This window comes from Typopeltis vanoorti, chromosome 8 (assembly GCF_054136105.1).
Source record: "Typopeltis vanoorti isolate ZY-2024b chromosome 8, IOZ_Tvanoo_1.0, whole genome shotgun sequence".
NCBI lineage: Eukaryota > Metazoa > Arthropoda > Arachnida > Uropygi > Thelyphonidae > Typopeltis > Typopeltis vanoorti.
Window position 1 is genome coordinate 78,222,480 of NC_143556.1, and position 1,153,433 is coordinate 79,375,912.

Below are 1,153,433 nucleotides of genomic sequence, written 5' to 3' on the forward strand. Positions count from 1 at the left end.
TTGCCATAAGGTGCTTTGACTTAATTAAATAAAATCTCAGGATGAGTGCCTGGAGTAGCACTACCATGAGTTGCTTCAGACTTGCACTACCATGAGTTGCTTCAGACTTGCACTACGTGCAGGCGCAAACTTGACTTACTTGTCTGTTTGCTCACTTGGGAAATAGGATTAAAAACCAAATTTATACCTTGAAATAACGGAAAGGTGAAAACAGGACGGAAAGATCAAAACGGTGAATGGATGTTGTAAGCGATTATATCCATCAAAATACTAACAACCAGCAACAGAGAATGACAGCAAACAGAACAACACGAAGAAAAGTTATTTGTAGGGAGTTCGCTATTTATATGGGGAAAACATCAAACACCCATGATATTGATTTAAGTATTATATAAATCTAGATATCTAGATATCTTCAGACCATTTATATATTGAAAACAACTATCGGTCTAGAAATGACTTATAATCCAATCTGCAATTTGCACGCACACACACACACACACACACACACACACACACACACACACACACACACACACACACACACACACACACACACACACACACACACACACACACACACACACACACACACACAGAGAGAGAGAGAGAGAGGGAGAGAGAGAGAGAGGTGAGGGTCAGAAAGTCAGATGTTTTGAAATTAATTGTAATAAATTTTATTTCAGACATCAGTTTAATCCCAAATATATCACTAAAGCAAAAGTTATTCGCAGACACCTGCAGTTTCGATTCTATATGATATTGCATCACCGATAACCTAAAACAACAACAAAAACCATATACATTTACGTCGACTAGAATGAAGTAATTAGGTTTTTCTGATTGGTTCATCAAATTTACTTTACACGAATATGGATATATATATAGACAAGTAGGTAAGCAAGAATTCATTCTTCTTCTTCAAGAAACTCAGAAGGGAGTCAGAGGGTAGGGAGGCTCTTAGACCTTAGTTCTTTTTTTTTTCCAGGTACTACTTCCTATCTTGTTTTGATGCGCTGAAAATAGAAAATGGAGGTGAGTTAAAAATCATTATATTTAAGACGATTGTTATGGGTTAGACTGGAATATAATGAAATATTTGATAGTCAGTTATACCAATTTTTTATATTGATTTGCATGTGTGAGATAAATCTGTACTTTTTTTAATATATATATATATATAATAATCAGCAATGCTTTTTGGTCAGCAGTTCAGCACAGGTTTTATTTCGTACTCTCTCTTTGTGTTTCTTCCTAGTGTGCGGGCGCGCGCACACACGCAAGTCCACGATTTCATGAGCTCCTTTGTAAGAAGTAGAGAGGATATCATAATCAACTAGAGTTAGTAGACAACAACAGAGGTTGTTGCCTTATCGATAGAAGGAGTACAAACTGCAACCTCTGTAGTCCTTTTCTGTAATAATGAGCTTTATAGTCTGTTAATCAACCTGATAATCATAGGAAGCTTGTATCACACAGCTAGGGAAACAAAAGACACACACACACACACACACACACACACACACACACACACACACACACACACACACACACACACACACACACACACACACACACACACACACACACACACACACACACACACACACACAGAGTATATATGGTCTGGAGTTGATACTCATTGAAGAGCATTGATGCATTGTCTTCTTTATATTTTTATGTTTGAATGGAAGAAATATAAAGCAGAAATATAAAGATTATAAAAAATCATGTCGAACTTATTCAAAAGTTAAAACGTCCAATAGTCTTTTGGCTGTCGTGAGACCTTCGCCATCGCTCATTTAATGTGATTTCTAGACGTATTCATAGATTAAAAAAAAAAAAAAAAAATGCTGACATCTTGTCTCCTTAACCCTAACTAGTATATTAATGTGTGAAATTTGCGACTTCCATGGTCGGATGTTCTGAGTTTCAGAGTTATAAATCCAAGTTAATGGGACACACAGTCCTCCATAACTGGGTAAAAAATGACTAACTCGAGATCCAGCTCAAATAACTAAAAAAAAAAAAAAAAAAATAGGAAGAGATATTTCTCGGTGAGCGGAGTCGAACATGTAACAGTTTAACAGTTTTGCTTCTCCTAGTTTAGCATCATTGAATTTGCAGTGCTTTGTTTTTAAAATAAAATGTTTTATTAAAAAGAGAAAACATTCACTTGGGTATAATTTCGTGCTCTTTAAACTTCTTTTAGAAGATTGCCTATACCATTGGTTCCAAACCGGTGGTACTTGTACCCCCCCCCGGGGGGGGACGTGCTGGGCCGTTCAGGGGTACACGAAAAATAATCAGTAATGGGGGAAAAACAAGTCAAGTAAACAAAATGTAAAACGTTAGTTATGGAACAATACATGTCAGTATTTAAAAACAGCTAATTTAAAAAGAAGAGGTACAATTTATAGAAATGGGTTTAAAAGGGGTACACAAGTGGAAAAAGGTTGGGAACCACTGGCCTAAACATTCAGTTAGTAGTATAGACGCTTGACACCTTGCAATTCCTTGAACTGTAACGTTCATAATTGTTTTTATATTGAACGAAAACATCTGAGCACGTGTACTTTCTTATATTGCTCCATTCTTATCATTATTGCCGTGATAGGATGTAAATACACTCTTTAATAGCATATCTACTCTATTTAACTTCTGAAGAAATCGCTTTTCTAATAAAATCGTTTTTGTAATAAAACGTATTAAAAATTATCTATATAATTACTGCTAATATGGCAGTTGCTTCGTTAGTGCGATATAATCTGCAGTATAAGCTGTCTTATTATGGCACTAATTAAATGTTACTGACCCGTAAGGAGGGAGCCTAATTAGAATCCAATAACACTTAGGATTGCAGAGAGCTAGTGAGTCCAAACTTTGTACAATAAAATACAGGTACTTTAAATGCGTCAACAAATACCGATGTTTTTAGTTAAACAAGTTAGATGCGTATCTTGGCCTGTTCTTGTAGTGAAGTCACATTTCATTTGTACTCTTTACCTTTACAAATCCTAGAATAATGAAATCTGTGTATAAAACTGATCTAGAAGGCTGCCAAAAAAAGTGTGTATGTGTGCGCGCGCGCGCGCACACACACACACACACACACACACACACACACACACACACACACACACACACACACACACACACACACACACACACATCCTGCTACCTCCATACGAGACAAACTATTTACCAGAAAAACGATCGTTATAAAAGTTCTTCACATTTCTAATGTGATTCGTTTTATAGTCAAAAGGTACACCATCGTTTGTGAATTGAAGAGTTCGTAAATTGCCTTTTCATTATATTAGTATCTTTTTATCGCCAAAGAATTCTTTTTAGGCTTTTTTGACTATGTGGTGTTCATATATGATGAGAATAACTCGTGTTTTAAATTTCTGATTACAAATATCATCGAAGTGTAATCGTGAGAATGATGCGGCGCATTCCCTTTTAGCTAAAAATGACTGAAGTCGAATCCCGTTAAAGGTGATAGGAACCTTTATAAGAGCTTTTCAACCGAAGGTGAGTTATTCTATCTCATACGTAAGTGAAAGGGTTTTTTTCCTATCAGAAACTTTGGTTTTAATCTCGAAAACAGCCGGAGAATACACACTGTTGATAGACATACCCAATTAATGTCCTTAGCTGCTTCAGCCATAAGTTTTAATAAAACCAAACCAGATTTTTGTGGAAGACCAATCTGTTTGAAATAAAGCCGTTAGATGATCATGTTAGATGTTAAGTGGAAAAGAGGATGGATACCTTCAAGTTAGTTAAGGGATTCTACCAAATTCACACAGAAGGATTATAAAAAGAGTGGACGCTAAGATGGGGGAAGAATGAGAGGCAATCCCTGGAAGTTGTATAAAGATGTGGTGAAGATAGGTGTGAGGAGTAGGTTTTTAAAGTTGTTGATGAATGGAATGCATTCATTCACCAACAACTGTAGACTCATTCACCAAAATTTGTTGTGAATGTAGGGAGTATAAATAACTTCAAAGTTCATTATGGTAGGGATGTTGCTGGCTGAGTGGGCCTCTCACGATGAGTCTGTTGACTTCGTGCGGTTACCCAAATAATAACAAAATAATAAAATTATCATCATCAGTTTTCTTATATGTACCCTCAAGGGGTGTTCATTTTACTATAACAGGACTACATGATTAAGTCTGCATTATTATTAATCTCCTATCAACAATTTTCCATAAAATTAGTCGATTACTTGTCAGTACTGCAATATTGCATATCTATCTAACATTAAGTTCTTCGCAGGGAATCAATCCACTGAGAATTTGGTCTTTCTCTGAATCTCTTTCCTTCCATCTTGGCATCAAATCCTGTTTTCGTAATCTTTTCTCTCCTATTCCGTTCAATTGCCCACACGATCTTAGATCACCTCTGCTCACACATCCTTGAATGTTTATAATGTCAAGTTTCTTTCTGATATCTTCATTTTTAATATGATTCTGCCACTGATGCCATTGGTTCAGGCCTCTAATTTTTCTCAGATCTGTAATATCCGTGGTCTCCAACAACTCTCAGAGCCATTACTTAAAACTGGTTTAAACATTCTTGGATACTGCTAGTTTGGTGTACTGGCTAATTTCTCTCTTATACTGTACATTTATTCTGTTGTCTATTTTCAAATTTAATTTGCCATCCTCACTAAAAGCTGTGCCCAAATAGCTGAAAAATATTATTTGCTCTCCATTGAGAATGCAGTGAAAAAAAAAGCAATAAAAAAACCTATTGTCATAGTTTTGGTTTTTATTGATAATTTTCATGCCAAATTTATTACAGTTCTTATGCTTTCTAATCAGAGAATGTCCTAAACACCTGATGTGTTTAGGAGTACTTCATCTGCATAAAGCGGAGGGCTGTTTGATATATCCAATTTCAATATCACGTGAAATGTCACTTTCTTTCATAATGCGATTCATGTAGATGAAGAATAAGAGTTGTGATATGCATCCTTGTCTTATCCCTGACTTACATCAAACGATCATCTTCCTATTTCTTTTAATTTTAACTGCTAATTTACAACATAAATATAGACTATATATTGCTCTGTATAATGCTCCATTTACCCCATATAATTGTAGTGTTTTGAAAAGCTTTCCTCTAGACACCTTGTCATATTCCCATGATTTCTCTATTATTTGTCGTAAAGTGAGCATCTGATCTTGACAAACTTTATTTGGCCTGAACTCAGCTTGTTCTTCTCCAACTTTCTCTTCCACAATTTTTCTCAGACTCTTTTCGAGTATGTTTTCATAAATCTTATCTGAGATACTTAGTATTCCTCTGTAATTCTTACATTCAGCTTTTTTTTTGCCTTTCTTTATAGATGTTAACTATAAGCTCCACTCCAATAATCTGTAATTCAATAGTCTGACCAGGCCTTCTGAATTATGCAGTAGCCACTGCAAAATATTTATGATCCATATTTTAGCATTCCTAGTTGAATATCACTACACGAGCTGCCTTTCCACAATTGAAGTGTTTGATTTCGTTTTCTACCTCAGGCGTCGTTTTTACTACTGCTATTGCATTTGAATTCCACTTCAGAATTTTCTAGTTCTATTGTTCTCTCACTGTTTGTTTGATTTAACAGTCCCTCAAAGAGTTTTGTGATTTATGCCAACAGAAATCACAATTTGTAGGCTAAAGTTCAAAATTGCCAACCCTTCTCCTTTCGTTCAGTACTCAGTGGATACTTACTAGCGGGACGTACCTCAAGGTGAGATTTAGACATTAGGTCAGAAGCTCCAGTCAGTTTTGGGCATTCGTTAAAGGTGATATGTAAGGCTCCTCGCAGCTATTCGGGTTTGACACTGAATCGACGCTGGTGATTTTAGAGCGATGGAATTTCATTTAAAAACTGTAATAAAGGACGATTTAAGGACTATTTGAACTTTGTGAATTTTAGGTAGCAGGACAATGAATCGGCTTATTATTATTTTTATTATTATTAATTTTACATGACATCTCCATATAGATGTCATGTAATATTGTCAAGTCTACACTTGACGGTCTACCGTCTGTATTATATAAAACAACTTTCATTCTTCGATTGGAGTAAAAAATGTATTGATTAAACTGATTAAATTACGTTTTATGCATCTTTTCTATTTTTACATTTAGTAAAATTGGTATATACGAAATTTGTTTAATCTTATATTAATAAATTATCTCTTTTGACTTTCATCCCTATCTAACGCTTTAAGACTGAGTGAACAGTCTCCACCCATAGCCAATGAGAGATAGCTGATCCAAGACTGTCACTAATTATAAGCGGTATCCGATGAAGAAACTACTGATAAGTGTCGCCATCTCGTAGTTCTTAGCACAATAGGTTATTATAATGCTATAATGTGTGATCTAGTTGATTTTGGGGGGTTTACGTGAGGTAAAATCCGAATTTCTGGGGGAAAAACCGTACTTGTCAGTTCCAGGGATCTGCTAACTTGGAAACATGCCAAAGAAATGTTTAGAAAAAGTTCATCTATATACCTATATAGATATATCCGTTCATGAAATCCAATTTACATGTATAGAATCAAACGAGTCAGTATGAAAGCACGATGATCAGATCGGGACAATGGCAAAATAATTTCTCTATCTTTAGAGAATTTTTTTCTATTGAAGATCGCTATGTGTGAAATGAGTGATTCATACATTTTAACAATTTTTATATACTTTGGTGAATTTTACAAAATTAGAGCAGCACATTTTTTATCTATGGGCTAAATATGGTTTAATAAAATCCAAAGATAATTAAAATTTTCAGCAGAATATCTTTGAAAAGGCAGTGTGTTTCTTAATGATGCTTTTACTTTTGTTTTTAAATTTTAATATATACAATTCCATTTCAGGTTGTGGAGAGGAACTGGAAGAAGAGACGCAAGCACCGCTCTGCGATGAGTACAGGCTTTAATACTGTACTCTGTAAGTATGGATATCACTATATTTCTTTCAGTGTTTATAAAATGTTTATATTTCTCTTAATGCGAAGACTTTTTTTTTTATTCACAGAAGAAGCAATTACAGTACATCTAAATTGTTCCCTGTTTATTTAGCACGATAACAAATGACATAGACATGGTTTGGGGATCATCTTAAAATGTCATTTTTTTTTTTTTTGAAAAAACAACAACAAAACTAAATAACAATAAGAGTTGCCATAAATTCTTAGAAAAGTTTTTTTGTAACTTCGGCGAATTCTAGAATTATTGGCGTTAAAGCAATCAGGTTTTGGTTGTATTCATATTTCCTTATTTTGATGATTTTTAAGTAATATAAATTACGATAAGTTGTCATATTTCTAATCTAAAAATTCAAATGAAATTTATCTTAGAAAATGCTTTATATTTTATTACCCCCTCATATTGCAGTGGCACACTTGCCCAAATCTGTCATCTCTCTCTCTCTGAAGTGTAATATCTCATACTGACAACCTGTTAGTTTCTTACTGATAATAGGACTATCTATTTTGGAGTTATGGTCTAAAGAAACGGAAGCTATCTGGTTAGTGTCATGTCTATTAAACGCATGCGTTCTTGTGGTCGGTTTGTCTTATTATTGGATGAATAGTCAGAGCTTCTAAGATGAAAAACCTCGACTTCCTTATAAGACATTCAGTTGAAAAGCAGGTTTAAAGGTTCATCACATCCTATACGGGATTCAAATCCAAACCTTTCCAACCAAAAGGCATCATTGCTACAAGCTACGGAAGTTCGGTGCTAGTAATTTACTTTACAAGTCGAAAACAACATCTTAAATCTCGTGCACTCTTTTGGATTCATGAATGGAATTAATTCTACAACTGAAATCCCTCAAATTCATCGTATATCAATACATCAACGTTGCGATCTATCCACAAATTTACTTTCTGCAAAATTGATGTTATTTTAAAGAAAATAAGGCCTCAAGGAGAGCCTGTGTTACTCAGTGGATGTGGCGTTTGCACACCACGGGACTTGACCGCACGAAGGAAGACTTGGGTTCAAATCCTAGTCAGCGATTAGATTTGAATTAGAGGAAATTTTCTAAGCCTTTTTTCGACCGGTTTCCCAGTTAGTCGATCTCTGGCATGGTCAAGCAGGTTTTTTCTCCCCAAAACTGGATTTTTCATCCCGTAAACTCAAGAAAATCGACCGCAGAACTCACACTTTCAGATATTAAATATATTGTGTTAGGGTTAGGGACCACGAGATGGCGGCACTTGTTGAGCCGTCACTTCACTGCATGCTGCTTAATTAGTGATAGCCTTGGGCCAGCTATCTTTGATTGGGTACCAGTGGAGATTGAACTGCCCATTCAGTCTCCAAAAGTTAGGGCTAAAACGGAATGGCCTACTCCCTATACGGGAACAAAAAGCGTTAGCTAATTTTTTTTTATATATATATTTTTTATAAGCTTTAAGGAAAAATAGCAAATTAGCGAATAGATAAACTGGATAAAACCATTTTGTAGACACATTAGATACTAGATAGTTTAATTATGATGCTTTATAATAGAATTCGATTATGACAAATATTCAAGATACATGCAAATTTATGCCATTATAATCGAGTAGTGTGAACTTTTAAAAAATGACAGAGCAGATTATAAAACTACATTAAAATAGCATTAAAATACGAAATGCTACAAGCTGGATCTTTCAGCACATATTTTATATGATTTACATATATATTAAATTTCTCAAAAAGAATGTGAACGGTGTTATATAATTATATACCTAATGTTTAATTACTATTATTAAATTTAATAATGGTTTCATTTAATATAATTAACTTAATATATTTGGCCAGTAATTTTTTCCTTTCAAGGACCACCACTGATGTGCATTAAAAAGTTAGTTTTTCTTGTTAGGGAAGCTAATTTTCCATTTCTCCTACACTGCATAGCTGTCACTGCCGTGTTGCTTCCTCTCTCTCTCTCTCTCTCTCTCTCGATGCCACATCGGTTCCTTATTAATTTAATGATATCATAAAAAATAAAAATATGTATATAACAAATCAGCTAACTCCTTTTTTCGCCTACTTCCTATTCGGGAATAGGAAGTAGGAGAAGTAGTTTTAGCTGCATGTAACTTTTGGAGACTGAGTGGGCAATTCAATTTCCACTGGTAGCCAATCAGAGATAGCTGACCCAAGGCTATCACTAAGTTAATCGTCACGCAGTGAAGAAAGGGTTATTAAGTGACACCATCTCATGATACCTAATACCATAACACAATATTTTGAATGTCTGAAAATAGTGTGGGTTCTACAGTCGATTTTCTTGAGTTTACGGGACAAAAAACTTGAGTTTCTGGAAGAAAAAAAACACTTGCCAAAATCGACTAACTCGGAAACCAGTTGAACAATGCGTCACGAGTTCGACTGGAATCGAACTCGTAACGCTCTTCCTTCGGGCCGTTGAACCCCGAGGGGTGTACTTTATTACCTCTCCTGCCAGACAAGATTATTCTTATTGAACTCTGTTTTTATCACATAAAGTGACAAAAACAGAGCTTTTTATCTTTTCGTTTGAGTCTTTCCATGGCAACTTATCTTGGGAAATTTAATTCACTAGTTTCCCCCACTGCTTTCTTCATTGCAGTATTTTTACCAAGTTGTCATTAATTCCTGACACTGCTCAAGATAATCTTCTTCACAACCAACTCAAATAGAGTTCCACTTATCAGTACTGACGGTTACTCGTATCTTCCATCAAAGATATTTATCAACTTCCCAATCCAGATCCAAGTTTTACAAGCCCAGGGTCACCTCATGGGGACATGGTTTTTTACTAGTCGTGGAAGTTCTTGGTAAGGGAAAGACTGAGCCTCAGTTCTGAGATCTTATAAGGCATTTCAGTGTGACTTTATGAGGTCTTAGAAGAGAGATAGAGAAAGGTGGCATTATGTTTGCTAGAGATATATAGATATATGATGTAGAAGTAATGCATTTGTACCAGGTGCTACCGCTATAGAAATTCTTATCGCTATAAATGTATAGACCATGAAATGTCATTCTTCTTGTTATTATTATTATACACATTTTATTCAATAACAGAAAAGAAATATTGGTAATATATTAATCTAATAACCAGTCTCTCTATTATGTCATTTTATGTTGCGGTTTTAAATTATTAATAGCATTTCACATTAATATTTGGAGCATATCTAATTGAACTTTTTTTTTTATTTCAGGAACGTCTGTGCTGAGCAGAAAAAAGTTGCATAGATCTATTGTTGGTTAATGGATTTTGGATTTGGTCTCCTTGCAACTCATGAAATAAAATTTTTCAACTTGCTGATTTTGTGTGTTTTATTCATACATCTATTAGGCTTAAGTCACCTAAATATTTATAGAAAACACAGCAGTTAAGGCAATAATAAAGTCATTTAAGTGACAACATACAACAAATAAACTTATTTATTTATCTTTACATTTCTTCCAGAGCCTGTGTAGCTCAGTGGATGTGGCGTTTCACACCACCGCGCTTGGCCGCACGAAGGAAGGCTTGGTTTCGAGTCTAGTCGGCGACTAGAGGAAATTTTTCTAAGCCTTTTTTCGACCGGTTCCCGAGATAGTCGATCTCTGGCACGGGCAAGCAGGTTTTTCCTCCCGAAACTCGGGTTTTTCGTCCTGTAAACTCAAGAAAATCGACCGTAGAACCCACATTATTTCAGACATTAAATATATTGTGTTAGGGCTAGGGACCACGAGATGGCAGCAGATTTGAGCCGTCTCTCCTCACTGCGTACCGCTTAATTAGTGATAGCCTTGGGCCATCTGTCTCTGATTGGGTACCAGTGGAGATTGAACTGCCCACTCAGTCTCCAAAAGTTAGATAGGGCTAAATGGCCTCGCCTACTCCCGTATACGGGAATAAAAAGGCGTTAGCTGATTTTTTTTTTTTTTTTTACATTTCTTCCATACCAGAAATGTATAAAACCTAATAAGGTTTTTCAGGATAATCGAAAAAGAAGTTTTGTTCTTGACCACTTAGATTAACTAATTTAGTGTCATTAAATGTGTAACGTCAAAGTGGGCCAAAATCACAACCTGTGAAAGAAAGAGGAAGAAAAAAATTGTTCATCGTGATGTAAGAAACGGTCATAAATATTTACATTTTCATGAGTTACTCATGAATTATTTGCTACAGAACACCGTTAACAGGTTATAAACTATCTCTAGTATTCAAATGTTTTATGTGATCTATGATTTAAAATCGATGGCTGTTATATATTATGTCAATGGATATCGCTATTTTCTTTTTAAAAAAACAAACAAAAAATCATCTTCTCTCTAGGGATAAAACCGCCTCGCATACCCCCCATATGGGAATAAAAAGCATTGAGACGGTCCCTACAGTATTTTATTTCCCAAAGAGAGTGGGCAAAGCTTCTTTAGCCCCAATTAATTTTTTTAGAGAGAAGGCAACCAGTCTCCATCCATCAGCTTTCTGTGATAGTTAAGCGCAGCTATCAATGAATCAAAGATTATCAAGAGAGAGAGAGAGAGAGAGAAAGGGCTTACAAGATGAAGGTGAGTAAACCGGTCTCATACGGAAAAAGCAAGGAATATTACTTCAGAATTCTGGGTGTTTTTAACCCTCATTACCCACACTGCAGCAGACATAGAAGACAATAGGAATAAGGGATGGTCATCCTTTATATCAGATTTGGTTTTCATTGTCGTCATGGTATAATGGACCTGTGTGTAAGTGCAAGCAATGGTGATGATAAGATAAAAAACTAATTTGTGTGTGTGTGTGTGTGAGAGAGAGAGAGAGAGAGAGAGAGAGAGAGAGAGAGAGAGAGAGAGCAGATTAATTTTTATAATCAAAAAATCATTTACATTGGACTACTTTAACTATAATCATATAGTATATTAAACATGACTATAATATTCAAAGATAACTAACCAAAAGTGCATACCTTGGGAAAATGAAAATCAATGGAAATTAATTAGCGAAAAACCGAAAATAATTACTTCTAAAAAGGAGATATCTTAAAATAAGTTTCAATTTTTTTTTAATCTATTTCCAGTTACGAAATAAGCCACTTGACCCACTCATGTGCTCAGGTACGAATGTACCTGAGCACACGAGTGGGTCAAGGATGTTTTTTTCTCTATTTTTTTTATTCAATATATATATATATATATATATATATATATATATATATATATATGACTATAATATTATAATATTATAATATATAATATTATATATTTATTAATTGACAAATTTGTCAATTAATAAATTAAATTCTAATTCTTGTAATCAGAATTTTCAATAAACATCAGTGACAAATTTGATAGTCAATCTTGCCCCAATGAATTTCTTAAATAATTCTTGACACTCTTAAGGACGGAAAAAGATCTTTCTGCAGAAGCATTATAAATAGGCATTGTTAAATTTTTTTTTTAGTATTGTTTCTGCATTTGGAAAAGTTGATTGCAATCCGTTAATGATTGTTTTGTACATTTGAAATGGACATGTGATTTTTTCTTCTTTTATGTATTTTAAGAAATGATGTACTTCGTCATTGAAATAGCTAATTTCAATATCATTCTTATATATATTTCCCAATTTAGAAATGCAATCGTTTAAGTTGTCTTTACTCACATCGTGATCAAAAAATAATTGAAAATGACTTAACACATCAGGATACATATTAATTTTGGTGGAAATTTTGGTACTCAATCTATCACAAATCATATTATGAGTTTCTACGATGAACAATTCGCGACCTGTTAGAATTATCTCGTTCGTGTTATTTGATGCTGTATTTAATTCATCAAAATGCCTTTTTTGTTTCTTTATCAGGTTTATTTCATAATTTGTTTCATCACTTAGTAGATTTGCTTGTCGTTCCATGGTTTCAAAATCATTTCGTACATCCATTATAAAATTATGCAAAGATTTTAAAAGTTTTATACAGTGCAACAAATGTGTTTGAACTTCTTGAAGCGAAAGATTTGTGTTATTTATTCTTTGCAATAATCTAGCCCATAATATTGTTAACACTGCAATGTCGTATTTATCGAAATATTTTGACAATGTTTTGGCTTGAAATCTATTATCTGGTTTTTTCAAGTTCATTTTTGCCTATTTTAATAAGAACAGTTTTAATATGTTTATAATTTAATCGCAAAGCAGATACGGCATTAGCTCGTGATGATCATCTTGTGTCGCTGATTCTTTTAATATGTTTGAAATTTGTATTGGCAAAACTGTCTGTGAGTAAATTCCATCGTTGAGTAGATTTAGAAAAAAAATTATATACGTTCTGTACGAAATCGAAATATAAACAGCCGTTGAACAAGCTTCTGCAGCAGAGTTTCCAATAATGTTAAGTGTGTGAGTGTAACAGGGAATAAAAATTGCAAATTCGTTCAACATCTTAATTCTTGCTTGTAGACCATTATATTTGCTAGCCATATTTGCCGCATCGTCGTATGTTTGGCCACGACAATTTTTTATATCTAAAGATAGAGCATTTAAATTGTTAAAAACGAGTTCCTCTAAATTTTTTGCGTAATGGTTATTTAATTCCAGAAAACCAAAAAACCGTTCCAGCACATCTTCTTTACTATTTACATATCTCAATATAAAAGTTAACTGGTCTATATCAGTGCTTCCCAAACTTCTGGATGTCAGGGCTCCCTTTGCAAAAATTAAAATATTTCACGCTCCCCTCCCTCGAAAAAAATCGTAATAGAGAGATATATTATTATAATATTTATTGTATTTATATTCAATACAAAACATACACAGCGAATATTGCAAAAATCAAATGCATATATTACAATTTTTGCCTCTTACCGTTTGGTTCTGAAGACGATGCGGGCTATTCTAGTAAAATATGAAATACTGTCCTTTTTTTTTTTTTTTTGAGTCTGTTTCTGCTTCTTCTGATTGTTCGCGGGAATTTTTTTTAATTTGTTATCAGCCACTTATCCATCTCAGGGTTAAATTTTTTAACGTAGAATAGATCAAATAATATCACCACTTACCGATACTGGCACACCACAGACTGATTAAATGAAATTAGTGAATATTACCTGAATAAGGGAATCCCCATACCAGGAACATTTTTCTCTTTTGTGACTTTTCTCCCTTTAAGGTAATTAAGCTTAACGCGAAACAGACAGCAACGGCAGGTTATTAAAACGTGCAATATGATTGGCGCGGTATTAACAAAAGATCGCGCAACCGAAAGATAAAAGCATGGCTGACAATTGAGTTGAAATGCTAACTCTCTTCAACCGAATTCCATATGTGAAACTGCCATAACATTCATTATATATATATATATATATATATATATATATATATATTACTTAGTTTTAACACTTTTACGAATTTTAACACGTTCGGTTGAATTTTATTCCTGCCTTGGGAAATCGAACTCACTCCCATCTAATTAATAACAATCGTTTTTAGTTAGATACTGTGTTTGCACATGCAACATATGGTTTTGTTTCAGTCTATAGCATAGTTTCTGCATGAGGGGACATGTGATTCATTAATTGTGTGTTTTTATCCCAGTTGTCTCTAATTGCACTATTTGTTGAGAAATATATTACACAGACTCCTCATACCTTATTCACTGGCATAATAAAAGTACTTGTTTTTCTTGCCTCTGCAGTATAGTGGCTGTTAGGGAGGGCTTGTTGTTTACCACTGCAAGCAGTTACTATCTCCCCACATGAACTTGTTTAAGCTTTTTTTTATGTGTGAAGTATATGCGAAACTTTTATTGGTAACAGAAAACTAGCTCGGATGACAGTGATAATATAAAACGAGTTTTGATGTGTATATAAAGTCAATATCAACAGTCCCTGATTACTGATGAAAGGGCCAGGAAGATTTGGAGCTTCCCTGGAGAGCATTCGAAGTAAATACAATTAACCACTGCTTTGAAATGAAACATATGGATAAGCAATATTTACTAATATTCATTAAGCGCCGAAAATACGCAGGAAGCAAAGTTTGTGAACCAACACCAATGTGTGAATTTTTCCATTAAAATATAAAAAATAACAAAAAAGAAATAATAAATAATAAAAGTTAAATACGTTTCTTTTAAAATAAAAAATCTACTTAGTCTTAAAACATTTTAAATTTGTTTTCATTATTTCACGGCCCCCCCTCAACAAAACCTACGGCCCCCAAGGGGGCCGCGGTCCACAGTTTGGGAAGTGCTGATCTATATGGCTCACATCGGGTGTGGAATCGACGATCAATGAATAATTCAGAGCTTCTCTAACTTCCAAAATTAATTTCTCCTTAACTTCAGTCCCCATTAAAGCAATAACTTCATCACATATCGTATGAGATAAGTAATTAACCTTCCCGCTTCCGATATTATCATATCTTATTAAATGATTTCTAATAAACTCATCAAACTGTGATAAATATTCTATACAAGTTATAAAATTTCCTCTTTTGTTAACACCACCAACACTTTCATCTTCCCAATGCCCCCGAAATCCTAAACCCAAACTTGCTAACAACTTTACTGTGGCTACAATTCTTTTAAAACATCTCGCCAATATTTTTGTTCAATATTAATCTGATTAATCAAATGAGAATCAATACGTCCAGTTATCAACAATCTTTTTTTTTTAAATCAGCATTGAGGAAATATGTTCTTTAGAGCATTCATGTTCTTACCATGCGCGTTTAAGATTTTTCCAATCATTGTATCCTGTACTAAATTTAGTACTGGTAAAAAGTTTGCAAACATAGCAGTAAATCGTTTTGCTACTTTCTGAAAAAATAAGCCATTATATTCTTTTGTGCCATTTGCTTTTTCACAGTAAAAATGAACACTTGAAATATTTCTGTAGTACGTCTGATTTCTGTCATTCTATTCAACTTTTAAAGATGTTATGTCTCCGATATTGCACGGTTTATTATTTATAAAGTAATTTACCATTTTCTCCGATATTTTGCGCCCATAAAGCGATATCTTTTGGAAAATTATCGGAGTCTGGTTGTTTATGTTGCTCTGCATCAGCACCTCATACTTTTTCTTCTTTGGCATTTTCCTTGTCTTGCACATTGCGTTCAAGTTCAGCATTGTCGGTTGTTTCATCATATTTGGCACCTTCTTCCTTCGCAGAATTTTCTTCATTTCGTTCAGCGTTTTCTATTATGTTATCATTTTTTAGACTATCTTCTTCTTTTTCGTCTCGTTCATCACGTGTTGGTTGACGATCTTCGTTGTTCTGAAATTTAGATGAAGATGAAGTCAAAAAACCTCCAAGGAGTTTTTTTGAGAGAGCGATAATTTTCTTTTTCCTTTCGTCGTTTTCTTTTTTCTTCCCCGGACAAGTACGTTCGTTTCATGGCTAAAATATTAAATATGCATATATATATTCAAAACAATTATTTTATAAAAACAATTATTTTATAATTACAATTAGAACAACCGAACCACAACAAAGGATAAAGGATACTGAAGGTTACAAGAATTTCATTGGTTCCTTAACCGTTTATACCACCTTTATTTGAAGCGGTCGATTTGGAAAACAAAAATGAAAATAGAATTTATTTTATTATATAGTTACAATTAAACAACAGTACAGCAGTAGTTCCAAGAATTAACACAAAATTGAAACAAAACGGAATACTAGTTTTTCAAATTTTCACTAAAAAATATACATATAGTGCGTCCCGGGAACCCCTAGTCTTGAGGGGCTAGAGGCAGCCGCCTCCTCCGCCTGTGCCTAAATCCGCCACCGTTAGGGTTCGGTACCAAGAGATGGCAGACTTGTTTGCTAGCCTCTTCATCGGTGGCTGTTATAATTAATGATAGACATGGACCAGCTATCTCTAATTGGCCACCAGTGGAGACTGAACTGCCTACTCAGCTACGTAGGGTATAAAGGCCTCGCCTACTCCCTATAAGGGAATAAAAGGCGTTAGTAGATTTATTTTATTTTTTATTAAATAAAATAAATATAAACAACGATCCAATTGAATGTTGTCAACTCATGACAACATTCAATTGGAATGGTTGACACAATAACCAATCACAGCCTCTAGGTGCTGAGTGAGCTCAAAATTTGAGCCCACCTAGTCACGCCTTCTCAGCGGTTTAAAAATAATACAACACTAAGAATTTGACATGCTGCGCCCTCTTTACATCTTTTCGAATGGCTCCAAAGGTTTTCTATTTTGAAAATACACCCGGGCTATTAACGCGAATGTGAAGCTATTTACGCGGCGAAAAGCGCCTTCTTCATGAAGCACTAATACTTCATTATCCTCGTGAAGAGTACAATGGAACATTAGTACAGTATATTGTTCAATTTTAGGAATCGCTCGCGAAGTCTGCAAACAATTGGGTGAGTCTTTAACGGGAATAAATGCAAAAATATAATAATAATAATAATAATAATAATAATATATATATATATATATATATATATATATGTAATAAATTTTTTAACTTGGGGATATTGTATATTAGGATAACCAAGTTATTTTATAAACTTGGTTATTTTAACTCCTAATCCCAAGTATGCAAACAATTAAGTTTGCGCCTGAAACAAAGTTCAAGTCTAAAGATGGTACAACACCAGGGCAACTTGGTTATCCTAATATACAATATCCCCAAGTTAAAAAAATTATTACATCTATATCTCCTCCAGAGATTTTTATTAAAAATAAAAACACCTTGTTGCAACTTCTATAGGCAAAGTTGATAAGGCTCCGTATTACTATAACCTTGGTATTTAGGGTTTAGCTACTCACTGAGGAGACCTCAAAAAAGGTTGAAACAGGTCTAGGTAGTGACCCCGCCCATAATGCATTGCGGTATACATCTTCTAGTGAGATGTGCTTTACATTATGGGAAAATACTAAGAATAGTGATCAGATCTTTACCCACCTTTACAATGAGTTGCCTTGGTGTTGCACCATCTTTAGACTTGAACTTTGTTTCAGGCTAATCCCAAGTATGCAAACTTAATTGTTTGCATACTTGGGATTAGGAGTTAAAATAACCAAGTTTATAAAATAACTTGGTTATCCTAATATATATATACAGGGTGTTCGGGATAAATTTGACAGTTTCGTAAGGAAAAAGAAAATCTTCTTTGTATCTATTAAATTTAATGAATTGACAAAAAAACATTACAGGCAGAGTTAATTACAATACTATCAACAAGATTTACTCAAAATAACCACCATTAGCATCGATCACAGCTTCAATTCTGCTTCGGAACCTCGAACAAGCTGATGCTACAGTCTCCCTGGGAAGGGCCGCAAAAACTGTTTTAATTTTATCCATTAACTGGGCTTTTGTATTACTGGAAGTGCGATTGGTGTCTTTTTCAACTGCGCCCCATACAAAATAATCCATGGGGTTAAGGTCTGGGCAGTTTGGAGGCCAAACATTTGGACTGGTGAAGTCGTAGAAATTTTCAGACAACCATTTTTGACTTTTCCCAGAGGTGTGGCAAGGGGCCGAATCCTGCTGCCATACATACGGCCTACCATTGGCTACCCTTGTTATCCAGGGCTTGACTACAGTTAGCAACTCCACGAACAAAGCCCGAATTCCAATGCCAGGGTTCTTCAATACCTGTTCCTGCAGATTTGCGAGGAATTCTGCTGTACGAACGCAATCAGATCGTCTGCTAGGGATCTTTCTTCTTGCTACATCCTCGTAGTCACCATTGCAAGTCTCTAGTTCATGCCTGATTGTTTTTACTGTATTCAGGAAGCATTGGGCAGCAGTCGTAATATCCTTATTTTGATGGCGGGCACGAATCATCATGATACAAGTTATTCTCTTCCATGATTCAGGTGGGTTCCAGCTATCCATCCTTTCTGACATCTTGTATATGAATGAAGAAGGGTCCAAACTTTTAAATGAAGAGAAGTGTGTGTTAATACATGTAACTTACGGAAAAATATAATTAATTATAAATATGTCAAATTTATCCCGAACACCCTGTATATGTGTGTGTGTGTGTGTGTGTGTGTGTGTGTGTGTGTGTGTGTTAATATGTTCATTGCCAAACACGCGATATCACGCGATGCGAGTCCTCACCAAACGGCCGATCACGCGTTATCGCGTGGACGTCGTTAACTAAATAAAAAATAATAAAAAGTTGTCCACCACACGAAATTCCAATTTTCAGCTTGGCAATGAACGATATCGCGCGATCACGCGACGCGAGTTCTCACTAAACGGCCGATCACGCGTTATCGCGTGGACGTCGCTAACTAAATAAAAAAATTAAAAAAATTTGGCCACCACACGAAATTCCAATTTTCAGCTTGGCAATCAAGAAATTTTATATACCTGGTTTTAATCCTTTTTTTTCCCAAGTAAAATTTCTTGGTATCTTTAACGAACTGTACACACAAGGTAAAAAAACTTCCTACATATGTTTGCTTACTTGGGAAGAAGGATTAAAACCAAGTTTATAAAATTTTTTGGTATGGTATTTTTAACATGTATATATATATATGTGTGTGTGTGTGTGTGTGTGTGGTCTTGAGCTTCTACTCAGTTGTTATGGTACATTTTAAAAGTAGATATTTAATGACTTTAAACCGAGATAAAATATTAAGTTTTAATGAAAATGATACAACTAGTTTCAGCCTTTTACAGCCTTCATCAGGTATCCACTAAAGGTAGAACACAATAACAAAAATCGAAGTTACAAAAAACTGAGAATTACAGGCAAAAATGCAATACATAATTGACATAAAAAAATGTATTTTTTAAGCTGTTCTATCCAACGCGCCATTGTTTGTTGTGTGAGTGCTTGTAAGTTCTCGTGAACTCCAGTATTGAACAACTGCAGCATGGCTCAGGGATGTTGCAACTTAAATTGCTGTTCAAATGTTCAGGATTAAAGAGGATTTCCCTGGATTCCACAATTTTCCTTTCAAATTCATCGCTGCAGCGAAAAATGTTTTCGAATTTATCCCAGCAAACTGAGTGACTTTGTAGATCATCATGAGAATTGTTTGAGAAAAGAACATGATTAGATAGCGCAGATGCATGTGATCTTTTATAGGATATGTCTCGCTTATGTTCTTCTATACGTAGTTCAATAGATTTGTTAGGCTGTCCAAAATAAGGAATATTACAATCGCACCATAATTTATATACACCTGGATATTTTAAGTTGTGATGAATAGGCTTCGGATGGCTTATAAGAGAACGGATTTTAGGAAGTGTAGTGAAAGACGTCCCGATGTTGTATTTTTTAAGGACTTTAGCCAATTTATTGGAGACTAAACTAATGTATGGGATGGAGATGCTACCTTTAAAATTAGTAGTTTCTGTAGTATACTGCCTAGAGGATCCAGAAGAAATTTCTTAACCGTTTTTTCAGAATATCCATTTTGTTTAAAGATAAGAGAAAGGTGATTAATTTCTTTTTGGAGCTCATCTGGTTCATTTAAAAGAGAGCTTGCTCTGTGTCCTAAGGTAGAAATAGTTCTGTGCTTTTGTGGTGGAAAGTGATGAGATTGACACTGTAGATATCTATTACTATGAGTGGGTTTTCTGTATATAGAGATTTTAAATCTATCAGGGCATCGTGTAAGAATTACATCCAGGAACAGAAGGCAGTTATTTCGTTCTAGTTCGGCAGTGAATTTTATATTAGAATGCTGGTTTGTTAAGACTGTCAATTTTTTTAAAACTTTTTTAAAACTTACTTAAAACTTAGTATTTCATAGGCTCCCACTGACGAGATCTCAATAAAGGTCGAAACCGATCTGGGTAGTGGCCTCTTGCCTTTAATACATAGCATCACACATCTCCTCCAGGAGATATGCTTTGCATTAAGGGTAAATATTAAGAATAGTGATCAGAGCTTATTCTACCTTTACCACGAGTTGCCTTGATTTGCACTACGTGCAAGGTCAGCTAGACTTGCACACTTGCAGGCGCAAACTTGACTGACTTGTCTGTTTGCTTACTTGGGAAATAGAGTAAATAATCAGGTTTATATTTAAAATTACTTAGTATCTTTAACGTATATTATACCCAAGGTAAAAAACTGTCTACATCTATCTCTCATCCTGAGATTTTTATTTAATAAGGTCAAAGCACTTTATGGTAACTTGTTTTGGTAAAATACTTATAAGCTCTGTATTACTTAAAACTAAGTATTTCTTAGCCTGGCTCCCCTGACGAGACCTCAATAAAGGTCGAAACCGGTCTGGGTAGTGGCCCCTTGCCTTTAATACATAGCATCATACATCTCCTCCAGGAGATGTGCTTTGTATTAAGGGTAAATATTAAGAATAGTGATTAGAGTTTATTCTACCTTTACCACGAGTTGCCTTGACTTGTACTGCGTGCAGGGTCAAGACTTGCAGGCGCAAAGTTGACTGACGTCTGTTTGCTTACTTGGGAAATGGAGTAAATAACCAGGTTTATATTTAAAATAACTTGGTATCTACCAAGTAATTTTATAAATTTGGTTTTTTACTCCTTCTCCCACGTAAGCAAAACAGTTAAGTTTGCGCCTGAACGTAGTTCAAGTCTAAAGGTAGTGCAACTCGTTGTAAAGGTGGCTAAAGTTCTGATCACTATTCTTAGTATTTCGCATAATGTAAAACACATCTCACTAAGAGATTATGGGAAATACTAAGAATAGTGATCACAACTTTATCCACCTTTACAACGAGTTTCCCTGGTTGCACTACCTTTAGACTTGAACTACGTTGAGGCGCAAACTTAACTGATTTGCTTACTTGGGAGAAGGAGTAAAAAACCAAATTTATAAAATTACTTGGTATCCTTAATATATATTATCCCCGAGGTAAAAAACTTTTCATATATATATATATATATATATTCAAAAAACTTTAATGACTGTTACCGAGAGATAAAAGGTTGACATGGTATATTTAAAATGATACTACTAGTTAACAAGTTTCGTTGAATAGATCAACATCTTCAGGTATCACAATCAAAGAAATATATATAGAATTACAGTGACTTAAAATTTTAATAACAGAATAAGTACATAAAGACAGTAGCCTGTTTGAAAACAAAATGCGAGCTCTTTAGTTCCAAACAAACGTATACTACGCGCTGTCGCGAGTGCGCCAATACTGAACAGAGGCAACGTGTGCATCAGAGAGATTGAAACTTAGGCTGTTGTTGATATGAGAAGAATCTAGAGAAAGTTCTCTAGATTCGACAATCTTTCTTTCGAGCTCATCATAGCACACATTATTGGCCTTCAAAACAATCGCCATCCTTCACAACACACTTTTGGCAACGTTCATAAAGATTGCGGAAACTGTCAGCAAAGTCCTCTTTAAGAATCGATCGCAGAACCGCTGTCACACGTTCTTGCATTGCCGCCACGTCAGCAAAACGTTAAGCTATCAACATTGTCTTCACCTTGGACTTTTGAAGGCGACTCTTTTTGGGTCGTGGGGAAGACGGTGAACGCCATTTTATCGATTACCGCTTAGATTCTGAATCGAACTGGTAGCACCAGGTCTCATCTCCTGTGACGATGGTTCGCAGAAAGGATGGATCCTGGTCACACGTGGCAATGAAATCTCCAGAGGTTTCCATCCGTTTTGCTTTCCGTTCGTCTGTCAACTTGTGTGGCACAAACCGGGAACAGATCTTTCACTTACCCAAATCTTTGCTGACGATAGTGCACACCGTGTTCTTGCTAATGCCCAATTCCTCCACTAGCAATTGTAGAGTTAGTCGCCGATCTTGTGCCAGCGTTTGTCGCACTCGCTCTATCATGTCTCGGGTTTCTGCTTGTCGACGGCCGACCCAAACATGGCTCATCCTCAGTCGTTTCGTTTCGGTCGCGAAAGCGTTTGAACCAGTCGCAAACACAGTTTCTGCTCACGGCTTCAGTCCCGTACACTTGCACCAACATTTCATGCGTCTCCGTCGCCGTTCTCCCCAATTTGTAGCTGAACTTCTTGATGTTCACTCGTTGCTCCTCTGACACTGACTACGTTCGATTGCCTGCAGCGGGTTTACCCTGACGGTCACGTGTACTCCACGCTAGGTGCGGACCATTCACCGAACTTTTCAGACTGCCCTCATATATATATATATATATATTATATGTCGACTTGGGGAAGCAGGGCGCCCCAAACCGAAACTGAGGACACAGAGGGATTCCTACTGGGAGCGATGGTACTCTATATGAGCAGCTTCTAAACTAAGTCATCGACCCTAGTGGAATGAACTGGAAATAGCTGATTATAGAGCCAACTTAGTTCATTCGAATATGTTCGAAGTCAGGGAGGTGTAGGCTGGAGCAGGTTACCTATCTACTCAGATGCCATGATTGATAATATCAATGATATTATAATTCTTGCATTCCACAGCTGTAGTTATATGGGCTACTGCCGAACCTCTCTCAAGCCAATTCTCGTCTTCGAAGAACAACCCCCATTAAAACCATGCTTTTTTTTTTTTGTCTGATCCACACACAAGAAAGGCCAAGAGATCTGTAGCATATTAGTGCTATGTGTGGGCAAGAGGAATCGAAGAAAGAAGAAATGGCTTCACATTTTGCTTGAATAGCTGAGGGTTTTAATCTTTGGGGATGGTAGTGCAGGGAAAACTTTTCCAATGGACAAACGTAGATGGCATGAAAGAGGAGGCAGTGAAGTTGGTCGTGTGAGTTTCAAGATGGACTGTAAAAGAATGCTGGTTAGCAGCAGCTCTTGTTGTAATGATTTTGAAGGAAAGTGGAGGAATAATAGTGGCCAATTCATCAGAGCACTGTATATGAAAGAATCTATAGAAGACGCACACGTAGAAACTAAACGCATGTGTGTGTGTGTGTGTGTGTGTGTGTGTGTGTGTGTGAGTGAGAGAGGGAGAGTGCAGGATCATTAATTAGCCAGCTTTCCCTCTTCTGGATAGAATCGAGCAATCTTAAAGAGGATTTTGATGCACCACCCCAAATATGGGAGTAATATTTCATGGCTGGGCAGATTTGGGCTTTGTATGAAGTTGGCAGTTGTGGAGGTGTGAAGTAGTGTTTTTTACGAAAAAGTACAGCAAGTTATTTGGTGGCTGCAGTCTGCAGAAGCTATAGTTGCAATGTGGTTGAGCCAGGAAAGATTGGAGGCACAGGTCAATCCGAGAAGAGAAATCTGATCCTTGAAAAATTCCACATTTAATGCTAATATCTCCGAGTCGTTCATTATTGACTATTAAAGTTGTTTACCATGATTTCATATCAGAGCCAGAAACGAACATATGCTTTTGCTAATTCCAAATATCTGTAGTGGTGATTTTAGAATATAGGAATGTGGGAGGGAATCGAATGCTTTCTTATAGTCTATCCATGTCTTGTTTCAGTAAGTTTTTTGTCTTTTTGAATTTCTGAGGCTCATTTTATCAATAAGGATCTGCTCTCATGTTCCTCTAGATTTTTAAAAATTGCCTTTTTGTTCATTCAGATAAAAGTCATTATCTGATAAGTAGTGTTATATAGAATTTGCTATGATTGCAATGAACAGCTTAAGCATAGTGTAGGCATGATATTGGCAATAGTTACTTCGGTCCGTACCCTTATCCTTATCTTTCATTAAGAGTAAAGTACACCCAGATATCACTTGCTCTTCCTCTGAGCCTGACTGCAACAAATAATTAAATTGTTCTGCCATTCGACCATGTAGACTGGTTAGATGTTTTAATCCAAATCAATGTACTTCGTCTTTGCCATGTTTGTTTTTAATTTTTCTAAATTATCTATCTTGTGGACTGATCATTTCTTTAGTAATAATGACATTTTTTGTTTCATTTCTCATTCTATTTCCTTATTCCATGTGGATTCTTGATTATATTCAATAGGATTATTCCAGACTAACTACCAAAGTTCGAGTGTTTCTTCTTTTTCTGGTGAATCATTGTTTGCATTTGTATTTTTCTGGAGAGAGACTGAAAGAAGTGACATTGCTTCAGTCAAAATTGCATATTTTGTACATATTAGTCGATTCTTGCTTCATATCTTTGATTTAACTTGCTCAGATCAGCTGAAGTTTGTTGACTTTTCGTTCTAACCGGATTTTCAATTGTGCAGATTTTTTTATCTTGGCTTTTGTTCTTGCAGGTTGCGACCATGTTTCATTGTTATGACATACGCAGTGCTGTATACGAGCTGATTTGTTTCCTTTATACTGTTGGTTGTGATGGGGTTTTTTATCATAAGATTTACGTCTAAGATTTCAGCTTCGATTTATATAAGGTTTTAATGTTGATAGTCTTATACGGTCATTTATGGAGTTCATATGTTCCAATATCCCTGACTTCATTTTACACTGTACTTATGTCAAAACATTCTGAGTATGTCGTCAGCTCGCTGTGTTGAATGTCGAAGATAGATACAACTACTTTCTGAAGATTTGTTGTTATTGAAGCTCTTGGTTTATTGAATAACTCTTGCAGCTCAAATTCAATAACTATTTTGTTGTAGAAAATGAAATTCTTTTGTTCCATAAGTCTTTATTTTGTTATTGCAGACTCTGGAAATTTTTGTTTTCAAATCATGTGCACATTACTAAAACCCCGGATTTTGGTGTTGATCCACGCAATCATTTCATAAATTCTTTGTTTGTTTCTACAGTCCACATTTTAAATTTGGTTTCTCCCAGTCGCTTTTTAGCATCCTGCCATGGTTGAAGGCAAGGAAAGCTGGGTCCTGTAGCCACTTATCACCTGATGCCCAGGATCCCCATCTGATGCAGTGTTTGATGACCCTGGCGTTAACTGATCCAGTATGGATTTCTTCTTGCTTTTCATCATTAAAATGGAAGTAGTTGAGACCTGTCTGACAGGGAAGACCGAGGCCCTGCTGCTAGCTATTCTGCTGCCAGCATTGCTCTCAACACCATTGAGGTACGCAAGCCCCATCGCCACGTGAAGGCAGTGTTCCTTGGTGGTGGGGGGAAGAAAGTACTGCAAATTGATAGGATATCCAAATCAGGATCAGAACTCTCTAATACAATCGATCGTCATAACAATCGGTGTACGTCACAATATTGCCTTCGTAAATCGAAGACCGCAATGAAAAAAAAAAGAAGAGAACCACCAGTGAACACACGCTTCATCAGTAAAAGCCTGACAGATTGCATCCTAGCTGCAAGCAAGAAAGCAAAGCCAACAACGTCAATCCTTAATAATAGGCAACCCTCAACTCCAATCTATATAACAGAGCACGCGATCCCATATTTCAAAAACCGATTGTACCAAGCATGGAGAACAAAATGAGGAAAAAAACTATAAGTTTCTATTGACTAAGGATTCCCAGGTCTTTATGCGAAAAATATACACTCATTCATGTAATTTTATGTGAATCTGATTTAACCTTCTCCCAGTATAGTGCTTAACTCCTCCGTGCCTATCTTACAGAGACCAAGAGATATACACCATTTCTCACTCTAACATGGCTAAAATAAATCCTGCTGAACATATTCAGAAGGAAAATGTTAACTGTCTTATTTTCGAATCTTTAAAAAACTGGGGAGACAATTTGCACACAAATTCTGAACTCACCATGCTACACACTAACCAATGAAACAAAAAGATTACCCTGTTAAGACTGTTCAATAACATCCTGACAGATATCGATGTTCTAATCTTTATCGAGGTTGTTTTCTATATGTGATACAGAAGTGTTTGCATATAAAATAAACAATTACAGTGCTACACCATATGTAGACTTTCTCTTTTGAGTGCCATAATCGTGTTTATAAATGAAAACCACAGTATATAGTATATGACCGAAACCATAATCAAATTCGAACATACAGAAACTTTACTCTTGGATATCCTGGCTAACGACAAGCACAACTACAAATACACGAGAAACACAATATACAGACAACAGATAGAAACCCATTCAGCTTCCTTCAAGAATTAGAAATATAGCTACCTAACATCAACAAGCGGATAATAATAATAATAATAATAATAATAATAATAATAATAATAATAATAATAATACTATTATTATTTTTTTTTTATTGTTTTTTCAAATATTTACATATGTACAATGATCATCTATTCAGTATATTATTTTACAAGGTTCAGCACTTTGTGCTACATATAATGAGATTTAAATAGTAATGATGATAACAGTTTTTTTATATATATATATATAACAATCATAATAATAATTTACAATTATATTGTTCAGAGTTACATAAGTTGTATAATATTACATGTTGTGGTTTACTATTTTTTTTTTTCAAGTTTGAAAAGGTGTGATTATACAACAGTATTTACACATATGCAATCTAAATATTATGTGTCCTTATTTTCACAAACATACAGTGTAAACTCATGATTTACTTTTAAAATATATATATATTTTTTTTTACATTGCATACATTTGTAACAGTTATTATATACATTACATACATTTGTTACAATTATTATATACATTACATTCATTTGTTTACATATGATACATTACTTACGTTTGTTTACATGTGATATTTACATTACGTACATTGGTTTACATATAATACATACATTGGTTTTCATGTGATACGTACATTTAATGCGTTTGGTTACATATGATACATCTTGGATGAGAACTATTTTTTTTTTTCCTATCATCCTCGAAGCTTATATGTAAGCTTATCTGAGGATGACACCAGTTGGTTATTATGTATTGTTTTTTTTTTTTTTTTTGCTGTGATAGGATGCTACGAAATCTATGATTGAGAAATTCGCACGCGCGCACACACGCGAACACGCACGCACGAACGCACGCACGCACGAACGAACGCGCACACACACACACACACACACACACACACACACACACACACACACACACACACACACACACACACACACACACACACACACACACACACACACACACGCACGCACGCACGCACGCACGCACGCACGCACGCGCGCACGCGCGCACACGCACACACGCACACACACACACACACACACACACACACACACACACACACACACACACACACACACACACACACACACACGCACGCACGCACGCACGCACGCACGCACACGCACGCACGCACGCACGCACACGCACGCACGCACACAGAAACTTGGAATGTATTGATGCACCGCTGAACTGGAAGCCTGAGCGAATATATTGTGTTTCATAATTTTGTATGGTATTTTGGGTGCATGTTTCTTGTTCGTAGAATGTCCTTAGAGCTCTTTTCAGGCTATTGTAGTTTGTAAGGTTTCTGTATTCAAAAGGTAATTTGTTAATCATGTCTGGGATGTAGAAGTTTCGCGTGGCCTTTCCATAGTGATTATTGTATTTATATGTGATATAATTAGTAGTCTGAGGTCTTGTTACATGGTATGTATTACTCTGTCCTGTAGTTGGCATCGAAATAGTGTTTCAGCAAGGCTGCATAGTGACAAATGTTTTGCTGTCAGTATTTTGTGTTCTGCCATTGCAATGTTTATAAGGTCGTGATTTTCTCTTTGTTCCCAAAAGATCAGTTTTGTCATTTTGTACTGTAGCGACATTAATATATTTAATTTGTAAGGTGCACAGAAAGCATACGTTGTTATAGCGTATCTTAATATATTTTGGCATAGTGCTTTGTATATTAGTGTTTATAGGCGTATGGGAATTATGTCTTTTAATCTGTAGGTAAATTCCAAGGTATCGTATTGTTTCAACCTGAGTGAGTGAGTGATTGTAGTGGTTTTGCTGTTCTGTGTGTTTTTTGTGTTGGAAAGTGGATGTTGGATGGTTATATATTTGTTATCAACTGGTCGGGTCAGTGGATTTCTGAATATCATTAGTTTTGTCTTTTCTGAGTTTAGGTGTATGGAGTTTTTCGTGAGCCAGTCGATGATCAGATTTATATCATGTTGCATATTTGTTCGGGTTATGCTTGCGTTATTATGGATGGATATTATTGCTGTATCGTCTGCGCATTGGAATATGTTACCTTTGAGTGGTAACCGATTAATATAGTGCGTGTAAATGTTGAATAGAGTCGGGGAGAGTACAGCTCCTTGTGGTACACCACAGGTTACTGGTAGCTCTCTGCTTCGGTTTGATCCGATACGTGTGACATGCTTTCTTTTTTTTTTTGGAGGTAGTTTGTAAACCACCTGTGAAGAGGCCTGTCTATTCCAACATGCCTCAGCTTTTCTAACAAGGTTTGATGTGTAAGTGTATCGAATGCTTTGGTTAGATCTATAAAGACTACCGTGGCTATTTTGTTTTTGTCTAAGGCGGTAATAATTACGTCTGTAAAGTCTTCCAGGAGAGATGTTGTTCCCTTATTTTCCTGAAAACCATATTATGTTTTGGGGATAATATGAAAGATCTCAGTGTATGCTGTGAGTTTCTTCAGTATAATCCGCTCCATAATTTGATTGATAATTGGTATATGGTATATGGTATATACCATATGGTATATGGTAATTGGTATATGTTGCTATGGGTCTGTAATTGCTGATTAAATTTCTTTTTCCATGTTTGTATATGGGTATAATTATGGCGGTCTTTAGCATACTTGGTATCTGTCCTGTTTTAAATATTTTATTTATTAGTTTTAGTAGGATAGGACTTAAACTAGTTGCATGTTGCTTTATATCTTTAGGTCTGATACCATCTATTCCTGGGCCTTTGTTTGGTTTGATTTGATGTATTGCTGAGAGAAGTTCTGCTTCTTTTATGGTTGGGAACCATAATGTCTGTTTTGATCGCGGTCCAAGTGGAGGGTCTCGTTTTGTGATTGGGGGAATATTTCTGTGAAGTTCTTGGATGGAGTCTGCAAAGTATTGGTTAAAGTTATTTGCTAGTTGTTGGATAGGTTTTGCGTCTTTCATGAAGCTGTGTTTTATGGTTTCGGAGGCAGTGGTGTTGGGAACAGAATCTAGCATCTCATTAATCAGATGCCAGGTTTGTTTCATGTTGTTTTGTGCGGAGTTTAGTTTGCCTCTGTAGTAGCTTCTTTTTGCATTTCTGATTTGTGTTGTAAGGCGATTCCTTGTTATCTTATATTCAGTTTTTAAAGTTGCGTTATTTGGATATCACTTTAATTCTTTCCATAAAGCGTCCTTTCTGTGTATTTCTAGGATTAAGTTTTGTGTTATTTTTGATCGAATTCGGACTTTCTTTGTAGCTTTCTAATATATTTCCTCCAGTGTGAGTTTAATGTTGTTGTATAAGATATCTGCTGAATCTGATGCCAGGTGTTCCCAGTCTGTTTTTCTTATTTCGTGGTTGATTATTTCTTCGTCTATTATTGTTTTCTGTCGTTTTTCTTCTGTGGGACATTGCATGGGTATTGTCTTGGTGTGCAGGTTTAGAGCGGTGAAGTAATGGTCTGCTACTTTGCACTTTATGACTGATGCAGTGTAACTATTTGGTGATGCGCGGACGTTTATATGGTATAGACAGGAGGCAGTGATAGTATTTCCGAATATTTCTTCTCTAGTACATGATGTTATTGTTGGTATTAGATTGTACATGGATAGTGTGTCTAGGTATTGTACAGTGTTGTTCTGGTTTTCATTTGCAATATTTATGTTTATGTCGCCAATTATCATTAGGTGTTCGGTTGAGCATATTTCTTGGCTTGAAAGACAGCAATTGAGTTCGTGTAAGAATTTTATCATGTTTAGGTTTGGTGGCCTGTAAATAGCATTTAATATTATGGGATGCTGTGTATTCGTGCTATTAATGATTTCGAGGCAGAGGGTTTCAGCATGCTCAAATTGATAGGCCATTTCTTTTGCTATTAATTTTTGTTTCATAAATTAAGAGCCTGTGTAGCTCAGTGGATGTGGCGTTTGCACACCACCGCGCTTGGCCGCACGTAGGAAGACTTGGTTTCGAGTCTAGTCGGTGACTAGAGGAAATTTTTCTAAGCCTTTTTTCGACCGGTTCCCGAGTTAGTCGATCGCTGGCACGGGCAAGCAGGTTTTCCCTCCCGGAAACTCGGATTTTTCGTCCTGTAAACTCAAGAAAATCGACCGTAGAACACACATTATTTCAGACATTAAATATATTGTGTTAGGGTTAGGGACCACGAGATGGGGGCACATTTCAGCCGTCTCTCTTCACTGCGTACCGCTTAATTAGTGATAGCCTTGGGACATCTGGCTCTGATTGGGTACCAGTGGAGATTGAACTGCCCACTCAGTCTCCAAAAGTTAGATAGGGCTAAATGGCCTCGCCTGCTCCCGTATACGGGAATAAAAAGGCGTTAGCTGAAATATTAATATTCCACCCCTCTTCTTTTTTGGCGACATGATCTATGTTGTTGGAAGCCTGGAATTTGGAAAGTAGTCGCTTCGTCATTAGTTATGGATACTTCTGTAAGAATCAATATATCAATAATATCAGTGTAATTCCTCAGATAAGCCTGCAATAATAACCAATGTTTTCGGATGCTTCTGATGTTAATACGCAGGATTGAGAGATCTGTCGCTTGTACTGTGTTTTGTTTCCATGCATCAAGAGATTCGAAAGTACAATTACTGATGTATTCTTTTGTAATTACATCTATCTGATGGTTCACATTCATTTTTGTTGTGTTGAGATCTTCTTATTGAACTAAGTTGGAGTCTTTTGTTTCACTCTGGCAACCTGTCTATATCTTCCGAGCTTTTTATTTGTATAGACTTTGAAGTCTGTGACTTTCTCAAGAATATTTTGCCGTCTTTGATCCATAAAAATTTATACTTTTTTTCTGTTTTTTCCTTTCTTGCTTTGTAGAAAAGATTCTGATTGAAAGGTGTTAAATACTCAGATAGAAAGATTGGTGTATTGTCTTGCGATGCATTTAAATCCTTGACTACTGGTTTTTTCAGTCTGCTGGCTTTTATGAGATTGTCTCTTGTAGCCTTGCTTGTCAGACGAACTATGACTGGTGCCGGTCGTGGCGAACCTTGTTTTCTGTTCTTCCTGGGGAACCGATTTATGGTCTGAATATCATTATGCTGTAGCGGGATGTCAATTGCATGGCCTAACTTTAGAACTACGTCTCTGAGATTTTCTGTGGATTCGGTTTCTGAAAGACCGTTTATAACAGGTCTTCTTTATGCTGTTGCTGGTTTAAAACTTTTTTTTTATTATTATTATTTCCGGCGACTCCAGGAGTCCTTAGACTCATCGAGGGAGGCCCTAAACATCATGTCCACACAACTATGCGATTACATTCTCACAGTATTTATCATACCTTGTCTTGAACTCGTTCACCGTCATAGCACCCACAACAGACTCTGGCAGCTTATTCCACTCATTTACCACTCTAAAAGTAAAGAACCCAGCTCTAAAACCCCTGCTAACCACACTCTTGCCCAGCTTCCATAGGTGTCCCCTAGTTCTCCTACCACCAGTCCTGATCTCAAAAATATCCTCTGAATTAATCCTATAGAATCCCTTTAGCAATTTGAATGTCTCAATCATATCTCCCCTTTTCCACCTATCAACTAGTTTCTGCAACCCACAAATCTTCAACCTGTTCTCATATGGTTCATTCCATAGGCCTGTTATCTTCTTAGTCACTCGCCTCTGGATCCTCTCCACCTCCTCCCCATCAAGAAGGAACCGAGGTGACCAAATCTAGGCACAGTAATCGAGATGAGGTCTTATCAGGGCTCGGTACAGAGGTACAATAACTTGCTTGTCTCTGCTCGTCAAGGTATTTTTCAACAACCAAGTGAGTTGATGAGGTGATTTAGCTACTTTAGCAGTGTGTCCCCTAAACTTCATCTCCTTATCCACCAACACTCCCAAGTCCCTGGCCTCATCAATCTCTTGGAGTACAGTTCCACCAATGTGGTATACTGCTGCTAATCTTTTCACCCCAAAATGCATAACCTTACATTTTGTCACATTAAATTGACATCCATTCTCCTTAGCCCAGAACTCCAATCTATCTAAGTCATCCTGCAAGACTTTGACATCTTCTGCATTCACTCTTCGTACTGTTGTTTCAGGGAATTAAATTCTTGACGGAGTTCCGATGTGTCTTTTATCAATTTGTGCTGACTCTCAGTTAATGCGTTAATGCTGGTTTTAATGTCTTTTACTGTTTGTAAGACTTCTTCGACTTTTGAATTATTAAATTGAACAAACTCTTCATATTCGCTAATTTTTTTGTTATTTCTTTATTCTGTTTATCAAATAGTTCTTGGACAAGATGTACCAAGCTGGCTTTTATATTTTCTAAACCTTTTTCTAGTAATAAATTAACGGAACTCAAATTATAAGACTCACCGGTGTTTTGTTGTCTGTTCAGTTCATCGATCCGATTCTGCCTCCGGCGTAATCAGTTGCGTCGTGGGTAGTGGCGTTTCTTTGTTCTCTCTACAGTTTAGGCACTTCCATTTTTCTCGTTTGGCATTGGATTTGCGTTGCCAGGTTGTTTCAGAAAGTCCAGAACATGTAAAGTGAAGATTCCTATGGCATTTCCTGCAGGTTATGTAATATCCGTCGGACGGCAATTCCTTCTGACACTTGTTGCACTTCATGACTCTCCTTTCTTCCTTTGGACAGCTGCAAAGATGGCGACGTCCTTTGTTCTGTACTCGTTAGCAACCACGGTGTGTGCTTCAATTTTTAGCACACTCATATTTTGGATTCCACTTGGCCGATTCCGATGAATTACATGTCACTGTCTTCAGTGTGACAAGTAGAGTTTCTTTTTGACACTTTTAAATTAAAAACAGGAGTTAGAACCACATTAAAACTATAAAAACGGGACCAGCGATACGACCATGCAACCGTTCGTATGCCTACACAGCGCCCTCTCAATAATAATAATAATAATAATAATAATAATAATAATAATAATAATAATAATAATAATAATAATAATAATAATAATAATAATCTTTTTTTTCCTTATAGGGAGTAGGCGAGGCCTTTTAACCCTACTAGCATTTGAAGATTGAGTGGGCAGTTCAATCTCCATCAGTCGCCAATCAGAGATTGCTGGCCCGTTCACTATAATTATTTATTAGCAGTCGCCGATTAAGAGACCGGCAAGCAAGTGCTGCCATCTCTTGGTACTTGCCCTAATAGGATGTTACTGTCTGAAATAATGTGGGTTCTACAAAAGATTTTCTTTGGTTTACAGGATGAAATTACGAGTTTCCGGGAGAAAAAACCCGCTTACCCCTGCCGGAGATCTCGGAAACCGGTCGAAGAAGGCATAGAAAAAGTTCCTCCAGTCGGCTGCTAGACTCGAACTTATAAGTCTATCTGTGGCCTAGCACAGAGGATGCAAGCGTCACTTCCACTGAATTTGTGACATTCACATAAATATCCTTGACTTTGGCTCTTCAACTACTAACACATATCTTGATATATTAAGCCGGTATAACATAAACTTTACCATAAACTCCCCAGCAAGAGAAGAAATACATGACGACTCAATAACACATTCATGCATAGACCACATCAACATACGGGCTCCTATCAACACATCCATCTCATTATCAATCGCCACTAAAATCGCTGATCACTACTTCATCGCAACTTCATTCCACAGTTCCGCCTTTACATTCCCAACCTACTGTAAATCCCCCACCCCAAAGTAACTTCGCTCTATTATCACAGTAAGAAGCATCGCTGATAACCTTATAAAAAACACACTGTATACCTAACTGTATACACAAACGGGAACAGACTACTCATCAATAACGTTATGTGACAGCCTGAAATCCCTGTTAACAGGAACAAAAAGAAAGGCAACAAAACACGCAAGAAACAGGAGACAAGTACTAAATAATCCATCGATAAATGAAGACATCCTTAATAGTATTGTAATAAGAGACATAATGTGGTATAGAGTAAAAAAAAGTCACCCAACAACATTCACCTACAAACATTATACAAAAACACAAGAAATCAACTAACAACTAAAATTAGGAGCGCATAAAGACACTACTACTTTTAGAAATTCGCGGAATACAGTGTCAACATGAGGCAAACATGGTCTACACTTAATGAACTATTAAGCCGAAAAAGGAAAACCGCCCACAAGATTTTATCACTAAAAACTTCAGTCAAGAGAAGAACCACAATGATCTCACAGAATCATTTAACTATGCCTTCACAATAGAATAGATACAGTAAACAACAGCACAAAACTATTAACGCAAAGTCAGCAGTAGACAAGGTACTTTCCTCCCATATCCAAAAATTATAAATGAAAGATGCTCTCTCACAACTAAATTGAAGGACGAGTCCGGGAATAAATCCCGTAATTCGGAAACTTTTGAACATGATATTCGACACCTGCGATGAACCTAGACAACTATAGTTACACCGCGATAGTTATACTTGTTTACAAACAGGAAAAAGAAGTGACGTTCAGAACTACAAACCTATAGCTAATATGCCTGTCTGTACACTTCTTGTAAAAGTAATACACACAAGACTACAAAACTGCTTACAGAAATATAACATCATCTCACAAAAGCAATACGGTTCCTAGAAAATGAAAAGCACAACTATGTTATTAGAGGACATTACGAACAAATTAAATAAAACTCTTGATACAAATAAATTTTCTATCCTCATACTTCTTGACCTAACCAAAGCATTTGACACACTTGATCATGAAATATTACTCACCAAGTTGTACTCAATTGGAATAAGAGGAACACTGCATACCTGGTTTAGGAATTATTTCACAGACATAATGCAAGTAACAAAAACAGGCACACATCACATTACATCGTATCCAGGGAATAGATACAGCACGGAGTCTCTCAAGGAGCAATATTATCACCCATTCTGTTCAACACATACATTCCATTCAAAACCTGGCCGTACAAAGTCAAATGTATCAATACGCAGATGATACAGCACTACTAACAGTCTACACAGACATTAACACTGCTCTCTCTCTCTCTCTCTATTATATAATACCTTCATGACGAACTACGCATTATTTCTGCAAAATTCTACCAAGCAAAAGACATGATGCAACCAACATAAAAAACTCATGTATCACGGAATATATGAAACAATACTAAGGTACAGTATAACTGTATACGGAAACGCAGCAAACAGTCACTTATCGAATTTAGAATTGTTCCAAGGTTCTTTGGAGACTTATTACACACCAGACAATAACCGAATCCCTAATTATGGTCATGTACTCTCACTAAGATATTATTTCAATTACCATAATACTGCCATATCATCTAAAACAGTGCTTCCCAACGTTCTGGATGTCAGGGCCCCCTTTGCACAAATTAAAATATTTCATGGCCCTCCTCGAAAAAAAATCGTAATAGAGACATATATTATTATAATATTTATTGTAGTTATATTCAATACAAAACATACACAGCGAATATTGCAAAAATCAAATGCATATATTACATTTTTGCCTCTTACCGTTTGGTCTGAAGACGATGTGGGCTGTTCTGGTAAAATATGAAATACTGTCATTTTTTTTTTAGTCTGTTTCTGCTTCTTCTGATTGTTCGCGGGATTTTTTTTTTTTTTTTTTTTTTTTTTAATCAGCCACTTATCCATCTCAGGGTTAAATATTTTTAACGTAGAATAGATCAAATAATAGCACCACTTACCGATACAGGCACACCACAGACTAACAACATGAAATTATTGAATATTACCTGAATAAGGGAATCCTCGGAGCAGGAACATTTTTCTCTTTTGTGACTTTTCTCCCTTTACGGTAATTAAGCCTAACGCGAAACAGACAGCAATGATATTAAGAAGTGCATATGATTGGTGCGGTATTAACAAAAGATCGCGCAACCGAAAGATAAAAGCATAGCTGACAATTGAGTTGAAATGCTAACTCTCTTCAACCGAATTCCATATGTGAAACTGCCATAACATTCATTATATATATATATATATATATATTACTTAGTTTTAACACTTTTACGAATTTTAACACGTTCCATTGAATTTTATTGCTGCCTTGGGAAATCGAACTCACACACATCTAATTAATAACAATAGTTTTTAGTTAGATACTGTGTTTGCCCATGCAACATATGGTTTTGTTTCAGTCTATACAGCATAGTTTCTGCATGAGAGGACATGTGATTCATTAATTAGTGTGTTTTTATCCCAGTTGTCTCTAATTGCACTATTTGTTGAGAAATATATTACGCAGACTCCTCATACCTTATTCACTGGCATAATAAAAGTACTTGTTTTTATTGCCTCTGCAGTATAGTGGCTGTTAGGGAGGGTGTGTTGTTTACCACTGCAAGCTAGTTACTATCTTCTCACATGAACTTGTTTAAGCTTTTTTTATGCGTGAAGTATATGCGAAACTTTTATTGGTAACAGAAAACTAGCTTGGATGACAGTGATAACATGAAACGAGATTTGATATGTACATAAAGTCAATATCAACAGTCCCTGATTAGAAGATTTGGAGCTTCCCTGGAGAGCATTCGAAGTAAATACAATTAACCACTGCTTTGAAATGAAACATGTGAATAAGCAATATTTACTAATATTCATTAAGCACCGAACTATGCAGAAAGCAAAGTTTGTGAACCAACACGAATGTGTGAATTTTTCCATTAAAATATAAAAAATAACAAAAAAGAAATAATAAATAATAAAAGTTAAATACGTTTCTTTTAAAATAAAAAAATCTACTTAGTCTTAAAATATTTAAAATTTGTTTTCATTATTTCACGGTCCCCTCAACAACCTACATCCCCAAGAAGGCCGCAGCCCACAGTTTGGGAAGATCTAAACATCTAAACAGTTACAGAACATTGAAACACAAACTGTGGAAATCGTATCGGCACATTTAGTACTGTAAAAGTTGCCATTCGGATTACATAAGACCTGGTAACCACAGCAACAAACGTTAAAAAAGTTAAGTTAAATCTAGCTTCGAAGTTGCTGGGATTATTGTGCCCCTTCATCCTTTTATTACTAATATTAGCACATAACTCATTTTCATAAATATATCATATCCGTTCCTTTACTACATCCTATGCATTGTTAAACACACACCCACCCACCCACCCACCCACCCACCCACCCACCCACCCACCCACCCACCCACCCACCCACCCACCCACCCACCCACACCCACCCACCCACCCACCCACACCCACACCCACACCCACAGACACACACCCACCCACCCACCCACCCACACACACACACACACACACAAATTTAATTATTTAAATGAAATTCTTTTATAAAGATGGATGTCAATTTAATATGGCAGAGTGTAAGGTTATGCATTTTGGAGTGGAAAGATTACCATCTGTGTACCTGATTGATGGGACTGTACTCCAGGCATTTGATAAAGCCAAGGATTTGGAGTGTGTGATTACGGTAAAGTTGAAATTCAGAGCATATAGCAAAAGTGGCTAAAACAGCTCATAGGATTACATAGTTATTGAAGAAGACTCTAATTGGAATAAAAACCCCTTCTTATCACGCAGTGATAAGAAGGAGTTTTATTCAAATTTATAAGGCATTGATAATATCTGGATTATTGTGCACAGATCTGGTTATCTGGATTTCTTGAAGATGTGGATGAGATGGAACAGATTCAGAGGAGAGTAACTAAGATGGTGGCAAGACGATGTGATGCTCCATATGAAAAGAAATTAAAGATTTGTGGGTTACAGAAGTTGGTTGATCGGCGGATAAAGGGCGGAAATGATAGAGATATATAAGTTGCTTAGTGCGATTTATAGGATTGATGTGGATGAAATATTTCAGCACTTGAAAAATGTGAGGAAAAGTGGAGGTCATCCATGGAAATTGAGTATGGTTGTGGTTAGTAAGGAGTGAGGGCTAGATTTTTTTGCTTGGAGAGTGATGCAGTGGAATAGATTGTCAGAGTCAGTTGTGTGTGTTTTGTCGCTGAATGATTTTAAGGAAATATGACAGATATTGTACAAGTATTGATGATTTGAGTATTTTTTTTAAGTGGGCTTTCCGCGATTGATGCACGAACGCAATTAAATTAATAATAACATTAAAATTACTGAATGTAATGTGTATTAATATTACTATGCATACTGTAAGAATGTAATATTGTCACTATGCGATATATGAATATTACTATGTAAAATGTAATAATATTACTATATAATATATGAATATAAGTATAACGTAATATTTAAAAAAAAAACATTTTTATTTAAAAAAAAATGGTAGTAGTAGTAATAGCAGAATCTCAAGAATCTTGGCGAGCTTTCTTTCCTTTCATTGCTCTATTTGTTTTTGAAGGAATGACGTGATGTAATTTTTTTATTATTATTTTATTGTATTCTACATATTCATTCCAAATTTTAGTCCTTTTCTTTATATATATATGTATATATATATTTTTAAAAATTTTTTTTTCTTTCTAGGTACTTCAGAGGCTACCTTATGAATTACATTTATTAAAGTTTTCTATTCTTCTTCTATATTTTCATTAATTTTGCATCTTTTAGGTATACTATTAATCGTGATTGAGACAGATTCGCTTATCCGTATGGAACATTTCATAAGGACGGCGGACGTCAAGATAGATATAATGAGTGTCGTTCTCTGGCTAATGCAATTAAAGCACTAAGAAAAGTTACTAAGTTTCGTTCAACCAAGTGCAACTAAGAATTTTATTCGTTCTCTTGTACTGTTGAAATATTGTTATATTTCAATATCTAAAATGCGATCTGAATATTATTTGTTCACTATCAACACAGAAAAGCAACAGTTGTAGAAAGGTTTTTTTCACTTGGTTGCAAATGAAATTAAACTTTCAAAGAAATATTCTTGTTTTATTCTCTAGCAAATTAAAGCAAAGTTTGCGCGTGAAGTATCTTCACGACTTACATTTCGATAAAGGATAAAACATTAATATAATTTCTTAGCATGTTTAATTTAAGTAAGAATTGTGTTATCGGTTTTGTTTCCAGGAAATGCATATATTAATTATTGCTGTAAACTTCGTGAGACAGTAATATATCAAAACTCGCAGATTTCTAGAAACACTGCTTTTTAATTCCCCTCCTCCGTTTACATAGAAATATCAATAATTTTGGTCATATTTATTTAATTTCATTCAAAAACAGAAGTATTTCCATGTCAAACGCCCTAGCCTGACTACTTTTAGTTGATTAATCGTCTCTTCCACTGTAAAAAAAAAAAAAAGAAAAAGAAAAAAAAAAGACGGTTTTGTCTGCGAAGGCCAGAGATACGGTGGTCAACGTAGTTTAATATATAGATTCTTCCTGAATTAGTTCGCCATTTCCTGAGGGATTTAATGGCGGGATTTCAATAACAGCTGCATAACGAATGCATCGAACTGCTATTCACGGATGTTGCGACATCTAGTGAGGATAAAATGAACGATGCATACTGATTCATTGAAAGGAGAGTTAAGTTTAAGATTGTTGGGTGTATCTGAGAAAGCTTTACTGTTATGTTGTTTTCTTTAGTATTATTCCCTAAAAACATTAACCATTAAATGATTCAGTTATCTGAATACAACGATTTACAAGCAATGGACAATAAGTGTGTTGAGTTTCGCTTAAGAAAAGGTTAAGGTAAGATCGTCGCATTTTTTATTTTTATTTTTACTGTTAATTGGCTGATCGTATTGATCCTATCAATTGAATGGCAATAATAAAGATAAGCCTGCTAACTATTAAAGAACATTTTAATTCATTTTTTATTTTATTTAAATATTTAAACTCACTATACATTCAGTATTGGAAATTTAGTATCGTGAAATATTTTTAACAACACCTGCAGCATTCCAGCACTATATGTCTGTAGCTTATGTTATTTACTTCTGCGAAGAAGCTATTTTTATTAAGCATCACATACAATTGCAAATCTAATTTTGTTTAAATTGACATTTAACTCTTGTGACAATTAAGCAAACCTATTTTATTTTTATTTTAAGCTGTAATTTTTAATATTGTTATTCTAGTTCGTACGTCGGTTATGTAAAAGTCGCATTTGTATTTTTATGTTATTCTGTTTGGATAATGGTTCTTCATGAAATCAGAGCTTCAACTCGTACTCAACATTTGTGTCATACATTCCCTTAAATTTACTGATAGAAATATGATATTCAGTCGTATCAAAAAATAATGAATTTCAGAAATTCCTTCCTGACCTCTTATGATGATCATCCCTTACCCTTTGTGATGTAAAAAATCCCCATGCCTCCTATATAGGACTCTTGCAACAGTTTGTCTTCTTTTCTTTCAATTTACAAAACTATAACATTCATTACTCCAGTCTATCATTAATCAGAATTCCTTAATAATTATTATCACATCAATCACCATGGAGTCAGCAGACCCATTATGGGAGGTCCACTTATCTTATAATGTACTTATCATACTAAGCCTTAAACTCCTAGCATTCTGTGCCTTACATCTACACCTTGACAGAACTTCTGGGAATGGTCTCTCACCTCCCCCCCATATTAATCCAGTAAAATACCCTCACTAACTTAAACATCTCTATCATATTACCTCTTTTTCTACCTATCCACCAAGCTCTACAACTTACATTCCCTCAACCTTTTTACACAACTGAAGATCTCCCATTCAATCAATTCACATGAAATATCATTAATAAATAAATTAAAGAGCAGTGGTCCAAGAGCAGAACACTGTGGCACACCACTAGTTAAACAGCATCACTGTATATGAATTTCTGTCATCCAATACATTCATCACTTTATCATGAAATGCAAGTAGATCGCTAATACAAAACCACCCTTGACGAAACATGATGACCATCATAAGGAATCCTATGTCCATCACCACAGTCCTGTATTCTATTCCTAACGAATGTCTTCTATACTGCTACAGGTGCATGTATACAGACTGGTCTATAACTGTAAATTTCTAGCCTAGAACCATACTTGTGGAGTGGTAATATTTAGCCTTATTTCCACTCCTAAGGAACCTTTTCTTTAGCAAGACTTTCATCAAATAATGAATTCTGTAACCTCTGCATGAATAGCTGACAAACCAATTGAAAAATCTCAGATTCTTTTGTTATAATGAGAATTGAACCTGTAATAGTTTTCAGAGGATACAAGTCATAATAATAATAATTATTATTATTATTTTAATGGTGTCTTCATGAAATCAGAAGACTCATGGGAAACCCTACATTGACACACACTAACCATTATTCACACAATATCTATCATACTTCTCCTTAAATTCATTCACAGACGAAGCACTCACAACCACCCTCTTATGCAATTTCCAGGGATAACCCCTCATTTCTTTTTCTCTCTCTCTCTCTCCCCCTCCCTCCCTGCACTGTCTGTACAGGAAAAAAAAAGTTATCAATATCAATCCTATAAAACCCTTAAGAGGAAACATTCCTCATAGGAAACATTGCACAGATCTGCAGCAGTCTTTGTCACTTGCTTCTTCCAGCTGTACCACAAAAGTGCCATTATTTTGATTATCTACCTCTGAATCTTCTTCATCCTGATCTCCCAAAAATCCAGGTGCTTTGCACAGTGGTAGAGATATAGCCAGGTCAAAATTTACTAATAAGGAAACTCCTAACTTGTCATTGTCTTTTCACTTTTGCAACAGCTTTCTGTCATCTTCTCTCTGTGTTTTCTGAATTTTAGTATCTTTTATTGTTACCCAAATCACTTATCTTCCACTTGCTGTGCTGATATTGTAGAATTAAAAATTCAGGTTTTTAATTGTGCAACTCAAGAAACTCAGCTGTAGAACTCAAGTCATTACAGACAACAATACAACTGTTATGGTCATGAGATGGCAGTACTTGTCTGCATTAATCTCATCCTGATGTCTTAAGAATCATTGATAACTCTGAACTCAGCTATTCCTTTGGAGGAGGGGGGGGCATTAGTGGATAGTGATAGGTTTCAAAAATCATGATTATCATCATAACTGAATTTTTTATCAGTTTTCTTCAAGGAAACAATTAGAAAGTAATGAAGAAAAATGTATTCAGATAAATGTATAATGGGAAGTTTGTCCAGTTAATCTCACACATTATTAACAGATTGTTATGGTATTTCTCTCCTGAAATATTTATTATTATTATTAATCCAGACCTTCATGGAGTTATAAGACTCACTGTTGTAGATTTGCCTCAACTAAAACAGCAGTTCATATTACTCTAAACTCTTTTATTGCACTCACCACTCTTCAGCAGTGGATTCCATACTCTTAACAACTCATGCAAAAGAAACTTTTTACTGTCTTACTACTTCTGTTTACATCTTCCAGAAATATTTTTCTAAAAACATTTTAGAATAAAAAATAATCTTCCAAATGTTTGTCGATTTTGTACATCTTATATTTGTGTCATACCATGTAAAATCATCAGGGCCAAAGCTGCATAATTTTTGATTTTGATGAGAGTGAGTTATTTTGTTGCCTTATCCTCTAGATAGAAGAAAGTTTTAGATTTTTCTAAAATTATATCCAATTAATTATAAGGTAGTGGCCATTTTTATTTGGTGGATCAACAGAATTTTCGTGATTTCAGAGAGTTTTAAAGTTAATCACAGTTTATTTCTATATTGTCCAGTTTTTGGTTTTTTTTACTGTCACTTGAATGCTCAGAGTATGCACATTTTGATTTTTTTATTTGCATTTTTCAGACAAACAATTTTTTTTTTTTGAGATGGCAGCCACCTGCTTTGGATTTTCCAAGTGCTCTTTTTTCCCATTTTGTACTCTACCCTGTTGACCTTAGGTTTAATCCAAGTCAGATTTTTTGCATTTTCCATTTATACATGTAGTGGGATATGTATGTCCCAAACCACCTTGACTGAAGCCCTTTCTTCTGCGAGAAAAATTGAAAATGGCCAACTTTGAAACCTAGAAAAGTTATGCCAGGGATCAAATAAAAATTTGAAATTTTTATGGGAGGTGAGTCTTGATAGGTGTCTATAAAGCAGAATTAGTTCCATTCTGTCATTTTCATTCCTTCAGCCTTCTTATTGTGCTATCTTCTATCGAAGGTCAGCGACCATCTTGGCGAACAAACTACGGTCTTGTGCTAATCTGAGCAGTTGTACACTGCTCTTTCCTGTCCACGTCTTGATGTTGTCAAACCATGATATTCTTTTTCTTCCTCTAGTTCCTTTGCCATCAATTCTTCCTACCAAAATAGTTTGTAGAAGTTGGTATTTGCTGTTTCTCATGATGTGGCCAAGATATGATGTTTTTCGTTTCTTGATTATTTGTACAAGATGTTTAGCTTTGCCAATGGATTTTAAGACCTCTTCATTGGTAATTTTTTCTGTCCATGATATCTTTAGCATTCTTCTGTATAGCCACATCTCAAAGGCTTCGATTTTCTTGATGGTTGTCGCCTTCAATGTCCATGTTTCAACTCCATAGAGCAGAATAGACCACACGTAACATTTCAGCATTCGGCATCTGACTTCCATGTTTAGGTCTTTATTGCAGAATAGTGTTCTCATTTTCATGAAGGACTGCTGTGCAACTTCAGTCCTTGTCTTTATATCTATTTCTGGATCCCACCATTCATTAAGCCAACAACCAAGATATTTATATCTTGACACTTGATCAATATTTTTCTCATTGAGTGTCAGTTTCATTGATGAGGCTGGATGTTTGCTGATGATCATGTATTTTGTCTTGTTGATGTTTATATTTATTCCCATTCTTTGGCTTTCTATGTATACTCTGTCAATGAGTTTTTGGAGATCCATAATGTTATCTGCAATTAGCACGGTATCATCTGCATATCGTAGGTTGTTAACAATCTTTCCATTTATTGTGATTCCCTCTGGACATTCTTCTAATGCTTTTTTAAAGATTACCTCTGTGTATATGTTGAACAGGAGTGGTGAGAGCACACATCCTTGTCTCACTCCTCTTTTGATGTTAATATCATTGGTGGTAATGTTGTCTAATTGAATGGTAGCTGACTGATTCCAATACAGATTTGTTATTAGTCTTATGTCTTGTTCGTCTAGCCTTATTTGTTGAAGGACTTCTATTAAGTTAGTGTGTCCGACTTTGTTGAATGCTTTTTCAAAATCTATGAAACACATAAAGACAGACAGAAAAGGGCCTCTCTAGTACCAAAACCATTCCGAAAGCCGAATTGTGTTTCACTTAGAGTTTCTTCACTTTTTCTATAAATGCGATTCTGAATTACTTTCAAAAATATTTTTAATGTTTGGCTCATTAGACTAATAAGTCGGAAGTCACCACAGGAATTCGCTTTGGGTTTCTTTGGGATAGTGATAAATGTAGATTTGAGCCAATCTGATGGAAATTCATCACTTTCATATATTTCATTAAATAGTTTTTCAAGAAGTTTGATGTTATCTGGTTCTATTAATTTTAAAAATTCTGTTTGCACACCATCTGGTCCACTGGCTTTTCCTGTTTTACTTGTTCGTATAGCATTCTCTATTTCGCATTTCATGATTGCTGGTCCTTGAATGTTATCTTTTATATTTATAGGCTTCTGTCTAGTATCATTGAAAAGTTCTGTTACATATTTTATCCAAATCTGTGCTTTATTCTCTTCTTCTAGAACTATTTTTCCATTTTCGTCTCATAGAGACACTATTTGCTTTTTCCTCAGTTTTCCGGAAATTTCGTTGATTTTCTTATACAACCCTTCTTATTTAACCCTTCAGCCTAGATAGCTTTTTAAAAGTGAAGAAAATCATGATTTTTTTTGTTGCATTTTTCCTTGCATTTAGTATATTCACTTATCAAGCCATCACTTTTTAGGGTGCCTGAGCAGTTTGAAGGGTAAATTACATGTTCAGTTTTTATGTCACCAACATTAATGTAAAAGTAGAATAAAACTTGAAATAAATATGGTTTTTCTTTTATGACCAGTAACTAATGCAATGCAGGCAATGTAATTTGTTATTGCTAGTGTTTGCCAAAAGCAGGTACAGTGCAGTTTGAAGCTTATAAAATTTTTGTTGTACTTTAACCAATCTTACTTAGCTAGGTAATAAAAAAAATAAAATAAACAAAGCTCTTTTGAAGCAGAGATTGCAATATTTTCCTCATCAACAACGTAGCTGTGATACATTTTTGTGTTGATTTTCTTTGCTTTTTGAAATCTTTTTTTCTTTTAGCATCTTGCCTTATTGTTTTCACTGGAATCAAAAATAATTTTATACAAGATTGTTGCTAGAATAGAAGTTGAACATGGTTTGAGGTTACAATATGGTGATTTTATTATTATTATTATAACCCCAAGACCTCATGGAGTCAGACTCATCTGGGAGGTCCTTTTATAACACACACGTCTCATCATACCGAGCCGTAAACACACTTAAGCTCCTTGCAGACACCACACTCTTAGGCAAGGCATTCCAATCATTCACAACTCTGCACGAAAAAACCTGTCTCTCACTCCCCTACTCACACCCTCTTTATACAGTTTCCAGGGATGACCTCTGGTTCTCCCCTGATCTCCCACTATTCTCTGTAGAACTTCTTCACCATTGATCTTGTAACAACCCCTTACCAAATTGTAGGTCTCTATCATATCTCCCCTCTTCCTCCTCTCCACCAGACTCTGCAAATTACATCTTCTCAATCTTTCCTCATACTCAACATTCCAGAGGTCAGAAACTACCTTAGTCAGTCGCCTTTGGACCCTTTCCAACATCTCTTCATCCTTTTGATAACCTGGTGACCAAATCTGGGCACAATAGTCCATGCGTGGCCTAATCAAAGCCTTATACAACGGAATAAGAATCTCCTTACTTCTACACGTCAGTGTCCTCCACATCATTCCCAGAAGCCTTTGTGTTGTCTTCACAATTTTGGCAATGTGTCCCCTAAATTTTAGATGCTTATCCACTATCACCCTAAGATCTCTTATTTCCTCTACCTCCAACAATATATTCTCACCTAGCATAAATTCTGCATCCCATCTTTGTTTTCCAAATTTTAAAACCTTACATTTTGCAACATTGAACTCACATCCCCATTTCCTTGCCCAATCACTCAATTTATTCAAGTCCTCTTGCAAAGCCACAACATCTTCACCATTCTTTATGGTTTGTCCCAACTTTGCATCATCTGCAAACAACTGAATATCTCCATCCAAATCTTTGCCAATATCATTAATATATAAGTTAAATAGTAATGGCCCTAGAACAGACCCCTGAGGCACTCCACTAGTGACTTTCCTTTCCCTGGATATCGCACCCCCATACACAACTTGTTGATACCTATCAGATAGCCAGTCTCTGATCCAATGCACTAATCTAATATCCAACCCCATCTGCTCTAGTTTGACTGTCAACTTATCATGAGGTGCTCTATCAAAAGCTTTTGCAAAAGTTGTTTGCAAGCTTGCCTTTGTGACCAACTGTTTAATGGTTCTCCCAGTACCATCACATAGCACATGTCCAAAAAAAAAAAAAAAAGTTAACGTTCTTTCAAATGGTTTATCAAACTCTATCAAAGCATGAACTGCTACCGTTTTGTGCATCAGATTTTCACAATCATTTTGTTTTAGATACACTACAAATAGATACAGTGTGGCTTGTGCATTTACCTGAAATGATCACACACTATCTTGCATCATAAAGGCAGTTGTCTGAAAACTCCTGTAAAACTATAAACTCAGAAGAAGTGGTCTCTATTAGTTTTTAAATGCTCAAAGTGGATTTTTGCAATGAAATTATGGGCTTTTAATTTAGTAAATTTTTCCTTGAAATTAACCAAAAGACTCCTTCATAGTTTTTTCCACCACCATCTTATCTTCATCACAAATTTATCAATCTATGACTGACCCTAGTGATTCCTGTAGTTTGAAAGCATGCAACTTTCCTTCTAGTCACCAGAAAGAATAATCTTAATAAAAGATTTGTAAGACATTTTACTATTGACACTTGCCAACATTAGCTTTATATTTTGATGTACTGGGTGTGGACACACACACAGCGAGAGAGAGAGAGAGTACCAATAACACCTGGTAAGAACAGTTTTTCAGTCTAAATGTGACAAATTCAGAAAAAAATTATTCTTATCTGGATAGGTTCCTTTGAACATCAAATCCGCTGCCTCATTCAAATTGAGAAGTACTAGATGCATTTCCTCCTTTGATTTTACTCAATTTGGAGATGTTAGTGACAGGCATAACTCTTCATACTTCATCACTCAAATAGAAGTCTACCCCAAACTTATGTCATCCATTTTTCTTGAAGTCTTCAGCAAGGCTTAAAATTTTCTAGTTCAAATGTGAACTAGCTTTCTGAATATATAAATTCAAGATACACACATAAATTATAAATTTGTTCTCTTAATGATTTTGAAACAATTTTTGTATGTACAGCAAATGAGTCAACATTTAATACCACATGAATGAAAAAAAAATTTCCACATCTTTTAATGACATGTATGCATATTTACAACACTATCTACATCTAATCTAGGTTTTACTAATGCTTTAATATTAGTTGCCACTTAAGTTACTCTCCACTATTAATTGGAGTGATCTTGAATAAACAAGTTTATTATTATTCTTGGCTTCCTGTATTAGGTAATTGTTTGCTTGTAACGTTTTCAAGGGTTTAAAAAATATTCTTCCCATCTTCTCCTCTTGATCTGAGTCCCTTTGGTTTATATTTCAAGGCAATATTTGGTCATCTATCCTCATTCATTCTTTCTACATGGTTTTTCCAGTTCTTTCTATAGTTTGTGATGTCTTCTGTTATGTTAATTATGGATAATTGTTTTCTTATTTCTTCATTTGTTATCTTGTCTATTTTATATCCAGCGAGCTGTCTTAAGAACTTCATTTCTGCAGCCTTCCCCCCCCCCTCCCCCAAGTTGGTGCCATATTTCAGAATTGGTTTGGCTATTGTTTTATATAGTTTTATTTGGGTTGTTCTAGACATCTGTTTATTGAAGTGTCTGTTCAAAGTTCCAATGACTGCTAGTAATTTTTGCTTTTTTATATGCAATGTCAATTTCTCCATTGGGGCTTATGTAATTTCATAGATATTTAAATTTGTTCACTTGTTCTATTACTTTGTTATGTATGACTAGTTTGCATTTTTAATTTCTTTACCTTGAAATCCTATTGATTTTGTTTTATTTATTGAGATTTTCATGCCATACTGTTCTGTTGTTTTGTTCAATTGTGTAGATTTTTCTGTAATTAGTCTTCATTTTCAGCAAAAATAACTTGATCATCAGCATACAAAATTCTGTTTAATTTTTTATTTCCTATTTTAATTCCTATGATTTTGTTTTTCCTCCACTCTTGAAATTTTTTCCATATATGTGTGTCAGTGTGAGGCCTGGTTGGCCGAGTGGTTAGTGTGTCTGCTATCCAGCCAAGAGGCCACAGGTTCGAATCCTGCCATGGTCATGGATGTTTGTGATTGTCCTACAAATTTGTGTGGAATGAACTCTACCACTTATTCTAACAGAAGACATCATTGCCAAAACCATGTGAGGTATGGCAGTGACCATACAGTGTCTGTCAAATGTGAAAAATCTTTTTTTTTTTTTTGAAGAATATTGGTGATAATCCACTTCCTTGAATGAGACCTCTATTGATTTTAATTTTTTCAGTTGTTTCATTATTAATTTTAATATAGCTGTCTTCCATTATATTTGCTATTGCTTTGGTGGTTTGAAGTGGAGCTTTCAATTCACACAGTATATTAATTAATTTATTATTATTATTATTTGACACCTCCAGGGAGTCCAAAGACTCATTGAGGGAGAGTGTGCCAACAGCATCGAATGATAGGTCCCCTTCCAACTACTAACCGCGCTCAAACTTACTTAACTGAGCCATTAGTAGCAGAGGCTCTACCAATCAACCAACCTTTGCCAGCTATTTTGATCTGTTATTTGATCATATGCTTTCTCATAATCCAGGAAGGCCATATATGTTGGCAGATTAAATTCTGTTCTATTTCTATAGTTTGTGTGAGTGTAAATGTAAGATCTGTGCAGGATCTTCCTTTCCTAAAGTTGCGTTGTTCTTTCCAATAATTTCCTCGGCCTATGATGTTAATTTACTTTTATTTATATCTAGGTATATTTTATAACACATGTTTAATATGGATATTCCTCTGTAGTTTCCGCAATCCTTTCTGTTTCCTTTTTTGAAACAGAAAGGATTGCGGAAATGACTATTGCTGTCTTCCATTCTTGTGGGATGTTTCTTTCTTCCCATATTCTGTTTAGGAATTTAATTAATCATAATTGAAATGATTTAAAGCTGTATTTATATAGTTCTAAATTTATTCCATCTTCTTCTTCTGTAGCTTTTCTATTTTTTCGTTTTTCCAATATTTTCTTTAGATCATTAAACTGTATTGGTTCTTCATTTGTTCCTTGACTTATTACTTGTTTTATTTCAATTTGATTATTATGTTTAGAAGTTGGGTGTAGTGATTGATCCATTATTTTAGGAAGGGCCTTTAACTGCAGATTATCCTTTGTTTCTTGAGTCCTTTTTTTATGATTTTATAGCTCTTTAATTGAGGTTCATTTATGTCATGTTCTAATCTTGATACAAATTTTTCTCAGTCTTGTCTTTTGGTTTTTTTGGTTTCTCTGCTTGTTATTGCTCTGATTCTTTTATATTCTATTTCATTTCCTATGGTTCTGTTGTGTAACCATTTGAGGTACATTTCTTTTTTCTTTCTTATTAAGGATTCTATTTATGGGTTCCAGGTTCTGAGTCCTTTCCTTTTTCTTTGCAGTTTTGTTCCTATGGCTTCATATGCTGCTTGTTTTACTATTAATTTTCTATATCTGTATCTTCATTTATTTTCTTTGTATGGTTTGCAAGTTCTCTGATACTATCTTGCTGTAAAAGTTCTATCTAAAGCTCCTGCTTTTGTTTTTGTGCTCTTGTATTATTTCTGTTTCTCAGGTTTGGGATCTGAATAGCTGATTAATAAATAATGGTCTGAGTCAACATTGCATTCTCTGAATACTCTACAATTTCATACCATCTTCTTTAGTTTTTTTGCCCACTATTATATAGTCACTGATGCTTTGATATTATTATTTGACATCTCCAGGAAGTCTAAGGATTCATCCTCTGGCTTCCATGTATAGTTATGCATATTTTTATGTTTAAAGAAGCTGTTGGTGATTTTCAAACAATTATAGGCCATAAATTCCCTGAGTTCTCCTCCATTATTATTTATGGTGTTTTCTCCTCGATTACCTATTAAATGTTTAAATGTATTTGATCCAATTCTAGCATTGAAATCGCCTGCAATGATTAAATAATCTTGTTTATTTATGTTCTGAATTACGTTTTGGAGATTATTATCATCATCATCAGATCACCATGGAGTTAAAAGACTCATCATGGGGATTCCCAAACTCACACAGGTCATCATCCTATGACTTATATACATTCACTATACTTTCAGGCAATGCATTCTAATGACCTAGAATGCATTCTCTCACTGCACAGAAAAACCTACTTCTCACCCCTTTACTCTCATTCTCTTCATACAGCTTGCAGGGATGAACTTTCTACAAAAATCTCATCCACATTAATCCTGTGATAACTCTTTACCAACTGATATGTCATGATCGTGTCTCCTCCACTTCTCCACTAGACAATGAGAAAATTGCATTTTCTCATTCTTACTTTATACTCAACATTCCAGAGACAAGAAACCACCTTAGTGAACTGTTTCTGAACCTATTTAAGTTAAGGGATATTACATCTCATATTGTTTCTTAGCCGAATAAGAAACTCGAAGAGTTTCACCCAGGTGGCGGCGTGTTAGTTAATGTCGGATAATTTTCAGTTCTCGTGTTTACATTATTAGTTTGTGCAGAAGTTCAATTATATTGATGGTATATGTGTAATCAGACATCCCTAGAATAAATGAGGTCATTAATGTGGTGAATAAAGTCAGTAATCCAGTGTCATTTTTCACTGATTGGAGTTTCGCGCGCGTCGAGTTAGGCCTAATTTATGCGTGTATGAACCATTGTATTGCTGGTAAAGATATAACAATTTAGGTGCTAGTTTCATTTTTACAACTTGTTATTGGTTATCTTAAAAAAGAAAAAAAAATTGTTACTAGATTATGAAGATGGAGGCTCAGCAGATCTGTTTAAGAAGGAATAATCACCATGTCACTGTACTAACTACTTTTAATGAGTTACTGTTTACTGAAACTTTTGTAGATGTGACTTTAGTATGTGAAGGTAAGAGACTTAAAGCACACAAAATAGTGTTGTCTGCCTGCAGTTCTTTCTTTCATGGCATATTTCTTGAAAACTTGTAAACATCCAGTTGTTATTCTCAAAGATATAAAATACACAGATTTAAAAATGATAATAGATTTTATGTACAAGGGTGAAGTGATCATTTCGCAGGAACAACTTGCCACGCTGCTTAGTGCCTCTAAAAGTTTGAATGTTGAGATCTGTACAGAAGTTGCACACAGGGATACTTCCAGTATTGATATTCAGGAGAAGAGTGAACATGACTCAAGTAACCAGGCCTTGTTACTTGCTGAGGTGCAACAGAAAAAACGCAGCACAGAATTGCCACCAGTAATTAAGAAGAAAAGAGGAAGACCTCAAAGTAGATATCTTCATGGTTCTAACAGTAAAGGCATGAAGGCCAATGTGTCATCAAAAGTAAATGAATTAGACACACCAGAAGATACCAAATCATAAAATAAAGTCGTTCACAAGTGAAGGAAGGTTAGAACTGTCAGGAACTGACTATCTATTAAATGAGATTTCTGTTTCTAATTCAAATATATATCCTAGTCTAACTCAGAACTCATTTCCATCTATACAGAGTTCAGTGTTGGTAAAAGGATCACAACAAAGTGAAGATACAATAATAGAAATTGAGGAATCACAGGTGTTGGCATCTTTTGACAGTTTGCTCCAAGATCCATTGTCAATCCCAGTAATGAATACGATGCCTATTCTTAATACTGTTGAGTTAATTGAAACTCACTCAAATAACATAGAATCAGGGCTAAGTACAGATAGCCAAATATTAGTTCCTTGTTCTGTATCACCTCAATTATCTACTTCTCTTCAAGTTGCACAAAGTATGATAAAAGATATCGAACCTGGTGTCTCACTCTTATTACCTGGAGCTGCAGTTTCACCTTGTGCCAGTTCTTCACATCAAGACGGTAGATCCATGATGATGATGATGTCTTGGGATACATCCAGGCCTACTGCTGTTATGCCAAACATTCCTAAAATACATGATCAGCAGCTTCCATTACAGGATCAAAATGTTGCTCAAGAGAAGGAAAATGGGTCAGTTAATTATCCTTGGATATCCTCGCCAGAACATCATTGTGAGGATTGCTATAGATGCTGCGCAACCCAAAATATCCAAAGACATAATATTAAACTACATGAAAATGACAGACAGGAATATATATTGGATGTGGACATGAAAGCAGAGTTGATGATGATGAAGCAAGATATGAACTGCACGAGAAATGAGATGAAAAGAATTAGAGACATACATGGAAGAGCGAATAAGAACAGAAGGAAAGATGGGCATGCAAAAGATATATCGAATGATTCGAGAGTGGTTCTCTATGGAGATTCCATTATTAGAGGTGTGGTGAATGGGAAGATGCACAAGATTTGTTTTCCTGGTGGTAGAATGGAGAGAGTGATTGAAGCGTTGGACATGAGGAGTAAGAGAGCACAAGAGTTGGTGGTTGTAGTAGGAACAAATGATTTGGATGGGAACAAGGAAAATGCCAGATTGGATATAAGGAGATTATTAAGGAGAGTAAAAGATAACAGTGTGGTAGGAAAGGTAGTCAGTGTGTTACCAAGGTATGATAGTGATGAATTGAGGAGGCGGGCAAAGATTATGAATGATATGTTAGCGCAGTTATGTGAGGAGAATGGAGTGCATTTTGTGAATGTGTGGGAGGAATTTGAGGGACGGATGGAATTGTATAAAGAAGATGGGCTGCATTTAAATGGTTTTGGTGTGAGTCTGCTGGAGAGATTGTTACTGGCAGGAGAAGTAATGACTGTAATGAATATATCTGAGGTGGTGGGAAGTGATATGAAAGAGCAAAAAAGTAAGGTAGGGAGAGGTATTTGTTCAGTTGCAATTGGGGAAGTGAGTATTATGAATGAAGTAAATGAGAGAGTGGAGGTACAACACGAACAGGGAAACGGGGGGAGTCGGGGGTGGACGGGGAGAAACTTTATGAAACGTGGGTGTTGAATTCAGAAGTGAATGTGTAAGTGGACAAACACAAATTGAGATGGCCCGGGATGGATGGAAAGAGTTTAGGTATGAAGAAAGTTATAGAATTGGTGGTAATATAGAGGAAGTGACAGGGGAAGGTATTGAAGAGTCACATCGCAGGAGTGATGTTCTTAGGACTTGTAGAAGCAGTAATGATTTATTATGTTTATTCACTAATGCTAGAAGTATTCGAAATAAGGGGAACGAAATTGTTGCTTTGCTCGAGTCTGTTTGCCCCAAAATTGTTGTTCTAGTAGTAAGACTTATACATTGGTTAGACATAACTGGTAATTAGTTTACGGAATTAACAACGCATATAAAGTATATTAATTAAAGGTAACTTTAATGAATAACTTCTATATTTCGTCAATGTCACATTGCCATCTTCAGGAACATAAAGATATGGTATGTGCACTCAGGAACTAACACAAAGCAAATGAGGAAGAAAGCAAGAAACTAATATTGTTCCTAAAGTCCTAATGGTGCCCTCTTGCAGGCTGATTTGGTAGTCTTGGCAGTTGGGCTGAAGTTCTCATAATGAAAGTCTCCCAAATTTGGGGCAGTTTCATGCACCCAAATTTGTTGAGGTTAGGAACGTTTTTTAGAGCTGCTGAAGATTCTTTGAATAATCTTTCGTATTTAAACTTGCTGCGATGAATTATTTTTGTTTTCTTCCAACGAATTTTATGGTGGGTATCCAAGGCATGGTCTGCCAGCCCAGAGCGGCTGTACTGGTGAAACCGGATGTAGTCTTGGTGTTCTGAAATCCTGATATTTGTTGTTCTGCCTGTTTGGCCAAAGTAGGACAATTTGCAGCTGCAAGGGACCTGGTATACACCAGGTAGGTCTAGGGGAAGTGGTTGGTCTTTGGTAGAGCGGATAAGGGATGCCAACTTTTTATATGGTCTGTAACAGGAAGTAAGGTCATATTTTTTGAGGATATTGGTTATTTTCTCAGAGGTGCCCTGGATGTAGGGGATGGTGATAGACTTGGTGTAATCTTTATTGTGGAGGGGGGGTTGTGGTTTACAGTTTTAGTATTTTTTGGATTTTTTTGGGGTTATAGCCATTGGCTAAGAAAGTGTTGAGGATGTGGTTTAGTTCAATAGTCAGGGCCTTGTCATCTGAGCAGATTAATTTTGCCCTGTTATATAGTGTTTTTATCACCCCATATTGTTGTGAGGGGGGGGATTGCTGGTGAATGTATCTGCCAGTGGGGGGGGGGTTTCTGTAAACAGAGAAAACCAAAGATCCATCAAGCTGGCGGGTGATTAAAGTGTCTAGGAAGGGGAGGGTGTTGTTTTCCTCTTTTTCTAAGGTGAACTGGACTCTGGGGTGTTGGTTGTTTAAGTGTGTTAGGAAGGAGTGGATTGTGTCTGAGCCATGTGGCCAAATAGCAAATACATCATCCACATAACGAAACCAAATAGTGGGTTTTTGTGGGGCGGAGTTTAAGGCTTTCTCTTCAAATGTCTCCATAAAGGAGAACAAGAGGTCATTCCTGGAAGCTGTATAAGGAGGGTGTGAGCAAGGGAGTGAGGAGCAGGTTTTTTGCATGGAGAGTGGTGAGTGATTGGAATGCTTTACTCGAGAGTGTGGTGTGTGCAGAGACAGTGAATATATTTAAGGCAGAGTATGATAAACTGTGTGTATAACAGTGGACCTCCTACGATGAGTCTTTGACTCCATGGAGGTTTTTATAATAATAATATATAGAGTTCAGCAATTCCAAGCATAAGCAAATACCTGGATAGTGCAGCACCTGACCCATTTGGTAGTGCAAACTGAGGCAACTCATAGTAAGGGTGGAGCAAGGTCCAATCAGTATTCTTGGTATTTACCCATAATGTGAACTTAGCTCCTAGGAGCTGTATTACTGTTCTACATTATGTGAGAAGGTCACTACCCAGACCGGTTTCAACCTTTATTGAGGTCTCATCAGTGAGTAGGTAGACCTAGTTAATACCAAGTTTGTAGCAAACAGAACTTACATCCCTTCTATGAGAATTCCCAAGAAGGTGTCCTAATAAATTACTAATTATATGAAGAGCCAAAGGCTTCAATTCGGCGACATGAACTTATTTAAGTTAAGGAATATTACATTCCATATTGTTTCTTAGCCGAATAAGAAACTCAAAGAGTTTCATGCCGAATATAATCGCCAAATATAAAGTTTGGCGATTCCGAGTAACCAAATACCTGGATAGTGCAACACCTAACCCATTTGGTAGTGCAAACTGAGGCAACTCATAGCAAGGGTGGAGCAAGCTCCGATCGCTATTCTTGGTATTTGTTCTATTTCTCATAGAAGGGATGTAACTTCTGTTCGCTACAAGCTTGGTATTTAACTAGGTCTACTTACTCACTGATGAGACCTCAATAAAGGTTGAAACCGGTCTGGGTAGTGACCTTCTCTCATAATGTAGAACAGTAATACAGCTCCTAGGAGCTAAGTTCACATTATGGGAAAATACCAAGAATAGTTACAAAGCCGCATATGCGCCAGGGGGAGGAACCCCGCTTTCGAGTTTTCAAAATTCGAGTCATCAGAATTCAAGGAGAGCTGGCCTACAAGTCTGGAACTCGGGGGGGGGAAGCGTTGGGCGCCGTAGGCGTCGGGGGGGGGGGAAGAATCCCTCCGTTTGAGTCTTCAAAATTCGAGTCATAAGAATTCAAGGAGAACCGGCCTACCAGTCCTGAACTCAGGGAGCGAAGGTTGGGTGTTGTAGGCATCAGCCCCCCCCCCCCCAGTATTCAATAAAAAAAAAAGTAGGCAGTGTGTCTTCATGATGGAGCCAGATAGCAAAAACATCATCTATATAACAAACCCAAAATGAAGGATGAGGGTGTATGGATGAGAAAAGGATGTCTTCTAAATGTTCTAAATAAAAGTTAATAAGTTTGGGGGAGAGTGGACTTCTCATTGCAGTTCCTTCAACTTGATTATATTTTATTCTGACAAATAAAATATCCAGAGTTCGTAACAAAGTTGAATCGTTTCACTATATCCTATGGAAGTACTTCTGAACTCAAGAGGAATATTTGTGAAGAGAGATTCTATATCAAAGCTAACCATTATATCAGTGAGTTGTTTGGGAAACATTCTTAACTATAGTTAGAAAATCAGAAGAATTTTTTTTTTTTTTTTTACTATATAATAGCTTTCGATAAGTGCTCTAAAAATTTGGCTACTCGATAAGTAGGCAGTCGACAATTGGACAAAGAGGAATGTCTTTCTTTTATCTTGGTTAAACCATAAAAATCTAGGTGATCTAGCAAAAAATACCATAGAAAAATTTAGGAGTTATTTTTCTAGAACTTCTAGGTTTTATGGTTTACCCAGAAACAGCTTCTTCTGTTGGTCATAAGTGGCAACAATGCTAAAATAACAGCAACAAAAGTAGTAAATTTAAGAATTTGTAAACTTTGTATTCATTTGTTTGAATAATAGTGTTTAATTTTGCCATTTCCTGTATAACTGAAGTTGATGTTTGTTTGAAAAAAGAAATGTTAGAAATTATTAATTAAATAAAATATTTTAAAATAAAAAAGCAAATAAATTATGTAATTTTATTGGGAGCAGTATTAAAACTAACTGTTGTGATCCCTATGTACTGTAAATCATTTCAAATTTTCCCAGAATTTTTTTCTTCTTATTGCAAAAACAATGAGCAGTTTCTTCAAACAAAATTCAAAACATTAAAAACGTTTCCTATTTTTAAGCTGCAGCCTACTGAAAATGTGCAATGGAAAGGTTTGAAGAAAAGGCTTTTGTTACAGCATCCATGGAACCATGAATGCTGTAACTTATAGAGATGAGGTCCTGCATTCCTATGTACATTTGTATGTGGGTGTAACAGGGGATACTTTCATTCTACAAGATGATAATGCTCATCCTCATTGAGCAAAACTCGTGTACCAATATCTTTAAGAAGCGACTATCGTGTATGGACTGACCAGCCAGGTCTCTTGACTTACTCCTATACATGCTGCTCTCAAATCCCTCCCCCCTTCCCCAAAACCTTGATAGACTTAGGAGAGCTTTTTCAGAAGTGTTGTTTGTTAACTAAGAACACTTCTGGATTTATATATAAACATTATGAAACATTATGAAAATGTGAGTGCTGAATTGCTGTGAGGGATACCCATATTCCTTCTTGAGGCACTTTGACAATCTCATTTTGACCTCTTGTTTTTGACCATTGTCTTACTTTTTTTTTCTTTTGTTTGATTATCTTAATTTTGTTATCTTAATTTTTCTCTTTTATTACTCCCACTTTTTGGGAAACAGTTTATGGAAACCAGCATATTTTGACTAATTTTGCAATCTGTCCTCTGAACTTCAAATTTCTATCCACTACCATCCTCAAATCCCTAGCCTCATGATGAATTTCCAGCTCATTTCTATCCATGTATTACACATCTCGTAGTCTTTTCATTCTCAACTGGATAGCTTAGATTTCATCATGTTAAACTGGCATCTGTGCTCTTTTACCTATCCTATTAGCTTATTTAAATCATCCTGCAGGAGCTTGCATCACCTTTATTAACTGTTGTGTGCTCCTTAGTGTAGCTTTACTGGTAAACAGGTGGATATTTTCATCTCCCCTATCAAGGAACTCCACTATCATTAATGTACAATTCGTACAAATTAAACAGCAGTAGCAGCCTAAGTACAGTGCTCTGTGACCACTTCTGGTCACCTACCTTCTCTTTGATTTCATCTCTGTCATATAACTCACTGTCTATCCATCAACCATCCTGACATTAGACAGACCAGTCTGTTGTCACTGAAATTCCATTTCACTGAAACCTATGGGTAACAATGGACAGTGTAGACAAATTCTTTTGTTATTATCTGTAAACCAAGACATAATAATAATGAAATCGGATAAAGGCAATGCCACTGTCTTCCTTGACAGGTCAACATACATACTTCAGATGAATCAACCGATAACAACACATAAGCTGGTAAATTATAACCCAACAAACAGGATAAAGGATAAAACAGAGAAACTACTCAAGTCCGTCACTTCTTGGCCACCAGACACGGTTCAAAAACTCAAACCCCACTATGCCCCCCCCCCCAGAATATATGGGGTTCCGAAAATACACAAACAAAATGTGCCACTTGGACCAATTGTGGAAGGAATAGACAGCCCCAATTACCACTTAGCCAAGAAATTAGCGTCAACACTGAAGGAGTTGGTAGGTCATTCCCCCTCCTACATAAAGAACACACAACACTTTATAATAAATTTAGTTTAATCCTTTATCCAAGTGTGAGCAAACAAAGTTTGTGCCTGAAAGTATCTTCAGGACTGGGGTAAGGTGGTACAACACCAGGGCAAATCCTTTATCCAAGTGTGAGGTTTGCTCACACTTGGATAAAGGATTAAACTAAATTTATTATACTCTAACCAAGTGAAAAATAAACTTTCAACATCTTTCTCTAAATCCAGAGTAATTTATTAAAAAAGGGTGGCACACCATTTGGCAATTCCTATAGGTAGAGATGACCTGCTAATGCTTCTGCCTGGTATCTCCACTTGGGCCTGGCTCCCACTGAAGAGACCTCAATAAAGGTCGAAACTAGTCTGGGTAGTGAGTGAGGTTTGCTCACACTTGGATAAAGGATTAAACTAAATTTATTATACTCTAACCAAGTGAAAAATAAACTTTCAACATCTTTCTCTAAATCCAGAGTAATTTATTAAAAAAGGGTGGCACACCATTTGGCAATTCCTATAGGTAGAGATGACCTGCTAATGCTTCTGCCTGGTATCTCCACTTGGGCCTGGCTCCCACTGAAGAGACCTCAATAAAGGTCGAAACTAGTCTGGGTAGTGAGTGAGGTTTGCTCACACTTGGATAAAGGATTAAACTAAATTTATTATACTCTAACCAAGTGAAAAATAAACTTTCAACATCTTTCTCTAAATCCAGAGTAATTTATTAAAAAAGGGTGGCACACCATTTGGCAATTCCTATAGGTAGAGATGACCTGCTAATGCTTCTGCCTGGCTCCCACTGAAGAGACCTCAATAAAGGTCGAAACTAGTCTGGGTAGTGGCCCTTCCCTTAATGCATAACATTAGACATATCCGCAAGGAGATGTGTTTTACATTATAGGAGATACTGAGATAAGAGTGTTGGTATCTTGCTCCACCTTTGCAACGAGTTGCCCTGGTGTTGTACCACCTTACCCCAGTCCTGAAGATACTTTCAGGCGCAAACTTTGTTTGCTCACACTTGGATAAAGGATTAAACTAAATTTATTATACTCTAACCAAGTGAAATCAACACAACACTTTATAAACAAAATTAAAAACATAACACTCGACAAAGATGACTTATTAGTCAGTTTCGACGTTTCTGCCCTTTTCACAAATGTCCCCATCAATGACACAATTCTCCTACTACAGAACAAATTTCCGTCCGACATTACGGCCCTCTTTGCCCACGTACTGCAGTCCGGTTACTTCGTGTGGCAAAACAAATTTTACTTACAAAAAGAAGATGCAGCCATGGGCTCACCACTATCCCCCTCAATCGCTAACTTCTATAGAAACTTTTGAGCAATGGGCTCTTGATTCCGCCATGCTAAGACTGACAGTCTGGCTTAGATACGTTGACGACGTGTTCGCGATCTGGCCGCACGGGCAACAAGCGCCAAACACATTCCTTAGCCACCTAAACAAACAACATGAATGCATACAATTTACCATCGAAATCGAAAATCAAAACTCGCTCCCGTTCCTAGACACACTAGTCGCATGTCTTCCTTCAGGCAGTCTATCCTTCATGGTCTACCGAAAACTAACACACACGGGCCAATACATACACGCTAATTCATACCATCATCCATCACAAAAATATGGAGTCATTAACACTTTTAAAAACAGAGCTACAACAATTTACTCTAACCAGCAAGCCCTGAAACAAGAACTAAAAATCATCAGCGACACATTCATAAATAATGGCTATAACAAAAATACTATTAATAAAATACTCCATAAAACAACAACAAAAATGAATCTAGATTACAGTAAAACCATAGCCATCCCATACATCAAAGGGTTATCAGAAAAAATCATCAGAATCCTACAACATTATAACCTCAATGCCACCCACTAAACTTAACCATATTCAGCTCCTCTAAGGATCCTCTCCTCCCATTCGCACATCCTGGAGTCTATTGCATCTGCTGTACCTGTTACTTACCGTATATTGGTGAAACAGGACGGACAATCCCTATACGTAAGAAAGAACACATTAAATATAACCATTGTGGTGAAGCAGGCCTCTCAGATCACGTGCTCAACACCGTACACCAAATCAACTGGAAAAGCACCTGCTCTTTACACCATACAAAAACCTGGTATGAAAGGAAATTTAAGGAAGCCTGCGAAATCCTGATAAACTACCCAAATATCAACAACAAAGATGGCATGAAAATTCCAAGGATCTGGATGGCACACATTCAGACTACCTAATATATATAAGATCCAGCATAAGTCAGGACTAGCCAATCTTCAGCTAGTATGAGAAACCATTCCACCAACTGGCTGGAATGTGCATGTATAATCATGATGTTAATATATCTATATAGATACGTCTTGTTGTTGCACCCAATGTATTTCTACAACCAACAGATAACACTAATAATAGGACTCTAGCGTTGATGTATAATTTTTTTTTTATTTTTCACCAGAGGGCCAACAATTGTTGTAGTGGTTGGTCCGTAACTTTAACATACCAGTTTGATTGTAGTGTAGCTTGTTTTCTGTATATAGTGTGTTTGCTCCAGAAGATGACCTAGACATAAAGGTCGAAACGTCGAACGTAGATTTTAGTTATATTAAACTCAAGTTTTTATTCAAACATGGTAGTTGTCTCCATAATTTTCAAAAATGTATTCGAGCTTAAAAGAAAGGATTATTATTTGTAAGTTTCAGTGATGGGAAAAAATCTGTCAACATTTTTAGCAAATTTCTTTAGGTAATCTCAGAACAGTGATTGAACTAAGACCAGATGCTATTTGGGCATTCCACTTTTTTTATTCTTCTTAATTTGTTAAAAATATATATTTGGCACTAGTTTTGCTAAAACAAGAAATCTGTTAATTAACATTTATTCAACCATGGATACATGTTTAACTAAACAGTTATTCCTGAAATCTCATAAGCCCCCCATCCCCGAGTAATAATTTTTAGGCCATGTTATTGCTACACTAAGCAAGCAAAATGGTTATCTGCTGAAATCTTTTTCTTTGTTGCATTTTGTGCCATAAGTACTGTGGTGCCATGGCATCCTCCATCTGGATATATGTTTCATTTTAATGACATTTAAAGCACAGTCTATAAGGATTATCAGACTCATAATAAACATCTATAAATGGATTATTACTGAATCATCGTTGAATACCTTTGATGCTTTTCCTTCATAAGGTGTGAATGAATTTTAGTGACTTTCTCATTTATGAAACATCTGAAAATAAATATTTTCTGTCAGACTTTCAAAAATGACTGTCACATATTTATGAATATTCTCTGCATCCAGAAAAGTATTTATATCCCTTGAGATATTTTTTTAATTTTTGGAATAGAAAGAAAAATCACAGGTTCAGTGAATATAGCGGATAATCTAGAACAGGCATGGCCAACTTCATTCTATACGAGGGCCAATATATGATCAGTGGTAGAGTCATGGGCCGCACGCTTTTAGACGAACTTAAATAAAAATAAACTCTGCATTTTTTCAAGGCAATAGTTATATGTATTGAATTACTATATTTGTTAAATCATTTTACTACTGGGAGAACAATATAAAATACTTGATTGATTTAAATGTAAGTTGTTAAATTAAATTTAATTACATATTTCTCTGGATTTTTTACATGTAATACAACTTAATAAGAACACTGTGGGCGTTCATGTGCAGCAACAAGTTCATCAAAGTCAATTTTTAACGATGATGACAATATTCGTAACAAATCCTGAAGGTGGTCATCAGTCAATCGGCTTCTTTGTGACGATTTAACCGCAAAATGATTTTAACATAAACCTGCACCAATGTGCGATTTTTTTCCATTAAAATATAAAAAATAACAAAAAAGAAATAATAAATAAAAATTAAATACGTTTATTTTAAGATAAAAAATCAACTTAGTCTTAAAATATTTTAAATTTGTTTTCATTATTTCACGGCCCCCCCTCAACAAAACCTATGGCCTCCAAGTGGGGGGGGGGCACAGTTTGGGAAGTGCTGATCTAGAACAAAGTAAAGAGAATTTGACAAAATCTCTTTATTTTTGTCAACAAATTACTTTATCCCCCCCCCACACACACACGAGGGGTCACTTGATCTATGACACAACGGTAACATGTGGATAAGCAGTTAAAGAGAAAAAAAAAAGAAAATCTATTAACAAGTTCTTGATAGGCTAAGGTTGTATCTATTAGTAAAAATGGTGTGGGAAAGGCTGTTCCAAAGAACAGGTAGATAGAATGAAGGAAGATGATGAGACATTGGTTTGATATGTTTGGAGTTGGACTGTATATGGATATTAACCAGTGGCTGCTCTAGTTCCTACATGATTAGAGAAAGTGGATGAATGGTAGTGGCCTGTTCAGTGGAGCAATGTCCATGAAAATACTTACAAAAAATGAGCAATGACTTCTTGAAGGATCACTGTTGGGCAGATTTTCCTCTTCTGTGTACAGTACAATCAAGAATAAGAGATTTTGGGTGCACCACCCCAAATGTGAGAACAGTATTTATGGTTGGTTGGATTTGGGATTTATAGTGTTAGGAGTTGAGCATTAGCAAAGTAGTGTTTTGAATGAAAAGAATACCAAGTTTATTTGGAAAGGATGGAAGCAGTTTTTTTTTTTTTTCATTAAGACAGGATTATGTTTTGATAGCATTGAAATTTGTTAATTATCTTTATCCTACTTGAGAATTACGAGGAGATCAGTCAGTGTTTAAGACATTGATTATGGAAATATAGAAGCTTTAATCATTTGAGTACTAGATTTTTCAAATGTCATCAGTAAAACTATGAATAGAATGTGAAGCTAGAAATCATCGACATATAGGAGAAAGAGTATGGCAGGTGTGAAGACAGATCCTTGGTGTACGTGTGATTAGAGAAATCTGATGAGACAAAGCCATCTGCCATAACCTGGATTGAATAACTAGAGAATATGATTACAATCCAGTCAAAAAGGGGCAGAAGAAAGATCTTAAGAGTAACTTGTTGAGAATGTCATAATGTCATACACAATCAAATGGTTTGGAAATATAAAGAATTACTACATGAGTTTAACCAGATCTTTTCATGTATTCAAAGGTGGGCAAGGTTGATAGAATCTGTATTGGTGATCACTAATTAACTGATGGGTCTCTAAGTAGTGAAGAAGTTGATTGTGATTATCATCTCCATCACCTTTGAGAATATTAATGTGAAGGTAAGATGATAGCTGATTTTCATCTCATTTTTTTTAGGGATAAGTTTAATAAATGTTTGCTTCCATGCTGTTGGTAGATGCCATGAGTACAACTTCTTATGTAGGCGATATGGAATGAGTGTTAATTCTGGAGCACAAAGCTGGAGGAATACCATCTGGACCACAAGACATATTAGTATAAAGATTAATAAGGATTTTTCTGATGTCCTTATGGCAAAAGATCAGAGGAGATATTCTGTGAGCAGTTTGTGATCTTGTAGGAAGTTATTTGCCTTGTCTTTTGGTGATGTTACCATCAGGATGTAAAAGAGGTAGTCATAAGGAAGGAAGAAGTTATGTCCAACAACCTTGGTGAGGGAGATCGGAATGCTTGACTGGCAGACACAGGAGGCAAGCTAATGGTATTTGGTTGTTATGATGTCAACTTTAGATTTATTGATAATTTTCCTATATTTGTTTTGGGCTGTAATGTAAGCAACGAGAAGCTGTAGATTTTGACTTGAGTATTGAATATATGATGTACTTTGATTATTGATTGCAGAGACACATTTTTTAGAGAACTAACCAAGATCAGGAGAACAGAAAGTTATCAGACCAAGAAATCCATGGAGGTCATCCCATTTAGCCATTGCTGTAGAAATTTTTTTCACATGGTGTCACAAAGTAAATTATACTTGACAAGAAATTATATTTTTGTTTAATGCTTTATCCAATTGTAAGTAAACAAAGTTTTGCACATGAAGTATCTTCATAATTAGGTTACTTTTCCATTTACATTTAAGTTAGTGAGAGGATTTTATTCGATTAATCCAGAGGGGATTATAAAAAGAGTAGAATATGTGAGGGGAAGAACCAAAGACCATCCCTGGAAGTTGTAAGAGTGCAGTGAAGAAGGGTGTGAGGAGTAGATTTTTTACATGGAGAATTGTGACTGAGGTGGTGCTTAAGGGTCAAAGCTGTATAACTGAGAGGAGACCTCCACATAGCCTTTAAAGGAATGCGGAGAACCGACCAGGGCTTCTGACCTAATGTCCAATCCTCATCTTCAAATTTCATGCTGGCTGGGGCGTCGCCCGGTTAAACAAGGCCCCTGTCGTTTTTGCCAGGGAACCAGGGCTAACAGCGAAAAGTCAGCTACTGTAACAAATCTGAAAGCACACCCCAACTCAACATCACCAGAGTTAAAGATTGGTACTATCAACATAAAAAGCCTGAATGGCAAAGAAATGGAGCTGGCTGAGGAATTAGATAAGTACCAGATCGACATATTATTATTATTATTATTGTTCCGGGAAACTCCAAGGAGTCGACAGACTCATCGAGGGAGGCCCTAACATCATGTCTGGAACAACTATTCAACATTCACACAGTATCTATCATATCTTGCCTTGAACTCATTCACGGTCGTAGCACCCATAACAGACTCTGGAAGCTTATTCCACTCATTCACCACTCTCCAAGTAAAAAACCTAGCTCTAACACCCTTGTCAACCATGCTCTTGCCCAGCTTCCATGCATGGCCCCTAGTCCTCCCACCACCAGTCATATTTTCAAAAATATCTTCTGGATCAATCTTATAAAAACCCTTCAGTAATTTGAATGTCTCAATCATATCACCCCTCCTTTGCCTATCGTCCAATTTCTGCAACCCACTAATCCTCAACCTATTCTCATAAGGTTCATTCCACAGACCTGCTATCATCTTGGTCACTCGTCTCTGGACCCTCTCCACTTCCTCCCCATCACAAAGAAACCCTGGTGCCCATAACTGGGCACAGAAGTCCAGATAGGGTCTTATCAAGGCTCGATACAGAGGAACAACAACTTGTTTGTCTCTGCATGTTAAAGTATTTTTCATAAGCCAAGTGATTTGGTGAGCTGTTTTAGTCACTTTTGCAATGTGCCCCCTAAACTTCAACTCCCTATCCACCAGCACTCCCAAATCCCTGGCCTCATCAATCTCCTGGAGTACGGTTCCACCAATGCGATATACTGCTGCTGTTCTTTTCACCCCAAAGTGCATAACCTTACACTTTGCCACATTAAACTGACATCCATTTTTCCTAGCCCAGTCCTCCAAACTATCCAAATAGGAGTGACTAAAATACACAAAGATTATTGAAGAAAAAATGAAAGAGTTTGAGAACAGGAACCAAACCTTGGAGATTCACTGGCAAGCCTTGAAGAAAACCCTGATTGATTGAGCCAGAGAGGCATGTGGTGAGGTTGTCTCCAAGGATAGAAAAATCAGAACTCCATGGTGGACACAGGAAGTTAAAGAAGTAGTGAAGGAAAAGAAGAAAGCATATCAAAAGTTCCTGGCAAATAAGTCAGCTTTTGTTCTTAGAGAATACAGAGACAAATGTAAGAAAGCGAAACACTGTGTAAAACTAGCTAAACAAAAGTCATGGGAGGACTTTGGCAAGAACATAGAAAATAAATATCAAGAAGGTGGTAAGATATTCTGGAGGTTGTTGAAGAAGCTTAGAAATGGAAGAAAGAGTGCTGTAAAAGGAGTTAGAGATGATAAAGGTGACATGAAAACGGGAGAAAAAGATATCCTTGAAGTATAGAGTAATTACTTCGAAAAATTGCTAAATGAAACAAACAGTGATAGCATAGTGGTAAAAAACACTCAACAGGCATACAGTCAGGAATACATATCCATACTTGAAGTAGAAAAAAGCCATCAACGGCTTGAAATGTGGAAAGGCAGCAGGAGTAGATGATATTCGACCAGAAATGCTCAAGTATGGTGGTATAAAAGTCTTACAGTGGCTGCACTGCTAGTTCAGAAAGCGTGGACAGAGGGACGAATTTCCGATGATTGGAGTAGAGCTCTAATAGTACCCATATATAAAAAGGGAAATAAAACTGAATGTGAGAATTACAGTGGTATTTCCCTGCTGAGTGTTCCTGACAAGATCTATGCAAGTATACTTGAGAAATGTTGAGAAGAATTGTGGAAGAAAAGCTTAGTGAAGAACAAGCTGGATTCAGGCCAAATAGAGGCTGTCAGGATCAGATCTTCACTTTACGACAAATAGTCAAGAAAGCATGGGAATATAACAAAGATCAGTATTTAAGTTTTGTCGATCTGGAAAAGGCATATGACAAAGTGTCAAGAGAGAAGCTATTCAATATGCTACAGTTATATGGTGTCAATGGGACATTATATCAAGCAATACTTAGTCTTTATTTGAGTTGTAAGTCTGCATTTAGAATTGAAGGAAGTATAGGAAGATGGTTTAATGTTAAATCTGGTGTGAGACAAGGATGTACATTATTCCCTCTGTTATTCATTACCTATATGGATCACATTATGAAGGAAAGTGGTATTAAACATGATATCAGAATTGGAGATGTTAATGTCAACTCTTTGCTTTATGTGGACGATGTTATATTTCTAAATAAATCCACTACAAGTCTGCAAGATTCCCTGACTAAATTGAATAACTGTTGTAATAGATATGATATGAAGGTCAGCAATAAAAAGACAAGGACAATGAAAGTAGGTAGAATTGTTGAAAATGTCAACCGTGTTGTGAACGGGGAACTTGTGGAACAAGTAAAACATTTCAGCAACTTGGGCACGATTTTTAGTGAAGATGGTAAATTAAATATGGAAATAGACAACAGAATCAACAAAGTTGGTATGGTAGGAAGTCAATTGAATAAATTCATATGGAATAAGAGAGAAATTAGTCGGAACACTAAATTAGCTGTATACAAGACTGTGTTCAAATCAGTTTTAACTTATGGATCTAAGAGCTGGGTCAGAAGCAAAACACTTGACCAAAGACTGAGACCGCAGATATGAGAGTCCTGAGAAAGATTAGAGGCATGAACAGATGGCATCAATGCAATGTCATATTAAAAACGAGGATATTAGGAAAGAACTTGACATTGTCAGCATCCAGAAATGCGTTAGCAGAGCTAATCTCAGGTGGTGTGGTCACTTAAACAGAATGGGTGAGGAAAGATTAGCAAAACAAGTGTTCTCTGCCAGGTTGGCAGGAAAACAACCCAGAGGAAGACCAAGATATAGGTGGGTTGATACGACACAAAGTGCCTTAGATGATAGAAATATAAGATCTAATAATGTTGGAGTCTTGACAAGTAACAGACTGATTTGGAGGAAAATTGTAGATGGGAAGTTAGTAATGATGTAAATTTTTCATGTAGTACTGTCATATCCTGCAAACCCCTTGAGGCTACATGTCAGGAAATTGACGATGATTTGTCACTGAATGGATTGCATTACCAGAATATGTTCTTATTGCAGGGATATTAAGGATTTTAAGATTCAGCATGATAGATGTGTTGTCAGTTGAATGAACCTCCAAGATGATTCTGCCAACTCCAAGGAAGGTATAATAATAATAATATAGAGGCTGTTGACTTCATATCAGTTGCCTTAGTATCTAATAATGCAAAACACACTCCTTTTGGATGTGTATATTGCTATGCATTATGGGAAGGATCACTACCTAGACTTGTTTCGACCTTTATTGAGGTCTTAGTGGGAGCCAGATCCTGGATCTGGCTCCCACTAAGATATATCAGGGTTACCAGGGTTGAATTAATGCATTAGTCATATTTTCCATACATAGGTAGTAAGTAAGGTGTATCACTATATTATTAAAATACTTAAATTTAAATATAAGTAAATCTAACTCTAGGCTCATTATCAGGGTATGAAGTGACAGCAAGAATTAGTTTCTTTAAAAATTAGTGCATTACATCCTGCTTAGTCTCCACAGGTTTCCTTTTCTTTTCTGAATAAATTTCTATGTAGGAAACAGTTGCAGTTTGCATCATTTTTTCCTCTCTTCTGCAACTTTGTGTTTCTAGTTCTATAAGGTCTTTGTTTTAGATATCTTCTTCCACAGCATCTAACAAATGCTGTACAGTTTTATTGCTAACATCCAGCTCTTTAGCTAGTAGCACTGTCTTGTAACCAATCTCTTGCAGTTTTTCTTTGTTGAATCCTGTGAATGTATGTATATTTTCAGCAGCATCAAACACCATCCATTCTGCTGTCACTACACTTCATGTTGCATCCACAAGACATATTCCTTCCAAGTTTCTAATGGCTTTCTCACTCTCGGTGGCAACAGTAGTGTGAATCAAGTTATTTTTTAAATAATGTCTTCAAGACATTATTCAGGGTGTTATTACTGATTCATGGGTTACAGGGCAGGAATGAGGCAGTATTTGGTAAATATGTTAATAGGATAGTCAAGGACTGATTGTATGCTATAAATGATACATAAAAATGAATATAGTGATATTATATTTTAAACTTATGAATTTAAATATTTTATAGTGGTTGGTGTCACCACTTTGTATTTGGCAATGTATAGGCTGTCAAAGAAAATTGAATATATTATTGTTTATTATTATCAGATCTCTGTGGAGTCAAAAGACTTCATAGGAGGTCTCACTGTCACACAAAAAGTTCATCATACTGTATTTTAAATACATTCACTGTCTCCATAGTCATCACACTCTCGAGCAATGCATTCCAATCACCCACCACTTTCCATACAAACAAACTGCTCCTCATCCCTTGTTCACTTGCCTTATACAGTTTCCAGGGATGACTTCTTGTTCTCCTCCATTCTGTGTAAAACCTTCTCCACATTAAACTGTTAATAACCCCTTAGCAACTTATGTCTCAGTCATACTCCTCCTATCTACCAGTCTCTGTAAGTTACATTCCCTCAATGCCTTCATGCTCAACATTTGAGAGACCAGAAGCCACCTTAGTCAAACATCTCCAATCCCTTTTCAGTATCTCTTCATCCTTTTGAAGACCAGGTGACCAAATTTACACACAGTAATTTGTATGTAGCCTGATCAAACTTCAAACAATGAAACCATCACATCAGTGGCATACCCAGAAGGGGAGGGCAAGGGGCCCTATCCCCCGCCAAAGAAAAAGGGAAAAAAACAGTAGAAAATTTTCTAAAAATCTTTTCCTAATTAATAAAATTCATTTTTTTAAATTTATGTTGTGCCATGTCTTCTATTTCTATACTATTTATGAATTAGTGATCATTGCAGATGCTTAGTCATAGGTTGTATGCGATGCGTAGTGTGTATTCTCAAATCATCTACTCAACTCCCCCCCCTCCAGATTAAACTCTAAGTGCACTACTGCATTACATCCTGACATCATCGGCATGTCAGTGTCCTCTGCATCATTGCCATAATCTACTGTGCTTTCCTCACAATTTTAGTAATGCTGCCCCCAAAATTTCAGTTCCTTGTTTACAGTCACTCTTAGATCCCTCATCTCCTCCACTCCTCTAAGATATTTCCCACCAGTTGTATTCTCTGCATCCCTCTGCTTCCCAAATTTTCAAACCTCACATTTTTTGCATCACTGATCTGGCAACCCCACTCACTTACTTGCTCATTTAGCCAGTGCATTTAAGTCCTACTGTAAATCCACAACATCTGCTATCCCTAACTTTGCATCATTGCCAATATCATTAACATACACGTTAAACAGCAACGCTCCTAAAACGGACACACCATCAGACTTTCCTTTCTAGGCTATCACTCCTCCGTATGCAACTTGCCCATACTATCAGCAAATTTCCAATGCAGCATACTAATCTGCTATCTGAATCAATTTCTTCCAATTACTAGCTTGTCATGTAGCAATCTATCAAATCTAAATGTTTGTGCGTGTGAAATATCTCACACACAAACGTTGCACATTGGACAGAAACAAAAATTGCTATAAAACACGCAGTTAACAGATAAAGCGACGAGTTCTTGGAAGTGTCACGTAATAATAGCAATGTTTTGACTAATGTAACTTTCATCCATATTAATTTCTTATTCTGTATTGATTATTGTAGTCCCAAAAATGGGAATTTTCATTAGCATGCTCATTTAAAAAAATCTCCTTATCTGGATCATGTTTGGTACGAGAGAATAGTCAGGTTCATGATGAGTTATTTTAGATTATAAATTGAAAATATATTAAACTGTCTGAAAAAGAAAACTGTTCATGCAGATGACAAAATAACGCAGTTCTGTATTGATATGTGTACAGGTTTTTATCGGTTATAATGTCAAAATATACCAATATTTTGTCCCTTCCCCTCTGGGATTATGGGAAAGGTTTTAACTAATACCAGCGACCCTAATTACGACCGCAATGTGCAGCATGACGTAAAATTACATCACTCGTCGTAGGCGTTGTCACCCAGGCAACTTTTTCAGTTGAATAAATTCTATTGGAAATTACTGCGCGTGATTTGGTAATTGTGTAGATGTTCATGTAGATGTATCCATTTAATTTAATCAGTTACTGTCAGAACGATGGAGTCGTCGGTGATTTTAAAGAATTACTGCTGCAATAAACTAATATTACTGCACCCCCCCCCCCTTTTGGGTGTCGTATTTCAATCTGGACGAACATATTTATTTTCATACTGTATATTCATTTTCCAAAATGGAAGTAATCCCTATTAGTGGGAGGCGGATTAAGTAGTGTAAAGGGTGGCGGGGGGGGGTATGATAAATGCCTTCCCGTGATGAGTTCTTTGCTTCACCCATCCTGCAAGTAGCGTTTTACGTTCTTGGACTATATGGAGGTGTCATACAATAATAGGAGTACATAATTAGCGCGCTATAAAATGAACAAATATCCATATAAATGAGCGATTATATGCATACCGTTTATTCATTTTATAACAAGAAAAGTAATGCCACTATAATTATGAAACTTTAAAACAGAATTTGTTTTATAAGGCCAGATATGAGTTTTCCCATCTAACAGATTCTTCTACTAAATAGGCTACAGATAACTTCGATATTTTCTTAGCGACGGCGCCAGGCACAATCAAAATAGACTCCACCTAGTGAATATGGCGCCAGTTTGGCGGCAGGTGTTTCTGTAGTTGCCATGACGATGTGTGAAGTTTGGTAAATCAGACAAGATGAAGTGCAGATATTTTACTTGGATAACTCGGAAATTTTGCTGCCCATATATCGATTCGCTTACGGTATAATTGCAGTGTGAACTAAATGAATCCATCTCTGATTCCCTGGAGATCTCTTGTAATAATAATAAACGCAGATGAAATAAACACAATGAAGCTTTTTTTAATTCCAAAGGACGAAGAACAGATTCATAATAACATGAATCTGTTTAATACTTTTAGTTTATACCTTACTGTTTTAATAACTCATTTAACCTCTACAGATTTAAGTATTACTCTATTGCCAGCAAAGGTTGGTGGATTGGTCTCTGCTATCAATGGCTCAAGCAAAAAGTTAAGGAAGTTTGAGCGCGGTTAGTAGTTGGAAGGGGATCAATCGTTTGATGCTGTTGGCACACTTTCCCCATGATAAGTCTTTGGACTTCCTGGAGGTGTGACATAATAATTAAATGAAGTGACGCTTTCAGGATAGAGAGTAAAATGTGATATGGCTTAATGAAGGAGATGAGTAATTCATATGTTTGTGGATTTCTGGAACATATTCCATATCAGGATTGTCTGCATTTAGTTATGCATATCCATTAATTTTTCTTTCTGAAATTGCATTAAAGAATAGTATATTATTCTTCCTACAAATTTCACTTTATCCATCTGGTTCATAGTCTTTTGTATTCGTTTAGTTAATTACTAAATATATGAAGAGCCAAAGGCTTCAATTTGGCGACATATAACTTGTTTAAGTTAAGGGATATGGGATGTAATATCCCTTAACTTAAATAACGTTTAGTTAATGTTTTAGAGACTCCTAGTTAGAGTCATCTTTATGAAAGAAAAATAGACAGGTCATGCCTCAGTCACTACATTAATGAAAAGACACATGAAGTTGGAGCTTTATTCTTCTCCCAAGCTGGCATAACCTTAGATTAGCAACTTTTATAGATAACTCAATAGTAAAGTTAGAAGAATGGAATGTGCATTTGGTTTTAAATTCTGGGATTCAAGTCTAAGATACAGAGAATCATAGTGATGGTTTTCACCTGAGAGTGAGTTAGCTACTCTGATAAGGCAATGGCGGTGTTTTTTCTTCTGGAAACTTTCATTTTTTTTTTTTTCTCTCTCTGCAAAATATACAGACTAGCTGTTGAAGATAAAATTAATGAACCATATCTATATGTTTGAGTCCTTAACTGCCTCAACATTAAATATAAATAACCACAGTTGACTTATGAAAGGGTGTTTATACAAATCCATATAAAAAATATGGTGTTTACTATTGAATGTATTTTCTGAAATTCATAACGCTCCTAAATTTGTTTAACTTCTCTACTGGCCGTGGTGGATGAAAGTGAGACCAATTTGCACTTCTTATCCATGTTATTCAATAAGTGTTATAGAATCATATTCCAGATTTTGCTGGATGTGTATAGACGTCATGGCCAGTTGGGGTGTTAATGCTATTTACTTCCGCATAAGTTACTTTTAGCATTTTGGCAGTGGAGCAGTCTGTTTATTTTTATAACTAGGCATAGAGAGAAAATTAAATTAAGTTTTTTAATTATGATGGCTTTTCACCTAGAGTCAGTTAGCTAGTCTGATATGACAGTGGCAGAGTTTTTATTCTGGAAACTTGCGTTTCACACATGTATGCCAAATATTAATTTTACATTCTTGCATGAAATATTTGAAGATAAAGATGGTGAATAACTTGATATAAGACTTGATCAGAGCTGAGCCAGTATATTATTAAAAGTGCTGAGCATAAGGTACTGATAACAAGGTAGAGGAGCCAGTATTATTTAGGCTTTGGTGCTCATTTACATTCATGCTACATGTTAATGGAATAATTTGCAACACAAAGAGAAATAAATAAACAATAGGTTTAATCCTTTCAGTATTTCATCTTTGTCACATCATCACAAGAAACAATAATTGGAAGAAATGGGATTAGAATAAATTAAGACTAAAGTCCTATGAGGGGTGCTCTATGGGTATTGTTAGCTAGCCTTAGATGTTGGGTGGGAGGTCTAAAAATTAAAGTTTAATACAACCACATTTATTAAAATGAGGCTGTTTTTTTTAAGTCTGCTACTGAATCTAAAAAGTCGTTTTTTCAAGTTTGTATTTGCTGTGATGGATCATTGCTGTTTCCATCTGATTCTGTGCAAGGTATCCAAGCTATCAAAGACTTTTGTGTTCTTCTAGGCAGATGTTAACAGATCTGGGGCACTTCAGAAAAAATTGCCACAACATTTAAAGAAATGTAATCTCTGCACTGCTTTCAAACCTCATTTGAAGCTGGCTTATCTTCTCTGCTCTCCGAAGGATCCACATCCTCCTTTCTCTATTCCAGGTGTTCACAAGGTTCCTTGTTCTTGCAACTTATCATATTATGGTCAGACTGGGAGATCTGCTAACATCTATGTATTAGAACTCAAAAACTACATCAACCTCCACAACTATGATCAGTCAGGTCTAGTAGACCATCTAACTTTTAGATTCTTATTTCAGGCAAAAGATAACTATATGTCTATTCCACAGATTGCATAGTATGGATAGATTTGAAACATAGCAGAAGACATTAGAATAACAATAAATAAATACAGATGTCACATTATTGTATTATTTATTTTTGTAGAATTTTCGGCAACGTTTCATAGCCATTTTGGAAAGTTCTAAATAATACTTCTCACTCACGTATTTCATAAAAAAAAAAAATTGTAATTAATTATTTAAATTTAAAATTTTATTTTATTCTCCTATTCTAATAATGTAGATGAAGTTATTCTCCTGCAGTTTATAGCAGATATAATGTCACGCACTCTTAATTTTTGAGTGTTGTTCGTTTTTATGTTTATTTCATCCTCCTGTATTGAAAATAGTTATGAAATATTATTATTATATTATATTATTATTACGTAACACCTCCAAGGAGTCCAAAGAGACTCATCGAGGGAGGGCACCTTACTCTACAACTCTCGGTCTCCACCACTTACTCAATCCACCAACTACAACGAATCGCAACTACACCAACAGCATCTACCACCCACTAGCAACACTTTCACAGACAATCACAAACATCCATGCCCACGGCGGGATTCGAACCCGCAGCCTTCAGGCTCTATAGCGGATATGCTAACCACTCTGGCCAACCAAAATAAATGATAAAATAATGGGGGACATCTGTATTTATTTATTTATTCTATTACACAACATGAGTTCAAGGGGGATGAAATCTCTCTCTTACTCATGTTAAATTCATTTCAGAGGGATTTTTGTAAAAAAAAAAAAAAAAAAAAAAAAAAACAGAACAGTCAGCCAAAAGTTTTCTAATTTTACTTGACTGTTCAGAACCTTCTTTGCAGCATTTTATCTTTACTGTTTTCTTTTTATTTCTATTTTGTACCTATTCAATCTGTGAAATTCCTTATTTCACAATAAAAAAAAAGTTGAAGATGTCACTTTACTGTTATGCTTACATATATCTTCTAGTAGATTAGTTTGAAAAACATATTTAATTGCTTGATGTCTGCATGAAGATAATCATTCTGATAATAGGAGTACAACATTGAGTTGTTCCAAAAGCAATTCCAAGGAAAAATATAGATATACGCAGGCTTGATACATTGTATCATCATTCTTCCTTACAAAGTAGATAAAGATCCATATAAAATATTTTCTGGGATTACAGAATTTGACTCAGTAGGTTTTTCCTTTCTGCTTAAGAAAGGAAAATCTATTGAGCATTCCTGTTGCCATGTGACAACTTTTCCAAAGCTCATAACTACTATGAGCTTCAGAAAAAAAATTTTCCGAAAGATTAAAAAAAATAAAATTTCAAAGCGAAATATAAATGACATCATGGCTACTGTTAACATAGTGATTCCATGTTATAATGTTGTATGGCATACGTAAACTACTGTAAATATGCAAAGTATATATATATACATATACTAAAGTAAACAAATTGATTATTTAAATGTTTTGCCACTGCTTTACCACATGGCAGTTCTGGTAATACTAAGGCATTATTCTTTAATAAATGCGAACAAATAGGTTTAAAAAAAAGTTTTTATCATACAACAAAACTGTTGTTTTTATCAGTAATAATAAACATAAGCAAATCATATTTATTTGAGATTTTCAGTCTCTTTAGATTGAGAGTTTTACTCAAGGTAAACAGACTAGGTTGTCGCCAAACATATGGAAGAACTATGAAGAAAATTAATTATTGTGCAGGAGTAGGAAAGACTCACCAGGAAATAAAATCAAAAGTGCTGATCTTACCCCCCCCCCCAACTGGCAATGGCATCTATAGATTTCTAGCTAAATCTGGATACGATTCTACAACACCTATTGAATAACATGGATAAGAAGTGCAATTTGGTCTCACTATTTCATCCACTTCAGCCAGTAGGGAAATCTCCCTACTGTTTAATCAAACAAATGCATAAAAATGATAGTTCAAAAAAATGGTGAAATGTTAACTCTTCATTAAAGAGATGCCTTGTAAAACAATACTAACTTAAAAATAGCAAAGGAGGGATGAATACTGTCAGATGGATCAACTACAAACAACAGAGATAACCCAACCAACTTCCTTGTGCTACCACAGACCATCCAGTGTCATACTGAATAATACAGGAAGTGTCCTAGAGCTGATAAATGGCACAGAAATTGAAACAGCCCTACATGAAATAAAAAAAACGCTCTAGCTGAAGATGAGATAAGTGTTAAACTGTAAAATTTGGACTAGAACAGTTGTTGCATATTCTGGTGAATCTCTACAATGTTATTTTTAGAGAATCCATCCCAGACAAGTGGCTAAAATCAAAGTTAATTCTTTTAAACAAGAAAACCTGTGAATCATATATTATTATTATTCAGGCATCTCCAGACTGGAGCCGAGATTCATTGCAGGAGATCCATTATTCACACAATACCTATCATACTGTCCCTTAAACTCATTCACTGATGATACACTCACAACCACCACCTCCAAGCAAAAAATCTTCTAACACCCTTGCTAACCACACTCAATTTCCACTGAAGACCCATTGTTCCCCCCTTTTCTGTCATGTACCAAAAAAAGTCTGATGTCAATCCTGTAAATAAAACCCTCTTTAATAACTTATATGCTTGTAGAAATCATATCTCCTCTTTTTTGTCTATCAGCCAATTTTTGAAGCCTTGTCAAGCTATTTTCATAGGGAGCATTCCATAGGCCTGCCACAATCTTTGTCAATTGGCTCTGGATCCTCTCCACCATCCCCACAGAATCCAGGTGTCCAGTTCAGTATGCAGTAGTCTGGATGTAGCCTTATTAAAGCATTATATAGGGAAATAATAACTTATCTATCCCTGCTTGTTAGTGTGTTCTTCTACAACGACATAATCTAATGTGCTATTTTGGTTGCTTTTTCAATATGCCATATAAACTTCATCCCCTTGTCCACAGTCACCCCAAGTCCCTGGCCTCATCATTTTCTTGCATTTCAGTTCCATCAATATAGTACACAGCTTGTGATCTCTTCCCAAACTCCATCACTTTACACTTGGCCACATTAAACTGTCAACCATTTACCACTGTCCATAATGCTACCCTATTTAAGTCTTCCTGCAGGATCCCTACATCACCTTCATTTACCACTCTTCCAAATTGCCATCAGCAAACAACTGAATATTTCCTGTATCATTGATATACAAATTAAACAACATAGGACCAAGTACTAAGCCCTGTGGTACACCACTGGTCACTTGCCTTCTCTTGGACTCAACTCATCCATAAACCACTCTTTGATATCTGCTCATTAGCCACACTGTAATCCAAATCACTAGATTCATATCAATCCCCATTTGCTCCAATTTATGGAATATAGTTCTTTGTAGAATCTTGTTAAATGCCCTTGCAAAGTCTACCAGTATCATTTGAGTAGCCATTTCCCTCATTCACCCCTATTGTAACTTTATTATGAAAAGTAACAACAGAATTGAATTATTAAGGCAAGACTTACCCATGTTGTCCTCTTATAGTGTCATATTACTACCCCTCTGAGTCCTGAAATCTGTCTTCTACCAAAGTTCTCAGATACCTTAACCACCACACCACTTCTGAGATAATGATTGACCTATATTTTGCTACTTCTGTGTTGGGGCCTCCTTTATGCAGTGAGGCTATTTTGACCTCTTTCCACTTTTAGCACCTTTCCAGTACTGAGGCTTAAAAGGCTTGGTCAGATGAGGTGATCATTCCCTTGCACGTTCTCGTAATATATGACCAGTATGCCATCTATTCCCATGGCTTTGTTCACATTGAGGTTCTGTATACTCTCTCATCAATCAGTGTCGTATCTGACATTGCAACATCACCACATAGATGGTACACAACTGCATTATGCTCACTTAGTAATTCAACTGCTTGGTTTGGTTATGTTACCTCCCTCCCATCTGCACTTTTTTTTTAAAGTCATCTTTACATAGTCATTTTTCCTTTTACTTGCCACATAGCAAAATAACTCTATAGGATTTCTTTTGGCCTCATCAGCTAGCTTTCACTGATAATTAACTTTGGCCTTCCTTATCATATATGTCACCCTTCTTGCTTGTTTGTTGTGCTGCTCATGGACATGCTGATCACGTTTTCTTTATAGTCCCCCCCCCCCAATAACCTTTTCTTTGCATGCAACTCTTGCTTAATGAAGCTATTCATCTGTCTACCTCCTATCTGATTTATCCTTCTGACTCTAGGTATACTTTCTAATTCTGTTTTCTTCAAACACCCCTTGACCACCTCGCATGCATCACAAACATCTCTCCCTCTTCAAATTTGTATGCCATGACACACTGCTGAAAGCTCACCTACTCAGCTTATTGTAATCACCTGATTTGTAATTCTACATATATGCCTTCTTAACAGAAAATTTTGCATGTCTGGCACCTTCCACTATTCTGTTTGGTCAAGACTATATGATCACTTACTCCAAGTAGAAGCAGCATAGCTAAACTGGTTATTGTTAAGTTCTCTGATGCTATGATCAAATCGAGCGCTCTCGAACTTTGTGTTCCCTACATCTCTGAGCAGCTGTATAAATTCCAGTTACTTCCCTGTCTGTGATCATTCCTCTTCCTCCTCCTATATATATCCCTAAAGTTGAAATCCCCATAATAATTACTACCTGTACTCATCATGCTAATTTACAAATATGTGTTATCTACATTCTCCTTTATACTCAAAGGATTATGGCAGCAACTAATTATATATTTCATCCTGTTGGCCTCTATCTCACACCAGATGATTTAAGTGAATTATGGTCTTAAGTGAATTTCGCTCTGAATCCCTGTTTTCTGATATACAGTATGGTGACAAAAAAAAAGCAGTACTGAACTTCGACATGACATAAACTTCAGTACATGCGCTGTGAGTTATACCGTTTCAACATGCACATTAATAGAAGAGCTAAATGTAATGGTCTACATCATTATATTTAGCTGTAGCATTGATGTTGGCATTGAAAGAAAAGACGTTTATTGCTGAACATTATTTTCATTCATACAGAGTTGGTAGAACAAATGGTCCAAGCCTATGACATGTTTGTGAGCAGTTTGTTTGTCATAAGCATTCCCCCAAGCAATAGTGTCATCATTGCCTTAATGATGAAGAGGTTCTACTGTACCAGGAGTGTTCTGCTGAAATGCAAAGGGCATTTGGGGGAGACAACAAATTGTTAATACAAATGAGAATCATGGGCATGTGTTGGAGTAAGTGTCACAGTCTCTGAAACACAGTCAATGCCGAACAACGGTAAAACGTGGGATACCTAGGCAGCCACTACAGAGAATCCTTAAGGATCTAGGTGCCTTTTTATACGTCATTCAGTTAGGTCAGTGTTTGCAGCATAATCAGCAGCAGCGGATTATGCTGCACAATGGGAATACTGTGCATGCATGCTGGCCAATGTCTATGAAGATCCATCCTTCCTCCATAATGTCTGGTTCTCGGATGAAGCACATTTCCATCTAATTGGTTGTAAATAGATGAACCTACTGGTTTCTTGATTTCTCGAGACCTGAATTTGTCTAAGAGAAACCTCTTCATAGCAAGAAGATCATCTCATGGTGTGTGTGTGTGGGTTCTGGCCAAGGCATAATTGAGCCCTATTTCAATGAAGAGGGTGGTGTAATTGTGACCTTGATGTAGCAAACACTACATCAAGAATGTGTTTGGTTCTGTTCACCTAGGATTTACATAGGATGTGTCGTGCAAAAAAACATTCCATTTAATGCACAGGTATTCCAACAGGATGGCGCAACCTCTCACACATTGCATGGTTCTAGATCCTGTTTATCAGACCACTTCCCTGGGAGGCTCATTTGAGGTTCACAGAATGCTCATACCCTTCACGTTCTCCTGATCTTACATCACTTGATGCCTTTGTTTGGGGTATGTTGAAGGAATGGGTATTCCACCATGACTCACCTTCAAATCTTTATGAACTAAGGGATAAAATTACATATGTCCAGCAGATGTCCCAACCCTTGTTCTCCAAGATGACAGAACCTTCACATGCGTTATGAAACCTGCCTTGAATAACAAGATGCCCATTTTGAGCACATAATCTACTGTCATTAATGCTTTATTCGACCAAGATTCCACTGATAGTTGTAGATGTACACATCATGTGTAAACATATATTTCTTTGTTAATAAACCCATTTACTTCATATCATATATTGTAGTTATTTAGTACTTTTTTTTGCACCATACTGTACTACTGCTATGCTACTCTTTTTGGATTCAGTTCCTCTGCTATTATTAGTACCCCCCCCCCCTCATGTTCCTTCTGTAAACTTCTATAAACAGAAGAACAGCAGAAAAATACTGAATAGTCTTGATGCTGGCTAAGTCCTCCAGCCCAAATGGTGTCTGTCCAGTTGCACTATTAGCTTGTGCTCTAGTATTATCATCCATCCTATCTCGCCTTTATAAGCTGTCCTGCAAGATTTTCACCCAGCCTGTTTCTAAAAAACCGATCTCTCTCTCAGCTCAGTATTCTTAAAAGTGATAGAGAAGGTTAACAACTAGCTTCTTTACTACCTAGAGACCTATCAGTTAATTAGCAACCACCAATATGTATTTGAACATTCTCATTTTGCAGAAGACCTCCTTGCTAACCTTGCCCATGTTTGGAGACACACAACCATAGAAAGATTAGGAGAATCTCATGTGGTCACTCTAGAACATTTCATTGTGACTGGCAGCATATTCTTTCAAGTTACCCTCTTATGATTTCCCTCCTACCCTTTGTGATTGGATTGCAAGTTTTCTCTCTAGTATTCATTTCTTCTCGTCTGAATTTTCAATACTGGATTACTCCAAAACTCTGTATACCCTTTCTCCTCCACATTAATGATCTTCTCTAATGCCCAATCCTATTTATAGCTTTGCTGATCACAGTACATTTTTGTCATTCACTAAACTTGTAGTACCAAGGTGATTTAAGCTTCAAAATCTTTTATGGCCAGTCTTAAACATTAGTCTTCTAGCCATTCTCAAGTGGGATGAAGAGACTTTAGTAAATTTTACTGCTACTAAAATCTAAAATACACTGCTAACTAACCAGCCAAAATCAGTTTTCTCTTCTTAGGCTGACTTTCACATCTCTCCTATTATTATTATTATTGTTGTTCCGGGCAACTCCAAGGAGTCAACAGACTCATCGAGGGAGGCCCTAACATCATGTCAAGAACAACTATTTGACATTGACACAGTATCATACTTTGCCTTGAACTCATTCATGGTCGTAGCACCCACAACAGACTCTGGAAGCTTATTCCACTCATTCACCACTCTCCAAGTAATAAACCTAGCTCTAACTCCCTTGTCAACCACGCTCTTGCCCAGCTTCCATGCATGGCCCCTAGTCCTCCCACCACCAGTCATATTTTCAAAAATATCTTCTGGATCAATCTTATAGAAACCCTTCAGTAATTTGAATGTCTCAATCATATCACCCCTCCTTCGCCTATCGTCCAATCTCTGCAACCCACAAATCTTCAACCTATTCTCATAAGGTTCATTCCACAGACCTTCTATCATCTTGGTCACTCGTCTCTGGATCCTCTCCACTTCCTCCCCTTCATGAAGAAACCCTGGTGCCCATAACTGGGCACAGTAGTCCAGATGGGGTCTTATATCAAGGCTCGATACAGAGGAACAACAACTTGTTTGTCTCTGCATGTTAAAATATTTTTCAGAAGCCAAGTGATTTGATGAGCTGATTTAGTCACTTTTGCAATGTGCCACCCCCTAAACTTCAATTCCCTATCCACCAACACTCCCAAATCCCTGGCTCCATCAATCTCCTGGAGTACGGTTCCACCAATGCGATATACTGCTGCTATTTGCGACTGTGTTTTGATACCGTTGAAATTCACATCACTTGAGAATGGTGAGATCAGTGTTAAGATATTGGTTATGGAAGATCTTGAAGCTTCCGTAATTTGAGCGCCACAGGATTTCTCAAATGAAGAAGAGGAATAATGTATTGTCATCATCAAATATGATTTGAAGTTAGAGACATTGTTGATGTATAGTCAAAAGTGTGGGAAGAGTACAGAACCATGGATACTTTGGCATTAATTAGGAAATCTGATCAGAGGAAGCCATCCACCATGACACTCATTGAAATACCAGATAGGAAGTTGACAATCCAGAGGTTAAGAGGGAGACCATAAGATGGTCGCTTGTTGAAGTCTTGATGCTAGACATGGTCAAATACATTTAGAAATATCCAAGAGCACCACCCATATGAATTTCATATTTTTTCATGGGTTGTGTTCAGAAGTGGGTTCGCTGTAAAACGAGAATAGTAGTATCCATATTGGTAACAGTTAATTAATTGAAGAGTCTCCAGATAGTGAAGAAGCTGGTTGTTGGTGATCTTCATCGCTTTCGAGGTGATTGAGGTGAAAGCAAATGGGACGATAGCTTAAAAACTGACTTATCTTCCCTTTTTAGAAATGGGCTTTCAATGCTGTTGGTTAGATGAGTGTGGCAGCTTATATAGGCGATATAAGATGGATGTTAATTCTGCATCACATGCTTTTAGTACAATTGTAGGGATTCCCTCTGGCTCAGTAGACTTTTTAGTATGAAGATTAATGAGGGCTTTCTGATGCCAAGCAATCCACCTTATCTTTGAGTAATAATACCACCGGTGTGCTAAAGAGGTAGAAACAAGGAAATGCAGCTGTGTAAGAAAAAAGTTTATCCATAATGTATCTTCACGACTACTATACTTGTATATTGAGACAATTGATATCACTTCAATTGTCTTATCTCATAATGCAAAACATTTCCTTTGACCTGTATATTACTGTGTCTTATCCAGACTAGTTTTGACCTTTATTGGGGTCTCATCAGTGGGAGCCATACCTAAGAAGATACCAAGTTTGAATGAATTATAGAAGTCATATTTTTCATATACAAGTAAAGCAATATATCATTATATTATTAAAATACTCTGAATCAGATAAGGTTTAGGAAGTTTTTTTCACTTTGTTATAAAGTATATTGTACTTGACATGAAAGTTTATTTTTGTTTCAATCCTTACCCATGTGTAAGCAAACAAAGTTTTTGCATGAAGTACCTTCGTGTGCAAACTATTTGCATACACTTGAGTAAGAATTAGAGCAAGAATATAGTTTTTTTGTGAATATTATTAAGACTTCTAGGAAGGCCATATATAACCTATACCAGCTGTCATACCTTTTCTTAAACTCATTCACACTGGATATACTCACGACTTCAACAGGAAAACTGCTTCACTCACTTTTCTCTCAGAGAAAAATCTACCTCTCAGTCCCTTTTTTTTTAACAACACACACACTTCCATGGATTCCTTGATGTACTCTCACCTTCCATATAACAGAAAATTTCATCAGACAGTATAACATCCATTCAATAGGTTTAGAGACCTCCATTATATCACTCATCTTTCCCGCACTTACCCATGTTTACATTCAACTTACTCTCAATCTTTCCTCATAACGTACATTATACAGGGTGTTCGGGATAAATTTGACATATTTATAATTAATTATATTTTTCCGTAAGTTACATGTATTAACACACACTTCTCTTCATTTAAAAGTTTGGACCCTTCTTCATTCACATACAAGATGTCAGAAAGGATGGATAGCTGGAATCCACCTGAATCATGGAAGAGAATAACTTGTATCATGATGATTCGTGCCCGCCATCAAAATAAGGATATTACGACTGCTGCCCAATGCTCCCTGAATACAGTAAAAACAATCAGGCATGAACTAGAGACTTGCAATGGTGACTACGAGGATGTAGCAAGAAGAAAGATCCCTAGCAGACGATCTGATTGCGTTCGTACAGCAGAATTCCTCGCAAATCTGCAGGAACAGGTGTTGAAGAACCCTGGCATTGGGATTCGGGCTTTGTTCGTGGAGTTGCTAACTGTAGTCAAGCCCTGGATAACAAGGGTAGCCAATGGTAGGCCGTATGTATGGCAGCAGGATTCGGCCGTTTGCCACACCTCTGGGAAAAGTCAAAAATGGTTGTCTGAAAATTTCTACGACTTCACCAGTCCAAATGTTTGGCCTCCAAACTCCCCAGACCTTAACCCCATGGATTATTTTGTATGGGGCGCAGTTGAAAAAGACACCAATCGCACTTCCAGTAATACAAAAGCCCAGTTAATGGATAAAATTAAAACAGTTTTTGCGGCCCTTCCCAGGGAGACTGTAGCATCAGCTTGTTCGAGGTTCCGAAGCAGAATTGAAGCTGTGATCGATGCTAATGGTGGTTATTTTGAGTAAATCTTGTTGATAGTATTGTAATTAACTCTGCCTGTAATGTTTTTTTGTCAATTCATTAAATTTAATAGATACAAAGAAGATTTTCTTTTTCCTTACGAAACTGTCAAATTTATCCCGAACACCCTGTATATTCCAGATATGATCTTTGCTGTTTCTTTGCATCATTTCCACAACTTCTTTATCCCTTCTGATCCCAGGAGACCAAACCTATCCAGGTATTGTTTAAGGCCTTGTAAAGAGGCAGCCTGGTTGACCGAGTGGTTAGCATAACCACTCTCCAACCAACAGATCGCTGGTTTGAATCCCTCCATGGGCATGAATATCTGTGATTGTCTTTAGGTGGGAGATGAATTTCATCGCCCGGTGTGAGGCCACCTCCCCGCTTATTGGAAGCCTGAAGTGGCTTGAAAAAGTTTCATGCTTAGTCTCTGGAGCACGGTTTCCGAACTATGTAAAAATAAAAAATTACCAAAAATATATATAAAATTGATAAAAATCGAAAAAAAAAAATCCTTGCCCACAACAGTACAAATATACTATAGGTTTACTAATAACCTTTCGCGAGCGGGAACTACATAAAAAAAGAAAAGAAACAAAATGATCCTTATCCTTACATGTCAGTTATAGTGTTCGTTTCAGCACTGTAATTATTTTCAGGATTGTATTTGCTGTTTTTTGGCATGTGAACTTTGACCTTCAAATTCCCGTCTACCATTACTGCAGGATCCCTAGCTTCATCAGTTTCTTTAGCATAATCCCACCAATCTTTGTATATCTCATTACACCGAAGTGCATAACTTTACATATTAGCATTGAATGGATACCCATATTATTTGCCCACATTTCCAGCGCATTTATGTAATTCTTTAAGTGCTGACATCATCATCCCTGATTGCCCTGGCCATCTTTTCGTCATCGGCAATCATTCGACTGTTTCCTGTCAGATTCTTTCCAACATTAATGTATCGGTCCTAGTTCAGTTTTCTCTTAGCATAATCCCACCAATCTTCGTGTATCTCATTACACTGAAGTGCATAACTTTACATATACTAACATTGAATGAATACCCATTATCATTTCCCCACATTTCCAGCACATTCAAATCATTCTATAAGTGCTGGACATCATCATCATTTACATTCCTGATTGCCCTGCCTATCTTTGCGTCATCAGCAAACATTTGACTGTTTCCTATCAGATCCTTTCCAATATCATTAATGTATAGATTGAACAACAATAGTCCAAGGACTGACCCCCTCGGGCACTCCACTGGGTCATCTTAATTCTGGGAGATTAACACCGGTGGTACCGGTCCGTCAACTATCCACTTATGCAAGTCAACAGTTTATACAAACCAGCCTTTCATGCGGTATTTTATGAAATGCCTTGCAAACTCCAACACTATTATAGTGTATCTATTCCCTTTATCGAACTCAGCTGTAACATTATTATAAATATGAACAAATTGCTAAAACATATAATGCAACGTATAATTTATTAAACTTCACACTGAGAGTGCAGTATTACACTTATAAATCTTACTAGGCCGAAGCCTTTACAAGAGATTATCCGATTCCGGCACGAGGCATCCTAACGATCATACGCTGTTGGCAGCGCCAAGCCACCAGTGTGCCCTGCAGAGCACGCAGAGACAGAATTTTAGTCTCCATATGACACTCCTAATAAAGAGAGGTCTTTATAACTAGCGAAGCACCAAACCCCGCAAAAAGAAATAGTAGCACTGGTAAAGTGAGGAGTTGCTCCAAACTCCTATTGTATTAGTCTTACAAGGTCTTGGTTCTGAAACATATAATGTATAAAGCAAGGCAGAAGTTATGCACAACAGCCTTAGTTATGGGATCAGAAGGATCTATTGTTAGTTTAACATGAGGTAAGCTTATTACTTTGGCCTTTACTATGTTAGTTTTGAATTTTATGATTATCTTGTACTTGTTTGGACGGAAGTATATATTGAATGGGAAACTGGAGTTTTTGCCTTAACTATTGAAGATGTCTATTTTTAGAGGACTAGGATTTTGATAGCGATTGTTGCTTTGCAGTGAAGTAGGAAATGTAAACCCCTCATTCCGGTAACATTTATTTCATTTATTTGATCAAAACTGGTGTTTGGGTCAAAGAATGGAAACGGTAATCAGACTATGCAAAGAGGCGTAGAAATTTCGGAGGTCATCTTAGTTGGTATACTTTTGTGGTTGCCATAGGATACGAGGCTGAGATTGGTTAGTAGAACAACTCTTAAAAAGAAGACGTGGATAAGGTTATCTGTCTACAGTATATTTAGAGTGAGAGCTGATTAAGTAAAGGCGCAGAGTGTTGGAAGAATGGTGAAGATTATCCAGTGTTCTAGTTGACCTGTTAACAACTTGCGTTGGATCATAATAGAGCAAATGATTGAGCTACCCTTGGGGTATGATCTGTGAAGGTTAGAGATGGGGAACACGTTTGTGTTATTAACGTTAAAATCTCCTAGGGAGATAAACTCAGGTTCTCTAGTTAGACTATATGAGATAAGCTTTTAGAGCTAGTAGTCAAATAGGGTAGTATGGTGTCTGAATTAGGAGCGCGGTAAAGGCACAAATAACTATAAATTACAAGAAAATCTTGAGCCAGAGCAGATATCTTAGTGGGATTTCAAGTTTTGATAGTCTTTGACATTATTGATAGCACCATGAAAGATGTTAAGATACTTGATGTGGACCGTAGTCGTGGATACCGTTGATTCGGTTAAGAATAGTAGATCGGGGTGTACGTAATTAATATTTGTATCGATTTCCCAGATGTTGGCAAAATGGATGCGAAAGTGCTTTTTACTAGGTGAAATTTTGGTGCTGTTTTTTTTTCTTCTGTTTTTGCAATTTTTGTTCCACTTTTCATTATATTGGTATTTTTTAAATTTATATAACCGCAGTGGCATTAGTATTTGGTTGTCTTAGTCGAGTTAGTGCGGGAAACTTATAAAGTAAGTGCATACAGTAGAGTTGAGCGACTTCTCATGACTTCCACACAAGTGGTGCCCAGATTCCAATACAAGCTTGACCTCGCTAATGTTTCCTTCACACTACTATACCCCCCGCCCCCCCCTCTAGGCACTATCTGGTACAGTCTTAATCAGTAGCCGGATTATTAGCCAGCTGACCTTTAATTCTCCATACGCTTTATACTATCGAGCTTTGTCCCAAGTACTATATAGCAGCCGTGTGCCGAAACTGCTTTAATGTTTGTACCCTCAAATGCTATTAATGAATTAGGAAAAGTGTTCTCTAATTTATTAAATCAAAGCAACAGCTTTACAGTTAAGGCCAAAGAGTTAAACATTACTACCAAATGAAAACATAGTAGAATTATGGAAAAAACAAAATTTGATAAGATCAGAAATGAGGAGATATAGAAAAAGTATGCATTACAACCAGTAAATGAATGGTTAGCAAACAGAAAAAAAATGAATAACAAAAGGATGTTAACATGCTTTACCGCCTATTGACCAAGTGTTTTAGCGTATCTACTCTCCAGCCAAGAGGCTACGGGTTCGAATTAAGCCGTGTGCATGGATGTTTGTGATTGTCCTTAGATGGCAGATGAATTACATTTTCCCGTGTGAAACCACCTCCCCGCTTATTGGAGGCCTAAAGTATCTTGAAAAAAAGTTTCAAGTTTGGTTTCCGGAACAAGGTAAAAAACAAATAGAAAATAAAATTTAAAAAGTAATAGAAATATACACATCTTAATCCACCCACGGTATAATGGACTATTGATGTACAATCTTTTGTGGGCGGGAGTTACCTAGAAAATTAGAAACTGAGTACTTTAAAAGATCAAGTAAAACTGTGGAAGGAAGACAGATCATTGAAAATTGTTGAAGCAGGTTTAAGACTCATGGTGGGCGGGAAGAGGAGAACGACAGTTTTTTTTTTATGTTGCTCCCATCTGTGAAAGATTATTTGCAAACTTATAGTACATTTTGGACTGTGGATGGATTTTTGGCAATTATATTATACAGTATATATATATATATATATATATATATATATATATATTTATATATTGTACGTTTTAATTTATTTTTTACATAGTCCGGAAACCTACTCTAAAGACCAAACATGGAACTTTTTCAAGGCACTTCAGGCCTCCAATAAGCGGGGAGGTGGCCTCACTCCGGGCAATAAAATTCATCTACCACCCAAAGACAATCACAAACGTAGCCTGTTGGTTGAAGACCGGGTACGCTAATCATTCGGTCGGCAAAGACATTAAATTTGCTTAGTGTGAAATGGGCATAATTTGTGTATAAATTTTACACATTTTACAAATTTATATTATACATAACCCTTTTGTTAATCACAAATTACCACATGTTATTATTGTTGTTATTTATTTTTATTTTATTTATTTTAACTCCAGTTGTCAAACTTTCAGCCGGAGTGTGAGTCAGTAACATTTAATCATTGACATTAGGTCACAGACTGGTATACTTTCTAAGGAATATGTAAAAAAGTAAAAGATTCCATGATTACTAGGAAAGTTCCGTGTATTGTGTTGTCTTGCCCTTGCTCCATTTGGAGAGTTTACAAAAATATTGCGGTGGAGTAGTGAGTAATATATATATATATATATATATATAATTTTTTTTGCATCAATATATGCATATCTTTGTTATGATGTAAACAGCTGTAAATTGCACTTAAGAAGATTACTATTATTACTTCAATTTCTTTTCTAGTGTTGTTAGTATGCACTAACAAAGTTAATTACTCGTGTAATTAAGTGTTCGGTTTTATTGAATATTTCTAACAGTTTTCATCAGCACATATTCTCCTCGCTCTTAGATAGGCAACAATTGAATCATGTGATCATTTCCTTAGTCACTGGAATCCAAAAGATTGAAATTGTTTTCCAGAACCTGAGAACATCGTTTTGTAATGCTTTGTTACTATTCTGAGCCTCAGAGAAATCATGCTTTTCAGACTTCGAAATATCGTTCAGAGAATTGGGCAGATAGCGATAGATCGTTATCTCCCCAATGTTCAAGTAAACAGGTATCGAAGCAGTCACTACAAATAATAGAGAGAGAGAAAGAAAAAGCGAGAGAGTAAAGGCAGTTATTATTGTTGTTGGATTACTTTTAGAACTGGAGCAAGCAATAAACGACAAAGCTTTCGAAAGAAAGCCGGTAGTTCTTATTTAGAACTGCTAAGTAGCATCTTTTCCTTCACTTGGCTTGCTACCATTAATGATTATTCCAGTTTCCACTTCCCAAGCTGACGATAAAAGTAACTGCATTTTATTGAATTTTTTTCCATTGTGTGTATGCTCGCGCGCGCGCACGTGTGTATAGATTTATAAAAATTAGAATATTTTATTATATATAAGGAAACTTCTATATATATTTATTTAATACTTACCCCAAGCAGAAGAGGTCCAAAGACCTATAATACAACATTGCTATTTGGGATAAACAGTTAAGGAGAATGAAGAAATGATAGGTTTCTTAAAAAGCTGGAAGTTGTAGTCGTTGGAAAAAAACTATGGGGGGAAAGCTGTATCCAGTGGTAGATGAAATGAAGGAAAAAGACGTTGATTTGATATGTTTGGATATGGACTGGGTAAGCATGTTAATCAGTGGTTGCTCTAGTCTTACATGGTAAGTGGAAAGAAATGATAATGGTCATTTCAGTGGAGCTACATTCATGAAAGCGCCTATTACAAAAAGCATAATGCAATGGAGTCTGTGTGAGAGAGTGGTCACATGTTAGCGGATTGCCCTTCTTTTTTACACTTAAGAATTTTTAGGAAGATTTTAGGTGCATCGCCCCAAATATCAGTATAAGGTTTGTCGAATTTTTGATTTATAAAATGTTAAGAGCATGAAAGAAGTACTGTTTTGAACGGGAAAGAATACCAAGTTTTCATAAACTGCGGAAGAAATGGATATAATATATTTATGGAGGATAAAGTAGATATGAAAATCAACCTAAGAAGGGAAAACTGCCCTTGAAAGGAAATCAGAACATTATCAAAAGTAAGATGGAGTGAATTTAGAATCTTTCCGACTTTTCGTAGTACTGAAATTCGTTAAGTGATCTAAGTAGTTTAAGGAGGGAGTATGTCCAGAGGCGTTATTTCACATTTGACATTCCCCCACCAGGTGGCACTCGTGTCACGGTGAAGGTCAGTGTATATATGATACTGGAGGTGTGGTGTGTGAGGCATACTGTTCATTCGAAGTTGCTAATTGACATTGAGGGAAAAGGCATCATAGGGATAGAGGTATTACTGTTGATACGGTGAAATGAGGGCAGTATCCAAGAAATTGCCAGTATTGTCGGCTGTTCCGAGCTGTGGTTAAAGTATTTCTATAGTGGAAGAATACTGGACAGAACAGTTATCGAGCAGTGTTCGGCAACCATGTCTCATTGATGTTCGTGGCGAACGCTGATTATCCCGCCTTATTCTAAACCAGTGGTCTCCAAACTTTTGGCCGCGAGTGCCACATTGGGTACTTCAGCGGGCCGTAGTAAAAAAAACAAAAAAAAAACTAGAACTAGATATATGAGTTTTATTGAAAGCAGATAAAAACTGATTACAGAGTATGTGAGAGTAAATTATCGTATATTAATGACAACGAACACTATCAGCAAATTCTCATATTTTTATCACAAATTATAATAAAACCATTAATGTGAATGTTGTAACTGTGTTTGTGTTTTTAACATCTTATTAAACTCAGGTTCAAATTTTGAAGTGGTAATTACAAGTAGCGATTTCAAATGTTCATCAGAAAATTTGCCCTGTATTTTGACTTGATATATTTCATTCGGGAAAAAGCTTGTTCGCAAAGATACATTGTCCCAAAAATAGAGGTAAATTTCCAAGCAAATTTCTTCAAATTTGCTTGTAAAATTTTGTAAAATTCAAATTTTTTTTTCTTCGTTAGTCCGTTTTAACCGATCTTTTACAGTCAGAAAGATCGTAACTTGGACTACGGTTACTTTTTGCTATTTGGGAATATATTTTGAATACAATTCTAATTAATGCATTTGAAATCTATTAACACCCCGTGTTTTTGCGGATTCTTATTGAAAAATTAGTCCAATTGGCGGGCAGGATAAAATCATATCGCGGGCCGTAGTTTGGAGACCCCTGTTCTAAACCATAGACAAAAACTATGGTAGGGCTGACCGTGGAATTTAAGCACCGGACAAATTACGAGTTTCCCCCAGTCCAAAGCTCCATTTTCTGTTCACGTAGTTGAGAGTACCCATGCATAATGCATTAATTATCAACGACTATTTGCAGTTGGCATCTGAGAATCATCCTTGAAGTCTGGAAAAAAGTTGCTGTCTCGGATGGGTCTCGTCTACGCCTGTGGACGGTAAACTCGGGAAGAAGAAACACCCCGATGCGTTCTAGCAGGAGTTGACATCTTTATAGTATTTTTAAATAAAATCGCAGTGCGACAGTAAAAATTAATTTTTTATTAATTCTATTAAAACATCATCACTGTGAGGCAGAAGAACAGTAATAGTAATTTGAATACAGTAGAATAAAAAAAAAATGGGAACGATAATAATCCTTTTATTTATTTAAGTATAAAGAGCTAATAAGCTTCATTTCGGCAATGAAAACATTACTTAAATTAAGGGGATATTAAATCCCGTATAGTTTTAAAACCGAATAAGAAACTCAAAGATCGGAATCAGAGAGTTTCTTGCCGAATTATAGTAAACTATAAAGTATCGGCGACACTAGCGTGTTTTTACATTATGGAAAATACCTAAGAATAGCGATCTGAACTTCCTCCACTTCTGCCACGAGTTGCCCGGTACTGTACTACGTACTAGGATCACTTGCATTGGCTAACGCTAGTGTCGCCGATACTTTATAGTTTACTATAATTCGGCAAGAAACTCTCTGATTCCGATCTTTGAGTTTCTTATTCGGTTTTAAAACTATGCGGGATTTAATATCCCCTTAATTTAAGTAGCCTTTTATTTATTTTTTTAAGAATCAAACGCGAATTTGATGGATCGCATTCAATTTCTGTCTACCATAAGCCAACTTTTACCGCTCGCTATATTCCCTGTTTCATCTGCACATCATTCACTTCATAAATATTGAATTATCAAACCTTGGTATCTAGAGCACATAAAATTTGCTTTGCGAAAGTAACTTTTCAACAGGAATTGGAAACTATCAAGTCTTATTAAATGGTTATAATCCAGAATAACATAATATCATTGACACTGTTCCTTCAACATCTCGAAGAAAAGAAGTAGCAGAATTATTATTCATGTTCAAGGTATTTCTGAACTTAGGGGAAAGGTTTTGAAGAAATTCCAATTCATCACTGCCTTTAAAGCTATCAACCAAATCTGCAATCCCTTCCTTCTCCAAAGCATAAGACTATCACTATTACTAATACTACCCGAGGTTTACCAATTTTATCATGTTCTTGCAACTTGTGTAATTTTGTTGTCAAATGGGAAGTCAAACGACATATTTCAGAACACCAGAACGATATCCATTTTATATCAAGCCTCATGAAGCTGATTCGGTTCAACTTGCTGTTAACAACACTAGCCACGATTCATTGGGATAATACCAAATTTTTTTACATAACATACAAATTACAAACCTGTTTACACATGTAGAATGATTGTTAAGGTTTTAGAGGGATTGGTATGAATAGGATACGGGATTGAGTAGATAAGGAAGCGATTATGTGTAGAGGTGAACATGGGTTTGAAGGGAGGTCTTGTTTTTATAATTAACTTATATTTTATAATAATGTGACGACAATTGCGGACAGGGAGCAATCCATGATATAGTGATATTTCTGGATTTTTGTGAAGGCATTTAACAGACTACCATGTAATGAATTGCTGTCTAAGTTACGGCGAATGGATTTGGATAATCCGTTGTTGATTGGATTAGAAACTGGCTCTCTAATAGATATCAAAGGTTTCTGAAGAGTAGCTGTCTCAGAGGAGTAGAGTCTACAGGAATTCTGTCCTGGGACCACTGCTTTTTAATCTTTGCATTATCTGCGAATATTCAACTATTCGCAGATAATGCAAAGTTTGGAAACTTTTAGGAATGGTGTGGCTGTACTGGTGCTTCAGAGCGATTTCAACAGACTGCCTATGTAGACAGACAAGTGGGATATGTCTATTCAATAGTAAATGTTAGGTTTTGCACTTTGGAACGCGGAAATGTAACGCTGTGTATCACACCGCAGACTTGTTACAAGAGGTTGAGGAATCGAGAAATCTTAGGACAGTGGTGGGTAAAGAATTGAAGTTCAGTTCTTTACCCAGGACATATTGCAAAAGTGATAAAGACAGCACAAAGAAATGCCACTATAGTAAGAACATTGATAGCAGAGATAAGTGTGTGTATTGGTCATTCCAGTGTACAAAGCTTTGATTATGCCACATCCGGACCACTGCGCACAGATTTGGTTACCTGGATTTCTAGGAGAGAAGCAAGTTCTGGAAAAGGTTCAGAGGTGGATAACAAAAGCGATACCAGGTTTGTAGAATATTGACTATGAAGGCAAGTTGAGGGATTGTAATTTGCAGAATTTAGTAAGTAGTAAATTTGAACGTTTATTTAAAGAAGGTGCTGAACCTTATACCATCTTAAATCACAATTCCAGTCTTTTTTCTATTGTTATTCTTTATATTCTAAAAGTTTGGGAAATTGTTATCCTGAGTATTATTTAAATATGTTATTATTAGATCACATCTCAGGAAAAGTGATATGCACATAAATTTTGAAGATATGCTTACCAAGCAGGTACCCAGGATATTTTATCAAATGGTTGACGGAGGAAAGGGGATGGGGAAATTGTATCACGATGTGGTGCATGAGAGAGAGGTATTTTTTTTTTTGCACGAGTGGAATGCTTTGCCGGATAAGGTGGTAAGTGCACAAATTTAATCATTTTAAGGATATGATAGATACCTCTGTTCGATTGCATGGTACTATTGCCTTTCTGGATGAACCGTAACTCCAGACGACGTATTACAAAGAGGTGGAGGAGGCGAGAGATCTTGGGATATTGGCGGATAGAGAATTGAAGTTCAAAGGACATATTGCAAAAGTGATAAAGATAGCACAAAGAAATGCCACTATAGTAATACTAGAACATTCACATGTAGAGATGAATGTGTATGTGTGGTCATTCCAGTATTTGCGTACAGATTTTGTTACCCGGATTTCTAGGAGGGAAACAAGTTCCGGAAAAGCGGGAGGAGATAACAAAAGCGGTATCGGATATGTGGAATATTGACTATGAAGGAAATTTGAGGGATTGTAATTTGTAGAGTTTAGTATATTGGCGGAGGAAGGGTTATTTGATTCAGACGTGAATTGTGAAGAGGAACTTACCAAGATAGGTACCCAGAATATTTTTCAAAGGGTTGAAGGAAAAAAGGAGATGGGTCATTCTTGGAAATTGTATAAAGATGTGGTGCATAAGAGAGTGAGGTATGAATTAAAAAAAAAAATTTTTTTTAACAAGTGGAATGCTTTGTCGAATGAGATGATAAGTGCACAAATTCAATCAGTTTTAAGGGTATGATAGATATCTGTTGGATTGCATCCTACTATTACATCGATGGATCGTGACTCCAGAGGGTGTTTGTATAATAACAATAATAACTAGTTTTAAATTTGAACGTTTATAGAAGGTGCAGCTTTATATCATCTTAAATCAGTCTTTTTTCTATTATTATTCTTTATATTCTAATAGTTTGGGAAATTGTTATCCTCAGTATTATTTAAATATGTTATTATTAGATCACATCCCAGATAGTGCGTTATCGTAGTTGAAACTACATGAAGAGAAAGATTCTGTTGTAACCTCATTTTTGTGTTCTTTTATTTTATATTCAAATTTTATTATTATTCTTAGATCACACTGATGATTTACGATAAGCAAGCTGAAATTATTTTTACTCTGGCTTATGTATTTTTGTTTAAAATTATAGCTTAGTTGTATTCTTTATATGAGAAATGTTTTGAAACCCTGATACCTGTAGACCGTACTTCGAATGTTACAAAATATTTATCTTACAAAAGATTCTGTTGTAACCTCATTTTTGTGTTCTTTTATTTTATATTCAAATTTTATTATTATTCTTAGATCACACTGATGATTTACGATAAGCAAGCTGAAATTATTTTTACTCTGGCTTATGTATTTTTGTTTAAAATTATAGCTTAGTTGTATTCTTTATATGAGAAATGTTTTGAAACCCTGATACCTGTAGACCGTACTTCGAATGTTACAAAATATTTATCAGTTGTGGCTGATCAAGTACGGCCATCTATGATGGATGTCTTTACAGATGGACGTGTGTTCCAGCAGGATAATACGCCATGCCACGTTGCAGATATCGTTCGAGAGTTCTTCGCCGAACCAAACAAACTTTCAAATGTAATCATGACCGCCGAATTTGAATGCCAATAGAACATCCCCCATATTACGTGGATATATAATAATTATTCGCGGTACTGTAAGAAAGGCTTTTAAGATCCACGACGGCAGAGATTGGCTTTCGTAACCATAATTTTAGGATAAGATGGGCTAGTCTTATGCTAAGATAATATTAGTATGAATAATAACTTGGAAGTACTTTCATACTAGTTTGTATTATTGTCAAATTAATCAACGGTCCAAATCATCAACTCTGTTTTCATTTCTGCAGGTTCAAAAGTTGTCATCTGACAAGCTTGGTCTAGCAAAAAATATGGGCGATAGCCTTGACATAGGTATGATATTTAATATGTGATGTTTTACGAGATTAAAAGTTCCTTGAAATTTTATTGTACTAATTTGTACGGCTTATGGTATTTATTAGTTAATAGGTATACCCCTCCCCCTCCTTGTCTCCGATATTTATGTAATTGATAATTTCACCTACAAAAGTCTTAAGCTTATAGTACATTGCATGTCATGGGGTGGGCTAAAGAGACGAGGGGGTGGCTCCTTCATTATGCAGGGAACAAATTGTATTTCAAATTTGGTCGAAATTGGTTGGGGTGTAAAGGTGTGCGGAGGATGAGATGATAAAAGGACTTTTTGACGTTTTAGTATATAATACTTCGAATCCAACAGGTTTTGCCTTGTTTAATATCATATGAAGTAAGAGTGGTAGAGCTTTATTTAATAGAATTTTGCCTCTTATGATTCTTTCAATAGGAATCGTTTGAAGTTTTATATAGGTTTGGTGTCTCTGGCGTGATCATTGGCACTGTTTGAGGTCGGTGAGAGTTGAATTTTGGATTGTCTATTACCATTATTTTCACAGGGAGTGTTATGAAGTGTGATAAATTTACATTATTCAAAGAATTTTATCGAATGTGCGTACTTTTTTATATATAAAAATGTATGTGAAAAGTTATTAAATTCCATGAGGCATTGCGTCACCAGGTCAGTTTTACCAGATGAAACCAAAATTAAACGACATGGACATAATTTAGTTCTTATTTAAGATTCAGTCGAAGCAACTAATGCTGTGAGGCCATTGTATTAATCTGTTAATTACGTCTATTTTTCTGGCTGTTTTGCGGGATGAAATCTCGAGTGTTTTCAGGAAGAAAAAAAAAACCTGCCTCATTTTAAAAGATCTATGATTTGAACTCGAGTGGTTTCAATTATAGGGCATTATCGATACCGGTTGAACTACGGTGGTTTCGCCAGGTTGTGGAGGATCAAAGCAGGCACCCGGGCAGGTCGTGGCGTCTGCAGAGGAATCCACGTCTAATCTTCCATTCATTTTATCCTGATTAAGCCGAATTTCTTAAGCGACTTTAAGCAAACTTAAGAAACAATTTTATCCCACCAGATTTGGTTCGAAATCGGTTCAGTAGTGCTATCTCTGAGTGTTTTTTTTTTTTTTTTAATCAAGGCGACGTTTAGGGCTGTTTTTATAGTTCCCCACGTCTTTAATTGAGTGGATTTAATGTTTAAAATATCAACAGTCCATGGAATAGATGAGTTCGCGATATTAATATTCATCTTATTCGATAATATTCAATTTAGAACCGAGATTATTACAAATGAAAATTTGAGTGTAATGTTTCTTGTAATAAGAGTAGGCAGTGACTCACCAGAGCATTTTCATTCACTGTTTTCCTTGCCTAAGAATCTCTGCCATGACCTATTGTAGTATTTGGTCCATGCCATCTTTGTGTGTTAACTCTGTTCCAGTTGAAAAGCCATAGAAAATGTTCCTAACCTGCTTGACAGAATTTTTAACCCGAATCAGACCAACCAAAAACATGCGTGTCTTTGAATGAGAAACAAAGGCTTCTATTTCTGTAGGAAGATCTTTTTTACCGTAATTTGATTCAGTTCAAATGCTGTGCATGTATGATTTTTTTTTTTTTAAATTTGAAATCTATAATATATTCTAGATTGTGGAGGAATAGTGCGAGCTCGGAGTTTTTTTTTTTTGTGTGTGTGGGCGCGACGTTTAGGGTTATTTTTAGGGCCGGCCTGGTTGGCCGAGTGGTAGCGTATCTGCTCTTCACCCAAAGGGCTGCGGGTTCGAATCCCGCGTGGGCACGGATGTTTGCGATTGTCTGTGAAAATACTAGTGTGGTGGTGGTCGGCGGTAGATGGCGTTGGTCTAGATGATGAAAGTAGTTTTGGTTCGTTGTGGTTGGGAGATTGAGTGGTAGAGACGGAGAGTTGTGGAGTAGGTGTCCTCCCTCGATGAGTCTTTGGACTCCCTGGAGTTGTCACGCAATAATAATAATATTTATGGATGGATCAAGAATGGTTTTCGAATAGATGAACGTCTACTTCGACCTATTTATTATTATTAAGAACAAGGTAGAAACCTTTTTACAAACATCAGTATCATGACAATCCCTTGGTAACAAAATAAGTAAACCCTTCATATTGATGATCATATATGTTGTAAGTTGGAAATTAAAACCATTAATCAATGTAATCACAGTATTAGGATAAAGACTGGAAGAAAATCTGGTTTTCCAGAAGGTATCTGTTAGTCAGAATTTTCCAAACTGTTATTGGGGAATACACGCAATAATTCTTGAAGAACGTAATGAATGCACACTGTAACGCCAACATATTGATATTTTTTCTGCAATTTCAGAAGTTTTCCAAATATTAATGGCACATGAAACGTTCAATAACTGCTTTATGAACAACCTAGAGAAGTTTAATTTTACCGTTATAACAAGTAACACTTTAATTTTTTTTTTTTTATTAATAATGATAAATGACGATTTAGAATTAATATACATAACTGTCAATTTCAGAGTAGTTTCCGCAGTTTCCCTTCTTACTACTTAAGATGGAATAAACTAGCATATATCATAAGCTTTTAACAGTTACCATGAATATAATATACTGGGGAAATCAGTGTAATCACATTTCTCTTTAACGGTTAAAAATTTGGTTGTGGTCGTTATTAGTACAAACATGTTATATATGTATTTTCATCTGTCTTAATATTCTACTGTTCTCTCCGCTTACGATGCTACTTCTCACCAGTGCTTACTTAATACAAATGTACAATACATTCCTACCTTAGAATACTACTTATGCATTAGAGGTTCACCGAAAACCTTTTTAAGGTTTTCGGTGAACCAGAAACGGGTAGTTCAGCTAATTGATCACTGCTCTTAAGATTCACTCTCTGATATAGACTGATGGCGAGTTTTACCCTGTGCTGTTTCTGTAGATATGAGGTTTTTCCGGGAAATTTCCGAACTTTTTAAATATTTTTTTTTCCTGTCTGACTTAGAAGCTATTCGGCCTTGTCGCCTTCGAAGTACTCTCCTCCACTGTATACACTGCTGCCAGCGTTCTTCCATTCTTTGAAAACATTTCCGGAACGCTTCTTTCGGGATACTGCGCAGTTCCGCTAGCGATTTTTTCTTTACTGAGTCAATCGACTCAAAACATCGGTCTTTCAACGTCAATTTCAATTTGGGGAATAAAAAAAAAGTCTGCTGGTGTGAGGTTAGGCGAATAAGCAGCTGTGGAACGACTGTTGTTTCGTGTTTCGCCCAAAATTGAAAGATTAGCAATGATGTGTGTGTGGGTGTGTGTGCGTGTGCAGGCGCATTATCATGATGAACCATCCATCGGTTTTCCCTGCAAGCATCAGGCTTTTTTTTTTCTCTTTTTTTTCCTTCCTGATAGCCTCACGAAGACGTTGCATTACCTCAAGATAATACTCCTTGTTCACTGTCTTATCTTTGGAAGAAATTCATGGTGAACAATGCCTTCAGAATCCAAAAAAAAAAAAAAAAACTGTCATCATCACTCTGACGTTTGACCGCACAATTGACAGTCGTCCTGAACGGGGATCATCGTCGACTGAATTTCGCCATCTTTGAAACGTTTCCACCACTCGTACGTTTGGGTCCAGCCCAAACCCTCATTCCCAAGTGATGTTTTTAACATTTCAAATGTCTCCGTGAAGGATTATTATTATTACGTGAAACCTCCAAGGAGTCCAAAGACTGATCGAGGAAGGGGCACCTACTCGACAACTGTCTCCACCACTCAATCCTCCAACTACACCAAAGTCATCTGCCGCCCACCACTACTAGTATTTTCCACAGATAATCACAAACATCCATGCCCAAAGCGGGATTCGTACCCGCAGCCTTTTGGCTGGAGAGCGGATACACTAACCACTCGGCCAACCAGGCTGGCGATTTTCCCAATTTGACGCAAAACTTACACAAATTCGTTGATCATGAAGATATTTCATTTTAAACACAACAAAAAATCACTCAATACGTGCTGACACAAACAGACGTAGTACAACAACTAAGCAAAATATCATGTTGCGGTTTTCGCTATTCAGTGTTGCTGCTAGATTGTAGCATATGCAGCTAGTAGCGCTTGTTGGCGCGATAATTCAAAAGTTCGGGAATTTCCCGGAGAAACATCGTACTTACATGGGCGTTGTGCAACCTCAGATTGCACCCATCATTGAATTAAACAAAACAAATGCCATTGTTTCGGAATCACACAGAAATTGTTCTCAGCTCAGTACTCTTTAATGTTAATCTCATCTACATGTGTTTCACAAAAAAAAAAAAAAAAAAAAAGTATCGTGTTGTACACGATGTTTAGCTTTCTGTCGAAAAATGACGAGACCTAATCTTTTTTACAAAATGTTTAGAATAAGGGTGACGATTTAACTTGCCAGGCCTTGTGTTGTCAACTCACGGTATGTCAACACTTATCACACAATGAGGTCGTTCCAAATTACCGTAACTTATGATATTCAGCTTATTTTCTTGATTTTGATGTGCGTGTGTGTGTTATTTTAAACACAGTTTTATATTGCGCAACATTTAGCTGAAACATTTCATTTTTTCCCCTTCAGGCAAGGATCATTTTAAACTGGTGTAAGTAAGTGGGTATTGACTTATAATTTTTACGAATTCAAAAAAAGCAGCGACTTTTCCTAAGCGTCAAGCGGCTATCCTTTTCACGCTAATTTTGCGGCTTCAAATTTTGGGATCTTCATTGCACATTTTGTATTTCACTATGCATTTGCGCTTTATAATCTTTATGTAATAATTGAACATGAATCATTTTTTGACATATAATTTAAATGAAAACCAGCACTTAAGGAATATAACGAATCCATGTGACTTTTATATCTTTATTGTGTATGAGCTAGTTTTTTTTGCCATGAATTTTAGTCTTATTTACTGATGCTGCAAGAAGCAGCAAAATCGCTCAAGTACTAATTACCGTTATTCAGCGCAACCGATTTATATTCTTGCGTGTGATTTCACACGTGTTGGTTATCACCATTTCTTTTAGTGCACACCAGATGGATGTCTTCTCACAACTCATTGACTGAAAAAGGTTATTTAATGTTCCTAGCTGCATTAAACTCTCAGGTAATTAACTACAAATAATTATGAATGTACAATAAATAGTCATTATAATAGTTCTTTCGCTAGTTATTTCATAGTTTTTTGGCAATATCTCTTTAAAGGAGAAAAATTGTTAAAATATGAGATGAGAAATGAGCTGACAAAGAACCATACTAGATCCGAATTTCTGAAATGCAATAATGCACTCTAGTTTTATTTTGTCTTCGATTATGGCGATGTTCTTCTACTCCATCACCTCTGCTCACGGTTATCATATTTCTGTTATATTACATGAATTTCCTTACGCAAACAGACACTTTTCCTATAATGTAAATCTTATAGTTTTATTTACATGGTGGTGATTGTACCTACACATGAGCTTCAAGTGACATTTCAGATAATTTGAAATCGTTTCAAGTGGATGTTGATCATATGCAACGAAAAAAAAATTTTTTTCCTTTAATCACTTTCTGATTCTAGAAAGTGATTCTTCGAAAGATACTTGATCAATCCCGTTATTCGAGTAATACAGAGCAGTCCATCTTCGCGATAATTCAGTTAATAATCTGGGTATATACTGTTGATTGGATTGGCTGTGTGGTCTGAAATTTGGAGCTGTAACTGAGCCAGGAAAATCTGTGACCTGTTAATTTTTTTCCCCATTTTATGTTATATGAAACTTTATTCGAACCATTATTTATCCAAACTCGCGAAATACACGTGAAAACACATAATGCATTTTCAAAGTTTCGAACCTCTTTGCTTTAATTCTTCCTTTCATTATGGAGTATATGTTGTATTGTTGTTGGTTATGATTAGTGGGCATCTCAATTTTTTAAACAAGCATTTCATGGAGAGGAGGAGAAGATTGGCCCCTTCTCCCGAAGACGAAAGACGTATTCTGTACAGGAAAGATGTAGTAAGGAGAGGGGAGTGGGTGGTTGTGAGAGAACATTCTCGGAGCTTCAGAATGTTTCTGTTTCGTCCTAAGTGCCAAGATTCCTTCCTGGTCTTTGCTAGTTTTTCGGTTTTTTCTTTCATGTTTCATCATCCGATTCGGAAATTTGAATCAAATTAATACGGCGTTCTTCCACGCTATTGTTTCCCGAATATCATTTTTTTAGCCTTCTGATGTTCATCCTTAAATTTGGCATGATTCACTCTTAAAAAAAAAAAAAAAAAAAAAAAACTTCAGCTCCTTTTCTGCCTGTTATTAGTGCGGTAATACACAAATCTTGAAACGATGCATACATCTTAAAGACAGTTTCATCTACTTCTTTGTCATACCAGTTTACTGCGCTATTGGCTTTAAAGTATTTTGCATGTTAAACATTTTTTTTTTCTCCTATTGTACTAATAATCATTGCTTAAAGATGCCTGTAACCACGACTGCCCTTTTAAATGTTTTCCAGATACTCAAAAATGTTGTATAAGATCTTTTGATACACCGTATTGATAGCGCTGCGCTTACATCCGCGAGGAAGAGTTCTTCCTGATTAACTTACGAAAAAGTAAATATTGTTGTACTGACATTGTATTGTACTGACAGTGTTGTACTGATATTATTACTCTACCAATACAAAACTGTTTGATTTGTCAGATAGCCAGTTCCAATCCAGTACAAGCGATTTGATATCGGAACTATTCGTTGCAAGATTAATATCATATGTTACCGAGCAATTTGTCAAATACTTTTTCAAATTTCAAAAAAAAATCGCATTCTCCTCATTACCACCTTGTAGCTATTATAAAATCTAAACAAGTTACTAAATTAACACTATTCGCCATTGATCTCCATAAACGATCTCATTCTTATTCACCCAATTTTGCATACGAAAGTCCTGGGATCGAATACTTTGAAGGACGCGAAGAACCTTTTTCAGTCACTGGTAAGTTACCAGCCTCATATGCAAGTGGCAGGAGTTTGTGTCCATAAACTTGGTCTTTCTTTCTTTTTTTTTTTCCAGACGACAATGGCCAGAGAACACAAACACACAATTAACAAATATAATATATCACCCTCATTAGCCTTAGTTGCTTCGTCGTAATTCTAATACACACACATATCATTTGTGTACGAACACTAATTTTTCCAAAATATTAACTGTCACCAAGAGAATGCAAACTTTTCTAGATGATGTTTTTCATTTCACTGCCTACCTTCTTTATGCAGCGGCACTGTCTTCTTTCCACTCTTTTGGACTCTCCAGTTGGCAGGACTTTAATCATGTCACTGGTTGCAATCTCCTCACTCGGTCGGACGAAGATGAAGAGGTAATTTTATAGGAGGGGCTCTTTCTTCTCAGAGACCTGTATGTTTCATCATTCAACTGATTTCCACCAAATCTGGAACATAATTCCTTGCTTACTTCTTGAAGCCTTTAGAGGTTTCCAGAAAAGGTCGGCCTAATAGGATTAAAATGAGGACCGGAGAGTACAGTTCTCTGCAGACATCTCTTCAATGTTTCACACAATTGGACTATTCAACCGATTTAGAGAATTTATCCTTCGACCTTTTTTTTTTTTTAAATTTCATCTTAAAAAGTAAGTGATACTTCCCAAAGCACACATCTTCTTCTTCTGCAGCTTCCCCCACTTAAGTTGGATCACTGTTGATGATGAGTCTCCTCCACATCCTCCTGTCTTGGGCTGTCACCACATCCAAGTTCTTCATCCTCAAGTCCTCTTCTACCAGCTCAAGACAGGAGGATGTGGAGGAGACTCATCATCAACAGTGACCCCACTTAAGTGGGGGAAGGCTGCAGAAGAAGATGTGTGCTTTAGGAAGTATCACTTACTTTCTAAACCTTTCCACGCTTCCGCCTTCCTTCCAAATCCATCTGCATGACCCTTCTTCCCACATATTCGTCCTCCCTCCTCATCACATGACCAAACCATCTCAACCTTGCCTCCTGTATCTTCGCTCCTAAGTTCGTAACTTTCACTGTTCCCCTCACATAGTCATTTCTCAGACGATCCTTTCTGGTCACACCGCACATCCACCTAAGCATTCTCATCTCTGCTACTTCCATCCTGCTGATGTTATTTTTCCTCAGGGCCACAGTTTCTATAGCATACGTCATAGCTGGCCTCACTACTGTCCTATAGATTTTGCCTTTCAGATTGATCGGCACCCTGTTATCGCATAACACTCCAGCCATCTCCCTCCAGTTCCTCCAACCCGCTTGTATCCTGCATCCCACTTCCTTCTCAGCTCCTCCATCTTCTTCCACTGTTGAACCTAAGTATCTAAAGTCACTCACCTTCCTGATGACATTTCCTTCCAGCTCCAGATCTGTCTCCTGGCCTCCGCCCACTGTGCAACACATATACTCTGTCTTACTTCTGCTCAGTCTCATACCTCTCTCTTCCAGTACTTTTCTCCATCTTTCCAGTTTAGTTCCCGCTTCTTCTCTTGAATCTGCATACATTGTCCAAGGCGAATCTTCTCTCACCTCCTCCGTCATCACCTCCATCACAATGTTAAACAGAAACGGACTTAATGCTGACCCTTGATGCAAGCCAACTGTTACTTGAAAACTTTCTGTCTGTCTCAGACAGGTCCGAACACTTGTCTTCACATTTCTGTACATCACCCGCACCGCATCATATTTCTCCGGAACTTTCTTCTCCCTCAGACACCTCCAGACTTCTTGCCTTGGCAGTCTATCGTATGCTTTCTCCAGATCAATAAATGCCAGATGTAGCTAACGTTGTTTCTCTCGAAACTTTTCCATCATCTGCTGTAACCCAAAGATAGCGTCTGTTGTTGATCTACCAGGCATGAAGCCAAATTGTTCCTTTGCAATCTCCACCTCATCCTTCAATCTTCCATCAAGAACCCTTTCTAGGGTTTTCATTGTGTGGGGACATCAACTTTATTCCTCTGTAATTTTTACAGTCTTGTGCATCCCTTTACCCTTACAGATGGGGACATGAGTACTCTCCCTCCATTCCTTGGGTATATTTTCCTGTTGGCAAACTTTCATGAACAGGTCCCACAGCAGGTCAATTCCCTCTTCTCCCAGTGCCTTCCATGCCTCCACTGGAATCCTGTCGGGGCCCACCGATTTTCCATTCCTCATCCTCTTCATGGCCTCCGTCACTTCCACTCTACAGATGTTCTGCACCATCCCCTCAGAAGGCTGCCCATCTTCTCTGTGAGTCCTTGCATTTTCCTCATTCAAAAGTCCCTCAAAGTATATTCTTCATCTGTTCCTTATGTTCACATCCCTCCGTAATACTCTTCCTTCAGCGTCTTTGATCTGCCTCACATGTAAGAATGTAGAATTCTCACGAAATTTTATATTCGTTAAGTTCTAATAATAATATAGCAAAAAACAACAAGAATGAACGTCTAGTCTTTGTTCTCCAACGTACTGAATCTAGGTTTTTGATCCCACTGTGGCATGGATGCAAAAGTTTTTGGGCGATAGACGATTTTAGTTGCCCTGCTAATAGAAGTCCTAAAGTGGCTTGAAAAAGTATCATGTTTAGTCTTTCTGGATTATCTCATTCTCAACCCATCCAAGGTACATAAAAATGTACAGTAGGTTTAAAACCGTTTGTAGGTTGATTCACGTAACGCACAAAATAAATAAACAAAAATATTCCTAGTAATTAAAAATGTCTGTAAAATTGCAGTCCACTTCTTGTGTCCTTAATATTTGGTTCACTTATTTTCTTATTAAATGCATTTTTATGCAATTATGAACAGCAAATGTCATTACTTCGAGAAAGTAAGTCAAATTCAAACTGTTTTGTGCACGTTGGAATTGCTTAGCTTTTGTATGTGGTCTCGCTGTAGTTGAATATATTTGAGTAACAGTTTGGTGGGTTGTAACTGAGTTTTGCATTCAAATAGCTATGGTTGAACATAGTTTCTGTAGTTTCAAATAACTTTCATTTGGTCTCGTGATAATAGTGTTAGATGTTGGGATACATATGATGGCAATTGGCATGTAAATATCTTTGTGAGTTAGTCTTCTGTATATTGTAATTTCGCGTGATTTCACCGATTTCGTATAGTTCAATTACTGCTTTGGTCCCTTTGTGTTAAAAAGGGTGGAGGGAAAGAAAGATTCCATATGTAAATGATGTGACCCATCTGTAAGACATTAAGTTAGGTGGAATACCTCAGAGATTTTATACTAGTGTTATCACGAGAATGTAAGAAAGGTATTTCAGTCTAGTGAAATCATGCTGAACCCTAGCCATTGAATGGAAATCCTAATTGTAAGCTGTCGGAGCTTGTACCTAGCAATTACTGTGATTTCTTACGCAGTAGCAAGATTACACAGTCGAGCTCAACAATGCGAGCATGTATAAAAGCGATAAATCATTTACTATATGTGATCCTTGTAGGAGGGCATTTCGTTTTGCTATATTTTAGAAAGAATTACTTTACCGACATTAGTGGTTTGTTGCTGTTCCGATATTCCTCGAATTTCTCGGAAAAATTTGCATTCTCAACACTTAAAACTATACCACGAGCTTGAGTAGTCTCTTCTGAATTGTCAGCCTTCCGCTATCTCATTTTTTCAGAACTTTTCAGAGCATTTAAATAATAATGTTGAACGATTCGAAGTGCGGAAGAAGTGAAGCCTTCCATTCTTTATTTCATTGTAGTTCAAGTGGTCTGAACTTTCCAGATGACCTTAAGCGATGTCAGAAACAGCTACATTGCGAAATGTTCAACCGATTTCGACAACCACTAGTTCCCCTTAGTTTAGTTCTGTTAGTCGGCATTTCTCAGAGGACATTCAGCAATTCAAAAAAGAAACAACTATTTCAGATTTCATCGAAATTAGTTGAACAGTACAACCTATAGCGTTATAGCGACTGCACATCTTTATACAGTACTTATCAGTGTTTCGTTCATTTGATTACACGAGCCTGTACAGTCACCACATACTGTTTTGCTAGCAAAGTATGTTTAATGCATTTCTTTTGCTTGTATATACACTGCTTGGAAATAAGTTAATGGAATAGGTGAAGAAGAAAAACAATGCTTTTCTGCTATCAGAATGCTTTGATTTATTATTATTGTATTTAATGATACAATAGAATATTTATTATTGTTTAATGCTTCAAATTAGATAGACTATGGACTGTTTATCTCTCTCTTGAATGAAACTATCACATCGATCATATTCTCTTTAGAAGTTAACTGGTAGAATTTGGGCATGATTCATGTAAAGGAATAGTTATTTCCGTTTTTCTGAGTTGTTCCCTATCTGTATACTGTAATTGACGTAGTCCCTTTTATAGAATTAAGAAACTTGTGATATTGAATTAATGATATAGTTTATTTCTGTTAGTTTCTTTTGCAGTTAATTACCCATATACACAAAATTCACTTTAAACCCCCCCCCCTTGCCAAAAACAGCTTGCATTAATACAGAGGCACACTGCGTTGAAGTAACCAAAAGTATTGGGAGTACTTATTTTAGAATGAACCGATTTATTCCTGTTTTCACTCATGCCCTATCTTGCTGTATACAGCAAAGCGTATACACTGCACAGCTTTATACAATACTTATCAGTGTTTCGTTCATTTGATTACACAAGTCTGCACAGTCACCACATACTGTTTTGCTAGCAAGTATGTTTAATGCATTTCTTTTGCTTGCATATACACTGCTTGGAAAGAAGTCAGTGGACACCATAATATGAGGAACAAACAGCCATGGCGCTTTAATAAGATGTAGGATCTCCTTTCGCTGAGATGACTACAGCTATCCTACGGGGCATAGTTTCCACAAGCATACGATAGCGATCAATGGGAATTTTGGACCATTCTTCCTGTAGGCATGTAATGAGGTCCTGGACTGTTGTGGGGCAGACATCCCTTGACCTCACCCGACGCTCCATTTCATCCCACAGATGTTCAGTAGGGTTGAGATCAGGGCTGTGTGGAGGCCAATCCAGTGTGGTGACATTCATGTCTACAAACCACGCAGTTACTGCTGTATACCTTATGGCACGGTGAATTGTCTTGCTGAAAGAAACAATGGTCAGTTCCGTAGAAACGCTACAAAGTAGGAAGCATTTCATTATCTTCAGAATGTTCAGATACCTGTCGGAGTTCAGTGTTCGTGGCACCACAAACAAATGTTTGTGATGTCACGAACCACAAAAACCAGGAAAACAGGATCATACCATCACACCGCCACCTCTGAATTTCATAGTTGGAGTCACTCAGTCTTGTAAGAGATGGTTACCGAACATCCGCCACATTAACACCCGGCGATCTGCTTGGTACAAGGTGTAGCGTGATTCGTCGCTTCATAACACAGTTTTCCAAGCTTCCGCATATTTCCACGTTTTTGCACCACTGAAGACATGTTGATTCAGGTAATGTAGGGCTTGAATATTGCGATCCTACAATGTAAACCCGTGTTGTGAGCCTTGGTTCTAAATGTTTTTGCGCAGATTCGTGTTCGAGTCGATGCCCGGAACTCAGCATTCGACGAGTCGGCCGACGAATAGTGGTTTTGACATATTGCCTTCGTAGTACCCGACGATCATGTTCGAATTGTCTACTGCGGGTAACACTTGCAGTTGACTCCCTGCGATTCCATCTCAGTATTGTATCGCTGTTGGTTGACCTAGGATGGTCCAATTTGTGAACAAAGGCCTGCAACATGGCATCCTATCACAACGCTTTTTTCAAATTCCGTCAGTTTCCTTCTCGCATCGATTTCACCCAGGTTGCACTGACGTGGCAGCATTATATTTCTCTAATTTCTGCCGGCTTCAAACACGAGTTATTTTATGGTATGATGCATCTTCCCGATGGGGGTGTGTCCGTCGAAATCTTGGAAAGATTTCGACGGACATAAAAATGCAATACATAAAAATACAAGCAATGTATTTTCATGTGTTACAAAATTTGGTAGGTTCTGTCTAATTATTAATAAACAGTTTCTTCCCTGGAATTGACTTTTAATGGTGATTTCCTTTATTAAAATTTCATTTGTTTTAACGGATAACACCATCTTCAGATCAGGTGCTTTCTACGTTCAACATAAAGTTGAACGTAGAAATTCATGTTTGTTACTTTGTGGTTGACTAAGAGTACAAATTCTTTTCTGTTTATTTTGAATTCACAAGTTAACGCGATAAGAAGAGAATGATGTGCATCGTTGTTTTCATGAACAGAAATATTTATACTGTATGCATCTTCTTTCACTAATTGATTATTTTTACGAAACTACCAGAAACTTCACCCCCCCCCCCCCCCGATAAAATTGAAGTAACTTAGAAATTTACATAACAGCCACTGAATTAGAAACTTTTATTTTACTTATAGGCATGAGACTGCCAATACTGATCCTCTTCAATTTCCTGCACATAGTTCGGTGCGATATGGGTCGGGAACAGCCTTCATTGAATGTTTCCGTCAATTGTGCACACACACAGGAAGTTCTGTTTGTAGAAGGCTTCACGACTGTGATCTGTTTCCTGATAGACTATCTTAGGACCACAATTACGCCTTTTTAGACAAGCATTGTGGATTATTTTTTTACTGATTAAACACCTGGAATATCTCACCTTTTGAGAAACCAATCAATTCTGCTGTTTCAAAATCGTGGCTCCAGCTAGACTGGGTACACACAATAAGCCCTTTATCGAATTCCGAAAGATTTTTTGTTTTTCTCATTGTGATCGACACTATTGACGAGTACTGACCAGCAGCATTCTTAAATAATTGCCTAGAATGCACGTGACCAGATATTTTGCATATACACTGCCTAAGTTTTGTTTGCATATATCTGCATAAAGGTTTAATTCAGTGACTGGCACGTGTATAAGAACTTATGTTATAACTCTTTCCGTTCATATCCTAGAAGCTAACCTTCGCTTTTCCATCGACAGGGTGTGTGCTTTTATTCTAACGAAGCATAGATATCTGTAAAAACGTTTCTATTTTGAAATTTTATTATGGTAATGTACCTTCCACACGCACACAAATGATAGATGAGTTTCATTGCCAACTGTAATGCTACCATAATCACACGAGGACTGAAACGAAATTTGGTTTCCAGAGCGGAGTTCTTGCCTAACTTATTCGACTGCGTTTGGTGCTAGTATTTTACGGTTTGCAACCTTTCATGGACGAGGTTCACATACAAAATATTCCAGTTGTCGCCAGATCTAGTGAGATCTAAATTGTTGTATTCACTTAGATTCGTGCAACCTTCCATTATTTCATTTTCTACATTCATCCCAATTTATATTCAGAAAAAATTAAAAAGAAATCTGGGTGATGATTTAATTTTCTTTCTTTATTATTTCCATATTATTCTCCATGTGCGGACAGCACTGAAAAATGTTATAAATTATGGTTATATTCTTTAAAATGAGCAGAGAACATTTCAGTACGTTGGTTCACAGTAATTACCAGATTTTCAGACACTGCTGGAAGAAAAATCAATAGTGACAGACTGCCAGTCACAAAGGCCATTGCACTCGGAACGGAAAACAGAATTTTGATAACTTTATGTTTAAGATATTTTTGAATCTTTTGACGAACAACTAATTGTCTTCATCACAAAAAAAATATAATAAATTTCATAGTATAATGATTATGATAATATTTGATTTTGGTTATGATTATTAGGCATTTGACAGGATAGCACATGAAAGGATGTTGCATAAATTAGAGATGTAGAATTGGAATATAAACCGTTACTTTGAATAAGCTGGTGGCTGAAGAAGGTATCACAAAGTGGCATATGGTGAGGGATGAGTCTGCGAGATTTAAGATGACCAGTGGTATTTCCTAGGAATCATTAATGATATTGAGTCAACTGTTTGCTGATGATACAAAGATAGGAAGAGCAATTAACCAGGAAGATGCTACTAAATATGCAGCATTTACAGAATGACTTGAATAGCCAGGAAGTGAGCAAATAATAATTGATGTCCTTTTATTGTTAGTAAGTGTCGAGTTATGCTCTTTGGTGTAATACGATTTTAGCAGCATATTATATTGAGATTACGCTTATAGAAACTGATGAAAGCTAGGAATGTCGGAGTTATTGTGAATAAGAAGTTTAAGTTCAAAGGTCAAACTAGTAAATAAAGATTGCAAATACAGTTCAGAAAGTAATCGCAATTCTGAAACGAACATTGACGTGTAAGGATAAAGAAGTCATTTCTTTAATAATGATTTCTTGGTCTTGGTCTTGTTTCGTGGACTTGATTATGAAAGGAGTTCGGATACCATTGAAATCTTGACATTATCAGATAATCAGTCAATGGTGTTAGCATGGCTGTTACGTGGCCAAACTCTTGAGATATAGTAAGTAAAGTAGGATTTTCGTAGAATTTGGAAAAAGAAAATTTAAAATTTTCATTTATAATTTGGTTGCGAGATTTCATACATTGGTTGTAACTGATGTGGTGAACATCCTATTATTAATTTAATTTAATTAATTTTTTTCATTTGGAATAACTTGCGGTATTCAGCTAACATGATTTCCTTTCTTTTTTTGTTTCTCTTTATATTAGAGATGAAGAAGAGAGATTAAAGAGAGAAGAAAATTTGTATTTCTTGTATATTATACAGGAAAATTCGTTTTGTTTTCAAGCGAAAATGGCCGGTAATTTTTTCTTTATTTTCGTAAAAATAAAATTGCATCTTAAGATCTGCGTTCGGTACAGTATCGTACATAAAGCTGTAGGTTTTCATTTTGAGTCTTTGCTCTCTTTGGTATAAACTGTATTTCATATTAAATCAATGCTTAATAGGCGAATTTTTAAGAATGTGTATGAATTATTGGATTTTATTTTGTGATATCAAATGCTTCTTAGAACGATTTTTTTTTTTTTTGGCATATTAAGTAATTATGTATTTGGTGTCGACATATGCAGGGCGTAAAGACTTTAAAGTGAAGATAAATATGCATTCAATTGATAATAAATTATTTAATGCGGTAAAGACTTCATTAAATAATTTTTTACCTCTGTAATATTACAGCTAGTTCCTTGATTATTATTATTATATAAACATGATATTCCCTACTTGATATATTTATGGTATATTATTTTCTCTAAAATGTTACAAACACTATAATTCGAAATTATTTAATTTGAATAAATATTATTACTTTATGATTTCTTAACTAATGTTTCTTTTAACTACCCTCAACAGCGGAAAAAGTGGTCGTCTAAAGGCAGTGCAAATGCTGATTACCTTTTCATTTGATAATCAAATGAAAAGGTCATTTTCATTTTGATAATTAACAATTATGAAAATCATTATTTCTAAAAATTTTGAAATTTTAGTCCTATTAAATCCCATGGACCCCAAATCATTTTTTTTAAACTTAACAAATTAGTAAATTATATGAAAATTTGTTTGTGTTTTTATGATTCGCCTTCTCCAAGGTTGTTTGTGGAATCAAATCCTGTAGTATCATCTGACCATGGCTAGCGATATATTTTCTTCCAATGTATACAGGGCCATATTTATTCACAGGCGCACGATGCTCCATCTGGGGATCACCAAAATTGGGACCAGTTTATGGGACCCAAATAATGAAGGTGTCCTCCCGAGCAGTCTAGTGCCTGGGACCCCACTCAGGAAAAGTGTAAGCACGACCCTGAATGTATAATAATTATAAGCAAAGTTTATTTGTGGTTTACTCACAGAATTTGAACCACCTTCGTTAACTTTTTAAATTAATTTGGAAAAGCAGTTTTACAAATAATAAATACTACTAAATAAGTAACATAATGAGATATATAGGTGTGATATATATCATTTTGTGAATAACGAGAGAAATGCGAAACACTTTATTTTATTTTTGTAGCTGCTGCTACCGGTGAAGAAGAAACTATTATTAAACACGTGCTGAATTTTTTTTTTTTAGTAATTTGATATGTCTTAGAACATTTTATTGCATTTATAATGACGTTTTCAAGTAAAAGTTTTAATATACAGATCTTATCACATATATGCTATTTTTTACAATAATATTCCACAAAGTAAAGTTTTTACTTGTGGCTTACGTTATATTCTTATAGTTATATTGAAAAGTGGTATCAGCATAGATTGGGTACTAGTTGACATTCATTATGCGTGAAAAAAGTAATGCAACTTTTCATCTGAGTTCTGGATGACTTGGCTGGTCTTATACGGAAGTGGAAAGGTTTTTCTTCCCAGAAAATATGAATTTTCATCCCACAAAACAGGCAAGCCGGTCAAAAGAGGACGTTATTAGCATGCTGGCCTCATAGCCTAAGAAGTAGCTTCGACTGTTATACACCGAAACCAATTTCACATTCTTCCTGACAGTGTCCCGATAATTAATTGCGGGAAAATTCTTCGCAAGAAAATTTGAAATCCTGTTGTCATGTCATTCCCATATATATATATATATATATATATATATATTAAAAAAAAAAAGAAGAAAAGAAATATTTTATGTATTATTTATTATTCCGATTGTATTTATCGTTCTCAAATTTTTTTTATTCTGTATGAAGTTATTCATATTCTTTCTTACTTTCTAAGCAAGAAAAAATACTACAGACTCTGTAGGTGAATATTAATTTTTACAAAACTGGGATAGGGTGGTTAGGGAGAAAGAGCACCATATTTAAGAATATTTAGCGATAATAAATCCAACTAATATTTATAGTTAACTATTAACATATTCCTATTAACTATTCTAACTATTTATAGTTAGAATAGTTAGGGAGAAAGGGCACAATATTTAAGAATATTTATTCTTCTAACCGTTCACTATTTTTCTGTTCTTCGCATGTAGCACTCATCCAAGTGTGATATATTTTTTTATCTGAACTAATTTAGAAGGTGAGGTGTTTCAGTTATTGAATACACGTGCATTTTGAAACTTTTCCAGCATAGTAATACATCTTGTACGCTGCTATCGTTTGCAGAGCTAGTTTAAGATCATAGGTGCACATCTGAGTAATTATATTAAAGAAAATGATAATAAAAATTACATAAATCCTATCATCATTATGTAAATCAGCATAAGCTAAATTGCCATCTGCGGCTACATTATTTGTCTTTACCTTTTCCTCCAATACTAATATTTTATGACACCAAGAAATTTAAAATTTTATATTTAGTCTTCTTTACTGAAAAAAAAAAAAAAATACACACACACACACACACACATATATATATATATATATATATATATATATATATATATATATATATATATATATATATATATATATATATGTGTGTGTGTGTGTGTGTAGATGCATGCTCCCAAAGTGAAATACGTAATTAATTATTTCTTCTAAACCGTTCAAAAATGAACTGCAATCAGAAATATCATGTTACCAATCGACTAGATACCGTACCCTCTCCCACCAATCAGCTGTGAATTCGAAACTTGCAATGAGCAAGGATGTTTGTAATCGTTTTTAGGTGAGAGATGAATTTCGTCGTCTGATGTGAGACCACAGCACTGCTTATTAAATCCTTGAAGTGGCTTGAGTGGTTTTCCAAGTTTGGTCTCTAGAGGTTTCCGGACCAGGTTAAAATGAATAAAAATTACAACGAAAAGTAAATAAAATAACAAAAATGCTAAAAAAAAAAATATTCCCCTAGCCAGTCCATTGTTGTTCAGTTATAGCACATGTCGGTAGTAGCCATAAAAATATATACCACTTCCCCCCAAAAAAATAGTTGAATAAACTTGCAACATAGCTGCGGTTTGTTTTTCTTCCCAAAAGGTGATTGATTCATCATATTAAAGGTACAAAGCAACTGTTTCAGATAATTTATAAGTTTTCGATAATAAGAAAAGTGATTATTTTGAATCAGAAATTTTGAAGTTTGGGATAATTAGGCGGAATTAAGCATTTTTGTTTAGAATTATTCAAAAGAATGGAACACTGGAAAATTTTGACTTCAACTAGTTATTACTTGCGGCTCTTTGCTGTGACTTCTGAGAATTGCATCATCTTAAAGATCACAATCGTGACGAATAATCTCATGTAGCTTTCAGCCTGATGATTGTTAGGATGATCTTCTAGCATATCGAAGGATTACTGTCTAGTAACAAGAAAGGATTATTATATATATATTATTAAAGATTTCAGAAATGGCAACAATCAGCAGTTGTAATAATAGACTTATTTTTAGCAGGTAAAAGAACACCGTAAACGATATTATATATGAAAAAATAACATGAAATCTATTTTTATTTATTTTGCGTTGTAATTTTTATTCGTTTTAACCTGGTCCAAAAATCCTGCTCTAGAGACCAAAGATGGAAACCACTCAGCCACTTCAGGCCTTCAATAAGCAGTGCTGACATCAGACGACGAAATTCATCTCTCACTAAGAACAATTACAAACATCCGTGCCCATTGCGAGTTTCGAATCCACAGATCATTGGTGGGAGAGGGTACGCTATCTAGTCGGTTAACGATTTGATATTTCTGATTGCAGTTTATTTCTGAAAGGTTCACAAGAGAAGAAATTAATTATATTTCACTTTGGGAGAATGCATCTATCCATATATATATGTGTGTGTGTGTGTGTGTGTGCACATATATATATATATATATATATATATTTAGTAAAGAGGACTAAATATAAAATTTAAAATTCCTTAGTGTTATAAAATACTAGTATTGGAGGAAAAGGTAAAGGCTAGTATTGCAGCCGCAGATGGCAATTTAGCTTATTCTGACATTATTATTATAGCATTTACGTAATTTTATTACCATTTTCTTTAATATAATTGCTCAAAAGTGCGCCTATGATTTTAAACTAGCTCTGTAAACGATAACAGCGTACAACATATCTTTCCTATTCTGGTAAAATGGAGTCATTTTCAAAATATACGTGTATTCAATAACTGAAACACCTCATATTCTGAATTAGTTCAGATAAAATGTGTATACGAATATATATATATATATCACATCTGGATGGGTGTCTAAGTACGCAGAAAAATAGTTAATGGTTCGCAGAATAAATATTCTGAAATATGGTGCCTTTTCTCCCTAAACTCCACCCTATTCTAGTTTTGTAAATATTAATATTCCATTAACAGTACCTGTAGTATCTAAGTATGAAAGAATATTTACAGCGTTTTAAGACGAAACAGAAATTAGGAAACTCACCGATCAATAAAATATTACTTTTACTTTATAAGAAGAAAATATTATATAAATCTAAATAAATAAAAGATAAATACATAAAGAAAATTATATTTATTATTTGAAATATATCTTGCACTGCATTTACTTTTCATATATCGGTATTAATGCAGTATTGTTTCAGTTTTCTAGCAAATAACGTTTTCAGCGAATTTTTTCCGCGATGAATTGTCCGTGAATCCTTCTGATTAGCGTTTTGAAGACGGATCTTATATAAAGAGAAATGTCCATACTAGATTTCATCAGTCATTTCATTGAATGAGATGCAGGATTACTATAAATAGTTTTCACGACTGTCTTAAACCATGTTAGGTTTCCAGACTTTGTTTTTTGATAATCCTGCCGGATGAACAATTACAAAATTTTCGAATGCTAGATAAATTTTAGGTTAAATAAGTTACCCATTGAAATTATTTGTGTGTGTGGAATTAAAGGAAAAATTAACTTTTTTAGCTTGTTACTATGAAAAATAAAATGGTGAACGGCTTCGAATCTGTATTTTCCCTTGGCTGTAGTCTGATGACGTCCGCGCGGTTAGCCTAGTGGCTTTGCGCTTCGCAACCATATGCCTGGGGAAGGAGTGTCCTAGGTTCGATTCCCGTCGGAGACGTGAGGAGCTGAAGGATCTTCCTCAGCCATAGCCAAGTTAGCCGGTCTTGGGCGCGGGCAGTAGGGTTTTTTCCGCCAGTTTATCTGGTGTTTTTCATCCCGCAAGCAGGCAAACCGGCCCCGTGAACACACAGGGATACAGCCAAGAATACCTTGAGGCATAGGAGTGACCATTCTATCCTCGTATTTCGGTTAAGAAATCCAAGCATGCTTGGAAGGTTGTGGGCCTTAAAGGCCTGTTAAAGCCATTGGGATAGATAGATGTAGTCTGATGACCACAGATCTTAAATGTAATGCTCTCTCTCTCCTCTCTCTCTCTCTCTCACACACACACACGCGCGCGCGCACACACAGGGGAGAGCGAAAATGGAGGTGTTGATAGTCTGTCTCTATCCATTAAAACGCACCAGGATAGAGTCCAGAAGTGATCGAATTCATCCAGATGGATTCTGCACTGCATTCCCAATAGTATATGATACATTCATATAAGTATTGGGACTACTGTTGATGCCTCCAGAAAAGTACACAACAGGCTCACTTGGCGTGGCACTTAAGCATATGATGATGTCTATTGAATGGATAGGCTGATGGATAGATGGATAATACTGTAATTCAGAGAATTAGAAATTACATCTACCTTTGGGCCTGATCACACTTTTCACCACTCTAGGCAGTTCATCACATTTGAACAACACGAGTCGGGTATGAAGAATAGTCTCACATAATTTATATGCCGTCATTAGATGCACTGGTCTGGCCTCGTCCGACTTTGACTATGTGTAGGGTCCATTTCATATTTTTCTCAAGCCATATCGCAAAAGCATTTGCAATACAACATAGTGACTTATGCATTAAATAGACATGGATTTGTTGTGTTCGTTGAAACTGCCACAGTATCATAAGTGTGGCATATCCGTTGAAGTTCATCCTTCCAGGAATGACAGCCAAACGTCCAATACGCGAATTGGCTCGAGCAACATTCACATTTGTCCATCGGATCGGAAAAGGCTGTAGCATGATTCGTCGCTTCATCCTAGGACTTTCAATGTTCTACGGACACGGACCAGCGACGATGTTCTTTACACAGTGTAGCCTGCTGTTAATTGCCATGGTAGAAGCTTAGACTATATACGAGCCCTGACTGGTAGTTTTCACATCGGACGCCACAGTTTCCGTTTCAATCCTCCGAACATCCTGTAATATATTGGTTAATATTAACATCCTTGGGCTTTTTGTGCTTTTCCTGACTTAGTTGGCGCCTCAACATTTCTGTTGGCTAATAAATAATATTGCTTTCCCGTTGATTTTGGTTGATAGTCTTCCAACGCTGTCACGAACAGATAGTAATGTATCATCGGATGATACTTCTGAATGAGTGGAATGGTTTGCCAGGGTCAATTGTGAGTGCTTTTTCTGTTAATAGGTTCAAGGAGAGGTTGTGTGGGTAGATTTGGTCTCCTGCGATCAGTCTTCGGACTCCCATTAACAGAAAAAGCACTCGCAACTGACTCTGGCAAACCATTCCACTCATTCACCACTCTCCGAACAAAAAATATAGTAGTCCTCTCACCCCTACTGACCACATCTTTATTCAACTTCCAGGGATGACCCCTTGTTTTGGTCCCTCTAGTCAAGTTCTGAAACATTTCCCCTGCATCTATCCTATAAAATCCTTTAAACAACTTTAATCCCCTCTTTTCTCCTATTAACCAACTTCTGGAATCCACACACCTTCAATTTATCCTCATAGGGAACATTCCACTGGCCACTCACCATCTTGGTCACTCGCCTCTGAATCCTCTCCACTGCTTCATCCCCAAAATATCCAGGATACCAGACTTGAGCACAGTAATCCAGATGTGGGCGTATCAAGTGGGGTGCTCGTATTATAATAATAATACCATAAATATATTCCAAACATACATTTGGAGGGCACTGATTTAATAAATCTTCTTGTGGTTTGTCTTGGATGCAATACATTTTTTTTTAGGCAGAATAGTTTTTATTGTTGTGGATGATTGTTGCATTTAGTTTCGTATAATACTTTTATTGAGAAGAGTGTGTATGAGACCATCAAGGATATTTTACTCTTGAGGATTCTGTTTATATTCCTGACTCGATACTATATAAGCTTTGTTTCCTTGCATTGAATTTAATACTAATTGGCTATGATTATTGGGTGGCATTGATGGGTGTTCTGAGACCTTCCGTGTGATACAAATATGTATGAGCTAACATAACATACAAATATGTTAGTATGAGGGTGGATGGAGAAGAGATCTGTGCTAAATTAAAGCTCTTCCATTATAGGGAGACTTAGAAGCATTTTATTTCTATAGAAGACAATAATAGCTGTGTTCTGTTTGATGTCTACACTTCGCATTGCCAGTTTGTGTTAGATTTGGTTGGAATTGCAGCCGAAAACTGAGGCCATCGGATAATGTCTCTCATTTTGTACGAACAAATCAGTTTGTATGTTTTGCAGGACGAAAATTCTGAGCTTCTAAGTGGAGAAAACCTTCATATCTCCGTGTGAGATTGGTTAAGTCACTTTTATTTGAAAATCCATTATAAAAAGGTTCCTCTCGTCCTAGAGGAACATTCAAACCTAGGTTTTTCCAAAGATTCTAGTTGGAAGGACCTAAACTCGAATCTCGTCTAACACCTTTATGAGAGTTTTTCATCCGAAGGTGAGTTAACCAATTTCATGCAGGGATGGCAGAAAAGGATCTTTTTCATACCCCAAACACACACACACAGTTGATAGACATACATTGGCCTCATAGCCTTAGTTGCTTTGGCCGTAACTCCAAATGGCTCAGTCAATGGGTAAATGTTGTGATCCTCACGACTGTGCTGTGATGGTACTGTACCGATAGGTAACTGCATGTTTTATATTTCTTCATATAGTTTAGATGCTGTAATCGGTTGAATGCGCTTTTTCTTTTTTTTTTTTTATGTTGCATGAGTAGTTGTAGGACATGCCGTTGTTTCACTATTCATTATGTTTTATGAAACTTAACGCTTAGTATATGCTCTGCTTATATTTGTGTGTATGGATTGGTTAGTACTAGATTGTGTTCATGTGTTTGTTTGACGGTCGGATTAATAGCCTTGCGTACTGACCATTTCGCGGTTGGCACTATCGCTTTTTTTTTTTTTTTTCTTTTTCTTTCACGCTTGTTACTATGAATTTTATGGAATGATAATTTCAGCGGCATCCAGTTTCACATTCAAAAATCGCAGATGTCGTGACAACTACGATTTTTATTGAAACTGTCTATTTTAACTCAGTTTACATAAATGAAAAAAAAAAAAAGAATAAAAAATATGGTTATGATCAGTTGTAGAAGACGAAAGGATAAACGCTATGAATAGCACTGTACTAAAGAACAAGTTCGGAAGTCGTTAACTGAAATGATTTAATACCAATTAATAATGAAACGCAATAACATTTAATGGAGCTAATCTAATAATAGAGAAACTGAAGCGTTAAAAGTTAAGATCGTAAAGGATATACATTTTTTAAAGGTATTCTACCTAAAAAAAAAAAAAAAGTAGTGTGGGCAAACAAATAAGCCCACAGAGAGATAACCGATAGATGTGAAAGTCTTCCAATCCAACAATCCAAGAAGGGTGTGTGTTTGGCGGGGCGGGGGGGGGTACAGATTGCAGCACGCACATTATTCCTTGAAATAGAACTTTTATAAAGGTACGCATGTATCTGGATTCTGACCATCCACGACGGCCTCTTTATTCCTGCTGCAACTTATGCAGAGCAGGGATAAAAGAATACACATCCAATATAAAGGATATATCGAGAACTATTATTAGTTCATGCATGTACCTACTTGTTTCAAGTTTTGTTCGATCAATTACAGAGCTCCAGTACGCTAATAAAAAGCTATGGAGAAAAACAGCTTTTATACATGCAAGTTCACTTCGACACAATCTAGTCCAAGTGCTAGACAGTTACCGCTGACTCATATCACAGTCGGTTTTAACATTTCATCCACAGTAATCTTAACAAGGTTACTTCGATTGTTTTGAACCTTCGCAACCTCACGCAAGCAACTGTCTTAGCTGTTTTAAAAGTTCTCGCGTAGACCTGATACTTTAACTAGATAATTTTTTATCAATAAGGTGTAGGCCCACTTCGGGCTGTTAGGACACCATGAATTCGACGTGGAATAGACTGATAATACAGGCCATGTACATAAGATAATGGAATTTAGGACCATTCTTCCTGCAAATATGATCGAACCTTGGAGAATCGATTGAAGACAACGCCCTATCCATTTCCATACCTTGTCATAATCTTCGATACTGTGGCTCGTGATACACCTACGATTTCTGCTGTTATGGTTAAGGCGGCTCCTGCAAGCTGCACTCCTGTGATCATATCTTTTTAGAGGTCACTAAGGTCTGACATTTTGCACACTAGCTAATTCAACATCGATGGCTCTATGTGATAGCCGATATCATACTGCACTGTCACATCGCGGATTACGTGTCTCTGTTGTTGTGCAGTTAGTGTGTAAAATGTCAGACCTCAGTGACATTCTGAAAAGTATGATCATTAGAGTGCAGCTTGCAGGAGCCGCCTTAACCATAGCAGCAGAAATCGTAGGTATATCACGAGCCACAGTATCAAAGATTATGACAAGGCATTGTCTCCAATCAGTTCTCCAGGGTTCGATCACATTTTCAGCCTGCAACATCACTGGCATAGTAGGAACATCTTTTGCAGGAAGAATGGTTCCAAATCCCATTATGTGCATGACTTCTATCAGTTATTCCACGTTGAATTCATGGTGTTCTAACAGTCCGAGGTAGGTCTACAGCTTATTAATAAAATAATTCTCCAAAAATTTGTAGGTGTTTCCATTATATTTTCCATCATCTTATTAAAGTTGAAAATACTAATCGATAACCTCAGTATAGTTGAGGGATATCTTGTACCATGTTTTTCTCCCAGCTCGAACCTTTTTCAAAAGACATTAAGAAAAACAGATTTTGAAATTTTAGGACATTTTATTGTTCTCCCTCAGGTAAGCTTGTTCATGTTTCACTAAAGAAAAGCATCGCTTTCGTGACGTGGTCGAATTTCATGTTTGTAAAGACGGCTTCAAATTACTGAAATCTAGCAACTTTTTATAAGACATTTTTTCTTCTTTAAATGCAACATAGTTAGTCTCTCAGGGGGAGATATTTTATTTATTTTTCTCTTCCGACAACAGACAAAACGTCTCAAGCCGACTTGATCTTATTTACCTTCTTACTAACGTTATTTCCAATCACATTTAATGTGTAGTTGGAAAGAAGTTAATTAAAATAAAAGTGTGGTATTTCTCCATGTTGACATCAAATTCTTCGAATCTTTTCCAATTTCGCTAGCTCACACTCCATTCAAGCATTACCTGACAAAGTGCTATTGTTTGTCGAGAGACTAGAGTTGACTTAATTCATTCAGGTCAAGTGTTTTAGCAGGGTTCAGCGAGGATTACCTTCGACCTCCTTTTATCTAGTGGCGTATGTGCGGTTTTGGTATTACATTGTATTTATAAAATGGAAGTAATTTTCTCTCGATGTGAATAAATGATCCAAAGCAAAAAAAAAAAAAAGGTGCGACGGGAATTTTTGCACCTTCTTCCGCAAGGCAGATATAGTTACCCCGCTTTCTAACTTCAGTTATGAATCTTCATTAAGGAAAGTCGTAATGGTCACACTGCATAATAAAAATATTTCTCTCCTTAAAATCGTCATGGAAAAAAAACAAAAAAAAAAAACAGGTCTTCTGGCTACAGTCTCGTTAGATGATTCAAATACAGTTTATATTATCTCTTGAATAATCTAATCTATGTCACATCTCGATCGCTGCCAGTGCCTATTCGTGTCTGGATGGTCTCTTGTAACATGCTGGACATTGAGAGTTTTGCTTGTCTCTTCTGAAGATTAATGGCTAACATTCTGCCTTATGTAAGTGTCCGAACAGGTGAGAAAACAGACTTTATATAAAGTAATTAATTTTTTTTTATTTTTTAAACAGACTGTTTAATTCCTAAACAGCCTAACTTTGAGGGTGTACCTGAAGTTACTAAATATGCCTCTCTTTGTGTAAGATATAATCAGCATTTCTTTAATATATATATATATATATATATATATATATATATATATATATATATATATATATTAACCCTCATAAACTTACTGGACTAAGCAGAATTTCATGATAAATAACTTATCCATGCCAGGCGTCTTAACATTAGTGGAAGAAACAAGTGTAAGCTGAATAACATGACGTGCTCTTTGGTTAGAAAATATCTCCTTTCGATTCCTGTCTCGGACGTGAGGAATTTCATCCTTGAAATAAAAGAACCTTTTCAACTAACTGATTCATACAGAGGAGATAAGGTTTTCATCCAGTAAACAGAGAAACTCGGTAAGTGGGTTAGGAACCGTGATAAAAACCCAAGTAAAGGTATTGCTTGGATAACCGAGCGTGTGGGCGATCCAAGGACTGTTCACTAGATCCTCTCCCTCCCTCCCTCCCGCCCGTACAATAACCAACCAAACCAAACTGTTGCTGACGTTCATTGTTTTAGATTCCAAATGGTATTCTTATTATTTTTTTCTTTGCTTTTAAAGCTGAACAAATTTTCTTTAAATAACCAGATGTCTTCAGTGGGATGTATTATTGAATTAATTTTGCCTTAACCTATACAGATTTTTATTCTTTTAGATTGTCTATTTCTTTCAAGTTGCACTTGTTACTACGCTCGCTGCATAAATTGATAAATGAGAAAAGCGATTCGTTTTGTCTTGCTTGTATAAACTTTATGCGTTACTTCGGTTTATATGAAATTTAGAATAAATTATTGATGAGTGTCCTAAAAGCAGATACAGTTCTCTATTAATGAAACGGATGTTAGTCTCCAAAAATATTTCTTTATTAATTTTCTTAATGTGTTTAGCCTTTAAAGTTGAGCTGCCAGAGTGCATACGTATCTCATATGAATAAATGCCTTTCCGGAAAGATTAGTTTGAGTTAAAATACTTCCAAACCTATACGAAGAAGCAAGTTCGGAATCGAAAATTGCCCATCGTTTAGTATTGACCAGTTTTCCGTTTTCAATTCCCGAGTCAGTCATTGGCTTGACTTAGAATTAAACGCGATTTAAGAAGACCACGTAAAATATTTCCATTCCCACTTATGCAGATCATATTATGAAGACATTATTCCAAGTTGACTTTTTAATCTCATAAAGCGACAGAAATTTATAATGTATGTAATAACGTATTGATCCTAAAAATGACAGTAGGAAGCACGCAGTTCTTGGTGACTTTTGTTAATTTTCGATATTAGATAGACTCGGTGGCAGCTGTTTACTGTGTTCGTGTTACACACACACACACAACAAAAGTGGTAATCCTGATACTTCTTTATTATACCATTCGGCGAGTGGCTCATTTTATTTAGCATGTGGCACTGCTCCCACGCCACCAGTGACTCGAACGCCGAATGAAATACATACCAAGTGGGAAACGGCCACTCTGTTGGTTAGTATCGATCGTCTGCTGCAGTCTCGCTACTACCGTTACTGACCTGTTTTTCTGCATTTTAGTGTTGTGCGGTAGTTGAGTACCTTCTATCCTAATATTTGGTTTTGCTGAAACATTAGTAGGGATAATTAAAACAAGATATAGTCATAGATTTTTTTTAGAACGCACTCTGGTGTCTTTGAGGAGAAAAGAGTTATTCCAGTAGCATGGAATAAGCTTATTTTGCTCTTTTATTTTGTTATCATGTTTAGTTAAAATAGATATATATCGAAATGAATTCTCCCGCACTATATTGTCAATAAAAATAAGTAAATAATATAGTAAGAAGTAATGAATATTTGCAGTCGTATTCTTCCTTCTTCAAATGTTCGATAATAGTGAGACTTCATTCCTTTTTTAATGGACGGATTTTATATAAGGCTTTAGTGTATTGTGGTCTTTCATTTTATTTCGCATCTTTATTTCAGAACTTCTACGTCGTGTTTTCTCTGCATTTTTTTAAAGTCGGTTCGAGATATCGACAATCCAATTTTACAAGAATAGCCTTCCTAAATGAAAAGTTCAAAAATATAAGTGAAAGTTATATAATGGCTTATTTTATGTTTCATATTTATTTATATAGTGCTTCGTCTCGGCATTTCAGACAACTGCTTGTAGTTGTGCTATTATGATTAAGCTTAGGTCTCGATAAACATACCGCACATTGATTGATGACGGCATTTTCTCGTAATACACGTAAAGTATCTTCCATCACTCTGATTGTGGCCGTCATCTCCCACATCACCGCAGCCGTGATACATAGGGCTTCGTGCAAATCTTGCGACGCCCAGTTTCTCCGCTGAGACTATACCAATGACGTTAGAAGCATGATGTCATTCATATGGCCGACTATTGGTTCGGTTTGGTCACCTGATCATTGATATTACAAACTACCGAAAGAGGTAGCGTGGGTACGTACTAACTGTTAGCCCATACTCCGTTTGTGTGCATCTGTCAATATAGTGCTCAGTATTGCTACTGCTGTGTAATTGCTGATCAGTTACTCTTTCATTAATGCATTTCTCAACGCATTAGACGATTTCTGGAATTTTAGTGGTATTTGGAATACAATCCTGGTACGGAGAATGGTTCGACTCCGTAAGTTCTTACTTTAGTGCTTTGGTATTTGTATAGCTGCGCAACCTGTTATTTGAGAAATACAGTTAATCATACTATAATTCTTGACCTTGTGCTAATTCTAGATTTCGTTTTTCATTTCCTGTAAAGACGGCTCTACTGGATAATTACGTGCGCAAGCAGAGAAACGCTAATTCAAGCTGTGAGCTTATATTATTTGAAGAAGAAAAAAAACAAAACAAAAAACATAAAAATTGACTTACTTTATATATAAGTAAAATATTTATTTTATGTCGCAACAGTTGCTTTTTTATTACTGTTTTTTGTAATTTTTCCTTCGTTAGCTCTGTTATTTAATTAATGTAGACTTCACTTTCTATAATCAGTTGTTATAGAAGTAGATATTTTTGAAGCTGTGCTGTTCTGTGTCCTACAGAATTTATCATATTAAAAATAAAAATATGGCGTATTATCATAAGCAAAACTGTCGTTCGGATTTCCAATCACTTACTGAAATAAGTCTGTATCTAGTGTGTACTTCGCAATGGTTGTTTCAAAGCTTGAGAATTAAATATCTGTCCACTATCGCACATAATGAGCAGTCAGGCCCACTTGTAGAGGACAGATAAGAAAAAAATCTAGTTCAAATGCTTTATGTCAAGCTCATTCAGCCCTCAAGAGCTTGACTTTGATTTTCTAAATTTTTCCATCGTTTGTTCACCTATTTCAAAAGGATTAAATTTTTATGACTAAGTGTTGATTTCCGAATACACTTGTGTATTTTATGAATAAATAGTTAAAGGACGGCATTTTCATTTATTGAGTATATCTCAAGTTCATAGTTTCATTAATAATAAAAGTTTTCTCTTACTTTCCTTGAAGAGTTTATTATCTTATTAAAATGCTTTGTTTAAATATATCATTTAACAGAGCACAAGGTTCAATTAGTTTAAAATTTTCGGTCGAAGGTTCTACTTAACCAATTATAAAAGATTAGATAAAATATTAAAACCACTGAATAGAAATGCAAAAATATGGATGTAAAATAAACTAGGATATAGATTGGTAATTTGGAATGCGCTACACTATTCATATTTATTTTTATAAGTCTTGAAGCATTTATATTTGATATATCCAGCATGAAGTTAGTATAATTAAATGATTTCTTGTTATTACGGAGAATTATAAAAAATACCATTCCGCTTTTGTCTTTTTTAATTTATCATAAAGAAATTACATAGTAAATGTAGATTTTTTTTTTGTATAATTTGAGTTATAATAATAGTTTTTAAAGTTCATTATTTACACACGATTTAGTGTACTTTTTTCTTGCATTTGTTCAAAATTTTGGAACTAAAATTCATTGCAGTTCAGTGACTATACCATAACGTTTTAACATGTTTAGCCTCGATTATTAAAAGAAAAATAAAGCTGATGTAAAGAAATAGCGATTTTTTACCCTTTAAGAGTAAGCGAGGCTGGAATAAACGAGCAGGGAGTTTAAAATAGAAACCCCGTCCAAAATCATACAAATCTCCACTACCATACTGTTGCCAGTTATTTTCTCATATATGTTGGTTGCTATGTAAATACTTCCTTGCACAATAAAATAATTGAATAATGTATGTTATCTTAACGTTCTTAAAAAAGGATTATATTTTTTTGCATTTATTTTCGTTAGTTTAATATTTTTCACAACGAAACACAAATTTAAATGTTTTTATTTTTACATTATTTTATCGACAGTAATGCACATGTATGTTTTTGTTTATTGAAATAAAGGATAATAAATATCCGTCATTATTTTATAGTCAGGTAAAAAAGCACCTGTCTCTCTCTCTCACTGAAATTTCAAGATAAGTGTTGATATTCATTGCTTCCGCAACACATTCACGACATCTGTCCCTTTGGAAAGATCCGAGTTCGAATTCTGTCTAGGACACGAGGTACTTTCATAAAACTTTTTTCAGCCCAAAGTAAGCTAATCTCATACTGAAATAGTAAATTTTTTCCTTCTCCTACAAAGCAGCCAGAAGAACTCTCGATTAATAACAATAATACACTGACCTCACAGCTTTAGTTGCTTCGGCTATAATTCATACTCAGAATTTACTCAGAAGCATCTATATACATTTGCTTTCTATTAATAAGAACCATCAGCTCGAAACTCTTATTTAAAAAAGCTTTGGGAATTATTTCAGAACCGAAAGAACTTGCGAGTTAATTTGTTTCCATGTAAACATGTTACAAAGTGATATAATGTTGACTCTGGCATTTTCCGCATCATGCATCTGTGAGATTAAACACCTTTATATCCTACAGAGCTAAGGGTACACTAATCAACAAAGCTTAGCAGTATATCCCCTCTGTTCTGGGATATAGTCTGCTCGTTTCCATAGTCCATAATAGGACCGTTGAGCAGATATCAGGAAATATTGCTTATATGACTAAGCCAGATGAGTTCTTTCCCTCGAATCTTATGTTTTCTCTCGGAGCGATGAAAGAATCCTTTTCCTTAAGAATTTGTGATGAAATAAAGTGTTGGATCTATAGGAGACGTGTAGCACCTCATTTTAAATGCTAGCAACTTGTTTTAATGTTTTAAAAGGCCCAAGTTTTACTTCCATATAGGAGTACTGAATTAACTGGTGTGTGTGTCACTAAGACGTAATCTGTCTATAATTATAAGCTTACTTCTCCATACTGGTTTTAGTTTTTAGAGTGCTGTTGTTGCTTTGCAATGTTTGTTGTAATATCCTGTCTTGATCTTCCATATGTACTACTAAGCATTATATTCTACTAGTAGTATGTAAGTATTAAGTAGTGAAATACTACCATTCTTGTCTTCTGAATACTAGTAGTAGTAGTATTCATTCCTAGACAGGACATTTAGTGGAATCCTACTTAACCTATCGTTATTAATAAGCATCTTTTCGCTAAAATAGTTTCTTGAAAAGATTTTTTCCCCTAAAACAGTAGGATATGATTTCTAAATTCCAGTTCATCGCATGCAACTTTTCCTTTAGTGCAACGCTCTGCTATATGCTATTTATTTATATATATATATATATATATTTTTTTTTTTTTTTTCGAAACAAACTCAAATCCCTGTCTTGTTTGACTAAAATATGGAATGCGACACACACAGGATGTGAAAGCTTTGGGAATCGAAGGATTGCTTTTATTAGGTTAACATGTTCGCATGTTAATATTCAGACCATTTGAATGTTAATAATCAAACCTTTGGTATTTAGAATATTTACTAAAATTCATAATTTTATTTCCTCTTTGACTTCTTTCGAACTATTTTTAGTGGTATTATTAGACTAAACGATGCAAAAGTGTATATGAGACAGCAATTGAGCTCTCTATACTACATCAACTCTGTTTATTTACTATACATATAAACATTATTATAATATATATATATATATATATATATATATATATATATATATATATATATATATATATATATATATATATATATATATATATATATTTCCGAATAGAATTCAGAGCCATTTTTGGTTGAAAACTTCACCCATAGTTTTTTTTTTCTCTCTCTCTCTCTCTCTCTCTCTCTCTCTCTCCCTTGCTCAAACCCTTCGACTTTGTCTATCCAAACTTCTAGATAAATTACAAGAATGTAGTAACTTAAATCCCTAGCATTTCATAGGCATCTCTAAAAATGCTAGAGTTAGTTTTAAAATGAAAGGCAAATAGGTACAATGTTTGCATTTTGTAACTTGAAAAGTAAAGTTTCGATATGGTATCGCGAGCTTGCGAAGTTATGACCATTTAATATGCGCTGCCTTAGTAGCGCATTACCTACAAGACACGATCTCCGTTCAAAAAAAGTCAGTAATTCGCCTTTTATTGGTGCTTTTAATTAAACGTTTCACTAGCCTGATCACTGTTCCAAACTAAGGTTTCGTCTCAGACCAGATTGAAAACGAAAAATATCGCAATTTATTCTCGGGCACTTTCAACCACAATTTATGAGTGGTGGTTGAAAAAGAAAGTTTTCGCGAATATTCTATTCACTTTTTTTTTAAAAAAGTGAATAGAATTTTTAGAAAAAAATCGCATGAAATAATTTTTTTTAGTTTATAAACAAAGAGTTTTAATATCGGAAAATTTGGATTGCATATTTGATAAGTTTTGTAACCTTTTTACCCATAATGGTAACATTTCTGTTCATTCCAAGGCATTTAACTATTTAAAACAATGAGACACTGCAAAATACAAATTTTCAGTAACCAGAATTAAATGCAGTGTGAACTAATATGGAGTTTAAGACAAACCTGTATAAAACCAAAAGAAAATTGGCAGATACGGATATTCTTATTTGTTGAAACTAGGCTTATATATACAGTGTTTGTTGTGTTATACTCATCGTCACAGACTATTAGTAATTCAATTGGGATTATCGTACTCGTAAAAAAGTGTCTTCTTAAAATCAAATTAATGACAAGATGGGTTAACATCGAAATGTTTTTTCAAAATGTGAAACAAATTGTGTTAGTTTTTTATTATGCTTCTTTAACTATTACCATATCTTAGGTAACTAAGCACAATAATGCTTAGTTACCAAATATATTTTGAAATAATTAATGTAATTCAAGATCCATAATTGGATTTAATTTGTCTTTAATTGTCTAATATCTTAACCAAGTTTCAAATGAAAAATATGTGCGCGCGCGCCCTCTCGTAACAATCTCTTGGTATTTTAATGATCTTGCATTTTGTCTGCGGAGCAGACTTGGCTTTCATGTTGGATTTAATTAAAATTAGTAGAATTTATTAGGGCAAAATATATTTTACATTCCATTATCGAGTTTGAATATGCCTTAACGCACGTACATATTTCCGTATATGCTAGCAGAAACACATTTGTGTTATAATAAACAGTTTGTATCATTATGTGAAAGACAAGGTAATTTATTATAAGATCATTTGAGTTGCATAAAAATAACTCCATGTTCGCAGTTCTGAAAACCGCTGCATATACTCTGTTCAGCTCTTATTGACATTAAAGAAAATCTGATTACACTCTGTTTGAAGAGTTAATAAATTCTTTAAAAAGAACAGCAGATTCCGATGGGTATTGCTAGCATAATACAATTCATAGATATGAGAATAAGCTGATAAATATTATCTCAGAATTTACAGTTACAACTCTTCCAGTATTTTCCATAAATTTTTAAGTGTTCATCAGTATTGGGAAGAATTAATCTTTTTAAGATCTCGAATATAAACATAAAGATATCAGCTCAGCTGATGTACCGGTGGTACACCAGTATATCTCAGCAAGATCTATAATAATAAATTGTGGCATTTTCTTGCCCTCAAGGCCCACGACCTGCCAGACTGGCCTTAATTATAATTAACCACAATTTTTTAGAATAAGGTGATTAGTCTTATGCCTGAATATACAGTGTGTGTGTGTGTGTGTGTGTGTGTGTGTGTGTGTGTGTGTGTGTGTGTGTGTGTGTGTGTGTGTTCTCCTCATAGGTTTGTATGGCCGCAGGATTAAAATCCCTAGGTTACCGGAAAGGAAAACCCTGCTACTCTCTGCAAGATCTATATTAATATCTTTATTATCACTCTCTGTATGAGACTGGCTAATTCGCCTTCAGAGGGTTTTGTCGAAACTGAGTGAGCTACGGTCTGCAAGATCTATACACTTAGATCATTAGCAGAACATACCTTTTGTTTGTTTGCTTGTTGTCATTGTGCAACAATTTCAGGCAGCGTAGAAATAATACTGTACACTATTTGTACAAGACTAAATTAATTCATTTAATTCATACGTTAATTTTTCTTTGTCTATTTGGTGGTCTTGCTAACACTGTGGGGGGGGGAGAGAAAGACAGAAAAAAATAGAAAATGTTTAGAAAGGCGCCTGTTGGAGGTTAGCAAGATAGTGGAAGGATCGGGAAGGGTTGCTCGTTGAAAAGAAAGTGGCTTTTTCGCACTTTTTTTTTTATGTTGCCGAACCACATGGAAAGATTGAAATAAAGAATTATTAAAAAAAAAAAAGTGAGCCTTTTTCGCGGACGATACTATATTCCCAACTTGCTTTAGCTCACACCCAGAATTTCAAATTCTGGTCAAATGATACATGTTATAACGATGCCAATGGATCATCTACGAGATCCATGGGCATCGTTAGAAAGGCAGCAAATAAATATTTGCGATAAACAAGTATTTTGTAATTCAGGCAGTTACTTTCTGTTTACTAATGCATCGCAATACTACCTAAACTGCCATTTCATTTATCAAACGAAAATCAAGTTTGTTAAGATCCTTTCATTTCAGAAAGTAAGTTAACATTTCAAGCCGTAATGCAGAAATGTGGGATAATATAGATCAATCTTTATTTCATAACCGAATGTATAGAACCTTGGAAAGTTTCAAAAACAGATTAGAGAACTTATGAGACACGGGCTCTGTCCGGAATCTGTATATTCGCGTTTTATTGGTCCTTCCTCCCCTCATCCACTGGCCTGACAGCTGTTTCGAACAGTTGATTCTCATTGGACACCGGGCAGAAACCTAACCCTCTGTTCGATACTGTAGCAGTCCTGTGTCAAAGACTTGTATTTTTTTTTATAAATAAACTCGGTAGGTGCGTAATTTGTAATTATTAGAGTGGAACCTAAATAGCTTTATTTCGGCGACGTAAACTAATAGAAATAGGGATATTATATGTTCAACCTTTTTTCATAGCCGAATGTGTAGAAACTTGGAAAGTTTCGTAAATAGACCATAGAACTTATGGGAATAAAAACTCTCGACATCGGAGTTGCCTTGACATTTCACTACTTAAAAGACAGACTCTGCCCAGGAGTCCGCTTACAGGCGAATTTCTACTTACGAACCTTCAAGAAACGAACAGTTTGTATTTACGAACATTGCATGGACTGATGAATTGCAACCCGTAATTCACTTAACGAACATGTTAGAACCAATTCTTGATAAATGTTATAACCTCCACTTTATTTCGCGAAGTTCACCAATACAATTCTGTATTTTACTATGCTCAGCGAAAAATGTTTAGTTTCTCAAATCGCTGTTCTCCGACATATCCAGTATTATTTCAGTCAAGAAGATTGAATGTCATCGGTTTTTACAGTTAAACTTCTTGTCAATTTTTTAAATGAAATTGAAGGAGCTTAAAAGGCACTGAAGAAATGACCCAGATATCGAAATAAGTTGTAATCTGCAAAGATGATAACAGAGTGGTCTGTTACAAAGAAGGTGTATAAAGAAATGGGGGTGGGGGAATGTTGTGCGTAGCTTTTCTCTTCAGGTAGGTTGTTTTTTTACCCGGAAACTCGGGTTTTTCGTTCCCCAGAACAATCAAACCAGCCCCGTGAATACACGCATGTACAGCCATAAAAATTGTCTCCTCCCCAACGCCATACAAGCCGGTTGGGGTTTCCCACAGTCGTATAATCATAGTGAACCCTGCACCAAGCAGTCTATAAAGAAGATAATCTGGGACTTATTTCTGCACAGTTGTACATGATATGTCTGTATGTATTAAAAATGTTGGAGTCTTTTTAGAATAAATTTAATTTTTTTCAAATTATGTATTTTTACAGTAAACTTTTAAAATGAATTAATTCCTTTCTTATTATGTATTTTTTATTGTATGCAGTTAATTTATTTCAGAAAATCATTTGTTAATGATTTTCTGAAATAAATAAAACGAGGAAAAAAAATAAATGCATGTTACATTCACTTTTCAAGAAAGAAATAAGTTGGGGGGTTCGCCTTTTACTAGTGTTTTTTTTTGTTTTTTTGTTTTTTGTTTTGTTTCAATGGCTTGACATTCTTCCTCAATATTTTTTTTTTTTTTGTATTTCGCATAACGCCTCCATTAAGTATATTATTTTTAATATCGAAAAGACACAAACCGGCCTCGAAATACGATAGTTTGCTGCCTGTTAATATCATAAATTTAGATTAACTGCATTTATACTCTGGAAATTACACCATTTTATGTTTATTTTTCCCCCCTCGTTAAACAGATTATGAATTATAAATTACCATTTGTAAATTATTTTTTATTAATAGTGTTTCCACATTTTAATCCTGTATAGAGAAGATTAATTATTCGCAGACGAAAACTACATCTGTCATATATATATATATATATATATATATAAAGATAGCAATGATTTGCTGCCCTTATCCAAAATTAATGTTACTGTCTTTTAGTGAAGGCACTATATAGTGCTTTCATTCCTACCTCGTTCCCATCTCTTCTTCATGGTATCGCAACAGTATCTTAAAAAATGCTAGATTATTACTTTTTCTCCTACTCCTACATTGAAAATATAGTCAGATACCTTTCTTACACCATATCATTTCCCCAGTGTCTTTCTTGCTTTATTTATTTATTTCCAACAGATTAGAAAAAATTAGGATTCTTCACACAGAAATCGTATTGTCAACATATACAGGGTGTTTCAAAAAGAATGACCCGATTTCAAATAATTATATTTAATAATGAAAATGTAGTACAGTTACAAAATAAATTACTGGTCTCAATAAATTATCAAACCCTGGGCCAAGGCCGTTCACATGGTACAAGTCGCATTCACTTGTGGTTCGTGGTTGCAGAGATATATAATTTTCAATCGGGACATTCTTTTTGAAACACCCTGTATATTGACAGATTCATCTGTCCATATCGTTTTTAATTTCTAGTGAAAGTATTTCTGTCGTTTATGACAGGGATATTACACTACTTTCTCGCACTCGCTGTTTATTTTTGTTCCAACTTAAATTACATATTGCTGTCATGATTTTGAGAAATAGTATGATATGATTGCAGTAAGAGTATATGCGTTTGTTTTCGGACTCGGAAATTCTGCGGTTTCCTTACGTATTTTCCCCCATTATTTTTTGGAAAAATTCCAAGAAAATGTGTACAGATGTAAATATATTTTAATTTTGACAACAGGCCAAAACTTTTAAACAATGCATGGTTCCGTTTTCGCACGTCTCCAAAAGCTGTCGGGGTCTTTGTATACACGCATGCGAACATACGCACGCACGCAAACACAAAGACAATTGCTGATTGAACTTATGAATAAATTTCTCGTTTCACTTAGTTAAGTATCTAATTGAATGGTGTCTAAAAGGTATATTTTGAGAGTTTTTTTATTTGAAGGGGATTTTAAAACACGACTTTAACTATGTATTAAGATTTATTTATTTATTTTTCTTTTATCAGGATAACACAACAATAATTATTATAATAATAATCGCAAAATTCTCTAAACGAAAATCTATAATCTTATTTCTGTGTTGTTGCAAAAAATGTAATTTAAAAATTTTAAATATTCATCTGAATTTCTTTCAATAAACTTTTGTAATTTCTTCATTGTAAGAAAAAATCTTGGTTATAACCAAAACCACCAGTTTTAACCAAGACGCTCTCGTGGTTAGAACTGTTAATTTAGGAATAAAGCCGTAACTTTCAACTCGTTCATTATGAGCTGTATTTTTGCAGCGTGTATGTATTAATTATGTGCGCACCAGACTGTTGTTGTCGTGTGGGGTTCCCCCAATTTTCCTCATCCGTCCCCTAGGGCTGGCTGAGACCTGCAATGAGGGATTTTAAGTATCTATTTTTGACTGTAGATCCGTGTGTGTGTGTGTGTGTGTGTGTGTGTGTGTGTGTGTGTGTGTGTGTTCACGGGCCGGTTTGCCTGTTCTGAGGGACGAAAAAAAAAAAAAACCTCTACCCTCGTATGAGATCGGCTAACTCACCTTTAGTCGAAAGAGACCAGATAAAGATTCCTCTTGTCATGGACGGGAACCGAACCCAGGTTCTTCCGACCAAAGGGCTTCGTCTGTACCAACTGAGCTACAGAGGCTCTGCATTGTACAGTGCGGATATATTTTGATATGTATGCATTTCACAGTGTGGATTTATGTATTGATTATATTCATAAACATATTAATATGTTATGGAAACTATTTTTCTCTTGAAAGGAATTACGATAGCTGATTGGCTTTTTGAAGCAATCTTCATGCAAGAAAGGTTATATAAACGAGAAAAAAATTGATCACTGACATCCCCGGATTTCCCAGAGTCGTTGATTGAGGGAAATCAAATAGAAGTCGTTGAAAGTTATGATTTTCTGGGGTCCAGAATAAGAAATCATGGTAATGAAGAATAGCCATGGGGGAAAAATGTTAAACCTGACAAAAATTATCAAAGATAGAGGAGTTAGTAAGGCCCAGAAAGTTAGAATTGTCTCAAAGTAGCGATGTATGGATGTCAAAGCTGGATCATTCTTCAGTCCATTGAATCATTTGAATCCATTGGACTGCTAGAATGACTAATAAGAATGTTTTAGAGAATATAAAGACAGAATGCTCCTGGAGGCAATAATCGCTAAACAGAAGTTAATATACGTTAATCTACTTGGCATATTATTCGAGCAATAATTGGAAAAGGCAGTTATGTTGAGGGAGATTGACAGCATGAGAAGGAGAGGAAGACTGCAAAAGAGTTGCATGGACAACATACCAACTTTAACTTATAATTGCTAAAAGAAAGGACAAGAGGCCGAGTGGGATGGAGAGCCTTTGTTCACAAGATTACCATCATCAAATTCCTTATATGTACCCTCAAGGTGGGTGTAGAGGATATTTCGATAATACTACATGAAAAAGTTCCACCATTGTTACTTCCGATCAACAATTTTCCTCCAAATTAATCTGTTCTTTGTTAAGACTCCATTATCACATTTTGTAATTTTGTCTTCTAAGGCACTTTTTATGGTATCAATCCACCTATATTTCGGCCTTCCTCTGGATCTTTTTCCTACCAACTGTCAAAGAACACTTGTTTTGGTAATCTTTCCCCTCCCATTATGTTTAAAAATGATGTATACCATCTGAGATTAGTTCTGCTAATCTCATACGCATTCCTGAATGCTAACAATGTCAAATTCTTTCCTAATATCTTCATTTTAATACAACACTGCCATTGATGCCATTTGTTCACTCCACTAATCTTTCTCAGAACTCGCATATCTGTGGTCTCCAGTTTTTGATCAAGTGTTTTATGTCTAACCCAGCTCTCAAGTCGATAAGTTAAAATTGGTTTGAACATTGTCTTATATACAGTTAATTTCTTTCTTATTCCATATAAATTTATTCAGCTGACTTCCTATCATGCTACCAGCTGTAATAATTCTATTTCACTTTCCATATTTAGTTTGCCATCTTCACTAAAAATTGTGCCTAAATAGCTGAACTGGTTTACTTGCGCTATAGGTTCGCAGTTCATGTTTTCAATGTTTCTGTCAACATCTTTATCATTTTATTGCTGATTTTCATATCAAATTTATTACAACAGTTCAAATTAGTCAGGGAATCTTTCAGACTTGTGCTGAATTTATTCAGAAGTATAACATCTGCATAAAGAGCTGAGATTAATATCTCCAATTTTGATATAAGATTTAATAGCACTTTCTTTCTTTCATAATGTAATCCATATAGATAATGAATAACAGTGGCGATAATGTGCACTTCTTGTTGCACACCTGATTTAACAGCAAATCATCTTCCTCTGCCTCCTTCAATTCTAACTGCTGACTTATAGCTTAAATAGAGACTGTATTGCTTGATATAATTCCCATTTACACCATATAATTGTAGCGTTTTGAGGAAATTTCCTCTTGGCACCTTGTCATATGCCTTTTCTAGATGTACAAAATTTAAATACAGATGCTTGTTATATTCCCATGATTTCTCAACTGTTTGTCTTAAATTGCAAATCTGATCCTGACAACATCTGTTTGGTCTGAACCCAGCTTGTTCTTCTCCAACCTTCTCCAATTTTTCTGAGCCGTTTCTCAAGAATATACTTGCATAAAAATCTTACAAGGAACACTCAGTAGAGAAATTCCTCTGTAATTCTCACATTCAGCTTTATTCCCTTTTATATAGATCGGTACTATGAGTGCTCAACTTCAGTCATCTGGAATTAGATCCTCTGCCCAGGAGGTTGGTTGGTCAACCTATAGTATATTAGTACCGTGTATGGGTAGTCGGTTGGGAAAGGAAGAATTTGTTTACATTTGATTTGAATGCTTTTAAATTGTATTCCTTGGGAAACACAGCAGGGGAGACTGTTCCACAGTGCAGCAGTTGCAGGGATGAAGGAAGAGGAAAAGAAACTTGCTCTGTTTGTTTCTAGATATACTGTGATGGGATGTTGTGCAGTAGCTGCACGTGTTCCAATGAGCTTAGTACTGAGCGGAGGAATTATTGATGTTATTTCAGATGAGCATTTCCCATGGAAATATTTGTAGAATATACATACTGCAGAGACCATACGTCTGTGTAAAAGTGGGGGTAGAGAGTTGGTAAGGGATGAATCATTGATAAGTCTAATTGCTCTCCTCTGTATTGAGTCGAGCATTTTGAGAGAGCTTTTAGTGCTCCACCCCATATGTGGAAGCAGTTTTCAATAGCTGGTCGGATTTGTGATTTGTATAATGTTAATAGCTGTTCGGGGGTGAAGTAACGTCTTGAGCGAAAGAGAAATCCTAGTTTTTTTTTTTTTTTAGGCTAAGGATGCAATGGTTGTGATATGGTTATGCCAGGAGAGGTTTGATGTGAGGGTGATTCCAAGAAGCGAGATCTCAAACTGTCTGGAAATTTGGGTATCGTCAAAAAGAATACTGGGAAAAAATGGTTTCTTTTTTATGGGAAATAGTGCAGAACTGGGTTTTATTGGTGTTGAAATTTATGAGGTTATCCGAACCCCATTGTAGGATGGCTTGGAGATCAGAGTTGAGGGTGGTGGTGGTGGTGGTTGATGTTCTGTAGGTTGAGGTGAATTGTGTAGGATAAGGCTTATCAAATGCAAGCGAGCAGTGTAGTGTGCTTTTGTCTGCAAAACTGTGTATTGGGTTGGAGGTCAACTGCAGTAGGTCATTGATATATAGCAGGAAGAGGGTTGGTGAGCGGACAGAACCTTGTTGGACCCCAGCATTAATTGAGTGAATAGGGAGCCATCCACCATCACATGCAGTGTGCGTCCAGACAGAAAGCTGGCAATCCAACTACAAAAGTCCTGGGTCAGAACGAATGATGGTAGTTTGCCTAGTAGGCCTTTGTACCAGACCCGGTCAAAGGCTTTGGAGATATCTAGTGCAACCACTTGAGATTCGCCAAACCTCTCCTTAGCATTTATCCAGAGATGGATGACGTATGTGAGTAGATCTCCTGTTGATCGGCAGTGGCGGAAGCCATACTGGCGGTCATTTATTTGGTGAGTGTCTTCAAGATAGTGTAGGGGTTGGGAATTGATGATTTTTTTCCATTACTTTTGACAGGACTGAGGTAAGCGAGATATGCCGATAATTGGATGGCAGCGACTTGACACCCTTCTTGGGAATGGGCTCAATAAAGGCCAATTTCCAGTTTGTGGGATAGATTCCAGTGGAGTAAGAGAGTATATATATATATAGGTGACATAGGATAGGGGCCAGTTCTGGAGCACAAACTTTCAGAACAATTGGAGGAATGCCATCAGGGCCAAGAGACTTTTTTGTGTCTAATTTGGACAGTATTTTTCTGATCTCATCCTGACATCTTCCAGACATTTATTTTCTATATTCTTACCAATGTCTTCCAATCACTTTTGTTTAGCTAGTTCTACACAGTGCTTCGCTTTCTTACGTTTTTTGTATTCTCTAAGAGCACAATCTGACTTACTTGCCAGGAATTTTCGATATGCTTTCTTCTTTTCCTTGACCGTCTTTTTAACTTGGTGAGTCACCCATGAGTTCTGATTTTTCTTTCTCCTTGCAGATAACCTCACCACATGCTTCTCTAGCTGAATCAATCAATATTTTCTTAGAAATATCAATATATCAATCAATAGAAACTGGCCGCGCAAGGCTGAAGGCAGCCCAAAACGAATTTTATCGTTATATTGCAAGTCAAAAAAGGAATAAAAATGGATGAATAACTTTACTAAATGCAGACATTGCTTGTGTTTGCAATGGATTTTAAGCTAATGTTTACTGAATTTAGAAATACACATGAAGAACGTTGGCTTTACCAATAGGTCATCCCTAGTTGCTGAGTTCCGTGCTCAACAATAATAATAATAACAATAAAAACGTATTTTTAAAAGTTCAGGAATTTCCAATACAGTGGTATCTCGCTAATCCGAACAAATAAAAACCGTACAAGTTCGGATTAGTGAATTTTCCTCCAAGAGGCAACAATAACTAGCGTTCAAGACAAAAATAATCAGATTCTAATGGTACATGAATTTAATTCTGTAAATAAATGAAGTAACTGATAGGAAAAAAAAAGCTACTGTACTGTAATGTAAAACAAAAAAAATAATAATACAGTACACAAGTTTATTTTAGTAAAAAAAAAATTATTTGTATGTACCTGTATTGTTGAGGATTCTGATTTAATAAAGTTGCATAGTTTAGTACGTAACTTAATATGCGTAAAAAATATCACTTTCTTGTATACAACACAAAAAAAAAGTTTTACAAAATAACACAAAAAAGTTTTTTATTTCTTTGTAAAAAAGTCACTGATTTTCTTTTGCTTCTTGGAAGCTGAACTTTTTTCGAATGCTTCTTCTCGAAGCTGCATTAGTAACAAAATTTTGTGGAGTGGCGTATCATTTTCCTTAGCCCATTCTATACACATATTAAAACTGTCAACTACCTCTTCATGTTTTACTTTTTTTTTCTTCGAGTTCTTCATCATCGTCTTCTAATTCATTCTGTAGTATCATATTTATAATTTCAGCATTTGATTTGATTTCGAATTCACTTTCGGTTCTACCTATAACCCATTCCGTAACATCTGTTTGTGAAATTTCAACATCTGAATTTATATTTTTAACCAAATTATGCACGTTTTGAATTTCCTATTTTTGTGTATACTGTATTTGTGATTTATGCCGACAATACAGTACGTACTGTACAGTATAAAAAAGCAAACGTGAACACACGATAAATCAAAATAGACCTCCAGTATAACGGTATAATCGACAGTATGAAAAAAAAAATTACTGTACTGTAATAATAATAAAATAAATAATAATAGTTAAAATATTAATTATTAAATAAAAATAATAGTACACAAAATAATAATACCCAATAAATAAAACTTTTTTTTTCAAACCGCGGTTCGGATTAGCGAGATACCACTGTATATACAAGCATATCGGATTGTCAGTATTACGTAGAGATATGTGAATCAATCACATACACACAACTGCTGTCGAAAATTTTTATAAAAATTATAATATATTTTTTATAAAATATAATTTATAAAAAATATATTATAATTTTTATAAAATATAATTTAAATAGAAAAGATAAATACAGTACTAATTAATTGATGAGTTAATTTTTGTCGTAAATAATCACTCTCCTGCAGTGACTATAGTGCCTCAACATTTTTTCAATAATTATTTTTACCCAAATTTCTTTAATATATATTGTGTTATTGATGTATATTGATTTTGTTAGACGAAGTAGAATTTATTGGCCTTAGTGGTTAGTGTATCCGCTTTCCAACTAACATGCTGCAGGTTCAAATCTCACCCTGGATATAGATGTCTGTGATTATCTTAAAGTGGGAGATCAATTTCATCACTTAGTGTGTGACCACCGCCCCCATTTACTAAAGGCCTGCAGTGACTTGAATAAATTTCATACTGGATCTCTACAGCATGGTTTCCTGATTATGTAAGAAGTAAATAAAAATATAAATAAAATGTAATCAAAGAAAAAAATCTTTCATCCACCCACGGTACTAATGCACCATAGTTTTATAACCTTTCGTGGGTGGGTAGAAATCAAATTGAATAAAAAATATAAAACAAATAATGTTTTCTAATGTACAGTTAATCTTCTGTTTGACTTGGAGAACTGCCAAAGCTGGCCAATTCTCTGGAGATTGACCAAGCTCTTTCTTCGTTTATTTCATATTTTTGCCTTCACTGGAATTGCTTGTGAAAACGAACTGCGTTTACAAAAGCACGTATGATTTCATCATTTGGTATTTACGTTATTTCAGGATCAAATGGCGTCAGTTTTCCAGAACAAAGCACTTAATAGCCTCTTTTCCGACTAATGGTAAGTAAGCGTTTACAGTTCAGCTTGGATCTGCACGATATTAGTGCTTTGGTATTCTTATTCTCGTTTGTGTTGGTTATAATATGAAAACCGAGCTCCTTCATATTTTAATTTTCTGCAGACTAGCATGCACCGATTAGTTTATTCGCCAGAAATAATTAATTTTTATTTTTGTCCTCTTTCCGCTTTCTGAGAAATAAACATATTACACACTAATCAGGAATACACACGCAAAATCAGAGGGTGTATTCCTGATTAGTGTGTGTATTCCTGATTAGTGTGTAATCAGGAATACACACGCAAAATCAGAGGGTTAGATAGTCGCTTAGTATATTTAGCATCCAATATTCCAGTATTATCACTGATTTTGCGACAACGCGTTTTGCAGTAACAAAAAATACACTTGTTAAGAAACTATGTATTGCTCTGAAGCAGGTAGCTTAATATTTAACCCGGTAGTTCGGTTCATATAAAATCACGGATAATGCGAAACCTACAAAAAGTAGGTTACGTATCTAAAAAGCTAACAAGAACACACTATTTTATTTTTACAACTATCGGCAACTTAATCTCCAAATACCACCGTTTTCATTGTGTCAGCTGCCTTCTCTAATGCCTTGAAAAATTCCTCCATTTCTTCCTTTGTAGAACCTTCTGTAATTCCATAGGCACTGATATTTGCCCGCATCACTCTACTTGATATTGACTGCCATTCAAGATGATTATCCTCGTATTGGAAACTATAGGTATGCCTTTTTTTCCATGATTATTATTGCCTGAATATAACATTTTATATTTGTTGCTTAGAAAGATCTCATCTGTTTTTTGTCTTCGTTGTTTCATTCACGCTTATTATGTCGATCTAGTACTGACCCAATCCTTCTGCTAGTTCGCTTGATGCTTCTTACATTGATAATACCAATCTTGAACTCTCCCGGTTGTGAGTTGTGATGTGTTCCATAGCTGACTTTGCACGGTTCGCCTTGGTTCCCTGACGAAAACAATGATGGCTTTAGGGTTACCAAGTAATTTTATAAACTTGGTTATTTTACTCCTAATCCCAAGTAAGCAAACAGTTAAGTTTGCGCGTAAACGTAGTTCAAGTCTAAAGGTGGTGCAATAACATCTTGGTATTTAGGGTCTAGCTACCCACTGAGAAGATCTCAAAAAAAGGTTGAAACCGGTCTGGGTAGTGACCCCACCCATAATGTATTGCAGTATACATCTCTTAGTGAGATGTGCTTTACATTATGGAAAATACCAAGAATAGTGATCAGAGCTTTACCCACTTTTACAATGAGTTGCCTTGGTGTTGCACCACCTTTAGACTTGAACTACGTTCAGGCGCAAACTTAACTGTTCTTACTTGGGATTAGGAGTAAAATAACCAAGTTTATAAAATTACTTGGTAACCCTAATATACATTATTCCCAAGTTTAAAAAAAAATAAACTTATTTAAATGATGGCTTTGTTTAACTTTTTTTTTTTTTTTTACGTTTTTTTTTTTTTTTTTTTTACATGTTAGGAATAATGCTATGTATGGGCTAACTCTCATGCAGTATGAATGGTATATAGGAAGGAGAGGTTAAAAAAAAAAAAAACGCCAAAAATAGAAATAACGAATTCTGCATTAATTAATGAAAGCAGTTTTAATCACTCTTTATATGAACGAATAGCGTAATATAATTTATTCGAAAAAAATCCTCTTATAAATGATATCAAAGTTTATGGATTGCATTTTGCAGAAGGAGTTCAAATGGATGTTTGTAATGCACCTCAAGTGATGATAATTTTGCTTCTAGTTATTATCAGTTTGATGAAACCTAAACACAGAATTTTTATTATCTGACAAATCGTCTGCGATTGTCTCTGCAACTTCGGTTTACCTATGACACAGTTTGCTTGCCACTCAGTTAATTGCGAAACTGCATATTCCCAAAGGTTTGAATTTGTTGTAGATCTTTTTTTTTTTTTTTTTGAAATTTGTGATGTCACTTTTCTTATAATTCATTTCTGTTTGTACTTGTAAATGAAGAAAATGTGCAGTTTTGTGCATTTAAAAATTTGCATGCTGCGAATGAAAATCTTATGTTGTTACCAGTCTGTAGTTAACCGAAACTACATATCTTCTGTTCTCCAGGATTTCTTAAGATTTTTTTTAAAAAAAAAGCTAATTTTTTAATTAGCGATATAGGACTATAAAAGGCGCGTTTTGGTTATCGGTTAAGTTTAAAGCTAAAGCGAATAGAAAGAACCATCAGTCACGTATAAATATCATGATTTCTTTGAAGTAACATAGATTAATTAAGGCATTCATGTGAAGTGTTATAAAGAAATTCTCCCCCTTTTTACTAGTCTGTACGAAAGTTTATTATTGCAACAGTGATTGTTTATTTATCTTAAACATCTGTTTTAAGAATGTATCGGGGGCTTAGAAAAAAAGCGCGGCCTTCCTGAATTTAAAGCTGTTGGATTAGAATAAAAACCGCAACTATTTATTCCCTATAGTATTGGAAACTTAGACGCTTATTAGGTTTCGAACTTTCAATGAGTCTTCATGGGCTGTCTGTTTCTGTTCTGTGCCGGACAGTGGCACACTCAGGATTAATCTTGGGGGGGGGGGGAGTTGAGTAGACGATTTCCGAATACACACTACGCATTGCATACGACCCATGCCTGAGCATCTGCAGTGATCGCCAATACATGATAAGTAGTATAAAAATAGAAGACACAACATAAATAAAAAAATCACTTTTAATTAGGAAAAGGTTCTTCGATAATTTTCTAGTGTTTATTTCCTCTTGGGGGGGGGGGGGGAGCAGAGCCCTCAAAAAAAAAGTTACATGGACATGTGGGTGACGGATCTTTCAGAACTCATACATTCAGATCTCCAAATAAGAACTTCGATACCAGTGCTAAATCTGGACAATATAGCCTGAACCTCTGGATAATGTTATAGGATTATACTGCAGTTTTTCCCCCCTTTCTGGCTGATTATACTAAAATAAAAGCATAATATTCCTTTGTTTACCATTCTCTCATAAATTAAGCATGACTGGAATGGGATTGCCATTGGATGTTGTGTGTGCAAGCAGTGTGAATGAATTCAAGAGCAAGTATGATACTTGATCCGTGTAGCATGTGGCCTCCCTTGATAAGGCCCTGACTCCGTGGAGGTCTCTTAATAATAATAAATGTATATATCATGCTTAACCCATTTTATCCCTCGAAGGGGCGGCGGAGGAGGAGGGAATTCTTTCAACTCTAACTCGTGAAAATTGATAGGCTGTCGGTCTTCTCCTTGATTGTCACCTTGGTGCGGCTAGGGTACCGACGATTCCGTTTCAATACTTGCTTGTGACGATATCACAGCAGACAAGGCCGCAATCTCGTGTTTCTGAACGTTGTTGGTATTATTGTTTGAAATAATGCGAGTTCTGCAGTCGATTTTTCTGTTTCGTAATATTAAGAGAGAAAAAAATTACATGTTGCATTGGAGAGCGACTAAGTTTAGGAGCTTGCTAAAAAAAAAAAAAGTTCTGTTTGATGACTAGTAATGAATCAGTTTTTCTTTCGACAATCTGGCATTATAGTAGCTTTATCACATAGTTACATAATCGCTGAAGAATACTAGGTAGCGGCGGTTATTTATTTGAAGTCCTCAAAATCAGTCAGCAATCCAGTTCTACTCTACTGTCGGTGTCCACTAGGATGGAAGTTGGCTGCCTAACAATTTGCAGTAGTTCGTTAGGATTAAAAGAGTTCCACTCGTAAATTTAATGACTTATTTCAATAAAAATAAGTAAATAATATAGTAAAAAGTAATGAATATTTGCAGTCGTATTCTTCCTTCTTCAAATGCTCGATAATAGTGAGACTTCATTCCTTTTTTAATGGACGGATTTTATACAAGTATGATAGTATGATATACACGGATTTTATTTTAGTGTATTGTGGTCTTTCATTTTATATTTCGCATCTTTATTTCAGAACTTCTACGTCGTGTTTTCTCTGCATTTTTTTAAAGTCAGTTCGAGATATCGACAACCTAATTTTACAAGAATAGCCTTCCTTGAAAATGAGGAGTGTAAAAATATAAGCGAAAGTTAGATAATGGCTTATTTTATGTTTCATATTTATTTATATTGTGCTTCGTCTCGGCATTTCAGACAACTGCTTGTAGTTGTGCTATTATGATTAAGCTTATTTCTTGATAAACATACCGCACATTGATTGATGACGGCATTTCCAATGATGAATATATTGCTTCATTAAGCTAAAAGATGTGAAATATAAAGATAGCAACGATATAAAACATATTGAAATTAGGAAGCAAGAAGAATTTGGTGGTGATAGTTCCATTAGCTTTCATGATATGAACAAAACTACATAAAATGTTGGGGATAGGGGAAGATAATTACTGTGGTATGATCAAATTTTGGATCCAAATATAGTTTATCCTCTCTTCCTAATTAAACAGAGTAGGCCAAACATTTTTTTTTTCCCCAATTGGATCCAACAGTATTCTAGATATAAGCCAGGAACCGCTTAACTTTGCAAGGATTACAGTTTCTGATTAACATGATGTTAACCAGATGGAATTCAATAGAGGAGAATTTTTCATTTTATGGAGGGTGTGGAAAGAACCCGAGTGCATCCTTGCAAGTTGAGAATTAATGCTGTCGAGAAGTGGCGGGGGTGGGGACTAGATATTTCTCTTATAGAATAGTTCGTGATTGGAATGGATTGCCATTGGATGTGGTGTGTGCAAGTAGTGTGAATGAATTCAAGCACAAGTATGATAGCTGGTGCGGATAGTATGGCCTCCCTCGATGAGCCTCTGACTCCCTGGCGTTCTCTCAATAATAATAATATAGCTTATGTTTTCGAGTAGTGAAACGCAAATAAGACTAAAGTTTGCGTAATTCAAAAACAGCAGTCATGCAAACTTTGGTTGTGATAGAACTCGTGATATCTCGCTAATATTATAAAATACTTATGATACATACCCATGAGAACTTTATTATAAAAGCCGATGTTGGCATAACTATTCTAGCCTTGGGTCCAGATTTGCAAAATTTGGTGATCGTAGGCCCAGTTGTACAGAATTGTAAACTGGAAACAGTCATTCATTTTTATATGTCGTGTAAAGTGCAATAAGTATGGTTCAGAATTTCATTAGTCATTTTATATTTTTATACTGAATACGTATTATGATAATATTCAGCATGATAATAATCACAATCAACGTGAAGTTTTAAGTGCTTATTCTTTTTATATCGTATAGACAAGAATATTTTTATTTGCTTGTGCATTCTAATATTCTCAATGATTCTCAAGTTCTTTCTATAGCGACTGTATTCCCTCTCTCTGTATATGTGTGTGTGTTTCTAATCTGATAGCATTAAGCAATCGGAAATTAGTAGAAAGATTTTATCTAACGTGAACAATCGATTAATTATATATTCGGTATTTACAATGAGGATTTTTGTTCACCCTCGCCAACAAACAAGATTTTTTTATTATTATTATTCATTAGAAAAATAAGCGAAATCTTTTGAATGTTACCTGTTGAATAATATGAAATGTCTAGTATAATGTTTATATAATTTAATGGTTGGGATTCTGATATTGTAGGTGTTCCTCATTCAATTCAGCATTTTTTTAAAAAAAAAGTAAATATCGCATAAAAATTTTCCAAACTATTGTCGCTCCAGATTTTAACAAAAAACAATAACAAAAAAGGTTTATTAGGTAATGGAGCTATCCAACTTGTCCAACAAGAGGTTAAGTTAAATGACTAATATAAAATTTAAGTTTATTATTATTAAACCTCCATGGACCCAAAAGTCTCATCGCAAGAGATCCCACTGATACACAGTTTGTCATACCACGCCTTAAGTATGTTTTGTCTTCGCACTCACCACACTCTCAGACAGTGCATTTCAATCACTCACCACTCTCTCCATGCGAAAATCTCCTCGCCCACTTGCTCACACTCTTCTTATACAGCTTCCAGGGATGACCCCTTGTTTTTCTCTCGCTCTCCCCTGTCTTCACCCATTCTGTGCAAGAACTCTCCCACATTAATCTGGTAATAACCCCTTAACAGCTCTTATATCTCGATCATATCTCCTCTCCTCCTCCTCCTATCCAATAATTTCCGCAAATTGCATTTTCTCAATCTCTCTTCATATTCAACATTTCAGAGACCCAGAAACCACGTTAGTTAATCGTCTCTGGAGCTTTTCCAATACATTATCTTTTTGAAAATCAGGTGACCAAATCTGTGCACGGTAATCCATGTGCTGCCTGATCAAAGCCTTACACAATGAACCATAAGATCCTTCTACAAGTCAGTGCTCTCCGCATCATTCCCTTTATCCACTGTGCTGGCCTCACACTTTTAGCAATATGTCCCAGAAATTTTAGGTCGTTGTCCGCAATTACTCCCAGATCTCTAATATCCTCTACCCCTTCCAAGATATTTCCACTAATCCTGTACTCTACATCCCTTCTCTACTTCCCAAATTTCAAAACCTCTTACACTTCGCAACATTGAAATGACATCCTGATTTACCCATTCAGTCAGTGTATTCAAGTCCTCTTTGCAAAGCCACAGCATCCACTCTACTCCTGATAGCTCTCCCCAGCTTGCATAATTTGCAAACGACTGCATATCACCATTCTGACCTCTCCGAATATCATTTACATACAAATTAAACAGCAGTGAATCCAGAAAAGGGTCTCAGGGTACACCAATAATAACTTTCCTCCTCTGAGATACAGCTCCTTCATAGACAACTTGCTGATATCACCCAGGAAACCTATCAGAAGCCAATTTCCAACCCAGCGCACTAATCTATTGTTTAGTCCCATTCGTTTCAGTTTAATTACTAGCTTTTCATGTGGCAATTTATCAAAGGCCTTTGCAAATATAAATTTACCACTGTGAATGCATCACCCTTATCCAGTGCATTTGTCACCTTATTACAATGAGTAAGCAGTTTGCTGAATGGTCTTCCTTTAACAAGCCCATGCTGGACCAAAGAGTATTTTTCTGTTGTCAACCCAATTCTGAATATTGTTCCTAACTAACTTCTCTAACACTTGACCACAACTCCAGACACACAGACTGGCCTATAATTCAAAGCCCTAATCTTATAACTTTCCTTAGGAATCGGAACAATTTTACCCCTCTGTCCATTCCTTTGGAACTTTGCCCAATGCAAGACGCACGTTAAAAAGATACGTAAAAGCTGTTGTTGACTCCTCGGAACATTCGCTCAAAACATGTGATGAAACAGTATCAAGTCCTGCAGCCTTATTTACGTCAAGATTATTCAATTCCTCGTATATCTTCTGCTCACTAACAATTCCTCCTTCTTTCCCACTACATTCAAGTTCTGTGATGTCACATTCACAAGAATGAAATACCTTTATAAATTGCTCATTGAATACCTCAACTATATCCTCTGCAGTGGTTATCATTCCTCCATTTTCACCAGTCAGTGCCATCCTTTAATCATTCTTTTTTCTGCTATCCACATATCGAAACAATTCCCTACGTTATTTTAACCGCATTAGTTAACTGCTGCTCACACTGTACTTTTGTTACCCTTATCAAGCGTAGCAAAGTCACCTTCCTCGCCTACTCTTTGTACTTCTCATGCAACTGGTTGTTATAATCACTATTTTTTTGTCCTTCCAGATTGCATACCTTACCTCTTGATTCATCCATTTCACACCTGTTCTAATTACCCTCTTGACCTTTGGAATAATTCTGATATTGCCTCCAACAAAAACTTCTTGAGTAGGGCTCAAGCAGCATTGATGTCCTTTCCATCCAGTTCATAATTTTCATAATTCTTGTAATTCATAAGCCTTGTAATTCCACATATATACTTTTGTAACAGAAGTCGTCAAATGACTGGCCATTATCTAAGTCAGCATTTCCCAGATTTTTCCTACGACGGAACACTTCACAAATCCTGAAATTTTCACGGATCTTGGTTATTTTGTAATATTAATAATTAATTATGGTATAATCATAAAGAGTATTAGTACATTTCTGTATTGACATATAAAATTATATTTAAATCAGTTATCAATCACTGGACTAATGAAATATTGTAGCATATTGTAGTTTCCTCAGGCCAACATCATTAAATTAATTTGTGCTGATTTTCATTGACGTATCCCATTTTGATCACCAAAAATTTATAATATCATTATAAGTACTTACGAGTGAATGCAGACTTTTTTCTCCTGTGTGCTAGTAGCTTTCCACTCCTTTTGTACATCCTGGAGATCGCTTTGTAGGCTGGAAGTGGATGAATCACTATCTGTTGTGTCACAAACATCTTCAATAAGAGATTTCTTAACACCAAAATTAAACAAAGTCCCTTGTCTCTCATTCATATTAAAATTTAAATATGTAGGCCTATTACTTTTAAAAAATCACGGCACTACGGTTTCAAAACAAGCACTTTCATCCTACAATACGAACTTGCGAAGAAATTATTCAGTATTTTCTTTATACAGGTATTCAGGAAAAAATTTCTTTATACTGTACTTCCTTGCTTATTGGTCACTAACATTTGTAACAACAGATGTTATTTCGTTTAAACGATCATAAACAGCGGTATTCCCTTTCCCGAATTACTTCCATGTTTAAAAAGACACGGTTTGGACACTGACATGACAGAACACTTATTCACTTTCCGCGGAACACAATTTGGGAAACTCTGCTCTAAGTGATGACCTCATGGTCACTTTCATCAACTGGTGGAAGATTCGACACCCCATTTATAATAACATAATCTAATGAGATGATCAAATCCACTATCATTTATCCTCGTGTATCCCTGTTACGTACTGCGTAAGGTAATTATCTCTCAAAAACTCCAGAAATTAACCCCCCCCTTCCAGATGCACTCTCTTGATTTCAGTCTATATTACCCTATTAAAGTTACCATAATTATTACCTGTTTCTTTCTAATTTGGCTATATCTTTCCTTCTCATTGTCCTCCATATTACCAAGTCTGTAGCAACATCCAACTAAATATTTAATCCCGTTCACCTCTACCTCACACCATACTGCTTCAATACAGCGACCACTATTTGCACCTTGGAAATCCACTTGAGATGGGCACAACTCATCTGCTACCATCAACAGCACGCCTCTCTTTCTTCTCTGTCTGTCTTCACAAAAATATATATACAGCAATCCCTCGATTAGTGCGCCTAATGATTTCTTTAAAACAGGCGCATTCGAAAACGCACTAATCGAATATAATAACCTATGGGAAAATGTATAATTCGTTCTCAGATTTCATTTTTGACCCTTAATTTTTTTTTTTTAATAAAAGAATTAAGGTATGTCTCAGGGCCTAGTTAAAGGAAAACCATGAAGCTGAAAGACGATAAAACATTCAGAATATAAATTTATTATTATGCCCTTCTTAACAAAGAATCGGGCTAACATTGTTTGGCGGACATTCTGTTTCTTTTTTTTCCCTACAACTGACGGTATTGCCCTATTGCCTCTTCTGCAAATTTTACTGGTTCTCTCTTCACCAGGGTCAGTCTCTAAGCATTGCTTCTTAAAAACTTCGATTGTACGAAAACTATTTTCAAATTGTGTATATTATTTCTGGGAAAACTCCCATGTTACTCCTCATTATAAACTATTATAATTACAGCTATTTTGTCTGCTTCAGTTTAGGAGTACCCCTGTTTAAATGTCATTGGCTATTTACTCATGGGTTCTTAGGGCATTATGAGTGTAGATGTACTAAAAAGTATATGTAGCTTAAGGAATAGAAAATTGCACATACCTTTTTCTGGGTGTTGTGGCTTTTCCTCTGTCTGCGATGTCGAGAACTGCAGAGTGTGTGTGTGTGGGGGGGTAGGCAGTTTGGTAGAATAAGTTAGAAAAACCCGGGTTTTTTTCCGTAATATATAGAAACATATACTTTTATATAGGGTGGGGAAAAAGTGAAAGGGTTAATTTTTTAAAATAGGGAGGGGGAAGGGGAAAGGTAGTTGACGGGGTGTGGACCGTTTCGACTATTCGTGGTCATCATCGGAACATATTGGGAAAGTGGCCTTTTCCGATGATGACCACGAATAGTCGAAACGGTCCACACCCCGTCAACTACCTTTCCCCTTCCCCCTCCCTATTTTAAAAAATTAACCCTTTCACTTTTTCCCCACCCTATATAAAAGTATATGTTTCTATATATTACGGAAAAAAACCCGGGTTTTTCTAACTTATTCTACCAAACTGCCTACCCCCCCCCACACACACACTCTGCAGTTCTCGACATCGCAGACAGAGGAAAAGCCACAACACCCAGAAAAAGGTATGTGCAATTTTCTATTCCTTAAGCTACATATACTTTTTAGTACATCTACACTCATAATGCCCTAAGAACCCATGAGTAAATAGCCAATGACATTTAAACAGGGGTACTCCTAAACTGAAGCAGGCAAAATAGCTGTAATTATAATATTTTCAAATTGTTTCTGTGAAACCTCTTTGGGCTTGTCAGTGATTAAATTTTCTTCATATTCTTCGGGATCTTCCCGCTGTGCATCTAAATTTAGCAGGTCGGAATCACTCAACTTCTCAGAATGAGATTTAATTAACTTAGATCCATTTGAAAAGCCTCTAAAATCATTTGCACAATGTGGAAGAATTTGCTTCCAAACGGCTCGCATATTGTTAGCAGTAATTTCATTCGACTTTGCGACTTTCTAACCAGGCTGAGATTTATCTGATTTGGCTAGAAAAGTCTTGGAAGGCATTCGCTTCCAAAAAAAGGCCGGTTTCATCGACATTAAATATTTGTTGATCACAATATTCCCCTTCTTACACAATTTTCTTCAAAATCTCTGGATATCTCCTTACTACACTTGCAACTTCACCTGTGTTTAGAAAATTATGTAGGCTATTACTCTTTTTGAAACGCTCAAATCACCTAGCACTAACGTGGAATTCTTCTTCTTTTTCATCATTGATAGCCCTTTGTTTCCAAGTTACAAAGAGACAATACTTTTGATTTAATAAGGCCAGTGTTTAGCGGGATCCGTTTTTGTTTACAATCTTCGATCCATGTAAAAAGACGTCTCTCTAATTCAATCATTATAATACTTTGATTTCGAGTGCATGCATGATGAACTTGAAGCAGCCTTACCTTTCTTTTTGTATTCAGCAGTTGATTCACCATTTTTGTGTTCTTGTCCTATCTTTGCTCTGGACTCGCCTTGTTCATTTTTAATTATTTCAAGTTTTTCTTCCAATCAGATTACTTTCGAATCATTTTCACACTTCTATTTTTTGTTCACTGATTCTTTTACTCATGATCATTTTAAAATAATTTAAAATAAAAAAGTAAGGAAAACAATTGCACGAGATATGATCAGCAAAATGCTACGTAAAGCAGATGACATAAATTTTGGCGGTGAATTTGGAACCTAGTTTTTGGAACATAGACTTTGAATTTCGCAAGATCTTCAAAGTTTCTGTCATTTAGCACCATTCTATTATTTCCACTAATTCGGATATGGAAATAGTGTAGTATGCCATTAAAAATAACTTTGTAAAATGTTTCAAATCGGTAACTAAATTATTTCATCCTGGCGAATGATTTTTTAAAATAGTTAGCCATAAAAAATGTATAGATCGAAAATTTTTAAAATCGGTAACATTTATTTTTAAGATGTATATAGGCGCACTAATCGAATTTGGGTATCGAAAAAAAATGTCGCACTAAACGTAAACGCACTAATCGGGGGGGGGCGCATTAATCGAGGGATTGCGGTGTGTATATATATATATATCTGTTCATCTAACCATATCTCGCATATATCAACAATTTTGTCCCCCTTATTTCGAATACTTCTGGCATTAGTAAACAAACAAAAAATCATTTCTGGTTCTACAAGTCCTACGAACATACTTCTCCGATGTGATAATTCAGTACCTTCCCCAGTCCCTTCCTCTATATTACTACCAGTTCTACAACTTTTCACACACACACACACACACACACACACACACACACACACACACACACACACACACACACACACACACACACACACACACACACACACACACACAAATGCTCCTCTTTTTTTCCCATCGATCCCTTTTTGCCCGCTCACACATTCACCTCAGAATCCAGCATCCACATGTTTCATAAAGTGTCTCCCTGTCCAGCCTGACTTCCCCCCGTTTCCCTATTTGTGTTATGTTTCCACCATCTCATTTACTTCATTCATGATATTCATCTCTTCATTTGCAAGCCTCCCTACCCTGCTCTTTTGCTCTTTCACATCACCTCACCCCACCTCAGATCTATTCATTACAGCCATTACCTCTCCTTGCAGCAACAATCTCTCCACCCGACTTGCACCAAAACCGTTTACGTGCAGTCCATCTTCTTTATATACAGTTCCATCCGTCCCGCAAATTCATCCCACACATTCAAAAAATGCACTCCTTTCTCCTCGCATAACTGCACTAACCTATCATCCATAATCTTTGCTCGCCGCTTCAATTCATCACTATCATTTCTTGGCAACACACTATCTTTCCTACTACACTGTTATCTCTTACTCTCCTTAATAATCTCTTAATATCCAATCTGACATTTTCCTTGTTCCCATCCAGATCATTTCTTCCTACTACAACCACCATCTCTCTCTCTCTCTCTTTTTTTTTTTTTTTTTTCTCATGTCCAGCGATTCAATTACTGTGCTCATTCTACCTCCAGGAAAACAAACCTTATGCACCTTCTCATTCACAACACCTCTAATAATGGAATCTCCATAGAGAACGATTCTCGAATCATACGTTACATATTTCGCATGGCCATCTTTCCTTCCATTCTTTTTCACTCTTCCATGTATGTCCATAATTCATTTCATTTCACATGCACTTCATCACTTGCCTCATCTTCATCAACTATGTTTTCTTGTTCAGATCCAATATATGGTAACAAGAAAATTCACGTCTGATATTTTCATGCAGTTTCATGTGATAGTTTTGGTTGTGCAGCAAATCTCACAGTGATGTTATGGCAAGGATCTCCAAGGATAATTAACTGACTCATGTATCTTCTCCTGAGCGACATTCTGATCTTGTAGTGGAAGCTGCTGATCATGTACTTCTTGCTTGGTGCAAATAAAGTAAGTAGGCCTGGATGTATCCCAAGACATCATCATCATGGCACTACTACCACCTTGATGTGAAGGACTGGCAAAAGGCGAAACTATAGTTCCAGATAATAACGAATGAGACACCAGGTTCAGTATCTTGTATCATACTTTGTGCAACTTGACAAGAAGTCGATAATTCAGGTGATTCAGAACAAGGAACTAATATTTGACTATCTTCACCCCTCTCTGATTCTATGTTATTTGGTTGAGTTTCGACTAACTCAACAGTATTAAGAATAGGCGTCATATTTTTAACTGGGATTAACATGGCATCTTGGAGCAAATTGTCAAACGATGTCACCCCATGTGATTTAACCATTTCTACCGTATCTTCACTTAGTTGCGATTCTTTTACCAACATTGAACTCTGCACAGATGGAAGTAAGTTCTGACTGGATTAGGATATATATTTGAATGAGAAACAGAAACCTCACTTAGTGGATAGTCAGTTCCTGACAGCTCTGACCTTCCTTCACTTCTGAACGACTTTATTGCCCTGTTAATATCTTCTGGTGTGTCTAGTTCATTTATTCTTGATGATACATTGGTCTTTATGCTTTTGCTGTTAGAACTACTAAGAAATCTACTCCGAGGTCTTTTCTTTCCTCTTACTTAACGCTGGTAATTCTGTACTTTTTGTTGCTGTTGTTGCATCTCATCAAGTAATAAGGCCTAGTTACTTGAGTCATGATCACTCTTATCCTGATTAATATTGGAAGTATCCCGATGTTCAACTTCTGTACAGATATGAACATTCAGACTTTTAGCAGCACTAAGTAGCGTAGAAATTTGGTCCTGCGAAATGTTCACTTCACCCTTGTACATAAAATCTATTATCATTTTTAAATCTGTATTTTATATCGTTGAGAATAACAACTGGACGTTTATACGAGTTTTCAAGAAATATGCCATAAAAGAAAGAATTGCAGGCAGATATCACCATTTTGTGTGCCTTTAAGTTTCTTACCTTAACATACTAAAGTCACATCTAAAGTTTTATTAGAAAGTATTCATTAATAATCACCACTAATAATCACCATATCAATGCAGTTAATGCATTGATATGGTGATCATTCCTTTTTAAACAGATTTGCTGAGCTTCCATCTTTATAATTTAGGTATTTTTTTTAAGTTAACCAATAACAACTTGTAAAAATACAACTAGTTCCTAGATTGTCATGTCCTCACGATTAGCAATACATTGCTAATCGTCATATATCATGTAAATTAGGCCTAATTCGACGCATCTGTGAAACTCCAATCAATGAAAAAATCACATCAGATTACTGTCTTTACTCACCATATTAATAACTTCATTTATCCTAAGAAATTCTGTTCACACAGATATAATTCAACTTCTAAACAAACTAGTAGCATAAAACACGAGAACTGAAAAATGTACGAGATTAACTAATACTCCATTTTGGATGAGGTTTATATTAAAAGAATAATTAAACTTGATTATGTTTTTAGAAGGTAGGGATGACAAAATATTCGGAGACAAACTTGATTGGGCCCAAAACATGCGGTAAGATTTATGTTTTTGATTTGTGTGTCATTTTCGATTATTGAAGATAATGTACATACATATTTAAGTAAAGTGAAGCTCAGTTATGTGAGTTATGTGAATTCTCTACTATCACACGAGGTGTGATAGTAGAGAATTTGACAAAATCGTACCAACCTGGTGCGACCATTAAGGACGTAAGTGAGTCTATTAGGGAGCAAAAGCAAAGAGTGAAAGAAATGATAGTTGTGGCAGGTACGAATGATTTGAAATGAGATAAAATGGAAATGATAGAGGACCTGAATGAATTGTTTGAGGTAGCAAAAGAAAAGAATGAGAGAGTTAGTATGATTAGTCTTTTCCGCGGTATGACAGTGAAGAATTTAGGAGGAGGGCCATAATTGCAAATGACTTTATGCGTAGGTTATGCATGACGGGTGGTGTGGAATTTGTGGAGTGAGTTCGATCGGCGAAAGGATCTATATAAGATGGGTGGTTTGCATTTGAATGGATTCAGTGTAAGGAGATTTGAAAAAGTGTTGTTGAATGAAGTGGATGTGCAGAATCAGGGAAACTAGATTTATTAGCGGGGGGGGGGGGGGGGGAGTAGATATGCAGACCTTAGGGAGGCAGTTGAGTGTATGAATGAGTATAATATGCCCGAGCGAATAAGGACAACAAATCAGAATGAGATAGTTAGTATAATGCATCAAGGTAGGAATGGGGCCAACAGAGGTCTGCAATTCATGTATACTAATGCTAGGAGTATTAGGAACAAGAAGGAAGAATTTTTGGCCTTGATTGGCACTTCCAAACCACAGGTTATTGACATTAGTGAAACATGGCCGACTGAAGATGATATAGTTAGTGGGATTGAATGTGAGGAGTAGAGTGTGTTCAGGAATGACAGGGAGAGTAAAATGGGGAGGAGTATTATTGATGATAGCTGATGAGCTGCAGCCAAGGAGAATAGAAGTTGAATTGCAGGATAGAGAAAAGAGCACATTTGAGGCCATTTGGTGTGAGAGTGAGGCTAGCAGAACAAAATATACAATTGGGTGCTGCTATAGACCAGGTGATGGAAAAGATGGTGGAGATAGTATGCATAAGCAAATATAAGAAATGAGTGGAAGGAGGGTAATTATTATGGGAGATTTCAACTATGGTAGCATTGATTGGAGGGAGGAGAGGACACATGGGAGGAAGGAATTGGATTTTATGCGGTTATTAAGGGATAACTATCTGCGATAGCATGTAGTGCTTGACTTAGTAATTGCATCTGAGGATCTGACTGTAACGAATATGACCACATTGCCAACAATTGGTGAGCGTGATCATAGGGTCTTAACTTGGGAGGTGGCTAAAGGTGTGGAATTTACAATTAAGACAGGATACATGTGGAATTATCGGGCTGGCAAGTATAGGAGTTTGATTGGTTCAGTGCCATGGCATGTAAAACTTCAAGGGCTGGATGTTGATAGTGCATGGGAGGCGGTTAAGAAGTGTTTACAGGAGGCAATGGCTGACTGTATACCTAGAGTCCGAATAATAAATCAAGTAGGGATTAAATGAATGAATAACACCATTAATTTTGAGCTGCAAAAAAAGAAACAACCGTGTTGGGAATTTAAGGAGAAAGGTGACCTGTAGGCACATGAATGGTATAAAGCCCAGGCCAGAAGGGTAACAAGTGTGGTAAGAAAAGCAAAAGCGGATTATGAAAGAACATTAGCCATGCAGGCTAAAGAGAATCCCAAACAGTTTTTTCGATATGTTGCAAGTAAAAGAAAAAATGTATATGGTAGAATGATTTTAAATAATGCAGATGGTAGGGAGGTAACCGAATCAGTTGATATAGTAGAATTACTGAGTGAGCATTTTGCAAGAGTATATCATCCTGGTGGTGACATTGCAGAAATGGAAGAACAAACAGCTTATACGGGAATTGTGGTGAATGAAGTGGAGGTGAATAGTCTATTACAAAACCTCAATGTCAATTCATTTAGGTGATTGGATGGTATACCTGCTCTTGTCGTACGAGAAGCGGCTAAAGAATTGTCAGTGCCTTTGACCATTTTGCTTAATTTGAGTCTCGGGTCTGGGTTAGTCCCAAGGGGGTGAAAGAGGGGAAAATAGTTCCACTGCATAAAGGAGATTCTAAGACTGCTGTTGAAAATTACCGGCCGATCAGCATATCAGGAATTGTTGTCAAGGTCTTGGAGAAAATAGTCAAGAAAAAAATACAGGATTGGATAGATGAAAATGGGATACTGTATGGGGGACAACATGGTTTTGTGAAGGGTATATCATGCCTCAGTAACTTGCCCACGTTTTATAACACAGTTATCGCTGAACTGGATAAGGGTAATGGGTTTACAGTGATTCTACTGGAACTTGTAAGGCCTTTGACAGGATGCCACATAGAATTCTAATAAGTAAACTGCAGCATATGGGGATGGATATAGGGTTGGTTAGATGGATAGGAGGGTGATTGATGGAGAGATATCAGAGAGTGGTTTATTCAGGAGTAGAGTCCAAAAGACTGCCTGTGACTAGTGATGTGCCGCAGGGTTCTGTTCTTGACCACTACTTTTCAATTTGTTCATTAACGATATAGGAAAGGATCTGAGAGGAAGTGTTCACTTGCTTGCTGATGATGCAAAGTTGGGTAGAGCAATAGTGAGTGCACAGCAGGATGTCAAAATTTTGCAAGATGATTTGGATAGTTTGGAGGACTGGGCTAAGGAAAATGGATGTCAATTTAATGTGGCAAAGTGTGAGGTTATGCATTTTGGGGTGAAAAGATTAGCAGCAGTATATCACATTGGTGGAACCGTACTCCAGGAGATTGATGAGGCTAGGGATTATGGATTGTTGGTGGATAGGGAGTTGAAGTTTAGGAGGGGCACATTGCACAAGTGGCTAAATCAGCCCATCAAATCACTTGGTTGCTGAAAAATACTTTAAGAAGCAGAAACAAACAGGTTATTGTTCCACTGTATCGAGCCTTGATGAGACCCCATCTAGACTACTATGCCCAGATATGGGCCCCAGGGTTTCTTCTCGATGGGGAGGAGGTGGAGAGGATCCAGAGACGAGTGACTGAGATAATAGCCTGACTATGGAATGAACCTTATGAGAACAGGTTGAAGATTTGTGGGCTGCAGAAATTGGTTGATAGGCGAAAAAGGGGTGATATGATTGAGACATTCAAATTACTGAAGGGTTTCTACAAGATTAATTCAGAAGATATTTTTGAGAATAGGACTTGTAGTGAGGACTAGGGGGCCATCCATGGAAGCTTTGTAAAAGTGTGGTTAGCAAGGGTGTTAGAGCTAGGTTTTTTACTTGGAGAGTGGTAAATCAGTGGAATAAGCTGCCAGAGTCTGTTGTGGGTGCCATGACTGTAAATGAGTTCAAGGTGAAGTATGATAGATACTGTGTGAATGTTGAATAGTTGTTCTTGACATGATGTTGGGCCTCCCTCGATGAGTCTAAGGACTCCTTGAGCTGCCCGTAATAATAATAATAATAGTATACTGTAGTGGGTAACAGTGATATTTCTCTTCGTTTCTTCCCACACCGGTCACAGTAAATTTTCATTGCTTCCCTGTGTCGTTTTCATTGGGCTTAAAAAAAAAAAGTTCCCTTTGGCGCCTCCAGGGTTTTGGGTGTCCCACATACACCATATTTCAATGTGTTTGACAGGACGCACTGATCGATTACTCAAGTTGATAAGAAAATATTTTTTATACGTGAAAGTTGGTTACCGATCTGTTAACATCGCTTTGTGGTTCATGGCTGCTAACGATATTAGTTTCCTTGTTACTTTCAAACAGATAGGGGGAGGAGAAGAAGAAATCTAAATAACTCATAACCTTATGTAGATGTAAGTTTCTGTGGTTAAGCAGTTTTATACGTAGTTTTCGGTATTGAGACAGCATTGTAATATAAAGTTTATTAAAAATAAACAATTAAAAAACCCGACAAGTTTCGTGCGTCATAAGACTTACATCATCAGGTGTAATGGTACATAAAAGTTTTACACAACAAAAGCTTATTGACGATTAATTACACGTATTAGATGTTTTTTTATAACTTCGCAACTGTTAATAAATTGATAAACCAAAATACAAATGATATATTCGTTACTGTATGCGTGTAAGCTTACACTCATGATGAAAGTGTTACGACGCACGAAACTTGTCGCTTTTTTTAATTGTTTATTTTTAATAAATTCTTTAAATTACAAAATGGTCTCAATACCGAAAACTACCTACAGAACTCATAACTTTTTTTTTTACAAAAAGAAATGTTACGGTTATTTAATATACGCGGACGCAACAATATATAGCGGATACATATTGTTTTTACTCCCACAAGTTTTGTCTGTTTTGAGGGCGGAAAACCTACCTCCGTATGCGTCGCTAATATGTCTTCATGTGAAAAGTCTTAATAAAGTTTCCTGGCTCACCAAACAATTTAACCCCAAACGTTTAAAATCATTTCATTATTCTGACTCTTTTTGAGGCGCTTAAAGAATGTCGGTTGTTCTCCAGCATCTTTCTGCTGTGTGCTTTTTTTATTTACATTAAATAAAATGATTTGATCGAGAGTATTAATATTTAATAACTTTTATTCCTTATAAAAACGAAATTGATTATTTTGATCCTAGAAAATTATTCTTCAAGAAGATTAATTATTTAAAATATCAGAAACGGTCCGATCTGAAAGTTCCAACAAATATCTGTTTGCATTTAATGTTCCAATATAATCCACAAAATTAATGCATGCAATTAACAGCATGAGTGATGTGTTTCTGTTTTTCATTTTGACTGAATAGATACCAATTCTAAGAGATAGTGCGTTAAAAAAAAAAGTAGGGAAGTTATTTCGTCAAAAAACTATTTTAAATAATTTTTAAGGTACTGTTCGTTCTGACGTTCGACTACCCTTTTAAAATTAGAAATAAAATTAGAAATAAAATTGCCTTACAAAGTTTAGTGAAGATGAAATTACCGAATTTCCTATTAAAATCCATTCAATCACGGCAGCTGTATTGTATGTGCACTGAGACAAACGCGCATTAGTAATTATTATTATTACATTACACCTCCAGGGAGTCCATAAACTCATCGAGGGAGGGCACCTACTCTAAAACTCTCCGTCTCCACCAACCGCAACTACCTTCATCATCTACACCAATGCCATCTACCGCTGACCATCACCGCTAGTATTTCCACAGACAATCACAAACATTCATGCCCACGGCGGGATTTGAACCGCAGCCATTTGGCTGGAAAGCGGATACACTAACCACTCGGCCAGCCAGGCTGGCAATTAATAGTCTTTATTTCATGTACACCTGACAAGCAGTCAGTAGAATTATTAACTACAATAGTATCACATAATCTCATTTTTGTTGATGAGTCACTGTAGTCTCCATAAAGGAAAAGGGATTTTGTACAGATTCTCCTAAATCGCGTGATTTGAGAATTATATTCTATATCTCGTATTTATTCACGAATTGGCCTATAACAGTGATGAGATTTATTTATAAATATTAACCAATAAACCAAATCGAAGAATGTGGATCACACAGTGAGCCATCCGACAGTCTCTCTCCGCTCGATCATTACTCTTGACTCATGTATTCATTTCTTGCCTTTTCGGATGATGTCATTTCCTTTCGGTACTCCTTTCATGTCAAGGAATTTAATAGTGCTCGGCGCAGTGGACTAGATCTTCGTGATTCAAAATTCATTGATTGAAAACCAAAGGTTAGTCCGAAATTTGTTCATGAAACTCCTCTATTTGCTGGTCAGTATAACATAGCACGGTTATTGTGTTTAGGAGCACCTCTAAGTTTTGAACTCAGTAAGTGTGCTGTTATGTTATATTACCTAAGGCTAGTTTTTCTCGAAGTGGTTGTGGATACTTTTCAGCATTTCACTTGTCCGCTTCAATGAAAAGTTGCCTCCTCGACTCACTAAGGAGGGAGAGGAATAAAAACAATATCAGATCGGATGTATGATGGTGGAGGGTTTCATTGATCACCAAGCCTAATTTCAAATCTCTCAGTTGAATTTTGTCTACTTAAAGATGCTGATGTCGTAATACTCATGATAAATTGTGATATTTTTAGTTTAGCGAATCTACTTTAAATACAGGGTTCGATTTTGGCTAAGATTGGATGTACCAGTTTATATATATATTGAAGTTTTCCGGCCTTGTTGGTTTGTATTGATAGCATCTCTGCTCACCACAATCAGCTAACTGTGAGTTCGATTTTTCTTGGTATGGATGTTTGTGAAAGTCTAGAAGTAGTAGATAATTGTCATCGCCCGATCTGAGCCCACCATTTATTATTATTATTATTGGAGAACCAGAAGGGGCTTTGGGAGGGAAAAAGTTCTATGTTCGGTCCCTAGAGCGATTTCTGGATTATCTAACCCCTTAGACTATCCACACCATTAATGTACTACAGGTTTATAATCTTTTGCGGCTGGGTTCATAGAAACAACTGTGACGAGTTAATATATGGCAATATGAAGTTTTGTTTCTGTACTTCACTAATTAAAAGCTATTGAATATATTTTTAAGTTCCTTTACCTAACATTGAGATTTATGCTCATGAATATCTATTTGTGAACGATTATTACAGACAAGTTATTTGTTTATACCACAATACTTTTTTTTATATTATTAACGATCATTAGTATAACCAGGATATATGGGCCTTCCCGCAGCTAAAAATATAAGATCCCGTACGATTCAAAAGTGACGCCATAAATGATGAATAACATACTGATTATGTACTTCTCAAAAGTGACTATTTCTTGTATTCATCGGTAATTTCTTCACCTCGCGAAAACATGTTTCTACAAACCCTCCAAGTATTTCTTATTATCTTTAATATATCAGGAAAATATACAAAATTTATATCGTGCACCAAAAGTTGTATTTACAAGAATTTACAAGTATTCATAGCTCTACAACAAAGAATGTGGTTTGTTAAAGTAATCGGTTGACGCCTAGTGCAACATTTTTAAAATTGTCACTGGGAATTCCCGGTAATGCAGGTTTGATTTCTAGCTTGGAAGTATTATAACTAAAAAATATGGCATATCCCTTTGGAACATTTTCTCGTATCTTGATTTAAAAAGCTTTTTTTTTTTTTTTTTTTCCCAATCGGGAAATTGATATGTAATAAAATTTCTTACAAGAGTCTGTTTTTCTGTTATCCACCTAAATACCAGATATATGTAGATTTATAACGTATTTTGACATCATTGTTTACATAAAAAGACTAATTTTAAAATAGTTTTCCGAATCAGCTAGTTGTTGATTTTAATTTAATACATCAGAAATCTTTTTTGTCCGAAATTTGCGTTTTATGAAAATCGATACTCATTTCTCCACCAAAAAAAAAAAAAAAAACGCTTCAGAATTTAGTTTTTTTACTTTTAGAGACTCGTTCCTGAAATATTATAGTGCCTGTGAAGCTTCAACTAACATTTTTGTCGCTGCGAGTAAGTTTAGGTAAACGGACTGGAAAATATCTTAGCATTCACCAATATTTTGGATTGAATCACAACTGCAACATAGATTCATAAGATCTATCTGTTCCTGGATCAGATACCTTCACCATACAGTTGGATGATCATGCTACTACTGTCTATTATCCTTACGCATCTGGAAGGTACTTGCATTGTAGGGCTTATAGGTACGCGCCTGTTAATGAATAACTTGTAATCAATATTTCCTGGAAGCTGTGCGAGTACATGCCAGTCAAAAGGGAGCGCACACGTAGCATAGTAATAATTGCACGCACAAAATTTTTGCTTTAAGAAGTTCTAATTTACAGTCACTAATATTTGAACGTATTGTAAAAACGAGTTATATCATAAATCATATTTGGTCACTTATTTTATTAAGTTAGTTTATTGGTGTCTCCACTCCAATATTACCCATTCCAACTTAATACACTCTAATTAGGTACTTTTAGCCTGCGCCAGACTTAACTCGTGTGCAAACGGTGATGGATTTTTGAGTTATACGGATTTAAGCGAATTAATTTAGTGTTCACAATTTTACAGGTTATAGCTTGACGAAAAAACAGGGGCAACATTAATACGAGAAATATTACATTAGTGGTTTAGTGCGTTAAATCTTCAAAATGTCACTTTCGAAATTAAAGCAGGAAGAACTGCAGATTCGTATCAATTTGAGTAGCTGGACAAATGTAACATAATTTGTTTATAAAATGCATATATATGCAGTATTTAGTAGCTGATTGAGCAAGCATTTAAATTGCTCTTTTAGAAATATTTAGCATGGGGTGTACAAGATCTTTTAACAAAGATGTTGTCACCAATTTTAGGCGTATGAAATTAAGAGTTTGTGACTAGTGGCTTTCGCTCTTGTGAGCGCACAGGCTACCACACACACACATAAAGTCCGAGACTGGAAAGTTGGGCACAAAATGTTTTTCATACTCATATGGGCCAGCAAAAATAGAAGGAACACTGCTTTGTGATGACGTACTGCAATTTATTTTACCTTCAGATTTGCGATTGTTTTTTTTTTTTTTGATCGTCGGGATCAATTCTCGTGAGTAATACATAGATGTATAAAAAAAGAGAGAACAGTACACAATTTGGGATACTGAAAAACCTATGTAACTTCAATCTCATGGGAATCTCTCTCTCTTTTTATGAAGAACACTCATCTAACCGAATCTTTCAAGTCCAGTGGAAAGCGCTCTCATGCCCGTATACTGAAGTTGAGGGAGTCCCACAATGTTCAGTTTTAAGTGTTACGTTTTTTTATCAATCAAGGTTTATTCTTTAACCGAACCACTTCCTCCAACCGCAAGTAACGCCTCCTGCGTGGATGACTTTACCATTTTCTGTCATTTATGTAACACGAGGGTCGTAGAAAAACATCTGCAGCACGCCATTGACCATCTTTCAAAATGGGTGCTTTCATTAGGTTCAGATTTCATAGCAGAAGATAGTTTGTATGCACTTATGCTGCAGACGTGATCTTCATCCTGACCCAGAACTCAAACTAGGACGAACATTAATCCCAGTTACACCAAACTCACTTTCTTCCCTCATATACGCCAGTTACGAGACAAGTGTCGTAAAGCCATGAACAACCATTACACCCTATCTTGCACTTCTTGGAATGCAGACAGTTGTTCTTTGCTTCATCTGTATCGCGCACACTTATAAGATCGAAACTTGATTATGAATTCTAAGGTCTATATTTCTGCCAGAGAGAGTTCTGTGCGATGGCTAGAACCTGTTCACCATCAAGGCAGAAGAACTGCATTCTCAGCTTCCTTCGGCGGGAACAGCTGTCTCTATTATATGCTACCAACATAAATCCCTGCCAGACCATCCCACGTGACCAATTATATTTTGTCCACGATGGGAGAATCTTTACAACACCTATCAGACTGCCATACGACCCTTTGGTTTGCAAATAAAAGCCTTCTCATAAGCTCTCTATATCGGAGTAGATAACACAGTTCAGACGCCGCGAAACATACTTCTATGGAATACGTGCATATATAAAATATACCACTGCTGTTGTCTACCAGCAGCTCTTCTAAGATCACAGAATCGAGCACTCTGATTTTGTACATGTTTACACAGATGGTTCAAAATCAGAGGCACTAGGGATCTGCTGCTGTATTCCCAGAAAGCACAGTATCTGTTCAGATCCCACTAGAATGTAACAACTTTACAGCTGAGTTGTGCGGTCTCTACCAAAAGTGCATAATATACTCCGGTTCACGAAATTCTCCACAGGCAATAAGATGTTTAGAGCTGCAGAAACAGGACTCTCTCGAATCCAGTATCACCTCTCCCAATTAAAGAAGCCTTTTCCTTAATTGAGAGAGAAGATACGGAGGAGAGTTTCAAATCAAGGAAAAGGAAGCTGCCGATACTGCAGCTAGTACAGCTCGTTTCTCAAGTCTCCATCATACTCCTGTCCCATATACCGACTACCAACACACACACACACTATGAGACACAAACGTTTATCCCAGGTGCTGACATCATGGAATAGAGTTCCCCAGTAATAAGCTCTATTGAATTAAGCCTGAAATTCAATTATGGCAGTCTAGTCTGCGCAGTGTCCATGAAGAGGAAGTTGTTCTTGTTCGGCTCCACATTGGGGGGGGGGGAGATAAGTATGTGCCTGTAGTTCTGTTCTCCAGACTAACATCAGTCATATTTTAATTGACTGCACTCGTTTCGCCAATGAGCAGTCATTATTTAGCGCATTCGTAATCCGTATGAGCTCTATATAATACTCAGACTGATTTTATCACAGTCGTCAAATGTTTCTTTAAAAAAAATAAATAAAAAAAAGAAGAAAGAAAATGCAGCAAATCAATATTTTCCACTGTATATATGAAGATCATATGCACATTATTATATATTATCTTTATATAATGAATGCCTTTGGTATACAAGCGTTTAATACCTAGTAGTCTTTATCTCTTTTATACGTTTTTTACACTCGCTTTTTATATCCCTTTTTTTACTTGCTTCGTTGCTTTTGTACCCTTTTAAAGTTGTGCTTATACATTTTATCCACACCTTTTTACACTTATTTATTTATCCATTTACCTTCATCTTACTGCTGAGATCATTACCGGCGCAGCAAGACCTGAAGTGCAAGGACTAGTCAGGTTAACCTGAGTAGTAGTCATTGCACCATTAACCCGTAAATCAATCAGTGTCATTTTAGTTGCGAGAAGTGAAATAGAAGGCAGCCACTTCCTATGTATTAATCTTACTAAATCCTATTTCACTGAAGTGTCAGAGAAATAGGATTTTCATTGTTAAATATTGAAACTTTATGATTGTACTTTCTCTTTAAGAAACAGAAGGATAAACGTTGATGGGAATTTGACATGGATATTTCTATTTCCTCGAACTTCAGTGTATACACATTAATTTCACTGAAGAGATTGAATTCTGAATATTCCGTTGTATATCCAACATGCAAAAGAAGGATGTTTTAAATATTGATCTAATGAAGAAATGCGCGAAAAGAAACATTCCAAAACGTCCGCTTAAATATTTGTATATATCCCAAAAGATATATATAACTATATTAAATATAATTATATATATCTATCATAATAATAATCCATACTTGCAAGCCCTTAAGGCGCACACACCTATTCAGATTGGCTTTCGTAGCCATCATTATAGGATAGGGTGGTTAGTCTTATGCCGCAATATACTGCTACTCCGGCATGAGATCGGCTAACCCACCTTCAATTGAAAAGCCCCGATAAAGGTTCTTCGCGTTCCTAATTGGTCTTTCCAACTAAGCATCTTCGTCGAAACAGACCAAGCTACGGAGGGTCTACACCAGTGATGGCAAACCTTTTTAACCAGGTGTGTCAAACATCTTTTTTTTTAAATATTGACGTTGTTGATGTGCCACTTGCATGCATGTATTATAAATTCAACTACATAATCATTGATGGTGACTTATACATATCATATTAGGCTATTTATTTAATAGGACATTGATATAAAATCTATGAATTCATATTATACATTAATTTTATAAAGTGAAATTACAAACTTACATTACATTTGGAAAAACTTTTATTGGGATTATATTAATCAAGTGTATATAATAAACAACTAAGTTATACCAACTAGTTTCACCAACTAAGTCTGTTGGCATCTTCAGGGTACATAACTGATGTAAGGCACTAAAAATGTAAAAAACTGTTACAAACTAAAATCAACTGATTCCAATTATATTAAACAAAGAACAGAGCGCGTACAATACATTCATAGAGCGTGGATGATCTCACTTGTTGCTATATAGGAACGTTCTATTGGCACTATAATTCAGTTCTGGCGAGTTGAAGGATCTGATAAGGGTCTTCCAGATCACGAGCAAGATTAGTCCTTGGTTCCTGTTAAGGTTTTGTGTGCAGCGGGCAACTGTTGTGGCCTCCTTAAAAATTCGGGAGCGGAAGTCCTCCTCCATGTAAGCAATTGTGCTTCTATCGCACTCTATGGTATGGTTCGTTCTTGAGAAATGAAACGCTAACCCCGATTTTTCTTCTCTGTTATTATTGACGTCACCTATATGTTCTTTTTGCCTAATTTCAAGGCTCCTTGAAGTTTGGCCGATGTAATTCAAGCTGCACGAGCATGGTATGTTATAAACTCCAGCATATTTGGAGAAAGGATGGCTATCTTTTGGAGATCTTAAGAATTGTCTAATCGTTTCTGTGGATTTAAAGGCCACTCTTATTTTATGTGGTCTAAGGAGTCTAGCAATCTTATTGGAAACTGTCCCTAAATATGGAATGACGATGGTAGAAATATAACGTACATCATCTTGTTGTCTTTGTCGGGGTTCAGAGAAAAGTATCTTGTGGACGAGTCTTCGAGGAAATCCATTCATGGTAAGGTTGGTGGATATCAGGGATAGTTCTTCCTGGAGGTCTTGTTGATCTGTTGTAAGGAGAGAGGCACGGTTCTTCAACATGTGTACAATACTAAGTTTCTGAGAAATGTGGTGTGAGGAAGTGAAATGTAAATACGTCCTGTATTGGTAGGTTTGCGGTAAACTGAGAGGTTGATACCACCATTCGGAAGCTTCTTAATTAAAGTGTCCAGAAATGATAATTGGTTATCTTCAAGTTCTAGAGTGAATTTGATTGTGTGGTGTAGAGAGTTGATTTTCTTAAGAAAGTCGAACAGGTCCTTTTTTGTGTGGTTCCAAAGGATAAAGATATCATCCACGTATCTCCACCATACTGTGGGTTTAGGGTCTGTTTGAGTTAAGATTTTATTTTCAAAATCCTCCATAAAGAGATCAGCACAAGATGGAGAGAGGGGGCTACCCATTGCAAGGCCAGTCAATTGCTGATATATGGTTTTATTCCATAAGAAAAAGTTTGATGTTAAACAATGACGGAACAGAGAAGTAATGTCTTTGGGAGCAAACTTCCTAAAATGTTGATGACTTCCTCCTCAGGGATAGTGAATAGAGATGTAACATCCAGGCTGGCGAGTAAATCCCACAAGACATTACTTCTCTGTTCCGTCATTGTTTAACATCAAACTTTTTCTTATGGAATAAAACCATATATCAGCAATTGACTGGCCTTGCAATGGGTAGTCCCCTCTCTCCACCTTATGCTGATCTCTTTATGGAGGATTTTGAAAATAAAATCTTAACTCAAATAGACCCTAAACCCACAGTATGGTGGAGATACGTGGATGATATCTTTATCCTTTTGAACCACACAAAAAAAGGACCTGTTCGACTTTCTTAAGAAAATCAACTCTCTACACCACACAATCAAATTCACTCTAGAACTTGAAGAAGATAACCAATTATCATTTCTGGACACTTTAATTAAGAAGCTTCCGAATGGTGGTATCAACCTCTCAGTTTACCGCAAACCTACCAACACAGGACGTTATTTACATTTCACTTCCTCACACCACATTTCTCAGAAACTTAGTATTGTACACATGTTGAAGAACCGTGCCTCTCTCCTTACAACAGATCAACAAGACCTCCAGGAAGAACTATCCCTGATATCCACCAACCTTACCATGAATGGATTTCCTCTAAGACTCGTCCATAAGATACTTTTCTCTGAACCCCGACAAAGACAACAAGATGATGTACGTTATATTTCTACCATCGTCATTCCATATTTAGGGACAGTTTCCAATAAGATTGCTAGACTCCTTAGACCACATAAAATAAGAGTGGCCTTTAAATCCACAGAAACGATTAGACTATTCTTAAGATCTCCAAAAGATAGCCATCCTTTCTCCAAATATGCTGGAGTTTATAACATACCATGCTCGTGCGGCTTGAATTACATCGGCCAAACTTCAAGGAGCCTTGAAATTAGGCAAAAAGAACATATAGGTGACGTCAATAATAACAGAGAAGAAAAATCGAGGTTAGCGTTTCATTTCTCAAGAACGAACCATACCATAGAGTGGGATAGAAGCACAATTGCTTACATGGAGGAGGACTTCCGCTCCCGAATTTTTAAGGAGGCCACAAAAGTTGCCCGCTGCACACAAAACCTTAACAGGTACCAAGGGCTAATCTTGCCCGTGATCTGGAAGACCCTTATCAGATCCTTCAACTCACCAGAACTGAATTATAGTGCCAACTATAGAACGTTCCTAAATAACAACAAGTGAGATCATCCACGCTCTATGAATGTATTGTACGCTGTTTAATATAATTGGAATCGGTTGATTTTAGTTTGTAACAGTTTTTTACTTTTTAGTGCCTTACATCAGTTATGTACCCTGAAGATGCCAACAGACTTAGTTGGTGAAACTAGTTGGTATAACTTAGTTGTTTATTATATACACTTGATCAATATAATCCCAATAAAAGTTTTTCCAGAGCTTTTTGGTCAAGAAAATTAATCGTTTTTTTACGTTACATTTAATGACTTTTCTGTTGCTGAGTACTGGAAGAAAGTTGCTTTATAGAAGGTCTATAGTGTGTGCATTTTGATGCTACACAGGCAGCGCTCATATCATTGCTCAATCTATTTCTCCCTTTCGATTTGATATTATTTAAGGCAGAAAATAGAGTTTCACAAGAGTATGTAGAAGAGAAAATTATTAGAGGAGCTTTAGGCTCTAACTACAAAATAAAATAGAAATAGGCTAACTATAAAATATAATTCTTTCAATGAACCGAAACCTACCCTCGCCTTAACTGAGAGCGATCTTACACGATTTATCGCAGTTTTTTCATCAGAATACCAATATTTTTCAACATCCAAGGTGTGTCACCTGAAAGCCTCAAGTGTGTCAGTGTTGACACGCGTGTCATAAGTTCGCCATCACTGGTCTACACCAAGGGTCATAGGACTTAAGATACCGTAAGAATCACGGATTACTAATACGGTGTGGCCCTGAGTCATGCTACATGCCATAGAAGGGGCCCGTCTTGGTGAAGCAACTGTATAAGTTTTCTTAACATTTCAAGATTTTTTTTTTATTAGTTATGAAAAGCTACATCAATCTAACAATCGGTTAGATTGTAAACGCTTCTAGAAACCAGACACATGCAACTTTATCAAGCCATTTGGGGTCACTGAACTTTATCAAGCTATTTGGGGTCACCCCGACACCGAAGAATCAAGCCGCTGGGCTTGATTCTTCGGTGTCGGGCCATAAAAATCATTTCCTACCTAAAGAATATTCACAAATATTCATCCTCACAGTGGGATTCGGCCCTACTGCCTGTTGGTTGTAGAGGCGGAAGCGCCATCTACTCGATGTGCGTTTGTGTAATGAACTGAATGATACAGTTTATTACACAAGTCTGATAAACTGCATGATACAGTTAGTCGTCTAATAGTCTAAGAAAAATTCACACAATTATCCTTTACTATGATGATTATGTTGATAAGTTTACTGTGACATTTTCAGTTATTAGCGGATATTGATCCATCATTAAGGATTCGGGAAGAAAAGGTATCTGTCATTTCTGATAAAATTTGAATTGGAATTTTCTGATACATTTTTCATATTCTGCAGTTTGTCATACTATCTTTAACACTCATCATTATATGAATCTGAATATTACGGTATTATTTTAAGTTGAACTCTTTTACAGTATATTTGTGCAATGTTTTATAGTCTAAACGCAAACGGAATACTAAAAAACTTAGAGATGTTTTTAAACCTTATCACGTTTCCATTATTTGCCTTGAACGGAAATGCTTCACTTTCTACTGATGTGGCATGTTATTTTAAATTACCTCATTATATGAGGACAAAAGCGCTATCTTGGGTAGATCTTGCCACGTTTCTCATTTGAGGGATGTTAATGGAAGGACTCTTTCGTGTGTTTGTGAGAGCATCTGTTAGGAATAATGTATAGCATTGCGTGCCAAGAACACAAAGGATACAGCTGAATGCTTCATTTTATGTACAGGTATTCAAACAATTATTTTTACAATGTATACTGTGCATGCTTGTCACGATTATTAGTTGCTTAGCAATTAAAGTTTTTTTTTCCTCGATTTTTTTATTTAAAACATTTTTTTTTTTACTTTCGTTGTTTCTCTACCCTTCGTTCATTACGTAATATTTAAAGTCATCAGTCATTTCTAACCTAGACTAATGGTTAAATACTTATATTAAATCGCAATTTTAAGATGTAATAATATCACATTTTTTACTCTAGAAACTTACGTTGTAATAGCATAACTGGCTCGTTTTGAGAGTGTTATTATTATTCAAATATTAGAATATCCATTTCTTGAATATTGCTTTGCGGTCTTTGACTCGACTTTCATTAATTTGTTGATGAGAATGGTTAAAAAATTGATGAAATACTTAAACCGATCACGAGATATGCTCGAGTAGACTTTAATCTAGTATTGCATTTGTTTTGGTCTAAGAAAATTCTAAATATTCATTGAATGGAAATCTTAAGAGTATGATATTCATAAGTAGTTCGTCATAAAAATTTAGTAATCTCTATTCACTTTGTTTCAACTAACCATTTCAGTGGCCCAATATTATGCGTTTCGAAACGAATCGTAGACGTACGATACATGAGTATCCTCTGAGGTGTCTTCATAAATCCACTCCCGTGACAAATACCAGAAACTTTTGCAAGATATAGCTCGATTTTGATATAAAACCAACAGACTTTGGACATTCTGGCAGGACAATACCAACGAAATATGAAGCATAAGACTGCCGACAGAATATACCTATATCTTTCTGCCAAGTCCTCTCTTTCAATAGTGCAATAGTGCAGGCCTGGTTGGCCGAGTGGTTAGCGTATCCGCTTTCCAGCCAAAAGAGGCTGCAGGTTCGAATCCCGCCGCAGGCGCATGGATGTTTGTGATTGTCTGTGAAAATACTAGTGGTGGTCGGTAGTAGATGGCGTTGGTGTAGATGATGAATGTAGTTACAGTTGGTGGAGTGATGGAGAGTTGTAGAGTAGGTGCCCTCCCTATGAGTCTTTGGACTCCCTAGAGGTGTGACGTAATAATAATAATTACAGTGGACCATATCTTGAATGCGACATAAAGCTCAAGCATGGTTGCAAGAAGAGATGTCAATGAATTTGCAGGCGAAATTCTTTCCCAATGTAACAGATTTCCAGAAAATTCTTTATCTTGTTGCCTGGAAAAAAACAATAGTCAGGTGTGAGTTATCGAATTGCGAAAGCTTACAATCACAAGACTGACTATCAAATTCCAATTGGAATAAACCAGATGCATCATGTTTTAGTTTTGGCATCGCATAATAATAATAGTATAATAATCACAAAATGTGCTACCACCCTGGCACACTATTCCATCACGCAGCTTCTTGTGATTCGTGAGACATTCCGCCCTCCCCCTCTGCCTACCAGTACTTCAGACACATGGAATACTCTGAATTTGTAAATTCAAAATCAGAGCTTATAGTAGGTCTGCGGCTATCTTCCCAGACATAATAGTTAGCTGATCATATCTCACCAGAATGTACCAGCTATGCCTCTAAAGTGCATACAGCAGAGCTTGTATTAAATTACATAAACGTTTAACGCTACCAAACGTACATTATTTATACTCATTCAAGAGGCTCTCGTCAGCCACGTGTCATATACTAATGATATCCTGTACTCTTCCTAAACCTACATTTGTTCAATCATATAAGGAGGTTCCATCTGGATGTTTGCCTATGCTGGATCCCAAGCCACTTTGGCTCAAAGGAAACAAGGCAGCAGACTCTGACGCTAGGTCAGTTCTTTCTCTAAGATATCATCAGCCTGTCTCACACAGACTGAAGGCATATTGTAAAGCAAAAAGTAATATCCAGGTGGGAAATATCATGACTCACAGAGAACAACAAGCTGTACTAAATTACACCTGATATCAAATTTTGGCTTACTGTCTGTGCATTCTTCTTAGAGAGAAGATTTTTCTTGTTTGCCGCAGAAATCACTTCTCTCTCATGTGCGCACTCACCCACCAATCATGAAATAGCCTATTGTAAAATAACGGCGATGATCATAATATTTTCACCGGATCCTGTAACTAGGAATGTCGATCCCATGCAGTGCACATCAGCATACCACATCAGCATCAGTTACTAATTGCAACTTATACTGTGCTGTTAATACTTAAACTTGAAAGTTCAGAAGAACTCTGTCTTGTTTGAGACAAGGAAAATATGGTTGAATTAGAATTTGTACTTCATTTACAGAGGATTTCCTATTGTGGCTGTTTGGTAGATAAGTTGATATTTTCATATGTTGCTTCGCTTGTTAAAACAAAACAACATTTTATCTTATGGCATAATGTAGCTTCTGTTATTCCTGATGTTTTGATAGCATATGTTCATTACTAGCTAGAATTAGGGTATTGCAAGCATGATGTTCTAATATCAGAATCCTATAGATTGCTGCAGTGGATATTGTAGAAGAATAAAGTAAGCAACATTAATTGCATTTTATTCATTCGTTTTAAGCACTCGGACATTTAATATTAATTAAAAGTAACGACTGCAGTAATAAAGTCCATTAAGGGTATCAGGTGTTGTTATCGCTTTTTGTTATTCAAGAAATTAGTCTCTTTGTGCCGTAAAGTAGACGTAAATGAAAATTTGTTTCCCCTATAGGTGTGTGTGTGTGTCAAGATTTCTGGCAGGTTGATTGATCGCATTTTATCGAAATCGTCTTTGTTTTCTGATATCATGTATGAAAATATATTTACATATATGTGTGTGTTATTTAAATTATATGTTTATAATTCAAAATTCTTAAAATGTATTTAAAAGTGCGTATTACAAGTTTAATAAATTTTAAGTAGCCTCATCGTAACTTCAATTCCGTTATATCAGCAGAAGATGAATCGCTATATAAATTCAATTTATACTTGTTGACGAGAGGAACTTTCTATATGTTCACTGGGCATCTACGGATGCCGTATGGTCACTCCTATGCTCGGTGATGTGCCACACCAGGCCTCGCCATGTAGTCATGTTTGCTTTTCTAAAGGCCTCAACTCTCTCTGAAGATCAGTCACTTCACACACACCATCCATCCATCTCATTGATGGTCTACCCCTTCCTCTTTTTCCAGGAACTTTACCTTCTATTACTGTTCTGAGAAGCCCCCCCCCCCCTTCCATCCTTTCAATGTATCCAAAATATTTTAACTTTCTTCTCTCAATATCCTTAAGGAGCCTTAAAGTTCTACTGATCTTTTCTAACACCCATTCATTTGTACGTCTTTCAGTATATGATATCTTCAACAGCCTTCTGTAACACCACATCTCAAAAGCAGTATCCATTTCTTATCTGACTTCTTTAGGTTCCAAGTTTCACATCCATAAGTCGCTGTTGGAAAAACAACTGTATCCAAAATCCTCAACTTTGTTCCCATAGAGATAGATCCATCCTTCTAGATTTTAGACAAGTCTCTGACTGTTGTTTTAGCCATTCCTAACCTTCTTCTAATGTCTTTTGAACAGCAATTCTTCACATTAATAATGGATCCCAGGTACTCATACTTGTTGACTTCCTCAGTGCTTTCTTCATTAAGGTACACTTGTTTCTCAAGAGCTTCCCTGTTTGTATTTCCTTTGAGAACCATAATCTTTGTCTTCCTAGGATTAAGTTGAAGTCCTCTGTTACTACTGATCTTGTTAACTTTGTCAAGAATTAGTGCTAGTTCTTCCATGTCATCACAAAGAAGTACTGTATCATCAGCATACCTCAGATCAATCTACCGCCTATCCTAATTCCTCTCTTGAGCTCATCCAATGCCTCACGCATGGTGTCCATCTAGAGGAACTTTTACAGGGTTTTTTCCAGCCGCTTCCGATGTAGTTGATCCTTGGATCAGGTAGTATACGTGGACACAAAATCCCTCTTAAGAGAGCCAACTGCCATTTGACTAAAGATTTCAACGTTCATCAGCACTGACAGCCAAACAGTTCGTCCACTCGAGGACATGCTTTTTGAAGACGCTGTCAACCCAGTTTGAAGATGCCCTCGTCCTCTTTCGTGGTTGACATCGAATTCCAGAAGAGGAATTTTTCGATTATGTTTTATTTTATTTTTTTGCCACACAAAAACCAGCACGTTGCTCCTTTTCAGTTTTGATTATCTTTAATAGTGATAGATTCATCTGTTTGGTGGAAAACTTCCATGCTTTTTTTTTTTTTTACAAGCTTTATAGGACTTGAACCAGAAATCTGATCGGGTTGTCGTTTAATACTATTGGAAAGTGGCACCCATTAAGATTATTTTCGTCGCCTTCTCTCCACAAATCGTTCTTGCCATTGCGATGGCAGCTGGTTCATACGTGTCCCTCCAATATTGTAGGGACTTTTTTTTCTCGCTATTTCCCAGCCATCTCGGAGAATGCTAATACAGTTATCTCCAAAGAAAAGTAGCGAACTGAAGATGTATCAAGCTTTTATTCATGGCATCATCCTCGGTAATCTCTCCATTAGTCGTTTTTTAACCATAGTTTAGGTACATCAAAGTCAGATATCGCTTCAGTTTGTTTTCTTTCATTCTTCTCATTCGCTAAGACGTTCACAATCACTTCGCGCTCACGCGAACACACACAAAAAAGATGCTGTATTGTTCTCTTCAGCTCAGGGAAGCCAAACTTAAAAATTCTACTTTATAAGATTACATGCACACCAATAACTTTCCAAGCCTTTTTATTATTATTATTATTATTATTACTTTTTAAGTAAAGCTGATAAAGCTGAAATATTGAAATCACATCTATTATGGAATGATAGCAAATCTCATTTTATCACACTACCAAAGTTTGGTCTTTTTTCTAGTCATCCTGAATCATACAAAATTAGCAGATGCATTGTTTACAAATCAAGGAGCTTTAAAAATGATGATTCCAGTATATCAGCTACACTGCGATGTTCTGCCAAACAATCTCCGTTTGTTCCTTTTTAGCATACCCGATGTTTTGTATAACTTGCCATGGATATTTTATTTGTCTTTAATGATGTAATCAATTATTTTCTTTATTTATCGGTAGTGCAACCAGAGTTAGAATTACCGTAGAAATTGCGAAAGCAAAATAGATGTTATGAGATTTAATGTTGTGTACGGAGTCCTTGTGGCAGCTGCGCATAACTTCCTCCCTCCCTCTGGTCTTCCAGCTTTGAATTCGAAATACAGCAGAAAATGAAGACTACATTAAGAGAGCCACAGTGATGTTGTTCAGGTTACTAGTTGATGCTTATTTTCTGTCATCAACGATTTGTACCTTTTTTGTCATATTCAAATATTCAAACTGTTTCTTTCCTTGCTATTCTGCTAATACAGTTGGTCATTAAAGAGCCAGTGAGTGAAAAACAAAATGAATTACGACCTATTGATTGGAGAGTGAAGACATTCACTCGTCCATCCAAGCCGACACATTGTTGAAAAATACATCACATGCAAATTCTCTCAAATAAACTAATATAAAAACACTGAAAGGATAAAAACAGTATGCTCTCTCTCTCACACACACAAAATTCAAGGAACACAACTCGTCCATCCAAGACGAGTTGTGTTCCTTGCCGTTCCTCTGCTGCATCCCTCGAAGGGTATTTTTATGTCTGTAGATATATAATATTCAAGGGAGTAGCTTGTCTGTTTGCTGAAAAACTCGTTTCTGGGAATAAAAAAAACCCCCGCGACTACCATATGAGTCGAGCCTTTGTAGCTCAGTGCCCTTTGTTTGTAAAGACCTGGTTCGAGTCCCGTATAGGAAGCGAAAAACCTTTATCAAGGCTTTTCAACTGAAGATGAGTTAGCCCGTCTCATACGGATGTGGAAGGTTTTCGTCCGTAACCATAATCATAGCCATTTCAGAACGACTCACTCACCTTCAATTGAAAAAACCCGATGAAAGTTTCCCGCGTTCGAGACGGGATTCGAATCCAGGTCTTTTCGACGAAATTACTTTGTGTATACCGCCCGACTTATTTGAGGCCAGAAGTGGCTTGAAAAGTTCCATGTTTATCCTGCAGAACAGGATTTGGACTATATAAAATATATTAAAAATACAAAAAATATATAAAATTGATAAAAAAAAAAAAAAAAAAACTAGAAAAAATCCTTAATCACCCACCCAAGGTACCGAATATACTATAGGTTTGTTGCATATAATCTTTCATGGGTGGGAATAACATTTAAAAAAAAAAAAAAAAAAAACTCAGCTATGACGGCTCCACACACAGGGGCATCAGAACAAAATGCAGATAATGATATCAGTGCGAAATTACTTTCACTAGGAGCATTATTAGCTGTTGAATGAGTAAAGCGCTTACCTGTTAGATTAATTTTAGTCATTGATTATTTTGGGAGTTCGCCATTCAGTTTGGTTCATGAGTGTGGATATGACAAATACTGTATTAAAGAGGAGAGATATTTACATTGGCATTATCACCATTGCCACGGGATTTAATTATTGGAATTGATTTTCGTCCATATTATAAGGATTAGTAGTATGCGTTTTAGGAAGTTTTGTATTGGTGATTTTTACCTATATAACCACTCCTAATTTCACTGAGAGAAGTGGGCAAACTAACACAAAAATTAACTTTTAGAACGTAGTAGTTCTCCGGATGGATATTCGCTCAGATCAACCGCATGAACCGTAAGAAAAGAGCATTTAGAGACCAGGCTATTTCGATCAGAAAATCTAACCTTGTTTGCTAATTGTTTAAAACTTAATTATGAATATCATGGCTCAAAAATTTTGCATTTGAGATTAGTAGGGTAAGATTTGTAAAATGATAGCAATTAAAAATTGATATAGGAAGGAAACAGTGATAAAGTATCTCAGTAGCTAGTGTATCTCTCCCAGCTATTTCAACTTTTATGTTAACCAGTTCGAATCCATCCGACCAGAATCTCTTCTCATAATTGATAACCCATTATCAGCTTGAAGTAAGATAAGTTAACGTCGGAGGTTTTAGTAAAATATAAAAGGTTTATTTAATTTTCAATGTTCTTAAACGTGAAAACAAATATGTTGACTTATAAAGAGCAATCTTTTTGAAAAAAAAAAAAGTTAGGATTATAAAATTTTGTGAGTTAGAAGGCGTCTCCGCACCGTATCATGTAACCCTAGAAAAATGATACCCATCTCGTTCACTCACCTTCAGGAATACATGGGGTGAATCTTGCGGACCAGCCTAAATACGCCTTATCTACAATATACTTCTTGTTCAATATATATTTAATTAAATGTTGTATTTTGAACTTCCCTATGTCTGTAAAAGGGACAAGTTAATTTTCGAATACTTTTCGCGCTTTTTTTTTTTTTTTAATTTATTCACTCAAAATTTAGGGTATCTAACTTACTCGTGACTTCGTTACGTGAGCCACAAATAATCCGCGTAATAAGTAATAATTCACTCCGTGCTTTTCACGCATAGTTACGAATAAGTCGCATCCTATGCGTACCTGCGCACTGTCGCATTGTTTGAGTATATGTGAGTGTAAAGGTTTTGCGTATGTAATCTGATCACTGTGTCTTCTGGGGTGGTGTGTGGGGGGGTACGCGTGTATGACCATTCACCATGAGTGAAAGATTAAAGATAAATAAGTAGAAGAGATTGGTTTGGGATTTAACCGAAATGTGCAATTAAAGGTGTATTTTGTTTCTAGATTTTGCTCATTTTTATCATTGGTTAATTAAAAATTTGAGGGTTTAACTGCAGTTAACGAAGAAAATCACGTTCGGATTTTAACCGTATGAATGTATGTATAATATAAAAGTATTGTATTCAAATGCTGATACGAATAGGTGTAGTAGGGACGGAGCGTACTCTAAGGACGAAGGGTGGGAAGAAGGATTAGCGAGGCGTGAAGATGAATAAAACTTCGTAGTGCTCCGACACAATTTTTTTTTTTTTTTTTTTTTTTTTTTCGTTTTTCAGCACTACCGATAAGTGAATTTTCGCAGTGTTTGAGTGTATGTGAGTCTGTAAGGTTTGCCTACGTAATCTGCGATATGAGCACGGGATTATCGAGGAATAATAATGTGCGTATTTTTTTTTTTTTTTTGCATTATGTTATTTGTTTTGTTGCTTGCCACGAACGTTTCCTCTAAGCCAGGGAAGCAAATACGCTAATCGTGTGTCTTCTGAGCAGCACTCGAGTTAGCCTGGGTTGAGGTGTTTGTGTAGAGAGAATTTTCTAAAAAAATGCATTAACATTTTTATATTTAAAAAAATTTGAAGATACACATTTTTAGTTAACTGAAAATATAATTGTACATGAAATATACGTGTACATATCATAGTTAGTTTCAACTAATTAATATAGTCTCTGTGACTTAAGATTCTGCGGCTTGAAAAGGTTTCTTAATTTCATCGTGATTATTTTACACCGATGTTGTTATTATTTCGTGATATCTCCAAGGACATATCGAGGGATGATGGAATCTTGGCGGGGTCGTACGAAGTATAAAGATCACTCATTATTAATCTGTGCTGCATATTCAATACCACTATAACAAAAATACACTTCATTAGTGCATCGTCTTTGAGAGTAAGTGAGAGAACGAGTGTCGTGCGTTGATTGTGAATACCTCTGAGCGACCGCACATGCGCACAGTTAAGAGGCAACTTTTGTAGTAGAAATAAAGATTTTTGGAAAACACTCGGTGCTGTTTTATTTATTTATTTGTTTATTTATATAATTTATTGTATACTCATTTTTAGCATACATGGACACGTGTTTTATTATGTTCATTTTGAGTATGAAACCAACTCATTTGCGAAAGAAATTTGTGATGTATTCGCAGTATATGAATGGAGTTTTGCTTCTGTTGATCTATGTTAATTTTATAGCCCAATTTCGAAGATGGAGTGCATTATTACTTCAGATGTTTTACAGTCAAGTTCAACTTGTCACTCTTTATTTATCTAGTTTTTTTGTTTTTTTTTTTTAAATCGGAAAAGAGGAAAAAAAATGAAATTGGAGATGATAGGGTTTTAGCCCGCTGCGTGTTTCAAGGGAGACTTGATATGGCGACCAGGGTGACCACCACTAGTACTTCCTTTCGAATAATAATAATAACAACAGCAATAACATGAGAGTTAGACATATGAGTTTAATATTTTTCTCTTTTCCCATATATCACATTCAGTGACATATGGGAAATTTTACATATATACAGGGGTTCCAACTCACAAGAAAAACACTGGAAGTATTTATTCATTATTTTTAGCAGATTTTGCTAAATTAATTAACATCACAAATAGTAAAATCTGTAGCTGATGAATGTTTCACTTTTTCTTTTGTCAAAAGTCCATTCATCAATGCATGATTTCTCTTTCCCCCCCTCACTGTTCGCTAACCCTCTCCCCCCCTCCGATCCCATACTCAAGCAATCCGACTGGTGTTAGCCAATGAAAATATATTCTTCGCTATTCAAACACTTCTCGCGCGTTATAAAATCATTACAACAGTGAAATCAAGTGGAAAAATTAAATAATATTTTAATATGAGTAACCACCTTTTATTGATGCACAGTGTAAATTGGGCGAAAAACTCCATCGAAAAGATAAACCCAACCGCCAATGGTCAGTTTTTAGACATAGAAAATGTATATCTAGGGGGCGTTATGAAGAGCTTGATAGAGAATGGCAACCATTGAAAAAAGGTAAAGAGTTCATGATTTTTTGGAATAAAGTTTTTGAAATGAAAAATGCTGTAGGTGAACAAATGTTTCCTAATTTAACAACATTAGTTAAAGCTGTACTGTGCCTTCCTCGTTCATCAGCAGCAACTGAAAGAATATTTTCAGCAGTGACAATAAATAAGAATAAAATAAGAAATCAAGTACAAACCCCCTTGATGAATGGACTCCTTTTGACAAAAGAAAAATTGAAACATTCATCAGCTACAGATTTTACTATTTCTGAAAAGTTAATTAATTTCGCAAATCTGCTAAAAATAATGAATAAATACTTCCATTGTTTTTCTTGTGAGTGGAAACCCCTGTATATATGTAAATCGCATATTAAATAACTGAAAATTAATGTTACATTATTTTAAACACTAAAAATTATGATAATTAATGCACATATTAAGTGCTAAAGTTACAGTTGGGACTTCTGTTATGATGATTAACAACTACAGCTCTTGGACTCATAGATGACTACAGTGAGCTGAATTTTGACTCTTTTTCTTTTCATATTTGTTGTACATGTGTTAATTTAGAAGTTTTACATCGAGTTCATCTATGATAATAAGGTAGTAATATCATAAAATGCCATATATAGAGTGAAACGAAAGATTTTTTTTTTTTTTTTTTTTTTTTTTTTTTTTTTTTTTTTTTTCAGATGTAGTTTCTTTTTCCTGCATAAGTTGGTACTAAAATTTTTGCTGGGTGGTCACCCTTATGGCTACTGTATTCAGAGATAATAAATAAAACAAACTTTAAATACATATTTATTTAACAAACAGTAAAATCTACTGTATATAAGACTTTTGTTGTTCATTAAATATTGAAACTTGAAGTTCATTAAAATGTGGAATTTTTATTTTACTTATTTAATTTATTATTTTTATTTTTAACCCTTAGACTTTAAATATCTTTACTCCTTTCATGAACCCTGTTTCAGTATTGGCTCAGGGTTTCATCGGTGTGCCTTGATGCTTTGGTTTGTAGTTCATCATCTTTCTGGGGATTCTATCATATGCCATTCATTCTACATGCTCTTTCCATTTGTTTATGTATTTTTCTATATGCTTGGTTTAGTTCTTTCAGTATATCTTCATTTTTCTTTTTGTCTAGTTTTGTATAACCTACTGTTCTTCTCATATATTTCATTTCTACTGCAATGATTATTTTCTTATCTCTTTTTCTCATTATCTATGCTTCATTGCCATATAATAATGTTGGTTTGATAAAATATTCTACATTCTTAGTCTAGTTTTTTTTTTTTTTTTGGTAACTATTGGTATTATATTGTTTTATAAGAGAATCCAATTTAGAAACATATTACATTTATTGACTTTGAAAAAGCATTTGACAAAGTTAAAAGAAGTATTTTATTTAACATATTAAAACAAATACCAAATAATATTCTAAGAGCTATCATAAGTAAATATGAAAATAATCAAATACAAGTAAGATTAAATTATTAACTGTTATATCCGAGACAGATAAACCAAGGAGTCTGACAAGGATGTCCCCTTTCAGCAATAGCTCTTTTTTAATATTTATCTAAATGAAATAATAAGGGGTGCTTAAGGGTCAAAGCTGTATAACTGAGAGGAGACCTCCACATATCCTTTAAAAGAATGCGGAGAAGGGCTTCTGACCTAATGTCCAATCCTCACCTTCTCGTGGTGCACCCTGTTGGGTATCTACCTGGATACTTAATGAATGAGGATGGGCTAGCAATTTGGGATTTAGCTGACCAAATTGTATTCTTGGTTAAACCAAAATAAAAAATGATGGTACAACATGACAAAATTTCATGCCGGCTGGGGCGTCGCCCAGTTAAACAAGGCCCCTGTTGTTTTCGCCAAGGAACCAGGGCGAACAGCGAAAAGTTAGCTACTGGAACAAATATGAAAACATACCCCAACTCAACATCACCAGAGTTAAAGATCAGTACTATCAACATAAGAAGCCTGAATGGCAAAGAAATGGAGCTAGCTGAGGAATTAGATAAGTACCAGATCGACATTATATTGGTGACTGAAACAAAAAAGACAAAAACTGGCGAGATCTTTCTGAGCAATAAATACAAAATGTTATATTCAGGCAATGACAATCAAGGAAAAGAAGGAGTAGCCATAGTATTCAACATAAAATGCAAGGCTAATCTTCTTGAATGGCAGGCAGTCTCAAGTAGAGTGATGTGGGCAAATATGTGAATGGGGAACTGGACAATGAGACTTATTTGTGCCTATGATCCCACAGAAGGTTCTACTAAGGTAGAAGTAGATGAATTTTTTAATGCTTTAGAAAAAGCAAGTGACACAATGAAAAATGAAAAGTTGGTCCTTGTTGGAGATCTGAATAGCAGAGTAGGAAATGATTGTCAGACATACAAAAATATTTTGGGAAAATTTGGAGAAAAGAGCAAAGCTAATAATAATGGCAAATACCTGTTGGATTTCTGCTCAGGACATGGACTGGTTATTACTAACACCATGTTCCAACATAAAAATGTGCACAAATTCACATGGAGAGAAGAGGCAAGGAATAAGAAAAGTCTCATTGACTATGTTATTGTTAATAGTGATGTTTTCTCCCTGGTACAGGACACCAGAGTGTACAGAGGATTTGAAATTGGAAGCGATCACTATTTAGTCTTGAGCAGGATAAAATTGAATTTCATATTGAAAAGAATAACATTTAAGAAAGTTTTAAAGCGAATAAAAGTTGAGCAGCTCTGAGATGTGAACTGTAGACTAACATACACAAAGATTATTGAAGAAAAAATGAAAGAGTTTGAGAACAGGAACCAAACATTGGAGATTCAGTGACAAGCCTTGAAGAAAATCTTATTGATTCAGCCAGAGAGGGATGTGGTGAGGTTGTCTGCAAGGATAGAAAAATTAGAACTCCATGGTGGAGATGGTGGAGACAGGAAGTTAAAGAGGTAGGAAAAGAAGAAATCTTATCAAAAGTTCCTGGCAAATAAGTCAGCTTGTGCTCTTAGAGAATACAGAGACAAATGTAAGAAAGTGAAACATTGTGTAAAACTAGCTAAACAAAAGTTCATGGGAGTACTTTGGAAACTCAAGTTTTTCATCCCTCAGAACAGACAAACTGGCCACGTGAGCGCACACTTCTACAGAAAAAATATTCCCCCCCCCCCCAATATCCAGGTTGTGTGATAAGTTGGTTGGTTGGTTGGTATTACGTGCATGTTGCATCATGTAAAAAGGCCAACCCCAAATAGATGGGTTAAGGCACAGGAAGGAGAAGCAAGGAATAAAACTATGAAATAGTTAACACAGGGTAAAAACAATGGATACAAATCTTACTTTTTGTTGTTTTTGAATAAACCAACTATTCTTGTCTTTTCTTTCCCTCATTTTTCTTCGTATAGTGTCAATATTTGTCACGATTTCGCGACCGTCAACACGAATTCGCGAATATGGAGGTCTGACTTATATCCCAAGAGAATGTTTTTCGAAACATTTTCTTCATACGTCTATACAGTTTTACAATTTCGAGATTTTTGAAATTCACTATTTTGTTTCTATTCAGCTCAGTATTGTCGCTTGAACTAAAAGAATACCTTTCTTAAAAGACAATAAATTATCTTGAAGAGAGCTTCTGCTGTTAACGTGTTTCGCATCCTGATTTTAATAGCCAGCTCTTCACGATAAACTGCAAATCATAACCATAAATAAACTTGTGCAATGCATATTACTTAATTTATATAATTCAAGTGTAGCCTATCTATGCTTATTATAATGTGTTTGTTATATTTAAGATAAATTTTCCGACTTTCCCTTATTGTAAAAAGCTATGGTGACACACGATTATGACAGAAGCTGGATTGTTTCTGCAGGTTGTTGTTGCTATATTATTGAAAGCCTTGTTGTTTGAGTATATAGCACTTACAGTCTCCAACCAGCAGATTGCAGGGTTGATCTAACATATGTGTTGGTAAATGTGTGCAGCTGGTAGATGAATTTCATCTCCCGACAAGACCACTGGTCTCACCAATGATGTATCCTCTTACAATTGGGCTCCTTGAAGGTGTCATGTAATCTATTCTATAATATAAAATGATAAGCCTTTTTATGACACGTTTTTTGTCAAGTTATTTGAAACGTTTTGAAACTCAGGGGCTACCCTGAGCGTCGAGTCATCAGAATTCAAGGAGAATTGGCCTACCAGTCCGGATCTCGGGGGGTTGGGCGCCTGGGGTGGGGCGAAACCCCCGTTTCAAGTTTTCAAAATTCGAGTCATTAGAATTCAAGGAGAACTGACCTACCAGTCCGGAACTTGGGGGGGGGGGGCTGTGAAGATTCGACATTCAGGGGCTACAGTATTTCTCAACATTTTTTGGATCGTGCCCCACCTCAATGCCTCAAAGATTTTGATGCCTCCCCCCTAGCATGATAGTCAACCAAGTTCTGAAAAAGCATTATATGAATAGGTACTTCAAATAAAAAAGGAACATAGGTAAAACTGTTTTTAATATATTATAAACATAAATCGAACTCAACTCGGGAAAATAAAATCCAGGTTAATGTGATCCTTGAGCTTGATGCCTGCTACAAAGAGTTTTTATATTAATAAAAGTTCCTTTTATGCTGAATAAAGTTCTAATAGACTCATCATTTTGCATTTCTGAAGTTTTTGATACTGCATTGCCAAAACTGTTAGGTCCACTAGCATTGGCTGAGTTATCTAAGATGGAAAATAAATTTCTTTTAAATCAGAAAATCTGTCATTTAAATCACAGGCCATTTTGCTTAGGTGATCAACAATAACAAGTACAGCAGCATCAGTTACCTCACACTTATTTAGCCAATAAAATTGGTCAAATTTTTTGGCTGAAACATTATTTTGACATAATTTCAGAAATGCAATGAAGCCCAATATCTTGGCATTTGCATCAACAAGGGTTTTATTTGCTCCTTGCAGTTGCTTATTTAATATATTCAATTCTTCAAAGATATTTGTCAAATAACTCGCAAATGCATGACCATCAACTGTTTGTAAGAGTTTCATTTCAAGTTTGTCATTCAAAAACTCACTAAGAATATCAAATAGTTCCATGAATCTTCTCAAGTAATTCCCTTGTGACAGCCACATCACCTCGGTGTGAAGCAGTAGTCTTACATAGTCAGCAGTTTTATCCTCACAAAATTGTTTTAAGAGACGCTCACATTTGGCATTAGCTTTGATAGTGTTGATACATTTTATAACTGAATTCAATGTCTTATTTAGAACAGGTGAAAGTTTTTTGGAAACTAAATTTTCTCTGTGAATAACACAATGCACAAGCAACATTTCAGGATTGTCATCCTTCATTAATTTTAAACAGCCACGTTTCTTGCCCATCATAACAGGCGCACCATCTGTAGCACAAGATGTAATATTTTTCATTGATATTTGAGATTCATCTAAATAATTTTTGAGTTTGTTGTATATATCAATGGTAGTAGTGGTGATTTTCAATACTTCACAGAACAACATCTCTTCAGTAAATTCACCATTGTCAATATATATACCCCATCAATACAGCCTCACTGTCTCTTACAATTGATTCATCCAACTGTATTGAGAATTTCCTTGATCTCTACTTTTCAATAAGTTGTGTTTTCACATCTTTAGCCAGCTCATCTATTCTTCTGCTAACTGTGTCATTGCTCAGTGGCATTGCTTTGATAATTTTGTCATCTTTCTCCAGAACTGTTTTGAGAAAAGTTGATATCGCTAGTTTAATTAAATCCTCCCCTATAATGATTTTTTCCTGATTTAGCTATGAGCAGAGAAATTTCATAACTAGCTTCAAGAATATGATTTTGGGTAGCAGTTCATACAGAGAACAATGAATCTATTGTTGATTTTTTCTCAGACTTCTCCTTTAGAGACTTAAATTAGTTCAAATCATAGTTCACATAAGTGCTATGTTTTGCCTTCAAATGTGCTTCGAGATGACCTTTTTTCATTGATTCGTTGGTCGGGGAATGTTCGCACAGTAGACAGGGTGGAGACCGTTCATCCTGAGGGACGAGTATGAAACCGAACTTCAAATACTCATCTGAATACTGACAAACTTTCTTCTTGCTTGCATTACTCATTTTATGCATGGGATTAGCAACTGAAAGGGGAAAAAAATAGGTCTATAAAGTATACTACGCATATGTGGATTATATAAGGAAATTAATGGTGCATAACATGTATTTATATTAAGAGTTCTACAAAGACATATAATAAATAAAAAGTTAACATAATAAAAACGTAAAAATTTTAAAATCTACCGTCACAAGCAGAGAAAAAGAAACAACGAAATATGAGAGATTATGTTCATGTTTTCAGCTGTCAAATGAACCTAATACAATTGTGGCAATTGGATTAGGTTCGTGGCAACTTTTGGGTAACCATAAAACTAACAACATGTAAAAATGTTACATAAAAACGCCTGCTAGCATAAAATACATTGACAAATACATAAAAAAAATTAAACAAACTTGCCTAGTTGTTTCTGCAACAAAAACTGCACAATGTTAAATTGGCACTGTTTACTTTTCAGAAGTGACGGGTGCTACGATCTAACCTTAACACACTTACACGACCAATTATTTATGTTGATTGCTGTATAGGCCGACCAAAAAACCGAGAGCTATCGTTGACAGACTGCCAAGAAGAGTCTATTCAATTTTCCGACGTGTAATAATAAACACGCATCCCACAATACGGATTTATTACCCTATTATCGGAATGGATTTTCTTTCTTTTGACGTGTGCAGAAGTGTCGGAGGGTCTCTTTCGACACTTCTGTGCTGTACTATACTAGTATTGCAAGCTTTTTTTTTTCTTGGAAAGTCAAGGTTGCAACATTGATAATTTATCACCGACAAAGTCGATTTCTTGACTATATCGGTGATGAATGCAACATAATTTTCTAATTTCCCCCAAAAATATTCAAATTTCCCACGTTGAGAAACACTGGGTTACCCTAAGTGTCGAGTCATCAGAATTCAAGGAGAACTGGCCTACCAGTCCGGAACATGGAGGGTCGGAGGCTGTAGGCTCCAGAGGGAGGAGCCCCCTAGTAATAATAATCATGATAAGAAATTATTGAAACTATCACTTCAGGATGACTTGAACAGATTCACGTTGGTGGGCCTTCACTTCAGTTTCACCGATATGAATTCCTATATACAAGCCTTAGTCGATAGCCTTGAGACTTCTGACAAGCATAATATAAAGCAGAGTTTCCCAAAGTGGGCACTGCAGAGCCCTAAGGCTCCACAACTGAAATTCTAGGGCTCTGCGAATCTTATTTACAAATGTTCACTTATTTTTTTTAAATTAATGAATCAATGATATGATGCTACAAGTTACGTCCATCTTACCAGACTGAAAAACTCTGCATTTCAAAACAACTACACTATTGTAAGTTTTTCCACTTGGTTATACTATAAATTAAAGATACCAAGAAATTATATTCTTGGTTTAATCCTTTATCCAAGTGTAAGCAAACAAGTTTGTGTCTGAACTATTTTCAGGACTTGGGCAACTCATATAAAGAATCTAATGACTTCACATCACTTGCCTTAGTATCCTATAATGCAAAGAGCAGATATCCATGTATAATGCTATACATGTCCATAGGATTCCTATGCATTATGGGAAGGGTCACTACCCAGACCAGTTTTGACCTTTATTGAAGTCTCATCAGTGGGAGCCAGACCCTGAGGTGATATTATATTTTATATAATATATTATATTTATAGTATAACCAAGTGGAGAAACCTACAACTATCTCTAATGCAGAGTATTTTAATAATAAGGTATGACACCTCTTGGCTACTTGTTTATGAAAATATGACTTCTGCATTACTTCAACCTTAGTATCACCTCTGGGTCTTAGTATCTCCTTAGTATCTTCCACTGTTGAGACCTGAATAAAGGTCAAAACCAGTCTGGGTAGTAACCCCTCCCATAATGCATAGTATTATACATGTCCGTAAGGATATGTGCTTTGCATTATGGGATACTAAGGCAAGTGATGTGAAGTCATTTAGCTTCTTTATACAAGTTACCCCATCCTGAAAATAGTTCAGGTGCAAATTTTTTTGCTTACACTTGGATAAAGGATTAAACCAAGAATATAATTTCTTTGTATCTAATTTATACTACAACTGCACTGTAGTCATTAAAATGAACTTAATTTTTCTTGATTTATGGAGCACTAAATTGTAAATGGTGAGTGTTTATTGATTTCTTCCTTTTTTCATATTTATTTTAAAGATTTAGTTGTAAGGGCTCTGCAAAAAATTTTTGTTTACTTTAGGTCTCCACTTTAGCAATAAGTTTGGAAAACCCTGATATATAAAACCTGCTAATACAACCATCCATTTGTGTATCTAATCATAAGGTTATTTTTGCACACAAAACTGTAACAGTACTGTGATAGTCACTCCATGCACTATCGCAGTAATTGTATACTTTATTTTCTGCATTCTAAGTGGATGGTATAAATGCTGTTATATAATTTTGTCATCATCATCATCCTTTCTTGATCATGAATTTGTATAAATATTATGATGGTTAAACACAGTTATTATTATATAAGTAATGTCTGATCAGCATTTTTCTTCCAGATTGGTCTATTATTTGTTAAGTGTTTGATTTGTCCAGTTTACAGTTTGATTTTAAAATCACTTCTTGCTGTATAATTCTGTCTGTATCATCAGTACCGTTGACAAGGTGTAGCATAGAGGCAGCCTGCCTCATGGCGCGGCTTAATAAGGGCGCTCGTTCAGCCATATTGCAGTCTGTTGCTCCGCTAACAATTCCTGTTAGCGTAGCAAGTGCAGAAAGAAATTTTTCCAAGCTCAAACTCATTAAAAATTATTTGTGAACAGCAATGATCCAAGAAAGATTGGTTGGTCTAGCAACTATATCGCTAGAGGCAGACATAGCTTATAATTTAAATTTAGAAAAGCTCATAAACAGTTTTATTGTGCGATATCCCTGTAGAGCAAACATTTAATTAAAATTATTATGTAATCATTTTGCATTAATGTTTCTCTTGTAATAAAAACAAAATAGCAATTGGAGATTTTCTTATATTTTTGTCTTATAATCCATCAAGGGTGATATTTAATTGTTTACCTCAGGGTGCGATATAATCTGGCGACAGCCCTGTATATCATGGTTTGCATCTGGATCCTTTTCCTGTTATTTCTGATTCAAGTATCTTTCTTCTCCCTAATGTTAGATCACACCATCTTACAATAGTTTTGCTATTTTAAAATAGCAAATAATTATAAAGTCAAGTTCTTTTCTACCTTCATTTTTAATGTGGTTCTACTATTGCTGCTGTCCACTCTTTTAATTTTCCTCAGAATTCTTGTGTGTGGTGTCACCACTCAACGATCAACTTGGTTTTCTCCAAATGAATCTCAGATCTGCATATTAATGCTGATAATGCTGGAATTGGAACTCTTCATACTATTTCTGGTTTCTTGGAACTGGTGTATAGGAAATAGATCTGCTACATTTGTTTTTAGTGAAACCATTTTTGAGCATAATATTCTGGATGTTGTGAATTTCTAGCTTGAGGTTCTGAGGATTGTTACAAATATGTGCATGTTTAGCAGATTTTTTATAGTGATAAGCTTATGAAAAAGATGATGAGCTGAATCATGTAGTATCTAATGTCTAGAGAAGGTTGATCTGTGGTATACAGAAGTAATAAGTTCACTAGAAAGAGAGCAGGAAAACAAAATGTCAAATTGCCAGTTTACTTTCTTTTACAACTTCCATTGTGAATTATATATGAGGATATGGATCATTTATTTTTTCAAGCAACATTGGGAATGAATCCTTGGGATTTGAGACAAAAATATCATCAATGTAATGTACCCAGATGGATGGTTGGGGTTGTATTGAAGAGAATAAGATATCCTCATATGTTACAGGTAGAAATTAACCATATTCAGGAGAGAGTGGACATCAGTTTCCTCTATTTGTGTGAAGAAGGAACTCCAGTAGATAGTCCACTCTCTCTCTCTCTCTCTCTCTCTCTCCTGCATTGGCTAATTTCTATCCAGAGTGTTTTGAGTGTTTGGGTTGAGTGCTTTTATTTCTTACTCCACTCAGAATTGTTCTCCAATAATTGTGCTGAAGTAGTCCAAACCTAAAATTCAGCACATATCCAATGACCCATGTCAAAAACTTTAGCCTCTCACTCTGGTTACACTACAGTCCACAACAAATGCCAAAAAAATCAACAAATCCAAAGCAAACCTTGTAAGGGCTAATTCACTAACCTAATGCACTATGGCAGTCCAACCTTCTGTTCCCTAATCAAGGCTGTGGGTGCAACTTCTGTCCTATGTTTCCACCTCTCTCATATCTTTATGGTACAATAGTAACATCTCCTAAAAGCAAGGCATCAGTGTTTTACTCCAACTCTTATATGGTTGACCAAGGCAGATCTCCTTCCACTATTCCACAAACCATTCCATAGTATGTCTCCTCTGAAATTTTGCCAGCCAGAAAAATACTTAATAGTCCTGATATTATCCTCCAGCTGTACTAAAAGTTTGTGCTCCAGAACTTGCACCCTTTTTAATGTTACTATACATTTTTCTTTACAATGGATACTCATTTTTATCCTACTGAAACTGGTATCCCACTTCCTATTTCACATCCCCTATACACTAGTGTCTTAGAGCAATCTGTATGTATCCTATCAGCAATCAATATAGTAAGACTTTTTTTCATTTCATCATATTTTTTAATGTGGTATTTATTTATTTCCTGTGTAGCCTTGTTGCAATGTTTCTGATGCCATAATGCAAAACCCTATAGAAGAAAGACCATTATAGCTCTATTGCAGTTGCTAATTTTGATCACAATATGAGTGTTAAGATCACGAGATGGCAGTAATTGTGTGCCATTCTCTTGCCTTATTGTCACAAGGAACAGCTATTGGTGACAACTAACAATGGGGAAAGCTGCCAGCTGATTTTGAAAAGTTAAAAAGTTAAGGCCAAACCAACTCTTTCTACTTCCATGGGAGAGTAAAAAGGCATTAGATGATGTATTTATTTATTTCCTGTAAAGATTTTATAATTTAAGTGCCAAAACTCTTTTTTAATTTAATTTAAAAATTGAAGTGGATCAACAGATTTCAATAATGATTCTAAATGCCAGATTCCACCAAACATTATCTATCCAGGGCAGGCTTTCATCAATACAGACTGCATACCAGACATAGTAGTTTGAACAGTGGTTAAAGAATTGGTCAAAAATTGTTGCCAACTGGATAACATCTATTTTGTCATAGATTCAAATTCAGTTGCAGCATGGATGGTTTTTATTTTTTATTTAAGTATTTAGATGGTAGATGATTTTCATTGCCTGGATTTTAAGTCATCCTTTGTATATTGGAGACCTGAAGTGGCATGAAAAAAAAATAATAAAACATGTTTGCACTAGAACAGCAGTTTGATTTAATTTATGCTTGTTTAAGTATTCTATGTGATTTGAAAGGTTGTGAAACCTTGATTTAAATTGACTAGGACAGGGAGAACTTCGAATGCATGCTTAAAGTAGGTCTTCAGGAAATGATGCTGAAATAAATTTGTGCAGTTTCCTGTCATGAAAAATGGGTAATTGTTTCTGATATTTGTGCCAGTAGTGTAACAATAAGCCAAGAAAGAGAGAGAGAAGAACCCAGTAATTTGAAGAGCATGTGAAAAAGGACACAAATGTCATTCTGATTATTTTTTTTCATTACTGTATTCATTTGTGTATTTCACATCAATGCATTCTATCAGAGCATCTCTGTATCTCAGTCATCAGGAACCATTCCTTTTTGTTGGAAAGACCAGTTCAAATCCTCTCTACGGGAAAAAAATCTCAGTTCAAACTCCATCTTTGGGATGAAGTTTGAAATTGAGTGAATAACTCAGTTCAAACCTGTTTCATACAGTACTTGTGTTTCTTTTTCTTCATGTAAATTCGGTTTTTTATCCTGTGAAACTGGCCAGAGTGCACATAGTCTAATTGGTCATAATTCCAACCAAGCCAAGCGTTCCACAAAAATAAATAAATGAAATTAATTTCATTGTAGTCGCTGATTGGGTGGGTTTGGGAACTTGAGTTTTTAACCCTGCAGCTGAAGAAATCAACCATAGAACTATAATGTTAGGATGTGAAACCATCAAATGGTGGCAGTTGTCTGCCCTACTCTCCTCCTCAACATTACCAAAAGTAAGAAGAAATGAATTAGGATCTTTCTTGTATGTAAAAAGACAGGATTGTGTTTTAATGGAAGCCTCTGTAGTTAGTTAGTATAGAAGAAGTCCTTGGGTTGGCAAAGCCTGTGTTCAAATCCCATCTTGGATGTTGAGAACCTTTATTAGGGCTTTACAATTGAATGTGAGTTAGCCAGTATCATAGAGGTGGAAGGGAGTTTCCTCCCAGAAACTCATGACTTTCACCCTACAAACCAGCCCTGTGAACACATCTCTGTAGACATAAAATACTTATCATTAGAGGGATGCAGCAGAAGAATGGCAAGCTGGCTGCATTAAATTGTCTAAAACTCTTGACTGATCAGGAAAGTCAACCTGTCTTGGATGGACAAGAATTGGGATGGATGGGTGTTTTAATACATTGAAATTCACTAAACTGTCTTCACTCTCCATTTAAGAATGGTGAGCAGATCAGTGCTTATTTAAGATATTAGTTAATGTAGGCCTTGAAGCTTCAATCATTTGAGTACTACAGAGTTTCTCAAATGAAGAAGAATGGAGAGTATGATTATCGGCAAAACTATGAATAGGACTCGAAGTCAGAGGAAAGAGGTCATTGATGCGAAGGAGGGGTCTTGGTGAGATTATAGAACCCTGGGATACTCCAGCATTGTATATGGATTGATGTTTGAAACGTTTCTAGATCTATTAACAGTTACTATATATACATATATATATATTTCCAAGCTAATCTGAAGCAGCTCTCATTTCTCGATTCAAAATTAAGGATATTCATAAACGAATCTATTTTCAAATATAATTGGTTTAAGAATAAAAATTTTTCGCTACTTATAGTTCAACTCTGATTAATTAGTGCAGCTTCAATAAATTTTCCATAAACTATTTAACTACTGCTGCATTAAGCAGAAACTTTAATTTTTATATTAGTCAGTTTTCCTAGCTGATTCATTACTGCTGATGGTCTCTTAGATGTCAAAATGAGTTTATTAATATTCATTACCAAAGTTCTCTGTTGAATTATCAACACAACCATATCCTTAATTGTTATCAGTTATCCAGTGTAGCTATAGCTAATATATATCAGGGGCGAATATTCCAGGTGTGCGATGCTCATCCATGAAATATCAGTATCACTGATATTAAATTTTTTTATTTATTCCCTTTAAAGACTCTCCCGATTATTTCCAGATTTCGCGTGATTCCTAAAATTGAATTTTTGCACAGTAAACATTGCGTCACATTCGCGTTAATAGCTTGGTTTGCCTTCGAAATGCATACACCTTTGAAAATATGTAAAGAGGGCGCAGCGGGTCAAATTCGTAGCGTTTTAGTATTTTTAAACCGCTGTGAAGGTGTGACTAGGTGAGCTAACATTTTGAGCTCGCCTAGCGGCTTTGATTGGTTATTGTGTCAGCCAATCCAATTGAATGTTGTCACTTGGTGACATATGATGCTCATCCATGAAATATCAGTATCACTGATATTAATTTTTTTATTTATTCCCATTAAAGACCCCGATTATTTCTAGATTTCGCGTGATTCCTAAAATTGAATTTTTGCACAGTAAACATTGCGTCACATTCGCGTTAATAGCTTGGTTTGCCTTCAAAATGCATACACCTTTGAGCCCTTTGAAAATATGTAAAGAGGGCGCAGCGGGTCAAATTCGTAGGGTTTTAGTATTTTTAAACCGTTGTGAAGGTGTGACTAGGTGAGCTAACATTTTGAGCTCGCCTAGCGGCTGTGTGGTTATTGTGTCACCCAATCCAATTGAATGTTGTCACTTGGCATGAGTTGAGCGCTTATTGTATCCGATGGCTGTGTTACAAACAGCTGTTACACGTTTTCTGGAACTGAAAATTTGAAAGTGGATGTTAGGAGAAAATGCTAATTGTTTTTTCTTTTGCTTGTGCAGTATAGCATCTGTTGAGGTTCAAAAGTTTTTTAATGGTATAGAGACGTTTTTATTCTAGTCTTCGGAAACAACAGACAGTAAAAAAATATCTATTCCTAGATAAAAATGAATATTCTGTGTATTATAAGACGTGTTGATATACAACAAAATACCAGTGTAAAAATATTCATAATTTTAAATCATGACTCTTTAAATTGTTTATGTTAGTACATTATTAGTTTTGGTTTCATGAAGTGCACGTTATTGATGTTATTTTGTCAAAATGAAATGCGAAGCATTTTAAAAAAAATATGTACTTACTGGATTTGGATAGTTGTGTTACTTTCAGAAATTTTATTGTGGTTTAAAATTATTAAGTGCTGTGTTTTGTAAAGACATTCTCGTAACGCTAACGGAGACGACACGTCAGCAAATTATACCTAACTTCTTGCTTGCCACTTTCATGGAGTGCAACATGCTCTCCGAGGAGTTTGATGGGTGATTGACAGCTGACAGAGAGGGTAACGAAAACAACAAGGGAGTGTTCGGAATGGAAGTAACGGAGGAAAAACAAAAGAGAGCTAATGGAAGTTTTTTGCTGCTCCATCAAACCATATTTATTCCTGCAATACCCCCTCTCTCTCTCTCTTAAGTTTTTTTTTTTTTTTTTAAATTACGCCATCATAAATTCACTTATTCATGTTTAGACTTTATAGGATCGTGCTACTCGCTCTACCCAGCAACTTATAGGACACATATCACAAATGATAATTATTAATAATTCGTTTACCATTAATGAAAGTGTTTCTACTCACACTTATTCTTTCCTATTATTACATGTCTTATAATAAATGATGGTTCACATATTTTCATCTTCGAGTATTTCCGATATAGCATTCACCTTCATTGTTGTTTTCTAATCAGTCCGAAAACAAACAGATTGTTCCCCACTCTACGCAGAAGTATTCAAAGTTATCCTGCAATTAATTGCATTGGATCAATTAAGATGAGCGCTGATGCGCTATGCACTCTCAAAACTTTCATACATCGATAAAAATGCAATCACACGGTCATGGGTGTCCGCAGAGGACACCCATGACGGGGCACTTCCCCCGTGATCGAGTAAAAAATTCCACAATTTCTTTTATATATGAAATTGTGTAGAAAACTGTATTAATTCTGAATACTTTTTTTTACCAAGAATTAAAGATCATTAAAACGATGTAAAATGAAAATAATGTATTCATAGTTTACATCGACAAATAATTACATCAAAAAATGCTAAAAGACGTTTATGGATATAATTATTTAATTAAATCAATAATTATAAAAATTTATTTATGTAATTATTTGTTTCTAAGCTCCCCCCCCCCCGGAAAATTTTCTGCGGACGCACCCATGTATGTGGCCAAATTGACGTGAAATTTGTAGCACGGGTTATATATATATATATATATATATATATATATATAACTTAATGATGGGAATTTTGTGTTTTACAAATACTCGCCATGATGATAAATAGTGAATATAAACAATGGTTTTTTAAGATTATACAGTAGCCAACAAGTCGAATTTTCGTCAAGCTTTTAGTTTTTGTTTCAGTTCTGGTTTCGGTTTTAGTTACTATTTTGGTTGAGTGCTGTGTGTTTTAACTGTCTCTACAATGTTTTTTAATAGTGTTGTACATTTTTCATAGTGCAAATAAGTTGACATTCGTAGTGGTTTATTCATTTTGTGTAACTATAAAATGGGGTACTACATTAATAAAAAAATCTGTACTCTTTCTCAGCGCATATCCACGACAAAGACAAATTGCCAATGAGTGTGGTGTTCGTGTTCGTTGGGTCAATACAATTTTAAAGAGGTTTAGGGAGGCAGGTACCTTTTTCTCCTTACAGAAAAGGAAAATGTGGGCGAGAAAAGAAAACTACACTTACTAGTTTAAAAAAAAAAAGGAAAATGTGGGCGAGAAAAGAAAACTACACTTACTAGTTTAAAAAAAAAAGCAAAATGAGTCCAATATTGTCTGCTGTAGACTTAAATAGAGACTTGGCAGCTAGTAAGATTAGTGTTTCTGACATGACAGTCCATTGATGATTGCTGGAAGCAGGGAGGACTGCTCACAGACCATAAAAGAAATAACAGTTGATAAAGGCTATGCAGAAAAATGGGCTCCAGTGGGCAAACGTGTACAAAGATTGGACTGTTGAGAAGTGGAAGGTCACATTCTCAGATGAGAACCATTTCTTTGTCCAAGAAGAGCAAGTACCCTATGTTCTCAAATCAGCGGCTGAGAAGACTTCTCCCGCCCACCTTCAACAAGCTCATAAACACAGCTAAAAAAAAAAATACGTTATTGGGTTGTTTTACACATTGATGGTCCAGGAGTCCTTGTGCTTGTTGATGGTATGATGAAAAGTGTACATGACACTTATTTTTATGTACCAATACATAAAAATATTGGAGAAAATAGTGGTCCCAAAGAATCCATTCTCCAACAGAATTTCGCTCCATTCCACACTTCAAAAAAAAAAAAAAAGAGTTCCTCATAAATCACAACATCCAATTTCTTCAGTGGTCAGGTAACTCCTGACATTAACGCAATAGAAAATTTGCGGGCCATAGTGTAAAAGAGACTTGGAGAAATAAATTATGATACAAAAGAAAAACTTAATACACTCCATTATAAAGGTATTGTTTCGAGATGCAGAAATAAGAAAAATGTGTTCTACTTTGGTAGAGTTCATGCCTAAGCGAATTAATGAACTTATTAGAAATAGAGGAGCACATATAAATTATTAGGTAAAGTTGGAGTTTAATGTTTGTACTTATTTTCTTGCGAAGTTAAAATGTGAGTATTCAGATTAATTTATTCGTTACTGTACAATATCTTTCTTGTGCCATACTTATACAAGGAAACGTTTTGTACTTAATGTTTAGTATTCTAACTTTGCGACCTAATTGTTGCAATTTCTGGTTTTGTTGAACCGGTCCATACTCAGGTTCTAGGCCTCAGTTGGGTGGGAGGGGAGGCTGTAATACTGCTATACACTTACTTAACAGCATATTTCTCAAGGTAAACGGGTTGTTCCAAGAGGTTTAAGCACACATTTCACTGGAATAAATGAAACTGTTTTTGGAATAACAGAGTAACGATTCCTTCATTTGAATTCTCTGAAATTCCAAGTGAACAATTATATCAGATATTTAAATTATTCGGAAAATCTTGCCACGCAGTGCAGTATGCTTCATTTGATAGACTCAGTTTCAAATGAATTTCTGCTACACTTATTTTTTGTGAGACTCGATTAATAAGAGAACACGTACGTGGACATGTTCCAGTGATTAAATTTTACTGTGTGGAAAAGTGAGGTGAGCGATATATTTTCCTTCATTGTTCAATAATTGCATTTTATATACTTCTTTCTTTATTGCATTTAATATACAATTTTGAAATTGTTCAGTGCAGTTCAAATAAAATAGCAAATTTCATGAAACAAAGGTCCAGTTGTAATTGAGATGTGTTATGCAGTTCCCAATATATGAGTCTTTACTCACGTGAGCTAATTTTATGACAACTTTGTTTACCTCCTATGAAAATTTCTGGCGTGTGACAATTTTGGAGGAAAGTGAAAAGTAGCAGTAGCCTTCTTTTATATCACTGAATAACTTATTCATTATACAGTGCAATCAGCTTTTAATTAAAGCGAGGGAGGCAACCCGATTTCAGATAAGGAAATATATGTATCTGGCCTGAGCAAACTGCAGTTATAACGAGAATATATTATATGGTCTTGAACTATTAAAAATAAATTTTTTATGACTTTTTATTTCCCCACATGTTTATTATAAAATTGCTCTCATTTTTAAATGTAGCTTAGCTTTAATGGTTAAATGGTTCGCTAAAGAAAATACGGTTAGCGACGACAGCAGCAACAGTCTATGTTTTATTTTGCAAATTTACATTACGTACAATCTGTTTCTAATGACGGAAAGAGAGGAGAGTAACCAAATTCCGATAATTAAGGGAATGATCGGGATCTTCTTGTAATTTATATAGGTATATTAGTTGTTTATGTTTTAATATTTAGTGATATTTTTCTTAAAGATTTTGAGGGCGCATACCTCTTTTCTTTTGTGTATTCACTTGTTTACTTCCTATGAGAGAGCATAGGAAGTAAACAAGTTTTTCATATTTATATATGAAAAAAGTGCTGAAAAAAAAAAGCATAGCGCAGTGATCTGGTTCTGGACAGTGCAAAATCAGGGGCGTAATAACAATTTATATACAAATATAGTTTAAAAAGTACTTTTGTTATTTAATCAGTGTTCATTAACTATTGATTTGAATGTACGATCGCAAAATAAAAATCAAATCCGAAAAAAAAAAAAAAAGGATGGTTTAAGGTTCAATTAATGTTTAGAGCAGTGGTTCTTAACCGGTGTTCCGCGGTGAAAGATGTCACATGACACAGTTCTAAGTGTAACTGGCTACTCTGATCCTAACAACTAAAGATTGCTATGCGCGTTGACTCTTAAACCAACAGAACGAATTAGCATGTTGTGAAATAGTAAACATTATGTTTGGCGACTAAGCAAAAAAAGAAATGATGAAAATTCCTCATTCGAACGATACAATTAAAAATAAAATTAAAGATCCCTCAGATGATATTGAGAAAACAGTTACCAATAAACTTTCTAACAACATTTTGCTTTACAAATTGACGAATCCACTGATATTAGCGGTAAAGCTCATATACTAGGATTCGTTCATTTCATTAATGAAAAATAAACTGTGAATCAATTTCTATGTTGCAGAGAACTTAAATAGCGTTAATACAAGTATCCAATGGAAAAATGAAAATATTTTGACATCCACTGACAGATTGTCAGCTTTTCAGAAAAAAAGTATCTCTTTGGAAAGCATATCAGAAAAAAAATGCACTTGATATCAGTGGCGTATATAGGTATAGGCAGAGCGGCAAATTTCGATGAGCCGTGGAAATTTCCAGGCTCTCATTTTCGTAATTATAACATGTTCCTTATATGCCGCATCTACTCACAAGTAGAGAAATATTTTTATTTTCCTCATTGTAAGTTTAGTCTGCAAGCATATTGGCATATAATCAGATTCTACATACTACTGTATTGTTGTCGGTAACTTGACATAAAGGCAATAGGATTAGTGAATTTTATCCCTTTCTTGCTGAACACATTGCCAAAAGCGGGAAAAAAGGAAAAGGTTTCGTTTCCTATCTTTTCTCTGCCACGCATGAGGAATTTATTAAAATAATGGGCGAGAAAGTAATCAAATTTATTGTGGAAGAACTTCAAATAGCTAAGTACTATTCCATAAGCGTTGATTCAACACCAGACTTGTCTCATGATCAGCTGTCCTTCATTGTACGATATGTGAAAGAACATGCAACTCCTGTGGAGCGTTTCTTGCGTTTCATTCCTAACGTAAGTCACAAATCTGAAGAGTTACAAGAGGCGGTTTTGACTTCACTAAACGAGCTTGGAATTGATGTAGCAAATTGCAGAGGACAGGCTATGATAATGCTAGTAACATGTCAGGCAAGTACACAGGACTGCAAGCAAGAATTCTTGAAATAAATCCATTGGTAGAATTCACACCGTGCGCTGGACATTCTCTGTCTCTGATTGGTACTTGCGCTGCCGAATTCTGTCCGTACTCTTTCGCATTTTTTGATGAACTGTACGTATTTTTCACATCTTCAACACATCGGCGGAGTGTTCTAAGAAAGCACCTGGAAACGTCTGCAAAAGTAATCAAACGTCCTTCGACTACTCGAAGGGCAGCTCGTGATGATGCCTGTCGAAGTCATCGTGAGGACGAAAATGATTTTCACTTTGTCCGAAATTGAAAATGACACCACCCAAAAGAAAGTTACGCGATTTGAAGCAAGTGGGATTCTACGGCAACTTCAGTCACTGGAGGTTGGGATCATGACCTGCCCATAGGCAGGTCATGAGGGGCGGCACTTTCTGCCGGCCTAGGGGTGGGAAATACCTAAATACGCCACTGTTTGATATGTTTCCTTTCTTTTAGGCTTACACGGTGATCTGAATGCATTTTTGAAAATTATGGAGACAACTTCCATGTTTGAATAAAAACTTGTTTAATATAACTAAAATCTACATTCGATGTTTCGACCTTTATGTCAAGGTCATCTTCTGGAGCATACAGCTATACACAGGAAACAAGCTACACTACAAACTGGTTTGTTAAAGACACTGATCAACCGTTACAACAATTGTTCCTGGCCTCTGGTGGGAAAAAAGTTTCATATTTCTCTCTTGATCAATTGGCTGGCCTTTTTAAAGAGATGCAGAGACAATAACCTTATTCCGATCTGCATCAGGCTAAAAAAGAAATTTATGTCTGCTAAGGCACTCCGTATTTATGACCGCACAGAAAAAGCAATGCTTAGAGAACAGATTCAAACAGCCCGCCAAAACCTAGCTACAACACAAAATCTGGTTTCAAAATTACAATCCAAACTATCGAACTATATTAATCCAGACATTCTACAAGTACTTGAAAGAATTACTGACAATTCGGCCAAATATACCCTGGAAAAGAATAAAGAAAAACTCAAGACAAAATTCCACAGTTTGAAACAATGGCAAAATATGGCGGCCAATCACTGGAATCCATCCAATCAGAGGACTTCCTCCCCGATAAACACCAACAATGAACAACAAACAAGGGAGACAAGGAGCGACCAACCACCGACAAGCAAGAACCATGTGATTAACCTATCAAGCCACACCCTGAACAACGGCAAACTTATGCTACTGAATAAAGGACTGAACTACACAATAGCACCTAAACAGGTAAACAAATTGGATTGTATCTACCACATTGAAAGAGGCATCAGGTCCCTACCTAACAATATAGCAGATAAAATACGACTAGAAACTAGTAATGTCCTCAACACTAAGAAAACCATACAGAACAACCTAACAAAAACAGAATTAGCAGCAATTAAATCATTAAAAGCCAAACAGAACATAATAATAATGAAAGCGGATAAAGGCAATGCCACTGTTGTCCTTGACAGGTCAACATACATACTTCAAATGAATCAACTAGTAGCCGATAAAACACATATAAAATGGTAAATTATAACCCAACAAAAAGGATAAAGGATAAAACAGAGAAACTACTCAAGTCTGTCACATGAGTAGTTTAAAAAACTCAAACCCCACTATGCCCCCCCCCCCCGGAATATATGGGGTTCCGAAAATACACAAACAAAATGTGCCCCTTCGACCAATTGTGGAAGGAATAGACAGTCCCAATTACCACTTAGCCAAGAAATTAGCGGCAAAACTCAAGGAGTTGGTAGGTCATTCCCCCTCCTACATAAAAAACACACAACACTTTATAAACAAAATTAAAAACATAACACTCGACAAAGACGACTTATTAGTCAGTTTCGACGTTTCTACCCTTTTCACTAATGTCCCCATCAACGACACAATTCTCCTACTACAGAACAAATTTCCGCCCGACATTACGGCCCTCTTTGCCCACGTACTACAGTCCGGTCACTTCGTGTGGCAAAACAAATTTTACCTACAAAAAGACGGTACAGCCATGGGCTCACCACTATCCCCCCCCCAATCGCTAACTTCTACATGGAAACCTTTGAGCAAAGGGCTCTTGATTCTGCCACGCTAAGACCGACAGTCTGGCTTAGATACGTTGACAACGTATTCGCGATCTGGCTGCACGGGCGACAAACGCTAAACACATTCCTTAGCCACCTGAACAAACAACACGAACGCAATTTACCATCGAAATTGAAAACCAAAATTCGCTCCTGTTCCTAGACACACTAGTCACACGTCTTCCTTCAGGCAATCTATCCTTCATGGTCTACCGAAAACTGACACACACACACACACTGGCCAATACATACATGCTAATTCATACCACCACCCATCACAAAAATATGGAGTCATTAACACCCTTAAAAACAGAGCTACAACAATTTGCTCTAACCAGCAAGCTCTGAAACAAGAACTAAAAATCATCAGCGACACGTTCATAAATAATGGCTATAACAAAAATACTGTTAATAAAATACTCCATAAAACAACAACAAAAACGAATCTAGATTACAGTAAAACCATAGCCATCCCATACATTAAAGGGTTATCGGAAAAAATCAACAGAATCCTACAACATTATAACCTCAATGCCACCTTTAAACCACCCACTAAACTTAAAACCATTTTCAACTCCTCTAAGGATCCTCCCCTCCCATTAGCACATCATGGAGTCTATTGCATCTGCTGCACCTGTAACTTACTGTACATTGGTGAAACAGGAACGACAATCCCTATACGCAAGAAAGAACACATTAGACACATTAAATATAACCATTATGGTGAAGCAGGCCTCTCAGACCATGCACTCAACACCTTACACCAAATCAACTGGAAAAGCACCTGCTCTTTACACCGCACAAAAACCTGGTATGAAAGGAAATTTAAGGAAGCCTGCGAAATCCTGATAAACCACCCAAATATCAACAACAAAGATGGCATGAAAATTCCAAGGATCTGGATGGCACACATTCAGCCTACCTAATAGGTAAGATCCAGCATAAGTCACGACTCTAGCCAATCCTCAGCTAGTATTAGAAACCATTCCATACCAACTGGCTGGAATGTGTACATGATGTTAATATATGTATATAGATAGATACTTGTTGTTGTGCCCAATGTATTTCTACAACCTACAGATAATATTAGGACTCTAGCGTTGATGTATAATTTTTTTTTTTTCACCAGAGGTCAGGCCAACAATTGTTGTAACGGTTGGTCAGTGTCTTTAACAAACCAGTTTGTAGTGTAGCTTGTTTCCTGTGTATAGTTGTATGCTCCAGAAGATGACCTTGACATAAAGGTTGAAACGTCGAATGTAGATTTGAGTTATATTAAACTAAAGTTTTTATTCAAGCACAGTAGTTGTCTCCATAATTTTCAAAAATGCTTGATATGTTTCCTTCGCTCCATAATAAAAAAGTTGAGATTTTTTATTTCCGTTATAACAGAACATTTAACAATACTTGAAGAAAAGATTTCAAGTTACTTTTCTTCCTTAAATACAAACAATTATGTCTGGATACGAAACTTGTCAACGGATCATACTCTAAAAATGAAATTCTCTGAAATAACTCTTGAGGAATTTTGGATTTTTATCCAAGTTGAGCACTCAGATCTCTCCACATGGGCATTGAAAATTTTGTTATAGTTTTCAACATCATATTTGTGAAAGATCAGTTTCTCAATATTAACCAATATAAAAACTGAAAATCGTGAAAGACTTACTAATATAGACAACATGTATTAGACCTGATATTGCTGAAATCTGCAAAAGCCGACAAGCTTTTGGTGTCCCCCAAATTTTTCTTATAATTCAAAAGTGTTCTGTGACTTCAAAAAGGTTAAGAACCACTGGTTTAGAGCAACAATTTGAATTTATTATTAGATTCTTCATTTGTGAACCTTCTCAGTTGACGTATAACATTGATCTGCTGTATTATTCTGGAATTTGAACTAAATCCTTACATTACATTACATGTGAAACTGTGTTTATGTCCAGTTCAAGTCTTAACAGTTCTTTCCTCGCCTCCTCTGCAATAATAATCATTTGATCTTTTATTTATCTTTATAAAATTTTAGTGGAATTTATGTTTTCAGGTTATTTACAGTTAGTTATTCCAGACAACAGTAACCAGTTTCTTAATGAAGATTGCCACTTTTCCCTAGAAACCAGAATGAAAAACTCTTGGGAATGTACTTTTATTTTTTTAATAGCATTTCGAAATTATTATTAAAAATTTGTATAATATTTTAGTTATAATTTTGAGATGTTATTAATGAAAAATAAAGTATGTTAATTGCAGCTCTTCCCACCATTTCAATAAGAAGCCAATAATAATAAGAATAGGAAGGACAGTAACAATAACATTGATATTTTCGAAAATATAATTTGTTATGTACATTTTTATTACTAGAATGGCCCTTTATATTATGCATATTCATCTATCTTTTTGTCCAGTCTGCAGCTGCTCGCCAGTTGGCGAAATCTACTTTTCACAGGCAAGTGGGCGAGGCGAGTGTATTTGTTGAGCCCTGTACATAAGCCATGAAAAAATTTGGAGAAAGTCCTTAACATTTCATATCATGGTTAGTGGTTTCCCCTCCTCATCTTTCTTACTAGCCAGAGTACCTCAGGGCTCTATACTTTTACCCAGTATATTTCCTTTAATTTTTGGCACCTGGGAATCCCCCCCCCCCCTTTTTTTTTTTTTCAAGGATGCCCACCTCGAGTTAGCCTTTACATTGCACTTCCCCTTGTTCTCTTAAAATGGAATTTAACTGTGACATTGCTTGTACTTTAGACAAAAGGAAGAGCAGTTGAATTTGGATCTTGCCTTGTTTTAGTTACACACGATGGGCGGATCACCCACTCCTTTACAAACTTTGGGATACCTACAAGGGATTTCTTCAGTATGAGGAAATTGACAAGATAATGAGAAAAAGCACTGATAATTGTGTTGTGCATCTTAGTTGCAGAGTCGAGCCAGTCGCTTTGTCTGGTTTTTCAGATGTGATACTTAAGTTCTATAATAAGGAACATGTATAGCTTACTGGAAGAGGGATGAATTAGAATATCACTTACTTCCTGGACTGTAAAAATTTGGAGTTTTAGGGCTCTGCTCACACTTACCCAGATCTTTTGTGCTAGCAGACAGTAGTTTTTAGAAAAGGTGTTTGTTAATCTCTACACCACCATATGTTTGGCAAGCAGGTTTATCTGTTTTCCTGTCTTTGAATAGATTCCATTTATTCAGGTGGCCATTCCTATGTATCCATCTAGAGGTCCTGTCTAGATGGATGCACATGGATTGGACTGAAATCGATTAAGAAAAAGCTTGTGTTAGCCCATAAGTCCAGTGGCTGGTAATCATGGCTGTCAAAAATCAGCCATTATCTTGCCATTTCTTTGACTATGCAAATTTCCTGGTAATAATCTGGCATCATTTTTACTTTAGGCCCTCTGAAATTAGGCAGCAAAATGCCTAATAGATATTGCAGGTCATTTTTACTTGGATGGTTGGAGGGTAATATTTTCTTCATTATCTGAATACAGTTGACTGCATACTAATGTTGAAGCATCAGTAGCCCTGCACCTAGTTTGTTAGCTGGGAGATGCCACAGTTCTACATTTTGGCATTTGTGACCCCAAAAAAAAACGGAGAGCTGTGATTTGTACAAAGTAGTAACTTCCATAATGCCTACAATTTGTACGATGTGCTGGTAGTGCCACTACTTTAATAATACGAGGTGTGGCTATTAAATAATGAGATTGGTTGCAAAAATGTGGTTTATTATTACAATTGTACAACTTAATTGTTATCCTCCTTCAACATACTCCCCTCCTCTATCTATACATCGTTGCATACGAATTTTCCATTGTTGGAAGCAGTGCTGAAAGTCATCAGGTGTTATCTGCTTCAGTAGCACTGCTGTTTTCTCCTTTACCTCATCCATTGACTGAAAATGGGTGCCCTTCAATGCGGATTTCAACTTTGGAAAAAAGGTAAAAGTCGCATGGAGCTAAGTCTGGTGAGTAAGGTGGATTTAAGGTGGTCACCTTTCAGTACCAACAACTGATCTCACGTGATGGCAGACCCAGGTAAGACCTGCGACGCTTCTCTTTCGATTACTGACGACAGACTTCTTGTGGCAGTGGACCCAGGTAAAGGGAAGGTTCAGAACCCTTAGACCTAGTCCTCAACGTCTTGCCTTACGTAGGCCCAGGCCTCTGTTGTACACATCTCTCAAAACTTCTATACTTCATATGTCTTTTGAAATTGCCATGTATGGCAATTCTTAGAATTCTTCACTATTCTTAGAATGAGACTTACTAATTAGACATGAGTTAACAGTGTTACATGATGATGGTATGTGCCATATTATTTTAACAAAGGCTCATGGTTAATTTATTACAAATATAAGATTGTTACAGACAAAATTTGATATTTCTTTAAGTGTAATCTCCTTAGAAAAAATATGTAAAAGCGAACGTGATAAGTAGCCCCAGGATTGTTCAGATGGTGAAGAGAATCTTTTAAGTGAGTGGATAAGGGTATCTAATTTTTTGGTAAGTCCTAAAAGATTTTAAGACTGCATTGTTTTCCAGGATGCCCTGGATGTAAGGAGTGGCAGTGGATTTTTTGTGTCATGGATTTGGCTGGGTGGGGGGGGGGGGAATGGTTGGAGAGTTTTTGGTTGATTTTGTTAAGGAGGAAGTTGGCTAAAAATGTGTCCCTGATGTGATGTGATGTGATGTCAGTGGAGAGGCTAGTGTGGTTTGAGTAGATGGTTCTAGCTCTGTTTGCTAAGATTTTGATAGTACCATACTTATTTAAAAGGATAAGGATCCATTTGATAGTTGGGTAACTAGAGTGTCAAGGAGGGACAGACAGTTGTTGATTTTCTTCTCAGTGATGAAACTGATTCTTGAGTGTTGGCTGTTGTTTGTGCTAAAACATTTTTAATGTATCCCGCTAGATGGCCAAATGGAGAACACATTGTCAATGTAGCATAGCCATATTGTGGGTTTGAATGGGACAGAGTTTAAGGGCAAGTTTTGAAAATGTTCTGTGTAAAGATTGGAAAGGGGAGGAGCCCTGCCAGTAAAATATCCAAAGTGCATGGTGAATAAAAAAAAATTAAAAAAATAAAAAAGGCCGATATGCCTGGATAGATAGTGAGTCTGAATGAGTTGTGAGATTTCTTTCAGGGGTACATTAGTAAACAGGGAGGCTATATCAGAACTGACTATGATGTCATTGTCTCTGAGGATCACATCTGACAAGCTAGATTTGAAGTGAACAGAATTTTTTACATGGTAAGAAGTCTAACCAGTAATACAAGAGAGCTCTTTGGCTGTTTGGCCACTTCAAGGATAGTATATTTTTGGTAATCTATAAATCTGGGTAGTCCTAGGATTACATAGTTTAAATTTTTGAATAGTTTAGTATTCACACACAGCACTTAACATTTAAAATACATATTCTTGATCATAGCTCTTTATTGTTTTCTTAACTACCTTTTTTGTAAACTGTCCCCTTGAACCAACAAAGGCTGTTTCCAAATAAAAAAAATGCTGTAAATAGGCTTTTTTAAATAAAATTTCAAATGTCTCTCCATTTATTATTCAGTATTTGGGTAAAAATACAAGAAATTGATGAGCAAAACTATATACAAATTGGCAGTTCAGCTAACCAATTGATGGCAGTTCAGCTAACCAATTGATGGCAGTTCAGCTAACCAATTTCAGATTAAGTGCAAGTTCCTGAGGCTTCCAGGGAAGGAATGTGTATATGTGGCAGTTATCAGTGATGTGATGCATAGTATGCACAGCACTACATGCACAGACGGATGACTATGACAGTGGCCTCATCCAGTCCTCATTCTGTTTAACTAGCTCCGAGATATCGAGGCAGGTTGAATCTAAAGGTTTGATTGGATCTGTGATCAAGTGCTTGTTTGTAATTTGTAGTTTATTTCAGTTTTCTCCACCAGTGCTAAGTACCATCATCTTGTGTTTCCATGAGTCAAATGGAAAATCTGGAAATAAGGCAGCAAGCTGGAAGCAGAGATATCTTGATGTATGGAAAACAGGCATCTTGCCACAGTTTGTTGAGATATCTGTATAGCTATGCTTGAATGGAGCTGACCTGCCATGGTGCATTGATTACATTTTGTTGTTATAACCACAATTCTGAATGTCTTTATGCTCCATGTTAGAGTGAGGGCAGCCTCCTAGCAAACATGTGGAACTCATTCCATTTCCTTGAAATGCTCCCGAAAACCTGGATACAAAGTTATGTGAGATTCCAAACTATTCTGTCACTGTCAGTAATTCTGCGATGTTCTTCAAGCTTTCCAATAATGCTTTCCCATGTGAAATTATCTAGATGTCTTCGAGACATTATAAGACATCTAAGTTTGCAACTTTATTCCTTCATGAAAAGAGCTTCCTTCAATCACAGTTCACTTAGCTCAGCCTTTTGCCTTTTATCCTGTCAAGTGCTACCACGTGACCCCTTTGTGTGATTCAAAAATTTTAATGTGTACCCGCTTTCTACTCAAATTCGTCAGTTTTACAAATTAGCAACACAAGCTGATTCATCTGAATTTGTGAATTCTGAATTTGGAATATCCTTACTAGATCTTGAGAATGAAAAGTGAGCAAATAGGCTGATTATTCCTTATCTTAGAAAGGAAAAATGAAGTATAAAGTGGCATGTCAAGACCTTTTCGATGTCCACTATCCAGACAGCTCTTATTATTTGTATGGAGAGAAGGAGAAAGAAAGAGAGAGAGAGCTTTTAAATATCATCATCATCATCCCTTCAGGGGATTTGCCCCCCCCCCCCACACACCCATTCTTCCAGTCCCATTCCATCTTTTCATTGGTTGTCCCTGACTTCTGTGTCCTCCAACCAGGTGGTATCATAATATCTGCTTTGGGTAGTTGTGAACTGTCCATTCTTTTAATATGTTCAATCCACTTATTTCAGTATTCATATATTTTGTGAAATACTGTGTCTGTTTTTATTTCTTTACATATACAATATCTGTGTTTTTGTCACAGAGTATGGCCTGCACTTTTCATAGGAATTTCATTTTTCTTGTTTCTGTTCTTATTTCTTTTGCAATTTTTATGGTCCATAAAAACTTGGTATGAGGTATGACAATGATGAGTTGAGATGGAATGGTATACTAGTGGAGGGAAGAATGGAATTATATAGGTGTAATGGGTTGCATTTGAATACCTCTAGAGTAAGTGCACTGGAGTTGCTAGATGGAAGTACAGTGTGTGATACAAGCAAGAGGTCAGTAGAAAATATGAAGCGAAAGATCAGAAGAGTGGTATTGAAGAGACAAATGTGCTTGGCAGTGGAAACAGTAGTAGCGTGAGAGATGAAGAGAGAATGGGAATGCAAGAGGAACAGGAAAACATTGGGGAACCTGAGTGGACAGGAAGACATGGCATAGGAAGAGTGGATGTTGGAAGCAGCAGTGAATATATGTATGGAGATTATTAACATAGAAATGAAATATATTGTGAAATATATTATGGTAGGGAATTTGAGACTGGGTGGATATATGTAGTAAGCGGTGATAAAGATGATTGGGCAAGGGCAGGTGTGGTGGGGAAATCACAACCAACAAGTGCCTAAAAATGAACTGCTGCGTTTATTTCCAAATGCTAGAAGTATCCGAAATAAGGGAGATGAAATGGTTTCACTGAGTGAGTTTATTTGTCCCAAAATCATTGGAATATGTGAAACATGGTTGAATGAAGCTGATATCCTAACAGGAATAGAAATGGAAGGACAGTATTTTTTGCAAGGATAGAAAGGACAAGAATTGGGGGGTTCTACTGATGATAGCAGGGGAATTATGTCCACATGAGGTAAACATGAAAGAGGGAAATAGTGTCAATAGTTATGAGGCAGTGTGGTGTAAAGTGGAGTTTGAGAGGAAGACATTTAGTTGGATGTTGCTATAGGCCAGCGAATGTGGAGAGTGGTGATGTAGAAACAACTTGAAGTAGTGAACAAAGGAAAGGTAATTATTATTGGTGATTTTAATTATGGCAATGTAGATTGGAATGAAGAGATAGCATTTAGGAATAAGGAAAATGAATTTCTCAAGGTCTTGAGAGATAACTGTCTCAGGCAGCATTTAAAAATAAGCCACTCGAGGATCAAGAATTTTAGATCTGATCATTTGGTAAGAGGATGAAATTGTGAGCTGGATTTTGCACTTTCCTCTAGTTGGTGAGCGTGATTGCAAAGTGATCACCTCCTGAGGAAAGGATATATGTGGAAATGCAAGGTTGGTGATAATGTTAAGCTTAGGAGACAACTTGGAGCTATAGCTTGGAATGGGGAGTTGAGCAGTAAAGAAATAAATGCTGCTAGGGAACTGACAAAGAAATATATAACAGCATCAATCTGTGAATGTATTTCAAAGGTCAAAAGGCTGAATAAGGTAGATGTAAAATGGATGAATGAGGGGCTTAAGCATGAAATCTGGAAGAATACACTTTGGAGGCAGTAAAAGATGAATAATGGTAATAATCAGTCACATAAAGAGTATAATGAACAAGCCAGGAGAATGACTCAGTTAGTAAGGGGGAAAAAAAGCAGATATGAGCAGAAATTGACAAATCAGGCAAAGAAAAATTAGAGAGTTTTTTTAGATATGTGGCAAATAGAAAAAATAATGATTATGGTATAATGATGTTAATGGGTGAAAATGGTAAAATAACTGCTGCAGAAAACATTGTTGAGGTATTCTGTGATCAATTTATAAAGGTGTTTTATCCTCATCAGGGTGGAATCATGAGAAACTTAAGTGTAGAGGACACAGGAGAAGATGGCTTAATTGTGAGTGAGTAGGAGGTATTTGAGGAAATAAATAACCTTGATGTCAATAACATATCACCGTGCATCTTAAGGGAATGTTCCAGGGAATTGGCAATAACATTGGCATGCCTGTTTAATAAGAGTCTTACAACAGCACAATTTCCAAGAAAGTGAAAAGAAGGTAAAATTGTTCAATTGCATGAAGGTTGTGATAAGGCCAGTACCATCTTAGCAGTATTGTAGGCCCCTGGGCAAAGCAATATACTGGGGATCCCTACCCACCCACAGGAATAAAAATGTCAACGGTCACTTAAGCCTATAGATTTATTGGTACTTTTAACAAAATCAATGTTTAAACATAAAAAACATGCCGTAAAGCAAGGATTAATCAACATATACTTTTGCAAAATTTCTTTGCCAGAGAATTGATTTATAATTGGCTTAAAGTCAGTGGTCTTCAGGATGTCATTTTCTATGCACATGAGTGAAAGCCAGTTCAAACGCTGCTGCCCCATTGTGTTATGAAGCTGATTCTTTGTAAGTTTCAATCATGAAAATGAACGTTCCCCTGTACTGTTGGTCACCATCATGCAAATGAACACTCTGTGTGCAATTTCGACATTGGGAAACACAGATTTCATGTTCTCCGAAATTATTTTTCACAGGGAGAGGCTTACAAAAAAAAATATATTTTTTAAAATTTTATTTATAGTATAGTATTAAAAGTATTTAGTTATTGACGTATTGTGCACCATCTGCAGTTCTCTTTCTTAGCTCATTGTTCCAGCGAGAGGTCGAGTAATTTATACACTTTGCCAAGAGATCTCTCATGAACAATATGACAGCATGGGACTTTTGGGCAATTGTCCAGTGTGCCCATGCTTTAAGACAGCCCCAGATAAAGCTGTGGCTACAAATTATAGACCAATCTGTATATCTGGAGTTGTGGTTAAGGTACTAGAGAGGCTGATGAGAGGTAGGATACAAAAATGGGTTGATAACAACAGTATTCTCTGTGGTTATCAGCATGGGTTTGTTAAAGGAAGATCATGGAAGTTTTTTTCCACTTGGTTAGACTATAATAAATTTAGTTTAATCCTTTATCCAAGTGTAAGCAAAAAAAGTTTGTGCCTGAAGTATCTTCAGGACTGAGGCAGCTCGTGTTAAAGGTGGACTAAGATCTTATCACTTGTGCTTTGCATTATGGGAGATACTAAGACCTCCTTGCAGACATTTATAATGCTATGCATTAAGGGAAGGGCCACTACCCAGACTGGTTTTGACCTTTACTTTGTCAGTGGGAGCCACACCCAGAGGTGATACTAAGGTGGAGTAATGGAGAAGTCATATTTTCAAGTTGCCAAAAGGTGTCTCACCTCATTATTAAATGACTCTGGATTAGAGAAAGATGTGAGAAATTGGTTTTCCCCACTTGGTTTAGACTATAATAAATTTAGTTTAATCCTTTATCCAAGTGTAAGCAAACAAAAGTTTGTGCCCGTGGTATCATCAGGACTGAAGCAACATGTGGTAAAGGTGGACTAAGCTCTCATCACTTGTCTTAATATCTCTCATGACTTAATGCATAGCATTATAAATGTCTGCAAGGAGATGTGCTTTGCATTATACAAGTTATACATTACTTTGCATTATCCATTATACAAGTGATGAGAGCTTAGTCCACCTTTACCACGAGTTGCCTCAGTCCTGAAGATACTTCAGGTGCAAACTTTGTTTGCTTACACTTGGATAAAGGATTCAACTAAATTTATTAAAGGGAGACCGTGTTTTACTAACTTACTATGTACTGTAACAAGGTAACAAATGCCTTGGACAAGGTAGATGCATATCCAATGGTATACAGGTAACCCTCGTATAACGCGAATGTTAGGTTCCACAGAAATGCTGCGTTTTATAAATCGCGTTATACGAGACTCAGATTACATAGAAAAAGTAGGGTTATGTTCCGAAATCGTTTTTTTTTTTAATTATATAAACAACAATGACATATCCAACCAAAATATATTTTTATTTAATTTAAGTAATTCATGTAAGCTAAGAAAACATATAAACTATGAAACAAATACGTAGAATTTCTTTGTAAAATATAAAAATTTGAAATTGTACGTAAACTTCATTTATGCACATAATATTTTAGGCAAAATATATACAGTATAAAGTGAATATTTTAATCTTTCATAGCACGAGGATGTCAGGATCGTTTAAGAAACATTGATTTTGTCATGTAATCACCTGATGCATTACTACAAAACAGTAGAGTAATTCTATCTTTGAAAACTTTGAATCCAGAAGCTGATCTTTCATTTTTCGAAATATAGGTGTGTTTTTGCATTATTTTTCCAATATGACCCAGATTCATCTACATTGAACACTGGTCTGCACTATAAATGTTTATGAACTTTGAGAGCTCTTTTTTTGTTTAATAAGATTTCCATCCAAAAGAATTTTCTTTTAAGTTCAATCTTCCATCTAAATCATTAGAGATTTCTCCATTCCCCCCCCCCCCCCTATTAGAATATTGCGTACATGGGCAACGTGCTTTGCACTCACCGTTGACCCTGCAATAACACTTTCTCAGATTTTATGTTCATTTTGTTTGGTTGTTCAAATTGTTGATTCATTTAAATTCAAAGTCCTTGCAACAACTCCTGGTTTTTCTCCAATTTTCAGCCGATCCATGATTTTAATTTTTTCTTCGAGAGAAATTAATTTTCTTTTCAATGTTGGTTTTTCCCTTTCATTGCAGTTTGTGGCCATTACTATAAAAATAAAATTTTTACATAAAAAAGCATTAGGTATTGTACGTAACTCACCAGAAAATAAAGTGTTCAGCTTGAGATTAACACACTTATGATTTTTAATGTGCTTTCCTGGCAGAAAACGAAGACAATTTTCAACAATAAACACTTTATGCAGTAAACAATTGACGTACATGTGTGCTAAAGGGGTATTTCCCTTAATATAAATTCGCTACTTATAACTACATGCGCGATACGGGCAGACACAAATTTAACGAAGATAAAATTTGATTTTCAAGTCGCATGGTGAAAAATATATGAAAAGATAAAGGTAGACCGTGTTTTTATCGAAACCGAGTTGTATAAGTACCGTGTTCAACAAGGGTTGCTACAATTTGCAGACCACGTTATATCGAAACCGCATTGTATAAGTACTGCGTTATACTAGGGTTACCTGTACTTGTATTTTGCAAAAGCTTTTGATGGACTGCCACATGATAAGCTGTTAAATAAACTGAAATGATTCGATAACAGACTTTTGAGTTGGATTAGTGACTGGCTGTCAGATAGGTATCAGAAAGTTTTATATGGAGGTGCAATATCTCGAAAGAGGAAGGTTACTAGTGGTGTGCTGCAAGAGTCAGTTTTTGGACCATTGTTGTCCAATTTTCTCTACAGTTTTCAAAGTTGCACTTATCGCCTTTTTTATATATTGGAATAATATTGGTCTTATTCCAATTTTCTGGTATTTTTCCTTGCTGCTAGATATTGTTAAATAATTTTATTTTACAGATTTTCAATCATGACCTAACAAGTTATTCTCTTAATCACACCAATAATATGATTAAAGACATGCTGAACTGGTCTGAAGACACACAGACAGACAAAGTCTCATATCAAGACTATGGGATGTCTTGATGTGAGACTTATTTTTGGAGTCTTCGGACCATTTCAGAATGTCTTGAATCATATTGTTGTTCTTATTATGAGAATGACTTGTTGGATCATGATTGAGTTTAACATAAATGTTCTCATCATTCAGTAAAATTTGCCTTTTTTTCTTTGTATTCTGCAGGATTCATAATAAACTTGTCTTGTTTATTCACTTTCAAAACCATGGTGCTCTTATCCTGTTTAATATTTTGTAGAGCTATTGTTGCGACGTTTCTTATAATATTTATCTCTCTACTTATTTGTTATATTACGTTTGTACTCTAATCATTTAGATTAACTTCTATTGTTTTATATCTTTCCTTTATCCTACCAGCTACACCATTTATGTTGAGACTTTTTCTTAGCTTGTTTGCTTTTTCTTTACTTAATTAGTTATTTACCCTTTATCTACCCTTTCTTAACTAATCCAACATCCTATCTTTCTTAAATTCAAAACTCGTCTAACACTGTACCTTACTTATACACATTTATCCCTTATAATTTAAACTCTATAATCAAATATTCTCTCCTTCAGTGCTTTGCAGTCCTATTGGCCTCTCTATGTCCTAAACAAACAATCTGAAGAAGTTCACCCTATAAGTATTAACACATTTATATTTATGCTACACCAGCAAATACCTAGGTAGAAAGGATTCTTGTTCAGGGTGACTCCTTTAGAGAGTTAATGATTATTTGATCAAGCATAAATTTATCTCCCCCTTGCTTGTCCTTTTCTTTCTTACAGTCGCAGCTTACTTATTGCATTAGTATTCATGGGTTTATCCCGCTTGGTTCGTTGTTATTTTTATGAGCAGTAGTTCTGAATTCATATAATATAGGCAGATCAGGCAAGTACATGAATGAAACAATTTAATTAGCTTTAAGGTGATACACTATAATACATTTCAAAACAGGATAATATGGTTGCACTCAACTCAGATCAAAAGCTCTAATTAACTTGTACTTATCACACATACTAAATCTTAATAACCTTAAATACAATCATAAAGTACAATTCATAGATTTTCATTAAGCCATTCGGATACATGTGGCTATCAGTGCATCAGCACAATTACACTTTTAGTTTAACATGATCTTGTATCTATTCGGCCTCTTGGGCAAACAATTCTTAACACACTGTCTCGGACATGTATCTAGTTGTAGGCTACTCTTACAATTCTTTAAGTTCAGTCCAATTTAAATGTTCACACAGGAAATTCACTCTCTTCTTACAACTGGAATTAGTATTTCAAAAATCTACATTACCATTTCTGTCCTTGAACTCTTAAAACTTGTTCCTGCCTTGTCTAATCATCAAGGCCTTCAAATGTAATCGCTTTGGAGGATATCTTCTGTAGATCTGTGCGAGTAGAATCTCCGAGGGAAACATGGGAGGTGGCACGGTAACGTCGCCTTGAATGGACGGCTCAATTTAGTCCCTCTGTCGTACGACAACATCACAGCTATCCTAGAACACGGACATAGCTTGGCCCAATACGAACGCTACGACGGACAAACTAAGTGCCTTCTGCGACTGGGCAGGGACTTCCCTCCTACGACGAGCAGGACCACTCCGAGAGATCAGGAATCCAGGAAAAAAAAAAGATCTCGAATCTTCATGCAAGGCCTTTTTGTTTCATTTTCTCCTCTCGTTAAATCTCGATATTTGCGACACGCACCAACTCGGTCACGTGTGTCCATGTCAAACTCATTAGCTCCCTCTATTAATTTTTCGCGCGTGTGTCTGCCTCCTATTCCTGGAAGACGCTTAGGTTTCCCTTTCCAATTCTTTCATAATGCAGGACGGTAAAAGTGACCTTTGAACCCTGACTCACAGGCTTTACTATTTCAGTGCAAGAGGCTGGTTTTCCAAACGGATTTTTTGCCAGCTTACATGGATTTCTATTATCAGGCCCACGCTTAATACGGATTATATTTAAACTCTTTATACAATTTTATACAATTCCTTAAACTTTATCTTGACTTGTGTTCACAAACATTTTATTTTTTCTATTGCCAGCGTTCCATGTTCTCTGCCTGAGTAGAATTAATGTTGTGACCTGAATATTTTAATATAAACCTTTTTAATGCTTATTCAGGACTCAGTGCAAGTCATTCCTTCTGTTCACTATCCAGTTCACTATGGACTGGATAGTGTTCACAACACTATCCAGTCCATTTTTTAGTGTTTTTACTAGGCTGTTTTGCTTAAAGAAGTATGGAAACTTTTTGTATGTAGAGAACATCTGTCACATCTTTGGGTTTTCTTTGAAAGCCTTGCTCCAAGCTAACCATGATATCCAATTTTGGAATCCTACTTGCTGATAACACAAAATTCAAAAAAACCTTGTGAGAAAATGTTGAATTCAGAATCAGGTAATCGACATATTCTCAACTATTTTGGTAAACGGTGCGTGATCGTTGATTTTTTCACTGATTCAGGTTGCATGTTTTTTTCTTCATCCTTTCTTTGCTGATTGTGGAAATGTGTTCCATTTTTTCATCAAGTTTGATCTCTCATTAAACACAATAAGCATGAGGTTGTTCACAGAGGACAACAAACCAGCAAATAACTTCATAGCATATGCATACTTTCCACTGTTATTCCTGTTTTCAAATATTTCATAGTGAACATTACCTGTATGTAATCTGATTTTTATGTTAATTTTTAGTTTAATCACTTATTTCTCCTGATGATATACACATGAATTTGATCTATATATCATTAAAAAAAATTGACTAATTAATATGATAAGAATATTGACTAATTTATGTGGTAACAATGCCAATAATAAAACTATTATGTCCAGGCAGGGCTTTCCATTGAAGACCCATTGTGAATGCAAGGTTTTTCTCCAATTTCATTATTAAGAGTCTGGCAAGACATCTTTTATGTAGAACACATCACATTTTATAGAATGTATCAAAGACATACCAATAGAATCTTTTGATCTACTCAGAACCCTAGACATTGTTATCCTGTTCACCAATGTTCCAAGAGCAATAACGATACCATTACTACAACTCTTGTTTCTACTGGACACATAGATCTCTTTAAGCATTGTATTAATAGTACTTTCTTCAAATTCAAGAGGAATATTTTGAACAGAAGGAATGACTTGCACTGAGTTTTTCCATCATCATCAAATTACTGACATTTACCCTCAAGGGGTGTACAGGATATGATAATACTACATGAAAAATTTACATCATTACTAACTTCCTACCTACAATTTTCTGCCAAATCAATCTGTTACCTGTCAAAGCTACAACATTGTCAGATCTTATATTTATATATCTATTTTCAAAGCACTTTTTACCATATCAATCCACCTATATCTTGGTCTTCCTCTGGGACTTTTTCCTGCCAACCTTGCAGAGAACACTTGTTTGGCTAATCTTTCCTCGCCCATTCTGTTTAAGTGACCATATCACCTGAGATTAGCTCTGCTAACACATTCCTGGATGCTGGCAATGTCAAGTTCTTTCCTAATATCCTCATTTTTAATATGATATTGCCACTGATGCCATCTGTTCACGCCCTAATCTTTCTCAGGACTCTCATATCTGTGGTCTCTAGTCTGGTGAAGTGTTTTACTTCTGACCCAGCTCTCGATCCATAAGTTAAAATTGGTTTGAACGTATACAGCTAATTTAGTGTTTTGACTAATTTCTCTCTTATTCCATATAAATTTATTCAGTTGACTTCCTACCATACCAGCTTTGTTGATTCCGTTGTCTATTTCCATATTTAATTTACTATCTTCACTAAAAATCATGCCTAAGTAGCTGAAATGTTTTACTTGTTCTATTGGTTCTCCATTCACAATGCAGCTGATATTTTCAATGCTTCTGCCTATTTTCATTATCTTTGTCTTGTTATTGTTGACCTTCATACCATATCTATCACAACAGTTATTCAATTTAGTCAGGGAATCTTGCAGGCTTGTAGCAGATTTATTTAGAAGTATAACATCATCCGTATAAAGCAAGGAGCTGACATTAACATCTTCAATTTTGATATCAGGTTTAATACCACTTTCCTTCATAATGTAATCGATATAGATAATGAATAACAGAGGTGATAATGTACATCCTTGTCTGACACTAGATTTAACATTAAACTATCTCCCTGTACTTCCTTCATTTCTAACTGCTGATTTACAACTGTTACGTCGTCGTTTTTGCCTATAATTCACCTCCATTGTTCCCTTTGTGCCTGCTGAGATATAGCTTCTGAACTGACTTTCTGGGGCCATTTCCCGTTTTGAGCTCTGACAAAATTTATTTGTTTATGCTGCGCCAGTCAGAGCTCTAGGATAGAAAGTCTTATCCAGAGAAACCTTTCCAGAAGTCAAGTAATACTTTATCTTAAGAGTTCTCAGTATACAGTCATGGCCTTGACAATCTTAAATTTCCCCTTTTCCCTCTAAGCATAGGTTCGATATTTTTGAGAGTGGTAAAATTCAATCTCTTACTCAGACAAACTCAGGTATACATGGGAAAGCATATTTATTAATTATCTACAAATTAAACGACATGTATATTCAAACTAATCAAGATCAATACTAAATTACAAGTAAAGCAAGGCAATGGTAATCAAACAGGCAGGTTATATATACACACTCATAAGAATTTTATATTCATTTAAATCACAAACATGGATCTCAGTCTCAAACTAGATTACTGCTACTAACGACCTATACACATTAACTTGGGTTTAGACAATTTATGAACGTAGACTCCCAGTCCAATTCGATCAACATAACACAGGAAACTGTCACTAAATCTCTTTCTCTTCTTCTCTAACTCTGTCCATTTTACACATCTGTCACTAATAGATAACACATAAAATGAAGATTTGTACGTTACCACCTTGTTAGACGATTTCTCGATCCTTCTGTCTGTTCTTTGTTATGGATTGTCCCTCTGTATGGTGATCTGCCGCTACGTGGGAGTCATGTGCTCGTGCCGAATTAGCCCCTTGTTTCTTCTGGGCTTATGAACTTTTCGTGTCGCTACTTTTAACACAATTTACCTTTAAAAGGAATCCTTTGCTGCTTTCTCATCAGTTAAATCCAGACCGATGGCCAAAACTCACAACACTGCTATCATCTCGTGCTAAACTTCTTTGATTCGTGCCACTCAGCAACTGGAAACACGTTGCCACTGTGCCATCTTCAGACGTCTTATCGGATATCAGCCATGCTGATCTGCTTCAGAACTACGAGCCAGAAACGCACGTTGAGGGCACACGCGACCGGGGAACACCACAGGAACCAAAACCAGATATGTAAAAGGAGAGACAAAAAGAGAGTCTCAAGCCATGTGAGTTCATTTTTAAACAATTCTATAGCATCCTCTTCTGTACTCCAAGCTTTCTACGACACTTTCCTATTTGCTGTAACCAAATGATGTCACCTCCTTGCTGAACGAGAATCACTCTCTTCAGGGAACGCAAATTTTGAGTGCCTTCCACGAATGCCTACTCATCGTTCGTTACGTCATCTTTGGTGGTCAAACTGCAACCTTTGAATTTTCGTTCGCATGACAATACGCGATTTTATACATGACACAGTTTAATATTGATGTTTTTGACACATTAAGAGTATCAATTGAATATGGGATGTTATTATTTTTATGTTTATCGAGATTTAGAGTGTTTCCTATCTATATTAGACAGTAACTTTAAACATAGTGCACTTTAATATTTATTTCCTTCTTCAATTTCATTTTAATATAAGATTCAACTTCCTTTATATTTTAATTCCCTTTATAAGCAAAGTAAATATCTGCATCTTCACATATTATGTCTGTTTTGAAAGAGTACAAGTGTGCTTTTGCTTGATATTGTTGTTCTTGTTAAATCTTGAATGGTGCAGTTCTATTCTTGATAGAGCCATCATTCAAGATCTAACTAAAGACCCCTTTCTTTTCTAAAAAAAATTTTCCAAAGAAAATTTTTTCTCAACTTTCAATTTTCCCTCTCCTCTCTGGAAAATCTGCTGGGATTTTATGCTTTAAAAAAAAATTCTGGATCGCTCAGATCCGAACTAGATGGAAGTGACAATTCTTGCACACTTGGCTTACACTTTTATACAAAATTTAAAAACCTCAAAGTTCCCTCCCCTTTTTCCTTTTCCATAATTTTCAAAATATCCTGATTGCTGAGTATGAGACTGAAGACCAACTCATGGTATTTGATCCAGTTCTTTTATTTCTTTGGATCAAACATCCTGTCGGCCGCACCATTGTTACATTAAAGAATCATTTAAGCAAATACTACATTAATCACATATTATCTGGTGCGTATTTGGCACAAAACATTATTCAGGTTCTTAGATCATATAAGTTCTAATATCAATTCCATTACAATAACTGCTGCAATCACATAAGGACTGTTTGTCTGAGGATTCTCAGACAAACAGTCCAATGAGATTTACGAGTGTCCCTGATTATATTAAGTCATCAAAGTTCACTTCCCTTCAGAAAGGATCAAAATTTCTTCCATTCACAAATATCTTAACAATGTAATAAGAAATTCACAGTACTTTTCTACGCTGCATGGTCCGCATTGAGATCTTTTCATCTGTCGCTTCTAGTGGAATTTCACTGTGGTTATAACACGCTGCCACTTGGGAATCACATGCACGATACAAATCTGGCACTCGTCTATGCTATATACCATCGGCTTGCTCTCGCCGATGGTCCTCGATTTGGATCTGCCTTTGTCTGGTGCATCGCCTTGCTGGGACTTATGCTAGTCAGCTACGGGAACGTAGAAACTCGACATCGCCATCTTAGCACGATGAGAAAACTGGAACAGAGAAATAAACGGGGGGGGGGGGATTCTGACCTGCGCTGCCGTATTTATTTCATTTCTCAGCGCCCTCTTTTCGACTTTGAAACTCACACACAGGAGCCCCCTCCCCTATTTGTTTAGACTGGGTGACATCATTCTGCCACCTTACGCAGTCTTGTATTTTCGGGAACGCACGCCCCCGAACGTCTTCCATGAATTCTTCAGCCTCGGTCGTTACGTCATAACCGTGGTATTTCTGCAACCTTTGACTTTTCATTGGCAGCGTGTTAACCTTCTTGCATGCACAGTTTTAATTCTAACGGTTAAGTTTTCACATATATTCAAATTACATTATTTCTATTGTGTCGTTTTAGATTGCATAAAATCTCAGATTTAATACTTCTTCTCTTATCTTATTCTTTGTATGTTAATATGATATTATTTCTTTAGTGATTTTAAATTTAACTGCTAAAAGGGACAAATATGTTTATCCAGTTAAGCACATTCTGTTAGATCCTGTATGAGTGATTTTTTTTGTGAATAAAGTCTCCCATTGACACTCTAACACAACTCAAATGAAGACTAAGTATTGCTTGATATAATGATCCACTGAGACCATACAACTGTAGCGTTTTGAATAGCTTCTCTCTCTCTTGGCACCATGTCATATGCTTTTTCCAGATCTACAAAACTTTTTCCAGAACTTAAATACAGATCTTTGTTATATTCCCATGACTTTTCAACTATTTGTCGTAAAGTGAATATCTGAACCTGACAGCCTCTATTTGGCCTGAATCCAGCTTGTTCCTCACCAAGCTTCTCTTCCACAATCCTTCTCAACTGTTTATCAAGTGTACTGGCCAGGAACGCTCAGTAGAGAAATCTTACCAGGAACGCTCAGTAGAGAAATACCTCTGTAATTCTCACAATCAGTTTTATTTCCCTTTTTATATATGGGTATTATTATTATAAAAACCTCCATGGAGTCAAAGACTCATCGTGGGAGGTCCACTGTTATACACACACAGTTTATCATACTGTGCCTTAAATATATTCACTGTCTCTGCACACACCACACTCTTGGGCAAAGTATTCCAATCACTCACCACTCTCCATGCAAAAAACCTGCTCCTTACTCCCTTGCTCACACCCTCCTTATACAGCTTCCAGGAATGACCTTTTGTTCTCCTGCTATCCTCACCCATTCTATGCAAAACCTCCCCGACATTAATCTGGTAATAACCTCTTAACAGCTTATATGTCTCAATCATATCCCCCCCTCCTTCTATCCACCAATTTCTGCAAATTGCATTTTGTCAATCTGTCTTCACACGCTACATTCCAGAGACCAGAAACCACCTTAGTCAATCGTCTCTGAACTTTTTCCAACGCAATTTCATCTTTTTGAAAACCAGGTGACCAGATCTGTGCACAGTAATCCATATGTGGCCTGATCAAAGCCTTATACAAAGGAACTATAACATCCTTACTTCTATAAGTCAATGTCCTCCGCATCATTCCCATTATCCGCTGTGTTGTCTTCACTATTTTAGTAATATGTCCCCGAAATTTTAGGTCCTTGTCTACAATCACTCGAAGATCTCTCATTTCCTCTACCTCTTCCAAGATATTTGCACTGATTGTGTACTTTACATCCCATCTCTGCTTCCCAAATTTCAAAACCTTACACTTTGAAACATTGAATTGACATCCCCACTTATTTACTCATTCAGTCAGTGTATTCAAGTCCTCTTGCAAACCTACAGCATCCACACTACTCCTGATAGCTCTCCCCAACTTTGCATCATCTGCAAACAACTGCACATCACCATTCAGACCTCTCCAGATATCATTTACATGCAAATTAAACAGCAGTGACCCAAAACAGACCCTTGAGGTGCACCACTAGTAACTTTCCTCTTCTGGGATATCGCTCCTCCATAGACAACTCGCTGATACCTATCAGACAGTCAATCTCCAATCCAGCGAACCAATCTACTGTTCAGCCCCATCCGTTCGAATTTAATTACTAGCTTGTCATGTGACAATTTATCAAATGCCTTTGCAAAATCTAAATATACCACTGTATATGCAACACCCTTATCCAACGCATTTGTCACTTTATTATAAAAAGTAAGCAGGTTGCTAAAGCACGATCTTCCTTTAGTAAATCCATGCTGGCTGCCAAAGAGTATTTTTCTGTTGTCAACCCAATTCTGAATCTTATTCCTAACTAACTTCTCTAATACCTTGACCACAACGCCAGACACACACAGACTGGTCTATAATTCAAAGCCTTACTCTTATCACCTCCCTTATGTATTGGAACAATTTTACCCTCTTTCCACTCTTTTGGAACTTGACCCAGTGAGAGACTCATGTTGAAAAGATATACAAAAGCTGTTGTTAACTCTCTGGCACATTCCCTCAAGACACATGGTGAAATAGCATCATGTCCCACAGCCTTATTTACATCAAGTCTATTCAATTCCTCATATACTTCCTGTTCACTTACTAACAGTTCCTTCTCCTCCTCCTCCTTTCCCATTGCTTTCAAGTTCTGTATGATGCCACATTCACAAGATTGAAATACCTTTAGAAATTGCTCACTAAATATCTGAACTATATCCTCTGCAGCAGTTATCATTCCTCCGTTTTCACCAATCAATCCCATCCTATCATAATCATTTTTTCTTCTACTGGCGACATAATGAAAAAACTCCTTAGGATTTTTTTTTTTTGGCCACTTTAGCTAACTGCTGCTCATACTGCATTTTTGCTATCCTTATCAAACTAGCTACCTTCCTCGCCTGCTCTTTGTACTTCTCATGCAACTGGTTGTTATAAATACTCATTTTGTGTTTCTTCCATAATACCTTCTTCTTCCAGATTGCATACCTTATCTCTTGATTCATCCATTTTACACCCACTCTATTTAACCTCTTGACCCTTGGAATACACTCTGATATTGCCTCCACCAAATAGGTCTTGAGTATGGCCCAAGCAGCATTGATATCCTTTCCATCCAGTTCCTCTTTCCAATTTATTATCGCAAGCTGTTTCCTGAGCTTTTCGTAATTACCAGTCTTATAATTCCACATATATCCCTATCTAACAGACGTTCTCGAATGACTGGTCACCCTGCACGTGATCACCTCGTGGTCACTCTCATCAACTGGTGGAAGATTTGACACCTCATTTATAATAACATCATCTGATGAGATGATCAAATCCAATACTCTTGATCCTCGTGTACCCTCTGTTATGTGCTGCCTAAGGTAATCTTTCAAAAACTCCAAAAATTCATTTTCTCTATCCCCAGATGCAGTCTGTTGCTTCCAGTCTATATTACCATAATTAAAGTTGCCAATAATGATAACTCGTTTTTTTGCTAGCTAGGCCAATTTGTCTATACATTTCCTTCTCGTTACCCTCCATATTACCAGGTCTATAGCAACACCCAACTAATATTTCATCTTTTTTACTTCTATCTCACACCATACTGCCTCAAAACCGTGACCACTATTTGCATCTTGCAATTCTACCTTAGATTCCACCATACTATGAGAGCTCTATTCCAATTATTTGGAATTCGTCCTTCTGTCCAGGCCCTCTGAACTATGCAGTGTAGCCACTGTAAAACTGAGTTTTTCCCTGTTAACAAATTTGTTAATGGAGTGATTTGAAGAGAATACCAGAGAACATGACCTAAAGTTTGGCTCAGATATGTCGATGTCATATTCATTGTTTGGCCTCGCTCTACTACTCAATTAGAAGAATCTATATAGCTGAATGATATTCATTCTCATATTGAATTCACTTTTGAATTGGAAGTCAACAGGCCATTACTATTTTTAGATTCACCCATAGAAATATCAAAGTAGAACACACTAAATTTCTCAGTTTACAGGAAGTCAACAAACACTTAATGCTGTTTGCATGCCACTTCCCATCACTTACCAGCACAAAAAAACAGGCATTCTTGTTACATGATAAAGATTACAAAAATCTCCACAAATATAAATAAAAGAAACAAAGAGCTCTATTTCTTCAGTATTATCCACCAGAGAATGGTCAACACAATTGTCCATCAACCATCCAGACAGTTCGATAAACATGATTTCAGAGGAATAGTGATTCTCCCTTACACACAGTCAGCAACATATAAGACATCAAGGCTACAATGACGACATAGCATGACTATTAAATTATTTAAGGAATTTACAATGTATACTGGAATATTAATTAAAAGAAACTTTAATAAATACCTCCTATATTTCGGCAATGTCACATTGCCATCTTCATGGGAACATACAACTATAAGACGTGCATGCAGTCACTGCAAAAAGCAAATGAGGCAGAATAGAGAAACTACTGTTGTTCCTAGAGTCCTAAAGGTGCCCCCTAGTGGGCTATATTGGGTTCTCATGAAGTTCTCAAGATGCATGCTTCCCAAATTTGGGGCAGTCTCATGCACCCAAATTTGTTAAGGTTTGGAAAGTTTTTTCGAGCTGAGGCTGATTCCATGAACAATCTTTCATATTTAAATTTGCTGTGGTGTATTAACGTGGCCTTGTTCCAACATATTCTGTAGCGGGTATCCAGAGCATTGTCTGCAAGCCCAGAGTGGCTGTATTGGTGAAACCGGATGTAGCCTTTGTGTTCCAAAATCCTGACATTTGCTGTCCTGTCTGTTTGGACAAAGTAGGACAGTTTACAGCTGCAAAGGACTTGGTATACCCCAGGTAGGTCTTGGGGAAGTGGCTGGTCTTTGGTGGAGCGGATAAGGGATGCCGATTTCTTATATGGTTTGTAACCATATAAGTCAGGTCATGTTTTTTTAAGATTTAGGTTAACTTTTCAGAGGTGTCCCGGATATAGGGAATGGTGATGGATTTAGTGTAATCTTTGTTATGAAGGGGGGGGGGGGGGGTTGTGGTAAACTGTTTTTAATATTTTTTTGGGGCTGTAGCCATTGGCTAAGAAAGTGTTAAGGATGTGGTTTCTTCCTTCCAAACTTAAACTCAGCCCCACAGTTTTTGTGGGGCTGAGTTTAAGGCTTTCTCTTCAAAAGTCTCCATAAAGAAGTTGGCCAGGAGTGGGAAGAGTGGTGAACCCATGGCTGTCCCCTTTATCTGTTTGTAGAATTTTCCAAACCTCAACAAATTTGGGTGCATGAGACTGCCCTAAATTTTGGGAAGCATGCACCTTATGAATTTCAACCCAGCAGTCAAGACAACCCAATATAGTCCCATAGGGGGCACCTTTAGGACTCTAGGAACAACAGTAGTTTTCTCTCTTCTGCCTCATTTGCTTTTCGTAGTGCCTGCGTGCATGTGTTATAGTTATATGTTCCCATGAAGATGGCAATGTGACATTGCTGAAATATAGGAGGTATTTATTAAGGTTTCTTTTAATTAATATTCCAGTATACATTGTAAATTCCTTGAGTAATTTAATAGTCATGTGTTACCAATGTGTAAGCCTATCTACAAGGAAAACAGAGCATAAAGATTGCCTTCTACCCTTCAACAAGATCTCTAATTTGATGAAACCTCCAAAACCTCCCTATCAGCCACTTAAAAAAACCTGGTGTCTCCAAGATTGGGCTATATTGGACAGACAGGCAGGTTGGGAGAGACATGCAGATCTGAACACATCAAGCACATGGAGAATGAAAGAAAATACAAATCAGGATGACAACACATAAAACCAAAACTAAATTCTGTGGCAACAAACCTAATTGCTCTAGATTACATATTTACAGATTTTTCTTAAGACTATTCAAGAAATGCTAAAACAACCTAAACAGTGCAACAAGGAACATGGGATGATATCGCATCAAGTCTGATTGTCTCCCATTAAACATGATATGCATTCAGTTACCAGTAGTTTGCAGAGGACTATCAACCATCAGATACCTTCATAATTTGGTTTCCACAGGGTTTGCCACGTGGAAGTGAGTTATGTTGGGAAGGAGAAGCTAGGTGATCATTCTTGAGAGGATCATATGTTGCACATCCATTGCCTTTGAACCACAACTTTTAAATATGACTGGTTAAATGTCATCCTCTTGTCAAAAATACCCACCTTATTTTGGTTGAGAGTTAAGGAGATTAGGATGAAATGGAAACACTTTATGTGAATGCTGATATAAAATATCTGGAATAGAATTTTTTGTAGAAAATCAAAGCACATAATTGCTTTGAGTTATATTCTTCACAGCATTATTCTACTGATTTATAATACTTTGAACAGTTGCATCACCTGTAGTCCCTCTTTGGAAATGCCATTTTTCATTTGGTTATATATTCCCAACATCCTGAAATTGTTTTCCTTTCAGGATATGTTCATCTTTAATAAGAGAAAGAAATTCCCTTTGGTGCCAGATGTGATGAACAAAGTTAGTAGTTGCTCACTTCATTAAGGAATTCTTAGCCAACCAACCTGTGATTGGCTAAGAATTCATGAATGCTTAGATCTATGTGATAGGCCCCAAGTTTAATCTGGATATTCTGCTTTAGAGATCAAACATTAAACTTTTTTCCTGCCTGCTTCAAGCCTCCAGTAGGTGAGGTATTATCATACACCAGACATTGAAATTCATTTCCACCTAACGACATTCACAAACATTCAGGCCCACAGCAGGATCTGAACTCGCAGCCCTTTGGTTGAAGAGTGTATATGCTAATCACCTTGACCAACTAAGCTAAAAAATACTTGTCCATAGGTCCACTGAGTTTGAATATCTTGTGGCAAATTCATTCTCATGCGTGGAGTCTATGGAGACTTGTAAGAGTTGAATTTTAAAATCGATATCCCTACAAATTCAGAAAACTTGAAGAAAGTATATGTGGAGGTGGAAGATTGTTATTCTATGAATAGATACTATTTTTCAGTAATTAGCAACTTCTTGTTTCACTGGATACTTGTTTATTGTTTGGAAAATAGTTGTCCTTTTTTTTTTTTTCCCCTCCAAAAGACCAAAGTTTGATTCCTCTAGGACACCAAGAACCCTGGATTTTTCAGCTAAAGACGAATTAGCTAGTCTTCTGCAGATGACAGAATTTTCTCTTATGGAAACTGAAATTCTTTCCAACCTTCAACTCAGCACACCTGCAGTAGACAAACCTGTTGCAGAGCAAATGAAATTAACAGATATAATACATACATTTTTGCCTTAATATTCCTGTTATAATTTACTCTGTAGCTTGGAAATTAACAAGATCTGGTCAAGGCAGATTTGCATCTTGTATTACACGGTGTGCAAATCAAATATGTTGAATGGGATTTGCATTCAGAGAACTAACTCTGTGTACATAAATTATAAATGACATGAAATTATATTTGTTTTTTAATCCTTTACCCAAGCATAAGTAAATGAAAAGTTTGTGCATGAAGTAACTTCATGACTAGTCTTCTTGTCAATGAAAGTAGGTGATTTCATATCGAATTCTCCTAGTACTCCATGATGCATGGCATGCTTTCTCTTGGAAAAGTTTATTGCAGGGAGGGGATAGTACCCAGCCTAGATTTGATCTTTGTTTAAAATAGTTTTGCAAGGTGTCTGGGAGTTTCATAAACTGTGGATGATAAAAAATAATAACTCTCTTGTACCTCTAGCTTGACTCTACACAGCAGACCAAACCTGTGACTATCAGTCACAAAAAAAAAAGAAAGAAAAAGAAAAAACCATTTGTGGAAAGCTACACCATATTGAGAGCTAAATCACTTATTATTATTTTACTGTATCTCCATGGAGACCGGAGACTCAGTGTGTGTGAGAGAGAACCATACTAACATTTACACACACAAAACCTCCTTAAACTCGTTTATTGTCATCAATGCACTGACAACTAATTCTGGCATTCCATTTCACTCTCCACTATTCTCCATGCAAAAAATCTAGTACGCACACTTTTACACAACTTTCACAGATGACTCCTAGTTCTCTGACTATTTGTTCTATATTGAAAAATTTCCATTGCATCAATTTATAAAACTCCTTTAACATCTAATAAGTTTCTATCATGTCCCCTCTTTTCCACCTATCAACTAAACTTGGTAATCCAGACACCTTCAACCTGTCCTCATAGGTAGCATTTTATAGACCTGTTACCAGCTTGGTCACTCTTCTCTGAATCCTCTCTATTGTCTGCTGATCCCCAAGAAACTTTGGTGACAAAATCTGTGCACACTAGTCACAATGCAGCCAAATCATAGCCTTATAAAGAGGGATAATAACTTCCCTATCTTTACTTGGTAGCATGTTTTTCATCATCCAAGTAATCCTCTGAACTATTTTGCCATATCCCCTCTGAACTTCAACTCTCTGTCCACCATTATCCCCAAGTTTCTATCCTCATCAATTTCTTGTAATTCAATACTATCAATGTGATACACAGTATGCAACCTTTTCAACCCCAAAGTGCATACCTTGCATTTTGTAACATTTACATTTTGTAATGTTGATGATCATTACTTTGCCCACAATACCAGTTTATTTAAATCATTCTCCAGGATATCTATATCACCTTTATCAGCTACTGTCCTCCCCAGTTTTGTATCATCAGCAAACAATTGATATTCCCCCCCCCCTTTTAAATTTTTCCCTATATCATTGATGCACAAATTAAAGAGTAGTGGCCCTAGTATAACACCCTGAGGTACTCCACTAGTCACCCTCATTCTCCATGCTACTAGCTTCGTATCCATTCCCATTTGCTCCAACTTTTCTAAAGTTTTCTATGTTATATTCTGTCAAATGCCTTTGCAAAGTGTAAAAGTGTCATGTCATTTCCTTTATCCAATTCTGCTGTTACATTATTATAGAATGTGAATAAATTACTAAGACAGGAACTACCCTTTACAAAGCCATACTTCCCACTATAGAGTATTGCATCTCTATTGACCCACTGTTGAATTTTTAATTTTTACCAATACTTTAACAACCATTTCTCTATATTTATTGGGCTGTAATTTGATATTTCTGTCTTGGAACCACCTTTATGTAATGGAACTATCTTTCCCTCTTTCCACTCCCCTGGAACCTTGCCAGAGCTGAGACTTAAATTGAAAAACTTCATCACAGGCAATGTCAATTCTCTTGCACATTCGCATAGTACATGGGTTGACATGCCATCCAGTCCCACTGCTGTATTCACATTGATATATTTTATTATGTTGAACACCTCCTGTTCATCTACCTCAATTTTGAAATGCATCTCTGTCACATCAGGAACTGCAAAATCTCCACTAGATGATTCGCCTTTGCAAAATGATCACTTAACAACTGAACTATTTCTTATGTCTTTGGCATCTTCCTACCTTCAGGCATTGATTAAAGTCATCTTCCATAGTCAGTTTTTCCTTTTACTTTTTAATAATGAAAAAATCTTTTAGATTTGCCTGCTTAGCTAATTTTCTCTCAAATTGATTTGATCTTTCTTAAACCATACTAGTCACCCGTCTTGCTTGCACTTTGTACTCCTGACAGGTATGCTGATTATATAATTCTTTATATTCCCTCCACAATGTTGAAGTATTTTCCATATAGTAGCAAAATGATGTACAATCATATTATTAAATGCTCTCGATAGAGTTAGCTGTGTGTGTGTATACACATATGTACATATAGTATCTATATTTTAACTTAGTAAATTATTCTTTAAAAGAAATTATATTCCAGATTTTATTGTTTACCCAAGTGTAAGCAAACAGGAGTTTGCATGTGAAGTTTTGCTCTGTAAAGTTCAAAAAGAATGTTTTTTTGAATAATGTAAGGATTTTAATGTAAGGAGGGGGGGGGGGGGGGTATATGTTACCTTGATGGACCTGTGTTTCACTCAGGATTTCTCCATGAGGGCAGGTCACAAAGATGCCTCCAATGATCTCGATCTTGAGCCTCTCTCTTCCATGTTATACCCATAGATTTCATTAGTGGATTTTCCCATCTTGTAGGTGGTCTTCCTGGTTTTCTCTTTATTCTTGGTTGCCAGTTGAGTAGTCTATATGTCCATCTGTTATCCCTGAGTCTGGCTATGTGACCTGCCCATCTCATCTTGCTTTCATATACTGCAGTTACCACATCTTTTATGCCTGATCTCTTTCTTAGTTCCGTGTTTCTAACATGTTCCATTTTGCTGATGTTCCAAATCCTGCATTCTATTGCATGCTGAATTATTCTGCGAGTCTCTTCTTCTTTTCTTGTTGTGTTCCATGTTTCTGATCCATATGTGAGTGATGGAAGAATGTCACTATTAAATAGTTTTGCCTTTGCAGAGATGTCAAGATTTGGATCAGTAAGTGTTTCTTTTAGTCTGTTGAATGATAGCCATGCAGCTTGCTTTCTTTTTGCTAGTTCTTCGGATAAATCGTTATTCATTTTTATTGTTTGTCCTAAATAATTGTTCTATAGGGATGTTATCAATACATAGATGACTGTCACTTGTGTAGATGTTTTTGATCCATTTTGTTTTTTCTAGATTCATTTCTAAGCCTATCTTATTGCTGTTTGTGTATATTTTTTCACCTATTTCTTCTAGGTCTTTTGGGTTTTGGGATATCAGTACTAGATCATCAGCAAACATAAGGATTTGTAGTTTTTCAACATCTATGCTTATTCCTCTGTTTAGGTCTATTTTTTTTTCGGAATGTATTCTAAAGTGCTGGTAAATAGATTTGGGGAGATCACATCGCCTTGATGGACTCCCTCTCTTTATATCTATATTTATAGGTTGATCAAAAAGGGTTATTTGTGTGGTCTGATTTTTATTAATTTCTTTTATCATGTGGATGTAAGTAGGGTCCACATTTATTTCCAGTAAGGCACTAATGACTGCATTGTGTTCTATGGTATCAAATGCTTTTTTAAAATCAATAAAGAGGAAACATAGAGAGATTTGGTATTCTCTGCATTTTTCTGTTAGTTGTGAAATGACCTAGATATGACTATTGTGGAGAAGCCTCTTCTGAATCCTGCCTGCTCTCTTCCAGAGTGTTTTGGATTCTGTTCAGTATTACTCTGTTCATGATTTTATATATATGAGAGAGAGTAGACAGATTGGATGATAGTTCTCCCTTGTTCCCTTTTTTGAATAGATGTATGGTTTTTGAGGTCTGCCATTCCTCTGGAATCTTTCTCTCTTTGAAGTACTACGTGAATCTGGCAGCCAACGCTTTGAAAATAATTGGTTTACCTTATTGGATTTCTTCAGCCTTAACACTATCAAGTCCTGAGTTACTCATTTTCTTAAGGGCATGTTCTATTTCTTCTGGAAGTACATCTGGTATATTGCTTGGTTTTGGAATGATAGGTTCTGAAACTTGGCACTTAGTTGCATAGAGATCATTATAAAAATTCTGCACAATTTCTTCTATCCTTTTTCTATTAGTATGTTTTTCTCCATTTTGATCCTGTAAAGCAGATGGAATTGACTGTTTAAAATTGAAGTCTTTTTCTATTTTTTTTTTTCAGGCTGGTTTTTGCCTGCACTGCTTCTCTTAGTTTTTGTATTCTGAAAGCTTTGTAGTCTTCTGGAATTCTTTTCTTTAGTAACTTACAGATAATTTTGTATTCTAGAAAAGTTTCTTCAGATTTCTTCAGTTCTTTTCTCTTTTTCAGTAGTTCTATAGTTTGAGGTGAGAGTTGTTCTCTTTTCTTTTGTTTCACAGGAATTTCTGATTTTTTCTTGCACTCATTGAATTTATTAATAAAGTCAATATAATCATCATTTATATAACAGTTCTTAATAGTCCATTTGGTCTCTTCTATGTACTTCCTGAACTTGTGGTAGTCTATTTGTTTTGGTTGTTTTTTGTGATTTGATGTTGCCCTGATATGTTGTTCTTTTTTGTGGTCTGTTCTTATGTGGTCAGAATTTATGTTGAAGTATGTTTCACCTATTGTACCAACATTTTGTACCAGTCTGTTAAAATGTAGTCAATTTCATTTTTTGTGTCTCCATTCAGTGATTGTCAAGTCCATCATCTTCCTGGGCGTTTGTTGAAAAAAATGTTCATGATAAAGAGTTGTTCAGCTGCAGCAAATTTAGCTAATCTCTCTCTCCTCTTCTATTTCTTTCTCCCAGGCCATGTGGTCCTATAAATTTTGTTTTCTTTTCCACATCCTATTTTGGCATTAAAGTCACCACCAACAAAAGTGTATGTTGACTTGTAATTTAATGCCTGTTCAAGATTCATGTAAAAATTTTCTATTTCTTGATTATCAGTTACAGATGTTGGAGCACAGCAGGATATTAATTTTATTGTTATATTGTTCTCTATTCCAATTATGAATACACCTATTCTTTCAGATATGATGTTACAAGAAAGGATCAACATGGTGAGATTAGATTTAACAATGAAGCCCACTCCACTTTGTTTGCCATTGTTTGAGGATGCCCCGAGGATTATCTGTGAACCATTGTACCATCTTGCTGTCAGTTCTTTCAATCTTTTTTGTTTCATTCACTAGCAGGATATCCAAGTTGATATTGGGTAGTTCTTTGATTAATAAATCTATTCTGTAGTCTCTTGCCAAAGTTAGAGTATTGAGGATACCGAATGCCATTTTCATAGATTTTCATCTGTGAGATTCTTAGCATCCCTGGCCTCACTCAGTGCCTTACCGCCGCTATAGAAAGGTAAGTGTGGGCCGCACAGAATAACTCAGGGGGGGGGGGTTCTGTTGTTGTAGTGGCATCTTTGCTGTGGTCGCATATACACTACTCCTGACCAGGGTTCTGAAGTGTTTGCCAGAGCTCTGTTAGTGGTGCTGGGTCCAGGTTCGATAATGGTTAGGATTCCCAACACTCCAGGGTGTACCACAGGGAGGTAGAGTTGGACTTTGCACCCCCCAATATATGTATATATCAGGGATATATGTATACCTGGGAAGATGATATAATGCTTACTACTTTTTTGTTGTTGTTGATCCCACACACATGAAAGGTCACAAGATCTATAACACTACAGGGCCATGTGTGGGCACGTTATTAAGGAGCAAAATGTAGCCTGTTGATATGTTTCTTAAAGAGGGAGGTTGCACTCAGTGGGAAAATCAGTATGGGGGAGATTTTTGCAAAGAATAGAGGTGGATGGAATGAAGGAAGCTGATGAGAAGTTAGTTTGGCATGTTCAAATCTGGACAGTGTATAGGTGTTGACCGGTGGCTGGTCTACTTCTTCTGTGGTGAAACAAGTGGAAAAATGGCAGCAGCCAATTCAGAAGAGCAATCATTTTGGCAGTCAGATACATCTTCTGATACAGAAGATGTAGCTGACTGCCAAATAACAGGTCGACCATGCCATTAGGATGCAACAACTTGTGAGTTGTTGCATCCTAATGCAACCTGTAACTGGAACTACAAGTAGGTCCAGTTATAGATGAAAAGATTATTACCATTGAAGAGTTGTTTAACCACCAAAACAAATAACAACCAGCATTCAGAGAAGTCATCACCCTGCATCAGTGATGGTTTAGTGGATGACATACTGGGGGGGGGGGGGGAATCCAAGTTGTATTTCAGTGAGAAAAGGTCAAGACACCGTGCTGGAACTGTGGTATGGCCCCAAACGACACCTTTGTGAGGACCACACAACAGTGATTAGCAGTGAATGTGCCTGACCACATATCACCATCTTATTGGCCATCTCGAAGTCCAAATCTGAATTCATTGGACTTCAAATTGTGGTTGGAGTTTGTGAGAGTAGTCTGCAAGAAATGACATCCCAGCATTGCCAGCCTGAAATAGGATTTGGAGCAAACAGCCATTTCCACTGGATGTTGTGCGTGTGCTGCCATCGATATGTAGCTTCAGAGACTTCAGGTGTACATGAAGACAGAAAGGGGGGGGGGGTGTTTCAAACATTGAGTGCTGCTATATGCACATTATACATGTGGTTTGTATGTGCTGAAAGCTGTAAATGATTTCTTGATAGATTAAAGGTTTATGCTCTGTTCAAGTTGTAACAGTATTTATGACTAGACTAGGTAGCTTTTGTGTAGAACTTTGGTATTATTCCACTGAATTCACACATAATAACATGCACTTTCAATTTAAATGTTGTTCTCTTTTTGTGGTTATTTTCATGTAATGCATTGAAAATGACTATGAAATGTAGCCAAAAATTGTACAAATAAACAATTTTATATGACTTCCATAATTATTTAATAATATATAAAAAGAATATTATATTCTGTAAAGGCTGCATATCATTAATATTTCATGAAACATTGCTAGACGTGGTAAATGCTGGCAAGGATGACATTCTGGCATAAGCAGCTTGGCTTGATATTTGATAATTCTGCTGAAAATGTTGGCAGTAGCTTTATAGGATTTAATCTATCATAGAAGTTGTTCATGAGTTGCTTGAATATAAAAAAAAAGAAAAGAAAAAAGTGTTACAGGATCTGCTGCAGTAAGTACAATTGTATAGTAGTGTATGAACATTGATAAAGAAACATCTGTTCCCCATCTCTGTACTGACTGAAATTATAGACATTGTTCTTATTCCTGACAGAAATAGCAAAAATCATGAAGAGGACAACAAGGAAAACTTATTATTAACAAATTAACTGAGTTGATAGGTGAATTAATCAGAGGGTTAGAGCAATGCTCCTTCTTGACTGAACAGACTAATGATTTTTTATGTATGAAAAATTACACAAGAAAGGATCATCATCACGAACCATGGACTCACTGCCCGTTGATGTCCAATGCCTGCTTCACTATCTTATTCCACCTTTCTTTGTCCACTGCGCAGTGTCGCAGTTTTTGTACACCCATTCCACACCAGTCTTTTATATCATCTATCCATTCTCTGTATGGTCTACCTCTTCTGTTTAAACCATCCAAAATACCAAACATAAATGTATTTATCTTCCAGTCCTCACTCATTCTATAGATATGTCCAAATAATTGCAGCTTCTGATTTATAATCTTCTGCATTAGATTCTGTTTTGGTTGTATCTTCTGATAGAGCTCTTCATTGATGATTTTCTGTACCCATCCTATTCTTAGAATCTTCCTGTAACAAGTTCTTTCAAATGCCAAAATTCTTTTTCTTGATTTCTTATTTATTACCCACGTTTCAGATTCATAGAGTACACTGCTGAAGATGCATATTTCCAGTACTCTTAGTTTTGTTTGCAAGCTGATCACTTTACTTTTCCAGATGTTATCCATGGCCTTCAGATTTGTTCTTCCCTTTGCAATTCTGATCTTTATTTCTTTTTCGCAGTCCAAGTCATATGCCAGTTTACTTCCCAAATATGTGAATTGTTCTACATTTTCTATATCAGTTCCATCCACTTGTATCTTTTGTTTCATGTTCTGCTCACCAAATACCATTGTCTTTGTTTTTTCCAAGTTCATAACAAGTCCAAATCTCTTCCCTTCCTCATTTAACAGTTTCAGTTTTTTTTTTTTTTTGTAGTTCTCTTTCGTCTTCTTCAATAATAACAATGTCATCTGCAAATCTCAGTTTTTTTATCAATTTTTTATCAATTCCATAGGATTTCAGAACTGCTAATGTCACCTTTTGGTCCATGCTGTCAAATGTTTTCTGAAAATCAACAAAGCAAGTATATATGTTTTTGTTTTTTCTCCGGGCTTTCTCTGCTATTAACCTCATTGTCAAAATCTGTTGAATTGTAGTTCGATCCTTCCTAAATCCTACTTGCTCGTCTGCAAGGTATGCTTCCAATTGTGTTCTCAATCTTTCTGTCAATATGATCATCATCACTTTACCAAGGTGACTTATCAAGGCAACTGTTCTATCATTTTTACATTCTAGCTTATTTCCTTTCTTATATAATGTTACTATTTCATCAAATCACATTAATCAATTTCAGGATGTTTTATGCCGCCCCTCACACACACAATATCAAAGCTGAATGAGGAATCCAGTTACTATTAAAAAAAGACAGTAATTTGGAGCAGTCCTCTACTTCTAAACTTTTAGGATTAGCTCTACAGTCTCAATAAAATTCTAAATTTTGCAACTTTGAGAGAGAGAGCTGTACTATTTTAACATTCTTTGTAAGTATAGCAATTAATGAACCTGCTTTTGTTTATACTGTATCACTTCTACCTGTATTTATGTATGTATTCAGCAATTTAATTCACATTTCATTTGGGGCTCTGGGAAAATTGGTGCACCTATATTTGTTTTTCCTTTTGTTTGACAACCTATCTCTCTGTATTATAACTATAGGGGTACCATTGAGCTAAGTTCTTTGTAAAGATGTTCATTTTTCGAAATATTTGTAAGCATATTCATAATAGATGACCTAGATTTATTCAGTATAATTTAATTCGTCTGTAATTAAAATGCCAAGTCATTAAATTATTTAACCTGTTCCAGCTTACTTCCTCCACTTTCAAGGTGAGTTTTTTCTGTTTCTATTGACATTGTTTTGATTTTATCAAAATTTATTCCATTGCATGGTCTTTGCTGTTTTTCATAGATTGGCTCTCATATACTTTGTTTTTCTTATTATCTGTAAACAATACTATATCATCTATTTATTGTGATGCAATTTTTGTTCATTTACAGATATTCACAATTTTCTGGGATGGACTTGTATCAGTTTCCCAGGTAGCATAGATATCTCTGCATGCCTGATTCTTCTCTTAACTAGTATTTCATGTTTCATCTGCTACAGATTTGATTGTTACAGTGATATTTTTATAGTACTGTAATATGATATTGAGTATTTTTTTACCTTTTTTTCTTTTGATATTTCAAACTATGCATTTCTGCTTAGATATATTTCTGCAATAAGAAGAAATATGTGGCTATAAAGATTTCTGTTGTTTTTACACATTTTAACATCAATAATTGTAATAGTGTAGATTGCACTCCCGTTGTGGAGCACTTTCTCCTAATTCCATTGGCCCTTCTCGTAAATGTTGCTCATAAGTTGCTTTTATTTTCTTTTTTATAATTCTTTGAAATAATTCTTTAGTTTGCACATTACTGAGAACAGTTTTTTTTATGTATTATTCTTCCTAATTTCTGATCATGAGGAATTTCTTTAGAGGTTAAGATTTCATTAAATAACTGCACTAAATATCGTTTTTGCCACTCATATTGTCTATTCCCAAAATGCAATTCTTAACTCTGCCACTACAAATGATGGATATTGATAATTTCATCATTAGTATTTATATCTTCTGCAATATTTGAAAGCATATCATTACTAAATAAGCACCCCATTGATAAAAGAGAATCTTCATAAGAGATTCTCTTTTATCAATATATATATATATATATACACTAAGGGGGTTCTGCCCCCTCCCCCCGAGTTCTGGGCAAGCCACTCCATTGTTTTGAAACGTCTAACAAATTGTTTCTGATGAAGGCAAACACATTGTTGGACGTGAAACGTTTCAGATTTTGGCTTAACAGCTTATCGGCTTAACCCAGCTGAAAACAATGAAGAGACAAAAAACGTGACATAAAAATGTCTCAAATTTCGGCTTATCTTTTTATATATATAGACTGGATATATATATTTTTTGTCTTTCCTGATTATTTCTCATCTCAAATTTGTATTTTAATTTTGGTCCTGCTCATATTTGTCTAATTGTGAATATGCAGCAAATAAAATTACAGATGATGACTCTTGTTGTTAGAAAACTAACTAACTACTGAAAAAATCTTGTAGTCCCACAGCATCAGTGTTGTAGAGAGTCATAAGAAAAGTTTCTTTACTATAGCAAATTGCCCATAATGACAAGCTACTGTTTTCAATTGTAAGTTTGATATAACAAGAGCTGACTATTTATTATCTAAGCATTAATAAGTGTAATAAATAGTTAAACATTCATTAAGTGCCACTCATATTCTTTGGTTAGAAATAAAGAACCGTCTTTATTAAACATGTTCAGTGGTTGTTTCATACTTTGAAAAATTGTTTATGACTTGATTCATCATGACATTTTGCTGGTGTTATTGAATTTTTCTTTTTAAATAACCTGTGAAAGAAACAGTTGAAAATTTCACATTATCAAAACCAGAGATTTACGTGCACTGTAATAGAAATCATGTTATATTATTATTTTTACACATTGCACTAAATTATGTATTTTTTTTTTCTCAATTTAGAAAATGGGGTACTTAGTTTTGCAAATCCGAATTATCATCTAGACCCATCAGATGTCAACAGTAATCCAGAACCAACAAGCCAGTTAGAACCAGCAGAAGACGAGTATGATGAATTATATGAAGAATTAGATGCTGTATGCAGGTTCAGTCGTAAACCAGCTATACAGAGTCGCCGCAGCTATGCCCAATTGGATACCGTTTCTATGGGAATAGACATAAATGCGGACACCAGTGGAACTCTAGAAAATGCACCTCTGTTGTCGCCTGATTGTGAAAATAATTTGTGAGTAAACTGCTATTAAACTGTTAATGAATTGATAAATTTTTGTTTGATACTTTAATTTTAAATGAAAATATATTATCATCTAAGTACAGTTAAAATGCATAAAGGAAACTGACAGCTCGTCATAATTAAGATTTCATTACTGTTTCATTTGCCAGCCTGGTTTAATCAAGTGGTTAATGTACCTGCACTCAAACCAACAGGAAGTGAGTTGGAATCCCACTGCAAGCATGGATGTTTGTAATTTGTCTTTAGGTGGTAGATGAATTTCATCACTATTGTGAGAGCACTGCTCAGCTTATTAGATGTCTGAAGTGGCTTTAATGTTCCACGTTTGTTCTCTAGAGTAGGGTTTCCAGACCATATAAAAATTAATAATTTTTTTTCTTAAAAAAAAGAAAAAATCATTAGTATGGTGCTTATGTGCTATAGGTTTACAAATGAATATATTAGGAAGGAACTTGACATTGTTAGGATTCAGTCTAGATGGTATGTTTACTTACCATTGTTTTATTATCATGTTTACTTAACAGAATGGGACAGGAAAGGTTGGAAATAGTGTTTAATGCCAAGATGGCAGGTAAAGACCAAGATCTAGGTGGATTAATACAATCAGAAATGCCTTAGAAGACAGAACTATAAAATTTTGAAATACTGGAGTGCTGACAATTGATTGACTAATTTGGAAGAAAATTGTTGACAGGACATATTGTGATAATGTAAAATCATATATATATAATAGTATCCTTTACAATCTTGAAGATACAACTTTGAAGATAAATATCAGGAAATTGATGATGATGATGATGATGATGGAACTGGGATGTCTTTTTGTCCCCCATTCCTTTAGGATCCTGCTTGTACTGAGACTTCAGTTAAACAACCTGAACATAGACATTGCCAATTCTTTCTCACAGTCTCAAGATTAATTACAAGAGTAAATTTTTCAGAACAGGTCTGATGGTGGGAGAACTAGGGCCATCCATGGAAACTGAGCAAGAGTGTAGTTAGCAAGCATGCTAGAACTAGGTTTTTTTACTTGGAGAGTGGTGAATGAGCAGAATAAGCTATTAGAGTGCCATGACTGTGAATAAGTTCAAAGCAAAGTATGATAGATACTGTTCGAATGCTGAATAGTTCTTGACATAATGTTTAGGGCCTCCCTCGATGAGTCTAAGGACTCTTTGGAGTTGCCCGTAATAATAATAATAATGGGGAGGAGAGGCAGAAAGTGATTGGCACAGCTGGTGTGAACAGGTCATTTCCTAATTGGACAGAGATCAATGATGGACATCTGGCAAAAATTTATGCTGTTCTTTTAGAAACTGTAAATATAAAGAAACATTGGGCATTATACAGTATTTCTTTAATTAAAAGTTATGAAGTTTGTATTTGACAGATCTTTATCTAGTAGTTAAAAAAAACTGTACTGATTTATAATTTTTGATTTTTAATGGTATGGTGTGTTCGTGTTTATTTCATTGAGGATTTCAGGTAATTCATCATCATAAAATTCCTAATAGAAGGATTGTACATATTATGATAGTATGATGTGAAAAATTTACATCATTACAAACTTTCTATCAGTTTTCCTACAAATTAATCCATTATCTGTTAAGACTCCTTGTATTTCTGTATTCTTACTTATTAATCCACAAAATCTTGATCTTTCTCTGGATCTTTTTCCTATCTTCTTGTAAAAAAACACTTTCTTGCTAACCTGATTAGCCAAGTAATTGTCATATCTGCTCTCCAGAAAAAAACAGGGTGTGGGTTTGAATCCTGCCATGGTCATAGATGTTTGTGATTGCCTTTAGGTGGAAGATGAATTTCATTGCCTGGTGTAAGACTACTGCCCTACTTACTGCACTCTTGAAGTGGCTTGAAAAAAGTTCCATGTTTGGTCTCTAGAGCAGGGTTTGTGGACTATGTAAAATAATTAAATACCAAAAAATATATATAAAAATTAATAAAAAAAAAAAAAATAGAAAAAAACCCTTATACCATTCAGAGTGCAAATATACTATAGATGTATCAAAAAGAAAACCTTTCATGGGTGCAAACTACATAAAAAAAAAAACAACAAGAACAACAAAATCCAAGGTTAGCTCTACTCACACATTCCTGAATACTGAAAATGTGAAATTCTTTCCTAATTTACTCCTTTTTTTAAAAATACAATACTGCTGTTGATGCCATTTTCTCTCTTCCCTAATCTTTCTCAGAACTCTCGTATCTGTGGCTTCCAGTCTTTGATCAAGTGTTTTATTTCTAATCCAGCTCTCAGATCTATATGTTAAAATTGGTTTGACACTGTCTTGTACATATCTAGTTTAGTGTTTTGACTAATTTCTCTCTTATATTTATCATAGCAACTTTGATAATTCTGTTGTCTGTTTCCAAATTTAATTTCTCATCTTTGCTAAAAATTGTGCCTAAATAGCTGAAATGTTTTACTCGGTCTATAAGTTCTCCATTCAGGATGTAATTGATGTTTTCAGTGTGTCTGCTTAATTTCATTGCCTGTCTTTTTTATTGCTGATTTTCATAATATGATCCATATACATAACAGCAGATAAATAACATAATAAATGAATATAGATAAATAAATCAGATGTGAGGCAAGGGTACACATAATATGCATCCTTGTCTCACACCTGATTTAACATAAAAGCATCTTCTTGTACCTCCTTCACTTCTAACTGCTGACTTACAACTCAGATATGGACTAGGTATTGCCCTATGTAATGTCCTATTTACACTATATAACTGCAGCATTTTGAACAGTTTTTCTCTTGGCACCTTGTCATATGTCTTTTTCAGATCTACAAAAACTTACATTCAGATCTTTGTTATATTCCCTTGATATCTTAACTATTAAAATAAAACCAAATATGAGAATTACAGAGGAATTTCCCTACTGAGTATTCCTAATAAAATTGACACAAATATACTTGAGAAGGGGCTAAGAAAAATTTTGAAAAGGAAGCTTAGCAAATAACAAGTTTGGTTCAAACCGAATAGTTTGCCAAAATCAGATTATATATATATATATATATATACACAGGCTCGGCTGGTGGTGTGTGCGAAGTGTGCAATATACACAGATGCCGCAGAAGAAAAGGTGCCTAAAAATGTCAAAAAATATGAGATAAGAGTTTAAATGAACAACGAATGGTACATACATAATTATGAATGTATGTCGTCTTCCGTTCGGGCCCCTTCAGATCTTCCCAGAAATGAACAAATAAATTCTGAAATTATATCCTGGACCCGATTATATCATGTAATTTTTGATTAAAATTTACGAAAATATACTTAAAATAGTTCTTTATTTTTTGATGTATCATAAATCAACTTATGATTAATTGTTGAGTTCCGTGTAAAAAAAAAATTGTATAAGCAGGACTAATCCGTAGGTAACATTATACTGTAAAGTGATTTTCATTTGTTTTTCATTTCCTGTTTGTTTATTCACACTTTATTCAAAAAAAACTTTTTTGGAAAGGCACCGAACATTAATCACACACAAAAGAAAAAGACTAGGTGCCGGCGCTGTATATATAACAAAGATATAAATGTAAGTTTTGTAGATCTGGAAAAGCATATAAAGGTGCCAGGAGGAAAACCTGTTCAAAATGTTGCAGTTATATATATGGTGTAAATGGGACATTATACAGAGCAATACTTAGTCTGTATTTGTGTTGCAAGTTAGCAGTTAGAACTGAAGGAGGTACAGGAAGATGGTTTGATGTTAAGTCATGTTTTGAGACAAGGGTGCACATTATCAAGTAAAGTGGTCTTAGTATCAAAACTGGAGCTCTTTATTTTATGCAGGGGATGTTTCTAAATAAATCCTGTACAGGTCTGCAAGATTTCCTGATGAAATACAAGTAAAACATTTCAGCTATTTAGGCACAGTTTTTGGTGAAGATTGCAAATTAAAGATGAAAATGGATAATATCATTAGCAAAGCTGGTATATAGAAGGAAGTCACCTGAATAAATTTATATGGAGAACATTGAACTATCTGTATATAAGACAGTGTTCAAACCAATTTTAACTTATAGATATGAGAGATGGATTAGAAATAAAACACTTAATCAAAGAGTAGAGACCACTACTCTTTGATAGTTACTCCTCATTTCATTGTTAGTCGATTGTACCAAATTTTGCCCTTCATTGCGTATTGCATGAGTTACACCACATTTTCTGTTTTGTTAATTTTGTTGAGTGGTGTATTAGGTAGTAGACAACATTCATTGTCCAATAACATTTTGCCTCCTTGTTCATTGCAGATGCTATATTTTGTCATCAGAGTGGGAGCTATAGCTTCTTTCCCACTCAGTGTTCAAACATTGATTGTGAGCAATACCCTTCATCAGCATGCCAAACATACTGTGTAGATCCAGAGAATCCCCAATCTCATCTTTTTGTAGGATAGCCACCAGATAGTGTACAGGACCAAACCTGATGGTAGTGTGTTGGAGGCTTCCCAATCAGCTTTCCCATAATCCTGCTGCTATTTGCATTACAGAATGGAGAATGGATGTTCTCTATATGGATGGCATGTCTAAGAGAGTATGTCTTTTCACTGTGTGTGTGTGTGTGTGTGTGTGTGTGTGTGTGTGTGTGTGTGTGTGTGTGTGTGTGTGTGTGTGTGTGTGTGTGTGTGTGTGTGTGTATCCCAATATACAGTGAAAACACTAACAGGACAGTAAACACTCGGATGAGGTATGACTGTGGTTAAAATGAAATAAAAAAACCCAGCCTTCCTCCAAAAATACTGCTAAAATTAAAAAAAAAAAAAAAAATTTTTTTTTTATTTCCACACTCAACTTCATTCACAACATACAAACTGAACCTACAGTCAAAACTGCAGGTTCAGGTTGACTACAGTTCAGTTTAACCTGACTGGAGTTACAATCTGCAAGAACCACATTTCACCTTAATTATCCAAACCGTATTCTGTGTGATTCCTTCTGCCATTAGGGTAGTTGTATATGTTCTTTTGTGTATCTGACATTCCTTGCAAAATGCTCTAGTTTCAAAAAAAGTCCAGAATAACTTACATAAATAGTAGAAGTGCACTCTAAGTAGTTCTCCCTCATGAAAATTTGGATTTTTTAAAGTACGGAATGGATAGTTCCAATTTTAGTATATGTACTGCCAAAGCAAGTACACAGAAACATTTCTGTTTTCTTTCCTTGAAACAGAAATGTTTCTGTGTACTTGCTTCGGTTCAACTAATCACACTTGAACTTATTCAGTTCAAGTGTGATTAGTTGTGGAGACTGTCTAACCTCACTTTAAGAATAATTATTTGATCTTGGAATAGTGATGTACATCCTAAATCTCTTCCTCACTAGTGATCCTTCCAAGTATGCTATGAATGTTATATGTCCCCCTAGGTAATTCAGATCACAATTTAGGATGATCTCCTCTCCTGAGGAACAACACTCACACAGCTGTTCTCAGTCAAGGGTAGTCTGGCATCATAACAATGCCAAATTGGGATGACTTTCATAACTTCTATGCTCATCCCCTTGGTTGGACTATTGTTTACAACCTCGCAGCTCAAACATGCACTACCAAAATGATCTTTATTGGCATGGAATATACATTCCTCATACCATTCCAAACTTCATTCCCCCTATCTAATCCTTGGTTCTCCAAAAGGTATGCCAAGAGTGTACCAGTGTATAATTAAGCATACCACAACTGGCTTTCTTTAAGAATTCTATCTTCCTTTAGTGTTTATGTTCAAAGCCAAAACAACTGCAAGAAATGCCAGCTAAGCGTTTTGGTCTCTTACCAAAGTAATTGGTTGTAATTTTTGTTCAACACTTTTCCCTTGTCGCACCCAGATGGTTTTGTTGCATTATCATCCATTAAAGGGAAAAAAAAAAAAATTCCTGGTTTCATTCTTTTTCTCCAATGCATGCATTACTGTTTCTGGTAAATGTCCCCCACCTATTCCAGAAAGAAAGCTGTCCATATTAGACACTAAAAATTCTCCTGATGTTCAGACCATTCACAAGAAGAACAATTCTACCATCAAAATTAAAATTATAAAATTCAAAAATATAATGGAAATAACCATTAATACCCAACTCCAACACCATCTCAAAGGCACCCAACTAAGAAATGAGCACCAGTATGGTTCTGCTACTACTGATTACTAGGAAATCTGCTCACATATGTCACCCATCTCTAGACAAATACCATGGAAAAGTAGTTGTGCTTAATATCTCCAAAGCTTTTGACCTAGTCTGGCTCAAATGCCTAGTAGGCAAGCTTACATCATTTGGTATATCCCAAGACTTCTGCATTTGAGTTTCCAGCTTTGTGACTAGATAGACACACTACATGTGATGGTAAGCCGTTCCTTATCCTCTCACTGTTCAACTAATTCTGGGATTCCATAAGGTTCTGTTCTCTCACCAACCCTCTTCCTTCTCTATGTCAATGACCTACTCCAGTTAACCGCCAACCCAATACACAGTTTCACTGATGACAGCACATTACACTCCTCCCTTTCATTTGATAAACCATGCACCACTAAACCACCTCCATTGTCCTCGGTTATGATATCTGGGCCATCCTCCAATGAGATTCAGATAACCTCGTCAATTTCAATTCTAGCAAAACACAATTCTGCCATATGTCCCGGAACCTTTTCTCTTTTTTTTCCCCCCTATATTAGCTTTGACAATACTCAAATCTCTAAACAAGATGACATTTCTCTTCTTGAAATTACCTGACATCAAGTCTGGCATAAACACATCACAACCATTGCCTCTTTGGCTTCCAATAAACTAAGATTTCTCTTTTTCTCAAGGTGTCACTTCACCTCTGAACAGCTGTCAACCCTATTGAAATCACAAATCCACCCAATCCATCAAATATTGCTATCACGTTTGGGGTGTTACCCCTAAGAGCTCTCTAAAAATATTTGAATCAGTACAGAAGGGGGCAGTTAGATTGATTAATGACCCATCTGTTATCAACTCACTCCACTCACTTTCACATGAACATTTGATTTATGCATGGTGTATCTTTAAATATTTCCATGGTAAATGTTCATATGAACTCTACCAAATCCGTTGGAGCATGAGCAGATGCCACTCAACATTCCCTTCACAGTTCAACTACAAACTCATGCAGCATGTTTCTTTTCCTTCTCTTTCATTCCTGCTGTATTGTGGAATACTCTTTCTTCCCCCCCCCCCCCATTTTAACCAAGGAATAAAATATTCAGATCTTTAAATCCGATGTAAACGAGTTTCTCCTTTTCCATCTCACTATCCATATACATACTAACGTACTAGAGGGTTGATCAGCCAACACCTCTCTTTGGCTTAACATAAAATATTTATGTTCATCTTGAAATCCCCACATACACACACGTTGCTCTTAGTTGCAATTGTAATGTATTTGACTATCTGATAATGATATGAGGACAGAAAGAGTTAGATGAACAGTATAAAGTAACTTATAAATTTGAAATTACAACTGCAAAAAAAAAAAAAAGAGAAAAGAAGAGGTAAAAAAAAACATCAACCAACAACATATTGTTCACAAATATTTCCATGGTAAATGTTCATATGAACTCTACCAAATCTGTAGGAGCATGAGCAGATGCCACTCAACATTCCCTTCACAGTTCAACTCCAAACTCATGGAGTATGTTTCTTTTCCTTCTCTTTCATTCCTGCTGTATTGTGGAATACTCTTTCTTCCCTCCCCCCCATTTTAACCAAAGAATAAAATATTCAGATCTTTAAATCCGATGTAAACAAGTTTCTCCTTTTCCATCTCGCTATCCATATACATACTAACGTACTAGAGGGTTGATCAGCCAACACCTCTCTTTGGCTTAACATAAAATATTTATGTTCATCTTGAAATCCCCACGTACACCCACGTTGCTCTTAGTTGCAGTTGTAATGTATTTGATTATCTGATAATGATATGAGGACAGAAAGAGTTAGATGAACAGTATAAAGTAACTTATCAATTTGAAATTACAACTGCAAAAAAAAAAAAAAAAAAAAAAAGAGAATAGATAAAAACCACAACAACAACATATTGTTCACAAGGTCAATGAAAGTGAGAAACAACTAGATGATACAAAATTTAGAATTTCCAGGAGGTGGGGAATGTATATGTTCTGGATAATGGATATGTAAACAGGCATTAGGTTTTATGTTTGATTTATATCATGATATTAATTTGTTTACTATTTGTTGCTTAGAGTGGGGGGGGGGGTGATTTCAGAAGCTATGAGGATGTTATAAACCAGAGGAGGATTACCAGATTTTTCCACTTTTGATTCCATAAACAATTCTCCACTTGTGCTTTTCTAGCAATAAAGGCACAAATGTAGGATTAAAGTGGTAGTGGTGCTTGCATCCTCTGCGCTAAATCACCAATCACCCGAAGATAGACTTAAGTTCATGTCTAGTCGCCGACTGGAGGAACTTTTTCTAAGCCTTTCTTCAACTAGTTCCCGAGTTTGTTGATCTCTTGCATGGGTAAGCAGGTTTTTTTCCTCCAGGAAACTTGAGTTTTTTCATACAATAAACTCAAGAAAATCGACCATAGAACCCACATTATTTCAGATAGTAACACATCCTATTAGAGTTAGGTACCAAGAGATGGCAGCACTTGTTTACCTGTCTATTCATCAGTTGCCACCTACAGTTAGTGATTGTCATGGGCCAGCTATCTCTAATTGGCTACAACTGTCCACTCAGTCTCTAAAAGCTAGATTGTGTTAAAAGGCCTGTAAATGAACAGACATAGAATTTGGTCAATCAATTTGAGCACAGATTTGAATAAATTAAAGTTATCATTCATTCAAAAGAGAGGAAAATGGGATCATCAGTCATAGCCTACCATAAAACATGACAATTATATTGTTAGTTAAGAATGTCTCCTTGATTTTGTTAACTTTGATTCAGATTACAGGTAAAAATGAGCATGCATATCATAATCTGTACTCATTGTAGTAAACACTGTCATAACAAATTCACTAACTATAATAACCTACTGAAGTCCCAACAACAACAGAGCTATCATGCTATGCTAGAATAAATTAATGCAGCCAAACTATCCTCTATAATAAATTCTTTCTCTACCCATAGGTGTGTGCAGTTTGATTCATTCTTATGTGCACTGTTTTGAATGAATTTGATTCAGCAGTTTAACCCAGTTGAAGTTTTATAAAATGTTAATCACAAGAAATCAAAATTATTGTTGAACAATAATGCATAAAAATTAATACTTTGCATATTGGGAGAAATGTTTTGCTCTTTGGATAAGAATAAGAGGCCGTTCTTGAAAGTTGTGCAAAGAAAGATAAGGCTGCCAAGTTTAAACGTGGCCGTACCAGCCTTGCAGATGATCCACGTGAAGGCTGTCCAAAAAACCAGACAACACCAGAAATCATTGAATAGGTGCATGATATGGTATTGGATGACCAGCAAGTCAAAGTGCATGAAATTGCTAAGACTGTAGGTATTTCAAAAGAATGAGTAGGATATATATTTCATGAAGAATTGTAGATCAAAAATGCACTTGCATGAAAATCTCTGAACAGTGCTTGGACCATTTTAACAAGAATAAAACTGATTTTGTGTGTCGATTTATTACTATGGATGAGACTTGGATTCACCATTACACACCAGAATCCAAAAAGCAGTCAAAACAGTAGACAGAAGCCGGTTGTTCAGCGCCAAAGAAGACACAGTCGGTTCCATCAGCAGAAAAAGTCATGGCATCAGTGTTTTGGAATGCTAAAGGCATTTTGTTTATTAATTATCTTGAAATGGTAAAACAATAACGGGGGAATATTATTCTGATCTTTTAACCAGATTGGATGAAAAAATTCATGAGAAAAGACCCAGTTTGCAGAAGAAAAAATCATCTTTCATCAGGATAATGCACCTGCCCACAAAAGTGTTTTGACAATGGGAAAATTAAGGGATCTACACTAGGAATTGTTGGAACATCCACTCTATTCCCTAGATTTGGCTCCCCTCTGACTTCTATCTTCTCCCAAAACTAAAACTCTTCCTCGCTGGTCAGCATTATTCTTCAAATCAAGAGGTGATTGCAGCTGTAGAGGGGTATTTTGCATATCTTACTGAGAACCACTACATTGACGAGATAATGGCACTGGAGCATCACTGGAATAAATGTATTAGTCTTAACAGAGATTATGTTGAAAAATAAAAATAATTTTGAAATTATAAATTCATTTTTTCATTGTTAGGCCGAGAACTTTTCAAGCCACTCTTGTAATTGCCTATTTACTTTGTTAATGAAATTTTATTGTGAAAAAGTACAATTTTTTTAAAAATAATGGATTGTCTATTACGTATGTCGTGCATATTTCGCATATCTGTAAAGTTAATATTGAATGATATGAATGCATTGATCTGAGTATAAAATTTATTTATTGGAAATGATAACTGCAATTTATTTTAATTGTATTTGTGATATGAAAAACTTATCTATTTTCTCACGTTTTTCAAGTAAAGTGCCGTAACAATAACACATAATGGCAGCTCGTTTTTCTCATTCATGACTAAAACAAAAACCCAAAGTATGATGCATAGGGGGAACATGTGACATGAATATGTGACATGAAGAGAACACTCGATACTACTGTAAGAGAAATGAGGTGATTTTTGGAACTTGACAGTGAATATGTTTGAAGTCTTTCATATAGAATTCGAAGAGAAACGTTTAAAAGTTATCAATTATCGTGTTACGACAATGACAGCAGAACAACTGTTGGGAATAAAAAGATATGGCAGATTGAGTTTTTGATGAGGTAATGAATGTAAGTTTTTTCGTAGTCTTTCACACAAAAAGAAAAATAAAGTTCTGAACCTTAAAGAAGATAAAAGGATGAAAGTAAGTGAAGATCAGGGGCGAATGCTGGTCCTGAAATTCACTCTTGCTCATGTTATCATTCAGGGAGTGAGAGGTGTGATCAAAGTCTGATTAGTGGAATAATGAATTACTGACCATTTAAAACTGTATATTTAGAAATTTATGTATATTTAATCATACAAATACAACATTTATTTTACAAATGATATTCTATCTTTTTCAATTTAGCTACTTGAATACAAATTCTACCCTACGGTTCTTCTTTATGAACTAGTCAATAACATCGTCATAAAAAGTTGGTTGTAACATAATTTTCCCAAGCAACACGCACACTTGTAAAAACTGGCTGAAGCTCACTGGCTAGAGCTACTTTGACTGCATATGGCCTGTGTTTAAGACGACATGAAGGGAGCAGAAATGGCTACGCATGTGCATGAAATCACAGTGCTGCAGTGAGGACCTGGAAGCTTTGACAACCGAGCAAGCCAAGGTAGCTTTGACTAGATGAGCAAGCATTGGCCTTCAATACACAACGCAAAGCTCAATTATTGTCATGCAAGCTTAAGATGTCTTCTGTCTACAAAAATAAAAGCCTAAAATAAATGCATGCATTTATTAACAAATAAGTATTACTTCTTTCTCAAGTAATGAGCTTGCGCAGCCAGCATAGCAAGCATGGAGAATTCGCCCCTGGTGAAGATTATTTTACATTATGACTTTAAGAAAAAACTGGAAATTAAAATTGCAAGTCCTTTTTTTGTGGTTTTTTTAACCACCTAACCAGCCATTATGGATAAAATATACATCAGCATACACTTCGTATCCATCATATATTTCAATGAAATATCAATGGTATTACAATTTTAATATGCACTTCACATCCATGATAACTTTGACATCTATAGACGTCTTGGCCGGTAATGTGGTTAAAGGAGAATACTGTAATATTCGAATCAAGGATTTCAGATCCAGCAGCTTTATTCCCATTTTCTGGAAATAAAACTTCTTTAATAAATACATTGATAGCCACCCATGATCAAATAAGTTGACAGTGATGACAGATGATGTTTTAAAATAAAAAAGTATAAATTATGCAAAGAAAATAATATATTACATTTCATGCATAATATACTGCAGTTTGACTTATTTAGAACAAGGCTGAAAATTCACTTAGCAGTTTTCTCTGATAACTTGCCTGTAGCAAGTGGATTTCTGGAGTCCTGGCTGTAGAGGCAATCCATAATTTATGTGATTTGAAAATATACAAATGGCTTATTTTTGGCATGTATTTCTTATAGCACAACATTCTTAACTTTAAAACATTTTGTGTTCTTGCAAATTTATAATTCATGCATAAATACATTTGCAGCTTGCTACCTTATAATAGTAAGCTGAAAATGTATTTAATTTGTTTGAATACCTCTTTCCTTTGACATAGCATAGCAGTCCTGAAGGAGCTTATCCTTTCACCTAAGTTTGGGAATGTTGATCTAATATTAATTATTAAGCAATTCCCATTCTTAATTTGCATGTTTTGTTTTTGAATTCTAGGTGCAATAAAGAAACAAATGAGACAGTTTTATGTACATCCATAGAACACTCTGAAGCCAACAATAACACAAAAGTTGACTCAAATGATAATAATGATCCCAGTTGTATAATGGGACGAAGAAGAAGTGGGTTTCTTGACTATTACATTAGCTTAGAGTGTGCTACTAAGCAGCATGATGAAACTACTCCATTGATTCACAATGCAAGTAGTGATCAAACCATCACATCAAGAAAGCAGAGGTCAAGGCCAGATACACCAGAAAGGTAAGATTATTTTTGCATGGTGACTTCATTTATATTATTTCACTTATAGTTTAGAAGTTTTATTTTTAAGGGTTAAAAATATACTAGTGTTAAGTCTGTCTTGAACAGTCCACATGTGATGTCATAGTAGCACATGTATCAGTGTGCAGAGCAAGTGTGGATTGGAGATTTAAATGTTAACAAATAATATTTTCTTTCTTTCTTTCTCCCTCTCCCTCTCTTAGTAAGTTTAATTCTTGGAATGATTTAAATATTTTTAATTTTTTTAAAACTTATTCCTCAAGAAAGGCATGTGGGAAGAACATAATATTTAGAACTACTAAAGTTTCCATTAATCTAGCAGGTCTCACTTAACAGCCCATCTGATTCCAACAGGATCCACAGTGTGCCAGAAGAAAAGCAAATAGCTATACTGTTCAGTGAAGTTATAAACCTCTCATTCATGAACCATACTTAAAGAATGGTTGTCTACCCTGGTTCTTATTTTGGATACTGCTGTCTTCACTGTACCACATATTTATACTAATAACTTGTTATTTGCAAACAGCATGTACATATCCAGATATTATACTGTATAATATATATATCTGAATATATTAATATTGCAGAGGGATTTTGGCGACTGGATAATCTAATTATTGAATAATTGCATTTATGCCATAATCCATAGCATAATCAAAATAATTCAACCACCTTATTCTTATTTTAAATTAGATTAAATATTCTTCTTTTTGTTTTAACCACCATTTTATTCATTCTTATATCCATGTTTGGAAATACAGTAAACATAGAACATCTTCCATTGTTCATTTGATGCTCCTTGGGGAAATGTGCAATTCCAGTGCCACTTTTCTGGAGAAATCCATCCATTCATGTTTTATTTACTGCATGTTCTTTTAACCACTATACTGGCCATGATGAGCGTATCTGTCATGCAAAACATGGATGCAAAGTGTACTATTTAGATTATGTTAATATGTAGTTTATATGGTTTAATGGTTAATCTATGCATATAGGGGATTGAATGTGCAGATGCCCACCTTATTTTTCATCCCCTTTCCCTGGACACTGATTTTCCGAAGTCAGAAGCAAAGGCTGAAAAAACAAATGAAAGAAAAGAAAAGAGACATTTGTGAAAACATCCCCCTCCTCCCCCCCAAAAAGAAAGAAAGAAAAGGTAATCCATTGGCAGTTAAGTGAGAATGCAATAACTAGGCTGGTTGGTCATCTGTCAGGAAGCTGTAATATGTTACAACTAGTACTGATGCATTGCCATCAGCATTCTGAGATCGGAGAACAGAATTTGATGGCTTCTTCCCATGTCTCCTCTTCATAGTGGAGTTTGCAGTGTTCCTGATAAGGAGATATATTCAGAGCTCACAGTTCAGAGAATAACAGGGATGAGTTGCATTCTGATATGTATGATATCTTTTGATACACCTAAGCCTCCAACATTTGTAAACACAGGGTATCATAACTGTTCTGTTATACTATACAAACCTAATCCATTAAGATGCTTTAAATGACAATCCCAAACTGCCAGTCATGGTTCTATTGCCTGTGCCCAATAAAAAGCATGATAACAAATCTTCTTCAAAGAAGGCTAAATGTGTCAACTGTCAAGGAGATCATCTAGCTTACTCCTGTGAATGTCAGAAGCAGAAAGATAAAAAAATAAATAAAAAAGATTAAAACAGAACAAAATATATCATATAAGGATGCAAAAAGGAAGTAAAGTACAATCATTTATCCTGATATTGTCTTATGCTGAGAAGGTGGAAGTTAAGTTAATGTCAGTCGCATCTCAAACTCAGTCGCATCTCTGGTCCACTACCTGATAATTTCATCATAATTCAACTTTATGATTAAGTGTGCTTCTCTGTTGAATTCAAGAATCATATGACCTATGGGTGTCACTCTAGAAACAACTCCAAAAATAGTCCTTTGTCACAGAAATTATGACAAGGATATCACTTAAATATAAACCACTAGACTCAGAAAAAATAGATCCTTTGATATCCACTGAATGTACTTTAAACTTATCAACTGATCCAGACACATCAGATGATGTATTGAATATTTTTCCTGAGGAAGAGATGGACACATCCATACTTCCCAAAATTAATTAATAAATATTAGCCTCACAATATTGTGAAAATAAACTAAATGTGTTTGAGATGTGGTTCCTCAGAAGAATTCTTAGAGTCACATGAACTTCCAAAAAAAACTAATTTAGAAATATTAGAGATGATTGGAAAAGATAAGACTCTGTTGAAAACCATTAAGAAAAGGAAAACCTCCTACCTTGGTCACATGCATGAATCCCTACAAAAAACACTTCTAGAAGGAATGATACAAGGAAAAAGAAGAAGAGGAAGACAAAGAACAGATTGGATGCAAAATATTAAGAACAGGACCTTTTTGTCCTATGAAGAATGTAAAAGAGAAGCACAAAACCATACATAGTGGAAGCTCATGGTAGGAGATGACATCTGACAAGAAGAGCCTCACAAAGGTAAGCCCTCAAGTATTCAAAAATTAAATAAGTCTACAAAGCCAAACCAATAGGAGAATTTTTACAATGGAATTGTTATTGGTTTCACCAGAATATTGATGATATGAAGATTTTACTGCAGAAACACAAGCTTTTCTGTTTCTCTCTGCAGGAAACATATTTAAAACCCAGTGAGGACCCCACCTTAAGGAATTTCACTATGGTACCCAAGAACAGAACTGGAGCTAGTCCTGCTCTCATGATGAAGTAGTTTTCCTAGTGGACAGTCATATTCCTTTCCATCATGTCCAATTTAATACTGCTCTGGAAGCAGTAGCAATTCAGCTATCTGTGCAATTTCTTATTACAACATGTTCAATTTATTTACCACTGGGTGCTGCATTGAATGAAATCTATCTTGGTAACTTGCTCTTGCAACTTCCTGAACTCATACTTTTTATAAGCACTTTAATGGGCACAACACTATGGGGTAGCAGCATCACAAATGGATGACGTTGTATCATTAAATGAAACCTTGACAATAATGACCTCTCCCTTTTAACTAATAGATTCAATACAGTGATACCCCGAAGTTATGCGGTAGGTGGGACCAACGAAAAGCGCATAAGTCGAATTCGCGTAACTCAGGGTATAATTTTGCATGTAATTTATATATACAAACATACAATTGGGACCAAAGGTTTTCAAAAACACCTATATTTTTTAAGAAATATAATCATAATTGTAGTTTTTCATACATAAAAAAAAAGTTATTTCGATGTCGATGGTTTCATAAAATCTAATAGATTCTTCTGACAGCATAATGTCTTTTTCTTGTCACGCAAAATTTCTTCATAGCAAGCTAATGATTTTTTTATTTCTTGCCTTGTGGCTACAATTCGTTCCTCGTTAGAATCTATGTCCTCCAAAATCTGTAAACCTTTCTTAATTAAGCTGAGACCTTCTGTTAATTTTACAATTGTCATGTGCTTTTCTGGTAAAACTGGATCTGAGGTTTCGGTCTCTTCAGTAGCGAAGAGTCTCCGATATTGGAGACTCTTCACTACTGAAGGGTGTCTCCGATATCGGAGACACCCCAAGAATCTCCGATAATCCTTACAGCATCTAAAACATTAAACCATTTCCAATACTTTTTAACAGACAGTTGCTTATTTTGCCTCATAGCGTCATTCAAACTTGCAAACGAACACCGTGTGTAGTACGCTTTGAATGTTTTTCTTTTCTTGCTAGCTGTAGAAGAATCGGACTTGCTTCTTTTGGGCGACATTATTATTTTTGATGTGATAAAATTTTTATCAAGATCATAACATTAAACAATTGCAAGGTTTGTAGACTATAAAAATTGTGTATGAATGGAGACCGCGCGAAACACATCAGTGCTTGTTCACAGCATGTGCAACACTGGCGAATGCGGCCGGCGCCGGAAAGATACCACTAGTGGTGAGGCGTGACGGGAATACGTACATATAACAAACCGCGTAACTCCGGATTTGCGTAAGTTGGGGTATGACTGTACTTTCTTCCACAAGCCTACCAGCTAATATTCTGCAATCCATTTTACTACTCCCTTGCCATTTCTTCACTCTCACGTAGATTTTGAAATTTCTGATTCTATTTATATGTAGATACTGCATTGCTTGACTTTTATTTTTTCACTTGGTTATACTGTAAATTAAAGATGCAGAAATTATGATATTGGTTTCATCCTTTATCCAAGTGTAAGCAAACAAAGTTTGCATGCGAAGTCTCTTCACGACTGTGCTGCTTGTATCTAGAGGCTAATGACTTCACATCATTTGCCTTGGTATCCCATAATGCAATGCACATATCTTTATGGACATATATAATGCTATGCATTATGGGAAAAGAGCACTACCCAGACCAGTTTTGACCTTTATTGAGATATGTTTGGATACCTCTCCAAAAACTCGTGCGATCCCTCAGATCATCTAACAGTGAGTGACCCAAAGGATCATTTCACTCAGTATTCCACTCAGTGACAGGCTTACCTCACCACCAAGAAGAACCCTCAGCAGTGGCTCTGCCCAATGGCAGGCTCATCCCACTACTGAGTAGATCTGCTTATTTCTCAGGGAAAGCAACTACTTCAACACAACAGCATATCAGTGGGAGCCAGACTCAGAAGTGATTAAAAGGTTGAAGTAATGCAGAAGTTATATTTCCATATACAGGTAGCTAAAAGGTCTCACACCCTATTACTAAAATACTCTGGATTAGAGATAGATGTTGAAAGTTTTTTCCCACTTGTTTATACTATAAATTAAAGATTCCAAGAAATTATATTTTCAGTTTTATCCTTTATTCAAGTTTAAACAAACAAAGTTTGCACATGAAGTCACTTTAAGGTTGGACTACCCTTTCTTTCATGCTTACACGGTGATCAGAATACATTTTGAAAAACTATGGCAACAACTACCGTGTTATAGAGTAAAACTTTAGTTTAATATAAACCAAAATCAACACTCGACGTTTCGCTCCTGTTTCTGGATACACTGGTCACACGCCTTCCCTCAGGCAGGCTATCCTTCACGGTTACCGCAAACCAACACACACTGGCCAATATATACATGCTAACTCATATCACCACCCATCGCAAAACTTTGGAGTCATTAACACCCTTAAAAACAGAGCTATAACAATTTACTCTAATCAACAAGGTCTTAAACAAGACTTAAAAATTATTAGCAACACATTTATAAATAAACAGTTTGAGATGGTGAAGGTATTTAGGTACTTGGGTTCTTTCGTGACTGAAGACAACAAAATTGAGGCTGATGTCCAGAGTCAGGTAAATGCTGTGAATGTGGCCTATTATCAGGTGTGTCCCCTTTTTGCCTCGCGCTTGCTGTCTTGGACTACAAAGGTGGGACTATACAAGACTTTGATCAGGCCTGTTCTCCTCTACGGTGCTGAAGCATGGACTCTCACAGCGAGACAAGCCGATCACCTGAGAGTATTCGAGAACAAGATGCTACAACATATCTATGGAGGGGTCATGGCAGACGGAGTCTGGAGGAGGCAGTCCAATGCTGTCATACACACTTTATACAACTCGGCAGATGTCTTGATGGAGCTGCAAGCCCGGCGTCTTCAGTGGCTGGGGCACCTGTACCATATGGGCTCCGAAAGGACTGTGAGACAAGCGTGGGAGGCCGAGAAAGAGATGGGTGGATCAGGAGAAGAAAGACCTGCAGGCTGTCGGGCTGGAGACCAGAACGTGGCGGACAGTCGCAGAAGACCGTGGCGACATGTGGTGCTTGAGGCCAAAAGTCCCCCCCCGGGGTTGATAGTGCCTGGCTAATGTAATGTAATGGATATAACAAAAATACTATTAATAAAGTTCTTCATAAAACTTCATCAAAAAAGAATATAGATTCCAGCCCATAGTCATCCCATACATTAAAGGGTTATCAGAAAAAATCAATAGAATCCTACGCCATTATAATCTCAATGCCACTTTTGCGTCACAAGTCATTGTTGAGCATGTGCAATCTTAGTTGAGTTTAGATTGCGAGTTGGTGTTTCTTTTTGGCTTGTTGTTTTTGATTTTTTTTACTTCATTAAATTAATTTAACCCCAAAATGCCAAAAAGAAACTGTGTGTTTACGGATGAATTAAAAAAGGATTATCCGTTTTTGAAAGTGAAATGTGAACCGTGCTCTTCAGAATTTTCTGTGGCTCATGGTGGGCCTTCAGACATAAAAAATCACTTGACATGTCCAAAACATAAGGCTAGTCTAGCAGTGGCAGGAACTTCCTCAGAGATATTGTAATATTTTAAAGATGCCAATCCAAGTGACAAAGAATTTTTAATAGCTGCTAAAGAAACCACTTTTGCATTTCATGTTGCTATTCACAATCTCAGCTTTAAGTCTGCCGATTGTTCATCTAAATTGATATCAAAGCTTTTTGAAAAACAAAGTTTAGGCTGGGAAGAACAAAATGTGAAGCTGTCATTGTTAATGTGATTGAGCCACTGTTGTTTCAGCAACTTTGTGAAGATTTAAACAAAACAAATTTTGTGACGATATCAATTGATTCTTCCAACAGGAAAGAAAGTAAAACTGTGCCATGTGTTGTGCGGTATTTTGCACCAGATTGTGGAGTAAAAGTTAAACTTTTAGACTTTCAATCAGTTCCCGGTGAAACTGCAGAAATACCGACAAACCATTTAATGTCCGTTATGAAAACTCATAATATAACAAAAAAAATTATTGGATTTTGTGGAGATAACTGCAATACTAATTTTGGGGATGTAAAACGGAGAGGAGAAAACAATATTTACAGTTGATTGAAGAAGGAACTAGGAAGAAATATTGTGGGCATTGGTTGCAGTGCTCACATCGATCACAACTGTCTTCAAACTGCAGTTGATGTTCTACCTATTGAAATAGAAACTTTGGTAGTCAAAATTTATAAATATTTCCACATTTATACAGTTCGAGTCACTCAACTAAAAGCGTTCTGTGAATTTGTAGATGTAGAGTATAAAAAGGTTCTTCAACATGGCAACACCCGTTTTCTTTCGCTACTTCCAGCTATTGACAGAATACTTGAAATCTATGAGGGACTGAAATCATATTTTATTTCACAAGAACACTGTCTGGTGATGATAAAAAAGTTCTTTGATAATGATTGTGGTGAAATGTATTTGTGGTTTGTGCATGGGCAACTCAAATTGTTTAACAAATCTATCTTGATTATGGAAAGTACAAAAGCGAGTGCAACAAGTATTGTCATTGAATTTAGAAAATTAAAAACAAATCTTGAGGAAAGGAGTGATAATAAATTTATACCTCAAGAAGCAAAAAATCTTTTTAGAATACTGGAAAATAATGGAAGTATTAATATTAATACAATACTACAAGAGTTTACAAAATTTTATGACCGATGCCTTTCTTACATTGATCTTTGGGAAAACAGTTTTGGTAGAGCAGAATCTTTTACTTGGATAAACAACAGTGAATTAACTTGGTCGGAAATTGAAGCTCCAGGCGAAAAAATTAACGAAACTCTTGCAAACAATGCAATAAACATGGATGAACTGTTTGATGAAGTAGTGATTGCAAAAGCTTTTTGATCGGCAAACTATGACATTTTGAAAAATACAAGTTGCGAAGAAATAGGGATACAACTATTCAGTCATTTCAAAGAAAAGAACATTTCATTGCCGAATCTTGTCCAAAATGTAGAATACATTTTCAGCCTGCCAGGCACATCTTCACCTGCTGAAAGGATATTCTCAATAATGAATAACATATGGTCTGAAGAAAGAGGTAGAATGGCTGAATCAACAGTAAAAGCTGTATTGCGCTGCAAACTTAATAGTGAACTAAATTGTGGTGAATTTTTCGATGCGATTAAAAATAACAAAGAATTTTTAAAGAAAGTTCACGCTAGTGATAAATTTTAATAACTTTTTAATAGTAAGTTATGTTCAGTTAAGAGTAATTAAAAATTATTATTACGAAATGTTGTTTTTTGTTAACCACTCCGTTATTTAGCCTTTTGAATCATAAGTACTTAGCGTAGAAGGCGTTACTTTCTGTTTTGAGCAAACTCTCAAAAATGTCCCAGTTTGATAAAAAAAAAAATTTATGGTAAGTCTAGTTAAAGAGGAATAATAACCTGCTTGTCTCTCCTCTTCAAAGTATTCTTCAGTAACCAAGTGATCTAATAAGCTGCTTTAGCCACTTTTGTTATGTGCCCTCTAAACTTTAACTCCCTATCCATTAGCACTCCCAAATCTCTGGTTTCACCAATTTCCTGGAGTACAGTCTCTATACAACTAGTAATCTTTTCACAACAAAATTCATAACTTTACATTTCGCGACATTAAACTGACATCCATTCTCCTTTGCCTGTGTTGCCACTCTATCCAAATCATCCTGTAAAATTTTAACATCATCTGCATTAACTATTGCTCTACCCAAATTTGCATCATTGGCAAACAACTGAACAGTTCCTCTCAAATGCTTTCTATATAGTTAATGAACAAATTTAAGAGTATTATCCCAAGAATAGACCCTCCCCTGTGGCATGTCACTGGTCACAGGCATTCCACTGGATTCTAATCCTGAATTAACTACTCTCTGATATCTCTCCACCAGCCACCCTCTTATCCACTTGACAAAGTGGATAAAGAGGGTGGTTGGTGAAGCTGCATAAAGGTAAACCCATTACCTTTATGCAGCTGAGCTGTCACTATATTATGAAATGCGAGCAAGTTACTGAGGCATGACCTACCTTTCACAAAACCATGTTGTCACCCATATAGTATCCCATTTCTGTCATTCCTGTATTTTGTTCTTGATCAACTTCTCCAGTACTTTGACTGTGACTCCTAATATGCTGATTGGTCAGTAATTTGCTACATCAATCTTGGTGCTCCTTTGTGTGATGGAACTATTTTCCCCTTTTTATATCCCCTTTGGATTAACCCAGAGCTGAGACTTAAATTAAACAATGTGGTCCAGGGCACTGACAATTCCTTAGCACTTTCACATAAAACTTGAGTTGGTATAACATCTAATCCCATTGTTGTATTCACATTAAGATTCTGTAATATGCTATGTACCTCCATTTCATTTACACTGCACAAAACAATTAGGGGATATTTAAGTTTCTGTCAGATAATTATAAATTTCTGCAAATAATTATAACTGTTGAGTACTTTATACATGAATAAATATTTCTTACTTATGGATAGAGTGTAATTGATGAGATATTGTTTAAATAATCGATATTTCTTAAAAAATTAACAAGTGATACATTTTAGCATGAAATAATTTTAACAAGAATAGCCAAAAATGCTTCTGTTAATTTTTAATAGAGTATATGGTCTCCATTAACAGCCAAAACAGTGGTACATCTTGATTGCATTGACCGGATAAGATTGTAAAAATATTTATGTAGCTCCAAAAAGTCTAAATATTTTTACATATATTTTACCAATGTCAAGCCCAGTGAGAATTGTAACTTGTACATAGATGTTTGTTTAAGTGTAAATAATCCCAATGGGAATTGTATATGCTCTCTACCAAATAAGGGAATATTCTAGAAGGTGTAGTATTAAGGCAATACCTTGCCACTAGTAAACAGTATATTTTTAGCTCTTTGTAAAGACGTCAAATTTTGTGTGTGCTACATGGAAACACTCAAGGTCAGTGCTAGGTGGATCGACAAAAGCTTCAAACAAATGTCCACTGCCAGAACGAATAGGATTTAGGGAGTGTTGGAGAAAAACAAAGGAAGGGTCAGTCTGAGATCAAAGGAAGGGTCAGTCTGAGATCAAGGGATTTCACCGAAATGTTCGGGGGTCACATATCTCCGTGCAAGGATTTGCAAGTTACCGAATAAAAGGCATTGGCGAAAAGATCGCAACATCGGTTCCAGAAAATTTCATCGGTGATCCCGAAGTCGTCGGTCAGTCGTCAAGAAGTCGTTGGCAGTTATCCGTCAGAATCGGGATGCGACTTCAGGAGAAATCATGCCAGTGATCTAAAAGAAAGACAATGGGAGCCGATCCGCCAGGCAAAGCTGATAGTTGATGACCAATTGACGAGTCTTCGCCGGGAGCTGTTAACCAGAGGGAAGAAGTTGCTCCGTTAGTCCAATGCACATGCAAGCATTCCACAAGCCGATAATCTTCATCGAAAGTGTGGCGAGTACAGCGTCCCAAGAAGCGTCAGTAAATCTATCGCCGGCGTAAAGGGGGAAAGAAAACCTGGCATGGAACAGAACTCCAGTGTGAAGCCAGATCCATAGAGGGTAGTCACCACCAAAGTGAGTGTATTTGTTTTTCCAATTTTCTTTGAGTTTTTAGGAGAATTTTTATTAGTGGACTGTAAAGTGGAGGCTGACCAAAATAGGCATAATTAACAGTCGAAGATTAGAAAGTAAATAATTGTCAGGAATTTGTATGTGTAATAAGTCAGAGTGTAACTGTTTGCCAATTGAAAAAAAAACTTGCCTATAGAATATTCCCAGTGTAGAAAGGATGGAGCATTTGTGTGTAAAAGATTTGGTCTATGTGCATGATGATCAAGAGTTAACAGTTAAGTAATATATACCATGCCCAGTGTAAATGATTTGTGTTATAATGAGAGAATTAGTTATTTATAAGACATAATTTGTATGAGTGAATGGGAGAATTTAGCTGATTGATTTATATAGGTCTGAATTGAGATGTTTTGTTTTATTACTGCAACCTTAGTGTGAATTGTTTTTTGTGAATTAAATTTGTTGTTTGAATATTAATAGAGTGTCGCCTGATACTTAATTTCTTTGATTCACTGTTCCGAAAAATATTAGAGCCTATTAGTGGGAACCCAGGAGAAAGGATAGTAGAGGATAGATAGTAGACCACGACTGCAGATACTAATTAAATTAGGGATATTCTGAGGGTAAATGGAAAACTACTGGACACGTTTTACACTTCTTATTAATAGAAAATGAACATCAGTGGCTCAGCTTTTAAACAAATAAATTTTCTAGTGTTCAAAGAATAAGAAGACAAGTGCGGAAGGCAGTATATAGCTTAAAGAGATTCATACAGAGATAATAAGATATAAGAAAGGATAAATAATATTAGGGAAGATATAAAAAATTAATAAATAATAGGCAGCCCCCACCCCCCCTATTTACAAGATGATCAAACAGTTCTTGTGGGATATTTCCCCACTCGTCTGTGAGAGAAATTTCGAGCTTTTGAAGCGATCGTGGTGATACCAGTTGAGAAACACACCTACCTAAAGCATCCCGGGCGTGTTCGATTGGATTACTATCAGGTGAACAGGCAGGCCAGTCCATTCGTTCAATACCTTCTTCCTCAAACTACTCTTGTACCAAATTTGCACAGTGTGTATGAGCATTGTCATTCATAAAAATGAATTCTTGGCCAATTGTAGCAGCATATGGATGAACTATAGGTTCCAAAATCTCATCGTGATACCGTTTGGCTGTTAAGGAACCGTTTCTGAAACGTCAGTATTGCCACTTATACTTATTGCAGCCCATACCATCGAACTCCCACCTTGATGTTGGGGTCTTTCTTGTTCCACTTTCACACGATATCAAGATAGGTCAGTTATCTGGTCAGACTGAACCTTGTCACTAAAAAATACATGAGCCCAATCCTCATTTGTCCAGTTGCAGTGTTCCTATTTTCCCAAATTCTTTGGGCTCTTTTGTGATTTGCAGTAAGTGGAATGCAAACCATTGGTGTTCGAGCATATAAACCTATGGCATGGAGATGATTTTGTACTGTCTGTGTCAATACCAGCCTCCCTGTTGCATTCTGGCAAGTAATGAAGAATACTGAATGCCTCTCGGAGTTGTTGGACCTTGTCTTTGGCAAACATTTTCCGTCTCCAGAAAGCGATTCCAAAGTCGCAAAATTATGCTTTGAGATACACAACATGCCTGAGCGACAACTTGCCTGCTTCTAATCGACCAGTGGCTCTTCTAGCCATGGATTCCGGGATATCATGTTGCTCTGCCATTTTTAACAAAATAATGGGTGGTAGGTGACACAAGTGTACAATTGAAGTGATAATTATGCACTCTGGAGGTGAGCGCAACAAGCCACACTTTTATACTCCTCATATGCTAATACAGCTAAGACACGTTTCGACACGTCTTAATATGATTTTGTATGCAGTTGTGTGTTTTATACTGTTGTATATTAAGAATATTTTAAAATAAATGTGTTACATTTGTAAATTATTTTTATAACTTTATAATTTACAAGAAAACCAAAATATTTCCTAATTGTTTTGAGCAGTATACATAATCTTTTACATCACCTGGATGATGTAAAGTATTCTTGCAAAATGTTCACTTAGTAATTCTACTATTTCGACTGATTCAGTTACATTTCTGCCATCGGTATTCATTAAAATCATTCTGCTATAAATATTCTTCCTTTTACTTGTAACATATTGAAAGAACTGTTTTGAATTATCTTGGGCTTACACTGCTAATTTCCTTTCATATTCTGCTTTTGCCTTTCTTACCACACTCGTTACCCTTCTGGTCTGTGCTTTGTACTGCTCATGTGCCCGCTGGACACCTTTCTTTTTGAATTCCTTCCACAATATTTTCTTTCTTTGCAGCTCCAGCTTAATGATGATATTCATCCATTTAACTCCTCCATGATTTACTCTCCTGACTCTAGGTATGCTGTCTGGCAGTACTTCCTTCAAACACTCATTTACCACTTCCGTGCCCTATCAACATCCAGCTCCTGCAGTTTCACATGACATGGCACTGATCCAAGCAATATTTTAAGCTTGTCATGCTTATCAGCCCTGTAATTCCATATATACACCCTCTTAATTGAAAATTCCACACATTTAGCCATCTCCCAGGTCAAGACCATATGATTACTCTCACCATTTGGTGGCAATATGGTCATATTCGTTATAGACAAATTCTTAGATGCAGGTACTAGATAGAGTGCACTTGAATCCCTAGTATATTCCATAACATGCTGTCTCAGGTAATTATTCCTTAGTGACTGCATAAATTCCATTTCTTTCCTCTCATGTGTCCTCTCTTCCTTCCACTTTATGTTCCTATAGTTGAAATCCTCCATAATTACGAGGGTGGTCTGAAAAGTTTTCAGCCTAACAATGAAAAAACGAATTTATAATTTCAAAATTATTTTTATATTTCAACATAATCTCCATTAAGACTAATACATTTATTCCAGTGATGCTCCAGTGCCATTATCCTGTCCCTATAGTGGTTCTCAGTAAGATCTACAAAATACCCCTCTACAACCGGCTTCTGTCCAATTTTTTGACTGCTGTTTGGAATCTGGTGTGTACTGGTGAATCCAAGTCTCATCCATAGTAATAAATCGATGCACAAAATCAGTTTTATTCTTGTTAAAATGCTCCAAGCAGTGTTAAGATATTTTCATGCGAGTGTGTTTTTGATCTGCTGTGAGCAAGCGCGGCACCCATCTTGTGCAAAGCTTTTTCATTTGCAATTCTTCATGCAAAATATATCCTACACTTTGTTTTGAAATGCCTATAGTCTCAACAATTTCACGTACTTTGACTCTCCATTCATCCAATACCATATTGTGTACTTGATCAATGATTTCTGGTGTTGTTGCACTTTTTGGATGTCCTTCACATGGATCATCTTCAAGGCTGGTACTGCCATGTTTAAACTCGGCAGCCCATTTCTTAATTGTCAAAAACAAAGAAGCATGCCCATAAACTTTTATGAACTTCGAATGAATTTCTTTTGCCGTTAAATCTTCTTTTACAAAGAATTTTATGACCGCACGATACTCAGTTTTATCCTTTTCAAGGGATCCAAACAACACTTTTGCTTCAGATAGCTGTATAAAACAAACTACTTAATAGAATGACTTGCAGTTTCACATGGATGCTTATGACAGATCTACCAACTTAGAAAAAAAAAAAAATCTTGCCGACAGTGTTGCCATCTAAGGCCGAGACCTTTTCAGACCACCCTTGTACCTGCTCTCCACTCATTGAGCCTATTTGCTGATGCACACTATCCTCATCTTTTCCATCCCCTGGTTTATAGCAGCATCCAACTATATATTTTGTTCTACTCACCTCTCATGCCAGATAGCCTCAAATGTGCTATTTTCATGTCCTGCAGTTGAACTTCTACACTCTTTGGTTGCCGTTCATCTGGTATTGATGATACCAGATGAACTCCTCCCCCATTCTTTTCTCTGTATCCTCCCTGAACAATATCCTTCACATTCTATCATCTAATATCTTCTGTTAGCCATGTCTCACTAATACCAATAACCTTCAGCTAGGATGAATAACCAGTGCCAAAAATTCCTTCCCCTTGTTTTGAATGCTTCTGGCATTAGTGTATATAAAGTGCAAACGCTCCTTAGGGTTACTGCTATCCTGAACACTTTATGCTATCCCATTCTGGTCTGTTTCCAGTGGTACTAACTTAGGCATTTTATACACATTCTTACATCTAAAAATAAATAAAATAAAAAATAAAATAACTTTTTTTTTAAAAAAAGTAAATATAAAAATAAATAAAAAACTGAACTGTCCTCTCATATTGAGATTTCCTTCTGGGCTTGTTCCAGTTACTATTAGGGTTGCAGATGGGTCCTTCATATTCTTGGAATGATTAGTCCATCATTTTTGTTCAGGTTTGGATTGTGGTTTAGCATTTCACAGGCTGCTTTAAATTTTCTCTCAAACCAGTTGGTTTTGGTGTGGTGTAGGGACTTGGTGCCTTTCCAGTCAATTCTATGGTATGTTTGGAGTGCGTGGTCTAATAGGCCCCGATTTTCCATAATGGAGGTATTTAATGTGTCATGTGTGTTTGTCTTTTCTGATTAGGATAGTGCATCCTGTTTCCTCCTGGGTGGGCCAGATGTGGAAGAGGATCTTTGGAAGAACTGAGTAAATTTCTTAATTTTGTCAGGGGTTTGAAGGTAGTCTTGATGTTGTATTTATGTAGTGTTCTGTCTATTTTTTCTGAAATGCCTCTAACATATGGTATGGCTATAGCATTCTTATAATCTGTTTTGTTTTTAGTGGTATTTTTATGGAGGACCTTGCAAACTTTTTTTTATTATAGCCATTTTTTACAAATGTATGGTTAATGATTTCTAATTCTTGGTTTAGAGCTTGTTCATTTGAGCAGATAGTTCTCTGTGTTTGAGGTTGCTAAGACTCCTAGTTTTTGTGTTGGGTGGTGGTATGAATTTTTGTGTATGTACTGGCCTGTGTGTGTGTAGGTTTGCGGTAGACTGAGAAGGAGAGACAGCCTGAGGGAAGATGTGTGACAAGTGTGTGTCTAGAAAAGGAAGAAAGTTGTTGTTTTCGATTTCAGTAGTGAATTGGAGGTGGCTAAGGAATGTATTTAATGTTTTGCGGCCATGGGACCAAATGGCAAAAATATCGACATATCTGAGCCAGACTTTGAGCTTTAGGTTGGCCAAATCTAGAGCTTGTTGCTCAAAGTCTTCCATGTAAAAGTTAGCTATTGGGGGGGGGGGGTGAGATCATGGCCATACCTTCTTTTTTGTAGGTAAAAATTGTTTTGCCACACGAAATACCCAGGGTGGAGTACATGGGCAAAGAGGACCGTGATGTCAGGCGGAAATATGTTCTGTAGGAGAATAACAGTATCATTGATCAGGACATTTTTTTAAAAATTTTATTTATTTATTTACTTTTAATAATTTTTTTCCCCACTAGAGGTCAGGCTAGATAAAAGATTAATAAGAAGCTTAGATTCATTTTAACTTTGTAAAGTGCAGTAGAATATAGCGTGTTTCTTATACATATGTATTTTTCTGATGATGATCCCAATACAGAGGTCAACACGTCAAATGTTACTTTCCTAATATTAAGTAAAGTAATTATTTGAACATGTGTGTTGTGTCTCCCTAAATTCTTAACCATGAATGCTGACCACTGTGTAAGCTTAAAAGAAAGAAATCATTTTGGTGTGATAGACTCCTCACCAACCTTATCTATCTTCCCTCTGCCAAGCTCTGCAGAGAATAATCTGTGCTAATACTTAGCCTTCTGATCTTGGTCACTATTGTCCTCTTATGAATTTATTACCCAGATATCCTGGTGACAAGATCTGTGCACAGAGATCCAGGTGCAGCCTGATTAGTGCTTTATACAGTGTATCCATGTCTGCTTTAGTGTACTACTTTCTATCTTCTTCCACACAACCAGTTTTATTATAATTATTATTATTATTGCATGGGCACTTCCATGGAGTGTGAAGACTCATCGTGAGAATTCTGCTCTCCACTCTGTCATACGTTTTTATCATAGAAGCCATTGTCTTGTAAAATACAGCTGACTCTGGTAACTCATTCCACTCATTCACCCTCTCCAGGTGAAAAATTTAAAAAGTCCTCACACTTTTGCTAACTACATTCTTACTCAATTTCTAGGGATGATTTCTTGTCCTGCTCCCCCCCCCCCCTGCAGCCAAGTGCTGAAATATTTCCTCTGCATTAATCTTATAAAACCCTTTAAATTTGAATGTTTCATGTTTCTATCATATCTCCTCTTTTTTGCCTTTCAACCATATTTAACAACTCACAAACCTCAATCTGTACTCATGGAGAGTATTCCACATAGTGCTTTCCACCTTGGTCACCTACTTCTGGATCCTCTTCATTCACAAGAAACCTGGATGGCCTGACCTGAGCACAATAATCCAGATGTGGACATATCAGGCCTTATAAAGAATGATAACTTCTGTATCTCTGCTTGTTAGCATGTTCTTCAAATCAAGTAATCCTATGGGTGACATTGGCACCCATAGCAATATTTCTTCTAAACTCAAGTTCTCCATGTATTATCATCTCCAGATCACCAGCTTCATAAGTTTTCTAAAGTTCCATCAATGTAGTATACAGCTGGTATTCTTTTCATCTGAAAATGCATAACTTGACACTTTTCAAGATTAAGCTGATACCAATTAGCTTTCGACCATATTATTATTATTATTGGGTGTGCGTGAATGAATTTCTGTACTCATGCTTTAGTGTGAACTTATGGCTGTAGTTGATATCAGACCTATCAAACATTAGCCTACTTCCAACACAGCAATCAAACCAATAAACAATAACTAACTGGTGTCATCCTCAGATAAGTTTAATAAAAAAAAGCTTCGAGGATGCAAGCTGAGACATAACATCTCAACCGAGATCAACAAAAAGGGAAAAAAATCCATATGTAGTTACAGTGCTTAAATACATTAAAGCAAAAATTGTAGTTATATATAATTTATTGTTATTGTATAAATACTGTAAAAATGTAATCTTATTCAACCTTAACTATAAATTACCAACTCATCATCATCTCATCCGCTTGGTAACGGGTTGAGTCCACCAAGAAGAAAGATTCTTCACTTATCAGGATCTTTGGCCATCTTGGTCATGACTCTATAGCTGGGCAGATGGGAATGTTCTTTCAACAACTTTATCTAAGTAATTCTTGGTTTGCCTCTAGGTCTTTTACCTTCTATATATCCATTCCGAGCTAAATATGGCAATCTATGAGGGGGGAACCATTCTCTGAATGTGACCAAACCATCTCAACTGATGCTTGATGGTTGTATCTATTATATCATCTGAGAAGTTTAAATCTATTCTGACTTGATCATTGGTCTTGTATTGCATCCAATGGGTGTTGTTGATTTTTCTGAGGCATTTCATTTCAAATACTTGAAGTTTCTTGATTGGTTGTTGAGTTAATCTCCAGGCTTCTGAAGCAGAGGTAGCCGAGGGGATGATAATTGTTTTTTATAATTTTAGTTTTAGACTTGTTGGGATTTTTTTATTTTTCCATATTTTATTTAGTTTATTCATACTGGTCCAACCAAGATTTAGCCTGTGTTTTACTGTTTCCATGTTGTTGAGGTTATTGGAAATGAGGCTGTCTTAACTATAAATTACCAACTACAGTTGGTAATTTATAGTTAAGTTAGTAATTAACAATTAATAATATATTATACCAAAAAAAACAAAAAAAAATAGAACTATACGTATTCTTCTTACTAAATAGCTTAAGGAAATTACAACGTACAATAGAATATACATTAAAATAAATTTTAATACACTTCCAATATTTCGGCAACGTCATGTTGCCATTTTCATAGGAACTTAAAAACAAGATATGTGCACGCAAGCACAACACTCAGTAAATGAGGACAAAGCAGGAAGCTATTCTTTCTCCTAAAAGTCTTGATGGTGCCTCCTAGCAGGCACTGTTGATATTCTTGGCCAATTGGGCTGAAGGTCTTCTGATGTAGGTTTCCCAAATTTGGGGCAGTCTCATGCAACCAAATTTGTTGAGGTTTGGATTGTTTCTTAGGGCCGAGGCTGATTCCATGAATAGCCTTTCGTATTTGAATTTACTACGGTGTATTATCGTGGCTTTCTTCCACATTATTCTATGGTGGGTATACATCATATGGTCTTCAAGACCAGAGTGGCTGTATTGGTGAAACCGGATGTAATCCTTGTGTTTTGAAATTCTGATATTAGCTGTCATGCCTGTTTGCCCAAAGTAGGACAGCTTACAGCTGCAAGGGACCTGGTATACACCAGGTAGGTCTGGGGGTGGGAGGGGGTTGGTCTTTAGTGGAGTGGATAAGGGATGCCAATTTTTTATATGGTCTGTAACAAGAAGTTAAGTCATGTTTTTTTTTAGGATTTTTGTAATTTTTTCAAGGTGACTCGGATATAGGGAATGTTGATGGATTTAGAGTAATCCTTGTTGTGAAGAGGGGGGGGGGGAGGATTGTGGTTTATTGGTTTCAATATTTTTTGGATTTTTTTTTTTTGAAGGGGGGGGGGACAGCCATTGGCTGAGAATGTGGTTTAGTTCTGTGGTTAGGGCATTATCATTTGAACAGATAAGTTTAGCCCTGTTGTGTAGTGTCTTAATGACTCCATATTGTTGTGTGTGTGTGGGGGGGGGGGGGGGAATTGTTGGTGAATGTATGGGTGAATTTTCTATAAACTGAGAAAATCATGGTTCTGTCAGGCTGGCAGTGTCTAAGAAAGGAAGGCAGATGTTTTTTTCCTCTTCCAGGGTGAACTTGATTCTGGAGTGTTGGTTGTTTAAGTGTGTTAGGAAAGAGAGAAGTGCATCGGAGCCATGTGGCCAAATAGCTAACACATCATCCACATAGCGAAGCCATATGGTTGGTTTTTGTGGGGCAGAGTTTAAGGCTTTCTTTTCAAAAGTCTCCATATAAAAGTTGACCAACGGTATGGAGAGCGGAGAACCCATGGCTGTTCCCTGTATTTGTTTTTAGAGTTTTCCTTGCTAAACAAAATAGCCTGAGTTCATTGTATACTGAAATAGGGCTGTGATATCGGGAGGAAACTTTGCTTGGATTAGCTTTAAGGATTCTTTGAGTGGGATATTTGTGAATAAGGAGGACACATCAAAACTGACCATTATGTCAGTGTGTTTGAGTGTAAGGTTTTCTATGCTGGCTTTGAAGTGGGCTGAGTTTGTTTTATGTGTTTAGGTGTGTTGCCAGTATAGTGTGTGAGAGCTTTGGCCAAATGTTTAGCTAGTTTGTATGTGGGGGGAATCAATGCCATCCACTATGGGACGTAATGGCACATTTTCTTTATGTATTTTTGGGAGTCCATATATACTGTGTGGGGAGTGGGTATGAAGTTAAACGATTTTAATTTGTTAGTGACTTCTACAGGCCAAGAAGTGAACCTCTTAAGGAGCCTGTGGAGTTTCTAATTTGTGAGTTGGTGGGATTGTACTCGATAGAGAGGTAAGTAGCCCGATCTAACAATAGAGCATTCAGTTTACCTTTGTAATCCGTTTGGTTAAGCAATACTGTGGCATTCCCTTTATCTGTTTTGGTGATTATTATTTCCTTGTTTTTCTTTAATTCTTGCAGAGATTTAATTTCCTTATTGGGCATGTTGGTTTTTTCAGAACGCAAGCCACATCCAATCTAATATCGTTGGCGACGTGGTTTGGAAGGTGTCATATCCCATGTTCAATTTGTATCATAATGTATTCAGAAATATTCTTCTGGGTGCAATGCTGAAGTTGTGGTCACGTGAGACAGCGTCAAGTGCTTCAGGATTCAAATTAATTGATGAAGGGTTGACTACCGTGTAGGTAGGAACTTGTGGTTTGGAGTTTGAGTTCTTTTTTAAATTATCAATCAAATTTTTTGATGTGTCGTTCTCGTACTTTTTTAAATTCTTTATCCGCAGCAGTGCACGAGATGTCGTATAAACCCCACCCCCCCCCCCCCCCACCCCCCCCCCCCCCCACCCCCCCCCCCCCCCACCCCCCCCCCCCCCCACCCCCCCCCCCCCCCACCCCCCCCCCCCCCCACCCCCCCCCCCCCCCACCCCCCCCCCCCCCCACCCCCCCCCCCCCCCACCCCCCCCCCCCCCCACCCCCCCCCCCCCCCACCCCCCCCCCCCCCCACCCCCCCCCCCCCCCACCCCCCCCCCCCCCCACCCCCCCCCCCCCCCACCCCCCCCCCCCCCCACCCCCCCCCCCCCCCACCCCCCCCCCCCCCCACCCCCCCCCCCCCCCACCCCCCCCCCCCCCCACCCCCCCCCCCCCCCACCCCCCCCCCCCCCCACCCCCCCCCCCCCCCACCCCCCCCCCCCCCCACCCCCCCCCCCCCCCACCCCCCCCCCCCCCCACCCCCCCCCCCCCCCACCCCCCCCCCCCCCCACCCCCCCCCCCCCCCACCCCCCCCCCCCCCCACCCCCCCCCCCCCCCATCTTAATTCATTAGCGATATTAAATTTCATTATTAATAGCACTATATATTTATGTTATTACTAAATTTGCGATTCTAATAACCAGGCAATAATAAAATAGGCCACCTTGTTTTGGACTAGTCAAATTAATTAATTTTTTCAACTAATCTCGCTGTGTCATTTCATTACAGATATTTTGATTTTGGTGCTTTGTAATTTAAATCGCTATTTTTTTTTTTTTTTTTTTTTTTTTAAAGCAGATGCAAATTTGATAATGTTCCACTTACATTTGAAAAGTTACTTTTACATTATATTATTATGGTCTATTTTAGTTTTAGAGAGTAAAAAATATATATATATATAAAAGATAATTTTAATTTGATAATATGCTTTATTTTCAGAGATACCGTTAAGTCAAGTAATTCTGAAGAAGAAGAAGCTCTGAACATTCCCCATATCCATGGCAGTATCACAGATGATTTATATGCAGTGCCTGTTCGTAAGAACATTCAAAAGTGCCAGGAACAAAAGAGAGATGAACAGAGGCCAGATATTTCTATATGCAACAATGTTTCCAATACAGACTATATATCTAGACCTCCTATAGACAGACATATTCTCAAAGAACAGATATTACAAGATGAAATGTTACCAACTGGATGGGAAAGGCATGAGGGTGAATATATTACTTTTCTAGATTTAAAAAAAAAAATGCATAACAAAGGTCGGTGGTATTATTATTTGGATCTCAATTTTTATGATGTTTATTTATGTTGTATAAGTTATATATATATGTGTGTGTGTGTAATCAAGAAATAAAATGTGATATATGGGAAATAGAAAAACCTTGATACTTTAGAGAACTTGTGGGATAAAGAAAGCCATTCCATTAAATGTCAAACTGCTGTAACTTTTACGAAATACTAATGTTACTCTTCCTAAGAATATAGGTAGAAATAATAAATGAATAGGAAGGAAAGTTAATTTGTTGAATATACAGGTGATCATAAATAGATGATGTCTAGTTATTGCTTTGATTTTAAGTTTTGGAAAAAAGGCAAAATAATGGATAGTAGTCTAGTTAAACAGTGCCCATGAAAGCAAATGCATATACAACAGAATTTGCCATTTTCAAGAATTGTTAGCATGTTGTTCTTCTCATCATCAAATCATCATCAAATTCCTGCCATGTACCCTCAAGGGGTGTACAGGATATGATAGTACTATATGAAAAAAATTACATCATTACTAACTTCCTATCTACAATTTTCCTCCAAATTAGTCTGTTACTTGTCAAGACTCCAACCTTATCAGATTTTATATTTCCATCATCTAAGGCACTTTGTACCGTATCAATCCACCTATATCTTGGTCTTCCTCTGGGTCGTTATGTTGCCAACCTGGCAGAGAACACTTGTTTTGCTAATCTTTCTTCGCCCATTCTGTTCAAGTGACCATACCACCTGAGATTAGCTCTGCTAACGCATTCCTGGATGTTGACAATGTCAAGTTCTTTCCTAATATCCTCATTTTTAATATGATATTGCCATTGATGCCATCTGTTCACGCCTGCATACTTGCTTTATAATACCCATATACACCCCCCCCCCCTTCCTCGGATAATTATCTTTTAGCAGCTTTATAAATTTCATTTCCTTCCTTCTGACCATTTTTCCTTCAACTGTCCATCCCCATACTAGGACTACTACTCTAATATTGTCAGATTCTTCTAGTTCACTTGTAAGTGCATCAATACATCTAGATCTTTGTCTTCCCTTTATCTTTTTCTTGCCATCTTGGCCTTAAACACCTATTTTTGTTAACTTTTTCTTTCCTATTCTGTTTAAGTGACTATTCCACCCAAGATTAGCTCCTGAATGCTAATTCCTTTCTGGTATTTTCATTTTTAATATGATTCTGCCATTGATACCATTTGTTCTCCCCCCCAATTATTCTCATATCTGTGGTCTTCAGTCTTTAATCCAGTGCTTTATTTGATGCATAAGGTAAATTGGTTTGAACGCTTTGAACAAACAGTAAGAATTTATAAAAGTTTATTAAGTACTTCATACAGTTAAAAAGAACTTGATAGAAAACTTTGGTATCCAAAAAAAAAAAATATAGAATAAATATGTTTATGATAATAATCTTATACAAAACAAAATCTTTTTAAGCCACATATATATTTTACCCTTGACAGTGTTTTTTTTTTTTTTTTTTTTTTTCTCTTCATGAATTATTTAATTTTCTCTTAAAATTTCTATGTTAAGTGTGACTGGAGACTTTGTGGTTGCAGTCCATATTTGAAGGAATAATAATATGGTATAATAATACTTACTAACGAAAATGATGCAGTCCAAATATATAAAAAAAGTCAGTTGAAAAATAAGTTTAATAGGATATTAGAATGGAAAGAAAAGGAAGACACACAAAGTATATTCATAATGATAGAATAGTTTACACTCTGATACAGTGATTTTTTATTTTTTTCCCTTAAAATATGGTGATCTGCTTTGTGGGAAACCACTAGTTAACAACATTATCAAAACAGAAAGGAAGGTACTAAGAGAATATGCAGTAGTTGGTGGGATGTCATCATTTTTGAGGTGGATAAAGAGAATGTGTCCACTGTTATGGATACATCATATATAACAGTAGAGACAGAAAAATTAATCAAGTCTTGCTGGATAGAAATCCATACGTATCCATGAAAGATCTGTTGTTAATAGCTACATCAAAACTATTGATTTGATCAAAGAACCTTACAACCACCAAAAGGTGCCAAGACATGTTTATTTATTCAGACATAAATATATGGTACTTCTAAGGTGCATAAATCTGGAGTGCCATTTCATCTATGTGGTATGGGGAGATCCTCTAGTATACAGTTCTGTCTAGATATTAATCAAAATGAATAGTTTTCCCCTCCCATCCTTTGAATTAGTAAAAAGATTTTTATATCAAGAATTCTGAGGATTTTATTGAGAATCAAAGATATGATATTGGATTCCATGAGTTAATTCAATAATATCCCCAGAGATAAAACTATTACATAATAACTCCTTTTCTTCTTCTTTAATGGCTAAGTGATCAGAGAAAAGACTGAGTTATGGGTGCATCTGTCCTCCATTCACAAATTTATTAACTCAGACAGCAAGCTTTTGAGTGATCATATCCGATTCAGATAGAATGGACGGATGGATACGTTGGTGTTTAGGAAGAACTAATGAGCGCACACACAAATGAGAATATACTTTATTCTTGAACTGTAGACATCGTGGTTTAGATCTTTTCATCAGTCTCCTCAGAGCTCAGGTGACTATATCTGTGCACACAGATTTGATCTTATCAGTCAGAGAATAACTTCTCGTAAAATGGGAAAAAAATTTTTTTTTCTTCCCTTATACGTCAGTATTCTCTTCAGCAGTGCACTTATCCATTTTTCTGGCTTAATCATCCTTATCAATATGGTCCTCTAAATGTTAATTCACTCTACTATAATTAATTGTCTACCTAAGCCCCAAGTCTCTAGCGTCGACTCTGTAGTGGGCAGCATGGCTTTGTAAAGGGTAACTTATCTGTCTTAGTAACTTATTCACATTTTATAATAAAGTGACAGCAGAATTGGATAAAGGTTATGGCTACACTGTGATACTGCCCAACTTTGCCAAGGCATTTGACAGAATACCACAAGGAAAACTATTACAAAAACTGGAGAGGATGGGAATGGATATGGGGCTGATAGCATGATTGAGGAATGACTGATGGACAGATATCAAAGAGTAGAATATGGTGAGGTGGAGTCTAGGAGAATGATGGTGACTAGTGGAGTACCTCAGAGTTTGGTACTAAGGCCACTACTCTTTAATTTGTATATCAATGACATAGGGAAAGATTTAACAGGGGATATTCAGTTGTTTGCTGATGATGCAAAGCTGGGGAGAGAAATAGTTGATAAAGGTGATGTAGATATCCTGCAGGATGTTGTAATATGTTTCACGGTATAATAAGAACACAGAAGGTTAAGAAAATAACTATTTATTAACTTAAAGCTAATATTTCGCTGGTATTATATCCAGCATCTTTAGAGCACACAACACAAAGTTTGTTACAAATGTAAGACAACCACAATCCAGTGTAACATTTGTAACAAACTTTGTGTTGTGTGCTCTGAAGATGCTGGATATAATACCAGCGAAATATTAGCTTTAAGTTAATAAATAGTTATTTTCTTAACCTTCTGTGTTCTTATTATACCGTGAAACCTATTACAACATGTCTGATGAACACATAAGCCTATCCACGCGTATCCTGCAGGATGATTTAAATAAATTGGCATTGTGGGCAAATGATAATGATTGTCAATTTAATGTTGCAAAATGTAAGGTTATGCGCTTCAGGTGAAAAAAGGTTGCATATGGTATATCATATTGATGGTATTGGTTTGCAGGAAATTTATGATGCTAGACTTGGAGATAATGGTGGACAAAGAGTTAAAGTTCAGAGGGCATATTGCAAAAGTTGGTAAAATAGCTCAACGAATTACTTGGATGTTGAAAACACTAACAAGTAAAGATAAGGAAGTTATTATCCCTCTTTATAAAACTATGATTTGGCCATATTTTGATTACTGTGTACAGATTTGGTCACCTGGGTTTCTTGGGATCAGGAGGTGTTTGAGAAGGTTCAGAGACAAGTGACCAAGATGGTGACAGGTCTGTGAAATACTCCCTACAAGGATAGGTTGAAGGTTTGTGGCTACAAAGTTTATTTGATAGGTGGAAAAGGGAGGACATCATAGAAACTTTTAAGATATTAAAGGGGTTTTTATGAAATTGATGAAAGCAAAATTTTTCAATATATGACTAATAGTCAGAGAACTAGGGACCATCCATGGAAGTTGTATAAGAGTGGGGTTAGTAGGCATGTGTAGACTAGATTTTTTGCATGGAGAATGGTAAGTAAGTGAAATGGATTGCCAGAATTGGTTGTGAGTTCCCCAACGGTGGATGGATTCAAGGAGAGGTACGATAAGATTTGTGTGTATAATGGTTGATGTCTCCCACAATGAGTCTCCGCACTCCATGGAGACAAGATAATAATAATAATAAGCTATTTGCAAATTCCCATCAATATGGTAATCTTGCCTACATTGTCTTTTGTTCATCTTACATTTAGTCACCTCATGTTGGAGGCTTAATGGATTTTTTACAACACTCAAAAAGAATTAAAATAGAATTTAATACTTCCTATATTTCGTCCTAGTCACTAGGACATCTACGGGGATTACAAAAACAATTAATGTAACATGCACACACAAATCTTACAATACTAAGCCCAACCACGTGGGTGACACTAAAGTCCTATCTAGGTGGAGCGCCTAAGGGCGTTAGTAGGTGGCCTGGAATGTAAGGTGGGACCTCTGGTAATGAGTGTTTCCCAAATCTTCGGAAGCTTAATGCAACCATATTTATTAAGATTTGGTTGGTTTCTGAGAGCTGCTGCTTCTAAGAAAAGTCTCTCTTTCTTGAATTTGCTGTGGTGGAGCATGGTGGTTTTGTTCCATGATACTCTGTGGGTGGTGTCCAAAACATGGTCAGCCAAGCCTGAATGGCCATAGTTGTGTTTGAAGATGTAAGACTTGTGTTCCTCTAGACGGATGGATGCTGATCTGCCTGTCTGTCCAAAGTACGCCAGCTTACAGGAACAGGTTACTTTGTAAACTCCAGGCAGCGAGAGAGGAGGGAGCTGATCTTTCGTAGAACGGATAAGGGTAGCAAGTTTGCGGTAGGGCTTATATGCTGTGTGTAGGTTGTACTTTTTTAGTATCTTGGCTATTTTTTCAGATGTGCCACGGATGTAGGGTATGGTGATGGCATTTTTAAAATCTTGTTGACGAGAAGGACCGGGAATGGGGGAGGAACTGATTATTTTCTTGATACTGTGTTTGCTGTAGCCATTGGAGAGGAAAGTGTTGTGTATGTGGTTAAGCTCAGTAGTAAGGGCGATTCCACTGGAACAAAGATTGTGGGCTCTCTTGGTAAGGGTTTTGATGATGCCATATTGTTGTGAGGGGTGGTGGTAGTGGGAGAGTTTGTGAATGTATCTTCCTGTGTGTGGGGGTTTTCTGTATACAGTGAAGGCAAGTGTATCATTAGGCAGGCATGTGACTAAGGTGTCTAGGAAGGGTAAACAATTGTTCTTTTTCTTTTCCATAGTAAACTGGATTCTTGGATGTAGGCTATTGAGATGACTGAGGAAGGAGTCTAACGTGTCTGGGCCATGAGGCCAAATAGAGAACACATCATCTACATATCTTAGCCAGATAGAAGGTTTGAGTGGGGCTGAGTCTATGGCTTGAAAGTTTATTTTCCACTTGGTTAGAGTATAATAAATTTAGTTTAATCCTTTATCCAAGTCTATGGCTTGTTTTTCGAAATCTTCCATATAGAAATTGGCAGGGGGAGTGAGAGGGGAGGAACCCATGGCAGTTCCCTCTATCTGCTTGTAGATTTTGTTCTTCCAAGAGAAATACCCAGAGTTAATGGCAAAGGAAAAGAGATATAAGATGTCAGAGGGAAAAACGTTTTCTAAGAGAGATAAGGTGTCAGTTAAGGGAATATTGGTAAACAAAGAGGAGATAAAGCTTACCAATATATCTGCATTATTCAAGATTAAATTTTCTGTGAGGGCTTTAAAGTGGGTTGAGTTTTTTATATAGGAAGTAAATCCATTAAGCCTCCAACATGATGTCCTCACAGCACTTAAGCCTCTACACACGAATTCTAATCATTCATGGAGAAGATTTAGCACGCAAATCCAAGCAATACGGTAAGTCAAAACTACGACTATCTAGGCAACTAAATAGGCTGGCCTTTTTAAAAAGATGTCGGGATACAAGAGTGATACCGAACTGCGTTAAAATGAAGATCAATTTCCATTCCAAAAAGCCCTCTGTATATATAACCGTGCCAGCCTGGCATTACTGCGCGAGCAAATCGCCTCTACTCGTGCCACCCTCTCAGTGACGAACGCCGCCATTGGCTCCTTACATTCAGAGCTCTCCACCGTTCTTAACCCTGAACTTTGGTCGATGCTCTCTTGCATTTCGGAAACTTCCGCACAGAGAGAATTTCAAAAAATAAAAAATAAACACGTCAAGAAATATAGCAACCTGGTTAAAGACAAACCACAACCACAAATTCAACCGCTCCAGACAGTAGTAAACCTCTATTTCAAAAGGCTCAACGACGATGCCGTCAGTGCCCTTTGCCTCGGCCATAATTTTGCCGTTGCTCCGAAGAAAGTGTTGGTGCTCGATGTAATGGTTAACATCGAATGGGGGATCGGTCGCTTGCATAGTTTCAGGAGAGCCAAGCGTTGGGCATATGATAAGTTGCTTTTTGGAGGCGAAGAATGAGCGAGGATGTTGTCTACGTCAAGTCTGATGTTGTTGGCTATCTCCGATGGTAAGCGACCGATCCCCCGTTCGATGTTAACCATTACATCGAGCACTGGCACTTCCTTCGGAGCGACGGCAAAATTATGGCCGAGGCAAATGGCGCTGACGGCATCATAGTTGAGCCTTTTGAAAGAGAGGTTTACTACTGTCTGCAACAGTTGAATTTGTGGTTGTGGTTTGTCATTAACCAGGTTGCTATATTTCTTGACGTGTTTATTTTTTATTTTTTGAAATTCTCTCTGTGCGGAAGTTTCCGAAATGCCAGAGAGAATCGACCAAAGTTCAGGGTTAAGAACGGTGGAGAGCTCTGAATGTAAGGAGCCAATGGCAGCGTTCGTCACTGAGAGAGTGGCACGAGTAGAGGCAATTTGCTTGTGTAGTAATGCCAGGTTGGCACGGTTATATATACGGAGTGCTCTTTTGGAATGGAAATTGATCTTCATTTTAACGCAGTTCGGTATCACTCTTGTATCTCGACATCTTTTTAAAAAGGCCAGCCTATTTAGTTGCCTAGATAGTCGTAGTTTTGACTTACCGTATTGCTTGGATTTGCTTGCTAAATCTTCTCCATGAATGATTAGAATTCGTGTGTAGAGGCTTAAGATCATGATGTCCTCACAACATGATGTGAGGACATCATGTTGGAGCCTTAATGGATTTACTTCCTATATAAAACGTCCACTTCCTATAAAAAAAACTCGACCCACTTTAAAGCCCTCACAGAAAATTTAACCTTGAATAATGCAGACATATTGGTAGGCTTTGATATCTCCTCTTTGTTTACCAATATTCCCTTAACTGACAATTTATCTCTCTTAGAAAACGTTTTCCCTCTGACATCTTAGATCTCTTTTCCTTTGCCATTAACTCTGGGTATTTCTCTTGGAAGAACAAAATCTACAAGCAGATAGAGGGAACTGCCATGGGTTCCCCCCCCCCTTGCCAATTTCTATATGAAAGATTTCGAAAAACGAGCCATAGACTCAGCCCCACTCAAACCTTCTATCCGGCTAAGATATGTAGATGTGTTCTCTATTTGGCCTCATGGCCCAGACACGTTAGACTCCGTCCTCAGTCATCTCAATAGCCTACATCCAAGAATCCAGTTTCCTATGGAAAAGGAAAAGAACAATTGTTTGCCCTTCCTAGACACCTTAGTCACATGCCTGCCTAATGATACACCTGCCTTCACTGTATACAGAAAGCCCACACACACAGGCAGATACATTCACAAACTCTCCCACCACCACCACCACTCCCCCTCACAACAATATGGCATCATCAAAACCCTTACCAAGAGAGCCCACAATCTTTGTTCCAGTGGAATCGCCCTTACTACTGAGCTTAACCACATACACAACACTTTCCTCTCCAATGGCTACAGCAAACACAGTATCAAGAAAATAATCAGTTCCTCCCCCATTCCCGGTCCTTCTCGTCAACAAGATTTTAAAAATGCCATCACCATACCCTACATCCGTGGCACATCTGAAAAAATAGCCAAGATACTAAAAAAGTACAACCTACACACAGCATATAAGCCCTACCGCAAACTTGCTACCCTTATCCGTTCTACGAAAGATCAGCTCCCTCCTCTCTCGCTGCCTGGAGTTTACAAAGTACCCGATCCTGTAAGCTGGCGTACTTTGGACAGACAGGCAGATCAGCTTCCATCTGCCTGGAGGAACACAAGTCTTACATCTGTAAACACAGCTATGGCCATTCAGGCTTGGCTGACCATGTTTTGGACACCACCCACAGAGTATCATGGAACAAAACCACCACTCCACCACAGCAAATTCAAGAAAGAGAGACTTTTCTTAGAAGCAGCAGCAGCTCTCAGAAACCAACCAAATCTTAATAAATACGGTTGCATTAAGCTTCCAAATATTTGGGAAACACTCATCACCAGAGGTCCCACCTTACATTCCAGGCCACTTACTACCGCCCTTTGAGGACGCTCCACCTAGATAGGACTTTAGTGTCACCCACGCGGTTGGGCTTAGTATTGTGAGATTTGTGTGTGCATGTTACATTAATTGTTTTTGTAATCCCCGTAGATGTCCTAGTGACTAGGACGAAATATAGGAAGTATTAAATTCTATTTTAATTCTTTTTGAGTGTTGTAAAAAATCCATTAGGCCTCCTATGATGTCCATGACATGATGTCCTCACAGCACTTAAGCCTCTACACACGAATACATTTAGTCACATTAATATATGCTCATAGAACTAGTCCGTTGAAGTCAACCTACAAGGATTTAATATTAGATATGCCTCTTATTACTCACTCCAAATCAGCTTCAGCAATCAACTGAATATCACATGTCATTTCATCCTAAATATCATTAATATAGTAGTTAAATAACAGTGGCTCAAATACAATGTCATTGTTATTTAATTACCTACTATACAACTCTATGGTAAACCACTGGTTACCTCCCTTCTCATAAACTCAGCACTTCCATACATTGCTTTCTGACTCCTGTCAGTCAGCCACTCCTCCATGTCACATAATATAATAAATTTAGTTTAATCCTTTATCCAAGTGTGAGCAAACAAAGTTTGCACCTGAAAGTATCTTCAGGACTGGGTTAAGGTGGTACAACACCAGGGCAACTCGTTGCAAAGGTGGAGCAAGGTACCAACACTCCTATCTCAGTATCTCCTGTAATGCAAAATACATCTCCTTGCGGATATGTCTAATGTTATGCAAATAAACTTTTGCATTTAAACACAAAATAAACTTTCAACCTCCATGTCACAAGTTTATTTTGCATATCCATTCCTTTGAATTTGTATAAAATCTCACATCTGGACTCCTGTCTTTGCTTTTGCAAGAAAGAAAAAGTATTGTGGTACATTCATTCACCTTATCTATTTCTGCTGTCATTCTATTACAGAACGTAAGTAGATTTCTGAAACAGACCTTACTGAACAAACATGGTCGAATCCTGCTGCTATCCACTCTTGGATGCATTTCCTAATCTCTCTGATACCTTAATAACCGTACAAGAAATACCAACTGGTCTATAATTTGCTGTATCAGTTCTAGCCTCCACCCTTGTATATTGGAATTATCTTGCTCTCTTGCTTAGGAATAAGACATAAGACTCAAGTTGAACAACCAAAACATTGCTAACTCTTTTACACATTCCTTCAGTACCTTTGCCAGTATCCCATCCAGTCCAGCTGATGTATTTGAATCAGGCTCTTGTAACAGCTTTAATACCTCTAGCTCATCCACTGTTCCTCTTTACATACAGAGAGCTAATGGTTCTGCCCAAAATATACACCTTACTAAAACAACAACTAGCTATTTCTTGCTTTCTCCATTCACTAAGGATATTATTATTTGAGACTTCCAGAGAGTCAAGGACTCATTGAGGGAGGCTATAACTCATCCAAACCAGCTGTCGTGCCTTCCCTTAATTTTATTCACACTATGTGCACTCACTACCCCTAAAGGCAAACTATATCCCTCACTCACTCACTGCTCTGGGAGAAAAACCTAGTTCTTACCCCTTTCTTGACTGCAAATAAATTTAACTTCCATGGATGCCCTCATGTTCTCTTCCTACCTTTCATATAATGAAAAATTTCATCAAATGATATCCTATAACACTCATTCAAAAGTTTATAGACCTCTATCATATCACCTCTCTTTCTCCTGTTAACCAGAGTCTGCAATCCACATACTCGCAATCTGTCCTCATAATCTAAATCCCATAATCCAGATATAATCTTTGTAACTCTTCTTTGCATCCTTTCCACATCTTTATCCCCTTAGAACCCAGGAGACCAAATCTGCACACAATAATCCAGGTGTGGTCTTATCAAAGCCTTATAAAGAGCCAAAATTACTTCCTTATCCTTACATGTGAAGGTTCACTTCAACATCCTCTGAGTTGTATTTGCAACTTTTGCTATGTGACCTTTGAACTTCAAATTCCTATCCACCAAGATCAGTTCTCTCCTCAGTTTCTTGTAGTATAACCCTGCTAATATAATACCGCTGGAACTCTAATCATGCCAAAGTGCATAACTTTACACTTACTAACATTAAACTGATAGCCATTTTCATTTGCCAAAATTTCCAGCCTATTCAAATCATTTTGTAAGTGCTGAATATCAGTAGCATCTCTGATTACCCTGCCTATCTTCACATCATTGGCAAACAGTTGCACATCTGATGTTAGACCCTGCCTGATATCATTAATGTACAGATTGAACAATAATGGCCCAAGGACCAAACCCCAAGGTACACCACTGGTCACCTTAAATCTGGCAGATTCACACTCGCTGTATGCCACTTTTTCATATCTATCTGTGAACCATCCCCTGATCCAAGTCAAGAGTTTATATTCCAATCCCATATTCTCCAGATTATGCAACCGCCTTTCGTGTGGTATCCTATCAAATACCTTAGAAAAATCCAACATTATTATAGTGTATCCATTCCCTTTATCCAACTCGGCTGTAACATTGTTATAAAATATAAGCAAATTGCTAAAGCATGACCTTCCTTTAGTAAACCCATGCTGCTCCTTGCAGAGTATAATTTGTTTGTCTACCCATTTCTGTATGTGAGCGCTATTCTTCCATAATCATTCTTTCTTTTATTTGCTGTGTAGCAAGTCATATATTGCTTTCTTTAAACATCTTTAAACATCCCATGTAATACTGATTACTCCATCATGCAGTTCTAACATAAAATAATAAACATAAAAAGCAGGCGGCCTTTTATGTTTATTATAATCATAATTTATTATATTATTATATATTATTAATATATTATATTTATTATAATTCTACATATGTCCCACTTAGTGAAAGCTCTCATGTGCATTATCACACCCTAATCAAGACTTCATGATCACTTTCTTGAATTGGAGGTATTACAGTCATCTCATTTATAGACAGATACTGAGTTGCTTACTAGATTCAATGTTCTTTTACTTTGAGGCCTTCCATCACATGCTACTTAATGTAGTTATCATTTCCCATATAAGAAATATATTTTTAAAAAAATTTTTCTTTTCAAAAATATTTTTTAAAAAATTAAAGAAATATTTTATATATTATTTAATATTTCGATTATAATTAACCTTGTGAAAATTTTTATTCCTTATAAAGTTATTAATATTCTTTCTTACTACAGGCTCTGTAGATGGAATATTAATTGTAACAGAACTGGGATAGGATGGTTAGGGAGAAAGAGCACCATATTTAAGAATATTTAGGGATAATAGTTATATCCAACTAATATTTATAGTTAACTGTTTGCATATTCCTATTATTCCTATTAACTATTCTAACTATTAATAGTTAGAGTAGTAATTAGGGAGAATAAAATATTTAAGAATAGTTAAGGAGAAAGGGCACGATATTTAAGAATATTTATTCATCTAACCGTTCACTCTTTTCTGTTCTGCACATTTATACATCCATCCAGGTGTAATATATTTTCTTATCTAAACTAATTCTTATAGAGACGTGTTTCAGTTATTGAATACACGTGTATTTTGAAAATGACTCCAGTTTTCCTGAATACAAAAGATGTGTTGTATGCTGCCATCGTTTACAGATATAGGTTCACTTTTGAGTAATTATATTAAAGAAAATATTAATAAAATTACGTAAATCCTGTCATCATTGTGTAAATCAGCATAGGCTAAATTGCCATCTGCGAGTACAATACTAGTCTTTACCTTTTCCTCCAATGCTAGTATTTTATAACACTAAGAAATTTAAAATTTTATATTAGTCTTCTTCTTTACTGGGGCGGGGGGGGGGGGATATATATATATATATATATTTTTTTTTTTAATATATATATATATATATATATATGCATGCTCCAAAGTGAAATAAGTAATTAATTACTTCTTGTGAAACGTTCAAAAATAAACAGTAATCAGAAATATCATGTCGTTAACAACCGACTAGATAGCGTAACCTCTCTCCAAATGGATTCGAAACTCGCAATGGGCAAGGATGTTTGTAATTGTTTTTAGATAAGTGATGAATTTCATTGTCTGATGTGAGACCACAGCACTGCCTATTGGAGGCCTGAAGTGACTTGAGTGGCTTCCATGTTTGGTCATCGAATTTGAGCAGGATTTCTGAACCAGGTTAAAATGAATAAAAATTACAACGAAACTGAAATTAGGAAAGTCACCAATCAATAAATATACAGGTAACTCTCGTATAACGCAGATGTTAGGTTCCACAAAAATGTCACGTTATATAAATCACGTTATGCGAGACTCAGATCACATAGAAAAAGTAAGGTTAGGTTCCAAAATAGTTTTTTTTTTTTTTTTTTTAAGATTATATAAACAATGACATATCCAACAGAAATATATTTTTATTTAATTCAGGTAATTCGTGTAAGTTAAGAAAACATATAAACTATGAAACAAATACATAGTATAAAATTATAAAAAATTATAAATTGTACGTACACTTCATTGCACATAATACATAAATGTTTTAGGCAATATAAAATAAAGTGTACATGTATATTTTAATTGTCATCATTCTCTTCAAAAGTCACATTTCGTAGATGTTCTTTATTTACAAGTGGCCGGATGTCATCACTTGAAATCTCTTGAATATCATTTGTATAATTCTCATTGCATACTTTGGCTGGTTTAGTTATCAAGAAGTCAATAATAAGATCATCCTTACCGCTGCGCTGCAATTTTCTTTTATTAAGTTCATAATACGGAGCTAAACAAATATCCAATTATCTCGTGAATTTTCTGGAGCTCTCTAATCAGGGATCATTATCCATAGAATAACTATCTTGCCAGGTCCATTCCTTCTGCTAATTTCTTTAAACTGAATTCTTTAACGGCATCACAATCAGTATCTTTGGCAGAACTTTCCCTGCCATTTGGTTCGAGATCATCTACTAATTGTACCAGTTCCTCCTCATTTAAATCTGTTTCCCCATCAATTAATTCACTATTTAAATTGGAGCACTTATGAAGAAGTTCACAAAGGTCGAGTCTCATGTGCTGATCGAAACGGAATGTATCTTCAGTCTTATTCAATTGTTACCTTGGCAGTTTACAGTGGGTGGGTTTATCCTTGTCAACAAATGTGTGTATTGCAAAAGCATTCTAAGTGGCCATTACTATAAAAATAATTTTTTCGCATAAAAAAAAAGCATTGTATATTGTATGTAACTCACCAAAAAATAAAGTGCTCAGCTTGAGATTAACACACTTATGATTTTAAATGCACTTTCCTGACAGAAAACGAAGACAATTTTCAACAATAAATACTTTATACGTTAAAAAAATTGACGTACATGCATGTGCTAAAGGGTATTTCCCCTAATATAAATTTGCTACTTATAACTACATGCGCGATACGGGCAGATGCAAATTTAATGAAGACAAAATTTGATTTTTAAGTGGTGCGTTGAAAAATATATGAAAAGATAAAGGGTTTACTACAGTTTGTAGACCGTCTTATATCAAAACCATTGTATAAGTACTGCGTTCAACAAAGGTTACTACAATTTTTAGACCGCATTGTATAAGTTCCGCGTTATGGGAGAGTTACCTGTATTACTTTTATTGTATAAGAATGAAAATATTATGAAAATCTAATTAAAATCTAAACAAATAATACATAAAAAACTATATTTTGTGAACTTTATTCTTACACCGAATTTAATTTTCATATGTCGATATCAATGCAATATCGTTTCAGTTTTCTAGCGAATGTTTTTTTCAGCAAATTTTTTCCCTGATGAATTGTCCTTGAACCATTATTGGGACAAACACAACTAGAAGAGTTACTATGGGAAGGCAGAAAAGATCTTTGGATTGTGAACACAAATTTGGATTGAGTGAAACTTGGAGATTTGGTAAAAAATAGGATCAATCTAAAGAATGCCATTGGAATTATACTGCTCTATAGTTGTAGTATAATCCAAGATCCGATTGAGGAATTGGCCTCCTAATTATTTGCTTCATAAAAGATCAAATACAAGAGATAAAATACACCACAAACAGAATTACAGAACTCTACCTTAAAATAAATGGATGTCACAAGTTTAGAATTATACAAGTTTATGCAACAACGTCAGTCCAACCACTAAATAGCAATGATACATTCTTTTTATGATCTAGATGAGAAACTTCACTGGTAATGTAGGTAAAAGCAGTGCACATATAGCATCAATTGGGAAATATGTGGACCAGAGGAATAAAAGTGGAAAAAAGATTAACAGAATTTGCTGAAAGCAGAGGTCTCTATTTAATGAATACTTTCAAAAAAAGAAGGAAAAGGATTGGAAATGGATGTTGCAAAGTTCAAATGTAGATATGTTTAATGAAATAGATTATATTTTAACTAATAAAAATATATTATTCAATACACAGGTTTCGTACATAGTTTCAATACAGGGAGTGAGATTAAACATTATTATCAACAAAAGATGAGAAAGACAAACTGATTAAAAGTAAAAGATTCTTATTAAACAGAGTCCAGAAAGAGAAAAATTTTATAACATTGATATGAATAAAGACCTGGTTAAAAACTACCAAATAATAACTCTACTAAATAATTCCAGAGAGATTGTTGGAATTAAGGGTGAAAGAAAATTATCTGAAGAAACCCTAAACCTTCTCAGAAAGAGAAGAGAAATGAAAAGGGATCTTAGGCAAGGTAAATAGAATAGAATTCTAAGGGCTATTGATGGGGGGGGGGGGTCTGGAAAGTTTTGATAAACACCTAGAACAAAAATGATATTAAAGCAACTGATATAATCACAAAAAAGAGCATACAGGATATAAGAACATAAGTGTTACCTTCATAACTCTGCTATTAGTATGTTCTTTCTTGTGTTTATATCAATTGCTTTAATATCATTTTGTTCTAGTTGTTTATCAGAACTTTCCAGACCACCACCCCTCATATGTAAAACAGTAAGGAAAATGATGACACAAGAAATTATAAACTTCAGAAGAAGGGAAATCAGAATTACATTAGAAAACAATGTGAGTCTAAAAGGAGCGAGAAGAGAGTTTGCCATAGGACAAAATAAATTAATAGCCCTTAAAGATGAAAATTGAGTACTGATTAAAGAAGAACAACAGATCATAAGAAGAATAGAATCTTTTTCTGCCAAATTATATTATGATTCCCAAAACTTAAGCCAATATGAAAATAAAAATGCGGTATCCCTTTATAAAAGAGGAAGAAATACACCCTGGTGTTTTAAAAGAACGTCAGTATGCAGTGGGTAGTATGAGTAGTGGAAAGACACCAGGTGAAGATGAGATACTGATAGAATTTCTGAAACCAGATGGTGGACCACTCATGTCAGTGTTTATAAAAATCATTATTAACAGAATACAAAATGAGCTTGATTTTTGCTAATCTCCAGAACAAGCAGGATTCAGAAAAACATTACATTACAATTGATCTTATAGATGTAACAAGACAATTCATTAAAAAGCCAAATGAATATCAAAATCCTTAGATCTGGCATTTATTGATTTTGAAAAGGCATTTGATTCAATCATTAGCTATTTTAGAACCCTAAAAAATCAAGTAATTGAAAAAAAAAACCTATACTGATGTGTCATATATATATAAATTCAACTAAATCTATAAATCAGGAACAACTTTGAAATTTCCTATAAAAATGAGAGTCAGACAGGGAGATGCTATTTCGCCTAAATTATTTACAGCAGCTAGAAGAAATTTTTAAAAATCTGTATTGGAAAAATATAGGAATTATAGTAAATGAGAAATCACATACAGTTTGCTCACGGCATTTCTTTTAGGAAGCTCAGCAGAAGAACTTCAACAAATTACCAACGAATTGAATGCAGAAAGTTAAGATTAAATATAAACAAAGACAAAACGAAAATAATGTATAATAAATACATCACCAAAAAGACAGTATATATATAGAACAATGGGAAATTGATATAGTAACATCCTGTGTTTACTTGAGCATAGAAAAGCTCAAGATAGGACTGAATGGCAGAGGCCATTGTCCAGCAATCAGCATAAAATGACAACAAACAGCCAGAAACCCATTGCCTGTATTGCTAATTGACTTTTCTACCCTGGTTGGATTTAAGCCTTTTACAATCTCAAGAAGCAAATCTTCCTTTGTCTTACCTATGTACACTGAACCAGCCAAATTCTATTCATGTAATATCTTTCTCTGTCCGCTAGGTCTTACTAATGCCAGTTTAGTCTTACTTCATCTACCAATGCTAAGAACTCCTCATCATTATTTCTGATGCTTCTGGCATTAATGTACATGCATGCAAGTAGCGGCCCTGCATTTCCTGGAGTCATAATATCTTTCTCTGTCCGCTAGGTCTTACTAATGCCAGTTTAGTCTTACTTCATCTACCAATGCTAAGAACTCCTCATCATTATTTCTGATGCTTCTGGCATTAATGTACACATGCAAGTAGCGGCCCTGCATTTCCTGGAGTCATCCATAATGAGCTATCATTTCTCTCTCTCTCTGTTTGTCATGATACTCAAATTTTGACATTATTTTAATACATTCGTTCATGCATGCATGCATTAAGCACCTGATACCAAAAATTACATCTTGTATGCTTTTTTAAACCAAAATCTTGATTAAGTGTAGTTTACATAAATGTTAAAAAACTGAACAGACTGATTCTATGATTTGAGATAAATCACATGAAATACAGAATGAAATGTAAACATTGAAACCTATAAGAAAACAATATTTCATATGAATTGACTGGAGGTTTGGTTTATTTAGATTTATGGCCGAAGCAACTCAGGCTATGAGGCTAGTGAATTATGTATGTTAATTGCATGTGTTCTAACGGCCAGTTTGCCTCTTCTCAGGGATGAAAAACTTTCTGGAAGAAAAAAAACCCTCTACCTCCATATGAGACTGACTAACTCACCTTCAGTTGAAAAAGCCCTGATAAAGATACTTAACGTCCTAGATGGGATGCGAACCCAGGTCTTTCCAACCAAAAGGCATTCTTGCTATGAGATATGAAAGCTTGGATTGTTAAGTGATACAAAGTTAAGTAGAATTATTAGGAGTGGTGCTGATGTTAATTCTTTACAGAAAGATTTGAATACACTTTTAGCTTGGACATATGAGTAGGGTTGTAGTTTTAATATTAATAAATGCAAGGCATTACACTTTGGGATACAGAGATATAAAGCTATGTACCATTGTAAAACATTGTAAGAGATTATAAAACATAACCACATGGTCACTTTCACAAATTGGATGAAAGTCAGGTGAAAGGTGATTATGACAAACTTAGAAAGAAACTTTAATTTGTGCCATGGCATAAAACACTGCAGGGTAAGGATGTTAGTAGAGCTTGGGATATAGTTAAGGGTTATCTAGAGGAAGCAGTATAAAACTATTTACCTAGAATAAGGAGAGTTAATCAGGTAAAAGGTAGATGGATGAGTAATATTAAGCACGAGCTGCAGAAGATGAAAATGTTTGGAGGGTATATATACAGAAAAAGGTGAACACTCACCAATAATAAAAGTTTCATATCTGACAAAAAGAATGCGCGCAAGCATACGATTTATCTGTAAGCGACACTACACAAACTAGCAGTGTCAGAATCACATGTAACGTGCAATCACAAGTGCAAACGAATATCGGCGAGTCTAGCTGCAATTGGCCGAACGTGATAATTCCGATGCTACGTTAGATCGCAGTGCATTTGTTTCGTATCTATAGCGTTAATCGAACAATTCCAGTTATTAGCTATTCAATCAATGTCAAAACATGAGCTGTAACCTTTAACATGTTGTATTGCATTTATATAATGTTGTAAGCATTGTTATTATTTATACACACAAACAAAATTTGATTTTTTTCCTTGGGGGTGTCACAGTGCTTATATACGTGAAACCACTGTTTAGGACTTTAATTTAACTGCTGTTGACTGCCAACCCAATCAGTGCTGTATTTTTACATAAGTTATCTTGGTGTTTTTGGGAAATCTGAATATTAGTTGATCAAGCACAACATCATCTGCAAAACAGAGACTGCTTATGTGAGTTTGTCCTGCTGTATCTTCAAGAATTATTCTGTATCCATTTCCTGGAGAAATCCATATAATAATGTTCCATTTTTTTCCTCTCACATGTACTCTCCCCCTCCCTTCTAGTTTCTGTTCCTATATTTAAAGTCTTCCATTATGATTACTTGTCTTTCCCTTGTCAAGCTAACCTGCATATACATTTCATTTTAATATTCTGCATTCTCAGACATCCAGCAGTATTTATTTTGTGCACTGCCTCTAAAGATCCTCTTATTGTTTCCATGCCAGATTTCCATTCTTGTTTGACAGTTTTTCTACTATCATCAGCAGTCTTGTCTCTTATAATTGTTCCTCCTGCTGTCTTTTGACTTATCTATAAATCTACCTCTCTTACATTCTATCCCTATGCAAATATTATCCTCCTAATTTAATGAAGTCAAACTGACAAATACCTTGAAATCCTCCCTCTCCCTGCCAGATGCAAATGTTTTCTCTTTTTTTTTCCACTTTTAGGGAACCCATGTGCCGCAAATGGAGTCATCCCATTGAGATTTTCTCTCATGATTGCACTCGTTCTCCATTTAACACTTTTTGACGTGAATACGTCTTTAAATTCAGAACAGTACTAGGAGGGTACGGGACGAAAAGTTGAGTGTAACGAAATAATTCGATAAGGTTTGGTTTAATAATTTCTAAAGTATTAAAGGTAGCCCAACCAAACTTATATCATTCGATAGCTGAGGGATTAAAGATTCGCCAGTGACCTTCAGATAGATAGCTTGCTGCGCCCCGTGGGTGGCAGTGGGGGCTCTGCCATTTTGTGTACGATCTAGTGCGCCTCAGAAACTTCCACTCAGTATAACTTTGCACTCTGTCGTGGTATGATGCTTGCTTTAGTGTCAATCAACAGCTCTCGTCAAGATCTATCGATTTAACACATAATACTTAAATTTCAATACAGTATTGGTGAAGAAAATGTGGATTGAAGTTGAAAAATTGCAGAAATTACACAATGTCCACCTATACTCATCGGAAAGCCAGCCAGAAATATGCCGAATGCCTACAATGGGAAAGAGTAGCTCATCAGCTTTCCAATAATATCCCCATATCTAGGTTGGAATGAATAAGGATGTATTGGGAGCAAAAGAAATTGGAAGCGGCGCAGCACGTTACTGATGGTGCCAGCACTTCAGACTGTATTTGACTAACGAGAGAGATGATTATAAATTTTATCACCGTTACGGAAATTCAGCACCCACTGTTGGTGAGATACGCGACGAATATGAGAGAATGAAGAAACACCACTTACCGATGCTGGTTACGCTAGTTGACAGTTCTGTGGTCAATGATCATTGACTGCTGCCATCACAGAGGAGGTCCAGATATTAAAAGTAGATGATGATCATGAGAATGGCGAAAACTCACAGCGGGGAGTCTTACTTGTCTCAGTGATCAATGCACAGGGTTTGGTGGAGCACGCCGAAGATACCAAAACTGAGTCCATTATGAACAGATCTGACTACTGTCATTGAAACCTGGATGGATGATGCAACACCTGCGACTGTATCTGGTTTTGAACTTAAAGCATGTAAGAATACAGCCATAGAAATGCGACACAATCAACCATCAACTTCGTCATGGTCCAGACACACCTCCTGTGGAGTCGCCATATACAGGAACCTCAACAGCTTCACCAGTTGTCAATGTATCGCTACCATTGATGTCAGTCGTAAGCTTAGAAGAACCATCACAGGGAGATATATGCCTGGACAACGTAACGATCGACTGTGTATCTAAATTTGTCCTCAGAGCTGTGTATACATTCATCCGAACACTTCATCGTCAGCGATAGAATGTTGTATCTATCAATCCCTGCTGCAATATTCGAAAAACATAAAGAAAATAATCCCTAGTATCGAGCCAGACCTGCATACACCCATCATCATCACCGGTGACTTCAATGTCGATGTGTCACAAAACCGACTTTATGGAACGCGAGTTTAATCTCACTTATGCTCAGACCACAGTGACCACGCTAGGTAACTCTTGTATTGATTTGACTTTCACCAGAAACTTGGATATATCTTGTCTACCGTTTGTATCTTACTTCTCTTACCATAGACCTATGATAAATAAAATTATAATCGATTATTAAACTTGTTTTCATTTATTTACACTTCCCAACACATATATAATCTGCTGGCATGATGTATTCACGTAAAACCCCTCTGGCCGTGCTCCAACACAGCCACACCTGATTTTTTGCATCACCTTTTCTTCAGTCCCATCCACTTTTCATATCCTCATTCTAATATTGCTCATTTTTCATTAGATATGCTGTTGATTGTAAATGTGGCAGAAAGCTACTGCCTTTAGTCAAAAACTATGAAGAAAGGTGCACAACAGTATAACAAATCAAGGAACGAAACTACATGATGTATAGAAATAATTAATCCACACCTGCAACATTTGAGACCTTGTATATGGAAAGAAATGAACTCTAACACAAAGAGTTAATGGTGCAGAATGTTATACTAGGTGATTTATTGTTTTAAATATAATGGTTAGTTATTTCAGTGAAGTCATTTAAGCAGATAATAAATGTCTGCTGTTATTTTATACCTAGGAAACAGTGTTTGCACTATGAACTTGCACAAAATTGTGAAAAGTGGCTAGAGTATACAAGATTTCATACCAGGTTGCTCTAATCATAATTAATGATTAGAGCAACGAAAAAGGCTTCGCATTTTATTTCGGGGTTGGATAATAAATATTTATTATTTATATCAAGTTAGCAAATAATGTTTGCACTTTAAAACTTAGTTCAGAATCTGCATTGATAAAGTGTGCAATCCCAAGGTGGCTCATGATAAAATTATGAAACCTTATAAGTATCTTATAAATAGCTGGTATCATGTTATTATGATATGAGTTTTTTTTTTATTGGACAGACTTAAGTTCAGATTTCATCTGAATTCAGAAAACATACATAGCAGATTTTTGAGTGAAGCTAAGTTAGCAGGATTCACTTGGGGATGGCAGGGTTCCCAGGAGACAGACAAAATAAGCAGGAAAATGAACAGTACACTTGCTTCATATCCTTAGTTTCCTCACCCGAACACTACAACTTTTCCAACATTTGGTCCTTTCATCAAGATAATTTCCTAATATAACTGTAATTTGGATTTATCAGATCAGATGATGCTTAAGTAAATGAGAGGGAACCTCCACAGATCTTTTTAAGGAATATGGAGAATCAAGGAGGAATTTTTACCTAATGTCCAATCCTTAACTTCTTGTAGTACACACCATTGGTATCTGATTGGAGATTGAATAAACACAATTTGGAATTAACTAGAATACAGTTTGGTTGTGAGTTGGGATTTAGCCAACCAGATTGTCTCCTGTATCGGCTTAAGCCGAAAGGTAGTGTTGGTACAACAAGATGAAATGTCATGACAGCTATGGCATTATCTGATTAAATAAAAAAACCACTGTTTTTGTTTAGGGACTATGGCAAACAGTAAAAAAAATTAACTGCTGGCACAAGCTCAAACTTAATATCAGCAAAACTGAAGATACATACCATAAACATAAGAGGTATCAACAGAAATGAAGTGAAGCAGGCAGAAGAATTAGAGAAGTATCATGTTGATATAATCAGTGCTACTGAAACAAAGAAACTCGTGAGACTATTTTAAATAGGAACTACAAGATGTTATATGCAGGCAGTAATGAATAGGCAAAGGAAGGTGTAGCTGTAGTATTCAACACTAAATAATCTTCTGGATTTGTAGACAATTTCAAATAAAGTGAAGTGTACAAAGATCAAAATGAGAAATTCATATTTGTTAAATTAGGGACACAAAACACACGTGCTGAAAAGATTATTTTACTGATTAATAATAAAATAATAACTTTACGTTTCAACCCCTGTATTGAGGTCATCTTCAGAAGGATACATTCAAAAGTATAAGAACAAGCTACATGCTGTTGTACTCTATACAAGTAAATTACATCTACGTTGTTAACTAATCTTTTTTTCTTAGCCTGCCCTCTAGTGGGGTAAAAATTAATTAATTAAATTAAAAAAATAAATAAAATAAATAAATAAAAAATATTTATTTTTTTATTTTATTTATTTTATTTATTTATATATTTTATTTTATTTATTTATTTTTTTAATTTTATTTATTTATTTTTTCCCACTAGAGGCTAAGAAAAAAGATTAGTTAACAACGTAGATGTAATTTACTTGTATAGAGTACAATAGCATGTAGCTTGTTCTTATACTTCTGAATGTATCCTTCTGAAGATGACCTCAATACAGGGGTCGAAACGTAAGGTTATTATTTTATTATTAATCAGTAAAATAATCTTTTCAACACGTGTGTTTTGTGTCCCTAATTTAACAAATATGAATGCTGATCACTGTGTAACCTTAAAAGAAAGAAAATGAGAAATTGGACAGTGAAACTTCTTTATTTCTATGGTCCCCACAAATGGTTCCACAAAAGAAGTGGAGAAATTTTTTGTGTCATTAGTCAACAAGGACCCAAGTTTTTTCCTTGAAGATCTAAATAGCAGAGTAGGAAGTGAATACCAGACATGTATTTTTTAATCATATATGTGTATCTTATCTATACTCATGTGTATTATATCTTATTGTCTTTTAACCATGTGTACAAGCCATACGATAAATAAATAAACCAGACATATAGAAATGTGCTTGATAAGTTTGGAGAAAAGAGCAAAGCTAATAATAATAATAATAATGGTATTTTATGGATTTTTATTCAGGACATGGATTAGTTATCTAACAAAGATATATACAGATTCTCATAGAGAAGATACAACAAATTTGAAAATCGTATTCACTATGTTATTGTTGATAGCAATATCTTCACGCAGATTCAGGATACAAAAATATACAGGGGATTTGAAACATGAAGCGATTAACATTTAGTTTTGAGCAGGATGAAAATGAATTTCATATTAAAGTGAAAAGCAAGAAATTAAATTTCATTTTTTCAATATATGTTGTACGGTCTAAAAGGACAGTGGCATTGCCTTTATCTGCTTTCGTGATTATAATTTCTTGGTTATTTTTTAAGGATTTAAGGACTAGATTTTCGGTTTTGTTTAAGTTGGTGCTTAGTTTTTTGTTAGAATTTAGTATACACGATGTTTCCATTCATATTTTATCAGCCAGAATGGTGGGGAGGGATCTTAAACCTCTCTCGATATGATACACGATATCAAGTTTGTTTACTGACCTCGGAGCAATGGCGTAGTTCAAACCTTTCTTTAGCAGCGAGAGTTCACCTTGGGTGAGATGGTGGTTTGATTGGTTGATAACCAAGCAGTGATCCGATGGTGGTTGGTTGCTCCTAACATTGTTTGTGGGCGATTGGCTGTTCCTTTCGTAATGGCGTCTTGATGGTCTTGTGCTTTTCTGTTGTTGTAGGGCTTGAAATTTCATTACTAATTTTTCTTTGTTTTTCAGTAATGAGTGCTTGGCCGAGTCGTCAGTGATCCTGTCTAGAATCTCCCAAATTTCTGGAATAATGTAGCCGGATAATTCAAATTTAAGTTGTAGAACTTTGGCTTGGGTGGATGTTAGATTTTTACGGGCCTCGTGGATTTGTTCTCATAACAAGGCTTTTTCCAACTGGGCATAAATACGGAGCGCTTTGGCTGATTTAAACTTCTTCTTTAGTTTAATGCAGTTAGGTATTACGTTGCTGTCTCTACATTGTTTCAAAAAGGCTAGTCGATTCGTTAACAAGGAAGCACGTATCTTTAGCTTACCATAGAGGCTGCACTGCTTGTGGGTCACATGTCCATGGATTATGGAAATGGCCTAACCATTTCAAGAATGTGGAGGACCCATCTACAACCTGTATAACAACCTAAACTAGCCTTAGAAAATTCCCACTACAAGAAGACAACCTGGTGAAGTGTTTGGAACATTCAACAGCAACTGAAAGAAATCATTTTATAACAATCAGAAGAACTATCCAGAAGAATATTAATACATGAGGACTTTAGCAGTTTATTGCAGTTGTATATATTTATTTATAACATATATATATATATATATATATATATATTTTTTTTTTTTTTTTAATTAATTTATTTTATTTTATTTTATTTTTTATTTTATTTTTATTTTATTTTTTTATTTTTATTTTATTTTTTTATTCTTATCACTAGAGGTCAGGCTAGGAAAAAGATTTATTAACTACGTAGATTTTTACCGGTATACAGGGCATGAGCATGTAGCTTGGTTCCTTATACAGTTGTATTCTTCCGATGATGACCTCGATATAGAGGTCGAAACGTCAAGTTTTATTTTATTAGTAATTAATAAAATAATCTGTTCAACACGTGTGTTTTTGTGTCCCTAAATTTACAAATATGAGTGCTGATCACCGTGTAACTTTAAAAGAAAGAATCATTTCCTATATCATTTATGCACAAATTAAACACAAACGGCCCAAACACAGTGCCCTGAGGCACACCACTGGCCACCTGCCACATCCTGGCCTCTGCTCCTCCATACACTACTTTACTTTCTGGTTATCTCTCCATGAGCCATTCTCTTATATATATATATCACCAGTTTAGTATCAATCCCCATCTGCTCTAATTTGTACAACAGTATTCCATGGGATATCCTGTCAAAAGCCTTCTCAAAATCCAGAAGTATCACTGTGTAGCCATTTCCTTTGTCCAACTCAATTGTCATTCTATTATAAAAAGTTAATAAATTGCCAAGGCAGGATCGATCGTTAACAAAACCATGTTGGCCCCTATAGGGTATCCTATTCTGATTCACCCATTCTTGAATTGTGGTAATGAATTACAGACCAATCACCCGAGATGGTGATTGGTCTGTAATTCATTACCGCAGTCTTAGAGCCACCTTTATGCAAAGGAACCACTTTGCCTTCCTTCCGCTCCCTGGGGATGTTGGAAGTTTTTTCCCACTTGGTTAGACTATAATAAATTCAGTTTAATCCTTTATCCAAGTGTAAGCAAACAAACTTTGTGTCTGAATTATCTTCAAGACTGAGGCAACTTGTGGTAAAGGTGGACTAAGCTCTCATCACTTGTCTTAGTATCTCCCATAATGCAAAGCACATCTCCTTGCAGGCATGCATAATGTTATGCATTAAAGGAAGGGCCACTACACAGATTGGTTTCGACCTTTATAGAGGTCTCGTCAGTGGGAGCCAGACCCAGAGATGATGATACTAAGGTGGAAGTAATGGAGAAGTCATATTTACCTATATGAGTTGCTTAAAAAACTTCCAACATCTTTCTCTAATCCAGAGTAATTTAATAATAAGGTGAGACACCTTTTAGCCACTCATATAGGTAAATATGACTTCTCCATTACTTCCACCTTAGTATCATCATCTCTGGGTCTGGCTCCCACCGACGAGACCTCAATAAAGGTCAAACCAGTCTGGGTAGTGGTCCTTCCCTTAATGCATCACATTATACATGTCTGCAAGAAGATGTGCTTTGCATTATGAGAGATACTAAGACAAGTGATGAGAGCTTAGTCCACCTTTACCACGAGTTGCCTCAGTCCTGAAGATACTTCAGATACTATCGTATACTTATAATAGTATACTTACACTTGGATAAAGGATTAAACTAAATTTATTATGGACCATAGCAGAGTTCAAACCTAAGTTAAATAATCAAGTAAGAGGGATTACAATTCCTTTGCACATTCACGCAACACCTGAGCTGATATTTCATCTAAACCTACAGCAGTGTTTGCATTTAAATTCTGCAATATCCTAAGTACCTCTGATTTCTTACCTTCAATTCTCACATTAGTTATTGCTACAGGTACAGAGATATCCTCACTTTGGTGATAGACTTTTGAAATGTGATCACTCAGTAACTCTACTATTACATCTGAATTGGTCACCTCAATACCATCAGCACCCACTAAGGTTATCCTTCCAAAGTCATTCTTCCTTTTACTTGCTACGTAGCTGAACTCTTTGGGATTACCCTTGCTTGATCTCCACGGATAAGGTCTTCTCATAGTCTGATTTAGCTTTTCTTACTATGCTGGTAACCTTCCTAGTTTGAGCCTTGTACTGCTTGTGGGTGTACTGATCGCCTTTCTCCTTGTAAATTCTCCATAATATTTTCTTTTTTTGCACATCAAGCCTGTTTGTCTTCCTGACCATGGGAATACATTCTGATATTGCCTTCCTCAGATACCTGCTGATTTTATCCCATGCACTGCTAACATCTTTCCCCTGCAATATGTTCTGCCATGGGATAGCTCTAAGCTCACTCCGAAGCTTATTATAATTACCTAACCTATAGTTATATAGAAGATAAATATCAGTAAGGCAGCAAATTTTTCTGGTTGTTATTAAAAAAAAAAAGCTTAGAAATGGAGGAAAGGACTGTAAACCGATGATAAGCGTGATATGAAAACTGAAGATAAAAATATTCTAAATATGATATTTTGGAGTAATTACTTTGAATGCTTACTAAATGAAACAAGAAGTGACGTGACACTGATAGAAAATATCATCAAAAATCTGAAATGTGGAAATGCAGCCAGAGTAGTGGTATTCATCCATAAATGCTGAAATATGAAGGTATAAAAGTTTTATAGTGGCTGCATTTCATAATTCAAAAGGATTGGTATTAGGGTGAAATTGCAGATGATTGGAGCAGAGCTCATAATACCTATCTGTAAATGGGGTAATAAAACTGAATGTGAGAATTCCGGAGGAATTTTTCTATGAAGTGTTCAATGTAAGAAATTTTGGAAATAGGCTACCCTTTTAAAACCCACCAAATTTCCTTGTCAGCGCAACTGTGAAGTCACATCCGATTTCACCACTATGGCCACTCACAATTAGCAGACCATGCCCTGGATACCCAGCACAGAATCCGCTGATAAAAAGCTGCCATACTCCACTGAAGTAAATTCAAGTTTGAGAGACTTTTCCTGGAATCAGCTGCAACTCTTACCAACTACCCGAACTTAAACAGATATGGTTGTTTAAACCCCCTCCTCCTCATATGGGAAACCCTCGTGCAGACAGTCAACCCAATGATCAAGAACTCCCAACGCCAATAGGGGGCATAATTGTAGGATTCTAGATCTCCTGTATCTCTCTCTCTCTCTCTCTGGTTTCTTCATCTTTGTTACTGAAGTGTGCCTGTGTGTGTGTGTGTGTAAGCCTAAACACTAGGATTTAATTAATTGTACAGATTTCTTTTGTACAGTTTTTCAGTTTCCATGGATATTGTACTGGCTGATTGTTTTGTTGTCTGTGGCCCACTTTTTGCTGCTTAGCCAAGAAATAGCAAAGGTTTTAGATACTTTTGTTTCTAATATTAATATTTGCTGTTTTGATGTGCTAGGTATCCTACCTCATTGTCAGTATCATTAATTGTGGTGTCTTCCCATTCTTCATTCAAAAATATCACTATTAATACCTCAGTGTTTATCTCACAGCCTTTTATGCAGTGTCAAATGATTATGATAATCACATGACACTGTTATATTAATGCCTGTCAGTAAGTAACATCCCATCTATAAATATTCCTAATAAAGTGATTAAATAAGTTTTTTCCATTGGTGATATATTAAATGTTCATTTAGATCCTGTTAAGTGATTTAAGGAGAAATAAAAATATAATTTAAGTTAAAACTTCTTATAAGTACAGGACAAGTTATATTATTTTCTAAGTTATTTTTTAATTACTCTCTTTTATTTAAAAAAAACCCTCATATTTTAATATTATCGTGCATGTTTTAACAGATGATTGTGGTCCTTACTACTGGCACATCAGCAGTGGAACCATTCAAAGAGATCCACCAGCACCTCTGCCTCCCAGTCAGAAGATTCCTCCTACACATATATGTCGGGACCTAGATATAGTATGTAAAAATTTGTCAATTTTTTCATCCTACTTTAAATTTTAGTACTTTTGTAATAATGAGAAATGGAGACCTTGTAATGTGAAGTGTTTTTATTGCTCCAGATTTTTTTTCTGCCATTTCTTGCTGGGTTTCATAGGATTTTATTATTGATGGTGTCATTGTAGTCGGTAAATCTTATCTTATTTTTATTTTATTTATATATTCTTTTAGATTAAAATGCAATTAGTGTTTTTTAAATAAAGAATGGAATTTCTTATTAAAACACTTTGCTGCATTGAAAAAATAAAAAAGAGTAAAAATCTTTTTTTTCTAATGGTAACTCATTATCTTTTTATTATGTGACACCTCCAAAAAGTTCATGAACTCATCATAGGAGTGCACTCTACTCCACTAACACACATCTCACCATCTCCCCTATTTAATCTTCTGACTACATATAACTCACTGTCTCCACTACTCATAATCCTCCAACTATAGTGTAAATACAGCTGTGGGATTAGATGGGATATCAGCTAGGTTTTTTTGAGAATGTGCAATCAGTGCCTCTGACTAGGTTCTTTAATTGAAGTCTCAGTTTTGGTTGAGTTCCAAGGGAATGGAAAGAGGTAAAAATAATTCCTTTGCATAAGGTAGGTGCTAAGACTGCAGTAGCAAATTAAAGATTAATCAGTATCTCAGGCATGTTGATAAAAGTACTAGAAAAATTGGTAAAAAAAAGAATTCAAAAATGGGTAGATAAAAATATGATATTGTATGAGGGTTAACATGGCTTTGTGAAGGGTCAATCATGCCTTAGTAATTTACTAACTTTTTATAATAGAGTAACAGCTGAGTTAGATAAAGGAAATGACTACATGATGATTTTGCTGGATTTAGCAAAGCCATTTGATAGAATCCACATGGAACTCTATTATACAAATTAGAACAAATAGGGATGGATATGACACTGGTTAAGTAGTTAAGAGGGCATCTGCTGGACAGATATCAAAAAGGGGTATGTGGAATGGCAGAATCAAGACAAAAACAGATGACTAGTGGTATGCCACAAGGTTCAGTGCTGGGACCAATATAAGAAAATATTCAGTTGTTTACTGATGTGAAATTAAGTAGAGTAATAGTTAATCAAGGTGATGTGGAGAGCTTGTAGGATGATTTAAATAGACTGGAAGTTGAATAAAGGTGTAGTTAGTAGGGGTGTGTGAGGACTAGATTTTTTGCTTGGAGAGTTGTGAATGAGTGTAATGATTGCCAGAGTCAGTTGTGAGTGCTTTGTCTGTAATGGGTTCAAGGAGAGTTATGATAGATTGGATCTCCTGTGATGAGTCTTCGGACTCCATGGAGGTGCTCATATAATAATAATAATAATTATTATTATTATTTGTAATAGGTTTATGCCAAGAGACATCTGTACATTAAGAAGAGAGTATGCTCATCTTGTCTAGAGATTTGAATGTTATCAAAAGTAAAAGGGAAATTAAAGGATTCTTTTATGTGAAAAATGAAAGAGGATAGAGATTCTAATAACTTAATAAATAATTTAAGAATAGTTTGGAGACGAGAACTTTATTTTGTAGAAGTTGATCTTTTGGAATTTTTCTTTGATTTTTGTGGTGTAAACTTTGTAAAATGATAAACAGGTAGTGTAGTGTACTCTCATCAGCAAAATTGTACATTGGATTTTTTGTCAGCTGGAGAACATCCTTCATATATAGAAAGAGCAGAATAGATGAAAAAGAGAATCAATGACAAATTGTGTATTATAAAATGTTTGCCTGAGTTTTAAGGCTATCCTCAATATGAATATGTGGGAATACGAGCACAACATAGCTCTTTTATCATCTAATAACAAAACAGAATGATAAAAAAAAATTAATATTTATTGACTTATTTGCTATTTCGTTGGTATTATATTCAGCATCTTCAGAGCACAAAAACAGTCTGTCACAGTACATGAAACAATAACAATTTGGTATAACAGTGTAGCAAGTTAAAATATTGGAACTGGCAACATAAAGATTTAAAGTCCATCTATGTTGTAAAAAGTAAAGAGAAAATAAGTAAATATTTTTGGTAAATTTATACAGCCATACTTGTTGAGGTTTGGAGTATGTTTTAAAGCTGCTGTTGATTCCAAAAACAGTCTCTCTGACTTATAATGACTTCTGAGCACTTTTTCCATTCAATCCTGTGTGAAGAGGTATCCAAGGCATGGTTTGCTAGACCCGACTTGCCATAATGATAGTGCCAGATGTATTTTTTTGTGTTCACCAATGCTGATGCCAACAGGGCACGTCATAAACTCTCAACTATGTAAAATTTGTGAAATGGTGAACTAACCCTAAGCTCATCCATTACTAATATTAATGTACTGCTGGCTGATAGCTTTTCATGAGTGGAATCCACATAAAAAATATAAATGGAAAAAAAAAGTAAAATAAGAAATATATGAAAGAATCTTTCAAGGTCTTCTGATTTTCTGATTTGAATCTCAGTTGAAAATTGGGATGGCATGCAAAACTGTCATTTTAATATGTCATTCTAAAAATAAATGCATGCTTAATGAAGCAAGTTTAGTTGCATAATGATGTGTATGTTCGTGCGTGTGTGTCAATTTAAGCATAAAACTTGTCAGCCATTCTCAGAATACTTAGTTGTGATTTAATAAAATAAGAATTCCTAATTAAATATTACTTAATTTTACAATATATAGTTACTTTTTATGTTTTATTTACAAATGATGATTGAGTTGGGTGTTTTTATTTAAAAATTCTTAGAATTTAATCTTTTGAGTAAATCACACATCACTTAATAAATATAAATTTCTATATAAATAAACGTTTAGTTTCCTTTTTTAGTCAGTTGTTAAATTTAATACCACTACATGGTTTCTATTCAGTAAAATCTATTTAAATTTCATATTTCTATATTTGTGACTATCTCTTGCTAATATATTTGAATTGTTTTCTAAAATGTCAGTGAATAGCAGGTTTTTTTTCTCCTGCTTGCTACTTTTATACATATATTATGTATAAAAGTAGTAATATATGTATATATTTTACACATATATCTTACTGCTTTTATACATATATTGTATATTATTGCTATTTATTCGTATGTGTGACTTCTAATCCTCAAAAGGTTGTAAACATATAGTTCATGAAACCATGGGTGGGCTAAGTATTTTTTTTATTAATTTTGTTTGGGTATTTTTTATACATTACCTCAGGTACATCAGATTGGTTATTGGCAGCAGTATACGTCATAACGAGTGGCACACCCAGAGGGGAGGAAAGGGGCCTCCCCCCCCCCAAAAAAAAGGGAAAAAACACTAGAAAATTTTCCAAAATTCTTTTCCTAATTAAAATTAATTTTTTAAAAAATTTATGTTGTGTCGTGTCTTCTATTTCTATACTATTTATAAATTAGCAATCATTGCAGATGCTCAGTCATAGGTCTTATGCGATGCGTAGTGTGTATTTTCAAAGCATCTACTCAACTTGCCCCTCTCCCCAAGATTAAATCCTGGATATGCTACTGGTCATGACATCCTGTCCTGTCCTGAGCCATTTATTATGTGTGATTCCCACCCACAAAAGGTTATCAAACCTATAGTACATTTTTTTACCATGGGTGGGCTAATAATTTTTTTTGGCCATTTTTATTATTTTTGTCTATTATATATATATATATATATATATATCTGTAATGTTTTATTTATTTTTACTTAGTCTGGAAACCCTGCTATAGAGACCGAACATAGAACTTTTTCAGCCACTTCAGGTCTCCAATAAGTGGGGTGTGGTCTCACACAGGGCAATGAAATTCATCTCCCTCCTAAGTGGAAGATGAATTTTAGAGATATAAGTTACTTATAAAGGAAAATTTTGGTCTTCCTCTTGGCTTCATTCCTTCCACAGTCCCATCCATCATTTCTATAAGCAGTCTTGCATGCCTCAGGTGGTGTCCCATTAGGCTTTTTCTTCACCTATTGATGTGGTTTATTAATGGCTGCTTATTTTCAACTATGTTTAGAAATATTTCATTAGTCTTACCTTTTATCCAACTAATTCTCATTGTCCTCCTTCAATACCAAAATTTAGAATGCATCCAGATTTTGGTGTTCTTGTTTTGTTAAATTCTGCAGTCTCACAACAGTGTAGTTCTTTACTCCACATGTATGTTTTTCCAATCTATTTTTAAATGGAAGTTGAATCCTTTACTAAGAGTGTTTATTTTATTATAGAAGACTTTTTTTGCCATGCTTATTTTTGCTTTTATATCTGATTAACTTCTTCCATCACTCCCAAGGTATTTAAAGGATGTTACTTGTTTTGGGATGCTGTTTATTTCTAAATTCATTTTCAATTAAAAATTACAATCTTTATTAGGATGAATTTTAGTTTGTCCTTATTATCAACAATAACTGCTACATTATCATCAAATCAGAGCCAGTTAATTGCAATTCCATTTATCTTAATTACTTTTCTATTAGTTCTGTTAATTTATTTATTGTTTCTTCAGTGTAGAGATTAAACAGTATTGGAGAAACAGAACATCCTTGTCCTACACCCTTTACTTATCCTTGCTACTTTAGTTTTGCAGCTGGTTGTTTCTATTTTGACTTCTTGGTTCTTGTAGAGATTGAATATGAGCCTTCTTATCTCTCCAATCTACCTTTACTGTTTTTAGGATTTTAAAGATTTTGTTTCAGTTAAGACTATAAAACGCTTTCCTCAGGTTGAGAAAAACTATCCACGTATTTTATTCTTCTCAAATATTCTTTCAATAATCATTCTAAAGATTGCATCTCTTGTTCCTTGTTTCCTAAACACAAATTGGTCCTTGTGAATATATATTCTTCAGCCTCATTTGGTAATCTTTTTTGTGTAATTTTAGTAGTATTTTTGAAGTGTGTGAAATTAAATGTGTCGTTTAATGATTTTTGCACTTGTCTGCTTTACTTATTTTAGGAATGGAGATAGAGCACTGTGTAAAGTCTTTGGAATGATTCCAGTTTTGTGTATATATCTTTTATGATCTTGAATAGGTATGAATTTGTTATATTTCTGAATATTTTATTAGTTCTGAGGGAATGTTACCAACACCTAGTACCTTGTTAGCAGACAGTTCATTCAGCACCCATTCAAATTCATCTTTAATATGGTTGAGCCAATTTCTTCAACATCAAGTCTTATTTGTTGTTCTAATTTGTTCCTCATTGTCAAGATCTTCTCCATTTATAGAGTTCTTGTAAGTACTCCTTCCATCTTTCAGAATTTTTCTTTCCTTATCTACAATACTGCTCTCTTGTTTATTTTTGATTATTGTGCTTCTTATTATGTTGGTGCATTATCAGTTTTCCCAGTCTTGGTTAAAGTGTGTACTTCTTTGCACTTCTCTATATGCCATTGTTCTTTTGCTTCTTTACATTTTCTATTTAGTGTATTTTTTCCCCTTACTTTCTTTATTTTGAGAGGTTTTGTATTTTTTTCTTTCATTGGTTAGGCTTAAAATATCTTGAGCGATTCATCACTATTTTCTTGACCTGTTCTTTAAAATGGGTCAACTCTTCTCTGCTTTTCTTTCCAGTCTTTCTGATTTTAATGTTTTCATCAGCATTCTTTTTTATGAATTCTATGATTTTCCTCTATTTTAAGGCTACCTATATTCCACTTGAACTCTTTCCTTGATTCTGCAGCTTTTTAAATTTCAGGTTGCATTTCAATAAAACCAAATTATGGTCATTATCTGTATCAGATAATGCATGATTGTACTTGATTTTTTAAGTCTATTTTTTTTCATAATCTATTTGATACCTTCCTATTCCTGGCACAAGTATACATTCTTCTTTTTGTTCCTCAAACCAGGTGTTGGAAATTGTCAGATAAAATTGATGACAGAACTCCCGAAGCCTATCCCCTCTTTCACTTCGGCATCCAAGAACTCTGCTATTATGTTGGGTGTCATTTTTCAACATTTTTTTTTTGTAAATCCTTGCTAGCTGGTGATTTTGTAAACTCACTAGCTGTTAAAAAAAAAAAAAAAAGTATTGGAAATTCCCTGTGTTCAATTCTGTGCTATTGAGTTTGTGCTTTTTTTTTTTTTTTTTGAGACCATTTAAAATTAACTTCAAAGCATGTAGTTTGTGGCTTTTGAGGTTTTTGTCAGGTTATTTTGGTTTTTAGTTTATTGCTTTATAAATTTTTCTGGGTGTTATTATTATTAAGAGAGACCTCCAGGGAGTCAGGGACTCATCGAGGGAGACCACATACTACACGCACCAGCTATACTTATTCTTGAATTCATTAACACTGCTTGCACTCACAACATCCAATGGCAATCTATTCCAATCATGCTGCCACCACCACCCTATGAGAGAAATATCTAGCCCTCACCCCTTCTTAGCAACATTCCTTTTCAGTTTCCATGGATGCCCTCTTGTCCTTTTCCCCACCCTCCATAAATTGAAAAATTCCTTCAATTGAAATCCTGTATCATCCTTTCAGAAGTTTTTAAGTCTCAATCATATCACCCGTCTTTCTCCTGTTTGCTAGTGTTTGCAGTCTACAAATTCTCAATCTGTGTTCATAATCAGTATTCCACAATCCTATATCATTTTTAACACACTCCTTTGCACTCTCTCCAATATATCAGAATCACAACGGAAACCAGGAGACCAAACCTGCACACAATAGTCCAAGTGAGGTCTTAACAAGGCTTTGTAAAGAGGCAAAATGACATCCTTATCTTTACATGTGAACATTCTTTTCAGCATTGCAATTATCTTTTGAGTTATATTTTCAATTTTTCTTTGCTACATGGCCCCTGAACTTCAACTTCCTATCTACTAACACTCCAAGATCCCGATCCTGATCAGTTTCTTATAGCATAATCCTACTAGTATAATACAATATTGGATATCTAATCACTCTAAAGTGAATGACTTTATATTTACTGACATTGAATTGATATCCATTTTCCCATGGCCACAATTCCAGCTTATTGAAGTCATTCTGCAAGTACTGTATACCAGCAGCATTCCTGATTACTCTTCCTATCTTTCCATCATCAGCAAACTGTATGTAGCTTGTCAAATCTTTCCCAATATCATTAATGTACAGATTGAATAACAGTGGACAAAGCACTGAACCTTGTGGTACACCACTTGTTACCCTTAAACCTTGCAGACTCGGATCCCCCATAAACCACTTTTTGATATCTGTCAGTCATCCTCTCATCCATGCTAATATTAAATAACCCAAACCCATTTTCTCCAAATTATGCAATAGTCTACCATGCTATATTCTGTCAAAAGCCTTAACAAAATCCAAAAGTACCATGGCGTATTCATTTCCCTTGTCTTGTTCAATGGTAACATTGTTATAGAATGTGAGCAAGTTGCTAAAACATGACCTTCCCTTAGTAAATCCATGTTGCTCATTGCAAAATAGAAATTCACTGTCAACCCATTTCTGAATGCAAACCCTAACCAATTTTTCCAAAATCTTCACTGCCACTCCTGAGATACTAATTGGTCGATAGTGAGATACATCATTTTTTGCACTACTCTTGTGCAGTGGAATTGCCATACATTCCTTCCATTCCTGCAGAATCTTCCCTGTTCTGAGACTCATACTAAACAGCCTCAATATTTATTGAGTGCAAATAAAGTAACTGCACTCAATAAATATTGTGTGTTTTGTCTATATGTGATTAAATAATCTCAACTAATGTTAAGATTTTCAAATGACCATTGCTGTGCTTAAGCTATGCAAAAGAAACATTAACATACATTCTCTCCAGAATGGCTCATCTTGGAACTAATGCAATTCTGAATGCAAATAGATATTCCCAACTAGTTGAAAATAAGAACAATAACAATAAGCCTGATCAAAGGAATAGCCAGTTCAGCTGAACACTCTTTTAGCACACGTGCTGATATCCCATCAGTCCCTATTGCTGAATTCTTATTCACTTTGTGCAATAGCTCTAATACCTCACCCTCATACACCTGAGGTTCTTCATCCAGTGAAGAGGTAGCAGTGAGCTCAATGTCATGTACGCTAGGTTGATAGGTTTTAACAAAATGGGCACTCATTCATAGAACAACCTCTTCTTAATCTGTAATCCTCATGCTATTTGTATTTAGAAGAGTTATTCTTTCATATTCATTCTTTCTTTTACTTGTGGCATATTGATAGAATGCTTGTGGGTTGTCTTTAGCATGCAGAGCCAGTTTCTTTTCATACTCAGCCTTTGCTTTCCATACAACACTCGTGACTATTCTAGCCTGCTGGTTATATTTTTCATAACGGACATCATCCTTATGCACACTGTATTCCTTCCACATCATCCTTTTCTTACGAATCCCTTGCTTAATAAGATTACACATCCATTTGACTCCTACCCTATTTATTCTTCAAAGGGAAACATTCTGATAACGCATCATTTAAGTATTGTTTAAATGCTTCCCATGCACTATTGATATTCTTTCTATCCAGGTACCGATCCCATTCCACTGAACTCAGTATATTCTTCTGTATACTTTGTTCTTAAGAACCATATTGGAATAATTTCTGTGTCTTGAATTACATTCCAGCCCTAATGCCTAATAAAAACAAAATAAAAATAAATAAATAAAAAAACGCCAGTCAAAAGAAACTTTATTTCTTTAGAATCAAAGATAGAAATTTTAAATTGTCTTAAAAAAGGAGAAATAGTATCATACATTGCAAGAATTTAAAAGTTTAAAAAGGTAAAAATATTCTGCAACAAAGAAAACGTTTTCACTTCAAAAGTGCTTAGCAGTTGAAGGGAAAAAGAAAATTAACTGAACATACATTATCTGACATATTATTACACCCTCCATGGAGTCAGTAGACTCATCATGGGCGGTTTGTTCAACTGATAACATATTTAATATATTGAATTTTAAAATCCTTTGCAATTCCTGCATTAATGACATATTCCAGTAATGTGTTCCATTCTGTTCAATTCCCCATGTAAAAATTCTACTCCTCACACCAATCTTCACCACACTTACATAACCCCCAGGGATGACTTCTGGGGGAAGAAATACACCTTCTACTCTTTTTATAATCCCCTCTGAATTAATCTGATAAAATCCTCTCTCTAACTTAAACATCTCTATAATATAACCTCATTTCCTCCTATCCATCAAACTCTGCAATTCACATTCTTTCAACCTCTCCATAATCAATATTCCAGCGTCCTGATATTGCCTTACCTACTCATCTCTGGACGCACTCCAATGTTCTTCACAGTGAAAACCATGTGACCAAATCTGAGCGCAGTAGTCCAAGTGTGTATAATAGATTTAGTTTAATCCTTTATCCCAGTGAGAGCAAACAAAGTTTGCGCCTGAAAATATCTTCAGGACTAAATATAGTGTTGTACTATCTTATCCAGTAAGTAGTGCAACACCAAGGCAACTCGTGGCAAAGGTGGAGCAAGCTACCAGGCACTTCTAACCCAGTATCTCCCATAATGCAAAACACATTTCCTATGTGGATATGTATACTGTTATGCATTAAAGGGATTGGCCATCTACCCAGACTAGTTTCGACCTTTATTGAGGTCTCTTCAGTGGGAGCCAGGCCCAGAGCTGGAGATACCAGGCAGAAGCAGTAGCAAGTCATCTGTGCCTATGGGAGTTGCCAAAAGGTTTATCACCTTTTTTAAAAATTACTCTGGATTTAGAGAAAGATGTTGAAAATTTATTTATCACTAGGTTAGACTATAATAGATTTAGTTTAATCCTTTATCCCAGTGAGAGCAAACAAAGTTTGTGCCTGAAAATATCTTCAGGACTAAATATAGTGTTGTACTATCTTATCCAGTAAGTAGTGCAACACCAAGGCAACTCGTGGCAAAGGTGGAGCAAGCTACCAGGCACTTCTAACCCAGTATCTCCCATAATGCAAAACACATTTCCTATGTGGATATGTATACTGTTATGCATTAAAGGGATTGGCCATCTAGATAGTACAACACTATATTTAGTCCTGAAGATATTTTCAGGCGCAAACTTTGTTTGCTCTCACTGGGATAAAGGATTAAACTAAATCTATTATAGTCTAACCTAGTGATAAATAAATTTTCAACATCTTTCTCTAAATCCAGAGTAATTTTTAAAAAAGGTGATAAACCTTTTGGCAACTCCCATAGGCACAGATGACTTGCTACTGCTTCTGCCTGGTATCTCCAGCATCTAATGTTGTCTACAACGACGAGGAAAAAGCTGAAGCATTTGCTGACAGTTTAGAAAAACAATGCAGCCCCAATTATATCAATACAGATATAAATTTCATAAGTAAAATTCACACCCAAGTGCGTAAAATAACTCAAAATGCCTCATTCCAATCCAATAACAAATCCGTATCACCAACAGAAGTATATGAGATTTTAAGAAAACTAAATAACAAAAAGGCTTCAGGTCCAGATGGAATAACAAATAAGGTACTCAAGTTACTTCCTCGCAAAGGGGTTATGCATCTAGTAGCCATCATTAATGCCATCTTCCGGCTAAATTATTTCCCACAACGATGGAAAATTGCCGACGTTTTCCTAATTCCCAAACCTGGGAAAAATACACAGTTTCCTGTAAATTACAGACCAATCAGCCTTCTTTCATGCATAGGTAAGATAGCCGAACGTGCTATTCTCACACGGCTTCAAGAGGCAACAGATATGAACCATATAATTCAAGATGAACAATTCGGCTTTAGGAAATATCACTCCACAACGCTACAAATTTACAGAGTTATCGAACATATAACCCAAGGGTATGAATGGCACCAACACACTGGCGCAGTTTTTCTAGACATCACCCAGGCATTTGATAGAGTATGGCATCATGGACTAATTTTTAAACTACACGAAGTTGGTATTCCATTGCCACTAGTGCTACTTATCAAATCATATCTACACAACAGAAAATTTAAAATAAAACTCAACGGTATCAGATCCACGGAGAGGAGAATCACGGCCGGAGTACCTCAAGGCTCTCTACTATCTCCCCTGCTCTTCTCCATATACATGGCAGATCTCCCCAAACTGTCTCCAGCTATCACCGCTCTGTATGCCGACGATACAATCATTATAGCCAGATCCCTCCGTCCACACCTGGCCACAATCAAGCTGCAGAGAGCAGTCAATGAATTGGAGGATTGGTACACCAAGTGGCGTATCGCAATTAATCCAAACAAAAGCTCTGCAGTACTTTTCACCAGACGTAAGGCAGAACCGAATACAAGCATACAAATGTTTGGTAAAATCATCCCTTGGCGCAATTCTACCAAATATCTGGGAATTCATCTTGATAGACGTCTAAACTTCAAGTCACATATGGATAGTGTTACCACTAAGGCAAGTCAGACTATAGCACAGCTATATCCACTTTTGAACAGGAACAGCTTCCTAAGCATAAGCAACAAAATCTTACTTTTCAAATCGGTAATCAGACCGCAACTAACTTATGCCTCTCCAACCTGGGGTCACACGACTAAAAGCAACATCAACAGACTTCAGATAATACAGAATAAATGCCTAAGAATGGCATTTAATGCCCCATGGTTCATCAGAAACATCCAATTACATCAAGAAGCCAATCTTCCAGATATTAAGACCTACATGACAAGCATTGCAGAGAAATTCTTCACAATCACGGATAATCACCTAAATCAGTTAGTTCGACAGGCAGCGGACTACAAGCCCTCAGATCGTTTCAAACATAAAAAACCGAAATCCTCCATCGCAAGAGAAAGCTGATACAGCCTCAATGCTCACAATGAGCGGGTAAATTACCCACAATAATCTCATCACCCACAATCTAAAATCCAGATGAAGGGATAAAGAGTCAAGGACTCAGTCCATCAACCAATTAAGTTCAAGTTCAAGTTCAAGTGGTATCTCCAGCTCTGGGCCTGGCTCCCACTGAAGAGACCTCAATAAAGGTCGAAACTAGTCTGGGTAGATGGCCAATCCCTTTAATGCATAACAGTATACATATCCACATAGGAAATGTGTTTTGCATTATGGGAGATACTGGGTTAGAAGTGCCTGGTAGCTTGCTCCACCTTTGCCACGAGTTGCCTTGGTGTTGCACTACTTACTGGATAAGATAGTACAACACTATATTTAGTCCTGAAGATATTTTCAGGCGCAAACTTTGTTTGCTCTCACTGGGATAAAGGATTAAACTAAATCTATTATAGTCTAACCTAGTGATAAATAAATTTTCAACAGTCCAAGTGTGATCTAATCAATGCTTTATACAGTGGCACAACCACCTCTTTATCCCTACATGTTAGTGTACTTCTTATCATAGCAGCACTATGATGTGCAGTCTTTGAAACACTTGCAGAAGGCTCTCTGAACTTCAGTCTACTGTCAGCCATCACTCTCAGATCTTGAATCTCATCCACTTCCTGAAGTATTGCACCATCAATATAGTACACAGCTGCAAACTGCAACACCTTGCACTTATCAATATTAAAACTACAATCCCACTCCTTTGTCCAAGTGAAAAGTCTATTCAGATCTTCCTGAAGGGAATAAGCATCACCAGTACTACTTCCCAAATTTGCATTATCTGCAAACAGCTGTTTAAGGTTAAACAGCAAGGGCCAAAGAACCCTGGGACATGATGGTATCTCAAAAAAGGGTAACCACTGGTTACCCTTTTTTGAGATACTGCTCCATCATACACACTTATTGGTATTGTTCTGAGAGCCAATCCATCTAACCAGTATACTATTCATTCCCATCTTCTGCAGCTTCTACACCAACTTATCATATGGTAATTTAGAAAAACACTTCTGCAGAATCACTGTTTGTTACCTTATCATAAAAATGCAAGTGAATTGCTACAACAAGACTTACCCATCACAAATCCATGTTAACCATCATAAAGAATACTGTGTCCATGAACCCAATCTTGTATTCTATTCCTAACCAATCTCTCCAACACCTTGACTATGATTGCAGTTATACAGACTGGTCTGTAATTGGAAATTTCTATCCTAGAACTATGCTTATGGAGTGGTATACTTGACCATCTTTCTGCTCATTAGGAACGTTAACCACTGCAAGACTTTCATTAAATAAAAGTCTTGCGGTAGTTAATACGAAAGTATTAACTACCGCAAGACTAGCGCAAGATTAACGCATAGGTAACCGTCATGTACATTCCTTAAAAAATACATGGTGATATGTCATCCATTCCTACAGTCTTATTAACTTCTAACCCAATCATCACCTGAATATACCTCTAATTCTTTCACTTCCAGTTCTCTTGATACTTGCCTCCCGTTCTACATATTGCACAGCATCATTTACACAAGTATGATATGCACTTATAAAATGCTATCCTTTGCAATGGTCACTCTGCTTTCATGACTATCCACAGTGTCAACCTGCCATAATTATTCTTCCTCTTGCTTCCATATAGCAGAAGAATTCCCATGAATTAACCTTGACCTGACCAGCCGATCTCCTCTCATACTGCACTTTTCTTTCTTTACTTTGCTAAACTGCACTTCATTCTCCTTATGTCGTACTCCACCATAACATTTTCTTTTCCAACATAGCTTGGTTGATTTCACTCCTACTCTATTTACTTTGCTTAACTGTTGGTATATAGTTGTACATTGCTTGTTTCAGGTATGAATTCCCATGCATTGTCAACATGTTTCTATACACAGTTAATCTATCCAACATATTAAATGCTGACTGACTACAGAACTTCCCATAATCACCCACCTTATTATTATTATTATTACGTAACATCTCCAGGAAGTCCAAAAATTCATCGAGGGCAGGCACCTACTCTACAACTCTGTCTCCACCATTTAATTCACTAATTACAACAAACTTCAACTACCATCATCATCTACACCAGTGCATCTACCACCCACCACCACCACCACTAGTATTTTCACAGACAATCACAAACATCCATGCCCACAGCGGGATTTGAACCTGCAGCCTTTTAGCTGGAGAACAGTTACGCTAACCACCAGGACAGCTATATCTTGTTTCACCACTTCCCAAACAAGTATCTTATGATCATTCTCACCAAGCAGCAGCAGTGTTAATACCTCATTAACAACTACATCTTGCAAAGTTATCAGCAAATCCCCAAAACACTAAATCTCTAGTTGCTTTGATCTTTGTATGCTGCTCATATTTATCCTTCAGAAGTTCAACAAACTCACTCTCCTTGTTCTCGTACTTCCATTCTTTATTCCTCTAATTAAAGTCTCCCATCAAGATCACCTTCTTTTTTTACATGTCTAACTAATTTTTTTAAACCTTTTACAATCAGCATTCTCTATGTTTCCTGACCTATAACAGCATCCTATGGGATATGTGACAGAGACGCATATCAAAATTGAGTAGGTGGACAGGAGATGTTCAGCATATTGAAAAATATCAGTGTGAACAGAGCAGTGGGACTGGATAGCATGTCAGCCGATGTACGAGGGTGGTCTTAATAGTTCTCGGCCTCGACCATAGAAGGCAACACTGTCGGCAAGATTTTTTTTTATTGTTGGTACATCTGTCATAAGCATCCATGTGAAATTGCAAGTCATTCTATCAAATAGTTTGTTTTATACAGCTGTCTGAAGCAAACGTTGTCTGTATCTCTTGAAATGGATAAAATTGAGTATCGTGCAGTTATAAATTTCTTTGTAAAAGAAGGTTTAACAGCAAAAGAAATTCATTCGAAGTTCATAAAGTTTATGTGCACTCTTCTCCTTGAAATTATAAATTATAAATTAGACCACCCTTGTATTGCATGAATGTGCAAGAGAATTGGCATTGCCTCTGATGAAGTTGTTCTGTCTTAGTCTGCGCTCTGGCAGGGTTCCAGGGAAGTGGGAAGAGGATAAGAAGAGGTTCCATTGTATAAAGGTGTCATCAAGACAGAGGTAGCAAACTACAGACCAATTAATATCAGGAGTGGTTGTTAAAGTATTGGAAAACTTGGTTAAAGGTAAAATGCAACAGTGAGTAAATAGGGATGTGATACTTTATAGTGGGCAGCACTGCTTTGTAAAGGGTAAGTCCTGTCTTAGTAATTTGTTTACATTTTATAATAACATGACAACAGAACTGGATAAAGGAAATGGCTGCTGCATGACATGCTGGACTTTGCAAAGGCATTTGACAGAATACGACATAGAAAACTATTAGAAAAGTTGGAGTAAATGGGAATGGATATGAAGCTAGTAGCATGGATTGGGATGGCTCACAGACAGACAGACACACCAGAGAGTAGTATGTGGTGGTGTGGAATCTAGGAGAATAAGGGTGACTTGGAGTATCTCAAGGTTCTTTACTAGGGCCACTACTCTTTAATTTGTATATCATGATATAGGGAAAATTTTAAAGGAGGGGATATTCAATTGTGTGCAGATGATGTAATGGGAAGAGCAATAGTTGATAAAGGTGATCTTGAGATCTTGCAGGATGATTTAAATAAATTGGCATTGTGGGCAATAGATAATGATTTCCATGTGTTAAGGCTTAAGTACTGAGAAAAACCTCAGGATAGAAGTTTAATGGAATGAAACAGCACTAGGAAACAATCAAAAATAGTATTTAATGCTTCCAGTCCTTCATCTCACTTACAGAGACATCATCAGGGAGTACAAAATGGCCTATAGTCTTTTGTCTATGTGTTTTAACTAAAACACATAGATGAAAGACTATAGTCCAACTATTGAAACTCATATGTTACATTCACATATCTTTATCTCTAAAATAAGAAGAGAGAAACTGTAATACAAAACATAGAAATTACAATACAAACGTTTACATTAAGAAAATTGTAAGCGATTACATATGATCTCTCACACTCATCTACTTGAAATTTAAATTCAGGAAGTGAAAAAAATTCCAAAAACAGTTAGTAAAGGAAATGCATTCCTTTACTAATTCTCTCTCTCTCTCTTAGTATCTATGGGATACTAAGGTCAAGTGATGACTTCACATCACTTGCCTTAGTATCCCATCATGCAAAGCACATGAGACCTCAATCAAGGTCGAAACCGGTCTGGGTAGTAACCCTTCCCATAATGCATAGCATTATGCATGTCTGTAAGGATATGTGCTTTTCATTATGGGATGCTAAGGCAAGTGATGTGAAATCATTAGCTGCTATATAGAAGTTGCCCAGCCCTGAAGTAACTTCAGGAGCAAACTTTGTTTGCTTACACTTGGATAAAGGATTAAACCAAGAATATAATTTCTTGGCATCTTTAATTTATAGTATAACCAAGTGGAAAAACTTATCTCATTGGGAAAGAGTTGTAAATTGTGAAGGTGCTTATTTTAATGAATAAAACATTGCATGAAAATTTCTGCAGTCGTTTAATTTTTATTATGAAAAACCATACAAACCCTTTTGGTTACCTGTTAATTTTAATTTTTGTAGATATCAAGTGTTGGTGACCTCTCATTGGCCTCCTCTAAATCATCCTCCACAAGTTCTTCTATATCCTCTGCATCAGCTTCTTCAGAACCAAATTTTCAAAGTAGTACTTATACCATTGAAGCACAATTAAAGTAAGTATGAGTCATAATGCTACAACTTGCATTTAAAAATTTAATTAAATGATGATTCATGAAATGCAGAGGTTGTATATATAACCCTACTTTTTTTTTATTTAATTTTTACTGTCTGTGTACTGCAGCCTTATTGTTATAACAAATCTATAGAGATCAATGCAATATTTACTATAGTGAATGCAGGTAAAAAAAGGAATCCATCTCTTTATTTCTTGATAATAAAGACTCAAGAGTGTATTGTCATTCAGTAGGGAGTAATTACAACTTCATGCCTTTATCTTACCCCAAGCATTTGTGGAACTCTTGGGATTATTTCCTCCTCCTGAGCACTTTAATTGCCTATAATGATAGTTGCCACTTAAGTGAATTTTAGGCACTCTGAATAGATAAGAATTAAACCATTTAACCAGATTTTAATTTTAACCATATGTTCATCACTAGATAATTTCATATTTAGTATTTCAGTGTGTCTTTGGGGGAGATATTAACTTGACTTGTGACATTACTGATTGCCATTTTGGACTTTTGTATTGATTGAAGTGTAAATCTATTTCATATTGTAAATCATCTTTAAGGCATGAAAGAAATTATAAAAAATTTTTGCTAGGTACATTTTTGTTAGCAATAAGAGAGGGAAAAAATATTTGAAGCATTGTATATAGATAGGTTACAGGGTTAGAAGAGAGGAGTAGGATTAATGATATGGATAAAGAAAGATTGAAAAGAAAATATAGAAAGTTGCAATTGTTAGAATAAAAGTTATTAAAAAAAAAAAGAAGGAAAAACCACCATTTAGCAATTAGAGGACTATATGCCTGATAGAAAATGAAGAAAGTGAAGGATTTTATATGTTGTAACAAGCTATATTAGAAAAAATCCAGATGATTTTAAATATAAAATCATTTGGATTTTTTTTTAATTGCAGCTGACTAAAATGCAAGAATAGCAAATGGATCAATTTGTGAATGAAAATTGTGGGGAAATCTTCATAATGAAAATGGAAAAGGATTAATTGGCTTTGCATTTTACAACACTTAAAAATAATTAATAGCTTTTTTTACACATAAAAACGTCTATAAATTTTCCTGGGTAGTTGGAGATCAAAAATCAGAAATATACTACATTATAGTATATTATTGGACAAAGTATATGAATACTGAAAGAAGTTGATTGAACATATCAAAAGAGTGGACAGTTCAAGACCCCCCTCCCCCCAAACTCCAATACCATCTAATTGGAATATAGAAGTCTCATTCCAAGGAGAAGATAGAATGAGATCAGAACAGACCACTGAGCTTAAATACCTGAAAAGATGATGATGACTACGTGATAGTTACTCTTAAACTAGCAAAATTATAATAATATTGTTCAAAGCAGATGCCCAGATCAGAACGGTGGAAGCAGTAGTCAGACCATGGAAAAGAAGAATAGAAGTTCCAAAGATCATCCCATGGTACATTTTTAGTGTTGATAAACAGGAGGTGGAGAATGGTTGAAAGAAACTTGCACGACATTGTGATCTGACTTACTAAGAAGAGAGGTGACCTCTGCTGTGTATCTGGAAAGAGTACTAATCTCATCTCATCTTCCTTAAATAAAAATCAATCGAGGTTATTGGGGGGATTTTTTTTTTTTTTTATTTTTCCCTCCATATTTAACCCATGCAACAAGAACCTATAGCACCTCAGTGCTGTATGAAATCTGTTGACATTTTTTTGAAATGCTGGAATTTAGTCAGTGGCTGGGTAGATGAGACATAGCATCTTGAATGAAAAAGAATGCATGGTTTTTAGAGGCCAAAGAAGCTATTGATATGATGAATTTATGCCAGGAGAGACTGGAGATAAATGTCGGTCCAAGGAGAGAGAGAGACATAATCCTGTCTGTGATTTGTGTAATACTGAGGGCAGATAACTCAAATTCCTTTTGCAAGAGAAAAGGTAATGCCACCCAGTTTTGATGGCATTGAGGTTGATCAGATTTTCTTTGTCCTACTGAAGGATAGTATGAAGATCATTGTTTGAAGGCACTGGTTGCAGATAATGTTAACACTAGAGATGTCTGAGAGCTACATGATTTGTTGAAAGAGTAGGATGAATAAAGTGGGTTATAGTTGGAAAAGCTGTGAGTAGTATATGTGATGATTGAGAGTAGGTCATTTATGTATAAGAGAAAGAGGGTAGATGATAGAATAGAGTCCAGAGAGACTCCTACATTGGTGAGAAAATTTGAAGAGAAGGTGTTGTCTTCTATGACATGCAGCGAATGACTAGAGAGAAAATTGACTATTCAGTTACGGAGGATGGCAGGTTGATCAAAAAAGGAAGGCAGTTTGCTAAGTAGGCCACAATGCCAAACACTATCAAAAGCTCTTTGGATTTCTATGGTAACAGCTCATGTTTTGCTGAACCTTACCATGGCACATGTTCAGTGGTGGAAGATGTAGGCTAGTGATCAACAGTGGATCTAGATTGGTGGAATTCATACTGGTGGTTACTAATTAACTGGTGAGACTAAGTAGTGGAGAAGTCAGTTGTTGATAACTTTCTCCATTATTTTGAAGTGGATTGAAGTGATGGCTATTGATCACTAGTTGGGTGGCAGATGTTTGTCTCCTTTTTGGAATAGGTTGCAATATGCGTTGGGATAAATGTTAGCTGAGTATAAGAAATTGAATAGATAATAGAAGATAAGTTTTAGCTTTGGAGCACAATGTTTGAGTATATTTGGAGAGATGCAATCAGGACCAGAAGATATTTTAATGTCCAAGTTATTTAGTATTGTTATGGCTTTTTGCTGAAAAATCATAAAGTACACAGTGCTCAGTTACTGGCATGGTGGAAGAGAATTTTGGGTAGAATGGAAAAGGATGGCCTTCATACCAGTGAGGATAATTTCTGTGGCTTGTTTAGGGCAGTTTTTGGGTCTGAAGCAATAGTCATATCATTGAAGAGTAGAAATTCTGGAGATCATCCCATTTTGCACCTGTATAGTACCAAAGAACATAATGTTTGGAGTGGTAGGAGGACAGGTATTCTGTGAGAGAAGTATTTGATTCACACTATTGAGATTCAAGTTACAAAGAGAAGCAGTGACATCTATATCATTTAATATCTAAGGAAAACTGGATAAAAAATAAATCGAGAGTATTGGAAGGGTGTTATAAAGAATTTGGGTAAGTAGATGTATGATTTCCATTAGGTCATTGTTACAGCAAAGTTTTTGCATCTCGTCAAGCTTGGTCAGTGGTTTTGAAAAAAAGGGAGTCATCTGGAATTGTGGATGTTAAGGTCACTTAGGAAGATGACCTGACTATTTTTATAGCTGGATTGCAGATGGTCATGCTTCATGAAGAGGTGAGAGGGGCTTTAAGAGTGAAGTGGGATTCTATCAGGTTGATGCACAGTTTGCACAAGTCCATCTTGGTCATCGGTGTTGGAAAAGGGGAACCAATAGGAATTGTAGATATCAAGGTTACCTAGGAAGATGACTTCATTATTTGAATAGCTGCATTGCTAAAGGTTGAAGGTGGTTTTTGGAATTTTGAGAGTAAATACAGCAGATGAATGTCACTGAATGAGGCAAGAAAACCTTGAGCCACAGGTTCAAAGCAGGGGACTATGCAAAATAAAGAAATAAATAACATAATAAAAAACAATAATTAATAACACCACCTTAGCTTGCTCAAGGTACTGATGTGCTATAGGTTTGAAACCTTTCATGGATGAGAGACACACACAAAAAAAGTATGTGTGATGACCATGTAATTAGTAGAAAACAGTTATTTTTATGCTTAAAAGTTAAATCAATTCTTTATCCATAAATATGCTTAAGACCATGTAATTAGTAGAAAACAGTTATTTTTATGCTTAAAAGTTAAATCAATTCTTTATCCATAAAGTAACAATTCTAAATTTCTGTTTGGTAAAAGGAATCAGTTGGATCTTTGATATATATACATTGTAAAATAAATTTTATGAAATTTTTTCTTGGAATATTTTTATATAGAACTGTGAAAGTATGGGGGGAAATAATCTATGTTTTCTTCTGGCAAGAAAACTTACAGTAAGGTATAGGTATAGCCAATAGTGGAGTTTTAATTGATCAGTTGCTTGTTAGTACAGTCAGCACTCACGGTAACAAACTGCTGAAAAAAATTATAAAACTAATGGAAATAAACTGCTGGAAAGCCCTTTTCCTGTAGTAAAGAAAATGTATTATAGCCAACAATCTACTATGACACAGTTTCTATGGGGTCATAGAAATTTTCTATAATGAGTGTTCACCATAACATAATTCGGCATTTGAAACTATTATACTATAGAATTATTTTACAAGAATTACAGGTAACTCTTGTTATATGCATTTTTGTTATCCAAGTTTTTGCATATATGCGGTTTCATTTCGGTACATTAAGGAATATTGCTGTTACTTATCCAAGGTCATGAAAGCTTCTGTGCATGTGCCTTGTTTCCTATATCTTCTGTGCTTAGTGTCCATTTTGTATCCCTCCTGCCATGTTGGTCTATATAGTATTCTCTTTATATGTAAATAACTTCCGCACTCTGAGAAATGAATATCTTCTGTCTTTGAAAAAGCATATCAGTAAGGAATCTGAGTGAAGTCCTGTGGGGTTTTGAGCCTGAGAAACCTCTCACAACAAATCTTAAATCAATTTAAAAGCCTATGTCTCAGGCTTTTAAGTTGATAGTGCCATGACTTGGACCATGTGAGGAGCTCTGAAGTGAATGGAAGATTGAAAATACCTTAAATGCTACAAAGATATCAACAATCAAAATTGAAAAGTGCAAGTCTTGAAGGTGGGGGGGAGAGAGAGCCTTTAACTTCAGCAAGCCAGCTGAAGACATTATTAAGATATGGTTACAATATATTCATCCCATGTACTGTTTACTGATGCCTTAATATGTATGAAAACTGAATGCATTTTTGATTAAATAAATCTTGAAAGATTGGAATCTCACTTGTTTGATAATGAAACCTCTATTATCCAGTGTTCTAACCCACATGTTTTATGTATTTTTGATATACAAGGGACATCCAGAAAGTAAGTTCTGATGACCTGCTAGAGAAACAAAAATATACTTACAAAAAAAACTTTATTGCAAATTAAAGTAGACATCTTTCACTATTTTTCTACATAATTTCCACCATTGTTCAGGCACTTATCATAATGGGGTACCCAGAGTTGTATATCTTCACCATAGAAGGTTGCCACCTGTGATGCAAACCACATATTGACTGCTTCTTTGACCTTGTCATCATCTTGAAACCACCAGCCACCAAGGAGAGATTTCAGATGTTTGAACAGGTGAAAGTCACTTGGCGCCAGGTCAGGACTATATGGGGGGATGATGGAATTGTTCCCAGCCGAAAGTGGCGAGAAGTTGTTGTGTTATGACGACTGTGTGTGGGCGCACTTATCATGAATCAAAACAATGTCCCTGGTAAGCATGCAATGTTGTTTATTCTGGATTGCATGACACAGTTTCTTAAGGGTTTGATAGTATATACTCGCATTGATTGTGGAGCCTTGACCCGAGAAGTCTACCAGCAAAATTCCTTGTCTGTCCCAAAACACAGTGCACATGATTTTCCAAGTGGAAGCCATTGTCTTCAATTTCATCTTGACTGTGATGAGCTGTGCCTTCACTCCATGGACTGTTGTTTGGATTCAGGGGTTGCATGTGATTTTACATGCGGCAGGCAATTCGATTTTCTTAGACATTATAAACACACACCAAGAAGCGTACACACTGTGAGAATGTCTGAAAATGGCACCAATGCCTTACTAACGAATCAACAAACTCAGCACGCATGCGCACCGTTGAGATCGCATCGCTGCAGTGAAAATATTTAAAAATAGAACTTACTTTCTGGAGTAGTAGGGTAGTAACTTCTGACAAGATGAAGATAAGATAAGGAATCGTGACGTGATTGGTTGTTGAGATGATGATGTCACCGTGTGTGTGACGTCATGAGTTTGGAATGTTAGGAATTTTTCTGGGGACCATCTGTGTGTGTATGTGACGTCATGTTGTTTGTTTTGTTCGCATATGGAAATATGGATGATGATTAGCGATAATATTTGTGTCGTGATTGGTGGGACACTTTCAACAAGATCAAGATAAGATAAGGAATCGTGTCATGGGTGTGTGTTGTTTTTAGATGTAGATAAGTAACATCATTTGCTGTTGTCAATAAGTGACATAATTTGTTAGTTATAAATAAGTGACGTTATTGTTTTGAATGGAAAAGTGAGATATATTAGTGGATATGGATCGTGTCATGATTGGTGGGAAACGTCTGACAAGATCAAGATAAGATAAGGAATTGTGACGTGGATGTGTTGTTATCAGATGAATATAAGTGACGTCATTTGTTAGTTGTAAATAAGTGATATAATTGTTAGTTGTAAATAAGTAACGTTATTGTTTTGAATGGAAAAAAGAGATATATTAGTGGATAAGCATTCGTGTCGTGATTGGTGGGATACTATGAACCAAATAGGGGTAGGGTGAAAGGGAAAGTGATGTCAGTGTCCTGTATGTGTGTTGTTATGAGTTGTAGATAAGTAAATGGTTTGCGTATGGTATTATGGGTGACACACATCCATCATTGTCGACAAGTTTTGTGTTTGGTTGTCTATAGATGGGTGTACTAATTTTCCAATACAGTTTGGGGTATTTCTTTCCTGTTAAAGGTTGGGAATTCGTAGAGTTGAGTTGTGATGGCAGCAGTGATTAGGCTTTTCTGAATAATTTAATTATATGCTGGTGTCCCTCAAACATACACTTTTTTTTTGCTCTGAAGTTATCACTATCAGTTGGAGGTGACATCACTAAAAGATTATTGGCATATAACAACCTCTTTTTCGAATTTACGTTATCTTGTTTACAAATGTTTGGGTATTGGTGATTTTTTTAGTTTACCGTGAAGAGAAAAACCAAATGGCATTTAAAAAAATAAATTTTAAATAAGCGAGACTTAAAGGCTTACAATAACTTTTTTGTATTAGTCTAGAAATTCTAATAATTTAAATTTACTTACAGTCTTTCCAGAATGACTCTTCTTAATGCAAATAGATATTCCAAAATAGTTGAATTTTTATCCACAGCAGAACACACAAAAACACAAGCTTGAAAGAACGAAATTTCTGTAATAACCTGAAAAGCTATTTGACATTTGTTCCCATAGATTTTCTGTCCGTTTGGTACACCGCTGATTTCTCCCCATTGGGTCATAATGTTTTTATTCCCATGGTGGTGAGTGTAAACCCAAACTGTCTTTTTCTGACTAATATATCCGCCAGCGATCGGTAAACGCTCACACAGAACAATATTTCTGTAAATAACCAGAAAATATAGTTGACTACATCGTTTAGATTACCACCCGTTTGGTTCCGTTCGTTTTCTTGGAGATGACTCATTAATTTTCGTCTTAGTTTTCGACCTCTATCACACTATGGAACTGTTAGTATTAATCTCATAATGTAAAACACAGCTCCTAGGAGCTGTGTTTTACATTATGAGATTTAATCACAGCTCCTAGGAGCTGTGTTTTACATTATGAGAGAATATCAAGAATAGTGAGGGAGCTTGCTCCACCTTTGCTTCGAATTGCCTTCGCCGATAGTTTTTCGGCATTGAAACTCATAGATTGTAGTTCTCGATCTTGAGTTTTACTTACTGGCTATATAACAACATAGGATTTTTATCCCTTTAATATCTATTAAGTTGCCAGAAAACTAGCCATTTGGCTTTTCATTTTAATTACAAAATATAAGCACACCTTTATGTAGGATTTTTATCCCTTTAATATCTATTAAGTTGCCAGAAAACTAGCCATTTGGCTTTTCATTTTAATTACAAAATATAAGCACACCTTTATGGCATTCGTATAGTGAAGGTATGTAAGTTCTTTTCACTAAGCTTTAATATCTTCTATCTTCTACCTACTCACTGATGAGACCACAAAAAAGGTTGAAACCGGTCTGGGTAGTGACCTCTCCTCATAATGTAATGACAGTATTACATCTCCTAGGAGCTGTGTTTTATATTATGAGAGAATATCAAGAATAGTGAGGGAGCTTGCTCCACCTTGCTTCGAATTGCCTTCGCCGATAGTTTTTCGGCATTGAAACTCATAGATCGTAGTTCTCGATCTTGAGTTTCACTTACTGGCTATATAACAACATAGGATTTTTATCCCTTTAATATCTATTAAGTTGCCAGAAAACTAGCCATTTGGCTTTTCATTTTAATTACAAAATGAAGCACATTCTTTAAAGGTACCTGTGGCATGACTGAACAATAAATTATATGATGACCATAGTAATTAACTTACTGTACCTTCATACTAAATGTACTTTCATTTCATTAAAGTTAACTACTGTGGTTATCGTGTAATTTATTGTTTAATGAAGTACTTATCTCTACTCTTATTCGTCTATAGATTGCATTATGGAAGAAAGTGGCATTAAATCAGATATTAGAATCAGAGATATCAAACTTGGACTCTCTAACTAAATTGCATAACAGCTGTAACAAACTTTGCATGAAATCAGCAATAAAAAGACCAAGACTGAAAATTATCTAGAACACAGAAAACTTCAAATGCATTCTCAGTGTAGAACCTATAGAACAAGTAAAATATATTTCAGCTATTTAGTCACATTTTTAGTGAAGATGGCAAATTAAATTTAGAATTAGACAACAGAATAAGCAAAGTTGGTATGGTGGAGGAGACAGTTGACAGCGTTCAAACCAATTTTATTTTATCAGTCTGGGAGTCGGGTTAGAAATAAAGCACTTGATCAAAAACTTGAGACCACAGATATGAGAGTTCTGAGAAAAATTAGGGGAGTGAACAGAGCAATTGAAGAATTATGTTAAAAATGATGTATTAGAAAAGAACTTGAGATTGTTCACATTCAAGAATGTGAGTAAAGCTTATCTAAGGTAGTATGGCCATTTAAACAGAATGGAAGAAGAAAGGTTAGGAAAACAGATTTTGATTCTAGGATGACATGAAAGAGACCCAGAGGAAGGCCAAGATCCAGGTGGATCGATTCTGTCAAAAGTGCCTTAGAAGAATGAAGAGTTAGATACAACAGTATTAGAGTGCTGACAAGTAATAGACTAAGTTGGAAGAAAATTGTTGATGGAGATTAATAATAATGTAATCTTCATGTATTGCTATCATATTAGCCTGGACCATTAAGGGTACATATCAAGAACTTGATGATGGATATATATATATATATATATATATATAATCAGCCCCACACACAAGAGGTCCCAAGATGCATGACATGGCAATTCAATGTTTGCATAGTAGTTAGATGTAATAGAAGAATTTGTTGATGTGTTTTTGGAAAACCTGAAGGTTGTATTCATCAGGGAAGACAGTATGTAGAAGACTTCCAAAGAACAGAGGTATAGGAAATGAAGGTTGAGATGACAAGTTTGGAGTTGAACTATAAGTGGGTATTGACTGGCAGTTGCTTGTGTTCATATACAGGAAAGTATAGCAATCAGTTCAAGGGAGCAGTGCTCATGAAAATATCTGTAGAAGAAACATAATGCAGCAATAGAACATCTATGGAAAAGTGCCTGGAGAGAGGAAATAAGGGCGGGAGAGGTAATTAATTAAGTGAATTTCTCATTTCTGTATACAATCAAGCATTCTAAGGGAAGGTTTAGGTGCACTACCCATAATACAGGAACAGTGTTCTAAGGTCAGACAGTCTTGAGCTTTATAAAGTGTCAGGATTTGAGCAGGAGAGAAGTACTGTTTGGAATGGAAAAAATGGCATGTTTTTGGAGGCTGAAGAAGCTATGGACTTGATGCGTTCATGCCAGGGTAGATTTGATGTGAGAGTTAAGCCAATGAAAGAAAACTGATCCTGATTGGCAAGAGGAATATTGTCAAAAGTGAGGGTGAGAGCAGAATGATCTTGTATCTTTTTACAAATGAGACAGGATTTCATTTTCGTGGCATTAAAATTCACCAGGTTATCCTCAAACCCACTTGAGAATAGAAAGTAGATCACTGGTTTAGGAGATTGGTTAATTAAGATCTTGAAGCCTGAATTACCTGAGCACTATAAGGTTTTGCAAATGAAAAAAAAAGGTACTCATCAGCAAAGCTGTAAATAGGACTGGATATCAGGGAGAGAAGATCATTAATGTATAGGAGGAAGAGCATAAGTGACAGTTCTGAGCACGGGGGTATACCAGCATTAATTGAGAAATCAGATGAAAGGAAACCATCCACCATAACCTACAATGAACAGCTGGAGAGGAAGCTGGAATCCATTTGCAAAGAAAGGGAGGAATACCATTATACTAGAGTCAATCAAATGCCATGGAAATATCAAGATGACCACTTTAGTTTTTCTGAACTTTTCTGTGGCTTGCGTGCAAAGGTGGGTGAAGTCAGCTGTGGAATGAGTTGCAGAATCTATACTGATGATCATTAAGTAACCCATGGATCTCCAAGTAGTGAGGCATTTGACTTTTGATGACCTTTTCCATTATTTTTGAGAGTATTTAAGGTCAGAGGAATAGGGCAATAGCTTGATTACTGACTTTTATTTCTCTTTTTGGAAATAGGATGGAAAAGCTTGCTTCCAGACTGGTGGGATAGATGCCAGATGAGTAGTACAGCTTGACGAGATGCTGCAGGTCAGGTGTGAGTTCTGGATCACAAGTTTTTAGTACAACTGGAATACCATCAAGGCCAGGATATTTATTGGTATCAAGACTGCTGAGGATTTTTCTGATGTCCTTCTGGTGAAATTTCAGAGGAGGCATGCTATGAATAGTTTGTGGAATGGAGGAATTCTACATTGGTTTTCTGTGTGCGAGTTGGAGATAAAAACATGTCAAGAGGCCTACCTTTTCTTTGAGAAATGTTGTCATGCCGTCAGGATGTTTTTCTTATGTTGCTCCCACCCACAAGACATTATTGGTAAACCTATAGTACATTTTGTACCATTTTGTACCAGGCTAGGGATATTTCTTTTCTATTTTTTAATCAAATTTTATATATTACTATTATTACGGGAAACTCCAGGGAGTCATTAGACTCATTGAGGGAGGCCCCAAATCATATTCAACATTCATACAGTATCTATCATACCTCGCCTTAAACTCATTCACTGTCACAGCATCCACCACAGACTCAGGGAGCGCATTCCACTCATTCACTACTCTAAAAGTAAAGAACCCAGCTCTAACACCTTTACTAACCACACTTTTGCCCAGTTTCCATGGATGTCCCCTAGTCCTCCCACAACCAGCCCTGTTCTCAAAAATATCTTCTGAATTAATTTTATAGAAACCCTTCAGTAATTTGAATTTCTCAATCATATCTCCCCTCCTCCACCTCTCAACCAATTTTTGCAACCCACAAATCCTCAACCTGTTCTCATAAGGTTCATTCCACAGACCTGCTATCATCTTGGTCACTCGCCTCTGGATCCTCTCCACCTCCTCCCCATCAAGAAGAAACCTAGGTGACCAAATCTGGGCACAGTAGTCGAGATGGGGTCTTATCAAGGCTCGATACAGAGGAACAATAACCTGCTTGTCTCTGCTTGTCAACGTATTCTTCAGCAACCAAGTGATTTGATGAGCTGATTTGGCCACTTTTGCAATGTGTCCCCTAAATTTCAATTCCTTATCCACCAACACTCCTAAATCTCGTGCCTCATCAATTTCCTGGGGCACAGTTCCACCAATGCAGTGAACTGCCGCCAATGAACTTTTCACCCCAAAATGCATAACCTTACATTTTGCCACATTAAATTGACATCCATTCTCCTTAGCCCAGACCTCCAATCTATCCAAATCATCCTGCAAAATTTTGACATCATCTGCATTTACTATTGCCCTACCCAACTTCGCATCATCCGCAAACAAATGAACTGTTCCTCTCAGATCCTTTCCTATATCATTAATGAACAAATTAAACAACAGTGGTCCAAGAACAGATCCTTGTGGCACACCACTAGTCACAGGCCATCTTGTGGACTCTACTCCTGAGTAAACCACTCTCTGATATCTCTCGGTCAACCACCCTCCTATCCATCTCACCAACCCTATGTCCATCCCCATATGCTGCAATTTACTGATTGGAATTCCATGTGGTATTCTGTCAAAGGCCTTAGCAAGGTCCAGTAGAATCACTGTAAATCCATTACCCTTATCCAGTTCAGCCGTCACTGTGTTATAATACGTGAGCAAGTTACTGAGGCATGACCTACCCTTCACAAAACCATGCTGTCCCCGATACAGTATCCCATTTTCTTCTATCCAATCTTGTATTTTCCTCTTGACTATTTTCTCTAGGACCTTGATAATGATTCCTGTTATGCTGATTGGCCGGTAATTTTCAACAGCAGCCTTGGAACCACCTTTGTGCAGCGGAACTATTTTCCCCTCTTTCCACCCCCTTGGGACTGACCCAGACCCGAGGCTCAAATTAAACAAAATGGTCAAGGGCACTGACAGTTCTTTAGCCGCTTCACATACGACACGAGCTGGTATGCTATCCAATCCCACAGATGTATTGACATTGAGGTTCTGTAATAGACTAGTTACCTCTACTTCATTCATCACAATTCCAGTATAAGCTGCTAAAGAACTGTCATTCCTGCAAAGTCACCACCTGAATGATATACTCTTGCAAAGTGCTTGCTTAGTAATTCCACAATATCGACTGATTCGGTTACCTCCCTACCCTCAGCATTTTTTAAGATCATTCTACCATGAGCATTTTTCCTTTTACTTGCAACATATTGAAAAAACTGTTTGGGATTCTCCATAGCCTGCATGGCCAATTTTCTTTCGTAATCTGCTTTTGCTTTTCTTACCACCCTTGTTACCATCCTGGCCTGAGCTTTATACTGTTCCTGCGCCTGATGGTCACCTTTCTCCTTAAATTTCCTCCACAATTGTTTCTTTTTTTGCAGCTCAAGCTTAATAGTGTTATTCATCCATTTAACCCTTACTTGATTTATTATTCGGACTCTTGGTATACAGTCAACCATTGCCTCCTGCAAACAGTTCTTAACCACCTCCCATGCACTATCAACATCCAGCCCTTGCAGTTTTACATGCCATGGCACTGAGCCAAGCACACACCTAAGCTTGTCATACTTACTAGCCTGGTAATTCCACATGTACCCTGTCTTAATTGTAAATTCCACTCCTTTAGCCACCTCCCAAGTCATGACCTTATGGTCACTCTCACCAATTGGTGGCAACATGGTCATGTTCGTTACAGCCACATTCTCAGTTGCAATTACAAGGTCCAGCACTCTCTGCCCCCTGGTATTTTCCACTACATGTTGCTGTAGATAGTTGTCCCTTAATAACTGCATAAAATCCAGTTCCTTCCTCCCATGTGCCCTCTCCTCTTTCCAGTCAATGTTACCATAATTGAAATCATCCATAATAATTACCCTCCTTCCACTCATTTCTTCTATTTGCCTATGCATACTATCCCCACCATCTATTCCATCACCTGGTCTATAGCAGCACCCGATTGTATATTTTGTTCTGCTAGATTCTATCTCACACCAAACAGCCTCAAATGTGCTCTTTTCTCTATCCTGCAGTTCAGCTTCTATACTCCTTGGCTGCAGCTCATCAGCTATCATCAATAACACTCCTCCCCCCTTTTTATTCACCCTGTCACTCCTGAACACGCTATACCCGTCACATTCAATCCCACTAGCGTTATCATCTTATGTCAGCCATGTTTCACTAATACCAACAATCTGTGGCCTGGAAGTGCCAACCATGGCCAAAAACTCTTCCTTCTTGTTCCTAATACTCCTGGCATTAGTGTACATGATTGCAGAAGCCCATTTGTCCTATCCCTACTTTTATGCCTTATACTAACTATCCCATTCTGATTTGTTGTCTTTCGTACTCGCTCGGGCATAATATACTCATTCATACACTAAACTGCCTCCCTAAAGTCTGTATATCTACTCCCCCCCCCTCTTAATAAATCTAGTTTCCCTGAGTCTGTACATCCACTTCCACATCATTCATCAACACTTTTTCAAGTCTCCGTACACCAACTCCATTCAAATGTAACCCATCCATCTTATATAAGTCCTTTCGCCCATTGAACTCATTCCACACATCCACAAATTCCACACCACTCTCCATGCATAACCGACGCATAAAGTCATTGGCAATTATGGCCCTCTTTCTAAACACTTCGCTGTCATACCATGGTAAGATACTCACCATCCTAACTCTCTCACTCTTCTCTTTTGCTACCTCAAATAATTCCCTCACATCCTCTATCATTTCCATTTTGCCCTCTTTCAAATCATTTGTTCCTGCCACGATTATCATCTCTTTCACCCTCTGTTTTTGCAGTCGAATAGATTTGCTGACGTCCTGTATGTTCGCACCCGGCTGGTTCAACTTCGTTAAACTCTCAACTATTACACCTCTTAATAGCGAATTCCCATACAGCACTCGCTCCTTCATTTTATTGACATTTACGAACATTCTATTATTTGCCGTCACAGACTTTTGCCGGTTATTTGTCAGTACGTTCAGCACACATTTTTCCATACGCTACAGTTGCCTTTTAGCTCTGTATATCGCACCGTTCAAAAGGGCAATTTCACTACTCGCATTTATCTCACCATTTTCATTATCAATCAAATCATCCATTCATTCTGTATTTCTACCTTCATTTACACTTTCAACGACGCTCTTACACCTATCTGGCACTACCACGCAATTCTCTAGCACACCGCCATTTTCTACATTCTGACTATCGTTAACAATATCACTCTCGCCACACGAAACACGCTTGAAATCCTCATTCTCTTTACACTTTCTGCACATATATTAACTCCACTATCACTTTCTAACCAGACTCCCACCGCTCTTCGCAAGGCATACATCTCACAGACAACACATTGCATAAATTCGTTTACATCAAATCTCTTAAACAAACATGGCGACCTGGCTGCCATTTTTTTCTTTATCGGTGCCATATGTACGCTATCTTATCTTAAAATTAATAATTAAAATAACAGAAAACACGCAAAAATTGCACAGACACACCAAGAAACAAAAAGCAAACAATACTACTTAAAATTCTAGTAAAATTTCTAATGTTAACACAAAATACTACTAATCTTTTCAGGAGCTCTCGACAAGCCGACGATCTAATCAGTGCGACACCAAGCGTTCCCCAAAATTTAGCAACATAGTATATTTTTTGTATTTTTCATTTATTTTTTACAGTCTGATAACCCTGCTCTAGAGACCAAACATGGAACTTTTTCAAGCAACTTCAAGCCTACAATAAGCAGGGAGGTGGTCTTCCACCAGGCAATGACATTCATCTCCCACCTAAAGACAATCATAAACATCTATGCCCACAGTAGGATTTGAACCTGCAGCCTGTTGATTTGACAGCTGGAACACTAACCACTTGTCCAACCAGGGCTAGCAAATGTATGAGAGGTGGAAAGATGGAAGGTCAGAAGTTGCATCCCACAACTTTAGCAAGCAACTAGAAGGCACAACTGCCATTAGGACAGGAGACAGCAGCTTAGTGCATTTTTCCCTTACACAAATTCTGCTTTGGATTTGTTGATTATTATTATTATTTTTTTTTTTTTTTTGCAGTGTTATGAGTTGTAATGTAGGATGAGTGAGAAGCTAGAGTTTTTGACTGGAGTCATGTAGCACATGTTGAATTTTTAGTTTGGACTTTGGACTTCTCCAATAATAGTGCCAAAGTTGTTGGAAAATGGAGTGGAGAATAAAATCACTCATCCCCATGAGAATAATTTCTGTTATTAGAACGGAGCAGATGCTAGGATTGGAAGCAATAATCAAACCATGGAAACACGTAAAAATCCTGAAATCATCCCAGTTGGCACTGTTGTAGTACCATAGGATACAAGGCTGTGAATGATTGGGAGAAAACCAAGCTATAACAAATGAGACATTTTATAGCTGTACCATCAAATGAAATAGGTAGTTCCCTGATTAAAAGAGGGGAACAAGAGTGGGGAGGCCTTCACCCATTTTGCATGAAAGAAGAGAAAATGGAAGGAGGGGGACAGAAACCAGAAACCCTACTCTAGAGATGAAACATAGCACAGCACCACTTCACACCACCAAAAAGTGAGTCAGTGGTGTTTCATTGGGTGAAGAAAGATATCTACTGTCTATAATGATGCAAAATTTAGTAACATAGTAAATTTTCCACTTGCCTCTGGTCTCTTAAATGATCTTATGAGACTGTAAAAGTGAACAGAGAAGTCAAAACTAAAAAACTTTATTGTGGTGTCAATGTATTTGATTTACTAAGAAATTTTGAATTAGTTGGATATAAATTATATAGGAAAGATTTGAGAGGAGTTACTGAGGATAAAGAATTTGTTTTCAGGAATTGTATCATATGACTAGTAGTAAAGCACAACATATTATTGGTCTGATTAAAAGAAGTGTAGCTGTTGGAGAAATTTATGATACATTTATACCTACCTGTGGTCAGGACAGTTTTGGATTATGTCTCTCAGCTTTTGTCCATGTAGATTTCTAATGGAGTTCAAAAGAATTGAAGGTGTGTGTGTGTGTGTGTGTGTGTGTGTGTGTGTGTGTGTGTGTGTGTGTGTGTGTGTGTGTAGAGAGAGAGCGAGAGGAGATTCATTAGGAGGGCCACAGCAGAATTATATCATGAAAGTTACAAATCTAAATTGTTAATTGCAGTTTATATAAGTTTATAAACGAGTTTAGCAGGTATAGGTATATCAGATATCTAGTCTTTGTTCTCCGTTCTTCACATGCATCATTCTCCAAACAAAAAAAATTTAGTCCTAATGTCTGCAGTTACTTCTCTGTTACTCTATTTCCAGGGATGACTCCTTGTTGTGCCTCCTCTAGCCAAGTATTGAAAAATTTCTTCTGCATTAGTCCCACAAAAGCTTTGGTACCTTATATGTTTCTATCATATCCCTTATTTTCCCCTCTAGCAAAAAAAACCTGCAACCTACAAAACCTCAATCTATTGTTATAGGGTGCATCTTGGTCGCCTTGGATTCACTCCACTTCCTCATTCCAAAGAAACCCGGGTGTAACAAGACCCATGTACAGTGATCCAGATGTGGTCACATCAGAGCCAAGCCTTATAAAGAGGAATGATATCTTCCTTAATTCCTACTTGTTAGCATGTTGTTCAGTGAAAGTAATCCTATGCAATATTCTAATGTGCCAAATGCATGTTTAGGCTTAATTATCCTCTCTTAATCCTCCTCCTCTTCTCCCCCCCCCTCTCTTTCAAATGTTTGCAGTGTTCTTGCAACTTATCATATTATGGTCAAACTGGGAGATCTGCCAACACCCTTCCCCTTGGTGAACACAAAAATACATCTGCCACCACAACAACTATGGTCATCCTGTCTAGCTGACCATGCACAGGATCAGATAAAAAAAACTATAATTTTTCATCAGAGCAAATACAAACTTGAAAGACTCTTTAGAATCAGCAGTAGATTTAAAACATCTAAATACTTAATCTAAATAAATATGGTTGTGTTAAGTATCCCAAGATTTGGGAAACTTTAATTCTTAGGCCTCCTGCCCAACAGCACTCAGACTTTGAGTCCTCTCCATCACATGCTGTTTCAAGTAATTCCTTCTGCCACGTAATCTGTCCACTCCATCTGCCTGTCATAAGAATTATTGGCTCAAACTCATTCTGTTAATTTGCCAGTACACATCATCCACTTCTTCTCGTGGAAAGGCTTAGACGTTGGTTATGCATTGTTTACCAAATAATTTAAGGAAATTACAACGTCAACTAGGATATACATTAAAATAAATTTTAATATACTTCAATATTTCGGCAACACAAGGACTACATCCGGTTTCACCAATACAGCCACTTTGGTCTTGCTGACCATGCACTGGATACCTGCCATAGAATACGGTGGAAGAAAGCCACAATAATACAACGTAGTAAATATAAATATGAAAGGCTTTTCATGGAATCAGCTTCAGCCCTAAGAAACAATCCAAACCTCAACAAATTTGGCTGCATGAGACTGCCTCAAATTTGGGAAACCTACATCAGAAGACCTTCAGCCCATTTGCCCAAGAATACCAAGATTGCCCACTAGGGAGCACCATCAGGACTTTAGGAGAAATAATAGCTTCCTGCTTCTTCCTCACTTAGTGTTTGTTGTGCCTGCATGCATGTGTCTTGAAAAATGGCAACGTGACGTTGCCGAAATATTGAAGTATATTAAAATTTATTTTAATGTATATTCTAGTTGACGTAATTTCTTTAAATTATTTAGTAAAAAAATCCACTTCTTCTCTTAATCCCCCCCCCTGGTTTATAACAACAACCAACTATTATTTTCCTGTTGGCCTCTATCTCACACCAGATTGCTTCATATGCACTTTCCATATCTCTGTTTTTCTTGTGACTATGTACTCATTTTAGCTGCATTTCATCTGCTGTCATCAGCATCCCTCCCATCCATTCTATTCTGTCTTCCTTGTAAATGCCATAACCCTTAGATTCTTTTCCTATATCTTGCTGTCAGCCAAATCTCACTAATCCCTATAACTTTTAGTAAAGTTGAACCAATGAACCCTTGCCAAAAATTTCTCCCTTCTATTCCTAATGTTCTTGAATTTGTATATATAAACTGCATTATTCCCTTATCCCCACAACTACGTTTACATAAATCTTGTTTGTATTATCCAGTTCAATTTCATTATCTCCATTACCAGATTTCTCCATTTCATCCCTCCTCTATATATGTTTTTGACTTTACTGTAAGATAACCATCAATAAATGATCTTGAATCCAATCCCACTTATTAATTTCCTTCTCCTACATTGAACATGCCATGCCACAGAAAGTCACAATCTGTGTTCTAATATATCTTCTGTTGTGTAGTTCTCTGCTTCTCATTTCTTCATTGAAACTTGCACCTACCTTATAGCCTCTCATGTCAAAACTGCATGATCACTCACCACCTGGCAGCATTGGTGACTCATGCTCGTTTGTTTCCCTACCACGTGCTGTGCAAAATTCTTACTCATACAGGTATCCAATCAATGCATCCATAGTTGTCATCCATTATTATCACTTGACTGCCACTCATCTCTCTTATCTGTTTGTCTGAACATCTGAGAATCACCTCCCTCTATATAACCTAGTCTATACCTACAAAGCCAACATCACCATTGCTTTCTTGACCTCACTTGTACTAACAGCTCAGTGATCATCACTTGTATCCCATATCCTTTCTTCTTTAACCACTATATCCATTATATTCTATTCTCTTTTCTCAGTATATCATATTCTATCAAGTACCTCTTGCTAACACCAATGATTTGGAGGGGGGGGGGGTTAAGAGGCTGCTAATTTGATCATGGTTACAAACACCACCTCTTTTACCAAAATATTTTTGCATTGGTATGTAAATGTAAAGTCTTGCTATGGGTTCTGTTTTCTTCTTACAACTTTTTACTCTATCATTCATCAGGAGCTTTGACTTTATTGCTCCCATCCCAACCAGATCTTTCATTTTTCATTCTATCCTCCTTTATTTCACACTTTCCTCATAGCTTACACTCATCCCACAATCTAATTCTCGTTTCCCTGCATGGGCACAAACTGCTCCTCTCAGGCAGAAAACTGGCAACTACCAGAGTTACTCTGATATAGATAATTCCATATCCTCGAATTTATTCCATGCAGTTCTGCATGCTCAAAGCCTCTCTTCCTATATGTATCTTGGCTATCCTGCCATTCAGAATCATTGTCCTTCACATCTTCCCATTGGCACAGCTTGCCAACACAACTCTGACTCCCAACTCATTTGCTTTGCTGTTCTCTAATAACACTGAAATGACATGCTCCCTCATTTTCCCCTCCTCATAAATAATTCCACAATCATCCAGCCCAGTCATTTCAACACCTGCAATCTCAGTTTTTTTTTTTTTTTTTTTTTTTTTTTTTTTTTTTCTATTCTAAAAATGACACATCTTCAACATCTCTGTTTTTACACACTTCACAGTTGAATTCCCACACATCACTATACCCATTAGGAACCTCTTTATTGTATACACACACAATACAGTCTGCAATTCTTGTAACTTTTGTTTTTCCCCCTCCCACTGTTTTCTTCACTCTTCTTTTATAGGCATGATCTTTCAACAGCCATGCTTTTCTTTTACTGTTATACCTCATTCTGCACCTATTTTAATTAATTTTTACATGCTTATTGAATGTTTATAGAAGTGTCGCTAGCCAGTAGTTCTTTGCATAATGCAAACCTGTTATAGTCATGATGGTTCTCATGGAAACAACTGGCATATTAGCATTCAAAAGTTCCAAGAATTGCAAACTGTATTTTGTGTGTGTATATACAACAAAGAGGTTCCTAATTGCAATTTATGTTTAGCTATGTTGGTACACTGCTATAGTGTGTTTTTATGAACCATTCATTAAGTTCAAGACTGGTTGATGAAACATTATTTTTTTCTTTCCTTATAAATCTGGTTTTTATTGGCAAAATCATTTGATATGAGGATAATGGTTTTCTTTTATTTTTCATTGTAATTTGGCCAGTTTTATTGGCAAAAACAATACATAATTTTGATGTCTTCATCATTGGCTTAATGGAATTTAACAATTTAGAATCATTATTAAAATTTTCATTTTAAATAGACAATTTTATTTAGCAAAATTAGGCAAAGCAAATTATATCCAGATACATAAGCATGATAAAATGGCACTAGGTTCAAAACTGATTGGTTTTACTGTACTATTATTAAATGCACATTTTCATATGATTGCCTGCAGTTCCTTAACTTGGGAATAATTACATTATCATATTGTAATTTTTTTAGACGAAGAAGTTGTCCAGAAGGTACCTGTAGTTTAACCCCAGACAAGGTAAGCTATTTACATTTCTCTTTTTTCACGTTGCTATATTATTCAATATGAATGGATTTTTTGTAATTTTTGATCTATATTATAGCTACCATTGTGATGTAAATTAGTATTTGCATAAATTTCACTTAGAAATGTTTTGTTAAATATTAAAAGTTGAGGAGCAAGAAATAAGGTTTTTTGAAGATACTAAGCAGTCTAATAGCTGCTCAGTAACAATACCAACATTTCAACACTCATATCAGCATCGGCATCTTACATATAACACTGGAATCTAATAAACATACAATACTGGACAATGTGTACCAAATTGTTGATCTTACTGTGTACTGGATTTGCTTTGAAGTAACTGTTGAGTCTTACCTTTCTTTTTTAAGCATCCTGATTTGCTTCTGTTATTGAGTCTGTTATCAACCAAGCCTACTGTTGTAAGCTTCAGAACAATGCCAACATTTACTATAGAGTTTCAGATGACTAATTAGATTGCTACAGCATATAGTGAGACATGAATGTTCTGTTACAGTTTCTTGTTGGGATATGTACGTAATAAAAGTGGGTCTGGTCTAGCAGTAGAAATCTTGTACTTTATGGTCTTCCTGGGATGGGGCTTAAATTGGAATGTAGTGCTAAAGCATATAGGATCTAGTGAAGATCAGAAATGACAATGGTACAAATCTGCAAACTACATCCTGGAAATGAAAAGAATGACAGTATCCTCTGATTAGAAAGTTTTGAATTCACATCCCATTCAGGATGTAAGAAACCTTTATTTTCATCTGAAAATTAGTTATTTTGTTCTTATGTGGAGGAGTCTCCATATCTTGGGCTGTTTTAACAGCCCAAGATATGGAGGATATTTGCCCTTTGGTTGGAAAGATAGATTCAAATTCTGTCTAGAAGAATCCGAAGAACTTTTATCAGGACTTTTCACTCAAAGATATCTTGCAATAATTTCATCTCTTTTAAAAAATCATCTCTTGCATCTTAAAAAATTTCATCTCTTTTAAGATGTATGTCTTTAGACATACATCTTAAAAGAGATGAAATTATTGAAAGATTTCATATCACTTCCCTCTTTACTAATGTTTCCAGTGGAGAAATAATAATAGCTCTTCAACAAGAGAGGATATGTAGAAATGTTATGATACTCTTGACACATTGTATAAATTCTGGTTACTTCTTATACAGGGACATAATGTAGAAGAAAAACTTTGACTCTTGGCTATGGGTAATCCTCTGTCTCCTATACTGACTAATAAATAAAATGTTCCGAGTTCTTGATATAGGAGGCTTTAAAACATGTTAAACCATTTAATAATTTAGCCAGATATTTTGATAATACACAAGTTAGGCAGTCAATACCTTGAATTATATATCTCAGTGGAGTGTCTTCTTTATATGTTTTGAGGATACCATATAGATAAGGAATAAGAGGGTGTAGCAAACATTGTGAATCTTTACTCTCTAGAAAATTCTACATTCAGGAAAAAAACATAGTGCTTAAAGTATCCAGGTGTGTAGTGCCTTTGATATGATTGTAATGTCCCTTAGAACCTCTTGGAACCTCTAATGTGCAGAGCTGATAAAAAAAAGATACTCCTACATGATAGGCTATCTAAAAGCATAATGGCACTCTTGATACATTATATAAATTTTGATTACTTTTTATAGGGATGAAATATATTGGAGTTTTTTTGAACAATTTCTATATAATTTTTGTTACACGTGTAAGCCGTGAAAGTTATTTTAACATGTAAACTTCTGATTGCTTGAGCATAATGTGAATGGAAATGAGAATATAATTTCTTGTCAGCACTAGATTAGAGGTAGTAATATTTTCACTGGGTTGATTGATCATGAAGAGAGTTCACAGGTAAACTTATGATTGCTTCATTATAACATGGATGGAAATGAGAATATAATTTCTTGTCAATGCATATAAAATATATGCGTTTTAGTATTCTTCAACACAAGATCGAACTTTCTTCACAGTTCATCATACAGAGTATAAATATTGGTAAACAGAAAATAATAATGATAATCACAGTTGACATTCACAAAAACAAAGGAAATTTGTGATCAGGGAAGTCAGTTAAAAATAGTTGCTTATCATACATTGACATTTATTGTTTTCAGAATCTCTTAAAATAATACCATTCTTTCCATTAAAAACTAATTTATGTATTATCTGAAATTTTGATAAATAACAAAACATTCCACTTAAAAACAAAAAAACCACATTAGTTATTGACCAAGTAATTTTACTAGTTTATAATGAAGGAGAGGAGTTTCTGGTATTGATTGGTGCATAGTGTTCAAAAATTAACAGCTTTATAACCAGACGTTGCCTAGGCAAATGCAGGTGTGTAATCTTAATCTTAATTGATAAAGATAATAATAGTAGCACAGTACAAAATACGGTAGAATCCACTTATTGTGATCACAGATAATATTATCAATCGGCTATTGTTATCAAAATTAGTCAGTCCCAAAACACACCGTTTAAAATGAATTAAAAATAATCCGTCTATTGTAATCAAAGTTCGGTTATTGTTATCAAAATCCTCGAATGTTTGGCCTTTTTCATCTCAGAATTCTAAGAGGTATGGGTTAAGCAGGAAAAAATTTGGCAAAGAACGTTTGCTGAAACGTTATTTTTTTGTTAATCTTATTCTTTCCTTAAATCTTATATCTTCCAGGCAAATGCAGGTGTGTAATCTTAATCTTCCAGAAAATTTAAATCTTCCAGGCAAATGCAGGGGGGTATAAATACCATCTAATTGTGATTTTTCGAGTCTATTTTCATGCTCTCTTTCAGTAAATGAATTTGACTTAAAGTGCTTGTTAAAACAGCCCTTAGCATTATGGCAGAAGCAAGTAAAAAAAGTAAAGATTTATCTTTTCAAGAAAAGTAAAGAATTTTGGAGTGATAAGTTGACCAAAATGGGTCAGCGTAGTGCGGCTGTACATTTAAAAATTTTACAACCACACTTTTGTAAGATCTTGAAAAACAGATCAGACATTGAAACTTCAGCTCTTACTAATGAGAACATGGATCGAAGAAGAGCCCGATCTGATAAGGATACTCAAGTTGAATTAGCATTAAAAATTTGCTTTAGTAATGTTTGTGAAAAGAATATTTCGATTAATGAGCCTTTGATGTGTCAAAAAGCAGAAAAACTTGCAAAAACAATGGACAAGGAAAATTTCACCACACCTGATGGATGGTTTAACAGGTGAAAAAAGTGAGAGAATATTGTGTACAAGTGTATTCATGGTGAAGAAAAAAGTGCTGGTTTTTTATCAGCTGATGTATGGATTAAGACTGAGTGGCCAAAAATTATTGCTGAATATTCTCCCGAGGATATTTTCAATGCAGACGAAACAGGACTCTATTTTTGTGCAATGCCTGAGCATACGTATTTGTTTAAAAACAAAAGTACTAAAGGATTTAAATCTTCAAAAGAGCCAGTGACAGTTCTTTGTCGTGCTAATATGAAAGGTGAGAAACGAGAGCTTCTAGTGATTGGAAAAAGTAAAAATCCTCGGTGTTTTAATGGTTCAAAAGTTGGCCAGTTGACTGCTGTTCTAGTGCAAATGCTTGGTGACTAATGACATTTTCAACAATTGGTTAGTTAAGTGGGATCTTAAATAACATCAAGGTAATTTTCTTGCCTTTGAAAACTACATCGTTAATTCAGCTATGTGACCGAGGCATCATATGAGCTTTTAAAGCTTATTATTGCAGGGAAGTTCATTCGAGAATTATAGCTGAATTTGATTATATAAAAGACCAATCTGATGCAAGTCCATAAATGAATTTGCTTCTTGATGCATTGCATTTGGTAGCAATGTCATAGAATCAAGTCTTATAAAACACTATTGAAAACTGCTTCCAAAAAAGGTGGATTTTTAAGACAAACTCTGAAACTCCTTCTTCTGAAGAATTGGAATATCTTACAAATGAAATTTTTGACAAAACCCCAGACGATGTGTCAAAAGAAGAATTTGAAAATTAGTTAGATATTAATAACAACGTTGAAGTGGTGGTTACAATATGAATAGAAGAAAGTGAACCTAATACAAGTATAGCAAAACATATTTTAGAAGCTCCTCCAGCCAATGCCCAGATGCAAGAGGCTCTACGGATACTTCATCGCGGTGTGCAATGAGCAATAAACTTCGAATGTCATTATGAGTACGAGCAATTTATTCATGAACTACTATATTCAAAGACACAACACTAGATAAGTTTTTAAAACAAATTTTATGCTTTGCTTAATAAAAAATTGTTTATAACAATAAATTAAATAATGTTCATAACAATAAATTGAAATAAATGATACAATTTTTTATATCCTTTGCTTAATGTTATTAGCCGGTTATTGTTATCGAAAGGCGACTGTCCCAAAGTGATCACAATAAGCGCCATCTACAGTACAACAAAGTCTATTTACATTAAACTAATGACCTTAACAAACTACTGAAAAGTCACAACTGTAGCATTGATTCAATTCTTTTGCATTTTACTTGTATGTTACTTTCATGTATATATATTTATTTTCCAATATTCACCTTTTCACCAAAGATGAAATCCAACAGAGACTTTTGACTATTGTACTCTAGCTATTTGAACTACTTACACAGTGTGCCTGTTAAGCAATGAATAAAGTTATATTGAAACAAAGAACTGTTTTTTGGAATTGTCAATTACACAGATTCAAAATAATCTCTCTCTCTACAACTCCACACAACATTTGCATCTGTCATACTGGTGTTCGAAGGCATTGTGGAAGTCCTGAATGGGAACCTCCTTTATTGTCTGGGTCACATCGTGTTGGTTGTCCTCAATGTTGCTGATGCACTCCCTTTTCAAGGCATGCTTCTTTGGGAAGAGGAAAAAGTCTGTGGGAATCAAATCTGACAAATAGGGGAGGGTATTCAATCACAGATCAACTTCATTTTGCAATCTTTCTTCAGCTAGGGAAAAAATTATCTGTGCGATTCTGTGCTCTGGCGTTTCTGGATCAAACTGAAAACACCTATTTTCTTCACCGGTGACAGTTCTTTGCAACACATCACAATCTTGATCAACTGCATGGATGAAAATTTGCCAACATGCAACCCACTCTCTCTCTCTCTCTCTGTGTGTGTGTGTCAATGTGTGTAGCACAAACCTCGAACAAATCTTCCTTGTGCAGATCTCTTTCAAAGTTTAATCTGGCCGTTTCCTTACCAACACCAAGCTGTACAGTGGGTAGCCTAGTTGTTATTTGCCTGTAATGGGCAAAAATTTACCTAGCTTTCACCATATTCTCATTTGTCCAGGCAGAAACTGGCCGTCCACAGGGTGGTTCATCCCCTCAGAGACTCTGTGCCCTCTTTAAACTAAAACCAGCAGAACACCTGTGCATGACTCAGACAGTCATCGGCGTAAAATTTTTTTAGATCTTGGTACACTGGTGTAGCAGTTTTTCCTAATTTACAGTAAAATGTTGTCACAGCTCTTTGCTCTACGACACACTCCAGTCATACACTTACTTCAACAGTTGCCACACAAAAACTTGCGTCACCCAACTCAAAAGTTGCACCTGCAATTACAACAGCACTTTAGCAGTCAAAACTATAAACATGTTTGTTACTTTTATTCAAAGAACCGTCCTGAAAAAAAATCAATCTCGTTACTTAATGGGCATACTGTGTAGTTCACTCACAGACTTTCCTTTGTATTTCTGTTTTGTATTTTCATCTCTGAATTTCATCTGTGCATATGAATTTATGAAAATTTAGTGAAAAGAATGAAGCTCATAATAATGGTATTGTACACCCACACTTTTTAGAACTGACCTTGGCTTTGTGCCAAGAATAGTCAATTCATGCTTAAAGGGAGAAAGAAATAAAGGATGTATGAATTGGCCACCAACACGCGAAGTCACATGCTTTATACATAAATTTTCCAACTGTTGTGCAAGCAAAATAGTTACTACTTTTAAGAACTAAAATTTTCATTAAAGAAAAGCTAATTTTTTGATGTACAATAATAAACACTCATCCCGTAAAGATACCAAGAAATTAGATACCAGGATAATGGATTAAACCACTTGGTTTAATCCATTATCCAAGTGTAAGCAAACAAAGTTTGCACCTGACGTATCTTTCAGGACTGGGACAACTCATGGCAAAGGTGGTATGATCTCTCATCACTTGCCTTAGTATTGCATAATGCAAAGCACATTCTCCTTGCAGGCATGTATAATGCTATGTATTATGGGTCACTACCCAGACCGGTTTGGACCTTTATTGAGGTCTCTTCAATGGGAGCCAGACCTTGGAGGTGAGATACCAAGGTTGAAGTAATGCAGAAGTCATATTTTCAACCTTGGTATCTCACCTCCAAGGTCTGGCTCCCACTGAGTTGCCAAAAGGTGTAACACCTTATTATTAAATTACTCTGGATTAGAGATAGTTGTTGAAAGTTTTTCCACTTGGTTATACAGTGATACCTTGGCTAACGAAGATAATTCATTCCGGAATCACATTCATTAGCCGAAACATGATTTTCCGCAGGTTTCTATAGAAAATCGTTTAATTCGTTTTGAATGCTGCCTACTATTTAAAGATAAGTTTATAAAATAGTAAAAAGCACACTATAAAAGGGCAAAAACCCACCAAAGGCTGAGATGAACAGCTACCCAATTAGATGAAGGAGAATGGAAAGTAGAATGAAAAACTGACGATCTTTACACTATTATATACATTTATTAACACATTCGCTGCCAACTACGAGTATACTCGTAGTTCGTATATGAGCTTCACAAGCCAACTACCAGTATACTCGTATGTCAGTTTACCGACCTCCTATGCCAAACACGAGTTATCCCTTAGTATAATTACCTTAATTTGGACCCTTGGATTCTGAATAAAGTGGAGACCATGTCTGGGGGCTTGGTAGAAGGGAAATAATTTCAACTAAAATATAGTATATTATACATGTGCCTCAGAAGCCAACTATGAATATACTATGTCGATTACCAACCTCCTATGCCAAGCGCGAGTTAATCCATAGTAAATCAATTTAAAACTAATAAAATCAATAAAAATAAAAACCAATCAATAAAATAAAAAAACAATTTATTCAAATTAAGAATGATACATTTTAAAAGAATTTTCCACTCACAATGGTGGTTTTTCTGGCAAACAGGACAATAATGTGTTTCGCGTCGACGTTTGCATCATGTACAGACACGGCATGGCTTTGTCAGGCAATTATTTTTTTCTGTTGGAGGTAAAATTTCCAAATAATGAAAATCCTGATTCCTCCTGATATTCTCTGATGCTCTAAGCTCATCCATTCCAACAAAAATTGAGATAAATTGATCTCTAAATTTTAATGCACTCATTTCATTTCCAGTAATCATGTTATAAAATTTATGCGCATTTTGAATGTATACCTCAAAAATGCGTATTGCCAATTTCTTTGGCCATCTAATTGTCTTTTGTAAGGTGGAATAGTATGAAAGCATTTGATCAGAAAGATCGGTGCCTGACATGCCCAAATTATAATCCCTAACGATATTTGGTTTTAATTGAAATTTACCATTCTGATTTTGCACTTCGACCATTTCAAATTTGTGCATATTTGAAATGGAAAGAACTTCCCTCTTATCCTTCCATTTGCTGACTACAACAGGACCTCTTCTTTGCCAGACAAATTCCCCTTTCTTTAGTTTCTTCTGAATAACATCTGGTGGATTGTTTTTCCTATTATTTCTCAGTGTTCCACACACGTACGTTTTTCTGTCAGTAAGCGATTCTGTCAGAGCTACAGAATTATAAAAATTGTCCATATGCAATGCATAACCCCTGTCTAAATATTCTTCCATCAAGTGGAATACAACATTATATATGTGTGACCCATTTTCGCTAAAGAGGATTCAGATTTTCCCATATAAATTTTTATTTTTATCACTAATCCATTCGATTAGCACAGTTCATAGAATTTCACGCCATATTTATGTTTTTTGTTTTTTATGTATTGCCGAAACGCCAGTCTACCACTCCACAACACCATTGACTCATCAATACATAAGTTTTTGTCTGGTGTGTAGCTATTTCACATTATGCTATTAAAATGATCTAGGACTGGTCTTAATTTGTGCAATTTATCATTAGCAGCTTGGAAATTATCTGTGAAATGCAAATGACGCAATAAAATTTGAAATCGATTTCGGCTCATTTTAGAGCGCCAAAATGGCAAATTGAAGTTGATTTGTACTCCAATAATGCTCAATAGATGGTAAATTACAAGGACCCATATGAAGTAAAAGTCCAAGAAATAATTTCATTTCAGGTATGTCTGTTTCTTTCCAGTTTGAAATTCTTCGACTTTTTTTGATCTGCGCTCGACTTTGCTCAATATTTTGTAAAGCATATAAATTGGTTTGTTCTACTAAAATTGTGAGAAAATCTTCAGAAAAGAAAAGTTCAACTAACCTTTTGATGCTGAAATTTCCAGTGTCAATTTTAAAACCTGCAGTTTCAACAAAGTCAAATTGTGGGGGCTCTTGTTCTGAATTTTCCCAATAAGTAGATGTTGATGTATTTGGTTGGATGCTAACTTCATCTTCAAAAGTTTCTTCATCATCAGAATCACTGCTAGAGTCATCTATAGGATCATCTTCGGAATTGGAACTAAATATTTCACGAAATTCATCATCGCTTATATTAGCATAAGCTTCTATTTCTATATCAATGTTTTCTTTTACTAGCCATGGTGAAATTGAAGGTTCTTAGAGACTAGAAACTAAACTAGATGCAATAGACACCGTAGTTGGCCTATTAAAAAAAATTCTGTCTGATAAGCTGGCTACGAGATTACTCATAGTGACCTTGAAGATGGGGGGTGATAAGATTACTCGTAGTTGGCATAGGAAACAAAATTCTGTCTGATAAGCCGGCTACGAGATTACTCGTAGCGACCTTGAAGACACGAAAGCACTTGGAGTGTGGGAACAAACTATGCCTGAGTAGCGTGGCAGCAAACATGTTAAACTGAAAACATGTACACAACATTTTTACTATTCTTCTTCCAAATTTTCAAAGTTTATTCAAAGTAAGTCTCCTCTTCTTCAGTAGCTGGCCTCTGTCTCTTTGCTAAAGGAGAAGTCAAAAATCTGTCCAAAGTTGATTGAACTTCTCTTTTTTTCAGAATGTTTTTAAAGTGATTCAGACACTTGTCTTCAACCAAGGCACAAAGTCTGTTCATTTCAGCTTTGTTGGGATGCCACTTTGTAGCCAAAGACTGAAAACTCTTCCCAGTAGTGCAGCATTTTTTTAATGTCACCTGTTGGCATTCTTCCCTTTTTATTGCTGTCCTCCTCCTCCTCTGATGAGCACTCTTTATCTTCCTTGTCTTTCCTAATTCGGTTGCTTTTTCAACTCTTCAAGATCTGTTGTCAGATCTTTTGAGTGTTCTTCAACTAATTCTTCTACATCTTCTTCATTTACCTCCAAATGTAATGCTTTGCCCAAGGAGACTATCTTATCTACAATGTCAGCATCTTGAACACTGGAAACAGCACTTCTTATCTTGCAGCAGTCTGGCCATAACTTTTTCCAAGTAGCATTAAGTGTCCTAACTGATGTGGTCAGCTCGTTTCTTTGTCACACACACACACAGTTGGAAAAGATAAGCTCCTGGAACGGTCTGACTGTTCATGTTTGCTGCTTTATGTTAGCGCACACATCCACTAAAACATTCATTAGCCGAATCCATATTCGTTAGCTGAGTCCGAAAAACAGCGAAAAAAATCTTCGTTAGCAGGGTCACTCGTTAGCCGAGGTATCACTGTACTATAAATTAAAGACACCAAGAAATTATATACTTGGTTTAATCCTTTATATATTTAATGACTTCTGCATTACTTCAACCTTGGTATCACTTCTGGGTCTTGCTCCCACTAATCAGACCTCAATAAAGGTCGAAACCGGTCTGGGTAGTGACCCTTCCCATAATGCATAGCATTATACATGTCCGCAAGGAGATGTGCTTTTGCATTATGGGACACTGAGGCAAATGATGTGAAGTAATACCACCTTTGCCACGCATTGCCCCAGTCCTGAAAGATACTTCAGGCACAAACTTTGTTTGCTTACACTTGGTTAATGGATTAAACCAAGTATATAATTTCTTGGTATCTTTAATTTATAATATAACCAAGTGAAAAACTTTCAAAAAACACTCATCCCATGAAACGCATTGATTACCCTAATATCGGAATGGATTCTCCTTCTTTTGACATGCGCAGAAGTGTCGAAGGGTCTCACATCTGTTGGCGTATAGTAAATACCTGCTGGATTTCTGTTCAGGGCATGGACTAGTCATTATTAGTACCACGTGTACAAATTCACATTGAGAGAGGGCATATGAAATAAGAAAATTTTCATTGACTATGATATTTTCACAGTTGTTTCCAGACTTGAGTGTCATCATCATCATCATCCATGGCTCTAACAGGCACTTAAGTACCCATGGCATTCCAGGTATCCTTGGATTTTGTAACCATGACTCCAGGATAAGGTGGTTATCCCTATGCCTATAAGTATTCTTAGTCTGTAAAATGTGTGTGTTCTACTAGCCAGTTTGCAGAATGAAAAAAATCAAGATTCTAGGAGAAAAACCCTACTACCTCCATACGAGACTGGTTAACTCACCTTAAGTTGTTTGCGAGGATAGTAAAATTGGAATCCCATGGTGGACTCTGACGGTTACAGAGGCAGCCATGGAAAGAATAAAACATATTGAAGTTCTAGCAAATTAATCAGCATATGTCCTGATAAAATACAGAGAAAAATGTAAGAAAGTGCAGCAGTGTTTAAAAAGTAAAAAAGTTTAGTAAGACTTTGGTAAGCATATAGAAGATAAATATCAGGAAGATAGATAAATGTTCTTGAGGCTATTGAAAAGCTTTAGAAATAAAAGAAAGAGTACCATAAAAGGAATGAGAGACAATAACTGTGACATGAAAACTGGAGATAAAGATATCCTGGAGTAATTAGTTTAATAAAAGATTACTGAATGAAACAAGGTGATAATAGCAGAAAATAATTGAGGAATGTAATTAGTAATACACATCAGTAAATGAGATAGAAACAGCCATCAGAATCTTGAAATGTGGAACAGCAGCTGCAGTAGATAATAGATGACCAGAAATACTCAAATATAGAGGTGTGTAAAAGTTTTAAAGCTGTGCTGCATAATTCAGTAAGCTTGGTTAGAAAAATGAATTCAGAAGACTGGGGTGTTGTTGTTATAGTACCCGTCTATAAAAATGGAAATAAAATGTAAGAAATACAGAATTTCCCTACTGAGTGTTCCATGTATGGTTTATAAAGGGGACTTCAGGAAAAACTAAGAAATATTGTTGAAAGTTGGAGAAGAACAAATCAGTTCGGTCCAGATATGAGTTGTCAGGATTAGATTTTCATTTTAAGATGAATAATTGAGAAACAAAGGAATATTCCAAGGAAAAGTATTTAAGTTTTGTAGATCTAGAAAAGGCATATGACAAGGTGCAGAGTGATCAAAACATCACAGTTATATGTAGTAAAGAGATATTGAGCAGTACTTAGGTCTGTATTTAAGTTGTAAGTCTGCAGTTAGAATTAAGGAGGTAGAGGATGGTTTGTTGTAAGATTAGGTATATGACAAGGGTCCACGCTATCTTCACTATTATTCTTCATCTCTGTGGTTCATATTATGAAGCAAAGCGAAATTTAGCCTGATATCAGAATTTAAACTGTTAATTCACAGTTTTTTACTTTATGCAGTTCCATGATTCTGATACTTCGTGTTGCACATTCTTGAATAAATCCAAGTAGAAGTCTGCTGGATATCTCAACTAAATTGAATACCTGTGTAACAAATTTGGTATGAAAATTAGTAATAAAAAGACAAAGACTATGAAATTTAACTTCTGGATGAGTTCAAGTGCAAATTCTTGCACCTGAAATTGTACTTGATTTCATTCAAGAAATAGTAGCTAAAAATTCTGGATCTTCAGTTACTTAATTCATAAGAAATAAAGAACATGATTACTATCCTAATATTTAGTTTATAATCAGTTATATCACTTAATTCAAATAAATAATTGATTAATCCGACTAATACCGAGACATAAGTGTTGATTATACATACATAGATGAGATTTAATGATATTACCATAACATAGCTGGTAATGAAACAACTTTGTAACAATGCAGTGTAATTATGCTGATAGTTTCAAAGAACTGAGTAATCATGTGGAATACTCAGGCTAATGCTTGAGGTTATGATTTCGTGTTTGGAAATTCTTAATGGGCAACCATAAGGAATAAAAACAAGACTGCATTCTTTACCATGTATAGAAAGCATGGGTTAATGGATTGCATACTCACCATCTATCCATTACACAGTGAGAAAGAAGTAAAATATCACAAAAAAAAAAGAAAAGAAGTGCTGATGTAAAATTGAGAACTAATTCTGATAATCATACTATTCTTGGTCAACAAGCCTGACAAATTATCCAGTCTGGTTTGCCCTAGTGGTTAACATATTCACTCTACAGTTGATATGCTATGAGTTCAAATCTTGCTGAGGACACAGATGTTTATGATTAGGTGAGAAATAAACTTCATCACACAATTCAAGACTGTCGCTGTGCCATTTTGGAGGCCTGAAATGGCTTGAAAAAAGTTCTTGTTTGGTTTTGAGAAGGGCTTCTGGGCTACATAAAAAAATAAATTTATGTATTTATTCTATTTTTTATTTAATAAAAAATGGAAAAATCCATAGCCCATTCACAATTCTGGCACACTACAAGTTTTAAAGAAAATGAAAAAACACAATAACCATAGTAATAAACTTTAATTCTAACATGCAGCAACCATTTTTAATTGGTAAACCAATTATTGTATTTACTTTGTATTCTTGTTCTTTGAATTGTTTGTTGTTTCTAAACACTAATTATGTACAGTAACACCCTGCGTTGATATGATGATCATGCGACACTTTTCAGTTATGACCAGTGCTCATTTATATGACGTTGCCATGAATCAAGAGATGTGCAGTATTCATGAACTCAGTTTGATTATGATATCATTGCTTGCTACTTTTCTCTGTGTTTTGGTTTTTTGCTGTGAATTTTAAACTGTTTATAACTCTTTTATTTCATGGCTATTAATAATAGTACAGGTAACCCTCGTATAACGCGGATGTTAGGTTCCATAGAAATGCCGCTTTATATGAGACTTAGATCACATAGAAAAAGTAGGGTTAGGTTCCGAAATCGTTTTTTTTTTTTAAATTATATAAACAACAATAATATATCCAACAAAAACAATATTTTTATTTAATTCACGTAATTCATATAAGTTAAGAAAACATAACCTATGAGACAAATACATCATCATCATCAAATTCCTGCCATGTACCCTCAAGGGGTGTACAGGATATGACAGTACTACATGAAAAAATTACATCATTACATCATGAGACAAATACGTAGTATAAAATTATAAAAATTACAAATTGTACATAAATTTCATTGCACATAATGCATAAATGTTTTAGACAATAAAATAAAGCACATATTTTAATTGTCATTACTTCAGAAATAACATTTCGTAGATGTTCTTTAAGTGGCCAGAGGTTGTCACCACTTGAAATCGCTTGGATATCATTTGTATAATTCACCAGAAAATAAACTGCTCAGCTTGAGAATAACACACTTATGATTTTAAATGTGCTTTTCCTGGCAGAAAACGAAGACAATTTTCAACAATAAACTTTATACAGTAAATCCTAAATGGCGAACCTATGGCATTCGTGCCAGAAGTGGCACATCTGAGAATTTTGCTTGCATGTCGATTACAGGTGATATCCTTTTATACGCTCATAAATTATTCAAGTTTTTTTTTAATTGTTACAATACGTACAAGATGAATTTTGTTTTACACAAGACAGCAGCTATAAAGACGTGCATATGTTTGCTGCGGTATTTCGCGCGACCCAAAGACAAAAGCAACCCACAAGTGTTGAGTTGAAATGCTAATTCTCTTCAGTCGAATTCCATAACATCTGAAACAGTCATAACAACATTCGCTATTAGTTTTAACACATTCACAACAGGGTGTCATTTATCATTCCAATGGAACTTCTCATTACTGACTGGCTCAACTCACACAAACATTTCACCTCTTGGAAGCCATAAAATTCAACAATGGTTGAATTTTATGGCTTCTTCTCTGTGTTTGAGGTGGCAGGTGAACTCACACATTCATTATATGGCATGTTTCAATCCTTGGTAGTCTTTTATTTTAAGTTAGCCTTTGTGATCTGTCATAATGACATCGAGAATTTCAAATGCAATAAAACAAACACTTATTTCATAATTGAAAAATTGGACAATAGTTTTTAGTTAGATACTGTGTTTCAGTGCAACATATGGTTTTGCTTAAGTCTATACAGCATAGTTTCTGTGAAAGGGAGACGTGATTTATTACTTTGTGCCATTTTTATTCCATCTATCTCTAATTGCACTATTTGTTGAGAATGACACAGACTGCAAAAGCCTCTGTACAGTACCTTATTCACTGATGCAATAAAACTAAATTCGATACTTATAACTACTTGCACGATATGGGCAGACACAAATTTAACGAAGATAAAATTTGATTTTTTAAGTCCCTCGGTGAAAAATATGAAAAAAATAAATAAAAGAGTTATTAGAAATTGTAGACCACTTTGAACAAAGGATGCTACAATTTGTAGACCACGTTATATCGAAACCACATTGTAGAAGTACCGCGTTACGCGTTATAAGATGGTTACCTGTATATTAAATTCAAAATAAGAGTGCTGTTGCTCCAGTGAAAAGAAGACAACATGTAAACTTATTAAATTTAGTGATGATGGTGTATCAAACACTGAGAAAGGCTGCAGGTTAGGCTTACCTTGCACTACTGTTGTCACAGTTAAAAACAAATATCTAGTTGTTAGTGAAGTGAAAAGTGCTACACAGTAGTTCTCCCCCCCCTTATCTGTGGGGGATAGGTTCTAAGATCCCCATATATATATATATATATATATATATATATATATATATATATACAGGGTGTTCGGGATAAATTTGACAGTTTCGTAAGGAAAAAGAAAATCTTCTTTGTATCTATTAAATTTAATGAATTGACAAAAAAACATTACAGGCAGAGTTAATTACAATACTATCAACAAGATTTACTCAAAATAACCACCATTAGCATCGATCACAGCTTCAATTCTGCTTCGGAACCTCGAACAAGCTGATGCTACAGTCTCCCTGGGAAGGGCCGCAAAAACTGTTTTAATTTTATCCATTAACTGGGCTTTTGTATTACTGGAAGTGCGATTGGTGTCTTTTTCAACTGCGCCCCATACAAAATAATCCATGGGGTTAAGGTCTGGGGAGTTTGGAGGCCAAACATTTGGACTGGTGAAGTCGTAGAAATTTTCAGACAACCATTTTTGACTTTTCCCAGAGGTGTGGCAAGGGGCCGAATCCTGCTGCCATACATACGGCCTACCATTGGCTACCCTTGTTATCCAGGGCTTGACTACAGTTAGCAACTCCACGAACAAAGCCCGAATTCCAATGCCAGGGTTCTTCAACACCTGTTCCTGCAGATTTGCGAGGAATTCTGCTGTACGAACGCAATCAGATCGTCTGCTAGGGATCTTTCTTCTTGCTACATCCTCGTAGTCACCATTGCAAGTCTCTAGTTCATGCCTGATTGTTTTTACTGTATTCAGGGAGCATTGGGCAGCAGTCGTAATATCCTTATTTTGATGGCGGGCACGAATCATCATGATACAAGTTATTCTCTTCCATGATTCAGGTGGGTTCCAGCTATCCATCCTTTCTGACATCTTGTATGTGAATGAAGAAGGGTCCAAACTTTTAAATGAAGAGAAGTGTGTGTTAATACATGTAACTTACGGAAAAATATAATTAATTATAAATATGTCAAATTTATCCCGAACACCCTGTATATATATATATATATATATATACATACTGTTTTTTTCCTATACAGGCAGAGTAAGAGATTAATTACAAATAACTACAATGGTAAAATAGAACAATTATAACAATATACTGCAATAAAACTTGTGTGAATGGGATCTTAGCAACCTCAGTACACGTTTTTTTATTTTTATTATTATTTATTTATTATTTTATGAAGTTGAGAACTTTCACCTTTTCACTTAAAAGGAAGCACTTAGTGTCTGGAGTGACTGATCTTCAGAAAGTTAAAGCCTCCAAAAAAGTGTACAACAGGACCACCTGATGAGGACTAGCATTGCACGTCACCAAGCAACTGAGTGACCATACTGCATCTAATGATGTCTACTGAATAGATGAAGTAAAAAATTCAAAACCATAACTCTATCATTCTTCAGCATTAAAATATCTAGTGGAAATTCTTATAACAGTATAATTATGTCTTTAATAGGGACAATAGCAAAGGGATGTCAAACTGACCAAATTAACATTAGTGTTGAGATTGTATTATTAGTATAGTACAGGTAAGTTCTTAATGTAGGAGTGAGGAAAGACCTAACTCCTTAAATGTTGCTGCTAGTTTCTTGGCTAAATAATAGGAGGACTATCCATATCATCCATGTTGTGAGTGGGATGTTCTTATGTACTCTAGGTAGGCCATATATTCTGAGAGGGTATGACAGTGGTGTAGAACTAAGTTTTTAACTGTATCAGTTGACCAGGAGGTTCATCACCAGTGGTGCTACAACATTACTGGTTTAGGCCTCCTTCTTCTGCATCCTTCTGCTTATGTAAAAACTCTCTTGATTATGTTACTGTCTTCTGTCCAAATCCCCCCCCCCCAAAAAAAAAGATATAGAGATCTCTTTGTTCAGGTGTCTTTTCCATGATTCACTATCTAGAATAGGTCCATTAATCCCCCCTCTGGACTTTCGTTTCAAATTTTTTTCTCATCCCCTCTTTAGCTATGTCATTGTTTTGGCACAATATTCCAGTACTGATCTTATATTACATAGTTTCAGTGGCCTTCTACTATATTTGACTTCTATATGTCTTCACAGCTCGCCCATTGGCAGCTGATATCATTTCTCTTATTTCCTGACTGATATTGTTATCCACCTGTATCTGAGATCCAGGATATGTGAAGTGTTCAGCCTTTTCAAAAGAATAGTTGTTTCTTTGAATGGAATGAATAATCCATACCTTTTATACCAACACATAATTTGGTTTTACTTTCATTTGCTTGAATCCCTGCTTCTTGGCGGTTCTCTCTTTCTCCCCAGTACAAGAACAACCTTTTTCACAGCACTAAAGGAGTGATTGATGATATCATCAGTGTAAGCAAATAGCTGGGTAGATTTATTAAATAGTGTTGTTTTCTGGATTCTAGAATCTCATCTCTGATAGCCTTTTCTAGTGTCACATTAAATAGTAAACAAACTCTAAGGATTTCCCTACCTTAATCCATTATAAGATTGAAACTGATCTGAAAAATCAGACTGGTCTTTAACGTGAACAAACCATCTGCCATTGCTGATTTTAATTATATCATGGTTGTATAAAGTGCATTCTTAATAAACATTCATATGCAGTTTTAAAATATAAAAAGTGGTGAGTAATTATATTAAATTCCTTGTATTTTCAAAAGTCTGTCTAATAGAGAAATATGATCAGTGTGGACGTGCTGTTCCTGAAATCACATTGATAGGAGCCAATTTCTCTTTCAGCATAAGCAAGCAATTAAAGAGTGTCTTATGTGCTACAGTTAGCAAAGTGATATCTGTAATTAAAGCAAACAAATGCATCCCCCCCCTTTTTTTTTTTAATGCAAAGGACAAAATTATGCCTTTATACTATTCCCGGGACATTTCCTGCTCTAGTTAAGCAATGGTCATTAACTTGTGTAACTTCCTAGCAGCTCTTTTCCTCCATGTTTAAAAAAGTTCTCCTTGTAGTCATCATAACTTACTTTATATTCTTCATCTTGAAAACCTCTTCATATATTTAAAAGTTATCGGTATTAGTGAGACTTGCCTAACAATACGTGATATAGTTACAGCGATTGAATGTGAAGAGTTTAGTATTTTCAGGGAAGATAGCAAAGATAGGATGGGGGGAGTGGAGTACTGCTGATGATAGCAGATGAATTGCAGCCAAAAAGAATAGCAGGTGGGAGAGTGGCTGTTCATTTGAAGCAATCTGGTGTGAGATTAAGGCTAGTAAGATGAAATATACAGTTAGTTGTTGCTATATATCTGGACCTTCCAGGGATGATCTGGAAGACAAGCATTGCCATTGAGTGCGAGTTGAGTGATTATTATGGGGGGACTTCAACTATGGAGATATAGACTAGTAGAAGGAAGAAAGATCATATGACAGGAAAGAAATAGAATTTATACACCTGCTAAGAGATTACTTAACGCAGCATGTGATGGAGGTGACTAGGGGCCAGAGAGTATTGTACCTGGACATAGGATCAGAAGAACTATCCATAACCAAAGTGACCACATTGCCTCCAATTGTTGAAAGTGACTATGCAGTCTTGACTTGGGAGATTGTAAAACATGAGGAATATTCTACCATGAAGGGGTCTATGTGAAACTTCCTTCCTAAGCTTGATTATAACAAGCTTAGGAAGAAGCTTAAATCTGTGCCATAAAACATTGCAGGATAAGAATGTTAGTAGTGCATGGGATATAGTTAAGAATCATGTAGAGGAAGCAGTATAAATTGTATACCTAGGGTAAGTCGAGTTAATCAGGTAGGAATTAGATGAGTAATATCATTAAGCATGAGCTGCAGAAGAAGAAAATGCTGTGGAGGATATATAAAGAGAAAGGTGACCAGCAAACACATGAACAGTACACGATGCAGGCAAGAAAGGTAACCAGCATTGCAAGGAAGACGAAATCATATTATGAGAAGAATCTAGCCAAGCAGGCCAAAGGAAATCCCAAGGAGTTCTTTCGTTATGTGGCAAGTAAGAGGAAGAATGACTATGGAAGATTAACTTAATGACTGATGATGGTCATGAGGAGACAGAAGCTGATAACATAGTTGAGTTACTGAGTGACCACGTTGCAAAGGTATATCATGCTAGTGGGGTTACTGTTTTAACCTATGTGATAGAGGCGGATGAATTGGAGATTCTTACGAAATTGCAGAATCTCAATGTAAATACAGCTATGGGATTAGATGGGATATCAGCCAGGGCTTTGCGAGAATGTGCAAAGGAACTGCCAGTGCGTTTGACCAGGTGCTTTAATTTAAGTCTCAGCTCTGGTGGAGTTCCAAGGGGATGGAAAGAGGACAAAATAATTCCCTTGCATAAGGGAGGGTCTAAGACTGCTGTACAAATTATAGACTAATCAGTATCTCAGGCGTGGTGATAAAAGTGCGAGAAAAATTGATAAAAAAAGAGAATTCAATAATGGGTTAAAGGTATGATACTGTATTGAGGGTTAACATGGCTTTGTAAAGGGGCTGTCATTCATTAGTAATTTACTGACTTTTTATAATAAAGTAATAGCTGAGTTGGATAAAGGAAATGGTAATGGAACTCTGTTACGCAAATTAGAACAAATAGGGATGGATATGACACTGGCGAAATGGATAAGAGGGTAGTTGCTGGATAAAAAGTGGAGATTAGTGTGCCACAAGATTCAGTACTGGAACCATTGCTGTTTAATTTGTACATAAATGATATAGGAAATAACCTGAAAGGAAATATTCAGTTGTTTGCTAATGAATGTGAAATTCAGTAGAGTAATAGTTAATCAGGACGATTTAAATAGATTCAGTATGGGCAAAAAATAATGCAGTTTAATGTAAAGTTATGCATTTTGGAATAAATAAATTACAAGCCATGTATTACATTAATGGCAATGTACTCTAGGAAATACATGAAGCTAGATATTTAGGGTTGGTGGTAGACAGAGTAAAATTTTATAGGACATGTTGTTAAGGTAGCCCATAAAATTACTTGGCTATTGAAGAACACATTAATGAGTATGAATTAAATAAATTTTTTTTTGGAAAATATCTCCTTTATTTCTCAAAATAGTCTCCATCGAGGTCTATACATTTGCTCCAGCAAGTTTCCAATTTTTTCAACTCATCTGAAAAGTAGGATTTGCCAAATTGTGCAAAAGAGTCGTTGACAGATTTGATGACATCCTCACTCAAAGAAAATTTTTTCCCAGCGAGCCAAATTTTTAAGTTTGGGAACAAGAAGAATCACACGGGGCCAAGTCCAGAGAATACTGTGGATGTGGAATTAGTTCGAACCTCAATTCGTGCAGTTTTGCCATTGTGATGGCCGACATGTGGGACTACAAAAGAGCACTTTTTTGTGTGCCAATCTTGGCCGTTTTTTTTCCTTCAGTTCTTCTTTTAAACGGTCCAACAATGATGCATAATAGACTCCTGTTATTGTCTTACCCTTTTTAAAATAGTCTATCATGATAATTCCTTGGCCATCACCTTCCCAGTTGACAAAACGGTCTTTGCTTTTTTCATGCTCTTTCACTGGGCATTGTGCACTGTTTAGACTGCTGCTTGGACTCAGATGTGTAGTAGTGGTGGATCCAAGTTTCGTCTACAGTCACAAATCGATGCAAAAAATCCTGCACATTGTGATTAAACATCGCCAAACACTGCATTGAAATATCTTTTTCGCATGCAGTTTTGATAGACCGTCAACAATCGTGGCACCCATCGCGCACAGCTTTTTCATGTGCAGTTTTTCGTGCAGGATGTTATACACCCATTCAGTTGAGATGCCTACAATCTCACGCACTTTTACTCAGCTGTCTTCCATAACAATACCATGAATTTTGTCAATCACCTTCGTAGTGGCCTCAGTCGGGTGTCCGGAGCATGCTTCATCTGTGATGGACTTACGACCATTTAAATTCATTTATCCAAAAATAAATAGTCTTTAATGCTGGTGCAGAGTCCCCATGAACTGTATCTAACTCGGCTTTGATCTGCATGGCCATCCACTTCTTCAAATAAAAGTATTTTATCACTTCATTAAACTCCTTTTTCTCCATTTTTGTGAAAAATGTGAACATGTTTATCTTAAATATTTGCCAAACGAGAACTATGCATCGCACTTGGCTAAAATTTTGCCAGGTAAAATTTTAGTCGTGTAAAAGATTATACGTACTGCCACTGGTATGAATGAACGAATTGTGTCGCTGTCTATTGGAAATTTACCAAACTTTTCAAACAACCCATGTTGAGATAAGGAAGTTATGCTTCTTTATAAAGCTTGATATGCCCACATCTGGATTACTGTGCTCAAGTCTGGTCCCCTGGGTTTCTTGAGAATGAAGAAGTGGTGGAGAGGATTCACAGGCAAGTGACCAAGATTGTGAGTGGCCTGAGGAATGTTCCCTATGAGGATAGATTGAGGCTGTGTGGATGCAGAAGTAGGAAAAAAAGAGGGAATATGATAGAAAAACATTTAGTTGCTTAAAGGGTTTTATATATTATTATTATTATTATTATTATTATTATTATTACTTCACACCTCCAGGTAGTCCAAAGACTCATCGAGGGAGGGTATCTACTCTGTAACTTTCTATCTCTACCACCCACAATCCACCAACTACAATGAACCACAACTACGCCATCTACCGCCAACCACCATCAGTAGTATTTCCACAGACAATCACAAACATTCAAGCCTACGGTGGGATTTGAACCCCCAGCTTTTTGGCTGGAGAGCAGATATGCTAACCACTCTGCCAACCAGGGGAAATGTTTCAGCTCTTGGCTAGAGGGGCCAGAACAAGGGGTCATCCCTGGATGTTGAATAAAGATGGGGTTAGTAAGGGGTGTGAGGACTAGATTTTTTGCTTGGAGAGTTGTCAATGAACGGAATGGGTTGCCATAGTCCGTTGTGAGTGCTTTGTCTGTAAATGGGTTTTAAGGAGAGGTGTGGATAGATTGGATCTCCCGCGATGAATCTTCTATTATTATTATACAGGTACCGTGATGGAGGTGCCTGTATAATAATACTACCTATTCCAGATCCTGCCTAATGAGATAATCCACTATTAACTCCCCCCCCCCCCCATTAAGCCATAGAAAGTGTTCTGCCCATTTGCTTATCCTTCACTTATCTGCTACTCCCCTCACCACCACCTAATTCTTTATTGCAGCAGCTGTTCTATCTTCTTCATCAAACCAACGAGATCTAACAAAAACTCTTGATATCCCCAACACTACCTCTGCTGCATTCAAGATGGTTTTCTTGCAGCTTTTTTAAAGTTCATTCATGTCACTGTCATTTAAAGTATCTCATCTCGTCTTCCTTTTACCCTCTTTTACCTTGCGGTGTGGAGGGCTTGTTAATCATCAAACCTCAAACTGTTCACAGGATAAGGTGGTTAGCCCTATGTCCTGTAGCGTTGAGTTATCAAGGCCGGTTTGCCTGCTTTGCTTGATGAAAAACCCCAGGATAAACTGAGGGAAAAACCCTACTGTCCACGCCCAAGACTGGCTAACTTGGCTATGGCTGAGGAAGATCCTTCAGCTCCTCACGTCACTGACAGGAATCGAACCTAGGAGACTCCTTCCCCAGGCATATGGTTGTGAAACGCATAGCCACTAGGCTAACCATGGACCATTTAAAGTATTGATTCTTTTAATTGATTTAGTGAACTTTCTGTCTGCTTTCACTTGCATTTTGGAAACAAATATTCTTTTTCTTTATTCTTATTTCCATTATTTTCCAGAAAACATGCAAGGTTATATAGCATATGCAAGCATTTGCAAGGAAATAGTCCACATTAGTGCCTCTAAAGTTTATTGTGCTTGTTTGGCTGGACCTATGTCTAGCACTTATCAACATATAGTCTGTCTATAAATTAAAGATACCAATAAATTACAAACATGGTTTAATCCTTTAATCAAGTGTAAGCAAACAAAGTTTGCACCTGAAATATTTTCAAGAATGAGGTAACTCATATATAGAAGCTAATAACTTCATCAGTTGCCTTAGCATTACAGGAAAGGCCACTACCCAGACTGGTTTCGGCTTTTATTGAGGTCTCATCAGCAGGAGCCAGACCCAGAAGTGATACTGAGGTTGAAGTAATGCAGAAGTCATATTTTTACATACGAGTAGCCAAAAGGTGTCACACCTTATTATTAAAATACTCTGGATTAGAGATAGCTCTAATTTGGCTCCCACTGATGAGACTTGAATAAAGGTCGAAAAGGTCTGGATAGTAACCTTTCCATAATGCATAGCATTATACATGTCTGCAAGGATATGTGCTTTGTATTATAGGATACTAAGGCAAGCAATGTGAAGTCGTTAGCTTCTATATATGAGTTGCCCCAGTCCTGAAAATACTTCAGGTGCAAACTTTGTTTGCTTACAGTTGGATAAAGGATTAAACCAAGTATTTGGTATCTTTAATATAACCAAGTGGAAAAACTTCAACATGGTCTGTCTGTGTAAATGTTGAACTCTCAGGTTAATCTCCATGTGACCTTTTGGACTCAAGTGGTTGATTTCCTTAACCTAAGAACACTTTTTTTTCCTTTGAGATTGTGCCTACCAGCTGTGTATTGAGAGAATATATTTATGTTGTCCACTTGAGCATTTAAGTCTCCAAGAAGAATTTTTATATTGCTTCCTTGGCATCCATCAACTGTTTTATTCAGAGTCTGAAAAAAAAAATGCATTTTTCTTTTCACTGAAAGAAATCTCAGTAGGTGCATATATACTAAAAAAAAATGTTTGTTATTTAAAAATCTTTGGCTGACTCTTAACTAACATATCTTCCTAATGGTTTATAATTATATCCAAACTTCAATTTTTCGATGAGTATGAATCCTTACCAAATATGATGCTCCTTGTGGCAACAATATACATCTGCATTAGAATAAGATAGTGCAATTCTCTCTAAGATTCCTGACCCAGTCCACCAAATCTCCAGAATTGTATCCCATTCTTGTAATTAAAAAAGTTGTTCTGAGCATATCCTGAGCTTCTGGTGTGTATACAGTGATAAAACATTCCAACTTGTGATCTTGAGATTACTAGCTATTATACTTTTGCTTGTTGTACTCTTGAATGGCAGTCCATATCATTTTCTTGTGCAATTCTTTCTAAGAACTACTGGGTAGTACATGTGCCTTCGGATTGCCACCTCCTATTCTGTAAGGAATGATGGTTTACTGATTAGTTTCATAGTTTTCTTTTTGGTGCATTATCTTAATCAGTGGCTCTCTATATTATGGAGGAATATCAGTGGGGCAGGACTATTTTTTGAACTGTGTCACTTAGCCAAGAAGTTATTTTGCCAAATAATTCAACAGTTTTCTTTTTCGTGTATTTAGTATGGTCAAAATCAAATAGCTTCATATATGTTGGTGTCTGCACCTACAGATACATTGTTCGTAGGTACAAATTTTAATCTGGTGTAACTTTAGCGTTCCTTTTATCAGCATTATATCAATGTAATTTTCTTTTACTTTTTCGTTCGATTGCTGATCTTTCCTCATTATCAATCTTAGATCATTAAGTGCTGGCATAAGGTTGCTTATAATATGGGCCATTTCTAACCTAATATTTACTAGTCATAGCATTCAAAATGCATTCAAATGTTTTTCAGTCAGACAAATCATGTCTAAGATATCTGTACATTTAGGGCAGTATTTCTCAGTGTGTGCGCCAAATTTTGAATAGTAAAAAATATTGTCATCCAAATTACAGCACACTTTTGCCTATTTTTGCAAGTTTGTCATTTTTGTTATTTCTTAATTCTTATTATAAAAATATATATTGTAATAGAATTTGAATATGGTCATTGTGGTGTAAACTGCAAAGGTGAACTGGTTTACTATATACAACAGCCAAAATAATCAATTACCAAAAAACTCTTAATATTACTAGAGCAAATGTTCTCCAATAGGAAAATTATGGTTCATAGAAAACTAAAAATAAACTTCTGTAACAGGACTTTAATCCATGAAAGTAACCCTTGCTACTTTGATGTCACAATTACCATAGTCTAACATACCAAAAACATTTAGAGAATATTAAGTTAAAGATATCATCTATAACATTGTAAACAAATTCATGGGCACAACTTGGGGTTGTAATGCCTCAGCCCTTAGAACAGCAGCCCTGGCTCTGGTCTTCCTGTGGCAGAGTATTGTTCACCAGTTTGGAACTGAACTCGATGAATTAAAATATACACCATTAGAAAGGTCTTGAGAATAAAGCTCAAATGTGTGAATTCAAATATTTACATCGAATAGCCAAAAATGAAACATGTATATAAAGTAAACAAGGAAGATGATGGATGGAATGGACCATAGATTTAGAATTTAAACAAAAAATTTGAAAAAACGAAAAGAATAAAGAGAAACAAAAAAATAGTGAAGTATATACAAGCTCAACAATGTGATGGTCTGCTTGCTTCATGAGAAAAAACTTCATCAGATGATGACCACAAAAAACTGACTTTTGTCACATGGTTTAAGATTATCTATTAAGAGAACTTGGGTGATTTGAGATTAATGGTGAGCAATATATTTTATCATCTGATGATAAAATATATTATGTCTCAACATGTCGAGTTTTTGTTTACTACTATGATTAAACTTTTATTATATAGATATTAGTAAAATTTCTTTTCAACACTTCCTCCAACAGCTATTTAAAAGTCTGTCTATGCCATGTGATATCTATCTAATGAGATAGACTTTTGACTATCTAATAGTCAAAAGTCTGTCTATCATATCTATCTAATGACATGGCATTCACCACCCAAGACAGTGCCTTCCAAGGTCTTGAGAAAATGCTGAGCAAAGATGACCTCACTGCAAAAAAATGAAAAATGAATTAGTAAACTTTGGAAGTCTGTTATAACATCATCCCAAGCACTCTTAACATGAACGAATTTAACTGCAGAAATCTAAGGCATGGAAAACCAATCATCCTTTCCCAATCACACCACCTATCATTATACCTGAAGGATGCTTGCTATCACAACCCTATTCATGCATATTAAAAGTGCCTCAGTAATTGAAATAATGGCAATCTAGTTAGTGTCTAAATATATAATTTAAATCATATCAAAACATTTATCATGTTTGTCTGTTTTTAGATGATTGTGATAAATGTTTTGATATGATCTAAAAAGACTAGACTCATTGCCACATGATTACATGTATTACCACTAAATAATCTGTGTTGCTAAATTAAAAGAATTTAGTACGGAATTATTGATTTGCATTTACTGTTTATGTCTTCTTCTGGATTATCAAATTATTGGAAAAGTGAGTATAACTTTGATCATGTTTTTTATCTAGTATGAATAGATGAAACACATCATTTGGATATACTGTGTTCTGTTTATTTATGTAGCATAATTCGAAGTGTTATAAATCAAAAGTGAGCTCAATGTTATAAAATCAAATATCTGAATCATTTTTGCTGATTTTATTTTGCGAATTTTTAAGTCTTCATTTCAATATCTTTTAGAAGCCAATACGGTTTGCTGTACGATCTCTTGGATGGGTTGAAATAGCAGAGGAAGATTTAACTCCTGAACGTAGCAGTAAAGCTGTAAATAAGTGTATTGTAGATCTGTCATTAGGAAGGAATGACATTCTAGATGTAGTTGGTCGGTGGGGAGATGTAAGTCCTTAATATAATATTTTCATATGCACCATAACATTTAATTTTTTTTTAATGTCAATCACATATTTAAATTATTTTATTTTTATTATTATTTTTTTTTTTATGTTGGGTTCATACATGAGAGGTTGGTTGGTCAACCTATAGTTTGTTAGTACCGTCTATGGGAAATTTATAGATATGATACTTAATATATATATATATATTATAATACTATATATTATATACATTATATTATAACATACATTATAATATAATATATATATAATTCTTAAATTTGCTGAAGCAAATTTAATAGATTATGATTTCATCTGTTTGTTGCTTGTTTCCTGAGCTCTCACCATAATGCCATCTGTGATATTTAAAATATTAGCCTTTAAATTTGTGATGCAAGTTTTGATTATTATCATAGATCTTCATGTAATCACAAGCCTCATGCATGAGAGATCAACTCTGTTGTCATACAACTATGTTTGTCATACTGTGCCTCATATTTGTACACTGTGTAAAAAATCTATTCGTTATTCACCATACCTTTATATGGTACAACTTACTGGTATGTCTTCATATTTTTGTTATCTCTTTCACCAAGTGAATAATGTACTTATATCTGTTTGGTAAGTTTGTTCATCAGCTTATATCTCTCCATATCACTTTTTGTCATTTGGTAAACTCCATAAATCACATGCCTCTTAATTTGCTGTCACATTTGAATCCTTGATACATTAACTCATCTCCAGACCATTCTGATGTTGTTATATCTGTAATAAAATTCAGATATCCAACAAATTAAAAATGGAATGAATTTAAAAAAAGATTAAGTTAATAATATGGCATTTTGTAAAAGTATTTAGTTAAACGTTTGTTTCCTTTATGTTGCAAATAAGATGTACTGATATTTATTTTTTTTTACTACTGAGGTCTAGCTCAAATATGAAATAAATTTATTTAAATTCAGTGTAATTGTGTTATTTTGTATATAGACAAAATGTTTTAAAAAAATTGTTATAGTGTCACTTATGAGAGAATTGATAGGCACTGCTTTAATTCTCATTGTAAGAATAATTAAGTGAACTTACTTAAATGTTAAAATATTGTGAAATTAATAAATCTTAAAATCGCCACTGCTTTCATTGTGAAATTATAATTAACTTTCTTGCACTATGAAAAGAACTTTATCATTGTCTCAAATATAGCTCTGAGAACAGATGACAGCACACAGTCATGGACTGTAGCAAAATCAAGTTTATTTATTCAAAATTGCCCATCACTAAATTTATTTTAAAAAAGAAAGAAAGGAAGATAATGTGATATTGCAAAATAGCAGATGCCCTACACTTAACTGATTTCTGAACCAGTCTAATGTTGTTATCTCCTTCCCGAGCAGTTCAGATCTATGTGATAATGTCAGTGTACAGATGCATATAGGCTACTATTCATGGTCTAATACTATTGCTTATAGATCGTATCCTCTCATTTTCTTGCAATCACCTTCCACTAGCAGAGTGTATAAGCTTTCATCTCTGCATTTACCAACATTTAATTGGAATACTTACTTGCATGTCCCTATTTCAAGTCTTCTTTTAAAGGATACAAGCTCAGCATTGTTAATTACTTTTCTATCATTGCATAGGCTTCTGTAGAGAGAGAGAACATATTAGGAATATGATTTACAGTATTACTCTACAAAAATCAGATATCATATAGAATAAGAAACTGTTTTTGTCGTTTTTTTCAACTAGTTTTGTGAAATTCTTTTGTTTCACATCATGAGGATAATTATTATTATTATTCAGGCCTCCATGGAGTCAAGAGACTCATCGTGGGAGGTCCTTCCTAGGAAACACAAAGTCACTCATACCACTCCTTGAACTCATTGACCATTCTTGCTCTCACCACTCTATCAGGCAATGCATTCCATGGTTCAATCACCCTCCATGCAAAGAAACCACTCCTTACCTTCGTGTGCATAGCCTCCTTTCGTAACTTCCAGGGATGGCCCCTTGTCATCGCTCCTTCCTGCTGTTGTTCCACCAAGTAAAAGACCTCCCCAGTGTCACCCCTGTAACTGTCTCTCAACAGTTTATGTCTCAATCATATCACCTCTCCTTCTTCTATCTACCAAACTCTGCAGCCCACACATTCCCTCAGCCAATCCTTATAACTAATATTGTACAGTCCTGAAACCATCTTTGTTATCCGCCTCTGTACCCTTTCCACAGCTAATTTATCCCCTTCAAATCCTGGAGACTAAATTTAAGAACAATAGTCTAATAGTGGCCTGAGCAGGGTCTTATACAACAAAATAATAACTCTTTTATCTCTGCAGGTCAGCGTCCTTCTCAGTATTGCAGCAATCCTCTGGGTTACCTTCACCACCTTTGCAATATGCTCCCTGAATTTCAGTTTTCTATCAATCACCACCCCTAGATCTCCCCTACTTCCTCCAGTACAGCTTCTCCAATCGAGTATGCAGCCTCCCATTGATATATTTCAAACTTTAAGACTTTACATTTTGCTGCATTAAACCAGCACCTGCCTCATTCATTTGACCATCTGTCTATTTTATTCAAATCCTCTTGCAGGGCTGCCACATCTGCACTATTACTAATAACCCTTCCCAGCTTCACATCATCTGCAAAAAACTGAATATCCATTGAATGTCATTGATATAAAGGTTAAACAATACAGGTCCCAGTACTGAGCCCTATGGAACCCCCACTTGTAACTTTGTGCCTCCTTGATATTGCCCCATCATACACAACCATCTGATACTATCAGACAGCCAATCCTGAATCCAGTGGACTAACATCTAAACCCATGTGCTGCAACTTAAGTATCAGCTTATCATGTGGCACCCTGTCAAATGCCTTTGCAAAATCCAAAAATATGGTAGTATATACCTTTCCTTCATCAACTACTCTTGTCACTTTATTATAAAAGGCAATCATATTACTAAAGAAAGAGTACCCCCTTAACAAATCCATGTTGATTCTCAGATAACATTATCTTCATCTGCCCCAATGCTATATATGGTCCCTCACTAATTTCTCCAAGACCTTAACAACTACTGATGAATTACATGAATAAACTAAGAAACTATAAATAGGAAATAATAATCATAGCGAAAGTGACAAATTATAACTAACACTGGGTTTAATAGATCATGATAATATAGATAGTTAAACCGACTAGTTTCACCATGCTAGTGACTTCTTCTGTGCTAGGTGAAGAACAAAAAAAAAAATACAATAAGTGGTAAATATCATTACATAACTAAAATCGAATACGTAGGAACCATTACACAAAAGTTAAAAAAAAAAAAAACAGAAACACACATGGAGTGTGGAAACTGGCACTGGTCAGTCATTGTTCAGTAGGTATGCATGATAGTTGGCAGAAAAGTTAGTCTGACATGTTGAAAGATCTAATAAGTGACTTCCAAATATCACATGAAATCATTCCTTGGTTTCTGTTGAGTGTGCCTTGTGAGTGGATAACCATCATAGCATCTTTGATGTTGTGGACACTGAAGTTGTCTTCTATGTAAGGCATGGAGCTCTTGTCCCATTTGCTATTGTGGTGAGTATGGGAGAAGTGGAAAACTAGGCCTGAGCTCTGTTATTATTAACATCTCCAATATGCTCTTTTTGTTTAATTTCCAAACTTGTAGATGAGGGGTCGCAAACCGGTGGCCCGCAGGCAGGATACGACCTGCGAATTCTTCGTATCTGGCCTGCAACCTTGATTTCTTTTCTAAAAATCAATGTTTCTAACATCCTGCAGGGATTAAAACAGAAAAAAATTCAAACTTTAAATGTTTTATGACAGCTTTAAACAAAAGTAAAACTTATTACTATAATTCTTTGTACCATGTTTCTACCATCAAATGTTGGCAACACGAAACAAAAAAGCAAATATTGACATGTTAGCACAGAGGAAAAGATGTCAGGTTTCAGGATCAAAATCAAATTTAAAAAAAGATTTGTAGATAAAAATCTTTATTTTTGTAAGTCAAAATTATGTATTTAAATAATTTTCTTAAATTATGAACAAAATGTTATTGAACTTATATTTTCTAAACTTGTTATATTTTTAAAATTTAAAAATAAAAATGGGTTATAAATTAAAACTTGAAATGGTGGTGTAACTGTTTACATAAGTCATAAAGTCCTGGCAACAACAGGGCCTTTGTTAGAGCATTTCTTTATTTTTTTTTTTCACAGAACAATATTGAATACGGCCCTCATTGATATACATCTGATTGACTGGCCCTTTGCTTCATTTCAGTTTGAGACCCCCCCCCATTCTGGATGTTTGCCCTATTGCCCTATGTAAGCAAGGCCACAAGAATATGGAATATTGTAAAGTCCAAGATGTTTGTTCAAAGGGTTATGGTCCTTAGATGAATGTATCAGCTCTTGTACAGTCACAGTGGGCTTGAAAGCCACTCATATTTCATGAAATTTCAGGAGATTGGCAATTTGTGAGATTCATAACGAATGACCACATTGCCTCCATTTGGTGAAAGTGATGATTCAGTCTTGACTTGGGAAATTGTACAACATAAGGAATATTCTCTCAAGAAGGGAACTACAAGGCAGGTGATTATGACAAGCTTAGGAAGAAGCTTAAATCTGTGCCATGGCATAAAACACTGAAGGATAAGGATGTTAGTAGTGCACAGGATATAGTTAAGGGTCATCTAAAGGAAGCAGTATTAAATTGTATACCTTAGGTAAGGAGAGTTAATCAGTAGGAGTTAGATGGATGGATATCATTAAGCATGAGCTTCAGAAGAAGAATATGCTGTTGATAGTATATAAAGAGAAAGGGGACCAGCAAACTCATGAACAGTACAAAACTCAGGCAGGAAAGGTGACCAGCATGGCAAAGAAGGCAAAATCAGATAAGAAGAATCTAGCCAAGCAGGCCAAAGGAAATCTCAAAGAGTTCTTTCATTATGTGGCAAGTAAGAGGAAGAATGACTATGGAAGATTAACCTTTATAAGTGATGATAGTCACAAGGAGACAGAAGTGGATGAAATAGTTGAATTACTGAGTGACGTGACTACTTTGCAAGCATATATCATGCTAGTGAGGTTACTCTTTAACCTTTATGACAGAAACTAATGTGAGAACAGAGGTAAATGAATTGGAGGTTCTTAGGGTATTGCAGAATTTCAATGTAAATAAAGCTATGGGATTAGATGGGATATTTAGCTAGGGTTTTGCGAGAATGTGCAAGGGAACTGGCAATGCCTTTGAATAGGCTCTTTAAGTCTCAGCTCTGGTAGAGTTCCATGGGAGCAGAAAGAGGGCAAAATAATTCCCTTGCATAAGTGAGGTTCTAGGACTGCAGTACAAATTACAGACCAATCAGTATCTCAGGCATGGTGGTTAAAGTACTAGAAAAATTGGTACACAAGAATTCAAGAATGGGTAGATAAAAAATATGATACTCTATGAGGGTCAACATGGCTTTGTGAAGGGTTGGTCATGCCTTAGTAATTTACTAACTTTTTATTATAGAGTAAGAGCTGAGTTGAATAAAGGAAATGGCTACACAATGATTTTGCAGGATTTTGCAAAGACATTTGACAGAATACCACATGGAACTGTTATGCAAATTAGAACAAATGGGGATGGCTATGACACTGGTTACATGGATAATTGGATGACTTCTTGACAGATATCAAAAAGTGGTATATGGAAGGGCAGAATAAAGATGACTAGTGGTGTGTTGCAAGGTTCAATGCTGGTACCATTGGTCTTTGATTTGTACATCAGTGATATAGGAAATATTCAGCTGTTTGCTGATGTTGCAAAATTAGGTAGAGCAATAGTTAATCAAGACAATGTAGAGAGCTTGCAGCATGATTTAAATAGGCTGTCAGTGTGTGAGCAAAAGATAACGGGTGTCAGTTTAATGTGGAGAAACGTAGTTATGCATTTTGGGATAAAAATATTATCAGTCATGTATCACATTGATGGCACTATACTCCAGGAAATAGATGAAGCTAGAGATTTAGGGTGGTGGTGGTAGACAGAGAGTTGAAGTTTAGAGTTTTATACATATTACTAAGGTAGCCCATAAGATTACTTGGCTATTGAAGAACACATTAACAAGTAGAGATAAAGAAGTTATTTCCCTTTATAAGGCCTTGATACGCCCACTTCTGGATTACTGTGCTCAAGTCTGACCCCTGGGTTTCTTCGGAATGAGGAAGCAGTGGAGAGAATCCAGAGGTGAGTGGCCTGTGGAATGTTCCCTGTTGGGATAGATTGAGTGTGTGTGTGGATTGCAGAAGTCGGTTGATAGGAGAAAAATGACAGGACGTATGATAGAAACATTTAAGTTGCTTAAAGGGTTTTATAAGATAGATGTGAGGGAAATTTAAGCACTTGGCTAGAGAGTTCAGAACAAGGGGGGGGGGGGGGGTCATCCTTGACAGTTGAGTATAAATGTGATTCAGTAAGGGTGTGAGGACTAGATTTTTAACTTTGAGAGTAGTGAATGAATGGACTGGATTGCTAGAGTCAGTTTTGAATGCTGTGTCTGTTAATGGGTTTAAGGAGAGGTGTGATACATTGTGTGGATAGATAGATAGATAGATAGATAGGGTCTCCTGCAATGAGTCTTTGGACTCCATGGAAGTGCTTGCGTAATAATAATAATAATAAAGTATCCTGTTTGTCTTTTACAATATTTTTAATGTAAATTAATTGTGTTGCAGCAGCTAATTAAATGTCTAAATAATAATATGTAAATGAAAAGTAAATTTATAAATAAAATAAATTAAATTGCTATTGGTTTTAAAAATAAGAAGGTGAAATTTAAAGAAATATACTTAAGTAACTCAAGATGGAAGTAACTTCAGGTGCAAAAAGGTTTCACCTTTTTGCACCTGAAGTCCAGCAGTTTCTGTCTTGGAATTTTGTTTTGGTGGATAATGCTGCTGCCTTGTTCTTGTCTCATATACTTTTCAGCAGACTGCATCTTTAGATTTTTTAAAATATTGTTTTTCCTTTACTCACATAATTGTTAAAATAATCACACTTATTCTTTTGAAATAGATTTTTATAATTATCATTAATTTTAGTGTATCAATATGGAATTGATTCACTAATGAGGAAACTCTCGTGAAGCAGTGAAATTAGGAAGTATCAATATAAATTCAAATTGATTTTCATATTCTCAAAAAGAATGTTTTCATTATGAAAATGTTGGAAAGAAGTCTGAATTCATTAAATAATCTTGGATAATAACTTGTGCTCTGAATCAACAATTGTCAAGGTAGCGATACTTTTCCACTCTACATTTTTATTTAGTGCAGCCCTTGACAGAATTAAATTTTAAAAAGATGAGCTCATTCTTATATGTATTCTATTACTGTGTTATAGAATTCACCTATATAAAACTTAAATTGTGAATGCATCAGAAAACCATCATTAATGAAATCTTGTTTTTTAGTTTAGTTAACTGTAGGTGAAAAGAGTTTGACTGGCTAAGAGACTGGTTAAGAATTGACACTTTTTGCAAAGACATATTCTTTCATTCGAATTATTTCGGTTTTGTGACCACATTTTTATTAAAAAAAGACTGTTTTTTAAAACTAAACACGTACTAAAAAACAAACCCAACTTTCACTCCGTCAGAGGTCTGAACTGGGTAAATTTTTGATAAATGCTGACCAAACTTGATTTAAAATCAAACCTTGATTTTTGTTGCATTGCAACACAGAATGCGACATCAAATAGCATTGTTTCCAGCTAACATGTATAGATCTGTTATTCGATTTTTAACAAACTTTTTTGATGTTCATAATACCAATAAATGAACTTGTTTTTTTTTTCATAATTTGTTATAGTTTGTGCTTTAAGCTGTTAGTTATCTTTACCCCTGAAGATGTTAGTCTGACGACTAACGAAACTTGTCTGGTTTGTTTTTTAGTACTTGTTTAGTTTTAAAAAAAACAGTCTTTTTTAATAAAAATGTGGTCACAAAACCGAAATAATTCGATTGAACTTCTTAACCACAGAAACCTCCGCATGATTATATTCTTTCATTTTCATTTGAAACCACAGTAATGTGTTATCCACCTTACTTTTTATTAACATAAGTGAAAACAGATATCTTTAAACAAAAAAGTAAAATTTTTTGATTACAGTCTCTTATTATTTCTAAAATAGACAATAAAGCAGCATGTTTTGCTGTGTCTTAATAGTTTTATATTGTTCATCAACAAAGTCACAAAATGATTTTAATTGTTCAACCCTTACAGTATAAATATGAAGATGTTGATAAATTTTCACAAGAATATACTTTGAGAGTAAGCTGGCAAAAAAACAGTCTGTGGCATTTTTCATGGCATTGTGTTTAATGTGGGATGCACATCCCATTCCAGTGACATTTCTCTTTGTAGAGTTCCAAATTTTTACAAAGACATTTTCTTTCATTTTCATTTAAAACCACAGTAATGTTATCCACCTTACTAAGACGCCAATAGATTTAAAATATAACATACACTATTTGGACTCCTTTTATCTGATAAATAGTAATGAATTACAATTGGTACTAATTTTATGTCGAATAATTGGAGCTATCTACTAGCAACTTGACTGATTTAACTTTATTTAAATCAGTAATTCCTTGTTCTATTGCCCATTGGGACACATTCCCAATTATTGAACATGTTTTGGTTGGTTTGGGAACAAGAAAACTCTTTTTTTGTCATTCAGCTTTTATTATTATCATGGTGTTGCAACGATCGAAAACAGTGGATTATGTTTTGCTGTTTCTTCTTTGATTCTAATACGTTGTTATGTTTGCTTAACTATGTATTAGAATGGAGCTTGTGTTTGTATTTTTGTTTTGATATGTTGCGCAACATTGTCCATGTCTGATAGAAAACTTTGCATTATATATGATGCATTTCATTGCTACATGCCTTCTTTCAGTGTGACAATTTAAATGAATATTAAAATATCATCTCACTGGAAACCCTCTGACACCAGCACTCTTGGCAACTGCTCAACATTGAACCATTTCAATGTCATTATTTTTGTGAGACACTTCTTCAAAAAAAAAAAAAAAGTACTCTCTTCCTTCACTGATTCATTAAATTTACATCTTTTGGACATGGCTGTTGATTTTAACAGCCAATTTAAATCCTTTTTTTGTAATTGTAGCAATAAACAGCTAACTCAAGAGGTATATAAAAGTGTAATATGATTCTCTAACAAAGATTATTAACACTGTCAGTAACACATTAATTATCTACACATCATTAGCATTGGCAAAATTACTTACTATATTCCATTCAAATATGGTTATTGACAGCTGATGCTGCACATTGCCATGCAGTGTTATTTTGTCATATGCAATAGCATATCATTGTTATCTCTTACACTTGAAAGTAATAAGCCTAACATTCTGATAATAGAAATACATCCATATATTACGTACAAGTTATCAGAGTGTATTACTATTAATTATTTCTAGGGCACTTTGCAATTATGTTACAAGCATTCATTACATTCATGCATGTTACGTGAAAACATTTCATATTGGAAATATTGGATGTTGAAAAAAGGGTCATTTGATGTACCATATACATCAACATAAGAGAAGAGAGGAAGATGTTCTTGCTACGCTCTGCATAGATCACAGCTCATCTTACGCATTCTTATTTATTGAAGGCTGATCACCCACCTATGTGTGAGAAATGCAACACCTGTCTCACCACCATTCATATTCTGGAGTGTAGGCACTTCACATGAGAGAGGAATGTGACTTTTACTTATCTAGCCAAGTTCAATACACTCAGTCAGATGTTATCAGACTCGGACAAATTGCATGACATTATTTTTAAATTTTCACAATAAATTAAATTATTCAAACACATCTAATTATAATTTTTTTATATGTATATAACATATTGTAGATATTACACCTTGTACATGTATTTTATTTACTCATTTATCTTCTTATAACTATTTATTAATAGCTTGTATGGATATTTGTTAATGCCTTTAATATATAGATATTCTAATTTTTGTACATATACATGGATATTGGTTCGAAGGTATATTGTGAGTGGTCGTGTAGCGCTTGTGTAAAATTACTGATTTTGAACTGTTTTATTGTGTTTTTTCCTCAGAAAATTAGTGTATTAGTGTAGATTTTCATGTTTTTTTTTTTTAAGTATTTAGTATGTTTATAACATTTTTATGTGATATTATCGGCATGACACCAACACGATGAACAATGACTACAAAGACCACATGCAGTGTGTGTGTGTAAAATGTATTCATCGAGAAAATTAAATAATATGTGCAAGGAAATTGAAACTGGAGAGAGAGTATGCAATAAGTATTTCAAAAGTGAGTGTCTGTTAGGTGATGAGAATGCAAGATATACCGATGGTAAGATGGACAGTGATGATATTAATGTTGAACATGTGGCCATGGAAATAGAGAAGAAGGAAATGGATATTAATAAATAAATAGCATTCTTAAGTGTTATCCTTTATGGGACAAAGTACAAAATGGAAAAATTGCAGAAGCAGCAAGAGATAAGCAGGGCTGAAAAAAGAAAGAAGCAGGTGATCCGAATAATAATAATAATAATGTATATGATCTCAATAATAATAATGTATGTGATCCGAATAATAATTATGTATGGAGACTCAATAATCAGGAGAGTACCTAATAAAAGTATGACAAAATCATGTTTCCCAGGTGCAAAAAAGGTAAGTCGAAGGAAATGATTTCAGAGGTGAGAAGTATTCTATGAGGGAGGATGTAAAGAAGTTGTTAGAAGAGGCAAAACTAAGAGTGAGAAGGTGAAGATTGCAAGTCTCCTACCACTCTATGAGAGAGGCAAATTGAAGAGGAGGAGAGTATTGATAGCCAATGAGTCTATACATAGATTGTGCAAAAGGAATGATGTAGTATTTGTGGATCTCTGGTCTCTGTTTGATGGAAAGAAGAATTTGCATAATGCTGATGAATTGCTTCTGATGCATGCAGAAGTGCAAATTCAGGGAAACTTAAGCAATTTGGAAGCAGGTGAGTTTGTGTGAAGGCACCCATTGAGGAATGGGTACCTTCGCACAGAGTGAGGAATCTGGTCTTTCAAACAAATATATTGAATATATTGGATATTGGATAATCAATTCAAAATGCAAAGGTGGGTGGCGGACTGAAGGGATGCTGCAGTTTCTGACATATACTGATGTCAGAAATATCAGGAACAAGAGGGAGGAGTTTTTAGCATGAGTAAGTGACCCTTGGCAAAAGTTATAGGCATTAGTGAGATTTGGCTAATAGCAGATGATGATGTAGTTTCAGATATTGAATGTGCAGAGTTCAGTATTTTCAGAGAAGATAGGATGGCAGGAGAGGAGTACTGCTGATGATAGTAGATGAACTGCAGCCAAAAAGAATGGGAGACAGGTGGACTGTTCATTTGAAGCAATCTGGTGTAAGATTAAGGCCAGTAAGACAAAATATACAGTTGGTTGTTGCTATAGGCCAGGGAGTTCCACAGATGATCTGAAAGACATGTATCGCCAAATTAGTACAATTATTACAGGTCAAGTGATTATTATGGGGAACTATGGATTCTAGACTGGAAGGAATAAAGAGCACATGGCAGGAAGGAAATAGGATTTATACAATTTATACACCTGCTGAGAGATAATTACTTAAGGTAGCATGTGATGGAGGTGACCAGGAGTAGGAGAGTATTGGACCTGGTCATAGGATCAGAAGAACTATCCATAACCAAAGTTACAACTTTGCCTCCAGTTGGTGAAAATGACCGTGCAGTCTTGATTTGGGAGATTGTAAAACATGAGGAATATTCTATTGAGAAGAGGTATTTGTGGAACTACAAGACAGGTGATTATGACATGCTTAGAAATAAGTTTAAATCTGTACCATAGCATAAAACACAGCAAGATAAGGATATTAGTAGTGCATGTGATATAATTAAAGGTCATTTAGAGGAAGCAATATTAAATTGTATACCTAAGATAAGGAGGATTAATCAGATAGGAGTTAGATGGATAAGTAGTATCATTAAACATGAGCTGCAGAAGAAGAAAATCCTGTGGAAGGTATATAAAGAGATAGGTGACCAGCAAACTCATGAACAGCACAAGGTTTAGGGAAGAAAGGTGACCAGCATGGCAAGGAAGGGAAAATCAGATTATGAGAAGAATCTAGCCCAGTAGGCCAAAGGAAATCCCGAAGATTTCTTTGGTTATGTGGCAAGTAAGAGGAAGAGTGACTATGGAAGATTAGCCTTAGTGAGTGATGGTGGTCATGAGGAGACAGAAGCAGATAAAATAGTTGACTTACTTAGTTAACACTTCACAAGGGTCATCCTAGTGAGGTTACTCTTTAACCTATATAACAGACACTAATGTGGGAACAGAGGTGGATGAATTGGAGATTCTTAGGATATTGCATAATCTCAATGTAAACACAGCTGTGAGATTAGATGGGATATCAGCTAGGGTTTTGCGAGAATGTGCATGGGAACTGGTAATGCCTTTGACTATCTTGAATTTAAGGTTCAGCTCTGGTAGAGTTCCAAGGGAGTGGAAAGAGGGCAAAATAATTTCTTTGCATAAGGGGAGGTTCTAAGAGTAGCAAATTATAGACCAATCTGTATCTCAGACGTGGTGATAAAAGTGTTAGAAAAATTGGTAAAAAAAAGAGAATTCAAGATTGGTTAGATAAAAAAAAAAAATATGATACTCTATGAGAGTCAACATGGCTTTGCGAAGGGTCAGTCATTCCTTAGTAATAATCTAATTTTTACAATAGAATAACAGCTGAGTTGAATAAAAGAAATGGATACACAATGATTTTGCTGAATTTTACATTTTACAAATTTTACAAAGGCATTTGACAGAATACTACATAGAACTCTGTTATGCAAATTAGAACAAATAGGGATAGGTACAGCACTGGTTAAGTGGATAAGAGGATGGCTGCTGGACAAAAAGTGGTGTATGGAGGAGCAGAATCGAGATGAAAACAGGTGACTAGTGGTATGCAGGGTCTAAGGGTCATTTATAGGAAGCAATATTAAATTGTATACCTAAGGTAAGGAGGGTTAATCAGGTAGGAGTTAGATGGATGACTAGTATCATTAAGCACAAGCTGCAGAAGAAGAAGAACAGGTGACTAGTGGTGTACTGCATGGTTCAGTGCTGGGACCATTCCTGATGAATAGTCCCAGCACTGAATCTTTCTGTTGAATGGCTGATGAATATGAAATTAGGTAGAGTAATAGTTAATCAAGGTGGAGAGCTTGCAGAACAATTTAAATAGGCTGTCAGTATGGGCAAAAGTTTAATGGCTATCAGTTTAATGTCTAGAAATGTAAAGTTATGCATTTGGGGATAAAGAGATTACAAGCCATGTATCACATTATGTCACTATACTCCAGGAAATTGATGAAGCTAGAGATTTAGGAGGGGGGGGAAACTAGACAGAGAGTGTTTAGAGGATGTTGCTAAGGTAGCCCATAAGATTACTTGGCTATTGCAAAACACATTAACAAGTAGAGATAAGAAAGTTGTTATTCCTCTTTATAAGGCTTTGATATGCCCTCATCCGGATTACTGTGCTCAAGTCTGATCCCCTGAGTTTCTTTGGGATGAGGAAGTGGTGGAGAGGATTCAGAGGCAAGTACTCACCAAGATGGTGAGTGGCCTGTGGAATGTTCCCTATCAGGATAGATTGAAGGTGCGTGTGTGGATTGCAGAAGTTAGTTAATAAGAGAAAAAGAGAGGATATGATAGAAACATTTAAGTTGCTTAATGGCTTTTATAGGATAGATGCAGGGGAAATGTTTTGGCTAGAGTAACCAGAGGTCATCCCTGGAAGTTGAATGTAGGTGTGGTTAATAGGGGTGTGATGACTAGATTTTTTGCTTGGAGAATTGTGAATGAGTGGAATCTGTTGTCAGAGTCAGTTGTGAGTGCTTTGTTTATTAATGGGTTCAAGGAGATGTATAATAGATTGTGTGGATAGATTGGGTTTCCTGCAGTGAGTCTTGGGACTTCATGTAGGTGCCCATATAATAATAGTAATAATAATAATATACTTTATCTATCACTTCCCATAACTATTTATTAATACCTTTAATATGCAGATACTTAACACTATACATACAATTTATGTTATTCAATAATTTGTCATATAACTATTTATTTATTTATTAATATAACTATTTATATATTAATAACATCACATTATTATTATACTTCTGTAACCTGTGTCACGGCACAGTATGACCTTTGCTGTCCTTGTGCCATAAAACCCCAAATCAGTCAACAATCAATCATTCATCTCTGAGTTGTATTTGCAGTTTTTGCTAGGTGACCTTTCAACTTCAAATTCCTATCCACCATAACCTCAAGATCGCTATCCTCATCAGTTTCTTGTAGCACCAATAGAATATGCCATTGAAAGTCTTATCCCACTAAAGTTCATTACTTTACACTTACTAGCATTGATTTGACAGTCATTATCATTTATATTCTGTTCCAGCTTATTCATATAATTCTGTAAGTATTGGATATCAGTATATTCTGGATTGACCTTCCTATCTTTGCATTATAAGCAAACAATCAAATATCTCCTATCAGATTCTTCCCAATATCATTAATGTATAGACTGAAGAACAGCAGTCTATACATTTGTATGACTACTGTTCTTCAGTATGTACTCCACTCTATACATTTGTATAGAGTGGAGTACGTCACTCTTAAATCTGACAGATTCACACCCACTGTACCACTTTCTGCCTGTCTGTCAACCATCTACTTATTCAATTCAATATTCCAAGTATATTCCAATCCCATATTCTTCAGTTTATTCAACAGTCTTTCTTGTATTCTTTTACATGCCTTAGCCAAGTCCAACAGTATTGTAGTGCGTTCATTCCCTTTATCCAACTCAGCCATCACATTATTATAAAATACGAGTAAATTGCTCAGACATGACTTCCCCCCTCAGTAAACCCAAGCTGTTCCTTAAAAAAGTATAGATTGTTTGTCCACCACCAATTTTTATGTTCAAGTTCTTACCAACTTCTCTAAAATCTTGACAATCACTCCAGAGATAGTGATAGGTTGATAGTTAGACACACCAGTATTTGCATCTTGTACACTGGGATTATCATACATTGTTTCCATTTATGTGAGATCTTTTCTGTGCTAAGATTCAAGATTCAACTTATACAAACATGTCAAGGGCCTAGCTAGTTCAGCTAAACATTCCTTTAGTACATGTGTTCATATATCCCATCCTTTCCAAATTCTTATCCAGGTTACACAGCAGGAGGTTCTAGAGTAACCAGGTTACCTAGGTTACTCTAGAACTTCCTTCGCATGCACCTCTATCTCTTCATCCAATGTAGTGATAGCGCTGCGTTTCACACACAAGGCTGATAGATCTTGGCTAAACGAGTGCTTATTATTTGAGGTATCACATCTTCTTCTGATGCAAGTGTACCATCTGCATTCATTCTTTCCTTTGCTTGTAGCATAGCAATAAAATTCTTTGAGTTGTCTTTAGCCTGTGCAACCAGTTTCTTTTCGTACTCCAACTTATCTTTTTATACAATACTGTTATCTTTTCTGGCTTGAGTTTTATATATTGCATAATCATTCTCATGAGGTCCCTTCCATATCATCATCACTTCTTATGGATCTCTTGTTTAGTAAGATTGACATCCATTTCATTCCCATCATATTTGTTCATAGAACCCTGGACACATTCAAATCCTGCATCACTTAAATATCTTTTCAAAGCTTCCCATCCATTTTTGATATTCTTCCCATTCAGCAACTGATACTATGAAACTAAAGTTAGTATTCTCCTAAGTTTGTCATAATTACCATATTTGTAGTTCAGCATATAACCTGTGTGCTGATATGAACATCCATATGGTTGGCTACTTCTCAGGTCAGTATGGCATGATCGCTAGAGCAAGAAGCGAAAGAATTGAAAAATTACAAAATGATATTGTGTATCTTTTGGATATATATCAGCAAAGTTGAATTATGCTCTTTAAGTTGCATGGAAACAAGGTTAGTCTTGTTAAAGTAAAAGAATTATAATGGATTTTATCAACAAACCGGCATTATTTAAAAATGGCCTTATGAGTACTTTCTCAGTTTTCATCTTTTCACGAGTTAGATAATGATTTACTTTTGGATACAAATTTGAAAATATAATGCACTCACATTGATACCATTTAATAAGATATTCTGATTAAATTTAAAGAAAAATAAAATCCACTCTGCTAACATCTCTTATTCCCTCCCCCGATAGGGTGTAGGTGAGACTGTGTCACCTTATCTAACTTTTTGGAGACTGGGGGGGGGGGGATTCCACCAGTAGCCAATCAGAGCTGGCCCAAGACTATCATTGTTGTCAATCCATTTCCAGAACCTGATTCTCACTTACCTTTTCTAACACTAACTACAACACCTGACACACAGATTGATGCTATAAATTGATGCTTGAATTCTGTCATCTCCTTTATGAAACAGTACAATCTTGCCTTCCTTCCACACCTATAAATGGCATTCAGTGAAGAGATGCCAAATAGTGCCACCATCTCATGGTCCCTAATGCAATATATTTATTGTCTGAAATAGTGTGGCTTTTGTAGTCAATTTTCTTGATTTTATGGGATGAAAAAGCAGAGTTTCCAGGAGGGAAAAAACCTCTTGCCCATTCCAGAGATCCATTAACTTCAGAACTCAAAGAAAAGGTTAGAAAAATTTCTTCTGGTTGGTGACTAGATTTAAACTGAGAGTGTCTTCCTGTGGACTGTCTAGCACTGTGCAAACACCACTTCCACAGTGCTACAGAAGCCTTTTAAAGAAAGATATGAACTTGAAATACCAGATTGGGCTGTTCATCCATTTATAATCTACATGCAAAGTGTTCTACAAAATTTGTAAGAGAAATTAATTGAGCTACATAATGACTAAGGCTAAAATACAATTCAGCCATTCTGATTACAAAAGTTTTTGGTGTGAAAAACTTCCATTCCACTGCCCTTTTTTGGCAAGAATCTAAATACTGATTATGGTATTTTCGGCATCATAGAGAAAGGGTTCAACCAGTAGTGCATCTACTAACAACGCAGTAACATTGATTGCAAATGTGAAAGAAAGGGTGTCTTTACCTAGCTAAGTCACATAAAGTGCAGTAATCTGAAATAAATACAGTAATACCCCCAGTTAGTGCTAAGTATATATTCTTTGAAAGTGGAGCACTGACTGAACCAGCACTAAACATGGCCATTATAGGCATTGAATTTTATTAGATAGGTGAAAATACAGTGGAACAATACTGAACCTTTATTGAAAGATTTTTATGGAATTTCCATAAACATCAGAAGACTGTGTATCATTCAAGGTTACTCCCTGATCCATTGGTTGTATTAAAGAAGTGGTATTGGTAGATGCAGAAGCTGTTGTCTGCATTTACCAAAACATGAACAAATAGCTAACCACATGTGTATTCTTCACGAAGCACACTGAATGAATATATTATTATTATTATCCTATGACCCGCTGGAGTCACAGACTCATCTAGGAGGTCCCTCATGTAGTACACACAGCTCATTGTACTGTGTCTTAAACACATTGAAATTATCTGCAGATACAACACTCTCCATGCAAAATACCTGCTTCTCACTTCCTTGCTCACACCTTCCTTTATACAGTTTCTAGGGATGACCTCTTGTTCTCCTCACAATCTCCCATCATTTTATGAAAAATATCTTCAACATTAATCCTATAACAACCCCTTACCAACTTGTATTCTATCATATCACTTTCTCCTATCTGCTAGACTCTGCGAATTGCATCATCTCAACCTTTCTTCATATTCAGATTCCAGAGATTGGAAACTATTTTGGTCAATCGCCTCTGGACCCTCTCCGATATCTCTTCATCATTTTGAAAACCAGGTGACCAAATCTGTGCACAGTGATCCATGTGTGGCCTAATTAGAGCCTTATACAATGGAATCAGAATTCCTTACTTCTATAAGTCAGTGTCTTCTGCATCATTGCCAGAATTCACTGTGTTGTCCTCACAATTTTGGCAATATGTTCTCTAAATTTTAGATCCTTATCCATTATCACCCCAAGATCTCTTATTTCCACCACTACCTCCAACAATATATTCCCACCAAGAGTAAATTCTACATTCCATCTTTGTTTTCCAAATTTTAAAACCTTACATTTCACAACATTGAACCGGCATCCCCATTCCGTGCCCATGTTGCATCTGCAAATAACTGTATATTGGCATTCAAATCTTCTCAAGTATCATTAACATGAGATTAAACAGCAATTGCTCTAAAACAGACCTCTGAGGCACACCACTAATGACTTTCCTCTCCTGGGATATGGCTCCCCCCATACACAACTTTATTGATACCTATTAGACAGCCAATCTCGAAATGCACTAGTCTAATATTGAACCACATCCTCTAGTTTTGACTATCAACTTATCATGTGATAATCTATCAAAGCTTTTGCAAAGTCTAAGTATACTACTCTGTATCCATCTCCCACATCCAATTCTGTCATCTTATTGTAATAAGTAAGTAGATTACTAAAACGTGATCATCCTTCGTTTAGCAAATCCATGCTGTCCATCAAAGATAATATTATTGTTGTCAACCTATTTCCAGAACCTGATTCTCACCACCTTTTCTAACACTTTAACTTAACACCTGACACACAGATTGGCCTATAAATTGATGCTTGAATTCTGTCACCTCCTTTATGAAACAGTACAATCTTGCCTTCCTTCCACTCCTTTTGAACTTCTAATCTACCCATAACTACCCAATCTAAGATTCATATTAAACAAATATGGAAAGGCAAATATCGTCGTACAGCCTTATTAATATCAAGTTTGCTTAATTCCCCATATACCTCTTCCTTACTCACAGTCAGTTTCACCTCCTCATCATCCACTGCTCTCAAACTCTCAAATGTGTATGCTAGCAATGATGCAGTAATGGCCTCTCTGGTGAATAAGTGAGCATAAGGGGTATAACAAAACTGCACTAATCGGTACAACATTAAACGGAGTAAAGTTATGCGTACTGAATGTTATAAGAGTATGCAGTCATCTTTCACTTCAGTGACAGACCGTTGATTCACTTCAATCATAGACCCTTGTAAAGTGGTTTGTCAGCAAAATAGTTAGGTTGGAACCTAATTATTTTGCTATACTCTTTACCTATACCTAAGTTGATTTCCATTTGTCTACCCTTTACCTATACCCTTTCTTTACTGAAAATTCCACATTTGGCAACCTATTGCCAGGTTCAGTTCTTTCAAACTCTTAAGTCCCTTCGATCATATGCTATTTCAGGTGACTATCTCCTAGTAGGTGAATAAATTGCTTTTCCTTTACACTATGTAATCTTTTTTTCCTTCTATGCTTTCTCCCCATATTCAAAGTTCTCCATAAAAATTAATTGATTCACACTCATTCTGCTAATCTGCCAGTGCTTATCATTAACATCTTCCTTTCCTGTAGTAGTAGCCAAGTGTATATTTTATCCTGTTGCCCAGTGTTTCAAACTCAACTGATTTAAATATACACCTCTTCCACATCTCTCTCGCTAGTGAGCTGCTTTTTTTGGATGTAGCTCATCTGTTATCATTGGTAGTAACTCCCCCCCCCCCCCCCCAATACTTTTCTCTATATCCTCTCTGAAAATACTATTCTACTCACATTCTGTTTCTATAACTAAGTCATATGCTCTAAACCAAGTCTCATTCATGCAAGTTGTGATATACATGAATCAGTTTTGAAACATGCATATTTCGTGACACAATTTATTTTACAAAAGTAGCATCGTTAAATAACATTTTTATTTGTAAATCTCCTTTCTGTTAAAACTACAAAGAGATGAATTTATTGAAGTGAGTGGAATTAAATGGATAAAGCAAATGTTATCAAAATAAAGTTGAGAACCATTGGTATAAGGTATTATTTTCTGTTGCACTAAAATAATTTGATGTGCTTGATTAAATAAATTTTAGAAATATGTTGCTATGGAGAAAATTGTTTTTAGGAAATGTTCTTAAAATTTTGATATGTAAAAATTACATTCTATTACTCACTAAGCAAATATTAATGCATTAAGTTGATTGTATAAAATTACATTATATAATTATATATAATGTATTTTTATATAATCTTCAAACATCTTAAATTTCAGTGTGAATTGACATTTAATGTGCATTAATATTTCATATACAGGGTGTTCGGGATAAATTTGACATATTTATAATTAATTATATTTTTCCGTAAGTTACATGTATTAACACACACTTCTCTTCATTTAAAAGTTTGGACCCTTCTTCATTCATATACAAGATGTCAGAAAGGATGGATAGCTGGAACCCACCTGAATCATGGAAGAGAATAACTTGTATCATGATGATTCGTGCCCGCCATCAAAATAAGGATATTACGACTGCTGCCCAATGCTCCCTGAATACAGTAAAAACAATCAGGCATGAACTAGAGACTTGCAATGGTGACTACGAGGATGTAGCAAGAAGAAAGATCCCTAGCAGACGATCTGATTGCGTTCGTACAGCAGAATTCCTCGCAAATCTGCAGGAACAGGTGTTGAAGAACCCTGGCATTGGAATTCGGGCTTTGTCCGTGGAGTTGCTAACTGTAGTCAAGCCCTGGATAACAAGGGTAGCCAATGGTAGGCCGTATGTATGGCAGCAGGATTTGGCCCCTTGCCACACCTCTGGGAAAAGTCAAAAATGGTTGTCTGAAAATTTCTACGACTTCACCAGTCCAAATGTTTGGCCTCCAAACTCCCCAGACCTTAACCCCATGGATTATTTTGTATGGGGCGCAGTTGAAAAAGACACCAATCGCACTTCCAGTAATACAAAAGCCCAGTTAATGGATAAAATTAAAACAGTTTTTGCGGCCCTTCCCAGGGAGACTGTAGCATCAGCTTGTTCGAGGTTCCGAAGCAGAATTGAAGCTGTGATCGATGCTAATGGTGGTTATTTTGAGTAAATCTTGTTGATAGTATTGTAATTAACTCTGCCTGTAATGTTTTTTTGTCAATTCATTAAATTTAATAGATACAAAGAAGATTTTCTTTTTCCTTACGAAACTGTCAAATTTATCCCGAACACCCTGTATATATGAAATTATCTTGCTTCAGAAACTTCTATGGATGGAAAACATGAATGTTATGTCCAGTGTATTTACCACATGGAGACTGTTGAACATGTTAGCACATACAAATCATCAAGTATGTCAGTTTACAGAAATAGAAATGGTCTACATTGATTTCCCTTTCTTTGATCACCCATTCAAAGACACATCAGAAATGTTAAAACCACAGCATAACAAGAAATAAGATCTCTTACATTTGGTTTAGTCATCTTTCATCAAAGATCTGGGGCATACAGATCTTGGGCATTTTGTGCATCACATCCCATCACTAGTCCAAGCCATTGTAACCTACTAAGCAGATAAGGCAATTCCTAGGATGGCAAGTTTTGAGGGTGGCAAAAATTAAAACCTTTAAAAATTAATAATTGTATGTGCTTTATCATTTTATATTTTATTTCTTATTTTAAACTTTCAAATTGGTTTAATAAAGCAATCATTATAATATAGACAGTCATTAACATTTGGTGAGCTGTTTATTTATTTGTTCACATTTGCTTATGACAACATATAAACATTCACTACAGTTGATTGTAATCAGTGAGGGATATGGCGTTTATTTATGTATGTATGATATTATCTTCTGGTACATCGCAACTAAAAATATCGCTAGCAAAAGAATAATAAATAACATAATTCATATACATAACGAATTTACTATACAAGTAAATTATATAAAGGAAAATAAAGCATTTAATATAAAACACATTTCATGATGAGTATCTCATAACATCATCAGAGTGAAGACATAAAAAGCATGGACAATTGCACAAAGCAAGAATGAAATGAAATGACAACAGATATTATAAAGCACTCTGCTGCTCTCCAACCTCTCACATAATACTGTTATGAACTGTGAGAAGTGGTCTAGCTAAGCTTTTGCACTCTTTGCAAATTCACAGTTACGCACTTGTTTTTAGAGTGACAGTCTCATAATTGAAGACTACAACAAGAAGGGGGGACAGCTCCAATTTTATCAACTATTGGAAATTAAAAAAATTCCAAAAAAATATTTTTAGACTGTTACTTGAAACATTTTGCCAATTTATAATATACATATGAATATATATTTGAGCACTATTATTAAAATAAAATCCTTTTTCCTCAGAGATGGATGAATTTTCAAAATTTGGAGCCGTGTTCTTTTTGCACCAATTTGCATAAAAATGTGCTAATCTAAGGTAAATAATTAAAAAAAAAACAATGTTTTACAGAATTATTTATTACTACACAGGAATATATCAGAAAATATCAAACAACAGTTTTACAAGAAATCATAAATATTAGTTGCCAAGTTGTAGAGTGAAGTACTATTATCATTGTACCTCTGCACTGGCTTATTGGAGCTGCCTCATTCTTATGCTAATCTATTCAGTGATTTTTGTTTACATACTGTTCAATCTATAACTCAATTTTCAGCCAAAATGGAGTTGCCTCCTTTATTGCAGCAATGTCTTCAATTAGTAAAACATGCTCATACTGCACTCTTTGAGCCCCAGTGTCATGGTATACAATTCCTGTGCCACTGCATTGGAAATTGTAAACATAGTCATGAACACAGCAATAAGCAAACTTAGCCACTGGGGAAATAAGCATATGGTTTGCTAGGATGCAAAAGTAGAGACAGTTTAAAAAAAAAATTGTAAATTAATGATTAAATTAAATATACAATTAATAGATTATTCATGTAAAGTGAATATTAAAAGTGTATATGTAAAGAAAAAGAATAAACAAATAACTAAATCATGAGTATGTGTGTTAAACTATAAATACATGTATACATATTATGTTAAATTATTAGCAAGAATTTCTAAGTCACCATTTCCCTACACTTCAGATATTAACCATCACTGTGATTTGGATTAATTCCAAAGAGCAAAGCATTCTTTGAAGAGTCTTTCAAATTTGAAAGGAATGTGTGAAGAATTGTTGTGTTGCTTTAAGGATTCTGTGTTCTGCAAGACGAGATTTCTCAGCCTTGGAGGGGCAGGGGGGTTATGTTATGTACACATAAAATATAAGCATGTCTACTATAGGATGGATGTATATGTACACATACATTATTTATTTTATTTTATTTATTTATTGCATATCATATAGGTTTTTACATGATCTCCTCATATTCGCTTTATGTAAATGATCTATCAATTGTATTAATTGTATTGAATGAAACACATTATTGGAATATGTTGTTAATGCAGGGAATGTTAAGGATTTTAAGATTCAGTATGATAAATATGTTGTCACTTGAACGAAGTTCCCACGATGAGTTTGCTAACTCCATTGAAGGTGTGATAATAATAATAATATACTGTGTATTATATCCTATATGCATATTTTATGGAGATGGTATAATTTATTTTTATTTTACGAAATGTTTATTCTCAAACTGTCTCTTTACTTTTGTATCTAATGAACCATGTGATTCTTTTTTCATGGGCTACATTTGTTTATTGCTATGTTAATGACTGTCTAGTTTCCCATGGGTGCTAATAGAATCATGTGAATAGCTGGCAAGCAGTAGAAATAAAATGCATTGTAATATCTGTTGTAATTTCAGTCTCCTTCATGTAATTGTTTGTTCTCTTTTGTGTCATAAATGTAATGATATGATGAGTCCCATGAAATATAAGTGTTTTATTAAATTATTTATTTTAATTGTATGTAATTTACACATACACTAAGTTTGAGGATTGCATGTGTAGTTCTTTGCATTTTGTAAAACTAGTACTTTTTAATATTTCATCACTGGGAATAGAAATAGAAGAAAGTTTAAGCAGATTTTTTCAAATTTGGAAATGAACTTTGCTTTATTATTATTATTATTATTATTATTATTATTATTATTATTATTATTATATATAAGGTGCCTCCATGGAGTCAAAAGACTCATCGCGAGAGACCCAACATTGACATACTAACCGTTATTCACACAATACCTGTTATACTTTCCCTTAAACTCATTCACAGATGAAGCATTCACAACCACTTCTGGCAACGCATTCTACTCAATTACAATCCTCCAAGCAAAAAAATCTAGTCCTAACACCCTTGTTAACCACACTCTTACACAATCTCCAGGGATGACTCCCCCCCCCCCCCCATTCTCTCCCTTCCTGCACTGGTCTTAAAAAAGTTATCAATATCAATCCTATAAAACACTTTTAATAATTTATATGCCTCTATCATATCTCCTCTCCTACATCTATCAACTGCTTTTTGAAGCCCACAGACTTTCAGTCTATCCTTGTAGGAGACATCCCACAGGCCTGCAACAATTTTCATAACCTTCCTTTGAATCCTCTCCACCATTTCCACATCACCAAGAAATCCAGGTGACCAGATCTGTGCACAATAGTCCAAATGAGGTCTTATTAATGCCTTATAAAGTGGGACAATCACTTCCTTATCCCTGCTTGTCAGTGTGTTCTTCAATAACCATGTATTCTGATGTGAAGTTTTGGCAACCTTTGCAATATGCCCTTGAAACTTAAGTTGTCTGTCCACAATAACTCCCAAGTCCCTAGCCTCATCAAATTCTTGCAGTTCAGTTCCATTAATATAGTAAACAGCATGTGATCTCATTCTTCCGAAGTGCATCACCTTACGCTTGGTCACATTAAACTGGCAGCCATTTAGTTTAGCCCAAAGCGTCAGCCTATTTAAGTCATCCTGCAAGATATTCACATCATCTGAATTAACTATCGCTCTTCCCAGTTTTGCATCATCACCAAACAAGTGGATATCTTCTTTCAAAGTATTCCCAATATCATTGATGTACAAATTAAATAATAGAGGACCAAGCCCTGAGGCACAGCACTAGTCAGCTGTCTTCTATTGGACTCTGCTCCACCATAAACCACTCTTTGATATCTATCCTAGCTATCCTCTAATTCAAATCACTAGCCTTGGATCCATACCCATTTGCTCCAATTTATGCAACAGAGTTCCATGTAGAATCTTGTCAAATGCCTTTGCAAAGTCCAGCAGGATTATTGAAAAAGGATTTCCTTTATCTAACTCCATTGTTACTTCATTATAGAAAGTGAGCAAATTGCTAAGGCAAGATCTACCCTTCACAAAACCATGTTGCCCCTTATAAAGTATCATATTGCTGTCCACCCAGTCCTGAATTCTAATGTTTATCAATTTCAGTTTATAAGGTTCTGTAATATATTAAGCACCTCAAATTCTTCTATCACTAGACTCTCATCAGTCAGTGACACATTCGGCACTGCAGTATCACAACCAAGATGGTACACTTTTGCAAAATGATCACTAAGCACCTCGACTATTTGATTAGCTTCTGTAATTTCCTTACCATCAACACTTTTTAAAGTCATCCTTCCAAAGTTATTCCTCCTTTTACTTGCCACATAGCAAAAGAACTCCTTAGGATTTTTTTTGGACTCATCAGCTAGCTTCCTCTCATAATTAGCTTTGGCCTTCCTTACCATGCAGGTTATCCTTCTTGCCTATCTTGTACTACTCATGGGAATGCTCATCACCTTTTTCTTTATACTTATACCACAACTTTCTCTTTATCAACTTTCTCTTTTTTTAAAGTCATCCTTCCAAAGTTATTCCTCCTTTTACTTGCCACATAGCAAAAGAACTCCTTAGGATTTTTTTTGGACTCATCAGCTAGCTTCCTCTCATAATTAGCTTTGGCCTTCCTTACCATGCAGGTTACCCTTCTTGCCTGTATCTTGTACTGCTCATGGGAATGCTCATCACCTTTTTCTTTATACTTATACCACAACTTTCTCTTTATCTGCAACTCTTGCTTAATAATATTATTCATCTATCTTACTCCTACCTGATTCCTCCTCCTGACTCTGGGAATACAGTCAGGTACAGCTTTCATTAAATACTCCTTGATAATCTCCCATTAACCATCAACATCTCTCTCTCCCTTTAAATTCTCATGCCATAGCACTTTTGAAAGCTGTCTTCTCAGCTTGTCATAATCATCAGCCTTGTAATTCCACATGTAACCCTTCTTAACAGAATATTCAGCACATAATACAATCTCCCAAGTCAAGACCACGTGATCACTTTCCCCAAGTGGAGACAGTATCTAAATTACTTACTGAAATGTTCTCCGATGCTATGACCAGATCTAACACTCTCAAATCTCTTGTCCCTTCCATTACATGCTGTGTCAGGTAGTTATCTCTTAACAATTGTATAAACTCCAATTCCTTTGTTCCTTGAGACTATTCCTTCTCCCACTCGATGTCCCCATAGTTAAAATCGCCCATAATAATTACACATCCTCCACTCATCTTACTAATTTTCCAATGCATACCATTACATTCTCCCTTATATCCCTTGGATTATAGCAGCAACCAATTACATATTTCATCCTGTTGATTTCTATCTCACACCAAACAGCCTCAAATGAACTACCCTCTACATGCCTGTCACCTTGAGGCATTTCTACCATTTTTGGCTTTAACACTTCGTCTATCATTAGTAAAACTCCTCCCCCCCATTCTGTCCTTTCTGAAGATACTATATCCCTTACATTCAATCTCTATGACTAAATCGTTCTTAGTTAACCAAGTCTCACAAATTCCTATAAGTTTTGGCCAAGTAGAACTAAGTAATGACAAAAATTCATCACACTTATTCCGAATACTTCGGGCATTAGTATACATAAACTGCAATACTCCTTTCCCCCCTATAATCACACGGTGTGCGAATTAGCCCACTCTGAATACCATTAAAATTTTGAGTACAATGATTCCCCATGTCACAGTTATTATTGACATCAGTACTATTTACAGCTAACTCTACTTTCCTGTCATTATTTCTGACAACCATCATCGCACCCTCCCCTTCTAATAACTCGTTTCCCTGGTCTAAAACCCCCATAAACAGTAACTTCTATAAAAGCTTACTCCCGTACTTGCATAAAAGCTTACTCAAATGTAGACCATCTTTGGCATATAATTCTTTTCTCCCATAAAACTCCTCCCATATATCCACATATTCCACTCTTCTTTTTCTACACATCCTAGCTAACATTTCATTCATCATCAATGCCCTCCTTCTCATTTCTCAACTATCATATCTGGGCAGCAAACTGACAATCTTAACACTCTTACTCTTAACCTAGCAATCTCTTACACCTCCCTTAAATCATTTGCCACACGATTTACGCTGTTTCCCAAATCATTCGTACCAACCATTAAAATCATTTCATCTACACTATCATCTCTCTTTACAGCTCTAGTTACACACTCTACTGTATACCTCCTGGCCAAAATTCTTTAAAGACATCTCTGGTTTTATTCTACGAATCATTGAATCCCCTATTATTTTCTTAACCCTACCCATCACCTTAACCTCTCTGTGTCTATCCATCTCTACCAATTTCATCCTTTCCATTCTCTTATCCAATACTCCAACCTCAATCTGTGCCATCTGCAGTGAGTTCCAGAGCACCCTAAAATCTCATTTCCACACTTCCATTCTTCACTCATCACAGAATCATTCACATTTACATGCACATTCTGGCTTATGTTTTCACATATCATTTCTTCAATTAGTTTACATTTCCCACATATATATAAATCCTCCTTAACTTCATACCACATGTTTTTCTGAAAGCCTTAGGCATACATTAAACAAACATAGCATTTAATGTTTCTAAACACCATATCCTTGAGTACTGTTGAATGAGAAAAAAGGGATGCACTTACATTTACTCCATTTTGTCAAATTTTGTTTACATTTGCTACAGTCCTTTGCATTGCTAGACGTTGACTCTGTAATTCCTTGTGCGCAATCAGTCTTACCAACGTCGAAAATAGCATCCTGAGACCTGGAGGTCATCTTCTTTTTACCATCAAGATTTTTCTTTTAGCTAGACGTTGACTCTGTAATTCCTTGTGCACAATCAGTCTTATCTACATCTTAAATAGCATCCCTAGACCTGGAGGTCCTCTTCTTTTTAATATCAAGGTTTTTCTTTTTGTTTACCTTCTTTCTCTTCCTAATAGAACCACACTTGTTCTCTTGCAAATTTCCCTCGCAAGGCAGTTCCTCTCAAGGTGTAATTCCTCGCCGCAGATCTGTCAAAGGAATCGATACTAGAATTCGTGGCTGGGCCTGTAATAATAAATTTTCACCTGCATCTGCATAACAAGATTTACAGGCTTTATCTGCTGACAAAGCATGAACAGCTTCTTCTGGCTCCGAAGATATTATCTGTTGTTCCCCACCACCAAACACAGACTATTCCAACAAGGAAGCAGGCGACAAAGTAGTATCTTCTTCAACATATGATGATTCTAATGAAGGGGATACAAATCCTTTGATGTTTATCTGCCAGTAAGGTTGCCAGAAAAATAGCCTTTTGGCTTTTATTCTAAATGATGATTCTTTTCATCCATTAGTGATGAAAGTTGATCCTCCTTACGGTCTTGGCAATTAATGCCTATGAGTTGTGTAAGGCTGTTCACCTTAAGCATTTGGGCAATTTTCAAAACTTCAGGTGCAAACGTTCATGAGATATACTAACTTTGCCACTATACTTAAAATCCACAACCAATTTTAAATCTGCATATTCTATATCTTTCATAATTATAATAAGATGCTTGCAGATTTTCTGCAAACAAAGTTTGAAACAGAGGACTACATGCTGCAAGCACTATTTTGTGAGCTTTTAAATTTAATCCTTCACATGCTAAAGTCACATCAGCAAGCGATTCACTAGAAAGCAAGCCCTTATAAACATTGGACATATTGGCTTGATGATCATTCCACTTTAAAAGCAACATTGACTCCATTCTCATACCTTCGCAAATAATGTTCAATGAGAGATAAAGGCAATACCTAACAACAATTATCCACTATTTACACATCCACAAACCAATACAACCAATATACAATTCATAAATATCCACATACAATTATGTTCATGTACATACAAAAATGTCTAACATAAATTACATCAGAAACTTTAAGAAGTGGGGTGCTTAATGGTCAAAGCTGTATAACTGAGAGAAGACTTCCACCATAGCCTTTAAAGGAATGTGGAGAACTGACCAGGGCTTCTGACCTAATGTCCAATCCTCACCTTCTCGTGGTGCATTCATGTAGATGCCCTGTTGGGTATCTACCTGGATACTGAACGAATGAGGATGGGCTGGCAATTTGGAATTTAGCCGATCAAATTGTATTCTTATTGGCTTAAACCAAAATACAAAATGATGGTACAGCATGACAAAATTTCATGCCGCCTGGGGCATCGCCCAGTTAAACAAGGCCCCTGTTATTTTCACCATGGAACCAGGGCGAACAGCAAAAAGTCAGCTACTGAAACAAATCTGAAAACACACCCCAAATCAACATCACCAGAGTTAAAGATCAGTACTATCAACATAAGAAGCCTGAATGGCAAAGAAATGAAACTAGCTGAGGAATTAGATAAGTACCAGATTGATATAATAGGGGTGACTGAAACAAAAAAAGACAAAAACTAGTGAGATTTTTTTGAGCAATAAATAAAAATGTTATATTCAGGCAATGACAATCAAGGAAAGGAGGAGCCATAGTATTCAACACTACATACAAGGCTAATCTTCTTGAATGGCAGGCAGTCTCAAGTAGAGTGATGTGGGCAAATATCAGAATGAGGAACTGGACAATGAGACTTATTTGTGCCTATGGTCCCACAGAAGGTTCTACTAAGGTAGAAGTGGAGGAATTTTTTGAGGCTTTAGAGAAAGCAGCTGACACAATGAAAAAAGTTGGTCCTTGTTGGGGATCTAAATAGCAGACTAGGAAATGATTGTCAAACATACAAAAATATTTTGGGAAAATTTAGAGAAAAGCTAATAATAATGTCAAATACCTGTTGGATTTCTGCTCAGGACATACACTGGTTATTACTAACACCATGTTCCAACATAAAAATGTGCACAAATTCACATGGAGAGAAGAGGCAAGGAATAAGAAAAGTCTCATTGACTATGTTATTGTTGATAGTGATGTTTTCTCCCTGGTGGAGGACACCAGAGTGTACAGAGGATTTGAAATTGGAAGTGATCACTATTTAGTCTTGAGCAGGATAAAATTGAATTTCATATTGAAAAGAATAAGGTAAGAAAGTTTTAAAGTGAATAAAAGGCAGCTCTCAAATGTGAGCTGTAGACTAAAATACACAAAGATTATTGAAGAAAAAAATGAAGGAGTTTGAGAACAGGAACCAAACCTTGGAGATTTGGTGGCATGCCTCGAAGAAAATCCTGATTGATTCAGCCAGAGAGGCATGTGGTGAGGTTGTCTTTAAGGATAGAAAATTCAGAACTCCATGATGGACACAGGAAGTTAAAGAGGCAGTGAAGGAATAAAAGAGAGCATATCAAAAGTGTCTGGGAAATAAGTCAGCTTGTGCTCTTAGAGAATACAGAGACAAATGTAAGAAAGCTAAACACCGTGTAAAACTAGCTTAACAAAAGTCATGGGAAGACTTTGGTAAGAACATAAAAAATAAATATCAAGAAGGTGGCAAGATATTTTGGAGATTGTTGAAGAAGCTCAGAAATAGAGGAAAGAGTGTTGTAAAAGGAGTTAGAGATGGTAAAGGTGACATGAAAACTGGAGAAAAAGATATCCTTGAAGTATGGAGTAATTCCTTCGAAAAATTGCTAAATGAAACAAGCAGTGATGACAGCACAGTGGTAAAAAAACACTGACCAGGCATGCAGTCAGGAATACATATCCATACTTGAAGTAGAAAAAGTCATCAAAGGCTTGAAATGTGAAAAGGCAGCAGGAGTAGATAATATTGGAACAGAAATGCTGAAGTATGGTATAAAAGTCTTACAGTGGCTGCACTGCATAGTTCAGAAAGTCTGGACAGAGGGACGAATTCCCGATGATCGGAGTAGAGCTCTCATAGTACCCATATATAAAAAGAGAAATAAAACTGAATGTCAGAATTATAGAGGTATTTCCCTACTGAGTGTTCTTGGTAAGATTTATGCAAGTATACTTGAGAAATGGTTGAGAAGAAAAGCTTGGTGAAGAACAAGCTGGATTCAGGCCAAATAGAGGCTGTCAGGATCAGATCTTCACTTTACAACAAATAGTTGAGAAATCATGGGAATATAACAAAGATCAGTATTTAAGTTTTGTTGATCTGGAATAGGCATATGACAAGGTGCCAAGAGAGAAGCTATTCAATATGCTACAGTTGTATGGTGTCAATGGGGGCATTATATCAAGCAATACTTAGTCTTTATTTGAGTTATAAGTCAGCAGTTACAGTTGAAGGAAGAGTACAGGAAGATGGTTTGTTAAATCTGGTGTGAGACAATGATGTATACATTATCTCTTCTGTTATTCATTATCTATATGGATCAGATTATGAAGGAAAGTGGTATTAAACCTGATATCAAAATTGGAGATGTTAATGTCAGCTACTTGCTTTATGTGGACGTTGTTATACTTCTAAATAAATTCTCTACAAGTTTGCAAGATTCCCTAACTAAATTGACTAACTGTTGTAATAGATATGGTATGAAGGTCAGCAATAGAAAGACAAAGACTATGAAAATAGGCAGAATCATTGAAAATGTCAACTGCATTGTGAACGGAGAACCTGTGGAACAAGTAAAACATTTCAGCTACTTAGGCAAAATTTTTAGTGAAGATAGTAAATTTATATGGAAATGGACAACAGAATCAACAAAGCTGGTATGGTAGGAAATCAATTGAATAAATTCATATGGAATAAGAGAGAAATTAGTCGGAACACTAAATTAGCTATACAAGACAGTGTTCAAACCAGTTTTAACTTATGTATCTGAGAGCTGGGTCAGAAGTAAAACACTTGACCAAAGACTAGAGACTGCAGATATGAGAGTCCTGAGAAAGATTAGAGGCGTGAACAGATGGCATCAATGGCAATATCATATTAAGAAACGAGGATATTAGGAAAGATCTTGACATTGTCAGCATCCAGGAATGTGTTTGCAGAGCTAATCTCAGGTGGTATGGTCACTAAACAGAATGTTGAGGATAGATTAGCAAAACAAGTGTTCTCTGCCAGGTTGGCAGGAAAACGACCCAGAGGAAGACCGAGATATAGGTGGATTGATATGGTACAAAGTGCCTTAGACGATAGAAATATAAGATCTAATAATGTTGGAGTCTTGACAAGTAACAGACTGATTTGGAGGAAAATTGTAACTAGGAAGTTAGTAATGACGTAAATTTTTCATGTTGTACTATCATATCCTGTACATCCCTTGAGGGTACATGGCAGGAATTTGATGATGATAAACTTTAAGAATCATCCAGTTAGATATCTAACACAATATCAACACATATTTATAAAATATCACTGAAGCTTTCAATATAATTGGACAAGCATAGCCGATAAATATTTCTTCAGTAATTTTTGACATACCAATAATAAATCATTTATACAAACAATCAATGTAGATTAGTGCAACATATACCTTATCGATAATATTTTTAGGCTTAGCAAGCCACTCGTTCTGATTGCCGAAACTAATTAAAAATTTCATCAAATTTATAACATTGATCATTAACAGGTCATGAGATCTGCAGTTAAAATTCAAAGCCCTATGAATTCCTTTTATTTGCACAAAAGTTTTTAATCCGAGAAATAACTTGCAACGACTGCTGCAGCCATGACAAGGTGTCAATTTCTCTTCCTTATGATTTTCTTAATAACATTTTCTTTTCTCTAGCTTACTTCATTGCAAGAATACAGTATATAATACATACAGTAGCACACTCAGGATTTAATCATTTGGGGGGGGGGGGGGGTTGAGTAGACAATTTGAGAATACACACTACGCATCGCACACGACCTATGAGTGAGCATCTGCTATGATCCTTGATTATTAAAATATTATTACACTTTATTATGATATTAACTTTTTTAAAAAAAATTTACACTTAAGAGTAAGTAACTGTGAAAAGTTTTTTACACTCAACTCAAGAAATGAATTCGTGTAAATGACCATTTAGTGTAGTATGCCAGTCTGGTTGGTCGAGTGGTTATCGTATCTGCTCTCCAGTCAAAAGGCTGCTGGTTCAAATCCCACCGTGTACATGGATGTTTGTGATTGTCTGTGGAAATATTAGTGGTTCTGGTTGGTAGATGCCGTTGGTGTAGTTGTGGTTCATTGTATTTGGTGATTTGAGTGATTGAGACAGAGAGTTGTAGAGTAGGTGCCCTCCCTCGATGAGTCTTTGGGCTCCCTGGAGATGCCATGTAATAATAATAATAATAATAATAATAATGTAAAAAAAAATACATAAAGCTAAAAATGTGATATGGCAGTAGAGTCATTGTCATTTTACATTTTTAATGGAATTTACAGAATTGATTACACTTGCAGATAAAGGACATAAAGAAAATATGAAGAAAATACATCTATATCTATATGAACTGTGACTACAGAAAATGCAAAGAGAAACATGAAAAAGATACATAAGCATTTACACTTGGACTATGACTGCAGAAAATCTGTCAAAGAGAAATAAAGAAGACATGTCAGCATCTACATCCATATGAATTGTGTTACAAAAAAAAAATAGATGCAAAAAGAAACCTTCTGGCGCAGAGTAACTTGTAAACGAAACAGTAATTCTTAATCAACATGATGTAGATAAATCAGAATTTATACATATCGACTGCACTTTCATGAGACAGACAGGAGTGGTTAATATTTCTGGCCATTAATTATAGATAATGTATTGTGGGATTGATTAGTTTTAAAAAAAATAATAAAGAGCTACTTCAGGTAAAAAACATTATTTTTCCCATTGGTGAACATTTGTAAAAATTTCTTATTACAAATGCATTTTGAAAAATGGGAAATAGTTGATTGAGACTGGCTGATTTACTGTATAAAAAGTGATAGCATGTACTGTTTTGTTGCTGAATTTTTAAAAGAAATTTAAATAATTTTGGAATTTCATCAAAAAATAGTTATTACAGAAATTGGAAAAATCTTCCCACTACATTGCGATGCGACAAAAAATCGCAGTCACACATATCTAATTTTTCAATGTGCAAGAAATGAAAACTCATTTAAAATTAAAAAGACTATAGAATTTGAACAGTAATGTTTAATTGACACTGTAAAAGTTGTTCTTGTTCATTTATGTGCAATAATTTGAACATAGCATCCCATTATTTATCCAGTAGAGGAATTATCATCAAAATTGCATGCACCAAGTAATGGAAACATTTAAAAGTTGTTGAATTCTTCAGTTTGTTTGATAATGTTTGGAAACCTCCCTTAAATGAAGAATTATCAGGGGAAAAAAAGTATATTACCTTGAAATTCAAAATTAATTCATAACATTAACACCTTAGATTAGAGAAATGTCTAAGAAAAATTGTCGAGGAGAAGCTTGGCGAAGACCAACTTGGGTTTATGCCAAACAGAGGTTGTCATTTCACTTTAAGACAAATAGATGAGAAAATCATGGGAATATAACAAGGATCTTTATTTGAGTTTTGTAGATCTGGAAAAGGCATATGACAAGGAGCCAAAGCTGTTCAAAACACTTCACTTTTTATATGGTGTAGATGGGATATATTACATCAAGCAATACATAGTCTGTATTTGAGTTGTAAATCAGCAGTTAGAATTGAAGGTGGTATAGGAAGATGATTTGATGTTGAGTCAGGTGTGCAACAAGGGTGTGCATTATCTCCACTATTATTCTTCATCTATATGGATCACATTATGAAGGAAAGCAGTATTAAACCTGATATCAGAATTGGAGATGTTAAACTCAGCTCTTTACTTTATGCAGACAATGTTCTCCTAAATAAATCCAGGAGAGGTCTGCAGGATTCCCTGACCAAATTGAATAATTGCTGTAATAAATTTGGTATGAAAATCATCATTAAAAAGACAAAGACAATGAAAATAGGCAGAAACATTGAAAACATCAATCGCATGCTGAATGGAGAACCTAAAAAAAAAAAAAAATCAGCTAATGCCTTTTTATTCCCATATAGGGAGTATACGAGGACTTGATATCAAAATTGGAGATGTTAAACTCAGCTCTTTACTTTATGCAGACAGTGTTCTCCTAAATAAATCCAGGAGAGGTCTGCAGGATTCCCTGATCAAATTGAATAATTGCTGTAATAAATTTGGTATGAAAATCATCATTAAAAAGACAAAGACAATGAAAATAGGCAGAAACATTGATAACATCAATCGCATGCTGAATGGAGATCCTAAAAAAAATAAAAAAAATCAGCTAATGCCTTTTTATTCCCATATAGGGAGTAGACGAGGTCGTTTTAGCCCTATCTAACTTTTGGAGACTGAGTGGGCAGTTCAATCTCCACTGGTACCCAATTAGAGATAGCTGGCCCAAGGCTATCACTAATTAAGCGGCACACAGTGAAGAGAATGGCTCAACAAGTGCTGCCATCTCGTGGTCCCTAACACTATATTTAATGTCTGAAGTAGTGTGTGTGTTCTACGGTCAATTTTCTTGAGTTTACAGGAGAAAAAAAAAACGCTTTCCCATGCCAGAGATCGACTAACTCGGGAACCAGTCGAAAAAAGGCTTAGAAAAATTTCCTCTAGTCGACGACTAGACTCGAAATCAAGTCTTCCTTTGTGCAGTCACAAGTGCCGTGGTGTGCAAACACTACATCCACTGAGCTACACAGGCTCTGTGGAGCTTATGGAGAACCTTTATAACAAGTAAAATATTTCAGCTGTATAGGCACAATTTTTAGTGAGGAGGGCAAATTAAATTTGGAAATGGACAGCAGAATTAGCAAAGCTGGTTTGTTAGGAAGTTAACTGAGTAAATTTATATGGAATAAGAGAGAGATTAGTCAAAACACTAAACTAGCTGTATACAAGACTGTTCAAACCAATTATAACTTATGGATATCAGAGCAGGGATAGAAATAAAACTCTTGATCAAAGACTGAAAACAGCAGATATGAGAGTCCTGAGAAAGATTAGTCGACTGAACAGATGACATCAATGGCAGTATCATATTAAAAAATGAGGACATTAGGAAGGAACTTGACATTGTTAGCAGAGCTAATCTCGGGTACTATGGCTACTTAAATAGAATGAGAGAGGAGAGATTAGCTAAACAAGTGTTCTTTGCTAGCATGGCAGGAAACAGACCCAGAGGAAGACAAAGATGTAGGTAGATTGATATAGTAAAGAGTTTCTTAGAAAACAGAAATATAAGATCTGATAATATTGTAATGTTGACAGACTAATGTGGAGGAAAATTGTTGATAGGAAGTTAGTAATGATGTAACTCTTAATAGTGCTGTCATAAGATCCTGTATCCCCCCCCCGAGAGTATATGCCAGGAATTTTGATGGTGATGATTATGCAAAAAAATAGATGTCAATAAATAAATTAAAAGAAGTGAAATATTATTTAATAGTACTAGACTGTACTCTCGATTGTTGTCACCTGGAACAATCTCAATTGTCTGATTTATTTCTTAAATTTTGGGATTAATATATGAATAATTTTTTTTTTTTTTTTAGTTTATTCAAATATTTGATAAATCTGGACTAAGTTAAAATAATAGAATAGTTACAGAATTGTATAATCTGAGTATTACTGTAAATGATATGTAAGGCCAGAGCTATGACAATGTAATGTTGCCAATATGCATGGCAAAAATAACAGAGTTCAAAGGCATATAAAACTTAAATCTCAACTATAAGAACACTGGGTATGGCATAGACCCTAATGACAGCCTATACTAGTCATTATTATACAACTTGAATCGTATGCATGCAACATTGTTAGTCTGTTTCAATTATTCTGTATTACTGATACCATTTGGATGTTTTGTTATAAAATACAGTCAATGGAATATTAGTTTGGTTTATGATGTGATGTGTACTATATAGACAAAACTAACAGACTAAAACAAAAAATTATTCGTCTCCATATGGCAAATACACTGGATATAAACTTTTAATATATGAAATTAATTTAATGTTGATAAAAATTTCAATATAAATTAACATTTGACATTCAATTTCAAATGCTAATTTATATTAAAATATTTAGTTAATTTAAAATGTGAGAAAGTGTTAAAAGATTAAGAGTAAAAGTATAGTATTATATAAAGAGAGAGTGCGAGAGAGTGCATTTCTTCTGACCCTCAGACATGTGACATGTGGCAGGGGAAGGACTTGTACATGGATCTGGATGACTACTGTTTACGGTTGACTGATCCTCAGGACTTCACGATCCTCAATACGCAGCCCATTCACACTATTCGGGTGTGGGGAGTAGGTCGCGACAATGGCAGGTAAGGATTACTTTGTTATAATGTTTTTTTTTTATTATTTTATTTTTTATGAAACAGATTATTTATTATTATGATTTAATAAAACCCAGGTGAAACAATATATTTGTGTAAATTTTCAGATTGTGTAATTCTATGCTTTATATATTCAGTTTTTATTTATGCTTGTTGAGTTGCTTTGAGCAAGCAAAGTTTTTTTTTCCTTCTCCTGCCAGATTAGTCTGCTTAAATACTGTAAACACTATTTAAATTCTATTAGGATAGGACCGCAACTCTCCTAATCCCTTCCCATATAAATCTTTCCACCATGAAATCCCCAAAGGTATAAAATCTTCCTGCTCTCCAAAATCTTAAATATTAACTCATCTTTCTACAAATTCTAACCAACAGCTGAACAAATGAACTAGGAACTGTGGACAGAAAGGTAAACCCTTCTGTATTTTATCTTTTTTTATTTTTAATTCCTGTGAATTTAAAAATGTAAGGTCATCAAAGAAGTTCATGCAAGTTTTTTTTTGCAAAGTTAATATTCTAGAGAGATGGGGAGAAGAGAGAAGTTGCAGTTGTAGATGACACTTATCTGGTGCACTTTTGACTGATCCTTAGGACTTCACCATCCTCAATATGGAGTTCATTCACACTGTTCGAGTGTGGGGAGTAGGTCGTGACAATGGCAGTTAAGGATCACCTTACCTGATATTGTCATGGTGGGAACAAAGACTGTCTCAGTTCATTATTCAAACTCTATGCAGTCAGTTGACAAGATATACATTGTATTTGGGCATTTAGAGAAAAACGGGGTTGTTAAGGGTCAAAGCCAGATAACTGGGAGGAGACCTCCACATTGCCGTTCAGGGATGCGGAGAACTGACTGAGGCACCTGACCTAATGTCCAATTCCTCACCTTCATGTAGTGTCTTGTTAGTAGGTATTTACTGGGTACTGAATGAACGAGGATGGGCTGGCAATTTTGGACTTAGGCAACCAAACTGTGCTCTCCATTGGCTTAAAACATATGGTGCATATGGTGGTACAACATGATGACATTTCATTCTGGCTGGGGTGTCACCTGGTTAAACAAGGCTCCCCACCACCAACTGTTTTCATCAGAGAACCAGAGTGAACAGTGAAAAGTCAGCTACTGGAACAAGCTCCAATTCAACATCTAGAAGAAAAAAAGAAACCCAACATCAGAAGTTTATAGTGCATTGACCCAGCTTGGTTGGCCAAGTGGTTAACGTATCTGCTCTCCAGCCAAAAGGCTGCGGGTTTGAATCCCGCCGTGAGCATGGATGTTTGTGATTATCTGTGGAAATACCATGGTAGTCGACAGTAGATGACGTTGGTGGAGTTGCGGTCAGTTTGGAGGTGATTGAATGGCGAAGACCGAGTTGTAAAGCAGGTACTCTCCCTCGATGAGTCCTTGGACTCCCTGGAGGTGCCAAATAATAATATTAATAAAAAAATCAACCTGGGAGAAGAATTGGAAATGTATCACATGGACATAATTGGCATTACACAGACAAAGAAGCCAAAAACAGATGAGATCTTACTAAATAATAAGTATAGGGTGTTATTTTCAGGCAATAATGATCAAGGAAAGGAAAGAGTAGTGACAACATTCAACACCAAACATGAAGAGAAACTTATTGATTGGAAGGCAGTTTCAAGTAAAGTTATATGGGCAAACTTCAAAATGGGGACGTGAACAATGAAACTTATTTGTGCCTATTGTCCTACAAAAGGTTCTTCCAAGGAAGAAGTGGAAGAATTTTTTCAGTCATTAGAACAGGTGGCTGACATAAAGAAAATGGAAAAAGTGGTTGCTGTTGGAGATCTGAACAGCAGAGTAGAAAATAAATCCCACCAGGCATGTAGGAATGTTTTGGGAAAATTTGAAGAAAACAGCGAAACTAATAATAAAGGTAAGTACAGCAGTCCCTCGATTAATGCGTTCTTTAAAACAGGCGCATTAATCGAATATAATAACCTATGGGAAAAAAGTATAATTCGTTCCTCAAATTTCTTTTCTGAAATTCATTTTCTTAATAAAAGAATTAGGGTACATCTCAGGGCCTAGTTAAAGGAAAACCATGAAGCTGAAAGACAATAAACATATTCAGAATATAAATTTATTATTCTACTTCTTAATGAGGAATTGACCTAATGTAGTTTGGCAGGTATTCCGTTTCTTTTTTTTTTTCCATACAACTGATGGTATGGTCCTATTGCCTCTTCTACTACTTCTGCAAATTTTACTACTTCTCTCTTCATTAGGGTTAGCCTCTAGGCATTGCTGCTTAAACACTTCAGTTGTATAAAAAATGTTTTCAAATTGTTTCTTTGAAATCTCTTTGTGCTTGTCAGTGATTAAATTTTCTTCATATTCTTCAGGATCTTCTTGCTGTACATCTAAAATTAGCAGGTCAGACTCACTCAAAATCTCTTGCACACTGTGGAAGAATGTACTTCCAAATGGCTCGCATATTGCTAGCAGTAATTTCATTCGACTTTGCGACTTTCTAACCAGGCTGAGATTTTTATGATTTGGCCAGAAAAGTCTTGGAAGGGATTCGCCTCCAAAAAAGGCCGGTTTCATCAACATTAAATATTTGTTGGACAAATAGCCCCTCCCCATCTTCTTCCACAATTTTCTTCAAAAATCTCTGGATAATTTGCAGCCGCCTCCTTATCTGCACTTGCAGCTTCGCCTGTGATTAAACATTATGTAGGCCATGTCTCTTTTTGATACCTCAAACCACCCAGCACTAGCTTGGAATTCTTCTTTTCCATCATTGATAGCCCTTTCTTTCAAGGTTGCAAACAGCTTAATGCTTTAGATTTAATAAGGTCAATGCTTAGCAGAATGTGATTTCGGTTACACTCTTCGATCCATGTAGAAAGAAATCTCTCTAATTCAATCATTATAATACTTTGATTTCGAGTGCATGCATGATGAACTTGAAGCAGCCTTACCTTTCTCTTTTTTTGTATTCAGTAGCTTTGCTTAAATTTCCTCTTATAGTTGATTCACTCATTTTTGTGTTGTCCTATCTTTGCTCTGGACTCGCCTTGTTCGTTTTTCTTTATTATTTCAAGTTTTTATTTCAACAAGATTACTTTTCGAATCTTTCTCACACTTCCATTTTTCTGCTCACTTTTTCTTTTACTCGTGATGAAGGATTGGGAAAATACTTGAAAATAAAAAAGTAAGGAAAACAGTTGCAAAGTAGCATTTGTTATGATCAGCAAAATTTTTGGCAGTAAATTTGGAACATAGTGTACATGGAAATAGAGTAGTATGCTATTAAAAAATAACTTTGTAAAATGTTTTAAATCGGTAACTAAAGTATTTCATCCTGGTGAGTAATTTTTTAAAAATAGTTAGCCATAAAAATGTTTAGATAGAAAATGTTCAAAATCTGTCATATTTATTTTGAATATGTATATAGGTGCATTAATCGAATTTTAAAGCCCCACTAATCGAATTTGGGTATAGAAAAAAAATGATGCACTAATCGGGGGTGCATTAATCGAGGGATTGTTGTATTTACCAGACTTCTGCTCAGGACATGGACTAGTCATTACTAACACCATGTTTCAACATAAAGATGTGCACAAGTTCACATGGAGAGAAGCCACAAGAAATAAGAAAAGTCTCATCAACTATGTTACTGTTGATAGTGATATAACACTGGTTCAGGATATAAGAGTGTACAGAGGATTTGAAATTGGAAGTGGCCATTACTTAGTACTAAGCAGTATAAAAATGGATAACACATTGAAAAGAACAGTACATAAGAAAGTTTTAAAAAGAATTAAAGTTAAAGCAGCTTTGACAAGTAAACTGTAGACTCAACTTTGCAAACATTATTGAAGGAAAAATGAAACAAATTGAAAACAAGAACCAAACCTTGCAGTCTCAGTGACAAACTGAAGAATACAGTGATTGATTCAGCTAGGGAGGTATCTGGTGAAGTTGTCTGCAAGGAGAGAAAAATAAGAACACCACAGTGGACACAAGAATTTTAAGAAGTAATCCTGGAAAGAAGAAAGCATACCAAAAGTTCCTAGCAAATAAGTTGACAGATACCCTAAAAGAATACAGAGAAAAATGTAAGAGAGCTAAGCTATGTGTAAGTAGCTAAACAAAAATCATGGGAAGACTTTGGTATGAATATTGAAAATAAATATCAGGAAGGTGGCAAAATGTTCTAGAGGCTATTGAAGAGCTTAGAAATGGAGGAAAGAGTACTGTAAAAGGAATCAAAGATGATAAAGGGGACATGAAAACTGAAGATAAGGATATCCTAGATGTCTGGAGTAATTACTTTAAAAGACAGAACCAAACTAGAAAATTTTCAAGAGGAATACATATACTCGAGGTAAAAAAATCTGTCAAAAACTTGAAATAAGGAAAGTCTGCTGGAGTAGATGATATTATTATTATGTGACACCTCCAGGGAGTCCAAAGACTCATTGAGGGAGAGTGTGCCAACAGCATCGAACGATTGAACCCGTCCATCTACTAACCACGCTCAAACTTAACTTTTTGCATGAGCTATTAGTAGCAGAGGCTCTACCAATCGACCGACCTTTGCTGGCTGGAGGTACAAAAGTTTTGCCGTGACTACACTGCATAATTCAGAAGGCCTGGTCAGAATGTCGAATTTCCAATGATTGGAGTAGAGCTCTCATAGTACCCGTCTATAAAAAAGAGAATAAAACCTAATTTGAGAATTGCAGAAGAATTTCTCTACTAAGTGTTCCAAGTAAAATTTACCCAAGCATACTTGAAAAGAGGTTGAGAAAGATTGTGGAAGAAAAACTTGGAGAACAAGAAGCTGGGTTCAGGCCAAACAGAGGTTGTCAAGTCAGATTTTCACTTTAAGACAAATGGTTGAAAATTGTGGGAATATGACAAGAATCTGTACTTAAGTTTTGTAGATCAGGAAAAGGAATATGACAAGATGCCCAGAAAAAAGCGTTTCAAAACACTACAATAATATGGAGTGAATGGAGCATTATACAGAGCAATACATAGTTTATATTTAGGTTGTCAGTCAGTAGTTAGAATTGAAGGAATTACAGGAAGATAGTTTGATGTAAAATCAGAGGTAAGACAAGGATGCATATTATCTGCACTCTTATCCATCGTCTATGGATCACATTATGAAAGAAAGTGGCATCAAGCCACTTGAATTAGAATTGAAGATGTCAAACTTTGCTCTTTGCTTTATGAAGATGATGTTGTGCTCCTAAACACTTCTAGTGCAAGTCTCCAGGTTTCTCTAACTAAATTGGATAACAGCTGTAACAAATTTGGTGTGAAAATTAGCAATAAAAAGACCAAATTTCTAAAAATAAGCAGTAGCATAGAAAACTTCATCTGCATTCTGAATGGAGATCCTTCAGAACAAGTAAAATATTTCAGCTATTTAGGCACTGTTTTTAGTGAAGATGACAGGTTAAATCTAGAAATGGACAACAGAATAAGCAGAGCTGGTATGGTGGGTATCCAGCTGAATAAATGTATATATGGAATAAGATAGAAATTAGCCAAAACACCAAACTAGCAGTATACAAAACAGTGTTTAAACCAGTTTTAAGTTATGGATCTGAGAGTTGGGTTAGAAATAAAGCACTTGATCAAGGACTAGACACCACAGATATGAGGGTTCTGAGAAAAATTAGGGGAGTGAACCAATGGCAGAATCATAAGAAAGATGAAGATATTAAAAAGGAACTTGTCATTATTAGCATTCAAGAATGCATCATCAGAGCTAATCTAGGGTGGTATGGCCACTTAAATAGAATGGGTGAAGAAAGATTAGCAAAACAGCTGTTTGATACCAAGATGGCAAGAGAATAACACCAGAGGAAGATTAAGGTCTAGGTGGATTGATTCGGTCAGAAGTACCTTAGAAGCATGAAATGTTAGATATGACAGTATTGGAGTGTTCACAGGTAATAAATTGATTTGGACAAAAACTGTTGATAGGAAATTAATAATGTAAATTAAATTGGCAGAAAACCCCTTGGGAGTATATATCAGTAAACTGATGATGATGATGGCCAGCAAAGGTTGGTCGATTCGTATAGCCTCTGCTACTAATGGCTTGCAAAAAGTTAAGCAAGTTTGAGCGTGGTTAGTAGTTGGACGGGATCAGTCATTCGATGCTGTTGGCACACTCTCCCTCACACACACACACACACACACACACACACTCCCTGGAGGTGTAACATAATGATGATGATGATGATGAGAAAAATGTGACGAGCAAATGCACAAGTCCAAAAATGGTTCACAGAATATGCAACTTAGGGACATCCACTTGCCATTGATAAGGATGAACTGAAGGCTGCCATTGATCGAATCCAAGCCAAATTTGCTAGATAGTCGCAAAACATTTCGGCATGAGTGATGAAGCCACTTCATTTACATATGCATAGATTAGGAAAGGTATACAACTTAGCAGACAGGTTCCACATAACCTCACAGCTGTCAACAAAATTCAGCCACTATCACTTTGCTTGTCACAGACTTTGTGCCACAGTAATAAGTGATTTTTGCCAAGTCATTGAATGAGAAAAATAATGGCTTACATATCACTCACTCACTCACTCACTCACTCACTCACTCACTCACTCACACACACACACACACACACACACACACACACACACACACACACACACACACACACACACACACACACACACACACACACCCTCCCTCCCTCCCTCCCTTCCTTCCTTCCTTCCTTCCTTCCTTCCTTCTGGCCAAATGATTACAGGGATGTCTTCTTGGACAACTGCAGCACCAGATTCATGATGTGTTCTTTCTTGTAAACAGCAACCTATATGGGTTAACAAAAAAACATTGTATTCTTTCAGCACAGTGGCAAAACCTTACACAGCACAAATCATTCAGTTGGTACACTTGGTGGAAATTTGACATTACCCTACATATTTTTCATTGTAGTCTATGATTTTAATATTGCTAAACAATAATTTTTGCTACCAGTAGTTTCAAAACTGTGAGAAACATTGGAAATAGAATTCCATTATTTTTGTTTCTAAACGGGATTTTTATAGGAGCATTATTTATAAACCTATATCTTGTTGGGTAAAAGAACACTGATTGTGAAGTAAGCTTATTTTTCTGAATACAGTATGTCATTCTGTTTTCACAAATGTTTTAATTTTATTCTAAAAAAACCCTGCACGTTTTTTTGGTTAGCATAGCTTACTTAAGTCCGCGCGGTTAGCCTAGTGGCTTTGTGCTTCTCAACCATATGCCTGGGGAAGGAGTGTCCTAGGTTTGATTCCCGTCCACGATGTGAGGAGCTTAAGGATCTTCCTCAGCCATAGCCAAGTTAGCTGGTCTTGGGCGTGGGCAGCAGGGTTTTTTCTGCCAGTTTATCTGGGGTTTTTCATCCCGCAAGCAGGCAAACCGGCCCCGTGAACACACAGGTTACAGTCATAAAATACTTACGGCAAGGAAGGCAACGGGAAACCACCTTGCTCATAATCATCTCTCCCTAGAATGGTAGCATATAGCTACTCTCCCCCCGGCCGCATGGCAGATGGGAACCAGAAGAAGCTTACTTAACTCCAAATAAACTTGCTCAGAGCAATTAGACACTAATCAAAAAGAGATTTTGATTATAATCAGAACACAATATAAAATTATATTTATTTACTTAATTGATATATTCGTAAAAAACCGATTGCTTAACAATCTGAAGAAAAGGAGTTTATTCCATTAAATTATATTACTGAAATCCATTATGCATGAATCTATAATGATATAAAGAATAAAGTAAATAAGAAAAGGGTGATAATTATGTGTGATTTTAATTATGGCAATATAGACTGGAATGATGAGATAGCAACTGGAAGTAAAGAAAATGAGTTTTTGAGGGATAACTACCTCAGACAGTATGTAACAGAGAGAGCACACGAGGATTGAGGGTCTTGGAGTTGGTCATCTCATCAGAGGATGTAATTGTAAACGAGGTGTCAAATCATCCACCAATTGGTGAGAGTGACCATGAGGTGATTACCTGGGTGGTTGCCAGCAGTTAGAGTTAGAAAAGAGTTAGCTGGAAAAGAGATTCAATGCAGCTTGGGGGATTTTCAAAAACTGTTTAGTAGATGCAATGTCTAAATGTATTCCAAGGGTGAGAAGGTTAAATAACCAATAACCGGAAATAATCAATTGCATGAGATCTACAAGGACCAAGCAAGGAGGGTGACTTGGTTGGTGAGGGTAGCTAAAGTGAGGTATGAACAGCAGTTGGCTAATGAAGCCAAAAAGAATCCTAAGGAGCTCTTTCAATATGTAGCTAGCAAAAGAAAGAATAATTATGGAAGGATGACATTAATTGGAGAAAATGGTATAAAGACAGCTGATGCAGAATGTGTGGTGGAGATACTTAATGAGCAGTTCATAAAGATCTTTCAATCTTGTGAATGTGACTTCATGGAGGGATTGAGAGCAGTTGATGATGGTGAGGAAAGACTGACTGTAGGTGAGCAAGAGGTGTATGGGGAGTTGAGTAAACTAGATGTTAATAAGGGTGTGGGACTTGATAATATATCACCATGTATTCTGAAGGAATGTGCCAGGCCTCCAACTATAGGCCTATCTGCATGTTTGGTGTTGTGGTTAAGTTGTTGGAGAAACTTTTGAGAACTAGGATCCAGAGTTGGATTGATAACAATGGTATTATCTTTGATGGACTGCATGGATTTGCTAAAGGAAGGTCATGTTTTAGTAATCTACTTACTTATTACAATAAAGTGACTGCTTCCTTGGACAGAGGAAAAGGATACACAGTAATATACTTGAATTTCGCAAGGGCTTTTGATAGAGTACCTCATGATAGGTTGACAGTCAAACCAGAGCAGATGGGGTTGGATGTTAGATTGGTGCATTGGATTGGAGGCTGGCTATCTGATAGGTATCAACAAGTTGTGTATGGGGAGGGGGAGAGCGATATCCAGGAAAAATATAGTCACTAGTGGACTGCCTGAGGGGTCTGTTTTAGGTCCATTGCTGTTTAACTTGTATATTAATGATATAGGTGAAGATTTGGATGGAGATATTCAGTTGTTTGCAGATGATGCAAAGTTGGGATGAACCATGAAGTGTAGTGAAGATGTTGTTTCCTTACAGGAAGACTTGAATAGATTGAGTGATTGGGCACGGAAATCTGGATATGAGTTCAATGTTGCAAATTGTAAAGTTTTCAAATTTGGAAAACAAAGATGGGATGCAGAATTTATGCTTGGTGAGGATGTATTGTTGGAGGCAGAGGAAATAAGAGATCTAGGGGTGATAGTGGATAAGGATCTAAAATTCAGGGTACACATCGCCAAAATTGTGAAGACAACACAAAGGATTCTGGGAATGATGCGGAGAACACTGACGTGTAGAAGTAGGGAGATTCTTATTCCGTTGTATAATGCTTTGATTAGGCCACACATGGACTATTGTGCCCAGATTAGGTCACCAGGTTTTCAGAAGGATGAAGAGATGTTGGAAAGGGTCCAAAGGAGACTGAATAAGGTAGTTTCTGACATCTGGAAAGATTGAGAAGATGCAACTTGCAGAGTCTGGTGGGCAGGAGGAAGAGGGGAGATATGATAGAGACCTACAAGTTATTAAGGGGTTATTATAGGATCAATGCTGGAGAGGTTCTACAGAAAATAGTGGGAGATCGGGGGAGAACCAGAGGTCATCCGTGGAAACTGTATAAAGAGGGTGTGAGTAGGGGAGTGAGAGGCAGGTTTTTTTCGTGCAGAGTTCTGAATGATTGGAATGCGTTGCCAGAGAATGTGGTGTCTGCAAAGAGTTTGAATGTGTTTAAAACGCTATGATGGGCTGTGTGTGTGATAAAAGGAACTCCCAGATGCGTCTTTGGCTCCATGAGGTCTTGGGGTGGTAATAATAATAATAATAATAAATAAAATGCTTCTTTTAACATTGTCAATTGCTTTTTCAAAGTCAATAAATATAATATGTTTCTAAATTGTATTCTCTTCTTTTCTCTATTATTAATTTTAAGCAAAAGGCCAGGTCTATACATGATCATTATTTTCTGTTCTGTACTTCTAAAATAAAGTTTTCAGAATATTTTATTAGTTTGTTATTTAAAATTCTGCTATATATATATTTTGTAACAAGAATTTAGAATACTTATACCTCTATAATTTTTAGGGTCATCTCTACTACCTTTTTTAAAGATAGGGAACGCAATTGCTTTTTTCCATTCTGTTGGTAGGTTGCTTGTAGAATAGATTTTATTTTAAAATAATAAGAGTCTTTCTCTGAACCTAACTTATTATTATTATAATAAGTTAGTTTCAAGGAGTCAAGACTCATCAAGGGAAGGCATCTACAACTCTCCTTCTCTCTCCACACAATACACCAACTACAGCGAACCACATCATCTACCAATGCATCTACTGCCCGCCACCACTATTATTTTCGCAGACAATCACAAATATCCATGCCCACTGCAGGATTCGAACCTGCAGCCTTTTTGACTAGGGAGTGGATGTGCTAACCACTTGGCCAACCAGACCGGCCTTCTTCTATCTTCTCCAGATGATTTTCCATTTCTTGTTTTCTTGAGGCTGATTTCTAATTCTTCTTTAGTTATTTCCTTTTCATTAAATGTTTGCCAGTTATCTTTTTTAAAATATTTCTCTAGCCACAATTCTGTATAAAAATTTATAAATTCTTCTCATTTCATTTGGTGTTTAATATTACGTTTTCTTTAGTGTCTGTACTTAAATGTTTCAAAATCTTATATACATTGGGTCTAATTTTATATAAATCATGTTCTAAATTAGAAACAAATTTGTTCCATGATTCTCTATGTATTTTTCTGACTTCTCTTTTAACTATGGTTCTTATTCTTTTAATCTGTGTTAACCTGGTAACAACCTTTGATCAACAACGATATGTCTCAGTCATATTCCTTCTCCTGTTCACAAAGTTTTGCAAATTACATCTTTCAATCTGGCTTCATACTCCGCATTCCAAAGACCAGTTAGCACCTTTGTGAATCTTCTCTGCAACTCTCTCTAATATATCCTCGTGACTACAAAAACCCAATGACCAAATCTGTGCACAATAATCCATATGGGACCTGATGAGGCCTTATACAATGGAATCATAACTTCTTTATTTCTGCACGTCAAGGTCCTCTGCATCATTACCATTATCTGATGCACAAACTTCACAACTTGTGCAATGTGAACCCTCAATTTCAGGTCCTTGAACACCACCTCTCCCAGATCTCTTATCCCTTAATCTTTTTTAAAGTTACTCCACCAAGTGTATCCTTTGTCCCATCATTGCTCACTCACCACTTTTCAACATTGAATTGACAGTTCTACTTACCTACTCATTCATGCAATATATTCAAGTCCTCCTGTAAGGCCATAACAACATCTTGATTCTGTATTGTTCTCCCCTTTGTGTATATGGCAGTAGCATTGACATGCCTGTTTAATAAGCATACAAAAGCACAGTTTCCAAGAGAGTGGACAGAAGGTAAAATTTTTTCTCTGCATAAAGGTGATAAGGCTGTGGATTCAAATTATAGGCCAATCTGTACATCTGGAACTGTGATTAAGGTATTGGAGAGATCAGTGAGAAAGGATACAAGTGGGTTGATAACAGCAGTGTTCTCTGAGAATTGTTAGCATGGGTTTGTTAAAGGGGGATCATGTTTTACCAACTTATGTATTATAACAAGGCAACACATTTACTTGACAAGGGAAATGTACTGTAACAGTTGCATATCACCAATTGAACCCCCTCCCATGATCATTAATATACAAACTGAACAACAATGACCCCCCCCCCCCATACAGATCCCTGCAACACACCACTCGTGACTTTCCTCTTTCAGTATACTGCACTCCATATACACAACTTTCAGATACCTATCCAACAGCCAGTCACTTATCCAACTCACTAATCTGTTATCGAATCCCATCCATTTTAATTTATTTAATAGTTTGTTATGTGGCAGTCCATCTCTCTTTTCAAGTAAATGTGTTGCCTTATTATAATACATAAGTAAGTTGGTAAACCTTGATCCCTTTAACAAACCCATGCTAACAATTCTCAGAGAACACTGCCGTTATCAACCCACTTTTGTATCCTTTCTCACTGATCTCTCCAATACTTAACTACAGTTCCAGATGTACAGATTGGCCTATAATTTGTAGCCATAGTCTTATCACCACCTTTATGCACAGAAACAATTTTACTTTCTTTCCACTCTTTTGGAAACTGTGCTGTTGTAAAACTCATTTAAACAGGCATGCCAATGCTACTGCCAGTTCCTTTAAGATACATGGTGATAAGTCATTGAATATTATCGTCTTATTGACATCAAGCTTATTTATTTCCTCAGTCTCATATACCTTCTGTTCACTCATAATTAAGCCATCTTCTCCTATTTCTACTACACTTGAATTTCTCGTGATTTCACCCTGATGAGGATGAAAACCCCTCACTGAATATCTCCACTATATCTTCTGCAGGAGTTACCATTCTGCAATTTTCATCCATTAACATCACCATACAATAATTATTTTTGAGTCTACTTGCCACATATCTGAAAAACTCTCTAGGATTTTTCTTGGCCTGATTTGCTAATTTCTGTTCATACCATAGTTTTGCTGTTCTTACCAACTGATCGCCTTCCTCACCTGCTCTTTATACTCCTCATGCAGTTGATTACTACCATTTTTTATCTTGTGACACCTCCACAGTATCCTTCTGTTTTAAATTTTCATGCTTAATCCCATCGTTCATCCATTTTAAACCTACCTTATTCATCTCCCTCCTGCTTAATACCTTATTCCATTCTATAGCTCCAAGCTGTCTCCACAGCTTTTCATAATCACTAACCTTGTAATTCCACATATATCCTTTCCTCACAGTAGTCAGCATATGGTTAGGCACAACTCATGATCACTCTCACCAACTGGAGGGAAGTGCAGAACCCCACTCACAATCACATCCTTTGATGAAATGATCAGATCTGAAACTCTCAATTCTCTTGTTCCTGCCTTTATGTAATGCCTGAGATAGTTGTCTCTCAAGAACTCAAGAAATTTATTTTCCTTATTCCCAAATACTATCTCTTCATTCCACTCTATAATGCTATATTAAAATTACCCACAATAATCATATTTCCCTTGTTCACTAACCCAAATTGCTTATACATTTCTTCATCACTATCCTCCACATTCCCTGGCCTGTAACAGCATCTGACTAAATATCTCTTCCCATCACCCTCCACCTCACACCATACTGACTCAAAATCATTGCCACTATTTATATCTTGCATATCCACTTTGTACAGATATAATTTGCCTTCTATCATCAACTGCACACACAATCTCCCTTCTTGTCCTTTCTATCCTCATGAAAAAACATCATATCTTTCCATTTCTATTCCCATCTGGATATAACCCTTATCCTTATAAATCAATGAAACAATTTCATCTCCCTTATTTCTGATGCTCATGGCATTTGTAAATACACACAGCAATTCAGATTAGGTCTATAACCAGTTCTGCCCATGCCACTTGTAGGTTGTGATTTCCCCACATCTGACCATTCCTGATTGCTTCATCACCACTTACCTTATCTGTCTCTTCAGACTCAACTACACTCCCCATGCCCCATTCCCATACTGACCATCCTCATGCATGAATTCACTACTACCTCCAACATCCTCTCTTCTTATATTGTATCACCCTGATCTACTCCCCCCATTTCCTTGTCTATCTTGCATCTTATTCTGTCGTTATCACTCATAGTATTACTATTCTCATTCACAACAACTTCAATCTCACCAGTTCCTCTCTCCTGATTTTTTGCTTCATCTCTTACTTCCTCTGCTCTCTTGCACAGATCACTTTGTACATTTCCATCCTTCTCTCAAATGCATCCCACCCATTTACAAACTCCATTCCCTGCTTTCTCTCAATTCATCATCATACCTCAGCAACATGCTGACTACCTTTCCAACCACACTGTTATTATTCACTCTCCTAGTGAGACTTTCCTTATCAGCAGATCCCTGCAATACAATAATAGAATGACATTTTGAATAAAAATTCCAGACTTTGAATGCTCTGCTCAAGGATTGGATAAGACCACAATCCACAAATTAGTTTTAAAACATATTACTTATATATAGATATTATTATTATTATTATATATTATTGTTGTTATTGGTATAGTATATTATATATAAATCTATCCCTTTAAACCCAAGATTGGCAACTTTTTCTTGAGTAAGCATTATCTAATATTTAGACTGCTTTAAGATCCACTCTTATGCACTAAATGTCATGCATGTCAGAGGATTTCTAGCTTTAAAAAAAAAAAAAAGTGAAGTAGAAGACTAGATGAACTACCAACCCATCAGTCTACTATCAGTGGTTTACAAAATGTTTACAAAAGTCTTAGCTCGTAGACTGTACGATTCTAGACCTAGCACAACCAAAAGAACAGGTGGGCTTTTGAAGTGGCTTTAGTACAATGGACCATATTCAAGTTGTACAACAGATTATTGAACGGTGTAATGAATATCAGTTACCATTATGTCTTGGTTTTATTGATTATGAGAAAGCCTTTGATTCAGTAAAATCTTGTGCAATACCTAAAGCATTATGAAACTAACAAGTGGAGGAGCCTCACATCGGAAGCATCAAATCAGCATATACCAATGCCACAGCAGCAATTCATTTCAATGGAAACATCTCTACTGTGGAAATACAGAGAGGTTTAAAACAGGGTGACACAATATCTCCAAAATTATTCACAGTATGCCTAGAAGAAATATTCGAACTTATTGATTGAGAAAGGAAAGGTCTGAAGATAAATGGAAGATATTTAAGTCATTTACGCTTTGCAGATGACATAGTTTTATTTTTATTTCAATTGTGCATAAATTACTGATTCATATTCATGAACTCCAAATTGCTAGCAAAACAGCTGGCCTAAGCTAAAGATAAACTTAAAGAGGACCCGAGTTATGTTCAATAGCTATGTCCAACCAAAAATAATAAAAATCAGAAATGATGAAATTAAAGAAGTAGATCATTACATATACTTAGGACAACAGATATCAATAGAACAAAATATTATGGACAAAATTAAAAGATGCATGATGCTTGGGTAGAAAGCATTTGGGAAATTACATTGAATATTCAAAAGCAAACTACCATTATGCCTGAAGAGAAAATTCTTCCTATATTGACATAGGCTGTGAAACATGGACACTAAATGCAGAGGAAATTCAAAAATTAAGAACAAAACAATTTAGCATAGAAAGAAGTGTGCTTAGTATCAGAAGACTGGATCACAAAAGGAATATGTGGATAAGAAACCAAACCAAAGTCTCTGACATCATAGGAAGAGTGAAACATCTGAAGTGGCAATGGGCTGGGCATATTGCTCAAAGACAAGATCAACAATAGGCAAAAAAAAGTACTGGATTGGATTCTGGGAGGAAAAACGACCATGATGCCGACCTAAATCACTGTAGATTGATGATATCATCAGATTTGCAGGAGTGACATGGGAAAGGAGAGCCATGGACAGACAGTTTTTGGAGTAATTTTGGGAAGGCCTTCATCCAACAGTGGATTGACAATGGCTGATGATGATATATATACATATTGTGTCATTTTGTGACATGTATGACATTTACTACAACATAGTTCATTTCAATGCAAAAAGGGAGAAACTAATGGGTGCATTTTTCCCCTTTTTTTAAAAATGAGAAGATTTTTTTTTCTGTGATTGGATGATTTAATATGTTTAGAAATGCTTAGATATTTCCATTATTTATGTTTTGTGTTTATACCATTAACATTTTTCATAAGAACAGAATAAATAAGATTATTTATGCTGCCAGTATTTTTCTGGGTTTCAAGCCATCATCTTCAGAAGAGAAAAAAAAAAGTCACAGTACAAAAGGCACTAATAAGCGAGTAATTTGCTGGTCCAATTGACAAAGTACCTACTTTCTAATCAGCAGTCTGCTGGTTTGAATCCTTCTTGACATGGATATTTGTGATTGTGTATAGGTGGTAGTTTAATATGTGAGACCACCACCCTACATACTGGAGGCTCTGGTAAAGTGACGTGATAAAGTTCCATGTGTTCTTTAAAGCAGGGGTTCTGAACTATATAAAAATAAATAAAAAAACTACAAAATAAATAAATGAATAATGCAATAAAAAATCCTTAACCTATCCATGTTACTTAATGCACTGTAAGTTTACAACCTTTTATGGGTGAGAGACACATAAAAATAAATAAAATGTGGAAGCCATTCAAAAGTGTAACCAACAAATGAACATTGTATCCAGCATTATCTAAAGTTGTATTAAAAGTTGCCAAAATGTTTGATAAATTAATGCCAATTACTTGTTGATGTTTAGGAAGTGTTTTATTGCTGCTAATTCCACAAATAATCTCTTGGACATGTAATGACTTCTGTGTAGCACTGTATTTGTTTCTCCATGTAATCATGTCTGGTGGTGGTGGTAGTAGTGTCCAAAACACGGTGTGCAAATCGTGACTTTTCATAATGGCCAGCAGAATCTAGCCAGTCCCTTCCAAACCTAAATCTCCTAAAAAAAAAAACTAATATTCCAATATCAAAGAGGAGGAATGTTACACATCGAGTGTGCATAAGGTCCAGTACTGGAACAATTTCTATTCAACTTTTAGCATTAATATTGTAAATTCATTCATTTCAGATAAAATATTCAGTTGTTCTAGGTAATTAGAGCCTGTGCAGTGTTATTAGGAATTATGGTGATGTAGTGACACTTGATTGGGTTTGATTATGCTAGAATAGTGGAGATTGGGTATACCACTTTAATATAATGAATTGTAAGGTTTAAACTTTTGTGGTCCATAAATGGAAGTGTGTATTCTGTTTATGGAAAGTATGCTTGGAAGTGACAGAGGAGGAGGAGGAGATGGAAGCAAAAAATCTTGAAATGATGGGGGGGGGGGGGGGCATATTACAAAAGTATCCAGAGAAACCCTGAGGATTGCTCTGAGACAATATGATAGACACCAAGGAAGTTTACCAAAGTGATAAAACGAGGGAAAGGGAAAAAGGACCAGTCCTAAAAGTTGTGTAAGGAGTAGAATATGTTTTTTTAAGAACAGTACAGCAATCCCTCAATTAATGCGCCTAATGTGTTCTTTAAAACAGGTGCATTAATCGAAAACGCACTAATCGAATATAATAACCTATAGGAAAATGTATAATTCGTTCCTCAGATTTCTTTTTTGACCCTTAATTTTTTTTTATAAAAGAATTAGGGTATGTCTCAGGGCCTAGTTAAAGGAAAACCATGAAGCTGAACGACAATAAAACATATTCAGAATATAAATTCATTATTCTGCTTCTTAACAAAGAATTGAGCTGATGTACTCTGGCAGGCATTCTGTTTCTTTTTTTCATATAACTGATGGTATGGCCCTATTGCCTTTTCTGCAAATTTTCTGGTTCTCTCTTCACCAGGGTCAGTCTCTAAGCATTGCTGCTTATAAACTGATTGTAGGAAAACTATTTTCACTATGTTTCTGTGAAGCCTCTTTGGGCTTGTCAGTGATTAAATTTTCTTCATATTATTATCATTATTACGGGCAATTCCAAGCAGTCGACACTCATCGAGGAAGGCCCTAACATCATGTCAAGAACAACTATTCGACATTCACACGGTATCTATCATACCTCGCCTTGAACTCGTTCATAGTCATGGCACCCACAACAGACTCTGGCATCTTATTCCACTCATTCATGACTCTCCAAGTAAAAAACCTAGCTCTAACACCCTTGCTAACCACACTCTTGCCCAGCTTCCATGTATGGCCCCTAGTCCTCCCACCACTAGTCCTATTCTCAAAAATATCTTCTGAATTAATCTTATAGAAACCCTTCAGTAATTTGAATGTCTCAATCATATCACCCCCTTTTTTTTGCCTATCAACCAATTTCTGCAACCCACAAATCTTCAACTTTTCTCATAAGGTTCATTCCATAGTCAGGCTATTATCTTGGTCACTCGTCTCTGGATCCTCTCTACCGCCTCCCCATCAAGAAGAAACCCTGGTGCCGATTAGTCTAGATGGGTACAGTAGTCTAGATGGGGTCTTATCAAGGCTCGATACAGAGGAATAATAAGTTGTTTGTCTCTGCTTGTTAAAGTATTTTTCAGCAACCAAGTGATGTGATGAGCTGATTTAGCCACTTTTGTGATGTGCCCCTAAACTTCAACTCCCTATCCACCAACACTCCCAAATCCCTGGCCTCATCAATCTCCTGGAGTACGGTTCCACCAAGTGTGATATACTGCTGCTAATCTTTTCACCCCAAAATGCATAACCTTACACTTTGCCACATTAAACTGACATCCATTTTCCTTAGTCCAGTCCTCCAAACTATCTAAATCATCTTGCAAAATTTTGACATCCTGTGCACTCAGTATTGCTCTATCCAACTTTGCATCATCAGCAGACAAATGAACACTTCCTCTCAGATCCTTTCCTATATCATTAATGAACAAATTGAAAAGTAGTGGTCCAAGAACAGAACCCTGTGGCATACCACTAGTCACAGGCCGTCTTTTGGACTCTACTCCTGAATAAACCACTCTCTGATATCTCTCCATCAACCACCCTCCTATCCATCTCACCAACCCTATATCCATCCCCATATGCTGCAGTTTACTGATTAGAATTCCATGTGGTGTCTTGTCAAAGGCCTTAGCAAGGTCCAGTAGAATCACTACCCATTACCCTTATCCAGTTCAGCTGTCACTATGTTAGAAAACATGAGCAAGTTATTGAGGCATGATCTACCCTTCACAAAACCATGCTGTCCCCCATACAGTATCCCATTTTCATCTATCCAATCCTGTATTTTTCTCTTGACTAATTTCTCCAAGACCTTGACAAAGATTCCTGATATGCTGATCGGTCGGTAATTTACAACAGCAGTCTTGGAACCTCCTTTATGCAGTTGAACTCGGGACTAACCCAGACCCGAGACTCAAATGAAACAAAATGGTCAAGGACACTGACAGTTCTTTAGCCGCTTCACGTACGACATGAGCTTGTATACCATCCAATCCCACAGATGTATTGACATTGAGGTTTTGTAATAGACTATTCACCTCCACTTCATTCACCACAATTCCCATATAAGCTATTGGTTCATTCATTCCTGCAATGTCACCACCTCCACGTGGTGACATTGCAGGAATGAATCTTCTTCAGGATCAGCATATTCTTCAGGAATATGCTGATCCTGAAGAATATGGAATGGAATGAAGAAGGTATGGAATATGAAGGTATTACATACCTTCAGGCAGAGATTTCTCTGATTTGGCTAGAAAAGTCTTGGAAGGCATTCGCTTCCAAAAAAAGACTGGTTTCATCGACATTAAATATTTGTTGATCACAATAGTCCCCTTCTTACACAATTTTCTTCAAAATCTCTGGATATCTCCTTATCTGCACTTGCAACTCCACCTGTGATTAGAAAATTATGTAGGCTATTACTCTTTTTGAAACACTCAAATCACCTAGCACTAACGTGGAATTCTTCTTTTCCATCATTGATAGCCCTTTCTTTCCAGGTTTCAAAGAGACGATGCTTTTGATTTAATAAGGCCAGTGTTTTAGCAGGATCCGTTTTTGTTTACAATCTTCGATCCATGTAAAAAGAAGTCTCTCTAATTCAATCATTATAATACTTTGATTTTCAGTGCATGCATGCATGATGAACTTCAAGCAGCCTTACCTTTCTCTTTGTATTCAGCAGTTGATTCACCTATTTTTGCGTTCTTGTCCTATCTTTGCTCTGGACTTGCCTTGTTCATTTTTCTTTATTATTTCAAGTTTTTCTTCCAATCAGATTACTTTTCGAATCATTTTCACACTTCTGTTTTTTGCTCACTTATTCTTTTACTCATGATTAAAGGTTAAGAAAATAATTTAAAATAAAAAAGTACAGAACAGTTGCACGAGATATGATCAGCAAAATGCTATGTAAAGCAAGCAACATAAATTTTGGTGGTAAATTTGGAAAATAGCGTACATGGAAATAGTGTAGTATGCCATTAAAAAATAACTCTGTAAAATGTTTCAAATCAGTAACTAAATTATTTCATCCTGGTGAGTGATTTTTTAAAATAGTTAGCCATGAAAAATGTATAGATTGAAAATTTTTAAAATCTTAACATTTATTTTTAAGATGTATATAGGCACACTAATTGAATTTTAGAGGCGCAATAATCGAATTTGGGTATCGAAAAAAAATGACGCACTAATCGGGGGTGCATTAATTGAAGGATTGCTGTACTGTGTACATGGAATGCCTTGTCTAAGGGGGGGAGGTGAGGTTGCAGACAATAAAGGAATGTTATGATAAACTTTGTGGTATGAGTGGACTTTAGACAATGATATTTTGTGAATCCTTGAAGGTCTAATAATCATATTATAATAATAATGTGCACCATATCATCTTCTTCTTCAACCTTCTGGTTCTGTCCACTGCTGGACGAAGGTCTCCCCCCATGATTTTCCAGATCACTCGGTTTTCTGCTTCTCCCATCCATCTCACTCCTGCAATTTGTTCCAGTTCATCTCTGCACCTTCTTCTCAGTCTTCCTCTTAGTCTTGCTCCATCCATTGGTCTCCACTCTGTTGTTTTTCTAGTCCATCTCCCGTCACTCCATCTGGCAATATGGCTAGCCCATCGCCACTTAGCCTGTTTAATGTATTTTACAATATCCATGACACCTGTTTGAGATCTTATCCAGATATTTATCTTCCTATCTCTTAATGTTATTTTTAGCATACTTTTTTCCATGCGATGTTGTGTTGTTCGCAGCTTTTTGTTTAGGGCTTCTGTTAAAGTCCATGTTTCTCCTCCATATGTTAGGACAGGAAGTATGCACTGGTCGAAAGCTTTCCTTTTTAGACTCATAGGGATGTCACTTCTGAATATGTCTCTCATTTTCCCATAAGCCTTCCATCCAAGGTGAATTCTTCGTTCAATCTATTTTCTTTGGCACTCCTCAAAGGATAACAATTGGCCCAAACATACATATGAAGTAACTTGTTCTATTTCATGGTTTTCAACTTTGATAGTCCTATGGTTTATGTATTTATTCATCATTATTTTTGTTTTTTCTCTATTTATTTTTAATCCAATTTCTCTGGAGGCTTCATTTAGCTGATTTATCCTTTCTTCCAGATCTTCAAGATTATCTGCTATCAGGACAATATCATCTGTAAATTTCAGATGATGCAGCCTTTTTCCATTTATGTTTATTCCTTTTGTTTCCCAATCAAGGCTTCTAAAGACTTCCTTTAGTGCAGCTGTAAATAATTTGGGAGATATGGTGTCGCCTTGCCAGATGCCTTTTTTGTATTGGGAACTTTTCACTGTTTTTATATAATTTAATTACAGAAGTTGCATTATTGTAAATATGTTTTAGTGTTTCAATATATGGTTTCTCAGTTCGTGTTGCAGATGTTTTAACTGAATGAAGTGCTTTTTCATAGTCTATATAGGCCAGACATAAGGGTTTATTGTATTCAATGAGCTGTCTTAATGTGTGAATATGGTCCAAAGTATTGTAATTCTTCCTAAATTCAGCTGGTTCACAGGATTGCATTCCCTCTAGTTTAGATTTTATTCCATTATTTATAATTTTTGTGAAAACTTTATATATGGTGGGGAGTAGGCTTATAGGTCTGTAATTTTTAATTTCTTCCTTATTGCCTTTTTTAAAAATTAATATTAGAAGTGAATTGTACCAATTTTTTTGGAATTTTTCTCTGTTTTAGGCATTTATTAAAGAGTTTAGTCAGCTGTTTGATGACAGGGCTTCCTCCCAGTTTAAGAAGTCTACCATAATTCCATCTTCTCCTGGAGCCTTTCCATTCTTCATTTCTCACAGTGCCATTTCCACTTCACCTTGTAAGATCTCAGGAGCATCAAGTTCTTCCTCACTTGAGTAATCCATAGATGATTCTTGGATGTCCCCGTCTTTGTCTTCATAGAGTTCAGTATAAAATTCCTGAATTCTTTTGATTATTGCATCTCTATTTTTTATCAGTTCACCATTTTTTCCTCTTACAGCAGCTATTTCCTTTGTTCCAACTGATAATGTTTGTTTTAGGACCTTCATATTACTATTATTTTCTATTGTTTCTTTAATTTTCCTAGTATTATACGATCTAAGTACATGTTTCATCCTTTTACATATAGTTTTACAAATTTCCGTATATTCTATTTTATTGGTGTCATTCAAATCTCTTTTTATATCTCTTCTTTTCTTCATCAGATCTAAGGTTTCCCATCTTAGTTTTTCCTCTCCTTGGTGCCTTTTTACACCTCCTATTTCTAGTGCACAATTCAAGATAGATTAAGTTGTCTGTCTCAGGTAACTAAATCTTCTTTCTTATTTAGCTGCCTTGTTACTCTGTTTCTTCTCTAGGTATATTAATAAAATTCATTTTTTTTTTATCTAAATTTATATAGTAATTTACTGTATAAAATACTTGATATAGTAAACTACATAATATCTGAACTCCAAGCAGCATGCTACTGCAGTTCCTCCCATGTACAAACCAGCATGGTTTGTACATGGGAGGAACGGGAGTAGCATGCATCTCGAGAACACATGCAGTTTACAGATAACAAATTACACAATAACCACAGTAATTAACTTTAAGTAAATGAAAGTGCAAATATTTCATAGTGAAATAATTCTAATAGCAATTCAAAAAAACTAAGTTTCTTAGAATTGCTATTAGAAACCAGGTTATCACCTATATTAGAATTGCTATTAGAAAAACTAGGTTATCACCTAATTTGTTCTTTATAGTTATGCCTTGAGTACCTTTAAAGATTAGTTTGCAGACATAATACACTTTCTTTAGTGTTAATTGCTTTGTGGTAATCTAAGCACCTACTAACTGTCCCAGACTACTAGTCAAGATCTTCTGCTCATTTGATTTATTTCAATGATTGGCAAGCAGGGGGGTATGATAATCATGTTATTAATCTCATGTTCCTTTTATATATATATATATATATACACACACACACACATATATTTTACAAAATTGCAAAATCTGTAGAATTTTAAAAAAAATAAGCAAAACTGAATAGAACATATAAACCAAGTGAAAAATATTCAGTATCCTAAGGCAAAAATTATGAAATAAGAAGGAAAGGTGATACTTAATAGACCTCAAAGAAGGCGATTATTGAAATACAAGACAATCTGCATCCATAATTTGTTATAAAGATGATAGGTGCATTAGTCCACTTAATTAATGTGATTTGTTTATAATATTTTATTTCAGAAAAACAATAGCATATGAAATCTTTAACATTCCTGTCACTGTATTTGAAAAAAATAATAATGTGACAATTAAATTGCATTTTGTGTTGAAAATTAAAAAAAATTATAATACATATGCAGTTATTTCATTTTGGCCTTTAGCAATAAATGCATGCGTGCGTGTGTATATCACAATTTGACACCTCCATGTATTTCTGAGACTCCTTTAAGATGGGTCCCCTGCTACATTGCATTTCCACCTGCTGAGGATATACTCCTCCTTCCCAACTATCAACTACACTCCTCAGCTTCTGAAATTGATCCTCCTCCAGATCACGTAATGTCTATCATACTTTTTAAATTTAGAAGCCATTCTTCTCATTTCCCACCACCACCACCATTCCATTTACTCATTACTCACAATGAAGGGGGGGGGGGGAAATACTCACCTAGGTGCTTTTTTTGATAAGAGGCACTTTTATCATTTCATCATTATATGTTTGTGTTTTTTAAATGTTTTTAAAGACACATGTGTGGCCCTGTGGCATTTGTATCTATAGCACCAGATCACCCAAGAAAGCTGTTCTAACCCTTTAATCTTCAAGGATTTTTCTAACCCTTTCTTCAACTGTTTCCCAAGTTTATTTGATCTCTGCATGGGCAAGAAAATCAATCATAGAACCCATACTATTTTAGACTCTAAATATATTGTGTAAGGGACTACAAGATGGAAGCACAGATGTCTGCTGTCTCTCACTGGATGCCATTTATATTTAGTGATAGTCTTGGCTGCCTTGATAGTCACTTTATGAGAAATTTTTGGAAAGTGGTGATTTGGAAATCACAAATGAACTTCTTCAAGAATTAGATGCAGCAAGATAACAATGCTGGACTGAAACAATTGAGAGACTAGACTTTAAGCACTCCAGTAGGAAGGCTTGGCGTGTGTGTTACGGAAGCTAGGAGATGGCACAATGGTGACTACTAAAAAGACAATGTTACGCCAAACCAAATTGCTAAAATCTCAAGATGTCAACGTGACAGAAATCATACCATTGAAGCTAAAAGAGAAGCCAGAGAATTAAAATGAAAACTACAAGATAAATCAGAATGTGCGAGTCCTTTCAGCAATGAGGAAATCAACAATGCACTGGACAATACAAATATGGGAATGGTCCTGTGGTTCAACGGAGTTCACCTGGAATTTCTTATTCATGCTGACAATAACACTAAAAAATGGCTCGCCCATTTCTTTTCGGTAATAATGAATGCCAGAGTGTTACCGAAAGAATTTAAGAAAAATAAGATAATAGCTTTTCCCAAACCCAGAAAAGCTATCATATGATTGCATAAGCATCACCATTTTTGAACACATTTCAATTGAATAGGCAGACTTTAGGCCTAATTGTAGTTGTTATCACCAGGTTCTAGCACTGATGTCATACTTAGAATCTGACTTTCAACAAAATCTAAAAACCTCTGCGGTTTTTCTTGATCTAACTGCCATATATGGTACTGTCTGGAGAGAGGGCATGCTGTATAAATTAATGAAAGTACTACCATGTCGAAAAACAATGCAACTTGTTAATAATATGCTCAGCAATAGATATTTCTGTGTTGTCCTTGGAGAAAATATTACTAACCAGAAGAAACTTAACGATTTACCACAAGGTAAATTTAGCTTATATATAACTGATATGCCAGACACAGTATCTAGAAAATTCTGCAATGCGGATGACATAGCGCTAGCCACCAGAAATAGAGAACTAAGACAGATGGAGGAAACCCTCACAAACGACCTTGCCTCCATGCATATTTACTTTAAGAAATGGAGACTACAACCAAGCCAAAGTAAAACTGAAGTGTCAACTTTCCATCTCAATAAAAAATTGGCACAAGACGAGTTGAACGTTCCATTCGGAAATTCAGTCCTACACCATAATAAATACCCTAAGTATCTAGGAGTTACACTCGACCATACTCTATCATATAAGAAACACAGCTGGAAAAATAAGAACTAGTAAAAACATCATTCAGAAATTCTGTCGTGGGGTGCAGCAGCAAGCACATTACGAAGACCTGCACTCAATCTGGTTTTTTCGGTGGCAGAGTACTGTGCCCCAGCCTGACTCAATAGCTACCATACTAAACCAATGACCATCAGCTTAACACCACAATGTGACTTATATCTGGAACTATAAAAACGACTCCTCTTTATTGGCTTCCAATGCTGAGTAACATAATCTACGAAGATGTGACACTCTATTACGAGAATATGACAAAATACTCAGAAATATTGAATTGCTATTGCATAATGACATATCAGAACTACAGCTTAACAAATTGAAATCAAGAAAGTCCCCTTCTTCATGAAACCAAACATCTGAGAATGGCTAACTGTAATACTAAAGATCAGTGGAAACGAATGTGGAGCATAAATACCAATGTCCAACTCGAAATTTGGTTTGATAGGCATTGTCTCAACATCCCGGGTATGGAACTGAGCTGAAAGACATGGACAACACTGAACAGGATCCTTACCGGCCATGGAAGATATGCAAGCTTTCTGTACAAGTGGGGGAAAATTCCCTCATCAGAGTGTGACTGTGGACATCTGAACCAATCAATCCATCATATTTCCACTGAGTACAATCTTTGCACATATACTAGTCAAAGAAGCGACTTCCTGGAGGCAACACCGCCTCTTATATGATATATGGATATCAGATATCTATATATCTGATATATGGATTAGATAACTTAATTAATATGGATTAGATGATCTTAATTTATAAGTGCTTTGTCCATCAAAATTGTAACTGCCTTTGTTTTACTTTAATTGTTTGTCATTTACATTATTCATTTACCTTTTACATATTTGTACTGATTTATGTACATGCACTTTTATAACTGTATATAGATTGCCATACAATAAATAAATAAATAAGATAGTCTTGTGCCAGCTGACTCTGATAGGACTAGAATGGCCTCGCCTACTTCCTTAAGGGATTAAAAGGCATTGTCAGAATTCTGTTTTCTTAATGTTTTGATATGGTTTTAATATTGACATAATGTTAAAGTAAGGGGAACACTCAAAACCTATTAGCATAAACAACTACAAGTGTGTGAAATGATTATTGGGTTATATAAAAACTATAGGAATGGATGGATGGTAAAAAAGTTCAACACCAGAAAACTCAAAATGAGTTAGTCACAGTTATTACCTAAAGTTACTTGTTTTGATTAACTTATTTTTATTACTGGGATACAGCATATAGTAGGGTGACAACAACCACAGTCTGTAATGGCTATTCCTGGAACCAGACTCAGAGGTGGCACCAAGGTTGGAGTAATGCAGAAGTCATACTAAATATATAAAGATATAAAAGGATTAAATCAAGTATATAATTTCTTGGTATCTTTAATTTATAGTATAACCAAGAGGAAAAACTTTCAACAACTATCTCTAATCCAGAGTAATTTAATAATAAGGTGTAACAACTTTTGGCAACTTGTATATGAAAATATGACTTCTGCATTACTTCAATCTTGGTATCACCTCTGGGTCTGGCTCCCACTGAAGAGACCTCAATAAAAGTCGAAACCGGTCTAGGTAGTTACCCTCCCATAATGCATAGCATTATACATACCAGTAAGGATATGTTCTTTGCATTATGAGATTCTAAGGCAACTGATGTGAAGTCATAAGCTTCTATATACGAGTTGCCCCAGTTCTGAAAATAGTTCAAGTGCGAACTTGTTTGCTTACACTTGGATAAAGGATTAAACCAAGTATATAATTTCTTGGTATCTTTAATTTATAAAATTATTCTTTATTTGGCAAAGGTGCTATAGTTGCTGAAGTACGTGGCAGTGGATTTGAGCTGTGCTAGAAAAAAGTGTTTTTAAACGGTGTATAGTGTGACTTCTGTCGCGAAGTGGTGCTGCTTTTGGAGTTTAGTTGTTTATATTGTGTTATTTTTTGGTTACCGAGAAGGCAAGGTCAGCGTCGGACGTATCTACGGTGGAAGAGAAGAAGATAAGCTTTTGTATTTAGTTATTTAGTATAGTTAAATATAGTTTATACTTATAGTAAATCAGTTTACAGTAGAGTGTATAACACAGTATAGTAGAGTGTTTAGTATTTGGCATTTAGTTGTAGTAGTTCCTTGGCACTGTTTGAATGATGGCAGCAGCCCCAGCTCCAATTGCAAATGCTGTGTCACCAAGCCCCCCCCCCCCATTTAAGGACTCTATTTTGCTTAACATAATACAGGATTTTGTGGCATGTATGCATCCCCAGCAGTTGGATATATGGTGGGTGAGAGAAGGGGGAATGCATATATGTGCAAAATGTAGGCAATGGGAGGAACTTAGTGAGTTAGATATTACAATAACTGACCTTGTTGCATCTGGGGTGGGAGAATCTCAACCTACAGAGAAGAGTAGTGTGATAGAGGGGTGAGAATAACGAGTGAAATATGAATGAAAAAATTAAGAGTAGGGAGTGTAGAAGGCTTGAATGATTGTGAAGTTTTCAGAAATTTTCTTGATTGGAAGGATGAATGGCTTCCAATCTAGGAATCTTGGAAATCTGCAAGTTAGCCACTCTTGCTAGTGTGGCTAACTTGCAGAGAGAGAGAGAGAGAGAGATGAGCTGAAAGAGGAGGTGGAATGTCTTGGAAATGAAATGAGATTAGGTGAATCAGAGTAGGAGTGAGAGAGAGTTATGGGAATGATAGAAGAGTAGAGAATAGAAACATTTGGAGAGAGAGAATGGGAAAAATGCGAGTGAGTGCTGGAACCAGGGATAGAGTGATTCCAGGACAGCAGGTAAGTAGGGAAACACAAAGAGAAAGAGTTGGGGGGGGGGGGGGAGTGAGGTATGCAGGTGAGCAATCAAGGAACAGAGTGGTAAGAGGTATGATGTATGGAGACTCGATGATCTGTGGTGTGCAAGAAAGGATGCCAGAGGAATGTTTGCCTGGAGAAACAATAGAAAGTGTGGCTATGGCATTAAGCAGGGGAGGGGGGGGATGAGATGATTGTGATGGTGGGCCTGAATGACTTGAGAGGCAATGTAAATCAGGTGGTGAGAGATCTGAGATTCACACTTGAGGTTGTACAAAAGAAAACGCAGAGAGGAAAGATAGTGTGTGTTACTCAGGTATGATAATGACGAGCTGAGAAGAAGAGCCCCCCACCCCCCCCCCCCCCCACCCCCCCCCCCCCCCACCCCCCCCCCCCCCCACCCCCCCCCCCCCCCACCCCCCCCCCCCCCCACCCCCCCCCCCCCCCACCCCCCCCCCCCCCCACCCCCCCCCCCCCCCACCCCCCCCCCCCCCCACCCCCCCCCCCCCCCACCCCCCCCCCCCCCCACCCCCCCCCCCCCCCACCCCCCCCCCCCCCCACCCCCCCCCCCCCCCACCCCCCCCCCCCCCCACCCCCCCCCCCCCCCACCCCCCCCCCCCCCCACCCCCCCCCCCCCCCACCCCCCCCCCCCCCCACCCCCCCCCCCCCCCACCCCCCCCCCCCCCCACCCCCCCCCCCCCCCACCCCCCCCCCCCCCCACCCCCCCCCCCCCCCACCCCCCCCCCCCCCCACCCCCCCCCCCCCCCACCCCCCCCCCCCCCCACCCCCCCCCCCCCCCACCCCCCCCCCCCCCCACCCCCCCCCCCCCCCACCCCCCCCCCCCCACCCATACACCTCTTGCTCACTTACAGTCAGTCTCTCCTTCGCATCATCTACTGCTTTCAATCCCTCCATGAAGTCACATTCACAAGATTGAAAGACCTTTATGAATGGCTCATTAAGTATCTCCACCACACATTCTGCAACAGCTGTCTTTATGCCATTTTCTCCCATCAATGTCATCCTTCCATAATCATTCTTTCTTTTGCTGGCTACATATCGAAAGAACTCCTTAGGATTCTTTTTGGCTTCATTAGCTTACTGCTGTTCATACCTCTCTTTAGCTACCCTTACCAACCAAGTCACTCTCCTTGCCTTTTCTTTGTAGACCTCATGGAATTGGTTATTTCCACTTCTCTTTTGCTGCCTCCACAATGCCGTCTTTCTCTGTATCGCATGCTTAATCTCTTTATTCATCCATCTCACACCTACCTTATTTAACCTTCTCACCCTTGGAATACACTTAGACATTGTATCTACTAGATAGTTTTTGAAAATCCCTCAAGCTGCATTGATTTCAAGCTAACTCCTCATTCCATGCTACACCTGCAAGCTGTCTCCTGAGCTCTTCATAATCACTCCCCCCCCCCTTGTAGTTCCACATATACCCTTTTCTCACAGAGGTCCTCACACTGCTGGCAACCACCCAGGTATATGCTAGTTAAAGCGCATGTTGATAATCAGGATTATGATTGACATATGTCAGTCATAATCCTGATTCCTTTAATTACATTTGATAAAAAAATCCCTTCTAATTGGAAAAACCATGGTAACGTTACCTTTCAGCTCCTCTTCCTTAAAATCTGTGAAAAGAGCTATATCTCATTTAAAAAAAATAAATAAATAGAGTGGCAATTCTAAATAGCTGCCATTTATAATTGGCCACTTTCCTTATGTTATTTTTTAATAATTGGGTAAATGTGGAAATTAGCAGTTATTATTTAATAAATAATTTTTCTCGGATCACTTTAAAATCAAAGTCAGTTTACTGGAAGTAAACCTCCATATTATCATTAAAGAAGGCAGGAAAACTGACTAGGACTTCTGAACTAAAGTCCAATCCTCACCTTCACATGGCTTGTCCCATTAGTAGATATCCGCTTTATTCTGAGCAAGCAAGGACTAGATGTCAACTTGCAACTTAGCCGACCAAATTATATTCTGTATTGGCTTAAACCAGAAATAAAACAAGGTGGTATGACATAAAATTTCATGCTGGTTGTAGCATCACCTAGTTAAAGAATGCACTGCTGCTTTCACCTGGGAACCAGGATGAACAGTAAAAAGTCAGCTACTGGAACAAACTTAGCATCAACAGAATTGAAGCTATTACCATAACAAGTATCAAGGGAAAATCACAACTTGTCATAGTATCTGGTTCCTTCTACTCATATTTTCCCACCAATGCAAGAATACTCTAAGGTTCTGTACTTTCACTCCATCTCTTCCTCTGGTACATTAATGACTTGCTCTCACTTACTTCAAATCCTATCCAATGCTGCCCTTAGACTTGAGAAAGAGGGACACCTGCCCCAGGCACCATGCTTTAGAGGACCTGACATATCACAAATATAAATATATTAAATAAGATGTAAAAAAAAATAATTAATTCCTAGTCATTCTTATGGGGGGGGGGAATTTTATAGAATAAATATATAATAATTTATGAATTATGTGTATGCTTTTTATTTTATTACTCATCAGAACATTGCCAGCACATCAGCAGAATACCCAGACATGAGCAATAGTAAAATCAGTCATCTTTGATATTTTGCCAACTTTTGGCCATATAAAAACTATAGCTTTACATGCCTTACACATATTTTTCGATTTTTGTCATTATGAAGGTATAATCTTTAAAGGTACCTGTGGCATAACTGTTGACAACAATTTACACAATAACCACAGTAATTAACTTAAATGAATATTGAAACTATTTTCGATGTTTACATAGAATGTAATTCTATGTAAACATCTCCCATTCTGTGTAATAGAATGGGAGAGAGAGTGACGATCATTCCATCTCAGATTTGGTCGATGTAAGAGAGCTTTGCAACTTTCTTTGAAAACGCATTCATTTTTAAAACTGCTTCCATGGAGAAGACAAGCTTCATACTGTGTTTTGTGTCAATACTATGTTGTGCCAGACCAGACTTTTGAGGTTTCATTTATTCAATATAATACTGATGTTCACTAATTCTTTTTCCACAGAACGGCCTGTCTGCCCAAATTGCATTCATAAAGTATCTGGTAAACACCAGCTTATAATAGAGGTAACAATTTGTCTTTTGTAGATGGTAACAGATGATAAATTTTGTTGATAGGAAAGTATGTAGAAATAAGGTGATACTGCTTCAAAATTCTATGAATAGGTTCAGAGATACCAGAAATATAAGGGATTGGAAATCCTCAGTCTGTTGAAGAATCCTTAGGTGTTGGAACATAGGAGTCAGTTATTTGCTTTATTTGTATCTGCTGTTGTATGTGCCTTGTCCAGCTTCTTTGATTTGCTTGTTTCTATGCACTGATGATGATGTACTGCTATTTTGAGTCCAAAATATCTGTACTTTAATTTGATTAAAGTAAATTACTGTGGTTATCTTGTAATTTGTTATTTATTATGGAGGTATATTCCTTCTCATTTAACAAACCTTGTAGTGACCAATTATTATTATTATTGCACAGTCACCTCCATGGCTTCCTAAGACTCATCGTGGGAAACCCAAACTATCAACACAATATCTATTGTACCTCTCCTTGAAACCATTAACAAACAAAGCACTCACAACCGACTCAGGCAAACCTATTCCATTCATTCACCACTCTAAATGAAAAATCTAGTCCTCGGACTCTTGCTAACCACATACTCTTACCCAATTCCCAGGGATGAACTCTTGTTCTGCTCCCCCTTTAGCCAACTGCTGAAACATTTCCCCTGCATCAATCCTATAAAATTCTTTAAAAAAATTAAATGTTTCTATCATAGGAAGTGTTTCACAAACCACCCACTATCATAATCACTGGGCACAAACCTGAGCACAGTAATCTAGAAGTGGTCATATCAAAGCTTTGTAACGAGGGATAATAACTCCTTTATCTCTACATGTTAGTGTTACTAAATCACTTATGGAATTGACAACATACATAAGAATATAAATTAAATTACACTTTAATAAATATTTCCGATATTTCGGCAACGTCATCTTCAAGATGACAAAAAAGGCACATGCACATAGGCTACAACACAGTAACTGAGAATGAAGCTATTGTTCTCCTAAAAGTCCTGATGGTTGCCCCCCTTAGCAGCTATGTAGGTATTCTTGACCATTGGGTTGAAGGTCTGCTGATAGAAGCCTCCCAAATTTGTGCAGTCTCATACAACCAAATTTGTTGAGGTTTGGACTTGCTATGGTGTATTATTGTAGCTTTCTTCCACCGTATTGTGTGGCGTGTATCCAGAGCATGGTCTGTAAGACCAGACTGGCTATACTTGTGAAACCAGATGTAGTCCTTGTGTTCCGAAATTCTGATATTTGCTATCCTGCCTGTTTGGCCAAAGTAAGACAGTTTACAGCTGCAAGGGACCTGGTATACACCAGGTAGGTTTAGGGGAAGTGGATAAGGGATGCCAATTTTCTGTCTGGTCTGTAACAGGAGGTCAAGTCGTGTTTTTTTAAGATTTTGGTAATTTTTTCTGAGGTGCCTCAGATGTAGGGGATGGTGATGGATTTAGAGTAATCCTTGTTGTGAATGGGGGGGTTTGTTGGTTTCAATATTTTTTGGATTTTATGGGGGGGGGGGGGGGGGGGGGGGGAGGTGGCCACTGGCTGAGAAAGTGTTGAGGATGTGATTTAGTTCAGTGTTTAGGGCCTTGTCATTAGAACAGATTAGTTTAGCCCTGTTGTATAGCGTTCTCACCACTCCATATTGTTGTGAGGGGGTAGTAGTGGGATTGTTGGTGGATGTACCTGCCTGTATGGGTGGGTTTTCTATAAACTGAGAAAACCAAGGTTCCATCAGGCTGGCAGGTGACTTGTGTGTGTCTAGAAAAGGGAGGCTGTTGTTTTCCTCTTTTTCCAGGGTGATCTTGATTCAACAAACCAAGCCTCAACAAATTTGGTTGTATGAGACTGCCCAAAATTTGGGAGGCTTACATCAGCAGACCTTCAGCCCAATAGCCTGCTAGGGGACACCATCAGGACTTTTAGGAGAACAATAGCTTCATCACTTCATTCTCAGTTACTGTGTGTAGTGCCTACGTGCATGTGCCTATTTTTGTAAATTCCTTTTGAAGATGGCAACGTGACGTTGCAGAAATATCGGAAATATTTATTAAAGTGTAATTTAATTTATATTCTTATGTGCATTGTCAATTCCTTAAGTGATTTAGTAATGCATTACCAAAGTATAAGCTTGTCTACGACAATTACCATCATCTACAGAGATTTCCATCGCATGGAAGGCCCGCCAATACGGTAAAATGAAGTTGAAGTTATCAAGACAACTAAATCGTCTGACTTTCCTAAAATGCTGCTGGGATAATCAGGTAATCTCAAATAGTGTAAAATTCAAGCACCGTTTTGTTTCACAAAAAACTCTCCATATCTATAACCACGCCAGCTACGCTTTGCTTTGGGAACAAATCACCGCCACGCGGTTTCTCTTAGCTGACATTAACAAAGATATTCGTGCACTTTAAATCACGAGCTTTGGTCAATTTTACATGACATCTTGTGTACCGCAGCAGACAAAGAATTTGAGAAAATACAGTGTCGACAGATCAAAAAATTAAAAAAGAAATCTACCATCGATCCAAAACTTCCTACCAACACCGTAATCAACCTTTCTTCAGTCACCCTGAAGCACTCAACGCACTTTCGCATGGCCACAACTTCACCATTGCTCCCAGAAAAATACCTATTGAAGATATTATGATCCAGATTGAACGCGGAATCTGCCACCTTCCGAATCAAAACAGCGTAAGACTGGATGTAGCTTGTGTCCTCTCCAAAGCAAGACCACCAAAAACCAACATATCCAACAAGGAATCTAAAGCTCTGCAGGAAATGTGGAATAATAAAGAAATAGTTATCACCAAAGCGGATAAGGGAAATGCAACTTAATGCTCTTCTATTAGATCGGGTTACTTACCTCCCTATCGAATACAATCCCACCAACTCACAAATCAGAAAACTTCACAGGCTCCTTAAGAAAGTCACTTCTTGTCCTGTAGAAGTTACCAACAGATTAAAACCGTTTAACTCTATACCCCCCCCCCCCCTTATTTATGGACTCCCAAAAATACATAAAGAAAATGTACCATTACGTCCCATAGTGGATGGCATTGATTTCCCCCACATTCAAATTAGCTAAACATTTGGCCAAAGCACTCACACACTATACTGGCAACACACCATCACACATAAAAAACTCAGCCCACTTTAAAGCCAGCATAGAAAACCTTACACTCCAACATACTGACATAATGGTCAGCTTTGATGTCTCCTCCTTATTCACAAATATCCCACTCAAGGAAACTTTAGAGCTAATCCAAGCTAAATTTTCTCCCGATATCTCAGCCCTATTTCAGTTCACAATGAACTCGGGCTATTTCGTTTGGCAAGGAAAATTCTAAAAACAAATACAGGGAACAGCCATGGGTTCACCACTCTCCCCACCCTTGGCCAATTTCTTTATGGAGACCTTTGAAGAAAAAGCCTTAGCCTCTGCCCCACAGAAACCAACCATATGGCTTCTCTACATTGATGATGTGTTCGCTATTTGGCCACATGGCTCTGATACTCCTTCTTCACACACTTAAACAACCAACACCCGAGAATCAAGTTCACCCTGGAAAAAGGAAAACAACAGCCTCCCTTTCCTAGACACACAAGTTACCCACCAGCCTGATGAAACGTTGGTTTACTCAGTTTATAGAAAAACCCACCCATACAGGCAGGTACATCAACCAACAATATAGAGTGGTGAAAACACTATACAACAGGGCGAAACTAATTTGTTCTAACGACAAGGCCCTAAACACGGAACTAAATCACATTCTCAGCCAATGCCCCCACCCTCCCCCCCAAAAAAATATTGAAACCAACAAACCACAACCCCCCCTCCCCCCCTTTACAACAAGGATTACTCTAAATCCATCACCATTCCCTACATCCAAGCCACCTCGGAAAAAATTACCAAAATCTTAAAAAAAAAAAAAAAAAAAAAAAAAAAAAAAAAAAAAAACCATGACTTGACCTCCTGTTTCAGACCATACAGAAAATTGGCATCCTCCCTTATCTGCTCCACTAAAGACCAACCACTTCCCCTAGATCAGGGGTGACCAACCTTTTATAGTTCATGCGTCAATTTTTTCATTTTTTAGTTAAGATGCGCCATACAAACTTATACCACTTTTCAGCGCTTTTAAAATATGGTAATATGGATATATTTAACAGTTATGCATAAAATGGTTTATTATATATATGGTAATATAGAAACTTTTAGCAGTTTTAAATAAAAGGATTTCATATAAAGACAAGATAAACATTAATTATTTTATTGACTTTTGAAATTGCTTTGCTTTTGCTAAGCTTGTAATGTTTGGAGTTAAATCAGTTACAAAAAGCATCAAATAGTTTTTCAAATTTGAATCAGTCAGTCACGACCATAGTTTGTTCTTAATCATTTTCATATATGAAAATGCTTGTTCGCATCTGCATGTAGTTCCAAAATGACAGATATAATTCTGAGCAAATTTTCTCAGTTCTGGAAAATGTTCACAGGGCAACGATCGCTAGAAATTAATTATATCAGAAGCATCTGGGAGTGATGGAAGTTCATTAAACTTCATTTTCAATAAAGAATTGGTTCTGAGCTCAATAAGTTCCATTCGTATGTTACTAGGCATCGTCAAGATTTTTTGTTCAGTAAGTGAAAAGGGATTTATAAATGCAAGTATGCAGCCTCCTTCTTCGGCAAAGTCGCTAAAACGAATGTTAAAGGACTCTTGTAATAATCTGAGTTTCTCAGTATATTCTGTAAAGTTGCCATTAGTGAATCAACAGATTCACTATGTTCTTTTTAATGTGGAAATTGACTTAAATCCCCATTTTCTAACTGGGAGATGAACAGTTTTAATTTCATTTTGAATGCACTGATGTCATTTACTAAGCTAGAAAGCAATTTGTTCTTGCCCTGCAGTTTCAAATTTAGATAATTGAGGTGGCTGGTAAAATCAACTAAAAATGCTAAATCAAATAGCCATTTCTCATCACACAACAGGGCTTTTTCCTCATGCAGCTCATCCTTCTCTTCCAGAAAATTACGAACACTTTCTTTCAGCTTCCAAAATCTACTTTGAACTTGTCCTTTAGAAAGCCAGTGCACCTCACACTGAAGGATGAGATCACCATATTCCATATCTAGCAGCTCACAATATTCTCTGAATTCTCTTCTGTTTAACCCTCTTGCTCTAATTTTATTCACACACTTTACAACTGGTATCATAACATGCCTCAAATTTAGAGTTTTTCCACACAAAGATTCTTCATATATAATACAGTGATACTTTAGTAGAGAACGACCTAAAAACCTTTCAAGTTACAGTCTCAGAAACTCTACCTATCATTGACAGTGCTCCATCAGTGCAAACACTGATGAGCTTACTAGAATCTAGTTGTTGATTCTCTAGACATGACTTTACTTTGTCAAATATGTCTGACCCTCTGGTTTTTCCATGAAGTGACTCAAGACCGATAAGTTCTTCAAAGATGTTAAAATTACCATCAATTCCTCTTATAAATATGCTTAATTGGGCTACATTACATATGTCAGCGGATTCGTCCAAGGCTAAAGAAAAGAAAGCACAAACATGGTCTTTTAATTGCTCAGTAACATCATGGGAAATTTCTTCGATGCGTCTCGTAATTGTTTGCTTGGACAGAGCAGTTTGGTTTACTTTTCTTACAACATTCTTATCACCAAGACATTTTGCAAATTTTTTGAGACAGGGCTTAACAACTTCCTCTTCATCTATATTAAGCCTTCATGAAAACAGAAATCTTATCTTAAACTTAAAGAAATGTTAATAAAAACATATAAGTATGAAACACAGAATTGTTCACTCACATCGAATCAGAAGTTCATCGAACGTTATGACGAGAGTCAGCTATAAACTGATTGAGTAACTGGTGACATGTCAGCATTTGCCAGTGCCTGTTGCTTCAAGATCAAACAAGTATAATAAGTGCGCACGCTAGCATTCAGTGGCACATTGCATGATTAGAAGTGGCGCACTGAACCCCAGAGAAAAATTTTAAAAAATGCTGTATATAATCGTATACAGCATTTTTTAAAATTTTTCTCTGGGGTTCAGTGCGCCACTCCTAATCATGCCATGTGCCACTTTTGGCGCATGCGCCATAGGTGGGCCACCCCTGCCCTAGACCTACCTGATGTATACCGGGTCCCTTGCAGCTGTAAACTGTCTTACTTTGGCCAAACAGGCAGGACAGCGAATATCAGAATTTCGGAACACAAGGACTACATCCGGTTTCACAAGTACAGCCACTCTGGTCTTGCAGACCATGCTCTGGATACATGCCACAGAATAACGTGGAAGAAAGCTGCAGTAATACACTGTAGCAAGTTCAAATTTGAAAGACTATTCATGGAATCAGCCTCAGAACACCTGCATAGCCCGCTAGGGGACACAATCAGGACTTTTAAGAGAACAATAGCTTCATCACTTCATTCTCAGTTACTGTGTTGTAGTGCCTACATGCACGTGCCTTTTTTTTCTAAGTTCCTTTTGAAGATGGCAACGTGACGTTGCGAAAATATCGGAAATATTTATTAAAGTGTAATTTAATTTATGTTCTTATGTACGTTGTCAGTTCCTTAAGTGATTTAGTAATGTATAAGCTTGTCTACGAGAATTACATGTTAGTGTGTTCTTCAGTAACAAAGTATTCCTGTGTGCTACCCTGGTTACTTTAGCAATATGCCCTCTAAATTTCAACTCTCCATGTACTACTACTACTACCCCCAAATCCCTGGTTTTGAGGGAACTGTGGTACACAGCTTATAATCTTTGTATCCCAAAAATGCATAACTTAACACTTTTCAACATTAAATTGATATCCATTATGTTTTGCACATAGTGTCAGACTCGTTAAATCATCCTACAAGCTTGCTACATCTCCTTGATTAGCTATTATCCTACCCACTTTCATTATCAGCAAACAACTGAAGATCTCCCTTCAAATTATTTCCTATACAAATACAAATTAAACAGCAGTAGTCTAACCACAGAGCCCTGCAGCATGCCACTAATCACTTACTTTCTGGATTCTGCTCCTCACTATACTACTTTTTTGGTATTTTTGGTATATGTCCATCAGCCACCCTTTTATTCATATCATCAGTTTCATATCTACCCCCCATTTGTTGAAGTTTGCATAATAGAATTCCCTTTGGTATTACCATCAAATACCTTTGCAAAATCCAGTAGGATCAACTTGTAGCCATCCCCTTTATCCAACTCTGCAATGTTAGTAGATTACTAAGTCATGACTGACCCTTCACAGAGCCATGCTGCTCCTCATACAGATCATATTGTTATTCACCCATTCTTGAATTCTCTTTTTGATCAACTTTTACCACACTCATGAGATACAGATTGGTCTATAATTTGCTGCCACAGAATGAGTTCCTCCTTTATGCAAAGGAATTATTTTGTTCCCCTTCCACTCTCTTGGAACTTTGCCAGAGCTGAGACTTAAACAGACTAGTCAAAGGCATTGCTAGTTGCCTTCCACTTTCTCTTAAAACATGAAATGATATACAATTCAATCCCACAGCCATAATTGCATTCAGATTCTGCAATATACTAAGTACCTCCAATTCATCAATCTCTGTTTTCACTTCTGTTATAACAATATCTTCACTTGGATGATATAATGGTCATTCAGTAGCTCAACAATTTTGTCTGCCTCTGTACCATCTGCACTTCTTCTTCTGCAGCTTTTCCCACTTAAGTAGGGTCACTGTTTGTAGTGAGTCTCCTCCACAACCTCCTGTCTTGGGCTGTAGCCACATCCAAGTTCTTCATCCTCAAGTCCTCCTCGACCATCTCTTCTTTGGCTACCCATGCTTCCTCCTCCCCTAAACATCCATCTGCATGACCTTTCTTCGCATATACTCTTCCTCCCTCCTCATCACATGACCAAACCATCTCAGTCTTGCCTCCTGTATCTTTGCTCCTAAGCTTCTTTTGTGAACTAAGAACTTTCACTGTTCCCCTTTACATAGTCATTTCTCAGATGATCCTTTCTGGTCACACCGCGCATCCACCTAAGCATTCTCATCTCCGCTACCTCCATCCTGCTGATGTTATTTTTCCTCAGGGTCACAGTTTCCATAGCATATGTAATAGCTGGTCTCACTACTGTGCTGTAGATTTTGCTTTTTAGATTGATCTCCACCCTCTTATCACATAGCACTCCAGCCATCTCTCTCCAGTTCCTCCATCCTGCTTGTATCCTGCATCCCACTTCCTTCTCAGCCTCACCATCTTTCATTGTTGAACCTAAGTATCTAAAATCACTGACCTTCCTGATGACATTTCCTTTCAGCTCCAGATCTGTCTCCTGGCTGCCATCCACTCGGCAATACATATACTCTGTCTTTCTTCAGTACTTTCCTCCAACTTTTCAGTTTAGCTGCCACTTCTTCTCTTGATTCTGCACACAGCATGATGTCATCTGCATACAACATAGTCCAAGGCACATCTTCTCTTACCTCCTCCATCACAATAATAAACAGGAATGGACTTAATGCTGACCCTTGATGCAAGCCAGCTGTCACTGGAAAACTTTCTGTCTCTCCCAGGCGGGTTCGAACTCTTGTCTTCACGTTTCTGTACATCTCCTGCACCAGCCTGACATATTTCTCCGCTAACTTCTTCTCCCTCAGACACCTCCAGACTTCTTGCCTTGGCACTCTGTCATACGCTTTCTTCAGATCAATAAATACCAGATGTAGCTCCCGTTGCTTCTCTCGAAACTTTTCCATCATCTGCTGTAACCCAAAGATAGCATCTGTCATCGATCGACCAGGCATGAAGCCAAATTGCTCCTTTGCAATCTCCTCAGTCTTCCATCAAGAACCCTCTCTAGGATTTTCATTGTGTGGGACATCAACTTTATTCCTCTGTAATTCTTACAGTCTTGTGCATCCCCTTTACTCTTGTAGATAGGGACAGGAGTACTTTCCCTCCATTCCTCGGGTATATTTTCCTGACAAACTGCACTCATTAAAGTTAATCTTACTTAAAAAAATAAAATCTGGGATTTTATTTTCACCTGCTTGGCTAACCTCTTCTCATAATCTGATTTTGTCTTCCTTGCCTGATTAGAAACTTGAAGATCCTCCATGACTTCTTGAGCTGAACTGCATCTCTAGCCTTTCCTGGCATGAACACATCTTATCCATAGCTTTTGTAGCTGCCAAAAACTGTGTGAATTTTTCTGCACAAGGAACTACTTTTTGCACTTCTATAAACAACACTATAAAAGCCAAAATCTACCTAAACATGGAATACTGCTAATTAACACATTTGGGGTGGTACACCTAAAGTCTCACTAGCATTACTTGATGATATTCAGAAGAGGAGGACAATTAGATTAACTGATCACCTTTCTCTCACAGAATCACTTCATCCCTTTCTTACAGATCTCCACTTTCTGCTTATGCCTCTACTACATGTACTTTCATGTTCACTGTTCTACTTAATTGGCCTGAACTTATCAAACCAACTTTTCTTCTTTTATTTCATCTGACTTTGTTTTTTAGAATATCCTCCTTCACTCATGTCTTTCCCTAAGACCTTCAACTATTTCAAAAAAATGTGAACAAATTTCTTCTTATCCACACCCTCCCCTGATATGCTATAGGTCTTGTGACCTTTCATTAGTGAGTCAGTTATTACAAAAAATATCCTCCTGCAATGAATTCTTGGTCTCTTGCTGGTATCACATAATAATAATAATTTAATGATAATCAACTTAAAACTGAAAGAAGAGAGGTCAAATTTTGATCTAAATGATTCATCTAATGAGAGTAGTTATTGACTATTGAACAGTTGATGGTGGCATCCATTTGTACCTCTTTCATCATGTCCCAATGTTTTTTGTTCATAATTTTCCAGGAACAGTAAAAAATAAATAAATAAAAAATAAAAAAAATACTTTTGCATAGCAGTTAATATCATCAATGGCTTTGAGACAATGTGCCTTTGATCCATACTAGGATATACTTAACAAGATCACATTTGCTTATATTATTCTTAAAGAAAGCTAGCCAAGGTGATTGGGACATCAACTTGACATCCATCCTTATCTGTGTTCAGTACTCTTGCTCTCCATAGACCAGTTGATGGGCACAGAGGAAAAGTAAAGCCAAGAAAACAGCTTTGGCAATACATGAGTAATAATCTTTTTGAGGATAGGACTTGAGAACCATTTGACATTTACCAGTTGACACATAAGAGAAAAACTTGGCTTACTCTCATTTAATAGACTTTATCCCATGAATTGTTGGTTGTATGTATATTTCCATATTTATTTCCCTATTTATCCATGAGTAAATGATGCTAGTAATGATAGCATCAGTATATCTTTTGCATATATTATTATTAGCTAAGTTGATTGACTGCTTGGGCCTCATGCCGATTCCCCAATCAGCAGGCTGTGGGTTCAGATCCCACCACGAGTATGGATGTTTGTGAATATTTTTAGGTTTGAGATGAATTTTTTGGTCTGATGTGAACCTAGTGCTTTTCTTATTGGAGGCCAAAGCAAATTAAAAAAGCTTGTTTTTTTTAGTAGCTAAAGTATGGTTTCAGGATTACATAACTTTTTTTAAAATTAAGTATATTTTGATTTTGTTATATATTTTAACATGTTATCGATTTGCCACCTTTCTTGGATGGTAGACACATTAAAAGATTGGTTATTGTGATAATACTACACAGTATATGAAAAGTGATTTCCTCCCCACAAATGTTGTCAAATGAACACTTGGTTGGCTGAGTGGTTAGCATATCCACTCTCCAACCAACAGGCTGCTGTTTCAAATTGCACTGTGGGCACAGATGTTTGGTGAACATCTTTAGGTGGGAGATGAAGATGATAGTAGGAGAGCACTGCCTGCTTATTAGAGGCCCATAGTGGCTCAGAAAGGTTCCATGTTCAGTCCCTAGAACAGGGCTTTTGGACCTGGTAAAAAAGAAATAAATAAATATGTAAAATAAATAAATAAATAAAAGCAGAAAAAAAATAATTCTTAACCCACCCACAGTGCAAATGTACCATAGGCTTATAGTAGCCTGTTGTGGGTGGAATCCACATAAACAAAATTGAGTATTTATTTATTTAGTGAATGATGTACATATAGAATAAATAGGTGAAACTATTACTTAAAACAACAACAAAACAGCATGGTTGAACAGTTAGCTTCTGAATCCACAATCAAGTTTCAGATTTAACATTAAAAATAGTCCACATTAGTTCCAGGATAAGAGAACATGCTAAATTGCCACAATCACAGTATAAAGAGTCAGTTCATTTCCATTTGTGGAGCATTTTGTGGAGAAATGCATTTCTCCACAAAAGGCTTATGTGATATCAGAAGCTTCAAGCAAAATTTGCACAGCAGTTCTCCAGACAGATCATCTAGATTTCAGTCTCTGAGTGATTGTGTGAGAGTCTTCATGTATAGGCAAGTCATTATTCTCAGTAATTTTACTCCACAAAGCCTTTCCTCCTTAATGGAGGAGAAGCAGTACTACTAAAAGTCACTAAGTGAGTGTTGGTTTTCCACAGATAGGTGGCTTGGTTAAGATGAGCATCAGCTAGTGAAATGTAAGCACTGTTAAGTAATACCGGAGGATAATATTCTGCTGAGGGATACACTAATGCCAGCACCTATTGTATTAAAAAAAAAAAAAAGCACTATATATATATATATATATATATATATATCAGTATGAACTTTTCTGATGTGATTACTTCTCTCTCTCTCTCTGTGTTGGGTAGTATATCTAACAATCTAAACTATAGTACAAACTAAACTGCACTTATTTTCACAGTTAAGAGAACTTTTGCCAGTGATTAAGGTTTCCAATCATAATTTTGCAACCAAGCTCAATGAGATCATAATTACTCAATTTCAATTTTTAATTGTTATGAAATTGATCATAATTCTCAATTTCACTTTGAATATATTTTGTACAGACAACTCATTAAAATATAAAAAATAGCTTTATTTCACTCTTTTCTATGATAAAATTTGTCAAATCTGCTTGAATTGTGATTAATTTGAAAAATATCACAAAGCATGCATTATTCACTGTATTTTTTTCAGTCCCATCAAATTTTGATCCACTTTCGCATATGTATTAGATTTTTTTTTTTATTGCATCTTATGCTAGACAGCAAAATACATTGTGCATGATAGTGAGGTATAGGTATCAACAAATTGAAAATAGATGTAAGAAAACATTGTGGTGAATGTTTCCTGACATCACGTAACAGCGTGCACTATAGATGTATGTTTTGAAAATTTTAAATATTTGAATAATTTTTATTATTACAAGTGAACTGTTAATAATTCATTATAATTTTATGAATTCATAAATTGTTTTCCTAGTTATAACCTATCTGCAAAAGTACTGCTCATGAAATTATTTCATACAAAATTGGAATTAATTGTATCTAACCTGTTCAAAACTAATCACAAAACACAACAATTTATAGATAAAAAATACTGTTGTGGGTGGGTGGTAGATTTCATTGTATGCAGATGTGGTAGCGGCATTATGTGTGATTGGTGGATTAATAAAGTCCTTGGGAAAACTTGGAGTTGTTATGTAATAGTAATAATAAAACTTTATATCAATCAACAAGATCAAAGATGTGAATATGTAGCTGTTTTATTGCTGATTAAACATTTCTTTCATTTAAATTTTGTGTTATAATTTTCAAGGTTTTATTATTATTAACCAACCATCTGTCGATATTGTTGAAATATATTGAACCATTTCAGAATTCATATCCTTGTGATTCAGTGGTATCTGAGTGTAATTTCAATTTCTCTGGACAGTTCTCATCCATGTTTTTATTGATGTGAAAATAACCAGGGTGGTCTGAAAAGTTCTTGGCCTCGACCATAGGTGGCAGCACTTTCAGCAAGATTTTTTTTTTCTAAGTTGATACATCAGTCATAAGCATCCATGTGAAATTGCAAGTCATTCTATCAAATACTTTGTTTTATACAGCTGTCTGAAGCAAAAGTGTTGTCTGTATCCCTTGAAATGGATACAGTTTATGGGCACTCTACTTCGTTTTTGACAATTAAAAAATGGGTTATCAAATTTGAACGTAGCCATACCAGCCTTGAAGATCATCCACATGAAGGACATCTAGAAAGTGTAACAACACCAGAAATCATTGATCAAGTGCACGATATGGTATTGGATGACCGGCAAGTCAAAGTGTATGAAATTGCTGAGCCTATAGACATTTCAAAAGAATGTGTAGGATATATTTTGCATGAAGAATTGCAAATCAAAAAGCTTTGTGCAAGATGGATGCCCCGTTTGCTCACAGCAGATCAAATGTGCACTCGCATGAAAATCTCTGAACAGTGCTTGGGGCGTTATAACAAGAATAAAACTGATTTCGTGCATCGATTTATTACTGTGGATGAGACTTGATTCACCATTACCCACCAGAATCCAAACAGTGGACAGAAGCCAGTTGTTTGGCGCCAAAGAAGACAAAGTCGGTTCCATCAGCAGGAAAGGTCATGGCATCAGTGTTTTGGGATGCTAAAGGCATTTTGTTTATTAATTATCTTGAAAAGGATAAAACAATAACCAGGGAATATTATTCCGATCTTTTAACCAGACTAGATGAAAAAATCCGTGAGAAAAGACCCGGTTTGCAGAGGAAAAAAATCATCTTTCATCAGGACAATGCACCTGCCCACAAAAGTGTTTTAGCAATGAGAAAATTAAGGGATCTGCACTATTAATTGTTGGAACATCCACCCTTCCTATTCCCCAGATTTGGCTCCCTCTGACTTCTATCTCCTCCCAAAACTGAAACTCCTCCTCTCTGGTCAGCATTTTTCTTCGAATCAAGAGGGGTATTTTGCATATCTTACTGAGAACCACTACAGGGACAGGATAATGGCGCTGAAGCATCACTGTAATAAATATATTAGTCTTAAGGGAGATTATGTTGAAAAATAAAAATAATTTTGAAATTATAAATTTGTCTTTTCATTGTTAGACCGAGAACGTTTCAGTCCACCCTCGTATATAATGGCATGTAAAAAGCTCTGAAACATGGGATTTTGTTTTTTTTAACATAATTTTAGTCCTATCTTGATTCTTCTTTTTGGGGTTTGTCAGGGAAAAAAATTTCCTGTTAATCCAAAGTGTGAGGCATATTCAAGAATGAATTACTATTACCTAATGTAACGTTAATTAAGGATGTGCGAAACAATGATTTGACCAAATAAATGAATACCAAATATTTAGTTTAAAATTTGACTTAAGCACTTAATATTTGTCCGAAGCATAAACAAATGTTCTGAAAAAAAAAGTTCACTCATTAAAAATTAATAAAAAAAAACCTCATGAAAACGTGAAAAATAAAAAGAACCAACCTTATTTTAACTGAACATATCTATAGAAACTTGGAAAGTTTTGAAAGAAAAAAAAAAGTCTACAGAGCTTGTAAGAATACAATCCTCAATATTGAAATTGCCTTAGCTTCCTCTACTTAAAAGACATGAGCACTACCCTGGTACCCATATATTTGCCTTTTATTAGTGCATTTTTTTAAAACTAAAGTTTTGCTGGCCTGACAGCAGTTTTCAACTGTTAGTTCTCATTAGATATCAGGTAGAAACCTTAAAAGGACAAATGCTCTCATTCAATACCAAAGCAGTCCTATCAAAGAGTTCAGTTTCTTATAAGTGAACCATGATCAGCGCATAAGAATAATTATCATAGAAGTGCTTAAAAGTCTTTATTTCAGCATTGTAAAATGAACAGATCAATTCATATTTCATAGCTGAATAGAAACTTAAAATTTTCTAAGTAGTGCAAGCTTTGGCAACTCTGACACCGAGGATTATATTCTCGTAAGCTCTTTTTTCTTTATTTGAAACTTTCCAAATGTGTGTGTGTGTGTGTGTGTGTTCACTTATGAAAATTTATGGAAAGCAAAAATTTTATTTTTGCTTTCCATAAATTATTACTTAATATCTCCATGGAGTCCAGAGACCCACACTAACATAACACACAAAACCTATCATAATTCACCAAAAGTTTTAGGCATTAGTGAGACTTGGCTAACAGCAGATGATATAGTTACAGGGATAGAATATGAAGGGTTTAGTAATTTCAGAGAAGATAGAATTGGGAGAGGGTTATTGCTGATGATATCAGATGAATTCCAACAAAAAGAATAGGATATAGATTGGAGAGTGGCTGTTCATTTGAAGCAGTCTGGTGTGAGATCAAAGCCAGTAAAACAAAATATACAGTTGGCTGTTGCTATAGACCTGGAGGTTCCAGGGATGATCTGGAAGACATGCAGTGGCAAATTTGTACAATGAATGCAGGTTGAGTGATTATTATGGGGACTTCAACTATGTAGTATAGACTGGAAGGAAGAAAGATCACATGGCAGGAAGAAAATGGAATTTATACACCTATTAAGAGATAATTACTTGAGGCAGCATGTAATGGAGGGGACTCAGGGTGTGAGAATATTGGACCTAGTCATAGGATCGGAAAAGCTCTACATAACCAAGGTGGCCACATCGACTCTGATTGGTGAAAATGATCACACAGTCTTGACTTAAGAGATTGTTCATGAGGAGTATTCTGTCAAGAAGTGCTGTATGTGGAACTACAAGGCAGGTGATTATGACAAGCTTAGGAAGAAGCTTAAATCTGTGCCATGGCATAAAACACTGCTGGGTAAGGATGTGAGTAGTGCACGGGATATAGTTAAGGGTCATCTAGAGCAGCGCTTCCCAAACTGTGGGCCACAGCCCCCTTTGGGGGCTTAGTTTTGTTGAGGGAGCTGTGAAATAATGAAAACAAATTTAAAATGTTTTAAGACTAAGTGTGCCATGTCAAATGTGTATGTAAGATGCTAAAAATGTAATATTTGCATTTGATTTTTGCAAATATTACTTTCTGTGTATGTTTTGTATTGAATATAAATACAATAAATATTATAATAATATATGTCTGTACTACAATTTTTTTTTTCGATGGGTCCATAAAATATTTTAATTTTTCTAAGGGGGCCCTTTACATTCATAAGTTTGGGAAGCACTGATCTAGAGGGAAGCAGTATTGAATTGTAGGGGTTTAGATAGGTGACTAATATCATTAATCATGAGCTGCAGAAGAAGAAAATGCTGTGGAAGGCATATAAGGAGAAAGGTTACCAACAAACTCATGAACAGTACAGGGAATCAGGCGAGAATGGTGACCAGCATGGCAAGGAAGGCAAAATCAGATTACGAGAAGAATCTAGCCAAGCAGGCGCCAAAGGAAATCCCAAAGAGTTCTTTCATTATTACTATTATTACGGGCAACTCCAGGGAGTCATTAGACTCATCGAGGGAGGCCCCAAATCATATTCATCACAACTATTCGACATTCATACAGTATCTATCACACCTCACCTTAAACTCATTCACTGTCACAGCATCCACCACAGACTCAGGGAGCGCATTCCACTCATTCACTACTCTAAAAGTAAAGAACCCAGCTCTAATACCTTTACTAACCACACTTTTGCCCAGTTTCCATGGATGTCCCCTAGTCCTCCCACAACCAGCCCTGTTCTCAAAAATATCTTTTGAATTAATTTTATAGAAACCCTTCAGTAATTTGAATGTCTCAATCATATCCCCCTTCCTCCGCCTATCAACCAATTTTTGCAACCCACAAATCCTCAACCTGTTCTCATAAGGTTCATTCCACAGAACTGCTATCATCTTGGTCACTCGCCTCTGGATCCTCTCCACCTCCTCCCCATCAAGAAGAAACCTAGGTGACCAAATCTGGGCACAGTAGTCGAGATGGGGTCTTATCAAGGCTCGATACAGAGGAACAATAACCTACTTGTCTCTGCTTGTCAACGTATTCTTCAGCAACCAAGTGATTTGATGAGCTGATTTGGCCACTTTTGCAATGTGTCCCCTAAATTTCAATTCCTTATCCACCAACACTCCTAAATCTCGTGCCTCATCAATTTCCTGGAGCACAGTTCCACCAATGCAGTGAACTGCCGCCAATCTTTTCACCCCAAAATGCATAACCTTACATTTTGCCACATTAAATTGACATCCATTCTCCTTAGCCCAGACCTCCAATCTATCCAAATCATCCTGCAAAATTTTGACGTCATCTGCATTCACTATTGCCCTACCCAACTTCGCATCATCCGCAAACAAATGAACTGTTCCTCTCAGATCCTTTCCTATATCATTAATGAACAAATTAAACAACAGTGGTCCAAGAACAGATCCTTGTGGCACACCACTAGTCACAGGCCGTCTTGTGGACTCTACTCCTGAGTAAACCACTCTCTGATATCTCTCCGTCAACCACCCTCCTATCCATCTCACCAACCTTATGTCCATCCCCATATGCTGCAATTTACTGATTGGAATTCCATGTGGTATCCTGTCAAAGGCCTTAGCAAGGTCCAGTAGAATCACTGTAAACCCATTACCCTTATCCAGTTCAGCCGTCACTGTGTTATAATATGTGAGCAAGTTACTGAGGCATGAACTACCCTTCACAAAACCATGCTGTCCCCGATACAGTATCCCATTTTCTTCTATCCAATCTTGTATTTTCCTCTTGACTATTTTCTCTACGACCTTGATAATGATTCCTGTTATGCTGATTGGCCGGTAATTTTCAACAGCAGCGTCGGAACCACCTTTGTGCAGCGGAACTATTTTCCCCTCTTTCCACCCCCTTGGGACTGACCCAGACCCGAGGCTCAAATTAAACAAAATGGTCAAGGGCACTGACAATTCTTTAGCCGCTTCACATACGACACGAGCTGGTATGCTATCCAATCCCACAGATGTATTGACATTGAGGTTCTGTAATAGACTAGTTACCTCTACTTCATTCATCACAATTCCAGTATAAGCGGCTAAAGAACTGTCATTCCTGCAAAGTCACCACCTGAATGATATACTCTTGCAAAGTGCTTGCTTAGTAATTCCACAATATCAACTGATTCGGTTACCTCCCTACCCTCAGCATTTTTTAAGATCATTCTACCATGAGCATTTTTCCTTTTACTTGCAACATATTAAAAAAACTGTTTGGGATTCTCCATAGCCTGCATGGCCAATTTTCTTTCATAATCTGCTTTTGCTTTTCTTACCACCCTTGTTACCATCCTGGCGTGAGCTTTATACTGTTCCTGCACCTGATGGTCACCTTTCTCTTTAAATTTCCTCCACAATTGTTTCTTTTTTTTGCAGCTCAAGCTTAATAGTGTTATTCATCCATTTAACCCCTACTTGATTTATTATTCGGACTCTTGGTATACAGTCAACCATTGCCTCCTGCAAACAGTTCTTAACCACCTCCCGTGCACTATCAACATCCAGCCCTTGCAGTTTTACATGCCATGGCACTGAGCCAAGCACACACCTAAGCTTGTCATACTTACCAGCCCGGTAATTCCACATGTACCCTGTCTTAATTGTAAATTCCACTCCTTTAGCCACCTCCCAAGTCATGACCTTATGGTCACTCTCACCAATTGGTGGCAGCATGGTCATGTTTGTTACAGCCACATTCTCAGTTGCAATTACAAGGTCCAGCACTCTCTGCCCCCTGGTATTTTCCACTACATGTTGCCGTAGATAGTTGTCCCTTAATAACCGCATAAAATCCAATTCCTTCCTCCCATGTGCCCTCTCCTCTTTCCAGTCAATGTTACCATAATTGAAATCACCCATAATAATTACCCTCCTTCCACTCATTTCTTCTATTTGCCTATGCATACTATCCCCACCATTTATTCCATCACCTGGTCTATAGCAGCACCCAATTGTATATTTTGTTCTGCTAGATTCTATCTCACACTAAACAGCCTCAAATGTGCTCTTTTCTCTATCCTGCAATTCAACTTCTATACTCCTTGGCTGCAGCTCATCAGCTGTCATCAATAACACTCCCCCCCCCCTTTTTTTTATTCACCCTGTCACTCCTGAACACGCTATACCCGTCTCATTCAATCCCGCTAGCTTTATCATCTTCTGTCAGCCATGTTTCACTAATACCAACAACCTGTGGCCTGGAAGTGCCAACCATGGCCAAAAACTCTTCCTTCTTGTTCCTATTACTCTTGGCATTAGTGTACATGAATTGCAGAAGCCCATTTGTCCTATCCCTACTTTGATGCCTTATACTAACTATCCCATTCTGATTTGTTGTCCTTTGTACTCGCTCGGGCATAATATACTCATTCATACACTAAACTGCCTCCCTAAAGTCTGCATATCTACTCCCCCCCCTCTTAATAAATCTAGTTTCCCTGAGTCTGTACATCCACTTCCACATCATTCATCAACACTTTTTCAAGTCTCCGTACAACAACTCCATTCAAATGTAACCCATCCATCTTATATAAGTCCTTTCGCCCATCAAACTCATTCCACACATCCACAAATTCCATACCACTTTCCATGCATAACCCACGCATAAAGTCATTGGCAATTATGGCCCTCCTTCTAAACACTTCGCTGTCATACCATGGTAAGATACTCACCATCCTAACTCTCTCACTCTTCTCTTTTGCTATCTCAAATAATTCCCTCACATCCTCTATCATTTCCATTTTGTCCTCTTTCAAATCATTTGTTCCTGCCACGATTATCATCTCTTTCACCCTCTGTTTTTGCCGTCGAATAGATTCGCTGACATCTTTTATGTTCGCACCCAGCTGGTATGACTTCGTTAAACTCTCAACTATTACACCTCTTAATAGCGAATCCCCATACAGCACTCGCTCCTTCATTTTATTGATGTTTACGAACATTCTATTATTTGCCGTCACAGACTTTCGCCGGTTATTTGTCGGTATGTTCAACACACATTTTTACATACGCTCCAGTTGCCTTTTAGCTCTGTGTATCGTTCAAACGGGCAATTTCGCTACTCGCATTTATCTCACCATTTTCATTATCAATCAAATCATCCATTCATTCTGTATTTCTACCTTCATTTACACTTTCAACGATGCTCTCACACCTATCTGGCACTACCACGCAATTCTCTAGCACACCGCCATTTTCTACATTCTGACTATCGTTAACGATATTACACTTGCCACACGAAACACGCTTGAAATCCTCATTCTCTTTACACTTTCTGCACATATTAACTCCACTATCACTTTCTAACCAGACTCCCACTGCTCTTCGCAAGGCATACATCTCACAGACAGCACATTCCATAAATTCGTTTAACATCAAAACTCTTTAAACAAACATGGCGGCCTGGCTGCCATTTTTATCTTTATCGGTGCCATATGTACGCTATCATATCTTAAAATTAATAATTTAAAATAACAGAAAACATGCAAAAATTGCACAGACACACCAAGAAACAAAAAGCAAACAATTCTACTTAAAATTCTAGTAAATTTTCTAATGTTAACACAAAATACTACTAATCTTTTCAGGAGCTCTTGACAAGCCGACGATCTAATCAGTGCGACACCACGTTGCACTGATTAGATCGAAGAATGACTATGGAGATATAGGAAGAATGACTATGGAGATTAACCTTAATGAGTGTTGATGGTAACAAGGCCACAGAAACAGATAAAATAGTTGAGTTATTGAGTGACCACTTTGCAAGGGTATATCTTCCAAGTGACGTTACTGCTGTGACATATGTCATAATACTGATGTGGAAACAGAAGTGGGTGAATTGGAGGTTCCTAGGATACAGCTGTGGAGTTAGATGGGATATCAGTTTGGATTTTGCAAGAATGTGCAAGGTAACTGACAATGCCTCTGACTAGACTCCTTAATTCAAGTCTCAGCTCTGTTAGAGTTCCAAGGGAGTGGAAAGAGGGCAAAATAATTCCTTTATTTTGTTTTCCTGTGATGAGACTTCAGACTCAACGGAGGTGCCTGTACAACAGTGATAATTATAATAAGACTTCTACATAAACTTATTCACTGTCAGAACACTCACAGCCAGTGGTGAGCTATAAAGGACTTGCACAAGCCATTTGTTAATTTTTTCTCAAATTTGTGAGCCCCTTGTTCTTGTTTGCTTTTTTATTTTTTTTAAAAAAAAAATTTTTTTTTTTGAAACATATTAAGCTACAAACTCATACAGTAACCTAACAAAAATTAGTCTATTCGGCATTGTATAGATTATTTGGAATTATTGTTTCAACTCCTCTATAACGAATCCACCAGGGGTGTGCCAGTAGTGTCCGGCACTTGTGTGCAAAACTTTAGTTGATGCCCCTATACCCACTAGCATGCCAGTAGTGTCCAGCACCTGTGTGCAAAACTTTAGTTGGTGTCCCCCCCTCCAATAAAAAAATCACTTTAAAAAACGTTTTTTTTTTTTAAGTATTTCCACCTCTTTAGCACCTTTACTATCCTGGCACCTGTGTGCATCGTGCACATTGCACATATGGCCAGCATGCCCCTGGAATCCATCTAAGTTTGAAAATAAATAAGCACATGTGCTATCTTTACCCTTCTCTTTCTGGTAGCCAATTGTATGGTAAATCCAGTAGCCTATCAAATGTTTTATAAAAGATTATAAAAGATTTCATTCTTATTATATTTTGATAGTTAAAAAATGGTTTTCTTATCTAAGAAAAATTAACACAGTTGATTGTGTGCAAATATTTCATGTTTAGGGTTGATTGTCCTCTCATTGGATTTGTACACAAGCTGTATCAAAAAAAAAAAAACTAATCCACATGCACTTTTAAACAACCAGAGATGACCCCCTAGTTCTCTGACTATTTATCATTATTGAAAAATTTCCTTTGTGTAATTTTATAAAACCCTTTAATATCTTATAAGTTTCTATCATGTCCTCTCTTTTCTGCATATTGACTAAACTTTGTAACCCACATACCTTCAATCTGTCCTCATAGGAGCATTTCAGAGACTTGTCAAATGCTTGGTCACTCATCTCTGAATCCTCTCTACCACTTCCTAATCCCCAAGAAACCTAGATAACCAGATCTGTGCACAGTAGTAAAATACAGCCAAATCATAGCCTTATAAAGGGATAATAACTTCCACACATATTTACTTGCTAGCATGTTTTTCAACATCCAAGTAATCCTTTGAGCTATTTTTGCCAATGTTTGGAAAATGACCTCTGAATCTCAACTCCTCTCTATCCACCATTATCTTCAAGTCTCTGGTTTCATTAATTTCCTGCAATTTAGTATCTTCAGTATGATACACAGTAAGTAACCTTTTCAACTCCAAAGTGCATAACCTTACATTTTGCAGTATTAAATTGATAATCATTATCCTTTGTCCCCAGTGCTAATTTATTTAAATCATCCTGCAGGATATCGTCATCACTTTTATCAGCTATTGCACTTCCCAGTTTTGCATCATTAGCAAACACCTGAATATTTTCTCTGCCTTAAGTCTTTCCCTATATTATTGATATACAATTTAAAGAGTAGTTGCCATAAGTATAGAACCCTGATGTACTTCATTGGTCATCCTCCTAGATTCCACTCCACCATATACTACTCTCTGGTGTCAGTCACCCACTATTCATTGCTACACTTTATATGCATTCTCATTTTCTATAATATGTGAGTAAATTAATAAATTTATAAGCGGTATTATTTCTGGGAAAATTCCCATTTATTTCTCTAAAATAAACTATTATTTTAATGGCTAATATAGCCTATCGTCATTAGGTAGGCTACAAAGATAGGCTATATTAGCCATTAAAATAATTTATAAACATACTAAATAAATAATTAATAACTAAATTAGTAATTAATACAGGACCTTCCCTTTACAAAGTTGTGCAATATGATATGCGCATATGATACTTAACAAAGTATCATATCCCTTTCCACTTACTGTTGAATTTTACCTTTAACCAACTTTTCCTACACTTTAACAGCACTCCTGTGATAATAATTGGTCTGTAGTTTTACACTTTTATCTTGGAGCTACCTTTACGTAATGGAACTATCTTACGTTGAAAGTTTATTTTTCACTTGGTTAGACTATAATAAACTTAGTTTAATCCTTTATCCAAGTGTGAGCAAACAAAGTTTGCACCTGAAAGTATCTTCAGAACTGGGGTAAGGTGGTACAACACTGGGGAACTTGTTGCAAAGGTGGAGCAAGCTAACATCACTCCTATCTCAGTATCTCCCATAATGCAAAACACATCTCCTTGCAGATATGTATAATGTTATGCATTAAGGGAAGGGCTACTACCCAGACTAGTTTCGACCTTTATTGAGGTCTCTTCAGTGGGAGCCAGGCCCAAGTGGAGATACCAGGCAGAAGCATATACCCTTACCCCGGTCCTGAAGATACTTTCAGGTGCAAACTTTGTTTGCTCACTCTTGGATAAAGGATTAAAAAATTTATTATAGTCTAACCAAGTTCAAAATAAACTTTCAACATCTTTCTCTAAATTCAGAGTAATTTAATAAAAAGGTGGCACACCATTTGGCAACTCCTATAGGTAGAGATGACCTTGCTAATGCTTCTGCCTGGTATCTCCACTTGGGCCTGGCTCCCACTGAAGAGACCTCGATAAAGGTCGAAACTAGTCTGGGTAGTGGCCCTTCTCTTAATGCATAACATTATACATATCCGCAAGGAGATGTGTTTTGCATTATGGGAGATACTGAGATAGGAGTAATGTTAGCTTGCTCCACCTTTGCAACGAGTTGCCCGGTGTTGTACCACCTTACCCCAGTCTTGAAGATACTTTGAGGTGCAAACTTTGTTTGCTCACACTTGGATAAAAGATTAAACTAAATTTATTATAACTATCTTACGATCTTTCCAGGAGAGCTTTCTTGGAACCTTGCCAGAGCTGAGACAGATTGAACAACTTCAGGAAATGCCAGTTATTTGTGTAGTTCATGGAATGCCATCCAGTCCCACTGGATGGCATTTCATTCACATTGATATTTTTCAATGTGAATCTGTATTCACATTGATATATTCAGTCAGCAACCGAAAATCTCTACTTGAATGATACACCTTTGCCAAACGATCACTTAGCAAGTCAACTATTTCTTTCGTCTCCATCACCTTTCTGCTATCAGCATTGATTAAAGTCATCCATCCATGGACATTGTCCCTCCTGCTTTCTACATAACGAACAAACTCTGGATTTACTTTGGTGTACTCGGCTAATTTTCTCTCATAATTTTATTTGGCATTTCTTACCATTCTAGTCACCCTATTTGCTTGCACTTTGTACTGCTGATGAGTATTCTGATTACTTTTTTATATATATATATATATTTCCTTCACAATGTTTTTTTTTTTTTTTTTTTTTCAGCTCTTTCTTTATATTTCTACTCATCTACCAAATCTTCACTTGGTTTATCCTACTGACCATGCGGTATGCTGTGCTGTCTGATACTGCTTCTCTTAAATAATCCCTGACCAATTCCCATCTTCCTACTGACATCTTGCCTTGTAGCTTCTCAAGCTGTGGCACTGCTCCAAGATGCCTCATAAGTATTTTTAGCAACTTCCCAGAAAAAAGACTGCATGGTCACCCTTTACAATTGGAAGTTGAGTGTCTACCTTGGTTATGGATATTTCTTCTGATGCTATCATCAAATCCAGCATTTCCAAACCCCTGGTTCCCCCTCTATAATATGTTTCAGGTAATTATTCCTTAGAACTGTATAAACTCTACTTCCATCCTGCCATGTCTCCTTTCTTCCCTCCAGTGTATATCGCAATAGTTAAAGTCTCCCATGTTAATTGCTTGGCCTGCACTCATTGTGCCAATCTGCCAATGCATAGCATCCACATCTTCCTCTGGGGCTCCCTGGTCTATAGCAACCAGCAATATATTTTGTCCTATTGGCAATCTATCTTTACACTGGATAGCCTAAAATTAACCATCTCCTCTAGATTTAAAATCCTCTTTAATTTCTAATCTTGTTGGTTGTAATTCTGCTATCATCAGCAATACCCACCTCCTGTTCTATTTTCTCTAACATCCTTATAAATACAATACCCTTTATATTCTATCCCTGTAACTATATCATTGTCTGTTAGCCAGTTCTTACTAATGCCTATAATTTTTGGCCAAGTCGAGTTGACCAATCTCAGAAACTCCTCTTCCTTATTTCTGATAATTCTGACATTCGTGTACATGCATTTCAACATCCTCTTGGACCCACAATTACCCTTGTAATATCATTACCAACCCATTGAAATTGAAATCACATTCAGCATTGCATAATCATTTCTGTATAGACACACCCCTTTCTACCAGGGGTGGCCAGACATATGCTTCATTACCACCCTAATATCTATAGTTTTCCTGATTTTGCACTTCCAAACTCTCACTGAACACACTTTTCGTCAAGTATCTAACTTCAAAACCATTCAATTGTAGTTTACCAAACATATATAAATCCTTTCATTCATCAAATTCACTACATACATTTATAACCTGCATAATCTTCTTATTGACTCATTAGCAGTCATGGCCCTTCTCAGCTGCTTATCTGTCATTCTCCCTCCTGCTATACCACATGGCAATTGTTTCTCCAGTCACTCTAGATCCTGTTTTGTCCTATGAAGGACGCCATGTGAGTGTGCTGTTTCACATCTTCTACATTCCTTTCAGCCAATTTGTTCATTCTCTCATTCATATTTCATGTACTGTTATTCACTACTTCCACAATTACCAGAACACTTTCGCTATATTTCCTTACATCATATCCAGTGTTCTGTTCTTTCACCCACTCTCTTCCTCTTGTATATAAACAACATTCTCTCACAGACTTCCAATCCTATAGCTTTGCTGACAACAGTAATTACTCTTTTTCATTTGACAAACCAGTTAGTGCTCAAGTATTAGAATCCTCAAGATCTACCACAACCAAGGACCTGAACTCAGATCTTCTAGCTATATCCCAACCTTGTAAACTTCTGTGCCACCAAAACTTTGTTCTTTCTGATCTCTCACAAGAAGGAGCTCGCATCCCTCCCTCCTTCCCTTCAGTAATACTGAGATATCCAAACATGATCAGATTTCTCTTCTTGGACTGACTTGCATCTCTGATCTTTCCTGACATAACCATATTTCAACTATAGCTTCTGCAACCATCAAAAAACTTGGTGTACTTTTTTGCACCAGACACTGCTTCACACCCTTCACAGCTGCTAATTTTATACAAAGCCCAAAATCTGCCCAGCCATGGAATATTGCTCCTGTATTTGAAGTGATGCACCAGAATCCTCTCTAAGATTGCTTCATTCTATCTGGAGTAGGGCAATCCAGCTAATTAATGATCCCTCTCTTTTACAGACCCACTTTAATCCCTCTCTCATAGATGTTCAGTTTTTGCCTTGTGCCTCTTCTACAGATACTTTCATGGACATTGCTCTGCTGAATTGGCCACTATTATTCCTCCACTCACCTCCAAAATTATTAAAACAAGAGCCACTGCTAACCAACAGCCTTTTACAGTCCATCTTAAAACTCACTGAACCAACTTCACTTCCTCTTTTATTCCATTTGCTTCTGTCCTTTGGAACAGTCTCTCCCACTCTGCCTTCTCCCAAAGATTGCAACCCTCAGCTATTCAAGCAAAATGTGAACAGACTCCTTCTTTCTTCTATTCCTCTTGCCCACATATGGCAGTAGTGTGCTATAGGTCTTGTTGCTTTTTTTGTGTGTGGATCAGATATAAATATATATATATTTATTTATTTATATATATATAAATATGGAAGGAGGCGGTTTGTGTTCATTTATGCAAGAGTTAGAGGAAAAGAGTGTTGCTAGGAGGTTGGCTTTTTCTTTGGGTATTGCAACACTGGTGTCATGTGGATAGGAGGAGGGGGTGGGAGCATAGATGAGCAAAGTTACATCTGATGGCTTTTGCAAGGGACCAGAAGGGACAAGTTTTCTGTTATTGGCCTTTATGAAGTTAGATTCAGATTTGCTGATATTGCATGCTTCCACGTAGGTTGAGTATGAAGCTGGCGGTTCTTGATACAAGCCACCCACGTAGGGTGAGTTTTTTACTTTGAATGTTTTCATACATTTGTTGAACCAGGGCTCAGAAAGTGGACAGGAATTTTGTTGAATGCCTTCATGCCACAGTGAATGATTCTGTGCCCTGCTTAGTGCAAGTGCCTTGGTCAGAAGAGTAGAAGCAATAGTCATGTCATCGAAGAGAAGAGTAGTAGTAGTAATTCCAGAGATCATCCCACTTTTTTTACCTTTGTAATGCCAGGGGACATAAAATTGGGTGTGATCAGAGGAGGGACATTCTGTGAGACTGTAAACTTGCATAAGATTGTGATTTGAGTTGCCGAGAGGAGAGGTAACCTTCACTGTGTGTCTGGAAAGAGAACTAGTTAAAAATATATATACCGGTAAATATAAATAAATAAGATCAAAGGTATTGGGAAAGTGGAGAGGTCTATCTGGAATTCTGGTAGATAGCTGCATGACTGGTGTTAGAGCATTGCTTATAGCAAAAACTTTTGCATCACATCCAGCTTGATCAGTTGTGTTGGGGATGGGGGGGGGGGAGTTGGAGCTGTAGAGATTCAGGTCACCTAGAATGATGATTTTGCTGTTTGGATTGCTGGATTGAAAAATGTCGAGTTTCATGGAGAGGAAAGTGAAGAGGTCTTTGTGGTTTTCAGAGTTTGGAGACTGGTAAGTGCAGCAGATGAATGTTACTAAGTAGAGCAAGGAAACCATCAGCCAGACGAGGTCAAAGGTAGAGGATTCTAAATTTGGCATTCTCTGGCAGGCAATGTCAGAACATACAAAGGCACAGGTCAGAAGAGTCATCTAATAATAAACCAATGTAGTTGGTTTGCCACCCTTGTAGCAAAATGAATCATGAAGAGTATAACTTGGTTGATGCAGCTGCAGTTTGGGTTTCTGTTAAGAGAAGGAGGTCTGGTTTCAATGTCAATAAGTGGCAATGAACATTGTTTATATTGGAATTTATTCTCTGGATTTGTAAATTAGATGTGGAAATGATTTTGTTGTTGGGATCCCAGTAAGTTTGGAATATTGTGTTTGGTTTGATTTGTTTGGATGAACTAGTTGTCAAGGGAGATTTATTTTCTTCACAGTGTTGCTGTCATTGCTTGTCTGTTTCATTTTTTATTTTTGGTTTATTGTTAGATGAATGAGTAAGGGCATACAGTGGAAGGAGTGGACTTGTGAACATGACATCCCATACAGAGAGTGATCAGTCTCCTTGCTCCCACATACCACTACTCAGACTCCCTCACCAGACACAACCTGGAAAGTATGTGGTAGCAAGATTATGCAACAGTTGACTAGGAAGCCTTCTGATTCATTACTGACCAGTTTGGGCCTATATACTATCTGGCAGCCAGCCTGAATTACCACCATTTTAACTACCGTATCCTCAAAGTGGAGGAGGGTCTGGGTCTCTTAAGTCCTTGAAGGGGTGTCACTCACACTGCAAGAAGAGATGGAGGCTGGAGCCACTGCTCTGGAGGCCAAACATAGCTTTCACCCTTCAGGTCCCCCAGTAATCAGGGTGGTGGTGTCTCACTGGGCTATGAAGGTTCATTTACAACGTACCAGTCTAGTTGGTATTTCCTTCAACTAGGAAGATATTCTTTTCAGCGGGAATTCTCGCCTCAAGCACAACAGTTCCTTTTGCGGAAACAGGACATACTACAGGAAGGTGGGGTTGACTTGACAGGGAGAGGCTGTATATTGCACATTCTTACCCATTAGTGGTCCTGTGATCCTAAGTATTGATGAGTTGAGACATCAAGTGAAGATTATAAATGGTATGCTAGCAGAACTGCGAGGAGAAAGGACTTCATTTTGTGAATTTGTATGAGATAACTTTGAGGAGTGGATGAAGCTGTGTAGAGAAACAAGTTATATTTAAATGAATTTGGTGTGAATGGGAGACCTGAGGAAGCAAGTGATGATGTGAAAAAACAAAGAAGTAGAATAGCAGAGGTGAGTGGCATGAAAGAAAAGAACACAGACACAGAGACAAGGTGAACAGGACAAGGTTAATCAAAGTGAACAGGGAGACAGATACTGTGTGAGAAATGAGAATGATGGATACAAAAGTGGAAGTGTACAAGAAAGAATAGAGATGGTCAGGGATGTGGGGAGGGGCAACATATGAGGATGACATCATGACAGGAATAGAGATGAAAGGATATGATGTTTTTCATGAAGACAGGCAGTACAGAAAGGTTGCAGAAGTGTTGTTTCTGGTAACAGAAGAGCTATGCCCAGCCAAGGTAGAGATGCAAATAGTGTCGGTGGTTTTGAAGCAGTAGCGTGAAATAGAGGTAGACAGGATGAAATCTTTAGTTGGGTATTGCTAGTAATCTGGAAATCAGAGAGAAGGAAATCTATAGTAAATTGGTCTGGATAATAAGAAAAGGGGTGACCATTATTGTTAATTGTAATTATGGTGATATAGAATGCAATGAAAAGACAGCATCTGGGGACAAAGAGAATGAATTTCTTGAGTTTTTGATTTACAACCTTAAGCAGTACATAACAGATGATCAAAGGGTCTTGGATTACCTAATCCAAAGATATTATTGTAAATGAGATATCAAATCTGCTTCCAGTCAGTGAAAGTGACCATGAAGTGCTTACTTGGGTAGTGACCAGCTATTTGAGGACTTCTCTGAGAAAAGGATATATATGGAACTTGTAAGGCTGGTGATTATAGTAGCTCAGATAGCTTGCAGTAGTATCAGTAAGTTCAGGAACTGCCTGGTGGAGACAGTGTCAGATTGCATTCCCAAGATCAGCAGGTCCAATAAGGGTATGTATGAAATAGATGAATGAAGAGGTCAGGTATGTGATTTGTAAGATGACATTATGGAGGTGACCCAAGATTGAACTTCGTGACCAAAGGAACGTGGTAGATTTTTCTGTAGTAAATTTCCTTTAGAATTTTAATGGCTATATAATGATTAATACAAAGAGCAGGAGAAAAGGGTAACTCACTTGGGAAGGTTATGCTGCTCATACTGTGCTCAATAAAGTGCATTATGAACAACAATGAGGCTAAAGAAATCCTAGGGAGTTCTTTCGCTACATGGCCAGCATAAAAAAAATTATTATGGAAGGATGATATTAATTGGTGATAATGGTTGAATGATAACCACCAAGCATGATATAGTACAGATGTTAAGTGATCAATTTATATAAAGGTATTTCATCTCAATGAATGTAACATCATGTAGAACTAGAGACCAGTGGAAAGGGAGGAGCTGAAGTTGATGTCATTAAGGGCTGTAGGACTTGATGGTTTATCACCGCATGTCTTGAGGGAATGTTCCAGGTATTTAACAACTGCTTTGAAGTACCTTTCGAACATAAGTCTTAGATTGGGCCAAGTTCCAAAGAAGTGGAAAGAGAGCAAAATTATTCCACTTCATATAAGACTAAGGCATAGTGGAGACCAACTTCAGAATTTAATTGATAATAGCAGCACTCTCTTTGATGGTTAGCGTGGGTTTGCTACAAGAAGAATGTGCTTAAGCAATCAACTTACTTACTTACTTTGCTATAATAAGGTGACAGATGCATTGGACAAATGCATCCTTAGTGGTATATTTACATTTTGCTAAAGCCTTTGATAGATTGCCACATGATAAGCTGGTAATTAAACTGGAACAGATGGGATAGGACAGTAGTTTAGTGCACTGGATTAGAGATTGACTGTCTGATAGGTATGAACAAGTTGTGTATGCTGGAGCAATATCCTACAAAAGGAAAGTCACTAGTGGTGTGTTCCAGGGGTCTGATTTGCAGCTTTTGTGGTTTGATTTGTACATAAATGACATTAAGAAGAACTTGAATAGTGATATACAATTGTTTGCAGATGATGCAAAGTTGGGGAGAACTATGAGATGTAGTAGAACAGATGTTCTAGCCTTGCAGGACTTGGATAGACTGGGTGAGTATGTGGGAATACTAGTTGAATGTAGGAAAGTGTTAGAAATGTTAGACTTGAAATTTCTGGGACATTTTGCTAAAATTTGAGGACAGCACAGTGGATTATGGCAATGATGCAGAGAACAGGGATATATAAAAATAAGGATGTTATGATTTCTTTGAACAGAGTACATAGATTTGACCACCTGATTTTTGAAAGGATGAAGAGATGGTTCTAAAAGGTTCAGAAATGATTTATGAAGGTGGTTCTGGTCTCTGAAATATTGAGTATGAAGAAAGATTGAGAGAATACAGTATCCAGTGGACAGGAGGAGGGGGGAGGGGGACATGATAGAGACATATAACTTTGTAAGTGATTATTAGCAGGTTAGTGTGGATAAGATTTTTCATGGAATGGGTGGAGACGGTGGGAGAACAAGAGGCCGTCTCTCTGAAAGTTTCATAAGGAGGGTGTTGAGGGCAACTGGGTGAGGAGTAGGTCTTTTGTTTTGAGAGTGGCGGGTAATTTCAATGCACTGCCTGAAGGGTGCTGTTGAGTGCTGAGATGATGAATGCATTTAAGTCACAGTATGATTGAGCTATGTGTGTGTGTGTGTGTGTATGTGAAAGTGGGACTTCCCACATTGAGTCTTTTGACTCCATGGAGGTCTGTTGTTAGTAATGTTATATAATAATTATATTGAGCTTGGTGACCAAAGAAAAGTGGTAGATATTTCTGTAGTAAATTTCCTTTAGAATATTATTAATGTTGTGAGCCTTACCCAGGTCTATTTGTAGTTTTTGTTATAACAAGTGGTAATGGGTACACATCTGTAGCACAGTCAGCAAGATGATCTTTGTTTGGAAAGACCAGACTTTGAATAAAAAAATTTAAAAAAAACTAACAGTTTTTTTGAGTAGTGATAGTTGACTGCAATAAATATGTTGAATTTTCTTGCTTAAACAATTTACTATAATTTTTCTCCAAGCAGAGATCTTTTGCACAGTTTTGATTCTGTGAAATTTCTGCCTTCACAAGTATGATAAGTATTACCACCTTATCAAAACAAACACAAAAAAATGCAATATTTCAAATGAGTGAGATAAATAGTGCTGGTTTAATTTTACACTCAGCTGTTAATACATACAAGGGTAGTCTGAAAAGTTCTCGGCCTCGACCATAGATGGCAACACTATCAGCAACATTTCCTTTTCTAAGTTGGTACATCTGTCATAAGCATCCGTGTGAAATTGCAAGTCATTCTCTGAAGTAGTTTGTTTTATACAGCTGTCTGAAACAAAAGTGCTGTCTCCCTTGAAATGGATAAAATTGAGTATCGTGCAGTTATAAAATTATTTGTAAAAGAAGGTTTAACACCAAAAGAAATTCATTCGAAGTTCATAAAAATGTATGGGTGCTCTTCTCCTTCGATTTTGACAATTAAGAAATGGGCTGCCGAGTATAAACATGGCCATACCAGCCTTGAAGATGATCCACATGAAGGACGTCCAAAAAGTGTAACAACACCAGAAACCATTGATCTAGTGCATGATATGGTATTGGATGACCGCAAGTCAAAGTGCATGAAATTGCTGAGACTATAGGCATTTCAAAAGAACGTCTAGGATATATTTTGCATGAAGAATTGCAAATGAAAAAAGCTTTGCACAAGATGGGTGCCATGCTTGCTCACAGCAGATCAAAAATGCACTTGCATGAAAATCTCTGAACAGTGCTTGGAGCATTTTAACAAGAATAAAACTGATTTTGTGCATTGATTTATTACTATGGATGAGACTGGGATTCACCATTACACACCAGAATCCAAACAGCAGTCAAAACAGTGGACAGAAGCTGGTGGTTCAGCATCAAAGAGGACAGAGTCGATTCCATCAACAGGAAAGATCATGGCATCGGTGTTTTGGGATGCTAAAGGCATGTTGTTTATTAATTATCTTGATAGGGTAAAACAATAACTGGAGAATATTTTTCCGATCTTTTAACCAGACAAGACGAAAAAATTCGTGAGAAAAGACTCGGTTTGCAGATGAGAAAAATCATCTTTCATCAGGACAATGCACCTGCCCACAAAAGTGTTTTGGCAATGGGAAAATTAAGGGATCTGCACTATGAATTGTTTGAACATCCACTCTATTCCTCCAGATTTGGCTCTCTCTGACTTCTATCTCTTCCCAAAACTAAAACTCTTCCTCGCTGTTTAGCATTTTTCTTTGAATCAAGAGATGATTACAGCTGTATCTGCAGATTATCTGCAAAATAACCCTCTACAGGGTTATTTTGCAGATCTTACTGAGAACCACTAGAGGGACAGGATAATGGCGCTTGAATAAATGCAGTGGTATTAAGGGAGAATATGTTTAAAAATAAAAATAATTTTGAAATTATAAATTCGTTTTTTCATTGTTAGGCCAAGAACTTGATTTGCCTGTCAGAGATAGAACACTAAACTAAAGTTATATTTAAGGAATCAACAGTCTTAAGCCATATCCAAAAGAATGAATTTTTACTGCCTGATAAGTTATTTCCAGCTATGAAAGTGGTTTTCAATATCATGTATTCAGTTCTTTCATGTAAGAAGTGGTCATCACTCACTCAACAGTAATTTTAATTATCATTTAGAGCTTTTGATGTTTAAGAACATGCTAGAGCAATGGTGCATAGTATACTAAAATGTCATTTGTTTCATTCTTGAATTTGTCATCATTTATTGATACTGACAGGAGAAATATATGATAACCGCTCTGGAACAAACCAGAAATGCAAGCAGAGCCTGTTGTTGCATTGGAAGTATAAACTATATCTGTCTTAGTCATACAAAGTACTTTTATTATATATATAGAGAGAGATAAACTTGTAAGTGTATTTTTATATTCTATTTTTCCCCTTTTTCATTTCCAGCTCAGTCATTTCCAACACCAATGGAAGAGCCTAAGAAAGTTCTTAAGGTCCATTACTTGGGCACAACTCAAGTTACAAGAGCAGTAGGAATGGAAGTACTAAATTCTGCTATCGATACCTTAGCAGCACAAATTGTCCCTTCCCACTATAAATTCGTGAATGTTGCAGTAGCTCCTTCTACAATTACAATTACAGAACCAGGGGTAAGGACATTTCAAGGTTGCTCTTAATTAAATAGTATTAACTGGTACCAAGTGGATATGGCTGTAAGGTAGATTTATGTTTATAGTTTTAATATGTGTAAGATTATTAAAAAAATAATTTTAAGGATGGATGGGGTTACCATATATGTTTCATCTCCTGTTTACAGAGCACATACAGGCAGTTCCCACTTTATGAATTCCTGGGATTACCAGTCCGAGTATCAAGTGTCAACAAATAAATAATCAAAAATATGACCATTAATTGCAATAAATAAATGCTAAACATTCATAACTATGTCATTTCAAGCCATGTGTGTGTAGCTATACAATACAGTACTACTATACACGTGTTTTGCTTGTGTAAGCAGATGACAGCTCACTGACTCACATAACATAAATCACTTACCACATTATTAAGTGGTTGTTTTGCCCTTTCTTTTTGCTATCTTGTTTTTATTTCACATTTGATTTCACAGATGAGTCTTGACAGACTTTGTTCTTAAGAAGGACCTCCTGCGATGAGTCTTTTGACTCCACGGAGGCCTGAATAATAATAATAATAATAATTTATCCATCTTATTAATACTATGAAGAACGATGTTAATAAAAAGAAACAGTGAAGATGAACCATCAATGAGTATAAATGTGGTAATGATGAAGAATAAACATTCCTCAAAATTTGTGTGACATAAATAATTTGCTTCATTTTAAAGGGAATGTTTTCATTTCTTTTGATAAATAAACTGTTTATTCATAAACTATCATTTTGTTGACTGTTATTTAACATTACCATTACAAATTTCATTGTGCAGCATAACTTTTGTTTTTAACATTGTTAGACTTAATAGTCTAACAATGAATGAATGGTTCTAGCATGTATGTATTAAGCTATGGAAAATAAATTCCCATTTTACAAACTCACACTAGGAACTACCTGTACTTTATATTATTTCGAAATACATGCTAGAACCCATTCATTAAAGGAGCACTTACATTATTAAAACACTTAAGGAATAGAACAACGTAGTTAAGGATATAAATTAAATTAAACTTTAATAAATATTTTCCGATATTTCGGCAAATATTTGGCCACATGGCTCTGAAACACTTCTCTCCTTCTTAACACACTTAAACAACCAACACCCCAGAATCAAATTCACTCTGGAAAAAGAGGAAAACAACAGCCTCCCTTTCCTAGACACACTAGTCACCCGCCAGCCTAAGGGATCCTTGGTTTTCTCAGTTTACAGAAAACCCACCCGTACAGGCAGATACATTCACCAACAATCCCACCACCTCCCCTCACAACAATATGGAGTAGTGAAAACACTATACAACAGGGCTAAACTAATCTGTTCAAACGACTTGGCCCTAAACACTGAACTAAATCACATCTTCAACACTTTCTCAGCCAATGGCTACCCCCCCCCCCCAAAAAAAAAAAAAAAAATCCAAAAAATATTAGAACCTACAAACCACAGATCCCCCCCCCCAACAAGGATTACTCTAAATTCATCACCATTCCCTACATCCGAGGCACCTCGGAAAAGATTACCAAAATCTTAAAAAAACATGACCTGACCTCCTGTTACAAACCTTACAGAAAATTGGCATCACTTATCCGCTCCACTAAAGACCAACCACTTCCCCTAGACCTACCTGGTGTTTACCAGGTCCCTTGCAGTTGTAAACTGTCTTACTTTGGCCAAACAGGCAGGACAGCGAATATCAGAATTTCAGAACACAAGGACTACATCCGTTTTCACAAATACAGTCATTCTGGGCTTGCGGACCATGCTCTGGATATACGCCACAGAATACAGTGGAAGAAAGCTACAGTGATACACCGTAGCAAATACAAATTTGAAAGACTCTTTATGGAATCAGCCTCAGCCCTAAGAAATTCTCCAAACCTTAACAAATTTGGTTGTATGCGACTGCCCCAAATTTGGGAGGCCTACATCTGCAGACCTTCAGCCCAACGGCCAAGAACACCTACTTAGCCCGCTAGAAGGCACCATCAGGACTTAAGGAATAGAACAACGTAGTTAAGGATATAAATTAAATTAAACTTTAATAAATATTTTCCGATATTTCGGCAACGTCACGTTGTCATTTTCTAAAGGAACTTACAAAAAAGTTACGTGCCGAAATATCGGAAAATATTTATTAAAGTTTATTTTAATTTATATCCTTAACTACGTTGTTCTATTCCTTAAGTGTTTTAATAATACATAACCAACGTATAAGCCTGTCTACGAGGAGCACTTACATGTTTTTATAATTATGGTTTTAAGAAAAGTTTTGAAAATTTACTAATTTCTAAATGCTTTCTTTTTAAGGATAAAGTAAATGCCGGCCTGGTTAGTTGTGTGGCTAGCATATCTTTTCTCCAACCAAACAGGCTGCACCCACAGCCTATTTGGTTGAATCAATTTCATCGCCTGGTGTGACACCATCTCCCTACTTATTTGTGGCCTGAAATATCTTGAAAAAGTTCAATGTTTGGTCTCTCTAGAGCAGTTTCCAGACTATGAAAAAACAATCAATGCAAAAAAAATGCAATAAAAAAAAATACCATATTTTTCTATAGATAACGCGCACCCTCAACTTTTTCATCACTCCTTTTGATGTATAGATAATGCGCATGCACCAACTAGTGGTAGATTTAGGAAGTACAAACAGGGGACTTGTATGGGCTGCATCATTCTCTTGTAACTAGTTGCATCAACAATTGAAAGGTAGGTGTACATTTTTTTGTATTTTATGAAGTTACATTATTCCTGACATCCTGTTTTAAAATATTTCATAAAGTAAATCATTATTTGTTTACAATTTGTTATTAGATCTGAATTACCCATGGAAGACAGAAGTACTTCTCGGAGAAAATCCTACACGGCGCAGTTCAAGCTTGAAGTGGTAGAAGTAGCAAAGGAAAAGACAATCGTGAAGCTGGTAGATTGTTCAGTGTTGGAGAAAGTAGTGTTCGTGAATGGTGAAAGGCTGAAACAGTCCTGAAATGTTTACATATGAGAAAATGTGCTATGAGGTTTAGAAGGTGCTTGTGGCCAACCATAGGAGAAAAAAAACTGTTTGTTTGGGTTGTTAGTGAAAGAGCTAAAGGTATAAGAATATCTACTGTCTGTGTGTTGCAGGAATTGAAAAGAATTGCACAAAACGATAACATAAAGGATTTCAAGACCAACCCATCTTAGGTTTTTGGATTTATGAAGAGAAACAATTTAAGTGTGCGCTCCTCCACTAGTGTTGGACAAAATTTGCCATGTGACTGGGAAGCGAAAGTAGCTAAAGTTCATTTGTTTCTGAGAGAAAACTTGTGTGGGGTTGATGCTTGTCACTTTGGGAATATGGATGAGGTTCCTGTAAGTTTTGATATGCCTAGTTCTAGGACTGTGAATCTGAAGGGAGCAAAAGAGGTTTCAGTTGCTACAACAGGGCACAAAAGGTCTGCAGTAAGTAACTGCAGATTGTTCCAAACTGCCATCAATGGTGATTTTCAAAAGAAAGACTTTTCCAAAAGGTTGCGATTCCAAAGATATTATTGTTACTGCTAATGATAAAGGTTGTATAAATTCCGACGTTATGAAATTTTGGTTGGAGAATGTGTGGCGAAAGAGAAAAATGGCATTTTTCAACCCAAAATCTTTGTTAGTGTTGGATTTGTGTAGGGCACACACGACAGCAGAAGTTAAAACAATTGTAAGTATTACAAATTGGCCATCATTCCAGGTGGTTTAACAAAAAAAAACTCCAACCCCTTGATCTTTCAGTAAATAAACCATTCAAAGACAATTTGCGGACTAAGTGGGAAGACTGGATGATGAATGGCATCCACGAATATAACAAAACAGGACAGATGAAAAGAATGTCATATAAAGATATAGTTACTTGGATTGTAGAAAGTTGGGCTACTGTAAGTGAAAACTGTGTTACAAATGGTTTCATTAAAGCACAAGGGAATGCAGTGGTGTACAGTGACAATGATTATGAAGCTGAAGAAATACCAAACGAAATCTTTAATACAATTGATTCATTCAATATTGAGTCTGATGAAGAATTTTTTTGGTTTTGAATAGTGTAATATTCAATAAATATTAAGTAATACTTCTACCTTAGTTTTATTATTACATTTGATTTCTGAGAGGAGATTTCCACATAGCCTTTAAAGGAATGCAGAGAACCGACCAGGGCTTCTGACCTAATGTCCAATCCTCACCTTTGGGTATCTACTTGGATACTGAACGAACGAGGATGGGCTTTCAATTTGGGATTTAGCCGACCAAATTGTATTCTTATTGGTTAAACCAAAATAAAAAATGGTGGTACAACATGACAAAATTTCATGCCGGCTGGGCCGTCGCCTGGTTAAACAAGGCCCCCATTGTTTTCGCCAGGGCAAACAGCGAAAAGTCAGCTACTGGAACAAATCTGAAAACACACCCCAACTCAACATCACCAGAGATAAAGATTGGTATTATCAACATAAGAAGCCTCAATGGCAAAGAAATGGAGCTAGCTGAGGAATTAGATAAGTACCAGATTGACATAATGGGTGACTGAAACAAAAAAGACAAAAACTGGTGAGATCTTTCTGAGCAATAAATACAAAATGTTATATTCAGACAATGACAATCAAGGAAAAGGAGTAGCCATAGTATTCAACACAAAATACGAGGCTAATCTTCTTGAATGGCAGTCAGTCTCAAGTAGAGTAATGTGGGCAATTTGAGAATGGGGAACTGGACAATGAAACTTATTTGTGCCTATGGTCCCACAGAAGGTTCCACTAAGTTAGAAGTAGGGGAATTTTTTGAGGCTTTAGAAAAGCAACTGACACAATGAAAAAGGAAAAGTTGGTCCTTGTTGGGGATCTAAATAGCAGAGTAGGAAATGATTATGAGACATACAAAAATATTTTGGGAAAATTTGGAGAAAAGAGCAAAGCTAATAATAATGGCAAATATCTGTTGGATTTCTGCTCAGGACATGGACTGGTTATTACTAACACCATGTTCCAATATAAAAATGTGCACAAATTCACATGGAAAGAAGAGGCAAGGAATAAGAAAAGTCTCATTGACTATGTTATTGTTGATAGTGATGTTTTCTCATTGGTGCAGGACACCAGAGTGTACAGAGAATTTGAAATTGGAAGTGATCACTATTTAGTCTTGAGCAGGATAAAGTTGAATTTCAAATTGAAAGGAATAACATGTAAGAAAATTTTAAAGCGAATAAAAGTTGAGCAGCTCTCAGATGTGAACTGTAGACTAAAATACACAAAGATTATTGAATTAAAAATGAAAGAGTTTGAGAATGGGAATCAAACCTTGGAGATTCAGTGGCAAACCTTGAAGAAACCCTGATTGATTCAGCTAGAGAGGCATGTGGTGAAGTTGTCCTCAATACAGGGTTGACAAGGATAGAAAAATTAGAACTCCATGGTGGACACAGGAAGTTAAAGAAGCAGTGAAGGAAAAGAAGAAAGCATATCAAAAGTTCCTGGCAAATAAGTCAGTTTGTGCTCTTAGAGAATACAGAGACAAATGCAAGAATGCTAAACACTGTGTAAAACTAGCTAAACAAAAGTCATGGGAGGACTTTGGCAAGAATATAGAAAATAATATCAAGAAGGTGGCAGAATATTCTGGTGGTTGTTGAAGAAGCTTAGGAATGGAGGAAAGAGTGCTGTAAAAGGAATTAGAGATGATAAAGGTGATGTGAAAACCGGAGAAAAGGATATCCTTGAAGTATGGAGTAATTACTTCGAAAAATTGCTAAATGAAAGTAGCAGTGATGACAGTCCCGTGATAAAAACGCTGACCAGGCATGGAATCAGGAATACACATCCATGCTTGAAGTAGAAAAAGCCATCAAAAGTCTGAAATGTGGAAAGGCAGCTGGAGTAGATGTTATTCGACCAAAAATGCTCAAGTATGGAGGTGTAAAGTTTTACAGTGGCTACACTGCATAGTTCAGAGGGCCTGGACAGAAGAACAAATTCCAGATGGAGTAGAGCTCTCATAATACCCATATATAAAAAGGGAAATAAAACTGAATGTGAGAATTACAGAGGTATTTCCCTACTAAATGTTCCTGGCAAGATCTATGCAAGTATACTTGAGAAACGATTGAGAAGAATTGTGGAAGTAAAGCTTGGTGAAGAACAAGCTGGATTCAGGCCAAATAGAGGCTGTCAGGATCAGATCTTCACTTTACGACAAATAGTTGAGAAAGCATGTGAATATAACAAAGATCTGTATTTAAGTTTTGTTGATCTGGAAAAGTCATATGACAAGGTGCCAAGAGAGAAGCTATTCAGTACGCTACAGTTATGTGGTGTCAGTGGGGCATTATGTCAAGCAATACTTAGTCTGTATTTGAGTTGTAAGTCGGCAGTTAGAATTGAAGGAAGTACAGGAAGATGGTTTAATGTTAAATCTGGTGTGAGACAAGGATGTACATTATCCCCTCTGTTATTCATTATCTATATGGATCACATTATGAAGGAAAGTGGTATTAAACATGATATCAAAATTGGAGATGTTAATGTCAGCTCTTTGCTTTATGCAGATGATGTTATACTTCTAAATAAATCCGCTACAAGTTTGCAAGATTCCCTGACTAAATTGAATAACTGTTGTAATAGATATGGTATGAAGGTCAGCAATAAAAAGACAAAGACAATGAAAATAGGCAGAATCATTGGAAATGTCAGCTCTGTTGTGAATGGAGAACCTGTGGAACAAGTAAAACATTTCAGCTACTTCGGCGCGATTTTTAGTGAAGATGGTAAATTCAATATAGAAATAAACAACAGAATCAGCAAAGCTGGTATGGTAGGAAGTCAATTGAATAAATTCATATGGAATAAGAGAGAAATTAGTCGGAACACTAAATTAGCTGTATACAAGACAGTGTTCAAACCAGTTTTAACTTATAGATCTGAGAGCTGGGTCAGAAGTAAAACACTTGACCAAAGACTAGAGACTGCAGATATGAGCGTCCTGAGAAAGATTAGAGGCGTGAACAGATGGCATCAATGGCAATATCATATTAAAAACGAGGATATTAGGAAAGAACTTGACATTGTCAGCATCCAGGAATGTGTTAGCAGAGCTAGTCTCAGGTGTTATGGTCACTTAAATAGAATGGTAGAGGATAGATTAGCAAAACAAGTGTTCTCTGCCAGGTTGGCAGGAAAATGACCCAGAGGAAGATCAAGATATAGGTGGATTGATACGGTACAAAGTGCCTTAGACGATAGAAATATAATATCTGATAATGTTGGAGTCTTGACAAGTATCAGGCTGATTTGGAGGAAAATTGTAGATAGGAAGTTAGTAATGATGTAATTTTTTTCATGTAGTACTATCATATCCTGTACACCCCTTGACGGTACATGGCAGGAATTTGATGATGATGATGCTAGAACCCATTCATTAAAGGAGCACTCACCTGTTTTTATAATTACATACTAGGAAACGTGCTATGTGGTTTGGAAGGTGCTTGTGGCGTTCTAAACATATCTTGTGTAGAAGATATCTTCTAAACATGTGGCTAGCATATCTTTTCTCCATCCAAACAGGCTGTGGGTTCAAATTCCCCGACATGGATATTTTGTGATTGTCTTTAGTTGGCAGATGGATTTCATAGCCTGGTGTGAGACCACCTCCCCACTTATTGGTGGCCTGAAATAGCTTGAAAAAGTTCAATGTTTGTTCTCTAGAGCAGTTTCCAGACTATGAAAAAACAATCAATGCAAAAATATATATATATATAATTGATAAAAATAGAAAGAAAAAAAAATCCTTAGCCTACCTACGATGCAAAATGCTATAGGTTTGCATATAACCTTTCATGAGACAGCATAAAAGAAGTGGGGAGGGGACATAAAATCAGATTTTGAAGGTCAAACTATCTGGTGGTCAGTTTTGATACTTACACTTTTGAGAACAGTATTTTTATAATTTTAGGTACTTTCAAAAAGACTTAAAAGAAATAGGCAAATCTTTAGAATAGATCTGAAAATAATTTTGAATATTTTAAAGTAGTTCCCAGCTTTATGAGTTAATTTGTTCCTCGTTGCACACTCATAAAGCAGGAATCTAGTTCCTATAGATCAGTGTTTCTAAACGGGGGGGGGGGGGGGGGGCAATTAGAAAATGTACATGTAAATATTTATATTATATTTTTTCAGAACTTGGCTGACTATTATGCTAGAGAGGGGGCATCAAATTCTTTGAGATGTTGAGGTGGGACATCAAGATCTTTGAGACGTTAAGGTGGGGCATGATCCAAAAAACAACGAGAAACACTGCTATAGATGTAATGTTAAAAACAAGGGTTACATTCTCAACGATGAAATATGACCATAGTAATATTTTAGGTGGGAGCTGAATTTCACCATGTGTGAGACCAGTAGCCCACTTATTGGAAGCCCGAGGTGGCTTGAATAAGTTACATGTTTGGTCTCTAGAGCAGGGGTTATTATTATTACCCAAGACCTCATGGAATCAAAGACTTATCTGAGAGGTCTTTTTATCACACACACACACACAGCTCATCATACTGTGCTTTGAACACATTCAAACTCCCTGCAGACACCACACTCTCAGGCAAGGCATTCCAATCATTTACGTCTGCACGAAAAAAACCTGCCTCTTACTCCCCTTTATACACCTTCTTTATACAGTTTCCAGGGATGACCTCTGGTTCTAGCCCAATCTCCCACTATTTTCTGTAGAACTTCTCTAGCATTGATTCTATAACAACCCCTTACCAACTTGTAGGACTCTATCATATCTTCCCTCTTCCTCCTGTCCACCAGACTCTGCAAATTGCGTCTCCTCAATCTTTCCTCATACTCGATATTCCAGAGGTCAGAAACTAACTTCGTCGCCTTTGGACCCTTTCCAACATTTCTTCATCCTTTTGAAAACCAGGTGAACAAATCTGAGCACAATAGTCTATGTGTGGTCTAATCAAAGTCTTATACAACAGAATAAAAATCGCCCTACTTCCACACATCAGTGTCCTCCGCATCATTCCCAGAAGCCTTTGTGTTGTCTTCACAATTTTGGCTATGTGTCCCCTAAATTTTAGAATCTTATCCACTATCACCCCCAGATCTCTTATTTCTTCCCCCTCCAACAATGTATCCTCACCAAGCATAAATTCTGCATCCCATCTTTGTTTTCCTAATTTTAAAACCTTACATTTTACAACATTGAACTCACATCCCCATTTCCGTGCCCAATCACTCAATTTATTCAAGTCTTCCTGCAAGGTCACAACATCCTCACTACTCTTCATGGTTCGTCCCAACTTTACATCATCTGCAAACAACTGAATATCTCCATCCAAATCTTCACTTATATCATTAACATACAAGTTAAACAGTGATGGCCCTAAAACAGATTCCCTGAGGCACTCCGCTAGTGACTTTCCTTTTCCTTGACATCACTCCCCCATACACAACTTGTTGATACCTATCAGACAGCCAATCTTCAATCCAATGCACCAGTCTGATATCCAACCCCATCCGCTCTAATTTGACTATCAATTTATCATGAGGTACTTTATCAAAAGCCTTTGTGAAATCCAAGTATATTACTGTGTATCCTTCTCCTCTGTCCAAGTAAGCAGTCACTTTATTGTAATAAGTAAATAGATTACTAAAGAATGACCTCCCTTTCTGGACTATGTAAAAAATAAAAATTAATAAAACATAGGGGGAAAAAAACCCTTAGTCTATCAACAGTGCGAATGTTCTGATGGTAGACTAAGTATGGAAGCCACATAAAAAATAATAATGATAGAGGTACTCTCTAGAAAATCAATTATGCTAATATCATACCCTTCATTGTGAAGTTCACATACTGTAATGATAGAATTTAAATTTTAAAGCTGTCCTCTGTTTCATTCGTGGTCAAATTAAGCAAGAAATTGCAGTCTTTTATGTGATAAACAGGGATTCACTCGCTGCTTTAGACTTGCGAAAGCAGGTACAGAATGGTCATCTAAGTGTAATTTTAACAAGGGGAGAAGTTACGTTTTTTGAACTAGATACATTCTCTCATTGCGAGTTCACAGAAAGTGGATCAGGAAGCTTTAAAACATATTTATATGTCATCAATGTGTAGGTGGAAGGAATGCGATACTATTGATGATCACATGAAGGCAAAAGCTGATGCATTAGCAAGGACTTTAGATACAACTCTTGGGCCGTCTGTGCCAGGACTTTTAACCTTGGAGAAAAGTTATTTTGACATTGGTGGAAATTCTTTAAACTCTGTCATTACAGTATGTGAACTTCACAATGAAGGGTATGAAATTAGCATAACTGATTTTCTAGAAAGTACCAGTTTTCAAGATGTGCTTAAGAAAATGGGACAATGATAGAGGTAATCAAAACCATAGTTTATGATTAAACCATGATATTATCTAAAGAGTTGAAATCTTAATTTTTTTTTTTTTTTCAGAAAAGTTGAATGTATGAAAGCATAGCCTTTGCAATCAAGCAAATGATAAGAGTCATTGGTTTCCAAGATTGTCTTTCTCTTTTGTTTATAAATTTCATGATCACATGCATAAGCAGTTTTTAAATCTGTAGCAACTTTTCTAGTGCACTCTAATGTCTTGAAACAGTTATGTCTCCTTGAAGGAGTAAACAGGTCCTGTTTCAGCTGTTAAATCTTCTTCTTTCTCAGCTTCTTCACACCATTTTATGGAAGGCTTCTTTTCTGAGCTCTCTTAGAAATAAACTATATCAATAAACTAAGCACAGTAGTACTGTGCTGTACAGTACATGGTTTGAAATGCCATATGTATATGTATGTTTAACATCTATTTATTGCAATCTATATTTTCAATTTTGTCTGGATACTGGAAGAAAAGAACTCATAAAGCAGGAATTGGCTATATTTCATTAAAACTTGTTACACTTCTAAGAGAATACTGTATTATCTTGATATACGCAATGATATATGCATATAATTAGGGCATTTAACTTTCACTAATTCCTTGCAAAAAAAAGAGCAATTTGAAGTATCTTAGCTGTACTTTCTCCCAGACTTCATTGATTCACACCCAGACATTATGATTCAGTACAGTAAATACTATTATATAACTAATTTCCAAACCCTCATATCTACAATGCCATTTTAAAAGAAATTCACTGTATCAAAAACTTGACTATATTGAACTGTTTCTGTGATTCTTCAAGTTTGTTATATGGGAATTATTATTATTATTCAGGCCTCCATGGAGTCAAAAGACTCATCATGGGAGGTCCTTTCTAAGAAACACAAAGTCTATCAAGACTCATCGAGGGGGAGGTCCCCCCCCTAAGAAACACAAAGTCTATCATACCACTCCTTGAACTCATTGACCGTTCTCGCTCTCACCACTCCATCAGGCAATGCATCAGGTGGTTGAACCATGCATTCCATGGTTCAACCACCCTCCATGCAAAGAAACCACTCCTCATCCTCTTGCTCACAGTTTCCTTTCGTAACCTCCAGGGATGGCCTCTTGTCATCACTCCTTCCCGCTGTTCAACCAAGCAAAAGAACTTTCCATTGTCAACCCTGTAACCACCTCTCAACAGTTTAAGTCTCAATCATATCACCTATCCTTCTTCTATCCACCAAACTCTGCAGTCCACATTTCCTCAGCCGATCCTCATAACTATCATTGTACAGTCCTGAAACCACCTTTGTACTCTTTCCACAGTTAATTTATCCCCTTCAAATCCTGGGGACCAAATCTGAGAACAATAGACCAAGTGTGGTCTGATCAGGGTCTTATACAACGGAATGATAACTGTTTTATCTCTGCAGGTCAGTGTCCTTCTCATTATTTCAGCAGTCCTCTGTGTTACCTTCACCACCTTTGCAATATGTCCCCTAAATTTCAGGTTTCTATCAATCATCAACCCCAGATCTCTTGTTTCCCCCTACTTCCTCCAGTATAACTCCTCCCATAGAGTATGCAGTGTCCCATCGATGTTTCCCAAACCTCAAGACCTTACATTTTGCTGCATTAAACTGATAATCCCCCATTCATTTGCCCATCTATCTAGCTTATTCAAATCCTCTTGCAGGGCTACCGCATCTACACTATTACTAATAATCCTTCCCAGCTTCGCATCATCTGCAAACAACTGAATGTCCCTTGCAATCCACTGACAATGTCATTGATATAAAGGTTAAACGATATAGGTCCCATTACTGAGCCCTGTGGGACCCCACTTGTAATCCTCTGCTTCCTTGAAACTGACCCATCATACACAACTCTCTGATACCTATCGAACAGCCAATCCTGAATTTAGTTGACCAATCTGACATCCAGACCCATGTGCTACAACTTAAATATCAGCTTATCATGTGGCACCCTGTCAAATGCCTTCGCTAAGTCTAAGAAAATGGCAGTATATGCCTTTTCCTCATCTAACGCTCTTGTAACTTTATCATAAAAGGCTAGCATATTGCTAAAACAAGAGCACCCCTTCACAAATCCATTTTGACTCTCACAGATAACATTACCCTCATCTGCCTAATGCTGTATACAGTCCTTCACTACTTTCTCCAAGATCTTACTAACTACTGATGACACACAAACTGGCCTATAATTAGACACTTCCAGTCTGCTACCGCCCTTATATAATGGCACTATCTTACCTTCCTTCCATTCCATGGGCACCTTTCCTACAGCCAGACTTTCATTGAAAAGCCAGGTCAAAGGCACTGTCAGTTCCCTATCACATTCTCTCAAAACTCGTGGTGAAATACCATCCAGTCCCACAGCTTTGCTGACATCCAGAGTAATCAGTATTTGAAACACACTCTCCTCCTGTACCTCGAACCTGCCCTATCCCTCTAGCATTAAAACTGACTCCTCCAGGATGAAATACTGCAATAAAGTGTTCATTGAACAATTCTACTATGTCCTCTGCATCACCATTTTTATCCCACAATATCATTCTTCCACAGTCATTTCTCCTCCTACTGGCCATATATCTAAAAAATTCCCTAGGATTTTCTTTGGATCTTAAGAAGGGCTAATCTCCCATATTCCAGTTTCATCTTCCTTACCATACTAGTCACTCTTCTGGCCTGTGTCTTATACTCTTCATGCATCTTCTCTTCACCTGTCTCCTTATATCTCTTCCATGCCTCTTTTTCGCATGCAATTCCTGTTTAATATTGTTTGTCATCCACTTTACTCCAAATTGTGTCCTCTTGTTCACTCGTGGTATACAACTTACCATTGCTGCTAACAAATATTCTTTCATAATTTCCTATGCACTAATGATATCCTGGCCTTCCAATTTCTCCTTCCATGAAACTTCCCGAAGTTGATGTCTTAGACTACTGTAATCACCTGCCTTATAATTCCACATACGTTCCTGTCTCTTTGATACTCCTGCATGTCTATTCATTTTCCAAGTCAAAACCATATGGTCACTCTCCAACTGGTGGGAGAGATGTCATCTCAGTTATTATCAACTCCTCTGATGCGATAACCAAATCCAAAACTCCTGAACCTCTTGTTCCCTCTATTACATGTTGCCTAAGACATCTGTCCCTCAAGAATTCTAGAAATTCCGTTCCCTTATTGCTACATGCATCTTCCTCTCCCCAATTTATACTACTGTAGTTAAAATCTCCCATAATGATCATTCTTCTTGCACTTGCCAAACTCAACTGCCTAAACAATTCCTGGTCCCCACCCTCTGTGCTCCTGGGTCTGTAGCAACACCCCACTAAATATCCTGTCTTGCCCACCTCTACCTCACACCTATGCTTTCAAAATCATTAGTGTCACTTCCTTCCAAAGTCTCCACTTTTAGAGGACATAGGTCGTCACTTATCATAAGCAGTACTCCACCACTACGCTTTCCCTTCCTATCCTGCCAAAAAAATGCTATACCCAGCGACTTCTATTCCTGTTATTATATCCTCTTCTGTCAACCACGTCTCAGTGACCCCAATAATTTTTGGCCGGGCTGATGCTATCTGCACCACCAATTCCTCTCCCTTATTCTGGATACTCCTGACATTAGTATATAGCATATAAATGCTGTTTCTATACCCAGCATTATCCCCTCTAGACTCCACTGGGCTCGGTGTTACCTGATGTCATCCCCCTTTTCCCAAGTACCCATTCCCACAAGAGGCCACCCCTGCTACCATTCTCCCTGGGTTATCTATACTACTTGAATGTTGAAAAAACATTAATGGATCTCACAAAGCTTGTTATTGAAGTCAGTGGACTCATTACATGAGTTTGTCACTCAAAGACATTCAACTTGTTTGCTGTCTGCAAAAAAATCTGCACTCACCACACTTTCTGGCAGTGCATCCCACTTGTGTAACACTCTCATGATGAAAAAAAAAAAAAAAAAAAAAAAAAATCTGCTCATTACACAACTCCCAGGAATGGCCTCTTTCCTCCCATTCTTTCCTCCATTCTGATTAATTCTTTCTGCATGAATCCGATACAAAATTCTCATAAACTGATATGCCTTTATCATATAATGGGCTCTGCAGATAGCAGTCCCTCAATCTGTCCTCATATTATTATTATTATTATTACATGACACCTCCAGGGAGTCCAAAGACTCATCAAGGGAGGGCATCTGCTCTACAACTCTGTCTCCACCACTCAATCCACCAACTACAACAAACCGCAACCACACCAATGCCATCTACCACTCGCCACCACAAGTATTTTCACAGAAAATCACAAACATCCATGCCCACGGCAGGATTTGAACCCGCAGCCTTTTGGCTGGAGAGCAAATGCAATCTTGTTCAACCACAACTATAAATTACCAACTACAGTAACTATTAATTATATACTTGGTTTTATCCTTCATCCAAGTGCAAGCAAACAAAGTTTGCACCTGAAGTACCTTCAAGACTGGGACAACTTGTGGTAAAGGTGGTATAAGCTCTCATCACTTGCCTTAGTATCTCATAATGTAAAGCACATCTCCTTGCGGACATGTATAATGCTATGCATTAAGGGAAGGGTCACTACCCAGACCAGTTTCTACCTTTACTGAGGTCTCATCAGTGGGAGCCAGGTCCAGAGGTGGTGATACTAAGGTGGAAGTAATGGAGAAGTCATATTTACCTATACGAGTTGCCAAAGGGTGTCACACCCTATTATTAAAATTCTCTGGATTACAGATAAGTTTATGGAAGTTTTTTCACTTGACTATGCTACCAGTTATATACTTTGTTTTATCCCCCATCCAAGCACAGCAAACAAAGTATATGACTGAAGTACCTTCAGGACTGGTCCTGAAAATACTTCAGTACTGAAGTATCGCTGTATTGATTATGGAGAATGAACCATCATCTGCAGCACTTAGTTGCTGTACTTTGTAAAATAACATGTTGAAATGTTAATGTTGAGATCAATTTAAAAAAAAAATATATATATATTATTATTATTAACACCAGACCTCCATGCACTCAAAAGAATCATTGTGGGAGGTACACATTCTTACACCTAAGTCCATCAAACTGTGCTTTAAACTCATTCACTACATCTGCATTTACCACAATGTCAGGTAATGCAATTCCACTCACCGAACACTCTCCATTAAAGAACTTGATTCTTATGCCACTGATCACACCCTCCTTATACAACTTTATGTGGATGTCCCCTTGTTCTATCCCCTTTTACCCATTCTATAAAAAATTTCTTCAAAATTAACCTGGTAACAATCCTTTACCAACTTAAATGATTTAATCATATCCCCCTCTCTTCCTCCTATTCACGTCTCTGCAAACTACATTCCTTTCATATTCCACATTCCAAAGACCAGTTGCCACCTTAGGCAGTCTTCTTTGAATCCCATCCGATATATCCTCATCACCATGAAAACCAGGGATCGAATCTGTGCACAATAATCCATACAAGGCCTGATAAAGGCATTATACAATAGAACCAGAATCTCCCTATTTCTGCATGTTAAAGTGCTATGCATCATTTCTTAATCTGATGTGATCTAGTGATGATACCTGGCCAGCCTTGGTCATCCTCTGCTGTAAAAACAGGTCACCAAATCCATTACGGTAGTCCAAGTGTGGCCGATTCAGGATCTTTTAAAGCAGAGCTGTAACTTTATTTCTACACCATTTGCCTGGTTCTTCTCAAAGAGCTTTTCAGCCAAAGGCTAATTAGCTGATCTCATACAAAGGTGACAGTTTTTTCTTGGAAACTCAAGCTTTCTATCCCACAAAACAGGCAAACCTGCTGGAGAGCGTAATTAACAGACATAATACACTAGCCTTATTGCCTTAGTTGTTTCAGATATAATTTCATATAACATCTATCCATCCTTGCCTTCTACATTTCAGAATCTTGCACTTCACAACATTGAATTGGCGACTTACGCTGTCTAACCAAAAGTCTTCTGGTGAGCCAACCAGCTTGGCCCCCATTGCTGTATCCAACTTTGTATCTGCACATATTTAAACCTTTCTCAACACTATTTGACTGTCATTGTAGCAAACATCACTATGATAAACTCACTGACTATAGCATACTACCAAAAATTCCAAATTAACCTGGCATTAGTAAGGTGGGGTGTCACAGACCCCAAAAATATAGAAAGAAATAACTGTGACACTGCCACCTTACTAATGCCGGCTTAAAGCTCCATAGGCACAATATTCTGTTAAATGAAATTCAGTATTCCTGTGGTTCCTATGAATTTGTTATAGTGAGAGTTGACTAAAACAAATTACTGTATTTGCCGGCATATAAGCTGCACTTTTTTTCTTTGAAAATAGGTCTGAAAAACAGTGTGTGTCTTATATGCTGATACTCAGTTTTTTATTACTTTCATTTCTGGAAATTTTCTCTGTTCTGAGTTACACGATTTCTTTCTTGCTTCCTTGAGGTGTGTGAGAGCATTCCAGTTACGTAGAGTTCAGCGGATGCGTTGTCATCTATGATCACAGCTATTAAATCACAGATATGCTGTTAAATTTTCTCTAAATTTCTTGGCAAATTATGGCTGAAAAACATCGACATTGAATACAAGCAATATTACAAGCAATTGTATGCAATATTGCATACAAGCTACGTTGCGTATGCTAAAGAACATGGAAACAGGGCTGCAGAGGCATTTCGAGCCACCCCAACTGAGAAAATGGTAAGAACTTGGCCGAATCAGGAAGAGGATCTAAAAAAGCAACTCACAGTAAACATAACGTACGAAGTGGAAACTGCAAAATGGCCAGAACTTGAGGCAGAACTGAATACTTGGATTTTAGACCACAGAAAAGCAGGACTTTCAGTGTCTACAAAAATGATTATTCATCAAGCGAAAGCGATAGCCACTAACAGAGGGATCGCCAACTTTACTAGGTCAACATCATGGTTCATGAAGAGAAATCAGATATGTATGCAGACTAAAACAAAAATATCACAACAGATGCCAGCTGAATATAAAGAAAAAATTATTGAATTTCATTATGTAAATTCATTATAATATTCAGTGTTAAAGTTTTTTTCCAAAAAAATGTGTATAAAAAAGGGGGTGCATCTTATACGCTGGCAAATATCGTATATAATTTGTTGACTGTATAATTTAAATAGTGATGACCCTGAAACAGATTCTTTTTGATGGCACACAGTTATTTTTCTCTTATGGATAGTGACACCCATACATAACTTGCACATATCTATTCAGCAGCCATTTTTCTATCCATCTCATTATCCTTATCCAACTCCTAATTAGACTTCTCCATTGAGATTTGAGACCTGAGAATCAATATTCAGCACCATTGATCATTCTTACACTTGCTTGCCTCAAGGGTAGCCCTGCCCAACTCCCCATAACCTGTTTTCCTCATTCTCCACTTCCATTCTGTCACTGAACAGCATTTTCTGCAGACGACGCTTAATTCCAGATCAATTCAAGTGCAAGCAATCAGTCATATACACTGTGTTAACAAAAGTATTTGGACACGTGTCCTGATGCTGATGATGGCCACTGTGATTTCAAATGAATTCAGAGTTCTAATTCATCTTAAAGATGTTCGATGGGGTTGAGGTCTGGACTCTGAGCCAACCGGTCCAACATTTCAACATTGTTTTGAGGAAACAAGTCTCAGACATGCTGTGTGGTATGGCATGGAGCATTGTCGTGTTGAAACAAGCAAGGAAGTACTTCCACAACATCAGAAGCAAGAGGCTGTCTAGGTAGTCATCAAACAGCATGGTTTTGGGCACATCCACCAGTGGAGCAAGCCCCATCCAACTGAAACATCCCCATACCATTATTGAGCTTTCACCAAACTAGACAGAATGATGCCATCATGCTGGAACTGTTCCCCAGGTAATCTCCAGATCCAAACATGACCATCAGAATGAAACATTTGGAAATGTGATTCATTGCTCCACAGAGCCCTTTTCTAATCATCTATCGTCGAGGAATGGTGTGAAAGACTCCAGTCCAAATGTCATTTGCCATTGAAGGGTTGAGGTATGGCTTGTCCGCATGCAGCTCTGCAGACAGTTCTAGTGCTGACAAATCTCTCTCTCTCTCTCTCTCCAGCATTTAACAGCTTGACTGCGAGGTCTGCCACTGATGATGATGTGCAGGATGCTCAAACATTCCAAGAATGAGCTTGGTCGATCTCAGTCATTCAGTGTCAGTGGCCTGCCAATAATTTGGAATTTTTGGTAGTATGCATTTTCCTGCTGTGGTAGCACTATCAACTTTCCATCTACGAACGACATAAGCAACAGTGGATTTCGATATACTGAGACAGGTAGCAATATCTTCCAATGTCAGACAGAATGACCACTGATGTGACACCCACCTACCGTCTTACATTGGAAGTTTGCCAGTTAAGCTATCTTGACATCGGATACAGTGCAAAACATGCAGCACATCCTGCCTTTTATTACAAAACTTAGGCAGATGCTCCCTGAATATATGCATGTGGTAGGATCCAAAATTTGCATGCACGTAAAGTGTCCAAATATTTTTGTCAACGTAGCGTGTATCTTTCTGTCCACCTACAACCTCCACACCACTCCTTCTGCTCAGCCCACACATTGAATCATTTGCAATCATGGCCTTCTCAATCTGCTCCTGTGATACCCTAGCAGTAGACTTACAATCTCTACTCATTCTCTTAAAAGACTTTTTAAGTGTGCTCTTTCTTTCATTACTGCTACCTTGTTATTCTTCTACCTTTCATGTGATCTTTCTTCTATCTCATTCCCATCATTTGCATTTTATTCATTTTCCCTCAATATTGCAATATTTTTATCTACTTGTTCTTCATGCATGCTCTTGGTCACTATTATTATTATCTACTCTGCTCTCTTGCTTTTGACAGGACCCACACTTCTGGTGCTGTTTTGAAACATGTTTGCTATTCTCTTTTACTGTTTTTTTTTCTCCAACCACAAACCTTTCATCTTAAATAATTAATACGTTATTATTACATGGATATTTCCATGGACTACAAAGATTCATCACTACAGGCTGATGTTTACCATTATTCACACTTATCATATTTCTGCAATATCCCAAGCACCTCCAATTGATATATTTTTATTTCCACATTAGGCTCTGTCACATTATCTATCTCTACTTGGATCATACGACATGGCAAAGTGATCACTCAGTAATCACAATTCTTCTGTCACCTCTATACCATCAAAGAAGTCATTATGGTTATTATTATTTTTTATTATAATAATTATAATAATAAAATTAGTATGTGGTATATAAAACGTAGTATGTGGCCTCGAGGGGGGCCACATACTACCTGCATATACAACATCCGATGGCAGTCCATTCCAAACCCACATGAGAGAAACATCTAAGTCTTCCCCCCCCCTCCTCCTTGATGGCATTAATTTCAAACTTCCAAGGATGTCCTGTCATCCTTTCCTCACCCTCCATAAAATGAAAAATACCATCTACAGAAATCCTATATGATCCCTTCAAAAGTTTATTAGTTTCAATCATATCATCCCTCTTTCTCCTGTTTCCTAGGGTCTGCAGTCTATAAATTCTCAAATTCCAAAACCGACCAGACCTGGACACAATAGTCCAAGTGAGGTCTTATCCAAGCCTTGTAAAGAAGCAAAATGATTTCCTTATCTTTGCATGTCAAAGTTCATTTAGCATTGTAGTTATGTATCCTCCGAGTTGAATGTTCTGCACTCATATTTTATTAGAAAGTCTTGCTTGTCCTGACTTTTTATCCATAGTGAATAGAGCATCCTGATAAATGGCAAGCAGTAACTTTATTATTCTCTCTCTATATATTTTATTTTTATTTTTTTAAATGCTGTGTGTTTATGAGTAAGAGTTGCAGTAAAAGTTATGTGCTTGCAGTGATTTTATCATGTGTGGGCTTGTTTGTTTATGATATCGTTAAACTTAAAGCTTAGTATAGTAACTGGCGAAGGAAAGATGACAGCAGCTTTGTCTTTGCAGGAGTTTAATTTTGATTTCAGTCATTTCCTGAAATGTGAGGTGTGCTATATGTATTCATTCGATTATGTAGATAAATTATGGATATTTATGATGGATGGAGGGAGGGCATGTGTGTGCGCGCGCGAAGTGTGAGCTGAATGAGGACTTGATGAGTGGTAACGTATTATGAGTTCACTTATTAACGCAACCGAAAGTGTTAGTAGCAAGAATCCCATGAGGAGGATGAGTGCTCATCTTATAGAAAAGAGGGACAGTGCTAAAGAGCAGCGAAAAAAATGGTAAAAAAATTTTGAAAAAGCAAACAACTGATATTAATGTTAGCAGAAGTTGAAAAACAGAGTGCAATTAAAATTAAGGTGGTGAGCATCCTTGACTGTGGACATGCATGTATGGCTGGCAACAAAATCGAGAGAGTGAATGAGAGCAAAAGTGTGATGCAAGATTTGACAGTTGAGTTCACTAAGATGAAATGGCATCAGAATGAAGTTAAGAGAATTTGAGATATGTATGGAAGAGTGAAAATGATAAAAATGAATAATATTGGTATAAAAGAAGTAACAAAAGAAACCACAAATTATTAGGGGTGTGGTGGATAAGAGGATGCACAAGGTTTGCTTTTAATTGAATGAATGAAGAAGTGAGTCGCATGAGTATAGAGAATGAGTCAAGAGATGTGCAAGACAGAAAGAGAAATGTGGAGACTCAGGGTGGATGGGAACACAGCTTGAGAAAGGTTGATACTCCAAGAGGATGTGAAATTTCTTATTCGGCTAAGAAACGATATGGGATGTAATATCCCTTAACTTAAACAAGTCATATGTCGCCGAATTGACGCCTTTGGCTCTTCATATATCTAATAACTTATTAGGACACCTCTCGGCAATACTCATAGAAGGGTAAGTTCTGTTCGCTACAAACTTGATATTAACTAGGTCTACCTACTCACTGATGAGACCTTAATAAAGGTTGAAACCGGTCTGGGTAGTGACCATAATGTAGAACAGAAATACTCATAATGTAGAACAGAAATACAGCTCCTAGGAGCTAAGTTCACATTATGGATAAATATCAAGAATAGTGATCGGAGCTTGCTCCACCTTAGACATGAGTTGCCTCAGCTTGCACTACCTTTAGGGTCAGTTGCTGCAGTATCCAGGTATTTGCTTATGCTTGGAATTGCCGAACTTTATATAGTTTCTACTATATTCGGCATGAAACTCTTTGAGTTTCTTATTCAGCTAAGAAACAATATAGGATGTAATATCCCTTAACTTAAACAAAGGAAGGAGAAGTGTTATTGATGATTGAGAAAGAGTTATGTCCATACAAGGCAGAGATGCAAGAGGGAAATAGTACCAGTGGTTTTAGGCAGTTTGGTGTGAAATAGAGTAAAATAGAATGAAATACTTAGTCGGATGTTGCTATACACCTGGTAATGCGGATGGTAGTGACCATGAAATGTATAATCAAATTATCTAAGCAAATAAGAAAAGGGTGATCATTATGGGCAATTTTAATTATAACAATATAGACTTGGATGATGAGATAGCAACTGGAAGTAAAGAAAATAAGTTTGAGTTTTTGAAGGACAACTACCTCTGGCAGTATGTAACAGTGGGCACACGAGGATTGGGGGTGTTAGATTTGATCATTTCATCAGAAGATGTGATTATAAATGAGGTTGCAGGAGTAGCTTCTGTGGCTAATTGGTTCAAAAGACATATTTTGGTGATTACACCACATTTTTTATTATTCAGTTATACAATATATTGAAATAATAGTTCCCGACAAGTTTTGTAAATCGTAGGATTTACATCTTCAGGGGGTAAATAGTATAACTTAAAGTTACATGGTGATCAGCATTCATATTTATAAATTTAGGGACACAAAAACACATGTGTTGAACAGATTATTTTATTAATTACTAATAAAATAAACTTGATGTTTCGACCCCTGTATTGAGGTCATCATTGGAAGGATACAAGTGTATAAGGAACCAAGCTACATGCTCATACCCTATATACCGGTAAACTAAATCTACTTAGTTAATTAATCCTTTTCCCTAGAATGACCTCTAGTGATAAAAAAAATAAATAAATAAATACAACTACAATAAACTGCTAAAGTCCTCATGTATTAATATTCTTCTGGATTTGTACAGTTCTGATTGTTATAATATGATTTCTTTCAGTTGCTGTTGAATGTTACAAACACTTCACCAGGTTGTCGTCTTGTAGTGGGATTTTTCTACGGCTAGTTTAGGTTGTTATACAGGTTGTAGATAGGTCCTTCACATTCTTGAAATGGTTAGGCCATCATTTTTGTTGAGATTTGGGTTGTGTTTGAACCTTTCACATGACTCTTTAAATTTCCTCTCAAACCAGGTTTTGGTGCGGTGTAGGAACTTGGTATTTTTCCAATCATTTCTGTGGTATGTTTGGAGTGTGTGGTCAGAAAGGCCGGTTTTTCCAAAATGGAGGTATTTAATGTGTCGTTTGTGTTCGTCTTGTCTGATTGGGATAGTTCGCCCTGTTTCCCCTATGTATGGTATGTTACATGTGCATTGTATTTTGTATACCCATGGGTGGGCTAGGTGTGGAAGAGGATCTTTAGAAGAACTGAGTAGGTGTCTTAACTTATTTGAGGGTTTAAAGGTGGTTTTAATGTTGTATTTGTGTAGTGTTCTGTCTATTTTTTCAGAAATGCCTCTAACATAAGGAATGTCAATAGCATTCCTGAAATCTTTTTTGTTTTTACTGGTATCTTTATGGAGGATCTTGTGAATAGTTTTTTTACTGTATCCATTTTTTATAAATGTTTGGTTGATGATCTTGTATTCCTGGTTTAGAGCCTGTTCATTAGAACAAATAGTTAGAGCTCTGTGTTTAAGGGTGTTTATGATACCTAGTTTTTGTGTTGGGTGGTGGTAAGAATTTTTGTGTATGTATTGGCCTGTGTGTGTGTAGGTTTGCGGTAAACTGAGAAGGAGAGACAGCCAGAAGGAAGACATGTGACAAGTGTGTGTCTAGGAAAGGAAGAGAGTTGTTTTTTTCCATTTTAATTGTGAATTGGATACATTTGTGTTGTTTGTTTAGGTGGCTAAGGAATGTATTTAGAACTTCGAGGCTGTGGGACCAAATGGCGAAAATATCGTCAACGTATCTAAGCCAAATTTTGGGCTTTAGACATGCTGTCTCTAGAGCATGTTGCTCAAAGTCTTCCATATAAAAGTTAGCTATTGAGGGGGAAAGCGGTGAGCCCATGGCTGTACCTTCTTTTTGAAGGTAAAAATAGTTTTGCCACATGAAATATTCGGAGCAGAGTACGTGTGCAAAGAGGGCCGTGATGTTGTGTGGAAATATATTCTGTAGGAGTAAGATAGTGTCATTGATTGGGACATTGGTGAAAAGGGAAGTTATGTCAAAGCTGACTAATAAATCTTGTATAATAAATTTAGTTTAATCCTTTATCCAAGTGTGAGCAAACAAAGTTTGCACCTGAAAGTATCTTCAGGACTGGAATAAGGTGGTACAGCACCAGGGCACTCCTTACAAAGGTGGAGCAAGCTACCAACACTCCTATCTCAGTATCTCCCATAATGCAAAACACATCTCCTTGCGGATATGTCTAATGTTATGCATTAAGGGAAGGGCCACAACCCAGACTAGTTTCAACCTTTATTGAGGTCTCTTCAGTGGGTTATATGGAAGACTTTGAGCAACGTGCTCTAGAGACAGCATGTTTGAAGCCCAAAATTTGGCTCAGATACGTTGACGATATTTTCGCCATTTGGCCCCACGGCCGCGAAGCTCTAAATACATTCCTTAGCCACCTAAACAAACAACACAAACGTATCCAATTCACCATTGAAATGGAAAAAATACAACTCTCTTCCTTTCCTACTGTCTCTCCTTCTCAGTTTACCGCAAACCTACACACACAGGCCAATACATACACAAAAATTCTTACCACCACCCAACACAAAAACTAGGTGTCATAAACACCCTTAAACACAGAGCTCTAACTATTTGTTCTAATGAACAGGCTCTAAACCAGGAATACAAGATCATCAACCAAACATTTATAAAAAATGGATACAGTAAAAAAACTATTCACAAGATCCTCCATAAAGATACCAATAAAAACAAAAAAGATTTCAGGAATGCTATTGCCATTCCTTATGTTAGAGGCATTTCTGAAAAAATAGACAGAACACTACGCAAATACAACATTAAAACCACCTTTAAACCCCTAAATAAGTTAAGATACCTACTCAGTTCTTTAAAGATCCTCTTCCACACCTAGCCCACCCATGGGTATACAAAATACAATGCACATGTAACATACGATACATAGGGGAAACAGGGCGAACTATCCCAATCAGACAAGATGAACACAAACGACACATTAAATACCTCCATTTTGGAAAAACCAGCCTTTCTGACCACGCACTCCAAACATACTACAGAATTGATTGGAAAAATACCAAGTCCCTACACCGCACCAAAACCTGGTTTGAGAGAAAATTTAAAGAGTCATGTGAAATGCTCAAACACAACCCAAATCTCAACAAAAATGATGGCCTAACCATTTCAAGAATGTGGAGGACCCATCTACAACCTGTATAACAACCTAAACTAGCCATAGAAAAATCCCACTACAAGATGACAACCTGGTGAAGTGTTTGTAACATTCAACAGCAACTGAAAGAAATCATATTATAACAATCAGAACTGTACAAATCCAGAAGAATATTAATACATGAGGACTTCAGCAGTTTATTGTAGTTATATTTATTTTTTTATTTTTTTTTTTTTATCACTAGAGGTCAGGCTAGGGAAAAGGATTAATTAACTATGTAGATTTAGTTTACCGGTATACAGGGCATGAGCATGTACCTTGGATCCTTATACACTTGTATCCTTCCGATGATGACCTCGATACAGGGGTCGAAACGTCAAGTTTTATTTTATTAGTAATTAATAAAATAATCTGTTCAACACGTGTGCTTTTGTGTCCCTAAATTTATAAATATGAAAGTATAACATAAAGTTTAAACAAGAGAAATTAATAAATACAAATCATAACCTTCTGGCTATTCATAAATTCAAGTAACAGAATGCAGATATAAAACATTATTGATGTTGAACAATACTGGACGCTGTCACGTGTTCTTGTTCTCGTTCATACAATCCGAGCTCAGCTTGAGGTAGATTTTTTATTAGAGCTGACCACACTTGATGGAGAATTAAACCTTGATTTTTATTGCATTGGGTTGGGTTTTTCAGCATATTAGCAGCTTCTTTAAATTTTCTATGTATGACATGGTTGTTTTTTGCCAGAGTACATCGTGTCCAGTGGAAGTGGTATGGAAAGCAAGACCCTCTTTTTGTTTTCTTTTGTATTGTACGTCTTTTTGGTGTTCAGCCATGCGTATTTCTCCAGATCTTCCTGTCTGTCTTACGTAGCAAATCCCACAAGAGCAATGGATTTTGTAGATGCCTGGTTTTTTAAGAGAATGATGAGGTGGTTTTGGTGGATGTAGGAATCTTGAGATTTTTTCCATAGGAAGGAAGGCTACTTTTTCGTTGTGTTTGTTCATTAATTTGCTTGTCTCTAACATTTTTGATATAAGGAAGCGAAATTGCGTTTTTGTAATCCTGTTTTATTGTATTGTTGGAGACATTTTAAGGATTCTCTTGATGGTTTTTATTTTATACCCATTCTGTTGGAGGATATGTGTTAAGTATTTTAGTTCTTCATTACATCTTTCTTGTGTTATTGTATGCTCTGTCTCGAAGAGAAATCTTCTTGAAAATGCCTCCAACTAATAACACAATAAAACAGGATTACAAAAACGCAATCTCGCTTCCTTATATCAAAAATGTTACAGACAAGCTAGCCATATTAATGAACAAACACAACGTAAAAGTAGCCTTCCTATGGAAAAAATCTCAAGATTCCTACATCCACCAAAACCACCTCATCATCCTCTTAAAAAACCAGGAGTCTACAAAATCCATTGCTCTTGCAGGATTTGCTACGTAGGACAGACGATCTGCAGATGGTTTTTAAATACGCATGTCTGAACACCAGAAAGACGTACAATACAAAAGAGAACAAAAAACGGATCTTGCTTTCCATACCACTTCCACTTGACACGATGTACTCTGGCAAAAATCGACCTGTTTTCTATGTCATACATAGAAAACAACTGCTACATAAGAAAATTTAAAGAAGCTGCTAATATGCTGAAAAACCCAACCCAATGCAATAAAAATCAAGGTTTAATTCTCCATCAAGTGTGGTCAGCTCTAATAAAAAATCTACCTCAAGCTGAGCTCGGATTGTATGAACGAGAACAAGAACACGTGACAGCGTCCAGTATTGTTCAACATCAATAACGTTTTATATCTGCATTCTGTTATTTGAGTTTATGAATAGCCAGACAGTTATGATTTGTATTTATTAATTTCTCTTGTTTAAACTTTAAGTTATGCTATTTACCCCTGAAGATGTAAATCCTACGATTTACGAAACTTGTTGGGAACTATTATTTCAGTATATTGTATAACTGAATGATAAAAAATGTGGTGTAATCACCGAAATATGTCTTATAAATGAGGTGTCAAATCACCCTCCAGTTGGTGAGAGTGACCATCAAGTGATTACCTGGGTGGTTGTCAGCAGTGCGAATAAAGGGTATGTGTGGAACTACAAGGCTGGTGATTATGAGGAGCTCAGGAGACAGCTTGCAGGTGTAGCATGGAATGAGGAGTTATCATGAAAGGAGATCAGTACAGCTTGGATGATATTCAAAAACTTTCTAGTAGAAGCAATGTCTAAATATATTCCAAGGGGTCAGAGGGCGGGATACAGGAAAAAGGCATTATGGTGGCTGCATTAGAGAAGTGGTAATAATCAATTCCATGAAGATTACAAAGAACAGGCAAGGTGGGTGGCTTGGTTAGTAAGGGTAACAAATATGAGCAGCAATTGGCTAATGAAGCCAAAAAGAATCGTAGGAAGTTCTTTTGATATGCAGCCAGGGAAAAAAAAGATGATTATGAAGGACGACATTGATTGGAGAAAATGGTATGAGGATAACTGCTGTGAAAGATATAGTGGAGATTCTTAATCAGCAGTTCATAAAGATCTTTCATTCTGGTGAATGTGACATTATGGAGAATTTAAGAGCAGTTGATGAGGAGGAGGAGAGACTGAGTGTAAGTGAACAAGAGGTATATGGGGAATTAAGGAAACTTGATGTTAATAAGACTGTGGAACTTGATAATATATCACCACGTATTTTGAAGGAATGCGCCAGTTGGCATCTGCCTTGATATATTTCTTTAATATGAGTCTTGCACTGGGTTGAGCTGCAAAGGAGTGGAAGGAGGGCAAGATAACTAAAGCATCAAATTATAGGTCTAGATATGTGTCAGATGTTGTGATTGGAGAGTCTGGTCTGAACCATGATTCGGAATTGAGTTGACAACAATAGTATTACCTTTGATGGACCACATGGATTTGCTAAAGGAAGGGCATGCTTTAGTAATTACAATATGATGATGACTTCATTGGACAGAGGAGAGGGATACACAGTAGTATACTTAAATTTTGCAAAGGCTTTTGATATAATACCGCATGATAAGTTGGTAGTCAAACTAGAGCAGATGAGGTTGGATATTACACCCTCTGTCCAAAAAGAAACAGAACTTTTGATAGAAAATAAAACACAGGCCAATTATAATTATTTAAATCATTTATTTCAATCAATATACTCTCCCTCACTTCGATACAGTGTTTGGCATGGTCAGTTAATTCGTTAAATGAGTTTTTTATATCAGTTTTTGGAATACTGTTGAGGGTCATGGTTACTGCCGCTTGAATGTTTTCAATGGTGTCGTATCACTTTCCTTTCATCGGCAAATGAAGTCAGGGGGAAGAGAAGAAAGTCACAGGGTACTAAATCAGGTGAATATGTGAGTGATCCAACATACAAACTTGGTTTTTGCTCAAAAACTGTCTCACAATTTTAGAACAATGAGATGGTTCGTTATCATGCAAAAGTGACCAGCTGCCTGCATCACGATATTCATGCCGTACGCGATGAATTCGCGCTATCAATCGCTTCAAAACTTCGAGATAAAACTCACCGTTGACCATTTGGCCAAGCGGAATGAATTCTTTGTGAATAATGCCCTTGGAATCATAGAAACAAATCAGCATTGTCTTTACTTTTGACTTCTCCAAGCAACTTTTTTTCAGATGCTCCTCTTCTGGTGGGCTCCACTCAGTTCTCTGGTGCTTTGTTTTGGGCTCATACTGAAAACATCGTTTTGTTTCCAGTAACAATCGTTTCAAAGAAGTTTGAGTCCTTGCAAAGTTTAATTCGATACATTTTTTGGTCATCAGTCAACTTGTAGGGAACAAATCGGGAATTCAGTTTACGAAGGCCCAAACTCTCGGTCAAATTGTTGTGCACAATTGATTTTGGAATCCCTAGCTCATCTTGAATCAATCTCCTGGATGATTTCGTGTTTCTTTGATGAAATCACGAACTTTGCAAAGGCTTTTGATAGAATACCGCATGATAAGTTGGTAGTCAAACTAGAGCAGGGGTTGGATATTACACCCTCTGTCCAAAAAGAAACAGAACTTTTGATAGAAAATAAAACACAGGCCAATTATAATGGATGTTAACTTCGTTCAGTTCAGTTTTTGGATGGCCCTGCTTTTCATCGTCCTCAAGCATCTCATGACCACTTTGAAATTGCTTAAACCACTCGTAAACTTGAGTACGGATTAAGCATTCATCACTGTATGCTTTTTGAAGCAGTTGATGCGTTTCGGTGAAACTTTTACCAAGTTTAACACAAAAGTCAATCACAGCTCTCTCTATTTGAAACTCATTTTCCGACCGTTCGTCAAAACACACTGGCACTCTTGGCACTATAACTCGTCTTCTAATGAAACAATGTTATAAACAGTTCACACAACACTAATGAAGGTTGTCGCTTTCCGCAACAAAAAGATACAACAGGTGGCACCACTAGTTTCTTCTATTTTCGAAAAGTTCGGTTTCTTTTTGACCAGAGGGTGTAGATTAGTGCATCGGATTGGAGATTGGCTCTCTGATAAGTATCAGCAAGTTGTATATGGGGGGGGGGGGGAGAATCCCAGAAGAGGAAATAACTAGTGGAGTGCCTGAGGGGACTGTTTTAGGCCATTGCTGTTTAATCTGTATGTCAGTGATATTGGCAACAATTTGGATGAAGATATTCAGTTGTTTCAGATGATGCAAAGTTGGGACGAACTATGAAGAGTAGAGCAGATGTTCTGATCTTCAAGAAAACTTAAATGGGTTCATTGAAATGACATGGGAGTGGGGATGCCAATTCAGTGTTGCAAAATATAAGGTTTTAAGGGAAACAAAGATGGGATGTAGAATTTATGCTTGATGGGGATATATTATTGGAGGTGGAGGAAATAAGAGATCTTGGAATAATGGTGGATAAGGATCTAAAATTTAGAGGACACATAGGCCAAAATTGTGAGGACAACACAACAAATTCTGGGAATGATGCAGAGGACACTGACTTGTAGAAGTAAGGCGATTCTTGTTCCATTGTATAAGGCTCTGATTAGGCTGCACATGGACTACTGTGTGGTCATCTTTTTTTTTTTTTTTTTCACAAGGACAAAGAGATGTTGGAAAGGATCCAGAGGTGACTGACTAAGGTAGTTTCTGATCTCTGGAATGTCAAATATGAGGAAAGGTTGAGATGCAATCTGCAGAGTCTAGAGGATAGGAGGGAGATGGGTGATATGATAGATACCTACATGTTAGTAAGGGGGTTGTTATAGGATCAATGTTGAAGAGATTTTATAGAAGATCGGGGAGAACAAGGGGTTATACCTGGAAGCTGTATAAGGAGGGTGTGAACTAGGGAGTGAGAAACAGGTTTTTGGCATGCAGAGTTGTGAAGGATTGGAATGCCTTGCCTCAGAGTGTGGTGTCTGCAGAAATGTGAGTGTTTTTAAGGTGCAGTATGATGAGCTGTGTGTGTGTGTGTGTGTGTGTGTGTGTGTGTGTGTGTGTGTGTGTGTGTGTGTGTGTGTGTGTGTGTGTGTGTGACAAAAGGATGTCCTAAATGAGTCTCTGACTCCATGGGGTTCATTTTCTTGTAGCATAATCCTACTAATATAATATGACATTGGATATTTCATCACAACAAAGTTCATGGCTTTACATTTATGAACATTGAACTGATCTCAATTTTCTCATGTCCACAATTCCCGCCTATTCGAATCATTCTGCTAGTACTGCATATCAGCTACATTCTTGATTACCTTGCCTATCTTTGTATCATCAGCAAATAGCTGTATGTTGCCTGTCAACTCCTTCCCAATGTCATTAAATGCTATTCAAGTGCAAGCCATTAACATATATTTATGTCTTTCTGTCCACTTACAAACTCCATACCATTCTTCCTGCTTAGCTCCCACATTGATTCATTTGCAATCATGGCCCTTCTCAATCTGCTCCTGTCATACCCTAGCGGTAGACTTACAGTTTCTATTCACTTAAAAGACTATTTAAGTATGCTATTTCTTTCATTACTGCTTTCATTATCTTGTTATTCTCACTACATAGCAAAAGAATTCTTTGAGATTTCCTTTGGCCTGCTCATCTAATTTCATCTCATATGGTTTTGCCTTCCTCTTCATACTGATCACTCTTCTTGTGTGTTTTGTATTGCTTATGAACCTGTTGATCATATTTCTCTCTTTTTTTTTTTTTTTAATCCCATGGTATTATTACACCAGATCATAGAGGTCAAGTTCATGTATTGTATACAGCACCTTTTCTGGGTTGTTATAGAATTCACATTTGGAAATATTCATACAGTTTAGCAAATGCATTGGTGATGCTTCCTCGATGTTACAGATTTTGCAGGTGGGGAAGACTTTTATGCCATTGCTAAACTTGATTGGTCTTGAGGTGAGAGATCATGGTAGTGGCACTGCGATTAAACTTAGAGTTGATGGTAGCTCCTGGATTTTCTGTTGAGTACCAGTGGTGAGTCATGTCCTGAAGAATTGTTCTTTTTATGTTTTCTTTTTGGGTGGTTTTAAAAAAAAATTGTGCTATCACTTGATGTTGCGGCCATTTTTGTTACTTCATCTGCAGTTTTGTTTTCCTTTAATCCCACATGGGATGGGATCCATTGGAAGATTATTTCGGAATCCTTATGTGGTTTGTTTTTTGCTATGTCTCTAAGTATTTCTTGATGGCTAGTGTAGCAGTTCTTAATAGCTTGAAGGGCTGCTAAGGAATCTGTGAAAAATATAAACTCCTTCGGGTTTTGTTTGTCCAAATATTGCAGTGCTGTGTTAATGGCTATTAATTCTGCATGGTATGAGTTGCATCCAATAATGTTAGTTATTTTTAGTTCTATATTATGAGAGCCATAGATGAGTATACCACTCCCAGAATTGCCATTTGGATTTTTGGAGCTATCTGTGTAGATCTTTATTGAGTCAGGTCCATATTTCATTATCTTTGAAAAGGCTAATGATCTCAAGATTTCAGGGTTTTCTAGGCTTTTTTTCTCATGTTTCCTTATTTCAGAGTTGATAACTATATTTTTTCTGTCTTGATTTGGAGGAAATGCTGGGTAGTCGGCTATTTTATTTGGACAATCCAAGGGAATTTTATTTTGTATGATTTCATGCATTGTTGATTTTTTCTTTATTCTGTTTGCTGGTTTCCAGTTTTTAAAAAGTTCACTTGTTCTATGATGTGCAAGGTTGGTTGTTTTTTCTACAAATTTAGTAAGATTTTCTTGCCACCTAATTTTTAAAGGAACAAGGTTGGATTCGAATTCTGCTATTTTTCAAGGAGTTGTATTTCTTAGTCCACATATGATTTTAGCTGCATTTCCCGTCATGGAGATATTTCTCCTTGCGAGGGGGATCTAGAAAGTTTTGATAAACATCTAGAATTGAATGATATTACAAAATTATATTAAAGCAAGTGATATAACTGCAAGAAAGAGCATAGTGGGTAGCAGAGTTATGAAGGTAAGTTATGTTCTTATATTCTTATATCCTCATATGTTCTTTCTAGTGGTTATATTAGTTGATTTAATATCATTTTTGTTCTAGGTTTTTATCAGAACTTTCCAGTCTTCCTCTCTCCCCTTGTATATATATCCTCCACATTTTCTTTATCTATAGTTTTTGCTTTAATTCATTGATTTAACTTTTCAATCTGGGTCTGCATGCTAAATTTCCTAAAATAACAGTTTGGCTGCCGTTATTTTGGTTTCTTTTTATTGTCATTTAGCTTTTCTATTGTGCTATGTTCCAAATAATCAAAACAACATTCTTACTTCCTAAGAAACTCTTTGCAATATACTTACAACCACTATAAAGAAAAATTCACTTACTATTCACAAATAACAAAGATTGATCTACTTATTATTCTATTTTTACAGAGCTCATTCTAATCATGTCATTCTCACAGCAGTAGTTGAATGTGGTAGTAGGATAAGTAATCTATTGTATCTATTTTTAAATTATACTTAACAATAAATCATATTCTTGTCTTTATCCCTTACCATAGCATGACATTTCAAGCATCCTTGATTATTAGGCAACTTGTATATGTAGTTATATCATCCAATAGTGCATTGTACAACTGAATCAATTTAATGTGAAGTCATCTCATTCTACAGTGTGGCCAAAAAAAAAAAAAAAAAATTATTATGTTATGGAATAAATGGGTGTTTTTTTTTTTGTGCCATACGATATGTACAAGGAGTCTAATGGTGAAGTTACCTATGTGCTTGTCCTTTGCTAAAAGAAAAAGATTATGATTTGTTATAAAACTCAGTTCTTTAATTCATTGCATTAATTATATTTTATTATTATTACTATAGGAAAATGGTCAGCAATTGGCAGAGTGTAGAGTTCGTTATTTGTCTTTTCTGGGTATTGGGCATAATGTTAAGTGAGTATTACTATTTATTTTATTTTATTTGCAACTGTTTTACTTGCATATTATGCATTTTGTGGAATGATATATGACAGAATTTACATTATATTTTCTTATACTTTATATAAGGAGTCACTTAAAGATCACAGATAACTGGTAGGAGTTATATATACAGAATACAATTTCACTGGCTAAAATATCAGATATAAACATTAGAATGGAATCATTTCTTGCCTCAAGGGCTCATTTTAGTGAGCATGGGCGTGGCAAACCCGAGGTACCTGATGCTGGACCATGCCTTACTCCATGTAATATACACTTCTCTTCTTGCTCCTTCCTCCCAATGCTATTAGAGTATTCGAGGGCTAGGGGTGAATCTTTCCTGCTTTGCTCTGTCATTTCATCTTATGCAGCCACCGAAGGGTGCAAGCTAGCCCCAATAGGTGCTGGTCCTAAGCCTGGATAAATGGCATGGGTTGACATCAGGAAGGGCATCCAGTCATAACACTTAACTTCCAGCTCTAGCTATGAACAAATGAGTCGAAAAGAAAGTGATACAAGGGCTAGGGCATTTTCCTTAGGCAGTGCACAGCCAGATCACCCTACAGCTGCGAGAAGTGGATGAGGGCTACCACATCGTGGGTGGATGCGGTTAAAGAAGCGAGCCCAGTGGGTGGAGAGAATGTTGCGAGTGAGAATGTTAAATGTAAGCATGGCTGGAAGGTGGCAGACATGATGAGCAAGAGGAAGTTGGATATTTTATGTGTGCAGGAGACAAGGTCGAAGGGGGGGGGGGGGAGGCAAAGGAGCTGGGAGATCGGTATAAATTGTTCTACTCTGGAGTAAATAAAGAGAGAAGAAATGGTGTCGGAATTGTGGTGTGTGGCCAAATGGACGGAGTACTGGAAGTGGGTAGGAGGAATGACAGGATCATGCAAATGAAGTTGGGTCTTGGAGAAGAGCAAGTGGTCATCTTATGTGTATATGCCCCCACAAGTTGGCTGCAGCAAAGGAAAAAGATGAGTTCTGGAACGCGCTAGATACAGAAATGAGGGAACTGGAAGAAAACGAGATGGTGATTGTCAGAGGAGACTTGAACGGATACATGGGAAGACAAAATAGGGACTGTGGAAGGGTGCATGGTGGCCATGGAGTGGGAATGATGAACCAGGAAGGAGAGAGGATTGTGGACTTTGTGGTAGCGTTTGATCTGGCAATTGTGAAGTCGTTTTTCTGCAAGAGGGAAGAACATTTGATAACATTTAGAAGTGGTAACAACAGTTCACGGATTGACTACGTTTTGACTAGAAGAAAGCATCTTAAGGAGGTAACAAATTGTAAGGTAATCCCAACAGTGGTGCAGCAACACCAGCTGCTGTGCACAGACTTTAAAGTATGGCCAAAGATGATAAACTTTGGTTGAGGACAATTAGGTGGTTTAGCTTAAAAGAAGAGAGTGTGAGGAACCATTTTAGGGAGATGGTGTTAGAGAGAATTTCGGATGGACTAGAAAGTGTACAAGATTGGTGGAGACATAATTCAAAAGCAATTCTGAGCTGTGCAATCGAGGTGCTTGGTGAAACATCTGGAAAGATTGGAGAGCAACAGGAGGGTTGGTGGTGGAATAATAACGTACAAGAAGCAGTGATGGCTAATAGGAAGGCAAGGCAGAAGGGACAAGTCAAGAGTGGAAGAGGACAGAGAGAGAAAGCAAGAAGCCAAGAGAGTTGTTACACAGGTGAAGGCCATGGCATACCAAGATCTTTATGATCGATTACAAACAAAAGGAGGACAGAGAAAAATTTATTGATTGCAAAATGTAGAAATAAGACATCAAAGGACATCTTATATGTGAGGCAAATCAAACTCTGGAGGAAGGGTATTAAAGCAGGATGTGGATGTAAGAAACAGATGGAGAATATACTTTGAAGGGTTTTTGAATGAGGAAAATGCAAGGACTCATAGAGAAGATGGGCAGCCCTATGAGGGGGATGGTGCAGAACATCAGTAGAGAGTGGAAGTGAAGGAATCCATAAGTGAGCCCTGACAGAATCCCAGTGGAGACATGGAAGGCACAGGGAATTGACTTGTTGTGGGACCTGTTCATAAAAGTTTGCCAACAGGAAAATATACCCAAGGAGTGGAGGGAAAGTCTTTATATTTCACGTGCAAAACTTTGTTTTGCTTACTTGGGAAAAGTATTAAAACCGAGTATAAAATTTCTTGGTATCTTTAGCCCCTTAGACAATGTTGTATGTGGATGACATCATGATGTGTGCAGAATCGCCACTTCTCTTGATTCTCAAGAGAAGAAGTGGCAGCTAAACTGGAAAGATACAGGGAAAGTACTGGAAGAGAGAGTTATAAGACTGAGCAGAAGTAAGACAGAGTATATATATGTTGCAAAGTGGATGGCAGCTAGAAGACAGATCTAGAGCTGAAAGGAAATGTCATGAGGAAGGTTAGGGACTTTAGATACTTAGGTTCAAAGTGAAAGAGGATGGAGAGGCTGAGAAGGAAGTTTGATGCAGGATACAAGCGGAATGGAGGAACTGGAGAGAGGTGGCTGGAGTACTATGTGATAAGAGGGTGCTGATCAATCTAAAAGGCAAAATCTACAGGACAGTAGTGAGACCAGCTATGACATATGCTATGGAAACAGTGGCTCTGAGGAAAAATAACATCAGCAGGATGGAGGTAGCAGAGATGAGAATGCTTAGGTGGATGTGCGGTGTCACCAGAAAGGATCATCTGAGAAATGACTATGTAAGGGGAACAGCAAAAGATACGAACTGAGGAGTGAAGATACAGGAGAGGTTGAGATGGTTTGGTTATGTGATGAGGAGGGAGGATGAGTATGTGGGAAAAAAAGTCATGCAGATGGATGTGCAGGTGAGGAGGAAGCGCAGGTGGCCAAAGAAGAGATGGAAGGAACTGGTGGAGGAGGACTTGAGGATGAAGAACTTGGATAGTGGTTATAGCTCAAGACAGGAGGATGTGGAGGAGACTCACTGAGAACAGTGACCCTACTTGAGCAGGACAAGCTACAGAAGAAGAAGAATGGAATCATTTCTTGCTAAGAAAATGTATCCCAGCATTATAAAGAACATTCTGACGATTAATATTACAAGGTGCAGTAATTGCTTCATACAAAAAAAAAAAAAAAAAAAAATACTAGTTAAATAATGTACATCGTATGGATAGTTAAGGGGGATCAAATTACTCTATAGTAATGGGGTAATTTGATATATAGATATATATTCAAGGTTGTACCAAATTGCAGTCCATTCTTGTTTACTCAGCATATGTGTGTTATGATCCATCGAGTCGTTTCCGACTCCTGGTGACTTCACGAACATACACTCTCCATTCCGATCTTTCCCTGACCATGTCTCTCAGAACCTCCAAGTGCACTCCAGTTGCTTCTTTAACTCCATCCACCCATCTAATTCTTGGTCTTCCTCTTCTCATGCTTCCATCAACTTTAGCAAGCATCATCTTCTCCATGGTATTCTTATACCCATAATTCAAATACATCTACCTTTCTTCTTTCACTTTTTCTCAGGGTCCAACTTTCACATTCATGCAGCACCACAGGAAATACCATTGCTTTCACGATTCTGATTTTTGTTGTGAGGATCTTTAAAGATCTTTAAGCAAGATCTTTAAAGATAAAGATCTTGCTTAAATTGGTCATTGCTTTTTTTCCCGAGTAATAATCTTTTTCTAACTTCTTCGGTACAATTACCATCTTTATCAATTCGGGATCCTTGGAACACAAAATTGTTAACTGCTTCCATTTTTTCCCCATCTACTTCAAAATCATTAATTTCACATGTTGCCATAACTTTTGTCTTTTTGAGGTTAAGTTTAAGACCATATTTAGCACTTTCTTCTTTAACTTTCATAATAAGTTCCTTCAAATCTTCTTTGCATTCTGCTAGCAAGGTGGTATCATCTGCATACCTCAAATTATTAATATTTTTTCCACCAATTTTAATTCCAGCTGAAGACTCCTCCAGCCCTGCCATTCTTAAAATGTATTCGCTGTACAAGTTAAACAGGTATGGAGATAAAATACATCCTTGTTGCACTCCTTTACCTTTTGTGAAATACTCAGTTTCTCCAAGATCTGTTCAGACAGTGGCTTCTTGTTCATAATAAAGATTCTTCAGAAGGATAATGAAATGCTCTGGGACTCCCATTGTTCTTAACACATTCCACAGTTTCACATGATCTACAGAGTCAAAAGCTTTGCTATAGTCAGCATACAGGTAGATATCTATTAATGGAGTACACCACTAGAATGTGGGAATCAGCCAGGGCTTCTGACAATGCCTACCTTCTTGTGGTGCACCTCATTAGTAGATACCTAAGTGTACTGAGTAAACAAGAATAGACTGCAGCTTTGAATTTAGCTAGTGAAATAGTATTTTGTATTGGCTTAAACCAAAAGACAGTAATGGTAAAACAAGGTGGAGTGTCATGTCCACTAGGAAGTTGAACATTTAAACATTGTCACTTCTTTTTTTCTCAGGGAACCAGGGAGAAGGGTGAAAAGTCAGGTACTGGATGAAACTCCAAATCGACCTAATAGTAAGTACCTGCTGGATTTCCATTCAGAACATGGACTGGTTATAACTAACACAATGTTCCAACATAAAGATGGGCTCAAATTCACATGGGGAGAAGATGCAAGAAATTAAATAAGTCTGATTTAGTGATATCTTTACCAGCATGAGCTAGTTAAGGACACAAGAGTATAGAGAGGATTTGAAATCAGAAGTTTTCTTAAAAAGGATAAAATTGAATATTATATGGAAAAGAAAAGTGTATAAGAAAGTTTTAAAACAAATCAAAGTTGAGCAGCTTTTAGAGGTGAACTGTAGATTCAAATACACAAATATTATTCAATAAAAAATGTGAAAGAATTTGAAAACAAGAAACAAACCTTGGAGATTCAGTGGGAAACCCTGAAGAGAGCATTGATTGATTCAGCTAGATAGGTATGTGTTGAGGTTGTCTGCAAGCATAGAAAAATCAGAATGCAACGGTGGACTCGGAAAGTTTAAAAGACAGTGAAGAAAAGAAGAAAGCATGTCGAAAGTTGCTGGCAAATAGCTTGTGCTGTCTCACTTGTACTTGGGAACCTATAGAACAAGGAAAACATTTCAACAATTTAGGCACAGTTTTTAGTGAAGATGTGAAATTAAATTCAGAAATAGACAAGTAGAATTAGTAATGCTAGTATAGTAGGAAGTCAACTGAACAAATTTATATGGAATAATTAAGAAATTAGTAAAAATACTGAACTAGCTGCATATTAGACAGTGTTCAAACTAATTTTAATACATTATGGAAATTATGGACACAACCAGTGGCTTGTGGCTTGAAATCGTTGGGTGCTGCAACTTTCGAAATATACATACACACTGTAAGTACAGTTTATACATGTTTGGATAAAATATCAAAATTATGGTAAATTTTTTTTAAAAAAATTAAACATGAAAAATTGTTTATTATCAATAAAATTATAGTGTAACTCTTGCTAATGAAGCAAAATCTTGTTTTGTTTCATTAAAAAATATTGTTTATTATATATAAAATTATACAGTTTAGTATAATTCAAAATTACTTAAAAATAAAATCCATTCCTTTATTTGTAATTAAAGGAATGGATTTACAGTTCTTGGACATTACAATTAAATCCTTTAATTGTAATGTCCAAATATTTCAAGAGACAGAGTAAACATGATAAGCACTACAAACACTCTACTACTGGTGCAAACTGCATATAAGCAACAGTTGGAACTGTGTAATGGACAGTGCTGCATTATGCTAATAGCTCACATCTCACTATGACGTGCATATGCTTGCGCATAGCAATATGATGCTGTGGTAAACACAGTGCTGCTAGTGTCCTTCACCCTCCTAAGTGCTACAAAATGGATTTTTATTATTTTTTATGCAAAATAAGAGAATTGTATAGGATTGTTGATGATAAAATTAAATATTACAAGCAATTATAAATAAATTAATAAATATATTTATATATCGAGAAAAATCGAGGGTGCTGAAGTTCCGCAGTGCCTATGCATGAGCTGCCTCTGGAAACAACTACTGTGTTAGAGCTAAACTTTAGTTTAATACAAACCAAAATGAACGCTCGATGTTTTGACTTTCATATCAAGGTCATCATCTGGAGCATGCACACACACACACACACACACACACACACACACACACACACATATATATATATATATATATATATACAGAGAAACAAGCTGCACTACAATCTACATGGTTTGCTAAAGTTACTGACCAAGTGTTACAACAATTATTGGCCTGACCTCTGGTGGAAAAAAAAAACTTGAATACATCAAAAGCTAGAGTGCTATTATTATTATTATCTATTAGGTTACAAAATTAAATTGGGCTGGAGAGCAACGTGTTTATATATATATATACACAGTCATACCCCGACTTATGCGAATCCGGAGTTACGCTGTTTTCTATATGTACGTATTCACGTCACCCGTCACCACCAGTCATATCTTTCCGCCACCAGCCACATTTGCCAGTGTCGCACATGCTGTGAACAAGCACTGACGTGTTTTCGCACGGTCTCCATTCATACATGATTTTTATAGTCTACAAACTTTGCAATTGTTTCATGTTATGTTCTTGATAAAAATTTTATCGCATAAAAAATAATAATGTCGCCCAAAAGAAGCAAGTCCAATTCTTCTACAGCTAGCAAGAAAAGAAAAACATTCAAAGTGTACTACACACGCGTTCGTTTGCAAGTCTGAATGAAGCTGCAAGGCAAAATGAGCAACTGTCTGTTAAACACCCTTCGCTACTGAAGGGTGTCTCCGATATCGGAGACTCTTCGCTACTAAAGAGACCGAAACCTCAGATCCAGTTTTACCAGAAAAGCACCTGACATTTGCAAGATTAACAGAAGGTCTCAGCTTAATTAAGAAAGGTTTACAGATTTTGGAGGACATAGATTCTAACAAGGAACGAATTGTAGCCAAGGAATAAAAAAATCACTGGCTTGCTATGAAGAAATTTTGCGTGACAAGAAAAAGACATTATGCCGTTAGACGAATCTATTAGATTTTTGTTACACCCTGATAACCAAGAATGTAAAAATTTCAGTTATCATGGTGTAACAAGAAAATAAAAATATAAAATCCTCTGTAAGTAGCTAATACAAGATATTTAAAGACAGAAAATATGCTTGCATCCACAAAAATTAATTATAGCAGAAATTGTTTGTTTAACTAAATAATAAAAAAGAGAATCTTATTACAAAAAAAAAAAAGGATATGGAAAAAATAAGTTAAGTAAGACAAAGAAGATTAGAGATAAGAATTTGTATGTTAGAGGCTAGTTTAACACTTGAAAAGAGGAGATTAAAATATTGAAGTAAATTCTAAAAAGTGGATTAATTTAGTATAGTGGCTAGCTTAAAACAAATGACGATCGCTCAAGGTCAATTCCTTAAGTTAGACATCGTCGCGTGCAAGGGACCGTAGCATGTTTTGGGCAGAAAAAGCACGACTTTAATTGATGAATGAGATCAACTCCAGGGAGGGAAGAAAAGAAATTGAAGAAGGTGCCGATAGGCGCCATGAAGATAAAAGGGTTAGGAACACCCCCCCCCCCTCCCACAAGGTTTTTTTTCTTCAGAGTTTCTTCACGAAATTTTCGTATAGGTAACACAGGTTTCCCTGAGTGACGGCGCAGGAGTTATCTCCGTCCGACGCAACAAGGAAACAAAGTGTGCGGGAATTCGATCCCGTATTCCTGTTGCAAGAGACGAGGAATGCCGTATAGTTACAAGAAGGAAGAAATTGTCTATGTATCTCATAATCCAGTACTCATATTGAGGGAAAGAAAATCCATTCAGAAGTCCGTGCCCACATTAGGAGTTCCGTAGTGATAAAATAGAAGATCCTGTGTGTGTCCTTTATTCAAGCACAAAAGGTATAGATCGTGAAAACCAGGGTTCGTCCTAGAAAGGTACTGTAAAATCTTGTATCAATTGAAATCGCATATAGTTGCAATCATTGTTAATTACTGGACAGTCAAAGATATACTAGGACTTTAGTATAATCAGAATAGAATAAGAGTAAACTAGTTTATATTATTTGATAAACATTCATGTTAGAGATTTATGTATGCGCATGGTATTTCATATGGGAGTGTCTTAAAGCTCAAATGTATATATGGGCATAGCGATAGGATAGTTTAACCTATATTGTTTGTTTTGTAAGTTAGATTAGATAAGTCCTGTACTTCCTTCAATTTTAACAGCAGTTAAAATTGAAGGAAGTACAGGAAGATGGTTTAATGTTAAATCTAGTGTGAGACAAGGATGTACATTATCCCTTCTGTTATTTATTATCTATATGAATCACATTATGAAGGAAAGTGGTATTAAACATGATATCAAAATTAGAGATGTTAATGTCAGCTCTTTGCTTTATGCGGATGATGTTATACTTCTAAATAAATCCGCTACAAGTCTGCAAGATTCTCTGACTAAATTGAATAGTTGTTGTAATAGATATGGTATGAAGGTCAGCATTAAAAAGACAAAGACAATGAAAATAGAGAGAATCATTGAAAATGTCAACTGTGTTGTGAATGGAGAACCTGTGGAACAAGTAAAACATTTCAGCTACTTAGGCACGATTTTTACTGAAGATGGTAAATTAAATATAGAAATAGACAACAGAATTAGCAAAGCTGGTATGGTGGGAAGTCAATTGAATAAATTCATATGGAATAAGAGAGAAATTAGTCGGAACACTAAATTAGCTGTATACAAGACAATGTTCAAACCAGTTTTAACTTATAGATCTGAGAGCTGGGTCAGAAGTAAAACACTTGACCAAAGACTAGAGACCACAGATATGAGAGTCCTGAGAAAGATTATAGGCATGAACAGATGGCATCAATGGCAATATCATATTAAAAACGAGGATATTAGGAAAGAACTTGACATTGTCAGCATCCAGGAATGCGTTAGCAGAGCTAATCTCAGGTGGTATGGTCACTTAAACAGAATGGGTGAAGAAAGATTAGCAAAACAAGTGTTCTCTGCCAGGTTGGCAGCAAAACAACCCAGAGGAAGACCAAGATATAGGTGGATTGATACAGTATAAAGTGCCTTAGACGATAGAAATATAAGATCTGATAATGTTGGAGTCTTGACAAGTAACAGACTGATTTGGAGGAAAATTGTAGATAGGAAGTTAGTAATGATGTAATTTTTTTCATGTAGTACTATCATATCCTGTACACCCCTTGAGGGTACATGGCAGGAATTTGATGATGATATAAATAAATAAATAAAAACTGTGCTTATACATATACATTTCAACCAATTGGTATGGAATAGTTTCCAATAAAAGCTGAAAATTGCTTAAAGCCTCAAGTATGCTGTATACTAAGTAGGCTGAATATGTGCCATCCAAATTCTTGGAATTTTTATGCTTTTATGATGTAAAGAGCAGGTATTTTTCCAATTAATTTGGTGTAGGGTGTTGAGAGCATGATCTGAGAGGCCTGCTTCACCAAAATTATTATATTTAACTTTGTGTTCTTTTTTACTTATAGGGATTGTATGTCCACTTTCTTCAATATAAGGTAAGTTACAGGTGCAGTAGATGCAATAAACTCCAGGACCTGCCAATGGGAGGAGAGAATCCTTAGAGGAGTTCAATATGTTTTTTAATTTTATAGATGGTTTAAAAGTGGCATTGAGATTATAATGGTGTAGGAGTCTATTGATTTTTCTGATAACCCTTTAATGTATGGGATGACTATAGTTTTACTGTGATCTACAATATATTATTTTTTGATGAAGTTTTATGGAGAACTTCATAGTATTTTTGTTCTTAAAGTTTTTCATAAAACTTCATCAAAAAAGAATAATATAGATTACAATAAAACCATAGCCATCCCATACATTAAAAGGTTATCAGAAAAAATCAATAGAATCCTACACCATTATAATTTCAATGCCACTTTTAAACCACCTTACTTGCTTACTTACTGTCCTCTTCTGTAGGGGATGGGTTAAGTCTTCCATGTTTCCACAACAACCTCCAGGAGTCTCGGTTTCTTTCTTGGCTGGTGAGCTGTCTATATGTTTGTAATCCAGAGTTGACCTTTATTGTCGTTATCCATTTAGTTCTTGGTCTTCCTTTTTTTCTTTTTTCTTTTATTCTTGCATACAGAACAAGGTTGGGTAGTCTTTTTGATGGCATTCTCTAGACATGTCCGTGCTACTGAAGTCTTCTTTTGATCTTTTCGATTAATGAGTCTGTATATTTTAGGTCTTTTTCTTACAGTTTCATTTGTTTGTTTTTTTCTGTCCATTTTGTTTTATTTATTTTTCTGAGACATTTCATCTCGAAAGCCTCCGGTTTTCTTATCTCTGTCTTCTTGAGTGTCCAAGTTTCTGAAACATATAGCCCAGTGGGTATTATAATTGCATTATATAATTTTATTTTTAGAGGTTTGGAGATTTTATTATTTTTCCAGATTTTACCTAGCTTATTAAATGATAACCATGCAGTCGATATTCTATGTTTAATAGTGGTCATGGTATCTAGATGTTCTGTTATTACTGTTCCTAAATAGTTGGATTGTTTTACATGTTCAATTGTTGATCCATTCAAGGAGAAGTTTAGTTTTTCTTCGTTTTTTCCAATTATCGATATTTTTGTTTTGTCTGTATTTATGACCATGCTGTATTCTTTGGCTGTATTGTTTAGTTTGGTTATTAGGTTCACCATCTTTTCTTTTGTGTCTGCTATCATTACAATATCATCTGCATATTTTATGTTATCAAGGTTATAACCATTTAGGTTGACACCTTTTTCTCCTTCCAAGGTTTGGTTAACCATATCATCTAGGTAGATGTTAAAAAAGGTATGGGGAGATGGGACATCCTTGGGCTACTCCTTTACTGACATTTATTTTATCTGTTGTTATACTTTTGAATTTAATTATTGCTTCTGTGAGACTATAATATTTTTCTAAGAAATTTAGGGTATCTTCATCGATTGGTTTCTGTTTTAATATTCTTAATAAGGTTACTCTGTTTATTGAATCGAATACCTGTTTAAAATCTATAAAACAGTAATAGATATTTTTGTTATGTTCCCAGTATAATTCTGTTAGTCTTTTTTTATTATGAAGATCTGATCCAATGTGGAGCAATTCTTTCTGAAGCCTGCCTGTTCTTCACTAAGAATGATCTCATATGTGCTCTTTATTCTGTTCTATAAGACTCTTGTAAATATTTTGTAAGCATGGCTGAGTAATGTGATTGGTCTGTAGTTTTTACAATTTTTCTTATCACCTTTCTTGTAAATTGGTATGATAATTCCTGTTCTCCAATCTTCTGGTATTTCTCCTGATTTAATGATTTTGTTTTAAAGTGTGGTAAGGAATTTTAAAGTTGTTTGCTTTCCTTCTTTCCAGAGTTCTGATGGAATTTGGTCTATCCCTGGCTTTGTCAGATTTCATTTGCTTTAGAGCATTCTCCACTTCCGATGGAAGGATCATTAAGATGCCATGTAAAACAAAATATAACAAAGCCCCACACTTGAGTTAGTGTGGGACTTTGTTATTAGGTAGTTATTGCTTTCATTCTTAAAGGTTTCTTGATAGTGTTCCATCCATATTGCCTTTATCACATTTGGATTTCCTGTTTCCTCACCCTGATGGTTGATCATTGTTAGCAGTAATGGTGAAAAGTTTTTTGTAATTTCTTTAAATGTGTTATGTAATATTTTTGAGTTATGATATTTATATGCCTCATTGCATTTTTCTGCTTTTTTGTTTAACCAGTTTTCTTTAGCCTGTCTGCAGAGTTTATCAATTTCAGTTTTGAGTTGTTTGTATTTCTTCTTTTCTTCTGAAGTATGTCTGTTTATTTTTGTTTTCAGTTTTCTTTTTTCTTCACATTTTTCTAATATTTCAGATGTTATCCATTTATTATTGGGTCTCTTAATTCCTAAATTTCACTTGCCGAGTTAATATTTCTTTTCCTGTTTTCCAAAGGTTTTCGGTTTCATCTGTTTGAGTCCTATTTATTTCTTCAATTTTCCTACTGTAGTCTAATCTTATATGGTTATTTTTTAACTTTTACATGTGGAGTTTATCAGTTCTATTTCTTTTATAGTTCACTTTGAATTTTATCTGCATTGTTGCAGAGAGGAGTTCATGGTCTGTATCCAGATCTAGGCTCTTGAACGTTCTTACATTTTTTATTGAGGTTTTCCATTTACTTCTAATTAGGATATAATCTATACAATTTCATATTTCTCTATCTGGTGAGGTCCAGGTGTATTTAAAACTAGGTCTATGATAAAACATTGTGTTTGAGATGACAAGGTCGTTTTCTTTGAAGAAATTGAGCATGGTTTCTCCCCTTTCATTTTTGGTTCCATTTCCAAATTTCCCCATTACATCTTTTAGCTCTTCTCTGAAAATTCTGATCTTAGCGTTGAAATCTCCAATTATGAGTAAGATGTCTCTGGAGTTTGTATTATCTATTTCTTTTTGGAGATCAATGTAATATAATTCTATGTCTTCTTCATTGTGACTTGCATCGGGTGTGTAAATCTGGATAGCCTTTATGTGTAGTCCTTTTTCTTTGGCTTTTAGTCTAATTCCTATTATTCTGGATGAGATAGGTTAATATCTGTTACACTTGCAGTAAGATTTTTTTTATTAGGATTGCAACTCGTTCTCTATTTACATTTTCTCTTCTTCCTGAATAGAATAATTTGCCCTCTGGTATGTTTAAGCATCCTTCTCCTGTTCAGTGAGTTTCTGAGATTCCTATGGTATCCCACTTTATCCTTTTCAGATTCTCTTGTAGAATTTGGAGTTTTCCTGCTTTGTATAGAGATCTCATATTTACAGTAGCTGTATACTTATCACATTTTACTGACCACATAGAAGATTTCTCACCAACACTATGTGAGGCTCGTGTTGGTGCGTCGGCTACCCCATACGCGGTACTGCGAGATGTATTCCCGTAATCGTGTAATTCATGGAAGTTTTTGGCATTTCAGTGTGGCCGGCTTACCTTTCCTCTGCCACACCCTTTGGTCCACGGCTCCTTATTCTTTATTCGGAGCAACCCTTTGGGGCTTCCCTCATCTGCCATCCAGGGGACGCGCCTGGTAGGAGTCCGGTCTCCCCCAAGAACCACCTATAAAATTAAAAAAACATATTCAATTCCTCTAAGGATCCTCTCCTCCCATTGGCACATCCTGGAGTTTATTGCATCTGCTGCACCTATAACTTACCTTATATTGATGAAAGTGGACATACAATCCCTATATGAAAAAGAACACAAAAGACACATTAAATATAACAATTTTGGTGAAGCAGGCCTCTCAGATCAGGTTAATATTCTCTCTCAACACCCTACACCAAATTGATTGTAAAAGTACTTGCTCTTTACATCATACAAAAACTTGGTATGAAAGAAAATTTAAAGAAGCCTATGAAATTCTGATTAACCACCCTAATCTCAACAATAATGGTGGCATAAAAATTCCAAGAATTTGGATGGCACATATTCAGCCTACTTAGTATCTAGCATACTTTAGGACTTTAAAGCAATTTTCAGCTTTTATTGGAAACTATTTTATACCAATTGGTTGAAATTTATATGTATAATCACAGTTTTTTTTTATTTTTTATTTTTTTTATTTTATATATATATATATATATATATATACAGGGTGTTCGGGATAAATTTGACAGTTTCGTAAGGAAAAAGAAAATCTTCTTTGTATCTATTAAATTTAATGAATTGACAAAAAAACATTACAGGCAGAGTTAATTACAATACTATCAACAAGATTTACTCAAAATAACCACCATTAGCATCGATCACAGCTTCAATTCTGCTTCGGAACCTCGAACAAGCTGATGCTACAGTCTCCCTGGGAAGGGCCGCAAAAACTGTTTTAATTTTATCCATTAACTGGGCTTTTGTATTACTGGAAGTGCGATTGGTGTCTTTTTCAACTGCGCCCCATACAAAATAATCCATGGGGTTAAGGTCTGGGGAGTTTGGAGGCCAAACATTTGGACTGGTGAAGTCGTAGAAATTTTCAGACAACCATTTTTGACTTTTCCCAGAGGTGTGGCAAGGGGCCGAATCCTGCTGCCATACATACGGCCTACCATTGGCTACCCTTGTTATCCAGGGCTTGACTACAGTTAGCAACTCCACGAACAAAGCCCGAATTCCAATGCCAGGGTTCTTCAACACCTGTTCCTGCAGATTTGCGAGGAATTCTGCTGTACGAACGCAATCAGATCGTCTGCTAGGGATCTTTCTTCTTGCTACATCCTCGTAGTCACCATTGCAAGTCTCTAGTTCATGCCTGATTGTTTTTACTGTATTCAGGGAGCATTGGGCAGCAGTCGTAATATCCTTATTTTGATGGCGGGCACGAATCATCATGATACAAGTTATTCTCTTCCATGATTCAGGTGGGTTCCAGCTATCCATCCTTTCTGACATCTTGTATATGAATGAAGAAGGGTCCAAACTTTTAAATGAAGAGAAGTGTGTGTTAATACATGTAACTTACGGAAAAATATAATTAATTATAAATATGTCAAATTTATCCCGAACACCCTGTATATATATTCGTATTTTTATATACTGACTTAGATCCAAGAGTTAGAACAAACAATTAAATTTATTCATAACGCAACATGTTTCGTCGGAAGGCCGACTTTTTCAGGCGTGAAGAAACACAGAAAGCAAATAAAAAACACTATAAAGAAACATTGTGTCACTGAAATTCGACTAATATAAACTTCAGTTAACTTTGAACTGGAGCTACAATCAGTGTTAAAGTTCTATTGTTAGGCATCTGTGCGCATGTAACTTTGCAAGTGCACCAATATTTGATAGCAGAGTTGAATGAGTCCAGTAAATTGTAACTAAGGTTACTGTTTATATGATGAGGGTGCATAAAAATTTCCTTAGACTCAACTATGCAGCGTTCTACCTTGTCATTGCATATATGAAGGTTTGAAGTTGCTGTCCAGTTTATCTCATGTTGATGGCCTTCATTATTTGTGTTTACTGAAAACAGGGCATGGCTTGACAGGGCACTTGCTCTAGTTCTTTTGTAGGCAATGTCTCTCTGGTGTTCTTCGAGACGTAGGAGAATGGATTTCTCAGCCTGGCCATAGTATGACTTATCACAGTCGCACTTAATTTTGTACACACCTGGGAACTGTAGATGGTTGTGAGCTGGTTTGTGTTTGCTTATAATTGATCTTAATTTGGGAAGAGTAGTGAAGCACGTTTTTAAGTTAAACTTTCTTAAAATTCTTTGTAGTTTCTTGGAGAGCAAGCTGATGTATAGTAAGGAGATATAACCTTTGGGGTTGTCCTGTGTTTCTGAGTTGTTTTGATGGTGGCAGTATAGATGCCTGTTAATAGTTTTTGAAGAGTAGCCATTACTTGTCGAGGTACTTTTTAGATGTTGTAGTTCATTTTTTAGCTCTTCATCATCTGACATTACAGATCTGGCACAATGCACTAGAGTTGAGATGATACCCACTTTCTGTGATGGATAGTGATGAAGAGCTAAAAAATGAACTACAACATCTAAAAAGAACCTTTCTGACCACATAGAAGATTTCTCACCAACACTATGTGAGGCTTGTGTTGCCTTTAAATGTATTTATTTCTTCTGTGTGATGGCTAGGAGGATTAAGAAGGAATTTTTCAATAATTCTTTTAAAATATTGTTGGATCCTACTTTCTACTCCAATGTGTATTCTAGTTGTTGATTGACTCCTCATTTGAACACACAGAATATTTATTTTTTAACTGCGCCACTCTATGTTCAAATTTGCATAAGCAACGTTGAGAAATCAACCACTCTATATTATTACTAACTTAATTTTAGGCCGAGGTTCTCTTTATTATATGGGGTTCCCACTAAGATTCGAATTATTTTAATGAGTGGCGCAATGAAGAAATCAGGCAAATACAAGATTCAATTCAAATAAAATTATTTAATGCAGTGTCACATAAATTTACATCAAAGCAAGGAATTCTAGTTGGGAAAATATAGTTAAACAATTATTAAGTTTTCATTAAGATACTAGCAAACTACTCAGCTGAGTATAATAATTACAATTAGAACTTATGCTTACAGATTATATTCTTCTTATTATCAAGGATTCTTATCACAATTTCACTCTGATTAAAGTTATTATTCAATATAGTTTAAATATCAACTCAGTTTAACAATTCAGAACAGTTATAAAATATAAACCATCAGACATTCATTTGAAGATTTCAAAGTTCTATCAACCTAGCAAAATAATTCGCAGAATTTTCAGTTTTTAGTATTACATTAAGTTTCTTACAACAGGCTTCTCTATATCACACTTTCAGTTTTGAACTATTAATCCAAATGGTACAATATTTAGCACGACAAGAGGGAAATGTCTCACTACATCACACATTCAATCTTGAATAGATAAATACAGCAATAAGGATTAAATTATGTTTGCCGGAAATAAGTTCACAACTTCGCACTAGGCATGAAAAAGATAATCTTACCGGCAAAAGCGGTGTAGCTTCTTCACATCGAGAATCCTAAGAACACACTTGAATTCTTGTTGACTTTCACTTTGAGACTACACAAACTTAAAAGAATCTTCTGTTTCTGTAACTGATTAATAGACTCTGGAGAATATATCTTTTGTCACTGGTCCAACTTAACTTCCAATTTCTTTCTTTTCTTATTCTTTTTATCCCTTGACCTGCATTATTCCAGTGCAAGGCAATAGGAAATTACAATAGGATTAGAACTCAAAAAAAAGGTAAGTCAAAGTGCCAGGCGATTTTCAGTCCTTATTCCGTTTATTCCCTTTTTCCATGTTAATCAGCCACCTTCCTTGCTTGCTTCCCTACTCCCGTGCGTCTTACTTTCTCATGTACTGCTTATCAAATTCTACTCTCCTTTCCTGCCAAAATCTGGTTCTAACTGGTTTTGTTTATATCCATCTGGCTTCATGCCTCCTGTGCAGTAACACGTGCTAAGGCACGCGCCAGCTAAAAGTAACATAATTTCTCATAGCAGCCAATCAAGTGTTATCTTAAGGAATTTCCTGGATACATTAAAAATGCACATATTACAGTTTTTAACATTATATTAAAGGGATTAAATTCACAAAATAATTGATATTTTTAATACACAGCTTGTCATAACTGTAATTTATCCCAAAGATTTATAAATAAATAAATATTGATTAACATAACTTGGAAGGAATTACATAAATAGCATATTATGAACATGGGACTATTAATTTAAAAAAAAACAAATTTTGCTCAGGGAATGGTAGATTATGTTGGACTCTGAATGATGTATTAACAATTTCCATTTCTCTTCATTCAGAATCCAACAATATCCATTAAGTAAGAAAGTAGTTTTGAGATAGTTGATTTCTTTATGAAGTTCATCTGGGTCATCAAGAAGAGAGTGAGCTCTATGTCCCAAGGTAGAAATTATTCCAAGATTTTGGGGAGGGAAGTGATGGGACTGACTATGAAGATACATGTTAGTATGTGTAGGCTTTCTATACATCGAAATTTTAAGTTTACCAGAAGAGCGGGTCAGTTTTACATCTAGAAAAGGCAGGGAACTATCAGTTTCAAGCTCGGCTGTGAACTTTATAGTTGGATGTCGAATATTGAGATGTTTAAGGAAATCCATAAGGGAATCATGTCCATGGTTCCAAATGAGGAAAATGTCATCCACATAACGTTTCCAAACCTTAGGTGTTAAAGTAAAGGAAGAGATAGCCTTGGCTTCGAAATCCTCCAAGTAAATATTTGCAAGAACAGGGGATAAGGGATTACCCATCGCCAGATCATGATTTTGCTTTGTATATAGTATCTTGGAATCTAAAGTAACTGGATTTGGTGCAAAGGGTAAGTAAAGCCAACATTTTTTTGGATAACTTCATCATCAAATTCCTGCCATGTACCCTCAAAGGGTAGGGGGGGTACTGGATATGATAGTACTACATGAAAAAAATTACATCATTACTAACTTCCTATCTACAATTTTCCTCCAAATCAGTCTGTTACTTGTCAAGACTCCAACATTATCAGATCTTATATTTCTATTGTCTAAGGCACTTTGTACAGTATCAATCCACCTATATCTTGGTCTTCCTCTGGGTCATTTTGCTGCCAACCTGGCAGAGAACACTTGTTTTGCTAATCTTTCTTCGCCCATTCTGTTTAAGTGACAATACCACTTGAGATTATCTCTGCTAACGCATTCCTGGATGCTGATAATGTCAAGTTCTTTCCTAATATCCTCGTTTTTAATATGATATTGCCATTGATGCCATCTGTTCACACCTATAATCTTTCTCAGCACTCTCATATCTGTGGTCTCTAGTCTTTGGTCAAGTGTTTTACTTCTGACCCAGCTCTCAGATCCATAAGTTAAAACTGGTTTGAACACTGTCTTGTATACAGCTAATTTAGAGTTCTGACTAATTTCTCTCTTATTCCATATGAATTTATTCAATTGATTTCTCACCATACCAGCTTTGCTGATTCTGTTGTCTATTTCTATATTTAATTTACCATCTTCACTAAAAATCATGCCTAAGTAGCTGAAATGTTTTACTTGTTCCAAAGGTTCTCCATTCACAACATAGTTGACATTTTCATTGATTCTGCCTATTTTCATTGTCTTTGTCTTTTTAATGCTGACCTTCATACCATATCCATCATCATCATCATCAAATTCCTGCCATGTACCCTCAAGGGGTGTACAGGATATGATAGTAGTACATGAAAAAAATTACATCATTATTAATTTCCTATCTACAATTTTCCTCCAAATCAGTCTGTTACTTGTCAAAACTCCAATATTAGCAGATCTTATATTTCTGTCGTCTAAAGCACTTTGTACCGTATCAATTCACCTATATCTTGGTCTTCCTCTGGGTTGTTTTGCTGCCAACCTGGTAGAGAACACTTGTTTTGCTAATCTTTCTTCGCCCATTCTGTTTAAGTGACCATACCACCTGAGATTAGCTCTGCTAACACATTCCTGGATGCTGACAATGTCAAGTTCTTTCCTAATATCCTCATTTTTAATGTGATATTGCCATTGATGCCATCTGTTCACACCTATAATCTTTCTCAGTACTCTCATATCTGTGGTCTCTAGTCTTTGGTCAAGTGTTTTACTTCTGACCCAGCTCTCAGATCCATAAGTTAAAACTGGTTTGAACACTGTCTTGTATACAGCTAATTTAGTGTTCCGACTAATTTCTCTCTTATTCCATATTAATTTATTCAATTGACTTCCCACCATACCAGCTTTGCTGATTCTGTTCTCTATTTCTATATTTAATTTACCATCTTCAGTAAAAATCGTGCCTAAATAGCTGAAATGTTTTACTTGTTCCACAGGTTCTCCATTCACAACACAGTTGACATTTTCAATGATTCTCTCTATTTTCATTGTCTTTGTCTTTTTATTGCTGACCTTCATACCATATCTATTACAACAGCTATTCAATTTAGTCAGAGAATCTTGCAGACTTGTAGCGGATTTATTTAGAAGTATAACATCGTCTGCATAAAGCAAAGAGCTGACATTAACATCTCCAATTTTGATATCATGTTTAATACCACTTTCCTTCATAATGTGATCCATATAGATAATGAATAACAGAGGGGATAATGTACATCCTTGTCTCACACCAGATTTAACATTAAACCATCTTCCTGTACTTCCTTCAATTCTAACTGCTGACTTACAACTCAAATAAAGACTAAGTATTGCTTGATATAATGCCTCATTGACACTATATAACTGTAGCGTATTGAATAGCTTCTCTCTTGGCACCTTGTCGTATGCCTTTTCCAAGTCGACAAAACTTAAATACAGATCTTTGTTATAATCCCATGCTTTCTTGACTATTTGTCATAAAGTAAAAATCTGATCCTGACAGCCTCTATTTGGTCTGAATCCAGTTTGTTCTTCACCCAGCTTTTGTTCCACAATTCTTCTCAACCGTTTCTCAAGTATACTTTCATAGATCTTGCCAGGAACACTTAGTAGGGAAATACCTCTGTAATTCTCACATGCAGTTTTATTTCCCTTTTTATATATGGGTACTATGAGAGCTCTACTCCAATCATCGGGAATTCGTCCCTCTGTCCAGGCTTTCTGAACTTTGCAATGCAGCCACTGTAAGACTCTTATACCACCATACTTCAGCATTTCTGGTCGAATATCATCTACTCCTGCTGCCTTTCCACATTTCAAGCCTTTGATGGCTTTTCTACTTCAAGTATGGATATGTATTCCTGACTGCATACCTGGTCAGTGTTTTTTACCACTGTGCTATCATTACTGCTTGTTTCATTTAGCAGTTTTTCAAAGTAATTACTCCATTCTTCAAGGATATTTTTTTCTCCCATTTTCATATCACCTTTATCATCTCTAACTCCTTTTACAGCACTCTTTCCTCCATTCTTAAGCTTCTTCAACACCCTCCAGAATATTTTGCCACCTTCTTGATATTTATTTTTTATGTTCTTACCAAAGTCCTCCCATGACTTGTTTAGCTAGTTTTACGCAGTGTTTAGCTTTCTTACATTTGTCTCTGTATTCTCTAAGAGCACAAGCTGACTTATCTGCCAGGAACTTTTGATATGCTTTCTTCTTTTCCTTCACTGCTTCACTTCTTTTCCTTCAATCTTTAACTTCCTATGTCCACCATGCAGTTCTAATTTTTCTATCCTTGCAGACAACTTTACCATATGCCTCTCTAGCTGAATCAATCAGGGCTTTCTTCAAGGTTTGAATCCCGTTCTCAAACTCTTTCATTTTTTCTTCAATACTCTTTGTGTATTTTAGTCTACAATTCACATCTGAGAGCTGCTCAACTTTTATTTGCTTTAAAACTTTCTTGTTATTCTTTTCAATATGAAATTCAATTTTATCCTGCTCGCTTCCAATTTCAAATCCTCTGTACACTCTGGTGTCCTGCACCAAGGAGAAAACATCACTATCAACAATAACATAGTTAGTCAGACTTTTCTTATTCCTTGCCTCTTCTCTCCATGTGAATTTGTGCATATTTTTATATTGGAACATGATGTTAGTAATAACCATTCCATGTCCTGAGCAGAAATCCAACAGATATTTGCCATTATTATTAGCTTTGCTCTCTTCTCCAAATTTTCCCAAAATAGTTCTGTATGTCTCATAATCATTTCCTACTCTGCTATTTAGATCCCCAATAAGGACCAACTTTTCCTTTTTGATTGTGTCAGTTGCTTTTTCTAAAGCCTCAAAAAATTCTCCTACTTCTACCTTAGTGGAACCTTCTGTGGGACCATAGGCACAAATAAGTCTCATTGTCCAGTTCCCCATTCTCATATTTGCCCTGTGATCTGGAGTTAGGGTGTGTCTTTGAGTAATGTTAGGACTTCGTCTTTTGGAACATTAGTGAACAAGGAAACTATGTCGAAGCTAGCCATGATTTCATCTTCGTTAATTGTCACATCCTTAATGTACGAAACAAAGTCCGCTGTGTTATTGATAAAGGATGAAGACTTATCTGAAAAGCATTTGAGGTATTTTGCAAGATGTTGAGAGTTTATTTTTCACTTGGTTAGATTATAATGAGTTTAGCCTAATCCTTTATCCAAGTGTGAGCAAACAAAGTTTGCGCCTGAAAGTGTCTTCAGGACTGGGGTAAGGTAGTACAACACCAGGCAATGTGTTGCAAAGGTAGAGAAAGCTCTCATCACTCCTATCTCAGTATCTCCCATAATGCAAAGCACATCTCCTTGCGGATATGTGTAATGCTATGCATTAAGGCAAGGGCCACTACCCATACTGGTTTCGACCTTTATTGAGGTCTCGTCAGTGGGAGCCAGGCCCAGTAGTGGAGACACCATGGCAGAAAGCAATGAGAGGTCATCCTAACCTATAGGAGTTGCCAAAGGGTGTACAACTTTCATGTGCAAAGTTTGTTTGTTCACACTTGGATAAAGGATTAAACTAAACTCATTATTTTGCAAGATGTTTAGAAAGTTTTTAGGTTGGAGAATCAATACCTTCCACAATGGGACGTAGTGGGATGTTTTCCTTATGGATTTTTGGAACTCCATATATGTGCAGAATAAGAGGATGGAGAGAGCGTAGAGACAGGCGAATGTTTCGAGACAGTTCAGTGGTTGTTTTTAATAAGTTGTTGGTACGATTTTGTAGTTCTCGAGTTGGATCTCTCTCAAGTATTGTGTAGGTATCACTTTGTAGTAATTCAAGCTTCTTAGTTTGGTAATCTTCAGAGTTGAGGATAACTGTTGCATTGCCTTTATCTGCAGGAAGAATAATTATATCTCATCATTTTTTAAACTCTTAATTGCTTTGCATTCTGTTGAAGAAATGTTATCTGTGGGTGGTTTTGCGTTATTGATAATGAAGATGGATTCAGTACGCAAAAGTTTTGCATCTTGTGAAGGGAGGAATGAAGTAGCTTTTTCTATTTTGGTAAGGAGTGATTCTTTTGGGATAAATTTTGGAGAAGCAATAAAATTTAGACCTCTACTAAGGATGCCTTTTTTCTTCATCTGAAATTATGTGAGAAGATTTGTTAATTACGACTTTGTCAAAGTTGATGTGGGGTTTTGAGAAGTTTCTATTATTTTGTACTCTTTATAATGTTTCAAATTTCCTGATATGATTTACTTTGTTATCATATTGTATTTGGGCTTCTTGAGATTCTTTCTGCCAGTAGGTCTAATTTAGCTTTATGATAGACTCTCCTTGCACGTTCTGTTGTTATATTCTTTTTAAAGGAAATAAATTTAGGAAAGACAGCATGGAATTTGCAATGTTTTAGGAACACTAACCTGTTGATGTTAACGATTTTTCTCTCCATTTCATCATGGCAATGAAAAATGTTGGTAGATCTGTCCCAGCGAACTGTATGACTTGGGTTATCATCATTAGGATCAGCCGAGAAAAGGATATGGCTTGATAAGGCACTGGCTCGCTGTCTCTTGTAAGCAGTGTCCCTCAAGTGTTCCTCCATACCCAATTCAATAGATTTGTCCGTCTGGCCAAAATAAGGAATATCACAATCACACCATATTTTGTATACACACCAGGATATTTATTTAGCTCAAATACTAGAAGAATCTCTAGATAATGAGAGTTGGCATATCTTTAATATGAACTGTGAATCTCAAGCAGCCCAAATACAATATGATAACAAAGTAAATATTATCAGGAAATTTGAATTATCTATGGGTAGCCCCCATAGCTAATCCAGTCAGCACAAGGAGGTGATAGGGGGCTACCCATAGCTAATCCAGTGAGTTGTTTGTAGATCGTTTTTTGCCAAATAAAATAGTTAGAAGTTAAACAGTGATTGAACAAAGTAGTGATGTTTTTTGGGAACAAGTTGTCTAAGATGTTGATGACTTCAACCACTGGAATGTTAGTAAACAGAGATGTAATGCCCAGGCTTGCTAGTATATCCTCTTCAAAAATAGGGATGTTTTTTATTTTATCTATAAAATGTTTTGAGTTTTTAATATAAGTATCTGAGACGTGATTAGCTATGGGTAGCCCCCTATCACCTCCTTGTGCTGACTTATTCATGGAAGATCTAGAGAAAAAAATCTTAACCCAGATCATTCCAAAACCGAAAATTTGGTACAGATATGTAGATGACATCTTTATCATTTGGGATCATATGAAAGAAGAACTAATGAATTACCTCAACCAAATCAATAGTTTCCACAATACCATCAAATTCACATTAGAAATGGAAAAAGATAAAACACTGCCATTCCTTGACATTTTAATAAAGAAACAATCCAATAATAGTATCAACCTATCTGTATACAGAAAACCTACAAATACTGGACGTTACCTCCATTTCAACTCAGCTCATCACATAGCTCAGAAACTTAGCATTATCCATAGTTTCAAGAAAAGAGCTATACAGTATACAACAGACAAGGATGACCTACTAACGGAATTAACCACAATATCCAGAGAACTTTCTTTAAATGGTTACCCATAAAGACTCTATAACAAGATTCTCTTTACTGATATACCACATCGACAACGTGATGACGTCCAATACATCAGTACAATTACGATTCCTTTTGTCAGCAACCTTTCCAAAAAATTAGCTAACCTTTTAAAACCACATAAGATCAGAGTGGCATTCAAACCAATCAACACTATTCGGAAATTTTTAAGATCACCGAAAGATCCTCACCCATTCTACAAGTACTCTGGAGTATATAATATACCTTGCTCATGTGGTATTAGTTACGTAGGTCAGACTTTTAGAAGCTTTGAAACGAGAAAGAAAGAACACATAGGATATGTCAGAAATAACAGACAAGACATTTCAGGCCTTTCATGCCACTTTGCCTCTACTAACCATCACATTGAGTGGGATAAGAGCCTTATGCCATACATAGAAGATAACTACCATTCAAGAACCTTTAAAGAAGCAGCTACAGTCGCCCATAAAACTGAAAACCTAAACAAGAATCAAGGTCTAATTTTACCAGAAATTTGGAAAACTTTTATCAGATCATTAAACATCAAAGAAATGAACTTTCATAACAATTACGTAATGAGCCATAACGAATAAATCACGTTAACGAGACACGCACATTGTCACGCACAATACCTATTTTTTGTATGAATTAGAACTATCAGTTATAACCTAGTCTGTAACCTTCATTTTAGCTTACTAGTTTGTATTCCCTGAGGATGCCAATAGAAAAAGATTGGCAAAACATGTAGGAGGATAAAATAAAGCTACTTGACAAAGATTATAAACAAAAAGTGAGTCTTATCTCAAAACTGTTTTCTTACTTAATGAATATTTTAAAAGAATTATTGAAAAATTCCTTCTTAATCCTCCTAGTCATCACACAGAAGAAATAAATGCAATAAATTTAGTTTAATCCTTTATCCAAGTGTGAGCAAACAAAGTTTGTGCCTGAAAGTATCTTCAGGACTGGGGTAAGGTGGTACAACACCAGGCAACTTGTTGCAAAGGTGGAACAAGCTAACATCACTCCTATCTCAGTATCTCCCATAATGCAAAACACATCTCCTTGCAGATATGTTTCAGGCACAAACTTTGTTTGCTCAAACTTGGATATAGGATTAAACTAAATTTACTATAGTCTAACCAAGTGAAAAATAAACTTTCAAGAAATAAATACATTTAAAGGCAATATATCTATTCCTTACATAAGTTCAGTTTCACAAAAATTAGCCAAGGTTCTAAGAAAATACAATATCAGAAGTTTGTTCAATTTACTTCCAAAAATCCGCTCCTTAATAAGCCACCCAAAACCTTATCATTATCATCTTAAATATCCTGGTGTGTACAAAATATGGTGTCATTGTGATATTCCTTATTTTGGCCAGACGGACAAATCTATTGAATTGCGTATGGAGGAACACATGAGGGACATTGCTTACAAGAGACAGTGAGCCAGTGCCTTATCAAGCCATATCCTTTTCTCAGCTGATCCTAATGACGATAACTCAAGTCATACAGTCCGCTGGGACAGATCTACCAACATTTTTCGTTGCCATGATGAAATGGAGAGAAAAATCGTAGAATCCAGGGAAATCATCCTCAACCCTGAACATCTAAATAATAACTTGAGCTACAACCTCCCAGATAGCCATTCAGCAGTAATCAGGTACTGGCGTTCACGTGATTCTGCAAGCACGCACTCTCCCAACATACAACTACAACGTTTTCATCCTAATTATGTATAGAAACCTTCTGTGTTCATAGTTTCTTTAAGCTTCAGTGTTTAGTGTTTTTTCTGTTCTTTTATAATATCACCTGATGAAGGCTGTTATAAGCCGAAACTAGTCATGTTTTACTATTAAACCTTTTTTTACTTAACTCTCAGTTTAAGTCATTCAACTCTATTTTTACAATATGTATTTCAACCGAGTCAATGAATCTCCATACATATATATATATATATAAATAAACATGTTGCTCTCCAGCCCAATTTAATTTTGTAACCTAATAGATAATAATAATAATAATAATAGCACTCTAGCTTTGATGTAGTAAAGGTTTTTTTTTTTTCACCAGAGGTCAGGCCAATAATTGTTGTAACGGTTGGTCAGTAACTTTAGCAAACCATGTAGATTGTATTGCAGCTTGTTTCTCTGTATATATGTGTATGCTCCAGATGACGATCTTGATATGAAGGTTGAAATGTCGAGTGTTCATTTTGGTTTATATTAAACTAAAGTTTTACTCTAACACGGTAGTTGTCTCCATGATATCCATAATGTATTCTGATCACCATGTAAACATGAAAGAAAGGAAACTACTTTTAACACATGGATTTGGGAGCTCAGTTAGAAATAAAAACACTTCATCAAAGACTGGAGACCACAGATCTCTATCATGCATCTCAGAGTCAGCCGTGCTGACTCAGAGCACAGACTGACTCCGTGCTCTGAGTAAGAAAGCAAATTAGCTAAGCAAAAGTCATGAGAAGAAGAATGGAAGATAGTCTGGAAGCTATTGAAAAAGCTTAGAAATGAAGGAAAGAGTGCTGTAAAATTAATCAAAGATGATAAAGGTGACATGAAAACTGAAGATAGTCCATGAAGATATTCTAGATGTTTGGAGTGATTTGAAAGATTGATAAATGAAACAAGCAGTTACAGCATGGTAGTAGAAAACAACTAACAGGAATGCAATCAGAAATACCTATCAGTACTTGAAAGAGAAAAACATCATCAAAAACCTGAAATGCAGAAAGGAAATAAATATTCGACCAAAAATACTCAAACCTGGAGCTGCTATTAAAGTTCTACTGTGGCTACAGTGCATGATTTGGAAGGCCTGGTCACAGGGTCGAATTCTAGATGATGGGGATACACTTCTCAATAGTACCCATCTTTAAAAAAAAAACATAAACCTAAATGTGAGAATTACAGAGGAATTTTCCTGCTGAGTGTTCCTGCCAAAAATTTATGCAAGGATCGGAATCTAAGTTTTGTAGACCTGGAAAAGACATATGTCTTTTTCAGATCTACAAAATATGACAAGGTGCCAAGAGAAAAAAAGCTTTTCAAATGTTGTGGTTATATAGTGTAAATGGAACATTATATTGAGCAATACTTTTAAGTTATAATTCACAAAGTGCACATTTTGTCTACTGTTATTCATCATCTTTATGGATCATAGTATGAAGGAAAGTGCATTAAACCTGTATCAAAATAAGAGATGTTAATCTCATTCTTTACTTTATGCAAATGATGTTACACTCCTAAAGAAATCCAGTAAAGTCAGGGATTCCTTGACTAAATTGAATAACTGCTGTAATAAATTTGGTATTAAAATCAGCTATAAAAAGATGGAGGACAATAAAAATAGGCAGAAACATTTGAAAACATCAACTCATCTTGGGAACATATAGAACAAGTAAAACATTTTAGCTATTCATGCACACTTTTTTTGTGAAAATGGGAAATTAAATTCAAAAATAGACAACAGAATTAGCAATTCTACTATGATAGGAAGTTAAGCGAATAAATTTATATAGAATAAAAAAGAAATTTGTCAAATCGCTAAACTATTTGTATATAAGACAGATCTGAGAGCTGGATTACAAATAAAACACTTATTCAAAGACTGGAGCCCACAGATATGAGAGTTCTGTTCTATGTTACCTTCCTGTTCTCTCCTATTCCACTGACACACACACATCTTGCATCTTGGTAGCCCATATTTGTCCTTTTCCTTAGGCCAACAAATCATTAAAATTCTTAATTAATCATTAATCATATGCCTACACTGATCGATCTACAGATCCATGGTCATATCTAGAAGCTCTTCAGTGGACTCGACGATGACAACAACAATAACAAATTGTTACTAATCATACCACTTGTCCATTTCTCTCACTTTAGATTTTTGTAAAGTATTAGAGAAAACCATTAAAAGGGAACTTCTACACTTTTAATGTAGAAGTTCACACATCTTCTGAAAACCACTCTACAAAATATAATTGCCAATATTGATTCTACCACTGTCAATGAACAGGAAATCTTCTTTCTTATGTTACTCATCTTTGAACAAAGTAAACAAAAAGTTTGGGAACAATTAATTGCCCTTGATATTGTTACATCTTGAATGAAGAACTTTTAAAAGGAAACAATTCATTCAGGATTTAACAAGTTAGAAAAATCAGCTGAGAGAAAAAACTTGTACTCGAGCAGAAGAAATAAAGTACTAACTGTAAATAGAATTATCTCCTTTTAGTAGAATTGTAATACCATGTAAAGATTAGTATTATATGATGCATTCATATAATACTTATATGATGCATTCATATAATACTAATCTTTACATGGTATTACAATTCTACTAAAAGGAGATAATTCTATTTCTATTTACAGTTAGTACTTTATTTCTTCTGCTCGAGTACAAGTTTTTTCTCTCAGCTGATTTTTCTAACTTGTTAAATCCTGATTGAATTGTTTCCTTTTAAAAGTTCTTCATTTCATGTATACAATGAATGGGTAAATTAGATGTAAACAATAGTCCAAAGGTCACAGGCAGGCCTGAGGCATTGGCAGTCTTGGAAAGCGATGCACATTTGTTTCCCAGAAGACGCTGCTAGAGATCTCACAATGTGCGAAAATCCCCGCAGACGAAGAGAGTAGCAGGCTGAAAAAGATCGCAGTTACGACGGAATAATATCGCGGATGTATCCTATGAACTGGCAGTAGAAACGAGGATGGCCCGAAACAGATCGAGAATAGACGTGGGAACAATGCCAGGTGCAGAGCATAGCTTAATTTGATGACCATAGTGACCCACCACGTGGATGCAGGCTTATAGAAGTATCGAGAGGTAATTCAAACAAAGAAGGACAGTTCAGACGTACCTGGAGATCCTGCCCCAAGAAATGGCAAACTACAGATTTTGTTGTATAATTACCCAGTCAGTAAAAGGGAAAGATCATTGTAGCGTAATAATCAAGTATGGACAGTATTTAAGAACTTTAAGTGATTATTTAGCAGTGGCTAATGTCCATAAGACAAATTGTCGGGAATGATCATAGATGATTGTGACTAGTTTAATGTGCAAGACTAACATAGTAGGTAGAATATTGATTAGAAGTGTATAATGTGTATATTATGTGTGTTTAATCTCTAACTGAAAAGAAGGATTTATTGTTCATGCATTAGAGTATTAATGAGTTTGATACAGTTTGATTTAGCATGTTATTGAACTAATTGAAAGTGAGATTGGTCTATGTGCACAAAAGGTCTGGAAAAGTCTCCCTGAATAAGAGTCCCCTCTATTCTAAGATATTGGCTGGCGCAGCTTTAAAAAATAAATTTGTCAATATCTGAATAGGAGACAGCCCCAGAAAGAAATGAGAGGATTCGTTTCTTTTAGCAAGGAATAACCTTTAACAGTCGGGGTAAGCACGTGAGTAAAATTAGGAATCGGCTAGAGATATAGAATTTGCTTTCCTTATAGAACGAACACGTAAGAAGTGATACAGATATTAGAGTCAGGGAAATTTTGTAAGTCTTGTAGTCATTGTAGAGAGGTAAATTATTTTAGGAAGAGTGACGACATAACAATGGCGCAGCCGGTAGGATGTGATTAGGTTCCAAAAAAAATTAAGTAAATTGATCTATCACTCTTTGGTTCATATCAGGCAATCAGAAATTTGTTGGAAATAGTAGAAATTTTGAGAAAATAATCTTATATTTCAGTGTAAGCTCTAGTACAAGTATGTCTCTCCCAACTAGTTCCGAGATGAACGATTCTGAATTTTTCAGAACAATAAACCCACAACAAGTATTCCCACAATTCTCAAGTGAGGAGACCGATGACGTTATTGCATTCTTTTGCTACATGGATAAATTGAGAAAAGTGGGCAGATGGACAGATTTTCAACTTCTTATACTACTACGTAGTAAGCTAGTAGGGAAGGCAAAAAACTTCCTCTATTCATCACCAATCCTGAGAGAGACCCTAGAATATAAAAAATTTAAAGAAGTACTAATTTCCGAGTTCTCCAGAAGAAGGGGACTGGTCCAGACACTTGGGGAACTGTACAGGTGCATACAGAAAAAAGGGGAAAGGGTAACAAATTACTTAAACAGATTACTGTGTATCACCTGATCTTTGAGGGTGTCGACGGAAGAGAGGGCCTGCCTTGAGTGGATGGCCTTATAATGATTCAAATCGGGCCTAGTGGGTGAGTTGCAAGAAGTCCTTTTTACAAAAATACGAGAAGTCTGGATGAATGTTAAAATTGGGCCAGGGAGAAGGAAGGGGTACTAGATGAAATAGCCCACGCCACTTCCCTGAGGACATTACTGTTGCGGGGGATCAGATGAGCACCCCACACACACACTCAGAGCACAAAGGCTGGACTGAGTTAAATAAGAGTGCAGGCCATGTGATATCCTCAGAACACAAGAGCGAAGAAAGGGCTGGGAAACAAACCTAGAAGGGCAAAGAGGGAGTTCTTTTGCACACCTGAGTGAATGGGTAAGCAAAAATGAATTGAGAAAAATCAGCACTTGTAGAATGCAGAGTGTAGCCGTGGCAGAAGTGCAAGGAAGGATACCACTGTCCCTAGTGGATGGTTTTGTTGAAAAGGTCCCTTGCAGTTTCCTGTTCGACACGGGTGCCCACGTTTCAGTAATTCCCATGTCGTTCAGAAAGCTCATTACTCTGTCTCCAGATAGTCTGGTTGAGTTACGGAAACCAATAAAAATCATGGGCATTGCCAAGATTGGACTACACTTGACAACCAAGGCTAGTGTAAAACTTTCCTTTCCATGTTTCCCCGTGAATCTCACATGAAATGCTAATCCTCCCTGAACTAGCTGATACAAGCAATCAGGTCATATTAGGGCTTGACCGTTTAGAAAAGCATCACTTCATGTGTGATTTTAAGCACCAATCAATCTCTCTGTGGAAAAACATTCCAACCAAGATTTGAGACAGGTAATGAACGGGAAACACAGGAGACCATGTGTGTTGATTTAAATAATTTAGAAGGAGATCCAATTGAGTGGAAGGAAAAACTAATGCATGTTGCTATGGATTTGTCTAATACAGAGGATGAGAAGGCAGAGATCAAGAAATTCTTCCAGTCTGTGTATCAACAATATCCAAATGTATTTTCTGAGGAGATTAGCTCCCTGTCGTGCACAAACAAAATTGAACATGCTGTACAGATCACATCAGAATTCCCCATATATGTTAAGCAGTATCAGACCCCCCCCCCCCCCTCCTCAAGCATCTGGGCAAACTAGAAAGACTGTTGCAAGAATATGAAAGAGCGGGAATCATCGAGGTCTAATTCCTGGTGGAACAGTCCATTCATCCTCGTGGAAAAATCGAACGGTGACTTGAGGTTTATGCTAGATTTAAGGGAGATTAATAAGGTCACCAAACCCATAGCTTTCCCTGTATGTAGGAATGAGGACTTGCTGATTGGCCTGGAGGGAGCACGATACTTCTCCAAACTGGACCTGAGCTCTGGCTATTTTCAAATTCCCCTCAGGAAGGAAGACAGAAAGTATTTTGCTTTCACTACCAGTTGGCAAAAATACCAACTCTGCCAACTTCCCCAGGGAGCCAGAAATTCAGCCATGAGTTTCCAATATCTGATGAACTCTGTACTGAGTGATATGTTGGGGAAGGGAGTCATATGCTTCCAGGACGATCTGCTAGTTTACTGTTCTAACATAAGGGAACACCAGAAAACCTTGATTGGGGTCCTTGACAGACTGAGCGAAGCCTGTCTATCATTGAAAAGTTCAAAGTGTAAATTTTTCCTGAGAGCAGTGGAATATTTAGGGCATGTAGTGAATGAGACAGGGATAATTCCCACCAAAAGTAATGTGACAGCCATCTTAAAGGCTAGGATTCCCACCACAGTGAAACAGGTTCGAAGATACCTGGGCATGGTTAACTTTTATCGCAAATTAATCCCAGAGTGTTCTAGGCTGATGGAGTCCATAATACGACTAACTAAGAAAGGAAAGAAATTCACATGGGGGGAAGAGCAACAACAGGCCCATCAAGCTCTAAATCTAGCATTGATCAAGTCACCTGTTCTCAACTATCCCAAGCTTGGCCAAACCTTTTTTCTGGCTGCTGATGCCTCCAATGACACAATTGCCTCAGTAGTAGAGCAAAAGGAGGGAGAGGACTTCAGGCCTATTGCCTTCATTAGCCGAAAGCTCTTCTCTTCCGAAAAAAACTACTCGGTAATTGAAAAGGAAACCTTGGCAATCATCAATGCACTTAGGAAGTTTCGATACATGTTATTGGGACAACATGTCATACTAAGATCAGATCACAAGCCCCTGTCCTTCATCTCATCCATGAAGGATAAAAATCAGAGAATCATACGGTGGTTTCTCGAGATGCAGGAGTTCAATATTGAGGTGAACTACATTCCTGGAAAAGAGAATGTTGTAGCTGACTACTTATCGAGGTCTTTGGATTCAGTCTGTGGAGAAACACTGCCCAAATGAGGAGATTGTCAGTTCTGTACTTGTGGTAGATGAGAGGAAGAAGGAGCCTACAAAACCCCAGTTTCAAGTTTGGGAAAAGGCCGACATAATTGAGGCTCAGAAAGGGGATCCAATGTGTGTGTGTGTGGGGGGGGGGGGCATATACAAAAGGCTATTAAATGGTGAAAGGATCTCTGATGGGAAATTGTTACATGATACCTTGCATATAGACAAGAATGGTCTTTTGTTGTTGAAACAAGATGTTTCTGGAAGATGGAAAGAAAAAATCATAGTTCCGAAGGTCATGATTCCTTGGGTGCGTTTCACGTTTTATGACTCGGACCTAGCAGGACACCAAGGTATTCATAGGACATGGAATAGAGTAAAGGGTAGATATTTGTGGAGAGGAATGAGAGAGGGCGTCGAAGCATATGTGTCTTCATGCCACTTATGTCAGCAGAAGTCGAGCATCGTGGGAAAAGCTCCTCTCCAACCTTTCCCAATCCCCTCGTGTCCTTTTCAGGCTGTGGCCATGGATATTATCGGCCCACTTCCCACCACCTCGAAGGGCAACAAGTATATTCTTGTAATAATTGATATGTTCTCGAGGTTTCCTGAAGCCACAGCCATGAAGGACCAAACAGCTAAGACTTTGGCTAATAAGCTATTCAATCTTTTCCAGGTATGGAACACCTCAAACCCTCCTGTCAGACCAAGGGTCTAATTTCACCGCAGAAGTTATGTTGCAGCTGTGTGGACTATTAGGGATTAAGAAACTATTCACTACTCCTTATCATCCTCAAGGAAATGGAATGTGCAAGAGGATGAATAGAACGCTTAAGCACACTCTTTCCAAGCTAGCACATATTAGAGTATCAGACTGGGACACCCATCTAGCACACACACTCTTTTTGCATGTAGGACAGCTCTCCATGCTGCTACCAGAGAGGCTCCTGCTGTCTTACTATATGGGTTCAAACCTTTATTCCCAAACGACTTCAGAAGTTCCCATGTCAATACAAGTATCCCTGATATAGACGACTATTTGAATAATCTTATCAGGGAGAACAGAATGGCTTATGAAATGGTAGCTGAGTCCAGCAACATATGTTCACAACGGGCAAGGTCATATGTAAACAGACTAAGAAGGTATAAAGATCTGAATCCTGAGAATCTGGTCCTACTAGAAAAAATTACCAGTAATAAGAAAGGGGAAACATTTGAGTAAAGTGCTGAGGGACCATTTGAGATCCTAGAAAAGTTGTCTCCAGTGACATTCAGGATAAGAGAAAGGGCACACCGGGGAAAGACCATGGTTGTGCACTCAAACCGACTGAAACTTTAAAAATGTAGATCTGACTGGTTGGTATGCTTAGGAGATTCACTTGAGAGAGTGTGGGGGGAAATGGGAAAACCTCAAGTAGTGGGCAACCATCATAGAGATGACAACGAGATGGAATCCACGGTGAGCCAACGGGGAAGAGGGAGTGCATGAGAGGAGGAAGAACATTCCCCTCGAATGACCTTTTTCCCAACTGCTACTTTCTTCGTCCGTGGGGAAGAAATTAGAGGATTCGTTTCTTTTAGCAAGGAATGACCTTTAACAGTCAGGGTAAGCACGTGAGTAAAATTAGGAATCGGCTAGAGATATAGAATTTGCTTTCCTTATAGAATGAACACGTAAGAAGTGATACAGATATTAGAGTCAGGGAAATTTTGTAAGTCTTGTAGTCATTGTAGAGAGGTAAATTCATAAAGAAAGTAAATTATTTTAGGAAGAGTGATGACATAACAATATTAAGATATTTGATTGCATTTGGCACAAAGTTCTATTAGGTTTCTCTATCCATTGACTTCACCTGGATTGCTGACTTTCTTTGTGATTGCATACTACATGTAATGACTAAATTTTTCAGGAAATGACAACATTACTAAAATATTAATTAAAAAACTTTAATCAATACCTTCCAATATTTTGGCAATGTTACAATGCCATCTTCTGGGAACATAAAACTATGATATGTGCACGCAGGCACTAACAATGAGAAAATGAGACTGAAGAAAGCAACTGCATTTGGTCCTAAAAGTGCCCCACAGTGGGCTTAATTGGGTTTTCTTGGCTGTTGGGTTGATGTTCTAAGGATGCAAGCTTCCCAAATTTGGGGCAGTCTCATGCATCCAAATTTGGTGAGATTTGGGAAGTTTTTTAGAGCTGAGGCTGATTCCATGAATCTTTTATATTTATATTTGCTACAGTGTAGTAAAGTGGCTTTCTTTCAGCATATTCTGTGGTGGGTATCTAGTGCATAATCCGCAGTTCCTGAATAGCTGTATCGGTGAAACCAGATGTAGTCTTATGTTCCCAGAAGATGGCAATGTAACATTGCGAAATGATTAAAGTTTTTTAATTAATATTTTAGTATATGTTGTCATTTCCTGAAAAATTTAAAGTCGTGTAACCGACATATAAGTTTATCTACGAGAATTACATGTAATGGTGGATGGATTTTTATCCTCCACCTTTTCAACTACTCAACTTTTCAACTCCAGTCGACTGTATGTTTCTGCCTTGTCTGCATATACCTCCCTGTATTACAGTGTATTGTCACCTGTTTCATTCTTTAAAAGTAACAGCTGCTCAACATCCATTTACAGTTCAACTTATAACTCGCCATGCCTGCTTTTCTCTCTCTCTCATTCTTACTCCTCTCTGGAACATCCTTCCTTATGAAGTATTTCCAAGGACTACAACTGCTACCTGTTCAAAAAAGAACATCAATAGATTACTTCTTTATTAAAACTTATGCCTAATTCATTATAGGTTATAAAATCTCTCATTGAACATGTGGAACTGATATTAAAATAAGTTTATAAGTTGTTTCTCCTGCTTATCAGAATACCAGAAATCCTAACAATACTATAAAGAATGAATTGTGTGAAACAAGAGATCTGGAGTGACTGACTATCCTTGATTGCTGCTTCCTTACCATTGAACTCTAAATGTCGCCCTTTGAGCATGCAACAGTTATGGTAAATAATTGATACAGCAAAAAGTTAATTGATTCAAGATCATGAACTCAAATCAGCTTTTTTTTTTCTGTGGAGTTTCATAAAGTTTGAGTTTATGATCTAGAATCAATTAATTTCTGTAATTATTTAAATACAAATATTTGGATCAGAAAATGTCATATAGTCATAATCCTATGATTTTTCTTTGATTGGATTTTCTGATCCAAATATTTGTATTTAAATAATTACAGAAATTTCTTAGTGATGAAAATATTTATTTCCTGTTACACTTGTATTTTCCTTTATCTAAGCAGTCTTCATGAAGAGTACTAAGACCATTAAAAAAAGGAGCACATTGCTGAGTTTCTTTCCATCTTTCTTTTCTCCCCATACAAATTCTCAAAATATTTCCAATGCAAAAAAGCAGAGTTCTTATTTTAATTCTGAACAACCCATTAAATATACAAATCTGACTCATAATACTATTTAATGGAATAACTACAACACAAAGAGAAATAATTAAACAGCAAATTTAATCGTTGCAATATTGCAATTTGAAAGATGAGCGAGTGGCATTGTATGGGACTCCATTATTAAAGGTGTGCTGGAGGATAAAATGCACAAGGTATGTTTTCCAGGTGCTAAAATGAGTAGAGTGATTGAGGCATTGGATATGAGGCAGGAGCGAGCAAAAGAGTTAATAGTATTAATAGGTACATATGATTTGAGAGAGGACAAAGAGTGTGTCAAAATGGATATCAGGAGGCTGCTTAGAAGGATAAAAGAGAATAGTGTGACAGGAAGGGTAATTAGCGTGTTGCCTAGGTATGACTCTGGTGAAATGAGGCGGAGAGCAAGAATTATGAATGATATGCTGGCTGAAATGTGTGAGGAGACGGGAGTACAGTTTGTTAATGTGTGGATTGAGTTTGAGAGACGAAGTGAGCTGTATGGGAGCGATGGACTGCATTTGAGTGGTTATGGTGTGAGTCGCTTGGATAGACTGCTGCTGGAAGGTAGAGAATTGAATAGAGAGAATGAATCAGATCGAGTGGGAAGTGATGTGGAAGAGCGGGAGAGTAAGACAGGAGAGATTGAAGAGGTGGTTATGAATGGGGAAGTGAGTGGTATGAGTATAGAAAATGAGAGAATGGGTGTGCAAGAGGAGCAGAGAAACAGGGAAGCTCAGGGTGGACAGAGGTACACAGCATAAGAAAGGTGGATGCTCCAAGAGGAGGTGAGCATGTGTAGGAAGGAAAGGAATGGGATGACCAGGGATCAAGAGGAAACAGTTGGAATTAAAAAGGGTTTTAAAATGAAGAAGCAGAAAGGGAAATGGCCCCAGTCGAGCATGGAGAGATCACATCGAGTGAGTGGTAGTATCAGTGGAACTAGCTGTAGATCCAGAAATGAGCTGTTGTGTTTGTATACAAATGCTAGAAGTATAAGAAACAAGGCAGATGAAATGGTTGCACTAATTGCGTCTGTTCACCCAAAGATTGTTGAAATAAGTGAGATATGATTGGAAGAAGATGATATCCTGACAGGAATAGAGATGGAAGGGTATGATGTGTTTCGTGAGGACAGAGGGGGTAAAAAGGGAGGGGGGAGTGCTATTGATGATAGAGAAAGAGTTATGTCCATATAAAGTGGAGATGCAAGAGGGAAATAGTCCAGTGGTTTTGAGGCAGCACGGTGTGAGTTAGAGGTGAAGGGAATCAAATACTTGGTGGGATGTTGTTATAGACCAGGTAATGTGGATGGTGGTGATAATGAAATGTACAATCAAATTAGCGAAGTAAATAAGAAAAGGGTGATAATTATGTGTGATTTTAATTATGGCAATATAGACTGGAATGATGAGATAGCAACTGGAAGTATAGAAAATGAGTTTCTTGAGTTTTTGAGGGATAACTACCTCAGACAGTATGTAACAGAGGGCACATGAGGATTGAGGGTCTTGGATTTGGTCATCTCATCAGAGGATGTAATTGTAAATGAGGTATCAAATCATCCACCAATTGGTGAGAGTGACCATGAGGTGATTACCTGGGTGGTTGCCAGCAGTGTGAGGACCTCTGTGAGAAAAGGGCATATGTGGAACTACAAGGGGAGGGGGGTGATTATGAAGAGCTCAGGAGACAGCTTGCAGATGTAGCATGGAATGAGGAGTTAGCTGGAAAAGAGATCAATGCAGCTTGGGGGATTTTCAAAAACTGTTTAGTAGATGCAATGTCTAAATGTATTCCAAGGGTGAGAAGGTTAAATAAGGTGGGTGTGAGATGGATGAATAAAGAGATTAAGCATGAAATACAGAGAAAGACGGCATTGTGGAGGCAGCATAAGAGAAGTGGAAATAACCAATTCCATGAGGTCAACAAAGAAAAGGCAAGGAGGGTGACTTGGTTGGTGAGGGTAGCTAAAGAGAGGTATGAACAGCAGTTGGTTAATGAAGCCAAAAAGAATCCTAAGGAGTTCTTTTGATATGTAGCCAGCAAAAGAAAGAATGATTATGGAAGGATGACATTGATTGGAGAAAATGTATAAAGACAGCTGATGCAGAATGTGTGATGGAGATACTTAATGAGCAGTTCATAAAGATCTTTCAATCTTGCGAATGTGACTTCATGGAGGGATTGAGAGCAGTTGATGATGGGGAGGAGAGACTGACTGCAGGTGAGCAAGAGGTGTATGGGGAGTTGAGTAAACTAGATGTTAATAAGGCTGTGGGACTTGATAATATATCACCACATATTCTGAAAGAATGTGCCATGGAGTTGACGCCTGCCTTGACATATTTTTTTAATATGAGTCTTGTACTCGGTCAAGTTACTAAGGAGTTGAAGGAAGGCAAGATTGTGCCACTTCATAAAGGAGGTGATCGAAACTCAAGCATCAAACTATAGGCCTATCTGTGTGTCAGGTGGAAAAGCTTGTGAGAACTAGGATCCAGAGTTGGGTTGATAACAATGATATTATCTTTGATGGACAGCATGGATTTGCTAAGGGAGGTCATGTTTTAGTAATCTACTTACTTATTACAATAAAGTGACTGCTTCCTTGGACAGAGGAAAAGGATACACAGTAATATACTTGGATTTCGCAAAGGCTTTTGATAGAGTACTCATGATAGGTTGACAGTCAAACTAGAGCAGATGGGGTTGGATATTAGATTGGTGCATTGGATTGGAGACTGGCTATCTGATAGGTATCAACAAGTTGTGTATCGGGGGGGGGGAGCGATATCCAGGAAAAGTAAAGTCACTAGTGGAGTGCCTGAGGGGTCTGTTTTAGGTCCATTGCTGTTTAACTTGTATATTAATGATATAGGTGAAGATTTGGATGGAGATATTCAGTTGTTTGCAGATAGTGAAGGTGTTGTGGCCTTACAGGAAGACTTGAATAGATTGAGTGATTGGGCACGGAAATGGGGATGTGAGTTCAATGTTGCAAAATGTAAGGTTTTAAAATTTGAAAAACAAAGATGGGATGCAGAATTTATGCTTGGTGAGAATATATTGTTGGAGGCAGAGGAAATAAGAGATCTGGGGGTGATAGTGGATAAGGATCTAAAATTTAGGGGACACATAGCTAAAATTGTGAAGACAACACAAAGGCTTCTGGGAATGATGCGGAGGACACTGACATGTGGAAGTAGGGAGATTCTTGTTCCGTTGTATAAGGCTTTGATTAGGCCATACATAGACTATTGTGCCCAGATTTGGTCACTGGGTTTTCAGAAAGATGAAGAGACGTTGGAAAGGGTCCAAAGGAGACTGACTAAGGTAGTTTCTGACCTCTGGAATGTCGAGTATGAGGAAAGATTGAGAAGATGTAATTTGCAGTCTGGTGGACAGGAGGAAGAGGGGAGATATGATAGAGACCTACAAGTTGGTAAGGGATTGTTATAGGATCAATGCTGGAGAAGTTTTACAGAGAATAGTGGGAGATCAGGGGAGAACCAGAGGTCATCCCTGAAAACTGTATAAAGAGGGTGTGAGTAGGGGAGTGAGAGGCAGGTTTTTTTCGTGCAGAGTTGTGAATGATTGGAATGCCTTGCCTGAGAGTGTGGTGTCTGCAAGGAGTTTGAATGTGTTCAAGGCATGGTATGATGAGCTGTGTGTGTGATAAAAGGACCACCCAGATGAGTCTTTGACTCCATGAGGTCTTGGGGTGGTAATAATAATAATAATATGTCGTCTATGTTACAGACATCTTCAGGAATACCATATTAAAATTGTAATCACACACACACAGAAACACACAAATAATAAGTGAAAGAAAGGAAATTAGAATATATGAAGCCTAGTCTTCTGGGAGGGGGGGATGCCCTCTGTGGGTGTGGTTGGCTAGCCTTAGATATTGGCCTAAGAATGAAAGTTTCCCAAATCTTGGGAAGTTTAATACAACCATATTTGCCAGCCTGGTTGGCCGAGTGGTTAGAATCCCACCATGGGCATGGATGTTTGTGATTGTCTATGAAAGTGGTGGTGACAGTGGATGGTGTTGGTGGATGAGGTTGAGTAGTGGAGGTGGAGAGTTGTAGAGTAGGTGCCCTCCTTCTATGAGTCTTTAGATTCCCTGGAGGTGTCAAATAATAATAATATTTATTAAAATTAGGCTGTTTTTTTTAAATTTGCTGCTAATTCAAAAATGTCTTTAGAGTTTGAATTTACTGTGATGGAGAATGATAGTTTTCTTCCATCTGATTCTGTGCAAGGTATCCAAGGCATGGTCTACTAGACCTGACTGACCATAGTTGTGGTGGATGTATTTTTTGTAATCATCTAATTTGATGTTAGCAGATCTCCCAGTCTGACCATAATATAATAAGTTGGAAGAACAAGGAATCCTGTAAACACTTGGAACAGAGATAAGAGGAAATGGATCCACGGGAGAGAAGAGAAGGGAAGCCAGCTTCAAATGAGGTTTGAAAGTAATGCAGAGATTCTATTTCTTTAAAGTTTTGGCTATTTTTTCTGAAGTGCCCTGGATATAGAGAATTGTAATGGCATTATTGTAGTCTTTATGCTGAGATGGATGTGAGAAGGTGGAAGGGACAGATATTTTTAGTTCTTTTTTGGCATTATAACTATTGGACAGGAAGGTTTTTTTAAATAAAGGCAACTTTTGCTGTAAGGGGAGCTTGTGTGAAACACAGGTGGGCGACCCTGTTGAGAAGGGGAATGGTGGGAAATTTTATATATGTATCTATCCGTGTAGGTGGTAAGAAAGGGTACCACTGGACATATGTGTGATTTGAGTACCTAAAAATAGCAAGCTGTTATTTTCTTTTTCTGTTATAGTGAACTAGATTCTTGGGTGATGCAGCCATCACCCAAGAATTGAGATGGAGAAGGAAAAAGTGTAATGTGTCTGAGCCATGTAAGCCAAATAGAGAATACAGCATCAATATATCTTAAACCGCATAGAAGGTCAAGATTGGCAGTATAAGATATATTGATGGTGTATTCTCTATTTGGCAACATGGCTCAGATAAATTATTCTTTTGTCTGCACCTCACCAGTCAGCAGCACCCTAGAATTAATAGTGCTTCCTACATAATAAAAAAAATGGAAAAGTTTTACAAATTCATTAACACAAACTAACTCATCCTACCTTCCTTTCCCACCCAAAGAAAGTAAACATAAAGTTTGTTTATACATTTATTTTGTTATCACCCAGAAACTTCACCTAGAAAAGAATACATCATTGAAACCCAGATTAAACTAGAAAGTGACCCAAACAAAGATTTGTTTTTCAAAAAGATAACATTTCTCATGTATATTTTGCATAAATCTTACCAGGAACACTCAATAGGGAAATACCTTTGCAATTCTCATTCAGTTTTATTTCCCTTTTTATAGATGTGTACTATGAGAGCTCTACTCCAATTATCTGGAATTTTACCCACTGACCAGGCCTTCTGAATTATGCAATGCAGCCACTGTAAAACTTTTATACCTCCATATTTGAGCATTTCTGATTAAATTCCATCTACTCCAGTTGCCTTTCTGCATTTTAGTTTATGATTACTTTTTCTACTTCAAATATGCATATATATTTCTGACTGCATTCCTTTTGGGAGTCTTTTACCATGCTGACACTGCTTCTTTCAAAGTAATTACTCCAGACATCCAGCAGAATATCTTTATCTTCAGTTTTTCATGTCACCTTTATCATCTATGGTTCCTTATACAGTATTCTTTCCTCCATTTCTAAGTTTTTTCAATAGCCTCCAGAATATTTCGACACCTTCCTGATTTTTATTTTCTATGTTCTTACCAAAGTCTTCCGATGACTTTTGTTTAGCTAGTTTCACACAGTACTTTGCTTTCTTGCATTTTTCTCTGTATTCTATAAGAGCACAAGCTGACTTACTTGCCAGGAACTTTCAATATGCTTTATTCTTATCCTTGACTGTCTCTTTAACTTCCTGAGCCCACCATGGAGTTCTGATTTTTCTATTATAGAGTTTGCCACTGAATCTCCAAGGTTTGATTCTTGTCTTCATACTCTTTCATTTTTCTTGAATGATGTTTGTATATTTGAGTCTACGGTTCACATCTGAAAGCTACTCAACTTTTATTCGTTTTTAAAACTTTCTTACATGTTCTTCTTTTCAGTATGAAATTCAATTTTAATCTACTCAAAACTAAATAGTAATCACTTCCTATTTCAAATCATCTGTACCCTTGTGTTCTGAACCAGTGGGAAAACATAGTCAGTGAGACTTTTCTTATTTCTTGCATCTTCTCTTGTATGAATTTGTGCACATTTTTATGTGCACAAATTCATAATTGCTAATTATTAATTACAAATTACTAATGGTATTAGTAATAACTAATACCATTAATTATTACTAATGGTATTAGTAATAACTAATCCATGTCCTATGCAAAAATCCAGCAGGTACAGGTATCCCTTGATATATGCAGTTAATTAATTCTCGATGGACACCGCATTATTCAATGTTAAGAATTAATGGGAATAATAATGAATCTGCAAAATATAAAAATTTAAACATTTATTTTTTAATGTAACATGTATTTATATATTTTATTTATACATCTTTGTTACATAAAAGCTTATCTAAATATTTAATTCAGCTGGATATCTGGCTGCAGCATCTTTATCAGCACTTACTGCTTCATCTGTTAATTTTACATTTTTCATTCTGGATTTCTAACCAGCCTTTGCTTGCAGAAAATGTTGCAGTCACATCTTGATATTTGTTTTCTTTAAGTGTAGAAAAAAGGCTTAAAGCCTTGATCCTAAGATTATTGCTGTTGATGGGAATACACTTCTGATTACAATCTTCTAGCCAAAGAAATGTATATCTTCCATTTTGATCATTAATGGGCTTCTATTCCTAGTACACTGCATACTCAAAGATGCAGATGTCACTTTGCCTTGTTCACAGTACTCAGTTGCTTTATTGCTCTATAAAATGGCTCGTATAGTTGATTCACCAAAGCCTAGAACTCTCCCGATGTTTGCTTTGCTTTCTCTGTTATCAAACCTTTTTAATTATGTCAATTTTAGTATCCAAAATAATAAGTTTTCGTTTATTACTCTTTTTCGAGACCATGGTTATGAAGGGTAATGCTTTACATAATTTGAAAATTACTTGATATGTGGATAGGCCGTAAGCATACACTGTAATACATACACATATATGTCTGTATGCGCCATGCTCTGCTGATAAATTGAAGCACTGAGACCGAGAGTGAGTTACTAACGGAGCACAACTTGTATACCACGTGATCTGATCGGTTTCATTGACCAAGTCTAACACTTTGCTTATTTTCAAACTTTTTGGGCCGAACTAATCAAATTTGATACCACATATATCAAATTTATGGTCACAATAATTTTTTGTGCACTAATCAAAACCGCATATATCAAGGAATACCTGTTTTATTTTAGTAGCTTTCCTCTTTTCTACAAATTTTCCCAAAACATTTCTATATATCTGGTAATCATTTCCTACTGCTGTTTAGATCTCCAACAAGGACCATCTTTTCCTTTTTCATTGTGTCAGTTGCTTTCTGTAAAGCCTCAAAAAATTCCTCCACTTCTACCTTAGTAGAACCTTCTGTGGGACCATAGACACAAATAAGTCTCATTGTCCAGTACCCATTCTGATATTTGGCATATCACTCTACTTGATATTTCCTGCCATTCAAGAAGATTATCCTCATATTTAGTGTTGAATACTATAACTACTCCCTCTTTTCCCTGATTTGCCTGAATATAATATTTTATATTTGTTATTATTGTAGCCAAAGCTGATAAATGATATCCTACCGTTATTATGGACCAAACAGATTACAACAGAAAAAACACTCCTGTACTTATCAGATGATAGATTGGGATCCTATCAGATGTCAAAAGAAAAAAAAAGTATATATGTTATTAAAAAAAAAGTTACTTCTTGGTGCTGAGAGATTACCAGAAAAGTTTAAACCTTTCATGTGAAGCCACCCAGTTTATATGGGGTTTTCAGAATTCACAATCCTAATAATCCCCTTCATCAAATAGTTCACAATAGTTAATTCCACTAGATTTAATCTAGAAAATGTGATACTAAATAGTTTAGATGAATTGCTTAGTATCCAGGAAATGAAGTAAGAAAAATAATTTTAACTTCAGAAAATAATTAATATAAACATAAAAGCAGTTTTAATTATTTTTATGGAAAAAGTATCTCCTCTCCCCAAAAAAGTAAGTTTAGAACTCAAACTATGCTTGATTGTTTTCCTAGTTGGAAATCTTATTTATTGTCAGCCAGATGCTATGCTGACTGCCTGGCATCCTTCTTCTTATTCAACTCCAACATAGATGATGAAGGCAAATCAACTCCTCCTTTACCAGGAGCATTGCATGCCTCCTGTAGCCTTCCACCATAAAGACATCAGAAGCTTCTAGGAAAGGATTATATGTTCGCCATTCATAACTTTTTTTTTTTTTTTTTTTCAGGCGATTACACTGTATATTGAATCAGAAGAATCTTGAACAACCTGACGCCAAAAAGGTTTGTCAAGTGCTTGGAAATGTCTGGAGCTATTGCGCTTGATATTTCCAAGGCATCTGGCATCAAGGATTTCTTTTCAAATTGCCATCTTATAGTCTACCTTCCTTTCTTTGTAATTGGATTGCTAATGTTCTTTCTTCAGATTTTTCTATTAATGCAGGTGTTCCTCGGGGCTCTGTTTTTTCACCTACTCTCTTCAACCCCTATTCACAGTTTTGCTGATGATATCATTCTCTACTTATCCTACTCATGTGACACTCTTGCAGTGCTCTAAACACTTATCATGCACCATTTTCAACCTAGTCATTTTCAATGCTTCTAAGACAAATTTTTACCTGTTTCATCACAAAAAAAGGCCTTTGTCCTTTCCCACTTACTTTTCATAATGCTCAACTTAACAGTCAAAGGCTAGACCTTTCTTTTCAGACTGACTCTTACTCCTAGTCTTTCTTGGCATGATCACATCACTTCTGTAGCATCTTTAGCTTCCAGGAAATTTGACATCCTTTTCTACTCTTCTGTCTAGTAGCTTACTTTGTCCAAATCTCATATCTGCCCAGTCTTGTAAGACTGCTTTCACATTTGTATTGCTGCAAATACCTCTCTTAAATTTTTTATACATCAGAGAAGAGTGGTTCAGTTGATTGATGACTCCCTCCCTCACAGACTCTCTTCAGTCACTGTCACATAGATTGTCAGTTTCTGCATTGTCTCATCTGCAGATGTTTCCATGGGTACAGTTCAGCAGAACTAGCATTCATTGTGCTTCCATTTCTGCTAAACTTATAAGAATACAACAATAGCTGCACAACATCCTTTTATATTTGAACTACAGATTCACCAAGACTGTTACTCCATTGTTTTTTTTTTAATTCTTACTTTGTGTATTTCTTGAATGTGGGAGTGATATAAAAAATAAAACAGAATTTTGTTCAGAGACCTTTGTGGGGAAAAAAAAAAGGGTGGGGGGGGAGTAATTTGAATTAGTGCAACTCTTTTCCATATTTGGAAATAGACATATCATAGGTACTTGGAAATCCCCCCCTCCCAAAAAAAAATGAATTGCCTAGATCTTCGGCACTCTTCCACTACCTGCTACAGCTTGCCTCATTTTAATTTTAATCCAGTCAAGATGACTGGATATTAATACAGCTTATAGGATAGACAAGGTCTGAAAAGTGATTTAATAGGGATAGACAACAGAAACATGAGTACTTATTTTTCAAGCTCAAACCTGTCTATATTACACACACACACATATCATCATCGTCCAGGTCATCACGTTTCTTGCGTTCCTCTCTAATAGTTTATAACCTCTTCCGATTAATCTGAATGCCTCCTTTAAGAATGCATATTTCTCCCATCCTCTTCTTCTTTTCTCTGGCTTCTTCCCTTCTAATATGTTTGTAATCCATTCATTATATCCCAATATGTGTCCCAGGAATTTCATCTTTCTTTCTATGATTGTCTTCTTCATATCATAAACAAATGATTTCTAAACTCTTGTTTAATCCTCCATTCCATATATCAGCTCTGTTTCTAACAAATTGGCAATAAATCCTCAAGCAGGGCTGCATTTACCATTAGGCACATGAGGTGCAAGCTGGGGCCTCACTCTCTATAGGGCCACATTTTAAAACCTTACTCCTCACAAAGAGCAGTAAAAATAAACAGCATAGTTATAGTTGCAAAATAAAATACTTATTTTTAAATATTAAATTCATAATATAAAAACTAGAGGCCGCTGAAAAATTTGTGAGGCCTCCTGCTTCCATTTGAAATACATTGTTCTTTCCTTAGAATATAAAACTGACAGGAACTCCTGTATTCCATAAAATTCATGTATGTAAGCATACCATTTCTTTGCTGGTATGCTTACATACATGAATATACACGTCCAGCAAACCTGGATAATATTCTGTCCACCTGTTGAAAGAACATGGATAAGAAGTGCAGTTTGAGCAGCATGTCCATTAGAAGAGGCAATAATCCTTCACTCTGAAAAGAACACTTAACTAAATTACCTGGCATACATAGTAGCTACGTTCAGTTGCCTACAGCAAGAAACACAGTTGCTTGCCATTTGCTTGGTAACCGGAATCTAGGTTATATCAGACTAAATACCTATGAGTTATATTCATTTTTTGCTGCTTGTTTTTATCATATAATTATAGTTTTTAATGCCAGTGCAAAATAAGAAATCCTTTCATACTTTCTTCACTTCATTGTATCACTTTTGAAGATCAATGTCACTATCATTTTTTTTGCTAATTATTTTAATCTGGGAGATTAATCAAGTTCTGGGAGAATTTTAAAATTCTCCTAGAACTTGATTGAAGATAATTATTTTTGTCAAACAATTATTTTATGAATTCATTAAAATCCGAATCTAAAAATGAATACAGCCTCCATCTGTTCCAAATTAAGTTTTCTTTTTTATTCATAATCTTAGTTCAAAGGTTAGTTCACAGATTGCACGAAGGTTCACACTTTTAAATTTTGCTTTATAGAGAATCATATGTAAATCTTGAATCATATCATGCAATGCATAATTTTTATAACATAATCTATAGATTTTTGCATTTCAACTTTCTTGGTTCCCCCTAATCACTCGCTACGAATCGAAATAAATTATGAAGTCAACTGTTGTTATTGTATATTTTCGGCTAATTTCGATATTATGCAGCAGTTTTGAAGTAGTGATATTTTCCCTACAGTTTACTTTCGAAAATGTGTAGGTGCATGCGTCAAAATGAAATTTTATTTCCAAAATTTTCATAACAGAATTAATGCGTGCTTAATGGCCAACTCCCCCCCCTCCCTTCCCAAAATTATCACCACATACACGCACACAAAATACTGCTAGATAACATATGTGCACTTTCTTTTGTTTGAATTCGTTATTTTTCCAAAGTAATTGTACCAGAGAACTTTTAATATTCCGATACCTAAATTAAATTGTGATTATTATAAATTAGCAAATTTTGTATATTTTTTCATTTATATTATTTCCTGATAAGTATAAATCATTAAATTATGTAATATTGGGGAAATTAATACAGCTTATAGGATAGATAAAGTCTGAAAAGTGATTTAATAGGGATAGACAACAGATGTTTAAAAAACAGTTTCATTCTACAAAAGCAATATCAGAATAAAATGTTTTGAACATCTGTAAAGCAATCAGAAAGGTGAAAAATATAATAATAAAATAAAATAAATTTCTGTGTGTATTCGGCTATTGTTAGAGACTTTTTAGTGCATCTACTGGACGTGTTCGTTTCTCAATAATTTTCGTTAGCTTACGGATTGTTACTCGAGCAGAATGGAATAGGTCTATAACCCTCCCCCCCCCTCCAAAAAAAAAACATAAATGATTATGTAATACATATGCATCTTTTCTTTTAAATAATTAAAATCTTTTTTTTTTACAAGATAATTGTATCAAATTATTTATAATTTTTCAATAATAAAAATGAAACTGATCACTATAAATTAAATCATTTTGGTATAACTGTTGTATCAGCCTGTAAAAGATATGTCAGTATTTCTGTGTTAGGATGTCTGTAATCAACAATGGGAAAAAAACAAGACATTCTTGATGTATTCTGCACTACAGCTAGCAATTTAGTGTGATTTCTGGGGAAACTTTCTCTCTTGTCTTTCTCAATAGCAGTGAGTAATCTAAGTTTAGCCTTTCCTCCAGCTAAGAAGATTATTATGGAGTATTTCAAAGACGTAGTAATATTTAGAATTAAAAAATAAATAACAAAAATAACACCACTAAAACTTCAGCAGACCGCTGAGCAACTGATTTCAGAGTGCAAAGAAATAGTACAGAATTAGAAGCTTCTACGGCACAACAATATTATTGCTTTATTTTTTTGTCAAAACAGTAAACTGAAGTAACAGATTTTGAATACTATCTGAAAGCTTTCAAACCAGTAGAAATTTAAAGTAGTTATGTAATTGAGTTCCAGGAGAGGAGAAGGAGAAGTAGATGCAGTAGAAAATCTTCAAAATGACATAAATTTAAAATTATTTTGCATAGGATATCCTTCATATTATATTTTCAGCATATCTACAGTGGTTACACTGGATATTATAGTAATGCGAATCCTAAAAAAAAAAAAAAAAATCTGTTGTAGTTTTAAGCAAAAAACAAAGGCGAAGAGTCTGATAAAATACCATTGGATATAAATTTTTGATATTAAAAAGACTCACAATTGGAAACCCCGAGTAATGCAGTTTAACATCATTTGTTGTTCATAAAAAAAATCGTTCCTAAAATTGAAATGTGCAACCCATATAATCTTATTTTGCAAGGAAAGAAAGCAAAATGTCATATTTATTTCAATAAGTGTTACTTAAAAAATATATTTGACATAATATTTCCAATGCAAACAAACATTTTGATTATTTATTTTTGTACATGTGAAATTCGTTTTTATTTTGGGAAGAGACACAATAAATAAATTGTGCAGCAAAAAAGGGTCAAATATCATAGGACAGTAAAGGAAATTCCAAGTAATCCAGTGCACATAAAGACAATAATCCATTAACGGCAGGAGGGGGGGGGTATTGCATTTTAACAGATAGAATGCTGATGAAACTTCATCAGCATTCTACCTTTTATTTGCGAACAGATATATTCAACATAACTTAAACCAGATTTGTTATAAAAAGTGCCGCATTTGAAGAAATATTAGCTCCATAATAATAATAAAATAGCAAAATTCCAAATGCTTCAGAATAACTTGATAATTTTGATAATACCAAAACAAGATGAGACACATCTGTAGAAATCTATTATTATTATTAGAGTCCTTTTAATTATTAACTCTATAAACATATACTTAATAAATTGGTTGTATTTTTGTGTTTTTAATTAAATAAACTAGTTTCATTTTGTCTTTGTTTTTGTTTCAATGGTTTTCGCTTCTGGACTGGACTTTTAGAACTATTGTTCTTATCAATATTACTAAATTGCAATCTTCTTCTCTGGAAATTTTCTCTTAGTAAATGTTTGACTTCTGTTGACCAACCACTGAGTGACTTAGCAGTTTAATCCAGAGATTAAATATATGGTCGGTTTTTTAATCCATAATATTCTTAAGAATATTTCACCCTGTGATTTCCCAGAATCCTGTTAGGAGAGAACAGATCACTGAGTATTGAACTTGCGATCGTTTTGAAACACATTCCGGAGACAACAGAGGTTTTTTTGTGTGCTGCTCTTATTTATATTAATTAGATGAGTAAGAGCAGTTTCTATATCACATAAACAGAGCATTTGATTTTCAAGTTTATTATTATTTATAAATTAAATTGATTTTTCAGTTAATTTTTTTGTGAATCAAGATTCTAGTTATTTTAGGGTAAAATGTCAAGTAAAAAAGTGGATGTTAGCAAGTTATCATTACTATTTATTGCCTCTACATTTTAACTAAAGCTGGAATTATGCTTATTACTGCAACTTAAAAATATCAAAGCTGGAGTTGAATAAATCTTAATAATTGTGCGATAAAGTTGGAACTGAGTTAATCCTATATATATATATATATTATATGCTTTTTATGTGAAACCTAGGTCTCCAGTAAGTAAGGTGGTCTCACACTAGGTGACAAAATTTAACTTTCACCTAAAGTTGGATGGTTGGAAAGCAGATACGTTTGCCATTCTGTCAACCAGGGAGGCATACTATGCATATTACTGCAAACTGAAACGTTTTATATTTATATTTAGATCCGTGTTGTAATTCCATAAATATGACGATTTTTGCTACAATTTTTATTTTTAGTGAGAATATCTGAACTTTACAGTTTACGAAGTTCTTATTTTTACCTTGATTAGCAAACTTAATTTGATTGCATGTAAATTATTATTTTTTTTTAAAAAAAAACTTTTATCACTATACTAAATTATTACCATACCTTTTAATATTTTTTCGGTATTCAGAAATTTTGTAGCAGCTATGATGCATGTCAGCGAAGCTTGTCTAACAAAATCAACAATCAACACTGCAATTGAAATCTTTCACAGAAAGATTTTAATTACATCTTTCTTTAAATTAATTATGATTCAATTACATGGAATATTTAAAAGTGTAAATAATATATATATTTAGAATTACATTAAAAGATTTTAAACTATTTAGAAAATTTAATATTAAATATAAAGTATCATGGAAGTTGCATAATTATTTATAATTCATCGATATAAGTTAGTCATTTATTTATATGAGCCTGTGTAGCTCAGTAGAAGTGGCGTTTCACTCTACAGCGCTTAACCGCACGACGAAAGGCGTTCGAATATAGTCGCCGACTAGAGGAACTTTTTCTAAGCATTTTCTCGACCGGTTCCAGAGTTATTCGGTCTCTGGCACAGGCTAGCGGGTTTTTACTCCCGTAAACTAAAGAAAATCAGCCGTCGAAGCCACACTATTTTCAGACATTAGATATATTGTGCTTAAGGGTCAAAGCTGTATAACCGAGAGGAGACCTCCACATAGCCTTTAAAGGAATGCAGAGAACCGACAAGGGCTTCTGACCTAATGTCCAATCCTCACCTTCTCGTGGTGCACCCTGTTGGGTATCTACTTGGATACTGAACGAACGAGGATGGGCTGGCAATTTGGGATTTAGCTGACCAAATTGTATTCTTATTTGTTAAACCAAAATAATAAAAATGATGGCACGACATGACAAAATTTCATGCCGGCTGGAGTGTCGCCCCGGTTAAACAAGGGCCCCCGTTGTTTTGCTAGGGCAAACAGCGAAAAGTCAGCTACTGGAACAAATCTGAAAACAAACCCCAACTCAACATCACCAGAGTTAAAGATCGGTACTATCAACATAAGAAGCCTGAATGGCAAAGAAATGGAGCTAGCTGAAGAATTAGATAAATTAGATAAAACTAGATCAACATAATAGGGTTGACTGAAACAAAAAAGACAAAAACTGCTGGTGAGATCTTTCTGAGCAATAAATACAAAATGTTATATTCAGGCAATGACAATCAAGGAAAAGAAAGAGTAGCCATAGTATTCAACACAAAATACGAGGCTAATCTTCTTGAATGGCAGTTAGTCTCAAGTAGAGTAATGTGGGCAAATATGAGAATGGGGAACTGGACAATGAGACTTATTTGTGCCTATGGTCCCACAGAAGGTTCTACTAAGGTAGAAGTGGGAATTTTTTGAGGCTTCAGAAAAAGCAACTGACACAATGAAAAAGGAAAAGTTGGTCTTTGTTGGGGATCTAAATAGCAGAGTAGGAAATGATTGTCAGACATAAAAAAATATTTTGGGAAAATTTGGAGAAAAGAGCAAAGCTAATAATAATGGCAAATATCTGTTGGATTTCTGCTCATGACATGGACTGGTTATTACTAACACCATGTTCCAACATAAAAATGTGCACAAATTCACATGGAGAGAAGAGGTAAGGAATAAGAAAAGTCTCATTGACTATGTTATTGTTGATAGTGATGTTTTCTCCCTTGTGCTGGACACCAGAGTGTACAGAGGATTTGAAATTGGAAGTGATCACTATTTAGTCTTGAGCAGGATAAAATTCAATTTCATATTGAAAAGAATAACATGTAAGAAAGTTTTAAAGCGAATAAAAGTTGAGGAGCTCTCAGATGTGAATTGTAGACTAAAATACACAAAGATTATTGAAGAAAAAATGAAAGCGTTTGAGAACAGGAATCAAACCTTGGAGATTCAGTGGCAAACTCTGAAGAAAACATCGATTGATTCTGCCAGAGAGGTATGTGGTGAGGTTGTCTGCAAGGATAAAAAAATCAGAACTCCTTGGTGGACACAGGAATTTAAAGAGGCAGTGAAGCAAAAGAAGAAAGCATATCAAAAGTTCTTGTCAAATAAGTCAGCTTGTGCTCTTAGAGAATACAGAGACAAATGCAAGAATGCTAAACACTGTGTAAAACTAGCTAAACAAAAGTCATGGGAGGACTTTGGCAAGAATATAGAAAATAAATATCAAGGAGGTGGCAAAATATTCTGGAGGTTGTTGAAGAAGCTTAGAAATGGAAGAAAGAGTGCTGTAAAAGGAGTTAGAGATGATAAAGGTGACATGAAAACGAGAGAAAAAGATATCCTTGAAGTATGGAGTAATTACTTTGAAAAACTGCTAAATGAAACAAGCAGTGATGACAGCACAGTGGTAAAAAACACTGACCAGGCATGCAGTCAAGAATACATATCCATACTTGAAGTAGAAAAAGCCATCAAAGGCTTGAAATGTGGAAAGGCAGCAGGAGTAGATTATTCGGCCAGAAATGCTGAATGAAGTATGGTGGTATAAGAGTCTTACAGTGGCTGCACTGCATAGTTCAGAAAGCCTGGACAGAGGGACGAATTCCCGATGATTGGAGTAGAGCTCTCATAGTACCGATATATAAAAAAGGGAAATAAAACTGAATGTGAGAATTACAGAGGTATTTCTCTACTGAGTGTTCCTGGCAAAATCTATGCAAGTATACTTGAGAAACGGTTGAGAAGAATTGTGGAAGAAAAGCTTGGTGAAAAACAAGCTGGATTCAGGCCAAATAGAGACTGTTAGAATCAGATCTTCACAAATAGTCGAGAAAGCATGGGAATATAACAGAGATCTGTATTTAAGTTTTGTCGATTTGACAAAGGCATATGACAAGGTGCCAAGAGAGAAGCTATTCAATATGCTACAGTTATATGGTGCCAATGGGGCATTATATCAAGCAATACTTAGTCTTTATTTGAGTTGTAAGTCAGCAGTTAGAATTGAAGGAAGTACAGGAAGATGGTTTAATGTTAAATCTGGTGTGAGACAAGGATGTATGTTATCCCCTCTGTTATTCATTATCTATATGGATCACATTATGAAGGAAAGTGGTATTAAACATGATATCAAAATTGGAGATGTTAATGTCAGCTCTTTGCTTTATGCAGATGATGTTATACTTCTAAATAAATCCACTACAAGTCTGCAAGATTCTCTGACTAAATTGAATAGCTGTTGTAATAGATTTGGTATGAAAGTCAGCAATAAAAAGACAAAGACAATGAAAATAGGCAGAATCATTGAAAATGTCAACTGTGTTGTGAACGGGGAACCTGTGGAACAAGTAAAACATTTCAGCTACTTAGGCATGATTTTTACTGAAGATGGTAAATTAAATATAGAAATAGACAACAGAATTAGCAAAGCTGGTATGGTGGGAAGTCAATTGAATAAATTCATATGGAATAAGAGAGAAATTAGTCGGAACACTAAATTAGCTGTATACAAGGCAGTGTTCAAACCAGTTTTAACTTATGGATCTGAGAGCTGGGTCAGAAGTAAAACACTTGACCAAAGACTAGAGACCACAGATATGAGAGTCCTGAGAAAAATTAGAGTCATGAACAGATGGCATCAATGGCAATATCATATTAAAAACAAGGATATTAGGAAAGAACTTGACATTGTCAACATCCAGGAATGCATTAGCAGAGTTAATCTCAGGTGGTATTGTCACTTAAACAGAATGGGCGAAGAATGATTAGCAAAACAAGTGTTCTCTGCCAGGTTGGCAGCAAAACGACCCAGAGGAAGACCAAGATATAGGTGGATTGATACTGTACAAAGTGCCTTAGACGATAGAAATATAAGATCTGATAATGTTGGAGTCTTGACAAGTAACAGACTGATTTGGAGGAAAATTGTAGATAGGAAGTTAGTAATGATGTAATTTTTTTCATGTTGTACTATCATATCCTGTACACCCCCTTGAGGGTACATGGCATGAATTTGATGATGATGAGATATATTGTGTTAGGATTATGGACCACCAGATGACAGCACTTACTAGCCGCCTTCTTCACTGCGTGCCGATTAATTAGTGATAGCTTTTGGCCAGCTATCTCTGTTTGGCTACCAGTGTAGATTGAACTGCCCACTCAGTCTCCGAAAGTTAGATAGGGCTTAAAAACGGCCTCACCTACTCACTATACGGGAACAAAAAGGCGTTAGCTTAGCTTTTTTTATTTATTTATATAAAATTACTTACGATGTTGCTTTTTTAATATTACCAAGATTTTTTTTAATATTAATATTTATTGTATACATGTGAAATTCGTTTTTATTTCTGGAAAGAGACACAATAAATAAATTGTGCACCAAAAAGGGTCAAATATTGTAGAACAGTAAAGGAAATTCCTAATAACAGTAATTAAACTGATAGTTTACTTACCGTTATTTGGCTAGTATTTGTAAAGTGTATATACCTAATTATATGGTTAAAGTAGTTGTCGCAGTCGGTAAGAATATATTTTTCAATTAATTTATTATTCTTAATTTACTGTTTCTATTTTTATTTGTTTTTTTTTTAGCTTTTAATGTAATTGCTTATTTTATTTATATGTTTATTTTGGATTTAATAAATATTTATTTTGCTTTTGATAGATTAATGCACATAATGATGCCAAGAAAATTTGAATCCAGAGCTAATAAAAGAAAATGACTCAGGGAAAATGAAAAACAGCTAAATAGTCAAAAGGGTGGGGGGGGGTCTTTCTTGCATTCTGAAAATCAATTTCGTAGAACTGAAGTTGTACTTCACACTTCTCGGGATGAAAACGAAACATTGAATATCATTATCAGGAGGAGATGAAAGTGAAAATGAAAAACATCAAAAGGATGTGGAAAACATAGAAGGAGAGAAAGAAGTAAATGAAACAAATCAAGAGGGTTCTGAAGAAAATTTTCAATCGGAGTCTGTACTTACCAGCAAGCAAGCTATCTCTTATCCTACCGATATAGCAGTGTGGCCACTTACTATTAATGAACAGTTTATCGACTATGTTTTAATAAATATGCCTTAGAATGTTGGTAAAATCGAAAACTTAAAAAAAAGAATAGACAGAACGCAATAGAATATATGGTCAGAAATGTAAATGAATCACATTTTTACTGTTAAAAGGCGAATGGAACAAAGGAGAAATGATAGTGGCTAATTTTTTCAGAAACCAGCAAAGCAATTTACTGCTTTGTTTGTAAATTGTTTTCTAAGTCAAATAATAGCTTAATGAAGGGTTTTAATGACTGGGGAAATATAACGAACCTTATGTGATCACGAGCATTCTACTGCGCATATACGAGCTGTGTGCACATATCGCAAAAGAAAATCAAGTTCTCTAAATAGTCGAATTGATTCTGAATTGATCAAACAAATACAATCTGAAGAAGAGAGAGCTTTTAAAAAGAATAATAGCTACCATTAAGTTACTGAGTAAACTAGGGCTAGCATTTAGAAGAAATACGAATGATATTTTTTTCTGATTCTTGCGGAAATTATTTATCGTGTTTACATTATTTCAGTGAATTTGATGATTTTTTAAAACATCGCATGGAATTGTACGCCAACTGTGGTTCTGGCAGATCAAATTATCTTTCTTACCACACTTGTGATGAATTCATAGTGTTAATAGCTTAAAAAACAAGAGAAATATTAATATCAGAAATTAAGGAAGCTGCTTATTTTGCAATAATATTTGATTCAATGCCAGACATTGCCCATAATGACCTTTTAGCTCAACATAATTCCTTATATTTAGAAGAGGTAGTGTTAAAAAAATTAGAAGAATTATTTTGGATATAAAAATGTGCAGAGGACAAAGCTATGATAACACTGCCAATATGAAAATTATCTATACAGGTTTACAAGCTAGGCTGAAAAAACATAGTCCCTCTGCACATTATATATCGTGCTCTGTCATTCCTTATATTTAATTGGCAACTGTGCCACAGAATCTTGTCCGGAAGCAGTGCAATATTTTTGTTTTATTCCAAATGGTATAATCACTTTTCATCTTCAACAAGAAGATGGGGTATACTCCTTAAACATTTAGAAAAAAAAAATCTTTAACAGTTAAAAGACTAAGTGAAACGAGGTGGTCTGCAAGAGCTGATGCTATATTGGCTTTGAAATGTGGATATAAACAAATTAAAGATGCATTACTTGAACTATCCATTTCTCCTCATGAAAAACCTATTTCTAAATTAGAGAGCTCATCATTGGCTGAACATTTTGACAAACCAGAAACAGCAAATTTAACAGTTGTGTGGGACAAAATTTTACAATCAATACATGCTACTAGTAAATCTCTACAAGATCCCAATATGGATTTATTTAAGCTAATAATTTGTTAGTCTTTAGTTGGTTTTATTTTAGATATAAGAAATAGTTTTGCTTCTGTAAATGAAGAAGCGAATTTATTAACAGATGAGACAAAATTTAAAGATGAAGAAAGGAAAGAGTTTGAAAAAAAAAAAAAAATGAGTGATGAAGTTTCACAATCTAACAATGAGATTATATTACATGGGAAAGAAAATTTCGCTGTGAACACTTTTAATGTCATTTGCGATAAGCTGATGCTATATTTTGGAAATTAATGAAAGAACAGAAAGCTATTTCAACATATTAGATATGTTTGACATTTTTTTGAAGAAAGATATAGATCAAGACAAGTACAAGTTAGTATTAATAAAATTTTACAAACTTATGGGACTGATATTGATCCAGAAAAATTTACTGATGAAGTTAAGCAATTTTTAATAATGATAAAGGAAGAAAATTCTTCAATTAAAAATATGTACAAATTTATAAACGATGGGTTAAGGTCTACTTTTTCGAACGGAGCAACAATTTTAAAAATATTTTTGATGATGCCTATTTCAAATGCAAGTGCTGAACGCTCATTTTCAGTGTTGAAACGAATAAAAAATTATTTAAGAAGCAACGTGCACCAAAATAAAACAAGTGGCCTGTCGTTATTATACATTGAATCAGATGTAATGGACTTGATTAATTATGATGATATAAATATATTTGCTAAAGCCAAAGCCAGAAAAAAATATTTTAGTGATTAATTTTTTTATTTAAATTTGAACTGATTAATTTTTATACTTTTTTTAAAATGCAAATATATATATACCAATGTCGTATTGTGTTATTAAAATGAGTTATTATGGAAATGTTGACTTTTATTTTCAATAAACTAAAAAAATGCTTATTTTTGAGGCCTCATAATGATGTTGTGCCTAGGGCCTCCAAAAGTATAAATGCAGGCAGCCCTGTCCTCAAGAAATGTAAAATTTGTACCTTATCCCCCCCCCCCCCCAACAAAGCTTCAATCCTGGCTTCAACTAGTAAAACCTAAACATAACAATTTTGAAGTATCCAGGTGCATACCATCTTTGGCGTGGATGTAATTCCCCATATTATTATAGACAAGCGGAGAAATTAGTTTAGCTTCATATTGAAGAACATCTCAGGGGTATCACCTATGGAAGAACCAGCGCCACAGCATTATCCTGTTATGTTCTTAATTCTTCTGATCCCAATGACCACCAGTCTACTATACACTCAGTAAACTGGGATAGATCTTAAATCATTTACAAATGCTATGATGAACTTGAAAGAAAAATCTTAGAATCAACAGAAATTGCACTAAATCCTGTTCGCCTTAATTTCAACCTCAGCTACAACCTTTCTGATTGTTACTCTGTTCTTCAACTATGGTGGTCACGAGACCACGTCCTCATGCAGCTAGTCTGCGAATTCATTCTAATGTGAGCAATCCATTGATAATTTAGAACTTTGGTAATATATCTAAGTAATATTTTTATGTATCTCTTTTTTTTTTCTCTCTCTCTTCAATGTGTTATTCACCTGATGAAATCTTCTAGAAAGGCAAATTATTAATGCCTTTGGAAATAAATTAGTTATTTTCTATTTTATGACTTGGCTATGTTCATATAAGTTATTTTCATTAAAAAATAAATATATATATATATATTGAATATAGACAGCTTTGAGCTTGGAAAATATTCATGTACTTTGTTCATATATATATATATATATATATATATATATATATAAAGAAAGAGAGAGAGAGAGAGAGAGGATTTCAAAAAGATTTCATATCCTTTGTCATGTATAATTAGTATAAATTTTAATGGAAATGACTGTGTTAATATTTTCAGACACTGTGCTTTCATAATGCACACTGCCCAGGATCAGTTTGTGGCCCATGCATTTCACTGTGAACCTTCTTCTGGTGCCCTGTGCAAAACAATAGAAGCTGCCTGCAAAGTAAGTAACTTATACTATAAGATATACAAACTGATTCTTATAATGACTAAGCATTATCACCATCACCTAGGCCCTGACTTATTCTGGGTCATGTTTACTTATGACAGTATTGCTAATCAAATTTAAAACATTTTACAACTAGTGTGTTAAAACTAGTACAACGTTGAATTATAGAGACGTTTCCAAATTTTTTGTTTTCTGTTGATTCTTCTGTATTTGGGAAGGTTTTTTGCAAGTTCATCATCAATGTATCTGTGATGTCAATTTTAAGAATTTTGGTAGAATTTTGCAAACAGGTTTTTTAATATCTAGATGGACTTTCATGAAAACTGTTAAAAAAAAAGTAATATTATATTACAAATATAATAAATTTGTAAAAAATTAATTGTTAAGCTAAGATAAAGTAAATCACCATATTCTCTGAGAGAATACAAAGAATGACTAAGAAAATGAAGCATTGCATAAAAGCAACTAAAATTTCATGGGAAGATTTTGGTAAGAATATAGAAGATAAATATCAGGAAGGTGGCAAAATATTCTGCAGGCTATTTAGAAAACCTGCAGAATGGAGTGCTGTAAAAGGAAAGAGCTGATAATAGTAACAGGAACATGAAATATAAACATATTCTAGATGTTTGGAGCAATGACTTTGAAAGCTTGCTAAATTAGACATGAAGTTTCAGAATAGTGACAGAAAATAGCCAGGACTATGTATCAATTCTTGAGATAGAAAAAAAAAACACAAAATATATGAAATGTGGAAAGATAGTTGGAGTATATGATATTCAACCAGAAATGCTCAAATATTATTATTATCTGACACCTCCAGGCTGTATTGGATTGGTGGGGGTGGGGGTGGGGGCTAACAGACACCAGAGAGTAGTATATGATAGAGTGGATCTAATAGACAAGCTTAGGTATTGAACATTATTCATAACTTATTTTAACAATTCTCCAAGTAGGTAACTTGTTTGGTGTTGTAATACTTTTAAAATAAGTTATGAATAACATCCAACACTTAAGCTTTTCTATTAGATTGATGATCCTCCATGGAAATGATATTGTAAACAGAGTGCAACAGTTTAATAAGTTGAAACTGAAAACAGCCAGACAACTGAACAGGTTGGCCTTCATGAAATGATGGTGTGCTAGCAATATTATTCCTGCTTTTCTCAACTTCAAAGACAAGTTACATTTGACTAAGGTACATTGTATTTACTGACAGGCAAGTTTAGTGCTGCTACAGGAGCAAATTGCCACCACTCACATAGAGCTTACCAAGTTAAACAGCATTATAATGGCTCTATTTGGAGAACTATTTGATGTTTTAAATCCTAATCTGTGAATCATCCCATATCACATCTCTGAAGTTTCAGAAAAAAATAAAATTCACAAAAGTTTAATGCAGGCACTTGAAAAAATTTGAGATTCTACAACACTGCCAACATACTATGCTCTGACCGCAACTTTAACGAGATCGTGTGGTATAAATTTATCATCACAGGTGCTTACAGAAGATGCTGTGAATTCTCCCAATCAAGGTCATAACTTTGCTATTATGCCTAATCAAGTTCCAAAACTAGAAATTATGTTGAATATATAACAGGGCATTTACTGTGTTTCACCTTCAATATCCAGTAATATATCTTTAGACAGCTGCTTTAAAAAAAAAGTTAACATATGTGAATGAAAATATTCATTATAATATATTAATAATGGTATCATGTTAATTTAAATTCTTTTTAAATTAACTGCAAAAAAAAAGTCTTTTTTTTGTAGCACCCACCTAAACATACATTATTGGCTACTGAAGGTAGACCAACATACATTATTGGCTATTTTGACTGAGTTTCTTAACCACTGTCAATACAATTATAGGAAAACAAAAAAAGAGAACAATTCAATTGAAAGCATGTGATATTATGTGCACTGTTGGTTGCAGTAGAATAGCTCCATCTGCATTAATAGATATACAAAATAAATTACAATAAAATATTTATTTAATAAATTATTTTTAAATATAAACAATAAATTAATTACAAGTTAAGGAATATATGAATAGTGAGTATTACTTAGTATAATTTTCCAAAATTGAGAAAGGTTTGAGCTATTGTTTTTGTTCAGGTTCGGATTGTGAATGTGTGCCTTGCAGCTTTCTTTGTACAGTCTTTCCAGAAGAAAATAACTCTTGTGTAAAACTTTTGTTTTCTTCCATGGGATCCTGTGCTTTGTAGATAATGTGTGGCTTGCCAAACCAAATTTTTTGGTTTCTTTAAGTGAAATGTATTCCTTATGTTCTTCAATATGAATCTGTGCATAAGCCACAACAGCAGGGAATTCTGTAAACTTCAAGATAAAAAAAGAGAAGGATATGTATCTTTAGGAGAGATCAGGAAGGTATTAAGTTTGTGAACTGGATGAAAAGAGACTCGTAAGTCAATCTGCCAAAGTAGTCTTGCTAATTTCTCTGTTTTAGCATGAATCGAGGTAGGTTAAGACGATGGCCATAATTATTGATTATTTTATTGGTAGTTTTTGTATTATAACTATCAGAGATAAAGGTAGTTCTGATAATAGACAGTTCTTTGTTTTTCGAAGAGAATCTGTAGAACATATTTTATGAGCTATCTCTCTCTACTAAAGATTTGATTATACCATATTTCTGACAAGGGTCAAGATGTGAGTTCAGTGGCACACTCAGGATTTAATCTTGGAGGGGGCCGAGCGCTCAGGATTTAACCTTTGGGGGGGGGCGAGTTGAGTAGACGTTTTGCGAATACACACTACACATCGCATACGACCTATAACTGAGCATCTGCAGTGATCGCTAATTCATAAGTAGCACACAACATAAATAAAAAAAACGAATTTTAATTTGGAAAAGATTTTTGGAAATTTTTCTAGTGTTTTTTCCTTTTCTTTAGGGGGTGCCCGGGCCCCTTGCCCTCCCCCCCCTCTGGGTGCGCCACTGGTTCTGACATTGTATTTTCTTAGAACTTTTGCTAATTTATGTGAAACTGTACTTATGTAAGGAATAGATACATTGCCTTTGCATCTATTTGTTTCTTCTGAGTGATGAACTAGAGAGAAAAATTGTGGAATCTAGAGAAATCATCCCTGTTCATCTATAACTTGAGCTGCAACCTCCCACATTGTCATTCAGTTGTAATCATGTACTGGCGTTCACGAGATGCTACTAGTACGCACTTTCCCAACAATACGACTAACGAAAGAACAGCTTTAAATACAACCACAACGATTTAGTGTCAATTATGTATAGAGACTCTCTATGGTGTTCATAGTTTATTTAAGCTTCAGTGTTTTAGTGTTTTTTCTTTTTTCTTTCTTTTATAATGTCACCTGATGAAGGCTGTTACAAGCCGAAACTAGTCGTGTTTTTATATTAAAACCTTTTTATATAAATCTCGGTTCTAGTCATTCAATTCTTTATATAACATATATATATATATATATATATATATATATATATATATATATATATATATATATATATAAATAAAAAATCCGGGGAGATGTATGTAGCAGAGTAGGGCAGAGTGCCCTCCAGGGATAAGTCCTTGGATGTGTCACATTGTAATAGTAACAGTATGTCAAAGTTATAACGTGTTTATTGTTGGCTTGTGTACTTTGTACATAAAATAATGCTGTGCATAATTTTGCCACTGCAAACAGTCTTATCACAAACAAAATTAATCGACACTGGGTAGATTTAATGAAATCAAGTAAATAAATAATCTAATTGATTTTATTCCGTAGACTGAGTAGCCAAAACTCTTTCCCGGCAGTGTTTGGAAATCGATAAGCAGCTGGGCTCAACCTATTGAAATCTTGGATCATTTGTACACTTTCCCACTTACGAGAGTATGGCTACCTGGCGCTCTTAACCACAACCTCATATTATTGTCATATTGTCTGAAATCGTGAAAGCTCCATGACCATTTTATTCAGTTATAGTATTAAAATTATCAGTTTCTCTGAGGAAGGGAGCTACTTTCTTGAGACCCAAGATTAGCTAATTCAAAAACAGGCTGAAACTAGAAAAGAAGGGAAAAAAGTTAGAAATTTTTCTTCTAATTTAGCCAGCAGAATACCAACCTACGACCAGTGCCTGGCGAAAGAGGCTCTCTTTCACGGGCGCAACTAGGTTTGGGGGCGCAAAACGTAAAAAATCAAAATAAATAAATAGATATAAAAGGCCGTATTTTATATTGTATTTTTAAATTTCGGCAATACACTGCTTTAGATACACAAATTCTGCAACACACTGCAACTCATTTTGATGGTGTTAATAGTAAGTATTAACCCTATCAAATTTAATTTAACATATTGCATTTAGTAAAATTTAACTTGTTACATTTAAATTTCTCAAAATTTTTGTCATTTTTGGGTTAGGGAGGCGCAAGTTAGACACTTGCCACAGGCGCTTCATACCCTCGTTACTGTACCGCCTACAACAGTCTTTCTTCTGCTGGTCACGTTAAGAAAGTGTTATCAATGCTACACAGGCATTATTATTATTATTATTATTATTGAATGCAAATTTCAAAGATAGGTGGAACAAATACAGTTTGGGAAATTTTAAACATCTACAAGCAGTGGCGCACTCAGGATTTAATCTTGGAGGGGGCCGAGCGCTCAGGATTTAACTTTTGGGGGGGGGGGAGTTGAGTAGACGTTTTGCGAATACACACTACACATCGCATACGACCTATAACTGAGCATCTGCAGTGATCGCTAATTCATAAGTAGCACACAACATAAATAAAAAAAATGAATTTTAATTAGGAAAAGATTTTTGGAAATTTTTCTAGTGTTTTTTCCTTTTCTTTGGGGGTGCCCGGGCCGCTTGGCCCCCCCCTCTGGGTGTGCCACTGTGTGAGTTACAATCAATATATTTACCAGTATGAGTTAGTTTTCTATATTCTGAGAATTGTAGACTAACATTTGCTTGATGTAGAATGAGAACATTCCAGAAAAAGAAGACAATTGTTGTCTTCTACTTCCATGATAAATTTGATTTTTGGGTTTATTGAATTAATGTTTTCAAGAAATTCATTAAATTTGGACAAGGAATAGTTCCATACAGCAAAAACATCATCAACATATATGTACCAAATGAATGGTTTAGATTAAAAAAAAAAAACGTACAGAATGTTCTTTGAAATGTTTTATACAGTAATTAGGTAGAGTTGGAAGAAAAAGGAAGACCCATAGCTATTCCCCCTCTATCTGTTTGTACACTTTGCTCTAGTAGCTGAAGTATTCTGAATTAATGACAAAGTCAGATAATTTTACAATATAAGGGAGGAAAGTCATTATGAAGTAATTCAGTTATATCTATCAGAGGGACATTTGTAAAGAATGAGAATACATCAAAACTTACTATAATCTTTTTCAGGTTATTTTGGAAGGAAAGAAATATACTACAGGCTGTACCGCTTCCGAAGGCAGTGGAATATTAGTTCGCTGTTGTTACTATGGCAACAGTCATCGGAGACCACTTGATAGATAATTGCATTTTCCTAAAATAAGTTCCCTGTAGCAATTTAATAGTATGAAACAATTCTAGCATTGGCAAGTAAGGAAGTAGTAAAATAATTATATACAAAGTACTACATGATGTGATAACATAAAAAATTTAGGGAACTATTTATGCAGCATAAGCCTATAGTATGAATAGTAAGAAAAGCCGGAATGTAGCTTATTCCACTACTTCCAAGATAACCTGAAAAAGAGTATAGAAGATATGTGGGTTGTAAGGATTTTATTCTAAATTTTATTTTATTCTTAAAATCTATTGAATTTTTTATAAAAAAAAAGCAGTGTTTCCTGTAAACGCAGAAAGAAGAGTAAATGGTATTTTGAGAGTTTATAAGTCAGACATCCTATGTAATTTACAATAGATCTTAACCGCACATTTTCTTTATGAAATTTAGTAAGGTTATACAGTCTTGAAGCAAAAGCATGGTAATCTTTTAGCCTTTTTACTGTTTCTTCATCCCAAGAATGAACTTTGTCCAAGAGGTTGTTAAGTTTATTGATTTGTGATTGAGTTGCTTCTCTGTGTAGAATCATCTCAAAGTAGAAGTTAAGTTTTTTAAAATAATTGTTCTTATCATGAAATACAACTGAATAACCTACGTCGGCATTAGTAATAACTATATTCTTATTATATTTCAGAGAAAATAAGGTTTGAGATTCTTTTTTAGAGAAATTTTTTTCACGGGATATTTATGTAAATAAAATATATGCTGCTTAAAAACTGATTTTAGTTGCAAAATTATGTGATCGGTTACGAAAATCTTTATCTGTATTATACATGATGAAGTCCATGATTGGAATGATGTTTGGATCTACTGCATAGTCTAATCCTTTGAATAATACTCATATTTCATCATTACATAGAGAATAGCATGAAACAGAGGCTGTGCAGTTGTAGTTCATGAGAAGAACAATTATTTTAGAAAACTTAAACTTCTACTTCAAGATGATTCTACATTCAGAAGCACTGATAGAGAACCAACTCAATCACAAGTCAATAAACTTAACAGCCTCTTGGACAGAATTCATTCTTGGGATGAAGAAACAATAAAAAGGCTAAAAGTTCACCCTGCTTTTGCTAAAAGAGTGTATGACCTTCCTAAATTGCATAAAGAAAATGTGCCATTAAGAACTGTTGTAAACTATGTAGGATGTCTGACAAACTCTCAAAATACCTATCTACTCTTCTTTCTGCATTTACAGAAAAACACTGCTTCTTTCATAAAAAAAAAATTCGATAAATTTTATTATTATTATTATCTGAGACCTCCAGGGAGTCGAGGACTCTTCAAGAGACTCTATAAATCACCCAAACCAGCTATCATACCTTCCCTTAACTTCCCTTCCCATTCACACTAGATGCACTCACTATCCCTAAGGACAAATTATTCCACTCACTCACTCACTACTCTCTCTGGGAGAAAAACCTTGCTCTTACCTCTTTCTTACCTGTGAACAAACTTAACTTCCATGGATGCCCCATGTTCTCTCCCCACCTTCCATATAACAAACAATTTCATCAGTTGATATCCTATAACACCCATTCAAAAGTTCATAGACCTCTATTATATCACCCCCTCTTTCTCCTATTAACCAAAGTCTGCAATCCATATACTCGCAATCTGTCCTCATAATCTAAATCCCATAATCTGGATATAATCTTTGTAACTTCTTTTCACCCTTTCCACAGCTTCTTTATCCCCTTGGAACCTGAAAGACCAAATCTGCATAATAATCCAGGTGTGGTCTTATTAAAGCCTTATAAAGAGGCAAAAATGACTTATCCTTACATGTCAAGGTTTGCTTCAACATCGCAATTATCCTCTAAGTTGTATTTGCAACATTTGCTATGTCACCTTTGAACTTGAAATTCCTATCCACCAATATGCCAAGATCTCTTGCCCCTTCAGTTTTTTGTAGCATAACCTTGCTAATATAATATGCTGCTGGAACTCTAATCATGCCAAAGTGCTTAAATTTACACTTACTAATATTAAACTGACAGCCATTTTCGTTTGCCTGAATTTCCAGTCTATTCAAATCATTTTGTAATTTATGAATATCAGTAGCATTCCTGATTGCCCTGCCTATCTTCGAATATCATTGGCAAACAATTGCGCATCAGATGTTAGATCCTGTCTAATGTCATTAATGTATAGATTGAACAATAATGGCCCAAGGATTGAACCCTGAGATGCATCACTGGTCACCTTAAATTTGGTAGATTCACACCCACTGTATATTACTTTTTTGATATCTCTCTCTCTCTCTCTATCAACCATCCCCTGATCCAAGTCAAGAATTTATATTCCAATCCCATATTCTCCAGTTTATGCAACAGCCTTTCATGTGGTATCCTATCGAATGCCTTAGAAAAATCCAACATTATCATAGTGTACCCATTCGTTTTATCCAACTCAGCCGTAACATTGTTATAAAATATAAGCAAATTGCTAAAACATGACTTTCCTTTAGTAAACCCATGCTGTTCCTTGTGGAGTACAGCATGTTTTGTTTGTCTGCCCATTTCTGTATTCAAGTTCTTCTCTAAAATCTTCACTACCACACCAGTGATACTGAGTTCGGTAGTTAGACACATCAGTTTTTGCACCACACTTGTACAATGGAACTATCATACATTCCTTCCATTCCTGTGGTATTATTCCTAAGCTGAGACTCAAGTTAATACAAACATGTAAAAGGTAGCCAATTCGGCTGAACGTTCCTTTAGCAAATGGGCTGATAGTCCATCTGTCCCTATAGACAAATTCTTATCTAGGTTATGCAACAGCTCTCCAGTGTAGCAGTACCACTGGGTGATATATATATCTTAGTAAAGTGAGCACTCTTTAACCAAACAATCTCATTAGCTTCCGACACTTGATTACATTCTACATTGAATAAAGTTATTCTTCCACATTCATTCTTTCTTTTGCTTCTAGCATAACGATAAAATTCTTTTGGATTGCCTTTAGCTTGCATGTCCAATTTCTTTTCATAGTCTAATTTAGCTTTTCTCACAATGCTTGTTCCTTTTCTAGCCTGAGCTTTATATATTTCATAACCCCTCTCACTCTTATTCTTGCAATATTCTTTCCACATCATCTTCTTCTCATAAATCTCTTGCTTAATAAGGTTTATTAATTTATTTATATTTATTTATTCTTCGTTTATACCTATCTATTCTTTGAACACTAGGGATATATTCAGATACTGCCTCATTTAAGCACTTTTTTCAAAGATTCCCATGCATTGCTGACATTTTTACCATTCAGTAACCGATACCATGAGACCAAAGATAGTATTCAGTATTCTCCTAAGTTGATCATAATTTCCAGCTTTGTAGTTCCGCATATAACCTGTTTTAATCGGAGCATCAGTACAATTAGATACTCCCAAAAAAGCACAGCATGATCACTGTCACCAATTGGTGGTAAAATAGCCATATTCTTGACAGAGATCCTTTGTGACACTATGAGCAAATCCAGCACTCTTTGACCTCGAGTTCCTTCTTTCACATGCTGCTTGAGAAAGTTGTCTCGCAACAATTCATTAAATTCCTCAAAGATAGTATTCAGTATTCTCCTAAGTTGATCATAATTTCCAGCTTTGTAGTTCCGCATATAACCTGTTTTAATCGGAGCATCAGTACAATTAGATACTCCCAAAAAAGCACAGCATGATCACTGTCACCAATTGGTGGTAAAATAGCTATATTCTTGACAGAGATCCTTTGTGACACTATGAGCCAATCCAGCACTCTTTGACCTCGAGTTCCTTCTTTCACATGCTGCTTGAGAAAGTTGTCTCGCAACAATTCATTAAATTCCTCTTCTTTCTTATCATGAGATTTTTCTCTTCTATCAGTGTTTGGAAAATTAAAGTCACCCATAATGATCATTCGTCTAGTTACCCATAAGGCTAAATTGCCGATGCATTTCTTCATCCCTTGCAGCTGAGCTGCCAGGTCTGTAGCAACACCCCACGATACATTTCATTCTGTTAACCTCCACTTCCCACCAGATAGACTCAAACTCACCACTACATGGGACATTGTTGCCATCATTGTTTTCTTGTGTTTCTACAAGTCATCTGATATCATTAGTAGCACTCCTCCTCTACTATCTCTTCTGTCATTCCTAAAAACAGTATACCCATTATACTCAATCCCACTTACCATATCTGATTCTGATAGCCAGGTTTCACTAATGCAACAATCTTAGGCCACATCGTTTTTAATAAAGTAGCCAACTTCCCTTTGTTTCTAATGCTCCTGGCATTTGTGTATAGACATAATAAATTATCACCTAGCCTATTCTTATAATTAGATATGCAACCTATTTGGTCTTGTTCTAGAATTTTGGGTTCGGACTTTTTAAGTATGTCTGAGGAGGGAAAAGAGAAAATTCTAGAACAAGACCAAATAGGTTGCATATCTAATTATAAGAATAGGCTAAAGACATTCATATCTTTATCATATTTGCATACCATAGCTGAATAACTTTCATGCATATTTTTCTCATTCCTCCCTTGATGATCTAGTTTCCCTGACTCTCTCTCTCTGCATTAGGTTTTATACCAAGAAGTAATTTCTCCGGCTTCTGATGCCAAATGAATTCAAGTGCAGGCCATCCTTCTTATACAAGTCTTTTCTGCCATCAAACACACCCCACACATCTAAAAACTCGCATCCATATCTTATACACAGCCTGCACGTGAAATAATTTGCTATCATTGCCCTTCTTCTTAACCCAGTCTGGATAGTAATCCTACAGTTTTTACTCTCTCACATTTCTTTCTCGCTTCTTCCAACAGACCTTTCATATCTTCTGTCATACTATATTTGTCACTACTTAAATTATTAGTACCTACCAGAACTACCATCTCTTTTACTTTTAAGCTCCCAGGACACTAGAAGTGGTGACTCCCTCGTCCAAGCGCAAATTTTAAAATTGAGTCACCATACCATATCACCTCTTTTTTCTTAGATTTTAACTGACTTATCTTGTTGTTATTAATATTTTGATTACCAAGTTCAGTACTTTTCTGCCTGTTCTTGTTTTGATCCTTTTTCTTATCCTGTCTAAGTTTAGTCAAATGTTTTTTCCACCTTTTCCAATTCCCTGGTCGATTTTCTAATAATTTCTTTTAATCGAATTATTTCAAATGTCAATTCGAAAATTGACATTCGAAATATCAGATCCTCAGATAAATTATCATCATCACTGCATCAGTACTTTTGTTCATCAGAACAAACGCTCTCCTCAGTAGCAACAACTTGTGCTTTAGACACTGCCTTGTTACAACAAGGCAGTGTCTAAAGATGCAGTGCAGTGTCAAAATTTTAAGAGTAGTAAAAACTAATAATATTTCTGCAATTATGTTATAAAATGCTGTAGTACAATAATTACACTAAAAACTACAATAATATACTAAAAATACACACTGAAATCTAAGAAAACACTTAATAAATCAACAAAAATCACAAATCTTTCAGGAGCTTTCTGAGAGCACGTCTTTTCACCTGATAGCTTCCACGCCAATTTTCAATTTTAAGAATAAAATTTCAACGAACCTCTGTTGCTCAGTCAGTATAGACGAAGCCTTTGGTCAGAAAGACCCGGGTTTGATTCCCGTTGGTGACATGAGGAACCTTTATCTGGTCTTTTTCGACTAAAGGTGAGTAGTTAGCCAGTCTCATGTGGAGGTAGGGGAGGGGGGGGTTCATCTGGAAACTAGTTTTTTTTTGTCCTTCAGAACACACAAACCAGCCTGTGAACACATGCATGTACAGACATAGGACGCACCAGGAGGCATAGGGCTAACCACCTTATCCTCGCTACGGTAGCTGTTAAGCGAATGAAAATCCTCAACACTGCAAGGTAAAAGACGAGGGAAGGAAGAAGAAGAAAATTTCAGTATTATCCTTACAATTCACAGGTCATCTAGTAAGTTTTGATATAGTCTCACTCTTTACAAATATCCCTCTGACAGACAAGACTGAATTACTTAATGTCTTTCCTCCTGATATTGTAAAATTATCTGACTTTGTCATTAATTCAAGACACTTTACCTGCTAGAAAACTGTACAAACAGTTAGAGGGAACAGCTATGGGTACTCCTCCTTGTCCAAACTTCATGAGTTTCTTGAAAAAATTAATTCAATAAACTCAAGAATCAAATTTATCCTGGACTTAGAAGATAGCATTTGTTTTCTTTTTCTGGATGTTCTCAGTATATAGAAAACCAACTTATACTGGTAAATACATTGATTCTAACTCACATCCTCAACCTTGTCAGAAATATGGTATAATCAAATCTTTAATTGACAGAGCTCACAAAATATGTTCTACAAATTCTCTTCTAAACAAAGAACTTATTTCTAATGATTATAATACAAAAACTATTGATAAAATAATCGATAATTATGATAATTGTCTTAACCCACCGCGAGAAGAAATGACCAGAATTTTTAATCCATATGTTAAAGGAAATGCAATTCATAAATTGCATTAAAAATAGCAATACTACTTCAACAGATTGACTTAAAAGTCTCTTTCCATCCAGTTTGCAAACTTAATACCTTCCTTATGAGTTTACAGAATCCCCTGCTCTTGCACTTTTTTTTTATGGACAGACTGGTCATTATGCACAAAGTCATCTTGAAGAACATAATCAATACATTTCAAGAACCCAACAAATTCAGTTTGGCAAGCCACACATTATCTACAAAATACAAGATTCAGTGTAACAAAACCAAAGTCTTACACAAGAGTCATTTTCTTCTGGAAAATAAAAACCAAAGAAAGCTTTCTGTACAAAGAAATCTGTGAAGCATACATTCACACACCCAAACCTGAACAAAAATGAGTGCCGAAAACTTTCTCAATTTCGGGAAGTTATACTGATTAATACTCATCCTTAATTTGTAATTAATTTATTGTTTATATGTAAAAATAATTTATTAACTAAATTATTTTATTGTAATTTATTTTGTATGTCTATTAATGCAGATGGGGCTATTCTCCTGTAGCCAACAGTGCACGTAATATCACGCACTTTCAAGTGAATTGTTCTTTTATTTGTGTGTTTTCCTATAATTGTAGTAACAGTGGCTATGAATTTAGCCGAACATTTTATAAATAAAGACATTTTAATTAAGTTAAGTGATTCTATTATTAATATGTTTTGATGAATTCTTCCTCTTATGTCTCATTTTTTAGAATGAATGAAAATATTTTGATTACTAAAACTGACCACTACAGTTATCATGAATCAAGCATATTATAACAAAAAAATTGCAAGATCTCCTAAATGACAGTTCTACTCACCAAATTATATGTTAAGACCACGTTATGTCTCAAAAGAAAAAATTCATAAATTATTGAAAAAAAAGACTTCTTGGCCTGAAGAAATTATCAACAAAATAGAACCTGTTCATATTAAACCATCCCGTATTTATAGAGTACCTAAAATCCACAGATCTAATATTTGCCTGTGGCCTATTGTTGATAGCACAGACAGTTTCCTACTATTAAACTTGCGCAATAATTAGCTAATTTGTTTTTTTATATTGATCACTAGAGGTCAGTGCTCCTATAGGCACATCAGTGCCGTGTGCATGTGTGTGGGGGGGATGCAGATGAGGATTGAGACAGAAGTTTATTGATGATTCTTTTGAAGAGTTGTAGTTTGGGAATACTTTTTGAGGAAGGCCATTCCAGAGGGCAGGGGATGGACAGAATAAAAGAGGTTGAATAGAAGCCGGTTCAGTGTGTTTGCAGTTGCACAGCAAATGGATGCTGGGCAACTGCAGATTTTGTATTAACAGATGCAACAGAAAGTGGAGTAGTTGTAAATTCACTGGAGCAGTGATCATAGAAGACCTGTAGAATAGACACAGTGCTGAAATACTGCACTTGTGAGATAGAAGTTGAAGTGAATCTGTAAGAGAGGGATCATCTATGAGCCTAATTGCATGCCTTTGTAAGGTGTCAAGGATTTTAAGGGGAGTTTTGGGTGCACCATACTAAACGTGAGCAGTATTTTAAACATGGACGAATTTGGAATTTGTATATAGTGAAGAGTTGGTTGGGAGTAAAATAGGCTCTTGAACTGAGAAGGGTATTGATGTGATGTGTTTATGTCAGGAAAGACTGGAGGTAAACATTAGTTCAAGCAGAGAGATCTGATTTTATCAGATCTCTCTGATAAAATCAGAGCTGAGCTGAGATCTCTTTTGCAAGAGAAAATGCAAACTGTTTTGGTGGCATTGAACATGACAAGGTTGTCCTCACCCCATTTGAGAATAGTATAAAGATACTATCCTTAAGTCACTAGTTGGTGATCTTGTAGCCTGGGATATCAGAGTACCGCATTGCCAAATGAGTAGGATAAGTAGAACTCTGCAGAGCTGTGGATGGGATTAGTGGTTATTGTGAACAGGATATTTATTTACAGGAGTAAGAGAGTAGGTGATAGTACAGAGCCTTGAGGCACTCTGGCATTGGTGATGAAACTCAGAGAGGGAGCCATCTATCATCACTCAGGGAGAATGACCAGATAAAAAGCTGGCTACCCATTTACAGAAGATGGCAGGGAAACTGAAGGATGGAAATTTGTTTAGGTCACAGTCAAAAGTTTTAGAAATGTCAAAGGTGACAGCACAAGTTTCTCCAAACCTTTCCATGGTGTGATGTAAACTACAAGATCAGCTGTGGACCTTTAATGGTGGAATCTGTACTGGCAGCTGCTGATTAATTTGTGGGCCTCTAAGTAGTGGAGGAGTTGGCTATTGATGACTTTTTTCATTATTTTGAAGAGCACAGAGGTGATGGCAGTTTGACAGATACGAGATTGCTTTCATGCATTGGGATAAGTACCAGATATATATATATATATATAAAATAAATTATAGAGATGATTCAGGACAGGTGTTAGTCTGAAGAACAGTGTTTGAGAACAGTTTGGGTTCAAACTGTTCAGGACCAGAAGACTTTTTAGTATCCAAGTTATTTTGTACTTTTCTGATGACTTTTTGTTGAAAAACTACATGAGGAATATGGTACTTGAATTCCAGTATGGTAGGGGTGATTTCCCTTGGTCATCTATGCAGGAGTTTGAGGAAAATGGTGATGCCAGGAGGTTAGCTTTACTTTTACATTAATAATAATGTGTTTTCTTGGAAATCCCAAATGAAGTGCTTGGAGTGCCATCTGTTTCACTTTTTATCATTTTTATTTTTTTATTATTTTTATTTATTAGTATATTTTTATAATACATGAATTTATGCCACACCTAGACAAATCATCTTATCATACATATTGTTATTAGATGAATTTGCTCCTTCCTGTGATAAACTACAAATACAGTACATGCAGAACAGTGTTCATTATTGGTTATTTTTTACACAATTAATACCCTCTCCTTATGTGTTTTCTGTATCCTTAAAGTTATAATAAATTTGTAGATTTTCATTGCAGCAGTTTTCAAGCTCATGTGTAATTTGCTCCATTCACTTCTAGTTTGTTGTGTCACCACATACAGAAATCATCTGTATTATTGAGTATATATTTTTCTGTATTAAATGTCTCTTTCTTTTTAACTTTTTATGCCTTAAACATGTTTCTCACATGCACAATCACTGGCAACTTTCTTAATTTAATATACCACCTAAATGTTAAAAATCCTCTTAATTATTGGTCAGTTGTATATCCTGAAACCAACAGTCTTTTTCTTTTACATAACTTTGGATTCAATTAAAGGCAACAATTTATGACATGTCCTCCTGCCCTGCTCAGCAGGTACAGTGGAAGACAATGATACATGCCTAATGTGAATATGATAATATACCCTGGATAATATACATATGCTGATGGCTAGATAATCCAGAAACCCAGCTTGAATAAAGACCGTGTTTGATCTTTTTCAAGAAGGGTATTTCTACTATGCATGGCATTCAATCAGCATGTCTATGCTGTGATAAGGAGAATACCGACAAGTGGTATCCTCTAATAATAAATTTAGTTTAATCCTTTATTCAAGTGTAAGCAAACAAAGTTTGTTCCTGAAGTATTTCAGGACTGAGGCAACTATTGGTAAAGGTGGACCAAGCTCTCATTGCTCCTTGTCTTAGTATCTTCCATAATGCAAAACACATCTCCTTGTGGACATGTATAATGCTATGCATTAAAGGAAGGGCCACTACCCAGACCGGTTTCAACATTTATTGAGGTCTCGTCAGTGGGAGCCAGACCCAGAGGTGGTGATACCAAGTTGGAAGCAATGGAGAAGTCATATTTACCTATACAAGTTGCCAAAAGGTGTCTCACCATATTATTAAATTACTCTGAATTTAGAGCAAGTTGTGGAAGTTTTTTCCACTTGGTTAGACTATAATAAATTAATATTATGTAATATTATTATAATATAATAAATAATAATATTATATAGCATTATACATATCTGCAAGGAGATGTGCTTTGCATTATGGGAGATACTAAGACAAGGAGTGATGAGAGCTTGGTCCACCTTTACCATGAGTTGCCTCAGTCCTGAAGCTACTTCAGGCACAAACTTTGTTTGTTTACACTTGGATAAAGAATTAAACTAAATTTATTATAGTCTAACCAAGTGAAAAAAACTTCCAACAGCGGTATCCTCCTTATGAGCCTTGCACCTGCCTTGTTGCATCTAAATTTAGACACCTGTTTTCCATGAGGAGTTTCTAGAAACAAGTACCTAAGACATATAAGTATCTGAAATGCTGATTGTGGAGAGAGGGTGGTTGAAGAAATGCAAGTTTACTTGATAGGCAGAAAAGATATTTTATAGCAGAGATTTTAGTTAACAAATTGGCTCTCCTATATTATTATGGAGGGGATTAGAGACAAAGAGGCTATTCCTGGAAGCTGTATGAGAATGGGTAGTGAACAAGAGAGAGCAAAGAATACGTTATTTACATGGGAGTGGTATGTGACTATGCACCGTTGGAGTACACAGTAAATGATAAGAATATGAATGACTGTAAGGTTTAATAAGATAGATATGCTGCTAGTTAGAGTGTAATAAGTGTACCATGAATATTTATTAGTATCTTTTTTTTTTCATTCTTCTATGTATTAATTAAATGGGGGGGGGGGGGCAATACTTGTTCTGCACACAAAGCTGGCTTGTCTTGGTTTACATTTAGAGGAATTTTTTCCTTCCATTCAAAATGTATTTGTCACAGAAATAAGCAATGTTTTCATAAGCAAATTTTATCTGTAAACTTAATAGAAATTATATGATTCATTGTAAGATTATTCTGTTTTTGAGCCAGTATTTCCAAAGCTTTTGTAGGCTTGAATAGAAAGTGTAAAATGCTTAAACTTTCACAAGTGAGACATGTTTTACATTTATTGACATTTCTTAAGTTATTTTATCTTGATGTATGTGCATTAAGTTAATAGATGGAACAAATGATTTGGCCATTTGTAAGTGTACATGTGTGTGTGTGTCAGTCTTCCATCATATGTATACACCTATAGCACTTTAGTATAGTGGACCATTCATAGGATAGTATGTGCCTTTATATATATGTATATATATATATATATATATATATATATTCTTTCTTTTAGTGTTGCACGGTGATCAGCATTCATTTTAGAAATTATGGACTTTACAACCATGTTATAAATAACTCTTTTAATATCCTGACATTTTGGTCTTCATATTAAGATCATTGTCTGGAGCATATACAAATATACAGGACAAGCCAAGTTACATTACATACAGTAAGCTAGAGAAATAATGAATTGATCAAAAGTTATTTTTACTGGCATGACCTCTAGTGAAAAAATAATAAAATAAAATAAATAATTATTTATAAACCACATCAAGCTAAATTCTATTTCTGATAACATTAATAAACATTTTTTCTTACAGATAGTTTTTTTTTAAATTTTGTATAGGCAGCATCCATACTTAAAACTTCACGGGCTGCCACTGGTCCTGTTTATAGTTGCTCTTAGAGAGGAAAGTACCGTGGGTCAAATATATGCCTTCCATATGTTTGGGATTTTTTAGACCATCATTATTATTCAGATTGGGGTGGTTGGTAATAATTTCACAGGCTTCCTTAAATTTGCGTTCATACCATGTTTTGGTGTGATGGAGACAACTAGTGCTTTTCCATTCAATTCTATGTAAGGTGTTCAGGGCATGATCAGAAAGGCCAGCTTCACCATAATTATTATATTTAATGTGTCGTTTATGTTCTTTTTGTTTGATAGGAATTGTGTGTCTCCTGTTTCTCCTATATATGGTAGGTTACAGGTGCAATAAATACGGTATTCTTCAGGGTGGGACAGCGGAGGGAGTGGGTCTTTGGATGAGTTGAGTAAGCTTTTTAATTTTCCAGGAGGTTTAAAGGTAGCTTTGAGGTTGTATTTTTGTAGTATTCTGTTTATTTTATCTGATATCCCTTTAATGTAAGGAATTTAATGTTATAGTTTTATTGTAGTCTGGTTTGTCTTTGTATTTTAATGAGGTCTTGTAGAGAATTTTGTTAATAGTATTTTGACTGTACCCATTTTTTTGAAAAGTATTGCTGATAACTTTAAATTCATCTTTCAGTGCCTACTCACGAGCAGATCTTCAGAACCCTGTTTTTTAGAGTATTAATGACACCTAGTTTTTGTGTTGGGTGGTGGTAGGAGTTTATGTGTATATATTGGCCAGTATGTGTTGGTTTCCGGTAAACAGTGAAGGAAAGATTGCCAGAAGGAAGACGTGTGACAAGTGTATCTAGAAACGGAAGTTTGTTCTGTTTCTAGATACACTTGTGAAGTGTATGCGTTTCTGTTGTTTGGTTAGGTGGCTAAGGAATGTGTCTGGAGGCTATGGGACCAGATCGCGAAAACATCAATGTATCTAAGCCAGACTTTGGGTTTTTAAAGGAAAGGAACCTAAAGCAAGTTGCTCAAAATGGTCTATATAAAAGTTAGCAATGGGGGGTGGGGGGGTAATGGCGAGTCCATGGCTATGCCTTCTTTTTGTAGGTAGAAAGCATTTTGCCATACAAAATAACTAGAACGCAATACATGTGCAAAGAGCACCGTAATATCTGGAGGGAATTTTTTCTGAATTCCCTCCAGATATTACAGTGATAAAATTTTAAAGAAGGATTGTGTCATTGATTGGGACATTCGTAAAGAGGGCAGAGACGTCAAAACTGACTAATAAATCATCTTTTCCTAATGTAACATCTTTGATGATGTTTATGGAGTGTTGTGTGTTTTTGATATAGGAGGGGGAATGACCTACCAACTCCTTGAGTGTTGCCACTAATTTTTTGGCTAAGTGATAATTCGGGCTATCTATCCCTTCAACTATAGGCTGGAGTGGTGTGTTTTCTTTATGAATTTTCGGTAGCCCGTAAATTCCTGGGGAACGAGTGTAGTGCAGAAATAGTTTTTTGGCCATATCTTCGGGCCATGTGGTAATTGACTTAAGTAGTTTCTCTGTTTTCTTTTTTATTCTATTGTTAGGGTTGTAGTTAACGAGTTAGTATGTGTTATTGTCCGATACTAGTAGATTCATTTTTTCTACATAAGTGGTTCTGTTTAAAATAACGGTGGCACTTTCTTTATTGGATCTATTTATCACAATCTTTAAAAATTTATTACAATGTTTGGATTTGACTTTAATGATTTCACCACTGTTAGTTCGTGTTTTGTTAAATTGCTTGTTATTGTTTTGTTATAATTTAAAATGTTGGCGGTTTCTAGATGTATTTTGTCTGCTATGTTATTTGGGATGAATCTTAAGCCTTTTTCTATGTTACAAATAAATTCATGTTTATCGACTTAGGTACTACGGCAAAATTTAGACCTTCATTTAGTAACGTGAGTTCGTCTTTGTTTAAAATGTGGTTGGATAGGTTAATTACATCACTGTTACCTGGGCGATTTGTGGCTCCTGTTGTTTCTTGCTTCTGGTTGGTTGTTATTGTTCACTGTGGAGAAATTTGAATATAGCGGCTGGTTTTGTCGATCTTTTAGTCTTTGAAATTTGGAAATTAGTTTTTTCTTTCTTCATTTGTAGGAAAACTTCATTTGTTTGTCATTTTGTCTGTAATCTTTTTTAGGATCATCCAGATATCTGTGTTTAAGTGGCTTGAAAGTTCCAATTTTTCTTTTTGTAGCTGGTTTTGAGTAACGGCTAAGTTCTTTCTGTTAGCTTGGATCTGTTCTCTTAGTAGCGCTTTCTCCATGCGGTAGTATATTCATTGTGCCTTTGTTGAGGTGAATTTTCTCTTTAGTTTGATGCAATTCGGAATAATGTTGCTGTCTTTACAACCCTACCAATAGAATAAAAAAGAAAATAGAGAAACTACTTAAGTCAATTACCACATGGCCCGAAGATACGGTCAAAAAACTATTTCCGCAATACGCTCGTTCCCCAGGAATTTACGGGCTACCGAAAATTCATAAAGAAAACACACCACTTCAACCTATAGTTGAAGAGATAGATAACCCGAATTATCACTTAGCCAAAAAATTAGCGGCAACACTCAAGGAGTTGGTAGGTCATTCCCCCCTCCTATATCAAAAATACACAACACTTCATAAACATTATCAAAAACATATTTTTGATGATGTTTATGAAAAAGAAAGATTAGTAGATCATTAGAAAAAGATGATTTATTAGACAGTTTTGACTTCTCTGCCCTCTTTACGAATGTCCCAATCAATGACACAATCCTTCTTTTACGGAACAAATTCCCTCCAGATATCATGCCACTCTTTGCACATGTATTGCGTTCTGGTTATTTAATGCTGTCTACCTACAAAAAGAAGGCACACCCATGGGCTCGCCATTATCCCCCGCCCCCATTGCTAACTTTTATATAGAACATTTTGAGCAACTTGCTTTTGGTTCCTCTCCTTTAAAACCCAAAGTCTTGCTTAGATAAATTGACGATACATTCCTTAGCCACCTAAACAAACAACACAAACACATACACTTCACAATTGAGATTGAAAAACAGAACACACTTCTGTTTCTAGATTCACTTGTCACACGTCTTCCTTCTGGCAATCTTTCCTTCACTGTTTTACCGGAAACCGACACATACTGGCCAATATATACACATAAACTCCTATCACCACCCAACACAAAAACTAGGTGTCATTAATACTCTGAAAAACAGGGCTCTGAAGATGTGCTTGTGATTAGGCACTGAAAGATGAATTTACAGTTATCAGCAATACTTTTCAAAAAAAATGGGTACAGCCAAAACACTATTAACAAAATTCTCTACAAGACCTCAATAAAAAACAAAGACAAACCAGACTACAATAAAACTATAACCGTTCCTTACATTAAAGGGACATCAGATAAAATAAAGAATACTACAAAAATACAACCTCAAAGCCACCTTTAAACCTCCTGCAAAATTGAAAAACTTACTCAACTCATCCAATGACCTACTCCCTCCGCTGGCCCACCCTGGAATATACCGTATTTATTGCACCTGTAACATACCATATATAGGAGAAACAGGATGCACAATTCCTATCAGACAAAAAGAACATAAACGACATATAAAATATAATAATTATGGTGAAGCTGGGCTTTTGGATCATGCCCTGAACACTTTACATAGAATTGACTGGAAAAGCACTAGTTGTCTACATCACCAAAACATGGTATGAATGCAAATTTAAGGAAGCCTGTGAGATTATTACCAATCACCCCAATCTGAACAATAATGATGGTCTAAAAATCCCAAACATATAGAAGGCATATGTTCGACCCACAGAACCTTCCTCTCTAAGAGCAACTATAAACAGAACTGTAGAAAATCCAGGATCCTAAATCAAAAATAACAATTGTAATGCTAAAAATAGGACATCATTATTACTGAAAAAAAAACTATCTGTAAGAAAGCATGTTTATTCATGTTATCATAAATAGAATTTAGCTTGATGTATATAAATAATTATTTATTTTATTATTATTATTTTTTTTTTACTAGAGGTCATGCCAGTAGAATAACTTGTGATCAATTCATTGTTTCTCTAGCTTACTGTATGTAATGTAACTTAGCTTGTCCTGTATATTTGTATATGCTATATGCTCCAGATGATGATCTTAATATGAAGATCAAAACATCGGGATATTAAAAGAGTTATTTATAACACAGTTGTAAAGGAAAATGAATATATATATATATAATTATTAGAAAATTCAGTATGACATGTTTTCTTCATATATGATTATTCTTCACGAGTTGCTTGATGTGTCATTTCTAATTCTAGTGGTTCTCTTTCATGAATCTTCACTTGTTATTATTGTCAAGTCAAAATCAGCATTTAGTCAGTAGATGACTTTAATCTCACATTGTAAAATCACTGCCCTGCTTATTTCAAGGTGATTTAAAAATTTCAGGTTTGGTCTCCAGAGTAGGGCTGAATTAAACCCTTATCCATCCATATCCTTTCTTGGGTGAAAATCACATAATTTATGTGCATAATTATTTGCTTTCAAGTATATAGTCATTCATTGTTATCTCAAGAAAAACACTGAATATCTGTTAATAAAGTGTTGCATATATATATCACCATAATTGAAAAAGGGATTATATTTTGTCAACAGCTACGATATCAAAAGTGTTTGGATGCCCATCGACAGTTTTTGGACAGAAAGATTGCTGAAACACCTGAAAATAAAGTAAGAAATATATTTTATATTTATTTCCATTTCTTAAGAATACATTAAGCTACTTGAACTTGTTAAAATGTTCGTTTGTATTATTTAATTTGAGGTACAAATATCTAAGACTAATTTTTTTTTATATTGATAATGTATCACAAGCATAATACACTAACAGAATACAAAACAAATAACACTATAGAAAGATAAAAATTATATAAAAGAGATATTTCATTTTTCACTATGATGAACATTATTTAAACAAAGAAAAAATAGCCAGACTTCAAGATTTTATGAATTTCTCAGAAAATTCAGAGTTACATTTTTCAGTTTATTTTGTATAATCTCAGAAAGAAATAGGTTTAAACATGATGTTGTATACTCAACAAGAAATTATATTATTGTTTTACCTTATTACTTACTTTCTGAGTCCGGAACACCAATCATATCCTCTCCATCCAAAAAACAGCCGCTTGGATCGCCTTGTCATTGCCCGTCAGAATGTCATCCGTGGAGCACACGTCGATTAGATCTGTGCAACATAAAAGATGTTCATCAATTTGGATGTCTCTGCAGTCACAGCTGTCATCATCTGCAGCAGGAGTGGGGTGATGGAAGTAGTGTCAAATAGCAGCAAAGGATAGGAAATACCAGAAATTCAGAAAGGTGTTACTGTTTGAAATTTTAAATAAGCTTGATGTTAATAAGACTGTGGGACCAAATGAAATATCACCACCTATTAAGGGAATGTAAAGGATCTGACAAAGCACTTGACATGGTTGTTTACTGAGTCTGTCAGCATTACTGGTGCCACTGCATAAGGTAAAATCCAAGTCCGTGGGTGAAAGTTTTTGAGACAATGAGAAAATAAAAATCTTTCTATTTTTCTGGAAAGCATTGGGTTTGTTAATGGGGGAGGGTGAAGTTGCTTCAGTAACATGGCTACATTTTATAATAGAGTAATAAATGTATTGAACAGAGGTGAAGCTTATATAGATATTTCCTATATTTTGCAAAAGGAATTAATTGAAATATCATGTGCTCTTCATTAGAATACCACATTATAAACTACTATTGAAATTGAGTAGGGTAGAGAGGATAGTTAGTCAGTCTGGTTACAAGAATGACTGGCCAACAGGAGCCAGAGAGTAGTACATGAGGTGCAATCTTGAAAGGGAAAGGTAACAAGCAGAATTCTTTTCTGGAGCTGCTATTGTTTAATCTGTTTATTGATGTTGGAGTTCAGAGTTTGAGAGAAAATTTGTTTGCTGATGCTACTAAATTGGGAAGAGTTAGTTCAGAGAGCTCTGTTGATGTTTTAACAAACTTGCTTACCTTACTCTCCTGCTCTTCCATAACACCTCTTGCTTCCTCAGGTCTTATATTCACTTCAGTCATTCTCTCTTGCAGCAACAGTTTCTCCAACTGACTCGCATTCAAATGTAGCCCATCTCTTTTATACAGCTCTATCTGTCCCTTAAACTCATCCCACACATTGAAAAAATGAACTCCTTTCTCCTCACACAACTCTTCTAACCATTTATAATCTTCACTCGCCTTCTCAACTCATCATGATCATACCTGAGCAACACACTGACTACCTTACCTACCATACTGTTATCTTTCGCTCTTCTTAACAGCCTCATGAAAACCTTCCTTACATTCTTCTTGTTACCAGTCAGATCATTCATGTCAACTACCACTACCAACTCTTTTTGCTTGTATACTCCTCTTATCCAATGCTTCAACCACCCCCTGCTCATTCTACCTCCCAGAAAACAGACCTTGTGCTCCTTTTCATTCACCTCATCGAACCTCCGTACATTGCCACTCTCAAATCATTCAATATTTCTTTCAAATCTTTCATCACATTCTTCCTCACGTTCCCATGCAAATCCATAATTCTCAGTTCATTCCTCATACATTTAATCTCTTGCATTATCTTTGCCAACTCTGCTTTCATATCTTCAATTTGTTTTTCAGTGCCATTTACACAAATCAATAACACTTCTTATTTTCACTACCTTGCATGTCTGCTGTCTTACTGCTGACTTGCCCCCGATTCTCTTACCAACCCAATCTGAACACGCTGTCTTACCATTCTTATGAATGATATGTTAGTGGAAATGTGTGAAGAGAAAGGATTGCATTGTTAATGTGTGGAATGAGTTTTACAGATGAATTGAAGTGTATAAGAATGATGGACTACATTTGAATTGTTTTTGTATGAGTCACTTGGAGTGACTGTTACTGGAAGGAGCAGTAATGAATGCAGAGAATGAATTTGAGCAAGTAAAAAGCAATGTGAAAGAGCAGGAGAGTAAGGAAAGAGAGATTGAGGTGGTGCTTATGAATGGAGAGGTGGGTAGCATCAGTGTAAAGAATGAGAGAACAAGTGTGCAAGACAACCAGAGAAACAGGGAGACTCAGGAATAGCGGAAACACAAAATGAGAAAGGTCGATACTCATAGTGGAAGTTAATGTGTGTGTGTGTGTGTGTGTGTGTGTGTGTGTGGACAAGAAGGGAATGGGATGGCCTGGGATGTAGGGAGAACAGTTGGATTTGAAGAAGGTTCTGGGATGGGTAAGGAGAAAAAGAAATGGCTCAAGGAAGGTATGGAGAATAGTTGGCAGCAGTTAAATTTGTTATAATCTGGGAATGAGCTGCTATGTTTGTATATCAATACTAGAAGTATCAGAAACAAGGGAAATGAAATGGTTACATTGATTGAGTTCTTTCACCTCAAAAATTGTTGGAATAAGTGAGACATGGTTGGATAAGAATGACATCCCGACAGGAATAGAGATGGAAGGTATGATGTTTTTTGTGAAGAAAGAAAGGATAAAAAGAGAAGTGGAGTGCTATCGATGGTGGAAAAAGAGTTACATCCATACGATAGTGACAAAATAGTGGCAGTGGTTTTGAGTCAGAATGGTAGTGAAATAGATGTGAATAGAATGGGAATGAAATACATAGTGAGATGTTGCTATGGACCTGGTAATGTGGAGGGTGGTGACCATGAAAGGTATAAGCAAATAGAGAAAGGTTGATCGTTATGGGTGATTTTAATTAGCAATCATCCCAATCTATATAATTGGGATGATGAGATAGCAACTGAACGTAAAGAAAGAAAATGAATTTCTTGAGTTTGAGGGATAACTACTTCAGAGAGTATGTAATAGAGGGAATGCAAGGATTGGAGGTCTTGGATTTGATCATCTACTCAGAGGATGTCATTATAAACAAGGTGTCCAATATCACTCTAGTTGGTAAGAGTGACCATGAAGTGATTACCTGGCTGGTTGCTTTCTGTGAGGAAAGGGTATATGTGGAACTACCAGCTTTACCCCCAATTCTCTCATGAGCTACCAGCTACAAAGCCTGTAGCTCAGGAGACATCTTGTAGCTGCAGCATTGAATGAGGAGTTGGGTGGAAAGGAGATCACTGCTGTTTGTGTGATATTCATGAACTATCTAGTAGAAGCAATGTCTAAATGTATTCCAAGGGTCGTAAGGTTAAATAAGGTAGGTGTGAAATGGATGAATTTCACACCTTGATCCATCACATCGTTTTAAAAAAAAGAACTGGGAAGTTCTCTTTTTAAAACGCTCAAACCATCCTTTACTAGCTTTAAAATCATTACTGTCAGCACTAGATCCTGGGATTGAATGCTTAAGGTCACTACGTAGTTGCTTAGCTTTTTCGCAAATTATTGCCTCCAAAATACTGTCGCCTGCCATTTGTTTATTGTTAATCCACACTAACAAAAGCTTCTTCATTTCCTCAACAGCCTAAGATCTTTTGGGTTACAAAGTTTTCACTCCTTTTGCCACATCAGCCTTTTTAATCACATCTCAGTCTTTAATAATAGTACAGATTGGTGATTTTTTATGTTATAATCTTTAGAAAGTTCAGAAATACGAGTTCCATTTTCCCATTTAGCTATAAGTTCTTTCTTGAGTTCAATAGTTGTTTTGAGTGCTCTCTTTTTCTGTTTATTTTCATCACTGCACTTTTTAAGAGCCATATTAACTAATTATTAAATAAACACCACAACACAACTGAAAAAAAAAAACACTTTGAATTAGAGAGTAAATTTATGAAAATTATAATACACATGAAAGAGTGGATTCACAGCTCTTGAATAGAACCAAATGGACTGACACAACCAATCAACAACTGTGGAGATAATGCCAGCTCACATGAGCGTTGGTGTGTTCATAAAACGAACAGCGTTCACCATTCGGTACCATTATTTTTCAATGGAAAAGTTCGTAAAATGATTTGTTCGTAATTGGAGGTTTTCATATAAGGAGGTTTTACTGTATTTGTTTTGTAATGGTATTTAAATATTACATAATATATGCTTTAATTAAGCACTCTTCAAGATTTAAATTTATAAAAATTAAATTTTATTGAGTCTTGGAACTTTCAGCTTTACACTTTATGCAGAAAGCTTGACTTTCTATTGAAATATATGTAATTATATGAGAATGTTATCACTTCTCTATACTAAGTGTAAACAGAAACAGTTTCTCCCTTGTAGGGTATAGCAACAACGATACGAAGCATGCTGGGCAGTTTGACCACCCGTCTCTCGAAGAATGCAGAATCATGAAGCTTGCTTGTTGAGACAGCTCTTCTAGCAATGTTATCCAGCCAGGACTATATATATAATATATATATTTTATTTTTATTTTATTATTTTTTTTTTTTATTATTTTGACAAATAGTGTTGCATTTCTTTCCCTGTACAGTGCTGTAGTTAATTGTAGTATTTTTACCAAGTAACTAGAGATTCCCTCCCCCCTGTTGACAGACTTATGAATGGGCAGCTTGTGTCAGTGCCACTAGTTTGAATGTAGTTGAGTTTGTTGTGATTCATCACCGAAAGTGATGTCTCAAAAGAGGTTGTTACTGGGTCTTCTGTAAATATATCAATAATGTATTTTGAGATTGAAAAACCAAAATAGAGAAGCCATTAAGACTTGTGGTAAGCTAAAAGCTGTGTTAATGAATCATGATTTGTGTAGTATATATATCATTTAAAATTAAATATAGTTTTCTCACTTATTCTGATGACATTGCGCATTACATAATTACATGTCATTCAGGAAGAAATGATGAAGAAATATGTATAGATAAATATTGATGTTATTTACAAAAAAAAAAGGGAAAAAAAAGAAAAGAAAACAACTTACAATTATATAAGTGCAATATCCTGATCTAGGACATCCTATGAACTGCCATTTCTGTAGATTATACCAGTATATTTAAAATGTTTTTTTTTTTTTTTTTTGTGAATTTTGTAATAAAATTAGTTTTTAATATTTAATATCCAACAGTCAGAAATACTGAAGAATAACTGATAAAATTTGTAATCTTAGAAATAAGATGATTAGCAGCTAGCTTTGTGATGTTTAGAAGACTGTCCCTACCAGATTAACTGGGCTTCAAATCTAAGTAAATATACTATAGTTTGTAAACAAAGTGTCTTAAATTTTCAGAGACTAATATTTATTTTATGTAAATGAATATTTATATGAAAGTATATACAAAAAAAAAAATTAGGTAGAGTTCATATAATTCACATAGTTTCAAGCTACTTTCTTATTCTGTCACTGCTGTTGCAACTAGAATTAAGAGTGCAGTTGAATATATTTTTTGTATTATGACATATTAAATTTTTATGCTCTTGTTACTTTATTTTGCTTATCACTGAATTTTTATGACACTGAAGTTATTACGATGGATCTTTAAAAGATGCCTGTGTGAAAAACAGTATATACTTATGCATCATATGAATGAATTAGAATGCAAGTTAAGTAATTCTTGTCATAATATATACAGAATATGTTATTTTCTATTTACAGCTGAATTCTATCTTACATTTTGACCTTATCATGCAGAAAAATTACGGGTACAGTTTTATAGTGTCAGCATGTATAGAAACACCATGTACTTATTTTCCACTGCCATGTTAGTGATACGTACAAAATACTTTACATCTCTTACTCCCTGGTTTATTGAAATATGAAATTTCATTGCTTTTTGTGAAATAGTCAATATCTTTTTTTATATATCTTAACTTTTGAGACCATCTTCAAAATTTCTTTAAGCACTGTTTCGTGTATACTTCATTCATAATGCAGCATAATTAATTTAGTAATTTAAAATTATGCACAGAATTTTTTTTTTTTTTTAATTTTTCACTTCATGTACTGAAGGAATTCAGAAGCCTTGTGAGTGTTATTTAATGTCTTAAGGGAAATAATTCAGAGATAAGACTGTTTGTATATAAATTATTTTCAATTTGGGGAAAAATGTATTTATTAATAAGAAATGTTTACCTACTTATCAAACCAGTGTATATCACTGTAGCTAATTATATTGTTGATGTGCACTCTGTCCTCTTTCCCTCTTAAAATTCAGATCTTATTCTTAGATGCCAAATGTTTGTTTTGTATCTATATGTGTTATATATATATATATATATATATATATTAGGATAACCAAGCAATTTTATATGCTTGGTTATTTTAGCTCCTAATCCCAAGTGTGCAAACAATTAAGTTTGCGCCTGAAACAAAGTTCAAGTCTAAAGATGGTACAACACCAGGGCAGCTCATTGTAAAGGTGGTTAAAGCTTTGATCACTATTCTTAGTATTTTCCCATAATGTAAAGCACATCTCACTAGAAGATGTATACTGCAATGCATTATGGGTGGGGTCACTACCCAGACCGGTTTCGACCTTTTTTGAGGTCTCCTCAGTGAGTAGCTAGACCCTAAATACCAAGGTTTTAGTAATACAAAGCCTTATCAACTTTAATTATATAAGTTGCAACAAGGTGTATTAAGTTTTAATAAAAATCTCTGGAGGAGATATTGATGGGAATAAATTTTTAACTTGGGTATATTGTATATTAGGATAACCAAGCAATTTTATATGCTTGGTTATTTTAGCTCCTAATCCCAAGTGTGCAAACAATTAAGTTTGCGCCTGAAACAAAGTTCAAGTCTAAAGATGGTACAACACCAGGGCAGCTCATTGTAAAGGTGGTTAAAGCTTTGATCACTATTCTTAGTATTTTCCCATAATGTAAAGCACATCTCACTAGAAGATGTATACTGCATATTTATATTTATTCCCATCAATATCTCCTCCAGAGATTTTTATTAAAACTTAATACACCTTGTTGCAACTTATATAATTAAAGTTGATAAGGCTTTGTATTACTAAAACCTTGGTATTTAGGGTCTAGCTACTCACTGAGGAGACCTCAAAAAAGGTCGAAACCGGTCTGGGTAGTGACCCCACCCATAATGCATTGCAGTATACATCTTCTAGTGAGATGTGCTTTACATTATGGGAAAATACTAAGAATAGTGATCAAAGCTTTAACCACCTTTACAATGAGCTGCCCTGGTGTTGTACCATCTTTAGACTTGAACTTTGTTTCAGGCGCAAACTTAATTGTTTGCACACTTGGGATTAGGAGCTAAAATAACCAAGCATATAAAATTGCTTGGTTATCCTAATATACAATATACCCAAGTTAAAAATTTATTCCCATATATATATATATATATATATATATATATATATATATATATAACACATATAGATACAGTATATATATATATATATCTCCATAATAGTTAATGAAATTAATTCTCCTTAATCATTATTTTCCTGATGTGTGATCTTTCATCATCCATGTAAAAGAGCATTTTACATAGGCTAAAAGTACAGATTTCAGTGAAACATTTTATGCCTTAAGTAGATAGATGCAAAATGATAAATTTATATTGTACATGATTATTAGAATGTGTTACTCTATAACATGTGAAATTTAACCAGAGTTCATAAGATTTCTTTAACAGTATTGTACTTTGGAATGTAAATAATTATTTTTTTTTTTTGCTGCATTAATTAGCACTGCACATTACACACTAAAATATTGCTGATTTACTAAAGTTGTATTCTTTATAACTTTATTAAGCTAAAAAAAATGACAAAGCAAGAGCATTATATGTAATCCAGTTTTTACATTTTGTTATGTACTGTGTGTCCCAAGATATTTGAAAACTTTTTTGTTTATGCATTCTATGACTGAGCAATTTCTTCATGAGAAAAAGAAAGCTTTTCATAAAACTACATTTTTCATTTCTGATAGATTATTTATCTACTAATATTTCTTACAGCAGTTAAATTCTTTCATATTCCTTACTTATGTAATCATGCATTATCTCAAGTATGAAATTAATTTCAGGAGACAACTTATTTGCATCATTCTCTACCATTCAAATCCTTTATTGTTTATTACCTTATGTACTTCTGTAGCCTTTGGAATGGTGCAGTATATGACCTTCGCTGTGTCCTTGCACCAATAAACTGTAAACCAACCTACCATCAAATCCATTCTCATTCTATTCTTTTATAATCAGACTTCGAAAATCTATACACTTTCTTTAAAGAATGAAAATACTCACTAAATCTTATTTGAATGATACCAAGATCATTTTCTATATGTTACATATTAATGTTGTGTAAAATGCAGTTTGTCTTATTGTGTCCGTGAATTGTCAGGCAATCAAGAAAGTTTAAATTTCTGAAGAGTTTCCAGCGTTGTATTACAAATCTTACATTTTACACTTGCCATACTTTCTGATAACAAAGCATAACCATGACATTTTGTCATTGGTATGTTAAAGATTTAGCAAGCTTTCATTACTTCTTTAAAAAAAAAATTACGACAGTTTTAAATAATGCTCATTTGCATTTTGGAATTTATTTTCTTTGTGGCTGTTGACACTTTTCATTATTATATTCTATAGGTAACATAAACAATTTTAGTTATATGATAACTAATATGTTTGACACTCAGCTCAGTTTTTAAAATGGCCTCACATCTTTGAGATGATACTAAATCATTTATAATTCAGGTTGCAAACAAGTGCATTTATTTCATTTAAAAAACTGGTATATATATTTCAGTTTATGGTAACCTCTTCACCACTAAATGATAATCATTACTAAAAGCTATTCACATATCCTAAACATTATCTGAAAATAAGACATCTCATAAATTTTATTAAAGATTAAAGTATTTATGTGTGTGTGTGAATGAATGCAAGTGGTGTATACATTTTATGTGCATTTTTGTGATGCTTCTTTAGGGCACTCTACTACCTCCAGAAGGTTTATATGATACATATTGCTTGTTTTTAGGCAATATTTGTTAGGCAATATGCATTTTATAGTAAATACTGGCATAGTATCTTCTGCAGCCTTGACATTATGCACAGCTTACAGAAAACCCAGTAACTGTATACCAATGCAAAGTTTCAAATGTAATATTTGAATTTAATGCAAAACAGTTTGTGTTGAAATGTTTTGACTATAGTGTTGCCCTTTTCAACAAGAAGCAAAATACAAAGCTAAATATTGTGGACCAGAAATTTTTATAGCATTTTTAACGTTTGTGATTTTATTTCTTGAACATGCCTTTTTATCTCTTGAGATGAGTATTTAATTTTTTTTTTTTTTTTCCTGCTGGCAGTCAAGCAAAACTGTGGTTTGTATGTGTGTGTGTGTGTTGTTGCATCATTAACTGAATATGAAAGAGAGGAGAAAAAAATTATAAACACTTCAGTGTAAGAACAGACCTTTGCATATCTCCTTGTATAGAATTTATCTATACATATATGCTCTAAAAACTATGGTTAAAAAAAAATTTTATTTCTAGATAAATGTTAAAGCCTTGTAATTTATATTACCTTTCAAAGAAGAGAAAGGTATTAAATAAACAGTTGCAGAAACAATTTTATGAACAATATATTTGTGATTGTAGAATTCTCATTTATCCTAGAAAAAATAAGGAATGCAATACAATACAAATGAAGTTGATGAAGGTACCTGCTCTGTATAAAAACCTCATATGGACTCTGAAAAATGACATGTTTGGTTACACTTGTACTTGAAATGGCTAGCTTCCCAAACCATTTGTTGTTGTTGTTATTGTCATGTACTTACTGCATTCTTCTCAGACCTTCAAAGGTGTTGAACTGCTGCTTGTTGTCATGAATTGCAGACTGCTTAGTATTCATAGAACCTTAGACTTGTCACCAACCCAAGACAAAATTTTCTGAAAATTTCCGAATTTGAAAGTGCCCAGCATGTCTTCAACATAAGTGCAACTAGGTTTTATCCACCTGTAAAGAGTAGTGAGTCACCATTTTTCTGAACTTAAAAAAACCATTTGGTGACCACTTTACCTCTAATAAAATTTACATTATCATTGTATAAGAAAATGATCTTGCTGTTTCAGTGTGAGTGTATGCACATATGTGTGGATGGGTGCGTGTGTGCATGTGCGTGCGAGTGTGTATGTATATATGTATACATACATATGTATGCTGTTGAATGGCAACATCTGTGATGCTGAATCCGTATGTACTCAAGAAGGGTTAAAATAGTGAAAGTCTTGTTGTACTTACTGCAGTATCAGCTGTGCAGACAGATAAGCACAGGGATGTACAGTGATTGTTTCATACTGTTATAGCTAAAACAAAAACTTTGTAAAGTATTTGTAAGTGTACTAATTTTTTATTTATTTCTGCCAGCTTTGTCACAGGGTAACTGATTACATTTTTAAAATGTTGATCTCATAATGGTTGTAGATAAACCTTCAAGCAACTAACATCCAAAAGACTTCAGTCTTTACTTTTAAAAATTGATTTTAGTTTATGCTTAAAAATATCCTTGTAGGATTATTTATACTTAATATCTAAAATTCTCTAATCTGAATCCATTATTCTGGTTATAAACAAATTAAATAGCAAAAGTTCAATATTTGACCACCAAACTATAGATTATTGTATTATTTCATTAATTTGAATATTTAAACATACTAATGAAGTGCAAATAGAAATAAATATTAAGAACAAACAGTTTTCCTGGTAACTTTTTTTTTTTTTTTGATAAATTCATTTTATCTCATTCCTCTATTCACTCAACACATTTTTGCTGGCGTTATGTAGAGTGCATTATATAAAAAACTTAAGAGAAAAACATAAGTAGGTGATATTGTATTGCATTTAATGCTGCAAGTGTTGTGCTTTATGTTTTCAAAAAAAAAAAAAAGAATATACAATGACTGCTTGTTCACATGGAATTTTTACTGAGATTTTTTAATTACTTCTAAAAAGAAATGCAGCTTCCCTAACCATAACATTATTTTTTTTCATATCATTAAAGATAAAAATGTTATACACTTTTCAAGAAAGAACAGTCATTTTGAAATATTATAATATTAAAAAATTAATATTCTTCATAAAGAAATATTATAAACCACAGACAAGAATGCGAAGAGATTCCAAACAGCTCAACCATGAAATATTTATCTGGCTAATCACAGATATATGTAAAGCAGAAGAATGAAAGTGCCTAAAGATATTTATAAGGAAATTCCTCATCAGAGAGTAACTGTTTCTTGACTCTATCCATAAAGCATTCTAGAATGAAAGTGGAGGAAAGTGCAAACAAATGTAGACTTAAGGAACTATGCAGTTTACTGCTACATGACTACCTTAGCTACTATTTATGATGATTTGTGAAGCACAACTTTTTTTATGCTGAGAAACTGGATGATTTGTTTTGGGTATGTGGTTCAACTTGGATGACATTAATTTTTAAAATTATCTAATATGATTATCAGAAGAATGGCTATAATGCATTATGCAAGATCCTTTTATACCTTCAAAAATATTATGGCCTTTCTGCTGATCAAATCATATAATTCTGACCAAATGCCATTAAAATTGAACCATGTGCACAGAACTAAACTTGCACTTCACTAATATGAGGGTGTCAACAGTGAGGTTTATGTTATCATCATACAACAGTATATAGAAACTTTATTGCAAATGGACTGCCTGGAGCATGGGTCCATTAATACAATGTGACTAATAGTCCTTGTCTCAGTTCCTTTATACCTGTAAACCTGTGTTTCATAGGTAGCTGATTTCAAAAGGATTATTGCCACTTGGAAGGCCGATTTTACCTCATAAGATATTTGATGACATTTTAATGCTCATACATTAGAAATACAGGCTCAATTTTAATTTGCAGTAGACAGCCCATATTTGATTTTCTGCATGCACAACATGAGAATACTTCAAATGTCATCTGTAATGTAATATTGATCTGCACCTGTTTCTTCTACAGGCCCTGTTTCTTTCAAATACACTATAGTTTATAAAAATGCTGTATAAAATATTTAAGTCATGCCAGTCTTCTCAAGAATATGATACAATGAATGCACATCCATGCAGGGTATTGTGTAAAACAAAGAAAAATTAATCAAGCAAACAAATGAAGTTTAACTTGACATTCTATGTAAGTAATTGCATTGATTTTCAGATTTAAAAAAAAATCTTACAAAGTTTTGATTTGTTTGTGATTTCATTAAAACTTAAGTATTCAAGTAAATGAAATGTTAAAATAAGTTTTCAGATACTGAACTTATAAAAAAATATTCACCTTAAAATATCTGGATGTTTTTGTTGCATTACAATGTTTTAAAATTCATATTATTCCTGCATGAATGTGTGTGTGTGTGTGTGTGTAGACACTAAACTGATATGTGCTAGGCAATAAGAAGCTTTAACTGTGATAAAGTTCATTGTAGTTTGGAAGGATCTATATTAAATGTGATAACCATTTTCTTTTTCTGATAATGTGAACTACACTAAGTCTTCTGAAAATAACAGCAAATAATATTTAAAAATTTACATTATTTTCTACCACGATCACTGCAACTCTAAATCAAACTTAGAGAAATTGAAAGTTAAAACATTTTTGAATTTTTGTAAGTCAATAAAACCAGTTCCTTCAATGTGTTTTCTTGAAATGTTTTTATTAAGTTCGTCACACCAGTACAATGACGTACATACCTATGCATAAACTTTCCTTTTGTGTGTGTGTATGTTCATAACAAATATGCAAATTGTGAAAAATTAAGTATTTCATAGAGTAATTGTGTGTGCATGCATATATTTATATATTCAGGTTTTTGAAGTGGCAGTTTGGATTACCTTAATAAAACCACTGCTTTAACTGTCTTCTAAAAATAACAGTACTCTAATATGGTAATAGAGTATTTTTAATATGGATGTTTACCTTAACTTATTGTCTTCTGAAATAAAAATTAGCACTGATTGCATGTTTGTTAGTTATTTTGCTAACAAACTGTATGCCACAGATTTTTATTATTACTATTCACAGGAAAATAAACTTTCTGATTAAAAATGTATAATATCTAATAATTATATAACACCATCTAATCTCTATATTACTGTTTCTTTAATCTTAAATCAGCATGAATTTATTGGAAAAAATTAAGTGACTTGCATTTCTATATCAATGATGAATAATGTATTTTAACTTCTGATTATCACATATTCTCTCAGGTTTGTTGCATTCCTCTTTAAAATGAAACAAGTACAGCAATCCCTTAATTATCTAGACTACATTGGAAAATCAGTTTACTGATTTTCCAATGTAGTCTGGTCAGTTAACTGAGGTACAGTTACATAGTGCTGTAAGCAGAAGTCAGCTGACATGCTAATCCATTCAGGAGCTAATTGAAGGTTTGATTCTTTGAAGATGATTAGATAATTTGGAGAACACTGTACTTTCAATTAAACTTGTTTATATGATAGCATATTTTAGTCAATGTGATTAATAATCATGTCCACCAAATTACAAGTTTATAATAAGCACATCTTATATTAGCTTCAGATATGCCTGACAAAGCTGGCAGGAAATCTTAATTGTTTTGACAGTGCCATATTGCTTTTTTTTTTAAAAGAAAAAAGAAAGCGGTTTAAACAACAAAAAAGTAATTATGTACATTTTGTGGGGGAAAAATTATGGAGAGCAGTAATGCAGATAATAGAATCTGCCAATGTACTCTAGGTATACTTGTGTTTTTATGTATATTATAGTCTTTTATTCTGTTTTTCTTCTTATTGTGCTGTTAGTGGACTTTTGTACCCTGTACCCTGTCAATGCAGCTAGTTGCTCTTGTCCTGTTGGTTACGTGCCACCACCTCGGGGTTGTCTGTAGTGTACTGTACACAGACAATAAAATGTTTTGCAACTAGGCTAGATGATAATTTTATTTACACCATTGTTTTTCCTCTAAATTTACAAATAAAATGAGAGAACAATGACCTTTGTAAAGGAATTGATATAAACATTAATGACTTATTCTTCACAGTTAATTAAGGTTAAACAGGAAAACAGTTATTCCTCTGCACTATTTGTAATGAGCTGGTACAATATACTGGCAATGTTATTCTTAATGTACTTTAAAATGTTCATTATGAAAAACTTATTGTGGTAATAGCATAAATATAAGCCTGTTTACAGAATGTTTCAACCTCTGCATCAAGATCATACGCTATTTTACACAAAATTACACTTTCAGTGCAACAGTAGCCAGATGCATTCCCACCACAGTAACTGATGCAATTCGTCTTGGTAGACTTTTTGTTTCAATCCCTTTGACAAAATAGCAATCAGTTTCGGCACAGTTGAGAATGCTAGTTCTATCTTCAAACAGCGTTCTCATTTATCCCAAAGAGGTTCTCCAGGATTCACAGTTCAAATTGCATGTGGACTAGTTTAACCTTTCTGTTCTTCTTTGTTTTGATTTTCTCACATTCCTTTCAACATATATATATATATATATATATATTTTTTTTTTTTTTTTTTTTTTTTGTTGGGGCCCATACACGAGAGGTTGGCTGGTCAACCTATAGTACTTTAGTACCGTATATGGATAGTGGGATGGGAAAGGAGAAACTTGTTAATATTCGATTTAAAAGCCTGTATATTGTATTCCTTGGGAAATACATCTGGGGGAAGACTGTTCCACAGTACAGCAGTAGCAGGGATGAAGGAGGAGGAAAAGGTGTACTGTGAAGGGATGTTGGGAGGTGGCCGTACGTGTTCCAATGGATTTAGTACAGAATGGGGGGGGGATTATTGATGTTGTTTCAGATGAGCATTTTCCATGAAAATATTTGTAGAATATACAAATTGCAGAGACTAAACGTCTATGTGAAAGTGGGGGGGGGGAATGAGTCGGTAAGAGATGAATCATTTATCAGTCTAATTGCTCTCCTCTGTATTGAGTCAAGCATTTTGAGGGAGCTTTTAGGAGCCCCATCCCTAATGTGAGAACAGTATTCGATAGCTGGGTGCATTAACAGCTGTTTTGAAGTGAAGTAACGTCTTGAGCGAAAAGAAAGCTTAGTTTTTTAGAAGCTGAGGATGCAATGGTTGTGATGTGTTTATGCCAGGAGAGGCCTGATGTCATGGTAATTCCAAGAAGAGAAATTTCATCTTGTCTGGTAATTTGAGTGTTATCAAAAATAATACTGGGGGAAAATGGTTCTTTTTTGTGGGAAATAAGACAGAACTGGGTTTTGCAAGCGTTGAAGTTGACAAGGTTATCTGAGCACCATTGGAGTTTGTTTTGGAGGTCTCGTTAAGGGAAGTTGTGGTTGATGTTTTGTAGGTTGAAGCGAGTTGTGTAGGGTAAGGTTTATCAAATGAAAGGGAGGAGTGCAGTGTGCTGTCATCTGTAAAACTGTGTATTGGGTTGGAGGTCAACTGAAGTAGGTCATTGATGTATAGAAGGAAGAGGGTCGGTGAGAGAACTGAAACCTTGTGGGACCCCAGCATTAGTTGGATAGTGGGAGGATAGGGAGCCATCTACCATTACACATAGTGTGCATCCAGGCAGGAAGCTGGCAATCCATCTGCAGAAGTCCTGAGACAGTCCAAATGATGGAAGTTTGCTTAGTAAGCCTTTGTGCCAGACCTGGTCAAAGGCTTTAGAGATATCAAGTGTAACTACTTGGGATTTGCCAAATTTTTCCATGGCATATGTCCAGAGATGGGTGATGTATGAGAGCAGGTCACCTCTTGATCGGCATCGACAGAATCCGTTCTGGTGGTCGCTTAATAGCTGGGTACCTTCAAGGTACAGTAGGAGTTGAGAATTTATGGTTTTCTCCATCACTTTAGATAGGAATGAGGTGAGTGAGATAGGGCGGTAGTTAGATGGCATCGATTTGTCACCCATTTTGGGAATGGGTTGAATATAGGCCAATTTCCAGGCTTTGGGATATATACCAGTGGAGTAAGACGGTGTGTACAGATGGCATAGGATAGGAGTCAGTTCTGCTGCACAGACCTTCAGGACAATTGGAGGAATGCCATCATGGCCAGGGGCCTTTTATTGTGTCTAATTTTGACAACAGGTTTATGATCTCTTTCTGGCAAAAGGATACAGGGGGCATTGTATGTTGGGCAGTTGGAATGACTGGGGCATTTGCCATTGTCAGTTATGCGTGCGTTGGAGGCAAAGTGTGAAGCCAGGAGATTAGTTTTTTCTGTGGGTAATGTTGCAATTGAGCCATCTAGGTATGATAGGGGTGGGAGTAGTGTAGGGCAAAAGTTGCGACCAATTGCTTTGGCAAAAGACCAAAAGGCATGGCTGCCACTAGGACAGGCTGCAAGTTTCCTGCTTTTTGCCTGTTCAAATTCTGTTTTGGAATCATTGATAACTTTTTTGCATCTGTTTCGGGCTTCAGTATAGGCACTGAAGGGATGGAGTTCTTAATTTGAGCCAGTTGTAGTATGTCTGATTTTTCATTTGTACAGCCTTGGCACATCTTTTGGAGAACCAGGGTTTGGATAGGGGATGGCAGTTCAGAGTGGTGTGGGGGATTGTATCACATTGTACCACTCAAAGGAGAAGAGGGAGTACTGTTAATGATAGCAAAGGAATTGTGTCCTTCAAGAGTGGAAGTGGAAAATAGTAGTATGTGTGAAGTTGAAATCAATAGAATAGTATATCTAATGTGATATTATTATAGGCCAGGAATTCAAGAACACTGATAAATGTATATTATCATGCTAGTGAGGATTACTTTGGTGATGTGTTCCATGCATATGTTTGGATTGGAAGACTACAAATAGTAGTCCAACCATAGGAATGAAGCATTATATGATGTTATGCTTCATTCCCATATGATAATATGATGCATTATCATAATGATACTTGACTGGATCATTTCTATAGAATTAGCACAGCACAGACAGCTCAGAATTATCCAGAATGTTAATTTAACATTCAGCACATACTACAATAAGGTGATTCTACAAACCAGTAGAAACGTGTATACCCACACCACTTCTGCCAGATAGGACAAATACACTCTGGTAAATAACGAGTGATGGTGTTGGTGAGATGTCCTCAAAGAGTGAAAAGAAAGAAAGGGATTGAGTTTGTAGCATTGATCAAGTCGGTATGCCCATAGATAATTAGTATAAGTGAAACTTGGTTGACTTCGGATTATATACTGGCAGGACTAGAAATGGTAGGATATAGAATTTTCCCGAAAGGATAGGAAGGAGAAGAGGGAGTACTGTTAATGATAGCAAAGGAATTGTGTCCTTCAAGAGTGGAAGTGGAAAATAGTAGTATGTGTGAAGTTGAAATCAACAGAATAGTATATCTAATGTGATATTATTATAGGCCAGGAATGTCAAGAACACTGATTGTGAAATGTTTACATTAGTTGGTCAAGTAAAAGGAAGGTGATCCTAATGGGAGATTTTAATTATAGGAATGTGGATTGGAAAGAAGTAACTGATGCAATTGAAAAGATTCGCTCTCCTGTATGGTAACAGGAGAGTGAATTTGTTGAGTTTCTGCAGAATAACTGATGTAAGTAGTGTGTGATGGAAACAACACAAGGGTTTTGAATGTTGAATTTGGTGATATCCTTACAGAATGTGGTTGTGAATGAGGTATCAGCATTGCCACCTGCTGGTGAGAGTGATCATGAGGTTTTGCTTTGGAAAGTAGTCAAACAGAAAAGATTATTATCAAGAAGGTATATATATATATATATATATATATGGAACTATAAAGCATCTGATTATGAGAAGCTCTTTGGACAATTATATTCAGTTGATGAGTTGTGCAGAAAGATGTTGTTCATATCAAGAGTTCAGCAAATAAATAAGGGAAGAGTGAGATGGATGAACAGTGAAATCAAGCAAGTAGTAACCATATGGTAGCCTTTTAGCCATAGCAAATAATATATTGGAATTGTGAATGAAGCTGTGCAATATGCAGAAGGGAGGCACATATTAGAAAAATTGAAGGCAAAAGAATCAGAGATATATTAAGGGTTGCTTGGGTTAAATGTTTATAAAACTGTGGGAATGGATGACATATTCCCACATATTTTTAAAAAGAGTTAGGCATGCTCTTGAACTGGTTATTTAATGAAAGTCTTGCAGTTGGGAATATTCCTAAGGAGCGGAATCTAGGATAGGATAGAAATTTCCAATTATAGACTAGTCTGTATATCTGCAATTGTGATCAAAGTGTTGGAGAAATTAGTTAGGAATAGAATACAGGATTGGGTTGATGGACATAAGATTTTCTATTATGGTCAGCATGGATCTGTGAAGGGCATGTCTTGTTTTAGCAATCTGCTTACATTTTATGATAAGGTGGTGAATGCGTTGGATAAGAGAGATTCGTATACAGTGATTTTCTTGGACTATGCAAAGGCATTTGTGTAGATTGGTGTATAAGCTGCAGAAGATGGGAATGGATAACAGACTGTTAGATGGATTGAAAACTAATTTCTGAAAGATATCAACAAGTTGTGTATGATGGAGCAGTGTCCCAGAAAAGAAAGGTGACTGGCAGCATGCCTCAGGGTTCTGTTCTTGAGTCCCTATTATTTAACTTATTTGTTAATGTTATTTCTTGTAGATTGAATGGGGATTTATCTTCAAATGTTTGCTGATGATGCAAAGTTGTAGAATTATCAATAGTACTGTTGATGTTAATTCTCTACAAAAAAATTTGAATAGACTTTTAGCTTGCACTAATGAGTGAGATTCTAGCTTTAGTATTAATAAATGCAAGGTGTTACCCTTTGGGGTACAGAGATATAAGACTACGTATTCTATTGGTGGAACTGTACTGCAGGAAATAGATGAGATTTGGGATCTTAGGGGTGATGGTGGACAGTGGACAAAAGTTCCAAGGACATGTTGCAAGTGCTGTGAAGACTGCACATCATGATGTGGAAACACTTGATAGGGTCCAAAGACAAATGACCAAAGTGATATCAGGACTCTGGAGTGTTGATTGAGAGAATGTGGATTACAGAGTTTGATGGATAGGAGGGAAAAGGAGATATGATAGAGACCTTCATGTTAGTTAAGAGATTCTAGCAGATCAATACAGAAGGAATTATAAAAAGAGTGGACATTAAGATGGGAAGAACAAGAGGCCATCCCTGGAAGTTATATAAAGATGTGAAGAAAGGTGTGATGAGTAAATTTTTTACATGGAGAGTTGTTGCTGAGTGGAATGCATTGCCAGAGTGCATTGTGAATTCATGGTTTGTAAATAACTTCAAAGTTCATTATGATAGACATGTTGTTGGCTGAGTGGGCCTCCCACAGTGAGTATATCATTTCCTGGCAGTAACTATATCAAATATATCTATTTGAAAGGTGTATCACAATATAGCATTCTGTACTGTCTGAGCACAGCAAGCTCTGTACACTCAAGTCAAACTCAGGCATTGTTCAGGTATAATGTTCAGCAGCCCTTCTATGAGAAAAGTTCTGGAGATCAGTATATGATGGTTTGGCATAAATCTTTACAGCAGTGGATGCCCCATTATGAAAATCTGTTGATGAATGATGGGAGGAATGCACAATCCTTTTCAATGCTGTTAATCCCTTTCTTTCAGTTTGTGTCCTACCTAACTGCTTCTTTCCATGGTCATGTTTCAATCTTTTAGCAAAGTCATCCATAGTTAAGATCTGTATGCTCAATTTGTGCTCTATACAGTATTTACTGCTGGTTATAGCACTCAAGAAAAATGAGGATGTTCACATAATGTCTTCAACGTTGTGTGCATGTGTACATTATACACAGTCTTGCCATAAATACGGTTACATCTTCCATTTTTACCACACACACCTGCACTGTCCACAGAATTATGAGAGTCCACGTCCGTAGTGGCATTGTACGCAGCCAACATTTTTCTCTCTACTGATAAACATGAAAATGTTTATCAGTAGAGAGAGAGAGAGAGAGGTCTAGCTGTACTGGATAACATGCAGTGAGGAAATTATAAGAACCATGTAGCTGTAACAGTACTTCACAAAGTTGGAATGCAGCCACCTGTTATTTTCAACATGCTAAAAACATCCAAGATCAGTAGGATGTTTCTGTATTGGACTGTTATCTGTTATAACGATACAGAAGACATATCTGACCACAGAACAGGTCAACGATGCTATGTTAGGACACAACAGCTGAAGGCATGCCTCTGCCATAATCCTGTGAGAATGCAGAAAATGATGTTGTGAGAGATGAATGTGTCACAGAACAATGTTATGTGCACAAAACTAACTGATGGCCTTGGAATGATAAAGTCAAAGGCAGTTCTCCAGCTGTATGCAAACAGCAGACACAAAGATATCCTCTTTACAGATGAGAAAATTTTTGCCATGGAAGAGTCATTTAACCTGCACTGCTCAAGTTGTAATAGTATTTATGGCTAGAGTGTGCGTGCACACACACACACACACATACATACAGTATACTGAGAAACTTACTTGTAACAGCCTTTTTTAAGATTTGAGTATCCATATCTCTAAGTATTTATAATATTGTTTACATACTATTATTCTGGATACTGTACTACATGTGATCAGATGCGCTTTCTTGTAGCTTTTAATGCATTTTTGCACTCAACAGTGCATTATACTTAATATGTAATAATGATGTAGACAGTCATAAATATTAAACGACCAGTTTTAATGAATTATATCAATTATGTGATACCATTCTTTCCACATATTTAAAGTTATTGCAGTCTGATTTCTCTCAGAACAGCTATTCTTGTTCATTGCTCTTTATTTATATATAGCCTGTATTCTTCTTCTTGTCCTTGGAGTTATCCATTTTTATCTCATTAATAGCATGCTTTACTTTCATACTGTTAATGCATAAAAATCATTAACTCCAAGGACAAGAAGAAGAATGCTTTTAAGCATGTCAAGGTTAGTAACAAAAAAGAAGAGATTCAGCTCTAAGAGAAAAGATCATCATCATTGTCCATGGGTCCAATGCATGTTTCACCATCCTTGGCCACTTCTCTCTGTCCACTACCAGATGACTCAAATCCTGCAAACTCTTTCCACACCATTCTTTTACATCATCTATCCATTCTCACCTTTGCCTTCCTCTTCTATTTATACTGTTATCCGTTCTGCAGATATGTCTATAGAACTCTAGTTTCCTTTGAATTATTTTCTGTATTAGATTTTCTTTGTGGTTTACTTTGTGATACAGTTCTTCATTTGTTACCTTTTATATCCATCCAGTCCAAGGAATCTTTCTATAACATGTTCTTTCAAAAGCCAATATTCGTCTTGCCGAGTCTTTGACCATTACCCACAATAGAGAGAGCACTTGTGAATATGCAAGTTTCCAGCAGTGTCAACTTTATATGAAGGCTTACTGATATACTTTTCCACATTTTGTCCATTGCCTATAAGTTTACTTTAGCTTTTATTATCTGGGATCATATTTCTTTCTTACAATCTAAATCATGTGACCTGTTGCTCCCTAACTGTGTGAAGTTCCTAACTTCTTTCAGCTGATGTCCATTGATCTTTAATTGCTTTTTCATTCTCTTCTTTTCAAATATCATTGTTTTTGTTTTATCAATGTTCATTATTAGCCCATATCTCTTTCCTTTTTCACTTAACTTCAGCACTGTTCTTTCTAATTCCTCTTCATCATCTTCAATAACGACCATGTCATCTGCAAATTGCAAGTTGTTTATCTTAGTACCTTGAATTGAAATTCCCCTTATAATTATCCTTTATGGCATCCACTGTTCTTTCTAAAAGTAGGTTAAAGATGCTTGGAGTATTAGATCTTCATGTCTTGTGCCTCTTGCTGTCTGGAACCATCTTTCTATTTCTCCACAGTTTCCTCACAGCAGGCTCTGCATTGTCAGTGATGTTCTGCAAGAGACATAACACATTCTTGTTCACTTCATGAGATTTGAGTACAGTCCATGTCTCATCTATATTGTCAACTCTTTCTGAAAGTCAACAAAACAGGTATAAAAAATTTTATTTTTATGTAGAGCTTTCTCCGCAGTTAATCTTATGATTAGTCTAGAGAAAAGGTGCCTATGATAAAAGACTATCTATACCTAAGGCAGGTGCAGGATCGTGTAAATTTTGTTTGAAAAACAAGTTCATGTCATCAAAATGACGTTACATACTGGAAGAACTCTACTGAATTCAGCACCAATGGACTAGTGAAGATAGTGTAGTTGCAGAAAGAGCAAGAATGAAGTACTTTTTAATTAGTCCAGGATTAAGGTAATATATACTGATAGAGGTGTCCAGGTTCTTTATATGAGTAATGAAGCAGTGAAGTAGAGTGCACAGTCAGGAGTTTTAAATTTCATGTAAGTATATAACAGTTCTGAGGACCTTGGATGAATCCACATCATCAAAGCTCTGTAAATGCAAAAGAAGTATATCTGAAGAAATTCTCCTTTTGGCAGATCTTTAAAGTCAAAGTAGCCCTGTTTTAGTTTCTTTAAACCAAAGCAGTGATTAAGGCAATTGGGAGAATTTGGTATAGTCATTTATATGTGATCGCTTTTAAAATCTGCATCCGATTGCCAATAGAGGACATTCTGCAGATTACTAAGAAATGATAATTCCTGTCCACCAGGAGGTGGACAGGAGGAAGAGGGGAGATACGATAGAGACCTACAAGTTGGTAATGGGTTGTTATAGGATCAATGCTGGAGAAGTTTTACAGAGAATAGTGGGAGATCAGGAGAAAACCAGGTCATCACTGGAAACTGTATAAAGAGGGTGTGAGTAGGGGAGTGAGAGGCAGGTTTTTTTCGTGCAGAGTTGTGAATGATTGGAATGCCTTGCCTGAGAATGTGGTGTCTGCATAGAGTTTGAATGTGTTTAAAACATGGTATGATGAGCTGTGTGTGTGATAAAAGGACCTCCCAGATGAGTCTTTGACTCCATGAGGTCTTGAGATGGTAATAATAATAAATTACTAATAAATAAAAAAAATATGGTAGCCAATTAGAGTAAGACAACATTTTTAGATAAAACATGCAGCTATTGCCATTAAAAAAAAATATACAGGGTGTTCGGGATAAATTTGACAGTTTCGTAAGGAAAAAGAAAATCTTCTTTGTATCTATTAAATTTAATGAATTGACAAAAAAACATTACAGGCAGAGTTAATTACATACTATCAACAAGATTTACTCAAAATAACCACCATTAGCATCGATCACAGCTTCAATTCTGCTTCGGAACCTCGAACAAGCTGATGCTACAGTCTCCCTGGGAAGGGCCGCAAAAACTGTTTTAATTTTATCCATTAACTGGGCTTTTGTATTACTGGAAGTGCGATTGGTGTCTTTTTCAACTGCGCCCCATACAAAATAATCCATGGGGTTAAGGTCTGGGGAGTTTGGAGGCCAAACATTTGGACTGGTGAAGTCGTAGAAATTTTCAGACAACCATTTTTGACTTTTCCCAGAGGTGTGGCAAGGGGCCGAATCCTGCTGCCATACATACGGCCTACCATTGGCTACCCTTGTTATCCAGGGCTTGACTACAGTTAGCAACTCCACGAACAAAGCCCGAATTCCAATGCCAGGGTTCTTCAACACCTGTTCCTGCAGATTTGCGAGGAATTCTGCTGTATGAACGCAATCAGATCGTCTGCTAGGGATCTTTCTTCTTGCTACATCCTCGTAGTCACCATTGCAAGTCTCTAGTTCATGCCTGATTGTTTTTACTGTATTCAGGGAGCATTGGGCAGCAGTCGTAATATCCTTATTTTGATGGCGGGCACGAATCATCATGATACAAGTTATTCTCTTCCATGATTCAGGTGGGTTCCAGCTATCCATCCTTTCTGACATCTTGTATATGAATGAAGAAGGGTCCAAACTTTTAAATGAAGAGAAGTGTGTGTTAATACATGTAACTTACGGAAAAATATAATTAATTATAAATATGTCAAATTTATCCCGAACACCCTGTATGTAGTCTGTTGAAACAATGATGTTTTTGTATGTTTTGTACCTGAATATTACAAATGTGTATGTGGTACAGTATGTGACATCAGTTTTATATAAATACGTACTATATTTTTTAAATAATATCTTCACACAAGAAAGAGAAAACTAAATATAATTTATCACTCCTATATATTTTGCTCAATATATCACAAGCTTCTATCAAGGAGAAGACAGAAAAACATTTAATAACAACATTTAAATTCTGAATACAAGAATAAGTCATACAGCATGCATATAATGTCACGTGTCTTAGTCACAGCTGTTCAGTGGCAGGAAACACTATTAGAGTTCAGAAATGTGGGAATAGATGTATAATTAACTAATTAATTTAAAAATAATAAATAGATAAAAATATGAAAAATTATAAATACTTAAACAGCAATCACTTCCCAAAACTTAAAAATGGGTATTACAGTCTGTCTGATGAAGATTAGTATGGTGGTGTAAAGCTTCACACAATTCAAAAAATAGACTATTAAATTTGAACCTACTGTAGTGTAGCATCTTGGTACATTTCCAGCGAACTCTGTGTCAGTGTTGATGGCATGAGAAACGAGGCCTGAACCTTCCGAATCCAAAAATTTTATATAATTTTGATGTTCTTCGATTCTAATAGTAGCAGAATGGCTAGTCTGTTCAGAGTAGCAAAGGTGACAAGAGCAAGGTATTTGATAAACACCAGGCAAGGATAAAAGTGATAATATATCTTTGATATGTGATTCTTGTAGATAAGCTTATACGTTGGTAACACATGACTATTAAATAATTTCAGGAAATTGCAACGTATACTAGAATATTAATTAAAAGAAACTTTAATCAATCTGCTCCACCAAAGACCAATCACTTCCCCTAGACCTACCTGGAATATACCAGGTCCCTTGCTGCTGTAAACTATCTTACTATGGCCAAACAGGCAGGACAGCTAATGTCAGGATATCAGAACACAAAGACTACATCTGGTTTCACCAATCCAGCCACTCTAGGCTTGCTGACCATGCTCTGGATACCTGCCACTTTACTGCACTGCAGCAAATTTAAATACGAAAGATTGTTCATAGAATTAGCCTCAGCTCAAAAAAACTTTCCAAACCTCAACAAATTTGGGAAACTTGGCTGTTGGGCTGAAGTTCATGAGAACTTCAGCCCAACAGCCAAGACAACCCAATATAGTCTGCTAGGGGGTGGGGTACCTTTGGGACTCTAGGAACAATGTTAATTTCTCTCTTCTGTCTCATTTGCTTGTTATTAGTGCCTGCGTGCAAGTGTCATAGTTTTGTGTTTCCATGAAGATGGTGATGTGACATTGCCGAAATACAGGAAGTATTGAATAAAGTTTATTTTAATTAATATTCTAGTATATGTTGTAATTTCATGAAATTACTTTGATAGGTGATAAGAAAGATGACAACTTCCAGGCTGGAAGTTGTCATCTTTCTTATCACCTAAGCCCTACACCACCATCCTAATCTTCATCGGACAGACTGTAATACCTATTTATTTTTAAGGTTTGGAAAGTGATTGCTGTTTAAGTGTTTATAATTTTTCATATTTTTATTTATTTATTTATTTTTAAATAAATAAATTAATGGACATCTGCGACTAAGACCTGATATTATACGCATTCTGTATGACTCGTTCTTGTATTCAAAATTTAAATATTGTTACCAGTTTTTCTGTTTTCTCCCTGAAAGAAGCTCATGACATATTGAGCAAAATATATAGGAGTAATAAATTATATTTAGTTTTCTCTTACTTGTGTGAAGCCATTATTCAAAAATTATGGTATGTCTAACGTACATGTCCCTATTAAACAACAATAAATTTAGTTTAATCCTTTATCCAAGTGTAAGCAAATAAAGTTTGCACCTGAAGTGTCTTCAGGGCTGAGGCAACTCGTGGTAAAGGTAGACCAAGCTCTCATCACTTGTCTTAATATCTCCCATAATGCAAAGCATATCTCCTTACAGACATGTATAATTCTATGCATTAAGGGAAGGGCCACTACCCAGACCAATTTCGACCTTTATTGAGGTCTCGTCAGTGGGAGAGCCAGACCTAGAGGTGGTGATACTAAGATGGAAGTAATGGAGAAGTCATATTTACCTATATGAGTTGCCAAAAGGTGTCTCACCTTATTATTAAATACTCTGGATTTAGAGAAAGATTGGAAGTTTTTTTTCACTTGGTTAGACTATAATAAATTTAGTTTAATCCTTTATCCAAGTGTAAGCAAACAAAGTTTGCACTTGAAGTATCTTCAGGGCTATTAAACAATTAGTGACAGTTTTATGAATGCTTGAAAAGCTTGCATAACTATCTGGAAGAAATGTTGCATTTTTTGTAACAAAAAAATGTTAATCTCCACAGCACTGTGTATATGCTGCAGAATAACTAATTTTGCCAACCACTGACCTAGCCTTGCCTTCATTAAAAAAAAAAAATTACTAATTAAGTGAACATAGTTCATAGGGAGGATTAATTAGTATTGATTATCCAGAGTTCTGTTCCTTCACTGCAGAATTTAAACATATTGGTTGGAAACCTTTTTAGTTTCAGAACCTGCGGTATTCTATATTTTGGCATTTCAAAACAGTTAATAGCCTAAAGTTTTCATTTTATTTAGTTGAGAACTGAATGGATCTCAAAGTTGTCACAGAAAGAGTAAAATGCATGGAGGTTTTTTTTTTTTTAACTACTTCATCTTAAGTTTGCAGTTTTGTAGACAGCAGATTAATATAGAGCTACTTTTTGGCAGGAAGTCAATAGTAGTAATAAAGTTCATGAAAGAACTACTGATTTTCAGGAATCAAACTTGGATGTTGGGGTAGACTAGTTGTGAGGATGTAAATGCCAAATGGTGATCACTCATATCCTAGATAATTTTAAATTGTAAATTTTGTTCAGGTTAGGATGATTATATATTCTTAAGCTGACTTAAATTTATGTTCATACCATGTTTTGGTAAAATATAAGGACTGTGTATCTTTCTAGTCATTTTATGGAATGTTTACATAACACAATCAAGACGGCCCAATTTATCGTAATTAATGAATTATGGCTCATAATTAATCATATTTGTCCTAAACCCAAAACACTTTTTCCCACTTATTTAAGCAACATAAACATTGTATTCAAGTTGCTATAAAATTAAAAAAAAACAAAATATAACTTCATTGTGAATGCAGCTATAACACACACACACACCTCAGGTTGTCTATCCACTACATACATGTACAGTAATCTCTCAATTATCTGACCACAACAGGAAATGAAATTCCTGGTCAGATGATTGAGGGATTAGTCAGATGAAAGTACAGTTGCATCATAGTGCTGACCAGAATGTGTTGACATTAACCCGTTAGGTCAGATAATTAAAAGATCACTGTATATCACCATGTAGACAAACTGCAATTAGCATCCTTACAAAAAGTGTGTCAGTTTGGAAGAGTAAATCCAGTACAACACATAAAACCATCTGTTTAATCCAAGGAGCCTCCTCTAGCTCAGGTGAAGCAAATCTCACAGTATAGATTAAAAAAGGTTAGAATAAAGGACAGAGAACTATGATAAACTGGGCCCTTTTACTCACATCTTGGAATCTTTGCACACAACTGACTGGCAAGGTGTCTAATCCTTACATCATATTGAAATATGGCATAATTGTAAATTTAAGAGGCTTGTGACTTCATAATCATCCCGACTTCAATAAAAATGGTTTTAAAATATCCCAAATATGAATGGTCCACATTCAGCTCTCATAACTCCCAACAAGTCTGACTAGTCATTCAGTTTTTTCCCTACCATCAGCAGTTCTCTTATCAGATTCACTATTTCCTCTCCCAAAAGTGGGCTTCAGGTATATAAACATACTCTCACATTGCAGAACTTGAAGATCAGCTAATCATTTTATATAATAAATACTTGGATCTCTGTGAGTAAGATGATATGATGCAACACTTCCATGTTTTTATTACAATAAATTCTGTGGTGAGCAGTCATGTTTGTTTCTTCGTCAAAAAAGAAATAGATGTAGCAAGATACAAGATTTCCAAATGCTGCATTCAAGTCAAACTTCTGCTACAAATTTTATTTTGAATTTGGAGTAGGGGTAGAATGGGGAAATACTTCAGCACACTGCATGATTTGAATGGTTAGTTTCTATAAAAGTAGGAACTCAGGCTTTTTTGTAGTTCTAACACCACAAAAAATAATTCTCTATGGAGTCAAAATACTCCATAGAGGTCCATAGTGAATTCTTCTTGTATGATCAGCTGAACTTGACTTTTTTTTTGAACTTCATTATCATCACACAAATATCTTTCACTCAATTTACTATACTTAGTGATGAGTCTCAAATTCATTCACTGATAGCATACCCAAAACCACCTCTAACAATTCTTTCCCATCTCTCCAAGCATCTTGTCTTGCACTTATGCAACTCCCAGAGATGGCCCTTTGTTCTCTCCTATTGTATAGAAATTTTTTTTGCATTTATTCCTTAAAAACCCTCTTTGTAATTTAAATGTATATCATATCCTCTTTTCCACATATCAACCAAATTTTGTAATCAACAACCTTCAATCTATCCTTAAAGGGAGCATTCTATAGACCTGTCACTACCATGGTCATCTGCCTTTGAATATTCTCCACCATCAATTTATCATCTCTGATTAGCTACAGACCAAATCTCTGTACATTCAGAGAAGTTATCTCTCTTTATCAAAGTCTTATAAAAAGAGGGATTAATTAACTTCGTTTTTCCCCACTGCAACATCAAAAGATCCTTTGGCTATTTTGTCCATTGAACCTTAACTTAGTGCTCAACTTATGACCACTCATGCTTATGACAACCATCCTGTTAACATATTAACTGAATACTACCTTACTCCTGCAATCAGAATGTTGTTGCCAGGATGTTATTGTTGTTTTCCAAGCATATTTAAGAAATACTTTTCTTCAGGCCGTTGCCACTAATGAGGGAAAGAAAACCTTCAGACTTTTGTATGGAATATAATATCTTATATTCAAAGAATGTAGATGCAGGATGAAGTGAGGCAACAGCAGAGTATATGAATGAAGCTGCTGAAAATATATGCTCATACATTCACTGAATTTGACAAAGCCTTAAAAATGAACTAAAACAAGATAGTGCTGCTAACTAAAGAGTTGAAAGCTGATACTGAAGATATAGAGCAGTTGATAGAAGCTATGGAATAAGAGCTCTCAAATGATGACTTTAAAGAGCTAGAAGCAGATAAAGCTAAAGATAAAGGGAAAAAAATGAACAACAAGAAGCTAAGCCCTCAAAGTTTACAGTAAAAAAATTGGCACAGACATTTGCCTCTGTTAATATGACAATTTGAATGTCTGAAGATATGGACCCTAATATATGGAGAAATTTAGCAAACTGAACAGAAGGATGTTCAGTTCGCTCTGTAGCAGTCAGTTGTGAACTGCAATAGACTGCTACAGAGAAATTTATGAAAAAAAGAAATGGCAAATTGTGCAGATCCTTTGAATGTAATGCATAAATTTTTAAAGAAGTCCACTCTTGCTCTCACCTCACTCCTGAAGATAATCCTAGATCTTCCACAAGTTATGCATCTAGTGAACCATCCTCAGAATGCTTTGTTGCAATTCTTGAATTTGTTGTTTTTGGTGACCTAGCCTCTGCTGTCTCTTTTGTTGAATCAATCAGCAGCTTTGAAGAATCACTCATGTGCACTCACTGTGTTTTCCAGATAATTTACTGCTAAACACACAGAAGCACTGTACAATCATGTTTCATTATTTATTAAAGTACAGTGTTTATAGTTATTATATAGTCATTTCCACTTATGATGGAATTGTTAGAACAAGGCCTTGTCGTAAGTCATTTGTAATTTAAATGACTTTCCATACTCCTCTCGTATTTTAGTCCAAAATATGAGAGGAGTCTGGAAAGTTTTGATAAATACCTAGAGCAAAAATGAAATTAAAGCAACTGATGTGACCACAAGAAAGAACATATGAGGATAGAAGAACATGAGTTACCTTCATGACTCTGCTTCTAATATGTTTCTTGTGGTTATATCAGTTGCTTTAATATCATTTTGTTCTAGGTGTTTATCAGTACTTTCCAGATTCCCTTCATATATCCCACTACCTTACACTTTTTCCATAACATGCAACCATTATTCTTTTTCCCATACTCTCTTCATCTATTTAAATCATCTGTAGAATCTCTGTTATTATTAATTATTGTCCTTAGTTTATTATCAGCAGCAAATATGTATCATTTGGGGGGGGGATACAATTTTAATTTAAATTGAAATTTTATTCATTTGGATTTATTAACAATACAAAAATATAAATATTTATATATTATGTAACATTTTGTTCTTTGCAAAGTTAGTCTTCTACATATGATTTAAGTTGTGAAGTTAATATTCGTGCATATAACTTATAATCAGTATTTAGAAGACATTCCTCTCTGGTTTTCACAGTTGCCCTTATCTCCTTTTTTATATACTGGAATGATAATTGCCTTATTCCAACTTTCTGAGATTTTTCCTTGCTGCCAGATATTGGTAAATAATTTTAAAAGTTGTTTGATGAATAGGATGCCTGCATATTTTATAAGTTCTATATTTATTCCATCTTTTCTAGGGGATTTTCCTGATTTGTTTTGCTGTATTGCTTGTTAGATTTCTTGTAATGTTATTTCTTCCACTGTTTAGTAGTAAATATTACGTCAATTCAGAGACCAAATATGTATTTGGTCTCTTAATGCTGAAGTAATCCCATGTTTCTCTATTCTTTTTTTCGACATGCTTTTTTTTCTATTGCTCTTTTGTATTTATAGTTATTTGCTTCTAGTAATTTTGCTTATCTATTGTTTATATGCTTCTTTTCTTGTCTTTGATTATTGCTTCGATGTTTTCATCCCAGTTTCTTATTCCCTTTCTCCTCTTCCATTTACTTTTTGTTCCAAGGCATTCTGTTGCTCCATTTATATATATATATTGTTTTTAATTATTCTATTCTCTCTATATATCCTCATTTTTTAAAATATTTTCTCTACTTTTCCATTTATTCTTTGCAAATAAAAGTGGTTCATACTTTTGTCATTAAGAGTTGAACTCTAAAAGATTCCTGGAGATTTCTCTTAACACTGAGTTGGTTAATTTTAAACCATTTTGGGAGTATTCTTAGAGATAATTATCAAATTCTATTTCTGCACTTCTAAATACCTGGCTCTAGTATCATATTAGCTGTTTTCCTATTAGCTATTATATAGTCTATTATACTTTTAAGTTTCATGTTTCCCAAGTGAATTTATAGCAATTTGGTTTACTTTTCTCTATGGAGCAGAAGAATGAACAATAAACAAGGAAGACACTAGAAGAATTGATGCTTTTGAGATGTGGATATTATTATTATTTCAAGACCCCATGGAGTCAAAGACTCATCTGGGAGGTCCTTTTGTCATATACAGAGTTCATCATACTGCACCTTAAACACACGCAAATTCTCTGCAGACACCACACTCTGAGGCAAGTCATTCCAATCATTCACAACTCTGTATGAAAAAAATCTGCTTCTCACACTCTCCTTATGCACCTTCCAGGAATGTCCTCTGGTTCTCCCCGATCTCCTACTATTTGCTGTAAAACCTCTCCAACATTGATCGTATAACAACCCCTTACTAACATGGTGGAACAAAAATCTCCTTACTTCTACATTCCTCTTCATCCACAGAATTCTTTGTGTTCTCCTCAGAATTTTAGCAATGTGTCCCCTAAATTTCAGATCCTTATCTACTATCACCCCAAAATCTCTTATTTCCTCCACCTCCAACAATATATCTCCACCAAGCATAAATTCTGCATCCCATCTTTGTTTCCCAAATTTTAAAACCTTACACTTTGCAACATTGAACTCGTATCCCCATGCCCATTCACTCAATTTATCCACATCTTCTTGTAAGACCACAACATCTTCTCTACTCTGCATCATCTGCAAACAACTGAATATCTGCATCCAATCTTCACCAATATCATTAACGTACAGGTTAAACAGCAATGGCCCTAAAACAGACCTCTGAGGCACACCACTAGTGACTTATCTCTTCCAGGATATTGTTCCCCCATACACAACTTGCTTATATCTATCAGATAGCCAGTCTCTGATCTTATACATTAATCTAATATCCAATCCCATCTGCTCTAGTTTGACTATCAACTTATCATGAGGTAATTATCTAAAGTCTTTGCAAAATCTAAGTATACTATTGTGTATGTTTCTCCTCTGTCCAAGGAAGCAGTCACCTTATTACAATAAGTAAGTAGATTACTAAAGCATGTCCTCTCTTTAGCAAATCCATGCTGTCCGTCAAAGATAATACCATTGTTGTCAACCCAATTCTGGATCTTGGTTCTCACCAGCTACTCCAACGACTTAACCACAACACCTGACACACAGATAGGCCTATAATTTGTTTCCCAGAGTTCTATCCCTTCCTTATGAAGCAGCACAATCTTGCCCTCCTTCCACTCCTTTAGAACTAGACCCAGTGCAAGACATTAAAAAAATATGTCAAGGCAGATGTCGACTCCCTGGCACATTCCTTCAGAATATGTGGCAATATATTATCAAGTCCCACAGCCTTATTAACATCAAGTTTGCTCAATTTTCCATACACCTCTTGCTCACTTATAGTCATTCTCTCCTCCCCATCATCATCTGCTCTGAATCTCTCCATGATGTCACATTCACAAGAATGAAAAGAACTTTATGAACTGCTCATTAAGTATCTCCCCTATATCTTCCACAGAAGTTGTCCTTATACTATTTTTTCCAATTAGTGTCATCCTTCCATAATCATCTTCCATAATTCATGCTGGCTACATATCAGAAGAATTCCCTAGGATTCTTTTTGGCTTCATTAGCAAACTGCTGCTCATACTTCACTTTTGCTACCCTTACCATCCAAGTCACCCTCCTCGCCTGATCTTTGTAATCCTCATGGAGTTGGTTAATTACCACTTCTCTTATGCTGCCTCCATAATGCCTTTTTTTCTCTGTATCATATCTTAATCTCTTCATTTATCCATTTCACACCTACCTTATTTAACCTTCTAAACCTTTGGAATACATTTAGAAATTACTTCTACTAGACAGTTCTTGAATATCCCCCATCCAAGCTGAATTGACTTCCCTTCCAGCTAACTCCTCATTGCATGCACCAGCTGCTCATAATCACCAGCCATGTAGTTCCATATATACTCTTTTCTCACAGAGGTCCTCATACTGCTGGCAACCAACCAGGTAATCACTTCATGGTCACTCTCACCAACTGGAGGGTGATTTGGCACCTCATTTATAATTACATCCTCTGATGAGATGATCAAATCCAAGACACTCAGTCCTCGTGTGCCCTCTTTTACATACTATCTGTGGTAGTTGTCCCTCAAGAAACTCATTTTCTTTACTTCCAGTTGCTATCTCATCATCCCAGTCTATATTGCCATAATTAAAATCACCCATAAAAGAATGATCATCCTTTCCTTATTTGCTTGGCTAATTTGATTATACATTTCATAATCACTACCATTCACATTACCAGCTCTGTAACAACATCCAACAAAGTATATCGTATTTTTCCGTGTATGTATAAGGATGACCCTACTTTTTCGAACCCAAAATTAAGAAAGCAATATTTTAAACATAAAACAGAATGCATTTGATATTTCTTTAAATATTCAAAGTATATTTAGTAATTAGGTCAGGGGCGCTCGTGCATATGCACTGCGGAACTTCAGCACCCCCAATTTTTCTCGATATATATAAATATATTTATTAATTTATTTATATTTGCTTGTAATATTTAAATTTATCATCAACAATTCTATACAATTCTCTTATTTTGTATAAAAAATAATAAAAATCCATCTTGTAGCACTTAGGAGGGTAGAGGAAGCTAGCAGCACTGTGTTTACCACAGTGTCATATTGCTATGCACGCAAGCATACTGAGATGCGAGCTATTACCTTAATGTGGCACTGTCTGTCATGCAGTTCCACTGTTGTTTATATTCACGAAATTATATGTCACGCAGTTCCACTGTTGTTTATATTATATGCAGTTTGCACCAGTAGTAGAGTGTTCGTAGTGCTTATCGTGTCTACTCCGTCTCTTTAAATATTTGGACATTACAATTAAAGACATAACATTTGTTATAGTTTTTATTTTAGAACATTATTGGGAATAATGGATTTTATTTTTAAGTAATTTTGAATTATACTAAACTATAATTTTATTGATAATTATTTAACAATATTTTTTTGTTTAATTTTTTTTTTTTTAATTTTTACCATAATTTTGATATTTTATCCAAACATGTATACAGGGGGTCCTCGACATGCGTCACTTTGACTTTACAGTGGTAATCCCATAAATAATTAAAAAATAAATTTCGACTTGAAGCAGCGCTACGTAAAATTCAAACGTCGTGGGTGAACTTGTTTGGGAGAGGTGGCGTTGTTTGTGTCCCAGCATACACTCTTTGGGTACTGCGTGCTTTGTTTACATCCGCTCTCTCACTTTTGTGTTTGTGTTTTTTTTGTGAATTTTTACCCTTCAATATGGTTCCCAAACATAAAGCAGACTCTTCCGATGGCAGTGTGTCGAAGAAAAGGAAAGCCATTACATTAGAAGTGAAATTAGACATTATTAAAAGGGCAAAAAAGGGAGAAACGCCAACAAACATCGGCCACATGTTGAACTTAGTCATACCACAGTCAGGATTATTATCAAGGATAAAGTTCGCATCTGTGAACACGCGAAAGGATTGGCGCCCATGAAATCGACTGTGATTATGAAAAAACGTAGTAGGCTCATGATTGAGATGGAAAGGCTTCTTGTTCTTTGGCTGGAAGACCAGCATCAATGCTGTATCCCAATTAGCCTCATGTTAATTCAAGAAAAGGCAAAAAGATTGTTTGAGGCATTGAAAAGTGAAAGGGGGGGGGGGGGGGAAACGAGTGCAGGTGAAGAGTTGAATGCTAGTAAAGGTTGGTTTATGCGGCTTAAGGCTCGGGGCAATTTACATAACCTTAAGGTGCAAGGTGAAGCTGCTAGTGGTGATGATAAAGCAGCTGGTGAGTTTCCTGAGGGGGTTAGCTGAGATAATAAGGGAGGGGGGGGAGTTACAGTGCTCAACAAGTGTTTAATGTTGAAGCCTATTTTGGAAACGTATGCCTAATCGTATCTATATCGCCAACGAGGAGAAGGCAGCACCAGGCCATAAAGCTGGTAAGGAGAGACTGACTTTGCTTCTTGGGGCTAATGCTGCTGGCGACTTAAAACTGAAGCCCTTGTTGGTCTATCAGGCTGAAAATCCAAGAGCATTTGGAAGGGTCAACTGCTTGTCATCTGGAGGTCCTATAAGAAGGCATGGGTGATACTTCAAATCTTCAAGGACTGGTTTACCAACCATTTTGTGCCAGAAGTTAAGAGGTACTGTACAGCCAAGGGTCTTCCCTTTGTGGCATTGTTAGTGCTAGACAGTGCCCCTGGTCACCCTGCCGACTTAGATGACTTTCATCCTAATGTTAAGGTGGTTTACCTTCCACCAAACACCACAGCTCTTTTGTAGCCTATGGACCAGGGTATTATTGCTTCCTTTAAGGCCTACTACCTCCGCAGGACATTTGCTATGGCTTTCAGGGCAACTGAAAAAGATGGGAACTTAACCCTCAAAGACTTTTGGAAATCGTATAGCATTTATAATGTCATACAAAACATTGAGCATGCTTGGGATGAAGTGAAGCAGACAAATTTGAATGGTGTGTGAAAAAAACTTTCATATCCCAAAAATTTTGAAAAGTTAATTGTGCATTGATTACTATTTTATGTACAAGTCAGAATGTTAGAAATGTGTGTTTAAAATAAATATGATTAATAAAAACAATCATTAATTATTAAAACAATGGTCACACAACATGATTTGCATCCAGACTTCCTGCATTCTTTGGTCAAACCTGCTGTATCCTAGCTTGCCTCCATCCATAAGTTCAATTGAAATAACAGAAGGTTAATTGTCTTTAGGTAATTACTTCCTGACTACCTACTTTTCCTTCAATTTTTCTTTTTTGGTGTTGCAACAGAAATTGCTCAGAGAAGAAAAAAAAAAGCTTTGTGATGATTAAGGTTCTCAAAACCTGTGCTCCTTTTACTTTTGACAGTGACACTGTAGTAACAGCAGATACTGACAACTTTGTCAATGTTATACTTCAGTAAAAACAGGATAGTGTATGTGAATATTCTAAACACTTATCCTGTAGCTGGAACATTAACCCCATATTCATTATGTGCCTAATAAAAAAAAGTAGTGCCATAGAGTGTTAAATCAATGCCTGGGGCAGAACTAGCACCACTAAGTAAAAAAAAATTACTCTATGACTCCAAATGGCATCGCTTAGGATGCAGTGCATTGGGGCAAAGGCACCTTTCACCCAATGCATGCTGTGGCACTGTAAAAGAGTAACATCTTTACAGTTATCCTCTCATAAAATAATGAAAATAAAGTCAATCATTATTATGTGCTCACTACATGTAATCATAGATAACTTTTAATCCTTTATCTTATTTACTGATGTTAGAATATCTCACAACAGTATATCAGTGATTGCTGATTGTAAATCTCATAATTTTGCTGGTAACTACTCTGCACTGCATCTTTCTTAAGAAGCAATGCAATGTATCATGGGTCAGTGTATTCATGAAGGATAAGGGAATATTGCTAAGGATGCAGAGGATTTAAATCCATCTAGAGTAAAAATAATCTCGAATGGTAGTGATAAGTATGAGTAATACAGGCAATTAATTCAAGGCTATTTAGTGTGTGATAAAGGTTAACAGAATAAAATACATAACCTTGGTCTAGAACAGCACTACAATTATGTGAAAAAGACTGAACTGTACAGACAGATAAACCTTATAACAAGAAAAACTATCATTTCAGATGATTTTAACTATAGTGATATAGACTGGAGGGAGGAGAAAGCATGCAAGATGAGTGTGTGTGGGTGGGGGGGGGTTACTTTAGGAATAATTAAGCAGCACATGATGGAAGGGGCTTGTTGGGCAAGAATATTACATCAAGTAATAGCATCTGAGAATATGGTAAATGAGGTGACCATTATATTATGCAATTTTAACATGGATTGTAGCAGATCATGGAAATTGAAACTGAACTGTAAAAAATAGCTTAGCTAGATCTCTGCCAGAATGTTTTATGACATTAACAAACAATATCATGTCGAGAATTTTTTGGACTATGTGAATGCAGATGATAGGAAAGTTTCAGCTGCACCAGAAATGACCAAGTTAAGGTTATTCATGCCAATTTTAGGCTTTCTGAATAGTGAAGGGGAATTAAAAGGACCTTGATTTAAACACAGCAGGAGGATTGGATGAGATATTCATAGGTGCTGAAGGAATGCGCAAAAGAATTATTGATGCCCTAACTGGCTGTTCAACTTGAGTCTTGATGAGTGGAAGAAAGGTGAGATTTTATTTATTTATTTGTGTGAGGTTCCCCCCCCCCCCATTCTCGACTGCCCCTTAGGACTGGTTGAGCCCTCCTAATGAGGGATTAAGTACATAATTTTGACTGTAGCCTGTGTGTTCACAGGAATTGAACCCAGGACACTCCTTCCCCAGGCATATGGTTGCAAAGCGCATAGCCACTAGGCTAACCGTGCAGACAAAGGTGAGATAATTCCAGTATATTTATTTTATTTATTTAGCATATGACATAATAAAAAAGGACACATGACATCAAAATATATAAATACATATTGAAGTTTATTTTTCACTAGGTTAGACTATAATAAATTTAGTTTAATCCTTTATTCCAGTGAGAGCAAACAAAGTTTGCACCTGAAAATATCTTCAGGACTGAATATATAGTGTTGTACTATCTTACCTGGGTAAGTAGTACAACACCAAGGCAACTCGGAGCAAAGGTGGGGCAAGCTACCAACACTCCTATCCTAGTATCTCCAATAATGCAAAACACATCTCCTTGTGGATATGTATACTGTTATGCATTAAGGGATTGGCCACTACCCAGACTAGTTTCGACCTTTATTGAGGTCTCTTCAGTGGGAGCCAGGCCCAGAGTTGGAGATACCAGGCAGAAGTAGTAGCAAGGTCATCTTTACCTATAGGAGCTGCCAAAAGGTTTGCCACCTTTTTTTTATTAAATTACTCTGGATTTAGAGAAAGATGTTGAAAGTTTATTTTTCACTAGGTTAGACTATAATAAATTTAGTTTAATCCTTTATCCCAGTGAGAGCAAACAAAGTTTGCGCCTGAAAATATCTTCAGGACTGAATATAGTGTTATACTATCTTACCTGGGTAAGTAGTACAACACTATATTCAGTAGGTGTTGTACTACTTACCCAGGTAAGATAGTACATCACTATATTCAGTCCTGAAGATATTTTAAGGTGCAAACTTTGTTTGCTCTCACTGGGATAAAGGATTAAATTAACTTTATTATATATATACATACTTGTGCAAACAATATAAATGAGACAGATAGTGTACATATACAAATAACAGATAAAAAAAAGTCACTAAAATTTTAAATCTAGATCAGCTAGCCATTCAAAGGCTGAAGGATATGCCTCAGAAAAGTCTCTCCTGTTACCAGGGTAGGCTCTTATGCTGAAGTCCTCCATAATGTGACAGATGGCTTGGTTTGTGACCCCACAGTCACATTGGTGTGTACTTGTGTAAGCTATCTGCACAGATACCATATCCTCTGCATATCCTATTTAAGCTTTTTCATAAGTGACATTGAAGCTCAATCCCTTTCAGATTTTGGTTGGGAAGATGTACTTGTTTAAGTCTGGTGGTGATTTTTCTTTCCAGGTTTTTAGCCATGTTGAATGAACATTGAAATTGCTATTTAGTAGTTCTTCAGCCAATATGCAATTTTAACATGGATTTAAGGTGATTTACACTTGAGTGTGAGAGGTCTTCATGTATTGGTAAGAGGAGATTGCTATTTATTTTTCTGTACTCTTTTACAAGAGCATCTTGTCTGTGCAAATTAAATGGTGCAGTGTTGCTCAAAGTTGGAAGCTAGTAGATGGCAGTGGATTTGACACAGCCTATTATTGTCCTCATTGGTGCATTAATTTGTGTGTTGATTTTCTTGATATGAGGACTGTTTAGCCATACTGGTGAACAAAATTCTGCTGCAGAATAGACTAGGCCCAACATTGAGCATCACAGTGTACTAGCAGAAAAAAACCATGTAGAACCACATAGTTTTTGTATGATGTTATTACAGATTTTTAAAGAGATATTTAGGGAAATCTTGGTGCTGCAGCATTGTGTTGTTAAAACTGACCTGCAGTTTCCTATTTACCAGTTTGGTATTTAGGTGGAAAGAGCTAACATCGGTCTTATTGAGGTTTGATATTAATCTCCACTTATGAAAGTATTCCCCAATAGTTCTAAGGTCATTTGTGAGAATATCTTCAGTTACTTTGATGTTCTTATGTTGGGTGGCAAGAGCTATATCATCAGCATAAGCAAATTTTCTCAACCTAGTTGTCAGTAGATCAGATGTATATAAGTTGAATAAGATTGGTGCTAATACTGAGCCTAGCGGTAGCCTGTTGTTCAGTTTTCTCCTTTTGTTTCCCAGTACCACTTGAAAGAGCCTGTCAGAAAGCATGTTGCCAATAAGTCATACGATGGATTGGAATGGTATGATTTGTATAGCAACCCTTCACATACTGTGTTGTACGTGATAGTAAGGTCAACAAACACACAAAGTTTTCATACGTCTCTGAAAGCCTGCCTTGATATGAATAGCAAGGCTATTTGTACTTGAGTACTTGAGTATTAGTACTTGAGTCCTAAAGTCTGCTTGCTCACAGGCATAACTTCAGATATTTTTGGTATAATTCTGTTAAGGAGGAGCTTATAACAGTAACTGAAGAGTGCAGGACAATAGCTCTCTGCTTAATCTTGAGGCTTGTTGGATTTTAATATGGCTATTATTTTGGTTCTCTTAAAGGCTGTTAGAAGGTTTCCCATCCTTAAAATATGAGAAAAGAATCTAGTTAGCCATTGATGAGCATTTATTCCACAGTTAACCAAGAATTCAGGATGAATACCATTAAAGCCTGATGCTTTGCCAGTTTTAACCTCCTCTAAGGCTCAGTTATTTCATCTGTGGTAAATTTTCTTGAAAATTGGGAATTGTCAGCTACACTCGTAAGTTTCTGAGCGATCCTTTAACCTCCCATGTGTGTTGATGATCGCGAGGGCTCTAGACAGCAAGGTTATTCGACAGGCAATTTTGTCTGTGGTCACCAAATGATTATTATTATTCTGGAATAAGTCATCAGCTATGTCACAGTCACCAGATTCTAAACAGACTTAGTATAGCTCTTCACAGTCTTTATTCCAGCCAAGTATGTATTCCTTTTGGAAATCCCTTGGAATATACATTTCTTCACTGTTGATATGACTGAACTAAAACAGATTTCAATGAATCTGTTGTAGTTTTCACTCACAGGTGGTATCCATCCTACCATTTTATCCAGTTCTTGTGAAAAATCCTGTCAGTTCACTTTCCTAAATGTCCATCTTGGTTGTGGAATAGACCATGTTATTGGTATTTGTATTCCTGCTTCTACCAATACTGGGCAGTGTTGGTTGTGTGTAAAATCTTCAAGGACTTGCCTTGTGTTTAGCAGCTGATTTTGCAAATTTTGAGTAACAAAGCAGAGGTATGGGTTGTATTCCATGCTGCAGTGTTCCTTTATCCTTTGCTCAGCTCAGTTTGTTAATGCTTCACCATTTCTATTATTGTTATTGTAATCCACAGGAAGTGATGGCTGTTAAAATCTCCTATGTAAATAGTAGGATGTGGAAATATGGGAATTACTTGGAGTGGCCATTCTACCAGGGGAGGCTGATAGATGTTAACCACTGTGAGATCTTCAATTCTCGCTATGATCAGTGGCGCACTCAGGGTTTTATCTTGGGGAGGGGGGGGGGCATGTTGAGTAGACGATTTTGAGAATACACACCACGCATTGCATATAACCTATGACAGCATTTACAATGATCGCTAATTCATAAGTAGTACAGAAATAGACGACATAACATAAATAAAAAAATGAATTTTAATTAGGAAAAGAATTTTGAAAATTTTTTTTTTCCTTTTTCTTTGGGAGGCCAGGGCCTCCTAGCCACCTATCTGGGTGTGCCACTGGCTATGATAGTGTGTATATTCTGATTAATATGTGCTGATAAGTGAGCATTCTCTATATTATTGTGTACGTAAGTTGCACAGCCATTAATATGGTGATGTGTAGCTCCTAGTATATCATACCCTGTGCAATTCTTCCTCTAGATTTCAATTGTTGTTCATTATCTATGTGCATCTCTTGATTGACAGCTATGTCTATATCATTTTCTCAAAAGATTTTTGATAGATATTGACTTTCAGCAAAGCTTATTCTTTTAATGTTGAGTTGTCAAATCTGGAAATTAGTACTCAACTTTCTTTTCTCGTGGTCCTGTAAAGAACCGTTTGGTGATTTGTATAGCTTTTGATTTCATGTGTCTATAGCCAGGAGAACATTCCCATGTCTTCATCTGCAAATACTGCAGGCTTCATCTATGAATCTCCAACTTACTTTAGATGCATTGAATGATCTAAATCAATTTTTAAATGATTATAGATCGATGAAACTTTTAAAGAAATTAAAGAGTGGATGCTGGTCTTGAAATTCACGTTTGCTCTTGTTATCGTTCGGGATTGAGAGGCGTGATTGAAGTCTGATTACGGAATAATGAATTACTGACCATTTAAAACTATATACAGTATTTAGAAATTTATGCACGGTTAATCATACAAATACAACATTTATTTTACAAATGATATTCTATCTTTTTCAATTTAGCTACTTGAATGCAAATTCTACCCTACGGTTCTTTATGAACTGGTCAATAACATCGTCATAAAAAGTTGGTTGTAACTTAATTTTCCCAAGCAACACACACACTTGTAAAGGCTGGCTGAAGCTCACTGGCTAGAGCTACTTTGACTGCGTGTGGCCTTGTGTTTCAGACAACGTGAAGGGAGTGAAAATGGCTATGCGCGCACATGAAATCACAGTGCTGCAGCGAGGACCTGGAAGCTCCTACAACCGAGCAAGCCAAGGTAGCTTTGACTAGACGAGCAAGAGCAAGCATCGGCCTTCGATACACAAAGTAAAGCTCAATTATTGCTGCGCAAGCTTAAGCCGCCTTCTGTCTACAAAAATAAAAGCCTACCTGGAATGCTTATAAATGCATGCATTTATTAACAAATAAATATTACTTCTTTCTCAATTAATGAGCTTGTGCAGCAGGCATGGAGAATTCGCCACTGAAGAAATTGCAGAAAGCTAAAATTAATTGCAGCAAAATTTGAGCAGAATCTGTATTTTGTAATAGTAGACTATTAAGGCGAACGTAAAAAGACAACACAATTTGATTACGAACATGAAAATATAGTAGATCCTGAAGTTTCATTTAAAGTAATTTATTTTCTCTGCATAATAGATCAAATATTATAATATTTGAAGGAAAGATTTACTTTATTAAAAGAACATATGAATTCCTTTCAGTTTTTGTATTTGTTAAGTACTTCACGAAATAAAGAATATTTATTATCTTGTTGTAAAAAGTTACGACAAAAATTAACACAATGAGAATCATTCAGACAATGACCAGATGATTTATGCGAAGAAATTTTACACTGTCAATCATTTATTTCTAATTTTAAAAATGATATATCAGATAATTCAGTATATTGATTCAAAAACGACTTAATCACAGTTTCCAAACTTTACGATTGCTCTTCGGATTCTTTTGTCATTATCGGTATCTGTAGCATCTGCGGAACGGTCCTTTTCTAAACTTAAAATTATTAAAAAATACTTGTGCTCCACAATGGTACAAGACAGACTTTCAAATCTTGCCATTATATCAATAGAGTCAGATATTTTGGACCAACTTGATACACGTGATATTATTCGAGAATTTTCATTAATGAAAACGAGAAAAGTTCAATTCACTAAGTGATTTTTCTTTCTGTTTAAATATTTAACTATTTCTTTACCCAATAATGTTTAATATGTTCCTATTTTATATACTTGTAAGTTACTATTATTTATTTACTTTATTTTTTTTTCAAATTATTTTTGTACCCTTATTGTATGTTTATTGTTTTTTATACATTTTTTTTTTGTAATTTCTGCTTTATTGAGTGCTTTCTCTATCCAATGACTATTATTAACAGCTGTTACACACATTTCTGGAGCTGAAAATTTGATAGCTGTTAGACAATTGTGTTTAGTTACCTTCTCTGTTTATTGCAATAATAAATCTGCCCCGTTTACATGCATGCAGCATAGTCTACGGGAGCAGATTGTGTTTCCATTAAGTGTATCATTCGAGTTGTCTCTAATTACACTAGTTGTTCCTAAATATAGTACACAAATGTCTACTGCAGTGGTTCCCAAACTTTTTCGATTCTCGGCGCCCTTGCTGAATCCAGGTTTTCCCAAGGCGCCCATATCCAATTCTAACAAGTACACTGCGAAATAGCGAATAATTATTTTTAATTAAAAGATTAGGTAAAAATAAATAATACACGATCACAAAAAAAAATAATTGAACAAATTTAACTAATTATCATTAGTGGAATGGATGAGCCTATTGATCACTGCGCATTTTCTCAAATCTTGGAATCAAACTGGACACAGCCACCTTTATTTCCTTCTCTACATTGATTTTCGCGCGATACTTAGTTTTTATCACAGCGACCCCCGAAAATCCAGCTTCGCAAATGGAATTAAATTTCTCTGAGCTGCTTCACTCAGAAGGGGATATTCATCTTTTACTGATATCCAAAATTCAGTTAATTCCATGCTGCTAAATTTCATTTTCAACGTATTGTCGCAAGACAACTCAATAAGATTCTCTTCTGCAGCAGTAAATTCAGATGGAGCACTAGCGTTAAATGGATCTTGAATCCATGCAAATTTATCGATATTATAATTTAGAAAATATTTCTCAAACCAGGTGATAAGTGTTCTTCAAAAATGGATTTCATATCTCGAGAGAAATCAACTCCATTGGAGATCAAAAACTGTTGCAACAAGAGGAAACATTCAAAGATAATAAGCCAAAAGGCTATTTTACCGGCAAATTTGTTAATTAAGAGGGAGATGTTAAATCCCGTTTTATTAAATAAAACGGGATTTAACATTTCCCTCTTAAGAGGAAACATTCTTCGCCTCCTCCTTCATTCATTTTTCTTTTCCATAGTTTTAGTGTTTTTATAAATACTGAAATTTTCTCAATCGACTTTAAAAGGTGCATGTTACATCCCTGTAGGGAGAGATTCAGAGTATTCATCTTTTCAAATATATCACATAAGTATGCTAGTTTTACAAAACAATCTTCATTCACAAAATTTTCAGTATACTTCTGGTCTCCTCTTTAAGAAAAATATAAATTTCCTGTCGCAGTTCAAACGTACGAGACAAAACATTATCACGAAGTGCTGTAGTACAACAAAGACGTATGCTCGGATCCCATATCCTCACATAGTCTTTTGAAAAACCTGCCTTCAACAGCCGAGTTTTTATAAAGTTTACTACGTTCACTACATATTTTAAGACCTGGTTCAATGTAGGACTCAGATATTTTGACGCGAGTGCTTCCCTGTGAATAACGCAATGGGTCCACAGTGCATTGGGGGCTTTGCTTCGAATAAGTGCCTGCAATCCTCCATAACAGCTGGACATAGAATGAGCACCAACAGTACAGACATCAATGCACTTAGTCCACTTCAAATTATTTTCGGATATAAAAGTATCAAGGATCTCGAACAAATCTTGAGCCTTTGCACCAGCAGTGATATTTTTACAAAAGAGAAGGTACAATGTTATTTCCATCTAATAAACCTTACATAGCAAATCAAGTGAGCATCATCATTATTATTATCTGTGGCCTCATCCAGCTGTTGTGCTGTATGCTGCGACTGATGGTGTTATTGGACAAAGGCACTTCTGAAAGCAGCTTCCCAGCAGACTCACCGATCATAATGTTCATATGTACAGCAGCCGGTAGAATGAGTTCTTCTGCGATGGTATGAGGCTTCTTATATTTGCGTTTCTATGTGCCACCTTCTACGATGCTAGCAAAGCATTTACGCCTGCTTATAAAAACTACCTTTTTTTTTTTTTGTTGATTTAACAAAATAATTCTTTCTGGTAAAGTAGTCACGAGATGTACTAGCCATGCTGGGATGATTGGTTTCTAAATGGCGTTTCAACTTACTTGGTAGCATGCACTTTGGTGCCAAAACTGTCACACAGTACACACTGCGACCTTGCTTCACCATTGACTTCTTTCGACGTAAAACCAAAGTCCAAATAACAGTCATCATATTTTCGATATTTATGCTTCTTCACACTCTTGCCACTATTTGATGGTGTGCCCTCTTTATTTTCTCTCACACAATGCCTACTACCGTTTAGTAAAAACCGATCCATTTTTAAAAATACATTCGAGAAGAAATATTTCAAAAACTTCACTTGACTAAATCACAACAATATTCAGTTGATACAATCTCCGAAAATGAATTCAACACTAAGAACGCAGAACGACGCTGACTTGATGGGTGAAGCATAAATGCTTTTCATATTCCCCTCCATCTGAAAAGGAAAGTTCTTTGGGTGGAGAATTATTGAGCTTTAAGTTCGCCCTGAAAGGGCAGTGAGATTAACTGTGTTCAGCTGAGAATAGAATTGATTTGGGTCTCTTGTATTTGCAGAAATCTGCTTCATTATAGTCTGAAACTTGCTTGATCAGTGGGTTCGGATGATTAATTGTCTAACTTTTCAGCTAGGTCGTGAAGGAGGGATGTGATGTAAGGAATGTTGACTTCTCTGTGAATTTGGGAGTTTCTCATGAATCACGGGGCATCCAAACTCGTTCTCAGACATTTGTTCTCTATTCTCTGCACCTTTTTGAATATTTGTGTTCGAGGTATGACTCCATGCAGGAGATGCGTAAGTGATGACTGGGCGTATTACCATCTTGTATATGAGTAGTTTGTTCTGAGTATCGAATTTACTCTTTCTGTTGATCATGGGGTAGAGCTGCGCTATTACTTTGGATGTCTTTGAATTTATGTTCTATATGATTGGTGAATTATAGTTTTTTATCTAGAATTACGCCAAGATATTTGACTATTCTGCCATGGGATTTTAACTCCTAGTAAATGTATATCTTCCTTGATTTGAGGCTTTTTTCTATTTCTAGTGAACAGTATGACTGAATTCTTCTGTGGGTTGGCTTGGATTCTCCAGTCCATCAACCATTTCTCTAGTGTGTGAATACTATTTTGGAGTCTTTTGATAGCTAGTTTGGGGCTGAGAGATCTTGTTAATAATGCAGTGATTGTTGAGCTTGGGTTTTGAGGGATATCAGCTATATAGATAGAAAACAGCAAGGGGGCCAAGAGTGAGTCCTGCAGCACTCCTGCCAGAACCTTGCATCTGCTTGACACAGATTCATTTTTTTGACTTGCATATATCTGTCTCTGAGGTAAGAGTGAATTATTTTAACTAGATTAGTAGGCATATTGAATGTGATGGGCTTGTAGAGAAGACCCTGATGCCACACCTTATCAAAAGCCTTTGCAACTGCAGCTGTATGAAGGTTCCGGTTGAAGCCTTTGGAGATGTATTCGATCAGCCTGTGGATCTGCTGAACAGTGGAGTGGTTTTTTTCTAAATCCAAATTGCTCATTTGGGATTATACCTAGTTTATCCGTTTGTGATTGAAGTCTTGTGAGGATTACTTTTTCTACGATCTTTCCAAGGTTAGACAGAAGACTGATAGGTCTTCAGGGAGTTGGGTGTTTTTTCCAATCTTTTGGATTGGCGTGACATCTGCTATCTTCCATGTTAAGGGGAAATACTCGAGTCTGAGAATGGCGTTAATTATGTTGACTAGATGTACAATGACTTTTCTGGGGAGTAGAGTGATTATTTTGTTTGTAATTCCATCTGAACCTGGAGCTTTGTTGTTGTTCAGGTGGATTATAATATAACGTCTGTTGAAGTGGGCCTGAGAGGTTCAAGGTCATCTTTTTGTTGTGTTATGGCCTGCCTGACTCGGTGTCTTTTTTTTTTGACTTGCATATATCTGTCTCTGAGGTAAGAGTGAATTATTTTAACTAGATTAGTAGGCATATTGAATGTGATGGGCTTGTAGAGAAGACCCTGATGCCACACCTTATCAAAAGCCTTTGCAGCTGTAGTTGCAAAGGCTTTGCAATCTCATCTACAAGTGAATCTTGTAGATGAGATTGATGTTCAAATTTTCATAAGGGTTGCATTGAGTTTCCAAGCTGTCTGCCAGAGCCTCTGCCTTGTCAGTATGGGCTATTCCCTTCGTGGTCTGAATTGGGGGTAAAAGTTACCATTTAGTGCGGAAGGTTCTCAGAAACTTCCAAATGGAGTTATCTTCTGGGTTTAATTTCGTTAGCTTAGATTCCCATTCTTGGTTTCGATGTTTTTGGAGGGCTTCTCGGACTTGTCTGTTTAATTTATTTAAATTTATTTTATCTTGAGGGGCTCTTGTGTTATGATACCTCTTTCTGGTTTTGTTTTTCAGTCTGATTAAATCCATGATTTCTTTGGGGATCCGACCACTTGGGTGAAAGACTGTAGTTTGAGTAATTGACTTTATTGCATTTTTGATTTGACTGGTCAGGTTGTTTGCAGCCAATTCTATCTCCTCTTTAGTGTGAATAGCAGGGACTGGGCCAATGTGATCAGGTAGGATTCTGGAGAGTTTGTCCCAAGATATGAAAGAGTGGGGAAGGGAGAATTGTTCTTGTGTTCTGAGTTGAAGCAGAATAGGGTTATGATCGGACGAAAGTTCATTTATCGTTTCCAGCTGATATTGGTATCTGATGTTTTTGAGGATGACTATGTCAACTACATCTGAACCTCCAGCTGAGCTGTGATGGGTGGGCTCCATGGGTCAGGTTACAACAATAGAATGTTGCGTTGAGTAATGGGTTAGAGTTCGACCTTTGTCGTTGATTGTGGAGCTATGCCAGGCTGTATGTTTGGCGTTAAATTCACTAGCCAGGATGAAGGAGTCTGTGAAGCCGAGAATGGTGTCCAAGTCAGATACCAGTAATGGAATGCTGGGTAAATTATATACAGCATAGATTTTGATGATGCCAGCATTGTTGGTATGAACTTCAATGCCTGTTATCTCTAGGTTCTTGGTTTGTGAATTGGTCAGAACATTGTGACTTAGGTAGTTTTTAATGGATATGGCTGTTCCTCCTCTGCTGCTGGTATCTGTTTTGTACATAATATAGTTCCGTAATTTGGGGTTATTAGCTGGCCTGAGATGTGTTTCATTTACCAGTATTGCGTCTGTAAGTTAACTCTTGTAGTTCTAGGATTCTGTTATTCGGTCCATTGGCGTTCCATGCAGTGATCATGAGAGAGTTGGGATGGAATTTTCTTTTATTCATTATTGAGGGCTGTCAGAATTGAATGGGTACCTTGTAGAAATCTTTTCGTAGAGGATGGCAAAGGATTTGTCATACTGAATTCTTGTAACATGGTAGCTAGTGAAGTTAGTGCTAGTGAGTTACTGATGTTAGATTTGAGCTTATTTGATCATGATATGAAGCAGCCTCGGTTCATGCTGCCTCTGCATAAGTTTTGGGTATTTGTTTCTTTTCCTCAGTTGTCAAGCTGGAGATAATTTGGACCTGGGTGCGACTTGCACGGCTGTCTTGAGCATCGCTGAAATGTGTTGGAATGGTAGTTTTTGCTGACCTTCGGTTATTTGGGTGTGTAATGCATTCCTTGTAGTTAGCAGGGTGAGGTCCTCCACAGTTGGCGTTGATCTTGGCTTTGTACACATGACGGTCTGATGGCCCTCGCCGAATTTTAAACACCTGTAGTTTGCCTTGCAAAGTTTTTGGGCATGGCCAAACCATTGCACCTATGGCACTGCCCAGCTGATGACTTTTTCCTGAGTGGTTCAGTAGAAATTCTGAGGCCACAGATCGTTGTCATTTCATATATCTCTTTCTGTGCCTTATCAATTTCTACGAGTACTAGTGGCATTGGCCGTTTATCTGCCCTGAGCATCCTGCTCACTTTCACTGGTGTTAGGCTCCAACTCATAAGGTCAGCAGTGATTTCTTCACAGGTGACACCTTCGGTTACCCCACGAAGTACTACTTTGAGATTCTTTTCACTGGGTAAAGCAAAAGTGTGATATGGAAGACTTTTGTTATCCATTAATCTTGTCAGCTGTCTTTAGTTAGTTAGTGAATGAGGCTGGCTGGATTTTGACTCCATCTTGGTTTTTAGCCCAGGAATATGAGATTTTTATGTTCCCTAAGGGCTGATGTGACAGTAGTCCATTTGTCCTTGTCCCTTACTATAACAGGTGGAACCTTTTTGGTGTTCCTCGGGACATCTGACGTTGGTATGTCTTCATCCATCTGGTCTTCTATAGTCCTTTTGTTAGAGTGTTCTCCCTGAGAGTTGTTTTGACAGAGCAGCAATGAGTTCATATTGTGAAATCTCATTCTTCTCCTCCTCTCCATCCTGATCATTAGAGTGAATGTATTGTTTTATAAATCCTGGCCAGTCAGATTCTAGCTTGCCTATTATGACTTTCAGTACCTCTAGGGACTGCTCCTTATTAAGGATCTGGATCTGTTCTTTGATGTTTTCCATGTCAAAGTGGCGATTTCCTGCCAGCAGAAATTGGTTGATAGCAGTATCAATAATCCCACAGGGCTAGGGGCCTGCCAGCAAAGTATCCTGTAGACCTAGATGGACTACTAGCAGTATATAATCCCGCAGGGCTTGAAGCCTGCCAGCAAGTGTCCTGTAGACTGAGTTGGTCTACTAGCAAATTAAGGCTTGTTGCAACCTACTAATTGGGGAAAAGGAGTATCAATATCTCACTTGGCCACAGTTTAGAAACCTATCTCTCTATAAAACCTTAAATCCACCACTGGTCCTCATTGCGGGTGGGGCCTGCCGACCAATTTGACCTCTTGCACGTTTCGAGCAGAGGGGGAGACAGTAGGATTCACACTGTGTTAGCACCAGTGCAATGTGAGATTACTGAGAAACCTTGTATGCAATGTAATCAGGCTCAGTTTAAAATAACACGTCCGTTCTGATCAAAATCGTGGTCCATTACCCCACTAAGACCCGCGCGAAACCGACAGCTATTTATATACGAAGACAAAATACCAAGAAAGTTCGAGAAGCTTAATTATTGTAGAGCGCCATCTGGTAACCATTTGTAGAGGCTTTTGCAAACAGTTATTACTAAGGCTCTATCACAGTGAATTGAATATGGAAATAAAATTATGAAAATCTTGTAATCGCGGCGCCGCGGAGCACACTTTGGGAATCACTGGTCTACTGTATTTAGTGATAAAAAAAAAGCCACTTGTTTTTTTGGCTTGTTCAGTATAGCATCTGTTAATTTTTTTTTTTTTTTTTAACGGTAAACGGACATTTTCATTCTAATCTTCGGAAACAAACAGAAGTAGTAAAAATTTAAATATTCCGGAATAAAATTGAATACTATAAGAGATTTTTGATCTAAAGCAAAATACTAGCATGTGTGAGATTTCTATTATTGATAAGACAGAATTGCCGCTGACACTAAAAAAAAAAAAAAAAAAAGAACACCGATAATTTAAATATCACATGTGTGCCAGCGTAGTTAACTTTTTGATAATTGCAAATATTTCGTCTTAAGTATCATAAGACATCATCAGTACAGTTATTAAACAATAGGAATTATTTTCAAAAAAAGAGCCAAAATAGATGTTAAATGGATGAATAGGGAAATTAAGCAGGAATTGCAGAAGAAGAGAAGGTTATGGAGAAAATATAAACTTCGAAGATGTGAACAGTTGCATGAAATATATAAAGTGCAGCCAAGAAAAGTAACAAGTATAACAAGAAAGGCGAAATTAGAGTATGCGAAACAGGCTAAGAAAAATCCCACAGAAATTTTTCTGTTATGCAGCTAGCTAAAGAAAGAATGATTATGGGAAGATAACTCCGCTGGATGAAGATGGCGCAAAAGTGACCAAGGAGGAAGTTCTTATGAAGTTATTCAGTGATATCATTTTGATAAGGTTTTTCATACTGATGGTAATGATACTATTCTAAGGAAGCAAGAAGTTGAGGAATTAATACTTCAACCTAATTACTTGAAGGTCAACGAGGTAGAAGTGTATGATTGCGTAAGTCATATTGATGTGAATAAGGCTATTGGACTAGATGGAATTTCACCACATGTTATGAAAGAATGAGCTAAGGAACTGACACTTCCGTCGACTCGGTTGTTTAATGAGAGTCTAGTGTCCTCAACAATCCCTAATGAGTGGAAAGGGGGCAGGATTGTTCCATTGCACGAAGGTGGAAGCAATACGGATGTTTCAAATTACAGACCAGTTTGCCTGGAATGGTTGATAAAATCGTGGAGATTGGTTAGGAATAGAATACAACAGTGTTTCTCAACCTTCCTAAGCCTAAGGACTAGTAAAATGCCTAAAACGATTCTATGGACCACTAAGTTACAGAGGCATAGCTGGGGGGGGGGGGGGGGGAATCCTCCCTGGGAGGCACTTTTTTGGCGTTTAAGAAATCTTGCCATACTGCTATAAAAGAGTAACTGAGTGATGAAATATACTTCGACAATGTTATCGACGATTTTGCGAACAGAAAAGAAAGAAAAATAACATTTTAGAATGGTGGAATTAAAGTTTTACTTCAAAAATAAACATAGTACTTTTAATTTATTTCGCTATACGTCGTTTTGATTTTGTAATTTTTTTAGAAACCTATGTAGGAATTACCAACATTTCGAAAAAACTGTGCCATTTATAACATAAATCTAAAAGCATGCTTTGAATACATATGGAAACATAATTAAATTGAAAGTAAACGATTAAAAGTGTATCATCATTGAACAAAGTTTTAATTTTTATTTAACAAATAATATGATATAATTATGTTACTGCTTACTTTTAATGAGATAGTTGAGCTTCTCGCCCTTGCAGAGTTGCTGGATATCTGGCTCAATATTCGTCAACTTCAGTCAAAGATCGGTACACACACTAAGACGATTTCTGTATTTTGTTTTTATTTGAAGGGGCGATGAAAATCCTTTCTCACAAAGATAGGTTGTAGAAAACTGCAAGACGATTTTCAATGCTTCTTTAGATAATTCAGGAAATTCACTTCTCACTGAGGGCGAGATCCAAAATCGAACCAAACCAACTTCACTGCATTGCATTTTAAATCCACTCTCACTTGAAAACTCAATTAAGTGTTCTTTTTTCGATAACGAAAGGTCGTTCTCGTGAAATGGATCGCGAACCCACAGAAATTTCTTATAAAAATTATTCGGAAAATATGTTTCAGATTTTTGAGGTGGTCACAGACTCTTTCCAGAAACTCAGAATCAACAAAAATATCATTTTCCACTAAAAATGATTCCAATGTTGGAAAAGGTGCAAATTGTCTTTTACATAATTAATCCTTAAAACCAGTTTTTTCTCAAATGCCTTTATTTTGTCGTAGGCATCAAGAACAGTTAAAGAATTTCCCTGAAGGGAGAGATTTAGTTCATTTAATTTCGAAAAAATGTCTGAAAGATAGGATAGTGTTGATAACCATGCTTCGTCAACAAGGAGTGATGCAAAATCAGAATTACGTTCATTTACAAATAATAAAACTTCGTACCTTAACTGAAATAACCTTGTTAGTACTTTGCCCCTGGAAAGCCAGCGAATTTCAGAATGAAACAAGTTTTATATATTCACTGCCCATTTCTTCGCAGAGTACTGAAAATAATTTGTTATTTAACGGTCGAACTTTAATAAAATTAACTAGATTTACAGAGTTATATAGCACAGTTTTAAATTCTGGTGGCATTCCTTTGGTGGCTAACGCTTCCCTATGTATGAAACAATGTACCCAATTCATATCGGGAGCTACCTCCTTTACCTTAGAAACAACCGCACTATGCCTGCCTGTAAGGGTGCGAGCTCCAACCCAACAGAAAACCATAATTTTTTTCTACTGGATCCCTTTGTGCAGGCCCAGCCGGTGGAGGGTGCGAAGTGTGCAATATACACAGGCGCCTAAAAGATGTCAAAAAATATGAGATAAGCGTTTAAACGAACAACGAATGGTACATATATAATTATGAATGTAAGTCGTCTTCCAGATCAACTAACGCGGGGACCAGTCGAAGAAAGGCTAAGAAAAAATTCCTCCAGTCGGCGACTAGACTTGAACTTAAGTCAAACTCCAAGCGCCACTTCCACTGAGCAACAGGCCTCACTGTAAAACGGTTTTGATTTGTTTTTCATTTCCTGTTCGTTTTTTTTTCACACTATTCAAAAAAATTGGAAAGGCACCAAACATTAGTCGCACAAGAAAAATACTAGGCGGCGGCGCTGCCTTTGTGTATTATGTACTTGAGAATGTGAAATATTTCTTCTCCAGTTGTTCGGGATGGCAAAGTTCTACAAAACAGAATATCATGATGAAAGTTATCGTGCACATATCTTACTTAGCATATTAACTGCGCAACGTTTGTAACATCAGTCTCGTTTATTTGTAACGCATAATAAGGGCTCTTCTTAACTCTTTCGATTAACTTAGATTCTACGTCACCTGCCATATCATTAATTCTGCGACTGACGGTGTCAGCTGAAAGAGGAATCAAATCAACATCTTTTAGTAACTTGTTGCCAGATATTTTTGTTTTCGCTATGTGCAAACTAGCAAACTAGTAATGGAACCCATGGCCGAAACTATATCTTTCCCATGATTTAATATCCCTAAGCATTTAATTTAATGTCGCTGAAAAAATTCAATTTGCTTATTTTTCAAGTCATAATGTTTAGTTTCTAAATGTCAGAGTTTCGGAAGTTTCATGCCCTCTTTCGACAACATTTCATAACACAAAACATATTGAGGTTTCTGTTCACTTTCATCTCCACACCAAGTAAACCCAAATTCCAAATATGAACTGTTATATTTCCTACTGTATATATATATATATATATTTTGAACTGTTTGTTTCTTCTACTTTAATAGTATCAGATTAACTCACCGTTACAACACGTGTATCACAACTAGGGTTAGCATCGCCTGTTTCATTTGCTCTTCTTTTCAAAGTCATAGTTCTAAGCCATTTTCCATCAAATATATAAATACAGGGGTTAACTAACGACACACTATGTCCAAGTATCATTTAGCACTTCTGAAGATTGGTTGAAGGAGGGAATCCTTCAATAATAAAAATCAATAAACAACAAGCAATTGGTTGAAATGTGGATAACACATGTTCACTTCAAATCTGACAAAACAGCAAGGGAAGGTAAAAGCAATAAAACTATACTGTTGTTCACTTCACCCCTCTTTTATTATTCTGCAGCTGCAAATTTAGTGGCAGAATGAAGAATAATAAAAGAGGGGTGAAGTGAACAACAATAGTTTTATTGCTTCCGCCTTTGAACAATCTGACACTATTTGTTGGTTTTTTTTTAAGTCCACATTGGATTTCAATAATTTTTACTAATCATCATCATCAAATTCCTGCCATGTACTCTCAAGGGGTGTACAAGATATGATAGCACTACATGAAAAATTTACATCATTACTAACTTCCTATCTACAATTTTCCTCCAAATCAGTCTGTTACTTGTCAAGACTCCAATATTATCAGATCTTATATTTCTATCATCTAAGTCACTTTGTACCGTATCAATCCACCCAGCGCTCACCGCATCTGGGTGACAAGGAACAAATATGAAATATTTATTTTGTGTAGTTTTTCTTTGTTATTTTTTTAAGGAGTGGCCAATAAAAGTTTGCACCAGGTTGGCAAATACCCTTGGTACATTCCTGAATCCACCTATATCTTCCTCTGGGTCGTTTTCCTGCCAACCTGGCAGAGAACACTTGTTTTACTAATCTTTTTTCACCCATTCTGTTTAAGTGACCATACCACAAGTTGAGAAATATTGGGATACAAGATCTGGTGGACAAGGAAAAAATTATTTGTAGAGGTCAGCATGGTTTGTTACAGGGAGGTCTTATTTTACAAATTTGCTTGCATTTTATAACAAAGTGACTGCCGTTCTGGATAGGGGTGATTCATATACAGTGATAATTCTGGATTTTACAAAGGCATTTGACAGGCTACCACATAATAAACTGGTATATAAGTTAAGGCAAATGGGAATGGAAAATCAGTTGCTCGATTGGGTAGCAGACTGGCTTTCTAATCGATATCAAACGGTTGTGTATAGAGGTGCCACGTCTCTCAGGGTGGGAGTTACCAGTGGAGTCCTACAGGGTTCTAGGGCCACTGCTGTTCAATTTGTTTGTTAATAATATTCCCAGACTTTTGGGAGTGGTCTGCAAGCTGATATTCAGCCCTTTGCAAATGATGCTAAGCTGGGAAAAGTTATTAGGAATGATGCAGATGTACTGGTGCTTCAGAGCTATTTGAATAAAGTGGCCATGTGGGCAGACAAGTCAATTTAACACCAGTAAATGTAAGGTTTTGCATTTTGGATCTCAAAAATGTAAAGCTGTGTAATATATTGGAGACCTTGTATTACACGAAGTGGAGGAAGCGTGTGATCTTGCGATATTAGTGGATAAAAAATTGAAATTCAAGGAACATATTGCAAACATAAATAAATAAAAACAGCGCAAACAAATGCCAGTATACTAAGAAGAATACTGACAAGTAGAGATAAGATGTGGTCATTCTGCTGTACAAGGCTTTGATTAGACCACATCTGAACTACTGCGCATCGATATGTCACCTGCATTCCTAGCTGAGAAACAAGCTGTGGAAAAAGTTCAGAGGCGAATAACAAATGCAATATCGGGATTGTGGAATGCTTACTATGAAGACAGATGATATGATTGAGACATATAAATTGCTAAAGGGTGAGTAGTATGGGAGCCACTTCTGAAGAGACCTCATGAGGAATTTTGGCGCCTATGGCCAGGAAAGAAAATTACGCCGTTCTCAAAAAAAAAAAAAACTTTTAAAATCTCAATTTTTGCATCTATGGCCAGGGCCACATTCGCCATAGCCTCACTACACGTCTGCATTTCTGACAAGATCAAGATAAGGAATTGTGACATCTTTGGTTGATAAGATCATTGACGTCATTGTGTGTGATGCAGTGTGTTACATCATGAGATTGGAATTTTTCTGGGGAACATATGTCAGTGACGTCAGGTAGTGTGTTTTTGTTCGCATATGGGATTGTGGGTGATGGTTAGAGATAAGGACTCATGTCGTGATTGGTGGGGCAGTTTAAACCAAATAGGATAGGGTGAATGGGGGAAGCGATGCCAGTGTCCTGGATGTGTGTTGTTATCAGATGTAGATAAGTGACGTAATTTGTTAGTTGTAAATAAGTGACGTTATTGATTTGAATGAAAAAGGAAGATTAGTGGATAAGGATTCGTGTCATGATTGGTGGGACACTTTAAACCGAATAGGGGTAGGGTGAATGGAGGAAGCGACGTCTGTGTCATGGATGTGTGATGTAGATAAGTAAATGGTTTGCATATGGAATTATGGGTGATGGTTAGAGATAAGATAGAGTATGGAATGTTTGGAATTTTCTGGGGAACATGTTGTGTCAGGGACATGTTTTTTTATGGAGGATGTGGTAAGTGCAGTGAGAGGGGTCAGAGAGTTAGCCAGCTGTTTTGACAGCTTATAGCAAGGTGCATTAGTGGCATCTACTATAGGTCTTGGGGGGGGGGATTAGGTTTGTGGATTTTTAGTAAACCGTATATTCGGGGCAAGGACAGAAAAGTTTGAGTTTTTTCGTAATGTCAGAAGGCCAGGAAGATACTTTTTTAAGTAAGTTTTTTAATTTTTTAACTTGTGTTTTTGTGGGATGTAGGTAGAACAATCTTGGAGGATTATCTCCATTTTTTGATCCATGGCATTATCCTTATCCGCTCTGGTGATGACGATACTTTTGTCTTTCTGTAATTTCCTGAGAGCAGTGCATTGGCCAGAAGATAAATTACTTTTTGGAGCCAAGGATGTTGGCAACGTCAAGTCTGATGTTATTTGCTATCTCTGGCGCTAAGCGACAGATCCCTTGTTTGATATTATACATTATATCTAGCACTGGCACTTCTTTCGGTGCTGCAATGCCAAAATTGTGGGCGAGGTTTAGGGCACTGACGGCATCGTCATTGAGCCTTTTGGAAGACAGATTAACTACTGTCTGGAGCGATTGAATTTGCAGTTGCGATTTGGATTTACACAGGTTGTTATACTTTTTGATATGTTTATTTTTTATATTTTGGAATTCTTTCTGTGCAGAAGCTTCTGAGATGCCAGAGAGAATGGAACAAAATTAAGGGTTAAGTAATGCAGAGAGCACTGATGTCGTTCGTCTCGGAGAGTATGGTGCGGATATATGTGCAGAGGGCTTTTTTGAATGAAAATTGATCTTTAGTTTAACGCAGTTGGTTATCTTGACATCTTTTTAAAAAGGCCAGCCTATTTAGTTGCCTAGATAGTCGTAGTTTTGATTCACCATATTGTCTGTATTTGCATGCTATTTCTTCTCCATGAATGATTAGAATCTGTGTGTGTGTTGAGGCTTAAGTGCTGTGAGGACATCATGTTGGAGGCTTAATGGATTGTATACAGCACTCAGAAAGGATTAAAACAGAATTTAATACTTCCTATATTTCGTCTCAGTCACTGAGACATCTTCAGAGATTACAAAAAAACTAATGTAACATATACACGAATACCACACAACACTAAGCCCACCACGTAGGTTACTCTCAAGGAAAAATAAGGTTGCATTAAATCGTATATAAACCAGAAAAATAAATAAATACGGTTGAATTAAACTTCCGAAGAATTGGGAAACATTAATCATCAGAGATCCCACTTTACATTCTAGGCTACCTACAACCACCCGTAGAGGGCGCACCACCTAGATAGGACGTTAGCGTTCACCCATGTGGCGGGCTTAGTATTGTGTGTTATTTGTGTATATGTTACATTAGTTTTTTTGTAATCCTTGAAGATGTTGCAGTGACTGAGACGAAATATAGGAAGTATTAAATTCTGTTTTAATCCTTTCTGAGTGCTATATACAATCCATTAAGGCTCCAAGATGACGCAATTATCTATCATGTGGTCTCCAACAACCACTGACTTTACCTTAAACATGGCAGAGATGACCGGTGGTGTTGGCTCTTGTATTCCCACTCAGAGTAGTTCTAAATTAGTAATGCATCCTAAAGGCAAACCTATGAGAAGCTCTGAAAAGCACATCATACTAAATGTTTACGCCAGTTTACAGACAAGAAATTCAGATGAAACAGTGGGCAATATCGTAAAGCAAACAGCGGAACTGATAGGTGTAAGCAAGACAGCAGTATACCACATGAAGAAGGAACTGACCACGATGGGACAAAAATACGTACGCCAGGGAAGAAAAGGCCTAGCGCCATAGGACTGTGTACAAGCTTGGTAAAATAAGACAACTTTATGCTGTCAGCAATTTGTCAGAAAGTGCACGACTTCTTCCGAGAGAACAAAATTCATATGATATATATATATATAAGATAATGAATGCTGTAAACAATGATGAAGATCTTCCTCACATTTCATTAACAACAACAACTTACCGGTTGTTAAAGGACCTTGGTTTTGTTTATGACACAAGAAAGCAATCATCGGCATTACTTGAAAGGGAAGATATAATTTTATGGCATTGCTGTATTTGCATACTGTCAGGAAATATCGTAGCAAGGGACAAAAAATTTATTATACAGACAAACCTTGGTTGAATGTCGGTCACACCTGTACTGAAGTTCTCCAAGACATGACAATAAAAAGTGCTCGTCAAGCATTTTTGTTGGGCTTAATGACAGGCCTGAAAACGCCAAGTGGAAAGGGGTCTCGTATAATCATAAAGCATGCTGGTAGCAAAGACAGATTTGTACCAGGGGGCCCCCTTGAAATTTTACAAGAGCACAAATCGCAAGATGATTATCATAAGGAAATTGATGAAAAGCACTATGAACATTGGTTCACGAACATGTTTTTACCAAACATTCAGCCTCACAGTGTTATTATAATGGACAACGTGCCTTACAATTCTGTCTGACTGGAAAACGTGCCACCTCAGGCTACATGCAAAAAGGACATTCAGAAAGCGGCTGAAGGAAAAAAGAATTGGTTTTACTTCTGATGTGGTGAAAACAGAACTACTGAACTTGGTGGCAAATGTCAAGAGTCAGTGTGAAAAATATCGCATTGACAGTATTGGAGAATGGAAAGGACACACAGTTATTCATCTTCCACCATACCATTGTGAACTAACCCCCAAAGAATTCATCTGCACACAAATCAAGGCACATATTGTAGCTAAAAATAAAACTTTCAAAATTTTAGATGTTGAAAGACTGGTCATGGAAGAATTTCAAAAAATTACTGAGTGCACATGGAAAATTTGCATAACCCATGTTATTGAAGAAGAAGAAAAATTCTAGGCCCTTGATGGAATGATAGATAAGGTAGTGGAAAATGTGTTTCGTGGTAGATGACAGTTCTGAATCTTTATTTAGTGAAGATGCATAATCTGATGATACTACCCACAGCCTGAGTGGTGTTGAGGAGCTTCCTTATTAAATTAATGAAAGGATAAGAGTGCTTATGTATATATTATTGTAATAAAATATGTCATGATCAGAAATGTGTGTTGTGATGAGTGAAGTTCACTTCATAACGTAAACAATCACTGCTTATCTTAAGCCAGTTTATAATAAACTATATGACATCTAGTTTGTTACTGCCTATCAGTTAATTCCAGAAAATTCAAAGACAAACAGTCGGAAAGAGTCATCTTTCATATTCAATTTCATATTAGCAATTATAATGTAATGTTATACGTAGAATGGTGTAATTCGGGTAATGATGGCTTTTAGGGGATTTTCTACACATGTGCTTAGTTACAAATGCGATGCGCTTCACTGTTGCCATAGTAACAGTGAACTAATATCCTGCTACCTTTGAAAGCAGCATGGCCTGTAATATATTCTTTACTTCCAAGATAACCTGAAAAAGAGTATAATTGCAATCAGTAGCTTTTTTTATGCTAAATGGACTCAAATCATCCAATATCATTAGCAACACACTCCCACTTCCTCTCTTGTTTATCCTTCCTAAAAATATCGTACCCTTTACACTCAACACTAGTTAAATAAGAGGGTGGTTCCATAAGTTTCTGGCCTGACTAACTTTTAGAGATGACAGAAAGAAAACAACTGTATCACGTTTCAACATAATCTCCCTTTACTTCAACACACTTTTCACATCTTTGAAATTAACATTTCTATGCCCTTGAAAAAAATAGTCTGTACTTTTGTCTGCAAAATGGCCTAAATCTGCATCTTTACCTCATTGTCATCTGCAAATTTTCTTCCTCAAAGGTCTTTCTTCAGTTCGAGAAGAGGTAGTAGTCACTGGGTGCTAGATCTGAGCTATAGGATGGGTGGGTGTTCAATCTCCTGGAAGCCACGGTCCTTCACAACAATAGCCATATGCACTGGAGCACTGTCATGAAGCAAGCAAACACCATGACTCAGCATTTCTTGGCTCTTCTTTTTCTTTATGGCATCGTTCAGTTTGTGCAGGAGTGAAGCATAATCTGCATTCACAGTGGTATTCCTTTCCTTGAAGTCAATTAAGAGAATTCTCTGGCAATCCCAAAAGATTGTTTCCATGATCTTCTTGACAGACTGGGTTGCCTTGACTTTTCTCGGTGGTGCTTCACCTGGTTTGTGCCACTCCACGGATTTCCTTTTGGAAAGAGGATCATAATAAAGAACCATAGTTTCATCCCCAGTGACAATGGATTCCAGCAATTGGCTCTGATTCCCTTGGCAAAGCTCTATAAACTTGTGGGAACAGGTCACACGATGCTCCTTCTGAATTGAAGAGAAGTCAGGGCACCCACCTTGCACTGACCTTCATCATGTGAAGCTTCTCGTGAATGATGCAAAAGACAGTTGTTATAGAAATCCCCAACCTTGCTGAGATTTCTTTGAGCTTCAGCCATCTGTCATTGAGCAGTTCCTCTTCAACAAGTGATACATCTTCCTCAGTCATCACTTCCACAGGCTAACCATCATGAGGATCATCTTCGATGCTCTCTTGCTAGGTGAAACAGTTTAGCCCATTCCTTCCCAGTGGAATATGAATGAGAAGCTTCCCCATAAACACCATCCAATCGCTCTTTGACAGCATTTGGAGAAAGTCCTTCTTTGATGAAAAACTTTATCACAGTGCTGTTCTCAATTTTTAACATTACGGCCAATTAGCATGCCACGTGTTAGTCAAAAGAGTGCCTCGAACTGAATGACAGAGATGGAGAGTTGAAACTGGTACACTAAGCTCCCCATAGATGATGCTATCTGTCACACATGGCATTTTAAAATTGGCGTGATATTTGTATGTCAAGCCAGAAACGTTTGGAACCTACCTCACATATCTGCCTGCGATAGCCAGGTCTCACTAATGTCTACTATTTGAGGCTGCAACATATTCACAAAGGCAAACAAACTCTATCCTTTTGTTTCTGATAATCCTGACATTCATGTATATAAACACACAAATGTCATTTGAGCAAATGATTGCTGATATGTAATTTATAAGGAAAGAGAAAAATTGAAATTATGGACTGAATGAATAAAAAACCTGAATAAACATAAGATTGTACTTGGGGGGGGGGGGACTTCGAAGGCTGGTTAACCTCCCTACCAGCTGAGATGGATGAAATAGTATGGACTGAATGAATAAAAAACCTGAATAAACATAAGATTGTACTTGGGGGGGGGGGGCTTTGTTTTAATTCAAAAGCTGGTTTTAACCTCCCTACCAGCTGAGATGGATGAAATAGTAAGCCCAAATTGCACTTCTTATCCATGTTATTCAACGGGTGTTACAGAATCATGTCCAGATTTACTGGACATCTATGGATGTCATGGCCGCGGTTGGGGGGGGGGAGTTAATGGTAGTTGTAATTAGTGAATCAGCAGTACAACTGGAAGAAAAATGGAACACACACTCTTTGATTGGAAAATACCTAGGTTGAATTCTCATCATAGAAACCAGGAATCTATAAGACATCCAAGTATATATTCAGATGTTCTACAGTAAATTAAAGCATTGTAATCCTACATTTTGTGTTTATGATTGCAACTTTCTTTTGTTAGTACAGTTATACTGTGAGAAAAGGGCAATTAAGTGCTTTATAAAATAATAAGTTGTACGTTGTATATATATGTGTAAGGAGGGCTCCAGAAATCTACTCACTATGAGCTATCAGAGATAAGGGGCAAGTGAATTTTCAGTCTTTCTAAATGAATTCAAAATGTATTGCTTTTTTTCACCACATAATGTACACATTTTCCTCCCTTCATTTTAAAACTTTATTGGGGGCTTTAATGAATGCAATAAAGTTTTATTTTCAACCAGGAGATACCTTATATAATTAATTCCTTCTTAGGCTGTTTGTTCTTGTCAAAAGTCAGTTTGAACAGAGGTGCTTTCAAAGATACCTTGCTGATGTTTCTGAAATATGAAGTAATTTCTATTTACAATGTGACCAAAACACATTATTGACATGACATTGTGAAAAATTAAATCTGGCTGCATTGCTAGGGTACATAATTACAAGCACAACTCTAGGAATCGCACAGCATGGAAGCTGAAAACTGCTTTGTGGAAAATGTGAAAAGGTAAATGCAATAAGAAAATGTGCAATTATTTACGTGTTTTTTTTTTATTTTTATGGCCAGTAGATTAGTGCCTACTAACTACATTTTTTGTCTATTAACTGCATGTGTTCTATATGTGGGATGAAAAACCCAAGTTTCCATGCAGGGAACTCTCAATAAAGCACATATAAAGATTTCACTCATGACAAGAATTGAACTCAGGTCTTTTCAAAGAGAAGAGTGCACTGTTCTGTTGGTTCTTCCAACTGCATTATGGAAGCATTACAGAAAAAAAAAACTGTTCAAAGGTATAAACTGGCAGTAACTATGAAACAGCTGTTGGGGGAGGATACAGTAATCTGAGCTTCTAATGGATGTTTGCTTTTCCTAGAAATCTTTCATATAGAAAGAAAAATATAAAAAAGTTGTGAACTTTAAAGTTGTCTTTTGTATAGTATGATGTGTACTCCCTCAATGAGTCCTTAGATCTGTAATGTAACAATTATAAAAAGAAGAAAGTGAATTGGTTTACGTTTTGACTATTAAGAGGAAACTGGCAATTAAAATTGCACCCCCCCCATATCCCATGATTGTTTAGAAAGCAATGTTGGCATGTTCAAATTAAGAATTTGAGATTCTGAGCTGAATCTGCAATTGTTATATGGAGTTTCTTTTGTAAAAGATGTCAATCCTCAACAGGAAACTGCGGCACCTTTGAATAGGCCATCAGAAAACATTACCATTAAATTAAATATGCCAGTAAAGGATGGATTATTTAATAAGAGAAGATACATCAAAGTGTGAGAACATGATTTTTACTAATAATCCTCAGCAAAAAGACATAAACAAGATGATTTTACCAATTTTAATTCTAAAGAAACAAGGAAATGCATCTTTAAATTTTTATTAGCTCTGTTGTGGTCAAATGAATTAAATTTGTAATTTAAAATAAGCACATTAGAATAACTTTATTTATTTATTGCATAAGAAGACAGCTTAATTTGAGGCTAGTCAAAGTTTGATGTGGACCTCTTTTTCGGTTATCCATGGTTAGCACACCAACAGCAGCTGAGCATTGGATCCCAATAACAGTGGTCTGGAAGAAAGAACAGCAAGGATGGAAAGGAAAGCCAGTACCGTCACTAGGAGGTCTCTTCCACCATAAACAGGTGTCTCATGGGAAGGGGTGTGTGCTTTGCATTATGGGATACCAAGGCAATTAATGTAAAGTCACCAGCCTCTACATACAAGTTGCTAAGTCATGATGATACTTCATGCACAAACTTTTATCTACTTACACTTGGATAAAGGATTAAACAATAATATAACCTCTTGTTCAACTCATAAATCTATTAGCATTATATGTCCTTCACTACAGCATTTTTCACTTTTTTGAAGTAAGAAATTTTTATAACCAAGTGAAAAAGCTTTCAACATCATCTGCTGTCAGCCAAGTTTCACTAATGCCTGTAACTCAGGCACAGTTTAACCAATAGCTGTAATAACAATAACTGTAGCATCTCCTTTGACCTCCAGCTAACTTTACTTCTTGTATTGACTATTCCATTTGATTTTGTAACTTTAGAGAATGAATTCCACCTTTTTCAGTTGTTCTCACACTTACCAGCTTCATGGGTGCCTGTATACACACTCACCTATAATCCACCCAAACAGCTTTAGTTTTCTTGACTTTTCAGTTCCCACATTCTCGGTGAACAAGGCCTTCTTGAATCACCTAAACTGAATCAATTTAAGTGCTATCCATCAGTGCTTAAGTCTTCACTACAACATTTTTCACTTTTTTGAGTCACTAGTGCCAGAAGCAAACAATTCTTTGACCTTACTATATTGCATCCCGAAAATTTCACTAATATTAATTTTTGCACCAGGGAAATAGGATTAATTTTAATCATTTAGTAATATGTTTCTATTTCTTACCTCGCACTTCTTTTTTTCTTCTCAGCTCTATCTACCATCTGACATTACTGCAATCTTTGGATTCTTGTGCTCTGTCCTGTGAAGAACTCCACAAAAGCATGCTATTTCTTTCATGAGGTCCTCTTCATTCTTCTAACCTTCCATTGCTGCAATTTCAACAATATCACTGACACTAACATTTTCTCTATTCTGTTATCATGTGATTTTCTCTCTCCCCACATACAACTGGCATTCACTCTTAAAATACTTCCTACATATTCAATTACCAGTTTTGCTTTCTTTCCACAAGTTGTTCTTTTATACCTTGCTGAATGAATATATTATCTTATACATGCATTCATAATTAATAAAAATGAGACAGATCTTGCAAGATGATCTTAACAGATTGGCAGGTTGGGGAAAGGATGATGGTTGTGGATTCAATTTGTCAAATTGCAAATTTTGCACAGTGAATAAATAAATAGGAGGTGCTTAAGGGTCAAAGCTGTATAACTGAGAGGAGACCTCAACAAAACCTTTAAAGGAATACAGAGAACCGATCAGGGCTTCTGATCTAATGTCCAATCCTCACCTTCTCGTGGTACACCCTGTTAGGTAACTACCTGGATACTGACTGAACGAGGATGAGCTGGCAATTTGGGATTTAGCCAAAAAAATTGTATTCTTATTGGCTTAAATCAAAACATAAAACGATGGTACAATACAACAGAATTTCATGCTAGCTTTGACAGCGCCTGATTAAACAAGGTCCCCATTGTTTTTGCCAGGTGACCAGGGCGAACAGCGAAAAGTCAGCTACTGGAACAAATCCTGAAATACACCCCCAACTCGACATCACCAGAGTTCAAGATTGGTACAATCAACATAATAAGCCTAAATGGCAAAGAAATGGAAATGGCTGAGGAATTGGATAAGTACCAGATGGATATAATAGAGGTGACTGAACAAAAAAAAAAAAGAAAAAGAAAAGAAAAATATAAAATGTTATATTCAAGCAATGACAATTAGGGAAAAGAAGAGTAGCTATAGTATTCAAAACAGAATACACGGCTAATCTTGAATGGAAGGCAATATCAAGTAGAGTGATGTGAGCAAATATCAGAATGGGGAAATGGACAATGAGACTTATTTGTGCATATGGTTACACAGAAGGTTTGCCTAAAGTAGAAGTGGAGGAATTTTTTGAGGCTTCAGAGAAAGCAACTGGCACAATGAAAAAGGAAAATATGGTCCTTGTTAGGGATCTAAATAGCAGAGTAGGAAATGATTGTCAGACATGCAAAAATATGTCAAATATGTATATTTGACATATATCAAAAATATGTAAAATGGCAAATACCTGATGGATATCTGCTCAGGACATGGAATGATTATTATTAACCAGTGGTGTAGCTAGAGCTTTTGCCACCCGGGGCAGTCCCTGAGTTTGCCGTCCCTCTCAATACACACCAAAAGTCAAAACGATGTAGGGAGAGAAATTAAAACACTATGTTTATGTTTATTTTAGTTGTAAGTATAGTTGTTGAAACCTAATTATTAATTAAGTAATAAAATTACCAAGTTAATATAAATAGAAGAATCGTCGAAAAATAATGTTCTCACGTGAAAAGTGCCGCCCGGGGCAGACCGCCCCCTCCTTAGCTACGCCACTGTTACTAACACAATGTTCCAATATAAAAATGTGCATAAATTCATGGAGAGAAGAAGCAAGGAATAAGAAATGTCTCATTAACAGTGTTATTGTTGATAGGGATGTTTTCTCACTGGCAGAACACTAGAGTGAACATAGGATTTGAAATTGGAAGTAATCATCATTTAGTCTTGAGCAGGATAAAATTGAATTTCATATTGAAAAGAATAACATGTAAGAAAGTTTTAAAGCAAATAAAAGTTGAGCAGCTCTCAGATGTGAACTGTAGACAAAATTACACAAACATTATTCAAGAAAAAATGAAAGAGTTTGAGAATAGGAACCAAACCTTGGAGATGCAGTGGCAAGCCCTGAAGAAAACATTGATTGTCCTTTCCTTCATGCTTACATGGTGATCAGAATACATCATGAAACTTATGGAAACAACTACTGTGTTAGAATAAAACTTCAGTTCAGTATAAACCAAAATAAACACTCGACATTTTGACCTTCAACATTAAGGTCATAATCTGGAGTGCACACACACATATATATATTAGGATAACCAAGTAATTTTATAAACTTGGTTATTTTAACTCCTAATATATACAATATCCCCAAGTTAAAAAAAAAAAATTATTACATATATATATATATATACACACAAAGAAACAAGCTGCACTACAATCTACATGGCATGCTAAAGTTACTGACCAACCATTACAACTATTGGCCTGATCTTTGGTGGGGGGAAAAAAACCTTACTTCATCAAAGCTAGAGTCCTATTATTATTATTATCTGTTAGGTTAAAAAATTAAATTAAGCTCAAGAGCAACATGAAAGAAAGGAAAAAAATTATAAATAAAAATAAAAAAATTACTTATATAAGTATACATATAAATTACAACCAACTGGTGTGGATGGTGGCCAATAAAAGCTGAAAAATTACTTAAGAGTCCTAAAGTAACAGTTTGCTGGAAACTAAGTGGGCTGAATGTGTGCCATCCAAATTTTTGGGATTTTATGCCACCAACAGGCTTCTTTAAATTTCCATTCATACCAGGTTTTTGTATGATGTAAAGAACAAGTACTTTTCCAATCAATTTGGTGTAGGATGTTAAGAGCATGATCTGAGAGACCTGTTTCACCAAAATTGTTAAATTTTATGCGTCATTTGTGTTCTTTTTTAAGGATATGGATTGTACGTCCAGTTTCCCCAATATAAGGCAAGTTACAGGTGCAATAGATGCAATAAACTCCAGTATGTACCAATGGGGGGAGAGGATCCTTAGCGGAGTTGAATATGTTTTTTTAATTTTAAAGGTGGTTTAAAATTGCCATTAAGATTATAATGGTGTAGGAGTCTATTACTTTTTTTCTGATAACTCTTTAATATATGGGATAGCTATGGTTTTACTGTAATCTATATTATTTTTTGATGAAGTTTTATGAAGAACTTTATTAATAGTATTTTTGCTATAGCCATTATTTATAAATGTATTGCTAATAATTTTTAATTCTTGTTTAAGAGCTTGTTCATTAAAACAAATTGTTATAGCTGTGTTTTGGGGGATGTTAATGACTCCAAATTTTTGCGAAGGTGGTGATATGAGTTAGCATTCCATATAAATCTATTTATATGGAATAACAGAGAAATTAGTCAAAACACTAAATTAGCTGTATACAAGACACTGTGTTCAAACCAATTTTAACTTATGGAGCTAAGAGCTGGGTTAGAAATAAACACTTGATCAAAGACTATAGACTACAGATATGAGACAAAAAAGGACTTGACTCTCAGGTGGTAAGGTCACTTAAACAGAATGGGAGATGAAAGATTAGCAAAACAAGTGTTTACTACCAGGCTGGCAGGAAAAGGATCCAGAGCAAGACCAAGATATAGGTGGACTGATATAGTAAAAAGTGCCTTAGAAGATAGAAATATAAGATCTGATGATGTTGGAGTGTCTTGAGAGATAACAGATTAATTTGGAGGAAAATTATTGATAGGAAGTTAATAATCATGTAAGTTTTTCATGTAATACTATCATAATATCCTGTACACTCTTGAGGGTACATGTATCATTTACAAAACATCCACACCAGTGGGGTTTGAACCCACAGCCCATCTACAGGCTTTGGGGTCAAATCAGGTAGGAGATCAGATAGGCTAGCTATTCAAGCAACTAGGCCAAATGATGCATGGATGATCAACCTCCAGTATGGTATTATATTTCTTGAATTATGCATTTATAAATATTTTAATCAACTATGCTCCTCATTCTGGAGCATTGCATGTGCATTCTGTTAGGAGTGGAGTGATACACAACTTCATTAAAAAAGTATAAACTAATGTCAAATGATGATAATAACAAAGCAACCATCCTTAAAATATGCTAACATGTTATAATATTATCTGTAGTTTCTTAGCAATTATTCTATGAATCACAGGAAACAGAAAATATTATTTAATTTAACACTCATAGCATTTTAAAATGTGAAAATATGATGATGAAGAAACCGGCAGAAGAATACTTTATTATAATTTTTAAATCATTCACCTAGATAGAACATTTATCACAAGTCATCATCATTATGTACAATTTTGTTTATGTGTAAGTGAGTGAGTTTCCCCTCAACACCAGTACGGTTAACTGCCATTAAAGGCAGCAAAGCTGATTTCATGCTGATAAACAGACGAGGGAACATAACTTCTTGTGCTGCTAGAAGCTGCTTTATTCTATGACGTTCCTATTAAAATAATAGTATGTTATGAAGAAACTAATCAGTGTATTATAAAAATCTTTATGTTAACATATACAATACACATGCACACAAATAATACAAAAGGTTGACAAGCCATCAACATAACTATCATATCCAATGAATATAATTGCACCAGAATTAATCAACTGATGTTTCAAACAGCTTTGCTCTATTCATAATGAAGAGATATTACTCTGATGTATTATTTTGGCTATTCACACTTTATAAAATATAAATAGTACTATAGAAGTTACCAAAATTATAGAAGTAAAGACAGTTCGGGAAATATGTTCTTTTGAGCTGCTGAATGAAAGAACTTAGCAACCAACCATAAAGGCCAAGTCACATTATAAACTAGCTAGCACACTAGTGATACATGTTCAAAATGTTATGCTTTAAACATTTCTGAACATAGTTGAGAAAACTCATGCTACATTAGTATGCTCAATCTTTCACTTTCCTATTCTGGAGAATAGAAAAGTGAAAGAGATTCAGAAGTAGGACAAGGAACGTGGTGGGAGGAGCAAAGAAAAACAGGAAGGATTAATGGATTAGTGAACTAATGTTGCTAAGTCACATTAGTCCATTTATTCTAATTTGCATATGCATATTATCCATTTCTATCCTTGCACACACTCTATGAGGAAACCTGTATCTATGTGCCTATATCCTGTAACAGCAACCAACTGTATATTTTGTCCTGCTGACGTTTTGCCTCATATGCATTGCATTTGATATCCATCCTACTGATGACAGAATCAGTTTGGCTGCAATTAATTTGCTATAATCATTGATACACCCTCTTCTATTCACTGTATCTTCTCTGAAAATACTGTACCCATCACATTCTATCCCTGCATTATCATTGATTGTGAACCAAGTCCATCTAATGCCCATAACATTTGGTGAGGTTGCACAAATCCCAAAAACACCTCGATATGTTTCAAAACTTTGTGAACTAAACTTTATTTTCCATCGAAGATACTCACGTTATGAGGCATGATTAGGCTTAACAGCCTCACTCGTTTCCTACTGATAATGAAATGAAAATTAAATTATTTCATTTACTCTATATAACATTCTAACATTATAACACTATATATGTTATAATTATAACATTCTAATTCTAAAAACATCATTCTGACATGAATTAGCATATTACTGTTTACATATATTTAGTTTTAGTAACTGAATTTAAAATTAAAAATAAATTGATAAATGATTAAACAAATACTTTGTTTTCTCTCGTAATCAGTATTTTTATATTAAAAAAAAAATGAGCCATCTTGCAATCAGGATTGATGAGTGGTTTCAAATTAACATTGATAAGAAATTTTAATTAAACAAAAAAAAAGTTGCTTTTCTCACTAAATAATCAAATAATAATGAAATATATCTGAAAATAACCCTGTTATCATCTTCTTGGTCACTGCCTCTGAAAATTTTTTTCACTATTTTCAGAACCAGTGCAGACACAACCAACCAACCTAATCAGTACTTCAGTTTTCTCACTTGCTCATGAAATACACCTGTTCATCTACCTTTATTTTCACATCACATTCATATTATCTCCACCTTAACAATGCACCTTAACAGAGTGACTGTTCAGTAACTAGTAAAATACTTCTCTGGGATTTTCCATTGGCTAACTAGGATAATTTCCTCTCATAATCTGATTTTCCTTTCCTTAGTATGTATGCTAGTCACTCATCTTTATGAACCTGCTCTACTGCTAACAAGCTTGCTCATCATTTCTTCTTATGACTTTTCTTGTTATATGTGTTTATGCTTGATGATACTGCTTTACAAACTACCATCCATCTTATTCTCCTAATTGTGAGAAAGCAACCCAATATTGCTTTCACATGCTGTTTAAGACAATTATTTCTGAGTAATTTCATAAATTCTATTTCCTTCTACACATATACGAGGATGGTCTGAAAAGTTCTTGGCCTAACAATGAAAAAAACGAATTTATAATTTCAAAATTGTTTTTATTTTTCAACATAATCTCCCTTAAGATTAATACATTTATTCCAGCAATTCCAGCACTACTGTTGTCACAGTTGTTAAAAACAAAGATCAAGTTCTTAGTGAAGTGAAAAGTGCTATACAGTAGTCCCCCCTTATCTGTGGGGGATGCATTCCAAGAACCCCCCCCCACACACACACACAGATACCTGAAACCACGGATAGTATTGAACCCTATATATATATATATATATATATATATATATATATATATATATATATATATTTGTTTTTTTTCCGATATTGTTTACTACGAGGGTGGTCTGAAAAGTTTTCGGCCTAACAGTGAAAAAACAAATTTATAATTTCAAAATTATTTTTATTTTTCAACATAATCTCCATTAAGACTAATGCATTTATTCCAGCGATACTCCATTATCCCGACCCTGTAGTGGTTCTCAATAAGATCTTCAAAATACTCCTCTATAGCTGCAATCACCTCTTGATTCAAAGAAAAACAATGACCAGCAAAGAAAAGTTTTAGTTTTGGGAAGAGATAGAAGTCAGAGGGAGGCAAATCTGGAAAATAGGGTCGATGGGGAAACAATTCATAGTGCAGATCCCTTAATTTTCCTATTGCTAAAACACCTTTGTGGGCAGGTGCATTGTCCTGATGAAAGATGATTATTTTTCATCTACAAACTAGGCCTTATCTCACTAATTTTTCATCTAGTCTGGTTAAAAGATTGGAATAATATTCCCCGAGTATTATTTTACCCTTTTCGAGATAATTAACAAACAAAATGCCTTTAGTATCCCAAAACACTGATGCCATGACCTTTCCTTTGATGGAATCGACTTTGTCTTCTTGGACACTGAATAACTGGCTTCTGTCCACTGTTTTGACTGCTTCCAGCGCCATTATCCCATCCATATATGCTGTTTGGATTCCAGTGTGTAATGGTGAATCCAAGTCTCATCCATAGTAATAAATTGATGCAAAAAATCAGTTTTATTCTTGTTAAAACATTCCAAGCATTGTTCAGAGATTTTCATGCGAGTGCGTTTTTGAGGTTCAAGGACAATTCATCATGGGGAAAATTCAACAAGAGAAAATTCATCGCAGGAAAAAACATCGCAGAAAAAATTCGCTAGAAAATTTAAGTCAGTTTGGTTCATCATCATCATCAAATTCCTGATATATATACACTCAAGGGGTGTACAGGATATGATAGTGCTACATGAAAAATTTACATCATTACTAACTTCCTATCTACAATTTTCCTCCAAATCAATCTGTTACCTGTCAAGACTCCAACATTATCACATCTTATATTTCTATCTTCGAAGGCACTTTTTATAATAAATTTAATTTAATCCTTTATCCAAGTGTAAGCAAACAAAGTTTGCACCTGAAGTATCTTCAGAACTGAGGCAACTCATAGTAAAGGTGGACCAAGCTCTCATTATCTCCCATAATGCAAAGCACATCTCTTTGCAGACATGTATAATACTATGCATTGAGGGAAGGGCCACTACCCAGACTGGTTTTGACCTTTACTGAGGTCTCGTCAATAACCTTATTATTTTAATAACCTTATTATTAAATTACTCTGGATTTAGAGAAAGATGTTGGAAGTTTTTTCCCACTTGGTTAGACTATAATAAATTTAGTTTAATTCTTTATCCCAGTGTAAGCAAACAAAGTTTGCACCTGAAGTATCTTCAGGACTGAGGCAACTTGTAGTAAAGGTAGAACAAGCTTGTCCACAAGCTTGGTCCACCTATACATGTCTGCAAGGCGATTTGCTTTGCATTATGGAAGATACTAAGACAAGGAGTGATGAGAGCTTGGTCCACCTTTACTATGAGTTGCATCAGTCCTGAAGATACTTCAGGCGCAAACTTTGTTTGCTTACATGTGGATAAAGGATTAAACTACATTTATTATAGTCTACCCAAGTGGGAAAAAACTTCCGTCTTTCTCTAAATCCAGAGTAATTTAATAATAAGGTGAGACACCTTTTGGCAACTTGTATAGGTAAAGATGACTTCTCCATTGCTTCCACCTTGGTATCACCACCTCTGACTCTGGCTTCCACCTCAATAAAGGTCGAAATCGGTCTGGGTAGTGACCCTTCCATTAATGCATAGCATTATACATGTCTGCAAGGAGACGTGCTTTGCATTATGGAGATAATAAGACAACGAGTGACGAGAGCTTGGTCCACCTTTACTACGAGTTGATTCAGTCCTGAAGATACTTTAGGCGCAAACTTTGTTTGCTTACACTTGGATAAAGGATTAAACTAAATTTATTACAGATGTCGGATTTTTCCAATTGTTTAGAAAGTGAAAAAATCCAACATCTAAGGCACCTTTTACTGTATCAATCCACCTATATCTTGGTACTCCTCTGGGTCTTTTTCCTGCCAACCTGGCAGAGAACACTTGTTTTGCTAATCTTTCCTCTCCCATTTTGTATAAGTGACCATACCACCTGAGAATAGCTCCTAACACCTTCCTGGATGCTGACAATATCAAGTTCTTTTCCTAATATCCACGTTTTTAATATGATATTGCCATTAATGCCATCTGTTCACGCCTCTGATCTTTCTCAGGACTCTCATATCTGCGGTCTCTAGTCTTTGGTCAAGTGTTTTACTTCTGACCCAGCCTCAGATCCATAAGTTAAAATTGGCTTGAACACTGTCTTGTATACAGCTAATTAAGTGTTTTGGCTAATTTCTCTCTTATTCCATAAAAATTTATTCAGTTGATTGCCTACCATACCATCTTTGTTGATTCTGTTGTCTATTTCCATATTTAATTTACAATCTTCACTAAAAATTGTGCCTAAGTAGCTGAAATGTTTTACTTGTTCTGTAGGTTCTCATTCACAATACAGTTGATATTTTCAATGTTTCTGCCTATTTTCGTTGTCTTTGTCTTTTTAATACTGACCTTCATACCATATCTATTACAACAGTTATTTGATTTAGTCAGGGAATCTTGCAGACTTGTAGTGGATTTATTTAGAAGTATAACATCATCTGCATAAAGCAAAGAGCCAAAATTAACATTTTCAACCCTGATATCAGGCTCAATACCACTTTCTTTCACAATGTGATCCATACAGATAATAAATAACAGAGGTGATAACATACATCCTTGTCTGACACCAGATTTAACATTAAACCACCTTCCTGTACTTCTAACTGCTGACTTATAACTCAAATAAAGACTAAGTATTGCTTGATATAATGCGTCATTGACACCATATAACTGTATGGTGTCAACAGCATTTTGAATAGCTTCGCTCTTGGCGCTTTGTCATATGTTTTCAAGATCTACAATACTTAAATACAGATCTTTGTTATAGTCCCATGATTTTTCAACAATTTGCCATAAAGTGAAAATCTCATCCTGACAGCCTCTATTTAGCCTGAATCCAGCTTGTTCTTCCTGAACCTGTCAACCATTTTTCATGTATACTTGCATAAATCATACCAGGAACACTCAGTAGAGAAATACCTCTGTAATTCTCCCATTGTTTTATTTCCCTTTTTATATATGGGTACTGTCATATGTCATATGTTTTCAAGATCTACAATACTTAAATACAGATCTTTGTTATAGTCCCATGATTTTTCAACAATTTGCCATAAAGTGAAAATCTCATCCTGACAGCCTCTATTTAGCCTGAATCCAGCTTGTTCTTCCTGAACCTGTCAACCATTTTTCATGTATACTTGCATAAATCATACCAGGAACACTCAGTAGAGAAATACCTCTGTAATTCTCCCATTGTTTTATTTCCCTTTTTATATATGGGTACTGTCATATGTCATATGTTTTCAAGATCTACAATACTTAAATACAGATCTTTGTTATAGTCCCATGATTTTTCAACAATTTGCCATAAAGTGAAAATCTCATCCTGACAGCCTCTATTTAGCCTGAATCCAGCTTGTTCTTCCTGAACCTGTCAACCATTTTTCATGTATACTTGCATAAATCATACCAGGAACACTCAGTAGAGAAATACCTCTGTAATTCTCCCATTGTTTTATTTCCCTTTTTATATATGGGTACTATGAGAGTTCTACTCCAATCATCAGGAATTGGTCCCTCTGTCCAGTCCTTCTGAACTATGCAGTGCAGCCACTGTAGGACTTTCATACCGCCATACTTCAGCATTTCTGGTCGAATATCATACATTCCTGCTGCCTTTCCACATTTCAAGCCTTTGATAGATTTTTCTACTTCAAGTATGATATGTATTTCTGATTGTATGCCTGTTGAGTGTTTTTTTTTTACCACTTTACTATCACTGCTACTTTCATTTAGCAATTTTTCAAAGTAATTACTCCATACTTCAAGGATATCCTTTTCTCCTATTTTCATGTCACCTTTATCATCTCTAATTTCTTTTACAGCACTCTTTCCTCCATTTCTGAGCTTCTTCAACAACCTCCAGAATATCTTGCCACCTTCTTGATATTTATTTCCTATGTTCTTATCAAAGTCCTCCCATGACTTTTGTTTAGCCAGTTTTACACACTGTTAGCTTTTTTACATTTGTCTCTACATTCTCTAAGAGCACAAGCTGACTTATTTGCCAGGAACTTTTTGATATGCTTTCTTCTTTTCCTTCACTGCCTCTTTAACTTCCTGTGTCCACCATGGAGTTCAAATTTTTCTATACTTACAGACAACCTCACCACATGCCTCTCTGGCTGAATCAATCAGGGTTTTCTTCAGGGCTTGCCAATAAATCTCCAAGGTCTGGTTCCTGTTCTCAAACTCTTTCATTTTTTGTTCAATTATGTTTGTGTATTTTAGTGTACAGTTCACATCTGAGAGCTGCTCAACTTTTATTTGCTTTAAAACTTTCTTACATGTTATTCTTTTCGATATGAAATTCGATTTTATCCTCCTCAAGAATAAATGGTGATCACTTCCAATCTCAAATCCTCTGTACATTCTGGTGTCCTGCAGCAGAGAGAAAATATCACTATCAACAATAACATAGTCAATGAGACTTTTCTTATTCCTTGCCTCTTTTCTTCATGTGAATTTTTGCACATTTTTATGTTGGAACATTGTGTTAGTATTAACCAGTCCATGTCCTGAGCAGAAATCAAACAGGTATTTGCCATTTTTATTAGCTTTGCTGATGTCACTTTGGTTTAACATGTGTTATGTAGAGGTGTGTGATATTTGATAGTAAATTGTATCTGAGAGATACTGCGAACTCCGATGTCAGTACAGGTAACCCTCGTATAACGCAAATGTTAGGTTCCATAGAAATGGCGCATTATATAAATCGCATTACTCAGATCACAGAGAAAAAGTAGGGTTAGGTTCCAAAATCGTTTTTTTTTTTTTTTTTTTAAGATTATATAAACAATGACATCCAACAAAAATATATTTTTATTTAATTACGGTAATTCATGTAAGTTAAGAAAACATATAAACTATGAAACAAATACATAGTATAAAATTATAAAAAAATATATATTGTATGTAAACTTGATTGCATATAATGCATAAATGTTTAGGCAAAATAAAATAAAGTGTATATTTTAATTGTCATCACTCTCTTCAAAACTAACATTTTGTAGATGTTCTTTATTTACGAGTGGCCAGACGTCGTCATCACTTGAAATCGTTTGTATAATTCTCATTGTATACCTAAGCTGATTTAGTTATCAAGAAGTTAGTAATAAGACATTACCACTATGCTGCAATTTTTTATTAAGTTCATAATATGGAGCTAAACAAATATCCAATTGTCTCGTGAATTTTCCGGAGCGTTCCATTGAGATCATTATCCACAAAATAACTTTCTTGCCAAGTTCAATCCTTCTGCTAATTTCTTTAAACTGAATTCTTTAACGGATTCCTCGAAATCAGAATCTTCGGCAGAACTTTCCCTGCCATTTGGTTCAACGTCATCTATTAATTGTACCAGTTCCTCCTCATTTAAATCTATTTCCCACCATCAATTAATTCACTAATTTCGTTTTCAACCATATCGCAAAAGCGCTCTAAGTAGCCATTACTATAAAATAAATTTTTTAGATAAAAAAAAGCATTACATATTGTATGTAACTCACTAAAAAATAAAGTGCTCAGCTTGAGATTAACACACTTATGATTTTTAATGTGCTTTCCTGGTAGAAAACGAAGACAATTTTCAACAATAAACACTTTATATGGTAAGCAATTGATGTACATGCGTGCTAAAGGGTATTTCCCCTAACATAAATTCGCTACTTATAACTACATGCGCGACGCAAATTTGACGAAGATAAAATTTGTTTTTTAAGTCGCGCGTTGAAAAATATATGAAAAGATAAAGGGTTATTACAATTTGTAGACTGTGTTATATCAAAACCGCGTTGTATAAGTAACCGTGTTATACGAGGGTTACGTGTATATAGTACTGGTTTTAGTTTTTTTTTTTATTATTATTCACTGTTGAAAATAGCTGGAAAAATATATCGATAGGATCAGTGCTTTTTTTTCTGGCATTATGCACTGGAAAGGCGTTCCATCACCTATTTTTGTTACAGTTTTTTCAATTTTTCAAAAGTAATTTTTGAAATGTTTGCACATACATAACACGTACGCATGCGCACGCCATTAGCATCTATGTTTGTAGCTGTATGGACATGTGATTGATAACATGCGAAAGATTTTCAGTAAAACACTTATTTATCTAAAAAATATCTTTATTGAATTGATGTAAATTTAACGTCATTATTTTCATATCCTTTTAGCATTTTTTTTTAACTTTTTAGTGTAAAAGTCTGACACTAAGTTTGAAAATGAAAAAGATTTCCAATTACTTCTCAACCACTGGTCCCATTAATAAAAAGTCCAGAATAATAGCAGACATGACATCAAAAAATGTAGAAATAATGGTGCCAGATGATGTTTTTGAATCATCTCAAGCTAATCTTGAGGAGAAAGGCCAAATTGAAAATGACTGGCCGAATTGCTGGACATTAGATCAAAAAAATGAATTTTTGCTTGAAAAATGAATGGATGTATATTTGCAAAAAGAAACTTGGCTGTACACCTTGCAGAAAAGTTAGAACTCTTGGAATTGAAACAAAGATGGGAATGAAAATTTCCAAAGAATGGGCCAACAATGAGATTACATATTCTGGCAAAGATAGGAAGCTACAGATGAGCTCACTTCGAAAGAAATGTTCGATCACAGGGAATCCGCTGCACACAAAGCAGCATTAAAAATTGTTTCTGAAGCCGAAAAAAGACCCTTGAAAAGGTTTTTTAAAATCATTATCTCGTGAAAAAGAAATAACCACAAAAATTTTTTGAACTGCATATAAAGTAGCAAAGGAAAAGCAATCATTTCATAATTTTGAAAGTGAAATTGATCTGCAAGAACTGAACGGAACTGAAATGGGTCGTATTCTTCATTCAACAAATGCATGTATTAATATTGTGAATCATGTAAGTGAAGAAATGAGAAAAAATGTGTTTAAAGAAATCGATCAATCCAAAAATATAATTTCATTGATAATTGATGAATCAACAATAAGCAATAAAACCACTCTCATAGTGTATATTCAATGCTGTATCGAAGGTGTTGGAATTAATTCACTGATAAATTTATTTTTAGACTTGGTCGAACTTGAAAACGTAAAGGCAAAAAGTGTATTTGATTCCTTACTCCAAAGTCTTAACTATTATGGGATGACAGAAGATTATTTTAAAAAATATTTAGTTTCTCTAGCATACAATGACACTGCTCTAATGTTAGGGTGTAAAAGTGGAGTGAAAAAATTGCTGTCAGGAAAATTGCCTTCTATTATAGTTTGGCATTATGCTAATCACAGACTAGAATTATCAATAAGTGATGCTGTAAAGGAAATTTCAGGAATCAATAGATTCAAATCATTTATGATAAACTTTATGTCCTATACCATGCTTCGCCAAAAAACAGTAGAGAGTTGCATTTATATGCAGAATCACTAGAGGTTGAGCTGCTGAAAACTGGAAAAATTTTAAGTATCCTATGGGTGTCATCTAGTTTCCGTTCAGTTTTGGCTGTGTGGAATAATTTTGAATCTCTAGTGCATCATTTTGAAGATGTGATACATGATCCTAGGAGAGATAAAAATGATAAATGTACTTATGATGGCTTAAGAAGAAAAATAACATCTACAGACTTTTTATTGGATCTAGGATTGCTGTGTGACGCTCTCCAAGAATTGTCTGAATTAAGTTTGGACCTTCAAGACCATCCTCTAAGTAACTCTAACATGAACCTTTACAAGGCAAATCAAAAAATAAATGTACTTGTACAAATTTTTGCAGAAAGAAGACAGAATTTTGGACACTATTATAGATGTGCTGCAGCTGCTGTACGTGATCTGCGCTTTCATGGAGTTTTACTTCACGAAAAAGCTCCAAAAAATAATCCTCCTATTGACCCAAAAACATTTTATACCAAATTGAGAGAGTCAACTGAAAAAAGGTTGCTTGATAGCAAAGATGTTGAGCTACCACTTTGGGCTCGCGTGCTTTACCAAAAACATTGGCCTGAAGATATCGATGCTCAGCTAACATTCGGAGAGGCGGAAATTAGAAATTTGTCAATCAGACTGCAACTAAATGAAAGAGAAATGATTTGGGGATTCCGTGAATACATTCTTGATAAGACATACCCAGAAAAACTGTTGCATTTGGCACATGCTCTGAATACTATTCCTATTTCATCAAGTGAATGAAATAGGAATAGTTTTAAAACTAAAATGAATTTAATTATCACCCCAACAAGAGCTTCGTTGAAGACTAAAGTTTCAGCACTTTTATTCATCAAACTCGTTGGATCACCTTTAAGACTTTTTGATCCTTCAAAGTATGTTGATCTGTAGTTACTTAGAGGATGACATTAGGCCTTAGATAATAAGAGCAAAGAAAGGAGTCGAGACAATTTGTTCGATGAGAATTGAACAAAACTTTGGAAAACACTATGAACTTCTCTTAAATTATATAATGTTTTTACAAATTTACTTGTACTTTTATATTTGGTCTTTGGTTGTATATTTTAATTTGTTTGTTTAATTTTACATTTGATCATGTCTAAAATAAAAAATATTGAAGATAAATTATATTTAATTAATTTATGCAATTCTGTGACAGCAAAGGTGCTTTATATTTCATTTAAATTAAGATTTGAATATCATTTTCTTTACTAAACAGCTTAACAAGATGTGAGTTCCGGCACCTTTTTTTTCTAGAAGAAAAGCACAGGATAATCCATCAGATTTTGAAGAGATTTAGCAAATATTACTCGAGTGTGATGAGAATGATAGAGTCGAATGCGAAAGTGAAAGTGATATTCGATAGTAAATTGTATCTGAGAGATACCATGAACTCCGATGCCAGTATAGTATTGGTTTAGTTATTTTATTTGTAGTGTTTTTTTTTTAAGTTTCACCGCATTTCAGCACATACTAGTAATGAATGTATCACTGAGATACACGCAACCTAAGGTGCAATTTTTTCGCCTACAACCTCTACAGGGTTAACCTCCCAACTGGCCAGGATGTATATATACGTCCCGCAAATCCTGGATACGAGTCAGACCACCTGTTGAAAAAACATGGATATCAAGCGCACTTGACTGTTATATCCATTAGAAGGTGCGATAATCCTTCAAGCTGACAAGAACACTAAACCAGATTACCTCGCATACGTAGCTACGTTCAGTTACCTATTGCCAGAAACACAGTTGCTTTCTGTTTGCTCGGTAACTGGAATCTAAATTACTTTTATTATTATATTTTTGCTACTTGTTTTATCATATAATTATAGTTTTTAATGCCAGTGCAAATAAGAGATCCTTTCATATTTCTTCACTTTTCATTGTATCACTCTGAGGAACAATGCCACTATCATTTTTTTTTTTTTTTGCTAATTATCTCAGTCACCAATACATTTTATTCTCCCAGAACTTGATTCAAGATAATTATTTTTGTCAAACAGTTATTTTACAAATTCATAAAAATCATAAATATTCATAAAAATCCGAATCTTAAAATAAATACAGGCTCCATCTGTTACAAATTGTTTTCTTTATTTTTTATTCATAATCTTAGTTAGAAAATTAGTTCACAGATTGCATGAAGGTTCGCTCTTTTACAATATTAGCTTATAGATAATCATATGTAAATCTTGAATCATATCACATGATGTATAATATAATATTTATAGCATAATTTATAGTTCTTTGCACTTCAACTTTCTTGGTTTCCTGGAATCTCTCGTTACATATTGAAATGAACAGCTATTATGAAGTTAACTGTTATGTACATATTTTCTCTAATTTTGATATTATGCAGCAATTTTGAAGTAGCAATACTTTCCCTACAGTATGTCATTCGAAACATGTATAACATGCATGCATCAAAATAAAATTTCCAAAATTTTCATAAGAGAATGAAAATTGTATTTCGTCTTTGATGGCTCACCCCCTCCCAAACTATCACACACACACACACACACACACACACACACACACACACACACACACACACACACACACACACACACACACACACTGCTAGGATGTGTGCACCTTCTTTTTATTTGCATTTGTTATTTTTCCAGAGTAATTGTACCAGAATAACTTTTAATATTCCGATACAGAAATTAAATTGTGATTATTACAAATGAGCAAATTTTGTATATTTTCTCATTTATATTATTTACTGATAAATATAAATCATTAAATTATGTGATATTGGCAAAATGCACTGCATGCACGTATTCATACAGCTGGTGACATTATCAAATGAATAAACCAACATAATCATGCGGGTAACATGGCACGAGTTGAAGCAGTGAAGCTACTTAATAAGATTAAAGATCGAGCCTGTACAACAAACAATGGGACTCATCGAATTATAAAGGAAGCATATACAAATATATCTCCTGAAGTCATCAGCCAAATGCCGAACAATGCCTTTGTAAAGAAGTCTATTAGAAGAACCCGAAATCAAGCAGGACAGGTACCACCAAGTCTAAATTCGTTAAGTAATTTAATTATTCTGCCTATATTTTGAACAATATGAAATAAAAAGTGTTCCTTTTCATGATTATCAAAACAGTCCTTTTCAGGACCACAAATATTGATAGAGAGATGCCTGGTTGTACTGATTCCAGTTCCTCTTGAAGAGAAATTTTTAAGTTGTTTTAGTAACAACAGAATAATAATTGCTCCTTCGAAGTGGCTAATAGTACAATTTTGAAGGAATAAAATAAAAACAGAGAGAACCATCATGACATTCATGCCTTCTAAGTGTACAATGCTTGTTTTAACATGTTTTAGCAGAATAACAAACAGTTCAAATAATTTTAATTTTCACTAATAGATTTTATGTTATCTTTTCATGTATAATATGGTTTATGCTGTTCTTTTACCCCCTAAAAATAAGTCTTGATTATTACAACTGCTGATTGTTGTCAGAAATCTGAGATCTTTAATAATTCTTTCTGGTTACTACTAGACAGTAATCACTAGGCTAGATTGCCACGATATTAGTTGGATATAACTATTCTCCCTAAATATTCTTAATGGTGCGCTTTGCTCCCTCGCCATCCTATTCCAGTTCTGTAACAATTAATATTCCATCTACAGAGCCTGTAGTAAGAAAGAATATGAATAACTTTATATGTAAATTTTTTAAAAATTTTTCTTAAATGGGAAATTTTTTTTCACATATATCCATGATGAATTTTCCTCATGATGAATAGTCTCCGCGATGAACTGTCCGGACACGGTGAGCAAGCGTGGCACATCTTGCGCAAAGTTTTTTCATTTGCAATTCTTCATGCAAAATATATCCTACACTTTCTTTTGAAATGCCTATAGTCTCAGCAATTTCATGCACTCTGAAATTGTCCTTCACGTGGGTTATCTTCATGGCTGGTACAGCCACGTTTAAACTTGGCAGCCCATTTCTTAATTGTCGAAAATGAAGGAGAAGAGTGTCCATAAACTTTTATGAACTTCGAATGAATTTCTTTTGGTGCTAAACCTTCTTTTGTAAAGAATTTGTTAACTGCACGATACTCAATTTTATCCATGTCAAGGATACAGACAACACTTTTGCTTCAGACAGCTGTGTAAAACAAACTACTTAATAGAATGACTTACAATTTCACAGGGATGCTTATGACAGATGTACCAACTTAGAGAGAAAAAAAATCGTGCCAACAGTATTGCCATCTATGGTCGAGGCCGAGAACATTTCAGACCACCCTCGTACTTAACCTTGGTATGCAGAGAATATGATAGCAGAGAACTGAAGTATTTATGATCAGGTTGGTGTTTCTGCACTGGCAGGATTTTGCTACTTTGGGAACCAGCTATTGCATGATTCTCAAAGAAGTGAAAAAAAATTCAGAAGCAGTAACCAAGATATTCTCCTAGTGAATGAAACAAAAAGATTAAATGAATTAACAGCAAGATGGTGCAATGGCTCATAGATATTTCTAGGAACATTCTCAAACAGTAGTAAATAAGACAGTGGGCCTTATTGTTAAATCTAAGCTCACTAAGTTGATCCTTTCTTGTAACATCTTATCTGAAAGAATAGGTGTGTCACTAATTGGATTAGAGAATAATATAACAATAAAATTAATATCCTGCTACGCCCCAACATTTGTAGTCACTAATCAAGAAACAGAAAATTTCTACATGAATCTCGAATAGGTATTAACTTACAGGTCAACATACACATTCACTGGTAGAGACTTTAATGCCAAAATAGGATGCTGAAAACAAAATAAAAGTTTATAGGTCCAAATGGTCTGGGGGAGAGAGAGAGAGAGAGAGAGGAAAAAAAAAACAGAAGATGAGAGAGATTAGCAAAATTCACTGCAGCTGACCAACTCTTTATTATGAATACTTTTTTTTAACAAAAGCCCAGAGAGAAAATGGACTTGGAAATCATCGAACAAAAAATGAAATAGACTACATTTTAACAGACCGTAGAAGACTGATACAAAATGTTGGTACAATAGACAAACACATATTTCAACATAGATTCTGACCACAGACTTCTCAGAGCCATTATAAGAATAGACCACAGAAAAGAAGAACATATCAGGGTAACATCAAACCACTAAAGACAGCCTAAACAAATAGACTATCACAAGTTCAGCAAGTACACAGAAGAGACTGAATGGACTATTAACTGCTACTGCAAAAAAAAATCAGAAATTCCTGTGAAAAGAGAAGATGTTTCACACTTCAAACAATAGAACTACTGAAAAAGAGAAAAGAACTAAAGAAATCCCAAGGAAATTTTCTAGAATACAAAATTATTTGTAAGTTACTAAGGAAAAGAATTTTTCCTTAGAAAAATTCTTAAAGAAATTCCTAAAGCTACTTAAAGAAGTGTCTTTAAGTAGCTTTAGGCTTATTCTCAGTTGACATGCTACAGCCTCATTATTTAGTATAGTGCCTGTGTGCACATATCTTATTACATTTTGTTCCCTGATGATGCCAATTTGACTTTGCTGAAATATTAGAAGTATTAATTAAATGTATTTTAGTTAATATATTAGACTATGTTGTAATTTCCTTAAAAATAATTAGGAATAGCCAACATACCACCAGACTTATACACATACCTTCTTCTCCTTCTATAAAGAATGAACAGCAAGACTGTGTACAAAATTATAAAATAATTAACAAAAACACCCAAATCAAACCACATAAAAAAAAATAATAATAAATAAAATTCCAGTGAGAAGAAGACTGGAAAAAACACAGATAAAAAGAGAAAAAGCACCATCTAGAATAAAAGAAGAAATTTTAAATGCAATAAACCAAATGAACTTGTTTCTGGTTATGAAGTCACCTAGTTATGATGAACCTCCTACTGAACTAATGGTGGCATAATGACCATCAATTTCTTGCTGGAACTTTTTAACCAAATACTCTACACTAATGAAGAAATTCCAGATGACTGGAAGACAGGCATCGTAATTTTCAAAAAGGGTTTATCTCCCTTTTTGAAAATTGTGTGAGGAAGGTGAAAATTATAGACCCATAACATTGCTAAGTCATAGCTACAAAATCTTCACACATATTATACAAATCAGAATCCAGACTTTAATGAATGAGACAACAGGAGGAGATCAACCATGCTTCAGACCTAGAAGGTCTACTATAGACCATATTTTTACAGTTAACAGTCTGGCTGAAAGTACTGGACATACAACTTACCTACATACTGCAGTTTTATTGACTTCAAATGAACATTTGATTCCACTGGCAGGAACAAAATGATAAACATCTTAAAATCTATGATGTTAGATTCAGATATACCAACCATTATTACAAATAATTATAAAGTACGAAAGCAACTGTCAAATTTAATAAAATACAAATAGACAACTTCAAAACAGAAAAACAAGTCATGCAGGGTTGCCCACTCATCGAATTTATTTACTATCTAGCTCGAAGAAATATGCAAAACCATAGTCAAAGAACCAGGTCTACAAATAAATGGTATGAACATCAGCCATATTAAATTTGCAGATGATATCATTATTCTTGCAGAATCTAGAGCACAGGTGGAATAGAAAAAATTTAAATGAAGAGTGCAAAATGTTTTGAATAAAACTCATATACTTGAACAGGTAAAGCAATTTACGGATCTTGGCAGTCTCGTTATCTCGACAACACAGAAACAGTAAAATATACAACATAGAATGCTCTATAATGAATAAATTAAACAAAATATGGGGGAAAAAAAAAAATATTTCAAAAAGCCTAAAACTAAAATTTCATAAAACCATTATTATACATATGACAATATTTATTATACAGAGAGACTCGATCGGAAATACAGAAAATCAGAGCATTCGAAAGAAATGCTTAAGAAAAATAAATAACACTCACTGGTCAGAATAAGAACACAAAACAAATGAGCAAGTCAAACATAAATTAAACCATAGACAAGACATCATAGATATAATTCTTAAACAGTAATTAAGATGGTTTAGACACCTCCAGAGAATGTCTTCTTAGAGATTACCAAATATAGCCTTGAATAGAATCACTGGAGGAAGATGATCAAGGGGCACCAAAAAGAACTTGGTCTCAGTCTTTGAAGGAAAGGTCACAAATTATTGAACTTCAGAGAGATGACAGAAATGGCGAGATGAAGCCTGATGACTAAGATTTCTCATTTATATGGGACTCAACCCACCATCTGATGGTGGGTTGAGTCCATCTATATATACATAATTAAAAAATGGTGGGTTGAGTTATCTATATATACATAATTAAAATCTCTCATAATGACTACTCACTCTGTGCTCTTTGTCAATATGCTAATATAGTATATACATACACACACACATATATATATATATATATACGTAGGCTGTTCAATAAGTAATAAGACTATATTTATACAGAAAACAGATTACCTTTAATCGTCATCATTTACATGGCCTTTTTCGAAGTAACTACCGTGAGACGCGATGCATTTGTCCCAACGTTGCGTCCACTTCTTAAACACATGTGAAAGTCCGTTTTTTGAGAGTTCTTTCAAAACCACCTCCGCAGCTTTTACACATGCTTTGTTGCTTTCGAAATGGCGGCCTCTTAGTGGTTTCTTGAGCTGAGGAAACAGCCAGAAATCGCACGGTGCGAGATCAGGACTGTATGGAGGGTGTGGTAGGATATCTGTGTTGTTCTTCTGAAAAACATCCACTACACAACCAGCAATATGTGGCCTTGCATTATCGTGGTGCAATAAGAAGCCATTCTTCAGCAATGGACGCTTCCTTTTTCCGTGCTTGATGATAATTGCTGCTGTGTTGATCATTGTCTCTGTGATGGACATTGAAGGTCTTCCCTCACATTCAAGATCTTCCACATTTTGCCTTCCTTCCTTAAAGTTTTATGCCAGCAAAAAGCACTTGCCATCGACATTGCTTCATCATTGAAAGCTTTGCATATCATGTTAAAAGTGTCCGATGCCGATTTTTGCAAACGCACACAAAATCATGACGCTGTTCCAAGGACGCTTCCATTTCGAAGACTGGTCGCGCCTTGTAGGCGCGCCGAAACACGCGTTTAGTCACGTGATACTCTGGCACATCAGCCCGTATATGGCATCTATCAACCTCTTTTGTTAATACAGACAGCAACATTTCTTTATTCCACAGAAATTAATATTGTGATGAGTAGTTTCATCACAGTAAAATTAGTCTTATTACTTATTGAACAGCCCACGTACATATACAGTATATATCTATACATATATAGATATATATACAGTATATCTTCCTTTGCACTCCCGGGTCTAGATAACAGAAATTGATTACATATTTTGTTGTGTTAGTCCATATGTAACAGACAGTCCTCAAATGCAGTGCTTCCCATAACCACATTACTGTATTTATGCCAACTTCTGCTCAAGATGGTCACGATTTTTCTGCTATCATCAGTGAGATCCTTCCTCATCCTGTCCTCTCTGTCCTCAAATATATTTGCTTCTGCAAAATGCCTTTGCATTCTACTTTATATTAAATTACTGTTTGCGACAAATGATGGCCTGTTTCAGGTCAAAATATATGGCTTCTAAATAAATATTATCACATGAACTGAAGAAACCATATGGCACAAGTATCTCTAAAAGAACAATATCAACAGGTTCCTGTTTCCTCCTCAACATGTCCACATATGACACAGAGGTGAAAGATAGATTTTTCAGTTTTTCATTGTATGGAATTGATACATATCAATATTTCTTAATGAGTAGCCTCAGGAATGCACAGAATACCACTATTGTACTATATAATTTTACATTATTTTTTGAAGCTTTTTACATTATTCTGCTTTCAGAAAAAAAAAAAGAGCATGCTAGACAAATATTATTTTACCTAACTCCTGATATCTTACATAATCCTGATGTATTTCTAAAAGAATGCTTATTGAATTTCCCATCTATATAAGAAATACAAGAGCAATGAACCCAATAGACTTCTTAATGGTAAAGACGGGAGGTGGGGGAGGAATGGTGGTCTTTTAGAATGTAGGTAAAGTTGTTGCTAACATGTGAATTAAACAAAACAAGCCTTTAACAGTATGTAGAAAACTGAACAATTTGTCTGATAGCTCTTTTATATGCAGAATGAAACTCTGAGAATGTTCTCTTGTATACTGAGGATGAAAGCCACAGTTGTTTATTACCATATCTTTGAGTGGAGAGTCATAGTCATTAGAAAGAGAAATGTGGAGTTAATATGCTGAAAGTTCTTATCATAGCATAAAGAATGTAACACATTCCATGAACTAGGATTTTAAGATTGCCTGACTTTTGAGAAGGATAATGATAGGATGTGGCTTCAGTGTATATTCATATCTATCTTTAGTTTTGTTTATGTAACAAAAAATGGCTGGAGAGCAAGGAATGCTATCCACTCAGCCCAGCAGGCTGGTGAAGTAGATTCCCACTACATGGATAAAGATGATAGGTGAGTGTAATGTACTGACAGATTAAGTGATGCGTTCACCAACACTGAAAGAATTCAAAGTCAAGTATGATAGGTATTGTTGAATATAGAATGAAAAGGCCTCCAATGATGAGTTTGGCGACTCCACTTGAAGTCTAGAAATAATAATAATCATCATCATCCTTTCAGGGATTTATGCCCAATGGCCTGTTCTGGTTTCTTTCCATCCTTTCTTTGGATGTCCCTGACGTGTATGTCCTTGAACTAGTGGTATCGGAGTATCTTTTTTTTTGGGTAATCTTGAACTGTCCATTCTTTTAATATGTTCAATCCACTTCTTTCGGTATTTGTATAATTTGTCCAATACCAAGTCTATTTTTAGTTATTTATGTATTCCTGTGCTTCTTTTTTTATCCCAGAGAGTATAGCCTAATACTGGAGTCTTGACAAGTAATAGACTGATTTGGAGGAAAATTGTAGATAGGAAGTTAGTATTGATGTAAATTTTTTCATGTAGTACTATCGTATCCTGTACACCCCTTGAGGATACACGTCAGGAATTTGATGATGATGATGATGAGTATAGCCAGCTGTCCTTCATAGGAATTTCACTTCTCCTGTTTCTATTCTTTTTTTTCTTCTGCAGTTTTTTTTTTTTGATCCATAATTCACTTCCATACAGTAGAGAAGATCTTGCCAAAACTTAATAAACACATTCTTGTATGTTTTTGAAACTTGGTTAGGTTTGAAAATTTTATTGACCATCTATTATCTTTAAAAAGTTTGAAATTTTGATATCGCTGTCAGCTTTTTTTTGTATATGATAAAGCACATCCAAGGTATTTAAAACAATTAATTTGTTCCAAAAATTTTATTTTCAATAATGAATCTACTTCTGACTGGAAATGGCCCTTCAAAATCCATGATTTTTGTTTTGTTTGTTGATATTTGCATTCCAAATTCTTTATCAATTATGTTTAAGGAGAATATTAATCTCTGGAGTTCATTTGCTTCTTGCTTGATTATTTAGTCATCTGCAAACAAAAGGGTATCAAGTATAGTTCTACAATCTGATATAAATGAGAGTTTTATATTTTTCATCCATATAGATACTGAATAAGAGTGGTAACATTGGGGTTCCTTGACAGACTCCTCTGTTTTGTTGATTTCCATTCTGTAACTTTTTCATTGATTCATTCATCAAAGTTGATACATGTTAGTTATTGCTGAAAGCAGCTGATTTGGAATGTTTAGATTCTTGAGTATAGTCTATAGTTTGTTCCTTAAGACAATTCAAAAAACTTTTCAATCCAATTCTCACCTCCACATCATGAACCTTGGAACCTGAGTAACTGAGTAGTATTCAAGTAGAAGACTGGATACTAGCCACAGTGGGAAGCTTGGCAGTCTTAGGACAAGTTTGGAGTCCCTAAAATGACAGCCCACAAGACTAGGCTGTGGATGGCCAGTAATCAGCTGAATCTTTTCTTACTCCAAAGTTTCAGGAAAGAAGTAACCAGACTGTCATTCTAGAAATAATAATAGTAATTATGTGATATATGCTACTTGATCTAGGGGACATACATAAGGGACAATTATGGCCACTCAATTTTCCCTTGATAAAACAGTCGACCACTCAACTCATCTATTTTTAGAATAGCTGATTTTCTGAAGGAATTGGTATAACAGTTAAAGCTACACTTATTTAAGGCAATTCAACAAGCTCAGGAACAGAGTGACCACCATTTTGCAACTTCTTTCCAATATTGCAGATATAATAGCCAGATTATGTTCCAAATAAATGTGTCTCAAACACCATCATAAAATCAACTTTGATATGAATTTTGATGTCAACTGCTGAGTAGCTTTTTGATTGGTACTTTTCAATGAAACATAATATTATATGCAGACTATATTAAGTAGCACTAATTACCTATCAGATACCTTTACTAATAATAATTAACATGCAAATAAAATAGCCGTTGGGTATCACAAACTATTTCAAATGACTGCACTACTTATATTTCCAATTTTATTTACCTTGGGGGATTCAAAGCATGCTGGACAGTTTTCTGCAATCACAGGAAGTTTTGCCTGCATAAAAAAAAAAATGTAAAAAATACACACGATGCCAGACTCAGATATTATATTTTGTGATCACTGTAATTAATTGCCTAACCAGATGGTGTATAAAACAGATAAGCGATCTTTATATACATGTTATTTCAATGGAATCTCAATGGTATTTCAATTTCAACAGTGTATTTGCATCCACATTTTGCATGACAGAAAATGCCAGCAGGGTGGTAAAAAAGCTTGTATGGCTCAGTCAGTATGAGCCCTAAGCTTGAATCCATCTAGGAATGAAGAACAATGAAATGCTTTTACTATAATATGATGACTTTTTTTAAAGATAATTCTAAACACAAGAACTTGATTAAAGTTTTTAGAGAAACACATGCCAGAACATACTAGAGACATGAGCAACAGTTTAACACATGCAGAAAACAAATTTATTTATTTATTTATTCTACATATGTTAAACCATTATTTACCAAAGATTGTGTTAGTATGGCTGTATCTCAGATAGGTTCAAGGTTAGAAAGAAATGGCAAAGGAACCCCGTTGGGTTCCTTTGCCATTTCTTCTTCTTTTCTCAAATTATCATTTCTTCTTTCTTAACATACAGTACAATGTATTTACTTTATAATTTTCACATTCCAGCTGACTCTCACTATAGTAATAATCATAACAAACCTGCTATAAGATACTACTAAGATGGTATATGAGTTATTATATTTTGTGATCACTGTAATTAATTGCCTAACCAGATGGTGTATGAAACAGATAAGCGATCTTTATATACATGTTATTTCAATGGAATCTCAATGGTATTTCAATTTCAACAGTGTATTTGCATCCACATTTTGCATGACAGAAAATGCCAGCAGGGTGGTAAAAAAGCTTGTATGGCTCAGTCAGTATGAGCCCTAAGCTTGAATCCATCTAGGAATGAAGAACATTTAAAATGTCTTTCAGCTAAAGGTGGGCTAGCACCAATCTCATGAAAGAGTGGCAAAGTTTCCATCCTATAAACCTGGTTTTTTCATCCTGCAAAACAGATCTTCTGACCATAAAATACAAGCTTTGATAGCAGATCATGTAGGTATGATTTAATGCACTATCATGACATTAATGATGGTTTATCAAATTTCTTGCCCACGACAGGCTATTCAGCCTAGCATGTTAAAGGAAAGGTAAAGAAGTTATTAACCTCCCTGGAGTAAAAACCACACATTGATGTCTTCACTCAACCAGTACCACACTACACTTTACACTGACTGAAATGCTTTGCAATTATATTATGGCAAGGCATTCCCATTCACCCATGACAAAAAATCCTCACCCCTTGTTCACTACACTCTTATACAACCATACAACCTCCAGAAATGGCTTGTTTTTCCTTCTCTGTATTAATCTGATACCCCTCCACACATACACTAATTTAAGTTTCTATCATACAACTCTCTTCCACCTATCCACTAAACTATGCAATTCACACATACCCACTGCTCTCCACCATGATTCCTAAATCTTGATATTTACTTAGTTACTTATCTTGAACCCCCTCTCTGGAGTTTCCCAATCAAAGATGTTGTGACTGCCTCAAAGAAAATGACAAAATCAGCATTTAAGGTATTAGCTATGGTTGGAATCTCGAACACTACATTCCTCTCTTTCAGACAAGCTTGTCTAAAAGGAGAAATGGGGTATAATATCAGAATTACGAGATTTCAGGTTAGTGAGAAAAAGTCAGAGGAGGAGTTAAGTGGCCAAGAAGTGCAGAGAGCCTTGTATACCCTGGAAAAGACAATGAAATCTAAACAGAGAAAATCATACACTATAAGATACAGTGAATGACCACAGAGAAAAGTGGCAACCCTACTATAAAGAGTGAAAAGCAGCTCATAAGATGGTATGACAAGCAGTTGTCTGTGCATCAGCTTTGACTAAAGGCCTGAAATACATCAACAGCAATCACGTGAGTTTCTCCATACTGCTCTACAATTTTTTTCCAAAGGCAAGTAATGTTGGCTAGCAGATCTGATGCGAAGTAATAAAATTCCTATCGGTGGTTGCTAATTAAACCGGCAGGTCTCCAAACAAGTGAATCAGAAATGCTTCAAGAAATCAGAAATTGGCCATTGATGCCCTCCATTACTATCAAGAAAACCGAAGTGAAAGTAATAGGCTGATAGTTTGGTGGTTAGTTTTGTTTTATCTCACCTTTTTTTTTTTTTTTTGGACAGTTACACATAATAAATTAAACTTGCCAAGAAATCATAGTCATGGTTAATCCTTTATCCAAGTATAAGCAAACAAAGTCTGCACGTGAAGTATCCCATAATGCAGAGCACATATCCTTTTAGACATGTATAATGCTATGCATTATAGGAAGTGCCATTACCCAGACTGGTTTCAACCTTTATTGAGTTATCACCAGTGAGAGCCAAACCCAAGAGATACCAAGGCTGAAAATGCTCACTCAGTAATATTTGGTTTGCTTCTGTTATCTCCTCACCATTTGCAATTTTCAAAGTCATCCTTCCATAGTCATTCTCCCTTTTACTTGTCAGATAGTGAAACAACTTTTTAGGATTCTTTTGGTCTCATCACCTAACTTTCTCTCATAATTAGTTTTGGCCTTCCTCACCCCTTCTTGCCTGTACCATGTACGCTCATGAACATGATGATCACGGTTTTCTTTATACTCCCCATTTCTTATGCAATTCCTACTTAATGATGCTATTCATTCATCTAACTCCAACCTGATTTATCCTTCTGACTCTGGGTATACATTCTGATACTACTTTTCTTCAGACATTCCTTGACAACCTCCCATGAAACACCACTATTTCTTCCCTCCAAATTCTTATACCATGTATTTGTATAAGTATTTGGAAGGGTTTATGACAGCTAAGGAGTCAGCTGTCATCACCTGCTTCGCAATTCCACATATAACCCTTCTTAACAGAAAATTCTGCATGTTTTGTAATCTTCCAGGTCAAGACTGCATGAACGCTTTCACCAAGCAGAGGGCAGCATAACTAGATTGGTTACTTAAATTCCCTGATGCTATAACACTTTGGAGCTTTGTATAGCCTCCATTGCTGTCTCACGTAATTATCTCTTAGCAGCTATAAAATTCCATCTCCTTCTCTCTCTATGACCATTCCTCCTTCCAATCTATGTTCCCATAGTTGAAATCCCCTATAATAATTACTTGACCTGCACTCATCATACCTCCCCCCCCCTGAATTATAATAGAAAACCAATTATATATTTTGTCCAATTGGCCTCTTTCTGAAACCAGATAGCTTCAAATGAATCTGACAGCTGCCATCTGTCCTATCCTCCTGATGTATTTCTACTCTTCTTGGCCTCAATTTCCTCAATTCATGTGCTATCATTAGCAAACCCCCCCCCCCCCCCAATCCTAATCCTCCTTGAATCTATCCTCGAAGATATTATATCCTTTGCATTCCATTCCTCTATTTATCCGCAGTCAACCAAGTCTCGCTAATACCTATAATTTTTGGCCAAGTTGAGGTAACCAATGCCAAAAACTCCTCACCCTTATTCTGAATATGTCTGGCTTCAGTATATAGAACCTACAATATTCCCCCCCCCCTCATTACACCTTGTGTTGCTTAGTCCACTCAAGTTAAGAACCTGGGGAGCTACATTCAGCACCATGTAATCACTCTCCCACTTGCTAACCTCTAGGTTGCCTGGACTCACACTCACTTATACCCCCCCCCCCTAAAAATTCTAGTTTCCATGTCTCTGCACTACTAAACTCTCACTGAACAATACTTTCTCAAGGCTCCTGATCTCAAATCCATTTAAATGCAAGCCATCCACTTTATATAAATGCTTCCTTCCATCAAACTCACTCCACACATCCACAAACTCTACATCAATCCTCCTGCACAAGCTGCACACTGATCATTTGCAATCGTAGTTCTCTGTCTCAGTTCACCTCTATCTACCATGACAACTGTACTTACTTTTACTTTCTCGCTCTTCTTTTTCACTTGTACTAGCAACTCTTTCATATCTTCTTGCATACCACACTTGTCACTTGCTAGATTATTTGTACCAGCCAAAATAAACATCTCTTTCACCTTCACTCTCTGCATCCTAATTTCCTCCTTAATCTTGGTTCCAGGGGAAACACAATGTCATCACATTCTCCTCAAGCACTCCTCTTATCAATGAATCAGCATATAAAATTCTATCCACATTCTCACACTTTCATACTCTGCTTTCTCTCCCCCTTCTTTCACTTCTATGTCATACCATCTACCAAGCATTTCTTCAAACCATTCGATTTCATGTTCTGTTCTATGGAAAACTCCAGATAAGCAAACTGTCTTCTTCATTACAATGAGGCCATTCTCTTCATTTTCCTTTTCATTCTTTTAGTCATTCATGCTACATGCAGACCTCACCATTCACAATTGCATTTTCATGCATTTGATCTTTCAACTCATCGCTATCATTCTTCTTACTCTCTTCACTTCCAGCACATGTGCTTGAAAAAATGCTTACAACAAACCTGCTGAACAGTTTCGTTCTCCTTCCATAAATCTCTCATTTTACAAAGTGCATACATTTTGCACATGCTGCTACAAAAAAAAAAAAAAAAAAAAAAAAAAAAAAAAAAAAAAAAACCATCCGCTGAAATTGCCCACTATTGTTTTATACATAGGTGCTGTGATATACAATACAGCATACAAATAAAACAAAAATAAAAGTTTTAAAACCCACAAAATTAAGCAACAACTTTAATAAACAAACACTCATAAATATAATAATGCAGAAAGAATGAGTCAGTTAGTGCTAAATACTTTCAAAAAGAATTTTTTTCATCACCTAAAAATCAAATGTGTAGTACTTTATGCCCTCTAGTGCAATCTCAATATTAATTGACAATGACAACTCTCTGGGAAATGTGCTTGAACCTGTTGGAAATCATATGATGTAAGCCAATTTTCATGTAGAACCTCCAATAAAAATGCTTATAGAATCCATATGCTAGTGCATGGATTCTATGTCACTAGATGCAGTATGTTTCTTTAGTTTCCAGTATCCTTATAGTTCATCGTAGTGTAGAAACTTATGCTAATAAAGGCTGTGAAATTCTGATAACCAGGTGAAAGCCACCTGATAAAGTTGATGTGCTTTGTGTGCATTTTCACCGCACATCTAATAAAAGTGCATGACAGCCACTAAATATGAACTCACCCTCCATTGCAAAACATCAACATATGACTTATTAACACCAAAACAAATAGTAACTGCCACTTGCTCAGGGCAAACCTATTAGAATGAATGCAATTTCAGGTACACATTGTGTCTGTGATTCTGGTTGTTTTCAATTATGTGATATGAGTTGCATCTATCTGCTTTACATGTTGTCAGCATTCCTGCTACAACTGCAAAAGTGTGAATCTCAAAAATGCCAAGTTTCAGGTCCCATGTTTATTGGAACCTTTTCATTAGTTTTAAGGTACAGAATATCTGGAAGCAAAGAGGAAAGAATTAGTGGAAAAATTTGGAAAAGCTTGAGCAAGTAGAAAGGAATAAGATATTTGTGAACCAACAATAATGGAATTCATATTGACAATGAAAGTAACTTAAAAGATGACTGGCAACAGATATTTTTTCATCACTTCCATGGAATCCCATGTCAGAGGAAAATGTTAACTGAATACTAGAGGAATGATAAGGTCTAATTGAAGAGGGCTTGATATGAGTAAATTTTAACATGCACTACAAAAAGAGCACTAGTACAACTCCAGTGATTACTGACTTTGGAGCATACATAAAAAAATATATAAAAAAAGAGGAAGAATGCTATCATATAAAGACTTCCTGCTATCAAAATTTAGAATAAAGAATTTAGAAGAGTATTCATAATCCCTACAGGATTCAATATTATAACTTTTAGGATCTGATAATACAAATCTATACATGGTAAGACAAGGTGAGAACCCTAACCTGAAGTAGTGATATAAGACCAGACAATGAAAAAAATTCCTAAAATATTTTAGCAACGCATGTCATTTCACAGCTGCTGAGGCTTACAAAAAATAATTTTTTCTATAATATTTAAATTCTTAGGTAATGGAGTAATAAGTTGGTTATACTATTATACTTACATCTTCTGCAAATTTCCTCAGATATTTTTCCCTTACAAAGACAAATGGCCTAATGACTCTCAGTGTATTGTTTCTGCAAAGTAAAACATGTGTGTCTAATTTCAGTCATAAATATATATATATATATATATATATATTTTAAAACATAGATTTGATGACTTAAAAAACCGAGATAACTTATAAAGATTTTAATAAGAATAATACAACTAGTTTCGGCTTATAACAGCCTTCCTCAGATATTCATAAAGGAAAAGAATAGTAATAAACATTGAAGTATCTAAAACAACTGGAAATTACAGGTAAAAATTGCCACACATAATTGATACATAAAAAACATTGTATTTTTTCAAGTTGTTCTAACAGGCGTGCCATTGTTTATTGCAAGCGTGCGTGCAGGCTCACGTGAATGCCAATATTGAATAACTGCAGCATGGCTATCTAGGATGTTATAACTCAAATTGTTGTTTAAGTGAACAGGGTTGAGCAGGATTTCCCTTGATTCTACAATTTTTCTCTCAAACTCATCATCACAGCGAAAAATATTTTCTGATCTATCCCAGCAAACGGAGTGGCTTTGTTGATCATCATTAGGATTATTTGAAAAAAGAACATGACTGGATAACGCAGTTGCATGAGATCTTTTGTAAGAGATGTCTCTCTTATACTCTTCTATATGTTGTTCAATAGATTTGTTAGTTTGTCCAAAATAAGGGATATTGCAATCGCACCATAATTTATATACACCTGGATATTTTAGGTAGTGATGAGTAGGCTTTGGATGGCTGATTAGAGAACAGATTTTAGGACGTGTGGTGAAGAACGTCCTGATATTATATTTTTAAGGACTTTAGCTAATTTTTTAGAGACTGTGCTAATGTATGGAATGGAGATGCTACCTTTAAAATTAATAGTTTCTGTTGTGCACTGCCTAGGAGGATCCAGAAGAAATTTGTTAATCGTTTTTTCAGAGTATCCATTTTGTTTAAAGATAAGCGTGAGGTGATTTATTTCTTTTTGTAGTTCATCTGGTTCATTCAAGAGAGAGCGTGCTCTGTGTCCTAAGGTAGATATATTTCCAAGTTTTTGTGGTGGAAAATGATGAGAAAGATTATGCAGATATCTATTGGTATGAGCAGGTTTTCTGTATATAGAGATTTTTAATCTTTCAGAGCATCATGTAAGCATGACATCCAGGAAAGGTAAGGAGTTATTATTTTCTAGATCAGCAGTAAATTTTATATTAGGACGTTGGATGTTTAGATGATGAAGAAAATCTATGAGAGATGTGTGCCCGTGATTCCCAATAATAAAAATATCATCAACATATCATTTCCAAACTTTTGGTTTAAATGAGAAGGAAGATATGGCTTTCGTTTCAAAATCTTCAAGGAAGATGTTAGCTAGAACAAAGGAGTGCCCATTGCCAGGCCTTGTTTTTGTTGGTAAACGGAGTCCTGATACCAGAATGAATGCAATGTTTTAATAAAGCAAACATTTTTTTGGATAATTTGTCCTTTAGTAATGTAAGTACCTCATCTGTAGGAACGTTAGTAAATAAAGATATAATGTCAAAACTTGCTAGAATGTCAATTTCATTGAATATCTTTTATATGAAAAAAAAACAAACAAACTAACAAATCTATTGAACAACGTACAGAAGAGCATAAGAGAGACATCTCTTACAAAAGATCTCATGCAACTGCATTATTCAATCATGTTCTTTTTTCAAATAATACTAATGATGATCAACAAAGCCACTCCGTCTGCTGGGATAGATCAGAAAATATTTTTCGCTGTGATGATGAGTTTGAGAGAAAAATTGTAGAATCAAGGGAAATCCTGCTGAACCCTGTCCACTTAAACAACAATTTGAGTTATAACATCCCAGATAGCCATGCTGCAATTATTCAATATTGGCATTCACGTGAGCCTGCACGCACTCTTGCAATAAACAATGGCACGCCTGTTAGAATAACTTGAAAAAATACAATGTTTTTTACGTATCAATTATGTGTGACAATTTTTACCTGTAATTTCCAGTTGTTTTAGATACTTCAATGTTTATTACTATTCTTTTTCTTTATGAATACCTGAGGAACGCTGTTATAAGCTGAAACTAGTTGTATTATTCTCATTAAAATCTTTATAAGTTATCTTGGTTTTTTAAGTCATTAAATCTATGTTTTAAAATGTATCACAACAACTGAGTAAAAGCCTATGATCACATATATATATATATATATATATAAAATTGTATATAAAAGTTGTTTTTGACTTCTTTCAAACGTTAATATCTATGACTGCATGTGTGTGCACACACACATGCAGTCATAGATATATTAACATTAGAAAGAAGTCAAAAACAACTTTTTATATATATATATATATATATATATATACACACCCTCTGTCCAAAAAGAAACTGAACTTTTCAAAAATAGAAGAAACTAGTGGCGCCACCTGTTGTATCTTTTTGTTGTCGAAAGCGGCAACCTTCATTAGTGTTGTGACAACTGTTTATGACATTTGTTTCATTAGAAGGCCGAATTATAGTGTCAAGAGTGACAGTGTGTTTTGATGAACGGTCGAAAAATGAGTTTCAAACAGAGAGTGGTGATTGACTTTTGTGTTAAACTTGGTAAACGTTTTACTGAAATGCATCAAATGCTTCAAAAAGCATACAGTGATGAATGCTTATCACGTACTCAAGTTTATGAGCGGTTTAAGCGATTTCAAAGTGGTCGTGAGACGCTTGAGGACGACAAATAACTGGGCCGTCCAAAAACTGGACTGAGCGAAGTTAACATCCAAAAAGTGCGTGATTTCATCAAAGAAAACCCGAAATCGTCCGTGAGATTGATTGAAGATGAATTGGGGATTCCAAAATCAACTGTGCACATCATTTTAACCAAGAGTTTGGGCTTCATAAATTGAATTCGCGATTTGTTCCCCACAAGTTGACCGATGACCAAAAAATGTATCGAATTGAACACTGCAAGGACCTCATTAAACCCGCTCGTATGGACTCAAACTTCCTTGAAACGATCGTTACTGGTGTTTCGAGTATGAGCCTGAAACAAAGTGCCAGAGTGCTGAGTGGAGACCACCAGAAGAGGGACATCCGAAAAAAAGTTGCTTGGAGAAGTCAAAAGTAAAGACAATGCTGATTTGTTTCTATGATTCCAAGGGCATTATCCACAAAGAATTCATTCTGCCTCACCAAACGTGTCAATGATTGATAGCGATATTCATGCTGTACGCGATGATGGTGCATTATCACTTTTGCGATAATGCACCATCTCATCATTCAGACATGTAAGACAGTTTTTGAGCAAAAACCAAGTTTGTGTGTTGGATCACTCGCCGTATTCACCTGATTTAGCACCATGTGAGTTCTTTTTCTTCCCCGACTTCATTTGCTAATGAAAGGAAAGCTATATGCTACCGTACTAGGTAGATGATTATGAGCAAGGTGGTTTCCCGTTGCCTTCCTTGCCGTACTATATCCTATGGCTGTATCCTGTGTGTTCATGGGCCAGTTTGCCTGCTTATGGGATGAAAAACCTCAGATAAATTGGTGGGAAAAAACCTGCTGCCCAAGACCGGCTAACTTGGCTATGACTATGGAAGATCCTTAAGCTCCTCATGTCGTCGATGGGAATCGAATCCAGGACACTCCTTCCCCAGGCATATGGTTGCGAAGAACAAAGCCACTAGGCTAACCGCACGATATAGCAAGTGCCAGATATTTTTTATCTTCACTGAAGTGGATGTCCACAGTCTTCCATATTAGGAAGACTGTGGACATCCTTCCTGTCTGTCCATAGTAGGTTCGATGACATGAACAGTGCACTTCATAGACTCCTGGATGTGATAAGGGAGAGAGATTCTCTCCTTGGGTGAATGAATGAGAGTTGCCAATTTCACATACGGTTTAAATATGGTGCATAGTTGGTGTTTGTTAAGCACTCAAGATATCTTTTCAGATGTGCCTTTAATGTATGGGATGGTGACAGTTTTGTTGTAGTCTTCTGTGGTAGATAGTGTGGGGATTTTTAGGCAGCATTTAGTATTTTGTCTATCTTATGGAGATTATAGCCATTGGCCAAGGTGTGATGTAAGTGAGTGAGTTCAGCAGTGAGACAGCAACGTCATCGGAACAAATCACTCTAGTTCTGTGGGTCAGTGTTTTTAGAATACCATATTGTTCAGATGGGTGATGGTGTGATTTGTTTGTGTAAATATCTCCCTGTATGTGTGAGTTTTCTATAAACAGAGAATGATAAGGAACACCTGAAAGACATGTGATTAGTTTATCCAGGAAGGGATTAGCTTCCAATTCCATTGTAAAGTGGATTTTTGGGTGCTGGCTATTTAAATGCACTAAGAATGTATCCAATGTGTCTGGACCATGTGACCGAATAGCAAACACATCATCAACATAATGTAGCCACAGCCTTGGTTTGAGTATGGCTACATTCTTAGCACATTTATTATTTACTTATTATTTAGTAAGATCTCACCTGTTTTTGACTTCTTTGTCTCAGTAATGCCAATTATGTCCATGTGATACTTTTCCAATTATTCTACAAGTTCGATTTCCTTTCCAGTAATACTCCTTACATTGATGGTTCCTATCTTCAGTTTTTCTGATGTTATGTTTGGTTTCTTCTTCTTCTTCTTGATGTTGAGTTGGAACTTGTTCCAATAGCTGACTTTTCACAGTTTGCCTCGGTTCCCTGACAAAAACAGTGGGAGCCTTATTTAACCAGGTGACACCCCAGCTGGCATGAAATCTCATCATGTTGTATCATATATGCATTTGTGGTTAAACCAACAGAGAGTACAATTTGGTCTGCTAAATCCCAAATAGCCAGCACATTATTATTTGTTCCATACCCAGTCATCACCATTATGTGTCATCTCTGCCCAGGAGGTTGACTACCATGTATCTCCACCAACTTTGTTTCTGTGCCTCCCTTACACATTCCTCATATGTCAGATATGTACAGTTCTTAAGATTACTGCTCTAATCTTTGCATTCCTCATTCCCTCTATCATTTATTCCAGAACCACTTTTTGTAGGCTGTCATGTCTTAGCAAATGTCCAAAATATTGGCCTTTCTTCTTTTGATAGTTTCAAGAAGACTTATTTTTTCTCCTGTTATTTGTAGAACTTCTGCATTTGTTTTCTGAGTCCATGATACCTTTATAATCTTCTTAAAATACACACCTCAAAAGCTTTAATTTTATCTTTTGATTCCTTTAATAATGTCCATGCCTCAGCTCCATACAATGGTATCGACCATATATATAGCATTTTGTCAACCTTATCCTCACTTTAATGCTCAAATCCCAAGATGTTAGGACATTTTTCATTGTGATGAATTTCTTTCTAGCTATTTTAATTCTTTTATTTCTCTTGTTCTTCTTCCATCTTCTGTTATTAAGGTGCCGAGATACATAAATTTGTCTACTTGCTGAATAGGTATGTCATCTATTTTGATATCTATTTTAGGTGTTGTCTTTTTCCTGGTTATTGCCACTGTCTTGATTTTCTTGGGATTAAAAAGCAAACCATATTCCTTACTCATAACTCTTACACTGTTGATTAGATTTTCTAGATCTTTTTTATTTTTTACCAACAAAACTGTATTGTCAGCAGATCTTAAATTGTTTATGTTCCATACTCCTATTGATACTCTTTTTATGTTTTCTACTTCCTTGTATATTGCTTCAGTATATAAATTAAAGAGTATTGGGGGATAGTATACATTCTTGTCATACACCTCTTTGGATTGTAAATTCTTGAGACATCCCATTGTCAACTCTTATTGCTGCTGTTTGTTCTCAGTATAGATTTTTTAACAGCCTTATATTTTTTCCATCCATACAAATTTTATTGATGATCAGTTTCATATGGTTGATTGAATTCAAAAGCTTTGGTGTAATCTACAAAGTATATATAAACGTCTATTTTTTTCTAGCAATCTTTCTATTATTGTTCTTAGAGTGAAAATACTATCTCATGTTCCATTTTTTAATTTTGAATACAACCTGATTTTCACTTATTTCCCAACTGAATTTTCTTTTGTTTCTTTGCAGAATAATTTTCATCAGTATTTTAGCAACATGACTCATGATGCTAATTGTTCTATACTCTGAGCATTCTGTAGTATTGTGGTTTTTTGGAATGGGTATGAAGATAGAGGGTCTCAAGTCTTTTGGGAAATATCCTGTGTTGTAAACTTGGTTGCATAACATTGTCAAAGCATTCATGCCTATATCAATGCGAGCTTTTAACATTTCTGCCATGATTTCATCGCTTCCTGCTGTTTTCTTGTCCTTAATCCATTTATTGCATTATATGCTTCACTAGTAAGAATATCATGGTCATCTAGGTTGTTTGTGTTAGGTTTTTCTTCTCTATATGCACAGTACAGTTGCTCTGTGTGTTCTTGCCATCTTCCTGGTATTTCCTTCTTATTGATGATAGGTTTACCATCTTGTGATTTTAAGATTATTACTCCCCATGCTTTTCATGTATAAGTCTCTTTCTTTGTGTGCATTAGCCAGTTCTTCTATCTCTCTCTGCATTTATCTATATACCAGGCTTCCATCACTTTCCTGAATCCTTTTTTTTAAAGAGTTTGTTCACTCTCTTATAATCTGGTTTGTTCTTCAGCATATCGAGTATTTCCTTTAATCATCCATGGTTTCCTTTCAGTTCTGTTTATCTTAGGTAATCTCTTCCCCCCCCCCCTTTTTTTTTATGTTTCTTGGATATTTGTTCTGAATGCATACCAGTTCTGTTAAGCTGTTTCCTTTTTTACACTTATATTACCAAGTATCTTATTCACATTTTAATTGAATTCAGATATCTTTTATAGTGGCTTCTTTAAGAATACTGGTGTCATATTTTGGAACTTGTCTTGCTCCTTTTTTATGTTTTTTTTTTTTATTGATTTTAATCTTGCTGTTATTACCATTACTGGATTATGATCTGAGTTGATGTCTGCTCCCAGATGTCCTTGTTTGTTTAATACAATTTTAAGCCTGTCCTTTAATCATAATGTAGTCTATTTGGTTTCTTGTTTCTCCTGAACTCTTCTAGGTGTAAATTCTTCTTGGATAGTGTTTGAATATTGTATTAGTTATCACAAGGCAATTTTCTTCGCAAAACTGGATATGTTTTTCTCCTCTGCCATTTTTGTGACCCAGTCCATAATGTCCCATGCATCTTGAAGTTTTTTCTGATCCAACATTGGCATTCATATCTACCATTATTAGCAATACATCATCTGATTATGTTGTGGAAATTGCCTCTAGAATTTACTCGTGAAATTCACTAATTTCATTTTCTTGGTATAGTAGGCATATACTTGAATTATTATTATTATTATTATTTGCGACACCTCCAAGGAGTCCGAGGACTCATCACGGGAGGACACCTACAACTGTCTCAACCACTACACCGAACCTCTACTACGAATCATCTCCATCAATGCCATCTACTGCCCACCTCCACCACTACCACAACTAGTATTTTTTGTCTGTAAATTGCATGTGTTCTGAAGGGCCGATTTGTCTGTATGCAGGATGAAAAACCCGAGTTTCCGGGAGAAAAATCCTGCTACCTCCGTATGAGATCGGCTAACTCACCTTCGATTGAAATTGTCCAGATAAAGATTCCTCCCATCGCGACGAGAATTGAACTTTAGGCCCCATTCCAATCCCAATCGAAGGGTACAATGTACCGTTGTTCTTCCAATTGCGCTATGGAGGTGCTTATTATGCATATTAATTATGCACAATACTATTAATAAACATTGTAGAGACAGTTAAAACATGCAATACTCAACCAAAACAGTGAACTAAAACCAAAACTGAAAACAGTAAACCAAAACTAGTCTGAAATGAAACAACAAAAACCAATCCCAAACCAAAAGCTTGATGAAAAATCAACTTGTTTGGATTATTTGGATTTCTCAGGAAGGTGGTAACATATTCTGGAGGTTTTTGAAAAAGCTCAGAAATGGAGGAAAGAGTGCTGTAAAAGGAATTACTATTAATATTAATAATAATAATATTTGTATAATAATAATAATATTTGGCCTCCCTTCATGAGTCAGGGACTCATCAAGGGAGACCAAATACTACACGCACCAGCTGTCACATTTATTCTTGAATTCATTCACAAAGCTTGCGCTTGAAACATCCAATGGCAATACATTCCAATCACACACCACCCTCTTAGAGAAAAATGTAACCCTCATCCCCTTCTTAGCGGCCTTCATTCTCAGCTTCCAAGGATACCCTCTTGTCCCTTTCCCCACCCTCCATAAACTGAAAAATTCCATCGACTGAAATCCTATGACCCTTAGAAGTTTGTATGTCTTAATCATATCACCCCTCTTTCTCCTATTTGCTAGCGTCTGCAGCCTATATTTTCTCAGTCTGTCCTCACAACTAGTATTTCACAATCCTGAAATAATTTTTCAGGATTGTGAAATAAAGAATTGCAAAAAAAAAAACAATTTCCTTTGCACTCTCTCCACTATATCAGAATCACCATGGAAACCAGGAGCCCTGTGCCAATAGTTCAAGTGAGGTCTTATCAAGGCCTTGTAAAGAAGCAAAATGACATCCTTATCTTTATATGTGAACGTTCGTTCCAGCATCGCAATGATCTTTTGAGTTGTATTTGCAATCTTTGCTACATGGCCCTGAACTTCAACTTCTTATCTACTAACACTCCAAGATCCCTAGCCTGATCAATTTCTTCTAGCATAATCCCACCAATATAATATGACATTGGATATCTAATCATGCTGAAGTGAATGACTTTACATTTAATGACATTGAACTGACATCCATTTTCCCATGCCCACAATTTCAGTCTATTCAAATCACTCTGCAAGTACTGCATATCAGCAGCATTCCTGATTACTCTACCTATCTTTGCATCATCAGCAAATAGCTGTATGTAGCTTGTCAAATCCTTCCCAATATCATTAATGTATAGATTGAATAACAGTGGACCAAGCACTGATCCTTGTGGTACACCACTGGTTTTTTTTTTTTTTTTTTTTTTTTTTTTTTTTGCAGTACTACCCTTACATCACGTCCAGACTTGATATAGGCCTAAGCCTTTACAAGTGTCTTACCTATGCTGTTCTAGTCATCATTGTAGTTATTCTTTGGTGTGTCCTGTGGGGCCCTCAAGGAAAGAACTTTTATATCCTTCTGTGTAAGCCCAAGCTGTTTTAAGTCCTTATAACTATCTGTGCTCCACACGGCATGTAAAGAGATGGTGGCACTGGTAAACCTCGGAGTTGCCCCATGCTCCTCCCATATCTTACTAACTAGATCTTGGTTATTCTTATAATAGTTTATCTTATTATTATGGCTATAGGCTAGTGGATGCCCTGATTCCACCACCTGGGCATCAACTATCCAAACATCACCATCTCTTTTAATCACTAAGTCTGGCTTACACAAACCCACGGAGGTCTTATAATGTGGTTCCACCGTGGTCTCCCAACCTTTGTTCTTAAAGTGGCTGTTCAGAACGGAGACCACGGTGTCATGCCACGCAGACCCCATGGGTGCAGAAGCAACACTGGGCTATATGAGACAATATCTCACTGTAGCCAGCCCTACAGTTTGAGTCGTCATTACCCCATCGAGCTGTGTGGGCTCGAGTGGGTAGGGCATTGATCCTCGTCCTGATAAGGTCAATATACTCGAACCCAGGGAGGAGTCTGGTGCCATCCATTACCAATTAATGATAGGGAAGCACCAGATATGACTCTTTTAAAGGAGCACCATCTACAGAAGAGTGCAGCAGAGATGCCTATCTCTTGTGTTCTGCAGGTGCTGACTCAATTAAGGTACCTTGATAGTGGGACCAGCCTTTAACCCACCTAAAGTCTTCTTGTATTAAGCTATAGAAAGCCCCCTCTGCAAATAGGGGAAAAAGACAGTTCTAATTTCGTGACTCTGGACAGCCACAGGCGTAGGATCACCCATCTAAGTGATGAAACCCCGAGCCTGCCGTCCTTCACCCTCATGTGGAAATATGCAGTAGGGGTGTCAGGCAGCAGTCGGAGCCATGATCTCACAGCTGAACAGATAGCCTTGTCCATTCAGGGCAGTACCAAGATATATGTCCTACCAAGCACCAACTTGTGGCAAAAGCGAGGTAGGAGATAGTGGAAAAGGAGAAACAGTCTTTGCTGGGGCTTGAGAGGAGCTTTCCTCAAAGAAGCGATTCCAGCTTCTAGGATAGAAGGGACAGAAGACCTTCCCTTTGGGGTGAAAATGATAACGAGGTATCTCCACTCTTCCAGGATGGTCAAAGCATGCAATGGCCTCCCGTGCAGTGAAAACTCTATAGTCTCAACCTTAAGCTTCTTGTCACGACTAGAGGGGACAAGAGCTAAAGAGCAGGACTTCTTCACATTAAGAGAAAGGCCTCAAATAGAGAAAAAGTCAACTGCTCGGTCAAGGAGTTCCTGCAAGCCTACCTTAGTAGAGGCTACGAGAATAAGATCGTCCGCAAAGGCCATAGCATTAAAGGAAGAAGTGCCTAGAGAGTAGCCTATGTGGCTAGGAAGAGAGTGAAGAAACTCATCTATGATGCAGTTAAAGAAAGGGGAGATAGAGGATCACCCTGGCGAACACCCCACACTGCAGGAATAGAAGTTGAGAAAAAGTCAACTGCTCGGTCAAGGAGTTCCTGCAAGCCTACCTTAGTAGAGGCTACGAGAATAAGATCGTCCGCAAAGGCCATAGCATTAAAGGAAGAAGTGCCTAGAGAGTAGCCTATGTGGCTAGGAAGAGAGTGAAGAAACTCATCTATGATGCAGTTAAAGAAAGGGGAGATAGAGGATCACCCTGGCGAACACCCCACACTGCAGGAATAGAAGTTGCACGGGATCCTTTAGTGGTAGTGATGGAGCTCCCAAACATAGGAATTAGCTCCATAACACAGGAAAGAAAGAGTTCTGGACATCCAGCAACAGACAGTGCTCGAAGGAGAGTAGGAGACGCTATCAAAGGTGTTTTGGAAGTCCAGCGACACCTATATAGAGGCTTAAGGCGATGTCGGGAATCAGAGAGAAGGGAAAACGAAGATATATATTCTCGGCACAGGCATCCAAAGGGACAAAAGCTATCTGTCTATAATCATGCTGTATATGTTGCTGAAGTCATTTAACTAAGATTTTATGATAGAGTCTAAGTATTATCACATGGGAGATGGTAATAGGTCTAAAGTCTGATGCACAGCTTAAAGTTTCTTTCTTCGGAATGAAAATAGTTCTTGAAGCGCATAGGTAAGGTATGGTGGTATTGCTTTACTGGAAAGGAGAATGTCCAATAAGTCTTGAAGAATCTTCAGCGGCACCTTCCAAAGCCTAGATGCAGGAAAGCCATCAGGTCTGGAGGCGGAAAAATTGGTGGAAGAGCTGTTTTGATCTCCTGGATGGAGACATGATGGTATATTTGAAGGGCAGGAATGGACCTCGATATCATAGGATGGTCATCATCAGGGAAGTGTGGAGGTGGAGGTAGAGGGGAAGCACCGTCAAGGATGGTTTTAGCACATTGCCTGCATAGCTGCATAGGCCCTCTTCCTCATTCTATCTCATTCTACAATGACTTTGTAGAATGAGACGTAGGCTGATGTTGATGAGGCATTAAGCTGCATAGGCCCTCTTCCTCATTCTATCTCATTCTACAAAGTCATTGTAGAATGAGACGTAGGCTGATGTTGATGAGGCATTAAGCGTTCGGGAGAATTCAGCATGGAGGTAGTCATTTAACTGATCTGTGATATCTATTCCCAGAAGGTGAGTCTGGATGAGAGATTTAAGAATTTGATGGTTATATTCTGGAAGAGGAGGATCATCTAGAGATGTTGTCAGTCTGAGAATCAAAGCCTCTTCTTCAACAGCAGGATGGTGCCTGGAAGATGGAGAGGCAGGGACAGGAAATATGGAGATATTACCTGTCCCTACCTATGGCAGATGGGCTGCCAATTCTTGAACTAAAGCTTTGTAACTGGCTTTCCATCTATGACACTTGATGGCATCCAAAGATTTTAATGGCAACACCTTAAATAAAGCCTCACTGATTTTTTTTTTTATCGAGCCGTCAAATCGATCTCATGAGCGGCGAGGATCTTTTCTTCTTCGGCAGTCCAACATGCTTTGACATGCTCAGTTCTCATTGCAGTGTTGGCTTCAGCTGGATGTTTTGAGGTGCGATGCACGCCAAGGCCCAACTGCAGTGGAGAATGCATGATCGCAGACCTGACATATGAAGTGTCTAAGATTTGGAACTCCTTGACCACCGGAACAAGCATGATGAAAACTTGAAGAAATGGGTTAATGACAGTCCTTTCTTTTAACTTTCTTCCTGAGGACATCACTGAGACGGGTGGAAGGATCACCTCCAAACAAGAAACAGAAATCTGGAATCACACTCGACAAGTTTCCTGGCTCCGGCCTATAAGAGTCGGAGCCTTCATTTGATGAGTTATTGAAAGTGAGGAAACTTAACCCTGGAAGGGAGGAATAGCATAGCAGGCCAGTCATCTAAAAGTGTCCAGGAATTGTCCCTAGGAGGCCACCTACTGCCGCACTTGCAAAGTGTCTCAGGGGATGTGCAAACCAAGACAACAATGCTTCGGATTCCCAAATCTTGCATACTCACATCCCCCATATACCATTTTTTGATATCTGTCAGTCAGTCATCCTCTTATCACACGGATATTCTAAAATCCAAACCCATATCCTCCAATTTACGCAATAATCTACCATGCTGTACTTTGTCAAAAGCCTTAGCAAAATCCAAAAGTTCCATTCCCCCTTGTCTAGTTCAATGGTAACATTGTTATAGAATGTGAGCAAGTTGCTAAAACATAACCTTCCCTTAATAAACCTATGCTGCTCAATGCAAAGTAGAGATTCACTGTCAACCCATTTCTGAATGTGAACCCTAACTGATTTTTCCAAAATCTTCATTACCACTCCTGAGATACTAATTGGTCAATAGTTGGATACATCGGTCTTTGCACCACTCTTGTGCAATGGAATTACCATACATTCTTTCCATTTCTGAAGAATCTTCCCTGTTCTGAGAGGCATATTAAACAACCTGGTCAATGGAAGAGCCAATTCAGCTGAAGCTCACGTGCTGATATCCCATCAGTCCCTATTGCTGAATTCTTATTCAGTTTGTGCAACAGTTCAAATACCTCATCCTCATACACCTAAGTTTCTTCATCCAGTGAAGAGGTAGCAGTGGGCTCAATGTTGCGTACACCAGGTTGACAGCTTTTAACAAAATGGGCATTCGTTAGTTGAACAACCTTTTCTACATCTATTACCCTCACACTATCTACATTTAAAAGAGTTATTCTTTCATATTCATTCTTTCTGTTATTTGCAGCATATCGATAGAATTGTTGTGGGTTGTCTTTAAAAGGCAGAACCAGTTTCCTTTCATACTCAGCCTTTGCTTTCTGTACAACAATTGTGACTCTTCTGGCCTGCTGCTTATAATTTTCATAAAGGACATCATCCTTATGTACACGGTATTCCTTTCTCATCATCCTTTTCTTATGAATCTCTTGCTTAATAAGATTACACATCCATTTCCCTCCTTCCCTATTTATTCTTTGAACTCTCAGGACACATTCTGATATCACATCATTTAAGTATTGTTTAAATGCTTCCCTTTTGCTGTCGATATTCTTACCATTCAGCAACCAATCCCATTTCATTGTACTCAGTATTCTTCTCAGTTGGTAATAATTTCTTGCTTTGTATTTCCGTATGTAACCTTTTCTGAATGGAACATTCATAAACTTAGTCACTTCCCAAGTGAGTACCGCATGAGCACTGTCATAAAGGGGAGGCAGAATAGTTACATCTTTAACTGAACAACACCCTCTAACACTATAATCAAATCTAACACTCTTTCGCATTGAGCTCCTTCTGTCACATGCTGTTTGAGAAAATTGTCCTGCAACATCTCAATAAATTCATTTTCATTCTTCTCATGAGATTCTATTGCCACCTAATCAATATTTGGATAATTAAATTCAACCTTATGATTACTCTTTTCGCACTCATCTTTTCTATTTGGTGATTCATTTCTTCATCACTAGCAACTGATCCACCATGTCTGTAACAACAACAACCCACTATGTAATTGATCTCATTAGATTCCACCTCTCAACAGATGGCTTCAAATTCACTGCCATATGAAATGCTGTTAGCAGTACTGCGATCATAGGTCTAAGTCTAACTAGATTCAAGTCATCTGATATCATTAGCAGCATGCTCTTCCTCTCCAATCCTCTCTATCCTTCTTAAAAATACCGTGCCTTACACTTGATACCAGTTAGTAACTCTGATTCTGATTAGAGATGATAAAGATGACATGAAGAGTGGAGAAAAAGATATCCTTGAAGTATGGAGTAATTACTTTGGAAAATTGCTAAATGAAACAAGCAGTGACAGCACAGTGGTAAAAAACACTCAACAGGCAAGCAATCAGGAATACATATCTATACTTGAAGTAGAAAAAGCCATCAAAGGCTTGAAATGTGGAAAGGCAGCTGGAGTAGATGATATTTGACCAGAAATGCTCAAGTATGGAGGCATAAAAATCTTACAGTGGCTGCACTGCATAGTTCAGAAGACCTGGACAGAGGGATGAATTCCAGATGATAGGAGCAGACCTCTCATAGTACCCATGTATAAAAAGGGAAATAAAATTGAATGTGAGAATTACAGAGGTTCCCTACTGAGTTTTTCTGGTAAGATTTATGCAAGTATACTTGAGGAACAGTTGAGAAGGGAAGGGAAGCTTGGTGAAGAACAAGCAGGATTCAGGCCAAATAGAAGCAGTCAGGATCAGATTTTCACTTTACAACAAACAGTTGATAAATTATGTGAATATAACAAAGATCTGCATTTAAGTTTTGTAGATCTGGAAAAAGCATATGACTAGATGCCAAGAGAAAAGCCATTCAAAACGCTACAGCTATATGGTGTCAATGGGGCATTATACCAAGGAATACTTAAGTCTTTACTTGAGTTGTAAGCCAGCAGTTTGAATTGAAGGAAGTACAGGAAGATGGTTTAATGTTAAATCTGGTGTCAGGCAAGTTTTACATTATCCTCTCTTTTATTCATTTTGTATGTGGATCACATTATAAAGGAAAGTGGTAATTAACCTGATAATAAAATTGGAGATGTTAATCTCAGCTCTTTATACAGATGATATACTTCTAAATAAATCTGGTACAAGTCTGCAAGATTCCCAGACTAAACCGAACAACTGTTAAATAATTTGGCATGAAAATTAGCAATAATAAGACAAAGACAATGAAAACAGGGAGAAACATTGAAAATAACAACTGCATTGTGAAGGCAGAACCTATAGAACAAGTAAAACATTTCACCTACTTAGGCACAATTTTTAATGAAGATGGTATGGTAGGAAGTCAACCGAATAAATTTATATGGAATAAGCGAGAAATTAGCAAAACACTAAATCAGCTGTATACAAGACAGTGTTCAAACCAATTTTAACTTATGGATCTGAGGCTGGGTCAGAAGTAAAACACTTGACCAAAGACTGGAGACCGCAGATATGAGAGGCCTGAGAAAGATTAGGGGCATGAACAGATGACATCAATGGCAGTATCATATTAAAAACGAGGATATTCGGAAAGAAGTTGACATTGTTAGCATCGAAGAATGTGTTAGCAGAGCTAATCTCAGGTGGTATGGTCACTTAAACAGAATGGGAGAGGAAAGATTAGCAAAACAAGTGTTCTCTACCAGGCTGGCAGGAATAAGGAAGGTCTTCCCAGAGGAAGACCAAGATATAGGTGGATTGATACAGTAAAAAGTAGCTTAGAAGACAGAAATATGAGATCTGAAATCTTGAAATCTTGACAGGTAACATTGATTTGGAGGAAAATTGTAGATAGGAATTTAATAATGGTATAAGTTTTTCATGTAGTACTATAATATACAGTACACCCCCCCCTTCCCCACTTGAGGGTATATGTCAGGAATTTGATGATGATGATGATGAACTTTGTGAAGGACAATTTCCCACAATGACAGAAGAGCATGAGGCAATCATTACAGATATTTATAAAATGAAGATGTTTTCTTGAAAAGAAGTGTTATGATATAGAGTATTAACTGATATTTCCTAAGCCTTTCATGCTATTCACATCAAATTTTACTTATATATATATATAAAAAAAAAAAAACACCTAACACCTTTTATTCTCTTATAAGAGTAGGCAAGGCCTTTTATCCTATGTAGCTTTTGGAGACTGAGTGGACAGCTCAATCTCTACCGGTAGCCAATCAGAGGTAGATGGCCCATGACTATCACTAATTATAAGCAGCAACTGATGAAGAGATGGGCAAACAAGTGCTACCATCTCTTGGTACCTAACCCCTACAAATCAGGATATTTTACTGTCTGAAATAATGTGGGTTCTACGGTCAATTTTTTTGAGTTTATGGGATGAAAAAACCTGTTTGCCCATGCCAGAAATTGACTAACTTGGGAACTAGTCAAAGATAGGCTTAGAAAAAGTTCTTCCAGTCAGTAACTAGACTTGAACTGAAGTCTATCTTCGGGCAACCCAGCTCAGAGAATGCATATGCACTACTTTCACTGAGCTACACAGGCCTAATTTCACTTATATTTAACACATTAATAATACAACTATAATAAAGCACTAAAATCAGACACCTACATTGGCTATCCCCTATTGTTAGATATTTATAATTTTTTTTAAATATAGATTTTGAGATATTTATATTCATAAACAGTAAGATTTTACATTCATAATGATAGTCTATTCATGTTTAAAGAAAATAAAGTGGATAACAATAAATAAAATAAACCACTTACTGTGCAGAATAGTGAGCTTTCATTGTGCGCAACATCCCATTGTGAAATACAGACATTAAAAAACTAAAGGGAAAAAAAGAATTATATATATATATATGTATATATATATATATATGTATACACACACACACACACATGGTGCGCATGTGCATACACACATTTATGTGCAGTTAATCAAAAAGAAAATTAAGACAGGCTTCTAATCAATTTTCTAATTCATTCTAAATGTGCATCTAAATCTTGTTACTGGAATAACTTATAATAAAATACCTAAACGGTTTATAAAAAAATTAATATAGAAAGTGGAAGTGCTGATTTAATTTTAGATACTTTGACAAATGTTAGTATAACTGAAAAGAATTTTCAACCTTTTCATAGTTAAAATCTAACTGGACATACTTTAATGAGTGGGGATCTATAACCACATAATAGAAAATACGTTCTTGTTTTAGCTTATGCATTCACATGAATAGGCAATGCTAACCAATAATAGTATTCCAACTTTTGTTGGTGACCATACATTCCATTCCTCCTAATAGTCGGACCAATCCCGTAGTAGTGCACAATGATTCCAAGCTTTAACATCTTCTTCAACCAGTGCCTTAAACGCTAATCTCCATATCATTCCTTAATAGGAGCGAGGGTAACCTCACCTTTAATGCTGCCAAGAAGCAGTCCTGCTTTATTTCATGCAAAAAACAGACAATTTACTTTCCCTAACTTAGGATAATGCATAAATCACCAGGCAGGATTGGGTCTCGTCTCACTTCTTGGATAGATATTTATTTACCTCTTGCCTCTAAAAAAAATTTCAGTATTTTTTCTTCTCAAAATGCTACTTTTCATTAACCCACCCCACTACAAATCTCAAATCCAACCACCTAGAATACTGTTCTGAAGTCTAGGACAGAATATCAAAAAATCTCCCTAAAACTTCTTGATGCTGCACAGATCAGGGTATCCAAGCTGAACAAAATTCCTCTCTTAGTGATTCATTTCAATCACTGTCTCACAGCAGACAATGAGGTTCAGATCCGATGGGATCTGAACCTCATTGGGGTTCAGATTAATGGGGTTCAAGAATATAAATGTCCTTCTAAGTGACTTAAGTGCTGGTATAGAGAATTTGGTGTTGCTTACTTAAGCAACACCAAATTCTCTATATCAGAGATGTGAGAATGATTCATTTCAAAGTTAATATTTAAAAAAAATAAAAAAACTTTTTCAACCATACTATTCATAACAGTATTCCTTTCTTTTAGTGTTACACAGTGATCAGCATTCATTTTCGAAATTATGGATTCTACAACCCTGTTAGAATAACTCTTTTTATTATTCCGATGTTTTGATCTTCATATCAAGATCATCATCTGAAGCTTATATAAATATACAAGACAAACTGCATTACATTTCAAACTGAAAGCTAGAGAAACAATAATTTGATCACATGCTACTCACTGGCATGACCTCTAGTGAGAAAAAAAAAATTACATCATGCTAGATTTAATTTATGATTACATGAATAAACATTCTTGCTTACAGATAGTTTTCCTTCCAGTAACAGTGATGTCCTATTTCTATTATTACAATTGTTATTTTTGATTTAAAAAATTACTCATAAATAACAACATGAATAAACATTCTTTCTTACAGATTTTTTTTCTTTAACAGTGATGTCCTATTTTTTAGTATTAACGTTGTTATTTTAGATTTAGGATCCTGGATTTTCTAGTCCTATTCATAGTTATTCTTAGAGAGAAAGGATTCGTGGGACGAATATATGTCTTCCATGTTTATTGTTTAGATTGGGGTGGTTGATAATGATCTCACAGGCTTCCTTAAATTTGCATTCATAACCATGTTTTGGTATGATGTAGACAACTAGTGCTTTTCCAGTCAATTCTATATAAGGTTATCAGGGCATGATCAGAAAGGCCAGCTTCGCCATAATTATTATATTTGATGTGTTGTTTATGTTCTTTTTGTCTGATCGGAATCGTGCGTCCTGTTTCTCCTATGCATGGTATGTTGCAAGTGCAGTAAATACAGTGAACTATAACCATTCCCTACATTAAAGGGACATCAGACAAAATAAACAGAGTACTACAAAAGCTTAGTAGTACTCATCCAATGACCCACTCCCTCCAGGGTGGGCCAGCAGAGGGAGTGGGGCTTTGGATGAGTTGAGTAAGCTTTTTAATTTTGCAGGAGGTTTAAAGGTGGCTTTGAGGTTGTATTTTTGTAGTACTCTGTTTATTTTGTCTGATGTCCCTTTAATGTAGGGAATGGTTATAGTTTTATTGTAGTCTGGTTTGTCTTTATTTTTATTGAGGTCTTGTAGAGAATTTTGTTAATAGTGTTTTGGCTGTATCCATTTTTTTTGAAAAGGTTTTTTCATATGTTCATAGGTTTTTACATACTATGAATTCTGGTAAATGGAACCAGAGAATTTCAAGTAAAAAGGAAACATGTTTAACAGCAATTCAAATTGGGTGCAATAATTCGTAAGATTTGGTATATCTCTCTTGAATTTTGTCACTAATCTTTTTCTTTCTTTCTTTCTTTTAACCACAGCATATTAAATGCTATTCCAATTTTTTTTTTCTCACTAGAGGTCATGCCAGTGAGTAGCATGTTCATAGGTTTTCATCAAATCATTGTTTCTCTAGTTTTCAGTTTGAAATGTAATGCAGCTTGTCTTGTATATTTATGTATGCTCCAGATGATGATCTTGATATGAAGATCGAAACGTCGGGATAATAAAAAGAGTTATTCTAACACAGTTGTAGAATCCATAATTTCGAAAATTAATTCTTAACAATACTTTTTTTTCTTTCTTATTATCCTGCTGAAACATTATAACTCAGCTGATTCCAAAGCATCCATATCATAGACTTTTATATACTATGAATTCTGGTAAATGGAACCAGAGAATTTCAAGTACAAAGGAAACATATTTAACAGCCAAATTCAAATTGGGAGCAATAATTTGTAAGATTTGGCACATCTCTCTTTAATTTTGTCACTAATCTTTTTCTTTCTTTTAACCACAGCATATTAAATGCTATTCCAAATGCCTGCTAACCAGTCTTCCATGGCAAGAATAACTTGTTCATTTCATTCTTCATTCTATCAAAGTACACTGTAGCTGAGTTGTGGAGAAGATTATGTAATTTTCACCTACTCATCTCATATAACAGATAAGTTTCTTTTCATTTGAAATATTGAAGCATCTAGAAGAAGATTCAGTACTCTTTGATTTCCTTAACTAATATTTTAATGATATCAGCAATAACTGACAAATTTTTTACATTTCATGTCATTTTGGTGCTGTTTTGTTATTATTATTATTCAAGCCTCCATGGAGTCAAGAGACTCATCGCGGAAGGTCCTCATAATTAACATTGTACAGTCCATCCTAGGAAACACAAAGTCTATCATACCACTCCTTGAACTCACTTATCTCTTCCTCTCACCACTCTATCTGCCAATGCATTCCAAGGTTCAACCACCCTCCAAGCAAAGAAACCACTCCTAACCCTCTTACTCACAGCTTCCTTTCGTAACTTCAAGGAATTGCCCCGTGTCATCATCGCTCCTTCCGCTGTTTCACCAAGTGAAAGAACTCCCCAGTGTACCCTGTAATTGCCTCTCAACAGTTTAAAAGTCTCAATCATATCACCTCTCCTTCTGTCCACCAAACTCTGCAATCCACATTCCCTCAGCTGATCCTCATAACTAACATTGTACAGTCCTGAAACCATCTTTGCTATCTGCCTTTGTACCCTTTCCACAGTTAATTTATCCCCTTCAAATCCTGGGGACAAAATTTGAGAACAATTGTAAGCGTGGTCTGATCAGGATCTTATACAGCGGAATGATAACTCTTTTATCTCTGCAGGTCAGTGTCCTTCTCAGTATTGCAGCAATCCTCTGGGTTACCTTCACCACCTTTGTAATATGCTCCCTGAATTTCAGTTTTCTATCAATCATCACCCCAGATCTCTTGTCTCCCACTACTTCTTCCAATCGATGTATCCCAAACTTCAAGACTTTACATTTTGCTGCATTAAACCAGCATTCACCCCATTCATTTGATCACCTGTCTATTTTATTCAACTCCTCTTGCAGGGTTGCTGCCACATCTGCACTATTACTAATAACCCTTCCCAGCTTCACATCATCTGCAAACAACTGAATTTCCATTGACAATGTCATTGATATAAAGGTTTAAACAATACAGGTCCCTGTGGAACCTTCTGCCTCCTTGATATTGCCCCATCATACACAACTCTCTGATACCTATCAGACAGCCAATCCTGAATCCAGTGGACTAACATCTGCAACTTAAGTATCAGCTTATCATGTGGCACCCTGTCAAATGCTTTGCAAAATCCAAAAAAAATGGCAGTATATGCCTTTCCCTCATCAACTGCTCTTATCACTTTATTACAAAAGGCAATCATATTACTAAAGCAAAAGCACCCTTAACAAATCCATGTTGATTCTCACAGATAACATTACCCTCATCTGCCCAATGCTGTATATGGTTCCTTAGTTCCTCACTAATTTCTCCAAGACCTTAACAACTACTCATGACACACAAACTGGTCTATAATTAGACACTTCCAGTCTGCTACCACCCTTATGCAATGGCACTATCCTACCTTCCTTCCACTCCCTGGGTACCTTTCCCATAGCTAGACTCTCACTGAAAAGCCAGGTCAACGGAACTGTCAGTTCTTTAGCACATTCTCTCAAAATCCATGGTGAAATACCATCCAGTCCCACCGCTTTACTGACATCCAGAGTACTCAATATTTGGAACACACTCTCCTCTTGCACCTCTAAACCTGCCCTATCCCTCTAAGTATTAAAAGCTATTTCTCCAGGATGAAATACTCCAATCAAATGTTCATTGAACAACTCCACTTATGCCCTCTGATGCAGATTCTGATGCAGTCATTCTATTCCCATTTTTATCCCACAATGTCATTCTATTCCCATTTTTATCCCACAATGGCATTCTTCCATAATCATTTCTTCTCCTACTGGCCCCATAACTAAAAAATTCCTTAGGATTTTCTTTGGATCTTAATGCCAATCTCTTCTCATATTCCAGTTTTGCCTTCCTCACCATACTAGTCACTCTCCTGGCCTAAGTCTTATATTCTTCATGCATCTGCTCTCCATCCCTCCCCCTCTCCTTATATCTCTTCCAATAATGTCTTTTTTCACCTGCAGTTCCTGTTTGATATTGTTTGTCATCCACTTTACACCAAATTGTGTTCTCTTCTTCACTCGTGGAATACAGCTTACTATTGATGCTAACAAATATTCCTTCACAATTTCCCAAGCACTAATGATATCTCAGCCTTCCAATTCCTTCCTCCATGGAACTGTCCCAAGTTGATATCTAAGACCATTATAATCACCTGCCTTATAATTCCACATACGTTCCCTTTTCTTTGATAGCCCTGCATGTCTATTCATCTTCCAAGTCAAAACCACATGGTCACTCTCTCCAACTGGGAGAGAGATATCATCTCAGTTATTATCAGCTCTTCTGATGCTATGACCAAATCCAAAACTCTTGAACCTCTTGTTCTCTCTATGACATGTTGCCTAAGACATTTGTCCCACAAGAATTCTAGAAATTCCATTCCCTTATTACTAATGCATTTTCATCTTCCCAGTTTATACTGATGTAGTTAAATCTCCCATAACAATCATTCTTCTTCTTGCACTTGCCAAAACATCTCCTGCTCTGCACCCTCTGTGCTCCCTGGCTTGTAGCAACACCCTACAAAATATCCTGTCTTGCCCACCTCTATCTCACACCATATGCTTTCAAAACTATTAGGCCTTCCAAAGCCTCCACTCTTAGAGGACATAAGTCATCACTTATCATAAGCAGTACTCCACTATTGTGGTTTCCCTTCCTATCCTGCCAAAAAATGTTGTACCCTGCTACTTCTATTCTTGTTATTATATCATTCTCCATCAACCATGCCTCAGAGATCCCAATAATCTTTGGCCAGGCTGATGCTATCAGCACCACCAATTCATCTCCTTTATTCTGTATACTCCTGGCATTTGTATAAAGCATAAAAATGTCACTGCTTCAATACCTATCATTATCCCCCTCCAGACCCCCACTGGACTCAGTGTTACCTGATGTCATCCCCCAAGCACCCATTCCCACAAGAGGCCACCCCCTGCTACCATCCAACCTGGGAATTCTAGTTTCCCTGCATTGACACACCAACTTGTTCAGAAAACAGCAATCGCCAGATGCCTACGTCCTTCCTCATTCAAATGCAAGCTGGCATACAGCTTGCATTTGAATTCAAGCTGTATGCCATTTGAAAACGAATTCCTTGCTGTCCTCAAATGCCCTCCAAGCATCCACATATTCCAATCCTCTGTTCTGACACATTCTGGCTATTATGCTATTCGTTATTACTGCTCTTCTGCTCAGCTCGTCACTATCATACCTGAGCATAACACACACACACATACACACAATCTTTCCTCTCTGCTTTTTCTTTTGTACAACCTCAAGCAAGAATCTCAGAACTCTCACCACTTGATTTACATTGCCTCTCAAGTCATTCGTGCCCACCATCACAATCATCTCATCTCCCCCCCACACACACACACTTAATTGCTATAGCCAAAGCCACGCTCTCTATCGTTCCTCCAGGCAAACTCCTTTGGCATTCTAGCTTGCACACAACAGATCATCAAGTCTCCATACATCACAGCTCTTACCACTCTGTTCCTTGATTGCTCATCTGCATCCCTCACTCTCTCCTCTTAACTCTTTCACTCTTTGTTCTCCTACTTACCCTGGCATCACTATCATTCCCTCTCTTCTACTGCTCCTATTCTCTACTCTTTTGTCATTCCCATACTTTTCCCTCTCTTCTATCATTCCCATACTTTTCCCTCTCTTCTATCATTCCCATACCTCTCTCTCTCTCTCAATTCCGCTCTTCTACTGTTTCTATTCTCTCCTCTTCTATCATTCCCATCTCTCTCTCACTCTTACTCGGATTCAATTAGTCATTCAGCTTTTAATATCATTCATCCCTTAATAATTTGACTACTGGCATTTTGAAGTCAGTAAATTGGTTTAATGAATTTAGCTTTATAACAGGCTGTATTAAAAAGGCAAACAATTTAGAATCCATATGTTTCTGCAAGGTAGTCGGGCGATTTCTGCCCAAGTTCATATCACAGCAATTTTTTTGTGAAGATGGAATGTCTCCAACTTTGAAAGGACTTCAAAAATATTGTAATCTAGAGTTTCTATCATCAGTGCTCAGGATATTGTTTATATATTATACCTCATCTTTATAGCACAACCACTTGCCTTGAAAAGAGTATTTATTGCACAACAGAACTCTTTTCTCAGCATATTTAATATTTTGTCTCTTACTTTTGCCTTCAGTTTTACAAATAGTTTTAAAATGAACACTAAAAAAAGTGTAGTCTGAAAAACAGAAAAGACAAATAATAAAATTTATGAAAACAGAAAATGGTCAGCACTAGAAATAACAGAGCCAAACTAACTTTTCACAATGTCATGTTAATAATGCAATCCACTTTCTGACTCATCTTTGAAAAATAATTATGTTTCTTAAATAGCAGTACTGTTAAAAAATGTTTTCATCATGTAAAATTTTCAAGTGTATAACTATGCTAATAAGTATATGCCAATATTACATTAAGAGTTAAAGATGGTGTTGTGAGAATAAGAATATCAATTTGTCTTACTTTGTATAACAGTTGGCAGTGAAACAAATGAAAATTGGTCTTGTCAAATTATTTATTTATTTTAATTTATTTATTTTGTTTAATAGTATTTCTGATTTTTATAAAAGTGGTGATGACTTGCAAGTTATGCAAAATAAAATGTTGTTTGAGAATACTTGGCTATTCATTTCAAAATTAATCTATGGATGATGGAGAGTAGACTTAAGTTTATAACAGAATGTGAGAGATAAATAGCCTGTTGTCATACACTGGAGTTACTTCAAATTTCAGAAATAGAAAGCGAGACATATCATTGAAGATATCTTCATGCAAATTAACTTTGGGTAGGGACAAACAGTATATGAAGGAATTAACTTATTAAATTAATTACATAAGATACTATCTCCTGGTTGAAAATAAAACTTTATTACATTCATTTGATCACCTGTGATCAAATAACTTTGCAGGGAATGAGATACTTTAAAATGGAAAAAGAAAAAAATGTATAAATTATGCAAAGAAAAGAAGGCAATATATTTTGAGCATTCAGAACGAGGCTTAAAATTCACAAATTCACTCATCTCTGACAACTGGGCAAGTAGATTTCTGAAGCCCTTATAAAACATCTGTACTAGTATTGTAGATGGGCTAAGGGTTAGATAATCCAGAAACCTTGTTTCAAAGACATGGAACTTTTTTCAAGTCATTTCAGGCCTCTAATAAGCACAATAAAGTCTCACACACCAGGTAACAAAAGTGTCCATTTACTGAAGACTTTCACAAACATCTATGTCCACAGCCTACTGGTGGGGGGTACACCATCCACTCAGCCAACTAACTTTGTGGGATTAAAAAAAGCAAGAGGATTTATTTAAGTATGCTATTTATAAGTTAACTGTTAACATAGAATAAAGATGTTTTTTATTATTATTTTATTATTATTTTTTATAGCAATTTCACACATAAGTCACAAGATCTATAACAGCAGTGTTATGTGTTAGCAAGTGCTAAGGGAGAAATAAGAATGCTAATGTGTTTCTTGAAGAGTTGGAGTTTGTAGCTTCGAAAACTATTGGAAAACAGTATGAAGAAAAACTATTCAAGAGACAAATCTAAAACTTTTTCAAACCACTTCATGCTTCCTGTGAAATGAAATTTACCAAAACATCCATGTTCACAGAAGCATTTTGACCTACTGCCTCTATGTTGAAGTGCACACTCAAACCAAAAAAAAAGGCACTATCTACTGACAGACAACTGTTAGCATGAAAAAAAAAAAAAATGGTTTTCAGCTTTCAAAAAGTGATAGTTCATTCACTTAATTTTATTTGAAACCTTTCTACTTTTAACAGATTATTCAATTTAATGCATTAATGTTCATATATTCAACCTGCTCTATAGTAACCCTATAACTCTTTAAATAATTTCTTATGAATAACTTCTGATAGTTGGCAGACATCTTAAAACTACAGGTTATGTATAAAGCACTTAATATTTCTATATAATACGTTTAACATGTCATAATATTATTAAAATATATAGTGAAACTAAATCATCTCCTTTAGTGTATATACAGGAGACAATGACAATGACAGAAATGAGATCAAGGGAACTCATCAAGGGAGGCTCTAAAATTGCTTAGTCATTACTATCATAAGCAATGACCAACATTTGCGCAATGTCTGTCATATTTTGCTTTGAATTCAGTCACTGACAAGATACGCACAACAGAATGGCAACCCATTCCACTCAGTCACCAATTTCCAAGCAAAATATCTAGTCCTCACATCCTTGCTAAACCATACTCTTGTTCAATTTCTAGGGATGACCCCAAGTTCACCCCTTACTAGTCATACTGAAAAATTTCCTCTAATCTCAATCCTATAAAAACCTTTAAGTAACTTTCATCATCTTTCAATTTCATCTCCCTATCAACCAATTTCTGTAACCCACAAATCATTAACCTATCCTCATAAGGAGCATTCCATAGACCTGCCATCATCTTGGTCCCTCGGCTCTGGATCTATCCCACCTTTTCCTCATTCCCAAGGAACAGGTGACCAGATCCTATATAGGATTTTCTATATGGCTAGATTTTCTAGTCATTCAATTTCTTAAATGGTAATGTCTTACAAGTTGGAATACAGTTTCTTTATTTCACAAGTTATTTTTCTCTTTCATGGGACAGATGACATATTTAGGTGATTTTCAGATAAGTGACATTAATTGGAACTATAATAATATTTTGAAATTTACATGTTAGTTTTTCATAATTATTAGTTTCTACTATTAAATGGATTTGTTCCTTTTATATATATATATATATCTACCTTAGGGTTATTATTGTTGGTAAAAGATCCTGAGGTTCTAAATTTTACCTACTTATCTATAAAATATAAACCGATATATGTTATCCTTTCTTTCTGGCTTTTTTCCAAGCAATAAAGTGCATTCTGAAATTCTGCTGCCAGAGGACTGAATTTTGTATGATGGTGCATACTGATTTACTCACATCTATACCTACAATTTTTGGCCAAGTTGAGCTCACAATGAAAACTCCTCACCCTTTATTCCTGATACTTCTTGCATTTGTGTACATACATTTCAACATCCCTTTGTACCCATAGTTACCCCTGTGTGATGTCATTACCAACCCATTTAAACTGGAGACCTGTGAAATCTCATTTGGCATTACATAATCATTACTGTATCCATGCTCATTTATCACAGAGGTATGGCCAGACACATGCTTCATTTCTTCCTCCCTAATATCTCTAGTTTCCCTGGTTTTGCACTATCACAAAACATTTAACTCCAAACATTTAACTATAAAACCATTCAAATGTCAGGCATGTACAAGTCCTTTCATCCATCAAACTCACTCCATACATCAATAAACTGCACACCATTCCTTCTGCACAATCTTCTCACTGATAATCATACCCCTTCTTCTCAGTTCTGTCCTACCATACCAAGGCAACAGACTCACAATCTTTACTTTCTTGCTCTTCATTTTCACTTCCAACAACAACTCTTTCATATCTTCTCTCATTGCATATTTCTCGCCTTTCAAATCATTTGTGCCAGCCAATACAATCAACTCGTCCACTCCATTCTTCTGCATACTTACAGCATTACTAACATCCTTTATTTTTGCACCTGGAAAACATGCTTTCATCACTTTCTTATTATTACACCTCTTATCATCGAATACAATACTCTCTCTTTTTTTCCCAGTTTCTCCCATTATAACTGTCCTTTAACTCATTTACTGAAAAAGCATTCACAACCATCTCTGGTAACCTATTTTCCTCATTCACTATTCTCCAATTGATTAGCAGGATATTTTTAAAACAGGATAAGGACACGCTTTTGCTTAGTACTTCGACTTCTTCAAAAATATAGAAGAGCCAGAATATTCAACACATACAAGATAAGTCTATCCAGAAAAAGAAAACCAGGACGTCCTCTTAAACGATTCAACGATGACTTCTAAGGCCGGAACAGGCCATACTAGGCCTAAATCCTTGATATGTATGATGACTATTCTCCAATCAAAAAGCGTAATCTTCACTCTTGCCAATCACTAGCACAATTTCCAAGGTGTTCCTTGTTCTCTCCTGTCCTGCATTTATTGAAAAATTTCTTCCATCTACCTTATAAAAAACATCTATTGTAACATACATGTTTCTATCATATCCTTCCTTTTCTGTCTATGAACCAAACTAACTTGCAAATCATCACTATCCCCCACAGGGAGCACACTCCATAGACTAGTACTATTTTGGTCACTTGCCTCTGAATCCTCTCCATAACTTCCTCATTCTCAAGAAACCCAAGATAACAAAATCTGTGCACAAAATTATGACCTCAATTTTGTATATTCATGTTTTTCTTGTCACATTCACAACATTTTGTAACTTAACCACAGGTGTTATTCCTGGCTAAACGAGGATAAACAGAATGAAAAAACAAATCATCAGTGGGCTTCTGTGCAAATAAAAGAAAGGCTGTTGATTTATAAGTTTTTTTTTTTCATTATTTATTTTGGTTAAAGTATATTTGAATTCTTATTTTATAACCAATAAAACTAAGTATGTATATTTTTACAATGTATAGTATGATTTTTCAAAGTGCTTAACTTGTCCCTTTTTTTTGGGGTGGGGAGGAGTTGCATGTGTGAATAAATCTCTGGCACAATATCTAAAGAGATCCTCTTTATATCAGTATATATCAGTAACTGCCTTAGCATCCCAAAAAAAATTGGAGCCATCTTCAGCATTCATCTAAATAACTGCTTAACCTCTAATATTCTGGACAATGGTCAACAGAAAATCAACAGTAATTAAACATCCCTATCTTAGTGGCCCATCTCATTTTCTAATGCATCGCTCAATTTTTGTTCTATAGCTCTTCTACAGATACAACCAATTTACACATCACACATTAGCAAATGTAGCAACCATTATAACAAATGTATTTTACAGTACATTTGTTATAATGGTTGCTACATTAAGTATGGTTTTGGTTGGTCATACAGACACAATGCTAGGATAAAAAAATTCCCTATAACAAACTTGCCACTATCATCATCATCATCAAATTCTTGACATGTACCCTCAAGGGGTGTACAGGATATGATAGTACTACATGAAAAATTTACATCATTACTAACTTCCTATCTACAATTTTCCTCCAAATCAGTCTGTTACTTGTCAAGACTCCAATATTATCAGATCTTATATTTCTATCGTCTAAGGCACATTGTACCGTATCAATCCACCTATATCTTGATCTTCCTCTGGGTCGTTTTCCTGCCAACCTGGCAGAGAACACTTGTTTTGCTAATCTTTCCTCGCCCATTCTGTTTAAGTGACCACACCACCTGAGATTAGCTCTGCTAACGCATTCCTGGATGCCGACATTGTCGAGTTCTTTCCTGATATCCTCGTTTTTAATATGATATTGCCATTGATGCCATCTGTTCATGCCTCTAATCTTTCTCAGGACTCTCATATCTGCGGTCTCTAGTCTTTAGTCAAGTATTTTACTTCTGACCCAGCTCTCAGATCCATAAGTTAAAACTGGTTTGAACACTGTCTTGTATACAGCTAATTTAGTGTTCCGACTAATTTCTCTCTTATTCCATATGAATTTATTCAATTGACTTCCCACCATACCAGCTTTGTTGATTCTGTTGTCTATTTCCATATTTAATTTACCATCTTCAGTAAAAATCATGCCTAAGTAGCTGAAATGATTTACTTGTTCCACAGGTTCCCCGTTCACAACACAGTTGACATTTTCAACAATTCTACCTATTTTCATTGTCTTTGTCTTTTTAATGCTGATCTTCATACCATATCTATTACAGCAGTTATTCAATTTAGTCAGGGAATCTTGCAAACTTGTAGCGGATTTATTTAGAAGTATAACATCGTCCGCATAAAGCAAAGAGCATACATTAACATCTCCAATTCTGATATCATGTTTAATACCACTTTCCTTCATAATGTGATCCATATAGATAATGAATAACAGAGGGGATAATGTACATCCTTGTCTCACACCAGATTTAACATTAAACCATCTTCCTGTACTTCTTTCAATTCTAACCGCCGACTTACAACTCAAATACAGACTAAGTATTGCTTGATATAATGCCCCACTGACACCATATAACTGTAGCGTATTGAATAGCTTCTCTCTTGGCACCTTGTCATATGCCTTTTCCAGATCAACAAAACTTAAATACAGATCTTTGTTATATTCCCATGATTTCTCAACTATTTGTCGTAAAGTGAGGATCTGATCCTGACAGCCTTTATTTGGCCTGAATCCAGCTTGTTCTTCACCAAGCTTTCTTCCACAATTCTTCTCAACCGTTTCTCAAGTATACTTGCATAGATCTTGCCAGGAACACTCAGTAAATGCTTGGTCATCATGCAAAACATGGATGCAAAGTGTACCACTGAGATAAAATTGATATATAACTAAAATAACAAAATAACATGGATATGAAGTTTAATATGGTTGATATATTTCATCCATAATGGACAGCTGGATGGTTAATTAAATTTGTGTAAATTTTAATATTTGTGTATATAATTACTAATTTCTTTTGTTAATATAATTATACTGTTAGAAAAATGGAACTGATTGAATACTTTAAAAAAAAGAAAGAAAGAAATAGTGCATTGTATATATTGTAATTACATATAACATAATTTTTAAACTGAATGAGTACTAAGAGACTGACTTAACTAACTGAAGGATTATCAGAAACAAATATTGTAATTTTAGATATCACAATTGTAGCTTGACAAATAACTTTCAAATCTGAATGTTCTTATAACTTGGTTATATAAGGAGAAAAGGAGAAAAACTTACTTGTTTTGCTCAAAGTGTATAATTTCCAATTTCGAAGAAAAGTACATCAATGATAAACCATAAATGGCAAATTACCTGCTACTGCTTTATGACTTTAGGAACTAGAAGTATAACATAAATAGGTAGTAGATGAATTTTATCACCTGGTATGACACCAGTTGCACTCATTGGAGGCCTGAAGTGGCTTGTAGACACTGCAGGAATTGCAGTTGTTTGAGTTTCTTTCTGGCAAATGTTTTTTTTTTTTTTTTTAAATACCAAAAAAAAAATTTTATCACTGAGCTTACTGCAAAGAATCTTGGATATTGTTTTAACTCTAGACAATTTTAACTGGTTTAATAGATGTATTATAAGTAAAGGATGTCAACAATATGAGAAGACTCTTCGGGTATGAGAACTTGCACTTTTTTTTTTAAATTGATTTCCCTTAGTGTGCTAATTAAAGAAAATAGGAAAAACAAGATTAAAGAGAACAGGCAATATTAAGATTTCTGTCTTTACTCATTATGTTGTTGGACATAGGAAAGAAACTTGTTTACTTTACTTAAAGTGACCAAACTCTATGCCGTATTGGCTCAAACTAAAATATAATGATGGTACAAAATGAAATGTCATGTTAGCTGGCATAATTCGAAGAATGATTTTTCTCTCATTCATTTGCTTCTTTGCATCACAGGAGTAAATCATTGAGAGACAAAGAAATCATGAATTAATCTAACTGTTCTCCTTTGAAAAGAGTGATTAATAAAAAGATATTAAATAATTTAACAAAATCATTAGATAAATATATTGCATAACAAATTACCTTTCTGCAAGGTCATCTAGATGCTGTCCCAAAGCTACTACATTATAATCCTCTCTTTGAGCACATGCATAGATTCGCCCTCGTTTCATGCGGCTACAAAAACTGCAAATAGATGCACACTGTGGTAAAGAAGCAGCTTGCTGCAAAATTCCTATGAAGAAAAATATTTATTTTTTATCTGACAGTTTAGAGTACTATTAAGTTATATTTAAATGTTTGTTTTTTTTTCCTTTAAAATTAAAATTTCCACATAAAATATTACATTCATTACAAAATGAATATAATATAGTGTAACTCAGGAACTTAATAAAAAGAAACCTAAATATTACTTGTTTCTACTTAAATAATATTCTTTTTTTAAAAAAAAAGTATGCACAGCTTTGAAAAGGAAAAAATAAATAAAAATTCTTGCTATCCTAGGCTAAGAGTTAATTAGATTACACTGAATGTTATTTTGCAAAGTGCAACACTTTCAAAGTGCATGTAAGAATTTGAGAATGAAAAATAACCAATATCCAATGATCAAGTTGGAAGTGCAGAGAAAGAACAACTTTTATGGGAAGAGATACAGGTGCTTAAGTCATTGCAAGCACCCTTAAGCAGTGAGTGAGAGAATAATCAAAAAAATGCCAAACATAGAGTCATCTCTAAATTGAGTGGAATAGTTAATACAAGAATATGGGCAGCTGCATACCAAGGGAGGGGGGGGGTACTGTAATGTATGCTAGGAGTAACTGGAATAAAGGGGAGGAGTTTTTGACATTGATTAGTTCAACCTGGTCAATAATTATAGTCATTAATAAGATTTGGTTGAGGAAGGATGGTAAAGGTAATTATAACCAATGACAGAACTGCAGTCAAAAAAAGGTATGAGTTCAGAGATTGAAAGCTATTGATGTGGGATAGAGGTTAACAGGATAAAATACATAATGTTCCAGTACACAGAATGGAAGGAATATTATGGAGGAAAAGAAATGGAATTTATACAGCTACTAAGATATAATTACCTGAGACAATGTGATAGAGGAATTTGAAGTTTGAACATGCATGGATCTGTCAATAACCCAAGTAGATACACTGCCTTTGACTGGGAAGATTGGCATGATCAACATGATCATGCCAATCTAGACCTGGACAATTGCTAAATATGGAATTTCCAGTTAATTAAGGAACTGCGAAACTATAGAAAATGTGATTATTGCCATGCCACTGCTTTAAACTATCTCCTTAGCTTGTTATATCACATGCTGTATAGTTCTGCATATATCCTTAATTAACTGAAAATTCCACTCAACTGACAATTCAGCAATTGTCCATGTTAAGTGCATAATCACTTTGCATGCATGATCTGCAAATAGAAGATGTTAATAGGGCATGGGAGATAGTCAAGGGGATGTTTGAAGGAAACATTATCAGAGTCTATATCCAGAATCAGGAGGAAAAACTAGGAAGGAGCTAGATGGAAAAACTGCATCATTAAGCAGGAGCTATAAAAATGTTGTGGCAAGGAGGGAGATCGGTATGGTATGGAAAGCAATATTCGGTTATGAGAAGAAATTATCTGAGCAGGTCAAAAGATATTTCAAAGAATTTCACCATGTGGCAAGCAAAATGGAAGAATCATCATGAAAAGATAACTTTAATGAGTACTGTGGTAAGGAGGTGACATATGCAGATGAAGGTAAGCTGATGAGTGATCATTTTGCAATGTGTGAGATATCGCAGTGATACATGTGGCATTTACTGATGTGAAAACAGAAGTAGGAAAATTGGAGGTGCTTTGGATATTGAAGAAAGAAGCATAGAAGGAAGCCATAATGTGAATATAGCCATGGGATTCAACAGAATATTAAGCTGTATATTATGAGAATTGCAAGGCAGCACCTCTGACGAGAACGTCTGGTCATAAGGGAGTAAAATAGTTTCACTGCATTAAAGAGGCTCCTACACATGTAGCAAATTAGATCAACAGTATCTCAGGAGTGCTGGTTAATGCACTGAAGAAATTGATTACAGGAAGAATTCAGGAATGGAGAGATGGGGAAATATGATGCTCTGTTGGAGGGTACAGCATAATTTTGTAAATGGTAGGTCATTCCCTATTAATTTACTCACTTTGATAATAAACTGATAGTTCAGTTGGAGATACTGGAAATGCATACATGATGATAGTGATGGATTTTGCAAAGGCATTCAATAGGATACCACATGGAAATATTAGATAAACTGGAAAAAATAAGCATGGATATGAATCTAATGATACAGGCAAGACGGTGACTGGGTAGCTGATGGATAGACATCAAAAAGTAGTAATATACAGAAGGGAAAGGAGACACAGAGAAGATGGGTGACCACCAGGTGCTGCAGTGCTCTACACCTGGGCCACTGCTATTTCTTGTAAATTTCTATATCAAATTTACAAGAAATTATTTAAGGGGAAATTATTCAGTAGTTTGTAGATGGTGCAAAATGGGTAGAGTGATAGTCAATAATGGTGATGTGGAGATTCTGTAGCAAGACAAACAACTAGTAGTATGAACAAAGGACAATATCATCATCATCAAATTCCTGACAGGTATATGATGGTACTACATGAAAAATTTACATCATTACTAACTTCCTATCCACAATTTTCCTCCAAATCAGTCTGTTACTTGTCAAGACCAACATTATCAGATCTTATATTTCTATCGTCTAAGGCACTTCGTACCGTATCAATTCACCTATATCTTGGTCTTCCTCTGGGTCGTTTTGCTGCCAACCCTGGCAGAGAACACTTGCTTTGCTAACCTTTCCTCGCCCATTCTATTTAAGTGACCATACCACCTGAGATTAGCTCTGCTAATGCATTCCTGGATGCGGACAATGTCGAGTTCTTTCCTAATATCCTTGTTTTTAATATGATATTGCCATTGATGTCATCTGTTCATGCTTCTGATCTTTCACAGGACTCTCATATCTGTGGTCTCTAGTCTTTGGTCAAGTGTTTTACTTCTGACCCAGCTCATAGATCCATAAGTTAAAAGCTTGAGCACTGTCTTGTATACAGCTAATTAAGAGTTTGGTTAATTTCTCTCTTATTCCATATAAATTTATTTAATTAACTTCCTACCATACTAGCTTTGTTGATTCTGTTGCCATTTCCATATTTTAATTTACCATCTTCACTAAAAATTGTGCCTAAATAGCTGAAATATTTTACTTGTTCTATAGGTTCTCCGTTCACAATGCAGTGGATATTTTCAGTGCTTCTGCCTAATTTCATTGCCTTTGTCTTGTTATTGCTGACCTTCATACCAACCATATCTATAATAACAGTTATTCAATTTAGTCAGGAATTCTTGCAGGCTTTAGCAGATTTATTTAGAAGTATAACATCATCTGCATAAAGCAAAGAGCTGACATTAACATCTCCAATTTTGATATCAGGTTTAATATTTTCCTTCATAATGTAATTCATATAGAAAATGAATAGCAGAGGGAATAATGTACATCCTTGTCTAACACGAGATTTAACATTAAACCATCTTCTTGTACTTCCTTCAATTCTAACTGCTAACTTACAACTCAAATATAGACTAAGTATTGCTTAATATAATGCCTCATTGACACCATCAACTGTAGCATTTTGAATAGCTTCTCTCTTAGCACTTTGCAATATGTTTTCAAGATCTACAAAACTTAAATACAGATCTTTGTAATAGTCCGATGATTTTTCAACAATTTGTCATAAAGTGAAAATCTGATCCTGACAACCTCTATTTGACCTGAATCCAGATTGTTCTTCCTGAACCTCTTAACCATTTTTCAAGTATACTGGCATAAATCTTACCAGGAACACTCAGTACAGAAATACCTCTGTAATTCTCACATTCAGTTTTATTTCCCTTTTTATATATGGGTATTATGAGAGCTCTACTCCATCTGGAATTTGTTCTTCTGTCCAGGCCCTCTGAACTATGCAGTGTAGCCACTGTAAAACTTTATACCTCCATACTTGAGCATTTTTGGTCGAATAACATCTACTCCAGCTGCCTTTCCACATTTCAGACTTTTGATGGCTTTTTCTGCTTCAAGCATGGATGTGTATTCCTGATTCCATGCCTGGTCAGCGTTTTTATCACGGGACTGTCATCACTGCTACTTTCATTTAGCAATTTTTCGAAGTAATTACCCCATACTTCAAGGATATCTTTTTCTCCAGTTTTCATATCACCTTCATCATCTCTAATTCCTTTTACAGCACTCTTTCCTCCATTTCTGAGCTTCTTCAACAACCTCCAGAATATCTTGCCACCTTCTTGATATTTATTTTCTATATTCTTGCCAAAGTCCTCCCATGACTTTTGTTTTGCCAGTTTTACACACTGTTTAGCTTTCTTACGTTTGTCTCTACATTCTCTAAGAGCACAATCTGACTTATTTGCCAGGAACTTTTGATATGCTTTCTTCTTTTCCTTCACTGCTTCTTTAACTTCCTGTGTCCACCAGGGAGTTCTGATTTTTCTATCCTTGCAGACAACCTCACCACATGCCTCTCTGGCAGAATCAATCAATGTTTTCTTCAGAGCTTGCCACTGAATCTCCAAGGCTTGATTCCTATTCTCAAACGCTTTCATTTTTTCTTCAATAATCTTTGTGTATTTTAGTCTACAGTTCACATCTGAGAGCTGCTCAACTTTTATTTGCTTTAAAACTTTCTTACATGTTATTCTTTTCAATATGAAATTCAATTTTATCCTGCTCAAGACTAAATAATGATCACTTCCAATTTCAATTCCTTTGTACACTCTGGTGTCCTGCACCAGGGAGAAAACATCACTATCAACAATAACATAGTCAATGAGACTTTTCTTATTCCTTGCCTCTTCTCTCCATGTGAATTTGTGCACATTTTTATGTTGGAACATGGTGTTAGTAATAACCAGTCCATGTCCTGAGCAGAAATTCAACAGGTATTTGCCATTATTATTAGCTTTGCTCTTTTCTCCAAATTTTCCCAAAATATTTTTGTATGTCTGACAATCATTTCCTACTCTGCTATTTAGATCCCAACAAGGACCAACTTTTCATTTTTCATTGTGTCGGTTGCTTTTTCTACAGCCTCAAAAAATTCTTCCACTTCTACCTTAGTAGAACCTTCTGTGGGACCATAGACACAAATAAGTCTCATTGTTCAGTTCCCCAATCTGATATTTGTCTATATCACTCTACTTAAAATTGCCAGTCATTCAAGAAGCTTAGCCTCATATTTAGTGTTGAATACAATGGCTACTCCTTTTCCTTGATTATCATTGCCTGAATATGACATTTTGTATTTACTGCACAGAAAGATCTCATCAGTTTTTGTCTTTTTTTGTTTCAGTATTGTGTCGATCTGGTACTTATCCAATTCCTCAGCTAGCTCCATTTCTTTGCCATTCAGGCTTCTTCTTTTGTTGATAGTACCTTGAACTCTGGTGATGTAGAGTTGGGGTGGATTTTAGGATTTGTTCCAGTAGCTGACATTTTGCTGTTTGCCCTGGTTCCCTGGCAAAAACAACAGAGGCCATGTTTAACCAGGTGACACCCCAGCTGGTATGAAATTCTGTCATATTGTACTATCATTTTGTATTTTGGTTTAAGCCAATAAGAATACAATATGGTCAGCTAAATTGCAAATTGATCCCATCCTCGTTCTTTCAGTATCCGGGTAGATACCTAACAGGGTGCACCACAAGAAGGTGAGGATTGGACATTAGATCAGAAGCCCTGATCAGTTTTCCGCATTCCTTTAAAGGCTATGTGGAAGTCTCCTCTCAGTAATACAGCTTTGACCCTTAAGCATCCCACATGGAAAAGTTTATTTTCCCAAAATAAATAATTTCTTCATATTGATTCTAAAAATGAATCAAATATTTTTTGAATTCTTTCTTAGTTGCCACTGCATCTATGACATTACCACCAAAATTTCAGATCCAATCAGAATTCAGAAAACCCACCAGTGTAGTTAAATATGTGCAGACCTAAGGATTTGATTTTATTGTGTTTATGTTAATTTTAAATGTTTTTACCCTCCACATTTATTTATAATGGAAAGTGTTGTGAAAATTAACATGTCATTAATAAATATATAATAATAAATGAATATGTGCCACCAATAAAATATATTATTATTATTATTCAGGCCTCCAAGGAGTCAAAAGACTCATCGAGGGAGGTCCTTTCTAAGACATAAAGTCTGTCAAGACTCATCGAGGGGAGGTCCCCCCCTGAGAAACACAAAGTTTATCATACCACTCCTTAAACCCACTGACCGTTCTCGCTCCCACCACTCCATCAGGCAATGCATATGGGTTTCTTCTAGCATGGCTCGTATACTGATGAACATGTTAATATATAAATAGTTGATAAAATGACTTCAACACTGCTAGTTAAACAGGATAAAAAATTAGCGATAGCATTAAATATATCTTTTATACTGACCAGGTCCATGACTGAACATGAATACATCAGGTGATCCAGCACAATTTTTTTCAAGTGCAGTATATATGATTAAATTAAGCAGTGATGGAATTATCATTAGAGCAAATCAATTTTTCCCGGTTTACTGAAGTTTTTATAATGTCATACTGCAGAGACAGATGGTGTATTGTTGGATGCAAGAATTACAAATTATTAGCAATACATTTATAAACAATGGCTATAGCAAAAATACTACATAAATACTTCATAAAACTACACCTAAAAATGCAAATAATACAGATTACAGTAAAACCATAGCTATTCGTTACATTAAAGAGTTATCAGATAATATAAATAGAATTCTACATCATTACAACCTTAATGCTACTTCACCTATAAAATTAAAAAAACATATTCAATTGCTCCAAGTATCCCCCCACCCCACCCTGGGTGGGGTATACCAAATCCAATGCACCTGTAACTTACCTTATATTGGTGCAACTGGACGCACAATTCCAACCAATCTCAACCATGCACTATGTGACAATATAACAATGCCACACACTGAGTGGTTGAGAAGGCAGAAAACAATGATTGTTTTCTGCCTTTGGACTCAACCTTACCAGAATGTATCACTGAAATAATTCTTATTTACAGAAACATTGATCCACCATAAATTTATGTCCCTTATCTAAGCCTTAGTTCTCCAGAAAGGCTGTACAAGAATAAAGCATACCTTAATTAACTTTCATCTAAAACTCCATCTTTGTCTATTGCTTATACCAAAGCCTAAAACAGCTGCAACAAAATTATCAAAACATTCAGTACTGATTCTGAAAGAGCTGTAGGCAGAAAACTTCCCTTCCTGTAGGCAGAAAACATACCTATTTTCAAAAAACATTCATGCCTTCTGGTCTCAAGTCAAACTTCTGTCCCTGTTACACTTCGATAGTTCTATCACGTCATCACCTTCATAATGTGATGATATGATAAGAGATTAACTGGATATCAAAAAGTTTTCTGATTCTGATGGCATTCCTCTGATTGTTCTAAAGGTCTGTATTCCATAGAGGACTCCTGGTCTATGTCACCTTACACTCTCTTATTCTACTGGTATCTATCTTACATCCTAGAAATCAGTCCACATATAATTCATTCATAAGAAGAGTGACAAATCACCTTCATGCTACACCCAATTTATCTCGCTTCAGTTCTCTCTAAAGTAATGCAAAGAACCATTAACATTAACACTCCATTATCATTACTGCCTTTTATGCTCTTGACTAATTAATGCTAGTATGGATTCTGCCACTGTCAATCAAAAGGGATCTGCTTATTTAATGTCGCCCATCTCTGGATAAATACCATAGTAAAGTGTAGGAAATCTCAAGTGGTTGTTCTTGATATCTCCAATACTTTTAAGCAGGTCTGGCACAAAGATCTATCAAGTAAGCCCCTAAAATGTGGTCTATCCTCTGACTTCTGCAAGCCAGTTAGAAGTAAGAGAGCAGACCAAAGCCAGTTTCTTTTTACTAGAAGCACAATACATGTGAAGGAGGAATGTTCCTTATGTTACTATGCAACTGATGCTGGTATTCTGCAAAACACTGTTCTATCACCCATACACTCCTCCAAACTCCTTGCCTTGTGTTTATCAAGTATGCTGTTCATGTCAATTTTGTCATTTTTGGACAGAGAGAACGCTTTGCTCAGATTAGAATCCAAGAACATCAGGACTACAAATTCCTGGAATCTGATTTCTAGCCTTGTTTATCATGACATTGACACTAGATAGAGTTCTTTGGAATCAAACTAAGATTCTGCACTGAAATCAATTTAAATTTGATAATCTGTTTGATATTCTTGAAAAGCATTACATCACTGTCTGAATCTCAACTTTCCTAATTGCATGCCTATTTTTGGGAAGTACTGTAATCACAATTAAGTATTCATAATTTTATGTATTTATTATTATTATTTTTTTTTGTGTGATAATGAATGAGTTATGTAAATCTGTATTTGAATGAGAAAAAAGAAAGAAAAAAAAACTAACCACTGTTTCTCGTGAACTCTAAATAGTGAAATCTCTTGTTTACTCAGCTGTGACTGAGACAAGAGTAAGTTGTTTATTTACTCGTGTAATACATGCTACATGACATTTGTTCTGAATGTTATTAACTGATTTTCTCTTCTCTTCCTGATGATGTCTGTGTAACAATTCAGGACTTAATAGTACTACATGAAAAGTTATATCATTACAACCTTCCTATCAACAATTGTCCTACAGATTAGCTTGTTATCTGTCAACATTCCAATTTTATCAGATCTTATATTTCTGTCTTCTAAGGCACTTTTTTATTGTATCAGTTCAATTACATCTGGATCTTTTTCCTACCATCCTGGCAAAGAACACTTCTTTAGCTAATCTTTCCTCTTCCATTCTGTTTAAGTGACCATACCAACCGAGATTAGCTCTGCTAACACATTCCTTGATGCTAACAATGTCAAGTCATTTCCTAATATCTTCATTTTTAATATGATATGGCCATTGATGCCATCTGTTCATGCCCCTAATCTTTCTCAGGACTCTCATATCTGTAGTATCTAGTCTTTGATCAAGTTTTATTTCTAACCCAATTCTGAGTTAAAATTGGTTGGAACACTGTTTTGTATACAGCTAGTTTAGTCAATATTTTGACTAATCTTGCTCTCTTATTCCACATAAATTTATTCAGTTGACTTCCTAACAAACCAGAGCTTTGCTAATTCTGCTGTTTTCCAAATTTAATTTGCCATCTTCACTAAAAAGTGTGCCTAAATAGCTGAAATATTCTACTTGTTATATAGGTTCTCCATTCAGTTAATTTTCAATGTTTCTGCCCATTTTCATCGTCTTCGTAATGTTACTGCTGATTTTCATACCATATTAATTACAACAGTTATTCCTTTAGTCAGGGAATCTTGCAGTCTTATACTGGATTTATTTAAAAGTATAACATCATCTGCATACAGTAAAGAGCTGAGATTAACATCTACAATTCTGATATCAGGTTAAATACCACTTTCCTTCATAATGTGATCCATATAGACAATGAATAACAGAGGAGGGAATAATGTACATCCTTGTTGGACATCAGATTTAACATCAAGCCAGCTTCCTGTACTTCCTTCAATTCTAATTGCTAACTTACAACTCAAATGAAGACTAAGAATTACTTGATATAATACCCCATTGACACCATATAGCTGTAGTGTTTTGAATAGCTTTTATCTTGGCAATAAAATTGGAATGTTGACAGATAACAAGCTAATCTGCAGGACAATTGTTGATTGGAAGGTTGTAATGATATAACTTTTCATGTAGTACTATTAAGTCCTGAATTGTTACACAGACATATGGCATATGCAAAAGGTCATATGTCTTTTGCACGTCTACAAAACTTAAATACAGATCTTTGTTATATTCCCATGATTTTTTAACTATTTGTCATAAAGTGAAAATTTGATCCTGTAAGTATCTATTTGCCCTGAATCCAACTTGTTCTTCACCAAGATTTCCTTCCACAATCCTTCTCAAATGTTTCTTAAATATGCTTGCATAAATCTTATCAGGAAAATTCAGTAGGGAAATACCCCTGTAATTCTCACATTCAGTTTTATTTCCTGTTTTGTATATGGGTACTATGAGAGCTCCACTCCAATCATCTGGAATCTGTCCATCTGTCCAGGCCTTCTGAATATTCAGTGCTGTCACTGCAAGACTTTTATATCTCCATGTTTGATCATTTCTGGTCTAATTTCATTACTCCTATTGCCTTTCCACATTTCAGGGGCTTTTGATGGCTTTTTATACTTCAAATACAGATACATATTCCAGCTGGAATTCCTGTTGAGTGTTTTCTACCACCATGCCGTCACTTCTTGTTGCATTTAGCAATCTTTCAAAGTAATTACTCCATACATCAAGAATATCTTTATTCTCAGTTTCATGCCTCTTTTATCATCTCTAATTCCTTTTACAGTATTTTGTCTTCCATTTCTGAGCTTTCTCAATAGTCTCCAGAATAAATTACCACCTTTCTGATATTTATTTTTTATGTTCTTACCAAAGTCTTTCCATTACTTTGGTTTAGCCAATTTTACAGAATGCTTTAATAATGAGTTAATAATGGTTAATAATTTAAAAAAGTTAATAAATAATGAGTTAATAATGGTTAAATAGAAATACATAACCTTCTACAAAAAAAACTTACTAAATGTCTAGCAAAAAAAAAAAGAAAGAAAGAAGGCATTGTTGGAAGACCACTCCATACCAGAACCATATTTAAATAAAGAACTGCTGTAACCCACATGCAGGATTACAGCATATCTAATCTTGTCAAAATACTTCTAGACTATATCAATAAAAAAAGTCACACCTTTAATTGCAACAATATAGTGTTCTGATTATCTTTAAGCAGTCAAAATATCTGAAAGGCAGACCAAAATGAACAATATCCAAGTATATAAAAAGTATATTGCAACTGGCCACAAGAAGTTGACTAATCCATAGAACTCTCTGAACCAGGGAACACATCAACAATGTCACACACTATTATGTTGATAAAGACACGACATATACATGTATCCATGGAAGGTTTTCCAGACTTTAGGTCATGAAATGGATTAGATTTTTGGAGGTGATACCCGCAATATTTGCAACATCTGTATTCCATTATTATACTTTAATAATGGTCCAGAATAGACCATTATTAAAGAGTTTTCCAAGAATCATATCAGATGGTATCGTGAATCAAGGAATCAAACCATATGATTGGAAGGCACTAATAAAACTCCAGCTGGTTCACCAATGCTATGAAAATCTTCATTTGTGTTCATTTGTGTTTCATCTTAATTACATAGGATTTCTTCAGGTGTAAGAGCAAAAAACTAGTAGCCAAGCAGTAAAATTGTGTACTGTTGTGCATGTTTGCACATTCATGTAAATGCATTTAGTTAATGATGGCTAGGATGTATTCAGACAAGTCGATACTTTGGGTTTATGTTTAGATATTTTGGATTCAATGCCACTTCTAAAAATTCCCACATTCTTTTCTTGGTTATGTCGTAGCAATGGTGCAATAGTTCAGACTTATAACAATTTATATCTCAGTGTCAAAGCATCTTATGGGTCAGCTGAAGTGTGATAACAAAGCTGAGGCCTCTCTTCTTCCTTGGTATTCAATATCTCAGATGTATTCTTCAATGCATTGCTTCATAAATTTTTCTGTCTATCCATAGTAAGATGATCTACATTCAACAATAGCTAGTAAACACCAGGATATTTTAGTGGGCCATGTCAAGGTTCTTTGGATTGGAGTAGTGATCTCATCCTGATAGGGAGTGACTATTGTTTTCATGTCATGTTCTCTCAGTATTTTTGTAAGTTTTATGGAAATGGATCCAATATACATGGAAGAGTGATGAAGCCTATGCCTCAAATCTTGTGTTGGGTAAGCAGTCTTGAGACAATACATTTATTGCAGCTATTTTGCACAAAAGTATTTTTTAAATATTGGAGTTTTTAGCCAGTTCATCCTCGTCAGTAATGAGTTGGTTGCTCTTGCTTTTAGTGTTGAAATAATGCCTAATTTTTGAGGCCTGTAATGACAGGAAGAGGCATATAGATATCTGTCAGTATGCATATGTTTTTGAAATATAGAGACTTTTAATTTACCAGATTCTTTAGTTAGTCAAAGATCCAGAAAAATGGAAGTGAACAATTAGATTCTAACTCATGGGTAAATTTTATGTTAGAATGTTGGCAATTGAGGGACTACAGAAAATTCAAAAATGAAGATAGACTATTGGTACCAGATTAGGAACATATCATCAACCTACCTTTTCCATAATTTTGGGTTTATAATGGTATTCTTCTAGGACTTTTTTTTTAATGCTTCCATATAAAGATTTGCTAAAATTGGCAAAAGAGGACTGCCCATGGCTAGACCCAAGTTCTGTTTATGTGTTAAGTTTTTGTACTTGAAATAGAAGAAAAACAATATTTAAGACATGCCCATAACCTTCTTTGAGAATTTACCTTATATCAAGACAAGAAGATCCTTGGTAGAAATGTGGTTAACAAATTTACTATATCAAAGTTTGCTAGAATGTCATGTTCATCAAGGATGATATTGCTGATGCTGGAAAGAAAATGCTTGGAGTTTTTAATAAAGGACAGAGATTGTCCTGTCAAGACCTAATAGTTAATTTCTCAACTAATAAACAATTTGCCAGAATGGATCTTCTTGCTTACCACCTACTTGTGGGCAAATGCCATGCAAAAGATGCAAGTGACTCTTGACCTCACTGCACTGCAAATATATCAAGTTTAAATGTTTTCATAATAGTTTTAAAATACTGTCACACAAAATGAAAAAATATGTTATAATGCTCTTTTTTTTTTACATCAGACTTGAAGATTGCCAAAATAAAACAGTGAAGCACACTGGTCACAATTAGTTGTCACTTGTTTTTATTACATAAGATAAAGTCCTTTTAATTTTAAAATATTAGCTAGCTGGAAGAATAAACAGTCAGATCACCGGCAATCCAAGCTTTAAATACTGCCCATTGAAAAAAAAAAAAAAAAAAACATGATGCTATGTATTTAAAATAAAGAGACGATAGGCTTCATTTCGGCGATGTAAACATTATTTAAATTAAGGGGGATATTAAATCCCACATCGTTTTAAAACCAAATAAGAAACTCAAAGATCGGAATCAGAGTTTCATGCCAAATATAGTAACTATAAAAGTATCTAAATACTTTTATAGTTACTTATATAGTTACTATAAAAGTATCTAAATACTTTTATAGTTACTATATTCGGCATGAAACTCTTTGATTCTGATCTTTGAGTTTCTTATTCGGTTTTAAAACAATGTGGGATTTAATATCCCCTTAATTTAAATAATGTTTACATCACCGAAATGAAGCCTACTGGCTCTTTATTTTAAATAATTTATGGGTGCACCTTTTTGGCAACTCGTATAGCAGAGTATATAAGTTCTTTTCGCTATACCCTTAGTATTATATTTGGTCTAGCTACTCACTGATGAGATCTCAATAAAGATCGAAACCGGTCTGGGTAGTGACCTCCCACCATAACATAATGTATAACATCATACATCTCCTAGGAGATGGGTTTTACATTATGTGAAATACTAAGAATAGTGATCAGAACTTTCTCCACTTTTGCTGTGAGTTGCCCTAGTTTGTACTACGTACTTGAACTACATGCTTTAGCTTACGCTAGTAGTCGCCGATACTTTTATAGTTACTATATTCGGCATGAAACTCTTTGATTCTGATCTTTGAGTTTCTTATTTGGTTTTAAAAAAATGTGGGATTTAATATCCCCTTAATTTAAATAATGATGCTATGTCATTATAAAAAAGTTTAAAATTACTTTTTCTAAAATCTGTAGCTATTCTTAAAATCCATTCTAACTTTAATAAATATGGATATGTAAACCTCTCAAAGACAGGGGAAACTGCAATTTTAAGACCTCTCAACTAGAAAGTGAAGACTTTCCTAAGACTAAGTTTAGCTATTTTCACTTCCTCTGCATTGCCTGTTATAAACATTACTTTTACACTGTATCCTGGACTCCATGATGACAAAACATCAAGCATGAGCAATTCAAAGATGTCTGAATGGAAGTTGGAATTACCAGAATAAGTGTGTTACAAAAGTCTTTGCTATAGCAGCCAGATGTGCTCAAATACATTTCGTAACATGCCTCCATTCAAATTACCACTACATGGCCTTGACAGTTACTGTAGCTACAAAAGTTAAGCAACAATAATTAAACTTTTTAGTACTGTTATTACTAATTTATGATGAAATATTCTAAAAATCTATGAAATACACACACACACACACACACACACACACACACACACACACACACACACACACACACACACACACACACACACACACACACATCTATAAAAAAGAAAAAAAATCCACGTGATGAAATTTCTGGATTATAAATTCATCACCTCAAAATACACTAGAATCACCTAATTAATGTCAATTATAAATAAAAATAAAATAATTTACTTACAAAAATGTTTCCAACTTCTGAACCAAATAATCACAATTTTTATAAATATTTATTTCCTCATTCCAATTCTAATCCCTTATCCAAACCAAGCTTTTCCAAGATTTCCAATGCCCCTTCACAAGAGGATTAAGTATATTATAGCTAACAAACATCAAAATTTATCCTCATTTTTTGGCCCATACTAAAGCTTGAAATGATTTCAAGCACATACAGTGGTATACTTGGATTTTGCAAAAGCTTTTGACAGACTGCCACATGACAAGCTGTTAAATAAATTGAAACGGATGAAAATGATAACAGACCTCTGAGTTGGATCAGTGACCGGCTGTCAGATCTTTGAATTGCTCATGCTTGATGTTTTGTTATCATGGAGTCCAGGATACAGTGTAAAAGTAATGTTTATAACAGGCAATGCAGAGGAAGTGAAAATAGCTAAACTTAGTCTTAGGAAAGTCTTCACTTTCTAGTTGTACATGAGGGTGCAGTATCCTGAAAGAGAAAGGTCACTAGTGGTATGCCACAGGGATAAGTTTTGGGATCACTGTTGTTAAATTTGTATATTAATGATATTGGGATGGATTTAACTGGTAATATGCAACTGTTTGCAGATGATGCAAAATTGGGGGAGAGCAATGCAGAGTCAAGTAGATGTTATGGCCTTACAGGAGGACTTGAATAGATTGCATGAATAGGCATGTAAGTGAAGATGTCAGTTAAACGTTGCAAAGTGTAAGGTTTTGAAATTTGGTAAGCAACGATGGGATGCATAGTATACACTTGGCAGGGAAACGTTAAAGGACATAGAGGGAGGAGATAAGAGATCTGGAAGCAGTGGTGAATAAAGACCTGAAATTCAGAGGCCACATTGCACAAGTTGTGAAGGCATAACATCAGATAATGGCAATGATGTGGAGGATCCTGACATGCAGAAATAAAGAGGTTATGATGTCATTATACAAGGCCTTGATCAGGCCTTACATGGATTATTGTGCACAGATTTTGTCACTAGGTAGTCATAGTGATGAGGATATATTGAAAAGGTGCAGAGAAGATTAACAAAGGTGGTCAGTGGTCTTTGAAATGTGGTGTATGAGGACAGATTGAAAGAATGTAAGTTGCAAAGCTTCATGAATAGGAGGAGGGGGGGGGGAGGGATATGATTGAGACATATAAGCTAGTCAGGGATTGTTATCAGGTTGACATGGAAGAGATTTTTCATAAAATGGGAGGGGGTAGAACAAGAGGCCATTGCTGGAAACTGTATAAAGAGGGTGTGAGCAGAGGAGTGTAAGGACCAGGTTCTTTGCATGGAGAGTGGTTGGTGAATGGAATGCATTGTGTTGGGAATGTAGACACATTGAATCAGTTTAAGGCACAGTTAGATGAGCTTTGTGCAATAGTGTGTACCTCCCAAGATGAGTTTCTGACTCCATGGAGGCCAGATGTTAATAATAATACTTACAGTACATTCAAAACTGATCGAGAAACAGGAAAAAGCAGGAAACCTGTATGGTAGATATGTTTTCTGATATCTGGCAAAAGCTACTGGACATTAGCTTTTGTCTAAGTATGCTTCCATCTATTTTGCAAGTGGATAGTTTCACTGCTTTTATATTAATTCCAATTCTTGCATTACTGATCACAGTAAACATCCTCCTGCCATTCCAAATTCACAATATTTCAACAGAGAGAGAAAGATATATACGGACAAACTGGATGCCAAAAGGTCTTATGGTTCTGATGACATTTTCCCAATTGTTCCAAAGGTCTATGCTCCAAGGTTTGATTTCTGTTTCATTTCAGCTTTTTATTGGCCTTATTCTGCTGGTATTTATTATGCAGTCTGAAATTTATTATGTGGTTCAAAAATCTATTCCTAAAAAGGGTAATAAATTGTCATCATCAAATTATGATACTTCTCTTCTTCTTCTTCAACCTTTTGGTTCTGTCCACTGCTGGACAAAGGTCTCCCCCATGATTTTCCAGATCACTCGGTTTCTGCCTCTCCCATCCATCTCACTCCTGCAATTTGTTCCAGTTCATCCCTCCACCTTCTTCTCAGTCTTCCTCTTTGTCTTGCTCCATCCATTGGTCTCCACTCTGTTGTTTTTTTAGTCCATCTTCCATCACTGCATCTGGCAATATGGCCAGCCCATCTCCACTTAGATTGTTTAATGTATTTTACAATATCCATGACACCTGTTTGAGATCTTATCCAGTATTTGTCTTCCTATCTCTTAATGTTATTTTTAGCATACTTCTTTTCATGCAATGTTGTGTTGTTCTTAGCTTTTTGTTTAGGGCTTCTGTTAAAGTCCATGTTTCTTCTCCATATGTTAGGACAGGAAGTATGCACTGGTTGAAAGCTTTCCTTTTTAGACTCATAGGGATGTCCCTTCTGAATATGTCTCTCATTTTCCCATAAGCCATCCATCCAAGGTGAATTCTTTGTACAATCTCTTTTCTTTGGCACTCCTCAAAGGATAACAATTGGCCCAAATACACATATGAAGTAACTTGTTCTATTTCATGGTTTTCAACTTTGACAGTTCTATGGTTAATATATTTATTCATCGTTATTTTTGTTTTTTCTCTATTTATTTTTAATCCAATTACTTTGGAGGCTTCATTTAGCTGATTTAGCCTTTCTTTGAGATCTTCAAGATTATCTGCTATTAGGACAATATCATCTGCAAATTTCAGATGATGCAGCCTTTCTCCATTTATGTTTATTCCTTCTGTTTCCCAATCAAGGCTTCTAAAGACTTCCTCTAGTGCAGCTGTAAATAATTCGGGAGATATGGTGTCACCTTGCCAGATGCCTTTTTGTATTGGGAACTTTCACTGTTTTTATATAATTTAATTACAGAAGTTGAATTATTGTAAATATGTTTTAGTGTTTCAATATATGGTTTCTCAGTTCGTTCCCTGGGTTTCAAGTGCTTTTAATTGAATCAAATGCTTTTTTGTAGTATCAGACATAAGGGTTTATTGTATTCAATTGATTTTTCAATGAGCTGTCTTAATGTGTGAATATGGTCCAAAGTATTGTAATTCTTTCTAAATCTAGCTTGTTCACAGGATTGCATTCCCTCTAGTTTAGATTTTATTCTATTATTTATAATTTTTGTGAAAACTTTATATATGGTGGGGAGTAGGCTTATAGGTCTGTAGTTTTTAATTTCTTCCTTATTGCCTTTTTTAAAAATTAATATTAGAAGTGAATTGTACCAATTTTTTTGGAATTTTTCTCTGTTTTAGGCATTTATTAAAGAGTTTAGTCAGCTGTTTGATGACAGGGCTTCCTCCCAGTTTAAGAAGTCTACCATAATTCCATCTTCTCCTGGGGCCTTTCCATTCTTCATTTCTCACAGTGCCATTCCTACTTCGTCTTGTAAGATCTCAGGGGCATCTCAAGATCTCAAGTTTTTCCTCATTTGAGTTATCCATAGATAATTCTTGGATGTCACAGTCTTTGTCTTCATAGAGTTCAGTATAAAATTCCTAAATTCTTTTGATTATTGCATCTCTATTTTTTATAAGTTCACCATTTTTTCCTCTTACTTCTTCGAACAAAGGAAATAGCTCCAACTGATAATGTTCGTCTTAGGACATTCATATTACTATTGTTTTCTATTGTTTCTTTAATTTTCCTAGTATGACATGATCTAAGTTCATGTTTCATCCTTTTACGTATAGTTTTATAAATTTCTGCATATTCTATTTTATTGGTGTCATTCAAATCTCTTTTCATATCTCTTCTTTTCTTCATCAGATCTAAGGTTTCCTGTCTTAGTTTTACCTCTCTTTGGTGCCTTTTTACACCTCCTATTTCTAGTGCACAATTCAAGATAAATTTTGTTAATATTTCATTAGTATCATTGATGGTAGCAGCTGTGTTTAACTTTTTTAGTTCATTTTTGAGTGATTCTCTATAACAGCTTTTATTGTGGTAGAGGTTTTGTAGATTCACTAAATTGGACTTTTTTCTTATGAGTATTTCGTTCCTATTTTTTGTTGATCCATACTTTTGCCCTTACTAGTCTGTGGTCACTTCCTGTATTAAATCTATTAAGCACTTCGGTATTATTTATTATATATCTTCTGATGGAGAGGATGAAGTCTATTTCGTTGTAAGTTTGTCCATTTGGGGTTCTCCAAGTCCATTTTCAGTTGATTTTCTTCTTGAAAAAGCTGTTCATAATAAAGAGGTTATTTTCTTCTGTGAATTCATTAAGTCTTTCTCCTCTTTCATTCCTCTGTCCAAATCCAAATTTACCGATGGAGTTCAGATAGTCATCTCTGCTTCCAATCTTGGCATTAAAGTCACCCATTATAATATGTAGAATTCTTTAAAATTATTTAATGTGGATTCTAATGTTTCATAGAAATCTTCTATCTCTTCATCTGGATGGTCCATATTTGGGGCAAATACTTGTATAATTTTCAGTTGGTATCTTTTATTTATGAAGAGACTTAGTTCAGCTATTCTTGATGTTATTTTATTAACAAACAGGACACTGTCCTTGATTGTTTTATTTATTAGGAATCCTACACCACCAGTTGAGTTTCTGTCACATTCACAGTGGTAGAGTAGATGTCCATCTTTTAATCGCATGAGGGTTTCTTCTTTCCTTCTTATCTCTGAAAGGCCCACAACATCCCATTTTATATGGTCCAATTCCTTCAACAGTTCTTCCAATCTATCATCATCCCGTAGAGATCAGCAGTTATATGTTCCTACTAATATCCTTCTATCATTGTGCACTGTAGGTGGACTCATTGTAGCTAGTGGAGATTAGCATATTTTTCGACCTAGATCCTCTGCCTAAGTCCAGGACACGTCCCTTTTTATGCTGGACGACGGACAAGCCAGTATGTAATTTTCCTATTTTATTCATCATTTGCATTATCTTCATGGGGAGGTATTTGGCCTTATAGCACCACACTGGCCAGACGGGTTGGTTCCTCACAATACTGCATAAGATGAAATGACACAGCAAAATAGGAAAGATTCACTCCTAGCCCTCGAATACTCTAATAGCATTGGGGGTAAGGAGCAAGAAGAGAAGAAAGAAGCAAGGAAGGAAGAGGAGGCACCAGTCTACAGATAATATAACAGATGTATATTACATGAAGTAAGGCATGGTCCAGCATCAGGTACCTCGGGTTTGCCATGCCCGTACTCACTAAAGTGAGCCCCTGAGGATATGATACAATTACTCTTAATTCAATTCTTTTTAAGTCATGAATAAGAAACATGAAGTCTGTGTTTATTAGCTGAGAACCTTTCAACTAATAAACAATTTGCCAGTATGGAATTCTTGCTTATGTCATCTACTTGTGGGAAAATGCCATGCAAAAGATGGAATAAACTTAAGTAGTTACTCCTGATATCATTAATTCCATTTGATTGGGATGGGAGAATAAAGGTCCATTACATAAGCTACCATCTTATTGTCTGCCTTTTGACCTCTATCCCAATGGCTTCAACAGGCCTTTAAGGCCCACATCCTTCCAAGCATGCTTGGATTTCGTAACCGAAATACAAGGATAGAATGGTCACTCCTAATGCCTCAAGGTATTCTTGGCTGTATCTTTATGTGTTCACGGGGCCGGTTTGCCTGCTTGCGGGATGAAAAACACCAGATAAACTGGCGAAAAAAACCCTACTGCCCGCGCCCAAGACCGGCTAACTTGGCTATGGCTGAGGAAGATCCTTCAGCTCCTCACGTCTCCGACGGGAATCGAACCTAGGACACTCCTTCCCCAGGCATATGGTTGCAAAGCGCAAAGCCACTAGGCTAACCACACGGATGCCTTTTGACCTCTGGGTTAAGGAAATTAAAAACCATAAGTTAAATTAAAAACTAAAATGTATTCTAAAATTCGAAAATTTTATGTTTTCCATTTATGGAGGGCATTATGCCTTCTTGTGCAAAACTTTAAAACATACCTTGCTCCTCATAAAAATAAGGAACTCCCAGTGCAGCTAAATAGTCTTTAAGAGGACTAGGATCATAAGAAGGGCTTTTTGGATCAACTGTAATAGCTCCAATAGTGTAGTGAATATCCTGAATAAATAAAACCATACAAGAGATGAATATAAATCATTTAATAAATTATTTTGAGTATAGTATACATAAGTGTAATGGAAAAATGAATGCACAAAAATCATATTGTTTATTGAAAATATTGAAAATAAACAAAAAAATATACTTCATATTTCAAAGCATTAAAAGAGTCATACAAAAAGTACAAAATCTGCTTCCTAACTTTTAACTCCTCTCAATTCTAACAGAGTGCCAGTTAGACTACAACCCAAAATTAAACTTGGAACTTTTAGCTATTTTTAATATAATATAATAACTATACACAGAAAATCCAATTCTTCATGTGAAATTCTTAGAATAAAAATGTCTGTATATTGTAGAAAGTTTTTTACTTGATACTTAAAGATACCAAGAAATTATATAGTTGGTTTTAATCCTTTTTCCCAATGAAGCAAAACAATGTTTTGCACGTGAAATATATTCATGTCTGAGCTACTTGTATATAGAAGCTAATGACTACATATCACTTGCCTTAGTATGTATTCCATAATGCAAAGCACCCCCCCCCCTTTCAGACATGCATAATGCAATATATAATGGGAAGGGCCACTACCCAGAAGAGAGATATCAAGTTGAAGTAATGCAGAAATCATACATATCTCGTAGACAAGTAGACAAAAGGTGCTTGATCTTATTAATAAAAATCTCTGGATGAGAGAAAGATGTAGAAAGTTTTTTACCTTGGGTTTATTATATGTTAAAGATACCAAGAAATTATATATTTAGTTTTAATCAATTTTCCTGAGGAAAACAAGTATATAATTTCTTGCTATCTTTAACGCATAATAAACCCAAGGTAAAAATATTTCTACATCTTTCTCTCATCCAGAGATTTTTATTAATAAGGTCAAGCACCTTTTGTTTCCTTGTCTATGAGATATGTATGATTTCTGCATTACTTCAACTTGGTATCTCTCCCAGGTTTGGCTCCCACTGATGAGACCTCAATAAAGGTCAAAACCAGTCTGGGCAGTGGCCTTCCCACTATGCATTGCATTATACATGTCTGAAAGGGGGTGTGCTTTGCATTATGGAATACATACTAAGGCAAGTGATATGTAGTCATTAGCCTCTATATACAACAAGTAGCCCGGGCATGAATATATTTCACATGCAAAACATTGTTTTGCTTCCTTGGGAAAAAGGATTAAAACCAAGTATATAATTTCTTGGTATCTTTAATGTATGTCTGTATATTGTTATTATTGTTGCTAATGTCATGAAGGGTAGCAACATCATAAACTGATGAACCCATATTCATATTTTATATTTTCTCAGTAAATGCAAGCTTTTGCACAAAGCATCTTCAAGATTAGGTTACTTGTGTGTGTGTGTGTGTAGAGGCTGTTGACTTCACATAACAGCTTCAGTATCCCCCATAATATAAAGCATACTTCCTTTCAGACGTTTATATAGTTTATGCCTGATAGGGAGGGGTCACTACCCAGACTAGTTTTGACCTGAGGACTCATGACTGGAAGCCCAGATCCAAAAGGATACTAAGGTTGAATTAATGTAGAAGTCATATTTTCCATAGCTGCATCATTTCAACCATGGTATCCTTCTGGAACTGGCTCCCATTGAGATGAGACTCCAATAGTAGTCAAAACTGATCTCAGTGACCCTTCCCACAATGCTCATGCATAGTGGGAAGAGTCACGTACCCACAAGAAAGTGTCTTTTGCATTATGGCAGCCTTATCTCAACCCTCTTTCATGTGTGCCCCATTTTTTAATAATAGTTTTTGTGGCACCCCCTCCCCCATCTTCTCCCCTTGTAATTCTTGTGTTCAGACACTGACAAAACCAATAAAAGTTAGCAAAAAAACAAAATAAAACTAGGAATTAATTAAAATTTTAATTAAATAAATCTTTCAAAAATTGTATAGATCTGGCATCACTGCACAGACCATTGAATCATATTTGCCTTTCGGAAATATTCACGATTTCATCACGGGAAGTCTTGAATGTTCTAGAAATGTTTCTGCAAATATAAATAAGGCTTGAAATGGCAAGACAGCAGTAATGCTACAACAGTGACCAACAAACAATGAGAAGTCAATGGTCAGTGTTATTTTACTCCTATTCACAACGACCGTGATACATGGTATAAAAACAATCTTTTCTAGTGTAGAAAAATGGATAAATTTTTAATTGGAGATGAGTATATTTTGCAATATTGATATGTTCCCATAAGCGTAACTAGTTTATTCAATACAGTGAATTTTATACATTTTATTATTTTATTTCCAGAGTGTATTTTATGTTTTTGTTTTTATATTGTTTTTGTGTCAATAAATAGTTTCATTAAATGCTTTTGTTACAATAAAGTAATTTTTCTATGATTTCCACTTTCTTTGCCCCCCTTAGGTGTTTTGTGCCCCATAGGTGCCTCATAATTACTGCATTATGGAATACTGAGGCAACTGATGTGAAGATATTCCATACGCAAACTTTGTTTGCTTATTTTTGACTAAAGGGGTAAACAAGAATAATTTCTTGGCAAGTACAATTTATTTTGTAACCAAGTGAAAAAATAAAAAATCTTTCTACTACTACCAACATGTGTCAGTTTAACGCTTATGAGATAAAAACCAGAGCACCAGAAAGGTAAAATTTTAAAAAAATCAGTCTAAAAGAATGCAAAAACATAGCACAAGAAGTGGAATTTTCTGTCAAGAAGGGGTATATGTAGAACTACAAGACAGGTGGGTGATTATGACAAGACAAGGAGGAAGCTTGAAGAGGCCATGGCATAAAAAATTTGTAAGGGGGGGTGGGAGGAGATGTTAGCAGTACATGGGAGATAGTCAAGGGTACCTGGAGGAAACAATATCAGATTGTATACTCAAAGCCAGGAAGGCTAATCAGGTAAGCGTTAGATGGATGAGGAGTATCATTAAGCAAGAGCCACAAAAAAAAAAGTGTTGTGAAGGGTATATAAGGAGAAAGGTGGCCAGCAAGATCATGAACAGTACAAGGGTTAGTCACCTTATCTGCCTAACATGGCAAGGGATGCAAAATCAAATTATGAGAAAAAACTAACCTGAGCATGCCAAAGGAAATATCAAAGAGTTCTTTCATTATGTGGCAAGTAAGAGGAAAAATTACTACAGAAAGGATAACTTTAACAAGTACTAAGTAGTGAGGTGACTTAAGTAGATAAAATACTTGAGTTACTGAGTGATCACTTTGTAAGGGTATATCATCCAAATGAGGTTACTGCTGTGACAGGGACTGATGTAAGAACAGAGGTGGATAAACTGAAGGTTCTTAGGCTATTGTAGAATCTCAATATAAATATGATTGTGGGATTAGATGGGATGGATATCAGCTTGCATTTTATGAGAATGTACAAGGGAATTGTGAATGCCTCTGACTAGGCTCTTTAATTTAAGTTTCAGCTCTGACTGAGTCCCAAGGAAGAGGAAAAATATTTCCTGCAAAAAAGGGGGTTTCTAATGTTGCAGTAGCAACATTCTAACTTTGCATAATTTAACAACGTTGCAGTATTATAGACCAATGAGTATTTCAGGAGTGGTAGTACAGGTACTGGAAAAGATGCTCAAAGAGAGAATTCAGAAATGAGTGGATAAGAATATGATATGCTATGAGGGGCAGCATGGCTTTATGAAGTGTCAGCCATGCCTCAGTAATTTACAACTTTCTCCTGGAGTAGAATCCAGGGGAAAGCATGTGACTGGTGCTGTGCCATAAGGCTTGCTGCTAGGACCACTGTTGTTTAATTTGTACATAAATGATCTAGGAAATTTGTTGTTTGCTGATTATACAAAATTGAATATGATAACAGTACTCAATGCACTGTTACCATATGGGCAAAAAATAATGGATGTCAGTTTAAAGTGGAGAAATGTAAAGTTATGCATTTTGGAATGAATAGATTACAAGCTGTGCACCACAGTGACTGAACTAGATGATGCTAGGAATTTGGGGATGGTAGTAGATAGAGAGATGAAGTTTAGAACACATACTGCAAAGGTTGCTCATAGGATTCCTTGGCTATTGAAGAACACACAAGTAGAGATAAGAAAGTTGTTATTCCTCTTTATAAGGCCTTGAAATTCTACATCTGGATTATTGAGAAACCTAGGTCTGGTCACTTGGGTTTCTTGAGGATGATGAAGTAGTGGAGAGGATCCACAGGCAAGCAACCAAGATGGTGAGTGGGCTGTGGAATGCTCTCTATGAGGACAGATTGAGGATTTGTGGGTTGCACAAGTGGGTTTAAAGGTGAAAAAAAAGGGAGGGGAGTATGATAGAAACATTTAAGTTACTTAAAGAGTTTTATAGGATTAATGCAGAGGAAATATTTCAGCACTTGGCTAGAGAGAGAAGGAGGTCATCCTTGACAGTTGAGTATAAGTGTGGTTTAATAATGGTAATAATGGTGTGAGGACAAGATTTTTCACTTGGAGAGTGGTGAATGAATGGATTGCTAGAGTCAGTTGTGAGTGTTCTGTCTGTTAATGGGTTCAAGGAGAGGTATGATAGATGTGTAGATAGTTTGGGTCTCCAACAATGAGTCTTTGGATTACATGGAGGTGCCTGTATAATAATAATAATACTGTGCTAAATTAGATAATTATTATATGTAAGAATGGAAAGGGGTGCTTAAGGGTCAAAGCTGTATAACTGAGAGGAGACCCCCATCTATTTTATTGTTTGCTTTCTGTTCTTCAAAGTGGATCACTAGTTTTCTCTCTCTTGAGATGACCATGTGTTATGATGATTATTTCCATTTTTTGCATTTCTCTATCAATACTGAGGTACTCCTAGGGTTTTGTGCTTTCGCTTACACATTACCTCCAAATGATTCAACCTTCAAGATCTTCTACAACCATTGTCAAAGATGATCTCCTTACTATCTCAAGTGGTGTGAGAATAATCTCATCAGACTACCAAAACATACTCCTATCTTAACATATATTAATGCCATTCTTTCACTGACCACAAATACTATCCTATCCCATTTTGCTGATGACAGTATACTCCATCTTTTTCAATCAACAAACCTTGTAGTGCTCAAATGATTTAAGTTTCAAGATCTTTCACAACCAGTCTCATATGAATGAGGTGAGAACAACCTGAGAGATTCCATACTACCAAAACACAGTCCTGTTTTAACATCAAAAATCTTCTGCTGCAAGTGAATAATCCTACTGCAGCATGCTTTGCTCAGAGGGAGGTCCAAGTACAGCAACATATGGAGACATCATCCAAGGTTATGCTTTGATTGGAGTCTGGACATGAACTGTGTGGAAGTGACCCCCCCCCCCGCAACACACATACACTGCATGGCCCTGCTATTTAAATTTTCGAATATTTTACTTATAACCATGATTCATTATTCATTATAATGATTTCCAGTATTCTTATAAATATTTTAGTGATTCAACTAGTTTCTCACACAAATATGGCATGCTTCTTCAGGAAATTAATAATTACTGTTTACATAACTATTATTTTTGAGGAAATTACCAAGTATAGTGAATATACTTTGTGCTGTCAGTTAAATGCACGATGAGTCTGCTGACTGCATGGAGAGTGCAATAATAATTATAATAACTTTAATTAATACTTCCAATATTTTTGCAAAGTCAAATTGCTATCATCAGGGAATACAGACCAATAATATGTGCACACAGGCACTAACACTGGGTAAATGAGGTCTTTAGTCAGCCCTGAGACCCTTTCCATATCCTAAAGAAAGGCAATCAAAGTGTTGGGCCTAGAGTCCTAAATGGCAGTGTCTAGTGGGCTAAATTGGATGGTCTTGGCTATTAGACTGTTGATGTGTGGATTACCACTTCCTAAATTTGGGGCAGTTTCATGCACCTATATTTGTTGAGTATTGGAAAATTTCTCAGGACTAAGGGAGATTAGAGGAATAGCTTCTCATATTCGTATTTGCTGCAGTATAGCAAAGTGGCCCTTTTCCAGCATATTCCATTATATATCCAAAGCATGGTCAGAAAGTCCAAAGTGGATGTAATGGTGGAACCAGATGTAGTCCATGTGTTCAGAAATTCTGATATTTGTTGTCCTGCCTGTTAAGCCAAAGTATGACACTTGCAACTCCAAGAAACCTAAGTAAGGACCTGTCAGGTCTAGGAAATTTGGATGGTCTTTGGTCAGCCCTGAGACCCTTTCCAAACCCTAACAAATTTGAGTGCATGAAACTGCCCCAAATTTTGGAAGTGGTTTTTTTTTCACTTAGTTATACTATAAATTAAAGATGCCAAGAAATTATATTCTTGGTTTAATCCTTTGTCCAAGTGTAAGCAAACAAAGTTTGCACATGAAGTATGACTGGGCTACTTGTATATAGAGGCTAATGACTTCACATTAATTGCCTTAGTATATAGGAAATATGTGACTACTGCATTGCATCAACCTTGGTATCCCTTCTGGGTCTGGCTCCCACTGATGAAACCTCAATAAAGGTTGAAATCGGTTTGGCTGATGGCCTTTCCCATAATGCATAGCATTATACACATCTAAAAGGGCAATTGATGCAAGGCACAAATCCTTACAGACATGTATAACGTTATGCATTGTGGGATACTAAGATAACTGACGTGAAGTCATTAGCCTGTATATACAAGTAGCCCATTTGTGAACAATTTCACATACAAAGTTGCTAACTTACACTTGGATAAACGATTACACCAAGAATATAATTTTTTAGCATCTTTAATATCTCAGGTTTGAATGTCTGTAGGTGGTGCATATCAATGATATAAGAATTAAGACAATTTATTGTTGACCAAGTGAAAAATCAGGTCAGCAATAAAAGGACAAAGACAATGAAAATAGGCAGAATCATTGGAAATGTCAACTGCATTGTGAATGGAGAACCTATAGAACAAGTAAAGCATTTCAGCTACTTAGGCACGATTTTTAGTGAAGATGGTAACTTAAATATGGAAATAGACAACAGAATCAACAAAGCTGGCATGGTAGGAAGTCAACTGAATAAATTCATATGGAATAAGAGAGAAATTAGTCGGAACGCTAAATTAGCTGTATACAAGACAGTGTTCAAACCAGTTTTAACTTATGAATCTGAGAGCTGGGTCAGAAGTAAAACACTTGACCAAAGACTAGAGACCACAGATATGAGAGTCCTGAGAAAGATCAGAGGCATGAACAGATGGCATCAATGGCAATATCATATTAAACACAAGAATATTAGGAAAGAACTGGACATTGTCGGCATCCAGGAATGCATTAGCAGAGCTAATCTCAGGTGGTATGGTCACTTAAACAGAATGGGCGAGGGAAGATTAGCAAAACAAGTGTTCTCTGCCAGGTTGGCAGGAAAATGACCCAGAGGAAGACCAATATATAGATGGATTGATATGGTACAAAGTGCCTTAGACAGTAGAAATATAAGATCTGATAATGTTGAAGTCTTGACAAGTAACAGACTGATTTGGAGGAAAATAGTAGATAGGAAGTTAATTTTTCATGTAGTACTCATATCCTGTACACCCCTTGAGGGAACATGGCAGGAATCTGATGATGATGAATTAAGACATCTAACAAAAAATTGTCAATCTGAAAATTTTTTAATTGCATAAAATTTAAAAATTTGTTGGATTTTATATATATATATATATATATATTTGCAATTTTTTGGAGCATTTTTGATGTTTTTAGAGATTTTTTTTGGTAGTTTACATGGTAGCAGATTTTTTTTTAACTGCAGTAACTGAAAATTTTTGTACTATTTACCATTATCATAGTTCATCATTATCATGCGTATCAAGGATTTAGGCCTGTTCTGGCCTTAGAAATCATCGTTGAATCATTTAAGAGGACATCCTGATTTTCTTTTTCCTAATGGCTTGTACTTTAAGGCTTGTTTTGATAATCTTTCTGTTTTCATTCTTTGAATGTGTTCCATCCATTTATGTTTATATTTTTAAATTTTTTCTATTACTGTTTCTTGGTTTAATTCTTTCATAATTTCTTCATTTCTTTTGTGATCAAATAGAGTATACTTTGCAGTTTTTCTCATAAACTTCATTTCAGCTGTTATTAATCTTTGTTTGTCTTTTTGTTTTATTGTCCAGATTTCGCTTCCATACATTAAGACTGGTAGGAATAATGTACTGTATACTTTTAGTCTGGTTTGCTTTTGAACTAGGTTTGGTTTAAATATAGAGTTAATTACACCTGTTATTTTTAAATATTTTGTAATTTTTACATTTATATCTTTTTCATTTTCATATGTGATCATACATCCTAGGTAGTTAAATTAATTCACCTGTTGTAAGATCTTGTTATATATTACTATTTTAGTTCTTGCTGGATCTTGTCCTTTAAAGGCCATAGTTTTTGATTTTTCTGTTGATATTATCATACCATAATCTTTGGCTATCTCATTTAGATCTAAAATAGTTTTCTGTAAGTTATCTTCAGAATTTGAAATTATTATTTGGTTGTAGGCAAAAAGGAGAGTGTTTAAGTTCACTGTAGGAGAAAGTTTAATTCCTTGATGTAAATTTTTATTCCATTTTATTATCATTTCATTTAAATAAATATTAAAAAGAGTTGCTGAGAGGGGACATCCTTGTTGGACCCCTTGGTTTATCTCTCTTGTATATGATAGCTCTTGATTTAATCTTATTTGTATTTGATTATTTTCATATATACTTGTGATAGCTTTTAGGATATTATTTGGTATTTGTCTTTCTTTTAATATGTTAAATAATATGTTTTTTTTAACTTTGTCAAATGCTTTTTCAAAGTCAATAAATGCAATATGTGTTTCTAAATTGTATTCTCTTCTTTTCTCCATTATTAATTTTAGGCAAAAGGCCGGCTCTATACATGATCGTCCTTTTCTAAATCCATTCTGTACTTCTAAAATAAAGTTTTTGGAATATTTCATTAGTTTGCTATTTAAGATTCTACTATATATTTTGTAACAGGAATTTAGTATACTGATGCCTCAATAGTTTTTAGGGTCATCTCTATTACCTTTTTTAAAGATAGGAATCACAATTGCTTTTTTCCATTCTATTGGGGGGATACCAGTTGAATAAATTTTATTTAAAAATAATAGGAGTCAGGGGTGCTTAAGGGTCAAAGCTGTATAACTGAGAGGAGACCTCCACATAGCCTTTAAAGGAATGCGGAGAACCGACCAGGGCTTCTGACCTAATGTCCAATCCTCACCTTCTCGTGGTGCACCCTGTTGGGTATCTACTTTGATACTGAATGAACGAGGATGGGCTGGCAATTTGGGATTTAGCCGACCAAATTGTATTCTTATTGGTTAAACCAAAATAAAAAAATGATGGTACAACATGACAAAATTTCATGCCGGCTGGGGCGTCGCCCGGTTAAACAAGGCCCCCGTTGTTTTCGCCAGGGAACCAGGGCGAACAGCGAAAAGTCAGCTACTGGAACAAATCTGAAAACAAACCCCAACTCAACATCACCAGAGTTAAAGATCGGTACTATCAACGTAAGAAGCCTGAATGGCAAAGAAATGGAGCTAGCTGAGGAATTAGATAAGTACCAGATCGACATAATAGGGGTGACTGAAACAAAAAAGACCAAAACTGGTGAGATCTTTCTGAGCAATAAATACAAAATGTTATATTCAGGCAATAACAATCAAGGAAAAGAAGGAGTAGCCATAGTATTCAACACAAAATACGAGGCTAATCTTCTTGAATGGCAGTCAGTCTCAAGTAGAGTAATGTGGGCAAATATGAGAATGGGGAACTGGACAATGAGACTTATTTGTGCCTATGGTCCCACAGAAGGTTCTACTAAGGTAGAAGTGGAGGAATATCAGCAATACACAAAGGCAAATCTATGACCTGAGAGTAGTATGCAGACTCAAAATATCAACAGAGCCACTCAGGAAAAGAGCATCAGCAGGGACAGTGTCATAGGTGCCAAAGGTTCGGGCATGCCCAAAAATTATGTAAGGCAGCCTACAGGTGCTTGAAGTGTGGCGAGGGACCAAACCATCACCTGCACCAAGTTATGCTCTACTCCTGCAGAGGACCTCACCTCGCCAACTACAAGGGATGCCGTCTCAATCCAAAAAATCAAGGGTCGGCAAAAGCCAATCTTGCTCCTACTCGTAACGACACTAGAAGCAACCAAGTAGGTCGTCCCACAGTCCAAAACACCTCCAACCACACAGGAAGGAACGCGACCCACAACCAGGACCAAAACATATGCCTAGGCTGCACGAACTAAGTTTCCTACATCTCCCGAGCTAGAAAGCTCCAACCTAACATCAGTTTTAACTACTCCGCTTGCCACTATGCTGCAAGAATTCAGCAAGACAAGCCCCTCACCATCTTCCAGAAAGAGATTCCTACAAGGCACTCAAACCATTATAACAGCCATCTCATGAGTAAAAGGTTCAAGCCAGGGTCACTCATGATTGTGGCATGGAATGCAAATGGATTGTTAAACAAGGTCTTGGAACTTCAAGAATTTGCAACTCGTCTCAGTGATGATATCATCTTGACCTAAGGCCAGCTAATAACCCTAAAATCCATGGATATATTATGTACAGAAATGATAGAATTGGAGCAAGAGGTGGAGGCACAGCCATATATATATTAAGAGTTACCTGAGTCATAATACAATAGCCAAACCGTAAACCTGGAGATGACCGGCATGGAGGTACATACCAGCAATGCTGGCAGTCTCAAGATCTATGCTGCTTATAATCCTCCGAGCATTCCTCTGCTGACAACAGATCTGGACTCCATACTTGGATCAAATGACTCCATAATAATAGCAGGAGACCTAAATTCAAAACACACAACTTGGTTCAACTCTACAATTAACACCAAAGGCTACACTCTATTCAACTACGCAATGCTCAACTCTGCTGTTGTGACCGAGTCCATCCACTTCAGCCCATCACGAAGCTCGGATGTGCTAGATATCGTCATTTTTAAAAATTTAAGACACCAATGCAAACCGGAATCAGTTAACAAATTATCTTCTGACCACAGTCCCATAGTGCTTAATCTAGGTTCATCAGATCAATTCTCTCCTCCGCACACATTCATACCATGGGACAAATTAGCCAAGGTTCTTCCAGATTATATTGGTCCGGTGCCCAACATCAGTAAAAAGGAAGAGATAGACTCAGCAGTAAATAACTTAACCATACAAATTCAGAAAGCAATAGAATCAGTCAGGCAATCCACTGTCTTCCACCCAACCAACCACATCCCAAAGGAAATCATGGATCTAATAAGAGCAAAAAATAGAGCCAGAAAGAGATACCACAATACCAGGGCCCCACAAGACAAAACAGTATTGAACAGCCTAAACAGACAAGTACGTGAAGCTCTTCAAAAACACAGAAACCATCAATGGGAAACCAAATTGGCTAACATCAATACAGAAGATCACTCTGTCTGGAAATTTTTAAGAGCCATCCACACCAAAAAGCAACTCATACCCCCTATACAAACCAAGAAAGGGATAGTTCACACAGATGAAGAGAAAGCTGAAGCACTAATTGATAACCTTGAATCTCAGTGCAACCCATCTTATGCAAATCTAAATATTAACCTTATATACAAGATTCATCGTCATGTCAGGACAACTTTACGACAGCACACTGTTAATTCAGAAAGTATCACTTTGACTACTCCGGCAGAAATGATAAATATCATCACTCACCTAAACAGTAAAAAGGCCCCAGGACCTGATGGCATAACTAACCGAATAGTAAAACTACTTTCAAGAAAGGCCATAGTCTATCTCGCCAACATTACCAATGCCATTTTTAGATTCAGCATTTTCTCACTGCATGGGAAAACAGCCACCATCATGCCATTGAAGAAGCCAGGAAGAAACCCTCACCTTCCCAAAAGCTGTTGTCCAGCCTCAGAAAGGTGACAGAGAAAGTGATCCTCAGAAGATTCCAAGCAGAAATGGACAAGTTAGGAATTTTGTCTAACGAATAGTTCAGCTACCACAAGGCCCATAGTACAGTTCAACAAGTACACCAGCTAGTAAAAATCATTACAAAAGGCTTCAACTGGAAACTCAATATAGCTGCCATCTTCATCGATGCAGAGAAGGCATTTGACAAAGTATGGCATCAAGGCCTTCTCTACAAACTCATAAAATTTAACTTGCCAATCAAGTTAATAAAAATACTTAACTGATACCTGAAAGACAGATATATGCAGGTTAGGGTCGGCGAAACAATCTCATCCAGACGCAGGGTCTTGGCAGGCATACCTCAGGGCTCTCTTCTGGCTCCTCTCCTGTTCTCAATCTACGTAGCAGACATCCCTCTGAACCCGAGAACAACATTCACTGCATTATATGCAGATGATACTGCATTAAAGGCAAGATCTCTGAGCCCAAAACTGGCAACTAGAAGACTTCAAGCCAGCATACATATTTTAGAGAGGTGGCTGGCACACTGGATGATCCAAGTAAACCCCCAGAAAAGTTCAGCCATACTGTTTACAAGAAAGAAAATCCATAATATGGAGGACATTCATCTTTTGGGAGTTAAGATTCCATGGCAGACAGAAGTCAAATATCTAGTAGTGATTCTGGATAGAAAGCTCCTATTCAGTAATCACATAAGACACGTTACTTCCAAGACATCCAAAGTCATAGCACAGCTCTACCCTGTGATCAACAGACAAAGTAAACTGGATACTCAAACAAAATTAACAATTTACAAGATGGTTATACGACCAGTCATCACTTATGCATCCCCCACATGGAGCCACACTGCGAACTCAAATATTCTAAAACTACAGAGATTACAGAATAAGTGCCCGAGGATGATTCTAGATGCCCCTTGGTATATTAGAAACTCCCAGATCCATAGAGACATCAACATCCCTTAAATCTCCTCCCTTCTCCTAGATCTAGCTGAGAAGTTCTTTACCAAGACAAGCAACCACACAAACCCGCTAATCAAGGACTCTTCAGAATATAATGAAGTGGAAAGCTACAAATATAAAATGCCTAAGTCTATCTTAAGTTCAGCTGAACACAGCTAATTTCACTGCCCTCACTAGGAGAGCAAATAGTTCATAAACACTCCATTCAAAGTTCTTTCATTAGAGACAACTGGGTGAAGCAATTACAGATTAAAGCAATTTTGCTTCACCCATCTAGCCAGAAATGTTATTCGTCGACTATAGTATCTTCTCAGGTGTAGCTCCTACTGATAGATCTCAATAAAGATTCTTCCCATAATGCTCTGCATTATTGGCTACTAAGGCAATTGATGTGAAGTCAACAGCCTCTACATACAAGTTGTGAAGATACTTCACAACTTGTATGTATATACTTCACGTGCAAACTTTGCTTATAATTCAGTAAGAATTAAAACAAGAGTATAGGTTCTTGTGAAATATACTATAAATTTGTAAAGGTTAATCTCATAACTATCCCACATAAAATGCTGTATATTGTGTTGCATCTCGACAGCGCTGAAATTTATTACTTAAGTCATTTTTGATAAATAATGCAATTTGGTACCCATTACATCAGAATTTTACAAAATGTATATTACCTTCTTTTTTGCATAAAACTGGTATTGATGTAATGTATGTAGTAAAGACATAGAATCTTTTCCTCCAGACAAACATACAAGAACTTTATCTCTATCTTCAATCATCCGAAACTGTTCAACAGCCTGCAATATACAACATAAATACTTTAAAAATTTTACAGAAAGGAAAGCATGAGCATTCCAGTTCATTATTTCTAAGAAAAGTTTTTCACAATAAAGAAATTAATTAATTTAATTTATTTATTGTGGATTGCATATGTGAGAGTTATTTTTAAAATACTCATGAAATATTATTATTATTATTATTTCGGGCGACTCCAGGAGTCCTTAGACTCATTGAGGGAGGCCCTAAACATCATGTCCACACAACTATGCGATTACATTCTCAGAGTATCTATCATACCTTGTCTTGAACTCGTTCACCATCATAGCACCCACAACAGACTCTGGCAGCTTATTCCACTCATTTACCACTCTAAAAGTAAAGAACCCAGCTCTAACACCCCTGCTAACCACACTCTTGCCCAGCTTCCATAGGTGTCCCCTAGTTCTCCCACCACCAGTCCTGATCTCAAAAATATCCTCTGAATTAATCCTATAGAATCCCTTTAGCAATTTGAATGTCTCGATCATATCTCCCCTCCTCCGCCTATCAACTAGTTTCTGCAACCCACAAATCTTCAACCTGTTCTCATATGGTTCATTCCATAGACCTGTTATCATCTTAGTCACTCGCCTCTGGATCCTCTCCACCTCCTCCCCATCAAGAAGGAACCGAGGTGACCAAATCTGGGCACAGTAGTCGAGATGAGGTCTTATCAAGGCTCGGTACAGAGGTACAATAACTTGCTTGTCTCTGCTCGTCAAGGTATTTTTCAACAACCAAGTGAGTTGATGAGCTGATTTAGCTACTTTTGCAGTGTGCCCCCTAAACTTCATCTCAATATCCACCAACACTCCCAAGTCCCTGGCCTCATCAATCTCTTGGAGTACAGTTCCACCAATGCGGTATACTGCTGCTAATCTTTTCACCCCAAAATGCATAACCTTACATTTTGTCACATTAAATTGACATCCATTCTCCTTAGCCCAGAACTCCAATCTATCTAAGTCATCCTGCAAGACTTTGACGTCATCTGCATTCACTATTGCCCTACCCAACTTTGCATCATCAGCGAACAAATGAACTGTTCCACTTAGATCCTTCCCTATATCGTTAATGAACAGATTAAACAGCAGTGGTCCAGGAACAGAGCCTTGCGGCACACCACTAGTCACAGGCCGTCTTTTGGACTCTACTCCTGAATAAACTACTATTTGATATCTCTCCATCAACCAACCACCTATCCACCTCACCAACCCTATATCCATTCCCATATGTTGTAGTTTACGGATTAGTATTCCATGTGGTATCCTGTCAAATGCCTTTGCCAGGTCCAGCAGTATCACTGTAAACCCATTTCCCTTATCCAGTTCAGACGTCACCTTGTTATAAAGCTTGAGCAAGTTACTGAAGCATGATCTACCCTTCACAAAGCCATGTTGTCCCCTGTACAGTATCTCGTTTTCATCAATCCATTCCTGTATTTTTCCCTTGACTACTTTCTCTAAGACCTTCACAACGACTCCTGATATGCTGATCGGTCAGTAATTTGCAACCGTAGTCTTGGATCCTCCTTTATGCAGTGAAACTATTTTCCCCTCTTTCCACACCTTCGGGACTAAGCCAGACCTGAGACTCAGATTAAACAACTTGGTCAAGGGCACTGATAATTCTTTAGCCGCTTCACGCAAGACCCGTGCCGGTATACCATACAATCCCACAAATGTGTTCACATTAAGGTTCTGTAATAGACCAGTCACCTCCACTTCATTCATCACTATTCCCGTATAAACTAATGGTTCCTTCATTTTTTCAATGTCACCACCTGGATGATATGCTTTTGCAAAGTGCACGCTCAGTAACTCCACTATATCGACTGATTCAGTGACCTCCTTACCATCGTCATTCCTTAAAATCATTTTACCGTGTACAGTTTTTTTCTTACTTGCAGCATATTGAAAGAACTGTTTTGGATTCTCTTTTGCTTGCAAAGCTAGTTTCCTTTCATAATCCGCTTTTGCTTTTTTTACCACACTCGTTACCTTTCTGGCCTGCACTTTATACAGTTCATGTGCCTGTAGGTCACCCCTTTCTTTAAATTCCCTCCACAGTTGTTTCTTTTTTTTGCAGCTCAAGCTTAATGGTGTTATTCATCCATTTAACCTCTACTTGTTTTACTATTCAGACCCTAGGTATACAATCAGCCATTACCTCCTGTAAATGCTCCTTGACCACTTCCCATGCTCTATCAACGTCCAGCCCTTGCAGTTGTACTTGCCATGGCACTGATCCAAGCAATCTCCTAAGCTTGTCATACTTGCCAGCACGGTAATTCCATATACCCTGTCTTAATCGAAAATTCCACACCTTTAGCCACCTCCCAGGTCAAGACCTTATGATCACTCTCACCAATAGGTGGCAACATGGTCATATTCATTACAGTCAAATTCTCAGATGCTATTACCAGGTCAAGCACTCTCACACCCCTAGTATTTTCAATTACATGCTGTCTCAGATAGTTATCCCTTAATAAATGAATAAAATCCTTTTCCTTCCTCACATGTGTCCTCTCCTCCTTCCAATCAATGTTACCATAGTTGAAATCCCCCATAATAATTACCCTCCTTCCACTCATTTCATCAATTTCCCTATGCATACTATCTCCACCATCTATTCCATCACCTGGTCTATAGCAGCACCCAACTGTATATTTTATTCTGCCAGTCTCAATCTCACACCAAATAGCCTCAAATGAGCTCCTTTCACTATCCTGCGATACAACTTCAATTCTCCTTGGCTGCAGTTCATCAGCTATCATCAATAATACCCCTCCCCCCATTTTATTCTCTCTGTCCCTCCTAAACACACTATAACCTACACATTCTATCCCACTAACTATATAATCTTCCATCAGCCATGTTTCACTAATGCCAATAACCTGTGGCCAGGAAGAGCCAATCAAGGCCAAAAATTCTTCCTTCTTGTTCCTAATACTTCTGGCATTAGTATACATGAAATGCAGTGATCCCTTAGTCCCATCCCTATATTGATACGTTATTCTAAATGACCCATTCCCATTTTTTGTCCTTAGTGCTGGCTCGGGTACATTATATGCATTCTTACACTCATCTGTCTCACTGATGTCTGCATATCCATTCCCCCCCCCCCTCCTTGGTAGTTCTAGTTTCCCTGGTTTTACACATCCATTTTCACTTCATTCAGCAACACTCTTTCCAGTCTCCACACACCGAGTCCATTCAAATGCAGGCCATCCATCTTGTATAAGTCCTTTCGCCCTTCAAACTCATTCCACACCACACTGTCTGCATAACCTACGCATAATGTCATTTGCAATTATGGCCCTCCTCCTAAACTCCTCTCTGTCATACCACGGCAACAGACTAACCACTCTAACTCTGTCACTCTTTTCTTTCGCTACCTTTAACAATACTTTCAAGTCCTCTCTCATAAAAAATTTATCACCTTTCAATTCATTCGTACCCGCCACAATTATTAATTCTTTCACCCTCTGTTTCTGCACTCTAATACTATCACTTACATCCTTAAATTTCGCACCCGGTAAGTACGATTTAGTTACACTGCCATCTATCACCCCTCTTAATAACGAGTCACCATACAACACTCTTTCTTTCATTTCAGAAACTCTCTCATTCTTGCACTGTTTTTTTACGTTATCCGAATCACTCTGGAAAGAGTTTTGCAGGTGCTCTAATTGCCGCTGCACATTTTGTATCACTGCGCGCAACCTAGCGATCTCACTTCCTACAAAGAATTCCTCATTATTTTTATCATTTAAACCATTTTCTCTCTCAGTATGGTTGCTTTCACTCTTTCTTAGATCACTGCTCTCATTGCCATCTTGTACATCGCAATTCTCTATCAAGCCACTATTTTCACTCACATTCTGGCAATTCTGGCTTTCTTCAACCATAACTATCTCACTACCTGACATATACTTCAACTCCTCACTTTGCTTACACTTTCTACACATTCTCCCACCACTATCACTTTTGATCCAAATTCCAGCCTCGTTCGGGAATGCATACATTCCACACACATCACATTGGACAAACTCTCTCACATTATAGTTTTTGTACAATGCCGTCGTATTTTTGGACGCCATTATCTTACGTCGCATTGGCGCCATATTCAAATCTATGAAACGTAACGTTATATACTAAATTAAATAACATAATTCACACCAAAATCCCACAGACACAACAAGCTAACAAAATTAGGCAGTATTACGTTATAATTTTAACCTATATTCTAATTTTTACTCAAAATTGTACTTAGCTTTCGGGAGCTCTTTGAAAACACAACCATCCGTCTGGCCCTCTAGCGGGCAACCTAACAAAGTTGCCCACTAGAGGGCCAGAAATACTAACAAAGCATCCAGTAGTTGTGATTCAATTTGTTAAAGATTTGTTTCGATCTACTGCTGCACACCAGTAGCAGATTATTTAACTAATTTAAATTTTCAACAAATTAAAGTGGAATATTATAACTTACTTGCCTTTAGAAATGGCCTAAAGATATTACTGGGAGGTGAATGCCACTGACAATTTAAAGGAACAGAATTACCATTCAAACTTGGCATGGTATTTTTAAAGTATGACTTTGAACATGTTCCATGCAGAATGTTTTGAATATTTTTATCAACTGCTGATGATATATTTGTTTTCAGTATTTCTATGCCATTATCATTTTCATAAGATGTTTCACTAGTTTTAGTTCTCTCATTACACTGAGGGAGCAAAGAAGTATAGTTACAAGTTCTATAATTGTTAGTAGCTATACTACTACTTGAGAAATCTTTCTCACTGCTTCTGTCACTGTTGTCAGCATATGAACTGCACTTAGTATTTACAGTACAAGAATCAAGGTGGTCAGTATTTACAATAAGAGATTCATGTAATAGATCTGAAAAAATGTCAAAAGAAGAATGTGCTCTAGGATAAAAAGGCAACTTTTTAACAGAGTTATATTCTTCCTCCTTCAGCAAATATTTTTGGGCTTCACTTGGTAAAAGAAACCATCGTAGCTGAGCAGTTTCATCATCAAACATTACTTCTTGATCAGACAGTTTAACTCGCTGTGTATTCTGAAAGATATAGAAAGACAAAAATTAATTTTGAATAATAAAAATTATTTATAATAAAGAAAACTGTACTGTTAAACTATTAAAATACAAATATACCGATTATAAATCAAAGTACTATCTACCGAGATAAATAAGAAATAATACTAATATATATAGAGCATAATCTCTGTAAGCAGAAATTATATTGTGTGTATGTGTGTGTGTGTAATTCTAATATTTTATCCTGGAGAACATTTTAATAACAACTGCTGTTTTAAACAGCCATCTGTTTAATTTTATCTTCCTCAGCTGAGTGGAAAAGTATGTGTCCAGCATCTAGAAAGAAATTACAGTTCATATCATAGTTGGCTACCCCTGCTCTATAGGCATGCAACCTATCCTCTTCAATTCCATTCACGTAGTTCAGTGAGACATGGGTCAGGTGCATCCTTCACTAAATGCTGCACACAAGAAGTTCTGTTTGTCCATACAAGCCCTCTCAGATGATGTCAATCTCGTTCCTCACAGAGCCACAGTTACACCTTTTAGACAAGCAATGTTGGTTATTTTACGACTGATTAAATGCCCAGGATATCTCACAATTGAGAAACCAGTCTAGTTCTGCTATTTTCAAAATTGTGGTTCCAGCCAGACAGGTACCTGCAATAAGTCCTTTATCGAACTCCTAAAGATCCTTTGTTTTTACCACATTGTGAACAACACTATTGATGATTACTGAACAGCAACATTCTTAAATAGTTACCTAGAACATATGGTGCTGCACATGATCAAGTATCTTGCACATACACTATGTAAATGACGTTTACATACATCTGCATAAAGGTTCTAATTCGGAGGCCGGTATGTGTATTATTGTTTCGTTATTCTCAACTAAATTACCTTGCAAATGATGGAAAATGTCTATCTGGCTGGAAGCCCATCAAAATTAATTAGTGGCTACCAATGTAGATTCTACTATTCTGAATGCACAGCAAATCTTATCCAATCTTATTCACAGGCCTGTCTAGCTCAGTGGAAGTGCCGCTTGCATCCTCTGCACTAGGCTGTCCGAAGATAGACTAATGGCTCAAGTCTAGTCGTCGATGGAGGAACTTTTTCTAAGCCTTTCTTTGACCATTTCCTGAGTTAATCAATCTCTGGTATGGGTAAGTAGGTTTTTTCCTCCTGGAAACTCTGATTTTTCATCCCATAAACTCAAGAAAATTGACTATAGAACCCACATTATTTCAGACAGTAACATATCCTGTTAGGGTTAGGTACCAAAAGATGGCAGCACTTGTTTGCCAGCTGCTTCATTGGTTGCCACCTATAATTAGATAGACATGGGCCTGCTATCTCTGATTGGCTACCAGTGGAGACTGAGCTGCCCACTGTCTCCAAAGCTAGATAGGGTTAAAAGACCTTGCCTACTGCCTATAAGGGAATAAAGAGGAGTTAGCTTATTATTATTATTATTATGTTATTCTCCTTTTAAATAACCCCAGAAAAGTTTAGAGAACACATGTGGTCATTCACCCAACCTATTATATATCGACTGCTTTTCACACTTTACAACTGAGTCACTAATTTCCTCTATTGTGATTCACCAACCCCATTCAAAAAGGATCACAAAACTCATAAAACAATGTAATCACATGTGTGTCTGTGCACATGCAATCTGAAAAAAAAAAAAAAAAAAGAATACTGTTCTTGACACTGGAGGTTGTAATTATTGGGGAAAACAATATGGAGAAGGTTGTTCAAAGAACATAAGTAGAAGCTGGTTCAAACATTTTTGAACCAGCTTCCATCCAAACCAGGTCATTCACCACATGACCACATGTGAATGACCACATGAGCTCTCTAAACTTTTCTGGAGTTATTTAAAAGGTTAATAACATAATAATAATACATACACATACTGGCCACTGCATATGAATGTTGACTGGCCTGAAAGATGCTTTCTTGACTTCAGATATTTCCCCCACTAATGCCCGAGTGCTTCAGAGTTGTGTACTTTCATTATGCAGATCTTTCTCCTATACATTAATGACCTTGTTTCACTGACCTCAAATCCTATCCATAGGTTTGATGATAACAGTATACTCTCCATTCAACAAACCTTCTAGTACAGTAATGATTGAAACTTCATGTTCTTCCATAACTAATTCTTAAACATTAATCTCCTTACCATTCTCAAGTGCAGTAAAAGTGATCTGATCAATGTTTCAGTAGATCATTGAAATTTTCAATGATCCACTGAAACACAATCTGATGTCATTTTGAAGGGGGGGGGGAGATCTCTCTTCACTTCCCTCTCCTTACTTTCAGTAATATTATGATCTCCCAAAATCAGTTTCATTTCTTCGGTCAACTTTCACATTTAGCCTATAGTACACATACTGGCCACTGAATTAGAAAGCTTTATGCAGATGTACATAAATGTCACTTATGCAGCGTACATGCAAAATACTTGGTCACGTGCGTCACCATGTGTTCTATACATCAAGAATGCTTTTGGAGTTCAATAAAGGGCTTATTGCTGGTGCCCATCTGGCTGGAGTCATGATTTTAAAAACAGCAGAGCTGACTGGTTTCTTCTCAAAAGGTGAGATATCTCAGGTGTTTAATCAGTGGAAAAATAACCAACTTTGCTTGTCTAAGAGGCATAACTGTCCTAAGATAGTCTGGCAGGAACTTTCCGCATGCCTATATGGAAACCACTGTATTAAATAAAAGTTTCTAATTCAGTGGCTGGTATGTGTACAAACACAAACCCACATCCTCCAAAAAAACTCTGACCTCTTTAATTCAAAATGCTACTTCTTACCAACACAAATTCTGACAATAAATAAATTCCAAATCCACCAGACTTTAGAATACAGTTCTCACATCTGAGGTGGTTCACTAAAAACCTCTCAGAGAATACTCAATGTTATCCAGAAGAGAGCAATCAACTTAATAGATGACTGCTTTCTCACAAATTACCTCTAACAACTTTCTTGCAGTTACTCAGTTTCTTAACTGGCTTTTTATTCTTTATTTTCACGGGTACTGTTCTATTGAACAGGATATTATTCCTCTACTTTTCTCTAATTACATAAAAACAGAGCATCTGCTGATCAACATCCGTATTTGGGGAAAGGCCTTTCCCCATGTAGGACGATGCCTTAAACACTACATGCAGAATCAAATAAAAACAAATAGTATCTTTACTGCAGCAAGTTCAAATGTGAGAACCTATTTTATATTTGCATTAAAATTTTACATCGGAAATAAAAAATTTAAAAAAATCTATAGCAAATACCTAAAAAACAAAAAAAGTCAATTTCATTAAATAAACTAAATTTATTCTCATATTAGGTAAATGTATAAAAAAATTATTGAATATTACAGATTTCTAAACATACCACATCTATATATCAAACATCACTCTTAATAAAGATGCTGGTACACTGTACTGTTACATACTATCCCAAAAACACTGTCTGTGACAGAGATGAAATGATAGAAGCATTAAACTACGTCTAAACATGAATATGACTCTAGCCTTTCCTAGGATGTGTGCACCCCCCCCCCTCATGCTTCCTTAGCCTAAAAAACTGGTGACCTTTTAATTTATAACTTCTCACCTACACCCCCAAAACTATATAAATCCCAAATTCATCCAACCTTAAAATACTATTCTCACATTTGTGGATGCATGAAAAACCTCCCTAAGAAATTCTTATTGTTATCTAGAAAGAGGAGGAGACAGTCTTTGAAATAGATAATCTCTCTCTCTCTCTACTAAAACTAACCAATATCACTTCTGAATTTTCCTCTAAGCATGTCAAGGCACAAGTAGTTGCTGGGGAAAAATCCATACACACATTTCACGATGGAATACACACATTTCATGACTTTTCATCTTGACTGAAAAAGTTCTTAGAAAGAGTTCTTCTAGCTGCCAACTAGAACATAATTAATAACAGTATTTCTAGGTTTAGCACTAACATGGTCACCTTAATAAATAATTTTGTCTGCAATGATGAAAATACTGAGGAAACATCTGATTCTGTATAACTCGACAGTGCTGTGGGGAGAAGGGAGCCAAGTGATCAGAGAGAAGAAAGGAAAGAATCTGTTAGTTTCTGGAAACCTGTTTCTTGAAAACCTAGAGGTTGTATGAATTACCAAAAATAGTACATTCAAAGGAGAGGGGGTATAGGAAATAAAGGAAAAGGTTGAGAAGTTGGTTCTATGATCCTGAAACTGAACGGGGCATGGATGTTGACCAGCAGCTGCCCATGTTTATACATGATTAAAGGAAAGTGAAGGAATGACAATGGAGTTCAGTGGAATAGTGTACATGTAAATACCTATAGAAAAGACATAATGCAGAAACAGAGCATCTGCCAGTAAACAACTGGAGGGAGTCCAGAGAAGTATTATCTATTAGGCAAAAGCTCTTTTCTGGATAAAATCAAGCATTCTGAGAGAGATTTTTGGCATACCACCCCAAATCTGATAACAATATTCTATGGTCAGATAGATTTAAGATTTATAAAGTGCTAGGAGATGAGCAGAAAAGGGGTAATGTTTACAATAAAATATAATACCAAGCTTTTTGGAAGCTAAAGAGGCTATGGATATTTTATGGCAGGATAGGCTAGATTTGAAAGTCAAGCCTAAGAAGAGAAATCTGATCATTTGGTAAGCAAAGTATTATCAAAATTGAGGGATAGTGAGGCATGATCTTACTTCCAAGAAATAAGGCAGTATCGTGTTTTGCTAGCATTAAAGTTTACTAAATTATTTTCCATGCGGTTAGCCTAGTAGCTATGTGCTTCGCAACCATATGCCTGGAGAAGAAGTGTCTTAGGTTCGATTCCTGTCGACGAGTGAGGAGCTCAAGGATCTTCCTCAGCCATAGCCACATTAATTGGTCTTGGGTGCGGACAGCAGGGCCCCCCCCCTCCCCAGTTTATCTGTGGTTTTTCATCTGCAAGCAGGCAAACCGGCCTCATGAACACACACAGATTACAGTCATGAATATCGCCCTTAGTGGATGCAGCAGAGGAATGGCGAACTAGCTGCATTAATATGCCAATAACCACTCATTAGGAGGGGGCTCAACCCATCCTAGGGCAGACAAGAAGGATATAATAGGATAGGAAATTATTTTCACCCATTTGAAAATGGCCAGAAGATCTGTGTTTAAGTCATTGACCAGAGAAGATCTTGAAGCGTGAGTCATCTAAGCACTAAGGTCTTAGGAATGCAGTTGAGTGTATCGTCATCAGCAAAACTATGAATAGGATGGAAGTTAGTGCAGAGAAGCTCACTGATATATAAGAAGAAAAGTATAGAAGGAAAGCACAGAACCATGGATTATCTTAGCACTAACAGAAATCAGAGGAAAAAACTACCATGATGCACAATGAATGATCAGATAGGAAGCTGGAAATCCAGAAACAAAGGGTATAAGGAAGACCATAAGATGGTAGCTTGGTAAGAAGGTTGCAATACCAGACTCAAATTCTCTCAAATTATCAAGACCAACCATGAGTTTTTCCAAATTTTCCAGGGCATGTGTTCAAAGGTGGGTAAGATTAGTGAGGAGATCTTCTAGAAAACAATAATTTATTATTATTACCGCAAGACCTCATGGAGTCAAAGACTCATCTGAGAGGTCCTTTTATCACACACACAGCTCATCATACCATGCCTTGAACACATTCAAACTCCTTGCAGACACCACACTCTCAGGCAAGGCATTCCAATCATTCACAACTCTGCACGAAAAAAACCTGCCTCTCATTCTCCTAGTCACACCCTCTTTATACAGTTTCCAGGGATGACCTCTGGTTCTCCCCTACTATTCTCTGTAGAACTTCTCCACCATTGATCCTATAACAACCCCTTACCAACTTGTAGGTCTCTATTATATCTCCCCTCTTCCTCCTGTCCACCAGACTCTGCAAATTACATCTTCTCAATCTTTCCTCATACTCGACATTCCAGAGGTCAGAAACTACCTTAGTCAATCGCCTTTGGACCCTTTCCAACATCTCTTCATCCTTCTGAAAACCGGGTGACCAAATCTGGGCACAATAGTCCATGTGTCGCCTAATCAAAACCTTAAACAATGGAACAAGAATCTCCCTACTTCTACACGTCAATGTCCTCTGCATCATTCCCAGAAGCCTTTGTGTTGTCTTCACAATTTTGGCTATGTGTCCCCTAAATTTCAGATCCTTAGCCACTATCATCCCCAGATCTCTTATTTCTTCCACCTCCAACAATATATCCTCACCAAGCATAAATTCTGCATCCCATCTTTGTTTTCCAAATTTTAAAACCTTACATTTTGCAACATTGAACTCACATCTCCATTTTCATGCCCGATCACTCAATTTATTCAAGTCTTCTTGTAAGGCCACAACATCTTCATGGCTCGTCCCAACTTTGCATCATCTGCAAACAACTGAATATCTCCATCCAAATCTTCACCTATATTGTTAATATACAAGTTAAAGAGTAATGACCCCAAAACAGACCCCTGAGGCACTCCACTAGTGACTTTCCTTTTCCTGGACATCGTTCCCCCATACACAACTTGTTGATACTTATCAGATAGCCAGTCTCCAATCAAATGCACTAATCTAATATCCAACCCCATCTGCTCTAGTTTGACTATCAATTTATCATGAGGTACTCTATCAAAAGCCTTTGCAAAATCTAAATATATTACTGTGTATCCTTCTCCTCTGTCCAAGGAAGCGGTCACTTTATTGTAGTAAGTAAGTCGATTACTAAAACATGACCTCCCTTTAGCAAATCCATGCTGTCCATAAAAGATAATACTATTGTTGTCAACCCAACTCTGGATCCCAGTTCTCACAAGCTTCTCCAACAACTTAACCACAACACCTGATACACAGATTATCAAGACCTATATATCATTATATCAAGATATAATGGTCCAACACATATTGGGGATCACCAATGAAGATGGCTCTTGATGACTTTCTCCATCACTTTCGAATGTATTGAGATGAGGTTAATGGAATGATAATTTGGTGGCCAACTTTTATCTCCCTCTTTATCAACAGACTGGATAAAAATTTGCTTCCATGCTAGTGGATAGATACCAGATGAGTATTACAGTTTGTAGAAGTTATACAAGATGAGTATTCTCCAGACAAAACTCTTAGTATAGAGATGCTACTATTGAGTATTTTTGTGGTGTCATTCTGACAAAAGATCACAGAAAGCACACCGTAAATGGCAAATTTGCCTTGGGTGTCTAAAGAACTTAAGAAGACTAATGTAATGTCAAGAGGCCTACCCTATCTGTAGATGTTGCTTTTGTTCCATGAGGATGAGAGAGAGAGTGAGATGTAAAAACAGTAGGACAGAAGTATTTCTCAACAGCCTTGGCAAATGCACACAAGGGTTGATTGATTGTCATTTAAGCATGAGACAAGCTTAGTGCAATTTTGTCCTTACAAAGCCTGCTTTTAGAGTTTTTTTTTTTTTTTTTTTTCCCTAGTGATCATGGGCTGTGGTGTAAGCTGAGTAAGAGGCTTGAGGTTTTAATTTGAGCCAATGATGCCAGGTCTGATTTATGCTCTCTTCTTTTTTCAACATCTTTTACACGTTCAGACATGCGGATCTCACCTGACCTTCCTGCTGGCCTACATAATAAATGACACAAGAGCATGAATCTTATAGATACCTAGTTTTTTCATTGGATGATGTGGAGGTTTTGGTGGATGTAGGAATTTTGATTTTTTTTGTAAAGGTAAAAAAGCCACTTTTACATTGTATTCGAGGAGCAACATAACCACTTTGTCTGTTGAAATTCTTGACATAAGGCAACATGATGTAAGGCAACTGCCAAATTTGGGTGCACAACAATCCACATGCCTACACAGACAGGAGCAGTTTGCGATTCACTGTTTAGTGTGACTTTACTGAATCCATCATTGTGGGTCCCTTTTTTCTTTGAAGAGCCATGTGCAACAAGAGGATGGAAGAAGTGCTCAGTAAATGCCCAGTACAACTGCTAAGCAAAAACGTGGTACCATGTTTGCAGGGAATAAATGTTCTTTGCACAGTCACATTCATGCAGGATGAGGCACAATCTCATATCACATTTCCCATGAAGCAGTTTTTCATCAAGAACGGCTCATTGGATTGCAACTCCGCATAACCCTTCAGGCCCTGGACTTGACACCAGTAGATTTTGGGTTGTGGGGATATTTAAAGTCCCAAGTGTACCTGAGCAGCCCATCTTCCTTAGCGGATTTAAACGATGCCATTCACTGCAAAATTGCTTGCATCTACCCAGATATGATCCACGCTTCTGTAAATGGCATTCTCACCTGCTTACTGCATGTAACTGCTTGTGCTAGCAGACATGCTGAACACTTACTGTAGTGATATGTAACAGGTTTCCTGCTTATAAATAAATAAATTTTCAATGCCATTCTGATTGTCATCACTGGGGTCACCCTCTATCGGCGAAATTTTGAACTAATTTTTTTCCCATAAAAAAAAAATCCCCTCCTTGCGATTCATTTTCATGCAAACTACACTCTAACATATCATTTTTTTCCAATTTTTATAAATTATTGAAATATTTACAAATTTATGGGACACCCTGTACATGGAAGAGTGAGGAAGAATGGAAAGAATGATAGTCATGTGAAAGAGGTAACAAATTATTTGGAAGTGGCTCTGTAGAACGAGCAGAGTGATTGAGGTGTTGGATAAGAGGAGTAAGCAAGAAAAAAGAGTTGGTAGTTGTAGTAGCAGGAACAAATAGACAGCCTCCAAACAAGGAGGCTGTCTACACATGATAGTGGCAAGTTGAGATAGTGAGCAAAGATCATGAATAGTATTCTAGCAGAGCTGTGTGAAGAGAAAGGATTGTCTTGCAAAAACATGTGGGAAGAATTTGAGGAATAAATGAAACTATATAAGGGAGACAGACTGCATTTAAATAGTTTGGGTGTGAGTCAGCTGGAGGTTGTTGCTGGAAGGGAAAGTAATGACTGCAGGGAACAGAAGTTTTGAGAAAGAGGAGGAAATTAGGATAAGAGAGTTCAAATGGAGAGTGGAGAGGTGAAAGAACAGGAATTTGAATAGATGGGGGTGGGATCAAGGCACACAGAGAGACACTGCATGAGTACACAAGAAAGGATTGTGGCGGGCTTGTGTGTGTGTGGAGGATTGTAGGATCAGTGGTGCTAGGGAGGAATGGCTGATGAAGAGGTGAGTATTAAGGAGTTACATCTGAAAAGTGATGTTGGCAGGATTTACTCAGAAAGGATCTGTTAAATTTATTTGTTCATGAATGCCTGAAGTATCCAAAATAAGAAGAATGAAATTGTTGCATTGATGAAGTTCATTTGTCTAATTTACCAAAATAAATGAGGCATTGGACGAGAATGACATCATGACAGAAAAGAGATGGAAGGAAATGACATTTTTTTTGAAGACAACTAGAGCAGAATGATAGGAGGAGTGCTGTTAATGGAACAGAGGAGTTATGCCTATCCAAAGTAGAGATGAAGGGGGCGGGCAGTAGTTAAGTGCGAGTATGGTGTGAGGTACAGGTGGACACGATGAAATATATAGGCAAATTACCCTAGCAATTAAGAGAAGAGCATCATTATGGGTGATTTTATTTATGGTAATATAGAATGTAATGAAGAGTAGTACCTGGAGAACAAAGAGAATACATTTCTCCAGTTTTTGAGAGACAACTACCTTGGGCAATATGTAACAGAAGGCAGACAAAGATCATTGACCTTGGATTAATCAGCTCACCAAAGTATGTTATGGGATGTCAAGTCTTCTTCCAGTTGGTGAGAGGTATTCACAAAGTGATAACTTTCACCAACTAATAATATTGTGTAAATAATGGTTAGAGTGGGTCACCACCACATTTAGTTTTAATAACTCCACAGAGGTTCTCAAATAATAATAATACAACTAATAATTCATTCAGCCTGAGTTCTAAAGTAATTTACAAAATGAATCAAATAGGTGCTTACACACAAACTGCACCTAATGACTTTCCATCTATTTATACTACTTCTTCCAGATTTCAGGCTAATTCATCTCCTCATCTGGCCCTCTATTCCCACCTCTTCCTTTCTACACAAAAGACTTCTCTCTTTCTTCATATCAAATTTAAAATAATTTAGTAAAATATGGGAAACAGAAACAGTCATGAGCCTTAAAACTAAGAAGGAAAGAAACGATCATAAATAATCATAAAATGTTGTGTTTCAGAATCATATTAGTGCATATTCTTCTCCCTTCCATCATCTATGTGGATGATGATGAGGCCGAATGAACTCTTTCCACTTCTGTTTGTCCCGGGAGAGTCCAAACAATTCTGTCCAGTTTGGTGTCGCTTGTTGTGATTTGGTTTTCAGGTGCTCTTTTATTTTGTCTATCAATCTAATTCTGGGCAGTCCTTTGGATCTTTTACCTTCCATCATGGTATTCAGGACTTTAGCTGGTAGTCTTTCTGTTTCCATTCTGGTCACATGGCCAAACCATCACAGTCTTCTTTCTTGGATTTTGCCTATTATTGTTATTTATTGTTTTAGTCGTTTCCTTATGTCTTCATTTCTTAGTCGATCCAGCAGAGATACTCCAAGTAATCTTCTTAGCCAACCCATTTCAATAACTAATAATTTTTTCTCTTCAGCCTTTTTGAGATTCCAGCATTCACTTCTATAGAGGAGTATTGGGAGGACCATTGTTTCATAGATTCTTACTTTTGTTACTTCTTTGATGTCTCTTGACTTCCATATTTTATTAATTCATCCAAACGTTTGGGATACTTGACTGATTCGTCTGTTCATATCATTTATAATTTCACCATTGCTCAATAACTCCTCCAAGGTAGGTGAAGTTTTTCTACCTGCTCTAGATTCTTACTATCAATTTCAATTTTCAGATAGGTGCTTCTTTTTCCTATTTGCATAATTTTTGTTATGTCTATATTTATGTTTAATCCAGATTTTATACACTCCTCCTTTATTTTATCAGAAATTCGCTGTAGATTTTCTTCTGTGCTTGCAAATAATGCAATGTCGTCTGCAAATTTTAAATTTGTCACATTTTCCCCATATATTTTGATTCCGGAGTCTTCATTGTTTAAAGCCTTATTGGTTACTTCTTCCAGTGTAAGATTAAACAGGTCTGGTGACAGATTGCATCCCTGTCTTACTCCACTCTCTGTGTGGAAATAGTTGGTTAAGGTGTCCTCCATCCATACTGCACTTTCAGATTTCTCATACAGATTCTTTATTATTCTTATGGTTTTGTTGGGAATTCCAAATTCTTCCATAGTTTTCCTTAATTCTCTTCTACAGATTGAATCAAATGACTGATGAAAGTCTATAAAATTTATGCAGCAACTTTGGTTGTACTCTAGTGTCTTTTCTATTAGCTGTTGTAAGGTACTTAAGGGTCAAAGCTGTATAACTGAGAGGAGACCTCCACATAGCCTTTAAATGAATGTGGAGAGCCGAACAGGGCTTCTGACCTAATGTCCAATTCTCACCTTCTTGTGGTGCACCCTGTTAGGCATCTACCTGGATACTGAATGAACGAGGATGGGTTGGCAATTTGGGATTTAGCCATCCAAATTGTATTCTTATTGGCTTAAACCACAATATTAAATGATGGTACAGCATGATAGAATTTCATGCTGGCTGGGGCGTCGTCCAGTTAAACTAGGCCCCCGTTGTTTTCACCAGGGAACCAGGGTGAACAGCAAAAAGTCAGCTATTGAACAAATCCTAAAAACCCACCCCAACTCAACATCACCAGAGTTCAAGATTGGTACTATCAACATAAGAAGTCTGAATAGCAAGAAATGGAGCTAGCTGAGGAATTAGATAAGTACCAGATCGACATAATAGGGGTGACCGAAACAAGAAAGACCAAAACTGGTGAGATCTTTCTGAGCAATAAATACAAAATGTTATATTCAGGCAATGACAATCAAGGAAAAGAAGGCGTAGCCATAATATTCAACACTAAATGCGAGGCTAATCTTCTTGAATGGCAGGCAATTTCAAGTAGAGTGAGGTGGGCAAATATCAGAATGAGGAATTGAACAATGAGACTTATTTGTGTCTATGGTCCCACAGAAGGTTCTACTAAGGTAGAAGTGGAAGAATTTTTTGAGGCTGTAGAAAAAGCAAACGACACAATGAAAAAGGAAAAGTTGGTCCTTGTTGGGGATCTAAATAGCAGAGTAGGAAATGATTGTCAGACATGCAAAAATATTTTGGGAAAATTTGGAGAAAAGAGCAAAGCTAATAATAATGGCAAATACCTGTAGGATTTCTGCTCAGGACATGGACTGGTTATTACTAACACCATGTTCCAACATAAAAATGTGCACAAATTCACATGGAGAGAAGAGGTAAGGAATAAGAAAAGTCTCATTGATTATATTATTATTGACTATATTATTGTTGATAGTGATGTTTTCTCTCTGGTGCAGAACACCAGAGTGTACAGAGAATTTGAAATTGGAAGTGATCACCATTTAGTCTTAAGCAGGATAAAACTGAATTTCATATTGAAAAGAAGAACATGTAAGAAAGTTTTAAAGCAAATAAAATTTGAGCAGCTCTCAGATGTGAACTGTAGACTAAAATATACAAACATCATTCAAGAAAAAAAATGAAAGAGTTTAAGAACAGGAATCAAACCTTGGAGATTCAGTGGCAAGCTCTGAAGAAAACATTGATTGATTCTGCCAGAGAGGCATGTGGTGAGGTTGTCTGCAAGGATAGAAAAATCAGAACTCCCTGGTGGACACAGGAAGTTAAAGAAGCAGTGAAGGAAAAGAAGAAAGCATATCAAAAGTTCCTGGCAAATAAGTCAGATTGTGCTCTTAGAGAATGTAGAGACAAATGTAAGAAAGCTAAACAGTGTGTAAAACTGGCAAAACAAAAGTCATGGGAGGACTTCGGTAAGAACATAGGAAATAAATATCAAGAAGGTGGCAAGATATTCTGGAAGTTGTTGAAGAAGCTCAGAAATGGAGGAAAGAGTGCTGTAAAAGGAATTAGAGATGATAAAGGTGATATGAAAACTGGAGAAAAAGATATCCTTGAAGTATGGAGTAATTACCTCGAAAAATTACTAAATGAAAGTAGCAGTGATGACAGTCCCGTGATAAAAATGCTGACCAGGCATGGAATCAGAAATACATATCCATGCTTGAAGTAGAAAAAAAAGCCATCAAAAGTCTGAAATGTGGAAAGGCAGCTGGAGTAGATGATATTAGACCAGAAATGCTCAAGTATGGACGTATGAAGTTTTACAGTGGCTACACTGCATAGTTCAGAGGGACTGGACAGAAGGACAAATTCCAGATGGAGTAGAGCTCTCATAATACCCATATATAAAAAGGGAAATAAAACTGGTTGTGAGAATTACAGAGGTATTTGTGTACTGAGTGTTGCTGATAAGATTTATGCCAGTATACTTGAGAAACGCTTGAGAAGGATTGTGGAAGAAAAGCTTGGTGAAGAACAAGCTGGATTCAGGCCAAATAGAGGCTGTCAGGATCAGATATTCACTTTACGAGAAATAGTTGAAAAGTCATGGGAATATAACAAAGATCTGTATTTAAGTTTTGTAGATCTGGAAAAAGCATATGACAAGGTGCGAAGAGAGAAGCTATTCAAAATGCTACAGTTGTATGGTGTCAGTGGGGCATTATATCAAGCAATACTTAGTCTTTATTTGAGTTGTAAGTCAGCAGTTAGAACTGAAGGAAGTACAGGGAGATGGTTTAATATTAAATCTGGTGTCAGACTAGGATGTACATTATCCCCTCTGTTATTCATTATCTATATGGATTACATTAGGAAGGAAAATATTAAACCTGATATCAAAATTGGAGACGTTAATGTCAGCTCCTTGCTTTATGCGGATGATGTTATAGTTCCAAATAAATCCGCTACAAATCTACAAGATTCCCTGACTAAATTGAATAACTGTTGTGATAGATATGGTATGAAGGTCAGCAATAACAAGACAAAGATAATGAAAATAGGCTGGAAAATAGATTGTGAATAGAGAACCTATAGAACAAGTAAAACATTTCAGCTACTTAGGCACGATTTTTAGTGAAGATGGTAATTAAATATGGAAATAGACAGCAGAATCAACAAAGCTGGTATGGTAGGAAGTCAACTGAATAAATTTATATGGAATAAGAGAGAAATTAATCAAAACACTAAATTAGCTATATACAAGACAGTGTTCAAACCAATTTTGACTTATGGATCTGAGAGCTGGGTCAGAAGTAAAACACTAGACCAGAGACTAGAGACCGCAGATATGAGAGTCCTGAGAAAGATTAGGGGCGTGAACAGATGGCATCAATGGCAATATCATATTAAAAATGAGGATATTAGGAAAGAACTTGACATTGTCAGCATCCAGGAATGCGTTAGCAGAGCCAATCTCAGGTGGTATGGTCATTTAAACAGAATAGGCGAGAAAAGATTAGCCAAACAAGTGTTCTCTGCCAGGTTGGAAGGAAAAAGACTTAGAGGAAGACCAAAATATAGGTGGATTGATACGGTAAAAAGTGCCTTAGAAGATAGATATATAAATATAAGATCTGACAATGTTGTAGCTTTGACAGGTAACATATTGATTTGGCAGAAAATTGTAGGTAGGAAGTTAGTAATGATATAAATTTTTCTTGTAGTACAATCATATCCTGTACATCCGTTGAGGGTAAATGTCAGGAATTTGATGATGATGTCTTAAGGTGAATAGTTGATCAATTGTGCTTCGCCCTGGTCTGAAACTGGCTTGTTCTTCTCCTAGTGCCATTTCTATATATGGCTAAATTTGTTTTTGGAGTACTTTCATAAAAACCTTACTTGGAATACTGAAGAGGCTAATGCCTTTGTAATTATTACATTCTGTTTTATCTCCTTTTTTTGTATATATGAGTTATGACTGATTTGGTCCAATCAGCAGGCACTGCTTCGTTTTTGTAGCTCCTTTCAAATAATGATTTTAATGGTTCCAAAAGTTGTTCCTTTCCTGCTTTTAAGAATTCTGCATGTATTTGATCAATGCCAGGCGCTTTTCTAGTTTTGAGTTTTTCTATGCTGTGTGCTATTATTTCTTTGGTAAAGATATTTGTTTCCTCTTCCATTTCAGTGGCTGGAATCGTAATATCCTGGGAGCTGATTGTATTATATAAATCTTTGAAGTATTCTTCCCATCTGGCCATTCTTTTTGTTTTACTTTCAATTAGTTGTCCCTCTTTGTTTTTGATCATTATAATTTTTGTTGTCCATGTCTTACTAATTTGGTCTATTTGTTTATATAATCCATGAAGGTTATTTTCTTTTGATAGCTTTTCTGCCATTTTGAATTTTTCTTCTAATCAGTTATTCTTGTCTCTTTTAACTAGTTTTCTAATTTCTCTGGTTAATCTATTATATTAATTTCTGTTATAATTCTGTTTTAGTTCCATGCTCTTCCTTTGATCGCTTAACTTTTTACTTCATTTGAGATCCAATCCTTTTTAATTTCTCTTTCTGTGTAACCAATTGTTTTTTCTGCCGAATTTAATATTATTTCCTTTAATTTGCACCAATGTTCTTCGATGTTGATAATTCTAGTTGATATTTTCTTAGAATATTGTTGTCTTGTAGTTTTTTTTACATTCAGTCTCCTTTTGACTCTAAAAGTGCTTTTTTTTTTTTTTAACTTTATTCTTAGGTTTGCTAATACTAGCTTATAGTCTGATCCACAATCTGCAGAGAAGGATCTGCAGTTTAGGATACTTGATTTCCATCTTTGGTTTACAATAATATAGTATATCATATTGTTGGTTTGTCTGTCTGGTGATATCCATGTTCATTTTCTTTGGGGTTTTGGATGTTTAAAGAGAGTGTTGGTTATTGTTAGTCTATTATTTGGGCAGAAGTTTAGCAGTCTTTCGCCACGTTCATTGCTTTCTCCATACCCGAACTTTCTGATTACTCCTGGCCAGGCATCCTAGTCTTTTAAAAAATGTTAATTTTCTTGACCATAACAGTTATAAAAAGACTTCTAATGGGACTATATTGATCAAGTACATATAATAAACAACTATGCTTTACCAACTAATTTCACCAACTAAGGCTGATGGCATCTTCAGGGTACATAACTGATATAAGGTACTAAAAAGTAAAAAAACTGTTACAAACTATAATCAACCGATTCAAATTATATTAGACAAAAAAACATACCACGTACAAAACATGCATTGAGCGTGCATGATCTCACTTGTTATTTAGGAACGTTCTGTGGTTGGCACTGTAATTCAGTCCTGGTGAGTTAAGAGATCTGATAAGGGTCTTCCAGATCATGGGCAAGATTAGTCCTTGGTTTCTGTTAAGGTTTTGTGTACAGCAGGCAACTGCTGTGGCTTCTTTAATAAATCAGGAGCAGAAGTCCTCCTCTATATAAGGAATTGTTACTATCTCTGATATCTAACAACCTTACCATGAATGGATTTCCTCGAAGATTCGTCCACAAGATACTTTTCTTTGACCCCCCCACAAAGACAATGAGATGACATACGTTATATTTCTACCATTGTCATTCCATACTTAGGGACAGTTTCGAATAAGATTGCAAGACTCCTTAGACTACATAAAATAAGAGTGGCCTTTAAACCTACAGAAATGATTAGACAATTCTTAAGATCTCCAATAGATAACCATCCTTTCTTCAAATATGCTGGAGTTTACAACATACCCTGCTTGTGTGGCTTGAATTATATCGGCCAGACTCCAAGGAGCCTTGAAATTAGACAAAAAGAACACAACGGTGATGTCAATAATAACAGAGAAGAAAAATCGGGGTTAGCTTTTCACTTCTCAAGAACGAACCATGTCATACAGTGGGATAGAAGCACAATTCCTTATATAGAGGAGGACTTCCGCTCCCGATTTATTAAAGAAGCCACAGCAGTTGCCCGCTGTACACAAAACCTTAACAGGAACCAAGGACTAATCTTGCCCGTAATCTGGAAGACCCTTATTAGATCTCTTAACTCACCAGAACTGAATTACAGTGCCATCCATAGAACGTTCCTAAATAACAAGTGAGATCATGCACGCTCAATGCATGTTTTGTATGTGGTATGTTCTTTTGTCTAATATAATTTGAATTGGTTGATTATAGTTTGTAAGAGTTTTTACATTTTAGTGCCTTACATCAGTTATGTACCCTGAAGATGCCAACAGCCTTAGTTGGTGAAACTAGTTGGTAAAGCATAGTTGTTTATTATATGTACTTGATCAATATAGTCCCATTAGAAGTCTTTTTATCCCAGTCTTTGCCTACTTTTGTGTTTAAGCCCCCCATTACAATTAGGAGATCTTGACTTGATGTCTGCTGTACTGCTTTTTTCAAATCTATATAGAACTGTCTTCTTCTGATGATGTCGAAGTTGGTGAGTATACTTGAATAATAGTTAGTGATCTGATTGATGTTTTAAATCTTGCTTTAATTATCCTAGGTGAGATAGGATTGTAGGACAATAGAGAGTTTTGAGCCTTTGGTTTTAATATAAGTGCTACTCCTTCTCGGTGTTTGTTGTCCTCCCTGCCTGAAGTTAAGATTTTGTACTGTCTATGGTGGAATTCTCCTTTTCCAGTCCATCTGGTTTCACAGAGTCCAATCACTTCCCATCAGTAGTTCTCTAATTCATGCAGTAGTATTTCCAATGCTCCTTCCTGGTGAAGTGTTCTTACATAACATCTTAAACTTCCAGAGTTTGTTAGGATACTTTATTATCACTATGCACGTACAGCTATACAAAACTGAAGCTTACCTCCCCCCATTTCTGTCATTTCCATGCTTATCTGTTTTTGTAAGAAACAAATAAGTTATTATTCAAATACAGTACTTTTCCAATGCTTTTACTAATGCTAAATCATTATAAATATCACACAGCCAAATCCCCCCCCCCTCAATATTGCAATTCAGGATCATGCTACAGATATGCAATTACACCACAAAATCAGATGCGAACTTAAAAAAGCCACAATATCCTTCTCACCTTCTTTGCATTCCTAAGTAATGTCTTTGCCTTTTCTAAACATTCCTGAAAAGAAATTTAAAAAAAAAAAAAATAGTATTAAAGGTTACCTTTATTATAAACCAATATTATATACTTGATTACTCAATAATATATAAACTTAACATAAACAATTAGTAGAAATCTTACATGAGGCCTAATGGACAAGACATCAGTCCCTTAAACAAGGAATTGCATGTCCAACAAAGAGGGGAGTGATTATCATCTTAGCTGAAATATGATTTCCAATAAATGGTGTGAGACCACTAGCCTGCTTACTGAAGGCAAGAAGTGGCTTGAAAAAGTATCATATTTAGTCTACAGAACAAGCTTCCCAGATTATCTAATCACTAGCTTGCCCACATTACAAAAAAAGTACAGGAAAAACCTTGCTTAACACGATTAATTAATCCATCAATTAATGTACACTAAGCTAAATCGTGCTAAGCTAATACAATGAACAACAGAAATAATTACAATTCATCCATCATTTAACGTAAATTTGAAAAAAAATTATGCATAATCTATATTAGAAGATAAAATAATCAAAGTTAATAAAAAAAATCAATTGCTTTAATTTTTATTTAATGTCTAAACATTTGATTGAACTGCTTTTTTTTACAAAAAAAATTAAGTAAAGATGTTTGAATAGTGCTTGACTTTTTCATCTTGTCATGCAATTTGCAATAGCTGGCCAATGCTTTATCAAGTGGGAAATACTATCATTTCACTCACTTGCACTAACTGATTATAGCACATGTCTAATTTGCATTAAGTGAGGTTTTCCTATACAATAGGTTGACGTCATTGATGGATGGGATCCACATTTAAAAAATAGTTCATTATTGGGAAAGATTTACAAGTTACTAATCAACCAGCATATTAACCTCCATAAAAAATATATTAATAAAAAAAACAAATAGCTTATGTTCTAGTAGACTACTCAGAAATTAAATGGTCCAGCTACCAGTACAATTAAAATCTTCTGAATACTGCAGTCCTACTAGGACCTACTTCTGTGAATTTGATTACAATTTTCTTGAGCGTAGAGGAAGTCTGCCAATATGCTTCTGTCCTCCTTTCACAACCTTATTTCAAAACCATGGAAGCCAATTCTCAATGTGTGGAACTTTTTCACCAAAATTTAATTGAATACTAAAGAGTATTCAATTAAACCACTACTGTGCTATACAGCACAATATACAACCTCTCTCACCCTCTCAGTTAAGATGACAGCACCTTCTTGAGGTGTGACCTACTTCCACTAAAGGGTCTATTGATGTTTTCATAGACCCTTTAGTGAAATTTCCACTAAAATTCCATGGAGAATTTCCACACACACTCTAGCTACTTCGGGTAGATGCCAATCCACCAGGTGGAAGATGACCTTCTCCTCAGAGTAGAAGTTTTATTTCAGTTCCCCTCCAACCTGATCCTCTTCAGTATTCTCTTCAAAAACACTTTTCAGTATTCCATCAAATCTAGAGCCATGCTCTAGATTTGATGTAGAGATCCAGAGTCTCTCCCCCCCACACACACACATTTTTAAAGATACAATAGGAAAAGCAGTTCAGCAGGACTTCCACCAGACAGTGATATGACACTGAACCTGATAGCAATGCATTTCTATCAAGTTCAGTGTCAATTGTAACATGCAGAAGGTGCTATCCTCAATAGCACCTTCTGCATGTTACAATACAGCCTCCCTCAAGGTTATGTTAGTGCTTAGAGGTTGGATGCACTTTGTATGAGTGACATATCTAAGAGTATTCTCTCTCTCTATCTCTCTCTGCATGTAAATTACTCATTTTCACTCTGAAACTGTGGTTAACAAAAACAAATGATCTTCTCATTTTGATATTAACTGACTTGAGGTTTCCTTTCCTCATTATGCATCATTCATCTGCTGTCTTGTCTAACATCCCACAAGTTGTGAAAATTACTGAATGCTATTTATACTTGAGCCTTGATTACTTGCAGTCCAGTTACTAAGACAGTGAAGTAATTTTCCTTGGTGACTTTAAGGTTTATAACTACTGGCTCCCTTTTTCCAATTCTGCTGAATAAGCAATTACAAGAGCAAACTATCCGTCAATGAATCAGAGCACCAAACAATCCCCACCACTCGACCAACACTTGATATTTTCTTAACTAGTTCTCCTTCCAAAATAAGTAAAGAAAATATCTAATGCCTTTTCTAAACATTCCTGAAAAGTTCTCCTTCCAAAATAAGTAAAGAAAATATCTAAGAAAATATCTAGTGCCTTTTCTAAACATTCCTGAAAAGAAATTAAAAAAAAAAAATAATTATCTCTCCTGGTAACTCAGACCATAATCTCATACAAATTTCATCTCTACTACAACACCATTTCCAACTTTGTGTCCTTCCTTGAGCATTACAACAATGTCAAGTGAAAAGACCTCTGGAACTTCTACTCCTCCTTTCTATGGACAAAGAGTATTATTCACACACACACACACACACACACACACACACACACACACACACACACACACACACACACACACACACACACACACACACAAACAAGATCTGGACACCTAGCATGATCATGTAACAGAAATCTTTCATGTTTGAATGAAAGCCTTCATTTCCTGTTCCACTCATAATTCCTATCCAGTAACCATAGTTTTCTGAGAAGTGTGCCTAAACAGTCTTAAGAAAAATAAATAATAAAAACCCAGCATACTGTAAGCATATTAGGACAAATAACTCCACCTTCATTTGCAGCATACAAAACCTGCAATAATGCAAGGAAAAAAAAAAAAAAACAGATCCAAGTCTGATTTTGGGGATGATAAATGTAAAACATAGCCTCTTGCACAGGTAGTAGTCAAGTATTCTGCCCCTCTCCCGTAAAGACCACTAGATGCAATTTCTGTTCATCAGTGCTTCAATCTCTCAAACTAACCCAGATGGCGCTATTTCAACAACACTTAAAGACAAAGATTACCTCTTATCATCACTCTTCTCTTTCAACTCCTGCACAGATGAAAAAGGTAATTCACCTCCAACTACTCCAGGAAAAAAATGCACTGTATGTTACTTGTAGCCTTCTGCCAAAAAGACTTAAGCACCTTGAACAACCAAGATACAAAACAAGGTTACTGATTCTGATGGTATTCCACTCAACTGCACTTAATAAATTCTCCTAAACTAATAACCTATTCTTTACCGTCTCTATACTCTATTATGCTCAGCTGGCATCCAGGTTGGAAGCAAATCCATATTCAATACATTTAATAAAAAAAAAAAGAAAAGATAAATGTCTACCATCAAGCCATCAATCATTGTTCTTGCCTCACTACCCTCTAAAGTAATGGTGAAGATCATGAACAATCAGCTTCTTCATCACCCGGAGAACTACCACTAATTAGCAACTACTAGTATGGAAGTCACCATGTGCAAGATCCACAGTGAAGTATCTTTCCTACATCATCCACTTCTGGGCACATGCCATGGAAAGGTTTCGAGAAGCTTGTTTGGCTGAACTTCACATTTCCTAGGCATTTGATAGGGTCTGGCACAGAGGGCTTCTCAGTAAAATGCCATCTATAGTCTCTTTCACCCTTTCAAATTCTCCACTAATGCAGGCTTTCTTCAGGCTCTGTTATATCACCTGCCCAATCTCTCCCTTACAAATACATTTATCACTTCTATCACTGACATCATATCTTATCCATAGTTCTGCCAATGATGGATTCTCCCTCCTACTCATAAGAGGAAGAGAGAGTGCCTGCACTGCTCAGGTATTCCAAGCTTCAAGATCTAAATCAGTGCTATAAGCACTGATTGTGATGTCATCCTTCAAGGAATTGATGACACTAGTCATTTTCAATGCTTCCAAAACAGTTATTTTTTTATAAAAATCAAGTGGATATTAAATCCAGCATTATTTCAAAGCCAGATACAGAAACTATAAAGATTTCGTACGAAATTTGAGCAGAGAGCTTACAGGTAAATGTTTTTTTTTTGTAAAAGGAAAAATAAAATAAAATAATATATATATATATATATATATATATATATATACAGTAAAACCCCTTTTTTACACTTTCCAGGGGATTGATGGAAAAAAATGTAAATAGCAGGAAAGTGTAAATATGTTTATGTGATATTAATTTCCTGTTCTACTTCTTAGATCTTCTATAAGAGCTATTTCTCTTTATTAGCTGCATTCTGTCATGAACCAAAATGTTGCTCTACTTCATCCTTAGTAGAACCTTCTGCACAATCATAGCCACAAATGTCTCATTACACAGTTCCCCCATTTTGACATTTGCCATCACTCTATCTGAAATGGGCTGCATTTCAAAAAGTTTATCTTCATGTGTTTAGTGTAGAATATTATATCTACTCCTTCCTCTCCCTTATCCCTATCTGATCTTGAAGTTTGCCTAAGTAGCTCAAGTAACACCTTGTTAAACTGGGTAACACTGCACCTCATTTCACCTTGTACTTCTTTTTTTGTCAATATGGTTTGTTTGACTTAGTCCCAAAATGCCACACATCCTTATTCCTTAGTAGAATACTCATTAATAGCAGGCATTGCAAGAAAGTGAGTACTAGACTCTTGGTCTGAAGTTCTTGTTGGTTCTCTGCATTTACAGGCTGTAGAGATTTTGCTTCCCGTGTGGGGACACCTGTAACCCCCATCGGGCGCGTCCCCTGGTGGCAGATTGTGGAATGCTCGTCATAGTTTACTATGAAGGGTAGGAGGGAAATAAAATACCTCCCGCAGACCAACAGGATAGCACTTCCCTCATAGGCCGGTCTGGGGGCCTCGAAGGTGGCAGCCCCACCACCAGACTCGGGTGCTGAAAGCTAATCCCCTGTACACCTTAAAATTTCACTCATTAAAAGAAATAACAAAGAGATAGCCAAACTGCCTAAATGGTTAACGACAAAGCGAGGAAAAAGGTACATGAGATACGGAACATGGAACGTTAAAATTCTACATGGAAAAGAAAACGAATTAACTGATGAATTTAAAAAATCAAGATTGGATTTGCTAGCAGTCACAGAAACAAAAAAGAAAGGTCAAGGTTGCCAGAAAATGAAAGATGGATATATACTTTTCTATTCAGGGGTAAACCCAAGAGAATGGGAAAAACAAGGGGTAGCTTGCATAATTAAACCAGATCTCAAAGAATATATTACTAAATGGCAACTAATAAACAAAAGGTTGTTGACAATCACTATAGATTTTAAATCAGACAACCAAGTATTCACTGTAATTGTTGCATATGGCCCAAACGATAATGCCAATAAAGAAATTAAAGATGAATTCTTCGAACTCTTACAAAAAACAATTGAAGAAGTTCAAGGGCATATCATACTACTAGGAGACCTTAATGGCCGGGTAGGGAATCAAGTAGATGAAGAAACGAAACAAGTGTTGGGATCACAAGGAGAAATAACCCAGAATAATAATGGAGAAAGAATAATAAATCTTTGCCTTACAAATAATTTAGTAATGGCGAATACTATGTTCAAGCATAAAGAAATCCATAAGTTTACCAGGGAAGAGCCCAACAGAAACGAAAAATCTATAATCGACTACGCCATCATGAGCAAATCATACTGGAAGTATACAAAAAATGCAAGCGTCTACAGAGGTCCTGAAATAGGCAGTGACCACTACTTATTAGTATTGGAAACAATCCATAAAATAAAAGTTGAAAAATGTAGAAAAAGTAGCAAGGAAATAAATGTTAAGATAAAGAACTACAAACTAAAGAAAGAAGAAACAGCCATTGAGTATAAAAATAAAATAGAAGAGAAGATGAAAGAAGTAGAAAAAGAGATATATGAAGACCAAGATGTAGAAAACCTATGGTACAGGTTCAAAACACTTCTTCTAGAAACAAGCAAAGAAATTTGTGGTGTATCATTAAATAATAAACAGAAGAAACATAAAATGCCCTGGTGGACTGAAGAACTAAAAGAAGAAATTAAAAAGAAAAAGCAATTATGGAAGAGATATATAACATCAAAACTTCAGGTTGATAGAGAACTATACAACAACCAAAGAAATAAAGTTAAAACCTTAGTGAAAGCAGAGAAAAGAAAATGCTGGGAAGACTTCGGACTTTCGAACAAAATTTTAAAGGAAACCAAAAACTCTTCTATAATATTTTAAGAAGAATGAGGTCAGAGAAAGAATACCCCATAAAGTTTATCAAAAATAAGGATGGAAAGTTACTCACAAATTCCGAAGACATCATGGAAAGATGGAAATGTACTTTCAAGAATTATTGGAAGATGCAGGACACGGAAAAAAAAGAACCCTAAGAGCAAGACACACAAGCAAAATAGAAGATCAGAGTGAAGAAATTCATGCAAATGAACTGTTAGCAGCAATAAATAAAATAAAACTGGGCAAATCAGCAGGCCATGACCAAATAACACCAGAAATGGTAAAGAATTTAAGAACGAAAGCCATAAAATTTCTTTTACACCTATTCAATGTTGTATGGAAAAAGAAAATTATTCCCAAAGACGGGGAAGTAGCTATAATAATAATCCCTATATTTAAGAAAGGAGACAACCGCAAATGTGAAAACCAAAATACCAAAATGGCAGTGTACCGAGACTCACAACATACAGTTGTGAGTCTTGGTGTTTAACAACAGGAAACACAAATAAACTACAAACAATCGAAATGAAATATCTCAGGAAAGTGGCGCAAAAAACAAGACTAGACCGAATAAGAAATCAAACCATAAGAGACAGCCTTCAAGTTGCACCTCTGAATCAATTCATAACACAAGCCCAAATGAGACGGTTTGGACATCTCAATCGAATGGAAGAAGGAAGAATAGCAAAAACTGTATACGAAAGCCAGAAAATAGGAAAAAGAAACATAAGAAGACCCAGGAAAGGTTGGCAAAAGGAAATTAAAGAAAAATTGGAAAAGAAGGGAATTAACTAGAAAGAAGCAAAACAACAAACCTTGGACAGGACGGCATGGAAATCTCTTTGGCAAAATCTCGACGCTTAAAAGCATAAGAGATCATAGACGAAGAAGAAAAGATTTTGCTTTCCATTAATTATTTTGACTTTCAAACAACAAATACAGTAAAACCCCTTTTTAACACTTTCCAGGGGACTGATGGAAAAAAAGTGTAAATAGCAGAAAATGTAAAAAACATTAAAAAAGGCTAAAAGATGACTTACTGCTAGTATGTGACTCTACATACTAGATTACAAAATTTAATAACTGAAAATAAATGAATTTACAATTACATTTATCTATTTAAAAAAAATCTTTAATTGTTGATCGTTTTTGCTTTTCTGCACTCTTATAAGTTCCACCTGCCTCTCCACAGTGTATAAATTAAACGCCCCATGGTCTCCTGATGCACTTGCAATATACCGCCTCAAAACAGAGATAGCTTCCATTGCTTCTTTACTAGTAGGGACGGTGGGTTCTTGATCACAGTCTTCTTCAACCACTTCTTCCTCTTCTTCATCACCAAGGTGGTTGGAAAGGATGTCTTCTACACTTGTGCCATTGATGTGATCACACCAGCATCAACATAGTCTTGAAATGAGGAAGACTCATCCATCATGACGAAAAATAATGGCATCCAAAAATACGACGCCTTTGTTCAAAAACTTTAATGTGAGGGAGTTTATCCAGTGTGATATGTGTGTGGGACGTATGCTTTTCTGAAAGAAGCTGGAGTTTGGATGGAAAATGATAGTGGTAGGAGACTGTGCAGAAAGTGTAAGGAAAGTGAGGAATTGAAGTACGTGTCAGGTCGTGAGATTATTGTGGTTGAAGAAAGCCAGAATGTAAGTGACAATAGTGGCTTGATAGGGAATTGCGATGTTGTACAAGATGGCGATGAGAGAGGTGATCAAACAGAGAGTGAAAGCAATTATACAGAGAGAGAAAATGGTTTAAATGATAAAAAAAATGAGGAATTATTTGTAAGGAGTGAGATCGCAAGGTTACGCGGAGTAATATACAGTGCGCAGCAGCAGTTGGAGCACCTGCAAAACTCTTTCCAGGGTGCCTCGGCTAATGGAAATAAACAAGTGTTTGAAAGGAAAAATAAGCGTAAGAGTGGGAGAGTTTCAGAAATGAAGGAAAGAGTGTTGTACGGTGACTCGTTATTAAGAGGTGTGATAGATGGGAGTTTAACTAAATCGTACTTACCGGGTGCAAAATTTAAGGATGTGAGAGTATTAGAGTGCAAAAACAGAAGGTGAAAGAATTGATAGTTGTGGCGGGTACGAATGAATTGAAAGGAGATAATTTTTTTATGAGAGAGAACTTGAAAGTATTGTTAAAGGTAGCGAAAGAAAAAAGTGACAGAGTTAGGATGGTGAGTCTGTTGCCGTGGTACAACAGAGAGGAGTTTAGAAGGAGGGCCATAATCGCAAATGACTTTATGTGCAGGTTATGCAGACGGTGTGGTGTGGAATTCGTGGACATGTGGAATGAGTTTGATGGGCAACAGGATTTATACAAGATGGATGGCCTGCATTTGAAAGGATTTGGTGTGCGGAGACTGGAAAAAGTGTTGCTGAATGAAGTGAAAATGGATATGCAGAACCAGGGAAACTAGAACTACCAAAGGGGGGGGGGGGAATGGATATGCAGACATCAGTGAGACAGTTGAGTGTAAGAATGTATATAACGTACCTGAGCCAGTACTAAGGACAAGTAATCGGAATGGGATAGTTACAATAAAACATCAAGATAGGGGTGGGACAAAGGGACTTCTTCATTTCATGTATACTAATACCAGGAGTATTAGAAACAAGAAGGAAGAATTTTTGGCCTTGGTTGGCTCTTCCTGGCCACAGGTTATTGGCATTAGTGAAACATGGCTGACAGAAGATGATATAGTTAGTGAGATAGAATGTGCAGGTATAGTGTGTTTAGGAGGGACAGAGAGAATAAAATGGGAGGGAGTGTTATTGATGATAGCAGATGAACTGCAGCCAAGGAGAATTGAAGTTGTATTGCAAGATAGTGAAAAGAGCTCATTTGAGGCTATTTGGTGTGAGATTGAAACTGGGAGAACAAAATATACAGTTGGGTGCTGCTATAGACTAGGTGATGGAATAGATGGCGGAGATAGTATGCAAAAACAAATTGATGAAATGAGTGGAAGGAGGGTAATTATTATGGAGGATTTCAACTATGGTAACATTGATTGGAAGGTGGAGAGGACACATGTGAGGAAGGAAATGGATTTTATTCAATTATTAAGGGATAACTATCTGAGACAGCATGTAATGGAAAATACTAGGGGTTTAAGAGTGCTTGACCTGGTAACAGCATCTGAGAATTTGACTGTATATGACAATGACATGAATATGACCATGTTGCCACCTATTGTTGAGAGTGATCATAAGGTGGCTAAAGGTGTGGAATTTTCGATTAAGACAGAGTATATGTGGAATTACCATGCTGGCAAGTATGACAAGCTTAGGAGATTGCTTGGTTCAGTGCCATGGCATGTAAAACTGCAAGGGCTGGATGTCAATAGTGCATGGGAAGTGGTCAAGGAGCATTTACAGGAGGTTATGGCTGATTGTGTACCTAGGGTCCGAATAGTAAAACAAGTAGAGGTTAAATGGATGAATAACACCATTAAGCTTGAGCTGCAAAAAAAAGAAACAACTGTGGAGGGAATTTAAAGAAAGGGGTGACCTGCAGGCACATGAACGGTATAAAGTGCAGGCCAGAAAGGTAACGAGTGTGGTAAAAAAAGCAAAAGCGGATTATGAAAGGAAACTAGCTTTGCAAGCAAAAGAGAATCCAAAACAGTTCTTTCAATATGCTGCAAGTAAGAAAAAAACTGTACACGGTAAAATGATTTTAAGGAATGACGATGGTAAGGAGGTCACTGAATCAGTCGATATAGTGGAATTACTGAGCGAGCACTTTGCAAGAGTATATCATCCAGGTGGTGACATTGAAGGAATGAAGGAACCATTAGTTTATATGGGAATTGTGATGAATGAAGTGGAGGTGAATAGTCTATTATAGAACCTTAATATGAATACATCTGTGGGATTGGATGGTATCCCGGCACGGGTCTTACGTGAAGCGGCTAAAGAATTATCAGTGCCCTTGACCATGTTGTTTAATCTGAGTCTCAGGTCTGGTTTAGTCCCAAAGGTGTGGAAAGAGGGGGAAAATAGTTCCACTGCATAAAGGAGGATCCAAGACTTCTGTTGCAAATTACCAACCGATCAACATATCAGGAGTTGTTGTCAAGGTCTTGGAGAAAGTAGTCAAGGGAAAAATATAGGAATGAATTGATGAAAATGAGATACTGTACGGGGAAACAGCATGGCTTTGTGAAGGGTAGATCATGCCTCAGTAACTTGCTCAAGTTTTATAACACGGTGACGGCTGAACTGGATAAGGGTAATGGGTTTACAGCGATACTGCTGGAACTGGCTAAGGCCTTCGACAGGATACCACATGGAATTCTAATCCGTAAGCTACAACATATGGGAATGGATATAGGGTTGGCGAGATGGATAGGTGGGTGGTTGATGGAGAGATATCAGAGAGTAGTTTATTCAGGAGTAGAGTCCAAAAGACGGCCTGTGACTAGTGGTATGCCGCAGGATTCTGTTCTTGGACCACTGCTGTTTAATTTGTTCATTAACGATATAGGGAAGGATCTAAGAGGAACAGTTCATTTGTTCGCTGATGATGCAAAGTTGGGTAGGGCAATAGTGAATGCAGAAGAGGTGAAAAGCTTGCAGGATGATTTGGATAGATTGGAGTTCTGGGCTAAGGAGAATGGATGTCAATTTAATGTGATGACAAAATGTAAGGTTATGCATTTTGGGGTGAAAATAGCAGCAGTACACCACATTGGTGGAACTGTACTCCAGGAGATTGATGAGGCCAGGGACTTGGGAGTGTTGGTGGATAGGGAGATGAAGTTTAGGGGGCACATTGCAAAAGTGGCTAAATCAGCTCATCAACTCACTTGGTTGTTGAAAAATACTTTGACGAGCAGAGACAAGCAAGTTATAGTTCCTCTGTACCGAGCCTTGATAAGACCTCATCTCGACTACTGTGCCCAGATTTGGTCACCTAGGTTTCTTCTTGATGGGGAGGAGGTGGAGAGGATCCAGAGGCAAGTGACCAAGATGATAGGAAGTCTATGGAATGAACCTTATGAGAACAGATTGAAGATTTGTGGGTTGCAGAAATTGGTTGATAGGTGGAAAAGGGAAGATATGATCGAGACATTCAAATTGCTAAAGGGATTCTATAGGATTAATTCAGAGGATATTTTTGAGATCAGGACTGGTGGTGGGAGAACTAGGGGACATCTATGGAAGTTGGGCAATAGTGTGGTTAGCAAGGGTGTTAGAGCTGGGTTCTTTACTTTTAGAATGGTAAATGAGTGGAATAAGCTGCCAGAGTCTGTTATGGGTGCTATGACAGTGAGTGAGTTCAAGGCAAGGTATGATAGATACCGTGAGAATGTTGAATAGTTGTGTGGACATGATGTTTAGGGCCTCCCTCGATGAGTCTAAGGACTCCCTGGAGTGGCCCGTAATAATAATAATAATGCCAGTTGTTGGGCTCTGACATACCTTCTTCTTCCGCCTGTAGTTGTTCCTCCTCTTCCACAAACGTAACTCCTGCCTTCCAGAAACAGTTGGATATGGTTTCAGGAGTAACACCAACAATGCAAGCTAGTGAAGAGATATTTCACGAACTGTTGTTTATTCACTAATATCTAATATTCACGAGTAACAACTGTTACTTGGTGAAAGTATGAATGTGATTTCACAATTTGTGTATGATCCTTGTTCATGATTTCAATACAGCACTGTGAATGTGAAATCACATCACAACACATTATGGGTGCCATGAGCTATTGACAGTTTAAAATTACTGATATGAAAACTTCACGGTATGAATTCATACATCACTCATCACTACATCACTGCTGAAAGCGTGCAAGTCACCGTGATGGCAGAAACGAAACTACAGCCGAAAGGAATGCCATCTGGGAACAGAAATGTGCAGATTTCTGCAGAAATGGATTTGAATGAGAAGAAATCGATTCGAAAATCAGTGTTGCCATCCAGGAAAAAACCGCAAATCGCGGAAAATAACATCCACATCAAGTTGTTAATGGTGGAAAAACAATATATCGTAAGAATAGGCCTTAAGGCGGGACCAACGGAAAATGATGTAAATGGCAGGAAAACGTAAATTGCAGGAACGTAAAAACGGGGTTTTATTGTATATATATATATATATATCCTTTTTTCGTTTGAGACATTACTTTTCATATGTAAAGCTTCTAACCTTCAAATATCCAATCTTATAAGTTCCACCTGCCTCTCCACAGTGTATAAATTAAATGCCCCATCGTCTCATGATGCACTTGCAATATACTGCCTCAACCAACATCCCACCCTCAAATTCTGTTTTGTAATATGGAATACTGCTCTCACATCTGGGTGAGAGAAGTATTCCAACTAAATACTTGTTTAAATATTTTTCATGTAGTCCAAAACAGGACACTTTGGCTAATTTTCATATTTTTTTACAAGAGAACAAACATCAGAAGTAGCCTAAATTTTGAATAAACATTTTTTCTTCTTCTGGGCTACAGAACAGTTCAGAGCCCGCAGCCTTCCTATCTCATCTACCTCACCACGAGCCTGGATGTCTGTGATTGAATAAGTGGTCGATGATTTTCATTATCTAGTGTTTAGTCTGGAGTAGGGTTTCTAAGTTTACCAAACCCTTAAGTTATTCACAGTAACAACACTAATGTACTATTTCCTCCGCCTTCAAGTGAGATGCAAAGGAGTCATAGGGGCTGTCTTTTTCACTGCTCTACTTACATCCCACCCTCATAACATTCTTCTTTTTCTGGGCCACAGAACAGTTCAGAGACTGCAGTCTTCCCATCCCATCTAAACTACCAGCCTGGTTGGATTGCCTCTAGTCTCCAAATACGCTGTGAGTATTTGGAGACTTCTCCAGCTGCAGGAACAGAAAACCTTTCCTACTGTTGAGCTTCTGCAGGTCTCTCTCTCTCTCTCTCTCTCTCTCCCTCTCTCTCTGACTAACTTGCAAGATCTAACTGATCTACTACTGTTTACCAAATGTTTCCCATCGTACTTTTGCCAAAAAATTAGCAGTGTTCATTCTGGATGTTTGTGATTGAATAAGTGGTCGATGATTTTCATTATCCAATGCCAACTTTGGCCTCTTTTTATGACATCCCTGGACTGCCTTTGATAGTGCTTCCCTTCAAACTACACTTGGAGCACTGTCTATTGCAGTATGACCAGAAGCTTTTCTTTTTTACTCACCTACATTTTGAAGATTTACTCTGCAAATTCCCTAACTATAACCAAGAGATATAGATTGAAGTCCATCCCAGCACTTAGTGGTGTACACCAACTCACTTCCTGCCTAGATCTGAGTATACAGATTTAAGCAAGACAAGAATTAGTGCTCTACTGACTACAGCTACAGTGATGATAAGAACTGCAGAGCAGGCTGTCAAAGTATAGAAACTTTGGCTCATGTTGCTCAATGCTGTTATTGTACATGGAATATATATCAGAAGAAGATATTACAAAAGTAAGAATTACAAAGAATAGGTTAAAGAACAAAGATTGGATAACAACAGTAGAACTTTAATATTGGACTAGTAATAGGACTGAGGAAGCTTCACCTTGTAGTATGGGATAGTTAGAGCATATGAAGTAGTCATTATCAGCGTACAGGCTGTGGGGGAGTTAGGTGACCACTCACTACCTTCCATAATAAAAGCCTATTATGCTGAAAACCAAATTCATGTGGCTACTTCAAATGCTAGCAAAACCCAGTTCTGCCTTATTTCTCACAAAAAAGAACCATCTTTGACAATACTCAAATTTCCAGACAAGATGAGATTTCTCTTCTTGGACCCATCCTGATATCAAGCCTCTCCTGGTAAACATATCACAACCATTGCATCCTCAGGCTTCTAAAAAACTAGTATTTTTCTTTTGCTCAAGACATAACTTCACCTCTGAACAGCTGTTAATCTTATATAAATCATGAATCTGCCCAGCTACTGAATACTGCTCTCAAATATGGGGTGGGGACCCCTAAAAGCGCTTGACTCAATACAGAGGAGAGCAATTAGAATTATTAATGACCCATCTCTTACCAACTCACTCCTTCCACTTTTGCAGACAATTGGTTTCTTCAATATGTGCATTCTATAAATATTTCCATGGCAAATATTCATCTGAAATGGCATCAATAATTCCCAATTAGTACTAAGCTCATTGGAACACGTGCAGCTACTGCTTAACATTCCTTCACAGTACACCTTGAAACTCACACAACAAGCTTCTTTTCCTCCTCCTACATCCCTGCTACTGCATTGTGGAACGGTCTTCCCCTGTTGTGTTTCCCAAGGAATACAATATACACTCTTTTAAATCAAATGCAAACAAGTTCCTCCTTTCCCAACCCACTACCCATATACAGTACTAATGTACTATAGGTTGATCAACCAACCTATCGTGTATGGGCTAGTAATTGTAAATATATAAAAATGCGTGTGTGGCATCTTACAAAGTCATCCATTTTGACTTATCTTGAGCTTTTCAATGCCAGTAAGTTTCAGCCATCTCTTTAGTCTTTCTATAGCTCTTTTCATTGGGATACCATTCAGATATCAACTTGTCTATTTCTGAATGTTACTTCTTGCAATATGACTATCCCACTGCTATTTGGATCTTTAATGGTTGTAATATTAAGAACCTACAATACAATAGCTAAATCTACCTTACTTTATAGCAGTGAGATATGGACAATAAAAAAAGCAGATTAAAGGAGAATTGAATCATCCGAAATGAAATTTCTGCACAGAACTGAAGGAACCGCAATAATGAACAAAATGAAAAGCAGCGAGAAATCAGAAATAAACTTCGAATTACAAATCCCTAAATGAAACAGTTATTTGCTATAGAGAAAAATGGAAAGAACATACTGAGAATGAATAGAAACAGAATATCTAAACAAATTCTAAATTACCACCCAAAAGGTACCAGATGCAGAGGAAGACTATTAAAAAGATGGAATTGAGTCCAAAACAGGTCACTTGGCCTATAAGCCTGGAAAAGGAAGAAGAATGGTTGTAATACCATCTCTCTCTCTCTCTCTCTCTCTCAACAAATTATTTTCATTTCTCTCAAGAAAATTAATTAGAATATTAATATTTATATAATATTACCTGTCTATTTTTTGGTACAGGATCTGTCAAAACTTCCTTTGGCTGTGTATGAGAAAATTTACCTGCTGTATATGAAATAGAGCCAAGCCACTTCCTGTCTTTAAACACCTGAGAGAGGGAAGAAAGAATATTACTTTGTGAACTAAATGAAATGGCTAAAGTGAAATCACTACTTTATGCTTTCAGTTTACAATTCAGATGTTTCCAGGAGAAATAATATAAACAAAGACTTATAAAAAATATATATTTTGGAAAATCAAAATTCTTGATAACATTTTTTTTTTTTTTTGCTTTTAATTGAGATAGTGTAACATCTTGAGCATTTCGACAAATCCTCATTTATTATTATTATTATTAATTTTATTTTATAAAGCGGTGGTGGCTCTGTACTGACAGCTATGATATTTCAAACACAGCATCTCTTCTATTTGTGTCTATGCCAAAGAAACAAATCCCAGAACATCACATTAAGTGGCATTCATCAACAGATGTCTCCTACATAAGGGGAGATGATGAGAAACTCCCATACCTATTAGCAAGTCTTTTTGCTTAGTCAAAAAAAATCATAGTTGACAAGAAATTATATTCTTGTTTTAATTTTTTACCCATACATGAGCAAACAAAGCTTGCACTTTACACTATCTATGACTAGGCTACTTGTATACAGAGTATTTAACTTTACATCAAATTCTCTCAGCATTCCAAATGTCCAGCATACCTCCTTTTTTGGACACATGTCCAAAAGGAAGTATGCTGTGTATTATGGGATACTGAGTCAACAGCTTCAATACAAGTAGTCTAGACATAAAGACACTTCACATGTTACACACACTGGGATAATTGATAAAAACAAGTAATCTTATTGTCAAGATTACTTCTCAATAAGTGAAAAACCTTGATATAACTATCTTTCATCCAGGGCATTTTATAGTATATGGTGATACACTGTTCTGCTACTTGTATATGGAAAATATGACTATGCATTGATGAGACATGTGACCTCAATAAAGGTCAAACCAGATCTGGTTGTGATCTTTCCCATAATGCATGGCAACTTACAGATACAAAAAAATGGGAGGTGTGCTGTGCATTATAGGACAATATACACTATGTCCCAAATTGAAGTGAAGTCAATGGTCTCTATTAACAATTAGTCCCATGAAGATACTTCATACACAAACACTTTGCTCATGCTTGAGTAGAGAATTAAAACAATAAAATAATTTATTGTCAAGCATAATTAACCGTCCATATTCAGTGAATAAGGTATTATTGAATCAGATCATATGTATATGGCAAAATGTTATTATGAAGCAGCAGTACTTCAAAGTGCAGCAGACAGGCAGCAAATATGGATGTTTCTTTTGGATGCCAGCATGCAAAAGTTTTAATGTGTTATGATATGATTCAGAATTGATAGCAAGACCAGGAAATTCAGCCTTTTCTGTTCCAAAAGGGTATCAATGGTGCATAATCTGAAATTCCTGGCCAAACAGACCATTATTATCATTTATATCAGTCCATCCATATTTGAGATGCTCACATCAGAAATATATTATGGCTTCTCCCTGTACACAGACTATCTGCCAATATCTTTTGATGCAAGATCTTGAAAGTGTTATATGATGACTCACTTCAAGCAATAAAATTTGCATAAGCCTTCCCAAGTACAGTGTTTTTAATAATTACTCACAGCAAAATAAAACTACCACCATGCTAATCAAGTTTTATTCTACAATGCTGAACTTACATATACAGCAATCCCTCGATTAATGTGCCTCCAATTAGTGCATCATTTTTTTCTATACCCAAATTCGATTAGTGCACCTATCTATATACATCTTAAAAATAAATGTTACAGATTTTAAAAATTTTCTATCTGTACATTTTTTATGGCTAACTATTTAAAAAAAAATTACTCAACAGGATGAAATAAATTTAGTTACCAATTTGAAACATTTTACAAAGTTAATTTTTAATGGCATACTACACTATTTCCATGTACATCATGTTCCAAATTTACTGCCAAAATTTGTGTAGTCAGCTAATTACATGGCATTTTGAAGATCAATCTTGTGCCTCACCTCCTTTACTTTTTTTTTTATTTTAAAGTATTTTCCCAACATTTCATCATGAGTAAAAGAATTAGTGAGCAAAAAAAGTGGAAGTGTGAAAATGATTAGATAAGTAATCTCATTGAAGAAAAACTTGAAATAATAAAGAAAAATGAACAAGGCAAGTCCAGGGCAAAGATAGGACAAGAACACAAAAATGGGTAAATCAACTAAAAGAGCAATTTTAAGCAAAGCTGCTGAAAACAAAGAGAAAGGCTGCTTCAAGTTCATCATGCATGCACTCGAAATCAAAGTATTATAATGACTGAATTAGAGAGACTTCTTTCTACATGGATCAAAGATTGTAACCAAAAACAGATCCCGCTAAGCACTGACCTTATTAAATCAAAAGCATTAAGTCTCTTTGTAACCTTGAGAGAAAAGGCTATCAAGTGCTGGGTGGTTTGAGTGTTTAAAAAAAGCAAAATAGCCTACATAATGTTCTAAACACAGGCGAAGCTGCAAGTGCAGATAATGAGGTGGCCACAAATTATCCAAAGATTTTGAAGAAAATGTGGGAGGCTATAGTGATCAACAAATATTTAATGTCAATGAAACTGGCCTTTTTTTTTTTTTTTTTTTTTTTTTTGGAAGTGAATGCCTTTCAAGACTTTTCTCTGGCCAAATCAGAGAAATCTCAGCCTGGTCATAAAGCTGTAAAGTCAAATGAAATTACTGCTAGCAATATGCAAGCCATTTGGAAGCATTGTACAAATGAATTTAGAGGCTTTTCAAATGAATCCAAGTTAATTAAATCTTATTCTGAGAAATTCCGTAATTCCGACCTGCTAAATCACTCGATGAATGTTTAGATTCCTTGGAGGTGTCAAGTAATAATAATAAATTTAGATACACAGCAGGAAGATCCTGAAGAATATGAAGAAAATTTAATCACTGACAAGCCAAAGGGATTTCATAGAAACAGTTTGAAAATTTTTTCGTACAATCAAATTTTTTAAGCAGCAATACTTAGAGGCTGACCCTGATGAAGAGAGAGGTAATAGAAGAGGCAATAGGGCCATACCATCAGTTGTATGAAAAAAAAAGAAACAGCATGCCCAAACTACATTACCTCAATTCTTTGTTAAGAAGTAGAATAATAAATTTATATTCTGAATTTGTTTTATTGTCTTTCAGCTTCATGGTTTTCCTTTAACTGGGCCCTGAGATATACCCTAATTCTTTTATAAAAAAAAATTAAGGGTCAAAAAAGAAATTCAAGGAATGAATTATATTTTTCACATAGGTTATTATATTCAATTAGTGCATTTGTAATTAATGTGCTCGTTTTTAAAGAACGCATTAGGCACATTAATCAAAGGATTGCTGTAGTTACTTTCTCTTATTCACATAAGCTGAACATAATGATAAATTCTAAAACCAATCCACATTACTTATAAGTTCTAATTAATCTTTTACATCAGACAGCAAAGTATTCAAGAACTGCATATGGAGAAGCAGTATCACAGAAAAGGAAGATTACAAGTAGAATTTGTGAAGACATTTGATGCAATTCTATCAAATGTACTAATTTAATGTTAACAAATATTTGTGTTAATATTAAAAAGCTGGAGGCAGGGACGCGCCATGCGGTTGTGCAAATTGTGTGCCGCACAAAGGCGCTTGAAGATAGGGGCGTCATTTCACCATGGGAAATAATAAAAAAATATATATAAATTTTTTTATTCTTGAATTATATTGTACTATATAAATTACATAATTACAAATTGTAGTTAATGCAATAAAAATGAAATTTTAAATCAGTGAAATTATTATGAATTCTTAATAATCTAACAATATTTTTAACTTGATACATCACCAGTTTTATTATAATTTGTTTGAAGTGAAACGTTATCAAGATTACCACAGATTTTATTTCACAGAGTAAGCATCGACTCAGCGAAAATTTTATAAATATTCTCAATTGTTTATTATATTTTTAGTGGAAATTGTTAGTTTAAGACAGACCGTGAATTCATTCTTACGGTGTGCTTTGCCCAGTATCATCGACAGGATGTAGCATAGAGGCAGTCTGCCTCACAGCGCTACTTAATAAGGGTGCTCGTTCAGCCGTGTTACGGCAACAAGATATTTTACAAAAATACAGCGTTTAGTTTACCAAATAAAAAAGGCACCATTTCCTATTGACAGTTAAATATGTGCTTATTATATTTTCTTAATAAAAAAATTATAGCCATACATACTAAAACTAAACATTTTAGAACCCACTTATTAGATACTTAAGGAAACAACCCATAAAGTATCATACGATGTGAATTTAATAAACTTTTATAGTCTATATATATTAAATTATATTATGCATGAATTCTCCTACTCAAATTGCAAGTCTCTATTGCCCTGAATTTCACATTGGAGCAATAACTCGCTCCCTGCAGTAAACAATATGCCATCCCCAACAGCCATTACACTGCAGAAACACGAAAACCAATTAGTTTTATCATGTCACTGGATAAGGTTCACAGACTTTTGCAGACTGTGTAATATATTTCTCACCAAATAGTGCAATTACAGACAAATGGGAATATAAACACTAACTAATGAATCACATCTTCTGTTGGAGGGAAGATGTGATTCACTAACTAATGAATCACATCTTCCCTCCAAGAGAAACTGCTACATACACTCAAGCAAACCACATGTTGCAGGTGCAACATGTGGTTTTGCTTGACACTACCCCCCCCCCCCGTCATGAACATGTTAAAACTAAGAAATACATAGTGAATGCATTTCAGATATTATGGAAATCGGTTTAAGAGAATTAGCATCTCAATTCAATTGTCAGCTTGTTTTGTTTGGGTTGCACGATCTTTTGTTAATACCGCACCAATCATATGCACTTCTTAATAGTTGCTTTTTCTCTACTGGCCTACAATCGCACAGATCTTTCCCTTCTCATTAGTAATTTGTCAAAAATTGTTCATTACGTATTTCAAATCTTTTTTTTTTTTTTTTTCAATTTATAAAAAATTATTTAAAATGATTGAATATTAACATTTCGGATTTACATGGCCAAGCTTATGATAACGGTTCAAATATGCGAGGCAAACATAATGGACTGCAGAAAAAATCCTTGAAATAAATTCAAGGTTTTATTTATCCCATGTGCTGCTCATTCATTAAATTTGGTAGTTAATGATGCAGCTAAGATATCCTGTGAAACTGTAGATTTTTTTGGGGGTAATACAGGAATTATATAATTATTTTTCAATATCTGTGAACCGTTGGGCTATATTAAAAAACATGTTCGTGTTTTAAATTTGAAACCACTTTCTGCTACTAGGTGAGAAAGCAGAGTAGAAGCAATAAAGCACTTAAAAATAATATCAAGGAAACTTACCAGGCTCTTTTTGATATTACGGAAGATGAAACTAAAGATATCGATTCTAGAGTTCAGGCAGACAACTTAATTTCAAAGATTTATTCTTTAAATTTATTTGCTCTGTTCATATTTGGTACGAAATCTTAAGTCTCATAAATGTTGCAAGCAAAATAATGTAGAATCTGACATTTGATATAGGAAAAATTACAGAAAATCTTGATTATGTTATACAAGAATTAAATACTTGCGAAACAGACCAATATTTTGAAAATATTATTAGAACTGCAAAAGAAATAGCAAACAATCTAAATATTGATCCTATTTTTCCAGACATTCGCAAAAGAACAAAAACAAAAACAAAAATGTTTGGTTACAAAGTATCAGATGAGACAACGCATGATCCTAAACAAAATTTAAAAATAAATTTTTTCTTTGCAATTTTAGACATGACAATAACTTCAGTCACGGAAAGATTCATACTCTTAAAACAACATAGTGAGGATTTTAAAGTTATAAGAGACATTAGCAAATTAAAAGATTAAAGCGATTTAATGAAACATTGTAAAGATTTGCACTTAAAACTGAGCGACAATCAAGATTCCAACAATCACGATATTGATGGTATGACTTTATTTGAGAAATTAAAAACTTTGCAATGTTTTATTAAAAAAGAGTCGGCTCCTCAGGATGTTTTAATTTATATATACGAAAATAAATTAACCGACACGTTTCCAAATACTGTGATTGTGATGCGTATTTATTTAACATTACCAATATCCATAGCATCAGGGGAAAGAAGTTTTTCGAAACTCATCATCATCATCATCATGCATATCAAGGATTTAGGCCTAGCATGGCCTGTTCCGGCCTTAGAAGTCATCGTTGAATCTTTTAAGAGGACATCCTGGTTTTCTTTTTCCTAATGGCTTGTACTTTAAGGCTTGTTTTGGTAATCTTTCTGTTTTCATAATTTGAACGTGTTCCATCCATTTATGTTTATATTTTTAAATTTTTTCTATTACTGGTTCTTGGTTTAATTCTTTCATAATTTCTTTGTTTCTTTTGTGATAAAATAGGGTATACTTTGCAGTTTTTCTCATAAACTTCATTTCTGCTGTTGTTAATCTTTGTTTGTCTTTTTGTTTTATTGTCCAAATTTCGCTTCCATGCATTAAGACTGGTAGGGCTAATGTATTGTATACTTTTAGTCTGGTTTGTTTTTGAACTAGGTTTGGTTTAAATATAGAGTTAATTACACCTGTTATTTTTAAATATTTTGCAATTTTTATGTTTATATCTTTTTCATATGTGATCTTACATCCAAGGTAATTAAATGAATTCACCTGTTCTAAGATCTTGTTATCTATTACTATTTTAGTTCTTGCTAGATCTTGTCCTTTAAAGGCCATAGTTTTTGATTTTTCTATTGATATTATCATACCATAATCTTTGGATATCTCATTTAGATCTAAAATAGTTTTCTGTTGTTTATCTTTAGAATTTGTAATTATTATTTGGTCGTCGGCAAAGAGGAGAGTGTTTAAGTTTACTGTAGAAGAAAGTTTAATTCCTTGATGGAAATTTTTATTCCATTTTATTATTATTTCATTTAAGTAGATATTAAAAAGAGTTGCTGAGAGGGGACATCCTTGTCGGACCCCTTGGTTTATCTCTCTCGTATATGAAAGCTCGTGATTTAATCTTATTTGTATTTGATTATTTTCATATATACTTGTGATAGCTTTTAGGATATTATTTGGTATTTATCTTTCTTTTAATATGTTAAATAACATGTTTTTTTTAACTTTGTACTGCTTTTTCAAAGTCAATAAATGCAATATGTGTTTCTAAATTGTATTCTCTTCTTTTCTCTATTATTAATTTTAGGCAAAAGGCCGGGTCTATACATGATCGTCCTTTTCTAAATCCATTCTGTACTTCTAAAATAAAGCTTTCGGAATATTTCATTAGTTTGCTATTTAAGATTCTGCTATATATTTTGTAACAGGAATTTAGTATACTGATGCCTCTATAGTTTTTAGGGTCATCTCTATTACCTTTTTTAAAGATAGGAATCACAATTGCTTTTTTCCATTCTATTGGGGGGATACCAGTTGAATAAATTTTATTTAAAAATAATAAGAGTCTTTCTTTGAATCTAGTTCCTTCATATTTATATAGTTCTAAACCTAGTTTATCTTCTCCAGGTGATTTTCCATTTCTTGTTTCTTTCAGGCTGATTTCTAATTTTCTTTGGTTATTTCCTTTTCATTTTCGTTAATTGTTTACCAATTGTCTTTTTTAAAATATTTGTCTGTCCACAATTCTGTGTAGTAATTTAGAAATTCTTGTAATTTCAATTCAGTGTTTAATTTTATGTTTTCTTTGGTATCTGCATTTAAGTGTTTCAAAATTTTATGTACATTGGGTCTTATTTTATAAAAATCATGTTCTAAATTAGAAACAAATTTATTCCATGATGTTCCATTCCAATATTCCATGCAAAGGCTCCCACTGAAGAGACTTCAATAAAGGTCGAAACTAGTCTGGGTTGTGGCCCTTCCCTTAATGCATAACAAGGACATGTCTGCAAGGAGATGTGTTCTGCATTATGGGAGATACTGAGATAGGAGTGTTGGTATCTTGCTCCACCTTTGCAACGAGTTGCCTAGTGTTGTACCACCTTACCCCAGTCCTGAAGATAATTTCAGGCGCAAACTTTGTTTGCTCACACTTGGATAAAGGATTAAACTAAATTTATTATACTCTAACCAAGTGAAAAATAAACTTTCAACATCTTTCTCTAAATCCAGAGTAATTTATTAAAAAAGGGTGGCACACCATTTGGCAACTCCTATGGGTAGAGATGACCTGCTAATGCTTCTGCCTGGTATCTCAACTTGGGCCTGGCTCCCACTGAAGAGACCTCAATAAAGGTTGAAACTAGTCTGGGTAGTGGCCCTTCCCTTAATGCATAACATTAGACATGTCCGCAAGGAGATGTGTTTTGCATTATGCATTATGGGAGATACTGAGACAGGAGTGTTGGTATCTTGCTCCACCTTTGCAACGAGTTGCCTAGTGTTGTACCACCTTATCCCAGTCCTGAAGATACTTTCAGGCGCAAACTTTGTTTGCTCACACTTGGATAAAGGATTAAACTAAATTTATTATAATCTTAATTTTATTTTAACAAGGAAGTGGTCACTGCTTATTTCATATACTCTGTGAACTCTAACATCAAGTGAAAATTTTGATGTCTTTTCATTTAATATAAAGCAATCTAATATTGATTTCCATCCTCTTGCTGCCCAAATATATTTATGCATGTCTTTATGTTTATAGAAGGAATTCATTATTATTAGGTTATTATAAACTACAAAGTCAATCAATTTTTTACCATTCCTGTTTAGAGTATGTTCTCAATGTATTCCTATATTATTATTAATTTTCGTGTTTCCAATTCTTGCATTTAAGTCTCCTGCTAAAATTACGTAATCGTTTTTTATTTATTTTATTATATATGTTTTGTAGCTGATTATAAAAATCAATATTATCCTGTTTGTCATGTTGTACCATCATTTTTTATTTTGGTTTAGGATTAGGAAAGAACTTGACATTGTCAGCATCCAGGAATGTGTTAGCTGAGCTAATCTCAGGTGGTATGGTCACTTAAACAGAAAGGGCGAAGAAAGATTAGCAAAACAAGTGTTCTCTGCCAGGTTGGCAGCAAAACGACCCAGAGGAAGACCAAGATATAGGTGGAATGATACGGTACAAAGTGCCTTAGACGATAGAAATATAAGATCTAATAATGTTGGAGTCTTGACAAGTAACAGACTGATTTGGAGGAAAATTGTAGATAGGAAGTTAGTAATGATGTAATTATTTTTCATGTAGTACTATCATATCCTGTACACCCCTTGAGGGTGCATGGCAGGAATTTGATGATGATGATGATATTATCCTGTTCTCTTTCCTCTTCTGGGGCATATAAACGAATTATGTTAAATAGCCTTTATTTTTATTCTAGCTTCTATTATTCTTTCATTTCATAATTTATAATGTTTTAACTGTTTTGAGAAGGAGTTTTGAATACAAATCATGACTCTTGCTTGTGCTCTTTGGTCTCTGTCAACTCCACTGTATATGACATTAAAATTTTCAGTTCTCATGGTTCCTTTAAATTTATTTTTTGTTTCAGTGATTACTGCTATTTTAAAATTTCTTTCATTTAATAATTGGTCTAATTCTATTTCTTTATATGCTATTCCTCTTACATTCCAGTTTGCTATGTGTATTTTTATTTTGTATTTTGTTTTTTCCATTTTGTCTATTATATTTTGTAGTTTCCATTTTTGTTTTACCTTTTCCATTCCAGGGTCATTTCCTATAGATTCAATCCGATTATCTTTTTCTGTCAGCTTACTAGTAGAATTATGTTCTCCATGTCGGGGGACTAACCTAACAATGGAATAGTTCAGTGGTAGGGCTGCTACCTTAAGGCTTCTGAACTAGCCTTCTTCTGAATTTAAACCTATAGGAGAAATAGGGTATATTGAATGGGGAAAGAGTTGATTATAGAGGAATTATAGTAAGATTTATAGAGAAGGCAAAGTTGTAAGGCCAGAAATGAAAAGACCCCATGGCCCTCGAGTACTCTAATAGCATAGGGGTCATAAAATAAGAGGAGTTGGCTGATAAGGCCTTATAGGAAAGATTAAAGTAAGTGGATCTTCCTCAAAGTAGTAGAAGGAGAGGATAGATCCAGCTAGGGGTCCATGAGAGTGCTGCCTCCCTTACAATCAAGATGATTGCCCCTTATGGCCCTGTTGGTCCACGAGTTCTTATTCAGTATATTCGGACCATCCCACCATATATACGCATGCACGCACGCGCACACACGCACACACACACACACACACACACACACACACACACATGGTGGGCTCCCCTATCCGCCACCCAGGGGACGCACTCTCTGGGGTTACAGTGTCCCCCCGAGAGTTTCAGTTTTTCAAAACTGAAACTAATAAAAAATTATTTGCGGTCAACAATGTCTGGAGAGCGTCTAATGGATTTATTAATTACATCAATTGAAAATAATATGGATTCATTAGACATTAAAGATATCATTAAAAATTTTGTGGCGGCTAAAGCAAGATGGATAAATATGTCAAATAAATCTACCTTTATGCTAATTGTTATATAGTTAAAAGCATATCTCCAAATTATCTTTGTTATGTAATATTTATGTAATCAAGTAATAAACATTTTTGAAAATTATTATTATTAAAAATTCCTTATTAATGAATTTCAGTGATTACAATGTTCTACTACTGTTAAATAAAATTTATTTTTATGTATGCGTATAAACTGTTTTGTACTTTTAACAAAGTAAAATTTTTCACAAAAATTTTTCATGGAAACTTATTTTATGAGGGCACTGAAAAAGATTTGCACAAGGGTGCATCCTACCCATGGCAAGGCACTGGCTGGAGGAAATGAAGTAGGTAAGGAATCAGAGTGACAGTAGATAGAAATCTGAAGCTTGGGGAACATGCTACAAAGATACTCCCTGAGAAGTGCTTCATTACTGAGAAAGGCAGTAATCAGAAGAAGTGAGGGTATGGTGGTTCCACTATGATCAAACAATCAAACAACATCAGAATTACCATGCTGAGATATGTTAAATATATTATTATTCAGGCCTCCATGGAGTCAAAAGACTCATCGTGGGAGGTCCTTCCTAAAAAACATAAAATCTATTCATCAAGGGGAGATCCCCCCCCGCAAGAAACACAAAGTCTATCATACCACTCCTTAAACTCATTGACCATTCTTGCTTTCACCACCCCATCAGGCAATGCATTCCATAGTTCAACCACCCTCCATGCTCACAGTTTCCTTACGTAATTTCCAGGGATGGCCCCTTGTCATCACGCCTTCCCACTGTTCAACCAAGTGAAGGAACTCTCCAGTGTCAACCCTGTAACCACCTCTCAACAGTTTAAAAGTCTCAATCATATCACCTCTCCTTCTATCCACTAAACTCTGCATCCACATTCCCTCAGCCGATCCTCATAACTATCATTGTACAGTCCTGAAACCATCTTTGTTATCTGGCTTTGTACCCTTTCCACTGTTAATTTATCCCCTTCAAATCCTGGGGACCAAATCTGAGAACAATAGTCCAAGTGTGGTCTGATCAGGGTCTTATACAACGGAATGATAACTGTTTTATCTCTGCAGGTCAGCGTCCTTCTCATTATTGCAGCAATCCTCTATGTTACCTTCACCACCTTTGCAATATATCCTCTAAATTTCAGGTTCTCATCAATCATCAATCCCATATCTCCTGTCGCCTCTACTTCCTCCAGTATAACTCCTCCCATAGAGTATGCAGTGTCCCATCGATGTTTCCGAAACCTCAAGACGTTACATTTAGCTGCATTAAACCGACACCCCCATTCATTTGCCCATCTATCTAGCTTATTCAAATCCTCTTGCAGGGCTGACGCATCTGCACTATTACTAATAATCCTTCCCAGCTTTGCATCATCCGAAAACAACTGAATATCTCCTTGCAATCCACTGACAATGTCATTGATATATAAAGGTTAAACAATATAGGTCCTAGTACTGAGCCCTGTGGGACCCCACTTGTAACCCTCTGCTTCCTTGAAATTGCCCCACCATACATAACTCTCTGATACCTATCAGACAGTCAATCCTGAATCCAGTTGACCAATCTGACATCCGGATCCATGTGCTGCAATTTAAATATCAGCTTATCATGTGGCACCCTGTCAAATGCCTTCGCTAAGTCTAAGAAAATGGCAGTATATGCCTTTCCCTCATCTAATGCTCCTGTAACTTTATCATAAAAGGCTAGCATATTGCTAAAACAAGAGCACCCCCTTCACAAATCCATGTTGACTCTCACAGATAACATTACCCTCATCTGCCCAATGCTGTATACGGTCCTTCACTACTTTCTCCAAGATCTTACTAACTACTGATGACACACAAACTGGCCTATAATTAGACACTTCCAGTCTCCTACAGCCCTTATGCAATGGCACTATCTTACCTTCCTTCCATTCCATGTGCCACAGGGCACATGGAATGGAAGGAAGCAGGAAAGTCTGGAAATGGAAGGAAAGCAGGAAAGCCAGACTTTCATTGAAAAGCCACTAGGGAACTGTCAATTCCCTAGCACATTCTCTCAAAACTCATGGTGAAATACCATCCAGTCCCACAGCTTAACTGACATCCAGAGTACTCAGTATTTGAAACACACTCTCCTCCTATACCTCTAAACCTCGAACCTGACCAATCCCTCTAGCATTAAAACTGACTCCTCCGGGATGAAATACTCCAATAAAGTGTTCATTGAACAATTCCACTATGTCCTCTGCATCAATCACTCTATTCCCATTTTTATCCCACAATATCATTCTTCCACAGTCATTTCTCCTCCTACTGGCCACATTGCTAAAAAATTCCCTAGGATTTTCTTTGAATCTTAGGGCCAATCTCCTCTCATATATATCAGTTTCGTCTTTCTTACCATACTAGTCACTCTTCTGGCCTGTGTCTTATACTCTTCATGCATCTTCTCCTCACCTGTCTCCTTATATCTCTTTCATATCCTCTTTTTCGCATGCAATTCCTGTTTAATATTGTTTGTAATCCATTTTACTCCAAATTGTGTCCTCTTCTTCACTCGTGGTATACAACTTACCATTGCTGCTAACAAATATTCTTTCATAATTTCCCAATCACTAATGATATACCGGCCTTCCAATTCCTCCCTCCATGAAACTTCCCCAAGTTGACGTCTTAGACTATTATAATCACCTGCCTTATAATTCCACATACGTTCCCTTCTCTTTGATACTCCTGCAAAACCATATTGTCACTCTCTCCAACTGGTGGGAGAGATGTCATCTCAGTTATTATCAACTCTTCTGATGCTATAACCAAATCCAAAACTCTTGATTACATGTTGCCTAAGACATCTGTCCCTCAAGAATTCTAGAAATTTCATTCCCTTATTGCTACATGCATCTTCCTCTCCCCAATTTATACTACTGTAGTTAAAATCTCCCATAACAATCATTCTTCTTGCACTTGCCAAACTCAACTGTCTAAACATTTCCTGGTTCCCACCCTCTGTGCTCCTGGGTCTGTAGCAACATCCCACTAAATATCCTGTCTTGCCCACCTCTACCTCACACCATATGCTTTCAAAATCATTAGTGTAACTGTTTTCCAAAGCCTCCACTCTTAGAGGACATAGGTCGTCACTTATCATAAGCAGTACTCCACCAACAAGCTTTCCCTTCCTATCCTGCTGAAAAATGCTATACCGTGACTTCTATTCCTGTTATTATATCCTCTTCTGTCAACCACGTCTCAGTGATCCAAATAATTTTTGGCCAGGCTGATGCTATCTGCACCATCAATTCCTCTCCCTTATTCCGGATACTCCTGGCATTATTTGAATATAATTTGAAAGGAATGAAGAAACTTTTATAGAAAGTACAAAAGCAAACAGCATTAGAACTGTGGAATACTGGCTATGAATACAGAATGAGGGCATGTAAATCAGTTTGACAGATGGCCATTAACAATATTTTTCAAATGGTAGAAGAAGAGAAAGGGATAAGGATAATGGAGTGGTGAGTAAGACAGTGTGAGTAGTATTTAATGGAGGTAGTAGGTGTATGGATTACACTGCCTTTCAGGCAGTGTAATCCATACACCTACTAACAAATGTGAAGACATTTCTTCAACTTTCTGTCCACCCATGCTAATAATGAGTGCAGACAGTATACATGAACTTAAGGAGCGGCATGAGCTTCGTAGTATTTAAAGTGGACCACCTATAATGAATCTCACGATCATAAGTCTTTAAGGATAATATATTCTTAAGTTTAGAAATGCTCCTGCATATTTATGGTTTGTAATTGGGATACCTCTCGATAAACCATACAATGATGAATTAGAATGAGAAACTTAACTCATAGGCATCTAGGATTAAATATTCTGCATTCATAGATTCACACCAATTTAACTGTAACCTTTATCAGTACTTTTTTATATATTTTTTAATTATCCTTTTAACTAAGTGTTACTTGGTAATCACTACATAACTAGATAAAACAAATTAGCTAGACATGCAGAAATAACATATTGATGTGAAAACCTGATAGCAATATCATACAGCTACTTTCAGAAAGCTGATGGCAACACTCAGAAATAAACAATTAATACTGTCAGTTGCAACAAATCAAGAAGACTACAGATACATTTCCAAATTTATAGATAGCATAATTACAATTAGGGGTGTGTTGAACAGCAAATAAAATTTCTTGCCTATATGTTATGTGAGCTAGCACATGCAGCATGATATAAATATACAGTGATATCTCAATTATCTGATCTTCAAATGAACAAACCTTCAATTAACTGACCCTTGAAAAAAAAAATTTTCCCCCTTCTCCTTCAAAGCAACCCTACCAGGAAGAAATAAATTATCTCCTGGTAGAACTCAATTGCATATATTACATGTATCAATATTCTGATTAACATTTATATCACATTTATATTTATATTTTTGTATCTATATTCACATTTGAATTATATTTTTACATCTATATGTACACCTTCCTACATTTACATATGTGCATATATTTACACTATATAATCCTGACATTATGAGTGGTTTACATTACATTCATATTACAAGGATGGTCTGAAAAGTTCTCGGCCTAACAATGAAAAAAAAAAAAAATTTATAATTTCAAAATTATTTTTAAGTTTTAAAAGAGGTAAACCGTGAGTAGACATATCGGTACACAATAAATAACGGAAAAAACTCACGTAGAAAGATTATTTATTAGTATAATTTTCGCCTGTGTCACAGGCATCCTCAGTACATTAAGCTCAAAATTAAACACTAACTGACAATTCCAAAAAGCGCCACCTAAGTAGCTGGTGTAAGATAACTAAAAAGGTCAATAACTTTCCTAAAAAAAAAATTTTAAAAAAATTTATATAATAAAAAGTTAGGAAAGATTAGCTGATTTGTAAAGTACTATCTCCCATAAAGGGGACAGACGTAAGCCGTCGGATCTGTTTAAGTTAGGAGAATGAAGTAGAGTTTCACATGTTTCTTTATAAAGGCGTTCCATGAGAAACTGACTTTTGTGAAGAACTCTTGTCTTTCTCCAATGAACTCCGTGTCTAGTGAAGATGGCATGTTCAGAAAGTCCAGACTTTTCAGGTTTAAAGTATTCAATATAAGATTGGTGTTCTTCTAGCCGAATAGAGGCAGATCTTCCATTTTAAAACCACTGAATATTTTTGTTGCCTTTCGACCGTTTAGAAAAATCTCCACCTTTCTCACTTCTCCTAAGGACAAGCTTCCACATCTTAATCATCCAGGTGTCTACCAGATTCTGTGCTCTTGTGGATTATCTTATTTCGGGCAAACGGGAAGATCTGCCTCTATTCGGCTAGAAGAACACCAATCTTATATTGAATACTTTAAACCTGAAAAGTCTGGACTTTCTGAACATGCCATCTTCACTAGACACAGAGTTCATTGGAGAAAGACAAGAGTTCTTCACAAAAGTCAGTTTCTCATGGAACGCCTTTATAAAGAAACATGTGAAACTCTACTTCATTCTCTTAACTTAAACAGATCCGACGGCTTACGTCTGTCCCCTTTATGGGAGATAGTACTTTACAAATCAGCTAATCTTTCCTAACTTTTTATTTATTTATTTTTTTTTTTTTTATTTTTTTTTTTTCAGGAAAGTTATTGACCTTTTTAGTTATCTTACACCAGCTACTTAGGTGGCGCTTTTTGGAATTGTCAGTTAGTGTTTAATTTTGAGCTTAATGTACTGAGGATGCCTGTGACACACAGGCGAAAATTATGCTAATAAATAATCTTTCTACGTGAGTTTTTTCTGTTATTTATTGTGTACCAAAATTATTTTTATTTTTCAACATAATCTCCCTTAAGACTAATACATTTATTCCAGCGATGCTCCAGTGCCATTATCCGGTCCCTGTTGTGGTTCTCAGTAAGATCTGCAAAATACCCCTCTACAGCTGGAATCACGTCTTGATTTGAAGAAAAATGCTGACCAGCGAGGAAGTGTTTTAGTTTTGGGAAGAGATACAAGTCAGAGAGAGCCAAATATGTGGAATAGGGTGGATGTTCCAACAATTCATAGTGCAGATCTTTTAATTTTCCCATTGCCAAAACACCTTTGTGAGCAGGTGCATTGTCCTGATGAAAGATGATTTTTTTCCTTCTGCAAACCACGTCTTTCCTCATGAATTTTTTGTCTAGTCTGGTTAAAAGATCGGAATAATATTCCCATTATTGCTTTACCTTTTTCAAGATAATTAATAAAGAAAATGCCTTTAGCACCCCAAGACACTGATGCCATGACCTTTTCTGCTGATGGAACCGACTTTATCTTCTTTAGCGCTGAACAACTAGCTTTCCACTGTTTTGACTGCTGTTTGGATTCTGGTGTGTACTGGTGAATCCAAGTCTCATCCATAGTAATAAATCAATGCACAAAATCAGTTTTATTCTTGTTAAAATGCTCCAAGCACTGTTCAGAGATTTTCATGTGAGCGCATTTTTCATCAGCTGTGAGCAAATGCAGCACCCATCTGGCGCAAAGCTTTTTCATTTGCAATTCTTCATGCAAAATATATCCTACACATTCTTTTGAAATGCCTATAGTCTCAGCAATTTCACACACTTTGACTCGCTGGTTCATCCAATACCATACTGTGCACTTGATCAACAATTTCTGGTGTTGTTACACTTTTTGGACGTCCTTCACGTGGATCATCTTCATGGCTGGTATGGCCACGTTTAAACTCGGCAGCCTATTTCTTAATTGTTGAAAATGAAGGAGAAGTGTGCCCATAAACTTTTATGAACTTCGAATGAATTTCTTTTGGCGTTAAACTTTTGGCGTTACAAAGAATTTTATAACTGCACGATACTCAATTTTATCCATTTCAAAGGGATACAAACAACACTTTTGCTTCAGACAGCTGTATAAAATAAACAACTTGATAGAATGACTTGTAATTTCATATGGATGCTTATGACAGATGTACCAACTTAGAAAAAAAAATCATGCCGATAGTGTTGCCATCTATGGTCAAGGCCGAGAACGTTTCAGACCACCCTCATACCTAGGTAGAAAAAGAAATCGAAAACCTGAAATGTGGAAAGACAGCTAGAAAAAATGATATTCGACTAGAAGTGGTCATTTATACCTCCATATTTGACCAGAAATGGTCAAATATGGAGGTATAAATGTTTTTCACTGTTGCACTTCATCATAATTCAGAAGGCCTGTCAGATAGTCAAATTACAGATGATTAGAGTAGAGCTTTTATAGTACCAATCTATAAAAATGGGAAATAAAACTGAATGTAAGAATTAGAGGTATTTCCCTACTAATTATTCTTGGCAAGAGTTATGCAAGAATACTTGAGAAATAGCGAGAAAAATTGTGGAAGGGAAGCTTGGAGAAGAACAAGCTGGATTCAGGCCAAATAAAGTGACTGATCCTGACATCCTCTAACACATGCAGTTGAGAAATTATGGAATATAATAAGGATCTGTTTTGTACATATCTGTAACAAGGTGTCAAGAGAAAAGCTGTTCAAAATGCTAATGGTTATATAGTGTAAATGAAACATTACATCAAGAAATAGTAAATATTTGAGTTGTAAATTGGTAGTCAAAATTGAAGGGAGTACAGAAAGATGGTTTGATGTTCAATCAAGTTCAAGACAACGGTAAACATCTCTACTGTTATTCATCATCTATATGGATCACATTATGAGGGAAAGTAGTATTAAACCTGATATTAGAATCAGAGATGATAAACTTAGCTTTTTGCTTTACACAGATGATGTTATACTCCTAAACAAATATAGTTCAAGTCTCCAGGATTCTCTAACTAAACTGAATAACAGCTGTAATAAATTTGGTAAGAAAATCAGCAATAAAAAGATAAAAACAATGAAAACGGACAGGAACACTGAAAACATTAACTGCATCCTGAATGGAGAATATACAGGGTGTTCGGGATAAATTTGACAGTTTCGTAAGGAAAAAGAAAATCTTCTTTGTATCTATTAAATTTAATGAATTGACAAAAAAACATTACAGGCAGAGTTAATTACAATACTATCAACAAGATTTACTCAAAATAACCACCATTAGCATCGATCACAGCTTCAATTCTGCTTCGGAACCTCGAACAAGCTGATGCTACAGTCTCCCTGGGAAGGGCCGCAAAAACTGTTTTAATTTTATCCATTAACTGGGCTTTTGTATTACTGGAAGTGCGATTGGTGTCTTTTTCAACTGCGCCCCATACAAAATAATCCATGGGGTTAAGGTCTGGGGAGTTTGGAGGCCAAACATTTGGACTGGTGAAGTCGTAGAAATTTTCAGACAACCATTTTTGACTTTTCCCAGAGGTGTGGCAAGGGGCCGAATCCTACTGCCATACATACGGCCTACCATTGGCTACCCTTGTTATCCAGGGCTTGACTACAGTTAGCAACTCCACGAACAAAGCACGAATTCCAATGCCAGGGTTCTTCAACACCTGTTCCTGCAGATTTGCGAGGAATTCTGCTGTACGAACGCAATCAGATCGTCTGCTAGGGATCTTTCTTCTTGCTACATCCTCGTAGTCACCATTGCAAGTCTCTAGTTCATGCCTGATTGTTTTTACTGTATTCAGGGAGCATTGGGCAGCAGTCGTAATATCCTTATTTTGATGGCGGGCACGAATCATCATGATACAAGTTATTCTCTTCCATGATTCAGGTGGGTTCCAGCTATCCATCCTTTCTGACATCTTGTATATGAATGAAGAAGGGTCCAAACTTTTAAATGAAGAGAAGTGTGTGTTAATACATGTAACTTACGGAAAAATATAATTAATTATAAATATGTCAAATTTATCCCGAACACCCTGTACAGAAGAAGTTAAACATTTCAGTTATTAAGGCAAAATTTTTAGTGAAGATGGCAAATTAAATACGGAAATAGGCAGCAGAATTAGTAAAGTGGTATGGTAGAACTTAAGGATAAGGGGTGCTTAAGGGTCAAAGCTATATAGCTGAGAGGAGACCTCCACATAGCCTTTAAAGGAATGCAGAAAACTGATCAGGGCTTCTGACCTAATGTCCAATCCTCACCTTCTCGTGGTGCACTCTGTTAGGTATCTACCTGGATACTGAACGAACGAGGATGGACTGGCAATTTGGGATTTAGCCAACCAAATTGTATTCTTATTGGCTTAAACCAAAATATAAAATGATGGTACAACATGATAGAATTTCATGCCAGCTGGGGCATCGCCTGGCTAAACAAAGGTCCCCATTGTTTTTGCCAGGGAACCAGGACAAACAGCAAAAAGTCAGCTACTGGAAATCCTAAAACTCACCCCAACTCAAGAGTTCAAGTACATCGCCAGAGTTCAAGATCAGTACTACAGGTAACAGACTGATTTGGAGGAAAATTGTAGATAGGAAATTAGTAATGATGTAAATTTTTCATGTAGTACTATCATATCACGTACACTCCTTGATGGTATATATATATATATATATCAGAAATTTGATGATGATGATGATGGTAGAAAGTCAATTGAATAAATTTATATGAAATAACAGAGAAATTAATCAAAACAATTAGTCCCTGAAACTAGCTATATATACAAGACAGTATTCAAATCAATTTTAACCTATGAATCTGGGTTAGAAATAGAATACTTGATCAAAACTGGAAACCACAGATATGAGAGTTCTGAGGAAGATTAGCAGAGTGAACAGATGGCATCAATAACAGTTTCAAATTAACAATAAAAATATTAGGAAAGAACATGGCATTGTTGGCATCCAGGAATGTATTAGCAGAGCTAATCTCAGATAGTATAGTCACTTAAACAGAAAGAAAAAAAAGACCCAAAGAAATATAAGATCTGATAACATTGGAGTCTTGACCAATAACAGATTAATTTGGTGGAAAATTGTTGGTAGAAAGTTAGTAAATGACGTAACATTTTCACATAATATTATCATATCTTGTACTTTTTGATAATGATGATGGTGACCTTGGTTGCCATCACTCTACTATCAATATTCTATTAACATTGTTTTTGATTCCTATCATGATGAAAGGAATCTTTATATGGAATTTTTCAACTCAAGGCAAGTTAGCCAATCTCATACAAAACTAGCAGAGTTTTTTCCTCCATGAAACTCTGGTTTTTCATCCTGTATACAAATAAAGTAGTCTTAAGAAGACATATAATTTACAGATAAAAAAAATATTATTGTTAGTGGTGGTGAGTAGTAGATGGTGTTGATGGTAGTAGTGTCATTGTGTGTAGCTGGAGAATTGAGTAATAAAGAGACAGTGAGGTGTGTGTGTCTCCACCTTTGGAAGTGTCACATATAATAATAATAATATTTACTTTAATAGAAATTATACATATATTTCTTAAAATCCATCACACACTCATAAAAAAATAATAAAGGGAGTAGTGCAAATTATAATTTGCACTACTCCTTCCATTATTTAAGATGTATTATAATCTTTCTTCAGTATGATGCCAGCTAAGCAAATGACTCTAGTTCTGTTTTAATGGTTTTATTATACCATATACAGTATATGCAATGGAATGATAGACTCAAGTAATATTTGAATATCTACTAGTTTATGTGAGTTTTTTTATAAAGAGAAGGGGGGGGGAGAGACTTGCAAGTTCATAGCCAAATAGCAAACGCATTGCCAATGCTGCTCAGACAAACAGCTAAATAAAAATGTTAATGAGTGACAGTGAGAGTGAAAAGTCCATAACTATGCCTTTGATTCTGACAGTTTTTTTTTTAATACCACATGAAATAACTGGATGGCATATTACTAATCTGAGACGTGTGATAATGTTAGGCAATAATTTTATTATTAATAAAATAAATAAAAACCCTCTACAGAACTACTTGTTCTAGCAGGTAATCATTATTAATAAATTAAAAATACTAAACTGTAGAATGAACTCTTCCATTCTTCATACTGAAATATAGACCCTTTATTGACAATTTCTGAATAACTCAGCCAATAAAGTGTTTGAACAAAATTTTTGAAAAAAATATAATTCAATAACAAATAATAAATCTATGTGATCACTGCACACAGAAATGCCTGTAGTCAACTTATCATTAACATTACTTAACATGCCAACAATAATTCACTCTCAGTAAAGGCTTTAATTACTGAATGACAGCTAAGGAAATGCTGACTATTGATATCATGACAGAAACAGAAGAATCACCAACACATTCAATTTGATGTAGCTCATGTTTTAGCACCAGTTAAGCTTCCCACAAAGTAATTTTAAAGTTGGAGAACAATGGGCATTTACAGATTTATGAAAAATTAAGGAATAAAAATAGCTGACAAAGGAAGCACTACCAGTAAATAACTTCTGATTATAACAGAAGTTATTTACTGGTAGTGCTTTTTTATTTACTTAAATAAAATTCTTTAAGAAGAATTTTATTTAAGTAAATAAATAAAATTCTTCTTAAAGACTACACCATTTCAATTAAACAGAAATCCTGCTACTTCTCAATATAAATATCATTAAATTCTTTAAAAAATAAATAACAACTTGGCCACCTGAAATAATGTAAACTGTTCAGCACTATTTGTACACACACACACACACACACACACACACACACACACACACATTAACTTGCTTAAAATCCATAAAAATAACACATTATTCCAACTCATATTTGATTTCAGAGATAGCCCTATGTACAATTTAGTCAAATATTTACACAAACCGTAACTCAATATAACGGCACCTTTCACCATATGTTAAAAATTCAATCTATTTCAAATCATTAACTGAAAAACTAATTCCAACGTATCAGTCAGTTCTGACATAACATGTGTTCATGAATATGGAACATAAAAAAAACATTCACTTGAATTAGAAGTTAATTCAAAACTGACATTACATTACATTACTAATCAAAAATGTGTGGTAATCGTCAGGGAACCAGGACAAATAGCGAAAAGTCAGCTACTGGAAATCCATATGGCATAAAAAAAATCTCCAAATCAAAGATATAGCAGTGGGTCCCATTTCTCTTATTGCTACTGCTAACTTTTCTTATACAGCCATCTTATAGAAGCTCTTTTAGATGCTTTAGTCAACATGTAAAAGAGCTTCTATCTCATGTCATCTAGAGAAATCACACACATTAGATAATTATTAGTTATCTATTAGTTTTCTCTACAAGAATGGTGAGATGAATATTAATTCATTCTACCATCCTGCACAGATGTATGACATAATAAAGACACCTGAAATATGATCTCAGTTGTTCAAATAACATCATTCACAAAAAAAAAAAAAAAATAAATAAATAAATAAAAAATAAAAAAAAAATATATATATATATATATATATATATATATAATAATACATATTAAATAGTTTCATTAGGAATGGATATAATTTTATGAAAATAAAAAAAAAATTAAATCTTCCTCCTAATCAGGGAACAATTAGAATGGTAGTAGTTTTCTACATTTGGGTAAAGTGGTGAAAGAAATAAAACACCCAGTAAATACTATTATAAACATTCAATTCATTCGTCATTACAGGCCTTTAAAGCCCACAACTAGCCGAATGTTCTTGTCTTTCCTAGCCTTAATTTATTAGAACAAGATAGTTAGTCTTATATGTATTACATGTAAATAGTGTGTAGGCTCCTGGCCAGTTTGTGGAATGAAAAACCCAAGTTTCCAGGAACCTCATTATCTTTGTGTGAGACTAACTCACTCGTGCTAAAAATTCCTTATAAAGATTTTTTGTAAGTTCCTTTAGAAGATGGCAATGTGACATTGCCGAAATATCGGAAATATTTATTAAAGTATAATTTAATTTATATTCTTAACTACGTTGTTCAATTCCTTAAGTGTTTTAATAATTTTAATAAAGATTCTATGCATCCTGAAGAGGATTCTACGTTCAGTTTCAATGATGCCTTTTGGTGGGAAAGACATCAACACTGAATGATGCTCCCACTCACACACCATTTACAATCCAGTATTATTATTACATGATACCTCCATGATACACACACACGATCTATTGTCTACACCATGTGCTGTTTTTTCCAGCTAATATGCCTTGTGTGGGAAAAAACATCCAAATTTCTGTGAGAAAAACTTTACTTCTGCATGACACCAGCTACTTCACTTCTAAATAAAAAACCTATATAAAGACTTCCTTTCACTGTCACAAGAATCAAACATCTTTTCCAATTAAAGAATCATATGTCCTGTCATTCTTCCAACTGCAATACAGAAACCCATAATTAAGCAGTCAACAACTCATTTCTAATTTACAGGTTATGCTCAATGGTCTATCAAAGCCAAATAATTTGGCTTCTTAGGCCTTTGTTCCTAATATATTCAAGATAGCTTCCCTTATTCACTCTCTTAAAGATTAAACCTGCCCTCCTATACTAGGAGCATAGGGGAGATACTACCAGTATCTCCTCTACCAGTAGCAGTAAAGGAGATACTACCAGTATCTCCTCTACTGGTAGTATCTCTTTTAATAGGTATCTCTTATTAAAGTTCTCCTATGATAAATAATCAGATACATCTTCACCTAAACAAAGAGAACACCAAAGAATCAATATATAAAAATTGGACTAGTATGCCATGCACTGGCAACACTCATGCAGAGACAGGCAAAAATCATTAACCTGAACAGATGCCTCAGAAGTGAAAGGCTAATCAGAGAATCAGCTTATGATCTACAAAATATTCCAAATTTAAATAAATTTGGCTGTAAAAAACTATCACAGATTTGAGTGTGCCTGTCATTCTTTCACCAAAAATAACAAAATTATAACCAAATAACAACAAAAAGAAGTAATTCCAGGGTGGCAGGTTTAATCTTTAAGAGAGTGAATAAGGGAAGCTAGTTTGGGGGGGGGGAAATCAGACTATATTCTGGAATCTACCACAGCACTACAACATTCCCAAAACTTAAATACATTAAGCTGCATCACAATGCCAAAAATCTAGTAGACCATCATTTTGAGACCTTGAGCAAGTGTCCATCACTGCACCATAAAGGGTCCTGGTTAGGACTGTAAGCTCCCACCTTTTACAATCAGTCTGTGTTTGCTTTCCAACTAGTGTACCTGTATGTATGTGCCCAATATATTTCTTTGTGCTTATAAAGATGCCTTGGTGACCAAAGCAAAATATTGACTTATTAATCTAATTAGCTAAATAAATTTAGTTAGTTAATTATTAGCTTTAAACATCTGTTTTTCCAATAAATATGATTGCTGAAAATACTTGGATAACTGCAGGCAAAATATTCACTTTCTTATCTTCTATGTTGTGATAAGACAACTTTTATGGTATTAATTTTCCTCAAAGTTATGGAAATCACTGCTAGATTTGCATGTTGACAGCAAGCCATACAAAAATGCCAACATGCAATCAGCTTGGCAAAATAAGATAATTACTTCATGCAATTACTGAAAAATAGCTGACAGGAAGATAGTACTAATTTACAGACAAAAATATACTCTTAGTAGGCAGTAGTTGGAGGATTCATTAGTGGAGCATCTCCCCCCCCCCCCCCCCCAGTGAGTCCCCAGAGATGACGTGTAATAATAATAAAGTAATCATGTGATATTATCATAGTATTTTCTCACCCAATGAGGGTACACAGCAGAAATTCGATGATGCCATGATGTAATCAATAACTCAAATTCAAACAACCCATAGTTTGTGAAAATTTGCTATTCAAATTGGAACTACCATTTAGTGACATTGATCTAGAGACTGCAATTAACAATTTTACTATATATGTAATTTGCATTAACAGTTAAGGGTTAGGATTAACTCCAGAGGCAATTTCAGTTAAAAAATTTCAAAGATTATTTCATACTGTTCACAAATAAAAATAAAATGTATGTAAATATACCTGGTGTGTGCGATGCCTCCACTCTCCAGTTTCAGGATTAAATAAATACTCTGGCAAAAGTTTCCATCCTTCTTTTGCTATTAAAGAAACTGCTGAAATAACAAAGTCAATATCTTCATCTGTCATAAAATATGGAATGTTTAATCTAGTAAAGCCTGGCCTGATTACTTCTCTTTCTGAATATTCCAAGTAACGTCGCAGGTGATGTCTATCAAGAGTTCTTGACAAAAGGAAATAATACTGAATCAGTTATTTCAAATCCATAGCATTAAAATAATTGTCATGTTGCTAGTCATTGTTAAAATTTAAAAAAAAAAATGAATTAACATATTAAAGAACCATTCTCTGAACTGCAATTAACATTAACAGATAAATTTCTTCCCTTCTTATCTTTTATGTCAACCTCATCCATAAAATGTTTGAAAACCTTATATAGAACATGCTTTTATTTTATGCTATTTGAAGCATTGTTAGTAAAAAAAAGTGAAGTTTTATCCTATCAACCAAATGATGCTGGCATCATGAAACTAAAGCAATGACTGTCAATTATGGTTTAATTCCAATGGTAACTAGATATTAGTATAAGATTTACAGTTCACAGTAAATAATTAAAAATCTTCTATGAGATTACATGGGATATCCACAATATAATCTTAATTTACTTATGCAACTACTTTTGCAGGGTCCGTGGCCTACTACCTAGGATTATAATTAAAATAGAGATTATCCAACATAAATGAGAATGACAGGTGATCAGTAAGTGACAACATCAGATAATATAGAAATGGTGGATGTCGAATGAAAGAAATGCAAAGTAAACAGATAGAGTATAACTTGAAAATCTTGTTTCTTAATGCAATAACCATTATACAACTACAGAAATTACAGTAAAGGAATATTTATAAATGCCATCTATAAGGTTACTTTTCATTAACATATCTGACACACAATTTCCATTGTCCATCACATTAATAAGAACAATTAAAAACTTACAAATGCTTCAGACATACACTGTGATCCACAAATTGACACAATGAGTATCATGTGTTTAAGCCTAAGTGCTGGGAAGGCATCATGTGGAAGGTTTAATGGAGTATTAACAGCACTAAGAAAGGATTAAAAACTATTTTAATTATTCTAATTAAAATAGTTTTTAATTAGAATTAAAACTAGATTTAATTAGAATAATTAAAACTATTTTAATTAGAATAATTAAAATAGTTTTTAATCCATCTAATATTTTGTCTCAGTCACTGAGAAATCTTCAGGGAGTACAAACAAACACTCGTAACACAACAATAAATAAAACACATGGATCCTATCCTAAAGTCCTATCTAGGTGATGCATCCTCTGTGGGCATTTGTAGGAAGCATCATCAGGGAGTACAAACAAACACTTGTAACACAACAATAAATAAAACACGTGGATCCCATCCTAAAGTCCTATCTAGGTGATGCATCCTCTGTGGGCATTTGTAGGAAGCATCATCATCAAATTACATGTACCCTCAAGGGGTGTACAGGACATTATGAGAGTAATACAACTTACATCATTACTAACTCCCTATCAACAATTTTCCTCCAAATCAATCTGTCATGTCAAGACTCCAATATAATCAGATCTTATATTTCTGTCTTCTAAGCACTTTTACTGTATCAATCCACCTATATCTTGATCTTCTTCTGAATCTTATTCCTGCCATCCTGGTAGAGAACACTTGTTTTGCTAATCTTAAATCTCCCATTCTGCTTAAGTGACAATACCACCTGAGATTAGCTCTGCTAACACATTCTTGAATGCTAACAATATCAAGTTCTTTTCTAATATCCTCATTTTTAACATGATATTTCCATTGATGCAATCTATTCCCACCCCTAATCTTTCTCAGGACTCTCATATTTGTGGACTCTAGTCTTTGGTCAAGTGTTTTATTTCTAACCAAGCTCTCAGAATCCATAAGTTAAAATTGGTTTCAACCCTGTCTTGTATACAGCTAATTTAGTGTTATGATTAATTTCTCTCTTATTCCACATATATTTATTCACTTGACCTCCTTCCAAACCGGCTTTGTTGATTCTGTTTTCTATTTCCATATTTAATTTAGTGTCTTCACTAAAAATTGTGCATAAGTAGCTGAAATGTTTTAATTGTTCTATAGGTTCTCCATTCACGATGTAGTTAATATTTTCAATGTTTGTCTCTTTTTATTGTCTTCATCTTGTTATTGCTGATTTTCATACCAAATTCATTACAAGTTATTCAATTTAGTCAGGGAATCTTGCTGACTTGTACTGGATTTATTTAAAAGTATAACATTATATGCATAAAGTAAACAGCTGAGATTAACATCTCCAATTCTGATATCAGGTTTCTTTCCTTCATAATATGATCCATATAGATAATGAATAACAGAGGGATAATGTAGAGCCTTCCTGATATTTATTTTCAATGCTGTACATTATCCCTCAGCCTTGTCTGACACCAGATTTAAAATTAAACCATCTTCATGTACATCCTTCAATTCTAACTGCTGACTTAAAACTCAGATAAAGACTAAGTATTGCTTGATATAATGCCCCATTGACACCATATAACTTTAGCATATTGAATAGCTTCTCTCTTGGCACCTTGTCATATGCCTTTTCCAAATCAACAAAATTTAAATACAGATCTTTGCTATATTCCCATGCTTTCTCAACTATTTGTCATAAAGTGAATATCTGATTCTGACACCCTCTATTTGGCCTGAATCCAGCTTGTTCTTCACCAAGCTTTTCTTCCACAATTCTTCTCAACCATTTCTCAAGTATACTTGCATAGATCTTGACAGGAACACTCAGTAGGGAAATACCTCTGTAATTCTCACATTCAGTTTTATTTCCCTTTTTATATATGGGTACTATGAGAGCTGTACTCCAATAATCTAGAATTCGTCCCTCTGTCCAGGCTTTCTGAACTATGCAGTGCAGCCACTGTAAGACTTTTATACCACCATACTTCAGCATTTCTGGTCGAATATTATCTACTCCTGCTGCCTTTCCACATTTCAAGCCTTTGATGGCTTTTTTCTACTTCAAGTATGGATATGTATTCCTGACTGTATGCCTGGTCAGTGTTTTTTTACCACTGTGCTGTCACTGCACGTTTCATTTAGCAATTTTTTGAAGTAATTACTCCATATTTCAAGGATTTCTTTTTTCTTCAGTCTTCATGTCAACTTTTTCATCTCTAATTCCTTTTACAGCACTCTTTCCTTCATTTCTGAGAGCTTTTAACAACCTCCAGAATATTTTGCCACCTTCCTGATATTTATTTTCTATGTTCATGCAAAAGTCTTTCCATGACTTTTGTTTAGCTAGTTTTACAGTGATGTACTTTGCTTTCTTACATTTGTCTCTGAATTCTCTAAGAGCACAAGCTGACTTATTCACCAGGAACTTTTGATAGCTTTTTCCTTCACTGCCTCTTTAACTTCCTATGTCCACAATGGAGTTCTGATTTTTCTATCCTTGCAGACAACCTCACCACATGCCTCTCTGTCTGAATCAATCAATGTTTTCTTTACAGCTTGCCAATGAATCACCAATGTTTGGTTCCATTCTCAAACTCTTTCGTTTTTTCTTGAATAATTTTTGTGTGTTTTAGTCTACATCTGAGAGCTGCTCAACTTTTATTTGCTTTAAAACTTTCTTATATGTTCTTCTTTTCAATATGAAAAGAAGAACATTTAAGATAATTCAATTTTATCCTGCTCAAGACTAAATGCTGATTACTTTCAATTTCAAATCCTCTATACACTAGTGTCCTGCACCAGTGAGTACACATCACTATCAACAATAATATAGTCAATGAGACTTTTCTCTTTCCTTACCTCTTCTCTCCATGTGAATTTGTGCATATTTTTATGTTGGAACATTGTGTTAGTAATAACCAGTCCCTGTACTGTGCAGAAATCCAACAGGTATTTGCCATTATTAGTAGCTTTACTCTTTTCTCCAAATTTTTCCAAAATATTTCTGTATATCTGACAATCATTTCCTACTCTGCTATTTAGATCCTCAACACAGACTAGCTTTTCTTTTTTTTTTCATTGTGTCAGTTGCTTTCTCTAAAGCCTCAAAAAATTCCTCCACTTCTACTAAGGTAGAAGTGGAGAAATTTTTTGCTTGTGTGGGACAAGTAGAACCTTGTTTTTTTTTATGGACAAGTGTGAACCTGAACAAGTATGGTTGCATGAATGTGCCAAAAATTTGGGAGAGTGTTATATTAAGTTCAACTTCTACATAGATGTAATTCTTCTTTTTTACAACATTAGAGGATGTCAATCTAGGACTTTGGATCTTTTATAATTTGATCCATTATAATTTGATATTTCATATTATATTTCATTTCATTTCATTTTTCATATGATATTTCATTTTTCATATACTCATTGTCGTGTGTTAAATGAAACGTAATATGCTCTGAAGATGCTGGTTTGAAATCCAGCAAAATGTAAGCCAGTAGATAAACACGTTTTTATATATATATATAAAATTTAGTAGGTTTGGTGTTGTCATACCATTAAAATAATTTATGAATACTTCTGCAGATATAAAAACTTCAACAGATAGATGCCAACTTCTGTTTTAATGGGGCTTTGAAGGTCTAACAGATGTGGAATAGGGTTCTTATTCTCTCACTCCCCTACTTAGTCATTCTATAACACAGAATGACCAAGTACCTTGACAACAGACTCGAAATACCATGAATGTGTAATAAGGTTTATAAACTTACATACTCCATTCAGTGGTAGAGTTAAATGAAGAATCTTCCAGAAAATGTAGCTACAGTGGAACCTCGGTTGTCAAATGTAATTCATTCCCAATGGCTGTTCGGAAACCGATTTGTTTGTAAACTGAAACCATTGTCCCATAAGAATTAATGTAAAATGGATTAATCCATTCCCAAACCCCAGATGATTGCTTATTTAAACCTTTATAACGGTACTTCATAAAATTGTATACAAAAACAATGAAAATGCATACAATCTTATGCAAAAAGAATAAACACAATAAATAAATAAATAAAATATAGAGGAAAATTTAACCTCACTTTACCTGTACGGAGGAGAGTTGATGGGTAATTGGAAGGCAGTGAGGATGGTGAGCCCCCTTCCATAAAAACATCGGGTAACTGTTGTTCTGAGGGTTTTTTCTCTTTCTCTTTTCTGTCTCTTGGCACCACTTGACTCTGCTTGAGAGGCACTGATCCTCTGTCTCACTAAAAACCTCTCCAATGAGATTTGTTTTTGCCTGCGTTTTAAAATGTTTCTGAAGTGAGACATGGTACTGTCATTGAAAAGGTTTATGATGCAGTTTGCTACAGTTTTGTCAGGGTGATATCTTTCCACAAAACTTTACACTTCATCCCATTTCGCACACATTTCGTTGATCAAAGAACTAGGAACATCCTCCATTCCTTCCTCTGTTTCTGAAGACATTTCCTCCATCAGTGTCTTTTGTTTCTCCTTCTGAAGGTGTTCCAGTTCTTCCATGGTGAGCTCATTTCTGTGGTCCTCCACATTAGCATTGCCAACTTCCAAGCCCATGCTTTTACCCAAAGACACAATATCATCGACAACAGCAATATACTCAGTCTCAAAGCCCTCAATGTCTCTCTCTGCTACATAGTCTGATTACTATTTCCTCCAGGCCGAGTTTATGGTCCTGTAAGTCACTTGCACCCAGGCTTTGTCAAGGATACTTAAGCAATAGAGGATGTTTCAGTGATTTTTTCAGAATTCTTTGAGTGTTAATTCTGTGTCAGAGATCACTTCAAAACACCTTTGAAACAGTGCTTTGGTGTAGAGTTTCTTAAAGTTCTCTAATCAAGCCCATGGACTTGATTAGAGGAGTTGAGTTAGGGGGAGCAGAAACATCACTGTGATAAAATCAAACTCCGCCACCAACTAGTCCTCCAAGTCTGGAGGGTGAGTAAGAGCATTGTTCATCACAAGAAGGCATTTTATTTGCAAATTTTTTTCCTGAAGTTATTTTCTCACACTTGGGACAAAGACTTCATGGATCCACTCTAAAAAACTGCCTGGTTACCCAAGCCTTACTATTAGTCCTCCACATAACAGAGAATTCATTTTTCATCACGTTATTTTTCTTAAACACCCTAACATCAGTTAGGGTGTTTAGAGCAAGCTAACATCACTCCTATCTCAGTATCTCCCATAATGCATTATAGGAGATACTGAGATAGGAGTGATGTTAGCTTGCTCCACCTTTGCAACGAGTTGCCCGGTGTTGTACCAGGCACAAACTTTGCTCACACTTGGATAAAGGATTAAACTAAATTAATTATACTATTAAAATCTGTTTGAAGACAACAGTATTGTGGGAAATTATAACTCCTGGAACATTAATGGTTTCTTGTTCATATCCAAATCAGGTTCGACAGATCCATTACAGTAGCTGAAGCTACCACAGCCTATAAAGAGTGCCACACAAGAAAATTCCTAGGACCTGATGGTCTAGAGATAGAACTTTACTACAAGATCTGGAATTTTATTCTTCCCATTCTAGTTATACTGTTTAATTCTTTTCTCATTATACTATTTAATTCTTGCTACAAATTCACATACCAAGTGAATTTGTAGCAAGCCATACCGCCCTAATTCCAAAACCTAATGAAGATCACAGCAGCTGGAGACCTATTTCTCTATCTAATGCTGACTACAAGATCTTTTTTTGGATTATCAACAAATGGCTCAAAGTAGGAATGAGATATACAGGGTGGTCCATAAATTATGAAGGAGTTTAAAATGTGAATAACTTTTCCGGTTATTAATTTTTTTCATTTTAATTTTTTTTCAGGTATTCGAAGGAACATTACGGAAATTTTAATCATGGAAAAGTTCACGACCCAAGAATGAACCAAAATCATGCAATTTTGTTTTGGAAATACAATTAATTGGCAATCACATTCCCCAGATCTGACAGTTCCCAATTTCTTCCTATGGGGTTATCTGAAAGCAAAGGTGTATGCAAATAAGTCCTAGACAACCAAACAGTTAAAGGATAGCATTCGTGCAAAAATTAGGGTGCTGCAGCAAGAAACATTAACAGTCATGGAACATGACATAGAAAGGGTCCATCTTTGTGAAGTCAAAAATGGAAGGCATTTATATGATGATTTTCATACCAACGAAAAAAAATTCCAAGTTCTATATTTAATTATAACAAAATAATTAATATTAAATAAGTTATTAAATGTTTAAGTCCCTTCGTGACTTATGGGCCACCCTGTATAATCAAAAGCACATATATGGGTATATGGAGTTCCAGGCTGAGCAGTAAACTTCTGTTTCTGCTATATGAACTACTTCATCTAGTTAACATGAAAAAAAGAAACCAAAAGCAGTACTCTTGTTAGATCTAATTCAAGCATTTGATAATGTCTGACATCCTCAAGAAAACTGGAGTGGCCGAAAAGCTGCTCATTCTCTCTGTCATTAAAAGAGCTTATGTCAATGCAACTATCCACATACTAGTCAATGGATTCCTATTAGACCTAGTCAAAATTTAAAAATTAGACAAGCAAGGGTGCCCTTTTAGTTCCATGCTCTTTGTATTAGTTCTGGAACCTTTTTTTCGCAGGAAGTTAACAATTCATCTGCTGTGTTAGAGATAACAGTTCTCTCAACTATGAAAAAAAATAAAGTATGATAAGGGGTTTCCAAAAAGTATGGGAGCATATTTTTTTTCTTAATAATGGTGAAAGGGAATGAGATAAGACACAGTGGACAGATAGATGTGCTAATACCATACAAAAAATGACCATTGCAGTGTGGTATTACTGTTGCCTCACAGCTAATTTTAATTGCAAGATGGTGGCTACTGTGCAAGTGTGGCCCAAAATAGGTGTCCGTGACTAACGCCTTTCTGGAAGACATTTCACTACAGATAAGGATATTCGTTAGGCAGTGTGATGTTGGTTACTGGGTGTGAGCACAGACTTCTTCAGTACTGTCGAAAGTTTTTTCACTTGGTTATACTATAAATTAAAGATGCCAAGAATATTCTTAAGAAACAGTTGAGAAGAACTGTGGAAGAAAAGCTTGGCAAAGAACAACCTAGATTCAGGCCAAATAGAGGCTGTCAGGATCAGATATTCACTTTACAACAAATAGTAGAGAAAGCATGGGAATATAACAAAGATCTATATTTAAGTTTTGTCAATCTGGAAAAGGCATATGACAAGGTGCCAAGAGAGAAGCCATTCAATACACTACGATTATATGGTGTCAATGAGGCATTATATCAAGCAATACTTAGTCTTTATTTGAGTTGTAGGTCAGTAGTTAGAATTGAAGGAAGTACAAGAAGATGGTTTAATGTTAAATCTGGTGTGAGACAAGGATGTACATTATCCCCTCTGTTATTCATTATCTATATGGATCATATTATGAAGGAGAGTGGTATTAAACATGATATAAAAATTGAAGATATTAATGTCTGCTCTTTGCTCTATGTGGATGATGTTATACTTCTAAATAAATTTGCTGCAAGTCTGCAAGATTCCCTGACTAAATTGAATAACTGTTAATAGATATGGTATGAAGGTCAGCAATAAAAAGACAAAGACAACAAAAATAGGCAGAATCATTGAAAATGTCAACTGCATTATGAATGGAGAGCCTGTGGAATGAGTAAACCATTTCAGCTACTTAGGCACGATTTTTAGTGAAGATGTTAAATTAAATATGGAAATAGACAACAGAATAAACAAAGCTAGTATGGTAGGACGTCAATTGAATAAATTCATATGGAATAAGAGAGAAATTAGTCGGAACACTAAATTAGCTGTATACAAGACAGTGTTCAAACCAGTTTTAACTTATGGATCTGAGAGCTGGGTCAGAAGTAAAACACTTGACCAAAGACTAGAGACCGCAGATATGAGAGTCCTGAGAAAGATTAGCAGCGTGAACAGATGGCATCAATGGCAATATCATATTAAAAATGAGGATATTAGGAAAAAACTTGACACTGTCAGCATCCAGGATAATGCGTTAGCAGAGCTAATCTCAGGTGGTATGGTCACCTAAATAGAATGGGCGAGGAAAGATTAGCAAAACAAGTGTTCTCTACCAGGTTGGCAGCAAAACGACCCAGAGGAAGACCAAGATATAGATGGATTGATACTGTACAAAGTGCCTTAGACAACAGAAATATAAGAGCTGATAATGTTGGAGTCTTGACAAGTAACAGACTGATTTGGAGGAAAATTGTAGATAGGAAGTTAGTAATGATGTAAATTTTTCATGTAGTACTATCATATCCTGTACACCCCTTGAGGGTACATGGTAGGAATTTGATGATGATGATGATGATGAAGAATATTCTTGGTTTCATCCATTATCCAATTGTAAGCAAACAAAGTTTACATGTGAAGTAACTTCATGACCTTACATCAATTGCCTTAGTATCCCATAATGCAACACATATATATCCTAACAGACATATAATACTATATATTATGGAAAGGGCCTCTACACAGACTGATTTTGACCTTTATTGAGGTCTCATCAGTGGGAGCCAGGCTCAAAAGTGGTGATACTCAGGTTGAAGTAATACAGAAGTCATATTTCTACATACAAGTAGTCAAAAGGTGTCCCACCTTATTACTAAAATACTGTGGATTAGAGATAGATGTTGAAAGTTTTTTCACTTGGTTACAAGCAGCCTGGTTGTGAAATTACTTCACATGCAAACTTTGTTTGCTTACACAGATAAAGAATGAAACCAAGAATATCATTTCTTGGCATCTTTAATTTATAGTATAACCAAGTGAAAAACCTTTCAACATCTATCTCTAATCCAGAGTATTTTAGTAATAAGGTATTACACCTTTTGACTACTTATATATGGAAATATGATTGCAGCATTACTTCAACCTTGGTATCACTAGTGGGTCTGGCTCCAACTGATGTGCTTTAGCAGTGAAGTAGTCATCACACTGAGATATGAGCGACTCTGCTCAGTGACAAGTTTTTGCTTATGTCTGAGTGGAGCCAACCCTGAGTTTACAGCTCTACTCGGTGGTGTGTGTGGGGGGGGGGGTGAGCCTGCTATTGGGCAGTGCCACTGCTGAGGGTTTCCCCCTCCATGGCAGGGTGGGCCTGTCACTGAGTAAAATGATCCCTCTGGTCACTGGCACTTGCTGAGCTTAGAGTGCTTTGGAGAAGCACTTCAGTTTCTAAAGGCCTCCTTCTACTTATAAGGTATTAAGGTAATAAGGTATTACACCTTTTGACTACTTATATATGGAAATATGATTGCAGCATTACTTCAACCTTGGTATCACTAGCGGGTCTGGCTCCAACTGATGTGCTTTAGCAGTGAAGTAGTCATCACACTGAGATATGAGCGACTCTGCTCAGTGACAAGTTTTTGCTTATGTCTGAGTGGAGCCAACCCTGAGTTTACAGCTCTATATATAGAGAAACCAGTCAGGGTAGTGGCCTTCCCATAATGCATAGCATTATACATGTCCACAAGGATATGTGCAGTGCATTATGGGATACTAAGGCAACTGATGTGAAGTCATTAACCTCTATATACAAGTAGCCCAGTCGTGAGGTTACTTCACACAAGTTACTTGGATACAGGATGAAACCAAGAATATAATTTCTTGGCATGCTTAATTTATTTTATCACTGGGACAAGTGCATCAATAAATTTGAAGACTCTTGTGGAGAAGTAGTGCATGTTCACTTATTTCTTGGTGTATAATTTCAATCTGGTATTATTAAACATCCTCAAGAAAAAAAATGTGTTACCTTACTTTTCAGAAACCTGTTGTAGCATATGCTGATGAATTTAGTAGGCACTTTAAGAGATAATGATTCAATATACATCTTTTTGTTATTTTCAGAAAATTCAGAAAAATTCAGCAAAATCCATGGACTAACACCAATGCTGACAAGACAAAATTAAGTTTTTGGAAGATGGGATCTCAACTGCTTTTGAAATAACTCATAAGTTTGAATTAACTTATAAGTTATTTCATAAGTTTATGAAAGGACACTTGGAAGAGCGTAAGTTAAAAGTCTATAAGTACCACTGATGATGTATCATCTTCTTTCATCTTTTCCTTCATGGGTGGGATTCAAGGTTCTTGTGTCTAGGATGAAAGGAACTTTTAAAATGACTTTTCAACTACACATGAGTTAGCCATACTCATACAGAGGTAGCAGGTTTTTCTTCCCAAAGACTGCTTTTGACAGGCAAGCACACTATCTCAACAGGATTAATTACTTTATTTTGCAATAATCTGGTTTATGTGATGCCAGATTATATGACAATACCAGGCCACTAACCCTAACACATCAAAGAAAGAAAAAACTGAGATGATGAAATCACACATAACACACAATTTTTTTTAACAATTTATATTTTCATACATATGATTTACAGCCTATTGTAAACAATTTAATGCATCTACTCATTCTTATTTTTTTTTAACCACAAAAAGTGAAGAGTTAGAAAATCCATGTACTGTCATTTTTAATTCAAACAGCCATAGCTCCATAAGCATTCAATACTGGATCCATGTCGATAAGAAGGTTTTTTTAATAAAAATATCTCTGCTTGTTGCATATAGTAATTAATCTATATTCTTAATAATCCAGTCACATTCGAATCAGTTTGATATCTACGAGGGCTGTTCAATAAGTAATAAGACTAATTTTACTGTCACAAAATCACTCATCACAATATTAATTTCTGTGGAATAAAGAAATGTTGCTGTCTGTATTAACAAAAAAGGTTGATAGATGGCGTATACGGGCTGATGTGCCAGAGTGTCATGTGACTAAACGCAAGCTTGTTTCGCCGCGCTTACGAACCGCGACCAGTCGTCGAAATGGAAGCGTCCTTGGAACAGCGTTATGCAATTAAATTTTGTGTGTTTGCAAAAATCGGCATCAGACACTTTTAACATGATACATACGCGAAGCTATCCACGATGAAGCAATGTCGAGGGCAAGTGTTTTTCACCGGCATAAAACTTTTAAGGAAGGAAGGCAAAATGTGGAAGATCTTGAACGTGAGGGAAGACCTTCAACGTCCATCACAGAGACAATGCTCAACACAGCAGCAGCGATTATCATCAAGGAGGATCGCAGAATTACAGTACGCCAGCTGCATGTTGTCCTGAATATTTCTGTGGGAAGTGTTCTCAATCATGGCTAAACATTTGGGACTGAAACGTGTTTGCGCCCGATGGATTCCCAAACTCTTGACACCGGAGCAAATGCAGCATCGAGTGGAAGTGTGCACAGAATGGAAAGAAAGACTGGAACAAGAAGGCGACAACTTCTTAAAACGCATCATTACAGCAGATGAAGCTTGGTTGTATCACTATGACCCTATAATGAAACAACAAAGCAGTGAATGGAAGCATCCGTCTTCGCCTACCCGCCAAGAAAGCAAAAACTGTAAAATCGGCTAGTAAAGTTATGACCATAATATTTTTTTGACTACAAAGGCATTGTTTACCAACACGCTGTAGAACCTGGGAATACTGTAAACGGCTCATACTACGCGGATGTTTTACGGACAATGGTACAGCACGTCAAAAGGAAGCGTCCATTACTGAAGAATGGCTTCTTATTGCACCACGATAATGCAAGGCCACATATTGCTGGTTGTGTAGTGGACGTTTTGCAGCAGAACAACATAGATATCCTACCACACCCTCCAAACAGTCCTGATCTCGCACCGTGCGATTTCTGGCTGTTTCCTCAGCTCAAGAAACCACTAAGAGGCTGCCATTTCGAAAGCAACAAAGCATGTGTAAAAACTGCAGAGGCAGTTTTGAAAGAACTCTCAAAAAATGGACTTTCACATGTGTTTAAGAAGTGGACGCAATGTTGGGACAAATGCATCGCGTCTCACGGTAGTTACTTCGAAAAAGACCATGTAAATGATGACGATTAAAGGTAATCTGTTTCAATAAGTTATAGTCTTATAACTTATTGAACAGCATACATATAAAGTTAATATCTGGTTATGAGATGCTGTTCTAGGAGTTACCTAACATGTAAACTGACTCAAGAACCAATAAACTGAGTTACTATTATTTAAGGATTGGATAGTAGACTACAGTAACTGCATTTGTATATCATCATCAATTTCCTGATATGTACCCTCAAGGAGTGTTCAGGCTACTATGACAGCACTACATGAATACATTTACATTATTAATAATCTAACAACAATTTTCCTCCAAATTAGTTTATTACTTGTCAGCACTCCAATATTGTTGTATCTGATATTTCATTCTTCTGAGGCACTTCTGACTGAATCAATCAGACCTGGACCTAGGTCTTCCTCTTGGTCATTTTCCTGCTATCTTGACATCAAACAGCTGTTTTGCTAACCATTCCACTTCCATTCTGGTTAAGTGACCATACCTCTTTAGATTAGCCCTGCTCACATATTCTTGAATGCAAACAATGTTAAGTTTCATTGTCTTCATTTTTAATGATTCAATTCAATTTGTATATTATATGACATATAATTACATTTATGTAACATTTATAATACATAATTTCATTATTATATTAGTAATTTCATTATCATATATTAGTAATTCTTTATATAAAAATAAAATAATTACCTATTTTCAACAAGTACTTCTTCAATATGTTGAGCTAATGGTTCATCTATTCCCAATAGATCTAATGCATAAGGTCCTGCACACATGCAGCCTCCTCTTGCTTGAATGCCAAACAAATCATTTAGAAGCAAGCATACATATTTATGATGCAGTAATAAATTTGACAAAGGGTGAAAAATGAGAAAAGAGAATATAGGCAATCTTGAAGCATTGTGATAGTTACCCAGTAATACTAAATTTGAAATATGGGACCATTCAGATATGGCTTTACTGAAAGAAATAAAATATGCAATAATTATAATGTTATACAACTACACAAGAACCAAACATTTTAAATCAAGCATAACATCAGACTATTAACAAGCAGAATATCTCATGATTACTGCATAATTTATGAATGAATTATAAAATCATTCTTTATAAAAAGTTTTCTTGCTAGAAGTGTTGCAAGGAAAATAATCTTCGTATTCATAATATTTGGTTAGATATAAAGAAGGCCACAGAAAATGGGAGTAAATTCTAAAGTCTCTTGATTCATTAAGCATTCTTTGTCAGCAAATTTTTATCAGCTCATATTAACAGAATGTAATGTAAGAATACTATATCTGTCATACCTAAGATTTACCTCTTAAAATGCTTAATGGATTTTGAAGAATTTTGGAATAAGGGAAAAACAGTAAAATATCAACAGTTCAATTTTAGTCATATTGATGATTATTTGATCTACCATTGTACTTGGGCCAAAATTTATATCTATATCCTCTTCAGTCTCAAAAACTAGGATGCCCCCCCCACACACACACACAACTCAGTGAGTTGAAAATGCTACATAAATCACAGATCTGCTAACCTAGAATAAAAAAAATACTCATTCGACATTTGAGATGGTGCATCAAAATCTATCTAAAATGTTTGATGCTATGGATAAAGGTCAGTTTGGTTAAATAATGGTTTCTTTCCACAGATTAACACAATCATGATTTTTTATAGATGTTCAATTTCTGCTTTAAGCTTCTTCTCCAGCCCTTTCATGGTATTTTAATGTAATGTTTTGCTGAACTGGCCACCACCATTACTCCACATTTCTCTAAGACACAAGAACACAAACACCTGCTGGTCAACATCCATTTACTGTTCACAGCTGCTTCAAACCTAATAAACCAACTGCCAATCCACTTCTTTCTTTGGGATAGCCTTCCTCTCAGTTTTCCCCAAAGGACTACATCTTCCAGCTGTTTAAGAAATGCATCAACAGATTTCTACATTTTCTTTAATCTCCTTACCCACACATGGTACTAATATTCTAAGAGTTTGCTACCTCTCGCATGTGGATTGGTATAATAAAAATATAATTATCCATATTATAAAATGATAGTTTACTGTCGGTTGAATTTGTATGTTAATGAATGCTTTTATTCACAAGGAGAGTAAATGATATCATGCATCTCAGGATGCTCTAATTAGAAATACCATCAGGTTAATTTTATGTGATAAAATTGTATGTATTAAAGATTTTATAGTAGCATAAAATTAAACAAGCAACATACAGAATTAATAATATAAAAATACTAAAGTTAAAATCTAAAATTCTAATATAAAGTACTATAAACATAGAAAATAAGGGGATAAACATCCTTTGTTGTTTTATAGCCAGTAAGTGAAACTAAAGATCGATAACTACGATCTATAAGTTTCATGCCGAAAAACTATCGGCAAAGGCAATTCGAAGTAAAGGTGGAGCAAGCTCCCTCACTATTCTTGATATTTTCTCATAATGTAAAACACAGCTCCTAGGAGACGTAATACTGTCATTACATTATGAGGAGAGGTCACTACCCAGACCAGTTTCAACCTTTTTTGAGGTCTCATCAATGAGTAGGTAGACCTGGAAGATATCAAAGCTTAGTGAAAAGAACTTGCATACCTTCACTATACGAATGCCATAAAGGTGTAATTATATTTTAGTTAAGATAAAAAGCCAAATGGCTAGTTTTCTGGCACCTTAATATAGAAAATAAGGGGATAAACATCCTTTTTAGTTTTATAGCAAGTAAGCGAAACTAAAGATTGATAACTACGATCTATAAGTTTCATGCTGAAAAACTATCGGCGAAGGCAATTCGAAGTAAAGGTGGAGCAAGCTCCCTCACTATTCTTGATATTTTCTCATAAACGTAGGATGTTTATCCCCTTATTTTCTATATTAAGGTGCCAGAAAACTAGTAATTTGGCTTTTTATCTTAACTAAAATAAAGTACTATAAATATATTAAAAGAAGATTCAAAAAGTAAATGAATGCATCCACAGACAATGGATCATTTTCTTCTATGGTTAGCCATAATGGTAGGCATAGATTTGGTTTAGAATGAAAGAAGCCCCCCCCCCCCACACACACACCCCATGGCTTTTTATTAATTAAGGAAAGCTGTTTCCTGAAAATAAAATTATTCAGTAATTTATATCAAAATTGACGTTTAGTTGTCTACAGCAGATAAGAGTGATTCTTGTTGCATGGCAAATATGTAGAGATGGAGGGAAAGAAGTAAAGTGTTCACTTTTAATCTAAACATCATCTAAAGAGAAAGTGATCTCATTACCAATGTTTTGTATTCTGAGTGCACACACATTAATAATTGAGAAAAAAAAAGTAATGAAAAATAGGAAGTTGATTATATGATATTTAAATACTTCACTTAAAACACTGTAAATAACAGTAAGTTGGACAATAAGAAGCAAGCCAGAAAAAGATATTCACACTAAAAGAAAAATTTAATAAAAGTTAGAAGACAGAACTGTGGATAAACACCAGTGATTTCAAAATTTCAGTACAAAATCAATGCTGGCCACCTGTTAGCTTTACAAAAAAAACTCTTACTCTTTTGATAGAATAAGAGGAAAGAAAGTTTGTGTATTTCCACAGAGAAAGCAAACTGCACTGCTTACTCTGAGGTAAGAGAAATCCTGCATAAAGATGCCACCAAGAGAACTAATTAATGTTTGCTAACTACACAAACTTGAAAATAACATAGTCCATTCTCTGATAGAATAGCAATAAATCTTTACAATACTGGGGTTCAATGAGGATGGATGTGCAATATATGATCCTCTTAAGTAGGATCACCTAGCCTCAACTTCTCAATCCAACTCTCACCTCCATGTGGTGAACCCTGGAATCTGAGCAATCAGGTGGAAGATTGGATAGTAACCCCAGTGGGAAGATGGGTCAAGTACAAATGAGAGACGGGAGACTTAGGACAAGCTTGGAGGCCCTAAGGCAGTAGCTCCACCACCAAACTAGGCTGCAGATGGCCAGTAACCAACCCAGATGAATCTTTTCTTTCCTTACTCCAATGTCTCTCGAGAAAGAAGTTATTGGACTGTCAATCTGGAAAATGACTTGGACTGGTTAACAGATATGAGCAGGATAAGGAAAGGAAAAAGAATGAAAATAAACAAATATCTGGAATGTTGCTACTTGAAATGTCAGGAGTATCCATCACAAATATCAAGATCTAGACAAAGCCTTAATAGAAAGAAATATCAAATTAGCAGTAATAGCAAAAACAAAGATAAAACAAAAAGATTTAGATGAAACAGATAATTACATCCACATCTATATCCACAGTGAAGTCAAAAAGAAAGAACGAGCAAAAGCAGGAGTAATGATTTTTAATCACGTATCAATTAAAAAAAATACCACATATTACAAATACTGGAGCAACAGAATTCTAGAACTAAGATTACAAATAAGCTACGACTTCCTGACTATTGTTGGTGTTTATGCCCCCCGAAGAAGGAAGAGAGGAAGACAGCAATGCCTTTTATTCGAATTTACAAAAAATAAAAGATAAAATAAACACAAATGATTATGTATTAATAACGGAAGATTTCAATGCCAGATTAAGGAACATTCCACTAGGTACAAATACAGGAACAAATGGTGAAACAACATGCAATAGTGGATACAGACATAGGGATTTTTCCACACATAATAACTTAAAATTACTAATACTTTTTTTTAAGCATAAAGATTTTATCTTTATGCTTAAAAGGTTGGTCGATTGGTAGAGCCTCTGCTACTAATGGCTCAGTTAAGTAAGTTTGAGCGCGGTTAGTAGTTAGAAGGGGACCAATCGTTCGATGCTGTTGGCACACTCTCCCTCGATGAGTCTTTGGACTCCCTGGAGGTGTATAATAATAATAATAATAATAATAAAGTGTATATAAAAGAGCATGCAGGTAATTTATTATGTCTGTACGATTGCTAGGAGTATCAGAAACAAATGAGTAGAGTTTGTTGCCTTTAATATATTGGGACCTCGTGTTGTATTAGTGAGACTTGGCTATCAGAAGCAAACAAGTCTCAAGTGGTATCGAGTGAAAAGAGTACATTATTTTTAAAATGGAGAGACAGGATAGGAGAGAAGGGGCATGCCTACTAAGGATATCAAACGTCTTGAATCCAGTCAGAGTTGAGACTCATAACTGCAATACTAGTAACAATTTTCCATATGGCAGTGAGTTTGAAGCCATCTTGTGTGAGGGGGAGTCTAAGAAGATTAAATAAACAGTGGGCTGCTGTTAAAGATCTGGCGAACTTTAATTATCCAAACATTGATTGGATAGCTATGAAATCACACAAGAAGAATGAAATTGAATTTATTAAGCTGTTGCGAGACAACTTCCTCGAGCAGCATGTGGCAGAAGGAACTCTTAAGTCAAAGAGTGCTAGATCTGAGTGAACGGAAAATTCGCCATAAACATTTTTGGCATAAGACATTTTGTATTAATTAAATAATCAATGGATGATAAAGGGTATTATAAATTCCTTAAAAAGGCAAATCTTTATTAAGGTGAATGTCAGTGACATTCAACAAAAAACATAACGAAATCATTTAAATTATACATATTTTTGGTCGTAAAATGTTAAAACATATAAGACTTATTGTTAAACTGACCATAGATTTTTAATTCATACGTATGTTCATACAATATTGCCTACCAGTTTCACTAGTAGCTGACTAGCTTTCTCAAGGCTTGCACAGTACAAAAAAATGGTAAATGCAAAAAAGATTTAAGAATACAAAAATGTTAGTACCTGTTAGGTAGCTAAGGTAACACGTCCGTGTGACATGTCTGTATGAAATTGCGACTTTCTACTCAGTATCATGAACACGTGTTACATGCAAACGCGTAATATGATTATTTGCATATTGTAGTTCTGTTGAACTGAGGGAATTAATTAGATTTTTCCAAGTATCGTTCAGTATGGCTCCTTGATTTCTGTTTAGGTTGCTGCCTGTACATAGCACTACTGCTACTTCTTTAAATAATCTATGTCTGTAATCTTCGTCTACGTAGGGCATAGAGCTGTTATTCCAGTCTATCATGTGGTTCGAAGTTGAAAAGTGATGTGCTAACCCGGAGATGATCGTTCTGTTGTGATTTACATCACCAACATGTTCTTTCTGTCTTATTTCCAGGCTTCTCGAAGTTTGTCCAATGTAGGAAAGACTGCACATGCATGGAACATTATACACACCTGGATATTTATAAAATGGAACACTGTCTTTAGGAGATCTTAGAACCTGTCTGATACTAGTAGTTGGTTTAAATACAACCCTGATGTTATGGGCCTTTAACAATCTCGCAATTTTGGTGGAAATTGAACCCATAAAGGGGATAACTGCTGTTGAAATTTGCAATATTGTACGAACATACGTACAAATTAAAAATCTATGGTCAGTTTAACAATAAGTCTTATATGTTATAACAAAATCATTTGAAAATTGTGCAAATTAAAAGAGATGCTGAGTAAATAATTAACTTTTTGCTGCAGATTGTCAATTCAACAAATTCATCAGTAACATCACTCATTGGAAAAAATGCTAATGCTGTGAAGCATTTAATTTTCATGTTGAATTCAGCATCTGTTTTATAGTGCAACTTCAAACTAATGGCAACAATTTTGTGAAAAAGATTTTGTGCCATATGAAATAAACAACCAGTTATAGTTGTGATGTAAATATGTTAGAAAAAGCATTGATAGTTGCTTTCTTGAAGTCAACCATTAATGTTTCGAGATCTAATGATGAACATAAGTCCTTTAAGTCACTGAATAATCTGCTGTAAGTTAATTCTGATTTGCCAGGAAGCGAAGCAAAAAGCAGCCATGGAATCCTTAGTGGTCTCATGCCAGTCCCAAGCCTGGATAAAGGAGGAGGGTCGTCAGATGAGTGTCGATGCTCTGACTGTAAAGAAAAAACACGACTGTTATGTGATGCCTATAAGATCAACAGCTTCAAGATGCCGGCTCGGACGTCATCCGGATCAACAAGGTCCACGATACCAATCGAGTGATCGGGGGTTGGATTGAAAAGTGGAATACCGAAAGGAAACAGAAACTGAAACTAATAGAACTATTATCAGTAGGGACACCGAATGCACGGACACTTTGAATGGCAGGAAAACTAGAATTACTTTAAAGAAATGAAGAGATATTGGTGTGATATACTAGGACTGGTGGAGTTGTGATGGATATCAGTAGGAAAGATAAACAGATGCGAAGAAATATGATCATGGCATGACACCAAGCATATAGCAGGAGTTGGTTTCCTTCTTAACAAAAAAAGCTAGAAAATCACTCTCAGGCTACAAACCGGTCAATGAATGAATCATAGCAGCAAGATTTCAAGCAAAACCATTTAATATATCAATAGTCCAAATATATGCACCGACATCTCACAGCACAGATAAGGATATTGACTTATTTTACAAAGATCTGACAGACAATAAACAATACCAAAGCAAGATGTACTAATTATTGAAAGAGATTGGAATGCTAAAGTCAGAATATATAATGATGGTTGAGAAAGAGTCATGGGAAAATATGATTTCGGAGAAAGAAATGAATGAGGTGAAAACAAGTTAGAATTTGCTGTGGACCACAGCAAATATGATGATCTGTAACATAAAATTCCAGCAAAAGGAGTGTAGAAAATGGACGAGGCAATCAAATGATAGGAAAAACCAAGAACATGATCGATATGATTATGATTAAAAGAAGATGGATAACATCAGCACAGCAGTGTTGAACTTTTCAAGGAGCAGATATAAACTTGGATCATAGTTTAGTGATTGCAAACATCAAGTTAAAATTAAAAAAGAAAATATAAACCCCATCATCAGAAACAAAGAGAGCAAGAATAAGTGAAGCAGCAATAGGAAGAAGGTACAGAACAGTGTTAGAGAAGAAACTTAAAAGTGTGGACAAAGAAAAAAATTCGAATCTAAGAGTGAAAGGAGTAATGAAGGAACTAGAAGATGCAATTGAAGAAAGAAACAGTACTAGAAGAAGAAAAGATCAAGAAGAAATGGATTAGAGAAGAAACACTGAAGTTAGTACAGGAGAAAAGAATATCGAAGATAAGAAGGGATACATCAGAACAAATAGACGACCAATATAGAAGAAAGTGTAATGAAGTGAAAAAAAGCAGTCAGCCGGATAAGATGAAATGGTTAGAAGCCCAATGCAATAATATAGAACAGTACTATGGAGAGCATAAAACTAGAGAGGTGTACAAAATGATTATGCATTAAGGGAAGGGCCACAACCCAGACTAGTTTCGACCTTTATTGAGGTCTCTTCAGTGGGAGCCTTTGCAAGGTGTTGTACCACCTTACCCCAGTCCTGAAGGATATGCTAGGTTCTCTGCCATGGTATCACTTACTTGATGGAAAGGATAACGACAGTGAATATGAAGTGTACAAAAAAAAAAAAAAAAACACTTAAATGATGCAATATCAGCATGTGTCCATAGAGTTCAAAGAATAAATAGAGTAGGAGTGAAATGGATGTGTAATCTAATTAAGCAAGACATTCATAACAAAAAGATGATATGGAAGGAATATCATATGCATAAGGAAGATGTCAGTTATAATAATTATAAGCAGCAGGCCAGAAGAGTCACAAGTGTTGTACAAAAAGCTAAGTCTGAGTATGAAAAGAAACTGGCTCTGCAAGTGAAAGACAACCAAAAATAATTCTATTGTTATGCTGCAACTAAAAGAAAGAATAAATTTGAAAAAATAACTCTACTGAATATAGATTGTATGGGGGGGGGGTCTGATCCAGAAATGATTGTTCAACAAATGAGCAGCCATTTTGCTAAAAGGCATCAACCTGGTATATACAACATTGAACTCACTGCTACCTCTTCACCATATGAGGAAACTCGTGTGGATGAAGAGGAAGTACTAAAACTGTTGTACAAACTGAATAAGAATTCTGCAATAGGAACTGATGTGATATCAGCACGGATGCTAAAAGAGTGTTCAGCTGAACTTGCTATTCCCTTGACCAGGTTATATAATTTGAGCCTAAGAACAGGGAAGATTCCACAGGAGTGGAAAGACCGATATTCAACTATCGACCAATCAGTATCTCAGGAGTGGTGGTGAAGATTTTGGAAAGGATGGTTAGAGCTTGCATTCAAAAATGGGTTGAGAGAGAATTTCTACTTTTGCAATGAACAGCATGGGTTTACTAGAGGAAGATCATGTTTTAGCAACTTTCTCACATTCTATAATAATAACATTACCACTGAGTTAGACAAGGGGAATAGATACACCATGATAATTTTGGATTTTGTTAAGGCTTTGAAAGAATACAACATAGAATACTGTTGCATAAATTGGAGAATATGGGATTGGATTATAAACTATTGGCATGGATAAGAGGATGGTTGACTGACAGATATCATAAAGTGGTATATGGGGGGATGTGAATATGCAAGACTCAAGGTAAAGATTTTGGAAAGGTTGGTTAGGACTTGCATTCAAAAATGGGTTGAGAGAGAATGATATTGGAATATTAATGATATTGATAAGGTTTTGACATATGACATACAGCTATTTGCTGATGATGCAAAGATAGGTAGGGTAATCAGGAATGCTGCTGAATACAGTTCTTGCAGAATGATTTGAATAGGCTGGAATTGTGGGCATGTGAAAATGGTTGTCATTTCAATGTTAATAAATATAAAGCCATGCACTTTGGCATGATTAGATATCCAATGTCATATTATATTGGTGGTATTATGCTTGAAGAAACCAATGAGGCTATAGATTTGGAGTTTTAGTAGACAGAAGTTGAAGTTCAAGGGTCATATAGCAAAAATTGTAAATACATCTCAGAGAATAATGGCAATGCTGAAACAAAGCTTGACATCTAAAGATAAAGTCATTTTGCCTCTTTACAAGGCCATGATAAGACCTCATATGGACTACTGCACACAGGTCTGGTCTCCTAGTTTCCGTGGTGATTCTGATATAGTGGAGAGAGTGCAAAGGAGAGTGTCAAAAATGATATCAGGATTATGGAATACAGATTATAAAGGCAAATTGAGAATTTGTAGGATGCAGACACTAGCAAACAGGAGAAAGAGGAGTGATATGATTGAGACTTACAAAGTTCCAAAAGGGTTATACAGAATTTCAGAAGATGTAATTTTTCATTTCCATATTTCCATCTACTGAATGAAAAGACAAGAGGGAATCTTTGGAAGTTGAAAATGAATGCTGTCATAAAACGGTGGGAAAGAGCTAGACTTTTCTCTCATAGAGTGGTGCATGATTGGAATGAATTGCCATCGGATGTTGTGTGTGAAAATAGTGTGAATGAATTCAAAAACAGGTATGACAGTTGGTGCAAATAGTATGGCTTCCCTCGATGAGTTCCTGACTCCCTGGAGATCTGTCTTAATCATAATAGCAAGAAGTGAATGAACTCAAGAGATTAATATACTCCTTAAACATAATTGATAAAGAATTTGGAATGCAAATATCAACAGGCAAAATAAAAATCATGGATTTTAAAGGACTATTTCCAGTCAGAAGCAGAATCATGATTGAAAATAAAATTTTAGAAATAAAATAAAATTAACTGCTTCGAATACTTTGAATGTGCATTATCGCATACAAAAAAAGCTGCCAGTGATATCAAATTTCAAACTTTTTAAAGAAACTCCGATACCACCCAGTTGGAAGATACAGAAGTCAGGGACAACAAAGGAAAAAGTGGAATGAGACTGGAACAGGCTACTGGGCCTAAATCCCTGAAAGGATTATGACAATCTTTACAATACCAGAAAAAAACTGAAAAATGTAATATGGTACGATATTTAGCTGAAAACAGAAATACTGTAACAAGGAGAGCATACAATACATTAGTTTTTTTTTCTTTTTATGCTTCTTTAATATGCAAAAATTATTCTTTAGATTCTAAAAGAATATTTCTGAATATTAATAATCTTGCAACATGAAATGAATTCCAATAAAAATGTTTATGTCAATATCTTTTACTATTAATGTCAATATCTTTTTGGGGTGCTTAAGGGTCAAAACTGTATAACTGAGAGGAGACCTCCACATAGCCTTTAAAGGCGGAGAACCGACCAGGGCTTCTGACCTAATGTCCAATTCTCACCTTCTCGTGGTGCACCCTGTTGGGTATCTACTTGAATACTGAACGAACGAGGATGGGCTGGCAATTTGGGATTTAGCCGACCAAATTGTATTCTTGTTGGTTAAACCAAAATAAAAAATGATTCTACAACATGACAAAATTTCATGCTGGCTGGGGCGTCGCCCGGTTAAACAAGGCCCCTGTTGTTTTCGCCAGGGAACCGGGCCAAACAGCAAAAAGTCAGCTTCTGGAACAAATATGAAAACAAACCCCAACTCAACATCACCAGAGTTAAAGATTGGTACTATCAACGTAAGAAGCCTGAATGGCAAAGAAATGGAGCTAGCTGAGGAATTAGATAATTAGATAATTAGATTAAGTATGGTGGTATAAGAGTCTTACAGTGGCTGCACTGCATAGTTCAGAAAGCCTGGACAGAGGGACGAATTCCCGATGATTGGAGTAGAGCTCTCATAGTACCCATATACTGCATGTAAGAATTACAGAGGTATTTCCCTACTGAGTGTTCCTGGGAAGATCTATGCAAGTATACTTGAGAAACGGTTGAGAAGAATTGTGGAAGAAAAGCTTGGTGAAGAACAAGCTGGATTCAGGCCAAATAGAGGCTGTCAGGATCAGATCTTTACTTTACGACAAATAGTCGAGAAAGCATGGGAATATAACAAAGATCTGTATTTAAGTTTTGTCGATTTGGAAAAGGCATATGACAAGGTGCCAAGAGAGAAGCTATTCAATATGCTAAAGTTATATGGTGTCAATGGGGCATTATATCAAGCAATACTTAGTCTTTATTTGAGTTGTAAGTCAGCAGTTAGAATTGAAGGAAGTACAGGAAGATGGTTTAATGTTAAATCTGGTGTGAGACAAGGATGTACATTATCCCCTCTTTTATTCATTATCTATATGGATCACATTATGAAGGAAAGTGGTATTAAACAATATCAAAATTGGAGATGCTAATGTCAGCTCTTTGCTTTATGCGGATGATGTTATACTTCTAAATAAATCCGCTACAAGTCTGCAAGATTCTCTCACTAAATTGAATAACTGTTGTAATAGATATGGCATGAAGGTCAACAATAAAAAGACAAAGACAATGAAAATAGGCAGAATCATTGAAAATGTCAACTGTGTTGTGAATGGAGAACCTGTGGAACAAGTAAAACATTTCAGCTATTTAGGCACGATTTTTACTGAAAATGGTAAATTAAATATAGAAATAGACAACAGAATCAGCAAAGCTAGTATGGTGGGAAGTCAACTGAATAAATTCATATGGAATAAGAGAGAAATTAGTCGGAACACTAAATTAGCTGTATACAAGACAGTGTTCAAACCAGTTTTAACTTATGGATCTGAGAGCTGGGTCAGAAGTAAAACACTTGACCAAAGACTAGAGACCACAGATATGAGAGTCCTGAGAAAGATTATAGGCGTGAACAGATGGCATCAATGACAATATCATATTAAAAATATTAGGAAAGGATATTAGGAAAGAACTTGACATTGTCAGCATCCAGGAATGCATTAGCAGAGCTAATCTTAGGTGGTATGGTCACTTAAACAGAATGGGTGAGGAAAAATTAGCAAAACAAGTGTTCACTGCCAGGTTGGCAGCAAAACGACCCAGAGGAAGACTACGATATAGGTGGATTGATACGGTACAAAGTGCCTTAGACGATAGAAATATAAGATCTGTTAATGTTGGAGTCTTGACAAGTAACAGACTGATTTGGAGGAAAATTGTAGATAGGAAATTAATAATGATGTAATTTTTTCATGTAGTACTATCATATCCTGTACATCCCTTGAGGGTACATGGCAGGAATTTGATGATGATGATGATGATGATGTCAATATCTTTTACTATTAACTACACAGTTAATTAATTCTGCCATTCAAGTTATTGACCTTTTTTATTTTTTGCAAGAATTGCAAAATTATACCAGTCAAAACTTTTTTTTTTTTGCTATTACATACTAATCTACCTAGAATTATCCTCCCACCTACCCACACTCTTTTGTGTAGTTAACAAAATATTTAAGGCTTTCATCAATATCAAATTTAAATTGCTTCTGATAGTATACAAAAGTCTAAAATGAAGATCAGTAAAATCTAAGTTAAAATCTGATTCTTTCTTAAGTGAAATAATACATTAAAATACAAAATATAAAATTATAAGGTGACAGAAGATTTCAATCAGTCTTTAGCTATTCAAAGTTTAAAATACTTCATAACAGATAGCTATCAATACTTGACACTCTGCAATGCATGGAAAGAGTTGAGTAAATTACATTAAGTTTCAATCCAAGAGCTCCCAGGGATCGGGCGGAGTTATGCTCAATGGACTTACTAAAGCTTGGTGTGAAAAGTTCAAGAAACCATAGGTTACCAAACTAAATGCTAATACTTTCTTGGATATTTCTTTCATGGAGGGAAAGAGAGAGAAAATAGTCACCTATCCTTAAATTCACTATAGTGGACATTGTGCTAAAACAAGTGATTTCTCTAGTTTGCTATGGATTTATTATAGTGAGTGCCTAATGTATTTTAGCTTCCAAAAGTTCTACGGCTTTCATGATCAGATAAACTGGCTCATTTAGGACAAAACAAATTAAATAGTATATTTTTGTAATATCTGGTGAGTGGCTGTGATTGTAGTTACTTTGGAGTTACACCTATAGATTTGTGTTCCTCTGGATAATTTGCCTAGTTTGTGGTAAACAAGCTACCTGTTAAGCAAGACAAATACGAGGGTGGCCTGAAAAGTGTTCAGCCTAACAATGAAAGAACAAATTTATAATTTCAAAATTATTTTTATTTTTCAACATAATCTCCCTTAAGACTAATACATTTATCCCAGCAATTCCAGCACTACTGTTGTCACAGTTGTTAAAAACAAAGATCAAGTTCTTAGTGAAGTGAAAAGTGCTATACAGTAGTCCCCCCCCCTTATCTGTGGGGGATACATTCCAAGAATCCTCTCCCACGGATACCTGAAACCAAGGATAGTACTGAACCCTATATATATATATATACATACTGTTTTTTTCTGATACTGTTTACTACGAGGGTGGTCTGAAAAGTTCTCAGCCTAATAGTGAAAAAACAAATTTATAATTATAAAATTATTTTTATTTTTCAACATAATCTTCATTAAGACTAATACATTTATTCCAGCGATACTCCAGTGCCATTATCCCGACCCTGTAGTGGTTCTCAATAAGATCTGCAAAATACCCCTCTATAGCTGCAATCATTTCTTGATTCGAAGAAAAACCAGCGAGGAAGAGTTTTAGTTTGGGGAAGAGATAGAAGTCAGAGAGAGCCAAATCTCAGGAATAGGGTGGATGTTCCAACAATTCATAGTGCAGATCTTTTAATTCTCCCATTGCCAAAACATCTTTGGGGGCAGGTGCATTGTCCTGATGAAAGATGATTTTTTTTCTTCTGCAAACCGAGTCTTTTCTCACGAAATTTTTCTTCTAGTCTGGTTAAAAGATCGGAATATTCCCCAGTTATTGTTTTACCCTTTACAAGATAATTAATAAACAAAATGCCTTTAGCATCCAAAAACAACGATGCCATGACCTTTCCTGCTGATGGAACCAACTTTGTCTTCTTTGGCGTTGAACAACCAGCTTTTGTCCACTGTTTTGACTGCTGTTTGGATTCTGATGTGTAATGGTGAATCCAAGTCTCATCCATAGTATTAAATTGATGCACAAAATCAGTTTTTTTCTTGTTAAAATGCTCCAAGCACTGTTCAGAGATTTTCATGCGAGTGCGTTTTTGATCTGTTGTGAGCAAGCATGGCACCCATCTTGCACAAAGCTTTTTCATTTGCAATTCTTCATGCAAAATATATCCTACATGTTCTTTTGAAATGCTATAGTCTCAGCAATTTCAGGCACTTTGACTCGCCAGTCATCCAATACTATATCGTGCACTTGATCAATGATTTCTGGTGTTGTTACACTTTTTGGACGTTCTTCATGTGGATCATCTTCAAGGCTAGTACGACCACATTTAAACTCGGCAACCCATTTCTTAATTGTTGAAAACGAAGGAGAAGAGTGCTCATAAACGTTTATGAACTTCGAATGAATTTCTTTTGGTGTTAAACCTTGTTTTACAAAAAATTTTATAACTGCATGATACTCAATTTTATCCATTTCAAGGGATACAGACAATTTTGCTTCAGACAGCTGTATAAAACAAACTACTTGATATAATGACTTGCAATTTCACATGGATGCTTATGACAGATGTACCAACTTAGGAAAAAAAAAAAATTTTTTTTGCTATTAGTGTTGCCATCTATGGTTGAAGCTGAGAACTTTTCAGACTACCCTCATATATTACTATTTTTAGTATCACAAAAATTTTACCTTAAAAATTTATATAATTTTTTAAAAAATATATGATATAAATGCTATTAAACAAGCTTACTTGAGTATCTTTTTTTCTCTATTCATTATGACAGCAGAAGTAACTGCTTCCTTCAGCTGAAAAACTAAACCTGCTCTGATGGCTCCAACAATAGAAGGTGTCCCACCTTCTTCTCGAAATTCAGTTTCTTGAAGATATCTATGGTTTTCACGGCTAACCTAACAATGTATTAAAAAGCCAAACCTGAACATCTCGTACATCACAGTGAAATGATGTCTACAAAGTTAATACCGGTCAAAACTATTTTTTCTTTTTTTTTTGCTATTACATGCTAATCTACCTAGAATTATCCTTCCCTCCTAATTTTGTACAATGAATCAACAAATCTTTCTGTGTGTTTTAACATTAATGAAACAGCTGTTAAAAAAGTCCAAAATGTACTATAGTGAAATCCATACAAACAATGGAGATAATGTATTTATGTTCTTGAAAACGTGCAGAAAGAGAGAGAGAGAGAGAGAGATGGATTGAGAGGAGATGACTTGTCGCCCACTGGACCACTGCACAACTTAATGGAGATCTGAAGTGGCTTGAAAAAGTTCCATGTTTGATCTCTAGAGCAGGATTTCTAGATTATGTAAAAAAATAAATAAAAATTCCAAAAAAATTATATAAAACAAATAAAAATAATAAATCTTTGACCCACCCACAGTACTAATGTACCATAAGTTTACAACTTTTTACAAAGTTTACATGATGGAAGTCACATAAAAAATTGAAATGATTTAGAAATGATAAATTCTATAAAAACATTGCTCATACTACTGAATCTATCAGAGGTGATTAGAAATATTCATCTCAAACAGAATTTAGCCAATCTAATTAGCAAAGTAGTTAGTGTATCTGTTCTCCAACCAACAGGGTGGAGATTTGAATCCTGCCATGGGCATGGATGTTTACAACAGGTAGGATATAAATTTCATCACACAATGTGAAACCATTACCCTGCTTACTGGAGGCATGAAGCAGCACTATAGAAAAAGTTTCAAGTTTGGTTTCTAGATCAGGGTTTCCAGATTATGTAAAAACAACTCAAGAAAAAAATATAAAATTAATAAATAATAGAAAAAAAATCCTTAGTCCACTCATAGCACTAATGTACAGCTTACAGTCCTTTTTTTTTTTTTTTTTTTTTGAGTGGATAAACAAGTAGATAAAACCTTAAAAATCCTCACAAAGTCCAATCTGACATGTGAGCCAAAAGGGCATATGTAAGGTGTTAGTCTAGTTACTAAAGGATGCTCTAAGGATGAAAATTCATTAGAAATTCTGAACATTCTGACTAACACGGCTTGGTGATATAACTGGCCCAGCAAACCAACAGTGGGTTTACTTAAACTAAAAAGAAACAACAGAATCAAAACCAAATGGATGTAAATGGCAAATGACCTGTACCAAAAAGAAAACTGAAGAAACATTAAACATATTGCCACTTAACAGGTAAAGATGAATAATTAGTAGATATTATGATGGAGAGGAAATTAGATGTGATGGGTTTGAGTAAGACAAAATGGAAAAAAGCAAGGAAAAAAAGAACTTAAGAGAAGACTGTTTTAATTTGGAAATAATATTTTTTGTATATTACTGAATATTGTCACCTCAAAGGGTTTTTGTAAAAGAACAAAAGAATATAAGTGTAAGATAAATTGTCTAAAGAAACTTCTTAGTTGCCAGTAATTCTAGATGGATTAAGGTATTAACTAATGACCTGGGGCAACTGCAAACCTCAAAGGGCAACTTTGCAAGGGGATTCCCCACCTTAATGCAACGACTGAAAAAAAAGGCGGCGGGTGCAGAAGAATGTAATACCCAGGGGATTAATACATAGCAGAACCCAAGGTCATCGGAGAGATATAAGAGGGGGTTTGCTACAGTGATAGGGGGCTTTTTAGTGGTTCCTTGGTCAGCGAGAAGTTACAGGCTCGTTAAAAAGGTCAGCGAGGGTCGAGCAGTTACCGGGATAAGATGTACATTACGGCGATGGAGTTTTGCTAATCATCATAGAAGATGATTCGCAATCTCCAACATGACCTGCATTCCAGCCATTAGATGCCAGAAGTGCAAAACAACTAATTTAAGTTGTTCCTAGAAGAAAGTAGATACTGGATTTCAATGCCACCAAGTTCCCGACGCTCGCAAAAAGTAAGAGGAGATCTCAAAAATCCCAGAGAAAGTACCCGTGTTCGTTGCTTAAAGTCGGAAGGTAATAGAAGGAAGTGATTCCAAGGATCAATCAGAGAGGACCAGACAATTGTTTAAAGTAAGATCTTTCTATTGTTTTAGCTATAGACAGAATTGTGACGGTGACTTGTAGAGTTTGTTTGTTATGGTACTTGAGGAGTTTAGGCTTTATACTAACCTTTGAATGGTCTTGTTAAATTATATGTGAGAGAAAACTTGGCTAATTGTTAAGGTGAAATATCGCGTGTTTAATATTATTGCTAGTAGCTATGCCTGAGTTTGTTTAAGTGAGATTGCTTTAAGTGTGATAAGGTGTTAACAAAGGAAATATTATAGACACATGGTCTTACAAGAATTGTCTTCATAAGAGTAGTAATTGTAAATTGTATTGAGAATTGTCTTTGAAGCATAGAACCTGATTTACTTGAATCTTTAGTTTTAACCTTTTGTACATTTCCTTGATGATAAATAAATTGTTTTCATGTTTAAAAACTTGCCTGATTTCTATTTCCAAGGCACTACTCATTAATTCGAATCTGTGAGCCTTAAGGTAGATATTGTCACGACTGCATAACAGAAAACTCAAGTTGCTAGATTTAATTAGAATTAAGAGAGAGAGGTTCCATGTGTTTTATCGTGTATTATTCTTTTGGAGGGAGATTCAACTCCTACCCACGAATTGGTGGTGCAGCTGGAAACTAAATAAATTTTCCAAATTCAGTTGAGAATAAACACCAGTAGGTCAGACAAAGAGATTGGCTCCAGCAAGAGGCGATTTCTTTGTTCTGTAAGTTTTGTTATATTATTTGCAGCCAAAAGTTTAGTAAAAAGTTAAGAAGGAGCAGACAAAGATTTAAACAAAACTTAATAAGATCAAATAAAAGAATATAATAAAAATTAGCATACATAGCAATGGAGATCAAGCTTCTTACAGCAATGTATGCAAAAAATAAATGTGGCAGAGAGAGAGAGAGAGAGAACTAAAGTTGTGGATGTTGAAACAGACTGATGTTCTATATCAGTTCTATTCTGTTGTATTCTATTATATCAGTTTCATTCATGCTTGTTACTTCATCTTGAAAACTTTTAAGAGTGGGGAAGAAAACAAATTCATCACTTTTATATCTTAAATGAAAAGTTCAAGTTTCTTTTTGAAACTTTAGATGGACTCAGAATTCAGTGATGCTTTTATCTTTTCTTTGGAAACAAATTTTCATATTATTAATGTAATAAAAAATATCAACCAAAAATACTAGATTGGAAAGATGGCAGAATTCCTGAAAGTGTCAACAAAATATTTAATTTTATCACTCTACTGCAAAAAAAAACTAAAAACTTAAATCCCATATCCTTTTCAGGATTTTTCCCCTTCTAAGCCTCCTCATGATATAAGCAACAACGAGATCAGGAAATTCATCATCAATATCTTTGTAATAATAATTTTAAACTGCTCAAAATTAATTTGGTCAATCCAGTCAGGAGAAAGCTCCTACCCAGTTTTGAATACAGTGTTGCAATATGTATAATGTGGTGATAGGAAATAAGATCATATTTTGCTTCTTTAAGCTTCTATGCATACTTCCCGTGATGCCGAAGGCCCACACAATATTACATTGTCCTGCTTATATGATGCTTTTAGATGATTATCTAGCTTATGAGTACCTTCTTTTTTTAATTTTCAGATAAAAATTAATAGGAACAATATAAAAAAAATTTTTTTTTAAAGAATAAAAGAATTCAATATGGAATTCAACTGTGCATAAATCAAATCATTAAAATACTGTCATTACAAACTTAGTCATGGCATGCTACTACACAGTGTTTGCCATATGATAAACAAAAAGGTGTAATTTGTTTTATTTCATTTATATGAACAATATTTTTATAAGCAACTGACATAAAATGTTATCTAGCTTACAGAACTGTGCATAAGATCAGAATGAGAGAATATGGTGTTAAGAAAATACATGAAAAAGAGGAAATATAAAGTTTGCAAAGGGATCTTACAGTATAGATATAAGTGAGATTTTACTGTATACGGCAGAGAACAGCAAGAACTTTGTATTATCTTTGGAAGTTATGTAGGATGCAGTTGAGTCTAAGTTCCTGTGTGTTCAGAGTGTGACAATGGACATGGACACACACACACACACACTGGAGGAGCATGCATAATAATAACTACAATTCTGAAAATAATGATTACCACAAAAAAAACATTATTATAAAGCAGGGGAAATCAATAAAGGTCTCGATATAAAGTGGAATAAATGTCACATTCTCATAAAGGTACATGATTCAATAAGCAATAATGATTCATCATTAGATGAAGTACCTGGATGCCTGTACACCTCAACCTACATGCCAGAAAGAAAAAAGAATGCTTCTGATAGTACTGCATTGCCCAAAATACACACCAATTGTGCTCAACAAATGCAGTGAAATTAGCCTTTTTTCAGTCCATCCCAAAGAGGGGGGGGGGGGTCGAATAGAAAGAGAAAGAATAAATCAGCTATCAAACTGCTGTCCCATTGCTCTGGTTGGTTCTCTTGAGGATAATCTTCTTGGGTTATAGAGAATTTCATGGATTACAACAGTTATGCTCCTAACAACAAAACAAAGTGAAGTTGATGAGGCTTTTACAAAATGAACACTTATAAAAATATACAAAATGATGAAAAAGAGAATTTAAAGAAACAGCAAAAAGGAGAATAAAGATGTAGCAGAGGGCTATAAAGATAGTCAAAAGAACTGTTACTATCAGTGTAATGAAGGTCATATAAAAAGAGCTGAATAAACTGAAGAGAAGAAGAAGAAGAAAAAAAAAAGTGGATGAACATGAATATCCCATGAAAGACCTTCTTGTGAAGTTGTGAAGTGCTTTATATGTGAACATTCAAGGCACATTTCATATGAATGTGTGAAAATATGCCTTAATTTCTCTGTCAAGAATCAAAAGACTTTCTATAAATAAAGGATAAGCTGCAAACCAAGAACAAGGGATGTTGAAGAAGTGAAGATAAAAAAAAGGGACAACATACATATATCCAATAATAAAAGGGGAAGTGAGCAGAATATGGCTACTAATACTGAGAAAGCAATGCAAGAAGCCAGAACAAGACTTCTGTAAAAGTCAAAAATCAATACTAAAAGAATATTATAACTTGTTTAAGTTAAGGGATATTACATCCCATATAGTTTCTTAGCCGAATAAGAAACTCAAAGAGTTTCATGCCGAATATAGTAGAAACTATATAAAGTTCGGCGATTCCAAGCGTAAGCAAATACCTGGATACTGCAGCACTGATCCCAAAGGGTAGTGCAAGCTGGGGCAACTAGTGGTAGAAGTGGAGCGAGCTCCGATCACTATTCTTGATATTTGCCCATAATGTGAACTAGCTCCTAGGAACTGTATTTTTGTTCACATTATGAGAGAAGGTCACTACCCAGACCGGTTTCGACCTTTATTGAGGTCTCATCAGTGAGTAGCCAGACCTAGTTAATATCAAGTTTGTAGCGAACAGAACTTGTACCCCTTCTACGAGTATTGCCGTGAGGTGCTCTAATAAATTATTAGATATGTGAAGAGCCAAAGGCTTCAATTCGGCGACATACTGCAGCACTACCCTTTGGGATCAGTGCTGCAGTATCCAGGTATTTGCTTACGCTTGGAATCGCCGAACTTTATATAGTTTCTACTATATTCGGCATGAAACTCTTTGAGTTTCTTATTCGGCTAAGAAACTATATGGGATGTAATATCCCTTAACTTAAACAAGTTATATGTCGCCGAATTGAAGCCTTTGGCTCTTCACATATCTAAGAATATTATAACTTTTTTTTCCTTAATCTGAGGCATGATCTTCCTAATTTCTTTCCTTTCCTGCAAAAATATGTTTCTGGCCATTTTATTGAAACAATGAGATTCCATTTTTACCACACTGTATGTGGTAAAAATGTTTAACAAAAACAGCTGTATATTTTTCGAATTTGGAAACCTCCCATGCACACATTAATATTAAAAATAAATCAGATAGTATCAATCAGGGCTGGTTTATCTATGTATTTTGCAAAATGCGCACTTAATCAAAGTATAATATATGATACTAATTCAATCATTATTGAATTAGCATCTAAAACCAAGAGCTGAGTGTTTATAACACCTATCAATTGCATGTATTTGTCAGCTAGTTCATCTGTCTTCACAAAATCAGTTTCCAGGAAGAGGAAAAATATTACATTTCCATCTTATGACTAACCAACTTACAGCTGAAAAGACTCAGAAAAATTCCTCAACCACTGACAGAGGTTATTTATCTGGCTCGATTGCAGCCATATTAAATGCTATATAATTCTACTATTTTTCACCTATTTGAAACCCAACTCTGAACTTGCTGTTCCAACTACTCCAACCCTCCCCTTTTTCTCTCTCTCTCTCTCTCTCTCTCTCTCCAAATCTAGAGAGCAAATTTAATCTATCAGTATTTCAAAGCAATATCCTGGTATATAATAACATATATACCAGGATATATATTATCATCATCAAATTCTTGCCATGTACCCTCACAAGGTGTGTACAGGATATAATAGTACTACATGAAAAATTTACATCATTACTAACTTCCTATCTACAATTTTTCTCAAAATCAGTCTATTACTTGTCAAGACTCCAACATTATCAGATCTTATATTTCTATAGTCTAAGGCACTTTGTACCATATCAATCCAATTATATCTTGGTCTTCCCCTGGGTCGTTTTTCCTGCCAATCTGGCAGAGAACACTTGTTTCACTAATCTTTCCTTGCCCATTCTATTTAAGTGACCTGAGAGTAGCTCTGTTAACACATTTCTGGATGCTGATAATATCAAGTTCTTTCCCAATATCCTAATTTTTAATATAATATTGCGATTAATGTCATCTGTTCACGCCTCTACTTTCTCAGGACTCTCATATCTGCAGTCTCTAGTCTTTGGTCAAGTGTTTTACTTCTGATCCAGCTCTCAGATCCATAAGTTAAAACTAACTGGTTTGAACACTGTCTTGTAAACAACTAACTTAGTGTTCCGATTAATTTCTCTCTTATTCCATATGAATTTATTCAATTGACTGCCTACCATAGCAGCTTTGTTTATTCTGTTGTCTATTTCCATATTTAATTTACCATCTTCACTAAAAATCGTGCCTAAGTAGCTGAAATGGTTTACTTGTTCCACAGGTTCTCCGTTCACAACGCAGTTGACATTTTCAACGATTCTGACTATTTTCATTGTCTTTGTCTTTTTAGTGCTGACCTTCATACCATATCTATTAACAGTTATTCAATTTAGTCAGGGAATCTTGCAGACTTGTAGCAAATTTATTTAGAAGTATAACATCTTCTGCATAAAGCAAAGAGCTGACATTAACATCTCCAATTTTGATATCACGTTTAATACCACTTTCCTTCAAAATGTGATCCATCTAGATAATGATTAACAGAGGGGATAATGTACATCCTTGTCTCACACCAGATTTAACATTAAACCATCTTCCTCTACTTCCTTCAATTCTAACTGCTGACTTACAACTCAAATAAAGACGAAGTATTGCTTGATATAATGATCCCCTGACACCATACAACTGTAGCATTTTGAACAGCTTCTCTCTTGGCACCTTGCCATATGCTTTTCCCAGATCTACAAAACTTAAATACAGATCTTTGTTATATTCCCATGACTATTCAACTATTTGTCGTAAAGTGAATATCTGATCCTGACAGCCTCTATTTGACCTGAATCCAGCTTGTTCTTCACCAAACTTTTCTTCCACAATTCTTCTCAACCGTTTTCTCAAGTATACTTGCATAAATCTTGCAAGGAACACTCAGTAGGAAAATACCTCTGTAATTCTCACATTTAGTTTTATTTTCCTTTTTATATATGAATACTATGAGAGCTCTACTCCAATCATCAGGAATTTGTCCCGCTGTCCAGGCTTAATGAACTATGCAGTGCAGCCACTGTAAGACTTTCAAACCACCATACTTCAGCATTTCTGGTCGAATATCATCTACTCCTGCTGCCTTTCCACATTTCAAGCCTTTGATGGCTTTTTCTACTTCAAGTATGGATATGTATTCCTGACTTCATGCCTGGTCAGTGTTTTTTTATCACTGTGCTGTCATCACTGCTTGTTTCATTTAGCAGTTTTTCAAAGTAATTACTCCATACTTCAAGGATATCTTTTTCTCCTGTTTTCATGTCACCTTTATCATCTCTAACTCCTTTTACAGCACTCTTTCCTCCATTTCTAAGCTTCTTCAACAGCCTCCAGAATATCTTATCTCTTCTTGATATTTATTTTCTATGTTCTTGCCAAAGTCCACCCATGACTTTTGTTTAGCTAGTTTTACACAGTGTTTAGCTTTCTTACATTTGTCTCTGTATCCTCTAAGAGCACAAGCTGACTTATTCGCCAGAAACTTTTGATATGCTTTCTTATTTTCCGAGTTCTATAGAGTTCTGATTTTTCTATCCTTGCAGACAACCTCACCACATGCCACTCTGGCTGAAGCAATCAGTGTTTTCTTCTAGGCTTACCACTAAATCTCCATGGTTTGATTGCTGTTCTCAAACTCTTTCATTTTTTCTTCAATAATCTTTGTGTATTTTAGTCTTCAGTTCACATCTGAGAGCTGCTCAACTTTTATTCGCTTTAAAACCTTCTTAAATGTTATTCTTTTCAACATGAAATTCAATTTTATCCTGCTCAAGACTAAATAGTGATCACTTCCAATTTCGAATCCTCTGTACACTCTGGTGTCCTGCACCAGGGAGAAAACATCACTATCAACAATAACATAGTCAATGAGACTTTTCCTATTCCTTGCCTCTTCTCTCCATGTGAATTTGTGCACATTTTTATGTTGGATCATGGTGTTAGTAATAACTAATCCATGTCCAGAGCAGAAATCCAACAAGTATTTGCAATTATTATTAGCTTTTCACTTTTCTCCCAATTTTCCAAAAATAATTTTTTATGTCTGACAATCATTTCCTACTCTGCTATTTAAATCCCCAACAAGGACCAAATTTTCCTTTTTCATTGTGTCAGTTGCTTTCTCTAAAGCTTCAAAAAATTCCTCCACATCTACCTTAGTAGAACCTTCTGTGGGACCATAGGCATATGGTCCCACAGAATGAGACCATAGAAATAAGTCTCATTGTCCAGTTCCCCATTCTAATATTTGCCCACATCGCTCTACTTGAGACTGCCTGCCATTCAAGAAGATTAGCCTCATATTTAGTGTTGAATACTATGGCTACTCCTTCTTTTTCTTGATTGTTATTGCCTGAATATAACATTTTGTATTTATTGCTCAGAAAGATCTCACCAGTTTTTGTCTTTTTTGTTTCAGTCACCCCAATTATGTCGATCTGATACTTATCTAATTCCTCAGCTAGCTCCATTTCTTTGCCATTGAGGCTTCTTATGTTGATAGTACTGATCTTTAACTCTGGTGATGTTGAGATGGGCTGTATTTTCAGATTTGTTCCAGTAGCTGACTTTTCACTGTTCGCCCTGGTTCCCTAGCAAAAACAACGGGGACCTTGTTTAACCCGGCGATGCCCCAGCAGGCATGAAATTTTGTCATGTTGTACCATAATTTTGTATTTTGGTTTAAGTCAATAAGAATACAATTTGGTCGGCTAAATCCCAAATTGGCAGCCCATACTTGTTCGTTCAGTATCCAGGATACACAACAAGGTGCACCACGAGAAGGTAAGGATTGGACATTAGGTCAGTTCTCCACATTCCTTTAAAGGCTATGTGGAGGTCTCCTCTCAGTTATATAGCTTTGACCTTTAAGCACCCCGGATATATATTATTATAATATAATCATATAACTTAATATACAGAAAATCATTGCATCATGTGTCAGTAATTTACTTTATACTCATGAAATATAAAATACTGATACACTTACAAAAAAGACTGTTCCTCCTCCACATTCAGATGGCACAGGATTGCAAAATAACTTTTTTTTGGCAATCAAGACACCTAAAAATTTATAAGAAAACAAAAATGTACATCATAGCATAAATATGATTATTTGGGTGATTTAATTATATAATAAAAATGCATATGATAGACAAATATTGATGTAGAATGTTTAAGTAATCTACAATTTGCTGATGATATTATACTAATAGCCATGCCACAAAAATAATTAGAATACATAATTATTGAATTAAATGAAGTAAGTTTGGAGATAGGCCTTTTCCCACTGCTGACAGGTTGTGGGTATTGTAAAAAAAAACCTGTTCTGTTATAAATAATGGAATGCCCAATACATTACATAATCTATTCTAAATACGCAGAGCAAGAGGGCAGCTGTAGAATGCATGTTCTACTGTTTCCGATTGGTAACAGATGTCACAGATTGAATCTCTGATGTTAAAGTACCTCCATTTGATGGCATTGACAGGAAGGTTGCCATATGCTGTTCTCCAAGCAAGATCCTTCCTGTTAGGATACCTTTGGAATTTCATGAAGTTATGAAACAAAATATTGCTGTCAGTACCCAACTGTGCAACTTCGCAGTGAAAGAGATTAAAGATTTCTTTATACCGAATTTTACTTTTTTTAATGGAAGGAATGTCAATTCTGGAGTGTTTCAGCAGTCGTAGAGTTAAGCACAGAGCGTTGTAGTATTCAGGAACAATCTCAGCTTTTGAAGACCTTTATAATCATTAACTCCAAACAGGGGAAGATGAAAACCCAGGTAGTATTGGAGAAGGTCTGCACATGTGTGATTAGTTTGCAATATGTTATGGATTTTTGAAGCTGTATTGCTTAAATAGCAGAATTTTAAGACTGGAAGCCCAAATCCTCCATGCTTTGTGATATTTGAAAAAATTCCTTTTTAACTTCTTGGTATCAGCTGGACCAAAAATATTGCAGAGGTTTACTATATGATTGCTTTTCTTCAGCTTCTGTGATGTCTGTAATATTTATTATGTACAACTGAGCAGGAAAGATTATAGTTTTGAGTACTATGGCTTTAGAAGAAAAGGAGAGCGGCCCTATTTTCCAGTCTTCTAACCTTTCCAAGTTCTTGTGGTAACATCGGGTAAGTGGAGAAGGGAATTCCAAGTATAATGAGGGGGTTCTCTCTCTCTCTCTCTCTCTCTCTCTCTCTTTGGGATTAGTCCAAAAGAAATGCCTCCATGATCCCACTTTCCAAAAACTTTTAATTTTGTCTTGTCTGCATTAATCCGCTGCTTTTGCTGAATTTTGCCAAAATACTAAAAAATATATATATGGAATCATCATCCTTCAAAGTTCCGACTACATCATCAGCATATGCTAATACCTTATTTTCCTTTTTAGTTGAAGGAATTGTTATTCCTTGCACAGCATGTGTATTGTTGATTTGTTGTAAGAAAAGTTCAAGAACCAATGCAAAGAGCAGTGGACTGAGAGGGCAACCTTGCTTAACTCCTTTTTGAATTTTTACTGGGTCTGACAGGAACCCATTAACTAGGAGGTGGGTGGTTGAATTGACATAGGCTCCTTTGATAACAGATTAGTTTTTTACCTACACCAATTTGCTGGAGGATGTGAAATAGAAAGGGATGCCAGACATTATCAAATGCTTAAGTAAGGTCTACTGATAGCACTGCCATCAACTGCTTTTTCGTGTTAACTAAGCATATTAGATCACGTAGCAGAAATAGATTAAATTCCACTGCTCGAACTGGTACTCCATATACCTGTGTGTGCTTTTAATTATATATTTCATTCCCACTTTGAGCCTGTTATTGATAATGCAGAAAAATATCTTTGTAGTCAGTATTACAGATAGAGAAATAGGTCTCCAGCTGCTGATTAAGGTGTGATCTCTATTAGGTTTAGGAATGAGGACAGTATGGCTTGCTACAAATTCACTTGGTATGTATCCTGATGAGAGAAAGGAATTAAATAGTGTAACTAGAATGGGAAGAATAAAATCCCAGGCCTTGCGATCAAGTTCTATCTCTAGACCATCAGGTCCTGGGGATTTTCTTGTCTGGCATTCTTTATAGGCTGTGGTAACTTCAGATGATGTAATGGGGCTGTCAAGTCCATCTTGGATATGAACAGGAAAGCTATTAATGTTCCAAGAGTTATAATTTCGAACAGTACTACTGTCTTCAAACAGATTTTTGTAGTATTTTTGAAAGGAGTCAAGGATGATTTTTAGTGGTGGACATGTCTTCTCCATCAACACAGATTTGAGTGATAGGCTTCTGTTTGCGAAATTTTGTAAATTGTCTATTGAAGAATGCAGCTGAAGGACTATCTGCTAAGTGCTGTTGTATTCTTATCTTAAAATTTATTTCTTCTACTTGTTGCTGCCTTTCCAGTTCTATCTCTATGTTAATGTTTCTAATGATGTTGCTACATTCTATACCATTGCGTTGGTTTGTTATAAACCAGCTTCTCTCTTTATACAGGTCTTTCAACTTTTTCCTTTTGAGGAAAGCCTGTTCCTTTCCCCATTCCATCATATTCTGCTTTACTGCTTATTTGAATTTTAACCACATATCCCAATTCCAGGTAACATTATTCCAATTCAAACAGAGGATTCTGCAATTTAGTTGAAAAGATCAACGGAAAATTTGGTGGAAGTCTCCATGGTCCAGAAGAGATCTCTACTTTTTCCATACAGTAGAACTTAAGTATAACTGGATTATGAGCTGACATGTTGATGTCAAGATGTTTTATCTGAATTATCCTATTTATAAGGGAAGAAGAGATATAAATTCGATCAATATGAGTACCAACACCTTGATTAATGTATGTGTATGCCTAGAGATTAGGATTGCGAATCCTCCATATGTTCACAAGTTAAGCATTGTCAAGACATGTTTTTAATTGTGCATATCCCACTTTTCCACTGGGTATCCTCCTATTTTGTCTAATGTGGAGTTTTCAATACAATTCCAGTCTCCAACTGCTATGATGTAGTGGAAGCCATATAAATATGGCTCCAATTATTGGAAGATTTTTCATCTAACTGTTCCATTGGATGGAGCATAAACACTGTGTAATAAGGTTTATACCTTATTACACATCCACAGTATTTCCAATCTATTGTAGACATTCTCCCTTCTGCATGCCTTTGGATATTACAGAATGACCCAAGGAGGGGCAAGAATAAGAACTTCTACTCCGGTCCTGTTAAATCCTCTAAAGCTCCAATAAGAAAGAAGTGGTTAAACTTTTATATCTTTATATCTGCAGAAGTATGTTTCTTGGAGAAACAAAAACCTGATATTATGGCATTGCATAAGTTTCCATATAGTTTCCTATTTAACATGTTCACTGCCGCGCTCCTCGGGCATAAGTTTGTTCCCACATGCCAAGCGCTTTCACGTCTTCAAGGTCACTACGAATAATCTCGTAGCTGGCTCATCAGACAGAATTTTGTTTCATACTCATACGTCAACTACGAGTAATCTCGTATCACCTCCACCATATATTACATGTGCTGACGAATGTGTTTATTGCGTCTAGTCTCTAAAAATCTCTAAAAACCTTCAGTTTTGCCATGACCAGTAAAAGAAAACTTACTGATAAAGAATTAGAAGCTTACACTAATATGAACGATGATGAATTTAATGAATTCATCATCGCAAATGGAAGGAGAAGAGGGAAGTTCTCTCCATTTCAAATATGCACAAATTTGAAATGGTTGAAGCAAAAAATCGGAATGGTAAAATTCAATTAAAACTAAATATCATTAGGGACTATAATTTGGGTATGTCAGGCATCGATCTTTCTAATCGAATGCTTCCTTACTATTCCTATTCCGCCTTACGAAAGACAATTAGATGGCCAAAGATATTGGCAATACGCATTTTTGATATATACATTCAAAATGCACATAAATTTAATAATATAATTACTGGAAACGCAATGACTGCATTAAAATTTAGAGATCAATTTATCTCAGTGTTTGTTGGAATGGATGAGCTTACAGCATCACAGAATATCAGCAGGATTCAGGATCTTCATTATTTGGAAATTTTACCACCTACAGAAAAAAATAATCGGCGACAAAGCCATGCCAAGTATGTACACAAAACAAACAACGACACAAAACATGTTATTATTGTCCTGTTTGCCAGGAAAAACCACGATTGTGCGTGAAAAATTGTTTTAAAGTGTATCATTAGTAATTTGAATAAATTCGTTTTTATTTTATTGATTTCATTTTATTATTTTTATTGATTTTATTAGTTTTAAATTGATTTACAAATGACGTGTTATACTACGGATTAACTCACGCTTGGCATAGGAAGTTGGTAATCGACATACAAGTATATTCGTAGTTGGCTTCTGAGGCACATATATAATATACTATATTTTAGTTGAAATTATTTTCCTTCTACCAAACCCCCAGACATGCTCTCCACTTTATTCAGAATCCAACGGTCCATATTAAGGTAATTATACTAAGGGTTAACTCGTGTTTGGCATAGGAGGTCAGTAAATCGACATAAGAGTATACTCGTAGTTGGCTTGTGAAGCTCATATACGAACTCGTAGTTCGCAGCGAGCGTGTTAATTTGCCAATGGAATCCTCGTACATTTAATGAGGCAATGCAGAAAGGAGATGCTATGATTATTGAAGTGTCACTGGTAAGTCTTTAACTTCTAAATTTTGGATGAACCCAATGAGTTCTTCAATCTGTGAAGAAGAAATTGTGTAACCCGCATCTTGTAAACTGTTCTCCAGTTTTTGCAGTTGCTTTCCATCACTTCATGCCTATCATTTTTGATTTGGAAGCTAGTTATTTTCTTTTCATGTAAATGATAACTGTACTGAGAAAAACTTTTTAATTTTTTAATTGCATCTCTTGCTTTCTCTTTAATAACATGAGTTGGTTCTTCATAATCCATAAACTCTTCTGAGCCTGAAGAGTTTTCATTTGATGATCCACAGCCTTCTCCATCTTTACATTTTTTATTACTTCTTTTTCTTCTAGAAAAAGAAGTAATAAAAAATAATAAAGATGGAGAAGTAATAAAGAAGTAGTTCTTTTTTTAAATTTTTTTATCTTCAATTTTTTTTATTAATTCATCTTTCCTTTTTGCTGATCTTGTCTGAATATTAAGTTCTTTCAGTTGTCTTATTTCTTTTCTGTTTCTTCTCCAGTTTCTCCTTATAGAACAGGTGAATGTTTTTGCATTCTATTGTGTAGCTGTTCAGTTGTTATATTAGGTTCATTATTGGTAAGTTCAACTGATGTTCCATCAGTATTTGACTGGGAAAGTTGCCCCTGTAGATCTGGAATTTTGGGGCTAATTTCTAACTGATTTGGTCGCACACTTTTTGTGATTTTACCAAGTGTAGTTTGCTTAAAAGCGCCGTCTTTACTAGACTGAATTGAAAAATCTGGAAACTCTTCATTATGCCTCTCTGATATATATATATATATATATATATAGTGTTCTGATTGGCTCTACTGGAGCTCCCACTCTTTCTGTAAAAGTTTTAAAAGGACAAGTGTTAACGCAGTGTTCAGAACTTTCGCATATCTGACAGGGTTTGAGGCACTAATTAGCGATATGTCCAATCTCAATGCAGTTGAAACATTTAGATTTGGGATAGTTACCACCTAAGTGATCATATGAACTGCAAGGTGTCATCAATGAAAGTTAGACCAGAAGAGATACCAAGGCTGAAGAAATGTAGAAGTCATATTTCCAATATACAAGTAGTGAAAAGATGTATCACCCTATTATTAAAATACTCTGGATCAGAGACAGATGTTGAATGTTTTTTCACTTGGTAATACTATAAATTAAAAATGCCAAGAAATCATATCCTTCCCATAATGCACAGCATTACACATATCCGAAAGGGGAGTGCTTTGCATTATACTAAGGTAATTAATGCGAAGTTATTAGCCTCTATATATACAAATGGACAGTTGAGAAGAAATTTCATACACAAAACACAAACTTTGTTTACTTAAACTTGGTTAAGGTTAAACCAAGAATAAAATTTTTTAGTATCTTTAAATTTATAGTATTACCAAGTGAAAAAACTTAACAGCTATCTCTATAGTACATTAGTACCATTAGTGGGGTAAGGATTTTCTTTTTCTATTTTTATGGGTTTTTTTTGGTACTTTTATTTATTTTTACATCATCATCATCAAATTCCTGACATGTACCCTAAAGGGAGTGTACAGGATATGATAGTACTACATGAAAAATATACATCATTACTAACTTCCTATCTACAATTTTCTTCCAAATCAGTCTGTTACTTGTCAAGACTCCAACATTATCAGATCTTATATTTCTTTTGTCTAAGGCACTTTGTACCGTATCAATCAACCTATATCTTGGTCTTCCACTGGGTCGTTTTCCTGCCAACCTGGCAGAGAACACTTGTTTTGCTAATCTTTCCTCGCCCATTCTGTTTAAGTGACCATACCACCTGAGATTAGCTCTACTAACGCATTCCTGGATGCTGACAATGATATCAAGTTCTTTCCTAATATCCTCGTTTTAAATATGATATTGCCATTGATGCCATCTGTTCACGCCTCTAATCTTTCTCAGGACTCTCATATTTGCAGTCTCTAGTCTTTGGTCGAATGTTTTACTTCTGCCCCAGCTCTCAGATCCATAAGTTAAAACTGGTTTGAACACTGTCTTGTATACAGCAAGAAGCTGTATAGTCTTTAGTGTTCCGACTAATTTCTCTCTTATTCCATATGAATTTATTCATTTCACGTCCTACCATACTAGCTTTGTTTATTCTGTTGTCTATTTCCATATTTAATTTACCATCTTCACTAAAAATCGTGCCCAAGTAGCTGAAATGTTTTACTTGTTCCACAGGGTCCTCGTACAGAAGGCAGTTGACATTTTCAACAATTCTACCTATTTTCATTGTCTTTATCTAATTCTGACCTTCATACCATATCTATTACAACAATTATTCAATTTAGTCAAGGAATCTTGCAAACTTGCAGCGGATTTAATTAGAAGTATAACATAGTCTGCATAGAGCAAACAGCTGACATTAACATCTCCAATTCTGATATCATGTTTAATACCACTTTCCTTCATAATGTGATCCATATAGATAATGAATAACAGAGGGGATAATGTACAACCTTGTCTCACACCAGATTTAACATTAAACCATCTTCATGTACTTCCTTCAATTCTAATTGCTGACTTACAACTCAAATAAGGACTAAGTATCGCTTGATATAATGCCCCATTGACACCATATAACTTTAGCGTATTGAATAGCTTCTCTCTTGGCACCTTGTCATATGCCTTTTCCAAATCGACAAAATTTAAATACAGACCTTTGTTATATTCCCATGCTTTCTCAACTATTTGTCATAAAGTGAATATCTGATTCTGACAGTCTCTATTTGGCCTGAATCCAGCTTGTTCTTCACAAAGCTTTTCTTCCACAATTCTTCTCAACCGTTTCTCAAGTATACTTGCATAGATCTTGCCAGGAACACTCAATAGGGAAATACCTCTGTAATTCTCACATTCAGTTTTATTCCACTTTTTATATATGGATACTATTAGAGCTCTACTCCAATCATCACGAATTCGTCCCTCTGTCCAGGCTATCTGAACTATGCAGTGCAGCCACTGTAAGACATTTATTCAACATATTTCAGCATTTCTGGTCGAATATTATCTACTCCTGCTGCCTTTCCACATTCCAAGCCTTTGATGGCTTTTTCTACTTCAAGTATGGATATATATTCCTAAATGTATGCCTGTTGAGTGTTTTTTACCACTGTGCTATCACTGCTTGTTTCATTTAGCAATTTTTCAAAGTAATTACTCCATACTTCAAGGATATCTTTTTCTCCTGTTTTCATGTCACCTTTATCATCTCTAACTCCTTTTACAGCACTCTTTCTTCCATTTCTAAGCTTCTTCAATCACCTCCAGAAAATCTTACCACTTTCTTGATATTTATTTTCTATGTTCTTGCCAAAGTCCTCTCATGTTACACAGTGTTTCGCTTTCTTACATTTGTTTCTGTACTCACTCAGAGCAAAAGCTGACTTATTTGCCAGGAACTTTTGATATGCTTTCTTCTTTTCCTTCACTGCCTCTTTAACTTCTTTTGTCCACTATGGAGTTCTGATTTTTCTAACCTTGCAGACAATCTCACCACATGCCTCTCTATCTGAATCAATCAGGATTTTCTTCAAGGCTTGCCACTGAATCTCCAAGGTTTGGTTCCTGTTCTCAAACTCCTTCATTTTTTCTTCAATAATCTTTGTGTATTTTAGTCTACAGTTCATATCTGAGAGCTGCTCAACTTTTATTCGCTTTAAAACTTTCTTACATGTTATTCTTTTCAATATGAAATTCAATTTTATCCTGCTCAAGACTAAATAGTGATCGCTTCCAATTTCATATTTTGCACCAGGGAGAAAACATCACTATCAACAATAACATAATCAATGAGACTTTTCTTATTCCTTGCCTCTTCTCTCCATGCGAATTTGTGCACATTTTTATGTTGGAAAATGGTGTTAGTAATAACCAGTCCATGTCCTGAGCAGAAATCCAACAGGTATTTGCCATTATTATTAGCTTTTCTCTTTTCTCTAAATTTTCTCAAAATATTTTTGTATGTCTGACAATCATTTCCTACTCTGCTATTTAGATCCCCAACAAGGACCAACTTTTCCTTTTTCATTGTGTCAGTTGCTTTTTCGAAAGCATCAAAAAATTCCTCCACTTCTACCTTAGTAGAAACTTCTGTGGGACCATAGGCACAAATAAGTCTCACTGTCCAATTCCTCATTCTGATATTTGCCCACAACACGCTACTTGAGACTGCCTGCCATTCAAGAAGATTAACCTCGTATTTTGTGTTGAATACTATGGCTACTCCTTCTTTTCCTTGATTGTCATTTCATACTCTAGAGACCAAACATGAAACTATTTCAAGCCACTTCAGGCCTCCAATAAAAAAGGCAGTGGTTGCACACTGGACAATGAAATTTATCTCCCACCTAAAGGACTTCTATAAGTTCTCCATTCAAGATACAGTTTATGTTTCAATGTGTCTGCCAATTTTCATAGTCTGTCTTTTTACTTCTGATTTGCATACTAAATTCCTACAGCAATTATCAATTCAATTTAATTAGATAGGAGATAAATTTCATTGTCCAGTGTGCAACCACTGCCTTTCTTATTAGTGTTATGGTGACAGATGGTGTTATAAACTTACATACTTGTACTGGAATAATGTAAGATTATAATACCATCTGCATAAAAGCAAAAAAGCTGAGTTGAATATCTCCAGCTGTGATATCATATCTGATGACACTTTCCTCTATAATGCAATCCATATAGATGATGAATAACAGTGGAAATAGTGTGCATCCTTGTCACACATCTCATTTTACATCAAACAATCTTCCTGTATCTCCTTCAATTCTAACTGCTGATCTACAACTAATTATAGCATCCTTATAATGTCTATACATACATATTTGCAGCTCTGTCAGAAATAATTTTAAAAAAAAAATTAAGAAGAGAGGGAAAGATTTGTTTGTGAAATATAAATGCACAGTACTACTGCTACATTGGATGAAGAGTTAGAGGTACATGAAAATGAGGTTGAATTGCTGTTGCATAACCTGGTTAAGAATTTGTAAATAGGTTAAAATGGAATATCAGCCTGTTTGCTGAAGGAATATTCAGCCGAATTGGCTAGGCCTTTCACATGTTTGTATAACTTGTTTCTCAGTTCAGGAATGATACCACAGGAATGTATGATAGTTCAATATCAAAACAGACAGACAGATATCAAAAAGTGATATATGATGGGTGTAAATCTGCCAGATTTAAGGTGACTAGTGTTCAATGTCAGGATCCAATTCAGGATCCATTGTTCCTTAATCTATACATTAATGACATTAGGAAGAGTCTAAATAGAGTGTGGAATTGTTTGCTGATGATACAAAAATAGGCAGGGCAATCAGGGATGCTACTGATATCCAGCACTTACAAAATGATTTGAATAGGTTAAAAATTTGAGCAAATGAAAATGGCTATCAGTTTAATGTTAAGTTTAATCAATGTAAAGTTATGCACTTTGGCATAATGAGATTTCCAGAAGCATATTATATGCTACAAGAAACTGATGTGGCTAGGGATCTCGGTGGTGTAATGGCGGATAGGAATTTGAAGTTCAAAGGTCATATAGCAAAAGTTGCAAATACAACTCAGAGGATAATTGCAATGTTGAAGCAAACCTCGACATGTAAGGTTAAGGAAGTCATTTTGCCTCTCTATCTCTCGCAATGAGTCTTCTGACTCCAGGGAGTCAGAAGATCATTGCGAGAGATCCATTATTCACACAATACCTATTATCCCTTGCCTTCTCATTCACTGATGAAGCACTAACGACCACCTCTGGCAACTCATTTCACCCATTCGCCACCTTTGAAGCAAAAAATCTAGTCCTAACACCCTTGCTAATCACACTCTTACATAATTTCCATAGGTGAGCCTCGTTTTCTCCCTTCTTGTCATGTACTGAAAATGTCCACAGTGTCAATCCTATAAAACTCCTTTAAACTTATATGCTTCTATCATGTCACCACCCTTTTGGCCTATCAGCAATTTTTGTTTGGCATCAAGGACTGCCTTCCTTCAATCTATGTGCCACCCTTTGTAATTGGATAGCCAGCTTTCTCTCAGGTTGCTCACTGTGTGTCATGGTGGCCACCCTCTCTTCGAGTTTTGCCACCAATGCAGGACTGCCTCAGATCTCTGTTCTTTCACCTACTCTCTCTTGTACATAAATGACTTACTCTCGATCACTACAAATCAATACCTATCCATTGCTTTGCTGATGATAAAACTCTCCATTCATTCTACTCCTTTGACAAACCATGTAGTTCCCAAACATCCCTTACATCAAGATCATCTGCGACCAGCACCCTAAATTCCATCCTTCAGTGAGGCAAGGATAACCCAGTCACCTTCAATGGCACCAAACACAGTCCTGCCTTTTCTCTCACAAAAGGGATCTTAGTTCACATCCCTCATCCTCAGTAATACACACACACACACACACACACACACACACACACACACACACACACACACACACACACATCAACAGACAGGCTGACATTTACTTCCAACCTCTCTTGGCACAAACACATATCAGTAGCTTTCTCAGCTTCTAAAAAACTAGGCATTCTTTTCTGCTCAAAAAAGCTATTTTACACCCACCCAGCTATTAACCCTGTATAAATCTCAAACCTGCCCATCCTTAGAATACTGTTCACAAATTCTGAAATCTCTTTAAAAATTCTTGATGTTGTCCAAAGGTGAGCAATTCAGCTCATAGATGACCTTCCCTCACAGGCTCACTTCAACCTCTATCTTACAGATACAATATTTCAGCTCTGCATCTTCTACAAGTACTTCCATGGCCACTGCTCCAGCAAATTGGCAAACATCATTCCTCCACTTACTGTTAGGCTGGCAGTTGTCCCTATATCCCTTTACAGCAGTGGTCTCCAAAGTGTGGTATGCGTACCCCAGGGGGTACGCGAGTCGATACGTGAGAGTACGTCAAAAAAAGTTTTATATTGGTAGGAAAAAAATTAATTAAAGATAAAGAATATTACTTTCTTTCATCAATTAAACATATATCTAATATAGACAAAGACATTATAAAGATCCTGTAAACTTAAATTTGTGAGTAGTGTACATTGGACGACTTTGCACACATAATCGTCAGTGGCAAAGCTGTCATGTTTTCTAAAACTAGAGAGTAAATCTCTTACTTCTTATCATTGCCATTGTTTGTAGAGCATCCTAGTGTTGACAAGCACAACAATGACGATAAGTGGTTAACATGCTTAATTTGTCTCTTCAAGGAAAAGGTAACATTTTAACATGAATGAGAAAATAACTGCATTTCAAAAGAAAATGGTGCTATGGAGAGAGAAATTTGAAAAGGGATGTTTAGAAATGTTTCCATCTTTATCTGATTTCGTTACAGAAAATAATCTAAATGCAAAACAAACAAAAAGTCTAATATCTGCACATTTAAAAAGTTTAGAGACATATTTTTGAAACTTATTCACAGATCTTCCAGGCGAAGAATTTCAATGGATTTTATACCCATTTGCAGAAAATGTAAAAATTGACCACCTTCCGATTATTTTTCAAGAGTAATTAATTGACATTATATACAACACAACTTAGAAAAATGAATTTCAAAAGAAATTTCTTCACAATTGGTGGATGGGACTGAAGTCCGAGTACAGCAATTTAGTAAACACAGCAAATGATACACTCCTACCATTTGGTTCTACTTATTTATGTGAGGTATCATTTTCAGCAATGACAGGTATTAAAACCAAATATCAAAATAAACTAAACTTGGAACCAGACTTTCGTATCACAGTATCAGAAGCCATCAAACCAGAATTTCAAGAAATTATGAAAGAAATGCAAGGCCATTGTTCACATTAAATATTGTAATAAATATGTTCGTAAGCTGTTAATAATAAAAATTATGTGTAAAAATATCTAGCTTTTTTAATTATTATATGATGATACAAGGCATATTTCCTCTTTATACACTATATTACAATAGATATACAATTTATACAATTTATTACAATACTTATTACAATAGATTTTTGCTCAATCAATTGGAGGTATGCGCTATTTATTTTTTCTGTCTTGGGGGTACGCGATCAAAAAAGTTTGGAGACCACTGCTTTACAGTACAACTGCAAACTCATCATACCCACTTCTCTTCCTCATTTATTCTGTCTTCCTCTGGAACATGCATCCTCATGATGTGTTTTCCAACTGCAACCTACACTCTGTTGGATTCTGAATGAAGAGAAATTTAAATTATTAATACTCTCTTCAGAATCCAACATAATCCACCATGGCAAAGGCTACATTTGTAAATATTATTTAATGTAAATCACTTATTTATAAATTAATATTCATATAACTACCTATAAGTTGATTTAATATTTAATTATTTAATCAAGAATGTGTACTAATAAAGAAAAAACTCTGTATTAAAATATTGAGCTATTTTTAATTATTGCTATGTTAATATTATAAGAATTTGTATTTGATATTTTAACTGCGCATTAATTGAAATATAAATGTAAATATTCTTTATTTCTACTTGTAGAAGTTTAGCGTTATGCAATACCTCAATTCTATTATGTTTTGTTTTGTTGTCATGGAGAAGTATGTAAGTGAGCGAGCGCGTGTTTGGAACAGTGCGTGAGGAGAATGTTGAAAGTTTATTGAAAAGAGTTTTGGTTAAAGAGATCACGTGAACAATTTAGGCGGGAAGAATGGATATATAAGCAAGGAACGCTGAAAATATTGAGAGAAGGTAAGAGAGAAAGGTAAAAGAGAAGGTGAGAGAGAAGGAGATAGATAGGAAACATAGAGAGAGAGAAAGAATTGGTATTCAGTTGGAATTGGAGTATTCAGCAATCGGGGAATCAGAGTGCGATATTAGAGAGTCGGCAAGTCACTCAAGCAGCTAATTTAAGTCTACTAGTCGAGAAGCAGTTAGCTAATAAGTTGTAGAATAACAATTTTAGCTATGGAAAACAGCTGAGAGACTATTAAATAGACTAGCGATACTTGAGTTGAAATTTAATTTCAGCGCCAACCTTTCAAGGACATACGGAACCTTGAAGCAAAGCACGAAGTTACTAGAGAATAGCAGAGGCTGTAAAGTTGAAGTTTACCATTAGCTGTGTTTAGAATTATAGTGCCTAAAGAATTAATCGAATGCCGGGGGAATGAACAACCGTGCATATAAAACCTCAAGTTAAGGAATTATTGTGTTACCTTAATTCATGAGTGATCAGTAGTGCTTCATGCAAGAACGTTTATTTATGTGTATTGTGACTGATGATTAATTCAGTTATTGCTTAGAAGATTTATTTTAATGAGTGCTGTATACTGTTTAAAATGTTTACGGTTATAAAAAGTGTTTGTGTGTAAGTTGATGAAGAAAGAAGATTATCAGTAAGATTATTCCAACCATTAATATTCCTATACAGAGAAGTGTGTGAGTTTCATCCTAGAATTTCCCTATACTAACAGTAACTATTGCGGAGAATTAGCTGAAGTGTAAAATTAAAGATGTTTGTTTGTGAAGAGGTATTACTGCAATTTTTATTGTATTTTGGAATTTAAGGAACTGTGAGAAGACTGTATTATAGAGATAACAGATTTACCCTTGTCTGAGTCTGTATGATTGAACTTATCAGAGAAGCTAAAATGTTTGTGATATCTTAATTACTGATTTGAACTTAAGTGTAAAATTTGTGATTCTAAAATTAAATGTTTGTTTTTGTTAATCAAGGTTGTATTTTGCCTGAATCTCTTTTATTGCACCGTTCATAAAATATTCGAACTAAAGTGGGTAAATTAAGTAAGTTAAATATACTTGGCCAGTATATGTAATAACAATATATAAAGGAAAGGTAGTTGAGATTTATTTTTTCTTCAATTCTTGAACTAATTCAGATATAAAGTGGCGCAGTCTTTAAATATAAATTTTCTTTATATTTGAATTAGAAAACAACTTGCAACCTATCAACTAGTTAAGAACATCGTAATAACTATATATCGGATCCAAAGTATAGATTGAGAAGAAGTAGGATCCAACAACTCTTTAAGAAGAATGCCAATAGGTTTCTTCCTTCTCAACCTTTATCTGCACCACAGGCGACCTTCCCTTGATGTGCTAGAGGTTCTTGAACAACATCTAATGTGCTATAGGTTCTTGAACCTCTTGCATTTGGGCAAGTTGGGCTAACCAATGCCAAACACTCCTCACCCTTATTTCAAATACTTCTGCATTAGTATACATAAACTACAATACTCCTTTCATCTTACAACTTCCCTTACACCTTGTGTTGCTTAGCCCACTGAAGTTAAGAACTTGAGGTACTACATTTAGCATCACTTGATCACTTTCTCTCTTACTAACCTCTAGATTGCCTAGACCCAATCATCTGATTCACCCTAAACAATCTAGTTTCCCTGACCATGAACTTCCAAACTCCCAATGAACAACACTTTCTCAAGACTCCTGACCACAAATCCATTCAATTGCAAGAAGCAACCTTATATAAATCCTCCCTTCTATCACTCTCACTCCACACATCTACAAACTCAATACTATTCCTCCTGCACAATTTGCACACTAACTCATTCACAATCATAGTTCTCTGTCTCAGTTCATTACTATCATACTGTGGACTCAAAACTTTTACTTTCTCACACTTCTTATTCATATGCACTACAATTCTTTCATGTCTTCTCGTATACCACACATCACATGCAATATCATTGGTATCAGCCAAAATAAACATCTTTCACCTTCACTCTCTGCATCCTTAGAGCATCACCAATATACTTAATTTCAGCACCAGGTAAACAGGATTTCAATCATGCTCTCCTTAATTACTTCTCTTACTAATGAATCACCATACAAAACCCAATCCTTATTCTCATGCTTTTGCTCTTTTATATTCTGATTTCTTTCTCTCTCTCTCTCCCTTCTTTTGCTTCTGTGTCATACCATCCATCAGGTGTTTCTCCCAAACCACTCAATCTCACGTTTTGATCTACGAAGAACTCCATGTAAGTGTCCTATCTTTTCCATTACCATTCTAGTCATTCTCTTCATCTTCCCATGTCATTCGTACAGTCACTTATACTGCTTGTAACACCAACCTCACTAATCACATTATCATGCATTTCATCTTCCAACTCACCACTATCATTCTTCTTACTCTCTTCACACTTCTCGCGTTTGATCGCAAAACACTTATGCCAAACAAGTTCTCTAGTTTTGTTCTCCTTCCACAAATCTCTTGTTCTGAGAAGTGCATACATTTTGCACATGCTGCAGAGAACAAAATCATGCACATTAAACTTGCCCACCATAAAACAAAAATTATTCCTTTGAAAATTAAAAAATTAAAGTACGCTACCCTTACAGTTAATCAAACAAACACTCATAAATATAATAATGCAAAAACAATTAGTTAATTATTGCTAAATACTTTAAATAAGAACTTATCTTTCGGCCCTGAAAATCACAACATATAGCAACTTCTGCTCTCTCGGAGCAATCCAGTCTTAAGCAGAAAGTATATATCAAGTTTCTTAGAGGCTGAAGAAGCTTCGACTGAGATGTCTGTGCCAGGGGAAGGGAGGGAGAGGGGGGAGAGAGACAGGAGGCATAAGTCAGCCCAAAAAAGGGAAATCTGATCCTTTTCAGAGATGTGAGGTTTATCAAGAGTAAGGGGAAGATAATGAGATCATTCTTGCAAGACATGAGACAGGACTGTGTTATACTAGCAATGAATTTCGCAAGGTTATCCTAGTCACCTGAAAGATAGCAAGGAGAATCTGAGTCTAACTAAACCACTGGTTATGGAAAATCTTTGATGCTTCTAACGACTGTGCACTAGAAATGTTTAAGTGATGAAGAGGAATAGTGTGCTGTCATCAGGCAAGCTATAAATCAGATTATTTGAGGTTTGTGAGAGTCATTTATGTACAGGAGACACAGAATATGTGAAGTATAGGGCCCTTAAGTATCCCAGTACTGATGGGAAAAATCAGAGGGGAGGAATCCATCAATCATGACATGTAGCAAATAACCAGACCCAAATGAGTACCCTGAAAATGCCAAGGGCAAGCATGCAAGTCTCTCAACACCTTTCAATAACTTGGGTCTGGAGCAGCGTTTCCCAAACTATGTTCTGCAGAAAGTGAATAAGTGTTCCGTGAAAAATTATCAAAATTAATATGAGCATGGAATGGTTTTAAATGCTGCGACAAGTTCAAACATGTTTGAAAATCAGTGCTCCTCACTTTGAGTGTGGATTGTGTTATTAAGGCCAGTGTGAGCTGGCCTTGACTCAGCTGCTAGCCGACAGCCACCTGCGGTTGTCAATACCTCCGAGCTTGAGTGAAGTACAGTGGTATCTATTCTAGGAAACATGCAGCCACAAGCACGATCAATGCGATACACTGCAGCCCAGCATGCCTGTAGTGTACGCTGTCGCATTTTTGCAATGCGATACAGCCTGCTGCAGCAATAGTGTGTGTACTTAGCTTTATATTGAATACGAGATTGATGATACTCTATTCTAACCAAGGTGTTCCATTAAAATTTCAGTATTTGTGAAGTGTTCCATCATAAGAATGAGGAAACCCTAGTCTAGAAGGTGGGGAGAGAAGGTGGCTAGGACATTAGTCGCAAATCAAGAATGGCAAAATCCATATTGATGGTCACTGATTAGCTGGTGGACAGATAATTTTCTCAAAAGATTTTTCACAGAAGCGAAGAAACTGTATATTTGTTGGAAGAGATTGGGATGGGCTGAATATAAGCTTGTTTCCATGCTATAGGTAGATGTTACCTGAGCAGGAAATATCAAAAAGGTGGTCACAGTGTAACTGTTGTTTAGAGTAGATAGTGGAAATTAACGATCAACTCTCACTATAACAAACTCTGAAAATCCCCAACCAAAGCTGCATATGCACACCACTGTGTTAAACAAAATTTAGTATAGCAACCTACTGTGAGTTTGCAAAAGTGAAAGTTGACTGTATATCTTTTCTATCAGCACATGTTATGCATATGAAATAATCCTATTAGCATACAGTTTTGGCTCTTAAACAGAATACATATAATTCAATGCAGGTGGATATTTCAGTGACCTCAAATTGCTAGCATTTTTAAAGAACACATACAAACTTCATAAAATGGTGTTGCTTCATGGCCAGTTTTACAGCAGTTTTCCATTAAAAATGCATTTCACGTCCTTCCATTGTGAAAAGGCTGAAAAATAGTTGTCACTTGATGCAAAAATTAAAATGCATTTTATTAATTATCCCTCAAATTCATATTCTTAAAAAGCCTGTGTAGCTCAGTTGGAAGTGACTTTTGCATCCTTTGCACTAGTAGTGCTGAATAAAGACAAGTTTCTAGTCTAGTTGCTGACTAGAGGAGCTTTTCTAAGCCTTTCTTCGATTGGTTCCAAGTTCGTCGATTTCTGGCTAGGGTGAGCTGGTATTCTCCTGGAAACTCAGGTTTTTAATCACATAAAATCAAGAAAATCAACCATAGTACTCACACTATTTCAGACAATAACGTATAGTGTTCAGAGCCAGGTGATGGCAACATGTCAGTCGTCTCTTCATCGGATGCTGTTTATAATCAGAGATAAAGCACTGTTCAGAGATTTTCATGTGAGTGCTTTTTTGATCTGATATGAGCAAGTGAGGCACCCATCTTGAGCAAAGCTTTTTCATTTGCAATTTTTCATGCAAAATATATCCTACACGTTCTTTTGAAATGCCTATAGTCTCAGCAATTTCATGCACTTTGACTCGCTCGTCATCCAATACCAAATCGTGCATTTGATCAATGATTTCTGGTGTTGTCACACTTTTTGGATGTCCTTCACATGGATCATCTTCAAGGCTGGTATGGCCATGTTTAAACTCAGTAGACCATTTCTTAATTGTCGAAAATGAAGGAGAAGAGTGCCCATAAACTTTTATGAACTTCGAATGAATTTCTTTTGCTGTTAAACCTTTTTTTACAAAGAATTTTATAACCGCACGATACTCAATTTTATCATTTCAAGGGATCCAGATAATACTTTTGCTTCAGACAGCTGTATAAAACAAACTACTTGGTAGAATGACTTCCAATTTCATATGGATGCTTATGACAGATGTACCAACTTAGAAAAAAAAAAAAAAATAAAATCTTGCTGATAGTGTTGCCATCTATGGTCGTGGCTGAGAACTTTACAGACCACCCTCGTATAAAGTAATGGGATGCAGCATGTCATTCACAATCAAATTTCTGTATTCACCATGGATTTCTCTCTTTTCAGCTTAGATGATATTAGTGAGGAACAATTTTATTAGGATGTTTCTGTGATGGAATATTGTATTCAGGTAAGTGGATCTGCAGCATGTTTGATGATTCTTAACCTACTAATAACAGATATAAGCAGAATGACTTTTTTTCTCAAAAAAAATTTATTAAAACTGTACATAAATTTGAATAAATCATAAGAGGAAATCGGCCAAAAGAGCAAGTTTGGAGTTTGACAGAGGTCAAATGATAATTTAATTACCAACATAGAGATATGTTTCTAAACATAAAACAGGTTTATACAGAATAAAAAAAACATTAAATTAATTGCTGTTTATGTGTTGGAACCAACATGTATACAGCAATCAAACAGGTTTATTAAACTAAACAATATAACTCAACAGGTTTCATAAGTCAGACTTACATCATCAAGACTAGAAAAAAAAAATTACACATAGCAGATGCTATCAGAATTTTAAAACTAGCATATACAAACAAACTGACCAGAAAAAAAAACAAAAAACATTATATTAATTAGCATGTATGCATTGTTCCAATGCATACATAGTAATTAATAATGCTAGTTGTAGATATCGCATTCTGTGGCATGACATGTATCACATCCAAGTTTTTGATTGTTAGATTTTTGATGAAAGTAGATCATACTTGGTGTAGGATTAAACCCTGTTTTTTATTATATTATATGGGGGATATGACATATTTCAGAGGCTTCTTTAAATTTTCTTGTTCATAAGACCATTATGATCAATATATGGCATTTCTGTTTCTTGTCAAACTGCTTGGTGGCTTGTGTTTGTTGTGAAGGCCTTCTGATTTGTGCTGTCTTCTTTTCTCAACATCTTTTACATGTTCAGATATGTGTATCTCTGCAGACCATCTAGTCTGGGTTGTTTGGTATTTGCTATGTAAGCCAGATGAGACAATCTGGAAAGATACACATATTTGAACACGTGAAATATGTCGAGAAGAGAAGATTAGCATACAAATCAGGATTAGCCTTCCATGCAACAAACACAGAGGACCAGTAGTTTAGCAAGAAACAGAAATGCCATATACTGATCATAATTGTAAAACATTTATGATCAGTATTGAAATTCGAAAATCAAATAACTATTGACAGAAAATAATTAAATGATGATGTAAACACTTTTTCTAACCTGGTGTATCAGGACCTCCAATAAATTTATGAGGAGAAAGAAACACAGCATCTTTATAAACAAATCCCTGGTCTGGCCTATACAAATCAGGAAAAAAAAAAACGATCCCTCATTAGACATGATGAATGCTCAAAACATTATACTCAAATTTTTTTTTTCTCAGAAAAAAATTTATTACTGTGTTTACTTGAATATAACTTGCACTTTTTTTTCCCAAAATTAAAGCTAAAAAATTGTAGTGCGAGAAATATGTGGGGATTTTCAGAAACTAAAGTTTTCAGGAAAAAACTGAAAATGGGTATGACTTACTAAGAATCTCCTATTTGCTATTGCTATTTCCGGCCAAGAAAGTGGTTTCCTTCTGTGCATCCTACCCAAATAGTATCATCTTCTTTCCCATTATTTCAAGCAAAAATTACCAGTAATTTACAAGACTTGAGATATGTAATGAACAATCTTTCACGAATGACTAATGAGAAGTGAAAGCAGAGCACAAAACAGACAGCAATGGTGGGCTAGTAGAGATAGAGCAGCTATGAAGATGTGCATAAGATTGGTGCAGTATTAACAAAAGATAGCACGACCCAAAGATAAAAGTAAGCTGACAATTTTTGAGTTGAAATGCTAATTCTCTTCAACCGACTTCCATAATATCTGAAACTGCCATAACAACATTCACTATATATTTCTCAGTTTTAACACATTTACAAATTTTAACACATTCAGCTGAATTTTATTGCTGCTTTGCAATTGAACTGGTGGGTGGACTCACACACACACACACACATCTAACTAAAAACAATAGTTTTTAGTTAGATACTGTGTTTGCCAGCACAACATATGGTTTTGCTTGAGTCTATACAACATAGTTTCTGTGGGAGGAGAGATGAGATTCATTAGTTAGTGCCATTTTTATCCCAGTCGTCTCTAATTGCACTATTTGTTGAGAAATATATCACACAACTGCAAATGGCTCTACATTATTCAGTGATACAATAAAATTACTTGTTTTTTTGCATTAGCAGTATATTGGCTATTGGGAAGGACATGTTGTTTACCACGGGGAGCGAGTTACTATTGCCCCGACATGAACATGTCTAAACTTTTTTTTGTGTGTGCGAGATATACTTGAAACTTTTTAATTTCTTGATGTAGAAAGTTTTTTTTTTAATTTAATTTTTCCATAAAGTAAAATCAGCAGTGCGAGTTATACATGAGGGAGAGTTATATTTGAGTAAATACGGTAAAAGAAAATTTCTTGAATTAGTAGAACCATTTTTATATAAGGTCTTTAAATAAACATCAATTTATTTATTTTTCTAAATAATGACCATCTTTTCTACAGCTTTACATATGGACACAAAGCTGATATATTGATAGTTCTCTTTGGTATTTCAGAGACACTTTTTCACCTAGCAACAACCTTGTTTTCATTCCTAAGCTTTTTCTTCACTGGACTAAAATAGATAGAAATCTGAAGAATGACAGCTAATCTGTACAACTGCTTCTCATTTCAAATTATTTTAAAATTAAAATTTAAAATTCAGAAATTTATTTTTCAAATTTTAATATATACAATAGAGATAAACATTAAATGACCAGTTAATCACTGCCACCATCATAATCCACTGTTTCAGAGATAATGCCACATGTGCATGGCAGGTTACATAAAGTAGATAATGAGGGATGTGTATGTACATTTTTTTTTTTTAGTGGAGAACCCCCCCCCCCATCACAAGAGGTTAGTCAAACTATAGTACACTAGTACTATGGATGGGAAATAAGGAAATTGTTCACATTTGACTTGAAAAGATGTGGACTGTATTCCTTGGGGAAAATGTGATGGAAGACTGTTCCAGAAGGCAGCAGTGGAAAGTATGAAAGAGGATGAAAAATTTGTTTTATGGATTTGGAGGTATGACTGGAAGAGTGTTGGTTGTCTGGTGCACTATACATGCTTGCAATTTTATACAATAACACACCAGCAGCACATACAGATCTTAATAATAGAATGGGGAGGAATTTTTTGAGAGGTAGATGCAAAAAGAAGATAAATCCTTATGTTGTAATCGTCATCATCATCATCAAATCATCATCAAATTCCTGCCATGTACCCTCAAGGGGTGTACAGGATATGATAGTACTACAAGAAAAAAATTACATCATTATTAATTTCCTATCTACAATTTTCCTCCAAATCAGTCTGTTACTTGTCAACACTCCAACATTATCAGATCTTATATTTCTATCGTCTAAAGCACTTTGTACCGTATCAATCCACCTATATCTTGATCTTCCTCTCGGTCGTTTTCCTGACAAGCTGGCAGAGAACACTTGTTTTGCTAATCTTTCCTCGCCCAATCTATTTAAGTGACCATACCACCTGAGATTAGCTCTGCTAACGCATTCCTGAATGCTGACAATGTCAAGTTCTTTCCTAATATCCTCGTTTTTAATATGATACTGCCATTGATGCCATCTGTTCATGCCTATAATCTTTCTCAGGACTCTCATATCTGAAGTCTCTAGTCTTTGGTCAAGTGTTTTACTTCTGACCCAGCTCTCAGATCCATAAGTTAAAACTGGTTTGAACACTGTCTTGTATACAGCTAATTTAGTGTTCAGACTAATTTCTCTCTTATTCCATATGAATTTATTCAATTGACTTCCCACCATACCAGCTTAGCTGATTCTGTTGTCTATTTCTATATTTAATTTACCATCTTCAGTAAAAATCGTGCCTAAATAGCTGAAATGTTTTACTTGTTCCACAGGTTCTCCATTCACAACACAGTTGACATTTTCAATGATTCTGCCTATTTTCATTGTCTTTGTCTTTTTATTGCTGACATTCATACCATATCTATTACAAGAGCTATTCAATTTAGTCAGAGAATCTTGCAGACTTGTTGAGGATTTATTTAGAAGTATAACATCATCCGCATAAAGCAAAGAGCTGACATTAACATCTCCAATTTTGATATCATATTTAATACCACTTTCCTTCATAATGTGATCCATATAGATAATGAATAACAGAGGAGATAACGTACTTCCTTGTCTCACACCAGATTTAACATTAAACCATCTTCCTGTACTTCCTTCAATTCTAACTGCTGACTTACAACTCAAATAAAGACTAAGTATTGCTTGATATAATGTCCCATTCACACCATATAACTGCAGCGTATTGAATAGCTTCTCTCTTGGCACCATGTCATATGCCTTTTCCAGATCGACAAAACTTAAATACAGATCTTTGTTATATTCCCATTCTTTCTCGACTATTTGTCATAAAGTGAAGATCTGATCCTAACAGCCTCTATTTGGCCTGAATCCAGCTTGTTCTTCACCAAGCTTTTCTTCCACAATTCTTCTCAACCGTTTCTCAAGTATACTTGCATAGATCTTGCCAGGAACACTCAGTAGGGAAATACCTCTGTAATTCTCACGTGCAGTTTTATTTCCCTTTTTATATATGGGTACTATGAGAGCTTTACTCCAATCATCGGGAATTCGTCCCTCTGTCCAGGCTTTCTGAACTATGCAGTGCAGCCACTGTAAGACCATACTTCAGCATTTCTGGTCGAATATCATCTACTATTGCTGCCTTTCCACATTTCAAGCCTTTGATGGCTTTTTCTACTTCAAGTATGGATATGTATTCCTGACTGCATGCCTGGTCAGTGTTTTTTACCACTGTGCTGTCATCACTGCAGGTTTCATTTAGCAGTTTTTCAAAGTAATTACTCCATACTTCAAGGATATCTTTTTCTCCCGTTTTCATGTCACCTTTATCATCTCTAATTCCTTTTATAGCACTCTTTCCTCCATTCCTAAGCTTCTTCAACAGCCTCCAGAATATTATGCCACCTTCTTGATATTTATTTTCTATATTCTTGCCAAAGTCCACCCATGACTTTTGTTTAGCTAGTTTTACACAGTGTTTAGCATTCTTGCATTTGTCTCTATATTCTCTAAGAGCACAAGCCGACTTATTTGACAGGAACTTTTGGTATGCTTTCTTCTTTTCCTTCACTGCCTCTTTAACCTCCTGTGTCCACCAGGGAGTTCTGATTTTTTTATCCTTACAAACAACCTCACCACATGCCTCTCTGGCAGAATCAATCAATGTTTTCTTCAGAGTTTGCCACTGAATCTCCAAGGTTTGATTCCTGTTCTCAAACTCTTTCATTTTTTCTTCAATAATCTTTGTGTATTTTAGTCTACAGCTTAGATCTGAGAGCGGTTCAACTTTTATTCGCTTTAAAACTTTCTTACATGTTATTCTTTTCAATATGAAATTCAATTTTATCCTGCTCAAGACTAAATAGTGATCACTTCCAATTTCAAATCCTCTGTACACTCTGATGTCCTGCACCAGGGAGAAAACATCACTATCAACAATAACATAGTCAATGAGACTTTTCTTATTCCTAGCCTCTTCTCTCCATGTGAATTTGTGCACATTTTTATGTTGGAACATGGTGTTAGTAATAACCAGTCCATGTCCTGAGCAGAAATCCAACAGATATTTGCCATTATTATTAGCTTTGCTCTTTTCTCCAAATTTTCCCAAAATATTTTTGTATGTCTCACAATCATTTCCTACTCTGCTATTTAGATCCCCAACAAGGACCAACTTTTCATTTTTCATTGTGTCAGTTGCTTTTTCTAAAGCCTCAAAAAATTCCTCCACTTCTACCTTAGTAGAACCTTCTGTGGGACCATAGGCTCAAATAAGTCTCATTGTCCAGTTCCCCATTCTCATATTTGCCCACATTACTCTACTTGAGACTGACTGCCATTCAAGAAGATTAGCCTCGTATTTTGTGTTGAATACTATGGCTACTCCTTCTTTTCCTTGATTGTCATTGCCTGAATATAACATTTTGTATTTATTGCTCAGAAAGATCTCACCAGTTTTGGTCTTTTTTGTTTCAGTCACCCCTATTATGTCAATCTGGTACTTATCTAATTCTTCAGCTAGCTCCATTTCTTTGCCATTCAGGCTTCTTACGTTGATAGTACCGATCTTTTACTCTGGTGATGTTGAGTTGGGGTTTATTTTCAGATTTGTTCCAGTAGCTGACTTTTCATTGTTCGCCCTGGTGAAAACAACGGGGGCCTTGTTTAACCGGGCGATGCCCCAGCCGGCATGAAATTTTGTCATGTTGTACCATCATTCTATATTTTGGTTTAACCAATAAGAATACAATTTGGTCGGCTAAATCCCAAATTGCCAGCCCATCCTCGTCCGTTCAGTATCCAAGTAGATACCCAACAGGGTGCACCACGAGAAGGTGAGGATTGGACATTAGGTCAGAAGCCCTGGTCGGTTGTCCACATTCCTTTAAAGGCTATGTGGAGGTCTCCTCTCAGTTATACAGCTTTGACTCTTAATCGTAAGCATTCATAATTATAATGGATCTACTTTGTCAGCTTTTGTAATAGTTAAGTGGCTGTTGAATTTCAAAGCTTTAAACTTGACTGGAAAGAGAGAGAGAGAGAGATTGGGAGGAAGTTCAGTCTTGAATAGCACAGAAGAAACTTCAAGACTAAGCATGTTGGGATCATGACTAGAGAGGGTAGACAATTTATGCTCTATGTTGTGGAGGAAATCTAGATAAGGTATTTTCTTAGAAAACTATGGCAAATTCATGTCTTTTGAAGAGAATGGCTATTTCTGTTGAGTGAGAAGACATCTCAAGAGTTGAAACAAGCTGGTTTTTGCTTAGACAAGAGGAAGTCAAACTTACAGTCAACACAGCAGCAACGTTAAAAGAAAGGACAGCAGTGTGAGACTGTTGAGAGATGAATAAAAGTACATTTAGTAGATTATGTCTAAGATTTTGGAAGTCTTGTAGTAGTTTTTTTTTTCTTTCTTTTTTAGGTTGCATCTCACTAACTACTGTACTGTATTACAATAGCACAAAAATATATAATTTAAAATCTGTTGTTGTTCTATCTTTTGCACTGTCATTTTACTGAAGAAGATTTGTTAAATTCAGATAAAATTATCTGATTTAATAAAGTTTTATGAACTTGTGTCAATGTGTTTCAATATTTGCTTTCTACCATGTCACAAGTCTCATTAAAGATACAAAACATTCTGTTCAGCATATAAGAGGAGGAAGAGCAAATCTACATCAGTAGCTTTATAGAGGTTACTTCTTCCTTTCCCATCATGATATGATGAGAAGGAAGGCTTGTGTGCTCCGGGAGAAATGGCTCCTACTATTACTCTTCTACTAATTGATTATTTAATAGCTTGCATCTATTTCTGGTACATCCAAACCCTTATTGTTCATAGGCTCAGGAAGAACTGGCAACATGCAAAATAATCATCTAGGTTTCATCTGTATATTTATATTTAGCAATTTTCATACAAAAAAAAATGGATATACTTTTCAAAAGAGGAATTTTGTAATAAAATATCTTGATGAAGAGCTGTTAATATTCTGTACCAGTAGATTATGCATCAACTGGTTTTGACACTAAGGACCAGTGACATTTTTAGAGTGGTCGAATAAGAAAGGATTACAATTAAAAAGAATCACATAAATCATTAGAACAAAAAAATCAAAATAAAAAAAATCAACAGTTTTTACATGAAACAAGTTGAACTGTATGAACAGTTGATCATTATATTGTCAATACTGTTCCATACGTCAGCATTAATTATGCTGGCTAGAAAGCAGTGAAGTACAAAGAGACAACTTGTCAACAGCAAATCCAGAAAAATAATTTCCTCTCCACCACCCCAACAAGAAGAGAGTGAAGGAAGCTTTGTAATAAATGCATTTTTTTTTTTTTTTTTTTTTTTTTTTTTTTTATTATTATGCTCTTAAATCATCAAAAAATCTCAGAAAATTTGATTGTCTCAGCATCTTTCTAAAAAAAGATTAGGCAGTTTAGGAAGAAACTTTCCTTTAGTTTACACATCTGATGTTTGATACCCCAATCAAGATAACTCATGTTTAAAATTAAATCATGACTACAAGTTTTGTAATAACATATCTAGTTTTCTAATCATTTCTATCAAGTACAACTAGTATGCACTGACTAGATTACTAAAATTAAAAACAAAACTTGTAAATATTTAGAACAGTAACAATCTAAACTAGGCACCAACAATAATGGCATGCATCAAATGCCTATTTGAAAAGTTTAACGATTACTGTTGAAATAGAATTCCGGTATGTTGAGATTAAGAATTTTGTTTTTCATTTTCAGTCCTTTCTTAATTTTCCACCTGAAGAAGATCTACTGGTGCTTAGTGGTTGAATCGTCTAGTTACTGCATAACTTACTTGTATACAATACTAATGACTACTAAATCCATATATTTTGTTACTTAATTTATAGCTGAAAAAGTTCTAACGGAAAAAAATAACAAACACGTAAATACCCTGGAATGAAAGGATTCATATTGATATCAACATATGGCCCAGCTGCAGCATAATCCCAGAATGCCAAACAACCATATCTGTGAAGCAATGCTGTAACAGCAATGTCATCTGTCAATATTCCAGTGATATTAGATGCAGCACTAAAGCTTCCTACCAGAACTTTTCCACAGTCACGACGATTCTATAAAAAATTTAAACAGTATCTGTTAGCAAAATAATCAAAACCAATCTCATAATCAGAATAACAGTTAGTATGCTTAAAAAATAGCAATTACTTATGAAGACACAGTAACTTAATAAATTATGTTAACTATTTTGTTCTTATAAATTATAGAGAATTAATAATCCCCCCCCCCCCAAATTCTGGGCTGGTAGGCCGGTTCTTTATGAACCTCACTTTAATTATTCAAAATCATGAAATGAAAATAAAATATTTACTATATAATCAGTCATGACATGCACGTTATGCTAATTTCAGTAATGAATACTAACACGTACTGTTCTAATAGTCCACAATGAGTTTAATTGTTGTAATCCTGAAACGATAAAATTGTTGTCTCATGAAGGCAAACTCATTGTTGGACGTTTCAAAATAATGAAGACATGATAAAAACGTGACAAATTTCATTTCAAATTTCGGCTTATCAGCTTATCACGTAACACAAAACGTGACATAAAAACGTTTCAAATTTCGGCTTATCTTTTTATATATATAGAATGGATATATGGCTCCCACCCAGGAAAGATTTTCTATAAACCTATAGTAAAATCATATTGTGGTGGGCTATGGATTTTTTCACTATTTTTTAAATTAATTAATTAGCTAATGCCTTTTATTCCCTTACTGGGAGTATGAAAGGCTATTTTATCTCTAACTTTTAGAGACTGAGTGGGCAGTTCAATCTTCATCAGTAACCAGAGATAGCAAGCCAAAGACTGTCACTAATTTTAAGTGATATCAAGTAAAGTGACTGGAAAACAAGTGCTGCCAGCTTATGTTCCCTAACTAACACGATATGTTATTGTCTGAAATAGTCTGGATTCTATGGTCAATTTCCTTGAGTTTGCAGGACAAAAAAAAACAATTGTCTGTGCAAGAGATCAACTAATTCAGGAACCAGTCAAAGAAAGGCTTAGAAAATCCTCTAATTGGTGACTAGGTTTGAACCTAGGCCTTTCTTTGGGCAGCCCTGATGCTGAGGAAGGAATGTTTTTTTTATATTTTTTTATTTTTACATAGTACAGAAACCCTGCTCTAGAGATGAAATGTGGAACTTTTTCAAGCCACTTTGGCCTGCAATAAGCAAGGTAGTCTCACACTGGGTGATGAAATTCATCTCTCATCTAAAGACAGTCACAAACATCCATGGCAGAATTCAAACCTGCAACCTGTTGGTTGGAGAGTAGATATGCTAACCACTTGGCCAACTGGGCTAACAGCATAGAATAAATAAATATTTAGATATAGATGTTGGCCATAAATATAATACAGAAACGCAACTCTTTATTAACAACATTCCACCTCTGGAACACAATGTGAACCTAAAATAAACACAATGCAAAAATGAGTAAAGACAACTATACTCCCTGGATGTAGTCAGAGTGGTTGACATTGTTACTGTTGATGACAGAGGGCACTAATCTATTGAAGTAATTTATTTATTTTAGGAGTGTTCTGTAAAGTACATGATGATTTCCAAAACAGTCTTTCACCTTTGAGTGATATCTTTTGTTCAAGGTTTTAAGCCTGCCTTATTTGTTTGCACATTCTCTTCTTACACATTAGAATTCAATGGTCAGTCATAGTCACATAATGTGATTTCATAGAAACTTCATGTCCTATTAGGCAGCTTCCTCCTGCTGTAGACAATGCTCTATATGTTAATGACTTCACAATTTACAGTCATTCTCATAACATGAGGATAAGTGAAAGACAACTTCAAAAAGCAATTGATGACATTTCTCTGTGGGCTCTTAGTAATGAGTTCAGGTTTTCAACAGAAAAAAAGTGTCTGTCTTCTGTTGAAAATGCACTCTTTACACAGATAATGAATTAAGAATGGGTCAAACTGTTAGCTACAGAAGTCAAGTTCTTGGGACTCATCTTTGACAGAAAACTTACATTTCTGGCACACATTCGTCAACTAAGAGAAAAGTGCAAAAAGCGTTGAACCTCCTTCGCACTCGATCATCTACTGATTGGGGTGCTAATCGATCTTCATTTCTCTGTCTTTATTGTGCACTTATATGTTCAAAGCCGGATTGAAGACTAGTTCAAGTCTATAATTCTGCAAGACTGAGTAACCTGCGATGGCTGGATTCCATCCATCATCAGGGTATACGGATAGCTACTGGTGCCTTTCACATATCACCCACTCAAAGTCTTTATGTTGAGCAAATGAACCAGCTCTATGAGCCGGTTCATTTGTCTCTTAATTATGCCCAAAAGATAAAGTCTCTCCCAGATGATCTAACATGAACTAGTCTTTTTTCTCTGTGTTGGGAAACTCAATATCACACACTTCAGATTGCCATATGTCCTTTTGGTATGCATGTTAAAGAAACTGTGCAAGCTGTTGGTATGAATGTTGACAACATTGCCTGTACTAAACATAACAGCATCCCTCTATGTAACATAACAGCATCCCTATTTGTTAACTAAAGTCTCATACTCCATCATCTGTCTACCTGCAATTGTTTAATTCACACATAGCAGCCCACTCTGATTTCTTGCCCATCTATACTGATGGTGCAAGAACTGCTATCTCTGTTGGCTGTGCTGCTATGTTCCATGACATTATTATCTCCAACCAAATCCCACTTATACAGCAGAGTTGCATGCCATTCAGCTTGCACTTCAACATATAAAAGAAAACTGCTACCAAAAATGTATAATTTATACAAACTCATTGAACTCTTTACAGGCTATCTCCTCTCCAATGTATAATCCACATCCAGTGCTGCATGAGTTGTTACACCTGTTGTACAAAATGAAAATCCTTAATTTTGATGTTCAGTTGTGCTGGATTCCCAGCCACACTGGAATTAAGGGAAATGAGGCTGCAGCTGCTAAATCAGCTCATACTTTCTTCACATGCTGTTTGACAGTGCCACATACAGACTACAGACAGTTTATAAGATCAAAGCTAATTGCTCAATGGCAGTCATCATTGCAGGAAGCATTGACAAACAAATTATAAGACATTAAGCCTGAAATTAAACACTGACATTCTAGTCAATGTATAAAGAGAAGAGAGGAAGTTGTTATTGTTAGGCTCCACGTAGGTCGCAGTCATCTCACACATTCTTATTTCGTGAGCTGATGAGCCTCCCGTGTGTGAAAAATACAACACAGGTATTACTTTATTTTTTGACTAATTATGTATATCTGTAGCCTTTGACATTGTATATTTGTGTAACTTTGTGTAATTTTTATGCATGCATGCATATTATATAATAATTCCTTTTTGACTACTTATGTACTGCTGTAATAACATTTGCTGTAATTTTATCTATATATAGCTACTGCATTCCTTCGCTTGGTTTTGTACATGCATTTTGTTTATTAATTTGTACTGCTGACTATTTGTGTACTGCAGTAATTTTGTTTATATGTAGATGCTGCATTGTGGAACTTAATTTTTGTACATGCATATTGTTTACAATTTAACTGTTTATGTATAGCCTATAACCTTACTATGGTACAGTATGACCTTTGTTGTTTTGTGCCAAATAAACTATAAACCAAAACAAACCCTACTAGGCTGGTTAATCCTACATGCGTAGCATGTTATATCTGTTAATTGTGTATATTCTCTGGACAGATTGTCTTCTTGTAGGAAGTAAAACCCAAGTTTCAAAGTGAAAAAATCCTGCTACCTGCATATGAAACTGGCTAATTCACCTTAAGTTAAATAGCCCACAAATAAGAGTAGTGTGTACTACTTGGGATCTGAACACTGGTCTTGTTAAACTAAGGAAACTGTCATCAGAGAGAAAGACTGATTTGAATATAAGTTTTTAGTATTTTTTTTATATAAATAATTTTAGAAAGCATCCATGATGTAAAGGATTGCTACTCTTCCAAAGTGGCCTATATTATATAGAAATAGTGGATATTAAGGATCCAACATTATTTTAAAGCTGAATATATGCCAAATATGAAATAATGTTGGATCCTTAATATCCACTATTTCTATATAATGTCGCTGAAATGAAGCCATATGGCTCTTTCTCTGATAAAATGGCCTATATTTTTTCTGTTAGTCTGTATGTTATTTAGAAGGAAGAAAATTAAATAAAAAAATATTCTACAGTGTCCACATCTGTGTTTGTTCATACTGTGATTACTCTGACCATGAAATGTCTCAAACTCAAATTCCTCATAAGTATCCTAAACAATGAATGAAAAGTGCCTTATCACTAATTTCCTATCAACAATCTTCCTCCAAAACTTATATCAATCTACATAGATCCTGGTCTCCCTCTGGGTCTTTTTCCTGCCATCAAATAATTATTTTTCTAACCTTTCAACTCCCATTCTATTTAAATGACCATACCACCACCACCTTAAATTAACACTACTCACACATCTCTGAATGATAATAATGCTAAGGTCCTTCTGAATATCTACATTTTTCATGATTCTGTAAATAATGCTATCTATTCATTCACCTAATTTTCTCAGAACTCTCATACCTGCAGTATCTAGCCTTTAAGCAACTGTTTTATTTGTAACTAACCCAGATCTCATAAGCAAAAGTTAAAACTGGTTGGAATACTGTCTTGTATACAGCTAGTCAAGTGTTTTGACTAATTTCACTTATATTCCATATAAATTCATTCAACTGATTCTTAACCATATACCAGTTTTGCTTATTCTGTTGTCTATTTTCACATGTAATCTGCCATCTTCACTAAAAATTGTTCCTAAATAGCTGAAATACTTTAATGATTCTATAGGTTTTCATTCAAGAAGAAAGCAGGAACATCTGCTGAAGCAGATGTTCCTGCTTCCTGCCTATTTTCATGATTTTTTTTCTTTTTTTTTTCTTTATTACTTTATATGTGGTCTTTCATGCCACACTGTTACAAAAGTTATTCAATTTAGTTAAGGAATCCTGCAAACTGGTACTAGATTTATTTAAGGGTATATCATTATCTACAAAGAGACAGCTAAACTGAATATTTCTAACTTTGATGTCAGGCTAAATGCCACTTTCCTCAATAATAAGATTCATATAGGTTATGAACAGCAGTAGACAGCACATGTACACCTTGTTTTACATCTAATGTTATTCAAAATCTCCTTCAATTCTTTAACTGCTGATTTACAACTTAAATACAGATTTTGTAATGCTCTGCATATGTTATGTTTACCTTATACAATTGTAATGTTTTGAACTTTTCTCTTTGCATCTTATTATATGTCATTTCCAAAACTACAAAACTTAAATTACAGATCCTTGTTATATTCCTATGATTTATCAACTGTTTTTTTTTTAATGCAAAATTCTGATCTGGACAATCCTTATTTGGCTTGAACCCAGCTTGCTCTTCCACAATTTTTATTACCCTTTTTTTTTATTTCCATAAATCACTTTTATGAATGTTACCTGAAACACTTAGTAGAGAAATTCTTTTATAATTCTCACATTCAGTTTAAGTTCCCCTTTCTATAGATGTGTACTGAAAGCTTTACATCTTTATCTTTTGCGAAGGCCTTCTGGATTATGCAGTCCAGCCACTATAAAAATGTATATATATATATATATACATATATATCCATATTTGCATGTTTCAATGTTGAGTCCAGTTAGGGTGGAAGCTCATATAAGAAATACTAGTAATTCCATTTAGCAGTGAGTTTGAGACTATTTGGTATGGTGGCGATTAACAGGATGAAATGCATTATCAACTTATCCCGATGGATGCTAAACAAGTAATTATTATTATGAGGTGACTTAATTATTATTATTGCATGTGCACCTCCATGGAGTCCTAAGACTCATTGTGCAAAGCACAAACTGTCAACGCTATCTATCATACCTCTCCTTGAAACCATTAACAGACAAAGAACTCACAACTTATGCAACTCATTCTATCCATTCACCACTCTCCAAGCAAAAATTCTAGTCCTTACTCCCGTGTTAACCACACTCTTACCCAACTTCCAGTAATTGCCTCTTATTATGCCCCCGCTGAGCCAAGTGCTGAAACATTTTCCCCTACATCAATCCTATAAAAGCCTTCTATCGTATTCCCCCCCCTCTTTTTTCCTGCCTATCGACCAACTTTTGCAATCCAAAAATCTTCAAATCTATCCTAATAGGGAGCATTTCACAGACCACTCACAATCTTTGTCGCTCAACTCTGGATCCTCTCCACGACTTCCTCATACCCACAAAATCCAGGTGACCAAATAGAGCACAATAATCCAGATAGGGTCATATCAAGGTTTTATAAAGAAGAATGATAACTTCCTTATCTCTGCTCGATGTTGTGTTATTCAATAACCAAGTAATTCTATGAGCTATCCTGACTACTTTAGAAATATGCCCTCTAAACTGCAGTTCTCTATCCTCAACTACTACTCTCAAATCCTTGGCTTCAATTTCCTGGAGTAAGGTTCCCTCAATGTGATACATACACTGTAATCTTTTTTCCCAAAATGTATAACTTTACACTTTTCCACATTAAACTGCACGCTCTCTACATCACCTTGATTAACTATTACTTTATTCAACTTTGTATGCATCATCAGCAAACAACGGATTATCTCCTTTCAAATTACTTCCTATATCATTTATGTACAAATGAAACAGCAGTGGTCCAAGCACTGAGCCCTAAGGCGCAACACTAGTCACCTGCATTCTCCTGGATTTTGCTACTCCATATACTACTTTTTGGTATCAGTCTATCAACCATGCTTTTACCAATATCACCAGTTTCCTATCAATCTCCCATTTGTTGCAGTTTGCCTAATAGAGTTCCATATGGTATTCTGTCAAACTCTTTTGCAAAATCCAGTAGTTATCATGTAGCCATTCTCTTTATCTAACTCAGTTCTACTCTATTAGAAAAAGTTAGTAGATTACTAAGGCATCACCGACCATTCAGAAAGCCATACTGTCCCTTATAGAGGAGCATATTCTTATCCACCCATTTGACCAACTTTTTCAGTACCTTTGCCACCACTTGAGATACTAAATGGTCTATAATTTGCCATGACAGACTTCGATCCTCCTTTATGGAAAGGAATTATTTTGCCCTCTTTCCACACTCTCTTGGGACATTGCCAGAGCTGAGACTTAAACACCCTAGTCAAATACATCACCAGTTCCCCTGCACATTCTCTTAAAAGCAAGCCTAGCCTATAGCCCATCCAATCCCAAACTGTCTTTGCATTCAGATTCTGCAATATCCTAAATATCTCCAATTTATAAACCTCTGTTCTCACATCAGTCCCTATCACTCTACCATAACAATATCTGCACTTGAATGATCACTCAGCAGCTCAACAATTTCATCTGGTTCCATTAGCTCTCTACCATCTGCACTCATTAAAGTTATCCTTCCATAGTCATTCTTCCTCCTACTTGCTGCATAATGAAGAAACTCTTGGGCTTTCCTTTTGCTGTCTGGCTTTCCTGTCTGGCTAATCCCTTCTTCATAATTTGATTTTGCCTTAATTCATGACTGATCATGTTTCTTGTCTGCTCCTTCATTCAATGTGAATGATTTTAAGAGAAGGTATGACATTTGGTGTGGGTGATCTATGATGACCCTCAATGAGTCATTCATTCACTGGAGATCTTAGATGGTTGTAATAATAGTTTTCTTACATATATTTCAGATTGTAGTGTAAGGCTGAACTGTTCATGTGTTAGCTGGTCACCTTTCTCCTTATATATCCTCCATAGCAGTTTCTTTGTTTGCAGATCATGATTAATGATGCTACTCATCCATCTAACTCCTACCTGATTTACTCCTGATCTCGAGTATACCCTGTGAAATTGCTTTCTCCAGACATCCCTTAACTATTCTCCACATCCTCCATGCTCTGTGAACATCTTTCCCTTGCAGATCTTTTATGCCATGGTACTTCTTCAAACTATCTCCAAAGTGTATCATAATCTTTTGTCTTGTAGTTTCACATATATTGCTTCTTAACTAAAATTTTCAAGTTTTGCTACCTCCCAAACCAAGACTACAATCACTTTCTCCAATTGGAGGCAATGTAGCTACCTTAGTTACAGACAATTCTTCTGATCCTATAACAAGATCCAACACTCTTGTACCCCGAGTCCCCTCCATAACATTCTGTTCCAAGTAATTATCTCAGTAAGTTTATAAATTCCATTTCCTTCCTGCCATGTGATTTTTCCTCCTTCCAATCTATGTTCCCAAAGCTGAAGTCCCCCATAATAATTACTCGACTTGCACATTGTTCTAATCTATCATCTTCCACATCATGGCCTATATAACCCTACAGCAGCAACCAATTCTATATTTTATCCTATTGGCTTCAATCTCAGCAAACTGATGCAAAAGAACTGCCATCTGTATGACTAACTCGCACTCCTGTTGGCTGTAATTTATTTGCCCTGAAAATACTAAATCCATCACCCCTATCTCTGTAACTACATCATCTGCTATTAGCCAAGTCTCATTAATGGTTATAAAATTTGGCAAGGTTGCACTAACCAATGCCAAAAACTCCTCCCTCTAGTTGTAAAAAGTTTTTTCACTTGGCTATACTATAAATTAAAGATGACAAGAAATTATATTCTTGGTTTCATCCTTTATCTTTCAAGCATAAGCAAACAAAGTCTGCATGTGAAGTAACTTCACGACTGGGCCACTTGTATACAGAGGCTAATAAGTTCTCATCAATTGCCTTAGTGTCCCATAATGCAAGGCACGTATCCTTATGGACATGTATAATGGGATACTAATATTATGGGATACTAAGGTGATGTAGATGAAGAATTCATTTTTATGGACAACAATGCCACACCATATCATACAGGAGCAGTGAAGATTCTTCTGGAGACTGAGTATATTAATCAAATCGAGTGGCCAGCATGCTCCCCAGATGTCAACCACATAGAACACATTTGGGATGCAATAGGGAGACTCACTTCTGCTCGAAATTCGCCTCCAGAAAACAAACAAGGATGTATCCTTGCTTTGAAGGAGGAGTGGGCTAGTTTGCCTCTAGAACTCCTGAATCACTTGGTGCTAAGCATGCTACGACATTGTGAGAGCTGTATCACAGTTCAGGGTGGAGATGCTCCATACTAAAATGTCTCTCTGCATAGTTTTTTTGTAAGCACTGTACATTAATTCCTTAATTACATCCTTAGGAAATTTGTAACTTTTGCCAAAAACATATTGCAATTTAATGTGTATGAAATTTATAACACTTTTTTTGTGTAATATAATTTATTAGTATGCTGGCAATAAATTTATGTCCACATTTGGCTGTAGTCATGAAAATTTTACAGATAAAAATGTAGTTCTTCCTTAGCTTTTATACACCAGTGTAATTCAAACATGGTCTTACTATAATTCCTCTGCTGGCAATGCCTCTTTTCCACTGATATCACTTACAATGATTGTAAAGACGTTCACCTCTGTTGATGTTCTTCCAGTAAGTGATATTTTACTGTTCACCCTAATGAAAATAGAGGATGCCTTATTTAATTGGGTTATGTCCTATGATTTTTCATTACATGCACTATGACAATGCAGGTTTTGATTTGAGCTGGCAGAGAATAGAACTGCTAAGTCCAGAATTGCCAGCCTATTCTTGTTCATTTGGTATTAAAGTGGATATAAACAGGATATAAATTCTACACACACACACACAAGCAAAAAAAAAGTACAGTAAAACCCCGTTTTTACGTTCCCGCAATTTACATTTTCCTGCCATTTATGTCATTTTCCATTGGTCCCGTCTTAAGGCCTATTCTTACGATATATTGTTTTCCTGCCATTAACAACTTGATGTGGACGTTATTTCCGTGATTTGCGTTTTTTCTCGGGTGGCAATACTGATTTTCAAATTGATTTCTATTGAAATCTGCGCATTTCTGTTCCCAGATGGCGTTGCTTTCAGCTTAGTTTCATTTCTGCCATCACGATGACTTGCACGCTTGCAGTAGTGATGAGCAATACCGTGATTTTTCAATCACAGTACGAATTGATATTGCAGAATTTCTGCTATGTAATTTAGCATGCGAAAGTTGCTTTCAAGTTGTGGTGGTGGATTATCCATGTTAGTAACATGGAGAAAAAAGACAGCAAATGTATTTCGGTAGAAGTAAAGATGGCAATTCTGCGACGTGTAGATTAGTATGTCAGAACATGTGTGCATTTAGCAAAAAATCTTAGACTCTCCGTGTCCACTTTGAACACGATAGTAAAAAACAGGTAAAGCATTGAACTCAATGCAAAGCAATCTGGCGCTATGTCAAAAAGAAACAAACGAAAAGCAAAAACAATCAACAATTAAAGATTTTTTTAAATAGAAAAAAAATGTAAAGTAATTGTAAATTCAATTATTTTTACAAAGATAATAAGCCGAAAGGCTATTTTACTGGCGAATTTGTTAAAATAAAATGGGATTTAACATCTCCCTCTTAATCAATTATTTTTAGTTATGAAATTTTGTAATCGAGTATGTCGACTCATATACTAGCAGTAAATCATCTTTTAGCCTTTTTTTTAATGTTTTTTTTTTTTTTTACATTTCCTGCTATTTACACTTTTTTCCATCAGTCCCCTAAAAATAGTATAAAAAAGGGGTTTTACTATATATATATTTCGAATGTATCATGATGCATTTTACAGACACTAAGTTTCAGGATTACACAATGAATGAAATTTACCTCAAGTTCCTGTTCCAGGTGATTTAAATCTAATAAACCATCCTCTGTTTCTTTTATTCTGATAATCTGCAAATTAAATAATAATATATTAAAAATTCATATTAAATTATAATAATACATTATATTAAATGAACAAGCAAGCTTTGTTTAGCACTAAGAATGTGACTAAGCTGTGTGTGTCTTAATAAATTTAGTTTAATCCTTTATCCAAGTGTGAGCAAACAAAGTTTGCGCCTGAAAGTATCTTCAGGACTGGGGTAAGGTGGTACAACACCAGGGCACTCCTTGCAAAGGTGGAGCAAGATACCAACACTCATATCTCAGTATCTCCCATAATGCAAAACACATCTCCTTGCGGATATGTCTAATGATTCTAGTAGCAAGACTTAAACTAATTACCGGATATGTCTAATGTTATGCGTTAAGGGAAGGGCCACAACCCAGACTAGTTTCGACCTTTATTGAGGTCTCTTTGGTGGGGGCCATGCCCAAGTGGAGATACCAGGCAGAAGCATTAGCAGGTCATCTCTACCTATAGGAGTTGCCAAATGGTGTGCCACCTTTTTTTAATAAATTACTCTGGATTTAGAGAAAGATGTTGAAAGTTTATTTTTCACTTGGTTAGAGTATAATAAATTTAGTTTAATCCTTTATCCAAGTGTGAGCAAACAAAGTTTGCACTTGAAAGTATCTTCAGGACTGGGGTAAGGTGGTACAACACCAGGGCACTCCTTGCAAAGGTGGAGCAAGCTACCAATACTCCTATCTCAGTATCTCCCATAATGCAAAACACATCTCCTTGCAGATATGTCTAATGTTATGCATTAGACATATCTGCAACCCAGATATGTCTAATGCATATCCACAACCCAGACTAGTTTCGACCTTTATTGAGGTCTCTTCAGTGGGAGCCAGGCCCAAGTGTCTTATGCTGACATATCAGTATTCTATAGAGTGGTGATGAAAATTTTAGAGAAGTTGGTAAGAACTTACATACAGAAATGGGCTGACATATGAGCTACACTCTGCAAAAAAACATAGCATGGGTTTACTAAAGGGAAGTCATGTTTTAGCAATTTGCTCATATTTCATAATATTATGGCTAAACTGGGTAAAAGGAATGGATACAATATGATACTGTTGGATTTTTGTAAGGCATTTGATAGAACACTACCTGAAAGGCTGTTGCATAAACTGGGAAATATGGGTTTGGAATATACTGTTGATTGGATAAGTGAAAAGTTGACAGACAGGTATCAAAGTTTTACAGGGAATCTACCATATTTAGGGTGACTAGTGGTGTACCCCAGGGATCAGTCCTGGATGACTATTGTTCAATCTATATATTAATAACATTAGGAAGGACATAACAGAGAATATTAGTATTATTATGTGACGCATCCAAGGACACTGCTCCACTATGCATGACTCACCATCTCCCCCTACTTAATCCTCCAATTACTCCACTACTTCCATAACAACATTACTACTACCATCAACACCCAATGCCATCTACCACCTACTACCACCACAGATAGTATTTTTATCTGTAAACTGCATGTGTTCTCATGGCTGATTTGTCTGTATGTGAGATGACAAATCAAAGTATCCAGGAGAGGGGGGGGGACCCTGCTACCTCTGTATGAGACTGGCTAACTCTCCTTGAATGAAAAAACCATATAAAGATTCCTCCAGACCTTCAATCTATTCTCATAGAAATGTTGTCACCACTTTCTCTCCACCACTTCATTTTCATAGAATTCAGGTGACCAGATCTGCATGCAGTAGTTCAGATGTAGCCTTATTAAAGCCTTACAAAGGGGAACAATAACTTCTCTATCTCTGCTTGTTATCGTGTTCAACAACCACATACTTTGATATGTTGTTTTGGCTATATGTGCAATATGCCCTCTAAACTTCAACTCTATGTCTGCAATCACCCCGAAGTCCCTGGCCTCATCAGTTTCCTGAACTTCAGTTCCATCAATATAGAACACAGCTTGTGATTTCTTTGCAAAATGCATCAACTTATATTTGGCCATATTAACTGGCAGCCATTTACCTTTGCTCATATTGCTAGTCTATTTAAGTCTTCCTGCAGGATATCTGCATCACTTTCGTTTACCACTGCTCTTCCCATTTTAGCATCAGCAGCAAGCAATTGAATATTTCCTGTCATATCATTTCCTAAATCATTGATGTACAAATTAAACAACAGAGAACTAAGTACTAAGCCTTGCGATACACTATTAGTCACCTGTCTTCTCCTGGCCTCAACTCCTCCATTCTTTGTATGTCCAATAGCCACCCTCTAATCCAAATCACCAGATTCGTATCCATTCCCATTTGCTCAAATTTATGCAACAAAGTTCTATGTGAAATCCAACAGTATCACTGAGTAGCCATTTCTCTTATCCAACTCCACTGTCACTTTATTATAAAATGTAAGTAAATTACTAAGACAAGACCACCCTTCACAAAACCATGTTGTCTCTTATAGAGTATCATATTTCTATCCGCCTATCCTGAATTCTATCTTTTACCAATTCTGCAACGCCTTAACCACCATTCCTGAGATACTGATTGGCTTATAATTTGCTACTTCTGTTTTGGAGCGTTCTTATACAGTGGGACTATTTAGCTTCACTGACACCTTCCCAGTACCGAGGCTTAAATTAAGCAGCTTGGTCAGAGGAACTGACCAAGCTGCTTATATGTTGATATGCCATCTATTCCCATGACTGTGTTTGCACTGAGGTTCTGCAATATTCTAAGTACCTCTAATATTCTTAAACCTTTATTCTCCCATCAGTCAATCCTACATTAGGCATTAAATGCAATATCACCACCTAGATCTATAAGGAATCAGGGACTCAGTGAGGAAGACTACACATTGTCCAAACCAGCTTTTCTTGAATTCTTTCACACTACTTGCACTCACCACTTTAAAACATAGGCCATTCCAATCATGCACTACTCTGAGAAATAAATATAACTCTCATCCCTTTCTTGACTGCATTCATTCATTTTCAATTTCCTTCCTCTCCCTGCCTTCAATAAAATGAAAAACTTCAACTACCAGTGTACTATACAACCCTTTCAGAAGTTTGGAAGTGTCTATATCACCCATCTTTCTCCTGTTTGCTAATATTTGCACTCTACACATTCTCAATCTACCCTCATAATTGACATTTCAGAATCCTCTTATATCACTTTAATGCCCTCTTTTGCACACTCTCCACTGTTATCTGCATTACCTCAAAAACCAGAAGATAAGATCTTCACAAAATGGACCAGATTAAATCATATCAAGGCCTTATAAAGAGACAATATGATTTCTTGATAAATGATGGAAGTTGCCTAATCATTGTCATCAATCAGAGGCAAAAGAGTTATGTTTCTTTATTGATATGTCCTGACACTATAATCAGGTCCAACATTCTCTGAACTCAAGTTTCCTCTATCATGTGCTGTTTGAAGAAGTTGTCTCAACAGCTCAATAAATTTGCTTTCTTTCTTCTCATGAAACTTTTGATTGCACTCATTTGGCACCCATCAGGCTAATGTGATGATGCATTTCATCTTCAGGAACAAGTAATGCGCTAGGTCTAACAACATCCCTACTAAACGTGTGGACAGACTTATGTGTTCGTCGAACATGTTGTTTATTATTTTAACGGTATAATAGAACACAGAAACTAAGTAAATAATTAATTTATTAACTTGATGCTGATATTTCGCTGGTGTTATAACCAGCATCTTCAGAGCGCAAAAACACTGTTTGTCACAATACGCGAGACTAAAACAACATGGTGTATACTTAAACAAAATTGTAGCAGCAACACAAAGACTAGAGTCCTGATTTTGGCGCCCTCTATCTGAAAGAAAAAAAAAAAAACTATCATATATTACTAGAGTCCTAGAAAAGTGCTAGTTTTTTCTTAATATGACTGTCTCCCAGATCTTCGGCAAGTTACAGCGTATTGTGACAAACAGTGTTTTTGTGCTCTGAAGATGCTGGTTATAACACCAGCGAAATATCAGCATCAAGTTAATAAATTAATTATTTACTTAGTTTCTGTGTTCTATTATACCATTAAAATAATAAACAACATGTTCGACGAACACATAAGTCTGTCCACACGTTTAAGGATTCTTCACGGAGACGATATCGTACGCAAGACACGACAATATGGTAAGTGGAAGTTGAAATTGGTGTGACAACTAAACAGGTTAGCCTTCTTAAAGAGGTGCCGAGACACCAAATTAATACCGAACTGTTTTAAAATCAAAAACAAGTTCCACTCGGCCAAAGCCCAACGCATCTATAAACGAGCGAGTGTAGCGCTTTTACGTGAATAGATTAACACCACGCGCCTGGAATTAGCAAAAGCAAATGCAACCATCAGCGCATTATGAGAATCACTGCATAATATTCTAAATACGGAACTTTGGCAGATCTTAGAGAACATCACTGACGCAACGGCAAAAAAAGAATTTGACAGAGTCAAAAACTGGCACCAAAATAAGTTTGAAAATCTCCAACAACGGAACACCATACAACGACCGCAATTACAACAAGATCTCATCGTCGTGAATCTATCGTCACTCACCTTAAGCAAAGAAGCCACGACTGCTTTAAGTCGAGGGCACAACTTTGCCATAACTCCCAAGCAAGTTCCAAAAGCCGAAATAATGGCGTCCATCGAATGAAGAATATACGACCTACCTCCAACAATAGCTAACAACATACGTTTAGATGTGGCCAACATCCTAATCGAGTCCAAGCCTCCCAAAAATAATATCCCACATAAAGAATTCATTGCTATAAAAGAACTACACAACAACAGCCAGATTACCATAACAAAAGCAGACAAAGGAAATGCAACCGTGGTGATGGACACAACTGAATATGAAAACAAAATGCACACACTATTACAAGATCAGTCAACATACAAAATTATAGATCGCAATCCCACCAACACACAAAAGAATAAGGCACGAAAATTATTGAAAAAAGTCACTTCCTGGCCCAAAGACACAGTTAACAAACTCAAACCCTTCCATGTTAAAACACCGAGGATCTATGGAGCACCAAAAATTCACAAACCAGGCACACCCACAACGCCCAATTGTGGACAGTATAAATAGTCCCACATGTATGTGGGACTATTTATACTGGCTAGACATTTAGCGAAGCTACTAGCCACTCTCACTAACAATTCTTCCTCCTTTGTCAAAAATTCAGCACACCTAAAAAGCATCTTACAACACCTTACCCTAAAAAGCTCAGACTTAATAGTAAGCTTTGACATCACTTCACTATTCACAAATGTACCACTAATAGAAACCCTCAATCTACTGAAGTCACACTTCCCCCCTGATATATTTGAACTATTCAAATTCACAATACATGCAGGATATTTCACATGGAAAGGGAAAATATACAAACAAATTGATGGGACAGCCATGGGCTTCCCCCTTCCCCCCCCAGCCAACTTTTACATAGAACACCTGGAAAAACAAGCAATCAATACAGCCACTCTCAAACCAACACTTTGGCTACGCTATGTTGATGATGTGCTTGCTATTTGGCCACATGGCCCTGAGACATTGAAAGCATTCTTAGCACATTTAAATAGCCAACATCCAAAAATCCACTTTACTATGGAACTGGAAGCCAACAACTGTCTGCCCTTCCTGGATACACTCATCACACGTCTCCCAGATGGTTCGTTATCATTTTCAGTTTTTAGAAAACCCACACATACAGGCAGATACTTACACAAACAATCACACCATCATCCTTCTCAACAATATGGCATATTAAAAACGCTAACCCATAGAGCGAGAGCAATCTGTTCCAATGACAAGGCTCTTACTGCTGAACTCACTCACTTACGCCACACCTTCTTGGCCAACGGCTACAATCCACATAAAATAAACAAAACACTAAACACTCCTAAGAAACCCCTCCCACCATCCACCAACAAAACAGTCACCATCCCTTACATTAAAGGCACATCCGAAAAGATCTCAAGAATTCTCAATAAACATAAACTACGCACTACATTCAGACCATGTAGCAAATTAGCCACCCTCAGCCGCTCACCCAAGGACAGCATTCCTCCTTTATCACATCCAGGAGTCTACCAAGTACCCTGCTCATGCAATCAAGCCTACTACGGTCAAACAGGAAGAACTGTGAACATCCGCATCAGCGAACATAAAAGATACATCCGGAATTATCATTATGGAAAGTCGGGCCTAGCAGACCATGCTCTGGATACCCCTGCACACAGGATCAACTGGAAAAACACAAAAGTACTACACAGAAACCCGTATAAATCAGAGAGATTGTTCTTAGAGGCGACAGAAGCCCTAAATCTCAACAAATATGGCTGTATTAACTTGCCGAAGATCTGGGAGACAGTCATATTAAGAAAAAACTAGCACTTTTCTAGGATAGGATATGATAGCTTTTTTTTTTTTTTTAGATAGAGGGCGCCAAAATCAGGACTCTAGTCTTTGTGTTGCTGCTACAATTTTGTTTAAGTACACCATGTTGTTTTAGTCTCACGTATTGTGACAAACAGTGTTTTTGTGCTCTGAAGATGCTGGTTATAACACCAGCGAAATATCAGCATCAAGTTAATAAATTAATTATTTACTTAGTTTCTGTGTTATATTATACCATTAAAATAATAAACAACATCCCTACTAATTATTTCATCTTGTTAGATTCCATCTCACACCAGATAGTTTCATACTCATTACTACATGAAGCACTGTTTCATCATTGCATTCACAGCTCTCTATCCTGAGTGAATTCAAATCTTCTGATATCATTAGCAGCACTCCCTATTTCCTGTCCTTCCTAAAAATACTATACCTTTTATACTCAACTACAGTTAGTATATCTGCCACTGAGGCCAGGTCTTAGTAATGAGATCTGTGATCTGAGGTCAACATATTCACCAAGGCAACAAAAAACTCAATTTCTTTGTTTCCAATACTCAGAGAATTTGTTTAGAAACATAAATTACTTCCAATTATTTTTACCACTACATACTCATCTCTGTAACCTGCATTGTTCAGTTGAACAACTTGCAGATTATTATTCATATCTAATGCCTAGATTATGGAAATATCCTTGCACATACCCAATAAGTCCAAACTGGTGAGCACACAATCATCTTTTCATCACACTCACTTTTTTTACTATGCACATTCGTTTCATTATTACAATTACACAAATTAGTCATTCTTGCATATAGTTACTAACCATTCTTCCTGATATGATCTAGTTTTCTCTGACCTGACTCTGTATTAATTAGCCCTCACACCAATAAATAATTTTTTCCAGATTCCTGATTCCAAAATGATTCGGGTGCAGGCTGTCCCTCTCATATAAATCCATTATTCCATCCAAAAACTTCTGTGTAGCCCGTGTCATCACAGCCCTTCTTTAATTTAGTACAATCATATTTTGGTAACAAATTAACAATTTTTATCCTCTCTCTCTCTCACTTCCAGCAAAACCCAGATGTCTTCTCTCATCCTGTATTTATCATAATTAAACATCATTTGTACCTATAAGAATTAATACCTCTTTTCTTTTCTGTTTGTGTATAGCATTTGTTATATTTTTAATACAGTATATTTACATAAAAAGGTTTATGTTTATATGGTTTATACAGGTATCCCTTGCTTAACGCAGTTTTGCTTAATGTGAGATTTGATTTATGCAGTGAAATTAATTGCGACAATCCCTTTATATAGTTGGCAAGAGTTTAAATTAACGTGCCTTTAAATTTACCATGCAAAAACATACAAGACTAGAGGAGTGTTTCCTGTCCAAGAGAAAGAAAGTAGCGAGCATAATGATGTCATGCTCAAAACGTTTGACTCACGAAAACCCAAGGGCTTTAAAAGGATGTAACAAAAACTATTTACCTGTAATTTGGTGAGTGAATCAGAAGGCCTGGGTTACCCAAAACCTATTTGAAGATTAGTTTAAGTCTTATTTTTGTCCAGCAGTTGAAGCTTATTGCCAGAGCAATAATTTAGCACATTAAGATAATCTAGTCATCCAAATTCTCTTAATGATTTGTGTGATAACGTGAAAGTTTTCATTTTTCCACTAAATATGACATCATTGCTACAACCTATGAACATGGGTGTCATTACAACCTTCAAAGCCTATTTTCTTAAAAAGACATTCTCAAAGGCAGTAGGAAACAACAACGGGAGAAAATGAAATTACAATCCAAGAATTATGGAAAAATTTTAGCATTAAACATGCAATTGAAAACATTCATGACTCATGGGAGCAAGTGTCTTCCAGCTGCATGAGAGCTGTTTGGGAAAACCTTTTGCCAGAATGCGCTAATGACTTAGGTGGTTTTTCAAAATCCTGTGAACAACGTGGTTGAAGAAATCATTGCAATTGGTGAAGATCTTGGTTTTGATGGTGTTGATGCAGAAGGTGTTAAAGAATTATTGGATTCAAATTCAAAAGATGTCAGTGACAACAATTTTCTTGAAATTGAACAACAACAATGCACATATAAAGACAACGGAATGAAGACAACAAATGAAATGTGAAGATGAAGTTCCAAAGGAGATAACAATCAAAGAACTGGATGGAATATTTTGCAGTTTAGAATCGCTTAAGCAGCAAGTAATGGATATGGATCCAGATGTTAATCGAAGAATGCTTGTTTGCTGAGGTCTAGAGAATCGTTTTGCTTGTTATCGTAGAATTTATGCAGATAAGGAAAAAAAAATGTTCAAACGACTCTTGATAACTTTTTTTTTGATAAAAAATTGCAATAACTAATCTAGGTACAAGCATTTATTAAACATTTACTTTGCATTCATTTTATCTTTCCTAAAAGAGTACTATATAAAAAGAATTATTAATACAGTAATCGATCATGGATGAATTGTAATTTTTACCATTGATTATTATATTTGATTAATGCAATTTTGATATATCGAGGGATTAATTAATCATGTTAATCAAGGGATACTTATTTATATTTATAGGTTTATGTTTATATAATAAATACATTTAACTGTATAAAATACTTATTGCATAAATATATATTTCTTATATACATACATATGTAATAAATATGTTATATATTAAAAAGTTTATTTTATATAACCGAGGATAACAATTTTCCAAATTTTTGGAACAGGAAGGATCAATATAATTTAAGTCAGGCCAATGTAATATGGCTTCAGCATTTTCTTTGAATAAATATTCAAATTTATGACAGCTATCCAAGAGCCTAGATTTATTCTATTGGATCCTTGTAGAAAGTTTTACAATTTTACTTTCTACAATTATCTCTGATCGAGTGTAGTTAATAATGTAATACACCATTTTACTACTTGTATATAGAAAATATGACTTCTGCATTGATTTAGCTTTGGTATCACTCTGGACTCTAACTACCAACAATGAGATCTCAATAAAGATTGAAACCAGTTGGGTAGTGACTTTTCCAATAAGGTTCACATTATGGGATACTGAAGTAACTGATGTTAGATCAACAGTCTCTATATACAAATGACTAGTCATGAAGTACTTGAAATACTTTACGTGCAAACTGTTTGATTATGCTTGAATAAAGGATTAAAACAAGAATATAATTTCTTGTCAAGTATATTATACCCACTAGATCCTGTAGTGTTGAACTGGACCACGTTTATGAGATCTAATAAGCTAATATGGGTATGATGTTGTGAAAGAGATTTAAATCTTCCTGTTTTGAGCAAAATAAGACAAGCTGCAAAAACATGGAACTTGTTAAAACCAGGAAGCAGCAAAGGTCACAATTTGTTCTTTGGTAAGAGAACAAATTGGGCCTGAACAAATGGCATCATATTAAATATAGATATTAGAATGGAACTTGACATTGTTAGCATTCAAGAATGTGTAAGCAGAGCTAATCTAAGATATCTTGGCCACTTACACAGAATAGGTGATAAAAAGTTAACAAAACAGGTGTTTGATGCCAGGATATCAGGAAAGAGATCCAGAGGAAGACCAAGGTCCTGATGGACTGATTCAGTCAGAAGTACTTTCGAAGTACGAAATGTTAGATATGACAATATTGGAGTGCTGACGAGTAATAGACTAATTCACAGAAAAATTGTTGATAGGAGATTATTAATAATGTAAATTTAATTATGTAGTGCTGTCATAGTAGCCTGAACACTTGTTGAGAGTACATATCAGGAAATTGATGATGACAATGTCCTCACTATTATTCCTTCCACATTTCCAGGCCTATAGCAACAACCTATTTATTTCATCCTGCCTACCTCCACTTCACACTTTTAAAAGGTATCCCCCCTCATATTTTCATCCTAATACTTTACTCTGAGTGGACGTAATTCTTCTGTTATCATTAGCAGTGCTCCTCTCCATTTATTCTGCCTATCTTCTCCAAATAAGATATTACCCTCAATTTCTATTCCTGATATAACATCTTGAGTGAATCATGATTCACTATAACCAACAATTTCTAAAACAAGCGAAGTTTACCAAGGCCATTTCCCTTATCAATAATATTTGTGGCATTTTTATATAAACAAATTTGCATTACACTAAATGCATATTAACTGAAACTGGGGAATTGTTTCTCCACTTTCAATTATCAAGGATAGTATTTTGCTATCTATCCTCTTCCCTCACTCAAAAACTTTAGTTTGGTTTACATTCACTATGTTTCAAAATAGTAGCTTCCCTAAATGCAACTTGTCCACTGCATATAGATTTCTTCTGCCATCAATCACATTAAAAAAAGACACAAACTCGAAGCCTCTCATTTCACACATTCCAGCTTTTCTTCATTGCCTGTACCCTCTTCAAGTCAGTGCTATCAACAATGTCAAATTACTCAAGATCCAATTCTCCTTGCATTTCTGTTGCATCATCCTTAACATTTATCTCTACAGTCCTATTTACAAAGCCTCTTGTAACCCTTTGTACCAACCACCATCTTGACTCTTCTTCCCACCCATAGTATACTCAACTGTACCTCGAAGCAAGTATTTCTTGATAATTCCTTATTCGTATGCTTGTATCTTTCTTGAATCAATGAATCACCCTACTATATATATTTTTAGCATTTTGCTTTGCACATCATTACTGCTCTGTCCCATTACCTACATACTCAAACCTGTTGTCATTAAATTCCCAACATTCTCACTTCTACTTATCACTCTATCTCCTATATCTGCTTACTGCTCAAGACACTTCAAGTAAAAAAATACATAAATAAATAAATAAAATATAAATAATCTAGCCCTCACACCCTTCCTAACCACACTTTTACACAATTTCCAGGGATGACCTCTTCTTTATCTTCTTGTGATAAATTGAAAAATTTCTTTCATATTGTTCACATAAAATCCCTTAGTAACTTATATTTCTATCATCTCTCTTTTTCCTATCAACTAAACTTTGTAACCCACAAACCTTCAATCATCCTCACAGGAAACAAACATTCCTGTCACTATCTCAGTAACTTTCCTCCAGATCATCTCCACCACTTCCTTCCAAAAGAAACCTAGATAACCAAATCCATGTATAATAGTAAACATGTGATCACATAGTCACACAAAGATTCTTATAATGAAGAATAATAATATTCTTATCTCTATCTATCAGTGTATTCTTCAACATCCAGTGATCCTTTGAGTTATTCCACTTTCACAATAGGTCTTATGAACCCTAACACTCTCTCTCTCTCTCCACCATTATTCTTGAATCCTCAACCTTATGAACTTCCATCAGTGTAATACATGAATTGCAATCTTTTCATCACAAAGTGCATAACTTTACACTGATGGAACTGTAAGTTCATAAGGTTGAAGATTCAAGAGGATCCACATTAAAATAGCAACCATTACCCTTTTTCCATATGGTTAGTCTATTTAAATCATCCAGCAAGAGATCTCAAAATCATTTTTTTAACTATTGTCCTCCCAATTTAACATCAGCAAAAGTGGTCACAAAGTTAGCTGATATGCAGAAAAGAGGGAATATGATAAAAACACAAGTTACTAAAGCGATTTTATACAGTATATGTTAAAAAAAAAAAAATGTTCCAATACATGACAGAAAAGAAGAGAACAATGAGTAACCATCTCCTGGAAGTTGTTTAGGAGTGCGGTTAATATGAACATGAGAACCAGATTTTCTGCTTGGAGAGTATTGAATGAATGGAATGGGCTATTGCCAGTGATGAACACAAGTGCTTTACAAGTGATGAATGTGTGTGCTTTGTTGGTGAATGACTTTTCATATCAATTCCCATTTGCTCCAATTTACATAATGCAATTCCAATGCAGTAATCTGTCAACTGTCTTTGCAAAGTTAAACAGTATTGAATTTTAGCTATTTCCTTTATTGAACTCATATGTCACTTTAATAAGGCAAACCTATTTTTCATAAAGGCATGCTGTTTCCCAATACAGTATTGTTAATAATTGGTGGGGATTTTTATATTCCAGGATATTCATAGATATTATATCTTAATACTTAATCCTACCATAGAGATGATCTCTGTTTCTAACAATTATTTTTTTTATTTCCAAGTGTGCCTATATCTTATTATATGCACAAGGGTTCACTCCAATTGATGCAATGATCTTAACTCTTTCTTTCAGAATCCAAATAATCACTGACTCAAGACCAAATACAAAATAAACACATTTAATAAAACAAAAACAGTATATATACACTTCAAACAATATTGCATAACTAACTACAAATTAATTGGATCCAAGGCCTTTTTAAAATAAACTTACACTTAAGACTAAACACTTTGTTTTCAAAATGAGAAAATGTTCATAGCCAGCTTCTCTCTCTCTGTCAAGGCCCTTCTCCAAAGACATATGACTTTATTCTTCATTTTTACAGGATCCTTTCTCATCACTTATGTAGCACACATTAATTCTTCCGAACTTAATTCTGTGTCTTTTCTTCAGTAGAAATAATAGTCAGATCCGGCGTTCTTAATACAGATGAAACTTCCTAATCAGAGTTTTTTCGAACATTCCTTTAGAATGTAAAGAGCAAATTCTTCTTTTATTCACTAAATACTTATTGACAGTCTTAACTCTTCCGATATAAAAAACTTACAGTTCTACGATTTCCTTTTCGGAATCTCCTATAAATCTTTCAATTAGCGTTTCCTCCAATATTCCGTTTAAAATGCATATAGCAATATTTTCTTTTATTTATCCACATACTTCTTCCACATTAAAACTTAATAGTTCCACAATTCTTTTTTCAGAATATACTATTAATTTTCTTCCGACTGTCACATAAAAAAAAACTCAGTTTCCTCTGAATCTAAATGTCTGCTGGCCTGTGTTCTAATTTTCTCTCCAAACGCTCTCTTGTTTACAGCCATTACTCAGATACCGAAGCTTTCTTGTCAGCTGTCAATCACTCATCAAACTTCTCGGCGAGCATGCACACTCCTTGAAAATGGCAAGCGAGAAACTAGGTGTAATGGCTGGCACGTTGTCTCCGTTAGCGACAAGAGAGAATGTCTTCATAAAAACACAACTTTTGATAATTTTAAATTACAATAAAATTCTTTTAAGTAATGCAAATATCAAATCTGGTAAGTAAATCAATTTTTTAACTTCTTTACATATCATTTTTGACAAAACAATTTCAATAACAGGCACATCGTAAGTTCCAACAATGCGTGTTATGAAACTAAAACTAATAAACATTTTAACATAAACAATTCGTAAAAATATTCAGACAGTATTGAATTTTAGCTATTTCCTTTATTGAACTCATATGTTACTTTATTAAGGCAAACCTATTCTTCATAAAGGCATGCTGTTTCCCAATACAGTATCATATTCCTATAACCATTCCAGAATTCTACCTTGACATTTCCCAACTTAAATCACCATTCCAGAGATACTGACTAAATCTATAATTTACTGCCAATGACTTAGAGACTTTTGTGTAACAAAGCTATCTCGAGACCCTAACAGAAGTGAGACTATTAAGCAGTCTGGTCTGAAGCACTACCAATTCCCTTGCACATTCTCATAACACTGAGGCCAATATCCATGCTACAAAATAAACCTTGCCATTGTTGAATATATTTCGCTGGAATAAATAATACAATAATAATACACACCAGCAGGACAGCTTAGGGGCATACTTAATCTGAAATACTGAACTTTCAGCCAATTAGAAACATCCTGTCTTTTAGACTGACTTCGCTAATTTTTATATATTATTTGGAAGAAAATTATGAGGTCAATACGTAATAACTACAAAATTGCAAGCTATTATTAACAGCATCTTCAGGAAGTTGACTACACAAGTGATATATGCAAATCATCTGAGAACTCTTAACAATTTTGAAAATTATAATATTATAGCATGGATTACCCATAAAAATCGGTTGGCATATCATGGGTAAGCTGTTCATTGTTGTGAATACCTTTTAGATAGTGACTAGCATAATAGAGGTCAGATATTTTACACATGCACATAAGAGATTTCCAAATATTATATAGAATAAGACTAGAGTTCCTGTTCAAGGTACCTTTAGACAGTATGAAGATTCCTTGAAGGCTAACAGGAAGTTGTGTTGTAGGTATGGCACAGAGGCAGATGACAATCCACTTCATGGTGTTTCACAAACATGGAAGAAGAAGTTCCCTTAGAATATCACCCTGGTGCTATGAAAGGGAACTTCAACATTTTCTGTTGGAGAATACAAGACATTCTGCAGCATCTGAACCAGTCAGACAGCAGTTCTAATATGGACTTGTTTTAAAAATTGAAATATATGTCTAGAACCTCTGCCAATGTAGGATAAGGAATGGAAGAAAGAAAAAAAAGAAACTAAAAGAAAGGAACCTTTATACTGGTGTCAGTTATAGCACATAATTTGTTTAATATCTCTTTTGAAAAGCTATTTTGAAAGATTTATTGGAACAGAAGGTTGAGTTCATTGTTCATTTTTATTTCATCACCAGATCATAAGAGAAACAATGATGAACTGTTATATGGTATGAGAAATTTAAGTAAGTGAAACATGCTGAAATTTGTTTCTATTAAATATTCGAGTGAAATAAACACGCAGGAAACCATTTAAATAAATACAACCATACATAAATCACTGAAATATGTATAATAAATGAAAAATTACTTAGAAAATAACTTATTTTCACACAAATATTATATGAATAAATAAAAATAGCAATTTCAATTTTATTGATTTCTTCACACTTGAAAACAAGAGTATTGAACATAATATGCTTTTAACAGGGAAAATGTACTATGATGCACAGAGTGAAATGATTATTACTATCAGAGACCTCCAGTGAGTCAAGGACTCATCAAGAGGCAATGCCTTATCCACACCAGCTATTATACCTTCTCTTAAACTCATTCATACTAGACACGCTCACTACTTCAACAGAAAACTGTCCTGAAAAAAATCCACCTCTCACCCCTTTCTTAACTGTATACAAATGCGACATCCATGGAGGTTCTTCTCCTTGTATTCTCCACACCTTCTATGTAATGAAAAATTTCATCAACCAATATCTTAGAAAAGATGTTAATCTTTTCAGAAGTTTAAAGACTTCTAACATATTATCTCACTTTCTTCGCTATACCAGAATCTGCAGTCCACATACTCTCAATCTATCTGCATAATTTACATTTCATAATCCCGATATCATGTTTGTAACTTTTTGTTAAAAACATGATATTGGGAAACTTTGTTTCTTTGCACCTTAAGCACAGCTTCTTTATCCCCTCAGAAACCAGATAAAAACCTGTGCACAGTAGTCTACATGTGATCATATCAAGGTCTTGTTAAAGAGGAAAAACAGCTTCTATATCCTTACATGTCAATGTGCATTTCAACATCATGATTATCTTCGAGTTGTGTTTGCAATTTTGCTGTGATCCCTGAACTTAACTTTCTATCCAGGATAAAATTTTTGGCCTCATCAGTTACTCCGAGCATAATCCCTCCAACATAATATTCCATTGGATATCTCATCATACTAAAGTGCATAACTCTACATTTGTTAAAACTGAATTAGATAGCTATTGACATTTCTACACACTTCCAATCTATTAAAATCACCCTTGTAAATTTTGTATATCATTAGCATCCCTGGATTACCCTGCCTATCTTTGCATCAGCAAACAATTAAACATTTCCTGTCAGGACCTTCCCAGTATCATTAATACATAAATTAAACAATAATGATCCAAGGAACTGAACATTGAGGCACACCAAACCACTGAACAACTTTAATTTGGAAGATTCATACTGCCATACACCATTTTCTGATAACTGTCTTTCAGCTACTCACTTATCCAAGTCAACAGATTCGATTCCAATCACACATTTTCCAGTTTATGCAGCAGTAAATGGCTTAGTAAAGCCCAACAGTATCAAAGTGTATCCATTACCTTTATCCAATCCAGTTGTAACAATATCATAAAATAAGACCAAACACACAAGCATGACCTCCTTTAGTACCCATGCTATTCCTTGCAAAGTATAGCTTCTTTTTTCAACCCATTTCTGTATGCATATTCTTGCAAACTTCTCTAATATCTTACAACCACTCCACAGATGCTGATAAGCTGACAGATACGTTAGCCTTTGCACAACCCTTGTGCAATGGGATTATCATACACTCTTTTCATTTCTGTTGGATCTTTCCTGAACTGAGACAAAATCTTGCAAATATGTTGATATCCTATCTGTTGCTATTGCCAAAATTCTTATCTAGATTATGCAACAGCTCTACAATCTCCTTCTCATGCACCTTGGTCTCTTCATGCAACATAATGGTAGCACTGTGCATCATATTACATATACTGGGTTGATAGATCTTGAAGTAAGCACTCAGTATTTGAACTACTTCATCTGCTTCTGACACTTGCAGCATAATGGAAAAAATCTTTTTTTTTTTTTCATTAAATCTATCTTGGGGTACTTAAGGGTCAAAGCTGTATAACTGAGAGGAGACCTCCACATAGCCTTTAAAGGAATGCAGAGAACCGACCAGGGCTTCTGACCTAATGTCCAATCCTCACCTTCTCGTGGTATACCCTGTTGGGTATCTACTTGGATACCTAACGAACGAGGATGGGCTGGCAATTTGGGATTTAGCCGACCAAATTGTATTCTTATTGGTTAAACCAAAATAAAAAATGATGGTACAACATACAAAATTTCATGCCAGCTGGGGTGTTGCCTGGTTAAACAAGGACTCCCATCATTTTCACCATGAAACCAGGGCGAACAGCGAAAAGTCAGCTACTGGAACAAATCTGAAAACACCCCAAATCAACATCACCAGAGTTAAAGATCAGTACTATCAACATAAGAAGCCTGAATGGCAAAGAAATGGAGCTAGCTCAGGAATTAGATAAGTACCAGATCAACATAATAAGGGTGACTGAAACAACAAAGAAAAAAACTGGTGAGATCTTTCTGAGCAATAAATACAAAATGTTATATTCAGACAATGACAATGAAGGAAAAGAAAGAGTAACCATAGTATTCAACACAAAATACGAGGCTAATCTTCTTGAATGGCAGTCAGTCTCAATTAGAGTATGTGGGCAAATATGAGAATGGGGAACTGGACAATGAGACTTATTTGTGCCTATGGTCCCACAATGAAAAATGAAAAGTTGGTCCTTGTTGGAGATCAAAATAGCAGAGAAGGAAATGATTGTGAGACATACAAAAATATTTTGGGAAAATTTGGAGAAAAGAGCAAGGCTAATAATAATGGCAAATATCTGTTGGATTTCTGCTCAGGACATGGACTGGTTATTACTAACACCATTGTTATGTATTGCCATGTGTGCCATTTTATGTCATTGCTCTTCCTAAAATTAATTTACTTCCTTTATGAATTTACCATCTCTACAATAACTACAAGACTTACAAAATTTCCCTGACTCTACTATCTGTATCACTTCTTACGTGTTCATTCTATAAGGAATGAACACGTAATTTTACTCACGTGCTTACCTTGACTGTTAAAGGTTATTCCTTGCTAAAAGAAACGAATCCTCTAATTTCTTTCTGGGGCCGTCTCCTCTTCAGATATTAACAAATTTATTTTTTAAAGCTGTGCCAGCCAATATCTTAGAATAGAGGGGACTCTTATTCAGGGAGACTTTTCCAGACCCTTTGTGCACATAGGTGAATAAATATAGTGATTAAACTCATAAATTAAATGCTTTACTGTGGCTAAGTAAATTCTGGTTTGCAGTTGTAACCTCTATAACAACATGTTATACCTTTCTTTCAATTTCCCCCCGCTATGGTTCAGATTAATGAGTGGTAGTTTTGGTTGATATCACAGGCAAAACTCAGGTATAGAAGAAAAAACATATTTATTGGAATCTAAAGACATAATATACACTTAGCCCAATCTCACTTTCAATTAGTTCAATGACATGCTAAATCAAACTGTATCAAACTGATTAATACTCTAATGCATGAACAATAAATCCTTCTTTTGAGTTAGAGATTTAACACACATAATATACACATTATACACTTTTAATCAATATTCTACCTACTATGTTAGTCTTGCATATTAAATTAGTCACAATCATCTATAATCATTCCAAACAATTTGTCTTATACTTGATTATTACTTTACAATGATCTTTCCCTTTTACCAACTGGGTAATTATACAACAAAATCTGTACTTTACCATTTCTTGGGGGCAGGATCTCCAGGTCAGTCTGAACTGTCCTTCTTTGTTTGAATTACCTTTCGATAGTTCCATAAGCCTGCGTCCACGTGGTGAGTCACTATGGTCATCAGATTAAACTATGCTCTACACCTGGTGTTTTTCCCTCGTCTATTCTCGATCTGTTTTGGGCCATCCTAGTTTCTAGCTGCCAGTTCATAATATACATCCGCGATATTATTCCGTCGGAACTTTCAGCGAAGGCAGCATATGCCGACATCTCATGCTTTAGTACCATCAGAAATTCAGACATCGAAGGGAAAGGTGCACCTTCCGATATCGAACTACTGCCAAGAAACACCATCAGGAACTACCGGTCCACGAGAGAAGTCGAATCATCGTCCAGCAAAATAGGTAAATAAAGCCTTGAGAAAGGGGTGCAAACCCTTTTTATTCTCTCTTCAATTTCCCCCCCTTTTTAGCACCCTCTTACTAGTTGCACTAGCACCGTCTTACTACCTTTCTGCAATCTTTTCGCACCCACTACTTTCTTCGTCCACGGCAACTTCGGCACATCGCGAGATCATAACAGCGTCTTCCAAGAAATGAATGTGCATCGCTTTCCAAGATTGCCAATGCTTCAAGCCTGCCCATGACCTTTGGACTAATGTTTACATCTAATTTACCCATTCATTGTATACATGATGCATTTCATATAATACTAATTTATACATGAAGTTCTTTACATGGTATTACAATTCTACTAAAAGGAGGTAATTCTATTTCTATTTACAGTTAGTACTTTATTTCTTCTGCTCGAGTACAAGTTTTTTCACTCAGCTGATTTTTCTGACTTGTTAAATCCTGAATGAAATGTTTCCTTAATAAAGTGCTTCATTCAGGATGTAACACCATGTTCCAACATAAAAATGTGCACAAATTCACACAGAGAGAAGAGGCAAGGAATAAGAAAAGTCTCATTGACTATGTTATTGTTGATAGTGATGTTTTCTCCCTGGTGCAGGACACCAGAGTGTACAGAGGATTTGAAATTGGAAGTGATCACTATTTAGTCTTGAGCAGGATAAAACTGAATTTCATATTGAAAAGAATAACATGTAAGAAAGTTTTAAAGCTAATAAAAGTTGAGCAGCTCTCAGATGTGAACTGTAGACTGAAATATACAAAGATTATTGAAAAAAAAAATGAAAGAGTTTGAGAACTGGAATCAAACCTTGGAGATTTAGTGGCAACCATTGAAGAAAGCCCTGATTGAGTCAGCTAAAGAGGCATGTGGTGAAGTTGTCTGCAAGGATAGAAAAATTAGAGCTCCATGGTGGACACAGGAAGTTAAAGAGGCAGTGAAGGAAAAGAAGAAAGCATAACAAAAGTTCCTGGCAAATAAGTCAGCTTGTGCTCTTAGAGAATACAGAGACAAATGCAAGAATGCAAAACACTGTGTAAAATTAGCTAAACAAAAGTCATGGGAGGACTTTGGCAAGAACATAGAAAATAAATATCAAGAAGGAGGCAAGATATTATAGAGATTGTTGAAGAAGCTCAGAAATGCAGGAAAGAATGCTGTAAAAGGAGTTAGAGATGATAAAGGTGACATGAAAACGGGAGAAAAAGATATCCTTGAAGTATGGAGTAATTACTTTGAAAAACTGCTAAATGAAAGAAGCAGTGATGACAGCATAGTGGTAAAAAAACACTGACCAGGCATGCAGTCAGGAATACATATCCATACCTGAAGTAGAAAAAGCCATCAAAGGCTTGAAATGTGGAAAGGCAGCAGGAGTATATGCTATTCGACCAGAAATGCTGCAGTATGGTGGTATAAAAGTCTTATAGTGGCTGCACTGCATAGTTCAGAAAGCCTGGACAGAGGGAAGAATTCCCGATGATTGGAGTAGAGCTCTCACAGTACCCATATATAAAAAGGGAAATAAAACTGAATGTGAGAATTACAGAGGTATTTCCCTACTGAGTGTTCCTGGCAAGATCTATGCAAGTATACTTGAAAAACGGTTGAGAAGAATTGTGGAAGAAAAGCTGGGTGAAGAACAAGCTGGATTCAGGCCAAATAGAGGCTGTCAGGATCAGATCTTCACTTTACGACAAATAGTCAAGAAAGCATGGGAATATAACAAAGATCTGTATTTAAGTTTTGTCGATTTGGAAAAGGCATATGACAAGGTGCCAAGAGAGAAGCTATTCAATATGCTACAGTTATATGGTATTAATGGGGTATTATATCAAGCAATACTTCGTCTTTATTTGAGTTGTAAGTCAGCAGTTAGAATTGAAGGAAGTAAAGGAAGATGGTTTAATGTTAAATCTGGTGTGAGACAAGGTTGTACATTATCTATATGGATCACATTATGAAGGAAAGTGGTATTAAACATGATATCAGAATTGGAGATGTTAATGTCAGCTCTTTGCTTTATGCGGACGATGTTATACTTCTGAATAAATCTGCTACAAGTTTGCAAAATTCTCTGACTAAATTGAATAACTCTTGTAATAGATATGGTATGAAGGTCAGCAATAAAAAGACAAAGACAATGAAAATAGGTAAAATCGTTGAAAATATCAACTGTGTTATGAATGGAGAACCTGTGGAACAAGTAAAACATTTCAGCTACTTAGGCACGATTTTTAGTGAAGATGTTAAATTAAATATGGAAATAGACAACAGAATTGACAAATCTGGTATGGTAGGAAGTCAGTTGAATAAATTCATATGGAATAAGAGAGAAATTAGTCAGAACACTAAATTAGCTGTATACAAGACAGTGTTCAAACCAGTTTTAACTCATGGATCTGAGAGCTGGGTCAGAAATAAAACACTTGACCAAAGACTAGAGACTGCAGATATGAGAGTCCTGAGAAAGATAAGAGGCGTGAACAGATGGCATCAATGGCAATATCATATTAAAAACGAGGATATTAGGAAAGAACTAGACATTGTCAGCATCCAGGCATGCGTTAGCAGAGCTAATCTCAAGTTGTATGGTCACTTAAACAGAATGGGCGAGGAAAGATTAGCAAAACAAATGTTCTCTGCCAGGCTGGCAGCAAAGCGACCCAAAGGAAGACCAAGATATAGGTGGATTGATACGGTACAAAGTGCCTTAGAAGATAAAAATATAAGATTTGATAATGTTGGAGTCAGACTGATCTGGAGGAAAATTGTAGATAGGAAGTTAGTAATGATGTAATTTTTTTCATGCAGTACTATCATATCTAGTACTACTACCATGTAGTACTAGATATGATAGTACTACATGGCAAGAATTTGGTGATGATGTTAAAAAAAAATTTTTTTTGGTTTTAGTCTGCTCATATCTTTTCTGGCCTGTGCTTTATATATTTCATAAACCCTTGCATCCTTTATTCTCACAATATTCCTTCCATATTATCTTCTTCCTATTGATCATTTGCTTAATAAGGTTTAAATATTGCATTATTTAAACATTATTTCAAAGCTTCCCATATACTGATATCCTTCCTGTTAAGTAACTGATAACATGGGACTGAACATAGAATTCTTCCCAGACTATCATACTTTCAGCTTTGCAATTCAGCATGTAATCTGTCCTAATTGGAACATTCATATATTTAGTTACTTTTCAGCTGAGTATAGCATATTCATCGTCACCAACTGGTAGTGAAACAGTCACATCCTCAACTGAAGCCCCTTTTTAATGTTTCTTGAGGAGGTTGTCTCACAACAGATCAATAAATTCTTCTTTATTCTTATCATGAGTTTTCTCTGTTACCCAATCAATGCCAGGATAATTTAAGTCATCCATAATGATTACTTTTTTAGTACCCATCAAGATAATTTGACAATATGTTTCTTTGTAACTATAGTAACTTTCTCAGCAACTGAACAACACTCCAGATATTTCATCCAGTTAGCCCCAAACTTTCCAGATGGCCTTATACATTCACTGTTACATAGAAAATAATTGCTATCATTGTTCTCATGAGTTTCTATCATAACTGGACTCAAGCCATCTGGTATCATTAATATCCCCCCCCCCTCATATCTCTTCCTAAAAATACTGCACCCTTTTACACTTAATTCCTGTTACTACCATATGACTCCAAGAGCCAGGTTTCACTAATGCCAACAAGCTTAGGCTACAATGTATTCACCAAAGCAACAAATTCAACCCCTTTGTTCCTGTTACTCCTGGCATTTGTGCATAGATATAAGTTACTTCCTGTTTCTTTTCATATACTCACATCTGTAGTCTGCTTCCTGGATAAGGTAGTTTCTCTTTTTTGTTCCCAGAGGCACTCAAAAAGTCCAAAACAAAGCATACAGTATACCCCCCCTTCAAGATTCATAACCATCCTCAGTGACATTTGCATCATTATCATGTTTGCATGCTTAGCTGAACTTACACACATTCTTGAGCATTCTCTCCCAAGATGATCTAGTTTCCATGACTTGTTGCATTGGGTCTCACTAATAAATAATTTTTTTTTTTTTCAGACGCCTGATAGAAAATCCACTCAAATACATATAAGAAGGTCTTCCTTCTTATACAAGTGTTTTCTACCATCAAATTCAATCCTCACATCTAAAACTATACACCCATTTCTTCTGCATAGCTTGCATAGTCTGTGCATTAAATCATTTGCTATCATACAGTTACTATCAACTGGTAGTAAAATATATGGGTATCAAATGTATATAAATAAAGCCAGTCAGGCTGGTTAAGTGAACAGCATAAGAAGAATTTGCAGCCTCTTGAATCTCCACTCAAGAAGCTACAAATTCAAATCACATCGTGGGCATGGATATTTGTGGATGTCTTTTTTGTGAAAGAAATTTTGCACCCTGGTGTGAGACCCAAAACTTTGTTTATTAAATTCAAGAAGTGGCTTGGGAAAAAAAAAGTTCCATGTTTGCTTTCTAGAAAATGGCATCTGGATCACGTAATAATTTCAAAAAAATTATTTTCTTAGCCTGTTGTGAGTAGTAACCATGTAAAAAGTAATCTTTGGATGAGTACTAAAGGTACCTAACTAGAAGTATATAGTTTATATAGCTACAAGTTTATTATTTATAACAATAACTCAAGTGATTCTGCTGTGCAGTCAGTAGCAATGATACCCTGCAGTTAGAATCACTTAAATAAAGCAATGTATTTATTAAGACTTTTTCAAACCAAAAGTGTTGGTATCCTATAGATATAACATGGTTTTCTTCCTGGAAATATGGGCATTCCCCTTACCCATAGCAATTGCAGCCAGAAGGCCATCAGGCTAACATATTATGCCTTAAAAGTTCATGTGTTCTCAGACCAAACTGTGTTCTGAAAGAGGGGAAAAAAAAACTTGCCACCACCATACGAGACTAGGGAAAATTAAGTAGAAAAGCCCTTATAAAAATTCCTTGCATCCTCGATGGGATTTGAACCTGAGTATTTCCAACAAATGGACATATACAGTGTTCTCCACAAAATACTTTGGAAACTCACATTTGTTGCAAAGAAGACAAACTGGTTATAGTTAAGGTTAAGGTTATAGTCAACATTCAGTGGACAGATATAATAAATCATGGAGGTAAAATGTAATGATCAGGCAGTTAATCTTACCTCCATGATCTGTTATATTGTACAGGTCAGATTTCTTAGCCAAGCAACATGATATCTGTCATATCTTGATCTTCCTCTGGGTCTTTTTTTCCTATCATCCTGCCAAAAAATGTGTTTTTATAATTTCTCACTTATTCCATATAAAGTTACTCAGTTGACTCCTGTCATACCATCTTAGCCAATTCTTTCATCTATCTCCATATTTAGTTTGTGCCTAAATAGGTGAAATGTTTTACTAGTTCTATAGGGTCTCCAATTTAGGATGCAGTTGATATTTTCCATTTTCCTGCTATTTTCATAATCTGCCTTTTTATTGCTGATTTCCATACTGATTCTAAGGCACTTCTTACTATATCAATCCACCTAAATCTTGATCTTCCTCTAGGTCTTTTTTCTGCCACCTGGAAAAAATACTTGTATAGCTAAAAGTTTCATATTATGACTTTTGAGTCATAATATTTCAGAATAAACTGTCTCAGTACTGAGTGAGAAAGATTTCGTCTAAGTTTTATTTTCTACAAAAATGTCAAAAGTATGATCAAGTCTTAAATTAAACGAGTATGTTAATAACATCGGGATATGTATTTTATGTTATGATATATATGTTAATAATATTGGGAGGGATCTGAATGGTGACATTCAGTTGTTTGCATGTGATGCAAAGTTAGGAACAATCAGAAATGAGGTTGATGTCATGGCATTGCAAGAGGACTTGAATACACTGGCTACATGGGAAGGTGGTTGGGGTTACCAGTTCAATGTTCCAAAGTGTAGAGTTGCAAAATTTGGGAAGCAAAAATGGAATGCCAAGTATACAACTGGTGGCAATATCTTTGAGGAAGTGGTGCAGATGAGGGATCTGGGAGTATGGATAAGGACCTAAAATTTTGGGGACACATTGCTAAAATCATGAAGACAGGACAACAGATTATGGTAATGATGTGGAGGACACTAACATTATGGTTCCACTATATAAGGCTTTGATTAGGCCAAATATAGACGATTGAGCACAGTCACCTGGTTTTCAAAAGGATGAGGTAAATATTGGAAAAGGTCTGGAGACTAGCCTCTGGAATGCTGAGTGTGAAGATAGATTGAGGAAATGTAAATTGCAGAGACTGGTAGATAGCAGGAGGAGGGAGAGATATGATTGAGATATATTTGCTAGCCTGGTTGGCCGAGTGGTAAGTGTATCTGCGTATCTGATTCGAACCCACAGCCAAAAGGCTGCGGGTTCGAATCCCACCATGGGCATGAATGTTTGTGATTGTCTGTGGAAATACTAGTGGTGGTTGTAGGCAGTAGATGGTGTTGGTGTAGTTGCGGTTAGCTGTAGTTGGTGGAGAGTTGTCGAGTAGGTGCCCTCATTCGATGAGTCTTTGGACTCCCTAGATCATCATCATCAAATTCCTGACATTTACCCTCAAGGGATGTACAGGATATCATAGTACTACATGAAAAATTTACATCATTACTAACTTCCTACCTACAATTTTCTGCCAAATCAATCTGCTACCTGTCAAATCTACAACATTGTCAGATCTTTTATTTATATATCTATCTTCTAAGGCACTTTTTACTGTATCAATCCACCTATATATCTTGGTCTTCCACTGGGTCTATTTCCTGCCAACCTGGCAGAGAACACTTGTTTGGCTAATCTTTCCTCACCCATTCTGTTTAAGTGACCATACCACCTGAATTAGCTCTGCTAACGCATTCTGGGATGATGACAATGTCAAGTTCTTTCTTAATATCCTCGTTTTAAATATGATATTGCCATTGATACCATCTGTACATGCCCCTAATCTTTCTCAGGACTCTCATATCTGTGGTCTCTAGTCTTTGGTCAAGTGTTTTACTTCTGACCAAGCTCTCAGATCCATAAGTTAAAATTGGTTTGAACACAGTCTTGTATACAGCTAATTTAATGTTTTGACTAATTTCTCTTATATTCCATATAAATTTATTCAGTTGACTTCTTACGATACCAGCTTTGTTGATTCTGTTGTCTATTTGCATATTTAATTTATCATCTTCACTAAAAATTGTGCCTAAGTAGCTGAAATGTTTTACTTGTTCTATAGATTCTCCATTCACAATGCAGCTGATATTTTCAATGCTTCTGCCTATTTTCATTATCTTTGTCTTGTTATTTCTGACCTTCATACCATATCTATCACAAGAGTTATTCAATTCAGTCAGGGAATCTTGCAGACTTGTAGTGGATTTATTTCGAAGTATAACATCATCTGCAGAAAGCAAGGAGCTGACATTAACATCTCCAATTTTGATATCAGGTTTAATACCACTTTCCTTCATAATGTAATCCATATAGATAATAAATAACAGAGGTGATAATGTGCATCCTTGTCTGACACCAGATTTAACATTAAACTATCTTCCTGTACTTTCAATTCTAACTGCTGACTTACAACTCAAATAAAGACTAAGTATTGCTTGATATAATGCCCCACTGACACCATATAACTGTAGCATATTGAAGAGCTTCTCTCTTGGCACCTTGTCATATGCTTTTTCCAGATCTACAAAACTTAAATACAGATCACTGTTATATTCCCATGACTTTTCCACCATTTGTCGTAAAGGGAATATCTGATCCTGACAGCCTCTATTTGGCTTGAATCCAGCTTGTTCCTCACCAAGCTTTTCTTCCACAATCCTTCTCAATCGTTTCTCAAGTATACTGGCATAAATCTTACCAGGAACACTCAGTAGAGAAATACCTCTGTAATCTCACAATCAGTTTTATTTCCCCTTTTTATATATGAGTATGTTGAGAGCTCTACTCCAATCATCTAGAATTTGTCCTTCTGTCCAGGCCCTCTGAACTATGCAGTGTAACCACTGTAAAACTTTATACCTCCATACTTGAGCATTTCTGATATAATATCATTTACTCCAGCTGCCTTTCCACATTTCAGACCTTTGATGGCTTTTTCTACTTCAAGCATGGATATGTATTCCTGATTGCATACCTGGTCAGCGTTTTTTTATCACCGTGCTGTCATCACTGCTAGTTTCATTTAGCAATTTTTCAAAGTATTTACTCCATACTTTAAGGAAACCTCCAGAATATCTTGCCACCTTCTTGATATTTATTTTCTATGTTCTTACCAAAGTCTTCCTATGACTTTTGTTTAGCGAGTTTTACACAGTGTTTAGCTTTCTTACATTTGTCTCTGTATTCTCTAAGAGCACAAGCTGACTTATTTGCCAGGAACTTTTGATATGCTTTCTTCTTTTCCTTCACTGCCTCTTTAACTTCCTGTGTCCACCAGGGAGTTCTGATTTTTCTATCCTTGCAGACAACCTCACCATATGCCTCTACGGCAGAATCAATCAATGTTTTCTTCAGAGCTTGCCACTGAATCTCCAAGGTTTGATTCCTGTTCAGTGGCAAGCTCTGAAGAAAATATTGATTGATTCTGCCATAGAGGCATATGGTGAGGTTGTCTGCAAGGATAGATATGCAATAATAATAATATAAGTTACTAAGGGTTTGTTACCAGATTAACGTGGATGACATTTTACATAGAATGGGGAAAAACAAGAGGTGATTCGTGGAGGCTGTATAAGGAGGGTGTGAGCAAAGGTTTGAACTGCAGATTTTTTTCATGGACAGTGGCAATTGATTGGAATGCTTTGCCTGAAAGTATTGTGAATGCAGAGACAGAATATATTCAAGGCATGGGATGATAAACTGTGTGTAATAGTGGGACCTCTCATGATGAATCACTTGACTCCATGGAGGTCTGATGATCATAATAATAATAAACAAAAGGTGTGAGTTTTGAATTTTTTCCCTTCCTTTTTTTGGAGAATTCCCACATACCGATTCTGCTCAGAATCAGCGATTTCAAGGTAGAAAGAACATGCATACAAAATTTAATGAAAATCAGAGTAACAATGCAGCATCTAATGACACATATACACACAAATATGTAAAATGTATCTGTCTCAAAAGATAAGCATTTTTACTGCTTGGTAATTAATTATTAAATAGTATTTAACTAATACTCAGGCATAAGGCAACTTGAAGCATTGCTATATCAGAAGATATGACAATAATCATATCAGACGAATAACTTTTGTAGAGAAAATTAATTCAATCAAATAAAACAAGCCTAGTCTAAGTATAATAAAATAAAAAGGATCAACCTTCCATAACTGGATTTTAAGCTTCATTTTTAAGGATTTGGAAACCTTTAAGTATTCTGCATATTAGGTTTGTCAGGTGCTATGCTTCAAATTTAACTACTCAGGCAAGTAGAATATCAGTTAATATTAATATTACATGCATTAACCACAAGAACTAACAAATGTAAAATGTTTTAAGAAATGGATCTTAATTATTAAGGGAAAAAATTAACAAAGATTTCATGATGTACATTTTAGATCTAATTATTTTATGAAAATATTCTTTTATTTTGAGCATGAAAGCATAAAGTAAAGAAACTAATAGGTGCAATATTCAGACAACTCTGCCAAAATTCAAATACTTCATGAACACCATGTTATATCTATACTAATGTTCTTATACATTATGCTTTTGCATTCAAAGTAAAACCCAGATGTGATAACAGTGGATTTTTTTTTTTACCTCCGATCCAATTTCTCTCCATGGAAGCAAGTTTGAATGATGCTCAAATGGTCCCACAAATACAACCTACAAAATGAAATTTGCATTATTTTGTTATTCTACAGGAAATAAAAAAAATCTTAAAAATACATTTTTTATAGCAAAATGTACTATTTCATAATTTTTAAACATGCACACCATACTTGCAAATAAATTTTGTATAAGATGTCTGATCTCATAACAAAAGTAATACTGATTTATTAATTAAATTAATATATTCAGTAATGAATATTGATCTGCAGAGTCATTTGTTTTTAAAATGCATCTACTTTTTTTTTTTTTTTAATAAACAGAATACTGTACTATGTATACTATCATATTTTGGTCTATATTACAAGAATTATAGATTGACTAACCCTTAATCAACCATTCTTTAAAAAAACAATCCAACTCAAGAACCTTCAAAATGTGAACTGCAGACTCATATATATATATATATATATATACACACACACACATCATAGAAGAACAATGAAACCAAGTGAAAAGAAGAATCAAACCTTGAAGATCCAGAGGAAAAATTGAAGTAAATATGATGCGGAGCAGTTCCTTATAAGAATAGAATAATCTGCACTTCATGGTGGAAACAAGAAGCTAAAGAGGTAGTACAAGAAAAGAAGAACATTAACAGCAAGTGAGTCAGCAGCTATCCTGAGAGAGAGAGAGAAATTGAGGATACAGAGAAAGATACAAGATAGTTAAGCTGTTTAAGTAGATAAACAATTCTGGGAAGACTTTGGCAAGAATACAAAACATGCATATCAGGAAGGTTGCACAATATTCTGGTGGTTTATTCAAAAAGCATAGAAATGAACGAAAAAGTACTGTAAAAGGAATCGGAAATGAAAAAAAGGAACATAAAAACTGATGATAAAGATATTTTGGATGTCTAGAGTAATTTTTTTCTTATGTGACTTTCATCCAAAAGATTATAAATGATGAATGAACTAAGAATTATTTTTAATCATCAAATTCCTGATATGAAACATTTACATCATTACTAACATTATCTACAATTTTCCAAAAAACAAATCAGTCTGTTAAATGTCAAGACTCCAATATTATCAGATCTTATATTTCTGTCTTCTAAGGCACTTTTTACTGTATCAATCCACCTATATCTTGGTCTCCCTCTGGGTCTTTTTCCTGCCAACCTGGCAAAGAACACTTGTTTTGCTTATCTTTCCTCTCCATTTTGCTTAAGTGACCATACCACCTGAGATTAGCTCTGCTAATGCATTCCTGGATGCTGACAATATCAAGTTCTTTCCTAATATCCTCATTTTTAATATGATACTGCCATTGATGCCATCTGTTCATGCCCCTAATCTTTCTCAGGACTCTCATATCTGCGGTCTCTAGTCTTTGGTCAAGTGTTTTAATTCTAACCGAGCTCTCAGATCCATAAGTTAAAATTGGTTTAAACACTGTCTTGTATACAGCTAATTTCTCTCTTATAACATACAAATTTATTCAGTTGACTTCCTACCATACCAGCTTTGTTGATCCTGTTGTCTATTTCCATATTTACCTTACCATCTTCACTAAAAATTGTTCCTAAGTAGCTGAAATGTTTTACTTGATCTATAAGTTCTCCATTCACAATGCAGTTGATATTTTCAATGTTTCTGCTTATTTTCATTGTCCTTGTCTTTTTAATGCTGTTATATTCCCAATATTTTTAATAATGTTATATTCCCATTATTTCACAACTATCATACCATATCTATTACAAGCGTTATTCAATTTAGTCAGAGAATCTTGCGGACTTGTAGCAGATTTATTTAAAAGTATAACATCATCTGCATAAAGCAAAGAGTTGAGATTAACACCACCAATTTTGATATCAGGTTTAATATCACTTTCCTGCATAAAGTGATCCACATAGATAATGAATAAGAAAGGGGATAATGTACAACTCAAATAAAGACGAAGTATTGCTTGATATAATGCCCCATTAACACCATATAACTTTAGCATTTGGAATAGCTTCTCTCTTGGCACCTTGTCATATACCTTTTCCAGATCTACAAAACTTAAATACAGATCTTTGTTATATTCCCATTATTTCACAACTATCTGACGTAAAGTGAAAATCTGATCCTGATAGCCTCTATTTGGACTGAATCCACCTTGTTCTTCGCCAAGCTTCTCTTCCACAATCCTTCTCAATCGTTTCTCAAGTATACTTACATATATACTTACATAAGAGGGTGTGAGCAGGGAAGTGAGAGGCAGGTTTTTTCGTGCAGAGTTGTGAATGATTGGAATGCCTTGCCTGAGAGTGTGGTGTCTGCAAGAAGTTTGAGTATGTTTAAGACACAGTATGATGAGATGTATGTGTGATAAAAGTACCTCCCAGATGAGTATTTGACTCCATGAGGTCTTGGGGTAATAATAATAATAATAATAATAAAAATAATATCTTACCAGGAACACCAAGTAATGAAATGCATCTATAATCTCATTCAATTTTATTTCCCTTTTTATATAGGTACTATGTGAGCTCTACTCCAATGAAATGGAATTCATCCCTCTGTCCAGGCATTCGGAACTATGCAGTGCAGCCACTGTAAGACTTTTACACCTCCATACTTCAGCATTTCTGGTCAAATATCATCTACTCCTGCTGCCTTTCCACATTTCAAGCCTTTGATGGCTTTTTCTACTTCAAGTATGGATATGTATTCCTGACTGCATGCCTGGTCAGTGTTTTTTTACCACTGTGCTGTCATCACTGCTTGTTTCATTTAGCAGTTTTTCAAAGTAATTACTCCATACTTCAAGGATATCTTTTTCTCCTGTTTTCATGTCACCTTTATCATCTCTAATTCCTTTTACAGCACTCTTTACTCCATTTCTGAGCTTCTTCAACAATCTCTATAATATCTTGCCACCTTCTTGATATTTATTTTCTATGTTATTGCCAAAGTCCTCCCATGACTTTTGTTTGGCCAGTTTTACACACTGTTTAGCTTTCTTACATTTGTCTTTGTATTCTCTAAGAGCACAAACTGACTCTTATTTGCCAGGAACTTTTGATATGCTTTCTTCTTTTCCTTCACTGCCTCTTTAACTTCCTTTGTCCACCATGGAGTTTTGATTTTTCTATCCTTGCACACAACCTCAAAACATGCCTCACTGGCTGAATCAATCAATGTTTTCTTCAGGGCTTGCCATTGAATCTCGAAGGTTTGGTTCCTTTTCTCAAACTCTTTCGTTTTTTCTTGAATAATATTTGTGTATTTTAGTCTACAGTTCACATCTGAGAGCTGCTCAACTTTTATTCTTTTTAAAACTTTCTTACATGTTCTTCTTTTCGATATGAAATTCAATTTTATCATACTAAAGACTAAATGGTGATCACTTCCAATTTCAAATCCTCTGTACATTCTGGTGTAATGCAACCAGTGGGAAAACATCATTATCAACAATAACATAGTGAATGAGACTTTTCTTATTCCTGCCTCTTCTCTCTATGTGAATTTGCGCACATTTTTATGTTGGAACATTGTGTTAGTAATAACCAGTCCATGTCCTGAGCAGAAATCCAACAGGTATTTGCCATTATTATTAGCTTTGTTCTTTTCTACAAATTTTCCCAAAATATTTTTGTATATCTGACAATCATTTCCTACTCTGCTATTTAGAGCCTCAACAAGGACCAACTTTTCAGTTTTTATTGTGTCAGTTGCTTTCTCTAAAGCCTCAAAAAATTCCTCCACATTTACCTTAGTAGAATCTTCTGTCGTACAATAGGCACAAATAATTCTCATTGTCCAATTCCCCATTCTCATATTTGACCACATCACTCTACTTGAGACTGCCTGCCATTCAAGAGGATTAGCCTCATATTTAGTGTTGAAAACTATGGCTACTCCTTTTCCTTGATTGTCATTGCCTGAATATAACATTTTGTATTTATTGCTAAGAAAGATCTCACCAGTTTTTGTCCTTTCTGTTTCAGTCACTGCTATTATGTCAATCTCGTACTTATCCAATTCCTCAGCTAGCTCCATTTCTTTGCCATTCTTTTTTTCTTTGGCTTCTTATGTTGATAGTACCGATCTTGAACTCTGGTGATGTTGAATTGGGGTAAGTTTTAGGATTTGTTCCAGTAGCTGACTTTTCGCTGTTGTCCTGGTTCCCTGGCGAAAACAACGGGGCCTTGTTTAACCAGGCAACGCCCCAGTGGGCATGAAATTCTGTCATGTTGTATTATCATTTTCAATTTTGGTTTAGGCCAATAAGAATACAATTTGGTTGGCTAAATCCCAAATTGCCAGCCCATACACACCCGTGCAGTATTCAGGTAGATACCTAACAGGGTACACCACGAGAAGGTGAGGATTGGACATTAGGTCAGAAACCCTGGTCGGTTCTCCACAGTCCTTTGAAGGCTATGTGGAAGTCTCCTCTCAGTTATATAGCTTTGACCCTTAAGCACTTCATTTTTAATTATTTCTTTTGTAATTCTATTATATTTTACATAGTCAGGAAACCATGCTCTAGAGACCAAACATGGAAAACGTTTTGAATGCAATTCAAGTTTCCAATAAGCAAGGTAGTTATGGTCTTACATCAGGTAATGAAATTCGTGTGTTGAGGCTTAAATTCTGTGAGGACATCATGCTGGAGGCTTAATGGAATATATACAGAACTCGGAAAGGATTAAAACTGATTTTAATGCTTTCAATGTTTTGTTTCAGTCAATGAGACATCTTCAGGAATTACAAAAAAACTAATGTAACACACACACCCAAATACAACACAATACTGTGAAACACATAGGTAACACTAAATCCTATCTAGGTGGTGTACCTTCTATTGGCGTTTGCAGGCGGTCTAGGATGTAAGGTGGGATCTCTGATAATTAATGTTTCCCAAATTTTTGGAAGTTTTATGCAACTGCATTTATTTAAATAAATGCAGTTGCATAAAATTCAGCTTATTTCTGAGTGCTGCTGCAGATTCTAAAAATAGTCTTTCTTTTTTGAATTTACTATGGTGGAGCATGGTGATTTTTTTTCCAGAAGATCCTGTGGGTTGTATCCAAAACATGGTCTGCAGGCCAGATTGACCATAGTCATGATTGCGACCATAGTCGTATCACAATTATGGTCAATCTTGCCTGGCAGATTGACCTGATGATTGATGAGATTCAACCATTGCAGATTATTTTGCCTTGCAGAACCATACACTTGTGCCCCCTAATCCAGCTTTGAACGTAGAAGCTCACAATAAAGATGAAGCAACGAATATTGATCTGCACCCCCATTCACTGGAGGATAGAGTGCAAAGGAGATTCAGTGTTTAGTTGCATTTCTCTTAGTTGATGAATGAGTGCAAGTTATAATTAATTTCATAAGGGTTCACTGTGCGTTTTTCACCATGTTTGAATAAAAACAATCAAAGAGGGATGAAGAAATCACTATGTTAAAGGAAGACTGTGCGAGGGTAACAATTTTCTCATCCCTACTGTATGACATATATGAAACATGGCAATTAAATAAAATAGTAGATCTTTATGGAATGAATATACTGCCTAGGAATCATACTATATAGCATGCCCCAAAGAGCTATTCCATTATTTTTATTTTAAAATATTCCAATTTTAAAAATTAAGTGTATATTTCCTCATTCATTATATATGTCTATTATCTTTCATCTAGCAATTAAACCAATAATATAATTGGTTTAATTGCTAGATGGATATTTTTAAAATATCCATTTTAAAAACAATTGTACATTTTAGATGATTCTTATTAATATTTCAAATTAATATTTATTTAATTCTTTTAATACTTTTGTAGAATTATTCTTGTTGAGAGGCTTATACGCTGGTTAAACATGATAACTAATATTTAAGGAACTGACAGCGTATACTAGAAATATAGATTAAATAAACTTTAATATATACTTTCCGATATTTCGGCGAACGTCACGTTGCCATCTTCTTGGGAACTTACTAAAAGACACGTGCACACAAGTACTAATAACAGCAAATGAGACTGAAGCTAGGAAGTTAGCATTTCCTAAAGTCCTGATGGTGCCCCCTGGCAGGCTATATTGGTAGTTCTTGGCCTTTGGGCTGAAGTTCTTCTGATAAAAGTTTCCCAAATTTGGGACAGTTTCATGCATCCAAATTTTTTGAGGTTTGGCATGTTCCTAAGGGCCGAGGCTGATTCCATGAATAGTCTTTCATACTTGAACTTGCTGCGGTGTACTACCGTGGCTTTCTTCCATCTTATTCTGTGGCGAGTATCCAGAGCGTGGTCTGCAAGCCCACAGTGGCTGTACTGGTAAAATGGGATGTAATCCTTGTGTTCTGAGATTCTGATATTTGCTGTCCTGCCTGTTTGGCCAAAGTAGGACAGTTTACAGCTGCAAGGGACCTGGTATACACCAGGTAGGTCTAGGGGAAGTGGTTGGTCTTTGGTGGAGCGAATAAGGGATGCCAGTTTTCTATGTGGTCTGTAACAAGTGGTCAAGTCATGTTTTTTTAGGATTTTATTGATTTTTTCCGAGGTGCCTCTGATGTAGGGAATCGTGATAGATTTAGAGTAATCTGATTTAGAGAAATCTGATTTAGATTTAGAGAAACTGCCCCAAATTTGGGAAACTTTTATCAGAAGAACTTCAGCCCAAAGGCCAAGAACTACCAATATAGCCCGCCAGGGGGCACCATCAGGACTTTAGGAAACGCTAACTTCCTAGCTTCAGTCTCATTTGCTGTTATTAGTACTTCTGTGCACGTGTCTTTTAGTAAGTTCCCAAGAAGATGGCAACGTGACGTTCGCCGAAATATCGGAAAGTATATATTAAAGTTTATTTAATCTATATTTCTAGTATACGCTGTCAATTCCTTAAATATTAGTTATCATGTTTAACCAGCGTATAAGCCTCTCAACAAGAATAATGATCATCCACGGAGATCTCTTCGCATGCAAGGCCAGCATGCTTCAGTCAGCCATTACAGCAAACTGAAGCTGAAATTATCCAGACAACTTAACCGTCTGGCATTCCTAAAACGCTGCCGGGATAACCATGTCATCCCGAACTGTGTCAAATTTAAACACCGCTTCATCTCACAGAAAGCTCTCCGTATTTACAACCGCGCTAGCCAGGCATTACTTCGGGAGCAAATTACCACCACACGGGGTCCCTAGCCGACATAAACAGCGCTATATCAACGCTAGAAAATGAGCTTTCACTTACGCTGAATCACGAGCTTTGGTCGGTACTACATGACGTCTCGTGTACGGCAGCTAAAAAAGAATTTGAACGAGTACGAAGCCGACATATCAACAAGTTTGATAAATTAACAAAGAACTCGGCGCCCAAACTACAAACCAACACTGTTGTTAACCTATCGTCAGCTACCTTAAAGCCAGAAGCACTCCACGCTCTGTCACGTGGTCACAACTTCGCCATTGCTCCTAGGAAATTACCGGCCGAGGAATTAATGATTCAAATTGAACGCGGGATTCGCCAACTGCCTAACCACATCGCCAACGATATCAGATTGGATGTAGCCTGTGTTCTCAACAAAGCAAATCCTCCAAAATCCAACATATCCAGTAGTGAATACAAGGCACTACAAGAATTGAAAAGAAACAAAAAAATAGTGATCACCAAAGCGGATAAGGGAAACGCCACTGTGGTACTTAATCTTAAAGATTACACAGGTAAGCTCAAGGCTCTATTATTAGATCGTTCCACTTACCTCCCCATTGATTACAATCCCACCAATTCACAAATTAGAAAACTCTATAGGCTCCTTAAGAAGGTCACTTCTTGGCCTGTGGAGATTACCAACAGACTATAACCCTATAACTCTAGACCCCCCCGCATATATGGGCTCCCAAAAATACACAAAGAAAATGTGCCATTACGTCCCATAGTGGATGGCATTGATTCCCCCACTTACAAACTAGCCAAGCATTTAGCCAAAGCGCTCTCACACTATACTGGCAATACACCATCACACATAAAAAACTCAGCCCGCTTCAAAGCCAGTACAGAAAACCTTACACGCCAACATAATGACATAGTGGTCAGTTTTGATGTCTCCTCCCTATTCACGAATGTCCCCCTCAAAGAAACCTTAGAGCTAATCCAAGCTAAATTTCCTCCCGATATCTCAGCCCTATTTCAGTTTACAATGAACTCAGGCTATTTCGTTTGGCAGGAAAAATTCTACAAACAGATAGAGGGGACAGCCATGGGTTCACCACTTTCCCCACCCTTGGCCAACTTCTTCATGGAGATGTTTGAAGAGAAAGCCTTAAACTCAGCCCCACAAAAACCTACCATATGGCTTCGCTACGTTGATGATGTTTTCGCTATTTGGCCACATGGCCCGGATTCACTCCTCTCCTTCCTAACACACTTGAACAACCAACACCCTAGAATCAAATTCACCCTGGAAAAAGAGGAAAACAATAACCTCCCCTTCCTAGACACACTAGTCACCCACCAACCTGATGGAACCTTGGTTTTCTCAGTTTATAGAAAACCCACCCATACAGGCAGATACATTCACCAACAATCCCACCCCCCCCCTCACAACAATATGGAGTTATTAAAACATTATTCAACAGGGCAAAAATAATCTGTTCTAATGATCAAGCCCTAACCACTGAACTAAATCACATCCGTGACACTTTCTCAGCCAACGGCTACCCCCTCCAAAAAATCCAAAAAATACTTAACCCAGTTATCCACAACCCACCACCCCTCCCCTTCACAAAAAAGATTACTCTAAATCTATCACGATTCCCTACATCAGAGGCACCTCGGAAAAAATCAATAAAATCCTAAAAAAACATGACTTGACCACTTGTTACAGACCACATAGAAAACTGGCATCCCTTATCCGCTCCACCAAAGACCAACCACTTCCCCTAGACCTACCTGGTGTATACCAGGTCCGTTGCAGCTGTAAACTGTCCTACTTTGGCCAAACAGGCAGGACAGCAAATATCAGAATCTCAGAACACAAGGATTACATCCGATTTTACCAGTACAGCCACTCTGGGCTTGCAGACCACGCTCTGGATACTCGCCACAGAATAAGATGGAAGAAAGCCACAGTAATACACCGCAGCAAGTTCAAGTATGAAAGACTATTCATGGAATCAGCCTCGGCCCTTAGGAACATGCCAAACCTCAACAAATTTGGATGCATGAAACTGCCCCAAATTTGGGAAACTTTTATCAGAAGAACTTCAGCCCAAAGGCCAAGAATTACCAATATAGCCCGCCAGGGGGCACCATCAGGACTTTAGGAAACGCTAACTTCCTAGCTTCAGTCTCATTTGCTGTTATTAGTACTTCTGTGCACGTGTCTTTTAGTAAGTTCCCAAGAAGATGGCAACGTGACGTTCGCCGAAATATCGGAAAGTATATATTAAAGTTTATTTAATCTATATTTCTAGTATACGCTGTCAATTCCTTAAATATTAGTTATCATGTTATTTTGTAGAATTAATTAACGAGCATTCATGACTTCCTAGTTTTTCAGATTATCTCAAAATCAGAAACTATTATTTCCATTTGAAGCATTTCTGTGTCACTCTTTTAATATTGACAATAATAAGTAATTCAAAGATACCAGAATGAAGGGGGAGAAGATGAATAAAATACTTACTGGAGGAGACTGAAAATTTAAGGAGTGTATAAGTTTGTGCACTGCTCCAGTACATCCAGTTCCAACAAAAATTACAGCATCCTGTTCACTAGTATTAACAGCATTTCTTATTATGTCTCTGCAAAAGAAGAAAAACTGCTTTTTAATGAATTTTTCAAAATGATGGATGAAGGCAAAAGAATAACTAATATCAAATATGCAGATATATATTTAAAAAAAAAAAAAAGGTTTAAATTGTTGCTACACTACAAAAACACAGTAATCATCTCACTAAAAGCAATGTACTGGCATATCACAAAATTTCAACACAAACATTTCTATTCACTATACACACACAACAGTAAATATGCTTGATAAGAAATTACATTCTTCATTAATCCTTTACCCAGGCATAAACAAATGAAAGTTTGCACATAAAATATCTTCACAAGCTACTTGTTTACAGGTAATGATTTCATATCAAATTGCCTGAGTATCCCATAATGCACAACACATACACACCTGCTTTTTGGATGAGTATATTGCACTGCATCATGGAAAGAGTCACAACCTAGACTGGGATTGAAATCAGTAGGAGCTACATCTTTGGCTGATTTAGCTCTCAGTATCTCCAAAGTCATATTTTCCTTAAACAAATAGCAACCCTGGAAAAAAGATAGCAGTAGAAATTTTTTTCATTTGGTTATGAAGCAAATGATACTTGACGAGAAATTATATTCTTGTTGGAAGCTTTATCCATGCATTAGCAACACTTTCATGCACAAACTTCTTTTTGTTCACACCTGGGTAAAGGATTAAAACAAGAATACAATTTCTTGTCAAGTATAATTTACTTTCTAACCAAACAGAAAAACTTTCTACAATCACACACACAGGTTAAAAAACCTGCACTTCTTTCTCTCATGGTTACACAATTCAAGTTGCCAGTTTAAATTATATTATTGGTTTAATCATTTATCCAAATGTAAGCAAACAAAGTTTGTGCATGAAGTAGCTTCATAACAGGGTACTTGTATATAAAGGCTAATGACCTCATATCAATTGCCTTAGTATCCTATAATGCAAAGCACATATCCTTACAGACATGTATAATGCTATGCATTATGGGCAGGGCCACTTGTTTGCTTACTTGGATAAAGGATTAAACCAAGAATATAATTTTTGGCATCTTTAATTTATGGTTTTTCACTATGGTATAACCAAGTGAAAAACCTTTCAACATCTATCTCTAATCCAGAGTATTTTAATAATAAGGTGTGACACCTTTTGGCTACTTGTATATGGAAATATGACTTCTGCATTACTTCAACCTTGGTATCACTTCTGGGTATGGTTCCCACTAATGAGACCTAAACTTCTGTGTCTGGCTCCCAGAGAGTCAAAGAGAAAAAGATGGCGGCTCGTGTGTTTGTGTTTAGTGTCGTGTATTATCGATGATGAATTGTGAATTTGATTGATATGTTTTTAGATTTATATTTATGCTTATTCATTAGTAATAGTAGTTAATTGCTTGCTACCATAAACAGTCACTTTATTTTCCATAGTGCTTTATCCAGGTAAGTCATTTGTAATTACAAGGGCGATATGCTAGGCCTACAGCCGCTAGTATCGCTTTTGTTTGTTTCTTATAGTGACATTTTATTGCTGGTAGACACCTAAGAGTGTCTACGGGATTTGCTAGTGGACCCTCAAGTCCACAGGATTATCTTTACCTGCTTGGGACACCTGAGAAATTTCTACTCTTTCTCCTTCTGTGTCTTGAAATGGCAAAAGCTGTGAATGAAACCAAATTCGAGGAGGTATATAGGGAATTCCTCAGACTGGGAAAGCTGATGAGTGATAATTGGCCGGGAAAAGTGAAATTGTATAACACGTCCCCCCCCCCAATGTGTCTCAGACGTTGTCGCTGAAGATCATTTAGAATCGGTGCCTTCTACTCCTTCAGACTTTGTAGAAGTGCGCGCATGCAAAAAGCGAAGAACAACAGATGAACCGCACATTGACAATACTGAAATGGAACAGAATTCTCAGGGTTCGGATGCCTCTATTTCTCCCAAAGAAAAGGTGCCTCCGATCATCCTTAGAGAAAAGCATAAGTGGGCAGCTTTAAGACCCACAATGTCCAATTTGCATATTGGCTTCATTAAAGCCAAAAACATGGATGAAGGCATAAAAATCCAGCCAGCAACAGTGACAGATTATAGAAGGTTGACCAAAGAACTGGACGACAGAGGCATCCAGTATCATACCTTTGCGCTCAGCTGCGAAAAAAACTTAAAAGTAGTCCTTCGTGGTGTCTGTGAAGACATTGACACAGCAGAAATAGCTGCTGACCTAAATTCTCAGGATCTACCTACAGTTAAGTTCAGCAGAATGTACAAAGCAGACAAGACTCCCATGCCATTAGTCCTTGTTGAGATTCATAAAATATACAAGGATATTTTTTGGATATGGTTGTGTTTTCAGAGAGCTCCCGAAAGCTAAGTACAATTTTGAGTAAAAATTAGAATATAGGTAAAAATCATAACATAATATTGCCTAATTTTGGTAGCTTGTTGTGTCTGTGGGATTTTGGTGTGAATTCCGTTATTTAATCTAGTATATAACATGACGTTTCATAGATTTGAATATGGCGCCAATGCGACGTAAGATAATGGCATCCAAAAATACGACGCCATTGTTCAAAAACTATAATGTGAAAGAGTTTGTCCAATGTGATGTGTGTGGGATGTATGCATTCCCGAATGAGGCTGGAATTTGGATTGAAAGTGATAGTGGTGGGAGAATGTGCAGAAAGTGTAAGCAAAGTGAGGAGTTGAAGTATGTGTCAGGTTGTGAGATAGTTATGGTTGAAGAAAGCCAGAATTGCCAGAATGTGAGTGAAAATAGTGGCTTGATAGGGAATTGCGATGTACAAGATGGCAATGAGAGCGGTGATCTAAGAAAGAGTGAAAGCAACCATACAGAGAGAGAAAATGGTTTAAATGATAAAAATAATGAGGAATTATTTGTAGGAAGTGAAATCGCTAGGTTGCGCGCAGTGATACAAAATGCGCAGCGGCAATTAGAGCACCTGCAAAACTCTTTCCAGAGTGATTCGGCTAACGTAAATAAACAGCGTAAGAATGAGAGAGTTTCTGAAATGAAGGAAAGAGTGTTGTATGGTGACTCGTTATTAAGAGGGGTGATAGATGGCAGTGTAACTAAATCGTACTTACCAGGTGCGAAATTTAAGGATGTAAGTGAGAGTATTAGAGTGCAAAAACAGAGGGTGAAAGAATTAATAATTGTGGCGGGTACGAATGAATTGAAAGGTGATAAATTTTTTATGAGAGAGGACTTGAAAGTATTGTTAAAGGTAGCGAAAGAAAAGAGTGACAGAGTTAGAATGGTTAGTCTGTTGCTGCGGTATGACAGACAGGAGTTTAGAAGGAGGGCCATAATCGCAAATGACATTATGCGTAGGTTATGCAGACGGTGTGGTGTGGAATTCGTGGACGTGTGGAATGAGTTTGAAGGGCAAAAGGACTTATACAAGATGGATGGCCTGCATTTGAATGGACTTGGTGTGCGGAGACTGGAAAGAGTGTTGCTGAATGAAGTGAAAATGGATGTGTAAAACCAGGGAAACTAGAACTACCAAGGAGGGGGGGAATGGATATGCAGACATCAGTGAGACAGATGCGTGTAAGAATGTATATAATGTACCCGAGCTAGCACTAAGGACAAAAAATGGGAATGGGTCATTTAAAATAACGCATCGATATAGCGGTGGGACTAAGGGATCACTGCATTTCATGTATACTAATGCCAGGAGTATTAGGAACAAGAAGGAAGAATTTTTGGCCTTGATTGGCTCTTCCTGGCCACAAGTTATTGGCATTAGTGAAACATGGTTGATGGAAGATGATATAGTTAGTGGGATAGAATGTGTAGGTTATAGTGTGTTTAGGAGGGACAGAGAGAATAAAATGGGGGGAGGGGTATTATTGATGATAGCTGATGAACTGCAGCCAAGGAGAATTGAAGTTGTATTGCAGGATAGTGAAAGAAGCTCATTTGAGGCTATTTGGTGTGAGATTGAGACTGGCAGAATAAAATATACAGTTGGGTGCTGCTATAGACCAGGTGATGGAATAGATGGTGGAGATAGTATGCATAGAGAAATTGATGAAATGAGTGGAAGGAGGGTAATTATTATGGGGGATTTCAACTATGGTCGCATTGATTGGAGTGAGGAGAGGACACATGTGAGCAAGGAAAAGGATTTTATTCAATTATTAAGGGATAACTATCTGAGACAGCATGTAATTGAAAATACTAGGGGTGTAAGAGTGCTTGACCTGGTAATAGCATCTGAGAATTTGACTGTAATGAATATGACCATGTTGCCACCTATTGGTGAGAGTGATCATATGGTCTTGACCTGGGAGGTGGCTAAAGGTGTGGAATTTTCGATTAAGACAGGGTATATGGAATTACCGTGCTGGCAAGTATGACAAGCTTAGGAGATTGCTTGGATCATTGCCATGGCAGGTACAACTGCAAGGGCTGGACGTCGATAGAGCATGGGAAGAGATCAAGGAGCATTTACAGGAGGTTATGGCTGATTGTATACCTTGGGTCCGAATAGCAAAACAAGTAGGGATTAAATGGATGAATAACACCATTAAGCTTGAGCTGCAAAAACAGAAACAACTGTGGAGGGAATTTAAAAAAAGGGGTGACCTGCAGGCACACGAACGGTATAAAGTGCAGGCCAGCAAGGTAACGAGTGTGGTAAAAAAAGCAAAAGTGGATTATGAAAGGAAACTAGCTTTGCAAGCAAAAGAGAATCCCAAACAGTTCTTTCAATATGCTGCAAGCATATTGAAAGAACTGTACACGGCAAAATGATTTTAAGGAATGACGATGGTAAGGAGGTCACTGAATCAGTCAATGTAGTGGAGTTACTGAGCACGCATTTTGCAAAAGCATATCATCCAGGTGGTGACATTGAAAAAAATGAAGGAACCATTAGTTTATACGGGAATAGTGATGAATGAAGTGGAGGTGACTAGTCTATTACAGAACCTTAATGTGAACACATCTGTGGGATTGGATGGTATACCGGCACGGGTCTTGTGTGAAGCAGCTAAGGAATTATAAGTGCCCTTGACCATGTTGTTTAATCTGAGTCTCAGGTCTGGTTTAGTCCCGAAGGTGTGGAAAGAGGGGAAAATAGTTTCACTGCATAAAGGAGGATCCAAGACTACGGTTGCAAATTACCGACCGATCAGCTATCAGGAGTCGTTGTCAAGGTCTTGGAGAAAGTAGTCAAGGGAAAAATACAGGAATGGATTGATGAAAATGAGATACTGTACAGGGGACAGCATGGCTTTGTGAAGGGTAGATCATGCTTCAGTAACTTGCTCAAGTTTTATAACAAGGTGACAGCTGAGCTGGATAAGGGAAATGGGTTTACAGTGATACTGCTGGACCTGGCAAAGGCATTTGACAGGATACCACATGGAATACTAATCCGTAAACTACAATATATGGGAATGGATATAGGGTTGGTGAGATGGATAGGTGGTTGGTTGATGGAGAGATATCAAAGAGTAGTTTATTCAGGAGTAGAGTCCAAAAGACGACCTGTGACTAGTGGTGTGCCGCAGGGTTCTGTTCTTGGACCACTGCTGTTTAATCTGTTCATTAACGATATAGGGAAGGATCTAAGTGGAACAATTCATTTGTTCGTTGATGATGCAAAGTTGGGTAGGGCAATAGTGAATGCAGAAGATGTCAAAGTCTTGCAGGATGACTTAGATAGATTGGAGTTCTGGGCTAAGGAGAATGGATGTCAATTTAATGTGACAAAATGTAAGGTTATGCATTTTGGGGTGAAAAGATTAGCAGCAGTATACCACATTGGTGGAACTGTACTCCAAGAGATTGATGAGGCCAGGGACTTGGGAGTGTTGGTGGATAGGGAGATGAAGTTTAGGGGGCACATTGCAAAAGTAGCTAAATCAGCTCATCAATTCACTTGGTTGTTGAAAAATACCTTGACAGAGACAAGCAAGTTATTGTACCTCTGTACCGAGCCTTGATAAGACCTCATCTCGACTACTGTGCCCAGATTTGGTTACCTCGGTTCCTTCTTGATGGAGAGGAGGTGGAGAGGATCCAGAGGCGAGTGACTAAGATGATAACAGGTCTATGGAATGAACCATATGAGAACAGGTTGAAGATTTGTGGGTTGCAGAAACTAGTTGATAGGTGGAAAAGGGGAGATATGATTGAGACATTCAAATTGCTAAAGGGATTCTATAGGATTAATTCAGAGGATATTTTTGAGATCAGGACTGGTGGTGGGAGAACTAGGGGACACCTATGGAAGCTGGGCAAGAGTGTGGTTAGCAGGGGTGTTGGAGCTGTGTTCTTTACTTTTAGAGTGGTAAATGAGTGGAATAAGCTGCCAGAGTCTGTTGTGGGTGCTATGACGGTTAACGAGTTCAAGGCAAGGTATGATAGATACTGTGAGAATGTAATCGCATAGTTGTGTGGACATGATGTTTAGGGCCTCCCTCGATGAGTCTAAGGACTCCTGGAGTCGCTCGAAATAATAATAATAATAATAATAATAATAATAATATCTACAACTTAAAAACAGTCTGTGGTCTCATTGTCGCACAAGAACCATTCCGTAAAAGATCATCTTCTGGGAAGTGCCACAGGTGCCAGAGGTTTGGCCATGCCCAGAATCTATGCAGAGCAGAATATAGATGTTTAAAATGTAGAAACAGCTACCTAACCAATACCTGCACAAAGTCGAGGACCACCTCGGCCAAATGTGCCAACTGCAGTGGCCCTCATCCTGCGAACTACAAAGGATGTACTCAGCATCCAAAGAACAGACGGGTGGGGGCAGTCAATCAGCCCTCCTCCTACAGTAATAGAATACCAGAGGCCCAGATATCAAAACCGGAGACTCAGCAGCCACAGTCGGAACAAAATTCTGGAACTCCGACACTTCACATCTAGGTATCAACCAGATGTTATTTTAATCAGTGAAACTCATTTAAAACCCTCAGACAATCCTACAATAAGGGCCTATCACCTATACAGAAATGACAGACTACTCTACAGAGGCGGTGGCACTGCCATCTTCATTAAAAACTACATTAAGCACCACTCTGTGAGCATTCCTTCAACCACTAACCTTGAGATCACAGGAGTGGAAGTAGTCACCAGCTCCACTGGCAAACTGAAAATCTACTCAGCTCAGCTTACAACCCTCCCCAAAAATCTCTACTTCACTATGAACTGAATGCCATCTTATGCACCAGAGAACCCATTATTGCCGGGGATCTGAATTCCAAGCATCCTGCGTGGAATTGTACATCCACAAACAAGAATGGTTGCATCCTTTACAATTACTTAGGATCAAGCAACACTGTTGTGGCAGGCCCAACCGAACCAACTCATCTCAGTACGTTCGGCACTGCTGACATCCTGGATATAGCTATCCTTCAGGATATTAAACTTCAATTCAGCATCATATCTATGGATGAACTATCATCTGATCACAACCCAATTCTACTACAGCTGGGAAAACAAGAATACTTGTCTTCTCCTTCTAACTCCTACATAGCATGGGAAAGAGTGTCAGCAGCACTGAAGGATTATATTGGACCTGTTCCTCACATACGCACAAAAGAAGAAGTAGAAACTGCAATTACAAATCTCACACAACAAATTAATTCTGCTATAAAGGTAGCTTCCTCCTACAAATCTGCCCGCAAGCCAGATCGTTTGCCTGAAGACATCATGAACTTGATCAGAGACAAAAACAGAGCTAGGAAAAGATACCGTAACACGTGTGCACCATAAGATAAAATAAATCTAAACAGATTAAATGGGGCACTAAGAGATGCATTCAAAGCCCATAGAGACCAAGTATGGGATGAAAAGTTATCCTCCATTTCACCTACTGATCACTCCATCTGGGGACTACTGAAAAATATCAAAAACAAAGACAGATCCCTTCCCCCAATATTCGCTGACCAGGGCCTTGCTCACACAGATGTAAACAAAGCAGAAGTTATAGCACACAACTTAGAGGAGCAATGCAGGCCTTCGTATGGAAACCTTGACTTTGACCACATATATAAGATTCACAGCAAGGTCAGACACTCGCTCAAACTTCCTATCTCCAGCACTGACCATATTGCACCAACATCACCTGCTGAGTTATGTGACATTATTAAAAAATTAAAGAACAAAAAAGCTCCTGGGCCAGACGGCATTACTAATCAGGTGATTAAACTTCTGCCCCAAAAAGCAGTAGTGCACCTGACCAGTATAATAAATGCAATTTTAAGATTTCACTATTTTCCTTCCACCTGGAAACTGGCTGACGTAATTCCTATACATGAGCCAGGCAAAGACCCACACCTACCGCAAAATTATCGTCCAATCAGTCTTATCTCAAATCTGGGTAAGGTTGCAGAGAAGGTCATCCTCTCACAACTCCAAACCTCAGTAAATGACCCAAACATCCTCCCTAAAGAACAGTTTGGTTTTAGGCAACACCATAGTACTACCCAGCAAATCCACAGAATTGTGGAATACATCACCACCAGCTACAACTGGCACCAGTGCACAGGTGCTGTTTTCCTAGACTTATCCAAAGCACTTGACAAAATCTGGCATTTTGGACTCCTGCGAAAACTTATCTTAGCCGGTACCTCACTAAAAATGGTTCACTTAATCTCCATTCATATCTTCAGAATAGATCAATGCAAGTAAAAATCAACGGTTCCACATCCTCCCAGCGACACATCTTTGCTGGAGTGCCACAGGGATCTCTACTGGCTCCATTGCTGCTATATACATGTCAGACATCCCACAATCCGATAACTTCCATTTTGGCCCTGTATGCGGACGATACGGCAATACTAACCAGATCTCTCAAACCCCATTTCATTACCAGAAAGCTTCAAGAAGACATTCTAAAGCTGGAGGGTTGGTTCTCTAAGTGGAGATTGGAAGTCAACCCCCAGAAAAGCTCAGCCGTTCTTTTCTCAAAAAGGCCAATGTCTCCTTTAGGAGATGTGTTACTATTCAATACTAAAATTCCCTGGCAGACAGAAACAAATTACCTGGGTGTGATTCTCGACAAAAAGCTATCTTTCAATCAGCACACTAAGTCTGCATGCACAAAGGCATCTAAAGCCATAGCTCAGATCTATCCGCTAATTAACAGAAATAGCAAGCTCAGCAACAGAATCAAATTGCAACTATACTAGATAACAATTCTTCCTATAATCACCTATGCCTCTCCGGCCTGGAGCCACACCTCTAATGCTAACATTATCAAAATACAGCGAGTGCAGAACAAGTGCTTGAGAATGATTCTGAACGCCCCGTAGTATGTTAGAAACAATCAACTCCACAGAGACACAAATATTCCCTATATTTTCTCTTTTCTGCAATCCTTAGCATCCAAGTTTTTCCTAAAGACGTCCACACATCCCAATGATTTGGTTCAGCAAACTGCAGCATAAGATCCAATGGACATATTCAAATACAGAAGACCAAAAGCTATATTAGCCTCCTTTAGTGATGCATAATCACCATGCCCTTTCAGGGCGAGCAATCTGCTCATAAATTTTACCTTCACTGTAACCAAACAGATAGCGGGGAATACGAAAAGCATCTTGCTTCACCCCTAAAGTCATAAATGTCAATTGTCAATTGTCTGGCTCCCACTAATGACATCTTGGTTTTCAGCAAGATAAGTACTTTGGTTTTCTTTTGTTTGTTTTTCCACTTTGATTTCATTTGACTGGTGCTAATGGTGGTTTCAGCCCCCACTAGCCATGTTTTTTTGTTTTGTTTTTTTAAGTAAATTAAGATTGCTGGTAGTGCAGTTAATATCTGCTATGCAGGATTATTTCTGGCAGTATCACAGCCACCATTTTGTAGTAGCTCAAATAGAGTATTTGCTAGGTGGTGTAGAATTATTTCTATATCACTGAATTATTTTAATTCTTAGTCTTATGACTGAATGGATTTTTTTTTTCTCTCTCTTACAATCAAAAGCAGAGGTTTTGGTCTTTTTTCCCACCTGAGATAATGGTACCAATTCCTCCAAGGGTACAAACTCTAGGAATTAAAATTCCAGGATGTGAAGAAGCATGACATAGCCAGACGATCGGTGCTAATAAGATTTATTCTTTCACCCCATATGGCAGAGGGAAATATTCTAGATGTGGAAACAAGGGACAAACTATTACAGGTTTACTTCAAAAGTAAAACCCTGTATTACAGGGTTTTACTTTTGAAGGCAGCACAGTTATTCCTGTAATGGCCAGGTAAAAATTGAAAGGTAAAAACAGTAAAAATCGAAAGATTTCCAACAGAATATATAGAGAAGAGTAATGAAATTCTTATACAGACATTCTCGAAATGGGGTAAGATTAGTAACATATGAAATCGTTTATCAGGTGAAGATCCAAACTGGTTTTCTGGTGATGTCATCTTCACAATGGATATGAAGATGCCTGTACCAAATTTTGTCAACACTGGTACAACCCAAGTTATGGTAAACTAGCCCCTAGTACAAAGGCAGTGCCTGTGTTGTGGTTCATATGATCACACTTGGGTGGTAACTGCCCCAAATCTAAATGTTTCACCTGCATAAAGATCTGACATATCACTAATCAGTGTCTCAAACCCTGTCAAAAATGCAAAAGTTTAAAACACAGTGTTAACATCTGTCCTTTTAGAATTTTCACTGAAAGAGTGGGAGAATCGGTAGAACCAATTAGAAAGCCATGTATATCAGAGAGGCATAATGAAGAGTTTCCAGATCTTGCAATTCAGTCTAGTAAAGACAATGCTTTAAAACAAGCTATACTTGGTAAAAATCACAAAAACTGCATGGCAAAATCAGCTAGAAATTAGCCCCAAAGTTCCAGATCTACAGGAGCCACTTTCCCAGTCAAATATGGATGGAACAATATCAGTTGAAATTACCAATAATGAACCTAGTATAACAACTGAACAGATACAAGAAGAAATGCAAAAACATGAAACTGTTCTACAAGGAGAAACTGATCTCCTTGCAGAACAAGGAGTAAACTACAAGTTGACTCCTTGTTCTACTGGAGAAAAAAAACAGAAAAGCAAGTAAGACAACTGAAAGAACTTAATATGCAGACAAGATCATCAAAAAGGAAAGATGAATTGAAAATTGAGGATACACAAAAAAAAATTAAAAAGAAAGGAACTACTGTACATCTAAAAGAAAAAGAATAAAAAATGTAAAGATGGAGAAGGTTGCAGATCATCAAATGAAAGCTCTTCAGGCTGAAGAGTTTATGGACTATGAAGAACCAATCTCATACTAATAAAGGGAAAGCAAGAGATACAATTAAAAAATATATAATAAAGTTTTACTGATTTAAAGTTTTCTCAGTACAATTATCATCTACATGAAAAGAAAATAACTAGCTTCCAAATCAAGAACAATAGGCATGAAACTGAAATAAGAGAAAGTAACTGGTCACATAACGAAAAAACTCTTTGGTATTTCCTTTCGTCTGCTCAAATAATTTCTTCTCATAATCTGATTTTTTTCTTCCTTACCTTACTGGTCACCTTTCTGCTTATATACTTTCCACAACATCATCTTTTTCTGCAGCTGTTTCTTAATGATATTACTTATCCAACTAATTCCTGTCCTTCAGTATATTATGTGATATTGCTTCCTCTAGATACCCCTTCACTATCCCCATGCACAATGAACATCCTTCCCTTGAATAATCATCTGCAAGTGCATCATGATCACCTGCCTTGTAGTTTCACATATACCCATTCTTAACTAGAATTTTCACATGTTTTGCTACCTCCAAAGTCAAAAACACATGATCACTTTCACCAATTAGAGATAATATAGCCACCTCCATTATGGACAGGGCTTTTGATCCTAATTGATTCATCATTTAGGATCATGAAAAAGATTCATCACTCTCGTGACCCAGGTTTCCTCTGTAACATTCTGCTTCAAGTAATTATCTCTCAGTAAGTGTATAAATTCTATTTCCCTCCTGTGATATTATCTTTCCTCCTTACAATCTACACCATCTACCAATAATTGTCCAGACAATCCTGTAATTTGAAGTTATAGAACACTCCAGGTTTGTTAATAACATAAAAACTGGTGTATAGATTGTAGGAAGCAGTATTTCATCATAGCAGTTGAATACAGGTGGTATGATAAAACGATATGAACTGGGTGACTTTGAGAGAGGTATCATCGTGAGCTGTCACATTGGTGGCATGTCTATACATGCCATTGCCGCTCAACTGGAGAAACCAAAATCAATGGTTGGTGACATGATCAATAAATGGAGATGTTCTGGCATCACTAGTGCAGGAAAACACCCAGGGTAGCTGCCAAAAATGACTGACAAGGACAGCTGGGTGTTAAAATGGGTGGCATGCAAAAACCGGCTACAATCGGCACAGACCATCTGTGATGAGTTGTAGAGTATCAGTAATGTACAGTATTAGTGCTCACCATGGTGAGCACTAATACTGTACAAAAAGAACTCCATTTATGGGTTTTCACAGAAGAACAGCAGCACACAAGCCAAACATCACAACAATGAACAAGGTGGCTCATCTGGCCTGGTGCAAAGAGCATGTGAACTAGATAACTGGCCAGTGGAAAATGGTACTCTGGAATGATGAATCAAGGTTCACCTATTTCCAGACTAATGGCAGGGTGTGGAGGTAGCCTGACGAATGCTTGTTACCACAGTGTGTTGTAACCACAATAAAGATGGGTGGTGGAAGAGTAATGGTGTGAGGTGTATTCAGCAGGTTTGAAGTGGGACCACTGGTCGTTGTCTGTGGTTTCACAAAGGCAGCTCGGTACCTTGATATTATTATTATTATTATTATTATTATTATTATTACGGGCAACTCCAGGGAGTCATTAGACTCATCGAGGGAGGCCCCAAATCATTTTCATCACAACTATTCGACATTCATACAGTATCTATCATACCTCGCCTTAAACTCATTCACTGTCACAGCATCCACCACAGACTCAGGGAGCGCATTCCACTCATTCACTACTCTAAAAGTAAAGAACCCAGCTCTAACACCTTTACTAACCACACTTTTGCCCAGTTTCCATGGATGTCCCCTAGTCCTCCCACAACCAGCCCTGTTCTCAAAAATATCTTCTGAATTAATTTTATAGAAACCCTTCAGTAATTTGAATGTCTCAATCATATCTCCCCTCCTCCGCCTATCAACCAATTTTTGCAACCCACAAATCCTCAACCTGTTCTCATACGGTTCATTCCACAGACCTGCTATCATCTTGGTCACTCGCCTCTGGATCCTCTCCACCTCCTCCCCATCAAGAAGAAACCTAGGTGACCAAATCTGAGCACAGTAGTCGAGATGAGGTCTTATCAAGGCTCGATACAGAGGAACAATAACCTGCTTGTCTCTGCTTGTCAACGTATTCTTCAGCAACCAAGTGATTTGATGAGCTGATTTGGCCACTTTTGCAATGTGTCCCCTAAATTTCAATTCCTTATCCACCAACACTCCTAAATCTCGTGCCTCATCAATTTCCTGGAGCACGGTTCCACCAATGCAGTAAACTGCCTCCCATCTTTTCACCCCAAAATGCATAACCTTACATTTTGCCACATTAAATTGACATCCATTCTCCCTAGCCCAGACCTCCAATCTATCCAAATCATCCTGCAAAATTTTGACGACATCTGCATTCACTATTGCCCTACCCAACTTCGCATCATCCGCAAACAAATGAACTGTTCCTCTCAGATCCTTTCCTATATCATTTATGAACAAATTAAACAGCAGTGGTCCAAGAACAGATCCTTGTGGTACACCACTAGTCACAGGCCGTCTAGTGGACTCTACTCCTGAGTAAACCACTCTCTGATATCTCTCCGTCAACCACCCTCCTATCCATCTCACCAACCCTATGTCCATTCCCATATGCTGCAATTTACTGATTAGAATTCCATGTGGTATCCTGTCAAAGGCCTTAGCAAGGTCCAGCAGAATCACTGTAAACCCATTACCCTTATCCAGTTCAGCCGTCACTGTGTTATAATACGTGAGCAAGTTACTGAGGCATGACCTACCCTTCACAAAACCATGCTGTCCCCGATACAGTATCCCATTTTCTTCTATCCAATCTTGTATTTTCCTCTTGACTATTTTCTCTAAGACCTTGATAATGATTCCTGTTATGCTGATTGGCCGGTAATTTTCAACAGCAGCCTTGGAACCACCTTTGTGCAGTGGAACTATTTTCCCCTCTTTCCACCCCCTTGGGACTGACCCAGTCCTGAGGCTCAAATTAAACATAATGGTCAAGGGCACTGACAATTCTTTGGCCGCTTCACGTACGACACGAGCTGGTATACCATCCAATCCCACAGATGTATTGACATTGAGGTTCTGTAATAGACTAGTTACCTCTACCTCATTCATCACAATTCCAGTATAAGCTGTTGGTTCCTCCATTTCCGCAAAGCCACCACCTGGATGATATACTCTTGCAAAGTGCTCGCTCAGTAATTCCACAACATCGACTGATTCAGTTACCTCCCTACCCTCAGCATTTTTTAAGATCATTCTACCATGAGCATTTTTCCTTTTACTTGCAACATATTGAAAAAACTGTTTGGGATTCTCTTTAGCCTGCATGGCCAATTTCCTTTCGTAATCTGCTTTTGCTTTTCTTACCACCCTTGTTACCATCCTGGCCTGAGCTTTATACTGTTCATGCACCTGATGGTCACCCTTCTCCTTAAATTCCATCCACAATTGTTTCTTTTTTTGCAGCTCAAGCTTAATAGTGTTATTCATCCATTTAACCCCTACCTGATTTATTATTCGGACTCTTGGTATACAGTCAACCATTGCCTCCTGCAAACAGTTCTTAACCACCTCCCATGCACCATCAACATCCAGCCCTTGCAGTTTTACATGCCATGGCATTGAGCCAAGCACACACCTAAGCTTGTCATACTTACCAGCCCGGTAATTCCACATATACCCTGTCTTAATTGTAAATTCGACTCCTTTAGCCACCTCCCAAGTCATGACCTTATGGTCACTCCCACCAATTGGTGGCAACATGGTCATGTTCGTTACAGCTACATTCTCAGTTGCAATTACTAGGTCCAGCACTCTCTGCCCCCTGGTATTTTCCAATACATGTTGCCGTAGATAGTTGTCCCTTAATAACTGCATAAAATCCAATTCCTTCCTCCCATGTGCCCTCTCCTCTTTCCAGTCAATGTTACCATAATTGAAATCACCCATAATAATTACCCTCCTTCCATTCATTTCTTCTATTTGCTTATGCATACTATTCCCACCATCCACTCCATCACCCGGTCTATAGCAGCACCCAATTGTATATTTTGTTCTGCTAGATTGTATCTCACACCAAACAGCCTCAAATGTGCTTTTTTCCCCATCCTGCAGTTCAAATTCTATACTCCTTGGCTGAAGCTCATCAGCTATCATCAATAACACTCCTCCCCCCTTTTTATTCACCCTGTCACTCCTGAACACGCTATACCCATCGCATTCAATCCCACTAGCTTTATCATCCTCTGTCAGCCATGTTTCACTAATACCGACAACCTGTGGCCTGGAAGTGCCAACCATGGCCAAAAACTCTTCCTTCTTGTTCCTAATACTCCTGGCATTAGTGTACATGAATCGCAGAAGCCCATTTGTCCCATCCCTACTTTGATTCCTTATACTAATTATCCCATTCTGATTTGTTGTCCGTCGTACTCGCCCGGGCGTAATATACTCATTCATACACTTAACTGCCCCCCCTAAAGTCTGCATATCTACTCCCCCCCCCCTCTTAATAAATCTAGTTTCCCTGAGTCTGTACATCCACTTCCACATCATTCATCAACACTCTTTCAAGTCTCCGTACACCAACTCCATTCAAATGTAACCCATCCATCTTATATAAGTCCTTTCGCCCATCGAACTCATTCCACACATCCACAAATTCCACACCACTCTCCATGCATAACCCACGCATAAAGTCATTGGCAATTATGGCCCTCCTTCTAAACACTTCGCTGTCATACCGCGGTAAGATACTCACCATCCTAACTCTCTCACTCTTCTCTTTTGCTACCTCAAACAACTCCCTCACATCCTCTATCATTTCCATTTTGTCCTCTTTCAAATCATTCGTTCCTGCCACTATTATCATCTCTTTCACCCTCTGTTTTTGCAGTCGAATAGATTCGCTGACGTCCTTTATGTTCGCACCCGGCTGGTATGACTTCGTTAAACTCTCAATTATTATGCCTCTTAATAGCGAATCCCCATACAGCACTCGCTCCTTCATTTTATTGACGTTTACGTACATTCTATTTTTTGCCGTCACAGACTTCCGCCGGTTATTTGTCGGTACGTTCAACACACATTTTTGCATACGCTCCAGTTGTCGTTTGGCTCTGTGTATCGCGCCATGTAAACGGGCAATTTCGCTACTCGCATTTATCTCACCATTTTCATTATCGATCAAATCATCCATTCCTTCGGTGTTTCTACCTTCATTTACACTTTCAGCGACGCTCTCACACATATCTGGCACTACCACGCAATTCTCTAGTACACTGCCATTTTCTACATTCTGACTACCGTTAACGATATCAGTCTCGATACACGAAACACGCTTGAAGTCCTCATTCTCTTTACACTTTCTACACATATTAACTCCACTATCACTTTCTAACCAGACTCCTACCGCTCTTCGCAAGGCATACATCTCACAGACAGCACATTGCATAAATTCTTTTACATCAAAACTCTTAAGCAAGCATGGCGACCTGGCCGCCATTTTTTTCTTTATCGGTGCCATGTGTACGCTATCTTTTCTTAAAAATAATAATTAAAATAACAGAAAACACGCAAAAATTGCACAGACACACCAAGAATCAAAAAGCAAACAATACTACTTAAAATTCTGGTAAAATATCTAATGTTAACACAAAATAATACTGATCTTTCCAGGAGCTCTCGACAAGCCGACGATCTAATCCGTGCGACACCAGTGACTCTTCAGGTGCTGCCTACACTGTGGAATTTTTATGGAACAGACCCATGTGACTATCAAGATGGCAATGCCCCATGCCACAAAGTTGCAGTTGTTATGGAATGGTATGAAGAGATGGGTGTTAAATGACTCCCCTGGGCTGCACAGAATCCTGACCTCAAGAACTGGATGACTGACTCCTACTCTTGTTGGCTGTAATTCATCGCTATTATCAGCAGCACCCTACCCTTGTCCTGTCTACTCTATCCCCATTGAACACCTGTGGAATGAACTGGAGTGGTGATTGAGTTCCAGAGCAGCATATCCTGAATCTGTCACTGAACTCAGTGCTGCTTTGATTGAGAAATAGAGACAAATTCCACCTGATGTCTGCCACACATTGGTAGAAAGCCTCCCTAAAAGGGTGCAGGATGTGATCAAAGCCAAAGGTGGACATATCTGATATTAGGGTTTGACTGCTGGTATCAACTGTAAATTGCTAAAGTGTCTGGACAAGTATTGGTAGATAGCGTGTGATCCTGAAGTTGAAGTCTCTCAAATAATAATTACATGCACTCAATGAACTAATCTGCTGATGCAAGTCTTCCACATTATCCCTAATTTTAAATTTTGTCCTATTGGCATCAATCTCACACCACGTGGACCAAAAGAACTGGATGAATTACAGCCAACAAGAATAGGAACTGACTCCTACTCTTGTTGGCTGTAATTCATTGCTATTATCAGCAGTACCTTACCTTTGTCCTGTCTACTCTATCCTTTCTAAATTCATTAAACTCTAACCATGTAACTATCCGTGTGTTGTGGCTTAAATGCTGTGAAGAATTCATGTTGGAGGTTTAATGGAATATTATCAGCACTGAGAAAGGATTAAAACTAATTTTAATGTTCCCAATATTTCTTCCATCCTTTCTCAGTATTGATAATATTCCATTAAACCTCCAAAATGTAACTATGTCATCTGCTGTTAGCCAAGGCTCACTAATGCCTATAACTTTTGATGAGATTGTACTAACCAATACCAAAAATTCCTCCCTCTTATTCCTGATGTTTCCAGCATTAGTATATAGGTCCCTTTATGTCCCCAACAACCTTTCCATCCTGAATTACTACCCAACTCAATATTACTGCCTGAGACACTAGATTCCGCAATTTTTGTTCATTCACACATTCATTCACTTCATGGACGCCTTCACACACGCTCGTGTGTATTACACCTAATTTCTTTGGTTTTCCTGATTTTGTGCTTCCACACATTCAGTGAACAAAACTCTCTCACTCTCTCTCGACACCTATACATGATTCCTTCTGCACAATCTGCATATTGATTCATTAGCTATCATTGCTTTTCTCGCCAGTTTCCCTCTATCATAGTGTAGCAGCAGATGCCCAAACTTCATCTTCTTGCTCTTCTTTTTCACTTCTTCCAATAACTCTTTCACATTCTCCCTCATATACAATACTTCTCACCTCTCAGGTCATTGGTTCTAGCCAAAACAATTAATCCTTCAGTTTCACTTTATGCATTCTGACAGCATTACTAATATTATTAAGTTTCACAAAGATTTTGTAGCACTTTCATGAAGTATTCCCTTATCACAGAATCACCATAAAATATTATCTGCTATGCTCTTTTCTTGCTTATTCTTATAATTTTCTTTTTAGCTTCGGACCTCTTACTTTTTTCTGTTCTCCGTTTAACTGATCTCTTGCTATTCCTGAGGCCTTTCAATTTTAGTACATTAATGAATACTGAATTAATTTAACATTTAGAATCTATTTAAGAACTTTGATATATAAAAAATCCCATTAATAAATAATTTTAATGGGTGCGTTGGAATTACATCAAAAACAAATAATGTTACAAAATCAGTGTATTATGTGTGATAAATGCAAGCATTCTACATGTGACACTAATTCACTTTCAGTTTAAAACACATTCATAAGTGTATACATTTAGAATGCAAGAAACTCCTATAAAGGATTCAAACCCAGATCCAATTCCAAAAGCATGACATCCTCACAAATGGAAGCACTAACAAATTTAGCAAATTTGAACATTTGTAACTATGTAATAGTCTTAATGTCATACAATCAAAATGATTAACTTATTAGATATATGAAGAGCCAAAGGCTTCAATTCGGCGACATGTGACTTGTTTAAGTTAAGGGATATTACAACCCATATCGTTTCTTAGCCGAATAAGAAACTCAAAGAGTTTAATGCTGAATATAGTAGAAACTATATAAAGTTCGGCGATTCCAAGCGTAAGCAAATACCTGGATACGCAGCAACTGACCCTTAAGGTAGTGCAAGCTGAGGCAACTCATGTCAAAGGTGGAGCAAGCTCCAATCACTATTCTTGATCACATTATGGGTAAATATCAAGAATAGTGATCGGATCTTGCTCCACCTTTGACATGAATTGCCTCAGCTTGCACTACCTTAAGGGTCAGTTGCTGCGTATCCAGGTATTTGCTTACACTTGGAATCGCCGAACTTTATATAGTTTCTACTATATTTGGCATGAAACTCTTTGAGTTTCTTATTCAACTAAGAAACGATATGGGATGTAATATCCCTTAACTTAAACAAAATGATTAACATTATTTACCTAGCTTCATGGCGGAAGAGTGTAGTCTGCAAAGAAGTTACTGAAGATGTAGTATGAGTATTCCCATACGAAGGAAGAACTTTGACATGAATTGCCTCAGCTTGCACTACCTTAAGGGTCAGTTGCTGCGTATCCAGGTATTTGCTTATGCTTGGAATCGCCGAACTTTATATAGTTTCTACTATATTTGGCATGAAACTCTTTGAGTTTCTTATTCAACTAAGAAACTCAAAGTGCTTGCTCCACCTTTGACATGAATTGCCTCAGCTTGCACTACCTTAAGGGTCAGTTGCTGCGTATCCAGGTATTTGCTTACGCTTGGAATCGCCGAACTTTATATAGTTTCTACTATATTTGGCATGAAACTCTTTGAGTTTCTTATTCAACTAAGAAACGATATGGGATGTAATATCCCTTAACTTAAACAAAATGATTAACATTATTTACCTAGCTTCATGGCAGAAGAGTGTAGTCTGCAAAGAAGTTACTGAAGATGTAGTATGAGTATTCCCATACGAAGGAAGAACTTTGACATGAATTGCCTCAGCTTGCACTACCTTAAGGGTCAGTTGCTGCGTATCCAGGTATTTGCTTATGCTTGGAATCGCCGAACTTTATATAGTTTCTACTATATTTGGCATGAAACTCTTTGAGTTTCTTATTCAACTAAGAAACGATATGGGATGTAATATCCCTTAACTTAAACAAAATGATTAACATTATTTACCTAGCTTCATGGCGGAAGAGTGTAGTCTGCAAAGAAGTTACTGAAGATGTAGTATGAGTATTCCCATACGAAGGAAGAACTTCATCTCTAATGTAGTCCTCAATGAAGTGGAGGGACTTACTGGATGCAGTATAATCACAATACACAACTGAAAAGAGTATTATATATATAGTTTCAGTAAAATATTTCAGTAAAATAAGTTTTTCCTTCAATCTAATATGAATTATTTAACAATAAATGTTATTTATAATAAATCTGACTATTAATAACAATCCAATAACATATAATACCAACTTAAGTGAAGCTTAGTTCCTATTATATTGGAGGGCTCTCAATTATAAATTAATACTATAAAATAGAAACTTAAAATTCTGATTACAGTGAATCAGAATAAATATCACAGATATTCCGCTCAAAAACAAGACATACATGGTACACTTCAATACTGAACCAAACATATCTAGCTATATCTTCTGACACAAATTGTACCTAGCAATGGATGAGAGTCCATTTTATAGCAGCATAAAATAACTACATTGTGCTGCTCAATTATGTTGCCCTTACGAAAGTTCTTGCACCCTAAATGAGATTCTCTCATCCAGGCCTTTCCTATTCAAAGGACAATGCTACAGCATCTTCATGACTACACCATGGACAGAATGTAGAAAAGCTAATTTGGTGAGTTTGTATTTAAACTGTGTAGAAGTGTTGCCTAACAGCAATTCCAGTATCTTCTTGGGAAATGCCAATTTCATTGAAAAAAACATCTCATCATGTCAAAATCAACAGGAAATGTTATTCTAATTAATATTACGTATGCAATATATAACGCTCTGGTTGCTGCTGGCTGTTATAACAAAGCATTCATGAAAAATTAACCAAAGCACTAAAGAGAATTATCAATAACTATACAGGTCTCAACACTACAACTTTTATGTAACTAAGGACACATCTGAATATGAACAAAATTAGCAGACAATAATAAAACAAAGCACCACCATAATGCCAATCTGGTTGGCCGAGTGGTTAGTGTATCCATTCTCCAACCAAGAGACTGCATGTATGAATGCAATGAATGTTATGAATTTTTATGAATGTTAGACCCACTACCCTACTTACTGAAGGGGCTGGAATAGATTGAAAAAAGTTTCAGATATGATTTTTAGAGAAGGATTTCTGAACTATGTTAAAAAAAAATGATTATTATTATTATCTGAGACCTCCAGGGAGTCAAGGACTCATGGAGGGAAGCTACAAATCACCCAAACCAGCTGTCATACCTTCTCTTAAATTCATTCACACTAGTTGCACTCACTACCCCCCTAAAGACAAACTATTCCACTAACTCATTGCTCTGTGGGAGAAAAATATAGCTCTTACCCCTTTATTGACATGGATGCCCCCCCATGTTCTCTCCCCACCTTCCATATAACAGAAAATTTCATCAGATGCTATCCTATAATACTCATTCAAAAGTTTATAGACCTCTATCACATCACTCCCTCTTTCTTCTGTTAACCAGACTCTGTAATCCACATACTCGCAATCAGTCCTCATAATCAAAATCCCATAATCCGGATTTATAATCTTTGCAACTCTTCTTTGCACCATTTCCACAGCTTCTTTATCTCCTTGGAATCTGGGAGACCAAATCTGTGCACAATAATCCAGATGTGGTCTTAACAAAGCCTTATAAAGATATAAAATGACTTCCTTCATCCTTAGATGTCAAGGTTCACTTCAACATTGCAATTATCCTCTGAGTTATATTTGCAACTTTTGCTATGTGACCATGTTTTTAGGATAGGAATTTGAATTTCAAATTCCTATCCACTAATGTGCCAAGATCCCTTGCCTCCTCAGCTTCTTGTAGCATAACCCTGCTAATATAATATGCTGATGGAAATCTAATCATGCCAAAGTGCATAACTTTACACTTACTGATATTAAACTGACAGCCATTTTCGTTTGCACAAGTTTCCAGCCTATTCAAATCATTTTGTAAGTGCTGAATATCAGTAGCATCCCTGATTGCCATGCCTATCTTTGCATCATCGACAAACAATTGCACATCTGATATTAGATCCTGCTTGATGTCATTAATGTATAGGTTGAATGACAATGGCCTAAGGACTGAACCCTGAGGTACACCACTGGTCACCTTAGATCTGGTAGATTCACGCCCATTATATACCACTTTTTGATATCTACCTGTCAACCATCCCCTGAACCAAGTCAAGAGTTTATATTCCAATCCCATATTCTAATGCTTTAGAAAAATCCAACACTATCATAGAGTATCCATTCCCTTTATCCCTTTAGGTCATAACATTGTTATAAAATATGAGCAAATTGCTAAAACATGACCTTTCTTTAGTAAACCCATGCTGCTCCTTGCAGAGTATAGCTTGTTTGTCTACCCATTTCTGTATGCAAGTTCTTACCAACTTCTCTAAGATCTTCACTACCACACCAAAAGATACTGACAGATTGGTAGTTAGACATATCAGTTTTTGCACCACCCTTGTACAATGGAACTATCATACATTTCTTCCATTCCTGTGGTATCATTTCTGAGCTGAGACTAAAGTTACGAACTTTATATAGTTTCTACTATATTTGGCATGAAACTCTTTGAGTTTCTTATTCAACTAAGAAACGATATGGGATGTAATATCCCTTAACTTAAACAAAATGATTAACATTATTTACCTAGCTTCATGGCGGAAGAGTGTAGTCTGCAAAGAAGTTACTGAAGATGTAGTATGAGTATTCCCATACGAAGGAAGAACTTCATCTCTAATGTAGTCCTCAATGAAGTGGAGGGACTTACTGGATGCAGTATAATCACAATACACAACTGAAAAGAGTATTATATATATAGTTTCAGTAAAATATTTCAGTAAAATAAGTTTTTCCTTCAATCTAATATGAATTATTTAACAATAAATGTTATTTATAATAAATCTGACTATTAATAACAATCCAATAACATATAATACCAACTTAAGTGAAGCTTAGTTCCTATTATATTGGAGGGCTCTCAATTATAAATTAATACTATAAAATAGAAACTTAAAATTCTGATTACAGTGAATCAGAATAAATATCACAGATATTCCGCTCAAAAACAAGACATACATGGTACACTTCAATACTGAACCAAACATATCTAGCTATATCTTCTGACACAAATTGTACCTAGCAATGGATGAGAGTCCATTTTATAGCAGCATAAAATAACTACATTGTGCTGCTCAATTATGTTGCCCTTACGAAAGTTCTTGCACCCTAAATGAGATTCTCTCATCCAGGCCTTTCCTATTCAAAGGACAATGCTACAGCATCTTCATGACTACACCATGGACAGAATGTAGAAAAGCTAATTTGGTGAGTTTGTATTTAAACTGTGTAGAAGTGTTGCCTAACAGCAATTCCAGTATCTTCTTGGGAAATGCCAATTTCATTGAAAAAAACATCTCATCATGTCAAAATCAACAGGAAATGTTATTCTAATTAATATTACGTATGCAATATATAACGCTCTGGTTGCTGCTGGCTGTTATAACAAAGCATTCATGAAAAATTAACCAAAGCACTAAAGAGAATTATCAATAACTATACAGGTCTCAACACTACAACTTTTATGTAACTAAGGACACATCTGAATATGAACAAAATTAGCAGACAATAATAAAACAAAGCACCACCATAATGCCAATCTGGTTGGCCGAGTGGTTAGTGTATCCATTCTCCAACCAAGAGACTGCATGTATGAATGCAATGAATGTTATGAATTTTTATGAATGTTAGACCCACTACCCTACTTACTGAAGGGGCTGGAATAGATTGAAAAAAGTTTCAGATATGATTTTTAGAGAAGGATTTCTGAACTATGTTAAAAAAAAATGATTATTATTATTATCTGAGACCTCCAGGGAGTCAAGGACTCATGGAGGGAAGCTACAAATCACCCAAACCAGCTGTCATACCTTCTCTTAAATTCATTCACACTAGTTGCACTCACTACCCCCCTAAAGACAAACTATTCCACTAACTCATTGCTCTGTGGGAGAAAAATATAGCTCTTACCCCTTTATTGACATGGATGCCCCCCCATGTTCTCTCCCCACCTTCCATATAACAGAAAATTTCATCAGATGCTATCCTATAATACTCATTCAAAAGTTTATAGACCTCTATCACATCACTCCCTCTTTCTTCTGTTAACCAGACTCTGTAATCCACATACTCGCAATCAGTCCTCATAATCAAAATCCCATAATCCGGATTTATAATCTTTGCAACTCTTCTTTGCACCATTTCCACAGCTTCTTTATCTCCTTGGAATCTGGGAGACCAAATCTGTGCACAATAATCCAGATGTGGTCTTAACAAAGCCTTATAAAGATATAAAATGACTTCCTTCATCCTTAGATGTCAAGGTTCACTTCAACATTGCAATTATCCTCTGAGTTATATTTGCAACTTTTGCTATGTGACCATGTTTTTAGGATAGGAATTTGAATTTCAAATTCCTATCCACTAATGTGCCAAGATCCCTTGCCTCCTCAGCTTCTTGTAGCATAACCCTGCTAATATAATATGCTGATGGAAATCTAATCATGCCAAAGTGCATAACTTTACACTTACTGATATTAAACTGACAGCCATTTTCGTTTGCACAAGTTTCCAGCCTATTCAAATCATTTTGTAAGTGCTGAATATCAGTAGCATCCCTGATTGCCATGCCTATCTTTGCATCATCGACAAACAATTGCACATCTGATATTAGATCCTGCTTGATGTCATTAATGTATAGGTTGAATGACAATGGCCTAAGGACTGAACCCTGAGGTACACCACTGGTCACCTTAGATCTGGTAGATTCACGCCCATTATATACCACTTTTTGATATCTACCTGTCAACCATCCCCTGAACCAAGTCAAGAGTTTATATTCCAATCCCATATTCTAATGCTTTAGAAAAATCCAACACTATCATAGAGTATCCATTCCCTTTATCCCTTTAGGTCATAACATTGTTATAAAATATGAGCAAATTGCTAAAACATGACCTTTCTTTAGTAAACCCATGCTGCTCCTTGCAGAGTATAGCTTGTTTGTCTACCCATTTCTGTATGCAAGTTCTTACCAACTTCTCTAAGATCTTCACTACCACACCAAAAGATACTGACAGATTGGTAGTTAGACATATCAGTTTTTGCACCACCCTTGTACAATGGAACTATCATACATTTCTTCCATTCCTGTGGTATCATTTCTGAGCTGAGACTAAAGTTACAAAAAAGTGAAAAGCCTAGCCAATTTGGCTGAACATTGCTTTAACAAATGGGCTAATATTCCATCTGTCCCTATAGACAAATTCTTATCAAGGTTATTCAACAGCTCTTCAACCTCATTTTTATGCACATCTAACTCTTCATCCAATGTAACAGTAGCACTGTGCACCATATTATATACACATGGTTGATATATCTTTGCAAAGTGAGCACTCATTAATTGAACAATCTCATCAGCTTCTGACACTTGAGTACCATCTGCATTCATTAAAGTTATTCTTTCACTTTCATTCTTTCTTTTGCTTGTGTCATAATGATAAAATTCTTTTGGACTGCCTTTAGCTTGCATGGCCAATTTCTTTTCATAATCCGATTTAGCTTTCTGCACAATGCTCATTACTTTTCTGGCCCAAACGTTATATATTTCAACCTCTCACTCTTATTCTCACGATACTCTTTCCACATCAACTTCTTCTTGTGGATCTCTCTCTCTCTCTCTCTCTCTCTCTCTCTTGCTTAATAAAGCTGCGCATCCATTTCACTCCCAACCTATTTATTCTTCAAACTAGGGATACATTGAGATACTGCCTCATTTAAGCACTTTTCCAAAGATTCCCATGCATTGCTGATATTTTTCCCATTCAGTAACTGATACCATGGGGCCAAAGATAATATTCTCCTAAGTTGATCATAATTTCCAGCTTTGTAGTTCAACATGTAACCTGTTATTATATTTTTATAGAACATTAGTACTGGAGGTAGGTTAAGGATTTTGTCCATTTAAAATAAAAATGGAAAAAATCCTTAGCCTACACAATACTAATTTTCAATAGGTTAACAAAAACTTTTTGTGGGTGAGAGCCACATTAAAAATATATATATTTTATTCAATATAATTCAATACAATATAACAAATTTGACTATATTCTTAAGGGGCAATATCCCTGCTGTAGAGACACTGGTTATTCTTGTTATTAAATATTAAAACAAATGATATATACATTAAAGATACCAAGAAATCATATACTTGGTTTTAATCCTTTACCCAAGGAAGCAAAACAACGTTTTGCATGTAAAATATATTCACGTCTAAGCTATTTGTATATAGAGGCTAATGACTTCATATCACTTGCCTATTTATCCCATAATGCAAAGCACACACCCTTTCAGACCTGTAAAATGCTAAGCATAATGGGAAGGGCTGATACCAAGACCAGTTTTAACCTTTAATGAGGTTTCATCAGTGACTCCCACTGATGAGATTTGGTATTTCCCATTACGAGTAGTATTTTACATGTCCGAAAGGGTGTGTGCTTTGCATTATGGGATAAACAGTAAGGCAAGTGATGTGAAGTCATTAGCCTCTATATACAAGTTGTAATTCAGACATGAATACAATTCATGTGCAAAACATTGTTTTCTTTTTTGGATAAAGGATTACAACCAAGTATATAATTTCGTGGTATCTTTAATGTGTAGTAGAACCAAAGTAAAAAAACTTTCAAACGATATATATTCAGCCATATATTAAAAAGTGATAACATGAAAGATATTTTTAGACATAACTTATCGAAGATTTTCATGTTCTTCTCTAAGGTAGAGTATGAAGATTCATTTCCTCTTGTAACTAATTATCCTTTTAAGAGTTCAGGTTACGAGTTTATATCTACAGTACCAATGCTGTTCTACCAAAATTATGTCCCAAAGATTTTAAAATCAACAAACCAAGAATACAAATATCTTCTCTAAGGTATGTCTAACATCTTTCTTCATGTGATCACTTTTTAATATATCTATCCCAATGGCTTTAACAGGCCTTTAAGGCCCACAACCTTCCAAGCATGCTTGGATTTCGTAACCGAAATACGAGGATAGAATGGTCACTCCTATGCCTCAAGGTATTCTTGGCTGTATCCATGTGTGTTCACGGGGCCGGTTTGCCTGCTTGCAGGATGAAAAACACCAGATAAACTGGCGGAAAAAACCCTACTGCATGCGCCCAAGACTGGCTAACTTGGCTATGGCTGAGGAAGATCCTTCAGCTCCTCACGTCTCCGACGGGAATCGAACCTAGGACACTCCTTCCCCAGGCATATGGTTGCGAAGCGCAAAGCCACTAGGCTAACCGCGCGGACACTTTTTAATATATGGCAGAATATATTCATCATGTTAACATCTCTCATGTCATCACTTTCTAATATATGACAGAGTATATATCATTTATGTTTTAATATTTAATCACAGGAATAACCAGTGTTTCTACACTGGGGTGCATCTTAAAAATATAGGCAAATTTGCTAATCTTGTATTGAATTACATTTTAGAGAAGCAACATGAAACATTTTTTGGAAAGATAGTATCTAAAGCAGGAGTCTTCAACCTTTCCGGCAGTGCAGGTTGCATTAAAAATTTCAATGAAGCCCGCAGGTCACTAAGCTATACTGTGGTATTTAGAATTGTACGATGAGATTCATAAGGAACGCTGTGCATTTGATACTTTACATAAAATCTTATAAAAATAAACAAACTCAACTTCAAGAGCGTAGGTAGGAGTTGGGTTCGTAATAAGTAAACACAATCAATACTTGAAAAAAGATAATTTAATGAAGAAAACATTCATTTTTTACAATGTCAATGGGCAACTTGGCAATGTTTTTCCTTGACCAGCTTGTCGATGTTGGCATCAATGTTGGAAGTCGCTATGCGCAGAGTATTCTCGAGATGTTGGTCCGTAGTCTGAGTTCTTGTCTTGGACATCACATGCTTCACTCTGGAGAAGAACTGCTCACTTAAGTATGTGCTTCATGAAAGCACATATATTCAAAGCATGCCAGTGAAGATTTGGGAATGTATCCTCAGAAATGTAGTCTTTGTAAAATGTAAGCAAGGGCACATTGAATAATTTTTCTCTCAAAGAAGAGTTGTTCTGGAGTCCAAGCAGCTCCATTTGTACTGAGCCTGGCATTTCGGCAGCAGTGACAATGAATGGCATTGAAGATAAATCTAAAGAAGACTGTTGGTAATGAAAACCACTAAATCTCTCTTTGAACTCACTTCACAACACGGCTAAATTTTGTAGTGTATTCATCAAGAAATGAACAGTTGAACTCAGCAAGAAGCTGAAAATGAGTTAAGTCTTATTTAAAGTAAAGAGCCAATAGGCTTCATTTCGGCGATGTAAAACATTATTTAAATTAAGGGGATATTAAATCCCACATTGTTTTAAAACCGAATAAGAAACTCAAAGATCGGAATCAAAGAGTTTCATGCCGAATATAGTAACTATAAATGTATCAGCGACTACTAGCGTAAGCTAAAGCACATAGTTCAAGTACGTAGTACAAACTAGGGCAACTCATTGCAAAGGTGGAGAAAGTTCTGATCGCTATTCTTATGAAACTCTTTGATTCCAATCTTTGAGTTTCTTATTCGGTTTTAAAACAATGTGGGATTTAATATCCCCTTAATTTAAATAATGAGTTAAGTCTTTTTTTGCGAGTTGTGCCTCCCAAAGTTTGAGCTTGGCCACAAACGCTTTGATGTGATCAAACAGACTATGCACCAGATGATCTTTGGATTGTAGCTGCGTATTTAGCTCATTCATATGCAACAAGATGTCGGTCACAAAGGCAAAGTCTGTCACCCACTTTGGATCATTAAATTCTGCAATCGGATTCCCTTGGTTTGCATGAACTGCTGTATTTCACTCCTTAAGTACTCTTTTAAGAACCATCCCTCTGCTCAGCCAACACATCACTATAATAAACCACATCGTCGTGATCTTCTTTGCACTCTTGGATCAAAAACTCTTGGAATTGATGATGATTCAATCCACTTGCCCTAATAATGTTGACACCAGTTACAATAAGTTTCATGACATTCTGAAATCCAATAGTTTTTGTGCACAAATTCTCCTGGTGGATTAAACAGTGGTAATGGACGAAATCTTTTCCTTCTAGTTCTGGTTCTTTCCGTAGCAATGCAACAAACCCTTCATTCTTTCCCACCATAGCAGGGGCACCATCAGTTTATACACCCTCGAGGTTGGTTAAGTTGAGGTCGAAACGCTAGAGCATTTTCTTGGCAGCTTCAAGAATATCAGTGCCTTTTGTCGTTCCCTTCATAGGTACAAGTGCTAGCAGTTATTCTGTCACGTTGAATTGTTGATCAATGCCACAGACAAAGATAGCCAGTTGTGCTGTATCCTTCACATCTGTGCTCTCATCTAAAGCAAGTGAATATGACGTAAATTCAGATGACCCTTTTTTTAAAGTTCCTTCAATGTCATTGGCAAGCGTTTTTCGATACGTCGTCTACAGTTACTCCAGACAAACTGGTTTTTCAAACACTTCCTTATTATTTGGGCACAGAACATCCCCAGCAGCGATGAGACACTCTTTCACAAACTCGCCGTCCAAGAAGGCTTTGATTTTTTTAGCAATTTTTTCAGCTATTACATAACTTACTTTGACACACGCTTCGTTCTCTTCCCCTCTGCCTTTTAAACGTACCCTGCTGGCATTTTACATCAATTTGGAGACGGTTCACTTTGTCCACACAAAGCCACCCTTGAAGGTGATCGAAATTGGATGCATGCTTTGTCTCAGTGTCATTTTATATTGTATTCTTTTGATACTGACACTGACTCCCAACAAATTAAACACACTGGCTTATCATCAATCAGCACAAAAAAGTACAAATTGGTCCACTTTTCATTAAAAACCTGACAAGAATCACCTGATTTATGCTTTTTACTCGTAGACACCATAGTGATGGTAGGTGAACCCAAAAAATGATCCAAAATGGTCATGTAACGGTTATTATCCGAATATGTCTCACACTAATGAAAAAAAAGTCTGGCAATATAAAACCACAATAGGCTATGGCTGACATGACGAATCTGCATCTGCTTACACACAAATATCACACTGTTCATGACTGACTGAGTGTGGATGAGATCCTCTTGTATTTATATGAAAATAACGAAGTATCGAGAACCTTCAAGATGTATCTGGAAGGCACTAGGCAGCGCACTCGAACGAAGTACTGCTTCAGCCATCTACCTGCGACGTTAGTACTAGTACTTAAGTACAGCTTAGCGCTGGTAGGTGGCTGAAGAAATGTCTATTTAATATTTATTTTTATAGGATTTTATGTAAAGTATCAAATGCACAGCGTTCCTTGTGAATCTGGAAAGCATGTTACAATTCTAAACACAGCAGTATAGCTTAGTGGCCCGAGGGCTTCATAAAAATTATTTTTTACTAGGGGCTCTGTCCCCCTGCACCCCCACCCTGTGTTCCGTACTGGTAGGCCAGTTCTCCTTGAATTCTGATGACTCGAATTTTCAAGACTCAACACTCAGGGTAGCCCCTGAGTGTCAAATCTTCAAAAGGAGGGGTTCCCCGGTGCCTAAAGCACCCCCCGAGTTTCTGACTGGTAGGCCGGTTCTCCTTGAATTCTGATGACTAGACACTCAGGGTAGCCCCTAAGTGTCAAGTCTTCAAAATCCCCCCCCCCCCCCGAGTTCCATACTGGTAGACCGGTTCTCCTTGAATTCTGATGAGTCGAATTTTTAAAACTCTAAAGGGGGTTCTGCCTCCCTGGTGCACAATCCCCCGAGTTCTGGACTGGTAGGCTATTCTCCTTGAATTCTGATGACTCAAATCTTGGAAAAAAAAAAAAAAAAAAAAAAAATCTTACAATTCTAAATACCGCAGCATAGCTTACCTTGAATTTTGAAGACTCGACACTCAGGGTAGCCCCCGAGTTTCAAAACGCTTAAAATAATTTGAAAAAAAATGTGACACAAAAACGTTACATAAAAACGTTTCATAAAAAGGTTTATCATTTTATATTATAGAGTAGATTTAATCACGTTTTAATGTTAAGTAGTTATTTTTTCAAAAAACCCGGCGGGCCATGCGTTGAAGACCCCAGATCTAAAGTATTTTATTCTTTGTGAAAATTTCATAAAAGATAAATTTTTAATAGGTTTTGATAAATCAATATAGGTGAGATCTCAAAAATATCACATCACAAGTGAATTAAGTCAATGATCAGAATTACTTAGATCTGCTATGAAGTGAATAACAATGAATTTCAGCCAATTTTCAAAATTCTCCATTTAGTACACACTAAGATAATAAACTGGATAAATCTCAATGAAGTCAGATAGCAATTTTGCCACTGTAACAAAGTGGGGAAGATACTCAGCCAAGTAACTACAGTAATCTCTCAATTATCTAACCCTCAATTAGACAACTCTTCAATGGGTGAATATGTCAAGTGGTTTCTAGTACACCATGTACACTCAATGGACAAAACATTAGAGCTAGATAATAGCGTGTTGGTCCTCCTCCAGCAGGAATAACAGCCTTTATGCTCTGAGGCATTGACTCCACCAGATGCTGGAGGGTTGCCAGAGGTAATTCCAGCCATGCCTGTTGCAGTATTATCCACAACTGCGCCTTAAAACGTCAGTCCCAGATACATGGATCTGATGTGCCACTCTCTGTCATCTGATAGAGATTAGATTGTTCTGCTGAAGCAGACCAATGGCTGTAGAATGTGCAAAGGCCACAAAAGTGTGCAGGTGATCAGCCACATTCTGATAGCTTGCAGCATTTTAGGACCTCTCCAGAGACACACTAAGGTACTTAATATGCCACATGAGAAGGCTCCCCAAACCACCACCATCTTGAACAAAGCTGACCTAGCATTAAAGGGCCATGGCCTTGTACTGTTGATGCCACATCCTCCCATTGGCTCGGAATAACTGATAATGAGATTCATCACCCCACAAGACCCTGGTCCATTCTGCAGAGATCCAATTTTGATGGTCCCAACGTCAGGCAAGGCACAATGCCCAATGATGAGCTGTCAACAGTGATACATGATTAGGGCATCAGCTCCCATAGCTGGTATGCAGGGTACGTCATACCATTTGCTTACTGCCGCTGCTTGGATCTCCGACATTGAAACTGGATGCGATTTGTGCTATCATTGCCCTGTGGTTGGACTGTACAAGCCTGGACAGTCTACGTCAACCCTGGTGATCAATGGCATGGCCACCACTTACTCACCTGGTGCTTGTACATCCATTGATGGTATACTCATGGTAGACCTTTAATACAGTTGTCCTTGAGAACCCTAGGGTTCTTACCACTTAGGCAATGGAATTGCCAATCTGTCTTGCGCTGATAATATGACCATGATCAAAGTCACTAAAACTGCCACATTTACCCATGTTCACTGATTGCAATACACTGTTGGGAAGCCCTGATGTCTACCTATTTACTGTCTGTGTTCAGTTTGGGTACATTTCACTCAGCATGGGGTGATGCCAGTGTCAACTTCCCATCATCCCTATCTCTAATGTTTTGTCCACTGGGTGTATTTGTACCTTCAGCTATCCCAATGTCAAACTCTACTGTGGTTAGATAATTAAGAGATTACTGCAGTAACTTCTTGACTTGTTAAAGGGCACAAGGTGTGAAAGAATTTGCTTTCAAAATTTTGAATTTTTTATATTAAAAATGATACACCTACTTTTTAAAACATTAAAAATCATCACATATATATATATAAATAGAACCCATTTATCTCATGATTTCAGAACAGAGTATGTGGATGTTGTATGCAATTATTTCAATTGGAAAAATAGAAATAAGAAAAGCTGGATATTTTAAAGGCCAATATTTTATGTGTATTTTATTATTATTATACATGGATCTCCATCAGGGCCTCTGAGAGGAGATTTTATCTAGGGGTACAAAGTTTCTTGGGGGGACCCCCTTCTCTTCTCCATTAGTCATTCTGCTTTTATCCACTACAGTTTTATGCTATGAGCTATAACCTGTAAGGTCAAAAATGGTATGGAAGACTAGAGAGGTGTGTAGTGGAGCACTGTTAATTTTCTGCATTTAAGGCCTTATGCTCTTATACTTCCTCCATGATAAATATAAATATATAAAATAAGAGGTTCAGAGATAAGAAAGCACATTTGATTTGAATATCTTTGTTTATGCTACAATACAGATGAGAAGAAAGAATTCATATTGAAACATCCTTTTATGTTGCAATGCAGATCAGATCATCAGAAGACATAGTATTAGTATGATCTCTTCCCCCCCCCCAGAAGCTATTGTTGCTAGAATTGTTAATAGTGTTCTTAAGCTAACACAAACATTTGGAAACAGGCCAACAGTCTGTACTCCATTAACAAGTTCAACAGCTCTAATGACTTTAATTGCACATTTACAAAATATGCTTTATGTACTGAGGGTAAATGTTGCATTTCTTTTTCAAAATCATCACCATTAAGGTCAGTAGAATATTGCTCTGATAAAACTTTTCTCTCCACATCACTTTCGGACACAGCGAGATATTTCCACAGGAAATCAAATTTTTCTGCCAACTGCTTAACAGCAATGAAGTGAACAGTTAATCCCACTATAACATTGTCTATCAAAACATAAAACACACATTTCTGAAGTAGACCTCTTCTGGAGTATTATCTCTGTCATTGTTTAATGCTACTGTTTAATTTGTACATTAATGATATAGGAAAGAATCTGAGAGGAACTGTTCAGTTGCTTATCAATGATAATTGGGTAGAGCAATAATTAATACAAATGATGTTAAATCTCGTAGACAAGCTTATACGTTGGTTATGCATTACTAAATCACTTAAGGAATTGACAACGCACATAAGAATATAAATTAAATTACACTTTAATAAATATTTAGGATATTTCGGCAACATCATGTTGCCATCTTCAAAAGGAACTTGCAAAAAAGGCACATGCACGTAGGCACTACAACACAGTAACTGAGAATGAAGTGATGAAGCTATTGTTCTCCTAAAAGTCCTGATGGTGCCCCCCCCCCCCCCCCCCCCAGCAGGCTATGCAGGTGTTCTTGGCTGTTGGGCTGAAGGTCTGCTGATGTAAGCCTCCCAAATTTGGGGCAGTCTCGTGCAACCAAATTTGTTGAGGTTTGGAGAGTTTCTTAGGGCTGAGGCTGATTCCATGAACAGTCTTTCAAATTTGAACTTGCTACAGTGTATTATTGTAGCTTTCTTCCACCATATTCTGTGGCGTATATCCAGAGCATGGTCTGCAAGACCAGAGTGGCTATACTTGTGAAACCGGATGTAGTCCTTGTGTTCCGAAATTCTGATATTCGCTATACTGCCTGTTTGGCCAAAGTAAGACAGTTTACAGCTGCAAGGGACCTGGTATACACCAGGTGGGTCTAGGGGAAGCGGATAAGGGATGCCAATTTTCTGTATGGTCTGAAACAGGAGGTCAAGTCATGTTCTTTTAAGATTTTGGTAATTTTTTCCGAGGTGTCTCGGATGTAGGGGATGGTGATGGATTTAGAGTAATCCTTGTTGTGAAGGGGGGGGGGGGGGCCCTGTGGTTTGTTGGTTTCAATACTTTTTGGATTTTATAGGGGGGGGATAGCCACTGGCTGAGAAAGTGTTGAGGATGTGATTTAGTTCAGTGTTTAGGGCCTTGTCATTAGAACAGATTAGTTTAGCCCTGTTGTATAGTGTTTTCACCACTCCATATTGTTGTGAACGGGGGGGGGGGGGGGGATTGTTGGTGAATGTACCTGCTATTAGTGGGTTTTCTATAAACCGAGAAAACCAAGGTTCCATCAGGCTGGTGGGTGACTAGTATGTCTAGAAAAGGGAGGCTGTTGTTTTCCTCTTATTCCAGAGTGAACTTGATTCTGGGGGTGTTGGTTGTTTAAGTGTGTTAAGAAGGTGAGGAGTATATCAGAGCCATGTGGCCAAATAGCGAACACATCATCAAAAAATTGGCCAAGGGTGGGGAGAGTGGTGAATCCATGGCTATCTCCCCTCTATTTGTTTGTAGAATTTTCACTGTCAAACAAAATAGGCTGAGTTCATTGTGAACTGAAATAGGGCTGAGATATCGGGAGAAAATTTAGCTTGGATTAGCTCTAAAGTTTCCTTGAGTGGGACATTTGTGAATAAGGAGGAGACGTCAAAGCTGACCCTTATGTCAGTATGTTGGAGTGTAAGGTTTTCTATGCTGGCTTTGAAGTGGGCTGAGTTTTTTATGTGTGATGGTGTGTTACCAGTATAGTGTGTGAGCGCTTTGGCCAAATGTTTAGCTAATCTGTATGTGGGAGGAATCAATGCCATCCACTATGGGACGTAATGGCACATTTTCTTCATGCATTTTTGGGAGTCCATAAATAAAGGGAAGGGAGGGGTATAGAGTTAAATGGTTTTAATCTGTTAGTAACTTCTACAGGCCAAGAAGTGACCTTCTAAGGAGCCTGTGAAGTTTTCTCTGATTTGTGAGTTGGTGGGATTGTCAGAACCGGCGCTAGGGTCTTTGGCGCCCGCATGCAATTTCTATCTAAGCGCCCCTGTAACGATCCGGGTGTGTGTGGTTCTTTCATGATAATAAAAATTTAAATTATTTGAAATTTCTTAAATAAATTTTGACAGAACAGCCACACGTTGGTTCGCTAAATGTAACGAACCGGGGGTGTTGACTAGGCAGGATAATCGTTAAAAACCCGAATATTCAAAAAATTCTTAAAAGTTAATGCAAATTTTGACAAAGCCAATTCACTTTAATTGTTTTGGGGCCTTCTCACTGACCCAAATCGCTAACAAAATTAAAATTTATTTGAACTAAAGTTTAAAAAATTCTTTCGTTTTACAAGTTAGTAAATTCTTAGTAACTCGTAAAAACTTTTTAATAATTTTTATAAGTGGAACTATCTTTTAGGAAAATAAAAGAAACTCAAGATAGATGGGGAAATAAGAAAAGAATTCAGAAATAATTAGAACATTTACTATAAGTATTCAAAACATAACATCTTTACAGAATAACATAAATAATTAAATTACGTAAATATACTTGCAATTTTTTAAATTGAAATTTCAGGGTTTTTGATTTCATATTCACAAAATTAGAAATAATGGTCTTAATATCTAATTGCGCACATATATCATTTTCAATAGCTATTAACTCCAAACTAACAAACCTTTTATGTAACATACTTGCTCTTAAGTAAGTTTTAATCAATTTCAACTTGGAAAATGAACGTTAACTGCTTGCTGATGCTCGTGGTCAAATTGTCGTGTCTTCTTTCGTCATCGAACTTCCGTACCAGTTTTAAATTCTTGTTCTCCATCCACCTCTTTTAGAACTTCTTTAAAATTTGTATCTGATCGATACTCTTGTAAGAATAATTTTAAGTTTTCGACAGATTGTAAAGCAAATGTAATGTTCATATTTTTGTCGTGAAGCATTTTACTCACAGGTTTATTCTGTTAAGTAAATCATGCCAAGTTATACGAGAGCAAATAAATTTGTAGTCCTTTATTTTAGCACATAATGTTTGTGCTTCATACTGAGTGCTTTATTAAAATTTTCATTATTTAAAATTTCAAAAAGTGCATCGTAAATTTCTCCTAACTGATATCGTAGAGGGCGGACTGCATTAATGGAAATTTTGGAGCCCATATTTTTTTCACGTTCATATTTGCTGCATTGTCATACCCTTGACCTTGCATGTCTTCAATGGGGATGTTCCATTTTTTCAGTTGTTCCATTATTGTTGCACATAAACCGCGTCGTGTGGAATCTGGTATAGCTACAAAACCTAAAAAGTTTTTCCTGATCTTGACAATTCCATTGTCACAGGAAACAAAGCGAATAATAATTGTCATTTGTTCTGTTTTACTTGCATCACATGCGTAGTCTAAAATTATGGAATAATATTTAGATTTTCGAATTGATAATAAAATTGTATCCCTGATTGCGTTACTTAAAGTTTCCAATATTTCCTTTTGTCTGTCTTTACTCAAATAGTGTTCTCTATTGTTTTTCGATGTAGGTCCCTTTCAACATGATTTTTTCATAACGGGATCAAACTTCGCAAACAGTTCGACTAATTTTAAAAAATTGCCATTATTCCTTTCATATAATTTATCAGATGATCCGCGAAAAGCTAAAGTTTGGCTACCAAGGAATTTTATAATTTCAGTCAAGCATTCTAAAACACTCGTCGAATGTTTCTTTTCCATTTCATACATGCTTTGAGTCTGGCAATCAATAGTAGTTTTGATTATTAAATTTTTATCAAGTTCCTTCCATTTTAAGAAATTTTTCATGTGAGTTAAACTAGTTTCATGTCTATGCAAAGTTTTACTTAAATTTCTCCAATTGTTATAACCTTCTACAAGACTACTTGATTCAGTAGGTGCAAAATGTTGCAACAAAAGCAAAAAACAGAATTTAAAGTTTCGGAATAAATGAGCCATGTTCTTGGCATGAGATCCCCGTTTTCCATTTTTCTATTATAATACGTGTCACCAAATTTACGACCTATGTATCTCTGGGATATATTATATTTTTCTTTTGAACAGGCCCCATTTCAATTAAAACAACTCGTAATTTTCCATCAATATTTCTCCATTCACCTGAATCTTTTAAATTTACAGAGACTAACAAGGTGTTAGTTTCGTGGTCAACTACAACTAAATTTCTCCTAACTGTTTTTCACTTAAATCATGCGTCTTGTTATCTTGTTCAGTTGCAATAGTACTTCCATGAAAACTGGATGATATGCACGGTTCTCATATTTCTGATGTATCGAGTTGGTTACAATCTGCATCAGAATATTTTAATATTTTAAAAAATTTATGAAGAGCCTAGTATGTTTTTTAATAACTGCTTCTATTGCAGCATGACGCTTACGATTTTGTGCACCTGATAACTTTTTTTTTTAATTTTTGATTCCATTTCTATTTTATACTCACAAGAAATTATTACACAACACGACACAGAGACGAAATAATAGTCCGCACTGCGCTGCTGTCAGTAGCCTACTGAGATGCGTACCATATAACTGGTTAACTAGCAACAAATGTTTTGTACGAAAATTCATTTCTGCGCATAAAAACCATTCACCGTTTCACTTTAGATAGACTGCAGTAGACACAACATTCTGCAGGCAAGTTTAGCCTGCTCTTGCTGCAAAATTGTAAACAGCCGGCTGATCAAAGAGGCGGCAATATACAATTTTTTAAAAAAATTTTTCGGTGTATCCGGCGTTATTTATTTTAATATTGATCATTCTAAGATTTTTTGTTTTAAATGATAAAAATTTTGTTTCCTAAAAATGAACTTATTAACCATGCCTCAACAGCAGCGCCCACTTCATGGCGGCGCCCGCATGCCAGCTTCCGCCAGCCCTAGGGATTGTATTCAATAGGGAGGTAAGCAACCCGATCTAATAGAAGAGCATTAAGCTTCCCTGTGTAGTCCGTTTGGTTAATACTATGGTTGCATTTCTCTTATCCAGTTTGGTGATAACTATTTCTTTATTATTCCTCATTTCCTGCAGAGCTTTATACTCCTTATACGATATGCTGGTTTTTGGTGGTCTTGGTTTTGCTTAAGGGTAAAAGCTGTATAACTGAGAGGAGACCTCCACATAGCCTTTAAAGGAATGCAGAGAAACGACCAAGCCTTCTGACCTAATGTCCAATCCTCACCTTCTCGTGGTGCACCCTGTTGGGTATCTACCTGGATACTGAACAAAAGAGGATGGGCTGGCAATTTGGGATTTAGCCAACCAAATTGTATTCTTATTGGCTTAAACCAATCTACAAAAAAATGGTACGACATGAAAAAATTTCATGCCAGCTAGGGCGTCACCCGGTTAAACAAGGCCCCAGTTGTTTTCACCAAGGAACCAGGGCGAACAACAAAAAGTCAGCTACTGGAACAAATCTGCAAGCACACCTGAACTTAATATCACTAGAGTTAAAGATCAGTACTATCAACATAAGAAGCCTGAATGGCAAAGAAATGGAGCTAGCTGAGGAATTAGATAAGTACCAGATCGACATAATAGGGGTGATTGAAACAAAAAAGACAAAAACTGGCGAGATCTTTCTGAGCAATAAATACAAAATGTTATATTCAGGCAATGACAATCAAGGAAAAGAAGGAGTAGCCATAGTATTCAACACAAAATACGAGGCGAATCTTCCTTAATATCAGGCAGTCTCAAGTAGAGTGATGTGGACAAATATCAGAATGGAGAATTGGACAATGAGATTAATTTGTGCCTATGGTCCCACAGAAGGTTCTACTAAAAGTGGAGAAATTTTTTGATGCTTTCGAGAAAGCAACTGACACAATGAAAAAGGAAAATTTGGTCCTTGTTAGGGATCTAAATAGCAGAGTAGAAAATGACTGTCAGACATACAAAAATATTTTGGGAAAATTTGGAGAAAAGAGCAAAGCTAATAATAAAGGCAAATACCTGTTGGATTTCTGCTAAGGACATGGACTAGTTATTACTAACACCATGTTCCAACATAAAAATGTGCAAAAATTAACATGGAGAGAAGAGGCAAGGAATAAGAAAAGTCTCATTGACTATGTTATTGTTGATAGTGATGTTTTCTCTCTGGTGCAGGACACCAGAGTGTACAAAGGAATTGAAATTGGAAGTGATCATTATTTAGTCTTGAGCAGGATAAAATTGAATTTCATATTGAAAAGAATAACATGTAAGAAAGTTTTTAAGCGAATAAAAGCTGAGCATCTCTCATATGTGAACTGTAGACTAAAATACACAAAGATTATTGAAAACAAAATGAAAGAGTTTGAGAACAGGAACCAAACCTTGGAGATTCAGTGGCAAGCCTTGAAGAAAACCCTGATTGATTCAGCTAGAGAGGCAAGTGGTGAGGTTGTCTGCAATGTTAGAAAAATCAGAGCTCCATGGTGGACACAAGAAGTTAAAGAGGCAGTGAAGGAAAAGAAGAAATCATATCAAAAGTTCCTGTCAAATAAATCAGTTTGTGCTCTTAGAGAATACAGAGACAAATGCAAGAATGCAAAACACTGTGTAAAATTAGCTAAACAAAAGTCATGGGAGGACTTTGGCAAGAACATAGAAAATAAATATCAAGAAGGTGGTAAGATATTCTGGAGTTGTTGAAGAAGCTTAGAAATGGAGGAAAGAGTGCTGTAAAAGGAGTTAGAGATGATAAAGGTAACATTAAAACAGGAGAAAAAAGATATCCTTGAAGTATGGAATAATTACTTCGAAAAATTGCTAAATGAAACAAGCAGTGATAGCACAGTGCTAAAAAACACTCAACATGCATACAGTCAGGAATACATATCCATACTTGAAGTAGAAAACAGCCATCAAAGGCTTGAAATGTGGAAAGGCAGCAGAAGTAGATGATATTCGACCAGAAATGCTGAAGTATGGTGGTATAAAAAGTCTTACAGTGGCTGCACTGAATAGTTCAGAAGGCGTGGACAGAGGGACGAATTCCTGATGATTGGAGTAGAGCTCTAATAGTACCCATATATAAAAATTATATATGGGTACTATTGAGAACACTCAATAGTACCCATAGGGATATTGAGAACACTCAATATCCCTATTGAGTGTTCCTGGTAAGATTTATGCCAGTGTACTTGAGAAACGGTTGAGAAGAATTTTTGAAGAAAAGCTTGGTGAAGAACAAGCTGGATTCAGGCCAAATAGAGGCTGTCAGGATCAGATCTTCACTTTACGACAAATAGTTGAGAAAGCATGGGAATATAACAAAGATCTGTATTTAAGTTTTGTCGATCTGGAAAAAAGCATGTGACAAGGTGCCAAGAGAGAAGCTATTCAATACGCTAGTCATATGGTGTCAATGGGGCATTATATCAAGCGATACTTAGTCTTTATTTGAGTTGCAAGTCAGCAGTCAGAATTGAAGAAAGTACAAGAAGATGGTTTAATGTTAAATCTGGTGTGAAACAAGGATGTACATTATCCCCTCTGTTCTTCATTATCTATATGGATCACATTATGAAGGAAAGTGGTATTAAACATGATATCAGAATTGGAGATGTTAATGTATGCTCTTTGCTTTATGTGGACGATGTTATACTTGTAAACAAATCTGCTACAAGTTCAAGATTTCCTTACTAAATTGAATAACTGTTGTAATAGATATGGTATGAAGGTCAGCAATAAAAAAAAGACAAAGACAATGAAAATAGGTAGAATCGTTGAAAATATCAACTGTTATGAATGGAGAACCTGTGGAACAAGTAAAACATTTCAGCTACTTAGGCACAATTTTTAGTGAAGATGTTAAATTAAATATGGAAACAGACAACAGAATTGACAAATCTGGTATGGTAGGAAGTCAATTGAATAAATTCATATGGAATAAGAGAGAAATTAGTCAGAACACTAAATTAGCTGTATACAAGACAGTGTTCAAACCAGTTTTAACTTATGGATCTGAGAGCTGGGTCAGAAATAAAACACTTGACCAAAGACTAGAGACTGCAGATATGAGAGTCCTGAGAAAGATTAGAGGCATGAACAGATGGCCTGAATGGCAATATCATATTAAAAACGAGGATATTAGGAAAGAACCAGTCATTGTCAGCATCCAGGCATGCGTTAGCAGAGCTAATCTCAGGTGGTATGGTCACTTAAACAGAATGGGCGAGGAAAGATTAGTAAAACAAGTGTTCTCTGCCAGGTTGGCAGGAAAACCTCTGGGTTTTCCTGCCAACCTGGCCGAGAAATTTCTATCTACCTTAGAAGATAGAAATATAAGATCTGATAATGTTGGAGTCTTGACAAGTAACAGACTGATTTAGGGGAAAATTGTGCATAGGAAGTTAGTAATGATGTAAATTTTTCATGTAGTACTATCATATCCTGTACACCCCTTGAGGGTACATGTCAGGAATTTGATGATGATTGCTTTGGAGAGGGCACAAGTTACATCCAGTTTTACACTATTGGCGATTTGATTTGGCAGGTGGCGGATTCTGTGTTCGATCTGATTCATAATATCCTCACTAGGTATTTTTCTGGGAGGAATGGCAAGTTGTGGCCATGTGAAAGCACGTTGAGTGCTTCAGGCTTCAGGGTGACTGAAGAAAGGTTGATTACGGTATTGGTAGGAAGTTTTGGATAGACAGTAGAGTTCTTTTTTAATTTTTCAATCTGTCGACCCTGTAATTTCTCAAATTCTTTGTCTGCTACGGTACATGAGACGTCATGTAAAATTGACCAAAGCTCATGATTTAAAGTGCACGAAAGCTTTTCTTTAAGTGCACGAATAGCTTTGTTAATATCTGCTAACAGAAACCACATGGCGGCAATTTGTTCCAGAAGCAAAGCGTAGCTGCTGTGGTTATAGATACGAAGAGCTTTTTGTGAAACAAAACGGTGCTTGAATTTTATGCAATTTGGAATTACCTGGATTATCCAGGCAGCATTTTAGGAAAGTCAGATGATTTAGTTGTCTTGATAACTTCAACTTCATTTTACCGTATTGGCGGCCTTCCGTGCGAGATGGAATCTCCATGGATGATGGTAATTCACGTAGACAAGCTTATACGTTGGTTATGCATTACTTCAGAAATATTTATTAAAGTGCAATTTAATTTATATTCTTATGTACATTGTCAATTGCTTAAGTGATTTAGAGATGATGTTAAAATTTTGCAGGACAATTTGAATAGAATGGCAGTCTGAACAAATGAGAATGGATGTCAGTTTAATGTGGCAAAGTGCAAGATTATGCATTTGGGGTGAAAAGATTAGTTCCATCAATGTATACAACATTGATGGACCTGCACTGCAGGAAATTGATAGAACCAAGAGATGTGAGGTGTTAGTGGATTAAATTTTAGAGAGCACATAGCAAAAGTGGCCAAAGCAGCACAGATTGCTTGGTTACTGAAGAATACTTTGAGAAGCAGAGACAAAATTATTATTCCTCTTCATGGAGTCTTGATAAGACCTCATCTCGACTACTGCATGCAGATCCTCTCACCAGGGTTTCTTGAGAATGAGGAAGAGGTGGAGAAGATCCAGAGATGAGTGACCAAGACGTAGCTGGTCTATGGAACGAACATTGCGAGAAACATTGGTTACAGAAACTGGCTGACAGGAGAAAAGGGGATGATATGATTGACATACAAATTGCTGAAGGGCTTTCACAAGATTAATTCAGAAGAAATTTTTCAGGACAGATCTGGTGGTTGGAGAACTAGGAGCCATCCTTGGAAACTGAGTAAGAGTGTAGTTAGCAAAGGTGTTAGAAATTGGTTTTTTGCTTGGAAAGTGGTGAATGAGTGGAATAGGTTGCCAGAGTCAGTTGTAGGTGCCATGACTGAATAAGTTCAAAGAAAAGGATGATAGATACTGTGCAAATGTTGGATAGTGCTTGACATGATGTTTAGGGCCTCTCTTGATGAGTCTAAGGACTCCATGAAGTAGCCGTAATAATAATAATCCACAGGAGAGTTATTTCTATATTTACGTTTGACACAACCAATTTGGTTTCATTCCACCTGCATTTCAAATTGTTTCAAAGTTTTGTCAGCTATGTGAGGAGAGTTTCTATGTTTGCTACTTCAACATCCAGTGTGGCATCTCTAGCTTGAATGACCTTGTTGCAAATATCTATGCAGCTAATATTTCGTACCACATGGCTGATATTACATTAACATACAATCAAAAGATGTCACATAATAAAAAACTCCAGGAACTTCATTTCTTGATTTGGCAGTCAAATTTAGTTCTAAGAGGTCTTCTGGTGCTAATTTAATGCCAGGCATGTTAACTGCAAAAAGGCTTTATACATTCAACATGATCTGACTATCTTATTTCAGACATAGCATGAAGAGAACAACCAATATGGTTTTGTAGCAATTCTCACTGCTTAGGACTGGAACTGAAGGTGGTACATAGTTTGAATTGTTCTGATAAAGGTTATTCTTGCCCCATTATCATAGGCTTAAACTCTACAATCACTATGAGGAGGAGCATGTTCCTTCAATGTATCAGTTATCAACTGAGCAATTTCTTCACCTCTTTCATTGCTACAATCTGCAAACTTGAGAAATTTTTCTTAAATCTCACATGTGTTTCTTTTAAAAGTATGTATGTATCTCAAAAAAAAAAGTGTTTGTTCAATATGGTAATAATCTGGTGTGGAATCTACTATTACTGCAAAGTACTTTGCAGATTTCCTCTCAAGCAAAATGTGTTTCACATGATTCAAACATTCTGCAATAAATTCATTTTGTGAGTCAGGGGACAGATAATGAACTGGAAGCAGCTCACTCCTTTTCTGTGACTCCTCTACACTGTTCCTGAAGGATAGGGGTCCCACCCTGGAGATCAGTTCAATATCCTAAAAGGTTTCCACTGTCTGAATCATCAATTCAATGTGATGAACCAGTAAATGTTAGACCATGTTCTCCCAAGAAGAGTACAACATCAATGATGTGTTTTAAAAGGTTGTACCATTTCACAGCTTCAGTTCTTATAGATGATTTTAAGATGATGTCAACTCCTGTCCTAGACATCAGGTGCCTTTCTAGTTCTCACCAAGCTAGGTAACATTTTCTGTGACTAACATTATCTGTGGCTTTTCATGCTTTGGAATCCTGAAGGAAAATTTCTGCTACTTCCCAATAGAATCCAAGCCTTCAGCAGATACCAGTGCAGAATTAGAAGCAGAAGTGCTAGTCTTGACTGTCTTGTGCCAAAATAACACTGGACAACATACAGTTTGCCTCTGAAATGAAAATAACAATTCTTTACTCATTTTGATATGCTGTGTATGAAAATGACAATAAAATCTGTCGAATGGCTCTTGTTTAGGAGAGACTAATTTCGCTGCCTACATAAATATCATTTAGCAATGCTGTATTTCAGTCTCCAGATTGCAACATATTGCATCAGCTAATAATATAATGATATACAATACCCCCAGGAGCTACTGCATCATTGGCTGATGCAATGCAGTTGAGTCATGACATTGCTGTTGTAAGATGATGAAATCATTAGTATAAAGTGAAGTCTCGAAGGATAAGCAAGTGCTTGTGCAACTTTATGGTAACATTCCCATTTACTTCTGCATAAGTACTCCTTGCAGTGTAAATCCAGCCTGTAAATGATGCCTTGTACTAGACAGTGCAAATAACTTTTGTTACATTTGTGGGGAAGTGATGTTTGCAAGCCAGAAAAAGGCCATCACTCTGTTAGTGAAAGAGGCATATCAGCTTTATTTGGGATGTAAGATCTGAGACCATAAAAAGGCCTGGGCCCACACAAATATACTACAGTGCGTGCTAGAAATCTTCCAAAATGACTGAAAGGCAGTAAAGTGTTGATAATGTTTGCTGTTCCTATGGTTTGGAGGGGGCCAAGCAATCATGCATATGATTGCTACTTCTGCATGGTACCACCTGTTTCAGGAGGTATCAGAGGAAAAAGAAGTGGACCACAGCATACCCAAATATACCATCTGACTAGTTCTGCACAGCAAAGGACTTCCTGTTTCCAAACCTCAAAGAATTTTCCATTGATTCAGAGGACGATGAGGATGGAGGTGAACCGATGTCAGGTCTCCTGAGCCTCCAGCATCTAATGATGATGGTCACAGTACATCATCTGTGCCACATGTTCTCACACAAGAACTGAACGATCTTGTTCGCAATCTGGAGCTGTCCAAGGTCAAAGTGGAGTTACTGGGATCAAGACTTCTACAATGGAATCTTCTCGAGGAAAATGTTTCGTCATGAGCAAACTGCTCATGACGAGTTGTTTCACACTCGTCACGAGCAGTTTGCACCTTACTTCCAAAAGGAAGGTGCCCTTGTGTTCTGCTATGATGTAGATCGCCTTCGAATCAAATGTGACCTGCACAAATGGCAACTATTCATAGACTCGTTGAAATGGAGTCTCAATGCACTGTTGCTGCATAATGGAAACCAGTTTCCACCCGTCCCAGTCAGACATGCTGTCTACATGAAAGAAACTTACAACAACCCAAAACAGCTGTTGGACTGCCTTCAATACAGCAAGTACGGCTAGCATCTCTGTGGCGACTCGAAGGCAGTGTGTGCTGATGGGTCTGCAGCTGGGATATACGAAGTACTGTTGTTTTTTCTGTGAATGAGACAGCCATGCAAGGATTTTGCATTATGCGAAGAGAGACTGGCCTGCGAGCAAATCTCTGAAGGACAGAGAGAAGGATGTGCAACAGCCAGCACTGGCAGAAACATGCAAAATTCTGCTACTGCCCCTACACAACTCAGTCTGGTAAAATCTTTATAAAAGCCATGGACTGAACTGGATCAGCTTAGTACCTGACTGACAAATTTCCTCTTAGCAAAGCATATATTAAAGACAAGAGTTTTTGTGGATCCTCAGATCTGAGAGCTGTTCGACAACCTGCTACAGGGTGATGAGAAAAAAGCTTGGGATGCATTTTGTCTGGTATCAACTAACTTCCTCGGAAATGTCAGGGCAGAAAACTACAAGGAACTGTTTGAGCACTTGTCTCTGTATCACAGTGATGAAGGTTGGTGGAGTAGTGAGACGAAGAGTTGTAGAGTGCCCTCCCTCGATGAGTCTTTGGACTCCCTGGAGGTGTAATATAATAATTTACCCCAACGCTTTTCGATTTTTCTATATCACCATGGCAACCACTTCAGTATTATTTTATGGAATTCTATAATATAACCAAGTGGAAAAACTTTGAACATCCATCTCTAATCCAGAGTGTTTTAGTATTAAGGTGTGACATCTTTTGTCTACTTGTATATGAAAATATGACTTTGCATCATTTCAACCTTGGTATCACTTTTGGGTCTGGCTTCCACTGATGAAACCTCAATAAAGGGCAAAAATAGTCTGGATAGTGGCCCTCTTCATAATGCATAGCATTATATCTCTGTAAGGATATGTGCTTTGCATTATGAGATACTAAGACAAGTGATGTGAAGTCATTAGCTTCTATATACGAGTTGCCCAGTCATGAGGTTACTTCACATGCAAACTTTGCTTACACTTGGACCAAGGCTGTAATTTCTTGACATCTTTAATTTATACTATAACCAAGTGGAAAAACTTTCAACATTTATGCCACCTGTTACCACTACTACTAAATATGTAATTGTCATTTTTTCATTTTTCAGATATAAAAGTATAAATTATAAATCATCTTCCCAAAATGTATTCTCACAAATCAGGATCCAGAAAAGAAAAGACTTGAAAGTATGAGAGGAAAATGAAAAAAAAAAAAAAAGGGGACCACTCTTTCAATTTGGATTAAGTGTGGCTTCAAAAATTTTTTCATTTAACTCATCTATAGAAACTGTTGTAAACCTCATCCCCAGACAACTTGGCTTCAATATGTCCATAAAAATACACTTGCTCAATTCCCACTTGGATTTCTTCCCTGACAACTGCAGCATGTTTGGTGATGAGCACAGTGAAAGTTTCCATTAGGGAATTGCAATGATGGAGAAATGATACCAGATAAAGTGGCCCACTTCCATGTTGGCTAACTACATAGGATGCCTGCTTGAGATGATCCTGAGCAGCTATACAAGCGACAGCCAAAAACTATGTAGAAGCAGACATTTACCAGTATATGTGATAAGTATATATTACTCTATTATATAAGAAACTATTGCGAATATCTCACAAATTGCAGCCAATTTTGCATTTTCAATAAAAAATGACTTATTAATCTGGGGTCGTGACTTTTGTAAAATTTTGCTGTCCAGTGTAATCGACATGGAAAAGCAATATAAAGCTACTAAGTCTGTGTCTTACATGTAGTTCTCCATTAGTGCTTTGAAATTCCAGTATGTTTTCTGGGAAAACTTGAGTGCAGGTGTTTTCTGGGAAGGTTTTAGGCAGAGGGATGTATCCATTTGTAACATACTTTTCTATTTCCTTTTAAGATGGAAATTTGGTTGTGATATATCCAATGTTAATAATGGAACACGTATAGACCACCGTAACAACTTTTATTAAATAAAAGGTACAAATATTGCGTACTGAAAGTAACCATACATCCTCAGTGTAGAACAAACAGTTAAAGGAATGGAATACAAAGTACAGAACAGTCAGTGGATCACCAAATAAAATTGTTGTCGCATGCCAGAAAATTAATTAGTAAAATATTATTAAATAATTCTTTAAAGATAATTATTTCATTGATGGTTGCATAAAATAAGAGTCTATTATAATATTGATGTTCCTTCATTCTTTTTTCCACAGAATGGCCTGTTTGTTCAAAATATGACAAACTGCATTCACATGGTATCTGGTAAACACCAGCCAATGATAGAGGTGACAGTTTGTCTTTTGTAGATGGCAACATATGAGAAATTTTGTTGATAGGAAAATATGCGGGAATAAGATGATACTTCTTCAAAATTCTGCCTATAGGTTCTGAGATGCCTGAAATGTAAGGAATTGTCAGGCATCTCAGAACCTATAGGCAGAATTTTGAAGAAATATCATCTTATTCCCGCATATTTTCCTATCAACAAAATTTCTCACATGTTGCCATCTACAAAAGACAAACTGTCACCTCTATCATTGGCTGGTGTTTATCAGATACCACGTGAATGCAGTTTGTCATATTTTGGACAAACAGGCCTTTCTGTAGAAAAAAGAATGAAGGAACATCAATATTATATCGAATACATGAAACCTCATAAGTCTGGTCTAGCACAACATAGTATTGACACTAATCATAATATCCAGTGGGATAAAGTTTGTCTTCTCCACAGATGCAGGTTTAAATATGAACACCTTTTTAAAGAAAGTTGCAAAGCCCTCTTACATCAGCTGAATTTAAATCGAAATGACTGTCTTTCTCTCCCAAAAGTTTGGTAGACTTATTTTATGCAACCATCAATGAAATAATTATCTTTAAAGAATTATTTAATAATATTTTAGTAATTAATTTTCTGGCATGAGGCAACAATTTTATTTGGTGATCCACCAACTGTTCTGTACTTTGTATTCCATTCCTTTAACTGTTTGTTCTACATTGAGGATGTACTGTTACTTTTGGTATGAAATATTTGTACCTTTATTTAATTAAAGTTATTACTGTGGTCTATACGTGTTCCATTATTAATTTATTATGCCACAGGTACCTCTAAAGATTATACTTCCAATGTGAAGACCTACATTATGATTACTCCTATCATCTTCCAAATTCACTTCCACATGCTTGTAGTTTCTTTCTGTTTCCTATTTTCATTTCCTGCTCCTTCATCAAAATATTATACATGATCACCCAAATCAACTTCTGCTTGTCTGGGGATGAGGTTTACAACAGTTTCTATAGATGAGTTAAATGAAAAAATTTTTGAAGCCACACTTAATCCAAATTGAAAGAGTGGTCCCCTTTTTTTTTTTTTTTCATTTTCCTCTCATACTTTCAAGTCTTTTCTTTTCTGGATCCTGATTTGTGAGAATACATTTTGGGAAGATGATTTATAATTTATACTTTTATATCTGAAAAATGAAAAAATGACAATTACATATTTAGTAGTAGTGGTAACAGGTGGCATAAATGTTGAAAGTTTTTCCACTTGGTTATAGTATAAATTAAAGATGTCAAGAAATTACAGCCTTGGTCCAAGTGTAAGCAAAGTTTGCATGTGAAGTAACCTCATGACTGGGAAACTCGTATATAGAAGCTAATGACTTCACATCACTTGTCTTAGTATCTCATAATGCAAAGCACATATCCTTACAGAGATATAATGCTATGCATTATGAAGAGGGCCACTATCCAGACTATTTTTGCCCTTTATTGAGGTTTCATCAGTGGAAGCCAGACCCAAAAGTGATACCAAGGTTGAAATGATGCAAAGTCATATTTTCATATACAAGTAGACAAAAGATGTCACACCTTAATACTAAAACACTCTGGATTAGAGATGGATGTTCAAAGTTTTTCCACTTGGTTATATTATAGAATTCCATAAAATAATACTGAAGTGGTTGCCATGGTGATATAGAAAAATCGAAAAGCGTTGGGGTAAATTATTATATTACACCTCCAGGGAGTCCAAAGACTCATCGAGGGAGGGCACTCTACAACTCTTCGTCTCACTACTCCACCAACCTTCATCACCTAACCCCAACGCCGACTACCACTTTCACAGACAATCACAAACATCCATGCCACGGCGGGATTCGAACCCGCAGCCTTTTGGCTGGAGAGCAGATACACTAACCACTCGGCCAACCAGGCCGGCAATATGATCCCACTTATCCATTTAAATGTTAAATCACACTGATGTTATGATGGAAGTAAATATTATTCATTATACTTCAACATTTCCCAACACTACATAATATTATCGATCATAATTTCTATGAATTACGATTTTTAGTGTTCGTGTTAACAAAAAAAGTTGCAAAAGTTTAAAGCAATGCCGACAAATAAGATTCCATTTACCTTGACGATAGCCATATGGTGATACAAAAGTCATATTGTTGCCTATAATATTGTCATTAATGTAATTTAATAATTTTTGACACTCCAAAGCTTGAGCTCCATCAGCATTGACCTTACGATTAAAATGCTTGGTTGTATATTCATCTGGTATTTCATAAAATTTTCGATCGCCATGGATTTTACTTGACTTTGAACTGTTCACATTTGACATCATTCTGTACAGACTTCGTAATGCAGATATTTCTTTATTGCAACAGAACAATCGCAAAACGTTGAAATAATAAGATAAATAAGTGAATCGCACTGGAGAATAAAAATATCTCATGTCCCATTGGAACCTTAAACAACAAACATAACCACATGTATCACACATCAACAACGCCACCTAACAAGTACGGGTATATAAGAAACAAAAAAAAAAAAATCACATTTGACGTCAGTAAACGTAGTACAGTTGCTCCCGTACCTAACCCGGTTTTGGGAGTGAAATCCTCTGCTAGAAGAAGTGGCAGTGGTCGCAGGTGCGGATACGCTAACCACTCGGCCAACCTAACCAGATATATGCAGGAAAAGGTGTTAATTAAAAATACTAAAATTCATTTTTCCCCTTCTTATCTAAAATGTTATGGCATATGTAACTACTAAAGCGACTGTTTATGATTTGCGAATAGAAAGAGAAGTGGGGAGATATAATAAAGAAAATTTGATAGAAAAAAATATGATGGGGATAGCATGCATCAGCAAATAAGCTCAAGGAGTGGAGGGGGAGGGGTAATTATTATGGGGGTTTTCAATCTATGCGAAAACAGACTGGAGGGAGGTGAGACTTATGGGAAGGAAATTAAATTTATGCAGTTAATAAGGAATAATTACCTGAGCTAGGATGTTGTGATGGGATACACTAGGGATTTGAGAGTGATAGATCTAGTAATTGCACCTGAAAATTTGACTAACCATGGTCAAATTCTCAGGTCTTGATCTAGGAATTGGCCAAATGAGTGGAATTTTCCGTTAAGAACGGGATATACTGTATTACAGAGCTGGTGAGTAGGACAAGCTCAGGAGATTGCTTGGACCAGAGCCATGGCATGTGAAACTGCAAGGGCTGAATGTCGATAGTGCATATGAAGTGGTAAAGGAGTGCTTGAGGAAAATAATGGCAGACTGCAGGAGAATAAATCACATGGGAGTTAAAGGGACGAACATCATCATTTAGCTGGAGCTACGAATAAAGAAAAAAATTGGGGAAGCAGTGCAAGGAGAAAGATGATTAGCAAGCACATGAGCAGTACAAAGCAAAAGCTAAAAGAATAATCAGTGTGGTAAGAAATGAAAAACAAAATATAAAAGAAAACTAGCAGTGCATTCTAAAGATAATCCCAAATAGCTCTTTCGATATGTTGTAAGTAAAAAGAAGAATGTTTATTGTAGAATGATTTTAATGAATGTCGATAGTATGGAGGTAAGTGAATCATTCGAAATAGTAGAGCTATGGCATGTGAAACTGCAAGGGCTGAATGTCGATAGTGCATATGAAGTGGTAAAGGAGTGTTTGAGGAAAATAATGGCAGACTGCATAGTGTTCACTTACTAAGTGAACATTTTGCAAGAGTATCATCCAGGTGGAGATTTTGCGATAACGAAAGAGGGCATGTGAGAATCGAGGAAAATGATATACAAATTACTTAAGGGTTTTTACTAGATTAATACAGAAGAAACTTCTGAGCAGGTCTGGTGGTGGGAGAACTGGGGTCTATCCCTGAAAACAGCGAGAGTGTAGTTAAGGGTGTTTGAACTAGATTTTTTGCTTGGAAAGTGGGGAATGAGTGGAATAGGTTGCCCGAGTCTGTTGTGAGTGCCATGACTCTGCATACATTCAAAGCAAAGTATTAATAGATAGCGCGCAAATGTTATATATTGATTGGCATGATGTTTAGGGCTTCCCTCGATGAGTTTAAGGACTCCTGGCAATAGTCCGTTATAATAATAATTTGTAAGAGAGTGTTAAAGTAAACATGAAATCGATGTGTTTTCATAGCATGAAAGAAGGAAGGAAAACAAGCATTCCCGCCGAATTCATGTTAGATTCTTCCATGAAAATATGAACGAACAGAGTGCACTGTCCGAGTAAGCAGTAAGTGTATCGGCACTACATAAATGAAAACAGCATATCACTGGCATGTAGAAACTTGGTTACATCTCACTAATGAGTCTCGGAAGGAAGCCACATAGTAATAATAAGTTTAATGTTGCCTCAATAAAGAAGGAGAGGGAAATATTATTACCTCTCCACTGAGCAGCAACATTATAAACAACTCGTAAATTACCAAATTCATACTTCATAACGCGATAGTATGCTGTTTGGAAAGAAGACAACTGGCACCATAGTTTGGAGAGCCATCATGCCGAACTTAATAAGATGTAGGACCGCCTTTCGCTGCGATGACTGCACCAATCCTGAGGGGCATACTCTCCACAAGTGTGCGATAGCGATCAATGGAAATTCTAGACCATCCTTCCTGTAGACATGTAATGAGGTCATGGACTGTTGATAAGTGAAAGGGACGGACGTCCTTTGACTCTATACGACGCTGCAATTCAACCCCACAGATGTTCAATGGGGTTAATATGACGGCTCTGTGAAGGTCAGTCAAGTTTGGTCACGTTCATGTCCACAAACCACGCAGTCACAGCAGCATTATGGCACAGTGCATTGTCTTGCTGAAAGAGCCAATAGTCAGTTTTGTAGAAACATCACAAAGTAGGAAACATTGCATTTCCTAGAATAGTCTTAGCACCACAAACAGAGATCAGGGTGTAAACCAGAAAAAACAGTATCACACCATCATACGACCATCTACGAATTTCATGGTCGGGGTTATGCACTTAGTAAGAGACATTCGTCGGGCATCTGCCACACCAACACTGGTCCATCTGCTCGGTAGAGGGTGTACTGTGATTAGTCGTTCTATAAGCTTTCCAAGCTTCCACGTCCCACTGCACACACTCTTTGCACCACTGAAGAAGACGCTGCATGTTGGTTCGAGTAATATGAGGTTTGCGTATTGCAGTCCTATCATGGAAACCCATGTTGTGAGCATCTTGCTCACAACAAAATTCGTGTTCCAGTGGATACCCTAATATCCACATTCGACGTAGTTTCCACAAAAAATTCTTTGTATAACCCTACAGTCGCGTTCGGTGAGTGTGATGGGCCGTCTACTGCGGTTAGCGCTTGCAGTTGACTCCCTGCGATTTCATCTCGGTATGGTATCCCTGAGTATTGGCCTAGGATGACCCAATTTGTCAACAATTTTCCTAACACATAAGCCTGCAACATGATATCTTATCACAACGCATCTTTCAAACTCAATCATTACTCTTTTCGCAGCCGTTTCACCCGGACACAGTTGGTGACTTGGGAGCATCATACTCCTCTAATTTATACTGGCTACAAACACATGACTCATTACATGGCACAATGCACTTGGTCCATGGGTCCATTGACCTTTTTCCAAGCAATGTATATGTAAGTTCTAATAAATGTATTGAAGGTCCGGTTATTATTTGTGATGATTAAAATCAAGTTTTCATAGAGTAAAATAAGTCTCAGTCTTAAACTAGTAAACTGGGTGTTGGAGGAAATAACAGTAGGAGGACCACATATACTGAATATATGTGGTTCTCGTTTATAGCTAAACGTATAACAAGAGATCCACCACTAATATATATACGTTATCTTGCGTATTTTCATATCTACTTATATACCCTCATTCACAAACAAATGTTCTTTTTATTTATTGCTCAACATACCAAGAAACCTTGAGGTATTGCTTACGGAAAGTAATGCTTCAAAAGAGAAGGGTCGGAAAATGTATCACAGTGTTCTGGGGAAATTGTTTAATACGCTTCACGGTTTGAGATAAGATTAGATACACAACTGTTCGCAGATGGTATCATAGAGAGAGAGAGAGAGAGAGTAATGGCAAAAAAAAAACCCTCCAAATAATGTGATTACAAAATGATTTGAATAGGATGTTGTGTGCATATGCAATAACTAGAGATTTCATTTCAATGTTGCCCAAGTGTCAAGTCAGACACTTTCCATAGGAGATGTAATTAGGTGTATTGCACTGGTAGAACTTTTCTTCAAAAGATGAAGGAGAAAGAATCTGTGGGGTTTGAAGCTGAAGCAAAACACATTACAAAATGTTATAGACGCTACTCAGAAGAATGTTGTTCTAACGTGAAGAAATGAAACATATAAAAAGGAAATGGCATTGCTACTGCATACTGCATTGGTAGAACATCTCGATTTATATGCACATATCTGGTCTTCGATACTGCTTTCATGCTTGTTCAATTTTTATCCATCAGAAGATAGAACAGAACCATTGAAAACAGTGACCAATCATGAAACCACAACTGAATACGTTCACACCAATCTTCAGTTATTAGAAGCAGGCCAGGTTGGTGGCGTGTGCGAAGTGTGCAATATACACAGGCGCCGCAGAAGAAAAGGCTCCTAAAAGATGTCAAAAATATAAGATAAGAGTTTAAACGAACAACGAATGGTACGGAATGGTACATATAATTATGAATGTATGTCGTCTTCCGTTCGGACCCCTTCAGATCTTCCCGGAAACGAACAAATAAATTCTTAAATTGTATCCTGGACCCGATTATATCACTGTAATTTTTGATTAAAATTTACGAAAATATACCTAAAATAGTTCTTCATTATTTTTTGATGTATCATAAATCAACATTTGATTAATTGTTGAGTTCCGTGTAAAAAAAAATTTGTATAAGCAGAACTAATCCGTAGGTAACATTATACTGTAAAGCTGCTTTCCATTTCCTGTTCATTTTATTCACACTTTATTCAAATAAAACTTTTTTTGGAAAGGCGCCGAAAATTAATCGCAGACACAAGAAAAATACTAGGCGCGGGCGCTGATTAGAAGTATCAATATCAGACAACCTAAACAGCAAGCCCACTACTTCAGTGAAGAAAGAACTGCATACGAATCGTTCCTACAATCGACACAAACATACAGAACGTCTACCAATGGCACCCTACATAGAACAAAATGCACAAATACCTAACCTATCACATGTCCCATAAACCGCAAAAAAGCAGCAACTTGCATAGAGGCAGTATTACAAAAGACCCAAATAAAAACAACCTTGGAAATAGTAAAATGCTACAAAACAACCTACATCTCAAGTGATCACAGCTGACGCCATCTGTGAAATCTGCAGAGGGAAAAAAAATACCTCGTCCACAGCATAACACTGCCTTAAAAACATACAACCTCGAAGAACTGAAAAAAGTATCCAATTATCAACACAATTCCCTCTATTCTGGACGGATATTTCTCTTTCAAACCTTAGAAAATTTTCTTAGTATTTTAGGATCAGCTCAGACAAAAAAAAAAAAAAAAAAAACATGCTGTGAGAACCTTTCTCTAATTTGCTTCCAAATTTGTCAGAACTTCAGTAGCACATCCCCCCTCCAAGGAAGCAGAGACCAGACTTTCTATACTGGGATTTAATCTCAATAATTAACAAAGGAGACTGCAAACTCTTTCCAATTAATTTGTAAAATTAATTCAAGCTGATGCTTACCCTGATGTTATCGGTCATAACCCAAACTTACATAACAACAAAGATCAATGCATGACAACTTACACGCAGGATCATCACCAGAAGCAAAGCCACCGCCTTTAGGGCAATCCTCTAAAAGGCATCAAAATCTATAGTCGTTAATTTTATTACATAGTTAGATCTTACATGTAGAGTTAAATTTATCTGTTATATTTTTTTAATATTGTACATACGATATTAGTTATATCATTATACACATTGTTGTAATCAACTGTGTAATGTCGTCTTCGTGTGAATCCCCTACCTATTCTCTTTGCTATGGACGTAAAAAAATATGCTCCCCAGTGCAGTTTGTATACAACACTACTATAGTTATTTGTGATCAAGACATATTCCAGTAGTACTGCATAGTTCCAGTGTCGTGAAAATGAGATATGAAATATTTGTTTTAAAAAAAAAGAAAAGGCCTGTGTAGCTCAGTGGAAGTGACGCTTGCGTCCTCCGCGCTAGGCTGCCAGAAGATAGACTGAAGTTTAAGTCAGGTCGTCGACTTCAGGCACTTTTTCTAAGACTTTCTTCAACTAGTTCCGGAGCTCCAGAATGGGAAAACGTTTTCTCTCTTTCGCAGAAACTTGAATGTTTTATTCCATAAAACTCACATTATTTCAGACAGTAAGACATCCTGTTAGCGTTAGGTACCAAGAGAAGGAAGTACGTGTTTGCCAGTCTTTTATCGGTTGGGACTTATAATTAGTAATAGTCATGGGCCAGCTATCTCTGATTGGCTACCAGTAAAGATTGAACTGATCACTCCCTCTAAAAAGCTAAACAGGGTTAAAAGATCATGCCTACTCCCTATATGGGAATAAAAGGCATGAGATGATTATTATTAATAGAGAAAGAATCCTCCTACCGCCTTTATTTCCCAACGGGTGTAGGCGAGGTCCTTTTCCCTGACTTTTTGAAAACTTAGCTACCTCCATCGTCAACAATCACAAAATAGCTGGCCCTCGATTGTGAGTAATATTAAATAGCACCTGGGGAAGACAGCAGCCAACTTCTGCCATTTTTTGGACCCTTATTGTCTGAAATATTATTTTCCAAAATCATTTGAACCATATGGTCGATTTTCTTAAGTTTGGATAGATGCGAGTTACTCTACTCAGCGACAAGAATGTGACTTAGAACGTCTTTCTTCAGACGGCCTACAGCTATGGGTGCAAATTGTTTTTGTAGTACTACACAGACCATGTTATTAGTTGTTTGCTGCTGCGTTTTTTAAATAATGAGTAATAAAATTAGAAATTAGCCAGGCAAGACTAAACCGAGTCTGCTTACACTTGTCCCAATGATGAGACCTAAGTAAAGATCGAAGCTGGTCTAGGTGGCGGCCATATCCATAATGCATTCCACTTCTGCCAAGTGCCTTTGCGATCCAGGAGGCTGACTTACTGGATCTCTGCCTGAGATTCAAAATGTGCCGTAGAAAGCTAAGATAGTAGAACTAACGTCTTCCATTTTACAGATGTCTCATGTTTGTTCACGTGGCCAGCTTCCCTGTTTTGAGGGACGAAAAATCCCCTCCATTCCAGTATGAGACCGACTAACTCACCATTTGATTCAAAACATCTGATATTCCTGAGGTCATAGACGGAATTCTATCTCGTGTCATTCCGAAAGGTTTCTGCTATACAAAATTAGCTACGGAGGCTCCCTTAATGCATTGTATTGCTACAAAAACTTCCTGCAAATTTTTCTGATCTGGGTTATTTTAATGATAGGGAGATACATATTTTACCACTTGTGTGTGGAAAATATGACTTCTGCATTGATTCAATTTGATCACCTTCCTGGATCTGTCTCCTGCTGAATACAAGTAATCTCTGGGTAATGACGCTTCCCGTGATGCGCCGCAGTAAACATGTTCGAAAGCAAAATGTGTTTTGCATTATACAAGTAGACCAGTGAAGATAATGTGCAAACTTTGTTTGCTTATGCCTAGGTAAGAATTAAAACAAGAATATAATTTCTTGTCAAGGAACCCGTGTTGCTCAGTGGAACTGGTGTTTGTACTCTGCAACACTAAACCGCCCAAAGATAGACTTAAGTTCCAGTCTAGTCGCCGGCTAGAGGAACTTTTTCTAACCCTTTTTTTCGACCGGTTCCCGAGTTAGTCGATCTCTGGTCAAATAGTGTGGGTTCTGCGGTAGAACCCACACTATTTCAGACATGAAAAATATTGTGTTAGAGCAAGCTACACGAAATGGCGGCACATGTTGAGTCCTCTCTTCATTGGGACCGCTTAAATTAGTGATAGTCTTGGGCCAGCTATCTCTGATTGACTACCACTGGAGGCTGAACTGCCCACTCAGTCTCCAAAAATTAGATACGGCTAAAATGGACTCGCCTACACCTTATGCGGGAATAAAAGGCGTTAGCTGATTTTTATTTATTTATTTTTATATATATAATTTCTTGTCAAGTATAATATACTCTATAACAAAGTGAAAAATAAAATGAATAAGACCCGAGCAAGAGAATTAAGGAGTAGATATTTCTCATGGCGAACGAGCAAAATTTGTTGCTCGTTCGCATTCAAAACAAATTTGTTCAAAATTTGTTTTGAATGCATTAACGATAAATGACAGTAAAGAGACATAAGAGAGCGAATTAATGGAATATTGAAGCATACAACAAAGTGACGCTGTCTACGTAAGATGGCGCCACCACAGAAAATGGTACATATATACTGTATATATCCGTTTAAAATTAAAAAAATTGTAAATCTCTTCTTTTTTGCTTCTTCCAAAAACTCTTTCATTCAAACTTCTCACCTTTCACTTCTCACCTCTATAGGTTATAGGTTCCACCAAAACAATTCTTTCACCTTCACTTTTTTACATTCTGATTTGCTTTCGTATTTTTTTATTCTTTCATACTTTTATTATTACTACTTTTAGCTCAATGCGATTAGACAATACGAATTATAGAGTGAAATCCACTGAGAATTAAATACTGTATATGTATACATGTGTCTTTGCAGAGAAAATCAACATTGAGTAATTTTTTGTCTCCATATACATATAATTCTTTTCTCATCTAATCGCATTGAGCTAAAAGTAGTAATAATAAAAGTATGAAAGAAAGAATAAAAAAAAATACGAAAGCAAATCAGAATGTAAAAAAGTGAAGGTGAAAGAATTGTTTTGGTGAGCCTGAGAAGTGAGAAGTATTGTATGAAAGAGTTTTTGGAAGAAGCAAAAAAAAAGAAGAGAGAGAGAGAAGGAAGGAAGGAAGGTGAAGTTTGTAAGGCTGCTGCCACGCTATGTACATAGAGGCGAATTGAGAAGGAAGGCGTTGATAACTAATGAATCAATATGCAGGTTGAGAAGAAGGATTGAACAATTGAACAATTGTACAAAACAACCAATTTATTAGGTTGGACGGACTGCACTTAAATAATTCGAAGTCAGGTGTCGAAAGAGAGCGGGATCTTTGTTCACTGAGTCAAGAAAACTAAAGAAATTAGAGCACATGCAGGCAGGTATGAGAAGGCGCTCATGAAGCAAATGACTGTAGGAATGAATTACAAAAATGCAGAATGTGGTCTCTCAGTCAACAATGTCTAACAGGATAGTCAATTCAGGATGCAAAAGGTGATTGAGGGCCTATGGGGATTACCTTGATGAACCTGTGATTTCAGTCAGGATTTCTACATGACTGCAGGTTCTAAAGAGTCCAGCTATTCCTGTCTTGAGTCTTTCTTCTCAATTTTCTACCAATGAGTCTTCCCACCTTAAGGGCAGTCTTCTAGGTTTCCCTTCTGGCATCTCTCGGAAACCAAATTGTTACTCTGTCCATCTGTTGTCTCTCATTCTGGCGAGATATCCTGCCCATCTATTTTTGCTATTGTAGATTGCTTTTATTATATCTTTAAGTCCAGACTTCCTCCTGATTTCTGTGTGTCTTATATGGTCTATTTTATTTATATTGCACATTATTCTTTCTATTGTACATTGAGTTGTTATTAAGCTTTGTTCTTCTTTTAAAGTTGTGTTCCATGTTTCACTGCCATAAGTTAATGCTGGTAGGATGTGGGGACCTGTACCGTCGACAGGGTGTAGCATAAAGGCAGCCTGCCTCACGGCGCGGCCTTAATAAGGGCGCTCATTCAGCCATATTGCAGTAAGCGCCGTCATTACCTACGCTAACAATTCCTGTTAGCGTAGCAAGTGCGGAAAGAAGTTTTTCCAAGCTTAAACTGATTAAAAATAATTTGCGAACAGCAATGACCCAGGAAAGAACGGTTGCTCTAGCAATTATATCGATAGAGGCGGACATAGCTTATAATTTAAATTTAGAACAGCTTATAAACAGTTTTATTGTGCGATATCCCCAAAGAGCAAACATTTAATTAATATTATGTAATCGTTTTGCATTAATGTTTCTTTTGTAATAAAAACAAAATAGCAATTGGAGATTTTTATATATTTTTGTCTTATAATCCATCAGTGGAGATATTTGTTTGCCTCAGGGCGCGATCTAATCTGGCGACGGTCCTGGTGGGGACTATTGAAAAGATGGGCTCTTATTTTTATGTCTATGGTTAGGTTGGTAATTGTTGATTTTATTTTGTTGAAGACCATACAAGCAGCTCTTTTTCTCCTTGCTATTTCATTTGATATATCGTTATTCATTTTTATAGACTGTCCGAGGTAGATATAGTCTTCAACGTTTTCGATGGTGTGGGATTCTAGAGTGATTGTATAATCTTTCCAATATTCGTTTTTCATCCATCTTATTTGTCCGGATGTATTTCCAATCCAATTTTTTTTTTTTTTGGCAGTTTTGGCTTATGTCATTCAGCATTAATTCTAAAAGTTTGGCTTATGTGATTAAGCATTAATTCTAAAATGTCATTCAGCATTAATTCTTTTTATCAGTTGTCGCTTATAATTAGTAATAGTCATGGGCAAGCTATCTCTGATTGGCTACCAATGGAGATTGAACTGAACACTGTCTCTAAAAAGCTAAACAGGGTTAAAAGATCATGCCTACTCCCTATATGGGAATAAAAGGCATGAATAAAAGGGGGGGGGGGGTGAGATATTAATACCACATCTTCGGAGAATAATAGACTTTAATATTCCCCCCATCAATGTTTATTTCACCTTTGATGTCAGTTTATCGAATGATGCCGTCTAGAGTAGGTTTTAAGAGATTAGGTGATAAGACATTGCCCTGACGCAATCCTCTACTTAAGTTAATTTTAATAGGGTGATTGAAAAGTGATATTTTTTGTGCCTTCTTTGTAAATATGTTTTATGAGCTGGATATATGCTATTTCTACTCCTTGGAAAAGAAAACTATCTGGTATCTGGTATTCTCGGCACCATTCTATTAGTTGAGTAATAGTTTGAATGTGGTCTATTGTCGAAAAGCCCCCCTTTTTTTATGAAACCTGCCTGTTCTTTGCAGCTATTTTCATTGATGGAAGTTTGTATTCTGTTTAGACTGACTCTGGAAAATATTTTAATGTATGTGATAACAGACATATGGGTCTATAATCACTGATGTCTTCTTTATTACCTTTTCGTTTTATGCAGAATTATGGTTTTTGATAATTTAAATTCAGTAAGTGCTTTCCTTATTTGTATATACCGACTAAATCTTTCTGTTAGAGCTCTAAAGAGTACTTGCTACCTATCAGATTTTATACCGCCAAATTCTTGGTGATCGGTCAGTGTTAATATGGTGGATAGCCGTTTTTCCTTCTTCAGGTAGGACAGGTGGTATTTCCAAATTTTCAGCTAGTACTGAAGTTGTGACTACTTAGAAATACACTTTTATTAATACAGACCAGTATTTTACAAATAAACATTTATTAAAACCTAATATTGGTATTAGGTTTTAATATTAATATTAAAATTAATACTGGTCTGTATTAATAAAAGTGTATTTCTATCTATAAAAACGACCAAAAATGTATACCTTGAATAGTTGTGACTACTTGTTTAGATGAGTAAAGGTTCTCATAATATGATTTTATTATTTTTTTCATTTCACCCATGTTTGAGTGCTTGGTTCCTCGATTGTCTATGAAGGCTGAGAGTAATGGTTGCTTTACACGTATTTCTTTTTCTACTTTTTTCAGGCTACTGCGGAGCCTAGCTACTTCTGTTAAATTTTCATTCTATATATATATTGCAGTAATCTTTGATATTCTGCCTCAGTTGTTTACAGATAATTTCATTCTAAATGGTTTTTTCCTGTATCTTTCAGTTTTCTTCAATAGTTCAATCGGTCTCGCTGATAGGCGTTTCCTCTTAGGAGGACGTTCATAAGAGGCTCTTTCTTTCCAATTCAATAAATGATTATTAAAATTTGTTAAATCTTCGTCGATGTAGTTTTTTTAATTTGCAGTCAGTTTCTTCCAATTTTTTTCTAAATTCTTCTGAATTTATCCGTTTTGAGAGTTTATTTATTTATTTTATTTTTATATGGTTGGACAGTACTTGTATACGTTCTTCTATGTATTTTGAGGGTGATTCTTATTAGAGGGTGGACTAAATGAATATCATTGTAGGTTTTTCCAATGACCAACATTTTTTATTATTATTTTGCAATTTGTTAGAATGAAATCAATTTCGTTTTTTGTCTCTCCATTTGGAGATTGCCAAGTCTATCTTTTTCTCTTTTTAAAAGCTTTGGACATTGGTTAGTGCAACCACGCCAAAGGTTATAGGTATTAGTGAGACTTGGCTAACAGCAGATAGTATTTTCAGGGAATATAGAGTAGACAGGACAGAGTGTGAGGTGCAGCTGATGATAAAAGATGAAGTGCAGCCAACAAGTTTAGGAGTCGGTCGATGCAATCTGACATTCAGGCCAATAGGACAAAATATAAAATTAGTTGCTGCTTATACGCAGAGGTGCCAGGGATGATATGAAACACATGCATCAGCAAATTGATACAATGAGTGCAAGTCGAGTAATTATTATGGAGAACTTCAATTTCGGAAATATGGACTGGAAAGAGCAAAGATGATATGGCAGATGAAAATGGAATTTATACACTTACTGAGAGATAATTACTTGAAGTAGAATGCGAGGGAGGAAACTCGGCATACGAGAGTAATAGATCTTGTTATATCATGTCCATAATAGAGGTGGTTATAATATCTCAAATTGGGAAAAGTGATCATGTGGTTTTGACCTGAAAGGTAGCAATACATGTGAAAATTCCAGTTAAGAAGGGGTATATATGTGGAACTAAATGCAGGTGATTATGATACGCTTAGGAGGCAGCTTGAAGCAGTACCATGACATAAATATCTGCAAGGGATGAAAGCTCACAGTGCATTGGGACTAGTCAGGGTATCTGGAGGAGTAATATCAAACTATATACCCAATGTCAGGAAGGTAAATCGGGTAGCGGATGAGTAATATCATTATGCATGAGCTGCAAAAAAAAAAAAAATGTGGCTAACCCATGATTAATTATCGAGTCATGAGTTATTCAGGAGAAAGTTGACTAAGTAATAGCACAATAATCAGATAAGAAAGGTGACCAACGTGGTAAGAAAGGAAAAATCAGATTATGAGAAGAAATTAGTCAAACAGATGAACGGAAATTCCAAAGCGTTTTTTTTTTATTATTATATTAAGTAAGTAGGACGAAGAATGACTATGAAAGGATCATTTTATAGGTGCAGATGGAAGCCACATCATGGCAGATGTTTATGCCATGATGTGACTGATGTGGGAACAGAGGTTGATGAATTGGAGGTATTTAGGATATTGCAGAATCCGAATGCAAATGCAGCTGTGAGATTGGGAGGGATATTGGCTCGCTTTTTAAGAGAATGTGTAGGAGAACTGGCGATAGCTTTAACTAGCATGTTTAATTTAAGTTTCAGCTCTGACAAAGTCTGAAGAGAACAGAAGGAATGTTAATAATTCATTTGCGTAAAGGATGATTTACAAGGAGTAAAAGACATAAAGGAGGAATTCATATGGAGAGAAGGTGCAAGGAATAAGAAAAGTCTCATTGACTGTTATTGTTGAGAGTGATGTTTTCCCACTGGTTCAGAACACAAGAGGATTTGAAATAGGAAGTGATCACCATTTAGTGTTCAGCAGGATAAAATTGAACTTCATATTGAAAAGAAGGGTGTGTAAGAAAGTTCTGAAAAACGAATCAAAGTGGAACAGCTATCAGATATGACTGTAGACTCAAATACAAAATATTATCCAAGAAAAACTGAAAGAGCTTGAAAACAAGACCCAAACTTTGCAGATTCGTTGGCAACTCTAAATAAAACGGACTCATCCAGAGAGGCATGTGGTAAGGTAATCTGCAAGAAAACAGAAAAATCAGTACTCTATGGTGAACTTAGGAAGTTAAAGAGGCAGTCAAGAAAAAAAACAAAGCATATCGAAATTTCCTGGCAAGTAAGTCACCTTGTGCTCTTAGAGAATACAGAGCACAAATGTAAGCAAGCTAAACATTGTGTAAAACTAGCTAAACAAAAATCATGGGAAGACTTTGGAAAGAACATAGAAAATAAATATCAGGAAGGCATCAAAATATTCAGGGGCTACTGTAAAAGCTCAGAAATGGAGGAAAGAGTACTGTAAAAGGAATTAGAGGAAATTAAAAGGATATAAATGGGACATGAAAACTGAGCATAAGTTATTCTTGATGTATGGAGTAATTACTTTGAAAGATTGCTAAATGAAATTAGCAGTGACAGAATGGTGATAGAAATACTCAACAGGAATGCCATCTGCAATATGTATCTGTACTTGAAGTGGAAAACGTTGTCACAAACCTGAAATGTGCAAAATCCATCCTGAGTAGATGATATTCAACCAGAAATGTTAAAATATGGAGGTAAGCAGATATGGTGTTACTTTAAATCGTTTTATGAGTACCCTGTTAGAGGAGGGCCAGCTGGGAAAGGGAGAAGAAGAGAGCGTGACGTGTTCGTTGCTCCTGGGTACTACTAACAAATCTTGTGTGGGCGAGGCGAGAAAGTGGTGGGATGAGAGAGGTATGTCTTCCTTGCCCTTGTGTTTCCCTGGTCGTATGTAGGAGGAGGAATGAGTTTTGTATCCCTTAGTTTCGGGGGAGGGAAATTCTCTGGTGGGTGCATCTATTTTTGTGGGGTGGTGGTGTAGAATTCTATATGTATGATATTTTTATGTGATATTTGGTTATCAGTTGTGCTAGTGCTGTTTCTTTATGTTGTGGTTTGAGTGTGTGTTATTCTATTTTTTTTTTTTTTTTTGGAGGGGATAAGATAGTTAATTTTGTTCGTACTTTTTTTTAAAATTATTTTAATACTCAGTTAGATTGCATTGATGATTTGGATAAATAAATATCATTCTTGGGTTTTGCATTTCTTGCAGAATATGGTTTAGTTATTTCAGATTCTAGTTGATTTCTTGATGATTTAAAGAATTTTCTACGTGTAGAATTGAATATAGATAAGACTGTAATTGAATTGTAAGTTTTATTTATAATAATGATGATCAGATGCACTGATGTGCAATTTCTTGAGGATTTAATGATGCTTATCGCCGGAATTAAACAAGAAATGAGATAGTGAAAAATACAGATCAAGTTCAAATCACCTAAAGGAAAAAAGAAACACCAAAATAGATACTACAGGAAACACAAAATCATCAAATAGATATTTTTTTACTCCATCTTCACTCGGAAGGCGAAGAGAAGTTACGTTTCGGGAAAGAAAACCGTTAACCTGTTCATAGAAGCAATACATCTAGAATAAACCACCCGACACAACTACAGAATTGTCAAGCAAGTAGAAGAAAAAAAATTTTTTCAAATCTACTTTCAAAACGAAAATCAACAACAATACATTTTTTAAAAAAAAAATAAAACCACGACCACCAAAAGCAACAAATTCTCTTTCATGCAGGGAATTAAATCCGACTAGTCTTACCAACTACGAAAAATCTGACAGTCAAACAGAGCAAACGGAAATATTAAAACTGTCTCTCAAAACGAAAACCAAGAAACAATGGTTGTGTAAAAGAAAAACACACCAAAACTATCGAGAAACAGAAATATGATCGCGCAAGACTTTGATAAAATGATTCTAGTCCCCCCCCCGCCCCATAGAAAAGTAGAGAAACAATACCCATATTTAATTTATTTCAACTCTATTGTAGAGAATCGCATATTTTCTACATGAAGCAAATCTCTTCATGCTCCCGTTCCTCACCCAGAATTATATTTTGAACATGAGGCACATTATTCAAGATGATACGAAATGCATATCAGAATTTTATTTTGTTTTTATTTACTATCGTACCTCGCCTCTATAGCTTTTGGCTGCCAACCCCAAAAGTAAGTGGTTGTACGATGCTATGATGATACATACATCGTAGAGCATCGCATATTTTTTGCATGAAGCAAATCTCGTACATTCAGAAGTTACAGAAGATGATAGTGGGTGGTCAAAACTACGGGAAAGGATTGGGGAAAGATGGGCGATCTGCCACCTCGAAGTAAGGGAAAATGAACTGGCTGGCGTTTATTTATTTATAATTATATTTTTTTATATGCGACTCTCGCCACAAAAAGATTGTAAACCAAAGTACGTCAGTGCCATATGAGCCACTCTTTTATAAATAAATAAATCCGCTGACGCCTTTCCTCAAAAGAATTAGGCCATTTACCACTAACTTACTTTTGAATGCAAGTGGGCAACTAACCTCCACCCTTAGCCCATCACAGAAAAGATGGCTCAAGACTATTGAAATTGGTTGATAGGTGGAAAAGGGGCGATATGATTGAGACATTCAAATTACTGAAGGGTTTCTATAAGATTAATTCAGAGGATATTTTTCTTCGGAACAGGTCTGGTGATGGGAGGACTATGGGACATCCATGGAAACTGGGCAAGAGTGTGGTTAGCAAAGGTGTTAGAACTAGGTTTTTTACTTAGAGAGTGGTTAATGAGTGGAATAAGTTGCCAGAGTCTGTTGTAAATACCATGACTGTAAATGAGTCCAAGGCAAAGTATGATAGAATAGTATACTGTGTGGAAACCGGATAGTTGTTCTTGACATGATGTTTAGGGCCTCCCTCGATGAGTCTAGGGACTCCTTGTAGTTGCCCGTAATAATAATAATAATTGCACTTGGAGAGAAGAGTACGATACTTAAATGATGCCTATATATGCAAAAGGCTACAAATGCAAAAACCATTTCCACAGGCCTCTTGAGGTCATTTGTTTATATTAGTTTCTAGGATAAGGTTTCTGAACTAATCATGGACTTTCTCAAGCCACTTCAGATTTCCAATAAGTGGGCCAATGCCCACTTATTGAAGTCTTTGGAACTCAAAAATTTTCGAGTTCAGCTTAACGGTTGTATATATGGTTTTAGTATTCTCTCTCTTCAGTAAAGAATTGAGTTTCATTCACATTTCTTATGAGTAAAGCGAGAAATCCTAGTGCAATATTTTATATGTATAATTTTAGAAAAGTTATCCGAAAGAAATCCAAGTTATAAACTTGGACTTCTTTGGAATCAAATGATAAAACCTGCTGAAAGTTTTTTTAGGGGGGGGGGGAGATACTCGAACCTCAAGAATTTTAAATAAAATAAAATAAAAATAAATCTTCAGTGGGTAAGCATTAACAGTGTGCATATATACAATTACATAAAATGTTATTATTTGAATAAAGCAATGACATATCGAGAAATCATAAGTATACAGTATTCCATTATGGAGCATTCATTGGAGGAAGAAAATAATTAAGATTTTTTTTCCCAACAAATTTGCAATACATCAAGTGAATTTTTAGTATTTGTGGAAGAATTCAGGCAGTTGATGTTTAGCGTTAAAGATGTGATCAGGCATAAAATGACTCTCTCTCTCTCTCTCTCTCTCTCTCTCTCTCTAAGCCTAAGGACTGCTTACGTGGTTATTTCGGAAATGCTGCCAAAACCTTTCAAGCTCTAGCGAGTACATACTAAATTTTGCTCTTGGTAGAAAGTATGATTACCTTAGACAAGGATTTATGCAATTTTTATAGCCATATAAATTCACAAGCAAGCAATGCCGAAACATAGAATAAATGACCAGTTATTTTCTCAATCTCTCTCTCTCACACACACACACATACAGCCAGTATTATCAACATCTCATATGGAAGCTTGGGTTTTTCATCTAGTGTAACGTGTTTGTATGTTAGGAGAGAGGAAACAAACCAGAGAATGCAAAATACACGAAGTTAACAGAAAGCGTATATGAATAATGTCTAGCCACCTATTCTGTTGGATTTGGCATCGAATGCCAGCATAATATGGTGAGGCAGTAAGCGTAAGCTATTACGATATATTCTTATTACATGAACACTCGAGCCTCCGTAGCTCAGTCAGTATAGTGTGTGTGTGTGAGAGAGAGAGATGTTGAGAAAATAACTGGTCGGAAAGATCTGGTTTCGATTCCCGTGAGTGACGTGAGGAACCTTTATCTGATCTCTTTCGACTAAAGGTGAGTTAGCCGGTCTCATACGGAGGTAGGGGGATTTTTTCACCCGGAAACTCGGGTTTTTCGTCCCCCAGAACAGGCAAACCGGCCCCGTAAACACACATGGATTACAGTCATGAATATGTCCCAGCCATATGCCGGTCCCGAGCCCGGATAAAATAGGGGGATTGGGGAAAGCAGTGGTGAACTACCTTGTAAAAATCTCACCAGGAATACTTTGTGGGCAATGCCTACAAAGTCACCTACGGTCGGAAACGACTGAAAGGGGAAATCGGTCACTCATGAAAACTCCAAGGACTCAGAGCTGGAAACACTCAAGCCGTCGTCAATACTATGATATCTTGCATCAACATACACACAAACATCATATAGCCAATTTACCTGTATTCGGGGATAAAAAAATCCGAGTTTTTCGAGGGTGGGGGGACTACTACCTCCGTATCACATTGGCTAACTTACCTTCGGATAAAAAAGTCTATATAAAGATTCCTCTCGTGACGTCAAGAATCGAACATTCCAGTCGAAGTACGCAATGTCCTGTCATTCTTGTGTTTCTGGAATGCTTCTAAATTGTTAAATCTCCGCTTTTTCTACTTTTTCTGTAGAAAGCAATAGCTTAAAATCTACGGCTATCATGTTATATTCTAGTCATCTTCCGAGAAATCCAAGTTTTAATCTTTCTGAATGATACTGCTACACAGCGATAAATAATTCTTCACAAATGTCAGCAATGTATTGCACGACAACAGACATGCAGTTCAATGCACAGATGTTTTAAATGACGAGAATCAGGTCAAATGCTGTATAAATGTTTATGTGAGCTATTACTAGGTACAATTTTTTTATGTAATTTTCTACACTACACTCGAAGTCCTCTGTAATAAGGTCAAGAACTATTTTTTTATGTATCGCCCACCCACGAAAGGTTATAAACCTATAATATATTAAAAGAACTAATATTTTTGTTGTTGTTTTGTGTTTAATGTCTCTTACTTACGAGTTATAAACTTATAGTACATTAGTGATGTGGGCAGGCTAAAGATTTTTTTAATATTTTCACATAATCGGAATCCCTTGCTCTAGAAACCAAATATTGAACTTTTTCATGCCCTTTTCAGACCTGCAACGACAGACCGGCTGTTCACCAGGCGATTAAAGTCATCTACAATTTAAAGACAATCACTAACATTCACGCCCACGGCAGGATTCGAAGCTGCAGTCTGTTGGTTGGAAACCAGCAGGCTGCAGCGTCGTTCTTTATTGGAGACCTGAATGGCTGGAAAAGTTCAATGTTTGGTCCGTAGAGCAGGGTTAATCCAACTCACTTTTTATGGGTGGGAGTCACATAAACAAATTTATAGGAATGAAATGCCCTTTGAAATTCGAACCATAGCAGCAACACCACACCACCACTAATTATTAAAAATGTGGTAGCTTCTAAATTGTGATTAACCTCCTGAGGAAGCTCAGTTCTCGAATTACTGTGTTACGTTGTCTTTCAAAACATTGTTTTCATTAATTTTTATTGATTTTTATTATTATTGCAGTCAGAAAATGTTTACAAAATCATAAACTGTGCGAATACGTTTTCAAAGAGAATAAAAGACCCTCTTTTAAAGTCCTAACTAGAAGGATTGTACGGTCTCCACTCTTCACTGTTGGGGAAGTTGAATATGCTATTTTCCGAACGTAGTAGAAGCGAAAAGAATAGAAGGCGACTGCCATTATCTCATGTTCTTAATCCTAATAATTTATACATATAATTGCATGTTTTATTATCATTTTTCTTACTGTGGAATTAAAAAAACTGTTTCTTCTCACAGAAAAGTTCTACTTACTAGCTCTACATCTAACTTAGGAATCAGCTGGGAATGAAAAATTGGAAAATATTTCTGTAGCCAATGACTACAATGAAATCTGTTTTCGATTGATCTAAATGTTAGTGCAATTACCAAGAGGCTATAGTTATATTTCCAATAACTATAATAATATAAAAATAACAATTTTGGTAGTGAAAAAAATCAACGATCAGTACATAAATGCTAACTGACAAGTGAGTTTTCAAATGCCACATCAAAATGGATTTGCGAAACACAGAACTAAAATAATTACACTATTTACAAATTGTGTTAGGATCAAATGATTCAAATCATTACGTTACCCGTGAAAAACATTGAAGTCTGCCATTTTTTTGGCCCTGTTTTGACATATTGGAATTTGCAATATTACCAAAAGCACTGATTTTCCTAAATGTTACTATAATAGCAAGTGTTTTGACTAGCACTAATATCACTTTCATTAAATTACAATATTTTTCGTGTAGTATTTCTCTCAATACTGCTAATGCTTTTACAGAATGCAATAGTCTTATCGTTCATTACATATGCTATTAGTACTCGTATACGACTGCCTGTTTGATACCGAATAGTAGTCAGGAACTGACCCAGCATTCCTTCTAAGAGAAAAATTGTAAACAACATTCTTATTCCTACAGAAAAGGCCGTCGTGCATTGTGTACTCAGCTGACTGTCCTTGCCTGAGGCATTCATGTGAAGTAATCTGGGTAGCCAGATGTTGAGAACATTTCCTGTGAATGTCGTCGCACCCTATATAAATTCCATATCAGATCTATTTTTCTTAATAAAGCTTTGTGGATGCTAATATATAGTCATTTAGAATTCATTAACCAACAATTCGTAAGACTTTTTTTTGTCAGTTCTGTGCTGATTAATTTAATACAATGGCAATTCCCAACCAGACTTTTTTTGTTGTTATTATCCAATGGCCCAAATTCTCACGTGTGAAATCAATTGATCTGATCAAATTTTCATGTGATGCTGATGTACCAGACAAGCAATCAGAAACAATGAGTATGCATGGAAAACGTGTCTTGGCAAAAATTTTAATAATTTATATGCGGTGGAATTCTAAACAATCGCATGTTAGTTAATGATTAGTAACGTCTGCAGGACGGGTTCCTATGCTAACTCACCAATGCGAGAAGAAACCTGGGTGAAAACGGAGAGAGAGAGAGAGGTTTTTGTCATTGTACTTCATGCAGCTTATTCAAAATTTATTGGCGTAATAGGCTAGATTGGTAGAAGAGGATACAAGCAGAAACAACACTAAGTGTATGCTATTTTTCCATATGACAAAAAGGGAAAAAAAGAATGGTGTGGAAGATAATAAAATAATAATCTGCAAAAGTAGACATTCAAGAAAAGAATAGGTGGAACAATTTTGACTTAACAGGACAAAAGGTATAGTATTGTTGTTATTATCTCTGTGGGTACAGAGAACGTATCAGAACATTCACTCAATACCCACCAAGAGAAAAATCTTTATGAGAGACATAATAATCATGGAATAGAGACTGGAAGGAGAAAATAACTTATGAGGAAAGAAAAATTATTTCTACGCATTGGAACGATAACTCTCTTCGACAGCATATAAAAGAGGACACTCTGCGATGAAGAATGTTTAAATCCAATAATGCATCAGATGTGGCTGTAAATAAGGTCATTTGATGGTCATTCTCTCAAAACCTCCATTTGGAGAAAACAATCATGCTGTAATGACAGAGGTGTCCATATAGAGATGGACTCATGCAGGAGGGAAAATCAACAGAAAAAACTCCAAAGGGAAAGCGTGAATAGCGTGTGGGAAATAGTCAAAAGATATTTGAAAAGGGCATGTTATACTTATTACGCAGAATTTTATCGTGTCGGTGAAACTACAACAAGGAAATTGAAGAGGCTGACAATGTAGTTGTGCCTACGAGCACTTGGAAATTCAGCGAATGAATTACAAGGTAGTAAACACAAACCAAAAGTAAGTGTTATGTGATTGATCCTTCAGTTTTACTCTTTTCGCTTATTCATCCGTTACTATGAAATTTATATTTGGTATTATTCTTCGCAATGGATTGCTTTTTTCATTTTTTAATATAGAATACATTGTGAGACAGATTTGTTTGATATATAACGTGCAAGAAGCGTCAGAATAATAAAAACCTTGAATATATAGTCATGTTATTTTTCACTTTTGAACTCAACTATGCAGACGGAAGTTAGTTCTAATGTTCGCCCTACAAATTCCATAATAATTAAGGGAAGGAACTCGCATAAATGTCCTTCGTTAAGTTAATTACACTTGAATGTGAAAATAGGAATTTTAACTTTCCAAACGTTATGTTCTATTCTGAATTTTCGATTGTAGTAACGACAATATTTTTTTAAAGTTTCACGATGAAACAGCTAAAAAAAAAAAATTTATAGAGCAGTGTGCCAAATAGTTGGCTCCAAATTAATAGCAAATTTTGGAGTAAAACGTTTTGGCAACGAGTTGACCTGGGTTAACTACAAGTCAGTTAAAATAAAATGCTGACATTTTATCTATCCTACTTCTGGCAGATTGAATGGATGACGTGAGTAGACTGAACGGCTACCACATCACTCACCCGGACTTAGCTTACGTGAAGGATGGGGGAAAAAGCGGGTTATCGGGTCACGTGAGCAGATGCACCTTGCCAATTAGCCGTATGAGATTGAACATCGGATATGTAATATTTTAACAGTAAGTTATCCGTTATTCAACGACTACTACAAATTCTTAAGTGCATATTTCATAATATGCGCTTTAGAATATTAGAATACTTAAATTGCTGACTAACTTTCTAGAACAATCTTAGCCAAAAGTCAAAAATAAAGAGCGCATTTCAAAAGTTTTCGTTGCTTCGACTGACACTAACGAGAAGTGAAGAAAGGATGAAATAAAACTCATCATTCAGACTAATTTCCCTGTGTAGATGTGGAGTCGTCAATTTTCGATGACAGAATTGTCATTTCGATTTTCATAACATGAAAAGTGCTAAACATTGATTTCCCGAACACAATATCTCCCACAATTCCGATTCAATCCGACCATAAATTTCCAAGAATGCAATCATTAATAACTAGTTAAATATACGAGGGGTGTTTGAAAAGTTTGGTAAATTTCCAATAGACGGCGACACAGTTCATTCATTCATACTAGTGTCGGCACGTATCATCTTTTTCATGACCCCCCCCCATAGCAAAATTTTAGCCACGTGTGATGCATAGTTCTCGTTTGGCAAACATTTAAAATGACCGTGCTCGCATTTTTCATAAAAATGGAGAAAAACGTGTTTCGTGCAGTGATAAAACACTTTTATTTGAAGAAGTGGACGGCCACACAGATCAAAGCCGAGTTAAATGCAGTTCATGGGGGACTCTGTACCAGCATTAGACCATTTATTTTTGGATAAATGAGAGTTTAAACGTGGTCGTAAATCCATCGAAGATGAAGCGCTCTCCGGACGCCCGACTGAGGTCACTACGAAGGAAATGATTGACAAAATCTATGGTATCGTTATGGAAGAACGCCGAGTGAAAGTGCGTGAGATTGCTGAGATTGTAGGCATCTCAACTGAACGGGTGTATAATATCCTGCACGAAAAATTGCGCATGAAAAAAGCTGTGTGCGCGATGGATGCTGCGATCGTTGACTGTGGATCAAAAACACAAGCGAAAAGACATTTCAAAGCAGTGTTTGGCAATGTTTAATCGCAATTCGCAAGATATTTTGCGTTGATTCGTAACTGTAGACGAAACTTGGATCCACCACTACACACCTGAGTCCAAGTAGCAGTCAAAACAGTGGACAATGCCCAGTGAAAAAGCACCGAAAAAAGCGAAGCCTGTTTTGTCAGATGGAAAGTTGATGGCCAATGTTTTTCTAGGATTCCCAAGGAATTATCAATGATTGACTATTGGGAAAAGGGTAAGACAATAACAGCAGTCCATTATGCATCATTGTTGAACCGTTTAAAATAAGAACTGAAGAAAAAACGGCCAAGATTGGCGCACAAAAAGGTGCTCTTTCATCAAGACAACGCACCGTTCCACACATCAGATGTCGCAATGGCAAAATTGCACGAATTGAGGTTCGAATTCGTTCCACATCCACTGTATTCTTCGGACTTGGCTCCATGTGACATCTTTTGTTCCCATACTTAAACATTTGGCTCAGTGGGGAAAAAAGTTTCTTCGAACGAGGATGTCATTAAGGCTGTCAATGACTATTTTGCACAATTTGACAAATCCTACTTTTTAGATGGGATGAAAAAATTGGAAACTCACTGGACCAAATGTGTAGACCTCGATGGAGACAATGTTGAGAAATAAAGATGATTTTTTTCCAAAAAAAATAATGTGTTTAACTTTTTTTTTTTTTTTTTTACCAAACTTTTCAAATAACCCTTGTATAACTGCAGTAGATTTTAGTTGACTCTGCCTGATTCTCTGAAAAAAAATAAAATTTTTATTCAGTACGGATTTCTTCCTTCATAAATAATAATGAATTTGTGGATGATGCTCACTGCTTGTTTATTTTTTCGCTTCGACGTTATCGTTGCAGCCCTGTGACAGATGAGATACATGAGATACGAAAAGGTCAGTCATTTTCAATCATTAGGGAAGAGATAGGAAGACGATGCATGACAACATTAATAAGTACTCACGCAAAAATCTTCTTATCAATTGCGCAACAAACAACGATTACGTAAATCGGAAGTAAATTTTATTTTTTCGGGGGTGGCGATATAACAATCCCACCCACAAAGGTTGGAAACTATAGCGCATTAGTTAGTACCCTGAGTGCTTTTAGAAGAGAATATACACAAAGAAACGTCAATTAGGACCAACATAGCCATAATGCCATTTCAGGCCTCTAGTGAGCAAAGTGGTATGCAGTGGTCGCACACAGATCAATAAAAAAAGGAGGTCCTACATCTTATTAAGGTGGGCACCATGGCTGTTTATTCCTCACATTATGGTGGCTATAACTTCTTTTCAAGTAGTGCATAGGTGATTCAAACATCGAATCACAGAGAGGGCAGTGAGATTTTTAATCTTTTTGCAAAATTATGCTTAGGAACATCAATGGATTTATAAATGCAGTAAATCAGGAATTATTACCAGCAATGCAAATTTATACGTATTAGTGATTTAAGAATTTAAGAATACAAAACAGAGCTCTTGAATATGAAAGTGTTTCACTGAATTTAGTTTTTAAGCTAAATGAAACAATTTTTCATTTATGTTTATATTTCTTCATGACACCATTACAAATGGATAAAATTCGTATTAGCAAATGTGATATTTTGAATTAGCAAAAAAAAAAGCTATTATTGGATTATACGCAAATTATCAGAATATATTTACTTGATATTCGAATAGTACTAATACAAATAATTTTTTTAAAAATATTTTTTCCTTCCTATGAACAAAATATGTCTTGGTTTTTCACCCTCGGAATATGGACATCCTGCCCTAGGGGTACACACCGTGTAGGAAGGGGAGAAAGAAGCAAGGTGTCCAGCAAAATTATTGAAGCTGTCACAAATAATGTACGGTACAGCTTTATCATTCATTCATCCACTTATTCGTAAAACCCGTTTTAAAATAAACAGGTATTTAAGATGAATCTTTCGTTTGCGAGAATATTCAATTGGGAATCAAAAGTTCAATTTCAAAAACTGTGAATGTATAAAGTAATAGTATCAAATTTTGATTTGTAAACATATTGCTTTAAGCATTTTTATAAATTAAATTAGTGCAGTCAAATCAAACCACTGACACCCAGACAGAAGATATTCAAGTTTAAGACACTAATAGAGTAAAGATGCATTTTAATTTACTTAAAATTAAGTAAAAAATTGAATTTAGTTATGTAAATAACTCGAACATAAGAGAGAGAGAAATACTGCTATTGAAATTTTGCATTCGAGAATAATGCAGTAATATTATATGTACAGTTTGATATAATATTCCTAAAGTGTATTAATTAATACATTGCGGATTTGTAAAAATTGCTTAATGAAAATAAAAGGCGATCAACTGTTTCGAAGATAGGCAGATGTAGCCTACATAAAGTTTAGAAACAGCTACTTTAGCACGAGGTGCCTAAAGTTATATTCAAATACAACTTGAATATAACCTGCAGTAAATGAATATATGAGCTTCACTGTGTATGGTGGCAAATCAAACTATCCAATCTGAAAAACTGAATTCGAGAATAACAGATGAAACTTGATACTAATCTTAATTATATTAATAATTTACAAAAGGTATTATTCTTCCTTAGCTTTGCCACTGATAACATATAGACATGAGATTCCAATAAGGCGATCTATTCAGATAGTAAATAATGCTTGAAAATGTAGCTGAAAGTTTCTTCTTTTTTTTTTCTTTTTTTTTTTCTTTTTTTTAATGCCAACAATGTTTATTCACTTGACTGGAGAGGTTTTAAAATTTTTGGATGAGTCTTGCATTTCCAAAAATTGTACAGCACCGGTCTACACAAAAGTTTGGGACAAATGTCCCGTTTGCTTTCTCTTTCATATCTTATGCTCTATGTGTGGTTTTCGCTTTATATTTGATCGTTTCACAGGATATCAATGACTTGGATAATCTCGTGTTCTGTGATCATTTTTTTTTAAATGTTGTTATAACCACAAGGACAAAGAATACTACACATGAATCAAAATGTTTCATGCATTATATATATCTGAAATACGACAATAACAGATATAGAAATGTTTTGTCACTGAAGGAAGGAAAATAACAAAACAAAAGTGAACTGGTTTTCTTCAGGATGGCTCAAAGATTCGCCCAGTTGGTCTATTGGATTGCAATACAATGTAACCCCTTATCTGCTCGATCTCCACCTAGATCTTTTCAACCAAAACACACCGTCGTTACTTACAAGCTTGGGAGGGCAGATTTAATTTTTGAAATCTAAATGTTTTCAATATTGGATTTTACATATTCATTGATAAAAAGCAAAAACTTGAAGTACAAGAAGACTTCGATTGTCGTAAATTATGAGGTTGCTTTTTTCTTATGGATAATTAAACTTGATTTAAAATCATTGGGAAATGTAATTCGATACATACACACACACACACAAAAAAAAAAAAAAACTATGCATTCCATAAGTAGGACGAATTTAAGTTACTAGTATCGGTATTTAGAAATACAATGCTAATGTATTACAATAATGCCTGCTGAAACATGTTTTAAATCCCAAAGTGTGTTTCTCTTTTAACCAAAGGGTTAGGGTAGCAATACTACTTTACTAGGGAATTCTTATAGGACAAGATGGTTTTGTATATAAAAGGATTTTTATGCAAAAACACCTTATATACCGAATTTACTGGTAAACAAAATTCACTAAAAAATACTTGAGTTAATAGAGAAAGTTTCGTATTTTTTTAATTTGGAAATAATTTTAGTATATTACTGAATATTGTCACCTCAAAGGGTTTTGTAAAAGAACAAAGGAATATAAGTGTAAGATAAATTGTGTCTAAAGAAATCTCTTAGTCACCAGTAATTCTAGACGGATTAAGGTATTAACTAATGACCTGGGACAACTTCAAATCTCGAAGGTCAACAGTGCGCGGGGATTTCCCGCCAGAACGCAACGACCAAGAAGGGTGATGGGTGCAGAACACCGAAGTACCCAGGGGCCGATGATGTAAGCAAACCCAAGGTCATCGGAGCCAGATAAATAGAGGGTTGCGATGCCGAGAAAGGAGTTTAGTGCGGCGATTCAGTTTGGGTTCCTGACAAAGCAGTTCGTGGAGTTCGAGTTCGTCCAGTCCCATTCCCTGGTCAGCAAGAAGTTAATGAGGTCCCGAAGTCGAGAAGTACGATGATACAATGTACGTTACGGCAGCAGAGCTTTGATAACATCGTGGGAGATGATTTGTAATCGCCATCGGAGACCTGTATTCCAGATAGTAAATGCCGAGAGACCGACGCGACTAAGATAAGCTGATTTAGAAGAAACTAGATGCCAAGTTTCCATGCCATCAAGTTCCTGATGTCCGCTGATAATAAAGGATCTCGCAAGCTCCAGAAGAGTTACCCGATTTCAATGCTAAAGTCGAACGATAACAGAAGGAGATGATTTCAAGGATCATTCAGAGAAGTACAGACTTCTGTTCAAGTAAAATCTTTTCATTATTAGAAAGAAAAAGATTGTGACAGTGGTTTAATTAAGGGACTCGCTTTATAGTGAAACTTGAGGACTTTAGGCCTTATGCTGATATTTGAAATATTTGGTTATATATGAGAGAAGGTTTGGCTAAAATTTAAGGTGAAACATCGTGTATTTAATGTTGCAGATCTTGCCTAAATCTGCAGAATAATATGTAAGATTGATCTGAGTATATCTAAGTTTAACAAGAAAGGATTATAGACACGTGGTCTTACTAGAATTGATTATAATGAGGAACAAAAATGTAAACATAGTAAAACACCAGTAGTAATTTGAAACATAGAAGCTAATTTACTTAGTACTTAAAATTGACCCATTGTGCATTTCATTGATGTTAAATAAACTGTTTTCTTGTTTAAATACTTGCCTGATTTCTATTTTCAATGCACTACTCATTAAACTCGAATCTGTGTATGCCTTAAAGTAGATATTGTCACGACTGCATAACAGAAAATTTAAGTTTCTAGATTTACTTAGAATTAAGAGAGAAAAGTTCCGCGTGGTTTACTGTGTGTTATTCTTCGGAGGCAGATTCAACTCCCACCCACGAAATTGGTGGCGCAGCTAGAAACTAAATAAATTTTCCAATTTCAGTTGAGAATAAACACCAGTAGGTCAGACAAAGCTCTAGCCTGAGGCGATTACTTTGTTCTGTAAGTTTTGCACACATGAGCTTTATTAATTGGAGCCACAAGACAAAAGTATAATTAAAGTTAAGAAGAACAGTTTAAATGAAATAAAGTAGGATTTACTAAGGTACAGCTGACAAGGATTATAAGATTTATATTGACATAGCAAGTTTTTACAATGGTTTTAAATTGACATTAATTTAACATGATTTGATATGAACAAGGTATAATGAGAAGATTTATAACAAAAGAACCCTATTTTTACAGTTTCCCATTGCCTTCCTTGTCCAATAGCATTCTATGTCTGTTCATATGTGGTCATGGGGCTGGTTTGTCTGTTCTGATGGGCGAAAAACCCGACCTTTCCGCGAGGAAAAAACTTACTTCCGTATGAGACCGGCTAACTTGCCTTTGATCCAAAAGCCCTGATAAAGGTTCTTTGCTTCATAGATGGAATTCGAACTAGAGTCTTGCCAACCAAAGGGCTCCATCGATCCAACTGAACTACGGAGGCTAAAATTCCATGGATATTTAAGTTTGGGTTCATGGTCTGAAGAGGTAATAGGCTGTTTGAAGACCATCGGTTTTTTTTTGTTTGTTTGTTTTTAGAGAGAGAGAGAGTTGGATAGATAGAAAGAAAGATAATTATGTGACAGAAAGGTTACTTACGAAAGTTATACACCGAAGAGCCAAAACATTATGAGTGCATCTTCATGCAAATCGAAGCAACTACAGAGAAACGACTCCACGTGTGCAGGTCATGAAACAGTATAAATAACACCTGATACTACGGCTCTGTTAATCAGGGTTATTCTTGTTCTTCAGATGGGGAAAGAGCAGACTTAGCGAGTTTGACAAAGGCCAAATTGCGATGGCCAGAGCATTTCCGAGACGGCAAGGCTTGTGGTGGTGCTCACAGTCAGTTATGGTGAATACCTACAAAAAGGGGTCCCCAGGAGGGGAAAACCATAAACTGAAAGCAAGGTGTTGGCTCATCGATTCTCGAGGTGAGTGAAGGTTATCTCGGAGATGGTATGAGCCAACAGAAGGGTCACTGGTGGCGCAACTGGCCGGTAATTTGAATGCTGGTGACGGGTGTAATGTGTCACAACATACAGTACATGGAACTTTGCCGGTGTAGTTGCAAGTCGCTCCGAGTACCCATGTTAACGTCATTTTACCATCGAAAGCCCTCAAACGAGCACGCGAGCATCAAAACTGAACTTTGCATGAGTGAAGAAGGTCATCTGGTCCGATGAATCTCGTTTCTTGTTACACCATGTGGACGGCCGGATACGTGTGCGTCGTTTACTGGGGAAGTGTTGGCACTAGGATGCACTGTGGGACGAAAACAAACCAGTGAAGGCAGAGTATGGGAGCAATGCATTGCTCCCATACTCTGCCTTCACATACTCTGCTGGGAGCATGCATTGACTCCCAGCAGAGTCAATGCATGCTCTGCTGGGAACCCTGGGTCCGGTCATTCATGTGCATGAAACTATGGAGTCTACCACCTACCTGAACATCATTGCAGACCAGAAACATCCGTTCATGGCAACGGTGTTCCCCTCTGGTTGTAGCTTCTTTCATCAGGATAATACGCCATGCCACACCTCTTAGATTGTGCGAGAATGGTTCGCGGAACGTGAGGAAGACTTTCAGGTACTGCTGTGGCGTCCAAATTCGCCCAGACATCAGTTCAATCAAGCATCTGTGGTTTGTATTAGAACAGCACATCCGCTGTTCTGCGATGGTTCAACCACATAACTTAAAAGAGTTATTGCTGGTTACGTGTTGGTACTAGATACCGCAAGAAACCTTTAGAAATCTTGTTGCGTCAATGCCTCGCTGGATAAGAGCTGTTTTGGCTGCACGTGGAGGACCAACATCATATTAGGTAGGTGGTCATAATGTTTTGACTCTTCAGTGTTGTAACGGCAGGAAAAGGATGTTTTAACAGTCTTTGTTATTAGAAGGCTTAAAATATTTTGAAAATCGTTTGATACAGGATTTTTAAAATGTATTATAGAATCAATAATCCCTAGTCTGTCTCTAAATTATGTTCAGGGAGAACGATGGCAGCCGAGACGGTATGACTGATACATATTTAGATATTTTAGAGACCCCGCATCTCGAGTCGGTTATACAGTAATTATGTTACAATTTAAACAAAACTGTTGTCATACTGTTCTTGAAGCTGTTATTAAATGTGATATTTTAGAAGTCAAGAATCGCGTAAGGGGATGAATGGTTATATAATAATATACATCATTAGTAAATAAGTAATCATCAGTATTTCAGTTTGAAAATCCTCGTTTCGGATATGTGAAAGAATCTTGTACAAGCGATATAAGTGGTGGCAACATCAGCTGATATAAAATCGAAAAGAAAATAGTGAATGTTTCTCTTAGGAGAACGTAAAGATAAAACATAAAACAGTAACCTTATAAATACGCTAGCATCACCGTAATACAGCTAAAAATAATTTTGCCAATGCCTGTTTTATAATAGACATCCAATACTGGCAATGTTCCATGTTGGTTAGCACAAATGAAGTATCTACGACCAGAAGGAGCATTTAAAGATATCTATAGTCCCATGAATGCTGTTGCACACGGACAAGTACCAAACGTTATCAATTATATGCTTAGGTTATTAGGTCAATAACCCATATTTCAGCGCTGGCATGTATTATTCAGAAACGAAGTAGGCATTCTCGCAGAAAGTAAAAGTGGGATAAAGAGCAAATGACAGATTCCATGTTGATAAACAGTGTCAGGGTGTTATCTTGACAGTGTAGGAGCTCCAAATGTTTACGTTGGTGGGTCTAACATGTTCGTTAATAATAAACAAGAACATTATTGCAAAAAGTATTAAATATGATTTTAAAATATTGTGAAATTAACATTTTAAAATCTTATTAAAAACATTGTCGAGGAAAGTGATTCGAAAAGCTATCCATAATAGGTAAATTGGGAAGGAAAATAATGGAGCGATAGGTAGAGGATTATTTTTATGTTTAAAAGCACTTTGAATACTGATGTTCGTTTTCCAAACATGAAAACATAACCAACAAGGGGGCGGAGTTAATATTTAAGGATTAAAAAAATTATAAACGTGAGGAGGGATCTTTCGCGATAATGAAGGAAGAAATGGTAGGCTTAAGTGTTGGACAGGTCCGAAAGAGAGAGAGAGAGAGAAAAAAAAAAAAAAAAGGACCAAAGCGTTTGGCTTTAAAAACTTCCTTGGAAACTGATTTTTTATATATACTCTATATAAACCATGTTTGCTCTTTGATCCTTGAATACTATGAGGAATTTTAGGTGCTTGATTAGGTTCTTTAACAACATTTCTAGCAAACTTCTCTATTTCCGTGTCTTCCAGAAACACCAAGAATTAGTTCCATCAGCTCGCTTTGCATAGAAAAAACTTCGATCCCTAACATAAATTTATAATTCTAACTTGGAAATCTCTAAAGGACTACCCCTTTAAAATTATACACAGCACTATATATAACACACAAAAACCAAACCAAACCCAAACCATACATCACTCCCTCCTCAAAAACCCCCATTTTTCTTTATACACTTTCTGCAACAATACTTCATATTCTTCACTAAATGAAGATTTACATTCCTCATAACAAAGACCAGTCCACAATGACAGAAACTAACACCCACACAACACCATTTATGAAAATCGGTTACCAAGATGGCTAAATCTATAATATTGTAGCGCGACTCAGTGAACATCTCTTATCCTAGCTCGTGAATGAACACTTTGAGGAGACTGATCTATTAATCTCTGACTAAGCAAACCCAAAAATACCCACTCCTACACCCCCAAAATTATATTACAAAACATCCATCTGCTCATGCAACCAAAACCAAGCAGACATATAAAACTGAAAAAAAGCTACCATAATATTATTACTAAAGAAAGAGCCATCCACTTTTGCTTTGCTACCATAACATGCTCATGGACACCAGTAGCCACAATCTTCACGGAGTCCAGAGCAATAAGAAAAGAATTATAATCCATAAAGATCAGCCTGCTTATGCCCCAAATTTAACACTGAAAACATTAGTTTTTCTACATATCTTTAAAAGCGCGACATATAACCTTCGCTTCTATACTTTTTTTTTTCACCAAACTCTTTCTCTCTCTCTCGATTACTAAGACTACGCCATTATATATGTATTATATTAACTCTGATACTTGCACTCAGGTGCGAAATTTTATTTCGCACCTGAGTGCAATAAAAGACACGATTTCCTAAGACTCCATATGCGTCTTTTTTAAATTCATTTTTTAAGTTAATTTTTAAAATTTTACTACTAGATAACACTTTTGAACTCTTAGTCCTCGTCGTGGTGGAACTTCCTTTTTTTTTTTTTCATTTGTCATTTTTAAGTATAACGACAACTGAGCGAAAGTCTGTAATTCTCCCTTCCCCATCTTAGCCTAACTCTAAATCATATACTATCTCTAAATCCCTTTCTCGCGTTTGTTTCTTTCTCTGTACCTAATTTGTTTAGATGCCACGTGAACATCCAATCCTTTTCTTCTATCCTTCCTAATGGTTTAACTTTATCTGCTTTGAAATAATAGTCACTGCTAATCTTCAAATAATATATTCAGAATAGTTTTGACAAGGAACCAAATTTTTGACATGTAGTCAGAAATATGTCAGGCTATGAGGTCAGTGCATTATCTTTGTAAATTCCGTGTGTTCTGGCTAGTTTGCCTGCTTTGCGATTTAAAATATGTTTTCTGCAGGAAACATCCTTTCAATTTAAAACGAGTTAGCTGGTTCTCCCCCCCCCCCCTCCCGAGAACCGATTTTCACCAGAAAATAGGCAAACTAGCCAGAACACACACACAATTTAGAAATATAATACACTGGCCTCATAGAATTAGTTCCTTCGGAAGGAATTCTGAATCAACCACAGCAAGTGGATGGGGGAGCTCACGAGGATACAACATACACGTTCTTATTCACTCCGTTTTAAAAACCAATCTTATCATAAGATCTTTCCGAACTATCACGATAACCAGTAACCTAATTTTATGCACATCGCAAAGACTTACAATTTGCCTGTATTATTATGAATGTTCAACCACTGCTTAAATGATTCAATCATTATTCTGCAATTACCCTTGCTATATTTTGAATAGTATGCAAGTAGTAGATAGATACTTTCTGGCAGCTAACCTTTTTTTTTTTTTTTTTTTTTTGTATGGTCATCTTCGCTAGTACTTTTATATGCATATTTTATAAGGAATGCCATTCTACATTTTCAATACAAGTTTTGCACTAAAATTTTATTTCACATTTTCTATCAAAAGATATTCAAGTCCCTATAATATATACTGTACGTATACGTGAGTGTTGCATTTCAGCATTAACATATATCCAAGAGGTCTACCAGGCTATGCTACTTTTCTTCCCCTCCTTAACAAGAACTAGCAATAATAAATCAAGTCCCAGCTGTTCAACGACCGAATAACTTCTATCGTAGAGAGAGAGGCCCCTTTAGCGAGAAAGAGAGCTGCTGTATCATGTCATAAATTCCAAGAATCCTCAAGGGTTCAAGCATTGCATACAGACCTCATCACAGAGAAAAATCAAAAGATACACATCTTAGGAAGTGGCTCCATTCTCTAATTTTTAGTAGGTCCGTTTGCTATAAATCTCGAACAGTTTCTCAACTATAATATTTAGTTACGGATATAATAATAACAATGAAGTCGATTTAAAAATTAACTACTGATGACGTCTGTTGTTTGAATTCGGTTATTTTGAAAATTATTTTCAATTTAATACAGTTTTGATAACTCAACAGAGTAATGACTTGCAAGCATGAATAGTTCTGGAGGGAAAAAAATTATAAAGAAAAAAATGCATACAAGTTATGCGAATAACGTTACATTTATGTTCACTTAATTGTGAAAATACTGCTCAGAGATGACAAGTTTATTGTTGGTTTCGTGAATGGTTGTAAGTAGTTGCCGCCACACACCAGAAAAACTTTAGGTTAGGGGTATGCCGAAAGATTTAGGAGATAAAAACTGCCATTTGCCGGAAAAATTGGCTTCATCATTGGTGGATTCGTAGATCAAGTTTTTTTTTTCAACGAAAAAGTGACGGATATCCTTGGAGGCGTCACAAGATAATTAGTGACAGTTTAATTAAAATTAAGAGGGAAAAAGAATATGAAAATTCAGGATTCGAAAATGAGCTCCTCAAATTAAATTATAAAAACATGAAAAACTACCAACGTGTTGATGAGTCATTTATGAAAAATGATTAAAAAAAAAAAGTTGGAAAATCACAGAAGGTATATGAACATCAAGAAAGGGTTTCAAACTCATTAAGTTTGAAACTCTTTAGAAAGAATTTAGGAGAATCGATGCAATAGAAAAATGATGGTGGTGTTGATACATGACCATAGCTAAAATAAACTCATTTAACTGCTAAAAAAATGAACATCCCATGCATATTCTGTAATCAATCAGCATCTTAAAAAAAAAAGTTATGGCGACACCCCAATTGATCAAATCAAGTTGAAGATTATTGTTGTTCTTCCAGGAGAGCAACTTGTCTTAACACGTTCATTGCCAAGCTGAAAATTGGAATTTCGTGTGGTGGCCAATTTTTTTTTACTTGATAGCGACGTCCACGCGATATCGCGTGATTGGCAATGAACGAATACTTGCGATATGCTGCTGCAGCACGCCCAGCTATTTCGGAAGTAATATATAAACATGTGTTTCTCCAGTTTCAATACAATCTATCCAGGCAACATTCCCGGATTAAGTACGTACGACGGATGTACAAAATTAAGTACAGGTACTTATTTAGGTACAAGTATGCATTTTGCAAAACTCACCTAAAATTGTTATAGTAGAAGGAACATTGGTACGCAAGCAGCTATTTTTGGTATCGTTTTATTAGTATAATGGAATCTATGAACAAATCAAATGAAGCTCACTGAATTACGGTTGCTTAAGAAATTTTTTTTATTTATTATTATTCCATGCAGATTACGACTTTATTTATGTGCTTTCCAATTTATATCGAGTATCCAGGAAGAACATGAGCATTTTTTTTTCCTATCGTCAAGGATCAAGGAATTGTTCTTCCTTTTTTAAACGGGATTTATTTGCAATCAAAATCTCAAGAAGAGGAGACTTCATTTCCTTTCTACGCAAATGCTTGAATAAACAGGTAACTGGTATGTTTTGATTCAAAAATGTTCTAAAATAATGTTGACAATGCTATCGGAAATAATAATAACAACTGTTATATATGAGCACTTCTGTGGAGTCCATGCACTCATCACAGCAAGTCCACTAACCATCACTTGCATAATACCTGAAGTATCTTGCTTTAAATTCATTCACTGGCAAAACACGCACAATGACTTTGGCAACTATTTTCCTTACTCACTCTCGGAGCAAAAAAAAAATCAGTTCTCATGCCCTCACTAACTACACATTTACTTAATTTCCAGGGATGATCCCTAGTTTCTGTCCCCCAACACACATACACACTACTCGTGTACTGAAAACTTTCAGCCGTATCAATCTTACAAGTCCCCACCCCGATGCATCTTATATGTTTCTATCATATTCCCCTTACGCGCCTATCAAACCAGCCTCTGTAAGCCTCTGGCAAGAAAGCGCTCGCATCCGTTCCTCTTGCCTTCAGTAATACTGAGATATCCAAACACGATCCGATTTCTGTTTTCGGATTGACCTGCACCTCTGATCTTTCCTGGCATAACCATATTTCAACTATAACGTCTGCAGCCGAAAAAAAACAAACAAACCTGGTAGCGTTCATAACTACTTCACACCCAAACAGCTGTTACCTCTACATAAAGCCCAAATCCGCCCAGCTAGGAATATTGCTCGCATATTTGGGGTGGAGCACCAAAATACTCTCTAAGATTGCTGGATTCTATCCAGAAGAGGGCAATCTGGCTAATTTATGATTCTCTCTCTCTCTGACTTCAACCCCCCCCCCCCCTCTCTCAGACATCCAGTTTCTGCTTTGTGCCTCTTCTGAATACTTTCGTGGACAGTGCTCTGCTGAATTGGCCACTACTATTCCTCCATTCTCCTCCAAAATCATTAAAACCAAAGCCACTACTAACCAACGCTCTTTTAAGTCCATCTTGAAACTCACCGAACCAACTTCACTGCTTTCTCCTTCATTCCATCTCCTTCTGTCCTTTGGAACAGTCTCCCCCACTCTGCCTTCCCCAAAGATTACAACCCTAAGCTGCTCAAGCAAAATGTGAACAGATTCCTCCTTTCTTCTATTCCTCTTGCCAACACTCGGCACTAATGCGAAATAAATCTTGTGGCCTTTCGTGTATGTAGATAAGATATAAAAAAAATCTGCAATATCTCCTCATATGGAGATAATCCCATATACCTGCTATCTTGGTCACTCGCTTCCGAATCCGTTCCATATCTCCAAGAAACCCAGGTGACCAGATCTGTGCTCAATAGTCCATATGGGGCTTTATTAAAGCTTTATAAAAGGGATGAAATAAATAAAATAACCTGCTTATCTCTGCTTGTCAACATGTATTCAATAACCACGTAATTCTATGAGTTGTTTTAGCCAGTTTTGCAATATGCCCTCTGGAATTCAACTCCCTATCTAGAGTTCCACGAATGGGATACGTCCTTGGAAATCTAGATAAGGAGTCGAATCTTTTCACTCCAAAATGCATAACATTACACTTTGCTACATTACACTGATATCAATTCCTCTTTCTCCATACCGCTAGTCCTGAAAAAAAAAATTCAACATCTTCATTGACTATTGCTCAATCCAATTTTGTGTAATGGACAAACAACTGAATATTTCCCCTCAGATCCCTTTACACGTCCATTGCCGATATCGCGCGCTCACCAAACGGCCGATCACGCGTTATCGCGTGGACGTCGTTAACTAAATAGAAGAATAAAAAAAAGTTGGCCACCACACGAAATTCCGATTTTCAATGAACGATATCGCGCGATCACGCGATGCGAGTCCTCACCAAACGGTAGATCACGCGTTATCGCGTGGACATCGCTAACTAAATAAAAAAAAATTTTTTTAAATTTGCCCACCACACGAAATTCCAATTTTCAGCTTGGCAATGAAAGTGTTAATGTACAGAGCCCTGTGTCACAGGCCTTCTACTGGAGACTTTACTCCTGAATAAACCACTGGCTGGTATCTGTCCGTCTGCCGGCCTCTTATCCACATCACCAGCTTCATGTCTATATTCATTTACTGTAATTAATGTATCAGAATTCCATGAGGTATCCTGTCAAACGCCTTTGCGAAGTCCTGTAGTATCGTTATGTAGCCATTACCTTCATCCATGGAAATCTAGATAAGGAATCAATTCTTTTCACTTCCAAACTGCATTACCTGTCTAGATAAATCCTCTAAAACCCTGTCACTTTATTATAAAACAAAAAGTAAGTTACTGAAGCACGACTTATCGGTACTTCACAAAATCATGCTTCCCCCATATCCCATTCATTTCTGAATCGTCTTTAACTAACTTCTCAGATACCTTGACGACCACTTCGGCGCTGATGTGTCAATTTTTTCTTTTGCCTTAGAACCTTCTTTATACAAGGGAACTATTTCCCCCTCCTTCCATTCCCTTGGGACTATACCAGAGCTGAAACCCAAATTAAAGAATTTACTCAAAAGGCACTATATCAAGGTTCTGTAAGATCATATAGATATCAACTTTCACTTTCACATCAATTACTGAAACATTTCCATCTGGATGATACACCGTTGCAAAGTAATCACTGAATAATTCAATTATTTCGTCTGCTTCAGTCACCTTCCTATCATCTGCAGTCATTCTTTTGCTTGCCACATACTGTGAACTCTTTCAGATTGTTTGACTCGCTCAGCTACTTACTCTCATGCTCTGATTTTTGCCTTTCTTACCATACCAGTCACCCTTCGGACCTTCATTTTATGCTGCTCATTGGCCAAATGTTCAATTTCTCTATGAACCACTCCACATGGTTTTCTTCACTCCTGCTTATTGCTGCAACTCATCCACTTAATACCCAATTCATCGATTCTCCTCATTCTAGGTATGAACTCAGCGACTCGTCTTTTCAAACAGCCACTGTTCACTTCCAATATCCCCCTTTTCTGCAACATATCCTCGCTTAGCACCACTCCTAGCAATCGCTTAAGTTTTTCATAATCACCGCTCCAATTCCACTTGTAACTCTTCTTTTACTGAATAATTCCTAGATTCAAAACTGAACGATGGCTCATTGCATTGTAGACATCTTAGTTCTAGATAAATCCTATAATGTAATCACAAGGTCCAGCACTTTCGTTCTCCTAGTACCTTTCATCACATGTTACCTTAGGTAATTATTCCTTAATAGTTGCACAAATTCCTTTCCCTTCCACACGTGATCCTTCCTCCTCCCAGTCTATAGCCACATAATTGAAGTTCTCCCAAAATAATTACCGGATTTCCTTTATAATGATATAAAATTTTTAATAAACTCGATATGAAATTCACTATTTTAACAGAAACTTAACAGAAAAGGGTCTGCGCCTGTTTTTGTTATGGCAGTAACGAGACATGAATACAAGACTCAAAATATAACCTACAATTTGTTCATTTACTACTTTATTATTTTAAACTTGAAAAGCTTATCGTAAGCAAAAAACCAACAGGAAAATTATTTGAACAGAACTAAAACCAGCTGTAAAAAAATCAATAGGCATTCTATCATCGCATTTTTTTTTTAAACTTTTGCTTTCTCTGTGATACATGACGTGACAAGAATGAGCTCTTGGAAATCAACTGTGACGACTACGATAAACACAGACCCTAATAAGGTCACACAAACTTAGCAGATGAATTGATAGAAAACATAATTTTTCCTAACACCAATTGACAATGCTCTAAATGACACCGTTTACGAAGAGGAAATAGCACAATAAATAAAATAATGTAATATCCATGGTAGAGAGCAATCATGTATTCATAATGTGTTTCTCTATGTTGATTTTTTTTTTTTTCCCTAAAAACAAAGACATAGTCCAGAATAGTTTTATTATGTATAGTTTAAAACTGAACTGGTTATAATTATGCACTGAAAACTGGATTTCTATATATTGGTGCTATATTAATACAAATATGTTAAAATATAATTTCTTGATTCATATATATGACATACTGCGGAATTTGAGACACTGTATATGAATATTATAGAATATATGAGCAGAATTCTTTGGGGAATCATTTTACTAGTTCAATGGAAAAATTTCGTAGCTATTTATAGCAGAGATGTTGCATTTCAATCGCGATTTGCAGAAGAAGAAATCGATTTTATAGTAGAAAAAGACTATTCAAGGATAGCAACCATCAATTTGTAAATAAGTAGCAATGGGTATATAAAAATGGTAACAGCTCTTCATAAATACTTAATTCTAGGCTAGCAGTTTTTTAGCTGGATTGAATCAATTTTTCTCCTCTCCCGAACTACAAAAGTACAGCTACAGAACTATCTCTCTCTCTCTCTCTCTCTCTCTCTCTCTACGTGTTTTTATTGTTTTTGCGTGCAGTTCAAAGTAACTAGGGGACATAACGCATCAAAGTGGAATGTCCATCAATTTCTTGCATTCTTAGTGCAGGCATAGTTGGCCTGTAGCACAGATATTTATGATCTTCAGATTATAGATTTTCATCTCTTGGTGCGAGACCACTATTATCACCACTCTGCTTATTAGAGCCTTGAAGAGGTAATATTATGGTTAACTGATAGATTTACAATCTTTCTGAACGAGATGGTCATAAAAAAAAAAAGTTGTTAGAGGAAGAAAAAGAATGTTCTTCGGAAAATGCGTTTTTCGCCCTTTTAGTTTTCTTTAACGAAGTTTACAAAGTTACACCTTTGACGAAATTTAAATTCTGAAACACAAATACGAGCTTATCGATCGATGGCATGCTCGTCTGCTAGTAGTTCTGCACATACGGCAATCGATGAGTATATTTAATGTCTCGGCTCTGAACACTTAATTTTAGTAGCAGAGATAATGTAGAGTGGTAATTTGTACATGACAATTGATTAATCCGAGCTAAAGATCATATTACACACAGTTAAATCTGGAAAAAAAAATATCCCTTGAAATTCAAGACAGTATGCATTAATATTAATCCCGCCTAGGAAAAAAAAGTTAAAGATTTTCTACATATTCCGACAGAAAATATGTAATTAATATTGTACTTGTGTCTTTATGAGTTAAGTACAGTCAAATCAGGATAGCAGTAATTAAATCTATAAAAAGCTGCAAGTTGTTCCTCTGATAAGTTTTCTAAAAATGATTACTTAAGCATTTTTGCTTTTCTGAAAATTTAATAACATGCATATGACTTACTGCCGAAAAACATTTTTTGAGCTCACTTTATTTTACTTGATAAGAAAAAAAAAAAAAATTCGAACCATTCGCTATCAAAGGTACACGTTCGATTCCCGTTATCCTAACACTAATAGCACAAATGTGGAGCGAAATCTATCTTCCATAAATGAGCGCAATAAAGATAAAGTAGCCTGCCTTTTTATTTATCAATTTGTTTAAAGAATGACTTCCTTCACCCAAAAGCGAATTAATTTTCCTTTTATCATTTTTCTAAGAACGACTCATCATCTACTACGTATTTGTATTCCCGAATACTTTTTAAACAAGACAAGAACGCGATCCGGTTGAGTTATTAAATCAGTTGATTTCAGTTGTGAGAGAGCAACGGCATTAAGAACGAGCATTCAAAATTACGATTTATTAGGCTCAATTCGGATTGATTATTTGTGCAGTTTCAATGATAAAGTAATGTCCGTTAATAAACTGTATTCTCCTTCAAAATGTTCTTGATATAGCGTCTAAGACAAATATTTTACCTGCTTAAAAAATAAAACATTCTTTTCACATTGTACTTAATACCGCCTTTAGTTATTTCTGAACTGTAATTCTTCTCTGTAACTTGTCCATTTGATCTGATAATTCAGTTATCATTAAATCACATATATACTGCAATATCTGTGCACAGCTCACTATCCCAAAAATTGTATGGCTTAATATCTTAACTGCATCTCCTACAGTTTTATTCTCGATATTCTGAGTAAACGTTTAGGCTAATTAGGATTTTTCTGTGCCAGTTAAGTTGAACAGGATAGTGTACGAAAATTGGCTGTAAAATGGAACTTTATTTAATTCACAAGGAAATTTCGCTGTCTACAATATATATATATATATTCTCTAATCTTCTCTATCATTATCCTACAGACATTGGGAATAAAGGAAAGTAATTGTGCTTTAAATGAGGAAATACAGCTATTGAACTTACAGTACTTGTTACTGCCACTCTTATCAGAGAGGAAACAATTTTTATAACACCAATTGCAAACTTAATTTCTACTAGTCTAATTTTAACTGTGCAGAATTTACTTCCGTTTATATTTCCTTTATCAGTGATAATAAAACCTGGTCAAACATATATAAAATACTATTTTTATATTTCTTTGTGTGTAGATGAAAAATGGGAGTTTATTTTGTTTGTTATGCATAAGAATACGTCAATACATGGAGCACTTTCTCTGCAAGCTTCGTCATGAATGATGTTCACTTCCCTTTCTCAGCTTTTCAGAATCACTGTAGCTTCCGCCGTAAAAGAAACTATCTTCTGAGCAGTATGCTTCAACGTTCGTGTTCGTGCCAAATTTCTTTCCTCTTCAGCGTGGTGCATGTCAGTTGACAGACCTACTTCCAAATGCGCACATGTTTCTTCATAAATAAATTTCCACTAGAAAGTGGGAGTTCTCCTATGATCAAGTATTCTGTTCACTCGTAGTCTAACCTAGATTTATATATCTATTAGATCTAATAAGTCAAGTTTCCATTCTACGATGCCATAAAAACAACAATAAGTCAAATAATTTATAATGAATCAAATTAGAAATACGGGAGAGGTAAAAGTAATAAACACAGTTTATTAAAATGCTTTTCATGGTTCGGTGCAGTGCACTTGCATTCCACTGAAAGCAAAAAACTAACCCCTTTGGTTCCGATATTACCTTCACGTAAATTATTGAGGCAATTTTATGTTTAGTTTCCAGGTTGACTGTTTCGTGCCTTCAAATTTTCCCCTTGAATGACTACATCTAGTACACTCTTTATATCCCCTCCCAACCTATCTACAAATGTCAATGGTTAGCTGAAAACTATTTTCACAGTCTGTTATTGGCGTAATGGAGCACATCGATTTTAAAGCAGTTGAAGTCCTTGTGGATGACTGAGATTTATTGAAATGAGACCATTTGTAGCGATAGTTCTGTATCATATAAATGCTGATGTGTTGGGAGATATGTCCTTGAGATATGTTCCCAACTTCTCCATCCCTATCCATGCCAATTCCTTTAGTGATTTCAGTGTAACACGTGCATGACGGTTAATCGTGATTCGGCAAATATTTTGGAATATTTTCAAGTGTCTGAATGACAGAGAAAAATAGGCAAGCCATTTTGAAAGGGAAAAGAAAAAAGGTTGAAAATACGACTGCTGAGCAAGCATAACATCAAAACTCGTATTCAGAAAATGACTCCAGAACAGACATTGTAAAATCGCTTATCTAGGTGAAAACTTCAGTGACGACACCACACAGAAATATTTGAAATTGGTGGGATGACTAAGCTGAAGATACACAGGTCTCTCTTTTCCTTCCGCTCTCGTCAACGGAGTTAGTCCCCAGTAATTTTATAAAATAGTCTGTTTCTGCGGAAGCGACACTAACATTATTTACAATACTGATAATTTTTTTCTATACTAGTTTAATTTATGAATTTAGTAGAAGTTAAAAGTGAAGAATCATTCGAGAAAAGGATTTAATTAATAACTTATATCGTATGTTTTCTATTAAAAAGGTTTCAAATAAATGAATCAGATACTTTTTATGAAAGATATAGAGATACGCTACGACTGTGTGATTTAATTATCACTTTTTGAATGAGAACCCAAAAAATTTTAAAATTTGTAATTAGTATAGTTTGTGAACTAAGGGCTAGATAATCCAGGAACCCTGTTCGAGATCAAGCATGGCAGGTTTCTTGGTTTTATACAGGACAATGACATCTAAAAGATATTTACAAGCATCCATGCCACAGTGGGACTACGAACCAGCAGCCAGTAGGCCGGAAAGTGGAGATGCTTTCCACTCTGTCAATCAGGCTAGCCAAAGTTATTTAATATCCTTGAGCATAGAATCATTATTTATAGTTAAGATCAATTCTCCAAGAAACGTTAGATTGAATAAGTAATTAAAGTTTTGATGTTTGGTAGTAAATATTCCTGAAAAACAACTTTAAAGAATATTTGTAACTAGTCTCAAAATATTCTAAAGTAATATTTTAGTTTAAAATATTTTAAATTATTTTTATTTTATAAAATATTTATAAAAATATTTATAACTTAAAATATTTTACTTTATATATATTTTAAAATAAATTAAAGAATTTACAGAATTCTACAGCCATCGTAAGAGTAGGATTTGTTATTTAAATTCTTAAAATCATAAGTCATCCTTTAAATGGGTTTACTCAATGAAAAGTCGTTATTTGCATTAATCTAAAATCTGCAATCAAATCTTCAATAGAATGACAAAGCTCATACGATTCTGTATTACTGAACTACCTGCACTTACTCAGCGAGTAAGTGCAAGACTTTTTCCTTGAGTTATCTTTTATAAATAGGAAACAAAACATTTTGTGAACAATGCATGGTTCACTATTGAACTCATACGCATATTTGCATAGAAAGTGGTAGGGAGGATAGCGACAAATAAAGAAACTGATATCGCATATCTATAGCGGCAATAATTTGCTTAATATTCGAAAATTACACATTCCAACGCAAAAGTATAAATTTGATCGTTAAGCAATCGAATATGTCATTCCTTCCGAGATAATGGAAATCAAAAGTTATGCAAATTTGTTGCTTAATTCCGAAGAACACCGTTTTAATGTAAGATAGTCTCCCCGGATAAAATTGGGGGAGGGGAGCAATGGTGAACTACCCTGTAAAAATCTCACCAGGAATACTTTGTGGGCAATGCCTAAAAAGTCACATACGGTCGGAAAACGACTGAAAGGGACAGTAGTAGTATATAATAATAGGTTGGTTAATACACAGGCTGCTATGTAATACGTATAGAAATTTTTATAAGTTTTTTTTTTTTTTTTTTGTAGGAAGAAAAACATATACATCAGCGTCCTAAACAGGATTCGAACCCAAGATTTTTTTTTTCGATCAAACAATCAAAGGGTGTTATCATTACCAACTGTGGTCTCCTAAGAAATGTGCAAATCTCGTTTGCTAAATTACGGTGATATCAGAAACGCCATTTTAGTTTCTGGCACCCATGTTATGTAACCTGTCCGGCTTCAATGGATCTTTTAGTTCCTTTTTTAAATTAGTTTTTTAAGTGGTTATTTCATTTATATTTTCAGATACCTTTCGAAATGTACTTGCATAGTTTTCAATAGCAACCTTTGCCAACACGTTTATTTGGTTATTTCGGTCCAGAATGGCATGTCTCCATTCCTCTGACGTACATACAGACATGGCATGTCTGTATGTACGTCAGAGGAATTAAAAAAAAAAAAAAAAAAAAAAAAAAAAAGGTGTATCACCGGGCAATAAATTGGTGATACAAACAGTTCAAAATGGGCAGGCCCATGTCAACGATGCGGAAAGGTCTGGTTGACCGTGAACTTCAACTACTCCGAACAACACAACTGACGTGGATGCTGCCATTCCTGTCCGATACCGCGACCGACTGTGCATTACAAGAAGGCAGATCCACTGGGATGGTCACTGATATTTACTGTAGAATGATGTAAAAGCTGGCATAGAGATGGCGCCTGCACAAGAGAATTTTTTTTAAAAAACAACAACGGATTTAATTTTCATTTGTGTATATTCTAAAACATATATGTTCTAAAATAACAACACGATATTTCAAATGCCAAAAGTGTTACCAAAAACTCTAATGTACTCTCATAATATTGTAATGCTTCGATTATTTTATATAATTAACTGCTAAAACTGAATGTGTGTTGCTTCCGTGAGATACAGGGATATCCATGCTCACTGATTTACACATTGGCCGTTTTTGATTTTTTTTCTCTCTCACACATTTCTTTTATAGTATACCACCACTAAATTCACATGAATAGGGAAATACATGATGGTCCAACAACTGACTCAGACAATTTATTTTTGCATTCATGATAACCATTTGTGACATGTGCTAAATTGACCCTTACTTCCCATCCCCTCAATTCTACGAATATTTGCGGGTAACTTGGATTTGGATGAGAATATCTGAAAGAAATAACGTGCATCTTAAAGCTGAAATACATCGTCTACTGAAACTGATTGCATTATATGCGAACACTTATTGTCATAGAAGCAATGTCAACATTCGTCCACCGATAGTTATTTTATATTCCAGATACAGATTTATAAACTATTAAGTTACTTCTAATAAAATATTTTTCGAAGAATTATCACCAGTTATATGTTACTACTTGGTCAAGAGATGGCAATGTTTTTTAAAACAATTCTAATTACTTCGAGTGCTATCCAAGTGAGAAAATGCATGATAATTCAGCAGCTGACTATAAATAATTCATATAAGCCTATATACCTATGTATAATTAAACCTAGCTCAACGCAAAGTTGACAAATAGCGACACATGTCTCAATTTCTTGACGCCTTCCGTATCGAGTGCATGACTTTTCGAATGAAAAATAATTCAGTTTGAAATACAGAGAGAGCGATTATATTCTTTTCGGATTTATATTCTTTTATGCCACGTGTTTCTACACCATTATCTATAACATCGTTTAGAATTACAATGGTCACAATATATAAAAAAATCACATTAATTAAATTCATTAAGAATAAGAATTAAACATAAATTTAGAAATCATTCACTACCGAATCATTGATTTAAGAATTGCGTTTGAAAGAATGGATTATTTGTGCATCAATTTCACGTATCATGAATACTGTTCATTTAATTGTGAGCATTTCGAATAATCACTCAGCCTGTAGAAGCAAAAATGTGTCTCCCCAATGAAAACATAAGGATGTACGAGTAGTATTAATTTACACAGCATAATCACTGCATTCTGTGTAGAATGGCGCTCATTAACAGGTATTTTCATGAGTAGATGAGTTTGAGTTTTTCAAAGTATGTTTTGTTGTGCAGTTACATGGCAGTCTGGAGATACCTTGGTACCCATTAAAAGCACGAAGGCAAGACTTATGCAACCAGCACTAAAAAAAAGTCACTCACACTATTAAACCCGTTACCTTTATCCCAATCCTCTCGCACATAATAGATCAGGTCAGATTAACACCCAACTTCACAACAAAGCTTACCAATTAATTTAGTGATCATCATATGATGGCTTCGAACCAAGAACTTGCGATTAAGAAGTGATGACGTCATCTTTACCCTGAAGGTATCAGCTGGTGGTTACGTGTGTCAGCGTCCTCTGTAGTTTAAAAACTGATGACCAACTCAAACCCCAACCTAACCAACAGCTGATATCCCAAGGTACTCCAATGACGTCACTAATCAATCTGATCCATGCTTTCTCTTTCTCCTATTTGGTTCGAAGTGATCCATAATCTATCATCAACATAGATTCAGCCACCTTCACTCCACAGAAATCTAACTACTTCTGGACATGCCATGGAAAAGTTGGTTGCTCTTGACATTTCCAGGACATCTGATCGGATCTGGCATAGATACCTATTAACCAAGCTACTGTCTTAGTCTTCCTCCCTCTTTTTGTCAAAATATTCCAAGGCTCTGTACTTTGTTCTCTTCGTTCAGCACATTAACCAGCTTCTTTCATTGACTTCAAATAGTGCCAGTTTTACTGGAAAATAATATTCTATTCCTCTTTTTCATTTGACAAATCTTTAGTGTTGAAATTATCCAAATTTCCAGATCTATTTGTCATTTTCAGTGCCACCAAAACAGCGATTTTGTATGGTTTCTCATAAGGAAAAAATCTCACACTTAATTCTCCCTTATGCTTGATAATACTTAAATTTCCATTAATTCCATTTCTTTTCCTGAGGTGACTTAACTCTCTATTTGGTTAACCCTCTATATGGGGTGACTTAATCCTGTCCATATCATTCGATATGGACGATGTCCTCTGGTTAAAAAGACCTGAGTTCGAATCCCAGCTAGGATGTGAAGAACCTTTATAAGGGTTTTTCAACCGGAGGTAGAAGGATCTTCTTATCTCAGAAACTCGGGTTTTTCTTCCCCAAAACATTCAAAGCTGCGAGAAGAACACACGCTATTTTAACAGACATAATATATTTGTTTACGCGGCTTTAGTCGCTTCGACCATAACTGCAAAAACAGAACATAAGCAGAACACATCGATAGCCTTCTTAACCTCTAAGAAACAGTGTCCTCTTCTAGATGCAAATGTAAGTTTGTGGTTTAGCAGTTCTGTTGGTAGTTTTATTAAAACCACATTATGGTGTAAAATAAAGTTTAAAAAGGGTTCTTACCTGTACAATTCTTAGCACTGTATAAATTCCAAATTCGTCCAACCATAAAAGTGTTCCCGCATTTTAGGTTGTTAATCAAAATCCTTCCTAAAAATGAATGAAGCTATTACAACATTCTTCATTAGTTCAGCTTTATGTGAAACAAATGAATAAAACCGCAAGGAATCCTGAGGGGTACTGAACTTGTTTCTCAGAAACGAATATTCTCTTTTAGCCCAGTCCTTTACATAATAACAATCTCTGTCGACTATTCCGTAAGGCGCAACAAATAAATACTCAAATGTTATTTTGTGAATCTGACAGGTTATTACTAAATTGCGATATTTTATGAGGAGAAAGCCTCAGAATGAACATGATTCGGAATAATTCCTACGGCCTATAATATACATGCCTGTTTTTTTTTTTTTTTTTTTTTTTACAAGATGATATCTGATTTTATTATAGGTCACAGTAAAACATTAGGGACATAATTAAATGCCTATTTTTAGACAGGTCACACATTTAAAAAAAATAATAACATCTGAAGTATCTGCAATCTTAACTCGCTAATAACACTATATACCTCTAAGAATGAAGCAGTTCTCTGCAATTTGAACCAATGAGTTCAAAGATTCAGGTTGTTAATCAAAATCCTCCCTAAAAATGAATGAAGCTATTACAACATTCTTCATTAGTTCAGCTTTATGTGAAACAAATGAATAAAACTTCAAGGAATCCTGAGGGGTACTGAACTTGTTTCTCAGAAACGAATATTCTCTTTTAGCCCAGTCCTATAGTCGCTTCAGTATTTGCTACACACGTTAAATTTATAATAACGATCAATCGTCACTTCAAGTGTAAGCAGTAAGCTTGTACATTATTTCTCATTAGCTCAAGACTGTGAGACAGTATAGGGTCAAAGACCTTTTGTGTTGAAATCGCTATATAAAATTGTGCATGCCACGCTATCAGCAATGACAACAGACCGGATAAAATACATCCACTAATATGAGAATGCCCACTTCAGTATATTAATACCTACTGTTAATACTTGATTTTTTATATCGTCATCGCACACGAAAGGCTACAGGGTTGTGTATGGGTAGGATTAAGAATATATTTATGGTTTTCCTTCTGGATAGGCAGTTACCATGTGAATCGGGTCACAATTGGCATGCCTAACGTGTTAAATTAAAAAGATTAGCACTCATACATTAATATTTGGTACACAGACATCTGAACTTCCTTGCGCGTGTGAATATTAAATATAAGATACTGAAGGTAGGTCAAAACAACACACGAGATTAAAGTAAAAAATGATAAGGTTACTCTCTCTCTCTCTCTCTGATATATTCATGACATTAATTGGGGAATCTACACGATCCTTTAATTATCAGGACTTTTTTTTGAATCATGACTTTTGCTGAGACTGACAAAGCCTACGCTACAACATTCGGATGTCCCCATTTCCACCAAAGAAATGCAAACGCCTTCCTGTAATGCCTGTAATGTGTTATTTACGTTCTCTGTGCCCTGTGTAGGAGGCGGGTCCTTGACCTCTTCATAACCTAGATACATCCGGCAACAGCAGAGCCCGAATGGATAAAGAATAGCCATGTTCTTTCGAGTACGTAAACACTTATCCGGAAGACACAGGATGCGGTGATTTACTATGAAATAAAACAGACTAAATGAAGGTTTCTTTTGTGAACTTTTGAAGTTAAGCTGTTAAGGAAAGCTCGTTTTCTAAAGAATTGTAAGAGGAATTTCCGATGAAGCGATCGAAAGCTGGAAATTCTTCGTTGTTCCCAATCGACCGTATTTTATAGTCGTTTCCTGTTTTGCATGCCATCAGAAACTAGTCACTCGAGCGCATGGCAAGTAAAGAAACGTTGTAAAAAGATAAAAACGAAGCTTTAATTTATGAACTGAACGACCAAAAAAGATACAGTGGAATTTAATGATGATCTTCGTAAAATGAGATGAGTCGAGTCATTTTTGCTTACTTTTTATCAACAAATCACTGCGATTTTTTTCTACAACGAAATTTTCGCTTTTATGTCTTCCATTCGTCTTTGAAGAACTAATTAAATTGTATAACTGCAATCAACTGGATTAAATTTATTTCGCCGACTAAGGCAAATATTTGCAAGTTAGAATCGTCTGCTTACAACTCAAATATTCATTAAAATTTCAGACGAAGAGAAACATCTAGATATGATTACAAATATGCCGTTTGTGTCTTATAAAACTCAATTTTTGTTTCATTCTGTTGATATAACCTGCACTTTTCTTAATTTTTTTTTTTTTTTTTGAAAAAAATATTTTTATCCTCAATGTTACAGAATAACAATGATCCGGAAATGAAATAGGTGCGACTTCCGTTTACAAACACATGATCTTTGAGTTATATATATATACGTTCGTGAATTTCTTAATTTTACTCAGTTTATGGTGATATAAATAGCACACGATAAAAATTGTGAAAATTAGTTTAGTACAGATTGCAAAATTTCTGGAAAATGTAAACGCATAAAATAAAAATCTCAAAGTGCGTATGGGCGCGCTGACAAAGATCATATTCTTAAACTGATTTCATTTACCTCTACGCATCGTAGCGGCATATTATTTCCTATTAATTTACGTTGTAGAGTTCATAACACTTACTTTTGTATAATTAGTTATGTCATAGATGGGTGAACACATTTTAAGTCAATAAAATTGACTGCTCAAGAGAAACATCAAAGTATAGAAATGGCTAATGACAGGAATGGCAAGGAACGCGAAGTGGCACGTGACGAGAATTAAACGAAACAAACGACATGCAGGTAATAATAGAACAGCGATAACATTATGACACGTGCATAATAACATGCCCACACTAACGACCTACAGATAGTAGCTTGTGCATTTAATGAATTCCTTCCTAATATCTAAAATCTCAGATAAGTGAACAATTGATCGAGTAACAACACATCTTCTAGAAATAGAAAGAAAAATAATAGTAAAATTCGGTTTACGTTGGTTGATTAAATTATGCTAAAGTAACCAAGATTATCACACGAATGTACTCTCTGAACTGTGGGTATTCTCTGGCAAGTTTGCATGTTATACGACCTGAAAAGTCAATTCCTGAAAGATAAAATCCATCTCAGTATGAGAGACTGGCTAATTCATCTTTTGTTTAAAAGAGTTCTATAAAATGTTTTCGTACGATGAGAGGAACATGTTAAAAGGACAACTCACTTCTTTCTAACCAAAGGGCATTTCTAATTGACTGCTCTAAAGAAACGGCTTGACTTCACGTAAGGTTTGATTGTTCGAATTACGGTTGAAGCATCTGAAAAAAAAAAAAAAAAAAAAAAAGATATAAGGTCACATTCGCTTTTTTAGGGAAATCTACCTACGTGTGAGAGGGTATAACTCACCTTCAGTTAAAAAGTCTTTAAAAGGTTCATTTTTCCTTTGAGATTTCAGCAACATTTAAAAAATAGTTGTCGTGGGAGCTTGTATATCTTATCTGAAAGGAATGAACAAACATCCTTCATAAATCTGAAAGAAATTTACTGGAATTTTATACGGGTTTTCTAATAAATCTAGGTGGTAGTTGATTCATCGCATGTAGTATGACCCTGCAAGAGACCACTCCAGAATCCCTACTCTTCCCAAACCTTGACTCATTACTATTTTAACTTTATAACGGTTGGATAGGGCTAATAACAGTCATAGTTCACATCTTCCCTTGTGGCAGTTATTTAATTAAAGAACAACTGTAGTCAGTAGCTTACGTGTAAGAGCGATTCCTAAACTATTTTCCCACCAAGTTTAAATATCATGTGATTATATCTTTGCAGTATCTAAAGATTTATTGAATGAGGAGATTGCATTTATGCGCGTGAAATTACAGTGAAATGAGATTATGCAAATTACAATTTGTATTTTTTTTCCTTAAAAAAAAAAATAGCAAATATTTCCATTCCCAAGCATATATCGAATACCTGGGGCTTGGTTGGTAGGAAATACAACTATTAATTGGAAAAGCCTCGATTAAAACATCTCTGAGAAATGACAAAAAAAAATTCTAGAATTTTTCAAGTCAGACTGAATCAGTCTTAGACCACATAGTTCTTTTTTTTTTTTTTTTTTTAGTTGTCTTCGACACAAGACATCTCTTTCACTTCGAAGTGGTAGAGACGTCTTTTCCGCTTTTATATGTAATCTACGAATGTCGACTTGGTTTGCCAAGTGGTTAGTGCATCCACTCGCTCTCACATCAGGGCATCGAATTTTGTAAACGTGTTGAGGAGATAAATGGGTTTCATCACTTGGTATGAGACCTCCACTACTTACTGGAGGCTTGAAAACAAGCACTGTTTGATCTAGTGCAGCGTTTTTGGATATCTAATTTCTCTCTAGCCACTGCACAACCACCACAGTACTAATACAAAATGCAATAGGATACATGTATTCTCACACGAAAGGCTAATACATTTTTTATTCGCCTTTAGTGGGCCATATTCACATAAAAAGAATTACGAAAACAGCATAAATTGAAAAACAGACTACTTTGTGCCCAAATATAATATTTTCCTTCAGAAAAAAAAATCACATTAAAAAAAAAAAAAGCATTTATAAGAGCTTCGAACGAAGGCGAATCAATGGTCACGTAAGGAATGACAGAATTTCTTCGAAGCAGGGAGAACCGGTCTAAGAGCACATCCAATTATTAGACAAAAATACAGATAGAAAAATTTACTGCATGGAACAGTCTCCTGCGATGAGTCCTAGGACATCCATGGAGGAGGCAAGTGATAACAGAAATCATAATCACTCATCATCGGGCTGCTTTAACAACAGAATTCTGATGCAACTGAATACGTGTACTTTTGACTTCCTGTCTTTTATGGACAAGTGTCTCACATATCGTGTTATTTTGTGGATATCAAAAGCAATATAATACAGTACCTTTAAAATCAAAAATCTTTATTTTTAAAATAAATGCATTCTATTTGCTTCTAGGAACGAAAATTACAGCTATGAAAGAGGCCTTGTAACTGCAATAAATATTTCATGAAAGAGTTTCCCTTTTTGAAGAGAACTAAAATAACAAGATACTCTAAGCCATTCATTATAACGAAGTCTCTCTCTCTCTCTCTTTCGAAGCAAATATGATATCAAAAACACAGTAATAACAACAACAACAAAAAAATAACAGAACCTTAAGTGCTTCACATTTTTTGAAAAGAGAAAAAGCGGAATCTCTCTACTTTGAATTACTTTAACTTGGTCATATTATAAATAGTAAATGAGGATTCGAATTGATCACAATTAGGATATGAATAATTCTCTTAGCTTGTTATCATTCCTTAGACCACCCAAGTTTACCGTTAAGAAAATAGCGACATTTTTCTGCTCACTACATTTCGAAAATGTCAACACGCGTCGTTATGAGGAGGTAAGCACAATGCATTCACGGAATATCCAAGTGCGGAAGAAGGAGGGACATTGTGGGTGGGTAGTAGTAGCATTACGGAATACTTATATTAGTCAACTCATTTAGTACGGTTTTATACCGGTAGATGTCAGCTATTTCATTGTACTGATAATTATTTCGTAGGTTTTTTTTTTACAAAGAGCATTATTGGAATTTTATTATGCGCAACGATGCTTGGTACGGTGAGAAGCGCTTGCATCACTGCTGAATCGAGACGGCAGGGGGAAATATGCCGTAAATTTCTTTATATATACATACAAGAAATACAAAAAAAACTTTAAAAACAGTAATTATAAAATATTGCTCGAAGATTTTGTTTTTCTTCTAAATATATCTCATTTCAGAGAGATAAGGATGGCACTATTTTTTTTTTTTAGTTCATAAAAGAGTGCTGATATACGAAAGCTTCCTAGCACTTGAAAGGGGGGGGGGAAATATTCGCCTTTTCAGTTTTTGTTGTAACTTTATAAGTTTCTTTTTAATTAAATACTGATTGCATAATATACACTTATACATCCCACCTATATCGTTGCTTATGGTGAAAATATGAATTTCATGTGTTTGCTAGTTTTAGCTGTGCTTAAAAACACAACCGAAAGATTCCTTTCCTTTAGTGTTACACAGCGATCACCATTCATTTCAGACACATCATGGAGACTACAACCGTGTTAGAAATAATTATTAAAAATAAATAAAATAACTACATCAAAGCTATATTCTATTTATGACAACATCATAGAATAATTTCATATAGATAGGTTTATTATAGCAAAAGTGATGTCCTAATTTAACATTGGGAGTTGTTACATTAGAGTGAAAATTCTGAATTACCTATAGTCAACCGAATGATAATACCGTAATAGAGCTTAAGCTTTCAGTCTATTTTCATAGCAAATAAACCTATGATAGCATGCTGTAGACCCACCTGTGTATTTGTTGTAACACTTTTGTATCATCTCAAATCATTTTGCATAATTTCGTCATTAAAAGTGGTCCGATTTAAAACAAAATTCAAAACATAAATTTCAGTATATGTTTTCAATTTTGTTGATAAAATTACATTTAAAACAGAAAATGACTTTATTAGTCAAAAACTTTAAGCATTATCCATTTGAGTTAAGTAGCTCGACTTATGTTAACTATTTGCCAGCTTGGTTAACCGAATGATCGACTTCCCTACTCTCCAGATAACAGGCTGCAGGTTCGATTCCCGGCGTGGGCATGGATATGTCACTGAGTGAGAGAGAAATTTCATTTATCTGTAGTATACACATATATACAGAAACAAGCTATATTACATTTCACACAGTATGCTATAGAGACAATGATTTGATCAACGGTTATTCTACTAGCCTGACCTCTAGTGGAAAAAAATGAAAAAAATTAAAATACTGACCGTTTAATCGACGATAGCATTTTTTTTTTAATTGGTGTCTCTTCATATACCTCCTCTAGGTCAATAGTTTTTACCAAAATTCGATAACTATGATCTTTACTCAAAATTTGGAGGTCAGATTTCGTGTCAGATCATTTTAGTAGGCATTAACATTGACTGAAAGAAATTATGGCTAAAACGACTGTAGCTATGAAGTCAGTATTTTGTCTGATAATAGTGGGTATTCCTCCGGTAGGTTAAATAAAACTGACTGCTCACCACTCCATATAAAAAGTATTTGTGTGTGCTAGACATACAAAATTCGAACTTCGTTTTTTCCAACCAAAGGGCAAATATAGCGTCTCTTTTACTTACAACTGCGCTACGGGGGGACCTGCAAGACGATACCAAACTATGTTGCAATATGATAATAAATAAACAATTTATAGCAAGCATATAAGCTATAAACTTCTCCAAGTTCAACTGTTGCAGTAATGAATAATTATAATGACTGTCTTGGATCATTTCCTTACTTGTTTCAATATAATTTATCTTCGAAAGTAAAATGTATTATTTATATTACTTTCAGATGAAAATAAACATTTCTAACTGAAATCATGTGTTTTTAAACGTTAAGCCAATTCGAACAGGGTGCCAGGAAGTTGATCGCAAATTCAGTTATGAATTTATAAGAAACCATAACGGGGGGGGGAGAAAAAGAGAGAGAATAGATAGGCAACCACACTTATCGGTCGAATTTTATATATGACGAATTTCAAATTTATTTTAGATGTTTCCGTTATTTCGTAATTTATTGTATATTTCGATAAAGGAATCCTAGATTTTCATTTGGGATCTTCTAAGAATAATTGCTTTTAACAACGGAATTCCTCCCCCCCGCAACAAAATGCACATGCCTGACACTGGAATGAATACACCAGTGCTAGTTTACCTGTTAGAATGGAAAATTACGTTGTAATCTGCAGGATCCTCTACTTCCGAGAAGAATGAAAATAGATTACACCTATATGCTTCTTTCCGGGCAATGGGGGAGGAAGTGGGAATATATTCCAGACGTGCATTAACTCCACGTTTAGTAGGTCATTCCGATAGGATTCTGTAATTGTTTTAAGAAATATAACTTTATAAAAAAAAGGGCCATAATGATAAAGCATATATGGTAAGCAGTAATTTCAAAACATGAAATTTCGGATGAAAATTACCGCTTTAGAACTTGATCTCAAGTGGGCCATAAAAATAAACAAACAGAATTCGTTAATGACTCCCTCGTGAGTGATAAACGGATGGCTCACTCAACAACAAACGATCGAACGGTATTTGAGGATGAGCCGAGAGATCAGTTAACTCTTGCGGCGAATAATGTAAAAAAAAAAAACGCCAACGGAAACCTTTTGGAAGAATCGACTGAGTTACGATCAACAGCCACTGGCTAACTACGTAGCTTGGGGTTATGGAAAAATACCGACAGGAAGTGAATTCATAAAATGAGCAGTGCCGTAGAAGCGCTACTCACGTCTTATCATTCGGGAGAAGGTTCGGACTTGATCATTAATTGCGTCGTGCTTTTCTGCATAAGTTAAAGCGCGTTGTTAATAGTGGGTGAACACAAACTCGCGTATCCAAGTCTCCCCTTGTGCCTCAGCAGAAAATTATTCGAAGCGTTTTCTAGTCAGTTTTTATTTAGTGTGAAACTAGTTTTTACTTTCGAGACATGTGTTGTAGATTTTCTTTTAGGAGACTAAGAATAAGCAGCCAGATAAGAAAACGTGATTTGTAACCAAATGTTATTCATTCAAAGTTTAGTTATTATAATGTTTAGATTCAGAGGAATGTTTATTTATCCTGAGATGTGCTTTAGATATAGAATTATATCTGATTACAATTATCTGATCCGATCTCGTATCCTTATAAAAATTCGTACTTGGATCTCCATACCTCGGTGGGTACGGAGGATCAAGTACGCTTTGGAAAGGCCTAGTTCGAATCCCGTTTAGGACTAGAAGAACGTTTCATAAATGTATCATAACTGGTCAATGAACGCAAGCAATTTAACGAATATAATCTCTGGATTTCTTACTAAAATAAAACATTTAACAAAAAGGATAAAGAAATGTATTGATAGAATATCAAATAAATAAATCTTCTGTACTTATTTTATTCTCTAAAAGGGAAAAGGCAGCATTCCGTAACCTTAACCTTGGAATATTAGTTGGCAGTCGATCTATACCTTTGTTATCACTCGAAGATCAGCACGATTTCAAGCCGGTATACATAGACGAAAGCGACAAGATGTCGCCATGTTATCACTTTCAGGAGAGCTCTTTGGCCGATTTTTCTTGACTGACCGTTTCTTCTAGGAAAAAAATCGTGCTTACCTGTGTTAACAGATCGACTCAGGAAATAGTTTTAAATAAGGCTTAGAATAAGTTCCACTGTTAGGTGACTAATGTCACTGTGTGGCTAATATATAGGTATGATATATTCAAAATTAAAACTAAATTGTTTAGTAAATTAAACTAATGTAACCATGAATTCGTACAATTTTTAGAAGCCAAAAAATGCTAAAATGTTGCAAAGGCATTTTAAGTTTGCTTGTTAGTTTCCTTAAGTTATTACTAATGCAGTTTGTTAATATAAATTATATTATTTATAAAATATATAATGTACTAATATAAATGTTTAAATGAAAAAAAACAAAATTAAGATATAGAACTAATAAATAGTCTGAACTAATAAAAGTCAACATCTTGACACTTTGCACAAACCACTGAACGGGTGACCAACTATCTGAGCTATCAAGAAGTAGGTTTGAAAAAATTTGCATTTTAGACATCGACATTGTTGTGCAAAATCAGTATGGGCAATTCAATCTGTATTTTATCAACCCTATTATATCCCCACCCCCTCCAAAAAATAAAACCTTCGTGTGAAAAGAATGTTAGATCAAAACACCTAAACAGTTACTGATACAAATCGATCACAATTAGGTACGATCGCATGTACAAAAACTTGAGGAGTTGAGAAATCGAACTTTATTTTTCTTAAAAGTACAAATGTTACATACTTCGGGCAATGAAACTTGTATATAAATATAATACTAATACAGTAAAATCCCTCGTAACCGGCAATACCAAAACAAAGGCACTTTCGAAGGTCTAAATTTAAACCCGAAATTTAAGCCTATGAGATAAGAAAAATATGCAATGGACTTGCATTCTGGCAAGATTTGCCAAGCAATGCTGATCTATGTCAGCACATGATGTTATTGGACTTCATTGTATACACAGTGAGTTTTTAAAGCTCTGGAGACAATCTTGTAAGCAGGCAGACATTCAAAGTCGTGTTATGTCATCACACTAAGAAATTCACAACTTTCATGTGCTAATACGTACTGCAATTTTTAAATGCTGTTTAAATTTGATTTTGCGAAATATAAAAGTATGTGTATGTGTTTTAAATTTTAAAAAATCCGCACGATTTTTTGATGTTATTTATTTAATTATGGCCGGCAGATCGAAAAACACGACCAACGAACTTCACATGCTGCAATTTCTTCATTTCGTGGCAACACAAAACATGAACAGGTAAGTTCTCGAAATATATATTCAATTATCCGGCAAAATCTCGTATCCGGAATCGGCGAAGTCCCATTGTTGCCGGTTAAGAGAGATTCTACTGTATATAGTATTTCTTACACAGTGTGTAAGAATAATAATAAAATAATCCGCGTGGTTGGCTAGTGGCTGTGCGCTTCGCAACCATATGCCTGGGGAAGGAATATCCTATGGTTCGATTCCCGTCGGTGACGTGAGAAGCTGAAGGATCTTCCTCAGCCAAGTTAGCCGATCTTGAACGTGGACAGTAGGGTTTTTTCCCCAGTTTATCCTGGGATTTTTCATCCTGCAAAGCAGACAAACCGGCCTTGAGAACTCAACACTACGGACATAGGATACACCGGGGTGTAGGGCTGACCACCTTATCCTGCGAACGGTTTGAGGTTCGACGATTAATAAATTCTCGATACCGCAAGGCAAAAGAGGGTAAAAGGAAGATGAAATGAGACTTACAAAAATTGATTATACCACTTGTAAGCAGTAATTTTTAGACAACTAAGGGATTTTAGGTGAACCACCGTTGCTCAGTTGGTTTCGACATTTGGAGAGATTCAAGTTCGAATCCCATCAGGAAGCGAAGAAAACCTTTATCAGGGCTTTTCAAGGGAAGGTGAGTTAGTAGATCTCACGCGGGGTGGAAGTTTTTTTTCCCCCATCAGAAACGAGAGTTTTTCATCCCACATACAGGCAAACCATTTAGGAGAATACACACAATTTATATATATATTGCACTGTTATAGACCTAGGACTAACCACCTGGAATCATCGTCACGAAATTCAAGAATAACATGGATGGTTATGGGCCTTAAGGGCCCTAAGAACTCTCAAAGGGATTTGGGGATGCGGAAATATTAATGCGATGTTCAATAACTTCATAAATTAAAACACCATTAAAATTTTCAATTCTTTATGCCAATGCTACCCACAAAACATTGTAGACCTGTAACACAATAAAGAGTCGAATAATCCTGATCTAGAGACACAGCATTAGACTTTTTCATGGCACTTCTCTTCGGGCTTTCAGCAAATAATCAAGCGATGATAATCGACTACCTAAAGACATTCGCAAACAACCAGGACTTAAGCGGATTTTAACCATTTGTTTCCTTTGAGGTAAAGAAACACTGGCTTTTGCCAACTAAGAAGATTTAAAAAAAAAAAAAAGATTTGATATTCGAGGTCAACTGGCAGATAATCTAAAAAACTTAATTTTAAATGTGTATAAATATAGCCGTATTGGTCATTTCATTTGAGATGTTTTATTTAAGTTAGCAGAATCAAAACTTTCAACGCTTTCTCTTTCGCAATTATTATAGTTTCTTTACTTTAACAGTATATCGTCAAAAATGAAATGTATAACAATCAATAAATTGTTTTCTTTCTTTCTTAGCTGAGCATATGGATAGTCCTAGATAAAATCCACGAAATATGAAGTAATGTAGTGATTGTTTTGGCCTTGTGACCTAAAATGGAACAGAACGAGTTTTTGGAAGTAATAATAATCGGATACTTGCAAAAGTTTTCAATCAACCACTAGAAAGTCAACAACGGTTTTATTATAATGTAGTGATTATGATATTAATACAAGTGAAACGATACTGTTCATAAGTTAAACGTAACAAATTCTCTACCCTGACTTGCACAACATTAAAGAGTGGAAAATTTTGAACAAAGTAAAAAATCTCCCGACACTGAACCTGCACGTTCAATTCTATACAAACACACCTTTGACACTTTGTTCTGTTTACATATGACAGCATTGGGTAATAACCCTACTTTTAAAATAAAGCCGAGTAAATAATCTTATCAGTTTATTTATTTATTATTTTTTTTTTAACCCTTCTTCAGGCCGTCGCTGGCGTAGTTCTTGACTAGGCTGCTCCAAGTGAAACAACCTCCATTTCTTTACTATTTTTGAGAGTGACAAAATAAATAAAGAAAATTTCATTTATAATAACAAAACATAGTAGAATTAATAAAGCAATAGATGCAGTTTATTTATTTTGTATTATAGAGTTTAAAATATTTAAATTTTCCATGCAGGCTTCATTGTTTCCATCAAGTGAATGAATTTCGTTATGCTCATCACTTACATAAAAGTGACGCACAGATATGCACCAGGCACTCAGCTAGCGTCACTGACGATATATGGTTGATGTAGTAGCAACTGAGTTTGTGCAGTTCGGGGAAATTACTTGAATCCATCCATCCTAAGATTCCTCCGCTATAGTAAGAGAAGCTCATTATTTAACATGCAATATATTAAAATGTTATACGCAGTCAAATGTGCATTGCAGTACAGCTCGCTATACTGTTCCACTATGATTTACTACACACAAACAATTTAAATACAAAATTAACAAAACGCAAAAAATATTTCATTTTATATGTTATGAATCATTCCTCTTCTGCCGTTGAAAGGATTTATTTTCACCTAATGACGTAATTAATTTCAGTTCTCCCTACTACGCGAAGTTAGTGCCGATAGAAAATAAAGCTCAGCATTATTAAATAACCCATACTTTGAAATTTAATGTGATAATTGTCAATAATTAAACTATTTTAAACATGAATTAAATTATTATTTAAAGAAAAGTCGGAATTATATATATATATATATATATATATATTTTTTTTTTTTTTTTTTATTAAAAGGTGGTATTAGGTAAAGAAGGAAGATAAATTTGTCGTTAAAGTACAGACTGATCGCCATCACTCCAGTCCTCTCCAAAATAATGGAGAAAGTCATCAATAAACGCCTTCCTCTACTTAGAGGCCAACAGTTATGAAATCCACACTGACCACCAGTGTGGATTCCATCACTATATCCAAGACCGAACTCTTTCTTGCTTAGCATCAAGATCTGTTCAATAATTGCCATCCTTCGGTCTACTTACCACTCTGTAAATGATAACCATCTGTCTCTGATCGTTCACTACGTCTCATGGTGGAAGCAGCAACCTACTTTGAATCACTACTAATCCTGTCCACAGTTGTGCTGATGATACTATACTCCATCCTATTCGTTCAATAAAATCTTGCAGTGCTCAGAAATCCCAAGCATCAAGATCGTTGCAAGTCTACAATCACCAAGTGACTTAAACACTAACTTTAGATCATCCTTCGATGAGGTGAGGATAAGAAATGTCAACTCATCTATCCCCTCAGTAATACAATTCACCAAACAGGATCATGTTTTACTCCGTGGACTCGCATGTGCTTCCACTCTCTTCTGGCATAAACATATGACATCAATATCTTTCACTGCCTTTAAAAAGCTAGGCAGCCTGTTTTGCTCAAGACGCTTTTTTTCACCTTTCCTAACTCTATACAAATCCCAAATCTGCCCATCTTTAGAAGACTGTTCACATATCTGGGGAGGGTATGTGAACAGTATTGATGCTGTCCAGAGAAGAGAATGATCAGCTGACAGATGATCTTCTTCCTCACTTCACCCGTTATCTCATATTGTAGATGAACTGCTTCCGCTGTCTTTTCTACAAGTTCTTTCACACCGCTACTCCACACGGAAACACACCGTCATTCATCCACTTTCTTTTGGGCCTGTTAAAACAAGAGCAGCAGCTGTCCAGCATTTCCTTTTCATTCCAGCTGAAAACACACTAACTTGCTTTGCCGCTTTCTCTTTTATTTTGTTTACTTCTAGAACAGCCCTCCTCATAAAGTGTTCTCAATAACTAAAATACTCTTTAACAAAAAAAAAAAAAAAAAGAAATACCAATAGTTTTTTTTTTTTTTGCCTTAGCCTTCATTGATCCTCTCGGCTATAGATAATTGACCTTTCTAGATATATCAAACTCCATACGTCAACACACACACACACACACACACACACACACACACACACACACACACACACACACACACACACACACACACACACACACATGCTCATAGTACATTAGTTTCGTGTTGACAAATAGTTAAGAAAAAAATCTCTTAAGTTTCTGGAACACCGGAGATCATAGTTCTAGGGAAAAAAGTGCGAGATAAACTGTTCCATAGCACAGAAATAAATGGAATGCAAGAAGATGAGAAGTTGGTTCGGCATGTTTGAAGCTTAAATAATGAATGGATGTTGTCTAGCAGTTGCTGGTGTGTAGGCTTAAAGGAAAGTGGGGAAAATGATGATAGCCAACGTGTTTATCCTGGCTTTGCGGTTAAATTTTTTTTCTACATTATTGTCGACTAAAATACTTAGAGAAAAATCTATAATTACAAATCGAACTGTTTAAATAATGCAGATCGTAAATGAATTTTATTGCCATCATCCTGCTTACTGGAGACCTGAAGTTTCTAGCACATAGTTTCCTGTTTATCTCGCAATTCAACAACTTAATTTTTTTAACTGTCACATTCGACATTTGGTTAGAAAGATTAGCCTTCAAATTCTGTCACAGAGGTAGAAATTTTTTTCTGGGATTTTTTCAAGTAAAGTCTGAATTAACCAGTCTCAGAAAGAGACGGAAAGTTTACTTTCCAGCATCTCTTTCTCTCTTCCCATCAAACAGATCGAGCAAATTAAACATTAATTACGTTTTTGCACACCTGGAACACAAACAGAAACCTCCAAATTTATTTCTCTAATCACAGAAAGTATTACGATTGGTGGAAACTGTAAACCAAAACATGAAGGCTAGGTGTCAGTGTATTATGTTTATTAATTTGCGTACGTTCTCCAGACAGTTTGCGTATTTTCAAGGCACGAAAAAGTTACAAAAGAGAATATTTCTATCTATTCTCAATGAATCACTCACATTTGATGTTACATATCAATTTTAAAAGAGATCAATTTTCTTATTGTATTCACGAATTTCTCCATAAAATTTCTTCGAACAGTGATGGCCAATTGAGTTATTAGTAAACTGCATATATAATTTTGTAAAACGCAGTAATTTTAGTATAGTTATATATCAAAATAAATTTAAATACAGTCAGCTTTATTTATCGTAAAATCTCATCCACTATCTTCCAAAATATCATCCAAATATTAACGAAACACATTTTGCATCATGCGTGAAACATTTATAAATGTTATATTATGCAGTGTGCGTGTGGGGGGGGGGGGGGATATTTTGGAGTAATAATTCGACACTTGCTTCGGGAATTTATTGCCCGAGACTTTAGAATCAGTAGTAATATGGATTTAAAAAAAATAAAATAAAATAAAATCCGGAACTATACAGATAGCTGGTGGGGGGGGGGAATGCTTGAATATTAATATTTTATTTCGTTAACGGCGTTTCCTTTGTCATTAAACTGGTACCAATTAATCGAGAAATACCGGGACTGTCTTGCAAAACCAACACTTCCTGTGGTACCGCTATCATTACCAAGCAGTAGGTGTAGTTCTGTTACGTAATAATAAAGCGACTTCCCTTTTTCAGGAAACATTAACGCTCCTTAGCAACAACAATATTGCTATGGTGATATTCAAATTTACGTTACTGAAACGGTCTTGATTATGGGTATTTTCCATTGTTTTAGGAGCCACGTTCAGCTGTAAGGCACGTGGTTAACGAAGTTAAAGTTGCATTTAATGAATAATAGATCGAAGCAATTAACTATGCAGTACTTAACATGTTCGGTACCCCATACAGTTACCACAGGCCATCAAGTAGTTTGGCAACAAACAAAAATGCCTTATATCGATCATAATTGTTTGACAAGAAAGTTCAACGAAGCCTCTAACTACCGCGGTCCTAGGATATAAGCGCGATACTATAGAATGTGACAGGAACAACTAGCATGATTTGAACACGTATACAGTAATTAATTTAACGTTTTTATTCTGGTTATTTATATGTATAAATTGTAAAGTTCTGATAACATCTAATATGTGTAATTAACTGTTTCTAGTCTCTTTTCTGTACAATTTTTGCTAATACCCTGATGTAAGTGATTGCTGTCTTAAGAAAATTGTTCAGTACTTAACATTTTTCTTACACGTTTTATCCAAGAAAGAGACTAGGAATAAGTAAAACAGAATGAAAACTATTATGTAATCCGATTATTATTAAACAATCATATATAAATTAACTAAGTAATTTTAAACTCTTACATAGTTTTCACTGTACTTATTGCGATTTTTCTATTTTAAGACTGATTCATAAAAGTACTACATACTTGTATATATGGTATTTTTAAAAATGTAATTAAAACATAAGGAATGTGTTTACTGTTTACTCGCATGCCAGTTATTGTTTTCAATTCACAGTTCCTCTGTTGAAAGAAATTCAAAGTATTATGAATAGTATAGGATATTAAAAAATAAAACTTATACTGAATAGCACGTATAATTTATCAGCTCTATAAATCAGGAGACGGATTACTGTTCCAGTGTTGTTCACAATAAGAATATTCGGGGATTAGTATATGTCGAGGAGCATAGAGCAATTAAGTATATGCGAGCGACATGCATGAGATCTGGTTTAGTTGAAATTACGGCCGAAGAAACTGTCTATAAACCAGTGTATTGTCTTGTTAGCTAGATATTCCCTAACGGGCTTTCCCGTTTTTCGCTAAAAAAATGGAATTCCTATGAGAGAAAACCTATGAAGACCACTTCCTATGAGACCATCTTAACCCACCTTCAGTTGAAAGTCCTTATACTCGTAAAAGAACAGTTAAGGGTTTGTGAAGTCCCTATATTAGGTAGTTCTATTGTGGGTAGATGGGGAGAGAGAAAGATTCCAGGAGCCAAATTATGTATGCAGAATATGTTAGAAACTCCATCATAAATAAAAGGCGCGATGAGGATTGTGTGAGTCGTTGAGACCAAGGTCACTTCCACGAACATACCAAACTGCATCAAACTAAAGCTATCAAACTAATTTCTGCTTTCAGTAATGAAATGTTAAACTCCACGGATAATAATTTACATAAGGAGAATCATTCTTAAATTATTATTATCAACAGACCTCTGTGGAGTCATAGACTCATCGCGAGAGGTCCCACTCTCACATGCATAGCTCATCATACCTCAACTTAAATGCATTCACTGTCCCTGCACTTCCCCACACTCTCAGGCAATGCATTCTAATCACCTACCATTCTCCATGCAAATTCTATTCCTCATCCCCTTGCTCACAACCCACCTAATACAGCTTCCAGGGATGGCCTGTCGTTCTTCTCCTGTCTCCAGACATTCTATGAGAAATCTCATCGACGTTAATCTGATAATTATCCCTTACCAACTTATATCTCGATCATCTCTCTCTCCCCTCTTCCATCTATCCACTAGGCCGTGTAATTTTCATTCTCTCAATCTCTCATTGTATTCTACATTCCATAGACCAGAAACCAACTTAATCAATCGTCTCTGGGCCCTCTCCAACGTCTCATCATCCTTTTGAAAAACCTAGCGACCAAATCTGAGCACAGTAATTCATATGCAGTCTGATCAAAGTATTGTACAATGGAATCAAAACATCCTTACTTCTACATGTCAGTGTTCTCCGCATCATTCCCATAATACACTGTGTTGTCCTCACAATTTTAACAAAATTGTTCACGAAATTAAGTCCCTATCCACCATCATACCCAGATCTTTCATCTCATCCACCTCCTCCAAAATATCCGCACCAAACCTATATTCTCCATCCCATCTTTGCTTCCTAAAATTTTAAAAGCCTTACACTTTGTAACATTAAACTGATATCCCCGCAACACTCGCCCATTCAGTCTAGTTAGGTTCTCTTACAAAGCTACATCTGCTCTACTTCTCATAACTCTCCCCAACTTTGCATTATTTGCAAACAACTGTAACAACTATATATTGCCATTTAAGCCCTTTGCAATGTCATTTACGTACAAAATAAACAACAATGGTCCCAAAACATACCCCTGGGGTATGCAACTAGTGACTTCTCTTCTGGGATATCACTCTCCCCATACACAACCTGCTGATACCTATCAGACAACCAGGCTCGGCCCAAGGTATTTTTGCGCCCCAAGCGCGGAGCTTCTGGGGTGCCTTTTAAAGGTTACAGAGATTTTATTAAATTTACATATATTTACATACATACATCTGCGCCTCCCAATATTTTGTCGCTCCAAGCGATGCTTGGTTCGCTTGTATGGCAGGGCCAGCCCTGCAGACAACCATTCTCCAATCCAACGCACTAATGATTTTCCAATCGAACTGCTCCAATTTAACTACTAGTTTGTCATGTGGCAATCTATCGAAAGCCATTTTGCAATCTATCGATTATAAAATTTAAATATTCTACTGTATATGCATCCTCCTTGTTTAATATAATCTTCGCCTTGCTAAAAACAAGGCGAAGAATACATTAAACAATCTCTTCCTTTAGCAAAAACCCATGTTGTCCATTAAAGAATTCTGCTGTTATCAATCCAGTTCTGAATCGTCCTCATTAGTTTCTCCAACACTACTCTAGACAAGCAGATTGGCCTATAATTCCAAGTTTACCCAATTCCTCATGTATCTTCTGCTCACTCCCATCATTGGGTCCTCCCCTATTCCTACTGCTCACAAATTATATCATTCTTTATGGAATAAAGAATGATATAATTTACCCCCCCTCCTCTTTGCTATCAACAGAGATTCTGATCCTCCTCCACCAGAAATTCAAAATAATAATAATAATAAAGAGAATTTTCCTTGAAAAATTTCGCAGACTTATTTCTGTTCGACTTCAACAATTCCACATAATATACACTCGTATTCTGAAGTTAAAAAATCATTTAACTTTTTTTACATTTTTAAAAATTACTTTTAATCTTTTCTGAATAAGTTACGGTACAGCGACTTCTTTCCCCCTTCCAAGAGAAGGCTTCTTTGTGAATCCTGGATACCCTCCTAAACACACACACAAGTTATCCTTAAATGAGAAACCGTTTAAGGATGGCTCTTAATTAGCACGTACGTAGCAATAAAACAATATTCAAATAAGGTCAGTTCGAAACTGTACAGTTAACGGTGAAGCTGACCCAATGAAACTATGTGCCAAGGTAATCTGGGTAAACCTACACATTTCTTACTACAAGTGAAGAATTCTTTATGTAGAGAGATATTTCACTAGCATACCAAGTAATTGGTAATACGTAACGTAATACAAAAAACGTGATTGCTGTTTTAATACAATAGTATATGTTATACACTACTTGTGCTAGCAATGTTCCCAAATCACTTATTTCCGGTTGGGAACTTGCAGGATTTCTTAAAAAAAAAATTTAAAAAAAAAGGCATTGGGAATGGTTTTAGTATAACATAAAATATAATATCTTAAATAGAAATATAATTTTTATGTTCATATTCAGGTAATTTTCTATTCCTTCTCAGAATGAAGATTTCTTCTGTCTCGTTCTCGATGTTGCCAGAATGATGTTCTGGGAGAATTCTAAGCAAAAGCGTATGCCATGCTGGAATCAAATTCATGTTATTTAGACATTTCTTATAATTATAACATAAAAAAGGCAAAAATACGATTTCATTCTTACATCATACACTACTTGTTTATAATGTAAGAATTCTTCATTCTTACATTATTAAATAGAGGGAATTCGTGGTGGTGCAAGTTCATATGCTGAATCTTTCTGAACCTGTTTTTCAAAAGACGGTGTTTTGTGTGTGCCTTCATCTTAGTTTAAAAATATGGATTTCCAAACGACAAATAACATTTTAGCAAGAGTTTTCCTTTGTAACCATATATATATATATATTAACATTTACAATACTATAAAGATTTTAAAAAAATGCATAAATGGACAATCTTTCGCCTGAAGAGAACCTTTTTTGTTGATTTAAAAAAAGTTGTTTATAATCAACTTGCCCACAGAAAGAAATACATTGTACTCTGAGAAGAGACTGTTCTGAAGCTCTTGTATTCATCGGCATGAGGTCAAAATCTCAGTTGTAAAATAAGTTCTAACTCATCATGATTAAGACTTCTCCCCACCCCCTTTCACACACTTCACTAAATTTACGTCAGTATCTACACGAAGCAATATTTTTCTTGCCTTAAAATATGACTAAAAGAAAGGATTCAAGTGATGTAAGTCATTTCCACACCCGAGGCAGATATATGTGAACTACCCTTATTGCAAGTCACTACTATTTCACAGAACGGGAAGAGTCGGGTGGGGGGGGGGGACACAATTAACTACTAGCACGCGATGACTCGTTCTTCCCTACACTTATGCAGCAATATTTCTGAGCCAAAAATAATTACTGGGAGAAACTTCTCACGCAAATGGTATATTGCACCACGGCATAGCATATCCAATGTGCATAATATCAGAGAAATTAGGATATTTATAAACTATAACTGATTAATGGTCACAGCAAAACTAATACAGTACTGCACTTCTATACTACAAAAGAAACCAAATAGATTTCTAAGGTCGCATTGATGAATTACGGAGAATTTATTCGTACCGTTAATGGCAGCAATAGTCAAGGCGGGTAAGTGTTTTACTTCAAGAACGAAGGACACAATTAACTATGCACGAAATGTATGTTGAGTTTCTAAATATTACCGAAATAGCTAAAAAAACAGCAATGTTCAAGTAATTTTGTGATGCGTGGATGGTTTGTTTTTCAGAAGTATGAAAAACAGATTAGTACAGAGTGGAAACATACCCACACCCATCAAAGATGTTAAATTAATTTCACCTGAATATGCACTGTTTTAACATATGTGCATATGTTAAAAACTGCTTCACGACTCGTGAAGCAGTTTTTCGATAAATCCTTAGTTTAGCTCCAAACTTGCAGTACAAATTTTCTTCTTCGGTCATTGCATCTGTTGCTGTCCTTTGGAACCACCTGCCTTGTTACGTACTTCCTAAAGAACAATTTGTATGTCTTCAAACCCAATGTTAACAGTTTCTTCTTTCTCGTGAGTTGAGGGTCCTCTAGTATATGGGGGTAACCATGTAAAATCGATAAATAAGAAAGCACTTCATAATATTATGGATGGGTATGCGCACACGCAAGCAGGGGCGAATACTGGTCTTGAAATTCACGCTTGCTCTTGTTATCATACAGGGAGTGAGAGGTGTGATTGAAATCTGATTATCGGAATAATGAATTACTGACCATTTAAAACGATATATTTAGAAATTTATGTACATTTAATCCCACAAATACAACGTTTATTTTACAAATGATATTCTTTCTTTTTCAGTTTAGCTACTTGAATACAAATTCTACCCTACGGTTCTTCTTTATGAACTGGTCAATAACATCGTCATAAAAAGTTGGTTGTAACTTAATTTTCCCAAGCAACACGCACACTTGTAAAGGCTGGCTGAAGCTCACTGGCTAGAGCTACTTTGACTGCGTATGGCCTTGTGTTTAAGACGGCGTGAAGGGAGCGGTATGGCTATGCGCGCGCATGAAATCACAGTGCTGCAGCGAGGACTTGGAAGCTCCTACAACCGAACCAGTCAAGGTAGATTTGACTAGACGAGCAAGCATGCCTTTGATATACAACGCAAAGCTTAATTATTGCCGCGCAAGCTTAAGACGTCTTCTGGCTACAAAAATAAAAGCCTAAATGGAATGCTTATAAATGCATGCATTTATTAACAAATAAATATTACTTCTTTCTCAATTAATGAGCTTGCGCAGCAAGCATAGCAAGGATGGAGAATTCGCCACTGCACGCAAATAAACAACCTTACTTTTAATCAGTTACCTTCGCCGTAGCATATAAAGTGGTGATAGTGAAGGTATTGAAAAGAAATCTTGCCACTTTATCATAATCATATTTTGGATGATTGCTTAACATCAAGACATGGAATGTTTTTAGCTTCCATACAGGGTTATCACAAATCATATTTCCATTAGTAAGTCGTTCTTCAGATCTTGTCCGTGTAGGTGTCTTTCTAATTTTTAACATTGATACATTTATCCATCTATCCACCTCAGACGTTGAGTTTTGTTAACTGCTCGCTTTTCTCATTTTAGCAACCGCACCCACCTGCTGACGTCTAGATGATTCTTGCACTCACGCACGTCGTCTCTTCAGTATTGGACAAGTGGGATAGAGAATAAACAATTAACAAAAATATATGGGCGAGGTAGATTTGGATATTGGCTTTCCGCGATGATTTCTGAGAATTCATGGAGTTGGTCAATAATTATTCCCTACATTTTTGGATATCAGATGAGGGAAATGGAATTGCTATTTAAAAATATATATATACTTTTTTTTTTCTTATTGATGCAATCAGAAAATTAGAACTCAATTTAGGTGAGTGATATAGCCCAGAATTCATTTTATTTATTTATTTATTTTATCAAAATCAGATTTAGAGATGCAGCGTAAGTTTTCAGTAAGACTACTTACTGAAAACACTAAATGCAACACCGAAAAAACGCTTGCTGCGGTTATGGAAACTTTCTGTAAATGTCCGCTAATGGAACTGGATGCAAAACGATACAAAATGTTTTCCCATTAAAAAGTCGCACATATTTCGTACTGTTGCATAATATTAAAATTAACGCAATATGCGAAATATTTCAAGAATTAACATATTTTAACGTTAGATAATTAAACTAGAGTCAACCTCTGTTATAAGAGACAGCATTCATGCAATTATTAAAATATTTCGCACATCGCGTTAATTTTGATATGATTTCATTTTTGATTTCATTTCGACAACTAAAGACATAGATTTTTGGACCCCGTCTTGTGTAGTACTGATAGAGATTTCGAATCCCATTCTTATTTTATTATATGTTCACCGAATATAATAAAATAAGAATCTAGTAAATTCGAATACCATTTCCTACGACCTACTTATACGAGTATACTTATCCCATTTTCATAAATTAAAAACTGAACATGGAACTAGATTCAAAGCTTTCTACTTACAGTGAACCAAACCAAGCAAGTTTTATAACATGAAATGATACTGTCTTAACCCTTTATCCCAGACGTACGCAAACAAATTTTACGCGTAAATATATTAATGATTAGCCTGTTTGTATATTGATGTTGTTGACTTGAATTGTTTCTGGCTCCCACTGAAGAGACCTCAATAAAGATCAAATCCATTCTGGGTAGTTGTCCTCCCCAAGGCAGAAGTCATATATTTTCTATATGAAGTAGTAAAATGGTGTATCACCGTTACTATTAAATACTTCGGATTGGAAAGAATTGCACATAGTTTTGCCGTTTACCATATAACAGAGCTTACCGACGTGTCGGGAGCTGAGTTGGAGAGAAGTATTGTTTAGAATGAAAAAGAATACAGAGCTTTTTGGAAGCTGAAGAGGATATGAACCGCTGTGCTTGTATCAGAATAGGTTAGATGTGAAAGCCAACCCAAACAGAGAAAACTGATTTTTTTTTTTTTTTTTTGTTGCTGTTGTTGGCAAGCAAAATATTGTCAAAAGCGGGAGAGAGTTAGGCTTGGTCTTTCTTGCAAAGATTGGTTCGGTGTTTATTTATTTATTTATTTTTTAATAAGAAATTCTTAATCTGTACTGAAAATGTTGGCTATATTCGAAGACATAAGACAGAACTGTATTTTGGTAGCACTAAAAATCACTAAGTTATCCAATGGCAAAAATATCAGTTTAAGGCATGATTAAAGAAGTTCTTGAAGCGTGAATTATCTGAGCGCTACAGAGTTTTGAAAATGAAAAAGAGAAGTAGAGAATACTGTCATCAACAAAGCTATGAATATGATTGCATATAAGAAAAGATTTGATATATAAAAGGAGGAAAAGTGTAAGTAAAAGCACTGAGCCATGACCCGCAATGAATGATAGCAGAGGAAGCTGACAATCCATTTCAGAAAGGGGAAGGAGAAATACCATAAAGATAGTAGACTGGTAAAAAGACCACGATGCCAAACGACTCGATCAAATGTCTTAAAAATATCAAGAGCACCCACTTGTTTCGCCAAACGTTTGCAAGGTTTGCGTTCTAAGGTCGAGAGGTTGGGCAGCATATCTGCTGCCAAGAATAGTGGAATATATATTGTGATCAGTAGCGCACTCAGAGTTTAATCTTGGAAGGGGGGGGGGGCGAGTTGAGTAAACGATTTGAGAATACACACTATGCGTCGCATACGACCTGTGATTGAGCATCTGCAATGGTCGCTAATTCATAAGTAGTATAGAAATAGAAGACCCGACCCAACATAAATTTAAAAAAATGAATTTTATTAATTAGGAAAAAATGTTTAGAAAATTTTCTAGTGTTTTTTCCTTTTTCTTGGGGGGGGGGGTAGGGGCTCTTCTCTGGGTGCGCCATTGATTGTGATCACTAGGACTTTTAAAAATGGTCTTTAAAAGACATCTAGAACATGTTCTGGAAGGTCTTCAGAAGAATTAAAGTAAATCATTCAAAAGAGGAATTTGATCAAACACATGCTTATCAAGGTTTTAAAATCACGAGTTCGACTTTTCTTTTAAAATTGGAAAACAAAATTGTACACAGAGAAGAACTGTGAACAAACTGAAACACTAGTTCTTTCAGTAATTTTTCTAAATTAGAAAAAAGAAAAAAAACCTTAGAGCCAAGGTATATTTTAGTCAAAATTGAACAATTATATAGTCAACGGTTAACAAATCTGGGCAGAGTTGCAGTTCTAAGAAAAAAAAATATGTTGGCGAGCTACGTCTGTATGCTGATGTGCCATTTGTCACCAAACATATTCCATCAGACATCAATGCGTTATTCGTGATTCCAGTCACGTACACCACACACTATTACTCACCTTACGCTGCAGTACGTTAACCTAAAAAATGACTTTACACCATCCGAATCATGGAGGGGGGGGGGAGAATCACGTTCTGAAATTTATGGTTTATGGTATGCGATTTCCCCGTGGGGATGAGTCTTTTTACCGCTTGCTAACTATAAAGCGTAACAATGGAGATGGGAGGAGCAACTTTATTGGTTATATTCGTCACCAATGTACACCGGAGAGAGAGAGAGACTGAACGCAGCGCAACACTTCCGCTAGGAGAGATTTTAGAATGCCTTGGTGATAGTGCAAAAGGCATCCGTTATTCAATGACAGCTTCTGCTAAAGCAGAACTTTGTCAGCATTCTTCGTTTGTATCCCTACAATAACACCTATAAATGGGGAAACTAGTTTATTTACATGCCACGGCCACGCTAATTATCAGTACACAAGTGTCGATGAAGAGTGGGAAAAAGAAAAGCGAGAACACCACAGATTACAGTGAGAGCAAATTGCATCTTTTACTGCAGTGATATTAACTGGGAATTCTCTGTGGACTCAAGTACACGTGCGCTAGGTCTCGGGTTAATGGATTTCATCACGAAACTTCATTCTTACATATGAAAGTTTAGTTGCAGTCTCTTTTTCTTTTTGAAGAATCTTCAGTTTAATTACAATTTTGATGCTGCTCATAAATAGTCTGCAGAAAGAGAATCCTAATTCCGCCTGCAGCAAGTATTTTTCACTTGTGAGAATAATTGACAATGTCAAGAAATCTAGGTAGCCGAACTGAGTGAATCGCTTACTTTCTAGACATTGCATTTCCTTAAAGAAATTGTGAGGTGTCTGCGTCGAAAGAATGACGCGATATGCGGCCTTTGGTTGGAAAAAACCGGGGTTCCGATCTAAAAAGGATGTGAATATTTATAAGTTTTTTTAAACAACTTTTTCGGGTTGAAAGTGAGGTAATCAGTCTCCCTTTCAAGCAGAGTTTTTCCGCTATATAGCTGGAGATCAGGCTTGTCATATAAAAATATATTTAATTGACGGTGGATGGGGTAATGTAGTAGCCTCTGTAATAGGTCTTGATTGACAAGTGTTCTTGATACAAAGTGTTTCTGGGGAGATTTTTACAGGGTAGTTCACCATTGCTTCCGCTCCCCACCCATTTTATCCGAGCTTGGGACCTGCATACAGCTGACGAATCAGGCCTGTCGCTGGGTTGTAAGTATTCATGGCTGTAAATCTGTGTGTGTGTGTGTGTGTGTGTGTGTGTGTGTGTGTGTGTGTGTGTGTGTGTGTGTGTGTGTGTGTGTGCGCGCGCGCGCGCGTCCCATTTTAAAAAAAAAAAAAAAAAAAAACACTACCATGGAAACAGATTTGAAACTCAGATACAGAATGATGGGTGCGAACGCACCGAGTAAAGAAAAAAAATGGAGGCACTATATGCATGACTCACTGCATTTTAGGTATGTGAACATTCTGGAACAAATAACATTCTTTGGCTAAGACGAGTTTAAAAGACTATTTGTTTTCGGTGCTTAGATTATATCAAAGCAATTATTCCATGTTTCTGTTGTAAGTTGAGTGTCCTCTGGTGCTGGTTTGTGTGCTCTGCAAGATAAAGAACTTGAAATTCCAGAAAAAAAATTCTTGCCACCTCGTATGTGATCCATTAACTAATTTTTAGTTGAAAAGATCTTAGAAATATATTTCGCTCGTGTTACTGTGAGAATCGAACCCTGGCCTTTCCAACTGAAGAGCATTGCTTCCGAATGCGCTGTTAATTCGAATTTAATGCTTAAATCAACACCAGGTTCTAGCACAAGTTCTAGCTTACAGTGAGAAGACTTCAACGGAAAAGAAGTGTGCTTTATTGGAGTACTGAGGTAACTGACGTGATCAGCTAGCCTATAACGTGAATACACTTCACGTGCAAGCTTTCTTTACTTATGCTTTAGGTATAGGATTAAAGATGAAAACAAGAATATAATTTGTCTTTTATAATTTACCAACACTGTTCTAGTTGTCATTGTAATGTGCTCTTTGGAGCTTCCTTTTAATAATCCTATAGAAAACCACTTTTATAATGCGAACTGTATTTATTATTCCACTGTCGACAGCGAGTCATGGTATATGAACCTGGTCGGATATTTTCTTGTAAAATAAAACTCATGTGAGGAATCAACATGGCAAGTATTTTACAATGGAGTAGTAGATAAAGTGGAGTCAAATAATGTCTGGAGGATTCCCAAGTTAGACATATGGTTGAGGAAGATTTCTGATTAATTAGAATTTCTTTATATTTAGAAAAAAAAAATATTTTTTTAAATTAAGAGGGTCATTTTAAAATTTCTGAACACTTAACGCTAAATGTTACACCAAACATTTAGTTAACAAAATAAATTTGCAGGCTTCATTATAATCTCAATTTTGCTTTATATATTTATCCTCAAGATTTTCCATGAAGAATTTTTTTTCCCTCTCTCTCCCTCTCAACTTAGGAAATAAATTGAGGTCTCATATTAGAAAAGTCGGGTGTGTGTGTGTGGGGGGGGGGAAACTGAGGAGGCATTTGCCATCTACTTTTTCTTAAGGTTAGATGAGTCACGTAAAACATGTGACCTGGCATTCGATTTGGTTAGTAGATTCTTCCTCCATTTTTAAGTCTTCTTTCGTGGAATAAGAAAACCAGAAGAACAAAACGTTAGCACACGACGTTGTGCAGTCTGGCATACAACTGAAGGTGAAAACTATTGATGACATCATCCCACTGGCTGTGCAAGCGCAATGTGCAGAACTTGAAATGATCCTTCTATGAACACTTCCACATTATGTACCAAAATATCCGTGGTGTACTGTAATGAAAAATGCTTAATCTTGAAAATCTTATTTCAAAATATTCACTTACTAATAATTCTTTGCGGATGAAATGCTACGTTGATTTATATTAGTTTTACATTTATGCAAATTTTAAATTAAATTTCAAAAAAAATAAAAATAAAAACTTAAAATAACTCCTCTTTGATATACAAAAAGCAAGGAAATCCATATGCCTTTTTATTTATAACCTACATTTGTTTTCTTTCGTGAAATAGGAATTATTTGCAGAAGATATGTTGATCTGGACAAAAAAAGTACACTACGGGGGTACCTTCTAGAAGACTAAGATTACTTTCTGGTAACCTTGGTCTTCCCTTCAATATCAACATTAAAATAAAATCCTGCAATAAAAAGAAATTCCTGCAGAAAAGCAAGCACTGGTGTGGTGAGAAAACTTCAGTATGCCATGACCTTCAAGCTTCGTTTTCGCACATTTTCTCTTAGATACCATACTTTAGAACGAGAGCCTTCATAGCTCAGTCGGTATCATTGATGTTTGGAAAGACCCGGGTTCAAAAGCCCGTCTAAGACGCGAAGAACCTTCACGAGGACTATAAGTGAAGACAAGTTAAATCTCCTACGGTTGTAAAAGGGTCTTCCCTCCCCGAAACTCCGGTTTTTCATTCCCAAACTAGCAAACATCTCGAAGAATACTGTACACTCAATTTACAGATAGGACAATGGAGATACGATTAACAGCTCTTACTCAGTCATAACAGGCCATTCGGTCCAACACGAAAAGAAAAGATGGGTTATCTCAGAACATGTAAGCAAAAATATTTTTTCAGTTCGACCATCGAAATGAATGCATAATACACAATTCCATGAATTTAATAAAATCCTTCACTTTTAAACTTGTCAAAAAAAAAAAAAAAAAGAAAGAAATTCTTTCTGCTCTTTGTTTCCTATTCGCAAGACAAGTGTTTTAACATTTCGAGAATAATGTAATAGTTTTATCGAGTGAAACAAAACTTGATACACGTAATGAGCTGTACTTTGAAGGCTGCATTTTTGGTGAGACAGAAATCGCACTTTTCACACTATTAATACGATACACAGCTTTCATTGGGTTTGTTGAAATTACGACAAAAGCAACTGAGATCACGAGATCAGCATATGTGTTAATTGCATTTGTTCTCTAGCCAGTATATTCGTTTTCGTGGGAGGAAACTACTATGATTGAAAAGCACTTAAAGATTTCTAAAAGTTTTCCTAAATTTCCATAGCGCAGTCGCATGCCACCATACTGCACACACTGGAGGCATTCTCAACTTCGATAACCCAGAGAAGTCTGCTATGCACTAACCACAGTACTCTCATCTAGTAGTCAGCAAAAAAAATATTTGGGTTATGCTTAACATATAACCGAAATCCATCCATCCTTTTCTTATCGATTGAAGACGGGTTGAGCCCCCCCCCCTAATTAGGAGCTTTAGGCGATTTAATGCAACCAGCTTGTCATTCCTCTGCTGCATCCCCTCCAGGAATAAGTATTCTATGCCTCTGTGTGTTCTACAGAAGGAATGAAAAACCCGAGTTTCCGGAAGAAAAACTCTACCTCCGTATGAGACCGATTAACTCACCATTTAACTGAAAAGACCTGATAAAAGATTCCTCAAGTTGTAGACGGCATTCAAACACTGGTCTTTTCAACGAAAGGGCTCATCTATACCAACTGAGATACGGAGGCTCCACAGCCTATGAATAGAAGCATGAACAAATGGTTGTTCCACAAGTGTTATTCATTTACGTACATATGATACTATCACACAAAGCCAGAGAGCTGCAAATTAAAAATAACTTACAACTGAGATAATAGCGTTACGCCACCAGACAAAGTCATTGCCATAGTAAAATATGCAACAAACATGGGATCCTCTGCTTTAGGGATACTGTGATTAATATTCGAAAGTATGATTTAAATGTTGTGCCCATGGATGAGATTTAATGGGTTTAACGCGGGTTTAATATTTAAAAGGGAATGTAAAAGAGTGAACCAGTCTTCGCTAGTGTCGTAGAAAACGGAAGTAGGTTTGAGATGGTAGCGGATCATAATAATGCACTATCTGCAGAGTTCTATAAGCATATCATTTCCACTTGCTGACCAGCAATTATTTCTGTTCCAGATTAAAAACTCATTATCAGAGGTTCCATTTAGATTTCGAGCATGCAAATAATAACGATGGAGAGAGAGAGAGAGAAAAAAAGAAAGTCTTTTACAGTATTACCTTATCCAATAGTTAACTTACGTTAAAAGAGTTTGGATTCCGAAGCTAATTGAAGTCGCATCGATCATACTCAGTTCATGATGGGAGATCTCTTGCATAATTTTGCGGTCATGAAAAACGAATGTCCTCTTATATTAAGCAGTTTGACATTAAAATATACTAAGTTAGAGGTGATAATTGTAGAATAAATAATCAGCACTTTAAATTCAGTTAACGAATAGTTTATTTCGTTGACTTCACATCCTAGATACGAATCGGGGAAAGAAAAAAAAAAGGTACAGGGTTGGAGCGTGACAAATGAGCAATAGTAGAATACCGTATAGAGAACTGAACTAGTTCTTATCACGCATATTGGAGTTACTTAATTGCTGTCAGATGAAGATACTCTCTCTCCTATATACTTAGAGTTAAGTAATTTTATATGGCTAAACCATGAGTTTTAATTCCTGCGTAGCAGAAAAATATGAAGCAGAAGTTCATAAGTGATGAGAGAAAAAGTCTGAAGTGCAAAAATTTATATAAACTATCCTCCAAGAATATGAAAAATGATCGCAGAGAGCAAACTAGGCAAATCAAGTGATCGTCGTGAAGATTTCAGCCCAAGAACTTCCAATTCAGGGTTAAGTAACTTAAGCACTACGAAATACTTAAGAACTAGTACCCGTTGATACGTGTTGAAGTAGGATGCTACACAGAGAGTAAGCCTATTAGCTAGATTAGTGTGCATAATGGAAGCACCCGAAATTAACCTTGGAGACGTTCTGTCGTGGATACACTTAAAGGTTGGTAGACCATCAAATGAAACATTATAAATACACTCGCACCATCATAAACAGGCACTTCGTGAGTTCGAGAAATCGTAACAGTGCAGTTGCTCGGACTATTGCCTTTTAATACCATAAATGACTATTCTGACTACTTACTATAAAAAAGGTAAACTGAAAATACTGGAGCCCAAAATTGGTTTCTTTTTTTGCGCTATAACAACATTAGCTATTATAATATTATTAAAAAAAAGGTCTTTACTCCAGTAGCAGAGGATTTTGTGAATTGATGATTACCTTATATCAATCTTACCAATATAGCACTATACACACAGAGACCTTTTCTAGTAATATTACATTCTACCCAAATAAAGTCTAAAAGGTTCTTTGAACTCCAAAAAAAAAAAAAAAGTAGGATTTCAGACTAGTGAATGTTGGTTCAACTTAACAACCGGCTAGTTCCACATCATTGGCTTTTGCACACATTTGCAACATGCTATTGAGTTTATTATTCTAAACGAATCAGTTACAGGGTAAAATGTAATTAAAAAGAAAATCACACTAAGAGACAGGTTAATGTAAGTTAACCTGATAATAAAACATGGATACTTATACGCATAAATTACAGTTTTGATAAATTAGCAGTTACCGACACGGTATCCTTTGGAAAAATATTAAATATCCTTCTATGCAAAATTTTAAAGAAAGCTGTGAGGGTCTCCTAGTATCAACTTGACTAAGAAGGCTTGTATGTCACTAAAATCCGGAACGAATGTCACTCAATCGTTTTGAATATATTTATTCTTATAATGTAATCATTTTTATGAATTATATTTGTTCAATACATTGATAGCGATCCAGATGTTTATCTTCTCTGTACAGGATCTTATGCAACTGTTGATCCGCTCTAACGTGCCATATTATACTAAATCATATATCAGCTTTCCACGGGAAACACGTCTGTTATCCATTTCATCCTTTAAGTGCATTTTACGAAATTTGATTTATACATTGCAGTATTAATCTCCTGGGCTCATTTGGAGAAAAAATAAAAGTTTTGGATTATTTTTTACTTTAAATAATGGTACTCTTCACGAAAAAATAACGAGAATAAAAACTACTAAATTCATTAAAACGGGGGGGGGGAGTAACGGGAAGGCGCCTTAAAGGGGAAAAAATTAAGTCTAGACTGTTCACTAAACCATCATCTCCTATATTATTAAATCGCTGCTTGCAGAGAAGGGAACAATTTCCATACTTAGTAAAGAGATAATATAACTCATTCAAATATTTCTCCCACCAAATTTCCTTAGTTGTCCACACCAACAAAATGTAAATAATCCCTCCTCCCCGCCAGAAAAAAAAATGAATGATTGCAGGAACTTTTTTTTTTTTTTTTTTATGTGGCTCCCACTCAGGAAAAGTTTTTATAAACTTAATGATTTTTCCCTGCTCAAAAGACAAAAGAGAACTTTTTCAAGCCACTTCAGGCCTCCAATAAGCGGGAGCAGTGGTCTCACACCGGGTGATGAAATTTATCTCGCATACTGCCACGGGCAAGCGCCAGTATGCGAAAAACCCGAGTTTCTCCCTGAAACTCGGGTTTTTCGTCCCGTAAACTCAAGAAAATAGACCGTAGATCCCACATTATTTCAGACATTAAATATCAGTGTTAGGGTTAGGGACCACGAGATGGCGGCACTTGTTGAGCCGTCTCTCTTCACTGCGTGCCGCTTAATTAGTGATAGCTTTGGGCTAGCTAACTCTGATTGGGTACCAGTGGAGATTGAACTGCCTACTCAGTCTCCAAAAGTTAGATAGGACTAAACGGCCTCGCCTACTCCCTATACGGGAATAAAAATTTGATTTCCTCATAGGTCATCAAATCTGATTTGATTTGATGACCTATGAGGAAAGAACATACGAGGTTATAAGAATATAAGTTACCTTCATAACTTTGCTACTAGCATGTTCTTTCTTGTGGTTATATCAGTTGATCTAAGATCATTATCAGAACTTTCCGGTCTCCTCCTCGTAAAGACAATTACAAACATCTACGCCCACGGATGGATTCGAACCCATAGCTTGTTGGTTAGAGAGGGGATGCTCTAACCAATCAGCCAGCTAGACTGGATGTTTATCCATTTTTTAAAAAATTAAATTTATAAATCTATAATTAAATGCTCGACTTCATACAATTCACTGAATATGCCAATGTGTGTGTATGTAATTATTGGTAAATGGAGAGGGGAAGCAAACTAAAAAATAATGCGGATCAATCCCTAAATCTGACACCATCTACTGTTGTGCGAAAGGAATAGAATTCCTGGATCTAATAATTCTGAGAATGTACCCTCATAAAGGAGCCTCCGTAGCTCAGTCGGTCTCGATGATGTCCTTCAGTTCAAAAGAGCTGAGTTGAGTTCTAATCCAATCTAGGAGGCTTTTATCAGGACTTTAACTAAAAGTGATTTAGTCGGTCTCACACAGAGGTGGAGGGTTTTCTTCCTGCAAACTCGGATTTTTCATTCCGCAAAGCAGGCAAACTATCCATAAGAACACATGCAATTTATAGACATAACATATGGCCTCATAGCCTGAGCTTCTTCTGCGCCGTAAATCTCAAAACAATCCTCATGGAAATACGGCATTCATTCAAGTCCTTTGGGAACAAATCCACTCTTTCAAATTCCCAATTGATATTGGAACCGATATTGCAGCTCCAAACATTGTACACTATAAATGTCCTTATACTGAATCTTCAAAATTGAAGATAAATCTAACTGAATTCCACATGTACATATTCCAATAAACTGCTGTTAAAAGATAATCTTCTTGGCACACCATTTATTTAGTGAAGAATTCAATTTCTAGTTAAGTATTGAAATGATAAAAGGGAAAATCAAAATGCTCGTATTGAAAGTTGAGACGGAGAAATGATTCCTTGTAAATATTATTGTGAGTAGGAAAACATCTATGGAGGTTCCATCTTTATAGAATTATAACCATTACTGATTTAACTATTGTTCTCATCTTTAAACTCTTCTCAATATGAATAACCAGAAATAGTGCAAGCATCTGTCAGAAACTGAACTGGCTAAATTCATACTTATAACTATAGTAATTACAACACAAGGTTTATGTAAGCTTCATTCAAGTTACTGATCTAAATTATATACGAAAGTCCTTAATATGTTATCTAATGCAATGAATGTACTGACAACTACCTCAAAAGATAAAGACAGAAATGTTATGATATCCTACTTAGGAGGACCGGAGTTCAACGAGTTGCTGGTTTGACCTTGCATTGTTTCAACGCTGGTCGTGCTTTTCGCGTTTGCCATTATATGAAGATTTCTCAAAAAGTTCGTACTTTGTTTTTTTAATTTTATTCACACATTTTAAAACAACTAAGCGTTGTGCTTATGTAGGTGGTGAAGTTGGATTGCAAAGTGCGATGAATGCCGTTTCGATAAACAAATTGGGGGGGTCATAAAAATTTAACTATATATATATATATATATATATACACACACACACACACACACACACACACACACACACACACGCTTCGGGATCTGCTGCTCTTAAGTGACTGACAATCAGTTATGTTACAGTAACTGATTCTCTCCGCTATTCAGACTAGCTACTAAGACAGGTGGCGAGAACAGCTAATTTTCTGATGATCAGAGGTTCAGAATTTAACACAGAAAAACTTGGAACTGGGGAAGAGCCATGCCGAAAGAGGTACTGTTTCGATGGGAGTAAAGAATAGGTCCATAGCTAAGCAATTCCCACTGAGCTGGTAGGGAAAATACTTGATTTCGAGTGTCCTTAATACAAAGTAGGAGGGATGCTTTTTTTTCTCTTTGAAAAAAAAAAGAGAAAAAAATTTTGAAACTGCACGCAACTCATTCATTAACCCCGGAAGCATATTCAGTTAAAAAAAGAAAGACTCTTATGAAAATTTCCAAATTATGTGAACATAAAAAAAAAATAAATAAAACTTGAGATAGATATTTTGTTACAAAATATCATACTATTTTTTGAAAACATTGACCGTACTGAAACTGCAATTTTTTTGGGTGTAAACTGAATATCACAGAAATCTAAAACTAAAAGCAAACCGTGTATGACATATACTAGAAAGAACAGAGCTGCACTGCTATACTGCGAAAGATTATGAAAATGAGTTTTCACATTTTATACAATTCTACTTCGGTGGATATTACTTGTAGCCAAAATTTGGAAATTGTTAATAGAAAAAAAAAAGTTTTTTTATGGAAGACAATCCTTCATTCATAAAAGTAAATCTAAATAAAACATACAATTCTTCGGTATTCAGATCTCACTTGTTTTTCTTTCGATATTTAAAATTATAATTATTGAACCAAAGCCACTGACAACAACACCACCAATGGAAAAGCATACTGCTGAGAATAAAAGCTTTTTCCAAGCCCTAAAAGCTATCATCCTTCCTTCCCCCCCTGTTCCGAGAACTCTTGCACTATTCACAAAATGTCTGCTTATAAAACTAACGTGATTCGAGGTCATTCAGTAGTTCACTAGCTGTGCTCGCCATTCAGTAGCTGAATGGCGAGCACAGCGAGATTTACTGGTGGGTGTGATTAAAACCTAACCGCCTCGGTCTGAAGGACGAGGAACAATGACCGTCTTATAAATCATTATATTAGGATACACAAGAATACTGAACATATGAAAGCAAAAGTATGCCAAAGTAAACTCACTTTCATATTTTAAAGCCCGCAGTTTTGCTGAGGACAGTGCATAAGGCAACAAGGTCTCTTCAATGGGCCAAAGACTCTCTGATTGAAAAGAAAAACAAATATTTGGTATTAGTACTGTTTAATCCAGTACCTTTGAACTTTTTTTTTTCAACCCAAGATCTCTTATCTGAAGCATACAAAAGTGCAGTTCAAAATGGATGTGGATCATCAGTTTCTAGTTAAAATGAATACCACATGACATGCGTCTCGGAAAAATTAGCATAAGGCATGTGTGTTTGCATAAACAATCTTCAACTTCCATAATTTTCAACTACGGTGTTCTACAAAATTATTATCAAAACTTCAAAGCTCCTTAATGTCCCCTCCCTCCATACACACAAAAACATCTTAACGAACACCTGAAAGTGCCAATGGTTTAAGCAATTTTTAAAGATTTTAGGATTTTATTTTGTAGAAAACAAATGAAAATCCTTAGCTAGTTAAATACTGAATAATATTCAATTGAACAATATATGGATTTTAACTTTTTTTTTGCTACATATTCAGGAAGTCGTATTCAAATTTTATTAACGAAATAAAGGAAATACTTATCAATATAAATACAATAAACAAAACAGTTAAAATTTCCCATAATTAACAACGCTCTTTTCACTTGGAGGCAGAAATGTCTTCGTCTGTTCAGAACACGTCTTTCGTACAGTGAAAGGCTCTCTCTCTCTCTCTCTCTCTCTCTCTCTCTCTCGTTTGGTAAGGTTCGAATATTCAGACTGACATAAATAATGGTAAATTCGTTTTTAGTCCTGTCGTTAACTTCAAACGACAGGACTAAAGAGTAAGAACTAAAAGCAGACATTTTTTCCGCCCAACGTGACATATGAAACAAAAGAACACAACTAAGCTTTCCCTCTCCGCTATTATTTACTTTATAGTGGACCTGCGCTGTTTTCTGGTGAGGATATTCCTCCGGTATCTGTACTGTCACTACGAGGTCAGACCAAAAATAGCCCGTGACATTCTGTGCCATTTCTTGATTATTTATTCTGTGCATTTCCGGACCAATGCTTAACCAATAATTTTCAACAAAGAGGTACTCTTTGTCCGCAATTTAATTGATAAACAAATAAACGAAATATTATTCTGTAATCGATACAGGCTCTTACGATAAGTTGGTACGAGTATCTTAGCGATGTTAAGTTTTTAAATAAAGAACAGTCCATAGCCTACTTAGTATACACAGACAGTTTACGGAAGAATTAGTATGTTCGATGATATCCGAGTGAGCTCAAACATAAACATAAATCCAATTTTTGATAAGGAAAAAAGTACTTGCGTATTCTAAGTGAAAACAGACTGTGTGTGCTTTACAAAGTTAGTTTTGAAAAACAGTATAAAGACAAAAATTGATGAATTAATTTCTCTATATACAAAAAAAAAGTAACTGCATATAAGGCGCTAAGCATCCCTATGAATAAAATAAAAACAATGAAAAAAAAATCGATCCTAAATGGCGCTGCTAACAAATTTAGGTGGTAACTGATTTTTCGGAGAGTCTCCGTAGCTCACTCGGCATAGACGAAACCCCTTTAATTTGGAACTCTTGGATTCGAATCTCGTCTACAACGCGAAGAACCATTACTAGTGCTTTTCAACTGGAGGTGAGTGAGCGGAAGTAAAAGGGTTTTTCCTCCAGGAAAACCGGCCATGAGAACACACTTATTCGTATAGCATGAATAACAAGACATGCAGTATAATACACTGTCAGTTTACACACTAAAAATACTTAGACATCAGGCTAACCACCTTATCCTCGATTTACGATTACGAAATCCAAGGATGTTTGGAAGGTCCTGAACGCGTAAGTGCCTGTTAAAGCCACTGATGAAATAATTTTTCATCGCCCAACGCAAGCAAAGACTTGCCAATCAGTCTTTTTTTTTTTACGACTTATTATAAAAGAGGGTTTGGGTTACCAGTTGTAGACATTTCATTAGGTGATTACATGAGGAAAATCACATTATCGCTTACTGAATTGATTTTTTGCTATATTGAAAAACACGAAACAAAGTAAAATGTAAACATAAGTATTAATGGGAATAAAAAAAAATAACGAGTGAAGGGGAATATACAAAGGCGAACGTTTGATCAACAATGCTGTTAATACTTTTGGGGGGGAATCACCTAATGCGGTCTTTTTCTCTACTAGTGTGGATGTATTGCGAGTGGAAATGTTTAGTACTCATGTGTTCATTGGCGCCTTCTGTTTATTATTATTAATACTGAATTTAAGGGATGGAAAGAGAGGATCTTTACTCCTCAGTGGACGTTCCCTCTTCCTTACTTAAGATTAGTGAACTTGGTTTTGGAAGTTAAAGTATACATCAGTGGCGGCCCGTACATAAGCACTGCGACACTGCAGCACCCCCAAGGAAAAAATGAAAACTTTTATTAGATATATGAAGAGCCAAAGGCTTCAATTCGGCGACATATGACTTGTTTAAGTTAAGGGATATTACATCTCATATCGTTTCTTATCCGAATAAGTAACTCAAAGAGTTTCATGCCGAATATAGTAGAAACTATCCAGGTATTTGCTTACGCTTGGAATCACCGAACTTTATATAGTTTCTACTATATTCGGCATGAAACTCTGAGTTTCTTATTCGGCTAAGAAACGATATGGGATGTAATATCCCTTAACTTAAACAAATGAAAACTTTTAATTTTGTTTGTGTTTATAAATAATAACAATGCTTACAACATTATATAAATGCAATACAACATGATAAAGGTTACAGCTTATGTTTTGACATTGATTGAATAGTTAATAATTGGAAATGTTCGATTAACACTTAAGATTACGAAACAAATGCACCGCGATCTAACGCCGATATTCGTTTGCGCTTGTCATTGCACGTTACGTCATTCAGACACTGCCCAAACGGCAGTGTATTTTTAGTATCCTTACGCACGTTATTTCTGTGAGATATGAAACGTTTATTATTGGTGCGTGTGCGTGGTGAACTATTTTTTGTCAATATTATTTTATTTTGTTAAAATAACATATAATTATTTATTTATTATAGATGGAAGGCTGAATTATGACGAGTGTCACTGTTGAAAATATGAAAAGAATTATATTTTTTCAATTATCGTTACACGAAACAAATGCACTGCGATCTAACGCCGATATTCGTTGGCACTTGTCATTGCTATTGATACGAAACTTTTATTATTGGTGTTTGTTAGATGGTATATGCAGCACTCCCACTTAAAATTTTCTTCACCGGCCGCCACTGGTGTACAGTTAATGTGTTTCTTCCAGTCTTATTTACAACATAGTACCAACGTTACTATGTTGAGTGAAAAATTGAAATACACACGCACACCTCCAATTCCACGTGTGTGTGTGTGTGTGTGTGTGTGTGTGTGTGTCTTTTACGACTAAATTATTCTTTATCTGATTCATTTTCATGCTTATCTAAGCTAGATTTGGAACATGAACCAGACTACCCTGAGGAAAGTCTCATGACCGGAGATTAACTCGATAACAGAAACAAAAAATGGAAATCTTGCGGTAACTGACAAAAACTTTCAGACTTGCAGACAAAATACTGTAGCCGAGTGAGAACAACGAGTGAGAACTGTTCTTCTCGCATTGCAATGACTGCATCAAATAATGACTTTACCATCAGCAGCAACACAAGAGGAGTAGGAGGCGTGGGATCGTTTTCCTACAGTCTGGTTTGTTTGCAATTACATGAGAGCGAATTCGTTCTAAATAGAATGAAAAAACTTATATAAAAGATCATTGCATTATAATTTCATTAATTTTTATTATCCAGTTTGTGACATATTAAAAAGGAGGGTGAATGTGCACACTACAAATAAAACAATGGGGAAAACGCATTCTCATGAACATGCACAGTACAAAGAAAGCGCATTCTCAAACGCAATGCTCAATCATTGACAAATTCAATATCCGCGGTTAGGACTGATTTTTCATTTAAAGAAAACCAACGACTCAACGTGCATGTCCTTCAGCCTTTCCATATTAGAACAGAAAAACGCATTCTATTCATTCTGATAATGAATAACAAACAAATAATAATGTGTCAGTACTTGAATCGACCAAAGTCTTAAAAAAAGTTTCGACGTATTTAAGTTAAGGGATATTACATCCCATATTGTTTCTTAGCCGAATAAGAAACTCAAAGAGTTTCATGCCGAATATAAATAAGTTCATGTCGCCGAATTGAAGCCTTTGGCTCTTCATATAATTAGTTTCAACATATGTTATAGAAATGTCATTATGGTCGAGTTATAACAGCATAAGATCGCAGCTGTTAAGAGAAATTTCAATACTCTCTCTGAGATTATCGCGCCAAATGAATAAAGTGCGAAAATGTCAATACCAGTTGTTTCTTTCTAATAATCATATAAAAAGAAAGCTTTCAATAAAATATCGTTCACTGACAGGTGATTTTAACCAGCTAGCGTAAAATCACCACCGTACTTACTGGAAGACTACAGTGGCTTTGATTAAAATAAAATAAATACTCTGGCCTTGAGACCAGAGTTCCTGGATTATCTAATCCTTAGTCCATTTATGGTACAGTAAAAATGCAGTAAGATTAAGTACTTAATTTTTTTTTCTGCGAATCCCACTAAGAAAGTTTGTAAACTTATAGTACATCAAATGCTAATAGCGTAGGTCGGACCAACCTGAAAACTTTAAACAGACATCCATGCCACAGCGGGATTCAAAGCTACAACCTGTTGGTTGGCCAGTGGCGACTTTTATCCACTCGTCCAACAAGGGTGGCCCCTAGTTAAATTAATAAGATAAGGAATAACATGGGATTCAGTAAAGTGACTCAAGCAAAGATTGTTTGCTTTTTGTATTGATGACACATAATCATCCTTTATACAAAAAAAAATTTAGAAATAAACAGGATAAATCGTATGATATCGTCATCTGTTTACGATGTAATGTCAAAGCTGTATTACAGATTAAATCAATGACATCACCTGAGTAAATCATTATCCTACGAACTCATGTTTTCTTGAATACCACATGCACAAGCAGGAAGAATTGTTTTTGCCACCGTTATGACGGATATTACTACCATTATACCGTAAAGCAATAAAATATTGTCTAATGCTTATAGAAAGCAAGATAAAAGGGGAAAGATCAAGGTAAGGAATGAAGGAAAAGTGGCATGTGTTCCATACTTGACGTTTCTCCTCACTGGCAGAGTGGACAGCGTCTCTACTTCCCAAATAACGAGCTATGAGTTTGAATCCAACTGAAGCATAGATGTTTGTGTATTTCTGAAGTGGTAGATGATTTTTGTTGTCCGATGTGAGACTACCATCCTGCTTATTGGAGACCTGGAAAAAGTTCCAAGTTTGATTTCTAGAGTAGAATTTTTTTTTTCGGATTATCAACTCTTAGCTGAGCTATTATACTGATGTGGTATAAGTCTAGAGCTTTTGTAACAGGCTTTCCTGTCGCCCCCCCCCCTCGCAAAAAAACCCTCATGATCACGAACTTTTAATATTACATTTCATCCCAGTGTCGCTTAGAAAAGGTGCATAAGAAACGTTGCTGATAATGAAATTCAAGAATGTGACATATCTTCATGACTCGTTTATAACAAATTAAATGTCTGCCTTTTATACATTTTGTTTACCCACATTTTGTTTTAAAAAAAAAATGTTCCAAAACTTGGTTTAGTGTAGGGCTAAAATTCAATGGTTCCCTCTTCCTTTTCTGAAATATAAAGAGAGGCCTGTTATTGTGACACATATCATAATTAATGAAACAAGAAGTTCAACTTTTTAGTACCTAATTTGTGATAGTTAAAAGAACATTCCTTATGGCAATCAAGGGAGGAAACTGTTCTGCCAAGAAGATATTCTATTCCACTCAAATAAGCATATTTAATACATTCTAGAGTTTTAGCCAGAATAAATTTCCACGATGTTGAAATTTTGTTCAGAAATTTCAAAAATAGCCTATGCGAATGAATTATAAAAGCGAAAAACCAACAATGCACATTAAATGACTTTCATTTGAATTTTACACAAACACTTGAAGAATTTCATCTATAAAAATCTGCTTAAAAGTCTTTAAAAGGATAACCTCTGTGGAAACAGAATATCAACAGGAAATATCCATATATACAGGGTGTTCGGGATAAATTTGACATATTTATAATTAATTATATTTTTCCGTAAGTTACATGTATTAACACACACTTCTCTTCATTTAAAAGTTTGGACCCTTCTTCATTCATATACAAGATGTCAGAAAGGATGGATAGCTGGAACCCACCTGAATCATGGAAGAGAATAACTTGTATCATGATGATTCGTGCCCGCCATCAAAATAAGGATATTACGACTGCTGCCCAATGCTCCCTGAATACAGTAAAAACAATCAGGCATGAACTAGAGACTTGCAATGGTGACTACGAGGATGTAGCAAGAAGAAAGATCCCTAGCAGACGATCTGATTGCGTTCGTACAGCAGAATTCCTCGCAAATCTGCAGGAACAGGTGTTGAAGAACCCTGGCATTGGAATTCGGGCTTTGTTCGTGGAGTTGCTAACTGTAGTCAAGCCCTGGATAACAAGGGTAGCCAATGGTAGGCCGTATGTATGGCAGCAGGATTCGGCCCCTTGCCACACCTCTGGGAAAAGTCAAAAATGGTTGTCTGAAAATTTCTACGACTTCACCAGTCCAAATGTTTGGCCTCCAAACTCCCCAGACCTTAACCCCATGGATTATTTTGTATGGGGCGCAGTTGAAAAAGACACCAATCGCACTTCCAGTAATACAAAAGCCCAGTTAATGGATAAAATTAAAACAGTTTTTGCGGCCCTTCCCAGGGAGACTGTAGCATCAGCTTGTTCGAGGTTCCGAAGCAGAATTGAAGCTGTGATCGATGCTAATGGTGGTTATTTTGAGTAAATCTTGTTGATAGTATTGTAATTAACTCTGCCTGTAATGTTTTTTTGTCAATTCATTAAATTTAATAGATACAAAGAAGATTTTCTTTTTCCTTACGAAACTGTCAAATTTATCCCGAACACCCTGTATGTAACCATTAAAGTAGCATAGTTTCGAAATCCCATTTAATTTATGAATAAATGATCACTATTCAATACATTCACATTTTTAATAACGAATAATCAGTAGGCTAGAAGAATCATATCTATTATGTTAAGAGGAGCCACTTGGTGCCAGCACTCTTAGATAGAAGGGCTTGCCAGTAAAGTGGATTTCCTCTTTTCAAAGTTTGCGAGTAGGTGGGGAAGGGTGGACGTAGAGATTCTTTAAATTCCGTCTTCACTTGACCTTACAATGTCTAAAACGTTACGATGTGTTATGTGGGTATCCTTTTACACAGACTAACTTGTCCTGATCTCATACGAACGTGTTCAGTTCAACAAATAGAAAAAGGGAGCTAACTTTGCGTCAAATCACAAACATGACCATTCCATCGATTAATGAAACAATAAAAAAATGCAAATTTAAAATCAAATACTGAAATAGCAAAATACAGGTTTCTATATGTGTGCACTTTTCGTACTAGTTGCTTAAAACCATTGTTAGGAATCAAGGAAACATACCACTAAGTTTAATTAATTGTTTAAATATAATTAATGACAGCTTTCCCTAGATATTAAACTGGGAAACGATAAATATTATTGAATGCGAAATGGTTTTTACCTATTTCTGGATAGTCACATATGAACAAAAATGACCAGCTTAAAGAGAAAACTTGATTTTAAAAAAAGTTAATGTTTAAATTCTGTATCTGTTATCAAGGGCAGTGCGTATTCGGAGTCTATTCGCAGTGATGCTGTGACGTACATAACAAAAGGCTCTCTCACTTTCGCTTTGTTTTCATAGTGGAACAGCAGAGGTTCATTGACATCAACACATCAGCCACCCACTCCTATCGACCACGTGGCCTCTCGTATTCTGAATTTAAGTTGACAGTGTAAACTGACTGAGGTGCGGAGGAACGAGAAATGAAATTACTCAGAAGGGAGGTGGAAAATGCAGACAGGGTAAACGACCAGAAGATCATTTCCATCTTCCTTTCCTGGCAGTACTTCAATTTAATAGCACTATTTTTATGCAGAATAGTTTGAAGGTGCCTCACTACACTATTTTCCCCAACCAGAATGGTGATGTTTGCAGCTCTGTTGTGCAATTTTCTACACTGTAAAACGGACTGAATTTTCTTCTCAATTTTATACAACAAAGTATTACCAGTTTTGGGAAACATACTATTCTTAATACTAGTGATTAGAAGTGCCTTCCATAGTTTGACTCGTGAGTGCTTAGCTTAAAGGATAAACCAAGCGCTCGCGTGCGCGCACACACACACAACAATAGTTGGGGTAGATAAAAATACTATACTGATATGGTTTGAATAGTTTCTTATTGTAATAAGTATGATTCACAACGTTAGGCGAGTTCGTAAATATCATAGTACTAGTACAGTTTAAGATAACTCATTGAATATGTAATATTGTTTTGGCTTTGGGGCCAACAGGCATAAAAACAGTTCAGATAATTTGTTTATAAGGAAGCTTTTCCTTGTGTGTGTGTGTGTGTGTGTGTGTGTGTGTGTGTGTGTGTGTGTGTGTGTGTGTGTGTGTGTGTGTGTGTGTGTGTGTGTGTAATAGGCGTTTTTTTCTCTAAATCTCATCGTATATTAGTACATGAAATTTATCTTACACTTAAAAAAAAAAAAACTGGGGAAAAAATATTTTTTGATATGAAATTAGTACTTATCCTTTCAGACTCGTCAACAATTCGGAGTTGCTGACTTCAAATTGTGCAAATAAGTGAGAAAGAAGCTTACCAGGCAGAATTATGTAAAACACACGCAGCGCTAGATATCGATTCGAACAATATTATATGAAAACGAATTACTCACGAAAGAATACACATAGCATCTTGCAAAAAAAATTTGTATGATAACGAAACATGAATTCAGTTATCCTCGTCAAACCTGGAATCATAAATAACTGGAAAATATTTAAGACAATAAAACGATTGCAGGAATTTTATGCGGAGGTTGTAATGAATACTAGAAAAACGATAATGAATTTGTGGGAGTCAGTGCTCATGAACAGAGTGAAACCACATGCACAACTGTCTAAGGAATTGATATATAATGCTTCAGTTTAGATCTTTTGTTATTGATCATTAAAGCGATTAGCCGTTTCGACTATATCGAGCGCCTATACATGCATGTTCTATTTCTGGTGAAAAATCAGCTATTAGCCATCTACCAATGCTAAGTTTAGAAACTGTAATATACTAATATATTTGAATATCAGTTCTGAAGCACAGGAGAGAGAAGAGAGAGAGAGAGACTAGGATTCGGTGAATGGTATTCGAAGCGAAACTGGCAACCAAACATAAACAGTTCATAGAAATTTCTAGTTAAGCATTGTCAGCTACCTGGTATTTTTATGCACTCTTTTTTTTTTTTTTTGCATATAAAAAGGTGGGGGGATAGTTAGCAACCAAATCATATGGGCCTTATGTTCTTGGCCTAGACTAACGCAATTTTTTCTTCTCCTTGTCAGCAAAGAAAAGATTCAAATAGTTTGATTTCAATTTTAGAAACCTTTCAAAACGCTACCAAATTGAACAAAGGAGGAAAAACCGGAAATAAACTGAATATACTTTCGCGGTATTTGAAATATTGAAATTAAAAAAAAAAAATTAAAAAAAAAAAGAGGAAGTATATTGAAATATTTACGAATTTAATTGTTAATGAAAGATGTTTAGAGCCAAGTAGCGCGTTCTCGAGCAAGTCGCGTGGTTGCCCCTCGATTTGGGACCTTTCCAAAGTTCCAGAGATGGTGTGGTTATTTTCCAGGAAACTTGGGTTTTCCTACTCAAAACACGCAAATCCACCAGAAAACACGAATTTTATGCACAGCAAGTGACAGTCCAATTTAACATAGCAGGGAGTAAGACTAGACTATAACTTTCCCCTTGATTGATGATAGACATGTAAATCTTTTCATTTATAGGCACTACAGCATCTATTTAAATGTCAAATGTAAACAAAACACACACAAAAAAATGTGACGCCCTTAAAATCGAAAACTATTTTTGAATATCACATAAAAAATATAAGTTCAGGATTGTAGATTTATGTAGATATAGATTTATCATATCTGAAAATAAAGATGTGAATCATTTTTACGTCCAAGACCCTCCCCGTGTACGATTTAACAAAACAGATAATGCAGTTTTCATACACAGGTTAGTTCACTTTATAAACAAACCTCATTTAAGCTCAAGATTTCTTGGATGGATGAATGAATGTATTAATACACCGTTAATAGATGCCCGTTAATCATGATGGATGAAAATGTACATATCTCAGTCAAGTTTTTCCTATTTAGGTTCATAATTTTAGCAAATCCAAATGGATCGTTATATAAGAATATTCTATTCAGCGTAAAATTGAAAGAACTAATCATTGTATACAGAAAGTTAATATTGTTTAATTTAATAATACGAAGGGATAACTAAGACCATAGGCCGCTATCAGCTGTATGTATTCTCAAGCTGGTTAATATATTTTTCGCAAAAAAACCATGTCATCATACTAACCAAACTCTCCTTCAGTTGAAAAGCAGTTATAAGAAAATTTTACGCTTCTTACAAGGGATTTCAACCCAAGTCTTTATAGCTTAAAGTTACGTCCATTCTTCTATGGTAAATAAATTGTCAATATCATGGTGTCCTTATTAAAGAGGGCATCATATGCGTTTATTCTTACAATAAGAAAAAAAATAACATTTCCTCAATAGATTTGTTAAATAAACATGGAAAGGTCAATGTCCAGATAAAATATTAAAATGAAGGACAGTTAAAATCTTTCCTGATTAACAAACTCAAGAGTAATCGAATTAGTAAAAAGCAAAGAAAAATTACGAAAATAAGTTCATCTGAGGGCAAAAATTTCCAATTAGCAACCCCCCCCCCCAAAATAAATAAAATAAAATAAAAAAGGTCAAGTGAGCTATTTTGGCCTTCAGGATGAAATTCGAAGATGCATTGGCATTCGAAACATGTTACGGTGAATAAAGGCTTAGGAGCGTGAAGGCCATTAAGGAGAAGGGAAAGAATCATTCGCTGTCCTAGCTCCAGCGATAGATACTAGGAGGAAAGCAAAAAAAAAAAAAAAAACCTGCTAATGTTATGGTAGAATGACCCGTTTCGCGAGCGCACATTAAAAAAAAGGACGAATTTTTTTATATCTTAAGTACAAATTGACTAAGCAGTTTAACAGAAGGCTAATTGTTGAATAAGAAGAAATGAAAAAAAAAATCATCGAAAGCAGACCACATCAGAAAAATAGCAGTGAACTCATGGATCATACTGGTTATTGTTTTTTTTTTTCTCCAAATTATATTCGACTCAGTTCGACATATCAGCCCAGTAGTCATTACATTATCGAGTTACGTTATTATATAGTAATTAGCCAAAAAAGAAAACACAAGAGAATAAAATTTGAAGTGACGCTAGGTCTGTAGAATAAAAGACCTTCATAGGTTCGATTCTAGCCACCAAATGGAGGAACTTTTTCAAGGCCTAACTGATTCCCAAGTTGGTCAATAATTGGGCGTAAGCTTTTTTTTTTTTTTCTTACCTTCTAAAGAAACAAACAAAATCTCTGCTTTCATCTCGCAACTCAATAAAATCTATAGAATATTCAAAGTTAGAGGCCATGTTCTTAATCCTATCTTGCACACTGTGAGAATGCCCTCGATGAGATGGTTTCTACAGATTGTAAACAGGACTAGAAGCGTATCCCCTTTGTAGAATGAAGAGGCATCAGATTTTTGTTTATTTGAACTTTTCCAAGTTTAATTATTGTCTAATTTTTATTTGTTACATACCCCGGTGTAGATATGGAAAGAATTAGTGATACTAGGAGTCGATGTGATCTTCACTCCACACACAAATTAAAAAGAAACTAATCACTTCGGTAACGAATTGGGAAGAACAGCGACACCTGAATCCTAGAAAAGACCGAATTTGATTTTCATTATGCAAGGACTTTTATATGGACTGCAACGCAAGGTAAGTTAACCAGTCTCACGTAGTGGTAGCAGTTTTACTCCAGGAAAACTCAAGTTGTGTTTTTTCAGTAAAAACAAACCAGTTAGAAAACGCACACAATTAATTTAAAAAAAAAAACGTATAATGCAGACGATGAATTAATTGTATAGTGCAGTGTAGTGTAGTGTCCTGCGAAGAGTTCCAAAGACTCCATAGTCGCCATGTAAATAATCATGACTGTCACTCCAAAAGTTCTGCACAATGTACTGTATTCCTATTGTTAAATCGGGCATTTTTTTTTAAACAAAATACATTTACAGCCCTTCAAACTTCCACTCTGCCTTATCACTGCTGCCCGGCATTTGGATAAGGCTGCCATTCCTGTGAGCAAACTCATTTTTGGCGATGTGTTTAAAAAGGGTCAGTTCAGCGGAAACCTCGTCAGTGATGCATCCCCAAGGGAAGGTTCTTGAAATTTAGTGATTAAGCCGGGGGAGGGGGGGGGAACTCGCATCAGAAATGTAAGGGAGAGGGGTAAGAAAACACTTGCCATCGATATTTTTCCATAATATATATTTCACTTGAAATTGTGCTTCGAATCAGATTCTTCGCAGTGGAGCGTACAACTGACGTCAGGGTGGAAACGGTTACACTAGTCATTATGTGCAGAACGCTTGAAATGACCATGATGTTAATATTATGTTATGTTATCTTAACACTCCAAGCTGTTGACATTTTTATTAGTAGTTCTATTGTCGATCGAATTTCAGAAGGGAATTTACATTCTCATTTAAAACAATAGCGTTCTCAACCTAGTAGTCACTTCTAAACTGAAGCGAACCATGTATCTTATTAGTACTTGGCTCAGTTTTCAAGTGTTGAAACAACGCAACTTGTAGCGGCATTTTACTTTTTTTTTATTTCATTATAGTTCATTTGCCAAAATTGTCAAGAGATTTTTTGTCAGTTTAAGGAAAAAAAAAGTGTATTGGAAGAATTGACCTGTGACTCCTCTAGGTGTCTACACAAAAAGAAGAAAAAACACATTCATGGGCATTTCTTTGCTATTCCTTTTTTTTTTTTTTCTTCTTCTTCATCAACTGAATTTCTGCTTCAAATTTAGCAGGCTGCGTTCCGTTGACTTAAGTCGCATTTTGTCCCTAATTATTGCTATATTATGAGTAGTCAGCGACTCGCTACTGCACTTGATTTAAGTCACTGATGACTCTTGATTTTATATTTTTTGTGATTATGAAACCCGTAACAGTTTAAAATGAAATTAAAAAAATAATTAAATCGTGTAAACTAAACTCATGATCATTAATTGCAAGAATTGTAATAGTGATCCGCAATCAAGAGCTGGATAAAACCATGTTGAGTGAGGCACGTTATTTGGATTAAAACACTTTTCAGAGGCGGGGGGAGGGTCAATGCGCCTGATCGTTTTGGCTGGTTTGTGGTCAACAACTTTCGAAGAACTTTTCGAATGCTGAATACCATCGGAAACAATTTTTGCCATTATGGTAAAACAATCACAAATCTGCATCACTGAATGGTTTCAGAAGGAAAGGACCCCCCCCTCATTATAGAAACATGTTGCTTTTGTCATTCGCCTCTTGGTGTGTGCACTTTTATAAAATCTCAGAATATTTCCATAACAGACATCAAGTAATTACTTCCACACTTAGTTTCGGGCCCTTTGGTTAGAAAGAGCTGGGTTCGAATCCGTTTTAGGACGCAAAAACCATGAAATGGTTTTAACTGGAGGCAAGTTAGCTGGTTTCATACGGGGAAGCAGATCATTTTCCCCTCTGGAAACAGGTTTTTCGTCTCGCAAAACAGATAAACCGACCAGAAGAACGCACACAGTTAACAGATAATACTGTTCTCACAGCCCTTAATCCTAAACAACAACAGTTATGTTAGCTTGGCGTGTTAATCTCTTTGCGATTAACACGTCAAAGCCGTGTATATCTGAAAACAAGTCACTTAATTCTATTAAGCCGAAAAGCAAGAAGGATAGAGCAAATAAAAAGAGTATATAGAATTCTACCCAAACGTATATTTCGTACCCACTCTTTTTGCAGTTGAGAGTCAAATTTCGTCCTCCAAGAAGGAAATGTGTAATCAAAGTCATAATAAATGACTGAGTACTTGTATCAAGAGCTTAATAGCTAAGATGCTATTTTTAAAATCATAAGATTTCATTGTTTTATATCCTAATGATAAAGCTTTGTTTGTAACTAGTATTTAGCTATGCATTGGCTGTCATTTTTAAAACAATTAAGGCTTCGTTCTTGCTGTATTCACATGAGTTCAGCTGTAGTCAAGTTCATAAACCTTAAGTCAGTAGTTCGTCTGCAACTACAGAAGCATTCTTCACAGCGACGATTCTGGGTTTCACAGTATTTTCAAGGACAAGCACTTAGTGGGACACTTGACCCTTAAGAGCATTCCACAGAGTGTATGACAAAAGAATTACTTTAGAATTGGTTGAGCGACGCTACAAGAAGTTTAAACGAATAAAAAAAAGGCAAGGAAAGAGAAACAGGAGGAGGTTGGCTGTCCTACCGTGACCATGTGTTCTCTACAAATCACATGGCCAAAACAAAACAATACACCTTCAACATATTCTGTTTGAGAAATACTTTACCCCTATGGGACTGTGTGTATAATAACACATATGCTAAAAAGCCTTAGCAGAGCAACAATGAAAGGGCTTCTATTATAATTCTCATCCATATCTTAAATCATTCACTTCGTGTGTGGTAAAGAACAGTGACAGAAAATACGAGGTCAACCGTGTAACTCAAAAGAAACTTCGTTATGACAGTGACAGACAAATTTTTTATTATAGACTTTGATTAATATTATTATGAATGATACTTTGCTAGCTAAATAAATCACCCGAAGGGGAAAAAGGACATTCCAAGGACAAGAGGTTGTCAATCATTCGCCCTTTTTAAAGCTAAGTTAATACATAAGTTTGTGAGTCTTTTCACCGACGTATAATTTCATACAAAAGGATGAAGGAACAAATAAAAACGTAATTGGCAATAGAAAAAATTTCTTTCAACCAGCATTATTTTTGTTTCCTTCGAAAATCTAAAGGGCATTTTCCAAAAGCAAAGAACTTCCATTGTCAAAAGTTAATGGATCGCCGCAAATTCGTGGTAACTTGGGGAACGATCACAGATACTTTCTGTTGTCAATATTCATGTAAAAAATCTAGCTAACCCTTAAATCGAAATATGTCACTCGAACCGCTAATAAATATTAAATTTTCCAACAAGCTCAAGCTGATAGCAGTACTGGTTCCATTCCAATATTTTAGAGTCGTCTACCTTTTAAGTAACACACTTAAGAATATCGAGAATGTAGCAGTGATGAATGAAAACACTACTTTTGGGAATGGCGATTGAGAAATATTTATTAGACTGGCATTTTGCTTTCTTAATATAATTATTTTAAGTTTTAATTTGTATTACAGTTCAAAAACCATGTAGAAAGGTTTAATGTTTGTTATTATTTAGCCTAAAAATTCAAGGTACGTTTTGCCCTAATTTCTTTAGGAGTGAAGATTACCTGCTTACTCCTCCTCTGGATCAGCACGACAGTGTAAAACAAAGTGTCATGTCATATCCCCCACGTGACCCGAGGGTACAGAGGTCTGACATATGTCAGTTTACAGGCCGAAGTTAACCCTGTGAGAATGGCCAGCCCTAAGAAGAGTTCCAGCAGCATCGATGGATTGACCTCCTTCCAACTACTAAACGTGCTCAAACTTGCTTAACTTTTTTGCATAGAGCCGTTAGTAGCAGAGACTCTACCAATCGACCAACCTTTGCTGGCAAAATAAAGTGTTATTGTTATAAATAACTGCTTGATTAACTGAGAAAAATTCCGTCCGGTAACTCAAAATCAGAAAGTGTAAGGAATGGAATAAGTCTGCAGTATAATAGACATTGCTGCATGCTTTTAGGAAACAGAAAAAGGTAGTAAGTTAGGGGGATAAGAAATAAAGTTTTATTTGGGTTTAAAAACATAAATAAAGTAATATTCACTGAAGTCACTGTCCCGAATAAAGAGGACGAAATAAATAGCAAAAAGCAGTCACTTTCTCATATTCAAAATACAATACCTAACAATTTCACCCCTAGCTTTCGATTACAAATAGTGTGCACACATCCAACTTATTCAGCTTTCAGTGTGCACTTTTAAACGAATTATCATAACTAAATGTCTTAAATATTACATATTTTCATCTCTGCCCAATTTCTACCCGTAAGGCTAGAATTTGCCTTCGAGGCTTTGGTGAAGAATTGCCACACTCGAAAATACGGATGGGTATATGCATACATAAGGGACGTGGGGAGGGGAACAGATAACTGAAGTTGTGTAAAAATATTTATGTAGCTCTAAAAGTCTAAATATTTTCACATAAAGTTTACCAAGGTCGAGCCCAGTGAATTTGTGAAGAATTTGTAACTTGTAAATAGATGTGTGTTATATGTAAATAATCCCAATGGGAATTTGTATATTGCTCTATGCCAAATAAGGGAATATTCTAGAAGGTGTAGTATTATGGCAATACCTTGCCATTAGTAAACAGTATAATTTTAGAGCTTTGTAAAGACGTCAAACTTTGTGCATGTTCTACATGGGAAGCTCAAGGTCAGTGCTAGGTGGACCAACAAAAGCTTCAAAGGAATGTCCGCTACCAGAACGAATAGGATTTAGGGAGTGTAGGAGAAAAACAAAAAGGAAGGGTCAGTCAAAGAAAAGGATCAAGGGATTTCGCCGAAATGTTCGGGGTTCATATATCTCCGCACAAGGATTCGGAAGTGACCGAATAAAAAGCATGGGCAAAAAGATCGCATCATCGGTTCGAGAAATTTTCGTCAGTGATCCAGAAGTCGTGATCGAGAAGTCGCCAACGGTTGTCTGGCAGATGTAGGCCATCGAGTACGCGACTTCAGGAGAAATCATCCCCTTGATCTAAAAGAAAGATGACGAGGAGCCGATCCGCCAGGCAAAGCTGATAGTTGACGAATTGACGAGTCTTTGCCGGGAGCTGTTGTCAGAAGGAAGAAATTGCTCCGTTAATCCAACGCGCATGCAAGCATTCCACAAGCCGATAATCTTCGCCCGAAGTACAGCAGGACAGAGTATCCTAGAAACATCAGTAGACCTATTGCCGGCGTAAAGAGGGATTGAAAAACCTGACACGGAACGGAAGTCCAGTTCGAAGCCAAGTACACAGAGGGTAGCAGCTATAAAGTGAGTTGACTCGTTTGTTAAATTTCCTTGAGCCTTTTAAGAGAACACTTATTAATGGAACTGTAAGTAGAGGCTGATCTAAATGGGCATATCTAACAGTTAAAGATTATAAAGTAATTAAGTGTCAGGAATTTGTAGTTTGAATTAAGTCATAGTATAACTGTTTGCTGAATTGGTGAAATTTGCCTATAGAATATTCCCAGCATAGAAAGGAAAGAGCAATTGTGTGTAAAAGATATTGTTTATGTGTTCGATGAGTAAGAGTTAACATTTAAGTAATAAGTACCATTGCTTAGTATAAATGATTTATGTGATATTAAGAAAATTAGTTAAATATGTGATATGATTTGTGTGAGAAAAGCAGGAATGCAATGTGTGAGAAAAGCAGGAACTTAACTAGTCTATTTATACAAATTTGAATTGTGATGTTTCTTTTTATTATTGAAAATGCAGTGTAAAATTTGTCTTATGTGAATTAAAATTTTGTTGTTTAAATATTAATAGTGTTGCCTAATATTTTAGTTCTTTGATGCACTGTTCTAAAAAAAAAAAAAAAAAAACCGAGCTTGTGAGCGGGGAAGATAGATAGATAATTAATACGAGAATTAGATAAAGGGATAGCCACGACTGTACATAAGAGTAAGGAATGATATCTACCGAAAGTAGTAATATTTAATGCCAAAAAAAGGATTTCCTGAGGCGCAGTCACTAATTCAAATAAATATCTAGAGATCCTTGGTATAGTAAAAATAGGGATACTGGAGGTAAAAATAAGGGACAGGGGGATATAAGTTTAAAGTTAATAGAGGTGTATAAGGGAACAGAGACAAATTAAAGATTTGGGAATTGACGATAAGATATATAATATAGAAGAAAGATATAAAGAAATAAAGTAAAATATAGAAAACCCTAAAGATATTACAATGGCGCAATAACGACAGGATATTAAAGAAATAAGGAAAATAAAGGATATCAAAATAGATTAATAAAAACACCTCACATTTACAGTTGGTTAGAATTATCGCCAAAGAAACTAAGGCTAAGGCCAGTTTATAGTTTTAACTGCATGTGTTTTACTGTTCTTACCGATTTATAGGATGAAAAGCTCTGGTTTCCAGAAAGAAAAAGCCTTCCGTCTGAGTATGAGACCTGCTAACTCGCATTTAATAAAAAAAACTTAAGGGTCTTCAAATCATGCACGGGATTCGAACGCAGGAGTTGCCAGCAAAAAGACATTATCCATACTGACAACAACATTAAAAAATGTCAGAAATATGAACAGGTATTTTTAGTGTGAACAACTGGGGGGGGGGGGAATGAAGTTTATCACCTTAGAGCAGCGTGGTAGACAGAGTAGCGCGTAATCATACTACAGGAAGAGTGAAAGTCTCACAACTAAAACGTTCCGTCCTTCGTAGTACCTGCTAAGGACATTAGCTTTCTATGTATGTGACACCCGCAAAAGCCACTGTAAATCTATGAGTACCTTGTGTGCGTGGGGGATAGCTAAATGCCAGATAATTTTGAAACCTTCTGTACGGACCAAGGATGAAAAACGTTTTTCCATCAAGGTGTTCATCTCGCTCAGGGGCGATGAAATTCATATAACACTTAAATACATTCATGAAAATCCATATCCGCAATAGTATTAGCATCACAACCTATAGGTTGGGGAGCGAAAGCACTATGTACTCAGCCAACCATGCCAATAAAATCCTACTCCACCTCTTCCTTCTAAAACTGAAAGATTTGTCTATTATGCTCTCGTTAGAAAATTTGAAAAGGATATCATTATGCATCATCTAAGCAATCGCCTTTCATCTGAGAAAGCTGTAAAATATAAAACCGTCTCGTGTTCAGTATAGAATCAGATTATACTGAAGTGAAGTACTATCACAACAGTAAAAATACTATCTGGTGTAGAGTGCGATACAAAAAAAACTGAACCTAAATTAAAATTCTGGGCTAAGCAGAAACTAACGGACTTTGATTTTAATCATTAATGAAACATTTAAAATAGAAATTGGAAAGAGGTTACAAAGTTTGGATTAGAACTGTGGGAAGAAACAAAATTGCTGTTAGAAGAGGTCTATTCAAATAGCAAAAGAAAACCTTCAGGGAAGCAACTGTCTCTGAAAATGCAGATTTTCAGAGACAGAAGACACATCTAAATAAAAGATCTAAATAAAAGGAAACAACATCACAGAAAAACAAGAGATCTTTTAAAATGACAAGGAAGTTTCACAAAAGTTTATCCGAGATTGAAGTAATAAAAAAAAAGGAATATAAGAGAAGTTTTACAAAATTTGGAAAGAGTATGCAGAGGAGTTGCATACGCAAAATAGACATTGTAGGAGAATTCCAAAAGAGAGAGCCAATGAAAAAGTGTAGTATAGTATAGTATAGTATAGTATAGTAATGACGATGCAACAGCTGCAAGAACGGCAATCACCCGGAGCCGTTGTTCGTATCGATGGAAATTTTGAGAGCAGCTGCTTACCAAGCTACCATCTTTATCCTCTACCTTCAGCATTTCGCAACTGTGTCGCCATTTTCTCTCTAGTCTTTCACTAAGTGTTATTGGTAGTTTTCTGATTTCAAATTCTTCCCACCAACTCTGGAGTACTCTAAGCTCTGTACTTTCGCAGATGCTATTCGTCCTCTAAGTAAAAGATCTCTTCTCTCGCCGACCACAAATCCAATCATAACTTTACTGAGGAACTGTACTTCTATTGCTCTTTCTCATTTGGCTAATCTTTTAGTGCTCAAATAAACAAGAGCTTCAAGATATTCTATAACTAATGCCTTTAACACTTGTCTTGCGATTCTCCACGAACAAATCTAAAAATTCAGTGGTACCAAAACAGACTCCTGTCTTGTTTCTCGTAAGTAAGATGTCACTTCACTTTCCCTTACCTATGATAAAACTCAGATCATCAATCAATGACATTTCTCTTCTAGGTTGACTTATCCTGCTACCGTTTTCTGGCACAAGTACATCAGCTTCATAGCTTCCTTAACCTCCAGAATACTTTTCCATTCAAGAAACTACTCAAATTAATACTATGTAATCTTAAATTTGCCCGATATTAGAACACTGTTTTCACATTTGGCGGTGGTATATGAAAACTCCCTAAAAGACTTGATGCGATCTAGAAGAGGACCCTCCCTCCCTCCCTCCATCCCCTCTCTCTCTCAACACACAGACTCATTACTTCCTAATTGGTGTTCTGTTTCTACATGTATTTTCAGTCGACCTTTCCACCAAACTGGCTACTACCATTCCTCTACTTTTTTTTCTAAATATGTACAAACATGAGCAGCTGTAACTCATCAGTTTTCTATCTAGTTTCAAATTACAGAGGCAGCTTCTCATCCTTTTTCTTTCATTTTGTCTAATTCTGTTCTTTTGATCGGCTTTCCACCCATTGTAGTTACAAGGTTTAAGGCCTCCAGTTTTTTAAGAAAGACCTCAAGAGACGCTTCTCCTTAACCACTTACTCATACAAGAAACTGTTGTGCCGTAGTTTTGCTACTTCTGGTGTACTGGGTTGAGATATATAAAAACCTTTCCGTTTCTTATTCTGATGTCTGCATCCTCCTCCCAGTAAGATGACGAACACTTGAGTGTCGATTTATTCTTATTATAACGATCAAAATTACTCAGGAATATTTACTCCTCAAATTTGGAAAAGTGCAACTTATCAGAAGCGTAAAACACTAAAGCAAGCACGAAAATTTTCATTTCCGCTTACTAATTAGTGGGATCAAAATGCGAACTTAATACTTTCAGCCTTCATTATCCTGCGAAATGAAATATTATGAAATCGGTCTTCTTTGTTCGGAAGGAAAGTTAAGGTTCTCTTACTGCTTGTAATTAAAAGTAAAAATTGTGGCATTGAATCACAAAAGTGATTGGACTTTAATAGATAAAGTGTACTAAGAAATATGAGAGACGACAGTTCCTACGTGACACCTGATATCTATTAAAATAATAGATTCAGATTACTCAGTTGCCCTTTGTAGTCTCACAAAGAGCAGTTATGTTATTTTCATATTTCTATCATTCAAGTACCAGGTTTAATGCATTAACGCAATCGTAAAATTAATTATATTCAAATAATTGTTTCCAATACTTTTGTTTAACAGTTATTTAGTATACTGGATCATAATAAGTAACATTTGCTGTGTACTTAATGTACTTGTGTGCAAAAAAATATTGATCATCTCCCCCCCCCCCCTGCACACACACCCTTCTCAAAAAAAAACAAAAAAAAAAAGGCGTTATGCAAACTTATGGACCAGTTCTAACATTAGAAAATAAGGTTTGAATATTAGCGAACGGAAATATTTGCAACATGAAATATGTGCAGTTTGCAACCGCAACAGATGACACCGGGAAATTTTAAAAATGAATGGATGCACGTTGATCACTATGATCACTATTTATAACACAACAGAAACTAAGAACTCTTCCAAAATAAATTAAGTTTCTAACATCTGATCTAGTTGAAAAAGTTAAGTCTTCATAATAAAATATCTCCTACTTATTTGAATCTTTGGGACATTTACACTTCATTAAAAAAATAGACATCTGTCTCAACGTTAGTAAATGGTATTTAATTCATGTGAAAAAAAATTGGTTGAAATTAGTTATAAATTAATTAATAGTTGTGCAAGTACGGTACTGAATGACTTACTTTTTCAACTAGATCAGATGTTAGAAACTTAATTTATTCTGGAAATTCTTTGTAGTATAAATAGTGTCATGCAATCATGTTCCGGAAGTAGTTCAAGCAACGTGCATCCATTCATTTTTAAAAATTTCCCGGTGTCATCTGTTGCTGTTGCAAACTGCACAGCCAGAAGCCACGTCTGCTAAAAGGGCAGACCTCGAAAAGAGAAATCAGGCACTTGGACCAAAGTACTGTGCTGTACTGATGGTATTAGTTTACATAAAGATCAACTGTTTATCTTCCTACTTGAGTATATTACATGACATACATTCTTATGACAAAGAGATCACATAGTTTGTTCCGCTAATCTAGAGGAATCCGAGTTAAGAAAAGGTTAAATGATAGAGAGAGAGACTGGCTTCCCTTCTACATCTCCGGTTCGTAAATTGGGAAAGGAAGGCGCAATCGAGACCAGTTCTATAAACTAGAGTTACGATAGCAAGTATATTTGAAATATGATAAGGTGTGAAATCAGAGACAAAAACTTGGAACTATAAAATGTTTCACAAAAATAAAATGTTTCATGAATTCCTAGCCAACACTTTCGTAGCGCAGTTGGAAGCACGATACTTCTTGGTCGAAAATACCTGGGTCGAAACTAATCTAGAATTCAAGAAAAAAACGTTTATAAGAGTCTCTCGTATGAAGATGAATTAGCTGATCATATACAGAAGTGAATGATTTTTTTCCCTCCATGAAATTCACCGAATCAATCTGAGAACGGACACATTTTTTAGACATAAATATACTTTTCCTCCTAACATAGCTGCTTAGGCTCAATTATAATAAATGAATACCCCAGACAGTCCCTCTATACACAGCGAGTTTTTACATTCAATATTCTAAAGATAATGATCCTCAACTGACAAGACACGATGACTAATTCTAGGAACCACCGTTATGGAGCAGCGATGGACAAGTGGGCGGAAGTAGAAAGATGAACGTATTGCGTATATAATTTTTTTTTGTTGTTGTTTCGATGATTCTCTTATTCAAAGAATTGTGCATTAATATCTGATTTATGTGTGTTATTATGAAGAAAATATTTCGGGCAAATAGGGTTTTTTTTTTTTTTTCATTATGAAAAATTTTTAAAGGAAAAATCTATTTTAAAAACTTTAGTGTCTGGCTTCTCACCATGTGAAAAAAAAAAAAAAAAAAAAAAAAAAAAAAAAAAAACGTTTTTGGCTTCGCTCTGTTCAAAAACGTTGAATTTCGTGTTAAAAATAATAACATCAAAATGGCGAAAGAATATATCTAAGTGGACACTAGTAGTTCCAGCAATGATGGCTTACCGAATCAAAACTAGACCCAAGCAGCAAACACTACTTATGCAAAAATTAGTTTTTTCGCGGTAGAGCTCAAGTTTTGTTTATTGTTAACAAAATAAAACCTCAATTTCATTAACTGCGTCAATATCCAATCCGATTAACACATTCAGAGACTAAACGTGAATGTGATAACTGATTGGAATTTCGGATAAATATGTACACCTGTACTACTTATAGAAACTAAATTAAAAATTATAACCTAAGCACTAGACGTTCTGGGGTTAAGAGCAAACGAAATGACTTTTTTTTTTAATTTAAGGGAATCAGGTAACAACACAAGAAAATTAACATATTCACAACTTTTAAATATAACCTTGCAAATTGGGAAGGAGGAAATATCAATAAAAAACTACTCTTCGCATTAAAAATGCAAGTTTTAAAAAATCAGATGTAAAATTTAAGAACCAAGCATCAGTAAGGGCTTTCGAATTATATAGAGTACAAAGCTGAGTTTTACGACTTTACGAGCAGTGCCGCGTGTGGACACAGAGTTGCGAAAGAAGAAATTTACTCACTCTTTTTTTTTTTTTTTTTGAAGAATTGCAGGTTATAGTTGTTGGGAAACACTTCATGGGGCAGGATGTTCCATCGTGTAAAGGTAAATGGAACAGACGAGAAAGAATAGAAGCAGGTTTGGGTGTTATAGGAGTTTCAGTTGAATGCGAGTTAGTCAATTTTCTACGAAAATTGCAAGGATTTTCTCTTCCATAAACTCTGGTTTATCGCCCTATGAAGAGTCGCATGCAATTAATAAACATAATACTAACGTTACAGCCTTAGTTGCTTCAACCATAATTCCAATCAACCTTTAGTATCCAATCGCGTGCAGCTGACACAATAGTCGCTTTCTTCGGAGGTAGAAAGAGAGACATGAAGGCCTGCCTGCAGTTTTGGAATCCTACGTGTGCAAGGATGTGGGGCACATGTTGTACTGCGATGTCAACTGTGGCAACATCGCTTTCGATTATTCCATACGAGGTGTTTCCTTCATTCGCCTTCACTTCAGCTATTGTGTGTTATGCACACCTTAACCGCTGTAAGCAATCAAAGAGTATTGTATCTGAGATGGAAGCACATATGCCCTTTACGAACTCTGTAAATATCGTTATGTTTTCCTATGGCTGCAACTTTGTTCCACGAAAGTTGTCGAAATTCAATATTATTGTTAGTGTATTGGTCTCGAAGCCTATGAATCTGAGATGGAAGCACATATGCCCTTTACGAACTCTGTAAATATCGTTATGTTTTCCTATGGCTGCAACTTTGTTCCACGAAAGTTGTCGAAATTCAATATTATTGTTAGTGTATTGGTCTCGAAGCCTCACATAACATGATTCTCCCTGAACAGAACGAGTTAATCTGTGTCGAAGAATATATTCCAATCAATTTAGGTTTATATAAATATGTACTTAAATGATAAATACAACATTTAAAAAATTCATGTTTGTCCAGCTATAAAGGGGTTTCTTCCCCCCCTCTCCATAAAATATCAAAGAACATCGTCGTTGTCAAACCAAAAGAAAAGACAAGTTTTCAATAATTTTCGAATACTTGCAATATTCTGCCTATATTATAACCTCAGTATATCATGGAAAATTGTTTACATAACTTATCTCCTTTGACAACCTAAATAATAATGTATATTCGAGAAAATTAGGAGGTACCAGATATTACGGCAATGTATGTACGAGTATATTAATAGATTAAAAATAAGAGAAATATCCTTAAAAATCAGATACCATGTTCTGCTCGTACGAATACCTGGTCAAAATACCTTTCCCTAGAAGTGATTCTTTCCGATCATTATATATGCGAATTAATTAAAACTAAAGATCTAAAACAGAATAATATTCGATGCTTATCCACATTTTCTGTTATCAATTCCCATACATAATTTATACTAGCTCTTTAGAATTTTTTTTTTTTTTTTAAATTTTCTGTAGCAATGAATAACTTTCGCCAGACACAGAAAACGAGGTAACGTCTAGGCTTGCTGTAGAAAGCTCTTTTCACTCTACTTTAGAACGGATATAAATATGCCTACCATGAATTAGGGGGGGGGGGTATTACAGAGCGTAGACAGGCAGTCTTATTTCCCAATTTGTTTAAAAGAATGATAATGGGTGGAAATAGCTGCTTTCAAAGTAAAGACGCAATTTATAAAATTGAGATCGACAAACTATGCAGTATGTCTTCTAGCATTGTTAAAGCAGTCTCTTTTCAACACTGAATGGACTATTTCTCTTGCAACCATTCATGGCATTCGCTATACAAAAGCGAGCGTCGAGGCAGGAGAATCTTTAAATCGAAAATGCTTGAATGTCATGCTGAAAAGAAAATTGATGATAAATTGTTTGCCTCACTTACAGTGCAAGATAAAGAATTAAAATAAAAAAAAAAAGGGATGGTTTATTGCATCTTCCTGCTAGTCCCCTTAGGAAACGAATAGAAATAATGGATAAGCGTGTGGGACTGTGAAAGCTTTCGCTGTGCTTCCTTCCCCCGCATTTATAGTCGCCCATGTCAATAATCTTAGCTCGACATACCAAAATAAAAATCACTTGATATGAAAAAAAAAAAAAAAAGCAACACACAAATAAAATAATCACATCGAAAATTGATTATTAAATTAAAGTTAAAAAAATTATCACATTAATAAAATGAAGTAATTAATTGAATGAAACGATAATAACTCAGATATTCACAAGAACTTCTACTTGCACATTTTGAAGGTAAAAAATTCATTCACTTGATCAAGAAATTATAATACCTAATAGTCTTTTAAAAATCATCGCTTTATACTTTGGAAAAGAAGAACAATATCTTTCTAGTTACTTAACATTCTTCTGCTAATAATATTTCACAAGCACAATTATACCAAAAGTTCTTTAGAAGGATTTTTATTGGTCACATTCATATGGCCATCTAGCGGTAAACGTTCGCATCGGCTGTTTAGTTTAATGTTTTCATTTAATAGGAATTGGACATTTCAAGACAAATTGGCAAAAGTGTATAAGTACATGTAGAACAGACAAACTGAATTATTTACATTGCAATTTTTATTTCAGATCATAGCACAAGATAAGAAACGAAGTTTCTTTAACCTGAATTCAAAGCACACTGCTAATCTATGCATTTTTTTACATCATTATAAGAAAAGTAAATATTATGAATGACACCCGTAATCGAAGAGAAAATCCAATTAAAATACTGTATTTGCATTTTGGGTTATTGTACACCACGATAACTGCAGGTGCAAGCAAATAAACACTTCGGAAACAGTTCGGCCTTGACACAATGTCAGAACGAACCATGTCAGAACGAACGTCCCTGACCAGAAGAGGATATCGTTATACGTTAGCAATGTGTGTTAGGCGTCGAGTCAGAGTGTGAAGGGCGTTACCATACTGGGAAGTAGCGTTTGCATTTTAAATCAATGACTGCTGTATAAAAGTCGTAAATAAGGGAGGAAAGGATGAGATATGAAAACAGAAGAAATATGATGAGAAACCAGATTGCTGTCCAGTAGCATTTTCCTGCTTCTAATCACCAGTAAATGTTTAACATAATTCTAACAAAGTAGAAAAGTCGCGTTTGTCATATTCTGATTCTGCCTAACGCTTATCTTCTCATAAATCTAAATTTCTTGTGGAATCAAGGATATTCAACAAGATTCTGCAAGCCATGTTGACTATTCTCTTATTTTTGAATTTCTGATATAATAATATTCGTATGGGATTTACCCCCTCTTTCTCTCCCTCGTTACTTTGGGCGTTGGGGGGGGGGGGGTTGAGCCCTCCTAATGATGGATTAAGTATATATATATATATATATATATATATATATATATGCCCGTAGATCCAGTTTTCCAATGGAAAAATCCTCTACCACCGTAGAGACCGGCTAACTCACGTTATTCAAAAGACATGAGATAAAGGTTCTTCACGTCATAGACGAGAATCGAGCCCAGGTCTTTCCGATCAAAGGGCTTCGTCTATACTGACTGCGCTACGGAGGCTCTAATTTCTGATATAAAGTGTTTAAATGAGCTCACTTTTCTTCGGGACTTTTGACTCCCATTTATCTGCCCCCCCCCCCAACATGGAAGAGAGGAAGTTCAGACTTTGTCTCTATGTAACAAAGGTATCACAATTAATCAGAGAGAGAGAAGGGGGGGGGGGGGTGAGGAGGGGGGTATTTATACATGAAAGTTCGTTTACGTCTTATTTTGAAATTTCAAGATATCCCCCTTTTTGTAACTTCAACACTTATAGGTAACAATATTAGCTTTGTCGCAAGATATCAGTGATTCGGATTCATTATGTTTCTGATCCTAAAAAAATATTATTTTCGTAATAAAATGTTTGACATATTATTACGAAATGTCAAACATTTTGTTTGACATTTCGTTTGACATTTGACAAACATGTCAAACGAAATGTCAAAAATGTAAAATGTCACCTTTCCCTATGTAACTTCGCCACGAAGCGTCACATTTTCTTAGGTTCACCTATGCAAAAGTGTGACATTAGTGATTGATGATTGCTAAACAAGTATCTTATCTCTTGTTTATTTATTTAGTTTATTTATTACTTCCACCAAAGCGAAAAATTTTAGTCATCCTATTGGTCCGATGTTTCTAAATGTTTTTAGAGGTGGATTAATTTCATTGAGTGGTGTGAGACCACTATACCGCTTACTAGAGGCCTGAAGAAGTTTGTGAAAAATGTATCGCATTTGTTCTTTTAGATCAGAATTTCCGAACTATCTCGCAATTAGCATAAATTGTGAGATAATCCTTCTAGAATATGAATAGAAATTGCAAAGTACACAACAAATTTTATTCCTTCATTCACATGTTAATCACGCTTCCTTCTGAGTATTAATTTACATGTTTGAGAGTGAGCTAATATACTCTATACAGACTATATTATACGTATCCCGTATAGGTTTATAAAATACATGGTATTCATTTCATTAAGACAACTTTTCCTTTCAATCCGTTATTCCCATCTGTAGTAGCAAATTGTCTGTCAATTTCGAAACTGGAATCCGAAATTACCAAATCATTATAATAAATCTTTTGGCATTTGCAAAAAGTGAAATCATCAGATATATGGGTCTTCAGTTTCTGAATTCCCCATTGTTCGTGACAGTACTATATCAAAAGGAAGAAGATACTAATATGCACTGATATTATTTTCCATTTATTTAGTCATTCCAGCCAGATTCAACATCCTCTATTAAAATATTTTGGATTCTTTCATGCTTCTAAACTAGCAGCTTACATTTTTGAGTTGTACTTGATAAATAATAGTACTGTTTTGTTTTGTTTTTTATCTATAAACTATTAAAATGTCCTTCAGTCGCATGCTTCTTGCTATTGGGCAGGGACAGATTAATCTTATTTGGCCTTACATTATAAGAAAGTTTTCCTTTTTGAGGCTACGTATACAAATATCAGGTAAAAGGATTTGTGCCCTCGACAGCCCACAGATACAAGCAAAGAAGTTTCAAACACTTGTGTTTCTCTATTGACTGATGTTATGTCCTTCGATTCAAGGAATAGGTTTAGTCCTCCCTTCATTCACATGTTAATCACGCTTCCTTCTAAGTATTAATTTACATGTTTGAGAGTGGGCTAATATACTCTATACAGACTATTATACGTATCTCGTATAGGTTTATAAAATACAAAATTAATATTTGGCAGTATTTGTATATATGAAATTGTTTGCACAGGTAAGCAGAACTTGAGGCGTCAGACATTATAATAATGCAAATAAAACGAAATAGTCAAACCAAGATCTTTGGGTTTAAAATTAGATTCACAACAGTTAATAGTAACCTTGACAATAACTCCACAAGCAAACATTGATACAAAACAAGGAAAACCACTAAAATCGATTAATTTACTGATGTTTAATCGTACCACATTCCTTTTCAGTTCTTTTATTATTTGTATATTCTTTCCAGTTTGTTATTGTTGCTTTCCCAACACTATTTTCCAAATTACCTTGCTTACTCTCCTTTTCATAGTATTTTGGACATAGTTTCTTGGAAGCTTTCATTCAAATACATAGAGGCATGAACAACGTACTTTACAAATGAATGTCTTACAACTCAATCTCGATAAATCAAGGCGCGAAATGAAAAAGTAGTGGGTCTTAAGGGACAGAAAATTGCTTCTTTAATCAGAAAATGATTTTATCTCACATTAATTGCGATATTGGCGTGACACAATTTTACAATTATACTAGACATTTAAAGTCCACACACACACATAAGATGTCACATTTATGTGTATAAATGTGAATAGTTAGTAAAAAATAAAAAATAAAAATTTACTCTTAACACATAACCCAAAGAACGCTATTTTTAAATAGGGTTTCGTGTATTAGTACGTACTGACTTCTGTCATGTTTGCTTTGCCTTCAAGAAGACCATAATCATCATGTTCAGATATTATATTCAAAGACGTTTTTTAGTTGTTGTTTTGTCTTGCTTTCTTCACCATTTCATAATATTTTCTCTGATTCCAGAGTGCAATACAAAATTTATATTTGCATATATAATTCACCATCGGCCATTGAAACAGCATCGCTCTTAAGACAATGAGTGTGGACAGGGTAATATCTGTAAAAACAAAAATGGAATTCAGTGATCATTGATAAGTTCTGAAATCTGTTCGGTTACTAGAGGAGGGGGGTTCTCACTTTAATGTTCGTTAAAAAATTAAAAAAAAAAAAAACATATACATGAAAAAGATTCCTAACGCGAACATTAAGACTACCAGCTGAAAGAAATTCCAACTAGACCGACTAGGTATTAAATGACTTTCATCACCAGTGAAATCCTATCTTGCTTATAGGGAGTCTGAAGTGGTTGGTGCTATATATTTGATCCCAGGAATTCCAGCTGTTCCCCAACCTTCTAACATGCATTGTGACTGATGCCCTTTAAGGGCATACTATCTGTGGAGATATGCAGCGTTCCCAATTTTCGAGGGTACAGTAGTAAAGCACTTCCGAAGACTGACCGCCATATAACGTACGAACCAAACAGGTGGCAAAACGATTTGGTGGCTTTCTGAACAGCTGGCGCATAATCCTGCTGGCGTCTACGCTGCCGGTTCGTGCCTACAGGAAGGCCGTGCAGTGATTTGCTGAAGATATCGAGGGCGTATTATTGCATGGAGAATTTGTACTCTCTGTAGAGGCGAGGAAACATGCATGAGTCTATTTCCTCCCACTATATGTTCCCCTACTCCAGTGTTTCTCAACGTTTTTTTGAATCATTCCCCACCTGAACGCCTCAAAGATCTTGATGCCCCACCTCAACGTCTCAAGGATTTTGATGCCCCCCCCCCTCTAGCATAATAGTCAGCCAAGTTCTGAAAAAGTATAATATAAATATGTATAAATATGTACATGTACATTTTCTAATTGTCCCCCCAAAATATTCAAATTTCCCCCCTGTGGGACGTACGCCCCACGTTGAGAAACGCTATCCTACTCTTTTTCTCATCGCTTCTTAAATAGATTCAAGCAGATATCATGTCGCTGCGCTTAAAATTAAAAAGTCCTCAGAAAACCAAAAAATCAAAAAAACCTTACAAAAAATCTCCTCCGCAGTCACTTCACCAACGATCGTGGCATAAACACCAACTTAAATTATATGCACCTTCACCTACAAACATCCAAAATATGATCTTCTATTAATTAAGAGGGAGATGTTAAATCCCGTTTTATTTTATAGCCGGGTACGAAACTCGAGTCGAAATCCATCGACATCCGTAGAGTTTCAATGCCGATAGTTTTTTCGGCATTGAAACTCTACGGATGTCGATGGATTTCGACCCGAGTTTCGTACCCGGCTATAAAATAAAACGGGATTTAACATCTCCCTCTTAATTAACAAATTCGCCGGTAAAATAGCCTTTTGGCTTATTATCTTTGTATGATCTTCTATTTTTTTAATTTCATTTGTTTTTTGACCAAACTCCAAATTACTGCCCCAATAACCGCGATTCACCTTAACTGTCCAATCTCTGATTCCTTCAGTCACAAGGATGACTGCCAGAATTTAGCGCTATCTAAAATTCCTTGCCAGAGGATACCTAATCTTGGATTTCACCCCCATTTCTTTTTTTACTTTCCGAGGGTTAAAATTTCTTTGCGATTAGATTACGTGTCATTCATCTGCTGTTTCTAATACTCCTCTAATTCTGAAAATCATTCTGATCTCTTTAAATTCTTATCCTTTAAGCTTGAATTCTGCACTCCAAATACCCTAACATTGAAGTCGTCTCCCTTAATGAGAATGTTCACAGTTCCAAATGTTTCCCTTTTTTGCCAATTTCACCGACCAAACTAGAAAAAATGCTAAGCTATTTGTTATAAAGAATGGCCTTAAGTTAATCTACCAATCAGAGAACTCGACAATCCATCGTTGGATCTTTTTTTACCAGTTCTTCTTGGTAGCCTGTTAATATGACCTCTCCCTCTGAGTAATTCAGATCATTCATCTACTTATTGTCACCATGCGACATAAATTGTCCATATTGGAACTATGGGCTTCATTTTCTACTCTATTCAAGATCTCCGTCCAGTTTTCAACTATGATTTTTGAAGTGGTGTGCCAGGGCGGTCCAAGAAAATAATCCGCGTATCCTAAGTAGCTCGAAACAAAAACTCCAGCTTCATATGCAGTTGACTGAATCCCGCAACCTTGCCAAAGCAATTAACGAGAGTGGTAAGTCTGACTCTGAAAGGAAAAACTGCAGGAAACTTTCCGCCTGTGCTAATGATAGTCATATATTCTCTCTCTCTCTCTCTCTCTCTCTCTCTCTCTCTCTCTCTCTCTCTCACCCAAGTGATAGCATTACATTAGATAAAGTCGACCTCTTGGACATAAATCTTCTTATTCAGCTTTTACATAAATGAGCAAAGTAAAATACTTCTAACTTTACCTTGAACATTGCATAGCATGCTTCCTGTGGCCCTCTGCCAGAAAGTCACCAGAGGAATCTTGAACAGCCTGGATATCAAAAAAAAAAAAGCTTCTGGTCTGATGGTACCCCATTAATTGTGCTCAAGAGATGTGCTCCTGAATCAGCAACTGTCCTTTATCATACAGTATATACACTATATTATACTCAACCATCTATCCCACTACATGGAAGCAAGACAATATGCTGGAGATTTCAAAAGAAGAAGAAGAAGAGGAGAGAGAGAATGCCTACCATCAGACTATTTTCCTCTTGTTCTTACCTCAGTGCGTGCTCTCTAAAGTAATGGAGAAAGTCATCAATAATCAACCTCTTCAACACCTGGAGAACTAGTAGCTAAACAGTGATCACCAATATAGATTCTGCTAGTCAAGATCCGAATTAGATCACCTTCAACATTACCCCCCCCCCTCTCTGGACCATGGAAGGTTTGGAGAAATTGTACTAAACATTTTCAAGGTATTTAGTTGGATTTAGCATCCAGGGTTTCAATGTCATCTTGTGGTCTAATTTCCCTTCCCCTTGTAATTCGATTGTCAATTTTCTCTCAGGCGAACCACTGTAGGTAATTTCAGACGGTGTTCTCTCCTCTTCAGATTTTGCTATTAATGTAGGTGTTCCTCAAGGCTTTATTGTTTCATCCATCCTCTTCTTTTGACTTTCCCTCACTTAGCTCAAACCCTATTTACAGTTTTGCTGATGATAGCATTCTTCATTCCTCCTACTCATATGACAAATCTTTCAGTGCTCAAACATCTCAAGCTTCAAGATCATCTACTACCAGTACCCTAAATACTGATCTGCATACCATCCTCCGATAGGGTACTAACAACCTAGTCATCTTTAATACTTACAAAACATTAGTTTGTCTTTTTTCCTCGCAAAAAAGTCATTAGTTCTTCCATCTTTGATGCTCAGTTTAATCGTCAAGGCCAGATCTCTTCTCAGACCGCCATCCCTACACTTTCCTGGCCAAATGTATTCTTCTATAGCAGAATGCATTATTATTATTTTCTCAAACTTCAAACATCAGTTTGAAGTCAAACATCATAAATTTTCGTTATTACCAAGAACCCCCTTATCAAAATAATAATAATAATAATAATAAATAAATAAAATACATTTCGTTGTAAACGTCTATTTCATTTGAATTTAGATGTACATGTAAACAAAAAATATGTTTTATTTTTAATAGAACAAACTTTATAAAGATACTATAAATTTTTACTTACTTGAAAAAATTTATCATCAATGAGAGGAGCGAACTTGCTTATGGTGAGATAAAATTTCAGCAAAATTTGGCTCTATTGTTGTTAATTTCAATCTCAGATGCGGTTCGACATCTAAAATGCGATTCCACTTCTTCGTCTTAATATCTACAAGGGCCGAAATTCCAACTTCGCATAGATATGAACTTGGAAATAGAAAAATAAACCTTACAGGTTTATCTGTTAATTCAGGAAATTCATTCTGCATTTGTAGCCAAAATGATGATAACGTATTCTCGTTGTATTTATTTTTTAGGAAACCATCAGAAGCTAGTTCTAAAAGTTGTTCTTCTTCTATTGATGATAGACCCTTTGGCATAGATTTGTTGATATCGAAAAGGTATCTTATCCACTCAATATTAATGTCCAATTCAGGGAAATACTTTTTTTTAGATTCATTTGTAAGCTTTGTAAATGCTGCATGATAGTAATTTTCACATCATCATCAATTTGTTCATTTGAACTTGCGAGCAATTCATGAAGAGATGGAAACGCGTCAAATTCTCCATTACCAACTCGCTTTTGCCATTACTTCATGTTTGCCAACGTGGCGTTCACTTTATCTTGGACATGAAATATAGAAATTTCCTTGCCTTGTAAAGATAAATTAAGACTATTTAATACAGTAAATATATCTGCCAGGTATGCTAATTGACTGAGCCATTTCCGATTATGTAAATGCTTTTTCAATTCAATTCCGAAGTTCAAATAAACGAGTAAGGACTTTTCACGAGAAAGCCAACGAACATCGGTATGGAAAAGAAGTTGTGTATAGTTGCTTCCTATTTCTTTGCGAAATTGAGAGAAAAGTCTGGCGTTTAGCGGACGGCCTTTAATATAATTTATGATTTTTAAGAACTTTTCTTAGGTCTGTAGACATCAAATGTGTAGCCAACGCCTCCCTGTGTATGCAGTAGTGTGTCGACTTTGCATCTGGTGCAACAACTTGAATCCTTGAAACAAGCCCTTTTTTAGATCCGAACATGGATTTCGCTCCGTCCGTGCTTATTCCAACACAACTTTTCCAGTCAAGCTTGTTTTAATGCATAAAGGTATTTATACTATTGAATATTTCTTCTCCTGTTGTATGTTCTGGCAAAGGATGGCAATATAAAAGATCGTCATGAATTTTTTGATTTTTTTCATACCTAACGAACACCAGAAGATTTGCAAAATTTGTAATGTCGGTGGATTCATCTACCTGCAACGCATAATAACGACTATCGGATAACAATGTTTGTTTTATATTTTCAGCCATTTCAGTGATTCTTCGATGAGCAGTACTGTTTGAAAGGCAAATCCGATAAATAGATCTTTTTGCATTATCTGCGATCATAATTTCTGCTATTATTTTTGCTGCAGGCTTGACCAAAGTTTCACCCATTGTTTCTGCTGCGATATGAAGCGTCTAAAGCCTTCATATTTTCATCTCCTGGCATGATCGACATCACTTTTTGAGATTCTTTTAAATTTTTTAGTTTATTTTAAAAGAAATCGACAGGTTTGTCCTTGTATTTATTATGTTTCAATTCAAAATGGCGATTTAAATTAGATGGTGTCATGCTTTCGTTTTTTAAAATTTCACCGCAAATTACACATAATGGAATAGGTTCCTCTTCATTTCCCGTCCATGAAAATCCGCATTTCAAGTAATTTATATCGTACTTACGAAGTTTTCTCATCTTCTTCCTAGTTGGTTCTTTAGAGATGTCAGACGACACACCCTTATCAATTTCACTTGATCCAGATATAATATCAACGTTTTCTTGTTGGTTACAACTACTTGTATCTGCTATGTTCCTCTCGTTTTTGGTTAAAGACTGGATTTTAAAAATCCAGTCTTTAACCAATGATCCATACTTAAGAATTTGAAAGCTAAAAAAAATTACCGTATTTAGCGAACAGTCCTTAAACAAATGGCTAGTGAAAGCAGAGCTCGAAACAGACAGCAATGGTAGGCCATTAGAGATAAAGCAGCTATGAAGACGTTCATATGATTGGTGCGGTATTGACAGAAGATCGCGCTACTAAATGGCAAAGGTAAGCTGACAGTTCAGTTGAAATGCTAATTCTGTTCAACCAAATTCTTTATATAATATCTGAAACACATTCACTATATATTTCTTAGTTTTAACACAAACAAAACCATATATTGCCGGTGCAACATGGTTTTGCTTGAGTCCATACAGCATTTTCTGTGGGAGGAGACATGCGATTCATTAGTTAGTGCCGTTTTTACCCATTTGTCTCTAATTGCACTGTTTGTTGAGAAACATATTGCACAGCCTGCAGATGCCTGTATTCAGTGATACAATAGGAAGTTTTTACGATCTCGAACTTCACGGATACATTAAAATTTATTCCATGCGTTAATGATGCATAGCAGAAAATTGCCACGGCCCCCCCCCCTGAAGACCTTTCACGTACCCCCTTTGAGAAACACTGTTCTATAGCATCCTCGGCTTCCAGAAAAACCGGGGATCTTATTTCACTCATGATTATCACCTTCATCTGGCAGCTGCTAACTCTGCAAATCTCAAATCTGCCCAACCTTGGAATATCGTTCTCACATTCGGAATGATGCATCCAAAACCTCACTAAAAGTTCTTAATGTTCAGAAAGGACAGTTCAGCTAATTGACAACACATCTTTCATATATTCTCTCTTAAGTCATTTTGTCACAGGAGATCAGTTTCCACATTTCCAAATGCTCCCATTTCTGCTGAACTTACAACAATACAAGCAAAACTGGTCAGTATTTATTCGTCTACAGTTGAACTACACTTCAGATTTACTACTTTCATTCCATCTGTCTGAGTTCTGTGGAACAGCCTTCCCCATGAAGCATTCCTAAAGACTACAACCTCCAGATCTTCAAAAAAGAATATCAACATATCACTTTATTTCTTCCCCACTCCTCTATCCACACATACATTTATCTGTTAAAGGTTTCGTAGTCTCTCGTCTATTCAACTAATTTTAGTTGAATGGACTAAACAGGACTTTTATGAGATAGGGTTCTATAAAATTCTATAGTCCTGTGATTCCAAAGTTCTATAAAATAGGATTTTATAAGATTCCAAATTATGTGTTATGAATTATATTTTGACTAAATTAAATTTAATAAAATTTGATTCTATATATCGATCTCTCTTATAAATCGATAGCATATTAATACCAAGGATGGGTTACGGTTGAATAATCTAGAGACTCTGCTGTAGAGATTAAACACGTATATCTTACACTTCATGCTTCCAACAAGCAAAGTGATGGTCATACACCAGTGAGGAAAATCAGCTACTACTTAAAAATGTTCACAAACATCCAGACCACTGTAGACACAACAGATACGGACTGTGTATGTTAGTCAACAAAAAAAAAAAAAAAAAAAAAAGCGGAAACGCCATCTACATCAACCACACGAATAAATAAACTAGTTTATTTATTCACGTGTGAATTTTGGGTGTACGTTTTTCATACAAGTTCAGTGTCATTTATTTTTAATTAATTAATTATTTATTTTGTAGCATATTTACCCGTACCCATTTCTCAGAAGTCATTCGCAATTCGACGACAATTACCGAAAAGAAAAGAAAAGAAAAAAAATCTGAGAACAGTTAAACTCACCCTATGACTTCTCACACCTATGACGGAATTCATGTGACAACAACGAAAGTGTTATGCTACGGAGAAGTCACAGCCGTTGCAGAGTCTACAAATTTTGAAATATTTAACATAACGAAGCTATCAATTCATTGGTATTTCAAAATTTACTAAAAAAAATTTTAAAAAATGCTTCAAGAGAAATTGTTGTAGTTCACGACTTGCATTCCAAAGAAGAAACTTTCATCCCTTCCAGTTGTTTGGGTTTCATTTGTCTTTTATGGGCGTGTAGCTAATCTGTAACAAGCATTATTAAATCGAACGTATAAAATATACTCCCCTTGTTGCCTCGACTTTAATTTTAAGTGGCCAAATAACTAATCAAGCAGTCATCCGGTATTTCACCTTCTGCAACAATACGTAAATATTGCAAGAGAAATGCGCAACTAATTTACAGTGACTAAACATGATTACTTTCCTTAAATGTTTAGGTTTCAAATGATATAATATCAATAAAGGAATTTTAAAATTTGTTTGTGTCACATTTTGCATATTTTCTTATGAATACATAATCTATTTTTAATCAGTGAAATATAGATTTCAAACTTATTTCATTTAGTTATATTAAGTTATAGTTATTTAGAGTTTACAATTAAGCCAAGCCAATGATGCAAATAATTGTTCAACGAGTGTCAAGTTGGTTTGTATGGTTTGTATGATGTAAAAACTCGAGTTAACAAAGGGAAACTTTTGCATGAGACTCACCCCGAATTTAAGGCTTCTGTGACCCGCCCTCAAAGTTATAACTTTTTGGAGGGTTCCACCTCTACTGAATAAATTTTAGATTTTATAGATTTTCGGAGGCCCTCGTAATGATGTGAGTCCATAAGCTGTAGCTTGTCTAGCTTATGCGTAAATGGCTATGTTATTATAGATATTCTTCATGTTCTAAAGAATTCGAACCCAGATTTTGTCAACAAAAAAAAAAAGACATCTGTTGATTTTCTAACTATGCTGTGGCCGTGGGGTATTAATCGATATCTCTATTTATTTTGGATTTATTTTTTGTTGAATAATACATATAAAAATTTCACATAAAAATGGATTGACAAATCCAGTTTATGGTTATTTGTAACTATAACACTTTTTAAGATGGATGATTGAAAGTATATATAACATTGTGTTTGCCTGACCCATATATTCAATACAAAAAACAAAATGAAAGAGAAGCTATCACATCTTATGCGCCCTTTATTAAGAATGAAGGCAAGGTTTTTATTATTATTATCCAGTTTGAGCTTTATTTAGAACTGGAACTTTGATATTAAAGTTCAAAAGTCTATACAACAGATAAGTAACGTCTGAAAACAATGCCTTGACCTCTTTCAGAGTTTGATGTTAAGTAGCGGCCTTCTACAAAAGAGGCGAAGTTCACACTTCTGCAACAGGAAAAGCTGTGTGACTTGTAATGTATTATCTAGATCAAGACTGTTCAAGTGGAGGCACAGGATGTTCGTGTGAGGCCCGTTCATCCTATTCATGTGAAGGGTGATATTAAGATTTAAAAAGAACACTTGTGCGTGTTAAATTGTGTACAAAGAAAATATTATTTGTTTCTTTTTCATAAAATAAACAAATAAACAAATAATATCCACAGAACAAACTAGTTAAGCACAATTATTGTGAGGATGAATAAGAGAAAATCATTTGAGGTCTAATAAGAAGTGCGGTATGCACTGTGATTTAAACATTTGAATTATTTCTTGTGTTCGAAATACCTTCAGAAATTGATTTAAATTATCGAAATGAAATACAAAGAATAAACACAAAACTCTGCTAGATATGTCATGTTTGTCAAAAATGCATTTCATTTAAAGGCGAGGGGGGGGGGACTAGCCACGGAATGTCCGTGTAATCTTGGAATGGGAGGGATAAGCCACGGAATGTCCGTGTAATCTTGGAATGGGAGGGATAGGCCACGAAATATTCACGTAATCTAAGAAGGAAGAGATTGGAATCTTACGTGATAGATGATTGGTGACCTTTCCATTGCTGTTGCTGTTCTATCTCCTGCTCTAGTACTTTCTGTATTTGGTTTGGGTTGTTTCGGAATTACTATCCAAGCAATTAAGTTTATGAGACCAGTGTGCTACGTCTATTAATCGCGTATATTCTCCGACTAGTTTGCAGGATGAAAATCAGTTTCCGGGAGGAAGGAATCCTAGAGACAGGTCCACTCAGAATAGCGGAAACGTTGCAGAATATCTTCCTTTCCTATTAGCTCAAAATCAGAGAAATCCTTTAAACGATGATACAATATAGTATTAGTTCATGTGTCGCATCTTCGAATCCTTACCCTAGGTCTTTTATAAATTTCGATCTACTTTGATTGATAACCAAATGTATTAGAATACCTGAAGTAAGGTGGTCCAATGACTAATGCAGGAAAATTTTTTTCGAACAAAACAGATAATACCAAATATATGAAATACTTGAATGGTATTTCTGCAAAACATTATATTCATTAACGATATTTTGAATAATGAATTATGAATATACATTTTTAATAAGAACTTATATAATTTGACTACACTACTTCTCTTGAACAAAATTGTTTATCCTTTGCAGTCTAACATGTAATTACAAAATTATATTCGAACCCGGCCACACAAATAGTTCGGTGGAGTACACGTAGAGCATAATTCTCAAACTTTGAGAATTGTGCTCTGTGTGTATTTGTGACTTGAAAAATCAGTCCCACCTTCAAACTCTGGAGATTTGAGCAGTTTGGCATGATTTAGTAGTGACCGTTTGCCATGATTTAGTAGTGACCGTTTGCTATCATCAACATCATCATCATCATCATCATCATCATGCATATCAAGGATTTAGGCCTAGCATGGCCTGTTCCGGCCTTAGAAGTCATCGTTGAATCGTTTAAGAGGACGTCCTGCTTGTTTTGGTAATCTTTCTGTTTTCATTCTTTGAACGTGTTCTATCCATTTATGTTTATATTTTTTAATTTTTCTATTACTGGTTCTTGGTTTGATTCTTTCATAAGTGACCGTTTGTAATGCTCATATAGTTACCTTTGCTAAATACGTAGTATTCAGCTAGAGACGTACATAACACGGTCTAATGTGCATGCGTGTTCCTGAGTAACCACGATATTTTTTTACTCTGTAATTCTTCATCTTTTATGGCACGTTTTACTTTACTGCTTTTATTTTTCATTTACGATTTTACAAAATAATGAAATACACTGCTTGGAAAGAGAGCAACGGACTCCCCCATGGGCAAGGTGCATCATGGCATGTAACGAGTCGTGTGTTTGTAGCCGTTTAAACAGAAAAGTTTTTACTTCAAAAAAAGAAGATAACGAAGTACATAATTGATAGATAACCACTTAATAGAACACACGAGACTCTTATACTGACACTGACATACCCCCCCTCATCCTCCTCCCCCTCTCTCTCTCTCTTGCCAATCTAAAAAAATTCTACTGATGACTAGAAGCTATATCTACTTCGAAATATAGATAATTATATACTGGTCTTAGATTATTTTTTTTTCTTGACTAAATGTATCCATATGGTCTTTAAAGTTTTACAGGATTCATTACTGTTGTTATCTAATAACAACGTAAATCCGATGTCTCCAGTTCATTTCAGGATAAAGCATCTTTAACAAATCCTTCTAAAAAAAAAAAAAGGTGTGGTTTCTTCCATGTCCATTCCCTATCCCCTCCTAAAAAAATACGTATTAACACTTTCATTGCCAAGCTGAAAATTGGAATTTCGTGTGGTAGCCAAATTTTTTAAATTTTTTTATTTAGTTAGCGATGTCCACGCGATATCGCGTGCTATCGTTCATTGCTCGCGCGACATCGTTCATTGCCAAGCTGAAAATTGGAATTTCGTGTGGTAGCCAAATTTTTTTAATTTTTTTATTTAGTTAGCGACGTCAACGCGATAATGCGTGATCGGCCGTTTGGTGAGAACTCGCATCGCGCGATATCGCGTGATTGGCAATGAACATGTTAAAGTAAGATTTGGCATAAAAAAAGAAAAAAAAGAAAAAATACTTCTTAAGTGCTAAACAAAGACATTTTGCCATTTCAAAGAACTGGGGCATTTGTTGTGGGACAGAAATATTCCCGTTTCGTTTTCTTTCTTATGAAATTTTTGGTTATGAGACAATGTTCGACGCTGTTGTGTCTACTTTATACCGAAATATTAATTTCTCCCCCATAAACTCTAATCACTAATTTCATGAAAGGTAGGTTTTAAATTTCCTACTTGGTATACAAGCGACCACACTAAAACAATTGGCATAGTTTTATCTTCACGAAAATGACCACTAAGAGCTTTTAATATAATTTCTCAAATTATGATATACGAAAAGAATTTAACGGTAAGAAAAGTAATCCAACTGTTGATGAATCTGATTACAATTTTTTTTTTTTTCAGGATAAATGAAATCATTTACGTTTTAATCATCCCCAAAATATTAGATGTTGAAGAACTAATTGAGAGCAAATTAGCCTTATTTTGAGTAAGCTATCTGTGTTTCATATTTGTATTCATATTTGTGTGTGTATGTGTGTGTGTGTGTGTGCGATGCAACGGATATACTTGGCTAACTCAAGAACTTAAATCTCTAAAACCTGAAGGATAATAAAAAAAAAAATATAGAAAAACTATTTATTATTTTGAATGCATAACTAGTTTCCTCTTGCTAGAAAACTCCGTCTGGTGCATAACATGGAAGTGGTGGAAAACAAGAAGTACAACATATGCGTAGAGAACAATTGCTACAATCTTCAATTGCGAGAATTTGAAGTCATTCTGAATCCCAGAGCACTGCTGAAAACGTTTACGTGGTATGAGCTTGCGTACGCGAACGTTGCATGGCTGAGGAGTAACAATCAGAGATAGTGAAAAGTGAACCAGGGTGAAAGTTTCTGTAGATTCAGCGATTCTTCTTTCAAGCTCATCATAATATCTAAAACTGATCTCTGATTTATTCGAGACTGCTGGGTGGATGGTGGATTCTTCATCGTCAGGGTTTGCAGAATTAAGAATGTGATTAGATAGAGCGATAGCCCTAGTTCTACCATATTTTTCACATACTCTTTCGCATGTAATTGGATAGAATTTTCAGTCTTACTAAAATATGGGACATTACAGTTACACCAAATGAAATCAATAGTTGTAATAGTAGACTTCATTTGCCAATCTCTCTCTCTCTCTCTCTCTCTCTCTCTCTCTCTCTCTCTCTCTCTCTCTCTCTCTCTCTCTCTCTCTCTGTCTCTCTCTCTCTCCCCCCATTTACCAATGGTCAAAGTACAGTAAGGAAGTAATAAATTTATTTTTGATTAGAATTCGGTACCAACCAGGAAACTACATCGAGTCATCTTTACAGGTGCATTTTTGCAAGTAAATTTTCTTTAACTCACAAACTAAAGCATATTTAGAGATCGTGTCCATAGCGCAGAAATTTCGTCGCATGTGTTTTTACTAGTTCGTAAAAAATGCATGTTCAAATCCAGTCTTCAACAAATGTGAGACTGTATAAGCAAGCTTATTTTTAAGTTATGGGCTCCCTACATATATGAGTTGTTTATGGCTACAGTTGATTTATGATCATGTCATGAAAAGTGGTTATGTTAATGAAAAGAAAGCATGATTTCGTTAATTAGTGAAAGTAATAATTAGTGAAAGTAATGAATTTACCTTGGTGGTTTTAACTTCTCCTGTAGGTACAGAGTCGGTAAAACTAATTCAATAAAACCTAGAATATATTAAAATATAGGTGCGTACGAATATTGGAGAGTAATAATCAAACAGTGAACCGAGTAATCATTATTACTTCTTTTTCTATGATTTCCTCTCAAGAGATGCTAAATTTAGTCGTAGACTGTGGCTAAGGGTTTTTACGCCGAGAACAAAAGTGAATAATTTTTCCGATTAATCCATTCACGCATATGATTTTTATAATCATCGCTATAGGTCAACATTCTTTGTTTTTCTAGAGAAGGGCATGTTAACTGATTTTGGCTCATGTTAATCAGATCCAATTACTGGAAGATTAATTTGTTATTATACTGTACATTTTATCTGAGGAACAGGCGCTCACAGAATAGTTCGGCAGGTTTTCTGGAAGAAAATCGTGACAGATATCGAGAAATTCGCCGGTTCCGCACGGACTTCATGACGATATTTGAAATTCGAATGTGAAGGGAGAACAGCATTCCCATTCAAAGGGAATGTTGTTCTTCCTTCTTCCTGCATCAACTTACACCTAATAGTGTACTTAATGTGTGAAGACCACATAAATAATTATTAGATTCCAAAATTAAGGTCCACAAACCATAAACGCATAGTGACTTACAGAACACGGACGGTGACTATTTTATCGGAAGAATGGCGTTTACTTTTTAAAAAAATTACTATTCCATGAGGGTTTTGTCTTTATCCGAATAGTCTTATGCGTTAAAAGCTCATTCTAATGGAACGCCAGAGGCATGTAGACAGGTTAGCTGCTTATCTACTCATTCACACGGAACACAATTACCCTTCACAACCCAGCTGTTTCTCATATTTCTTACAACGTAATGAACTATTCGCTCTTTTCTCGTACTTCTAACTCCCATTAGCTTTTAACTTATCTATCTCCTCTCCCCCCCCTCTTCCTAATGATGGAAAAACAACCATCAAATCTCATTTCCTAAGCCCCAACTCTTATCCTTAAAACTTAGGCTCTCTCCATCTACTCGCTATGTTTACCACTTTCGTTTTCAGCAGTGGTGAAAACGAAAGTGGTAAACATAGCGAGTAAATGGAGAAGTTTCGTTTTCAACCGGTGAAAATTTTAAGTGGGGGTGCTGCATATACAAAGTAAGAAAAATAATTCATTTTTTCCATTGGTTACTGATTAGTAACCAATTTATTAATAAGTAAATTTACATAATAAAAAATTGCTTTATTAAAAATATTTCACTCTCACCACGAACACACACTAATAATAAAAGTTTCGTACACAGAAATAACGTGCGCAAGCATACAATTTATCTGTAGCGACAAGTGCAAACGAATATCGGCGAGTCTAGCCAAAACTGACCGAACGTGATAATTCCGACACTGCGTTAGATCGAAGTGCATTTGTTTCGTAATCTAAAGCGTTAATCGAACAATTCCAATTATCAACTATTCAATCAATGTCGAAACATAAGCTATAACCTTTAACATGTTGTATTGCATTTATGTAATGTTGTAAGCATTGTTATTATTTATAAACACAAACAAAATTTAATTTTTTTCGTTTTTTCCCTTGGGGGAGGGGGACTGCTGTGGTATCGCAGTGCTTATGTATGAGCCGCCACTGGTTTTCAGTCATATTGCAAGTTAGGAATCATCGCTTGCCAACTAGCATATTACCAACCGGCTGTCATTAACAAGATGCGGAATTTCGTTTCATAAGCTTAACATCTGCTTTACAGGATCAAAATGGAGAAAAACATACTAATAGAAAAAGGATAGAAGAAATTGTGCAGAATTTTTATAATGATCGCTATGCAACTAAGTGCCAAGTTTCAGAACCTATCATTCCAAAACCAAGCAATATACCAGGTGTACTTCCAGAAGAAATAGAATATGCCCTTAAGAAAATGAGTAAAGGTAAAGCCTCAGGACTTAATCATGTTAAGGCTGAAGAAATCCAACAAGGTGGACCAATTATTTTCAAAGCCGTGGCTGCCAGATTCACGTGGTATTTCAAAGAAAGAAAGATTCCAGAGGAATGGAAAACCACAAAAACCATACTTCTATTCAAAAAAGGGAACAAGGAAGACATAAAAAACTATCGTCCAATCTGTCTACTCTCTCACATATATAAGATCATGAACAGAGTAATACTGAACAGAATCCAAAACACTCTAGAAGACAACTCCAGCAGAGAGCAGGCAGGATTCAGAAGAGGCTTCTCTACAACAGATCATATCCAGGTCATTTCACAACTAACAGAAAAATGCAGAGAATACCCAATCCCTCTATGTTTCCTCTTTATTAATTTTAAAAAAGCATTTGATACCATAGAACACAATGCAGTCATCAGTGCCTTACTGGAAATAAATGTGGACCCTACTTATATCCACATGATAAAAGAAATTAACAAAAATCAGATCACACAGATAACCCTATTTGATCAACCTATAAATATAGATATAAAGAGAGGGGTCCGCCACGGCGATGTGATTTCCCCAAATCTATTTACCAGCACTTTAGAATACATTCTGAAAAAAATAGACCTAAACGGAGGAATAAGCATAGATGGTGAAAAGCTACAAATTCTTATGTTTATCGATGATCTAGTACTGATATCCCACAACCCAAAACCGCTAGAAGAAATGGGTGAAAAAGTATACACAGTAAGTATACACAGCAGTAAGATAGGCTTAGAAATGAATCTAGAAAAAACAAAATGAATCAAAAACATCTACACAAGTGACAGTCACCTATGTATTGATAACATCCCTATAGAACAAGTTGACTCATACAAGTACTTAGGACAAACAATAAAAATGAATAACGATTTATCTGAAGAACTAGCAAAAAGAAAGAAAGCTGCATGGCTATCATTCAACAGACTAAAAGAAACACTTACTGATCCAAATCTTGACATCTCTCCGAAGGCAAAACTATTTAATAGTGATATTCTACCATCACTCACATATGGATCAGAAACATGGAACACGACAAGAAAAGAAGAAGAGACTCTCAGAATAACTCAGGACCGGCATATGGCTGGGACGTATTCATGACTGTAATCCGTGTGTGTTCACGGGGCCGGTTTGCCTGTTCTGGGGGACGAAAAACCCCCGAGTTTCCGGGCGAAAAAAAACCCTACCGCCTATGAGACCGGCTAATTTACCTTTCTTCGAAAGAGACCAGATAAAGGTTCCTCGCGTCACTGACTGGAATCGAACCCAGGTCTTTCCGACCAAAGGGCTTCGTCTATGCTGACTAAGCTACGAAGGCTCAAGCAATAAATCGAATAGTTAATTACTATTCTTTTACACGGCAGGTTATAGCTTATATTCTTTTTTTTTTTAGTCTTCTTGTGCGAAAGTAAATCATGAATAAAACCATTTACACCCAACTTTTACATTGCCCTGTAAACATTTCTCAACTAATACACAATCCCTAGTATAGATTCCATCACTGTCGACAAACTGGTCATCTTCTTGTTTATGTCATCAACTTATAAATAATGGTATGGAAAAGTTTTGGGCAATCTCAAGTGGTTGATTACTCTTTATATCACTAAAGAATTTGATTATCTTTGACACAAGATCGAATAATTAAGCACCCATCATATGGCCTGTCTTCTGGCACTTTTGCAACTAAGTTGCCAATCCTCTGCCTTGACATATTAAGTATGATGGGGAATGAATCTTTATTTCTTAGGTTTTGCAACCAAGACTAGTGTTTCACTAGACTCTGTTCTTTAATTTGTTTTCTTCCTTCCACATATTAGCGACCTTCTCCAGTTGAACTGCAGCGCACTCCTCTTTCATTTGACTGACCTTGCATTTCCCAAATTACAGAAACGTCCAGAATGTCAAATTTAATAACTCTAAAGTCTCAATCTCAACCCTTTCTTCAATGGATAAAATAGATAATATTGTTATTTCAGTCTCACTTATAAAACCCAAATCTCCAGAAAAGATGAGATTACTTTTTAAGATTATCCTAACCTCTAATCTCGCTTGGCATAAATTTATTATATGCCAAGTACTGCCCCCTTATTATCCAGAAATTAGATTTTCACTTTCGCTGAAGGTGGGATTTTACCTCTGAATAGCTATTAACTCTATAGAAATTACAAATCCTTCCAATCGTTGAATACTGTTCTCACATTTGTCCTGTTTCTTTTGATAGTTCCCTAATAATTCTTACATCATTACTAGTGGTTAGTAACCCATCTGTCACCCAATTCATTCCACCCTTTTTTCATAAAGGCGTTCAACTGTTGCTGTTTGTATTTTCTATAAATATATCAATGGCGACTGTTCATCAGAATTGGCATCCGTAATTCCTTCGCTTTCCTCTAAACCTGCTAAAATATATGAAGCAAGTATGTAACATTCTTTCACAGAATAAAATTCTTTCTTCCTCTTCTTTGGAAATAGTCTTCATTTTTATGTATTTCCTGAAGAAGAGAGAATCTATAGGTCTTCAAATTTAATGTTAGCAGTTTTTTTTCTCCTCAGCTCCCTGCCCTCTACAGTACTAATATATTATAAGTTGAACAACTTCTCATGTATGGGATAATAATAACGATGATAATAATAACTCTTTCCCTTTCTCTATGCCCATGGCATCTCCATGGATAAATATTTCATCATCTTCTTCTTTCATTACAAAGTGACTTCATATAAGTGATGGCAATTGAGTCAGTTGAACGCATACAATTTACATAAATAATGCACTCATAGTATAATCTAAACCATGAACCAATTCTAGCCATGACACTACAAAAATTGTGTTATTTCTTATTTCGCTGAGAAGACCCCCAACATAGCACCAAAACTAAGTACCTAAATGTACAAAATCAAAAAATAATTCCGCAAGAAACTTGCTGATCGTTGTGTATAAGTGTATAAGCGCAATCATAAACTACAACTACGAACAGGAAATACAAGAGTCCCGTTTGCTGCTCTGAACCTCTTCTTCGATGGTGTCTCTTATTTTACGAACGTTTTCAGAGCATCCTGCTAATCTTAGAAACATTTTTGTCAAGACACTTTGCTCACAAATAACTATCTTAATAAGTATTTGTTTATTGCAGTTTAATGTACTGATTTATTAAAAAAGTTTAATAAATCAGTACATTTTATGTGTACGATGTGTACGTTTTATAAAGATATATAAAGAAGACTGATGCACAACAATTAATATATCACGTATCGCAAATCATATTTGCAATTTATATACTGTATATATATAAATTTATATATTTATATATATATATATATATATATATATATATATATATATATATATATATATATATATATATATATATATATTTTTTTTTTTTTTTTTAATGTAGTTGGTGAACTTGTTTTTCAGTATATGTCGATATACTGAAATATCGACATATACTGAATAACGAGTGAGTCATTACTTCGTGATGCTATTCTCACAAAGTAGGATTCTGCCCGGGACACTATCTGGATTTTTTTTTTTTTTTTTTTTTTGCGGGAAGAAAATTTCTTAGTACACATAAAAAAATGCATCTTCGCAATACTGACGCATTCCCTCCCTACAATGCTTAGAAAATATCTATATTTACTAATACAAAAAAATACTTAATACCCTGCAACCAATACAAAAAACTCGGTGCTATAAATTAAGCACTTGTCACAAGTGGCAGCCTTCGTGATGCTATTTTTGCAGTTCGTGGGTTATGCCAAAAGATTCTGTGGCTGTTTCCTTATTGTAATTCAGATTTATTAAAGAATCCTCTGCCAAGTTTCCAATATGTTATAAAGTTTTACGCTCCCTTCACAATAAAAAAATCTATTAAAAAAAGTGTTTCTATTAAGATTTCTCATTAAAAGCTTGTTATTTAAGTCATAATCAGTAATTTCATAGAAACAGCTCATGTAAAAGTGTGAGCCAAGTACTGAGAAATCAAAGGTATGATTACCGTTTAGAAATGACTACACTAATATGCTTACATTTTTAATAATTAGTGATATTTGCTTCTGTTATATGATCGCTGGAAAATCACCAAACTGCAGCCAACTCTTCTAAACTCTCCCAATTTTGCGATGTTTTTTTTTTTGTTTGAGATATCACATATTTTAAGTGAAGTAGGTAAAACAGTTGAGAAATAATTGATCGAAATTGGTTGAACGATGCCAGAGTATGTGGTATGTTACTTTGTTTTCCCTACTTTACAACCCCATCTTCATTTTAGTTCAATAGTGCAGTAATGTCAGAAAACCTTAAACATTGTAAAAAAAATTTTTAAATATTCTAAATTTTGTCCAACATCGTTGATCGATGCGAGCTGTTAAGGTAGATATGGAAAGATAGAGCAAGTCTGGCAATAATGCTTTGAGAAGATGGAGAAGTAATAAAAAGATACAATTTTGGGGGAATTTTCTATTTTTCAAGTGCTATAAGTATTTTTTATATATATAAATGAATTTCTGTCCTTCCTGCTTTACACTTCTGCCTAGACCATGCTAGCTTTCGAAACCAGATCCGACGGAATAGGTTGGTTAATCATCATAGCGTAGTATCCTGTATAAATTACGTTCTTCTGGGCGATTTTCCTGTTTTGTAGGATGAAAAGGCCGAGTTTCCAGAAGGAAAAATCCTACCACCTCCGTATGAAACCGACTTTTCAGTTGAAAAGCTTTGGTAAAGTTCTTCTTCGTGTCCCAATTTGAACTCAAGTCTTTCCATCCAAAGGGTATCGTCGAAACCGACTGAACTACGGAGTCTATAATTGAATTTAAGGCTGTAAATTTTTCAGACTATGTTCAGATGAGTATCTCTGTGGGATAAAACTTGAAGAACGATAGTAATGAACTTAGAACGGGAGTTACAGCAGATCAAATTTTGATCTTAATTATTCACGTAGTAGAGTAGCAAGTAACTCATTATAGTACTTGATGAGATATTAATAACCCGACTGTCATGTTTTGATCCTAAAAAATCAGTAATTAATATATTCTGCGAATATTTAAAACTTTTTTTAGTTTAAGATTTTTATTTAATTAGATGTCATGCACTTTCTCATCTGAATTCCTTTTCAGTGAAAAATGTAAGTTTTTTGTGATATAAAGTCATTTTAACATCAGCCTTCCCGATCAATAATTTAAGAGCGAATCTTTAATACGTGATTTGGAGGATATTTACTTAGCTAAAAGCTGTAAAAGCAAAAATGTCGTTGAGTTGCGGAGTATTTTATTATATTTCTTTCTGTGTAGCCTAGTTGGCTGGGTGGATAGTAAGTCTATTCTCCAACCAAATTTAGGAAATCCGATTCTAAAACTTAAATATAGCAGATGAATGTTGATTTTTGGAAATCCGAATAAATAACAAGATTTCAGAAAAAATAAACGACTGTAGTTGACAGGGTAGATAATGTGACCTCACCTGCTCCAAGTTTTGATTGAACAGGACGTATCATTCTGAATATCCATTCAATAGAACACATCCAGCACTACACTGCTTAATCAACAGTAGCAGTACAATAATCTTCTCTGGGCTCCTTGACTCCTGGAATATACGGCTGAATTTATTAAAGGGAATTTTTTTAAAAAATGTTCAGATTGTAATAAACCATTTTAACACATTTCAATTAATTCCCTGATTTTTGCTGTGTCAAAGTATTGCTGTTTTTATGGGCTTTTGCTCTCATTATAATAAAAAGACTTCGTAACACAAATGAACTATTAACGAAGCATACGCTAAGAGTTCAATGGCATGTTGCACGTGTCGAGAATGCATTAAATTTACAAGTAAAAATACCCCACATACGAAAGTCATCAAAAATTTCTACATAACTTGTGAATATTCATGTAAGGAGATATCTAATAGTAATGGGGGGGGGGATGTCCACGTATTTCGTCCAAGCCATTTTCCAAGAAAGGCCACCAGACATAAAAACAAGCACACAAAATTATGGCGCAGTACGATAATGAGACCTCTTCGTTCTTCGGTCGAGGACAGGAAATGATTTATGTGGGTAGGTTTCTTCATGTTTGATTTTCTGGAGTGTGATCAAAACAGGTGGTTATTCTTGACATCAATTTGTCAGAAGTAGGAAAGGGGTAAGAAATAGAGAGAAATATTTTTTTTGGTCAGTAAAAGAGAAACCCGATACTAAACTACAAATCATCATCAACATCAACAAATTTCTGCATTAAGAATAATAAAGATTTGACTTTGAACTATGTGGAATGAAGATAATAAGAAAGAAGCTGGGATAGTGAGATTATCTGTCTACTATCCATAGTTTATGGAGACAATGTTGATTAAATAAACAGTAATGTCATAAATGAATATGACAGAAAACAAAGCCGATTATCAGCGCAGGAAGCCATTATATTTCTTTTATCAGTTCATTTATAAAAACGCAGTAGAAGTGGAAATCTAAATTCCGTTTCTGATAGATTTTTTTTTTTTAAATAAACCTCTTTTAGGCTTCATATTTCAATATAAAAACAAACTTTGTTCATTTTGGGCAATTTACCTAAAAGAAGAATTATTTCGTCTGCTTTTCATATTATGACCTTTAATATTGTTTACGTTGTTAGCTACGCTATCATTATCACAGCTGTCCATCCTCTTCAACATCTTGATAAGACGAGCTGTGTTATCGAAATCATGACAATACACCAGGAGAAACTTCATGCTTCACTTTGCTCAGCACTGAATAAAGCAAACATAGGCAGGTTTCGTTTGCACGAATGTGTTTTTTTTTTCTTCCTCTGAAGTGTTTTGCACAGTAGGCAAGTAGCAATGTCTGTCTACTTCCTTGTTAACAACATAATCTAATAACACAGTTTTCCCAATTCGTCTTTCATTATTATTATTTTCATAATAATAAGCAAATCAAAATAGTGAATAACTTTAGTGGTAACCATATTATTTATTCATATTTCTCAGCTTATCAGTTTTATTTAATATTTATGTGCAAAAATGCAAAGGTTATCAAGATAATACTCTCGATCTATACATTACGAGTTATTTAAACTTATATATATATATTTATTAATTAGTTTGCCATTTTTATATGAATATTCTGTTTCTTCAGCCTCTCAACTTGTAAAATTTACAAATATAACTTTCATTTTCATTCTTTTGAAACATTCCAGCAATTCAACACGTGTATGGTTATCTGTGAGATTATTTCAAATCTCATTAGGACTAAAGTTCTCCTGATAACTAATGTGAGTTAAGCTTCCTTATCTACGATTTTGAAAAGCAGACGAAATGGTTTCTGTTGATAACCCAGCAGTTGTTATTTTAAAATGATTCGCAGAGTTTTGAAAATCGCTGTAGATATATCCTGATCTAATTCTAATCATTCCAATTTAACTACTTATAACAGATGTTTAAAACAGTACAATATCGTAACATCTTATATATAGATAAGATTCTTATATATAGAAAAAAAGTCAAATTCAGTACGACATGGACATGGAGCTTTGAACTTTCAATTAAGTTCGAATAGACAAATTCAAAACTCAATGCGACACACAAGCAAAAATTAATTTCTATATTTCTTACAGTTTTTACTAATAAGATGTTGTATTAATAGCGTCCGTTTTACAAAATTAAAAAAAAAATCTGCTCAGGCGATTGATCAAAATGGTTCTCTTTTCAAATTACTTTAAAAAAGTTCCTTTGTGACTATTGTTGTGGTGACGGCAATTATTTGCATCAGTGCAAAAGCAACTAAGATCAAGAAATATTAATTTATTTTCTCAACCAAATGCGTGTATTCTGGAAATAAAAAAAGTTCTTACGTAACTCCATCTAAGATCGGATTAGTCAGCATTAGTTGAAATGGCAGAATTTGAGCAGGACTTATATTTCAATATTCTTTTTGAAAGTATTTTGAATACCTATTTTGATAAATATACTGGCATGGCTAGAATATGCAATATTGCATATTCTAGATAAAGATGTCTCATATACTGCAATGCATGCAATATGCATGATAGGAAAAATACAATACATTTTTAAACAGTTGATAAAATGTATTGTTTCCATAAGAGTTTCCATAGCTCAATCGGAAGAATCTATAATAGCCTTTTGGTTGGAAAAACTGGGTTCGAATCTGTTTAGGATACGAAGAACTTTCATAGAGTTTGTTTCTTCTGAGATCTTTACAGATCTTAGAGAAGTAATATTTTAAATCTTGATTCTTGTCTGATCGTTACGTATTCGCTAAGCTAACCGACTCGCAAAACAAAACTTCGAGAACAAGTCAACTCATTTTATTTGTTCCACTATCTCATCTCGCTCTTCATTTTAGTCTGTATACCATAATTAAAATCGCCCAGGGATGATTAGCTTTCTCTTATTTCTTAAGAAATTTGCATAAACATTTCCTTCTCATCCACATTCCCAGGCCATATAGCAAACATCCAACCAAATACCTTATTCTGTCTAGGAAGAAGAAGAAGAAGAAGAAGATAAGCAATTAAACTTAATACACTGGTCTTATAGTCTTAATGTTTTGATCTCAATTTCAAACAACAATAACAACATGGTGGTAATAATTTCCACTTTCATATTTATTTGTAGCCCGATTCAAACACCCTGAAGTGACTTTTTGTCTTCACTGTAGTGGAACAAAACAGAAAAAAAATCTACTTCTGTTCTAGATGAATTTCATTGTCCGGTGTGTAGGGACATCACTACTTTACTCAATGATGCTAATAAATACTTCCATTGGGATAGCATTAAAAAAGATTTAAAAAAAAAGTCTCCAGAACAAGATTCATGGCTCAACGTAATATACCATAGGTTTCAAGCCTTGAATGAACGGAACTGACATTTTAATTAAAATTATTATTGCCACGTATTAAATAAATAGATTTTATTCTGAAAAGTTTTATATTTCATTTTGATTAGAATAAATACTTTCGAAATGAGTTTAACCTTTTCATTGATATCTACAGTAAGTAGATCAGATTATTTCATTCTGTTCTGCTTTAGTTTTTAATCTAGCACCAATATTTTTTCTCAAGGTTTCATTACTTCAGTTATCTAAAAGTTATTTATGATTAACTCACGGTGTAACTCACGACGCGACAGAAACAGCAAAGCATTTATTAGTAATTTTACAATTACTACAATTAAATTAAATATAATGAAATAAAATTAATTTTAGTTTAATTTTCTATTATGTTTTACCCACGGAGTTTTTTCTTTCTTTTTTTAGAGGAAAGACGATATCAGTGCTTTTTTTTTTTTGTATTTTCATAAGATTATTTATTACATTGCTTCTGCTTTGTGCGTTTCCTTGGCATCATTTGTTTCTAACTCCTAACAGTACATGTAGATTCTTTCGTTATTTTACACCTTCAACTGAAACGTCTATCCTTCAGTTCGATTGGCAGAAGATTCGCTTTCGTAGTCAGAGTACTTATTTCTTATTCGTACGTTTTACAATAAAGGGAAATCACTGTCCCCCCCCCCCCCCCCAAGAGGTACTCCATGGCTTAGAACAAAAGTGGCATTTCAAGGTTGTTCTCCCACAGACTTGAATTTCTACTCAGTAAGTTAAAGAAAACAAACTGATCTGGAAACACTCTAATTGGCAACCACAACACACAAATGCGTTGTAGACTTTAGTTACCTACGGCGCTAAATCTAAACTGCCTCATGGGGAAAGAATGAAATGAATGTCTTTACACAAACATTATCAAATGAGTTTAAAACGAATAACTTTAAAATCTGAAATTCGGTTTCGAATCTATGATTCAGATAGACCGGACTTCTATAACTCATTGATTTAAACAGGGGGGAAAAAGTACTTTCAAATCCACTCAGTTTGAATTAATGTTGGTTTAGACATCTAAGAGATGAATAAATACTTCATATTTTGTAAATAATTAAAGAGCTGACATCTAGATGCAGCTGAATACAGACAGAATGATCTTCCTCTTTCAGGACATATGGGAAGGGATACGAAAATACAGTACTTATAAAAACAGATACATAAAGAAGGAATGTTGCACTAGGAATATGCCGAAATATACCATTCGAAACCTAATTAACAACAATGTTAATAATAAGACTTTTTTATTAGGAGGGCTAAGAACAAAACGGAAAGTTATAAATCTATCGGTCCTTTAAGGACAGCAGAGGGAAAATTATGCTGCTTATAAATGAAGTTAGCCATCTACTCTGCATAGTTAACGAACTTAAAAAGATTTTAAGTAACTGAGAATGAACTCGTAAAAATGCAAATATGAAGCAATAAGGCTCTTGAGATAGATGGACTAAATTCTCTCATATTATATCAAACAAGGAAAAAGATAATTTAACCGTTACTATAATAATGAGGGTTAATTGGATTTAGGGGAAGGTTCGTGTAGAGTAGTGCAGTCCAATATGAAAGCTTTTAAATAAATAGCAAGGTAGCCAGGACTGGAAACGGAATTCTTGCATTATCTGCAGGAACTTTCTTATGATGAAGGACTTCGATTCTGTAAGTTCAACCTTGAGTTATCTGCAGTAGAATAGAATTCCCTCCCTCAATGAGTCCTTGGACGTTTTGGAGGTGGGACCTAATAGTAGTAATAGATTCACTATTCCCAAGGGACAGAGATGCCTTAGCGCTCATCGCTGCTATCACTATTTTAAGTTCGGATTGTAAAGAGAGAAAAAAAAAAAATTTCAAAATGTTTGTACGTTTTGTATGGAATTTCTCTTTATGTAGAATCTTCCGTTACAGTTTCGGCATGTTTTATTAAATTATTGGGGGGGGGGGGGGGTACTATGGCATTTACTTTATTGTTATATATATATATATATATATATATTTTTTATTTATTTTTTTTTTTCGATTCGGCATCCATTAATGAAAAAAAATATGCAGTACAAGTTCCCAGGGATACATATTTGAGAAGTTGTTTTAATACTGGCTAGAAACATGACAATATTATTGCAATGATGAGAAAGTTGAAAATAGTTTCTTCACTCAACAAGCATTACTTCCCTAAAAAATAAACAAATAAACGATGTTAGTCTTCTGATAAAGCAAATGACCGTGAATCTGAATTTTACAGATTACTGGTCAATAGGTCATCTTAGTATTTTACCAATTTTACCAATTTTTTTACAACTATTGTTTTGGAAGTAGCTGAAGCAACTAAGACTATGAGGCCGTGTGATCGGTTTGTACTCGTATGTTTTGAGAGAGATAGAGAAAGAAAGGCTTCTGGAAGGAAACCTCTGCCACCTTCGTATCTTTTGGCAGCAGCACACTGGAATATAAATTGGAGATTTCTAAAAATGGTAGAAATTATTCCCCATTCTCCAATCAGAAACGGAGTGAAGATTTGCAGGTCCCAGTTTCATGTAGAGCCCCTGCTGCAATAATAATAATAATAGTATTTTTTTTAACATTTAACATTTTATTATTTCTCAAATAAATTACACTACATGAACACAATTGTGCATAACAGATAATACTCACGTACATAACATTTTTTAAATAATAATAATAACAGTATTTGTTTACAACGTATATTATTAAAATATTAACAGTGATGATTATTAGAGATTTTTTTGCATTTTTACACTCTATATATACAATAACAATGAATGTAATTACTCTATATAATAATTTTTTTTGATAATAATTTTTTTTTCTATTATGATCATACAGAGTTTATATATGTACAGTTAAGACATTACATTTTCTGCTCTGTACAAAATTCTGTACGCAGTTTAAAGTACCTTATTTCTTTTTCATATTTTTTTCTTTAAATATAAATACACATAATTTTTTTTTATATCAGCATCATCATTTATTATTATACACAGTACTGACATATACATTACAATAATTTGCAGTCTATGATTATGAGGATTAGCTGAATGACACGGGCTAATCCACTTAGGGGATTAGCCCGTCTCATTCAGCTTTTTGTTGTTTGGTAGTGTTTATGGATCCGCGCGGTTAGCCTAGTGGCTATGCGCTTCGCAACCCTATGATAGGAGTGTCCTAGGTTCGATTCCCGTCGATAACGTGAGGAGCTTAAGGATCTACCATAGCCAAGTTAGCCGGTCTTGGGCGTGGACAGCAGGGTTTTTTTCCACCAGTTTATCTGTGGTTTTTCATCCCACAAGCAGGCAAACCTGCCCCGTGAACACAGGCTACGGGAAACCACCTTGCTCATAATCATTTCCCTAGATTGTGGCATATATAGCTACCCTCATAAGGCTAAAAACTATCAAAAACTGTTTATGGATGGAATGTAAGCGCTGGATGCTGGTGATTTGTCATGTGTACTGTTAATACTATATTAACTGTGTTGGCATATTTTCCAGAGTTCTTGTTTTAATGTTCTGTAGTTATCTATGTGTTTTAAATTTCTTGGCAGGTTGTTGAGTAGTGTGGTATCAGATGCGATCTCACAAAAGAACCGTATGAGCTATTGAAGGGTCTAGGTATGTAAAGAGTTGTTGAAGGGTCTAGGGATGTAAAAAGTTGTTGTGGATCGTGTTATGCGATGTGTGTCTCTGTTGTTAGATAGGCGATGTTGAAGTAATTTCTTAGATACATTATGTAGTGGTCCAGATTTTTAATGCTCAGGATTCTGTGTGTCGCCATAAGTGTTTCGGATATTGGCTGCTGTGTATAAGGTCTCCAAATCTGTTGACACGATTTTCCTGTGTAATATTTCTAATTCTGTTAGGTGGTTGTTTGATGTGTTTGCGTAGACCGTTATACCGTACCTGAGTAGAGATTCACAGATACCGTGGTATAGGAGTTTTTTTCGTATTAAATGGACTCATGTCATTTACTTGGAAGAGCTTTGCTGCGATGATGCGGAGTTTAGTGTATAGGTAATCTATATGTTTTGTCCATTTAAGGTGGCAATCTATGTAAAGGCTAAGATATTTTGCATGTGTTACGGGTTTCATTTCGGGACATTGGAAAGTATTTTTGTTGTTAATGCAGTGGTATGTGTGACAGTGTATCGATAGTGGTGCGAGGAACAGTGGCGCGAGATTCGCGGATTATGTATTATTAATATTCGTGTCTTGGTGCCGTTGATTACAATTGAGTTTTGGTAGAAGTATGTTGTGATTTCGTTTAGGTCTTGTTGTGCTTTGGAGATAGCCGTGTTGATATCTGTGTGGAATGCTAGTAGCGCGGTGTCATCCGCGTACTGAAATATTTTACTTCGTGTGGCCAGGTTATGAACATCGTTAATGTATATGTTGAACAGAGTGGGTGATAATATGGCGCCTTGTGGAACACCGTTTTTTAATTGTATACCCCGGCTGTCACATGAGCCTATTTTTGTGACGTGTTCTGTTAAAAAGATAGTTCCTGAACCAAGTATGCAGTGTTCCTCTTATCCCGACTGAGTATAGTTTAGTCAGTAGTATGTCATGTTCAAGTGTATCAAAAGCTTCGGTTAAATCAAGCAGTATATGGACAGCGTACTTGTTTCTATCGAGGGCTTTGTTTATGGCGTCGGCGATGTCATCTAATTAAGTGATGGTGCTTTTTGTTTTCTGAAAGCCATATTGGTTTTGTGAGATAATGTTACTTCTGTAAATAGTTCTGTAGTCTGGTGTGTGTTATTTTTTCTAGAATTTTTGAAATGACAGGTAGGTTAGCTATTGATCCGTAGTTCTGTGTATCATTTCTTTTGCCATGTTTGTAAATTGGCTTAATTATCGCAGTTTTTAGTTGTTGTGGAATAGTGTCGGTGTCTAATATTATGTTCACGAGTCTCAAAAGTATTGGATTTATTTGTTCAAAGTGTGTTAAAAGGTCTATGAGTCTTATTTTGTCTATTCCTGGAGTCATCGTCTTTTTTTTTTTTTAATATTTAACATTCTATTATTTCCCAGATAAATTGCATACATTACATGAACACAATTGTGCATAACAGATACTTGCACGTACATAATGTTTTTTTAAAATAATAATAATAACAGTGATGGTTATTACAGATGTTTTTTGCATTTTTTACACTCTATAAATGCACTAGCAATGGACATAATTACTCTATAATATATATATATATATTATAATAAATATTTAATTGTCAAAGAAGTCTAACAGGTTTCATTTCGGTAATGTAAATTAATAGAAATAGGCGATATAAATATTTTCGAAACTTTCAAAATTTCTATGCATTCGACTATGAAATAAGAATGGATTTATAATAACCCCTATTTCTAGTAATAAATATTTATTTTAGGTGTGAGTCACATTCGCTTGAAAAACTGCCGAAGGGAACAAACTTCTCAGGATCCCCTGCAACCCTAATATGCTGGAGACGCTACTGTAGTCACGTATCTCCTATAGATGAAATAGTGTGGTTCACGTACACAACCTTCAGACGAGAGGAGAAAATATTGGGCTATACAGACACTGAACTGAATTTACAATACCTTCAACGAAAAACGCACATTTCTTTTTTGTTATTGATACCTCAACAATTAGTTTAAGATTCAATATATTAATATTTAAAACACAGAAATTGTTAGACATTTGTAGGACAAGACGAGATTCAAAAACATATGAATCATCCTTTCGTTTTAAATGTATGTTCACACACATCGTCATAAAGCGTTTCATCTTATCAGGATTAAACACGTGCTTTGAATAAGTATACGCATTCCTTATATGGGCATGCAGTCATTCGTTTTCCCGCGTGTAGTGTTCTCTATGCAATTAATAATTTCACTTACTGCATTATCCCCTACGTTCCCCCTTCTGAACTGCTCTTGAACCCTCTGAACCAATAATTCTTGTGAAACGTGTTTAAGAGAATATTTATTCAATGAAGCAACTCCACTCGTACAACTGGTTTTAAAACGTAAACCTACACATTACACGCAAAAGCCAGTCTTTAAACGTACCTTATAAGCATATAATCTCTAAACTGTTTCACGTACTTCCATACGTCATATATAGGGCGTCCAGTTTTCTCATTGCTTCAAGTCGTACTACTCAAAGTGGAAAATAAAAATCAGGTTTTTAATTTTGGGGAAGAGCGATTCCTGCCCTTGATAATGGAGCGAGATTGGTCTGTTTACAAAACACAACTGCGCTGTGGCGTTGTTTTCGTTCAATTGATAATAAAAGTGGAGAGTTTCGTGATGAAAACGACCTTGATTCGAGGTGGGGGGAAATGGAAATATTTGTATTTAATTTGTGTACGGTTGGAAAATGCTAGCGCCACATAACGTAAGGCGAATTAATTCTTTATAAATAATAATAATGCGAAGAAGAAGAAATACGAAACTAAATACGAATTATTATTCACCGGCATTTATTCTGCTCATTCTTGCAGTAACACACACATCAAACGATTAGCAATTATGATCAAATAAATTCTACTCCACGAAAATAAACAAACATGTCGTGGAAGCGCCACCAAGTCTACTAAAGGCTTAAGGAATTCTACTAGCCAATAACAACAAAAGATAATGGTCTCTGGTCGATAAACTTCTTATAGGATGTAGATTCGCCGGAAGCCAGACATGTGAAACAGCATTCGCTTTTGAAGATATGGAAATTGGAATTATGTTATTACTGATTTAAAGCCATTTTGTCAGGCAATGTTCAATCGGTGTCATATTTGTGCAATTAAAAAAAAAAAAAACTTTCGTATTCAACAGAATAAATACACAAATGTATTTATGGGCTTGACGAACTTCCCTCTATTTAATATGACAATTCAGAAGTTGTATTGATGTCACATGTGTTGAACGTTTAGAGTAGCCCATGCGTACCTACAAAAGGAAGCGTGTCAATTGTGTCTACCTTAACCTGGTTTAGTACAAATAATAGGAAAAGTATTACCAAAAGGGATTGGGAAATGATCGTTGTAATTTCATTTTTGTAAGTGTGCAAGCAATTCCTATTTTCGATCATCTTTTTCGATCTGTTGTATAAATGCTTGTGAATGCCTTGAGATAATAGATCATTTTGATCTTCCAGATCACGACCGCTTACTGGAAGCCTGAAGTGTCATGCTTCTCCTATAGAGAATTTCTTATGGTTAATTTAACCTAACCATGAATGATAATAAAGTGTTTGGGAGGCTTATACATTTTCGTGGATGGGAATAATGTGTTTGTGTGTATTTCGCTTCCTCTTTTCGGTATAAAAAAGTGTTTTTGTTTTTTTAATGAAATAAAAAAAACGACTAAGTTTATTTACCTGAACTTCGTTTCAGAGAATTTGCTTTTTGGTAAGTAGGATTTCGCATGAACACTTGTTTATTGCCTATACGTTGATGTAACGACATAAGTTGAGTCATAAATTGCACGTATGTACCGATATAGTTTTTCTGCATTAGCAGGTTGCTAAGGAAAAGGTATGTGTGTTGTGTCTGTGGCGGGGGGGGGGAATGCAATGTTTGGCGATAGTTGGTGTGGAAACTGAAGTTGTATTTCCGTCCTGTGGTTTTAATAATAAACGTCGTTTAGATTAGAATTGAGACTGCGTATCTATTGGATTTTTATATTTGTGGGAAATTTTATGTCTTTTGTTGGAAAGTTATCTTTTTTTTTATCATCAAAAGTATTCATAATTTTGGAGAAAAATAATATATATATATATATATATATATATATATATATATATATATATATATTATTTTTTTCCAAAATTATGGATACTTTTGATGATAAAAAAAAGAACTTTATCTTTAACTTTTTCCATATAGTTTTTTTTTTTTTTTTTATAAAAAAAAAAAAAATGTTCCGGTATTCATTCTTTACTAGCAGAGAGTACCGAAGATTAAAAGGATATGAAAAGAAAACTAAAAAAGTATTTACCGATATTGTTATTTAATGGTATGATGTCTTCTTCCTTAAACACAGTAGCTGTTACCATCTGCTTTCGCCAAAATAGACAAATTCATTTTTTTTTTAAATCAACAGTCCAGCAATCTGACCAGTCATTTATATCTGTCATTCCTTATTGTTAGACGCAGAACTATCAGGTACAAAAGCAGTCTTTTACACCAGTGCTTCCCAAACTTGTGGATGCCAAGGCCCCTTTGGAAAAATTAAAATGTTTCACGCCCCCCAATCGAAAAAAAAAATCGTAATACAGACATATTATAATATTTATATTCAACAGAATTTGTATTCAAGATTTTGGATATAATCTTTTTTGTAATTGCTCATCCAAAATACCTTTTGAAATGAAACTTATATGAATAAGCATATATTTACTAATATTCATTAATCGCCGAAATACGCAAGAAGCAAAATTTGTTAACCAACACCAATGTGCGATTTTTTCCATTAAAATATAAAAAAGAACAAAAAAGAAATAATAAAAATTAAATGTTTCTTTTAAGATTTAAAAAACTACTGTCTTAAAACATTTAAAATTTGTTTTCATTATTTCACGGCTCCCCTCAACAAAACTTACGCCCCCCCATCACCAAGAGGGCCGCGGCCCACAGGGGTTTTACACTGTCTCTGTAGTTAACTCTCACTATTTTCTCACTTGTTTTTTTTTTTTTTATTTCTTAACTGTGGAAGATAAAAAGAAACATTAATTCTTTTCATTTTGTACTTTACGGTTCAAGACAATTTTTGCATTACTTCTTAAAAGACTTATATGAACTGAAAATTAATGAAAGTCGGATAAAACCTATTAAAATGATTTATTTAACAATTTCGCGAGGGGAAAGGAGAGGCAATCGATTAGTGTTATACTTGACCTTGAGGTAGGACACGAGAATTTGTCGAGTGCTTTCTGTTTACGTATCTGGTATATACCGTATATATATATATATATATATATATATAAAGTCAGTGTATACTGTATTAGTGAAAAATAAAACAATTCAGGATTTCGCGTAATTGGAAATAACTGGAATGAACATCATGCTGCTTAATCACCAACCAAAGTAAAAGTTTTATTGTAGCACTAAACACACTCCTGTTTGAATTGCTATTCGCGCGGTGACGCAACCTGGAGTGAATGTGTTGATAAATAAACATAAAAGTAATTTAAAATTCTAAAAATAGTTATAGCAAATATCTTAACAATAGACGTAGTGAAAAATACAAAAGTCCAGCTTATTTGAATTTTTAGGTAAAGAAGTAAAAATATTAGTGAATATTACAAAGTTCTAAATACTTCGCATCCGTGATGCCACACACATTGTTTAATAGAGGTGACGGTACGATGTACTGCTCCCCCCCCCGAAAAAAAAAAACAAGAAAAGAAAAAACACTGTGTGTGAATTGTAAGTTAGTTTTTCTCTCATGGATGAGATTGATATAAAAATTGGGGAAAACTCCAGCACTTCCCTCTCCCCTCCTCCAGCATGCAATGTAATGCAATAGCTGGACTCGCTGCAACGATTCACACGTTCAAACATAATAGAGAAGTCTAATCATTTTAAAGGGATTTTCTGAAACATTAGGTTCATATCACTCCAATTTTACTGTAAGAAATGTGATCAGCAAGCATGAATTTTTGCACTCTTTGGTGCAACAACTGTTCTAATATTTTAAACAAAAGTGAGGAGTTGAATCGAAAGGTAGCTACAAAAATTCAAGTTTGCCGAAGACATTTCTAAGTCACACATAAGCACAGACCAAATCAATTGAAGAATTAGAACCGATTATCGTTAGGAAGAAGACGCTATTTTTCGATTACTACATTTGCTCTCCGCATAGTAGATCCAATGACAGAATTTAAAATAGAAACATCTACCATTCCTTGTTAAGAAAAATAAGTAAATAAAAGTTTAAATAACAACTTCCAACAGAAAAGAAAGCTTTTTTTTTTTTTGTTAGGATTCACAAGGATCAGTCCTTGAATATTATCATGATAAAGGGGATGGAGTGGTATGATTAACACTTGACGTTAAAGTGAAGTACCCACATTAAGCTACAGCTAGGGATTCAGAATCAACAGTTTGGACTGTAGGATTCCGGAAGGCAAATCTATGTAGTGTTTCAGCAGTATGGACAGCCATATATATATGTGTATGTAGAAAGTATTTTTACCTTGGGTATAAATATGTTAAAGATACCAAGTAATTTTAGTAAAACCAGGTTTAAAATTACTTGGTATCTTTATATATATATATATATATATATATATATATATATATATTATGTTGCATGTATATGCAACAATACGTCTTTCAATAGAAGGTCTTGCATGATCCCTGGCACTATGGGACAACCTAACAACCTATTTGGGGCACTCAAATACTTTAAGGTTTCATTTATTTATATTTATTAATTATTTATTTCATCATTCAAGAGACGATTTACGTGTGGGTGACCCAGGCAATTTTTTTTCTATATATATATATATATATATATATATATATATATATTTTTTTTTTTTTTTTTTTTTTTTCTTCTGTAGATGGTGAATAGTGACAAAGCGTGTCTATGAAGGATTGAATAATGTAGACAGATTAAGTTTAAGGGAGATGATAAATCCATATTATTCTACAGCCGGGTACGAAACTCGGATCGAAATCCTAGAGTTTCATGCCGAAAAAACTATCGGCGAGCCCAAGTGTAAGTAATCACTTGGGTAGTACAACACCAGGACAACTCGGAGCAAAGGTGGAGCAAGATCCGTCACTGTCCTTAATATTCTCTCATAAACGCGGCTCCTAGGAGATGTATTACTGTTTTACATTATGAGAAGAGGTCACTACCCAGACCGGTTTCAACCCTTTTTGAGGTCTCATCAGTGAGTAGGTAGACCTGGAACATCAAGGTTTTAAGTGAACCGAACTTACATATACCTCTACTAACGAATTGCTAAACTGGTGTACTTATAACCTCTTAATTTATGTCGCCGGTAAAATAGCATTTTGGCTTCTTACAGTAGTAATATAATGTAGACAGATGTTTTGTGCGGGGTACCTTATCCGCAATGAGTCCTTGGACTCCTTAGAAGTGTTATGTAATAATAATACGATTCGTTTTTTGATATACTAATTTTATTCTAGTATATTTTATTATATAGCATTTACAGTATTATATATATATATATATATATATATATATATATATATATATATATATATATATTATTGTATGTATTGAAAGCAACGGTTATAAAAACTTTCATTTAGATTAAAAACACAAAAAAAGTAGTCGGAGAGTTAGAGAAGAGATTTTTATTAACTCATGACATTCAATTTTGCTCTAATGATGCTCTTTTGCACAGCTGGTTATCATTATGGTACCTGTAGGCCTACTGACATGCATAAAAGATGCCCTTTAGAACCCTTAGAGCTACTTTAGTGTATTTTAAACGTATGACCTTCAAGCAACAGTATGATAGCGGAAATCAAAAAAAAAAAAAAAATGGTAGCAAATAACAAGACATATAAAGTATATTCAGCATAAAAATTTCCCTTGGTGATCATCTGTCAATGAAATTACAATAATTTGGTTATCCTAAGTTTTCGAGCAAGTTGCTGATGTCGCCGCGCTAGCTCTAAGGGAAGCCATTCGTTAACAAGTATTCTGAATAAGAAGACTTTTATTTGATGTGTATGGACAAAACGAAAATCTCTCGTCGAGTTTTTTTTTTTTGTCAATACTTGATCTTTATTTTTAAAAATGCTATTGATATTTTGCAGATTAAAAGCGTAGGATTTTGATATAACAAAACTAAAATGAATTAGCGCAGGATAAAAATTATGTAGTGTTAATTTCTTTAATACAATTTCGTCTCCCATAAATATGTAAACAATTCTTAGCAAAGAGTTTTGTAGTTATAGCATATGATAGATTTCATTTTAAGAACAGAGATTCATTCTGAAGTCTAATATGTTCATTATTGTATTTGACAAGAGTAAATTTTGTTAGGTGTAAACCTTCGTTTCTGTCTCTCATACCCCTCCCCCTTCTTCCAGATATTTCTCCGAAGATCAACGGCACGTGGCATACCAAACAAGTACTTAACTATGCATTCAAGGTCGTTAAAGGAAACATGATATTGCACGTGACAACGGTAAGCAATTTCCTATCTTGAAAAAGCAGCTGGTTGAGAATATAAACATACATGCGAACTGAATTATCGACAAATACGTGATACGCCCTGGTTCACATCGTGTCAAAAATCGTTTTGTTAAGATATCTTGTTATTACTAATCGGCCGAAATATTATATAACTTGCAGTGCCAATATTTTTCATCTAACTGCGTAGAATTCCTGCTGAATAAGAAAAAGATATTACGGAAGATATGAAGCTTGAATAAATGGGGCACATTTAATTAAAGAATACAGAATTTCTAATTCTAAATGAACAATATTCAATTTTACGCCATATTGGATGAAGCAATCTAGTATACTTGGACTCGGGATTTTTTTAGTAATCAACACCTATTAAAAATGACAATGGGAATAATTTATAATGAAACCAACAGATAAAGTAAAGCGATTTAATACTAATATACAAATAATCCCTTTCCTATTCCCCCACCCAAAAAAAAAGAAATCTGCCTTTAATGTTGCATCGTACAGAAGTAAAAATTAAAACACTGCTGAATACACATAAGTGTGATTCATAACTTTAATATCAAAAAATAGGTGTCTTCGTGTGAAAAGTTGCGACAGAGAGGTATATGACAAGAGTGCAATAGTGTTTACTTTTATATTCCATTCTTCCGTTTCTTTGCAGCTGCAAATGAGTCATGATGAAAAATAGTGCAAGATATGTCTGCGAGTGGTGAAGAAATCTTGCTAAAGTAACACATCACTAAAGTGGCTTTCTCTCAATTTTAGCAAAAATACTGAGTGAAAATGGTTTAACATTCCATTGTACCTATTAATATTTAGGTGAAATCAACTTCGTTTTCTAGGCAAGTCTGCGTTCTGATCAGTTTGCTGGTTGGCACTCCTCCCCTGAAAAATAAAAGTCCCGATTTATTCCGACCTCCATAAAGAGGCGTTTGAGCCTCCGTAGCTAAGTCAGTATAGACGAAGCCCTTTGGTCGGAAAGATTGGATTCGATTCCCGTCAGTAACGTGAGGGACCAGATCAAGAGACCTTTATCTGATCTCTTTCGACTTAAGGTGAGTTAGCCGGTCTCATACGGAGTTAGATAGTTTTTTTTTCACCCGGAAACTCGGGTTGTTCGTCCCTCAGAACAGGCAAACGGGCTCCCTGAACACACACACGGATCTACAGTCATGAATACTTGCCCTCAGGGGGATTCAGCAAAGGAGTGACGAGCCGCTGCATTAATTCGTCCTAAATCCCTCATTAGGGGACTCAACCCATCCTAAGGGACGGGTGAGAAGGGAAAAGGAGTTGTTTTACGAAGTCTTACTTTTAACATTACTATTATTTTTATTTGTTTACCAAAAAAGAAAAATTTCTAACACATACAAAGTTATCAATTGTAGAAAAATCATCTCAGAATTGATTGATGCCTTTTCAGATACGCAATTAATTCTAAAAAATCCAAACGATTTTTGCGTGCCCTGGGCAAGCGACCAATTTCCTCTTGCTAAACTAAGAGCTTGCCTGATCCGGGCCTGTTTCTTAGGAAAAGTAAAATATCATTATATGCCAGCCCGGTTATTCGCGTAAGTAGGTACCACTTTCTAACTAACAGGCTGTGGGTTTGAATTCCGCCAGGGGTAAGAATGTTTGTGAATGGAATTGCATTCAGTCCAGCAGCTTCTTCCCCGCGCAAGGGCAGTTATCATTTAGTGTTTAATCTTTTTTTTTTTTTCTTGTAATGGAGGATGAATTTACGTTTAATGAACTGGCTGGTATTCCCTTTCATTATGTCCGCGCGGTTAGCCTAGTGGCTTTGCGCTGCGCAACCATGTGCCTGGGGAAGGAGTGTCCTAGATTCGATTCCCGTCGACGACATGAGGAGCTTAAGGATATTCCTCAGCCATAGCCAAGTTAGCCGGTCTTGGGCGTGGACAGAAGGGTTTTTTTCCCCAGTTTATCTGGGGGTTTTCATCCCGCAAGCAGGCATGCCGGCTCCTTGAACACACACGGATACAGTCCGGAATACTTAAGACAATCCCTCCAACCATAGGTCTGAAATGTCAGCTGTGCCGGTCCCGAGCCCGGATAAAAATAGGGGTGATTGAGGGTGGTGCCGTACCTCCTCGTAAAAGAGGCTCACGGCCGTCGAATCACCAACGAAGAGGCTTTTCGGGTTGTTCAATTCCATTGAACAACGTCACTAATCTTCAATACTACCTCTGTGACAATTTCTGCACCACGAAAGTAAATTAGTCACGTGATAATCGTTGTCGTCACTTTTTTTTTTTTTTTTGGTGGTGGTCAGGTGTTGGTGCTTACACCAACAGTGTAAGCAGAACAAACGATTCTCTCTTATGAATTTTTTTTTCATAGACGAGGCGCTATTCACTGAAAATGGTATTTCCAGTCAAGATATCGGTAGCAATTTGCTAAACTTCTAGATAGGTTTCTTTGAATACTGATTAATAAGGTTTTATGTTTTGCCAAAAAGGCTTACAGGATCTTTGTACCATGACATCTTGCAAAACTTGGTAGAAAACATCATCCATGATATGCTTAATGGCGTTCCCTTAGAGTGAAAGAGAAACATATGACGAAACTCCATCTCTCTCTCTCCCCAATCTTGAGATCCGAGAGATATCTTGATCAAAGTTTTCTAGAAATATAAATTGGTTTAGGTGGATTAATTACATAGCCTTCCCAGTCACCTGACCTAAATAAATCCTACAGGTTTTTATTTATGGAGCATTTGAAATCATTGGTGTACTCTACTAAGTGGGAAATGCTGATAAACTGCAGAAACGTGTTGAATAGAAATGCACTGCCAATCCGACACCAGCCAAGACCTTTCGAGAGCTTGAAGCTGTCAATAGTGAAACGTCTCAACAGTTACATGGCAACAGAGTTCATTTTGAGTATCCTCTGCGAAGGACGTTCATCCTATAAAGAATTGCAACTTGGCAATTCCCGTTTCAGCACCCATGTTTTATTTGCATATTTTCTTTAGTTCTGAGGTTTAGATACACCTTTAAAATTTATGATGCTGGAGGAGAGGAGGAAATCACCTTGTATATACAATTCTTCACAATTCACAAATTTTTCCAACCTGAAGGCGCCCGACAGTTTGAAAACCTCTGGTACAGAGGTTTTCAAACTGTCGGGCGCCTTCAGGCGTCACGTTTTGTCATCTTTGAAATTCCACCATGTATACGAGTTAGTTATATATTTATATATATTTATTAAATAAATTAATAATGTCTAATCCCTCACCTGTACACATCACAGAGGATACTATCACTGGATATCTTATGTAAAAATATCTGCAACTATTGCCTCGTTTTTTTTTTCTTTGTTGGAAAAAGAATAAGTAATTTCTGCCTATTTCAAATAAATGTGCCACTTCCTTGAACTTTATGATTTTTAAAGGACTGTTTCTATTGACAACTGCTTTCTTTCACTGAGCACTTTCATCTCATGAATGTCGCCGCCTTCCGTAATAACTTACCAATTTACATACGTCTTTGAAAGGGATTCTTACTGGCCATGAGCTTAGCGAAGCATATAAAGTGCATATATTTTAACATGAAAACTTAATACATGCGTCGTGCAAGAAAGCTTTTCCTTTCTAACAAAATGCAGGCTGCTGATTTATAATAAGTCACGTATGCAATTTAAGTAAACATCTCAGTTTGTTTGTTCATTTATGAAGATTAATTTCCATAAAAGAGAATTTCCTTCAGTATACGTGTCCATTATTAAAAATGAAGGCTTTGAAGGTTTTTAAAATATTAATATCATGATACTTGTGTACAATGTATATATTGTGAAACTACCATAATGCTGACTGGTGGGCCGAAGTGGCTTGAAAAAAATTCCAAGTTTGATCTCTAAAGAAAAATTCCAGATTATGTAAAAAAATAGATTAAAATGCATATTTTAATATTTAGTAAGAAAAAAAACCTTAGTTCACTCACGAACTAAATATTCTACAGGTTACAACTTTTCATCAATTGGAATCACATAGTGTGTATATACAGTATATACAGGGTGTCCTAAAATTCACGCAAGAAATAATTTTGAATAGAAAACACAGGTTTTTAATTAAAAATTGTAATTTCTTATTGATTCATAAAGTATACAGTATAGGGTTATGCATGGAATAGCATATCGGGTAAATGGCCTCCACGGCTTTGCTGGCACATACGCACTCTTTTGTCGAAATTTTCCATGACCGTTTTGCATAAATGTGGCTGAATTTCGTTGATACATCGCTCAATTTCCTCCTTCAAGGCGTGGGTGGTCGTGGGTTTGTTGGCATAAACCTTAGATTTCAAAAAACCCCAAAGAAAAAAGTCCAACGGAGTTAAGTCACATGATCTGGGCGGCCAATTCTGATCACCAAAACGGGAAATTACACGACCAGGAAATGACTCATGCAGTAATTGAATTGTTTCTCGGGCTGTATGGCATGTGGCACCGTCTTGTTGAAACCACATGTCGTCCACATCTATATCTTGCAATTTAGGCACAAAAAACTGGATTATCATGTCGCGATAGCGAGCACCGTTAACTGTTATTGCCTTACCAGCCGCATTTTTGAAGAAGAATGGACCGATGATGCCTCCAGCCCAAAATCCGCACCAAACAGTGACACGTTGTGGATGCATTTGTTTCTCAATAATCACTCGTGGATTTTCTGAACCCCAAATGCGACAATTTTGTCGATTAACGAAGCCATCAAGATGAAAATGAGCCTCATCGCTGAAGATGATTTTGTTCGAAAAATAAGCATCAACTTGTTGTTGTTCCATAATCCATTCAACGAACTCTCTTCGCTGTGTGTGGACAGTAGGCTTCCGTTCTTGAATTAGTTGAACTTTGTAAGCATAAAGATGCAAATCTTTCGTGAGAATACGCTGTAGAGAGCTTCTTGAAATGGCCAATTCAAGACCACGGTGCCGAAATGATGTTCCTGGACTCTCAGCAACACTCTCACGAACTGCTTCGATGTTTTCTGTTGAACGACTTGTTGAAGGACGGCCAGAGTGTATAAGATCACTAATTGATCCAGTTTCCTTGAATTTTTTAATTAATCTTTTCACAGTTGATGAAGTTAAATCACTATTCCGACCATATTTTGTACGAAAATTGCGAACTGTAGCTGCCAAACCTTCATTATTTTTAAAAGATTGCTCAACAATGAAAATGGAAAATGCGTTGTACTTTCGTGTAGCGCTCCATTTTTAATAACCCTGAACTGTCAGCTGTCACGCTGTCTTTTTTTTTCTCGTTGGCAACACTTTACCGCACAAATGGCGCTAAATTTAAATCTTGCGTGAATTTTGGGACACCCTGTATATGTAGAAATTTTTTTACCTTGGATATAATATATGTTAAAGATACCAAACTATTTTAAACCTGGTTTTACTCCATTTCCCAAGTAAGCAAACAGACAAACAAGTCAAGTTTGCGCCTGCACGTAGTGTAAGTCTAAGTGATCCGCAAAGTAGTGCACATCCAAGCAACTCGTGGTAAAGGTGGAAAAAGATCTGATCACTATTCTTAATATTTACCCTTAATGCAAAGCCCATCTCCGCAAGGGGATGTATGATGCTATGCATTAAAGGCAAGGGGCCACTATCCAGACCGGTTTTCCTTTGGTTAAGTGCAGGGATACCATTCCAAAAAGTCGTAAAATCCCTCTGATCACCCAATAATGAGCGACCCGCAGGATCATAAAGTCAGAATCTCAGAAACACTCATTTGCTCATCTGGAAGGGTAACAGCCACAGCCGTGCCTCAGTTAACTTCACGGGCTACAGCATTGTCATTCATTACCCCCAATCAGGCCCTGGGTGACAGCAACAGCCGAGCCGTTAAAACTTCACGGGCTACAGCATTGCCATTCATCACCAAAGCTACCAACCGGTTTCGACCTTATAAGTGAAATGGGCTCTAAAAATAAGACGATCTCTAGAGATCGCCCAACTCCTTGTTGTTCCACTCAATGACAGGCTCACCCCGTCAAGAACTTCTCAGCATTGGCTCTACCCAGTGGCAGGCTCACCCCACCACCAAGCAAAGCCATAATCTCAGCGGTGGCCCAACTCAGAGACAGGCAAAAACCTGTTCCCAAGCAGAGCCTCTCAGAACCCAAGTCTCACCGCACCGGTTTCGACCTTATGTATAGGTGAAGTGGGCTCTAAAAATATAAGACGATCCCGAAAGATCGCCAAACTCAGTGTTGTTCCACTCAATGACAGGCTCACCCCGTTACCGAGAAAAACTTCTCAGCATTGGCTCTACCCAGTGGCAGGCTCACCCCACCACCAAGCAAAGCCATAATCTCAGCGGTGGCTCCACTCAGAGACAGGCAAAAACCTGTTCCCAAGCACAGCCTCTTAGAACCAAAGTCTTCACCCGCACCGGTTTCGACCTTTATTGAGGTCTCATCAGTGGGAGCCAGGCTTAGAAATACCAAGGTTAATTAATACAGAGCTTATAAGTATTTTACCAAAACAAGTTACCATAAGGTGCTTTGGCCTTATTAAATAAAAATCTCAGGATGAGAGATAGATGTAGAAAGTTTTTTACCTTGGGTATAATATATGTTAAAGATGCCAAGCTATTTTAAACCTGGTTTTATTCCATTTCCCAAGTAAGCAAACAGAGAAATAAGTCAAGTTTGAGCCTGCACGTAGTGTAAGTCTAAGTGACCCGCAAAGTAGTGCAAGTCTAGGCAACTCGTGGTAAAGGTGGAAAAATAGCTTGGCATCTTTAACATATATTAAACCCAAGGTAAAACACTTTCTACACCTATCTCTCATCCTGAGATTTTTATTTAATAAGATCAAAGCACCTTATGGTAACTTGTTTGGTAAAATACTTATAAGCTGTGTATTACTTAACCTTGGTATTTCTAAGCCTGGCTCCCACTGATGAGACCTCAGTAAAGGTCGAAACCGGTCTGGGTAGTGGTCCCTTGCCTTTAATGCATAGCATCATAGATCTCCTCAAGGAGATGGGCTTTGCATTAAGGGTAAATATTAAGAATAGTGATCAGATCTTTTTCCACCTTTACTACGAGTTGCCTAGACTTGCACTACTTTGCGGGTCACTTAGACTTACACTACGTGCAGGCGCAAACTTGACTTATTTATCTGTTTGCTTACTTGGGAAATGAAGTAAAACCAGGTTTAAAATAGCTTGGCATCTTTAACATATATATATATATATATATATATATATATTACAAAATAAATAGACAAATACATAAATTTGTATCGTAATTTTCAGAGCTGAAGATTAGAGACAGAACAATACTCAGAGATTTGCTAACGTTTGTCGGTGCTCAGATGAACATTCATTTTCCAAATTCCAATTAATGCCAACGATTGCAAGAGTCTGACCAGATGAACAGCTTCCTATACTAAATGTGCCTTTTCTGATGATCTACTGCTGCTTAATGTCACCGTAAGCCGATTTCTTAAGGTTTTCTTTAATATAGACAGTCATCAGATCTACTTCTATTCCTGACATTGCACGGATTATCTAATATAATCTTGTTGACGAAGCAACTGCTCTGCATTCTACAAAAACTGCCGAACTATCGTAGTCCTTTACACAGATTAACAAGTAAACTAACAGTAGCCGACCACTCCTCCGACATGTATCCGATTTTGCATGAGCAGCGTTGATCTAAAGCATCATTTTGATTATCACTCTTACGCAATGTTCATGTTTCAGCTGCATGACGCACAACAGAGAGAACCAGACTATTCTGGTTTTTTTTTTGTTTTTATAGATATTCTATTGTTCTTCCAAACTTTATAGACGTTTCTGAACACTTCAGAAGCTATTCCTAATCTTCTACCCATTTTATTCCTCGCCTTAGCGATATCAGTTACACAGTTATTAAGGCAATTAAAGTGAAAGATTTTCTCTCTAGTACATCCTTTTAGAACATTCATTGTTATTACAAGTTTTCATTATCTTCGTTTTCTCAACATTGATAACTAATCCTAGTTCACTCCCATTATCATCATCATCATCATCAACTGCAGTGATAAAGGAGTTTATTTTTTATCATCAGCATAATCCAGATACTAAAATTCCTAGCGCACTTTTGTCCCTAGTCCCTTCCTTGCAAAGTTTGATCATCACAAATCAATAAATAGAAAAGGTAACAGGATACCTTTGTGTGGAATGAGTTCGATGGTCGAAAGGATTTATATAAAATGGATGGTTTACATTTGAATGGATTTGGTGCACGGAGACTTGAAAAGGTGTTGTCGAATGTAGTGGAAGTGAATGTGCAGAATCAGGGAAACAAGAATTATTAAGGGGAGGGGGTGGAAGTAGATATGCAGACTTTAGGGAGACAGTTGAGTGTGTGAATGTGTGTAATATGCCCAAGCGAGTAGGAAAGACCACGAATCAGAATGGGATAGTTAGTATAAGGCATCAAAATAGAGATGGGACAAATCGGCTTCTGCAATTCATGTATACTAATGCCAGAAGTATTAGGAACAAGAAGGAAGAATTTTTGGCCTTGGTTGGCACTTCCAGACCACAGGTTATTGCCATTAGTGAAACATGGCTGACAGAAGACGACACAGTTAGTGGGATTGAATGTGAGGGGTGTGATGTGTTCAGGAGTGACAAGGAGAATAAAATGGGGAAAAGGAGTGTTATTGATGATAGCTGATGAGCTACAGCCAAGGAGAACAGAGGTGGAACTGCAGGATAGAGAAAAGAGCACATTTGAGGCTATTTGGTGTGAGATTGAAACTAGCAGAACAAAATATACAGTTGGGTGCTGCTATAGACCAGATGGTGGAGATAGTATGCATAAGCAAATAGAAGAAATGAGTGGAAGGAGGGTAATTATTATGGGAGATTTCAACTATGGTAACATTAATTAGAAGGAGAAGAGGACACATGGGAGGAAGGAATTGGATTTTGGGCGGTTATTAAGGGATAACTATCTGCGACTGCATGTAATGGAAAATACTAGGGGTCAGAGAGTGCTTGACCTAGTAATTGCATCTGAGAATTTGGCTGTAACGAATATGACAACGTTGCCACCAATTGGTAAGAGTGATCATAGGGTCTTGACTTGGGAAGTGGCTAAAGGTGTGGAATTTACAATTAAGACAGGGCACATGTGGAATTATCGGGCTGGTAAGTATGAAAAGCTTAGGAGTTTGATTGGTTCAGTGCCATGACATGTACAACTGCAAGGGCTGGAAGTTGATAGTGCATGGAAGGCGGTTAAGAAGTGTTTGCATGAAGCAATGGCTGACTGTATACCTAGAGTCCAAATAATAAATCAAGTAGGGGTTAAATGGATGAACAACACCATTAAGCTTGCGCTGCAAAAAAAGAAACAACTATGGAGGGAATTTAAGGAGAAAGGTGACCGGCAGGCACATGAACGGTATAAAGCGCAGGCCAGAAGGGTAACGGGTGTGGTAAGAAAAGCAAAAAAGGTTAGGAAAGAACATTGGCCATGCAGGCTAAAAAGAATCCCAAACAGTTTTTTCTATATGTTGCAAGTAAAAGAAAAAATGTATATGGCAGAATGATTTTAAAGAATGCCGATGGTAGGGAGGTAACCGAATCAGTTGATATAGTTGAATTACTGAGGGAGCACTTTGCAAGAATATATCATCCAAATGGTGACATTGCAGAAATGAATGAGTCAATAGATTACACGGGAATTGTGGTGAATGAAGTGGAGGTGAGCTGTCAATTGTAAAACCTCAATGTCAATACATCTGTGGGATTGGATGGTATACCAGCTCGTGTCGTACGTGAAGCGGCTAAAGAATTGTCAGTACCCTTGACCATTTTGTTTAATTTGAGTCTCGGGTCTGGGTTAGTCCCTAGGGGGTGGAAAGAGGGTAAAATAATTTCACCGCATAAAGGAGGTTCCAAGACTGCTGTTGTAAATTACCGACCGATGTTGTAAATTGTTAAGGTCTTGTAGAAATTGGTCAAGAGAAGAATACAGGATTGGACAGATGTAAATGGGATACTGTATGGGGGACAACATGGTTTTGTGAAGGGTAGATCATGCCTCAATAACTTGCTTACGTTTTATAAAACTGTGACGGCTGAACTGAATAGGGGTAATGGGTTTACAGTGATTCTACTGGACCTTGCCAAGGCCTTTGACAGGATACCACATGGAACTCTAATCAGTAAACTGGAGCAGTTTACTGATTAGAGTAAATTGCTCTAATCAGTTTACTCTATATTTACTCTATATATAGGGTTTGTGAGATGGATAGGATGGTGGTTGATGGAGAGATACCAGAGAGTGGTTTATTCAGGAATTGAGTCCAAAATTCGGCTTGTGACTAGTGGTGTGCCGCAGGATTCTCTTCTTGGACCACTACTTTTCAATTTGTTCATTAACGATATAGGAAAGGATCTGAGAGGAAGTGTTCACTTGTTTGCTGATGATGCAAAGTTGGGTAAAGCAATTGTGAGTGCACAGGATCTCAAAATTTTGCAAGATGATTTGGATAGTTTGGAGGACTGGGCTAAGGAAAATGGATGTCAATTTAATGTGGCAAAGTGTAAGATTATGCATTTTGGGGTGAAAAGATTAGCAGCAGTATATCACATTGGTGGAATCATACTCCAGGAGATTGATGAGGCCAGGGATTTGGGAGTGTTAGTGGATAGGGAGTTGAAGTTTAGGGAGCACATCACAAAAGTGGCTAAATCAGCTCATCAAATCACTTGGCTTCTGAAAAATACTTTAACAAGTTATTGTTCCTCTGTATCGAGCCTTGATAAGACCCCATCTAGACTACTGTGCCCAGATATGGGCGTCGGGGTTTCTTCTTGATGGGGAGAAGGTGGAGAGGATTCAGAGACGAGTGACCAAGATGATAGCAGGTCTGTGGAATGAACCTTATGAGAACAGGTTGAAGATTTGTGGGCTGCAGAAATTGGTTGATAGGCGGAAAAGGGGGTGATATGATTGAGACATTCAAATTACTGAAAGGGTTTCTATAAGATTAATGCAGAAGATATTTTTGAGAATAGGACTGGTGGTGAGAGGACTAGGGGTCATACATGGAAGCTGGGCAAGAATGTGGTTAACAGGGGTGTTAGAGCTATATTTTTTACTTGGAGAGTGGTGAATGAGTGGAATAAGCTTCCAGAGTCTGTTGTGGGTGCTATGACCGTGAATGAGTTGAAGGCGAGGTATGATAGATACTGTGTGAATGTCGAATAGTTGTTCTTGACATGATGTTAGGGCCTCCCTCGATGAGTCTGTCGACTCCTTGGAGTTTCCCGAAATAATAATAATAATAATAATAATAATACATCTCTGTGTTACTCCACTTGTTTTAAGTCATTCACTATATGATTTATAAACTTTGACAGAAGCCTCATTATTTTCCAAGTGGTCGAGAGAGATTATATTTTACGCTTCATCGACTCTCATAGCCTATATTATTACATTTTATTAGATATATTCATAAAAATATAAATTACATGACTATCGTTTTTATTTTAATTCACGAAAATATATAAATGATGTAAATGTGTGCGTGGGTGTGTTAAATTTAAATTATTTTACCCTAATAATAATAATTCTAGTTGTCATTATCATCATCATCAGCCATTGGCAATAACATGAACTTCACCAATTACTCAATTCACATTGAATGCCAGGATGCACACGCCACTAACACTAAATGTGTTCAATGTCGTTTTTTTTTTTTTTTTTTTTTTTTGTTGTTGTTGTTGTTGGTTTTGTTTGTGAAGGAAAACCTGCAAACTAGGAGAGGGGAACCAATCCCTCAGCCCGAGACTGTGTAATTCGATGCTGGAAGGAAAAAAAAAATGGAGTACAGGATATATTGTGTAAGTTTACTCAGCTTATCTTCTTTGTGTCACTCACGCTCTCACCTTGTTTTTAACTTATTTTTTGAAACATTTCCTATCCACAATTTACAGAAACACATAACAATACCGACATTTTCAACAATGTCATATTAGACGATGATTGTACATAAATTTTAATTAATCTATAATTGCTATCTAATTCTTTCTAAGTTACATAGCTCACTCCTTCTATAACTGCTGATGAGGGTTGTTTCACATATTTTCTAATCTAACAATAAAAAAATGAACCTCGTATGTTTTTTCTGACTCTCTTCTTTTTTATATTGTTATTATGTCCTCTACTGGTTCGGCCAAATGTAGATTTGGCTGAACTAGCTAGAGGACAGGACATAATAACGGTCTTCTGCTATCTATCTTATAGGTACCCTGAAGTAACTTAAAATCTTCAATGAAATCTCCTTTCCATCTCCTGTTAGATGAACTCATCAGGTTGCAACTGAGCAGCGCACTCTCATCCTTTAACACATATAGTCAATCTTCTCTGAATGTACTCGATTTTCTTGAGATTCATTAAAAATCTTAATGAGTAAAACTGTTCGCTATAATCGAATGGTGGCCTAACTAAAGACCTGTGTAACGGTCTACTGAGCTTTATTGTTGTCTTACCAATACGATTCCTGAAATACCCTACCAGCCAAAATATCCCAACGTTTTGTACTCATCACTTTGCCTAAATCCTGTTCTTTCAACTTATATCCATCTAATATTATCTTCCTCTAGAGTTGGATATGCTCATTTATTTACATTAAATTTGAAATTCCACTTAATTTTAATATTTTTTCAGGTTAATAATTTAAACCACATAACTTTATTCTTTAAGCTTCGTAAATTAGTATTTAAGAACATGATACCATCCAAAGTACACTTTTAAATGTTGTTTTTTCCACAGTACTTCACATTGTAGATGTGAATGAAGATCTTTCCTTCATTTAAAAGATTAGATTTTATGGTCTTATTCAAGTCGATGTATCCACCAGTATTTAAGTTTATACTATCACTAAAAATCAAACTATTTCAAATTATCACTAAAAATCAAACTATTTTTGATTTTTAACGAATTCATTAACTGCCATTACTATGACCATGAATTTCTCGCTATCAAATCTAGGCATTATGATAATAAAATATACGTTTTTTAAACTCTCGAGTTAACAGTTCATATAACTTTCCTAGTATTTTAAATAACCCCATGTTTAGAACATTTATTCTCATTAACACAAACACCTTACCTTGTGTAATATTCTTTGCACATAACTTTATTTACTTAATTTACTTATACGGTATTTAAAACTTTATGATAATATTATATTAAATGCATTAATCATATTCTGATGTATAATCATTTTAGGCATCACCTTGTAAATCATTTCATTTTCAGTCTTTGTCATTTATTTTGTATGTTAAATTCTATTTCATGTCATTAAATTGTATTTATTTCAGCATATTTTCAGTTTAATGTTTGATCTTTAAGTACTTAAGATTTATACTTTTTTTTGTTATTAAGAGATGATACGAGTTTTTATTTACTAATACAATTATTTTGGTATCTTTGCATTACAACCTCTTCATATTTCTTTTTTACCATCATATTTAAGATTGTAAAACGAGAATGGAAAACAATCTTTCCTCGTTTATTTGAATAGTTTTTTACCTTAAGATTTGTATCATAACGAATAGTGTGGTAGTATTTATCGATGATATAGTGTATTGATGTTAATCGTAACTCAAAAAAAAAAAAAAAAAGATTACAAGAGATCTTATCGACTATTCGTGAGCCCGCATTACTTAAGTCTGAAACAAAAACGTTTATCTTTTAGTATACTTCGGAATACCCGAAGTTTGATAGCAGGGAATGAAGTACCCAAAGAACTATACAAATTTACCGAAAAGTCCTTGAGTGACGCGAAATACGTTACTCGCTAACTCGTCGAACACTGTTCTAATACTAGTAACCTTGACAATGTTTTGATCCTACTTTCTCTGATTACAATCGCGTGACATTTTTTAAGCTATGACAAGGCGACACATGTTGACAAAGAGAGAGAGAGAGAGAGAGAGAGAGAGATGGAAAAAGGAAAGAAAAAATAATTGAATGTTTCACAACCAAATTATGTATATTGCACCTACGTTTCACCTTAAATTGTTATACGTTTATATTGCACTTCCCTAGTCATACTCAAGGAAAAAGAGAAATGAAACATTGAAAATTTAATAATATTAAATATAGGATGAAAGCGTAATTTTTATAATTTTATTGTTTGTATAAACATCATTTGATTGAGTTTGCTGTTGCGTTTTTCTTCATTGTTAAAATTCATTTATACTCTCGAAGATATTTTGATAACATTTCCGAAAGAAATAACTGATATGAGTTGATGTATCCAAAAAAGGAAAAGTTACAAAATTGTGCAAAAACAGAAGTATCAGTGAACAGTCAGTATGAATGTAGTGATAAAACACTTAAGAAGGTTTCGAAGAATGTCGTTGACTGCTGATTCAGTAATTTGAACGCTATAATAAATTGTCACAATTTTTATTAAATCAATAATAGCTAATGTTCGAAACAGACAGTACGTGATATAACTATTAAGGAACTATTGGATAGGTCAAGAAAAATTGCTGAACATAGATCGGAAAATCCTAGTAAGCCATCCCTACAAAATATGAGATCAAAATTTCAGGTATTAATGGAGTTGTTCTTAAGTGCAGAAAAAAGTGTAGTGATAGTCCCCCTCCCCCACCCCACACACAGCGTCACAGTTTATAAGACAAAAATAAATAAATAAATAAATAAATAAGGATTGCCTGGTCACTGCTTTTAACAGTGCTTGACGTGTTGTAGTCAACCGTTGCTTGTCCCATTGTTATCTGAGTATGAAACAAGTTTTACAAAGTGACAGCTCGCGTGCACTATTCAGATCTGACGGTCAAGTTTGAATGACATAGAACGCTGCCTACAGGCAGTGCATCATCCCACATTAAAGTGTAAGGTTTGCTTCTGGATTGCCGCCTATAATTTGCAATGTGACTATTTCTTTCAGCATCGTACTGAAAAACCATCGATATTTTGGACAATATCACTATATTCACATCAGAACCATATTACGATAACTGTCCAAACCGTTACCTAGACAGGCAAATATTAGCACCTAAATTTCACTAAACCTATGGTAGAGATTCTGTACTTGTTATATTTTTTGCTTATGTGGCTCCCGCCCACGAAAGGTTGTAAACCTATAACACCTAAGTACCGTGGGTGGGCTAAGAATTTTTTTTTTTTAATTTTTTACATAAACCGGAAACTGTGCTCCAGAGACCACACATGGAACCTTTCTCAAGCCACTTCAGACTAGAAGTAAGCGGGGAAACGATCTTTCAATGGGCAATGAAATTCATCTCCCACTTAAAGACGTGGAATTCACTGGTACTGCGGGATTCCAAATCGCAGTCGGTTGGTTGTTAACCACTCGTCAACTAGGCTGCCGTGTACTTCAAAGACTAAAACAGCTCGAGTCAGCCTAGTTGAAGAACTACAGAACGAGTTGAAGTGCAACTTAGATGGAGGATAAGGATCAAGCAGTATATCTGCCATTTCCAGCCTAATATCATGAATTAGCTGAAAGTGTTCCACGAATAATCGCTATTTTTACCTTAGCGAATGGTACAACCAGGGACGCGCCGGCCATATGTGCAATGTGTGCGACGCACACAGGCGCCAGGATAGTAAAGGCGCCAAAGGGTAGGAAATACTTAAAAAAAAAACGTTTTTTAAAGTGATTTTTTTATTGGAGGGGGGATAGGGGCGCCAACTAAAGTAACTAAAGTTTTGCACACAGGCGCCGGACACTACTGGCACGCCCCTGGGCACAACTAGTGCATATGAGATGGAATTCTATCTCACTTCTTTTCAGGAAGGACCATCTCTTTACCTCATCAGTATTCATCGTTTTACAGAAATGGATTGTGGAATCGTTTATCCTCGGTCAAAATAAACCATCCCATTTCCTTTTTCCTCCTACTTCAGGCACTGGAGAAACCCATGCATTATTAGCTTCTTATTAAAAATTGGTTTTCTTTTTCTTCAGCATTATTATGTAAATATTTCTGATAGTATCGTACATGTAAGGAGATTTTTAATATGCTGTCAGTTTATTTCTTTGAATAAACAAATGTTTTAAATTTTTAATTTTTTTTATTATTATATAAAATGCTTCATGGCAAAATACAAACTGGCAAGATTTTCAAATACAGAAAACGGGAAATGGCTTCTATGCATGACAGTGTTTTATAACCAATTACAACTGGTTACAATAACGTGGCTTTCCACATCCTGATTGGAAAACAATACTTTTCCCACAAGTGTGTCGTTTCATTATGCCTCCGTGTTATCAAGCGAAGAATATTTGGCTCGAAAATCACATACTATAATAATAATAATAATAATTGAATTCGATGTGCTACAAATACTTATGCCTGAAAACTAACTGTGGTAATATGAAGACTTCTGTGTGAAAATAATACCTTTCAGTTCTTCGGTGATGAGAACTGAGGACTTTGTGCCCACATACCACTATCTAATATATCACAAAGATTCTGAGTTGATTCTGAAAGGTCTGAGTTGATTGCAATCTGTCTAAGGGGAGACGACTTATATCGTCACTTTTCTTGAAGTCATTGACAGACAGACAGATCAGTGATAGGATCGAAAGGTGCATTATCAATTAGAAGCTTATAAACAGCCATGTAAATAGATACTAGCCTGTAAACAATCGCTTCATTTTACTTTCTAAATTTTTTTTAGAATGAAAATGCCACATAAAAACTCTTTCTCCTTGTATAGGCGATGCAAAGGTGTAAATCCTGATTATCGATGGTTCAATCGGATTGTTAACACCGCTGAAACGAATGATTTAGTATCTTGATGGTTTGATATTATTTTTAGTAAACCACCAAAATATATCAAAAATCAAATTTTGTTTCTAAAACAATGTACCATACTTTGGACGACTGTAATCCAAAGAAACGCTTGGCAACAAGGCACCGACTGACTTTGTAATCATACATAAAATTACTGTTTTTGGAGAGGTATTTGTGTAAGCTAAATAGAGAAAAATGCTAAATTAGAGTTATTTCAAATGATATAGTAGAATAGTAGAGAAAGAAAGATAGAAAAGGAGGAGAAACAGTCCCATTTAAAGGGGATGCCAATGCCATGCAGATATAAGCAACATTATTCTTCTTATTTCACATACACATAAACGAAAATTATTTTTATAGTAAATTATTGATGAAAATGTTTAGTAAATGTTAATAAGTATATTTAATAAATTAAGAAAAGCACCTAAATTACACTTTTTGGTCAATATTTGTACTGACTCATACAAATCGAATAGGAATTCCACTTTTTTAACTGTTTACAAAATGAATGAATAAATAAAATACAAATCTGTATAAAACTAAACCGATGAAGTCTTTCTTCCTTTATAGTTTTAATTTATTATGGCTAATTTAAAATTTAAAAAAAGGTTCGAAAAACATAATGAGCTGATACGTTTACCATAATTGCTATGTAAAAGTTTCTAATTTATATTGTTACTTCCGAATGTGAAGTCTTTTATTTTTGTGATTTTGACAGATCAGGCAGAAAAAGAAAGTTTTCTCATCGCTATTTTAAACCATATGACAAACCTATTCCTAATATTAATCAAATTCTCCATTTTATCCTGTAAGATGGTTCGAGTAGAGAGGAATTGAGTTCAGTCAAAGTAGGAAGTAGTAGCAGTCCATCCTCAAAGTTCTCTTTAAACTTCTGTAATCAATCACCATGGTTACTGCTACTAAACGCGTCTTCTGAATTGTAAATATGGATTATATCTATAGACTTTTCACAAGCTTTATTTCCATTTCCATGGTTTCTCCTTGTTACCCCGTGAAAGGTCTAAATATAAATAAAGTTACTAAACGTTAATATTTGCCATTTTTCTGGCTTAATTTAAGATCTTAAGGGTATTTGAAAATTAATGGATGTCAGATGAAAGTGTTTCCTCTGTCACAGAATAGTTTAACTTCTTAACCCTGTTCATATTGTGCTGAAAACAACTGCTTTCTGGACCAGTTTATAAACAATCGCAGTTGTTGAAGCTAGATTGAAATGATATTCTGATAGTTCAAAACGCCATTTGTGTTTTCACGAACCTATGCTTCAGTCACGTTTTTTTTTTTTTTTTACAATGATGTATAATCATTTCATAGCATTGCCTTGTTTTGTGCCATGAATTTACATGTTCCGCAGATGCACGGCAGATCCAAATGCTATTTGGGATTTTTACAAAAGTTTGTCGAAACATTTTACTTTCGGTTTTAATTTTGCTATTGTTGTGGTTGTAAATTTTATTCATATCATCAGTAGTAGGAGCATTTTTAGATTTTTTTATAATATTTACACAGATGGAACTATATGTTTCGCAAAAAGGAGACTGTCTCATGGTACTTTGTGAGACGTTATTTTTCCGGAACATTTGATTTCAGATTAGTTCACCAGAGGTGATATTCACCTCACTCAGTAAAATCTTCAGCTTCAATTCTTATAATACCTATAGATTTAAAAGTATAAAAATATATGATGAAAATATAATGTGAACATAAAATAAATTGGGTAATGAAATAATGTAATGTTAATAATAAATTGCAACATAAAACCTGATAGTTAAACGTCAAAATACTTTAAAAGCCTAAAGTCTAAAATTTAAAAACTGTGAAGTGTAAAGGTCTCAGGATTAGAAAAAAAAAAATGATTAAAGATGAAAACATGAATATTTATTTTATTATTTCATTTAAAACTATTATTATTATTATTATTATTATTATTATTATTATTATTATTATTATTATTATTATTATTATTATTATTGCAAGAAAAGCAAAAACAGAAAAAAAATTAACCAATTTTTGTGGATCAGAGATGCCAAGATATTCTTGAGGAAGTCACAAACTTCAAAGCCCATACAAATTAAAAGCTCAGAAGACATAGAAAAGCTGCCACAGTGAAAAAACAAAAAAATCTCCTAATTAGTTCAAAAAGAAGACTACAATAAAAACGAATGTGAACCATCAAGACAGATGCAGTAACGCCAGAACAAACCAGCAATTTCACTTTGATCAGACCTTTCAGATCATCCATTTTACCTCCCAAATATCAGAATACTTCCAACACAGCAATCAAATCGATAAATATATATATAGGTATATATATGTAAATAAGTTTTTTTACCTTGGAAATAATGTATATTAGGGTTACCAAGTAATTTTATAAAGTTGGTTATTTTACTCCTAATTCCAAGTAAGCAAACAGTTAAGTTTGCGCCTGAACATAGTTCAAGTCTAAAGGTGGTGCAACACCAGGACAACTCATTATAAAGGTTGGTAAAGCTCTGATCACTATTCTCAGTATTTTCCATAATGTAAAGCACATCTCACTAAGAGATGTATACTGCAATACATTATGGGTGGGGTCACTACCCAGCCCGGTTTCAACCTTTTTTGAGGTCTCCTCAGTGAGTAGCTAGACCCTAAATATATATATATAAGTTTTTTTTTTTACCTTGGGAATAATGTATATTAGGGTTACCAAGTAATTTTATAAACTTGGTTATTTTACTCCTAATCCCAAGTAAGCAAACAGTTAAGTTTGCGCCTGAACGTAGTTCAAGTCTAAAGGTGGTGCAACACCAGGCAACTCATTGTAAAGGTGGGTAAAGCTCTGATCACTATTCTTAGTATTTTCCATAATGTAAAGCACATCTCACTAACAGATGTATACTGCAATACATTATGGATGGGGTCACTACCCAGACCGGTTTCAACCTTTTTTGAGGTCTCCGATATATAGATAAAGTTGATAAGGCTCTGTATTACTAAAACCTTGGTATTTAGGGTCTAGCTACTCACTGAGGAGACCTCAAAAAAGGTTGAAACCGGTCTGGGTAGTGACCCCACCCGTAATGTATTGCAGTATACATCTGTTAGTGAGATGTGCTTTACATTATGGAAAATACTAAGAATAGTGATCAGAGCTTTACCGACCTTTACAATGAGTTACCTGGTGTTGCACCACCTTTAGACTTGAACTACGTTCAGGCGCAAACTTAACTGTTTACTTACTTGGGATTAGGAGTAAAATAACCAAGTTTATAAAATTACTTGGTA

The 1,153,433-nt window shown here is 35.9% G+C and overlaps 4 protein-coding genes and 1 long non-coding RNA gene across 5 annotated transcripts; 2 read left to right on the plus strand and 3 right to left on the minus strand.

Annotated features, from left to right (window-relative positions):
- The first annotated feature begins 925 nt into the window (after nucleotides 1-925).
- Nucleotides 926-10,320, plus strand: LOC150104146 (uncharacterized). Its single transcript, XR_016548648.1, has 3 exons — nucleotides 926-1,035; nucleotides 6,891-6,963; nucleotides 10,214-10,320. It is a non-coding gene; the product is annotated as an uncharacterized LOC150104146 (long non-coding RNA).
- A 30,095-nt stretch (nucleotides 10,321-40,415) lies between these two features.
- Nucleotides 40,416-594,631, plus strand: LOC150104147 (protein Fe65 homolog). The gene is made up of 18 exons (XM_090396406.1): nucleotides 40,416-40,549; nucleotides 97,251-97,314; nucleotides 112,945-113,036; nucleotides 242,779-243,061; nucleotides 255,518-255,781; nucleotides 276,980-277,254; nucleotides 305,909-306,027; nucleotides 322,493-322,623; nucleotides 343,575-343,620; nucleotides 370,210-370,365; nucleotides 407,851-407,978; nucleotides 427,425-427,440; nucleotides 432,803-433,085; nucleotides 473,315-473,517; nucleotides 506,980-507,050; nucleotides 565,775-565,883; nucleotides 588,090-588,164; nucleotides 592,695-594,631. The coding sequence occupies exons 3-18, from the start codon at nucleotides 113,030-113,032 to the stop codon at nucleotides 592,764-592,766; spliced, it is 2,238 nt and encodes a 745-aa protein (XP_090252532.1). The 5' UTR covers nucleotides 40,416-40,549; nucleotides 97,251-97,314; nucleotides 112,945-113,029; the 3' UTR covers nucleotides 592,767-594,631.
- A 15,594-nt stretch (nucleotides 594,632-610,225) lies between these two features.
- LOC150104148 (protein ZBED8L-like) lies at nucleotides 610,226-633,457 on the minus strand. The gene is made up of 2 exons (XM_090396407.1): nucleotides 632,986-633,457; nucleotides 610,226-610,392 (listed from the first exon to the last, which is right to left on the minus strand). The coding sequence occupies exons 1-2, from the start codon at nucleotides 633,455-633,457 to the stop codon at nucleotides 610,226-610,228; spliced, it is 639 nt and encodes a 212-aa protein (XP_090252533.1).
- A 23,965-nt stretch (nucleotides 633,458-657,422) lies between these two features.
- Nucleotides 657,423-952,742, minus strand: LOC150104149 (uncharacterized). The gene is made up of 21 exons (XM_090396408.1): nucleotides 952,721-952,742; nucleotides 952,232-952,379; nucleotides 931,744-931,861; nucleotides 922,053-922,118; nucleotides 893,057-893,122; nucleotides 882,161-882,342; nucleotides 874,751-874,827; nucleotides 854,562-854,635; nucleotides 844,416-844,573; nucleotides 829,478-829,747; nucleotides 815,803-816,022; nucleotides 790,235-790,342; nucleotides 774,941-774,985; nucleotides 756,256-756,843; nucleotides 751,616-751,738; nucleotides 737,893-738,010; nucleotides 717,379-717,529; nucleotides 702,423-702,485; nucleotides 685,461-685,533; nucleotides 679,273-679,326; nucleotides 657,423-657,720 (listed from the first exon to the last, which is right to left on the minus strand). Exons 1-21 carry the CDS (start codon nucleotides 952,740-952,742, stop codon nucleotides 657,547-657,549), a joined length of 2,898 nt encoding a protein of 965 aa, XP_090252534.1. The 3' UTR covers nucleotides 657,423-657,546.
- Nucleotides 952,743-954,939: 2,197 nt separating this feature from the next.
- Nucleotides 954,940-983,189, minus strand: LOC150104150 (uncharacterized). Its single transcript, XM_090396409.1, has 2 exons — nucleotides 982,878-983,189; nucleotides 954,940-955,091 (listed from the first exon to the last, which is right to left on the minus strand). Exons 1-2 carry the CDS (start codon nucleotides 983,089-983,091, stop codon nucleotides 954,940-954,942), a joined length of 366 nt encoding a protein of 121 aa, XP_090252535.1. The 5' UTR covers nucleotides 983,092-983,189.
- Nucleotides 983,190-1,153,433: the final 170,244 nt, after the last annotated feature.

Coding starts and splice junctions, on each gene's coding strand:
- LOC150104150 (XM_090396409.1), bottom strand. CDS start 983,091: ATGATGTCAAATGTGAACAGTTCAAAGTCAAGTAAAATCCATGGCGAT. Junction 955,092..982,877: donor ACCATATGGCTATCGTCAAG/GTAAATGGAATC, acceptor TACTCTTTTCAG/TTGTGTATTGTGATTATACT.
- LOC150104147 (XM_090396406.1), top strand. Junction 322,624..343,574: donor ACCATTGAAGCACAATTAAA/GTAAGTATGAGT, acceptor TAATTTTTTTAG/ACGAAGAAGTTGTCCAGAAG. Junction 370,366..407,850: donor TAGTTGGTCGGTGGGGAGAT/GTAAGTCCTTAA, acceptor GACATGTGGCAG/GGGAAGGACTTGTACATGGA.
- LOC150104148 (XM_090396407.1), bottom strand. CDS start 633,457: ATGGAAATAACATTGTACCTTCTCTTTTGTAAAAATATCACTGCTGGT. Junction 610,393..632,985: donor TCTTAAAGAGGAGACCAGAA/GTATACTGAAAA, acceptor GTTGACTTTCAG/AAAGAGTTGACAATATAGAT.
- LOC150104149 (XM_090396408.1), bottom strand. CDS start 952,742: ATGGACTCTCATCCATTGCTAG. Junction 874,828..882,160: donor ATGAATCCTTTCATTCCAGG/GTATTTACGTGT, acceptor TGATTTGTATAG/GCCAGACCAGGGATTTGTTT. Junction 829,748..844,415: donor AGAGAAAAAAAGATACTCAA/GTAAGCTTGTTT, acceptor TATTTCTTTCAG/TAAAGCCATATCTGAATGGT.